General features: G+C 36.7%; 5 protein-coding genes and 1 non-coding gene across 8 annotated transcripts; 3 read left to right on the forward strand and 3 right to left on the reverse strand.

The window, feature by feature from the left end:
• Window positions 1-126213: 126213 nt before the first annotated feature.
• IL1RAPL2 (interleukin 1 receptor accessory protein like 2) lies at window positions 126214-776521 on the forward strand. Its single transcript, XM_059156822.1, has 9 exons — window positions 126214-126527; window positions 171810-171996; window positions 213160-213313; window positions 452524-452598; window positions 728240-728369; window positions 745638-745783; window positions 755275-755418; window positions 761522-761692; window positions 773772-776521. The coding sequence occupies exons 1-9, from the start codon at window positions 126214-126216 to the stop codon at window positions 774467-774469; spliced, it is 2019 nt and encodes a 672-aa protein (XP_059012805.1). The 3' UTR covers window positions 774470-776521.
• TEX13B (testis expressed 13B) lies at window positions 143206-144399 on the reverse strand. Its single transcript, XM_059157421.1, is given in 3 exon segments — window positions 143206-143597; window positions 143600-143834; window positions 143941-144399. Coding segments are annotated over 3 exon segments (960 nt in total). The 3' UTR covers window positions 143206-143331.
• A 58144-nt stretch (window positions 776522-834665) lies between the features above and the next one.
• On the forward strand, window positions 834666-970082 carry NRK (Nik related kinase). The gene is made up of 29 exons (XM_059158136.1): window positions 834666-835020; window positions 843541-843606; window positions 899348-899404; window positions 900733-900804; window positions 908369-908494; window positions 913253-913363; window positions 915046-915136; window positions 916428-916558; window positions 918515-918569; window positions 923386-923464; window positions 924522-924697; window positions 926267-926330; window positions 926747-927914; window positions 930125-930232; window positions 933686-933753; window positions 935737-935831; window positions 938446-938540; window positions 939530-939894; window positions 941444-941780; window positions 945263-945446; window positions 945903-946058; window positions 948929-949072; window positions 951582-951740; window positions 956352-956456; window positions 958069-958211; window positions 958724-958873; window positions 961920-962079; window positions 965425-965564; window positions 966940-970082. Exons 1-29 carry the CDS (start codon window positions 834964-834966, stop codon window positions 967033-967035), a joined length of 4758 nt encoding a protein of 1585 aa, XP_059014119.1. The 5' UTR covers window positions 834666-834963; the 3' UTR covers window positions 967036-970082.
• Window positions 970083-1053336: 83254 nt separating this feature from the next.
• LOC131822380 (U6 spliceosomal RNA) lies at window positions 1053337-1053444 on the reverse strand. Its single transcript, XR_009350244.1, has one exon. It is a non-coding gene; the product is annotated as a U6 spliceosomal RNA (small nuclear RNA).
• A 15240-nt stretch (window positions 1053445-1068684) lies between these two features.
• Window positions 1068685-1073711, reverse strand: SERPINA7 (serpin family A member 7). 3 transcript variants are annotated; one of them, XM_059157548.1, is made up of 6 exons: window positions 1073638-1073681; window positions 1072191-1072327; window positions 1071431-1072066; window positions 1070112-1070385; window positions 1069496-1069643; window positions 1068685-1068959 (listed from the first exon to the last, which is right to left on the reverse strand). In XM_059157548.1, exons 3-6 carry the CDS (start codon window positions 1072047-1072049, stop codon window positions 1068756-1068758), a joined length of 1245 nt encoding a protein of 414 aa, XP_059013531.1. In that variant the 5' UTR covers window positions 1072050-1072066; window positions 1072191-1072327; window positions 1073638-1073681; the 3' UTR covers window positions 1068685-1068755. The 3 variants fall into 3 exon arrangements, with proteins under 3 accessions (XP_059013531.1, XP_059013532.1, XP_059013529.1); XM_059157549.1 differs by having other exon boundaries at window positions 1072191-1072237; window positions 1073638-1073661; XM_059157546.1 differs by lacking the exon at window positions 1072191-1072327 and having other exon boundaries at window positions 1073638-1073711.
• Window positions 1073712-1089636: 15925 nt separating this feature from the next.
• Window positions 1089637-1092934, forward strand: LOC131821466 (nucleosome assembly protein 1-like 1). The gene is made up of 2 exons (XM_059157598.1): window positions 1089637-1091863; window positions 1092811-1092934. Exon 1 carries the CDS (start codon window positions 1089957-1089959, stop codon window positions 1091853-1091855), a length of 1899 nt encoding a protein of 632 aa, XP_059013581.1. The 5' UTR covers window positions 1089637-1089956; the 3' UTR covers window positions 1091856-1091863; window positions 1092811-1092934.
• Window positions 1092935-1153433: the final 60499 nt, after the last annotated feature.

The raw sequence follows: 1153433 nt of genomic DNA on the forward strand, positions 1-1153433 counted from the left end.
GGCACAGAAACCTGAAAGGCATTCAGTTTTGAAACATTGATGCCAAAATTTTCCTTTCTCTCCCCGCTCTCAGAATTCTATCTCTTCTTTGCTTCTGCCTAGCATTTCAGTGAGGCAATTGCCTTTGTTCTCATGCCAGAACATGCCTTCATCTGTTTCCCAAGCGATCCTGCCTGCTTACCACATCCAACCCTTGTTGCTTATTATCTTTAACTATTTTATATCCAAAATTATATTTGATTTCTTGAGTAACACTTCTCTAAAGCAAAACCTACTAGCATCAACTATGATACTGACTAAACCCAAATGTGTTCTCAGAGCAGCTGTCGATATTTTGACTGACAAATCTGATGGGGCAGAGCAAGTTGATTTTGTCAGTTACATAAATGCCTAGACTAACCAGCCCCATGGAAATGTATTTTTGTCTGGTGTCTCAGAGTTGTAAACTCAATATAGACCAACATGGGTTTAATTAATACCAATGTGGCTTATGGGGAGGGCTTATGAACTCTCTAGTCTGTATGCTCAAATAATTTTGTTTTTATTGTTACCATGGTTCTCCCTTTTTCTTCTCTACATGCATTTTTAATTAACATTTATAAATATGTGTCAGTACAAATAAGGCAAATTAGGACAGGATATAAAAAGTAGAACTAGGAATACTACAGTGAACTTTGCCTTAAAACTAAGAGAAGGCAATAGAATTCTAAATAACATGCCAAAACTCTTCCTTCCCAGATTCTTACTTGAGATGCTGAATTAATGTGCCATCTCTTTAAATATAACCATGTTTCAACCATATTCTGGACCAGAAGTCATATAAGAAAAGTGCTTCAAGAAATTTGCACTTGGAAAAAGAAGAATTTTGCACTTGGGGTAAATTACAAGGATTGGTTGATGCTAATGAATTAAAAAGGAGCATCATGGGGCCTCTGAGTGGCTCAGTGGGTTAAGCCCCTGCCTTAGGCTCAGGTCATGACCTCAGGGTCCTGCGATCAAGCCTCCCCCAATACGGCTTTCTGCTCAGCAGGGAGCCTGCTTCTCCCCCCCCCCCCGCCTTCCTACTTATGATATCTCTCTCTCTCGATCTGTCAAATAAATAAATAGTTTTAAAACAGAAAATAGAAAGGAGCATCAGTTCTCTAAGTTAAGATTTCAGCTTTCAGAAAAAAAGTTAGAAATCACCTCTCATTGTCACCAGTGTCTAGGCCAAAGATTCTTAATGAGAGGTATCTATGAAGCTTTAAAACACACACACACACACACAAGTTCATACACACATACACAAACATACCCAAATTTTCTCTCCACTGGAAGTTCAGATTCAGTAGATTTGGAGTAGGGCCTGAGCATCTGCATTTTTAAATGTGCCATGGGACATTATGATGTAAAGCCAACATTGAAAATTCCCTGCCCCAGATGTTTAAATTTGGTTTGGAGTTTGATGCCATGTATGAGCTTTATTGTGTAACAGATTTATTTAACAAATATTATTTGCCAAGGACTGTTCCAAGTGCTTTAAAATATTAATTCACTTAATATTTTCATATCAACTCTATGAGGTAGGTGCTATTATCACCATTCCCATTTTGAAGATAAAGGCAAAGAGAAGTGCTTAGCTTATTCAAAATCATATCAATAATCTTTTATCATAAGTAAAAAGATACAAAAGTGATACCCTATAGAAATGTATTTATTGGGACGCCTGGGTGGCTCAGTTGGTTAAGCAGCTGCCTTCGGCTCAGGTCATGATCCCAGCGTCCTGGGATCGAGTCCCACATCGGGCTCCTTGCTCCACGGGGAGCCTGCTTCTCCCTCTGACTCTGCCTTCCACTCTGTCTGCCTGTGCTTGCTCTCACTCGCTCTCTCTCTCTGACAAATAAATAAATAAAATCTTTAAAAAAAAAAAAAGAAATGTATTTATTATTCTTAACTGTATTAATTGATTAATGATATAAAACTGTTAATTTTATATCAATGTCCTATAAACATTGTGAAATAACTATGATAGTACCTTACTTATGACATTAACCTGAGTGGGGGAAGATACCTGGATCTAGTTTATGAATATTAATGAGTACCTAAAATAACTTTACGCTCAAAATCTCCTAAAACAAAATAAATAGCTAAAGAATAGACTCTGCAGTGAAACCTTATTCCGAGGGAAGGGGAAGGAAAAACAGGACACAAGTGAAATATATTTTAGCATATGAATGGTTGCTACTCTCATTAAAGCTTATGATTGTAGTCTTCACTTTGTGCATGTTTACAAATAATAATAATAAACAACCCTAGTCTTCCTGATAACCTTAAAATAGACTAAAATAATATCAATATTATAATCTGCTACTATCAAATTCAGCAGCAGAACTTCAGAATCTAGTCCATAAATTCACTTTTTGTGTTTGTTAATCCACGGTGCTCTGCTGACCTTTCAAAACTGTTTTGTTAGTATAATAGACCAGAGGGGAATAAAAAGACCTGGGTTTCTAATTTCTAGTTCTGAAACTAATGGTCTCTATATTCTCTCCCATCCCAAAGCCTCAATTTCTTCATCTGTAAATTAGATGGCTTTGCTTCAGATGATCTCTCCAAGGTCTCTACAGTATTAACACTCAGTTAAGAGCCACTGTGATAGGAAGCACATGGACTTTTATTTCTTCAAAATAATTATTTGTTCCTACCTGTGTCCTGGGATCTATGAGTAAGCATCAGTTAGAACAAATGTAGTGCTCTATGGTAGACAGCTGAGTTCTCTAACCTAGAAGAAATTAATCTGTCTTCTTTCATTAGGTGTTGTCAGGTAACATCTTGTTCAGTGATAGACTGAGCCAGAAGTAGTATTAGGCTAACATTCAGTTATACCATGGTTCTAAAGAGATAGTGCATTATATTCTTTTTTTATTTTTTAAACTTTTTTTTTGTTTTATTAAGATATAATTGACATATCCAATTTATTTTGAGTGAACTCTACACCCAACTCTACACCCAAACCATATGATAATTTACTCTCTCTGCTTGACTTATTTCACTCAGCATAATCTCCTTCAGTCCCATCCATGTTGACCACATAGCTTTATATATACGTGTGTATATATATGTGTGTGTGTGTGTGTGTGTGTGTGTGCTGGAACTCATGACTCTGAGATCAGGAGTTGCATGCTCTATAGACTGAGTTGCATGCTCTATAGACTGAGCTAGCTAAGCACCTCTATATTCTGCTTCAAATCCTCAAGAATTGAGATGCCTCAAAATATGTAAAATGGTTGATGAGATACAAGAAATTTTTCCCTACACATTTTAATGCTTTCATTTTGAGATTGTTGCTGCTGTATCCGGTTTTACCATCTTTTAAAATTTGTAAAGATCAGAAGAAAGATTTCTTGAAAATTTCATTCTGGTAATCACTACTGAGCCTTTGTGTTTTACCCAAGTTTCTCCTCAGCCTATTGTCTCCCAAAATAGCAAAAGGCGAGGAAAACTTTCGAGGGAAAATAGCCTAAAAAAGATCAAGCTGGAGGTAGTGGTTAGGACGTGGGAGAGGATTGAGGGCTGTGGAGTAATCATTTTTTTTCTTTGAACAGAAGTTGAACTGTCAGAGTCTCTTCATTGTCAACTTTTCTCCTTTAATCAAATAGTTAGAAGCTGTCGTTCTTATTGAGATTGAGTTTTTCTTTCTCGCTTTACTTCATCAGCCATTTTGGTGAGGAGCAATGGAATAATTCAGGACATTCTTCCTAAGGTATCATAGGAGCATGGCTGGCCCCAGCTCCTTGGCTCCTTGCTTGGATGATAAAGGACTTGCTATAAGTTCTTTTGCTGGGCATAGGATGGCTTGTGATTTTCTTGATGTGCTTATTGCCTGATATTTCAAGAGTTGCTTTAAATTTGGTTTGGGAATCTCTTGGGCTGGACAAGGCCAGGCTGAAGGGACTATTTTGCTCCTTGGAGAAGAGTATCTTACAAAGGCTCCTTATTATCTGGGGAAAAGAAAAAATCCACTCTTCTGCCCCTTGCCCCAGCAGAGTCTTTTTCCTACTTAATACTTAATTTGGCAGTGATGTTTGCTGTGTACCAGACACCAAGGAAATAGCCAAGCAAAGTTCTTGGGTAAATATCCTCTACCAGCAAGGGTACTGGAAAGATCCCCAAGTTAGTTTGTTTTTTAAAAGAGTTATGTTTTCTAAGATTTCAAAAGTAATAACGAATTTATGTACCTTTTCAAACAATGAGAAAGCATATAGAACAAAACATGAAGGTCCTCCTTAATCCCTATCCCATTCTCAGTGGTTTCATTTGCAATTTTCCAGTTTCCTACGTGTATTTACACACACACACACACACACACACACATATATATATATATACACACACACACACACGTATATATAAAGTTATGTGGTCAACATGAATGGGACTGGAGGAGATTATGCTGAGTGAAATAAGTCAAGCAGAGAGAGTAAATTATCATATGGTTTCACTTACTTGTGGAGCATAAGGAATAACACGGAGGACACTGGGAGATGGAAAGGAGAAGTGAGTTGGGGGAAATCAGAGGGGGAGACAAACCATGAGAGACTGTGGACTCTGAGAAACAAACTAAGGGTTTTGGAAGAAAGAGGGGTAGGGAGTTGGGTGAGCCTGGTTGTGGGTATTAATGAGGGCATGTATTGCATGGAGCACTGGGTGTGGTGCATAAAGAATGAATTTTGGAACACACACACACACACACACAATTAAATTAATTTTTTTAAAAAAATCTATGTGATTTTTTTTCTTTGTGTCTAATAAAACTTTCTGTGATGTGGAAAAATGATCTAAATCTTCGCCTAACAATACGATAATTATTAGCTACATGTGGATTTTGAGTACTTGAAATGTGATTAGTGCGAGTGAAGAACTGAGTTTTTCATTTTAAATAATTTTAACCAGTTTACATTTTAATTTTAATAGCTGTATGTGGCCATTGACTATTATTTTGGACAGTGTAAATCCAAATAACAGAAATCAGGAACTCAAACAAAAAAATAGCAATAGTGTAGTATACAACCTATGCGTCGTTGGGTACCAGTGTTTTCCTGGAGATGCGTTATTCTCACTTAATCTTCACAACCCCCCTGAGATATGTTCTATTATTAACAGATAAAAGAAGTGAGGCACAGAGAGGTTAGATACTTTGTCCAAAATAACCTAGCTCTAGAAAGTACCTCCGTGAGCTTAAGCATGTGGGGGAACCATGTGGTGAACTGGAAATGGCATGAGCTTTAGCATAGACAAAATTATGTTTGAAGCTTCACTTATCAAACTCCTTGACCATGTGACATTGGGCAAGTCACTTAGCCTCTTTGTTTCTTGGTTATAAAGACTGTAAAATAGGGCTTATAATCCTCTCCTTCTTACCATCAATGTGACGTCTACTTTAAGATGGTGTATATGCTTTCCCCTCTTCCATAATCCTTCTCAATTTTCCTTTGGGTAATGATTATCTACTTATATTTGGGGATATTGTCATGAGCCATGAAACAGATTAAAACTAAATGAGTTTAAAACAGATTGAAATTAAGCATACACATTGGTCTTTGTGGACAGACTTCTAGCCAGCTTAAATAATTGAGGTTTACCCTCAAGGGAGACAAGGAAGTCTCCTGAGCTATGACACTAAGTATAAAGCTAAAGGCAAGGAGTAGCTTGGTTTGCTGGAGACTAATTCATCAATGCCTAAGATTTGTGGTCAGAGTGTAGGTCAAGTTCCAGTTCCAATGCTTATTATCTGTGTGACTTTAGGAAAGTCTCCTATCCTCTTTCTATATCAGTGTTCTCATCTATAAAATGGTGGGCAATACTACTACATACCTCTTATTGTGAGGATTCAGGGAAGTGCAGGTTAAGTACTTAGAGCCTAACACAAGGTATGTAACAACAACTACTCCTGCTGCTACTGCCATTTTCACTCTTATTAATAGCAGCCAACAGCCAGTAGTTCAGTCATCACCACCACCAATCAAGGAATGCAGATGCTGGTGACTTAGGTTCTGCTCCCAACTCTGCAACACCCTGAAAGATAGAGGGAAGTTCCTCATACTCAATGTGCTTCAGGCATTTACTTTGTCCAAACAGGATAATGACAATTCTTCACATAGGGTTCCTGTGATAATTAATTAGAAACACCTCTCGCATACCTAGTATTTTTTTTAGAGTCACCCACCTGCAAAGGAGAATTTCTTTGATGTACTGGGATTTGTCCTGACTTGCACATAGATTTCATGAGATATGTAATTTTTTTATTGGGCTGTCTATCCCACTTACCATCACCCCCAATGACAAGCTGTCAATTGAGGATGAGAAACAATTGAGGAAAGAAAATATTGCAAGCGGATTTCCTTGAGATTCAGCCCTGGGATTGTTTTTGTATTCTTTTTTTTTTTTTTTAATTCCTCTTCTTTCAGCAGTTTTTAAATTTTTTTAAAAATTTTACTATTATGTTTTGTTAGTCATCATACAGTACATCTTTAGCTTTTGATGTAATATTCCATGATTCATTGTTTACATATAAAATCCAGTGTTCCATAAAATACACGCCCTCCTTAGTACACATCAACAGGTTAATCCATCTCCCAACCCTCCTACCCTCTAAAATCCTCAGTTTGATTCAGGGAGTCCAAAGTCTCTCTCTCTTTTTATTTTTTTTAATTTTTTTAAATAAACATATATTGTATTTTTATCCCCAGGGGTACAGGTCTGTGAATTGCCAGGTTTACACACTTCACAGCACTCACCATAGCACATACACTTCCCATATCCATAACCCCACCCCCCTCTCCCAACCTCCCTCCCCTCAGCAACCCTCAGTTTGTTTTGGAGATTAAGAGTCACTTATGGTTTGTCTCCATCCTAATCCCATCTTGTTTCATTCATTCCTCTCCTACCCCCTTAAGCCCCCATGTTGCATCACCACTTCCTCATATCAGGGAGATCATATGATAGTTGTCTTTCTCCGCTTGACTTATTTCGCTAAGCATGATGCCCTCTAGTTCCATCCATGTCGTCACAAATGGCAAGATTTGATTTCTTTTGATGGCTGCATAGTATTCCGTTGTGTATATATACCACATCTTCTTGGTCCATTGGTCTATTGATGGACATCTAGGTTCTTTCCATAATTTGGCTACTGTAGACATTGCGGCTATAAACATTTGGGTGCACGTGCCCCTTCGGGTCACTACGTTTGTATCATTAGGGTAAATACCCAGTAGTGCAATTGCTGGGTTATAGGGTAGTTCTATTTTCAACTTTTTGAGGAACCTCCATGCTCTTTTCCAGAGTGGTTGCACCAGCTTGCATTCCCACCAACAGTGTAGGAGTGTTCCCCTTTCTCCGCATCCTCACCGGCATCTGTCATTTACTGACTTGTTAATTTGAGCCACTCTGACTGGTGTGAGATGGTATCTCATTGTGGTTCTGATTTGTATTTCCCTGATGCCGAGTGATGGCGAGCACTTTTTCATGTGTCTGTTGGCCATCTGGATATCTTCTTTGCAGAAATGTCAGTTCATGTCCTCTGCCCATATCTTGATTGGACTATTTGTTCTTTGGGTGTTGAGTTTGATTAGTTCTTTATAAATTTTGGATACTAGTCCTTTATCTGATTTTTCATTTGCAAATATCTTCTCCCATTCTGTCAGTTGTCTTTTGGTTTTGTTAACTGTTTCCTTTGCTGTGCAAAAGCTTTTGATCTTGATGAAATCCCAATAGTTCATTTTTGCCCTTGCTTCCCTTGCATTTGGCGATGTTCCTAGGAAGAAGTTGCTGTGGCTGAGGTCGAAGAGGTTGCTGCCTGTGTTCTCCTCAAGGATTTTGATGGATTCCTTTCTCACATGGAGGTCCTTCATCCATTTTGAGTCTATTTCTGTGTGTGTGGTGTGAGGAAATGGCCAGTTTCATTTTTCTGCATGTGGCTGTCCAATTTTCCCAGCACCATTTATTGAAGAGGCTGTCTTTTTTCATTGGACATTCTTTCCTGCTTTGTTGAAGATTAGTTGACCATAGAGTTGAGGGTCTATTTCTGGGCTCTCTATTCTTTTCCATTGATCTATGGGTCACTTTTGTGCCAGTACCATGCTGTCTTGATGATGACAGCTTTGTAATAGAGCTTGAAGTTCGGAATTGTGATGCCACCAACTTTGGCTTTCTTTTTCAATATCCCTTTGGCTATTCGAGGTCTTTTCTGGTTCCATATAAATCTTAGGGTTATTTGTTCCATTTCTTTGAAAAATATGGATGGTACTTTGATAGGAATTGCATTAAATGTGTAGATTGCTTTAGGTAGCATAGACATTTTCACAATATTTATTCTTCCAATCCAGGAGCATGGAACATTTTTCCATTTCTTTGTGTCTTCCTCAATTTCTTTCATGAGTACTTTATAGTTTTCTGAGTATAGATTTTTAGTCTCTTTGGTTAGGTTTATTCCTAGGTATCTTATGGTTTTGGGTGCAATTGTAAATGGGATGGACTCCTTAATTTCTCTTTCTTCTGTCTTCCTGTTGGTGTAGAGAAATGCAACTGATTTCTGTGCATTGATTTTATATCCTGACACTTTACTGAATTCCTGTAGAAGTTCTAGCAGTATTGGAGTGGAGTCTTTTGGGTTTTCCACATATAGTATCATATCATCTGCAAAGAGTGATAATTTGACTTCTACACTGTTGGTCGAAGAGGTTGCTGCCTGTGTTCTCCTCAAGGATTTTGATGGATTCCTTTCGCACATTGAGGTCCTTCATCCATTTTGAGTCTATTTTTGTGTGTGGTGTAAGGAAGTGGTCCAATTTCATTTTTCTGCATGTGGCTGTCCAATTTTCCCAGCACCATTTATTGAATAGGCTGTCTTTTATCCATTGGACATTCTTTCCTGCTTTGTTGAAGATTAGTTGACGGTAGAGTTGAGGGTCTATTTCTGGGCTCTCTATTCTGTTCCATTGATCTATGTTTCAGTTTTTGTGCCAGTACCATGCTGTCTTGATGATGACAGCTTTGTAATAGAGCTTGAAGTCCGGAATTCAGATGCCACCAACTTTGGCTTTGTTTTTCAATGTTCCTTTGGATTTTCGAGGTCTTTTCTGGTTCCATATAAATTTTAGGGTTATTTGTTCCATTCCTTTGAAAAAAAATGTATGGTATTTTGATAGGAATTTCATTAAATGTGTAGATTGCTTTAGGTAGCATAGACATTTTCACAATATTTGTTCTTACAATCCAGGAGCATGGAACATTTTTCTATTTCTTCGTGTCTTCCTCAATTTCTTTCATGAGTACTTTATAGTTTTCTGAGTATAGATTCTTTGCCTCTTTGGTTAGGTTTATTCCTAGGTATCTTATGGTTTTGGGTGCAACTGTAAATGGGATGGACTCCTTAATTTATCTTTCTTCTGTCTTGTTGTTGGTATAGAGAAATGCAACTGATTTCTGTGCATTGATTTTATATACTAACACTTCACTAAATTCCTGTACAAGTTCTAGCAGTTTTGGAGTGGAGTCTTTTGGGTTTTCCACATATAGTATCATATCATCTGCAAAGAGTGATAGTTTGACTATTCTTTGCCGATTTGGATGCCTTTAATTTCTTTTTGTTGTCTGATTGCTGAGGCTAGGACTGGTGTACTATGTTGAATAGCAGAGGTGATAATGGACATTCCTGCCGTGTTCCTGACCTCAGCAGAAAAGCTTTCAATTTTTCTCCATTGAGAATATTTGCGGTGGGTTTTTCATAGCTGTCTTTGATGATATTGAGGTATGTGCCCTCTATCCCTACACTTTTAAAAGTTTTGATCAGAAAGGGATGCTGTACTTTGTCAAGTGCTTTTTCAGCCTCTATTGAGAGTATCTTATGGTTCATGTTCTTTCTTTTATTAATTTTTTGTATCACATTGATTGATTTGTGAATGTTGAAGCAACCTTGCAGCCCTGGAATAAATCTCACTTGGTTGTGGTGAATAATCCTTTTAATGTAATGTTGAATCCTATTGGCTAATATTTTGGTGAGAATTTTCGCATCTGTGTTCATCAAGGATATTGGTCTGTCATTCTCTCTTTTGATGGGATCCTTGTCTGGTTTGGGGATCAAGATGATGCTGGCCTCATAAAATGAGTTTGGAAGTTTTCCTTCCATTTCTATTTTTTTGGAACAGTTTCAGGAGAATAGGAATTAGTTCTTCTTTAAATGTTTGGTAGAATTCCCCTGGGAACCCGTCTGGCCCTGGGCTTTTGTTTGTTTGGAGATTTTTGATGACTGTTTCAATCTCCTTACCGGTTATGGGTCTGTTCAGATTTTCTATTTCTTCCTGGTTCAGTTGTGGTAGTTTGTATGTCTCTAGGAATGCATCCATTTCTTCCATCCATTTCTTTGTGGGCGTAGAGTTGCTTATAGTATGTTCTTATAATTGTCTGTATTTCTTTAGTGTTAGTTGTGATCTCTCCTCTTTCATTCATGATTTTATTTATTTGGGTCCTTTCTCTTGTATTTTTGATAAGTCTGACCAGGGGTTTATCAATCGTATTAATTCTTTCAAAGAACCAGTTCCTAGTTTTGTTGATTTGTTCTGTTGGTTTTTTGTTTGTTTGTTTCTATTTCATTGATTTCTGCTCTGATCTTTATGATTTCTCTTCTCCTGCTGGGTTTAGGGTTTCTTTATTGTTCTTTCTCCAGCTCCTTTAGGTGTAGGGTTAGGTTGTATACTTGAGACCTTTCTTGTTTCTTGAGAAAGGCTTGTACAGCTATATATTTTCCTCTCAGGACTGCCTTTGTTGTGTCCCACAGATTTTGAACTGTTGTGTTTTCATTATCATTTGTTTCCATGAATTTTTTCAATTCTTCTTTAATTTCCTGGTTGACCCATTCATTCTTTAGAAGGATGCTGTTTAGTCTCCATGTATTTGGGTTCTTTCCAAATTTCCTCTTGTGATTGAGTTCGAGCTTCAGAGCATTGTGGTCTGAAAATGTGCAGGGAATGATCCCAATCTTCTGATACCGGTTGAGACCTGATTTAGGACCCAGGATGTGATCAATTCTGGAAAATGCTCCATGTGCACTAGAGAAGAATGTGTATTCTGTTGCTTTGGGATGAAATGTTCTGAATATATCTGTGATGTCCATCTGGTCCAGTGTGTCATTTAAGGCGTTTATTTCCTTGTTGATCTTTTGCTTGGATGATCTCTTCACTTCAGTAAGGGGAGTGTTAAAGTCCCCTACTATTATTGAATTACTGTGGATGTGTTTCTTTGATTTTGTTATTAATTGGTTTATATAGTTGGCTGCTCCCACATTAGGGGCATAGATATTTAAAATTGTTAGATCTTCTTGTCGGACAGACCCTTTGAGTATGATATAGTGTCCTTCCTCATCTCTTATTATAGTCTGTGGCTTAAAATCTTATTGATCTTATATAAGGATTGCCACCCCAGCTTTCTTCTGATGTCCATTAGCATGGTAAATTGTTTTCCATCCCCTCACTTTAAATCTGGAAATGTCTTTGGGTCTAAAATGAGTTTCTTGTAGACATCATATTGACGGGTTTTCCTTTTTTTATCCATTCTGATACCCTGTGTTTTGATTGGGGCATTTAGCCCATTTACATTCAGGGTAACTATTGAGAGATATGAATTTAGTGCCATTGTATTTCCTGTAAGGTGACCATTAGTGTATATTGTCTCTTTTCCTTTCTGATCTATGGCTTTTAGGCTCTCTCTTTGCTTATAGGACCCCTGTCAATATTTCCTGTAGAGCTGGTTTGGTGTTTGCAAATTCTTTCAGTTTTTGTTTGTCCTGGAAGTTTTTTATCACTCCTTCTATTTTAAATGATAGCCTAGCTGGATATTGTATTCTTAGCTACATGTTTTTCTTGTTTAGTGCTCTGAATATGTCATGCCAGCTCTTTTTGGCCTGCCAGGTCTCTGTGGATAAGTCTGCTGCCAATCTAATATTTTTACCATTGTATGTTACAGACTTCTTTTCCTGGGCTGCTTTCAGGATTTTCTCTTTGTCACTAAGACTTGTAAATTTTACTATTAGGTGATGGGGTGTGGACCTATTCTTGTTGATTTTGAGGGGGTTTCTCTGAATGTCCTGGATTTTGATGCTTATTCCCTTTGCCATATTAGGGAAATTCTCTCCAATAATTCCCTCCAATATACCTTCTGCACCCCTCTCTCTTTCTTCTTCTTCTGGAATCCCAATTATTCTAATGTTGTTTCATCTTATGGTGTTACTTATCTCTTGAATTCTCCCCTCGTGGTCCAGTAGCTGTTTGTCCCTCTTTTGCTCAGCTTCTTTATTCTCTGTTATTTGGTCTTCTATATCACTAATTCTTTCTTCTGCCTCATTTATCCTAACAGTGAGAGCCTCCATTTTTGATTGCACCTCATTAATAGCTTTTTTTATTTCAACTTGGTTAGATTTTAGTTCTTTTGTTTCTCCAGAGAGGGCTTTTATATCTCCTGAGAGGATTTCTCTAATATCTTCCATGCCTTTTTTGAGCCCAGCTAGAACCTTGAGAATCATCATTCTGAACTCTAGATCTGACATATTACCAATGTCTGTATTGATTAGGTCCCTAGCCTTTGATACTGCCTCTTGTTCTTTTTTTTGTGGTAAATTTTTCTGCCTTGTCATTTTGTCCCAATAAGAGTATATGAAGGAGCAAGTAAAATACTAAAAGGGTGGCAACAACTCCAGGAAAATATGTTTTAACCAAATCAGAAGGAATTTCAAATCATGAAGGGGGAGAAAGGGGACAAAAAGAGGTTCAGAAAAAAAAATTTAAAAAGAAAACAAATAAAAAATATTAAAATATATATATATATATATATATATATATATATATATTAGATAAACTAGTTAAAAAAACATTAAAAAAGAAAAGGGTAAAAGTTTAAAAAAATTTTAGCAGAAGAAGAAAAAAAATTGAAAAAAAATTAAATTAACTGCAAGAATAAAGAATCATGGGGAGAAAGCCATGAGTTCTGGGCTTTGCTTCTTCTCCTCTGGAATTCCGCTGCTCTCCTTGGTATTGAACCTGCACTCCTTGGTAGGTAAACTTGGTCTTGGCTGGATTTCTTGGTGATCTTCTGGGGGAGCGGCCTGTTGTAATCATTCTCAAGTGTCTTTGCCCGAGGCGGAATTGTACCACCCTCACCAGGGGCCGGGCTGAGTAATCTGCTTGTGTTTACTTTAGGGAGCTTTTGTTCCCTGAATGCTTTCTATAGAGTTCCGGAGGACGGGAATGAAAATGGCGGCCTCCCAGTCTCCGGAGCCGAGGCCTCGGGTCCCCACTCCTTAGTGCACCCTCAGAGAATAGCACCCAGTTACTCCCATCTCCCTGGCCTCTGGCCGTGCTCCGTGCTCACCAAGCCTGCGACCGGTTCAAAGTAACCCCGAGCTGAGGGCTCACTCCTTGGCTCTGTCTCTATAGCTGGCTTCCCCATTCTATTATCTGCAAGCTCTGTGACACTCAGACACCCCTGATCCTTCTGTGACCCTGTGGGACCTGGTGCCCTGCTGACCCCACATGGGCTTCACCCCGGTTTAGCCTCTGGAGCAATGTCCCTCAGCAGAACAGACTTTTAAAAGTCCTGATTTTGTGCTCTGTTGCTCCACCACTTGCCAGGAGCTGGCCCCTCCCACCGCGGTCTATCTTCCTGTCACTTTGGATTCACTTCTCCACCTGTCCACCTCTTAGAAAGTGGTTGATTTTCTGTTTCTGGAATTGCTGTTCTTCTCTTCGATCTTCCGTTAGATTTGTTGGTGTTTGCAATGTTTAGATAAGCTATCTAGCTGATCTCCTGCTACCTGATGTAGTCTCAACCTGCTACTGCTCTGCCATCTTGACTCATTATACCCTGTTTTTGTATTCTTGATTCTCCCTTCATTTTCTTAATTCTGAGAGAAATGTAGGCACTTCTGTCAATGTGGTTTATGAACCTTATCACAGTTTCGTTGGAATAATGTACTTCTTGTAACACATTTGAAATGCATGCCTGTGATACACCCCATTGCATGACAGTTTCTCTAAGATCTACTGGAAATGTCAGTTTGTTTAAAGGAAGTTGTTAAATGTTCATGTAAGAATGTTTATGAAGCTCTGCCAGAAAAGGATACTTACTGTGTAAATCATAACACCAACTCAAATGGTTAATGATTAGCTCCTGTTAATTCAGGCTAATTGCGGGAGAAACCAGTCTGAACTGTTGGTGAATCCAAACAGAAGAATACATGAAAAGGAGTGCTGGGTAGTTGGTGATGAATAAGAATCATGCTGGGCCTGCTTTAATGAAAGATAAGATTCATTTGTAATTGTAATCACTGTAATAATTGGATGGAATTAAGGTATTTGAAAGCATAGTTTGGTCTATTAAATAGTTTGAATATTCCTCCAGCATTCCTGTTTATACTGTTAATTTGCTTAGCAAAGCCTTTCTTCATTGATAATGCAAGTTTAATTTAAGCCAAGCCTGTGTTCAAATGATCTCCAAACTCGAGTTTTCATGAACTGCACATTAATGAGGACTTATTACAATAATAAGTCTAGAAAGATCAAAGCCTAGAGAAGGCATAGGTTATGCTGTCTTTTATTTTACCTAATTGCTTTGTTTTTTCCCTACTCTAAAATCACCTTTAGTGCTACTCTATTGTGATGTTAGGATTAGAGATCTGAAAATGCCAGAACTGTGTATTTTTAAATAAAGACCAACTTATTAGTGTCAGTTAATCTTCAATGAGTGTAACATCAATAAAGTAAGTAGATAATACAAAAATGTTCATTTTTATTGCTAATCTTAAATTCTGCTTTAAGGTGAAGAAAAACCTTAATATTATGGCTCACAAGTCAAGTCACACTAGGTTAACATTGTTGTACATTAATCATGAAAATACTTGAGCCCGATTAGTGTCACTTAAAGTTTTTGTGAATCGGGGATATGGCCTTACAAATTAAACAGTTTCAATATACTGGATAAAGAGTCTAGGGAAATAATTCTTATTAAAAAGTGAAAACCTTTGCTTCTCTTCTAAGGAAAAATTTATCATTGGTATAAAATTACATACCATTCGCTCTGTGGCCTGATAGGATGGAACTTTGCTGACTGTAAAAATGTAATGAAGGAGCCACTAAAATTGATTTCCATTTAAGTAGATTACCGGTGTTTTCTTCCTTAAATGGAAGGAGTGTTCTGTACTCTTCCAACCTATTTTCAGCCATGATACTCTTTCTGCATGCACGATTAGACACCACTCCAATTGAGGATGTTGAAATGTCCCTTGTTACTCCCATCCTATACTTCAAAATCTTTTTCAGCTTAGCAAGAAAAGAGCAAATCTATAAAAATGAATGTGCAAAAACTTATAATAAGTGTAAAGATAAACTAAATTGTAAGGTAGGCAAAGAAGCTCTCCATTATTTTGCTTACTCTCTGCATGCTTCTCTTCCTCCAATCCTGTTCGGCCCTAATAAACCCAGTGGGCTTCACCCTGGCCCAAGATTTTCTAGTGCAGTGCACCAGACAAACCTGAACTCCCCTCTCTACTTCCTTCTCCACCCAGGACTGACTGCAAAACTTACTTGTTCTGACAATCATTTGTGGCCAGGGTAGCAGGACTGGTTTCATTCAACACAAGTTATAGCAACTTATGTGAGAAAGGACTCCTTCAGTGAACTTTGGGTAACAGGTCTATAAATACAGGCCTATCTATAAATATGGCAGGCTTGAGGTTACCCCAACTTCTCCTAGAGCCTAGTAAGTACAAATCAGTGTGATTGTCCGGCTGAATCGATTGGTGGACAATATAAGAATTGGGACAATCTCCAGATGAGAAGAAGTAGCTTTGTGTCAGGTATGAGAGTTCTTCCAACCCCAAAACTATATCCTGAAATATTTGCTACTACACTTTTGCTTCTATCCCACTGCCAAAATCACTATTCTCTCCTGGGTACACTCAGGGATCTCACTGGTTTCAAATCCCATTCCTAATTAGCCATCCATGATTCTGGCTCTCTGAGTATAAAAATGCTTTTGTTTTCTTTAATATGAACCATAAGAGCTCAGTATCCAGCTGGCCTTAGATACTTAAGGGAACTGTTGAGCTCTGTTTTAGTGGCAATTGCCTTTGCTGGTTGAAAGGTCTGTTTTGCTCTCCAACTGTGTTTGTGTGTTATTTATATAAATTAGCTACTTTTGGAACTGCAGGTGATTTTGAGATAAAAACTTTTACTTTGATAGAACCATAAGTAAGAGCCCTACCTTCTGAAACTAACCTGAAGTGCATACTCTTGCATCTGTTTTCTGAAAAGGTTCTAGCTTTGTTCTTCAACTAGAACAGCCATTCAGCAGAGATGTCTTGGAGCTCACTGCAAAGAAAGCATGCTCTCAAAAGTGCCCCTGGCAGTGGTTCTCCCATGAGTGGTCTTCAAAGTTGACAGTTTCTGGGTCATCTACCTTATGATCCTTTTCCATTACTAATTCACTATGCATGATGCCTGACAAACTTCACAGGTATAGGATTTGACCTTGGAATAGGAAAAACTAAGTTATTGGACATTAGCTGTTAGGGTGACCAGTCATTCTGGTTTGTCCAGGATTGTTCCAGGTTTAGCACTGAAAATCCAATGTCAAGGGAAACCCCTTAGTCCAGAAGAATCAAGGATTTTTGGCCATATAGTGCATTAGACAGAACACTAGTCTTTAAAAATCTGGGCTCAAGTTCTACCAGTGTTACTTATTATTATATTTAACCATATATTCTTCTGTTTTCCAATAGTCATTATAAAACTTTTAATTCTATATTTTGACATTTATTTAATATTCGTGTCTTTCACTAGAGAGTAAATACCATGAGTGCTAGTGTCATGTCTCTTTCATTCTCCATTACATCGCCAACATGTAGCAAGCACAATGCCTCACATGAAGTAAGCGCTCAACACTTCCCTATTAAATGAATGAAGTCACTTAATTATGTTAGCTCTGTTTTCTTATCCATAATAAAGATATTAGTTATTTCCAAGAATAATTGTGAAGAATTAAGACTGTATATGTGTGAAAGAGGTAATGTACACATTTCATAAGCCATACAAAAAAGCTTATTGATGAAGTGATTATGGTATGTGCTCCATAATACTTGCCTTCTATTGAATAATATACTGAACTCTAGGCCATTTTAATGTGTTTTTTTAATTCATTCTTACATTTAGTCTTCAAATAGGTAAGTAGGAATTATCCCCATTTTAGACATGAGTAAACTAAGATTGCAAAAAGATAGGGGCCAACTACAAAGTTAGAGGGCACAGCCCTCAAGATCACCCTCACTTTTGACACCAACTACAAATTTGGATGGCTCCCAAAACCTCCCCTATATAAGATGATTCACTAGAAGGACTCACAAAAGTTACTAAAAGCTATTGTATTCACAGTTATGGTTGATTACAGAGAAAAAGTTCAAATTAAATCATTCAAAGGCAGAATAAGGCAGAAACCAGGAGAAGTACCAAATGTGGAACTTCTTTTATCTTCCTGTGGAGTCTGGATACATTACTCTCTTCTCATTGCTGTGTGACAGTATGTATGGAGTATTGTCAACCAGGGAAGCTCACCCAAGCCTTGGAGTTTGGTATTTACTAAGACTCTATTAAATCAATTTGCCCACATGGCTGACTTCTGTTTCCAGGTCAGCTGATACTATGTGACCCAAAGCCCTTACTCTAAATTCCATTGTTGTGATTTGGCTAGTTCAACACACTTAAACAAAGATTATCCTCCAGGAGCTGAGGGAAAAGGCCAGACCTCTGTTTTAAGCAAATTTAAATTTTTTACTACACACAGATACAGAGAATTCAATCAACTTGCCAAAGGCTGCATAGCTAATATATATGTAAACTCTAGTCAAACTCCCTCTAGTACCCACGCTTTTATTTTCCATTGTTTGCCCTGTGTAGCTGATAAATGAATGCAATTTTGATATACTATAAAATGATACATGCTCTCATATATAGATTAAAGAAAGAACTTCCTGGAGTTTAAAAAAAAAAAACTCGGAACCTGCAGCCCTCAAACATGAACTTTTTTTTTATGCCTCAAACCCTGACCTTGGTCCATACTGGGAAAAATGTAAGTGGTCAAAGGTAGACAATTTGTCAATTCCACTATTTCACTCACCTCCTCTTTTGTGCATTAGGGCTTATAAACACAATCATATGCACACAAACAAGCACATATCTTTACTCACAATGGACTTCATTCTAGATTGTGCATTTAAGAAATTCCATTTTAAGTATTAAATAAGAGTTGACAATTCTTCCTGGGTCGATTTGCTTTTAAAATGAGCCTCTTCAACATACAGATGGCTAACAGACACAGGAAAAGATGCTCAGCATGACTCATTATCAGGGAATCGCAAATCAGAACTACAATGAGATATTACCTCATATCTGCCAGAGTAGCTAAAATCAAAAGCACACGAAACAAGAAATGTTGGCAAGGATGTGGGGGAAAATTAATCTTCATGCACTGTTGGTGGAATGCAAGCTGGTATAGCCACTGTGGAAAACAGTATGGAGGTTCCTCAAAAATTTAAAAATAGAACTATAATATTTAAATAGTTAAAATTTAATATTTAATATTTAAATATTTAAACATAGAACTATACTCCAATCCAGCAATTGCACTACTGGGTTTTACCCCAAAAAATTACCCCAAAAATACAAAAACACTAATTCAAAGGGATACATGTACCCCTATATTTATGGCAGCATTATTTACAATAGCCAGATTATGGAAGCAGCTCAAGTGTCCATGAATAGATGAATGGATAATGAAGAAGTGATTTTGTAGCCATAAAATAGAATGACATCTTGCCGTTTGCAACAACATGGATGGAGCTAGAGTATAATGCTAAGTAAAATAAATCAGTTAGAGAAAGACAAATACCATATGATTTCATTCATACATAGAATCCAAGAAACAAAAAAACAAACAATGAAAAAAGAGAGAGAGACAAACCAAGAAACAATCTTAATTATGGAGAACAAACTGATGGTTGCCAGAGGGTAGGTGGGTGGGATGACAGGTAAAGAAAGATAAGCCATGGGGATTAAGGAATGTACATGATGCAATGAGCATTGAGTAATGTATGAAAATGTTGAATTATCATATTGTATACCTGAAACTAATATAACACTGTATGATAACTATACCAGAATTTAAAATAAAATTAAATTAATAAAATAATAACAATTAAACTACCCTATGATCCAGTAATAGAATTACTAGATATTTACCAAAAAATGTAAAAACACTAATTCAAAAAGATGTATGTGCCCCTATGTTTTTTGCAGCATGATTTGCAGTAGCCAAATTATGAAAGCAGCCTGAGTGTTCATTGATAAATGAATGGATAAAGATGTGGTATACACACACACACACACACACACACACACACACACACACACAATGGAATATTATTCAGCCATAAAAGAATGAAATCTTGCCATGTGCAACAATGTGGATAGAGCTAGGGAGGAGGACCAGGAAGGAAGGCAGGAGGGACACTCTAAAGCTCTGAAGTAATCTGTACCTGTTCAGAAGTGAGAAAACAGAATTCAAACTTTCATGTCACACAGAAGAGCTTAAATCAGAGAGAGCTTGAGGAAGATTTAACAAAAAGAAGGGAAAGAGTTTGATACATCCCAATTTTTTGTTACCTTTCTGATGAAAGGGGAGACAGAATGAAAAAAATGCAGCTAAATCTATTGCAAGAGGCTAGTAGTAGACAGCATTGGCCTTGGGGTCAGGCACACTGAAGTTTAAGTCTCAACTCCATTTTGTGACCACAGGAAAATTATTTATCTTTGGTTTCCTCACCTGTACAACTAGTGCTAATAATAGAATAAGCCTCATGGGATATTTACTATAATTTTTTTTTAAAAAACCCTCTTATTTGTTTATTTGAAAGAGTGAGTGAGAGGGACAATGAGCCAGGCAGGGGCAGAGGGAGAGGCAGAATTCCTGCCGATCAGGGAACCCAACTCAGGGCTAGGTCCCTGGACTCCATGATCATGACCTGAGCCAAAGGCAGATGGTTAATTGACTGAGGCACCCAGGTGCCCCTGTAATTAAATAAGATAATGAATATGAGATGTTTAACATAGTGTCTGGAATAAGGTAAACATACAATAAATGTGAGTAATAATAATGCTGATGATATGATGATGATGATGATATTTCCTGTTTTCATCCATGAAATAGAGATTATACTCCTGATTATCTCGCACGGTTATGTCAGTCTTTGTTGCTATGTTTAATGTTAAAATGCTTCCCAAAAAGTGCATTACAAGATCCTTAAGATCAGCGTTGTCTCTAATTTTAACTTGGCAATGAACAATAGTGCATGAAAGATTGATGATGAGTATGTGCTAAGCCATTTCCTCAGGTATGATTTAAAAAAATTAATAAAGTCTTATTATCCTGCTTGGTGCAATAGAAACATCTTGCATTATGAGGCTATACATCCAGGTTTAAATTCAGGATATGCCATTTTCAAGTTGTGTGACTTGAACATTTTCTGATAGGAAAATGCTTAGCCTTTTGAGACTCAGTATTTTGATCTGTAAGACAGGGGTAACAGCATATGTTTTGCAAGTAATGTAAAGGACCTATCACAAGGTACTGCTTTATTTTGGTCCTCAGTGTTTCCAGATACTAAAAAATAAACATATTTTTCAAAAACTTTTTAAATTTTGGCTTGCTTCAGTCACATATTTTGCCAATCAACTTATTGTTTTTAAGTAAGCTTTAAGTCCAACATGGAGCTTGAACTTGTGTCCCTGAGATCAAGAGTGGCATGCTCTACCAACTGAGCAAGTAAGGTGCCACAAGAATGAATATCTTAATAAACTGATAGATCCAATAAAATATTTTTGTACAAACCATCTGTCACACACACAATATGTATGTGTAAAATATATATACATATATTAAAAAGATTATTTTTCTCCATTGAATGACAATGGCACCCAAGTTGAAGTCATTGACCATAAATGTATGTTTTTCTTTTTCTTGGATTCTCAGTTCTATTCCATTAATCCATGTGTCTATCCTTATATCAGATTTGTAGTAAGTTTTGAAATCAGAAAATGCGATTCCTCCAACTTTGATCTACATGGAATCTTTGGGGGAATACTGCCATTTTAACAACAGTAAGTATGTCAGTCCATAAATACTGTATGTCTTTCCATTTATTTAGATATTCTTTAATTTCTTTAAATAATGTTTCACTGTATTCAATATATAAATCTTCACTTCCTTGATTAATTTTAAATATTCTTCTTCATGTTATTATCATTGGTATTGTATTCTTTTTTTATAATTTTTTTTTTATTTGACAGACAGAGATCACAAGCAGACAGAGAGGCAGGCAGAGAGAGAGGAGGAAGCAGGCTCCCTGCTGAGCAGAGAGCCTGATGCGGGGCTTGATCCCAGGACCCTGGGATCATGACCTGAGCAGAAGGCAGAGGCTTTAACCCACTGAGCCACCCAGGTGCCCCTGGCATTGTATTCTTAATTTCATTTTCAGATCATTCATTGCTTTATATTGATCTTGTATCCTGCAACCGTGCTAAATTCATTTGTTATCTCAAATAGATTTTTGTTGTATTCCTGAGGGATTTCTATATACAAAATTGCATCATCTAGAAACAGGTAGTTTTATTTCTTTTCCAATTTGGATTCTTTTTATTTCACTTTTTTGCCTAATTGCTCTGTCTATTCCTTTGTAACTTCAGTACAATGTTGAATAGAAGTAGAAAGAGTAGACATTCTTGTCTTGTTCCAGATCTTCAGGGAAAACCTTTCAGTCTCTCATCACTAAATATGCTTCTAACTCCGTGTTTTTCATAGATTACCTTTATCAGGGTAAATAACTTACTTTGTATTCTTATTTTGGGGAGTGCTTTTATCATGAAAACATGTTGGGTTTTGTCAAATACTTTTTCTGTATCTATTGAGATGATCATGTGTTTTCCCTCTTCTTTGTTTTATTAATATTACAAAGCTACAGTAAACAAGATAATGTGGATAGACACAAAGGTCCATGGAATAGAATTGAAAATCCAGAAGAAATATGATGGTCAATTGATTTTTGACAAGGGTGCCTAAACTGTTTAATGGGGAATGAATAGTCTTTTCAACAAACGGTGCTGGAAAAACTGGATATCCGCATGTGAAAAGATGAACTGAGAACCCTACATCATATGTTATAAAAAAGTCTAACTCAAAATTGATCACAGACATAATACATATATATATGAGCTAAAACTCTTGGGAGAATATATAGGTGTAAATCTTTGTGACATTGGATTAGGCAATCCTTTCTTAGATATGACACCTAAAACAGAAATAACTAAAGAAAACTAGTTAAGTTAGAATTCATCAAAATGAACTTTTGTACATCAAAGGACACTATCAAGAAATTGAAAAGACAACCCATATAATGGGAGAAAAAATTTACAAATCATATATTTAGAATATATCAAGAATTTTTTAAATCAACCATAAAAAGATAAACATTACAAATTTTAAAAGGTAAAGTATTTGAATAAACATTTCTCTAAAGAGAATATACAAATGACCAATAAGTTCATGAAGAGATGCATAATATTATTGATCATTAGGGAAATGCAAATCAAAACCACTATGGGACACTACTTCACATCACTTAGAATGGCTATAATTTACAAATAGAAACAAATAAAAATCAACGTTGGTGAGCATATGTAGAAACGAGGAACCTAATGTACTGCAGATAGGAATGTAAAATGGTAAAGGCATTATGGCAAATAGTTCAGCATTTCCTCAAAAAGCTATACTTACATTTATCATATAACCCAGTAATTACACTCCTAGATATATATCCAAGAGAAATAAAAACATATGTCCACGCAAACATTCATACATGAATGTTCACAGCAGCATTTTTCATAATAGTCAAAATTTGGGGATCATCTAAATGTCCATTAACTGAAGAATGGGGGAAAATAAGTTATATCAGCACAATGGAGTATTATTGAGCCATAAAAAGGAATAAAGTACCTCATTCATGCTACAACATGAATGAATCTTGAAAAGATTATGCTGAGTGAAAGAAGTCAGACAGAAAAGAGCAACATATTGCATGATTCCTTTCATAATAAATGTCCTAAATAGTCAAATTCATGGAAACAGAAGGTAGATTAGTAGTTGCCAAGGGTTGGGGAGAGGGTGAATAGGGAGTGACTGCATTTTGGGGTGATGAAAATGTTCTGGAATCTAATGGTGGGAATGGTTGTAGTTTTTTGAATATATGAAAACTACTGAATGTTACATTTTAATATAGTTTGCTAATTGTGTATCAATAAAAAGTGATCTTTTAATCTTAAAAGCTCTTTAAGAAAAAAATTCAAACCTGTTCAGAGTCAGAAAAAAATAAATAAATAAACAATACAAAAATCTGTCACCTGACCTAACTAAAACTCTGTCAGGTGTTTCCACGATACTTGCCATCCAACCAGTCATTCACAAGCTGTAATAACTTAAAGGTGCCAGGGTTTCCCTTCAGGATATTGGCCCAGGTCCAGACTAATACAGACTGTATGGACCTTTCTTTCTTCCTTCATAACAGAAATGAACAAGAATGTTATTTCTGGGAGGGACAATAGGGCACAGAATAGAGTAGTTATATACTTTAAGGTCAACTGAGATGAAAGCTCAGCCTCAAGGTTAAACAGCATTCAATTTCATCTGGAAATGCATATCTGTTTACCTACACTTCATAAAATTCCTCCACTTAAGATGATAAAAAAGCCCAGTTATTTAGTTGCATACCCTGTTAAAGTTTTAAAGTTTGACATGCACATGCTGTTTGTTAAGTAGCCGTAATTAACTATAATCAGAAAATAGCTCATTCTATGGTTCTCTGAATTCTCAGTGGTCTTTTCCCCCCTCCTTTCTATTCCCTAACTCTGACTACTTAACCATAAACTTAACCATACCTTTATTACTCCCCTGCCCCACACACAAACTACCTTAATAGAAATGTAAGTAATTTAAGTAAATCTTCCAGCACAGAATTGTAACATTGGAAATTCTCCTACAAAATCTCCTAGTCTAAGCTATCTTTGAGATCTGTGACTACTTTGTGTCTGAAACTGTAGGAAACAGGGCTGGGTAATGTACCCATCATACAGGGAAAAGGTCTTCTAATATCTTCATTTTGTTCTCACTTTCTCTAAGAATGGAACACAAATCCCATTCCAGAAAGACGTGTGAAAAATACTTCTACAATAGCCTGTGGTAGGAGTATCTACACTTTCCCTAGGACCCTGAGAGGCAAAATGTGCTTTTTAATGCTGGAAAATTCTGAATTTTAACATTATCTCCTTCCTCACTGTATGATGCTCCCATATATCTTATAGAATTTTTGTCCTTCACTAGCCCCTTCAATTTCTTCCTTCTGTCTCTTGCTTTCAATCCTTATTTTCAGTTTTCCTCCCTTTCTCTTTTTTATATTGTTTCTTTGATGAAACACAGCTTATATTTTCTTCATTTTTATTTTCTTACCAGGATTTTTATAACTGGGTCTGCCTAATCAGACTCCGGCTTTTTAGCCTCATCCATCTTTTCTCTGGTGCTACTCAAATTTCTTGGCTGGATTCCCTATCTAACCCTACTGCTATTCAGAACGAATCAGGAAAAATCCCACTGGGGCATCTTTCACTTTGAAATATTTTTTTGTCTTGCCTCAGAAGCACAGAAATTTGGTCACTTAGATAAAGGAAATATATTTTCAAGTACTTAACAAAGTGTCCATCTGGACACAATTTGAAACAACTCCTAGGAAAATCTCTGATTTTTTGTTCCCAAATATTTAGATATCCACTGATAACTAAATATCCATTTTAGATATCCATTGATATCCATTTTGATCTGCAGACCTACCTTATGTTGTCCACACATTGTTTGAAAAAAAAAAAAAAAACATGCTTCATAAAGCTTCAGCCTGAATACAAGAAAATCAATAAGCAATCTGTGCAATAATTAATTAAGGTGCCAGAATGAATTACTATTTATCCCCCTCCTGATTTAGGTCAGAGTTGTGTTTGATTTGGGAAGTTGTCCATTTTCAATTACGGTTTGTTCTGCATTCTTTTGGTGGGGCTGCAATGAATGGCAAAAAAATATGTTATGGCAGAAAACTATGGGATAAGTTTAGCATGGTGAAGGTGTAGTTTGGGAAAAGTTATTTCCAAGACAATGCTAATATAAGGGCAAGATAGTATGGGAAAAGTTTCTCTCCTCACATCTATAGACAAGGCCATGATGAAGCCAACTTTGTTCTTTGTGCATTGTTCTCAGTTTTTGTATGTTCAGCAAACATTTAGTGAGCAATTGCTCTATGTCAGGCATTGCCTAATGCACTAGGCTTGCAGCATGTACAAGAACATTGTAGTCCCTGAGAGAATGTATAGTCTTAAAAGGGAGACCAATATTAAACAGAGTCATACACATATTCATTAATTATGATTCTTAAGGGCTACAAGAGTGTACCTTGCATAGCTTGATTCTTCCACAACCCAAAGATTACTGTTCAAACAAAAGTCAGGAAACATCCTGAAAGCTCTCTATGGCCTTCTGTGTATCCTAAAGACTAAAGACATAAGTAAATAGTGAAGAAAGGAATTCCTTTTCAGAATGCAGTGAGAGGTCCAGGTGACTCCAGTTTGGGGTCTAGAGTATCAGACAATGTGCTGAAACAAGAAGGCTCTCAGTGTATAACGCAGCTTGTCACCAAGCCCCAATCTCAACTTCCTGGATACTTGTTTTTCTTGGTGAGAACTAGTCCTCTTTGGAGCATGGCCTGAAGACTAGCTGATAATAATGATCAAGAATAGGCTGCTTTGAAATAATCCAATCAAGAAATGGGCAGACGACATGAGTATACATTTTGGCAAAGAACACATAGAAATGGCTAACAGACTCATGAAGAAGTGCTCAAAATCACTTGGCATCAGGGAAATACACACAAATACGCAGTGAGATACCACTTAACACCAGTCAAAATGGCTAAAATTAACAAGTCAAAAAATGATAGATGTTGGCCAGGATGTGGAGAAAGGGGAACCGTCTTACACTGTTGGTAAGAATGCAAGCTGGTAGCCACTCTGGAAAACAGCATGGAGGTTCCTTAAAAAGTTGGAAATAGAGCTATCCTACAACCCAGCAATCACACTACTGGGTATTTACCCTAAAGATACAAATGCAGTGATCCAAAGGGGCACGTGCACCCAAATGTTTATAGCAGCAATGTCCACAGTAGCCAAACTATAGAAAGAAACTAGATGTCCATCAACAGATGAACGGATAAAGAATAAGTGGTATGTATATTTAATGGAATACTATGCAGCCATTAAAAGAAATGAATCTTGTCATTTGCAATGATGTGGATGGAACTAGAGGGTATTATGCTCAGTGAAATGAGAGAAAGACAATTATCAGACGATCGCTCTGATATGAGGAATTTGAGAGGTAGGATGAGGGGTCATGGGGTGTAGGGAAGGAAAAAAATGAAACAAGATGGGATTGAGAGGGAGACAAACCATAAGAGACTTTAAATCTCACGAAAAAAACCTGAAGGTTGTTGGGAGGTGGGGGGTAGGGATAGGGTAGCTGGGTTATGGGGAGGGTATGTGCTATGGTGAGCTTGTGAAATGTGTAAGCCTGATGACTCACAGGCCGGTACCCCTGGGGCAAATAATACATTATATGTTAATTTAAAAAAAATACGCTGTTTTGTTTGTTAATTAATGTTGGTAGGACCGGGGTGATGACGGATTAAATTCTCTGACAGAGAAATATGCCTAATAGAAAGGACTTCTGGATTACCTAGTGTTAAAAAATATATATATCAGAAAGATATATAAAGAAGGAGGCTGGAGAACTTCAACAAGTGAAGTTTATTCTGGGTGGTAAAGCTGGAAGGCAGGGAGACTGGAGCAGACCTTTTTAGATCTAGGATTTTGTGAAGTTTGACTTACAGGGGCACTAGCACTCCTAGAAGAATGGCTGAATGCCAACTCCACTTTCCTTAAATGTACATTTAAAAAGCATTTGCTGGTGCCAATTTATTCTTAGCTCTGTGGGCCTTCCTATGTATATGTCACATAGACAGGGACATTACTTATATTTGATACAATGATCCAAGCCTAAATGTGCTCACACTTCTCATAACTCAATTTTGTGTAATTGTACTCAATTTAGGGATTAAGTAACTGCCTCTTTCTCTTCCCTATGGGCATGTGATTAATTGGCATCATAATAAAATGCCTTCAATACAGACCTAAGCTTCAGTAGGCTCCCAGGAGCTTAGGTTTTAAATTTAAATAGCATTTACTTGGCCTTACCTGATTAAACTTAGATAAGTCAAGTTTAAAAACCAAGGCCTTTACATATCAGCAAGAGCAGGAAAAACCTAGTCATTGCAAGAGTTTACCTTAGCATCTGTGTCAGACAGGTTCCAAATACTAGTTGACTAGCACACCTTTATGCATGAGGATGCTGCATTTTAGTGCTTAGTCCCATTTTATAATAAGTGGCATGTAGAATCTTTCTGGTATCTTTTAGGATAACATTACAGGAGGTGGGGTCATTCTGACTCTATCTGCACATTAAGTTTTCACCAGTATCTACTTGTTCTACTAGTGATATTAAACATCTATGATCTTGGGCAGATTCAGGTATTTGTAAAATCAATATACTGCATGTGTAGATGCATTTGTGGTTATATGAGCACAAATGTGTGCAATGATAGTGGTCTCTTCCTCCAACTCTACTAAGGACTGTACTATTCCAACAGTTTTAGTGATTCTGACTTTTTATTTAGCCTGCCTAAAGAGAAGTAGGCATTACTGCTTAAGTGGTACTATTAGGGAATGGCAGGTGGATGATTCAAGGACCTAACCACATTCTTTTTCTACTCTGAGACAGTATACTATTGTTGTTAGGAACACAGGCTCTGGAGTCACATGGCCTGTGTTTGAATCATAGAACCATAGGTTATTAAACCTCTCTGTGTTTCTGTATCCAAATCTGTAAAATGGAGATAATGGTAGTATGGCTCTCATGGGGTGGTCATGAAGATTAGATGAATTAATTCATGTAAAATGCATAGAGCAGCACCTAAACATAGGTAGCATTCAGTGTATGTCAGTTCTTATTATTATTTTCCAAATAAAACCCAAATCCCCTTCCTTACTTTTCACTCTTTTTTATCTTTTATCTTTTTTCTCTCTCTTTTCACCACTACTATAATCTAAGTCATTTTCACTTTTTGCCCACATTCATTCTCAGCAGTACAACAGGTATAATCTTAAGACACAAATCCTATCAAGGTTTTCTCTTATTTAAAAGCGTCCAGTGTCTTGGAACACCAAAAAAAATTTTTGAAAAATGACCAGTTGAACTTCAAAAAATAAAAAATAAAAAAAAAGTAATAAAACTTTCCAGTGGCTCCCCTTCACACTAACAATATTGCCCAAACTTCTTTCCCTGATCTACAGAGGTTTAAATGGTCTGACCCATCCTCCTTCTCAGATCTAGTATCTTATCAATCCCCTACACTTTTCTCACTGAACCTCATTTGTGCTTGCCTGCTTGCTATTAGTGAAATCACATAAACGTGTTGGCCTTACAACCTTTGCATAAGGTATTTTCTCTGTCCAGAACAGTCTTCTCCCTGATCTTTATATGGCTTGGTTCCTTGTTGTTTTGCCTTACCAGAAAGAACCACCTGGGCACTACCTACCCATCAGCCTGTTTAAATTCTTTGTATAGCACTTAGCACTCTTAGAGACACTGGTTTATTTGTTTTTAGTTTGTCTCCCCTTACCAAATTGTAATGCTCATCACAGCAGGATCCTTGAGCACCAATTCATTCATTCAATACATATTTATTGAGAGACTTCTTTTTTTTTTAAGATTTTATTTATTTATTTGACAGAGAGAGATCACAAGCAGGCAGAGAGGCAGGCAGAGAGTGTGAGAGAGGGAAGCAGGCTCCCCGCTTAGCAGAAAGCCCAATGCGGGACTCGATCCCAGGACCCTGAGATCATGACCTGAGCCGAAGGCAGCGGCTTAACCCACTGAGCCACCCAGATGCCCCTTATTGAGAGACTTCTATGTGTCAGTCAAAGTTCTAGGGATATGGGAGATACTATATTGTATAATACAGATAAAATTATTGCCCTGTCAAAGCTTATTTTCTACTAGGTTTGGATGAGCAATAAGAAAATAAATAGTAAACTCTATTATATACCAGATGATGAAAAGCAGTATGGGAGAGTAATGAATGTACTTTGGTGGCAGTGGTGGTGGTGATGGATGTTTGTGTGTTGTTATTTTAAATAAGGGTGTCAGCTCTGGGTGTTATATTCAACCAATAAATCATTGAACATTATATCAAAAACAAATGATGTACTATACCTTGGATAATTGAATTTAAATTTTAAAAGTTTCATTCTAGGGGCACCTGGGTGGCTCAGTGGGTTAAAGCCTCTGCCTATGGCTCAGGTCATGATCCCAGGGTCCTGGGATAGAGTTCTGCATCAGGCTCTCTGCTCAGCGGGAAGCCTGTTTCCTCCTCTCTCTCTGCCTGCTTCTCTGCCTGCTTGTGATCTCTGTCTGTCAAATATTAAATAAAATCTTTAAAAAAAAGTTTCATTCTACAAAGGAAAAAAATAAGTAAATAAATAAATAAGGGTGTCAGGAAAGGCCTCACTGGCAATTGGATATTTGAGCAAAGACATGAGGGTAGAACCATCTGTATATTGGATGGAAGATCAAGTACACATGCCCAGATATAGGATAAACATACTGTATTCAAAGAACAAGAAACTACTGTGGTTGGAGTGCTTTGAGTGAGTGGAGTGGAGTGAGGCTGGGAGTAGAAGGAGGTGAGCTCAGAGTGGGTAATTTGGGGAGGGGTGGCCAGATCATGTAGGTGCTAGTAATGATCAGGTCTGTGGATTTTCTTCTGAGTTACATGGAGTGTAAATGGCTCAATTTGAATAGAGGAATAATATGACTTACATGTTTTAGAAGCATCAGTTGGTTTTCTGGATGGAAAATAGTAGGAGGGCAAGCATAGGAGAGAGACTAATAGGCTATTGCAATAATACAGAGTAGGAGATGATAAAGATATAGATCTGCTGGTAGCAGTGCAGATGGTGAGAAATGTTAAGGGTCCAAATATACATCTGAAGCATGGGCAACAATATTTTCTGATGGATTGGAATGAGGGGTGTGATATAAAGAGATCAAAGTTGAGAGTTTGAGCTCTTTTTTGTTTCTCTTTTTTGTTATTGCTTTATTTTGTGTTGTTTTTTGGCCCTGAGCAAATGAAAGGATGAAATTGCTGTTTACTATGATGAGGAAGTCTGTGAGAGTTTTCTGCGGATGGAGAAGTCATGAGTGTGGTTTTAAACATGTTCAGTTTGATACTTTTTAGGCATCAATTTAAGATACAAATTAGAGGGGCACTGGGTGGCACAGTGGGTTAAAGCCTGTGCTTTCAGCTCAGGTCATGATCCCAGGGTCCTGGGATCCCAGGGTCCTGGGATCGAGCCCCACATCGGGCTCTCTGCTTGGCAGGGAGACTGTTTCCGCCCCCCTCCACCCGCCGCTGCCTGCCTCTGCCTACTTGTGATCTCTGTCTAGCAAATAAATAAATAAAATCTTAAAAAAGTATATACAATATACAAATTAGATGTTTTTGGTGCCTAGAATAGTGTCAAGTATGGGGTTGGCACTCAATAAATAATTTTAACTGAATGGATCAATGCCCTTTAAGTTTCCTCTACTTCCTTTCAACCACAGCCACATCAGCTTACTAAGTCAGTCTACTCCCTCTTCAAGTTGGATTCTCATATTTGATGTCAAGTGAACCTTTAAAAAAATAAATTTTTTTTACCTTTTTTCTAAGGTGTCTCTACCTGGTCTCAGACACTTTCTGTTTCTTGAAGATATTAGGAAAGCCCTGTTTGCTCTGGTTTCCCATCTGTTGGAAAGAAAAACAGCTAGAAAGCCTATTATTAATCTTCTTGCTTCAATACTTACATTGTAAACCTACATGATCTTTTTCATTAGTCACAGAGAAGACTAATTACAATGACTAGACTAATGAACTCAGTATGCAAGTGTTCATTTAATGAGATAATCTGTTCAGCTTGCCCCTGCAGTTGTTCAAATACTTCCTCAATTCAGATTTTATAGCAAAGCCAGAAAATTCCAGAAAATCCCTGTAGTTCACTAGTGTTAATAAATATGTATATGCATACCTATGTGGGCTTATGGGCTATGGGTACATAAGTATGTGCAACTTGACGTGTACACCCATCTTTACAACTTGATGGAAGACAAAGCAGAACAGGGTGCTCGGACCCAGAATGGCCCTAAATGAAAATGTCTCTGAAGATTATATAACAGAGATTCATAAGCCAGCACCAGCACAGACAAGTCATTATAACTGAAGGAGGGCAGAATGACCCAAGATTTCTGTCATCCTGAGTGAACTGGAGATTAAGAGAGTTAGTGACTCTTTAACAAAAGACAAATGATTAATTCTTTTGAGTAGGGCAATTTTCAAATAAGTAAAAGTCTGCTGTGGTTGCTTCTTTCCCTGAAGGGCAGCTCCAGTGACTGTAGTGGCTTTGGGATAAGTTGGTAAACGATATTTCTGTCAGAGAAGAGTCTGAGTTTCAGGGTCTCTCTCTTCACTGAAAGGTTCTAGTGCAGCTGAGAGTTGCAAGCTGAGAAGACTGTAAACATCCTTTGAGACCTGCCTATTAGCACCAATCTATAAGTCTAGAAAATGGACTTGTATCATGAAAGATGAGTCACTGGATATAACTATTTTATCTCCACAAAGAGGAATAATTAAGGGTCATCATCTTCTACTGAATATGACACTTTTGGAGAAAAGTATTTTTTTAAACCCCAGTGAGGGAGCTTTATAGCAGATGTTGTTATTGTTGTTCTTATGTGTGTGTGTAGGCAGGAATAGTATGAGATTTAAAAATTAAAAGAAGATACGAGCTGGGAAGTAAGGAGCAAATTTATTTTGAAACTGGTAAATGTGGCTGGATGGACAGTGGATACAAATGTCATGACCAGAAAAGGGCTAGAGCATTTAGCTGGACTCTGGAACAATCAGGGGTTAACAAGAATTCATTGGTCCCTAGACAATGACCAGTGGTGTGAGGGGTCCAAAACAGGAATATTTGCTCATTCATTCCTTACTCAATCAACAATCTTTTTTTTCCAAGTGCTTTTTTCTGTTGTATAACTGAAATTTTATTTTGCCTTGTGCTTGCTTGTCTATATAGTTATAGGTTGAAAATAATTTTTCCTCATACAAATTAAGGCATTACCATATCCAATTACTTTCTTTTTTAGCAAATTTTTAGATTACAGCAACATACAATATTTATTTCATATAGTGAAACAACTGAAATGTTTATGAATAACATTTACCTGATATGAGATTCCCATTATATATGGCTTAGTATTTATTTTATAGCAGATTTCCTCAATTTTCATTGTATTACTCCAGTGTTGCTAATGAGTTTGTACTTATATAATTCTCACATCTTTGTAAATAATTTTTATATTTTAGACGTCTCTTTGGGTCTTGCCATATTCTTCATGTTTTAAAATTTCACCATGTAATTTCTAGTTATAAGTATGCACATAGATATATGCATTTGTGTATGTGAATGCATGTGAGGATGTGCATGTCTTAGTTTGCCTTGATTAATCAGACATGACCCATTCTTCTGGAGTTCACATCTCAGTGGTTGAGATGCAGACAGATGTGCAAGGAAAAAAATACAATAATAAAAAGTTAATGCTATGGAAGGTTTACCATGTAGGAGAGACTGTATAAAGTGATTTTTATTTCTTACTCAAGGCATGAATGGATCCTGCCACTCGTTAGCACCTTTCACTACTTGACATGATCTCAATTCCTTATTTGTATATTTATTTTCTGTCTCTAGCAACTGTATTCAATGTTCCATGAAAGCAAGCATTCTGTCTGTCTTGGTCACAGCTGCATCTGCAGGGTGTTGCACAGTGTTAAATAATTATTTTTTAGATGATTGAATGGATGAATTTTATAGGAGCTTCATGTTAGCCCTGTTAGATGGCAAGTATGGAAATTATCATACCCATCCTATATATAGGGATATGAGGCTCCAGAATGGATATAGACTTGGAAATCAGAATCAAATAAAGATACTACTACTACTAATTATAATAATGCTTTATTGAGTGCTTACTATATATAATTCAGTGTGCTAGTTTCTCTATATGGCTTATATTGCTGAATTTTCACAATTCTGTAAGGTAGGTATTATTATTCCCTTTTTATATGTGAGGAGTCTGAGGATCAGAGGGATAAACTGATTCGCTTAAGATCATATAGCGAGTGTGTAATTAATTCCCTTGTGGTTTGTTTTCCTTTTTTTCTTTAAAGATTCTGTCCATTTATTTGACAGAGAGGCCCACAAGCAGGGGGAGTGGCAGAGGGAGAGGGAGAAGCAGACTCCCGCTGAGCTGGGAGCTAGATGTGGGGCTCTATCCTAAGATCCTGACTTGATCAGAAGGCAGACCCTTAACCTGCTTAACACACTGAGCCATACATGCATGTCCCCCACCCCAATGTTTGTTTTCAAAGCTTACTCTATCTCTACTACACCAAGGTGCTTGCCTTGGTCTCTGAGAACTGCTTGCTTGGGCTTCTATAAGACAATGCCAGATAGTGTATTTCTGACTTACTTCATTGCCATTTGGGCTCATTAGTTTAGTGTGAGTACAAAGGAAGAAACTAGAATCAAAAAAGGAAAGTTATTTGCTCAAGGTTTCAGTTTCTGGTGACAGAGCTAAGGCCAGAGCTAGGGCTCCTAAGTTCCAGTTCAGTTTTCTTTGTCATAACAATTTTATTTCTTCCTTTGTCTCAGTGGCTTTGTAACGTAACCCCTCCTAGGAAGGTTTGCTTTTCAATGGGGGCTACAAATATTAAAGGTTCCTTATACTTTTGGAGGAAAGATCAGAAAATTAAAACTTGTTTCCTCATACTAGAATATGTGAAGTAAACATCTAACATGTCCTTCCTCTGGGCTAAGCACTGTGCTAGGCACAGAAGAGATGCATGAGATGTATTCCCCACCCTCAAGCACTGTCTAGTCTAAGAGGATACAGACTAACTATAATGCCATTTCTTTTCTCAGTAAGCATTTCCAACCACAGGCATTATTTGCCACCATTTATCTCCTTCTCTTTATCACTTAGCTCTTCAGCATACAGAATGTTAAAGACCAGATGATGTTAAGTTGCCTATTTTAGGACTAGTTGTAAAATTTCATTCTTTATCTTACATTTAACAAAGTATCTTAATAAGAAAACCGTTCACAGAGCATTTATGGAGTACTTACTCTTAGAGGGTAACTTGAGAAGGATATAAAAAGGAATGCAGCTGTGGGGCTTTGGGAAAAACCCAAGACTTAAAGTAGGAAAATTTGGGCTTGAGTCAGGGCTTTGGTATTGACAAGTTGAGTGACCTTGGATGAATCATTTAACTGTGTTGCTGGGAATATTAAATGAGCTAAAAAATGGGAAAGCAGCTGGCTTCAAGAATTATCCAGTTTTTCAGTCTTTCATTAATTCAGTAGAAGACACAAAGGTATCTGCTTTTAGTGAAATAATTTTCTTTGAGCATATTTAGAAAGACAAAGTGCCATAACAAGCTTCCTATTCTCTCATCCCCTACCATGTCATGAAATTTGTCTCTTGCTAAGTTTATTATTGACTTTATTGTCAATAAATCCAATAGTCACTTCTAGATCTTCATTTTATTTAACTTTTCAGCAGTTCTCTCCATTGTTGGCCACTTTGTCCTTAATACAAAGTTTTCCTTGGGTTTCTGTGATACTCAATCCTCTATAAATTTCCTGTATAATGGTTCTTTCTCAATCTTGATTTTGAGAACTCCTCTATTATCTAAAAATTATATGTCCTCAAGCCTCAGTCTATACCTTCTTTTCTTCCTACCAGTCTACCTTCCCTAGGCTTCAGTTACTATCTATACATAAATATGCACATCTATTCATCTTTAGCCCAGCTCTCCTGGGCTCAGACCCACATAGTCAATTACTTTACCAACACCTGCATCTGGATACCTATATTTTATAAGCATCTTAAACTCAATATGTCACAAGACTAATTCACCAACTAACCTCCTCTCTGCAACCCATTCCACTACTCCTCACGTTTTCCCTCTTTCAATAAACACCCATTTGTTTAAGCCAGAAACCTAGACCTCACCCTTGACAGTACTCTTCTCCATCCCTTCCCAACCTAATCCATCAACAAGTTCTGTTGTTATACCAAAATATATGTTGTCTATGTTAAATTCTCTTAATCTTCTCTACTATCACCCTTGCCTAAGCCTCAAGACACTAAGCTTCTAGTGTCAGTGCTAGAACACTGAAACATTCTCTTAACAAAATCCAGCATATGTACTCTTCCTTCCAACCCCAAGTCCATTTGCCTGAATGATCTTTCACAAATATAAATTAGATATTTCATGTCCTATTTTAAAACTCTAAGGACCTATTAAGATAGGTCCACATTGCCCTTAGAAAAATGCTCCTGAATCATAACCATACTCTATAAGGCCCATCATAACCTGACCTATGTCCATTTCTCCAGCGTTATCTTGTACCTTTCTCCCTTTGCTTTTCTATTCTCACTCTATGAACATAGCGGACTTCCTATTTTGGTGCCTTCATGCATGCTCTTTCTTTTTCTCCTTTTCCACATGTCAACTTTTATTTTATTTTATTTTTTTATTTTTTCTTCAACTTTTAGTTTAAATATCACTTCTACTAGAAAGCCACCCCTGACTAACCCTTGTCCCCAGCCTGGGTTAGTCCATCTATTTTGTATGCCATAAAATCCTGCACTTTACTTTTTTCCTACTCAGCATCTATTGCTTCACTTTTTCAGTGTTTTTCCTCCACATTTTACTCTAAGTTCTATGAAGGCAGTAACTGTGTCTCCCTTACTCATCAAACACAATGCCTAGCATATAAGCAGATACTTGTTAAAATGAACATACACAAATGTTCATAGGAATATCATTCACAATAGCCAAAAAGTAGAAACAATGCACATAACCATCATGTGATGAATGGATAAGCAAATATAGCATATCCATACCATGAAATATTATTTAGGCATAAAAAAGACTAAATTATTGATTCACACCACAGCACAAGTGAACCTTGAAAACACTGTAATAAATTAAAGAAGCCAGTCACAAAAAATCACACACTGTATGATTCTATTTAATGAGAAATATCCAAAAAAGGCAAATCAATCTAGAGACAGAAAATAAATTAGTGGTTGCCAGAAGCTGGGAAAAAGAGGGAATGGGGAGTGACTGCTAACTTTTTGAGGTAATGAAAATACTCAAAAATTAGATAGTGGTAATGGATGCACAAGTCTGTGCATATGGGTATACCTAGGAGATATTGCGGGTTCAGTTCTAGACCATTACAGTAAGGTGAATATTGTAATAGAGCAAATCAAATGAATTTTTTTGTTTTCCCAGTGCATATAAAAGTTATGTTTATACTATACTGTAGTCTATTAAGTGCAAAATAGCATTTTGTTTCAAAAACAATGTACATAATTTAATTAAAAATACTTTATTGCTAAAAAATGCTATGCTGTCACCTAAGCTTTCAGCAACTTTTATTCATTGATCACAGATTGCCACAACAAATATAATGTAAGAGTGAAAAAGTTTGAAATACTGCAAGAATTGCCAAAATGTGACAGAGATACAGAATGAGCAAATGCTCTTGGAAATAATAGCACTGATATTCTTCCTTCATGTAGGGTTGCCACATATCTTCAGTTTATTTAAAAAAAAAAAAAACAATGTCCGTGAAGCTCAACAAAGCAAAGTGCAATAAAATGAGGTACATCTGTATAATAAGAAAGCACTAAATCACACAGGTTATGTGAGTAGACTTACAGTATGTAAATTATATCCTGTAAGGTACATATCAATGTGAAACTGTAAACACTGTAAGCTAATACTGCATGATTTTTAATTTACTGGGGGGTAAAGAAACAGGAAATAGTAAAGCTTCATCTTACAAATTACACACACCCATTTCATACATCTGTTTTTACCTCCTTGGGCTTCTATAAGACAATGCCAAGACTTGGCAACTGGGAGAGGATGCATAGAGTCCTAAATTTGGAAAGGACCTCAGAGACTATGTAATTCAACTGCCTCATTCTACCTATGAGAAAATGGAGGAAGCAGAGGGAAATTGACTCACCAAGTTCACACAGCAAATTAGTAACCAAATCTATACTAAATCCCTTGTCTCCCAAGTCTCATTTTGGGGTTCTTTCCATTTTACCCACCCAAGTCAGCCTTCTTAAGAGGTTTTCCACAACAACTTCCGTTTACAAATTATTGTTCACTCCTATCTGCAAGCGAGGCTGAGAAATGTAGTTTCTGTTAACGAGGAAAGAGGGAATGGATTTGGGGGAGGCAACTTGTAGTTTCTGCCGCAGATTCTTGTGATAATTTTGAATAGGCCAATATTGAGATCTGAAAAAATCCAGTGTTCTCTGAGGTTACCTCTGAAGTCAACATCAATGTTTCCAGTAGAGTGTAAATACAATAGTCACACACTGAACCCCTTTCATGATAAACATCTCTAGCCCCAGTCCACAGATTCAGCAGTTCCTGAGTAAATTGCATTTGGCAGGGACTGGCTGCAAGGCCCCACTGGCTCAAATGAATGCAACTTTGCTTTAGAAACAAATCAAGGCAGCACTCACTACCCAGACCTAAAGAAACAGAATGTAAAAGACCCTTTTTGAATGCAAATTGAAGCCTGGAATGTAAAAACGCTGGGTGACTTGTTAGTGTTTATTTCATTTTTTTTTTTTTTTTAAAGAAAGGCTCAAAATGTTTTCTTACCTGTTCCTCTTTGCTACATCTAATTATGGCAATTTAAGAGAAAGGGTTGACTAGAGTGGATAATATTCATATTAAAATTATTTTAGAGTATAAGAAAAATTGCAGGAATTTAAATATTTTTAATCATCCACTTTACTCTTGACGGCAGTACTTGTTTTAATAAGACGTGATTGACAACATTTTCCACATTTTTTTTTCTGTTTGTATTCTCTATTTGTTGGAAACAGCCTCTCTAAAGTAAAAATGTATCAGGGAGGTCTAGGTTGCAGATGGTATAGTGGTCTCTTTTAGAGTTAGCAACAACTCTCCTCCAAGGAAATCAGTGTTAATGGTGCTGAAAATACCTGGGAGCTTGAAGTCTAGAGGACAAAAAGAAAAGGGCGGCTAGTTCTTGTCTATACACACGGTGTCTTTATTAAGAAACCGGGTCGGCAGAATCCTTTTTACTTTGTTGACTTAATTTCATATCAACCCCAAGAGTCATGTAATGTTGTCCATTTGCTGGAAAGAGCATGCAATGGCAACAATTCCTCCAGATAAGTTAATTATCTGCTTTGAAGAATGCTTCAAGTGCCTTGATCTACTAATGATATTAAATAGCACGGATTGTTCTGAGGCATTTTAATGAGTACCCATGCAGCAACGACAGTCTTCAGCAAAGTATTTCTGACTTCTAATTAACTTAGAAAGTTTTCTTGGGCATTTTTTTTTTTTTTTTTTTTTGGTTGTTGTTGTTTTGAAACTGAGAATGAACGAAGGAAATTATATGGTAGGTAGCTAATGTATTCTTTCTGAATCTCTCTCTAGATGACATAAATTAATGGCTGGCCTCATTTTTCATGCTTCTATGCATGAAAAGAAAGAAATTAAGACAGTGATGCTATTTAACTATTATAGGAAGAATTCATTTTTGATCAAAATTATCTAGAGCTTTCCAGCTCTGGCATCCATGTACTTTACTCAGCCACCTCTTGGGTCAACGAACGAACTCAGGCTCTGCCAAATGGCACTGTTGAAATTTTAGTGATTCTGGCCCCAAATCTTACTGTGTGTATCCACTGCATTGAAGGGACACCCTTTTCTGAAGCATAAGAAATTCTATTACCCAGCAGCTTGGGACAAGTTAAATTAGTCTGTAGACAATTTAACTACAGGAGCACTTGCCTCTAGGAAAACCATTAATTTTGTTTAAAGTGACTATATTGCTGTCATTGGGGACTTTCCAAATTTCTTCGTTGCCACAGAGTCTTGCTTAAAGAGAAGTATGTTGATTGATTAAATGCTTTTTTTTTTTGCTCCTTTTTCCACCAAAAAGATCACCCACACAAATATGCAAATATGTACAGATATTTAGCTAAATTTTGATTGAGCTTTTCATGGGTTTTCTGGACAATTAAAGTAGGGCTTTTATAGGTCAAAAAGAGAAAGAAAACTCTGGAACTGGGTTTACACTATGCTGTGCACTAATTAAAATGCCTCACATAAAGACATTTTATAAAAAAGTGAACAGAAAGGTACTTGGGGAAGGGGCACCTGGCTGATGCAGTCAGTTATGTATCTGACTATTGGTTTCAGCTCACACTGTGATCTCAGAATCATGAGATCGAGACCCATATTGGGGCTCTGTGCTCAGTACTGAGTCTGCTTAAGGTTCTCTCTCCCTCTGCCTCTGCCCCTCCCCTCTGCTCACTCTCTCTCTCTCAAACAAATAAATAAATCTTAAAAAATAAAGGTATTTAGGAACTACATTTGGTGAAATGTAATGTGTGTAGTTTATTAGTCAAAAGTGCAACTTCATGGAATGTATATCAATTTACATTTCTAAATTTATGTGTCAGCTTGCATTTTTTTGTGACTGTGAAGCCCTCAAAGCCACACAAGTCTGTGTGGGTCAAGTCCTATATCCTCACTCTACAGGGTGGGTCACAGATGCAGGAATCTTCTGCATCCAAAGTTGTTACAAAGGAAATAGATTATATAGATTAATTCTGCTTGTAGCTTTATAGATGCCCTTCAGGGCAGCAAGTTATTCCTTGAGGGAATTATGCATGTTCCTCCAAAGCAATTGTATTATCAGTTGAAGGGCCTTATTGGTCTCAGTCCTACATTAGAAGTGGCTTTTAAAAGATTGCTAGGCCTGCCTAACAGGTAAATAAAAGAAAAAGACAAGTCTGCACAGATCTCGCCTGTGGTAACCCACCAAGGCAAACATTTTGACAGAAAACCTTGAATCTGTTGCAACTGAGACATGGGCAAATGTGCACGAATGGAACCAAATCTTTTTTTTGTTTTTCTTTTTTGACACCAAATTTTTACTTAGATCTCAGAACTCTATTAGTGATGCATTCTCCAGGGTCTGACTACCAGCAAACAGGAAATAAGTCTATCTACCTTGAAGGAGTATGAGCGATTCCCCTGGGGAGTTTCATTAAAGGTAGTAGTGTTGCTGTTAAGTGCTACTATTGGGCTGTCTTCTGTGTAGCTCATGCTAAGTGGGAATGACATTATTCTCCTAGCCTCTCTCCTCTCTTTCTCTGTCATAAATAATGGCATGATGAGGTCTTGGGTATTCTCCTATAGATAAAGGTCAGTGTGTGTGTGTGTATGTGTGTGTGTGTGTGTGTGTGTGTGTGTGTTAGGTGTAAAAAGAGATTTGGAGGTGAGAGAATCTAGCCAAATTTATGAATACATTAACCAAGAGCTCCTATGTAGCAAAATGAGTTTCTCTGTGTTGTTAGTTTTCCAGCAATACATTCTCATTCACTCTGCCTCTCAGTGAGCCTTTTCACAGTGGAACATTGTGCCTCCACTGACTGGAATCTTGCTTTGAATTCCAGCTATGCTTTTGCCTCCCTACCACTTCTCTTTCAATCTGTATCTACCTTCCCTGAATCCTCTCTGACACTCAGCTTATTGCAGTTTATATATGAAAATGAAAACTAACCAATTTTCCCCATTTGTTATTATTGTTGCTTGTTTCTTTCTTCATATTCTGACTTCAGATTTGAGGAGTCGTTATTGATTATTCATAATAATTGTAAGGCACACAAATGCAATTAATTCAAAGCATGATATGGGAAGAATGAGGGTTTTAGAATCAAAGAGACCTAGATCCCAGTCCTATCCCTATCATTTATTAGTTACCTTATTTGAGGCACTTTACTTAACTTCTCTTAGGCTCAGTGTTTTCCTCCAAAAATGGGATTTTTTAAACAGATTTTATTTATTTGAGAGAGAGAGAGAGAGAGTGCAAAAGCAGGGCAGAGAGGCAAAAAGAAAGGGAGAAAGACTCAGAGCTAAGCAGGGATCCAGATATGAGACTCGATCCAGGACCCTGAAATCATGACCTGAGCTGAAGGCAGATGCTAACTGACTGAGCCACCCAGGCACCCCAAGAAAATGGGATTAATAAGAGTATTTATTGTTGCAGTTTTAGGATTGAAAATCATTCTCCTTTCCATATCCTGAGTTCCATATTCTATATTCCACTCTTTGAGTTAGGCAAATGGAGATAAAAATGTCAATCTCATTATTAATAAAGTTGATTTAAATTTGAAACTAATTATTACAAATAATTCCTATCCTACACTTTGAATTAAACTTCCACAACCAGGCAGTGACAGGCAGAACTGGACAAATACAGTCCTTCCCCACAAGGGTAAACCCTTCCCCACAGCTTTCCTAATGGTTGAACTGGGACTGACGAAAGACTGGAAACTCAGAAATTAATGATTTGTACTTTCCCAGTCCCTTCTTTCAATCTTGCCAAGCAGATAAGTTCTTCTTCCCTTAGACAGGAGTGAGGAGGAGTGGAGAAAGGTCAGAATTGTTCCTTCTCTACCTCTTGTCCTAGGAAATATAACTCCTCTCTGAAGTAATTTGAGCAGTGAACCATTTCTTTTTAACAGCTAGGATTACTGGGAAGATTAAATGAGACACTGCATGTTTGGTATCTTACACAGTGTCTGGCAAAATTGGGATCGAAATCCAGTTCTATTGGCTCACCAGGTGGTTTTGGGCAAAACTTTCTGAACTTCCAATTTTTAACCTGTAAAATGAAGATAATAATAACTAGCTTGCACAACTGTGAAAATTAGAAAAAATGTATGTGAAGAGTTTGGCATATGTGGACACAGTAAATGACAACGATTATCATTACACAGTTATATAAATTTGTTTGTAGAATGTGTCCCACAATTTTTTCCACAGCAGATTGAGGTTTCTGGAAATAGTTGGCATTGGCTTATATGGCCTGGCAGCCACAGTACTCATGCTTACCAATGTAACTAGTCAAGGGGGTGGTGGGTCTGAAAGAAGCTGAGAAATAAGTCCAGGAACCAAGAAAAGAATGCTGGGAAGGCAAGAATTTTTGTGACTTCGTCATACAGCAACAAACCTACATATTAATATTTGAGGTGACTGAAGCATGAAGTGCCCTTTTTTAATTTAATTATACTTTCGAAGATTGAGAAAAATTGCCCAAAACACTTTTTCCAATATAGAACTAATTTTTTGTAGGAATTTAGAGTTATAGAGCAAGGGCTTTAACACATTTTACTCTTTCTCAGGATCATAAAATATCTTTCTTTAAAAGATTTATTTATTTTAGAGAGAGAGCATGCAAGTGGAGGGAGGGGTAGAGAGAGAGAGAATCCTTAAGCAGGCTCCCTGTAGAACATGGAGCCAGATGCAGGGTTCACTCAGTCCCAGGACTCTGAGATCATGATCTGAGCCAAAAGCAAGAGTTGGTCACTCAACTAAATGAGACACCCAGGCACCCCAGAGTCATAAAACATCTTTTATCTGAGGCCCTGGTCCTTCTTGGTTGATTTAACATTGCCGACAAATGTGTCTATAGGACAACTTAAGTTTCACCTAGGTCCAGAAGATGATTGTCAAGATATTTCAGAAAATTTCTTGTAAAAAATTAAGTTTTCCCTAGACAGTGATTTGGTATAATGGCATCTTCTTCAAACAATCACTTGCAACTATTTTAGACCTTCTGGTTTGGTGAGCTTATTACTATCACGCTTCATTTCTGTGTTTCTCTGGTGTAACTTACACATCACAATCACAATTTAGAATATATTATTCTAAATAAGTAAGAGCTTATTTTTTTAAGAATATGGTACTTTTTGTTATAAATTAAGTACAAATGTGAAAATTCAGTATCTGAGAGTCACAACCGCATTGTTCAGTTGTTTGTGGGAAATCAGTGGGTTTGATTAGGGGTCAGGTGGGAAAAATGATATAGGAGAGAAAATGCAATATTTTGTTTTAGGGTTTTGGGGTTAATTTTTTACAGGCGAGTCTCTAGAAACTGCTTTCTTAACATCTTTTTTCTAATGGATTTAACCCTTAAAAAGAACAAGTTAACCTTCCCATAGTTGACACAGGCAGTCAACGCAGGACGGAATGGGCTCAGGGCTTGAGACTGTACCATTCATTCCAAACAGCTTACATGGCTTACAAGAGGGACTGATAGAGAGTAACTCAGCCACACTTCTGAATAAACAAGCTAAAGTTTAAAATTTTTTCTTGAGATCATTAATATAATATAGGCACATGAAGTAAATGACCCACTTTCTACCTTGCAGAACTGTGCAAAGTAAAGACAGAAATAAACTCCATTTTTGAACTGTATCTATTAGTTGTTGCCTGACAGTCTTAAAGTCAATATTGGACCAGTAAACCTCAGCAAATATTCAAATGGAAATTCCAAAATAGTTGCGGAAAGTAACTAAATTCTCACCTCAGTGTAGAGAACAAAATAGTCTATGCGTACTGTGACTGATTCAATAAAATATTTGAGATGGCATTATCCAACAATTTAAATGAGGCTTTTGGTGATCTGGAAACAAAAAATCACTAGATGAGTTATTGTGTGTTATCACCAAAGGTCAGGGCCATTATCCCCTGCAGCTGAAGGAAGGTAATGGTGGCAAAGTGCCTCTGACACTGTGGCTGGTGAGATAATAGGAGAGGACAGCCCCAAGCAGCTACTGTTCTGTTTTCTTGTCTCTGAAGCAGTTGGTAACACCAGCTAACACACTTAACTCTATTAACAAATGTGCCAAGTAAACTGAAACCAATTTGTATTAGGAGTAAATTTGCATCACAAAGGTGGCTCACTTGAATGGTCTAAGCTGACCAGCCTTTTAGCTACTATAGCTCTGAGAGTTACTTTAGGAATGCCAAATTAACTATAAAAAGGAAAGGAGAGGAGAGGAGAGGAGAGGAGAGGAGAGGAGAGGAGAGGAGAGGGGACCGGAGGGGCTGGGAGGGGAGAGGAAAGAGAAAAGGAAAGGGAAAGGGAAAGAAAAAAAGACAAAAATGCTCTACAGTGGCCTAAAATTTCCAAAGACTTATATGCAATTTCTGTTGTTCTTCTGAAATACATTGTTTTTCATTCCTCTAGATTTGGTGTTTAAATGATAGTGAATATACCTGTTTGGAGAAGCTCGTATACAGAGAGCTATTTCCCAGTGAGCAGAGATGTGTGAGCATATTACAAAATGTCCATTGTGTGTAATAGTACAAAAAATTATTTTGGGGTACTCTAGTGGGGGGGACCAAATGTGGGGCATCCCAATTGGATGGGGACTGGCGGCTCAGGAGGTGAAAGAATTCACCCAAGGCAGAATAAAAGAGAGAACGTAGGGGTGCCTGGGTGGCTCAGTGGGTTAAGCATCTGCCTTTGGCTCAGATCATGATCCCAGAGTCCTGGGACCAAGCTCAGCAGGGAGCCTACTTCTCCCTCTGCCTGATGCTTCCCCTGCTTGTGCTCGCTCTTTCTGATAAGTAAAAAAAAAATCTTTTAAAGAGAGAGAGAGAGAGAGTTTTACTGAATACTCTGCAAGGGAGTGGTAGGCAGGACTGCAAAGGAGACACTGTGACAACATAGGGGTGAGGGGCCACAGTTAGAGAGTAGAGTGAGGGCTTATGGGAAAGTATAGAATTTTCCCTTTTTTGGTAATCTTAGAAACTGTGTCTTGTTGTAATTGGTCAGTTAGGGCCTCTGGCTGTGTTGAAATTTGTCACTTAATGATCCTATTTGCATTTAGCTCGGTGGTTACTGTGGGACATTTTGCCCTGCTCAAGTTTCCATTGCTCAAGCTTGTTGCCTCAAAGTGGTGGCTACAAATATGGCACAGAACCCTGATAAAAATGAGATGTAGGGGTGCCTGACTGGTTCAGTGGGTTAAGCCTCTGCCTTTGGCTCAGGTCATGATCCCAGCCTGGGCCTGGGATGGAGCCCTGCATCGGGCTCTCTGCTTAGCAGAGAGCCTGCTTCCTCCTCCCTCTCTCTCTACCTGCCTCTCTGCCTACTCATGATCTCTGTCTGTCAAATAAATAAATAAAATCTTTTAAAAAATGTTTAAAAATGAGATGTAAAATCTGAAATGGGTGGGTGTTTCTTCATTGTTATCTGCAATTATGTAAATTTTATTTTCATGCTTTGATAGGTGAGTTACTGTTAGCAAAGCCAGTGTCTTGGGGACAGGCCTTATGGATGTTAGTCTTGCAGAGAAACTAAGCTCAACACAGTTTTTATATTTCATAGGGCCCACTTTGACCTGTGATCTAGCCAAGTATTTAGATACAAGCTCTGTCATAACAGGATTCTGTTGTGTTTTACACAGTTCAGTAAATCAACTTGAATACCTATGTCTCATGTTAGAAAGAATTTAAGTCAGGTTTAAAAGAAATGAGGAAGCCAGCAAGAATGATTTGAATACAAACTGAGGTATATCGTTACACGTCTTAGAGGTCATTTGATCACAAGGAACAGAAACCCTTACAAGCTGAGCTAAGTAAAGGAAAATGCATTTTAAGGGTAAAGGAACTCTCATGGAACCTCACCTCACTGGGGATTAGAAACTGTCAAGCAGTTTATCTATCTATCTCTTGTTCTCTGTAGCCACACAATCTGTCATCTCTGCCTCTTTCAGCTATCCTGCCTTTTGCATAATGGCTTCCTCCATTTGGTTCTTAATTTTGACTTCCCCATACCTCCTGCTCATCTGGGGCTTTCGGTTGTTGTTGCACCTATTTTGCCTTCAAATGTTTTTGACCTTATGCTTCCAGTGCCCGATAACTTCTGATCTATTTTGTCTTTGTTTTGCTTTGTTCGCATTCTTAAGAGAACTGGATTGGCTTTTGCCAGTCAGTGAATTAACTCATTCCCAAGCTTATGTGTCCAACTAGGCAATGTTGAGGGTGGGAAAAGGTGGTGACGAGAATGTACACGTTTGAGCAATGCAGCTTAACCAAATGGGTTCATTGGGTACTGCAGACAAATTGAATAATGTATCTTATGCAGCCATTATTGTAATGATGATAATGATGGCTATAGTAAATTAAATTACTATAGTAATTAAATCAGCTACATTTATGGAGCTCTTTTCAAGCATATTACATACACTGTTATTTAATCTTCACAACAACCTTATAAAGGAGATTATATTATTCCAGTTTTTACTGACAGGAAAATTTAGGCACAGAGAAGTTAAGTGATATGTGCAAGGTCACAAGGCTAGTGAGCGGTTGGGCAAGACTCAAACATTGACAGTCTGAAACCAGAGGCTCTGCTTTTTTTTTTATGATTTTATTTATTTACATGACACAGAGAGAGAGAGATCAAAAGTAGGCAGAGAGGCAGGCAGAGTGAGAGGAGGAAGCAGGCTCCCCGCTGAGCAGAGAGCTCAGTGTGAGGCTCCATCCCAGGACCCTGGGATCACAACCTGAGCCAAAGGCAGAGGCTTAACCCACTGAGCCACCCAGGCTCCCCAGGTCTGCGTTTTCTTAACTACTATGCCCTTAACTCCTGAACTGATGATTCTGAACCAGTCATCATTAATTTGTAAAGTGTGGGCTGCGAAGCAGCTTCTTTGCGAAGAAAAAGTAAAATTCATTTTAACCAGCAAAGTCTTTATCATCTATCTGTCATTAACATAGATATAGACATGTGTATAGATAGAGATAGATAGAGAGAGAGAGAGAGAGAGATAAAGATATCAATTCCTGACATAAGGAGAAAGGCATTAGGACTTTAAGAAATATGTGTGTCTATGTAGGTGAAAGAGAAGAAGTCCTCTCATTTGAGTAATTCTAGTGCTTTCAGGTAAATGAAATAACCTTTAAATATTTGTGATCAGAGCATTACCCATTGGTCTCTTTGCCTTAAAATTTATTCAAATTCAAATTAAGTCTGCCTTTTAGTAAGATCCAGCATTTTGGAGTGAAAGCTAAAGCTGGTGTATATGATGTTACTGTCTTCTTCCCGAGCTACCATTATATTGCTCTTCTGGGAATCCAGTTAAATTACAGCTGCTGATATATTGTGGACTGTGGATCTAAATTCTGGCTTTGACCAAGTCAAGGGCTGGTTTCTTTGGGCAGTATTTCACCTCCTGTTTTATCTGTGCTGTCACCTAAATTTAGCACTTAGACTATACTCCCCTATGTCTGCAGAAGTTTTAAATTATTTTCCAGTGATGCATACCGTGTCCATGCAGAGTTGCATTTGACAGATTTGCAGTAAAATTTTGGAGCTCTCCAACTTCTTTTTTAATAAATTAGATCAGTAGCTCCCATGGATTTGACTGTGGAATGGGTTGTAAGGTGATGTGTTTCCTACAATACTGACTGAGTTCTCTTCAGGGTTTTTTTTTTTTGGCCCTGCTGTGCATTTTACCATTTGGCAGACCAGCTTCTTGAAAGCAAAAGATAGGCGCTCTCTCCTGGATCTTAGGGGTGTCAAATGCCTGGTGCATTAAGACCCTTCCCCCTAATTGCAGGAATGAGGGCTGTGTGCAGAGCGGAAATAGTGCTCTAAATTGAGGGATCTTGAATAAGACATAAATCCAAATTCCACACCTTTTTTATATGGGCTTCAAGAAGCATCAGCTGTAATTGGTAGAACAGCCTGACCTATTAATCCATAGATAAAAATGATTCAATTAAAGTGAAATATAAATATTGAAGGTAACGTAAAACCAAATGAGGCACATCACAGAATTTATGTGCAAATAAATTCACTGAATAAAAATTATCCAGTACATACAAAGTCCATATGCTGTCTTGGTAATGCTATAATTAAGTCAGAGAGTCATGTCATACTGGCCTTTTCCATCTGCTCTGTGATCTGTTAAGGGACCCATTCAAACAGAATGACAGCTGACCTCAAAATGATACATTCTGCTGCTGCCCATTTTAATGGGGCTGTTGGTTATGCACATTTTGTCTTCATTTGTACTGGGCGTTGAGCGGTTTTCCATTACATCAAGTAAAATGGAGCATCTGGTTTTCTATTAAATAGTTCCTCTAAACTGCTGTTTTATTTTCTGAATAAATTATTTTTTCAGTTTTCACAAGCGATAGATGGTCTTGGAGGATTTAAAAATGTTGTTCCATAAATTCGAGTGGTATTACAAAGAGACAGTGATTAACAAAAGAGGCAACTCATCTCTTTTTCTCCTTAGTTATTGTTATCTGATCAAAGCAGGGGGGTTAATATTTGGAGCCTCAATGTTGTATGTATGTAATTTACATGAAAGACATAAGAATGAGGAAATAATATTTATAATACTAATTGATTTCATTTATTTTGCTTCTCTTGTGCATGCCTCACTGTCATTCTTGCCATTATCTTAATGTTGTTGTTTCTAATAATACTCAGAAAAGTCATTTAATGAGGCAGGGGATCTGGAACACAGATGTGTCAGGTGTAAAGGCTCTCATCCTCAGAGACATTCAAATTGGCTAAAGGAAACCCCACTGAATGGTGCAGCTGAAGATCCAGCATTTGTCCATCTGTTTGTATCCAGTTTACCTTGTGATAGTCTATTTAATTTCTGGTCCCCGGAGTGTCTCTATTTCATCAGTACATACATTTTTTTTCTATTGGAACTGCACAAGGAGAGAATTGGCAACCCTTGGAATCAGGGTGACCTTTAGAAAATTAGGTATTTTGTTTTGTTTTGAACAAACAATTCAAGTTCTAACAAGATCAATGTCTCAAGTTATTGGGGGGCATTTTTAAATGTCTCCTCTTTGGGTTTGGAGGTAAAAAAGAAAGAAATGACACTAGTATAATATAATATATAGTGCTTGGAAAACTGAAGTTTAAAATGTACACCAATTGAAAAACTTCTTAAATAAAATCTGAGCCAAAGCCAGGGACAGGCAGTATCCATGGAGTGAATCAGACAAACTCACATAAGCGGCTAGAGAATTATGAAAATATAATAATCAGGCAAATACCCATTGCTGCCTGGGGAAGTGTGACCTTGGCATAGTAGCTTCTCAATCAAATCAGAGAACCTAATCTGCCAATGTGAAAAATGTCACATTATACATGGGATATTACTTATAAATAAAAATCCAAATGGAATTTCCTAGAAAATGTATTTGAGTGTGTCTACAAGAAGCAGGAATCACATTCATTCATTTTTGCAATCCGGAAGCATTTGCCTAGTATCTAACAGGTTCCTGGCATTGTTTTAGGTTCAGGGGATGTGTTAGTGGAAAAAAAAAACCCAAAAAACAACAGTCTGTATTGTCATAAAGCTAACATTTCAGTTGGGGGAAGGCAGACATAAACAAATAAAACTGTTATCTGTGCTGTACAATGCAAAGAACCTATCAGTTGGTCTTTAATTTGCATGTTGCTTCAAATATAAATATTAATGATGCTTTCCTGAAATTCCAAACTTATACCTAAAAACATCCTAATGAGCAAAATGAAATGGAACATACTCATTTTAATGAAATAATGTTCATGTTAGCTATTCACTTTGAAAATTTTCCTTTTTTTTGGCCAAGTCCATATAGTACTTGATTATAGTGCTGGGAGAAAAATACAGGATTATATTCTGCTAAGGCACTTATACCTAAGTATTTATATCCTGGTGGGGACAAACAGCAATTTCTAAAAAAACAAAAAAAAAAAACAACAACAAAACAAAAAAAAACAAGAATAAAAACAAGAGAATGAGCCAGAGAAAGAAAGATGGGGGAGGGGTTTGGGAAAACTTTATTCCTTGAGATTTAAGGATTTATTTTTACATTGGGACAATCTCCAAGTAGCAGAGTTTAGTTGGTGGGAACCCCATGTTAAGATGGCATCATAGTTTAAGATTCAGTCTTTGTTAGAACTGGATCTATCCCATATTCATACCCCAACCAGTCATCAAATGCAAACCACAAATTACAAGCAGGTGCATATATTTCCCACAACTGGAAAAAAAAATGGATGAAACATATCCTCATTCTGTATGATCAGCAACACATGGGAATAATTGGTAGATTATCTGAGATTTAGTTGGTGAATTAGAACCATGAAACCTGCCAGACCTTTCAGAACAAAGAGAATACGAAATGGGATATATTTGTGGGTGGTAATGGCTATAGCAGTATGGGGGATTGACTATTTATTTATTTATTTAATTTGAGTAAGGAAAAGAATTATTTGAATACATATTTAAACATTCAACCTATATATGCTGGTATGTAAGTGTACCAGGATTTTTCTTTCTTTCAGTGACCTTGAGACAGGGCTACAGGTATCAAACTTCTCATTTTATCTCCCTCTATGCTTCTCAAAACAGGCTTTTAAACAAAGACCTTCCATAACTAATCAAACGTATCTGTTTCTGGGCATCTCCAAGATGATTTAAAGATAAGTAGCCTCAAACCTGGCTTGGTTCAGTGCTATAATCACTTATGGCTCCTTTTGGAGATAGCAAATTCTCATCAACCTTGCTCCTATTAATCATGTATCTAAACGTAGCAGCATCAGGATAATTTCAAGGTTTTTTTTTTTTTTTTAAACACCTTGTTTTTATTTTTTTTTTAAAGATTTTATTTATTTATTTGACAGAAATCACAAGTAGGCAGAGAGGCAGGCAGAGAGAGGGGGAGAAGCAGGCTCCCTGCTGAGCAGAGAGCCCGATGGAGATTGATTGATGTGGGGCTTGATCCCAGAACCCTGGGATCATGACCTGAGCCGAAGGCAGAGGCTTTAACCCACTGAGCCACCCAGGTGCCCCTAATTTCAAGTTTTTTAAGGCACAACCTGGACTTTCCATCATTTGGCTCATAACAGCCGGGGCACTCTGCTTAAGTGCTGAAGTAGTTATTATTCCTCCCTGAACTACAAAGCCTTTATGCTGCCAATAGCCCATCCTGCCCTTCTGGTGTCTTTCACCATGTTACCTTTAAAACAGTGATTTTTAAATTTTGTAGTGAGTGGGTGGGGGAGGTAGAGTAGGTCATAGGTCATTTTTGAGGATCTGGAGAAAACTGAAATCTCCCTACAGGAAAAAAATACACATGCACACTGGCTTTAAGTACATTTTCAGGGGAATTAGACTTTTGAAGTCCATCATCCATAGACCTCAAATTATAAGGTCTCATGGTAAAGATTATATGATTCATAAATTTATTTATTTGAGGTAAAGACCACCTCTGCCTAATTATAGACTTATTTATATTATCGTATCTTAAAAAAACTTTTATTAATGAGTACTTTATAGTTTTCTGAGTATAGATTCTGTGCCTCTTTGGTTAGGTTTATTCCTAGGTATCTTATGGTTTGGGGTGTAATTGTAAATGGGATTGACTCCTTAATTTCTCTTTCTTCTGTCTTGCTGTTGGTGTAGAGAAATGCAACTGATTTCTGTGCATTGATTTTATATCCTGACACTTTACTGAATTCCTGTATAAGTTCTAGCAGTTTTGGAGTGGAGTCTTTTGGGTTTTCCACATATAGTATCATATCATCTGCGAAGAGTGATAATTTGACTTCTTTGCCGATTTGGATGCCTTTAATTTCCTTTTGTTGTCTGATTGCTGAGGCTAGGACCTCTAGTACTATGTTGAATAGCAGTGGTGATAATGGACATCCCTGCCGTGTTCCTGACCTTAGCGGAAAAGCTTTCAGTTTTTCTCCATTGAGAATGATATTTGCGGTGGGTTTTTCATAGATGGCTTTGATGATATTGAGGTATGTGCCCTCATTAAAAGAAGGTGTGTCTATTTGTTTTTCTCCTTTTTGAATTTTTTTTGAATTTTTTTACCTGCTTCAAAAGACTTGTTTATTAAGATGGTCACAGGGACAAGTATATAAAATGTGAGTAAAATGTTTCGAGTATGTTTTTATGATTCCTAAATGCATCATTTTGCTTTATTTATTTATTTCCTTATTTACTTAGAGAAAGAATTTTTTAATGTACCGTGTGCCTCACACAGCCATATTGATCCATGGACAGTCTGAACATTTTTTGTTCCAATGACTTATAGTCTGGGTTACTTTCTTTTCCAGCTCTATTAATTTCTAGAGAATAATTAGAGAGGGGATACTGTTTGTAAGTACAGATGCATTTCCTCACTAAAGTTACATTGGTTGATGTCATAAATTCTAAGAAAGAAAAAGTCATGTCTGTTTTATTTTCCTTTATTTCTATTTCCAGAGCTTAGCACAGTGCCTGGCAGACAGAAGTTGCCCAAGAAATGTGTGTGGAATGTATAACAAGACACTAAATTTTGCTTATTTGGACAAGCTTAATGTTTTAAAAAGTCATTTAATCATTCTACTTCTACAAGTTTTTCCTGTATTTATCCATTTTTCTCAGTCATGTGCTCTTTACTAATTTTGGCTGAATGGTGATTATAGTGATAGGTATTCTATGGGAGGAAGACCCATCAAAAACAAAAACAAAAACAAAAACAAAACCCTTTTGAATGAATGCAATTTTATTTCACTCAGGTACAGTAGTTCCAATTAAACAAAGACTGTTTCTGAGCGCATGTTCTTTGATTTCATTAAAGAAGTAGGTAATAATAATTTATTAGTTTTTCCAGTAGGTAATTACAAAGTACTTAAAATTAGTTCTCTCAAGAATGATAACCATAGTCCTACAAAATATAATTTCAGAATTAGAAAGAGCCTTAGAAACTATGTAGTCCAAACTCCCATCCGGTGTAAGAAATCCTTTGACAATACCTCACTGCAGTGACAAAGAGCATGCTATTTTTGTAGGCAGTCTATTCTGTTGTTGAAAAGTTTTTCCTTAATATTGACTCAAATCCTGCCTCCTCCATAATTGTCCTAGTTAAACCTCTGAAGCCACACAGAATAAGTTTCTTTTTCACATGAAAATGCTTCACATATTTTATGACGTCATACAGTGCTGATAAATTGACCTATTGACTTAGCATGTAACTCTATACCAATATGTACTAGCTGGTGTCTGAGAAATTTCAAGCAAGGCATCAGTTGGAAGAAGCTATTTGGATGACAGAGATTATATCCACAATTTTTTCCCTGATAGTCCCCTCTTTAGGGAGTCACCCCTCAAAATTTACTAATCATAAGAATGTGGCCATGGTATCATGTTGGCAAACATGCCTGCATAGTAGACACTGGATGTAAACTTACGACCACCATTCATTTGTTTATATGTTCCTTTTTTCTCCCCACATATATTGTTATAGCTTCAAGCTAGTGTTATCTATGTAGTATTATCGTAATGCCTTTTTTTTTTCTGCTAAGGATTAAATAAGCTCCTCATTTAGCCATTTGCTAAAGAGATTAAATTATTTTTCTTAGTGGTTTTTTGCTAAGGATTAAATAAGCTCCCCATTTAGCTATTTGCTAAAGAGGTGAAATTATTTTTCTTCGTGGTCAAATTTAAGTATAGCAGGTGTGCCAAGGTGAATTAATATGCCTCTGAAATACCTCTGAATTGGGCCAGAAATTTTAATCGTGAAAACCATTCTCTTTGTCTTAGTTCTCATTATAGATGACTAGGTAGGAAAGGTTTATGTAATGATGTTGGTGTCAGCTGTATTAATATTCTCTGAATGCCAGAAGAACACTTCCTTAGGAACAAATACAACAAGGCAATATACTAGAGGTTCAGTTTTTCCCTAAGTTGGTCAGGTATTGCGGCAAGGTTCTGACAGAAGGGCATCACCACATATAATAATGAGGATAGTCCTCCTCTCCATGACCTTTGAAATTTTGCCCAGAATTGTTGCTGAGAGTTGGAAATTAATTACAGTATAGCAAAAAGGCTATGAGCATTAGTTGAAGCTTCATCTTTGCCTCCTTTTTCTTTCTGAAAAAAATGACTCTGGTGATTTTCCTCTAGTTTTTAAATGTATGCTATGGAGACTTCCAAAAAAGCAAGCAAGCAAGGAAAAGAATTTAATTGCTAGATACATTTGAGTAGATGTCCAATAAGGACAGGGTAATCAATGAAGCTATAAAACAGTAAGAACCCAATAACTTTTCCCCAATCAATTGTTTTGATATTTGAAAGACTGACAGCCTCACAATTTTTTTTTATCCCAGCAAAGGGAGAACTGTACTGTTAACGACTTCCCCAAAGATTGGCAACCAAAAATTTGTTCAATATATTTATCATGGCTTATTAATTTTGTTTCATGTGTAGATATCTACATTTTATCCTAAATGCATTATGCTTTGCTCTTCAGATTTACATAAACTAAATCAAAATAGGGGTGTCTGGGTGGCTCAGTCAGTTAAGTGTCTGCTTTCAGCTCAAGTCATGATCCTGGGGTCCTGGAATCAAGCCCCACATCCAGCTCCCTGCTCAGCCAGGAATCTAGTTTTCCCTCTGCCTCTATACCTTCCCCTGTTCATGCTTGCTTTCTCTCTTTCTCTCAAATAAATAAAATTCAAAAACTAAATCAAAATAATATTCAAAGGAATCTGTTATCTATCTCCAAATCTGTCTGCTTAAGCAACTTGTACTAACCCTTAAAGAGTGGCTAAGAGAAGGATCTAATAGAATTCTTGATTCTTAGGCATCTGGGTGGCTCAGTTGGTTAAGTGATTGCCTTTGACTCAGGTCATGATCCTGGAATCCCAGGATCAGGTCCTGTGTCAGGTACACTGTTCAACAGGGAGTCTGCCCCTCCTTTGACCCTCCCTTCTCTCATGCTCTCTCTCTCTCTCTCTCTCTCAAATAAAACCTTTAAAAAAAAAAAGAATTCCTGATTCTCCCTTTTGTGTCTCTTGACTTCTCCCAGTCAGGGTTTGGTGAAATATCTCCTCTTTGCTTCAAGACCATTGCTGCTTACCCTTAGGTTTTTTTTCTTTTTTTCTTTAAGCACTTGTTCAAAAAATGGACTGTAAATGTTATGTCTTTTCTTATTCTTTCCTCTTCCTATAATGCCTTACTACCCTCCTCTGTCAGAACCACCTATCTACCACTACCTTTAAACCAATATTAACAACCTGGTGTATATTCTTATGTAACTTTCTATACATATAAGCCCACACATGGGAGATTTTATGCGTTTTTATGCAAGTGAGACCGTGCTACATAGGCTTGTCTGCATTATCCTGGAAATCCCATTAAGTACACTGGTATGATACATTCACCTCATTAGTTTCTAATTTACTTAATAATGTAAGGGGTGAATATGGCATAATTTATTCATCCATTCCTACAGTGTTTCCTGACTCCATACATTTTTTTTTTTTTTTAGATTTTTATTTATTTATTTGACAGAGAGAGATCACAAGTAGACAGAGAGGCAGGCAGAGAGAGAGAGGAAGGGAAGCAGGCTCCCCGCCGAGCAGAGAGCCCGATGTAGGACTCGATCCCAGGACCCTGAGATCATGACCTGAGCTGAAGGCAGCGGCTTAATCCACTGAGCCACCCAGGCGCCCCCTGACTCCATACATTTAATAATGTTGCCAACCCACCCTGTTTTTACTTCTGCTTCAGAATCTATACATTTTCCAAGTTCGGTTTCTCTTACTGCTATTTTCCTGATTAAACCCACCTCTTCTAGCACTTGCTTCTAGTCTGTCTTCCATTGCCCTCTAGTGATTTCTTGTATTTAGGACTTAGTTCTATAAATGAATTGTAAGCTCCTTAAGGTCATACATGGATTTTGTCTAATGTTAACCACAGTAAAAAAAAAAAAAAAAATGTGTTCACAGAGCAACAATATCAGTTTGATAATTTGGCAATGATGGAGTAGAAGTGTTAGGGCTGTAAGTCTAGACCAAGGAAGGATGGAAGAATATCTGAGCCTTTAAATTTTCCTTGTACTGTTATTTCTGCCAGACAAAAGAAAATTCTTTTCTAAAATTGCCTTGAACTATATCTCTTCTATGAAGCTGCTTAGTTCTGTGCATTTTTTGTCTCCATGAAGTTATGACTTTCTCCTAGACATTTGATTTTTTTTTATCCCTTTTCTGACTCTTTAGACAGTGTGATTCAATTATTGACGAAATAGAAAGGGCCTCAGGCATTTTAGATCTACGGGTCTTTCTAAGTCTCAGGTAACTGTGGAATTGCTGAAGAGGTATCTCTGATTACCAAGAAGTATCTCTAAGCCCCAGATCAACTGTTATATAATCTACATATTGAGGAGTTCTAGGATTAGAGTTCTTTTTATGCAACCCAACATCACAAGCCTATTGAGAACCATGGAATTATTTTGGTCTATTTTCCCTTACCATCTACTAAGGCAAGTTCATTGAAGCTTGAGTAGCTCCTCTGTTTAAAACCCTTCAATGGTACTCCAATATGTGCAGATTAAAATTCAAGTTAATTTGTAGCAAAACAAGCTCCCAAATGGTCTCTTTTCACCCCACCAACATATTGAATTTATCTTTTCACTGATCCTAATGATGATGGTGATAGTTGTGTCGGTAATGATAATCCTGATAATAGTAATTAATTTTTATTGAGTGCATAGCATATGCTAGACACATTTATTCTCTAGCTGAATCTTAATGAAACTGTATAATGTGAGAATTTTTGTTAACCTTATTTTACAGATGACTAAACTGAATCTCAAATTGCCTAAGTAACATGATATCACAGGGTTATTAAGTGAGAGAACTAAGAATGGTCCTCTAAAAATATTACATTTCTAACCATTATTCCAGTGCTCCTCAAATATTATTATGCATAATAATCACCTGGATTGCTTTAAAAAACAACAACAACGATTTTTAGACCTCACACTAGGGACTCAGTTTCAAAAGGTCTGGAGCCTCTAGGTTAAGGAATCCACATATTTTCTTAGCACCCCCAGGTGATTCTGAAGTATAATAGCCCAGTGTTTGGGAAGTACTGTCCTACAACAGTGCTTCTCAAACTTTAATATGCATAGGAATCACCTGGGAATTTTGTTAAACTGTAAGTGCTAATTCAGAAGGTCTGGGGTGGGGTCTGATTTTCTGCATTTCTAACAAGCTCCCAGGGGAAACAAATATTGCTGGTCCACAAACCACATTTGAGGTAGGAAAGTACCACACAACGGTGTGCTTTAATCCATGGACCAAGAGAAAATGCGACTTTAGCATAAATTTGGGATTAATTGTAGTTGAATAGTATGTTATACAATAGATATATTCCCGAAAACTCATGTGTAAATCTAATTTCTTTCACTTAAATTTTATTTTCACAATGACTTTTATGATGATGACAGAGTTACTGCCATTATTTTTTTTTATAGAACTCTAATAACTGACCACTTCAATTTTATTAGTCAAGTACTTGGTAAGGAGTGACCTCTTACACAAAAACTCAAGTACCACAGAAACAAGAGATAACTGGATATAGAAACCCTGTGGTGACTCCTTTAGTAAAGTGAATGATTTTTTGTTATGTAAATGAATTTAAAAAGAGAAGAAAATCTGAGATTTCTAGATTTGAAAATGATGAGACAAATTATTTTATTCAAACTTTTAGGTTTTTTTTTTTTAAGATTTTTAATTTATTTTTTTGACAGACAGAGATAGGCAGAGAGGCAGGCAGAGAGAGGAAGGGAAGCAGGCTCCCTGCTGAGCAGAGCACCTGAGGCAAGGCTCAATCCCAGGACCCTGGGATCATGACCTGAGCCGAAGGCAGAGGTTTTAACCCACTGAGCCGCCCAGGCGCCCGTCAAACTTTTAGTTTTTTTTTTCTTTAATTAAACTAATTTATTTACTTTCAGAAAAACAGTATTCATTATTTTTTTCACCACACCCAGTGCTCCATGCAATCCGTGCCCTCTATAATACCCACCACCTGGTACCCCAACCTCCAACCTCCCCCCCCCCCGACACTTCAAACCCCTCAGATTGTTTTTCAGAGTCCATAGTCTCTCATGATTCACCTCCCCTTCCAATTTACCCCAACTCCCTTCTCTCTAATACCCCTTGTCCTCCATACTATTTGTTATGCTCCACAAATAAGTGAAACCATATGATAATTGACTCTCTCTGCTTGACTTATTTCACTCAGCATAATCTCTTCCAGTCCCGTCCATGTTGCTACAAAAGTTGGGTATTCATCCTTTCTGATGGAGGCATAATACACCATCGTGTATATAGACCACATCTTCCTTATCCATTAGTCCGTTGAAGGGCATCTTGGTTCTTTCCATAGTTTGGCGACCATGGCAATTGCTGCTATAAACATTATGGTACAGATGGCCCTTCTTTTCACGACATCTGTATCTTTGGGGTAAATGCCCAGGAGTGCAATTGCAGGGTCATAGGGAAAGTCTATTTTTAATTTCTTGAGGAATCTCCACACTGTTCTCCAAAGAGACTGCACCAACTTGCATTCCCACCAACAGTGTAAGAGGGTTCCCCTTTCTCCACATCCTCTCCAACACATGTTGTTTCCTGTTTTGTTAATTTTGGCCATTCTAACTGGTATAAGGTGATATCTCAATGTAGTCAATGTGCAGAAATCAGTGGCTTTCTTATACACTAACAATGAAAATACAGAAAGGGACATTAGAGAATCGATTCCATTTACTCTAGCACCAAGAACCATAAGATACTTGGGAATAAACCTAACAAAAGAGGTAAAGGATCTGTACTTGAGGAAATACAGAACACTCATGAAAGAAATTGAAGAAGACACAAAAAGATGGAAGACCATTCCATGCTCTTGGATCAGAAGAATAAACATTGTTAAAATGTCTATACTGCCTAGAGCAATCTATACTTTTAATGCCATTCCGATCAAAATTCCACCGGTATTCTTCAAAGAGCTGGAGCAAATAATCCAAAAATTTGTATGGAACCAGAAGAGACCCCAAATCGATAAGAAAATGTTGAAAAACAAAAATAAAGCTGGGGGCATCACGTTACCTGATTTCAAGCTTTATTACAAAGCTGTGATCACCAAGACAGCATGATACTGGCATAAAAACAGACACATAGACCAGTGGAACAGAGTAGAGAGCCCAGATATGGACCCTCAACTCTATGGTCAATTAATCTTCGACAAAACAGGAAAAAATATACAGTGGAAAAAAGTCTCTTCAATAAATGGTGCTGGGAAAACTGGACAGCTATAAGTAAAAGAATGAAACTCGACCATTCTCTTACACCGTACACAAAGATAAACTCAAAATGGATGAAAGACCTCAACGTGAGACAGGAATCCATCAGAATCCTAGAGGAGAACATAGACAGTAATCTCTTCGATATCAGCCACAGCACCTTCTTTCAAGATATGTCTCCAAAGGCAAAGGAAACAAAAGCGAAAATAAACTTTTGGGACTTCATCAAAATCAAAAGCTTCTGCACAGCAAAGGAAACAGTCAACAAAACAAAGAGGCAACCCACGGAATGGGAGAAGATATTTGCAAATGACAGTACAGACAAAAGGTTGATATCCAGGATCTATAATGAACTCCTCAAACTCAACACACACAAAACAGGCAAACATATCAAAAAATGGGTAGAAGATATGAACAGACACTTCTCCAATGAAGACATACAAATGGCTATCAGACACATGAAAAAATGTTCATCATCACTAGCCCTCAGGGAGATTCAAACTTTTAGTTTTAAAGATAGGAAAAGAAAGGTGAGAAAGGGAAGTTAGCATGACTAGATTCATAGAATTAGTGACAGAGCTAGAACTTAAACCCTATTCTGGTTGGAGTTTTTATTTATCCTTATTGGCTGGTTGTTTTCTTGTCAAAAAGTATCCTCATTTATAGCTTGGCTGAACTGTTTGAGAAATGTATTTTTACTGTGTTGTGTAAGAGGAAAGAGCTCAACACTTATCACTGTTTTCCCCTTTATTAAATATGACTCTAGACAAAGTTTAGAAATCTGATTCTGTAAATGACCAGATAATATTTTAGGCTTTGTGGGCCATATAGTTACTATCACAATTATTTATCTGCTACTTTAGCATGGAAACTGCCATATATAATATATAATATACATGTAAAAATATATATGTATACACATATATATATATATATGCTGTTACATGTGTATTACATATGTATATCCAAATTTTTCTTTCTTTCATTCATTTATTATTATTTATTTATGTATTTATGCTTCAGGAGTAGAAAAAGGAAAGCTAACAGAAAGAGACACATGGTAGCTTGTGAGTGGACAGCTCCACTTTGTTAAATTATGTCTAATTGGCTGGAGGGGGTAATAAAAGAAAGCTTGAGAAGATAGATAGGCATGCTAAAAAGCAATTTGCTTCACCATAGTCATAGCAAACTTTGTTACTAAAACAACACTGCTTTTCTTTTAAAGCAGTCTATGGTCTGTGTTACTCACAGGTTAAGATATGAGGAATTTGCTGAAGTTTTAATGCAGTCTGCATTCATGGCAAAGCAGCAGGAAAATGATGACAGTTTGAAAGCAAAAGATGTACAGGTGGAACTTGGTAAAATACCAAAGGTTTCAAGGAAAGTCCTCTTGGTTTATTGTCAGATATACCAAAGTACCAAGAAAAAAAAGGAAAATGTCATATTAGTATAGTTGTTTTGCAAATGTCAGTTTTAACAATGCTCAGGTGACAAAGTTGGTGCTCCACCACTTATTTATTTTAATCAAAGGAAAATCACAGCTGGAAATCTAAACAGAATACTGTCAAATGTCATTAGCCTTTTACACTTTACTCAAAATGGTGAGTAGGTTGATTCTTCTCAAGAAGGTTCAATTAAGATAATTTCCAGCATTTATAAGTCGGTAAGGGTCCTCATAATAATAATAATCAACATAGAATTCAGGGTTCTTTTAAAAAATCGGCTTCCAGGGAGAAAAACACAAGCATAAATTTAACCATTCCAGCATGATATTTTTACAGACTGCCCAGCCTTCGAATAACCAGCTGCAGTAGGAAGATGGCCAAGAAAAGAGACACAATGTGTCTGGCTGGCTTCCCACCCTACTTCCTTTCCCAAACCAATGACTTTCCTCATAAAAAGTTATCCCATAAGGAAAGCTAGAAAAGGATTCTTGCTAGGGATATAAATGAAATAAGGAATTAAACGCTCCCAGTATGTACTAAGAAGAGGTCATGCTGTTCCTTGTAGTCCCTATATTGTGATTAAAACAGAACACATTGTGGGCAAACTCGCTAGGGGGAGAAGAGCACAATTTGTGGTTTCTTGGGTTCTCAGAGGTGAAACTTAATTGAAATCAATATGGGAAAAAGCAGAGTAAAAAGTGCTGCTCTGAACAGAGGAAACTTGAATCAGCTAAAACCGTGATATGTGTAGTTCCTTGTGGAGTTGAAGTTTACTCAATAACATGTTTCTATGAAGTTATATTGCTCTCCCTATTTCACTGGCAACAGCTGAGCTTCAGAATCACCACCATTGTTTCTTTTCTTTTAAATATCCACATGTGCATAAATCTAAATGTATCTGTAGTTACCTAAAGATCAATCAAAATATCAAAGTAGAGCTAGACTTCATTTTGTTCAATAAACACATTACTATAAATGTTATGTGTAAATAGAATCTTTGAATCAAATTCTATTTTCCCACTGATTTTCATGATTTTGGAGGGACATTTAATGTTATTTTTATTGATCTTCAACAGACCATGGTTGCTAACACTTTAGCATTGTTTCTTTTCCCTCCTATTCTTAACTTTTGTCAAATAGCAAGATATAAACAAAGATTTAAATGTATTTGTAACTTCAGACAATTTGACTTTAATATTTTCTGTATAGTGAAAACAAGATTTATACTGAAAACAGGATTTATACAAATAGCCATTTCAATGTATCTTCTCTTAATTTTAGGATTTTAAATAATGAATTCTACCTGTGTGTATATATGAGTGTGTGTATGTTCCCATGCGCACACATGCACCCCAAGTGTCTTTCATATATTCTCTCAGGACCAACAATCAAATAATTCCAAATCATATTATATATTTATACTGCACCATCACAGACCTGTAAATGTATTCTTATCAGAAATGACACATTCTACTGCTTTTCTATTTCTGCGAGATATATTAGAGCTTAGTGTTTGTAAAATTGTCTTGCTCATCTCAGACTTCATTTAATTCCATTTTCTCATTGACTTCTTCAGCTTGGGTAATTTCTGATGTCACAGACTGCTTTTATTAACTGTAAACATTTATCTGTGATGCCAGAATAATCCAAAGTGGATTTAGTCATATAAATTACCTAATCAATCCAGTGAGCAAATTCAATTCAACCTCTTTTCTGATACATTTGGCCAACAGCTTGAATGAAATTTCTGGTCAATTAAATCAAAATTTGAGAAAAAGAAGTTTCATGTAGATACAACTGTACTATGGGATTTCATCCCCCACTCCATGTCATTGAAATAGTGTAATGTGCTGCACACTCGTTCACTCAACAAATATTTATTAATTGCCCGTCATGTGATGACCCTGGGCTATGTTCTAGAGATATAATGAGAAATAAGATAGTTGTCTCTCTCTTCAGTATGCTCACAGACAGAATTATTCGAGAAGAGTTGCTTAGTTTTTCTCACCTGTGGTATCAGGTTTCACTAGATCAAGTATTTAATACTACGTACAGGGACTTTTTATCTGAGGGCCAAGGGAGACTTAATGACCAATGAAAGAAAGAGTTGATAATTATGAGGACCAACAGAATGTAATGAGAATCTATATCATGTTATAAAGTCATACAGTGAATTATAATATTAACTTCCATTTAGTCTTCAGAAAGGATTAGTGCTAGTACTGGCCAAGTACAAATCTTCTCCTATCTGCCCTATATTTGTGCTTTTCCTGCTGAGTCTGATCTCTGCCTTTTTTTTTTCCACACCCTCCCACCCCGTGTAAAACCCTTCACTCTAAGACGTAATCTTTGGTCTACAGTTCTAGAAATTATTGTGAAATCGTATACCCCTGCATTTCCAACTGGAGTTTGTTATCCCTTCAATCTGTCTACCAGAGTTGTTCTTCTGTTTGGGACCAGGATGGGGTAGGAAAAGGAGGGGTGTTACTTTGGAAAAGTCATATCTTACTTGGTCAGAGTTACAAAAGTGAACCCCCACTTGGTACTATTGGTGCTATTTGTCCATGCCATCTTTTGGGTAACACAATTAAACCTCTCGAGGTAATGGTAGTTACTATTGAATATATTTAATAATTGTGACGACATATCCTGTGGGATGCACTGCAAAATTCTCCCCCTGGTGCTTTTTTTCAGTAGTTCTCAATTTAACAGCTATAGTTGGTGACTGGTGGTTTAGTAGTTAGAGCAGCTATTAAATGATTTGGTGTGTTTGTAGAATTCTCCTGTAAACAAATGTTACTTTTAGTGAGTTTTTTTTTTTTTTAAAGGCTGGCAAAACACCAAATTAGCTGGTTGTTTATCTACATTAAAATAAAAAGAGAATTTCAAAAGCAAATCTTTATACCATCCAAGCATTTCATTATCCATTTGCAGACTGCATGATATGGAAAGCCTCATTTTGAAATAGTACAAATAATTGATAAATAAATATTTTTGACATTACTAATACATGATAATAGAACCTGAGTGGAGAATTAAATTGTAAGATCCTTGAGGATATAAGCTGTATCTTAAGTCATAACTTTAATCCTTATTAACTACACATGATGGGCACATAAATGCTCAAAAATTATGTGATGATTCTATAATATCAAAATGATTAAGTTGATAATTTGTTAAGGATCTAGTTTAAGGATTTCAGAGGAAGCACAAGATATATTTACCTTTCATAGTCTTCCATAACAAAATATGTTATACAGATGGCCAGATTCTTCTAAAGACTACTTTTTCTGCACACTGTGTCAACAAAACCGGTTGTTGTTCTGCTCTGCTGAAACTTTAAGCAGAGGTTTTAAAAATTTAAGCTGTGGATTTGGAACTAACTCCACACTTTAGCACATTCTTGGGATTGCCACCACAGTGAAACGTGGGAGAGGAGTTCCACAGAGGGTCTAGAAGGTGGATCATCAGCTTTAACGGAATCAGCTCCATATATGTCAAATAAAACATTGAATTAAGACTAACCATGAGCATTAGGGAGGGTAGTGTTTTGTGACTTCATGCATTGTCGAATGTATTCAAGTGTTAACAAGATGATTATTCATTGCACCTAAATATGCATGCAGGTTAAAGCTTTCTTACTGAAAGGACATTTCATTAGGATAGTGTTTATTTACACTGATCCAGCAGACTTCAGAAGGTGGTATAGATTTTTCTATAGTCAACAACTGTTAGAAGACCCAGGCTTATATTAGATTTTTCCCTACTACTCATTTAGCTTACTTTGACCCTTACTGTCTGTTTCTTCTAAACCCTCCTTTCTGGGCAATTGCAAATGGGTGCATTAAATATCCTCCATATAGGCAGGTGCAAATGTGACTTGTATTTTCTGTCACCTTCTGTTACATGCAGCGTACAGATGCTTTGGAATAAATGAGCACTTGGATGACTGTAGTGAGTCACACAGTTAAGGAGGCTGTGCTTAAATATGGTGTTTATTTACATTCACTAATTGACTCTAAAGAGTGTTATCACAATTTGCTCATGGTGTATGTATTCAAGCCCTTGGAAGAACTGAAGCCATCATCAGAAAATTACAGTATTATCTCAATATTTTAGTTGAAAGTAGTTTGTAAAAACAAACTCCCATTTTCTTCTAGACCTCCACCTTGCATTACTGACTTTGTGCATTGCATACTAAAATAGAGTAACAAGAGATTAGTGGAGTAAGGATAGAGAATCAGCAGGATAAATGTGAGGACATTTTCTGCACGAGTCAACATCTAAAGCAGCTTTGTAAGATGGGGAGGGATACACGTAAGAGAACAGTAGGGCCAAATTAGAATGTCCTGTTAGGTTTTCTTATGTTCTGGCTTGGAGAGATCTTGAGCAGAGATAAAGCTGTATAAATATGGGGCACCTGGGTGGCTCAGTGGGTTAAGCCGCTGCCTTCGGCTCAGGTCATGATCTCAGGGTTCTGGGATCAAGTCCCGCATTGGGTTCTCTGCTCAGCGGGGAGCCTGCTTCCCTCTCTCTCTCTCTCTCTCTGCCTGCCTCTCTGCCTCCTTGTGATCTCTGTCTGTCAAATGAATAAAATAAATAAATAAATAAATAAATAAAATAAAATAAAAAAATAAATAAAAAAAAGCTGTATAAATACATGTTGGATTGAGTTGTCCCCGCACTGTGAGCTTTCTCTAGCCCTGCCAAGTAACTAAATTAAGAATATGATAACTGAGTCATTGTGTGCTTTCTAGTGAAAGAATGAAGACTTAAAATAGTAGAACTTGAAGAATGGAGAAGGAATATCAGGTGGCCTGAGGCAGGTAGGAAGAGCAGATAGCACTCTTAGAAAGTCCTGTTTTTCCATACACTCTAGATTATGCTGTCCAGTATAATAGCTACTAACCACATGATTCTATTTAAATGTGCATGAATTAAAATTCAATTAAAAATTCAGTTCCTTAGTCACACTAGCTACATTACAAGTGTTCAGTAGCCACGTATGGCTAACCACTACTCTTTTAGATAGCAGATATACAGAACATCTCCACCACCACAGAAACGTCTATAGGGCTGCACTGTTCTAAAGCAATGGACAGGAATAACTATTTGACACATCAGTTGGTAGGAGACCTCTAGAGAGGTAGGAGTGACAAAGTGCCAACAAAACTTTTGTGTGTGTGTGTGTGTGAGAGAGAGAAAGAGAGCAAGTGAAAACACTAGTGATACTAAGTGACAAAGCAAGAAACAAAAGCACAGATATGTGTATATATAATGTTCCTGGATATTTTAAATGTACCTCTGTGATAGTTTTCATTAGAAGACAAACTTGGCCATATACTTAAATCAAGGTGATTAAAAGTTTGTTCTTTTACTTTTAGTTTGTGTTGATTGGTCTGATATTTTTAACTAAAGGTATCTGGTGGATTAATAGGTAATCTTACCTAATTTTTAAAATAATTTTTTATTTTTTTAAATAAACATATATTTTTTATCCCCAGGGGTACAGGTCTGTGAATTGCCAGGATTACACACTTCACAGCACTCACCATAGCACATACCCTCCCCAATGTCCATAACACCACCCCCTTTCTCCCCACCCCCCTCCCCCCAGCAACCCTCAGTTTGTTTTGTGAGATTAAGAGTCACTTATGGTTTGTCTCCCTCCCAATCCCATCTTGTTTCATTTATTCTTCTCCTACTCCCATAACCCCCCATGTTGCTTCTCCACTTCCTCATATCAAGGAGATCATATGATAGTTGTCTTTCTCCGCTTGACTTACTTTGCTAAGGTCGTGTTTAGGCCCAATTTCTACTTTGTATGGGTCCACTGTTTTGATGTTAAGGTATTACCAAACTGGTCGAGTGCAATTCCAGTATAAAAACAGAGCAGAAAGGGATGCTACTTTCTGTGAAAGGATAATTATTTGTCTTTTCTTTACTGTACATTTCAAGATGATAGGGTTTGAGAAGATTTTTTGATAGGCATTAAATACTAATCAAATATAAAACTCTATAGTTATACTGCCCATAATACTTTAAGGGATATACACATTTTGATATTGAAAAGATGTTTGCTTGCACTGTTTTCTGCGATTTTTTTTTCTGCGATTTTTAAAATTTGAAACCTGTGTTTGTACCTCTCTCAAAATACAATCTCCTCATGGGCAAAGATAATTGATGCAGTTGTTCTCAGTAAATGTTTGTGCAATTAAAGGGTGACTGCCTGTGCAGATGACAGCTACTAGTATTAAGTCTTCCCTTGCACCCTTTCCAAATGCTTCCACTGACCAGCAAGAAAATTCATTTAGATGGTTCAAATGTTCTTATTTTTGCCTATTAAGGCGTTAGCTTATTTTTTCATTCTTTCATTAAACAATGGAGCACCTACCATATTTGAGGCATTTGAGGGTTAGCAGACTTTGTGAAGTTTGCAGGGTTAAATTAGACATTCCCTGCCCTCCTTGAGGTGTTTATAATCCTGTAATAGATTACTACCTAAAAAAAAAAAAGAGGAAATGAATATAACCAAAAGAGAAGTATAGGCAAGGTGCTATGAAATGTGAGAGAAATAGGAAGGGGAGCTCTTGTCATTTATTGAGTACCTACTATATACCAGGTTTTTAACCTATGTAACCCTATTGTTACACACTGCCATGTCTGAAAGGCACATGCTATAATAGAAAGAATACATTTTCAGTAGCAGCTAAATATGAATATCCTTAGAGTGTACAGGATAGTAGACAGCATATCTTAACTTTGAAACCCACAGAAAGTCAGCCTCAAATTAGTATGTGAAAGCTCCCTCATCCCTTTCCAGAATTCCACCCTCTCCCTAGAGTCCTGGCTCCATCATGCTAGTGGCCCATGTGGTAGAAGCCTGTAAGTCTGTCCTTCATGGACCTATGCTGGTTCTTTCAGACCTCTAGAGAGATAAAAATTAAATGTTATTTAGATTCTTGATGTTGGAGCAGTATAAAGACAAATCTTTCTTGCTATATATGAATAATTGTGTATGTATAACCTGCTTATAGTGCTAAAAAGAACCCTTACTATACACAAGGGATGAGGTTGGAAAGAAACTATAGGGCATAATGCTTCATCTTGTCCTCTCTCTTAATGTTCATATACTCATTTCATCTCATTAAAAGATTTTATGGAAGACATTGAAGAATTTGGTCATTGAATATGGTAAGAACACCTTATGGGTGACAGGACAAATTCAAGTGCTAGGGTTTATTCTGGTTGTCATTGCTTATTTGTTTCTTTGTTGTTCAGTTAGCATATTACACAAAATAATTCATATATATATATTGAATTCAGAACAGTGAGAGTTCTGTTTGAGAAAGGAAATGAAATCTGTAAGGGAGAAGTGGGATATAAACCTGGAGATGTTGGTGGGAGAGATTAGGTTAGGGAGGGTTTCAAATGCCAAGTAAGTGGTTGAAATTTATTTGGTAGAAAAAAGGGAGCCATATCACCATCTAATGTGAATCCAGCTGTTTAAAAGTGATACATATTGCTTTGCTTTTTTAGGAACTAATCTCATATTCACACAGACAAATGTCATCTAGCTAAGTGTAGGAAAGAACATGTGGTATAGCTGACTACTTGGTTCATTCAATTACCATCAGACACAGAATGGTACAAGTGTGCTAAGGGGAGGAGGGAGACACAAAAGAAATTAGATTAATTAATGACCTCTGACCTAAGAGAATTTATAATTTAATTAGGGTATATATTATGGTTACATTTAATGTGACTGAAGAACATTATAACAGAAAATGCTACTGAAACCTCAAGTTATTATCCTTTTTACCTTTCTTCAGCACCCCAGTTTTGTTGTTGGCAGCAACCTACCTTTTCAGATTCACTTGCAGCTTTGGTGGTTGTGTGATAAAATTCTGCTGAATGGCACATATGCTGCAATTAGATACTACCTCTTCCTACTTTTTCTCCCTTTTTTACTATAATGCAGACATTATTAGGCAGGAGGTGGAGCAGCCATCCTGGGGCCATGAATTGTGAAGCCACAGGGGTAAAAATCAAATGTCAGGGATAAAATATAAGGATACAATGAACTTGGAATGTTGATGATGTTGCAAAGGAGCTGTACCAGCCCTGGGCTGCATTATCTCTGGACTTTTCATTATGTGAGAGGGAAAATAACCCACCCATTTCATTTCAACCACTGACGTTGGGTCTTCTATTACACCTCAAAGTCAAATTCAAATCCAATTGATACAATCTCATAGAGTAGCCTCTCCCAAAGTGCAAATGAATATGTATCCCATAACATCCTAAGAAGGCTTTATAGAAGAGTTTTTAAACTGAGGTGTAAACTTTGGAGGATTAAAGAAGTAATTTCAGATGTTCAATAGCAAATGCTAATATGGAGTTCTAGTGTAAAATTATGTTCATCAGAGGAAAGAATTTTTAAAAAGCCAATTGTAGAATAAATTCGTGTTAGGGGTGTGTGACATGCTTGTCAGTATGTGGAGAAAAAAAAAAGTTGCAAGTGGTGTGGAAGAGCATCAGAAATCATGTAGCTCAAACTGTAAATAAAAAATCCTGCAATCTAATTGGCCCAAAAAATTGTTGCAAGGAAGTGACCCAGCCAGAATGCAAAACCCCTTCCCCAGGATCCATTCATGTCTTCATTTACTCTTCTAAATGAATCTATGATGTGTCTCTGGCTAAACCTAAATGAATGCCATTCTTTTTCACTAGTAAGTTGTTTAAAAATCAATATTGTTTTCTTTAAGGGAAAGCTTTAGGTGTTATTAATTTATATCTCATTAACTTTCCCTTTTATTTTCCAGGGTTCAATCTGAGCTACATCTTTCATTTAGATTTTAAGATACAAAATATATGTAATTCTATTGAAATATATTGAAATTCTATAGACAGACAGGAATGGGTATTTGAAACCCATAGGTTAATATTACTTTAGAAGGCTTTGATTGTTGCAAGGCTTTGTATGAGGTTTATCTTTATAGGTCACTTAAAAGGTGTCAAGTAGGGGTAAATAGTGGTGTCATAGGTTATGGGGGGAATGTGTCCTTTTCCCATGTTAAATGTGAAACTCAAGGCAAATTAGGTTGTAATTTTTTATATGAAGTATCTAAGGCAGATTACCATGTCCAAGAGAAAGGAGACTTAAGATCTCACCATTTTGGATGCCATATTTCAGGATATATGGTTCTAAATAGGACCCAAAAATGACATAATAAAAAGTTATGTAGCCTAACTTGAGCTGTCACAGAGTCTAAAAATTCAGAACAGTTTTTCCCCAAAAGTAGTTGGCTGAAAGCATAACCTCAGTACCCTATTATTTTCCTTGCATAAAATTAACACATCACAACCAATGGTTATTTTCAATTCTGTAGCATCAGATGAGTCTTAAAAGAGATTAGAACAAGATTTGTGGTAGTTTTGGAGAATTCTTGCAATTGACAGTTTGACACAGCATGATTTCAGATTATGTCAAAACCTACAAAAGCATGTGTAGCCTGTTTAGGAGGAAGGAGTCTTTTCAATTCCATCTTGTTGGAAATATTTGCCATGAAGTAATAATAATGCCTTTAATATGCAAATTATTATAATTGCATTTATTAGACTGTCAAATGCAAGCTCAAATACCAGTTCTTTGTTTTACAACCCGACACATCACAAAAAATAAGAGAAATGACTGCTTTCATTATTGAGTTTATAAGAGGAAGAAAAAATTATATTTTCCCTGAAGTTGCTTTTTTTCTCTTAGATGTGTTCTTTCCCCCAACCTTGAAAAAAAATAAGAGTTTAGCTGATCACTGAAAAATTTTGACATACAGATTTTCTCCTTAGCCTTCATCTGTATCCCAATAGTCCTATATGTGCACAATGGTTTTGGTAACACAAATTGCATCTTTGAAGAGGATTTTGCAGTAAACTCCCCTTATTCTTATCTATTTGATTTAAATATATATCTATCTTCCTTCCTTCCTTCCTTCCTTCCTTCCTTCCTTCCTTCCTTTCTTTCTTTCTTTCTTTCCTTCTTTCCCTGGTGTCTCATCATTTCCTTATCACTTAAAGAGGAGTAATGTTTTGTCCCATTAATTTTTCCAGCAACCTCCACTTCATTCACCTGGGCTCATTTCATCTTCCACTCCTGGCTGGAGAGGCACTTCCTAGATGCTGTGTTTTCCCCGTAATTAGGCACATGTGTGAGGAGAAGGGGAAGAAACAGTCACTCTGCAGCTTCAATCAGGGTTGTTTAAATCTGGCTTTCAGAAGACATTCCCCGGTATGTGGAACTTCTCTGTTTTATCACATGGAGATCCTTTTATTCAGAACATTAAATGCTTCGTTCTCTTGGTATACCTACAACACTCAAAAGATTATGGCCACAGTCTCCTTTCCACAAATGGATGTGGAGGGTGTGTGAGTCTATTGTCTTCCCTCTATTTCTTTGCTTTGCTTATTTGCTCCTGCCAACCTTTCTTGTGCCCATGGTTGCTGCTATTGCTGCTGCTGCTTCTTCTAGATTCTATTTTTGTGTGAGAGAGAGTGAGAGCACACAAGCACAAGCAGGAGGAGTAGCAGGCAGAGGGAGAAGCAGGTTCCGTGCTGAGCAAGGACCCAGGGATCATGACTTGAGCCAAAGGCAGACGCTTAACCCACTGAGCTACTCAGGCGTCCCTGCCCATGGCTTCTTTTCCTTCTGCCTTTATGGAAACAACCACTTACACCAATGCTTTATTGGTAGTAGCACTATTCCTTTGGGTTATTTTTTCACTTGTCTATGTTCTTCTTTCCAACTACCTTTAATAGGTAAATGAGCAGATTTACCATCAATATTGGCAGATTCTGAGCTAGGACAGATTTATGATCAATACTGGGAGATTTTGTTGTTTCTTTTCCCTCTGAATCATAGACAGTTCAAACTCTTACTTCAAATGCAAATCTTAGGAAGGCTGTGCTTTAAATCAGTATCAGCTATTAACTTCTATATACTAATTAGGTTGTTAGAGGTTAGCCTCACTATTAGTCAGCCTTTAAGGGGTGGGGTATGAAATAGATAAGTTGGGGTGCTAAGGAGGAAGGAAAGAGCCAGTGCATGAGGTCTTTCCATTAAGGGTATAGTTTATCTCCTCATGCTACTGTGCTATTTTTTAGTTTATTATTTTTTGTTATGTTACGTTAGTCACCATACTGAACATCATTAATTATTGATGTAGTTTTCCAAGGTTCATTGTTTGTGTATAGCACCCAGTACTCCATGCAAACCATGATCTCCTAATACCCATTGCCTGGCTCATCCATCTCCCCACCCCCACTCCTCTAAAATTCTCAGTTTGTTTCCCAGAGTCCATAGTCTCTCATGGTTCATCTCCCCCTCCGATAGTACCCCTTCAATTTTCCTTTCCTACTCCTAACGTCCTCTGTGTTATTCCTTATGTTCCACAAGTAAGTGAAACCATATGATAATTGACTTTCTCTATTTGACTTATTTCACTCGGCATAATCTATTCCAGTCCCATTCATGTTGATGCAAAAGCTGGGTATTCATCCTTTCTGATGGCTGAGTAATATTCCATTGTGTATATGGACCATATCTTCTTTATCCATTCATCTAGTTGGAGGGCATTTCTGCTCTTTCTACAGTTTGGCTATTGTAGACTTTGCTGCTATGAACTGAGGTACATATGGCCCTTCTTTTCACTACATCTGTATCTCTGGAGTTATTATCCAGTAGCACAATTGCTCAAGGTAGCTCTATATTTAAATTTTTGAGGAACCTCCACACTGCTTTCCAAAGTAGCTGTACCAGCTTGCATTCCCACCAACAGTGTAAGAGGGTTCCCCTTTCTCCACATCCTCTCCAAGGCTTATTTTTTCCTGTCCTGTTAATTTTGGCCATTTTAACTGGTATAAGGTAGTATCTCAATGTGGTTTTGATTTGAATTTCCCTGATGGCTAATCATGATGAACATTTTTTCATGTGTCTGTTAGCCATTTGTATGTCTTCTTTGGAGAAGTGTCTGTTCATGTCTTCTGCCCATTTTTTGATGTGATTATATGTTTTTTGGGCATTGAGTTTAAAAATTTCCTTATAGATCTTGTATATCAGCCCTTTGTCTGAAGTGTCATTTGCAAATATCTTCTTCCATTCTGTGGGTTACCTTTGTGTTTTTTTATTATTATTATTATTATTATTATTATTTCCTTCGCTGCGTAGAAGTTTTTTTTTATCTTGATGAAGTCCCAAAAGTTCATTTTGGCTTTTGTTTCCCTTGCCTTTGGAGATGTGTCTTAAAGAAGTTGCTGTGGTTGATGTAAAAAGGTTACTACCTATGTTCTCCCCTAGAATTTTGATGGATTCCTCTCTCACATTGAAGCCATTCATCCATTTAGTGTTTATCTTTGTGTATGGTGTAAATGGATGGTCCAGTATCACTCTTCTATATATAGGTGTCCAATTTTCCCAGCACCATTTATTGAAGAGACTGTATTTTTTTCTGTTGGATATTTTTTCTCGATTTATCAAAGATTATTTGACCATAGAGTTGAGGATCCATATCCGGGCTCTCTATGCTGTTCCATTGGTCTATATGTCTGTTTTTGTGTTAGTATCATGCTGTCTTGGCGATTAGAGCTTTTTAAGAAAGCTTGAAATCAGGCAGCATGTTGCCCTAGCTTTGTTTTTCTTTTTCAACATGTCCTTGGTGATTCGGGGTCTTTTCTGGTTCCATACAAATTTTAGGATTGTTTGTTCTAGCACTTTGAAAAATGCTGATGGTATTTTGATTGGTATGGTGTTGAAAGTATAGATTGTATGGGCACAGTATAAACATTTTAACAATGTTTATTCTTCTGATCCATGAGTATGGAATGTTTTTCCATCTTTTTAATAAAATTATGAATGAAAGGGGAGAGATCACAATTAACATCAAGGAAATAATCAGCTATATTATCATATAGCAATATCATATAGCAATATATGATAATATATTATCATATATCAATAATCAGCTATATTATCAGCTATATGCCAATAAGTGAAGCAACCTGGAAGAAAGGGATGAATTCCTGGGAAACCTATAAACTATATAAACCTATAAAAGACTGAAACAGGAAGAAATAGACAACCTGAATAGACCAATAACCATAACAAAATTGAAGCAGTGATGAAAAACTTCCCAAAAACCAAGAGTCCAGGACCTGATGGATTCCCTGGAGGAATTTTATCAAACATTCAACGAAGAAATACTGCTTATTCTCTTGAAGCTGCTTCAAAAAATAGAAACAGAAGGAAAATGTCCAGACTCTTTCTATGAGGCCAGCATTACCTTGATCCCCAAACCAGGCAAAGACACCATCAAAATGGAGAATTACAGACCAATATCCCTGTTGAATATGGATGCCAAGATTTTCCACAAGACCCTAGCTAATAGGATCCAACAATACATTAAAGGTTTATTTATCATGACCAGGTGGGATTTATCCCTGAGATGCAAGGGTGGTTCAACATTTGTAGATCAATCAATCGGATAGAATACATAAGAGAAGAGATAAGAACCACATGGTCCTCTCAATTAATGTAGGAAAAGCATTTGGCAAAATACAGCATCTTTTCCTGATTAAAACTCTTCAGAGTATAAGGAACATAAGGAACATTCCTCAATTTCATAAAATCCATCTATGAAAAATCCACAGTGAATATCATTCTCAATGTGGAAAAGCTGAGATCCTTCCCCATAAGATCAGGAACATGACAAGGATGCTCACTCTCACCACTATGGTTCATCATAGTACTAGAAGTCCTAGCAACAGCAATCAGACAACAAAAAGAAATAAAATGTATTCAAATTGGCAAAAAAGATGTTAAACCCTCTCTCTTTGCAGATGACATGATACTTTATGTGGATAACCCAGAAGACTCCACTCCAAATGTACTAGAACTCATACAGCAATTCAGTAATGTGGCAGAATACAAAATCAATGCATAGAAATCCGTTGCTTTCTTACACATTAACAATGAAACTGTAGAAGAAGAAATTAGAGAATTAATTCCATTTACATAGCACCAAAACCCACAAGATACCTTGGAATAAACCTAACCAAAGAGGGAAAGAATCTATTCTCTAGGAACTACAGACCACTCATGAAAGAAATTGAAGAAGACACAAAAAGATGGAAAATCATGCCACTGTTGTCTCTTTATTTTTTTTAAAGATTTTATTTATTTGAGAGAGAAAGCACAAGCACAAGCAGGGGGAATGGCAGAAGAAAAGGGAGAGAGAAGCAGACTCCCCAGTGAGCACAGAGCCAGACATGGGGCTCCATCCCAGGACCCTGAGATCATGACCTGAGCCAAAGGCAGATGCTTAACTGACTAGGCCACCCAGGCACCCCAGTGTGGTCTTTTAAAAACTCACATGTCCTATTTAAACCTGTACTGGCTCCCACTATTTACAGTAGAATATTTTGGTTCTTTAGTATAGTTAAGATCCTTTAAGACTTGGCCCTAGCACCTATTTTCTATCTCTCACTGTCATGAACCATCTTCTCAGTTTGCTTTCTAGTCCTAACAGAGTTGCTTCTACTTTTCCCATGCATCCCATGTGGTTTGATGAACTCCATGTCTTTGTTCACAATGTTTCCTGTACCAGGAACATTCATTTCTCATCCTTTGGCTACCCATCACCAGTACCTATGACACACAGAGCACCCCCCCCCCCCCCCCGCATATCATAAGACTTAACCTTCTCTAAATGCAAGGGCCATGTTTTATTCTGTTCTTTGTCCCCAACACCTCATAAAAGATCTGGCTGAGTAGTGATATTCAGTAAATGGTTTTTTTGTTTTGTTTTTTACAGTAAATGTTTTTTGAACCCAGTTCTTATTTTGGAGAATAAACGTTAGCAAATCTTTGGTCAAGTGAAACACAATTTCTGCTCTTCTAATACCAATCTAGCCCCCTGAAGACAGAATATCTCTTAAATCCATTCAATAGTGGTCAGTATTTTGGATATCAAACTGAGACAGTGCACATAGAGTTGCTTTATAAACCCTAAAGTACCGTACTGTTGAGATGCATTATTATCTATTTTGTACATATCAAATGAATGAAATTATTCAGACATCATTCAGTCAAAGGCAGGGCTTTGTGCTTTTCTATTTCAGCCTTCCTCTCTTCTCTTTGGTCCCTATAACTCCTTGAATTTTCCTGCAGTAGTTCAGTATACAGAAGGCATGTTGGTGAGGAACTCTCACAGTCAGGATTATTTACAAAGAAGGATAACATTAGTTAGGGTCTTTATTTCTTAGATTCAGAATCACCCAGCAGCTGAGATAGTCTTACAGACTTGGATTTCAAAGTAATACTAGACAGATTCACCAGACACTTCTGGGTATTGTTGCCTTCTTTCCATCTGCTTCCCAGTCTTTAAGAGGTATAGTAGTCCCTTTCTTTGTCCCTATGGAAGTTTGGTCATTTCTTTCAGGGTCCCAGGCCTATTGCAGTGATCCAGAGCTATTTCCTTTGCTACTGAGACCATAGTAGCTTTCACTCCTAAGAAATCCATTTTGGACTGTGTGAGTAATTAACCCTGTTCTATATCTTTCTGCAAAGTAGATATATCCTGTTCTGCCTTTAATCTGGGCTGGTCCAAAAGGGTTCTGTTCCTTTTCATATTGATCTTATGCCACATTCTTCTGGCTCTAAATTTGCACACTAGACCTTCAAAGAGCCTCTCCCTTCTGATCTTGCTCTATTGAGAAAGTCTTAGAAAGTATGAGAAAGTATCCCACAGCCCTGGTCTATGAGAGGGAGGAAGAAGATTCTCCGCCCCACCCATTCCTTCTATCTGAGCAGCTGAGAGGTTTCCAAATTCTCTTATCCAACTCATATAAATCTTACATTTGTATTTTGTATTTCAGAAGCTATCATTCCTGACTTCTACTATATTTACTTAAAAATATACAACAGGTTTATTAAGATATACTTCACATAACACACAATAGTCATTTAAAGTATACAATTCAGTGGTCTTTAGTGTATTTATAGAGTTGTGCAACCATTACCACAATCAATTTTAGAACATTTTCACCACCCCCCAAAAAATCCCCAGACCCTTTAACAGCCAAACTTACCCCACCCTGGCCAACTAGCTCCTGGCAAACACTAATCTACCTTCTTTTCTTTTTTTATTTTATTTATTTTTATTTATTTATTTATTTTTAAAGATTTTATTTATTTATTTGACAGAGAGAAATCACAAGTAGTTGGAGAGGCAGGCAGAGAGAGAGAGGAGGAAGCAGGCTCCCTGTCAAGCAGAGAGCCCCATGTGGGACTCGATCCCAGGACCCTGAGATCAAGCCCCATGCGGGACTCGATCCCAGGACCCTGAGATCATGACCCAAGCCGAAGGCAGCGGCTTAACCCACTGAGCCACCCAGGCGCCCCATCTTTTCTTTTTTTTAAAAAAAGATTTTATTTATTTATTTGAGAGAGATAGAGAGAGAATGAACACAAGAAGGAGGGGCAGAGGGAGAGGGAAAAGCAGACTCCACTGAGCCTGATGTCCCCACATCAGGGGATCAGCCTTGATCTCAGGGCTTTGGATCACAACCTGAGCCAAAGGCAGATGGTTAATTGACTGAGCCACCCAGGAACCCCTTAATATTAGGAATTCAAACTTTTAGGGTGCTTGAATGGCTCAGTCAGTTAAGTCTCTGCCTTTGACTCAGGTCATGATCTCAGGGTCCTGGGATTAAGCCCCATATCAGGCTCCCTGCTCAGGGGGAACCCTCTTCTCCCTCTCTCTGTGTGCATGCCCTCTCCTTCTCTCAAATAAATAAATAAAAACTTAAAAAAAGAAAATTAGAAATAAAAAAAAGACTTCAGACTTTTATAGCAACACTAATATTTATGTTCTCTTATGATGGTAAAAGAGGAAGGCATTGCTACTCTTGCCCTCTAAATCATAGAGTAAACAAACCTAATTATTAAAGGAAGTTGTCTTTTTCCTGCCTTCAAAGTAATCAAGACAGTATATTATTGTATTCACAAACCCTGTATAATGAGGTAATTGTTTTATTTTTCCTGCTTATCAAAAGTCAATGATAAATTGACATTTGCATTACTAACCACCCTATTTCAAAGCAGTAAAACACCCTTCTCCCAGGAAAATATTTTTTTTCTCTACATATGGCTGAAACTAATTAGCAAACTGACCTACAGGCTATAACACAAATTCTATATTCTCAAGAATCTGTACAAATTACAATTCTGATGGCCAATGTAATGTCCTAATTTTTATTTTATACCTGAACAGCAGCAGTAGGTTGATAGTATTCAAAGGAGTTTATTTGAAATTGAACTATTTGTATTTTATTAATAGTATGCTATGAATGTGTCATCTGATGAAACTTATCTTTTCTTGTTAAATTTACTTAACATTTTATTGAAATCTAGGAAACTTGTTTTGTTACAAAGGAAGTAGAGGTACAATCTCTCAGAGGTACGTATGAAGATGGGGAAGATAGTGATTTATAGTTTTATTTTATAGGGAATTCTAAGTTGCCATTTTTTATCCACTAATAAGATCAAGTTTGTCCCTGAAACTAAGACATTCATAGAAGAAAGTTTCCAAGTTAGCAAGGAAATACTCAGGTCACCAGATGTGCATACTCTTTGTCTCTGTTTTTGAGTCAGAAAATTTAAAAAAAAGTGTATTCATGAAGGATGAGAAGATGACAGCAGCAGAAACCAACTTCTTAGAGACTGAACTGGAACTTTTAGAGATACCATACTGCTCTTTTAGTCTGAAGCCTTTAGCTTTGATTGTTTGGTAAGGAGAATCTATGGAATCTCTTTTAAAATGCCAAGCACATGTTTTAAAGACAACAATCCAAGTTTCTCTTTTAGTCTGAAGTACTTATTTTTGTTTTGTTTTGTTTTAATTTGTGGGGAGAATTTCTGGTATCTTCTTTTTAAATGCCAAATATGTATTTAAAGTATATCTATATGTACGATCCCCATAGACTGAAATTTCACTTGAGTGACCTGAGTCCAGGAAAAAGGAACATAATGAAGAGCCCTTAAGTGAAAGATCTGCAAAATCTGTAAAAATTAGCAAAAGTAGGGGAGAGAGAGCAGTGGACCTAACATCTGGTTGTAGTTTTATCTCTGCCACTGCTAGTGTTATGCCCCAATAATGGGTCTGTGATTAAAGGAGCGAGACTGATATAAAGCAAAGGTCAAGCAAAGCTTTATTTAGCGCCAAGCATCAAGAATCTAACCAAACGTTCAGGGACGCACCTCTTGCAAGAGAGGGCAACCCTTCCCTGTTTCACAGACAAGCTTTTAAGGGCAAAGGCCATGCGGTTGGGCCTGGTCACGCACAGGTGACCAATGAGATTGTAACACACACAGAAAACTCCACAGTGATGCTAGGTGACTGAAATGCCAATAGAGTATTACCCCCACCTTAAAAGACCACCAGAGACGTGAGTCAAAGCCGATCAGCAAGGGTCGTTTATTGCAGGTTCTAACCTGGACCTCTGCGGCCCTCGTTGCCGATAACGCCAAGAGGTCCAGAGCTGGGTTGGTGCAGGGTTTTTATAGACAGGTACAAACAAGTTTTGGGTGGGGCTGAGCTGTTTGAACAGGCATACTTGGCGTCAGTGAATTGGGTCAGGGGACCCCCGCGCGAAAGCAGACAAAGCAATCTTACAGAAGCAGAACTGGCCGGTTAGCCCACGCATGCGGAAAAAAGCACTATCAGGATATTGAAGGCCTGGTTACTATCAAGTAAAGACAATTGGGAGTCTCCTGGTGTAATGTTACATTCCTGCTATAAAGCATCCTTGTTAATGAGATTTAGGTTTAGAAGAAATTTAACTTTATTTACTTTTCCTTCTACCTCCTCCTCCTTCGGTTTTTTATGGAGGGGAGGGTGACATTAGGGCTTGAGGAACTGAGTTCTGTGTCCCTGGAAATTGGGCTATTGATAAGGTAACTTCTTTGTTGTAAATCTCAAGGACATTTGCAAACCAAGGGAGACTCCTGTCTTGCAGGATTGTGATCTCAGCAAGTTAACCATTTATCATTTTATGGCAGTCAGGGGTGCCTGAGGAACGCCACACATATGGAGGGGAGCGGGTGAAGGGGGGGTGCAAGGCGCCAGCCTTTGCTTTGTCCTCAGCCAGCCTCCTGCTCCTTCATGACCAACTGAATTACAATTTACCCCAGTAGACATTTGAACCAGCTTGAACCATTTGAACCAGACATTTGAACCTTGATTAGGATTGGCGCCAAAAAGGCTCCCAAAGGGCAGGGCCCATACTCCTTGGTAACCAGGGAGACAGTATGCAGCCCCCCCACTGATCGGAGGTCTCCACCTGGCCTGACCCACCCTTGTATCTGGGCTTTGTTACCTGGAGCTGGTTTCCAGGAATTGTTTTTAAGTGAATCCCCTGGGGGAAGGGGAACAGGGACAGTTTAACTTTAATGAAAGCCTCTTGCTAAGTAAGTCCTTACACTAGGCATATGACCATGAGTACATTGTTTTAACTATTTTTTGCCATAGTTTCCTCATCTGTAAAATGGGGATAAAGAGTAATAGTATCTACTTCATAATGTTGTGGTGATCAAATGAGAACATGCATATGAAAGCACTATGTGAATGGTAAATCACACTAGAAATATGGATTTAAGTAATTTTTTAAACAACAACATAAATTTTAATTAATAATAATAATAATAGAAAGGTGATCCTGTGGTATCTGGATGTAGTGAAGGGGAAGACTAGATTTACATGTGATGAAGTTCTAGAACCTAGGTGAGGTTCGGTGGGCTGAGGTCCGGAGCCGATGACCAAGAAAGAATTCTTGAGACATCTTTGGTGCAAAATGGTGGTTTATTAAAACACGGGGACAGGACCCGTGGGCAGGAAGAGCTGCTCCCCCCCCACCCCTGGTTGTGAAGGTAGGCATCTTATATACCTTGCGGTTGGGGGAAGGTGAGGAGAAGGGAGGTTTCAACGGGATTTTTCATATGCTAAAAAGGGCCTACAAGGTGCCAGGATGTCAGAGGCCTACCGGAGGCCTTGCCCTTGCAGGCCTTGCCCTTGCAGGCCTTGCCCTTTGTGGCTTGATCATTGTTGTCTTCAGACCAGCCATTAACATTAAGATAGTTGGGAGACTTTTTGGTGGGATGTCACAATCCTGCTATCAATCCTCTTTGTTAGTGAGATTTAGGACATTTGCAAGCCAAGGGAGACTCCTGTATAGCAGGATTGTGAGCTCTGCAAGTTAACTATTTGCTTATTGTTCATGGCAGTCAGAGCTGCCTGAGGGATGCTACACATATGACAGACGGGGAGTGGATGGAGAGGGGGGTGCAAGGCACCAGCTTTTGCTTTGTCTTCAGCCAGCCCCATGCTCCCTCATCACATGAATTTAAATTTTCATCGGTTAACATATGTTCCTTTTAAAAGCTAGGCTTTTGTACTATTTCCCTTTAGTTCCTCACAGTAAAATATAAGAAATGAAGACACTCAGATTTCGGATTAGTTTGACATCAGTATAAAATATTCAGCCAAGCAGGGAAAAACATCACAACACAGTTAAACCAAATACTACTTAATTAACTGAGCACTAAAATGTCCAAATACTGTTATCAGAAGACACACTATACTATCAGAACTTGATTCTAGGTACTCTTTTTGGTAACTGGGTCAGAGTTCAACATTTAATTTTGTCTACCGGTGTGGCAGAATGATAACAAGGTGGAGCAACCTTTAACTCCAGGGTCCTGAGGTGCAAGCCACATCCCAGATGGATCTGTATCCACTAGGGCCACTGAGGGTTAAAAATCCATTTGTCTAAATATTTCACTGGCTCTAGAAATGGCTTGTTTAAAGGGCCCCAAGGTGTCTTTCTCTATATATACGGTGCATTCTTTTTGACGTTTCTTAGTTCCCAATCTTGGTACATATCCTCATTACTTTGAGGAAATGAACAGCTGCCTTCATAGAAAGGCGGTCTGCTGTCTGTCTGAGGTTGGACCAAGCTGAGAGTTCTCAGGCTGTTTCAGCCTTAGGGACAGAACTAAGTGGTTTTTCTTTCATGGAGCGTAATAAGCGCTTCTGTTGTTGTTTGGTTCATCTATAACTGCTCAGGCTCTGGCACTCAATCTGTCATGGATCTTAATAAGTTACCCTTTTGGTTATGCACTTAAAAACAACACTTGTGTTATTAATAGAACACCAAATATTGAGGTAAATCACCACAGTTGACAAACAGAGCTTAAACCATTTGCCCCACTATTTCCTTGAACTGTCCTAGAAAGTGAAGAAATGGCAAAGGAATCAAGTGATAGGAATATCCTGCATTTGTAGAGAAATGAGAAAACTACTTTATATTTGAGGGGAAAAGTATAGAGTAACTGTATTTCTAAAGAGATTGTTTCAATTATGTGTCACTATTTCAAAGTTTTCTTTTGATTTCAAATTGTTAGAAAATCTTTCTAAATTGTGTCTACTTTCCTGTGTTAATGAAAAGTTGATCAAACTGAAATAAACCTTTCTATAATGATGGGAGCACTTGTAGTGTTCTTGAGCAACTTTATTGTGTAAGTATGGTCCCCAGTGTCTCTGGGCCACTGCTTTGACCATCAGTGAACAATGTCCATAATTATATATGGAGATGCAGATGGTTTAGGAGATTGAGCTGAATTACACTGAGCTCTTCATTCATTCACTAGAAGTATTTTTAAGGAAATTACTGTTAGTTTTTTTTTTTCTCCATGTGATTTACCATTCTCTTTTCTATGTAGAGTATTCAAAACATGAGCTGATAGTTCTCTTAATTTTTATATGATTGTGATCTGGCTCATCCAGATTTTATTCTAGTAGTGGGGAGAGAGACCAAGAAAATGAGAGGGAGAGAGAGAGGCAAGGACAGAGAGATACTGAGATCACAATAATTAAAAAGAGGTCCATTGTATGGGCATGTTTATGATGTAGAAGGTTTCAATGGAATGCTGAAAAATAAAATAAAATAAAATGTAAAATAAAATGTAAAAAAAGATATGCAGATTTATCACAGTGTACAGGAGAGAATTTAATGAGAGGGAAAATTCTACTTCCTCGATTTTACTGACATTTTACTGACTATTGGGAGTGGGGGTAAGATGATAAACATAAATAGTAAATTTGGGATAATACCCAGAGCCTATATTATTTTAACATATTGGAAAATGAGCTATATGATGATATGACAAAATTTCACTCCTATAAAAATGATTTTTCAGGTCTATATTGCTGACTACAAGTACATACAATTCATCTTGTAAAAGAATTTTCAACTGGTTGACTATCTTCCTATTCATAGTTTACTGAAAGTGCCCTATGGTCCATAAAAATAACAAGGAATATTTTTATTATGTAGTACAGCATTATTCTAAGGAGCCACTGCATAACAAGTACTTCATTTGTTGTTTACTAAATCCTCTAATCAAATTAAATGAGGCATTTTATGTGCCCTGTAATTCATTTAAACCATCATACATGTTGGAGACTATGTGCAAAATCCTGACTATTCATAGGGTCCTATTCAAGGGCATTTTAAAGCCTAAATAGAAAACTCTTCAGTTTCTGAACATGTCAAATATAATTTAACCAGTTAATTATTTTCTTAATTTAGCTCAGCTGAACTCTGAGACAAGCTGACATGTATATGTTAGTCCTCTTTCAACATGCATTAACACCGGAGTTAATTTTGAATAATTCTTCCAACTTGGAGTCCTTTTAGGCAAATGAGCAGGTGTCTTTATGTCTGTAAAGGGCCAAAATATGAAAAGATTATGTACTAATAATAAACACCACCATAATACAGCTAACATTTGTTGAACATATTTTACATTCTAGTCACATGACCTACCTTAACTTACTATATTAACTTAATTCTGACAATCAAGTAGGTAATATTTTCATTATCCCTACTTTGTGTATGAGGAAAGTGAATCACAAGGGTGTTATATAAATTGTCCAGTTTTCCCTGGGTTCAAAGTGACAGACCTAGGATACAAATTCAGCTAGCTTGAACTTAATATCTACACTGTTAATCACTAAACCATTCAACTCAGCGATATCTGCATAGGATATAGTAGAGCCCCATTTCACCAAAATTATTGGTTTGTTCTTTCGTGCCCTTTAGCTTCTGATAAATTTTTATCCTCTCTTAATCTCAGTGTCAAACACCTATTCTCTCCATTCCCTTACCACTCAGGGTATCCTACATCTTATGCTGATGGTTTGGGTCCCTAAATTTGGCATCTTTTTGAGATTAGAATAAAGGTTGTTGAGGTCTTTGTTTTGTTTTCTTTCTTATTGTGTTCAAGCTCTGTTTATTTTGCTCTTTCTACTGCTCCTGTGTCTTTTCCCCTGGATTCTCTTCTCTAGCTTCTCTTTTCTCATTCTTCCTTCATTTTTTTCTTATAAATACATTTATAATTATGGCTCCAATTACTACTGCTATGTTACATTTATAATTATGGCTCCAATTACTACTGCTATGTAGCTTTCTCTCAAACCTGTATCACCAGCTCTAAGTATTTTTATAAGCTCTTTTCTTTCTAACCCCCTACTATACCTGCCATGATGAGCTCAATTTAGCCTAAGAACAAATCCATTACCTTTTTTTTTTTTACCAAACCAGTTTGACTCTCCCTTTTTAATTTTAATAGTGTGATTCAGCCTCAAAACTCATTTGTTATTCATTCATCTGATTCCCTAACTCAATCATCAAATCCTGTTGATCGTTCTTTTGTAATGTATCTCACCATTAATTCCTTTGTATTCCCAGGGCCTGAATATTTTCCAGGCATCATTGTCTCTTGCTTACAAGAGTACAATACCCCTCTAACTTGTCTCCTGGCTTCCATAGTGCTTACCACCTTGTGTCATTTATGATTTCGTGTCATGATCACCTGTTTGCTGAGGTTAGGGAGGAGGAAAACACCCATAATAAAGTTAAAATAAGTGCCAGTAGAATAGTTTTAAATAGAGGAACAAGCTCTTATTGTTGGTTGGGGTACTCAGGGAAAACCTTCTGAAGGAGATGGAATGTAGAATTTATATCAATAAAAAAAAAGACTAGGGAGGCATTTTTTAAAAATTTTTTTTAAGATTTTATTTATTTATTTGACAGAGAGAGAGAGAGATCACAAGTAGGCAGAGAGTCAGGCAGAGAGAGAGAGAAGCAGACTCCCTGCTGAGCAAAAAGCCCGATGCGGGGCTTGATCCCAGGACCCTGAGATTATGACCTGAGCCGAAGGCAGTGGCTTAATCCACTGAGCCACCCAGGCGCCCCTAGGGAGGCATTTAAGATTGGGAAACTGTGGGAGTAGAAGCTTGAGATGGAGATGTAAAAAAAAAGTTTGATTAGGGACACGTGGGTGGCTCAGTGGGTTAAGCATCTGACTCTTGGTTTTAGCCCAGGTAGTGATCTCAGGGTGATGAGATAGAGCCCTGTGTTGGCTCCCTGCACAGTGGGGAGTTTGCTTCAAATACTCTCTCCCTTTCCTTCTGCCCCTTCCCCCTCTTGCTCACTCTTCCTCTCTCTCAAATAAATAAATAAATCTTTTAAAAATACCAACAAATCCTTTAAAAAAAGTTTGGTGATAGTTAGTAGGCTTGGCTGAGCCAGAATGTTATTGTAGGGAAATTGAAGTTGGAAATATGGCCTGGGTTCTGATTGTAGGGAGATTAGAAAATCAGGCAGAGAAAATGTATCCTATAGAAAATGGATAAAGACCTGATAAAATTGACATTTCAGGAAGATGAATCTGGCAGATGTGTGTGGGATAGATTAGTGCGAGGAGAGACTGGAGAGAGAAGGCCTGGAGGTTGTAATAGAGTTCAGATGTGAGTTAACGAAGGCTTTCAGTAGGATGGCAGTGAGAACAGAACTGATGAGATGGATGCAGATGTGAGAAGCATTATGGCAGGGGATTTGATAAGGTTTTTGAAAGGCTGAATTTGCCCCCTTGGGGTTGGGGCAGGGGACTGTGGGAGGGTTGGAGTCCAGATGACCAAGAGAGTATCTACCAAAATGTTCTTATCCTTCAAGCTTCAGTGCTTCCTTCTGTAAAAGGATTTGTTTTGAAAGAGCACTGGGAGAAAGGCACCTTGTTCTTAATAGATGCTCAAACAGGATTAAGCAAAAACCCATTCCAGCTGGCAGTGACTTTTTATGCTCTGAAGTCCTAGAGACCTAATAACTGCACTTTTAGTAAACACTTAGCATAAACTGCATGCCTTCTAGTAAAATGACTTTTGAGGATGCTTTACCTCTATAGTGAGAGAGCTCAAGAGCTTCTTGAGGATCAAAACTATGTCTTATTCTTTTGACTTTCATCCTACCTAATCCAGTTCTAGACCCATAGTAGTGGTTAAAAACATATTCCTTGATTGTTTCCTTTCATTTTCTCAAGGGACTTGGATCAGTCATCGTACAGGCATAGGTCACCATCCATTATGCTGATGAGAACTACAGCTTAACTATATTACCATATCTGAATCTCAGGTACTTACTGAGACTTTTAATATCTCTTCCTTCACAGTCTCTTTTCTCCTTCCAATGGTGTTTACTGAATTAGATCACATATTTTATGTTCCAGTAGGTGCTTGCTAAATGTTGGTTGATTTTATTCCAACATTTCTGGCTCTGCTTCATAGCTAATGCAGCTTTAACTCCATTTGCATTCTTTAGCAACACTCAAGAAAGTAAATGTATTTGCACAAATGATGGGTTTTGTTGGTTTAATTTTGTAAAATGTTTAAAATTTGGTTCATTTCATTTTTCACTGAATATTTTTTTATTCAACATAATTATATGGCTACTCATTTCTGAAGAGATTTGCTATTGCCTGAAAAATACAGTTAGCTTTATGATCTTAATTGTTATAAAGCAACCAGGTAATAGAATATCTCTAAAAACAAAATATTAATTTGACATTGAGCCTCTGTTCCCAAATACGTTTCCCTCATATACTGACACCAGTTACTACAAACATACATATAAATATTACCTTAAATTAATGATCAACACAATTTATATTGATAGGGTTTAATGTAATTGACAGTACTTCCCATTAGAGGAAATTGTTACAGGAATTTCTCTGTTATGGCTAGAATTTTAGAGCCCTGCGTTCTAATGCCAGTTCTGCCCCCTTAAGTGTTGTGAGAACTTAGGCAAGGCACTTAACTTTTCTGGGTCTCTTTTTCTTCCATCTATAAAATTTGAGTGTTAAACCATACCACCTTCTGTCTTAGCATTATTTTTAGTTTCAAGTTAGCTCTAGGGGGAAAAAAAGCCCTTTTAAGGCATAGAAGATGAAAATTTCAGGGGCATGTAAGACTCTAAGAACATGTTCTGCCCCAGCAAACCATACCTCATGGAAATTGGAATAGGGACAAGAAAGCCATCAGAATTGGAGGTTACTTCCTCTCAGGATCTTCCTAATTACAAAGCTAGTTCATCTCTCTTTCTCCTTCTTTCTGTACTTTTCTTTATTATCTACAGTATTCTCAGTCACTAGTCTCCTTATAACTTTGACTTATACTAAGCCTCTAGACCTAAGTCTTCCATGACCTTCTAAATTAGCCCCCACAATTATTAGGCTCATCCTCTTAATTTCCAGCTATAAGAATTGAGAGGTAAATGACTAGGACAGCTCATCTTTTCAAGCCAGACTTCAGAAGTCTTACACTACTGGCCAGCCTATGGAATGAATGTGTTTGTGTCAAGGATTCACAGTGACCTAATTAGTTGTGGTTTTGAGGGTGGGAGTTTGGTGCATATGGAATGAAAATGGGAGTTAAGGACAGCAAAAAGTATATTCCAGGCAAGTGTGTGGGCAGGCACATAGGTATTCTAACTGTACCAAATACATCTTCCATCACTGAAATTCTTTGAATCAAAAAGCATTATTTCTTACTGAACAATAAACAAATGCTCTAATGAGTAACATTTTATGAATTAACCCAGCAAGTGGGAGAGATTTTTGTTGTTATTGTTAAAATATTAATTTTTCTATAATTGTAAGATGTATTTCAAGCTGTTGTTACTTATCTTTAGGGTGGGTGAGTTTTAGCTTTTTTCCTTCTTAGAAAATAGGTTTGTTTGACTCAGGCACAAAACCTAAGGGTTATTCTTGGCTCTTCTATTTCTACCATATCCCACATTCAATCCATCACTCAGTTCTTCAAAATATATTCCAAATTCCATTATCTCTTCCATTGCTACCTTAATAGTCGAAGATTATCATCATCTCTTACTGGGATAAATTATACAAGAGACTGTATAATTGCCTGCTTTTGTCTATATAGTGAAACACAGATAAAGTAGATTTTCAGGAGGTGGCTTGAATAGGAGAAATAACTCTAGAATGAGAGTAAGATAATACAGATAATCTAGTTCCATCTTTTCTATTAACTGTGCAATCTAGGGCAAGTCGCTTCACCTTTCTATAATACAAAGGGCTTACCTTCTTAGCCTTGTGTTTCCCCACCATACTCACCTTCATCGCCTTGATTTTGAATTCTCTGGGGTGCCATCTACTGGCTTTCTGGAGGAACTCTCCCTCCATAGCACCCAAATCCTCTAGGTGGTTGTGGGAGAGGGAAGTCTAGTTTTAAAGCACTTATTATGTACCAGGAACTATACTGGGCACTTTACATATATTATCTTATCTAAACCTCTTCACAACTCCATGAAATGGGTATTATTTATTTCTAATTTTGGTGATACACTAAGCTCTAAAGACGTTAAACAAGTTAAGTTGTAAAGTTAATAAGAATTAGCCAGACATTTCCGGGCTTTCTTTAAGAGGGAATATCTTTCAATTCTTTAGAGACTGAAGATAAGTAGGATGTTTTAACTATAAAGGTCCATAACTGAGGTGGGGAAAATGTTAAGTGCTGCCATTATTCCCTTTCAGATTGAGAAGAGAGAAACATGGAAAGAGAAAATGAAGTGACAGAAAATGAAAGAATAAGATAGGGCAATAGTTAGGCTTGTCCTGTACCAAATCCCTTCCAGAATCTTCTTCTTTTTTTTTTTTTTTTTAGGAATAAAAGCATCTGCACTAACTTGGTGATAAGAGCCTGAAAGTTTCTCTATCTCATAAATTTCCAAATGGGCCTTTTGGAAATACATTGCTTTTACACAAAAACATTACAATAATAAGGAAGGGAATTTTTTAGAGGTATGTAATCATTTTTTATTAACATATAATGCATTATTTTCCCTAGGGGTACAGGTCTGTGAATCATCATGCTTGCTGATTTCACAGCACTCACCATAACACATACCCTCCACAATGTCCATAATCCAGCCATCCTATCTCTACACCCCCCAACCCCCCAGCAACCCTGTTTGTTTTGTGAGATTGAATCTCTTATGGTTTGTCTCCCTCCTGATACCATCTTGTTTCATTTTTTCCCTCTCTACTCCCCACAACCCCCCACCTGCCTCTCAAATTCCTCATATCAGAGAGATCATAAAATTATCTTTCTCTGATTGGCTTATTTCACTTAGCAAAATATCCTCTACTTCCATCCACATCATTGCAAATGGCAAGATTTCATTTTTTTTGATGGTTGCATAGTATTCCATTGTATATATATACCACTTCTTTATCCATTGATCTCTTGATGGACATCTAGGTTCCTTCCATAGTTTGGCTATTGTGGACATTGCTGCTATAAACATTTGGATGCATGTGCCCCTTTGGATTACTGCATTTGTATCTTTAGGCTAAATACCCAGTAGTGCCATTGCTGGGTTGTAGGGTGGCTCTATTTTCAACTTTTGGAGGAAACTCCATGCTGTTTTCCAGAGTGGCTGCACCAGCTTGCATTCCCACCATCAGTGTAGGAGGGTTCCCCTTTCTCTGCATCCTCACCAACAGCTGTCATTTCCTCACTTATTAATGTTAGACATTCTAACTGGTGTCAGGTGCTATCTCACTGTGGTTTTGACTTGCATTTCCTTGATGATTAGTGATTTTGAGCACTTTTTTCATGTGTCTGTTAGCCATTTGGAACTCATCTTAGCCAAAATGTATGTTCATGTCTTCTGCCCATTCCTTGATTGGATTATTTGTTCTTTGGGTATTGAGTTTCATAAGTTCTTTATAGATTTTGGATACTAACCCTTTATCTAATATATCATTTGAGAATGTCTTCTCCCATTCTGTCGGTTTTCTTTTGGTTTTGTTGACTGCTTCCTTTGCTGTGCAAAAGCTTTTGACCTTGATGAAGTCCCAGTAGTTCATTTTTGCCCTTGCTTCCCTTGCCTATGATGTTTCTAGGAAGAAGTTGATGCAGTTGAGATCGAAAAGGTTGCAGCCTGTGTTCTCCTCAAGGATTTTGATGGATTCCTGTCTCACAATGAGGTCTTTCATCCATTTTGAGTCTATTTTTGTCTGTGGTGTAAGAAAATGGTCCAGTTTCATTCTCCTGCATGCAGCTGTCCAACTTTCCGAACACCATTTATTGAAGAAACTGTCTTTTTTCCATTGGACATTCTTTCCTGCTTTGTCAAAGATTAATTGACCACAGAGTTGAGGGTCCATTTCTGGGCTCTCTGTTCTGTTGCATTGATCTCTGTGTCTGTTTTTGTGCCAGGACCATACTGTCTTGATGATGACAGCTTTGTAATAGAGCTTGAAGTCTGGAATTGTGAAGCCACCAACTTTGGCTTTCTTTTTTAACATTCATCTGGCTATTCAGAGTCTTTTCTGCTTCCATATAAATTTTAGGATAATTTTCTCCCTTTCTTTGAAAAAAAATTGATGGAATTTTGATAGGGATAGCGTTAAATGTGTAGATTGCTTTAGGTAGCATAGACAGTTTCACAATATTTTTTCTTCTAATCTGTGAGCATGGAACATTTTTCCACTTCTTTGTGTCTTCCTCAATTTCTTTCATGAGTACTTTATGGTTTTCTGAGTACAGATGCTTTGCCTCTTTGGTTAGGTTTACTCCTAGGTATCTTATGGTTTTGGGTGCAATTGTAAATGGGATCGACTCCTTAATTTCTCTTTCTTCTGTTTTGCTGTTGGTGTATAGAAATGCAGCTGATTTCTGTGCATTGATTTTATATCCTGACACTTTACTGAATCCCTGTATGAGTTCTAACAGTTTTGGAGTGGAATCTTTTGGTTTTCCACATTAAGTATTATATCATCTGAAAAGAGTGAGAGTTTGACTTCAATTCGGATGTCTTTTATTTCTTTCTGTTTCTTGCTAAGGCTAGGACTTCTAGTACTATGTTGAATAGCAGTGGTGATAATGAACATGCCTGTCGTGTTCCTGACCTTAGCAGAAAAGCTCTCGGTTTTTCTCCATTGAGAAAGGTATTTGTGGTGGGTTTTTCATAGATGGCTTTGACGATATTGAGGTATGTACCCATTATGACTACTCTGTGAAGAGTTGTTCTTTTTTTTAATTTATTTATTTGACAGAGATCACACAGATAGAGGAGGAAGTAGGATCCCGGATGAGCAGGGAGCCCGATGTAGAACTCGATCCCAGGACCCTGGGATCATGACCTGAGCTGAAGGCAGAGGCTTAACCCACTGAGCCACCCAGGCGCCCCAAACACTGGGAAGAGTTTTGATCAAGAAAGGTTGCTGTACTTTGTCAAATACTTTTTCAGCATCTATTGAGAGTATCATATGGTTCTTCTTTCTTTTATTAATGTATTCTATCACATTGATTGATTTGTGGATATTTAAACAATCTTGCAGCCCAGGGATAAATCCCACTTGGTTGTGGTGAATAATCCTTTTAATGTACTGTTCAATCCTATTGGCTAGTATTTTGGTGGGAATTTTTGCATCTGTGTTCATCAAGGGTATTGGTCTGTAATTCTCTTTTTGATGGGGTCTTTGGTTTTGGGATCAAGATAATGTTGGCCTCATAAAATGAGTTTGGAATTTATCCTTCCATTTCTATTTTTTGGAACAGTTTCAGGAGAATAGGAATTAATTCTTTAAATGTTTGTTAGAATTCCCCTGGGAAGCCATCTGGCCCTGGGCTCTTGTTTGTTGGGAGATTTTTGATGACTTTTTCAATCTCCTTACTGGTTATGCATCTGTTCAGGTTTTCTATTTCTTCCTGGTTTAGTTTTGGTAGTTTATGTCTCTAGGAATGCATCCATTTCTTCCAGATTGTCATATTTCCTGGTGTATAGTTGCTCATAATATGTTCTTATAATTATTTTTATTTCTTTAGTGTTGGTTGTGATCTCTCCTCTTTCATTCATGATTTTATTTATTTGTGTCCTTTCTCTTTTCTTTTTGATACATCTGACCAGGGGCTTATCAATCTTATTAATTCTTTTAAAGAACCCGCTGCTACTTTTGTTAGTTCGTCCTACTGTTCTTTTAATATCTATTTCATTGATTTCTGCTCTGATCTTTATGATTTCTCTTTTCTTGCTGGGTTTAGGCTTTCTTTGTTGTTCTTTCTCCAGCTCTTTTAGGGGTAAGGTTAGGTTGTGTTCTTGAGACCTTTCTTGTTTCTTGAGAAGGGCTTGTGTTATATACTTTCCTCTCAGGATCACCTTTTCTGTGTCCCAAAGATTTTGAACTGTTGTGTTTTCATTTTCATTTGTTTCCATGAATTTTTAAAATTCTTCTTTAATTTCCTAGTTGGCCCATTCATTCTTTAGTGGGATGCTCTTTAGCCTCTATGTATTTGAGTTTTTCCAAACTTTGCATTCTTGTGACTGAGTTCTAGTTTCAGGGCATTGTGGTCTGAAAATACTCAGGGGATGATCTCAATGTTTTGCTATTTGTTGAGACCTGATTTGTGACCCAGGATGTGATCTATTCTAGAAAATGTTCCACGTGCACTAGAGAAGAATGTGTATTCTGTTGTTTTGGGATAAAATGTTGTAAATATAACTGTGATGTCCATCTGGTCCAGTGTCTCATTTAAAGCCTTTATTTTCTTGTTGATCTTTTGCCTAGATGATCTGTCCATTTTAGTAAGCAGGGTGTTAAAGTCTCCTACTATTATTGTTGATGCATTTCTTTAATTTGTTATTAATTGGTTTACATAATTGGCTGCTCCCATGTTAGGGACATTAATACTTAAAATTGTTAGATCTTTTTGTTGGAAAGACACTTTAAGTATGGTATAGTGTCCTTCCTCATCTCTTATTATGGTCTTTGGCTTAAAATCCAATTTATCTGATATATGTACTGTCACCCCAGCTTTCTTTTTCTATCCATTAACATGGTAAATTGTTTTCTACCCCATCACTTTAAATCTGGAGGTGTCTTTTGATCTAAAATGAGTTTCTTGTAGACAACATATTGATGGGTCTTGCTTTTTTTTTTTTTTTTTTAATCCATTCTGAAACCCTCTGTCTTTTGATTGGGGCATTTGGCCCTTTTATATCCAGGGTAACTATTGAAATATATTATTTTAGTGACTTTGTATTGCCTGTAAGGTGACTGTCACTGTATATTGTCTCTGTTCTTTTCTGGTCTGTTATTTTAAGGCTCTCTCTTGGTTTAGAGGACCCCTTTCAATATTTCCTCTAGGCATGGTTTGGTGTTTGCAAATTCTTTTAACTTTTGTTTGTCCTGGAAACTTTTTATCTCTCCTTCTATTTTCAATGATAGCTTAGCTGGTTATCGTATTCGTGGCTGCATATTTTTCTCATTTAGTGTTCTGAATATATCATGCCAATCCTTTCTTGTCTGCCAGGTCTCTGTGGATAGGTCTGTTGCCAGTCTAATATTTCTGCCATTGTATGTTACACACCTCTTATCCTGAGCTGCTTTCAGGATTTTCTCCTTGTCACTGAGACTTGTAAGTTTTACTATTAGATGATGGGGTGTGGACCTATTTTTATTGATTTTGAGGGGGTTCTCTGTGCCTCCTGGATTTTAATGCTTGTTCCCTTCACAAAATTAGGAAAAATCTCTGGTATAATTTGCTCTGATATACCTTCTGCCCCCCTCTCTCTTCTTCTGGAATCCCAATTATTCTAATATTCTTTCATCTTATGGTATTACTTACCTCTCGAATTCCCCCCTCATGGTCCAGTAGTTGTTTGTCTCTCTTTTACTCACCTTCATTATTCTCTATCATTTGGGCTTCTATATCACGAATTCTCTCTTCTGCCTCATATACCCTAGCAGTAAGAGCCTCCATTTTTTATTACACCTCATTAACAGCTTTTTAAAATTTCAACTTGGTTAGATTTTAGATCTTTTATTTCTCCAGAAAGAGATACTCTAATATCTTCCATGCTTTTTTGAGCCCAGCTAGCACCTTGATAATCATCATTCTGAACTCTAGTTCTGACATATTACTGATGTCCGTACTGATACAGCCCCTAGCCATATCTTGTTCTTTTTTCTGTAGTGAGTTTTCAACCTTATCATTTTATCCAGGTAAGAATAGATGAATGAGAGAAAAATACTAAAAGGGTGACCTTTTAGTATTGACCCCAGAAAAATATACACTAACCAATGACCCCAGAAAAATATACACTAACCAAATCAGAAGAGATCTGAAACTAGGGGGAGAAGGAAAGGGGAAATAAGAAAAATATATACATATATATTATAGTGGTGAATAGAACAGAGCTGCACACTTGATTATGGATGTATTTTGGTGTGTTAGAAGAAACTACCTCCTAAAATTTTAAAGAAAGAAAAACATATATATATATACCAAAATCAGGGTAAACACAATGAAGGGATTGAATATGACCATAAAGATGAAAATTTAAAAAGATTCTAAAAAAAGCATTGATAAGATAAGAAGTTGGTTGAAAAAAGGAAAAATAAAAAAAGAGGAAAGAATCTGATCAGGCTGGATACTAGAACAAAGCTATGTGCTAGATTTAGGGTATATTTTGATCTATTAGAAAAAATTGTATCCCAAAATTTTAAAGAAAAAAAACCCTAAATGTATAAAAGAAATAAGGACAAATACAATGAAGGGATAAAATATGACTATACCAATGAAAATTTAAAAAGATTTTTTAAAAGGTATTGATAAGATAAAATAGTTTAAAAACTTTAAAGTAGGAAGGAGGAAAATTTTAAAAAAATAAAATAAGAAAAAATAAATTTAAAAAAATTAACTTTGAAAGACTAAAGTATGGGAAAAAAGCATTGAATTCTATGTGTTCCTTTCCCCTAGTTCTGGAGTTCCACAGTTCTCACTGATTAGTGAACTTGTTCATGGCTGTATGTTCTTGCTGATCTTCTGAGGAGAGGCCCGTTGCAGTGATTCTCAAATGTTTTTGCTTGAGGCACAATTTCACTGCCCTTGCCAGTGGCCAGTCTAAATAATCTGCTCAGGTTTGCTCTCGGTAGCTTTTGTTCCCTGAACGTTTTCCATACAGCTTTGGAGGACAGAATGAAAATGGCGACCTCCCAATCTCCAGCCCCATAGGAGCTGAGAGCTCAGGGCCCCACTCCTCAGTGTGCCCTCAGAGAAAAGCAGTTAATCCCCCCAGTGTGCCCTCAGAGAAAAGGTATCAATCCCTCCTATCTCCCTGGGCTTCGGCTGCACTCCAAGCTCACCCAGTCTGTGACTGAGCATTTCTATTTCTGGTGCATGGCCCCAATTGTAGTCTCCAAACCCAGAAGATTCCTACAGCATGCTCCTGCACTGCTCCTGCTGGAGAAGGAAAGAGGGGGTCTCCCCAGATCTGCTGCTTTTGGGGTGTGTGCTTAAAGAACAAGGGCCTGACTGTGCCTCAGATCATGGTTTAAGGTAACCCTGAGCTGAAAGCCCACTGCTCAACTCCATCTCTGCAGCCAGCTTCCCTTCTCTGATACCTGGGAACTTTGCCACAGTCAGACATCCTTGGTCTTTTTGTGTTTCTGCAGGTCCTGAGACCACACTGTTTCCGCCAGGACTCCACCTCCCACTTAGCTTCTGGAGTGAGGTCCCTTAGTAGAGTAGACTTCTAAAAGTTCCAATTTTGTGCTCCTCTGCTCTCTCGTCAGGAGCTGGCTCCTCCCCCTGCAATATATCTTCCCATCACTTTGGATTCACTTCTCCGCTTGTCCTACCTTCCGAAAAGGGGTCAATTTTCTGTTCCTAGAATTACTGCTCTTCTTATCTTCCATCTCCTGTTGAGTTTGTAGGTGTTCAGCATGGTTTGATATCTATCTAGCTGAACTCCTGGGACCTGATTGAGAGCTTGGTCTCCTACTCCTCCACCATCTTGCTCCTTTCCCAAGGAGAGGAATTTTAAGTTCCAAAGTTGGGCAGTAGAAGAGCCATTTGGGGACAGACCTGTGAAGTAGTTTGAGAAAATTGCTGCTTTTTACTCCATGTCTACATGGAGACATGTTTTTTGCAAGCCTTGCTATCGCCTCTGGTACTTGGCTTAAACCAATACCAGAGGACAGGTGATTGTTTTGCCTTCATCATAAAATCATAGACTTTGAATTAGAAGAGACTTTAAAATTCATGTGGCCCTTCGTTTTTCATGAAAGGAAACAGATTGCCTATATTAAATGACTTTCTTAAAGATTATTTAGTTGATTACATAGACCTGGTTTAAAGAGCTAACATACTTGTCATTATTGTTTGTAATGAAAATGTTTACTTTCCCAGAAAATGTTTACTTTATCAGAACATTATCTACTGGGGCCTCACCTAGTAAGTCAACCTGAGGCCCATGCTGCTTTGAACATTTGCCATTATCTAAAGTCCAAAGAAATCCTTTATAAACTTGTCTCCTGTGTTCCTCCTCTCCCACAGAATTGGCAGTGAGGATCCACAGACCTGTTAAACATTCTTTGCAGTCCCTTTTCAAATGTGTGATTCAATTCTAGGTTTCTCATGATGATTCTGACTGAGCTTATTCTTTTAATGTCTCATTGGTCTCTGTATTCACTCCATAGCTCAATACAAGCAGATATGAAAATTGTCCTGGGGGCGCCTGGGTGGCTCAGTGGGTTAATCTCTGTCTTCGGCTCAGGTCATGATCTCAGGGTCCTGGGATCGAGCCCCACATCGGGCTCTCTGCTTGGCAGGGGGCCTGCTTCCTCCTCTCTGCCTCCTCTCTGCCTGTGTCTCTGCCTACTTGTGATCTCTGTCTGTCAAATAAATAAATAAAATCTTTAAAAAAAATATAATTGTCCTGGCATCCTAGATGCATTCTGTTACATTTATTTCATTATAGAACACGACAAAATTTTATAAATGTTTTATACCGCAACTAGGGATGACTCACAATTTCGGGACAGTACACCACTTAAGACAAAAGTGTGAGAATGGAGTTAGAATAATATATATTTTAATTACTGCTTACATCTTTAGGGTATTTCCATATTTCAATTTTGCAAGTGCTCTGAAAAGTTTCTCTGAATATATCTACCTAAATATTCCAATATTATATATGTATATATGATATATATGTATATAGACATATATACATACATATATATGTATGTGTGTGTGTGTATATATATATATATATATATATATATATATATATTCAAACTAGTTTATCCATCTGCCCGAAATTTAAAACAAGTAAACCATAAATGTAGGAGAGAAGACGGGAGGGGTGGAGAGACAGAAAGGAGGGGTGTGCTGAGTGAGATAGATTGATTAATTTCCATTTATCTGAGGTAAACAAAAAAAGCATTTGTGTTTCCCAAGTGCTTTGCTTTCAAACTAGAGAAGTCTACACAGTTAATTAATCCAAATATAAGAAAGGGAATTCAATAGAATATCTGATAAAGAATTTGGGGACGCCTGGGTGGCTCAGTGGGTTAAGCCCTCTGCCTTCAGCTCGGGTCATGATCCCAGAGTGCTGGGATCGAGTCCCGCATCCGGCTCTCTGCTCAGCAGGGAGCCTGTTTCCCCTTCCTCTCTCTCTGCCTGCCTCTCTGCCCACTTGTGATCTGTCTCTCTGTCAAATAAATAAATAAAATCTTAAAAAAAAAAAGAATTTGTCCTCCTGGCCCTACACATGGAACTATTAGAAATGGTCCATTTTGCTTGTAAACTTTAGATGTCACCTGATAGGTAGATCATGTTCCCTTTGAACTGGGCATGGTTAAAATAAGTTGCTATTTAAGTCATTAGCCTGTTTTAGAAAGTACATCAACAAATTATTGTGTTTTTTTTCATTTGTTTGAATTTAAAATTGGATTTTGGATAATAAGATATGAGACAACTGGGTGTAACAACTACACAGTATAAATTGCTCCAGGTGATGATACCATAGCAAAATTATTATAGGCAGGTTCAAGATGCAAATATTATTTATTTGACAGCAAGCAGAAAGACAAATTACTCAGAGACTGTGTACATGTGCTTCTGTAATTGCTCATAAGTTATTATGGTTCATGCTAAAATTCACCCAATTTGTGTATTCCATGTGGTTTTATTTTAAATAAGAAAAATGCAAATTGTTAGGAGTTGGAAAATAAAAACTGCATGAGAAAATGAATTATTAACATTGGAACATAGCAGTTTGTTTGCAACTTTTTCATTTCTTATCACCTATCTGTCAAAATCTTTATTTCATGACAGCTTTTAAGACCATGTTGCTTGAAAAACCACAACAGAAAAATCTGACATTAGAATCTAACTAAAATATTATTTGTCATAAATTAGAGTTCATTATAAGGTGGGTATGTCTTAGACCCTCTCCAAGGACATTTAGTTTCTAGATGACATAAGGTACTTTCCCTTATCATGTGGCTTTCTTGGCTCTGATCCTAAAAATTGTATTACAGGAAGCTTTAGCAGGCTTATCTCTGAATAGCTTTTTTAAGAAAAATATTATTTTAGAGAGAGAGTGCATGCATGTGCACTGTGGGGGAGGGGCAGCAAGAGAGGGAGCTAAGCAGACTGCCTGCTGGGAGGAGGGGATGGCCAATGCAGGGTTCCATCCCAGGACCCTGAGATCATGACCTGAGCCAAAATCAAGAATCAGATACTTAACAGACTGAGTCACACACAGTGACTCGCATAGCTTCTTCAGCTGAGTTTTATGATTGGAATAAACATCATTAGTTTAGGAATAAATGTCTCATTATGCAATTCAGTCTATGTCCATTCCCCACTGTTAGATGACACTATAAATCAAGAGTTATATAATAGTATAAAATATGTGATTATCTTATTTATGCTACAGTGGCAGGAGCACTAGCTGTGGAGTCAAGAATAGGGTTGTAACTTTTGTGTCATATGAGTAAGTTGCATAGCTTCTCCAGGCCTCAGTTTCCTATGTAACTTGGAATAACCATGTACCCTGTCTACCATCCATGACTTGTGAGGAAAAAAGGCAAATTCTTGGGGAAATACTTCATAAATGTAGAACAGAAGGTATTTCTTTTGCTACTGAAATGATGATTAATTGCTTCACAATATTATTCAGAATGTGTGTGTGGCCAGGAACAACTTTGGAATTTTAGGAAGCATTCAAATCAGGCAAAAGAGTATTCTAGGGCCTGTTATATATATAATGGCCGCAAGGGTATGAAGAGAAAATAAACAGAAGCCTCCTTAAACAACTATTTCTGTGCTTCAAATGATTTTAGGACAAATATGTTTCATCTGCTATTTAATGTAACTGAACTATGTTTTAAAAAACACTTAACGCTGGGAACTTTAAAAGGGCTCTTTACATATATGCAAACCTACATTTATAAAAATGTGGACACTATGCATAATGCTGTGTATGGCAGTAGAGTTAGGCGATTGTCTTGGAGTTCCTCTAACCATTAGATCACATGTAGGCAAACTATGACCAAGGGGCCAAACCTGGCTCACTGTCTGTTTTTATAAAGTTCTATTGGAACATAGCGATGCTTAACTGTTTGTATATCATCTATGGCTGCTTTCTCTTTAAGGTGGCAGAGTTGAGTGTTTCTGATAGTCACAAGGGCTTACAAAGCTAAAAATAATTATTATCATTATCAGGCCCTTTACAGGAAGCATTGGCTGGCTTCTGCTCTATACTATGCAGAAAAGACTGCTCAAAAAGTCCCTCTCTCTTGTCACATGAAATACACCATTTTTCCATGCTGTGCACCAGCTTTTCTCAGACTTGTTTTTGCCTAATGAAGGAAGCTACAAGGATCAGATGACATGGCTCTTGCTTCTGCTTTTGGTTCCTTCAAGTTTTCTTTCGAACTTTCCCTGTAGAGACAATAAAAATACAGCTAATCTTCACTAACTGGAGTCCGCTAACAAATTTAGAAGATTTTATTTTTCATAGAAGTATTGAAGGGAGGTAAACCATGTTTTCTAGAAACTTTGATATACCTCTGTTAATACATCATGCATATTTCACACTGAACTAACAGAACCTGCAAGTGTGATACACAATAAATACCCTCTATGATTTTGACCCTGGTCTCTGGGAGCTCCTGTCATTTCTGGATCCCTAGGTCTTGCAGGTTTCTCCACAAATCACATCCAAAAGAAGGTTGTCATTTAAGGCTCAAGAATGAGAGGAAAGTCTCATAGTCAGGCTTGGCCCAAGGTAAGGAGAGACCAGTCCAAGGTCTTTTCCTATGTGCACTTGTCCATCACATCACTGAGCTCTATTTAAGGGCCTGTCATTTCATTAAGACTCCTACACCCCACCATTGTTCTAAAGATGAGAGTGAAGAGAACTCTTGCAAAGGTATCACACTCTATACAAAAGTTATCTGGGAAGCTGATGAATTAGACGTTTGTTGTAATTAGTTAAGGACATTCACATGCTCCTGTCAACAGCTGAAGGTGGTGAAGAATAATCTAAAGGTTTCAAATGCGTTTAAAAAAACAAAACAGAAATCTTGTATTATGTTGGAATTCATTAATCATGAGCTGACAGAAGATTGCCTAGTAATCTGGCCATGCCTCAGAAGTAATGGCTGATGGAGTTCACATATCCTTCTTTGGATATGAGATGGTAAGATTCAAATTGGCCTGACCTGATTCCTAAACTTCCCTTTCTTGATTATGGTTAAATGTGTCAGGATGACCAGTTTTTCCTGTTTTCCCCAGGATTGCTCTGGTTTTAAAACTGGAAGTCTCATATTCTGAGAAGCCCTTCAGTCTCAAACAAACTGGGACAAGTTGGTCATCCCAGATTTGACTATTGGATAAAATAATAGTTTCAACCCTGGATACTCTGCAAAGAAATGTGGAAAAAATAGGTGATCAAATGCCAGCTAATGGCAGAAGTGAGATCTGCTAACAAGCAGAATGAACAGGGCATGAATGAGAGCTCTGCTGGGTTATTGCAATGGGAATATTACAGGGACTCCCTGCCTTAACCACATTCTCTCTTAAGTACTTTGAATTCATGTGCTGTCTTTGCTATGGATTGGCAGGTACCAAAGCATAATGTTTAAAACCTCAGTCTTGGGACTAGAACAGTGTGGGTTGAAGTCTTGGCTCTACCATTTATAAGCTGTGTGAATGGGTTACTAACCTCTCTGACCATTAATTTCACTGTCTATGTATAAGTGTACTAATAACAATAGCTAACTTGTAGGATTTATGGAAATACTGAACAAGTCATTACAAAGCACTTAAAAGTGTTGAACTGAGTATATACTTAGTGTTAGCTACTATTATGATTTCATCCCTATCCTGGTTTCTTCTTTGCACATATCACTTCATGTGGGTGTCTCATAGCACCTCTAGCTTAATGTATTTAAACCCTAACTCCTCATCCTTGTCCCTAGTTGCTCATCCTCCTGTATAGCTGTCTCGTGAAGGAAGAAAGTTACACGAGCTAGAAACCTTGGACCGTTCATGACTCATTTTTCCCTTCACTCTCTACATCCAGGCAATGATACCTTATACTCTCTAAATGTCTAACACTGGCTATACATTGATTTATATATTCTTCATTTATTATAGGACATTTGTTGGTTACCACCTATTGTGCTCTAGAATTTGGGAGCTCGGTATTACTGTCAACCAAGCAGAAACTGGGGATCTGCTAACTCCTCCCTTCCCCTCATTCTCCAAGGCCAATCTTCCTACCTGTTTCACATTGCTTATATTCATCCCTTCCATTCTCTTTTTTATCAGTCTGGCTCATCTTCATAAATTTTTTTATGTGAACTATGGTAATAATTTCATAAATGAGCTCTATGCTTCCAGTCTTGACCCCCCTGCCTCCAGTCTGCTCAGTACTACTACCAGAATGATTGTTGTACAAAACTGTTCTAAAGGTCCTTCAATGGCTATATATAACTTTCAGGATAATTTTCAAAGTTCTTAGCTTACTCTACAAAGCATCTTTATGATCTCTTTTTTCCCCTGCTAGAATCATCTCCTGACATTCACCCATATGTTCCTGCCATATGGAACTACTTGTAATTTCCTGAACATGTCACAGTGTTTCAGGCCTTTATGACCTCATATGTATGGTTTCTTCTGTTTGAAATGCCCTTTCCTCTGTATTCATCTAGCTATTGGCTCCTCATCCTTTAAAATTTAGTTCAATAGTCACTATCTTTGCAAAGCCTCCTCAAGCTCCCAATCTGGCTTAGCAGTTTCCATGACACCTCTTTTCTCTATGTGCCATATTGAAGAGGCAGGATGCTTAATGGTTAAAAGCCTCACCTTAGGATCAGTCTCCCTGGATTTGAATGTTGGCTCTTATACTTACCAGCAATGTGGCTTTGGGAAGGTTACTTAGCCCTCAGTATCCTTGTCTATAAATTGGGAAAATAATAATAATAATAGAATCTAACTCAAGGGGTTTTGGTGAGGATTAAATGAACTAATAAATGTGGAATGCTTAGAATTGTGTCTGGTACATGGTAAATACTTTGTGTTGCTTATTAATATCATTATCACCATACTGGTTTATTAAATAATCCCACTAGGCCATAAGCTTCCTGAGAGCAAGGACCTTGCATGACTTGACAGTGTAGTACTAGGGCTTACTCTGTTGCCTGAAACACAACTGTTCAATAAATGCTTGCGAATGAATAAGTAAACAATAGAAATAAGTGAAATAAAGAAATAAGAAATGGAGAACTGAAATGCCTCCCCTCACCAGAAAGAATTAACATCTAAACTCACCAAGCTCCATTTGGTTTCATATACCTGGAAGAGGCAGGGGCTAATGGCTTTCAGCTGGCACCTTCTTTTTGTATACACAGTATCTATTATGCTATTGGGGGAAATTATGCAGGCCTACCTCTGTTTGTAAATACCAGGAATTTTTGTCTTTATCATTGCTATAAGCCTTGAGAAAATAATCAAAGAATGACACTATCCCCATTCCAAAAATGAAGTCCTAATAAATCACAAAGGGAAAAACTAAGTGGGAAGTCTTCTTAATCATAAAGCTAGCTGTGCTCCATTCGGCTCATTCTAGACACTTGGAGAGATGATTTCAAGAATTTGCCAGATTCCAGATTAATCAGAAAGTGCATGAACTGGGATGACTGACAACACAGTAAGAACATCTCAGCTTCACAGAAATGGACACAGGCTGACCTAGATTTGAGACTGTGCAGTTAGCCAAGAAGAGCCTTCTTGATGACACTTTTAATGGGGAGTGAGGAAGAATCTTCTATTTGATTAGCAACTCTTCTATAGTTAAGACTTAGTCCAAACTCAGAGCAAGACCATTTTTTTTTTAAATGCCATCAAATGTTATAAGCTTTATTGTGAATTACCTTATTTCTATCCATTTCTGTTTGTCATCATTACTACTCTGTGGGATTTGATCTTGCCTTTCTTCAACCAGATAACTAGGCAAGTTGGGCTTAATGCTACTTCTCCCACCTCTTGTCTGAACATACAATCAAGGCGTCCCAGATCACTGACTGGAGCAGTGAGATAGTTGTTCAAACTCTGATATTCAGAGATAACGAGGTGGTGGGAAGCACTGGCCCAGTACTCTATGTTGAAGAGGTGGGAGTATTTATGATTTTATGACCAGTATTTACCGATTTATGACCAATTTTGCTGGACCACCATAAAGGACCTCTTTCTAAAGAATGATTTCCTAACTCTGAGTGAGCTATACAGGCAGAAACAAAATTTTCAGAAGATAAGCATTACTTTTATTTGGTCAGTGTTATTTTTCCTTCTTTAGACCTGCTTCTCATGAACTTGCTCCAACTGCAACACCACTCTATTGGGTTGTTGTGAATGGTGGCAAAAAACTACCTAGTTGATTTGGTTGGTTCAGTCTACTGGCCAGTCAGTTTAACAGGAGATGGCAAACACAATTCTGTGAAAACTGCTTTGGAAGGGTTGCAGATAGAACTGCTAGAGAATGGCACCACTCCAGCCCATCTTCTTGACCCACATACAAACACCATCACATCAGCTTCCAGAAGAGCCTTGCCTGAAGTAGAAGTAGGGCAACTTCATTACAAAACTGTAAAACTGGGGAAGCATGTCTTCAGGAAAAGCAGTGAAAGAACATGTACTTTGGAGTCAGGACACTGTTTGTCACTTTATTGTTATTATTATCAGTAGTGGTATTAGAATGCACAGAGTGTTTACTAGGTACCCACATCTATGTTGAGTCCTTTATGTAGTTTACATTTCACTTTTTCATGACCCAGGAGAAAGGTACTATTATAATCCCTATATTATAGATGGGGAAACTGAGGCACAGAGAGGTTATCCTAATTACCCAGAATCATTCAGCCACAATCAATAGCAGATCTTGCATTCAAACTTTGGTATGTCTAATTTTAATTTCTAAATGAACAGTTTTCCTCTTCTGCTTCCCTAACAAACATGTGACTGTGGCCAAGTAATCTAACTCCAAGTTTCCCAGCCAGTGTGCCACAGATAGGCTACAAATGTACCAACACATTAAATCCTCAGCTCTTGGGTGGCCAGTAAGGCCTGGGGGTGACCAGTTACTTCGAGCTACTAAAAATGTTGTCATTTTAGCCCAATAAGCAAATATATTTTATTATATTCTATGTATACAATGACATGAAAAAGTTTAGGCAGTGCTAATTAACTAAATTAATCTCCAGTCTCTCCCTATATGTATATGTGTGTGTGTGTGTGTGTGTATAAAGAGATTTATTACAAGGAATTGGCTCATGCAATTACAGAGCCTGACAAGTCCTAAGATCAGCAGTTAGCAAGCTGGAGAGAACTGATGGTATAAGTTTCAGTCCAGTTGCTGGCAGGCTTGACCCAGGAAGAGCTGATGTTTCAGTTTGAGTACAAGGCATGAAACAAAACAAAATGAAACAAAAAACAATGCCCCAGCTTAAAGTAATCAGACAGAAGGAAATTCTCTTTCACTCAGGGGAAAGTCTTGTTTTATTTGGGCCTTCAACTGATGAGATGAATTCCACCCACATGAAAGAGGACAATTTGTTTTTTGTTCAGTTGGTAATCTCATCCAGAAATACCACTGGAGACCTACACAGAATAAATGTTTGACCATAATAAAATATGTTTGACCAAATGTCTGGGTACTCCATGGCCTAGTCAAGTTGACACATAAAATTAACCACCATAATAACCTGGCATGATATCTGACGTGTGGCAAGGATGTAATAAGAGATCCCTCCCTTCAGGGAGTAATGGGCTGATCAGAAAAGGGAATATATGCTCACATATAATAATATCTCTGCTAGGAGGTTTGCACTCATCCAAGGGAACAAGACCTTCTAATTCAGGAAAACTGCATGATTCCCAGTCTCTAAAAGATGACGCAAAGGAGGTAAACCCAGGCAAACCCCTTCGGTTGGGAAGACTTTCAGTGCCTCTTAAACTGAATAAGACCTGGTGGATGGCAGTTGTGAGGCACTTATTCCTCCTGTAAATTGAGCTGGTCCTTGGGCATAGTCAGGAAGAAAAATTGGCTTTATATGTTCCAGCTTTGAAACTCAGCAGACATTAATGAGGTGTCCATGTCAGGTCCCCTCTCCCAGCTATCTCATAATATTGAAAGTCAATGTCATAAAGGACAAAAAAATATGTAGCCACCTGTAGCTTCTGCTCTGTTACAGAAAGTTTCCATGCATCTTGCTAATGACGCCAACCAAAGAAATACATAACAAATGGGGAGTTTTTTTTGAATCTTTTGTATTTGTCATCTGCAAAGCAGTATGCAAATACGATAATAACAAAAAATTAGAAATAATATATTAAAGTATTTATAACATTTTAAGGGGAGATTATCAGGATAATGAGTTAAATTATGGTTGCCAGTCTGAGCTGAATTAATACTACAATTATTAAACATTATTTCTAGTAATGTAAGTCATCATTCCTGATATTAAACATTATTTTCAATATCATAAATTATATTACAGGTAAGAATTATCACAGCTAAAGTCATACATAAAATTGTATTTACTACCTCTATTATAAACAATAACTAATAATTACTTAGTGCTTACTAGGTGTTAGGTACTTGTATTCTAAATGCCTGACATATATCTATCATCAAATTCCCACAATAACCGTATGCAGTAGGCCCAGATATTACCTCTGTTTTGCTGATACGGAAACCAAAGCACAGAGACGTTGAAATGACTCTGCCAAGGAAACAAGGGAGTTGCAGGACTGGTAAAAGGACTTAGTTCCAAGACCTAAATCCTTAATCCCACACTATACCACCTATAAGGATTTTTTTTCTAGACTTTTCTACTATTTCATTCTGTTTGAGAATTTGTTGGAATTAAGCAAAGAATAGTGCCAAAGAATAGGTCTGAGAAGACCTGGCATTTGTGAGGGTTTGGATGAAGGCCAGGTCCTTTGATTTTTTATTTTTGTTTGTTTGTTTTTTTGGAATGGGGTTTGGAGAAGTCCAGACACTGGCCAGAGGTCACACACTAAGCATGTGCCTGTGGCCTGGGCCTGCATCCCCTGTTTAGTAAAGAACTGCAGGGGTGATGTTAAGCTCATATTCTGGGGGAGGGGATTATTGAGCCAGCAGGACTGAGATAAAAGAGACAGTTGGACTTTATGAACTATTGGGACTTTATCAGGATAAATAACTGTTGTACAACAAAAGGAACAATCAGCAGAACTAAAGGCAACCTGTAGAATGGGAGAAGATATTTGCAAATGGCATATCTGATAAAGGGCTGGTATCCAAAATCTATGAAGTGCTTATCAAGCTCAACACCCCAAAATCAAGAAGTCCAGTAGAGCAATAGGCAGAAGACATGAAGAGACATTTCCCCAAAGAAGGCATACAAATGGCTAACAGACACATGAAAAAATGTTCAACATCACACAGCATCAGGGAAATCCAAATCAGAACCATGAGATACCACCTCACACCTTTCAGAATGGCTAAAATAAACAAGTCAGGAAACAATGGATGTTGGCAAAAATGTGGAGAAAGGGGATCCCTCTTACACTGTTGGTGGGAATGCAAACTGGTGCAGTCACTGGAAAACAGTATGGAGGTTCCTCAAAAAGTTTAAAAAAGAACTAGCCTATGACCCGGCAATTGCTCTACTAGGTATTTATCCAAAGGATACAAAAATAGTGGTTTGAAGCAGCACATGAACCGCAATGTTTATAGCAGCAATGTCCACAATAACTAAAATATGGAAAGAGCCCAGATGTCCACTGAGAGATGAATGGATAAAGAAGAGTGTGTGTGTGTGTATGTGTATGTGTGTGTGTAGATATAAAATTGAATATTAGTTATCCATCCAAAAGGATAAAATCTTGTCATTTGCAAGGACATGGGTGGAGCTAGATGGTATCATGCTAAGTGAAGTAAGTCAGTCAGAGGAAGACAAACACCATATGATTTCATTCATATATGGAATTTAAGAAAATGGATAAACCCAGGGAAGGGAAGAAAAAATAAAATAAGATAAAAATAGGGAGGCAAACCATAAAAAACACTGAACCCTAGGAAACAAGCTGAGGGTTGCTGGAGGGGAGGCAGGTGGGGGCGATGGGGTAAATGGGTGATGGGCACTTGATGTAATGAGCACTATATCAACTGATAAATCACTAAATTCTAACCCTGAAATGAATAATACACTATATGTTAACTAACATGAATTAAAAAAGAATTTAAATAGACAGGAGGATTTAAAAGAAAGCTTAGGTTTCAGAGGGGTCTAAGACTTTCTCTCAGGTTCCACCTCTACTGAAGAAAGGATGTTTAAATCTCCTGGGAATTCACCCTCTTGACCTCAGAGTTCAAACAGAATGGCCCCATCTGACCATGGGAGATGTGGTATCTCTAGAGACAGACTATACTCACAGCAGGTATCCCCAGACGCTCCCTACAGCTGTGACAGGAACCTTTGGGGTCCATGGTGGGAAAGGTTTCCTGTGCAGAGGCCCTCTGGAATCACCCACATCTGATATGCAGTATGAGATCTGTGAAGATGAATGCAGCAGACACACGTCATTACAAATAGTTGTATACAGGGATAGAAGGAACAGGAATGTGAAAGTCAGGAAGAAGGTGAGGCTCATGCTAGGGCTCCCACAGGCTATCTTGCTGCCCCATCCTCCCTTTGTCCTCACCCCCTGTAACCCTGCAACACAGAGGATAAAGCCAGCTTTGTATTGTGAAGGGTAGTCTTTTTTCACTGCCTTAGGTTTTGGGACGTCTGTCAAAGAAGGTGATGGAAGGTGATCTAGCCTCCATTATATGTTAGGGAACATATCAGCTGACATTGGTCCTGATGTCCCCATTTGTTCCTGTTTAAGCTGAATGCCTCCTGTGTTCAGTGCTAACTAAAATAGTCAAAACCTCTGTGTGTACCTATGTATGAATGTGAACAGACCAGACCCTGTTGACCACATTCCCTCTGATCTCTACCCAACTCATCTGCTTATGTCTCCCTTGAACATACAGACTCCAAAGGGTGGAGGTTAACACTATGGGGAACAGGGAAGACCTCTCTAAGGCCACCACCACTGCAGGTGAGTCATGCTTCAGGAAATTTTTCTAGAGGATTGACGACATGACAACATTCCAGATCTCTCTGGATACAGCTCCTTCTGTAGTTTAAATTTCATGCTCTGGATGGGGTGAAAACAGTGCAGTTTGGAAAAGTAATAGCACCAAAAGTGTGGGTAAGTGGATGAAAGAAAGAAGGAAGGAGGAGGAGTTGAGAGCAGGAGGAGGAAGATTTGTCAATGGTGGGAGGTGTTGTCAGACGGGATATTTTTGGTAAATTGTATTGAGAATAACTGTTTGGGGGGAGAATCTGTACTCCTACGTACCTTACTGGTTATGCCAAGAATGAAAGGCCCTATCTGTTCTTTACCTGGGCCATTTCTCAGGGTTGTGTTTGCAGCATGCAGCCTTTGAGGGATGAGGTAATGTCTGTCTCAGGACAAAGACTGGCCTTGTTTAGTGCTTGCTACAAATTGGTACCTTTTCCCAAGCTCAGTGTTTGGTCAAACCTGGACTACTCCATGTTTTTCCTGTCAGATTGGAGAAAAAAGGAGAATCTATGCAACAGTGTTCATGCTGCTTGCTGTCCTAAAAATAATACTATCCCTTGTTTCCAATACAGAGGTCTTATTCTTCTATCAGCATCCATGAGACAGGATAACTTATTAGCTTGTAAGTAGGGTAAAATAAAAATCTCAGCTGTAGCAAAAACATGTATAGAAAAGTGTGCCTATTTCAGGGGCACCAGAGTGGTTCAGTGGGTTAAGCCTCTGCCTTCGGCCTAGGTCATGATATCAGGGTCTTGGGATTGAGCCCCACATCGGACTCTCTGCTCAGCAGGGAGCCTGCTTCCCTCTCTCACTCTCTGCCTGCCTCTCTGCCTACTTGTGATCTCTCTGTCAAATAAATAAATAAATATCTTTTTTAAAAAGTGCGTATATTTCAAATGTATCTCTTAAGGTACTGTTGAAAGTTAACACATCTGTGATTAGGCAACCTGATCAGTAAACAGAATCTCAACAGTACTTCAGAACACCCAGGAGTTGATGGTCTTGGGAAGGTTGATGATCTTAGCGAAGATGATCGTCTTCAGAAAAGGAACAAGTCATGGGGGGTCCGTAGTCAGGTGCGAAGCTGACAGCTGGGATCCATTAGAATCTTGTTGTATTTCCCAGGCCTCATGGGTAGGCAGCTGAAGCATGTGGCATTGTTTAGATGATGGGGTGGTTCATGGGAACATTCACCCAAAGGCAGGAAGGGCAAGAGATTGGGGACATTACCTTACAGATGAAACCAGTCATCCTGCTGAATGAACAAGGTGAGGAACTAATGTGCAAGGCTTCCTTAGGGTCCTGATATTCTGTGAAATAAAAAGGAAAGGGGTGAAGATTAAGATATTATACTAGTTTTCTATTAGTAATATTAAATTGTCACAAATTCAGCAACTTTAAACAATACCTATTTATTAGCTCACCATTTGGTAGGTCAGAAGTCTGGTTGGGTTCACCTAAGTTTTTTGCTTAAGGTCTCAGAAGGCCAAAGTCAAGTGTCAGCCTTGCTCGCCTGTTGGAAGCTCCAAGGGAAGAATCCTTCTGTGCTCATTCAGGGTGTTAGAAAGATCCAGCTTTTGTTGGCTGGAGGGTTGAAATTCCCACTGCCTCGCTGGCTGTTGGCCAAAAGCCAATCTCTGTGTCTTCAGGTTCTTGCTTTCCTTTTTAAGGGCCCCACTCCATCTCCGTAAGCCAGCAGTCCTGCATTGTGTGTTTCTCACACTTCAACTTTCTCTGACTTCCCTTTCTTCTGCAGCTAGAGAAAGCTCTCTGCATTCCAGTACTTGTGCTTGGGTTAGACCCTATTGAATAATCTCCCTATTTTATGGTCAACTGTGCCATATAATAACATTATCACAGAAGTGGTATTTCATTATATTCACAAGATCTAAGGATGAGGACAGGGCATCTTTGGTGGGTCATTGTAGGATTTCTTTTTCTTTTTTTTTTAAGATTTTTAAAAATATTACTTGAGAGAGAGAGAGAATAAGGGAGGCGGGGCAGAGAATACCAGTGGGGGAAAGGCAGAGGGAGAAGCAGGCTCCCTATAAGCAGAAAGTCTGACGCAGGGCTTGATGTGGGGCTTGATCGTGACTTGAGCCAAAGGCAGACACTGAACCGACTAGCCACCCAGGCACCCCATCTCACTGTAGGATTTCTGTCTGCTACAAGAGTGTTTAGGGGGTAGGGGAACTTACTATTTCACAGGAACATCAGGCCCCAGAGAGCTACCCCATGCCTTCAGGCAAAGCAGGGTCTAGGAACTTATTTCAGTTTAGAAGATGGATGTAGGGAGAAGATGACAGGCATACCTGCACAATTATTATCTCTTAACAATTTATGATCTAGTGAAGTTGATGGGTCCCAGAAACTGAGCTACAATAACTGGAGGTGAGCATGGAAGGAGGGAAAAATGTGTCAGGAGGACTCTTAGAATTGTGGAACTTAAGATTCCCCTATCTCTAAGTCTCCTAAAAAAGAACGTGGAAAGATACCTCCCCCCTCCCAGCCTCCTTAAATGGAGGCATTACTTACCCCTCTGGAATTGCATGGTGAGACCTATATAGCAGGGACATATTGCTGTCCAGGCCCACCCATGTCTGAGTCACACTGAATTACTTAGAGGTATGGTGGGTACACAAATGCAGGCTTGCTCAGGAGTGGTTTGGGACAGAGCCAGGAGCAAAGCAAAGAGCAGCTGGAAAATGGGGTGTGTGGCATTTAACTTTGCCTTGCAGGAGGTTAGAAGTGTCAGGCTTCCATGGATTGGTGGGCTCCATAGTTTGGTGGAGTCTGGGGATCCTTGTTCCAATGGCTCTAACTGTGGCAGTCTGGGCTGTATTATTCTCAAAGGTTTTGCAAAATGCCCAAACTCATCGGTAAATAGGTAATTATTAATAAGGAACTGTGGCCTGGCCCGTGTAGGCATGCTCAGGTAAACCATCCCCTCTCTGTTTTACCCTCTAGAGATCTTTCATCCAGCCTTCTACTCATGTGCAGACTAGTGTTGGGGTTGGTGTACTTGGGGTTCTAACAGCATTTTAAACAGACTTCCACCTGATTCTACCTTTAAGTCTTACCTTCAACCTCCCACCACTCCTAGAAGGAACCCTTGCCTCCCATTCCTTGTTATGAGGGGCTGGCAAACCTCTATCCCATTAACAAATCTCCTTTGTTCCTTCTCTCAATGCCTCCTTCACCCAGACATCATCTTTCTTCCCTTAACCTTCTTCACTCCATTCCCTCTAGTCTTCCAGGGCATTATGGATTGAGATGGATCTTATCCAAGTGTGTATTGGACACATGCAGGCTGGAAGCCTTGCACCACTGTGTGATGTCAAATACTACTTGTGTAAACAGCTATGAACAACAGGCTGTTGACATGAGGTATCTTTCTTTGACCAGGGAATTCAGGGAAGGTGCAGAGGGTAGTGTCACAGGTGGTGAGAGAAAAAGCACTCATTACCTCAGCATCAAGAATAGTACCTTTCTTTGCAATTTTCCTTTCTAAAATTTGCCTTTTCTTTTTGTCTGGGCTACTAGGAAGCTAACTAAGCAGCTAATGAAAGATTAACCAACCTTTTAGAAGCATTTATGTGCACCAACTCTCTACCAGATGTTTTTGATCTGAGTTACTTCAAATGTGTCTCCTGACAACATCAGGAGAGATAGCTTTCTCTCCCCCCGCTCCTACTCTGGTCACCCCACCACTGCCTATATTCCAAACATCAGCGCCTCTAATACCAGCCACTGCCTGTGCCTGGTGTCTATGACTATTTTATGATGAAAAAGAAGGAAACTCTCATTCTTTTCTGATGTACCATAATAATAAGATAGTAACTTGGATAAAAATATTAGTTATACGTGATAATTATTCCCATGAATACCCAAGCAGTGGTTAAGAAAATGGAATCTGGAATCAAACTGGTTGTGGAATATCAGGCAAGACATTTAACCTCTCTGAATCTCAGTTTACTCAAATGTAAATTGGGGATATCTTTAATACCTATCTGCTCACATGGCTGTTGTGGAGATTGAGTCAATGCAGGTAAAACACAGGTACTGTGTACCTGATACACAGTAAGGAGTTAAGAAACTTTCCTATTATTAATATTATCATCATTAGTATGGTGTGCCAAGTTTTGACTCATTTAAATCTGATAAAAACATTGTGAGGTGTGAATTTCTCCCCAGTTTACAAGAAACCGTTATTCCTAGTAGCACTAATTACAACTATAGTACTAACATAAATGCAAATAACAATATCAGTGATGACTCATAATTATGTCCATTTTACAGATGCATGCCAAGATTCTCAGGAGTGACATATTCTCAGGAGTGACTATAATAATTAGATTATAATATCAATGTAATGTAATTATCAGTATTCCAAATTCATCTCCATTTCAGAGGCAGTATCAGATAATATCATTATTTTTGTATTGATATCCATTATTAAGGTATATGTTAAAATAACATTAGCAATAATAATAAGAACATTAATCATGCGATATCATTATGCCATTTCCAAGAGGGGAAGATTGTTATACCAGCATTACCAGGAATAGTAGTTTCAGTAGTTTTTTTTAAAAAAATATAATAATGCAATTAACTGCATTAATGCTTTACCTCAGTTATCCTGATTCTGATGAGATGAAAAGGTTAACATCAGGGTTTCTTAGTAGTATAGAATTAATTTAATATTTTTTTTAAATTTAGTATTAATTATTTTTATTAGCAAATTATTAAACTGTGCTATACTTTAACATTTATAATAAATAATACAATTATGGTATACATAATAGTTAATACAATTGTGGCATTCACTATGATAATGATTAATAATTATGACCTCAATTATAATAATTGATACTATAAAGGTGAATAATTAATATAGTTAATAATAATGTAAGCACAAATAATAATGGATGGACAGTCATTATCCCCAATGAATAAATGGTAAAGCATAGCATGGGTCTTCCTGGAGGTGCTTCCGGTGTAACTAATATTATAACATTGTAATATTAATTTAAATACAGACAATATTAATTATGCCTCTTTTATCACGGAGACAGTCAATACCCAGGCACAGTGATATATATTTAGTTCTTTAAAGTTAACCTAATTGCGCAAAGTAATATTACGGAATGTCCTATAACCATACCCAGTTCTGAGAGAGGAGAAGGCGAGGCCAGCATCCGGGGTGGTGAAACTATGATTATGGCGCTAACACTACGTAGATGCAGGAAGTGCTATACCCAGGAAGTGCTCTGAGTCGGGCCAATTCCCTGACAGAGGGCTGGGGCCAGCTCTGCAGTGGATGGCGCCCCCTTGAGCAAGGTCTTGGGCTCTTTGGTGCTACAGGTACTTAAGCCGCGCAGCATCCCCCTCCTTCCTACCCCCTCTCCAGCCCAGTCCCTGGCTTCCTGGCTGGCCTGCGGCCCCAGAGCCCACTGCACTTCTCTCCACGCTCTTCCCAGAACACGCTACCTTCTAGCAGTCGCTGAGGAGAGGCGCTTCACTGCGCCTGTGTTGTGGACATTTCTTCCTCGAGGCCACGTGAACCGAACCGCACTCAGGTGCGCCAGGGCTGCGGTTGCCCCCAGTCCTGAAGAGGAGTCGGGATGGGGAGGAGACCGGGCGGAGCTGCCGCTGGGGGAGCGGAGGGGAGAAGCTGCTTCTCCTTTCCTTTATCGCCCTTCCTCGACACCGATCTGAATGAGGCTGGCGTTCACCGTGCGGACCCTGCACACGTTGCGAGCGGATGGGAATCAGATGCGCTTTGGGTATGGGGAAAGGAAGGGAAGTGTTCAGGTCTGGGAGATGGTTCTGGAGATGATGTGAATGGGCGGAGGTTATCAAGCAACTCATCCCTTTGGCCAGTCCAGGAACCAGTAATTGCCCCACCCTGAACTATTTGAACCGGTAAGTGGAGGATGTTGGTAGCCACGGAGCTAAGTGTGTATCTGAGGGAACGGTGTACTAGGCATAGGGCACAGCCATTGCAAAGGCCTGGAAGCTAGAAGCAGCAGCTCTGCTGGTTTTATAAATTATCAGAAGGGCCCTAGCACAGACCAATTTGTGTTGACAAATAATAAAAATATTTACCAGCTAACATGGAAGTCTCAACTCTATTTAGCTCTACTCTTCCTTTTTAGGATAGTTACAATTTTGTCTGATAAATGTTTGTTTAAATATGTGATATTTTATATAAAGTATATATTAGGATGAATCATTCAGTTTTCAATATTTAACTGTTTTGGTTTATAAAAACAGCAATTTCATATGATTCAAACAATTATTGTCAATATACATTTAGTTATAACAATTAATTTTATTCTGAAGTTACATTATGATTACATAAATATAAGGAAAATATGTTATGTAAATATGTGTAAATTTATAAACTACAAGTATTATATGCAGTCTGTACATTTATATGTCATTTATAAAATATAAATATATGCAATCTTTAATAATATTGTAACATTATACCGATATACGTATGCACCTATTACTCTATCATATATAATTAATATGAAAATATATATCATGTCAGAATATTTCATAATGACCCTTCACAGTCCTGAAATGAAATTTATCAGTAATATGACTTATCTCTGCTCCAAATCTGAAAAAAAAAATTCAATGACCTAACTAAAAAAAGATACTTTCTGTTGAAATAATGTGCATTGTTATATGTAAACACTTGGGAAATATGGTAGAATAATTAGTAAACTAGATATATAATTAATAGGAATAGTAGCAGTAGTCAAAGTAGTAATAGAAAATACTTGTTGAGTATTGTCTGTGTTCCAGGCACTGTTCTAAGCACTTGAAGTAAGCACTTGAAGTGCACTGATGTATTTAATCCTTATAGCCCCGGACAGAGGCAGCAGAGGGTTTCCATTATTTAGTTAGCTCAGCATGAGGAGGGGTTTGTGGTAGCCCAATGATGTGCTAAGCTTGCAAATAGAGGAAGAAATAAGTTAGCTAAAGAAGATGAGTAAGTCCTAATTGGCACTTAACTTTGGAGTCTGTGTATCCTAGTTGACACAGAATTTGATTTGCAGTAGGGGCAGCCAAGTGTAGAATTGAAGATGTGGGCTCTGCTTGTAACTTTTAGGACCTCGCTATTTGATGAGCAGCAATTGTGTCTCTGCCCATGGCAGAGCTCTCTTTATGACAGAGCATCTATCTTCCACAACTTCGACAGTATCAGAGGTCTCATCCTGAAATTTGTGTGGCAGTGCATGGCATGGAAACAACTACCTTTGGGCGGAGAATGCTTGTAGACCCTGAGGGTTGCCTGCACTAAGGCTCCATGTGTGAGAGGGGCAGTGTGTGCTTCTACAGGGTATGTGCACACCTCTGTGCATACTCTATGAAACCTCAGCTGACTGGAACCCACATCACAAGAGCCCTCAGTTCACTGGCTTTTATTCCCATCTATACTCCCCATTGTAAAGCAAACTTTTAGTCACCACAGTAATTTTTCTTCAGGGTACCTATTAATGTGTGCAAGAATCTAAATGTTGGAGGGAATAGTGTTTATATCCAGACAGGGGTTTGAAGTAAGAATGGGACTGTGTATGGTGGTTAAAGTGGACATTAGCTATATCTGCAATGCTTTAATTTTTAATAAGACAAATACTGAAAGCAAATTGGAAAAAAAGTTAACATTATTAAATTTGGATGGTAAAATCATAGGATTTGTAATATTATTATTTTTTGGTTCTCCGTAATTTTGAAATTAAGAAAAAAAAAAAAAGAAAAAGAAGGTTGCCAGGGGAGATTTTCCAATTTAGCACATATGCAGATTGTCTTCTTGACTGAAGTCTTCATCAACCATCAGATAGTCTGTTTTATTGGTGCTGGGTTAAGCTTGTCTAGTGTAATGCTTCCATTTCTTCTCAGAGTAGAAACTGACTTTCTTAGATGTCATGTATCCTTTTAAAGAGGCAGAGGTGGAATGAGAGCCCAGGGTTTCTGATCTCTAACTAACTCTACTCTTTTCATGCTGTTGTGGCCTTTTCTTAAACTGTCTTGGCATTGGGGTCTAGGGTGATGACACGGAGGGCCTGACAAATCCTCAGTCAATCCAGAAAAATTTTAGTCTCATCATGATTCTTTACTTACTGAAGTAGAAAAGTGGATTTGGATGTTTTAGAGAAGACTTTCAACGATCTAAAGGTTAACCTCCAGCTAATGTGAAAATTAATTAACCAAAGCAGCTTATTCTATTTACACTTAATTGTGCAAGTTGTCATGGAATGAGAATATATAAAACTACATTCAGTAAGACCTACTAAGTGTCTGGTCCAGGAGGTACTCGAGAAGCAATGATATGAAAACGGAAAAAACAAACAAACAAACCATGAGGGGTCTCTGACCTTGGCTTATGTGTCAATCAGTATTGCAGGAAAACTGGGATGCCACTTCCACCTTGATACCTAGGTAAGCTAAGCTCAGGGCACGACTAAAATTTGTTTGGGGAGGTGTGGAAAGTGGAAGAAATGGTGTGAGGGTGTAGACAGGGAAGAGCTCTGTGGGTAAGGAACCATAGCATAACTAGTTCCTGACAAGGAGGGCTAGGGTACGACTGGGAAGACGAAGGTCAGCCTGTCAAGAGTAAGGCATTTTGATAGGTAGGGCCTAATTTGGAAGAGCTTGGGTGGTAGAGTTGGTGATTTTTTTTTTTTTTTTTAGATTTTATTTATTTATTTATTTGACAGAGAGAAATCACAAGTAGATGGAGAGGCAGGCAGAGAGAGACAGAGGGAAGCAGGCTCCCCGCTGAGCAGAGAGCCCGACGCGGGACTGGACCCCAGCACCCTGAGATCATGACCTGAGCCGAAGGCAGCGTTGCAACCCACTGAGCCACCCAGGCGCCCCTAGAGTTGGTGATTTTATCTGACTTGCCAGGGGATTATGGGTTTTGGAGCAGGAATGTGGCATAGTTTATTTAGTTATTCTGTTTCTAGTGATATAGGCTAATGGAAAGGTGACAGGTATTTGTTCTTGTGAACAAATTTTGTACATTAGGGTCTATCTCTTGACATTCCTATCAGAGTTTGGATACATCACTGTTTTCTGTGGTGGGAAGCACCAGGAGGAATCTTTTTTTTTTTTTTTTTCCTAAGATTTTACTCAAAAACTAATGATATACTGTATGGTGACTAACATAATAAAAAAAATTATTTATTTATTTTAGAGAGGGCAAGAACAGAGTGAGAGAAAGAGAGAGAGAGAGTGTGTGCACACAAGCTGGGGGAAGGGGCAGAGGGAGAGGGAGAAGCAGACTCTTCACTGAGTAGGAAGCCTGATGTGGGACTCAGTGTCAGGACCCTGGGATCATGACCTGAGCAGAAGACAGATGCTTAACCGACAGAGCCACCCAGCTGTCCCCAGCAGGAGGAATCTTAAGGTCTTTGATAAATTCATACAACTTTCGATTATTATTAAATTTGTTTGGGGAAAGAAAAACCCACATGATTTCATGCCATAAAGATTTAATGAGTGCCTACTATGTACAATTCTTTAGACCTTTTCCCAGAAATACAAAGTAAATGAGACTCCCATCTAACTGGGGAGATGTGTAGACAAGCATGTGGCGAGAGCATTACAGGGGAAGGAATTCACATGGGGCAATGAATAGTTTCATACAAGTGGTGTTTGAAGCTGGCTCTTGGAGGATTAGTAGGATCTCAGTAGATAGGCACAGAGGCAAAGGGTATTCTAGAGGAAGAAACCTGAAAGGCAAAGGCGGAGGAAAATGAATGGCAGGGAAGGTGAGTACTGACTGAAGTATAGGATATGTGCAGAACTATGGGGAGGGGTAGAAACAACAGGCAGTCTATAGTGAGCCAGAGGAGCTAGGCTTAGGGATGTGTATCCTGGGAGCCATTGTAGGTTTTGAGCAGAGAAAGGACATGGATATATTTCAGAAAGATCACTTAGTAGCAGTTTAAAGAACATATTGGAATGTGGAAGTCAGAAAATCATTTAGAAGGGAATTACTATAGTCCAAACAAAATAGAAGGACCTGGACTTTCACATCTGTGAGGATGGAGAGAAGGGGAAGAATTTAAGTAACTTTTCAGAAATGACAAACTTTAATGTCTTTTTGGGGGGAGCAGGGAGAGGTCAGTGGGAACGAAAAGGCAAGATTCAGGAATGATTTCGAACGATTTTGATTTGGATGACTGCAGACATAGGAGGTGGGGCAGATTTAGCGTGGAAGATAAATTCACTGCCAAGCATCCTGGATTTGAGGGGGCAGCAGAATGCCTGCTAGTGGGGTTGGTGGACAGTGTAGATATACTGTCTCCCACAGTCTCGTTTGCTGCCGCAGCCTTCAAATTAACATCAGTGCATCTGAGAAGGGCTCCTGACTAGTGACTAATTCCCAAGGAAGCTCTCATCAGGCCTCAGGTAATCAGGAGTTGAGGAGCTGGTTGTAATGTTTCATGTGGCTTCACCTCCAGAACATAATTGAGGCTCATTTGTCTGGTAAAGATCTAAGGAATGATCTTGACAAAGCATAGCACAGATCCTGTAATGAAAGGGAAATGAAGATGGTTGCCAGCCCATTATTAAGTGTAATAACTAGGTTGAAATGAGATGAAAGACTTCATTTAGGCAGAACTTTCCCATTGACAAATGGTAGGGGGTAAAGTTGAAAGGAAAGCATATAATCCAATTCATAAAAAGCGTAGAAATGCTTTTTAAAGCCCGAAGCGATAATAACTTATTGTATTTATTGAGCTGGGGTGGCAGATATTTTCTCTATTGATGGATACTGATTCACAGATGAAATTTTTAAAATATTTTTTTCTACTGACAGAATTTTATTTAAAATATAACAAAACAACTCTGTCCATATTTCCAGGCTGGAAGTAAGGAGCCATGGGTCCAGCAGTAAGGGCATAGGCCATTAACTTCTCAGAGGGTTTAACTTCTTATGTCTGGGGTTGCCTAACTGAGGCAGATAGTGTTCACCATGATGGGTATAAATGCAAAGAAACTTGTCATTAGTTATGTGTTTGGGGGAGAACTGAGAAAGAAACAGAAAGCATTTAACTCCCATATTAAAATATTAAGAGTAAGAATAACATTGTGTTCAATAATTATAATACATAAATACAAATGTTAAGATAAACACACAATTCTATTCCTAGGTTATGATTTTAGGAATTGGGTGATCATTCCTAGATATTTAATTTTAAATATGTCAATATGGGTCAGATAAAATTGATCCAAGTCTTAGATCTGCTCTTCAGAAGTTAAATCAAATACACAAATTATTTAGAATTCATTACCCTGTAAGTACTGTGTGTAATTCATAGATAAATAATTGGCAAACATTATTTGGTGGCTATTATTGCCACAATGGTTATTATTTGGAGATGGATTATCATCCAGCTGGAAAGGTCTGCTCTACTGGACAGATGAATGTTCTTTGGAATACATATGACAGTTTGGATAGCATCAAGCAAACCTTAGTATTTTAATAGCTCATGAGCTAGGATGTGGAATATAGGAGGCATGTAGAGAACACACAATGATGAAGAACGTAAGTTCTGGAGTCCAACTCACCTGTGCTGGGATCCACACTTTACTACCACAACTTGGGTAACCTTAAGCAAGTTATTTAAACTCTGAGGGTTTTTTTTTTTTCTCAGTAAAATGGGAATAAGAGCCCCTATCTCCCAGAGTTAATGGGATAATAAAATGAGAAAAAAATATGCAAAGCATCTATCATGGCACCCAGCTATTCTGTACCAAAGAAAGGCTCAATGAATGCCAGTAGCTGCTGTTACACCTTTCTGTTTTGGGTCATCCACTTGCTGTGTGTGTAATCTGATTACCCAGTTTGAGCAAGAACTCAGCCGCATGCTCAGTTTTTGGCTCCTTCTGTCACACACAGTGGTGCATTCCCTAGTTGTGCTGTGATCCCTCCCCAGCAACCAGTGGTTGGCAGATAGCAATATTTTTAGTTTTAGAGGTTAGGTGGGGAATCTGAGTGCTACGCAAAAAACTTGGACAGCTCCCCCTCTAGTGGTGATTTGATGAATTGCCCCTAACAATTGTCCTGTTGATCACAAATAGAGCTGGCTGTAAAAACGAAAGGGATATAGTTGACATAGTTAAAAGAAAACAGCTGGTTAACAGATGAATTTATTAATCACAGACACATAATAAACTAATACTAGGTGTATATCTGAGGCAGATGACTTAAGTTGTAATGGATATCATCAAGATATCTGGAGCTTGCTTATTTTCCGCTGTGCTAATTAGCCTTTTTACCTAAACAGAGTCCTAATTTGGGGTAGAAATCCTGAACTGGCAATTCTAAACACAGCTATATATCCTACCCCCCCCAATAAAAATTGTAATGTATATAGCCACTAAAGTGTAATTTTACTGTACACAATCTTTTTTTTCTAAAATAATATTATTATTGATGATAAACTCTTCCTCTTTTTACGGATTTATGAACTTTTCTCAGAGCTTTGTTTTCGCAGCAGGTAGGTGTAGCAGGTTTTTCTCTTCTGGTTGTTTTGAGGAGAAAGCCAAGGCTTGTCTACTTGCACACTACTTGCACGCTTTTGTCACCCAGGGTACGTCCCAGGGGATTGTATTTTAGTTTACCCCTAGGAATCTCCTCTTGGCAAGATAAATTGCATGGATACTGGTATGTCCCCTTATGTGCTCATACAGTTATTTTTTGTTGTTGTTGTTTCCATTTGAATCTTCATGTCAGACTCCCCAAGAACATACCTGTTTGGCAGATTGGAATGAAAATGATTAAAACGGAGATTTTTTTTAAGATTTATTTTTATTTGAGAGAGAGAGAGCACACATACATGCACGAGTGTGGGGCAGAGAGGCAGAGAAGCAGACTCCTCACTGAGGCAGACATAGGGTTCCATTCCAGGATATTGAGATCATGACCTGAGCAGAAACCAAGAGCCAGAAGCTTAACCCACTGAGCCACCCAGGTGCCCAGAGACCTGGGTTTTAAAGAAGGGGCTTTTTTGCTCCATTATAATTGTTTTGGATAGCTCAGATATTAAAGCATTTCTGCCAACAAGGCTAAACTGAGAGTAATAACTTCGTGAGCTTTACAGAAATGTAAATCAAGGGAGTAGAGATGAGAATGTAAAGAAATACAGTTTTTTTAAATACTTGAATTGCCATTCATAAGACTTAGGAGTGAACACAGAATGGATAATTTAGAAATAGGAGGTATTTTCTAATGGAATGACATGTATATTTATAACCATATTGAGTTTTTGTGAAGCAAAGAACAGGCAGCATTCACTTACAATTTGATGAGATTGTGCTGTAACAAGCTTCAATCCAATAGAATTTCACTGTTTTGGAGGGAAAAGTGGTTTTCTTCTTGTAGTGCCCCTATTTACACTTATGGCTGGTCAGTGAAACCCAGTTCTCAAATCACCTGTGGGAGAAGCTGGTCTGTCCAGAAACCACTTTTCTTAGGAGCTCTTTGGGGGCCAACTTAAACACATGTGACTGGAGTTGTAAACAGAATGGGGCTGGATCACTCTGGATTACAGACCTGTGCTGATGAGATCAAGCGTGGCAGGCTGGCTTCCTCTATAGGTTACTCAGTTCCACTATGTCACCAACCTGGCCTTAGTCTGCACCTTTGTCAGCTTCACCACAGATCTTTATTTACCAATTATTTATAGAGTGTCAACATGTGAGGGGCCCTGAAAGTGTGGCATATTATTGCCAGCTCCTTTTCATGATAGAAATGTGACTTGCACTGGTGACTTCTGGTGGCACCACCTTTGATTCCTACAATGATCTTGGCTAATTGAATTGTATGTGACCTTTCTTCTCTGCCTTTTTGTGGCTCTTTCATACCTTTCAGTGCTTCTCTCTTAACCTCACTATTTCAGTCCCTTCATGCTGCCTAGCTACCTGACTTTCTAGGTCTCTTACAGCAGTATATCCTTCTTAGTTTCTTCACTATTCTCAAATCTAAAAGAAATGAATTTACTATATCGTGGTATATCCCCTCTTGCCCCACTCTTGGTTTGTTTATCTAGGAACAGAAACCCAAGAGAAACAAGTCATATCATCATGTTGGAATCTAGTAGTGGTCCAATACTACAATGCCTCAACTCATGGGAATGGATTTCTACTGATGGAAGTTTGGTGTGGGAAAATATTTGGTGGCAGATGGGCTTTCACAGACCCTTGGTATCATATCCTTTGTTTACTTTTGGGGAAGATCCTCTCAGGTTTGAAATACCTTATATTGTAACCTTGTGAATACTAAAGGAAAAGAATAAAGAGGATACCATTTGAAAATTGTTTTCTCCATTACTGCAGATCTATTTTCTGCCTGTTGACTACCTTGTAACTAAATACTTCCACTCCGCTAGCTAAACAAGAGAACAGAGGAAAAGGAAACATGAATCTATTAAATCAAATATATTTTGCTCAAATAGTACTTAAAAGAAAATTAATTCTTGGTATATTCTCAAGGTCTGTATAATAAAGCTAATTATAGAGGCAATTAAATGTCTTCAGCTGTCATTGAGTATGATCATTGTGTCTCAGGAGCAGATATTTTATTATCTTCAATACCAACCATATCCTGTCATTAATGGGCCAAACCAGACCGTTAACATTGTAAAAGCGAGATTATACAACAGATTGTTTGAAGGAGGCAACTAAAGGGATTTAGGAAACAAGTGGAAAAAACATTCCCAAAACTTTTTTTTTTTCCTACTAAATAGGTAATTATAGAGGTTGAAGCTACATTGCTAAGCCAAATTTGCTAATTCAGAAACACTTGCTGTGCATTTTAGGGTTTGGGGAAAAACTGGACTATTAAAGAGTCTTTTTAAATTATCCCCAGGTTTTTGTTGTTGATGTATGGGAACAGTGTCACAGATAATCCATAAAAGGGAATAATACAAAATTCATTTAAAGATGATAATAAGAAATATTAAAATTCCATTTGATCCAGAGATGGATTGCCCTAATTTTACCACGACCCAAAAAGTTTAACTAAAGCAAATCTCCCCCATCTATTACTGACAGTTAGGAGAGTAACACACGACAGGTAAATGACCAATTCCAGGGAGTGACTGCAAAAGCCCCCCAAGAGATAACTAGATACAGGTTTGGTTTAATCCAATCATTCCTTCTTGGTTTCAGCAGTGCACATTGGTCATCAAAATCCATAGTGGTGAATCTGGTGCCTTATGAATCCTCAGAGAGAGTTCAAATGCCCTTCATTATAAATTTAAAATGAGTTATTTATTTTATTATTAATTTATTTCCAATCAATATTTCACATACAAAAGAGGACTTGAGGCAGCTTATAATAAAAGCCCATATGTAGCAGGGCAATAAAAAATGAAGTCAGAAAGAGAGATCAGAAACCACGGAGTTCAAAAACTTTCTTGGGCTATAGACCCCTTTGAAGATCTGTTAAAGAGCTGTGGAACATCTCCCCCCAAAAGTATAACTATGCAAATAGTCATAACAACCTTGAAGTCTACCCAGTCACCCTCACCCTGGGTATCCTTGTACCCCAGGGCAAGGACCCTTGTATAGAGAAAGCAAAATCTTGAGGTAAGATAGTTATGGCATTTGGGGTTGCCTGGGTGGCACAGTCAGTTAAGCATCCCACTCTTGGTTCTGGCTGAGGTCGTGATCTCAGGGTCATGAGATCAGCATGGAGTCTGGCTCTGCACTCAGCATGCAATCTGCTTAAGAGTCTCTTCCTCTCCCTTCCTCTTTGTCTGTCCCTCCCCCCACCTGCCCATACTCTCTCTGTCTCTAAAATAAATCTTTACCAAAAAAAAAAGGAAGGTAGTTATTGCACTTGGGTATTACATTTAGCCCTGACCTTCCTATCAACTGAGGTTAAAAGATAAACACACTGGGGTACAGACTTCTCAACATCTAAAAAAGGAAGCAGATCAGTTTACAAAATTATAAGTAAAACATATAATTTTAAAATGGCAGTGTTTTTATAGCTTATGAAAGGATTATTTTATAAAGAGTAATCAAGTAATACAAAGGGTTGCAGTATAATTTGATGAAATTCTTTGAAATTAAATAATTGGAGGTAGACAATCTTTGCTAATTGTGCTGATGAGCGTATTAAATCAGCCAGTGTCTAATTTCCAACCATTCTGGAAAAGAGGGAATTTACTGTATATGTTTTTTTAAATGGTAGATTTACCCACCTAATATTATTTGACTAAAGCTGATGTTAATATAATATATTCTCATGAGTAAACACAGTTGAATGGCAAGGGAGTCCTTGGGGTATAGAAAGAAATTGAACTGTGATTAAATATCTGATATTAATAGGTTATACCATGGAAAACTGGAATGTAGATAATGACAAATAATCTTTAGGTGCCTACTTTAGGTGCCTACTGCTTCCAACTTTTCTCAAAGACAAATAACACTGTCGTCCCTGTCACAATTATAGGCAGAGACAGTATAGGGTAGGGGTTAAGAACACAGTCTGTAGATTCAGAGACTGGTTTTCTACCACTTATTAGCAGTGTCACCTTGGGCAAAGTCTCTGAACTTCTCTGAGTCTCAGTTTTCTTGTCTGTAGTATAAGAATAATAAGTGAGGGGCACCTGGGTGGCTCAGTGGGTTAAGCCTCTGCCTTCAGCTCAGGTCATGATCTCAGGGTCCTGGGATCGAGCCCCACATAGGGCTCTCTGCTCGGCGGGGAGCCTTCTTCCCCCTCTCTCTCTGCCTGCCTCTCTGCCTGCTTGTGATCTCTCTTTCTCTGTGTGTCAAATAAATTAATAATTAAAAAAAGAATCATAAGTGAATCTCAGGGCTGCTCCTAGACTGTACAAGGGTCCCCTGGAAGTATTTCTTTTGTGGGGTTCCTGTCCAAATAATCTGAGTCATCTAAAATCTACATGTCAGTGTCATCCTCACAGTCCAATCTCACACAATCCTGTGAAGCAAATGCCGTATGATTGGCAGGAGTAATGCTTTTGCCAGGCTGCTCTGCTGGAATTGGAACCTAGTGGTGGGGCCCCGGGACAAGCACATAAGCACCAGTGCTGGAGCTCCTTGGAGAATCCGGTCAATTCCATGCAGAAGTTTATTGTAGAGAACTGGAAATTCCCTGGAGGCACACAGCTAGAATAAGGATCCTGCCTGGGAGGTCTAAGGAGAATGCTGGTCCATCTCAAAGCGTTACTGGGAAGATTAAAAGAGGTAGAGGTAATCTATGTAAAGCACTTGCCATGCAAATTCTGTGAATCTTGGCTCACTGTAGGCCCTCAGTTCATTTTGGCAGTGATTGTTGCTCTTATCATTAACAATGCTCCCTGCATTTCATGCCCAATCTGGTTTTCTTTCAGTGGATGGCTGCATTGACTGGTCAGTGGATCTCAAGACATATATGGCTTTGGCAGGAGAACCAGTACGAGTGAAATGTGCCCTTTTCTACAGTTATATTCGTACCAACTATAGCATGGCCCAGAGCACTGGGCTCAGGCTTATGTGGTACAAAAACAAAGGTGATTTGGAAGAGCCCATCATCTTTTCAGAGGTCAGGATGAGCAAAGAAGAAGATTCAATATGGTTTCACTCAGCTGAGGCACAAGACAGTGGATTCTACACTTGTGTTTTAAGGTGAGTGCCAAATTAAAGTGAATACCAGATGAAAATATTGCTGAATACCATAGCAGGTTGTCTTTCGATTGGGCCTGGAGTATGTGGAAGTGTTGCTCCTGTTATACAGTGGATATATCTTGAAAGGTTGCAGTGCATGTAGAGCTTCAGTAAATTCAGTTCTAATTATTTATTGGAACTGGACAGCAAATTCTTAACAAATTTTCATAAAATGGGACTTTCATTTACTATGTATGCTCACATAATTTAGAAAAGTTTATAATTCATTTCTTCCTCAATTCCATCCCTATCTTAGGGTCTTAGATTAATGATTTTTTTTTTCATAAAGCCAGTTGGCTCAATGGTTTTAATATCTGCCCATGAAAATGGCCTACAGTATCACTTAAGCCAAGGTCTCTTTTTGTTGATAGAAATAACTTCGGATGCTACTGGGAGATCTCTTAACAAATGAACTACCATTAAAATTTTTCACATAATTTGCAGTGTGAACTTGAGTCTACTGTATCTAAATATTCAGCATGCAACCCTGTAAACACATGGTCATCCTTAGTTCCTAGGTGCTTTACAGGGAAGATATCACAGATAAAATTCATTCTTGCAAGAAATTTACTGTGAAAAGCAATCTGTTTTATACTTAGGGATTCCATAATATATCCTTCCTTCCCCTTCTGCCCTGGTGCTACGATCTAGGATCTAGAATCTCAGATAGAGACTGCATTAGGTATTGAAGTAGATAGTTGAGATGACCTTTAAACCACTTTTCAATTCTGCCATTTTGGGAGTCTCTGATCTTGCTCAGCAGGGACCTACACTCTATTATTTGATTTTAACTTCTTGGAAATGCAGACCCTTCCTATTTTTGTCTCGTGTGGACTTTGATGCCAAAGCTATGTCACCTTTTCATCAAAAGCACTTCGAAACCCCTGGTGAGGCCTCATTGTTCAAAAGGCCAGGAGAACAAGGTGGTGTATAAATAATCTTCTTGATGCTCTAGGCATCGCTTTTGTACTTATATGTTTTGAGTGGGAAGTGTTGGGGAAGCAAGTGGTGAGTTTAGTTTCTGTTTGTGGTGGGCAAAAACTCCAGGATATTGGCAGAAATTCTCATCACATCCTTAGTGATAATCAGTATTTTCACCTACTTGGGTATCTCTTGGCAAATTGAGAAAAGAATGGTAATTCAGCTTCAGTGACTGACATTGTATTCTTTAGGGTGCAGTTCCTCTTTTCCTACTTACCTCCTCTCTACTCCCACCCTCATTAAATCCTGTCAGTTTAAAATAGATCTCTTCTCCTCCTTCTGATTCATTTTTTTTCACAGATTTAAAATTTTATTTGCAAGGCATCAGTTCACTATATAGATGTTCTATACTGATAATGAATTATCAAATTAATTATTACTTATTTTCCCTGCCCTGCTTATATCTCCAGACTTGCTACCCCCCTCCTCTTTTCTCTCCTCTAACCCCATTCTCCTATTCTGAGCAATGTTGTAATCCAGCGTGTATCCTTGAATACCTTCTCTTTATTCTTTTTTTTTCTCATTGTTTTATAAAATAAGAGTTACACATTTCTCTACATTTTCTTTTCTTAGTAAAAATACATAGTAGGAATTTTTTCCAAGTTAACTGATCGAGAATTAACTCATCCTTTTAAGTATATAATATTCTGTGTTGCTTGATAGTCTATGATACCACAATTTAGTCAATAATTTTCCTATTTATTTGCATGTATTTTGTTTCTAGTTTTTTGTCCCTATAAAATGTGTTTTAATAAAAGACCCCTCCATTTGCCTTTATTTTTTAATTTAATTTAATTTTTTCCAGTGTTCCAAAATTCACTGTTTATGTACCACACCTAGTGCTCCTTGCCTTTAAATAAACTTACAAATTTTAGAACAGGTTTAGATTTACAGAATTATTGCAAAGATAGTACAGTAGGTTCCTATATGCCCTGCACCCATTTCCCCATTATCAACATCTTACATAATTATGGATCATTTGTTACAATTAATGAACCAATAGTGGTACATTATTATTAATGGAAATCCATACTTATTCAGAGTTCCTCAGATTTTCCTTAATGTCTTTGCTATTCTAGGATCCCATTTGGGATAATGTATTACATTTAGTTGTTAGGTCTCCTTAAGTTCCTTTTGGCTATTGGAGTTTTTCAGACTTTCCTTATTTCTTATGACCTTGACAGTTTGAATAGTACTGTTCAGATATTTCGCAGAATGTCCTTCAGTTGCAATTTATCTGAAATGTATTTCATAGTTAGACAGGGGTTATGTATTTTTTGGGGGAAGACCACAGATGTAAAATATTCTCCTTATATCATATCAAGGATAGAGAGTTTCAGTTTGCCTTATCACTTTTGATACTGACATTGATCACCTGGATTGAGGTTGTATTTGTCTTTCTCAACAGTGAAGTTACTTTTTTCCTCTTTTTTTTTTTCTCATACTCTCCTCTTTGGGAGGAAGTAGTTATTCACAGCCCATAATTAAGGAGTAGGGAGTTATGATCCACCTCATCAAGAGCAGAGTACCACATAAAATTGTTTATAATTCTTCTGCATAGGATTTTTGTCTCTTTACTCCTATTTATTTAATCAGTATGAACTCACGGGTATTTATATTATACATTAGGTAATCACCCAAGGCTACTTTATTTTCTAGCTCTAACTCTTCTACCTCTGTCCATCAGAGTTCTTTCAGTTGGCATATCTGTTCCTTTGACATAACTTCATCTTTGTGTGTGTGTATTTTGAGCATTTCTTTATATTTTAGCACTGTAAGATTCTCCAGGCTTATCTTATATATTTCCTGCCCCAGTCCTATTCCTGCCCCAGCCATTTCTCCAAGGAGCCATCATTCCTTTTAATGGAGAATGACATTAGAAACCAAAATTCCCATGCTAAATATGCTCATTGCTACTGGGGTGTGATTGCTTCTAGGCCTTCTCAGTTGACAGCCTATTTGCTTTTAAACAAAGCCTTGTAGTATTTCATGCACAAGTGGGATTTCCTAGTGCCCCTGAAATCCTTTCCTGCAAGGTGGCCCTCTCTTTCAGGTACAAATCAGACTTAATTTATATCTATTGTAGATATCATCTAAGTCTGTGGTTCTCAACTCACATGTAGATCAGTAGAAGAGAAAAGGATGATATCACACTGAGCAGAGGCTTAGATTCATGCAGTTGATCTTTTATTCATGCAATAGATCTTAGGGAGTGATTGGGACTGAAGGGATGGGTGAAACTTTTGAATATCATACCTCATATGTGCCTTGGTAAGGAAAAAAAAAGTTTGGGAACCACTGTTCTAAAGGAAGAAATAGTCTTTTGTCAACTCAGAGATAGAGAAATCTACTTCAGAATGATACAAGTGATATAACTGGCATTTGGCTGTGTATAATACATATGTTTTTCATATCTAGTACTAGCCACTGACTCCAAATATGTGCCAAGTGAGAAATTCTATCCATATAGGAGATTTTATGTCATTGTCAAGAGAGTGACATTTATAGTGAAAAAAGGCTCTGAATTTGACATTGTCTGTATTCCCGCCTCCTTCTCCCTCTCCCACTTGCCCTGTTTGTGTTCCCTCTCTTGCTGTCTCTCTCTGTCAAATAAATAAATAAAAATAAAATCTTGAAAAAATAGTATGTTGATTACAGTGTGTTTAAAAATGCAGATATGAAATATTTAGTAATATTATTCATCCATTTGAATCATAACAAGAGAAATTTACTGTTTGTGATCTTTCTGTAGCCCATCACTCATTTTTGTGTTTTTTCTTTGGCCACCCTCAAAAGTGATTAGTTGAATTTCTCAGTATGTCAGTTAAGGGTTATGGTAATAGAGAAATGATGGAGAAGTGAGTCATATTTTGAGAGGTAGTGTCAGTCCAAGAATTACTGTCTCCCTTGCTTCCCACCTGAATCTTTTCAGTGGAGGCACTCAGTGGGATAAAAATGACGAGAGTAATCTTATTTAACAAAATCCCACATATCACTTTGCCAACAATTTGTAATGAGGGATGACTTAAGCTGTGTATGAAGACAGATACATTTATATAATCCTGAATTTAATTCATAGATAACTAAAAGAATGGTTAAGTATTATCAAACATCTACAGGAACCTGAGTGTTTGGGTATCACAATGGCCAAGTGAAGCGAACCAGTTATAGGTTCAAAAACCATTATGACCATTTACCTCTTCAACAAAGCAAACAGAACAAGGAACTCCCTTCTTAAAAGGGAACATAGTTCAACTATTTTTGTTCTTTAGTAATCATTGAAATAAATGAAGTTCTCAAAATCTGAATGTCTCACAGACTCTTTCTAAAGTGTTCCTTAGTGCACTTATCCAACCCCGAGGCTGGATACATTTGCAAGACATTTGCCTTGCTAGTCATCATATTTTAGTGATTATTACTCCAACAAAACAACATTCTCAGAAAAGTTGAGGTCAGAGAGGTAATTCAAACAAGAAATGTAGCAAGTTGCTAATTATTGAATCTGTATAATGAGTATATGATGGTTCATTATATTGTTATTTTTATTCTTGAGTATATTTGAAATGTTCCACAATGGAAAAGAAAATAAATAAATAAAAGTGCACAGTAATTTTGCCTGATTTTAATGGCCCTTAAGTTATCCTGACATATAAGTGCCTGTGTAGTATATAATAAACAAGTTTTATATGCTAGTTAACAAATGTTCATTGAGCAGGTACAGTAGGATTTGCTTTATGCCATATTGCAAGGAAACCTGTGTCTTTAGAAAAGAAATGTCTACCTAAGACAAATTTTCAGAAGAGAAGACAATTTATAATAGAAAAATGAGAATCTGCATCTTATAGAATTAGTTGAACTTAGAAAAGATCAAGATTGTATAGTAGGGTCTTGAGAAAGCGAAGATGTCTTCTCTGGTCTGCATAGACTAAAGTGTGATGCAATTAGTCATGTTTTCCACCTGGTTTTGGATATAAGTGGGAGTCCTGGTTTAACTTATTTTTTTGTAGCAAGTATGCATAAAGTAACACATATATAATATGAAAAGACTAATATTTCACCTCCAAAACTTGATTATCTGCTTATTCATAAAATTACAGGTAATGTAAATAGCAAAGTAGTAGTAATTATAATTTACTTTCATTTCATTAAAAGTTAATTAGATATTCTGTAATATTTAGAAGTAGAATCATACTGTTTTATGTTAACTATGTAATAGTTAGAAATATAAGCCACTTTATTGTACAATACCTGTGTAATTTGAAATCTATTTATTTATTGGAGAGGAGCAGATATTTATAGTATAATCAGCAGTTTATGTGCTTTGTAAGAACTAATGGGTTATATTTGATAATTATAAAAAAAGAATTGATTTCAAATAACCATTGATGAGCTGATGAATACTGGTATTATATATATATATATATTCCCCTGTATCATTATACAAATTTCAGTGACTTTCTTTTTTTTTTAAGATTTTATTTATTTATTTAACAGGCAGAGATCACAAGTAGGCAGAGAGGCAGGCAGAGAGAGAGGAGGAAACAGGGTCCCTGCTGAGCAGAGAGCCCGATGTGGGGCTCAATCCCAGGACCCTGAGATCATGACCTGAGCCGAAGGCAGAGGCTTTAACCCACTGAGCCACCCAGGCACCCCAAATTTCAGTGACTTTCTGTTTTATGATTATTTTACTCATATCAAAGTTTTAATCTGTTGCAGTAGTTGCAAATTCAAAATCTCTTCAGGGGCCAAAAAGTAGGTAATGTAATGATTGTGGCAGGCCATTTGAAACATTTTAGGGCATTGAAGGGCTACATCAGTCTCCTCAGTAATCTAATTTCCATGTTTCTCATTTTGCCACTACCGCTAGCTTACAGTTTCTACACCCCAATTCCAATAATCTATTGACCCCCAAAGTTGCAGCTCAGTGATCCTACAATTTTTTCACTGTCCTTTGATCTCTTCTCATATAGCATAGTTTTGTTTTTTTTTAAAAGACTTTATTTGAGACAGAGAGAGAAAGAGAGAAAGAACTCAACCTGAGGGAGATATAGGCAGGAGGAGAAGCAGCTTCCCCGCTGAGCAAGGAGTCTGATGTGGGACTTGATCCCAGGACCCTGGGATCATGACCTGAACCGAAGGCAAACACTTAACTGACTGAAACACCCAGGCATCCCTCACCTAGCATAGTTTAAGTTTCATGATCAGTCTTTATAATCACTCCCATATATATCCTCTTGATTTCCTTGACCCTTTCTCCATCTTGTGAAAACCATGGTACTGTTTAAACCAACTCTCCATCTGTGCTTGCACCTGCATCCCTGCAGCTTAACTTGACTGAAGGGAAATATATAATAACTTTGACTACTCTCACTTTGAATTCTTTATCATAAACCTCAAACAGACCCTTAATTTTGCCAAATAGCTTTACTATGTATTCTTATTCTTTTCAGTATCTCATCCTCCTAGATGACTATTTTACATTGCTCTCCTCAAACATCAAACATCTCCTCCCTTTGCTTTCTATTTTACTAAAAGAATTGAAGAAATTAAGAGAGAACTTCCACTATATTCACCCACCGACTGGCATCTGTACCTGCATACTCTGCCTTCAAGTCTGCTATCATTGCTGCTATGCACTTTGCTTGTACACTAGATTCTGTTCTTATTTGCCTACTCAAGGAAATTACCTGAACATTTCTCCCATCTCTCTCCTATGTCATGGAATTTTCTATTTCTACTGGATCATTTCCATCAGCATGCAGATTGGTCAATATTTATGCTACCTAAAGAAGTCTCCTGGGTGGCTCAATCAGTTAAGCATCTGCCTTCAGCTCAGGTCATGATCCCAGTGTACTGGGATCTAGCCCCATGTCAAGCTATCTACTCAGTGGGGAGTCTGCTTCTCTCTCTCCCACTGTGCTCTTTCCCTCTGTGTTCTTTCTCTGACTTTCTCTCAAATAAATAAAATCTTTAAAAAAAGAAAGTCTTCTCAGCTCCACTTTCTCTGCTAGACACTGCCCATTTCCTTGCTTCCATTTATAGCAAAACTACTTAAAAACAAAACAAAACTGCCGTCTTCGGAGTCTTGAGTTCCTCTCCATTAATTCTCTATTAAACCCAACCCAATTGGAATTTTACTTACATTATGGCTCCAAAATTGCTCATATCAAAGTTTCCAAAGTGTCAATGTTGCTAAATCCAATGGTAAGGTCAATTGTCACTCCTTCTTTTATGTAACCAGTGCACTTGGCACAGTTACTTACTCCCTTCTTTTTGTTATATGTTCTTTACATGACTTCCAGAAATTACACTATCCTGGTTTTCCTTCTACTCTATCAGTTACCCTATCAGTTACTCTATCAGTTACCTTTTCTTAAATTCCTTTGCAGGAGGGGGACCTGGGGCTTGGTCTTTAGTTTTGTTTTGTTTTCTCCCCCGCATCTCTACCCATACTCCCTCCATGATTTGTTTATATGGTCTTACAGTTTTACATACTATCTGTCTGATAACTCCAACATATATCCCTTCCAGCGCAGATCTCTCTCCTAAAATACAGAATCGTTTATTCAATAGGCTTTTCGACATCTCTTCTTGGTGTTAAAACAAATATGTTCCAAACTGAACTTCTGCTCTTCCTCCTATCTTACCACAGGTTCCTAGGGGGGGAAATGAGGCAAAAGCTAGTGTGTATTAGGGAATATAATCCCAAGGACACAAGAGTGAAGGAAAAGGTAAGTGAGGCAGGGGAAGAGTAGGTTTCAAGATAGTTGATCTACGAGGAGAAATAGAGAATTTCTCTCTGAGCTCCCTTGTCCCATTGGTCAAGAGGTTATCTCACTGGGTCTTTCTTTCTTTCTTTCTTTCTTTTTTAGATTTCATTTATTTATTAGAGAGAGAGAGAGAGAGAGGAGGAGGAGGAGGAGGAGAGGCAGAGGGAGGAGCAGAGGCAGAGGGAGAAGTAGACTCCCCACTGAACAGGGAGCCTGATGTGGGACTTGATCCCAGGACTCTGGGATCATGACCTGAGCTGAAGGCAGGTGTTTAACTGACTCAGCCACCCAGGTGTCCAGTATCCCACAGGGTCTTAACTCCCTCAAACTTTGTGGATTACACAAGCTATACCTTCCATATCACTGCTATCACTCTGGTCCAAGCTACTATCTCTTACCTCTTTTGTTGCAATGACTTCTAATCGGTTTCTCTACTCTTCTACATATCTTCTTTCAATCTCTTCTTAATACCAGTAGTCACATAATGTTTATGTTCTTCTCAGGATGTTCTGATGGCATCCCATTTCATTTGGAATTAAAGCCAAGACCTTACAGGGGCTTACAAGGCCCTCTGATCTTACTGTTTCTCAAGCAGGTATACCTTTAGACAGGTATAATCCAGCTTTAGGGTTTTTGTACAGATGGTTACCTCTGTCTAAAATGCTTTATTCTCCTATAGCTACATGATTAACTCCCTCATTTCCTACAGTTGTACAGTTTCCTCTATTTTAATGTTATTGATGCATCTTCCTTGACTATTTTACTTATATATAATCTTAAGATTCTCTTCTACTCAGTGCCCATACCCTGTACTTCTGATACTTCTCATCTCACTCTTATTTTCTCCATAGCAATTATCAACTTTTATGATATATATAATTTACCTGTCATATTCATTGTCTATTTTCTATCTCTTTCTGCTAGGATGTAAGTTCCTTAAGGATAGAGATAGTATGTCTTTTCTGCTCCCTGATATAGCTCAAGGGCCTACAAAGTATAAGGCACATAAAGTTGGGCAGTCACCTGGCATCCAAATTTTTGTTACCATGTAGGAATGTAGGCCAAATACTACTAGATCTTCTGATTTTTTGAAGAAAAGCCTGAGATCTGAATATTTATATGAAATTTCCCCAATCTTTAAATTTTCTGCGCTCCTCTCCTAAGATTCCCTACTAAGATTCAACCAGTAGACTCACAGTTTACAAACTCTGTACTACTAGGTTTTGACTCCGATATTAACCAAGGGAATAATGGTGTATTTTAGTTGTGTGACCTGTGCCTTGATTTCCTTACCTGGAAAGTGAAAATTAGTTTATTCAAATTAAGCTATTTTGAACACTTTCAGTAGGTGTTCAGTATATAGCATTGAATAAACAGGTTAAAGTTCCTACTCTCCTGAGATTCACCTTCTAGAGTGGGGGAAACATATAGATACATTCACAAGACTATGCCAGGTAGTACTGATGGTGAGAATAAAAAAAAGGTCATGTTACAAGAGTGAATGGAAGGTCATTTTTGTTGAGTGGTCAAGAAGGGCCTCCCAGAGAAAGGAGCTTATAAACTGTGACCTGCATGGAAGGAGGAAACCAGTCTTGTGAAAATCTATGGGAGCAGTGTGCCAGTCAGAATGAATAGCAAGTGCAAAGGTCATGAAACAGGAACAGGCTTTATTCAAGGAAATTTAGAAAAGCCAGTCTGGGTGGATGGAGTACAGTAAATTGAGAGGGAAAATGGTATTGGATAGGGCTGGAGAGGCAAGCACAGGTCAGATCCTGCTGCATATTGTGGGCCAGAATAAGAAGTTGATTTTTATTAGCAATCAGAGGCAAATGGGGAGGGTTACAGTTTGTCTGTTTATTTTAAGCCAAGGAGTAACATCATCAGATTTCCATTTTTTAAAGATCACTCTGGCTGCCCCAGTGAGAATGGATTATATGGAGACAAGCAAAGAGACCACATTGATAAGCAGTTACATCAGTTGAAGGGAGATACATGATGGTCAACTTAGATTGGGGTGGTAGCTAAGGAGATGGGGAGAAGTGAATGGAGCCAAGATTTGTATTGAAAGATGACCTGACAGGACATACTGATGCACTGAATGTGCAAAATGAAATGGTTGAATAAAGGGTGACTTGTGTGTTTTTGACTTAAGCAACTGAGTAAATCATTGTGTTCTTAACTGAGAAGGAGAACACTTGAAGAGTATATGTTACTACAAATTAGATATGCTTAATTCTTTCCTGTATGAAGTTCTGCGATTCTGCTTTCAGTTTCTGGAGTGTAAAATATCATCTGGTGATGAAGATGAGATTCTGTTGATTAAAGGTGGACAACAGAGGACAGTGGAATAGAGATTCTTAGTTCATGGTAAGTGAGGATCAAGTTAAAGCAGAAATTTCCAGAGATAAAACCAAATAAAACTTGTCTTACAGAGTTTGGAACTCTTTGTGATCATTTATCAGTTTCCAAACATTATGAAGACATGCTTAAAAGTTGTTCTTTACCAAATAATAAGAGATGGAGGAAGCTTGCTGGATGTATATACTTAGCTGACTTTCCTTCTTCTGTTTACTCTGATTCCCAAATTTCCAAGATAGAAGATTAGAATGAATCAATTAGAGAAGCATATACATTAGTATATGATGAAGTGCTGCTAGAATGAATATAATGAGGCATTATAAAGGGAGGGTTATGTTTTTCAAGAATATATTGCATGAAACCACTTTCTTCCATTCATCTTGAAGGTAAAATATTTCAGACTGGTAGAAAAGTGAGAACACATTCTTTCCTAACCATAGTTTTGTTTGTTTTTTTTTTTTTTTTTAATATAAAGGATGCTTTTTAGCTGATATCATTTCAGGTCTTAAGTATCTATTAGTCACTAAACAAATATTTATTGAGCATTTGCTCTGTGAAAGGTATCAAAAAAGTCAAAAGTGGATGACAGGCCCCTGCCTTCTAACAGATTAAAACAGGAATTAGGACTTGTATACAAATTATAATTGAGCAAGTAAAAATCAAATAAAAGTCCACGTGGTTCAGCATGTAATTGTATCCTAAGAAACAGTATAGCAACTAAACAATTTTAAAAGTTTTAATATTTAAGGATTTACTATTGTCCTTTGAAAAACATCAAGAGGAAGCCAATTTGTAATGCCCAGCAACATTTAAGATCAGCTTTTCATGTTACTTTCATGTTCAATATCTCTTACACACTACAACTACCCAGAAAACTCTCTAATATCTCCTCATTCTCAACTATAAAATTCAGTCTGAAATGAATCCCCTGCAAGTTTTTCCTCTTTTTTCCCCTTTTCCATACTATATCACTTGTTTGCTTCTTTGTAAGAAGCTCTTGCTTCCATTTCCAATGTTACTTAATTGCACTATCATTGTTCCTTGCAATTTTTCAGCTCTTTCTGCCAATTACAACTGTTCTGCATAGTAAAAGCCCAGAAACTGATCTGGCATACCAAGAATCTCCATAGAAGTAACTGAATTTTACTGGATAAGTAGAGACCCATGCATCCAAAGAGACGATCATATTTAGAGGGCAAGGAGAATGGGAAACCTGCCAACACTAACTTAATGTCTTTTTCTCCATCACACATGAGAGAAAGTGAAGGGCTATAAGAAGGATAGAGATAAAATAGCAGAGAGTAAGGAAAATAGATTTTGACTTATAAAATCAGGGGTGTTTGAGATAGTTCGTCTTCTTTTTTTTTTTTTTTTAAAGGTTTTTATTTATTTATTTGGCAAAGAAAGAGAGACAGAAAGTGCACACACACACAAGCAGGGTGAGTGGCCGGCAGAGAGAGAGGGAGAAACAGGCTCTTTGCAGAGCGGGGAGCATGATGTGGTGTTCAGTCCCTGGACTCTGGGATCCCACCAAACCATCCAGGCCCCCCTGAGATGGTTCTTGAGGATCTGAACAGGCGGCAATAGTGGAAACCTTCCCAGGCAGATGGAACAGTGTTCAAGGGCAAGGAGGCAGTAAAACATAGCCTATGCACAAGGAAAAATTGGGAGGTCATTTTGTCTGGAATCTGAGTTTATCAAGACCTTTTTACTCAATGTGAAACTAACAATAACTAGATATATTTTGGGAACATGAGACTTTAAGAGACTAAGGCACTGATCAATTCTTAGAAAACAAGTTATAAGACACAACTAACGAGGACCTTAACTTATAGTCCCATCACAATGCAAGTTTTTAGCAGATGCTGTTTCCATGGAGAAATTACACATTTAAATGGTGTAAATTCCCTTCTCTGATTCCTCTTATTAACAAAAGAAGATGCTGCTGACTTCAGCATTGTCACTCAGCACATGCACTCCAACTTGTTTTCTCAGGGGTGGGGATGAATTCACGTGGAACCATCCTCATACTTTCACAACTGTGAAGAGTGATCCACTTCGGCAAGAGAACCGGTTAAAGTTTAGTAGGTAGAGTCTGGATCTATGGCTGTGAAACACAAAAGCTAAATGGAAGGGTGAGGTGGAATTCCACATCACCTTGATCTTATTAACACAAGACCCAGGTTAACACTAATCTACATTTTCTTATTTTGAAACCAGAACATACTACTAAGGCAATATACATTTATATGGGTGGAGAGATGTCATACACATTTTGTTATTTTTCAGCCCCATTATTCTTTCCTTTACCAGTACCTTCCTTCAGCTCCTCATAAAGGAGAGTGATTCGGCCATGTTTCATATTTACATTCATCTCTTTTACTCTCAGGTGAAATCTCTCTCTCTCTGTACTGCTCCCTCCTTATAGCCCTCCTTCTGCTTTTTTAACTGTGTCTAAAGACCCATAAACCCATAGACTACCCTCTCCCATGCTTCACACACACATAGAGCAGAGCAAGCGGGCTTTCCACACGTGTTGCTTGCTGACTCACTGGCTGTAAATCTCTGATCACTAGGGTCTGAAGATTTATAATTTGGTTACATGAACTGTTCCCCTGATATGTTAAGTTTGCCAATAGAAACAGAAATAGATAATCAGGAAGGCAGTTATTATGACAGTACAAAGAATGATGCTGGAAACACCACCATTTACAACAAGCTGCAAAGTCATAGGAAATTCTGATTTTTAAGGCATTTAGGGAAGTTTCCTATTAGGTAGGGTCTTTGTATAAACATTCTGGCAAACCTTTTACTTTGATCCTGCATGATAATAAAGCAAAGATTAAAAAAGCATTGTTTTAAAATTTAATTATGGTTTGAGTTACTTTTACTTTCCATTGTTTTAGAGAAATGTGTAGCCATGTTTGACTTCCCAGAGTGTGGATAGGTCATTAGAAAGAGTAGAGAGAGGGAAGTCAGAAGTAACTTCCCTGGTCATTCCCTTTCACTACTTTGCCTGCCATTACCTCAAATGCAAGCCCAGAGAGCATCATTATCGTTTTTACAGAGGTAAAAATCACTGCTTTTGAGCAAGACATTGGCCCCTGTGAAATTTTCATCCCCTTCCCTTGTCCATTCGAGTTGAGTCTTTCTTCCAGAACCATCATTTTTAAAGCTGTCTTATTCTTTAGCTACCCATGTCACTAAGCATGCTAGCCTGAAGGCTCAAAGGCTGAGTCAGATCACCTCTGTTAGGTTTGTTGAGGATATTTAGTGATAAAAATAGAATTAATTCTAATTTATCAAATTCTTTCCTTTGGACATATAGAGAAAAAACTTAAAAATGGCTATAATGCATGAAATTATGAAAATATCAGCCTTTTTCCTAAATCTTACCAAACATAAATCCTAAATCCAAACAAACTGACCGAGTCTCTTCTTGAGAAAAATAAATTATGAAAACAAGTTACAACACCAGAGATTTATGTCTGGTACTCCTCCTAGAACTACTTACCTTCCTTTCCAGTGACCTTGCTAGGCTCCCCAATTGCCCTCCCTTTTGGTTTTCTTTCAGTTGGGTCCTATCCTAATTGGATACTCTGTGCAGCTTGATGATCCTTTCCTCCCTCCAACTCCCCACCTCCTCCTAAATATGCCATATTTCTAAATATGCCATTGCCCAGAAGCCCCCTCACCCACCCACCCAGACCTTCTGTCCTCATTCTTAGGTGTCTTGTCTAAAGGACACATGAGGGAACCCTCTTCATTTTGCCACATAGATCTGTGTCTGCTTTCCTCTTCTCCTTTCCCAAAGGAAGAGGTGGCTTTTCCAAACCCATTCAAGTCAACAAATTCACATCCTTTAATTTTTTTTTGTATCTGTGAACATTTATTTTCACAACATAGAAATACATAAAGTAGAAGCCCTTCATCCTAATGCCCCATATTATTCCATTTTTTGAATAGAAAAAAACAAGTTTTTCCAGACTTTCCTATGCTTTTTCAAACACCAATCTAGAACATAATGCACACATTAAATCTATAATATACATATACATATGTACACTTGGAGAACTTTGGGGGTTTTGTTTCTTACAAACATATTTTTTTATTGAACAGTACATTGGATGTGCCACCAAAACAGTACACAGGGTCTATTCCCTTCTTTTACAAATTTCCTGTACTTTGAAGTTTTCCTCAGCTTTCTCCTCCATAGTTCAAGTTCTCCCATATTCAAAAGAACGTTTTTATCTCTCAGTCCTGTATCCTACCGGACTTCTTTTCTTCACCATCAGAAGTCCAAGAACCTCTCTCAGGACTGTGCTTTGCTTCCCATTTAGTCCCTGGTTCTTGCAGTTTGGTTTCTGCCCCTCCCCTACCCATATCTGCTCAAAAATCACTTTTTCTCCTCCTTAGGGCCTCCCCTGAAGCCCTGGGCACTGCTGAGCATGTGCTCTCTTCCCCCTGTTCTGACTACCCCTAAGGATTTTGTTCCCAACCAGGGGTGATTTTGCCCTCCAGTGGACATGTTATAGTATCAGGAGACATGTTCAGTTGTCCAAATGGAAGTGTAGGTGCTACTGCCATCTAATGTGTAGAGGCTAGGGATTTGGCCAAACATCCTAAATGCACAGGACAGTCCCCTAAAACACGTATCTAGCCCAAAGCATCAAGAGTACTGAGGTTGTGAAAACCTGCTGTAGAAGAATTTAAACAAGTCCAAGAATATTTCTGACAAGTACAGGCCCTTTGATAACTATCTAGGGGTCTGGCCCCAAAATTGAAAATGATTATCTGTATCTGTTCCCAAATGAGATGCCTTAAAGTCATGTCCAGATGCTGCAGAGATATCCCGAGCCCATGACAGTTTCTGTTTCTAGGTCCACAGTCCCCAAGTAATGTCCAAGGCTCCTCCAGTTTTCTTGGTCTGGTCCAGGTGTGACACCTCACCATCCTTCCACCAGTGAGCTAAACCATACATTTATTATACTCAATAACACTTAGCCATACTCAATACAGCTTATAGTCATAAGAGGGGAGACCGGCAATCCTCCCCATCCCCCTTTCTGGGTATACTCCCCCTCTGGAAATTGATTTCCACTGGGATATGTTCTACTTTACATTTCTGAATTCACTAAGGCCTTTGTAGCCAGATTGCCCTTCCTGCTATTATTCTGGTGGTGGGTTGGGACAGAGAATCCCTCAGGATGGCACCACACTTTGGTCCGTGGTCTAAACCAGTAAACCCTCTGGGCACTAGCAGTTGCTGACTCACCTCTTTGGCAGTGGCAGGAGTTTCCAGTTCTGCCACTGAGATTGGGGAGTGTTCTATTGTGGATCTAGACAGTCATAGCAGTCCTTGTCCGCAACTGGTGCTGGTGTCCCGTTTGCAGACCTAAAGGATTTTCTTAGGGGTGGCAAATCTCTGCTGTGTTGTAAGCCCAGGGTTAACTACAGGCCTGTTTGGATCATGTCTCACACTATAACTTGATCAGAACATGAGCAAGCTTCCTGTCCAGTTCATTCCTGAATACTCTTGGGATACAGGAATCCTCACTACCCATAACCCTATGATACTCCTTCCCAGCCACTTCCAACATTTTGACTGTTTGTGGTTTGCAACTATTCTTCTAGTGCCAATTTCTGACTTGGAAATAACCTGGATGCCCAGAACAGGAACCTGCTCAAGTTAGCTTAAAGAAAAGGGGATTTGTGTAGAGTGTATTTTCATGTAGCACAATTGTAGAAGTGGAAAAGTGGTCATGCCACAGATCTTCCATCTCTGAGGTTGCAGGATCAACTCCTATCCTGCTTCTCTGTGCTTGTCTGCTGCCTGGGACCACATTCTGGCATCCTCTAAAAGATACTTGGCTTCTATAAAGCACACAGTTCTGCTCCCTGACAACCAGGACCAGGCCTTGGCCCCAACTCCAAATAACCCACTGTTTCCTTACCCAACACCATCCTGACTATGGAATCTGCCTCTCGGTTCAGATTCTCTAATGTGAGACCTGTTTGGCTCAGGATAGGTCAGGTGTCCCCTCCTGCTCCAATCATATATAGCCTAGGTGGGGATAGGGTATGTTGTCATATACATGGCTACTCAGACCCACCAGATACTAGGGTTGGGGAGGGAGACATATACTAAGAAGCTATGGTGCTTCTGGGGTGTGGAATGCTAAAGCTCTGGAACACAAAAAAGTTCATCAAAATAAGACTTCCTCTATGTTTTATCCCAATAGCTACCCCATCTTCACCCTCCCCAGACACCACCCCATACCCCACCTCCCAGCCCACTTTTCCACCTCCCTCACAACCACCTTGCCCCATTTGCCCACCCTCCCTACACCCCCACTCTTCCCAAACCCTCCCCTACTTCTCCCCTTCCCTCTGAAAATTGATTTCCCATTGGGATTTTCTGTTCTACTTCACATTTCTGAATTTACTGAGGGCTTTGCAGCCAGATTCCCCTCCCACAGCGGAAGCAAATTTCCCTCCTTGAAAAATTCACAGCTTTACACCAAGGGCAGTCCCAATCCCCAGGCCTTCGAAATATGGGAGGTCTTCTCTGCTGATGGGGTTCGGAGTCTCTCCTGTCTCTTTGGGATTCTTGAGGGTCTGTTCCCTGGGACCCCACATCAGAACACAAGCTAACGTCAGAGGGCTTCCTGTTGGGAGATGTCTGAGATGGAGCTCTTGCTGTGCATGTTGCTGCTGGTGGGGATGGTGTGGGTGCAGGTGGGAAGGGGGATGAGGGGCATGAGTAGGAGTATGTGAATGAAGCAGGAAGCTGGACAGGAAGGGGTGATGGTGAGACTTTGGATGCAGGATGGAGGGTTCCAGGGAAATAAAACATGGTTGTTTCCACTGACCTGAGATCTCCCTCCCTCTGCCCACCAGAGGTGTAATTTTTCTGCTCCTCAGCTCCAGGAGGTTGCACAAAGCCTCTGCCCAGCTTCTTGGTGGCCTCTGTTCCTTCCACATCCTTTTGTCTTCTTCTTCCTCTTCCTGTGGTGCCAGCAACTGTAGCAGAAGTAGCAGCAGCTCCTGCCTCCTCTTCCTCCTTGTGTGCTCTTTCTGTTTCAGCCCCACTGGCAGTGGCCAGATCTGATTCCTCTGCGACCTGGACCCACTCCTGCTTCCGTGGAGACTCCAGCTCCTGGAGAAAAGTAGGCAGGATTAAGACCTATTCTGGGGGCAGCGAGAGGGTGGGGCAGGGAAATGGGGCCAGGAGATGGGGCAGGGACCAATAGAGGTAATCTTACAGCCGGGAGGAGCTTCCACCTCAGGAGGTCCCTTTCCTTTTGCATCTCTGCCAGGTTTGCTTGTGTCTGCCGCAGCCTGAAGGCTGCCTCCCTGCGCTCCATCTCCTGCTGCGCTGTGTGCTCCTTTAGGTCTGAGGCCAGGGCCTGTGCAGCGGACTTGTGCAGTTTGGTGAAGTTCTGCAGCCAGTGCACCCTGCACCCATGTAACTGGCTCTGCCTGCAGGCAAAGCGCATACCTAGGGCCAGGCTGCTCCAGGCACAGGCATCTTTGGCCTCACTGGGCACCGCGTTGTCGTCTAGGATGTCCCTGAGCTTGTTCTCCACCGCCTCCCAGGACAGGGCTATATTCTCGAGGTAGAACTCAGGGCCTTTTGTGTGCCCGCCCATCTTCTCATTGATGAAGGCCACAACATTGTTGTGCTGGAACCCACTGCTGGCATCGTCAGGTTTCAAGGCCATGATGGCCGAGGGCGTTAGAGGGTTGGCTGGTTCTGTGGGATGAATCAACTAGTTGCTCTTTCCCGTCCCCTTTTGCCCCTCCCCCCTCAGTCTCTTCCCATCTTATCTCCCTGCCCTGCCCCACCCCACCTCACCCTCCTCGGACCCTCATAAAGACACCCCACCTTACCCCGACCGGCCTTCCCGCCATAGTACACTTCTCACCAGGCCTCACTTCCCTAGCTGGTGTTAGTGGAGGTGTGGACCTATGACGCTTGACTAACTTACCAAAAAAAGAAAGCACACCTCTCTTCCTCTAGGGGCTCGGAGGAAAGGAAGTCTTGGGGCCAACCCTCCAGGCTTTACCCTGGGACTGTTCCAACTTCCAGAGACAGTGGGGGTGGGAAGGAAAGCATGAGGAAAGTCCCTCTCAAACTTCAGGACATAAGAGAACCTGCCACATTGTTGAAAGTCATCAAAGGCGGGAAACAACAGTAGTGGTCAGAAATATATAATCAAGTACGAAATATAATCAAGTGCAAAAACTTTAACCCCCCACTCTCCACCCCACCATAATGGTTTATTCCACTTCAGGGGCCCCGCCCCTCCCAGAGGTGGAATATTCAAGAACAGGAAAAAGCAACCCCCCCCCCCCAAGATTCTGCATCTCCTAATCCAGACGCTCCTGAACTAGAATATGAAGGTCAGAAATTTTTTTTTTTTATGTAAAGGGCCAGGTGGTAATCATTTGAGACTTTGGAGGCAAAAGAACTCTGTCCTAACTACTTGCAGCATAAAAGCAGTTATAAAAAGTACTTGAAGAAATAAGTGTGGCTATATTCCAGTAAAACTTTATAAAAATAGGCAGCTGGCAGGATTTAGACCAACTTCTGGTCTAGACTCATATTTCCTGCATATCCCAAAGATACCGAAAATCCAAATATTCACCCTTTCCTACTAGAGATGATTCTCCTCCTATATTCCTGTGTTCAGGATAGAAACCTCAAAACTGTCAACACCACTTGCCTTAAATCACATTAGCAGATTGGCATCCGAGTCTTCTTGCTACTACCTTAGAAACATCTTTTGACATCCATTTCCATTTAGAGAATGCCTGCATTGGCTTCTAAATAATCTCCCTAATTTTAATATCTTTCTAACTCCTAATCTTTCCTATGATTATGATATTTTCAAGCTTAAAAATATTTGATGACTTCCTGTGACACACTCCTTGGTCCAATACTAGAATCTTACTTTAGTTTACCTTTCTAATTTAACTCTCTTTATTCTCTTTTCTGTGCCGTCATTTATACACTGAAGAGACTGGCCATGCAGAGATACACTCATTTTGGGTTTTAGTTTATTTTTCTATTTGAAAAATGAGAAAATCATTATTTATTGTATAGAAATTATGTTTTGTTCTACGAACTACATTGAAATAGATAGCATTTCTTCTTGAAGGTTCTTGTGTCAGATAGAGAAAAAAATGTATCAGGCATCAAAACATTACTTAAGAAGGTGGTTAAATCCCAGAGGTTTAACTCCCATTGTTTTAGGTCTCGTTTTATTTATTTATTTATTTTAAAGATTTTATTTATTTATTGGTCAGAGAGAGAGAGAGAGAGAGCGAGCATAGGCAGACAGATCGGCAGGCAAAGACAGAGGGAGAAGCAGGCTCCCCGCCGAGCAGAGAGCCCCTTGTGGGATAAGATCCCAGGATGCTGGGATCATGACCTGAGCGGAAGGCAGCCGCTTAACCAACTGAGCCACCCAGGCATCCCTTAGGTCTCGTTTTAAACTGTTATTATTTTTTTTTTCAGTTTGTGTATTTTTAATTATTAGTCTTAAATGGAAAGGGGTTTTTGTTTTGGCTTGTTCAGCAGTGACTTCTGTAGAAAGATCATTCAGGAGATGATGTAGAAATTGGAATGGCAAGGAAATACAGGGAGATAGTGGAGTCAAAGAGACCCATTAGGGGGATGTCACAGTAATTCAATATGTAAACAAAGGCAGTGGATGTTAGAATGGAGAGAAGAATGTAGAGAACTCTTTGGTTGATAGAATTCATAGGAATGTCAGGGAGAAGGATGAGAAAATGAGTAGGGTAATTTCCAGATTTCTGATACACTGAAGGAACTAAACAGCGATGCTGTAGACTTAGATGGAGAATGAAAGAGAAGCTGTTTGGGAGGGAGTACACCTGTACACAAACTGATATTGAGATACCTAGGGGGCATCCTAGTAGAGATACCCCACAGGCAGTTAGATATATAAGTCTAGTACTTAGGAAAGACATCCGGACTGGAGATATAGTATTGAAAAGTGGATGCTGGGTTCCAAGTAGTGGTTGAAATAATCCAGGGAGAAGATACAGAGCAAGAAGGACAGGGTGCTGAGGACATTTCTCTTCTTACCACTCTCCACTCTCACTGATGGTTTTATAGCAGCTGACTTGCTTACTCCTTGGCCTTCTATGCTTCTGTCCTCAGAATATTTTTCACCCTTTTCTATTCCTTCCATAACACTGTAAATATGGACCAGTTTGTGATCACTTGTAACTATATGCTACCATTTTTCCACTTCTGCTTAGAAATACGTTTAGAAGATTAAAGCCATTCTTTTAAGTTTTAATTTAAATTCCAGTTAGTGAGCATACAGTGTAATATTAGTTTCACGTGTACAATATAGGGATTCAGCACTCCCGTACATCACCCAGTGCCCATCACAAGTGCACTTCTTAATCTCCATCATCTATTTCACCTGTTCCCCATCTACCTCCACTCTGGTAACCATCAGTTTGTTCTCTATAGGTAAGAGTTCATTTATTGGTTTGTCTCTCTCTCTTTTTTCCCCTATGATCGTTTGTTTTGTTTCTTAAATTCCACGTATGAGAGAAATTTCATAGTATTTGTCTTTCTCTGACTGACTTACTTTGCTTAGCATACTTTCTAGCTCTATCCATGTTGTTACAGCCAATGGCAAGATTTCATTCTTTTGTATGGCTGAGTAATATTCCATTGCATGTGTGTTTATGTGTGTGTGTGTGTGTGTGTATGTATATATGTATCACATTATTCTTTTGTCAGTCTGTGGACATTTGGTCCATTTCCATAATTTGGCTGCTGTAGATAATACTGCTATAAGCATTGGGGTGCCTGTATCACTTTGAATTAGTATTTTTGAATTCTTTGGGTAGATACCTAGTAGTACAATTGCTGGATCATAGGATAGTTCTATTTTTAAATTAAAGTAGTTCTAAATTTAAGTAGTTTTAAATTTAAATCGAGGAAAATCTTCCATACTACTTTCCAGAGTGGCTGCACTGGTTTGCATTACAACCAGTAGTGCTGGAGTGTTCCTTTTTCTCCACATCCTTCCCAGCACCTGTTGTTTCGTATATTGTTGATTTCAGCCATTCTGATAGGTGTGAGATGGTATCTCATTGTAGTTTTGACTTGCATATCCCTGATGATCAGTGATGTCAGCTGCTCATTTTAAAAATTGGATTATTCATTTTTTTGATTTTGAGTTTGTTAAGTTTTTTTTTTTTATAGATTTTGTATACTAACTCTTTCTCAGATACATTATTTGAAAATATCTTCTCCTATTCCAGACATTGTGTTTTAGTTTTGTTGATTGTTTCCTTTGATGTGTGAAAGCTTTTTATTTTGATGCAGCCTCAATAATTCGATTTTTGCTTTTTGTTTCCCTTGTCTCTGGAGACATGCATAGAAAGAAATTGCTATGGTCAATACCAAAGTGGTTACTGCTTGTGTTCTACTCTAGGATTTTAATGGTTTCCTGTTTCACATTTAGTTTTTAATCCTTTTTGAATTTATTTTTGTGTGTAAGAAAGTGGTCCAGTTTCATTCTTTTGCATGTTCCTCTCCGGTTTTCCTAACATCTCATTTTTGGAGGAGACTTTTTCTAATTGAATCTTCTATACTGCTTTGTTGAAGATTAATTGACCATAGAATTGTGGGTTCATTTCTGGGTTTTCTATTCTGTTCTATTGATCTATGTGTCTATTTTGTGCCAGTACCAAACTGTTTCCACCAATCAGCTTTGTAACATAATTTGTAATCTGGGATTGCAATGCCTCTAGCTTTGCTTCTCTTTTTCAAGGTCACTTTAGTAGTTCAGGGTCTTCTGTGGTTCCATACACATTTAAGGATTGTTCTAGCTCTGTGAAAAATGCTGATGGTATTTTGATAAGGATTGGTAAGGATTGTTCATTACTTTGAGTAGTGTAGACTTTTTAACAATGTTTGTTCTCCAATCCATGAACATGCAATGTCTTTCAGTTTCTTTGTGTCGTCTTTAATTTCTTTCATCAGCATTTCATAGTTTTTTGAGTACCAGTCTTTCATCTCTTTAAGTTTATTCTTAGGTATCTTGTGGTTTTTGGTGTAATTGTAAATGGGATTGATTCCTTAATTTCTCTTTCTCCTGTTTCATTATTGGTCTATAGAGGTGCAACAGATTTCTGTATGTTGATTTTGTATCCTGCAACTTTACTGAATTGCATCAGTTTTAAAAATTTTTTGGTGGAGTCTTTCAGGTTTTCATATAGAGTATCACATCATCTGCAAATGGTGAAAGTTTGACTTCTTCCTTGCTGATTTGGATGCATTTTATTTTATTTTATTTTTGTTGTTTTTGTTGTCTGACTACCGTGACTAGAACTTGCAGAACTATGTTAAATAACGGTGGTGAGAGTGGGCATCCCTGTCTTGAGCCTTACTTTAGGGGAAAACTCTCAGTTTTTTTCCCCATTGAGGATATTAACTGTGGCTTTTTCATGTGTAGCCTTTATTTTGTTGAGGGTTGTTTCCTGTAAACCTACTTTGTTGAAGGTTTTTTTTTTTAATTTAGTTTTTATTTTCAGCATAACATTATTCATTATTTTTGCACCACACCCAGTGCTCCATGCAATCCGTGCCCTCTATAATACCCACCACGTGGTACCCCAACCTCCCCTGCCCCTTCAAACCCCTTAGATTGTTTTTCAGAGTCCATAGTCTCTCATGGTTCACCTCCCCTTCCAATTGAGGGTTTTTAATGAAGAATGATGTTGTAGTTTGTCAAATGCTTTTTCTGCATCCATTGAGAGGATCATATGGTTCTTATCCTTTCTTTTATTCTTGTGGTATTATCAGATTGATTTGCAAATCTGAACCACCCTTGCTGCCCAAGAACAGATCCTACTTGGTTGTGGTGAATGCTTCTTTTAATGTACTTTGGATTTGTTTTGCTAGTATTTCATTAAGAATTTTTGCATCCAGGGACACCTGGGTGGCTCAGTAGATTAAGCCTCTGCCTTTGGCTCAGGTCATGATCTCAGGGTCCTGGGATTGAGTCCCACATCAGGCTCTCTGCTCAGTGGGGAGCCTGCTTCCCCTCTCTCTCTCTGCCCGTCTCTCTGCCTACTTGTGATCTCTCTCTCTCTGTCAAAAAAATAAATATTTTTAAAAAATAAAATACCTTAAAAAAAGAATTTTTGCATCCATGTTCATCAGAAATATTGGCCTGTAGTTCTCTTTTTTAGGGAGTCTTTATCTGGTTTAGGTATTGGGGCAATGCTGGCCTCATAGAATGAATTTATATGTTTTTCTTCCTTTTCTATTTTTTGAAATAATTTGAAAAGTTTAGGTGTTAACTCTTCTTGCAATGTTTGGTAGAATTCTGCTGTGAAGCCGCCTGGCCCTGGACTTTAATTTGTTTGGAGATTTTTGATGACTGATTCAATTTTGTTGCTATTTGTCAGTCTAAGTTTTCTATTTCTCCCTGTTTCAGTATTGGTGGTTTATATGTTTCTAGGAATTAATCCATTTTTTCCAGGCTGTTCACAATTTGTTGGCATATAGTTTTTCATAATATTCTCTTATAGTTGTATTTCTGTGGTGTCAGTTATTATTTCTCCTCTTTCATTTGTGATTTTATTTGTCTGGGTCTTTTTTCTTTTGTATAAATCTGGCAAGAGGTTTATCAATTTCATTGATTATTTTTCCAAAGGACCAGCTTCTGGTTTCATTGATCTATTCTATTTTTTTTTTTTAGTTTTTATATCATTTACATCTGTTTTATTATATTTTTATTTTAATTATACATTATTATGTAGCTATTATTCATTTATATTATATTCAATTAACCAACTTCTAGTACATCATTAGTTGTTGATATAGTGTTCAACATAGTTACATATAACACCCACTGCTCATCACTATATGTACTTTCCTTAATACCCATCACCTGGGTAGCCCATCCCCACCCACCTTCCTACTGTAACCCTCAGTTTGGTTCCAGGAGTCCAGGGTCTCCCATGGTTTCTCTCCTTCTCTGATTTCTTCCCATTCAGTTTTCTCTCCCTTCCCTTTTGGTCTTCCATGCTATTCCTCATTTTCTACATATGAGGGAAACCATAAGATAATTGTTTTTCTCTGTTTGACTTATTTTACTTAACATATATATTTTAAAAATATATTACTTTATTATAATTATTATATATTATAATCATTATTATTTCCTTCCTTTTGCTGGCTTTAGACTTCATTTATAATTTTTCTTGCTCTTTAATGTTAGGGTGTATATTTGAGATTTTTCTTTCTCCTTGAAGTAGGTCTCTGTTGATATAAATGTCCTTCTTAGGGATGCTTTTACTGCATCCCATATTTTTTGGACTGTTGTGTTTTCATTTTCATTTCTTTCCATGTATCTTTTAAAAAATGTCTTCAATTTCCTGGTTGACCCATTAGTTATTATTTATTTATTTGAGAGAGAGTGTGTGTGTGAGTGAGAGGGGAAGGGAGAGGGAGGAAGAACCAGAAGCAGACTCTGCGCTGAGCACAGAGCCCAGCCTGGAGCCCAAGCCCACAATCATGAGATCATGACCTGAGCTGAAACCAAGAGTTGGACACTTAACCAAATGAGCCACCCAGACACCCTGACACATTCATTGTTTAGTAGCATGTCATTTTGCCTCCATTTATTTTTGGTCTTTCCAATTTTTTTCTTGTGGTTGACTTCAAATTTCATTGTGTTGTGATCAGAAGATATGCATGGTAGGATCTCTGTCTTTTGGTATTTGTTGAGGCTTGATTGTGACCTAATATTTGATCTATTCTGCATAAAGTCCCATGTGCACTTGAGTATGTATTCAGGATGAAATATTCTGAATGTATCTGTTAGTTCATCTGGTCTAGTGTGTCATTCAAAGCCATTGTTTCCTTCTTGGTTTACTGTTTAGATGATCAGTCCACTGATGTAAGCGGGGTGTTAAAGTCTCTTAGGCACTTACTATTATTGTGTTATTAGCAATTAGTTTCTTTTTTGTTTGTTATTAGTTGTTTTATATATTTGGGTCCTCCCATGTTGGGTGGATAACTATTTACAATTATTAGATCTTCTTGTTGGGTTGTCCTCTTTATTATGATACAGTGCCCCTCTTCATCTCTTGGTAAAGTGTTTGTTTAAAGTCTAGTTTGTACAATGTAAGTTTTGCCCCTCTGGCTTTCTTTTGATGTCCATTTGATAACTGTTTCTCCTTGTATCTTTAGGTATAAAATGAGTCTTATTTAGGCAGCTTATAGATGGATTTTGTTTTTTAATCCATTCTGACACCCTATGTCTTTTGATTGTAGCTTTTAATCCATTTATATTCAAAGTAGTTATTGATAGGTATGTAGTTAGTGCTATTTTATTACTTGTTTTGTTATTGTTTCTGGAGATTTTCTCTGTTCCTTTCTTTTCTTCATCATTTTTGGTCTTACCTTTCCACTCAAAGAGACTCCTTTGGTATTTATTGCAGAGGGGTGGTTTAGTGTTCACAAACCCCTTTAGTTTTTGTTTGTCGGGGAAACTATCTCTCCTTCTAGTCTGAATGATAGCCTTACTGGATAGTGTACTCTTTGCTACAGATTTTTCTCATTCAGCAATTTGAATATATCATGCTACTTTCTTCTTGTTTGCAATGTTTCTGTGAGATATCTCCAGCTAGTTTTATGGTTGTTCTCTTGTAAGTTAAGGATTTGTTTTGTCTTGCTGCTTTTAAGAATTTTTCTTGATCATGATATTTTATAAATTTAATCCCAATATGTCTTGGTGTTGGCCTGCTTTCATTGATTTTGATGGGAATTCTCTGTGCTCTTGAGTATGGTTGTCTGTTTACTTTCCCGGGGCTAGGGAAATTTTCAGCTATTATTTCCTCAAAGTTTCTGCCCCCTTTTCCCTCTCTTCTTCTTGGACTCCTATAATATGAATGTTATTATGTTTGAGAGAGTCACTGATTTCCCTAAGTCTATTCTCATGTTCCATAATTCTTCTTTTTCTCTTTTGTTCAGCTTTCTTATTTTCCATTATTTTGTTTTCTATATCACTGGTTTGTTCCTCTGCTTCTTCCATTCTACTGTTCATTGCATCATGCCTATTTCCAATCTCAGTGATTGAATCGCCACCTCTGACTGATTTTTTAACTCTTTTATCTCTGTGGTAATGGTCTCCCTGATGCCTTCTATTCTTTTCTCAAGTCCAGCAAATATCCATATAATTGTTGCTTTAAATTCTACATCAGTCTTATTACTTTTATCTGTTTCACTTAGATCTCTTCCGTGGCCTTATCTTGTTCTTTAATTTGGGATGAATTCCTCTGTCATGGCATTTTGTCTAAGACTCTGCTTTCTTCTCTGTGTTAGAAAAGCCAGTTATGTTTCCTGCTCCTGAGAGTAATGGCTTTATGAAGAAGAACTCATGTAATGTCCAGAGTCTGGCACATCAGGTTTGTTTCCCATGTGTACTGCATGTGCTCTGCTGTTGTGTTCTGGCTGCTCTTTTCTTCAGACTAGACATCTACAGAGGCTCTTCTTGCCTGCAGTTGCCAATGTTTGGTCCTTGGCCAGAATGTGGTGAGTTTAAACTAGGTGTACTCTGGTCTGTTTGTTAAATGAGACCTGACACTACTTTTACTAGAACTGAAGCCCTGCAGAACTCTCTGGTCTGGAGATATGGTGTGGGCTGGGGTTTCTGTTGGTTTCTGGGGAAGAGGCCTGTTGCACTGGGACTTAGAGAAGCTTGACTGAGAAGAACAGATCCACCAGAGTATAAGATGTGGGGCATGGTATAAGCATGTTAGGTAACTGGTGTTGGTGCTGTGCTGCATTCCTCAGGTGGCTCTGTGTTTATGCAGAGTGGCTGGGGAGGAAATGGTATCAGCTATTCGTGGAAATTCCAGAGGGGCATTTCCATGAATGCTGCCTCTCAAGGATGTGTCCCAAGAAGAGCAAATATCTTCCTGCTATGTGTCCCAAGCATTTTTCAGATTGCTGTTTCCACACTGCCCACCTCCTAGTTATTTGCTTTCCATCTGTCCAGGAACAATGCAGTACCCTCTCAACTCTATCCCAGCCAACCCCACTGACCTTTAAAACTCCAGACTTTAAGCCTCGGTGGTTGTAAAAGCTCATGAAAATCAGCCCTTCTTGTTTTCCCAGGCAATGACTTTAGGGAAATGTTTTTCTTGTGTGTTCCCATGTGTGCTCTATTCTCTTACCCTTCTCTATGAGCACAGCTCCCTCTCCTCCACAGCATCAGCAATCCACTTCTCCTTTAAAACACGTTTGTACTTCCTACCTTCTTTCATGTGGCTTTTTCTCTCTTTTTAGTTGTGGATTTTGTTTTATAAAACTTCCAGTTGATTTCTGGGGTATTTAGAATGATTTGATAATTATCTAATGTGTTCATGGGACAATACAAGCCTAGGGTCCTTCTCCTCTGTCCCCATTTTCTCTTCTCCCGCTAGTAAGTAATTTCTTTTGGAGAAGAGAGAAAATGAAGACAGGGAATCCTGTTAAGATTTTACTTTAATTGTGCAGGCAAAACATGATAACAGCTTGAACTGTGGTAGGATGTAGTTGAGATATCAGATAAGGAAAGAATTTTGAAACAGAATTAGAACAACTTGTTAAACAATTGTACACAAGGAATAAATAGGGGAAGTGGAAAGGAGGATGATTTTGAGGCATCTGATTTGAGAAACTAGGTGGTGTGATTAGTGATGCCTCTCATCATAATAGATATTATAGGAAGAAAGACAGACTATAGGGAAGAGATAATAACTTTAGTTTGGGACTGGTAAGTGTCTTCATGACAATCATATGGATATACTTGGCTAGATCTTAGGAGAGAGGACAGAACTGGAGAAAAATATTATGAGCTTGGATGTCTTTAGCACTTGGTTTGTGGTTGAAATTTAGTGCTAGAACACTTAGTGCTGAAGATGAATGCTAGAGGGAGAGAAGAATACAAACAAATAAAACAGAGGAAGTAATCATGAGGCCTGGGGGAAGATGGGAAACTTTTTTGGAAATAGGTTGAGGATGATAAGACAGTAATATAGTAGTAAGGAATGATCAGAGATGTAGACAATCATAAGAGAGATATCTTAGAAGTAAGAAGAGATTCAGAAAGTTGGAGGAAATTTTTCAAGCGTCAAATAATGTACAGAGGTCAGATAGGATGAGGGTGAACAAGAGTTCATTAGATTTGGCTAATAAGATATCCTTAGTGAGAGTTGTGATAGAAATTCAATAGAATGTTAGGGCAGAAGCCAAATGATAGTGGGTCATAGAGTGGTGTTAGAGCAGCATGCAGAAATTTTGATTGTTGACAAGTCATTCAAAATCTTTGGTAGTGACAGCTATAGTAAGTAGTCAGGATTCAGAAAGTAGATCTTGGTGTCATAGGGTATGACAGCTTAGTTGCTAAGACATTTAATAAATAATTACAGCACAAAGACAAGAGTAATACTCTGGCATCTACTGTATGGGGAGGGAGATAACTATATGTAAGAAAAGTGTGCTTTTGAAGAATTTGAAATGTAACTCAGGCAATAAAGCAAAACTTTTGTGAATACTATAGGAATAATTACAAAATAACATATTGCTAGATTTAAATAGTGTGCTCTAAATAAAAAGCACTGAAGAAATAAGAAATAGTTATGGAGGCATACTACTCCATAGTGTATATGGAACGCATCTTCCTTATCCATTCGTCCATTGAAGGGCATCTTGGTTCTTTCCACAGTTTGGCGACCGTGGCCATTGCTGCTATAAACATTGGGGTACAGATGGCCCTTCTTTTCACTACATCTGTATCTTTGGGGTAAATACCCAGTAGTGCAATGGCAGGGTCATAGGGAAGCTCTATTTTTAATTTCTTGAGGAATCTCCACACTGTTCTCCAAAGTGGCTGCACCAACTTGCATTCCCACCAACAGTGGAAGAGGGTTCCCCTTTCTTCACATTCTCTCCGAAACACGTTGTTTCCTGTCTTGCTAATTTTGGCCATTCTAACTGGTGTAAGGTGGTATCTCAATGTGGTTTTAATTTGAAGCTCCCTGATGGCTAGTGATGATGAACATTTTTTCATGTGTCTGATAGCCATTTGTATGTCTTCATTGGAGAAATGTCTGTTCATATCTTCTGCCCATGTTTTGATATGATTATCTGTTTTGTGTGTGTTGAGTTTGAGGAGTTCTTTATAGATCCTGGATGTCAACCTTTGTCTGTATTGTCATTTGAAAATATCTTCTCCCATTCTGTGGGTTGCCTCTTTGTTTTGTTGACTGTTTCCTTTGCTGTGCAGAAGCTTTTGATCTTGATGAAGTCCCAAAAGTTAATTTTTGTTTTTGTTTCCTTTGCCTTTGGGGACATATCTTGAAAGAAGTTGCTGTGGCTGATATCGAAGAGGTTACTGCCTATGTTCTCCTCTAGGATTCTGATGGATTCCTGTCTCACATTGAGATCTTTTACCCATTGCGAGTTTATCTTTGTGTATGGTGTAAGAGAATGGTCGAGTTTCATTCTTCTATATATAGCTGTCCAATTTTCCCAGCACCATTTATTGAAGAGACGGTCTTTTTTCCACTGTATATTTTTTCCTGCTTTGTCGAAGGTTATTTAACCATAGAGTTGAGGGTCCATATCTGGGCTCTCTACTCTGTTCCACAGGTCTGTGTGTCTGTTTTTATGCCAGTACCATGCTGTCTTGGTGATCACAGCTTTGTAATAAAGCTTGAAATCAGGTAACGTGATGCCCCCAGTTTTATTTTTTTTTTCAACATTTCCTTAGTGATTCGGGGTCTCTTCTGGTTCCATACAAATTTTTGGATCATTTGCTCCAGCTCCTTAAAGAATACTGGTGGAATTTTGATCAGAATGGCATTAAAAGCATAGATTGCTCTAGGCAGTATAGACATTTTAACAATGTTTATTCTTCTGATCCAAGAGCATGGAATGGTCTTCCATCTTTTTGTGTCTTCTTCAATTTCTTTCATGAGTGTTCTGTAGTTCCTGGAGTACAGATCCTTTACCTCTTTGATTACGTTTATTCCCAGGTATCTTATGGTTGTTGGTCCTATAGTAGATGGAATCGATTCTCTAATGTCCCTTTCTGAATTTTCATTGTTAGTGTATAAGAAAGCCACTGATTTCTATATATTGACTTTGTATCCTGTCACGTTGCTGAATTGCTGTATGAGTTCTAATAGTTTGGGGGTGGACTCTTTTGGGTTTTCCATATAAAGAATCATGTCACCTGCAAAGAGAGAGAGTTTGACTTCTTCATTGCCAATTTGGATACCTTTTATTTCTCTTTGTTGTCTGATTGCTGTTGCTAGGACTTCTAATACTATGCTGAACAAGAGTGGTGAAAGTGGGCATTCTTGTCTTGTTCCTGATCTCAACGGGAAGGCTGCAAGCTTTTTCCCATTGAGGATGATATTTGCTGTGGGTCTTTCATAGATTTTATGAAGTTCAGGAATGTTCCCTCTATCCCTATACTTTAAAGCATTTTAATCAGGAACGGATGCTGGATTTTGTCAAATGCTTCTTCTGCATCCATTGAGAGGACCACGTGGTTCTTGTCTCTTCTCTTATTGATTTGTTCTATCACATTGATTGATTTTGAATGTTGAACCATCCTTGTAACCCAGGGATGAATCCCACCTGGTCATGGTGGATAATTTTTTTAATGTGCTGTCGGATCCTTTTTGCTAGGATCTTGTTGAGAATCTTGGCATCCATGTTCATCAGTGATATTGGTCTGAAATTTTCCTTTTTGGTAGGGACTTTGCCTGGTTTGGGGATCAGGGTAATGCTGGCTTCATAGAAAGAGTCTGGAAGTTTTCCTTCTGCTTCAATTTTTTGAAACAGTTTCAGGAGAATAGGTGTTATTTCTTCTTTGAAAGTTTGGTAGAATTCCCCAGGGAATCCGTCAGGTCCTGGGCTCTTGTTTTTTGGGAGGTTTTTGATCACTGCTTCAATCTCATTACTAGATATCAGTCTATTCAGGTTGTTAATTTTTTCCTGGTTCAATTTTGGGAGTTTATAGTTTTCCAGGAATGCATCCATTTCCTCTAGGTTGTTTAAGTTATTGGCATATAACTGTTAATAATAACTTCTGATGATTGTTTCTACTTCCTTGGTGTTAGTTGTGATCTCTCCCTTTTCATTCATAATTTTATTGATTTGAGCTTTTTCTCTTTTCTTTTGTATTAGTGTGGCCAATGGTTTACCGATCTTATTGATTCCTTCAAAAAAACAGTTTCATGTTTCATTGATACTTTCTACTGTATCTCTAGTTTCTACCTCATTGATCTCTGCTCTAATCTTGATTATTTCCCTTCTTATGTGTGGAGTTGGTTTGATTTGTTGTTGATTCTCCAGTTCTTTAAGGTGTAGACACAGCCGGTATATTCTGGATTTTTCAATTTTTTTGAGGGAGGCTTGGATGGCTATGTATTTCCCCCTTAGGATCGCCTTTGCTGTATCTCATAGGTTTTGGACTGAAGTGTCTTCATTCTCATTTGTTTCCATGAATTGTTTACGTTCTTCTTTGATCACCTGGTTGATCCAAGCATTCTTAAGCAAGGTGGTCTTTAGCTTCCAGGTATTTGAGTTCCTTCCAAACTTTTCCTTGTGATTGAGCTCCAGTTTCAAAGCATTGTGATCTGAGAATATGCAGGGAATAATGTCAGTCTTTTGGTATCAGTTGAGTCCTGATTTGTGAGCCAGTCTGTGGTCTATTCTTGAGAAGGTTCCATGTGCACTTGAGAAGAATGAGTATTCTGTTGCTTTAGGGTGGAATGTTCTGTATATATCTATGAGATCCATCTTGTCCAATGTGTCATTCAATGCTCTTGTTTCTTTATTGATTTTCTGCTTGGATGATCTGTCTATTATTTGAGTGGTGTGTTAAGATCTCCTACTATTAATGTATTTATATCAATATGACTCTTGATCTTGATTAATAGTTTTCTTATGTAATTGGCTGCTCCCATATTGGCAGCATAGATATTTACAATTGTTAGATCATCTTGGGGGATAGTCCCTTTTAGAACTATGTAGTGTCCTCCTGTATCTCTGACTACAGTCTTTCATTTAAAATCTAATTCATCTGATATGAGAATCGCTACCCTGGCCTTCTTTTGAGGCCCATTGGCATGAAAGATGCTTCTCCATCCCTTCACTTTCAGTCTTAGGTTCAAAGTGGGTCTCTTGTAGACAACATATGGATGGGTCCTGTCGTTTTATCCAATCAGCAACCCTATGTCATTTTATGAGTGCATTTAGGCCATTCACATGGAGAGTGATTATTGATAGATACGTTTTTATTGACATTGTGTTACCTTTGAAGTCTTTCTTTCTGTAGATTGTCTCTATATTTCTGTTCAATGATATTCTTTGGATTTTTTCTCTTTTATAGAACCTCCCTTAATATTTTCTGCAGGGTTGGCTTGGTGGTCGCATACTCTTTTAAGCCTTGCCGGTCTTGGAAACTCTTTATCTCTCCATCCATTTTGAATGGCAGTCTTGCTGGATAAAGTATTCTTGGCTGCATGTTCTTCTCATTTATTGCCCCGAATATATCTTGCCAGCCTTTTCTGGCTTGCCAGGTTTCTGTGGACAAGTCTGACGTTATTGTGATGGGCTTTCCTCTGTACGTAAGGAGCTTCTTTGTCCTAGCTGCCTTCAAGAGGGCCTGCCTAGAATTATAATTCCTCATTTTTACTATTAGGTGTCTTGAGGACTTTCAAGAATCTATAATCTTGGAGGGAGACTGTTCTGCCTCTAGTACATGAACACTGGTTCCATTCCTCTGCCCATTTCTTGATTGGATTATTTGCTCTTTGGGTTTTGAGTTTGTTATGTTCTTTATATTTTGGATACTACCCCTTTATCTGATATGTCATTTACAAATATTTTCTCCCATTCTGTCAGTTGTCTTTTGGTTTTGTTAACTATTTCCTTTGTTGTGCAAAAGCTTTTGATTTTGATGAAGCCCCAATAGTTCATTTGTGCCCTTGCTTCCCTTGCCTTTGGTGATGTTCCTAGGAAGAAGTTGCTGTGGCTGAGGTCGAAGAGGTTACTGCCTGTGTTCTCCTTAAGGATTTTGATGGATTCCTTTCTCACATTGAGGTCCTTCATCCATTTTGCGTCTATTTTCATGTGCAGTGTAAGGAAATTGCCCAGTTTCATTTTTCTGCATGTGGCTGTCCAATTTTCCCAACACCATTTGTTGAAGAGACTGTCTTTATTCCATTGGGCATTCTTTCCTGCTTTGTTGAAGATTAGTTGACCATAGAGCTGAGGGTCTGTTTCTGGGCTCTCTATTCTGTTCTGTTGATCTATGTGTCTGTTTTTGTGCCAGTACTATACTGTCTTGATGATGACAGCTTTGTAATAAAGCTTGAAGTCTGGAATTATGATGCCACCAAGTTTGGTTTTCTTTTTCAACATTCTTCTGGCTATTTGGGGTCTTTTCTGGTTCCATATAAATTTTAGGATTATTTGTTCCATTTCTTTGAAAAAAATGGATGGGATTTTGGTAGGGATTGCATTAAATGTGTAGATTGTTAAGCAAGTAGTTTTTGAATATATAAAATTTCCACTATAATCTGGTTCATTGGCTGCTCTCTTTTTAAACAACAAAAAACAAAACATCTTTTTTAAAAAAAATTATTTTAGGGGCCCCTGGGTGGCTCAAGTGGATTAAAGCCTCTGCCTTTGGCTCAGGTCATGATCTCAGGGTCCTAGGATCGACTCCCATGTCAGGCTCTCTGCTCAGCGGGGAGCCTGCTTCCTCCTCTGTCTCTCTGCCTGCCTTTCTGCCTGCTTGTCTGTCAAATAAATAAATAAAATCTTTAAAAAAAGAATTATTTTATTTTTTCAGTATTCCAAGATTCATTGTTTATGCACCACACCCAGTGCTCCATGCAATATGTGCCTCCTTAATACCACCCCCAGGTTAACACCACCCACACTCCCATCCCCTCCAAAACCTTCAGTTTGTTTCTCAGAGTCCACAGTCTTTCATGTTCATCTCCCCCTCTGATTTCCTCCAATCACTTTTCCTTTCCTTCTCCTAATGTCCCCCATATTATTCCTTATGCTCCACAAAAAAACAAAACATCTTGATTTAAATTACAGTTTGGCTTGAGAGTCAGTAGATGGTGTATTAATAGTGGTGATGATATTAAAAAGTGTTAATTTTTATTGAGCACTTTCCATAAACTAGGTACTATGCTGAGCATCTTAAATGAACTGTCTCATTGTTGGAAGACAATTCTCCATGGATCTCTTGCACTTTTATATGTTTTATGACAGAGGCACTCACTATCCCTTTTCCCAGATTACCTTTTCAAGGATGTATATACAGAGAACAGTCACAAAAGATAGAAAATAGTGTCTTTCACCAGAGCAAAGGGAAGGTTTGCTTACAGCCTTGGAAAATATAGCTAGTGGCTCCCTTTGGAGCAAAGGGCAGGCATGCTTATGACCCATTATAAAAGGTTTGTATTTTCTAAACTTGGCACACTTATCCTTTAACGCAACCCACGGCTTGTGCAGGTGTCATTTGGCCCTCTTTGTATTGTCCTATAGGGATTGTTAGGGAAGAATCACAAATGCTGATACTTTGGCTACTTTCACTGTTTTGAATAATCAACTGTCTGTTTCTGACCCAGTAGTCTCTCATCTTTTACCAATACCCATGAAACAGGCAGCTTGAATTATTAGCTTGCAAGTATGGTAAAATCCCAGACCTTCACAGGTGTTAACACTTTTGTAATATAATAACCTTTCATGGATAACTTTTCTTTAATTTTCATTTTACATATACAAAAAAGAAGCTCAGTGACCTGTCTAGAGTTTCGAGGTTAGGATATGAGAGATCTGGGATATGAACCCAAAACTCTCTTCCTTCAGAGGCCACATTCTCAAGCAGTGAGCTACTCAAATCCAGTTCAATTCAAGTCTGTGAGTTGACCTTTTCTCTGAATGCATCATGAACCAGAAAGAAATTTTGAATAATCCTGGTTTGGAGATAATCAGTGTCATGATGAAGGCTGAATGTTCATGTCAGCAGGTGAGAATAGTTAAAAAAGTATTCTGTTTATACCTCCAATAAATCCTTGATTGTTTATTATCAGGTTTCTGTCTAATGGAAAAAAATGCATAAAATCAAATCTAGTATATTGACATTCTTATAGACTAGAGATATCATTTTCAAATGGTGACACTTTTTGTTAAAAAAAAAAAAAAACTAAAACAACTAAAAAAAAAACCCCAAATATTCACAGCTCTAGATAAGATTAAACTATGCTAAAAAGGATAAAAATAAGTTTTTCAAAAGATCCTTTGTTTCCCCAACTTAGCACGGAAATTTTTGCTGCTGTTTTTTGTTTTGGGGGGCTCCCCATTGGGACAAGTCCCTTTTAAAAAAATTTTAATTCTAAGATAGTTAACATACAGTGTTACATTATTTTCAGGTGTATAATACAGTGAATCAACAATTCTGTTACGCGGTGCTCATCAAGATAAGTGTACTCTTAATCTCTTTCACCTCTTTCACCAATCCTCCCACTCACCTTCCCTCTGGTAATCATTTGTTCTCTATAGTTAAGGGTCTGTTTTTCGGTTCGTCTCTTTTTTTCCTTTTGTTCATTTATTTAGTTTCTATTTTTATTGCAGCATTATTTACGTAACATGGATATTTTTATGATTGTATTAAGTTTCTATCTGTTTTATCATACATATATAAGCAACATTGCACATAGCAGATGTTCAATGAATGTCATTTGAAGTATCTGAAAGGTTGCAGCTCCTCATAAAATGATAATATTAAGACATTGATCAGAGCTTTGCCTGTTCTACTCTTTCTTTTAAAAAATTTTATTTACTTATTTGCCAGACAGAGATCACAAGTAGGCAGAGAGGCAGGCAGAGATTGAGAGGGAGAAGCAGGCTCCCTGCTAAGCAGGGAGCCTGATGCAGGGCTCGATCCTAGGACCCTGGAATCATGACCTGAGTCGAAGGCAGAGCCTTTAATCCACTGAGCCACCCAGGTGCTCCTGTCCTACTCTTTCTTTTAAGGCTTTTTTTTTTTTTTTTTAAAGAGATGTTTCAGATTCACAGTAAAATTGAGAGGAAGGTACAGAAATTTCCCATATACCTCCTGCCCCCACATATACATACCCTCTTATCTGCATCCTCTGCCATAGTGAACACCTGTTACAATTGATAAACCTGCATTGACACATCATTATCACCTAAAGTCCATAGTTTTCATTATGGTTCACTCTTGTTGTACATGCTATGAATTTGGGTACATGTATAATGACATATATCATACAGAGTATTTCACTGCCCTTAAAGTCCTCTGTGTTCCACCTATTCATCCCTCCTCCCAACCTTGGGCAACCACTGATCTTTTTAGTGTTTCCATAGTTTTGCCTTTTCCAAAAGTTGGAATCCTACAGTATGTAGCTTTTTCAGATTGGCTTCTTTTACTTAGTAATATGCATTTAAGGTTTCTCCATATCTTTTCATGGCTTGAAAGAGCATTTCTTTATGGCACTTAATAGTATTCCACTGTGAAGATATGCCACAGTTTATTTACACGTTGATCTACTAAAAGATATCTTGGTTGCTTCCAAATTTTGGCAATTATGAACAAAACTTCCACAAACATCTGTGGGTAGGCTTTTGTGTGGACATAATTTTTCTACTCCTTTGAACACCAATGGTAGATCATATGGTAAGGGTATATTTAGTTTTGTGGGAAAAAAAAAAAACAGCCAAACTGTATTCCAAGTGGCTGTACCATTTTGCATTCCCATCAGCAATGAAAGAATTTCTATTGCCCCACATACTCACTAGCATTTGCTATTGTCAGTATTCTGGATTTGGGGCATTCTAATAGGTGTACAATTGTGGCTCATGTTTGTTTTCATTTGCATTTCCATGGTGACATATTATATACATCTTTTCAAATGCTTGCCATCTGTATATCTTATCTATTTGATGAAGTTTTTGTTAAGGTCTTTGATGTATTTAATTTTTTGTTTGTTTTCTTACTGTTGAGTTTAAAAATTCTTTTTATATTTTGGATAATAGTCCTTGAATAGATGTGTCTTCTGCTAATATTTTCTCCCGGTCTGTGCTTTTCTGTTTCCTAATTCTGTTGGCATTGTCTACGGTAGAACAGAAGTTTTAACTTTTATTCACATTCAGTTATTTCTTTCATAGATCATGACTTTGATGTTGTAATTAAAAAAAAAATCATTGCCATGTCCAAGGTCATTTAGGTTTTCTCCTGTGTTTTTTCAGAATTTTATAGTTTTGCATTTTACATTTGCATTGCATTTAGTTCTGTGTTTTTACTAAATTGCATTAACATTTACATTTGCATTGCATTTAGTTCTGTGATCCATTTTGAATTATTTTTCATGATGGGTGTGAAGATCTGTATCTAGATTCCTTTTTTTTTTTTTTTTTAGATTTGGATATCCAGTTTTGCCAATGCCATTTATCTATTTTTATTTTTTAAAAATTTATTTGAGAGAGAGAGAGAGAAGGAGAGGCAGAGGGAGAGGAAGAGAATCTCAAGATTTCCCGCTGAGCATGAAGCCCTACATGGGACTAAATCTCACAACACTGAGATCATTACCTAAGTTGAAACCAGGAGTCAGTTGCTTAATTGGTGAGCCACCCAGGCACTCCAGTACCATTCATTGAAAAGACATTCTTTGCTCCATTGTGTTGCCTTTGCTTCTCTCTCAAAGTTCAGTTGACTATATTTATGGAGGTCCATTTGCAGGCTTGATATTCTGTTCCATTTATGTGTTTGTCTGTTTTGTCTTAATTACTGTGGCTTTAAAGTAGGCGTTGAAAAAAAATAATAAAGTAGGTGTTGAAGTCAGGTAGCATCAGTCCTCCAACTTTGTTGTTCGCAGTTCAGAAGAACTTTGTTCTTCTCAGTTTTTTAGTCATCATCATGTAGATCTTATAGGTTCTTTGTTAGGTATATACCTTACTTTGTTAGGTACGTACCTGAGGTATGACATTTTTGGGGTTTCTAATGTTAGTAGTATCATGTTATTAATTTCAAATTAAAAACTTTTTAATTGCTGGCATATGTGAGGGCAATTGGATTTTGTGTATTAACCTTATATCCTGGAACCATGTTATAATTGCTTACTAATTTCAGGTTTTGTCAGCTCTTTCAGATTTTCTGCATAGATCATCTATCTGCATAGATCAATCATATATCCATGAAAAAAGATACTTTTATATTTTCCTTCTGAATCAATCAGATATTTCCTTTTCATATCTATTGCATTAACCAAGAGTTTTGGTATGGTGTTAAATAGGAATGGTGAGATGACACATCTTTGCCTTATTCTTAATTTTAGTGGGAAATCTTGTAGTTTCTTACCACTAAGTATGATGTTAGCTTTAGGTTTTTCATAAATACTCTTTACCAAGTTGAGGAATTTTCCCTCTATTTCTAGTTTGTTGATTTTATCATAAATTGATGTTGGATTTTGTCAAATGCTTTCCCTGCATCTACTGATAGAGTCATGTAAATTTTTTCCTTTTTTAGCTTGTTAATATGATAAACTACATTAATTGATTTTTGAATTTTTGAACCAGCTTCCACAGCTGGTATAAATCCCACTTGATTGTGGTATATAATTATTTTTAGACATTACTGGATTTTATTTCCTAATATTTTGTTGAGGATTGTGCATTTATGTTCATGAAAGAGGTTCAGTGTGTAGTTTTCTTGTAATCTCTTTGGTTTTGATATTAAGGTAATGCTGACCTCATAGAATGAGTTAAGAAGTATTCCCTCTGCTTTTATCTTCTGAAGGAGATTGTAGAGAATTTGTATAATTTCATCCTTAAATATTTGGTAGAATTCACCAGTGAATCCATCTGGGCCTGGTGTTTTATATTTTGGAAGGTTAATTATTGATTCAATTTCTTCAATAGCTATCAGCCTTATTCATATTGTCTCTTTCTTCTTGTATGAATTTTGGTAGATTGTGCCTTTCAAGAAATTGGTCTATTTCATCTAGGTTATCAAATTTGTGGGCATAGTGTTGTTTGTACTATTCCTTCATTATACTTTTGATATCATGGGAACTATAGTGACATTCCCTCTTTTCTTTCTGATATTAGTAATTTGTGTCTTTTCTCTTTTTCTCTTCTTGTTCTTTTAAATCATTAACATTGCAGTTTCTAGTTATATGTGCTTAATTTTGCACTCATCTGAAAGTCTCCTTTCCAACAAGGTCAAAGATATTTTTCAATACAAGTTTCTTACTTTTGTAATAAGTTTGGAGGAATGGAATTCACCAAAGGGGCCCAAGATATTGTTTATTTTATTTTTTATTTTTCTAATTTTTAAAAATTTTAAATATTTGTAAAAATTTTATTTTTTTCACTAGTTGATTCAGCAGGTGAGTTGTTACACACTCCTTAGTGAATTCTGGCTTACATGGCCACCATCAAGATCTTGTTTATTTATTGATTTGCTGCCTTTCCCTGAATTTGCAAATTAAGAAGGACAATATCATGCAAGGGTGGTAGATTGATTAAACGGTAGTGATGCACAGCAGTCAACTGACATTTCAAAAATGCCAAAAAACTAATTTTGTTTTAGTTTACTGATCATTAGATAGTTCTGGGATTTGCAAAGAAAGTAATTTGAAATGAGGATAACACAATTGAAGGAACCAATTAGAAAAGTTTCAAATATGTCCTGAGGCACTTTATCTGGGTTTATTTATTTATTTATTTATTTATGAGAGAAAGGAGGAGGAGGAGCAGAGGGAGAGAGATAAACAGACTCTGTGAGCATGGAGGCCAAGGCAGGGCTCAATCCAACCCTGAGATCATGACTTGAGCTGAAATCAAGTGGGACACTTTTCCAACTGAGCCACCCAGGCACCCTGGCTTCTGCTTTTAGATATGAAAAAAGTTCCCTAATTTATTTAATTTCATTTAAATCAGTCAGTACTGATGATATAAACAATTTACATATGGGGCGCCTGGCTGGCTCAGTGGGTTAAAGCCTCTGCCTTCGGCTCAGGTAATGATCCCAGGGTCCTGGGATCGAGCCCCGAATCAGGCTTTCTGCTGAGCAGGGAGCCTGCTTCCTTTCCTCTCTCTCTCTTGCTGAGCAGGGAGCCTGCTTCCTTTCCTCTCTCTCTCTGCCTGCCTCTCTGCCTACTTGTGATTTCTCTCTCTGTCAAATAAATAAATAAGATCTTAAAAAATAAAAATAAATTAAAAATTTACATAAACTCAAATTCAGAAATAAAACTTAAGTTGTTGTAGTATAAGCATATTGTATAAATGGGAGTTAGAAAAAGACCCCTGGATTCTTCATGTATGTTTTGAATCCTGGATCTTACTTTTCCTGTCAGGGAACCCAAGATTGATCAACAATTTCCCTTAGAAATACTTCTGGGAAAAAGTATAAATTATGACCTAAAGTAATGAACATGAAAACTTTGGAATAGGAAGTGAGGTTTATTCATAAATTTGGAAATTATTTTGTGCTGTGCCTATTAACATTATTCTTTAACTGTTATATTTACACATCTACATTTTTTTCCTGTGAGCTTCCCCAAGTGTGTATGAATAACCACAATTTAGTTTGGTTGTTAACCCATATTAACATCAAGTTGTGAGAGTAGCCGTGGCTAATAGCCAGGGGCTAACAGCTAACAGTTGTTCTAATCCACTAACCAGTTATATGGGCTTAACTGAATTATTTGTCCTCTCTTTGTCTACATTTTACTCCTCTGCAAAGTGTAGATGATACTTAACCTGCACAGTTTCCTGTATTACTGGCAGAATTAAGTAAAATAAGAGATACTGAAGTACTTAAAAGATTAGAAATGTATACATTTGTAAGTGCCCTTCTGTAATAACACTGCATAGGCCCTTTGCTCATATTGAGCCTGAGTATTCTCCTTGTCCTCCTCAGGATGTGAAGGGAGGTTAGAAAATAAGTAGAAGCCCCATTGTTGCACACTTGTCAGTCTGCTTCCTCAAACTGGCACAGCTCTAATTGTACCTAATGAAAGAAAAGTAACATTTCTAGGTCCCAGTTGCAGGAAACATTTTAAATAGAACTGGCCTGGGGCATTTTTCTAAATAAAATCTAAATAATGCAAGATTATTAGTGGGAACTGTGCCAGGGCTGGATTACACAGCTAATAAAAATGAACCTGAGTCTTAGACTGTCAGGCAGCCTTGGTCATACCATCCGCAGGTCAGTGATGGAGACAGTAGGACTCATACCTGGCCTTGTCTTCAAGTTCCAGAGACCTTGGGTCATCATCAAGTACTCTATACTGGGGCTTGTTCATGGGTTAACAAGCAATTTGTCAACAGCCTTTCACATGCTGGAGACCAGAGCAAGAAAGAATTCATGCAGAGACTGAACCTAAGGTTATCTGTGGATGAGAGTTAGAGAAAACTGAAACATTTTCTCCTTCAATCCATCAGCCATTCCCAGGTTGGGTTTCCTACCCTCATCCCCATCCCAAGATAATAAAGGTGCTTTTGGTGTGACCTGCATAGCTTATAATTTGGAGGGCTTGGGGAAGGAACACATAAGATCATCTCTTATTTTTTGTCCCTCGAAAATTTACCTAGAGGCCTGAGCTTTATTATAGAAGGCATTTGTCTAAGAAAGTCCCAGAAATTTTAGTGAAACTTTTGCTAACAATTTGACCTCCAAGTTTCAGGCCTTTGCCAAGTAGCTACTGCTCATATAAACTGGAAGTTTCTCCCTGCCTTAGATATTTTCTTTTGATTCACTATTTTGTGTCTATGTCAGTGTATCTTTTTGATCCTTTCAGACTTCCATGACCCTCTGGTACTAGGCCTATTGCCCAACTGACCTCTTTTAGACTCTTTCCTATAAAGTAGCACCCTTAACCCAGTGGCACATCTTCACCCATTGCTGCCAATGTATTGTTTTTATTATACTGGTTATTGATTGTAATTACTATATCACATATAAATTATAATTATTATTTATTAGTAATATGTAACAACTAATCCTAATAGTAATAACATTTCTAACCACAATTTATCAAATACCTACTATGTACCAGATGCTCTATTATAAGTTATATATATATATATATATATATATATATATATATATATATATTATTTTGCTTAATAGTTACAACAGGCTAGAGAGGTCAGTTATTGTAATCATTCCAACTGAAAATGGTAAACATATTTTTGCTCATGGCTGCATAATGAAAGGAATTCCTGTCTCCAACCTCCAGTGGAATCACCATAAAGATTTTCTTTTTTTTTTTTAAGATTTTATTTATTTATTTGACAGAGAGAGAGATCACAAATAGGCAGAGACAGACAGAGAGAGAGATGAGGAGAAGCAGGCTTCCTGCTGAGCAGAGAGCCCCATGCGGGACTCGATCCCAGGCCCCTGGGATCATGACCTGAGCCGAAGGTAGAGGCTTAACCCACTGAGCCACCCAGGCGCCCCCATAAAGATTTTCTTATCCTCATTTGTCAACTGAAGAAACTGAGACTGAAAGATTTTACATTATTTGTTCAAGGACACAGAACTAGTTGAACCCAGTGGATCTTAGTTCAAAGCTGGTGCTTTGTTAAGAAACCACTGTATTATGTTGGTCCCTTACTTAGAGTATGTTTCCCCCCCCCCCCCCAGGGCTAAATATATTTGGAATAGTAAGCTTCTTTCAGGGCACTGGACATTCTGTCTTTTTTTATTGTTGAGACTGCAAGTCAATAGCTTTCTTTCCTTGATGGCACACCATAATAATGGGAAGGTATTTAACAAGTAATTCTCTTTCATCTGTAGGGATGAATACCATAGAGCAGATATGAGGAGTCTGTAACATTAAGAACTATTCAGAATACTTTGTAAATCCAAGAGGTAATTCTTTCTTCTGTGTTCAATACCTTTAAAAAAAACTGTGACCATCTATCTTCCCTCCATTTCCTATTCCTACCTTAGTCCTCCTTGTCTCTTACTTGTAACTAGTATATTCTTTCTTTGTTAATATGCTGATGCATAAAACGTGACTAATCCTTATCTTTGTGGTACAAGTATACCTACAAAATTATCCTGAATCATATTTAAACAAGGAATGTGACATTTGACCAGCCAAATACCTGAATCTGTAGAATGAGGAAGGGAGGTTAGTATCATGAGGGGATTGATGCAAAAGTAAAACAGAGAGGACATGTCTCATCAATCAACATACTTTGATGCCCTCTCTTCTAATCAACTAGCATTTACTGAACATCTGCTGTTTATTCATTTAGATCTCAGGGATAGAATGATGAACAAAAGCAAAAAAATCCATGCTTACATTTAACAAATAAATGATAGAAGGTTGGAGAGAAGCACAAGTGTACAAGCCCATAGCTCAAAGTGGTATAGTATATATAAGGAACAGAGGGAATGCCATTGTGACTGTATCCAAAAGTAAAGGACAGTATTATGACAGGCCAGATTATGTAGGAGGACCTCAAAGGAAGCATGGAGACATACATGGAAATGTTTAGCACAAGAGTACTGAAGGTTGGGTCAAGAAGAACCAAATTGCACCAAAGTTTATCCTCTTGCCTAGACTATTTTTGTTTTGTTTTGTTTTGTTTTTCTTATTCTGGTGGTTTTTAGCTTCATGGTTTTTAGAGGGGCTGTCAGACATCTAACAAGAGAATTAAATGGTCTTATATTTGATCCCCAGTGGGCATATCCCTAGGATCTAGGAACCTACACTGAGGAAGAGACAATAAAATTGTGAGCTAAAAGCAATAGCTCACAATTTTCATTATGTAATGGGGTTGCATCTGAACATTAGAACGGGAGTACTTTGATAGTATCCTACTCAGATGACACAGACATGGGTGTAGTCAGAAGTACTTGCCAGTAATTAATGTCACTAGAAATTTGAGTGGTAGTCATTTTGATTGACTCCGTTTGTAAACCCAATGGGCAGTGACCTTCTGCACTTAGGCATTTTGTGTATCTGGCATATTGTGGAATTTCAATGAGTAAATAGTATGAATATCGACAATTATTGAGGTCGTCTTGAATTATTGGCTGGCATGCTAATCCCATCTTTCAGGATTGCTATCCCTTGGCTATAAAAACACTTGGTTTTGAAGTGCCCCTGGCACTTGGTTTTTGTAATAGCAGGTATCCCTTGATGTTTAGAACAGATATCCTGACATGTCCCACTAAAAGATTTATAATTGACTTTCTTCTAAGTCTTACCAGGTGCTTCTGCTCTCTTCCTCATACTTTCCAGTTTTCTTTTGTGTGATTGATACGTTCTGCAGCCTAGTCAGTATAAGGAAAAATCATGGGGCATACGTAAGGTAATGAAAGCAGGATTGAACTCCATAAATACCCTTACATCGTGAGTTAGCCAATTAATGCTCAACTTCTAAAGTGCCTTATGGTAAAATTCAATGTTGAAATTCCTTTATAATGCTAATGTTGGTGGATACAATTAATCTAGACCAACATTATTCTACTAGGATTTGTTCTTTGTAGGAACCCAGAATTTGATCCCTGACATATCTCAGTAAACAATTTAAAACGCTATTTAAGTTAACAAGTATATTCTGTATGTTGATCTGGTTTGGGGTATGTATCTTTAAAAAGTAAATGTTGGGTTTGAAACCAATGACAAATCAAACAACTCTTGTAATACCTTTGAAGGGACTTGCCATAGGGACAGGGCAGAAAAAACTATAGCTCTAATTACAGACTTTCTTATAAGTTTTCACTATCAGATCTTCAGTGTGACAATGTGGGAAAGAAGTCAAGTGTCTTACAGTTTATAAGATGGGTACAGCTGTTCTATGTAGCAACTTGATGGTCAGAGGCATTTTGTTTTATATCTTCCTGTCAGTTGAAATGGAAAATTGTTCTGTGTTGTTTTGATGTTGTTTCTGATTTCTAGGCAAAGTCCTATATGGAAAGGTAAACATCTTGAAATATATAGCTTATAAAGTTTTAAACACCCAGTAAAGCTGTTTTGCTATTTCTCGTTCCTACAGAAACTCGACGTATTGCATGAAGGTGTCAATGTCCTTGACTGTTGCAGAGAATGAATCAGGCCTGTGCTACAATAGCAGAATACGCTATTTAGAAAAATCTGAAGTCACTAAAAGAAAGGAGATCTCCTGCCCAGACATGGATGACTTTAAAAAGTCCGATCAGGAGCCTGATGTTGTGTGGTACAAGGTAACTCAACATGGTGTCAATTGCCTTTTTTTTTTTTTTTTTTTTAACCTTAAGTCACTAGCTGGCTTGGGATAGAAAAAGGGAGAGATTTTATTTCTAGTTTTTGGTATCAGATATTTCATATAAAAATGAACAAACCCACACTCAGGGGTATGACTTTTATATAGTACTCATTTTTTTTAAAAAAAGATTCTATTTATTTATTTGACAGAGAGATCACAAGCAGAGAAGCAGTCAGAGAGAGAGGAGGAAGCAGGCTCCCTGCTGAGCAGAGAGCCCGATGCAGGGCTCGGTCCCAGGACCCCGAGATCATGACCTGAGCCAAAGGCAGGGGCTTAACCCACTGAGCCACCCAGGCACCCCTATAGTACTCGTTTTAATGACTTCCATCAGCAGGTGTCACATACAATCCCATCTTCTACAACTGCTAAAAATAAGTAAAAACTCCCTCCACTCAAACTTATGAAAGCAAGTGAGAAGAAAAATAAAGATTTAAGTAACACATGAAAGAATGTATTTGAGGGACATAGAAATATTATTTATTGTTAGGAGCAAAGGCCCATTATTACAAGTACAAGTAATAGTCCCAACAGGGAAGGAAGCTATAAATTACCACTCCTAGGTCTACAAAGACAATGAGAAAGAGCAGTGTCACTGGAAACTGGCAATAACAGAGTGGACCTGACAAGAGCTGTGGCCTTAAAAGAACATATGAACTATGGCAGATAAAGGAATTGAGCAGGATAAACACCCTAACCCCTCTTAGCTCCTGCCTTCTGATTTCCTCCTAGCACCGAGGGAAAATTAAGCAAAAGTCAGAGGGCAAAATCAGGAGATAGAATCAATAGTCTTCAGATTCCCCAGGCACAGAATAGGTCAGACAGGGCAGAGGTTAGATCTATGGGAAGAAGTAGAGAAGTAACCACACAGCCTTTTAGCTGTGACATTCTGGTTGGTAGCCTGGGGCCCTGTGGTTCTGTAAGACAACTGTGTCCTCTCTGCCAGCTCTGAGCCATGGTAGTAGACACATGGTATTTGTATGTTTACATGTTATAGTCAGAGGTAACCAAGGGGGTTTTCTGCACAGGTGTTGTGTACATTGTTGGACTCAAACACACATAAAAGAAGGAACAGATTGTTTCTATAGGATATGACAGATTCTTAGTTTCCAGGGAGGCCTAAACCCTAACTCTTACAGTTGTCATGTGTTTTTATATTTGGAAGCCTCTCCATCTTCATGCCTAGGGGAACTTACCAGTGGACACCAAAAGCATGCTGTGACCTGGGACCTCAAGTCTCTATGTGAATTTTCCTTCCTTTTCTTTCTTGATAAAGATAATATTCTGACTGATAAAAAGGAACATATGATGATAATTATTCATTAATATAACTGTCTATAATTTAGTGGGGTCCTCCATGCAATTATCATCAGTCTTCTCAGTTTTAAAGCACTCACTATATGCCATTCACTGTGCTAAGCTTGGTCTCTGTATTATCTCAGTTTATGTCTCAATGAAAATCTTTGTGGGGATGTTATTATCCTCATTTATAGAAAAAATATTAAGGCTCAGAGGGATGTAGAAAGTTGTACAAAGCTACTCAGCTAACAAGACCTGGTTCTGTGTTCAAGGCAGTGTTTGCTATTCCAGAGTCCAATTTTTTTTTTTTTTTTTATTTTTTTTATTTTTTATTTTTTATAAACATATATTTTTTATATACATATATTTTTATCCCCAGGTCTGTGAATCACCAGGTTTACACACTTCACAGCACTCACCAAATCACATACCCTCCCCAATGTCCATAATCCCACCCCCTTCTCCCCAACCCCCTCCCCCCGGCAACCCTCAGTTTGTTTTGTGAGATTAAGAGTCACTTATGGTTTGTCTCCCTCCCAATCCCATCTTGTTTCATTTATTCTTCTACCCACTTAAGCCTCCATGTTGCATCACCACTTCCTCATATCAGGGAGATCATATGATAGTTGTCTTTCTCTGCTTGACTTATTTCGCTAAGCATGATACGCTCTAGTTCCATCCATGTTGTTGCAAATGGCAAGATTTCATTTCTTTTGATGGCTGCATAGTATTCCATTGTGTATATATACCACATCTTCTTTATCCATTCATCTGTTGATGGACATCTAGGTTCTTTCCATAGTTTGGCTATTGTGGACATTGCTGCTATAAACATTCGGGTGCATGTGTCCCTTTGGATCACTACATTTGTATCTTTAGGGTAAATACCCAATAGTGCAATTGCTGGGTCATAGGGCAGTTCTATTTTCAACATTTTGAGGAACCTCCATGCTGTTTTCCAGAGTGGCTGCACCAGCTTGCATTCCCACCAACAGTGTAGGAGGGTTCCCCTTTCTCCACATCCTCGCCAGCATCTGTCATTTCCTGACTTGTTGATTTTAGCCATTCTGACTGGTGTGAGGTGATATCTCATTGTGGTTTTGATTTGTATTTCCCTGATGCCAAGTGATATGGAGCACTTTTTCATGTGTCTGTTGGCCATCTGGATGTCTTCTTTGCAGAAATGTCTGTTCATGTCTTCTGCCCATTTCTTGATTGGATTATTTGTTCTTTGGGTGTTGAGTTTGCTAAGTTCTTTATAGATTCTGGACACTAGTCCTTTATCTGATATGTCGTTTGCAAATATCTTCTCCCATTCTGTCAGTTGTCTTTTGATTTTGTTAACTGTTTCCTTTGCTGTGCAAAAGCTTTTGATCTTGATGAAATCCCAGTAGTTCATTTTTTCCCTTGCTTCCCTTGCCTTTTGCGTTGTTCCTAGGAAGATGTTGCTGCGGCAGAGGTCGAAGAGGTTGCTGCCCGTGTTCTCCTCAAGGATTTTGATGGATTCCTTTCGTACATTGAGGTCCTTCATCCATTTTGAGTCTATTTTTGTGTGTGGTGTAAGGAAATGGTCCAATTTCATTTTTCTGCATGTGGCTGTCCAATTTTCCCAGCACCATTTATTGAAAAGGCTGTCTTTTTTCCATTGGACATTCTTTCCTGCTTTGTCGAAGATTAGTTGACCATAGAGTTGAGGGTCTATTTCTGGGCTCTCTATTCTGTTCCATTGATCTATGTGTCTGTTTTTGTGCCAGTACCATGATGTCTTGATGATGACAGCTTTGTAATAGAGCTTGAAGTCCGGAATTGTGATGCCACCAACGTTGGCTTTCTTTTTCAATATCCCTTTGGCTATTCGAGGTCTTTTCTGGTTCCATATAAATTTTAGAATTATTTGTTCCATTTCTTTGAAAAAGATGGATGGTACTTTGATAGGAATTGCATTAAATGTGTAGATTGCTTTAGGTAGCATAGACATTTTCACAATATTTATTCTTCCAATCCAGGAGCATGGAACATTTTTCCATTTCTTTGTGTCTTCCTCAATTTCTTTCATGAGTACTTTATAGTTTTCTGAGTATAGATTCTGTGTCTCTTTGGTTAGGTTTATTCCTAGGTATCTTATGGTTTTGGATGCAATTGTAAATGGGATTGACTCCTTAATATCTCTTTCTTCTGTCTTGCTGTTGGTGTAGAGAAATGCAACTGATTTCTGTGCATTGATTTTATATCCTGACACTTTACTGAATTCCTGTATAAGTTCTAGCAGTTTTGGAGTGGAGTCTTTTGGGTTTTCCACATATAGTATCATATCATCTGCGAAGAGTGATAATTTGACTTCTTCTTTGCCGATTTGGATGCCTTTAATTTCCTTTTGTTGTCTGATTGCTGAGGCTAGGACCTCTAGTACGATGTTGAATAGCAGTGGTGATAATGGACATCCCTGCCGTGTTCCTGACCTTAGCGGAAAAGCTTTCAGTTTTTCTCCATTGAGAATGATATTTGCGGTGGGTTTTTCATAGATGGCTTTGATGATATTGAGGTATGTGCCCTCTATCCCTACACTTTGAAGAGTTTTGATCAGGAAGGGATGTTGTACTTTGTCAAATGCTTTTTCAGCATCTATTGAGAGTATCATATGGTTCTTGTTCTTACTTTTATTGATGTGTTGTATCACATTGACTGATTTGCGGATGTTGAACCAACCTTGCAGCCCTGGAATAAATCCCACTTGGTCGTGGTGAATAATCTTTTTAATGTACTGTTGAATCCGATTGGCTAGTATTTTGTTGAGTATTTTCGCATCTGTGTTCATCAAGGATATCGGTCTATAGCTCTCTTTTTTGGTGGGATCCTTGTCTGGTTTTGGGATCAAGGTGATGCTGGCCTCATAAAATGAGTTTGGAAGTTTTCCTTCCATTTCTATTTTTTGGAACAGTTTCAGGAGAATAGGAATTAGTTCTTCTTTAAATGTTTGGTAGAATTCCCCCGGGAAGCCGTCTGGCCCTGGGCTTTTGTTTGTTTGGAGATTTTTAATGACTGTTTCAATCTCCTTACTGGTTATGGGTCTGTTCAGGCTTTCTATTTCTTCATGGTTCAGTTGTGGTAGTTTATATGTTTCTAGGAATGCATCCATTTCTTCCAGATTGTCAAATTTATTGCCGTAGAGTTGCTCATAGTATGTTCTTATAATAGTTTGTATTTCCTTGGTGTTAGTTGTGATCTCTCCTCTTTCATTCATGATTTTATTTATTTGGGTCCTTTCTCTTTTCTTTTTGATAAGTCGGGCCAGGGGTTTATCAATTTTATTAATTCTTTCAAAGAACCAGCTCCTAGTTTCGTTGATTTGTTCTATTGTTTTTTTGGTTTCTATTTCATTGATTTCTGCTCTGATCTTTATGATTTCTCTTCTCCTGCTGGGCTTAGGGTTTCTTTCTTGTTCCTTCTCCAGCTCCTTTAGGTGTAGGGTTAGGTTGTGTACCTGAGACCTTTCTTGTTTCTTGAGAAAGGCTTGTACCGCTATATATTTTCCTCTCAGGACTGCCTTTGTTGTGTCCCACAGATTTTGAACCGTTGTATTTTCATTATCATTTGTTTCCATGATTTTTTTCAATTCTTCTTTAATTTCCCGGTTGACCCATTCATTCTTTAGAAGGATACTCTTTAGTCTCCATGTATTTGGGTTCTTTCCAAACTTCCTTTTGTGGTTGAGTTCTAGCTTTAGAGCATTGTGGTCTGAAAATATGCAGGGAATGATCCCAATCTTTTGATACCGGTTGAGTCCTGATTTAGGACCGAGGATGTGATCTATTCTGGAGAATGTACCATGTGCACTAGAGAAGAATGTGTATTCTGTTGCTTTGGGATGAAATATTCTGAATATATCTGTGATGTCCATCTGGTCCAGTGTGTCATTTAAGGCCTTTATTTCCTTGCTGATCTTTTGCTTGGATGACCTGTCCATTTCAGTGAGGGGAATATTAAAGTCCCCTACTATTATTGTATTGTTGTTTATGTGTTTCTTTGATTTTGTTATTAATTGGTTTATATAGTTGGCTGCTCCCACGTTGGGGGCATAGATATTTAAAATTGTTAAATCTTCTTGTTGGACAGACCCTTTGAGTATGATATAGTGTCCTTCCTCATCTCTTATTACAGTCTTTGGCTTAAAATCTAATTGATCTGATATAAGGATTGCCACTCCTGCTTTCTTCTGATGTCCATTAGCATGGTAAATTCTTTTCCACCCCCTCACTTTAAATCTGGAGGTGTCTTCGGGCTTAAAATGTGTTTCTTGGAGGCAACATATAGATGGGTTTTGTTTTTTTATCCATTCTGATACCCTGTGTCTTTTGACAGGGGCATTTAGCCCATTCACATTCAGGGTAACTATTGAGAGATATGAATTTAGTGCCATTGTATTGCCTGTAAGGTGACTGTTACTGTATATGGTCTCTGTTCCTTTCTGATCTACCACTTGTAGGCTCTCTCTTTGCTTAGAGGACCCCTTTCAATATTTCCTGTAGAGCTGGTTTGGTATTTGCAAATTCTTTCAGTTGTTGTTTGTCCTGGAAGCTTTTAATCTCTCCTTCTATTTTCAATGATAGCCTAGCTGGATATAGTATTCTTGGCTGCATGTTTTTCTCGTTTAGTGCTCTGAAAATATCATGCCAGCTCTTTCTGGCCTGCCAGGTCTCTGTGGATAAGTCAGCTGCCAATCTAATATTTTTACCATTGTATGTTACAGACTTCTTTTCCCGGGCTGCTTTCAGGATTTTCTCTTTGTCATTGAGACTTGTAAATTTTACTATTATGTGACGGGGTGTGGGCCTATTCTTATTTATTTTGAGGGGCATTCTCTGAACCTCCTGAATTTTGATGCTTGTTCCCTTTGCCATATTGGGGAAATTCTCCCCAATAATTCTCTCCAGTATACCTTCTGCTCCCCTCTCACTTTCTTCTTCTTCTGGAATCCCAATTATTCTAATGTTGTTTCGTCTTATGGTGTCACTTATTTCTCGAATTCTCCCCTCGTGGTCCAGTAGCTGTTTGTCCCTCTTTTGATCAGCTTCTTTATTCTCTGTCATTTGGTCTTCTATATCACTAATTCTTTCTTCTGCCTCATTTATCCTAGCAGTGAGAGCCTCCATTTTTGATTGCACCTCATTAATAGCTTTTTTGATTTCAACTTGGTTAGATTTTAGTTCTTTTATTTCTCCAGAAAGGGCTTTTATATCTCTCGAGAGGGTTTCTCTAATATCTTCCATGCCTTTTTCGAGCCCGGCTAGAACCTTGAGAATTGTCATTCTGAACTCTAGATCTGACATATTACCGATGTCTGTATTGATTAGGTCCCTAGCCTTCGGTACTGCCTCTTGTTCTTTTTTTTGTGGTGAATTTTTACGTCTTGTCATTTTGTCCAGATAAGAGTAAATGAAGGGGCAAGTAAAATACTAAAAGGGTGGCAACAACCCCAGGAAAATATGCTTTAGCCAAATTAGAAGAGATCCAAAATCGTGAGTGGGGAGAAAGGGTAAAAAAAGAGGTTCAAAAAGGAAGAAAGAAAAAAGAAAAAAAAAAAAAAAAAAGAAAAGAATTTTTTTTTTAAAAAAGAAAACACCTAAGAAAAATGTAAAAAAATATATATATATATTAGATAAACTAGTAAAAAATCGTTAAAAAAGAAAAAGGTAACAGTTAAAAAAAAAAAAAAATTTTACCCGAAGGCGAGAAAAAAAAAAAAAAAAATGAAAAAGAAAAAATTAAATTAACTGCAAGACTAAAAAAAATCACAGGAAAAAAGCCATGAGTTCCGTGCTTGGCTTTCTCCTCCTCTGGAATTCTGCTGCTCTCCTTGGTATTGAAACCGCACTCCTTGGTAGGTGAGCTTGGTCTAGGCTGGATTTCTTGTTGATCTTCTGGGGGAGGGGCCTGTTGTAGTGATTTTCAAGTGTCTTTGCCCCAGGCGGAATTACACCGCCCTTACCCGGGGCCGGGGTGAGTAATCCGCTCGGGTTTGCTTTCAGGAGCTTTTGTTCCCTGAGCGCTTTCCGTAGAGTTCCAGAGGACGGGAATACAAATGGCGGCCTCCTGGTCTCCGGCCCGGAGGAGCCGAGAGCCCAGGGCCCCACTCCTCAGTGCGCCCTCAGAGAACAGCGCCCAGTTACTCCCGTCTGCCTGACCTCCGGCCGCGCTCCGAGCTCACCGAGCCTGCGACCGGTTCAAGGTAACACGGAGCTGCGAGCTTACTGTCGGCTCTGTCTCTGTAGCCGGCTTTCCCGTTCCAATACCCGCAAGCTCTGCGACACTCAGACACCCCCGATCCTTCTGTGACCCTGCGGGACCTGAGGCCACGCTGACCCCGCGTGGGCTTCGCTCCGGTTTAGCCTCTGGAGCGATGTCCCTCCGCGGAACAGACTTTTAAAAGTCCTGATTTTGTGCGCGGTTGCTCCGCCGCTTGCCGGGAGCCGGCCCCTCCCCCCGGGGTCTATCTTCCCGTCGCTTTGGATTCACTTCTCCGCCGGTCCTACCTTTCAGAAAGTGGTTGTTTTTCTGTTTCCAGAATTGCTGTTCTTCTTCTCTTCGATCTGCCGATGGATTTTCAGGTGTTTGCAATCTTTAGATAAGCTATCTAGCTGATCTCCGGCTAGCTGAAGCAGTCTCAGCTTGCTACTTCTCCGCCATCTTGACTCCTCCCCCAGAGTCCAATTTTTTAATCACTACTCTTTCCTGCAGTGATCCTGGAGTTAAACCTAGCTTTGGTCACAGGAAACACTGATGCAGAAAAGCCTGTGAGAAGATAGAAGAATGTTTTATTTTAATTTTATATTTGAAAAAGGAAAATTGATCAGCTCCAGAGTTAGCACCTAGGAGTAAAATCTGGGTCATCAACTTTTTCCTTTTCTTATATATTCAACTATCTCATCTAATTTTTCTACTAAATTCTTTCTTCTTTCTTCACATCTCTATTCCTCACTATCATCGTTGTATAGCAAAGCAATTTCTTCCCTGGGAAATGCTAAGCACCGTTCTTAGAAATAAATGGTGAAGCAAATAGCTTTTCTAGCTCTGCGTGGGCAAAGATTTCTATAGCATTTTACAATTGACAAATATTAATCACAATAATAACTAACATCGAGTGCTCCCTATATGCCAGTTTATATGCCGTTTTAAGTGCCTTGATTAACTCAGTCTCTAGAACTACTGTATTAGGTAGGTATTATTATTATCCCCATTTTCCAGAAGTGACTGGAGACTCCGATAAATTAAGTGCCTTGACAAAAGTCACACAACAGTTTATGACTTGCATTTTGGCTACTGGGCCCATTCTTTTAGTCATTGTACTATACTAATGGATCAAAAGAAAAAGCTAAACCCCAAAGAGTTCCTAAAGCTCCCAAGTGCTTTCTTTCTTTTTTTTTTTCCTAAAATGCATTTCCATTCCTCATACTTTTTTTCTTTCTTTTTTATTTTTAAAGATTTTATTTATTTGACAGACAGAGATCACAAGTAGGCAGAGAGGCAGGCAGAGAGAGAGGGAGGAAGCAGTTTCCCCGCCGAGCAGAGAGCATGGTGCGGGGCTTCATCCCAGGACCCTGAGGTCATGACCAGAGCCAGATGCAGAGGCTTTAACCCACTGAGCCACCCAGACACCCCTCCCAAGTGTTTTCTTAACTGCTTCCCACAGTTTCAAAGTATATCCTTGAAAAAAAAATGTATTGATGTAATGGGAAAATGTTTTTCTACTCAATAGTTTAATAATCTTCCCTGCTGGCTTTAAAGTCTCTATGTGCCCTATCAGGCTAAGTGTAAAGTGATTTTGTTCCACCTACCCAATGTAAAGACACTTGCCCAGACTTCATTCTGGTGTACATCTAAATTTAGAGGTGTACAATATATTATCACCAGTACTTAACAGTAAAAAGTATGCATGCTGCATGATCAATTTCCAAGTGCTAGTCTACTTTTCTATAAAATGCAACATTTAATTTTTTACCTAAAGAAGGCTGACTAAGTCAAGCCTGGTTGTCGATGGAATGTAAGGGATGTGTGGAAGGGGGCTCTCTCTCTCCTCTATCTGAACTCCATAAATTAGCAAAAAGAGGTGAGGCTACTTATTGGTGACTGTTACCATCATCTTTTTACAAACAAGGAAACTGAAATAGTTTACAGAGGGACACTTGGCTAACACACGACTGATTAGAAGTTCAAATCCTGTACTTCTGACTTCTCATACATGTTCTTTTTCTTTAAAGATCTTATTGATTTATTTGACACAGAGGGGGAGATCACAAGTAGGCAGAGCAGAAGGAGGCAGAGAGAGGGAGAAACAGGCTCCCCGCTGAGTAGAGAGCCTGATGCGGGGCTCAATCCCAGGACCCTGAGATCAGGACCTGAGCCGAAGGCAGAGGCTTAACCCACTGAGCCACCCAGGTGCCCATTATGCATGTTCTTAATAACAACAGTGACTTGGATTGCTCTGTGAAATGTATCTCTTATGCATTTTATACACTCACATCACTAACACAAAAAGAATGCTCTCAAAATTGTTGTTTCAGAAACAGTTTCTGAAATCCTTCTGAAGATCTCTTTAATGACTCTAAGTGTCCAGAGGGACTCAAGTGGACGAGAAAAAGATTTTTCTTAAGATCAAATTGGAACTAAGTAGAAGAAATTATACCATTGGGACTTTAGACTACATCTAGCACAACTTATTTCTCATATATGACAAAACTGAAATTCAAAGAAGTCAAGTGATTTGCTTGTATAATGGAACCCATTTCTCCTTTTCTTTTCTTTACATTTTTAAAAAAAAAATTCTTTTCAACGAAACAGAATTCATTGTTTTGGCACCATACCCAGTGCTCCATGCAATACATGCCCTCCTCAATAAGCATCACCTGGCTCCCCCAACCTCCCACCCCCTGCCCCTTCAAAACCCTCAGATTGTTTTTCAGAGTCCATAGTCTCTCATGGTTCACATCCCCTTCCAATTTCCCTCAACTCACTTCTCCTCTCCATCTCCCTGTGTCCTCCATGTTATTTGTTATGCTCCACAAATAAGTGAAACCATATGAAAATTGATTCTCTCTGCTTGACTTATTTCACTCAGCATAATCACTTCCAGTCCCGTCCATGTTGCTACAAAAGTTGGGTATTCGTCCTTTCTGATGGAGGCATACTACTCCGTAGTGTATATGGACCGCATCTTCCTTATCCATTCGTCCATTGAAGGGCATCTTGGTTCTTTCCACAGTCTGGCGACCGTGGCCATTACTGCTATAAACATTGGGGTACAGATGGCCCTTCTTTTCACGACATTTGTATCTTTGGGGTAAATACCCAGTAGTGCAGTTGCAGGGTCATAGGGAAGGTCTATTTTTAATTTCTTGAGGAATCTCCACATTGTTCTCCAAAGAGGCTGCACCAACTTGCATTCCCACCAACAGTGGAAGAGGGTTCCCCTTTCTTCACATTCTCTCCGAAACACGTTGTTTCCTGTCTTGCTAATTTTGGCCATTCTAACTGGTGTAAGGTGGTATCTCAATGTGGTTTTAATTTGAAGCTCCCTGATGGCTAGTGATGATGAACATTTTTTCATGTGTCTGATAGCCATTTGTATGTCTTCATTGAAGAAATGTCTGTTCATATCTTCTGCCCATTTTTTGATATGATTGTCTATTTTGTGTGTGTTGAGTTTGAGGAGTTCCTTATAGATCCTGGATATCAACCTTTTGTCTGTATGGTCATTTGCAAATATCTTCTCCCATTCCATGGGTTGCCTCTTTGTTTTGTTGACTCTTTCTTTGTTGTTCAGAAGCTTTTGATCTTGATGAAGTCCCCAAAATTCATCTTCACTTTTGTTTTCTTTGCCTTTGGAAACATATCTTGAAATAAGTTGCTGTGGGTGATATCGAAGAGATTACTGCCTATGTTCTCCTCTAGGATTCTGATGGATTCCTGTCTCACATTGAGGTCTTTTATCGATTTTGAATTGCTTAGTTTTTTTATTTTTAGCACATATTGAATATTCCACTTGATATTGTTCATTATTTTGGAAAATTCTCAGCTATTGTTCTTTCAAAAAGAACCAGCTACTAGTTTCATTGATACATTCTACTGTATCTCTGGTTTCTACCTCATTGATCTCTGCTCTAATCTTGATTATTTCCCTTCTTATGTGTGGAGATGGTTTGATTTGTTGTTGACTCTCCAGTTCTTTAAGGTGTAGACACAGCCGGTGTATTCTGGATTTTTCAGTTTTTTTGAGGGAGGCTTGGATTGCTATGTATTTCCCCCGTAGGACCGCCTTTGCTGTATCTAATAGGTTTTGGACTGAAGTGTCTTCATTCTCATTTGTTTCCATGAATTGTTTACGTTCTTCTTTGATCACCTGGTTGATCCAAGCATTCTTAAGCAAGGTGGTCTTTAGCTTCCAGGTATTTGAGTTCCTTCCAAACTTTTCCTTGTGATTGAGCTCCAGTTTCAAAGCATTGTGTTCTGAGAATATGCAAGGAATAATCTCAGTCTTTTGGTATCAGTTGAGTCCTGATTTATGAGCCAGTATGTGGTCTATTTTTTTTAATTTTTCAATTTTATAAACATATATTTTTATCCCCAGGGGTACAGGTCTGTGAATCGCCAGGTTTACACACTTCACAGCACTCACCAAAGCACATACCCTCCCCAATGTCCATAACCCCACCCCCCTTCTCTTAACACCCCTCCCCCCAGCAGCCCGCAGTTTGTTTTGTGAGATTAAGAATCACTTATGGTTTGACTCCCTCCCAATCCCATCTTTCTCCTACCCACTTAAGCCCCCATGTTGCATCACCACTTCCACATATCAGGGAGATCATATGATAGTTGTCTTTCTCTGCTTGACTTATTTCGCTAAGCATCATACGCTCTAGTTCCAGCCATGTTGTCGCAAATGGCAAGATTTCATTTCTTTTGATGGCTGCATAGTATTCCATTGTGTATATATACCACATCTTCTTGATCCATTCATCTGTTGATGGACATCTAGGTTCTTTCCATAGTTTGGCTTTTGTGGACATTGCTGCTATAAACATTCGGGTGCACGTGCCCCTTTGGATCACTACGTTTGTATCTTTAGGGTAAATACCTAGTAGTGCAATTGATGGGTCATAGGGCAGTTCTATTTTCAACATTTTGAGGAACCTCCATGCTGTTTTCCAGAGTGGTTGCACCAGCTTTCATTCCCATCAACAGTGTAGGAGGGTCCCCCTTTCTCTACATCCTTGCCAGCATCTGTCATTTCCTGACTTGTTGATTTTAGCCATTCTGACTGGTGTGAGGTGATATCTCATTGTGGTTTTGATTTGCATTTCCCTGATGCCAAGTGATATGGAGCACTTTTTCATGTGTCTGTTGGCCATCTGGATATCTTCTTTGCAGAAATGTCTGTTCATGTCCTCTGCCCATTTCTTGATTGGATTATTTGTTCTTTGGGTGTTGAGTTTGCTAAGTTCTTTATAGATTTTCGACACTAGTCCTTTATCTGATATGTCGTTTGCAAATATCTTCTCCCATTCTGTCAGTTGTCTTTTGATTTTGTTAACTGGTTCCTTTGTTGTGCAAAAGCTTTTGATCTTGATGAAATCCCAATAGTTCATTTTTGCCCTTGCTTCCCTTGCCTTTGGCGATGTTTCTAGGAAGATGTTGCTGCGGCTGAGGTCGAGGAGGTTGCTGCCTGTTCTCCTCAAGGATTTTGATGGATTCCTTTCTCACATTGAGATCCTTCATCCATTTTGAGTCTATTTTTGTGTGTGGTGTAAGGAAATGGTCCAATTTCATTTTTCTGCATGTGGCTGTCCAATTGTCCCAACACCATATATTGAACAGGCTGTTTTTTTTCCAATGGACATTCTTTCCTGCTTTGTCGAAGATTAGTTGACCATAGAGTTGAGGGTCTATTTCTCGGCTCTCTATTCTGTTCCATTGATCTATGTGTCTGTTTTTGTGCCAGTACCATGCTGTCTTGATGATGATAGCTTTATAATAGAGCTTGAAGTCCGGAATTATGATGCCACCAACTTTGGCTTTCTTTTTCAATATCCCTTTGACTATTCGAGGTCTTTTCTGGTTCCATATAAATTTTAGAATTATTTGTTCCATTTCTTTGAAAAAGATGGATGGTACATTGATAGGAATTGCATTAAATGTGTAGATTGCTTTAGGTAGCATAGACATTTTCACAATATTTATTCTTCCAATCCAGGAGCATGGAACATTTTTCCATTTCTTTGTGTCTTCCTCAATTTCTTTCATGAGTACTTTATAGTTTTCTGAGTATAGATTCTGTGCCTCTTTGGTTAGGTTTATTCCTAGGTATCTTATGGTTTTGGGTGCAATTGTAAATGGGATTGACTCCTTAATTTCTCTTTCTTCTGTCTTGTTGTTGGTGTAGAGAAATGCAACTGATTTCTGTGCATTGAATTTATAACCTGACACTTTACTGAATTCCTGTACAAGTTCTAGCAGTTTTGGAGTGGAGTCTTTTGGGTTTTCCACATATAGTACCATATCATCTGCGAAGAGTGATAATTTGACTTCTTCTTTGCTGATTTGGATGCCTTTAATTTCCTTTTGTTGTCTGATTGCTGAGGCTAGGACTTCTAGTACTATATTGAATAGCAGTGGTGATAATGGACATCCCTGCCGTGTTCCTGACCTTAGTGGAAAAGCTTTTAGTTTTTCTCCATTGAGAATGATATTTGCGGTGGGTTTTTCATAGATGGCTTTGATGATATTGAGGTATGTGCCCTCTATCCCTACACGTTGAAGAGTTTTGATCAGGAAGGGATGCTGTACTTTGTCAAATGCTTCTTCAGCATCTATTGAGAGTATCATATGGTTCTTGTTCTTTCTTTTATTGATGTGTTGTATCACATTGACTGATTTGCGGATGTTGAACCAACCTTGCAGCCCTGGAATAAATCCCACTTAGTCGTCGTGAATAATCCTTTTAATGTACTGTTGAATCCTATTGGCTAGTATTTTGGTGAGAATTTTCGCATCTGTGTTCATCAAGGATATTGGTCTATAGCTCTCCTTTTTTATGGGATCCTTGTCTGGTTTTGGGATCAAGGTGATGCTGGCCTCATAAAATGAGTTTGGAAGTTTTCCTTCCATTTCTATTTTTTGGAACAGTTTCAGGAGAATAGGAATTAGTTCTTCTTTAAATGTTTGGTAGAATTCCCCCGGGAAGCCATCTGGCCCTGGGCTTTTGTTTGGAGATTTTTAATGACTGTTTCAATCTCCTTACTGGTTATGGGTCCGTTTAGGCTTTCTATTTCTTCCTGGTTCAGTTGTGGTAGTTTATATGTTTCTAGGAATGCATCCATTTCTTCCAGATTGTCAAATTTGTTGGCTTAGAGTTACTCATAGTATGTTCTTATAATAGTTTGTATTTCTTTGGTGTTAGTTGTGATCTCTCCTCTTTCATTCATGATTTTATTTATTTGGGTCCTTTCTCTTTTCTTTTTGATAAGTCTCGCCAGGGACTTGTCAATTTTATTAATTCTTTCAAAGAACCAGCTCCTAGTTTCGTTGATTTGCTCTATTGTTTTTTTAGTTTCTATTTCATTGATTTCTGCTCTGATCTTTATGATTTCTCTTCTCCTGCTGGGCTTAGGGTTTCTTTCTTGTTCTTTCTCCAGCTCCTTTAGGTGTAGGGTTAGGTTGTGTACCTGAGACCTTTCTTGTTTCTTGAACTATATATTTTCCTCTCAGGACTGCCTTGGTTGTGTCCCACAGATTTTGAACCGTTGTATTTTCATTATCATTTGTTTCCATGATTTTTTCAATTCTTCTTTAATTTCCCGGTTGACCCATGCATTCTTTAGAAGGATGCTGTTTAGTCTCCATGTATTTGGGTTATTTACAAACTTCCTCTTGTGGTTGGGTTTAGCTTCAGAGCATTGTGGTCTGAAAATATGCAGGGAATGGTCCCAATCTTTTGATACTGGCTGAGTCCTCATTTAGGACCGAGGATGTGATCTATTCTGGAGAATGTTCCATGTTCACTCGAGAAGAATGTGTATTCTATTGCTTTGGGATGAAATGTTCTGAATATATCTGTGATGTCCATCTGGTCCAGTGTGTCATTTAAGGCCTTTATTTCCTTGCTGATATTTTGCTTGGATGATCTGTACATTTCAGTGAAGGGAGTATTAAAGTCCCCTACTATTTTTCTATTATTGTTGATGTGTTTCTTTGATTTTTTTTATTAATTGGTTTATATAGTTGGCTGCTCCCATGTTGGGGGCATAGATATTTAAAATTGTTAGATCTTCTTGTTGGACAGACACTTTGAGTATGATATAGTGTCCTTCCTCATCTCTTATTATAGTCTTTGGCTTAAAATCTAATTGATCTGATATAAGGATTGCCACTCCTGCTTTTTTCTGATGTCCATTAGCATGGTAAATTCTTTTCCACCCCTCACTTTAAATCTGGAGATGTCTTTGGGCTTAAAATGAGTTTATTGGAGGCAACATATAGATGGGTTTTTTTTTTTTAAAGATTTTATTTATTTGACAGAGAGAGACCACAAGTAGGCAGAGAGGCAGGCAGAGAGAGAGAGAGAGGAGGAAGCAGGCTCCCTGCTGAGCAGAGAGCCCGATGCGGGACTCGATCCCAGGACCCTGAGATCATGACCTGAGCCGAAGGCAGCGGCACAACCCACTGAGCAACCCAGGCGCCCGATGGGTTTTGTTTTTTTATCCATTCTGATACCCTGTGTCTTTTGATTGGGGCATTTTAGCCCATTAACATTCAGGGTAAGTATTGAGAGATTGAATTTAGTGCCATTGTATTGCCTGTAAGGTGACTATTACTGTATATTGTCTCTGTTCCTAACTGATCTACCACTTGTAGGCTCTCTCTTTGCTTAGAGGACCCCTTTCAATATTTCCTGTAGAGCTGGTTTGGTGTTTGCAAATTCTTTCAGTTTTTGTTTGTCCTGGAAGCTTTTAATCTCTCCTTCTATTTTCAATGATAGCCTTGCTGGATATAGTATTCTCGGCTGCATGTTTTTCTCGTTTAGTGCTCTGAAAATATCATGCCAGCTCTTTCTGGCCTGCCAGGTCTCTGTGGATAAGTCAGCTGCCAATCTAATATTTTTACCATTGTATGTTACAGACTTCTTTTCCCGGGCTGCTTTCAGGATTTTCTCTTTGTCACTGAGACTTGTAAGTTTTACTATTAGGTGACAGGGTTGGGCCTATTCTTATTGATTTTGCGGGACGTTCTCTGAACCTCCTGAATTTTGATGTTTGTTCCCTTTGCCATATTGGGGAAATTCTCCCAAATAATTCTCTCCAGTATACCTTCTGCTCCCCTCTATCTTTCTTCTTCTTCTGGAATCCCAATTATTCTAATGTTGTTTCTTCTTATGGTGTCACTTATCTCTCAAATTCTCCCCTCATGGTTCAGTAGCTGTTTGTCCGTCTTTTGGTCAGCTTCTTTATTCTCTGTCATTTGGTCTTCTGTATCACTAATTCTTTCTTCTGCCTCATTTATCCTAGCAGTGAGAGCCTCCAGTTTTTATTGCACCTCATTAATAGCTTTTTTGATTTCAACTTGGTTAGATTTTAGTTCTTTTATTTCTCCAGAAAGAGCTTTTATATCTCCTGAGAGGGTTTCTCTAATATCTTCCATGCCTTTTTTGAGCCCGGCTAGAACCTTGAGAATTGTCATTCTGAATTCTAGATCTGACATATTACCAATGTCTGTATTGATTAGGTCCCTAGCCTTCAGTACTGCCTCTTGTTCTTTTTTTTGTGGTGAATTTTTCCCCCTTGTCATTTTGTACAGATAAGAGTATATGAAGGAGCAAGTAAAATACTAAAAGGGTGGCAACAACTCCAGGAAAATATGCTTTAACCAAATCAGAAGAGATCCCAAATAGTGACGGGGGACAAAGGTGATAAAAATAGGTTCGAAAAAAAAGAAAAGAAAAGAAAAGAAAAGAATTTTTTAAAAAAGAAAATGAATAAAGAAAAATATAAAAATATATATATATATATTACATAAACTAGTTAAAGACGTTAAAAAAGAAAAGGGTAAAATTTAACAAAATTTAGCAGAAGAAGAGAAAAAAAATGAAAAAGAAAAAAATTAAATTAACTGCAAGATTAAAAAAATCACAGGGAAAAAGCCATGAGTTACGTGCTTTGCTTTCTCCTCCTCTTGAATTCTGGTGCTCTCCTTGGTATTGAAACCGCACTTCTTGGTAGGCGAACTTGGTCTTGGCTGTGTTTCGTGTTGATCTTCTGGGTGAAGGGCCTGGTGTAGTGATTCTCAAGTGTCTTTGCCCCAGGCGGAATTGCACTGCCCTTACCAGAGGTTGAGTAATCTGCTGGGGTTTGCTTTTAGGAGCTTTTGCTCACTGAGCGCTTTCCGTAGAGTTCCGGAGGACGGGAATACAAATGGCGGCCTCCTGGTCTCCAGCCCAGAGGAGCCGAGAGCCAGGGGCCCCACTCCTCAGTGCGCCCTCAGAGAACAGCGCCCAGTTACTCCCCTCTGCCTAACCTCCCGCCGCGCTCCGAGCTCACCGAGCCTGCAGACGGTTCAAGGTAACCCCGAGCTGTGAGCTTACTGTCGGCTCTGTCTCTGTAGCTGGTTTTCCTGTTCCAATACCCTCAAGCTCCGCGACACTCAGACACCCCTGATCCTTCTCTGACCCTGCAGGACCTGAGGCCACGCTGACCCCGTGTGGGCTTCGCCCTGGTTTAGCCTCTGGAGCGGTGTCCCTCAGAGGAACAGACTTTTAAAAGTCCTGATTTTGTGCTCCGTTGCTCTGCTGCTTGCCGGGATCCGGCCCCTCCCTCCGGGGTCTATCTTCCCGTCGCTTTGGATTTACTTCTCCGCCAGTCCTACCTTTCAGAAAGTGGTTGTTCTTCTGTTTCCAGAATTGCTGTTCTTCTTCTCTTCGATCTGCCGATGGATTTTCAGGTGTTTGCAATCTTTAGATAAGCTATCTAGCTGATTTCCTGCTAGCTGAAGTAGTCTCAGCCTGCTACTTCTCCGCCATCTTGACTCCTCTTGTGGTCTATTCTTGAGAAGGTTCCGTGTGCATTTGAAAAGAATGAGTATTCTGTTGCTTTAGTGTGGAATGTTCTGTATATATCTATGAGATCCATCTGGTCCAGTGTGTCATTCAATGCTCTTGTTTCTTTATTGATTTTCTGCTTGGATTATCTATTACTGAGAGAGGCATGTTAAGTTCTCCTACTATTAATGTATTTATATCAATATGACTCTTGATCTTGATTAATAGTTTTCTTATGTAATTGGCTGCTCCCATATTGGCGGCATAGATATTTACAATTGTTAGATCATCTTGGGGGATAGTCCCTTTTAGAACTATGTAGTGTCCTCCTGTATCTCTGACTACAGTCTTTCATTTAAAATCTAATTCATCTGATATGAGAATCGCTACCCTGGCCTTCTTTTGAGGCCCATTGGCATGAAAGATGCTTCTCCATCCCTTCACTTTCAGTCTTAGGTTCAAAGTGGGTCTCTTGTAGACAACATATGGATGGGTCCTGTCGTTTTATCCAATCAGCAACCCTATGTCATTTTATGAGTGCATTTAGGCCATTCACATGGAGAGTGATTATTGATAGATACGTTTTTATTGACATTGTGTTACCTTTGAAGTCTTTCTTTCTGTAGATTGTCTCTATATTTCTGTTCAATGATATTCTTTGGATTTTTTCTCTTTTATAGAACCTCCCTTAATATTTTCTGCAGGGTTGGCTTGGTGGTCGCATACTCTTTTAAGCCTTGCCGGTCTTGGAAACTCTTTATCTCTCCATCCATTTTGAATGGCAGTCTTGCTGGATAAAGTATTCTTGGCTGCATGTTCTTCTCATTTATTGCCCCGAATATATCTTGCCAGCCTTTTCTGGCTTGCCAGGTTTCTGTGGACAAGTCTGACGTTATTGTGATGGGCTTTCCTCTGTACGTAAGGAGCTTCTTTGTCCTAGCTGCCTTCAAGAGGGCCTGCCTAGAATTATAATTCCTCATTTTTACTATTAGGTGTCTTGAGGACTTTCAAGAATCTATAATCTTGGAGGGAGACTGTTCTGCCTCTAGTACATGAACACTGGTTCCATTCCTCTGCCCATTTCTTGATTGGATTATTTGCTCTTTGGGTTTTGAGTTTGTTATGTTCTTTATATTTTGGATACTACCCCTTTATCTGATATGTCATTTACAAATATTTTCTCCCATTCTGTCAGTTGTCTTTTGGTTTTGTTAACTATTTCCTTTGTTGTGCAAAAGCTTTTGATTTTGATGAAGCCCCAATAGTTCATTTGTGCCCTTGCTTCCCTTGCCTTTGGTGATGTTCCTAGGAAGAAGTTGCTGTGGCTGAGGTCGAAGAGGTTACTGCCTGTGTTCTCCTTAAGGATTTTGATGGATTCCTTTCTCACATTGAGGTCCTTCATCCATTTTGCGTCTATTTTCATGTGCAGTGTAAGGAAATTGCCCAGTTTCATTTTTCTGCATGTGGCTGTCCAATTTTCCCAACACCATTTGTTGAAGAGACTGTCTTTATTCCATTGGGCATTCTTTCCTGCTTTGTTGAAGATTAGTTGACCATAGAGCTGAGGGTCTGTTTCTGGGCTCTCTATTCTGTTCTGTTGATCTATGTGTCTGTTTTTGTGCCAGTACTATACTGTCTTGATGATGACAGCTTTGTAATAAAGCTTGAAGTCTGGAATTATGATGCCACCAAGTTTGGTTTTCTTTTTCAACATTCTTCTGGCTATTTGGGGTCTTTTCTGGTTCCATATAAATTTTAGGATTATTTGTTCCATTTCTTTGAAAAAAATGGATGGGATTTTGGTAGGGATTGCATTAAATGTGTAGATTGTTAAGCAAGTAGTTTTTGAATATATAAAATTTCCACTATAATCTGGTTCATTGGCTGCTCTCTTTTTAAACAACAAAAAACAAAACATCTTTTTTAAAAAAAATTATTTTAGGGGCCCCTGGGTGGCTCAAGTGGATTAAAGCCTCTGCCTTTGGCTCAGGTCATGATCTCAGGGTCCTAGGATCGACTCCCATGTCAGGCTCTCTGCTCAGCGGGGAGCCTGCTTCCTCCTCTGTCTCTCTGCCTGCCTTTCTGCCTGCTTGTCTGTCAAATAAATAAATAAAATCTTTAAAAAAAGAATTATTTTATTTTTTCAGTATTCCAAGATTCATTGTTTATGCACCACACCCAGTGCTCCATGCAATATGTGCCTCCTTAATACCACCCCCAGGTTAACACCACCCACACTCCCATCCCCTCCAAAACCTTCAGTTTGTTTCTCAGAGTCCACAGTCTTTCATGTTCATCTCCCCCTCTGATTTCCTCCAATCACTTTTCCTTTCCTTCTCCTAATGTCCCCCATATTATTCCTTATGCTCCACAAAAAAACAAAACATCTTGATTTAAATTACAGTTTGGCTTGAGAGTCAGTAGATGGTGTATTAATAGTGGTGATGATATTAAAAAGTGTTAATTTTTATTGAGCACTTTCCATAAACTAGGTACTATGCTGAGCATCTTAAATGAACTGTCTCATTGTTGGAAGACAATTCTCCATGGATCTCTTGCACTTTTATATGTTTTATGACAGAGGCACTCACTATCCCTTTTCCCAGATTACCTTTTCAAGGATGTATATACAGAGAACAGTCACAAAAGATAGAAAATAGTGTCTTTCACCAGAGCAAAGGGAAGGTTTGCTTACAGCCTTGGAAAATATAGCTAGTGGCTCCCTTTGGAGCAAAGGGCAGGCATGCTTATGACCCATTATAAAAGGTTTGTATTTTCTAAACTTGGCACACTTATCCTTTAACGCAACCCACGGCTTGTGCAGGTGTCATTTGGCCCTCTTTGTATTGTCCTATAGGGATTGTTAGGGAAGAATCACAAATGCTGATACTTTGGCTACTTTCACTGTTTTGAATAATCAACTGTCTGTTTCTGACCCAGTAGTCTCTCATCTTTTACCAATACCCATGAAACAGGCAGCTTGAATTATTAGCTTGCAAGTATGGTAAAATCCCAGACCTTCACAGGTGTTAACACTTTTGTAATATAATAACCTTTCATGGATAACTTTTCTTTAATTTTCATTTTACATATACAAAAAAGAAGCTCAGTGACCTGTCTAGAGTTTCGAGGTTAGGATATGAGAGATCTGGGATATGAACCCAAAACTCTCTTCCTTCAGAGGCCACATTCTCAAGCAGTGAGCTACTCAAATCCAGTTCAATTCAAGTCTGTGAGTTGACCTTTTCTCTGAATGCATCATGAACCAGAAAGAAATTTTGAATAATCCTGGTTTGGAGATAATCAGTGTCATGATGAAGGCTGAATGTTCATGTCAGCAGGTGAGAATAGTTAAAAAAGTATTCTGTTTATACCTCCAATAAATCCTTGATTGTTTATTATCAGGTTTCTGTCTAATGGAAAAAAATGCATAAAATCAAATCTAGTATATTGACATTCTTATAGACTAGAGATATCATTTTCAAATGGTGACACTTTTTGTTAAAAAAAAAAAAAACTAAAACAACTAAAAAAAAACCCCAAATATTCACAGCTCTAGATAAGATTAAACTATGCTAAAAAGGATAAAAATAAGTTTTTCAAAAGATCCTTTGTTTCCCCAACTTAGCACGGAAATTTTTGCTGCTGTTTTTTGTTTTGGGGGGCTCCCCATTGGGACAAGTCCCTTTTAAAAAAAATTTAATTCTAAGATAGTTAACATACAGTGTTACATTATTTTCAGGTGTATAATACAGTGAATCAACAATTCTGTTACGCGGTGCTCATCAAGATAAGTGTACTCTTAATCTCTTTCACCTCTTTCACCAATCCTCCCACTCACCTTCCCTCTGGTAATCATTTGTTCTCTATAGTTAAGGGTCTGTTTTTCGGTTCGTCTCTTTTTTTCCTTTTGTTCATTTATTTAGTTTCTATTTTTATTGCAGCATTATTTACGTAACATGGATATTTTTATGATTGTATTAAGTTTCTATCTGTTTTATCATACATATATAAGCAACATTGCACATAGCAGATGTTCAATGAATGTCATTTGAAGTATCTGAAAGGTTGCAGCTCCTCATAAAATGATAATATTAAGACATTGATCAGAGCTTTGCCTGTTCTACTCTTTCTTTTAAAAAATTTTATTTACTTATTTGCCAGACAGAGATCACAAGTAGGCAGAGAGGCAGGCAGAGATTGAGAGGGAGAAGCAGGCTCCCTGCTAAGCAGGGAGCCTGATGCAGGGCTCGATCCTAGGACCCTGGAATCATGACCTGAGTCGAAGGCAGAGCCTTTAATCCACTGAGCCACCCAGGTGCTCCTGTCCTACTCTTTCTTTTAAGGCTTTTTTTTTTTTTTTTTTAAAGAGATGTTTCAGATTCACAGTAAAATTGAGAGGAAGGTACAGAAATTTCCCATATACCTCCTGCCCCCACATATACATACCCTCTTATCTGCATCCTCTGCCATAGTGAACACCTGTTACAATTGATAAACCTGCATTGACACATCATTATCACCTAAAGTCCATAGTTTTCATTATGGTTCACTCTTGTTGTACATGCTATGAATTTGGGTACATGTATAATGACATATATCATACAGAGTATTTCACTGCCCTTAAAGTCCTCTGTGTTCCACCTATTCATCCCTCCTCCCAACCTTGGGCAACCACTGATCTTTTTAGTGTTTCCATAGTTTTGCCTTTTCCAAAAGTTGGAATCCTACAGTATGTAGCTTTTTCAGATTGGCTTCTTTTACTTAGTAATATGCATTTAAGGTTTCTCCATATCTTTTCATGGCTTGAAAGAGCATTTCTTTATGGCACTTAATAGTATTCCACTGTGAAGATATGCCACAGTTTATTTACACGTTGATCTACTAAAAGATATCTTGGTTGCTTCCAAATTTTGGCAATTATGAACAAAACTTCCACAAACATCTGTGGGTAGGCTTTTGTGTGGACATAATTTTTCTACTCCTTTGAACACCAATGGTAGATCATATGGTAAGGGTATATTTAGTTTTGTGGGAAAAAAAAAAACAGCCAAACTGTATTCCAAGTGGCTGTACCATTTTGCATTCCCATCAGCAATGAAAGAATTTCTATTGCCCCACATACTCACTAGCATTTGCTATTGTCAGTATTCTGGATTTGGGGCATTCTAATAGGTGTACAATTGTGGCTCATGTTTGTTTTCATTTGCATTTCCATGGTGACATATTATATACATCTTTTCAAATGCTTGCCATCTGTATATCTTATCTATTTGATGAAGTTTTTGTTAAGGTCTTTGATGTATTTAATTTTTTGTTTGTTTTCTTACTGTTGAGTTTAAAAATTCTTTTTATATTTTGGATAATAGTCCTTGAATAGATGTGTCTTCTGCTAATATTTTCTCCCGGTCTGTGCTTTTCTGTTTCCTAATTCTGTTGGCATTGTCTACGGTAGAACAGAAGTTTTAACTTTTATTCACATTCAGTTATTTCTTTCATAGATCATGACTTTGATGTTGTAATTAAAAAAAAAATCATTGCCATGTCCAAGGTCATTTAGGTTTATGTCGTTTGCAAATATCTTCTCGCATTCTGTCAGTTGTCTTTTGGTTTTGTTAAATATTTCCTTTGCTGTGCAAAAGCTTTTGATCTTGATGAAGTCCCAATAGTTCATGCTTGCCCTTGGTTCTCTTTCCTTTGGCGATGTTGCTAGGAAGAAGTTGCTGTGGCTGAGTTCGAAGAGGTTGTTGCCTGTGTTCTCCTCCAGGATTTTGATGGATTCCTTTCTCACATTGAGGTCCTTCATCCATTTTGAATCTATTTTCGTGTGTGGTGTGAGGAAGTGGTCCAATCTCATTTTTCTGCATGTGGCTGTCCAATTTTCCCAACACCATTTGTTGAAGAGACTGCCTTTATTCCATTGGACATTCTTTCCTGCTTTGTTGCAGATTAGTTGACCATAGAGTTGAGGGATTATTTCTGGACTCTCTATTCTGTTCCATTGATCTATGTGTCTGTTTTTGTGCCAGTACCATAATGTCTTGATGATGACAGCTTTGTAATAGAGCTTGAAGTCCGGAATTGTGATGCCACCAACTTTGGTTTTCTTTTTCAATATTCCTCTGGCTTTTCGATGTCTTTTCTGGTTCCATACAAATTTTAGGATGATTTGTTCCATTTCTTTGAAAAAAAATGAATGGGATTTTGATAGGGATTGCATTAAATGTGTAGAATGCTTTGGGTAGCATAGATATTTTCACAATATTTGTTCTTCCAATCCAGGAGGCTGGAACATTTTTCCATTTCTTTGTATCTCCCTCAATTTCTTTCATGAGTACTTTATAGTTTTCTGAGTACAGATTCTTTGCCTCTGGATAGGTTTATTCCTAAGTATGGTTTTGGGTGCAATTGTAAATGGGATCAACTCCTTTATTTCTCTTATTTCTGTCTTGTTGTTGGTGTGTAGAAATGCAACTGATTTCTGTGCATCTGACACTTTACTGAATCCCTGTATGAGTTCTAACAGTTTTGGAGTGGAGTCTTTTGGCTTTCCACATTAAGTATCATATCATCTGAAAAGAGTGAGAATTTGACTTCTTTGTCAATTCAGATGCCTTTTATTTCTTTCTGTTGTTTGATTGCTGAGGCTAGGACTTCTAGTACTATGTTGAATAGCAGTGGTGATAATGAACATGCCTGCCGTGTTCCTGACCTTAACAGAAGCTCTCAGTTTTTCTCCATTGAGAATGGTATTTGTGGTGGGTTTTTCATAGATGGTTTTGACAATATTGAGGTATGTACCTTCTATCCCTACACTTTGCAGAGTTTTGACCAGGAAAGGATGCTGTACTTTGTCAAATGCTTTTTTTTGCATCTATTGAGAGTATCATATGGTTCTTGTTCTTTCTTTTATTAATGTATTTTATAACATTGATTGATTGGCAGATGTCAAACCATCCCTGCAGCCTTGAAATAAATCCCACTTGGTCATGGTGAATAATTCTTTTAATGTACTGTTGGATCCTATTGGCTAGTATTTTGGTGAGAATTTTCTCATCTGTGTTCATCAATGATATTGGTCTGTAATTCTCTTTTTTAATGGGATCCTTGTCTGGTTTTGGGATCAACGTAATGCTGGACTCATAAAATGTGTTTGCAAGTTTTCCTTCGATTTCTTTTCTTTTCTTTCTTTCTTTCTTTTTTTTTTTTGGAACATTTTCAGGGGAATAGGAATTAATTCTTCTTTAAATGTTTTTTAGAATTCCCCTGGGAAGCCATCCAGCCCTGGACCCTTGTTTGTTGGGAGATTTTTGATGACTGCTTCAATCTCCTTACTGGTAATGGGTCTGTTCAGGTTTTCTATTTCTTCCTGGTTCAGTTTTGGTAGCTTATATGTCTTTAGGAATGCATCCATTTTTTCCAGATTGTCAAATTTGCTGGCATATAGTTTCTCATAATATGTTCTTATAATTGTATTTCTTCAGTGTTGGTTGTGATCTATCCTCTTTCATTATTGATTTTATTTATTTGGGTCCCTTCTCTTTTCTTTTCTTTTCTCTCTCTCTCTCTCTTTAAAGATTTTATTTATTTATTTGGCAGACAGAGATCACAAGTAGACAGAGAGGCAGGCAGAGAGAGAGAGGAGGAAGTGGGCTCCCTGTGGAGCAGAGGGCCCAGTGCCGGGCTCGATCCCAAGACCCTGGTATCATGACCTGTGCCAAAGGCAGAGCCTTTAACCCACTGAGCCACCTAGGCGCCCCCCTTCTCTTTTCTTTTTGATAAGTCTGGCCAGGGGTTTATCATTTTTATTAATTCCTTCAAAGAACCAGCTAGTTTTGTTGATTTATTCTGTTGTTTTTTTCATTTCTATTTCATTGATTTCTACTCTGATCTTTATTAATTCTCTTCTTCTGCTGGGTTTAGGCTTTCTTTGTTGTTCTTTTTCCAGCTCCTTTAAGTGCAGGATTAGGTTGTGTATTTGAGACCTTTCTTGTTTCTTGAGAAAGGCTTGTACCACTATTTATTTTCATCTCAGGACTGCCTTTGCTGTGTCCTACAGATTTTGAACCATTGTGTTTTCATTATCATTTGCTTCCATGAATTTTCCCAATTCTTCTTTAATTTCCTGGTTAATCCATTCATTCTTTAGAAGGATGCTCTTTAGTTACCATGTATTTGGATCCTTTCCCAATTTCCTCTTGTGTTTGAGTTCTAGCTTCAGAGCATTGTGGTCTGAAAATATGCAGGGAGTGATCTCAATCTTTTGATACTGGTTGAGACCTGATTTATGACCCAGGATGTGATCGATTCTGGAGAATGTTCCATATGCACTAGAGAAGAATGTGTATTCTGTTTCATTGGGGTTGAATATTTTGAATATATCTGTGATGTCCATCTCTTCCAATGTATCATTTAAGGCCTTTATTTCCTTGTTGATCTTTTGCTTAGATCATCTGTCCATTTCAGTGAGGGGAGTGTTAAAGTCCCCTACTATTATTGTATTATTGTTGATGTGTTTCTTTGATTTTCTTTTTAATTGGTTTATATAGTTGGCTGCTCCCATGTTAGGGGTATAGATATTTAAAATTGTTAGATCTTCTCGTTGGACAGACCCATTGAGTATGATATAGTGTCCTTCCTCATCTCTTATTATAGTCTTTGGTGTAAAATCTTATTGATCTTATATAAGGATTGGTACCCCAGCTTTCTTTTGATATCCATTAGCATGGTAAATTGTTTTCCACCCCACTTTTAATCTGGAGGTGTCTTTGGGTCTAACATGAGTTTCTTGTAGACAGCATATTGATGGGTTTTGTTTTTTTATCCATTCTGATACCCTGTGTCTTTTGATTGGGGCAGTGAGCCCATTTATATTCAGGGTAACTATTGAGAGATATGAATTTAGTGCCATTGTATTGCCTGTAAGTTGATTATTACTATATATTGTCTCTGTTCCTTTCTCATCTACTAGTTTTAGGCTCTCTCTTTGCTTAGAGGACCCCTTTAAATATTTGCTGTAGAGCTGGTTTGGTGTTTACAAATTCTTTTAGTTTTTGTTTGTCCTGGAAGCTTTTTTAAAAATGTATTTTTTAATTATTTTCAGCATAACAGTATTCATTATTTTTTCGCCACACCCAATGCTCCATGCAATCCTTGCCCTCTAAAATAACCACTACCTGGTACCCCAACTTCCCACGACCCTGCCATTTCAAACTCCTCAGATTGTTTTTCAGAGTCCATAGTCTCTCATGGTTCACCTCCCCTTCCAATTTCCCCCAACTCCCTTCTCCTATCTAACTCCCCTTGTCCTCCATGCTATTTGTTATACTCCATAAATAAGTGAAACCATATGATAATTGACTCTCTCTGCTTGACTTCTTTCACTCAGCATAATCTCTTCCAATCCCGTCCATGTTGCTACAAAAGTTGGGTATTCATCCTTTCTGATGGAGGCATAATACTCCATAGTGTATATGGACCACATTTTACTTATCCATTAGTCAGTTGAAGGGCATCTTGGTTCTTTCCACAGTTTGGCAACCATGGCCATTGCTGCTATAAACATTGGGGTACAGATGGCCCTTCTTTTCACTACATCTGTATCTTTGGGGTAAATACCCAGTAGTGCAGTTGCAGGGTCATAGGGGAGGTCTATTTTTAATTTCTTGAGGAATCTTCACACTGTTCTTTAAAGTTGCTGCACTAACTTGCATTCCCACCAACAGTGTAAGAGGGTTCCCCTTTCTCCACATCCCCTCTGACGCATGTTGTTTCCTGTCTTGTTTATTTTGGCCATTCTAACTGGTGTAAGATGATATGTCAATGTGGTTTTCATTTGAATCTCCCTGATGGCTAGTGATGATGAACACATTTTCATGTGTCTGATAGCCATTTGTATGTCTTCATTGGAGAAGTGTCTATTCATATCTTCTGCCCATGTTTTGATATGTTAGCTGTTTTTTGTGTGTTGAGTTTGAGGTGTTCTTTATAGATCCTGGATATCAACCTTTTGTCTGTACTGCCATTTGCAAATATCTTCTCCCATTCCGTGGGTTGCCTCTTTGTTTTTTTGACTGTTTCCTTTGCTGTGCAGAAGCTTTTGATTTTGATGAAGTCCCAAAAGTTTATTTTCGCTTTTGTTTCCTTTGCCTTTGGAGACATATCTTGAAAGAAGTTGCTGTGGCTGATATTGAGGAGATTACTGCTTATGTTCTCCTCTAGGATTCTGATGGATCCCTGTCTCACGTTGAGGTCTTTTACCCATTGCGAGTTTATCTTTATGTACAGTGTAAGACAATGGTCATGTTTCATTCTGCTACGTACAGCTTTCCAGTTTTCCCAGCACCATTTATTGAAGAGACTGTTTTTTTTCCACTGTACATTTTTTCCTGTTTTGTCGAAGATTAATTGACCATAGAGTTGAGGGTCCATATCTGGGCTCTCTACTCTGTTCCACTGGTCTATTTGTCTGTTTTTATGCTTGTATCATGCTATCTTGGTGATCACAGCTTTGTAGCTGTGTATAGATTGTGTATAGATTGCTCTAGGCAGTATAGACATTTTAACAATGTTTATTCTTCCGATCCAAGAGCATGGAATGGTCTTCCATCTTTTTGTGTCTTCTTCAATTTCTTTCATAAGTGTTCTGTAGTTCCTGGAGTACAGATCCTTTACCTCTTTAATTATGTTTATTCCCAGGTATCTTATGGTTCTTGGTGCTATAGTAAATGGAATCAATTCTCTAATTTCCCTTTCTGTATTTTCATTGTTAGTGTATAAGAAAGCCACTGATTTCTGTACATTGACTTTGTATCCTATCACGTTGCTGAATTGCTGTATGAGTTCTAGTAGTTTGGGAGTGTGCTCTTTTGTGTTTTCCATATAAAGAATCATGTCATCTGCGAAGAAAGAGAGTTTGACTTCTTCATTGCCAGTTTGGATACCTTTTATTTCTCTTTATTGTCTGATTGCTGTTGCTAGGACTTCTAATACTATGTTGAACAAGAGTGGTGAAAGTGGGCATCCTTGTCTTGTTCCTGATCTCAACGGGAAGCCTGTGAGCTTTTTCCCATTGAGGATGATATTTGCTGTGGGTCTTTCATAGATAGATTTTATGAAGTTCAGGAATATTCCCTCTATCCCTATACTTTGAAGCGTTTTATTCAGGAACGGATGCCGGATTTTGTCAAATGCTTTTTTCTGCATCCCGCGGCCAAGGGGTAACTTACTTGGGCTCGGCAGCCAGACTGAGACTTCTCTCTGAGAGGGAGGTCAGGGTGCAGTTTGTTTTCTTCTAAAACTACAAAAACCATCAAAAGCGATCAAGGTGAGAGAAAAAAAGTGAACAAATATAAAAACCGCCAGAGAACAAAAGCCTGAAAAAACCCAGTTTCCCTAGAGCCCACCCCCTTGACAGGGGCGGGAGGACTTAACTCAGGGAACATCATTGACTGAAAACCCACATGGCAGGCCCCTGCCCCAGAAAACAAACCGTGGGAAAAAAAAAAAAAAAAGAATGACAAGAGAACAACTACCACTACTTGATAGGAAAACTTTTCTTTTTTACTCTTTTCCACTATTCTGGTTCATTTTTTAAATACATAGATAATTTTTTTAACCTATTTACCATCACAGTGAGCTGACCAGTACATTGAATTCCATAATAACCTTCTAACCTGAACTTTTTGATACGTACACCTATGTTTTTCTTTGGATTTCTGTTTTTGGAATTTCTGTTTTTTTAAAATTTTAGTTTAGTCTAGTTTATTCCTTTTTATTTTTATTTTCTAATATTCATATAGGGTTAAACTTCAAAGTATTCCCCTTTCCCCAATCAATACTACCCTTATAAGTAAACCAATTTTTAATTCCCCTTTATCTTAGGGAAGTTGAGTCCTTAAACAAAGATGTCAAGATATATCCAGGAAGAATCAAAACAATGTTCCTCGGGCACACTGAGAATTTATAACTACTCTACCATCCTTTTTTTCCACCACTGTTTCTGTGTTTTTGTGTTTGTCCTGATAGTATATAAATCTTACACTTGGGGTTCTTTTTGACGAGGTTCTTCCTTTATTTGCATATATATATATATATATTTTTTTCTCTCGTCATATACTTTTATCGGTCTTTTTGTTTGTCTGTTTTTGTTTGTCTACTTCATAAATCTTACCTTGGGGCCCATTTGGGCTGAACCTTTTCTTTCATCTTCCCTTTCTTTCCTGTCTCTCTCTCTCTCTATTTTTTCTTTTTCTTTTCTTTTGTCTCTCGTTTGGGTGGGGAATCCTGATTGCTCAGAAGTGTTTTGGGGTGCACCCTGACTGCACCACGGTCGATACATCCAACTATATCTGGTCAGTCAGATGCAGGATCTTCTGCTTGTCCCCAAAGCCACGGCAGTGGTGGCTGTCTGGGCAGCTCCAGACTGCCAGAGGGATTCCAAGTAGTGATCTCACACTGAGGTTTTCCCGCTGGCCTGGGCTGGGAGTGCCTGGTCTTTCTGGGTCTAAGAGTGCCTGGCTTGCGCGCACCTCTTTCAGGGGAGGCTGTGGGTCACGTGCAGGTCTCAGGCTCTGCGAACAGGGTGCAGGTCTGAAAGCACCAGGCTGGGCCTTCGCACACCTCTCTGGGGGGAGAGTTTGGTGCACGCGTCTTAGGCTCTGAAATAATGGCATGTATCAAAGGGCACCGGCTGGGCCTTTGTACCTCTCTCAGGGGAGGATGAGGGGCACGTGCATCTCAGGCTCTAGAGCAGGGCTCACCCGTTCTGCCGTCCAGCGTGCCTCCCAGCCCCTCACAGGAGCCAGACCCCACGTGTTCTCGGGCGCGCTGGTGGCAAGACCTTGTTTCTCTGCCGCACTCTCTCTAGCTCAGCACCAGGGGAGGCTGTCCTGGGACCAGGGACTTAAGCCCCTTTCCCTAGATGCCCCTGATTCCTACAATTTCCCCCCTGCAATCCTTTGCTCTTTTGGAGTGCTTTCAACCAGTCTCCAAGTTAATGCTGGTCCCCAGATGCAGGGCACTCTCGCTCGTATTGGGGGTATTACTTTCCAACCGGTTGCCTCTGATGGCTCCTTCCCCCTTTTGTTTATCTTCTGATATCAGTCTGCCGTTCCCACTTCACTTTACCTGTCCACTGGCATCTTCTGCCCCTGTAGAGATCCAGATGTGTATAATTCTGATCTCAGGCTGATTTCATGGGTGATCGGAGTTCTTTGGTAGGTAATCAGCTCACTTTATGGTACAGATTGAAAAGGTGCCTCCTCCTACTTCCCCACCATCTTGTCCCCCTCTGTCCTGGAAGCTTTTTATTGCTCCTTCTATTTTCAATGATAGCCTAGCTGGATATAGTATTCTTGGCTGTATGTTTTTCTCCTTTAGTGCTCTGAATATATTATGCCAGTTCTTTCTGGCCTGCCTGGTCTCTGTGGATAAGTTCACTGCCATTCTAATATTTTTACCATTGTATGTTAGACTTCTTTTCCCGGGCTGCTTTCAGGATTTTCTCTTTGTCGCTAAGGCTTGTAAATGTTACTATTAGATGATGGGGTGTGGACCTATTCTTATTGATTTGAGGGGGGTTCTCTGTGACTTCTGGATTTTGAAGCTTGTTCCCTTTGCCATATTAGGGAAATTCTCACAATAATTCTCTCCAATATACCTTCTGCTCCCCTCTCTCTTTCTTCTTCTTCTGGAATCCCAATTATTCTAATGTTGTTTCATCTTATGGTATCACTTGTTTTTCAGATTTTCCCTTCATGGTCCAGTGGTTGTCTTTCTTTTGCTCAGCTTCCTTTTTCTATGTCATTTGGTCTTCTATATCACTAATTCTCTCTTCTGAATCATTTATCCTAGCAGTAATAGCCTCCATTTTTTAATTGGACCTCATTAATAGCTTTTTTAATTTCAACTTGGTCAGATTTTAATTATTTTATTTCTCCAGAAAGGGCTTTTATTTCTCCAGACAGTGTTTCTCTAATCTCTTCCATGACTTTTTTGAGCCAGGCTAGCACCTTGAGAATAGTCATTCTGAACTCTAGATCTTACATATTACCAATGTTCATATTGATTAGGTCCCTGCCTTTCGGTGCAGCCTCTTGTTCATTTTTTTTAAAGATTTTTATGTATTTATTTGATAGACAGAGAGAGATCACAAGTAGACAGAAGGCAGGAAGAGAGAGAGGGGGAATCAGGCTCCCTGCTAAGCAGAGAGCCCGATGTGGGACTCGATCCCAGGACCCTGAGATCATGACCTGAGCTGAAGGCAGAGGCTTAAACCACTGAGCCACCCAGGCACCCCTCTTGTTCTTTTTTTTGTGGTCAGTTTTTCCGCCTTGTCATTTTATCCAGATAAGAATATATGAAGGAGCGAATGCGAATAAAATACTAAAAGGGTGGCAAAGACCCCAGTAAAATGTGCTTTAACCAAATCAGAGGAGACCCCAAATCGTGGGGGGAAGAAAGGGGGTAAAAAGAAGTTCAGAAAAATAATAAAAAATTTAAAAGTGAAAAAACAATATAAAATGTATATATATGTATGCATATATATGATATATATCATATATATAATATATATAAGTATGTGTGTGTGTGTGTGTGTGTGTGTGTGTGTATGTATACACATATATAAAAGACTGGTGAATAGAACAGGTTCACCTACTTAATTTTGGGAGTATTTTGGTCTCTTAGAAGAAACTACCTCCCCAAATTTTAAGGAATGTAAAACATATATAAGGGTAAACATGATAAAGCAATGGAATATGACTATGAAGATGAAAAAACTTTTTAATTTCTAAGGAAGGAGTTGATAAGATAAGTTGGTTGGGGAAATAAAGAAAAAAAAAGTGAAGAGAATTTGCTCAGGTTGGAAACTAGAACAAAGCCCTGTGCTAGATTTAGGGTATATTTTGATCTATTAGAAGAAGTTGTATCCCAAATTTTTTTGAAGAAAAAACCATATGTGTATATGAAAAATAAAGTTAGATACAATGTAGGATAAAATGTGACTATAATAATGAAGGTTCAAAAAATATTTTTGAAAGGTATTGTTAAGATAAACTAGTTAAAAAATGTTAAAAGAGGAACGGGTAAAAGTTAAAAAAATAGCAGAAGAAACAAATTAAAAAAATTAATTAACTTTTCAAGTCTAAAGAATCATGGGGAGAGAGCCTTGAAGTCCATGCTTTGCTTTCTCCTACTGTGGAATTCCGCTGTTCACCTTGGTAAGTGAACTTGTTCAGGCTGGATTTCTTGCTGATCTTCTTGGGGAGGGACCTGTTGTAATGATTCTCAAGTGTCTTTGCCCCAGGCAGAATTGTACCACCCTTACCAGGGGCCAGGGTAAGTAATCTGCTCAGGTTCACTTTCGGGAGCTTTTGTTCCCTGAACACTTTCCATAGAGTTCCAGAGGACGATAATGAAAATGGCAGCCTCCCAATCCCCGGCCTAGAGGAGCCGGGAGCTCGGGGCCCCCACTCCTCAATGCGCCCTCGGAGAAAAGCGCTCAATCACTCCTGTCTCCCTGGCCTCTGGCTGCGCTCTGACATCACTTAGCCTGTGACCAAACATCTCTGTCTCTGGCACACAGCCCCACCTGGAGTCTCCAAACCCTGTAGATCCCTGAGCTCTTCCAGAGGAGTCTCACCGGGTCCCATGGGGTCCTGGCTTATAGAACAGTGACCTGTGCTATGGATCATGATAAAGTAACCCCGAGTTGAGAGCTTGCTCCTCAGCTCCATCTCGGTAACCCGCTTCCCTGCTCTAATACCTGTGAGCTCTGACACTCAGATACCCCCAATCCTTCTGTGACCCCGCAGGACCTGAAACCATGCTGTCCCTGGGTGGGCTTCACCCCTTTCTAGCCTCTGGAGCGATGTCCCTCAGTGGAGCAGACTTTATTTATTTATTTATTTATCAAAGATTTTATTTATTTGACAGAGAGATCACAAGCAGGCAGAGAGGCAGACAGAGAGGGAGGGGGAAGCAGGCTCCCTGCTGAGCAGAGAGCCCGATGTGGGGCTCGATCCCAGGACCCTGAGATCATGACCTGAGCCGAAGGCAGTGGCTTAACCTACTGAGCCACCCAGGCGCCCCTGGAGCAGACTTTTAAAAGTTCTGATTTTGTGCTCTGTTGCTCTGCCACTTGCTGGGAGCCGGCCCCTCCCCCCAGGGTCTATCTTCCCATCACTTTGGATTCACTTCTCCACAGGTCGATTTTCTGTTTCTGGAATTGCTGCTCTTCTTCTCCTCAATCTCCTGTTGGATTTGTAGGTGTTCAGAATAGTTTGATAAGCTATCTAGCTGATCTTCTGCTACCTGATGTTGTCTCAGCCTGCTACTTCTCTTGCCATCTTGGCTCCTCCCCTCTGTAGGCTTTTTAGTATTTGGTCTCAGCCTACTCATTGCTACTCTCAACATGTTTACTTCATGTTATTTCTCATCTGAGTGCTTCACATGTTGTTCTCTCTATCCAGTATGTCTTACCTTTTATATATTGTTTAAAACTCAGCTCAGATATAATTTTTATATATTGTTTAAAACTCAACTCAGATATTACTAGTAGCCTACATGCACACCAGACCTCTTTGTCCATGCCCAGTCTGCTGTAATCTTGGATGATGCAGGGTTAGAATTACTTCAGATGTTTCTTCCACATTTTTCTCCTCTTCTTTTCTTTTGTGTATTTTTATTACACTTATGTTATACTTCTTATATTTCTTCCAAAGTCTTTAGATATTATTTTTAAAAATTCTTTTTATTTTTGCTTGTTAGTTTGGGAAGTTTTTATTGACATATCTTCAAACTCATTGATTTTTTTTTTCTTGGCCATGCCCAGTTTACTAACGTACCAAGAAAAGCATTCTTTATTTCTGTTACAGTGTTTTTATTTATAGTATTTCATTTTACTTTTTTAAAGAGTTTCCATCTCTCTTCTGTTTTTACATATTTTCCACCCTTGCCTTTAGGTCCATTAACATATTAATAATATTTATTTTAAATTCCCTGACTGATAATTCCAAATTTTCTACCATACCTGAGTCTGGTCCTAATGCTTGTTCTTTCTCTTCAAATGGTGGTTTTTATTTTGTTTTGTTTGTCTCTTAGTATACCATGTAAATTATTGTCAAAAGCCAGGCATAATGTACTAAGTAAAAGGAACTGAGGTAATAGGTCTTTAATTTGAGATTTTTACATTTATCTGGCTAAGAGTTAGGCTGTGTTTATTGCTTGCTATAGTCATAGATATTAGAGGCTAAAATTCCCTCTGGTGTCCTTGATATCCACTCTCCTGTTATCTTTGGTTTTACCTAGAGACTTCTTAAATAAGGCCTGAATTGTGCAGTTATTTTTGCTATAATATCCTATTGTTATACAGGAGTTATACTTGTTAAAATATAGGGTAAGGGAAAGCAATCTGTAATCTTATGATTAGATTTCAGTCTTTTAGTGAACCTTGTCCCTGGGCTATGACCATCACAAGTGCTTCTCAGCTTCTCTCCCACCTCCATTAGATGAGACAGCAAGGATAGAGGGAGTTGGTGCTGGCTATTTTTCTTCCCTCACTTCAAAGACTAGAGGGACTGCCATCAGATATTTCCCTTTTCCCATATACTTTGAGGACAGGCTGTTAAGGAGAATAGGACTCTTTGGGTATATTTCATAATGTTTACTTTTTCCTTCCTTTGCCGGGAGCATAAGGGGATTTTTCTCTAGTTTCCATGCTGAAAACCTGGTGGGGCTCCTGGAGGTAAACATTCTAAAAGTGTGCTCTTCAAAAGATTGCCCCCCCAGGGGTTTTTATATATAAAGCTAGTTCATAGTCTTCAGAAATTAGTAAGTTATCCTTAAGTGCTCCTGTTAGTTGCTGGTTCCTGTGTTTGCTTCAGCTTGCAGTAAGTTGTGATTCTCTGTATCACCTGTCTCTGTGGTTTTTGGGGTAGTGGTTTTCACTGTCACCATAAATATCTGATGAATATAAGAAGAGTTGTTGATTTTCAGTTTGTTCACATTTTTTCTTGTTGTATGGATGGTAGTGACAACTTCAAAACTTTTGCATGTTGAATCAGAAACTGGAAGTCAACACCTACATTAGAATTATAACTTAGGGGATGGTGCTGGGGTGGCTCAGTTTGTTGAGCATCTGACTCTTGGTTTTGGCTTAGGTCATGATCTTGGGGTCATGGGATCAAACCTTGTGCTAGGCTCTCTTCTCCGCACAGAGTCTGCTTGAGATTTTCTTCCTTTCTCTTCCTGTCCCTCTTTCCCTCCTCCTGCTCTCAATGTATTCTCTCTCTCTCTCTCTCTCTCAAATAAATAAATAAATGAAATCTTTTAAAAAATGAGTTATAACGTTGGATTGTGTTTTGGATTGTCTCAGACCCCTATAGAAATGTGAATCACATTAATTCCTGAGAGACATTAACATGTCATAATGGATGTGTATGTAATCTGAAAGCAGAGTAATAATAGTGATAATAATAATAGTATAGTAGTTAATATTTATTGTTTTTAGCATGTGATGCCCTATATTACTGAACACCTATATACATTACCTCTTTAAATCCTTATAATTGGCCGTATTGGTAAATATTATCACCACTTTTTTCAAAAGTTGAAAAACTAAGGTTTAGATCAATGAATTGGCATGTTTAAGAACATACAACTTAGGATTCCAGCTCAAGTATTTGAGTCTAGAATGTACACTTTAACCACTGTGGGGTACCAACTTTAACATTAGGACTATGAAAAGAGAAAGAGAAATAGAGCTAGGGAGGGGAAAAACTTTGTCAAATTTGTTATCCTGTGAATTTGGAGTATGGGTAGGGATGAAAAGGGCAAAGTTGATACCTAATTTACAATTGTGCTCCTATGTCTTCCATCTTTAAATTGAAGAAAGTTCACGTTCACTACAGATTGTTAGGTAGATGCCTAGATACTCTATGAATAGTCCAGTCTCCAGGGGAAAGGAGAGAAATTGCATCAGAGTGCATGAGTAGTAGGTATTTGAACAAAAGTAACTTGAGGACCAGAGATTACATGATTGGTTTATGGTTGTCCAACTACTTTGTGTCTGAACTTCAGAATCAGAATAAATATTTAAATAAATCTTCCTGGTATATTTGCCATGAGAAATGAGTCCTGTACTCCAAAAGCCCTGAAATAACCAGACCAACAAATCAAACTGATTAAAAAATACCTGTTTGTATGATGATGATATCTCAGAAATGTACTGTGAATATGGTGGTGACTGTTTCAGGGTGGAAATTCCAACATCCAAATGTGGCTAGCAACATGTTACATTAAGAAACTTGGTCCACAGATGTTCCTATTGAACCTTCTAGGCTCCCAACTTAGTACATACTGGCAAATGACAAATGCCACTCAGGAAGGCTGGCAGAGAGGGAAGGAAGCTTGTCTTTAAGGATTGACATTATTATGATTTAACAAGGAGGTTGTATAACAAACAGCTCTATGAGGGATCGGTCAGGACATGAACTGGAGCTGTTTATTGAACATAGGTACCTCCACAAGACTGGCCTTCAGCAAAACCTTCAAGGTGATGAAGTTTATTTTAATGGTCCCAAAGTACAAATATAAGGGACCTGCTCATATTTAAGGCTTTGAAGGTTTTTCCTCACCTCAGATAAACAGCCATCTTTAGATTTGATTTACATGTTTCAAATTACTTTGCCTAACAGGCTGTCAAAATTAAATTAAATGGATATGGAGCAATGAGGTATGGCAATGATGCTTGTTCAGTAGGAGAGAGGTCATAGGGAGATTGGGGACAGGAGAGAAGCAATGACAGTAGTAAACCTAGCAGCCAGCAGTTTAAGGGAAGGATGCTGTAAACAGTGGAGTAAAAAGGCTGGAAGACTTTGGAGATTTGATAAAGGTACCCATATATTTGAAGGATAGCCAAGGAAATAATTTTGTAAAGGATGGGTCGCTTGATGTATGATGGTCATCTATAAGCCTCTTCTAATAAAATAGAGTTCCTCTACCCACCTGCTAGGATTAGTGTTGGAGTGGCCTCTTAAGAGCTATACATTTTCAGTGGATTAAAGTATTATGTTCCTGGAGATGGCTAACCAATTAGTGAAGATTTGTTTTCATCTGATTAGTCCATTAGCACCAATTTTCACCAAAGAGAGCTGGGGATTTGGAGGAGATATAATCCAAGATTGTGAAAGTTTAGGGATAGAAAGCATTCTCTGTGCTGAAGACCACCATATATAGTGCTCCCAACAAGAATGTAATGAATAAACTCTGTAAACCTCTGTGCTCTGGCTGCTCACATAGTAGTATATGTTATCTTCATATATAGAGTAAGAAACTGATACCTAAAGAACTTAAGCAAATTTGACCAAAATAACAGAACTTGGGTGAACCCCAGATTTTGACTTAGAGATGTCTTGCTCTGACTACAGTTTACCTTTTCATCTATACTACATTGTCTCTAGAAGGGTGGAGATGACCTGATAATAACATTTTCCTATGCCAAAGTTTAAAAAAATCCACAAAACTCTATTAGGTACAAATAATCTTTTATAAGGCTAGATGGCAACTTGGAAGATAGTTGGGACTATCTCGATCTAGCCCAAAGAATGTGTAAAGATTCCAGGCTGTTCTTCAGCAGGGGTTATTTTCTAACTCTTATACACTCTATAGATTTTACTTCCTTGGGAAAAAAGAAATCAAAGCTGTGTGCTGGAAAAATGAAAATGGTTAGAGCTAATTGCAGATGGACTTTCCCCAAAAATGACATTAGAAAACAAAGTCATTTGTCTTTGAATACAATGAGTGTGTGGGCTCATTTTCCCACCCCCACCACTGCTATGTGAAAGTGAAGCAGCTCAGTTTTCATTTTCCTTTCCTCTCAAAATGCCCAGAGGGACCATATTTTTGTTTAATAACCTTCAGAATGATTCTTTAGAAATCTGAGGCTATTGGAGTTTGAAGCAATGCGAAAATAATTGTGGATTATTATTGTATGACGATAGTGGCAGCTGGACTATTTTTTTGTTGTTGTTCAGACTTTCTTCTTCATTTTCTCAGAAACCTTATATCCCAAGGTTTAACTCAGAAGAAAATCTCATATAGGTGATAAACCTTGCCAGACATGGTATGTAATATAATTTCAGACAGACCCTTAACTGTTCTTTGGAAAGACCCTAGGGAGTGAAGCAGACTTATATCTAGATGTCCTAGATAGTATTACTTTTATTTACTCTCTGACAATATGTGTGGGTAGTTGTACTGGACATAAAGCAAGCATATCTCTTAAATATTGTACCTGTGAACTTAAGTGCCAGTTCTTGTATTTTGTTGTCAAAACTCCTGCTATCATAAAAGAAAAAGATCTGTTAAAGTAAGAAACTATTAAATGGATACTCATTCAATTAAATCATTTCACACACACACACACACACACACACACACACATGCATACATGTACACAAGTATGTAGAGCTGGGTTTGAGAGTCAACACTGATTCTATCTTTATGTGAATGTTTAGGATGTATTTGTGGAGGGCAGGAGTGGGGGTGAGGGAGAGAAGGGGTTGAAGAGATGTTGTATATACCATAGTGGGAAAAGAGAAAATTTCGCTTAACAATTATTTACATCATTGACCTCACAATCATTTTTTCATTGTCTTAACTGACAGATTCAAAATTTAGATGATAAAATATTTTTGCCTTGATTATTCAGCACTCCCTCACAATTGTCCCCTACACCTCCTCTTGATGTTTGATGTATAGCTTTTGGCCACAGTTTGGTTGAACATTTGAGATGAGTGGTAGACAAACTGGAACCATATCTAAAAAGTAGTCTGAGAAAATTCCCGAAAGGCACAGCCACTTGGCTGAATATTCTTACATACTTGGTTATTGCTATGTCTTTGTCACTCTCTGGAAAATTGTTAAACATTCCTTTCTAGAGAAGTCCAATCTTAGTAGCAAGGCTCCCTCATGTTTCCATCAGGCGTGTAGAAAAATTGTCTTCCAAACCCAGATCTTATTCTCTGGTCATATGTCACTGAACTCAGAAAATGAGCGGATAATTTCTCCTTTTTTATGACTAGAACAAAATGTGTCCTTATTTTACCGAGCTATGTCTCTAAAGAACTGCTTAAGCCTAATTTTCTTGACCCTTGTTCTCACCCCCACCCACCTAGATGTATCTCTTGATTATGGGAAGGGAGACTCTGGAATATTAGCATCAGTCTTTAACTATAAGAAGTAGTTATTAAAATTATTGTAGACAATATTGCCAATGTAAAGCTTTTTATGAATTTTTAATAATGCCTCAGACTCCCTTGTAGTATGCTTTGTTACTAAATGAACACTATTCTTTTAGGACTTTTAGGAAAATCCCTGTCAAATAGAAAAAAATACAGGATATTTAGCAACTTTTAAGGTTTTGCTATATCCTTTTTGCATCTTGGGGAGTTTGTATGCTTTTCCATTTTTGCAGAATATCTCTAATTACTTTCTGCACTTGGGATCAGTCTTTTAAGGTAGCTACTGGGCTGATAGTTGTGATATTTAAATTGGACACATTAAGATGCTGTTGTGATTTTTTATGGTCATTGACTTAACTCTAGTTATATATTTTGAAAAGTAAAGAGAAGAGCATAAGAAAGTGAAAGTAATAACTTGTCAGTACTAAGACTTGATGAGAATTTAATTTTTTTTGTTTGTTCACAAATATTTTTTCTGCAGGAATGTAAGCCCAAAATGTGGAGAAGTATAATAATACAGAAGGGAAATGCTCTGCTAATCCAAGAAGTTCAAGAAGAAGATGGAGGAAATTACACTTGCGAACTTAAATATGAAGGAAAACTTGTAAGACGAACAACTGAATTGAAGGTTACAGGTAAGAATTGGTTCTACCAAATTATGGCAAGTGAAATTTGGAAACAAATGGAAGGTTTTAGAAGGGAGGAGCATGGGGATATGAGTGAGCCTGGTCATGGGGATTGAGGAGGGCATAGATATCGTGGAGCACTGGGTGTTATATGCAAACAATGACTCTTGGAACACTACATCAAAAACTAATGATATACTGTATGGTGACTAATATAATTTAAAAATAAATAATAATTTGTTATGGGAAGAAAGAGTTTCCAAAACAAGCAGCAAACTTGCAGTGAATTTAGGATTGGCTGCAAATCAGATGGTTTGAAAGCTCACTGTTAATAAGTTGTACTGATAAACTATATGTGGAATATGGAAAATTGATTTAGGGAACATGAGGCCAATTGCTGCATATCTCTTCTCTGCCTTTATGATGTGTTTTTAACTCTTCAAGATATCTTGTTACTAAGCATCTCAGAAAAGATATACTGGAACCACTATAGAATGTTGATATGTAGAATCTCCTTGTAGGTAATGCCTGCCTCAGAATTAGATTCTACTGGGCTTTTGAAATGATACCCTCTTGGACTGCATCCAGAATATCATTTATACAAAACTGCTCATAAATGACTGATGTTATTGTGTGCTTCTAGTGATTCTTTTTTTTTTTTAAAGACCCTATTTATTTATTTGACAGAGATCACAAGTAGGCAGAGAGGTAGGCAGAGAGAGAGGAAGGGAAGCAGGCTCTCTGCTCAGCAGAGAGCCCTATGTGGGGCTCGATCCCAAGACCCTGGGATCATGACCCGAGCCAAAGGCAGAGGCTTTAACCCACTGAGCCACCAGGGCGCCCCCTTCTAGTGATTCTTAAATGGAAAAGAATCTCAACAAATAGTATGTGTATGTGTATTTTTTTAAAGATTTTAGTTATTTATTTATTTGACAGAGATCACAAGTAGGCAGAGAGGCAGGCAGAGAGATAGAGAGGAGGAAGCAGGCTTCCCGCTGAGCAGAGAGCCTGATGCGGAACTCTATCCCAGGACCCTGGGATCATGACCTGAGCTGAAGGCAGAGGCTTTAACCCACTGAGCCACCCAGGCGCCCCTATATGTGTATTTTAAATCTGAAGTACAAGTGAAATATAAACTAGTAATTCTACTCATACCACATGAAGGAGAGAAACTCATGATATTCTGATCTGGTGGAGAATGTTAGAAAGTAGTTTTCAGTGACATGACAGAACCTGATACCCATAAATGTTATCCCTGATGATGGGTATGATGGACCCAAGAAATTTCATGACAAAAGTCTACCTGCTATTGTTCCTGAGAAAACCTTGCCTAATTTTTTTTTTCTTATCTATGTTTTAGATGTATGTGTATGTGTGTGTGTGTGTGTGTGTGTGTGTGTGTAAGTGTTCACACACACATTTTTATTGTAGGTAAAATCTGAGCCATAGTAAAATTTGACATTATCCAGACAATCATAATTATGATTATATTGATTAACTTAAGACTGATGCTCTTGGGCATTACCAGTTTAACTATGTAATATTGAAATCAAGTAGTTGATTAATTATAACATATTCACACAAATATTAGAAATACAGATTTCCTTCTATGTTATTTTCGCATATGTTCATCTGACCTTTTTGGGGTAGTATTAAAATCAGTCTACTAATAATGACATTTGCTGAGTAAGTTCATTGGTGTAACTCATATTTAATTAAGTTTTTGATCACTAAGAGTCAGCAGTTTGTTTTGTCTTTTTCAAAATTCTGAATGTTAGCACAAGGAATAAAAAATATTTTATCAGGGGGCACCTGGATGGTGCAGTTGGTTGAGTCCAACTCTTGTTTCAGCTCAGGTCATGATCTCAGGGTTGTAAGATTGAGACCCAAGTCAGGCTCCTTGTTGATGTATGTATGTATACTTCAGTTCATTTTCTCTCCTATTACATGACAGTTCTACTTAGTCTGAATTTGTAGAGTAACTTCTGTGGAAGTTTAAATTATTCTTTTAATTAGTATTGCACGTCTTTTCCAGTATGAACTTTCACAATAACTAACCCTGTTGGGCCAAATCATATAGGAAAGATCTGCTTTTGGTTGATTTTTTTTTTTTCTCAATGTGAACTAGACTTCCTGTCTCATTCAAGAAGAAGAGGCAATCAGGAAGTTATACATCATTAATAAGTGACCTGACCATGCAAAAATCCTTCCAGTATCATCAGTTTGACCACAGTCACACAATCCTTATCAGCTGTCTGCAGAACACCTCCATTAGGAATTATTTACTAAAATTTGTAACATTATAGTGGTTGGCTTGGGTTTAAGTTGGACCAGAATAAAGTTAACACCAAACCTCTTTTATGCTCCCATCTGATGGGTTGTGGTGACAGTATGTTTAATTTTTTTGTTTGTTTGTTTCTTTTTAGATTCTGGAAAAACAGAGCTAGAGCTGCTATTTTGGGGCATTTTATAAGGTGTTAATTCACTTTCCCTAAACTTTTCACGTAGTTGGACTATACGTTTAAAATTTCACCTCAACTCTACTTCCCAGAGATTTTCAAACTTTAATGCACATCAGAATCATGTGGAAGAACATGGGTAGGATGAAGATAAGGTTCTTTAAATACAGGTTCCATCTCTTTCCTCAAGATTCGAATTCAACACATCAGTAACAATGGGAACTTGCCTTTTTTTCCAGGTAATTCTGTTGTATGCCTTCTAAGGATTATGTTTGGAGAAATAGTAGCTGAGAGAATAATGCTAAAGAAGTCAGTCACAGGTTTGATTTTCTTGTGGTCATGTTAGTTCACATACACACACACCAAACTCATGTTCATAGGCCCCAAATTGTTTTACCTAACTTCCTAAGAGCTGTCATGAAACTATAAATCCTTGGTCACCAAAGGAAATCTGTTAAGGGAATGTGGGGATAATGCAGCCTCAGCCACTGAAACAGTAATTTTTCATTTACCATTTGAGTAAAAATATACTGAATATGTATCGCATGCTGGAGAAAAAATAATTCAGAATTATCCTTGGGTCAGTGGTCATTATTCTGATAAGAAGATACCAAGTTTATGTATTTATTAACATACTTCAAATGTTATGTTTGATGTAGAAACAAAATGGTCTCTTGGTATACCAGTTCAAGAGGTTGTTTTGTGAAGATTTATTTTTAATTTGTACTTTTCTAGTGGTTTTATTTATTTATTTGAGAGATAAAGGGAGGGAAAACATGAGCAGGGGGAGGGGTAGAGGGAGAAGCAGGCTCCCCTCCAAGCAGGGAGCCTGATATATGGCTCCATCCCAGGATCCTGAGATCGTGACCTGAGCATAAGGCAGATTTTTAACTGACTTGGGCCACCCAGTTGCCCCTAATTTGTACTTTTATATAAGTCACATTGTGATTTGTGTCAGTATTACAAAGCGATTAAACAGTTTATCCTCTCATAATTCAAAATATAAGGCTGGGATTATTTAAAACATAATCCCCTCATACTTGTTTTCGGTTTAGCAATATGCAGGTATGGAATAGGAATTCAATATAAAATAATAGGATTGGCTAATTACAAAATTATGTAGAGCATGATTCTTTAAAATTATATATTGTAAGTATGCAAAATATAAAAGTTTATCAAAATTTTAAGTTTTTTTTTCTGTTTTTTAAAATTTATAAGTTTGAGAAATATTTCTTCAGTAAAGCAAGTGTTTTTTTTTAAGTGTATAGGTGCTACTTGTTTTAAATAGATCAGTTACAAAAAGATCCAGATATTCAAGATTGATGAACTAGAAGGTAATCATTGGTTTTATGAAATGATTTTTTCCATATAAAAGAATTAATCGTAAGATTTCTTTAAATAGCCAGCTTTCCTGCCGCATTAAAATAGGATTTGATTTAAATGCAACTTTTCTGGAACACTTTTAGTATATAAATTATTTCAGGCTTTTGTGGTGTCATGGACATTTCCTTTTATTTCTTCGGAGGGTACAGATGAATAGGGAAGGGTATAACAACAAATAGACATGTACATTAGTGTGTTTAGGTCATTTGTCAAAGACACCAACAGCTAACAATTTTATTTCCCACAGCATATTTTAGGTAGCTGTTTGTTATTTTAGAGTTATTTTCCCTTTATTCTCACATTGAATTTTGTACAGATGGCTAGTTGAAGTGGTAAGAAGAGAAGGGAGTGTTGATTATATGATAGTGAGAATGTAGAACAGGTGATAATGGAAGAAGATGAGGAGTGGGAGAGGATAGGAAAGATAAGGTAATAGGGTCTTTTGGGATTAGAGGAGAATGTCTGCCTTGGGAAGGTCAAAGGCAGATATAAATAATAGGGGCTTCCCAAAATGAACACCAGCAGGAAACCAACGCTAATTAACTGTATTTGGAAAATAATTCACCATTCACCTGACAAATCATTCACAAATGCATGATTTTATTCAGCTTTTTAGAAATGCACTTGGTTGCTTAGAAAAAACAAAACAAAACAAAACCAACCTGTTCTTTGGTGACTATGCAAATAATACCAGTCCTCCTGATTATTATAAACAGCTCTAGAGTTCCAGATTTGGGATTCTTTACATGTTAGGATAATCTTTTAATCCATTTGTGTCTAAATGCTGTGGCTAGAAAGAGAGGTTTATTCTATGGATATATTTCAAGGATATGCTGCTAGGTTACTATTAAGCAATGGTAGCACACAATCTGGATACACAAAGCTTGATAAAATTACAGAGTAGAAGTTGGGATCAGTTTTTGGTGAAGATGTTCAAATGCCTGGCTTCAGTAAGTGCTTTTAATTTCACTTCGCCAAGTTATAACTAACTGTAGTGCACTGTTGCGTGTGTCCTTGAGACTGCATAGTTTATTAGAATAACCTTCCTCTGGTGTAGAGAATGGCTGCTATTTACACACAGAGGGAGCAATTTCACATCAGGCTTGAAATCAGGCTTTTGTTGGCCCTGGCTGTTTATTTATGAGTCTACTGTTAATGCTGAGACATTGGGGTGAAAGTGCGTTTAGGAGAAACAGGGGAATGTGGAGATATGGTGGAGAGTTGGGGGAAGAAACAGAATGGAGATTCTGACTGAGTAATGATAGTATAATAGGAGATGTGATCTGTAAGCCAACAACTACATAATAATCATAATAGGGGGACCCAGAGATCTAATATCTATTGAGAGCTCACTTTGTGGCAGACATTATGCTTAGTGTTTTTCATTCATTTTTTTTTTCATTTAAACTTCAGAAAAACCATATGAGGGTAGATACTATTACTGTCCCCATTTTATTGAGGAAGAAAACTTAGGTGAAGTGATGTGTTTCAGTCACATATTTTGTAATTGACAGAGCATGGATATGAATCTAGGTCTTTCTGACTCTTAAGTATAACTTTTTTTTTTTGAAGATTTTATTTATTTATTTGTCAGAGAGAGAGCGAGCGAGAGCGAGCACAGGCAGACAGAGTGGAAGGCAGAGTCAGAGGAAGAAGCAGGCTCCCTGCGGAGCAAGGAGCCCGATGTGGGACTCGATCCCAGGACGCTGGGATCATGACCTGAGCCGAAGGCAGCTGCTTAACCAACTGAGCCACCCAGGCGTCCCTAAATATAACTTTTTAACCACCACCAAGAACAAACCATATATTGCCAGATATATATTACATACATTGAAAAATATATCAAAATATTGATCATAATGTTCATTTTTCCATTATAATTTCCTTTCTAGACATTATCTATTCAAAATTTCCTGTTGGAATTTAGATACCACTAAAAGGATGCACTTGACATTTTGGAACCTAGTCCTTATAGATCTCAGTGAGTATCTTAGAGTAGATCAATAGGAATGGGACACAGAATTAAATTTAAATTTAGGATGGTGCCAGGAAACAGGAAAAAAGAAAAAGTAGGGATCCAAGAAAAGCAAGAATGTACAGAAGATAAAATTTGCCAAGCTTCCCATTTTAGTGTCAAAAGACACTATTAATATGAAAATCCATATTGAGAAAAAATGGATTCCAGTAAGGTTCGTAGCAGTTATCATAATGATTTTTTAAAAAGATTGTATTTATTTGTTTGACAGAGAGATCACAAGTAGGCAGAGAGGCAGGCAGAGAGAGAGAGAGGGAAGCAGGCTCCCCACTGAGCAGAGAGCCCAATGCGGGGCTTGATCACAGGACACTGAGATCATGACCTGAGCTGAAGGCAGAGGCTTTAACCCACTGAGCCACCCAGGTGCCCTATCATAATGATTGTAAGCTAACAGAAGTGAAGCAGTGGAGAACAGTCTAGTTAAACAATGTTGATTCAATTGGTAGAGAGGAGTCAACACATAAAACGGTGCCTACTCTTTGCAACAAGAAACATAGGATTCAGGTTTCTTAATGTGATTCCGAAATCAGACAGGTGGAGGCAGAATTATGTTCCCTTTGGAACCTGAGAATTTTTAAAATTTTTTTCATTAGAACAAATAGTGTTTTAAACAGTTTCTAAACTTTTCCAAATTTTTTGTTTTTAATTTTTTATTTTTTATAAACATATAATATATTTTTATCCCCAGGGGTACAGGTTTTTTTTTTTTAAACTTTTCCAATTCTAAGAAATGTTAATAGTTATTTCTGGAAGAGAGGAAGGAAAAGAGAGGAGGGGGTGTGGAGAAAGGTTCTGTGACAATGTGTCTGCCAGGTCAAAGTTAAACAGGTCTCTTTTTTGCAAGGCATTTCAGGGCATCTTAGTGTATATCATATTCTAATATGTATTACAGTTTTCTGAAAGGAGGAAGAGATATAATAGTTTAGGACATTTCCTAAACATGTATGATCACATATAATCCACCCCCACTAGACTAAACTATGGCTCAGAGTTTAAACCATTTGCCCTGGGGTGGCAGCTGGTGAATGGCATAGCTCTGACTAGAACCCCCATCTTCTTATTACTAATATACTGTTTTTTTTCTATCATATCCCATTGTTACTCTGTCCTTAGTCCCTTAATCCTGGGTTCTGGGTCAGAAAAAGAGGAGATGTATCCCCAGAAAGACTCCACAATTAGAGACTTCAGAGCTCAGGTCTATGGATCCCTGAAATAACCTGGTATATAAAATGTTCATTTGCTAACCCAGGGTTTTGGCTTAAAGAAGAAATAGCTGTGATTCTATTCCTTCTATAAAAGGAAAAGCATTTACTGCTGATGACTGAGTCTAAACCAGCAAAAGGGTGATGCCCTAATCAATAGTCAAATGCTTCTAGAAGCCAGGTGAGTCAGGTACCTGAATGGGTGTGTAAGTAACATGGAGAGGCAAGCTGGAGAACACTAGCAGTATTGACTTAGCCCTAGCTGTCATCATGTGAACTTAAGGATCCAGTACTATTAGTCCCTCTACTTTTTAAAGAGATTGTAGAAGGCTGGATTTTTATGTGGAGATCTGTGGTTTGTTCATCATTGTGTGGACTAAGTAAAACATGCCTATATGCTGAATTCAGTTTGGAAATTGTCTTTTTGTGGCCTTTCCTTAAAGAGTTTGGTTCAGTAGCACTTAGAAACAAGTGAATGACTGTGTGGCTGGCTCAGAATTTCCTCCACTACTTCCATCCCCAGCAGTGAGCAGGGGAAAAAAAACAAAAACAAACACAAACAAACAAACAAAAAACATAAGTGTCCTGGAGAGCAGTTAATAGACAAACTGAGAACAGCACTCAGAAGCCATCCTAATCACATCACCAACAGACTGGTCGATCCAAGCAGAGTGTGAAGGGCGCAATTTATGGATGTAATACTACAGGAGGGGTATTGGCAAATTTATCACCTTACAGAGAACAATTTAAATGATGAAGCAAGTTGGTCTCAAATATTACAGATAAATGAAAAGCCCTGGGGTTAAAGTACCCACCTTGAAACTGCCCCAAAGCAATGCAATGTGAAGCAGTGAGGGGAAAAAAAAAATCATTAGCATATGTTCTCTCTCCTTTATGTTCTGAGCAACCAGTTAACATGATCTGAATGTCTGTATCCTGATTATCATCTGAGAATGTATCTCGTTTATACCTTTCGTGTGACTTAATGAGGAAAGCCCTCAGCAGTCAATAGTTCTTGGCCACGTTAAGGAAACTTTCACATGACTGACTGTGCATTTCATAATTGACTGTTCTTTTGCACAGTCGCAGGTGCAAAAATCTCGTGACCAAAACCGGCTGGTAGCAGCTCCTTTGCCTTTCCTCCTAGGACTCCCTCTCCCTTCTTGGGTGACCCTGGCCTTTCCTAGCATACCCAGCCCACTGTGAATGACATCTTTGTCCCTTCTCTGACTCTTTTAAATGTCTTAATGTCCTGTCTTTTCTGTAGCCCATCTCCTCAGATCCTTGTTTTCTGCTGGGTCTAATCTAGTTCCTCAAAGAGATAAAGAATTCCTGACCGATAATGGCCCAAAATGTTTCCCTTTATAGCTAACATATTTGCAGTTTAATAGATATTTCAATTCTGTAACTCATAGGCATGACTAATGGTGGGAATTTCTGGCAGCTTTGCAGTGCCTGTGGGGGGCCTTTCCCAGAGTGTCACAATTCATACCCTGCAGGTGGCTGCTTGCTCCCTCTAGAAACAAGGTCAACTCTACTCTGACCTTGGGTGACTAGGAGAAAAGAAAAAAAAGCCTGCTTAGAGTTAGTGGGAAGGAAGACCTTGAGTATCAGTCTAAGGAGTGATTTTTCCCCTCTTCCTTTACTGCCTCTGTTGTTTTATCTTTCCTTCCCCCCCCCATTTCTCTCCTCCTGCCTCAACCTATGATATAGGTTGTCACCCTGTTGGTGACAGACAAGGTCAAAGATATTTCCAGTCTGTCCTGGAAAATGTTTGCATGTTTCTATGCTTTATAGGGAGACAACTAAAAAAATATTACTCACTGTCCCATTAGCAGAAAGCTGGTCTTGTTTCTCTGCAAAGTTTCTCTGGACTATAAGAACATTTATTCCTGTGGGTTTGTTTCGTAGGTAGCTGTACAGGAGACCAGCTTGGAGGGCTGAGGGTGAGCAAGTTAGAGCACATGGCAGCAGGATATGGCAAACGTGCCCAATCCAGGTCAGTTCTGCTCCAGTGGCTCTCTTCCATCACCTGAGGTGATCATTGACTCCTTGGCTGACTCCTCTGACTTGAGTTAGGGGTAGGGGAGGGGATTCTTGGGAAGGAATTGCAGTGTGACTTCTAGGTGTATAGACCTCTAAGATTCATGGACACAGGTTTTCCTAGGTCTGCTATGTTCATTTGTGAAAGTCTCAGCTACCTTGCTCTCCTCCAACCTGAAAGTAGTGGTTTGAGCAAGCTAAGACTATTCTCTCAAGCCAGTCTTCTAGAGGATGAAAATGAGGAGTTTGATATGGTGGGAGATTAGCCATGAGCCAGATCCAACAGAATGGAACAGATGCTCAGAGGACCACCATTTATTGGGTCAGGTATTGTATTGTACAATCAGTCAATGTTCACAATAACCTTGAAAGTTAGGAAATATTTATTTTATAAGGGAAGAAAGGGAGACTCAGAGGAGATAGGTTACTTGTCTATGATCACAAAGATAGTAAGTGGTAGAATTAGGATTCAAACCCACATTTGTTCCAAAACCTTGCTCTTAAAGCAACCAGCTAAAAACTACCTATGTGGCTTCTGCACACAACAAGGCTCACCAAATGCCACTAGTTCCTTTTCTTCCTGCTTGCTTGCCAGCTTCATGCTCTTTCACTCCCCTTTGCTAAGACATATTTGTACTTCGGTACTTCTTCCATGAAACCTTTACAGATTAATCTCATTTAAAGTTACTAGTTTCTTTCTCCTAAATTCCCTTGGCAATTTTGCAAGAGTTTTCACCACGCTGTTTGACAATATATAATTAATTATCTTCAAGTACTTGGTGTAGGTTTTGTCTTACCAATTAGACTAATGTCCTCCATATTCCATTTTTTCCCATACAAAGGTTTACCTTGACATTTAGATATACAATTATGGTACTAGGAGGGAAACACTAAGTTTTCCCATATATGATCTCATTTAAGCATGTGAAAATCCTGAGTGGTATTGTCACTTTAGCCCCACTTTACCAATGTTGAAGTTGAAATTCAGAGAAGTTAATTAATTTTTCTCAGTGTCCTACTGTAATTAAATAATAGCACTGGAGTGAAGGTTCAGGTGGTGGTGGTTGTTTTCTCAAAGCCTGAGCCCCTTCCACTAGTAAATTCTTATAGAACTATATATTATTTGCAGTACTATAATCGGATTTGACTATAACAAATTTTCTTATGTGGAGGTGGATAATATCTTTCGCTGAGAAAAATATCTAGAGGAAGGCATTTCTAAGAAATTTTAGCTAAACAAAGAATTTGATTCATAGAAAAGACCTGTGGAAAACTGAAAACTTGATTTGCTTCCTTAGACCCTGCTTCAGAATCAGAGAAGCATGACTCAAGTATAATAGTAGCTGTGTGACTTTGAGAAAAAATAATTTATTCTTTTGAACTTCAGTTTTTTTCCCCATGCAAAATAAGGACATGTTAGTGTGTTCAGTGAAGAAAATATATGAAAATCACCTAGAATGGTGTTTGGGAATTAGTAAGTATTTAAAAAATGATATTAATTATTATGATTAGCATCATTTTCATCATTATTATAACTGGAAGTTTTGCAAAGATGACCACACAGCCATTTTACCATAATAAAGCAGTCTAACAAATGGTTTAAGATAAATTGCTATTTTTAATAGGGCGCTTCATTTACAGGGGATGAATTTTAAAAAAAAATTAAGGAGTTAACCAGGGGCTATGACAAACTCAAGCACAAGGCTACATTCATAGGTATTTGAGGCCAAACTTTTTCATTCAAGAAGATGCAATCATGTGGAATAATTTGTCAATTAAGATGGTCAGAGAAAATATTGTTGTTTATATAAATGAGCTTTTGCAGCCAGCAAGACATTTTAATGATGTGTGAGCCAAGAACAAAGGCTGCTGAGACAAAGCTGAGGTGGAATTGAATCCCGAGAACAAGCATGTTACGGAAAGTGGTCTTTTCCTGTCCAGCAATTCCTTATGTCATTACGATTCCTCACTGGTGGTTTATAAAAGCAGTTAAATTGCCTCCTTTGGTTGTCAAATAGGAAAATAATTCATCAGCTCAAGTCTATAAATCATTTATTGGTACTGGGTGTACTTTATATAGCTAGAAATCTCTTTGTGATTTGACACTATGCTCCTGTGGGGATCCTGAGTAGTAACTGGGAAGCACTAGATATAGAAGCCCAAGTGATGAGCTGCATATTCATGCTTTGATTCTGTCTGACTGGTTAGGAAGAACACCACACTTGTGTATCTGGCATATAGTAGTCATTTAATACATTTGTTTAATGAATGAATTTAAATCTTTGTTGTGTTTTGAATCCTTTGCTTTAGAGCCCATCTAGACTGTATGATAACTCTTTCCACTACGTTCTGTGAAAATAAGATTAAAAAGGCAGTGATAGTTATGTTCAGAAGATAGTGGGCCAATACCCTGACTTGTTTGCTCAGTTTTTATGGTCAGGGCATCATAGCCTCACTATAAACTCTGGTATGAAAGTTACATGAGAAATAATTGGCCTTTGACTTTTCCTAAAGAAAGCCTTTTAAAATCATAATCCAATCACTTTGCCCCCCTTGCTCCTAAGATCAAACACCTGGTAGTATCTATATCCTCATTTTTTAGAGGGGCAGGGAGGAACAAAGGAAGAGGGAGAGAGAGAATTTTAAGCAGAGCCCAACAGAGGGCTTGATCTCACAACCTTGAGATCATGACCTGACCTGAAATCAAGAGTCAAATGCTTAACTGACTGATCCATGCAGGCACCCTTATATCCTCATATTTTTGGCAGTAAAATTATCTTCATGATACTAATTAGTTTACCTCCTGTCTCTATATGAAGTAAAAGGTGAAAAGAACATTTTAAGACAAGTGAATAAGTATTTATCTAATTCTGTCATTGTCATCCCTGGATCCACAATTAGTATATTTGATATTCTCTTTACATTCATCAAATACTCATTGGGCTGGGTGAATAGAGGTGAACTTTATTCTAACAGTTAAAAGAGCTAATAAGTTAGCTTTTGCTTTAAGAGATATGGTTCTGCTCTAATTGAGCTTGTTAGTATAATGAAGGGTAGGGAAAACATAGAGATTAAACAAATAAGCACATGAGTAAGTATCTAATTAGTAATTGCAATAAGTGATAAAAGGGAAAATAACAGAGACTGAAAAGTAGATCATTGGCAAAGTCTACTTGAAGCAAAATAACATTGAGATGGGACCCCGAAAATTTAAGAAAAAGTCATCTAGGTAAAGAGTGGGGAAAAAAAATCTCAGAGGAAATAGCATGTTTTAGCTTTGTGGTGTAAAGATCTTTGTAAGTTTAGGGAACCGAAAGAGAGCAGTGTGGTTAGATCAGAGGGAGTAGTGGGAGGAGTGAGATAAAATGAGATTTGGAAGGTAGGCAAGAGCTAGATAATACAGTGCCTTAGAAGGTTTTGGTCTTTATCCTAAGAGCAGGAGGATGTCACTGAATAATTTTCAGTAGGAGAATGTCACATTCCTTCTGACTTACATTAAAAAAAAAATATTCCTCTGGATGACCCATGGGGAATAGATGGAAGGAGGTAGAGAGACAAGTTAGGAAGCTATTGGAGCATTTCTGAGAAAGATGATGGTGGCTTGAACTAGAGTGGTAGTAATAGAGATAGAAAAATGTAGACAGATTCAAGAGATACTGTAGAGACAGAAATGATTGGACTTTCTCAAAATGATTCCTAGATTTTTGGTTTTAATAATAGAGTAGGCAATAGTGATATTTACTAAATTGGGGAAGACTAAGGGAGGCAAGATTTTGTGGTAAGATTCAAGACTTCTGTTTTGACCATGTTTTATTTGAGATACCCATTAGACATCCTAGAGGAGATGTAGAGTAGGCAGTTGGATATATGAGTCTGGCATTCAGAGAGAAGTCAGCAATAGAAATATAAATTTTGGAGCTATCTGCATGGTATGCATGGTAGGCTACGATGAAGTATTAAATTTTGTGGGGCAACTGATATTACTATAGGGGACCAGTACAAACTGCAGCGTCCAGGCCTTATATTACATATTTTCTCCAGAGGACTATGACAGTGTAAGAAAGCTACTTGTCATGATTTTCCCAAACCTCATCAAGTTGTTAAATATCATATATGGTATTTGTACCTGTATTTTTGCTGATATGTGGAGATGACATCCTGCATTTAGCTGACATTTGAATCTCTCAGAGCTAGAGGAATATGACTAATGACATACTAGATATAGTCACTATTATATATGTCAGGTACCATATTAGTCACTTTAAATAAATTTATTTCTAATCATTACCACAGCTCCAAAAAGAACAGCCCCCAATTTATAGATGAAGAAACTCAAGCTCTAGTTACATGACTTGCCCAAGGCCACACAGCAGGTATGCTGGTCTTGTCCCCATTCCAATCCCACACTTTGGGAAAAGTGACTGACGTATAAGCTTACTGGTTATTCTGAACTGACTGCCTGCCTAGACCAGTAGGTGTCTTTGTACCCTCTGGATACCTTGTTCTAAATTGTTAGTCTGAGGACTACTCCCAACAGGAAGACAAGTCTCTAAGTGTGGTACAATGAAGGGAGCACAGAACCTGGTACATAGTTGGTTCACAATAAATGATAGCTACTATAGTGTAATTTTATCATCTCATTGAATGATAAATTAAAAGTCCTGTAGAATAGGTGTTAACTATTTTGCTGGTGAGGAAATCAAGACTCAGCAAGGTTAAATAACTTGCCCAAGGTCTCACGGCAAATAAGGGACTGAGTGAGTATTTGAAGGCCATCTGTCTGATTCTTAAATTCATAATTCATGCATTCTCAAGTTTAATGACCAAGTGAAGCCAGGGGACTATGGGAGAACATAGGAAGGTAGAGTTATTTAGGCAAAGTAGACTTGGCTTTGAATGTCAGGGAGAAAAACTCATATTCTTGGAATATTTAGGCAGATATATCATGAAAGTTAGCAGTTTTCCTCACTGATAAATAAGGTCCAGCTTTTGTACATTGGGCCCTGTTTCCCAACTGAAATCCCTCCCAAATATACATAAGCTCTGCTCCTTCATCTATGCCTGTTAGAACCCAGAAGGCTTTCCTTACCTTGTGCTATCTGGTTTGCACACCTTTCCTTCTTGTAGTCCCTCATTTGAACTCAATTCAAGTAAGATTTTTCTACATCTCTCTTCTCTGCAAAGTACTATGCTAGTTGATGCTGCATTGTTTGTTGGGGGCATGCAAGTGTGCCCCATTGAACCAAGTGGCCTATATAAGTCTAGGAGGTAAGAAGAGCTAGGAAGAACGATACTGGAGAGGTAGCTAATATCATTTTTTTTGGAGCTTCTGCAAGAGAGAATATGTATTTATTCTGTCCTGTAACCAAATATTCTCTAGTTCTCAAAGCCTTTTTTTAAAAAAATTAATCAATTTATTTATATTCACTTGGAATTCTAGGTACACAGACTTTTGATTTACCAAATAACATTTGCAAACAAGAAGTAGCTTCAGTTGATAAGAACTGAAAGGGACTTTGAAGAACATACAATCTTATAACCTCATTCTGTAGATGAGCTAACAGAACCCAGCAAGGTTAATTTATGTGCTCCAAAGACAGTTTGGGAATAACTAAGCTGGGGCTTTTCCTAATACAAAGCTGCTTTCTACCACTTTCCACCACCGCACAGTGCCTTTAGTCCCAAGTCTTGTCTCAGAGGCTTTTTTTTGCCAGATTTAATCGATGTCTTCATTATAATTGAAATATTTAAGTCAAATTAATGTATGGCCTTCAGAAAGTTCTGCTGATCTGGTTTATAAAAGTCATTCAAACAAACTGTGGAAGTATATGGGATTTTTGACATTTTCCAGAAGACATTAGCTTATATTCTTCAATAACACTCTGAATTTATGATAAAAGAATGCAATTTCAAGTTAACCTTGGCAGACTCCATATTTATCCTCTTTTGGTTGGTTTGTAAGTCAGTTTTCTAATCCAGGGGCTTCTTTTGGTCTTTGAAGCATGCATCCTTCCTTAGAGACAATATGTACTGCAAAATCATCTCATGAACTACTTTATGAACATTAAGGTCTATGAGCAGGGACACACCAGGAAGTAGAGCTGGGAAATCATTCTAGCAGCCTTTCTTGTTCTAGATAAGTGTGGCAGATAAGAGTATAGGATTTAAAGTCAGAAAGATTTGGTTTAAAATTCTTTCTTTACCACTAACTTACTGAATGCCCCTGGGCATTGAACTTCTCTGAGCCTCTGTTTCTACATATGTTTGTGTATCTTTGTCTTGGGAGAATTTGAGATAACAGAGTAAATGACAGCTATTTTGCTATTGCTGTTGTCATTATGATTATTATTTACAGCCCTTATGACCAGTCCTACTACTAACAGTCCACTGCTACTACTGTTAATATCACTAATCTACTTAGTGAGCTGCAAAGGAGGAAAATACCCCTGCGTATATATTGGCAGATGGAATCAGCTCAAGAACAGAGAAGACTTGAGAGAGGGTAAGACAACCAATGATAGGATAAAACAGTTCGTAATAACACATTACAACCTAAAGAGTTCAAATAACCTATGAAATAAAAACTGTAACTTATTTGAATTATGGAAAATAATAACTTTATAAATGCATTTGTTGAAAAATAATCCTTTCATTAAACTAACCTGTACGTTCCAACAGTGAGTGGAACAATGAGCTAAATATCTTGATAAAAGTCTGCAAATGGTGCTATAGAAGCTCAGAGGTTGAGAATCTTCTAGAGAGCAGGCACAGTTGGGGAACTTTTGGCAGAGTGGGTGGGAAGGGGAAACCAAAGAAGAGAGAGGTCATTGTGGAGCTGGGCTATTTTGGGTTTGATATGTACTCATTTGTCAGACCTGTCCAGTAGACATTAAGTTTTCAAGGGAAAACAAAACAAAATGACATTTTCCCCCTGCCTCACATCCACCTTCCACTTATAATGATAAGCAAACTGGCAGTATATTCCATGCCTTTGACTCAAGAGGGAATTCCTAACGTCACTGACAGATTTCTCAGTCTCTGGCAGACTATTCAGTGTTCCTATCCCTTTACAAGACTCCTATAAAGTGGTGTGTAAATTAAATGAGTAAGTTAAATCTTGTTTTAATAAACTGAGTAGTTTGCTATTTAATTCTGTAAATTAAAACATCATTTTGTAATTTTTTCCCATATACTTCCATTAAATCCTTCAACTTTGCATAAGGCGACACCTATTTATTTATTTACTTAAGTTTTATTTAAATAACTTCTAAATAGATTTTTCTTATATACATTTATTTTTAAATCAACTTTATTACCCCTGAAAAGTTTTAGTTAAACTCCTTTACCTCTGGTCCCAGGCAACCAACTATCTTTTTTTCACTAGATATACTGGGGAAAATCATCCCCTACCTCTTTTTCTATAAATTAAAATTTTTATATACCAAAGTTTAGGCTCTGTATGAATGATTACATAGACTGGGGGTAAATGCTGACCACATCATGCTTGCTTTAGAATGCTTCCTGGGGTCATGGTAGTGGTAGTATTTTCGAGGGAATTCTAGGAAGGCTAATCAGTGGGGGCTATAAAATAATGGGACTTTATTTACAGGAAGTCAGTTAATTATTCCCATACAAATTAAGTTATCAATTGTGTATTGATAATCTCACTTTTTGTTAAAAATGTCACTTTTTTGGTATATATGTATGTATTTATTTATTATGTTATGTTAGTGACCATATGGTACGTCATTAGAAAAATGTCACTTTTAACCTTCATATGTCAAGGGTGGTTTATCTGAATGGACTCATGAGTTGCTATACAGACCAGGATTTAAATTCTTGTTCCTCCCTCCTGCCAGCTATATGAACATAGACAAGGCACTTAGGTTCTCTGTAATGTAGAAATAATAATATATTCCTTGTAGGAGTATTATGAGGATTAAAAGGAAACATTGTATAATAAAGTCTGCCTAGCACACAAAAGCCATTAACAAATGCCGGTTCCTATAATTCTAAATCATAGACCATCAACAAGTATTTACTGAATACATAATATTCCTAATAATGTGCTAAGAGGCCCTGAGAGGATTCAGAGGAAGAGTAAGTTATAAGTTTAGGGAGTGATGAAACTGGATGAGTCTTAGTCCAAACCTATCATTTTACTAGAAATCAAGAGAATCTGTAGAGGGGTAAAGTGACTTGCTTGAAATCAACAGCCAGTTTGTTCATCATCTTTTTAATAAAAAAAATATTTGCTGAGTATCTGCTATAGTCTGGGTATTGTTCTAGGGAATAAGGATTTCATAGTAGCTAAAAAAAAAAACCCCAACTATCTTCATGGAGTGTACATTATAGTTGGGGAAGATAGGAAGATAGACAAGACAAATGAGCAGTGTGTGCATGTGCACATGGGGGGAGGGGTACTATGGAGGAAAATAAAGCATAATACAAGAAATTTTGAGTATATTTTACAGAATGGTCAGATGAGGACTCCGTGATAAGGTGGTATTTGAATAGAGGCATGACAGAAGTGAGGGAGTTAGTCATGCTGACCTCTCAGAGATGGTTTTTCTAGGCAGCAGGGTAGCAAATGCAAAGGCTTTCGGTGGAAGCCTTTAGATTTCAAGGAACAACAAGAAGGCTAGAATGGCTGGAGCAGAGTGAGCAGTGGAGACAGAATTAGGAGTTGAGGTCAGAGAGGTGATGGTGGTAGGGTCAGATCATATAGGGCGGCATAGGACTTTGTAAAGATTTGGACACTTACTCTTTGATGAAAAGCCATTGAGGGGTTTTAAGCAGAGTCTTGACATGGTTCAGTATATGTTACAAGGAGCATTCTGGATCCTGGATGGGACACAAAGTAAAGGGGCAAAGACTGGAACAGAGAAACCAATGAAGAGGCTACTGCTGTAGTACAGATGGAAGGTGATGCTGGTTTGAACTAGAGTATTAGTAACAATGGTAATTTAATGTGATAGAATTCCGGTTTTGCTTTGAAGGTAGAGCCAACAGGTTTTTTTGTTTGTTATATTGAATGTGAGGTATGGGAGAAAGAGACAAGACACAAATAATTCCAGCTTTCTTGGCCTGTGTGACTAAAAAAAAGTAGAGTATCCAATTATTGAGAAGGGGAAGATTAAGAATTGGGAGTTTGGTTTTGTACATGTTACATTTGAAATATCTCTTAGACATCTAAGTGGAGATGTTAGATGAGCAGTTAAGTATGTGAGTTTAAGAGAGAAGTACACCATGGAGAAAAACTTTTGGGAATGAACAGCATATAAATAGCAAGAAAATACACAAGATTATTGAGGAATGTAGACAGATAAAGAGATCCCAAATCTGTGTTCCTTCCATTATGCCACAATGCCTCTCCAGGTGCTTGTCCTTGAGAGTATTCCTTCATTCCTTTACATAGCATTTACTTAAGAGCTTGTTGTGTGCCAGGCATTGTTTTAGGTGCTAAAACCCTAAAATAAATAAACATTTGTCTCTGCCTTTAAGGAATTCACGGTCTAGTGGAGAAATGAGATGCATTAACAATGATAATACGGCATGTTTAGTGCTATGGTAGAATCATGTACAAAATATGGAAACCCAGAATTATCTTGGGTGGAAATAGGGATGGTGGAAGAAGTCTTTGCAAAAGAAATGACTTTTGATAATGAAATTTCAGTGATGAAACAAAAGCAAAACTTATCCAGAAATGTTTCACAGAGCTGAAACATTTGAGGATTATTTTGAAAGATTGGTTATAATATATCAAGAGGACACATGGGAGAAGGGCTAGAGAGTTAGGCAAGGGCCAGATGGTTCTGGGTTCATGGATCCCATGCTAAATCCTGGAGCTCAGATTTTATCTTGTAGATGGTTGATTGCCATGGAAGACTTTTAAGTGGGGAAAATTTTTTTTATTATTACAGGACTTGATGCTGACAAATTGGGAAGGGGGAAAAGAAAGGGTGTCAAGTGAATAACTTCCTCATTTTCTTCTTGGGTGATTGAGTTGATTGTTATGCCAAAGTCATGGATTATTGAAACTCCAATATTGAGTATGTCAGAAAGTACAGATCTCTTGCTCAAATTTGATTGAAGTTGAGTACATTTACACTAGAGAAGTGAATACTGCATAACCAGATGCCTTACTAACACTTGTGAAGTTGGATTTTCCTGTAAGGGAACCATCCAAGTTCAATGAACTTTTTATTTTTCTATTAGGAACATTTCTTTTTTTGCAAAAGCAAAAGTGGGTCAAGTACTGGGACATGTGGCTCTGAAGAGCCATCAAATGACATCTACAGCTGGGCCCTTAGCCTCTCATAAAGACTGTTTCTGCCTATTTAAAACATCCTTTAGGCTTAATCAAAATCAAAAGCATTTTGAAATGTAATGAATTATTTTATTTTGTGCTGAATTGCTACTGCCAAAACATCTTACATGGAACAGGATGTTTGAGAACTGAATTTACTGGGACATTTGTGTGGCATTTTGTGCTTAAAAAAAAAAAAAAAAAAAAGGAAACAAGAGTCTTACAGAGCAGATATATTAGAGGTATATTTTTTTAATGACAAAATGCCTGCCTATTATTTTAAAATATTTGTTTACTCTTTGTTAACTATTTGACAGAAAGTCAGGGGAAACAAGAGTGAAACTTCAGCATGGAGGCCTGTGTCCAACTAAATCATAATCCTTTTCAAGTTATCATAATGGATTTGTGGCATTTTTGAAATAAAAGTTATCAGGAGTATAAGTCAAATTTATCAAACATGGATCTTTTGTTAAGAATCACTGGTTGGGGCACCCTGGTGGCTAGTGGGTTAAAGCTTCTGCCTTCAGCTTGGGTCATGATCCCAGGTCCCTGGATCAAGCCCCGCATGGGGCTCTCTGCTCAGTGGGGAGCCTGCTTCTCTCTCTCTCTCTGCCTGCTTCTCTGCCTATTTATGATCTCTGTCAAGTAAATAAATAAAAAATCTTAAAAAAACATTAAAAAAAAGAATCACTGGTGAAATCACTTTACTAAGGAAACAAAGAGAATACCTGTTGGTCTTTATTTATTTTTAAATATGCAATAATTGCACAGAGTAAAAACAACCCAAACTACAAACACATGTACAGTAAAATATCCCCCTTCTACCTCTAACCTCTTACCCAGATGCCCTCCTGTTTTCCAGTTTCTTAGATATCTTTCCATAAATCTTTTATTGTATGTAATAGTGTTTCTCAAAGTATGACCCAAGAGCTCCTAGGAACTCCATAAGATCCATGGAAGTTCAAAACTATTTTCATAATAATACTGGTAAAATCATCAGTTATAGTAATAGATATCTAACAATTCCACTTCCAGGAATTTTGTACTTAGACATAATGACACCAACAGTGTTTGGGAATATCTAATTCCCAAATCCTTGTCAAAGGTTTTTCCCCATTTTGCTTTTACCCAGCAGGTAGTAGAAACATTTATCACATTGTAGGCTTATTTGATCTATATATTTTTTAAAGATTTTATTTATTTATTTGACAGATAGAGATCACAAGTAGGCAGAGAGGCAGGCAGAGAGAAAGGGGGAAGCAGGCTCCCTGCTGAGTAGAGAACCTGATGCAGGGCTCGATTCCAGGACCCCAAGATCATGACCTGAGCCAAAGGTAGAGGTTTAACCCACTGAGCCACCCAGGCACCCCTTATTTGATTTATCTTGTTACAATTATTGTTAAGCATGCCTTCATATATTTTTAAACCATTACATTTTATTTTTATGTAAACCATATATTTTCACTTCTTTAAAGAGAATCATGGCACTTTGGTTCAGGTAATCTTTAGATATCTAAATATAAATCTTAGACAAAGTAATGCAACCCTTCAATTTTCCCTTTTGGAAGGAACTTAGCACTTCAAATTCTGCCAGCCCTTCAGCTCTGACATTTAGCCTCCAAATAGTAACAGATACAATTGAGCTATGTAAGAAGTTAGCTTACAATGTTTACATTATAGTGATTGAATGGTTTGTAATAGAACTAGAACTGGAGAGTTGAGCAAAAGCAATTTGCAACAATAGATCATAATGTAATGAAAAACTTTCTTTTGATATAAGTGATGTGCTGTTTCCTATACCTGTCCTTTGTGGAAAACAATGAGGCACATTATTCCTGGATCTGTCATCATTTCCTACAGTCAGTGGACAAGTTCCTCAAGATCTTATACTTTCTGTTTACCAGAGCCCTGCTTTCTCAGAGACAAAGCAAAGGGAAATGGCTGTAGACTCCTATCAACAACCTTGAGCTAAGTAATAACTGGAGTAATTTCAGAAATGAGACTATTCCATGAAATAATAGGACTTCATTAGAGTCACTATCTTTTTTTAATATGATGGGGCTTCTCATCCAACACAGATATGAAGATTGTCTAACAAAGATCACCAGGTCTGTTTTGAATCCTTTGGTGCAATTTAGTCTGCAAAGGAGAACACAACAAAGGAAACTATGAGGAAGAGTCACAGCAACATAAAAGGTGGTCAGGAGAAAGCACTGCTTTTTCAATGTCTATCTGCTGAACTTATTTCTCAGAACATCTTTGGGAGCATCCCACTGCTAATTTTTACCAAAAGTAAGTGAAATGAAAAAAATTAGATGGTTTACCTTTATTTCTTGCTTCATTCCTTTTTTTAAAAAAAGATTTTATTTATTTGAGAGAGAGAAAGAGAACATGAGCAGGGGAAGTGGGGGAAGGAGAAGCAAACTCCCCACTGATCAGGGAGCCTGATGTGGGGCTTGATCCCAGGACCCTGGGATCATGACCGGAGCAGAAGGCAGATGCTTAACTGGTTGAGCCACCCAGGTGCCCTTCTTGCTTCATTTTTTAGTTGCCTATAATGACTGGAGAATTGTTATTTGTTTAGATCTAATGGTAGTGAAGAAGAGTAAATTTATCAACAAGTGTACACATTCTAGTAAGTGCCTACTATATACTCAACCCTTTGTTAGATGCTATATAAAACGTGGCACCTGTTTTCAAGGGGAAATGTGTAGGGAAAAATAGTAATTGATCTCCTATAAGGTACTTTGCTAGGCCTTTTACACATGTTATCTCATGTAATGCTCAAAATAAATTTTTGAAGTAGGTGCTATTATTTGTACTTACTGGATATGTAGTTTAAGGCTTAGAGAAGCAGTTTGCCAAAGCAGTTTGCCAAAGGAGACATGACAAATAAATGGCAGATTCAGGATGTGAATTATGTCCATTTGACTCTAAAGTTTGTGCTCTTTCCATTAATCACGTTATCTCAGGTTATGGAGATACATCTAATATAATTAAAATACTTAGAAAATATTCTATGGTAAAGTTATATATTGTGTGGTTGAGAGTGTGTGTGTGTGTGTGTGTGTGTGTGTTGAAGTGATTCAGTGTGAAGCAGAGTAATTAGCATAAAACACTCAGAAGTAGATGGGCTAGAATAGGCAGTTATATGAATCAGGGGAATTAAGGGGAGGGCATTCAAGACAGAGGCTACAAAATGAGCATACTACTGAGGAAGGAACAAACAGTATGTGTTTGTGGGATTAGTCAGTCTAACTTAAACATGAGGAGTTGTAGAAAATGAAGTTGGGTGGAGATAAAGTATGGAGGACCTTAAAAGTTAAAGCATATATATAGCTTAGGCTTTTTGGACTAGGCAGTAGAGAACCATAGAAGGTCTAAGTGGATTTCTCTGGCAGGTAAGTTTGGTGGCAGAATGACTATACCTGAGGTTATTGAAGTAGTCTGATGTGAGGTTAGGTATCTTTTTACATGAAAGTATTTGAAAGTACTCATGAAAGAAATTGAGGAAGACACAAAGAATTGGAAATACATGAAAGTATTTGAAAAAGATAGGTTTCTAAAGACATAATTCCTCTGTGCTTTAAATTATTTGTTTTATGTCAAACCAATTAATTCTTGGTAAATGGGTAGACAGATGTAAAGTGAATCTCATGACTTGGAGTATATGTGAGTTAGCGACAGCTAAGTAACTAGGACTAAATCTGGGGGAGCATTTTTCAAACTGTGGACTATGACCCATTCATAGGTTATAAATCAGTGTTGAAGATTGTGGTTGGTGTATTTTAACTGAAATATAAAAAAGAATAGACTAGCATTGCAGATGATAAAAGATTGTGTGTTTGTGAAATTTTATGTCCATTATATGTGTATGTGTGTGCACACATGTGTATTAAAGTCATCACATAAAATATATTTATTACTATGGTTTGTGGGAGAAAAAGTTTGAAACTGTCTGATCTAAAAAATAACACTGAATTAGATCTTTTTTTCCCCACTCACATAAATTGTCATTGTCAAAGTCTGCATGATTAATTTGAACATTGATTGACAAGCCCTATCACCACTCTTCTGTTCAGGACTTCTTTATCTCTTGCCCAGTCTGTTTTGTACCACTCAAACTGACCTGTATGCCTTCAGTCTCACACTACCAACCCATAGTATACCCAGCTGCCATTTCAATCTTTCTAAAGCACTGCTTGCATTATATCATTCCCCTTTTCCAAAAGAAAATATGTTCCTTCATTTATTTAATATTCATTCAGCATTTGCTGGCTGATCACTATGAAATGAAACCCAAATTCCTAGTTTAGTAAGATAGTGTCTTTCATATTCTTGCTCTAGGTGATCTTTCTCACTTTATTCATAACCATAGTACAACAGAGACCACAGGGATCAGCTTAACTGTGCTACTTATTCTTTGCAGAATACATGTGCTTTTATCCCCCCATAACTTTTGTTCATGCCATCCCCCATTTACTTGTCCTTCTTGTTCTTTAAGGTCCATGGCAAATACTATTTCTTCTATCAAGACTTTTATAATCCTGAATTTGCTGTGCATAATTAGTTTCTCCTCTGGATCGACATGGTATTGTTTGCCACCCATGTGAGACTCATCACATTTTGTTTTGCATTATGTTAATCTGTTTTGTTCCCTTTTCTAGATAAATAAAAAGAAACTTGAAAGTGAGAGTCACTTCTTTTTCGCCTTTGCAGTGGAAGTGATACCTTGCATATAGTAGGTGATCAGTAAACAGCTGCTGAATAAATAGGAATACTGAATTCATATAGTGCCTAGGTGGCTTAGTTGGTTAGGTATTTGATTCTTGGTTTCAGTTCTGGTCATGAGCTCAGGGTTGTGAGTTTGAGCCCTGAATCCGCGTCCACACTGGATGTGTAATCTGCTTGGGATTCTCTCTCTGCCTCCCCCCAACCCTGCTTGCACATGTATGCTCTCTTTCCCTCTTAAAAAATTGATTCCATGCCACAGTTTAGTATATATATATATATTTTTTTTAAATTTAAGCACAATGACCTTGTATAGTTCAGTGAAATATTTTCCCAATATTTTTCTTAGTGTCACTAACAACATGAGGCAGAATTGACCAAAGGAAAGAATATTAAGATAGGAATCAAAAGACTTCAACACTAGTTTTGGCTCTGTCACCAGAAAATTCTGTCACCTTTATTATGCCATTTGATTTCTCTGGTTCTTTTGGCTTAAGGTACTGATCCTATAAAAATATGGGGCTAGTCTAGTTAACTTAAGATCTTTTCTAACATTTAACCCTAGATTATTTACTATATGAATTTCATTCACCCAACAACTATTTATTAGGTCCTTACTGGGGATACAGCATTGAACAAAACTATATACTTTCATGGACCTGATATTATGACAATGGAGACAAACAATAAACAAATAGAATGTGATATAGTAAGATAGTAATAAATGCTAAAATAAAAATAAAATAGGGCAAAGGGAAGAAGAATGACAGGAAAGGTCTTTCTGGGGAGGTAACATTTGATCAGAAGTCTGTATAAAAATGAGAGATCTGGGGGGCAGGGGAACCTTACCAGACAGATGAAACTGGTATGTGAAAGCCCTGAGATCAGAATGTACTTTGCTCTTTGCAAAAACAAAATGCATACCAGTATGTCTGGACCATAGAGAGCAAGAGGTTAAGTAGTAGGACGTGAGGTCAGAGAGTGCTATGGACTTAATGTTTATGCCCCCCATTTATATGTTAATACTTAATGCCCAATATGATGATATTTGGAGGTGAAGCATTTGGGAAGTAGCTAGGTTATGAGGGTGGAGCCCTCATGAATGGGATCGACATTCTTATAAGAGAACCAGATGCCTATGTACTAAGAAGTGGGCCCTCATTAGACACTGAATCTGTTTGTGCCTTTTTTTTTTTTTTAATTCCTAGCCTCCAAAAATGTGAGAAATAAATTTCTCTTATTTAAGTCATTCAGTCTATGGTATTTTGTTCTAGCAGCCCAGATGGGAGAAAATAGAGAAATAATCAAGGATTAAATCATATGGAACCTTTTCAGTAGGGTAGGGAGTTAGAATGTCATTCTAAGCATAATGGGAAGCCACTGGAAAACTTTAAGCAGGGCTGTGGCATGATCTGCCTTCTACTTTAAAATGATCACTCTGGCTGCCCTTAGAGAATGGATGGTAAGGATGGAGTCAGGGAGACTGACTAGGAAGCTATTATAATAGTATCTTCAAGAGATGATAATAGAGGACAGTCACAAGCCACGTGCTGCTGTGGTGAGAGCGTGTTAGGCTTCCTGAGGCAGCTGAGCAGCCATTCCAGGCTCAGAGCATGGAGGAAGAGGGGTGGGTACCATAGCTTATGAGAGGGCACTGGAGCATGAGGTTGGAGAGAGGATCCACGGGTTCATAATGAACCAGGTGACGTCTGTTGCTGAGCAGTCCCTAATTGCAGTGAAGCTTACCCATGGCAGCACAGGAGTGAAATACTTACACTTAACCAGTGAAGATACAAATATCTTGTTCAGTGTGCAGTTTTGCACCACTCCCACAGACAGTACTGGTTCCACACATTCTGGAGCATTCAGTCCTGTGTGGCTCTCAGAAGTACCCATGTAGAGATCGTTTCCTCAAAATATTAAATATGTCACTGTCTAATTTTATGAAAGCTTATGTATTATACTCTGTATCCATTTTCCACACAAAATCTCAAGGACTTCTGAGTCTCCTCTGTATTTACATGCAGCCTTTCCCCCATGCTTGCAGCAACTAGACTTCTGGCAGGAAGGATGGTGACTAGAACATGAGAACCTGAGGGACTTCCAGACACCCTTGATCTTTAAAGGAGTTGTCTTTAATGAAATGAAGGGAACATTTTCAGATAATAAGATAGTCTCACAGCACCTTTGGAACCAATTCCTACCTGACCATGCATATTTGGTGATCGGTGGACATCCATTTTGCATCCCAGACCTTATATGGAAGCAACTTAAACAGTTCCATGATATCAGTTATCACCTCAGTAATGCTAGGTAATATTTTATTTTTAAAGTTTAATTAATGGTGGGATGATTAAGAGTTGACTTGTTTGCATATACTAAATAACATGGCTTCTCTCACATTTGGCAAAGAATTTTTGTTCAAAGAACTATGTAAATTAAGTGACTCTTCAGTTAATGGGTTGTCCCCACTTACTTGGAAGCTCATTCTGAAGGTCTACAGCAAAAACTTTTATGTGCCCAGCATGATAGTGACACCACCTCCTGAAGGAGGACCCTATGCTGCTACTCTCCCTCCCTTGCGTCTCAGCTTTATGATGTATTACATGGGAGTGGTAGCTATTGTCCCCCTTCTAAGGCAGACAGGACCAGGAAAGCTTGTAATCCCTATTAAGGAAGTGCTCTGGAAATGGCAGTTGCCCTTACTAAATCTTGGATATTTGCTTTTTGATAAATTGTTTGTTTCAGATATTATCAATAATAAAACACTAATGTGTGCATTTATAAATAAATCAAACACTGCTGTAAAATAAAAGAAAATGATATTTGAGTAGACTGATGGCAGTTGTCGTGGAGAGAAGTACATAGATTTAGGATATAATATGTAGGGAAAATAGAACTTGTTAAAGGATTGACTATGAGGAATGAAGGAAAAGAGGGTATTAAGGGATGACTCTCAGATTTCTTGCTTAATTAATGGGGTAGGATAGAGATACCATTTACTAAAATGGTGAAAACTGGGAGTGGGAGAGAGAAAGTTGGAGACTTAGGGCTGGAAATTGAAGTGTTCACTTTGTGATGTGATAAATTGAAAATATCTTTTAGATATTTAAATGCTGAAGTAAAATATGTAATTGGATATATGAGTCATGAGTTTGGGGAGAATTCAGTACTGGAGATATAATTTCAAGGGTGGTCACTATATAAGTAGCACCTAGGCATTCATCTTAGCTAAGGAAGAAAAATATATATACATATTCATAAACATTCACCTGAGGTATAAAGACATTCAACATTTGCAGACTAAGTAGATGAGTCCCCAAAAGACAGTGAGAAAGAGGGGCCAATGAGTATGGATGTTGTAGAAGCCAGGAGAAGGTACTGTTTCGAGTTGATGGAATTATCATGAATGGCAAATATTGCTGAGACTTTGAATCAGTTTAGGACTAGGAATAAATCATTATGTATGGTAACATATAGGTCATATGGACACCTTAACAAAAGTTATTTTTAATGTGATGGTAGGGACAAAAGCCTAACAAGAACAAGTAGAAGACAGACTAAGAAATGAGAAAAGGAAGAAAATGAGTGTAAACAACCCTTTTGAGAAATTTTGCTATGAAAGAGAAATTGAGGAATAGCTGAGGAAAGATATGGGCGTCAAAGGGGCTTTTTGTTTTTGTTTGCAGGAAGATAAGATACAGTGCTGATAAGGTTCCTATCTTATATGAGCACTAGGTGCATTTCTACCATTCTCATGTACATATTAGATCCTTTTTAAAAAATATACCTTATTCCTTAAGCACCACTGGTGACAGGTTTCATTTAAAAAAAAAAAGTATCTCTTTTCCAGGGTGCCTGGTAGCTCAGTGGGCTAATAAGTGTTTGCTTTCAGCTCAGGTCACGATCCCAGGGTCCTGGGATTGAGTCCTGCATGGTTCTCTGCTCAGTGTGGAGTCTGCTTCTCCTTCTGCTCCTCCCCCAACTTATGCTCTCTCTCTCTCTCTCAAAAATAAATAAATAAATTGTTTAAAAATATCTTTTCCTTTATTTTTATTTTTCCCTTTCTTCCCTCCCTCCATCCCTCCCTCCTTCCCCCTTCCTCTTCTCTCTTTCTTTTCCTCTCTCAATAAAAAAGAAAAAGCCAAAATTCCCACTTGGCAAGTCTTCACTGCTCTTTGAAATGCTTTGTATTCCTTTCTAAATGGAAATTCTTTCCAAATCTATTTTGAAAGTACCAGGTTCATGAGAAAACAAAAACTACAAGCTACTGTTGCTGAATACTAAAATTGATACTTTCATTATGGCTGACATTCCACACTGGGGGTAAATAATTTAATTTATAGCATTTAGAGATGACTTATAAAGGCCTAGAATACAAAATTAAATGGGAGGCCTGCAAGGGACATCTGCTTGGGGCAGAGGAATGTTATGTTTTCATACCATCATTGAATTTACTAAGACTGATAGGGAAATAACTTTTTAAATCCAGCTTTTTAAAATTTTGAGTATTTTTCTTTTTCTTGTTTGAGCAATTAGATGACATTCCTTATGATTACATAGGTTCAATTCCTAACCCTTTGGTTGTAACTACTTGGTGTGGAGATGAAAAATTTCAAGCATGGTGTAGTGACTTCCCATATACCATTTCACCAGAATAAATTTTTTACAAAGATGCACATTTTTTGCCTTATTTACTTTTTCATTCTTGATATCTCTAAATCTATATTTATATATATACATATATAGCTCTATATAGATACCTAATTTATAACAGACAGTATATTATGATATATAATAACATTATGTATATATATATTTCTTCTGAGCAATTTGAGAATTGGAGATATTATGCCCCTTTAGTCATATATACTTCAGTGTGTATTTCTTAAGAACAATAGAGTATTCTCTTGCATATACCAAGGTCCAGTTAATCAAAGTCAGGAAATTTAACACTGATACATTACTTTTGTCTACTTAGAAGTTCATATTCAAATTTGGGTAGTTGCTTTAATCATGTGTTTTGTAGCTAATTTTTTTTGTCTAATTTGGGGTCAAATTCAGAAGCACATATTACATTTAGTTTATATCTATTTAGTCATCTTTAATTTGGAACGATTTTAAATACTTTGTATTCCTTGATTTTGAAAATTTGGAAAGTATAGGCCAGTTATTTTACAGAATGCTCCTCAGTTAGAGATTGCTTGATGTTTCCACCTAATTACATTTAAGTTATGCATTTTTGTAGGAATATCACTAAACAGAGGTTGTATCCTTTCCAGTGCATGTTATTAGGAGGCATATGATGTAGTTTTGATGACTTGGTAAGGTACAATCTATCCTCCAGCTTTCTCCACAATGAAGTTTTTTTTTTTTTCCCTTTATAAATAATCAGCAATTTGTGGGGAGTGATTTTGAGGTCATGTATATATTCTTTGCTTATCAAACTTTTACCTACTAGTTTTAAACATCTACTGGTAGTTTTCTAACTCCAGCATTTCTTTTTCTATGAGTTGACATTTCACTATTAAGAAGTTTCCTTTCTCTCCTACTTGTTTCATTATTTAAATCAACGTGGACTCATGGATTCTGATTTATTCAGTTGGTTATAGTAATTTATATATACCTTTTTAATATGCAGATTGTCCCAGAATTGGCCAGGAGGAACCCCTTCAGTCTGGCTCCTGTGTCTCTTTAGCACATCTTGTCTCCATTTATCAAGCATTTTCTTACTTTATGGTGCAACAAGCTATTCGAGCCTCATAATATTCTTTCATTATTCCAGACTTAAAAGCAGCCATTTTTTCCCCATAGTCTTCTGATTACTTTTAGTGAGAAATAGTATTTAAAAAAAGATCTGGGCACTAAATCTTCTCATTCTAATAAGCTGCATCATTGTTTCTAGTCATTCTCAGCAGACTGAATGAGAAAAGACATATCTACCTATCTATTAAAACTGTGAGTTCATATTGATACCTCTGATTCCATTCCAATGTTAGGTCCCCCAATAATGTGTCTGTGATCAAAGGAGCAAGACTGATACAAAGCAAAGGCCAAGCAAAGCTTTATTTCGTACCAAGCATCGAGAATAAAACCGACTGTCAAACCGACCAGTCGGGGCCACCTCTTACAGAGAGGGCGACCCCTCCCTGCCTTACAGACTAACTTTTATAGAGCAAAGGCCATGTGGTTGGGCCTGGCCACACACAGGTGGCCAATGAGATGGTAACACACAGAGAAAGCTGCATAGTCATGCTAGGTCACACACAGGTGGCCAATTGAATTACAATTTAGCCTAGTAGATATCTGAACTAGCCTATCACCTTGATCAGAATTGGCGCCCAAAAGGCGGACCCACACTCCTTGGTAGCTAGGGAGACAGTATGTGGGTTCCACTGATTGGATGTCTCCACCTGGCCTGACCTGCCCTTGTATTTGGGCTTTTTTACCTGGGACTGGTTTCCTGGACTTGCTTTTAAGTAAGTTCCCTGAGGAGGGGGCAGGGTCATTTTAAGTTTACTACATAAACAACAAAATCACTATTTAACTGGATGGAATTGCTCTGGCTAAATAGGCCCTTATATTCCACCCCTTTCTTTGGAGATTAGTCAAATCCTTGACTTTTCAGCCAGTTCTATGTCCTCTTTTTAATGGCTGCCGGACGGTTTTTAATGACTCCAGTGTGATTTACCCAGAAACAGCATTCCTCTCCTAGAACTATGCAGAGCCCACCGTTTTTTAGAAATAGCATGTCAAGCCCTAATTTTCTATATTTCCCACCTATACTTTAACAATAGGAGCAACAGTGAACTCAATGAACTCATTGTTTCTGAGTCTTAGCTTTAGTCCACAATCGGTGGGGTCCATCAGCAGTGGCATCCATCTCTGGGGGGCGTCCTCGTCCTTGGCTCATTTGATGTGACCCACGTGAATCCAGGCCGTGATGCCTTCTACTTTTATTGCCATGGGGGTGGTCAGGATGACAGTAAATGGTCCCTTCCAGCGAGGCTCCAAGTTTCCCACTAGGTGGCGGCGTATCCAAACTAAGTCTCCGAGTTGGTAAGGACATGGTTCCACCTCTGTCTCCATCTCTATGTGGGCAGTTTGGATCCCTTCGTGGGCTAGACCGTCTTTAATGCCTGTAGTGACTAGAGTACAGACTGATAAGTCATTTCTGCTAGGGCAACCTCTTGTAGCTGAGTGCAGAGCGGGGCGGGTGGGTGGGTCTCCCAAATGTTATTTCAAATGGGGTCACCTTGTTTAAGTAGGGTGTACATTGTGCCCTGAGGAGAGCGAAAGGAAGGAGATCCACCAACCCACCGCCAGTCTCCAGAATTAGCTTTGTCAAGGTTTTTTTAAGAGTCCAGTTCATTCTCTCTACTTGCTTGGAGCTCTGGGGCTGGTAGGCACAATGTAGTTTCCAATTAGTGCCCATGGCCTTGGCCAATGCCTGTGAGGCTGAACTCACAAATGCAGGGCTGACCCAATCATGAGAGGTAACCCAAACTTCTAGTAGCTTTTTGGCTACCACTCCTGCTATCTCATGTTTGGCGGGAAAAGTCTCTACCCAGCCTGAAAAGGTATCCTCAAAAACTAACATATACTTGTGTCCATATTTTCCCGGTTTCATCTCTATAAAATCTATTTCCCAATAAATTCCTGGTTCCTTACCTCTTTCTCTTTTCCCTCTTCCCATTCTGGTTTCTCCCGCATTTATTGCCTGACATTGAGCATATCTATCAACCATATCCTGAACCATATGCCCTAATTTAGAAACCTGAAACTGTTTGCCCATAAGCTCCTTAAGCTTGCGTGTTCCCAGATGAGTGCCCTGATGTATTTGGCTTACTAATTTCTTCCTAGTCTTCGGGAAAGAATTAAATTTCCTGTCCTAGTCTTAGCCCAATCCCCTTTATAGTCTAATTTAGTACATTTCTGTAAATATACTTGCATCCTTGACCAGGAGGGCCGTGACAGCAATTATGTGGATGCAATGGGGAACCCAGCCACTACTGGATCTAGTTTCTTGCTAAGATAGGCTACTGGCCTTTGCCAAGGCCCCAGAGTCTGAGTCAAAACTCTTTTGGCCGCCCCTGCCTTTTCATCTTCATACAAGTGGAAGGGCTTGGTAACATCTGGGATGGCCAATGCTGGGGCACTCAGCAAGGCTGTTTGTAATTCCCGAAATGCTCCTTCTGCCTCAGCTGTCCACTCTACCATAGTGAGTCCTCGCTTAGTCAGTTCATAGAGAGGTCAGGCCATCTCCGCGAACTGAGGTATCCACAGCGTACAGTAGCCCACTGTCCCAAGAAACTCCCTCGTGGAGATCAAAGCCTAAATAAGTGGCATGGCTCTGACAAACCTGTGCTTTCTTTCTTTTTTTTAAATTTTATTTATTTGACAGAGAGTTCACAAGTAGTCAGAGAGGCAGGCAGAGAGAGAGAGAGAGGAGGAAGCAGGCTCCCTGCCGAGCAGAGAGCCCGATGCGGGGTCGATTCCAGGACCCTGGGATCATGACCCGAGCCGAAGGCAGAGGCCTTAACCCACTGAGCCACCCAGGCGCCCCCAAACCTGTGCTTTCTTTGCTGACACCTGATATCCTTTTTCCTGCAGAGTCTGTAAGAGAGCTCTCATCCCCCGCAAGCATGACTCATAGTCCTCAGCAGCTATTTCCACTAACTCAGTCAGATTCTTCCCTTCAAATTCTTCAATTTTATGAAGTTCCCTTCTTATATCAGGGGCTGACTGACTGTCAAAAGCAAGATCATCTAAATGAGCTATTGTGCAACTTCTCTGAAGTTTACCTCAAGTTGTCTAGCTTAGGTAAACAAACATTTAAAGACAACCAAATATAGAATTTAACATCCATAAATGTGTGTTATTAAAACACAATTTTTCTCTCTAAAATAACCCTCATTTCCAGAGATAGCCAAATCAGGACAAATTTATTTGAAAAACAACTCCAGTTTTAACAAACTTGGCCTAATTATTTACATAAGCTCAGCAATAACAGTGAGTGATCATATAGATCTTTTAGAATCTGCTTTGCTGGAACTTCTTATTAGGAATTTCTAGGTTGAACTTTTAGTAGCCTCTCCAGGCCAGAAGCCAAACCATGTAGTTGCCATCAGACATGCCTGTAATACCTGTCAATTTAGGCGAATTCTTCCTGAGGTCATGCACCTGCCAGGAAGTGACATTCTTTACTCACCTGCTGAGGCTGCTGGGAACTCTGTAAGCAAGGTATCAGTCCAGAAGTTCCAAAGGGCTTTGTGGCTCCAGGTTTTATAAAGTCAACCTTAGTTCCTTTAAGCTGTCTGGTCATATATGAGTCTTTTTCAAATATGACATTCCAGTCAAAGCCTTGGTAAAATAACCAGTGTTTCCAGTGGTGTCCTGTTACAAGGAGAACAGATTCTTATTGAACTTATGCAAATGACTGATTGCTATGGAAGAAAGGATACTAGCTGAGATCTTGAGTTTCAGATGGTTCAGATAGAAAGAGTTGAATGCCTTAATGTGTTTACAAATGAATACTTTTACATCTCTGTAAGTTACAGATAACTTAAGAAAAAGTTTTCTTAGTCTGGAAGAGCAAATATTACATAACCAGTAATGTTTAAAATAAGGTGAAATATTAAGAGACACAACATTACAATCTTTTAGTTCATTCAGTCCCATGTTGCTAATTCTGGTTTAGTCCAAATGTAGCTTTTACTTCTGGAAATTCTTACTCATTTCAGTTCTAGGATTTTAACATATCAAAGACCTCTACTTGTCCTGAAAGTCTCCCATATGAATTTCCTTTAAGGCGGAATTCATCTTACAAGAGAATTAAAACAATTACAAATGACAAAAACTCAGAATAGATATGATTAAATATCAAGTGATGACCCTATCAAAACATTAAACTTTAAGAAATGTATAGAACCGGGCGCCTGGGTGGCTCAGTGGGTTAAGCCGCTGCCTTCGGCTCAGGTCCTGATCTCGGGGTCCTGGGACGAGTCCCGCATCGGGCTCTCTGCTCAGCAGGAGCCTGCTTCCTCCTCTCTCTCTCTCTCTGCCTGCCTCTCTGCCTACTCGTGGGCTCTCTCTGTCAAATAAATAAATAAAATCTTTAAAAAAAAAAAAAAGAAATGTATAGAACCTCTAGATAGCTACAGCATTTACCCAATTGTAGCCCAAGGTTTCTCATTGGTTTAGCACTATTCCCTGAGTAACTTAGCATATCAAGGAAAAGCCTTATGAGTCAAAGAGATCTCATTTACAACGTTGGGCAGGCAAAGAGAAAACCATTTACATTTTCTTAGAAACACCTCAATCTCTAGTGAAGAATAAATATTAACCAACTGTGAACTCTTACAACAGAATTCAGTTAAGCACAGAACATGTTTACCAATAGATTTCAAAAGCACAAACCCAGTTCCAGCAACCAGCGCTCTAGCATTTTATCCCATTTGGCTTAAAGTTTTAGGTTACCAAAGACTTTGAAAGCTACTTTAACAATTACCCATTAAAACCCTGAGACAGACAATTAACCATCAGTTTAGTCATCTCTTTGTTAACAGATTTTAACAAATAACACGAGCTTATTTGACCCTCAGTAAACTCTGAAGTTTCGCATTTACTGCTGTTAACTCAAAAGACATGTTCATCCTAATTAACCCAACAAACTTAACTTAGTTCAAATACTGATTTACATTCCACCTGGGCCCATGCCACTTCAAATGTTTACCTGTGACCCAGGTGGGAAGTTCCGGAGTGGGGGCGGTGTTAGGTCCTGGGGGTGTTTTTCTTGTTTCCGGACAGTGAAGAACAGAAGAACAAAGTGCCACCAGAAGGCAAAGAAAGGATTTCCAGTTCTAGAGCTCATCAGTTCCAACAGAAGAGCAGACGCCATGCTTTCCCGCCAGCAAGGGGGAGGGACTAGGCAGTCCCTGTCGGGCCAGAGAAGACAGGAACTTCCCCAAAACAAAGGGAGTATCAGCAGCTGCTTGGGAGTATCCCTTAGAGTCTCTGTCTTGAGTTAGACTAACCCCAGTTGGCTCCAGTTATAGCCATTAACACAAGAAATGAGTAAGGGAGAAGCCCCACATCTATTAGGAGGAATGGAGAGATGAAAGTCAGAGTCCCCTTACTCTCTGCTTGCCCCATTTCTTCAAACACAGTAAACAACACAACAGACAATAAAAAGGCAAAAGACAAAGACAACCGCAGACTCAGCGGCCCTTCCTCGACCAGATATCAAGTCTAAGGGTGTGTAAGATATAATCCCAACTCAAAAACACAACCTGGCGCTGGTGGGGATTTTCTCGGTCCCATGACCGCCTAGGGGGACTCAAACCCTCGGTGACTGGCTAGGGGGACTCGAACCCTCTGAGGGTCTAGGGGGACTCGAACCCCCTGGCAATCTACCAGTGGAGGGAAAGGGCATCTCCACATCCACTCCAGTCCTGGGGAGCACGGCTGCATCCAGCCATACCCTGAAGCTCCACAACCAGACAGACAGGATCTCAAGATCTTACCTTTGGAGGCTTTTCCCAGAAATTCTGATGCTGGCTCAGTTCTTGTCATTTGATCCTGGATGAGCCCCCAATGTTAGGTCCCCCAATAATGGGTCTGTGATCAAAGGAGCAAGACTGATACAAAGCAAAGGCCAAGCAAAGCTTTATTTCGTACCAAGCATCGAGAATCAAACCGACTGTCAAACCGACCAGTCAGAGCCACCTCTTCCAGAGAGGGCGACCCCTCCCTGCCTTACAGACTAACTTTTATAGAGCAAAGGCCATGTGGTTGGGCCTGGCCACACACAGGTGGCCAATGAGATGGTAACACACAGAGAAAGCTGCATAGTCATGCTAGGTCACACACAGGTGGCCAATTGAATTACAATTTAGCCTAGTAGATATCTGAACTAGCCTATCACCTTGATCAGAATTGGTGCCCAAAAGGCGGACCCACACTCCTTGGTAGCTAGGGAGACAGTATGTGGGTTCCACTGATTGGATGTCTCCACCTGGCCTGACCTGCCCTTGTATTTGGGCTTTTTTACCTGGGACTGGTTTCCTGGACTTGCTTTTAAGTAAGTTCCCTGAGGAGGGGGCAGGGTCATTTTAAGTTTACTACATAAACAACAAAATCACTATTTAACTGGATGGAATTGCTCTGGCTAAATGGGCCCTTAAACCAATACCACAGAGAACATTCTAGTCTTCCCTTTTTCCATATTTTTAACTCTTTTTACTAAGACAAATGTGGCCCCGAGTATCCTTAGTAGATTTACTCAAAACTAGAACATATAGAAATTAGAATATACAGAATTTAGAATTGCTGACTCATTTCACTATGTTAAGGTAGCTTACAAAGAAGGATTTGGTATTTGTTTACAATTCTCTTTATTTTTGTTGACATAAAATTTACACATGAGATGCTTAAGTCTTAATTGTACAGTTCAGTGAATTTTGGCCAATGGCTACAGCCATGCTATCCACACCCCTATCAAGATTTAGGCCATTTCAGTCAACCCAGAAAGTTCTTCTGTCCCCTTTCAAGTCAATGTCTCTTCTTTGTTGGGGTACTCAGTGTTCTGAATTTTTTACCAGAGATTATTTTTGTCAATTCTAGAACTTCTTATAAATGGAAACATACTCTAGGTAATGTTTTATATCTGAGAGTTGTCCATGTTATTGAATGTACCAACAGTTCATCCTCCTTTACTACTGAGTATCCATTCTCCTGTTGATGGATATTCATGTTGTTTCTATTTTTGAGGAGTTATGAATAAAGCTGTGAACATTGCTTTACAAATCTTTTTTTAAATGATTTTATTTATTTATTTGACAGGCAGAGATCACAAGTAGGCAGAGAGGCAGACAGAGAGAGGGGGAATCAGGCTCCCTGCTGAGCAGAGAGCCCAATGTGGGGCTTAATACCAGGACCCTGAGATCATGACCTGAGCTGAAGGCAGAGGATTAACCCACTGAGCCACCCAGGCCCCCCTATACCAATCTTTTTATGGACATATATTTTCATTTTTCTTTGGTAAATACCTAGTAGTAGAATTACTGGTTCAAAGAATAGCTGCATGTTAACTTTAAAATAAACTGTCAAATATTTTGCAAAAATGATTATATCATTTTATTTCATACCAGCATTGTGTGAGAGGCACAAGGGAGGAGCAGAGGGAGAAGGAGAGAAAGAATCTTAAGCAGGCTCCATGTCCAGTGTAGAATCTGGCATGGAACTTGATCCCTCAACCCTGAGATCATGACCTGAGCCAAAATCAAGAATCTGATGCCAAACTGACGAGCAACCCCGATGCCCTTGTAAAAGGAACTTAAAAAAAAAATACACACACACACACACACACATATATGTATATATATATATATATATATATATATATATATATATATGTATCTTCTGAAAAGAGTCATGTCAGATATATATTTTGCATGTGTTTTTTATTAAGTATATATATTTTTATATATTGCAGGATTCAATTTGCTAAAATTTTGGTAATCATTTTTGTATCTCTGTCCATGAGGCATGTTGCTCTGTAGTTTTCTTCTAATATCTTTGGTTTTAGTGTCATGATTATGCTGGCCTTATAAAATAAGTTGGGGAATGGTCTCTCCAACTCTTTTCTGTAATTGTTTACATGCAGTTAGTATTATTTCTTCTTAAAATGTTTGGTGGAATCTGCAGTGAAACTCTCTGGACCTGTATATATTCTTTGTGGAAAGGGTCTTGGACTTGAATTTATCTGATTTATGTAGGGATATTCAGATTTTTCATTAATTTTTTTCTGCTTTGGTAACTGTGTTTTTAAATTTTTCTATTTTATCTAAGTTTCTGAACTGGCATAAAGTTGTTTATACAATTGTCTTATCCTTTTCATATCTGTAGGATTTTTAATGTTATCCCTTTTCTTTCTGGTATTGGTAATTTGTGTTTTTTTTTTCTTTTTTGGCATCAGCGTCTCTAGTTTTTCAATTTTAGTTATCTTTTCAGATGGTTGACTTTTGGGATTTACTGATTTTCTCTAGTATTTTTCTACCTCAATTTATTTATTTCTGCTATTCTCTTTATTATTTCCTTTATTCTATTTTCTTTAGGTTTAATTTTGTCTTTTCATAACTTCTTAAGCTAGAAATTTAGATAATTGATTTAAAATTTATTTAGCATAAGCATTTAAATGATAACATTTCCTCTAATAACTGTGTTAGCTGAGTCTCACAAATCTTTACATGCTGTACTTTCATCATTATTCTGTTCAAAATATTTTTCAGTTATTATTGTGGTTTCTTTTTTGGTTAATACCATGGGAATATATTGCTTAATTTCCAGATATTAGGGCTTTTTAAGTTATCCCATTATTGCTATCATATCTAATTTAATTTCACTGTGTTCAGAGAATATATTTGTAATACTTCAAATTTTCATATTTATTGGGACATATAGCATATATCTATTTACTTCCCTTTATAATATGTATTTATTTTTACTCTCTACAGTTAATGTACTTACTGATATGCTTAAGTCTATGGCTTCCATTTCATTTATGTTTTCTATTTGTCCCATCTGGTTTCTGTTCTTTTCCTCCTTTCATGCCTTCTTGTGTGGGGGGAGATTAATCAAATATTTTTAGTAGAATATTTTAATTTATTTTTGGTCATTTAACTATATTTCTGTACATTTATTTTAGGTGGGTATTTAGGGATTACAGTGAATGTCTTTATTTTATCCCAGTGTACTTAAAATTAATTTTCTACTTCTTATAAAATGAGAACTTTGGAACAGTATATTTTTATTTATCTACCCTTGCCTTTTGTGGACAATTACATATATATTCATATGTATGTATAAAATTTATATTTTATGTATATTTTATTGTATAGACATCATGACCCAATGCAGCGTTATAACATTTAAAGTTTGAAAAATAAAAGTTAGGAGACAACTCCAAGTAAATATAAAAGCAGCATCAGAAAAGGGCAGCTCAACTAAACGAGAAAAACATGCAGCCAAGAATACTATATCCAGCTAGGCTATCATTGAAAATAGAAGGAGAGATTAAAAGCTTCCAGGACAAACAACAACTGAAAGAATTTGCAAATACCAAACCAGCTCTACAGGAAATATTGAAAGGGGTCCTCTAAGCAAAGAGAGAGCCTACAAGTGGTAGATCAGAAAGGAACAGAGACCATATACAGTAACAGTCACCTTACAGGCAATACAATGGCACTAAATTCATATCTCTCAATAGTTACCCTGAATGTGAATGGGCTAAATGCCCCTGTCAAAAGACACAGGGTATCAGAATGGATAAAAAAACAAAACCCATCTATATGTTGCCTCCAAGAAACACATTTTAAGCCCGAAGACACCTCCAGATTTAAAGTGAGGGGGTGGAAAAGAATTTACCATGCTAATGGACATCAGAAGAAAGCAGGAGTGGCAATCCTTATATCAGATCAATTAGATTTTAAGCCAAAGACTGTAATAAGAGATGAGGAAGGACACTATATCATACTCAAAGGGTCTGTCCAACAAGAAGATTTAACAATTTTAAATATCTATGCCCCCAACGTGGGAGCAGCCAACTATATAAACCAATTAATAACAAAATCAAAGAAACACATCAACAACAATACAATAATAGTAGGGGACTTTAACACTCCCCTCACTGAAATGGACAGGTCATCCAAGCAAAAGATCAGCAAGGAAATAAAGGCCTTAAATGACACACTGGACCAGATGGACATCACAGATATATTCAGAATATTTCATCCCAAAGCAACAGAATACACATTCTTCTCTAGTGCACATGGAACATTCTCCAGAATAGATCACATCCTCGGTCCTAAATCAGGACTCAACCGGTATCAAAAGATTGGGATCATTCCCTGCATATTTTCAGACCACAATGCTCTAAAGCTAGAACTCAACCACAAAAGGAAGTTTGGAAAGAACCCAAATACATGGAGACTAAACAGTATCCTTCTAAAGAATGAATGGGTCAACCGGGAAATTAAAGAAGAATTGAAAAAAATCATGGAAACAAATGATAATGAAAATACAACGGTTCAAAATCTGTGGGACACAACAAAGGCAGTCCTGAGAGGAAAATATATAGCGGTACAAGCCTTTCTCAAGAAACAAGAAAGGTCTCAGGTACACAACCTAACCCTACACCTAAAGGAGCTGGAGAAAGAACAAGAAAGAAACCCTAAGCCCAGCAGGAGAAGAGAAATCATAAAGATCAGAGCAGAAATCAATGAAATAGAAACCAAAAAAACAATAGAACAAATCAACGAAACTAGGAGCTGGTTCTTTGAAAGAATTAATAAAATTGATAAACCCCTGGCCCGACTTATCAAAAAGAAAAGAGAAAGGACCCAAATAAATAAAATCATGAATGAAAGAGGAGAGATCACAACTAACAGCAAGGAAATACAAACTATTATAAGAACATACTATGAGCAACTCTACGGCAATAAATTTGACAATCTGGAAGAAATGGATGCATTCCTAGAAACATATAAACTACCACAACTGAACCATGAAGAAATAGAAAGCCTGAACAGACCCATAACCAATAAGGAGATTGAAACAGTCATTAAAAATCTCCAAACAAACAAAAGCCCAGGGCCAGACGGCTTCCCGGGGGAATTCTACCAAACATTTAAAGAAGAACTAATTCCTATTCTCCTGAAACTGTTCCAAAAAATAGAAATGGAAGGAAAACTTCCAAACTCATTTTATGAGGCCAGCATCACCTTGATCCCAAAACCAGACAAGGATCCCACCAAAAAAGAGAGCTATAGACCAATATCCTTGATGAACACAGATGCGAAAATACTCAACAAAATACTAGCCAATCGGATTCAACAGTACATTAAAAAGATTATTCACCACGACCAAGTGGGATTTATTCCAGGGCTGCAAGGTTGGTTCAACATCCGCAAATCAGTCAATGTGATACAACACATCAATAAAAGTAAGAACAAGAACCATATGATACTCTCAATAGATGCTGAAAAAGCATTTGACAAAGTACAACATCCCTTCCTGATCAAAACTCTTCAAAGTGTAGGGATAGAGGGCACATACCTCAATATCATCAAAGCCATCTATGAAAAACCCACCGCAAATATCATTCTCAATGGAGAAAAACTGAAAGCTTTTCCGCTAAGGTCAGGAACACGGCAGGGATGTCCATTATCACCACTGCTATTCAACATCGTACTAGAGGTCCTAGCCTCAGCAATCAGACAACAAAAGGAAATTAAAGGCATCCAAATCGGCAAAGAAGAAGTCAAATTATCACTCTTCGCAGATGATATGATACTATATGTGGAAAACCCAAAAGACTCCACTCCAAAACTGCTAGAACTTATACAGGAATTCAGTAAAGTGTCAGGATATAAAATCAATGCACAGAAATCAGTTGCATTTCTCTACACCAACAGCAAGACAGAAGAAAGAGATATTAAGGAGTCAATCCCATTTACAATTGCATCCAAAACCATAAGATACCTAGGAATAAACCTAACCAAAGAGACACAGAATCTATACTCAGAAAACTATAAAGTACTCATGAAAGAAATTGAGGAAGACACAAAGAAATGGAAAAATGTTCCATGCTCCTGGATTGGAAGAATAAATATTGTGAAAATGTCTATGCTACCTAAAGCAATCTATACATTTAATGCAATTCCTATCAAAGTACCATCCATCTTTTTCAAAGAAATGGAACAAATAATTCTAAAATTTATATGGAACCAGAAAAGACCTCGAATAGCCAAAGGGATATTGAAAAAGAAATCCAACGTTGGTGGCATCACAATTCCGGACTTCAAGCTCTATTACAAAGCTGTCATCATCAAGACAGCATGGTACTGGCACAAAAACAGACACATAGATCAATGGAACAGAATAGAGAGCCCAGAAATAGACCCTCAACTCTATGGTCAACTAATCTTCGACAAAGCAGGAAAGAATGTCCAATGGAAAAAAGACAGCCTTTTCAATAAATGGTGCTGGGAAAATTGGACAGCCACATGCAGAAAAATGAAATTGGACCATTTCCTTACACCACACACAAAAATAGACTCAAAATGGATGAAGGACCTCAATGTACGAAAGGAATCCATCAAAATCCTTGAGGAGAACACGGGCAGCAACCTCTTCGACCTCTGCCGCAGCAACATCTTCCTAGGAACAACGCAAAAGGCAAGGGAAGCAAGGGAAAAAATGAACTACTGGGATTTCATCAAGATCAAAAGCTTTTGCACAGCAAAGGAAACAGTTAACAAAATCAAAAGACAACTGACAGAATGGGAGAAGATATTTGCAAACGACATATCAGATAAAGGACTAGTGTCCAGAATCTATAAAGAACTTAGCAAACTCAACACCCAAAGAACAAATAATCCAATCAAGAAATGGGCAGAAGACATGAACAGACATTTCTGCAAAGAAGACATCCAGATGGCGAACAGACACATGAAAAAGTGCTCCATATCACTCGGCATCAGGGAAATACAAATCAAAACCACAATGAGATATCACCTCACACCAGTCAGAATGGCTAAAATCAACAAGTCAGGAAATGACAGATGCTGGCGAGGATGCGGAGAAAGGGGAACCCTCCTACACTGTTGGTGGGAATGCAAGCTGGTGCAGCCACTCTGGAAAACAGCATGGAGGTTCCTCAAAATGTTGAAAATAGAACTGCCCTATGACCCAGCAATTGCACTATTGGGTATTTACCCTAAAGATACAAATGTAGTGATCCAAAGGGACACATGCACCCGAATGTTTATAGCAGCAATGTCCACAATAGCCAAACTATGGAAAGAACCTAGATGTCCATCAACAGATGAATGGATCAAGAAGATGTGGTATATATACACAATGGAATACTATGCAGCCATCAAAAGAAATGAAATCTTGCCATTTGCAACAACGTGGATGGAACTAGAGCGTATCATGCTTAGCGAAATAAGTCAAGCAGAGAAAGACAACTATCATATGATCTCCCTGATATGAGGAAGTGGTGATGCAACATGGAGGCTTAAGTGGGTAGAAGAATAAATGAAACAAGATGGGATTGGGAGGGAGACAAACCATAAGTGACTCTTAATCTCACAAAACAAACTGAGGGTTGCCGGGGGGAGGGGGTTGGGGAGAAGGGGGTGGGATTATGGACATTGGGGAGGGTATGTGATTTGGTGAGTGCTGTGAAGTGTGTAAACCCGGTGATTCACAGACCTGGGGATAAAAATATATGTATATAAAAAATATATGTTTATAAAAAATAAAAAATTAAAAAAAAAAATAAAATAAAATAAAAAATAAAATAAAATAAAAAAATAAAAATTAAAAAAAAAAAAAAAAAAAAAAGAAAAGGGCAGCTCAAAAACTGAGAGCTAGAGGGGAAATAGAAAAGCTGTGAAAAACAGACACAAGAACTGAAAATTGATAGTGTACTGTGACCATGTTGTGTTAAGCAAAACTCTAAGATCACTGCAACATAGCATAGCAAATGCTTTTCTTAATGACATTGCATGTAAAAAAAAAAGTTAAATATTAAGTATTAATCAGCAAATATAGTTTCCAAAGGAAGATAAGTATAGAATAATATTTAGAAAGCTTTCAACTCCAAGGCTTTATCTGGAAAATTCAGATAGGTGAGTATGTGTATTCCCTGATAATTCAAGATAATTCACTAGTAACTATTAATGTGCACATGTTTACATATGCATATCTAGACAGAAACAATATGTGTGTGTGTGAGTTCATATGTGTGACATTGTTCATAAGGAAATTGGGCAATGGAGTTACCAATTTGAGTGTTTCTTCTACTACTGGTGGTGGTTGGAGGTAAGTGACCTCTTTTATACATCATTTGAACATTCTCTTTAAAAAATGACCATCTGAACCTTAGTTATTCCCTTATATCTGGGAAGAGTGTGAAGCAAAAGCATTATTTCAGGTTAGGACAAGAAAACTTGACCCAAGTTGCAAAGAATGGGCAAGAACATGACACTAGAAAATGAAATCCACAATTCAGCTGAAGCAATGAGATGCATCCAGTTCTCTTTTATTGGAAGTATACATCATCTCATTTAGTATCTAGAGACTTTAGGAAGTCAGTTAAAGATGACTATGAATAATATGTTATAGCAGTAGTGTCAGTGGCTCAAGGTAGTTCCATTATGGAAAAAGACCTTTAATTTCCAACCCTAAGTGATATTATCAGATAACTTATGTCCTTCCATTGTTCCCTGAGGCTTGCTTCTCTTTGTTCTTTGTTGGCTATTCTGTTTGGATACAGAAATACTTGGCATGTCATTTCCTGAAATTGTATAGTATTACACAAGAGGAAGCTCAGGAATTTATATGAAATTTTTGAATTTTTAAGTTTAGGACTTTAAGAATTGTGCAGATACTCTCGGAACTTTATATAGACATGGTAAATAGTTAAGGTAAAATGCGTTTGTTTCCCCCCGACACACACATGCCAAATATATTTTTCCTAGATTCAGACCAGTGTTTATTATCAACTGAATGAGCAAAAAGTGTAACTTAATGAAAAATTAAGATTGTGAGAGACCAACATTTCCACTAAACTATTTGACTTTGGAATATGTGTTCATACAAATATTTTGTTAAAGATTTTTTTATTTCTTCATGTAACAGAGAGAGAGATTACAAGTAGGCAGAGAGGCAGGCAGAGAGAGAGGGGGAAGCAGACTCCCTGCTGTGCAGAGAGCCCAATGTGGGGCTCAATCCCAGGACCCTGAGATCGTGACCTGAGGTGAAGGCAGAGGATCAACCCACTGAGCCACCCAGGTGCCCCTCATACAAATATTTTAATATTGTCAGAATTATGCAGCAGGCATTCTAAAAGTTTAGCATAAAGTTGTTCAATTCCCCATTCTGACCCAGTACCTAATCAATTCTGGGAACAGATTGGCTCAATTTTTCTCTTTTTGCTGCCTTTCAAACTAGCCTATGGTGAACCGCCTTAGGTCAAAACTCCCCTGGAAGAAGGTTTCTGAAATCTTGCTTGGAACTTGTAAAAGTTAAGTAAGCCATGATGTATGAATTTAACAAATAAAATAATTAAGTGGTGCTATATGCATTCCCAATCAATGAATTTGAGACTTGGAAGATTAGAAATGATTTTAGAGCTCAGAATAATTTCAGCAGCACAATGGGATTTGGTTCTTTTCATCTTGTAGCTCCCTTTCTTCTCCTGGAAGAAAGCAGAGTGAAATTAGTGTTAAAAGGTCTGTGAAATAAAATAAAATAAAAACGAAAACAAAAACAAACAAACACAAAACCCGAAGGGGGAAAAAAAAATCTGTGGATTAACCTTTGTAGAAACATTTGTTTACAGTCAGGTAGCTAGGTTCCTGGAGAGATGCATCTCACTGTTGAACTTTTTTTCATAATTTGTTTATTCTTCCATGTTATGGAAGGTACAACTAGAGGTACTTGCCAGTGACATTGCATTATACTTGGCTATTCTTTTTTTTTTTAATGGCACTTAATAACTTCCTGAAATGATCTCCCTCAAAAACCTTAATAACCTTTCTTTTGCAATGGTTTTTACAGGTTTTGTTCGGGACTTGTGAAGGCAGCTGATTTAGTATGGAGTTTTATAACATAAATGCTTTCTTATACATCACATTTTAGGTGAATGTATGCATGGTGTGAAAGAATGGGGGAGTAGAGGGATGGAGAGATCCAGATCCCACTAAACATTCACATTTTCAATGCTATGCTTTTCATTAAAGAAAGGTTGCCTTTTTCAAAAAAAAGATTTTATTTATTTATTTGACAGAGATCACAAGTAGGCAGAGGCAGGCAGAGAGAGAGAGAGGGAAGCAGGATCTGTGCTGTGCAGAGAGCCTGATGTGGGGCTCAATCCCAGGACCCTGGGATCATGACCTGAGCCAAAGACAGGCTTATTAACCCACTGAGCCACCCAGGCGACCAGAAAGGTTGCTTTTGAAAACACTTTGGCAGTGCATAAACCTTTGTTCTTAAGGCTTCAACAAGGATAGTGTAACAATTCATTTACAGATGGGAATTTGGGCTTAGGTAAATTCCAGTCAAAACCTATGTGGGGCATTGTTCCTTCTTTATCTAAAATGACCTGTTAACTAATTTTATGAATGCATTGAATTATAATCTAGTATGAATTACATCTCTTTGAAAGCTTTCAGAATCCAAATTAGATCTTAGATGAAGAATAAAGTAAATGCCACAACAAATATATTTAACTGTGACAACGTGGACTGTTATCTCTGATGTTGGTGTCTCCTTTAGGGGCTTCTTCTAGGGCCAGGATCTACATAATTTGCTCTTATTTACTTGAAAAAAAATCACTAATATTGGTGATACTTAAGAGTGACCTTATTTTTTTAGTGGATTTTGATATTTCCAAGGATAATGATTAATTTGACACACTCTGGGCTTTGAGAAAGGTTCTCAGTTTTCTATGTATCCATATGAATATTTGTTTAAGTCAACGTGGAGAACAGAGAAGACCAGAGGTTCAGCAAGACTGTTTCAGGTCACAGTGCAAGTTATAGGCAATTGCATTTTTGTCTTCTGACTTATTAGGTCATTCACCATTTTCTCCTTTCAATTATTTTATATACTCCACCTCATTCCCCAAAAGGCAGAATCCAGTTTATGAAAATACATAAAATATGTGGAAATGGGGAAAAAGGAAATTAAGAGTGAATAAGTGAAGATGAAGCCAGGATAAGTTCAGTAAGCAAATGCAAGCCATATACTACTATTTGATTCAACTGTTGGTACAGAAGAACCTCTTCTAATATAGCCTGAAGCAACTGGAGTCAGCATAGGGTGAGCTGGTGTGGATGGGGCACAAAAGTATCTGATGTTTGTAACATTTCAGTGGCCATCTTAGTAACCTTTCAGTGGCCATCTTAGTCTAGTTCTCTAGGGAATAGTATCAGTCTCTGTGGAAAAGAAAAGGAAAAAATGGGAAGCAGAAAGACTGCATTTTTTAAACTGCCAGATGAATCTGTTTGTTGGAACAAAAAGAATTTAGTAGAAGACAGGCAATTAAAATGAAGTTTTCTCCCCTCCCCTTGAATCCCCTTAGAGTTATGTAGCTCTTCTATTCAGAGGCTGCTGACTTCTTGAAAATGGCTAGTGACCAAAATGACAGTTGGAATCTGAACCAAAAGTATATGTACTTACATTTACTTGTAGAAATAGATGATCTCAATGATAAGTGTCATCCTTAATCCAGATTATTCCTTATTCTGTGAAACTTTCGCCAGGTAGAGCATCCTGGAGCATTAAATAGAAAATAACTTGACCTCCGATGCTGTGCCATTATACTCTGCCAGAATACAGTGATGTTTTCTTAGCCCCTGCTGTTGGCCTTAAAGTTGGGCAAAATCAATTTTGAACAGTTTTCCAGATACCTTTGAAACCCCAGAGGACTGAGGGTTATACAAAACTAAAGAATCGTTGAATCCTACATCAAGAGACTATGGACTCTGGGGGCGCCTGGGTGGCTCAGTGAGTTAAAGCCTCTGCCTTCCGCTCAGGTCATGATCCCAGGACCTGGGATCGAGCCCCACATCCGGCTCTCTGCTTAGCAGGGAGCCTGCTTTCTCCTCTCTGTCTGCCTGCCTCTCTGCCTACTTGTGATCTCTGTCAGGTAAATAAATAAAATCTTAAAAAAAAAAAAAAAAAAAGGGACTATGGACTCTGAAAAACAACCCGAGGGTTTTGAAAGAGGGGGGGGTGGAAGGTTGGGGGAACCAGGTGGTGGGTATTGGAGATGGCACGGATTGCATGGAGCACTGGGTATGGTGCAAAAATAATTAATACTGTTATGCTGAAAAAATAAAAAATTAAAAAAAACTAATGATGTACTATATATTGGCTAAATGAACATAAAAAAATTTAAAAAAGAAGAAACCTCAGGGTCTTTGCACTTCAAATTTCCTCAGCCTGAAGTGCTCTTCCACTGTATATCTATGTGGGCAGCTCCCTTACATTTTCAAGTCTTTTCAGTGACATTTTATATGACCACCCCATTTAAAACCACATCCCCTTTCTTCAATACAACCTTGGTTAATTTTGGTGGGAGAATTAGCATCTTCTAATAAAAGATATAATTTACTTTCTTATTTTTTTATTGTCTGCCTTTTTTTTTTACTAGAATATAAGAACTACGTAGGCATATACTTTTAGTTGCTTTATTTTAAAAATTGAGGTGAAATTCACATAACATAAAATTAACCATGTTAAAGTGCACAATTCAGTGGCCATTAGAACAATCACAATTCCAGTGCAACCATTACGTCTATCTAACTCTAAAACTATTTTTTATCCTCTCAAAAGGAAATCCCATAGCCATTAAGCAGTCACTTGCCATCCCCCCTCACCACCTAGCCCCTCACAACCACTAATTTGCTTTGTGTTGTACATCCATTTCTGACTGTATGCTATTTTATGAGGTTGGTGAAAAACAGATGGAACTAATGCTTGAAAAATTGGCCTGGTACAATAACAAGGGTATTAAAAAATAAATATAGCTGGCGATAGGCCATCATAGAAAAATCAGCTTATTAATCAAAGGAAAAAGGCATGAAATGAATGATGGCCAGGATTGTGCACTCCTTAGTTATCAGACTTTCACCAGAAAAAATGAAGCAAAGATATGTAGACAGATTGGTTATAATAAAGACATTGCACAAACAATCATTGATGAAACCAGACAGGAAAAATGATAATCAGGAAATTAGAGTATTTAAATATTAAGGCTTTCCACCATAAGAAGAATTGGTTACTGTATGTTACTAACACTGCTCCCTGCTGTAAAATAAGAACTTGATGAAGACAAAATCAATGCAACACCCAAGGAGGAAACTTACTCATAAGAGAGAAATTCAACTTGATTCATATCAAAATGTTTGGGCATGTTGTTGGGCGGCAGAGGTTAATGGGAGTGACAATGGGTAAAGACCAAAGGAGCCACTTAATGCCAGATTAAATTCATTTTTGCATTCATTGCCTAATGGCACAGTTCATCTTCCACTGTTCAGTGACTCTTTAGTCTCTTGGAACCAGATGCACTAGAAACACTGGGGGAGGGGTAAAGGGTCATTGCTTTAAGCATTCAGTTTTAATTCATAACTTAAGGGTGAAGATATCCAGTATTTTTGTAAGGTAAAAAGTACATCGTCTATAAAGCCAAATTTGAGATAGGTGGATTAAAAATCACTAGAGGCTCTAATCTGGGCTTCACTAATAATTGGCTTGGTGATTTTGGCTAGTAGTTTACCTTTTTTCATCCGATGTTTTTATTTTACCTAACCTAACCCATAATGATTTTTCACAATAAAAATAAGCTATTTGTTGAAAAACTCTTTGAAAAAGAACTCAGCAGGGCGCCTGGGTGGCTCAGCTGGTCAAGCGACTGCCTTGGCTCAGGTCATGATCCAGGATTTTGGGATGGAGTCCTGCATTGGGCTCCCAGCTCTACGGGGAGTCTGCTTCTCCTTCTGACCTTCTCCCCTCTCATGCTGTCTCTCACTCTCTCAAATAAATAAATACAAATCTTAAAAAAAGAAAAAGAACTCAGCAACTTATAATTTTAATATTTACAAATATCTATATGCTTGACTTCTGAAAATAAGAAAAACTATTCTTTCTCCTGGGGTGTAAATATTTATTAAGGATTTAACTGCTAACTCAAATTCCTCTATATAGTGTAGTCACTAGTAGTTCGAGCTGGTGTTTTGATGTGGTTTGCAAATACGAAAAAGCTGCTGCTGATGTTTATCCATTTTCACAGGGTTTCCACTCTTTCTGCTCTGAGCTTGTGAATTAGTCCTTAGCAGCATCTTTTTTTAAAATTTATTTTTTATTTATTTTCAGCATAACAGTATTCATTATTTTTGCACCACACCCAGTGCTCCATGCAGTCTGTGCCCTCTCTAATACCCACCACCTGGTACCCCAACCTCCCACCCCCCACCACTTCAAACCCCTCAGATTGTTTTTCAGAGTCCATAGTCTCTCATGGTTCACATCCCCTTCCAATTTCCCTCAACTCACTTCTCCTTTCCATCTCCCCATGTCCTTCATGTTATTGTTATGCTATCTGCTATGCTCCACAAATAAGTGAAACCATATGATAATTGACTCCCTCTGCTTGACTTATTTCACTCAGCATAATCTCTTCCAGTCCGGTCCATGTTGCTACAAAAGTTGGGTATTCATCCTTTCTGATGGAGGCATAATACTCCATAGTGCAATTGCAGGGTCATAGGGAAGTTCTATTTTTAATTTCTTGAGGAATCTCCACACTGTTCTCCAAAGAGGCTGCACCAACCTGCATTCCCACCAACAGTGTAAGAGGGTTCCCCTTTCTCCACATCCTCTCCAACAGTTGTTGTTTCCTGTCTTGCTAATTTTGGCCATTCTAACTTGTGTAAGGTGGTATCTCAATGTGGTTTTAATTTGAATCTCCCTGATGGCTAATGATAATGAACATTTTTTCATGAGTCTGATAGCCATTTGTATGTCTTCATTGGAGAAGTGTCTGTTCATATCATTTGCCCATTTTTTGACATGATTGTCTGTTTTGTGTGTGTTGAGTTTGAGGAGTTCTTTATAGATCCTGGATATCAACCTTTTGTCTGTACTGTCATTTACAAATATCTTCTCCCATTCCGTGGGTTGCCCCTTTGTTTTCTTGACTATTTCCTTTGCTGTGCAGAAGCTTTTGATTTTGATGAAGTCTCAAAAGTTAATTTTTGTTTTTGTTTCCTTTGCCTTTGGAGACATATCTTGAAAGAAGTTGCTGTGGCTGATATCGACGAGATTACTGCCTATGTTTTCCTCTAGGATTCTGATAGATTCCTGTCTCACGTTGAGGTCTTTTATCCATTTTGAGTTTATCTTTGTGTACGGTGTAAGAGAATGGTCAAGTTTCATTCTTCTACATATAGCTGTCCAGTTTTCCCAGCACCATTTATTGAAGAGACTGTCTTTTTTCCACTGTATATTTATTCCTGTTTTGTTGAGGATTAATTGACCATAGAGTTGAGGGTCCATATCTGGGCTCTCTGCTCTGTTCCCCTTGTCTATGTATCTGTTTTTATGCCAGTACCGTGCTGTCTTGGTGATCACAGCTTTGTAGTAAAGCTTGAAATCAGGTAGCGTGATGCCCCCAGTTTTATTTTTGTTTTTCAACATTTCCTTAGCGATTCGGGCTCTCTTCTGATTCCATACACATTTTTGGATTATTTGCTCCAGCTCTTTAAAGAATATCGGTGGAATTTTGATTGGAGTGGCATTAAAAGTATAGATTGCTCTAGGCAATATAGACATTTTAACAATGTTTATTCTTCTGATCCAAGAGCATGGAATGGTCTTCCATCTTTTTGTGTCTTCTTCAATTTCTTTCATGAGTGTTCTGTAGTTCCTCGAATACAGATCCTTTACCTCTTTGGTTAGGTTTATTCCCAAGTATCTTATGGTTCTTGGTGCTATAGCAAATGGAATTGATTCTCTAATTTCCCTTTCTGTATTTTCATTGTTAGTGTATAAGAAAGCCACTGATTTCTGTACATTGACTTTGTATACTGCCACGTTGCTGAATTGATGTATGAGTTCTAGTAGTTTGGGGGTGGAGTCTTTTGGGTTTTCCATATAAAGAATCATGTCATCTGCGAATATAGAGAGTTTGACTTCTTCATTGCCAATTTGGTTATCTTTTATCTCTCTTTGTCGTCTGATTGCTGTTGCTAGGATTTCTAATACTATGTTGAACAAGAGTGGTGACAGTAGGCATCCTTGTCTTGTTCCTGATCTCAACAGGAAGTCTGCAAGCTTTTTCCCATTGAGGATGATATTTGCTGTGGGTCTTTCATAGATAGATTTTATGAAGTTCAGGAATGTTCCCTCTATCCCTATACTTTGAAGCGTTTTAATCAGGAACGGATGCTCAATTTTTCAAATGCTTTTTCTGCATCCATTGAGAGGACCATGTGGTTCTTCTCTCTTCTCATATTAATTTGTTCTATCACATTGATTTGCGAATGTTGAACCATCCTTGTAGCCCAGGGATGAATCCCACCTGGTCCTGGTGGATAATCTTTTTAATGTGCTGTTGGATCCTGTTTGCTAAGATCTTGGTGAGAATCTTAGCATGCATATTCATCAGTGATATTGGTATGAAATTCTCCTTTTTGGTAGGGTCTTTGCCTGGTTTGGGGATCAGGGTAATGCTGGCTTCATAGAAAGAGTCTGGAAGTTTTCCTTCTGCTTCAATTTTTTGAAACAGCTTCAAGAGAATAGGTGTTATTCCTTCTTTGAAAGTTTGGTAGAATTCCCCAGGGAATCCGTCAGGTCCTGGGCTCTTGTTTTTTGGGAGGTTTTTGATCACTGCTTCAATCTCGTTACTAGATATCGGTCTATTCAGGTTGTCAGTTTCTTCCTGGTTTAATTTTGGGAGTTTATAGTTTTCCAGGATTGCATCCTTTTCATCTAGGTTGCTTAGCTTATTGGCATATAACTGTTGATAATAACTTCTGATGATTGTTTTTACTTCATTGGTGTTAGTTGTGATCTCTCCCTTTTCATCCATAAGTTTATTAATTTGGGCTTTCTCTTTTCTTTTGTATTAGTGTGGCCAATGGTTTATCTATCTTATTGATTCTTTCAAAAAACCAGCTTCTAGTTTCATTGATACGTTCTACTGTATCTCTGGTTTCTACCTCATTGATCTCAACTCTAATCTTGATTATTTCCCTTCTTATGTGTGGAGTTGGTTTGATTTGTTGTTGATTCTCCAGTTCTTTAAGGTGTAGAGACAGCTGCTATGTTCTGGATTTTTCAATTTTTTTGAAGGAGGCTTGGATGGCTATGTATTTCCCCCTTAGAGCTGCGTTTGCTGTATCCCATAGGTTTTGGATCGAAGTGTCTTCATTCTCGTTGGTTTCCATGAATTTTTCAGTTCTTCTTTGATCTCCTGGTTGATCCAAGCATTCGTAAGCAAGGTGGTCTTTAGCTTCCAGGTGTTTGAGTTCCTTCGGAACTTTTCCTTGTGATTGAGCTCCAGTTTCAAAGTATTGTGATCTGAGAATATGCAGGGAATCATCTCAGTCTTTTGGTATTGGTTGAGTCCTGATTTGTGACTCAGTATGTTGTCTATTCTGGAGAAGGTTCCATGTGCACTTGAGAAGAATGAGTATTCTGTTGTTTTAGGGTGGAATGTTCTGTATATATCTATGAGGTCCATCTTGTCCAGTGTGTCATTCAATGCTCTTGTTTCTTTATTGATTTTCTGCTTTGATGATCTGTCTATTTCTGAGAGACGCATGTTAAGATCTCCTACTATTAATATTCATATCAATATGACTCTTTATCTTGATTAATAGTTTTCTTATGTAATTGGCTGCTCCCATATTCGCAGCATAGATATTTACAATTGTTAGATCATTTTGGTGGATAGTCCCTTTAATAACTATGTAGTGTCCTTCTGTATCTCTGACTATAGTCTTTAGTTTAATATCTAGTTTATCTGATATGAGAATCACTACCCCGGCCTTCTTTTGAGGCCCATTGGCATGAAAGATGCTTCTCCATCCCTTCACTTTCAGTCTGGGTGTATCCTTAGGTTCAAAGTGGGTCTCTTGTAGACAACATATAGATGGGTCCTGTTGTTTTATCCAATCTGCAACCTTATGCTGTTTTATGGGCGCATTTAGGACATTCACATTGAGAGTGATTACTGATAGATACGTTTTTATTGACATCGTGTTATCTTTGAAGTCTTTCTGTAGATTGTCTCTATATTTATGTTCAATGCTATTCTAAGTATTTTTCCTCTTTTATAGGACTCCCCTTAATATTTCCTGCAGTGTTGGCTTGGTGGTTGCATAGTCTTTTAAGCCTTGCCGGTCTTGGAAATTCTTTATCTCTTCATCCATTTTGAATGTCAGTCTTGCTGGATAAAGTATTCTTGGCTGCATGTTCTTCTCGTTTAATGCCCTCAGTATATCTTGCCAGCCCTTTCTGGCTTGCCAGGTCTCTGTGGACAGGTCTGACGTTATTCTGATGGGCTTTCCTCTGTAATAAGGAGCCTCTTTGTCCTAGCGGCTTTCAAGAGATTATATCTAAAATTATGATTCCTCAATTTGACTATCAGGTGCCTTGATGTTTTTTTGGAACCTGTAATCTTGGGTGGAGACCGTTCAGCCTCTAGTACATGAACACTGGTTCCATTCATGAGATTGGGAAAATTTTCATGAAGAACTTGTTCCACTATATCTTCTAGACTTCTTTCTTTCTCCTCCCCTTCAGGGATCCCAGTAATTCTGACGTTGGAACGTTTCATGGCATCATTTATTTCCCTGATTCTGTTTTCGTGGTTTCTAAGCTGTTTGTTCCAGGATTCCTCCTGATCCTTTCTCTCTATCTGTTTGTCCTCCAGATCACTAATTCTATCTTCTGTCTCAGTTATCGTAGCTTTGAGAGAATTTAGATTAGATTGGAACTCATTGAGAGCATTGTGAACCTCAGCCCTGGTAGCTTTTAGCTCTGCCCTAACATTGTGAACATCATCTCTGGTCGCTTTCAGCTCAGCCCTAATCAATTCCATTTGGTCATCCATGGCTTTCTTCAATCTAGCTATTGCCTGGATAATTGTTAATCTGAATTCTCTTTCTGACATATTGTCTGAGTTGGTAGCTGTTAGCTCTGTTGCAGAAAGTCCATCCTCTGTATATTTCTTCTGTTGGGCATTCCTCCTCCTAGTCATTTTGGTGAGAGATGACTGAACAGATGTAGCTGGATGTATCGACCGTGGTGCAGTCAGGGTGCACCCTGGAACACTTCTGAGCAATCAGGATTCCCCACCCAAATGAGAGAAAAAAGAAAAGAAAAAAAAAGAGTGAGAGACACAGGAAAGAAAGGGAAGATGAAAGAGAAGGTTCAGCCCAAATGGTCCCCAAGGTACAATTTATGAAGTAGACAAACAAAAAGACTGATAAAAGTATATGACAAGCGAAAAAAATATATATATATGCAAATAAAGGAAGAACCTTGTCAAAAAGAACCCCAAGTGTAAGATTTATATACTATCAGGACAAACAGAAAAACACAGAAACAGTGGTGGAAGAAAAAGATGGGAGAGTGGTTGTAAATTCTCAGTGTGGGCGAGGAAGGTTGTTTTGATTCTTTTTGGATGTATCTTGATATCTTTGTTAAAGGACTCAGCTTTCCTAAGACAAAAAGGGATTAAAAATTGGTTTACCTATAAGGGTAGTATTGATTGGGGAAAGGGGATTACTTTGAAGTTTAACTCTATATGAATATTAGAAAATAAAAATAAAAAAGTAATAAACTAGACTAAACTAAAATTTTTAAAAAAGGAAATTCCAAAAATAGAAATGCAAAGAAAAACACAGGTGTATGTATCAAAAAGTTCAGGTTAGAAGGTTATTATGGAATTTGATGTACTGGACAAGTCACTGTGATGGTAAATAGGTTAAAAAATTATCTATATAAAAAAATGAGCCAAAATAGTGGGAACAAATTAAAAATAAAAGTTGTCCTATGAAGTAATGATGGTGGTTCTCTTGTAGTCTTTTATTTTTTTTTTTCTTTCCTGGTTGGTTTTCTGGGGGAGGGGACTGCCATGTGGATTTTCAGTAAATGATGTTCCCTGAGTTAAGTCCTCCAGTCCCCCTCAAGGGGGTGTGCTCTAAGGAAAATTATTTTTTCAGGCTTTTGTTCTCCGGAGGTCTTTATGTTTGTTCACTTTTTTTTTTTTTCCCTCTCTCCTTGACCGCTTTTGATGGTTTTTGCAGGTTTAGAGGAAGGCAAACTGCACCCTGACCTCTATCTCAGAGAGAAGCCTCAGTCTGTTCTTCTGTGGGTGTTGCAGAGCCCATATAAATTTCCCCTTGGCCGCTGGCAGAGCAGGTTCTGAGTCGCAGTCCCTGGGGACGCAGGATCTCCTGCTTGTACCCAAAAGCACAGCAGCGGCCGCTGTCTGGGCAACTTCAGACCGCCAGAGAGGTTCCAAGCAGCGATCGCACACTGAGATTTTCCCCGCTGGCCCGGGCTGGGAGTTCCTGGTCTTTCTGGGTGTAAGAGTGCCCGGCTTGCGCGCACCTCTCTCAGGGGAGGCTGTGGGTCGCGAGTGCGTCTCAGGCTCTGAGAGTGGGGCACAGGTCTGAAAGCACCAGGCTGGGCCTTTGCGCACCTCTCTTAGGGGAGAGTTTGGGGCACGTGTCTTAGGCTCTGAAACAATGGTGCAGGTCAAAGAGCGCTGGCTGGGCCTTTGTACCTCTCTTGGGAGGATGAGGGGCGCGCGCATCTCAGGCTCTGTAGCAGGGCTCGCGCATTCTGTCATCTGGCATGGCTCCCATCCCCTCACAGGAGCCAGACCCCACGCAATCTCGGGTGCGCTGGCGGCTCAGGGACAAAGACTTGGTTTCTCCACCACACTCTCTCTCGCTCAGCGCCAGGGGAGGCTGTCCTGGGAACAGAGACTTAAGCCCCTGTCCCTAGCAGCCCCGATTCCCACAATTTCCCCCACTGCGGCCCTTTGCTCTTTTGGAGTGCTTTCAACCAGTCTACAAGTTAATGCTGGTCCCCAGGTGCAGGGCACTCTCGATCATATTAGGGGTATTACTTTCTAACCGGTGACCTCTGGTGGCTCCCTCCCCCTTTTGTTTATCTTCCGTTATCAGTCTGCCATTCCCACTCCGCTTTACCTGCCCACTGGTGTCTTCTGCCCCTGTAGAGATCCAGACGTGTATAATTCTGATCTCAGGCTGATTTCATGGGTGATCAGAGTTCTTTGGTAGGTAATCAGCTCACTTTAGGGTACAGGTTGAAAAGGCACCTCCTCGTACTTCCCCGCCATCTTGCCCCCCCCCCCCCCCTTAGCAGCTTCTTGTATCCCTTCAGCCCAGGTCACAATATTTTCTCCATATGTCCTGTGATTTCAAAGGGACCAAGGCATTTTTAAGAATTGTAATTAATTGCAATCCACATGTGAGAGAAGGGTCTTCTTACAAGTGGTTAGTCTGGATAAGTAAACATCCCCCAAGTCATGAAGCATCTTTTATGATAAGAGCCACTTTAAGAAGTTTAGATATTTATTATCAAGGCATTCATTAACAAGTCACTTAAGGGTTTCATGCAAGGTGTGATATTATCAGGTTTGCATTTTAGAAAAATCACTCTACCTGACTTCTGGACTAAAGGTGGGAAAGAGTAGAATGAAGACAGTTAAGAGAAGAAAGATGATGATGATGTCTAAACTAATGTGGTGACTGTGGGGAGGGATAAAATAAATGGATTTGAGAGATATTGGGGAAGTAGAATCAATAGGACTTCATGAGTGATTGAATGTGGGAGTTCAGGGAGGAAAAATAAGTAAGGATAACATCTAGGTTTCTGGTACCATTCATTTAAATTAAAAAGCAAACAACCAAAAAACAGCCAATCCACCCTGTAACCATATTTATTTGGAAAACTTTAGCTATTAGGTTTCTTTTTCTTTTCTGTCTTTTCTAAATGTTATTGGAGACTCAGTATGATACAATGAGTAGAAATACAGGTTGTAGAGTCAGAGAGACTTGGTTTCAAACACTGGTTCTTCTCCTTACTCAGTGTGTTATTTTAGGAAAGTTGCTTATCCTTTCTGTGACTCCCTCGGCTTCCTCATTTATAATATGAGAATAACCACAATACCTATCTTATAGGGTTCTGATGAGGGAAAAATTAGTTAATTTTCATCAAGTGTTTAGAACAGTACCTGACATTTAATAAGTACTCAGAAAATGTCAGAAAATTTTATTGTTTTTGATGATGATGTTGTTATTATTATTAGTTTTAGACCAATTTCACAAATACTACCTAAGACTATATTTTATATTTTTAATATCTTTCAAGTATTTGCATTTATAATATGAATGAATGTCAATGATATCTTACATCCCCATAGGCACCTTGACAATAAGATTTGGGAAGAAGAGAAACAAACAGGATGAAAAGTGTATTTTCAGTCCCCTATCTAAAGTAAAAAATCACGTTTGGTGGCCATTCAACTGACTGATTTGGGTTTGTCTTCAGCAGCATTCTTTACCAAATATAAGTAGACTTTAGTAGACTGAAGTTTCTCTGAGGTGGCTTTTCCTTTTTTTCTTTTCCTCCCTAATAAGAGCTAAAAACATTAATATAATTTCAGTGGCAGAAATGAAATTGAAAACAAGACAGAGCTTATTCTGTGAGGTAGCTGCTATTATTCCCATTTTACAGATGAGAAAACTAGAGCTTCGTAAAGTTAACTTGGTTATAGTCATACAGGTAATGTTACAGTTTGGATTCAACTTAAACAGTAAGCATTTTATAAATTACTGTGTGATGAGCACTCTTAGGTACTATATGGGAGGGAAATAAGTCCCTGATCTCTGAGAGTTTTTTATTAGAGAACTATACAAGATTGTGCAGAAGCAGGGTCCAAGCAAAGTAGTACAGCTAGTAAGCATGTCAAAATGAAGAGAAAGAAGACATCTCTGCAGTTTGTTAAGTCAGGGAAGGCTTTTTGGAAGAGATGGAGCCTGAGGTCCCTTTCAAAGGAAAATGTAAGAAATAGATTGTTTGAAGTTGAAGGTAGTCAAGAGAGGGTTATTCCAAGCAGAATCCAAACTAGAGTGAAGACACAGAGTGTGCTGTGCTAAAAGAATATAGTGTGGGGGCACCTGGGGGACTCAGTGGGTTAAAGCCTCTGCCTTCAGCTCAGGACATGATCAAGCCCCACATCGGACTCTGCTCGGCAGGGAGCCTGCTTCCTCCTCTCTCTCTCTGCCTGCCTCTCTGCCTGCTTGTGAACTCTGTCTGTTAAATAAATAAATAAAATCTTAAAAAAAGAATATAGTGTGTGCTGAAAGGACTTATGACCTGTTCATGGTAGACAACAGCAGAGTGAAGCACAGAATGGCAGGGTAAGCTAAGCAGATAGAAGGCCTCAAATGCCAACCTCAGGGGTTCTCTCTGCTTTAGAGTTCTTTATTGAAAAAGCAGATTTCTCCTTGTACCACTGTTGTTATCCATCAAACAGAACACGAGATATATTGGCTTTCCAATGTGCTGCTATATATCATGTTTGTAAGGGGAAATGTGACGTGATGAGTCGAGATGTCCAAAGACAATCATAGCCATCAATGCGGTATAAAACTTGACTCAAGCTGCTAGGATTTTCATGCTCACCAGCAGCCCAGAATTACATTATTTAATATTTTAGATTATATCGTTTTTTTTCTTCTTTCTCTAATGGGCCTCTGTTTTTTTCAATGTTCTGCCAGTTCTAGCAGCTCCAGCTGTTGCTGTCACACTTGATAAGGCCTTCGCAGAGTTTAGATATTGCGCTGCTGCACCAACTTTCCCACAGCCCAGGAAAGGAACTTTGAGATGAGCTGTTCTTTCTATATAAGTTGATGTTTAGGTTTCAACCTGACAAAGATCCCAGGTGACCTGCAACTTACTCTGCTATCAGTGAGAGGGTAAGAATCCGTAAGCTTAGTTCCTTCTAATGCCACAGCAAGGTCACTCACAAAGCTGGTAGCTTGTCGAATTGCATGAAATGATCCAAACTAGCACAAAACTCCCAATGTATTAAATGTCGGTGCCTGCATGTGCAAAGTCAGGCATCCAAATTGTGCCTGGTATGAAGCATTAGGTGGTGGTTCTAGGAAATTGAGCTCAAGGCTGGGAACATCATAACTTTGGAATTATTGGCATTGACATGGTTGTTTTCACCCATTGTGATGGGAATGTGTTCATGAAAGAAGCAAGATGATTCTAAAAAGTGCCCTGGAATTATGAACTATTGGAGGATTAAAAAGTGTGCTCTCATGCTTTCTTTCTTGCTAGTGATTTTTTATTCCTTATTTTACTGTATAGTAGACTAAATGTCAGTTAAATAAAATATATGTGGTAGTTTACTATTTGGTGATTTTACCGCTGCTTGTACAAAATACACAAATGTCCTAAAATGTGTAAAATGGCAGGACATCACAAATGAGATGCACATGTAGTGGAAATAATACTGTGTACACTCTTGCATACACAAACACATAGGAGTCTGATCTTTCGAGACTCAGAGAATACTTGGCTAATAGTTTTAAGAAACAGTCATGGATGGACACCTGGGTGGCTCAGTCGGTTAAGCGGCTGCCTTTGGCTCAGGTCATGATCCCAGCGTCCTGGGATCGAGCCACACATAGGGCTCCTTGCTCGACAGGGAGCCTGCTTCTCCCTCTGCCTCTGCCTGCTACTCTGTCTGCCATTGCGCGCTCTCTCTCTCTCTCTGACAAATAAATAAATAAACAAATAAATAAATAGAAGCAGTCATGGAAAAGAATGCAAGCAAAAAAGCTAAAGCTCACATTTCCATTGATAAAATACTAGAATGGCTTATGTTCTCAAAACTGGAAGGGAGTTGATCTAAAATGTAGGGAGATATAGCTAGATATGTGTGTTTATACATATATACATATGCCTATATATGTGAGTGTGTGTACAGATAAGGATATGAATAAAAATACATATACATATAGTATATGTGTGAGTGTGTATGAAGTTCATACTGACACAGAAGATGGCTGGGAACCATGCGAAGGAGCAGTGCCCGAGCTTGATTGGAACCCTGTCCTCCTGACTTGTGAGACTGTGTTCCACACCTGTGCACCATCTCTGGCTTTGCACAGAGAAGTCCATGGTCTCTAGAAAATTTTTCCATCCATCTCTGCCTGGGAAATCCTGATCAATCCTTCAAGGTCCAGCTCTGATGCAGCCTCATCCATTAAACCTCTCCACCTTCACCCCCGATCTCATGTCCTCTACCCCCAGGAGATGTGACTTCTCCTTTGGCTATGGAATAGGGTTGGGACATCAGTTTTGGGGTGTTGGAGACATTGACGTGAGAGCAAGTTGACAAAAAGGATTACAGGTTTGCACTTAGAATTTGTGCTTTGTAGTCATAACAGTCACCCCTGGTGATTCTCATTATCAGACAAGTTTGGGAAATGCTGACAGTTTTTTCCCCTCAATTAATAGAAGAGACAAGTGAAGATCAGAGAGAGGGGAATTAAGTTGCTCGAGATCACACAGTCATTTAGTGACAGAACCAAGACTAGCATGCAGATAGATCACTATCCCTTTAATCCAGTTATGTACTCCTTTATATTATATTGCCACAGGTGAACCAGCTACAGAATTTTTAGAGCCTAGCGTAAAATGAAAATGCATGTCCCCTTCTTAAAAAATTATACAGCATTTCAAGACAGCAAAAGCAGAGCATTAAACCAAGCACAGGGCCCTTCTACATCCAGAGCCCTGTGCAACTGCCATACATCACAGACCCATAAAGCTGGCTCTGTCCACAGAGAATAATGGCTTTATCTTGTATGTGATAGGTCTTTCTATAAATACTTATTGGATTAATGAATGGATCATAATAACACCTCTCATTTGCTAGGAAGCTATGGGACACTGGGCATATATGTTTTGATACAAACATAGGAGAGAAGAAAAATAAATACAGAACATGAGACATAAGGTTATAAACATTCGTATTGGGATATCTGCCTGAGTTTCATGCATCAGTTGAGGTTGCTACAAGGGCTGTCCAGTATAAGCAATTCCTAAGTAATCAACACAGACTCTTAGACTGGTGAGAACAATGAATTTCAAACACTTGGGAACCATGAGTGGGGAAGATTTTGTAGCTGTATCTGGCCAGGGGGCTAGGAGCAAAAGGAAAAAAAAATGTCTACTAGACAACTATATATATTTAACAAAGAATGATTTAGGGTACAAAAATAAGTCTTCCAAGTTTTTTAAATCCAATCTGCCTGGGGAATTGTATAGTGGAGCTCTTTTGTTAAAGCTTAGACCTAAAGAATAATCAAAATAATCAAAGCTTTTCTGAGATATCTGGAATTACTGGTCCTTATTCCACCATCTGACCTCTGAAAGTCACAACTGCTTTGGAATATTGTCTGGGTGACCCATGTTATCTCTTTTGGTCACAGATTCTTAATTTAAGTTTATATTAATTTTATATCACTACATAACAAATTCCACAAACTTAATGGCTTTTAAGCCCCCTATTTTTTATCCCAATTTTTGTAACCCAGAAATCCATAACCAGTGTAACTGGTTTCTCTGATCAGAGTATCACAAGGCTAAAATCAAGTTGATGTGTAGTCTGGGTTCTCATCTGGAGCCTGAGGTCCTCTTCTAGCTCATTCATGCTGACAAAATTATGTTCCTTGTGGCTATAGGATAGAGGTCTTCATCATTCTTACTGTCACCTGGGGGGCCATTCCCAGCTTCTAGAGGCTGTCTTCAGGTCCTAGCTTCATAGCCCTTTCAATAGACAATTCCTAAATGGTTATTTGCTTTCTTTTAGGCCAGCAGGAGAGCATCTGTGCTGCTTAGAATTTCTCTAACTTCTCTAGTTTTTTAAGGTTTTACCTAATTAGGTCAGGCTTAACCAGGATAATTTCCTCTTTTTGTTAGCTCAAAGTCAACTGATTAGGTACCTTAATCTCACCTGCAAAATCCTTCACCTTTGCAATATAGCATAAACTAATCACAAAAGTGGTATCCTGTCATATTCACAAAGAGGACTATATAAGGTGTATACACCAGGCTTCAAGATTCTTAAAGGCCATCTTAGAATTCTGCCTACCACAATAGCCATGAATGAACTTTGGAGGCATATCTAAAAATCACAAAATGTCAGGCAAAAGTTTGTGCGACTGCATTTTTCCTGGGAGACTGTTACCAGCTTTCATCAGGGGAGGGCCATGACCCAAATGCCACTAAGAACAACTGGTGTGCCAGATAATATGCATTGACAGGAAGTGACCTAGAATCAAGTACTTATTTCTGAAAGAACTGTACTTGTAGAACCAAATAATTGGTTCACAATAATTGGTTCACAATAGTGTGTGTGTGTGTGTGTGTGTGTGCGCGCGTGTGTGTTTTAAAGATTATTTTTTTGAGATAGTGAGAAAAAGCATGAGTCGGGGGAGGGGCAAAGGGAGAGGGAGAAGAAGGCTCCCCACTGAGCACAGAAGAGCCTGACTCAGGACTCAATCTCAGGATGCCAGGATCATGACCTGAGTTGAAGGCAGGCACTTAACCAATTTAGGCAGCCAGGTGCCCCTCAAGTGTGGTGCTTATTAAGATGAGAAAGTAAATGGCTCAGTTTTCTTTTAAAACATATATTTTTGTGCAACTTTGTTTTAAACTAATAGCTAATGGACATTTCAAACAGATTTTGTTATTATGTTTGTTTGTTTTTAAATTTACCATTGAGGAAGCACCTGCTACTCTCTTTATCATGTTTGTCTGTGTCTCCACTCCTCTCCATCTGGCTGGCTTTAACAGTTTGGCCAACGGCAAGAAGTTATGTCAGATATATTTTACTGCCCTGTTAGATATTAGCTATAGCAGACAATAACCAGTGCTAAATATTTTGCATTTCATTTCCTGTCATTTTCCAAATAATTTCACATGAAGCTTGGGACCGTCTGGCTAAGCTGTAAGCAACCTGAGAACTGGCATCAAGTCCTGTGCTGTATTCTGTCTACCTTCATATAGAGCAGAGAATAAGCCCTTAATAAATGTTCAGTGAATTATCTTCAATCCTGTAAATAATTTTGACGTATCGTGTGCAGGAACTGTAACAAGGGATACAATAAAATTCTATACCTCAAGTTTACAATGTAGGGAGTATATGATAATCATAACCCAAAGATTGTAATGTGATCCAAGGTTGGAATACTCTCAAGTGGGAGGCATAAGCAAAGTATCAGGCCAGATCACATGTCACAACTGATGGGGGGTGGGTACAGGGGCTAGGCAGAGTACTGAGTCAGAGAAAGCAAAGAAGAGGAGGTGAAATTTGGAAGGTCTGAATAGAAATGGAATACAGAGAGAAGAAACCTTTTAAGTGTAAAAAGGGATAAGGAAACAAGAAAATCATGCTTCAGGTAAATGGATGTGTATTACGTGCTCATTGTGGCCCACACTTCTGCTTTTTCTGTCTAGATTCTTTTATCTCTTCTCTACTTGCTCAAATGGAAATATCCTTCATGTTCCAGTTCTAAATATCAGCATCTCCATGTAACTTTTCTGTTCAGTCAGGCCAGAAAGAATCTTTCCCTCCGAAATGTCATAGTATATTATCTACATCTCTCTCAAGTCACTTTCTGCTCATTAGCATAGTTTTTGTATATGCTCATTTTAGATATTCTACCATCATTAATAAAAAATCCCTTTACTTTATATTGCAAATTCTGTTTAAAAAGCAATTTCACATACATTGTTCTATTGTTCCCTTGGTTGCAGATGGAAACAAAACAAAACAAAACAAAACCTCAGAAAGCCCCAGACCTTACTGTTAGCTAGTAGTAAAGCCAGGGTATGAGACTAAGTTTCAGAATTCACACTGATACTTAAAATGTTGTTAGTCCTAACCACTTTACTTCAGATGTCCAGTTAAATTGTCATTTAACTCATGTGACAGATCCACCTTTATAAATCATCTTCATCACAAGCAAATTATGGGAAAGAGTGAGTCTAACTCAGTTTCATATCCCTACATTTCTTTTAAATGGTACTTTAATACAAATTCTCGATACCTTTATAATGATATAATTTAAGTACTATGAAACTTACCCATTCTGAGTGTACAATGTCTAAATGATTTGGAGTATCTTTTTATGTGGTTATTGACCATTTACATATCTTCTTTAGAGAAATGTCGGTTCAGATCTTTGCCCATATTTTATTAGATTGTCATTTTATTCTCTGAATTTTAAGAGTCCATTAGGTACTATGGATAAATGTTCTTTATCAGATATATTTGCAAATTTGCAAATTATTTTCTCCCAGTCCATGACTTGTCTTCATTTACTTCATTTACTTAATGATAACTTTTGAGACAGAACTTTTACTTTATTATTGAATTGGAATTGACATAAAATGTTATATTATTTTCAGGTGTGCAACATATTGATTCATCAATTTTATACATTACTCAGTTTGCCATTGTAAGTGCAGTTCCCATCTGTCACCATATAACATCATTACAATATTATTGACTATAAAATTTTTTTAAAGATTTATTTATTTGAGATGGAGAAAGAGTGTGGGGGGGAGGGGCAGTGGGGAAGAATCTTCAGGTAGACTCTCCCCGAGTAGAGGGCCTGACATGGAACTCCTTTTCAGGACCCATGAGATTATGACCTGTGTTGACTGAGCCACCCAGGTTCCCCCACTATAAAATTTTTAATGAAATCCAGTTGACTGATTTTTTTTTCACTTGTGCTTTTGGTTTCATATCTAAGAAAACTTTGCCTAACTCAAAATTATAAAAATTTTCTCCAGTGTTTTCTTCTAAGTGTTTTATAGTTTTTTATCATTTGCCTTCAGGTCTAGGGTCCATTTTGAGTACACATTTGTGTATTGTATGAGGTGGAGGTCTAAATTACCACTTTCTTTAAAAAGACTATACTTTTCCCATTTAACTGCCTTTTCACTTTTGTTAAAAGTTTATTGACCATAAATGTAAAGGTTTGTTTTTGTTCTATTGGTTTATATATCTATCCTTAAGAAAGAGTAAGTCATCTGACTGTTCTTTTCTAATTGTTCTAGATCCTTTGCCTTTCCATACAAATTTTAGAGTTAATTTAGCAGTTTCTTCTCAAATAAAGCCTACTAGAATTTTGATTGAAATTATGTTGAGTTTATAGATAAAGTGGAGGATAACTGCAATCTTAACATTGAATCTTCAATCCATGGACATCGAATGCCTCTCCATTTATTTAGGTCTTCTTAAACTATACATTTTTCTTCAATGAATACATAACTTTTTTTCCTATAAAATAGTGAGGTTTCCAATTTCACCCTAGCAAAGGCTGTGTGTATAAGAAAAGACAACTCTAGGTGGTAGGCTAATACAAATTATATTGTCTAGCATTTTTTTGAAAACTTAACCAAAGTTGAGTGATTATTATGTTCATTCATTCATTCATTCATTAATAATTAATGAATAGGAGATGAAAAGAAAGTTGGGTGGAAAAGTTCTAGGCTGTCCAAAAGTCTAAAAAATGTTTGACAAGGCCAAACGAAAATCAGCTAACAAGGTGTTTTCTGTCTCCCAGGAATGGACCTGCATGTCTATCCCTGCCATGCTCAGTCAGTGCTTGGGAGAAGCCTGTGTGATGCATGGCCTCAACACCAGTGTGGTGATGCATTTCAGGACATAATAGCTAGAGTCCTTGGTCAATTACATTTCTTATAGTTGTAGGTTTTTGAGGTGCATGCTCATGGCCATTATAATACATGACCAAAGAATACTCTTCTTCCTCTGGTCACTTTGGCCATGAACCAGTTTCCCTTTGTGTTCAGTCTTACCGTATGCCTAACGCTGTGCCATATAGATTCTCCTACATTAATGTTGACACTGCATTCATATGCTTGACTGAGTCCTGGTTGTTTCTGAAGAAGTAGCAAGGAAAATGTGACTGGACCTTAGCAACATTGGTTATGTAAGTTCTAGCAGTATGTCCTGTTAAAGAATTATCCAGATAAATTATGTATGAGATTCCCCCATTATACCTGTATACTTATTGCTGTTTTACCAGGAAAGTGGAAGAAGAAGCAGGAAGTCTCTAGGGGTTGGTGGGAAGGCTTATTTTCAGAGGATGTAGACTTTGTACCAATTGAGATGAATGTCATGGAGTTTAAGGAAATAGATGAGAAGCATGACCTTGGAAACAGCATGTAGATAGAATAGAGAGGCTGCTGAAATGATGTATTCCCTATAGAAGGCACTTAAGTGGCAGATCACCTTCTTTATATATGTGGGAATTATATATTTAAGTGGGCATATTTAGGAGAGTATACTTTCTCATCTATGTTTTTAATTCTTCATATCTCTAAAAATTAATCTTCTGTCGAAGGTGACTTACAATGAATCACATGATAGCATGTGATTATAAGCTTCTTTCCATTATGATGTCTTTTCAGACTCTAGCAAAGGCAAGAGAGGAGTTGTGAAATAGAACATTCTTAAATTATGACAGTGAAAAAAAAATACTACAACTATGAAGGAAGCAGAATTATTGTCTGGGGCAAAGAATTTAATTTAATCTAAGTGGTTTAACTGGTCCCTTTATCAAAATTTTTCTGATTCTAAGAGGAAGCTATAACAGTTCTCAGATCTATACCCTCAAAAAAAATCATTACCATTTCAAAAATATAATCAACCATTTTTGGGAGTCATGAGGAACCTCACCATTTTGAAGTAAAATTGTGCTTTACTTCATATGATTTCAACTGTTCTGATTACATTTTAGTTTAGTAGCTTAATTCTCATGGCTCTAACCCATCCTAATAATATACTTAACACAAAATAGATTGTATTGAGTAAAATTTTACCAACTTGTAATGGAGAAGAGATTTTAACTTGTTAGGTCTTGCCATGAAAATGGGTATAGTAAGTATACTTATTTCTTCTCTTCTTCGTTTATATCTGCTTTCTTCAGTCTGGCCTTGCCATGAATGTCACAAGCAACAAAACCTTACAGAATTTAGTTGAGGGTTGAGACAACTAATTATGATTGAATTATTGAGCAGTGTTTATCAAAGCTCTATTCTTGCAGGTCACTGCTGCCATAGCAAAGGCTATTTTTCTTTGTTGATTGACTATTAAAGTTCAGTCTTTAGAAAATATTTCATTACAGATTCTTATTCAAAGCTCATTAGTCAACAGCCCTGATACATTGTTGAAATGACTCAGGGCCTAGAAGTGTTGGCTTATGCCCATTTGCTGCTTCAACTGTTGATTTGTGATTATAATATGCTAATTTTGCATAGTATTAGATGCAGTTTAGTAGATCATGAGAACCGGTGATCATCTGGTCCAACCTTCCCATATTTTACAAGACAGGAAAATGCATAGCCTAAGTCACAAGCAAGTAGGTGGGAGCAAAACTCTCTTGGGCCTGACTTAGATCTCCAGACTCCTACTCTGGTGCAATTCTACCTGTTCAGTTTATATACTGTCTGAAGTGAGTTTATCAGATATTTGGCAGCTACATGGAAATTGAAAGTGAACATTGTTCGAGGTAAGTTGCTATTTAACTTCACGTTGAAAATTAAGAGAGCAGGAGTGCCTGGGTTGGCTCCATTGGTTAAACAGCCAACTCTTGATTTCAGTTCAGGTCATGATCTCAGGGTCCTGGGATTGAGCACTGAATTGGGCTCTGTGCTCAGCAGGGAGTCTACTCAAGATTCTCTCCCTCTGCCCTTTCCTCCACTCATACTCTTTCTCCCTAAAATAAAGCAATCTTAAAGAAAAAGAAAATTAAGACAAAGCAAAATGGCTATGAATAGAGGAAGATGAACTTTCTCAAATTCATTGTAGAAAACTGAAGTCTGTTTCACAGGAATTATTTCAGGTTGTTAATCATATGTTCATGACACCTTATTTGAAACAGAGTCTCTGGGCCTTCACTGTCCGTTTGTGGCTTTTAAGTACTTGAAATGTGGCTACTCCAAATTGACATAGATGAACAGTGAGTGTAAACTGCACAACAAATTTCAAAATATTGTACACAAGTGATGTAAAATATCTGATTAATATTGTAATATTATATATTGAAATTATAATATTTTAATATATTAAGTTAATTAAATTTAACATTAAAATTAATCTCACATGTTTCCTTTTACTCTTCTAATGTGGCTACTAGAAAATTTCACATTACATATGTAGTTCACATTATATACTGTTGTATATATCTGTTATATGTATATATATATATGTTATGTATATATACTGTTGCACTTATCCAGATTGTTGCTCTGCAAAGTATGGTTCATGGATTATCGGTGTTGCCATTTCCTGAGAGTTTGATATAAATGTAGTTTTATGTCCCACACCAAACCTATAGGATCTTAATTTGCATTTCAATAAGATTCACAGGGTGATTTCTGTACACATTAAAGCTTGATAAATACTGATCTGACATAGGCATTCCTTATTCAGATACTTCCTAGTTCTCCATGTAGAACTTGTTGGATCCCTTCTGCCCTAACATGTGGCAGTTGGGGGCCAGGCAACCCAAGGCATTGCTGGCTCTAAGCTTTGGTATAATTTTCAGCCGCCTTTATGTGCTAACATCTTCTGCTCTCAAAGAATTCTAACCTTTGTTCACATTTTTTCACACAAACATGATTCTTACTAATAAATCAGACAGTAGTAATGAAGGCAGGAACTCCAGAAGGCCAAAGATAAAAAGTGAAAATGCTTTTGATACCCAAATCTGTTTCCTTCTCAGATATATCTCCTACTTCTACATCTGGACAGGTAACATCTGTTTTATATTTACCTCTGGTATATTACTGGACTCGCAATACAAGGCATCCAAAATGAATTTTTTTCATTACCCATAAAGTATGCTTCTGTCTACATTTCTTGTCCGGATGAATATCACCACATCTACCTATATCCCCAAGTGAGACCTGGAAGTTATAATTAACAATCCTTCTCTCACTGTTCCTTCTAAACCTGAAATCCAATCGGCTATATAGAATGGTCAGTTTGCCTCAGATCTCTCTCTTGAATTTGTTATTTCTTTCCATTTCAATTGTCTAATTCAGAGTTTTTATTAAATCTTGCCTGAATTATTATACTAGTATCTTTCCTAATTTTCTCTCTCTAGTCCCTATCCTTTCTAAGACATCTTCTACATTGTAGCCATAAATACCTTTCTCACACACAAATCTGATCATGACTGAAACCCATTCCCGATATCCCAATAGCTCTCCTTATAAAATCGGATTAATAGTAGTACCTATGCCAAAGGCTTGATGTGATAATTAAATAAGTTAATGTATGTAAAGGGTTTAAGAACAGTACTTGACACAGAGTAATCACTATAGAGGTTCTAATTATATTATAATTATTTCTCAACGCCCTTTACAACATAGGACCTCAACCTGCTTTTCTAATGAAACCAATGTTCTATCTATTTCTTACAACATCCAAAACATTTTGTGGTTTATGTGTGTTCCATGATCCTGTTTGCTGTGCTGGAATATACTTTATTTTTATGCTTCTCTCTCTCTCTCTCTCTCTCTTTTTTTTTTTTTTTTTGGCTTGAGTTGGTTTCTGGCCTTCAAGGCTTCTTTTGGATGGCAAAAATTTACCTATACCTCATACCTACATATTGAAATACATCTGTGAATTGAGATTATCTAATGCTGGAAACTTATACAGTCCATCTGATAAATGTATGATGTTGTGTAAATGGAATATATGGCAACATTTCAGATTTCATTCCCATGAACACTCAAACCAAAGTAACCAAAGGTCTCCCAGACAGTGAATTGAATAGCTAATTTTTAAAACAGAACAGGAGGTGGTTTCCAAATTTACCCAAACTCAGAGGAAAAAAACTCATTTGTGACCTTCATATAGACTCAGACAGATTGAAAAAAAAATGGTCATCTTATTGATATATAAAGCTTTAAATCACTCTTGCTTGGCGCTTTTCTCCTGTTTCATTTGAAATAATTAATTCTAGTTAGGATTATAGGCATACTTTGCTTTATAAAATATATCCATTCTAGAAGAGTTATACTTTAGTGGAATTACTTCTAATAAAATATCTTAATGTCATTAAGGAAATTTGAAATTTAAAGAAACCTAGTGACTCCTACCAGGATATCACCTCCTAACTTAAAGTTTCCTTAATGTGAACTCCGACAACATGCATGAGCATCCCTTGAAGGTGCCTATTAAACTTCCCAATTCCTCAGAAGTACCCCAGACCAATAAAGTAGAATCTCTGAAGGCAGGTCCAGAAAACTTTGTTTTTAAAAAGCCTTCTTCCAAGTAATGCATATATATATAAATATTTAAAAACCACCGAGCTCAGTCTATATTTGCTGCTTATCCCCAATAGGAACTTTGTACTGTAACTCATTTGTATTGCTATGGTGATTCTTTGAACATGCATTGCTCTTTTTGCTTACCTGTCTTTGCTTGTGCTGGTTCTGCCTTTGAGTCATTCTCTACCTTGCCATTGTTTCTTTTTTCATTTTTTACTATTTTATTAGCTTTTCAGATGTTCTCTATTTACAGATGCTTTCTCTGGATTCTGCTGTTGGGAGCAATCTGTCTCCTGCTAAACACCTAGTGTGTACCACTCATGAAATCTTGCATGTATTGATTTGAGCTCCCTGGCATATGAATTAGTATTACTCTTATCTCTTCTAGGATGAGCTTCTGTGTCTTATTCACTACTCAATGGCATATGGCACTCATAAGGCAAAAACATGAAACAAAACTTGAAAAGTAATTTTTTAGAGAAAAAGTGACTGCTTTTTTATATAGAAGCTTTCTTAAAGTGAAGCATTGGCACAATTCAGCAGGCTAACCAGATTGCCAGGGTGAACCCTTGGAACAAAGGTATGACTTGGTATAGCTTGGTAGAATGAAATCTAAAGATACAAACTTCTACACCTGTGTCTGCCCAGCCTACGCTTCTCAGATCCTCTGTTCTTTTGCCTCCTGTATTCTACGGGATTCTATTTTGTTTCTCTCAGTTTGGTGATCTTACATGGATGTCTCTGCAAAATATTTGGCCCTTGATGCCATTTTTCCTGATCCTGAACTCATCCTTACCCATATTAGCTCAACCATAGCTATTTAGTGGGCAGGGCCAGATCCCTTCCTTTTATAGGTAATGTATGCAAGTGAGGAGATGCATCTGCCATTTGATGAGTAAGGTAATTGAGAGCTAACTGGTGCCACACAATAAGCAAAAAGCTGTCACAAAGAGCTCCTCTTAGTGGGTATCTCTGAAATAAGGAAAAAAGTAGATGCTTACTCCTGATGCCTTTTTTCTAGCAGTCACACATTGTTTTAGTTCCTAGTTCCTGGTCTAATTATTTTAAATTTAGAAAACAAAGCCATGGCATTGAACCAGGACAGAGATTTTAAATGAATGTTTGAAGTGTCCAAGCACGTGAGAGCACAGACCCATACGTATAAAACCCGTATTTATTGTACATAAAAATTTAGATGAATATCTTTCCAGTCGACTACCTCAAATAGTTGAATCCATTTTAAATAAATGTTGTGCTGTTTTGGGAAAACCACCTTTGAATTGGGACGAGAAAGGATAGAATGTGGTGAAAGGGCTGAAAATAGAGGATTTTCTGGAAAGAACACACTAAATTTTAATGTTGCCTGTTCTACCAAAACTTCTACATTGAGAATTCTGGTCTCACTACACAATAGTAGAAACCATGGGTGAGAGAAAATGTCCTTCATTTTTCTCTGAAAACATCTTTTTGCTCTAACACAAAAGAATGTTTGCCAGTAAAAATGCACACCCAAATGAGTACAGTTATTGGTTGAGATTAAATATTTCTCATTCAAAGATTTCATGGCTGTTACGGAGAAAATTTCTACAGCCCTTGAAACTGCCTGACTGAAACTGATGGAAACCAACTGAGTTATAATACTGGCGGAAAGCCACAGATTTCCCACTTTGAAAGTATACATGATCAGAAAGCCATTTAGCTCAAAAGAAAATGATCATCATCCAAGCAGGAGATTTATTGAGCCTTACCAAACAGATCAGATAAAGTTGTAAAATTATAGCATCATTCACTTACACACTGCAGAGTTATATTTGAGATACCCAGTTACTGAGATGCTCTTGTCCTGAAAAGGGCTCTGATGTGGCCTGATTTTCTTGTCTCTCCACTATGGATCCTTTCTAGGAATCATTCATTTATTCATTAAATCTTTTTCACATGCCTAGTATGTGCCAAACAATTTGATAGTCTTTTAAGACTATGCTATTCCTTATAACTTTCACATACTTTGGACTCTGGGATACTGTATTTTCCTGGTTCTGCTCTTTAGTTGCAAATGCAGTGTTCTTTCTTTATTTACCTCTAACATGTAGCCTTGTTCCCAAGGCTTTGTTCTTGGTTCTTTTCTCTTCTTTTTCTACACCCTCTCTGGGTAACACCCCATATTCAGCATGACTCCTAAAGTCTCCATCTCTAACTCTGGCTTCTCTCCTGAAATCCAGATAAACACTTCCAGCTGTCCTATTGGCAAATTTGTTGTAGTCACTCTGTTGACACCCTCTTTATAATCAAAATGACACATATTATCTTCTACCTAATCCCTATTTTTGATGGAGTTTTTTCCTTCTCATCATACATCAAATGCTTTCACAGCTTGTTAATTCTATCTTTCCTGTGTATTCTCTCCTTTCCATTCCAACACCTTAGTTTAGAACACTAATTACAAACTGACAGCCTGTAGGCCAGATGTGTTTGTTTCAACAGCAAAATGTTTAATTTTTAAATGTAACTGCTTCTGTGTTCATCAAGCTAAGTGTACTTTAAATCCTCTTTATCTAGTTCACCCATCCCCCAAACTCAGTCCCCTTTGGTAACCCCCTATTTGTGCTCTGTATTTAAGAGTCTGGCTTTTGCCTCTGCCTTCGGCTCAGGTCATGATCCCGGGGTCCTGGGATCGAGCCCCGCATTGGGCTCTCTGCTCAGCGGGGAGCCTGCTTCCTCCTCTCTCTCTCTCTGCCTGCCTTTCTGCCTACTTTGATCTCTCTCTGTCTGTCAAATAAGTAAATAAAATCTTTAAAAAAAGAGTCTGGCTTTTGTTTGTCTCTTTTTTCCTTTGTTCATTCCTTTTGTTTCTTAAATTCAACATATGAGTGCTGAGTGAAATCATATGGTACTTGTCATTCTGTGACTGACTTAATTCACTTAACATTATACACTCTGCATCCACCCGTATTTTTGCAAATGACAAGATTTCATTCCTTTTTTATGGCTAAGTAATACTTCATAGTGTATATATACCCCATCTTCTTTATCCATTGATCTTTCAATGGACACTTGGGTTGATTCCATATCTTGGCTATTGTAAATAATGTTGTGATAAACATAAGGGTACATATGTCTTTTTGAACTAGTGTTTTCATTTTCATTGGGTAAATGAAGTAGTGGAATTACTGGATCATATGGTAGTTTTGTTTTTAATTTTTTGAGAAAACTTATACTGTTTTCCACAGTGGCTACATCAATTTGCATTCCCATCAAAAGTTTATGTGTGTGTGTGTGTGTGTGTGTATGTGTTGAGATCTATAATTTTTTAATATATTTTGGATATTAATCCCTTGTTGGCTGTATCATTTGCAAATATATCTCTCATTCAGTGGATGGACTTTTTGTTTTGTCAATGGTTTTCTTCACTGTGCAGAAGCTTTCTATTTTGGTGTGGTTCCAGTAGTTTAATTTTGCTTTTCTTTCTTTGTCAGAGGAGGCATATCTAGAAAAATGTTTCTATAGCCAATGTCAAAGAAATTACTACCTACATTTTCTTCTAGGAATTTTATGGTGTCTGGTCTCATATTTAGGACTCTAACCCATTTTGGTTTATTTCTGTGTATGGTGTAAGAAGTGGTCCAGTTTCATTCTTTCACATGTAGCTGTCCAGCTTTCCCAGCACCATTTGTTGGAGGGACTTGACTTTTTTCTAATGTATATTGTTGCCTTATTTTCCATAGATTAATTGATCATAAAAGTATGTGTTTATTTCTGGACTCCCTGTTCTTTTTCCATTGATATATGTGTTTATTTTTGTGCCAGCACCATACTGTTTTGATTATTACAACTTTGTAATATATTTTAAAATCTGGAGTTGTGATACTTCTAGCTTTGTTATTCAATCTCAAGATTGTTTTGGCTATTAGAGGTCTTTTGTGCTTCCATATAAATTTTAAGAATGTTCTAGTTCTGTGAAAAATGCTGTTGGTATTTTGATAGAGGTTGAATTAAACCTGTGGATTGCTTTGGGTAATATGGACATTTTAACAATATTGGTTCTTTCATCCATGAGCATGAAATATCTTTCCATTTGTTTACATCATCTTTAATTTCTTTCATCAATTTTTATAGCTTCTTGACTACAGATCTTTCACCTTCTTAGTTAAGTTTAATCCTAGGTATTTTAATCTTTTTGGTGCAAGTATAAATGCAACATTTTTTTTTCTCTTTCTGCTACTTTATTATTAGTGTATGGAAGTGCAACAGATTTCTTTATATTTGTTTTGTATCATGTGACTTTACTGAATACATTTGTCAGTTCTAGCAGTGTTTTGGTGGAGTCTTTAGGGTTTTCTATATAATATCATGTCACCTACAAATAGTGAAAGTTTTATTCCTTCCTTACCAATCTAGATGCCTTTTTTTTCTTTGTCTTGTCTAATTGTGGCTAGGACTCACAGTTCTATGTGGGATAAAAACAGTAAGAGTATACACTCTTGTCTTGTTTCTGATCTTAGAGGGTTAACTCTGTTTTTTACTCTTGAATATGGTATTACTGTGTGTTTTCATTGTCTTTATTAGGTTGAGGTATGTTCTCTTGAAACCTACTCTGTTGAGAGTTTTTATCATGAATGGATGTACTTTGTCAAATGCTTTTTATGTATCTATTGAAATGATTGTGAGGATTTTATCTTTTCTCTTGTTAATATAATTTATCATGCTGATTGATTTATGGATATTTAACCACCCTTACATCACAGAAGTAAAGCCCACTTGATAGTGGTGAATTTTTTTAATGTATTGTTGGATTCAGTTTGTTAATATTTTGTTGAAGATTTTTTTGCATTTATGTTCATCAGAGATATTGGCCTGCAGTTTTATTTCTTTATAGTGTCTTTTTCTGGTCTTGGTATTGGGGTAATACTGGCCTCATAAAATGAATTTGGAAGCTTTATTTCCTTGTCTATTTTTTTGGAAAAGTTTAAGAATAGGTATTAACTGTTCTTTAAGTGTTTGGTACAATTTGCCTATGAAGCCATGTCATCCCTTTTGTTTGTTGGGATTTTTGTTTGTTTGCTGGGAGTTTTTTAATTTCTTTTTTTTAAAAGAGTTTTATTTATTTATTTTGACAGAAGGAGATCACAAGTAGGCAGAGAGGCAGGCAGAGAGAATGGGATAAGCAGGTTCCCTGCTGAGCAGAAAGCCCGATGTGGGGCTCAATCCCAGGATCCTGAGATCATGACCTCAGCCGAAGGCAGAGACTTAACCCACTGAGCCACCCAGGCACCTGAGTTTTTGTTTTTGTTTTTTTTTTTCAATTTCTGATTCAGTTTCATTACTAGTAATTGGTCTGCTAAAATTTTCTATTTCTTCCTGATTCTGTTTTGGAAGATTATTTTTAGGACTTTATCTATTTTTTCTAGGTTTTCCTACTAGTTTGTGTATAATTTTTTTGTCATATTCTCTTATAATCTTTTTTATTTCTGTTACCTGTAGTTATTTCTCCTTCTTCATTTCTGATTTTACTTATTTGATTCTTTCTTTCTTTCTTTCTTTCTTTCTTTCTCTTCTTCTCTTTGGCTAAGAGATTCTCAATTTGTTTATCTTTTCAGAGAACCAGCTCCTGGTTTCATTGATCTGTTCTATTGTTGTTTTAGTCTCTCATTTATTTCTGCTCAGTCTTATTTATTTTCTTCCTTATACTGGATGTGGATTTTGTTTATTCCTCTTTTTCTAATTCTTTTACGTATATGGTTAGGTTGTTTATTTGAGATTTTTCCTGCTTCTTGAGGTAGGCTTGTATTTTTAAAAAGTTTTTTTTAAATGCCAGTATAATTAATGTACAGTGTTATATTAGTTTTGGGGGTACAATTTAGTGATTCAACAATTCTATAAATTACTCAGTGCTCATCCCAATAAGTGTACTTGTAGTCCTCTTCACCTCTTTCACCCATTCCCCTACTCACCTCCTCTCTGGTAACCACCAGTTTGTTCTCTATGTTGAATTGTCTGTTTTACTGTTTATATCTTTTTTTCTTTTTCTATTTTGTTTCTTAAATTCCACAATGAGAAAAATCATATGGTATTTGTCTTTCTCTGACTTACTGTGCTTAACATTATACTTTCTAGATCCATCCATGTTGCTTCAGATGGCAAGATTTATTCTTTTTATGGCAGAGTAATTTTCCATTGTGTGTATGTTTGTGTGTATATCACATCTTTATCCATTCATCTCTTGATGGACATTTGGGTGTGAGGTAGGCCTATATTGCTAAAATCTTCCCTCTTAAACAGTTTTTGCTATATCCCCAAGTTTTTGCAACATTCATTCATTTTTATTTATTTCCATGTATTTTTTCTTTAAATTTCCTCTTTAATTTCTGGGTTGACCCATTCATTTTTTAGTAGCTTGTTATTTAGGCTCCATGCATCTGTGTTCCTTAGAAATTTTCTCTTGCGATTGATTTCTAGTTTCATACTGCTGTGGTCAGAAAAGATGCATGATATGATTTCAATATTTTTAACTTTATTCAGACTTATTTTCTGATCTAACGTGAACTCTCCCAGAGAATGTTCCATGCCCACTTGAAAAGAGTGTGTATTCCACTATTATTGGAAGGAATGTTCTGAATATGTCTATTATGTCTGTCTGATCCAAAGTGTCATTTAAAGTCATTGTTTCCTTGCTGATTTTCTGTCTGGATGATCTATCCATTGATGTAAGTGGGGGTGTTTAAGTCCCCAACTGCTATTGTATTATTACCAGTTAGTTCCTTTATGTTTGTTATTAACTGTTTTTATATATTTAGTCACTCCCATGTTGGGTGCATAAATATTTACAATTGTTGTATCTTGTCGGATTGTTCCCTTTATGATTGTGTAGTATCTTCCTTTGTCTTGTTATAGTTTTTGTCTTAAAGTATATTTTGTCATATATATATATATATATATATATATATATATATATATATATATATATTTATATATATATTTCTACCTCAGCTTCCTTTTTGTTTATGTTTGCATGGTAAATATTTTTCTATCACTTCACTTTCAGTCTGCATGTGTCCTTAGGTCTGAAGTGAGTCTCTTATAGGCAGCATATTGATAGGCCTTGTTTTTTTCATTCATTCAGTCACCCTATATCTTTTGAAGATTTTATTTTATATTTGTCGAGAGAGAGAGAGAGAGAGAGAGAGAGAGCACGAGCAGTGGGGAGAGGGAGACAATGTGGGGTTTGGTCCCAGGACCCCAGAATCATGACCTGAGCCAAAGGCAGGCACTTAACCAACTGAGCCACTCAGGCACCCTACCCTGTGTCTTTTGATTGGAGCATTTTGTCCATTTACATTCAAAGTAATTACTGATATGTACTTGTTGCCATTTTTTTTTTACTTGTTTTCTGGTGGTTTTGTAATTCTTCTCTGTTCCTTTTTTCTTTTGCTCTCTTCCTTAGTGGTTTCATGGCTTTATTTGGTGATATACTTGGATTCTTTTCTCTTTACTTTTTGTGTTGCCTATACAGGTTTTTCACTTGTCATAACCATTAAATTCAGAAATAACATCTTATGCATATAGCAGTCTATATTAATTTGATGGTCACTTATTTCAGTTTGAATTCATTCTAAAACACTGTGTTTTTGCTTCCCCAACATTTTATGTATATGGTGTCATATGTTACTTCCTTTGTGTTTTAACTTCTGTACTGGGTTTATAAAGAATTAATCTACTACTTTTATTATGTTTGTATTTAAATACTTGTGATTTTTTTTTCTTTTCATAATTTTCTTGCTCCTGATTATGGCCTTTTCTTTCCACTCAAAGAATTCCCTTGCTTCTTGTAAGGCTGGCTTAGTTTTGATGAGCTCCTTTAGCTTTTTATTGTCTGGGAAACTATCTCTCCTTCTATTTTGAATGATAGCCTTGCTACATAGAGTATTCTTGGTTGCAGGTTTATACCTTTCAGCACTTTGGATATATTATGCCATTCTCTTCTGGCTTGCAAAGTTTCTGCTGAAAAATTAACCTATAGTCTTGTGAGGTTTCTGTTGTATATAAAAGTTTTCTTTTCTCTTGCTGCTTTTAAAATTCTTCTTATCACTACATTTTGCCACTGTAATAATTATGTGTCTTAGTATGGACCTCCTTGGATTTCTTTTGTGGGAAACTTTCTATGCCTCCTGAATCTAGATGTCTGTTTACTTCCCCAGATTAGGGAAGTAATTTCAGCTGTTATTTCTTCAAATAACTCTTCTGCCTTCTTTTCTCTCTCTTTACCTGGGAACTCTATAATACAAATGTGATTATACTTGATAATGTTGCTGAGTTCCCTTAACCCATTTTCATTTATTGTTATCGTTTTTTTTTCCTTTGCTGTTCAACTTAATAACTTTCCATTACTCTGTCCTCTAGCTCACTGATCTGTTCTTCTGCCTCTTCTTATTTATTATTGACTCCTTCTGTATTTTTTAAAATTTCAGTTACTGAGTTCTTCATTTGATTCATTCATTTTCATATTTTATTACTCAGTGTAGAAGGTCTCACTGACATCCTCCATTTTTTTCTTAAGTCCAGTGAATATCTTTATGACCATTACTTTGAATTCTTTATCAACATATTATTCATCTCTATTTCATTTATTGCTTTCTGTAGTTTTGTCTTGTTCTTTCATTTAGGACATATCCCTCTTGTTTCCTCATTTTTGTGTCTGTGTGTTTGTTTCTATATATTAGGAAAGTCACTATGTCTCCAGATCTTGAAAATAGTGGCCTTATGAAGAAGAGGTCCTTTTGTGCCCTGTAGTGCAATGTTCCCTATTCATCAGAAGCAAGAATTTCAGGGGTATCGTCTATGTGTGTTGGGTGCCCTGCTCTTGTGGCCAAGCCTCATTTGCCTTCAGTCCAGTTGGCTACATGGCCCACTTTGCTTATTGTGAGCACGGTTTGATTCCTGTGCTGTTAAGGGCCCAGTCTGAAGCCTCCATGGATTTATAGCTAGGTGGTGTCAGCAGTCAGACCAGATGCCTGCTCTTAAGACATTTGCTGGGTCTACAGCTCTACTGAACTGTAGGGCACTCTCCTTGTGTTGTCCCCTGAAGCTTTAGTTGGTGGATGTGTGTGGGACCTGCAGAAAAACCAGATACCTGTCTCTAATACATCTGTTGGGGTTGCAGTAGCACTGACCTGCAAGATGCTCTCACTGCCTTGTTGCTGAGAGGCTTTTTCTGAGGAGTGGGCAGGCAGACCAGATTCCTGCCACCAGATTTTCTGCTGGGGCTACAGATTCACTGGTTGGGAGGATGCTTTCTCTGCACTGCTAGTCAACTACTGGGGCTGCATTCAAACTTCTGGATATGGTTATCTTTTCCTTTCCCAGGGCAGGAGTTGCTTTGAAGCGGTGTCAGTCCCTTCCAGGGCTACTTTAATAATGAGATGAGGAAGGAATTGCTTTGGAGGGACTTCTGCTGGTGGTGTGGTTTGGATGTGGCATATCACAGGAGACCACAGGGGTAGGTTGTGTGATGGTAGCAAGTTAGGTGGAGAGTGTTCATGTTCATTCCCACAGGGTTCAGCTATCTAGGCTGTGGAGTTGGGGAGAGAATGGAACCTACCAGCTCTTTTGTCCTCAGAGAAGTCTCCTAAAGATCCATTTCCTTCTGACACACATTTTGAGATTAGTAAATAAATCTTCATGTACACCCCAGGCACTTTTCAAACTGCTGCTTCTACACTTTATCTACAGAGAGATTGTTTTGCTATTTCTTCAAGGTTAGGTACTCCATTTCCTATCACCATCCAGGTCACCCAGAGCTGAGTCTGCTGATTTTTAAAGAGCTCAGGAGTTAAGCCCTACTGGTTTAAAAAGGTCATGAAGGTAAGCCCATTTGATTTTCAAAGCCAAATGTTATGGGGGTTTGTCTTCCCAGTGCAGGTTCCCGTGCCTGGGGTGCCTGGGGTGGGGTGTGCTTCTCTTGCTTTCCATGCTCTTGATGTCCCTCACATTTATCGTTAGTATAGCAGGGATTTTGGTGTATGATTCCATCTCCACCCTTCTGCTATTTTCAACATGTCCTTGTTTCTATGACTAACTGTGAAAAGTCTCTTTTGCCAGTGTTTGGGTTGTTTTCTGAGTTGGTTGCATTGAGGGGTCTGTTACCTAGGTATGTCTATGGGACAAGGTGAACTTAGCCTTCTCCTTCTTTACCATCTTCCCCACCAAAACTAGGCAGTTCCATCATCATAGAGTTGCAGAGAGGGTGGTGCTTTGGTGAAGCTAAGGTGAGCCAAATTGCAATTGTCCTAAACCAGCTGGGCTCAGCAATACTGTTGAAAAGAGGATTCAAAAGATGACTTTTCCATTGTTTTTTTTTTTTTTTTTCTTTTTCTCTCCTTTAGCATCTTTCCCTGCCTCCACCTACTGGTTACAACTGATTATCTGAAGTAGTTTAAATATGTGTTCATTTAAAATAGCACATTAAACCATTTCATATGATGCTCCCAAGGGGAGGTTGAACTAGTATTTAACTCACCACTGCCAAGGCACATTCCAGTTGTTTGACTAGTGGAAAGCTAGCATTGTTTTGACGATTTCTCTTGGATGTTCTATTCTTCCATCTGCCAAGTAGATTTGTTATTGGAAAAATCTAGAACTTACTCAAAACATATAGAGAATCATTTATTAATAAAGTCTCCAAATTAACAGATGGTTTCAGATTTTAGCTGTTAGAACTCTTGTCACATATATTTTCAGAATCTTGTAATTAATTGTGTATGGAGCATTTGAAAAGAAACTAAAAGTGGGGAAATGGTGGAGAAGAGTTGGGGAAATACCTGATAAGTATGTATATAAGGATAATGGGAAAACATTTTAAAGAAAAACATCAAAATTAAAGGTCATTTAAAAAATGACCCCAAAATTCAGCAATATGGCAGGATACAAAATCAGTGCACAGAAATCAATTGTGTTTCTATACAGCAATATGACTGAAGAAAGAGAAATTAAGGAACTGATCCCATTTACAATTGCACCAAAACCCATAAGGTACCTAGAAATAAATCTAACAAAAGAAGTAAAGGATCTATACTCTAGAAACTATAGAACACTTACGAAAGAAATTGAGGAGAACACAAAGAGATGGAAAAACATTCCATGCTTCTGGATTGGAAGAAAAAACATTGTTAAAATATCTATGCTGCCAAGAGCAATTTACACATTCAATGCAATCCCTATAAAAATACTATCAACATTTTTCACAGAGCTGAAACAAACAATCCTAAAATTTGTATGGAACCAGAAAAGATCCCAAATAGCTAAGGGAATGTTGAAAAAGAAAACCAAAGCTGCGGGCATCACAATGCCTGACTTCAAGCTATATTACAAAGCTGTGATCATCAAGACAGCATGGTACTGGCACAAAAACAGACACATAGATCAATGGAACAGAATAGAAAGCCCAGAAATGGATCATCAGCTCTATGGTGAATTAATCTTTGACAAAGCAGGAAAGAATATCCAGTGAAAAAAAGTCTCTTCAGTAAATGGTCCTGGGAAAATTGGGCAACTACATGCAGAAGAATGACACTGGACCATTCTCTTATACCATACACAAAGGTAAACTCAAAATAGGTGGAAGACCTAAATATGAGACCGGAATCCATCAAAATCTTAGAGAAGAACACAAGCTGCAACTACTTTAAGCTCGGCTACAGCAACTTTTTTTAAGACACTTCTCTGAAGGCAAGGGAAACAAAACCAAAAATGAACTTTTGGGACTTTATCAAGATAAAAAGCTTCTGCATGGCCGGGGAAACAGTCAACAAAACTAAAAGGTAACCTATGGAATGGGAGAGGATATTTGCAAATGATGTTATAGATAAGGGCTGATATCCAAGATCTAAAAAGAATTTATCAAACTCAACACCCAAAAACCAAATAATTCAGTCAAGAAATTGGCAGAAGACATGAACAGACACTTCTCCAAAGAAGACCTACAAATGGCCAACAAATACATGAAAAAATGCTCCACATCAGTGATCAGAGAAATACAAATCAAAATTACAATGAGATGTCTCTTTACACCAGTTAAAATGGTTAAAATTAGCAAGACAGAGAAAAATGTTGGCAGGGATGTGGAGAAAGGGAAGATGGGGTAACTCAGTGATGGACATTAAGGAGGGCATGTAATATGATGAGCACTGTGTATTTCATAGTTAACAAATCATTGAACACTACACCAAAAAATAACAATGTATTATATGTAGGCTAATTGAATTTAAATTAAAAAAAGGAAAAAAAGGAAAAATCAAAAGCCATAATTTTTATTTTTTAAAAACCATATTTATGTATTTATTTATTTTAAAGTTCTAGTATATTTAACAAATAATGTTATATTAGTTTCAAGTATACAGTATAGTAGTTCATCAATTCCATATATCACCCAGTGTTCATCATGACAAGAGTACTCCTTAATCCTCATCACCTATTTAACCCATCCCCTCACCTACCTCCCTTCTGGTAACCATCAGTTTGTTTTCTGTAGTTAAGAGTCTGTTTTCTTGGTTTGTCTCTCTCTTTTTCCTTTGTTTGTTTATTTTTTTTTCTTAAATTCCACATGTGCGTGAAATTATATTATATTTGTCTTTCTATGGCTGACTAATTTCACCTTGCATTATACTCTCTATCTCCATCCAGGTTGTTGCAAATGGCTAGATTTCATTCTTTTTTATAACTAAATAATATTGCTGTGTGTGTGTGTATGTGTGTGTGTAATATCCTCTTTACCCATTTATGTATTATTGATGGACACTTGAGCAGCTTCCATAATTTGGTTATTGTAGATAATGCTGCTATAAACATAGGGGTGCATGTATCCCCAAATACAAAAGCACTAAAAACCTTAATTTTTAAAATTATAATCCGGTGTTATCCTTATGTTTAAGCCAGGCAGATATGTCATCTGAGAAACTACCTGCATGCTCAAAAGTTCAAAGTTAAACCTGATTAGGTAGGCTTCTAATTAGAACTAAGAGAAACAAAAGTAGATAGCAACCAAATGCAAAACTGATGGAGAATACACTTATAGCAAAAGTGTGGTTGCTTAATTACTTCAAGTTTTATTTTTTTTATTTTTTAAAGATTTTATTTATTTATTTGTCAGTGAGAGAGTGAGCACAAGCAGATGGAGTGAGAAAGGGAGAAGCAGACATCCTGCTGAACAAGGAGCCTGACTTGGGGCTCAATTCCAGGACCCTGAGATCATGACCTGAGCTGAAGGCAGGCACTTAACCAACTGAGACACCCACTGAAACATCCCTTATTTATTTCTGGTTTTAAACTAGAGTATACAAAAATCATATTCAGTGGCTTACTAAGTGTAGAAGCAGTCTACTCTCGGTGCAGGCAATAAAGGAGTGCATTGTCTGTACAGACATACAAACAACTAGAAGTCCAATGTTTAGTTGGTTTGCATTTTATTATAATCATGTGTCAGTAATTCTAAACAATCACACTAACAAAAACACCTCATTGCCAGAGGACACCCCCGTAACACTCTCTCCTCCCTTAACCTCACCCCCAAAACATATACAACCAGAGTGGTGGGGGAGAAGTATACCACTACACCTTACATTACAGTGCCTCAGGCTTAATCACTTGGATTTGCCTTTCTTTTCTGTCTATACTTAGTTCTTTAAGTAATTTCTATTTGCTGAATACTCTCAAATTAATACCTCTATTCTTCCAACTGCCAACTCCACATCTGTATATGGAAATCTAATAAACATCTCAAATATAACTTTTCCAAAACTGAATTCCTGGTATCTCCCAAAAACCTACAGTTTTCCCCATCTCAATTAATGGGAGCTTCATCCTTCCCCATTAGCCAGATCAGAAATCTTTGAGCCATCCTTGAGAAATTCTCCTCTAATAACACAACAGATCCAAAAGGAAGCTATCTTGTCTCTAACTTCAAAATATTTGTAGTATCTAAGCTTTCCTAAGAATGAAAACAGGTCCTTACAAGGACCCATAACACCATATCATATACATCTGGTATCCTAACACCTCTGTTATTTCATGTACTATTTCATTCCCTTCACTCATCCACACTGGCTGCTTTGCTATTCCTTGAATACACAGAGCACATCCTCAGCCTCCTGAGGTGCTTCTTCTGCCTGTTAGGTTCTTCTACCCTGTTATCTGCATGTTTCACTTCCTTATCTCCTTCAGGTCTGATTCAACATCACCTTCTCAGGGAGGCTTATCCTGACCTGCATGTTTAGTATACAGCTTGCCCCTACTCTATTCCCACCTCCCTATATTCTCTATCTACCTTATCTTGATCTAGGTTTTTCTTTTTTTACATCTTATTTATTATTTTCTAACTTTATATGAAATGTATTTATTAGTTTTGCTTATTGCTTATTGTGTGTCTTCTGTCACTAGAATGTGACAGAAGGTCACCTACTAGCATAGGTTTTTGTCTCTTTTATTCACTCATATATTCCCAGTGGCTAATATAGTTGCTATGTGACATATAATATGCATCCAACAAGTTATTATTGAATGAATAAATGACTTTCATTTAATTACATCTATTTTTTCAACAAAGTAACTCACTGAGATAGAGAAATCTAGGCATGTGGCAGGTCTAAACTTGATAACCAGACACTTCAATATAGACTTGCTTATACTCTGAAGAATTTGTGGATTTTCATGTATTGTCTTGTTTAGATTATAACCCCATTTTTTTTTTTTAATTTGACAGGCAGAGATCACAAGTAGGTAGAGAGGTAGGCAGAGAGATAGAGAGGTGGAAGCAGTCTCCCTGCTGAGCAGAGAGCCCGATGCGGGACTCGATCCCAGGACCCTGGGACCATGACCCGAGTGGAAGGCAGAGGCCTTAACCCACTGAGCCACCCAGGCACTCATATAACCCCATTCTTAACAAATTATAGGTGCTTATACATACATGCTTACAATCCCTTACTCTCTCCCAACCTAGATGAAGCTTATATTGTAAGAATGCCCCTGCTTCAGCAAATGTCAGTTACTGTACTTCCTTTTGACATAGTGGCACATTCACTCTTTGAGTGCTTTCTGTTATTATTTACTGAGGATTGTGAGTAAAAAATAACTATACAGGATTTTTTCAATTTCAATGATTGTTTACCTAACCTCTCAGATATTTCCAGTGAAAACAAAGAGACAAAAAAAGAGAAATCACCTCTAAAACTACCTGAATTAACCCTTAATTACCTGGTATTTTAAATTAAGCTTTAGTCTCCAACTAACCTATAAATAAGATATTGTTTTACTGTTTTATGCATGAACTAATGCCTTTTATCATATAGCTTTATGAGATCTCCCACAAACCATGTGGCAAATGTTAAGAAATATTTTCATCTTGCAGGCAAAGAACATAATTAGGTAATTTCTTAGAGAGTCCTATAGTTTATCACAAATATTTTTAATTATATGACCTTTTTCTTTTCATCATTACTTATGATTTTTCTGTATAAATTTTCTTTACAACTTTTCACAAGGAAATCCTGCTACTGCTTTTAGCCACATCCAGTACAATTGTTCCTAAAGGCTTTTGTTGAGAAGAGGGAAAGCTCACTGACTAGCTTCAAAAGGGGGAGTAGAATGGGATGAGAAATATAATCTTAGAGGAGACTCAGTCCATTCTGTTCTAACCATCAATGAACCAGACAAGGCAGATTTATTTATGAAACTGAACTAATGGTCAAAACAGGACAAAAGATTGAAAATATCAATTCTGTAACAAGGTTAAACATGTTTCTAATTTATTTAATCTCAATTAAGGTACAGCTGACCATTTATTGATTTAATTTAAAAGAAATAAGAAAAAACATGTTGTAATTAAATTGAACTTTTCTGTCAAGAGGTCCTAGCAATTTGGTTTGACACTGTATTGCTTTGTGGGGTACATTTTGAAAATTCCTACTGCATAATAAGAAAGACTTCATTTCTGTCTTTATAAGGTCTCATATATCATGTTTTAAAAGAAAAACAAGAAAGTGCAGCAATTTATTGTGTACTGAAACCTAGGCAATAGATCTGACATAGCTACTTTGTTGAAAAAATGAGGAATCTTCTAAAATGGAAAGATTGTGTAGCTAAGTTGTAGTTAAGTTGAAGAGTCATAGTTGTTGGAAGGCCTATTTATCTTCAGAAAATCATTAAATAGAACTAGTGAATTTCTGACTTTCCATCAAACAAGTCAAGGCTAGCTTTATATGTAGGTATGTTTTTCGAAGTCTTATCTTTTTTCTTTGATGTCTTTAAAATGGGAAATAGCTAATTAGAAAACTGTATTGTAACGTGATGCCCCCAGTTTTATTTTTGTTTTTCAACATTTCCTTAGCGATTCAGGGTCTCTTCTGATTCCATACAAATTTCTGGATTATTTGCTCCAGCTCTTTGAAGAATACCAGTGGAATTTTGATCGGAATGGCATTAAAAGTATAGATTGCTCTAGGCAGTATAGACATTTTAATAATGTTTATTCTTCCGATCCAAGAGCATGGAATGGTCTTCCATCTTTTTGTGTCTTCTTCAATTTTCTTCATGAGTGTTCTGTAGTTCCTCAAGTACAGATCCTTTATCTCTTTGGTTAGGTTTATTCCCAGGTATCTTATGGTTCTTGGTGCTATAGTAAATGGAATCGATTCTCTAATGTCCCTTTCTGTATTTTCATTGTTAGTGTATAAGAAAGCCACTGATTTCTGTACATTGACTTTGTATCCTGCCACGTTGCTGAATTGCTGTATGAGTTCTAGTAGTTTGGGGCTGGAGTCTTTTGGGTTTTCCATATAAAGAATCAGAAGAGAGAGAGTTTGACTTCTTCATTGCCAATTTGGATACCTTTTATTTCTCTTTGTTGTCTGATTGCTGTTGCTAGGACTTCTAATACTATGTTGAACAAGAGTGGTGAAAGTGGGCATCCTTGTCTTGTTCCTGATCTCAATGAGAAGGCTGCAAGCTTTTTCCCATTGAGGATGATATTTGCTGTGGGTCTTTCACGTTACCTGATTTCAAGCTTTATTACAAAGCTGTGCTCACCAAGACAGCATGGTACTGGCATAAAAATAGACACATAGACCAGTGGAACAGAGTAGAGAGCCCAGATATGGACCCTTAACTCTATGATCAATTAATCTTCGACAAAACAGGAAAAAATATACAGTGGAAAAAAGACAGTCTCTTCAATAAATGGTGCTGGGAAAACTGGGCAGCTATATGTAGAATAATGAAACTTGGCCATTCTCTTACACCGTACACAAAGATAAACTCAAAATGGATAAAAGATGTCAATGTGAGACAGGAATCCATCAGAATCCTAGAGGAGAACATAGGCAGTAATCTCTTCGATATCAGCCACAGCAACTTCTTTCAAGATATGTTTCCAAAGGCAAAGGAAACAAAAGTGAAAATAAACTTTTGGGACTTCATCAAAATCAAAAGCTTCTGCACAGCAAAGGAAACAGTCAAAAACAAAAACAAAAACAAAAACAAAAACAAAGCGGCAACCCACAGAATGGGAGAAGATATTTGCAAATGACAGTACAGACAAAAGGTTGATATCCAGAATCTATAATGAACTCCTCAAACTCAACACACACAAAACAGGCAATCATATAAAAAAATGGGCAGAAGATTTGAATAGAGACTTCTCCAATGAAAACCTACAAATGGCTATCAGACACATGAAAAAATGTTCATCATCACTAGCCCTCAGGGAGATTCAAATTAAAACCACATTGAGATATCACCTTACACCAGTTAGAATGGCCAAAACTAACAAGACAGGAAACGTGTTGTAGGGGATGTGGAGAAAGGGGAACCCTCTTACACTGTTGGTGGGAATGCAGGTTGGTGCAGCCTCTTTGGAGAACAGTGTGGAGATTCCTCAAGAAATTAAAAATAGAACTTCCCTATGACCCTGCCATTGCATTCCTGGGTATTTACCCCAAAGATTTAGATGTAGTGAAAAGAAGGGCCATCTGTACCCCAATGTTTATAGCAGCAATGGCCATGGTCGCCAAACTATGGAAAGAACCAAGATGCCTTTCAATGGACGAATGGATAAGGAAAATATGGTCCATATACACTATGGAGCATTATGCCTCCATCAGAAAGGATGAATACCCAACTTTTGTAGCAACATGGACGGGACTGGAAGAGATTATGCTGAGTGAAATAAGTCAAGCAGAAAGAGAGTCAATTATCGTATGGTTTCACTTATTTGTGGAGCATAACAAATAGCATGGAGGACATGGGGAGTTAGGGAGGAGAAGGCAGTTGGGGTAAGTTGGAAGGGGAGGTGAATCATGAGAGACTATGGACTCTGAAAAACAATCTGAGGGGTTTGAAATGGTGGGGGGGTGGGAGGTTGGGGGAACCAGGTGGTGGGTATTAGAGAGGGCACGGATTGCATGGAGCACTGGGTGTGGTGAAAAAATAATGAATACTGTTATGCTGGAAAGAAATAAATTTAATTTAAAAATGAAAAGAAAACTGTTTTGTAAATATTTGTAAAATATAGAATTGATTTGAAAAGATATACCCCATTACCATTATGCTTATACAACTTGTATTAGCATTTTGGTATCTTTCATTTTAGTCTTTTTAAAGCCTATTAATAAGGGTTACATGCTTGTAATCGAACTGGTTTTACAATTTTGTATGCTGCTTTTTTTTTTTTTTTAAGATTTTATTTATTTATTTGTCAGAGAGAGAGAGAGCGGGAGCGAGCACAGGCAGACAGAGTGGCAGGCAGTGTCAGAGGGAGAAGCAGGATCCCTGGGGAGCAAGGAGCCCGATGTGGGACTCGATCCCAGGACACTGGGATCATGACCTGAGCAGAAGGCATCTGCTTAACCAACTGAGCCACCCAGGCGTCCCTGTATGCTGCTTTTTAAAAATTTAATATTTTATTGCAAATATTTCCTAAACTGTTGCAAAATTGTCATAGTCATGATTGTAATAGCTTTATAACAGGCCATTGAATAAATGTATCATAAGGGACATTTGAATTCTTTCTAATTTGGACTGTTGTAAATAACTATTTGGTGGGCATATATGCATACGTCATTATCACTCCACAATTCGGTATTTTTTTCTCTAGTACAGACACCTGCAAATCAAGACATTAAGTCAAGGATATGGTTCTTTTATAAAATGATACTACAGTTTAATTATTTTTTTTGCAAAAGATGTGTGTGTGTGTGTGTGTGTGTGTGTGTGTGTGTGTGTAAAATACATATATTCTTAAAATTTAACAATGATTATTTCTACTGGTGGGTTCACAGATAAATTACTACTCTTCTTTCTTTTTTACTTTTAGTTATTGCCAAAATTTTCTACAATGAATGTGATAGTTTGTAAGTTAAGACATAAAACAAAGGTAGAGCAAAGTATAATGATTTAGAGCACAAACTCTAGAGGCAGACTGCCTAGTTTGATTTTCTGCTGAGTTACTTATTAGCTCTTTGATCTTAGGCAGATAACTTAGCTTCTCTGTGCCTCAGCTTTCTTGTCCATAAATTGGGATAATAATGGTACATAGCTCATAAAGCTGTTGACCTCATATCTGTGTTTTGAGGATTAAGTTAATCCATGTAATGTGCAGAGAATAGTGTCTGCCATATAGTAATCACCCCATAAAAGTCAGTTGTTATTATTATTTGGAACTGGAACAGAAACTCAACCGACCCACTCCTCACACTGATCACCTGTTCTGAAATTCTAACATCAGCAATTTAATCCAGTACAGTCTACTCATAGGACGAATATACTTGAATTGACTAAAGAGTTGCGGTAAGTAGGAAAGGTGTTATCTGAAGCCCAGATTCTTCTACTGTCCTGTATGTGTATATACTGTCCTATCTGCTCCCCAGAATAGTTTTATTGAAGGAGAAAACAGGATATCCTGAGAGCCCTGGATGCTTGGACAAGGGAAAAGTGTGAAGCAAGCTTTCAAAGACCTTATGATTTTACCTGTGATTGGCACTGAAATTAAATAGAATGAAGTGAAATATAAATCTGAAAATTTGTAGAAGTGGATGTGTCTTGGCACAAATCTCTATAATTCTCAAAGGTGGCTTTCTTCTAGAAGTAGAATTGATTGGCTTGCTTCATCAAACTTTGCTAAACTGAATGTCAAAGATTATTAAGATTATTAAGATATAACCAAAGATTATTAAGATATAACCTCTCAGTAAATATAAAAATGAGAACTAGGTTTCATTCATATTATAATATCAAGGTGAGTAATCTGTCTAGAGACTCACATTTAATTCTGGGGAATAATTTATGAATTCTTAAATGGATATAAGAAGTCAGTGTCTTTTATCCAGCTCTGTTTAAAAATCACTTACCAGATACTCAATTATCTTTCTACTCTTATTTTCCAGAAACAATATAAACAAGCAAGTATACTAGCAAAGTTCACTGTGTGAAGGATCACCAGAGAGATTAGTAGAGGTAATGATAATTGTTATTTTATCTATTAGTTAAGTGCAAGTTTTCATATATATAACTTGCAATGTACTTCTATATCACATAGATGAGATCTTTTTAACATTAAGCCCCTCTCAGACTTGGTAATATTTCTAAGTCTCCTGATACTTTAATATTTTTAAGAAGAAAAGTAAATATCTATCTGGTTCTCTCAAAGTTTTTTTTTTTTTTAAATTTTAAAGACTTTATAGCATATGTGAAATGGACTTCAAATCAATGATTTCCAATTAGAATCTTCTTGCTCTGAGCATGATCATGACATTTCATGCTATTCACGAAGCACCATGTTGTTCCTTTTTCCTTCAGATTTATCATCTCCTTTTCATGCCCTGGAATATATCACAGAATGTATCATCAGGAGGCAGTTAGAAATTTAATTTGCCTACTCCCCTAACCCTCAAGTCAGAGGACATACTACTGGTATATGCTATTCATGGCATAAGCACAGGAATAGACTTAGGCTGTTTGTATTTCTACTCTAGGGAGCAATATGAAAATCACACCAAAATTATAATAAGGCACTTGAAGCTTAGGGCACAACTGTTGTCCCTTTTGTGATGGGCTCCAGATAGGAAGTTATTATCTGGACCATGAAGGCAAGGAGTTTACATAATAACTGTGACACCTCTCAAACTTTCCTCTTCTCTTAAACTCTTCATCGCTTAAGTATGAAATATTATAAAGTTAAAACACTCACACACATGCGCGCGTATACACACACACACACACACACACACACACACACACACACAGCTTTATTTTAAGCAGAAACCACTGAGTATAAAGCCAAAAGTCTTTTGAACAAGCGGCCTCTCACGTAAGCCTAATAAATGCTGATTGTTTTAGCAAATGCAATTTAATAACTCCCATAACTCAGGTGTCAGTGATTCTATGTCCCAAGAAAATAAAAGGAGGTGAAATGAGTTGAATAATATTGAGGGCTCTGAACACACAATGCGGTGTATGAACTCCAGGTATTTAATTTTTGATTTCTATGAGCAGTGATTTTTTTTTTTTTGGTTATAAAAAGAAAATGAAAACTACTGGAGTACTCAGATATTCACTTCTCTGTACAGTATAAGCCACAAGGAAACAAAAGCTCTGCTTATGAATAAGCTCTAAAATCTATCAGGAAAAAAAAAGGTACCTTTATTTCCATTGTCACCAGAGCCTTCTGCCAAATGAGAAAGTAGATGTTATGCTGACTGAGGCTTTAATTTATGACAGAAAGAAAAAGAATCTGACTTGAAAGGTCCTGAAGAAGAATGTCAGGCCTTTGTCATGCTGGTTTTGGGGGACAGGACTAAATCGGTGTCACAAGCTAACTGGGGTAGACCTGGCTTCCACTGAATGGGGCTGTTGTATTTCCAAGATAAAGCCTGGCTTCTCGGTATAAGCAGCTCAAGTGTAAGGAAGGCCAACTCTAGTTGAAAACCATTTTTTTAAAAAGACTTCATTGTGTAATAATTTAGCATCAAAAAGGATAGTAAATGAAGCTATTTTTGTCCAGGTAGAATCATTGAAAGGGGCAATTTTAAACAGCCTTCTTCACTTTTAGCAGAGATAATACATAGGTTGTCCTTGGTGAGAAAGAAGCTTGGCTGCCAACTCCAGAAGGAATGTGAATGTGGCATACACACCTGCTTGTTTTATTTTTTCCCCTTAAACTTTTCACAGCAGCCCTCTCCACAGTACCTGAAAAGGGTTTATCCTGTCTCCAGTTCTGGCTCCTGACCCTCAGGTCAAGTGTTAACTTTTAGCCAATTGTACATATACTGTAGAGTGTAGAGTATAGTGGTGTTTGGTGCCAGACAGACTTGGATATGAATCATGATTGGGTCATCTACTAGTTATGTGTTCCTGGGCAAGGCACTTAACTTCTCTGAGCTTCATTTTCCACATATGTAAAATTGAACTAATAATAGCGATTATTGCATAGGTTCCCTTTGAGGATTAAGCAAGATAATATAATTAAGAGCTTTTCAAAATGTCTAGTAGGCACTCAAAAATGGTAGTTTCTGCTTTTATTATTTGTTCTGGTATCTTAACTTCTATTTCATCATCATCATCAGCAGCAGCAGTATAAACAATCATCATCATCATCATCACCATCATCATCATCATCCTTGGCCAACATTGTCTGTAGGGGCTGCCTGGTCAAACTGAAATCACTAGGCTAGAGTTTCTTGATAATGACACCCTTGACATTTTGGGCTGGATAATTCTTGGTTCGGGTAAGAGGAAGTTTTCCTATGCATTATAGGATATTTAGTAACTTTTAGTAACTCCCTGGCTTTTACCCACTGGATGTCAATATCATACTCTGCACCTTCAACCTATGCAAACCAAACTATCTTCAGACATGCCGAATGTCCTCTGGGGGGCAACATTGTCCCCAGGTGAGAACTGCTACTGTAGGTATTCTTTGGTTTAAAAATTTCTCTGAAAACTATCTGCTCTTCTACCATTCATAAACCTGTTGCCCTTCATTAGCTTGACTATGGTTTCATCTGGCAACTTAACTCTTCATTTTGGACTGTCTTTTTGGTTTCTTGAGGTTCCCTGTTTTGGGCCTTCATTTTGGAACTACAACTCTGTGACAGCCAATTCTAATCCTTAATATATTTCTGGACTAATAATTTATATGTCCCTGCTTTGGGCCTTCAGCCTTTATCTGCCAATCCCTAGTGCTAGACCAGTGGCCTCCTACCAGAGGCTTTCCTTTAAATTTTTGTATAAAAAGTTGAAATGAGGATTCTGGAACTAAACATTCTGGATTGGTATCCTAGCTTTGCTCATTACTCATTTGGTCTTAATCTCAAAATCTTCATTTTCTTCCATCTGTAAAATAAAAATATTAATAGTTACTACCTCATAGGGTTGTTATGGGGATCAGGTCAATTAAAGCATACTTATAGCACTGCCTGACATAATAGCAAACACCATGTAAGTGTAAACTATGCTTATTACTATTCTCATAGACTCCCATGTGAGAAGTGTCAGCATAATGCAAAAGTTAACTAACCTCTGGGCCCCATCTCAGTGCTCCATAAAGGCTGCCAAATTTTTCATGCTATGGTGCATATTGAAAATGATAGATATTTGTCCAGCAAACTAGAGTAAATGAAGGAGGCTCTGACCACCTGAGGGCTGAGGAGATCAATATCGCAGCCATGTGTAACCCATTTTATGATGTGAAGTGGTCCACAGCATGCTGGTTTGAAAGCTTTGCACCAGGCTCATCAAAATTAAAGGACAAAGGTTCCAAATGGTGACCTAGTTAGAAATCCTGATTTCCAGTTTTGACACTTAGACCCTGGCACCTTCTAGATCTATAAGACTTGCAATGTCTACAGTGATTCTATGGTTTTCCTCTTTTAACAAGATAAATTAAAACAAAGCAATGTCCGTTGATTATCATGTAGTTTTAAATACTTTTTTCTCCTCTAAAACCTCAATCTAGCAAATCCCACAAAGTATAGAGTTATGGGAATTTAACTCAATAATGTTTGAGAACAAGAGCTTTACAATCAAAATTTCACATAATGACCCCCTCTTTATATTTTATACTTTACTTTGGGGAGGGATGGGGCAAAAATAGCTCAGGATATAAAAAGGGCTATTTTCTCTGATTTTCTGTTTGAATCCTGTGCCTTTGACTTTATGCCATGATAGGACTGTTTTTCATCTGTGACGTCTCCAAGTGCTGATTTCTAAGCAACTCATTAGCATATGCTTCCTCTGCATGATTCACCCATTGAAGCAATTGATTCCTTGGTTTCTTCAGCACACTATGAATAATATACTGTCTTCCTCCCATAGGCATTCTAAATTGTGGTTTAAATGTGTTGAGCCAGAAAAAATAATTTAAGTCAACTTCCTGAAAAGTATCCTAGACAAGAGGATGATGGTACAGTGAAACTTCTGAGGTAAGGCAAGGCTTTGGCTGAAGAAGCCAACCCTTCCAGTTAAGGTCTTACTTATACAGCACACTATCAGCTCTACTAGAATCTGTGGCACTGGATACATTGTATTTTCCCATTGCCATTGTCAGTACCCTAGTTTGTGCTTTTGTTAGCTCATGCCTTGACATTGGTGTTAGCCACATGATTGTATGTACCTACCATAATTACTTCCTAAAACATAGCTTTGATAGTATAATTTCACTTCCCCAAACCCCTCAATAGCTCCCTATTGCTTGATGAATAAACTCCTAGGAATCATAGAAATTCTAGAATGTCAGCATTAGAAGGAATCCTGAAAGATAATTCAGTTGTTGCCAAACTCTGGTCTCTGGACAAGTACCAGAAGTTTGCACCAATTCTCAGTGTAAAGAAAAAAATAGAGAAAGTAAAATAATTTTCACAAGTCAAATTTATTCATTGTGAAAATTCTCTGAAGTTTTGTTTTGAAATATCCTTTATTTTATGAAATGATGGTACTAATAGATGATAGTTTTTTATTTGTTATTTTTAATGTTCATACTTGGTAAAATGATGTCAGCAACCCTAAACCCTGAACCTTTAAAAACTTCTAGTGATCCATGCAATCTAAAAGTCTGGGATCCATTTATTTCATAAATGAGAAAATTGAAGAAAGAAGGATTAAATGACTTGTTTAAGGCCATACTGATAGTGGCAATTCTGGACTGCAAACCCAGACATTAGCCTCAACACTTTACCATGACATTCAAAGCTCTCTGTGTTTAAATCCCATGTGCCTTTGCAACTTTATCATCACGGTGCCCTCAAAGAAACTCTGTGTTCTAAACAGTCATGATATGTGGCATTCCTTGAATGTGCCTGACATTCTTTCACTACCTCATCTTTCCTCCCCAAATCCCACCCAATTCAAGCACTGCCTCTTGTTATTAAATTATAATAATTTGATGTCAGAAGGATCCTTCCCTTTTCTGTGCTATCATAAATTTCTACCATTTATCAGTATATCACATCTTGCCCAGGCTGTCATCAGCTATTGCCTATACCTCCCACTATGTACTCCATTTCAGTAAATGGCATCACCGTCTCCCAGTTGCTCAGACTTTGAAGTTATCCCTATTCACTGTCTGTACCAATGTCTAATTAATCATTAAGCTCTGTCATCTTTACCTCCAAGGTTCATCTTGTATATGTCTGCTTTAATTCTTTAACTGGACTACTGTACAGATCATTCTGTGTTTCCTTGTTCTACCCTGCAATCCACTCTTTACTTCACCACTAATTTTAGGTCCAGTGCATTTCCTTATAAATTCCTTCAGTGGTTTCCCACAGCCTTCAAAATAAAATCTAGAATATTCAACATGTTATACAAGATATGCAGAATCCTTGTATACTTTTCTAGCCTTATCTCTTGCTACTCATGTTTACACACTTGCCTTCAACCTTATTGAACTTTCAACTCCTTGAATGCATTTTTCTCACTCTTACACTCTTCTGCTAACCGAGCCTCTTTCCTCTCTGGACCCTCACATATACTGTTTACACTGCCTGGGGCACTTCCTTTAGGAAACCCCAGATTCCCTAAGTATCTTTCCCTTTCCATAATACCACATTATATTATGATTGCTTGTTTAACTGATTTCCTTTCTACTAGATTATATGAACCAAGAGGTCAGGGATCATATGTATTATACTCACCATTTTATTCTAGCTCTGGGCTCTGGCATTTGGTGGGGAATTAATAAATCCATACTGTATGAATGAAAGTGTAATACTTTACTTCTACTTAAACAATTGAAACTTGCATACCAGTTTTATTTCCTTGATTTGGTTATAATTTCCTGAAAGTCATAGAAATCTTTTATGATGTAATACCATTTTATAGTACCATACATATTATAGACTGTTGGTAAGTATTTGATAAATACATGATTAAGCTAGTTTTTCTTAAGGGGCCAAGGAACTAGGTACAAGGACAAGAATTGCAATGCATATTTACAGTTGCAGTACAACCCTTTACAATGTAAGGATTTTAGGCTCATACTAGTGCTGATTGCTTATAATCTTACATTTCAGGTGCTACACCCCCCATAAAATATTCCTACCTTACCAGGTTTAAATTAGGAGGTATCCTATAGCTTGAAAGAAATAAAACAAAGCTGTTCGAATAGGGATCCTGCTGCATTTTAGATAATAAAAATTGGAAAACAATGATAGCTTCACACTGAAAACAAATATTTTACTTAAACCATCCAAAAGTCAGTCCAGTTTTTGTGGAGGTTTTTATCTATTGAAAAGACATTTTTGAAATTCTAGTTTATTGATTTATTTTTCAACATCCAGAACGTATGGAGATGTCATCAGTCCCAGATACTTCATATTGCACAAGCTGGGCCCTAATCCTCAGCTTCTCTGTATGCATCATAATTCTCGAATTTTTTAACAAAATAATCTATAAGACAGGAAGCTTTTCTTCTGTCTTTTGTTTTCAACAGACTCAACCTAAATGGATTATTTTCTTTATAAAAGGTGAACAAAGCATCTGCACTGGTGATTGATTTTTTACAGGTTATGCTTCAAGCCTGGCTCATTCCTCTTGTGTACAAGGGTTTTTCCTTCTCAGACCATTTGAATTTATTGAGTTCAGATCAAACTGAAACTAAATGATGAGAATATTATTTAAGTTTTATGTAACCTATCTGAATGACAACCCAGTGTACATAGTGGAGGACAGTGCCAAAAGGCATATTAGGCTCAGGATCCAATTTTTATATCAAACCAGAGAGATCTTGGCAATGGATTGGACAATGTGGGTGAAGGAAAGGGAGGAAGAATCAATACGACCTTCACCAGTATAATCCCACAATTATTACCTTGCTCATGCTAGGCTTTAAATAAATATTTATTGAAGGAATGAATATACTGGAATAAAACATATTTGGCACTGTCAGCCACAATATACAGACTATAGAATTAGTGCTTGTTTTTTACTTGATGGCCATATGTGTAGTTGTTAAGACCATAGTTTTGGAAGTCAGGAAGTCCGTGGTTTAAATCCAGACTTTACCATTCAAGCTATGTGACCTAGCAAGAGCTACTTATCCTTGCTTTCCCTGCCTGTAAAATGGAAATCAGTTCTTATCAACTTCAAAAGTAGTGAAGACAATTAGATAAAACAATACATTTGATGTGTTTGGAATGGCATATGGCAGAGAGTATTTCACAGAGGTAGCTATGTTGTTGTTATTGTTAGTGTATAATAGCATGTACTACCATTAGGAGTCTGGGTAGTAGTAAACATTCAATAGTTGTTAGCTATAAGTATTATAATTATTATTATGATATATTTGGTATTTAAATTATTTTCAGTGGAATACTTAATGGGAACAAAAATTGTAATTTTAATATTGGGCTAATACTAGTCATAATTGCAGTAATTGTTACCTCTTAAACTGGAATAGGCATGGGATAGCATTGCATTTATAACAATAAGGTATTGGTTATTGCTCTTATCATTTATGTAAATAGTTCAGAAATGAACAAATTGAATGATTTGCTTGTTCTAACCCTGAAAGTTTGCAAAAAATACCAGGACAGGATAAAGTAGGATTTGGCCATAATACCTACGTGGCTTTTGCTTTCTTTGATGAACCATATTTCAAATTCTTTCAAAGATATGTTGGTTTTCTTGCACCTGGCATAACTGCTTCAATTTCTAAAAGTTTGTATGTATGTATATGTGTGTACTCACACACACGTATGCATAACATTCCTATATGTTTATGCATATTTTTATACATAATATAAATATATATAATTAATATATATGACATATTAAAATGTTTGCTACCTAGGACTTCCGTGGAGAATAGTTGAAGGAAGTGTCATTCAGATGTTTGGGCAAATGGTAATTGCTGTTGGTAACCACAGATTGAGCCAATGCAAATTTGTAGGCTTTAGAAAGATAACTATTCCCCAGGTTTACTTTCTAATTTGATCTTACAAATTTTTTTGGTGTTTCTTTTGGCATTTTTCCAGCTTTACTGAACTATGATTAACAAAGATTATATATATTTAGGTTGTACCTTGTGATGTTTAAAGTTATACAATGTGTGATCTAATATACATATACACTGTGAAATCAGTTTATTGATTTATTTTTCAACATACAGAATGTATGGAGATGTCATCAGTCACATATACTTCATATTGCACAAGCTGGGCTCTAATCCTCAGCATGATCAAATAATTAAGATAGCCATTACCTCACATAGTTACCACTTGTTTGTCCAAACCAAAAGGAGATATCTCCTCACACCTGTTATTATAGCTATTAACAAAAAGACAAGAGATAACAGGTGTTGGCAAAGATGTGGAGAAAAGAGAAGCTTTGTGCACTGTTGGAATGTAAATTGGTATAAGCATTATGGAGAAGAGAATGAAGCTTCCTCAAAAATTTAGAAATAGAACTGCTATATGGCCTTATATTTTTTATTTCTACACAATTCATTTTTCTTTCACTATCTCATTTATTTATGTTGATATGCTATGAGTGGTTATTTAGGAAAAGCAAACTTTACATTATTAACAAACTCGGTCTGATTTTTTAAATAATGAAAACAAGTTTTTTAAAAATATTATGGTTAGCAAACCAATTAAAAAATCCAGAATATTCATTGGACACCTACTATGTGTCTTATCTCTGTGTTCATACAATGAGTCAATGAAGAAAGTATGAAGCTCTGTCTCTGCCCTGAAAAAACCTCAACTCTAGCTAGGGAGATGTGATATAAATAACTGGAAATAGAGTTCATCATACAAGGCAGAATATTACTGCATTGACAAATGAGTATAGGGCCTCAGAAGAGCAAGAACTCTTATGAGCTCCCATGATCGAAAGAGGTTTCTGGAGATATATTAGTTTGGGTTCCATAGAAACAGATTCTGAAACAAGGAGTTGTATGCATAAAGTTTATTTGGGAGTGATCTTGGGAAATAACACATACAAAAGTACATAAGAAAGTCAAAAGTTAAGATTGGGCAGAGGGAGAATTTGACCCATAATGTAGTTGCTACATGGCCCCAGCAGATCTTATAGAGTCATCTGGAGCTGGGATGGACCTTCTTTGTTATCCCAAATAGAAACAAGAGGGCTAGATTTTGAATCTTTGTATTTCACTCAGTGTTTAGCTATGGACCACTTCCTACAAAGGGAGTTAACCTTAGTCAAGGCAACTCCTTACAGTCAAGAGCAACTGTTGTAGGTAGGTCTAGCTTTGATAGTCAGCAGTCTGAAATTTCCAGCAGTTGGGGCATGGATACATTGGCCCTAAAGATAACCAGATTATCTACCATAAGACACTATAACTTGAACTGGACTTCAAAAGTTGGATATGATTTAAATAAGTGTATAAGAGAATTTACAGATATGTACCATCAGATGGAGAATGGTATGGGAATAAACAAGTTATATAATGGAGACAGCAAATAAATCAGGTTTTGAATCAACTTTGGTTGAATTCCTAGTTTATAAAGGTACTATGCTATGATGGGAATCTTTATTAAGTAGCATCTCATGTGGTCATTATTACAAGCCTTTGAGGTTATTTCCATTTCATAAACAGAAAAGATGGATCTCAGCATGGTTATTGGATACCTACTATGTGTCTTATCTCTGTGTTCCTACAATGAGTCAATGAAGAAAGTAGGAATTTACATTCCTACCAACAGTGCACAAGTATAAGTCAAAGTTCTTATCCTCACTGAGTTTATATTCTAGAGCAGAGAGACTCCTGACTATTTACTAGTCACAAGTAAATAGTTAACTCTAATAGTCATTCATTAACTAAGTGGTAGAATCAGCACTTAAACCTACATCTTCTGTCTTCAGTGATTTCTCTGTCTCTTATATCATGTTTATGTGATGGAAACTAAGAAATATACCTGCAAATGGGAGCAGTAGGTTATAGAGAGTTTGTCTATAGGAGACATTTGGTTCTTGGTCCCATACTTTATAGTGTTGATCTCTAGTTGTCTCAGGAGTATAATATACTGCTACTGCTAATAATAATAATAATAACAGTAACAATACATCCATTATTAGTATTAATATTTATAGTACTGGCTGTTGTTTGCCAAGACTATGTTATACTTTCCCTCTCCCTATGGATTAAAGCATTTATTCCTCACAACAAACTGGAGGAATGTAGTATTGTCTTTATTTTATGGATGAGGTAAGTGAAACTCAAACAATGTAATAAACTTATTCAAGGTCACATAATCAGAATCTGACAGAGCTGAGATTAAAATGTGAAAGAGTTAAGATTAGAATCCAGATCTCTGACTCCCAACATCCATAATTTTAAATACTACACTTTAAGCCTTCTTTTTTGTATCTTCTATAGCACTTTAACATTACTGTACATATCTTACCACCTTAGTAACCTGAGATAAGTGGCTTTGGCTCTCTACTTCAGTGTCCACAATTTTCACAAAGGTGTATAACAGGAATATTATGTGAAACTAGAGAGTGAGCTCGTGAGCCCAGAAGAATGAGTCTTTACTTGATTTCTTCCAGGTTTCAGCCTCTATAGACTATGTCTATATTCTTGGTTTGACTTTATTCATCATTTCATGCTCATCATTCATCTATCCTTTATTATAATAAATATAATTGAGACTTGTTGAGCCAGGCACTGATCTAGGTGGTAAAAAATAAGGCAAAGTTCTTATCCTCACTGAGTTTATATTCTAGAGCAGAGAGACTCCTGACTATTTACTAGTCACAAGTAAATAGTTAAATTTATAATATGTCCAGATGATGATCAGTGCTCTGGGGGAAGAAGAAAAGTCTAGTAAGGAGTATTGGAAGAACTGGGTTAGCCAGGAGGGTTTTTTGATGAGATTTGAGCAGAGATAGGAAGGAAAAGAAGTGAGCCATGCAGATCTGCTGAAGAATATTATAGGCAGGGGGAAGGAACATCAGCTGTCAAGGCCTAGAAGCAGGGACTTTCCTGACATGTTAGAGGAACACCCAAATACAATTAATGAGATGTTATAATATTTTGCTAAACGACTCACCAGTGATATGAAAGATGTAAAAGCCTTGTCTCAAATTGGCTATGTATATATTCTACTAGAGTAGATTTGGCATAAGACGAAAGAATTAAGAAACAGGACCAATGGGAAAAGCTTAGTGTTTGGAGCCAAATAATCAAGAAGAAATAAATGAGATGGGTTATTTAATGACTGTTTGTAGCAGTTCCATGCAGGATTTTTATAAGGAGCAGTGGAAGAGCCTTCTGAGGAGTAAATTTTCTACTTCCCTTTAGGAGGTATTTACAAATTAAAAAATCAGTTAAGAAAGAATGTGGCTTCTAATGATATGAGAATAATTTGGGGGTGGTAGGAAGGAGGCAGGTGGTTGTATTCAGTCAACAGGTGAGAAGTTCGGAAAAAATATAGAAAAGAGGTTAAATTGAGCAATTTCAGAATGGAATTAATCTCTATTTTATTTTCCAACTAAAGAAAGTGTTTTGATATAAGGTGAAATAACTCTAAAATACCAGTTCTACCAACATGTTCTGAGTCATTTGCATGAATGACAAGCTTCTAAAGACAAGTATGGACTTGATGTTAAGGTGAGTAAGCCTGAAAATGAGTTCCCAGGGAGGATTGACGGTGCATTTATTGTTATTTATTTATGTACATACTGATGTCCTGAATTTTCCAAAAATGCGTTGAAACAGGCTACAGAGCTATGTCTATAATACACAAAATGAAAAGTAAGAGAGGAAATTAGGAGGAAATAATAGTAGTAGGAAAAACAAGATATGATGAAATTAGGGTGAAGCTGCCTAAACTGCATACCCCAACATTTTGCACAGTTAGCTAGAGGGAAGCCATACACATTTAGCTCTGAAATTTCTAGAAACAATTGAAAGAGTCCAGTAAATAAACTATTTAGTTCCTTGACGTGTAGTTCTTATAAGATTAAAACTAAGTAGACATTCAGGAGGGAAAGAGAAGTTTTGTCTTCTCTATGGCAGACAGATTCTGAGATAACCCTCAGTGATTTCCCACATTCAAATGCTCATGCTTATGTGTAATCCTTTCTCTTTGAGTATGTGGACACCTGTGGCTTGCTTCTAATAAACAGTATATAGCAAAGATGATGGATTGACACTCTGATATCACATTATTATATAAGATTCTGTCTTTGCAGACTGGAGTAAGAGACTATCTACATTGCTTGCTGTAAGGATGTAGGTAGCCATATTGTGAAAGGGCCTATGGAAGGGTCCATGTGGCAAGGAACAGCTTGCGGCCTCTAGATGCAGAGAGTGGTCTCTCACTGACAACCATCAAGAAAATAGTATCCCAGTGGGGTGGATAAATTCTTCCAATACCGAGAATGACCCTGGAAGGAGATACTTCCCTAATCAAACCTCTGATGAGACTACAACACCAGTCAATATCTGGATTGCAACCTGTTGATATCTGGGAGCAAAAGAACTAATTAAGCTGTGCCTGGACTCTTGATCTATGGAAGCTATGACATGATCAACTTGTATTGTTTTAAACCACTAAGCTCTGCCTCAAAGCATCCCTCAGTCTCACTCTTTGATAGATCTGTAAGGGAAGTTAGGTAACTAATTTCCATGGAACTTTATACTTCTAAAAGAAGGCTTAACTGTAGTTCTGTGTAGAATCAAGATTAAATAGGCTATGTGACTATTGAAAGTGCCTGAGAGATATTTCCTTATAGGTATACAGAACCCTGCTTTGAGATACTTTAATGTAGCAATCTAAATCATCTGGAATAAGGTCTGTCACCTTCCACATAAGACTCTTGTATGGTATCCATCTACTCTTTTGCACTTTGAACCCTTCATGTGTTTATTGAGTATGTAATTACTTTATTGACTGCAAAACAATAATGTCATTTGCTGAATTCCTTCATCACTAGACACATAATCATCTATTCAAAAACAATTATGCAAGATTTTCACTGATCTGAATGTCTTTAAAACTTTTCAACTTAAAATTAACACATATATTTGTCTTCTTTGCTTTAGCAAATGTGAAACAATGTTTTTCCTGCCGTAGCATTTTCATCATTCTCCAGTCTTCACTATAATCCTTGAAAATATGAAGGTGGATGGCTGCTTTTTGCCTTAACTCAGTGTGATAAAGCCCATAGCTTCTATCCAAGCATTCCATTTAATTTAAAAGGGAAACTGATTGCTTTTATTCCAAATTAATTTGTTTTATCATGTGGGAGACTGATGGAATTATATAATTCTCTCAATTAAAGTAGATGATGAAGTTTTAAGGCATATTTTACAACTTTTCACTATTATAAATTACATGGGATTCTAGGTTATTTTTCCCCTCTGTGGCCTGTGGGGTTAGGAATTCCACCTTCCAAGAGACAATAGATTTTATCCTCAATAATAAACAACTGTACAGTATAATCATAGAAAGAAAATATTCTCAATAAACAGGCCTGGTACTTTGCTAAAATAATCCTTATGTCTTGCAGTTTCAACTATCCAGCAAATAAATACCTTGTGGAAGGAGGCAGGTTATTAGTAAGAAACAAAAATAACAAAACGTTTTTTAAGGTAATAACCACTTTGATTTATGGTATTCAACTGGTTATTTACTTTGCTCAGGTTAAGTTATAGCCTTAAAAGTCAGTACTAAATCAACATAGCATTTATAGGATTTTATTTTTCACCAGGCTAATGGCTTTGGTTTCAAATGTCACCAAATTTGTAGAGAAGGAAAAAATTTTTCCTTTGCCTTTTCAGGTTCAGTGCCTGAGGCCTGCAAATTAAGCTGACAAAAGACAGATTAATAGAAGAAATGTTCATTTTGCATGCACATGAGAATTTCACAGGAAAGAAGTGAAAATCCCAAGAAATAGTTAGGTTTGAGAACTTAGATACCACTTTAACAAAGGCCAGTACATTGTAGAGAAGTGACAAGGCAAAGGAAAAGGGATTTGGGCTTTTAGGGGCAGTAGATTGTGGGAAGGTAAATATATAAGGAAGCTAGTGGAAAGTATGGGTTATTTTTACTAAGATTTGTTTATGCAGATTCATCTTGGTATTGTCTTTTCATCTCCTGTGATTAGTGTTCTTCTATCTCTCCTGGTATGAGAGTGGAGGAGGAGGACACCTTCACAAAGGGAAATTTATACTCTTCTTTTAGGCGGAAGGGGAGGTCAGAGTCCCTCCTGTGTCTTCTGTTTTTTAATTGCCTTCAATTCAAAATAATCCTTATTTCAGGTCTGAGAATGGGATACTCTGATCACTTTCACTAGTAAAATCTTGATTAATCAATATCCAAAGTATTGTGAATTTCAATTAGCTGGAACTTATCCATCAGCAAATTATTAGAAATCAAATTGATTTCAGAGATAGTGTTAAGAGAATCAACAACTTCTCACATGGCTTCAACCCCATGTATATTAAGAATAATCTACATTTTTCCTGTCTCCATCTTTAATCCTTCCAAATGAGTAGTGATTCTTATTCTCATGATCCTGAGACCCTCTGAAAAGAAGATAATCAATACAGTAATGTTAATAATGGTAACAGTAGCTGGCATTTACTTAGTTCTCATAATAAACCTTCACTGTTATTATTTCCATTTATTTATTTATTTATTTATTTATTTATTTAAAGATTTTATTTATTTATTTGACAGAGAGAAATCACAAGTAGTCGGAGAGGCAGGCAGAGAGAGAGAGACGGAAGCAGGCTCCCTGCTGAGCAGAGAGCCCGATGCGGGACTCGATCCCAGGACCCTGAGATCATGACCCGAGCCGAAGGCAGCGGCTTAACCCACTGAGCCACCCAGGCGCCCCTATTATTTCCATTTATATAGTTAGGAAAAATGAAGCTCAGAAAAATTAACTAACTTGCCCAAGGTCACATGTGTAGATAGTAAGGTAGAATTAGGACCACTAGTTTTCCTGGCTCCTGGTCTATTGTATTTTTCATTAAGTTTTCTTAACTATAAAGTGTGACTAATGATCATAGTATGACCATATATCATAGTTTTGAAAATAGAATAATTTCATATGTGATACAAGCCTGTGATCCTAGATACCTGGTTTTGGGGATGTTGCTTACAGTTGCTAAAGTTTTGTTTACTCATTTAGAGTTCTTAGTTGTATCAACCTCCTAAGGTTAGTTATTGTGAACATTAAATAAGATAGTTGATGTCATCTTTAGAGCAGTGTCTTATCCATAGTAAGTGCTCAGTGTCAATAATCCATTATTATTACCAATAATAACCTTATAAGTTGTAATAGTTTATTAGTTTAATTATCATCATAATTGTTTCAGCAAGGTTGTTAATTATTTCCATAGGCCCAACCCAAATTTAGGCCAAATAGTCATACCTGATTAGAAATGCCTTGAGGGATACCAAAAGACCTCCTTGAGCTTAAATGTCTTTTCATAGGCCTGGCATACAATTCCATCATTAATGTTAACTTTTAATGGCTTTTTGAATATGCATGCACACACGTTGGCATGCTATTAACCCATTCCTAGTGGAAAACAATGCCCTCAGGGAAATTAAAATTGAGTTAGTCAGGGTTTTTTGTTTTGTTTTGTTTTGTTTTGTTTTTGAGTCAGTCAGTTTTAATGGGAGTGGGAATAAGGAAAAAACATCATTGTCATTGTATGTAGACTCAGGCACCACTCTAAGTTTTCACTTTTGATCCCTATAACAAACTTACTAAGTAGAGACTATTATTCTCCTCATTTTATATATAAGTCAACTGAGAGATGAAGGGGTTAATTGACTTGCCCACAGTAAGTCACTAGCACCAACTAGGATTTAAACCCAAATTTGCTTGACTCCAGTATCACTGCTCTTAAGGACAGTTGTATGTTGCTGGCATATAATCTCCTCAGCGGAGAAACTTAGCAGCCAGAGGAACCTGAGACTGACCTCTGCTATTCAGTACAAATCATTAAAGTAAATTACTAAAGGCTTTTTCTGGGAATATACCATGTCTGGCTGTTAAAATTATAATATTTGGACTATGACTATTACTTTGACTTTTCAATGAAAAGAAATAGAACTTATACATTTCTTTTGAAGAGACATAATAAATGAATGCTTATGGAGAGAGATTTTTTTTTTTAGTAAATTACTTTGTTTTCCCATTTTAAACCTTGAACCGCAGAGAGGATTATATAGAGGGATGTGATAGATTCTATCAGCAAGCATAATTATTTTGATTAAATGATTTGAAGAATCTGAATCTGAATATGAGTAAGTCTCCAGTATATGACTTTTCAGTTGAAATAATAACTTTTTTTAACAGAACTACTTCCCAAAAGTCAGATGGTACCCATTCATTATTCCTCACTTTTTGTTTTTCCTTTTATTTATGATGTTACCCTTGGGCAATCAACTCTCTATCTAATGAGCACATACCTGGAGCTTGAACTAGTCTCCCTTATTCTTGGACTCTAGCCTACGTGACTTCTCTCTTAGCTCTTCTACTTTCCCAAGACATGCCAAATCTCCCTACTGAAGAACTTCTCATTGTTTCCTCTCTGTTGAATATGCCAATCTCAGGACACCCTCAGTAACCCAATCTTTTTTTTTTTTTTTTTTAAGATTTTTATTTATTTATTTGACAGAGAGAGAAATCACAAGTAGGGAAGAGAGGCAGGCAGAGAGAGAGGAGGAAGCAGGCTTCCCACTGAGCAGAGAGCCCAATGTGGGGCTAGATCCCAGGACCCTGAGATCATGACCTGAGCTGAAGGCAGAGGCTTAACCCACTGAGCCACCCAGGCGCCCCTCAGTAACCCATTCTTAATTTTTCACAGTGTTTGTGTTAATCTTACTCCATCACTATATTTTATCAATGTAAATTAATTCTTTTTGAGTTCATTGTGTGTTCTCTGTGACACTGGCTACAGAACCATGAACAGATAATATTTATTTTTTAGATTTGTCAAGTGTTTATTCATTCCAAAAGTGGTAAACAAACCAGATATAGGCCCACATATCTGTTTTGTTTGACCTCTACAGTTTTCAAAATTTACTTTAGTTGCCAACATTTAAACATCTAAAAATCACATAAAAATCTGTATTTCCAGATTATCTTCAATTTCTTTATGTCAATCATGGCTAAAGTTGAGTAGCAGCCACCTCCTTTCAAAAGAGAGAGAATGTATTCTCCAGGTTGTACCATCTATTTTCTCTTCCCTATTGTTCTTACACCTTTGGCCCATGTGTTCATTTGTATTGCCAGGCTGACTCCTATAGCATGTAAATTTAGAAACCCTGATTATTTTGGATGAAATACATGTTTCCTTTAGGAAAATTAGAAGATAAAAATAAGCAACGAAAAATTATAGCCATTTGCATATCCACCAGCCACAATTAATGTTTTATTCCCATTCTTCCAGTCAGTTCTCTCAGATATGTAGGTAGGTAGGTATAGTAGTGATGGTAGACCAATATTTATTGTTTTTTCTTATTTCAGTGCAATGAAGGCAGACTACTCAGGGAATGAAAGTTCAAGTTAGTTTTCTAGTAAACTGAGAGATGGGCTTAAACACATTTTGTTTCAGTGTTTGACATGGAAAATATATTCAAATATCACATTCTAGTTTTTTATCTAATAAACTAGCAATTAGAATTGAAATGGTCTAATATAGAATAAGATATTGAATTTTTTATGATTCTCATTCAGCAATAGTTGAAGTGGTTATTTAGGAAATGGATATGGATGGAGAATGTATAATAGTTTGATACTAAATTTAGGCTGTACCCTAAATCTTGAGGCTTCATATAAATTCCTTCCTTTTCATGTCTCCTGTGCTGGAGTTTTCGCTATAACTTCACTGTTAGGAGTTTCTAAATCTGTATTTGAATGTCTCCAATGACATAGAACTCATTACCTCTTAAACCACAACCTGAATTTTTTGCTTAGCTCTTTAAAAAAGCTTTATTTTAATAAGGTTAAATCTGTGTCCTTACCACTTCAACCCATTAGATTTAGTTCTACTCCTTGGGAGAACATAGAGAATAAATTTATTTTCTTTTCTGTAAATCAGTCCTCTAAATATCTAAAGAGAATGCTCCTATATTCTTTCCTCAGTCAAACCTCAGCTCTTTTAATGGATCTTAATATGGTAGCATTGTTTTCAGGCCCTTTTTCATATTGATGGACCCCTCTGAAGATGCTGTTATATATTAATATCCCAGATATTAGCACCCATAGGAGAAAAAAATATAGTGTAAAAAGTAAATCCCATTTTAATAAGAAATTAGTTTCCTTGAGATTTAATTGGAGCCAGTTTTGTTGTTCTTGTTAGAGTCTATTGTGCTGAATCAGTCAAACAATTGCACAAACTTTACATTGCGTTCTACATCTTGTAGACCGTTTTGGTGCAATCTTTACCTTTAAATATTTCACGGGTTTCATTAATTCACTATCAAGTTAACTATTTACCATTTTAAAATTAACTTAATACATAGAGGTGAGATTCCCAACAACTATTCTTACTATATCAATCAGTATCATAATGTTCAGTGAGAGAAGGTCTGAGAAGTCATTCAGGACCTAATGCCTAAAATCTCCTCTATCCTGATAGGGTCAGAGTCCCAAAGGGCAATCGGGTTTATTCCAAATGGTCTAAAGAAAAACCTGTCCTCGCTTTATTTCTCAGATTTTACAAAAGTCAAAAGAAAGTCCAAAGTCATCATTCATTATGTAGGGGAGGAAAAATTTTCTCTACCCTCTTATATTAAGTCACTGGGCTTGCAAATTAAACTGACAAAAGACAGATTAACAGGAAAAGAGGCATACACATTTTGATATTTTTCTGTGGATTGAGGCTTCACAGAAAAGTGAAAACCCCAAAGAGGCTTTCAGACCTGTAGGTTTATATACCATTTCATAAAGGGAGGTAAATTGTGGAGAAGTGATTAGAAAAGTGTTTGGGCTCCTAAAGACAGTAAACGGAAAGTGAAGGTGACTAGGAAATGTATGGTAGATAAGGTTTGTGTAGCAAGGTTTATTAGGCAGACTCAAATTGCTCTGGTGATAAGAATCATTCTCTTCTTTTTGATGTGGGGGAGCAGGGGAAGACCTTTAAAAAGCCTATAAATTTCCCTTATATAGGGAAGGGGAGGGTAGAGAGCTCATTCTGTATCTGTTGTTTCTCAGCTCAAAGTAATCAATATGCTAAACTAGCATACATTGAGATGACATATCTTAATCCCCTTCAATTACTCAAAACCAAGCTTGGCATTTTAGAAATTAGTCAACCTGTTCAAAGGTAATATGTAAACTACTGCTACGTTGCTTGCTTTTAAGATAATTGGCATCTGCCCTCATTTATGAGATGTTAGAAGCTAGCTCAGTTTGTTGAAGTTCATCATCCATGATTTGAACTGTAGTATTCATAATCTGTTCTTTATAATATAGCATTTGGTTACATAATGGCTTTTATTATTCTCTAGTTCATGTACACAAGTCTTGCCTTGCCAACTGTTTCATAAATTTTTGAAACCAAGACTCATGTCTTATACTTCTTTTGTGCCCACCCCCCCCACACACAACATCTAGTAGAGTAAGCACTTAATAATTACTTATTAACTGGACAAGATCCAAATGTGGGCTGTGTAACTTGGCTCCATTCTTACATTACAGTTTATGCCATTAACCCCACCCAGCTTTCTAGGAAGATTTCAGTCACATGGGGACTGGGCAAGGAAGTTTAGATGACTTAGAAAAACCAGGCCTCAATGCTACAGAAAAAACTAAAAGTTCTTATGCTACTACTCAGATGTCACATGCCCAAGGCCATACAGAGAGTACACTTAATGAGGCTAACTAGTTGTGGCAAGTTTAAGGCTCTACATGCAGCCTTAACTTGTTCTTTGTGGACCATTGATAAAGGGTTTTCACAAATTAGGACAAGTACTCCCCCAAGTCATGGTTTACATGTTTACTTTGAGAGATTTATTCTTCCTTCTGGCAAGATTCTTCCTTCTCCCTCCTTTAAGAAATGTGAAATTTGTCTCCAGTCATGAAGATTTTATATTAACCTATTTTTCAATCTTTACTGAAGAAAATCCTTTTTTCTGCTGCTTTTGCTTCGATCAGCAAATGGTAGCTACCTTACTCTGGTACATATAAGTCTGCTACTCAGCACTTCTCAAATTACCTGAGATTTTTGTTCTTCATGGTAGAAGATAAACCTTTAGACTCTTTCATCAGAAACTATCACTGCTTTAAAAGAACCCCTGAGATGTTCCTAGTTTAGATATTAAAAATATAAGCTTTTCAACCATTTTATCCAAGTCATATCAGCATGATAGAAGTAGGTATATACAAAGGAAACTAGTTATTTATTAAAGAGATAATTTTAGTTCTAAATTTCCTGTTTTAGAATATCAAACTATAGAGAATTTTTAAGGTAGAATTGCAGTAGTTTTGTCTTGTAGAAGAATCTATATATTGACTGACAGTGAACAACAATGCCAGATCAACTATGCCATTAGACATTTGATACATTAACACATTAAACCTTTAAGTTACTTTTATTAAGAAATGAATACATCTGTATATTGAATAATATGTTCAAGCGGTATAACACTGCAAGTAAAAAAAGTCTGCCTCCTGTCCTGTATCATCAGTCTTGTTTCTGAAAGGCAGTCACTCTTAAAGAGATTTTCATCTAAATTTCCCCCAAATTTCTACAATTATACAGGCCTAGGTATGTCTATATATACATATATAGACTGTCTATATATCTTTTTCTTTCCTTTTAAATAAATGGGGGTTAATGACATAAAGTTCTATACCTTGTGTTTCCTCAATTTCATAATATGTCTTGGAGATCATTTCATTTCAGCACATATTGATATGATCATCATGTTAAACTATTACATATGATTTTACTATATAGATGTTCTATAATTTATTTTAACAAGTGTCCGTCCCCATCTAGGACATTTGTGTGTGTGTGTCTGTGTGTGTGTGTGTGTCTGTGTGTGTGTGGAGAGAGAGAGAGAGAGAGAGAGAGAAAAGGGGGAGAGAAAAAATGCTGAGAAAAATTTCTCAATGCATGAATTTGCCAAACATATTGGAATGATTGATTTTTCATGTGATCTTTTCTTGATATTTGACAGTTATACCTGTTGGGAAAAATGTACCAATTTGGTTTTGTAAGAATTTATGAAGGCTTACTCTGTATCTAGTATTATGCTGGACACTATTGTATATATATAAAAAAAAAAAGTCTTACTGTATATAGGACAAAATCCCTATTCCCATGTATTTTCCTTTGTAATTAAGACCAGGTTTACATGCATGAAATAATGAGATAAGATTATGAGATTGGGAACACTGGAAAAGAAGCACCAATTAGGTGCTTAGTATGAACAGGGAATCTTCCAGAAGGACAGCAGACTATGTGTGTAGGCCAGCTAAAGTGACCTCCATCAGAAGAATTCCACACTGGGAATATAGACTGCCTTTCTGGGACACCTGAGGTTTAACCTAATCTCACATTTGAAGACTATGGACAAATTTTGAAGATCATGAGGTTTCCTCACAGAAAAACAACTTGATAAGAAGTAAGGAAATCTGACAAAAGCAAACTGCAAATTAAAATAATATCTATCTATATCAAGACTATTTTGCTCTCAGAAAAAAATCTGAATAACAGTTTTTCCAAAATTTACAGATATAAACTTATCTACACCATATAGATGCAGTGGCATGGCTACTCTAATTTATTTTCATAAAAATCATTCTACTTTTTTCACTGTAAACTGCTGGTTGGAAAAAAAATAACCCCCATTTCAAAGAAGCAAGGGAAAAGAAATAAGAGAGGACTCTGATCTTGGTTAGATTACTGATTTTTGAGGTTTTGGGTATAAGGAAAATTCTTGAGTTTTAAAATATTATACATGGAAATTGAGAGCATAAAGATTTGAGAGAATACATGAATCATCAATTTCATTTTATAAAGAATGGTATATTTTTTTAAGAAATAAACTTTTTAAAAAGATTTTATTTATTTATTTGATAGACAGAGATCACAAGTAGTCAGAGAGGCAGACAGAGAGAGAGGAAGAAGCAGAAGCAGGCTCCCCACTAAGCAGAGAGCCCCATGCAGGGCTCGATGTGGGGCTTGATCCTAGGACCCTGAGACCATGACCTGAACCAAAGGCAGAGACATTAACCCACTGAGCCACCCAGGCACCCCAAGAATTGTGTATTTTAATTATCTTTTACTTGTATTTTCAAACTTGAAATTTGTGGACTCTTGACAGGTGGAAGAGGTACATATTAAAATCCAATATTATGGTGTGTCATAGGCTTCCTTTTGCTAATATAATCTGCGTGAGCAAAATGATATGGTGATAGAATGTGATAAAATGCATTTGGAGGAAAACATGCTATGCTGCTGGATATCCAAAATTTGGAAAATGTGTTGTGATAACAGAACAAATGAACAACTTTGACAGAATACATTTAGTTAAGATGAAAGCAGATAATGGAGAAAAAATGCCTTTCCTTAACAGATTTTGCAGCTGAACTATAAAACATTGAGTGAAATACATTTTTTAATCCCAAAAAATATTTCAACCACCCATTACCTCTTACTCCTTGTAACATGTTTACCAACTAGTAGCATATGCTCTAACATTCAATAAAGTACAAAAAATACATCAGCTTCTCAGGAATACTATTCTATCTGATTTTCCTTTCTATTCAACAGATATTTCTTGAGTAGCTATTATGTACAAAACATCATAGTAGGCAAACCCAAAAGGCAGTCCACTGGTTATAGTCAGGAGATTTGCTTCCTAATCCTAGTTCTGCCATATACTAGTTATTTGATTTGGAGATTGACTTCTTGTTTTGTGGCCTAGGGGCTGGATTCAATGTTATCTGAGATTCCTTTCAGCCACAATAAAAACTATGAGAAAAAACAGAAAGATATCAATAATTTCAAGAGAGTTATAAACAAAATGATGTAATTTCAAGGGAAGGAGGTATCAGATCCATGGATGATGTCATTAATATCTTCATAAAGGAAGTGGCCTTGAAAGATTAACCTTTGATAGGCAAAACTAGAAGTCTTGGGAACTACCCAGTTTCTTTTTGGACCTTTTCCATCCAGGATGTTACTTAGGATTTGTCATTGATGAATTAAAAATGATAGAAAGTCAAACTTTGAAGTTTTTTTTTTTAATATTTGAAGTAGTTAGTCAATAGGTATATTTTGGAATGGTAAACAATGAAGCTAAAAGGGAGAATGGGAGCATGGAGGGGGGGGTCATAAGAATTTATTTTTTATGTATTTCCCTGCAAATGCCAATTACAGTTGTTCCTTATATTTGTATAATGCTTAATCTGCAAAGTATTTCAATATCACCAATCTCTAGGATGTGAGAGTATGATAGAGCTATTAAGCTTTGGACTCAAATCTGGATTTATGTTCCAGTCCTGCTATTTACAAGTGGCATAAACATGAACAGTCACTTGGCCTCTTGTGCCTCTGTTTTCTTATTTGTGAAATGGGAATAACAACTACATCATTAGATGGTTGTAAGTTTTAAATGATATTGTGTATATAAAGCATTTAACAATGTAACTGACATAAGACATACTCCAAAAATGGTATTTACAAGGTAATATGTCAGATATTGTTCTTCTCTTTCAATAGAAAGTTTAAACTGAGGCTCTGAGATTATCATTTATTAGAATTTAGTATTTTTTCTATTATACTGGTCATTCCCAGACTGAGTTTTCTGCCTACACCCTCTCCCCAGGGGTAATCTGTGAAGGTAATAATGAGAATTTATGAGTAATTTTCAATATTTGAAAGTAGCTTAACAGAGAACATTCATTTACTTGTGATAAATTATACAACTTGACTAAAATGTCAAGTTTCTTTGCTTTTGCCTGAAATTATGTCAGCTTGTTTTGGTAATACTGGCTATCTCATGCTGATGGAAAACTGATTGGCAGCTGTATATACCTCTTTGAATAGAAATGGGAAAAGTGAGTTTTATCATAAATGCAGTTGATCTAGGAGATTTTTTTTAAAGCTTGGGAGAACATGGAAGAAAAAACTTTCCCTTGTTGCTTAAACCATTAAGAAGCAATGTACTGTACCATGCTTCCTTGATAGCTCAGGGAAAATGGGCAATAGGAGAGTAGAAAGACAGGAAATCGTGCTCAGAGAGAACTTCAGAGTTTGACAGCTTAAAGGTAATTTTTCTTAATTTTTTAAAAAATGTAATACATGCGCTTGAAATGAGGACATGTCTTGTGGTTTCTTCCTGTGAGAAAAAGATGAGGAAACTGAAGCCCAAAGAGGGGCAAGGAATTGGCCAAACTGGCAGAAGCAGTTTATGGCAGATCCAGTATTTCAATCTAGTCTCATGACTCCCTATTGTTCCATAGCTCTCTCCACTCCAAAGCAAAGAAATATAATTATGCTGTCTTGAGTTCATAATGTCCGCAATGGTATTTCCCTAGACCTGATTTTAATATTGATGTATTCTAGTCAAAGAGAGAGAAACTGGTTAGAAGATGAATGAAAGTGCAATTAGAGACTTACAGACAGCTAACTAAAAAACTAACTGTATTGATTGGCTTCTTTATTGACTTGGCAGTACAGATCACCAGATCTTGCACTAAAGCTGTAGTGGGAATTCTCCAGTTCCCCTGCATTCTTCAGAGTTAATACAAATGCAACAGGCACAGAGGAAAAAGAAGATGAATTTACTAAGCACAAATCATGTTTCAAGAACTTTCCTCATGCATCTCTATTTGTTGAGTGCCTACTATAGGTAGAGGTCTTTTTACATAGATTACCTCACTACCACCTTATAAGATTGGTAGTTATTTTTAATTTACAAATGAGGAAATGAACATAAAATTGGTAAGCACCTTATTCAAGGTCATACATCCAAGGATATTAGATTTGAAAGTTGAGCCAAGATCTAACTGACTCTTACATGCATGCTTTTCTGTTATTCTTTCCCAGTTGGATTACTAACTATGCAACCTTTCCACAGATTTTGTTTCTGTCATTATTCTCAACTCCCACTTCGCCTTATATTCATTATTCCTTTATATCATAATGCTGAAAGCATAAAGATCAGGGAACCGAAGATAGAAAGACAAATGTATTCATGTCAGTGAATGAAGTTGTATATAGGCTAGCTTGCACACTAAAACAGAGATATGTAGAACAGTTTGGTTTAGGGAGAGCAGATAGGATACATTTTATGTTAATGGACACAATTTAATGACTACTTATTTTATGTCACTCAGTACACCTTTATGCATTTTAATATGTTTAATTCTTAAACCATATAAAATAGATATTTTTATTATTATCATCATCCCTATTGTGTAGCTAGGGAAAGTAAACCATAGAGAGGTTAAATAACTTGCCAAAAAACCCTAGGTAGTAAAAGTTTATTTAAGAGAGATTTAACCCAGGCAGCCAATTTCCAGACTTCATGCTTATGATCATCAGGATACTACTTACAACATGCTACCCAGTACCGTAATTAAATGATTGTTTAAAATAATCTAGGGGTTCTTTGGCTCAGTCGGTTAAGCATCTATCTTTGGCTCAGGTTATGATCCCAGGGTCTTGGATGGAGCACCACATCAGGCTCCCTACTCATTGGGGTGTCTGCTTCCCCCTCTCCCTCTGCCCTGCTCATTCTCTCTCTCTCTCTCTCTTTTTCTCAAATAAATAAAATCTTTAAAAAAAATCTAGGGCACCTGGGTGGCTCAGTGGGTTAAAGCCTCTGCTTTCGGCTCAGGTCATGATCTCAGGGTCCTGGGACCGAGCCCCACATCAGGCTCTCTGCTCAGCGGGGAGCCTGCTTCTTCCTCTCTCTCTGCCTGCTTCTCTGCCTACTTGTGATCTCTGTCTGTCAAATAAATAAATAAAATCTTTAAAAAATAAATAAAAATTTTTTAAAAATCTAGAAGTGAGAAGATAAATGTATAAACTGTAGCTGTAGCAATGAGAGCTGAAAGAAGGGTATGAATGCCATAGTCATTTTAGAGAATGATGCAACTGGACTTGGCAAGTGTCAGATTTGAGTGACAAAGAGAATGATTGTATTATTAATAGAGATTTTTTTTAAATCTAAAGAGATAAAAGATTTGGGAAACAAAACCTTTAAATTGTTTTTTGACACTCTGAAATTGAGTTGATGGTAAAATATCCAAATAGAAGGATCCATTAAACAGATGAAATGTGGAATTGAATCTCAAATGTGAAAACAGAACCAGGCTCTGGAGGCAGAAGAGAAATATGAAGAAAAACGATAGTGGAAGCAAAAAGAATTGATGAGATCCCAGAAGGAGCAAAGCCTTACGACATTTAGACATTGCCTCTTTTCTCTTTCCTCATGGTATTAGTATTGCAGTAAGATTTAACCTCAGATTTTGTTTGTTCCAAGTTAGATGTTTCTGTACTTTCTCAGACCCCTCTTTACCAATACTGAACTACAACAGAAAGTAATCACATTCAGGAAGGGAACCTGTTAACACATTAAGCCTTTAAAGGAAGAAAACTTCCTATGGACCTCTCTTGTGCTCTAAAATTATGTTTATTATATATCTTATAAAATTCTGGACAGATACAGAATTAATTTTAAATCCTTCAAAGTATAACTTTTATTCAAAAACAGAATTACAAATTAAATATATATAAAACCACAAAACTGATAAATTAAAATCACGTGAATTAACCAAGTTTTATTGAAATAAGGTCACTGCATGAAATATGACTACATATTAACTGATAAGTGCAGGTTCTTTTGAGTTCTACAGTTCTACTATGTGTTGTATGGTGCTTTAGTTTCCCTACCTCTTTTTATTGTTTGAATTACAGTGCACCATGATGTCCTCTGATTCTCATTTGACATGAAGGCATCATTCATATATACTTATATGTGTACACTTATACAGGGTACTGGTTGGTGCCAATATAATTATAAACAAATGTGCAAAAGTTCCCACTTAAGCCATGTGGAGTACCCAGTTATGAGATGATCACCTAGAAAATTCAAAATACATTGTTCTTGATTTATTTTAGTTGAAATATACATACACACACACACTCACAAATGTACTCATAGAAGAGTTCTATACCCCAAAATATAATTTGAGAAATGATTATTTGAAGGTAAGAGATAACATATGCAATATTACTGTAGCTTTCTATGTTAGAACATTTCCTTAGCACTACTAAAATTGATCCTGCCTATATGATCATAATAATGAAAGTAAGATATAGGAGTCATGAGTTCTCAACTTGGTTCTGCCACTATGCTGTTATAGGACCTTAAAGAAAGTGCTTTACCTCTGTACCTCAGTTTTCTCAGGTCATTTATAAAGGTAATTCATGACTCCAAATTTTTTCTGTTGCTGTTCTGGACATGTAATTAGAAATTGTGTACCTATGTTTAAAGCTTGTCAGCTGCATATCTTTCATCACGTTGCATGCATTTTCAATAAAAAAATGTATCTAACTTAATGGTTATTAGTAGATCTGTTTTATTTTGTTTATATAGTTACAGTAATCAGGACCATTCCCTTACTATGAAACATAAAATTGTACTGTAAGTGAAACAGAATTAGTGTGTAATTATTTCATCATTACATTTAATTTAATAAAGATCTGTTTGGAAATTAGGGAATAAAGAACTTGGCATTTATAGTACACTTTAAAAATTTAAGATCTTTTCAGCTTCTAAAGAGTTTAGCTTAATTTAAAAAACAAAGTGATTGACTTATGTTATGCTTTGAGTTTCTAGTAAATAGGCAGTTGATGAAAATAAGTTATTCTATAAAAGCTAAAATGACTAACTCTGACCATATCAGCTGCCACAATTTTGCCTCACTAAACAAAACATTTAGAATATACACACTCATATTGAAAAATACCACAAAAGTTTCTGATCAAAACACATACTTTACCAAAACATCAAGTTTCTTTTCACTAATAATGACTCAATGTTAATACCCTTAAGACAAAATAATTTGTTGTGACCACAGATTTTTTGCCAACTTTGTAAAAACAAATTGGTGACTTTATGCTTATTAGTTGACAGGTCTTTATAATTTCCAGTTTGAATTCTTCAAGTTATAAGAACAAGCCAGTTTGATCAGTGAAAATGAGAGAGAGCATTAACTATTGTCTATGAAGAGGCCAATTTAGTAATGGTCTAATTTACCATTGAAAATAGTGAAAGGCTTACATCTTTTAATGTCTCAGACAATGATTATTTTGCTTGTGAAATCACCCTTTAAGACAAAGTCTGCAGTTGCTTGTGTCTAGATTTACCAGAGCTTTTTGTGCAGAGTATCTCTCTTATTCACAATTTAGCTTTATTTAATATATCCTGATTGCATCTTGTTATCATTTTGTCTTGATTTGCTTTGTTTCTTATTACATAAAAGGGGTACTACTCTTTGGGAATTATTTCCTTATTAAAGTCCATTGAAATTAACAACTTGAGTTGTAAGCTTATATTTATGATTATAAATAATTTACTACAAAGAATTTTTTAGCATGATATATTATCAGCATAAATTACTACGTTTTAAAAAAAAATTTTTTTTTTTAGACTTTAATTTTTTTTATTTTTTATAAACATATATTTTTATCCCCAGGGGTACAGGTCTGTGAATCACCAGGTTACACACTTCACAGCACTCACCAAATCACATACCCTCCCCAATGTCCATAATCCCACCCCCTTCTCCCAAACCCCCTACCCCCGGCAACCCTCAGTTTGTTTTGTGAGATTAAGAGTCACTTATGGTTTGTCTCCCTCCCAATCCCATCTTGTTTCATTGATTCTTCTTCTACCCACTTAAGCCTCCATGTTGTATCACCACTTCCTCATATCAGGGAGATCATATGATAGTTGTCTTTCTCTGCTTGACTTATTTCGCTAAGCATGATACGCTCTAGTTCCATCCATGTTGTAGCAAATGGCAAGATTTCATTTCTTTTGATGGCTGCATAGTATTCCATTGTGTATATATACCACTTCTTCTTGATCCATTCATCTGTTGATGGACATCTAGGTTCTTTCCATAGTTTGGCTATTGTGGACATTGCTGCTATAAACATTCGGGTGCACGTGCCCCTTTGGATCACTACATTTGTATCTTTAGGTTAAATACCCAATAGTGCAATTGCTGGGTCATAGGGCAGTTCTATTTTCAACATTTTGAGGAACCTCCATGCTGTTTTCCAGAGTGGCTGCACCAGCTTGCATTCCCACCAACAGTGTAGGAGGGTTCCCCTTTCTCCGCATCCTCGCCAGCATCTGTCATTTCCTGACTTGTTGATTTTAGCCATTCTGACTGGTGTGAGGTGATATCGCATTGTGGTTTTGATTTGTATTTCCCTGATGCCGAGTGATATGGAGCACTTTTTCATGTGTCTGTTGGCCACCTGGATGTCTTCTTTGCAGAAATGTCTATTCATGTCCTCTGCCCATTTCTTGATTGGATTATTTGTTCTTTGGGTGTTGAGTTTGCTAAGTTCTTTATAGATTCTGGACACTAGTCCTTTATCTGATATGTCGTTTGCAAATATCTTCTCCCATTCTGTCAGTTGTCTTTTGATTTTGTTAACTGTTTCCTTTGCTGTGCAAAAGCTTTTGATCTTGATAAAATCCCAGTAGTTCATTTTTTCCCTTGCTTCCCTTGCCTTTTGCGTTGTTCCTAGGAAGATGTTGCTGCGGCAGAGGTCAAAGAGGTTGCTGCCCGTGTTCTCCTCAAGGATTTTGATGGATTCCTTTCGTACATTGAGGTCCTTCATCCATTTTGAGTCTATTTTTGTGTGTGGTGTAAGGGAATGGTCCAATTTCATTTTTCTGCATGTGGCTGTCCAATTTTCCCAGCACCATTTATTGAAAAGGCTGTCTTTTTTCCATTGGACATTCTTTCCTGCTTTGTCGAAGATTAGTTGACCATAGATTTGAGGGTCTATTTCTGGGCTCTCTATTCTGTTCCATTGATCTATGTGTCTGTTTTTGTGCCAGTACCATGCTGTCTTGATGATGACAGCTTTGTAATAGAGCCTGAAGTCCGGAATTGTGATGCCACCAACGTTGGCTTTCTTTTTCAATATCCCTTTGGCTATTCGAGGTCTTTTCTGGTTCCATATAAATTTTAGCATTATTTGTTCCATTTCTTTGAAAAAGATGGATGGTACTTTGATAGGAATTGCATTAAATGTGTAGATTGCTTTAGGTAGCATAGACATTTTCACAATATTTATTCTTCCAATCCAGGAGCATGGAACATTTTTCCATTTCTTTGTGTCTTCCTCAATTTCTTCCATGAGTACTTTATAGTTTTCTGAGTATAGATTCTGTGTCTCTTTGGTTAGGTTTATTCCTAGGTATCTTATGGTTTTGGATGCAATTGTAAATGGGATTGACTCCTTAATATCTCTTTCTTCTGTCTTGCTGTTCGTGTAGAGAAATGCAACTGATTTCTGTGCATTGATTTTATATCCCGACACTTTACTGAATTCCTGTATAAGTTCTAGCAGTTTTGGAGTGGAGTCTTTTGGGTTTTCCACATATAGTATCATATCATCTGCGAAGAGTGATAATTTGACTTCTTCTTTGCCGATTTGGATGCCTTTAATTTCCTTTTGTTGTCTGATTGCTGAGGCTAGGACCTCTAGTACGATGTTGAATAGCAGTGGTGATAATGGACATCCCTGCCATGTTCCTGACCTTAGCGGAAAAGCTTTCAGTTTTTCTCCATTGAGAATGATATTTGCGGTGGGTTTTTCATAGATGGCTTTGATGATATTGAGGTATGTGCCCTCTATCCCTACACTTTGAAGAGTTTTGATCAGGAAGGGATGTTGTACTTTGTCAAATGCTTTTTCAGCATCTATTGAGAGTATCATATGGTTCTTGTTCTTTCTTTTATTGATGTGTTGTATCACATTGACTGATTTGCGGATGTTGAACCAACCTTGCAGCCCTGGAATAAATCCCACTTGGTCGTGGTGAATAATCTTTTTAATGTACTGTTGAATCCTATTGGCTAGTATTTTGTTGAGTATTTTCGCATCTGTGTTCATCAAGGATATCGGTCTATAGCTCTCTTTTTTGGTGGGATCCTTGTCTGGTTTTGGGATCAAGGTGATGCTGGCCTCATAAAATGAGTTTGGAAGTTTTCCTTCCATTTCTATTTTTTGGAACAGTTTCAGGAGAATAGGAATTAGTTCTTCTTTAAATGTTTGGTAGAATTCCCCCGGGAAGCCGTCTGGCCCTGGGCTTTTGTTTGTTTGGAGATTTTTAATGACTGTTTCAATCTCCTTACTGGTTATGGGTCTGTTCAGGCTTTCTACTTCTTCCTGGTTCAGTTGTGGTAGTTTATATGTTTCTAGGAATGCATCCATTTCTTCCAGATTGTCAAATTTATTGCCATAGAGTTGCTCATAGTATGTTCTTATAATAGTTTGTATTTCTTTGGTGTTAGTTGTGATCTCTCCTCTTTCATTCATGATTTTATTTATTTGGGTCCTTTCTCTTTTCTTTTTGATAAGTCGGGCCAGGGGGTTATCAATTTTATTAATTCTTTCAAAGAACCAGCTCCTAGTTTCGTTGATTTGTTCTATTGTTTTTTTGGTTTCTATTTCATTGATTTCTGCTCTGATCTTTATGATTTCTCTTCTCCTGCTGGGCTTAGGGTTTCTTTCTTGTTCTTTCTCCAGCTCCTTTAGGTGTAGGGTTAGGTTGTGTACCTGAGACCTTTCTTGTTTCTTGAGAAAGGCTTGTACCGCTATATATTTTCCTCTCAGGACTGCCTTTGTTGTGTCCCACAGATTTTGAACCGTTGTATTTTCATTATCATTTGTTTCCATGATTTTTTTCAATTCTTCTTTAATTTCCCGGTTGACCCATTCATTCTTTAGAAGGATACTGTTTAGTCTCCATGTATTTGGGTTCTTTCCAAACTTCCTTTTGTGGTTGAGTTCTAGCTTTAGAGCATTGTGGTCTGAAAATATGCAGGGAATGATCCCAATCTTTTGATACCGGTTGAGTCCTGATTTAGGACCGAGGATGTGATCTATTCTGGAGAATGTTCCATGTGCACTAGAGAAGAATGTGTATTCTGTTGCTTTGGGATGAAATGTTCTGAATATATCTGTGATGTCCATCTGGTCCAGTGTGTCGTTTAAGGCCTTTATTTCCTTGCTGATCTTTTGCTTGGATGACCTGTCCATTTCAGTGAGGGGAGTGTTAAAGTCCCCTACTATTATTGTATTATTGTTGATGTGTTTCTTTGATTTTGTTATTAATTGGTTTATATAGTTGGCTGCTCCCACATTGGGGGCATAGATATTTAAAATTGTTAAATCTTCTTGTTGGACAGACCCTTTGAGTATGATATAGTGTCCTACCTCATCTCTTATTATAGTCTTTGGCTTAAAATCTAATTGATCCGATATAAGGATTGCCACTCCTGCTTTCTTCTGATGTCCATTAGCATGGTAAATTCTTTTCCACCCCCTCACTTTAAATCTGGAGGTGTCTTCGGGCTTAAAATGAGTTTCTTGGAGGCAACATATAGATGGGTTTTGTTTTTTTATCCATTCTGATACCCTGTGTCTTTTGACAGGGGCATTTAGCCCATTCACATTCAGGGTAACTATTGAGAGATATGAATTTAGTGCCATTGTATTGCCCGTAAGGTGACTGTTACTGTATATGGTCTCTGTTCCTTTCTGATCTACCACTTGTAGGCTCTCTCTTTGCTTAGAGGACCCCTTTCAAGATTTCCTGTAGAGCTGGTTTGGTATTTGCAAATTCTTTCAGTTGTTGTTTGTCCTGGAAGCTTTTAATCTCTCCTTCTATTTTCAATGATAGCCTAGCTGGATATAGTATTCTTGGCTGCATGTTTTTCTCGTTTAGTGCTCTGAAAATATCATGCCAGCTCTTTCTGGCCTGCCAGGTCTCTGTGGATAAGTCAGCTGCCAATCTAATATTTTTATCATTGTATGTTACAGACTTCTTTTCCCGGGCTGCTTTCAGGATTTTCTCTTTGTCACTGAGACTTGTAAATTTTACTATTAGGTGACGGGGTGTGGGCCTATTCTTATTGATTTTGAGGGGCGTTCTCTGAACCTCCTGAATTTTGATGCTCGTTCCCTTTGCCATATTGGGGAAATTCTCCCCAATAATTCTCTCCAGTATACCTTCTGCTCCCCTCTCACTTTCTTCTTCTTCTGGAATCCCAATTATTCTAATGTTGTTTCGTCTTATGGTGTCACTTATCTCTCGAATTCTCCCCTCGTGGTCCAGTAGCTGTTTGTCCCTCTTTTGCTCAGCTTCTTTATTCTCTGTCATTTGGTCTTCTATATCACTAATTCTTTCTTCTGCCTCATTTATCCTAGCAGTTAGAGCCTCCATTTTTGATTGCACCTCATTAATAGCTTTTTTGATTTCACCTTGGTTAGATTTTAGTTCTTTTATTTCTCCAGAAAGGGCTTTTATATCTCTCGAGAGGGTTTCTCTAATATCTTCCATGCCTTTTTCGAGCCCGGCTAGAACCTTGAGAATTGTCATTCTGAACTCTAGATCTGACATATTACCGATGTCTGTATTGATTAGGTCCCCAGCCTTCGGTACTGCCTCTTGTTCTTTTTTTGTGTGTTGAATTTTTCCGTCTTGTCATTTTGTCCAGATAAGAGTAAATGAAGGGGCAAGTAAAATACTAAAAGGGTGGCAACAACCCCAGGAAAATATGCTTTAACCAAATTAGAAGAGATCCAAAATCGTGAGTGGGGAGAAAGGGGATAAAAAGAGGTTCAAAAAGGAAGAAAGAAAAATAAAAACAAAAAGAAAAGAAAAAAAAATAAAAGAAAAGAAAAGAATTTTTTTAAAAAAGAAAATACCTAAGAAAAATGTAAAAAAGAAAAAATATATATATTAGATAAACTAGTAAAAAATCGTTAAAAAAGAAAAAGGTAACAGTTAAAAAAAAAATTTTACCCGAAGGCGAGAAAAAAAAAAAAAAGAAAAAGAAAAAGAAAAAATTAAATTAACTGCAAGACTAAAAAAAAATCACAGGAAAAAAGCCATGAGTTCCGTGCTTGGCTTTCTCCTCCTCTGGAATTCTGCTGCTCTTTGGTATTGAAACCGCACTCCTTGGTAGGTAAACTTGGTCTCGGCTGGATTTCTTGTTGATCTTCTGGGGGAGGGGCCTGTTGTAGTGATTCTCAAGTGTCTTTGCCCCAGGCGGAATTACACCGCCCTTACCCGGGGCCGGGGTGAGTAATCCGCTCGGGTTTGCTTTCAGGAGCTTTTGTTCCCTGAGCGCTTTCCGTAGAGTTCCGGAGGACGGGAATACAAATGGCGGCCTCCTGGTCTCCGGCCCGGAGGAGCCAAGAGCCCAGGGCCGCACTCCTCAGTGCGCGCTCAGAGAACCGCGCCCAGTTACTCCCGTCTGCCTGACCTCCGGCCGCGCTCCGAGCTCACCGAGCCTGCGACCGGTTCAAGGTAACACCGAGCTGTGAGCTTACTGTCGGCTCTGTCTCTGTAGCCGGCTTTCCCGTTCCAATACCCGCAAGCTCTGCGACACTCAGACACCCCCGATCCTTCTGTGACCCTGCGGGACCTGAGGCCACGCTGACCCCGCGTGGGCTTCGCCCCGGTTTAGCCTCTGGAGCGATGTCCCTCAGCGGAACAGACTTTTAAAAGTCCTGATTTTGTGCACGGTTGCTCCGCCGCTTGCCGGGAGCCGGCCCCTCCCCCCGGGGTCTATCTTCCCGTTGCTTTGGATTCACTTCTCCGCCGGTCCTACCTTTCAGAAAGTGGTTGTTTTTCTGTTTCCAGAATTGCTGTTCTTCTTCTCTTCGATCTGCCGATGGATTTTCAGGTGTTTGCAATCTTTAGATAAGCTATCTAGCTGATCTCCGGCTAGCTGAAGCAGTCTCAGCTTGCTACTTCCCGTTTTAAAAATTTTAATCTGTTTTTAAAATATGATCACAGAAATGATTTTCTTCCTGGTTAGTTTTGGTAGAAGATAACTTTGTGCCTTCCTGCTCTATTCCTAGTTTGGATTCCAAGATATACCACTCATTTGATAGTGCTATTTTGTTATTACCAGCAGTTTATGGAATATTTTATTCATAATTTTAAGTATCTTTGACATAAAGTGGATCACCAGATTGAGTTTGATTCTGTTTATCTTTGAAATTAAAATGTAATTTTAGTGTCAATCACCAGTTGACATTTAATGACTGAGTTTGCAGAGCACTCTTTTTAATGGTTTTTAAAAAAGATAACTCATTTATTGGTCTCCTCACTTTCTTCTACACCCCGTAGCTGGGTATAGGCATTACATTGTCATTTTACCTAAAAGCCAAACCTTTTGAGTTCCTCTCATTCTCTCTCTCTCTCTTTGAGATTAATGAGAGGGAGAGCAAGTGGGGTGGGACAAAGTGAGAGGGAGGGGGGCAAGCAGACTTGGTGCTGAGCACAAAGCCTGATGCAGGGCTTCATCTCATGACTCTGAGATTATGACCTGAGTTGAAATCAAGAGTTGGACATTCAATCAACTGAGCCACACAGGCATCTCTGAGTTTCTCAATTATCAAATGCTACTGTTGAGATGACTTGAACTGGATCATGCATAGTTGTTGAGCAAGTACCATTCAGGAGCTAGGAATGTATTAGAGAAGTTTCTTCAGGGTAACTTTGCTCAATGTTTTTAAGGTAGGAACTGGAGACTGGTCAGCAATATGTTTAATAAATATTCCATTAGCCATCCCATATTTTCCCTTCTTAGGGGTTTCCATTCTTCTAGGGCAAATATAGAAGGTGTTTTATTTTGCTCTGTTTAGACCGGCAGGTAGGATCTCCAACATTGTTCTTTTAAAAATGATTTCCAAGGTGATGAATGAATATTTTGTTAGTAGAGCCTAACTTTAGGTAGGGTGCCTATATAATTTGTCATCCAAGCTGGAAAATTTTTGACAATGAAAGAGGTTACTACTAATAATTATGTTGGGACAACTGGCATAAATTAGGACTGTCCCAGGCAATTACGTTATAGGATCTACTCAACTTGGGACAACATGGAGACTTGCCTCAACCCTGCTGCCCCACCTTTCCTTGTCCCTCTATCCACCCTCCCTGCAGCCTATGGAAATATTCTGTGAGATACATGTAGCTCATTGTCTTTTCAATCACACTGATCAGTGTCCCTCTTTCCAGAGTCACTTAAAAAATAAGCATCTCTTACTCATCTGTCTTCAAATCAATCAAAAAACATATTTCATCATGTTTCCCTGTTCACTTCTTTTTTTGTGTGTCCTTTTAACAGTCAGACTTTCAGAGAAAAAGGAAGATGACAGCATGCTCTTCCTGAATTGTAAATCTAATCACAACACTCCATTACATAAAATACTTCAGTGGGTATCCACCAAAATCTTTGAGATCTTGCCTCCACCTGAAATCTCACCATTTTCTATCTCCCTCCTTTCACCAATCATGAATTTCTCCCCATTAACAAGGTGGCATTCCAGAGATACAGAAGCATTCATATTGTTGAAGACTAGAGGTAAGAAATGTGCCTATACATCAGAAATTGTGCCATCATCTAATAGAGTGCCTGATGTATAATTCATGCTTAATATGAATGAAAAATTAAATGCCTTGTGAGAAATTATATATAAGGAAATCTATTTGTAATGAATTAGTATACAACAACCATCATCCTTTTGATCTACCTAGTTAAAAGTTTCCTATGTTGCTTTTAAAGCTACAAGCAGAGACATTGCTTTATAAAATAGTATTCCCCACTATCTTATAGGCCTTTAACATGCTTAGGGGAAGTTAATGTATTAGTAATAGGAAGCCAAATCCCAGGACCTTACTTAACCAAATTTCATTCTTTGCAATTCTGTGTGAGGGAAATATCTTCACAGATAGTTACACTATCCATGGTAAGAGTTTTTGCCCCTGGTATATCCATAGTGAAAAGCTAACCTTATAAATATGCATTCCAGATGGCTTTCTTCAGATAAGTCTGATAAGAGACACATTGACAAAAAATTAAATTTTCAAGTCAGTAGATAAAGAAAATATATGATAAAATAAAGACCTGAAATCACTAGTAGCAACCTCACAATAATGCCGTTCATTATAGCATACAAAACACCTTCACAAACATTTTCTTCATTTAATCCTTGGACTTGTGGTGGTGGTGGGTTGGGGGAGCACTATAAGGTTGGCAAGGTAAGGTAGTTATTACCTATTTTTTACACATGAGGAAACTAGCTTGTGATATTAAGTTCATTTATTTCAGCCAATGTAGTTAGACTTCAATTATTTATGGAACTCCAGAACGAATAATAATCATGTCATAGAGTATCCAAGAAATTAATGATATCTAAGGAGTCTTAGTCCTTTTGTATAACTTTTATTTATTTAAAATATGCTATTCTACAAAACCAGGCCATTAGGCTTAAAGAGACCGACTGTGTCTAAAGATTAGAATGATAAAGATTAGCTAGGTTCTGTTAGTTACTTATTGTGAATACTTAAGACACATAATCAGAAGCCAATGAAGTTTTATTTACTTGTTGATTTAGGACCTCTTATCAGCAACAGCTCACAGAGTTAGTTTGAAACATTCATTGGTAGTAGAGATTGTACAGGAAAACCTTGTGTTACTCCTTCCTCTTAGGAAACAAAATAAATAAATAAACAAAAAAACCAAATATATACATATATGCATACATACATGTGTACATACATGCATAAATGGCATCCTCTGATCTTGACCTCAGTTGATGAAAAGTAAGTAGAGCTCTAGACTAGGTATAATCGTTTGGCACTCACCAGTACGTGAATTACTGAATTATCACCAACATCTATTTCAAGTATTTTTCACATTTAAGACATTGTGCAGCATGCCATATATCCCAGGAGAAGATGAGGAACTTTGACAGTGACATATTTTTAAAAGTACAAATGGCACATTTTTGAGTTATGAGCCTTATGCTCAGTAGTCCTAATAATATATTTATTCCTCTTAGTGAAAGGGCCTCATAAATCAGCCATGGCAGTGTGCAATGTTCTCAAATTCAGTTATGGAGATATAGGTATATTTTTAGTATTCCCATCAGTTGTGCTGAAGGGTTGATGAGTGAGTGTGTATATGTTTCCTCTAGACATTGACTTTGATGAAAACATTTAGAATCTTGAGTAGACCTTTTATTCAAGTTAACAAATCTCAGTGCATTTCTGTGGGCTATATTCTCTAAGTCCCTGGTTCTTTTTAGCACCAATTTTCAAACTGGAATACTTGCTCAAAAATAATTAGAATTAAGGTATGATTAAAAGGAATTTTCTAAGAATCTGGTGATCTCATTAAGATGTCAATTTAATAAATCCTGAGTATTTATTGAGTCAATTCAATAAATGTTATTGAGCATGAATATATAGACTATGCTTGACAACAATAAAAATTGAAACGATAACAACAAATATACACTCACAGAACACTAGACACTAGTGCTCAACACTTAGACATATTGCATATCATTTAATTTTTGAAGCTCTGCTCTGAGAACATTATTATTAATCTCCCTCTTTTATAGATAAGGAAACTGAGAATGAGAGAATTAAAATGATCTGTCTTTGATCAAAAGTTGTTTAATAACTCAGTTAATAATGTGCTTTCCAATAAAGGGAGTATAAGCAAATTCACAGTATTGTTTAATCAAATGAGATGATATTTGTAAAATGACTTTTGTGTGCTCTGAACCACCATGAGAGGTTTTTTGTTAACCTAATTTTACTAGCATTGCTAGATTGCTTAATGAGCAGATAAAGCATATGTTGATGGCATTAACAAGGCAAAGAAATATACAAATCTTGATGAATATTTTTAAAGCGTAGAATTAGCCATGAGAAAAATTTACTTTTGGACTTACTAGAATTTATTTTATATTTTAGAATTATGTTCACTTTGAATTACCTATATTGAGGGACCTGATCTTTTCAGAACTCTAAATGTTTTAATCTAACTCCTTGAATTTTGGGGATTGGGAAATTATTTTAATCATCCAGTCTCTCATCATTCCAAAATGTACAAAGAACTGTCTTTTGTTCCTTCTCAGATTTTCAGAGTATCAGCCTTCTTTGCTAGTACAATGTCATTACTTTAGTTTGGGCCCTTGTCATCTCTTATAACTAATCTCTGTAGTCTCCGTCTTCTTTTAATTTATTTAGTTACCAAATAAATTTAATGAAAGGAAGTTCCAAAGGATCATTAAAGATTTTATGTATTTATTTGAGAAAGGGAGAGTGTGAGCACAAGTGGGGGGGGGGGCAAGGGAGAGGGAGAAGCTGACTCCACACCTAGCAGGGAGCCCAATGTGGGGCTCTATCCCAGGATCACAGGATCATGACCCTAGCCTTGCTAAAAGTAGATGCTTAACTAACTGAGCCATCCAGGGCTCCCAAAACGATTTTCATATGCTAAAGAAGACTCACAGGATACTCAGAGGCCTTGTTATGGTCAGACCAGGGTTGTTTTTCCCTCTAGGGAGGCATTAACATTAAGACAGTTGGGAGCTTCCTGGAAGATTGTTAAAGTCTGTCTGCGCATGTATTTGTCAATGGGCTGCAGGTTATAAGGACATTTAATTTTATCGACATTTCCTTCTGCCTTTGTTTTCCACATCAATATCACTGAGAAGGAGGATATAACAACTTAGTTGGGAAGGCAGTAAGATTTACCTTACCAAAACTCTACTTCTTAAATTCAGGAACCTCTAAAGAATCCCTATTGCTTACCACATCAAGACCAAATACCCTTACCTTGTTTTCAAGATCTTCCAAATGCTGACCCTTGACCACAAATCTAGTCTCTAGGTTCACCCAGTCCCTAACATTCTATTCTGGTTAACCCATTCTTTTCGTTGTGTTCTATACAAGCTGTGTTAATTCTTGCTTCTAAGATTTTGCTCTTGTTTTTTGCCCTGACACACAGTGCTCTTATTTCTTTTTTTCCATTTATGTAAATTCTTACCAACCTCCAATATTCAGCTCAAGCTCTGAATCCTCAACAAAGTTTTCTCTATAATTTTAGGTGATTCTCAGTTGTACATTCTCTGATTAACCTATTATAATTATAGCACACATTTTAGTACTTAATTGCTCTCTAATTATTTGATATATGTTAATTTTGTCTCTATAACCAGATTGTAACTCCCAGAGTCTAGCACAGTACTATGCAGTAAGTACTCAACAACTCAATAAATTTTGTTTATGAACTATGCAGTATAGACAGTCTACAAATTTTATGTTACCTAATTTGGAATACTGTATATGGTAATGTGTATTTTTTATATCATTCACAACTATATGGGTTTTCTTTAAATACTCATATCTTGGGACTAGAAGAAACTAGAAACTACTTCTCTAATCAGTCTTCCTCCTCTGGGACTGAAAGTATTCTCATATACACCCTCATGGAACTGTCAGAAGAAAGAGGATGCTCTTTTTTTAAAAGAGATATTCTTAAGCTCATTTTCATTAAGGACAGAAAGTTTGTTTGTTTGTTTTAAGTTTTCATTTAAATTCTAGTTAGTTAACATATAGTACAATATTGGTTTCAGGAGTAGAATTTAGTGATTCATCACTTACATAAATACCCAGTGCTTATCACAAGTGCCTTCCTTAATACTCACCACCCATTTAACCCATCTTCTGGCCATCTCCCCTCCAGTAGCCCTCAATTTGTTTCCTATAGTTAAGAGTCTCTTATGGTTTGTCTCCCTCTTAAGCTTATTTAGGGGTTTGAAGTGGCAGGGGTTGGTAGGTTGGGGTACCAGGTGGTGGGTATTATAGAGGGCATGGATTGCATGGAGCACTGGGTGTGGTGAAAAAATAATGAATACTGTTATGCTGAAAATAAATTAATTTTAAAAAATTATTGATGCATTTTTAATTCCAGTATAGTTTTATATATATATATATATATATATATATATATATATATATATATGAGAGGCAAAGGAATTCTAGACATATAGATCATTGGAACAGAAACATAATATGTCTCCAGTGCATTCAGTAACTTATAAATAATAAAGATGGCTAGAACCTAAGGTTGCTTCAAGGCAAGTTAGGGTATGGGAATAGAAGATGCAGTTGGAAAAAACACTTGACCATTTCCAAAGTTGAACAAATCATGTTTAATGCCGTCTTCCCAACTAAGTTGTTATATCCTCCTTCTCAGTGATAATGAAGTGGAAAACAAAGGCAGAAGGAAATGTCGATAAAATTAAATGTCCTTATAACCTGCAGCCCATTGACAAATACATGCGCAGGCAGACTTTAACAATCTTCCAGGAAGCTCCCAACTGTCTTAATGTTAATGCCTCCCTAGAGGGAAAAACAACCCTGGTCTGACCATAACAAGGCCTCTGAGTATCCTGTGAGTCTTCTTTAGCATATGAAAATCGTTTTGGGAGCCCTGGATGGCTCAGTTAGTTAAGCATCTACTTTTAGCAAGGCTAGGGTCATGATCCTGTGATCCTGGGATAGAGCCCCACATTGGGCTCCCTGCTAGGTTTGGAGTCTGCTTCTCCCTCTCCCTTGCCCCCCTCCACTTGTGCTCACACTCTCCCTTTCTCAAATAAATACATAAAATCTTTAAAAATCCTTTGGAACTTCCTTTACCTTTGTTTCTCCCAACTCCTAAGTATATAAGCAGTTGCTCCTCACAACAGCGGTGTTTTCTGCCAACCCTGTGTTTTAGTAAAATCATCTTTTTGCACCTAAGACATCTCAAGAATTCTTTCCTGGCCACTGGCTACAAACCCCAGCAACACTACTCCCAAAACACATCAATTGTACCACCACCCACCCAATTTCTTAAGATTGTGATAACAGAAATTCAGGTGTCATCCTAGACTCCTCCTCCTTTCCCTTCCCCTCTTTGCACAGCAAAGTTCTAAATTCTGCTCAATGTGCAAACAGATTAACACAGAAAATTGTTAGAAATGAAAATTCTAAAGTTCAAAACCAGAACTGCTGAATCAGAAACCCTGGGGTTAAGGCCTAACTCTCCGTGTTTTAAGGAATCTTCTAGGGTATTCTTATGCACGTGAAATTTCGAGAGCTGTGGCTGCAGGCAATGAGGAGTCTTTGAGAGGCTTAAAGCAGGCAAGTGACACAGCTGGATATGCATTTTTAGAAAGGTCATTCTGATATTTAGGTTGAAGATAGAAAGGAGTAAAACTGGAGGTAACAGGACCAGTTATTAGAACATTTTTAAAAATCCAAAATGAAATAGAGAAAAAAATAGATAAGTTAGGTAATAAAGATTTAGAATTGTTATATTTATGTCATCATTTGAATGCACAGGATAAATCAGAGGGAGTCAGGGTAACTGGTCTTGTATACTATGTAAATATGGTGGTCAGGGTTTGGAGAAAATAATGCTTTGGATTTTTTTGTTGTTGTTCCTTTTATTTTGTGATACTTTGAGTTGAGGTGACTTTAAGGTATCAGGTGTCAATGTTTAGTTAAAAAGTTGGACATTGGAGTCTGAACCTTAGGAGAGAGGATAGAGAGGTCATGGCCTACAGATAAAGATTTTTGAGTCAACAGTATACTAGGTGGTAATAGACGTTGCCCAAATGGGTTAAACAACCCAGAAGGACATTTGAGAGTGAGAAGAAGACCAAAAATGAAGTTTTAGAGAACGCCAATATTTAAGGGAGGCCTTCAGGGAAGACTGAGGAGTGCCTAGAGAGAAGGGAGAGAGCCAGAAAATTGGTATCATGGATGCAGGAGGATAGGGTTTCAATGAGAGCAATAATAACAAATGCCATAGGCATGTCAAATAAGATAACTAATTAATTATATTTGTCATTTATGTAATCACTGATATACTTAGTAATAGCAATTTTAGGAAAATTTTGAGAGCAGAAGACAGTAGTGAATTGAGGAGTTAATTAGAATAGATTAAGTGGAAACTTGAAATGTAACTTGTATATGAAAGGAAGGAAAGAGAGAGGAAGTGACAGATTGGCCACACATCAGTGTCTTTTTTCTTTATTAGCTGAGAGAATTGTGTATATTTGCAATCTGAAAGAAAAAAAGCAAGTTAAGAAGGAAAGCCTGAAGATAAAGGAGGGAGACTGGGAACTTGATGGAATAAGATGTAACAAGATAAGTGAGGAGATAAGGTCCAGGACACAGGAAGAAGTAATAGCTTTGAATACTGTGCTATTATTATCTATAAATGTATTTGCCTGTCCCACCTAAATTGAGAACTTTCCAAGTGAATGGACAATCTTTTTCAAGGGCTAATAAATACTTGTTAAATGAATGAAGACTAATTCTTTTGACACTTCCTTTCTCCCCCACTCTGTTGGTCCCCCCCCCCCCAATTTTCCATCCTCACCTCTCTTCTTTTGTCACAATATTCAGTGATTGATTGATGAGATCTCATTAATAAATGAGATCTCATCCCTGTTCAAAAGTTCCTCTTTCTGAGACAAGAAAGGCTAAGTTATAACTAGATCTTTTATACTCACAAAAATACTTAATAATTATACTGTCCCTGGCTTCCTGTTTGCCTTCTCTTTGAGCTGTGGTAAGTAGAAATGGACTGACTTTGAGGGTTATATTCCAATATGCTGCAGATACTGAACATATACCATTTTACTTCTTATTCCTGCCAGTCCCCTTTCCAAATCCTCTAACCTCAGGAATTTTCCATTTTCATCCTCCATTGCTTCTTCCAGTAGAAAATATCCTTTGTTGCATGTTTTCTTGTTCTGGGAAGGGCTTCAGAGAAGCTTTTGGATGGTGATTTTAAAATGTATCAGAATAACTTTCTTGTTCCAATAGACTTTGTTTTGACTTTGTTGACTTGTCATTTGCTGAAAGATATAGGTAGCTTCACAGCAAAAGATGGAGTATTTATACATAGGTTAAAGTAGGATAATTATTTTTGTCCTAAGATAAAAATCTTATCTAAAGATATATTTGATATTTTCATGTATGTAATTAGGAATGACCATTTGAGATAGAAGCGGAGATGCCCAGGAGCCCAATTTCCAAAGTAGTAATTTACTATATTTATTTCAAAGCAAGGCTCTATGGCTAATTTTAGTGAATGCCTTGGAACCAAACCAATATGCTTTAGAAAGATTTGGATGTTTAGTTTTTAACCCTTCCATATTTGCTTTTAAAAATTCTAATAATTGCCTGTGAATGAAATACATTTAAATATAAGGAAAAAAACCTGTTTCCTTTTCAGTGCCTAGCTGCAGCAACTGGAAGGTGAATTGGAGTGACAGCTGTTATAAAGAGCACATTAATCTTCTTCTAGGGCAAGACTGGTCTTCTTTCTTCTCCATAGTGCCTAACACAGTGCAGGGGAAACAGTAAAAAGTCTGCCCATGCTTGTTGATTTGAAAGCTTACAGATACATCTTGACCTCTACCTCCTCCTTGAGGATATCCCTGTTAATGCTATGTTTAGACAATGGGTTCTCGTTTAAATCTGGAGACAAGATTATATCTGCAGAACAGATGCTCTTTGTAGTTCTTATGCATACTGAAGAAAAATTAAGAAAAATGATGAGCTAATTTGATAATTTTCAGAAATCCCCTCAAAAGGTCTGTAAGAATAGGAGGCTGGTAAACATCCTTCCAACTTATCTACTCTTTCAGTGGTACCACCAATGAGCTAGTTTCTAATTCTTTGAGCCATTTTTTATTCATTCTTTTAAATCTATAAACTTTAAAAGACATTATGTTACTATCTACTATTGCCACTTTACTAGTTATGTTTTGCATTTTTCTTATAAGCAGAATAAAAATAAAAAATTCATTTAAATATTGCCCATACCTACCAGGCAGTCTCCCATTACCATTCCTGTCCTTTTTAGAGTTCTCTTTCTTAATCCTTCAAAAGCACTATACTTCTGTCTATCACAGTGCTGATCACCCTATATTATAATTCTCTGTTATTTTTATCTGTTTTACCCATATTAAATAGATCACAGGAATTATCTTTCATACCTGGTATGAAGTCAAGTGTATAGGGCAAATTCAATATATATTTGTTGGGTAAGTGATTGTATGATGTTCCAGTATGGCCAAATTTTCTAGCTCAATGTAAAAACTTTCATTACTCGGACTCTATTTCAATTATCCAATTTATTTATTTATGAGCACTTATTATATGTCAAGCACTGTTAGGTAAAATGGATACAATGGTAAATTAAAATAAAGATGATCCCTTCTTTTATAGGACTAATAATCCAGTGGAGGAAGCAGACACATAATCATGCAAATACATGTAAAATTACAACTGTTTCATTAATGAGACATTAATTGTCATTAATGAGAGGTACCTAGTGCTATAAGAGCTCATAATAGGGCAGGATGGGAGGTTGTCTCAATCTGGGAGTAAGTGATACTTGAACTGAGCTCTGAAAGATCACTTGGCATTACCTAAGTAAAATGCAAAAGAAAATGTTCCAGAAAGTAGAAACAGTATCCTATGAAGTTTTAACAGAGGCACCAACAGGAAGAGACGAGGTTGGAGATATAGTCAGGTGCTAAATTATTTAGCATCTTACAGGCCATTTATAGGCTTTGTTTCTATCCTGAAAGCAACAGGGAACTTACCCATTCTCTAATTATATTCTAACCACCATTCCTTTCCACTAATTCAAATCTTATAGGTCATTCAGGTGTAGTTCAGATCTTATGTCCTCCAAAATTACTCCTTGATCACTTCTGTCTAGATGAAGTAACCTTTCAATTTTTATAACATTGATTTGTATTCTTCATATACTCATTCTAATGGCTCAAATATTGTCCTAACTTATATTTTTATAATTATTCCACACACGGCTTTTGGCTCAAGAGACTATCATAATTGTTTTCTGAATCCCTCCTAAATATTCATAGCCCAGTACTTTATTTATACTGCATTCCCAACATATATTAAGCCATGAAACCAGATACAAACCCATATTTGGAATGGATGAAGGGAAATACTTTGATATTAATGCTCTTCCTGATGATACAAAAGCAGTCATTTGGAAAATGAAAAAAAAAATCACTTTGACCAGTTTTATTGGTTGCATCATGACAATTATTTCACTATGTTGGCTTGTATTTTTTATTTTATTTTTCAAAGTTTACCCATCTTTTCATTACATTTATCGATCAGTACTTTACTGACTCAACAGGAATATATTAAATGAACATTATGGAGCAATGTGCAGCTAGGAACTAAAGATTAAAACATAAATATAACATGGTCTTGACCATCATGAAGCTCAGAATGATGATATCCATAGCACATGTTAATTTCCAAAAAGACCAGTATGGATTGGTTGGCAGTCAAAATCCTTAAGCAGTTTGCAAATGATGCATTTCATTTTCACAGAAAATGCAGGCTCCCCATAAGATTAGGAACACAAAGTTTGGATATTGTAGGATGTGTTCAGCATTAAATTAATGCAACAAAAAATAATTTTCTCTGTGATTATTTCAGTTATTGATATTGAACATCTAGGTATTATATAGTTAATGTGAAAAGCAGAGTTTTGTAAGAATATTAACTGATCCACATTTATCAGTAAGGACAGATAAATTTTCTTCCAGTTGTGAGTCAATCCAGAGCCAGCCCTCCCTGAAGTCTGTGATTTTTTTTGTGATGCCACTAACAAATTATGGAGAAGTCCACAGCTAGAACAATCAGCCACTTATCATTAGTTTTTTTTTAAAGAAGTGTTTTGGCCAAGTATATAGAATTCTAATTACTCACCCTAAGTTCTGAAGTTGACTAAAACCTGGCTTAAACTTCTTATCTTCTTAGAAGGGACACAGCAAGCTGATTCTACTAATTAGATGTATTTTTAAATATCTTAAAGTAAGTAGCAGAGTTTATGTGCTTGAAAAGATTTATGCTTTCTGAACTGACAGTCGGGAAAAAAGCTCCTAAAATTAAATAATTTTATATAATTGCTTAATTTTAACATTTAATTAATTGACTGCTTAAATCAGTGGGACATGTCACATCAGGGGCTGTTGCTCTAAGATCTCATAAAGAAGAAGTAAAAAAAAAACCTTACAAAAATGAAAATAAAAATTAAAAATAACCTAATATCCATTGAGAATCTCTTTTTGACATCTTGAGTTATTTCATTCAAAGCCATACAATCTCATACATAAAAATTTTCATTAGATTATAAGAATTTTTCAAGAAGGGTATATCACTCTGCTATGATATGCTCATTTCAAAATACTAATGATTCTGAGCCAAAGTATCTATAAACATACTTTTCAACTTTGAATACTAGGTAGACTTTCAGCAAGATAAGGGTAACAAGAAAACTTAACTTTCTTGGTCTGTTTTTAAGGCATATATGAAGATGTTAAAAAAGGCTGAGATGGTAGGGTTATAAGAATGTATTATGATAGCTATTCCCTGAATTAATTTAATTTAGGTCTCTTTTTGTTCATATCTATTATGTCTTTATCACAACTATTGTAGTTTTATATGATGAAAGTAAGATGAAATAAAACCACTGAGAATATTTACATTGTCTTTGTTGCTGGAGGACAGACGGTGACCTGAGTCATGGGCTGCTTTGGCTTTGGTTAAAATTAAAATCTTGTACATATTCCAGTTCTGAACATATGTCTCAAACTCTACATACCCACATTATGGTGCATTCAAAATATTTTATGCTAACAGATTACAGTAGGTAACAATATGCGTTTGTTTCCTACAAAAGAATAAGTCAGTAAATTGTTCTACTTAGTTGTAAAAAGACCAGTTCAAAATGCAAATATATCCCAATAGCTCTAAATCCCACTGTAATTCTTCCTAATTTAAGGCATTTATGAACTCATAACAGAGGCTCAAGCTGTTCATATTTCTAGCTTATTTTATTTATCTTCCTCTTATTACCTGTTCCACTCAAAGCTTTGCAAATCTTGAAAATCCTGCACATGTTAAAGGAGAAACTTTATCCATTAAAATATACTGCAACACAGTAGGAAGAATAGAGGCATTGTGTGCTTCATGGAGAACTGCATGACTTATGTGAGTTTATTTTTCTTTCCCTGGTTTTTAATAATAGCCAAGTTTACCTAGTCATGTAATGATTAGAAGGTTCTAAAGTCTTCAGCTGGACTCTGTTTCAAAGTACCTGTTTAACTAGATGAGGAGAATGCCTTTTTTTTTTCACAGTAGGGGATTTGATGAAATGGTTGAAGGTCCATGTAACACCTAGCTTTCTAAATGTCTTCTAAGAACAAGTGCAAACGCACAGTTTATTAAAGAGATTCAACAATGCAGTTTTCCTGGAGCTTACTCACCAAATAAGTAACATTTTTGAAATAATACTTTTTTCTTTTTTATATATGAGGTTTTTTTTTTTTAAAGATTTTGATTATTTGAGAGAGAAAATGAGAGAGAGAGAGAGCACAAGAGGAGAGAGGTCAGCGGGAGAAGCAGACTCCCTGCAGAGCAGGGAGCCGGATGCAGGACTTGAGCCCAGGACTTGATCCTGGGACTCCAGGATCATGACCCAAGACAAAGGCAGTTGCTTAACCAACTGAGCCATCCAGGCACCGTGGAATACTAATTTTTTTCCTAAAAAATAAAATAAACCCTCCCAACCATTATATAAAATAAAAGGAAAAAAAAACCTCTTGTTGTGTTGTCTCTAGTCTCAGGGAAGCTGTTTTATGAGATTTACTGGCACAATTTGGTTGCAGTTGCTTTTGATTTATAGAGAAGTTCCTGGAAATAGAATCTGAATAAAGAACCAAAACAAAAACAAAGGCATTAGATAACTCACATGGAGTACGTGTCATATTAATCGTGTTTTTTGTCATGTTGGTTTAATGTTAATGTCTTGAGAAGTATTTGGGACTCATACTCTGTGACCTTCAGATGTCTAGGGAATGGTTCAGGATCAAACTCTCAGAAGGATCTTATGTGAAAAGGTTTGTGCTACTCCTCAGCCTGCATGATTTGAGACTCTCCACATGCCCTGACCTTAACCAATTTCTGTACACCTCCAAAAGACTATAAAGTTTTGCAATCCTACTGCTGCCTTTGTTCCTTCCTTTGTTAATGGAATAATTTGCTAACTAATCTTTCTTTAGGAAACAAAAATAGATTGCTGCTTAATTTGGTATTTGCATGCAGTGTTTTAGATGGCACATCTCTTACAGATACATAGTTATATGCTTTCTCTTCCAATGTGACTCACACAGTGATAGTTATAAAATCAGTGTTCAGTAAATATTAATTGATGACCCTTGTAGCTATCACTTAACTAGTCTTAGACATAAGGTTCAGAAGATAAGAGAGCTGGGAATTTTTAATCCTGCCTCATGGTTCCTCCAACCAGAGATATGAGCCACCTAGTGATGAAGCACCAGAAAAAAGATCAGACTGTAAACTCATCCTTATGAATCAGAGCATGAGACTTGTTGAGGTGATTTTCCCAGTTGATGTTAACCAAGTTTTCATTTCTCATAGTCAGCCTTACAGATCAATTAGACTAATGTCTTGACATGTCCTCAATGCTTTTCTCAGCCCCTAGGTTACCTCATCTCACCAATATAGAATAGAGTGTTAGTATTTGTTGTAGATAAATTCTAATGTGTAATTTGTTTTCCCTGTAAACCTATGCTTTCTTATTCCCTGAATTTCTCTACTATCTCTTTCTGTTTTGTTTTTCTTTTATCTTCAGGGATAGGGGAGAGGGAAAAAAAATCCTGAGAAAGGGAGCAGTTTCAGTGGCTAGTAGGGATTAAAAGATCTCTTGATCTTACAATTCTATTTTTTACATATTTATATTCAAATGGTTCAACAGTTATAAAGGCCAGGATCAGTTTCTAGCTCTGATGATGTGTTATCTGAATAAGGTTCCTTTCTTCACAGCTTGAGAAGTGAAAGCAAGGCTCTTGGTATACATTCAATCTGTACTGCTAGAAGAGAGAAGATTCTTTTGGCTTACAGCATGAAATCAACACATATTAATATATTTTACTATAATTTCTCAAAATATTTTTTCAACTAAATAGAAATATAGGTGCTATGTTACCCTGATAAAAATTCCGTGAATAAACTTACATATTTCCCATGCAAACAGATTTGTGTGTGTGTGTTTTGAAAACATTCTACACCAGTAGTGAATATACTTTTTTCTCATGCATAGTGATATACAGATATAGGTACAGATATATTTGTTTTTTATAAATGATGTGAGGTTCACTTAAGTGTGATTACAATGTGTTATATTGAGGTTAGTATTTGTAGATGTATATACTTAGATTTTTGGAATTTCACAGCAGTAAAAATTGTTTTGGTTAACAATAATAAAAAGTAAGATAATTCATAAAATCCACCTGTATTTTTTATATACATGTCTGTACAGAACTCGCACTGAACATTTAAACATTCAAACATTCTTACTTTTTTTACCCTTTTGTTTTATGTTGATTTGTTTTAATAACATAAGATTAATGGTGATATAAATTTGGATTATTCTTGAGAGAGACCACTAATATTAAAAATCCTGCATTAATAACCTGTAATTGTGTGAGAACTTGAGGAGTTTACAGGTATAAAATATGATAGGCTTTCTTTATCATATTCACATAGACTAGCATTTACTTGGAACTTGGTCTGAAAGTTAGGAGTGATGCAGGCTAAGTTTTAGATATAACTCTACCACTTACTTGCTATATGAGCTTGGATAACTTATTTTTTTTCTATAGGTTTTAATGCTACTATTTGTAAAATACGTTACAACATATTATTCTAAAACCAATTTTTTTTTAAGTTTTTATTTATTTATTTGACAGACAAAGATCACAAGTAGGCAGAGAGGCGGGCAGAGGGGAGAGGGGGACGCAGGCTCCTCACTCAGCAGAGAGCCTGATGTGGGGCTCAGTCCCAGAACCCTGAGATTATGACCTGAGCTGAGTGCAGAGGCCTAACCCACTGAGCCACCCAGGTGCCCCACAACATATTACTCTAAATCACTAACTGATAGTTAAATTTTTATTGTAACTAGTACTTGGTTTATTTCCCAAATCTCTCTTTTGAAATGTTTAGGTATGTTCATAAGCATATAGTTTAAAATGTCAAGCAAGATGTTAATTACCTTTAGTAGTTTTTTCATAACTGTAACTTGAATGCCTCTTCTAAACCAGTAAATTAATTTTGTGTATAATTAAATTGTTGAAATCATATGTAAAATTCAGGCTGAATTACCTACCATTGGCCCTAAAAATACTATAGATTAGATATTCTTTAAAATTTCTATACATTAGGGTTTCCTGGGTGGCATAGTTAGTTAAGAGTCCAACTCTTGAATTTGGCTCCGGTCGTGATTTCAGGGTTGGGTCATGAGATCAAGCTCCATGTCAGGCTCCATGCTCAGTGGTGAATCTTCTTGAGATTCTCTCTCTCCCCTTTACCCCTCCCTCCCTCCCCTTTACCCCTTCCCACCACTCACATACGTTATCTCTCTCTCTCTCTCAAATAAATAAATACTAAAAAAATAAAAATAAAAATGTTATCTATTTAACAATTATTTTTTGAGATTCTGCTATGTTTTAGGCATTTCTTCCAGAGCAAATGATATAAAAATGATGAATAAGGTCTCTGCTCTTATAACGATTATATTCTTTGGGTAAGAGGCATAAAATGGATAAAAAACAAACACAAAATATCAGCTAGTGGTAAGTGTAATTCAGAGAAAATATATGTGAAGTGGTAGAAGGTGGTAAGGTGGGAGGCATCATATAGTAAGGAAAGGCCAAGATCTGAATGCCACAAGGGAGCCAGCCACAAGAAGATGAATGGGGAAAATATGTCAGGCTGAAAATATGTCATGGTATGCAAAGGCCCAAAGCAAAAATAGGCTCACCATCTTTGAGAAATTGAAAGGAGATAAGGCACCCAAATATTCAGAATTTAAGCAGAGAAGGATAAATTATCAAATAGGAAGATTGGTCAGTGAGGTATAAGGAAAGCCAAAAGATGAGCATTTCAAGAGTGAGGGGAGTAGTATACTATGACAAATATAGCTGAGAAGATAATTAGGGTAAGAACTGATTAATGGCTATTGAATGTGGCACTATGGAGATCACTGAGTGGTGGTAAAAGAAGTCCAATTAGTGTTGACTGAGGAAAGAGTATGGAGTTATGAAATGAAGTCATCTAATCCACACAATTCTCTCAAGAAGTTTTGCTATAAAGCAGTGGAGATAGGAAGCTGTAGCTCTAAAGGGGCATATTAAGTCAAGGGAGGGTTTTTGTTTTATTTATGTGAAGATTAGAGATAATAGAGTTTGGTGTTCATAAAACCAATGTTTTATTTTAATGTTTGATTGATTTAATGTTTGATTGATAAAATCAATGTTTGATGTTCAATAAATCAATAGAGAGAAACATTTTTGCCAGAGGAAAGAAATGGTTTAATTGTAAAAGCAAAGTTCAAGAAGAGGTGAAAGTGTGGTATCCATTGCACAAAGGAGGTGTTGGTGTTTAAAGTAGAAGCTTTTTATCCAAAACCATAGGAATAAAGGAAGATTTTGAGCATTCATATTTGGGAATTACTGTTTGCTTTCTCCTATTTTCTCAATGAAGTATGACAGGGTCACCAACCCAAGATGCAGGGTTGCAGATGAACAGAGGTACAAGGTTGAGGAGAAAAGAGAAATAATAAAATAATAATTATGGAACATGGATAAGAGAACATACAAAGGAAAACAGAAGACTAATGTACTCTGATTTGGAGCAAGTCACTGGGTCTCTCTTAGTTTTAGGTTCTTTTTTCCTCTAAAATATAAATGTCAGAGGCTATTATTTAAAGTTAAAAATGGAACTTAATATGTAATGAGTCAAAGCTCAATATTTTTATGAATTTTTTTAAACATCAAATATTTTAGGAATTAGTATCTATTATGGTGGAGAAAAATATATTTGAAGTTCTGTAATTTCTTCTAATTCAGTGCAATTTATTTTTTCTTCTGTTAATTTTAAATAAAATTAATCAATTTAATGATTTTTATCCAAAATAGAATATATACTGTGATTTTATTTTTGAAGAATTATTTTTCTTTCTCCATCCTTCTATCTATATCTGTACATAGATGGCTGGAATGATGTTTAATAAATATTGATAAAATGTTTCTGAGTGGTAAGATTTTGTGTAGTAATATTTGTTGTTTAATTTCTTTTTTGTGCTTTTCTATATTTTATCAATTTTTGTCATATGGTTTCTATAAAATAATGAATTCATTATTGTTTCAAAACATTGTTTTAATGTGGTAACATGGCATCTTGTTGTAGTAGACAGAACAGCATCCACCATCTCACCCCAAAAGTTGTCCAAATCCTAGTCCCTAGAGCATGTGAATGTGTTTGGTTACATTGTAATGGGGGAGTTAAAGTTGCAGATGAAGTTAAGGTTGAGGACCTTGACAAGATCAAGGTGACCTTGAGATGGGAGATTTTATTGGACTATCCAGGTGGGCCCATTATAATCACAAGGGTCCTTATACAAGGGAGAAAAAGCAGAAAAGATCCAAAAAGATGAAAGCATGAGAGAGACAAAGCCCAATATTGCTGGCTTTAAAGGTGAAACAATGGGACTATGAGCCAAGGCATGCAGTGGCTTCCAGAAGCTGGGAAAGGCAAGGAAATAGATAGTCCCCTTGAACCTCCAGAACGATTACAACCCTACATCTTGATTTTAGCCCATCAAAACCTGTGTTGGAATTCTGATCTACAGAACTGTAAAATGATAAATTTGCTTTGCTTTAAGCCACTAAGTTTGTGGTAATTTATAACAGCAGCCATAGGAAATGAATACACTTGCTTTCACCTATTCTTTTCTAATTTATTCTTTATACAGCAACCAGAGTGAACTTTATAGACCTGCATTATATAGTACAGTAGCCACAGGCCACATGTGGCAAATGATCACTTGAAATGTGACTGGTCTGAAATGAGGTGTATTGTATGGTAAAAATTGTACTCAATTTTGAAGATGTAGTAGAAAAAGTGTAAAATATCTCATTAATGATTTCTTACATTGATGTATTGAAATGGTAATACTTTGGAAATATTGGTCTAAACAAAATACAATATCAAAATTAATTTCATGTGTTTTTTTAAATTTATTTGACAGACAGAGATCACAGGTAGGCAGAGAGGCATGCAGAGAAAGGAAGGAAAGCAGGCTCCCTGCTGAGCAGAGAGCCCAACGTGGGGCTGGATCCCAGGACCCTGGGATCATGACCTGAGCCGAAAGCAGAGGCTTTAACCCACTGAGCCACCCAGGCACCCCAATTTCATGTGTTTTATTTTACTTTTTTAATGTGCTTATTAGAAAATTTTACATACATGAGTCACATTATATTTCTATTAGCACTGATAATAAGTTAATAAGATACTCTCATTTCCCCAGTTAAAACCCTTTACTAGTTTCCCACTGTGGAGTATATGTCAAATTCTCTAATTTGAATTTATAAGATCCTGAATCATTTAGCATCTGATACCAGTCTAGGTTTATCTTTTGCCTCTTCCATTCCCTTCTAATGGGCCAAGCCTCTCTTTCTTTCTTTCTTTCTTTCTTTCTTTCTTTCTTTCTTTCTTTCTTTTAAGGATTTTATCTATTTATTTGACAGAGAGAGAGATAGCAGGAGCAGGAACACAAGCAGGGGGAGTGGGAGAGGGAGAAGAAGGCTTCCTGAAATGCGGGGAGCCTGATGTGGGGCTCAATCCCCGGACCCCGAGATCACAACCCGAGCCATAAAGACTGAGCCACCCATGTGCCCCGGGGCCAAGTCTCTTTCTGCCTCAGGACCTTTGCACATGTTATTTGCTGAGCCTGGAAAACTCTTCCTCTTGCTCTTTATCTGACTAAAAACTTCTCTTCTTTCCATTTCAGCTCAGGTCTACTCAGAATTTCTCAGGCCTTCCATCGTAAACTAGGTCCACTGTGTTCACCATTCATAGCACCCTGAAATTTTTCATAATGGCTCTTTTTACAGGATGTAGTGATAACTTTATTTGCTTATTTTAAAAATTATCTTTGAAAATGATAAACTCAATATACTTTCTTTTTTAACCACTGTATACTTAAGGCTGGGCAAGGTATAGATGCTCAGTAAATATTTATTAAATGAATGTAGAATGATCAAAAGAGATAATGTCTATGCAAGCACTTTGTCAACTATAATGTATATACATGTAATAGTTTTACATTAGTAACAGTAATAGGAAGAGATGGAGGAAGTTGGGAAGGAAGAAGAAGAAGAGAAGAAATTTAGTAGTCTTAAAGTCTTTGCCTTGCATCAAATTTTAAATAGATTTTCTTGGTATCTTGGGTTATATCTTCAAATCATTAGGGATAAATAGCACAGTAGGCAGCTATAGTACACTGCCTTTTAAAAAGGCTTGTATTTTCAAAGACATATATTTTCCTTAGAGGAAGTTTTTGTTTTTTTTTTTTTAAGATTTTATCCATTTATTTGACAGACAGAGATCACAAGTAGGCAGAGAGGCAGGCAAAGAGAGAGAGGAAAGCAGGCTCCTTGCCAAGCCGAGAGCCTGATGCAGGGCTCAATCCCAGGACCCTGAGATCCTGACCTGAGCTGAAGGCAGAGGCTTAACCCACTGAGCCACCCAGGCTCACCTCCTGAGAGGAAGTTTTTATAGAAGTTCTTCTTAAATGTCTTCCTTCTTTAATTTCTTCTTTCTTACTAAAGAATTCTTATACAAAGTTCACAAAACTGCTTGCCAGTGACTCAGATTCCTACATGCCTTCTCTAAATCATATATTTCTATTTCTTCAGTGGAAGACACCATGGAATGGAGCAGGAGTGGTGGAGAAAATAAAAAACAACATTGGGAATATTTCAGTAATAGTTTTCATATAGTAGAAATCACAACAAATATGAATCAATGATGGAAATATTTCTACCATCCATTCATTTCTTTTGGTTTCCTACATGTTTGGTTTTGCCTGTTCCTCTTATCCCACAACCTATTACTCATTTCAACAACTAAACATATCACTTGTGATTCCACCCACCAGTGCTTTTTGATTGAATTCAGTTGGAATGGTTGAACTGGTAGCCTTGGGTAAATACACTGAGGGTGTGGGAAAGACTTTACAAGCCATTGTAATGAGCAGTAGGGCATGAGTCACAATTTTTTTGCCTAAAATAAACTGAATGCTGGAGAAGATAAAATTTTGGGGAGCTTCATGAAGCCCCAAATATATCTAAAGGCATTTTGCAATGACCATATTAGGGCCTTGTGCAATTCATCATATTTAGGAGAGTAGGTGCAGTAGTAACAAATATTTGCACAGATTCACTATTAGTACTCTAGGTGAAGCTGTCCAAAGATATGTCTGCTTGAGACTGTTAGTTTTTGCAACACCAAAATGAAATAATATGTCCCTTAGTCTAATGTTCTGCAGTATTGCTATGACCAAGTACAATTGCACTGTGCCTCCTTTATATTTTTTCTTATAAGAAATTTCTTTTTTTCACTGACAAAATCAGAGTTTGTTTAGCCTTTCTTAAATGACCTTAAAGTAAATTTTCCTGCTTTCTACCTTTTCAACAATAGTTTCTGACTGAAAGTTAACCTTCTCATTAGCATTTTAATAGACCCAAAAGCCTACCTTGTACTTTGTAGCACATTACAATCTACATTTAAATGGGAATGTTGTAAAAGAGCAACATAAAAATTTCCTATGTTAGAAAAGTTGTTTTTCTGGGTTTTGTTTTTATGTTTTCCTATGGCAAAATCTCTATATTTTAGACAAAGATTGAGGATGCTCTTTTTGAAGTCTTTGAATTAATTCTGAAGAAACAGTTATCAGAACCAATCTCCTACAATTAATAAGAACATCCTAATTTGATATTTGAAAAATAATACTGAAGAATTGATGCTTTCAAAATCAAGATTGATCTGCTCATTTCAAATTTCAAAAAAGGCATACTAAAACATTTTACCTTGTATTTATTAGATATAACTTGGTAGATTGATAGATTGGATAATCAGAATTAAGGCTGTTTTGAATAATGGGAATATATAACTATTATAAGATACAACTTAACGCATAACCAGAAAAGTTCTATTTCATGATACCTGGTATTGTTTGCCTTAAAAATCTCTCTCTTTTGCCACCACCTTTGCTTTACCCATACACATATGTCAATTATAACTCTATTATAACACTACAATTTCTCCCATCTCTGCCTCTGTTCTTTATTCAATCATGGTGCTTCCGATAAGACTGCCTGAGTTCAAACCCTTTTCATCTCTTACTAGCCATGTGGCCTTGGCATGTCACCCAAACTTTCTGTATTTAGAGAAAGTTTCTTTAACTCTATCTGTATCTGTACCTATAAAGTGAGGATAATGATGGTACTACATGGAATTGATGAAGTTCTAGAACCTAGGTGAGGTTTGGTGGGCTGGGGTCCGGAGCCGATGACCAAGAAAGAATTCTTGAGACATCTTTGGTGCAAAATGGTGGTTTATTAAAGCACGGGGACAGGACCCGTGGGCAGGAAGAGCTGCTGCCCCTGTTTGTGAGGGATGGCAGGTTATGTACCCTGCTGTTGGGGGAAGGTGAGGGGAAGGGAGGTTTCAGTGGAGTTTCATATGCTAAAGAAGGCCTACAAGGTGCCAGGATGTCCCAGGCCTGCCGGAGGCCTTGCCCTTGCTGCTGGTGAAAGACCCGCGGATCCCCTTACCCAAGAATCCAACACTGCCACTGGATGCAATCAGCAAGAGGTTCTTTATTGTTATGCAGGCGCCTGCGGGTGGTCAGCGCGCGCCTGCGGGTGGTCAGCAGCTCCTGCTAGCTGAGCATACCCCGCTGGGGTGGTGCCGGGTTTTTATAGACAGGTACAAACAAGTTTTGGGTGGGGCGCAACTGATTGGTTGACAGAACTTTTGAAAAAGGCATACGTGGAGTTTGCTGATTGGCTTTGGGGACCCGCGTGCGCGAAGAGAGAGGCGCGGGAAGGGGGAACAAGCTGATTGGTTCTGAGGGCCCGCGCGCGGGAGGAGAGAGGCAGGGAGGGGGAACAAGAAGGGGGAAGGTAGGAATGCCATCATGGCGTCTTCTATTATTTCTATAAGCCAAGCAGTTACAGAAGGGCAAAAGAGCAATTAATAAGCAATTAATAACCTAATTTATGCCTAAAAGCCAGCGGTTCACAGAAAAGCAAACAAGCGGTTAGTTATCCTATCTATCTTCTAGGGGAGGGGTCTTTCATTCCCCCCTTTTTCTTTATCATGGATAGAATCTTCTATCCATTTGTCTTGTTCTTGCATGTCCTGCCCTTGCATTGAGCTAGTCCGGGGCTCTGTTTGTTTGAGGAGTTGGTATCGCTGTGTTAGTACCATAGTCTGAACAACAGACAGGCGATCTTTAATGAACTGTACTAACCTGTTTAAGACACAAGGACCAAAAGTTAGAATTAATAACAGAATGATGAGAGGGCCCGTTATAGATGACAACAAAGTAGTAAGCCAAGGCAATCTGTTGAACCAGTTTTCGCGGTGGAGAAGGGTGAAGAGGGGGTGCAAGGCATCAGCCCCTTCTCCATCCTCAGCCAGCCTCCTGCTCCTTCATCATTTCCCCCTGAACAATTTTGACTCTTAAATCTTTAAGGTGGTTGAAGGTGGAAGGTCTCATCTTCTGTAACTTCTTCCTGCTGAATAGGGGCGTAGAGCTGTCCCTACCTACTGGGGTCAATATTGATCAGTGGAGGAATGTATAGGGGAGTTACGAAAGGCGGAGGCAGCTGAATCCAGCGCTGACAGCGAAGAGGCGTCCTCTCACGCGACAAGGATCGTCTGTCATGGTGAAGTCATTGTAGCAATGGAGTCTCGGCACCAAGTAGAGAAACATTGAACAAAGCAACATATTAAGGTTAATGAGGTGATAAAAATGAGAAGCCCGAGAAGGAGATTTGGCCATAGTCCTCCTTCAAACCAGGAACTTAACCAATCACTAAAAGAGAGAGAGACTTATCCCTAAGACAAATCTGGACCTGATGTGAAGTCATTACAGTCAGGGACTGTTTTATAGTGAGCTTTGAGGCTCTTTTTATGAGGGCTGTTTTATGCTTAGCTAAAGCATCTATTTGCAATTGCACCTCAACAGAGGTGGCCTCTAGGATAAATATGACTATGGGATGAAACCAATAAGAAGACCTTTGAGTGGTCCAGCCTTAACAATATCCTGATTACAGAGGATCATTGGCAAGTGAGAAAACTTGTCAAGAGATAAGGGGAGTTCCCCATGCATCATCCAATCCACTCAAAGAAAGTGGGGTCATCCATTATCTCCACAAGTCCATAGTTAATCCTATGGAGTGCGATAGGTTGGCTTTTAGGCAATTTTATTATTCCAGTTGTTTAATCATGTGTCGTGGGGTCTGCTAATATCCCCACAAAACAGTAAGATCGACTAAAGAAGCTATTGTGCAACTTCTCTGAAGTTTACCTCAAATTGTTTAGCTTAGGTAAACAAACATTTAAAGACAATCAAATCTAGAATTTAACATCCATAAAGGTGTGTTACTAAAACAATTTTTCTCTCTAAAATAACCCTCATTTACAGAGATAGCCAAATCAGGACTAATTCACTAGTGACACAGGTCCAGTTTTAACAAACTTGGCCCATTATTTACATAAGCTCAGCAAGAACAGTTGAGTGTGATCATATAGATCTTTTAGAATCTGCTTTGCTGAAACTTCTTATAAGGAATCTCTAGGTTGAACTTTTAGTAGCCTCTCCGGGCCAGAAGCCAAGCCCTGTACTTGCCATCAGGCATGCCTGCAATACCAGTCGATTTGGGCGAGTTCCTTTTCTGAGTCTCCGCACCTACCAAGGAGTGACATTCTTTACTCACCTGGTGAGGCTGCTGGGAACTCTGTAAGCAAGGTATCAGGCCAACAGTCCCAAGGGGCTTTATGGCTCCAGGTTTCATAAAGTCAACCTTAGTTCCTTTAAACTGTCTGGTCATATCTGAGTCTTTTCAAATATGACATCCCAGTCAAAGCCTTGGTAAAATAACCAGTTTCCAATTGTGTCCTGTTACAAGGAGAACAGATTCTTATTGAACTTATGCAAATGACTGATTGCCATGGAAGAAAGAATACTTACTGAGACCTTTTGGTTTCAGAGGGTTCAGATAGAGAGAAAAGGTGAATGCTTTGAGCACTGTTACAAATGAGCACTTTTACAGATAGTTACAGATAACTAGGAGGAAGTATCCCTAGTCTGGAAGAGCAAACATTAGAGAGAACCAGCAATGTTTAAAGTAAGACAAAACATTAAGAGACACAACACTATAATCTTTTAGTTCATTTAGTCCCATATTACTAATTCTGGTGAATGCGGTTTTAGTCAGTTTTGGAAATTCTTACCCATTTCAGTTTTAGGATTTTCAAGTATATCAAATATCTGTATTTGTCCTGAAAGTCCTTTATAGGAATCTCCTTGAAGATAAAACTCATTTTACCAGAGAATTAAAACAATTATAAATTACAAAAACTCAGAATAGATATGGTTAGAGCTAAAGAGACATGGGAGTTTACAATTTAGCTGCAAGGAAATCAGGTTACAATTTCTGTGACACATAACATTCTCATAATTACAATATCAAGCGATGGTCTCTCAAAACATTAAAACTTTAGAAAGTGTATAGAATTTCTAGAATAGTTATAGTATTTTCCCAAATGTAATCCAAGGTTTATCATTGGTTCTGTAGTACTTCATGAGCAACTTCACATACCAAGGAAAAGCCTGAGTTAAAGAGATTTACAATTTAAAACTTGTCAACATTTGCTAGAATTTTAGAAAGTTTTAGAGCACATGCCTAAATATAATTAGGGATGTTAAACACCTGATAAAACTGAACATAGAAACTGGTTTTTCTGGGCAGGCAAAGAGAAAACCATGTACATTTTCTTAACAGCAGATCAATTGATCTAAGAAAACATTGTCCTTTTGAACAGAGACAATTTCAGTCTTGTACCAATGTACCTTTAAAACCCATTCATTTCAATCTTAATCCATTCTTGACCATAGCTAAAATTCCTTTTCTGAAGATTTCCCTTCACAAACCTTCTACAACTTTCCTTTGCATTCAGGTTTGTCCCAAGCCATTTCCTTCTAACAACCATCTCATTTAGGACAAAATTACCTTCCTTTACCTTCAACAAAATGTATTCCCATTCCTTAAAATCTTTCTTACATATCTCCTACTTTCCTACATACAGTTTCCCTTTATTTCCATCAGTCTTAGTTACACTAAGCAGAACTTTGTATTCTTAGAAACACCTTTAGTTATTAACCAATTGTGAACTGTTACAACAGAATTCTTCAGGTGGCAATTTATCAATCAGTTAAGTGGAAAACAAGTTTACCAGCAGATTTAAATACTCTTAGTTTCCTTGCAGTAAGAAGTCAAAAGCACAAACCTACATTCAGTAATTAACAACTTAGCATTTTATCCTGTTTGATTAAGACCTAGATGTCCACAATTTAATTCCATTTGTCATCCAAGCAAAACTTTAAAACTTTCAAGTTACCAAAGACTTTGAAAGCTACTTCAGCAATTACCCATTAGAAATTTGAGACAATTAACCATCAGTTTAGTCATTTCTTTGCTAACAAATTTTAACAAGTAACACAAGCTTATTCTAGAATAAAAGCTTCACACTTACTGCTGTTAACTTAAAAGACAGGTCTTAATTAAACCAACAAACTTAACTTAGTTCCAATAGTGATTTATGTTCCACCTGGGCCCACTCCACTTTGAATGTTTACCTGAGACATGGTTGGGAAGATCTGGAGTGGGGGGGGTGTTAGGTCCAGGGGGTACTCTTCTTGCTCCTTGACAGTGGAGAGAGAAGGAGCTGTGGCGCATGATCTAGAGGCCAGTCATGCAGGCTGCACACACGTTGGTACAGAAACACGTAAGAGGGAAACAGAAGAAACAAAGCGCTGCCAGGAGGCAGAGAAGGGATTCCCGGTTTTGGAGCTCCTAAGCCCCAACAGAGGAATAGACGCCATGCTTTCCCACCAGCAAGGGGGGAGGGGTTAAGCAGTCTAAGTCAGGCCAGAGAACACAGGGAAACTTCCCCGAAACAAAGAGTTTCGGCAGCTGCTTGGGAATATTCCCTATAGTCTCTGTCTCGAGTTAGACCAACCCCAGTTGGCTCCAGTTAACCTTAATCAAGGGAAACACAAAGGGCGACGAGAAAAGCACACAAGACACACAAGACAATTAACAAAAAGGTCGCTGCGCGGTTTCGGTATACTACTGAAAGCAAGGTTTCCACCGGCCCAGAGGAGCCTCGAGATCTCCCTGCGGTGGACAAATTCCGTCCAGGGCCGAGGGGTTCCTCTGGAACGGACAAACGGATATAACCCTCGGACAAATGCGGGGCTCCAAAAAATTGGGCCCCTCTAATCCCTGGGGCATCCCCCAGGGTGGCAGGGAAGAAGTCCGAGCTCGTCAGCTCCTTCTCAAGCTGCCTACAAATACAATCCAACAACGCGCGCTGTTGTACAAACACTATACCGCTACCTGCAGTATAGGTCAAACAGAGGCCTCACAAGACTAGAGACAAACAAGAACACGAGACTGGATACAAACGAGAACATGAGACAGGAGACAAGAATGCTGGCCAGCTTACCTCCCGGTGGGAGTCAGTTGGATACGTGGGCAGGAGTCCGATGATCTCGGTGGGACCTCCAAATGAAAGACCCGCAGATCCCCTTACCCAAGAATCCAACACTGCCACTGGATGCAATCAGCAAGAGGTTCTTTATTGTTACGCAGGCGCCTGCGGGTGGTCAGCGCGCGCCTGCTAGCTGAGCACACCCGGCTGGGGTGGTGCCGGGTTTTTATAGACAGGTACAAACAAGTTTTGGGTGGGGCGCAACTGATTGGTTGACAGAACTTTTGAAAAAGGCATACGTGGAGTTTGCTGATTGGCTTTGGGGACCCGCGTGCGCGAAGAGAGAGGCGCGGGAAGGGGGAACAAGCTGATTGGTTCTGAGGGCCCGCGCGCGGGAGGAGAGAGGCAGGGAGGGGGAACAAGAAGGGGGAAGGTAGGAATGCCATCATGGCGTCTTCTATCATTTCTATAAGCCAAGCAGTTACAGAAGGGCAAAAGAGCAATTAATAAGCAATTAATAACCTAATTTACGCCTAAAAGCCAGCGGTTCACAGAAAAGCAAACAAGCAGTTAGTTATCCTATCTATCTTCTAGGGGAGGGGTCTTTCACTGGATCAATGTTGTCTTTAGACCAGCCATTAACATTAAGATCGTTGGGAGACTTTTTGGTGGGGTGTCACAATCCTGCTATCAATCGTCTTTGTTAGTGAGATTTAGAACATTTGTAAGCCAAGGGAGACTCCTGTCTAGCAGGATTGTGAGCTCTGCAAGTTAACTATTTGCTTATTGTTCATGGCAGTCAGGACTGCCTGAGGGATGCTACACTTATGGAGGGGAAAGGGTGAAGAGGGGGTGCAAGGCGCCAGCTCCTGCTTTGTCCTCAGCCAGCCTCCTGCTCCCTCATCATTCCCCCCTGAACAATTTTGACCCTTAAATCTTTAAGGTGGTTGAAGGTGGAAGGTCTCATCTTCTGTACCTTCTTCCTGCTGAATAGGGGCGTAGAGCTGTCCCTACCTACTGGGGTCAATATTGATCAGTGGAGGAATGTATAGGGGAGTTAGAAGGTAATACATGTAAAGTGTTTTGACAATGCTCACAATAAATGTAAGCTATTATTTTTATTGCTTTATACTATGAATACTACTACTATAACTATTTTTTTTACCAGCACTCTAAATACCCTACATTTATTACACCAGCTCTTTAAAACATCCTCCTTTTCATAGCTCTCCTGTGTTAAAAAAATATAGATAGGGGCTCTTCTCTCACTCCACCTTTGCCTCAGTCCCATTTGCTTCTGATTGTCAAGAGAAAGAGACTGACAATCTTAAAAGAAACATATCTTTGGCTCATGTAATCCCAACCCAAAAAGTAACATATTAAAAACAATGCAGAGCATCAAACCTGGTTCTTTAATTCCATTTCTTTCATCTTCCTAACATCTAGGCCACAGTATTTTTTCCTGGTTTGTTCCCTACCCTATGTCTTTCCAGCCTAGCTCAGTTTTGTAAATTACACCACTTTCTTCTTTTCTCAGAAGATAGTTCATTTCATTCAGGATTAACAAAAAGCATCTGTGTTAGGAAACTGAGAAGGAGTGGGGAAGTTTTTATAAAACACAAAATTTGGAATCATTGCCTCTCCTACCAAACAGAAATTAGATTTGCATGAAATTTTAAAGATTATTTATTTATTTATTTATCAGAGAGAGAAAGAGAGGTGAGCACAAGCAGGAGACCAGCAGGCAGAGGGAGAAATAGATGCCCATGAGCAAGGAACCCAATGGAAGACTTGATCTCAGGACCCTGGGATCATTACCTGAGCCATGTCCCATTTGTATAAAATTTGTGTGAAATTATTAGAAACCCCTGCAAGAAGTAGTATTCATTTGGTAAGCATTCATCACATGTACTCCAATTATTTGTTATCATATTTTTCTCTATCACCATAAGAGTTCCATCAAGGCAAGTTCAGTGCCTCAGTAATGCCATCTATCTGCTTTAGTTTTCGTCTTGTAAGGGATACTCAGAAGATGATTGAATGAGCAGATGAAAAGATGAAAGGATGAGACTTGGATCTTAACCTCAAGAAGCCCTTTTTTTTTTAAGATTTTATCTATTTGACAGAGAATGAGAGAGGTAGCAAGTGAGCATAAGCAGGGAGGGTGGCAGAGGGAGAGGGAAAAGCAGACTCCCCATTGAGCAGGGAGCCTGATGTGGGGCTTGATCCCTGGACCCTGAGATCATGATCTGAGCTGAAGGCAGAGATTTAACTGATGGAGCAACCCAGGCACCCCAAGAAATTTATACTCTAGTAGAAAGGACCACCTACATATATAAATAGCAGTATCCTTACTGTAGCCTAATTTTTAGTCCCTTCCTTATCTACCATCCTACTTATTCAATCCACAGGTCACCAAGAATATGTCCTATACTCTTAAATGACCTGTACTTCCACAGTTTCTTCTGTCTAGAATACCCTTCCCCTCATTTTCTGCTAAGTAAACTGCTGTTCATTTGCCGAGGTATAACTCTAATAGTTTCTTCTCAGTTAAGTCTTTTCTGAGACTCCTCCCTAAACAGAATGAATACCTCTCTCCTCTGCCACTTGTAACCCTTTTAATATACCTCTCTTAGCACTTAGTACATTGAATCATGGTTATCTATCATAGTTAATAGTTAATCATAGTTATCTATCATCTCTTCAGCTTTAAGGTGAACTCCAAAAGGACTGGAACTTTATCTTACTGATTTTTGTAACTCTAGGGCCAAGGACAGTTTCTGGCATATAGTTAGTGTTCAACACATTGGGTCTTGGGATCAAGTCCTGGGTCTGGCTCTGTGTTCAGTGGGGAGTCTACTTCTCCCTCTCCCTTGCCCCTCTCTCCCACATGTGCACACAAGCACTCTCACCTCTCCCTCTCAAATAAATAAATAAATAAAATCTTAAAAAATAATGATAATATCCTATCAGTATGGGCTCATCCATTGTAACAAGTGTACTATATTAATACAAGATGTTAATAATAAACTATGTGTGAAGGGAGAACTGAAGAAGTATATATACAAACTATGTACTCAGTTTTCTGCAAACCCAAAACTCTAAAAAATAAATCCTATTTATAAAAAAATACAATGAAAAATAAATACCTGAGAAGAAAACTAAAATATTTTACCTAAAACTTCCTATTATTATGTGTGTAGAACTGGAATTTATTTAACTTTACCTCGTAAATTTTAATTCAGGTGTCACATGAGCAGTATCTGTTCATGGTCTTCAGTATCTTATAGCAGAGACCTTTGCAAATAGCAACTTGTCTTAAGGAAGGAAGACTAAAAATCCCAATTCTGCCTTTGAAGAAATGAACACAGATGCAGCTAGATACTGTTCTTCCTTTAGATTTTATATACTTAATATTTGGGGACCCGACTATACATTTGCAGATAAGCTGATTAAGGCTTTTGCAGATGTAACAGTAGTTACAATTATTATTCATATAAAAACATTTGATTTGAGACTGTTCAATTATGCCATGAATTAAGATATAATAATATTTCAGGTATCCTGCATGCAAAAAATTCATCATGTGCATTTCTAGATGGCTCCAGTTCTTTTTTTTTTTTTTAAGATTTTTTATTTATTTATTTGACAGAGAGAGATCACAGGTAGGTAGAGAGGCTGGCAGAGAGAGAGAGAGAGAGAGAGAGGGAAGCAGGCTCCCTGCTAAGCAGAGAGCCCGATGTGGGACTCGATCCCAGGACCCTGAGACCATGACCTGAGCTGAAGGTAGCGGCTTAACCCACTGAGCCACCCAGGCGTAGATGGCTCCAGTTCTATAGTAGAAATACTTTTATTAGCCTATAGGAATTTAAAAATAATACAGAACTTGCACAGGGGCTTTTATATTTCTTATGTTTTTAAAATGGTATTTATTGTATTTGTTTGAATATGCAACATAAGCAATAAAACAAATGTGCCCCCTGGGGGAAAAGAACAAATGGCAAATTCCATTATAACAATTGGTTAGTGGACATCTACAATGTGTGACTGTTCAGGGATATTGTTTTGTTAAAATTCATCCTAAAACAAGTGGAGCAGTGCCTGGGTGGTGCAGTGGGTTAAGCCTCTGCCTTCAGCTCAGGTCCTGATCCCAGGGTCCTGGGATCAAGCCCTGCATCTGGCTCTATGCTCAGCAGGGAGCCTGCTTTTCCCTCTCTCTCTGCCTGCCTCTCTGACTACTTGTGATCTCTCTCTGTCAAATAAATAAATAAATAATCTTAAAACAAAACAAAACAAGTGGTCCAGTAGCCACAAATTTAAAGTCTATTTTATTATTAAAAAATTCACTGTTCTGGTACTCATTTTCATGCGGTTTGGCTTGTATTATCAATCCACTACTTTTTTAGAAATGTGATAGTGATAACCTTTTATTATTACTAGGTTTTATTTAGATTTTTCTGACTTTCCAGGAATTTGATGGGCTTGTGATAGAAATATCAGTGTAAAAAGTATTTTACAGTAATCATATACAGTTACTTTTAGTATTTGCTTTCATTCTATATGTACCAAGGAATCAAAGTTTATTTCCATAAACCTTCTTAAAAGCCAGAATTCTACTGAACTGAGAGTGGGGGTGTTGTTCATTGTTTTCCAGAAATAGAAATAGACTTGAATGCTACTATATTTTGGGCAGATGATTACAAACACATCCTCATGAGAAGGCAACAGATGTAAGGAAAAAGTGTTAGATTTATTTCAAACTCAGAGAGCAGTGCAAGTATCACAGAAAATTTGTGCCAATGATTATATATATTCTTCTGCTGACAGCTTGGTCTACAGAGCTGCTAGAGTGCAGCATCAGCAAGTCTAACCCACAGGCAACTCCAAACTGATGGATAATATTTGATTCAGTAATGAAATCAAGTAGGAGTTTTAAAATCAGTTATATCTCCTTTCATCACTTCTTCTTGTCATGTTTTTTATGGACTATACATTGGAATTAATAGGAAATGTTATCTGCAAGGGCTTTTTTTCTTTTTTTCCTTGTTGCAAAATAAGACCATTTGTGAAAAGAAGGAAATATTAAAAATGCATATTTGTTACTGATAAGAGATAGTATTTGTGATCAAGTGCTTCAGAATCTCTTCTACATTAAAAAAAAAAAGTAGGTTTGATTTGAGAATATTAAACCCAGGTGTTTTGTTTTATTTTAAGTATAACAGATAAAAGAAAAACTGAATCTGGAAGACTTTTGAAGTCATGTGGTTCATTGATTCCCAAACCTATCTTCACATTATAAACCAACTACAAGCACTCTTTCAAAATATAGTCTTAGGCTCCATCCACTCAGAGTTTTAATTCAGGAGATCTGAAATGAGACCTAAGAACCTACATCATAAGCAAGCCTGGTTGGTACTTTTTTTTTTTTTTAAAGATTTTTTATTTATGTATTTGACAGACAGAGATCACAAGTAGGCAGAGAGGCAGGGAGAGAGAGAGAAAGAGAGAGAGAGAGAGAGAGAGAGAGAGAGAAGGAAGCAGGCTCCCTGCTGAGCAGAGAGCCATATCCCAGGACCCTGAGATCATGACCTGAGCCGAAGGCAGAGGCTTTAATCCACTGAGCCACCCAGGCGCCCCTGGTGAGTACTTTTAATATAATTGGTCCATGTAGTATTTTAGAACTACCGATCTTGTCCAATTCCTTATCCAATGTAGAATCTCCTTTACAAAATCCTTAACATGTAGTCATTTTAGTGACACAAGGCAGTCCATTCCATAGTTGGTTGATTCTAATTGGAGAAAGTTCTGTTAAACCCAAGTCCTAGAAACTTCTCCCCAATAGTGTGTTCCCAAAAACCTCATAATTAATGTTCCACAGTCAGTTGACCCAACAGGGACTCCTTGTCTTGCTTAGATAATTCTGTCTGAGGGACTAAGGAATGTGTTTATCAACAAACTAAATTATAATGCAAGTTACATTTATATTGTTAAAGCAAAAACATCCATAGGTTTATGCCCCTTAGTTAATAGCTAAGCTTTATTTTAATGTTTTCCAGCAATGGTTTCTAATAACAACTTAAATCCTGGCTAAGTATCTAAGATTAAGATTTGTCACATTAATGACAGCACCAACTCAACTGGAATTGGGAAGTTTGAGAATTTTGAGTGAAATGCCCCACCAACCTACTCAGAGGTATCAGGGTTACAGCTGGATTTAACTTCAGCCTTAGGCTGCTCCTGTAAAGAAAGAGCCCCATCTACTTCTCCTGAACTTCCTTAAGAAAAAAAGACAAGCCTGGGAAACCTATGCCAAGATAATCATACCATTGAGGATAAGAATAGTACACAATTGGGGTAGGAAGTGGAAAGATAAAGAGGGTTTACATTGAAACTATGCTGAGGTGGGGGTGGAGGGAACCCTCCCAGAAGCTAAATAATGAACAAAGGGACTGAATGTGTAACTGACAAGCCTTTTCTTTTCACTGTGTCTTCCTTTTCGGTATGCTTGTCTCTTGCTTGCTTCTGGGCTCAGCTCTGTCATGCTTCATGATTCTACAGAACACCACCCAGGGGTGCCCTGAGTGTCTTCTTCCAAGTAGCTAGCTGAGGTTGGAGGGACAGGTTGTTTACTCTGGGTGTCCATCCAACTGAGCCACCAGGGTAGGGCCACTCTAAAAAGAAATCTAGGGCCGCTCTGAGTCTGTCCTGATGATGAACCACCATCCTCAGTTCTAGAGTGAAGCCAACCTAGAAAATGAAGTTTAAATCCTTCAACCTTAGAGAGGAGAGGTTGTCACAACACGACCTGTAACTGAGAACAACAGTCTGACAAAACCATAAAGGGTTGTGGGCCAAATAAAGGAGATAATCTGGGTTAGAGCTCAAAATTTTCCTTTTACTGAATGCACCTAAGGAGGCAGATGTCATCTCCCTGTGACCACCTGACTGATAGATAAAGATAGGCAAGGGAAGAGGCAGATAAATGGACAAGTAATAAAGAAGATCAGAGTAGAGAAGAGTCAGGAAAAGGGAAATTGAAGAGATAGGAAAAATAAAGGGATAGGATGCTGGGAGCATTTTCCCCAGGAATTGTAAGTAATGCAGCCACTCTTTTTTTTTTTTTTTTTCTTCCTAAAGCTGATTTCCATGGATAGGATTCAGCCAGTTTGAAATAAAATGATAGTAACTTTCTTTTTTGACTCAAATTTCTTTTTTTGCTATCTTCTTCCTTTTCTTTACTGGTTTGTGTGCACAGACCCATTATTGGGGAAAGGGGAGCTGAGCATGTGCTGACCTAGACTCCTCCAATCCCTAATTAGTCTCACAAGGTCTTTTAAAGACTGAAGTGAAGTTTTTATTTTTTCCCTTTTTTTGCCCCCAGCTTTATGGAGGTATGATTGACAAAAATTGCATATGTTTAGGATGTAAAACATAATTTTTAAAGCTGTATTTTTAAAGTTGGAGAACTAGAAAGCAGAGTGAATTTCTGCTTACTCTGACATCAGCAATAGCTTTCCAGATTTACTTTAGCTCATTTCAATAAAAAATGCTAAAAATCCCCATAGTGGTGAAAACAATAACATAAACCTGACTAAGTACAAGCCCTATGCTTGGAGATTAAAATAATTGAAGGGGCCCCTCTCCGTGTTATTCTCTATAATAGCACTTACCTATTTTTGTCATAGCACATATGAAAAGCTGTAATTATCTTATTTATTTTTCCTGTTTTCTTGTTTACTGCCTGTCTCCATTCCCTTCCCATCCCTTAGGGCAGATCCATAAGGGCAGGGGTTATTGACTGTTTTCTTCCCTTTTATATATATTCCCAGGGCCTAGAAGAGTACCTGTGTAGCAGACTCACATTAAACATGTATTGAGTGATTGACTGACTGAATGAATGAATGGCGAGGCTCATTGAACAGGCAGAACAATTCCTCAGGAAGCATTCAAACCACTAGCCTGTAAAAACCTGTGTTCTCTAACCCGTTTCCACCCCCTCAACCTTAGAATCTGCTCTCCCCTGGCCTTTCAACTCCTCTCACACATCATGTTCTTGCTAATTCAGGGTGTCCCATGTATGATTTTATTTACTTAGGATGGCCCTGGCTTGGCAACCTCTCACCCTTCGTTCTTATTCTAAAAGTCACCTAAGTGAGACTTCCTTTGCCATCCGATCTAAGTAGTATCCCTTCCCACCCCCCACCTTGTTACTTTCTTTCACTGTGCCCTGTTCATTTCCTTCAAAGCACTTTTTTTGGGGTAATTTGTGATTACATATCACAAATTATATGATTTGTGATTGTATGTGCTTCTTTATGCTCTGTTCCCTTCTTTTGTGGTATCCATGAGGACTGGGGCTGTGTCTCTTTTTGCTCAACTCTGTATCTTCAGCACCTTATACCATCTTTGGTACAGGTTTGACAATTAAATATTTGCTGACTGTATAAGTGAGTAAAGAGATGGATAAATCAATTACTAGTATTTCTTTTACTATCCCTCAATGTGCAGACATGCCATCCTGAGGCTTGGTGTTTTAATAATATTCTAGGCATGACTCTGTTCTCCTAGCCCACATAAGAGGTTTGGTTAGAAAAGTCTTGATAACCTCAATTCCATTTTAATGATTTGAAATTAAGTTTACAAACATTATTTTGAAAGGAAGGAGTATAAAAAAGGGATACACTTTTGTTTTCATTTCTTATGCACCGAGTAGTTAGGGTCCAAAGCTGGATTCTCTTTATAAATATACTACACTTACAGCAACATCATATACCATGTTATTTTTTGTCACAAGCAGCAAATTCCCAATTGGGTGTCAAAGATCCCCTTGGAAATTTGACTGGCTGGGCCTCGTAAGGCATTTTAATTGGATCATTTTGTATTGGTTACTATCCCTGGGTTGGATTCCATTCTTCCTCATGCTGGTTGGGAGAGCAGGGCTTGTACAGGCTCCTAGTCAGGCCTCCTGCTGCTAGCACTAGCTGTTTCCCTCTCTCCTGATTCTTCATCCTCCCACCTGTTCTGAGAATCCCTAACACCCCATGACTTTGAGCAGCTGTTGTCTCTGCCTCTGAGTCAGGCATATGTCCAACAGGGGGTTTATATAACTAGGCCCTGGAAGGGATTTTTCCCAAATGGAGCCACCTCAAATATTTTATTTACTTTAGGATATATCACTTCTGCCTTCTTATCCTTCCTAGTAAGTGTCATGTCTCTAAACTTTCTAGAGTCATGTTTATAAACACAACATCTGTGTATACTATATACAGACTTTGCTGACTTACAGCTCTTGGCACCCCTCCTTCTCTTATACCAGACATTCAGTAAGTATTGTTTAATCAAATTGGATCAAATCCGAAAGCTTATTGGTGTCATTAGAAGAAGTAGAACCCAAAGGGACTGAATTCCTAGGAAGGAAATATCTTCATCTTCTTGACATTTTAAGAACTACATTTGTGTGGACAACATGTTTAGGTGAGATTTAGATTATGGTGTAGGACAAATTACTAACTGCTGGTCTCTATCAGTAACAGGAAGTGTCATTTAACAAATCCATGACTGAGTTTCTAATTCAGTCACTATTGAAAGTATCTAAAGTAATACATATACAAAGTCATCATAAATAGATGTAGATTTGGAATACTCCAATAAGGATTCTGGTTTTACATATTGAAATGTATGCCTTTAATATACATAAATTCAAAGCAATATAAGAAAAAAATTGAAAAGATAATAAGAATCATAAGCAGAACCGTTTGGGTAATGTTACAAGAGAAAGTAAAACTGGATCATGTAGCAACATCTAGGTTTCTCTATTTTCAAAAAGTAGTATCAGAGTCTCAAAATGAAGGCAATAATAATATCTAAAATTTTAAAACTTTAAAATATTTGATGCACTAAATTAATTTGACTATCAAGGTTTTCAAAGGCTTAAAGTTTCCTACATATAAGTACTACTTGTCTAAAATGTATGTGAGTTTTAAAAACTCCCCAGTTCCAGACTCCAGGGCTGCAAATAAATATGATAGCTTTTCCTTTCTCTGTTGAAACTGAATTTCACTAACTCTCAGTTTTATTTTCATTTCTGGATCATCACTTTGCTAACTCAGATTTACCTTGTCTACACTTGATCCTAGCCAAAAGACCGAGAAGCGATAGATTTACCTTGTCTAAATGTCATTTGTTTTCCTAATCTCTGAAGCTACTCCCCACACAGAGTTCCTGACAGCAGCAGTCAGCTCTGAGATTTCTCCTGAATTTTGAGGGCTCATTTGACTCCACCTTCACCTTACATCTGCTGTTCCTTTCATTCATACTTGCAATGAAAAGGAGCTTCACTTACCTTATTTTTGTATTTGGCAAATGATGCCAAACAATAGTATATATAATTTTTGGCATACATAATTGAGAAAGAAAGCAGAAATGAGTTTCCAAAATTTAGTCAATATTAAATCTGTGGTGTATTTGTATAGTCTCTTGATTTGGGCATGTCAGGGATGTAGTGTTCCTCCTATAGAATTAGCCATTCATGATTAACCCTCATTTACTTTCTTACTCCCAAGATCACTGTGATTTATGTAAAATGAGTTCAAAAAGGTCAGTTGCCTTGAGAATTCAGATCTGGTTGAGAGACTTGGAAATTAGGTGGAATGTGCGTGGTTCCCTGCCCACCCCCCCAAAATCTGAAAAGCCTATGATTTTCCTATCCCTGGAGGCAATCAGCTACATTAGATAGAAACACCTTCTGTCCCAAAGACAGAAACTCAACAACAGCTAGAAATATCTTGATCTGAAACAAAAGCCATTCTAGGCTTCATGAAAAAGCTTTGGAATACGAAAATCAGATTAGAATAAGAATCCCAGAATCTTACCTTAAATCTTACCTTTTATCACAGAAATTGTTCACTACTTGGCACATGGTCTAGTGCTATATACATTCTAAATAAAAATGGGATTACATAAATTAAATATTGATCAAAAATTTTGAAAATGAATTTTAAGTTATAAATGAGTTGTAGCTGAACTTCAGCATGGGCAGAATGCTGAATATTCAGGAGAGAAACATATGGAATTTCTGTTATTTATCTCTAGGAACACCATGAATGTATTTAATCAGTCTGGCAGGTGGAAGATACTGTCAAAAGATTTGATTTAGAGACTGTATAAAAAGGTGGTGACACAAAACAGTGGTTTTCAAAATTTAACGTGCTTCACAATGAACTGCCATGCTTGAAAAAATGCAAAAATTTTGTCCCTTACCAAAGAGAGTCTCATTCACTGGATTTGGTGTTGGCTCAAGAATCTGCATTTTAACAAACAAAGCAAGTTGACTATAGACTACCTTTAGCAGCTAGCTTAACTATGCCCTTATAGCATGAAATCATCCATAGACCATATGTAAACAAATGAGAGTGTGTTCCAATAAAATTTTATTTACAAAGATGAAATGTCTAAAGCTAGATTTGACCCATGGGCCATATGTAGAATGCATAGCTTTCAGGCCCTGAGCCCTGGCCCAAAGGATTAACTCTTCTTACATACCTAAAACATCTAGTCTCAGAATTTTGTTTTGGAACAGGTTTGCAGTTTATGTGTAAGGAGCACTTATTGGTCAACTGTGGTATTGAAGCTCATTTCCATTTACTGTTGTAAATACGAAATAAGAGGGAGAACATATTTCCTTGAATTGTGTACACAAAGAATTGTAATGATCCATTTTCTCCAGAAAATCTTCCTGCATTAATGAAGCCCAGTCTCTAGTTAGTCAAAACATTTTCTTGCTTATGTTTTCTCCATGATTCACATTGGTAATTTTGAGTGCTTTTATGACAATAATATGGGGCAACAGGATTGAGTAAGACCATTTTGACAGAGCAAGAATGGAACACACCTGGCATCTGTACTGCCATTTCTATTTCTTAAACCATGGAAGACATTGCCAACTGTTTATATACTCTTTCCTTCTGTTTATTCTATTTGAGGGCACACAATATTACTTCTACTATATCTTTTTTAAAAATTCTACTATATCATAAACTAATTCTGAACCTTTCCCAAAAGAGTTCCATAGTATATTTTGACTGGTTGCCATTGTTTTCCTCTTAGATCATAACTATTTTAAATTCATGGGCTATGCCTAGTTTATCATGTTATACCCTGAAATCATTCCAGAAATACTTGTTGAAAGGTATATATAGGGCGCCTGGGTTGCTTGGTGGGTTAAAGCCTCTGCCTCTGGCTCGGGTCATGATCTCAGGGTCCTGGAATCGAGCCCCACAAAAGGCACTCTGCTCAGCGGGGAGCCTGCTTCCTCCTCTCTCTCTGCCTGCCGCTCTGCCTACTTGTGATCTCTGTCTGTCAAATAAATAAATAAAATCTAAAAAAAAAAAAAAGAAAGTTATATATAGCATCTTTTCTCATTAGGATGTCAATGTTAATTTTGATATCATTAGTATAATACAAACTCCTGATAATAGTTAACTAATTAAAGTGCATTTGAAACTATAAAAACTAATGTTGGCAATTTGGAAATTGAAGATGCTTGTAGTCTTGTTTTGGGTCAGATATCTATAAACTATAATATAAGTTTTGCACTTGGTCTTAGCCAAAAGGCCAAGAAGTGATAAACTATAGCACATTCTTCGAAATAGTGTTTTAGGTCAATTTGGGTTAATACTTACTGTTAAAGGATTATTTGGCTTCACAATCAAAATGTTTGCTTACAAAGTACAATATAGTGTATAGCATTTAATAGACTCACTTGCATAGCATAGTCCTGACTCTGTAAACTTGTTATGTCATATGCTGGCTATTGTAGTAAATCTTGTTTAGTAAAACTTGAAGAAAATTACCATTTAACAAAAACAAAATAGTTTTCACAGGATTTTCAATTTTTCCTGTTACATTAAGCTCATGTGGAATATTACTGTATCTGACTATTTACTGAGTTTGTAGTCAGTATTTTATAGTTGGTAGGATTGGTTACAAAGAAGCCTTGGTTAGAAACTCAAACAGGGTTAAAAGCTATGTCCAGAGGACTAATCAGTCCTACTGGGTAGTTTGCCCTAAAATTTCTAGAATAGGACAAGTGCTAAATGGGACTTTTCTAGTGGTGTGTGATCTGAGAGGTTATCTCCATCAGACACCTAGCTTTTTACCTAGCAAATTTGATTGAGGCTCAAATATCAAAATAAACTAGATAGGTAGTAGCATCCCTTTATATCTAATATGTGTGTTTCAGCACCAAAACCTCCCTTACAGTCAAACCAAATTCTTTTTTTCCTACAATCCCATGTTAGGCCTTGGAAAACATTATCTGATCTCTGATATTTCCAAAGCTCTATGACAGAACCTGGCTATTTTTATTTTAACCAACTTGCTTCTCTTAAAATACAGAAAAGCTCTTCTGGTTACTCAAAAAAAAAAAAAAAAAAAGAAAGAAAGAAAGAAAAGAAAAGAAAAAAGAAGAAAAAAACCAATAGCTTTAGGCAAAGAGAGGGCATTTGTTAGAGACTCTAGGGAGAACCGTCTCCAGAAAAAAACAAGTTTCCTATCTTTATAGTTCTGATGTCTGTCTTTGAGACAGGTAAGAACCTGGCTACCCTAAGTATTCTCTAGTCTTGGCACTTTGTGAAAGCACACAGAAAGTAGGGAGAATTTTTAAGTGAATGTAGGAGAATGATAGATGTGGAACTCATGTGCGAATTACAGGGAGAGAAGAGACAGTGGAAAAGAAATGTTGGTGCAAAGGGGCTCTTGTAAAAGAATCTGAGGTTAAGAAATCTGATGAGAGTTTTGAGTATATTGCATAAAATCAGATCCAGATGGTTTTTGGACATGCTCTGGCCAAAATTTGACCAGGCTTTTAAATTGCTTATTGACAAATTCACTTTACCAAACAAAGAACCCTCATGTTCCAAAATTTAGGTGGGCAGGACTAGCCTTCAGCAGATTTGGGCAATAGAGTAAGTATTATCAGCCTGTATTTTCTATACTTTTCTCATCCAAGAGTGTTCCCACCATAACTATCATATCTGGTGGTCAGTAGCCTTCCCAGTTATTCAGCCTCTCCCTCTGGAAAATCACAACATCTGGTAAAGATTTGGAAAGCTCATTTACTTTAAAGTGTTAATGATGGTTGACAGGGTTCAGTGTGTTTCTTTTCCCAGGGGAATGTTCTTTGGGTCTAAGAAATATTCTGTTTGAGCAATTTTGAATATTCATCAGTTATATGGGAGAGGTATTGGTGATATAGCCTACCTTTTTACTCACCCTGAAATCATGGCACCTATAAGCAATTGACCACTCATAAAGTCTGCCCTGTGGCTGATTAAGGGAATAGAGGTAGGGAAGTTGGGAAAAGTTGGCTCTCCCAGTGTTAGATTTGGCACCATCACTAAACCTTTTTTTATCCTTTTATTTGACACTTTGAATGTAGCTTTCTTGAAATGAAGCTCTGATAAGAATACTATAGAGTCCTAAAATACTTATCCCAAGATTTCCTAGAAAAACAATATGTATATTCTTTCTTTGTTCAAGGTTATTGGGAAGTAGGATGAGAGAGCATTCAGAGTTCAGAAAAACCCCTAGGATATAGATACCAATTATAAAGTGTCAGCCAGGCCTCAAGGAAACTACTTGTTACACCCAGGGAGCTCACTGATAAATAAAAAAGGACCAATTTGTTGTTTTTAACCCAAAGTGATTTCTCATCAAGTCATTTTATCTATCTCAACAATTATCTGACAATAGGTAGAGTTGATTTTTTTTTTTTTGTCTTGGTGATGGATGGGAAAGTAATACTTGTAATGTTATAACCTATGCCTGAGTAGAAATCATTAAATCAACTTGAATTTTAATATACAAATCTATTCTTGTTTTTTAATAAATGGTTTGTTCATTGGTATAGAAGATACTTTATTATCCTTTTTATTACTTCTACATAGTTTGGGGTTTAATATTCTAGTCTAACCATGCTTAGTGGCTAAGCACTTAGTGGCTGAGCACAATATAGTGACTATCAGTGTATTTTTTCCCCACAGTGACTATATTTGTTTCTAGTGAGAATTGAAAATCATCAGCTATTTATTTACCTGGTCCCATTTCTCTTAGTTTATTAAAACTACTGCTCATGTTGTTTGTAGGACCCCTAGTTTATTTTATTGCAGCTAACTAAATCAACCTAAATGAATTAAATGCTTCTATTAGTTGCTACATCTACAAAATTAGGAAACTGGATAGGATGAATTTAAGGTACCATAGATAAGTCCTCCAATATTCCTTTAAGCACTAAACATCTATGAATATATGCTTGTATTGGTTCTGTAACAATAATACCTTACATCTCATAACACTTTCTAACTTACTTACGTAAGCCTAAATGATTCTTGCAATTATGTATTTACATAATTTACTAAGTTTCTACTAAGTGTCTGCCGTGTCATTAGTCTCTGGGAATGTAAAGCTGAGGGAGATAGTCCAGAGATTATTATCCCCATTTTAGAGAGAAAGAATCAGAGAATCAGAGAAATTTAGTGATTTACCAAAGGTTGTAGTTGTGGAGCTGAGACAGAATTGCAAGTATTTTGACTTAATCTTTTGATAGTTTCATTCTACCTCTTGTGTACAGGTACATGAAATAGGCTGAAATGTGAAACTTAACTATCTGGATAAGGCACCAAAAGCATCACCCATAAAGGAAGAAAAATTGGACTTACTAAAAATTTAAAATTGCCCTATAAAAAACACTGCTAAAATAAGGAAAAGACAAGTCACAGAATGGGAGCAAATATTTGAAAATCACATATATAATAAAGTACTTGAATCCAGAATATATAAAGAACACTTGAAACTCAGTAATGAGGAAAACAAAAATGGAATAGACATTTAACCAAAGAAGGTATGGAAATAGACACAGAAAAAGATGTTAAATGTTATTACTTATCAGGGAAATGCAAACTAAAAACACACTGTACTACCATTACATGCCCGTTAAATTAGCTAATATTAAAAAAAATACCACTGACAATACCAAGTGCTGACAATGATGTGGAGCAACTGGAAATTTCACATAGAGTCTTGATAGGAACGGAAGATGGTTAAGCCATGCTGGGAAGTGGCTCATCAGGTTCTTATGAAATTAAACATATGCTTACCATATGACATAGAAATCTTTAAACAAAAACTTAGGTTTTCATAAAACATCTGTACATGAATATTTATATCACTATTCATATTCATAATTCATAATTGTCCCAAATTGGAAATAGCCCACATGCATTTCAACAATGAATGTATAAAGAAACTATAGTGTATCCACTCAGTGAAATGGTATTCAACAATGAAAAGAAATTGATCATTGATGTATGCAACATTATGTATGAATCTCAAAGGCATTACACTTAATGAAAGAAACCAGACACAAAAGATTACATTCTATATGAATCCACTGAGACAACATTCTGCAAAAGGCAAAACTATATGAAGGAATAAGATATCAGTGGTTACCAAGGAGTTAAGTATGGGGAAAGAGACTTTTTAAAAAATAACATATAATGTATTATTTGTTTCAGGGGTACAGGTCTGTGAATCATCAGCCTTACACAATTCGCAACACTCATCATTGCATATACCCTCCCCACTGTCCATCACCCAGCCACACTATCGCTCCCTGCCCTCCAGCAACCCTCAGTTTGTTTCCTGAGATTAAGAGTCTTTTATGGTTTGTCTGCCTCTCCAGTTCCGTCTTGTTTCATTTTTCCCTCCCTTCCCCCCACGAACCCCTGCCCTGTCTCTCAAATTCCTCATATCAGAGAGATAATATGATGATTTTCTTTTTCTGATTGAATTATTTCGCTATTTCACCTACATAATACCCTCTAGTTCCATCCACGTCATTGTAAATAGCAAGATTTTTTTGATGGCTGCATAGTATTCGTGTGTGTGTGTGTGTGTGTGTACGTGTGAGTGCATCTTCTTTATCTATTCATCTGTTGATGAACATCTAGGCGCTTTCCAAACCTTGGCCATTGTGTACATTACTGCTATAAACATTGGGGTGCACTTGCCCCTTTAGATCACTACATTTGTATCTTTGGCGTAAATACCCAGTAGTGCAATTCTGGGTTTTAAGGTAGCTTTGTTTTCAACTTTTTGAGGAACCTCCATACTGTTTCCAGAGTGGCTGCACCAGCTTGTATTCCCACCAAAAATGTAGGAGCGTTCCCCTTTCTTCACGTCCTCACCAATATCTGTTGTTTCTGGACTTGTTAAAACTCATTGAACTCTACATGCAACAAATGTTAAAAAAGTAATTATTATACATTAATCCTTATATCCAAGATTTAAAAAATAAGTGAGAATTGGAAGGCAGCTATGCTCGCTACTATACCACCAAAAATTCAGGACTTCAAATTATATTACAAAACTAGTACACTATGGTAATGACACAAAAAATTGACATTTACATCTATGGAACAGAATAGAAAACTCAGAAATGAACCCACAACCATATGGTCAATTAATATTTGACAAAGCAGGAAAGAAAATCCAGTCGAAAAAAGTCACTTCAGCAAATGGTTTTGGGAAAACTGGACAGCAACATGCAAAATAATGAAGTTGGACCATTTTCTTATACCATACACAAAAGTAAATTCAAAATGGATTAAAGACCTAAATGTGAGACCTGAGACCATAAAAATCCTTGGGGAGAACACAGGGAGTAACCTCTTAGACATCAATCATAGCAACTTCTTTCTAGATATGTCTCCTGAGGCACGAGAAACAAAAGCAAAAATAAACTATTGGGATTACATCAAAGTAAAAATCTCCTGCAAAGAGAAGGAAATAATCAACAAAACTAAAAGGCAACCTCTGGAATTTGAGAAGATATTTGCAAATGACATATCTGATAAAAGTTTAGTGTGTGTGTGTGTGTGTGTGTGTGTGTGTATATACACACACACACACTAAACTTTAGTATATCTATAAGTTATATATATATATATATATATATATATATATATATAACTTAGAAAACTTAACACACAAATGAACAATCCAATCCAATTAAATAATCCAATTAAACACCAATTAAAATGAGCAATCCAATTAAAAATGAGCAGAAGACATGAATAGACATTTTTCCAAAGAAGACATAGAGATGGCCAACATACAGGAAAAGATGCTCAGGATCACACATCATCAGGGAAACACAAATCAAAACTACAATGAGATAATCACCTCATACCAGTCAGAATAGCTAAAATAAACACAAGAAACAACAGGTGCTGGTGAGGATGTGGAGAAAGGGGACCATTCTTACATTGTTGGTAAACTGGTGCAACCACTCTGGAAAACAGTATGGAGGTTCCTCAAAAAGCTAAAAATAGAACTACACTACCACCCAACAATTATACTACTAGGTATTTACCCAAAGAATAAAAAGCTACTGATCCAGAGGTATATGTGCACCCTGATGTTTATAACAGCATTATCTACAGTAGCCAAATTATGGAAAGAGCATAAATGTCCATCAAGTAATGGATGGATAAAGAAACTATGGTATATAATGGAATATTACTCAGCCACCAACAAGAATGAAATCTTCTCATTTGCAGTGATGTGGATCGAGCTAGAGAATATTTTGCTAAGTGAAATAAATTAGTGATAGATAAATACCATATGATTTTAGTCATATGTGGAATTTAAGAAACAAAACCAATGAGCAAAGGGAAAAAATAAGAGAGAGTGAGAGAGACAAAGCAAGAAGTAGATTCTCAATTATAGACAACAACTGATAATTACCAAAGGAGAGGGATTGGAGGATAGGTGAAATAGGTGATTGGAATGAAAAAGTACACTTATTGTGATGAGCGATGTGCAATGTATAGAATTGTTGAATCACTATATTGTCCATCTGAAACAATATTACTCTGTATGTTAACTAATTGGAATTTAAAAAGTTAAAACAACAACAACAAAAAAGAAAATATAAAAAAAAGTGAAGTTTTAATTCAGCACTATACGCTTCTTTTATCTTATTGGCAAGACTCCAGTAGGCATCTAGTCTCTCCTCAGTTCTTTCTCTCAGCTTTCATGAGATGGATTCTGAGGATTGGCCAGTGACTAAAGGAGCCATTGTAGACAGAATAGACTCAGAACAACCCTCTGTGCATTTCTGAAACTGAAGCATATTTGCTTATTTCAAATTTTATTTTGGAGAGAGTATAAGAGTATGGCATAGTCTGTGTGGTGCTATAGACGAATATATAGTCATATATATATATATATATATATTCCCAATACTGAAAACACTCAGATCAGGAAAGGAATCATAGTTGGAATGAAACGAAGCATCTTGAAATTTTCACATCTTAATAAAAGAAATCATTTAATTGATGAATTTATTACATCAAAATTCTGAAACTGTACCAGCATTATTATGTACACATTATTTTATTGTCACTTTCTGAAAGCTGAGTGAGTAGTTGTATTTAAATTGATTTTTAAGTTATTAAACAGTGAGATTTCTTTTGTAAAGTACAAAATGTTTAAAGCAAGAAGTTACTCATGATTGATTTTTTTTGAAGATTTACTTATTAATTTGAGAGAGAGAAAGTGGTGTAGGGGGGTAGAAGGAGAGGGAGAGAGACTCTCAAGCAGACTCAGCGCTGAGCATGGAGCCCCTCATGGGGCCCAGTCTCACAACCCATGAGATCATGACCTGAGACAAAATCACTGATCAGATGTTTAACTGACTAAGCCACCCAAGCGACACTCATTATTTATTTTTAAGGCTAATTTACATGTTATGTTTTCCTAAAGTGGGGTACATGTGTGCAAGAATTGGAAAGTTTCAAACAATGCAGAATTTATTACTAACTTCTCTTTATATTCTTACTGATATCAAATAGTTAAACATTACAAGACATTACAAGCCATACTACTAAGAGTATAGTGAGTGTCTGTATATTCATCATATAAATTCATGCATATTAATCTCAGTAAAAGTAATAAAGGGGCATAGTAGCAATGTCCACAATATTGTGAAAGTATTGTGGAAGGAGCCAAGATATTCTTCAACAGATGAATGGATAAAAAATATGTGGTTCATATATACAATGGAATATTACTCAGCCATCAGAAAGGTTGAATACCTACCATTTATATCAACATGGATGGAACTGGAGGGTATTAAACTAAGCAAAATAAGTCAATTAGAGGAAGACAATTATCATATGTTTCACTCATATGTGAAATATAAGAAATAGCACAGAGGTTCATAGGGAAAGGGAGGAAAAACTGAATGAGAAGAAATCAGAGAGGGAGACAAACTATGAGAGACTCTTGACTCAGGGAAACAAACTGAGGGTTGTGGAAAGGGAGGTAGGTGGGGGTATGGGGTAGCTGAGTGATGGGCATTAAGGAGAGCATGCGATGTGATGAGCACTGGGTGTTATATGCAGCTAATGAATCACTGAACACTACACCAAAAACTAATGATGGCTATATTTTGACTAATTGAATTTAAATTTTTAAAAATGTGATAAAGGGGCGACTGGGTGGCTCAGTGGGTTGAAGCCTCTGCCTTCGGCTCAGGTCATGATCCCGGAGTCCTGGGATCAAGCCCTGCATTGGGCTCTCTGCTCAGCAGGGAGCCTGCTTCCCTTCCTCTCTCTCTCTCTCTCTCTCTGCCTGCCTCTCTGCCTACTTGTGATTTCTGTCAAATAAATAAAATCTTTTAAAAAAAAGTGTGATAAAGGATCTCAAAATAAATTAGAGATTCAGTTCTTTCCAAAGTAACACCTTCAACAATGTATCTGAATTGGAATATTTTACATATTTATTTTCATTTTCATGTCAGGTTTGAAAAATATTTCAAGGTACACATCACAGGTGCATAGGACATATGATCTTAATAGTACTTTTTTGCTGTCAAATGAGATGAAGTGGAAACACAAGAATTACTACAGCTGTGATAGAGTACCCTATCTAGAGATAGGTGCTAGTAATACCCAATTTTGGATTATATCTGCTGAATCCCAGTATCAGTGATCAACTCTACTTAAAAGCATTCCAATCAGAATATTCCTTGAGACAAACAACAATAATGCAGAGAATATTATAATGAGTTAAGAAAATAGTGGAGTGGTTGAATTTTTAGTCATATCCATTAACCTTCAATTTGGATGATATGGATGGAGGAAGACAGTTGTGTTTTCAGCATGACAAATTAATAGTTTGATCAAAGTGTACTATTAGAGTTTAAAATTATGAGATGGATATTACAGTATCAGAGAGGCCAGTAAAGCCACAAGAGAAATTATTTCAACCTGAAAAAGAAAAGAACTCATTAATAGCCAGAATAAGACTAAATATTTGTATTTCATCAAAATAAAATGGCTGTGATTCAGTGTTTAAATATTATCAGCTGTTTTTTTCTTCCAGGTATTCTTCACCCTACCCCTAACGTTAAGCATATTACACCTTCCTCTAACCACTCCAACTAGGGGAATGTCTAAGAGTAAATTAAATTTGAGCAATGGCACAGAGGTGGATTACTTGAGAAATACTGATATGGTTAAAAAGCACCAGATAAAGGGTATATGCCAAGGATTAAGGAGAAGCTTTAGCTAGAAATGAAGGAAAGATTGAAATGATATAAGACATAAGATCCTGAAACAGCCAACTCCAAATAAGGTAGACAGGAATATTAAATCAGAATAGAGAGAAGAGGTGAAAGACCAAACTTGGTAATCAAAGTAGTAACTATTGAAAACTCTGTTTTGGGGCGACTTGAGGAGGTAAGTTAGGGATTGGGTATCTGTGTGCATTAGAAAGAAGTGCTGTATTGGAAAAAAATGAGTTATGGAGCTATAGAATCCCTTTTTGTGCCCATTCATTATACTAAGCTGATATCATTGCAGTTTTTGCCCTGGTCAGATGGGCTGGTTTGTGGTGAACTGCAAGAAAAACTGGCTTTAAGAAAACTAGTTTTATTCTCTGTGTACAATTTTGGCTACATGGTAATGCTGGGAAGAAAATATTCTGATGTGTCCTAGTTTTAATATCTTTAAAATATAGGGACACCTGGTGGCTGAGTCAACTAAGCATTTGCTTTTGGCTCAGGTCATAATCCCAGGGTCCTGGGATAGAACTCTGTATCGGCTCTGGTGGGGAGCCTACTTCTCCCCCTCCCTCTGCTAGTCCCCTTGCTTATGCTCTCTCTTTCTGTCAAAAAAGTAAATAAAATCTTAAAAAAAAACTGGCTTTATTTAAGATGGAGTCCTTTAACACATCAGACTGGTGCAATTGAATGATATTGCTGTGGCATCCCTCTTCTTCCGTTAGTCCTCAAAACCCCAAACAGAAAACAAATAACCGGGAATAACAAAGTTATGCAGATCTCAGGTTCATGTAGAAAATGAGAAGCAACATAGTGCCCTCTCTTGTCAGTTAGTGACCCACCTTTCTGTCCTATTGCCATTTGTAAGCTTGAACCTTACCTCTTCTGTCATCTTGGCTTGACTATTGGTCCAGCTCTTGTATGTTTATGACTTCACTTCCTTTGTGCTGCATCTGCTTTACTTCAGATTCTGATTAGGTCCCGTGTTTCTGAGCCTAAAAGCTGAACTACAAATCCTAATTGTCTCTTGCATGAATGTTTGCTTTTGGAATTTTTATTTGGACTTCACTATGATTCCTATTAATACCACTATAGTTGCTTAGCCAAAAGTGCCCAAGACCCTTCCCCTAGCAATAGAACTATTATTGGACAAGAAAAATGGAGGAGAAAGATAGACAGGAAATGATACTAAGGAGACATTAAGGTAGCTCAGAGATTCTATTTAGCATTTTGTGTTTTATTTCACAGGGAACAAGAACCATCTTCTCCTATAAAATATTTCTTGGTTAGAGAAAAAACATACTGCATAGAATGGATAATTGCCCTGGTGCAAAGAAGTATTATGTGGGTCTGGAAAGGAGCCAAGCTCAATAAGAACAGAAAATATCAATAAGAACAGGATAGGAAGTTGAAATTTAAGATTAACACATATAACGAAAAACATCTGGTGACCTTAGCTGACTGCTAAATTAAATCTGGCTTAAAAGATGATGATTTGGAGTTCTCGGGTGTATTTCCCTTTTGACAACTATTTGTAACTGCAAAGACAAGGTGAGGACTGCCTTGGCCAGTATTTTTCACAGCAAAGTTGAAACATATAGACTCATGCAGAAAAAAGTCATCGAGATTTACCTTTCCAAATAAATTCATATGCCAACCCAGAAAATATCCCCCCAAATGACAGCACGTGGAGGGTTGTCCCATTAGAAAAGGAATTCAGTTTTGACTTATCTATACTATAGACCTTGAAAGGTTTTAGTCACTTCATCCAATGAAAAATGGAGATGTTGGACTTGTGACAGATGATCTGTTCAGGAGTGTTTTCTTTTTTCTATTGCTACTTCAATTGTATATTTAGTGAATTAGCTATGATTGATGATAGCATCTTAAGCCCTTGCTAGTTTTTCTGGTGAAAAGATGGCATATTTTAACTATATTAATAGTTTTAGGTTTAAGTGTAGCACAGTATATTTTTATAATCTTTCAGTAGTGAAGCCAGAATTTATACAAATGGATTCATTCTGTCTTTAGCTCAAGGAACTCTGACAGAAAGATGTCATTTGAAGTAATGTTGCTCATCCTTCAAAGATGCAAAAGCTGAAGGCTACATTGCTCTGATATGAAATAACTTCATAGTTTTGAATGCCTGGCAAAATCTGTATATGCCACTAACAGCAGCTTAAGTAGGTTGTACAACTGAGGCCAAATGTACTCCTAGGAGAAAACTATCAATAACAATGGTAATTTTGAAATAAAAGAGCTAAAGAAACAGTTTTGTTAAGAAACACAAACTTCCCTAAAAACTGGTTATGGAATATTTAATCAAATTAAAGTTTATAATTGTGCATAATGTGAAGTGTTGGTAATTACAGCAGACTGTAGGGATACTGTTTTGACTTAAGCAGTCTTTTTGACTTTTTCCTTAAGCAATCTTTTTTTAAAAAAGATTTTATTTATGTATTTGACAGAGCTCACAAGTAGGCAGAGAGGCAGGCAGAGAGAGAGGGGGAGGCAGGCTTCCTGCTGAGCAGAAAGCCCAATGCGGGCTTGATCCCAAGACCCTGGGATCATGACCTGAGCCGAAGGCAGAAGGGGGCTTGATCCCAAGACTCTGGGATCATGACCTGAGCTGAAGGCAGAGGCTTTAACCCATTGAGCCACCCAGGCGCCCCTCCTTAAACAATCTTATTTGGAGTTTGGTGTATATCAGATTTAGGGTGAGTACCTTAAAACTTTTTAGGAAATGGTATCAATTGAATATTATTTTCTACTTGTTCTATTCCCCAGTAAAAATTAGTTTATACTTTTGCTTGTAAACATCACTGTGGAGAAAATACAAGGGTTTGCTCATATTGTTTCCTTTAGTATAACTACTGTATTGTAATATTGTCTGGCTCTCACTGCTATTTGAATGCCAATAGTTCAATTCTGTAAACGGAGAAGAAAGATAATTTGAGAAACTATCTGGTCAGAAATGGGTTTATCTGTCTAGAGTGCTGGTTAATGAAGTAATAACTTAAGCCTTTAGGCCTTGAAGAGAACTCTCAATATTTTTAATATTGAATAAACCTAGGTCTCCTAAAACATGCCAGTTTATATGTATTATGGTCACAAGATTGAAGCCATTTTCTCATAGCAACAGCTTTAAACTAAAATACACTAAGATATACTTAGTTTATAAAAATCAAACTGAGACAGACAGGTTCCCAGAGACATGTAAACATGACACTGAGTGATAAATGTTCTTAGAGCTGGATCTAATTTACAGGTCGTAACCTCCATTTTATTCCAGATCAGGGTGTGTGTGTGTGTGTGTGTTTGTGTGTGTGTGTGTGTGTGTGAAGTTGATTGTATAAGTGTGTGAAATTATATATTTTTAGAGAGAGATAGGGAGAGAAGAAGGAAAGGTAGAGGGAGAGAGAATCTTAAGCAGGCTCCATACCCAGTGCAGAGCCCAGCTCAAGCATTGATTTCAGGACCCCGGGAGCATGACTCGAGCCAAAATCAAGACTCAGATGTTTAGCCAACCAAGCCATTCAGGTGCCCCAACTTATTGATACTTTTGATAAGTGTTTCTGTAGAGGCTTTGGATGGTACCTCATCAAGTTCAGGGAGATAATAAGGCACCCAGAAGTGAGTTCCTTTGTACGTGATGTATATAGTAGTACCTTGGTTGATCCCTGCTGACTTGGACTTTCAAAGTATAATTTTAACACTATTACTTTTTTCCACAGAAATATTTGACCTATAGTATTCATAAATAAGAACTATGAAAATAGGCTCATTATTATGAATTGGGTTCTTATATACCTGGGGTTTAAGAATGTGCAGTCTCTTTTGATGATAGGCCCAGGTAAACAAAGTCATAAGGCACAAACTTTATTTATTCTCTTCAGTATTGCCTTCTATTGCTATCCACAAATGTTAACTCCAAATTATTCCCAAACTTGGCAGCATATTTAAAAGCAGAGCTACCCTATGACCCAGAAATTGCACTACTGGGTAGTTACCACAAAGACACAGAGTAGTGAAAAGAAGGGCCATATGCACCCCAATATTCATAGCAGCAATATCCACAATAGCCAAAATGCAGAAAGAGCCAAGACGCCCTTCAGCAGATTAATGGATAAAGAAGATGTGGTCCATATACACAGTGGAATATAGCTCAGTAATCAGCATAGATGAATACCCGGCTTCTGCATTAACATGGATGGGGCTGGAGGACATTATGTTAAGTGAAATAAGTCAAACAGAGAAAGACAATTATCAAATGGTTTCACTTATTTGTGGGACATAAGGAATAGCATAGAAGACATTAGGACAAGGAAGGGAAAAATGAAGAGGGAGAAATCGGAGTGGGAGATGAAGCATGAGAGACTATGGACTCTGGGAAACAAATGGGCGGTTTTGGAAGGAAGACTGGCAGGTAGATGGGTTTAATAGGTGATGGGTATTAAGGAGGGCATGGATTGCATGGAGCACTGGGTGTTATATGCAAACAATGAATCATAGAACACTACATCAAAAACTAATGACGTTTTGTATGGTGACTAACATAACAAAATAAAAGAAAAGCCATCTTTGACCTTTAATTACCCGAGATGGTATGAATTTCTCATCTGCAGGATTACAGTTCTTAGCTCTGACAAAAGCACACCTAGAGCTATGTCTACATTTTAACACCCCTACATATTAACACCCCTTTCTTTGTAGTATTTTCCCATCTGAGCTCCCTAATAATGTGTAGCGAAAGCTCTGTGCCCAGACTGTTTTGGCATGGGATCATATGCTAAGTCCTCTCCCCTTTAAAGGAAGACAATGAGTCTTTATTTTAAAAGGTAGATCATAACGTATAAGCACTTCATATGTAGTGTCTTCATTGAATTGACAATTCACATCTATTTGGATGTTTTCTAATTCAGTCTAACAGCCTGTCAGTAACTAATTAAATCCATTAAAATAGTAATAAGTTTAGACTTTACTTGTTTCAAGTCTAGCCTCAAATCTTCAATTGTCCTGATAGAATACTTTATAAATAATCCAGTGAAGAACTCTGAGAGAAAGAAGCAACACTTTGTATTGAAGTTTGAAGTGTATATTTCAAGGGAATTGCCAAAAATGGAAGTTTGTGAATTAAATCAACTTTGCATAATTTGCAATAATAATCTTTTCTGTTTGAGTAAATTTGTTTATTTACAGAACACATCCATACACATTTGTGAATTTGATTTTTGCAATAACCTTATGAGGATACTCATGAGTATGATAGACATTGCTATTCCCATTTTACAGATGAGGAAATTTAACAAACTTTGTTAAGGACACACAGACATAAATGATGGAGGCCACAACTCAATCCTAAATCTGTTTGTTTTTTTTTTACTTCCCTGTTAGAACTATAGTAGTAACTGTTGGTATTTTTTTTTTAATGAGGTGGATTAATTAGTGACATTACTCATTTGTATCTCTGTGTCCTTTTAGAGTGTGTTCTCTTGCCCAGAATGTCTCTTCCCTTTTCTCCTAGGCCTAGCTCAAATCCTGCCTCCTTCAAGAAACTTCTCTGGTTACTCATGGATCTCCTGCTTCTCAGAACTTCTACAGAACCTCTAGTTTATACTCTAAAATCTAGCACTTAATTTTTACTATTTTATATTTTGTCCAAACTGAACTGTGGGAATGAAACAGAAATTGTACTCCTTGTATAAATGGCTTTTATTATTTATTTTTTAACTTAATCAAATAAGGATTCTTTATGACTTATGATTATAAGGAGTGCAACAATAAACAGTAAATAAATAACATCATATCATAATATCATAAATATATAATGTATCATGTATGATGAATATGTATAATATATCATACATATTTATGGTATATCATAACTATATCATATCACAATATCATAAATGATACAATTTATGATCATAGGGAGTGCAATGATTAATGTTGATTACTAGAAGTTTTTATTGCTAAATTGTATATATTTACACCTTTAATGTAATATTTTTGAAAGTTTTTATTTAAGGGGGGCCTGGGTGGCTCAGTGGGTTAAAGCCTCTGCCTTCGCCTCAGGTCATGGTTCCGGAGTCCTGGTATCAAGCCCTGAGTCGGGCTCTCTACTCAGTGGGGAGCCTGCTTCCCTTCCTCTCTCTTTGTCTGCCTCCTGACTACTTGTGATCTCTGTCAAATAAATAAAATCTTTTTTAAAAAAGTTATTTAAATTACAGATTGTTAACATATAATGTGATGTTAGTTTCAGATGTACAATTCAGTGATTCAACACTTCCACACAATACTGGGTGCTCATCACAACAAATGCACTCCTTAATCCCCATCACTTATTCAACTCACCCCACCCACCTCTGCTCTAGTAACTGTGAGGTTGTTCTCTATAGTTAACAGTCTGTTTCTTGGGTTGCTTTTTTCTTTTTTCCTCATTTTGTTCATTTGTTTTGTTTCTTAAATTCCATATGAGTGAAATCATATGGTATGTGTCATTCTCTGACTTACTTTGCTTATCAAATATGCTTAGCCTATATATATATATATATATATATATATATATATATATATATACCACTTCTTCTTCTGTATCCATTCATCAGTCGATGAACACTTGGGCTATTTCCTTAATTTGGCTATTGTAGATAATGCTGCTATAAACATTAGGATGCATGCACCCATTTGAATTATATTTTTGTATTCTTTGGGTAAATACCGAGTAGGGCTATTACTGGTTTTTCTGGGGTAGTTCTAATTTTAACTTTTTGAGGAAACTCCATACTGTTTTCCAGAGCAGTGGCACCAGTTTGCATTCCCACCAATGGTGCAAGAGGGTTCCCCTTTCTCCACATCCTTGCCAACACCTGTTTTTTCTTTCTTGTGGTGTTCATTTTAGCCATTCTGACAGATGTGAGGTGATATTAAAAGGCAACCTATGGAATGGAAGAAGATATTTGCAAAAGACATATGTAATAAAGGTTTAGTATCCAAAATATAAAAAGAACTTTAAAAAGTCAACAAGCAAAAAATAAATAATCCAATTAAAAAATCAAGAAGACATGAATAAACATTTTTCAAAGAAGACATACAAATGGCCAACAGACACAAGAAAAGATGCTCAACATCACTGATCATCAGAGAAATAAAAATAAAAATTATAATAAGATATTTTTGTATAAATTACTTTTAAACATCTATATCCCTTGTCCTCTCCCCTTCCTACCATGGGCTTATCTGATGGCCCATACCCAGAATTATCCTTTCACAAGGAGATCGTCAGATTTACCATTTTTTAAATTTATTTTTTTATTAACATATAATGTATTATTAGCCCCAGGGTACACCTGAATCGCCAGGTTTACACACTTCACAGCACTCACCATAGCACATACTACACTCCCCAATGTCCATAATGCAATCACCTCCCAAACCCGTCCCTCCAGCAACCCTCAGTTTGTTTTGTGAGATTAAGAGTCTCTCATGGTTTGTCTCCCTCCTGATCCCATCTTGTTTCATTTATTCTTTTCCTACCCCCCAAACTCCCCATGTTGCTTCTCCACTTCCTCATATCAGGGAGATCATATGATAGTTGTCTTTATCCAACTGACTTATTTGCTCAGCATAATACCCTCTAGTTCCATCTATGTCATCACAAATGGCAAGATTTCATTTCTTTTGATGGCTGAATAGTATTCCACTGTATATATATACCACTTCTTCTTCATCCATTCATCTGTTGATGGACATCTAGGTTCTTTCCATAGTTTGGCTATTGTATACATTGCTGCTATAAACATTCAGGTGCACGTGCCCCTTAAGATCACTACATTTGTATCTTTAGGGTAAATAACCAGTAGTGCAATTGCTGGGTCATAGGGTAGTTCTATTTTAAACTTTTTGAGGAACCTCCATGCTGTTTTCCAGAGTGGTTGCACCAGCTTGCATTCCCACCAACAGTGTAGGAGGGTTCCCCTTTCTCTGCATCCTCACCAGCATCTGTCATTTCCTGACTTATTAATTGTAGCCATCTGACTGCTGTGAAGTGGTATCTCATTGTGGTTTTGATTTGTATTTTCCTGATGCCAAGTGATGTGGAGCACTTTTTGGTGTGTCATCTGGATGTCTTCTTTGCAGAAATGTCTGTTCATGTCCTCTGCCCATTTCTTGATTGGATTATTTGTTCTATGGGTGTTGAGTTTGATTAGTTCTTTATGGCTTTTGGTTACTAGCCCTTTATCTGATATGTACTTTGCAAATATCTTCTCCCATTCTGTCAGTTGTCTTTTGGTTTTGTTTACTGTTTCCTTTGCTGTGCAAAAGCTTTTGATCTTGATGAAGTCCCAATAGTTTATGTTTGTCCTTGCTTCTCCTACCTTTGGCGATGTTCCTAGGAAGAAGTTGATGTGGCTGAGGTCGAAGAGGTTGCTGCCTGTGTTCTCCTCAAGGATTTTGATGGATTCCTTTCTCATATTGAGGTCCTTCATCCATTTTGAGTCTATTTTCGTGTGTGGTGTGAGGAAATGGTCCAATTTCATTTTTCTGCATGTGGCTGTCCAATTTTCCCAACACCATTTGTTGAAGAGACTGTCTCCATTGGACATTCTTTCCTGCTTTGTTGAATATTAGTTGACCATAGAGTTGAGGGTCTATTTCTGGGTTGTCTATTCTGTTCCATTGATCAATGTGTCTGGTTTTGTTCCAGTACCATACTGTCTTGATGATGACAGCTTTTTAATAGAACTTGAAGTCTGGAATTGTGATGCCACCAACTTTGGCTTTCTTTTTCAATATTCCTCTGGCTATTCGACATTTTTTCTGGTTCCATACAAATTTTGATTATTTGCTCCATTTCTTTGAAAAAATGGATGGGATTTTGATAAGGATTGCATTAAACATGTAGAAAGCTTTAGATAGCATAGACATTTTCACAATATTTGTTCTTCCAATCCATGAGCATGGAACGTTTTTCCATTTCTTTGTGTCTTCCTCAATTTCTTTCATGAGTACTATATAGTTTTCTGAGTACAGATTCTTTGCCTCTTTGGATAGGTTTATTCCTAGGTATCTTATGGCTTTGAGTGCAATTGTAAATGGGATTGACTCCTTAATTTCTCTTTCTTCTGTCTTGTTGTTGGTGTAGAGAAATACAACTGATTTCTGTGCATTGATATTATAGCCTGACACTTTACAGAATTCCTGTCAAGTTCTAGCAGTTCTTTGGGTTTCCACATATAGTATCATATCGTCTTCAGAGAGTGATAGTTTGACTTCTTCTTTGCCCATTTGGATGCCTTTAATTTCTTTTTGTTGTCTGACTGCTGAAGCAAGGACTTCTAGTACGATGTTGAATAGCAGTGGTGATAATGGACATCCCTGCCATGTTCCTGATCTTAGCGGAAAAGCTCTCAGTTTTTCTCCATTGAGAATGATATTTGCAGTGGGTTTTTCATAGGTGGCTTTGATGATATTGAGGTATGTACCTTCTATCCCTACACTTTGCAGAGTTTTGATCAGGAAAGGATGCTGTACTTTGTCAAATGCTTTTTCAGCATCTATTGAGAATATCATGTGGTTCTTGTTCTTTCTTTTATTAATGTATTGTATCACATTGATTGATTTGTGGATGTTGAACCAACCTTGCAGCCATGGAATAAATCCCACTTGGTCGTGGTGAATAATCCTTTTAACATACTATTGGATCCTATTGGCTAGTATTTTGATGAAAATATTTACATCTGTGTTTATCAAGGATATTGGTATGTAATTCTCTTTTTTGATGAGATCCTTGTCTGGTTTTGATACTGGTTGAGACCTGATTTATGACCCAGTATGTGATCGATTCTGGAGAATATTCCATGTGCACTAGAGAAGAATGTGTAATCTGTTGCTTTGGGATGGAAAGTTCTGAATATATCTCTGATGTCCATCTGGTCCAGTGTGTCATTTAAGACCTTTATTTCCTTGTTGATCTTTTGCTTGGGTGATCTGTCCATTTCAGTGAGGGGAGTGTTAAAGTCCTCTACTATTATTGTATTTTTGTTGATGTGTTTTTTTGATTTTGTTTTTAATTGGTTTATGTAATTGGCTGCTACTTTGTTAAGGCATAGATATTTAAAATTGTTAGATCTTCTTGTTGGACAGACCTTTGAGTATGATATAGTGTCCTTCTTCATCTCTTATTATAGTCTTTGGCTTAAAATCTTATTGATCTGATATAAGGATTGCCACCCTAACTTTCTTGTTATGTCCATTAACAAGGTAAATTGTTTTCCACCCCTCATTTTAATCTGGAGGTGTCTTTGGGTCTAAAATGAGTTTCTTGTAGACAGCATATTGATTTTTTAAATTCATTCTGATACTCTGTGTCTTTTTTGATTGGGGCAGTGAGCCCATTTACATTCATGGTAACTATTGAGAGATATGAATTTGTGCCATTGTATTACCTGTAAGGTGATTATTACTGTATATTGTCTCTGTTCCTTTCTCATCTACTGGATTTAGGCTCTGTCTTTGCTTAGAAGACCCCTTTCAATATTTCCTGTAGAGCTGGTTTGGTGTTTACAAATTCTTTCAGTTTTTGTTTGTCCTGGAATCTTTTTAATCTCTCCTTCTATTTTCAATGATAGCTTAGCTGGTTATAGTATTCTTGGCTGCATGTGTTTCTTGTTTAGTGCTCTGAATATATCATTCCAGGTCTTTCTGGCCTGTCAGGTCCCTGTGGATAAGCCCACTGCCAATCTAATATTTTTCCATTGTATGTTACAGTCTTCTTGTCCTGGGCTGCTTTCAGGATTTTCTCTTTGTCGCTAAGATGTGGGCCTATTTTTACTGATTTGAGGGGGGTTCTCTGTGCCTCCTGGATTTTGATGCTTATTCCCTTTGCCAAATTAGGGAAATTCTCTCCAATAGTTCTTTCCAATATACCTTCTGCTCCCCTCTTTCTTCTGGAATCCTAATTATTCTAGTGTTGTTTTGTCTTATGGTATCACTTATCTCTCAAAATCTCCCCTTGTGGTCCAGTAGTTGTTTGTCTATCTTTTGCTCAGCTTCTTTATCCTCTGTCCTTTGGTCTTCTATATCACTAATTTTCTCTTCTGCCTCATTTATCCTAGCAGTAAGAGCCTCCATTTTCGATTGTACCTCATTAATAGCTTTTTTATTTCAACTTGGTCAGATTTTAGTTCTTTTATTTCCACAGAAAGGGCTTTTATTTCTGCAGATATGGTTTCTCTAATATCTTCCATGCCTTTTTCAAGCCAGGCTAGCAACTTGAGAATTGTCATTCTGAACTCTAGAGCTGACATATTACTAATGTCCGTATTGATAAGGTCCTTGGCCTTTGGTACTGCCTCTTGTTCTTTTTTTTGTGGTAAGTTTTTCTGCCTTGTCATTTTATCCAGATAAGAATATATGAAGGAGTGAGTAAAATACTAAAAGGGTGGCAATGACCCCAGTAAAATGTGCTTTAACCAAATCAGAGGAGACCCCACATCGTGGGGGGAAGAAAGGAGGTAAAAAGTTCAGAAAAAAAAATAAAAAAGAAAACAAATAAAGAAAAAACATAAAACGAATATATATATATATATATATATATATATATATATATATTACTGGTGAATAGAACAGGTTCACCTACTTAATTTTTGGAGTATTTTGGTCTCTCTGAAGAAACTTCCTCCATAAATTTTAAGGAATGAAAAACATATATAATGGTAAACACGATGAAGAGATGCAATATGAGTATAAAGATGTAATTATTTTTAAAATTTCTAAAAAAGGAGTTGATAAGATAATTTGGTTAGGAGAATAAAGAAAAAGAAAGTGGATAGATTTTTCTCAGGCTGGAAACTACAATCAAGCCCTGTGCTAGGTTTAGGGTATATTTTGATCTATTAAAAGAAGTTGAATCCCATATATTTTTTAGAAGAAAAAACCCTACGTGTATACAAAAAATAAAGTTAGATTCAATGAAGGATAAAATATGAGTATAATAATGAAGGTTCATAAACAATTTTTTGAAAGGTTATTGTTAAGATAAACTAGTTAAAAAACTTTAAAAGAGGAAAGGGTAAAAGTTAATGAAAAAATAAAATTGAAAAAATTAATTAACTTTGCAAGACTAAGGATCATGGGGAGAAAGCCATGAATTCTATGCTTTGCTTTCTCCTCCTCTGAAATTCCGTTGTTCTCCTTGGTAAGTGAACTTGGTCATGGCTGGATTTCTTGCTGGTCTTCTGGGGGAGGGGCCTGTTGAAATGATTATCATGGGTCTTTGCTGGAGGCAGAATTGCACCACCCTTAACAGAGGCCAGGCTAAGTAATCCGATTGGGTTCACTTTCAGAAGCTTTTGTTCCCTAAACGTTTTCTGTAGAGTTCCGGAGGACAAGAATGAAAATGGCAGCCTCCCAATCTCAGGCCCAGAGGAGCTGAGAGCTTGGGGCCCCACTCCTCAGTGCACTCTCGAAGAAAGGGCTCAATCACTCCCGTCTCCCTGGCCTCTGGCTGTGCTCCTAGCTCACCCAGCCTGTGACCAAACGTCTGTGTCTCTGGCACACAGCCCCACCTGGAGTCCCCAAACCCCACACATCCCTGAACTCTTCCAGGGGGGTCTTCTTGGATCTTGTTGGGTCCCTGCTCACAGAGCAGTGGCCTGTGCCACAGATCACTATAAGGTAACCCCGAGTTGTGAGCTCGCTCCTTAGCTCCATCCCTGTAGCCTGCTTCCCTGCTCTACATCCTGTGAGCTCTGTGACACTCACTCCTTCTGTGACCCCACAGGACCTGAGACCTCACTGTCCCCGGGTGGGCTTCACCCCAGCTTAGCCTCTGGAGCGATGTCCCTCAGGGGAGGAGACTTTTAAAAGTTCTGATTTTGTGCTCCGTTGCTCAGCCACTTGCCAAGAGCCGGCCCCTCTCCCCCGGTGTATCTTTCCATCGCTTTTAATTCACTTCTCCGCTGGTCCTACCTTTCAAAAAGTGGTCGATTTTCTGTTTCTAGAATTGCTGTTCTTCTTCTCTTTGATCTCCCATTGGATTTATAGGTGTTCAGAATGGTTTGCTAAGCTATCTAGCTGATCTTCTGCTACCTGATGTCATCTCAGCCTGCTACTTTTCCGCCATCTTGACTCCTCCCCCTAAGATGTACCTTTCTTTAAGTTTTCTTGACTGCCAGATGGAGATAATAATTACTATTTTACAGGACTGTGACAGCCGAATGAGAATGAATACAAAAATGCCTCCATTGTTTCTGGCACCTGTGAAGGCACTCAATAAATAGTGTATGTTGAAGACATTAAAGTGTTAAAAAAAAGTGAGAAAAAGAAAAGGCAGTATTTTAAGTCTTTTTTAGTCTTTTTAGTGATTCCCCTTGGCTTCAGACATGCCTGAATTTCCACCGTTCCCTCTATGAACATCTGTGCTTTGATTACATAAACATTCTTGTTTCCCAGATTAGTCTATCCATAATAACATCTGTGAAAAGATGAGGTATGTGTGTAAGCATAATATCTATAAAGAGAGGCTAAAACCACTTTTGGATACATATTGTCTGCGGGTACCCATGTCATCCAGTCCAATTTAATTTTGCCTTTGTGTGTATGCTGAATGAAAGACACAAAAATATTTGGTGAATTACCCATTAACTACCTTCAACAGAGGGATGGGTAGAGTTTTTCCTCCACTGATAATCATAAATTTATACACATTGTCTCCTGATTGCCTGTAAAAGTTGTCCGGTATAAAATTACTAATCCAAATATAGTTATATGGCCTTAAAAGAAAAACAACTCTTAAGACACTTTTAGATGCTTCCTGAGTTTACATTTTCAATTGTACCTTTTGATATAGGAGGTACTTAAAAGTGTGCTTCATCCCTGGCAAAATTTCCAGTGTTGAGTTCTTCCTGTTTTGCTAAATAACACCTTCAAAAGAATTTTATGTCATCTTGTGTTGACCTAAACTTGATGTGTACATTAAAATAATGGTTGGGAAAAAACACTTTATATACAAAAGAAGAAACCTCTGCAATTTGGAGCAATTTAGGAACAAACCAAAAATTTCTCTGATTTCTGAGGCTATTTTGATCTTTTTAAACTTACTTTTTTGAATGGTGAGGTGAAAACCAGAATACAGTTAGCAGAAATCATAGATTTTGATTTCAAAAAAGTTTCAGAGGTGGTAGTATATATCTTTCTGCCCAAACTAGTGAATAAAGTTGCACAACTAACTTATGGTTTAGGCGCAGTTCTTATGGAAGCCCCAATGAAATTCCTATGCAGAGAACATTCCAGCAGTTGATGTTCCCTATAAAAAATCTTATTTGCACGCTTTGTATGCTAGGGCAATTATAAAAGGGTCCTTGTGAGGCAGTCTAGTCTTTGTTGATGGTTCTGAATTAGCTTTCTGCTTTTATTGGGCTTTGCTTCTATTGCTCCTGGGAGATCACAACTCTTTAATTTTGCACTTATATCCAATAGATTTTAAAAGAAGCATTTACTATTTTATAGATGTCAGTATTATAAATAATTATGTTAAGCTCTCAAATGACCAAAACTCTCAAAGATTTTTTCAGACTCAACTCTACAAATCATGTGTGCCTTGTATTTTCTAAATGTTCATCTAACTGAATGAGAATCCTGACAGATTTGGTTTGAGTTTTAGACTTCAATAACCTTAGCCCTACAATAGGATATTTTATTAGCATTTTGAAAGTATTTTTAAAAACTTATAAAACAAGGATTTGAAGTGACTTGACAAGAACAGAAAGATGAGGCATGGTGCACATTCACTGCCAAAACAGAAGTTGAACTTTGTAGAAAGATTTTAAAAGGCTCAGACCTACTTTTCAGGAGGAACACTAAGAAATTCAGTATACTCTACATCCACTGAAAAATAAAATTGGGAAATATCCTAAGTATGTTTTTAGGATCCTATCATCCCACTCTCCACACTTATATTTTATGAACTCTCATCTATCCAGAGTCTGATGTCTTCCTACTGACACAAAAGCACACATGGAATCTTCTACATCTTAGGCACAATGTAAACTCTTGGTAAATATTAGTTTATGGTGTAGATGGAGGTCCCTTTGACTATTTTAGCCACTTTACCTCATTTGCAAGGCTGGCTTCATGAGGAGTTCTAGGTTCATAGTTCCAAAATAATTTAGACTGTATATGGTCCATGCCAAATGAATCATTGAGTTCTGTTTATTCTTTCTGATCATTGACAGTGACTCCAATCAAAGCCACTTGTTCAGTCTTATTTCATGATTAAAGCCCATCACATGATGTAGCCAAAATTTTGCATCCTCTTGATTTTGTATGTCCAAATAATCAAATCAGACTGACTTTTTTTGCACTGTCTCTTAACAGTTGACCTGTAAATAGCCAATCTACCCAGAAGTAAAGAGGCAGCCTTATGCAGATTCTTTTTTTTTTAAAGATTTTATTTGTTTATTTGACAGACAGAGATCACAAGTAGGCAGAGAGGCAGAGAGAGGAGGAAGCAGGCTCTCTACCGAGCAGAGAGCCCAATGTGGGACTCGATTCCAGAACTCCGGGATCATGACCTGAGCCGAAGGCAGAGGCTTTAGCCCACTGAGCCACCCTGGTGCCCCCTCTTATGCAGATTCCTAATAGCAAATCCCATTTTCCTTTTAGATTCTCTTAGTTCCTTTTGTCTATAGCAAAGAAATAACACTCGTACATTCTGTGTGTTGTGCACTTCAGTCTCCCTCCCTGTACCATATACATCTGCTGCTACTCCAGTAATTTCTTTAAACTGTGATTATAGTGCCAAGTCAGCAGGGAATAAGCAAATGCCTAAAAAGTACAAGTTGTTTAGAAAACTATAGCATGATAATATCAAAATTCTGTATATTTATTATTTTTTCTAACATGTAGATTGGAATGATCTAGGCAACCTGTGGTCCCTGTTGTCTTCAGTTTGATTTCAACCACTTTAGCCTCTTTCAGCAGCTTTAAACCACTCCTTGTATTTTGAAATTATACTGATTCATATGTACCTATAAGAAATAATACAGAGATCCCATGTACTTTATATCCACTTTTTCCCAATTGAGAACTCTTGCAAAACTGTAATACAATATCACAGATGGGATATTGACATTGATACAATCCACAAATTTTATTTAGATTTCCCAAGTTTATTTGTACTTACTTTCATAGGTATAGTTCTACACAATTTTAATATACTTATGAGTTTGTGTAGCTACCACCACAGTTAAGATACTGAGCAATTCCTTCATCCTGTGTTGCTACTTTTAAGTACATCAACCTTCTTGTTCTCCATCTCTAATTTTTTTTAAATTTTGAAAATGTTTTATCAGTTGAATCATACAATGTGTAACCCATTGGAGTGGTGCTTTTTTTCTCTCAGAATAATTCTCTGGAGATGCACACAAGTTGATGCATGTATCATAAATTTATTCCTTTTTATTGCTGAATGGTATCCCATGTTATAAATATACCACAGTTTGTTTAACCATTCATCTGTTGTAGCTCTTTCCAGTTTTGGGCTATTATGAATAAAGCTTCTACAATCATTTGTGTACAGGTTTTTGTGTAATTTTTTTGTTACTATGGGATAAATGCCCAAAACTGAAACTGCTAAACTGTATGATAATAGAATATTTATTTTTATAAGAAACTAACAGTATTTTCTAGAGTAGCTATTATACTTTACATTATTGACAGCAATCAATAGGTGATTCATTTTCCTCACATCCTTGCCTGCATTTGGTGTTGTCAATATTGTTTTATTTTATATTTCTGATTACTGTGTAGTGATGTTTCATCATGGTTTTAGTTTGTATTTCCCTAATGTTTAAGAATACTGAATATCTTCTTATGTGCTTATTTGTTATCAGAATATTCCTTTGATGGAGTGTCTCTTCATGCCTTGTGCTCATTTTATAAGTGAATTATTTTTCTTTTCTCCTTTTTTTAATGTTATTTTGAGAGTCTTTATATATTCTATATACTATTCCTTTATCATATATTTAATCTGCAAATATTTGCTCTAAATATGTAACTTGCCTGTTTCTCCTTTAAAAGGGTCTTTAACAGAGCAACTTTTTTTAATTTGGTGATGTCCAATTTATTATTTGTTTCCTTTTATGGGATGCTGTTGTTGTCAGGTCTAAAAAGTCTTTGCCTAACCCTGGATTCCAAAAATATTCTATGTTTTTTCTAAATAATTTATACTTTTAAGTTTTTTATTTAAGTCCATGAGCCATTCTGAGTTATTATTGCACAAGATAGAAGTTTTAGGTTGGGATTCATTTTGGGGGGGGTGTATAGATAGACAATTATCCTGGCATCATTTTAAAAAATGCTATTCTTCCTTTACTGGATTGCTTATCACTTTTGTCAAAAATCTATTTTGAATATTTTTGTGGGTCTGTTCTGTGTTTTACATTTTTCCTTTGATCTATATATCTATTCCCCTACTAATGCCACACTGTCTTGATAATTGTAGCTATATAATAGTCCTTAGTATCAGGTAGGGCTTCCTCTTGGTCAATAGGAACTAATTTTCTTTGTTCGAGATTGTTTTCACTATGCATGCTCTTCTTCCCTGCTTTTCTTGACTTATTGTAGTAGCTATAACTTCTATTACTATGTTGAATAAGTGTGGTAACAAAAGACATGCTTGTCTTGACTTATTCCTGATATTTTGGTGAAAACATTCAGTTTTTTTTTTTTTTTTAAAAAGATTCTATTTATTTATTTGACAGAGATCACAAGTAGGCAGAGAGGCAGGCAGAGACAGAGAGAGGAGGAAGCAGGCTCCCCCACTGAGCAGAGAGCCCAATGTGGGGCTTGATCCCAGGACCCTGGGATCATGACCTGAGCTGAAGGCAGAGGCTTTAACCCACTGAGCCACCCAGGTGCCCCAACATTCAGTTTTTGTCAGTTAAGTGTGATGTGTGATGTTAGCTGTAGGTATTTGACATTTGTTCTTTATCATTTTGATGTAATTCCCTTCTATTCTTAACATGCTGAGAGTTTTTATCATAAAGTGGTGTTGAATTCAGTCAAATGCTTTTTCTTAATCAAGTGACATAATCTTATGATTGTTATTATGCCTATTAATATGGTAGATTACACTGATTGAATTTCAAATGTTGAATCGTCTTTGCATAGTTGGTAACAATGCCACTTAGTCATTGTGTATAATTCTTTGTATGTATTTTTTAAATTTCATTTGATATTTTGTTGAAGATTTTACATCTAACCTTTTGAGAGACATTGGTATATAGTTTTCTTTTTTTTTAAATTATTTCAGGCCTGTTATTGGGGTAAAACTGTCTTAAAATAATGAGTGGTAAATGTTTCCACCTCTTTATATTTTGGAAGATACTGTATAAAGCTAGTATTGTTTTCTCTTTAAATATTTGGTAGAATTCTTCAGTAAAACCATCTGGGCCTAAAAAAGTAATTTTCAGGAGCTTTGAAATTACCAAATCAAATTTATTTAATAGTTATAAGACTATCCAGATTATCCATTTTATCTTGCTTGATTTTGGTATTTTTCAGGGAATTGATGCATATCTTCTAAATTGTAGAAATTTTTAGTGTAATGTTGTTTATAATATTGTTGTTATTCTTTTAATGGCTGTACAATCTATAATAATAGCCCTTATTTCATTCATGGTATTGATGATTTCTGTCTGCTCTCAACTTTTGTCTGTCTTGCAACAGGGTCATCGATTTTATTTATTTATTTTTTTCAAAGAATCAGCTTTCAGCTTTTTGGTTCCTGGATTTTCTCCATTTAATTTCCTCTTCCCAATTTCATTGTTTTCATCTGTTTATTCTTTCCCTTTTTCTTGCTTTGGGCTTATTTTGCTTTTTGCTTTGTAGTTTCTTGAAGTAGGACCTTAGACTATTGATTCATATCTTTTTTTGTTTCTAATATAAGCATTTAGCACTACAAATTTCTCTCTCAGAACTTCTTTAGCTGCATCTTAAATATTAATATAATGCATTTCTATTTACATTTGATTCTTTCTATTTTTAAATTTCCCTTAAATTTCCTCGTTTACCCATTCATTATTTAGAAGTGTGTTAATTTCCAAGTATTTAGAGAGACCAAAAAAAAAAAACCCCAGGAAAAGTTGGTATTCCATCATTGATTCTTTACTTTGATTTCACTATAATCAGGTAACAATATGTAAGATTTTAATTATTTTAAATTCAGTTGTATTGCAGTACAGATATAGTCTGTCTTGATTAGTATTCTTTTTTAAAATTCTTTTTTAAGATTCACTTATTCATTTATTTGAGATAGGAGAGAAAGCATGAGCAGAGGCACAGGCAGCGGGAGAGGGAGAGAAGCTAGAAGCAGACTCCTCAGTGAGCAAGGAGCCCAACATGGGCCTTGATCCCAGGACCCTGAGATTATGACCTGAGCTGAAGGCAGAGGCTTAACCTACTGAACCACCCAAGCATCCCCCCCCACTTTTTTTAGATTATCAATGAATATTCTTTAGAAACTTAAAAATTGTTTTGTCTGGGGGCACCAGGTTAGGCTCAGTTGGTCAAGTGTCTAACTATCTCAGCTCAGGTCTTGATCTCAATGTCACGAGTTCAAGCCTGGCGTTAGACTCTACACCCAATGTGGAGCCTACTTAAAAAAAAAAAAATTGCTGTTGGGTAGAATATTCTGTTGATTACAATGAAATCTTATTGGTTGATTGTGTTTGCAGTTTCTCTATATAACTGTTGATTTTTATGTTCAGTAGTTCTATCGATTGCTGAGATGGGGTTGTTGAAGTTTCCAACTCCAATGTTGATTTGTCTATTTCTCCTTACAGCTTTATCAGTTGTTTTTCTTGTTTAAGACTCTGTTTGGTGTATACATGTCTTAGGATCATAGTGTTTTCCTGATGGATTCATTATTTTATCATTATGTAATATAACTTATTATCACTATTAACTTTCTTTGCTCTGAAATCTACTTTCTCTCATATAAATAACCATTTCTGCTCTTTTTTGGACAATCATTGCAGAGCATATCTTTTTCTATTCTTTTACATTAAGCATAGCTATACTGTTGAAATTCAAGTGAATATTTGTAAACAACATATATTTAGATTCTTCTCTTTTATCTACTCCTTCAGTCTTTTTTAAAAAAGACTTGTTTATTTATTTTAAAAAGAGAAAGAGCATGAGCACAGTTGAGGGGAGGGAAAGAGAGAGAGAGCAAGAGAGAGAAAATTTCAAGCACACTCCCTACTGAGCGTGGAGTCCAATGCAGGCATTGATCTCAAGACTCTGAGATCATGACAAGAGTTGAAATCAAGAGTTGGATGCTTAACTGAATGAACCACTCAGCTGCGCCTCAGTCAATCTTTTGACTGATGCACTTAGACCATTTATATTTAAGATAAATATAAATATAATATAATATATATAAATATAAAATAATATTATTTTTTAAATTTTTATGCTTCACTCTTTTTTATTGTGGTAAAATGTACATTATATAATATTTTTCATTTTAATAATCTGTAAATGTATAATTCAGTGACATTAAATACATTCCCAATGTTTTATACTGTCATTACTATCTATACCCAAAACTTTTCCTCATCCTGAACATAAACTCTGTACTCATTGCAATAACTCCCTATTTCTCCTCTCCTCATCTTCTGGTAAACTTTATACTACTTTCTGTCATTATGCATTTTCCTATTCTAGGAACTTCATACAAGTGGAATCATACAATATTTGTTTTTAGGTTTCTGGCTTAATTAGTATGATATTTTCAAGGTCCATCCCTGTTGTAACATATATAAAAATTTAATTATATTATTCTGGCTGAATAATATTCCATCATGTGTATACACTACCTTTTGTTGTTTTTTGTGTTTTTAAATTTAGCCTTTCTGACAGGTGTGAGTTGATATTTCATTATGATTTTGATTTGCATTTCCTTGATGTTGATTATCTTTTTGTGTGACTGTCGTTCATCTAAATTTGTATCAGCTGATTGATGAGTGATGAAAACATAGTATAGCCATGCAATGGAGTACTTTTTGGCAATAAAATAGAATGAAGCACTAATACATGAATAAGCCTTAGAACAGTATGCTATTAAGTGAAGAGTTGTGCAAGCATCAACAAAATCAATTTTAGGATACATTCAGCCCTCCAAAAAGAAACCCATGCACATCAGCAAATATTTTCAGGTTTTTCCTCGTCTTGGGCACAGTCTTTCTCATGTGTGTGAGCTTCAGTTATTCATGAATCTCTCAGAGCTTTTCAAATCCCTCTTTGGACGTCTTATTCTCCAGTATTTCCTTTTACATGTTTTTGGTCAGCTTCTTGTTAATTTAAACTATTAATATCATCCTAGGAAGCTGAGGTGTTAAGCAGTCACCACTGATCATTTTTTATTAAGTCCCTATAGATCAGACTGTTTTCACAGAGTAAGCTCTGTGTCTGGTCAAACAAATCAAGCTCTAAAAATTGAGTTTTTCATGAAGCTTCTAGACAGGAAAAATAGTAACAGTTATCTGGGGATGAGGCTTTTAGATTGCTGGAAATCTGTTCTGCTTTCTTCACTCCAGTGATTGCTAGTCTGCTGGTTTTTAAGATACCATAGTTATGAGGCTGTTGGTTTTTAAATCTGTAATACAGCTTGGGATTACGACAAGTTAAAATGCCACAAATTTCATTGGTATTACTGAGATTCAGTCATTTCTCGTTAATAAAAACTTGGATTGTTGCAAGCCTTTAGTTACTTTCCAGTGTTATGAAAAAAGTTGTCTTTGATCATTTTTGCCACTGTTGTCATTGCTTTTATAAAGTAGTGGATTTGGAGGGTTATTTTACTCTACCCTTCCATAAGTTATCTCAGGTGAAGAGGTTTAAAAATAGTCCAACATAAAATGAATATGTGTGCATGAATATGTGTTTGTGTCTATGTATTAATCTCATATATATATATATAATTTTTATCCTATTAATCTACTTAGACTGTATACCTTCTGTCTATGTTTTGGTTCTGAGATATTTATTATTTTTATTTTTTTAATTTAAATTTAGCCAACATATAGAACATCATTAATTTCACAGATAGAGTTCATTAATTCATCAGTTACATATAACACTCAGTGCTGATCACATCATGTGCCCTCCTTAATGTCCATCACATATTTATTCCATCCCTCCACCTACCCTCTAGCAACTCTCAGTTCCTTTCCCATAGTTAAGAGTCTCTCATGGTTTGTCTCCCTTTCTGATTTCTCCCATTCAGTTTTCCCCTCTCTTCCTCTATGATCCTTTTCACTGTTTCTTATATTCCTCATATGAGTGAAACCATATGATAATTGCTTTTCTCTGATTGACTTATGTCACTCAGCATAATACCCTCCAGTTCCAACCACATCAGTATAAATGGTAAGATTTCATTCTTTCTGATGGCTGAGTAATGTATCCAAGATCTATAAAGATCTTACCAAACTCAACACCCAAAAACAAATAATCCAGTTAGGAAATGGGCAGACGACATGAAGTATTTCATATATATAGATAGATAGATAGATATAGATATAGATAGATAGTTTTTACAAATATTTTTGGTTTCCCCTTAAAGATCAACTTTCTTTCCCTTATATAATCATCCATACCTCTGTACTTGTCTTTTAGCATCAATGCAATATCCAAGATTTTGTCCTTCTGGCTTGGGCATGTAAGCAGGATGCAAAGGATAATAATACAACGTGTCTTGAGGAGAACAAGAAGGTTGCTCTAATAATAGAAAATCTATTTAAATGTATTTGACAACCCTTTATATAGAAACTAACAAAAATCCTGCATAAATAGCATGAATTTTGAGACATGTACATATGAGTGTATTCTTTAAAAAGCAACAACAAGGGGTGCCTGGGTGGCTCAGTGGATTAAGCCTCTGCCTTCGGCTCAGGTCATGGTCTCAGGGTCCTGGGATCAAGCCCCGCATCTGGCTCTCTGCTCAGCAGGGAGCCTGCTTCCCCCTCTCTCTCTGCCTGCCTCTCTGCCTACTTGTGATCTCTGTCTGTCAAATAAATAAATAAAATCTTTTAAAAAAGTAATATATATTCATTAAATTACTGTAGAGAAAATTTAGTTAGCAAAAAATTATACTAATCTGCATGTGAATATGTCCAATTTATCAATATGATTCTGTACTTTGGTTATTTTGACCAGACTAAGTTAAAATTCCACTATTACCCCTTGGAATATCAAAGGTTTCTTTGCTATCAGATTGGTCCAACAGCTAATCATATGTTCTTAGTACCTATTTTGATAGGCAAAATTCTGTCTTCAGCACCGACAAATCCCCCTGATTCAGTTCCCTGTGTTTCTTTTCCATAGTACCTGGGAAAGCAGGTAACTCTTGTCTGTAAGAGTCTCTGCAGGTGACCACAAACACGTTTTATTAACAGTCATTTTCATTTAAGAAAGTAGACAAAAACTGCAAAAGGACATGCATCTCCAACCTGAAGAATATTACCGTCTCCTTATAAGAAAGGGCGCTGATGCTCTGATATCTTTTTCCTCCCACCCTCCATCTCTCTCTTTGTCCCTTCCATCTTTTCTCTTCTCTCCCTCTGTTCCTTATTTCCTTCCAGGCATATGTAAAACACTTTTTTTTTTTAACATTGTATCTCTCAAATATGGAGTATTAATCACATAAGTGCATAAATAATGACATGCTGTTCTTCTGGGAATTTTTCCAAGCAGTGGAGGCTAGCAAGCTATATAATGAGCTTGCTGTATCTCTTTTTTTTTTCTCACCCTGAAATGAAATGGCAGGATCTGAGACTAGAATATTATAATGCTAAACAGACTAAAACATCTGATATTATTTAGTCACTGATAGGTAAGGAGAGTTTCCTTTGTCTCTTCCTTCTTCATTAAAAAAAAAAAAAAATCTCCTCTTAGAAGTCCCTCTGTATTCACCAGAATGTGGGCTTTTATACAGATATGTGCAAAAATTCTGTCACCTATCAACACAGGCCAAATAGCAGACAGTGATTCATCCATTTATCCAGAATAATGCCATGTCTGTGTAAATACAACGGCAGTGTAGTTAAAATGGGTCGTTTCAGTTTGTCACTTGAGAAAGAACATCGAAGAAGTGCAAGCATTTGAGTCAGACAGACACAGCTTTAAATCTGTGTTCTGTTATATATTTGCTATTTTCTATATATATATGAATTTCCTCAGTTTTACTGTGGTTGAAATGTTTGAGGTCTACAAGATTAAATGAAACAATATATGCAAAGTGCCCAGCACTGTGCCCAGCACATAGGCAGACTCAGTGACTATTGTTGGTTGCTTCTGACGTTCAAGGAAAATGCCTAGGGCCTCAAGTTCTGAGGATTTCCAAATGGATTTGTTTCATTCTTTATAGAATTTTTTTTAAACTGTAGTGTCAGTTGTCCTTACTGCGTTTTAACAGGAGAATATAGTCTCCTTCAGCTTCACTGTATAGAAGGAGATTATTAGAGACTGAAGCAAGGAGAAGCTAGTGCTAATAATTTTTTCCCTCATAGACACTTTTATTTAATCAACAAAATCTGAGTTAGAATTTCTAATTTACTAAATGTTACCCTAGTGTCTTAAAAGGATTAATGCTACTTCCAAATTGAATATGTTAGACCCTAAATACAAATCCATACACATCTGTGTGAATTAATCTCAGCCTGTTTTTTTTTTTTTAATCCTTGAAGGCTCAGTCTGTCTAAATAGAAAGCTTCTAGATTCTCTTAAGCAATCTATGTTTAAGAAAATTACTGAACCTTCCTTTGTAAGTAATTCCTTTCATTGTGGAGAACAATATTATCCTGTCATAAATCCACTATAATAGAAATGAAGTAATAATAGTGTAGTTTAGTAGCAAGAAAGGAGGCTGAGGAGAACCGAAGGCAAGTTTGTGAATACTTAGAGCAAGACACAGAAGAAGAAAGAACTATCTCGGCATGTGTGTGTCGAATGTGTAAAAATGTGTGTGGATATGTGTGAGTGTGTATGTGTATAATTTATAAAAGGCAGCCCCATAAGAAGTAAGTATCCTGGGATGCCTGGGTGGCTCAGTAAGTTAAGGATCTGCCTTCTGCTCAGGTCATGATCCTGGCTTCTTGGGATCCTGGCTTCCTGGGATCAAGCCACACATCAGGTTCCCTGCTCAGCATATACCTGTGCATACCTGAGCATATGCACATTTCCTCTCTCTCTCTCTGTCAAATAAATATATTTTTAAAAAAAAGAAGTATCCTGTTAGAAATGTTGCTCTCTTAGTTCCTAAACAAGCAGGACACTGAAAAACATCCACCTTCAGCTGTACTCTTGGTTTGCATAGCCCTCCCTCCATGCCACCCCAAACAAATCTTTCATAGAGTATCATTAATTCCTCCCGCCTGGGGATAGTTTCCAAATTATCTCATTACTGGGCTGCTTAGTGCTATCAGAAGTCAGATTATTAAGGAGCTATGTGAGCCCTTGTTTCCTAATAATGAAAGCACAATGGCCATCTGGATGGAGATTAATCTCTCACTCGGGGTTATGTAATAGTTTCTTTATTCCATTCCAGTTGCCGTTCCCCTTCCTAATTTTTCAAAATGCCACTGAAGCCCATTTCATGAAATTGCAAAGTAATCTGACGGTGATGAATCACTTTTGGAAAGAGAAAATTTGCTGAAGCTATGGATTTGCATTCCCTGTATCATTTTAGTTAAAATGAGAAATGCTTGGAATTTATATATAAACGGCACTGCATTTTGGTCTTATTTATTCAAGTAGGCTTTTGAAATAGAGGCTGGTTTTAATTATGCTTTGTCATTGTGTGAATAGAGAAAAAGTCGTCTTCTTGAATTTAGCTATTTGTTATCGGTTTAGGACTTTTAAGGAATAGTTTGTTAAAATACTATTGAAAAAATTAAGGTCAGAATGATTGTTCTTAGAGGCAAATCTATGAATTATCTTTCTACCTGGCAATTCATCAAATTAGGGCCTCTGAGAGAGGCAGCCCAATTGTTTTAGCATCAATGCATTCTCTCATTTTTCCCCACCCCTCTTTTACAATATAATTCTTAAGTCCTGCATCAAAATTAAGAGGTTGAATTCTTATATCCCAGAAAACATGGCCTTTTGTCCAACTCAGTCAGTTTACACTACTCATCTTTATTTCAAATCCCTAGAGCACTCTCCTGATCTGGCATCTGTGTCTTGATTCCCGTTTTTTCTTCCCTCTAGTAGTTGTTAGAGAGACAGATTCAGTATTCTGTCTCATGAAATCCCTGCCTTGAAATCACTGGGTAATCCACTCAGCTAAATGGTTTCCTCTGTAAAATGTGATTATTTGATATAACAACAGCTAAGAATCTCATTAATTTGATATGTTGGGACCTCAGAAAGGACCACTAGCTTTTCCTTTAGCAACGGTGCATTTACCTTGTATGGAATAGGCAAGGATATATATATATATTTTTAACCAATGTTGAATTAAGCTAGAATGTTTTCCCTTTACCTAGATAAGCATCTATTGAACACTCAATGTATAGCCCATCCAATGGGCAGTAAGTGAGAAAGTGGATGGAGGCAAAGGATGCCAAAGATGTGTGCCTTGTTGTGGTGCCTGAAAGTCTCGGTCTGTTGAGGGACGGACTCTTGATTTCAGCTCAGGTCATGATCTCTTGGGTCCTGGGACTGAGCCACATGTTGAGCCTCCCTTCCAGCTCAATGATCAGCATGGAGTTCGCTTGGGCTTCTCTCCCTCTACCCCCTTGACTCACATGCCCCTGTGCACTCGATCTCTCTCTCTCTCTCTCTCTCTCTCTTTAATAAATAAATAAATAAAATATATATATTTTAAAAAGATGTGAGCCCTCTCATAAAGATGCATACACTTTTGGCTTCCTTTGAAGGAGTTAGGCTACTGATTTGATCATCCTTCTAGAATCTGAAGAGATACTAGCTAGTTCCAACTCAGTGTTCTAATTCTCGTTTTGCTAATAAACAAGTATTTTACTCTAGGTAGTCATTTTACCTCTTTGGGTTACCATTTATATAAAAATAGAGGATTGACTACATGCTTAATGTCTCTCTTTCACACACCACACACACACACACACACACACACACACATGCATACATGTGCATGTGTACATGTGCATACATACACACATGTGCCCACCTAGAATACAAGCAAAGTGTGCGGGCAGTAGAAAGAACAATGAGTCAAAGAAAATTCCTTCTAGGACATAAGTCTTATTTATTTTGTCCTTTAAATACACAGAGGAATGACTGCACTGAGAAGTTTTGCCTCAACTAAAGTTTCCAGTTTTATCTAAAATATGTAAATATTGAGATCTGGGTGACTCAGATGGTGAAACGATTGACTCTTGGTTTTAGCTCAGATCATGATCTCAGAGTGGGGGGCTTCATGCTCAGTAGGGAGTCTGCTTGACGATTCTCTCCCTATCCCACTGCCTTTCCCCCCTCTGCTCTCTGTGTCCCACCATCCCTCACCCTCTCTCTCAAATAAGTAAATAAGTCTTCAAAAAACCCTAAAATCTATAAATAAAATGCTTTTCAACAAGATCTTAGTATTTTTCCTTTTTTTTTTTTTAAAGATTTTATTTATTTATTTGTCAGAGAGAGAGTGAATGAGAGCGAGCACAGGCAGACAGAGTGGAAGGAAGAGTCAGAGGGAGAAGCAGGCTCCCTGCGGAGCAAGGAGCCCGATGTGGGACTCGATCCCAGGACGCTGGGATCATGACCTGAGCCGAAGGCAGCCGCTTAACCAACTGAGCCACCCAGGTGTCCCAGTATTTTTCCTTTTAAAACTGTAGTTCTGCATGCAGAAAGCAATATAGTTTTATATTCTAGTCCTGGGCATATCCCACTCATTATAGATTAAGCATTTCTAGTTTCTACCAGAGACCATTTATAGCATTCTGCCAAAACTAGTTTACATCTCCAAATTTGGCTATATATTCCTTGAAGGCAGGGTCTACAAAATCTGTCTCTTTACAGTATCTATTACAATATCAGGCACATAACAGATATCAGTAAATACCTTTTGATACAGGTATCTTTGGGAAATAACCTTAAGGTATGGACCAATGTTTGGGCATTCCTATTTAAATTTTGTAAAGATTATAAATTGGATCAACAGAATAAGACTGTGGTAATAATCAAAATCACATGAGCGACAATTTATCAAGTGTTTACTATGTGCCAAGCATTTTACATATATTATGTCATTTAATCCTTATAACAATCATATAAGAAAAATTTTAATATTCTCACTTACCTATGGAGAAAATGGGGCACAGAGTGGTTACTACATTTTTATAAGTTCATATAGGTAATAAGTAGTAGAGTTGGGATTTTTTATCCATGTCTGGTCAGTAAACTGTTAACTACTGTTGTATTGACTTCTTGACATTAAAGAAAAAAACCACTTACCAGGTCCTATGAGCTAGCACTTATCTGATTCCATAATCTTCACTTCTCCCATCTAGATAGAAAACAACGTAGCTTTCACTTCTTTTTCAAGCTTCAATCCTGAGAGACATTTGTATTCTCTGTTTTTGAAATTGATTGTATGAAAGGCTTTTTTTCTGGGCAAGTAAGGTAAACAGCATCAAAAATCTTCTTTAATGGGAAGGTGCACTATCATTTTGTACTATCAAGTCATGGAAGTGAGTAATTATGTAACTTGAGAGCTGTTATTTATTTCTGAAATAGATTATTAATTGTAAACTATTATTGATTTATTTTCCTCTGTTACTAAAGATAGACTTCCTTTTATGTTAAAGGTGTTAAATGTACAAGGATATTAATATTATTCTTGAAATTCAACTTTATATATAGATGTTTGTAGGCAACTAATCAGTTCATCCTGATGATAACAACTTTACCTACCACTGAATTTTAACCTGATTCTGGATAGCCAAAGGCAAACACCCCTGGATATATTTGCAAATTTAAGGAGTAAGGAAATAAACCATTCTCCTAGTTAGTAGATTGCAAGCCCAGCAAGGAAAGTGCTATCAACACATCAGAGTGGGAAGATTGGCCCGCCTTTTCTGTGGAAGGGGCTTTCTCACTTTGTTCAAGGACAGTGGGATTTTAAGAAAATATGTCTCTGGGGGCACCTGGGTGGCTCAGTGGGTTAAAGCCTCTGCCTTAGGCTCAGGTCACGATCTTGGGGTCCTGGGATGGAGCCCCGCATCGGGCCCTCTGCTCGGCAGGGAGCCTGCTTCCCTTCCTCTCTCTGCCTGCCTCTCTGCTTACTTGTCATCTCTGTCTGTCAAATAAATAACTAAAATCTTAAAAAAAAAAGAAAGATAGAAAATATGTCTGTGACTCAGTTTAGTTTTCAAGCTGCTTGTGACTGCTTGTTAGCTGTCAATAAGCCTGTTATCTTTGTTCTGTAGCTTTTCTATCTTTTAAGAGCATAAAATCCCTTGAGCATTCTGAATGGGCATACTTTATCCCTGACATTATTGATGCTGCACATATATCTTCTTAGACCATCCAAATTGGCATATTCAAAGGATTTGCAAGGGATAGACACCACTGAAAGCCAGAATTGATATTCTAAGTCACCCAGACAAGTGATGACTTTGTCTCCTGAATCAGAAATCAGTATTCTGTAAGTACCCAGCCATGAGTATGGTCCTTAAGAAGTTGACCTTTTAGGGGCTGGACTCCTTGGTGACATTACCGAGTGCCTAATATCAAATAATTTAGGATTTTTATTCAGCTGCTTTTCATAGTCAAGACATAGTCAATCACAATATTTTTGGAAAATACATGCTTTTAGCATAAATAATATACTGACTTGAGTTGGTTGGAAATCACAAGTTAAAACTGCTCTGTCTTCTGTAGCTAATAATTTTTGGCACTGGAATTATGTTTCAGGGTGGAAGAACAATCTGCATGAATGCTCTGATTGGTAATGGAATATTAATTAGCTGCAGACATAGTGTTTAGAGCTCCAACTTAAGGATGACAAAAATGATAGCTTTCATTTGTATGCAAAAATGCTAACTGTCCCTTCAAGACAGATGATTGGAACCAGCTTCATCTGTTACTCTTTCCTTACTTTTTAATAGATGAAAAAGGAAAGAGAATGAAAGACAGAACCTTTCTTATAGATGCTTTGCAAAATCACCTTGAGCCAAACAGGGTGCCTCAATCATATTGCCTCTCAAAAGCCTACTTATTTTTCTCTTTAAATTTTTTTATTTGAGTGTATTTAACACACAATGTTACTTTAGTTTCAAGTGTACAGCACAGTGACTCAATATCGCTATATGTTATGCTATGCGCACCACAAGTGCAGTTGCCATCTGTCACTATACAGTGCTATTACAAAACCATTGACTATATTCCATATGCTGTACCTTTTATTCCCGTGATTTATTCATTTCATAACTGGAAGCCTGTATTTCCCACTTACCCACTGTGCCCATTTCCCCACCTCCCTTCCCTCTGGCAACCATCAATTTGTTCTCTGTATTTGTAGGACTGTTTCTACTCTTGTTTGTTTATTCACTTGCTTTTGTTTTTTAGATTTCACATATGACTGAAATTATATGATAATTGTCTTTCTCAGTCTGAATAATTTCACTTAGTAGAATACCCTCTGTGTCCATCCATGTTGTTGCAAATGGCAAGATCTCATCCTTTTTCATGGTTGTGTGATACTCATATGTGTGTGTGTGTGTGTGTGTGTGTGTGTGTGTGTGTGTGTTGTATCTCACATCTTCTTTATTCATTCTTCTATTAATAGCCACTGGGAATGCTTTTGTACCTTGGCTATTATAAATAATGCAGCAATAAACATAGGGGTGTATGTATCTTTTTGAATTATTTTTTTGTCTTTGTTGGAAAGAAAACCTAATAGTGGAATTATTGGATAATATGGTATGTCTATTTTTAATTTTTGACTAACTTTCATACTAATTTCACAGTGGTTACACCAATTCACATTTTCACCAATAGTGCAATAGAAAAGCGTGCTTATTTTCTTTTCATCAGATTAAGAAGGGCATGAGCTGTGTCTTAATCTGTTTGGGCTGCTATAACTAAAATGTCATATACTTGGTAGCTTCTAAACAACAGACATTTAATTCTTATAATTCCAATGTTGGGTAGTCCAAGATTAAGGCAGTGGCAGGTTCAGTATCTGGAAAGGGCCTCCTTCCTCATTGGCAGGTATCTTCTCACTGTAACTTCACATGGCAGAAGGGGCAAGGGTGTTTGCTTTATAAGGGCATTCCTCCCATTAATGAGGGTTTCACTGTCATGACCTAAGCACCTCCCAAATGTCCCATCTCCTAATATTATCACATTGGACATTGGGTTTCATTATAGGAATTTTTTTTCTAAAGATTTTATTTATTTATTTGACAGACAGAGATCACAAGTAGGAAGAGAGGCAGGCACAGAGAGAGAGAGGAGGAAGCAGGCTCCCTGCTGAGCAGAGAGCCCGATGCGGGACTCGATCCCAGGACCCTGAGATCATGACCTGAGCTGAAGGCAAAGGCTTAACCCACTGAGCCACCCAGGCGCCCTCATTATAGGAATTTTAAGGGGACACAAACATCCAGGCTATAGCAAGCTGGTATAAGGTGAATATTCATTGAAAATATCAAAACACACCATATTGCCTCTGAGATTTTTAACACTTTAAAGTGATATATCTAGCTTTATATGAGCTATTTCTTGATGACCAAAGAGAAATATGATCTTCTTTAATATTTTAGTGAAATGAAGTATTGATGTTCATTGCTTTCACCATGCCATTCAATTGCTTGGACAAGTTACTTAAGGAAGGCTTGGCTTTATATGAAGGCAGAGAACAACTGTCTGCATAAGGAAATATATATCCGGGTCCCTGAAAGAACGTCATATTCCAACATAATTCCCTTTGGGTTAGGATTAGATCCTGCTACATAGAATAGAAAACCCTACCTAATAGTTTTACAAACACATAAGCACTTATTCTTTCAAGCAGTAAGATTCAGAAGTTAGTCCAGGGTTGGTATGGAAGCTGCAAGAAGTCATCAGGGACCTAAGCTTCAACTCTCTCTTTGCTCCTACATATTTTGCATATAATTTCCACTCCCAGATTATAAAATGACTGTTGGAGCGCCAAACATCAAAACCGAATTCCTTGGAGCAGAGTAATTCGAAATATGAGGTAAATGTCACCTGGGAAACAAGAATCAGGAAAAAATTGAACTTAGGGCAGGGGACATTTTGATAGGAAAAAGTGGAAGGAAAAGTCTATAGCAGTGGGTTTCCAAACTTGCCTTATTGTAAGAATCAACTGTTGAGGTATAGGAGACTACTTAAAAGTATAGATTAACACTCAGACTTACTGAATTGTATTCTCTAGTAGAAGGACCCAGGAATCAAAATTTCTATTAGCCTTCTACATAATGTGATAATCAGGTACTATATTATCTGGAGTGATAGTAGCTGAAGTAAAAAGCAAACCAAAAGATAAATAATGGTTCAACCATAATAGAAATTTATTGCTTGCTCAAAGTCCTAAAAAAGGACTTAAGTTTCTTTATTTTACATATATATATATATATATATATACACAAACACACACACAAACACACACATATTTATATATATTTATATTTATTTATACATATATAATATATAAATAAAATCTTAATATATATGATATATGTTAAAATAGTATATATATTATATATAATTTTTATACATTATATTATATTTTATATTATTTATTTATATATAATAATATATAAATAAATATATATTTATATATTTAATATATATTATGTAGTAAATAAATTTATATATTAATATAAATAAAATATTAATATATATAATATATTAAAATATTATATCTAATATATAATTTTTATATATTATATATTATATTATATTTTATATATAAATAAATAATTTATCTGCATATAAATATATTTAATATATAAATATAATATATATATATTTTAAATTTTTAATTTTTTATAAACATATATTCTTATCCCCAGGGGTACAGGTCTGTGAATCACCAGGTTTACACACTTCACAGCACTCACCAAAGCACATACCCTCCCCAATGTCCATAATCCCACCCCCTTCTCCCAAACCCCCTCCCCCCAGCAACCCTCAGTTTGTTTTGTGAGATTAAAAGTCACTTATGGTTTGTCTCCCTCCCAATCCCATCTTGTTTCATTGATTCTTCTCCTACCCACTTAAGCCCCCATGTTATATCACCACTTCCTCATATCAGGGGGATCATATGATAGTTGTCTTTCTCTGCTTGACTTAGTTCACTAAGCATGATACGCTCTAGTTCCATCGATGTTGTTGCAAATGGCAAGATTTCATTTCTTTTGATGGCTGCATAGTATTCCATTGTGTATATATACCACATCTTCTTCATCCATTCATCTGTTGATGGACATCTAGGTTCTTTCCATAGTTTGGCTATTGTGGACATTGCTGCTATAAACATTCGGGTGCACGTGCCCCTTTGGATCACCACGTTTGTATCTTTAGGGTAAATACCCAATAGTGCAATTGCTGGGTCATAGGGCAGTTCTATTTTCAACATTTTGAGGAACCTCCATGCTGTTTTCCAGAGTGGCTGCACCAGCTTGCATTCCCACCAACAGTGTAGGAGGGTTCCCCTTTCTCCGCATCCTCGCCAGCATCTGTCATTTCCTGACTTGTTGATTTTAGCCATTCTGACTGGTGTGAGGTGATATCTCATTGTGGTTTTGATTTGTATTTCCCTGATGCCGAGTGATATGGAGCACTTTTTCATGTGTCTGTTGGCCATCTGGATGTCTTCTTTGCAGAAATGTCTGTTCATGTCCTCTGCCCATTTCTTGATTGGATTATTTGTTCTTTGGGTGTTGAGTTTGCTAAGTTCTTTATAGATTCTGGACACTAGCCCTTTATCTGATATGTCCTTTGCAAATATCTTCTCCCATTCTGTCAGTTGTCTTTTGATTTTGTTAACAGTTTCCTTTGCTGAGCAAAAGCTTTTCAGCTTGATGAAATCCCAATAGTTCATTTTGCCCTTGTTTCCCTTGCCTTTGGCGTTGTTCCTACGAAAATGTTGCTGCGGCTGAGGTCGAAAAGGTTGCTGCCTGTGTTCTCCTCAAGGATTTTGAGGGATTCCTTTTGCACATTGAGGTCCTTCATCCATTTTGAGTCTATTTATGTGTGGTGTAGGGAAATGGTCCAATTTCATTTTTCTGCATGTGGCTGTCCAATTTTCCCAGCACCATTTATTGAAGAGGCTGTCTTTTTTCCATTGGATATTCTTTCCTGCTTTGTCGAAGATTAGTTGACTGTAGAGTTGAGGGTCTATTTCAGGGCTCTCTATTCTGTTCCATTGATCTATGTGTCTGTTTTTGTGCCAGTACCATGCTGTCTTGATGATGACAGCTTTGTAATAGAGCTTGAAGTCCGGAATTGTGATGCCACCAACGTTGGCTTTCTTTTTCAATATCCCTTTGGCTATTCGAGGTCTTTTCTGGTTCCATATAAATCTTAGGGTTATTTGTTCCATTTCTTTGAAAAAGATGGATGGTACTTTGATAGGAATTGCATTAAATGTGTAGATTGCTTTAGGTAGCATAGAAATTTTCACAATAGTTATTCTTCCAATCCAGGAGCATGGAACATTTTTCCATTTCTTTGTGTCTTCCTCAATTTCTTTCATGAGTACTTTATAGTTTTCTGAGTATAGATTCTGTGTCTCTTTGGTTAGGTTTATTCCTAGGTTTCTTATGGTTTTGGGTGCAATTGTAAATGGGATTGACTCCTTAATTTCCCTTTCTTCTGTCTTGCTGTTGGTGTAGAGAAATGCAACTGATTTCTGTGCATTGATTTTATATCCTGACACTTTACTGAATTCCTGTATAAGTTGTAGCAGTTTTGGAGTGGAGTCTTTTGGGTTTTCCACATATAGTATCATGTCATCTGCGAAGAGTGATAATTTGACTTCTTCTTTGCCGATTTGGATGCCTTTAATTTCCTTTTGTTGTCTGATTGCTGAGGCTAGGACCTCTAGTACGATGTTGAATAGCAGTGGTGATAATGGACATCCCTGCCGTGTTCCTGACCTTAGCGGAAAAGCTTACAGTTTTTCTCCATTGAGAATGATATTTGCGGTGGGTTTTTCATAGATGGCTTTGATGATATTGAGGTATGTGCCCTCTATCCCTACACTTTGAAGAGTTTGGATCAGGAAGGGATGCTGTACTTTGTCAAATGCTTCTTCAGCATCTATTGAGAGTATCATATGGTTCTTGTTCTTTCTTTTATTGATGTGTTGTATCACATTGACTGATTTGCGGATGTTGAACCAACCTTGCAGCCCTGGAATAAATCCCACTTGGTCGTGGTGAATAATCCTTTTAATGTACTGTTGAATCCTACTGAATAGTATTTTGTTGACTATTTTCGCATCTGTGTTCTTCAAGGATATTGGTCTATAGCTGTCTTTTTTGTTGGGATCCTTGTCTGGTTTGGGGATCAAGGTGATGCTGGCCTCATAAAATGAGTTTGGAAGTTTTCCTTCCATTTCTATTTTTGGAACAGTTTCAGGAGAATAGGAATTAGTTCTTCTTTAAATGTTTGGTAGAATTCCCCCGGGAAGCCGCTTGTCCCTGGGCTTTTGTTTGTTTGGAGATTTTTAATGACTGTTTCAATCTCCTTACTGGTTATGGGTCTGTTCAGGCTTTCTACTTCTTCCTGGTTCAGTTGTGGTAGTTTATATGTTTCTAGGAATGCATCCATTTCTTCCAGATTGTCAAATTTATTGCCGTAGAGTTGCTCATAGTATGTTCTTATAATAGTTTGTATTTCTTTGGTGTTACTTGTGATCTCTCCTATTTCATTCATGATTTTATTTATTTGGGTCCTTTCTCTTTTCTTTTTGATAAGTCTGGCCAGGGGTTTATCAATTTTATTAATTTTTTCAAAGAACCAGCTCCTAGTTTCGTTGATTTGCTCTATTGTCTTTTTGGTTTCTATTTCATTGATTTCTGCTCTGATCTTTATGATTTCTCTTCTCCTGCTTGCCTTAGCGTTTCTTTCTTGTTCTTTCTCCAGCTCCTTTAGGTGTAGGGTTAGGTTGTGTACTTGAGACCTTTCTTGTTTCTTGAGAAAGGCTTGTACTGCTATATATTTTCCTCTCAAGACTGCCTTTGTTGTGTCCCACAGATTTTGAACTGTTGTGTTTTCATTATCATTTGTTTCCATGAATTTTTTCAATTCTTCTTTAATTTCCCGGTTGACCTATGCATTCTTTAGAAGGATGCTGTTTAGTCTCCATGTATTTGGGTTCTTTTCAAACATCCTTTTGTGGTTGAGTTTTAGCTTTAGAGCATTGTGGTCTGAAAATATGCAGGGAATGATCCCAATCTTTTGATACCGGTTGAGTCCTGATTTAGGACCGAGGATGTGATCTATTCTGGAGAATGTTCCATGTGCACTAGAGAAGAATGTGTATTCTGTTGCTTTGGGATGAAATGTTCTGAATATATCTGTGATTTCCATCTGGTCCAGTGTGTTGTTTAAGGCCTTTATTTCCTTGCTGATCTTTTGCTTGGATGATCTGTCCATTTCAGTGAGGGGAGTGTTAAAGTCCCCTATTATTATTGTATTATTGTTGATGTGTTTCTTTGATTTTGTTATTAATTGGTTTATATAGTTGGCTGCTCCCACGTTGGGGGCATAGATATTTAAAATTGTTAGATCTTCTTGTCGGACCGACCCTTTGAGTATGATATAGTGTCCTTCCTCATCTCTTATTATAGTCTTTGGCTTAAAATCTAATTGATCCGATATAAGGATTGCCACTCCTGCTTTCTTCTGATGTCCATTAGCATGGTAAATTCTTTTCCACCCCCTCACTTTAAATCTGGAGGTGTCTTCGGGCTTAAAATGAGTTTCTTGGAGGCAACATATAGATGGGTTTTGTTTTTTTATTCATTCTGATACCCTGTGTCTTTTGACAGGGGCATTTAGCCCATTCACATTCAGGGTAACTATTGAGAGATATGAATTTAGTGCCATTGTATTGCCCGTAAGGTGACTGTTACTGTATATGGTCTCTGTTCCTTTCTGATCTACCACTTGTAGGCTCTCTCTTTGCTTAGAGGACCCCTTTCAATATTTCCTGTAGAGCTGGTTTGGTGTTTGCAAATTCTTTCAGTTTTTGTTTGTCCTGGAAGCTTTTAATCTCTCCTTCTATTTTCAATGATAGCCTAGCTGGATATAGTATTCTTGGCTGCATATTTTTCTTATTTAGTGCTCTGAAAATATCATGCCAGCTCTTTCTGGCCTGCCAGGTCTCTGTGGATAAGTCAGCTGCCAATCTAATATTTTTACCATTGTATGTTACAGACTTCTTTTCCCGGGCTGCTTTCAGGATTTTCATTTGTCACTGAGACTTGTAAATTTTACTATTAGGTGACGGGGTGTGGGCCTATTCTTATTGATTTTGAGGGGCGTTTTCTGAACCTCCTGAATTTTGATGCTCATTCCCTTTGCCATATTGGGGAAATTCTCCCCAATAATTCTCTCCAGTATACCTTCTGCTCCCCTCTCTCTTTCTTCTTCTTCTGGAATCCCAATTATTCTAATGTTGTTTCGTCTTATGGTGTCACTTATCTCTCGAATTCTCCCCTCATGTTCCAGTAGCTGTTTGTCCCTCTTTTGCTCAGCTTCTTTATTCTCTGTCATTTGGTCTTCTATATCACTAATTCTTTTTTCTGCCTCATTTATCATAGCAGTGAGAGCCTCCATTTTTTATTACACCTCATTAATAGCTTTTTTTGATTTCAACTTGGTTAGATTTTAGTTCTTTTATTTCTCCAGAAAGGGCTTTTATATCTCTCCAGAGGGTTTCTCTAATATCTTCCATGCCTTTTTCGATCCCCGCTAGAACCTTGAGAATTGTCATTCTGAACTCTAGATCTGACATATTACCAATGTCTGTATTGATTTGGTCCCTAGCCTTTGGTACTGCCTCTTGTTCTTTTTTTTGTGTTGAATTTTTCCGTCTTGTCATTTTGTCCAGATAAGAGTATATGAAGGAGCAAGTAAAATACTAAAAGGGTGGCAACAACCCCAGGAAAATATGCTTTAACCAAATTAGAAGAAATCCCAAATCGTGAGGGGGTAGAAAGGGGATAAAAAGAGGTTCAAAAAGGAAGAAAGAAAGAAAAAGAAAAGAAAAGAATTAAAAAAAAGAAAACACCTAAGAAAAATATAAAAAAGAGAAAATATATATATTGGATAAACTAGTTAAAAAATATTAAAAAAGAAAAAGGTAAAAGTTAAAAAAAAATTTACCAGAAGGCGAGAAAAAAAAACAAAAAATGAAAAAGAAAAAAATCAAATTAACTGCAAGACTAAAAAAAATCACAGGGAAAAAGCCATTAGTTCCGTGCTTTGCTTTCTCCTCCTCTGGAATTATGCTGCTCTCCTTGCTATTGAAACCGCACTCCTTGGTAGGTGAACTTGATCTTGGCTGGATTTCTTGTTGATATTCTGGGGGAGGGGCCTGTTGTAGTGATTCTCAAGTGTCTTTGCCCCAGGCGGAATTGCACAGCCCTTAACAGGGGCCAGGGTGAGTAATCTGCTCGGGTTTGCTTTCAGGAGCTTTTGTTCCCTGAGCGCTTTCCCTAGAGTTCTGGAGGATGGGAATACAAATGGTGGCCTCCTGGTCTCCGGCCTGGAGGAGCCGAGAGCCCAGGGCCCCACTCCTCAGTGCGCCCTCAGAGAACAGCGCCCAGTTACTCCCGTCTGCCTGACCTCCGGCCGCGCTCTGAGCTCACCAAGCCTGCGACCGGTTCAAGGTAACACTGAGCTGTGAGCTTACTGTCGGCTCTGTCTCTGTAGCCGGCTTTCCCGTTCCAATACCCGCATGCTCTGCGACACTCAGACACCCCCGATCCTTCTGTGACCCTCCGGGACCTGAGGCCACGCTGACCCCGCGTGGGCTTTGCCCCGGTTTAGCCTCTGGAGCAATGTCCCTCAGCGGAACAGACTTTTAAAAGTCCTGATTTTGTGCTCCGTTGCTCCGCCGCTTGCAAGGAGCCGGCCCCTCCCCCCGGGGTCTATCTTCCCATCGCTTTGGATTCACTTCTCCGCCGGTCCTACCTTTCAGAAAGTGGTTGTTTTTCTGTTTCCAGAATTGCTGTTCTTCTTCTCTTCGATCTGCCGATGGATTTTCAGGTGTTTGCAATCTTTAGATAAGCTATCTAGCTGATCTCTGGCTAGCTGAAGTAGTCTCAGCCTGCTACTTCTCCGCCATCTTGACTCCGCCCCCCATAATATATATTTATATAATATATTTAAATACAAATATATAATATATATTTATATATTATATATTTGTTTATATATATATATTTTAAATACAAATATATAATATATATTAAATATATAACCTCCATTGTAGTTAGGTGTGACAATGGGTCTTGAGTTCTAGTCAAACAGGGTGCCTCAATCATATTGCCTCTCAAAGCCTACTTATTTCTCTCTTAAAATTTTTTATTTGAGTATATTTAACACACAATGTTACTTTAGTTTTAAGTGTACAGCATAGTGATACAGCATAGGGACTCAATATCATTATATGTTATGCTAAATATATATATTTATATAAATAAATTCTTAAAATAAATACATTATATATTTTAAAATTATATATTATATATAATATATAATTTTTATATATTATATATTTCATTATATTTTATATATAAATAAATAATATATAGATATATAAATATATAATAAATGAATAAATAAAATCTTAAAAAATTTATATTTTAATATATATTTATTTATAATAAATAAATAATAAAATCTTAAATCTAAAAAATAAATATTTATATTTTAAGATTTTATCATTTATTTATTTATTATTATTTATATATTAATATATAATAATATTATATAATATTTATTTATATTATATGTAAATATATAATATATAAATAATAAATAAATAAAATAATAAATAAATAAATAGTCTTAAAATATATATTATATATTTTTAAAAGATTTTATTTATTATTATTTTATTTATCTTAAAATATATATATTATAAGATTTTATTTATTTGACACAGAGAGATTGATCACAAGCAGGCAGAGAGGCAGGCAGAGAGAGGGGGGGAAGCAGGCTCCCCACCAAGCAGAGAGCCCAACACGGGGCTCAGTCTCAGGGCCCCGAGTCCATGATCTGGGTCGAAGGCAGAGGCCTTAACCCACTGAGCCACCCAGGTGCCCCAAGTTTCTTTATTCTTGAAACTCTACCATATTTAGCATCTAACTTTCAAGGTCTCCATTATCATTTGTATCAAGCTGATTGAAGAGAAAACAGTATGGAAAAACTGTAGGAGATTTTTATGGGCCAGGCCTGGAAATGGTATGTGTCACCTCCATTCACATTGCACTAACTAGAACTCAAGACTCATGGTCACACCTAACTACAATGGAGGTTGGCACATGTAGTTTAAGCACATGTTCAGAAAGAAAAGAAAACAGATTTTGCAGAACAGGTAGCAGTCTCTGTCACAGGAGAGTCTGGGGACAAACCCGTTTTTATGGGCATGTGACCTGTAGGTTCACACAGGGCCACATGCTTAAGGACCCCACATTTGGTTTAATGATCTCCTGTTACCTACTTGAAATTCTTAATATCTTTTGAATGAAAGAATACATGGGCCCCCCTTTTTCATTTTGCACTGGACTCTACTATTTAGCTTGTCCAGTTAGAATAAGAATGTCTTAGAGCATGAGGCAAAGCCAAAAAATATGGATTGGTTGGGAACTTTGGGCATTCAGCAGGCACTGTACTTCAGAAGTATTGATTAATGAACCAATAATGTTGACCAAAAGAGAGCCCTCTCTCAGGGTACTGTCCTGTTCTGCATTTTTTATTGGTGATTTAGAGGACATATAAATTATAATTATCACATTTGCAGATGAGAGGAAGTTGGGAGGGACAGTTAATTCTTTGGAAGACATAATTTTTATTCAAGAAGATCTCAGTAGTTTGGAATGATGGGTTGAAACTAACCAGATGACATTTAATCAGAAAAAAAAAATGTAAAGTTTTTCATTCAGGTCCAAAAATACAACTGCAAAAGTACAGTCCTGGGATTTTATTTGGCTAAGAGCACAAGAAGTGTGACTAGTTTGCCAAAAATGTTAATTCAGTCTCAGCCTGTATCACAGGAAGGTAGGGTCCAGAACAATAGAAGTATTGGTTCCACTACACTTTAGATGACATCTGAAATTGTGTGTTCAGTTTATTGTGCCATATTTAAGAGGCCCAGTGACAGACAAGATTATGCCCAAAAAAGGATGTCTAGGATGGTAAAAGGTTTTGGAATATGTATCACCTAAAAGACAATGAACAATTGAAAGAACTTGGAGTACTTAGCTTGGAAAAAGGATGATTTTCAGAAGGGCAGGGGGTGGAAAAGATCAAGAGATCTGTCTGCAAACATTTCAGGCATTGGCATATGCATGCATTGGTTTATTCTGTTTTTCCAAAGAGCAGATATAGGACCAACAGATAAAACATGCCAAAGGGAAAAACTTTAGCTGAATGTAAGTAATACATTCTTAATATTTATTAAAAATTGAAATGATCAAACTTGTGAGGTAGTGAGCCTATTGCAAAAAAAAAAAAATTGTCAAGTCAAGGTTGAATGTTGGGGACTCTTTAGAGGGAATTCATGTGTTAGGAGGACTAGAGTCTTTCCAATAATGATTTTGTAAGAATAAATGTGTGTTGAAATGATGCAAATTGATCAGGATTCTGTTAATCTTATATTTAACAAGGACTCGGGAACCAGACTGCCCAAATTTTAACCTCAGCTCTGTTTCTTACTTGCTATGTAGCCTCAGGCAGGTCACTTAATTTTTTGATGCCTCAGTTATTTATCTGTAAACTGAAGATCATAATATGCACGCCATATACAGATTTGTTTTATTAAATGACTTAATATCTGTTAAGTCCTTAGAACAGTATTTAACTTATAATAAGTGCCATATAAGTGTTACATACTATGTTTTCCAAAAGTAGTTTATTCTCCTCCTTTTTCTTCAGTAAATGTAGCCTCTTATTGCATAGGTAAATTTATACTAGACAGAAACTAGAATGCCATGGTAGCAAAACTTGTTAAAACACTTGAACAAGCAATCAAAATGGTCCTTTAAGTTTCTTCCTCAGAGGTCACTAAGAATAGCATAAGTCAGCTAGATCTCTTGGATGCATTGTTCAGAGTGTAACTTTAGGAGGACATTTTCCACTTTATAGCTTATGTTTTTAGAGTATTTTTTGACCTTATAGGATTTGTATATTTCTTATTTCATTTAATTCTCATATTCTCATAATAACTGTATGAACTACACAAGACAATTATCCCCATTTTGAAGGTGTGTGAACTAAGCAACATAAAAGTTAACTGAATTGTCCAAAGTCACACAGTAAATTATTAGTGGAATTAGAATTAGAACACAGATCTCTTAAATTTTAGCTTGGGGCTCAAATGGTAAAGCACATGGAGACTGAGCTGCTGTTAGTCTTTCCATTCCATGTAAGAAATTTCATTAAGCTGATGAAGTGGCTTCTGTTGTTCTTCTAATAATTTGTCTACCTGCTTTGCAGCAAAATTGACAGCCTGAAACTCCATCCAATAAGCTTAATTTCCTTTTGGTTTTTCAGTGGCTAGGGGAGTCAATAAAATCACTGACTTAAGCTCAATGTATTATCTTCATAGATACTATTGAAACATACCTGCCAGTTCATCCATTTCCTTACACGTTATTATAGATATTTTTTAAGCTTGTAGAGAAAAATGCAATCCCCTTTACCAGGGCAGAAGTCGGCCATGTGACTTTTAGATATGGATCTCTGTACACAAGTGTTGTGGTATCTCAAGGTATTGATTTTTTTTAATTTGCTTTTTTTTAATAAACATATAATGTATTTTTATCCCCAGGGGTACAGGTCTGTGAATCGCCAGGTTTACACACTTCACAGAACTCACCAGAGCACATACCCTCCCCAATGTCCATAACCCCACCACCCTCTCCTGACCCTCCTCCCCCAGCAACCCTCAGTTTGTGTCTCTGATTGTTTGTTTCCCTCCTGATCCCATCTTGTTTCATTTATTCTTTTCCTATCAAGGTATTGAATTTTTGAAGTGAAACTTGCTTTGGTGATCCTGATGTTCTGTTTCTACCTTGCACCCACTTTTTCCCTTCAGTACCCCCACGTTTCAGTCTTCTTTTCTTTGTCATACCTATTCTGATTCCCTCCCTAAGGGTAGATACAGCTCAGTGTTTTTTTAATTGGCAAAATAATAATTGCTATTATTATTGATAATTATGAGCCAGTTCTCTACTTCATACTTTAGAAACATGATCTCATTTCATCCTCATGACAATCTTAAAGAGTGGGTACTATTACCATTCACAGGTATGTGTTAAGGAAATAGAATCCTGGGGTATTAAGAAACATGATCAAGATCAAACATTAAGTGGCAAAGCCATATTCAAACTCAGGTATTCCTAACCCAGAGCCTATGTTCTCAACAGCAATATTATGGGGCTTGTGACCTAGATAGGGGGTGGCAGATGTTTTAAAAGTTGAAAGAGGCTTTTCTTATAAAATCATAGCATATAAGCAGCCATCTGCTCTGAATTATGGTGACATCAGCCCAATGCTGATGAGCATCACAGATATTTCCAAGATCTGGATACACATAAGGCAGGAAAGATGAGAAGCTTTTGTCATCCCCAAAACAAAAACTCCCTCCTCAAGAACTAGGTAGGAAGAACTTTTTCTTCTTTTGGGTTCTCTGAGACTAACCATCTATATGCTAGTGAGTCCCAGCTGTCAGGTTAAAGCATTGATGGGGCATCAGCCTATAGACAAAGATCCTAGAGCCTTGGGTTTTGGTCATATATATAACTAGTCTGTCAGGCTAAAATCAGACAAGTAGACAGTCACCTAATGTAAGATCTATCTGCAGTGTTTTCACTGGTTTGTAACCCCAGGTAACCACCTCCACAGAAGAGAGTTTCCTGAAAAGCCTTTTGTTCTCTCACAAATGATCTGACTACTTCTTTTTTTTTAATTTATTTTTTAATTTATTTTCAGCATAACAGTATTCATTATTTTTGCACCACACCCAGTGCTCCATGTAATCCGTGCACTCTATAATACCCACCACCTGTTTCCCCCAACCTCCCACCCCACCCTCACCACTTCAAACCCCTCAGATTGTTTTTCAGAGTCCTCAGTCTCTCATGGTTCACCTCCCCTTCCAATTTCCCCCAACTCCCTTCTCCTCCTTGACTAAAGACACTATTAGAGAAAGTGCATGTTTACTGTGGAAACATCCAATGGCACCAGATCAATGTGGCAAAAGGCCAGAGCAGCTTTGAACACCTAGGTTTCCATTTGCATTGGAATGTTCCCTAGGGAAGCATTAAACAAGATCAGGGGATTGGGGTGGAGAGGGGAATGTGCAGATCCTCAGGTAAATTAGACCACACTTGGAAGCTACTACATTTAAACCATTATAGAGAAAACTGTAGTGGGGAGTAAGAGGATGTGACTATGTTGTCAAAGCATTAGCCTGCCATATGGTTTTCAGTCTCCTTACTCAGAGATGCAGATTCTCCTTCTGAGCACTGGGTTCAATCTCTTGACAAAATTGCATCAGGAGATTAATTAAGATTAATTAAGCTGAGAAAATGGTTATCCTATCAGAATACATGGAGCCATCTTTAAAATTTCAGTTAGAGGGAATATTTATGAGGTTGATTAAAAAGGGGAAGGCATTCTGTTTTGGGATATGTGGATCCTACTTTGAAATTTCTGAGATTTTATATCTCAGTTTCTGGAGACAACAGTCCTTGTCCTACTAACTTCCCAGTTGGTCTTAATGAAATAATAATTAAAAGGATATAGTGCTTTGTAAATTCAATTGATTTTTTTCTCTTTTCTTTGATTCTTCTGCATTTGATAATTACATCTTGAAATGACCCAGCTTATATTTTCTCCTTGGAACTGTGAACAATCATAATTGGCTTCATTTGAAAATTAATTCTAACATTATAGGTCATCAACTTATATTTGATTAATTAAATTAGTGCTCATCAATGTTACAAAGACAGGGAATAAGGTTTGAAACCTCCCAGAAGACTGCCATCATGTAGGAAATTAAATAAGGTTTCCAAGTGTTAGGTTCTGATTTGAGTGATGAAAATGAAAAGCAAAATGAGTTTACTTTCAGATATTGTGCTAGTAGGATTGAGTTCATTTGAAATGCTACTACATATTTATCCTAGAGATTCAAGGGAAAAGATCCTGGCTTTAAAGTCAGACAGATTTGGTTAGCAGTTCTCCCATTTTTGCTAGCTTGGTTACTTGATCAAATTACCCAACCTCTCTGAACCTGAATTTCCTCAACAATAAAACAGGAATGATAGCAGTACTAACTTTAAAGGAATGTTGTAAGGATTAAGTGAGACTAGGAGACTACAGAATAGGAGTCAGGGAATTAGAGTTTGTATCCTCGTTCTGGACCTTTAGAGCTGTGTAACATTAGATGAGTAACGTAACTTCCCTGATTCTATTTCCTCATCTGCAAAGTAAAAATAATACTGTAATTTATAGGTTTTTGATGACCATGCATTCAACTTACTCTTGTGCAAACAAAAGGGTTACTCATGATGAAACACTATCTGAAAATTAAAAGATGACATTAAGGAGGGTAAAAGGATAATGCCTTGTGATTGATACCAGCTCTATTTTCCACTTTAGATCCCAGAACTAAGTAATTATTTTAGGTTAGGATGGCTCTCCACTTAGGATAATTTCTTCCTGAGTTCTAAATATCACATCATGTTTAATGTCCACCAAAGGATTACTTGTGAATTAGAAAATTATTCTTATCATGAAACTTTTGATTCTAAAGCAATTGCTAATTTAACATCCATAGTTGTAGGTTTCATTGGAACAATTAGCACATCCAAACAGTTAACATTGTTTAAGTGATATTTTGTTTTTCCCTTGTTACTTTGCATTACAAAATATGTTGGTAGGCCATGGATGAGTTCAATAGTAATAAATAAATATTAAGCTGAAAAGAAAAGTGTCAATACCAACCCAATTTATTCAAATAATTGTTTTGAATAGACTTTGGTTGCAATACAAAGATTAAGTCTATATTCACAAATTGATTTGGCTGAAGTGAGACTATTGAAGAGAAGGTTATTTCATAAAAATAAACACATGCAATGTATGTCATTGTTCCACATGACAATCAAGATATTGTATTCATCTTTGGGGTGCCTGGGTGGCTCAGAAGGTTAAAGCCTTTGCCTTAGGCTCAGGTCATGATTCCAGGGTCCTGGGATAGAGTCCCACATAGGGCTGTCTGCTCAGCGGGGGGCCTGCTTCCCTTCCTCTCTCTCTGCCTACTTGTGATCCCTGTCTGTCAAATAAATAAATAAAATCTTTAAAAAAATATTGTATTCATCTTTGCATTTCATTTATATTTTATTTGATTACCTTTTGTGACATTTTAGTAGATAGAACAAGGACCTCTTAAAGATGTCCACATCTTGATCTGTTAGGAATACGTTAAGTTATATAGCAAAGGCAAATTAAATTTCCAAATGGACTTATGGTAGCTAATCACCTGACTTTAAAATAGTGCAATTATCCTGAATTATTCAGGCAAACCCAATGTAGTCACAAGGGTCATTGAAAGTGGAAGAGGGAGACAGAAGAGAAGGTTGGAGTGATGTGAGGTTGGAGTCAACCTGCCATTTCTGACTTTGAAGATGGAAGAAGGTCAAGCACCAAGGAATGTGGGCAGCCTTTAGAAGCTGGAAAAGGAGAGGTTAAATTCTCCCCTCAGAGCTCAGAAAAGGACTCAGCCCTGTTAACACTTGAATTTTAGTCTGGTAAGACCCACATCAAATCTCTAACCTCTCAAATGATAAGATACCTACACATGTGTTGTTTAAAACTACTGTTTTTGATGACTTATAACAATAACAATAAAAATGAAACAGGCATTTACCACTTTTTGTCGCTTACCACAGACATTTATACATGTGTATCTCTTGTGCTAGAATAACCCTTTTGACATATCTCAGTGTATTATTCAAATATGTACTTTTTCCACAAATTTGTACATCCTAACCCCAGCACAGACACACACGCTGTTTAGTAAAATACTTTTCTATAACAGAAGAATTATAAATGTTTAACTGATTGAAACAATGAATGACACCAAATAATCTAAGATTGGATTTTCATCCCACTCTTTGATCTATAGAATTGTATAGACACAAGTAAAGGTATTCATCAGCTCATTCCCAAACTACATTAATTAAATATCTGTCTTCTTTTGGTGATGCTTATATGGAAACAGGATGTATTTTTAATTAAAAAGAAACTCTTAAATAAAAAAACCGAGGAAGAGAGGTGATAGTATGGAAGTGGCTATGATCAGACTCAACAGTCAAGTAGAATTAGGTTGAATCCTGGTCTCTTTGTATTTATCAGCAATATGATTTTAGGCAAATTATTTAATCTCACTCAGCCTCATTTTTCTCATCTGTCAAATGTTGATAATATTAGAAACTATTTCATACATTGCTGTAGAGATTTAATGAAGAGAATGAATGTAAAAGAGCTTGGCATGGAATGCATGAATATTCAGTTTTAGTCATTGTGTAGTGGCAAGAATGTTGAACTGTAATTCAGAAAAAGGTGATTTAATCTGCTCTATCACTAATTTGCAATATGATATTCAACAAATCCCTTCCATTTCTACGTTTAAGTTTATTCATCTGTCAAAATGGCTACAAGAATTAGACAATAAGAGCTTGTCTACCTCTAAAATTGTCCATTCTTGAGTTTCTTAAGCATCACTATCTGGGACAAATTTCTAGAATCCAGCAGATCAGTAACCACAGAACCAAATAAAGATCTTGATGCAAGTTAAAAATTGATCTATCTCAGGGGCGCCTGGGTGGCTCAGTAGGTTAAATCCTCTGCCTTCGGCTCAGGTCATGATCTCAGGGTCCTGGGATCGAGTCCCGCATCGGGCTCTCTGCTCGGCGGGGAGCCTGCTTCCTCCTCTCTCTCTCTCTGCCTGCCTCTCTGCCTACTTGTGATCTCTCTCTGTCAAATAAATAAATTAAAAATCTTTAAAAAAATTGATCTATCTCATAAATATGCGGAATGTACACACACACACACACACACACACACACACACACACAATGAAAAATTATTCAGCCATGAGAAAGAAGGAAATTCTGAGGTTTGTGACAACACAGATGAACCTTGAGGGCATTATGCTAAGTGAAATAAGTCAGGGAAAGAAAAATACTGTATGATCTCACTTATACATAGAATCTTAAAAAGCCAAACTCATAGAAACAGAGAGTAGAATGGTGGTTACCAGGGGCTGGGGAGCAGAGGAAATGGGGGAGATGTTGGTATAATTGTCCATTTAGAAAGGCTAATTATGTAGTGTGATGTATGTGTTAACATTGTGGTCATAATCATATTGCAATATATAAGTATGTCAAATTAACAAGTTGTGCACTTTAAATTTATACAATGTTATATGTCAAATATATCTCAATAAAGTAGGAAAGAAAACTTTAAAACTGGTGTTTCTTCTGTTTTACCTCCCATATTTACTTGGTGCTAACTACTACCTAAGATTCATGTGGAACCCAGAAATATACTCTCTTGTGTAATTTCTTGGGTAGTATAGGAGCTACATTTGTAATGTGTTAGACATCTACAAAATAAAGGTCCAGGGTGTACTATTTTAGAGAGAGAAGGCAAAATCTTACTTGAGGGAGAAATGACAAGAAAGAAGAAAAAGCATGCTCTCTGAAGGAGGGAGAAAAAAAAGAAAAACCAACTATAGTCACAATCTCTGTTTAACTTTCCATTTGCCTCAAGGTTGTTTTTTTTTAAAGTTTGAAGGAGTTGTTTTATGTCTGGGCAGATTTGTGCTGAATAAACATTCTTCTCTCCAGAGAAGGGTCCTGTGTCAAATGGCATTAAGAAGAAATTGCTCTGCCTTTATGTTCAAGCTTTCCCAAAGTTCATGCATTGCTCAAAACTCAAATATTAGTGGAAGTAGATATGGAATCTAGAAGAAAGGGCACCTGAGGGCAACTTCACAGCAACACTTGACCATTTACCACCCTGAAGGCACATCCACTGAATCACAAGTTAGGACATACGCTCTGAGCCAGATGCCCAGAGTGGTTGCTAAAGGAACCTTAAGCAGTGCAGGGGCAATGGCCAACTAGGTTGCCCAGAATTTCCCTTGGAACTTAGCATCTGACTGTAAAAGGATCACTTATTCATTTAAAGAATGTAAAACCTTAATTTCTATGATAAATAAGCCAAATACTTACAATGGCTTTAAACGATGTCAAGAATATTTTTAATACAACTAGGATCTGTTTTTTAAGAGAGCAGTTTAATTCTACAAACAGTACCTCCTATCTGTTTGACTCTGTGGTGTTCCATTATTTTATCTTTCAACTACACACATGAGGAACGTGAGCCATCACCATGAATAATAGTGACTTACTAAAGGAAATTATTCTTAATGAGGGGTAGGTAGGTGTGGGAGATACATATCAAAATATCTGAAAGTTGAACCACCAATGCTTTGAAAACGAATACCCAAATGAATCCGGAAATCACTGGCTTTAGTTTAACCTGAACCATCACAGCCTTTCTATTATAGCTGAAACACATAGAGAATACATGTTCTCCCTGGATGTTAATAAACAAAGATTTGTGTCAGTCTTACCACTCCTGTTTTAAATAAAGCAGAAAATATTAGAGTTTTGGCAGAGAAAATATTTATTAAAAAAATAACTGGCCATAGTGCTTAGTTGATGGAGATAAGAACAGGTTGAAATTAAAAACAGACTTTTAATGGACATTAATGTATTATATGTCTGGGTTCTCTTTCTTAAGGTCATTAAGATGTCAAGGAATCACTCATAATAATGATGGTGGGATCTCAAGGAAAATAACAATGTCTTCATCAGGTTCTACTGAAGGCCACCCTATTTGCTGGCCAATACCTATGTGAAGACAGGAGTTCCAGGAAGGGTCCTTGGGCTCAATATGCATCTGCTGTAAACCCCTACTAAGGAGTAAAGCCTATCATTTCACATTTAGAGACTATCCTTCAAAAGTAATTAGCCTTAGGAGAGGAGGTAGAGATGTCTTAAGTTTGTACTAAATTTTAAATTGCAGAGACTTCTTTGCAGCAAGTTTTGATTAGGGAGACACAACTCTGAGTGACTAAAAGCAGGCAGAAGAAGGAACTTCTGCAAAGTAGGGTACCTGCACCATAATGTTTATATGTTTATAGCAACAGTGTCCACAATAGCCAAACTGTGGAACAAGCCCAGATGTTCATCAGCAGATGAATGGATAAAAAAGTGATCGCATATATATGTATGTTTTTCCATCATATAATATTCTTCTCGGAATATTCCTCTAAGAATACCCTAGGAATTCCTTAGGGTTTCTCTAGCAACCACTCTGGGTATCTGGCTCAGAGTGTATATCCTGACTTGTGATTCAGGGTATGTGCCTTCAGGGTGGTGAATGGTCAAGTGTTCCTGTGAAGTTTCCCTCAGGTGCCCTTTCTTCTAGATTCCATATCTACTTCCACTAATATTTGAGTTTTGAGCAATGCATGAACTTTGGGAAAGCTTGAACATAAAGGTAGAGCAATTTCTTCTTAATGCCATTTGACACAGGGCCCTTCTCTGGAGAGAAGAATGTTTATTCAGCACAAATCTGCCTCTCTCTCTCTCTCTCTCTCTCTCTATATATATATATATATATATATATATATATATATATTTATATATTTATATGAAATATTACTCATCCATCAAAAATTGAAATCTTGCCATTTGCAGTGATGTGGATGGAACTAGAGGGTATTATGCTAGGCAAAATAAGTCAGTCAGAGAAAGACAATTATCATATGCTTTCACTCATGTATGGAATTTAAGAAATAAAACAGGATCATGGGAAGAGGGAGGGAAAAATAAAACAAGACAAAACCAGAGAGGAAGCACCCTGGTGGCTCAGTCTGTTAAGCATCTGCCTTTGGTTCAGGTCATGATCCTAGGGTCCTGTAATTGAACCCCATGTCAGGCTCCCTGTTCAGCTGAGAGCCTGCTTTTCCCTCTCCATCTGCTTGCCACTCCTCCTGCTTGTGTGCACTCTCTCTCTGTCAAATAAATAAAATCTTAAAAAAAAAAAAGACAAAATCAGAGAGGGAGACAAACCATAAGAGACTCTTAATCATAGGAAACAAAATAAGGGTTGTTTAAGATGGGGTGAGAGGATGGGGTAACTGGGTGATGGGTATTAAGGAGGGCATGTGATGTAATGAGCACTGGGTGTTATACACAACTGATGCATCACTGAACTTACCTCTGAAACTAATAATGCACTATATGTTAATTAATTAAATGTAAATTAAATTAAAAACAAAATAGGGTATGCAAAAAGGAAAGTTTAGGGCACATTATATCCAGCACTGGATTTATTTGAGCTTATAGGCTTGGAGGGTTAAAAATGAAATTAAATAATCATGTTTATTGTGTATTTTTTCCTGTATGATATTCTAACTTAGGGGACTTTCAGCTTAGTAATCTTAAAAGTAAAATACTTATATATGACTTTAGATTCACTAAGTGGCCAATAAAATGTGCATCTCATAATTCAGAATTAGGAAATCTATGTAGTTAATTCAGAAAGAGCTATTTCTTTCCAAAGATTAATAGTGCTTATGATGTTTCTAGAGATCTGCAATTTCTGGATTCATTCTATGTTCAATTTATGACATCTTGAAATTAGTTGACTCCTTCAACTAGGCTTAGCTAATCTCCATTCATGATTATAGGAAACTTTTAAAGATATTAACAATACCCCCTGGCTCTTTCTAGATCTAATTTGCTTAGTTATGGCTTCAATTTTGTTTCCCACATGAAGATCATTCCCAAGTCTTTTTTACCCAATTTTCTCAATTCCTTTAGAACACCAGGCAACCTAAATTTCCTTCAGGGCAATGGTTCTTAACCATGGGTGATTTTGCTCCTTAGGGAGTATTTGCCAGTGGCTGGAGACATTTTTGGTTATCACAGCCTGGGGAAGATGCTATTGCTTGTAATGATTAAAGGCTAAGGATGCTGCTTAGCATCCTATAATGCACAAGACAGCCCCATGCAATAGAGAACTACCTGGCAATAAAGTGCTGATGTTGAGAAATCCTGCTTTAAGGAGTCCTTTTCCTCAAGGTATACATGCAGTCGTGGCTAGGCCTGGAGCTCAAAATATGTCTAGTCACACCCAACACTATAGAAATACAAAGAATTATAAGACAATATTATGAAAAATTATATGCCAACAAATAGGACAGCCTAGAACAAATGGGTAAATTCCTAGAAACATATAATCTTCCAAAACTGAATCAGGAAGAAATAAAAAATTTGAAAAGGCTGATTACTATTAATGAAATTGAATCACTAATTTAAAAAAAGCAAAACAAAACTCCCAACAAACAAAAGTCCAGGACCAGATGGTTTCACAGGTGATTCCCACTAAGCATTTGAAGACAAGTTAATACCTGCTCTTAAACTACTCCAAAAAAAAAAAGGGGAAGAAGGAAATTTTCCAAATTCATTCTGAGGCCAGCACTACCCTGATATCAAAACCAGACAAAGTCACGATGAAAAAAGAAAACTCTGGTGAACATAGATCCAAACACCCTCAACAAAATATTAGCAAACCAAATTAAACAATATACTAAATCAAATAATCACCATGGTGCAGTGAGATTTACTCCACGCATGCAAGGGTGCTTCAATATTCACAAATCAGTCAGTGTGATACATCACAATAGGAGGAAGGAGAAAAACTGCATCATACCAACAGATGCAGAAAACATTTGACAAAGTACGACATCCATTTATGATAAAAACTCAACAAAGTGGGTTTAGGGTTTGCATATTTCAATGTGACAAAGATTATATATGAAAAACCTGTAGCTAACATGCTCAATGGTGAAAGCTTTTCCTCTTAGATCAGGAACAAGAGAAGTATGTTTCCTCTTACCATTTTTATTCAACACAGTACTTGAAGTCCTAGCTCCAGCAATCAGACAAGAAAAAAATAAAAGACATCCAAATTGGTAAGGGAAAAGTAAAACGGTCACTATTTGCAAATGACAGGTGCTATATATAGGAAACTCTGAAGATTTCCATAAAAAAACTGTTAGAACTGATAAATGAATTTGGCAAAGTTCAGGATACAAAATAATGTATGGAAATCTGTTGTATTTCAGTAAACTATTAACAAAATAACAGAAAGAGAAATTAAGAAAACAATCCCATTAACAGTTGCACCAAAAAGAACTAAATATTTAGGAATAAACTTAACCAAGGAGGTGAAAGAATTGTGCTGTGCAAACTATAAACCACAGATGAAAGAAATTAAACATGACATAAATAAAAGGAAAGATATACCATTCTTATGGGCTGGAAGAATTAATATTGTTAAAATATCCATATTACCCAAAGTAATCTACAGATTCAGTGCAAACTTATCAAAATACCGAAAACATTTTTCACAGAACGAAAACAAATAAACCTAATTTTGCATGGAACCACAAAAGAACCTGAATAGTCAAAGAAATCTTGAGAGGGAAGAACAATGCTAGAAATAATCCAAGATTTCAAGATATACTACAAAGCTAGAGTAGTCAAAGCAGCATGGTACATGCATGAAAGTAGAAACATACATCAATGGCACAGAATGGAGAGCCCAGAAATATATCAATACATATGTGACCAATTCTTCTATAACAGAGGAGGCAAGAATATACAATGGGGTAAAAATAGTCTATTAAATAAAAGGTGTTGGGAGAATTGGACAGTTACATGGAAAAGAATTAAAAACTGGACTATTTTCTCATACCACACACAAAAATACACTAAAATTGGATTAAAGAACTAAATTTAAGACCTGAAACCATATAAAACTCCTAAAAGAAAATATAGTCAGTAATCTCTTGGACATCAGCCCGAGCAAAATATTTATGGGTGTGTCCCCTTAGGCAAGGAAAACAGAACAAACAAAAAAGCAAAAGCTTACTTCACAGCAAAAGAAATCATCAAAATAAAAAGGAAACTTTGTGAGTGGGAGAAGGTATTTGCAAATGATATATACCATAAGAAGTTAATATACAAAATACAGAAAGAATATATAGAACTCAACACCAAAACAACAACAACAACAAACAAACTATATGATTAATAAATGGGCAGAGGACTTGAATAGACGTTTTTCTGAAGAAGACATCCAGATGGCCAACAAACACATGAAAAGATGCTTGAGATCACTCATTATCAAGGAAATACAAATCAAAACCACAGTAAGATATCACTTCACATCAGTCAGTATGGCTAATAACAAAAAGACAAGAAATAAAAAACATTGGTGAGGGTGTAGAGAAAAGGTAACCCTTGTACACTATTGGTGAGAATGTAAATCAGTGAAACCACTGGAAATCAATATGAAGTTTTCTCAAAAAATTAAAAATAGAAATACCATATTGTCTAATAATTCCACTACTGGGTATTTATGCAAAGAAAACAAAAACACAAATTAGAAAAGATATATGCATCCTTAAGTTTTTTACAACGTTATTTATAATAGCAAAGATATGGATGCAACCCAGGTATCTATTGATATGTGAATGGATAAAGATGTGGTAGGTAGATATCTATCTATCTATATATATAAGTGGAATATTCCTCAGGCATAAAAACAAATGAGATCTTGTCATTTGTGACAACATCGCTGAAACTAGAAGGTATTATACTAAGTGAAATAAGTCAAAGACATATATATGATTTCATTCATATATGGAATCTAAAAAACTTAACAAACTCTTATATACAGAGAACAAACTGGTGATTGCCAGAAGGGTGTGGGGTAGGAGATGGCTGAAATAAATAAAGGAGTTTTTAAAAATTGTGCATTCAACCTCTCTTTCCTGGAATTTTGAATCTTAATCAAAGTGACACAACGACAAAGAGCAAGATATAACAATGCAAAACAAAAAGAAACACAAAACGTTGGTATAAATTCAATTTGTTGATGGGGTCAAGAAGAGATCGTTGTGTAGTCTTTTTTGCTTATACATCTAGACCTGGTCTGGTTGCTTTTCTCTCTAAACTTAGTTCCTCAGACATACTGTCCATCCTTGAGATATCCTTCTGATAAATTCCCTTTTTGCTTAAATTTGCAAAAATGTGTTTCCGTTCTTTGCAACCCAAGGATACTATGGAAAGCATCTGACTTTAGAGAAAGAATATCATATGAAAATTAATTTTGAGGTTGTGAGTATTTGTTCCAAAATGTAGACACTATCTTAATTTCTGAGTTATACTTGTCTTCCAGGAGCATAAAAATCTAGTTAGGGAGATTAGACATACCCATGTAAAGTGAAGTTTAATTTGTAGTCGAAGTGTTGTATGCTATGAACCAAATAAGTGGTTCAAAAAAATAGTAAATGCTTTAGTATTCCATTTTCTGTCAAACCAGAGATAGTAAAGGTTACCTTGGGCTTTTTTTCAGGGAGATTTTCTGGAAAATTGAGGACTAGATTTTAGAGGTTGGATAAGACTTGGGATGGCAAAAACCAAGGTAAAGTTCTTCTTTTTTTTTCAGATTATTTATTTATTTATTTGACAGAGGAAGAGAGATCATAAGTAGGCAGAGAGGCAGGCAGAGAGAGAGGAGGGGAAGCAGGCTCCCCACTGAGCAGAGAGCAGGATGCGGGCCTCCATCCCATGATCCCTGGGATCATGACCTGAGCCGAAGGCAGAGGCTTAACCCACTGAGCCACCCAGGTGCTCCTCAAGGTAAAGTTCTTAGAGAAGCATTGTGGCCATGGTGAAATCAGATAAAACTCACTTGAGATCTCTGCTTTACAGTCCAAAGCTGCTTGACTCTAGGAAAGTTATTTGTAAAATGTAGTAAATGCCTTAGAACAAAGCTTAACACAGGGTAGATGCCAAATTAATGATAATTATGGGAACTGTTATTTGTTTTCAAGCTTAGGGAAAGTGCAAGAGTTGGAAATTAATGCAATGTGTTAAGGGACAAATGAGGAAAGTAATTTGAACCTCGCATTGATAAAGTAGAAGAGGGGTAAAAAGGCAGGAAGGTTTTTTAAAAACCTATACTTGGCTTTCTTTGTAGTCCCAGTTGACAGTTTCAGATTTTATCCTCTGTAAATATAGGAAACATTGGTAGATTCTTCAGTGGTTAAATATTCTGATAAAAATAGTGATTTTAGAATGTCATTTCAGTGTTGGTGTGTTGAATGGATTTGGAGGGATCCATTTCATTAACCTTAACATACACATTCCATAATGGCTTCATTCATAGAAACTAATGAGTTACTTTATGATCCTAGTGTGTTCATACATTTAGTGTCCTTTGCATATAGTTGTACTACTTCCTCCCACTTGGCAAGTCTATTTAAACAAACAATTTAACAATAAAAGAGGACAATGAAACTTATAACAGTATGTAGCACTTAGTCTATATAATCAACTAAACTGATTTACACAATCAAAAAACTAATTCTATTGATATTTTATACTGTGTTCATTGAAATTGTCTGATCATTTCAGTCAAATCAATTAATTTGTACATGTATACACAAACTTTACTTATAATAGAAAAAAGAGAGCTAATTCTCCTCAGGAAAGTTAATGTCAAATGCATAAAACTTAGCTCTATGAAGAAGCAGGCAGAAACAGTAATAGTTTCATTAATACATTAAGACTACTGTCATGGTATACTCGGTAGAGCAATTACATTTAAGGATAATTAAACATAAGCAGCTACGGAGGGAAATGCAGGGGAGGAATTATAGAGTGAAATATTAGTACCAAACTGCATTGCTTGCTCTCCTTGTTTCAATCAAAACTTGAAGCTTGAGCAGCAAATTCAAAGACTAACACAGACCCCAAATTAGTCCCTGTAGAGGTCCTGGATAAGTTTTCTAATAAATTTGTAAATATTCACTCTGGATTAGGGGCCTGGGTATTGACAGTTCTCCCCTTTCATTTCTCAAATAGTAACTGAATTTCAAATGATATTTTTAAAGAGAATAAAGAAATGAACTTGTCTGTCCATGGCAGCTTCTCTAGCTAATCTGCAAATGCTGTAATTACACTGGGTGCTGATAGATTTGTCTCTGAGCTGGTGGCCAGGATCCAGATGAACTGCTGCAGTTGCTATTTTATATCATAAATGTCCCGCACTTCTTGGCAATTCCCAGTCCTAGACATGATATTAGAATTTAATGAGGCTCCACACCCATATATCCCACTGGGATGTGTTAGGGTAAGTGTAAATTCATCCCCTTTCATTCATGGGTTTAGGGAAAAAATGTATGTGTGTGGAATGTCCTACAGGAATCATGTCTCTGTTGACTGTTTGCCACCGAGCCACTCCCACTGGCCTAGGAACTTTGGGTTAGTGTGTAGTCAAAGAGGCTAAAACCATTGATTCAGTATTGAGCATTTGTACCTGTCTTCTGCCTACAACTTAAGTGCCTTCCTTGCTGTTCTGTAAATGGGGGCTTTTGGTCACAAGGGGGCACCAAATGAGACAATGTAAACTTCGTTTAGCTTCATCTCTAAATTGGCCATAATTGTAGCTAGCTGTCTTCCTTAATTTCCAAGGTCGTTGTGTAGATCACATGAGCTAATGTGTCTGAAAACACTTTTTGAAAATTATGGACCGCCTATAAATGTAAGGCATTTAAAATTATCATTTCTATTAATAAATTGACATTTATTATCAGTAATTGACACTTAACAATAATGAATTCAGGCTAAACATATCCATAGTCCATAGCAGGAGGTAAGGATGAGGGACAACAATGACTCCAAATTCATATCCTGATAAGGATTGAACAAGATATTCATCTTTGAATACAGATGTAGTGAAAAGAAGGACCATCTGTACCCCAATGTTCATAGCCACAATGGCCACAGTCGCCAAACTGTGGAAAGAACCAAGATGCCCTATAATGGATGAATGGATAAAGAAGAAATGGTCCATATATACTATGGAGTCTTGTGCCTCCATCAGAAAGGATGAATACCCAACTTTTGTATCAACATGGACAGGCCTGGAAGAGATTATGCTGAGTGAAATAAGTCAAGCAGAGAGAGTCAAGTATCATATGGTTTCATTTATTTGTGGAGCATAAGGAATTACACGGTGGACATGGGGAGATGGAGAGAAGTGAGTTGGGGGAAATTGGAGGGGGAGATGAACCATGAGAGACTGTGGACTCTGAGAAACAAACAGGGTTTTGGAGGGGAGGGGGGTAGGAGTTTGGGTGAGCCTGTTGGTGGGTATTAAGGAGGGCATGTATTGCATGTGGCACTGGGTGTGGTGCATAAACAATGAATTCTGGAACACTGACAAGAAATTTTTAAAAATAAATAAATAAAAATTTAAAGAAGCTATTCATCTTTGAGCATGGAATATATTTTTTAAGATTTTATTTATTTGGCAGAGAGAGAGTACAAGCAGGGAAAGCGACAGGAAGAGATGTGTAAAGCAAATTGAGAATAATTCTACAAAGAAATAAAAATTATTTTTAATAAATTGTAGGTGGCTAGATGTTAATTTTAATTTTATTAATGTTTGAATACACAATACATGCATGTTGTTCAAAATGTAGAAAAAGTGTATAGTGAAAATTAAATTTTCCTCTCCCTGACCATATTCTCCTTACCCTCTCTACCATTCTTCAGCCACCCAGTTCCTTTCTTCAGAGGATATCATTGTTACCAGTTTTACATGTATCCATTCAGAAATATTCTGTATTTAAACATTTTTATATGTGCATACAGATGGGTACATAGCACACACATATAGCTTTCTTTTTACACAAAAGATAGTATGCTGTGCACACTTTTGAACAGTATATCTTAGAGGTCTTCATATAACAGATGTACAGATTTATCTAATTATTTTAAACATCTGCATCATAATATATTATTATATGAAAGCACCATATTATTTAATACTATCTTATGGATGGATATTTTGGTTGTTTTCAATATTTTGCTATTACAAACAGTAGCAAACAACAACAAAATCAAATACCTGCTATGACTGGATTTTAAATTCAAATATTTAAATTTTGTTTTAAGTATATCCTTTATGTTTCAAATAATATTTTAATATCAGATTGTTAAGGATAACTGAAATATTTAAGGAATGAAAACTATAGATATTATATTTGTGTGTTTGTCCACATGCTCAAATCAGCTCATAGCAACAAGTGCATTCCTTAATCCCCACCATCTATTTCACCCATCCCCACACCCACCTCCCTTCTGGTAGCCATCAGTTTGTTCTCTATAGTTAAGAGTCTGTTTCTTAGTTTGCCTCCCTCTCTCTTTTTTCCCTCTTTGTTCATTTGTTTTGTTTCTTAAATTCCACATGAGTGAAATCATATGGTATTTGTCTTTCTCCAACTGATTCGTTTTGCTTAGCATAATACTCTCTAGCTCCATCCATGTTATTGCAAATGCCATGATTTCAATCTTTTTTATGGCTGAGTAATATTTGTGTGCACACACACACAGGCACATATTCATTCATCAGTTGATGGACACTCGGGCTGTTTCCATAGTTTGGCTATTGTAGATAATGCTGGGGTAAACACTAGGGTATATGTATCCCTTTGAATTAGTATTTTTGTATGTTTTGGGTAACCACCCAGTAGTGCAATTGCTGGATCGTAAGGTAGTATTTTTGCTTCTTAAGTTTATTTATTTCTTTAAGTAATTTCTACATTAAGTGTGGGGCTCAAATCCTTGACCCCAAGATCAAAAGTCACCTGCTTCCCTGAGTGAGCCAACCAGGTGCCCCAGGTTTTTTCATTTTTAACTTTTTGAGGAGCCTCCATACTGTTTTCCAGAGTGGCTGCACCAATTTGCATTCCCACCAACAGTGCAAGAGAGTTCCGCTTTTTTCCACATCCTTGCCAGCTCCTGTTGTTTCTTGTATTGTTGATTTTAGCCATTCTGACAGCTGTGAGGTGATATATCATTACAGTTTTGATTTGTATTTCTGTGATGATGAGTGATGTTGAGCACCTTTTCATGTGTCTGTTGGTCATTTGGATGTCTGCTTTGGAAAATTGTCTACTTATGTCTTCTGCCCATTTTTAATTAGATTATTTGGGTTTTTTGGGGTGTTGAGTTTTTTAAGTTCTTTATATATTTTGGATACTAACCCTTTATCAGATCTGTCATTTATAAATATCTTCTCCTATTCTGGAGACTGCCTTTTAGCTTTTTTGATTATTTCCTTTGCTACACAGAAGCTTTTTATTTTGATGAAATCCCTTGCCTTGGGATACATATCTAGTAAGAAGTTACTTTGGCTGATATCACAAAGGTTACTACCTGTGTTCTCCTCTAGGATTTTGATGGTTTCCTGTTTCACATTTAAGTCTTTCATCCATTTTAAATTTAATTTTTATACAGGGTAATAAAGTCCGGTTTTCATTCTTTTGCATGTTGCTGTCCAGTTTTCCCCACACCATGTGTTAAGTCTTTCTTTTTCGCATTGGATAGTCTTTCCTGCTTTATTAAAGGTTAATTGATGATATAGATGTGGGCTTATTTCTGGGTTTTCTATTCTGTTCTATTGACCCATGTGTCTATTTTTGTGCCAAGTTAGAAGAAATATATTTGATTCAATAAGGACAAGGTGTGCTGTATTCCATCAGTAAAAATTAGTTGGAAAAATAAGAAAAATTCACTAAAATTTTCTCATTTCAAGCAATTTGTATATCAGAAAGATAAAGCTGATGTAACATAGAGCTCTTTTTTGAATGAATTTCTAAGTACGTATGTTTATTATCAACAACTATTTTGGGCATCTCAACAAATTTATATATTCCCTTATCTTATCTGTCATCTGATAAGCTTATGTTTCTTTTTCTTTTCTAAATAGCCTTATAAATATGAGATGAACTTTTCTCATATCAGCACAGAATTCCTATGCCAGCCGATTAATCATGCTTTAATGATCTCTTATATGCCCAGCTCTATTCTATGTCTCCTGTGAATTACAAAGACATATAAAATGTATCCCTTTAATAGGTAAGAGTCCAGTTGGACAGTTGAAAGAAGACATAAATATGGGAATAGTTTAAAAGAATTCAGGACATAAATAAAGATTGATACAAGGGTTGTCATAAACCATTTTGTATCTTTGTGCCAAGTGCTCTCATTTCTTTCTTCCAGGTGCCTCTCAAATTTGCCTTTTTAAAAATTTTCCCAGACTCCACCATTAATGACTTTTCATCCCTTATCACCCTCACCCAGCACTACTGTGTTATTACTGCATACTGTAAGCTGTTTTTGTTCTCCTCCAACCCATCCTATATAGGAAGCCAGTCATCTTTAGATAGTACTTCCCTTGAGTCTTTTGTTGCTATAGTTCCAAGAATCTACAATGTTCTTATAGTTACTACATCATGTCCAAATTCCTCTGCATATTTCTCAGGATCCGCCAGAATTAAGTTCCATCCTATCTTTTTTCATTTCTAATTATTCTACATCATGAGCAACTTGCTCTTTACCCTACCCCACCCAGCTCCTTCTCACCAGATCATTTTCTTCTAGTCACTTCATGTTCTAAGTTCTACCTCTCTTCCTTGGTTTGTGTTTCCTTTCCTTCATTTCTTCTTCCTTACTCTCTACCTTTCCAAATCTTTCTCATTCTTTAAGGTTTATGTGAAGACCCATTTCCTTCAGAAAACTTTCCCCAACTCTGCCAGCCAATATTGACCTTGCCTTTCCTCATTCCTTTACCACATATAGTCTTATGACTCAAATGCTACACTTTTTCACTAGATGGTAGTCTTTGTTCTATTATCTGTTTATTTTGATGGGCTAACTTTGGTTCATAGTCCTAGATTATAAACTGAGAGTAAATATGAAGACTTTACTTCCTTTTCCCTTAGCACAGGACTTGGTGGACAAAAGATGTTCAATCAATATTTTTAATTGTTATCCTAATGATGTATCAGTGTTATATTGTTTCAGAGACTGAGTGGGGAATTGGGCAAGATTCAGAGGTGTAGAAGGTTCAATTCACCAGACATGTCTATTAGGGTTGTATTTTATTAATATTTGGTACCATAAAGTACATATGGAGATTTAATATTTATCTGATTATACTTGAAGAGATTATGCTGACTGAAATAAGTCAAGCAGAGAGAGTCAAGTAACATATGGTTTCACTTACTTATGGAGCATAAGGAAAAACATGGAGGACATTGGGAGAAGGAGAGGAGAAGTGAATTGGGGGCAATCAGATGGGGAGACAAACCATGAGAGACTGTAGATTCTGATAAACAAACTGAGGATTTGGGAGGGGAAGAGGGTGGGAAGTTGGGTGAGCCTGGTGGTGGGTATTAAGGACAGCACATATTGCATGTAGCATTGGGTGTGGTGCATAAAAAATGAATTTTGGATCACTGAAAAAGAATTAAATAAAAAAATCTATATTTCTTTATACTTACAAGCTTATAAAATTATTCAAAGTAGTCCATTTGTTTGAACTTGTTTGAAAGTGTAGCTGTTGAAATGGCCTATTTACAGTGAATCAATGGTGCTCTAAATATGCTGGAAAATGGATATTGTGTGGATAGAGTAACAACTCAAGTAAGAACACTGTCTAATAAATGTTTACACACCATCAAATCTACCAACATTAAATATCATCCGTGATAGAATCTTTCTTATCCTGTAATTTATCTCAATTTTCCCATTACTTTCTTTCACTTTCTCTTCCAGCTTTACTCACAGACAAACCTCCCAAGCCATTGTTCCCCATGGAGAATAAGCCAAGTGTTATAGATGTCCAGCTGGGTAAGTCCCCTTCTGGGAATAATAGATCCTAAACTTGTTCTCTGCTAACAGATGGGGGAAGATTGCATGAACCAGGGAAGGTTTATTGCCACTGTTATTACATGCAAATCAATTTGTGTCTGCTCATTTATAAGCCTTGGGTTCAGTGCAATAGCAGTTAAAGGAAATGCGTTTGTATTGCATCAGGGAATTGTAATACTAATTGGTTACACTAGGTATTAAGTGTGCTATAGAACAGAGCTTTTTAATTCTGTGATTGATAGAGACATAGATGTCATGCATTGGTGATTGGTTCAAAAGACTTTTCATGTTTGTCAGCCAAAAATTTTCATTTAGTGAACATTAACTCCTGGAGAACAGCACTTTTTAAAATAAAAGAACCCGTCAGTACAATCCTCAAAATGATGTGATAATTTTATTCCCAATGGCACAATCCAGGGCTGTTTAAAACTTGTATTTAGGTTGAGACCCTGAATATTTATGAATCATAGAGTGTTGGTAAAAGTAACAAGATGATTTATTGGTGCTAATGTTTTTTTACAGACTCAAATAAGGACACAAGGTGTTGAGCCTTCCTTTTGAGTCTGTACCCGTAATCAGTGTGTTTCAAGAACTGTGAGCTTGAGATTCAGGAGACTGTTAGTATCTCTTCCACACATGGTCTTTACTCTAAACCATGTACTTCAATATTTGTGAGCTTTTATCTACCTTGGGTTTCATTCTATTCTTCAATTCTCAGAATTTCTTCAGTTTGAAGCAAGAGAATTGAGCAAATCTGCCAGAAATGCATTAGGTTTATTTTGGGTATATGTTTTATTGAAATCTGTGACAGTAGTAGTACCTACCAATTGTACAGCCAAGGAAGACGAATTGCCCCAATATTGCACCTACTTTGGAAGATGTTTTACTCAACTTTTGATCTTTCCAATACAATTTGGACTGTTAGAGGCTTATTTCTACCTTGAGAATAGATGAGAGAAAATTACATTCCTAAGAATTTGTTTATTTTTCCAAAAGGAAATATAGCACATTGTAGGTAATGTAGCCCACCAGTGTAGGTACCAAAGTTAAGTATTTTAAAATAAACAAACAAAAGAAAGGAAACATGTTAGTAATGGATTGTGGAAATAGTGAATATTTTGTAGCTAATGTTGATGTATTAGGGTATGGTTATCCCCCTGCCACCACTTCTATTATTTCATAGAGTCATTACATTTTGTTATAGCCAAATCTAGATGTGCAGACACATACCCTCAGTAATTTTTGCCTACATCTTTCCATCAATACTGGGATGAAAATACCTCAAGTCGAACTCTGTAGTTTGCCAGGGATTACATGAACCAAAAGATGGTCTTATATCATTAGTTTTCATGAAGGTTCAAGTGGATAAGTTTTTATATTTTACACAACTACCTCAAATTTTGTGTTTGTGGCCCATCAGTGAGATACTTCTTCATTCACCTCTGCTATTAGTCAAGCCTTAACAAAAATGTTAGAGGAGTACTGGTCTAAAGCAAGGAGAGAGACCACTGTAGGAGGTATATTTCACACAGATTCACTGGGTACAGCAATTATATATGCTATTTAGGACATCTCTAAGATGTATGCTTGGTATAAATGGGAAATGTATATTTCAACATAGATATATGTGCCAAAATAGCCCACCACCATCACCCTGTAAAATCACTAAAGTGATTTGCTTTCAATTTGCATTAAGTGCAAGGCTGAACTTTTCAGTTTTTAGTTTGTGACAGAGTTTGGAGGCAACTTTTTTGACAGAAAGATGAAGACCTGCCCATTTTTCATCCTTAGCATTTCTCTAAAATGCTAAAGCAACTGTGTAATTGAGGCAAAAGAAAACCAAATCAACTAAACCAGATCTTTGACATTTGAAAGAGCACAAAACTGGTTAATTTTAGGTGATTTTAACTTTTCTACATATTTATCTAGCATCATTTATTCACACCTGAGTGTCATTTTGTAACTTAGACTTATGTCTCAATAGTAAGGTGGTGTTAGGAGCACTATAAACATCAGAGAGCTCCTCAGTGTCAGTGGGAGTTCTGCAGTCAGAAAGTTTAGAAACTACAAGTGCAAAAAAGAGAGAAAAATAATTGGAGTGATTGGATGTCCCTATTTATATCTGAAAAACTTTCAGAATCCAGTAAGATCATGAAAACTTTTGGGAATTATTTTTCTTCATTTTTTAAGATTTTATTTATTTATTTGACAGAGACAGAGATCACAAGTAAGCAGAGAGGCAGGCAGAAAGAGAGAGGGGACGCAGACTCCCTGCTGAGCAGAGAGCCCGATGCAGGCTTGATCCCAGGACCCTGGAATCATGACTGAGCGGAAGGCAGAGGCTTAACCCACTCAGCCACTCAGGTGCCCCTCTTCATTTTTTTTTTAAAGTTCATTCGGAAAATTCAGCTCTAGACATCCTCAGATTAGAACAAAAAGCAAAAGTACCAAAGAACAATCCAATTCAAATGGCTAAACACATTACCAAGTTCAAGTTTCCCAAATCTCCGTACCTTAAATTTGACATAGCATTCTATTCAATTTGGCCACAGATTTTTTGCTATCTTACCACCTAAACATAGTTTATCATCCCCTTCCCCTTGAATTCAAGATGGCCTTAGGGACATGATTGATCAATAGAGTATGGTAGAAGTGGTATTCTAGAATTCTGGAGACTGGATCAAAGGAAGCCTTGCAGCTTCTCTTCAGGTCTCTTTGTCTTCTCTGAAACTACTATGCTATGAGAAGCTCAAGCCACATGGAGAAGCGCTAGAGGATGGGGCACCATTTGAAGAAGAAGAGGCCAATGAGCTTCAAGGCTGGTAAGTGAAGAAGCCATGTTGGAAGTGGGTCCAGCTACCCTGGCTTATGCCATGTAGTTCAGGGACAAACCATTAAGGTAAACTGTTCTCATATTTCTAAGCCCCAAAATAATGAGCAAAATAAAATTATTGTCATTAGCTGCTAAGGTAGTTTTTTAAGTAACAATAGTTACCTAAAACAAACATTTAAAAAAAAAAACATTGTAAATTCCATTTTCCCTATGGACAAGAATCCCATGCAGTTATTTTATGCAAAATGAGAAATATTGTGGGAAATACTTGAGTATTAGCTCTAAGATAGTTTTAGAAAATGTGGTCTGGAATAATTATTTATGTGTTTGTTGAGGGTTATACTAAGTTCTCATTTCTGCATACTTGTAAAGACAATCTAGTAAATAAAATTTTTCAGTAGAAATGAATATTCTTTTGTGCATGATTGGCATCATGGCAGATATTTTGTTGTGCCTCTAGAGGAAAATAAACATCTTGACTTTCTCTTTTCTGTAGTGTAATCCATTAGTCATCCACACTGTTGTAGAAATTTACATACTTTTTGCTGACATAGTGATGATAGTTTGGTTGTTGTTAAATTGTATTCAGATTGTAATACTGAAAGAAGATTAATCTTAACCAAATAACCATATATTTTGAAATGATAAACACATTCTTAACAAAGTAATATAAAACTATTGCTTTCACAAAGCAAGCCTATTGTGCTACAGCTGCCTCTAGTAATATATGACATATACAGACAAAAGCAATGTACAAAATACACAAAAAGTCCTATTTGGTCCTATTTTCTTCATTTTCTTACTGTGAAGGTAAATTTTGTTTGAATTTGATAAATAAACTTTTACTATATCAGCGTTGTCTTTTTTTGGCAGTTGAAAGTAAAAATATTTTCAAATTTTCTAGGAAAAAATAGCACTGTATTACAGTGTATTAATTCATATTACACTTTAATATCAAAGTATTGAAATATCATAACAACATGTGTCCTATTTGGAATGTATTGATGCTAGGTAGACCCTTCTTTGGATACTGTTTTTTGGGCTTTTTTTTTTTGTTTTATTATAGAACTTAAAGGCATGCTTTATGAATTAACAGGCTCCTAAAAGCTTTGGAAAGCCATGAATAAATGTGCATGAAAAGATTTGAGATCTGACATCAAATTTCTTTTTTTTTTTTGACATCTAATTTCAATTGAAGATAAATTTAGAAATGTAACCTGTTCTTCTCATTGATGATGATAATTTTTTAAAATATCCTAAGACTTAAAATAAACCAGTGTTATGCAGAAAGAAATATGAACACTGTTTGCTTTCTCATTTTATGTCGAAGAGTCAAAAAGAAGTTTTGGGAGCTTAAAGCATATCAGAAAAACCCAGACCAGTGGGACAGTCCAAGCTAATTGAATACCACAGGTGTTTCAAAAAAAAAAAAAAAAAAGTCATCTCTAGATAAATCTGATCCGGTATTGAAGATTCTCTTCTATTCTCATTCAGAATTTATCTTACTATTACAGGCTATTCAAATTCATATTTAATGACTGTGTTATGTGCTACTGGTTCAAACTTTCTCTGTATGTAAAGGAATGTTAATCTTCATCAGAAATTGATTTCAGCAGCATATCAGTTTCTACTGAAAATTGTATTAGTTCTAAGAGACTACTGTAAAAGCCTCTATGAAGGAATAAAGCAAAATATAATATTTAATGCAGTACTCAAGACTACAAAGCAAAAATAAGTAACTAATTGAAGCCTTGAAATAGGAAATGAGCTGTTTAACCAAATCTGTCTTTTTAAAACTTTATTTACATAGAAACAATTTTTGTGTTCTTAACATGTCAAATACAGTGTTAGATCCTGGGGATATAGAGGTGAATAAAATGAGGTACTTGATCTTCAGGTATTCTCAGTCTACTGGGGAAAAGAGATGTGGAAGCAGAATTACAGTGCAATATGATAACTGCCAAAACAGAGATGGGAAAAGGGAGAGTGACTATTTTTGTGGGAAGATCTCATAAATTAACAGCTCTACACTTTTTTTAGCCAATATAATGTTGTATCTTTGTAACCTTAACACAAGTACTAAATTTACATGAAAATAATTAAAAATTACAAAAGATATAACCTTTTAAAATAATAAATTATCCATCATATGCTTCAATATGGCAATGTTGAGAATGGAAACTTTTTTTTGAAGATTTTATTTATTTATTTGAGAGACAGTGACAGAAAGAAAACATGGGGGAAGGAGCAGAAGGAGAGGGAGGAGCAGACTTCCTATTGAACAGGGAGCCATATGTATGGCTGGATCCTGGGACCTTAGGATCATGACCTGAGCTGAAGGCAGATTCTTAACTTACTGAGCCACACATGTGCCCCTAAAAATGGAAACTTATGATACCCTTGCATCTCTTCAGTTTAGCAAAATTAGTCAACTCTTTCTAACGTTATCATAGAACAAACAATCCAAAGCAAGTCACCAACCAATTGAGTGAAAATGTCAAGCCAGAATAACTATCAATATAAATAATAATACATGATAATTTCATTAGCTTGGGTAATGATTTGGTATATGTATTGTGGATATAATGGTGGTACCAAGAGATTTCTTTGAATTCTCTGTGTTTTTTTATTCTTTTTTGTACATTTTGTATTTTTGTGTACTCCTCCTACACTTTAGCTTCAGATAACTCCTTGAAAATCTTCATTTGCTCTAGAGTAAGTGAAGACTTTGGGAAGTAATTTTACTCAGCTTTCTTGGCCCCATAGTTGTAGCTGGTTCATGGCAGCATTTACTCTCCCTTGTAGGCATTCCAGGGTTAATGAGTTATTTCCTGAAGATTTTTTTAATTTTATTTTTTGCTAGATAACATGCATGAGCTTAGCATGGGCCACCCCGAACTGAAAACAATTATATTACCCAGAATGTACAACAATGAAAATTTACAATTATTTAAAACTTTGAAAAACCTGGGCTAAACCTTTTCCCTACAAGTTGGCTGCCATATTAGCACTTGAGACTGAAACAGGTTTACTTATTTTGCCTCAGTTTCTATAACATAGTTGTACTTATTCTGAGACATTTAGGGATAAAAATTTTTTTAAAATCAAAAAGAAAAATTTAATAGTTTACTAAAGATTTGTCTGTAATGTGATAAGTTGTCTATGAACATTTTAGGAATAACATGATTATTGACCAGACCGCTTGCATATATTGATATTTGGGGGACATTGTCAAAGTTTATGTCCCATTGAGATTTAATATAAGCTTGAAAGTATTTCATCACACTTTATTAATGCCAATATTGTGATTTTATAAATATGGTAACAAAATTATTTGAAAATTCACTATGTACTAGGCACTGCAATATGCATTTGTGCATATACTGTTTTATTTATTCCTCATAAGACCCCAAAGTAGTAGTTGGTATTGTTGAAATATTTTGCAGATGAGGAAACAGATTCAGACAGATAAAATAACTTTATTGAGGCTACATATTTAGTAAGTGGCAGAAATGAAACTTTGATCTGATTTGTTTGACTCCAAAGTTGTGTTATTTTTATTACAGAATACCAAGTGTGGTAAGATTATCTAGGCCTCAGGGGAGTAGGAGTGGGGGAATGGGGCAACTGGGTGATGGACTTTAAGGAGGACACACGGTGTAATGAGTACTGGGTGTTATATAAGACTGAGGAATCACTAAACTCTACCTCTGAAACTAATAATACATTGTATGTTAATTAAATTTAATAAATTTTGAAAAATAAAATAAAAATAAATTAATTAAGTAGGACCATTGTGTAAAAAAAAAAAATACCTAGGCCTCATATTAGATCCTCCAAAAAACTATCACTCTAATACAATTTAATAATAATAACTATATTATGTATTTAACTACATAAAATAATAGTTATTTAGCAATAGCTCTACAACTAATATTATTATAATAATATTTAGTATCAATAATATATATACTTCTAGTAATAATTGTTATAATAACATTTAGTATCATTTAATAATAGCAGTACTACTATATTATAATACTGATGATATTATTTAATAATGGCTCCAATACTACTACTAGTAGTAGTTATTATTGCTAATAGTAGTAGTAAAATTATCATTTATTGATTGCTTGAAAGATGCTAGACATTGTACTAAATATTTTATTGCATTATTTCATTTACTTTTTCCAATAATTCTTTGAGATAGAGGAAGCTATTTGTCCCACTTTTAAAAAAAGCATTCTTAAGGTATTATTCATATACTATACAACTGACCTACTTATATCATACATTTTAATGATTTCTAATACATTCACAGGGTCATGCAAGCATCACAATGGAATGTTGCAGCATCCCCGAAAGAAACTTCATACCCATTAGCAGTTATTTCCCAGTCCTCCACCGCCACCCACACCTATGGGTCCAGGCAATCACTAATCAGTTTTCTGTGTCTATAGATTTGCTTATTCTGGACAGTTCATATAAATGAAATCATACAACATGTGTTCTTTTGTGATTGGCTTCTCACACTTAGAATATTGTTCTCAAGATTCAAATATATAGCTTGTACTAAAACTTCATCCCTTTTTATTGCCAAATAATATTCTATTTATGGTTATATCACATTTTATTTATCTATCCATCAGTTGAAGTACATTTTGGGTGTTATTATATATAATGCTGCTACACACATTAGTGTATAAATTTTTGTGTGAACATATGTTATCACTTTAGGATATATATAGAGTGTAGAATTGTTGGGCTATATGGTCACTCTATATTTAATCTTTTGATGAACTGCCAGATCTTTTACTAAAGCAACTGCACCATTTTACATTCCCAGAAGAAATGCACAAACTTCCATTCTCTTCACATCCTTGCCAACAGTTGCTGTTTTCCACTTTTTAAAAAAAATAGTATTTATCTTAATGGGTATGTAGTGGTATCTCATTGTGGTTTTGGTTTGCATTTCCCTAATGGCTAATGATACTAAACATTTTTTTGTGTGTTTATTTGCCATTTGTATGTCTTCAATGAAGAAATGTCTATGGTCTTCTTTTTATTTCTTTTATTATTTTTTAAATTTTGTTTTATTTTTTTCAGTGCTCCAAGATTCATTGTTTATGCACCACACCCAGTGCTCCATGCAAGACATGCCCTCCTTAATGCCCACCACCAGGTTCACCTAACCCATCACCCCCCTCCCCTCCAAAACCCTCAGTTTGTTTCTCAGAGTCCATGGTCTCTCATAGTTCTTCTCCCCCTCCGAGTTCCCCCAATTTACTTTTCCTTTCCTTCTCCTAATGTCCTCTGTGTTATTTCTTATGCTCCATTTTTTAAATGAGGAGATTGGCCTCAGAGAAGTCATCTAAGTTACCAAAGCTAGTAAGCACTTCATAAGTAGTGAGGCCTAAGCTGGCATTCTTAACATTTACGCAAAATACACATTAATGTTAATACTACTTTTTACTCAGTCTTCTTGCACTAGGATTTTACTTATGTTCCCTTTTTATAAAAAATATATTTTTAGACAGAAAGTGAGTGGTTCTATATGAATAAGTTAAAAGGGTATTGAGTGAGAATTGATTCAGTGGAAAAATAAAAATGAGCAAGAGAACATTATTTTGATTTTTTTTTACATTTGTAACTTAGGGCAAAACACTTTTTCAAATGGCAAACTAATGCAAAAGCTGCAGACATACCTGAAAACTGGCTATGAAGTGCAAGGCCACACAGAAAAGTTTCTTGAGGGATGTACATTTAAATGGTTAGAAAACTGCATATACTCCAGCATCTGAAGAAATATTAAGAAATTCATGTGTCATTCAAGGATGGGAAAGACAGATTAAAAACTAAAAACAAATTAGGGAGCTCTCTGATTTTGGAATTTATTAGGAACATATGTCAAATGAAGATGTTATTCTCTAACAATGTGCTCTGTGTTGATATCAATGCCATCATCTTTATAGTACTTTTTAGCAGTTCTGTCTTCTAATCCATTTTAGTCATTGGGTAATAGATGTTTTTTTAATATCTGAAGAGGGAAAAAAATAAAACTACACGTTCTATGTTTAAACATCCAGCATGAACTGGGGGATAAAACAATTTAGACCCTTCCAACTCAAATGTCTTATGTTTTTTTATACAAATAAAATTGGATTTTATATTATGGTATACCTGTAGAAAAGTGAGATAAATATCATCTGGCTAGTTTATACATAAACCACCTTTAAGTGTTCTCATAATTGAGGAGAAAGGGTAGCTTTGCATCATTTAGACAATTTCCTTAATTATTCTCTACACTCTGTTTGTTTAGATATGGCTTAAACTTTGGAAGACCTTTTGTTCCCTTAGAAATAGTTCTTTCCACAAATTACTTAGAGGTATCAGGAGTGATACATAAATATCTGGTCCTGTTAATAGACACATGTTTTGCTGTAATTTAGAGAACACCAGAAATCATACCACTTCCCTTATCACCTTTACTCCAAATATCTTCGTATTATTATGGTTGACAATAGTAGATCAGGATCAACACAAAAAGGGGGTCGGGCAAGAGATCTGGAGGTAAATCTCAGATGTTTGAAAACCAGGTCTGATAGGGTAGAGTCAACCTGAAGTTTAGAAACTTAGACCTTGCAGAGGTGTTAGCAAAGTTGTGAACAAATAGGTCAGGTCAAAGAACACACCAATCTTGAGTTTCTAGTAAGACGAGAAAGTCAAAGGCTAAAAAGCCACCAGAAATTAGGCAACAAATGGATAGTGAAGGATCAAAGGCAGTGACGTTAGATCTACAAGAGTTGATACTTGATTTTCACAAGAGAAAAGTATTATCATGGGCAAAGCCCCTGAAAAAGAAAATTGGAAAGAACTGGAGCTTTGGGTGATGGAGAGGACACATTTAGCAATTAAATGCAGTTTAAGACTTCTTATGTGAGAAAGGAACCTCCCTAAAAAAGAGTAGAGGACAAACTTGACCTAAGACCAGTTTGCATGTGTGTGTGTGTGTGTGTTTGTGTTATGTTAATCACCATACAGTATACATTAGTTTTTGATGTAGTGTTCCATGATTCATTGTTTGCATATAACACCTAGTGCTTCATATTCTGATATAAACAGTATAGTGTTTGCCAATATCTGAATTTTGAAAATTGAATTAATAGTGTATGCATCATATCAAAAAGTACACTTTGGTTTTGTTTACAGATGCAGCATAAAACCAGGAACTTTTTTTTTTAATTTTTAGATCTAAATTCAATTAGCCAATGTATAACACATCATTAGTTTTTGCTATAATGTTCAATGATTCATTAGTTGCGGAACTTCTTTATTTCGAAATTGTGCATGTGCCTTAGATACTTGTTTTCAAGAATAGGCTCTATGGACCACTAAGGGTCTAATTCAGATAGTTTAATTTCCTTAGTTGCAAATATGTTGAGAGTCCACATATTGCTATAATGATTATTTTAATTTATGTGTAATTAAGCTATTTGAAAACATTTTAACTTGGTGAGATGATTACTATTTTGTGTCTCAAGGCTGATTGTGATGATAAGTCAGCAAAGGAAAAAAAGATTGTGAATGTGTAGAATGAAACCCTTTTAATGAGGAGAGGGAATTTTGGTCAAGACTCAACTTGAAAACCCCCTACCTTAATTATGGGATAATGAACATACTTTGGAAAGGAAGAGAATTATGCTAATTCTGGATAGGAAAATCACAGAAAAGTAAAGGTTAATTTTAATAGTGATAGATCATATTTATGCAGTATACTTCTCCAAGGACTCAAAGCTTTTATATCAGGCACCATTTAATTAATTTCTTTAAACTGTAAAATAAGATGAGCCATTATTAACCACCGACATGTGTGGGGTTAAGTTTCTTTGTGACACCCACAGGCAGTTTAACTGAACACACTAGTGAAGAATCTGCTGTATCAGTAATGAATAAATAATTATTAGCCCGACCATTATTAGACACCTCAGAATTACTGTTGGCGCTGCTTTTATATATAGGAATGTGCAGTAAGAATGGTCTATCTACTCACCACTAGCGGTTTTGCTACTTCCTTTCTCAGCCTTGTAATTAGCTTATTAACCTAGGAACAGATGTTCTCATGACTGACCACTTAGTATATTTCGAAATAAAGAAGTTCCGCAACTAATGAATCTGCAGAGCTCTTAAGCTCTGCAGATTGATACTTTGTGCTTTTGTTTATTCTCTAGTGTTATTTGTTGATTCCAAGGATTTTAGTTTGTACATTCTTCTGATGGGAAAATAATTATTTTTAAATTTTTTATATATCTAATTTAAAGATTTTATTTATTTATTTGAGAGAGAGAGAGAAAGAATGCATGAGCAGTGTGGAGGGACAGAAAGAGAGAGGGAGAAACAGACTTCCACTGAACAGGGAGTTCGATGTGTGACAAGATCCCAAGACTCTGGGATCATGACCTGAGCCAAAGGCAGAACATAACAAACTGAGCCAGCCAGGCACCCTGATGTGCAAAGAATTCTTGAAGACGACAGGCAAAATAACATATAAGGTGGCAATAGCAGTGGGGACAGGTCAAAATTTGCAGAAGATGAGAGAAAGAAAGATTTTTCTTTCAAATAATGTGTAAAAATAGCTCAGTAAAAATGGACCTTCTCATTTATGAAAGGCAGGTTCATGGTTCTAACAGTACACTAGACTGTTGTGTCTTTTAATCCTTCTACTTCACTTTCATTATGACTGTATATGTAATTCTATTAGTCATGGAATAATTCTATTAGTCATCCTTCGTTTGTCTTCTTCATATGCAACATTTACTTGTATTTAATCTACTCTTACCAGCCTTCCAACTCCTCTTCAGTGGCCTTTATTCCAGCAGAAGGAATCTTGGTGTAACTTATTTAATTCTATAAATCTGGAAACTGGTGTCACATCTGAAGTCGCTAAAGAAACAAGCCTAGACTGGGGTGCCTGGGGGCTCAGACAATTAAGTGTCCAACTCTTGATTTTGGCTCAGGTCATAGTCTCTGGGGCATGGGATCAAGCCATGCCTTTGGTTCCACAATCAGAGGGGAGTCTGATGGAGATTCTCTCTCTCTCTTCCTCTCTCTTTTCTCTAATAGATAAATAAGGGCACGTGGATGGTCAGTCAGTTAAGCATCTGACTCTTGATTTTAGCTCAGGTCATGATTTCAGGGTTATGGGGTCCAGCCCCATGTGGGGTTCTGTGATCAGTCATCTGCTTGTCCCTCTCCATCTGCTCCTACCACTGCGCTCTCTCTCTCTTTTTAAATCTCTATTTTTCTCTTAAATAAATAAAATCTTAAAAAAAAAAAGAAACAGACCAAGACCATTCAATATAAAATGCTTCAGTTTCCTTCCATTCTATTTCAAAATATTCATTTTTGTTCTTTCTTTTCCCCTTTTCTCTATTCTAGGAAGAAGAGGTACAATTATCTCTTTCCAAATTTAAATTGTCTACCTTTATTTATTAGTTTACACCTTCCCATATGTTATCCTAACCTTCAGTTACCCCCTCTTACAAATGCATTTTCAAATTTTGTCCCATAATAAATACAGTAAACTCCCCCACCCATTCTAAATGAATATACATATTTTAAAATACTTTCTTTAAAAAAATACTGCCTTATCCTGCTTTCTCTTCAAGGTACACTATCTCATTTCTCTTTTTCCTATTCAAACTCAGTTGTTTGACAAGTTTATGTAGACCATTTGTTTTACTATGCCTCCTTTAGTTCTCATCTTACTGAAACCTGACTTCAATCCCACCATTCTGTTAAAGCTCCTCTAGTTACTTAAATATCTTCTTATAATTACCTAATTCTACATCTTCCTGTATTGCCTCTTTCTTTTCAAGACCATTACACCCTTTGGCACCACCGAAAAGTTAATTGCTACACCTTGTCTGGCACATAAATCAATGTATAATAGACACCTCCTTTTTTCCTTAGAATTCTCTGCTCTCCTAGTTCTCAAACTAATTATCTTCTTTCTTCTCAGTCTTTGCTTCTGATCTCTGTCTACAACTGCTTCCTTAGTTGGTTGAGGTAGGGAAGAGGATTGAGTAGAAATTTGAACCATAAGGAAAATTTTTAAATCTTTACAATATTAAATCATGAAAATTAGGATTTGGATAATGTGTAGGCCTTTCTTAAAGAATCTGGAAATAAGAGTCTGCTTTGGCTTATTTGGTAAAGAGGAGTGCCTATGCTTATTTAATGAAAGTTTTAGGAACAGCCTCTTATTCTTTTTTTTTTTTTTTTCATCTATATTATGTTTATTATGGAAAATGAAATGCAAAAAAATCATACTTAAATTTTTTTCAGGGTGAAACTAAGTCATCCATTAAATTTCCTTCCTTCCTTCATTCAAAAATCAAATCCAAAATGAGAACAGAAGTGTATATAATTTCAAAATCTTGATTTATCCTTATATAAACCTTAAGATTCCATCTTTTTCCTAGGAAATGTAGGATAATTCCTGGAGGATGGGGGCTTTCTTGAATAAACCATTTTATGACTTTCATATATAGACATCATGAAAAGACATAGATTTAAATTCTAATATTGATACATTCATAAATGGAATTCACTTTGAATATTACTGTTTCTTTAGAGATTTAACACTATACTTTTGGTCTTTCTCAGTTGAGCATTTATACACATAAATGATTTTCACATTGATAGCTATATAGTTTTTCTGGGTGGCATTTAAATTAATACACATATTCCAAAATAATTACATGAATTTATCTTTTAAGCAATAGGAAATAATTGACAAACATGAAGATTTTAGGTATCCTGCTCTTATAAACAAGTATATTTTTAGCAGTTAAAAAACAGAGCTCAGGGGCACCTGGGTGGCTCAGTGGGTTAAGCCGCTGCCTTCGGCTCAGGTCATGATCTCAGGGTCCTGGGGTCGAGTCCCGCATCGGGCTCTCTGCTCAGCAGGGAGCCTGCTTCCCCTCTCTCTCTCTGTCTGCCTCTCCGTCTACTTGTGATTTCTCTCTATCAAATAAATAAAATCTTTAAAAAAAAAAAAAAAAACAGAGCTCAGTTGTAATTGTAGTGTTATTATTGGTTAACCTTTTATTTTTATCTATGATATAAAGATGGCACATTCATTCTCTAAAACATAGATTTGTATTAAATATTATTAACTTTCTACTGAGAAGTGGTTATTTTTACACTTTGCCACTCAGAATTCTCTATTAATGGGAACTTTCCTATATCCATTTCAATCTTCAACCTAATATCCAGCCAACAAATTTTGAGTGTCTGGAAATCAGGGTCAAATTTGATTAGATTTTAGGAACCAGATCAGAATTTTTATCTCTAATAGAGTATTTCCTTTTAGAAAAAATGAGAGAAACTCAAACATCAGTTCGCCAACTGGAATTGTGATAAATTGACAAATGTCCAGTGTTGATGTTTCCTGGCTAATGTCTCTCATCTCATTATCTAGTTCACACAGCATTGCTTGTTATCAATAATAGGAACAGCCTCTTATTCTTAACTAAGATTGTTGATAGGACTCATCCAGTCACTAAGACATTTCTTGAAAATCAAATGTGTTTAAGGTCCAGTGGAGATACACAGATGACTAAGGGACAGACATGGTGCTAGGGAGATTGGAATTTAGCTGAGGTGATTGAGATAAACAACATTAGAGGAAACATCAATAGGCTGGTAGAATAGGAAGCACCAGATCTTGTCTCTCTACAGAAACAACTACTTAACAAAAACAAACAGTTTAAAAAACCTTTATAAGAACTCCAAAATTCAGATAAGAATTCACAGAACCACAAGCAAGCTCATAGCCAAGAACGGTTGCACTGAAAGGGTAAGAAAAGCTATTGTATTTTAACCATATCAGCTCCTCCTCCAAGCTGGAACATCTTGCAAATGGTAGGAAAAGCCCATCTTGCAAATTCTCCCTTGGAAGGAAAACAGAAGAGTGGGGTATACATCCAATGTTCTGACTTTTAGGGAAACTGTGAAATGGATTGTTTTCTGTGTCTCCTGAGTTAGAGTGCTGATGCAGAGTCAGCATATCTGAGATATCTAGGGACCACAGAAAACAAGAGAGCTCAGCACTTTGAGGCAGTACAAGGGAACCTGCAGTATTGCAGACACTGGTGGGAGCAAATACTATAAGACCTTGGAAAAGAAAAAAAGCAAACCTCCCTAATTGGAAAATTATAAAACCTATATAAGATACATCTGCAGAAAAGGTTTGAGAGAACCCAAGAATCTCTAGCTAGGTTGATGAATGAATGTGTTTCCCTATATGAAGCCTTTCCGTAAAGACTGAGAGAGGTGGTTGTGTTTTCCAATGCATGGATAATAGCACAAAGTTTCAAGGCACACAAAGTAATAGGAAAAAAGGTCCAACTGAAGAAACAAATAAGTCTCCAGAAACCAACTCTATAGAGATAGAGATAGGTGAATTACCAGACAAAAAAATTAAAAATAACAGTCATGGAAATGTTCAGTGGGGTCAGGTAAATGATTCGTGGGCAAAATGAAAGTATCTACAAAGGGGTAGACACTTAAAAGAAAAACAACCCAAATTTTCAAGCTGAAGAATACAGTAACTGAATTGAAAAAAAATTATTTAAAAAGTTTCACAGCCAATTTGATCAAGCAAAAGAATCTGTGAACTCAGGATATTCATTTGAAATTATCTAGTCAAAGGAGCAAAAGGGAAAAAAAATGAAAAAGAGTGAAGAAAGTCTGAGACCTAGGGGATACCAATAGGTTGGCCAATATGCACATTATAGGAGTCTCAGAAGGGGAAAAAAGAGAAAAGGGGACAGAAAATATATTGGAAGAAATTATGAGAGAAAAATCCCCAAAACTGGGGATGGGGGTGGACATCCAGATTCAGAAAGCCCAAAAGATTTCAATTAGGATGAATACAAAGAAGTCCACACCAATATACACTATAAACAAATTGTCAAAAGTCAAAAACAGAGAAAGAATTTGAAAGCAACAAGAGAAAAATGATTCATTGCATACAAGGAAGCACCCATGAGACTATAAATGGATTTCTCAGCAGAAACACTTCAGGTCAGAAGAGAATGGAATGATGTACTTAAAGAGTTGAAAGGAAAAAACAAAAAACAAAAACAAAACTGCCAACCAAAGATATTAGGTTCAACAAAACTGCTTTTCAAAAAACGAAGGAAAAGTACTTCCCCAGATAAACAAAACCTGAGGGAGGTAATTACCATTAGACCTGCCTTATAAGAAATGGTAAAGGAAGTTTTTCAAGTTAAAAGGAAAGCACAGTAGGTGGCAGCATTAAAACTTATGAAAATATAAAGTGCACTTATAAAGTTACTAAATAGACAAATACAGAATAATATTATAATGGTAGTGTATAAATCATTTCAATTATGGTATGGGAGTTAAAAGACAAAAGACTATAAAATATGTTAATGGATCACAATTTAGAAGGATGTGTTTGGTAACATCAATAATACAAAGTTACAAAGGTAGGCGAGTAAGTTTTTATATGCAATTGTAGTTATTATTAGCCAATATAGATTGTTATAACTACAAGATGTTTTCTGTCATCCCCATGGTAACCACAAAGAAAATACCTATAGGAGATACACAATAATGAAGAGAGAGAAATCAAAGATTGTCACTGCAAAAGTAAATGAAACACAAAGGAATACAGCAGCAAAAAAAGAAAAAAAAGGGGGGAGGAAAGAAAAACTACAAGACAGAAAATAATTAATAAAATGGCAATAGTTAGGTCTATACTATCAGTAATTACTTTAAATCCAAATGAATTAAACCCTCTTATCAAAACAATAGAGTGGCTTAATAGATAAGAACCAAAAACAAAACAAAACAAATCCAAAACCTAAGAAATAATTACACATTGTTTATGAGACTTATTTTAGGTATAAGGACACAAAGAGGTGCAAAGCAAAAGGATGGATAAAAATTTTCCATGCAAATGTTAACTGAAAGAATGTGGGGTTAGCCATACATATATCAGACAAAATAGACTTCAAGTAAAAAAAAAAAAAAAAAAAAAAGAGCTATCACAAAAGACAAAGAAACACATTACATATTGACAGAAGGCTCAATTCACCAGGAACATAAAACAACTATAAATATATGTGCACCAAACAACAGGACATCCAGATATATAAAGCAATCTTTGACAGAACTAGAGGGAGAAATAGATAGGAACACAATAGTAATAATGGATAGAACATCCAGACAGAAGAGCAACACTTCTGTTGATCTGAAATAAAGGACTTGAACAAAACTATAGACATATATACCTAATAGATACATACAGCACATTCCATGCAACATCAGCAGAATACACAATTTCTGAAGCACACATATGCAGAATATTTTATGAAGATAAATCACATGTTAAGTCATAACAAGTGTTAACAGATGTAAGAAGATTGAAATTATACCAAGTATCATTTCTGACCATAATGGAATGAAACTGGCAACAAATTACAGAAGAAAAACTAGAAATTTCACAAATATGTGGACGTCAACACTCTTAAACAACCAATGGATGAAAATGGAAATCAAAAGGGCAATTTGAGAATATCTTGAGAAAAACAAAAGTTAAGATACAACATACTAAAACTTATAGGGTGCATCAAAAGCAGAACTGAGGGAAGTTTATCATCATAAATATTTACATTAAAAAAAAAAGATTTCAAATAGACAACTTACCTGAATAGCTTAAAGAACTGGAAAAGGTACAATCTAAGGCCAGGTTAACAGGAAATAAAAAGGAAATTACAAAGATTAGAGAAGAAATCAATGAAATAGAGAATAGAAAAACAGTAGGAAAAAAAAAGCAACAAAACTAAGAGGTTTTCTTTTTTAACATTTTATTTATTTATTTGACAGAGTGAGACACAGTGAGAGAGAGAACACAAGCAGGTGGAGTGGGAGAGGAAAAAGCAGGCTTCCCACTGAGCAAGGAGCCAGATGTGGAGCTCAGTCCAAGGACCCTGGGATCATGACCTGAGCCAAAGCTAGACATTCAATGGCTGAGCCATTTAGGTGCCCCCTAACACTTTTTTTCTTTTAATCAGCAAAATTGACAACTTTATGTAGGCTAAGAAAAACATATAGTATTCTCAATTAAGTAAAGTTAGAAATGAAAGAGAAAATACTACAGCTGATTCAACAGAAACAAAAAGAATGAGATGAGACCATTATGAACAATTATACATTAATAAATTGGATAATCTAGAAAAAACTGATAGTCTTAGAAAGATACAATTTATCAAGACTGAATTATTAAAAAAAATAGAAAATCTGAACAGACCTATAACTAGTAAGGAGATTAAAGCTGTTTTAACCAAAACCCTCCCAATGATGAAAAGTCTAGGAGTATTTTTAATTTCTTGAGGAATTTCCACACTGTTCTCCAAAGAGGCTGCACCAATTTGCATTCCCACCAACAGTGTAAGAGGGTTCCCCTTTCTCCACATCCCCTCCAACACATGTTGTTTCCTGTCTTGTTAATCTTGGCCATTCTAACTGGTGTAAGGTGATATCTCAATGTGGTTTTAATTTGAATCTCCCTAATGGCTAGTGATGATGAACATTTTTTCATGTGTCTGATAGCCATTTGTATGTCTTCATTGGAGAAGTGTCGGTTCATATCTTCTGCCCATTTTTTGATATGATTGTCTGTTTTGTGTGTGTTGAGTTTGAGGAGTTCATTATAGATCCTGGATATCAATCTTTTGTCTGTACTGTCATTTGCAAATATCTTCTCCCATTCCGTGGGTTGCCTCTTTGTTTTTCTGACTGTTTCCTTTGCTGTGCAGAAGCTTTTGATTTTGATGAAGTCCCAAAAGTTTATTTTCGCTTTTGTTTCCTTTGCCTTTGGAGACATATTTTGAAAGAATTTGCTGTGGCTGATATCGAAGAGATTACTGCCTATGTTCTCCTCTAGGATTCTGATGGATTCCTGTCTCACGTTGAGGTCTTTTATCCATTTTGAGTTTATCTTTGTGTACGGTGTAAGAGAATGGTCGAGAAATTAAAAATAGAACTTCTGTATGACCCTGCAATTGCACTCCTGCGTATTTACCCCAAAGATACAGATGTTGTGAAAAGAAGGGCCATCTGTACCCCAATGTTTATAGCAGCATTGGCCACGGTCACCAAACTGGAAAAAAACAAGATGCCCTTCAACAGATGAATGGATAAGGAAAATGTGTGTCCATATACACTATGGAGTATTATGCCTCCATCAGAAAAGATGAATACACAACTTTTGTAACAACATGGACGGGACTGGAAGAGATTATTCTAGTGAAATAAGTCAAGCAGAGAGAGTCAATTATCATATGGTTTCACTTATTTGTGGAGCATAACAAATAGCATGGAGGACATGGGGAGTTAGAGAGGAGAAGGGAGTTGAGGGAAATTGGAAGGGGAGGTGAACCATGAAAGACTATGGACTCTGAAAAACAGTCTGAGGGGTTTGAAGTGGCGGGGGGGGGGTGGGAGGTTGGGGTATCGGGTGGTGGGTATTATAGAGGGCACGGATTGCATGGAGCACTGGGTCTGGTGAAAAAATAATGAATACTGTTATGCTGAAAAATTTAAAAAAAAAAGTCTAGGAGTAAACTACTTCACTGGCAAATTCTATAAAAAAATTGAAGAAAAAATAATGTTAATCCTTTCAAACTCCTCCAGAAATATGAACAGGAAGGAGTACTTCCAAACTCATTTTATTAGCCCAACATATTCTGCTAACAAATCTAAACAAGGACACTACAAGGAAACAAAATTGTAGGTCAATATCCATAATGGATATAGATTTAAGACTCTTCAACAAATAACTAGCAAATCAAATTCTACAGCACATTAGAAGAGACATACACCATGACCAAGTGGGATTTATCCCCGGGGTGAGAGGATGGTTTAATATATAGAAATCAGTCAGTATAATAAACCATATTAACAAAATAAAAGATAAACAGCACGTGATCATCTCAGTATATGAAGAAAAGGTATCTTACAATATTCATTCACTCTTTCATGATAAAAACACTGAATAAACTAGGAATAGAAGAAAACTAACTCAATATAGTAATGGTCATATATAAAAGCCTAGAGCTAACATTACACTCAATAGTGAAAAACAAAAATTTCCCTCTAAGATCAAGAACAAGGCAAGGATGCTGATGCTTGTCATTTCTATTCAATAAAGTAATGAGAAATCTAGCCAGAGAAATTACTTAAGAATGATAAATTAAAGGCAATCAATTCAGAAAGGAAGAAATTTATTTCTGTTCATACATGACATTATCTTATATACAGAAAATGCTATGGATTCCATAAAACAAAAACCTGTTAACTAATAAAAGAATCCACCAAAGTTGCAGTATACAAATAAACATATAAAAATCAGTTGCATTTTTATAAACTAGCAATCAACAATCTAAAAAGAAAATTAAGAAAATGATCCTATTTACAATAGGACTAAAAAGAATAAAATATTTAAGGATAAACATAAGGAGGTGAGAGACTTGCACACTGAAAACTACAAAATATTATTGAAAAAAAATTGAAGAAGACACAAATAAATGGAAAGATATCCTATGTTCATGGATCACAGGACTTAATATCATTAAAATGTCCCTACTTCCCAAAGCAGTCTACAGAGTCAATAAAATCCCTATCAAGATTCCCATAACATTTTTCACAGAAATATTTAAAAAACAGTTTTTTCAATGTTTTAAAAGATTTTATTTATTTTTAGAGGTGGGGAGAGAAGCAAAAGGGAGAGGGAAAGGTACAAGCAGACTCCATGCTGAGTGCAGAGCCCAGTGCAGGGCTCAATCCCACAATCAGGTCATGACCTGAGCCAAAATCAAGAGTCTGAAGCTCAGCCAACTGAACTACCTAGGTGCCCCCAAAAGCAGTTTTTTTTTTTTTTCAAAAAAAGCAGTTTTAATATTTATATACAACTACAGAGTACCCTGAGTAGCCAAAATCATCTTGAGATAGAAGAACAAAGCTGGAGGCCTCTTACCTCCTGGATTTAAAGCACATTATGAAGATGGAGTAATCAATCAAAACAGCATTGTACTGGCATGAGAATATACATGTAGACCAATGGAACAGAGTAGAGACCCAGATATAAACTCTTTAAAATGTGCCAAGTTCTCTCAATGGGGAAAGGATTGTCTCTTTAACAAATGTGTTGGAAAAATTGTATATCCCCAGGCCAAAAAAAAAAAAAAAAAAAAGAAAGAAAGAAAATTCTTGCTCTATACCATATACAAAAATAAACCCAAAATTGATTTAAAAAATAAACCTAAGGCCAAAAACTCCTACAAGAAAACATGGGGGAAAAACTTCATAACATTGGTCTTGGCAATAATACTAAAGGATAGGCCGCAAAAGTAAAAAGAAAAAAAATAGAAAAGGGGACATAAACTAAAAACATTTCTGCACAGCAAAGGAAATGACCAATAAAATGAAGAGGGAGATTACAGAATGGAAAAATAATTGCAAACCATGTTTCCGATAAAGGACTAATGTAAAAAAAGAAAAAATGTAAGGAACTCTTACAACACAGTAACAAAAATCCAACAATAAGATTTTTTAGATTTATTTATTTATTTGAGAGAGAGAGTGACAGAGCATGAGCGTAGACAGGGTCAGAGGGAGAAGTAGACTCCCCCACGGAGCTGGAAGTCTGATATGGGACTTGATACCAGGACTCCGGGATCATAAGCTGAGCCGAAGGCAATTGCTTAACCAAAAGAGCCACCCAGGCACCCGCATCTGATTTTTTAAATTGACATTTCCCCAAAGAAGACATATTAATGGTTAACAGGTTTATGAAAAGATGCTCAACATCACTAATCATCAAATCAAATCAATGCAAATCAAAATCCCACTGGGATATTACCTCACGCATGTTAGGATATGCATTATTAAAACAACAACAAAAAACAAAAACCAATAATATCCCAGAAAATATGTGCTGCTGAGAATGTAGAGCAACTATAATCTTTACATTGTTGATGGAAGTATAAAATGGTGCAGCCATTATGAGAAACAATATGAATGTGCCTCAAAAAATTAAAGAAAGTTGCCACTTGATCCAGCAATCTCACTTCTTGGTATTTATCTAAATTAATTATAATCAGTATTTCTTTTTTCAGAATTTTTATTATGTTAGTCACCATACAGTACATCATTAGTTTTTGATGTAGTGTTCCATGATTCATTGTTTGCTTATAATACCCAGTGCTCCATGCAATATGTGCCTTCCTATAATCAGTATTTCTAAGAAATACTTGCACTCCCATATTATTATTCACAGTATTATTCAGAGTAGCCAAAGTATAGAAATAATCTAAAAGTCCATTGATGGATAAGTGGATAAAGAAAATGTAGTATATACAATGGAATGTTATTCAGCCTTTAAGAGAAAGGTGTAGGGAGTTAAGATGATTGAGTAGTGGGAGTCTCTGGACTTGTCTTGTCCTTCGAACACAGCTAGATTGGAATAAGATCATTTTGGACAGAAAATCAATCTGAGCATTAAGAGAACAATCTGAACAAATGGACAGACCCTTGGCAGATATGAGATGTGGGAGATGTGAATTAGGGGAGGAAAGCCATGGTGCGTCAGAGGGGAGAGAACGTTTTCCACAGAGAAAGAAAGAGAAAGGGGGAAAGAGAGCAGTGAATAGTGTTCACACAAGAAAAACACTTTCATAAAACCATTGATGAGGGAGTCAAAAGGATGAAAGACTTAAATGTGAGACAGGAAACCATTAAAACCCTAGAAGAGAACACAGAGAGGAATCCCTTTGACCTTGACCATAGCAACTTTTTACTAGATACATCTCTGGAAGCAAGGGTAACAAAAGCAAAAATGAGCTCTTAGGACCTGATCAAGATAAAAAGCTTTTGCACAGTAAAGGAAACAATCAATAAAACTAAAAGCAACCTACAGAATGGGAAAAGATATTTGCAAATGACATAAAGGGCTAGTTTACAAAATCTATAAAGAACCTATCGAATTCAACACCACCAAAATAACCCAGTTAAGAAATGAGCAGAAGACATGAACAGATGTTTCTCCAAAGAAGACATACAAATGACTAACAGACACATGAAAAAATGTTCATCAGTCATCATCAGGGAAATACAAATCAGATCCATAATGAGATACCACCTCACACCTGTCATAATGGTTAGAATTAACACCTCAGGAAACAATGGTGTTGGTGAGGAAAAGAAGAGTAGGGAACCCTCTTATACTGTTGGTGGGAATGCAAACTTGCAGCTAATCTGCAAAACAGTATAGAGGTTCTCGAAAAGTTAAAAATTGAACTATCCTATGACCCAGCAATTGTACTACTAGGCATCTAACCAAAGGATACAAAAATAGTGATCCAAAGGACCACATGCCTCCCAATGTTTATAGTAGTACTATCAATATTAGCTAAATTATGGAAAGTGCCCAAATGTCCATCAACTGATGAATGGGTAAGGAAGGTATATATATACAATGGAATATTATTACTCCACCTTTAAAATGAATGAAATATTGACATTTGCAATGATGTGGATGGAAGTAGAGAGTATTATGCTAAGCAAAATAAGTCAGAGAAAGACCAATACCATTTGATTTCACTCCTATGTGGAATATAAAAACAAAACAGATGAACGTGGGGGAAGGGAAGGAAGAATAAAATAAGATAAAAATGAAGAGGGAGGAAAACCATGAGAGGTTCTTGACTTTAGAGAACAAACTGAGGGTTGATGGAGGGATGGAGAGTGGGAGGATGGGCTGAATGGGTAATGGGCACTTATGATAAGCACTGGGCTTTATATGTAAGTGGTGAATCACAAGATTCTACTCCTGATATCAACACAGCCCTCTATGTTAACTAACTTGAATTTAAATAAAAATGCAGAAGAAAAAAAAAAAGAAAAAGTTATAAATCCTGTCATATGCTACACTATGGATGACACTTGAGGACATTATACTAAGTGAAATAAGCCAGTCACAGAAGGAAATACTGTATGTTTACATTTATATGAGATATCTGAAGTAGCCAAATTTTTAGAAGTCAAAAGTAGAATGGTGGTTTCTAGGGGCTGGGGGAAAGGAGAAATTGGGAGTTGCTGTTCAAGGGATATAGAGTTTCAGTCATGCAAGATGAAAAATTTCCAGAGATCAGCTGTATAACAATGACATATAATTAACAATACTGTGCTGTACATTTAAAGATTTGTTAAGAAGGTAGATTACATGTTACAAAAGTTTACACGACAGTTGGTGAGAAGTGTTTTAACAGGGATTTTTCATGTCAGAAACTTTAGAAGACTTGAAATGCACATCTCTCTCTATTTCATTTTGCATATCATGCCTTCAGTGTTTAGAATTCTCCCTACTTAGAATCTTCTGTGTCATTGTTTCAAGAGCTTCAGATTGGGCCCCTGTATTTCTCACTGGGACAAGTATTATAATGGATTCTAAACTGGTCTTTTTGCTTCCAGTCTTGCACACCTTCAATCAATTATCATCGCTATAACCAATAAAATATAAATGTAAAAATGTAAATCTTATCTATCTCTCCTGATTAAATCACTTCAGTAACTCTTTATTACCTACCTAGGAAAGAAAACACTTTTTCCTTGATTACTGCCACCACCTACTTCTTTGGTCCTTCTTGTCTTTGCATCCTTTATTCCAGCTATGTAAAAATATTTCCCTTACTTTTATTTATGCATGAACTCATTCGCTTCTCCACCTCCCACAACCTGACACTTTTTAAAAATAGCAATAAAGAGTTTAACATTACTTTCTGTTTATATCTTTCTTGATCTCTGATTCATAATTCCAGGAAGAAGGTATATCTCATTTTCTTAAAAAAAAAAAAAAGTGCCCCTTATCAAAGATTTCTTATGAAATTATCCATCCCATCATATATAGCTTTTAATTATACCTTAATCTGTTAATTGTCTGTCTCTCTTTAATATACCGTGAACTTGACTCTTAGATATATTTTCAGCATTTCCCCCCCAGAAATTAACACAGTGCTTGATGGTCTGTGAATGTTTTATGTATGTATATATGTGCATATATGAATTAATGAATAAACAAGTGAAAGAATTTCTGAGATAATCAAGTTTCAGATGGTCTGGCAACATCTCTCACTGCAGCCCTCCCATTAATTTTTGTATACTTTCCAAATTCGGTTTATTTTAAAAGACAACCTTGTGGTTTTATTCACAGAATATTAAAATCAGAATAAATTTTAATTCTTATATTAGTAAGGATAAGTAACCTGAGCAAATATAATAAATAAATTACCACAAAGCTGAAGTGAATTAACATAAGAAAACTTTAATTTTTGCTATTACAAAGTCTGGTTGGGTGTTCAGGTGATTTTCTATGGTAGTGGCCTTATCATTCCCTAGTGACCTTTCAGAGCCTTCTGCTGAATCTTCTGCATTTAACTATTGGAAGAGGCAGAGAGAGAGTGAGAGTGAGAGTGAGAGCAAGCATGAGAAAAACAGAGACAGGGAGAGGAAAATATCAGAAAATAGTATTTATTACTTCCAACTGCATTTAACTGTCCAGAGTTCAGCTAATGGTCAACCTATTTTCAAGGGAGGCTGTGGAATGTAGAGGAACACATGCATAAGGGTGAGCACTGATGGTCCCCACAATAGTCATCTACTCCTACCCAATGTTGGGATACCTCTGGGAGCATCTCTAAAAGAGGAGTGCCTGGAAAAAGTTTCATGACAACGGAGAACTCACTATCTACACAAGGCAGCCTGTTTAATTATTTTATGATACTAGTCACTAGAATGTTCTTCTTTACACTGAACCATGACCTCCCTCTTATAGTAAGAGAGCACATGTATTTTTTTTCCATTAAGCCATTCAAATATTTGAATAAAGTACCAGATCCCACCAGCATCTTATCTTCCTTAAGATATTTCCAATTTTTAGTAATTTCTTATAGAAACTTTACACTATTATGGCTACCCTCTTCTGAATATACAATAATGATGTTAGTCTGTATCTTAAAATATGAAACCATATACCAATTGTGGCCTAAATTTCATAGAGAACAGGATACTGACTTCCTATAATCTGATCACTATGTGAATTGAATTCATGTGTATGAAAACATTTTTCACAATGTAAAGCAGTATGTTTGTAGAAGGTCTTATTATTATAATAATAAATGTAACCTGAGATTCATGAGCTTACTCAGCAGCCACAACACACTGTTGGCCAGTACTTTAAATTTGTGGTCAGTTAAATCCCCAAACCTTTTTCACAAGATTGCTATGGGAAAGAGCCCCATAATCATTTGTTCCACAGTTAATGATAACTATTACCATTCATTTTCTGCCTTTGACAAAATAGGCTTAATGGTGTCTAGGTTTCCAGGGCTAACTACCAATTTAAAATTCTTGACAAGTTTTAGGTCCTATCAACCCACACAAACCACTCAAACCACTTTGACCAAATTCAGTCTTTTTTTTTTTTTAAGTACAGGTTCAGTTAGCTAAATATCTTTTAAAATTTTGTCACCATAACAACAAATATCTGATTTAAGGCCCCTTTTATCTACTTGTGTCATTGGTGTGGGAACAGCCTTAAACTTTTGATGTCTTCTTCAGTAGCTAATGGGTTTCTTTTCATTAACTGCTGTCTGTGGTCAAGAACTGCACATTTTCTTGGAATTTGCAAACAGTGAGAGCAATTTAAATTATAAAGAAGTAAGGAAACCATAAATAATAGTAACCTTGAGATCTTGTTATTAGTATAAAGCAGAAATATGGAAAAAACATAACTTCCACAATATTCCTCTCTCTAGGAACATTCTGGATCATTTATTTCTCAAGCTCATAGATTAGAGCCATTTCTTAAATCCAGGATTAGCTGTCCATAATGAAAGGATCAGTATTTTTAAATGAAATTATTTTAATTGATTAGCCTATTTGTATGTCTCCATAGGGAATGTGATAATGTTTTTTTTTTTTAATGTTGAGCTTTTAAGATAGTCCCCAATGAATTAATTGGACTACTTCAACCTGTAAAAGACAACTACATTATTTAATGTTTGAAGTGTATTAACTCTCTTCAGTCTTGGTAGACCAGAAGTTACAGTTTTCTAAATAGAGAAAAAAGAAATTAGCTTCCATGTCAAATAATGAAAAGTTCATAGTGGTTTTGACAGAGCCTAAAAACCTGATAATCTTCTCTATTTACTACAAAAATACAGTGGTGCAAGCCTATGTAAGTAGGCTACATATTTCACTGTGACATACTAACCCTTTGTCTTACTACATATACAGTTTCTTGGGTCTGCTATAAGAAAGTGCCACAAACTGGGTGACGTAAAACAGCAGAAGTGTATTGTCTCAGTTTCAGACTAGAAGTTTGAAATCAAGGTGTCAGCAGTGTGGGTTCCTTCCGGAGACTCTGAAGGTGAATCTGTTCCATGTTTCTTTTCTAGCTTCTGGCAGTTGCGAGTAATGCTTCATCCCTTGCCTTGTAGATGTGTCACTCCAGTCTCTGTCACTGCCCTCCCATGCTATTCTTTCCCTGTCTGTATCTTTTTCTGTCTCTAAATTTTCCTCTTTTTATAAGGGCAATAGTGATTGGTTTATAGATCTCAGTGTAAACTTGTCTCAACTCAGCAAAGACCCAATTTCCATATAAATCATATTCATAAGTACCAGGTGTTAGGTACATAGCTTTTTGGGTACACAATTCAATCCATAACACCACACCTACTTACAATGATATCCATATGATAGTGAAATCTGGATGAGAAGTTAAATCTTCAGTTCCAAAGTGAGAAGTTTCCTATGTTAAAGTCTGAATGTTTGGAAGCCTTGACTTTTGAGTTTTCATATTATTGGTGGCTTCTGGGAAGATACACTTAGACAAGCATGTAGGCTGGTCTCATGCAGATCTTAAAAGGGAAGTCTTATCTAAAAATAAGCTGTGGCTTCAGTCCAGAATTTACAAATCTAGTTTAAGTACACAGAGAAAAATCCTTGTATATATATGAAAACTATTTCAAAATTGGGACTTATTTGAAGGTTTTTTTTTCTTCCTATCTTAGAGTCATAAGGGCTTACTCATTTTAGCTGTCTCTCTTGACAGAAATATTTCCTCATGGCTGGGAAAAATCTGGGATCCTGATATGTATATGGAGTTTGTATTTAAGGAACAATATCAATTTATAGATCAAAATTAAGTTAAAAACTTTCATTATAACATAACAGTGAGGAGAGAAAAATCTAACCAACTTAATCTTTTTTTTTTTTATTTTTTATAAACATATATTTTTATCCCCAGGGGTACAGGTCTGTGAATCACCAGGTTTACACACTTCACAGCACTCACCAAATCACATACCCTCCCCAATGTCCATAATCCCACCCCCTTCTCCCAAACCCCCTCCCCCCGGCAACCCTCAGTTTGTTTCGTGAGATTAAGAGTCACTTATGGTTTGTCTCCCTCCCAATCCCATCTTGTTTCATTTATTCTTCTTCTACCCACTTAAGCCTCCATGTTGTATCACCACTTCCTCATATCAGGGAGATCATATGATAGTTGTCTTTCTCTGCTTGACTTATTTCGCTAAGCATGATACGCTCTAGTTCCATCCATGTTGTTGCAAATGGCAAGATTTCATTTCTTTTGATGGCTGCATAGTATTCCATTGTGTATATATACCACATCTTCTTCATCCATTCATCTGTTGATGGACATCTAGGTTCTTTCCATAGTTTGGCTATTGTGGACATTGCTGCTATAAACATTCGGGTGCATGTGCCCCTTTGGATCACTACATTTGTATCTTTAGGGTAAATACCCAATAGTGCAATTGCTGGGTCATAGGGCAGTTCTATTTTCAACATTTTGAGGAACCTCCATGCTGTTTTCCAGAGTGGCTGCACCAGCTTGCATTCCCACCAACAGTGTAGGAGGGTTCCCCTTTCTCCGCATCCTCGCCAGCATCTGTCATTTCCTGACTTGTTGATTTTAGCCATTCTGACTGGTGTGAGGTGATATCTCATTGTGGTTTTGATTTGTATTTCCCTGATGCCGAGTGATATGGAGCACTTTTTCATGTGTCTGTTCGCCATCTGGATGTCTTCTTTGCAGAAATGTCTGTTCATGTCTTCTGCCCATTTCTTGATTGGATTATTTGTTTTGGGTGTTGAGTTTGCTAAGTTCTTTATAGATTCTGGACACTAGTCCTTTATCTGATATGTCGTTTGCAAATATCTTCTCCCATTCTGTCAGTTGTCTTTTGATTTTGTTAACTGTTTCCTTTGCTGTGCAAAAGCTTTTGATCTTGATGAAATCCCAATAGTTCATTTTTGCCCTTGCTTCCCTTGCCTTTTGCGTTGTTCCTAGGAAGATGTTGCTGCGGCAGAGGTCGAAGAGGTTGCTGCCCGTGTTCTCCTCAAGGATTTTGATGGATTCCTTTCGTACATTGAGATCCTTCATCCATTTTGAGTCTATTTTTGTGTGTGGTGTAAGGAAATGGTCCAATTTCATTTTTCTGCATGTGGCTGTCCAATTTTCCCAGCACCATTTATTGAAAAGGCTGTCTTTTTTCCATTGGACATTCTTTCCTGCTTTGTCGAAGATTAGTTGACCATAGATCTGAGGGTCTATTTCTGGGCTCTCTATTCTGTTCCATTGATCTATGGGTCTGTTTTTGTGCCAGTACCATGCTGTCTTGATGATGACAGCTTTGTAATAGAGCTTGAAGTCCGGAATTGTGATGCCACCAACGTTGGCTTTCTTTTTCAATATCCCTTTGGCTATTCGAGGTCTTTTCTGGTTCCATATAAATTTTAGCATTATTTGTTCCATTTCTTTGAAAAAGATGGATGGTACTTTGATAGGAATTGCATTAAATGTGTAGATTGCTTTAGGTAGCATAGACATTTTCACAATATTTATTCTTCCAATCCAGGAGCATGGAACATTTTTCCATTTCTTTGTGTCTTCCTCAATTTCTTTCATGAGTACTTTATAGTTTTCTGAGTATAGATTCTGTGTCTCTTTGGTTAGGTTTATTCCTAGGTATCTTATGGTTTTGGATGCAATTGTAAATGGGATTGACTCCTTAATATCTCTTTCTTCTGTCTTGCTGTTGGTGTAGAGAAATGCAACTGATTTCTGTGCATTGATTTTATATCCTGACACTTTACTGAATTCCTGTATAAGTTCTAGCAGTTTTGGAGTGGAGTCTTTTGGGTTTTCCACATAGAGTATCATATCATCTGCGAAGAGTGATAATTTGACTTCTTCTTTGCCGATTTGGATGCCTTTAATTTCCTTTTGTTGTCTGATTGCTGAGGCTAGGACCTCTAGTACGATGTTGAATAGCAGTGGTGATAATGGACATCCCTGCCGTGTTCCTGACCTTAGCGGAAAAGCTTTCAGTTTTTCTCCATTGAGAATGATATTTGCGGTGGGTTTTTCATAGATGGCTTTGATGATATTGAGGTATGTGCCCTCTATCCCTACACTTTGAAGAGTTTTGATCAGGAAGGGATGTTGTACTTTGTCAAATGCTTTTTCAGCATCTATTGAGAGTATCATATGGTTCTTGTTCTTTCTTTTATTGATGTGTTGTATCACATTGACTGATTTGCGGATGTTGAACCAACCTTGCAGCCCTGGAATAAATCCCACTTGGTCGTGGTGAATAATCTTTTTAATGTACTGTTGAATCCTATTGGCTAGTATTTTGTTGAGTATTTTCGCATCTGTGTTCATCAAGGATATCGGTCTATAGCTCTCTTTTTTGGTGGGATCCTTGTCTGGTTTTGGGATCAAGGTGATGCTGGCCTCATAAAATGAGTTTGGAAGTTTTCCTTCCATTTCTATTTTTTGGAACAGTTTCAGGAGAATAGGAATTAGTTCTTCTTTAAATGTTTGGTAGAATTCCCCCGGGAAGCCGTCTGGCCCTGGGCTTTTGTTTGTTTGGAGATTTTTAATGACTGTTTCAATCTCCTTACTGGTTATGGGTCTGTTCAGGCTTTCTATTTCTTCCTGGTTCAGTTGTGGTAGTTTATATGTTTCTAGGAATGCATCCATTTCTTCCAGATTGTCAAATTTATTGCCGTAGAGTTGCTCATAGTATGTTCTTATAATAGTTTGTATTTCTTTGGTGTTAGTTGTGATCTCTCCTCTTTCATTCATGATTTTATTTATTTGGGTCCTTTCTCTTTTTTTTTTTGATAAGTCGGGCCAGGGGTTTATCAATTTTATTAATTCTTTCAAAGAACCAGCTCCTAGTTTCGTTGATTTGCTCTATTGTCTTTTTGGTTTCTATTTCATTGATTTCTGCTCTGATCTTTATGATTTCTCTTCTCCTGCTGGGCTTAGGGTTTCTTTCTTGTTCTTTCTCCAGCTCCTTTAGGTGTAGGGTTAGGTTTTGTACCTGAGACCTTTCTTGTTTCTTGAGAAAGGCTTGTACCGCTATATATTTTCCTCTCAGGACTGCCTTTGTTGTGTCCCACAGATTTTGAACCGTTGTATTTTCATTATCATTTGTTTCCATGATTTTTTTCAATTCTTCTTTAATTTCCCGGTTGACCCATTCATTCTTTAGAAGGATACTGTTTAGTCTCCATGTATTTGGGTTCTTTCCAAACTTCCTTTTGTGGTTGAGTTCTAGCTTTAGAGCATTGTGGTCTGAAAATATGCAGGGAATGATCCCAATCTTTTAATACCGGTTGAGTCCTGATTTAGGACCGAGGATGTGATCTATTCTGGAGAATGTTCCATGTGCACTAGAGAAGAATGTGTATTCTGTTGCTTTGGGATGAAATATTCTGAATATATCTGTGATGTCCATCTGGTCCAGTGTGTCGTTGAAGGCCTTTATTTCCTTGCTGATCTTTTGCTTGGATGACCTGTCCATTTCAGTGAGGGGAGTGTTAAAGTCCCCTATTATTATTGTATTATTGTTGATGTGTTTCTTTGATTTTGTTATTAATTGGTTTATATAGTTGGCTGCTCCCACCTTGGGGGCATAGATATTTAAAATTGTTAAATCTTCTTGTTGGACAGACCCTTTGAGTATGATATAGTGTCCTTCCTCATCTCTTATTATAGTCTTTGGCTTAAAATCTAATTGATCTGATATAAGGATTGCCACTCCTGCTTTCTTCTGATGTCCATTAGCATGGTAAATTCTTTTCCACCCCCTCACTTTAAATCTGGAGGTGTCTTCGGGCTTAAAATGTGTTTCTTGGAGGCAACATATAGATGGGTTTTGTTTTTTTATCCATTCTGATACCCTGTGTCTTTTGACAGGGGCATTTAGCCCATTCACATTCAGGGTAACTATTGAGAGATATGAATTTAGTGCCATTGTATTGCCTGTAAGGTGACTGTTACTGTATAGGTCTCTGTTCCTTTCTGATCTACCACTTGTAGGCTCTCTCTTTGCTTAGAGGACCCCTTTCAAGATTTCCTGTAGAGCTGGTTTGGTATTTGCAAATTCTTTCAGTTGTTGTTTGTCCTGGAAGCTTTTAATCTCTCCTTCTATTTTCAATGATAGCCTAGCTGGATATAGTATTCTTGGCTGCATGTTTTTCTCGTTTAGTGCTCTGAAAATATCATGCCAGCTCTTTCTGGCCTGCCAGGTCTCTGTGGATAAGTCAGCTGCCAATCTAATATTTTTACCATTGTATGTTACAGACTTCTTTTCCCGGGCTGCTTTCAGGATTTTCTCTTTGTCATTGAGACCTGTAAATTTTACTATTAGGTGACGGGGTGTGGGCCTATTCTTATTGATTTTGAGGGGCATTCTCTGAACCTCCTGAATTTTGATGCTCGTTCCCTTTGCCATATTGGGGAAATTCTCCCCAATAATTCTCTCCAGTATACCTTCTGCTCCCCTCTCACTTTCTTCTTCTTCTGGAATCCCAATTATTCTAATGTTGTTTCGTCTTATGGTGTCACTTATCTCTCGAATTCTCCCCTCGTGGTCCAGTAGCTGTTTATCCCTCTTTTGCTCAGCTTCTTTATTCTCTGTCATTTGGTCTTCTATATCACTAATTCTTTCTTCTGCCTCATTTATCCTAGCAGTTAGAGCCTCCATTTTTGATTGCACCTCATTAATAGCTTTTTTGATTTCACCTTGGTTAGATTTTAGTTCTTTTATTTCTCCAGAAAGGGCTTTTATATCTCTCGAGAGGGTTTCTCTAATATCTTCCATGCCTTTTTCGAGCCCGGCTAGAACCTTGAGAATTGTCATTCTGAACTCTAGATCTGACATATTACCGATGTCTGTATTGATTAGGTCCCTAGCCTTCGGTACTGCCTCTTGTTCTTTTTTTTGTGTTGAATTTTTCCGTCTTGTCATTTTGTCCAGATAAGAGTAAATGAAGGGGCAAGTAAAATACTAAAAGGGTGGCAACAACCCCAGGAAAATATGCTTTAACCAAATTAGAAGAGATCCAAAATCGTGAGTGGGGAGAAAGGGGATAAAAAGAGGTTCAAAAAGGAAGAAAGAAAAAAGAAAAAAAAAAAAGAAAAGAAAAGAATATTTTTAAAGAAAGAAAACACCTAAGAAAAATGTAAAGATATATATATATATATATATATTAGATAAACTAGTAAAAAATCGTTAAAAAAGAAAAAGGTAACAGTTAAAAAAAAATTTTACCCGAAGGCGAGAAAAAAAAAAAAAAGAAAAAGAAAAAATTAAATTAACTGCAAGACTAAAAAAAATCACAGGAAAAAAGCCATGAGTTCCGTGCTTGGCTTTCTCCTCCTCTGGAATTCTGCTGCTCTCCTTGGTATTGAAACCGCACTCCTTGGTAGGTGAACTTGGTCTCGGCTGGATTTCTTGTTGATCTTCTGGGGGAGGGGCCTGTTGTAGTGATTCTCAAGTGTCTTTGCCCCAGGCGGAATTACACCGCCCTTACCCGGGATCGGGGTGAGTAATCCGCTCGGGTTTGCTTTCAGGAGCTTTTGTTCCCTGAGCGCTTTCCGTAGAGTTCCAGAGGACGGGAATACAAATGGCGGCCTCCTGGTCTCCGGCCCGGAGGAGCCGAGAGCCCAGGGCCCCACTCCTCAGTGCGCCCTCAGAGAACAGCGCCCAGTTACTCCCGTCTGCCTGACCTCCGGCCGCGCTCCGAGCTCACCGAGCCTGCGACCGGTTCAAGGTAACACGGAGCTGCGAGCTTACTGTCGGCTCTGTCTCTGTAGCCGGCTTTCCCGTTCCAATACCCGCAAGCTCTGCGACACTCAGACACCCCCGATCCTTCTGTGACCCTGCGGGACCTGAGGCCACGCTGACCCCGCGTGGGCTTCGCCCCGGTTTAGCCTCTGGAGCGATGTCCCTCAGCGGAACAGACTTTTAAAAGTCCTGATTTTGTGCGCGGTTGCTCCGCCGCTTGCCGGGAGCCGGCCCCTCCCCCCGGGGTCTATCTTCCCGTCGCTTTGGATTCACTTCTCCGCCGGTCCTACCTTTCAGAATGTGGTTGTTTTTCTGTTTCCAGAATTGCTGTTCTTCTTCTCTTCGATCTGCCGATGGATTTTCAGGTGTTTGCAATCTTTAGATAAGCTATCTAGCTGATCTCCGGCTAGCTGAAGCAGTCTCAGCTTGCTACTTCTCCGCCATCTTAACCAACTTAATCTTAAAGGTATACATACATATGATAGAAATGGTATGGTAAACAAGTGCAATTTCCGGGTTATGCTTCTTTCTTATCTTAGCCCAAAAAATTATGAAGAAGAGGAGTAGCTTGGGAAGTGGAAAAAAATAGTTGACACACATCTACTGTTATCTTATTAAGTATATTACAGATAATTATAAATCAGGTTTCTAGATTATTGCTTTGTAGTAGTGGGATTGTGTATTGCTATATGTCACTAGGATTACTTTTAGTCTAAACATGTGATGCAACCTGGGTCTTCCTTCTAGTATCCAGTACAGGACAGTGTAGATGTCGTGTATAATCAGTGTAGTCAAGGGGTAGTTCAGATAGTAGATGGTCAAAATGTGCTGAATAAATAAATGTACTTTGATCCAGTAAATAAAAGTTAGGACTCACTTTTGTTATCTCTAGGTCGTTTTAGTGTCAGTGTGGCCATGTGGGATGGTTTTTGATTTTGTTCTTTCCAGAACCATAAAACAACCTCTACTTTCCCTTTCTTATCTAGGGGTGTTCTTTCATGCCCACAAACATGGCCTTTGCTGGTGTATTCTAATTTGCACAGATTTTTATTGGCACTTGATACAAGTAGGTAATTTAAGTGAAGGTTCATTAGATTAAACTCATACAGCAAAGATTTATTGAGTACTAATGATGTACAGGCAGTGTTCTAAACATTGTGGATATAACACAGTTTTCCTCATGGTATTTATTGTCTAACAAGGGAGATCAAGGTTAAGTAAATTAACCAATTTTGCATAAATGTATAATTAAAAATAGTGATTAAGTGTTATGAATGGGAAGTAGAGAGTTCTATGAGAGACATCAGTTAGATTGTGGATGGGAAGAGATGCATGGTTTCAGCAAGTTTGGAAGTAGAGCCTTAATGAGAAGGAAGCAGCATGCAAAAATTGAGGAGAATGTGTTTCCTGCGAAGGGAATTGCATATGTTATGGTCCTAACAGAAGGGGAAAAGTTGAAAGTACTTGAGACTTAAATACAATATAGCTAGAACATTGCCGTCTGTGGAAACAGAAGTAGGGATGGCCTGAAGTGACATTAGAAAGATGAGGAGTTGTCACATCATGCAGAACCTCAAGGAGGATTCTAAGCAAAGAAGTCTCATGATGCAATATATACACATGCATATATTTTTTAACTTCTTATTTTGCAATAATTTAAGACTTACAAAAATTTTGTAAGAATACCAGAGTTCCTGTATACCCTTCACCCAGCTTATTTTGTCATTTATTTTATTTTTTTAAATATTTTATTTATTTATTTATTTGAAGTGGTGGGAGGAGCAGAGGGAGGGAGATAAGCAGACTCTGCTGAGTGTGGAGTGCGATGTGAGAATCCTTCTCATGACCCTGAGATCGTGACCTGAGCTGAAATCAAGAGTCAGACCCTCAACTGACTGATTCACCCTGGTGCCCTCAACTAGCTTATTTTAGTTAAAAAAAAGATACTGTAGTATTTCAGGCAAAATATAAAGGTGGCTCAGACTAAAATTGTAGGTAGAGGTAAGATCAATAGCACTTTCCTTAAATGAATCTACTATGTCTCAGACACTGTGTTTAAGTGCTACAGATGCAATAGTGAGCAAGAAAGACATGGTTCCTGTCTCAAGAAGCTTATATGTAAGGGGACTTAGTAATGGATTGGATATGGGGTGGTGATAAAGAGGATAGTGTAATGAAAGTTTACCATGTTTCTGATTTGAACATTTGAATGAATAGAGAGATGTCATTTACTGAAGTGGGTGTTTCAATTATATATAACTATATAACAACCTTAAAATTCAGTGTCCTTTTTAAAAAAGATTTTATTTATTTATTTGACAGAGAGAGAGAGAGAGAGAGAGAGATCACAGGTATGAAGAGAGGCAGGCAGAGAGAGAGGGGGAAGCAGGCTCCCCGCTAAGCAGAGAGCCTGATGCAGGGCTCGATCCCAGGACCTTGAGATCATGATCCGAGGCTAAACACACTGAGTTACCCAAGAATACCTAAAATTCAGTGTCTTAAAAACAGGTATTTATTATTTCTTATGATGCTGTGGGATTCTGGGTGATTCTGTTGCTGCACATTATTTCAACTGTGATCATTCATGTGGTTGAATTTAGCTGAGAGCTTTGCTGAGCATGGAATATTCATCATGACCTCACTCACATTTCTGGGGCATTGGTGTTGACCTTGTCAGAAGTACCTCATTTCTCTTCCATGAGACTTCTATTTTCCACATGATATTTATTATTCACTTTTTTTTTTTTTAGTCCAAGCTTCTTTACTTAACAACTCTCTTCTATGATAGGGACAAAATACTAGGTCTCTTAAAAACCGAGCCTGAAATGGACATCACTTTCACCATATTCTTTTGGTCAAAGTATATCACAAGGCAAACTCAAATTAAAGGGAAAGGAAAATCAATTCCATTTTTCCAGAAAGAAACTACATAATTTTTGGTGACAATCTTTGGAAACAACCTACTATGGAAAAGTCCAGAAGGAGATTTGGATTATAAATCACAAAATCAAATGAGAAGTCAAGATATTAGAGCTGAGAAGATCCTAAGAGAACTTCTGGTCTTATCACATTATTGTTCTCATGAGGAAATTTAAGCCCAGAGAATTTAAGTGATATTTTAAGGTCATATAACTAGTTAGGACCTGATAACTAAGGTACAGTTTTCCCAAGTCCACCAATGCTTTTTATACTGTATTCCTGCTGTCTTTTTGTATAACAAAATGTGATCTACTTTCAAATTCTTCTTTCAGCATTTTTTAAGCTAACATTTGAAGGAAATGTAACTTGTTTTCCAGGGAACCTCATGGGTTTCTAGTGCTTGTGTAAGAATAAATAAACAGGGCATCATTGTAGGAAATCAAAGAGGTTGGGCTCTGGCTATGTTTTATTTCTTTTGCCTATTTCTCAAATGGATTCATGTTGTACCATTTTAATGCTGTTCTTACTCTATCTGTCAAGAGGATAGGTTATTTGAATTTGAATGCCTCATATATTCTGTAAATTGCAAATAGCAACATTCGAATCCACTATTTTGACCTTTTCAACAATGTATAATTTTCAGGGTGTGCCATTGTACATCTTCTCTTGTTTACAGCCTCAGTTAACTGTAGGAAAGAGGTGAAATGGCTATCAAATTAAAATATACAATACTTATAAGGTCAAAATAATGTATCATAAGCCTATTTTTTAAAGAAAGGATTAAAATCACGATGTCTGTCTTAGTACTCCCTCACTTCCCTGTCGTTCCCATCTTACACAAACAATGGAAACATCTGATTTAAAAGGCTGTGTACATGATGATGGTGTGGATGGAAGAAATGACAATACAATAACTAAAGATGTATTAATATTTGAGCTCATTTTGAAAAGGAAATTTGTTCTGTAGATCTATTTCACAAATGGGTTTGATAGTGTTGCATTTATGAAACCTAGTCTGGAAACGTTCTTAGGGATCTGTAATTATTTCAATTTAAAAACTAATGAAAAATTTAATCCTAATTCATTTTAATGTTAATGTTGAAAAACCATTTAGCACATACTTAAGAGAAGCACAGGGTATCAGATAAAAGTAGTAGTATTGGGACTTTAATACATTAAGAATCATTATCTATTTCAGTGCTATTCCCCTTTCAGTAGTGGAACAATTTCTAAAAAAGCAATTTAAAACTGAAGCCCAATATAAAAACATATTGAGAGGAAGCAGCTCTAGTGAAGGAAGATATGATCCTAATGAAGTCTCAATCCCACTGGGGTCCAGCCCATAAATCCCCTAGGGCTCTACCAAATAGCTTTTGAAAATCTCTGTCTAATGCAATATATTGCTGCCTGAAACAGCCACTGACCCTCAATAAAGCTAACTTTCATTATATTGCCCCAAAGAAAGTGTGACCCAGAATCCCCCTGAGTGTAGAAGAGGGGTATTTCTTTTTATTTTCTTCCAGACTCCATATACCAGTCTTGACAATACTAGGCCCACAGTTAGATTTCATTCAATACTTGGTACCACCGTCAATATCAGGGTATTTTTCAGTGATCATATTGCCAAGATTAGTATAAACAACTTCTTAAAGAGTAACCAAAGCTAGTGGCAGCCGTATACCATAGATGTGGGCTATACTATTCACATGATTTAGCTTTAATCATCAAATTCCTCTTTCATCAAAATTATTGTAAATCTGTTATGTTGAATGACTATGTTGTACACCTGATACTAATGTAACATTGTATATAAGCTATACTCAAATTTTAAAAAATAATTAATTCAAACCTGTGTTTGAATTTCACACTGCCTCCATACTGTTACTTGCATTTCATAGGGCTTATTTCAAGTAGTTAATGTTTGCTAGCTCTGAAGAATTGTTCTTCAGTAGATGCTCTTAGGCTTCAGAAATTGGGAAGAATACTTGTGGAGCCACCTCCAGAAGGTCCTTCAGGAACTGGCAGAAAAAAGAAAAAAAAAGGGGGGGGGAAGCATTTCTTTACTGCTGAGTTATAGAAATGTGAGCTTTCCCATTTGTTGTGTGTGTCTATCATGGGAGATTTATTCCTTGATCACATACCAGTGCTTACAGATTCATTCTTAAATCAGTGAGGGAAAACATTAGTAAAAACCAACTAAATCATGGTAGATCTAGAAACCAATAATTAACAACTTACATTCTATAAAGAAAAAGGCACTTCTCTAAGCATTGGGAGACAGGGGATATGGTACTTGATGAGTCACAAAAAAGCTTGATATTAGGTAAGTAATTTTGCCTCAGTAACTCAGTTTTTTATTTCTAATCCATAGAATAGGGATTTATTCATTCAATCATCATATATTTATTGATCACTTGCTATGTGTCAAGCAAAATTCCAGACATTGGATATTTAGCAGAAAACAAGACCAACAAACTTCCTTCCCTCATGGTGCTTATATTTTTTTTTGGGGGGGGGATAAATATTAGGTAAGCAAACAAATATATAAGATGTTCATAGATCCTGATAACTTCTATGAAGCAAAAGAATAAGATAATGCGGTATAAACTCACTGGGGTGACTACTTCATATGGAGTGATCAAAGAAACCACCACTAAGGATTACAAAAGGAAAAGAATGAACTAACCATGGAAGGAGCTCGAGGAACTTGTGATAAAAAGCCAGCCTTTCATTGACCAGCAGGAGGATTATAGGCTGGGACAATGACTGTAGTCATAGACTTGATATAAGATGATGGGCTTTTTAACAACTGGGTCTCATTACTAGCCTCTAGCTAACAGAAAATAATGCAATTTTCTCAGGAGTTAACATGTTTAAAAATATATAGATCATGTTTAGTTTCATAAAATAAAAGATATAATCACTGGTATATATGTGTGTGCTATACCTCTGAGTTCTACCAACAGTAACCAATGAAAAACATTTCAAAAGGGAAGATCAGTGCTTAGATGTAGTTTGTAGCCACAGGGTAGACCAATTGGGCTGTTTCTAAAAGCAACTAGAACTAGATATATTAAAACAAAACAAAACAAAACAACAACAACAAAAACTTTCCCACTGGTCCAGCAAGATACAATTATAAGCAAGAGTTTTATAATCAGTTAAATTTGAGAAAGGCCTTATACCCTTTACCCATCTGGAATTTTATAGTGAATATTGGTCCATCAGCCTGTGCAATATCATGTAATAAAACAACCTACTGAGTTTTGATTTACACATTTTATACATTTTATAAATGTATTTCACCGTAGGATAACCAGTGTAGCAATGTATATGTGTGTTTTTATGTATACATGCATTTGTGTATGCGTGTGTGTTATACCTACCAACATCTCACTAGCAAAGCTCTGTCACCTTACCAAAGCTCTATCTGCATTTTGGTAACTTGTCTGAAAACCAAATGGAGGGCACCTGGGTGACTCAGTCAATTAAGCTTCTGACTTCAGCTCAGGTCATGATCTCAGGGTCCTGGGCCCAATGTTGTTTTCCCCACACAGTGTTCCTCTCCCTTTGACCATCTCCCTGTGATCCTCTCCCTATGACCCTCTGTCTCCTTGTGATCCTCCCCCTGTTTGTGCTCTCTCTGTCTCTCTCTCAAATTAATAAATAAAATCTTCAAAAAAAAAAAAAAAAAGAAAACCAAATGGATTCTGTTGTTAGTAGCATTGAACTTTACCTCATGTGGTAGATCAAATAAAGCTCCTTTAAAAGATGTCCATAACCTAATCCTTTAAATTTTTAGAATATTACCTCCCATGACAAAGGAATTAAGATTGTAGCTAGAATTACACTATATTATATACATGGACTCAATGTAATTACAAGCATTCTTAAAAGTGGAAGGACGTGTACGATAATAAATTTGCAACCACCACAACAGGAGAAAATATTTGCAAACTATCTAAAGATAATGGGCTAATATCCTAAATATATAAGAATTTCCTACCCTAAGTAAACTAAAACAAAAAACTCACAAAAAGTAACCTGATTTAAAAAAAAATATGCCAAGAACTTGAATAGACATTTCTCTAAAGAAAACACACAGATGGTCACAGGTATATGAAAAGCTGTTCAGCTTCATAAATCATCAGAAAAATACAGATCAAAGCTATAATAAGATATCAACATCTCACACCTATTATGATGGCTACCACTAGAAGAAAAAGGAAAAGAAAAAGAAAACCTCAAAAGATAAAAGCAAGTATTGGTAATGATATGGAGAAATTGAAATCCTTGTATACTGTCAATGGGAATGTGGAATCATATAGACACTAAGGCAAAGAGTATGGATGTTTCTCAAAGAATTAAAAAGACAACTACTAACCACATGATCCAACAATCCTAATTATGGGTATATATCCAAAAAAATTAAAATCAGGATCACAAAGAGATATCTGCATTTCCATGTTCATTGTGACATTCTTCACAATAACCAAGATATAGAAAGAGTCCAAATGTCCATTGACAGATGAATATGTAGAGAAAATGTGGCACTTGTATACAATGGAATATTATTCAATCTTAAAAAAAGAGGAAATCTTGCCATATGCAACAGCATGAATGAACCCAAAAGAAATTATGCTAAGTTAAATAAGCCAATCATATAAAGACAAATAATGCATGATTCCATTTATAGTGGGTATCTAAAATAGTTGAACTCATAGGAGGAAAGAATAGAATAGTGGTTACCAGGAGATGGGGTAAGGAAAAAATGGGAAACTGTTGCTCCATGGCTATAAAATTTCTGTTATACAGATGCAGTTTTAGAGATTTTCTGTACAACATAATGCATATAATTAACAATGTGGTATTGTAAAAACGAAAATGAACTTTTGGAACTTCATCAAGATCAAAAGCTTCTGCACAGCAAAGAAAACTGTCAACAAAACAAAAAGGGCAACCCATGGAATGGGAGAAGATATTCACAAATGGCACTACAGACAAAGGGCTGAAATTCAAGATCTATAAAGAACTCCTAAAACTCAGCACTCAAAAAACAGATAATCACATCAAAATATGGACAGAAGACATGAACAGACAGTTCTCCAAGGAAGACATACAAATGGCTATCAGACACATGAAAAAATGTTCATCATCACTAGCCATCAGGGAGATTCAAATTAAAACCACATTGAGATATCACCTTACACCAGTTAGAATGGCCAAAATTAGCAAGACAGGAAGCAACACGTGTTGGAGAGGCTGTGGAGAAAGGGGAACCTTCTTACACTATTGGTGTGAATGCTAGTTGGTGGAACCACCTTGGAGAACAGTGTGGAGATTACTCAAGAAATTAAAAATAGAGCTCCCCTGTAACCCTGCAATTGCACCACTGGGTATTTACCCCAAAGATACAGATGTAGTGAAAAGAAGGGCCATCTGTACCCCAATGTTCATAGAAGCAATGGCCACAATCACCAAACTGTGGAAAGAGCCAAGATGCCCTTCGACAGACAAATGGATAAAGAAGCTATGGTCCATAAATACAATGGAGTATTATGCCTCCATCAGAAAGGATGAATACCCAACTTTTGTATCAACATGGATGGGACTGGATGAGATTATGATGAATGAAATAAGTCAAGCAGAGAAAGTCAATTATCATATGGTTCCAGTTACTTGTGGAGCATAAGGAATAACATGGAGGGCACTGGAAGAAGAAGAGGAGAAGTGAGTTAGGGGAAATCAGAGGGGAGATGAACCATAGGAGACTTTGAACACCGAGAAATGAACTGAGGGCTTTGGAGGGGAGGGCAGTGGAGGGTTGGGTGTGCCTGGTAGTGGTATTAAGGAGGGGATGTGTTGCATGGATCACTGGGTGTGGTGTATAAACAATGAATCTTGGAACACTGAAAAAAATGAAATTTAAAAAAAAAATTTAAAAATTTGGTGTGGTGTTATAAATTTTATACATTAAAAGATTAGATATCATGGTAAGTGTTCTTACCACAACAAAACACAAAGGAGCACAGGGAATTTTTGTAGGTGATGAATATGTTTAGTGACTTGATTGGGTTGATAGTATTGGGAGTGTGCACCTAGGTCCAAACTCCTCATGATGTATACATTAAATTTGTTCAATGTGCTTTATATCAATTATACTTCAATAAAGCTAAAAGAATAGATTTGTTTGATTTTAAGCCACTATATTTATAATAACATGTTATAGCAGTTGTAGATAACACATACCTTATCTTAGGTAGACTCCACTCAGCTGGAAAAGGAACCAACACCATATAGCAAACACATTTAGTAGACTACTCTTTTGATATGACATAGAGAATGCAGTTCCCTCAGCCATATTGACCAGATATACTCCTGAAGCTGACCACTCACACTTACATAGAAAGTGGATACAAATCAAGATCTAATTGAACCTCATAAGGCATGCAAATCATAAGATCTTTTCACTTATTGGCATTCTTATATTTTTCACTGGCTCTGCTTAACTCTTTAGCTATTAGAAAAGATCACTGGTTATGATGAGAAAACTCTTTTCTATTGTATCTACTTTGTTACCCTAGGTCCATAGGGACAGTGTGAGTTTGAATGATGTCTTTATTTCTGCAACAAGTATTCTTGGGTCCTGCTTATTGAAAGCTGGAAAGAATTTTCTAGAAAACTCTTTTCAGTAGAATATTTTTGTACCATATATATACAAAGCTCCATTGACCTAGCCTCAGTAGGGCATATGCTTTGAATTGTTTTCTAGCCATGAGGAAGAATTTTTCCTGAGCCATCCATCTATCCTCCCACATGTGCCTTCTCCTTAACAAACAGCCAACAATTCATTACCCAAAATCAATATTGCAGACTGATACGATGATTTTGGATATGAACTAAAGAGAAGACAATTGGCTTATATAACAACTGGACCCATGAACGTGGTCTCTAGTAGCCAGGTGAAATAACAGGAAAAAAAAATATTTTTACTTCAGGTTTGAGAATGATTATCTTAGCACCTTCTATATAGCATAGTATTGAAAAAAAGCATATTTCTTTCTTTATAGCAAACATCTTGAAATTAACACCTGAATGAATGAGACTTAATATACCATGCTTAACTGTTTTACAAAGAATATATTTTGTGTTTTTAAAATTGAATTCCTGTGTAATTATATATACTTAGATACCAAACGTATACCAGTCAATTTTTAGGTGGTTGGCTCCTTCAGTGAACAGGTAACAGAGGAACTGAAAATTTGAGTGAAACCAAATACTTAAGATACTAGTTCCAAACTTCTAAAATTCTTTTTCCCTAATTACAGTGCAACCATATGACATTTTTGGGTGAAAAATTGTTACAGGCAGCTTTTGTTTTCATGGATTATTAAATTGGCTCTGAACAGGTCTCAGTATAAGTATTGTGATTGGAGATGGGCCTTTCACCTCTTATCTGTGGTTTCTTTTCTTTTTGTGTGTGTTGTGATTTAAAAAAAAATGATGTATAATTGACAAATAAAATTATAAGACATTTAAGTGTACAAAATTATAAGGCATTTAAAATATACAATGTGATGATTTGACATACATTGTAAAAGAATTCTCCCCATTGGGTTAATTAACACATCCCTCACTTTACATATTTATTTTGTTTGTTTTGGTGAAAACATTTATGTCTACTCTTTATAAACTTCAATTATATAATACAACATTATCAACTATACATTATATTATTATATCTTATATATATCTTATATATCTTATAATTGAAATTTTGCGCTTTTTTTCCCAAAGTGTCCTTATTTTCCCTACCCTCACCTCCAGCAACCTCTTTTTGACTGTTTCTATGAGGCTTACTTTTTTACTTAAGTTCACCTATAAGTGGTTACATACAATATTTGTCTTTTTCTCTCTGGCTTATTTCACTTAGCATAATCACCTCCAGGTTTATTTGTGTTGTCACAAATGACAGAATTTCCTTCTTTTTAAACTGAATAATATTTTATTATATAAATGTATATACTTACCACATTTTTATCCATTCATCCCTTCATAGATACTTAGGATGCTTCCATATGTTAGCTTATGTGACTAATGCTGCTATGAATATGAGAGTATAAATATTTCAAGATAATTATTTCATTTCCTTTGGATTGTTTGATCATGTGGTAGTTCTATTTTTAATTTTTTTGAGGAACCTCCCAAAACTGGTAAGTTTACATCCCCACTTAACAATGCACAAGGGTTTAACATTTATAGACAATAACCGCTGGAACTCCAGTGCTTAATTTATCCAGCTGAGGAGAACAGTGTGGTTCAGTGTCCTCTGGAGGCATGTGGGGCAACAAGAGATTCTTATTTCCAGTCCTGCTGAATCTTCAGCAAGTTGCCAGATCCTTCTGTGCCTTTATTTATTTACCAAATAAGAGGAAAGACTCCTACCAGAGCACAATTTATACATGGTAAAAGACTGAAACAGATACTACAAAGGTCCAAAAACATAGAATGTTGTTAGAAATAAACATTACATTGTAACACACTATGCCAAGTGTAGCTAAGAAATATCCTAGAAGTATACAGGTAATCCAATAATCTAAGGGGGAATAAAAAAAGGGTTTTGAGGAGAAACTACTGATGTACAGTGGAATGGGGGTATCCACAAAAAGAAAGCAAAGGGTTAATAGAAGTTTTGCTTTAGAACTTTACCTAACCAAGTTCCTTAATGACTAAGTGTACCTGTAAGCCACTGTAAACAAAGATTCTGCTTTCTTTAACTTGTTTAAAACATTAACCTTTGTCAGCCCCCAGGGCAGATTCTGCTAGAGCAAATCAATCAAATCAAGGTCAAGGAGAAGTAGAAGAAAAAATAGAGTTAGGATGGAAATGAAGGTAGTGCATGAGACCTTTATAAATTGTTTAGTATTATGAATATGCCAGGAAAAATGCTGATGATAATAATAAGGTTACTCCTAGGCTTTTAACTCAGAGTTATTTTCTTTTTAGAAGAGCCATGTGTTCATAGCCATTTCCTCCTCCACTATCCTGAAAGTCGGAGTCTTTCAACTGAAGACAGAACCACATACCAGTATTTTCCTAATAAAGCCAGGAGATAGAAAACTCAATAGTTCTTTTTTTTTTTTTTAAACCCTAGTGGTTTTCAACTATTTGGCAGTCACAGATCATTTTGGGAATATAATGAAAATTACAGAAACTCTGCAGAGAAAGTAAAGTCCATAAGCTGAAAATTGTGCATGTAATGTCAGGAATCTCATAGTGTCTCAGCACACAGATGAGAAATCTGTTTATCATTGGACTACTCTAGCATCTTTTTATGTGCTCATTTGTCAGCTTCACCACTGAAGAGGAAGACTAGTTAGGATATTAGAGTGATTTCTGTACTGTACATTTAGACCTTAAAAAATTCAACCACCACTCAGGTCAGGGATTATTAACAAGATGAAGCATGACAGGAATGCAGTAGATGGTAAGTATTTGGGGAGCGTACTGGAGGCTTGAGTGATCAAGGGGATCTTCAGTAAGTCTGAAGGGTCTGAACTATCCTTGAAACATTTAAAGCAGGAGAGAGGGATAAAAAGGCTTGTTTATATTATTACATAAGACTGTGTTGAATGGCCAGAGATTCCTGTTATGGATGTGGTGGGAAAGAAAACTAGAAACTTGTAAGTAGGAGGAATACAGGGTGGAAGAGATGTGATCCAAATCCTTTGACTTCTGCTTTGTGTCTTGGCATCAAGGAAATGGATCAAGCTTACTTGATAAAAGTAAATGGGAAAATATATAGACCTGTGAGAATTGTACCTCTATCCTTGTGATTTGTTTTAGTTTATGTGACAAGAGAATTTCCTGAGCTGTACTTGGATTAACAGAAAATCTATTCCTACAGAAGTTGAGGGATTGTCAGTAAGGTTTAGAAGTTTGTGATGTGTAAGAATATGTTTCTAAGAGAACTCCAGTGCCCACAAGTCAAGGAATGAATGGGGGGGATGGATATGAGTAAATAATATGGGGCTCAAACATTTTATTTTCAATAAAATAAGGTTCTGCGGGGGGCGCCTGGGTGGCTCAGTGGATTAAGCCACTGCCTTCGGCTCAGGTCATGATCTCAGTGTCCTAGGATGGGCTCTCTGCTCAGCACGGAGCCTGCTTCCTCCTCTCTCTCTGCCTGACTCTCTGCCTACTTGTGATCTCTCTCTCTGTCAAATAAATAAATAAAATCTTGAAAAAAAAATAAGGTTCTGGGGACAACTGGTTGTAGTGGTTTTTCCCAGCCAGACCATGTTCTCACTGAGTGCATATTGTTTATTTAGATAGCAAGTAACCAGTGCAGTAGTGACTTGGCAAGAAGGGACTTTATCCCTCTTGAACTGGGCAGGTGTTTTTTCATTTAATCCATCATTCTGAAGTTACTGCAATATTTTCAGAAGGCAGCAAGTTATTCAGAGTTGATTTTCACAGCAGCCCTAGAACACAGGAGAGAGTTAGCCCATAATTACAAATAACATGACATCTGGAAGAGAAGCTAAAAATCATCCAGGTGTTGGATATCCAGGATATCCAACATCTGGCTGCGATGAAAGACTTTTAGGCAGTGAAAGCATCTGTTTGGAAATTGTTTAAACTTTTTGGTTTGTGTGTGTATATATATGCATATTGTGTGTATCTGTGTGTGTGTATTTGTATAGGCCACATCTCCCCTAGTGGATAAAAACCTGAGAACAGAATACATTTGATATCACACTATACTAATTAGAGTGCCATGCACATAAGAAATAATAAAATGTAATAAATTCAAGATTGATAGTGATATTTAAAACAGACTTTGACACCATCATTTCTACATTCACATGATGATATTTAGAGTGTCTTCTATGTCTTAGACACATAGTTGGGGATACAAATATAAAATACATACTTATTTTCTAGAAGGATCTCACAACCTACTAGAAGACACAGAGAAGTAGGTAAATAGAGTGTGTAGTGAGTGTTGGTGTGATAGAAAGTGCAGAGGAGAGTCCTGAAGTATTTCAGAGGAGGGGTAAATAACCCAGATTGCAGGGTTGAACTGGAGTTCAGGCATAGAGGAGCTACAACAGTTCTAGGTAGGTTGGCAGTAGTAGAATATTTGTAATTGGGCCTCACATTTTCAGACTACAGTTCTTTCTTCTAGACACAAGGAATATGTTTTGTAAGGTCGTAGAAATCAAAGGTCAGGAGTGTCTTGAAGGGAAATGTTGCTGGTCATTAAGTAGGCATTATTTATCCTTTATTGACACCAAGATATCATACTAAATGGTGAGGATGAGGTAGGTAATTAATATGAAATGTTCACAGATCATTCTTTCAAGAAAGTAAATAACAACCAGGTAGAGGATAAGTAAATAATACTTATTTATTATTATTATTATACACACTGTAAATGTGTGATGAATTTTCTACCTAATTCCAAATTCACATATGCAATTTCCTCCTAGGTGGTGGTGGTCCTGCTAGTACTAGTACTAGTACTAGTCCTGCTAGTTCAAATATAATCAAAACCCCCGTGGCTATCACTTAAGATCCCCTAAAATCTCAGCAAACATTAATTGTGACTACAGCATTTATTCATTTTATAGTGCAAACTGAAATGCTTGCTGTTTCCCATATATGGTCTGTTGTTTCCACCAATGTATTTTTGTCCATTCTGTTTCCTCTATTGGAATTTTTTTCTCCCATTTCTGCATATTCAAATTCTTCTCCACACTTTAAAGCTCTATTCAAAAGCTACCTTCCTACCAGGAAATTTCTATTTTCCACTTTATTGTCCCTTAAAAAACAAAATAAATTCTTGAAGTGACTGCTACTTTATTCAAGATTTCATAGCATTTTATCTGTACTTCTCTCATACAGAGAGATTTGGGTATCGTCCATGCAAATATAATAATTGAAGCCTTAAAGTAATATGAAATTGTCAAATGACAAAGTATAGAGAGAAAATAGAAGAATGTCGAGGTCAGAGTTTAGGGGAACAAACTTTAGGAGGTCTGAGGGGAGAAAGATCCAGAGAAGGGGGACAGATACAGTAGCAAAGAACTGAGAAAGAACACGGAGAAAGTTACGGTTAACAGTGTTGAATATGGGGCGCCTGGGTGGCTCAATCATTAAGCATCTGTCTTCAGCTCAGGTCTTGATTCCAGAGTCCTGGAATTGAGACCCACATCGAGCCCTGCATTGGGCTCCCTGCTTGCCTGGAAGTCTGCTTCTCCCTCTCCCACTCCCCCTGCTTGTGTTCTTTCTCTTGCTGTGTCACTCTCTGTATCAAATAAATAAAATCTTTAAAAAAAAGTATTGAATAAGATAGGAAATCAAGAGGAAGAAATGAACAATGAATATCTGTTGAGTGAATGAAAGGCTGGAGAAAGAATAAACAAATGAAAGAAGACAGAACAAATGAAGAGACCACTAGATTTAACAAGTGGTGATATGGAAAATTTTTGATGGAAGATAAAAGAAAGAATTGAAATCTGAAAAATCTGTGGTGGATTCCTGGATCTTCTACTGTGTAAATTTAAGCAAATTACTTCTTTTTTTCTTAAGATTTATTTATTTATTTTAGACACAGAAAGAGAGAGCAGAGGAAGGGGCAGAGGGAAAGAATCCCAAGCAGACTCCCTGAGCACAGAGCCTGGGGGACTCTGTATCTCATGACCCTGAGATTATGACCTGAGCTGAAGTCAAGAGTTGGAGGCCCACCATATAGTACATCATTAGTTTTTGATGTAGTGTTCAATGATTCATTAGTTGCATATAACTGAACATAATAAAAAAGATTCTTACAAAAGTTTGGTTAAATGATAATTTTTGCTACATACATTTTACTATAGTAAAAATAATTGAAAAAATCTCAAATTTTATATCTGTTACATGCCAAAATAATAGTATTTTGAGTATACTTTTTGAATAAAATATATTAAGTTAAAAAAAAAAGAAGAGTCGGATGCCTATTGAACTAAGGGACTATGCCCCTTTAAGGAGGTTACTTCTGTGAAAGAGGTTCACTTTTCTAGGATTCATGTAGCTCTTCCCAACACTCCTTGAAGAAATTATAGTCAGAGAGCCAAAGGTGTTTCAGATCAGATTTTTCCATCTCCAGGATAATACTTACTAGTGACTCATTTAAGTAGTTGGTTACAAATAACACTTGTAACTAGATTCAAGTATAAACTTATGGTAACATCACTCACTGGATTATATTTCTATCTTAATTCCTGAATGAGAGAAAAAAGGCTAGTGTACCAGGAATTGTTTATAATCTACAACCTCCCTTACTTATGCCTCAACTCAAATATCTGTGCAACTTCTACCGTGAGTACACTGATAGAGAAAAGATTAATAATCAACCACATTTTCTTTTTCTTTTTTTTTTTAAAGATTTTTTCTTTTTTTTTTTCTTTTTTTTTTAATTTTTTATTTTTTATAAACATATATTTTTATCCCCAGGGGTACAGGTCTGTGAATCACCAGGTTTACACACTTCATAGCACTCACCAAATCACATACCCTCCCCAATGTCCATAATCCCACCCCCTTCTCCCAAACCCCCTCCCCCCGGCAACCCTCAGTTTGTTTTGTGAGATTAAGAGTCACTTATGGTTTGTCTCCCTCCCAATCCCATCTTGTTTCATTTATTCTTCTTCTACCCACTTAAGCCTCCATGTTGCATCACCACTTCCTCATATCAGGGAGATCATATGATAGTTGTCTTTCTCTGCTTGACTTATTTCGCTAAGCATGATACGCTCTAGTTCCATCCATGTTGTTGCAAATGGCAAGATTTCATTTCTTTTGATGGCTGCATAGTATTCCATTGTGTATATATACCACATCTTCTTCATCCATTCATCTGTTGATGGACATCTAGGTTCTTTCCATAGTTTGGCTATTGTGGACATTGCTGCTATAAACATTCGGGTGCATGTGCCCCTTTGGATCACTACATTTGTATCTTTAGGGTAAATACCCAATAGTGCAATTGCTGGGTCATAGGGCAGTTCTATTTTCAACATTTTGAGGAACCTCCATGCTGTTTTCCAGAGTGGCTGCACCAGCTTGCATTCCCACCAACAGTGTAGGAGGGTTCCCCTTTCTCCGCATCCTCGCCAGCATCTGTCATTTCCTGACTTGTTGATTTTAGCCATTCTGACTGGTGTGAGGTGATATCTCATTGTGGTTTTGATTTGTATTTCCCTGATGCCGAGTGATATGGAGCACTTTTTCATGTGTCTGTTCGCCATCTGGATGTCTTCTTTGCAGAAATGTCTGTTCATGTCTTCTGCCCATTTCTTGATTGGATTATTTGTTTTGGGTGTTGAGTTTGCTAAGTTCTTTATAGATTCTGGACACTAGTCCTTTATCTGATATGTCGTTTGCAAATATCTTCTCCCATTCTGTCAGTTGTCTTTTGATTTTGTTAACTGTTTCCTTTGCTGTGCAAAAGCTTTTGATCTTGATGAAATCCCAATAGTTCATTTTTGCCCTTGCTTCCCTTGCCTTTTGCGTTGTTCCTAGGAAGATGTTGCTGCGGCAGAGGTCGAAGAGGTTGCTGCCCGTGTTCTCCTCAAGGATTTTGATGGATTCCTTTCTCACATTGAGGTCCTTCATCCATTTTGAGTCTATTTTTGTGTGTGGTGTAAGGAAATGGTCCAATTTCATTTTTCTGCATGTGGCTGTCCAATTTTCCCAGCACCATTTATTGAAGAGGCTGTCTTTTTTCCATTGGACATTCTTTCCTGCTTTGTCGAAGATTAGTTGACCATAGATCTGAGGGTCTATTTCTGGGCTCTCTATTCTGTTCCATTGATCTATGGGTCTGTTTTTGTGCCAGTACCATGCTGTCTTGATGATGACAGCTTTGTAATAGAGCTTGAAGTCCGGAATTGTGATGCCACCAACGTTGGCTTTCTTTTTCAATATCCCTTTGGCTATTCGAGGTCTTTTCTGGTTCCATATAAATTTTAGAATTATTTGTTCCATTTCTTTGAAAAAGATGGATGGTACTTTGATAGGAATTGCATTAAATGTGTAGATTGCTTTAGGTAGCATAGACATTTTCACAATATTTATTCTTCCAATCCAGGAGCATGGAACATTTTTCCATTTCTTTGTGTCTTCCTCAATTTCTTTCATGAGTACTTTATAGTTTTCTGAGTATAGATTCTGCGTCTCTTTGGTTAGGTTTATTCCTAGGTATCTTATGGTTTTGGATGCAATTGTAAATGGGATTGACTCCTTAATATCTCTTTCTTCTGTCTTGCTGTTGGTGTAGAGAAATGCAACTGATTTCTGTGCATTGATTTTATATCCTGACACTTTACTGAATTCCTGTATAAGTTCTAGCAGTTTTGGAGTGGAGTCTTTTGGGTTTTCCACATAGAGTATCATATCATCTGCGAAGAGTGATAATTTGACTTCTTCTTTGCCGATTTGGATGCCTTTAATTTCCTTTTGTTGTCTGATTGCTGAGGCTAGGACCTCTAGTACGATGTTGAATAGCAGTGGTGATAATGGACATCCCTGCCGTGTTCCTGACCTTAGCGGAAAAGCTTTCAGTTTTTCTCCATTGAGAATGATATTTGCGGTGGGTTTTTCATAGATGGCTTTGATGATATTGAGGTATGTGCCCTCTATCCCTACACTTTGAAGAGTTTTGATCAGGAAGGGATGTTGTACTTTGTCAAATGCTTTTTCAGCATCTATTGAGAGTATCATATGGTTCTTGTTCTTTCTTTTATTGATGTGTTGTATCACATTGACTGATTTGCGGATGTTGAACCAACCTTGCAGCCCTGGAATAAATCCCACTTGGTCGTGGTGAATAATCTTTTTAATGTACTGTTGAATCCTATTGGCTAGTATTTTGTTGAGTATTTTCGCATCTGTGTTCATCAAGGATATCGGTCTATAGCTCTCTTTTTTGGTGGGATCCTTGTCTGGTTTTGGGATCAAGGTGATGCTGGCCTCATAAAATGAGTTTGGGAGTTTTCCTTCCATTTCTATTTTTTGGAACAGTTTCAGGAGAATAGGAATTAGTTCTTCTTTAAATGTTTGGTAGAATTCCCCCAGGAAGCCGTCTGGCCCTGGGGTTTTGTTTGTTTGGAGATTTTTAATGACTGTTTCAATCTCCTTACTGGTTATGGGTCTGTTCAGGCTTTCTATTTCTTCCTGGTTCAGTTGTGGTAGTTTATATGTTTCTAGGAATGCATCCATTTCTTCCAGATTGTCAAATTTATTGCCGTAGAGTTGCTCATAGTATGTTCTTATAATAGTTTGTATTTTTTTGGTGTTAGTTGTGATCTCTCCTCTTTCATTCATGATTTTATTTATTTGGGTCCTTTCTCTTTTCTTTTTGATAAGTCGGGCCAGGGGTTTATCAATTTTATTAATTCTTTCAAAGAACCAGCTCCTAGTTTCGTTGATTTGTTCTATTGTGTTTTTTTGGTTTCTATTTCATTGATTTCTGCTCTGATCTTTATGATTTCTCTTCTCCTGCTGGGCTTAGGGTTTCTTTCTTGTTCTTTCTCCAGCTCCTTTAGGTGTAGGGTTAGGTTGTGTACCTGAGACCTTTCTTGTTTCTTGAGAAAGGCTTGTACCGCTATATATTTTCCTCTCAGGACTGCCTTTGTTGTGTCCCACAGATTTTGAACCGTTGTATTTTCATTATCATTTGTTTCCATGATTTTTTTCAATTCTTCTTTAATTTCCCGGTTGACCCATTCATTCTTTAGAAGGATACTGTTTAGTCTCCATGTATTTGGGTTCTTTCCAAACTTCCTTTTGTGGTTGAGTTCTAGCTTTAGAGCATTGTGGTCTGAAAATATGCAGGGAATGATCCCAATCTTTTGATACCGGTTGAGTCCTGATTTAGGACCGAGGATGTGATCTATTCTGGAGAATGTTCCATGTGCACTAGAGAAGAATGTGTATTCTGTTGCTTTGGGATGAAATATTCTGAATATATCTGTGATGTCCATCTGGTCCAGTGTGTCATTTAAGGCCTTTATTTCCTTGCTGATCTTTTGCTTGGATGACCTGTCCATTTCAGTGAGGGGAGTGTTAAAGTCCCCTACTCTTATTGTATTGTTGTTGATGTGTTTCTTTGATTTTGTTATTAATTGGTTTATATAGTTGGCTGCTCCCACGTTGGGGGCATAGATATTTAAAATTGTTAGATCTTCTTGTCGGACCGACCCTTTGAGTATGATATAGTGTCCTTCCTCATCTCTTATTATAGTCTTTGGCTTAAAATCTAATTGATCTGATATAAGGATTGCCACTCCTGCTTTCTTCTGATGTCCATTAGCATGGTAAATTCTTTTCCACCCCCTCACTTTAAATCTGGAGGTGTCTTCGGGCTTAAAATGTGTTTCTTGGAGGCAACATATAGATGGGTTTTGTTTTTTTATCCATTCTGATATCCTGTGTCTTTTGACAGGGGCATTTAGCCCATTCACATTCAGGGTAACTATTGAGAGATATGAATTTAGTGCCATTGTATTGCCTGTAAGGTGACTGTTACTGTATAGGTCTCTGTTCCTTTCTGATCTACCACTTGTAGGCTCTCTCTTTGCTTAGAGGACCCCTTTCAAGATTTCCTGTAGAGCTGGTTTGGTATTTGCAAATTCTTTCAGTTGTTGTTTGTCCTGGAAGCTTTTAATCTCTCCTTCTATTTTCAATGATAGCCTAGCTGGATATAGTATTCTTGGCTGCATGTTTTTCTCGTTTAGTGCTCTGAAAATATCATGCCAGCTCTTTCTGGCCTGCCAGGTCTCTGTGGATAAGTCAGCTGCCAATCTAATATTTTTACCATTGTATGTTACAGACTTCTTTTCCCGGGCTGCTTTCAGGATTTTCTCTTTGTCATTGAGACTTGTAAATTTTACTATTAGGTGACGGGGTGTGGGCCTATTCTTATTGATTTTGAGGGGCATTCTCTGAACCTCCTGAATTTTGATGCTCGTTCCCTTTGCCATATTGGGGAAATTCTCCCCAATAATTCTCTCCAGTATACCTTCTGCTCCCCTCTCACTTTCTTCTTCTTCTGGAATCCCAATTATTCTAATGTTGTTTCGTCTTATGGTGTCACTTATCTCTCGAATTCTCCCCTCGTGGTCCAGTAGCTGTTTATCCCTCTTTTGCTCAGCTTCTTTATTCTCTGTCATTTGGTCTTCTATATCACTAATTCTTTCTTCTGCCTCATTTATCCTAGCAGTTAGAGCCTCCATTTTTGATTGCACCTCATTAATAGCTTTTTTGATTTCACCTTGGTTAGATTTTAGTTCTTTTATTTCTCCAGAAAGGGCTTTTATATCTCTCGAGAGGGTTTCTCTAATATCTTCCATGCCTTTTTCGAGCCCGGCTAGAACCTTGAGAATTGTCATTCTGAACTCTAGATCTGACATATTACCGATGTCTGTATTGATTAGGTCCCTAGCCTTCGGTACTGCCTCTTGTTCTTTTTTTTGTGTTGAATTTTTCCGTCTTGTCATTTTGTCCAGATAAGAGTAAATGAAGGGGCAAGTAAAATACTAAAAGGGTGGCAACAACCCCAGGAAAATATGCTTTAACCAAATTAGAAGAGATCCAAAATCGTGAGTGGGGAGAAAGGGGATAAAAAGAGGTTCAAAAAGGAAGAAAGAAAAAAGAAAAAAAAAAGAAAAGAAAAGAAAAGAATATTTTTAAAAAAAGAAAACACCTAAGAAAAATGTAAAAAAAAATATATATATATATATATATATTAGATAAACTAGTAAAAAATCGTTAAAAAAGAAAAAGGTAACAGTTAAAAAAAAAAATTTTTACCCAAAGGCGAGAAAAAAAAAAAATGAAAAAGAAAAAATTAAATTAACTGCAAGACTAAAAAAAATCACAGGAAAAAAGCCATGAGTTCCGTGCTTGGCTTTCTCCTCCTCTGGAATTCTGCTGCTCTCCTTGGTATTGAAACCGCACTCCTTGGTAGGTGAACTTGGTCTCGGCTGGATTTCTTGTTGATCTTCTGGGGGAGGGGCCTGTTGTAGTGATTCCCAAGTGTCTTTGCCCCAGGCGGAATTACACCGCCCTTACCCGGGGCCGGGGTGAGTAATCCGCTTGGGTTTGCTTTCAGGAGCTTTTGTTCCCTGAGCGCTTTCCGTAGAGTTCCAGAGGACGGGAATACAAATGGCGGCCTCCTGGTCTCCGGCCCGGAGGAGCCGAGAGCCCAGGGCCCCACTCCTCAGTGCGCCCTCAGAGAACAGCGCCCAGTTACTCCCGTCTGCCTGACCTCCGGCCGCGCTCCGAGCTCACCGAGCCTGCGACCGGTTCAAGGTAACACGGAGCTGCGAGCTTACTGTCGGCTCTGTCTCTGTAGCCGGCTTTCCCGTTCCAATACCCGCAAGCTCTGCGACACTCAGACACCCCCGATCCTTCTGTGACCCTGCGGGACCTGAGGCCACGCTGACCCCGCGTGGGCTTCGCCCCGGTTTAGCCTCTGGAGCGATGTCCCTCAGCGGAACAGACTTTTAAAAGTCCTGATTTTGTGCGCGGTTGCTCCGCCGCTTGCCGGGAGCCGGCCCCTCCCCCCGGGGTCTATCTTCCCGTTGCTTTGGATTCACTTCTCTGCCGGTCCTACCTTTCAGAAAGTGGTTGTTTTTCTGTTTCCAGAATTGCTGTTCTTCTTCTCTTCGATCTGCCGATGGATTTTCAGGTGTTTGCAATCTTTAGATAAGCTATCTAGCTGATCTCCGGCTAGCTGAAGCAGTCTCAGCTTGCTACTTCTCTGCCATCTTGACTCCAAGATTTTTTCTTTATTTATCTGACAGAGATCACAAGTAGGCAGAGAGGCAGGCAGAGAGAGAGGAGGAAGCAGGCTCCCTGCAGAGCAGAGAGCCCGATGTGGGGCTCAATCCCAGGACCCTGGTATCATGACCTGAGCCGAAGGCAGAGGCTTAACCCACTGAGCCACCCAGGTGCCCCGGTCAACCACATTTTCAAAGATCATCCAGTCTTATAATCTCATTTATAGGTGAGGAAAGTTACGACCTCAGATAAGGGGAGGGACTTAACCTCAAAATAAGTAGTTAGAAGCAGGAACACAGATTTCCTGATCTTAGTCCAAGATCATTTTCACTATATCAGCCTTTCTCAAAATGTGTGAATGTGCATGGTGTCACACACACCCACACACACACATGCACACACATGCACATAAACACACATTCATGTACATGTGCGTAAAAGCATTTGTTGGGAGGGGAGGTTAAGTAAAGTTAGAAAGTAATATGCCCTATACCATCTTCTTTACGACTCTATCATGACGTCTCCCCAGATAGTGCTAACACGGCTTTTGAATAAAACAAAGTTGGCTTTATTTCTTAGATACACTCACAAAGCTTTGGCTGTGTCTTAAGAGTGGGAAAGTGAGGGCAGAATTTATTGAGAATTAGAAATTTGGCTTATGGTGGGACGCCTGGGTGGCTCAGTTGGTTAAGAAATTTGGCTTATGGTGGGTATTTCAAATGTAGGGGTTTGATTAGAATTCACTAAGAATCATGCATGATACAAAAATATGTTATTGGTGGAAGCAGCAAGGTGAAGATTTTGAGGGGAGGATTCAAAGAATCTTAGGACTCAAACTGTCTGTTGAATATTTTCCCTTGAAGAGTTGGCTGAGTCTTTCAGGTATTTCCTGTAATGAAGAAACTATTTGCTTGGATAGAACAGTCTTGGAAGAGTAAAGAAATGATAATAAATGAAATAGCAAAGTTATGTTAATATAGACAATAAGGTATGGTTTTGTCTCAATGTGTAAACTAAGTGTGAAAGTAGAAATTTTTCATTTTCAATTAATAGTTCCTGGGTGGCTCAGTCCCTTAAGCCTTTTTTGGATGGCTGATCTATCTTACCAGTCTACCTGACTAGGTTCTTCTATTATATGCTACACAATGATTGCTCTCTCCCCCTCTGTGAGAAGAACTGTGTAAGTTCTAAAGCTTTTAGTCAAGGACCCTTTAGCGCTACAAGAATTAAGTGTCTGGAATGGACCATTCATTTTCCTTTTCATCACTTTGAAACAGAAAAATATTTCTTTGTATCTATTTCTTACTCCCCATTTGTCCATGAGTTGGGGGTCATCATTTGCCTTTTGAGATGCTCACACTTAGGTGATTTCCAAGTATTACTTTTCAGTTATATTTTAATATAGTTTTCAGAATCATTTTCCAAGCCATTTTAATTAGTACTTATTGTACATTAATCACCTGTCAAATCTGATTTATAAAAATGAGACTGTTTTGAGTTTATCAGCTTCATAAGAGAAGTGTCACCAAATTCTTAAATTCCTCTTTATCTAACTTTACCACAGCACAGCCAAGACTGGATTTTGCATTTTTTAAACTTGCGTTTTTTAAAATTGTGCCATATTATTTTTTTCTTCTTGAAGCAAAAGTTTATGGTCTATTCGTTTCCCTAAATTACTCAAACACATTCAGGTACTTTAAGTGTGAAAAGACTCAGTGAGTTCAAAGACAATTGTGTGAGTGAAAATGAATTGAAGGGAAACTCAGAAATGAAGGATGTAGCTATAATGCGGTGCTTGCTAAAGCTAACTGCTTAGATTCAGTTAGATTACACTTGATGGTTCTCAAGTTCTCAAGGTATTAACCAGATAGTTCCTTTATTATAGCTATTTCTGACAGCAAAGGAGCTCAAGTTGGGGCCATGTGGGTTTTGACAGCTGCATTAAATGGGTTAGAGACTTACATGGGGATTTGGAGGACAAGAACAATAAAATGGGACAAGGGAGGAGCAAATAGACTGTGTGACTTGTGCTCTAGCTGAAATTACATGACAACAGACATTTAAAGAAAATAAAACAGTCACCTGATGTTTAGATGTACATCCTAAAGCTGTGTGTGTCTTAGTGATGTAAATCATCCTCACCACCAGGTAACATAAGATGTCACTTAGTAGTATTTGTATAGATAACTACAGCCCACTGACTCATAGGATGAATAAATGGTTTGTGGAAATTTCATTAAATCAATTTTAATTTTTAACATATTCTAGTATTTATTGTTGATCAGCACTTTCACCTGCATTATTTCAGTTGATCCTCCTAGTAACTCTTGACTTGGCTATTATCATACAGCCTTAATGTCATACAGCCATAATATATGTTAAATTGAGCAATACAGTACATGGCCATCAATGAATTTTAATTGAATTAAAGCCTTGAGTTTCAAGAGTTGGAACTTTCTTCTGTGACTATAAAAAGCTTGTAGGCAGAGTTATCAAGCTTTTGCTATATGAAATTATTTTATTTAAAAGAACTGATTTGACACATAGCATATCTGAGTCATAATGATAAATCTCATGTCTATATAAGTTAGTACTTTTGCATATAACACATTAGGTTAAAAAAAAAAGACTTTGTTTAGTCATCAAGATAAATTTTCTTCACTATGTCAAGCATCTGGGTATTTGGAACCATACAGCAATCAAATTGGAACCATCTGGACATTTGGCATTAATTAGAAACAAATAACATGACATATTTGCCTGTATACATTAGTCTAACATTTAGTGTTGAGATCAGTAATTACATACCTATATTCAATCGCACCCCAGCTTCTGGGATACTTTATGTGTCAACACAGGGAAATATAAAGAATTCTAGTCACTCCATGACTTGGTACTTAGTTCAGTGGTTCTAAAACTTGTCTGATATTATAGTCAGTCAGGGTTTTTATTTCTTTCTTTATTTATTTTTGGCTTTTATTAAGTTCAGTTAGCCAATATATAGTACATAATTAGTTTTTTATGTTGTGTTCAAAAATTCATTAGTTGCGTACAACTACTAGTGCTTGTTATGACACATGTCCACCTATACCCACCACCAGGCTATCCTATCCACCCATGCCCTTCCCTTCTGTAACCCTCACTTTGCTTCTCAAAGTGCCAAGTTCCTCATGGTTTATCTCCATTTCTGATTTCTTTCCATTCAGTTTTCCCTCACTTCCCCTATAGTCCTCATGCTACTCCTTATATTCTACATATGGGTGAAACTATATGAAAATTGTCTTCCTCTCATTGACTTATTTCACGTAGTATAATCCCCTTTAGTTCCATCCATGTTAATGTAAGTGGTAGATATTAACCCTTTCTGATTGCTGAGTAATATCCTATTGTATATATGACCAGATCCTCCTTATCCATTCATCTGTTGTAGTACATCTTTTCTCCCTCCATGGTTTGGATATTGTGGACATCGCTGCTATAAACACTGTGGTGCAGGTGCCCCTTTGTTTCACTACCTCTGTATCTTCAGGGTAAATACCCCATAGTGCCATTGTTGGGTCATAAAGCAGCTCTATTTTTAACTTTTGAACAACCTTGATACTGTTTTTCAGGGTGGCTGTACCCTCTTGCCTTCCCACCAACAATGTAAGGAAGTTCCCCTTTCTCCACATCCTCACCAACTTTTGTTGCTCCCTGTCTTATTTTTTTAAATTTATTTTTTATTTATTTTCAGCATAACAGTATTCATTATTTTTTCACCACACCCAGTGCTCCATGCAATCCGTGCCCTCTGTAATACCCACCACCTGGTACCCCAACCTCCCACCCCCTGCAACTTCAAACCCCTCAGATTGTTTTCCAGAGTCCAAAGTCTCATGGTTCACCTCCCCTTCCAATTTCCCCCAACTCCCTTCTCCTCTCTAACTCCCCATGTCCTCCATGCTATTTGTTATGCTCCACAAATAAGTGAAACCATATGATAGTTGACTCTCTCTGCTTGACATATTTCACTCAGCATAATCTCTTCCAGTCCATGTTGCTACAAAAGTTGGGTATTCATCCTTTTTAATGGAGGCATAATACTCCATAGTGTATATGGACCACATTTTCCTTATCCATTCGTCCATTGAAGGGCATCTTGGTTCTTTCCACAGTTTGGTGACCGTGGCCATTGCTGCTATAAACATTGGGGTACAAATGGCTCTTCTTTTCACTACATCTGTATCTTTGGGGTAAATACCCAGGAGTGAAATGGCAGTCAGGGGTTTTAAAAAAGTATTAATGCCTTGATCTCATTCCCAGAGATTCCCATTAGTTGGTCTGGAGTACAGCCTGGACATCAAGATTTTTTTTAAACTTCACTAGATAGTTCTAACGTAAAGGCAAAGTTAAGAACCATTGATCTAGTTCATTCACTTGCTGGTCTTGTGCTGTCCTTGTTATCTCAATACTTCCCCACTAATCAATATCATGTTTCATACAGTAGATCTGTAGTGGTTCTCAATAATTGGATCACTGAAACTTATTTATCTCCTATCAGTCACCTCCCTACTTGGACTCCTACCAAATTCTTTCCACTTAAAATTTAATCATGTGCTTGATCTGGCCCTGCTTGGCTAGAAAAAAGCAGGTTTTAGAATATGGTTTTTTGTTGACCAGTCTCCTAGTGCCCTTTTCCCATGTTCTGACCCCTGACCAAATCTAAGAATCTTCCTAGATTTTCAGTACTGATTCTGTTCAGTCTGCTACAACATACTATTAAAAGTTTGATTTATAACATGAGTATATAGATGATTATGAGTGTTTTGCCTTGGGTCTCCAGGGTGGCTCAGTTGGTTAAGCATCTGCCTTTGGCTCAGGTCATGACTTCTGGGATTGAGCCCTATGTCGGGTTCCCTGCTTGGCAGGCAGCCTGCTTCTCCCCATTCTACTCCCCCTACTTGTGCTCTTTCTCTCCTTCAAATAGACAAATAAAATATTTAATTTTTTAAAATTTTTTTCAGTGTTTTAAGATTCATTGTTTAAGCACCACACCCAGTGCTCCATGCAACACATCCCCTCCTTAATACCACTACCAGGCTCACCCGACCCTCCACCCACCCCCTCCAAATCCCTCAGTTCGTTTCTCAGTGTTCACAGTCTCCCATGGTTCATCTCCCCTCCTATTTCCCCTAACTCACTTCTCCTCTTCTTCTTCCAGTGTCCTCTATGTTATTCCTTATGCTCCACAAGTAACTGGAACCATATGATAATTGACTCTCTCTGCTTGACTTATTTCATTCATCATAATCTCATCCAGTCCCATCCATGTTGATACAAAAGTTGGGTATTCATCCTTTCTGATGGAGGCATAATACTCCATTGTATTTATGGACCATAGCTTCTTTATCCATTTGTCTGTCGAAGGGCATCTTGGCTCTTTCCACAGTTTGGTGATTGTGGCCACTGCTTCTATGAACTTTGGGGTACAGATGGACCTTCTTTTCACTACATCTGTATCTTTGGGGTAAATACCCAGTGGTGCAATTGCAGGGTTACAGTGGAGCTCTATTTTTAATTTCTTGAGGAATCTCCACACTGTTCTCCAAGGTGGTACCACCAACTTACATTCACTACAACAGTGTAAGAGGGTTCCCCTTTCTCCACAGCCTCTCCAACACTTGTTTACTGTCTTGTTGATTTTGGCCATTCTAACTGGGGTAATGTGGTATCTCAATGTGGTTTTGATTTGACTCTCCCTGATGGCTAATGATGATGAATACTTTTCATGTATCTGTTAGCCTTTGTATGTCTTCTTTGGAGAAGTGTCCATATCTTCTGTCCATTTTTTGATGTGATTATCTGTTTTTTGAGTGCTGTGTTTGAGGGGTTCTTTATAGATCTTGGATACCAGCCCTTTGTCTGTAGTGTCATTTGCCAATATCTTCTCCCATTCTGTGTGTTGCCTCTGTTTTGTTGACTGTTTCCTTTGCTGTGCAGAAGCTTTTGATCTTGATGAAGTCCCAAAAGTTCATTTTCTCTTTTGCTTCCTTTGCCTTTGGAGACATGTCTTGAAAGAAGTTGCTGTGGCTAATGTCGAAGGGGTTACTGGCTATGTTCTCCTCTAGGATTTTGATAGATTCCTACCTCACATTGAGGTCTTTTATCCATTTTGAGTTTATCTTTATGTATGTTGTAAGGGAATGGTCAAGTTTTTTCTTCTTATACATAGCCGTCCAATTTTCCCAGCACCACTTATTGAAGAGACTGTCTTTTTTCCAACTAATCTTTGACAAAGCAATGAAATGTTTTGCCTTGATCCTCCAAATATTTTGTTATTATGCTGTCACAAATGGTATAGCATGGTAGTAAGTTCAGAGATGGACTATCTAAAATGTATTCCTGGAGTCACATGGCATGTAACCTTTCCAGACTGGCTTCTTTCATTTAGTGATACACAATTGTACTCCACTAATGGGGGATGTTAACCCAGAGGAAATTGCAGGTGTAGGGGTGTGGGTGTGTGATGTATGCTGAGAATTACTGCTCAGTTGTTTTATAGAACTAGAACTGCTTTAAAATATATCTACTAATTTAATAAAAAATAATGTAATTCCTGGTTCCATCATTTTCTAGCTGCATGACCTTGAATCACTTATGTAACCTCTTAGTCTCAGTTTTCACATTTATAAAATAGAGATAATGATCATAATTTTTAAGGTTATGAACATTAAGTGAAGTGGTACCTGTGGCATGTTTAATAAAGAGCCTGCATAGTGAAGTATTCAAATCCATGTTAGCAACTCTGTTTTTTTTTAAAGATTTTATTTATTTATTTGACAGAGATCACAAGTAGGCAGAGAGGCAGGCAGAGAGAGAGGAAGGGAAGCAGGCTCACTGCTGAGCAGAGAGCCCGATGCGGGGCTCGATCCCAGGCCCTGGGATCATGACCTGAGGCGAAGGCAGAGGCCCTAACCCACTGAGCCACCCAGGCGCCCCAGCAACTCTGTTTTTAAAAACTAAAAATTCAGCAAGTAATTAGAGTTTGTTTAAAATCAACAAACAAAAGCTTTTGATCTTGATGAAATCCCAATAGTTCATTTTTGCCCTTGCTTCCCTTGCCTTTTGTGTTGTTCCTAGGAAGATGTTGCTGCAGCTGAGGTCGAAGAGGTTGCTGCCTGTGTTCTCCTCAAGGATTTTGATGGATTCCTTTCGCACATTGAGGTCCTTCATCCATTTTGAGTCTATTTTCGTGTGTGGTGTAAGGAAATGGTCCAATTTCATTTTTCTGCATGTGGCTGTCCAATTTTCCCAGCACCATTTATTGAAGAGGCTGTCTTTTTTCCATTGGACATTCTTTCCTGCTTTGTCGAAGATTAGTTGACCATAGAGTTGAGAGTCTATTTCTGGGCTCTCTATTCTGTTCCATTGATCTATGGGTCTGTTTTTGTGCCAGTACCATGCTGTCTTGATGATGACAGCTTTGTAATAGAGCTTGAAGTCCGGGATTGTGATGCCACCAACGTTGGCTTTCTTTTTCAATATCCCTTTAGCTATTTGAGGTCTTTTCTGGTTCCATATAAATTTTAGCATTATTTGTTCCATTTCTTTGAAAAAGATGGATGGTACTTTGATAGGAATTGCATTAAATGTGTAGATTGCTTTAGGTAGCATAGACATTTTCACAATATTTATTCTTCCCATCCAGGAGCATGGAACATTTTTCCATTTCTTTGTGTCTTCCTCAATTTCTTTCATGAGTACTTTATAGTTTTCTGAGTATAGATTCTGTGTCTCTTTGGTTAGGTTTATTCCTAGGTATCTTATGGTTTTGGGTGCAATTGTAAATGGGATTGACTCCTTAATTTCCCTTTCTTCTGTCTTGCTGTTGGTGTAGAGAAATGCAACTGATTTCTGTGCATTGATTTTATATCCTGACACTTTACTGAATTCCTGTATAAGTTCTAGCAGTTTTGGAGTGGAGTCTTTTGGGTTTTCCACATAGAGTATCATATCATCTGCGAAGAGTGATAATTTGACTTCTTCTTTGCCGATTTGGATGCCTTTAATTTCCTTTTGTTGTCTGATTGCTGAGGCTAGGACCTCTAGTACTATATTGAATAGCAGTGGTGATAATGGACATCCCTGCCGTGTTCCTGACCTTAGCGGAAAAGCTTTCAGTTTTTCTCCATTGAGAATGATATTTGCGGTGGGTTTTTCATAGATGGCTTTGATGATATTGAGGTATGTGCCCTCTATCCCTACACTTTGAAGAGTTTTGATCAGGAAGGGATGCTGTACTTTGTCAAATGCTTTTTCAGCATCTATTGAGAGTATCATATGGTTCTTGTTCTTATAAGTCGGGCGGAGAAAGACAACTATCATATGATCTCCCTGATATGAGGAAGTGGTGTTGCAACATGGGGGCTTAAGTGGGTACGAGAAGAATAAATGAAAGAAGATGGGATTGGGAGGGAGACAAACCATAAGTCACTCTTAATCTCACAAAACAAACTGAGGGTTGCTGGGGGGATGGGGTTTGGGAGAAGGGGGTGGTATTATGGACATTGGGGAGGGTATGTGCTTTGGTGAGTGCTGTGAAGTGTGTAAACCTGGTGATTCACAGACCTGTACCCCTGGGGATAAAAATATATGTTTATAAAAAATAAAAAAATTATATTAAAAAAATAATAAAAAATAAAATCAACAAACAATGATTTGACATTAAAACAAATTATCTCATCCATCTTACTTGCCATTTATTCACTAGGTTTCTCATATTTACAAATCTTTCAGAACAATGAATCTGCCTTGGAAATGCTGAATTTCTCAGGGAAGAAGCAGATAAGGATCTACTTTACTTCTAATGTATGGGACACCCATTGCCTTTGATATTACAGATAAATGTTAAGATACTTATTTTATAATTACTTTATTGTTAGGAGTTTTCCATGAAGCCATAAAAGAAAAAAAATTTGATCAACCTTGTTGCCTCAAGATAGATACGTAACACATAAATCTCTTGTTTAATTTGTCTAGTAATAGCCTACCTGTTTCCTTTGCCTCCTTCCCAATTCAGTTGTATGAAGGACTAGTGCTTTCTGAAGTTAACAAGTCCAGACTTTGAAGTGCTGTATTGTAAGTTAATGACAGCTCATCTCAATTTTGCATCTTACATAATCAGATAATTCTAGATTTTGAGAAAATATCCATGCCCTGATTATCACTTTTATTGCAGAGTTATCATTGAGCTATCCTCTACGTAGACACTCTGGGCTTAAAGTTCTAGCTTAGAGGATGAATAAGAAATAAATAGAAGAAAAGAGTTAGAAAAAAGCAGGTGGTGCGGTACTTGGTTGATTTGTTCAAGACCAAATTCAGAGAATTCTAGCATAAATGAATTTAACATTCAGTCAGGCTGTTCAGCAATCGTTTCCCATTTGACTTCATTATTTAATCGATCAAAATATTCAAAGGCTGCCATGCATGATCCTATACAGAACACATATAAATTAATTCTAAATTAATTATGCCACTCTTGACATATCAAAGATTTGGGCTCCAGTATTCGGAATTTGTTATGAATCAGACATCTCTGAAGAAAGAGAGTGTAATTACTCTCAGCAGATTAACAATATTATCTGATGGAGGGAGGGGTGTTTAAACTACTTAAAACACATAGTTTCCAAGCACCTACAAACTCATTTGCTACAAATACTAGATAGGATTGTTATAAATCATCGTGACAAACCTGATGAAACTTGTTATTATGTTTACAGTAAAGATTTTTTTTTGAGGACATTGTTCGTTATTTGCCCTACAAAAACTCAGGGAATATACATTTCTCTCTGGTCTTATTACTAGAAAAAGCTGCACTTACAAGGAAAAAGAATATTAATTAGTTATTAAAATCTGGACTTTCCAGTCAGGACTAGCTAGGGTTAAATCCTAACTCTGTCACTTCCTGGCTGTGTGACCTTTGGAAAATCGCTTAACCTCTATGACCCTCAGTTTCCTCACCTGTAAAAAGAGAATAAAGTAGCCCCTTTGGTGAATTCAATGAACAGGAAAAGTAGTTAGAACTACGCTTGACACACATGCAAATGCTCAGTAAATATTTTTTGTAATAGTATCATTTTTTATTAGTAACCAATTTATTTTTTCCAGATAAAGATGTGACTATTTCACTCCTCATATTGCTGCCAGACAGCTTAAGTTTGACTTTGTGGTCCACCTCACACAAGAGTAGAGACTTCCTATGTTGTGATGCCTCATTACATTTCAACTATTATTTTGAATTTATTTGGCGTTCTTAAATTCTTTGAACATCTCTAAAACCTTTTTTAGACTAGGAAATATATATAGAAGCCAAACAATCAAGAAAATATAAGGCAAATCTAGCTTACCTTCAGCTACTATGAAGAATCAAAGCCCCACAGGAAAGTCTCTTTCAAAAATTGCTGTCATTTAGACCTTTTTATGATTTATTCTTTAAAATTTTTAAAGATTTTATTTATTTATTTGATAGAGAGACAGAGCATGAATAGGCTGAGTGGCAGGCAGAGGGAGAGGGAAAAGCACGCATCCTGCTGAGCAGAGAGCCCTGATGTGCAGTTCAATCCCAGGACCCCAGGATCATGACCTGAGCTGAAGGCAGATACTGAATCCACTGAGCCACCAAGGTGTACCTTCTTTTTATAATTTAAATTGATTTTTTTCTCATTAATCTGAATTGGTGAAATAAATTAATGTTTTATTTTAAAAGTTTGAAGGCATACAGAAAAGCAGAAAGAATAGTATGAACACCACTATATCAAATACCTAGATTTTACAATTGTTAAATATCTATCAAATTTGCTACTTTTTCATTTTTCCAAGTTTATTTTAAGGTGATTATAAATATATGATATTTCACATGTATTTCATACATGTCTAAACAAATAAGTGCATTTTCTTTTGTAACCACAGTATAATTAAAACACCTGACAAAATTAACAATATAAATTAGTGTATTTTAAAAGCTATAGATTTCTTGAAAGGCAGAGAGAATGGCTTCTACTATTTTTCATATCAGTGATTGATAGAGATATTGATATATGTTCTCAGTGCATCCTTGTGAATTGCCTAGTCATTTAATTGCTTCATGCAGTTTTATTGTATTTGCTCAGTTCTTGCCTCTGGAACACAGAGGAAGAAAACTCTTCTTTGCTCTTCTTGTTCCCTCCTTCTTGCCCCTTCCAAAACCATCAAGAAAGGAGGAATGGAGGGAGATTAAATTACTCTTTCTTTGTAAATTCTTACAGGTTGCTCTTCCCATGGCATCCTGAATCTGTAGGCAAGTTAATTACTCTTTCCCCATTGGCAAACACTGATTTCCTATGAACTGTGGTAGTTAATATTTCTTAGATACTTTGAGAGTCATAGATGGAAGTTGTAGTATATACCTGTAGCTATCTTAATCCCACAGTTAAAATGAATTATGTCAGTAAGTAATAATTAAACTAGTTACTCTATCTAGCAGCAGAAGTTCTAAGACAAGCCGTATTAACTAACCTCAATCTTTCCCCACCTTTTCCCATATATAATATCTTTACTTATTTCCTTTCTAGCTTTTAAAAATTCTTTCATTGGGGCGCCTGGGTGATTCAGTTGGTTAAGTGGCTGATTTTGGCTCAGGTCATGATCTCAGGGTCCTGGGCTCAAGCCCTGCATTGGGCTCCCTGCTAGCAGGGAGTCCACTTCTCCCTCTCCCTCTCCCACTCCCAACTCATGCTCTCTTTCTCTTTCAAATAAATAAAATAAAATATTTTAAAAGTAAAAACTAATAGTTTTATAAAATATATAATAATTTTTTGCATGCTAGAGATAGGAAATTTTCTTGAATTTGATCAGATATGATTAGTGTGCTGTGCATTTGAGGCTTTGCCTATTGTTTTCAAGAAATATATTATTTAATACCATCATTCTCCTCTGGGGGAACTCAGTCCAAAATAATATTATTAGAATTATCAGACCCCTCAAAATTCTTCACAACATGGAAAATGTACCTAATTATTTAATAACATCTTTTATCACCATTTCCCTCAATTCATTCTACCTTGATTGTGTTCTCTCAAATATTAGAGATTAACTCTTGAGTCAAATATTTAATCTTGGACATAGCATCACATTTAGAAATAGCATGGGTTCCATCATGCCTAGACAAGTACTGTGCAGCTCTTATTCCCATGATGGTGGTTATTGACAGGAATGCTCTCACTCTTTGCTATTACAGGCTCCATTAATGCTGCCAGGAAAAAAGGGACTCTGGCATTTTGGCAGATGCTCTTTGCCAGGTTCTAAACTTTTTTCTAATCTTTACAACTTGGCTATACAGAGATTTTAGGAGTGCTATTTGACATCCTGGCTGTTGACTTAGTCATAAGTGAGAAGTATACTAAATTGTCTTTGTGTTGTCTGGTTCTTCTTCTGGTTTTGTGCTTTTTTGGGCAGGGGACATATATTACACATAGTTAAAGTTTGATGCAAAGTAATAATGTTCACATTTGATAGTATGGCTCACCTTAAATGCATTTCTGGATTTGATCATCATCAAACACTAGGATTAAGCTAGAACTAATTGGTCCATTTCATAGATGAGCAAGCTAAGAACATTTTTGTTTTAATTTCCTAAGACCACAAAGGCCAAGAAGAGAAACTGGCTTGGCCAAAGTCTAATGTGCTGCTTGCTGATGTAACTTGGTTATCTCATTAATGAGAATTTGACAAAAAGCCGCTAACCACAACCCAAAAGACTAGGTTTTACAGTCAGTGGAAGAACTGAATGAATGAATGGCAGCATATATAATTTAAAGAAGACTGATCAGTAGTTTTTATTCATAAGATGTTGCATTTGAATGGACCTGTGTTTCTGGATGTCTACTATTTATGATCCCATGTTGATCAATGTCTCCACCAAGTAAATAATGGCCATTGTGGATAATAAGTAACAAATGCGGCTTTCTTTCCAAAGTCTACAAGCCAAAGAGGACATATAGTGAATATGAGTTTGTCCTCTCTGAAATAGCTCAGGGAATCTCACTATTTTTTGACCAATAGTTACCCTTAGAGTAACTATGGCATAATTTATATGCTAAGGATATTGAATAAATAATTAAGTAAAAAATATGAGTCCTGCCCCATGTAATGATTATTGGTAAAGAACAAACTTGGTTATTTCCAAGGAATGTGAATGAGACATTGGCTTTTGGACAGTTTTTTTACCCCTAACCACATGGGAAATCAGGGTCCTGTAGTAAGTGGTTGTTCTAGTGAAAAGTCAGAATACTCCCAAGGAGGTAGATATCTGAATGTAACAGTCAGGACTTTCTGGTTCTCTCCCTTGAAATATATCAAGTAGTCTCTCTATGACCCTGCCACCTTTCCTTCCTCTTTCCTTCTTCCACCAGCCTCCCTTCTGCCTGCCATCTTCTCTGGTTACACTTGATTTAACCAGAACTCCTACCACTGACTCAAATGGAAAATATGTGGAACTGCTGCCCAGAAAGCAGGCATGTGGCAGAATCCTCTTGGACTCCAGTGGTCTCATTGAGTGCTAATGATAGCCTACAAGGACTATCAATCATTTCAGGGAATACCCATGTCATAGGATACAGAGATTTCAAAAGTAAAGGGGTAAAGTGCACTATTGAAAATGTGCAAAACAGTAGTTGTTAGTTTCCAGAAATGAATTTGGTAGTGGGCAATGTAAGATGGCAATAAGAGTGTCCCCTTGTCAGTATACTTTCTCATCTGTTATCTCATTTAATCCTCATGACAGCCCTATAAAGTAGGCATGGCAGGGGGGTATTATCACCCCTATTTGACCCATAAGAAAACCCAAGTGAAATGCCAAGTTAATGACAGAACCTGGGCTAGAATTTAGGGCATCTGACTCTGACTATTTATTCAGCCATCCAGCTATTCCTTTCTTTCTTCAAATATAGCAACTTCTGCCCTAGTATTTCAGATGCCTTTAAGGAGAGATCCTGAATATCTTTTTTTAGATATTTATTTTTTTATGAATTTATTTACTTGGAAAAATTTCAAACCCACAGAAATATTGCATGAAAATTGCAGTGACTATATACCTTTTATCTAGATTCACCAAATTGTTAACATTGTGACATATTCATATTATTTCTATGTATGCACATATGCCTAAGTATATCTGTATGTATTTTTTCTGAGCCAATTCGAGGTAAGCTGCAGATATGAGACTTCACTTGTAAATAATTTAGCATGTGTCTTATAAAAATAAGGACCTTCTTCTACATAACTAGAATATAATTATCATAATCAGGAATTTTATTGTTGATATAATTCTATACCCAGTATATATTCTACATTCAAATTTCCCCAATTGTTCCAATAATGTTCTTTATAGTATTTTTCTGATCCAGAATCTAATAAAAGATTATGCATAACATTTATTCATCATGTCTTTCTCCTTTAATCTAGAACAGTTGTTTATACTTTTTAAAATTATAATTTATTTTTAATTGAGTTCATGACATTGGCATTTTCAAAGCAACTAGGCCAATCATTGTGTAGAATTACCTTCCATTTGAATTTGTCTGTTTCCTCATGATTAGATTCATATTATACATTTTTGACCAAAATACTACTGGAGTGACCCCTGTGTCCTTCTCTGTGCCTAACTTATAGAGCCACATGATTTAACTTAGTCTCACTATTGGTTATTTTATGTTTGATCATTTGCTTGAGGAATTATCTGACAGAATAATCCACTGTAAAGGCATCTTTTATCGGTGATGAAATGACAAATATGCATATACATAATTCATATGTATATTTTATACATATGTATTAAACAATAGCTCCCATTTCCACCTACTCCAAGCCCCTGGCAGTCACCATTCTACTTACTGTCTCTCCAAATTTGACTATTTTAGGTACCTTGTATAAGTGGAATCATAAAATATGTATTCTTTTGTGCCTGGCTTATTTCACTTAGCATAGTGTCTTCAAAATCCATCCATGTTGCAGCATGTATCAGAATTTCCTTTCTTTTCAAGGGTGAATAATAGATCAATGTTCTGAACATGGATGATGGTGATGGTTGAACAAAATTGTGAATATTCTAAATGCCTGGAACTGGCACTTAAACATTTTTATAACATAATAAAAATAACTTACTGAGCTGTACATTTAAGATTTGCACATGTCAAAATGGACAACACTGGGTGAAAAAGTGTCTCTGAGTCCATGTTAATAGTAATGAGAAAGGGGGAGCTCTTTTCTTATGTTGTAATATCAATTAATACATGGAGAAGTTAGAAATCACCATATGTCAACTGTCATTTTCATTGCTGATTCAGGAAATAATTATCAACAAAAGGTTTTATGGAACAGAGTATTCAAATTGTCTCAAGGTATCACCCAACAGATTATTCATTATATAAAGGATAAAAGATATACCTTATTTTGCTTATCTCTTCACCTTTAGATGAACATTTGTGTTTCTTCTTTTTGCTATTATAAATAACACTTTAATGAATATTGATGTGCAAATATCTGTTCAAGTCTCTGTTTTCAATCTTTTGGGGGATATACCCAAAGGTAGAATTGTGGATCATATGGTACTTATATATTTAATTTTTTTTTGAGGAACTGCTATATCATTTTCCATAGCAGTTGCCCATTTTACATTCAATGCAAAGTTTCCAATTACTCCATTTCTTTACCAACATGTTTTTTAATAATAGTAATCCTAAGAGTGTAAAATTGTATCTCATTATAGTTTTGATTAACATTTCTCTAATGATTAGTGATATTGAGCATCTTTTCTGTGTTTATTGGCCATTTGTATATCTTCTTTGGAGAAATTTTTACTCAACTTCTTTGCTCATTTTTAAAGTATATTTTATTTATTTGAGAGAGCACAAGAGTAAGAGTGGTTGAAAGAATGAGTGTGGAGAGGGGCAGAGGGAGAAGCAGACTCCCTGCAGATCAGGAAGCCTGATGTGGGACTTGATGACAGGACCACGGGATCGTGACCTGAGCTGAAGACAAACCCTTAACCAGCTGAGCCACACAGGTGCCCATTCTTTGCTCATTTTTAAATAAAGTTGTAAGCATTCTTCATATATTCAGGATACTTATTTAAGTGTTTATTTAAATTCCAGTTCATTAACATACAGTGTAATATTAGTTTCAGGTGGTCTATACAGTGATTCAACAGTTCCACACCCCCACACTGTGCTCAGCACAACAAATGCAATCCTTAATCCTCAACACCTATTTTACCCATCCCCCACCCACCTCCCCTCTGGTATCCTTCAGTTCATTCTCTACAGCTAAGAGTCTGTTTCTTGGTTTGCCTCTCTCTCTCTCTATTTGTCCCTATGATTGTTTTCTTTCTTAATTCCACATATGAGTGAAATCATAAGGTATTTGTCTTTCATGACTGGCTTATTTCGCTCAGCTTAATACTCTTTAGCTCTATCCGCATCATTTAAATGGCAAGATTTCATCCTTTTTTATGGCTGAAAAATATTCCTGTATCTTCTATACCTATTCATCAATTAAAAATTAAGCTGTTTCCATAATTTGGCTATTATAGATAATGCTACTATAAACATCAGGTTGCATGTATCCCTTTGAATTAGTATTTTTGTATTCTTTGGATAAATACATAGTGTTGCAATTGCTGGATCGTAGGATAATTCTATTTTTAACTTTTGGAGGAACCTTCATACTATTTTCCATAGTGGCTGCACTAACTTGCATTCCCACCAACAGTGCAAGAGGGTTCCCCTTTCTCCACATCCTTACCAACACCTGTTGTTTCTTGTTTTTTTTTATTTTACCCATTCTGCCAGGTGCAAAGTGATATCTCATTGTGGTTTTGATTTGTATTTCCCTGATTATGAGTGATGTTTAGCATCTTTTCATGTGTCTGTTGGCCATCTATATGTACAAGTTGTTTATTTTTTATTTGTTGTTGAGTTGTAAGCATTCTTCATATATTCAGGATACTAATACCATGTCATATATATGGTTTGCAAATATTTTCTATCATTCTGTGGGTTGTCTTTTCATTCTGTTGTTGGTGACCTTTGATGCACACAAGTTCTTAATTTTGATGAAGTCCATTTTATTTATTTTTTCTTCTGTTGCCTGTGCCTTTGTTGTTATACCCAGGAAATCATGACCAAATTCAGTGTCATGAAACTCTCCCCCTACATTGTCTTCTAGGCAATTTATCATTTTTTCTCTTATGTTTAGATTTTTTGATCCATTTTGAGTTAATTTTTGTTTATGGTGTAAGTTACAGGTCCAATGTCATTCTTTTGCATATGGATATCTAATTTCCCCAGTACCATTTGTTCAGAAGACTCTTTTCTTCCATTGAATTGCCTTGGCCCTTCTGTCAAGTATTATTTGACTCTGTATGCAAAGGTTTATTTCTGGACTCTCTCTTTTATTCTATTGGTTTAAATGTTTCTCTTTATACTAGAACAACACTGTTTTAATTGCTGAAGATTTGTAGTGAGTTTTGAAATCAGGAAATGTAAGGCCTCCAACTTTATTATTTTTCAAGAGTGTTTTGGCTATCCAGAATCTTTTGAGATTCCATGTAGATTTTAGGATGGGTTTTATGCAAAAAAAAAAAAAAAAATCATTGTCATTGTTGATAGGGATTTCATTGAAACCACAGATGGTTTTGAGTACTACTGATGTATTATCAATGTTCAGTCTTTTAACCAATGAATGCAGGTTGCCTTTCTATTTATACATAATTTTAATTTTTTCAGCAACATTTGTACTTTTCAGCGTACAAGACTTTGAACTCCTTTGTTAGATTTATTCCTAAGTATTTTATTATTATTATTTAAAGATTTTATTTATTTATTTGACAGAGAGAGAGAGATCACAAGTAGGCAGAGAGGCAGGCAGAGAGATAGGGGGAAGCATGCTCCCTGCTGAGCAGAGAGCCCGATGTGGGGCTCAATCTTAGGACCCTGAGATCATGACCTGAGCCAAAGACAGAGGTTTTAACCCACTAAGCCACCCAGGCACCTGAGTATTTTATCATTTTTGATGTTATTGTAAGTGAAATTTTTTTCTCAATTTCCTTTTTGGGTTATTTGTTGTTTAGTGTATAGAATCACAACTGATTTTCTGTATTGATTTTTATCCAGTTCAGGGAAGTTTTACATATAAATGTACCTATGTAAGTAGCACATCAAGATATAAAACTTGTCCATCACCTCAGAAAATCCTTTCATTCACATTTCTAGTCTATACTCCCCAGTACTAGTACGGAGTCTATTAGTATACATTTGATTGGCAAGTTTTTGAACTCCATGTAATTGATACCAATAGTATGCACCCTTTTGCTCAATTTTTTCATGAACAGAAGTTGATTAAATTCCTACATTTTGTTAATATCCAAAGTGTTTGGTACCTACACAAAGCTCCTGCCTTCGAGGAACTAAGGATTTAATAAGAGAAAGAAGTTGCCACCACTTGAAATAGTGGCAGTATAGTTTAGGTGCAGACTGACCTGAATGGACAAACTTGGGTCAATGACATGGCTCCTATGGTTCTGGTACCCACTGGAGGTGAGATAAGAAGGATGAAAGTTTGCCAGGTAAAGGGAAGAAGGTGTGAAAACACATGGATAATTCTGGGCTTGTCTGGGGAGCTGTTTGGGGTGTCAGGTTTATTGGAGTGTAGTTGGATGACTTTCAGTCCAGAGGTGGATAAGCAGGTGCATGTTTTTGAGATGGATTTATAGTATCCTTGGATCAGCAGTTTATTCTTATTGCTGAAGAGATTTCATTGCATGAATATACCAAAACGTGTTTATCCATTCTCTTGTTAATGGACATTTCGATTATTTCCATGTTTTGACTTCTGTAAATAAAGTTAATATCAACATTCTTGTTAAAATCATTGATAAATAGATGGACTTATTTCTCTCGGATATATACCTAGGAGTGGAATAACTAGGTCACATGGTAAGTGTATGTTCAACTTTGAAAGGTACTACCAATTTTTTTTCAAAGTGGTTTCTTGGCATTGTAATTGTCATTTTTTGCATTCTGGTGTGTGTGGTGGTATTTCATGGTAGTTTTATTCTGTATGTTCCTGACTACAGATGGTATTAAACACATTTTCATATCCTTATTGACCAAATATCTTGTTTAGGGGATGCTCTTCAGGACCAATGACTATTTTTTAAAATATTGCTTATGCTTTCTTCATTGGTTTTAGGAGTTCTTCATATTTTCAGGATGAGAAATTGTTTTTTTATGTTTTTGGCACAGTGTTCCAGACTCATTGTGTGCATTTCCTTTCCCACCTCTGGAAGGAGTACTGGTTCATTTCAGGGGGTTGGCTTTCTGAAACCAAGGTGTCTGGGCATTAGTTGTGCTCATTGCTATTGGGATGTCATTGATTCTAGACTTTTTCAGAGTAAATGAGTTCATAGTAATACTTCTAATTCCAATCAAAACCATAGGTTTCATTCTCTCTTTCTTCCATTTCATCTTTGTTCCCTCATCCATATAATGAACCTTGATTTCCTAAAGTGTTAAATATCTATTTATTGGTTCAATCCTACAATAAAAACAAAACAGTTTTGGAATTTTTACACCCATAATAATATCAACAATAAATCTTTTAATTAAAGTTCAAAATTTCGATGCAGTTATTTTTGCTCTTACAGTATATCCACTGAGTGTACATAGTCAGAATACTTTGTACAAAATTTACTTTGTTTATCATCCATAGGGTTATCTATTTGATATATTGTTAGGTATACTTGTTTTTGATTGTAACCAATTTTAAGGTTTTTCTCACCTTTTTAATTTAAGTACTTGAATCTGTAAAACATCAACATAGTTAAAAAATCAGCACTGTATAAAGAAGTCAGAGTTCTTTTACTTTAACCCTATGACTACTTACTCCTTTTATGTAAACAATTTCATTTCTGCCTTACTATTTCCTATGTTTTGCAAAAATAAATCCGTAATTACACATTTTATCTTTTTTCACGTTTCCTTTTTCCTTTCATGAAAATAGTGTATTATATATTCATTATCTTTTCTACTTTTTATTTAATTTTGAAATAATTATAAATTCACAGGAGGTTTCAAAGAATGTATAGGAAAGACCTGTGTATCCTTCTCCCAGACTCCCCCAGTGTTATCCTCTTCTATGACTGTAGTTCAGTATCTATACCAAGAATTTTACATTGGCACAGTCCAAAGAGCTTATTCAGATTTCACCAGTTATACATGTACCCATTTTTGTTTATGTGTTCAGCTTTTTAATATTTTATCACATGTGTAGACTTGCATAACCACCACCACAATCAAAACATTTGACTGTAGTATCACCACAAGACTCCCTTGAGCAGGTGGAGAAAAGCGAGCCCTTGTGCACTATTGGTGGGAATGTAAACTAGTACAACCACTGTGGAAATTGTATGGAATGTCTTCGAAAATTAAAAGTAGAACTACCTTATGACCCAACAGTCGCCAGGAAATTAAATCACTATCTTAAAGATTTATGTATACTCCTATGTTCATTGCAGCATTTTTTTTTTAATAACAGCCAAGATATGGAAACAGCCTAAGTGTCCGTCAGTGGATGAATGAACAAAGAAAATATGATATATTTCATATATCTACACACATACACATACATAAACACACAGTGGAATGTTATTCAGTCATAAAAATAAAAACTTTACCATTTGCATGGATGATGTTTGAAAGATAACTGAAATAACTCAAACAGAAAAAGAAAAACACTGTATGATCTCACTTTGGAATCTTTAAAAGCTGAACTCACAGAAACAGAGAAAATTGGTGATTTCTAGAGAGGGGGAGATGGGGAAATATTGGTCAAAGGGTACAAACATTTAGCTATAATATGAATAAGCTCTGGGTATCTAATGTATATCATGATAACTATAACAATATCGTATTATATACTTGAAAGTTGCTAAGAGAGGAAATCTTAAATGTTCTCAAGACACACACACACACACACACACACACACACAAATGGTAATTATGTGTGGTGATAGAGATGTTACCTGACTCTTTGGTAAACATTTTGCAATATATAAATATGTCAAATAAAACTACGACAAAATCAGAGAGGGAGACAAACTATAAGAGACTCAATCATAGGAAACAAACTGAAGGTTTCTGGGGGGCGGGTTAGGGAGTGGGGTAACTGGGTGATGGGAATTAAGGAGGGTATATGATATAATGAACACTGGGTGTTATATACAACTGATGAATTACTGAACTCTACCTCTGAAACTAATAATACACTATATGTTAATTAATTGGATTCAAATAAGTTAAGAAAAAGAAACCTATAGTACAAAAAAGCATCATGTTGTAAACTTTAAATTGATAGTGTTATATGTCCCCTATATCTCAATCAAACTGGAAAGAAAAGACTCTCTCAAGTTACTCCTTTATAGTCACACCTCTTCCCTCCTTCAATATCTTTAACCCTTGAGAACTACTAATCTGTTTTTTGTCTCCATTACTCTATTTTGCAAGTATTACGTAAATTGAATCATACAATATATATCTTTTTGATATTGGATTTTTTTCATTCCAAAATTCCCTTGATACTTATTCAAGTTGTCATGTGTATTAATAGTTTGTTCTTTGTTACTGCTAAGCCATATTTTATGGAATAGTTGTGCCATAGTTTATATAACTATTCACCCATTGAAGGACATTTGGGTAGTTCCTACTTTTAGCTATAATGAATGAAACTGCTCTGAACATTTGTGGTCAAGTTCCTTCATCTTCATTCATTTCTGCAGCCACATAAAACTTCATCGTGTGGATTTCTTACGTATGGGCATGTAGACTCTTTCCAGTGTTTTGATATCATAAACAATCTTTCAGTGAATAATTTTGTGCATATGCATTTTTATATTGTTGAAGATATATCTTCAGAGTAAATTCCTGGAAGTAGGAATGTTGGATCGAAGGGTAAATGTGTGCTTAGCTTTTTAGCCACTTCAGTGGTGTGCTGAAGTTGTGGATACTGGCTTTCAAAAATCAACTGTTAACATTTTCTAGAATTTTGCGAGCTAGATGCAAAACACAGCCATTGGGAAAAATTATATTACATGCACTTAACATATAAAATAATAGTTAATATTTTATGAGAAGACCCAGTAGTTGATATTTTACTTTTGTTTCCCTTGCTTCAGGAGACATATCTAGAAAGATGTGTCTATGGCTGATGTTAAAGAAGTCACTGCCTGTGTTCTCTTCTAGAATTTTTATGGTTTCAGGTCTCACATTTAGGTCTTTAATCCATTTTGATTATTTTTTTTTGTCTTTGGTGTAAGAAAGTGGTCCAGTTTCCTTCCTTTGCATGTTGCTGTCCAGTTTTCCCAGCACAATTTGTTGAAGGGATTGTCTTTTTCCCATTGGGTATTCTTTCCTGCTTTATTGAAGATTAATTGACCATAGAGTTGTGGGTTTATATCTGGGGTTTCTATTTTTTTCTGTTCCATTAGTGTATGTGTCAGTTTTTCTGACGTTACTATACTATCTTGATCATTACAACATATAACTTGGAGTCCGGAATTGTGACGTCTCCACCTTTGCTTGTCATTTTCAAGCTTGCTTTGGCTTTTATTTATTTATTTTTTTGTGGTTCCATACAATGTTTAGGCTTGTTTGTTCTAGTTCTGTGAATAATGCTGTTGGTATTTGATAGGGATTACTTTTAATGTGTAGATGGCTTTGGGTAGCTTTTGCACAGCAAAGGAAATAACAGAAAACTAAAAGGCAACCTAGGAATGTGAGAAGATATTTGCAAATGGCATATCTGATAAAGGGTTAGTGTCCAAAATATATAGAGAACTTAAAAAGCTCAACACCCAAAAAACAAATACTCAAAAATGGACAGAAGACATGAATAGACAGTTTTCCAAAACAGACATCCAGATGGCCAGCAAACACATGAAAAGATGCTCAACCTCACTCATCTTCAGGGAAACACAAATCAAAACTACAATGAGCTATCACTTCGCTCCTGCCAGAAAGGGTAAAATCAACAACACAAGAAACAATGGGTGTTGGTGAGGATGTGGAGAAAGGGGAACCCTCTTGCACTGCTGTGGGAATACAAACTGGTGCAGCCACTCTGGAAAACAGTAGGGAGGTTCCTCAAAATGTAAAAGATTGAATTATCCTATGATCCTGCAATTGCACTACTATGTATTTATCCAAAGAATCCAAAAATACTAATTCAAAGGAATACATACAACTCAATGTTTATAGTAGTATTATCTATAATAACAGATGTTCATTGACTGAGGTATGGATAAAAAAGATGTGGGGTGTGTGTGTATACACATATATGGTGGAATATATAATTCATATATGCTGTTTACTATATATGATGGAATATTACTCAGGCATAAAAATAAATGAAATTTGCCATTTATGACAACATGAATAGAGCGAGAGAGTATTATGCTAAGGGAAATAAGTCAGGGAGAGAAACACAATATTGTATGATGTCACTCATATGTGGAATTTAAGAAACAAAACAAACAAGAATAGGAAAAAAGAGAGAAAGAGGCAAACCAAGAAATAGACCTTAACTATAGAGTGAACTGATGGTTACCAGAGGGGAGGTGGGCAGGAAGATGGGTGAAATAGGTGTTAGGGATTAAAGTGTGCACTTGTGATGAGCACTGCGTGTTATATGTAAGGGTTGGAATACTAAATTTTACACCTGAAACTAGTATTACACTGTATGTTAACCACCTGTAATTTACATAAAAACATAAAAACAAATAATAATAATAATATCTGCAATTAAGGTAATAAATAGTCTAAACTCACCACTTCCTAATTCTTTTTAAGTACATTTTGCTATTATCTGTGTACTTTCAGTGATCTATGTTATTTGTAGTTATATGGCATAAAAACAATATAGCCATGTGCTAATGTTCATCTCTTCCCAGTTTGTGTTCAGTGACTTCAGCTTACTAGTTTGAATTTGACCATGATGGGAATATTTTCACCAAGGAAATCAGTAAATGGTTTTATTTTGGTTTTAGTTTTGGGTTTTTTTCCCAGAGAATCAGCTGTGAAACATCTATCAGCACACCACTGTGTATTTTGAAATTCTCCTTGAAGGAGTTATATCATTCTGCAGTCTTACCAGTAATATATTAGAGTGTCTATTTCCCCATAGCCTCACCAACAGTGTATTGTCAACTGTGAAATTTTTCAAACTGATGGATGAGAAATTGTTTCTCAGGAGTTTTGATTTACATTTCTCTTATTATAGGTAAAGTCAAACATATTTTTAATATATCTAAGGGAAAATTATATATATATGAACTATTTTATATATATGTGAACTGTTATATATAACATTATATGTTAATATATAGCATATTAATAATATATTATATGGATATTAATGTATATATTTATATGAATATTAATTAAATATAAACTATATTGGATATACTGATATAAATATTAATTATAAATATAAATTAAAATAATATTATATAATTATAAATAAATATAAAATTATACTATTTTGTGTGTGTGTATGTGTGTGTGTGTTGTGTGTGTGTGTGTGTGTGTATGTGTGTGTATATATATATATATATATATATATATATATAAACTGTTTGTCTTTTGCCCATGTTTCCTACACAGTTTTGATCTTTTCCTTCTATTTTGAAGATGACACATCTGTATGTTAGGGATATTAGCACTTTTGTAGTACAAAAATGTTGTAAATAACATTATTTATTACTAGTTTGTTATTTTATGTTTTGCTTTGTTTAGGATCTTTTTTGCCATGTAGAAATTTTTATGTAATCAAATTTATCAATTTTTATTGTATCTATAATTTGCATCATAGTATGATTGTTTAGCAATCCTTCCTCCTATGTTTTTATTTGGGAGAATAGATCATACTCAATGAAATAGAATTTAGGTGTATACTACTTGCAGGATGCTGTGGTGAATACACAGACAAAAAGTCATATCTTTAACCTCAAGGAATCCATAATTTCATGGGAAATACAAACCTAAACTTGACTTTACTGAACCTGTTAATTATCACTGGCTGCATTCTGTGTATTTAAATCTTAAACCTAAAATAAGTATGTAATTCTACAGGGTAGTTCTATTTCATTTCTCTTTAGGCTCACCTTCCCACTTTTAAGATGACTATTTCATTTATTTTTCTCTCTCATCCAAGCTTTCAACTTTTGCTTATATCTCATTACTTTTCTCATATTAACATATGATTAAAAACATGAACTTTGAATCTATACTGATTAGCTATGAATTGAAGCTGTATGTCAATATCCCTGCATGATGTTGAGCAAGTTTCTAACCCTTCTTTGTTTTAGTTTCTTCATCTGCAAAATGGAGATAATAATAGCACTTGCCTGAAAGGTTTGGATAAATGTGTGTGTGTGTGCATGTGCGTGTGTGTGTGCACATAATGCCTGGCAAATAATAACTGTTTATGTTTTTATCATTATCAGTATCAGCCTCAACTAGGAATTTCCTCATTTACCAATGCCTAAATCTATAGGCCTACCTTTGTCTGTATCCATACTTTTCCCCTTTCCAACAGTTTCCAGAAGAGGATACATCCCTCATTGTATCAAAGGAAAATCATTCCATCTGTTCTTTATTTTTTATATTATTGGGGCTTTCTATTATTAAAGTATATGACAACCAATGTTATATTAGTTTCAGATGTACAAGATAGTGATTCAATAATTTTATGTAGTACTCAGTGCTCACCACAGTTTAAGTGTAGTCACCATCTATCACCATACATTTTATTATATTATTGACTACACTCCTCATGCTGTACTTTTCTTCTCCATGACTTTATTTACTCATTTATTTTATTTAAATTAATTTATTTTTAAATTCCAGTAGGGTTAACAACATACAGTATTATATTTCCTCCACATCTTTGCCAACACTTGCTATGGATTATATTTTTGATACTAGCCATTCTGACAGGTGTGAGGTGATATCTCATTGTGGTTTTGATTTAGACTTCCCTGGTGGGGCGCCTGGGTGGCTCAGTGGGTTAAGCCGCTGCCTTTGGCTCAGGTCATGATCTCAGGGTCCTGGGATAGAGTCCCGCATCGGGCTCTCTGCTCGGCAGGGAGCCTGCTTCCCTTCCTCTCTCTCTGCCTGCCTCTCTGTCTACTTGTGATTTCTCTCTGTCAAATAAATAAATAAAATCTTAAAAATAATTGTAGACTTCCCTGGTGATTAGTGATGTTGAGAATCTTTTCCTTTGTCTGTTGGCCATCTGTGTGTGTTCTTTGGAAAAATATCTATTCAGGTCCTCTGCCCACTTTTTTATCAGATTGCTTGATTTTTGGTGCATAAGTTGTATAAGTTCTTTAGATGTTTTGGGCATTATCCACTTCTTGACTATATCATTTGTGTGTATCCTCTCCCATTCATTAGGTTACCTTTTGTTTTGTTGATCGTTTCCTTTGCTGTGAAAATGATTTTTATTTTATTTTATTTTATTTTATTTTATTTTTTTTTTTTTTTAAAGATTTTATTTATTTGTCAGAGACAGAGAGAGCGAGCGAGCACAGGCAGACAGAGAGGCAGGCAGAGGCAGAGGGAGAAGCAGGCTCCCTGCCGAGCAAGGAGCCCGATGTGGGACTCGATCCCAGGACCCTGGGACCATGACCCGAGCCGAAGGCAGCTGCTTAACCAACTGAGCCACCCAGGCGTCCCTGATTTTTATTTTAGTGGCTTAATTTTACCTTTGTTTTTCTTACTGAGGAGATATATCCATAAATATGGTACTATGACTGATGCCCAAGAGATTACTGCTTATGTTTTCTTCTAGGGATTTTAGTGTTACGTCTCATATTTAGGTCTTTAATCCATTTTTAGTTTATTTCTATGTACAGTGTAAGAAAGTGCTCCAGTTTAATTCTTTTGCATGTAGCTATCCAGTTTTCCCAACATCATTTATTGAAAATACTCTATCTTCTCCATTGTATATTCTTGCCTCTTTTGTTGTAGAGTATTTGACCATATAAGTGTGGGTTTATTTGTGGGCTCTCTATTCTTTTCCATTGTTCTATATGTCTATTTTTGTGCCAGTAGCATACCATTTTGATTACTGTAGCTTTGTAGATATCTTGAATTCTGGGATAGCAATACCTCCATCTTTGTTCTTTGTCAAGATTGTTATGGCTATTCAGGGTCTTTCATGGTTTCATACAAATTTTAGGATTATTTATTCTAGCACTGTGAAAAATGCTTTTGAAATTTTAATAAGAATTGCATTGAATTTGTAGGTTGCTTTGGATTGTATGGAAATTTTTTTAAATTTATTTTTTATTTATTTTCAGCATAACAGTATTCATTATTTTTTCACCATACCCAGTGCTCCATGCAATCCGTGCCCTCTGTAATACCCACCACCTGGTACCCCAACCTCCCACCCCCTGCAACTTCAAACCCCTCAGATTGTTTTTCAGAGTCCATAGTCTCATGGTTCACCTCCCCTTCCAATTTCCCCCAACTCCCTTCTCCTCTCTAACTCCCCATGTCCTCCATGCTATTTGTTATGCTCCACAAATAAGTGAAACCATATGATAGTTGACTCTCTCTGCTTGACTTATTTCACTCAGCATAATCTCTTCCAGTCCATGTTGCTACAAAAGTTGGGTATTCATCCTTTTTAATGGAGGCATAATACTCCATAGTGTATATGGACCACATTTTCCTTATCCATTCATCCATTGAAGGGCATCTTGGTTCTTTCCACAGTTTGGCAACCATGGCCATTGCTGCTATAAACATTGGGGTACAGATGGCCCTTCTTTTCACTACATCTGTATCTTTGGGGGTAAATACCCAGGAGTGCAATTGCAGGGTCATAGGGAAGTTCTATTTTTAATTTCTTGAGGAGTCTCCACACTGTTCTCCAAAGAGGCTGCACCAACTTGCATTCCCACCAACAGTGGAAGAGGGTTCCCCTTTCTCCACATCCTCTCCAACACACGTTGTTTCCTGTCTTGTTAATTTTTGCCATTCTAACTGGTGTAAGGTGATATCTCAATGTGGTTTTAATTTGAATCTTCCTGAGGGCTAGTGGTGATGAACATTTTTTCATGTGTCTGGTAGCCATTTGTATGTCTTCATTGGAGAAGTGTCTGTTCATATCTTCTGCCCATTTTTTGATATGATTGTCTGTTTTGTGTGTGTTGAGTTTGAGGAGTTCATTATAGATCCTGGATATCAATCTTTTGTCTGTACTGTCATTTGCAAATATCTTCTCCCATTCCGTGGGTTGCCTCTTTGTTTTTCTGACTGTTTCCTTTGCTGTGCAGAAGCTTTTGATTTTGATGAAGTCCCAAAAGTTCATTTTCAGTTTAGTTTCCTTTGCCTTTGGAGACATATCTTGAAAGAAGTTGCTGTGGCTATCGAAGAGATTACTGCCTATGTTCTCCTCTAGGATTCTGATGGATTCCTGTCTCACGTTGAGGTCTTTTATCCATTTTGTGTTTATCTTTGTGTACGGTGTAAGAGAATGGTCAAGTTTCATTCTTCTACATATAGCTGTAGAAGAAAATTGGCAATGAAGAAGTCAAACTCTCTCTCTTCTGATTCTTTATATGGAAAACCCAAAAGACTCCACCCCCAAACTACTAGAACTCGTACAGCAATTCAGCAAAATGGCAGGATACAAAGTCAATGTACAGAAATCAGTGGCTTTCTTATACACTAAAATGAAAATACAGAAAGGGAAATTAGAGAATCGGTTCCATTTACTATAGCACCAATAACCATAAGATACCTGGGAATAAACCTAATCAAAGAGGTAAAGGATCTGTACTCGAGGAACTACAGAACACTCATGAAAGAAATTGAAGAAGACACAAAAAGATGGAAGACCATTTCATGCTCTTGGGTCAGAAGAATAAACATTATTAAAATGTCTATACTGCCTAGTGCAATCTATACTTTTAATGCCATTCTGATCAAAATTCCACCAGTATTCTTCAAAGAGCTGGAGCAAATAATCCAAAAATTTACAGGGAATCAGAAGAGACCCCGAATCGCTAAGGAAATGTCAAAAAACAAAAATAAAACTCGGGGCATCACGTTACCTGATTTCAAGCTTTATTACAAAGCTGTGATCACCAAGACAGCACGGTACTGGCATAAAAACAGATACATAGATCAGTGGAACAGAGTAGAGAGCCCAAATATGGACCCTCAACTCTATGGGCAAATAATCTTCGACAAAACAGGAAAAAATATACAGTGGAAAAAAGACAGTCTCTTCAATAAATGGTGCTGGGAAAATTGGACAGCTATAAGTAGAAGAATGAAACTCGACCATTCTCTTACACCGTACACAAAGATAAACTCAAAATGGAAATTTTAGTAATATTAATTCTTCCCATTTATGAGCATGGACTATCTTTCCATTTGTATCATTTTAAGATTCAAAAATGTTTTGTAGTTTTCAGAGTATAACTCTTGTAACTCTTCAGTTAAATTTATTCCTAGGTATTTTATTCTTTTCTGATGCAGCTGTGAATGGGATCATTTTCTGAATTTCTCTCTCTGCTAATTTGTTATTCATGTATAAAAATGCAATAGATACCTGTATTTTTTTTTTTTATCCTGCAACTTTCTTGAACTCATTTATTAGTTCTAATAGTTTTTTTGGTGGAGAACTTTTTAAATATAAATTCATTTTTATATAAATGAATTTTTTAAATATAATATTAAGTCATTTGCAAATAGTGACAGTTTTACTTCTCCCTTACCAATTTGGATATATTTTATTTATTTTTCTTACCTGATTGTTGCGCTAGGGCTTCTAGTACTGTGTTGCGAATACTAGAAGTGGTGAGAGTGGATACCCTTATTTTATTCCAGATCTTTGATATAAAAATCATGGTTTTGCAGATTGGTATGATGATAGCTGTAGATTTTTCATACATATTCTTTATTATGTTAATGTATGTTCTCTCTACATCCACTTTGTTGAGAGTTTTTTTGTTTAATCAGAAATAGATTTTGTACTTTGTCAGATGTTTTTTTGCCTCTGTTGAAATGATCGTATGTTTTTTTTAATTTATTTTTTTTTAGGATTTTTTTAAAATTTTTTATTTTTTATAAACATATATTTTTATCCCCAGGGGTACAGGTCTGTGAATCACCGTATGGTTTTTATCTTTTCTCTTCTTGATGTGCTTTATCACATTGATTGATTTGGAAATATTGAACCACCCTTACATCCTGGGACTAAATCCCACTTGATTGTTGCAAATGATTTTTAACGTAATATTGGATTTTGTTTGCTAATATTTTTTTGAGGACTTTTGCATCTATGTTCATCAGAGATACGGGCCAGTAGTTGTCTTTTTTTTTTTTTTTTTTTCAGTGTCTTTATATGGTTTTTGTATTAGAGTAATTCAGGCCTCAGAAAATGAATTTGGAAGTTTTCCTTCCTCTTCTATTTTTTGGGAGAGTTTAAGAAGAATAAGTATTAATTCTTCTTTAATAGTTGGTAGAATTTGGCTGTGATGCCATTTGCCCCCCTGGACTTTTGTCTTTTGGGGAGATTTTTGATTACTGATTTAATTTCTTTGCTGGTTATCAGTCTGTTCAAATTATCTATTTATTTCTGAATCCACTTGGGAGATTGTATATTTCTAGAAACATATCCATTCTTATAGTTTATCTAATTTGTTTTGTTAGCATATAATTTTTCATAATATTCTCTTGTGATTCTTTGCATTTCTATAACTCCAATTGTTATTTCTCCTCCTTTGTTTCTGATTTTATTTATTTGGGTCCTCTTATTCTTCATAAGACTGGCCAAAATGTTTATCAATTCTATCTTTTCAAGGAACCAGATTTTGGTTTCATTGATCTTTTCTATCATCCTTTATTTTCTATTTTATTTCTCTCTGCTCTGATCTTTTTTTTTTTTTTTTTCCATTCCCTTTACTGGTTTTGAGCCTTGTTTGTTCCTCTTTTCCCATCATTGTTAGGTGTAAGTTTAGATTATATATTTGAAAGTTTTCTTATTTCTTTAGGTAATCCTATATTGCTATAAAGTTCTCTCTTAGAATTGCTTTTGCTCTGTCAGAAAGATTTTGGACAATGGTGTTTTTATTTTCATTTGTGTCTATGTATTTTTTATTTTACTCTGGTTTCTTAGTTGACCCATTTGTTGTTTAGTAGCATGTTGTTTGGTTTCTATGTGTTTATGTTCTTTACAGATTTTTTATTTTTTAAAAAAATATTTTTGCTCATCTGAGAGAGAGAGAGAGAGAGAGCGAGAGCAAGAGAGCACAAGTGGAAGTGCAGGGGTGGAGGGGCTGAGGGAGAAGCAGACTCCCAGTGGAGTAGGGAGCCTGATGCAGGGCTCAATCCCAGGACCCTGGGATCATGATCTGAGCTGAATGCAGATGCCTAACTGACTGAGTCACTTAGATGTTTCTTTTCAGATTTTTTTTCTTGTAATTTATTTCTAGTTTTATATTTTTGTGGTCAGAAAAGCAGCTTAATGTGATTTTAATCTTTTTAAGTTTATTGAGACTTGTTTTGTGGTTTAACACATGATCTATCCTTGAGAATGTTCCATGTGCACTTGAAAAGACTATGTACTCTGTTGTTTTTGGATAGAGTGCTCTGTATATATCTTTTAGATCCATCTGGCCTAATGTGCTGTTCAAAGCCACAGTTTGTTTTTTGATTTTCTACCTGGATTATGTATCCATTGTTATAAGTAGAGTGTTAAAGCCCTCTACTATTATTGAATTAATGTCAATTTCTCCCTTTATGTGTGATAATACTTGCATTATGTATTTAGGTGCTCCTATGTTAGATGCATATATATTTATAGTTGTTATATCCTCTTATGGTATTGATCTCTTTATCATCATATCTTTCTCCCGTTTCTCTTTTGTTATAGTCTTTGTTAAAGTCTATTTGTCTGATATAATAATTGCTACCATAGCTTTACTTTTGTTCCCATTTGCATGGTGTGTATTTTTCCATTTCTTCACTTTCAGTCTGTATATGTCTTTAAGTCTGAATTTTGTCTCATATAGGCAGCATAAAAAGCAGTCTTGCTCTTTTATTCATTTAGTCACTCTGTGTCTTTCGACTGGAACATTTCGACTATTTACATTTAAAATAATTATTGATAAGTATGTAATTCTTGTCATTTGTTAATTGTTTTCTGGGTTGGTTGGTTTGTTTTTATTTTTTGTTTTTTATTTTTTGTTTTTGTTTTTGTTTTGTTTTGTAGCTCTTCTCTGTTCCTTTTTTCTTCTCTTGCTGTCTTCCCTTTTAGTTTGATGGTTTTCTCTAGTTTTATGCTTACATTTCTTTCTCTTTATTTCTTATGTATCTATTATAGGTTTTTGATTTTTGGTTGCCACTTGTTCTTATATAACATCTTACATGTGTAGCAGTCCCTATTAAGTTGATGGTAACTTAAGTTTGAATACATTCTAAAAGCACTGATTTTTATCCCCTTCCGTGTTTTATCTATATGATCTCATTTTATATATTTTTGTTTAGCCTTTGACTAATTTTTGTGGGTATAAGTGACTTTACTACTTTATGTTTTAACCTCCACACTGGCTTTATAAGTGATTAATCTACTACCTTTACTATATGTTTGATTTTACCCATAAAAACTTTTTTTTATAATTTTTATTATGTCAGTCACCATACATCATTAGTTTTTTGTGTAGTGTTCTATAATTCATTGTTCGTGTATAACACCCAGTGCTCCATGCAATATGTGCCCCCCTTAATACCCATCAACTTTAACTTTCATTACTTTCTTAATTTTAATTATGGTCTTTATTTCTACTCAAAACTTTTTACATTTGAAAGGCCAGTTTAGTGGTGATGAACTCTTTTAACTTTTGTTTGCCTGGGAAACTCTCTCTCCCTCTATGCTGAATGATAACCTTGTCAGAGGTTATTCTTAGGGATAGGTTTTCTCCTTTCAGTACTTTGAATATATTGTGCCATTCTCTTCTGGTCTCAAAGTTTCTGCTGAAAATCAGCTGATAGCCTTATGGGGTTTCCCTTTTATGAAACTGTGTTCCTTTCTCTTGCTGCTTTTGAAATTCTTTATTATTATTATTATTATTAATTATTATTATTATTATGCCTTTTAATTATTACATGCCTTGGTGTGGCCCTCCTTTGGTTCATCTTGTTTGGGGTTTTCTGTGCTTCCTGGATATGTATGTATGTTTCCTATTCCAGATTAGAGAAAATTTCAGCTGTCAGGTTTCAAATAAATTTTCTGCCTCTTTCTATCTTCTTCTGGGTTCTTTTTAATGTGAATTTTATTACACTTAAAAATATCACTGAATTCTCTTAACCTAGTCTCATTTTTTTATTATTCTTTTTTTATTTTTGCTATTCTGCTTGATTGCTTTCCATTACCTTGTCTTCCAGTTCTCTTCTTCTGCCTCATAATTTGCTATTGATTTTTATAACATTTTTTATTTCAGTTATTGAATTCTTCTACCTGTTTTTTAAAAAAATATATATTTTCTGTCTCTTCATTAAAGTTCTCACTGAGATCATCCACTCTTTTTCTCAATTCCAGTAAGTATTTTTATGACCATTACTTTGAAATTTTTATCAGGCATATTGCTTATCTCTGTTTTTTTTAGCTCTTTTGCTGTGATTTTTTTTTTTATTTGTGACATATTTTTCTCTGTCCTTATCTTGTTTCTCTGTTTCTATGTATTAAGTAGGTCAGCTATGTCTCCTAGTCTTAAAAGTAGTGCCCTTGTGTAGAAGAGGTCTTGTGGTTCCCTGTAACACCATCACTCTGTTCACCAGAACCAGTTACTCCAGGGGTGTACCCTCTGTTGGCTGCATGCATCCTAATGTTGTGGCTGAGTTGCAACTGCCTTCAACCAAGTTTTCTGAAGTGATTCATTTTGTCTTCTGTGGATGCATAGATCAGGCTTTGGTCCCTGCATTGTTGAGAGGCCTACTTGGGGTTGGTTATTATAGGCCTGTTGGTGGATGGGTCTAGCAGTCAGTCTAGATGTCTTCAGTTAGCCTCTCTGCCACACCTGCAGGTGAAATAAAGTTCAGGACTTGCTCTCTATGTGGCTGAGAAGCTCTTGGTGAGTAGGGCCAGCAGTGAGACTATCTGCATAGCCTTTCTGCAGGTACACTGAAGAGCAGAGCTTGCTCCCCACATAGCCATTTAAGCAGCCAGGATGCTGAAACTGTGGCCATATTGATGTGTGGGGTTATCTCCCTTCACACCCAGGGCAGGAGTCACTTTGGAGTAGTGCCAGTTCTTGAAGGGGCTGCCTGCAAGACCTGGTGGGACAGGGGTTGTTTCGGAGGGATGCCTGCTGAGGCAGGTGGGTTGAATGGAGTGAGTCTACAGCAAAATGTCAGGTGATGCAACATGGAGGCTTAAGTGGGTAGAAGAATAAATGAAACAAGATGGGATTGGGAGGGAGACAAACCATAAGTGACTCTTAATCTCACAAAACAAACTGAGGGTTGCCGGGGGGAGGGGGTTGGGGAGAAGGGGGTGGGATTATGGACATTGGGGAGGGTATGTGATTTGGTGAGTGCTGTGAAGTGTGTAAACCTGGTGATTCACAGACCTGGGGATAAAAATATATGTTTATAAAAAATATATGTTTATAAAAAATAAAAAAAAAAAATGTCAGGTGGTACATGCCATGCTAGAAAATAGATGAAGAGTATTAGCACTGGCTCCTGCAAGCATCCAGTTATGTAGGCTGGGGAAAGGGAAGAGAAATGATGTCCACAAGCACTTTCATTCCCAGAGAAATTTCCTGAAGATCCCTGGTCCTCCAGCACATGTTCTAAGATTAGTAAAAAATATCCTTCAGTTATACACCAGGCAATTTTCAAACTACTGCTTCTATGCTGTATCTCAGGGCATGTTATTTTTTATGCTAATTCTTTAAGGGTAGGGACTCAGTTTCCTATCATTCTCTGGTTTTCTTGGTTAAGGTCACTGATTTCTAAAACTCCTGAAGTTAAACCTCACTCGTTTCAAAGCCAGATATTATGAGGACTTGTCTTCCCAGTGTAGGTCCTCAGTGCTGGGGTGGTTATTGTGGGGTCTGATCCTTTCACTTCTCCATGCTTGTGGTATCCCTCCTGCTACGTTAGTCCCATCAAAGGTTTGGGTCCCAACCATATCTCCATCTCTCCTACCCTTTTTGATGTGGTCATCTGTTTATGATTAACTGCAGAAAATCTATTCTGACAGTCCCCAGGTCTTTTTTAGAATTAGTTTTGTAAATGTAGCTATTATCTTGGTGTGTCCATGAGACAAGGGGAGCTCAGGATCCTCCTATTCTACCATCTTGCCCAATTCTTAGCATTCATCTTGGATATAAAATTATTTGTTGATTTTCTTTTAGGATTTTTAATATATCATTCTAGCCTTGTTGTTATGAATCCTTCAGTAATCATATTAATACTCTCCTATATGTGATTACTAATTTTTTTCTTGTTGCTTTTATTACTTTGCCTTTGTTTTTGACTTTTACTGATTTGTTTATGATATATGTAGGTATGGATTCCTTTGTGTTTATCTTACTTGGAACTTGTCGAATTTCTCTGATATCTAGATTACATATTAAATATAGTCACTATTTTCTATATTCCTTCCCCAAGACTTATTTATTTTATAGTTGGAAGTTCTTACCTTTCATTCACTGCCATCCATTTTGCCCACCTTGTACCCCTACCCAACCACCAATCTGTTCTCTGTATCTGTGAATTTGTTTTGTTTGTTTTAGATTCCACATATATGTGAGATCATGTTGGTGAATAATATTCTATTGTATATATTTATAGCACAATTTTTAATCCATTCATCCATAAATGGACATTTATGTTGTTTTTGCATCTTGGCTATTATAAATAATGCTGCAATGAACATGGGAATGCACATATATTATTGAGTTAATATTTTAATTTCTTTTGGATAAATACTCAGAAATTGAATTGCTGGATCATATGGTAGTTCAATTTTTAATTTTTTGAAAAGTCTTCATACTATTTTTCCATACTGGCTATACCAATTTACATTTCCACCAAAGTGCATACTGGTCCTTTTCTTGACATCTTTGCCAACATTTGTTATTTTTTATCTTTTTGATAATATAATTTTGATGATAACAGGTATGAGATAATATTTCATTGTGGTTTTAATTTACATTTCCATGATGATTGGTGATATTGATATAGAGGACAATTTTATTGACTGATTTTTAAGCTATGTATAAACCATGCATTCATGTTTCTTTAGATGTTTTGTAAATTTAAGTTAAGATTTTTAGATAACATATTATGGCAGCTCTGGATTTCGATGTCCCTACTACAACTGTGGCTTATTGTAGTTGCTATTTTCTCTTTGTTTTTTCTTTGTTTAGAGACTTACCTAAACTAATTCTATGAAATCTGTTTTGTCCACAGTTTGTAGCCTATGAAATCACTGTCAAGTTGTTCTTCCTTGTTCTTACTTTAAGCCTGTATTCATAGAAGTTGCTCCTGGGTCATATAGCTTAGGTATAATAGGTTTTGTCAATGATTTATCATAGGTTATACTTAAGCCCCTCAAACCAATAAGCCTTTGCTGATGGACCCATGTTTGTGTAGGGAAGCACATTCAAAGTCTGAACTATGCAGATTTTACTTTTCTCTGGGCCCTTTCACATCTTACCAGAATTTATTCTTGATAGGCATGAACATGCTTGCAGCCTCAGTATTGGATAGAAGTGTGTATCTAACTTGGGCTATCATTCAAGGGTATGTGCATCTCAACCATGACTGCAGCCTTGAGTTAGTAGAGCCATTGATACTTCTCACTCATCTGCCTCCAAGATTATAACTTCCACTGACAACACAGCTGAGCATGAGTTTTCCAATGCTCACCTTTCTAAACCCTGTTGATAGTAGCAGAGAAATTGCCAGTTCTTATGGCCTGCTGCTCCCTGACAATCTCTTCCTTGGTTATTTGGGGCAGGTGAGGGAAGAGGCAGTAAGGTCAAGAGAAGCTCCACCATAGATCCCCACATTTCTTACCTAAACTTCATCAGTTTTTCACAAATAACTTATAACTCAAATTATTTCATGACTTTAGCCAATTTCCAGATTGCTTAAATGGTTATTTTTGTCAATTTTCCCATCATTATAGTTTTTGGAGTGTTTTGGAGAGAGAATTTGCCAACTATCTTACTCATCTGTAGCTGGAAATTGCATATTCTGTATTGCCTCTCTGTATTAAGTATTTAGGTGGCTATATACTTACCTAGGTGATAGACTATCATAAACATGGAATTTACTAAAGAAATAAACAAAGCATCCCATATGTCCCAATAAATAAATGAATATATAGTACCTTAATTTCCTTAGGATGCTTGTTGAATATAATCTGAATGTTCTAGTTAACATAGTATTTTAAATTCACTCATTTGCTCAACAAGTAATTTCTTGAGAATCTCATATGTGCCTTCTTTTTGTGGTGGGGGGATGTACAAGATTGTTCTTTATTTTTTCCCAAAAAAATGGATTATGGTGAAATAAACATAACATAAAATTTATCATCTTAATCATTTTAAGTGTACAACTCAATGGTATTCAGTATATTCACATTGTTGTGCAGACATCACTACCATCCATCTCCAGAACTTCTTTATCTTCCCAAACTCACATTCTATATCCATTAAACACCAGCACTCCATTCTTCCTCCTCCCAGCCCCTAGCAACCACCATCGTACTTTCTGTTTTTATAAATTTGGCTATTCTAGGGACCTCATAGAATTAGAATTAATATGTGCCACTTTTTAAAAAATCTGGTGTTCTAAGTCACATAATTCACATACCCTGAAGTAATTTAATATTTAGTTAGGAAAACATATATGCAAATAAAAATAATACAATAAGATTAAATGAAATGGAGAGAAAATGTGAAAGATAATTCTGAGAGTTCCTGCTACTTCAAGGAACCCTATGGTGAGGTTTTATAAAATTAATAATATTCACTATCCACTGATTAATATAAATACAGGACAAGTACAGAATTGGGTGGGTGCAACAAGAAGGAGGAATTTGCATGAATTTTGTTGTATCTGCAAGAATGTCCTGAAAACTGTGCACTTGGAGGCTGACCTTTGAAGAAAAAACTTGTGTTATGGCAAAAAAAAAAAAAAAAGAAAAAAGAAAAAGGAAAACATACCTCATGAGTAATTAAATTCATCTTTATCAGAGGTCTAGTTATCTCTAGGCACAAACTACATTTCTATAGATCTATGAGATTTTCAAATGATTTGGAGTTGAACACCCAATATAATGAATGGAATTATATTCTACTTCTATTTTCTGAAATATATTATAGTTGATTATTGTCAGTGAGGTTGAGCATATGGTCCTAAAATGGCTCTAAATGATTTTATATGTTTTCTGTTTTATTATTATCCATCTGATACTTTGAATGAAGCAGCATATGGCAGTTAATTTTTTTCTCCAGTCTCTTGAGCACAATATTAAAACAATTCAAAGCAATGCGTATTTCATCTGTCTTATATGGATGAATTATTCCTCTTGCATTCTGTACATGGAGACATAGAACAAGTCATGAGACAGATTTCAGCATAAATGTTATTTTGTTTTCTAGGAAGCATTTAGAGAATATATTTAAAATTATGTGAACTTTAAGTACAAATGGAATGCTGAAATGTTTCTTTAATTATGTTGTGTACAGTAAATCCAAACAAACAGATGAATAGCATCTATGGTGAATTTCTAATACAAAGGGACTTGTTAGCTGTTTCAAATGACATTTAGGTGCTTAAAAAAGACATTCAGTACAATTATAGATTTTAAGTATTGAGGCCATTTAAGGTTTATCTGTTATTGAAAAATCTTCTATAGCATACCCTGATTCAGTTTTTTATTATTGCCTAACCAGTCCTCCCCAAATTTATTTTTAAATAGCTCTCATTTACATATTTTTTTTCTTGTGATTTTGTAGTTCACCAATTTGGACAAAACTTAGCTAAGCAGGTTTTTCCTGGTTTCACCTGGGTTTACTCATATGACTGCAGTCATCTTGTGGCTTTACCATTTAGCAGTTTTGTAGTATGGCCTCACTCATATGCCCAGTGGTTACTACCAAATGTTGGCTGCAACTCTCTCCATCTGGTATCTCATTTTAAAAGTTAACACAGACTCCAAATGGTAGGCATTATGTTTCAAGACCGGAGATGTTGCAGTGGGCACATATTTTGTGAGTCTTTATTTCTATCATATTTGTTAATGTCCCATTACAAAAACAAATCATATGACCAAGGCTAGTTTTAAGGGGGGGGGAGAAATAGACTAACTCTTGAAGGAAGGAGTAGGCAAAGTGTTGCAAGGAAAGGTGTGACAATTTTTGGCTCTTAAACTATCAAATTATGTTACTGTGACTGCATATCTTTTGCTTGATCTTCTCTAATGGAGAGAAGTTTAGTACCTTCCAGATTAGCCTCTTTCATTGGAGTTCAGCTCTCTCTGTGGACTCCATTCATTGGTGATAGTTTTTCATTTATGCATACAGCTACTCATCCCACAGCAAGTAAGCACACACCTAATATGCTAAGCACTAAATAGCATGGAACAATATAGTGAATAGAACAGATATGATTCTTGCTGTCAAGAAAATCATATTTACTATGGATAGACATACAGTAAACAAGAAAACAAGGAAATGTATTTTGAAAAATTTATATGTGCCTTGAATTAGTCAAGAGAACCATGAAAACATGTAACAGGAATATCTAGTCTAAGGGAGAGGAAGTCTGGGAAAGCTTACTTGAAGAAGTGATATAAGGATTAGACATGTAAAGAATGAGAGAAAATAGCATTTCAGGCAGAGTGAACAGCATTGGCAAAGGCCCTGAGGTCAAAGGAACTTTACTTGCTCTAAGCCAATAAAACTGGAATAAAATGGAAAGTATTGTAAAGTACTTTTGGAAAACTAGACAGTGAGCAATTTGTTTAGGGCCTTGTGAAGTTTTGTTATTTTATTTCTTGGAGTCAAATACAACAATCAAATTCCTTTTTTATGTGATAGCAGTTTAAGACAGAGCTTAGACTATTGAGTTAGTATTGTCTAGATAAGAATCCACAGTATCATTTACTATGTGCTCTTGATCTGTTTCTTCATCTCTAAAATGCAAATTATAATATTTACCTCATGATTTGTTATGTGAATTATGTAGAATAATTTATGTAAAGGGCTTAACAATTTCCAATACATAGTAAATGGTAAATAAATGGTAGTTATCATCACTTTTTGTCCCTTCACCAAGTTGAATCATTGTCCTTCAAATGTGTTCTAAACATACAGATTTTATTTCTTTTTAAAAGATTTTATTCAAATTCCAGTTAGTTATGGGTGCCTTGGTGGATCAGTCAGTTAAGCATCTGCCTTCAACTCAGGACATGATCCCAGGTCCTGGAATCCAGTCCCACATCAGGCTCCCTGCTGAGTGGGTTCTTCTCCCCCTCCCTCTGCTGTTCCCCTGCTTATACTCTCTCTCTCTGCAAAATAAATAAATAAAATCTTAAAAGAAACCCAAAGTCCAGTTAGTTAACATATAGAGTAATATTGGTTTCAGTTATAGAATATAGTGATTCAACACCTCCATACAACACCTCCATACAACAAGTGCATCTTTAATCCCCCTCACCTATATAACACATCCCCCTACCTACCTCCCCTCTGGTAACCATTATTTTGTTCTCTATAGTTACGAATCTGTTTCTTGCTTTGCCTCTCTCTTTTTTTCCCTTTGCGCATTTGTTTTGTTTCTTAAATTCCACGTATGAGTGAAATCAAATGGTATTTGTCTTTCTCTGACTGACTTACTTAGCATAATATTCTCTGGCTCCATACATTAAATATATGGACTTTAACTGGGCCTCCTCTTTGGACTGTCCATAGAATTTTGCATGATACGCTCTAGTTCCATCCATGTTGGGACAGAAAGATCAACCAAAAATTTAACCAGAGTCTTTCATCTCCAGTATAGAATAAACTCAGTGCCTTGGATTTGTTTTTTTCTAGGTATAAATAACAATGCAGTTATTACATTATCTTACAAACCTTGGTATGAAGTATTTTATCATTTATTTCCTGACATGCATAGATGTGTGTTGGTGTATTGTGTGTGTGTGTGTGCGTGCGTGTGTGTATCTCTAGTCATAGTTCCCAGATTAATAGCAATGACTGGAATCTCTTTCTCTGTAGTATAGTGGTTAACTTATTTCCCAATAATAAAGACTGAGGTTTTTTTAAAAATAATTCATCTGTTATGATATATATTATTGTTTTTTCTTAATTTTTTTATTTATTTGACAGACAAGCATCAGAGGAGGGAGAAGCGGGCTCCCTGCTGAGCAGGAAGCTTGAAATGGGGCTCGATCCCAGGACTCTGAGATCATGACGTGAGCCGAAGACAGATATTTAACTGACTGAGCCACCCAGGTGCCCATATACATTATTAGTATTAAAACAAGTTTTTTGGGCTAGCAGAGAAACCTTAACCCTCATCTTATGTAAATCTTTCCCATCTAATTTCAGTTTTGTGATGTATAAAGAGATATATTGCCAAGACTGTCCTTAAAGGAAAGACTTGGTTTATCTGTGGGGATGTTGTGCGCCAACAGGCTCCCATTGTGACCCGCTTCAGTGTTTGTCACAACAACAGAGAGCAGATTTTCCCAGAAGCATATCATTCCTATCCAATGACTACAGCAGGACTATAGAGGTTGAGCCAACTGAGTCCAATATGAGACATAATGATGAGCCATATATACTCCAGAGTTCCCTCTAGGGTTGGCCTGCTTGGCAGTTTTTCTTGGCCTGAATAATCCTATGTCTTTTCTCTCTTTTTAGTAGGTGTTGATCCCTAATTAGTACCCAGCATGCTTTAATAAACTCCATTTCTGTATCTACTTCCAGAGAACCCAACCTGTAACATTATCTTAACTCTTGCATCTCACATCTACTTTTGGATCTGAACCTAGAATCCAGTCTCTAAATTTCAAATCTTGGGCTCTAGGCAACCATTTTATTTGTTAAAATTTTTCATAGGTCCCATTTTCTATTTATTTAATTTTTTGTTGCTTTTCTACATATCCCTCCAAAATATGGCCCCTTTCTAGGTTCCAAAGTCTGTAAGACTTACTTGGTCTTATACTAATATATATTTCTTTTATTATGTTATGTTAGTCATCATATAGTACCTCATTAGTTTTTGTTGTAATGTTCCATGATACATATTTCTATGTACAGAATGAATTCTAGGCATGAGAATGGTACTACTACACAAATGAAAAACTTTTGCATTGCAACTCAGTTCCAAAAGATAGGATCTGAGAACTCTGAAACTGCCATTGATACAGAGGGGGAAGCAGGGGAATAGGCAACATTCAGGCAGATAATTCACTGGGGTCTATCTTCCTGAGTGTCTTCTACCTCAATTAGCTCAGCCATTATAAATCCCCTCATGTCTCATGTTCTGTATTTTCACCTGGATCTCCCTCAGTATAATCTTTTCTCGGTGCCACTTATTAAAAATGCTGACTTTCAAAGAGCCCTATAAATTTCTTCAAACATCCCCTGACTCAATAAAAAGGGATGGAACTGAATACTAAGGCTATATTCCATTGTCTATCTTGTAAGAGTGTTCAGATAAACTAGAAAATAAATCTTTCTGTCCCATCCAGGTCATTTCACAGCCTTAATATTATTTACAGCCCTATCCATACAATCTCTGTTCCTTACCTTGAAATCATTAGAATGTTTCCTTTCTTTTTGTTGGAAGCTCACAGGGTCTTTCAAACTGAAAATTGCTGATGCCTCTAACATTGATAATGGAAAAAAAAAATGCTCCCTGGTTGCTTGTAAACTATTTCTTAAAATGGGATGTACTTCAGATATGCAGAGAAGATATGTTTAAAATGCAGGGTGTGGTCCCAGGGCATATTAAGAGTGTCAGAGATTCTGAAAAGTAGTATTTACCAAAAGACAAAAAGACTAGAAAGTTATACCATAAAAAGTGGTTATCTCTACTTAGTGGGGTTACAAATCATTTTTATTTGGCTTAGCTATATTCTATATATTAAATATATCACTTTTGTAATGAATTTTATGCTAAAAGAATAAGGAGCATCAGCATTCTAGAAAGCCATCATGCTACATTTTCACACACACACACACACACACCCCTACACCTACATATGGTATTATTGTTTTATCAGTATAAGACTATACACACACACACACACACACATATATGTATAACATATAATATAAATATTTAAAACTGACATTATTCAGTATATTTTGTAAATACAGAGACTGAAGTGAATCTAGGTGAAATGAAGTGACATGCTATCCACATTTTTATAGTGAATAGCGCTAGAACAGGACTACAGTTCTTTCTCCTGGCACCCAGTCTGATGTTTTTCTCACAGCCCAATGCTAGTTCTTTTTAATAAAGATTTTATTTATTTAATTATTTATTTGACGTAGATCACAAGTAGGCAGAAGGGCAGGCAAAAAGAGAGAGGGGGAAGAAGGCTTCCTTCTGAGCAGAGAGCCTGATGCGGGGCTTGATCCCAGGACCCTGAGATCATGACCTGAACCAAAGGCAGAGGCTTAACCCTCTGAGCCCCCCAGGCATTCCCCAAAGCTAGTTTCTTTTTTTAAGATTTTATTTATTTATTTGACAGAGAGAGATCACAAGTAGGCAGAGAGGCAGGCAGAGAGAGAGAGAGGAGGAAGCAGGCTCCCTGCCGAGCAGAGAGCCCGACACGTGGCTCTATCACAGGACCCTGGGATCATGACCTGAGCCGAAGGCAGAGGCTTTAACCCACTGAGCCACCCAGGCACCCCCCAATGCGAGTTTTAATAACACAGAGGACTTGGGAAGATGGAGAGGAGAAGGGAGTTAGGGGAAATTGGAGGGAGAGACAAACCATGAGAGACTGTGGACTCTGAAAAACAATCTGAGGGTTTTGGAGGGGCAGGGGGTGGGAGATTGGGTGAGCCTGGTGGTAGATATTATGGAGGGCACGTGTTGCATGGAGCACTAGGTGTGGTGCATAAACAACGAATTTGGGAACACTGAAAATAAATTAAAAAAAATAAAATTTTATTTTGATGAAGTCTTAAAAGTTCATCTTTGCTTTTGTTTCCTTTGCCTTTGGAGACATATCTTGAAAGAAGTTTCTGTGGCTGATATTGAAGAGATTACTGCTTACGTTCTCCTCTAGGATTCTGATGGATTTCTGTCTCACATTGAGGTCTTTTATCCATTTTGAGTTTATCTTTGTGTACGGTGTAAGAGAATCGTCGAGTTTCATTCTTCTACATATAGCTGACCAGTTTCCCCAGCACCATTTATTGAAGAGACTGTCTTTTTTCCACTGTATATTTTTTCCTGTTTTGTCGAAGATTATTTGCCCATAGAGTTGAGGGTCCATATCTGGGCTCTCTACTCTGTTCCACTGGTCTATGTGTCTGTTTTTATGCCAGTACCGTGCTGTCTTGGTGATCACAGCTTTGTAGTAAAGCTTGAAATCAGGTAACGTGATGCCCCCCATTCTGCACAACAAAGGAAACCGTCAAGAAAACAAAGAGGCAACCCACGGAATGGAAGAAGATATTTGCAAATGACAGTACAGACAAAAGATTGATATCCAGGATCTATAATGAACTCCTCAAACTCAACACACACAAAACAGACAATCATATCAAAAAATGGGCAGAAGATATGGACAGACACTTCTCCAATGAAGACATACAAATGGCTATCAGACACATGAAAAAATGTTCATCAGCACTAGCCCTCAGGGAGATTCAAATTAAAACCACATTGAGATATCACCTTACACCAGTTAGAATGTCCAAAATAAACAAGATAGGAAAAAACATGTGTTGGAGAGGATGTGGAGAAAGGGGAACCCTCTTCCACTGTTGGTGGGAATGCAAGTTGGTGCAGACTCTTTGGAGAACAGTGTGGAGATTCCACAGGAAATTAAAAATAGAACTTCCCTATGACCCTGCAATTGCACTCCTGGGTATTTACCCCCAAAGATACAGATGTAGTGAAAAGAAGGGCCATCTGTACCCCAATGTTTATAGCAGCAATGGCCATGGTTGCCAAACTGTGGAAAGAACCAAGATGCCCTTCAACGGACGAATGGATAAGGAAGATGTTGTCCATATACACTATGGAGTATTGTGCCTCCAATAGAAAGGACGAATACCCACCTTTTGTAGCAACATGGATGGGACTGGAAGAGATTATGCTGAGTGAAATAAGTCAAGCAGAGAGAGTCAATTATCATATGGTTTCACTTATTTGTGGAGCATAACAAATAGCATGGAGGACATGGGAAGATAGAGAGGAGAAGGGAGTTGGGGGAAATTGGAAGGGGAGGTGAACCATGAGAGACTATGGACTCTGAAAAACAATCTGAGGGTTTGAAGGGGTGGGGGGGGTCGGAGGTTGGGGTACCAGGTGGTGGGTATTATAGAGGGCATGGATCGCATGGAACACTGGGTGCGGTGCAAAAATAATGAATACTGTTATGCTGAAAATAAAAAATAAATTAAAAATAAAATAAAAATAAAATTTTAAAGAAATAAGTGGAAAGTTGCTTTAAATAGCATTTTTTTCTCAAAATTTCAGGATTCCATTATGTCTCTGAGCATGCTTATTATTAGGAATATTTTAATAGCATCACTTGTGCAGATGGAATGGAGGAGAATCAATGTAATTTCCAAAAAAAATGTCAGAATCAATGCATCTTAAGATAAAAGTGGTACCCAGTCTTAATAGATGGCTTTGTTTCTCTTCAAGATTTTACTTAGATTCAAATTAGTTCACATGTAGTATAGTATTAGTTTCAGGAGTGGAATTTAGTGACTCATGACACCTAAAACACCTAGTGCTTATCCCAAGTGCCCTTCTTCATCCCATCACATTTTAAAACAGTATGGAAGCTCCTCAAAAAGTTATAGGGGAACACCTGGGTGGCTCAGGGGTTAAAGCCTCTGCCTTTGACCCAGGTCATGATCCCAGGGTCCTGGGATCGAGCCCCACATCGGGCTTTCTGCTCAGTGAGGAGCCTGCTTCCTCTTCTCCCTCTGTATGCCTCTCTGCCTACTTGTGACCTCTCTCTGTCAAACAAATAAGTTAAAAGTCTTTAAAAAAAAAGTTAAAGGTTGAACTACACTGTGACACAGCAGTTGCACTACTAGGCATTTATTCAAAGGATGGCTTATTGTTTTTTTTAAAGATGTAGGTAAAAGAGGATTTTAATCTCATACATTCAATTCTTGATAAGAGCAATTTTTTAATATTATTGAATTCTTTCTCTTTTACCTCTGGACATTTTTGTTAAACAATTCCCCATCCCCAACCACCTTCATATCCCTCAAAACAGCAGGCCTGCAAAAATAATCTACTCAATAGCTATATATATATATTTAGTGAATATTAAATAAGCAAGAATTTAGCTCCATAAAATGTGTGTAACTTCTGGGCTGCAAATAAAAATATCCACAATCCAGCAATGAAGTGATAAAAATTATGAATTCTCTCTTTCCTAATTACCCAACTTACACTCCATTAATAGACAGTGGAAAATATCTTTCCTGAGCTAAAGGATGGGAAAATGGTAAATGAAAAGAATTTCTTTTAGAGACAAGATCTTTGATTCCCTGTATTTACCTACAGTGTAATATCACTCTGAATAGCAAAAATCAGTTTATGTGTGTTTTCCTTCACTGTACCATGAGCATGTGAAGAAAAGTAAGAATATTATAGTTATCTTTTAATTCTGATGCTTAACACAGTGCCTAGATCATAGTAAGGATTCAATAAATATTTGTTAAGTGATATTCTTAAACCTGTGACAAGTATTTGTTGGTTACCAATACTATCTCCATTATCCCCAAGATTACACCTTGTGGCAGTGATAGTCTAATTGCTCATTGAACTCGTTTCTTTTTCTTCCTTTACACATTGCTAGAACACACTCCACAGCCTTCCTTAACTTAAATGTGGCCTTTGACTGAATTTCTGGCCAATGGCATGTGAATGGAAATGATATAAGTTACTAACAGCCCCGGCGTAAAAATACTTCCCATGCAATTCTGTCCTCTCTGAATTCCCCCATCTTCTGATAAGATGCTGAATCCTGATCCAAGAGCATGGAATGGTCTTCCATCTTTGTGTGTCTTATTCAGTTTCTTTCATGAGTGTTCTGTAGTTCCTCGAGTACAGATCCTTTACCTCTTTGATTAAGTTTATTCCCAGGTATCTTATGGTTCTTGGTGCTATAGTAAATGGAATCGATTCTCTAAATTCCCTTTCTGTATTTTCATTGTTAGTGTATAAGAAAGCCACTGATTTCGTACATTGACTTTGTATCCTGCCACGTTACTGAATTGCTATATGAGTTCTAGTAGTTTGGGGGTGGAGTCTTTTGGGTTTTCCATATAAAGAATTATGTCATCTGTGAAGAGAGAGAGTTTGACTTCTTCATTGCCAATTTGGATACCTTTTATTTCTCTTTGTTGTCTGATTGCTGTTGCTAGGACTTCTAATACTATGTTGAACAAGAGTGGTGAGAGTGGGCATCCTTCTCATGTTCCTGATCTCAACAGGAAGGCTGCAAGCTTTTTCCCATTGAGGATGATATTTGCTGTGGGTCTTTCATAGATAGATTTTATGAAGTTCAGGAATGTTCCCTCTATCCCTATACTTTGAAGCGTTTTAATCAGGAACGAATGCTGGATTTTGTCAAATGCTTTTTCTGCATCAATTGAGAGGTCCATGTGGTTATTCTCTCTTTTCTTATTAATTTGTCCTATCACATTGATTGATTTGCAAATGTTGAACCATCCTTGGAGCCCAGGAATGAATCCCACCTGGTCATGGTGGATAATCTTTTTATGTGCTGTTGGATCCTGTCAGCTAAGATCTTGTTGAGAATCTTAGCATCTATATTCATCAGTGATATTGGTCTAAAATTCTCCTTTTGTTAGGGTCTTTGCCTGGTTTGGGGATCAGGGTAATGCTGGCTTCATAGAAAGAGTCTGGAAGTTTTCCTTCTGTTTCAATTTTTTGAAACAGCTTCAGGAGAATAGGTGTTAAAATGTCTATACTTCCTAGAGCAATCTATACTTTTAATGCCATTCCAATCAAAATTCCACCAGTATTCTTCAAAGAGCTGGAGCAAATAATCCAAAAATTTGTATGGAATCAGAAGAGACCCCGAATCGCTAAGAAAATGTTGAAAAACAAAAATAAAACTATGGGCATCACGTTACCTAATTTCAAGCATTACTACAAAGCTGTGATCACCAATACAGCATGGTACTGGCACAAAAACAGACACATAGACCAGTGGAACAGAGTATAGAGCCCAGATATGGACCCTCAACTCTATGGGCAAATAATCTTCGACAAAACAGGAAAAAATATACAGTGGAAAAAAGACAGTCTCTTCAATAAATGGTGCTGGGGAAACTGGTCAGCTATATGTAGAAGAATGAAACTCGACGATTCTCTTACACCGTACACAAAGATAAACTCAAAATGGATAAAAGACCTCAATGTGAGACAGATATCCATCAGAATCCTAGAGGAGAACATAGGCAGTAATCTCTTCAATATCAGCCACAGAAACTTCTTTCAAGATATGTCTCCAAAGGCAAAGGAAACAAAAGCGAAAATGAACTTTTGGGACTTCATCACAATCAAAAGCTTCTGCACAGCAAAGTAAGTAGTCAAGAAAACAAAGAGGCAACCCACGGGATGGGAGAAGATATTTGCAAATGACAATACAGACAAAAGGTTGATATCCAGGATCTATAAAGAACTCCTCAAACTCAATACACACAAAATAGATAACCATATCAAAAAATGGGCAGAAGATATGAACAGACACTTCTCCAATGAAGACATACAAATGGCTATCAGACACATGAAAAAATGTTCATCAGCACTAGCCATCAGGGAGATTCAAATTAAAACCACATTGAGATATCACCTTACACCAGTTAGAATGGCCAAAATCAGCAAGACAGGAAACAACATGTGTTGGAGGGGATGTGGAGAAAGGGGAACCCTCTTCCACTGTTGGTGGGAATGCAAGTTGGTGCAAACTCTTTGGAGAACAGTGTGGAGATTCCACAGGAAATTAAAAATAGAACTTCCCTATGACCCTGCAATTGCACTCCTGGGTATTTACCCCCAAAGATACAGATGTAGTGAAAAGAAGGGCCATCTGTACCCCAATGTTTATAGCAGCAATGGCCACAGTTGCCAAACTGTGGAAAGAACCAAGATGCCCTTCAACGGACAAATGGATAAGGAAGATGTGGTCCATATACACTATGGAATATTATGCCTCCATCAGAAAGGATGAATGCTCAACTTTTGTAGCAACATGGATGGGACTGGAGATTATACTGAGTGAAATAAGTCAAGCAGAGAGAGTCAATTATCATATGGTTTCACTTATTTGTGGAGCATAACAAACAGCATGGTGGACATGGTGATTTAGGAGAGGGGAGTTGGGGGAAATTGGAAGGGGAGGTGAACCATGAGAGACTGTAGACTCTGAAAAACAGTCTGAGGGGTTTTAAGTGGTGGGGGGGGTGGGAGGTTGGGGGAACCAGGTGTTGGGTATTAGAGAGGGCACGGATTGCATGGAGCACTGGGTGTCGTACAAAAACAATGAATACTGTTATGCTGAAAATAAATAAAAATAAATTAAAACAAACAAACAAAAGATGTTGAATCCCAAAGTAACTTTGGAACTCATGGTGCAGGTGACAGAGCCTGAATCTCTGAATAAGTGAGTTCTTTTGTGTTAGGACATTAAGATTTTTTGGTTTAACTGCTGCTAGAACTAATGTTACTCTGACTGGTACACTAGACAGATATGTAATTGTTCAATGTTTGAAAAAAATTTAGTGTTTATACCATTGTTGGAATGTTGTGGGGTTTTTGATATTTTTTTTATTATGTTATGTTAGTCACCATACAGTACATCATTAATTTTTGATGTAATTTTCCAAGATTCACTGTTTATATATAACACCCAGTGCTCCATGCAATATGTGTCTTCCTTAATACCCACCACCAGGTTTACCCCTCCCCCACCCCCTCCCTTCTCAATCCCTCAGTTTGTTTCTCAGAGTCCACAGTCTTTTATGCTTCATCTCCCCCTCCAATTTCCCCCTCTTCACTTTTCCCTTCCTTCTGCTAATGTCCTCCATGTTATTCCTTATCTTCCACAAATAAGTGAAACCATATGATAGCTGACTCTTTCTGCTTCACTTATTTCACTCAGCATAATCTCCAGTCCCATCTGTGTTGATGCAAAAGTTGAGTAGTAATCCTTTCTGATGGTTAACTAATACTCCAGTGTATATATGGATGACATCTTCTTTAGCCATTTGTCTGTTGAAGGGCATCTTGGCTTTGTTGGAATCCTGTTTAATTTTTTTTAGTCTGAATAAACTGATTATTTTTTAAAAACACTGAAAATATTCTGTCAAGTTTAAATTTGGTGAAGTATTCTTTGTACTCTGAGTTTATTTTTTAAAGATTATTTATTTATTTGACAGACAGAGATCACAAGTAGGCAGAGAGGCAGGCAGAGAGAGAGAGAGGAGGAAGTAGGCTCCCCCACTGAGCAGAGAGCCTGAGGCAGGGCTCCATCCCAGGACCTGGGATCATGACCCAAACCAAAGGCAGAGGCTTTAACCCACTGAGCCACCCAGGTGCCCCTCTAACTGATTTTAAATGCAAATTCATAGTATCATTATTATTTGATATCTGGCAAATTATTTTCTGAAAAATTTGTAGTAAGAAAAAAATAGAAAATTTCCTGGTAGACAGTCCTATACTGGTGTAACACAGGCAAAGAAAAAAGTAGCTAAAAGAAATTATAACTCTACAGCTACTAATGACTCAGAGTGGACTGAACCAACATCTGTGGCTTTTTAAAATTTACATATTTTCCTAACAGCATATAAAAGAAAGCTCCAATTTAGTCAGGATAATTAATAATCACTGTATTCAAATAAAACTAGATGAAATTTATCTCTGGTATTTATATTTGTTTTTAAATTACTTTAAGTAATTTAAATGGGGCATTAAATATGGAGTTTATTTAAATATTTGTGTAAATATTTTAATAATTTGTTTTTCTAAACAAAACACTTCAAGTATAAAAAATTCATTGTTTTTTGCTGTCTCAATCTTGTATACTTGTGACAACCCCAAATACATGGTTTATATTCCATAACACAATGTACCACTTGTGACAACCCCAAATACATGGTTTATATTACATAACACAATGTACCACTTGTCACTTGGGGCAGGACTTAGAAATCTTAGGCTTAGTGCCTAAGGGAAGATAAGCTAGCTCAACAGGACTGACCATAGAAATTCAAATCTGTAAGACTTTATGTCTATTTTTTTTTTCAATTTTGAAAAGCTTTTATTTTCAACACTGAGTGCCCCAACTAGGATCCTTACTGAGGCCACAGTCATCCTGAGTCCAAATTTCAAAATGATAAAATTTATCTGCTGTATCTTTTTTGTCTCCCCTCTTAATAATGTATCACCTGGGGTTGCCCCACATACCAGAGCTCATTCACAAATATTTAACCTGTGGTCTATTGCTCCATGGCCTCCCTTCCATCAGATGTTCTATTCCAAATTAATCCTGAAATTCCTCCATCAGATGTTCTATTCCAAAGTAATCCTGAAACTCCTCCACAGGATAGTTTGAACTGTATAATGTACCTTCTCCTCAATAATATTTATGTTTCGGGATGTCTAATGTATAGCATGTGGATTATAATTAATAATGCTGTATTGTATACTTGAATGTTGCTAAGAGATTCTATTTTAAATGTTCTCACCACAAAAAAGAAATGATTGTTATGTGATCTGATGTAGGTATTAGCTAATGCTATGGTGGTAATCAGCTTGCAATATATGTGTATCAAATCAACATATTGTGTACCTTAAACTTACACAATGCTTTATGTCAATTATATCTCAGTAAAGCTGGGAAAAAGAATGTTTACATTTTGACCAAGGATTCTAGAAAAATAATGCCTTTTGAAGGCAAGGAAACTTTATTTTTTATTTTTTATTTTATTTTATTTTATTTTATTTTTTATTTTTTATTTTTTATTTTTATTTTTTATTAACATATAATGTATTATTAGCTCCAGGGTTACAGGTCTGTGAATCACCAGGTTTACACACTTCACAGCACTCACCATAGCACATACCCTCCCCAATGTCCATAATCCAACCCCACTCTCCCTATCCCCCTTCCTCCCAGCAACCCTCAGTTTGTTTTATGAGATTAACAGTCTCCTATGGTTTGTCTCCCTCCCTATCCCAACTTGTTTCATTTTTTCCTTCCCTACCCTTCAATCCTCCATGATTCCTCTCAAATTCTTCATATCAGGGAGATCATATGATAATTATCTTCCTCTGCTTGACTTACTTCACTCAGCATAATACCCTCTAGTTCCATCCACATCATTGCAAAAGGCAAGATTTCATTTCTTTTGATGGCTGATATATATATATATATATACATATATATATATATATATATGTATATATATATATATATATATATATATGTTATACCATTTCTTCTTTATCCATTCATCTGTTGATGGACATCTAGGTTCTTTCCATAGTTTGGCTATTGTGGACATTGCTGCCATAAACATTCGGATGCACATGCCCCTTTGAATCACTACATTTGTATCTTTAGGGTAAATACCCAGTAGTGCAATTGCTGGGTCATAGGGTAGCTCTATTTTCAACATTTTGAGGAGCCTCCATGCTGTTTTCCAGAGTAGTTGCACCAGCTTGCATTCCCACCAACAGTGTAGTAGGATTGCCCTTTCTCCGCATCCTCGCCAGCATCTGTCATTTCCTGACTTATTAATTGTAGCCATCTGACTGGTGTGAGGTGGTATCTCATTGTGGTTTTGATTTGTATTTCCCTGATGTGAAGTGATGTGGAGCACTTTTTCGTGTGTCTGTTGGCCATCTGGATGTCTTCTTTGCAGAAATGTCTTTTCATGTCCTCTGTCCATTTCTTGATTGGATTATTTGTTCTTTGGGTGTTGAGTTTGCTAAGTTCTTTATAGATTTTGGATACTAGCCCTTTATCTGATATGTAATTTGCAAATACCTTCTCCCATTCTGTCAGTTGTCTTTTGGTTTTGTTAACTGTTTCCTTTGCTGTGCAAAAGCTTTTGATCTTGATGAAGTCCCAATAGTTCATGTTTGCCTTTTCTTCCCTTGCCTTTGGTGATGTTCATAGGAAGAAGTTGCTGCAGCTGAGATCAAAGAGGTTGCTGCCCGTGTTCTCGTCAAGGATTTTGAGGGATTCCTTTCTCACATTGAGGTCCTTCATCCATTTTTTTGCTGCCCGTGTTCTCGTCAAGGATTTTGAGGGATTCGTTTCTCACATTGAGGTCCTTCATCCATTTTTTAGTCTATTTTCATGTGTGGTGTAAGGAAATGGTCCAGTTCCATTTTCCTGCATGTGGCTGTCCAATTTTTCCAGCACCATTTGTTGAAGAGACTTCCTTTTTCCAGTGGACATTCTTTCATGCTCTGTCGAAGATTAGTTGACCATAGAGTTGAGGGTCTATTTCTGGGCTTTCTATTCTGTTCCATTGATCTATGTGTCTGTTTTTGCGCCAGTACCATACTGTCTTGATGATGACAGCTTGATAATAGACTTGAAGTCCGGAATTGTGATGCCACCAACTTTGGCTTTCTTTTTCAATATTCCTTTGGCTATTCGAGGTCTTTTCTGGTTCCATATAAGTTTTAGGATTATTTGTTCCATTTCTTTGAAAAAAATGGATGGTATTTTGATAGGAATTGCATTAAATCGGTATATTGCTTTAGGTAGCATAGACATTTTCACAATATTTGTTCTTCCAATCCAGGAGCATGGAACATTTTTCTATTTCTTTATGTCTTCCTCAATTTCTTTCATGAGTACCTTATAGTTTTCTGAGTATACATTCTTTGCCTCTTTGGTTAGGTTTATTCCTAGGTATCTTATAGTTTTGGGTGCAATTGTAAATGGGATTGACTCCTTAATTTCTCTTTCTTCTGTCTTCTTGTTGGTGTAGAGAAATGCAACTGATTTCTGTGCATTGATTTTATGTTCTGACACTTTCCTGAATTCCTGTATAAGTTCTAGCAGTTTTGGAGTGGAGTCTTTTGGGTTCTCCACATATAGTATCATATCATCTGCGAAGAGTGATAGTTTGACTTCTTCTTTGCTGATTTGGATGCTTTTAATTTCCTTTTGTTGTCTGATTGCTGAGGCTAGGACCTCTAGTACTATGTTGAATAGCAGTGGTGATAATGGACATCCCTGCCGTGTTCCTGACCTCCACAGAAAATCTTTCACTTTTTCTCCATTGAGAATGATATTTGCAGTGGGTTTTTCATAGGTGGCTTTGATGATATTGAGGTATGTACCTTCTATCCCTACACTTTGCAGAGTTTTGATCAGGAAGGGATGCTGTACTTTGTCAAATGCTTTTTCAGCATCTATTGAGAGTATCATATGGTTCTTGTTCTTTCTTTTATTGATGTGTTGTATCACACTGACTGATTTGCGAATGTTGAACCAACCTTGCATTCTGGAGAATGTTCCATGTGCACTAGAGAAGAATGTGTGTTCTGTTGCTTTGGGATGGAATGTTCTGAATATATCTGTGATGTCCATCTGGTCCTGGGTCTCATTTATTTCCTTGTTGATCTTTTCCTTGGATGATCTGTCCATTTCAGTGTGGGGGGTGCTAAAGTGCCCTACTATTATTGTATTATTGTTGATGTGTTTCTTTGATTTTGTTATTAATTCATTTATATTGGCTACTCCCATGTTAGGGGCATATATATTTAAAATTGTTAGATCTTCTTGTTAGATAGACCCTTTGAGTATGATATAGTGTCCTTCCTCATCTCTTATTATAGTCTTTGTCTTAAAATCTAATTTATCTGACTTAAGGATTGCCACCACAGCTTTCTTTTGCTGTCTATTAACATGATAAATTATTTTCCACCCCCTCACTTTAAATCTGGAGGTGTCTTTGGGTCTAAAATGAGTTTCTTATAGATAGCATATTGATAGGTTTTGATTTTTTATCCATTCTGATACCCTGTGTCTTTTGTTTGGGGCATTTAGCCCATTTACATTCATGGTAACTATGAATTTAGTGCCATTATTTTGCCTGTAAGGTGACTGTTACTGTATATTGTCTCTGTTCCTTTCTGGTCTACTACTTTTAGGCTCTCTCTTTGCTTAGAGGGCCCTTTCAATATTTCTTGTAGAGCTGGTTTGGTGTTTACAAATTCTTTTAGTTTTTGTTTGTCCTGGAAGCCTTTTAATGTCTCCTTCTATTTTCAATGATAGCCTAGTTGGATATAGTATTCTTGAATGCATGTTTTTCTCCTTTAGTGCTCTGAATATAGCATGCCAGTTCTTTCTGGCCTGTCAGATCTCTGTGGATAAGTCTGCTGCCAATCTAATATTTTTACCATTGTATGTTCCGTACTTCTTGTCTCTGGCTGCTTTCAGGATTTTCTCTTTTTCACAAAACTTGTAAATTTTACTATTAAATGATGGGGTGTGGCTGTATTCTTAATGACTTTAGGGGAGTTCTCTGTGCCTCCTGGAATTTGATGCTTATTCCCTTTGCCATATTAGGGAAATTCTCTACAATAATTCACTCTGATAAACCTTCTGCCCCCCCTCTTTCTTTCTTCTTCTTCTGGAATCCCAGTTATACTAATGTTGTTTTATCTTATGGTATCACTTATCTCTTGAATTCTCTCCTTGAGGTCAGTAGTTTTTTGTCTCTCTTTCTTTCAGCTTATTTATTCTCTGTCATTTGGTCTTTTATATCACTAATTCTCTCTTCTGCCTCATTTATCCTAGCAGTAAGAGCCTCCATTTTTTATTGCTCTTCATTAAATAGCTTTTTTGGTTTCAGCTTGGTTAGATTTTAATTCTTTTATTTCTCCAGAAAGGGCTTTTACTTCTCCAGACAGGTTTTCTCTAATATCTTCCATGCCTTTTTCAAGCCCAGCTAACACCTTGAGAATTGTCATTTTGAACTCTAGATCTGACATATTACCAATGTCCGTATTGATTAGGTCCCTAGCCTTGGTACTGCCTCTTGTTCTTTTCTTTGTGGTGAGTTTTTCTGCCTTATCCTTTTATCCAGATAAGAATATATGAAGGAGAGTATAAAATACTAAAAGGGTGGCAAAGACCCCAGAAACCAAATCAGAAGAGACCCCAAATAGTGGGGAGAAAATAGGGGGTAAAAACAAGTTAAAAATTTTTTAAAAGAAATTAAGTGTGTGTGTGTGTGTGTGTGTGTGTATATATATATATATTTTAGACTGGTGAATAAAACAGTGCCACCACTTGATTATGGGTGTATTTTGGTCTCTTAGAAGAAACTACTTCCCAAAATTTCAAACAACAAAAAGCATATATGTGTATGTATATGTATGTGTGTGTATATATATACATATATATATAACAAAAAATAAGGGTAAACACAATGAAGGGATGGAATATGATTGTAAAGATGAAAATTTAAAAAAAAATCTAAAACAGGAGGTGGTAAGTTGGTTGGGAAAAGAATGAAAAAGAAAGTGGAGAGGATTTGCTCAGGCTGGAGACTAGAACAAAGCCCTGTGCTAGATTTAGGGTGTATTTTGATCTATTAGAAGAAAAATACAACAGAATGATCGGCTTCATATGACCTTTTCTGCCATATTGCTGCAAATCATAGGGCTATTTAAAATTTCCTTTGATCTCTTACATGGGAATATATATTTATTGTATGGTTGTTTGAAGTTGAAAGTCTTTTCTTCACAGTTTAGAAAAACAAATCATATCATACTATGTGTTGTGGCTTAGAGATTTAGAGATCCACATGGCAGATGTTCTAATTTGAAACTGTTAACAATCCTCATATTCCCCAGCATTGATGTTAGTGGTGAGCTGTCATATTTCCAAAGAGATGAGAAACCATTGCCCCAAAGCCTATTAAATGAAATAAAGAGAGACACTGGAATAATACAATATAGTCCTAGCCAGCAACTTTTTTTTTCCTGCAGATCCTAAAAGAAGTAATATTTTTTGACACAAATATTACATTCTGCCAGATCCCAAAAGAAACACCAGGAATCTCAATATTTTTTAGTAAATAAAAATGTTAGCAGCTTTATAGGGAACAGAAACTGCTTCTTGATACTTATGTCTGTTAATTAAAAAATTATGTCTTTTGAGTATCATTAATTTGGGCAACAAATTATACTGTTCCTTTGTGGTCTTCATGCTATTCTCTTTTCCTGAAATAGAAGAGGACCAATATAAAGGTCCTCTTCCTGAAATAGAAGAGGACCAATACAAAGGTCCCCTTCCTAATTTCATCCTGGAGCACAACTCCAAATGTTAGCAATTGCCCATTTTTATGTTACTAAAACTTACATAAGGTGTATCTCAATGGTGAATGAGAGTTTGAAAGAGTAGCTGTTCCCTCCAACCCTGCAATAAAAGATTCTAGTTGGCAATTGATATAGTTTTGAATAGTTCATAACACTGGAAATAGTTCATGACACTGTTATGCTTTCATGGGAAATTGCTGTGTGCTCTATAAATTGACTTGCAGATAATCTGCATCTTCTTTATTTATTTGTCTCAGAAGAAGAAAACATGCATAACACTCTCTTTGGGATGTTTTATATTTTATTTAATATGTGTACTTATTAAAGGTATTTACTTATTCAAACTGGTCAATATTCAAACTGAAGATTTAAGGATTCACACCCCCAAATAGTTCCATCACCTATTCTAAGAGGCAGCATGGTATGGTAGTTAAGCATAGAGACTCTGGGATCAAATTGCTTGGAGTGAAATCCCTGTTCTACTACTTACTGGTCCTGTGCCCTTGGGCAAGTCTTGTCACATCTTTTTTTTTTTAAGTCTTTATTTAAATTCCAGTTAGTTAACATGTAGTGTAATATTAGTTTCAAGTGTACAATATAGTGATTCAACACTTCCATACAACACCTGGTGCTCATCACAAGCACATTCTCTAATTCCCATCACCTATTTAACTCACCCCCCTCCCACCTCCCTTCTGGTAACCATCAATTCTCTGTAGTTAAGAGTCTGTTTCTTGGTTTAACTCTCTTTTTTTTTCACCTTTGCTTGTTTGTTTCTAAAATTCCACATATGAGTGAAATAATATGATATGTTTTTCTTCCGTTTTATTTCACTCAGCATTATACTCTCTAGCTCCATCCATGTCACTGCAAATGGCAAGATTTCATTCTTTTTTTCTGGATGAATAGTATTCCACTATATATATATATATATATATATATATATATATATATATGTATTATATATATATAATACATATATGTACATACATATATATACATATATGTACACACATATCTTTTTTTGTCTCAGTTTCTTTTACTGTAAAATGTAGATATAGTATTACATGTCTTGCAGGGTTGTGGTAGCAAGTGAACAAACACAAATTATTTAGTATGCGTGGCCCATAATAAGCACTATTTATACATCAGCTTCAAGTAGGAAGTGTCTTATAGCAAAAAAGACATATTTCACAATCTTCCTTCTCTACTACCTTTATTTCAGAATGTTGTTTAGGTTAAGCTGTTTCCAGATTAGCCAAGGGGAAATGATTCCTTCCACTCACTCTTCTCTCACTTTTTTTGCCTTCTTTATTCTTTAAGACGAAGGTCAACTTGGTTAAATAATTATTTTCTGTTCTGGATGCTGTGCACATATTAACACTCAATGAATATTTATCCATCTGAATAAAAAGGACAACCTCAATTTGGTTTCATAATTTCCCAGAAAGTGACTCAAGATTTGACTCAAACTTTATGCACTTCCAGAAATCTAAAGTAAAATTTTCCTTTCAAACCAAGTAGAAAGTAGTTCGCAGTATCTTGGAGAAATGTTTTAATCATGGTCTTCTATGTACTGAACACATTTTATTTGTGTAATGAGATTTGTGTATTAGTGACATCTGCTACTGCTTAATCAGCTCCCAAGAATAATAACAAATAACCACAGAAAATGGATTTAGGAAGTCTGTGTTTTAATTAAAGCTGTTTACCTCAACTTTTGTTACATGTTTTCTTCATTCCCTGGGTGTAGGTTCCATTCTATCTCTTGATACAGTTTTTAATCCTTGCCCAGAGCAGACATTTATCTATATTTCACATTGCCTCTTCTAAGCCTAAAGCCATTGACTCAAAGAGTCTTCTAATTTCTACTTACAACCCAACTTATCTTTATCGGGTTGCTAGAGTGCAGAGGGAATATATTTACCAGAATGATGGCCAGTTAATTCAGATGGCTAGAATGTACTAATGAGGTCAAGGCCAGGGTTTCTGATCCTTATAAGGGCCAGTTAGATTTACTATTTTCCATCAGAATAGCTCTGACACAGATGTGTACTCTTGACCAAAAGGGAGATATGTTGAGAGGTTGTGGATTCTTCAGCAGAATTTTTCTGTTATCTGAAAAAAGAAAAAAAAAATCTCAGATACACATCTGAAAAGTTCTGAGTCAGTAGAGCCGTCTTTGTATATTCAGTGTGATTCTTCAGCCCTCTCCAGCTAGTGGTTACAAATGAGCTCAGTGAATTGTAATAATGCCAATATCACTGCTTTATAATTTCCACTTGCATATTTCAGGATTCCTTTATTATCTCCCCCAAAGTGTCACCCAGTTATGTAGGAAAATACCCAGAGTGGTCTCACCTGTGCTCACAAATAGTACTTTCATATTCATCCACTTTAGGCTTCTTGCTGATATCTGTTTTCCAAAAGGACACTTGAAAATGTCACTTTAATATTGTCATTGCTGTCATGCCCTCTTATGAGACCATGATTTTTTTGTTTAATCTGTTCTTGTGTTCTCCAAAGTAGCAAACCTTGTGAGAAGCCAAAATAACACTTAGGGTCTTTTCAAACCTCACTGTGTGAACCGTATTCTGAGTAAAATGGAAAGAATGTTATTCTGCCCCCAGTCTAGCGCTTTTACCTGCGCATTGACGCAGTACTGCTTGTGTGACTGCCTTTCCCTATTGATATTATAAAAATGGCTCCTTTGGCTTCTGTCTTAAGTCTTGCTCTCCATGGGGCTCAGTTTCCTATTCTTGAGACAGAGTGGGCACTAGACACCACCTTGGCCTCTCCTTTTCCCTTTATTTCCTCAGGAACCTGTGCAAAACATGGACAGAATTCTTCCTCTTCCTTCAGCTCTCAAACAGATTTACTCTACTAGTTTACCATCCTGACTTGCCTAAACTCTAATAATAGGCATAAGAAGACTCAAGCTGAGATCTCCACCACATGTTTAAAGAAGGAGGCTTCCTTTAAAAAAATTATTGTGTTATCTTAGTTTAAAGAAGGAATCTTCCTTAAGAATCTATATGAAGATTGTTGTTCTGAGCCAGCCCAGCTTAAAGTAAGATATACTTTATGGTAGAATTTCAAGGGAGCTGGGAAGATACTGATACCCACTTGTGGTCCATATATGCAACCCAGTCTTCCTCCAACTGTTGGATGGAAACATGGACTTTCATCCCAGATATATCTCCTTTCACTTAAGTTTTTTAGTCTTTACAAAAAAATTCCTGGAAAGGGAAACATGCCACATGCTTACAGTCATCTACAGCTAAGTGGGAAAGAAACAGAGCAAATTTTGATAGGAAAAGAGCAGAAGAGAGTCAAGCTCAGAGGGGTAAGATGGTGCATGGACCCCAGAGAGGAAAAAAGGTGAAAGTCAGCAAGTGTATATGAAGATGAACTTTCCTGTCTTCACAGGGTTTCCTGAAGGCCATGCCTTTGATGAAGCACACCGCCTGTTAATTAAATCTATGACAATGTATTCTCCATTCTACTTTATATAGGGAAACGTTTTTTTTCTTTTCTGAATGTAATTTTGATAATAATTTTTTTAAAAGGACATTTTGTCCCTCTTATTTATGCACATTTTACCCATTATTTCTTTACACCTTCTTATAATCTTATACTGCAATCACGAAACCAACAATAATGAAAGAAAGTAATGAAAAGATACATCATAAACCTACCCTCCATGAAATCAAATAAGAGAAGCTGAAATAGAAAGGAGAAATCAAGTCCATAGGTGAAATGCCTAGTTTTCATAAGCAGGTACTTCTTAGGTCCCCACAGCTTTATTTCCTTTCAGGCTTGACCTAAGTAGGCTGCTTTCAATTTGTAAGGCTGATCTATGACATCATGGGAATTAGCTTATCATAATTCATTTTGAACCACAGAATTCATTAACCCTAAAGTAAGTCAGTTGTAAACCCTACAAAGAAATGTTATTCTCCAGAAAAAGGCTGGTAATAGAATGTCTTACCTATAAAATGACCCACAGTACGAACTCTTAGAATAGTTTTGGGCTATTACACTCCACAGAGGGATGGCATACCCTTGTACCATATGCTTACTGAGATATGGTTGCTGTTTGTAAGGATGTGGCCCAAGTGAATTTTGCCCACAGCTCACTTTCAGAAGCCATTAATATTTAGTTTCGTCTTAGGAGTCAGATCTAAAGTGAAGACGTGCTGGCACAAATCTTCTTTGATCCATCTTTGCTTTGAAATCCCTGGCCTAGAATTGGTAGGTGGGTAAGAACCAGAGTTACCCAAGTAGTTATTCATGCTGAGGGGCATGCAGCCTCTTAATAAGTCACAGCTGGTAGCTATCAAATCCAAATGGACTTGAGATTTCTACCGACACAGAGGAATCAATATTTATCAACAGGAAAAGTGATATTCATTACTGCCATTTGAAGGTCATGCATATAAAGCATGTATGAGTAATGCTAGAGCTCAGAGCTATTTCCTCTCATAATTTAGTAGATAGAGTACTTCTGGTTCATTTTGCCACCGCACAACAGTCTGGGGTTTTCCTCTGCTAATGTCTTATCTCCAATCCTCTCTTAACCTTTGCTATATTACTTAAAAATAATAGTGCTATGCAGAAATAAGCAGAAGGGAAGCTTTAGGGACAATGCAGCGTTTCCTTTTAGAAGAGAAAGATTCATACTAAATGGACAATTCCTATTCAGGTGCAAAGTCAACAGAAAATCTCAGGGTTAGAGCAGAAAACAAGCTGTCTGTGAGTAGCATTTTACTGCTCCTATGATTTACAAGTAGACTTGGGCAATGGAGATGCCTGGGGGACCTGGCCTGAAGCCCTCCAGCTCTCCACTCTCATTATACATAGAGTTGCTCTGACTCTCACTAACCTGTCATATCCCCTTTGTGTTATACTAGTAAAAAGGAAAAGGTGGGATTTGAGATCCATGGTTACTCTATTTAAGGTGATAAAACTCTCAAAATCTTTTATGACCTGAGAAGAAAATTTACAGAAGCAGAACTGTCTTTTTTTTTTTTTTCAAGAGCCACATAATACGGTACATCTTAGGGAATTTAATTACAAGCCCAATAGCCAGGCTGCCAGATAAGCAGGAGTTTATGCCTACACTGAAGAGAAATATTCAAGTGTTCTAGTCAGTAAGAGGGCTTAGTTTAGCTTTCAGGATACTTTTCCTACAAAGAGGATCAGTAGACAGTAGGAAGGCTCCCACACTCATCATGGCCTCCTTCATCCTGAAAGAGTTGAGATTCTCCTCTCGTTGGAATGTTTTCTGTAGAATTCATTCATCCAGTTGATAAATGTTTATTTACTGTTTACTGTGTTCCAGGCACTATTCTAGGCATTGGGTATTAAAGAAAATAAAGAGCTTAGTTTTGTGGAGATAATATTCTAGTGGTAGAGGGAGCAAGACAAAAATAAGCAAATACACAAACAGATAAATACACATTTTGTCAGATGGTGGTAATTGCTAAGAATAAAAAAGAAGCAAGATAAGGTTAAAGAGAGTAACAGTAATGGCTACAATTTTATTTTATTTTATTTTTTAGGGGCTACAATTTTAAATAGGGTAGTCAGGGAAGACCTCTCTGAAAAGGTAATATTTGATTTTTCACAATGCACATTTATTAAATACCTATTATGTGCCACCCACATGAATTAACTCATTCTATCTTCACCAAAATCCTATGAGGCACGATCATATTACTCTTGTTTTGTAAATAGGGAAACCGGGCCTGAGAGAAGTTAAGTAAGTTGCCCAAGGAAATAGGTAGTAAGAGTCAGAGCTGGACTTTGAGCTCAAGCAGTCTGACACCAAATTTGATGCTTGGAATCACTGAAATACTTGGCATTTTAGATTCTGTGTAAAGGCAGAGGGATGTGCACACTTGTCTCTTTAGCCCTGCAGGCACCAATGGGACTATACAAAAAGTAGCAGACAGGGGCAGTACCTTGATAAAGAAAGTACAGAAAGAGAAAGGAGAATAAGGTAACGATTATTCAAATATTTTCTATATCTAAGCTATTCTCTACATATAATCTCATTTAGTCATTTCAACAAAAGCATGAAGTAGTCAGAACCATATTTATTTTGCAGATGAGAAAATTGGGGTACAAACTAGCTAAGAAAATTGCCTGAGGTCTCACGGTCACAAAGGATAAAATTATAAATTTGAGTCAGTCTATCATCAAGGTCCATGTTGTTTCTAATATACCATGCTGTCTCTAGAGAGGAAAAAAAAAGTAGTACAAGGACACCCAGAGAGAATTACATAGAGACAAAGTGAGAATAAAATAAATATAACAATAAAAATAACAACTTAGTAGGTTTGGAGAGCCAGAGGACTGACAGTGGCTTAAGGAACATTAAACGGCATCTTCTTCCCCAACCTCTTCCACACAATTAGGTGGATTTCAGGGAGTTGAGTTTTTATGATTTGGAAGTTTAAAGAATTGACAGGTCTGGTTTCTTACCAAGTCCTGGTGCTTATATGTGAAATAGCTCTTGACTAGTGCATCATCTTCTATAACTGCTACTGTCATTGAATCAGGTACTCCAGGAAAACAAGGCAAGTAAACTTAACAAAGACATGAAGGAAAATTTAAGACCCATTGAGTGAGGGCTAGTATGTAGTTGTTTGATAACCAGATTTTTTTTTCCTCAGATGCACGTTTTAAAGCTGTCAGCTTTAATGAAATAACTTTAGATATGCCTTGTCCGCCAACCTTTCCTTTTCTAATAGTACAGTAGCAGTACTGTGGGAATGTCAGAATAATAGGCTGATGGGCAGTGTTAACAAGGAAAGTCAAATGGAATACTACCTGTCTTGTGCCTTAGCCTTTGTGTAGTGTGAAGAAGCCAGAATGTGATCAGATCACATGTGGGATGGCGCCAATTCACCCATTCATTACTCTGGACAAGCAGCAAGGCTGCCTCTTGCCCCATGCCTTCTTTACCCTGTCTTGTTTCTCTCTTCCTTACCTTTCTCATCCTATACACACTTAAGGCTTTGATTTTTTATGAGTATTAGACAAAAATAAACAAAATAGCAGAGATTTGCCAGTTACATTTTTAACAGTGCCTTACATGACTCCCCACAAAGTGAAGCTGAGAGAGGCCCAGCATGAGAGATTAGCTAGTTCTATCATTTGTATTCTTCAGGTAACTCTTGTAAGCCTCCATTTATTTAGCTATAAAATTCAATTTCAGTGGCTATTGCTTCCTCAAAACTTTCTAGGATACAGAATACATCCCTGAGAACTAGGTGTGTGTATATTTGTTAGGGGATGGGAAAATTGGCATTTTAAAAATGAAAACATAGTCCTTTTTAGAATATACTCAGGGGACCTGAGAAATCATTGAAATTTATGTTTGGCTCTGTAGAGACAGTGTTGGGCTTACTACCCATTCTCTGTTGAAAATGAAATTAGAACTGAAAGTTGAATATAAATAAATTATGAATAAAGCTGATTTTGAGAAGATTATTGCAAGTACATAAGTTTTGATGACCTAGAAAATGAGAAATCCTGTTACATATTTTATAGTTTTGTTACAAGGGACTAAGGTAGACTATTTCTATGACAGGGGCCCATCTGTAAAATGGATATGGACGCAGTGCCATTTTGATCACAAGTCTTCTATGCCAGCATCTTCCAGGAATTTTAATCTCAACTTATAAACAAAGTACAGAAAAATCAAGTTGACTGAGGTGGTATAATTGCAAATATAAATATTGTTGTCTCTGTACCATTTTCCCACATTACATCTCCACCTTCAGCCCTGGCTGCCTATACAATCAATATTAAAAAGCCTAGTTTCCTATTAAAGTCTATACTTGGCAAGTAATAGTTAATTGAAGCACAGTTTTTGTTGCTTTGGGTTGAATTTGTTCCAGGTTCCCTTTCCAAAATACCAATGACCACCTGCTGTCAGCAAGGGAAACGAAATGGGGCAAAGAAATAAGGAGAAAGAAAGGTTGTAGAGTCATCAGGAGAAAATGTAATAATGGAACATGTTCCACAAATTAAGCAATCTATGGAGAGTAATTTGGCTGGCGAAGATCTTTAGAGTGTCATGTCAGCCTCAGAATCTAAGATCTGCCATCCTAACTTGGTTTGTAGTGATTCACATGGGAATAATGGGAGGGGTAGCCAGTATGGATGGAGGCCAGACAAAAAGAAAACAAAACAAAGTGCTTTGTTTACAGAAGTCCCCTCAGAAAAATAAAACCAGTATCAATTCCTTGAATAAAACATGTATCTTCTTAATGACAACAACACAGAAAGAGCCTGACACCTAAATCTAGTATGTAGCTCCAGAGTACGGGTCACTTGTAAACAGTGGGATAGGAAGTAGGACCTCCAAAATGAGTACTTGCATGTAGCCATCTCTCTCATTGTGCTTCTTTGCCCAAGTTTTTTAAAAATATTTTATTTATTTATTTGGCACAGAAAGATCACAAGTAGGCAGAGAGACAGGCAGAGAGAGAGGGGGGAAGCAGGCTCCCCACTGAGCAGAGAGCCCGACACAGGACTTGATCCCAGGACCCTGAGATCACGACCCGAGCCAAAGGCAGAGGCTTAACCCACTGAGCCACCCAGGTGCCCTTGGACCAAGTTTTTAAGTAGCTTTACATTTCTGCTTTTAGCTACCTAGCTACCTCAGCCAGGGGATCCTGCCTTCCACATTCTTTTCTAATCAGCCAGAACTGGAAAACTGAACCATAGTGTCTATTTCTTGATGAACTGGAAGAGTATCCATGCGTTTTGATTGTGTTAAGAACTTTAACAGCTTAGGTTTCCTATTTCCCAACTGACATAAGCCAGCCCTCCAAACAAGGTACAACTGTGGGACATGCTCCAGTTTGACCATCTGTCTTTCACAACTTCCTCTCTTGATTCTCAAAATACTTTCATGCATTCACCTACCCTAAAAAATCTGCAGGGCACTACCTCTATGGTAGACACTGTACTATGCATTAAAAATACAAAGTGCATAAGATGCAGTCTCTCTCAATCTACTAGTGGAGATATAGGTAAAATGAAATTGTTGAAATATTATGAGTAAGAGTGAAATGAGGCATGTAAAAACTATGCCTGTAAGATTGGAAACTGTTCCACAGAAATGATAATATTTAAGCATGTTAAAAGCAGAGATGTGACAGAAAAATATTCGACACAAAGAGAAATTACAAATGAAAAGTCCTAGAGGCACGAAAGCATGTGACCTGTTTAAGGAAGCACAAATAACCCAGTGTAATGGGGATGGGCGGGGGAGGGGACGACAAATGGTATGAATGGAGAAATGTAGTTACTAAAGCCAAAGTGATAACGTAGAGCATGCTCATGTAGAGCCTCCAGTTATTAGATTTCAAACCAAAATAGACTTCATCCTGAAGTAATTGTGCCCTCTGACCATTTTAAGCAAGAGAAAACATATTCATGTTTACATTCGAGGAATCTAGTTTTGTGGTATTTTCTGAAAGATGAATTGGATGGCCATACTGAAAATAGGGAAAATAGGGACATTGGTTAAGAAGCTGTCACAGTGATTCATTCACATCTTTGACTAGTAGCTCTTGAGTAGTATATAGGGTACATTTGTGTGTGGGAGGGTAGGAGTTAGCAAGAGATAGTGGAAGAGGAGTAAAAGGCTTGGCTTCAGAGATAGGAATAGAAATGTGTAGCAAAGAGGAGAGGAAGGAGTAGAGTTCATAACCAGGTTTCTGATTTTGACTAATGGGTGAATGGCAGCGCTGGGAAAATATATGCCTTCTCAAACTATCTGCTCTCTTTATTCACCTTTCCTTTTTTTAGTATCTTCTGCTCCTCTTACCTCAAATAAACTCTTGACAAATTTGCCAAGGGGTTTGAGAAACTTAGAACACAAAACACTAAGGACTTCTGGAACCCATATAAACTGAGAAGCTGTGGCTTGAAGAGTAGCCAAAATCATGTTTGCAAGTGTAGGAAAGATTTTGTAGAGGAAATTTTAACCTTTGATTTCCATCTATGTAGAAGAACAATGAGGAAGAGGGATAAAATTATAGTAAAGAACATTTCAGTGGGATATAAAAAAGGTAGTTTTTAACTATTCTGGGCAAAGAGACTAGAATGAGACGACTGAATGGAAATCATGCAGATCTTCAAGGGAAGATAGGATAATTGAGTTCTAAATAATTTAGATACTACCCTGAAGGTAGGGGCCTATCTTAGATGATCTGAGTATCCATTCTGCAAATGTCCTTCAATTCTACTGCAGATATTCCCAGAGGAACTATCATACTATTAATCTAAGTAGATACACTGAGTAAAGGGCCAGAACAAATAATTAAAATTATCTAAGCAATATGGTTTTAGAAAGGAAAATTTAGACCAGAGAGAGGGATAAAATGGCTTACTTCAATTTTGAAAGTATTTTTTTAAAGTGGAAATTTTAAGTCCAGCTTCTGTTAGGGGAAAAAATGTGCCCAAGAGACAGAACTTGGAACACAGTAATTTTCCAAGATAAAGGAGATGGAGGGGAGTAGTACAAATAGAGAAATGTAAAGCATGAATGAAACACTTCACTAAGCATGGAACCAGAGCAGTACAATCTCTAAAGGCTAAAGCTGTAGTTTTATGAGGAAAGTAGCTTATATTCCAGGGCCAAAGAGTGAAAGGCATGAGCATTCTCCATACTCTGACACATAGGTGGGGAACATTCATAGCCATCCATATACAAACAGTACACATATTTAAACCATGGTTCTAGCAGAAAATCAGAATAATTTATTTTAATGATTAGAGATGAGGACCAGAAGACTTCTAGCTAAATAAAATAACATCTTACCAAAGATATAGATAGATCTCTGAGTAATGGGCCATCTTTCCAGTTCTTTTTAAGAGTTCAATTACATTTGAATAATTAATTCCATTGCAATGGATTATGTCATTCTGAATTACTTGGTATCTTCTACCATACCATTATTTGTGGGTGAATCTGGCTTACTGAAATATAAAATCTCATTTTTCAATTTGTCTTGGATTTTCTTAGCCTGGAAAGTTTTATAGACTTTATTAAATAGAACAATATTGATGCATTGGGAATTTCATGCTTTTTTCCCAGGGAGTATTTGCTAAATATCTACAGCCTATAACACTTATCCAAGGATTTGTGGAGAGTTTTCTTCAAAGGAAGATAAAATCCTAACAAAAACAAAGAAAATCCAGAGAGTTGCCATCATGGAATCCCTTCTTAGTAATTTCACTCATGCATTAGATTTTACAAAGGGTACCCTCTGCTATCAGGCCCCAGGGTATATTAACATAATTTAAATAGAAGATAATAAAACTGTCAGAACTCTGTGTGTGTGTGTGTGTGTGTGTGTGTGTGTGTGTGTGTGACAGAAAGAGAGAGAAAGAGAGGGAGAGAGAGAGTCAGAGACACAGAGAAAGACAAAAATAAAAATAGCCATAAACACAGCAGTAATCACATCATCTATATTATTTCTATCTTCTCAGAAAGAACAGTATTGCCCAAGAAGATGAATAATGAGTGTTATCCCCTTTCTTTCTTTCCTCCTTCTTTCTTTCTTCCCTATCACCCTAACTTTGATTTTGTGACATTCTCTGGCTCTTCTAGATGTACCATATGGCATTGATTTGTTAAAAAGAAAATCAGGTATGTGAGTTACATCTTAGGCTGTTCTGGCATTGTATGTGACTGATATGAATTATAACAATGCTCTAGGCATCCTTAAACTTTAACATATTTAAAAGACTGAGTTATTTGGCTCCTTCAGAGATTCAAAAAGGGAGTTTTGGGCTACTACCTTGTTAAAGTCTTTATCTCTTTATACATGCCAGCCCAGGAAATATCAACTAGATGAATTTCAATTAAGGCCAATTTTAATTGCAGCAGTTCATTGATAAATATTCAAATATTCATTTTCAATTATTTTATTGCATGGAATACTGACTTTAAAAAAGAAATTATTTGAATATGAAAGTGGCCATGACCATTGTTGAATGCATGAAACTACTGGCATTGCACCTTGCCCTCCCTCAACATAGACCCTGATCTCCGGAATATGTCACTCACCCCAGAGCTACACTGGCAGCATTTTCATATTTTTAAAGATTTTTAAAATTTATTTGTTTGTTTGTTTATTTATTTATTTATTTATTTATCTGAGAGAAAGGGAGAGTAGGGAAAGGGGCAAAGGGAGAGGAAGAGGGAGAGAATCTCAAGGAGACTCCACCCTGAGCTCAGAGCCTGATGTGGTTTATTTAATCTCATGACCCTAAGATTGTGACCTGAGATCATGACCTCCTCCAAGACCAAGAGTCAGATGCTCAACCGACTGAGTCACCCAGGTGCTCCAGCATTTCCATTTTTTTAATGAAGAGTCAAACATATGATTTTAAGGAAGTCATTTGTATATGCTTTTTGTGATAAGTAATTTATTGTTATATCATTGCTGTTACTTGATTGCTGGCCCACACCCCCACAAATTGAATTCCTACACCTTCTCTACAAAAGAAACATCCATGCCCCTATTTTTAAATGAAATGAATTCATCATAAATGTATGGATAATTAAAAAATTACATTTGATTAATGGTTTATGCTTTTCATTTTCTATTACTTCTTTGATCCTCACAACAAACCAGTGTGGAAGATTATTAAGCTCATTGAGTTTAAATGCTACATGTCACATATCTAACAGTACAAATAAATCTGGTACTCTTGTTTCATGATTTTCAGTTTTTTACTCTGTGGTAGTCAATAAACTGTCAAATATTTCAGGTCTCCTTACATCCATGATAGGATTATATATTCTGGCCCAGTTGAAATTAGATGTAGCTATATGATGCTTGGGACATTAAAATGTGAGTAGAGTGACATGTGTCATCTTTTTGGTATAAGCATTAAATTGCCAGTGCTCAGCCTTTTAATTATCTTTCTTTGGTGATTGTGGAAGCATATTTCAAGATGGGTCCTCTTTGAGTGATTACCATAGACAGAGCCTCCACCCCACCAAACTACATTACACACAAAACCTAAATAAAAAATAAACCTTTCTTTCTTCTTTCTTTCTTTCTTTCTTTCTTTTTTTCTTTCTTTTTTTTAAAGATAGATATGTGGATGATCGTTGTGGCCTAACCAAGTCTATCCCGAGTTAGATACACTCTTTTCAAAGGAATTGCCCCTATATTGTCATTTAAGTAAGTCTTCCTCATAGCTTTTTATCTGTCAAAACTTGCTTTTCTGGGGCCAGAACTATTTGTTACAGCTAAATTAGAAACATTTAATGAGGGGCGCCTGGGTGGCTCAGTGGGTTAAAGCCTCTGCCTTCAGCTCAGGTCATGATCTCAGGGTCCTTGGACCCAGCCCCTGCATCAGGCTCTCTGCTCAGCAGGGAGCCTGCTTCCCCCGCCTCTCTCTGCCTGCCTCTCTGCCTACTTGTGATCCCTGCCAGGCAAATAAATAAATAAAAATCTTAAAAAAAGAGAAACATTTAATGACCATTCTCAGATTAAAGCATTTTGGACTTGGTAGGTTTGCTGAAGTGAGTCAGTGTCCTATTCTCTTTGAGTGTAGTACTGATAGATTAATCATGTATTGAAGGAATCACACTTGAAGGATTTCATGAGTCCAGCAATTCTCTCAATTTTAAGCACGTAGCCACTTCCCTTTCCTCCATTATGCATATTTTGCATCATAAAGGAAGGTATTTGACATGAAAAGGGAAAGCTACAAAGGGAAGTGGAGAAAAAGAACATGGCAGTGATCACAATGCCATACATTTGGAGACTGCCTTGCCCTATTAAGCTTACGTGTACTTCAGATATTGCCTATGGAAGGGAAAACTAAGAGAATGTGTAGGAATTGGAGAAAAGGGGTAATTATCTTTGGCACCACTTTAGAAACAAAAATTTCCATCTGTCAAAATAGAAGCAGATTTCTCAGAATAAAAAGGCTCACTTTTGAGGATGCAAATGTTAGATGTCATTACCACAGTATTAAAAACACTTTTAGAGTCAACTTCTTGTATTGCCACTCCTGCTTTCTTCTGATGTCCATTAGCATGGTAAATTCTTTCCCACCCCCTCACTTTAAATCTGGAGGTGTCTTCGGGCTTAAAATGAGTTTCTTGGAGGCAACATATAGATGGGTTTTGTTTTTTTATCCATTCTGATACCCTGTGTCTTTTGACAGGGGCATTTAGCCCATTAACATTCAGGGTAACTATTGAGAGATATGAATTTAGGGCCATTGTATTGCCTGTAAGGTGACTGTTACTGTATATGGTCTCTGTTCCTTTCTGATCTACCACTTGTAGGCTCTCTCTTTGCTTAGAGGACCCCTTTCAAGATTTCCTGTAGAGCTGGTTTGGTGTTTGCAAATTCTTTCAGTTGTTGTTTGTCCTGGAAGCTTTTAATCTCTCCTTCTATTTTCAATGATAGCCTAGCTGGATATAGTATTCTTGGCTGAATGTTTTTCTCGTTTAGTGCTCTGAAAATATCATGCCAGCTCTTTCTGGCCTGCCAGGTCTCTGTGGATAAGTCAGCTGCCAATCTAATATTTTTACCATTGTATGTTACACACTTCTTTTCCCGGGCTGCTTTCAGGATTTTCTCTTTGTCACTGAGACTTGTAAATTTTACTATTAGGTGACGGGGTGTGGGCCTATTCTTATTGATTTTGAGGGGCGTTCTCTGAACCTCCTGAATTTTGATGCTCATTCCCTTTGCCATATTGGGGAAATTCTCCCCAATAATTCTCTCCAGTATACCTTCTGCTCCCCTCTCTCTTTCTTCTTCTTCTGGAATCCCAATTATTCTAATGTTGTTTCGTCTTATGGTGTCATTTATCTCTCGAATTCTCCCCTCGTGGTCCAGTAGCTGTTTTTCCCTCTTTTGCTCAGCTTCTTTATTCTCTGTCATTTGGTCTTCTATATCACTAATTCTTTCTTCTGCCTCATTTATCCTAGCAGTGAGAGCCTCCATTTTTGATTGCACTTCATTAATAGCTTTTTTGATTTCAACTTGGTTAGATTTTAGTTCTTTTATTTCTCCAGAAAGGGCTTTTATATCTCTCGAGAGGGTTTCTCTAATATCTTCCATGCCTTTTTTGAGCCCGGCTACAACCTTGAGAATTGTCATTCTGAACTCTAGATCTGACATATTACCAATGTCTGTATTGATTAGGTCCCTAGCCTTCGGTACTGCCTCTTGTTCTTTTTTTTGTGTTGAATTTTTCCGTCTTGTCATTTTGTCCAGATAAGAGTATATGAAGGGGCAAGTAAAATACTAAAAGGGTGGCAACAACCCCAGGAAAATATGCTTTAACCAAATTAGAAGAGATCCAAAATCGTGAGTGGGGAGAAAGGGGATAAAAAGAGGTTCAAAAAGGAAGAAAGAAAAAAGAAAGAAAAAAGAAAAAAAAAGTGAAGAATTTAAAAAAAGAAAACACCTAAGAAAAATATAAAAAAGAAAAAATATATATATTAGATAAACTAGTAAAAAATCGTTAAAAAAGAGAAAGGTAACAGTTAAAAAAAAAATTTTACCCGAAGGCGAGAAAAAAAAACAAAAAATGAAAAAGAAAAAAATTAAATTAACTACTACAGTCAACTTCTTGTAGCCACAGTTCAGGATTAAATATGGCTTTTCTCTCACCAGTTTGTAAATCCCATTCTCTTTCCTTGATTGGTCTTATCAAATCACTCACAAGCAAAAATGCAATAGAACCTGTAGAATCTTAGAATCATAACCTTTATAAATGAAAGACCTTAGAAATCATGTGGTTCAACTCCTTCTCATACAGTTGAGGAAACTGAGACCCAGAAAGAAGAGACTTGGCTCCATTTATACACAATTATCTTTTGCCTGGATATTCACATATCACTCTTAGTGTTCATAAATACTTAATAAAATCATAAGATTACCTCAGGGACACCTGTGTGGCTCAATTGGTTAAGCATCTGACTCATAATTTTAGCTCAAGTCCAGGCTTCTCACTCAGCAGAGACTTTGTTTGAGATTCTCTCTCTCTTCCCCTCCCCCTACATGTGCTTGCTCATGCTTTCTCTCTCTCAAATAAATAAATCTTTTTTTTAAAAAGTATCTTATAACCAAGTTCCTAACTGCTCTATAACTTATTTTAGTAGCCTGAAACATAAACTAGATCCTTTGCATATTGAAAGATGATTACAATAGTAAATCATTTAAATTAGTTATGATATAGAAGGCTGTGCTTCTATAACAAAGAAACCTAAATATCCATTGTCTAAAATAAGATTATTTTTTCTCCTTACATGTTCATTTGCATGTAAGTAGTCCAGGACTGATATTCTTGATGCATGCTGTGAAAGATCTAAGTTCTTTCTTGTGACTCTAGTATACCCTTTCAGCCTCATCCACAGGACAAAAGATAATAATCTCATACTATGGTTGTCAAAGGATAATAATTGCTTCATGTGGTACTCCTTCTTGATAACAATTTATTCTTACTTGACTTATTATTTAAGAACATTGCCTTAATTCACATATTGTTTAGAAAATTAGCACACTGAATTTATCAGATTAATCTCTGGAAAGGGGAAGAGTATTGGAGGAGATGATTAATATGCTTGGTATTTGAAAGTATGGTAAGGGAGACTTGGGGGAGGCTCAAAAGAACTAGTCCACAGACAACCATCCACTCTTCTTACATATATAGGAGTAAATCCTTGTTTTGACTCTATTTCTTTTCCTTTTACTTCAGAGGAAATTGTCAAAGTCTTCCTAATGATCAGTCACTACATCAGATGTCAAAATCAGATTTTTTTAAAAAAATTAAGATTTATTTATTTATTTGAGAGAGAGTGAGAACACAGTGGGGGAGAAGGGGAAGAAGGAGATGGAAGAGTGTCTTTAAGCAGACTCTGCACTTAATGTGGAGCCCAATGAGTGACTCTATCTCATGACCCAGAGATCATGATCTCAGGCTAAACCAAGAGACTGATGCTAAACTGAATGTGCCACCAGGCACCCCCAAAATCATATTTTCAAAAATTTGCCTCCATTCCTAGAAATAAAGATACCTTAAGCCTTTTTTTTTTTTTTTTTTTTTTTTTTTTTTTTTAGTTTCCTTAAGAGCAAGGACAATCAGTCTGCATATCCAATGATATAATAGGTCAAAGGAACATTTGATGACATCAGTCTTTCCCTGACATGCCCAGCATTTATCAGACCCTGGACTTCTGCCTCCTCTGTAAGCATAAACACCTAGAAACAGTCGAGAAATTATTTACAAGAAACTTTAGCATTAGGAAAAATTAAAATACACCATAAAGATAAGTAACTACATCAAATATCATAAAGCAAATATTTCTTTGAAGGTTGTTTATTTTCCAAGAGAAAGTACAGACTTATGGACTGCTTAGGAAAACTATATTTTTAGAAAAGTCTATATTATGATCAGGAAGTTAATTTATGGGTAGAAATTAATTATTCTTTGGTCCTATCGCTTTCTGAGATTAATGACTTTTACATAGTGTCTTGAGTATGGCATATCTTGTTTAAAGTAAACCTAACATTTGAAAACCTTAATTGATACAGAAAATCAAAATTAGATTTTAACTTTATAAAAGAATTCAAGACAAGATTTCTTTATACACTATGGTCATCCTGTTCAAACATAAGCAAACTATGACCCAAGGACCAAACCTAACCAGTGCCTATTTTAATATTTAATATTTTAATATTATTTAATTTAATATTTATTACATGTTTTAATTTTAAAATATAATATTCATATTGTATATAATATATTATATATTTTGCATACAATATTATATATTTAATATTATCATACTATTGTTAATATCATAAAATTATATATCAATAATTAATAATCATACTATTATAATCATGTTACATATGATCATAATCATAATTATATTAATAATTAATCATTATCAAAATGTATAATAAAATATTAAATATATGATATTATATATTTTATATGTTATATTTAAAATAAAATTTTAATAAATAATATAAATAAATAATGAAATTTAATATTTTAATGAAGTTTTCTTATAGAACATGGTCATGTCCTTTCATTTAGTTTATGGATTATTTCTGGCCATTTTCACACTACATTGTTGAAGTTGTTGCACAGAAACTGTATGGCTGGCAGAACATGAATTATTTACTATCTGATTCTTTACAAAAAAATTTGCTAACACCTAGTTATTAAATGTTATTCAGATTGCATTAATGTGATTTATTTGAGGGAATTAAATATATTTTGATATGAATGGAATATAGTGCACATGCACAGAAGTGACAGAAATGAAGCTAGTGGAATAAGTAGAGGTCATGAAGAGTTTTTTGTATTCTGCTAAAGAATTTAAACTTTATCCCGAAAATAGTAGGAAATCAGAGAAGGTTTTTAAGTCAGGGTACTGATGTTATTCACTCTGATGTCAATGTGACAGATGAATTGGATGGAAATCAATTAAGAAACTCTGAGAAACAAATAGGGTTTGGGAGGGGAGGAGGTGGGAGGATAGGGGAGCCTGGTGGTGAGTATTAAAGAGGGCATGTATTGCATGGAGCACTGGGTATGGTACATAAACAATGAATCTTGGAACACTGAAAAAAGAAGGAAAGGAAAGGAAAGGAAAGGAAAGGAAAGGAAAGGAAAGGAAAGCGGCTGTTGTTAACCACGCAAGATACCTGAATTTAGGTGGTGAAGATTAAAGTTTGGATGAAATTGAAGGAAACCAATGCTAGTGTTACCAAGGCAGAAGCAACATGATTTTGTGAATGGGTGAATGAACGTTAGTAGGAAGAAAAAAGAATATGTGATGACTTACAGATTTCTGACTTACAAAACCATGTACATGTTGGTACCATAAAACTAGGAGGAAAATTTCAAGGAAACAAGATTGGTTTGGCTTTATACATGTTGAGTATGATATGTTTGTGAGACATCCAGGTAGAAATATTACTTAACCAAGTTGAACACGAGTCTGGAATACAATTAAGAGTTCTGAGGTATAGACTTAGAAATCATCAGATATAACTAGAAATTTAGGCCACTGTTTGGAACAAATCATTCAAAAGAATTCTATAGAATAAGAACAGCAGAAGGCTAAGGATGAACTCCAGGGATAATACCAGTTTTCAAACAATTGCAGAGGAATTCCATGAAGAATGAGAAAACTGTGAAAGATGCTGAAAAGGATTTGCCAGTGGTTAAGGAGAAAAAACCCAGGGGAGTATCATGAAAACCAAGAAAAAATGAAATTTTAAGAGTGAATGTCATATACATAAGAGATATCAATTAATCAAGTAATATGGCAGAATATTATTCATTGGGTTTGAAAATATGAATGAAAGTCACTGGTGACCTTAGCGAAAACAGTGACTGGGAATTAAGGAAAAGAAAACAGTGAATATGAGCTATTCTTTTAAGTATTTTTTTTTTCTGTAAAAGACTGGACAGAGCAATAGCAAGAAGGATTCTTAAACTAAGGGAGTGGTTTTTGAGGATGGGAAAGATCAAAGTGTGTTTATTATGCTAAAAGAGAGAAGTCTGCAGAGAAGAGAGAGAAGATACAGGAAAGGCCCACTGGTGCTACAAGCTACCAGGCCAAGCAAGATCTGTACACAACAATCCCATCTTCTAGTTTAGCAGGTCAGTGTCAGCCAGGCTAATCCAAAAAGAGTTGACATATAGACTTTGGGTGATGATCACATTTTCTAAGAATGAGTCATAGCTCAATGACACTTGCTTTCTCAGAGCTGTCTTTCCTTAGTAGAATCAACTAAGAGGGACATGTTTTAATTTCTTTTTCCATCAAGCAGGAATCATTAGAAGGTCCAGAGGGAGGCTAGATAGTAAGAGAATGTGTGGAGTGTTGAATGGTCTATTTGCTGTCTATGATGGTATTTGAATGTGCAATCAGCTCTATGTTAATGTTCTGGAGAAGTAAAACAGTAGTGTTAAGTACATTTGGGAGAAACCTGAGCTCTTCCTTCTCTGTGCCAAATGGTACAATTTTGAGACTGTAGCAGTACACATTACTGGATATGTGGTCAGAAAAGACATTCTATACAAAATGGCTAATTGGTACAATTTATTAAAGTATCCCCCGACTCTTACAGACGTTTACCAAATCATCCATTGTTGCAACATTAGTGGAAAGTTACTTCTAGAAATATTCACACACACACACACACACACACACACACACACACACACACACACAAAGGTGCCTAAAACTTAACTGAGCTATTCCCATTGACTATTGATTGATGGAGTGATTTGTAAAAGGTTGAGTCAAATAATTTCTTCCCAGTAACTCTCAAGCTACATGCTTGCCCTCGTGGTAAATGCTGATGGCACTAATATAGTGAATAATGATTTGTCACAATCTATGTATGTTTTGTCACCTTAACTGAGTTGTAGTTGTATCAAAAACAGTCTTTTATTCTTCCCTTTTCTTCCCATTGTAGGCACTAAGTACATACTGTTGTGATTGATTTGATTTTTTAAAATATTAGATATATCTCTCCTCAGCCAAAACTGAGGGTACATTTTCTAGATGACACTGACCTATGAAAAAGCACATATGCACCCCCACCCATAACCCTATATTGAAGGAATTTAAGTGCCAGAATATAGTAGTTTCCCCTCTATTGACCATACTCCTCCATTTCCCCCACCAAACCCCAATCCTTTTTTCCATTCTGTGGTAAGACATAAGACACAGTAAAAAATGTGGTTTCCATTGCCCTGAAGTTATGTGAGTCGTGAAGAGTTCAAGATGTTTTCAGTTACAGGAAAATTTTTACTTTCTTTGTGCAAAGCTTACTTTATAATCATCTATATAACAGAAAGGGTATAAGTGCTTTTGACCAGCTTCCATAAACACACTTACAGTTCAGTAAATATATATGATTGTCTCACACTGGAAATAGATCCTGAAACAAACTATTTTTCAAGGGAAGAGTCACCTACTGTGTTCAGGATTAAGTAATATGTCAAACATAAGGGTTATATAAGACAAAACATGACTTGATTTTAATATTTATATTTGATTTTTTTTCCTACAAATAACTGTAATTATGCTTTAATTCACTTTACGTCACAATGACTAATACCTTTCTGAAGTAATACAATCTGCCTCACTGGAATTGAAATATTTCCTTCTTAGTTTAGCCTTCTAGAATTCCAAATATCAAAAGTAAGGAGACAAAATCAATACAATTCTGATGCATGTGTTATTGGAATTCGGTGTAAGGTGATATGCTTTCAAATCTGTTGACGCCTTGAAAGTGTACTACATATAATTACAAAAGGAGCAGAAGCCAAATGCTAGTCCTAATATTTATCAGACAAATTTGTACTGTTCCTAGAGTTAAGAGAATATATTTAAAATCTATCAGTGATTTCTAAAATCTATGTAAATGTACCCTTGTTTAGTTCCTTTCTAGGGTTGTATGATCAATAAATGTTTATTGAATAAATTAATAAAATGATGAATCTGTGTTGCCCTCAAGGTTCATGTTGTGGGGCTGCCTTGTAATTGAGGTATAGTTTATATTGAGGCTTTCTGCTTCTTCAAGAATTGAATCCCACCAGATAGAAATCCCAGCTACTATGGTATCTAACCCTCTTCCATTCCTCCATGTTAGAGGTAGCCTCCCAGTATTTGCCAATGTACCTGACTTTTGCTTGACTTGAAAGTCTTCTGGATGAGCTTTCTACTGGGGATATCAGTTCTGCTGTGTAGTTACATTTACACTTGGCATTCAGGAATATGAATGCTAAAATAGAGTAATTTATTTCCCTCCAACTAACTTTTCATGTCTGTCTTATCAAACTAATTGCTTTAGTTTTACTTTCAGGAAAATTTTCAAACCCTGTGGTGGGTTTTCAAACCCTAAAATAAATTCATATGAGGAAGACAAAAGTTTAAATATAGCCATGACTAAAAACTTTTAAAAAATATCTTAAAACAAAAGATAACCAGTGCTCTCTTTGGCAGCACATATACTAAAACAAAAGATAATCAAATGCATTTGCTTTTTTTTTCCTTCAGGGAAATTTCAGCAAACTGATCTCCCCCATGGCAAGCAGTAATTTGTGTTTAATAATCAGTGAAATAGCAAGATAAAATTAAAAAATAACTCTACTACTTCTATTCCTACTATTTCTATTACTTCTACTATTTATACTACTACTAATAATAAACATTGAGATTACTATGAGCCAGGTGCAAATCGTTTTATATTAACTTCCTTATCACCAAAAATCTAGACAATATTAATGCTCCATAACAGATAAGAAACTAAAGGTCAAAGAGCAACATTAATTTGCTCAATATCACATAAGCATGAAGATGTGAAAGTCAATTCACAATTCTGACTCTACTCAACACCAATAATGTGCAGTCATCCATATTGCATCAGAACATAATCAGATTGGTAAAAATGCTACAAATTAAAATATTGGATACCTTGCCTGAACCCAGGATAAAAGATGTAGAATAGTTGTATTGTCCCGACAGACTATTATGCTGATAACTAAGAAACAAAGTTAGTCCTTGAAGCCCAAGTCTTATTCTTTTCCCTTACCATGCACACAAAAGAATAAGACCCATACTACTCTAACTCTATGAAATATTATAGCACAGGGGTGCCTGGGTGGCTCAGTGGGTTAAAGCCTCTGCCTTCAGCTCAGGTCATGATCCCAGGGTCCTGGGATTGAGCCCCGCATCGGGCTCTCTGCTCCTCAGGGAGCCCGCTTCCTCCTCTCTCTGCCTGCCTCTCTGCCTACTTGTGATTTTTGTTTGTCAAATAAATAAATAAAATCTTTAAAAAAAAAGAAATATTATAGCACAGATTGCTTTTACAACTTATTTGCTGTAAGTAAATTATTCCGGTAAAACCATCTTTGCAGTCCATGCTCAATAGATATGTGTTGGTAGATAATCTGTGATATTATTAAGGCTTTTCAATGGAACATTGATGACAAATCCTATGTGCTTTCCGACTCCAACTCCCGTATTTGTATACAGTGAAATAAGGCTAAAATAAAACAAGTGGAAAATAACTTTTATTTTTAAAGATTTTATTTATTTATTTATTTATTTATCTAGAGAACATGAACAAGGGTAGGGCAGAGAGAGAGAGAATCTCAAGCAGAGTCTCTGCTGAGCACAGCAGAGGGGATTGATCTCATGACACTGAGATATGACCTGAGCCAAAATCAACAGTCATACACTTAATTGACTGAGCCACCTAGGTGCCCCAGAAAATAACTTTTATTTTTTAATTAAGATTTTATTTATTTATTTATTTTAGAGATAAAGAGAGTGGGGGGAAGGAGAGAGGGAGAGAGACAAGCAGACTCTGGGCTGAGTGTGGAGCCCTACCTGGGGCTCAATCCCATGACCCTGAGATCATGACCTGAGCTGAAACTAAGAGTTGGACACTCAACCTACTGAGCAACCCATGTGCTCTGTAAAAGAGTTTGTAAATAAGCAGTATAATTTATATAGATAGAAATATCCTTTTCTGGGCAATATTTATGTCTTGGTTCTGATGTGAAGAGAAAGGCTAAGAACTAATGTTAAGTGAACTTCATGTATTGTTTGGCATACTCTGGTGAAGACACTTACTTCCCTTGTGTCTACCAGCTGAATAACTGTATAGGTGCCAATAGTATGTATCCCCCATTTCCCCTAACAAGGGGACCAGGGCAATCACCTTGATTCCTTACCACAGGTACAACTAGGGATTCTTCTAATGTTAGACCTTTGACAACAATAGCAAATAGCATGAGTTCTGAAACAGAAGAACCAGCAGCAGACATATTTTACAACATAAGTGCATAAAGGTTGCAGAAGAGGACAAGCAAACAAATTTTTCAAACCAGTTATCAAACCAAGACCTTGAAGCTTCTCCAAGAAAGGTTGTTCAGAGAGTAAGGCAAAGAAATATCCTTAGGATAATCTTTATGGGACGATGCTTTGGCAGTTCTTTTGATTTATTTAAAATGGATACTCCTAGGCCTCATGAGGCCAATTTTGTGCATCTTAAAGCATTTCATTAAACTTAAAAATTAAATTTAAAAATATCTTAAATTTTCATGCTGCTAAGTCGGAGGGAGAGGGATAACATGAGTTTAAAGGGGAGAGAGGGAAGAGATAATCCTAAATCATTAACATTTGGTTTGGAAATGCATTCTGAGGTTTTTTTTTTTTTTTCTTTCTGTGGACTCACCTTAGTTTTTGTTCGTACAAATATGCAAACTACTTGGGAGTCCCGGGATACACACCAACTTACATAAGACAGGGAACCTAGATGAAAGGGTTTGACTTAGAATCTGGGATGTACAATCTACTATAGATGAACTACAAAGGAACTTTTTTGAAGTTTTTATTTAAATTCTAGTTAAAATGGAGTTTTATATTAGTTTCAGGTTTACAATATAGTTATTAAGCAATTCCATACAACACCCAGTGCTCATCACAAGTGCACTCCTTAATCCCCATTACCTATTTCACCCAACGCCCTAATAACCTCCCCCTGGTAACCATCAGTTTCTCTACAGTTAAGAGTCAGTTTGGTCTTTTATTTAATATTTTATTATGAACATTCCTCATGTAGTTCAATATCCTTCACTAGAAATTGGATTATGTTTTTTGACCTTTTTAAACCTATTAGATATGCCATACTTTAATCATTCCACTGTTCTTGCACATTTAGGTTGTGTCTAATTTTTCACTAATATAATGAATATTATTGTAAATAATATTAAACTATATTTTTTATTATTTCCTTGAGATATGGTCCTAGATTCAGAGGATAAAAGCCCTTCATATCATAATTTCTATAGGTTTTTATAACAGTTAAACTGCTTCCCAGAAATATTGTGTAAATTTGCAACCATACTTGCAATTTATATAAGTATTCATTTTGCCATACTTTCCAAGGTCTAGAACACACCTACATGTGCATATTTTAGGTAGAAAAATAGCATTTCAATTACTAGTATTTGTATTATTTTACTTGAGTTATGATTTAGGTTTATAGGCTATTTGAATTTTTTTCTTGAGTTACCTACTCACATATTTTGGCTATTTTCACTTGGATGTTAACTATTTTGTCATTGATTTCTACTATTTCTATGTATATCAAAGATATAATACTTCATCTGCCATATCTGTTGCAAGTTTTGCCTCAGCTTCTTTGAGGAATAGTCTATATACGATAAAATTTCCCCATTTTAAGTATACAGTTTAATGGGTTTTGGTAATGGTCAGCATCACAACAATCATGATGTAGAATATTTCCATCAACCCCCCAAACTCCCTTGTTCACAGTTAGTCAATCCCTCTTTCTGTCTTGCACCAGACAACCAATGATCTGCTTTATAGCATTATAGTTTTGCCTCTCCTAGAATTTCATATAATTGGGAGTATATGGTACAAATATTTTGTGCCTGGCATCTTTCACTTAGCTTAATTCTTTTTAGATCATCCAAGTCATTGTATGTATCGATTCTTTTTATTGCATGGAAATACCACAAATTGTTTATCCATTCAGTATTTCCTGAATTTTTTTTTTCATTTTTGGGCTATAATGAACAAAGCTGGTTAAGCAGTCTTTGTGAGAGCATGCATTTTTACTTCCCTTGAAAAAATTGCTAAGTTAATGGTAAGTGCAAGTTTGAAAGAAACAACCAAATTGTTTTTTAAAGTGCTGTATTATCTTGCACTCTCTAAAGCATTGTACGAGTTCCATTTACCCCATATTTTTGACAACATATGATATTGTCGATGTTTTTTTGTTTGTTTGTTGTTTGTTTTGTTTTGTTTAGAGATGGGGGTTGTGTAGGTGCAGTGGGAGAGGGAGACAGAGAATCTTAAGAAGGTTCCATACCCAGTGCAGAGTCTGACATGGGCTCCATCTCACAACCCTAAGATAGTGACCTGAGCTGAAATCAAGAGTTGGATGTTTAACCGACTGAACCACCCAGGCAACCCAGTATTGTCAATATTTTTATGTTAGTCAGCCCACTGCATGTGAAGTGGTATCTCAATGTGGTATTAATATACATCTTAATGACTAATGATGCTGAATTTTTTACATGCTTATTTGTCATTCATATGTCATCTTTAATGAGATTAGTGTTCAAATATTCTGCCTATTTTTTAAAATCAGATAACTTGCCCTCTTATCATTGAGTTATAGTTCTTTACATATTTGAGGTCTAAGCACTGTATCAGATGTTTTACAAATCTCTCATCGTATGGGATTTCTCTTTCATTTCCTTCATAATATGTTATGAGGAGTAAAAGTTTTAAATTCAGACAGCCCATTTTTTAAAAGATTTTTTTATTTATATGACAGAGAGAGAGAGAGATCACAAGTAGGCAGAGAGAGAGGGGGAAACAGGCTCCCTGCTGAGCAGAGAACCCAATGCAGGGCTCGATCCCAGGACCCTGGGATCATGACCTGAGCCAAAGGCAGAGGCTTTAACCCACTGAGTCACCCAGGTACTCCAGACAGCCCATTTTTAAACACTTTTTTAGTCCATGCTTTTTTGTGCTCCATTTAAGATACATTTGCCAAATCCAAAGTTACTCGTTTTCTTCCAGAAGTTGTATAGTTTTAGTTCTTACATTTATGTGTAGTTCCAGTAAGATTTAAATTTTGCATATGGTGCCAGGAAAGGTTTGAGGTTAATTCTTTTCTCACTTATACATCCAATTGTCCCAGAACAATTTCTTGAAAAGGTTTTCTTTCCACCCTTGAATTACCTTGACACATGTTACAAAAATCAATTGGCCATGCATATAAAGTTCTATTTCTAGACCCTATTTTCTTCCATTGATCTACATATCTGTATTCACATGAATACCATGCTGCCTTGATTACTACAAGTTTATAGTATATATTAAAACCTAGTGGTTTAAGTATTCCAGATTTGTTATTTTACCAAACTGTTCTTGCTTTTCTAAGTCCTTTACATTTCTTACACATTTTAGAATCAACTTTTCAATTTCTACAATAAGAAAAACCTACTAGAAAGTTGATTGTGATTGCATTTGATCAATTTGGAGATAATTGAAATAATAATATTAAGTCTTTAATTCCAAGAACATGTTATGTTTCTCCATTTATCTGGATATTCTTTAATTTCTCTCAACCATGTTTTATAGTGTTCAGTATACAAACTAATACATGTTTTGTTAAAAGTGTCCCTAATTGTTTCATATTTTTTATGCTATTGTAAATATCATTTCTGAGGGAGAAATCCTTCATTCTCTTACTATTAAGTATGATATTAACTATAGTTTTTTTTTTTATAGATTCCAGTTATCAGGATGAGGAAGTTCCCTCATATATTGAGATATTTTTGTCAAATGCCTTTGTGGATATGTTGACATGATTGTAATTTTTTTCTAATTTGATCTGCTTATATAGTGAATTATTTGTTGATCTTCACAATGTTATAATAACCCTGCATGTAATAAATCCTACTTGGTTAGTGAGATGTAATCATTTTAATAAATTTCTTGCTTCAATTTGTTAATTTTTATCAAAATCTATGTCTCTGATTGTAAGCCATTTGGGTGTGTACTTTTAATTTCTTGTACTGTATTTCTCTGGTTTTGGAATTTAGTGATACAAATCTCATAAAATGAGCTGGGGACTTCTCCCTTCTCCTCTATTTTCTGGAAGAATTTGTATATAATTAGTGTTTTTTGTTCCTGAAGTAAAGAAATAAGTATTAATCAGTGGGACAGAGTTTAAAGTTTTCTTTGTGGGATGGTTTTATCTAAGAATTTAATTTATTTAGTTGATGTAGGGAAACCCAGGTTATTTATTTCTTCAGAATAAGCTTTGTTAGTTTTCATCCTTCAAGGGATTTTATTATTTTATCTAAGTTGTTACATTCAATTAGCATAAAGTTGTTGATCATATTCTCTTACTGTCTGTTTAATGCCTGTTGGATATTAATAATGTCTTCCCTTTCATACCTGATATAAATAATTTCTTTCTTTTTCTTTCTTTAAAGATTTATTTATTTATTTGAAAGAGAGAGAAAGAGAGAGAGCATGAGTCAGGGTGAGGGGAGGGAGAGAATTTTCAAACAGACTCCCCGTGAGTGAGGAGTCAGATGTAGGGCTCAATTCCCTGACCCATCAGATTATGACCTGAGCCAAAACCAGACCCAGATGCCCAACTGACTAAGATACCCAGGTGTCCTTTCTTTTTTTCTGATTAACTTACCCAGAGTTTTACTAGTTATATAATCTTTTGAAAAGATTGATATAATTGCCTTTTTAAAAATTATTTTCTCTATTTCTGTTTCATTTATATCTTCTCTTTATTCTTTAATTCTTTGTGCTAAATTTGGGTATATTTCTTCTTTTACAAGTAAAAGCTTAAATCATTGATTTGTAAACTTTCTACTTTATTAGTATAAACACTAAATGTATGGATTTTCCTCTAATTGAGCTTTAGCCAAATCACACAATTTTTATGCATGTTTTTCATTTTTATTCAAGTAAGGTATTTTCTAATTTTTCTTTTGATTTTTTTCTTTAGCTCATGGATTATTTAAAAATGACATAGTCAGCTCAGGATGCTATAACAAAATACCATAAACTGGCTGGCTTAAACAACAGACATTTATTTCTCCTGGTTCCAAAGGCTGAAAAGTCAAAGTTCAAGGTACTAGCTGAGTCGGTTCCTGGTGGGATCTTCGACTTGAAGATAGTTGCCTTCTCCCTGTGTTCTAACATGGTAGGGAAAGAAAAAGAGAGTGTGTTTATGTCTCTGTTCCTCTTATAAGAACACTAGTATCATTATGGGGCTCCACTTTAATGACCTTATCTAAACCTAATTACCTCTCAAAGATACCAATTCTAAATGTCATCACATCGGTGTTAAGACTTAAACACATGAATTTGAGAAGAACATAAACATTCGGTTCATCATAAAAACTATGTTGTTGAATTTACAAATAATAGTTAATTTGATGAATGTTCTTTGTGCATTTCTAAAGAAGCTAATCCTATATGGAGGGATCTAAAAATATAAATTAAGTCAAGTTAGTTGACTGTGTTGTTGAGGTCTTCTAAATCATTTCTGATTTTCCATCTACATGTTCTTTTAATTGTTCTATCAATCATCTCAATTACTTTAGAGATGATTGTGAAATCTTTATAAAGGTGAATTTATATATTTCTTCTTTTAGTTCTATTTTTGCTTTGTGTGTTTTGTAGCTTTATTATTTGGTGAATACAGGCTTAGGATGGTTAAGTTCTTATCCTTTAAAATTTTTTTATTAACATATAATGTATTATTAGTCCCAGGGGTATAGGCCTGTAAATCACCAGGTTTACACTTCACAACACTCACCATAGCACCTATCTTCCCCAATGTCCATAACCCAACCAGCCACTCTCCCGCCCCCGCCATAATCCTCTGTTTTGTGAGCTTAAGAGTCTCTTATGGTTTCTCTCCCTTTCAATTCCATCTTGCATCATTTATTCCTTTCCTACCCGCAAGCCCCCAGGTTGCTTCTCAACTTATTCAAATCAGAGAGATCATATGATAATTTTCTTTCTCTGATTTACTTATTTCGCTCAGCATAATACCATCTAGTTCCATCCATGTCGTCACAAATGGCAAGATTTCAATTCTTCCGATGGCTGCATAGTATTCCATTGTGTGTGTGTGTGTGTGTGTGTATGTGTGTGTATGCCACTTCTTCTTTATCCATTATCTGTTGATGGACGACTAGGTTCTTTCCATAGTTTGGCTATTGTGGACATTGCTGCTATAAATATTCGGGTGCACATGCCCCTTTGAATCACTACATTTGTATCTTTAGGGTAAATACCCAGTAGTGCAATTGCTGGGTCATAGGGTAGCTCTATTTTCAACATTTTGAGGAACCTCCATGCTGTTTTCCAGAGTAGTTGCACCAGCTTGCATTCCGAACAGTGTAGGAGGATCCCCCTTTCTCTGCATCCTCACCAGCATCTGTCATTTCCTGACTTGTTATTTTTAGCCATCTGACCGGTGTGAGGTGGTATCTCATTGTAGTTTTGATTTGTATTTCCCTGATGCCAAGTGATGTGGAGCACTTTTTTGTGTGTCTGTTGGCCTTCTGGATGTCTTCTTTGCAGAAATATCTGTTCATGTCCTCTGCCCATTTCTTGATTGGATTATTTGTTCTTTGGGTGTTGAGTTTGCTAAGCTCTTTATAGATTTTGGATACTAGCCCTTTATCTGATATGTAATTTGCAAATACCTTCTCCCATTCTGTCAGTTGTCTTTTGGTTTTGTTAACTGTTTCCTTTGCTGTGCAAAAACTTTTGATCTTGATGAAGTCCCAATAGTTTATATTTGCCCTTGCTTCTCCTGTCTTTGGCGATGTTCCTAGGAAGATGTTGCTGAAGCTGAGGTCGAAGAGGTTGCTGCCTGTGTTCTCCTCAAGGATTTTGATGGATTCATTTCTCACATTGAGGTCCTTCATCCATTTTGAGTCTATTTTCATGTGTTGTATAAGGAAATGGCCCAGTTCCATTTTCCTGCATGTGGCTGTCCAATTTTCCCAGCAACATTTGTTGAAGAGACTGCCTTTTTTCCATTGGACATTCTTTCCTGCTCTGTCGAAGAATAGTTGACCATAGAGTTGAGGGTCTATTTCTGGGATTTCTATTCTGTTCCATTGATCTATGTGTCTGTTTTTGTACCAGCACCATACTGTCTTGATGGTGACAGCTTTGTAATAGAGCTTGAAGTCTGAAATTGTGATGCCACCAACTTTGGCTTTCTTTTTCAACATTCCTCTGGCTATTTGAGGTCTTTTCTGGTTCCATATAAATTTTAGGATTATTTCTTCCATTTCTCTGAAAAAAACCATATGGTCTTTTGATAGGGATTGCATTAAATGTGTAGATTGCTTTAGGTAGCATAGACATTTTCACATTATTTGTTCTTCCAGTCCATGAGCATGGAAGATTTTTCAATTTCTTTATATTTTCCTCAATTTCTTTCATGTGTACTTTATAGTTTCCTGAGTACAGATTCTTTGCCTCTTTGGTTAGGTTTATTCCTAGGTATCTTATGGTTTTGGGTGCAATTGTAAATGGGATTGACTCCTTAATTTCACTTTCTTCTGTCTTCTTGTTGGTGTACAGAAATGCAACTGACTTCTGTGCATTGATTTTATATCCTGACACTTTGCTTAATTCCTGTCAAGTTGTAGAAGATTTGTAGTGAAGTCTTTTGGGTTTTCCACATAAGGTATCATATCATCTGTGAACAGTGATAGTTTCACTTCTTTGCTGATTTGGATGCCTTTAATTTCTTTTTGTTGTCTGATTGCTGAGGCTAGGACTTCTAGTACTATATTGAGTAGCAAATGTGATAATGGACATCCCTGCATGTTCCTGATCTTAGCAGAAAAGCTGTCAGCTTTTCTCCATTGAGAATGATATTTGCTGTGGGTTTTTCATAGATATCTTTAATGATATTGAGGTATGTACCTTCTGACTCTACACTTCGAAGAGTTTTGATCATAAAGGGATGCTGTACTTTTTCAAATGCTTTTTCAGCATCTATTGAGAGTATCATATGGTTCTTGTTCTTTCTTTTATTAATGTATTGTATCTCATTGATTGATTTGCAGATGTTGAACCAACCTTGCAGCCTTGGAATAAATCCCACTTGGTCGTGGTCAATAATCCTTTTAATGTAATGTCGGATCCTATTGGCTAATATTTTGGTGTGAATTTTCGCATCTGTGTTTATCAAGGATATTGGTCTGTAATTCTCTTTTTTGATGGGATCTTTGACTGGTTTTGGGATCAAGGTAATGCAGGCCTCATAAAATGAGTTTGGAAGTTTCCCTTCTGTTTCTATTTTTGTGGAAGGGTTTCAGGAGAATAGGAATTAATTCTTTTTGAAATGTTTGGTAGAATTCTCCTGGGAAGTCGTCTGGCCCTGGGCTCTTTTTTGTTGGGAGATTTTTGATGACTGCTTCACTCTCCTTACTGGTGATGGGTCTGTTCAGGTTTTCTATTTCTTCCTGGTTCAGTTTTGGTAGTTTATATGTCTCTAGGAATGCATCCATTTCTTCCAGATTGTCAAATTTGCTGGTATATATTTGCTCATAATATCTTCTTATAATTGTTTGTATTTCTTGGGTGTTGGTTGTGATCTCTGCTCTTTCATTCGTGATTTTATTTATTTGGGTCCTTTCTCTTTTCTTTTTGATAAGTCTGGCCAGGGGTTCATCAATCTTATTAATTCTTTCAAAGAACGAGCTCCTAGTTTTGTTGATTTGTTGTACTGTTTTTTGTGTTTCTATTTCACTGATTTCTGCTCTGATCTTTATAATTTCTATTCTCCTGCTGGGTTTAGCTTTCTTTGTTGTTCTTTCTTCAGCTCCTTTGAGTATAGGGTTAGATTGTGTTTTCGAGACCTTTCTTGTTTCTTGAGAAAGGCTTGTATCGCTACATGTTTCCTCTCAGGACTGCTTTTCTTGTGTCCCACAGATTCTGAACCATTGCATTTTCATTATCATTTGTTTCCATGAATTTTTTAAATTCTTCTTTAATTTCCTGGTTGACCCATTCATTCTTTAGAAGGATGCTCTTTAGCCTCCATGTATTTTGGTTCCTTCCAAACAAATTTCCTTCTGTGATTGAGTTCTAGCTTCAGAGCATTGTGGTCTGAAAATATGCAGGGAATGATCCCAATCTTTTGATACCAGTTGAGACCTTCTTTGTGACCCAGGATGTGATCGACTTTGGAGAATGTTCCATGTGCACTAGAGAAGAATGTGTATTATGTTGCTTTGGGATGGAATATTCTAAATATATCTTTGATTTCCATCTGGTCCAGTGTATCATTTAAGGCCTTTATTTCCTTGTTGATCTTTTGCTTGGGTGATCTGTCCATTTCAGAGAGGCGGGTGTTAAAGTCCCCTACTATTATTGTATTATTGTTGATATGTTTCTTTGATTTGGTTATTAATTGGTTTATATAGTTGGCTCCTCCAATGTTAGCAACATACATATTTAAAATTGTTAGATCTTCTTGTTGGATAGACCCTTTGAGTATGATATAGTGTCCTTCCTTATCTCTTATTATAGTCTTTGGCTTAAAATCTAATTTATTTGGTATAAGGATTGCCACCCCAGTTTTCTTTTGCTGTCCATTAGCATGGTAAATTCTTTTCCACCCCCTCACTTTAAATCTGGAGGTGTCTTTGGGTCTAAAATGAGTTTCTTGTAGACAGCATATTGACAGGTTTTGCTTTTTTAATCCATTCTGATACCCTGTGTCTTTTGTTTGGGGCATTGAGCCCATTTACATTCAGGGTAGCTATTGAGAGATATGAATTTAGTGCCATTGTATTTACCTGTAAGGTGAATGCTGCTGTATACTATCTCTGTTCCTTTCTGGTCTACTACTTTTAGGCTCTCTCTTTGAGTAGAGAACCCCTTTCAATATATCCTGTAGAGCTGGTTTGGTGTTGACAAATTCTTTTAGTTTTTATTTGTCCTGGAAACTTTTCACTCTCCATCTATTTTCAATGATAGCCTAGCTAGATATAGTATTCTTGGCTGCATGTTTTTCTCCTTTAGTGCTTGAATATATCATGCCAGTTCTTTCTGGCCTGCCAGGTCTCTGTGGGTAAGTCAGCTGCTAGTCTAATATTTTTGCCATTGTATGTTACAGACTTCTTGTCCCAAACTGCTTTCAGGATTTTCTCCTTGTCACTAAGACTTGTAAGTTTTACTATTAGATGACAGGGTGTGGACTTATTCTTATTGATTTTGAGGGGGATTCTCTGTGCCTCCTGGATTTTGATGCTTGTTCCCTTTGCCATATTAGAGAAATTCTCTACAATAGTTCTCTCCAATATACCTTTGCTTCCCTCTATCTTTCTTCTTCTTCTGGAACCCCAATTATTCTAATGTTTCCTCTTATGGTATCACTTATCTCTTGAATTCTCTCCTCTTGGTCCAGTAGTTGGTTGCCTCTATTTTGCTCAGCTACTTTATTCTCTGTCATTTGGTCTTCTATATTGCTAACTCTCTTCTGCCTCATTTACCCTAGCAGTAAGAGCCTCTATTTTTTATTGCTCCTCATTAATAGCTTTTTTTATTTCAGTTTGGTTAGATATTGGTTCTTTTATTCCTCCAGAAAGGGCTTTTATTTCTCTAGACAGGGTTTCTCTAATATCTTCCATGCCTTTTTCGAGTCCAACTAGCACCTAGAGAATCATCATTCTGAACCCTAGATCTGACATATTACCAATGTCCATATTGATTATGTTTCTAGACTTTGGTACTGCCTTTTGTTCTTTTCTCTTTCTTTCTTTCTTTTTTTTTTCTTTTTGTTGTGAACTTTTATGCCTTGTCATTTTATCCAGATACAAATACGAAGGAGAGAATAATATACTAAAAGTGTGGCGAAGACCCTAGAAAAATGTGTTAACCAAATCAGAAGAGACACCAAATTGTAGGGGGAAGAACTGGTAAAAAGAAGTTCCAAAAAAATAAAAAAGGAAAAAGAAAATATAGATATAGACTGGTGAAGTCTATATCGTAAAGACGATGAAGGGATGTAATATGACTGTAAAGATGAAAAATTTTTAAAAATTCTAAAAAAGGAGTTGATAAGATAAAATGGTTGGGTGAATAAAGAAAAAGAAAGTGGAGAGAATTTTCTCAGCCTGGAGACTAGAACAAAGCCTTGTGCTAGATTTAGGGTATATTTTGATCAATTAGAAGAAGTTGTATCCCAAAATTTTTTAGAAGAAAAAACCCTATGTGTATACAAAAAATCAAGTTAGATACAATGAAGGATAAAATATGAGTATAGTAATGATGGTTCAAAAGGTTCATTTTTTAAATGAAAGGTATTAATATCATAAACTATTTAAAAATGTTAAAAGAGGAAAGAGTAAAAGTTTTAAAAAATAGAATAAGAAAAAAAATTAAATTAATTAACTTTGCAAGACTTAAGAATCATATAGAGAAAGCCATGAATTCCATGTTTTGCTTTCTCCTCCTCGGGAATCCCGCTCTTCCCCTTGATAAGTGAGCTTGGTCTTGGCAGGATTTCTTGCTGATCTTCTGGGGGAGGGGCCTGTTGTTGTGATTCTCAAGTGTCTTTGCCTGAGGCGGAATTGCACCGCCTTTGCCAGGGGCTGGGCTGCGTAATCTGCTTGGGTTCGCCCTTGGGAGCTTTTTTTCCCTGAAAGCTTTCCATAGAATTCTGGAGGATGGGAATGAAAATGGCAGCCTCTCAGTCTCTGGCCAGGAGGAGACAAGAGTTCGGGATCCCACTCCTCCATGTGCCCTCGGAGAAAAGTGCTCAATCACTCCTGTCTCCCTGGTCTCCATCCATGCTCCAAACTCACCTGGCCTGTGACTGAACGTTTCTGTCTCTGGCACAGAGCACCGCCTGGAGTCTCCAAACCCAGCAGATCACTGCCACTCTTCCAGGGAGGTCTCCCCAGATCTGCCACTTGTGGGGTACCTGCTCAAAAAGCAGTGGTCTGACTGTGCCACAGATCAGTTTAAGATAACCCCAAGCTGAGAGCTCACTCCTCAGCTCTGTCTCTGTAACTGACTTCTCTGCTCTAATACCTGTGAGCCCTGCAATACTCAGACACCCCTGATCTTTCAGTGACCCCATGGGACCTGAGACCACACTATTCCCAAGAGGGTTCCAGCCCCACTTAGCCTCTGGAGTGATGTCCTTCAGTGCAGCAGACTTTTAAAAGTTCAGATTTTGTGCTCCATTGTTCTGCTGCTTGCCAGGATCTGGCCCCTCCCCACACAGCATAACTTCCCGTCACTTTGGATTCACTTCTACACAGGTCCTACCTTTCAGAAAGTGGTCGATTTTCTGTTTCTAGAATTGCTGCTCTTCTTCTTTTCCATCTCCTGTTGGATTTGTAGGTGTTCAGAATGGTTAGATAAACTATCTAGCTGATCTCCTGCTACCTGTTGTCATCTCAGCCTGCTATTCCTCTGCCATCTTGACTCTTCCCCTAAGTTCTTGTCTTGATGAATTAGGTTTTTTATCACCATGAAATGTCTTCCTTTACTTCTGATAATATGACTAGCTCTGAAATTTAGTTTCTATGATATTAATATAGCCATTCCGGGGGTGCCTGGGTGGCTCAGTGGGTTAAAGCCTCTGCCTTCGGCTCAGGTCATGATCCCAGGGTCCTGGGATCGAGCCCCACATCGGGCTCTCTGCTCCGCAGGGAGCCTGCTTCCTCCCCTCTCTCTCTGCTTGCCTCTCTGCCTGCTTGTGATCTCTGTCTGTCAAATAAATAAATAAAATCTTTAAAAAAAATTTAAAAAAATAATATAGCCATTCCGGATTTCTTTTAATTAGTGCTTTATGGTATATCTTTTTCTGACATTTTTATTTTTAAGCTGTTTATTTCTTTTCGTTCTTTTTATTTAAAGAGTATTTCTTGAGGACACCATAGCTGTGTTTTGCTTTTTTTATTATCAAGTTTGACAGTCTATATCTTTCAACTGATGCATTTTGTTTATTTACACTAATGTAATTTTGCTTATATTGAAATCTACTATACTTTTTTTTTACTTTTTCTCTTCCTGAGTTGCTCCTTTTATGCCTTCTTTAGTAATTTTTTATTTAAATTCAATTAGCCAACACATAGTACATTATTAGTTTCTGATGTAGTGTTCAATGATTCATCAGTTGTGCATAACACCCAGTGTTCATCACATCATATGCCCTCTTTAATGCCCATTACACAGTTACCACATGCCCCCTACCCACTTTCCCTTTCACAACCCTCAGTTTATTTCCCAGAGTTAAGAGTCTCTCATGGTTTGCCTCCCTGTCTGATTTCTTCCCATTCAGTTTTCCCTTCCATCCTCTATGATCCTCTGCACTATTTCTTTTTTTTTTTAAGATTTTATTTATTTATTTGACACAGAGAGAGGTCACAAGTAAGCAGAGAGGCAGGCCGAGGGAGTGGAGGAAGCAGGCTCCCTGCTGAGCAGAGAGCCTGATGCGGGGCTCGATCCCAGGACCCTGAGATCATGACCTGAGCCGAAGGCAGAGGCTTAACCCATTGAGCCACCCAGGCACCTCCTCTGCCCTATTTCTTATATTCCACATATTAGTGATACCATATGAAAAATGGCTTTCTCTGATTGACTCATTTCACTTAACATAATACCCTCCAGTTCTATCCATGTTGATGTAAATGGTAGGTATTCATCCTTTCTGATGGCTGAGTAATATTCCATTGTATATATGAACCACATGTTCTTTTTCCACATCTTGTCTCCTTCCACAGTTTGCTATTATGGACATTGCTGCTATGAATATTGGGTGCAGGTGCCCCTTCTTTTCACTACATCTGTATCTTTGGGGTAAATACCTCGTAGAGCAATTGCTGAGTTGTAGGGTAGCTCTTCTTGAGAAACCTCCATAATGTTTTCTGGAGTGACTGTACCAGCTTGCATTCTCATCAACGGTGTAAGAGGATTCCTTTTTCTTCACATCCTTGCCAACATTTTTTTGTTTTCTGTCCTGTAACTTTAGACATTCTGTCTTTTTTAGATTTGAGTATTCTATCAATTCCATTCATTTCTACCATTGGCTTTTTAGCTATATACTTTTTTTTGTTTAGAAAGGTTGTTTTAGAGCTCCCAATAGAATCATTTAGCTGTCTTAATACCCCTTTACATATATTGTAAGAAGCTTACAATAGTTATCTACTCTTATTGACTTTTATGTGAGTGTTGTGATACATTTTATTTCTACATATTATATGAATATCACAATATGTTGTTTGGGGTTTTTTCTGCTTTCTAAAATCAATTATCTCTAAAACAATTAAGTAGGTGAAAAGAAAGTTCTGTACATTTACCCAAATATTTACCATTTGTTGATTATAAAATTCTAGGTTGACAGTCTTTATATTGGCTTTTAAAATATTATGTTCTATTATATTCTGGCTTGAATCGTTTTGAAAGAACATATATTTTCCCTGGTGTCCTTTGAGTGTCTCTTGATCACTAATGTTCAACAATATAATTATAATTACAGGTTTCATGAAATACTTTGAAATTCTTTTTAACAATTTTAGTCTTTTTCAGTTTTTTTTTTTTTTTGTCCATTTCTTTTCTGGCACTCCAATTAAATGTATGTAGAATATTTTTTATCATTACACCCACCTATTCACTTTTTCCATGATTTTCTTTCTGTGTGCTTCCTTTTAAATGACATTTTTTTTTTCTTTTGTAGTGCTTAATCAACTGTTGATCTTATGGGTTTCTATCTCATTTCAGATATTCTATTTTTAATTTCTAGAAATTCTACTTGTATCTTTTTATATATCTTCTGTTTGTCTCTTTAACATGTTCATGTTCTATGATCTTAAATATACTGAATATATTTATAGGTAAGTTATGTTGTTTTTGTTAATTTAGTAATTTGCTTTGGTTTTGGTATGTTCTACTGATGGATTTTTCTTCTGGTTATGGTCATATTTTTCTACTTCCTTAAATGCTGGCCGTTGTGAATATTGTTTTTAAGTATTGGGGTTTTTCTGTTCCTTTAAATATTGCTGGTTTGTTTTTTTCCAGGATACAGATGATCCTTGTAATCAGTTGTATCTCTTTGAAGATTGTTCTTAAAATCTTAGTTTAGGTCCGGAGAAGCCTTTAGTCAAGTACTAATTTGTCCCCATGACTAAGGTTATACAGTTCTGGGGACTCTATCTGATATATGATATCTTTGCACTCTGGCTTGGGAGAACATAAACTACATCCAGCCTGGAGCATGCTGCAAAGATTGTTCTGCTTACAGAACAATCTTTGGTTATTTCTTGGCTTCAGACGTTTCTCCCAATGCATGCACAGGCCAGTGCTCAACAGAAAACTTGAGAGTACCCCTCTGAAGGTCTCCACAATTCTCTCTGTATGTCCTATCTAGTATTAAACCCCAAATTATAGATTCGCTGGCCTCCTAAAGCCTTAAATTCTGTCTCCTTAACTCAAAGGTACTACTAACCTCTGTTGGGGGTCCCTTTCCAAGTTTTGCAGGAGTCTAAAAACCCTCTTCAAGTTGGGAAGGACAATCATAAGGCTCACTTCACTTAGTTCCTTCTGTCAGAGATCACTGTCCTACACTGTTTCTTGCCCAATCTGTGAAAACTATCTAAAATGATATATTTTGTCCAGTTATCTCCTTATTTAAGTTCAAGAAGTTGAATTTGGCCCTGTTAATCATGAAGAGTGGTAATCCTGTATTTCTTCTTGAATCAATTTTCTGAAGATATATTTTTCTATACATTTTTTTCCATTTTACTGAAGTTTTCAAATTTATTGACTTAAGCTGGCTGACAATTTTTTTTATCGTTTGATGCCTACCTTATTTATAACAAGATCTCCTTTCTTATTTGTAAAAAAAAATTATGTGGGCCTTTTCTTTTTTCCTTAATTAATCTTTCCAAAACTCTATGTAGTTCATTAGATTATTCAATAAACAAATAAAATAAAATAAGGAAATTTGCTTTTGTTTATCCCCCTTATTATATTTTTTGTTTTCTATTTTTTTTTGTTTTCTATTTTAATGGGATTATTTTACAGTTGATAATTTTAATGAGATCATAGAATATTTAAATCTTTCCTTTTCTGTTTTCCTGTTGATTTTATTCTTATAAAGTTACACATTTTACCATAATTTGATAGTCACTTATTTTTTTTTTAGTTTTCTATGTGTTCCTCTCTTCATTTAGCATTCCCAAGCAATTTAGAGTTTATTTCAGTACAACATGCAGGGTGAGAATCTAACTTTTTGATTTCTATATATTTAAGTAATGTAACTTTATAACCATTAATAAAATAACTTTCAAGACCATATCTTACTGATTTATTATGCAACCTTTAACATAATCTTAAATGTGCTTTGATAGGTCTTTGGGTTTTCTCTTCTGATCCACTGATGCTTTTTAATACTAATATCACACTGTTTTGTTTATTTTACCTCTATAGTTCATTTTAGCATCTTGGAAGACAAGTTCTGTTTTTATAATTCTTTTTAAATAGAGCATAAACTATCCATCTTGGTTTACCCTTATAGATGAAACATGAAATAACTATCAAATTAAAAAAAAATCATGCTGAGATAGATTAAGTACAATTTAGTTGAACAAATCTTGAATTCATTACATCACTTCTTTTTCATTATATCCCCATACCAATAACTTAGAGCATTTTATGATTTGGTAAGAGGAAAGACTTTCTTTGATGGCTAAAATCTTCAAATTATGTTTTAGATTTATATTTACTTTTCCATTGCCCCTGCAGCCAGTGTAATGCCCCATTGTCTACAAAGTTTCCTAGAGTATGTTCAGTTGAAACACTAAAGTAGACAAAAGTTTAATGATTAAAATATATTTTCCACCAAATAAATTTGTAAGGGTCTGTGTTAAACAATATGAAACAGGCTTTTCACCACTGGAATTTCTCAGAACACTTAATGTGTTAATGAGCATAATATTGAGGCTATCCAAAATAGAAATAAAATAAGTGGTATTTCCCAAGACTTTTTTAAAATTTCTTTTCAGTGTAACAGAATTCATTGTTTATGCACCACACCCAGTGATCCATGCAATACGTGCCTTCCACAATACCCACCACCAGGCTGCCTCAACCTCCCACCCTCCACCCCTTCAAAACCCTCAGATTGTTTTTCAGAGTCCATAGTCTCTCATGGTTCATCTCCCCCTCCAATTTCCCTCAACTCCCTTCTTCTCTCCCAAGACTTTTAACCTGACAATCAGTGTTCTCTGTGATCTTAACCTAGTCTCATAGAATTGCTATAAGGAATAAATGAGTTAAAACTATGAAACACTTAGAACAGTTCCTGGTATTTAGTGAGTAGTCAATACACACGAATTGTTTTTGTAAATTCTTCAAATTCTTCTTTCTGCCTAGAATGCCTTTCCCTCTATATTCGAATATGCCAAAGACATACATGCAATAAAACTTTCTCTATGAAATCTTTCCTGACTCCTCAAACCTGCTCTTCCCACCAGTACCAGAGATATAATGATATAATGTCTCTTTTGGTGGGGAAGTATGTTAAATAATCCTTTGAACTTGTCTTTTGAACTACCAAAATACATCCTTATATATTTCCAAATGTCCCCATGGCAGTTTTACTGCCGCTGGTTGAGAACCACTGAGAAGGGAAGTTGAGCATTTAATAAATACATCTTCATTGGTTATTTCCCAAAATATTTATGAAAGTTACAATGATTTACCTTCCAAGGACCTTTTTATCAAAATAAGTTGGAGTCAATACATCTGCCTTGAAGTCTGCATAAATTTATGATTCTTCTCTTAAAACATGGGTCTGACCACTTTGGTGCCACATAATTCATACCTTATTTCTAACAAAACCTTTTTCCATATCTCTCTGACAGATGGTGAGCAATGCAAAGTACATAGTTCTCCCATGAATAGTGTGCTAAGGCTAAAACTAATTTGCCAAATAGGGTGTGAAACACAGCTACATGGAAGATATATAAAGCACATTGTCACTGGGAATTAGCATAAGTCCACTGAATTAATTAATAAAATAGAATAAAATTGTACAAAAATTTTGACTGGGTAAACGTGTGTGTTTAGTCTAAGGCCCAAGTTTGAATCCTGGCTCTATATTTACCAGCTGACTAGCTGTGTTTACTTAAACCAACTTCCTCACCTCTAAAATGAATGTAATAATACTAGATTCAAAGTATTGTTACACAGATTTTGCACTCTGGAGAGATAAGCGAGGTACTCACCTTGGGTGCAAAATGTAGGGAGTACCAAAAGAAGTCAGTAATCAAGATATATAATATTTAATGCATTGTTTTTAAAAAGCAAAATTAATGAAAAGCCCATTATGAATAAAATATATTTTTAAAAATAAAAATAAAATAAAAATAAAAATAAGACTGAGAAATGGCCTTTTAGGCTTGCAAAAAACAATTCATAGTGAATGTTTAGGTTAAAAAAACAATGTATTTCTTACTCTGTTTTTAATTCTCAATTATATAAATAACATATAAGTATATTACAGGTAAGGTTAGCATACCCTTAGACCAGAACTTTTTCTAAGCACTTTCGTACATAGATATGTAGTGATAAAAATATATATTATTTTTGTTTCTAGTTTTTTTCATTAAATTGGCATTCACCTGTACAAAAATACCTGTAAGTTTGCTTTTATTATTATTATTATTTTTAATGTAGTGTCTCTGTCTGGTTTTGGTATCAGGGTAAAACTGGCCTTCTAAAATGACTTTAAAAGTATTCTTACCTCTTCAGTTTTTCTGTAATAATTTGAGAAGGGTAGGTACTAACTCACCTTTAAATGTTTGGTAGAATTCACCTGTGAAGCCGTTTGGTGTTAGAGTTTTGTATTTGGGGAATTTTTTTTTTTTTTAGTCTTTTCAAAGTTGGCCTTTATTTTTTTTTTAATTTTTAATTTTTTATAAACATATATTTTTATCCCCAGGGGTACAGGTCTGTGAATCACCAGGTTTACACACTTCACAGCACTCACCAAAGCACATACCCTCCCCAATGTCCATAATCCCACCCCCTTCTCCTAAACCCGTATTTGGGGAATTTTTTGATAACCAGTTCAATTTCATTACTTGCTAATAGTCTCTTAAGATCATTTGTATTTGTCTGGTATCAGTTATATCTTCTCTTTCATTTCTAACTTTATTTAGTTGGATTTTCTATTCTTTTTCTTGAGTCTGGCTAGAGGTTTTTAATTTTGTTTATTCTTTCAAAAAACCAGCTTTTAGGTTCATTGATCTTTTCTTTTTTTTTTTAAGATTTTATTTATTTTATTTGACAGACAGAGATTACAAGTAGGCAGAGAGGCAGGCGGAGAGAGGGAGGAGGAAGCAGGCTCCCCGCTGAGCAGAGAGCCCGATGCGGGCCTCGATCCCAGGACCCTGAGATCATGACCTGAGCCGAAGGCAGCGGCTTAACCCACTGAGCCACCCAGGCGCCCTCATTGATCTTTTCTATTGTCTTTTTAGTGTCTATTTCATTTATTTTCACTCTGATCTTTTTTATTTCCTTCCTTCTACTAACTTTGGGCTTCATTTTTTCTGCTTTTTCTAGTTCCTTTAGATGTAAAATTAGATTATTTGGCATTTTTCTTGTTTCTTGACATGGGCCTGTATTATTAAGAACTTCCCTCTTGGAACTACTTTTTCTGCATCCCACAGACTATGGAAAGTTGTGTTTGCATTTTCATTTTCTCAAGGTATTTTTAAAAATTTTCTCTTTGACTTCTTTGTCGACCCGTTTGTTGTTCAGTAGCATGTTGTTTAGTCTCCATGTATTTGTGGGGATTTTTTTTTTTTCAGTTTTCTTCTTGCAATTGATTTCCAGTTTCATATTGCTGTGGTTTGTAAAGATATTTGATAACATTTCAGTCTTCTAGATTTTATTGAGATTTGTTTTGTTTCCTAACATGTGATCTCTCCTGGAGAATGTTCCATATACACTTGAAAAGAATGAGTACTCTGCAGCTTGGGAATAAAATATTTTGTACTTACCAGTTAAGTTCATCTGGTTTAATATGTCATTTATGGCCACTGTTTTCTTATTGGTTTTTTGTTGAATGATCTATCCATTGATGTAAGTGGGGTATTAAAGTACCCTACTATTACTGTATTACTGTCCATTTCTCCCTTTCTGTCTGTTAATATTTGTTTTATATATTAAGGTGCTCTTATGTTGTAGATATTTACAAATGTTATATTCTCTCCTTGGATTAATCCTTTTATCATTGTTTAATGCCCTTCTTTGTCTTTTGTTATGTTTTTGTTTTAAAGTCTATTTGTCTGATACGAAATTGCCACTTTAATTGCTTTTCATTTCCCTTTGCATACAATATCTTTTTCCACTTAATTTTCAGTCTGTGTTTTTCTTTAGATATGAAGTCTCTTATAGGCAGAATATAGATGGATCTTTTTTTATTATTATTATTCACTTGTCCACCCTATGTCTTTCGATTGGAGGATTTAGTTTATTTACATTTAAAGTAATTATTGATAAATTTGAGTTTCCCCATTCACTTTTTGAGAATGAGCATCTATTCATATGTTTATTGAACATTTGTGTTTTTTATTCTGTGACCTTTTCATATTTTTTGTCCACATTTCTGTAGTGGAATTTGTTCCTTTCTAATTGAACTTCAAGGGTTCTGTATATATTTTGGATATTAATAGTTTGTCTTATATATTGCACATAATTCAAATAATTATACATAGACTACTGATTTTTGTTTGATCTTGTTAAGAATATTTTGTCATAGAGTTTTAATTTGGAAAAGTTAAATTAACAATTATTTTATTGAAGTACTTTATTTTTTTAAAGATTACTGCCTTGTTTAAAAAAAAATACACAGTCTCCTATATTGACTTCTATATTATTTGATGGTATTTATGGTTCATTAAAAAACAATTTGGCTTTATTTAGTGGTGTTTGGTATGGATATTTTTTTCTTTTGTCTTTCCAAACAAATAACTGATTGTTCCAGTATTAGTTATTTGAAATGTCTCCTTTACCATACACTATGTTCTGTGGGTATATTTGGGTATGTCTTGAAGCTTTGTTGTCTTATTCATATATTTTTTCTATTACTATATCATTACCACACTCTTTTACTTTTGAAAACATTATAATATGGTACTTTGACCTATGAGAGTCAGATGTATTCATTAGGGAAGTTACTCTTAACCACCTTTTAAAAGATTCATAGACATTTAACAGGTGATAAAAAGGAAGGAAGGAGTGCCTGGGTGGCTCGGTGGGTTAAACCCTCTGCCTTCCGCTCAGGTAATGATCCCAGGGTCTTGGGATCCATCCCCACATTGGGCTCTCTGCTCCGCAGGGAGCCTGCTTCCTCTCTCTCTTTCAGCCTGCCTCGCTGCCTACTTGTGATTTCTGTGTATCAAATAAATAAATAAAATCTTAAAAAAAAAAAGGAAATATGCTCTTCCAGTTAGAAAATAACTTGTTGATATACAAAGGTATGAAACTGTTTGGCATATGTAAAGACTCTGAGTTTGTGTGGTATTACTAAAGGACAGTATTTATAGATCAGGGTGGGTTTTGAGGCAAGAGAAGATCAGGGCCAGGTTATAAAGGATTTTAAATTCTCCATTTTAACTTTTACAGTTATTCTCAAGGCAGGAAAGACCTATTAGAAGCTTTTGAGCAGGGAAATAATATGATCCGCTGTCTTTGGCCGAAGTGTAAGGATGGTTTAAAGGGGAAAGAACCTGTGTAACTGCTGTGGGAATTCAGGGAAAGAAGAGACCTTTGCAAACTGAATGAGTCAGATAAAACTTCATAAGGGATTGTTAAACTGTAAAGAAATAAGAGGATGTAGATAATTTACTGAGGGTACTATGACACATGGATTCAGAATGATAAATTTATTATATGTTTATTAACTTTATATTTGTACTTTTTTGGTCTTATATACTTTTTAAAATGAGGTAAATTATAAAGTAAGTAAATCAAATATATTGGGTGTAGATATTTTCCCATGAAATTTAACTTAAGCCAAGGTTGTCTTTGTTGCAAAATGGTATAGTAGGGTTCTTTAAGTAATCAGGCTCTAAAATGTCAAAATAAGATTTTTTCATTTACCAAAAGAAAGTAGTCCTCAGAGAATTTTTGAAACAACTAAGGACAGACATGCCTCCAATTCAAAAGACAGTTTGAAAACTGAGAATGAAGGATAGAGCAAATGGGCAAATAAAGTAGAAATTCAAGTTGAAGGTTAACCAGAAATTAATTATTTTAGCAGACAGAAAACAAAATGCTAGAGAATTTATGTTTCTGAAAAGTATTTCTGACTTTTAGTACAGAGCAGAAAGTGTTAATAGGACATTTCAACCTTGAACTGTAATTGTTTAAAAACTGATTAATCTGAGATACATACTGCCAGAATTCTTTTAATAATTACTGCAACAACCTGTTGACAGAAGTAGGATAACCAAAGCAAAAGTAAGAAAACTTCCATGGTCTTCTATTTCTTCTCACTTATTCTATGTGAAATTGTATGGTTACCTTAATTAACTGACAATAACTACTATATTATATTAAAAGTTATTTTTAGAGATATTAGTGAGAATATAGTGTGGCCTATACAAGGCTTTTTTAAGTTAATAATTTGTCTATGCCTACGATAATCCAAACTGCTATACCTGCTATTCTAGCCTGATGATTCACCATGAATTATGCACTGGCAACTTCCTGAAATAAAGGCAGAGTTCAGTAGGAAGAAACTCAACTCCTCTCTATGATCTGTTTTGAAACCTCATCCTCTGAATCATGAAAAAATATCACACACTTTGTGCCACAATCTTTATGTGAGTTAACTCCTATTCTGAGCAACTGCTTCAAACTGGTTTGGCTCTGTATATTCAAACTATTTAAAAAGCTCTATAAAGATGAAAGGGGGTTTTATGGGGCCTCATGAACAACTCTCTTTAAAAATCAGTTAATTGTAGATAACAAATAATTTGGGCAGAAATGAGGAGTTTTTTAAGCAAGGAGACCAACATTAACATTCTTACTTATTAAGACAGATATAATTTAGGATGAAAAAGTTCTGGAAATGGATGATGGTTACAAAGCTGCACTGCATTGTACAGGTAATTAATACCACTGCATTACACACTTAAAATAGTTAAAATAGTAAATTTTATGTTATGCATGCTTTGCTACAATATTTTTTTTTAATGCCAGAGAGAAGGGAGAGGAAGAGAGTTATGGATAATAATATAGAGTTTCCCAAAAGGAACATTTTTCCTGATATGGTAAGAGTCATTGTATATATTATGGTCTTTTTTTTTTTTTTGTATGCAGCAACTTTATTTTGAGTGAAAAAAATTAAAAATTGGAAAAATTTACATAGCTCTTCATACATGACATTTATGTAAATTTGAAAATATTCATAACACAATGAACCATATTTTATAATGGTCTTTTGTAAAGTTTTAGGTTTTCCTTCTTTAAGCACATGATACCTGACTAGGGTAAAGATGTTCTCTCTTCATCCTCTGTCCAGGAAGAATACCAAGTTAAACTAAAGTGAGAATAGCCTGTGAGTCAGGAATAGATAAGGTCTTAGCAGAAAGTAATTATAGTTAGCACGTGATTAAGAGATTTTGGTGCTTAAAGTGACCAGCTTCATGCCAAGCCTTGATGCCACAGCCTCAATCAAAGCCAGCAGATCAGGCAGGAGGCAAACAGCTTTTGTGCTCAGGCCAAGACCTAGGGCAACTTTTCTAACCTAAAATTGTTCCAAATGGGTTCTAATTAGATTGGGGGGTTAGTATAATCTGATTAAGCTAATTAGGATTGATAATAGTCTATTTTTTGTAGTATTCTTTTTATTCATTTTGCTTAAAATTTTTCTTTTGATACATTCATGTCATCTAACCATCATATTCATAATTATTTTTATTAGATAATATATGTAGACAGAAAATAATAATGATATATGGTTACCCACGGCTTATCTCATTGATTCATGTCTTGAGGGAAGTAAGGGGAAAGAATTAGTTTGATAACCCATATCTATACCACCATGTGATGGTGACTACCTGAATTGCAGATGTATTCAACTAAAATAGAATAACCCAGCTCTAAGGGCATGACTAAATATGGAATGTTTGAAAATTCTAGAAACATAGGTATTTTTATTTTTAAAACCCTGTATTTTTACTGGCAAAGTGCCAGTAAGTATGCCAAGGGAATAGTAACTAATTTGAAGAAGTACCATAAAGAAATCAAATATTTTTCCTATGTCTCTTTACTTTTCAGACAGTATTTTCCCTGCTCTTACACATCATACTCCAAGGAATAATGGGACTTCTCTTCTAGTTGCCTTTGTAAGTCCAAAGGAGAAAGAGCAATGCCATTCTATTGGTCAACCCCACTGAGTTCTGATTATACCTTTATGTTTTATACTTTAAAGACTGTGAGCTTGAAATAGGACCATAATCGAAGTTTAGTTTGTATCTCAAATTTTGAAAATGACAGGATATTTGTGATTGTGCTTTGATACTCAATGGAATAAACAAAAGGACTCTGGGGCCTGGGTTCAAATATTGCCAGGAGAGATTGATAAACTCCAAGTTTAAATTCCTAAGAACACCCTCTCAGAGAGTTTGAGGGTTCATCGTGAGCCAAGATAGTCAGAAGCCCAATGTTCTCCTCTGGGCATATTATTTTTAAGTTGCTATTGTGTGTGTGTGTGTGTGTGTGTGTGTGTGTGTGTGTGTACCAACTCTTCTTTATCCATTCATCAGTCAGTGAACATTTAGGCTGTTTCAAAAATTTGACTATTGTAGATAATGTTGCTATGAACATTGGGATTAATGTGTCCCCTTAAATTATTATTTTTGTATTCTTTGAGTAAATACCTAGTAGTGCAATTGCTGGATCATAGGGTAGTTCTATTTTTAACTTTTTGAGAAACCTCCATACTGTTTTCTACAGTGGCTGCACCAGTGTGCATTCTGAACAACACTGCAAGGGGGTTTCCCTTTCTCTGCATCCTCCTAGCACCAGTTATTTCTTGTGTTGTTGATTTTAGCTATTCTGTTGGTGATACTTCATTGTAGTTTTGATTTGTGTTTCCCAAATGATGAGTGATGTTGAATATCTTTTGGTATGTCTGTTGTCCATCTAAATGTCTTCTTTGGAAAAATGTCTATTAATGTCTTCTTCCCATTTTTTCAATTGGATTATTCATATTTTGCCAGTTGAGTTTTATAAGTTATTTACATATTTTGGATACTAACCCATCCAAGTCAGCACAGAAGTAAAACATTCACTGTTTTCAGATGACGTGATACTCTATATGGAAAAACTGAAAGACTCCACCAAAAAATTGCTAGAAATGATACAAGAATTCAGTAAAGCTACAGGGTACAAAATCAATGTAGGGAACTGTTGCATTTCTATACACCAATAATGAAGAAGCAAAAAAAAAAAAAGAGAGAGAGAAATTAAGGAATCAATCTGATTTACAAGTGCACCAAAACCATAAGATACCTAGGAATAACCCTAACCAAAGAGGTAAGAGACCTGTATTCTGAAAAACTGTAGAACACTGAGAAAGAAACTGAAGAGGACACAAAAAAAATGGAAAAACATCCCATACTCATGAGTCAGAAAAATGAATATTGTTAAAATGTCTATACTACCCAAAGCAGTCTTCACATTTAGTGCAATCCCTATCAGAATACCAATAGCATTTTTTGCAGAGCAAACAGTCCTAAATTTTGTATGGAGCCACAAAAGACCGAATTGCCAAAGCAACCTTGAAAAAGAAAAGCAAACCCAGAGAAATCATAATTCTGGGCTTCAAGTTATACTACAAAGCAGCAGTGATCAAAACAGCATGGTACCAGGGGTGCCTGGGTGGCTCAGTGGGTTAAAGTCTCTGCCTTCGGCTCAGGTCATGATCCCAGTGTCCTGGGATCGAGCCCCGCATCGGGCTGTCTGCTCCACAGAGAGCCTACTTTCTCCTCTATCTCTCTGCCTGCCTCTCTGCCTACTTGTGATCTCTGTCTGTCAAATAAATAAATAAAATCTTAAAAAAAAAAAACAGCATGGTACCACCAAAAAACAAACAAAACAAAACAAAAAAACCAGACACATAGATCAAAGAACAGAATAGAAAACCCAGAAATGAACCCACAACTATATGGTCAATCCATCTTTGATAAAGTAGGAAAGAATATACAATGGGGAAAAGACAATCTCTCCAACAAATAGTGTTTGGAAAACCAGACAGCTACATGCTAAAAAATGAAACTGGACAACTTTCTTAAACCACACACAAGAATAAATTCAAAATGGATTATAGACCTAAATGTGAGACCTGAAACCATTAAAATCCTAGAGAAGAACACAAGCAGTAAAGTTTTTGCCATCAGCCATGAACACTTCTTACTAGATACATCTCCTGAGGCAAGGGAGATAAAAGCAAAAATAAACTAGTGGGACTTAATCAAAATAAATAGCTTCTGCACAGCAAAGAAAACAATCAACAAAACTTAAGAGCAACCTCCAGAATGGGAGAAGATATTTGCAAATGACATATCTGAAAAAGGTTTAGTATTCAAAATACACAAAGCAGTTAGAAAGCTTTACACCCCAAAAAACTAACAATCCAATTGAAAAATGGGCAGAAGACATGACTAGACATTTTTCCAAAGAAGACCATCGGGGTGTTTTTTTTTAATTTTTTAAAATTTTTTTATTTTTTATAAACATATATCTTTATCCCCAGGAGTACAGGTCTGTAAATCACCAGGTTTACACACTTTACAGCACTCACCAAAGCACACACCCTCCCCAATGTCCATAATCCCACCCCCTTCTCCCAACCCCCCTCCCCCCAGCAACCCTCAGTTTGTTTTGTGAGATTAAGAGTCACTTATGGTTTGTCTCCCTCCCAACCACCCTGAACGTGCCCGATCTCGTCTGATCTCGGAAGCTAAGCAGGGTCGGGCCTGGTTGTTAGTACTTGGATGGGAGACATCGGGGTGTTTTAAAGACAATTTTTTCTTTATAATACTTTTTAATTTTTTCTTTGTCAAAGTATAATTTATATATAAGAAAATTCACATTGTAAGTATACAGATTGATGATATTTGACAAATATAACCTCCCATGTAACCATCATTCCAGTTGAGGTAGAAAATATTACTGCCTCTGTCAAAAGTTCCTTTGTGTCCTTTTGTAGTCAATCTCCAACATCGTCCCCATGTGTGCCCCAGGCAACAACTGATTTTCTTCTTTTTCTTAAAGATTTTATTTATTTATTTGAGAGAGAGAGAGAGAGATTACAAAGGGAGAGTGGGAGGGAAAAGCAGACCACCTGCTGAGTAGAGAGTCCTATGCAGGGCTCCATCACAGAACCCTGAAATCATGACCTGAGCTAAAAGCAGACAGTTAACTGACTGAGCCACCCAGGTGCCACTTCTTCTTATTTTTAAAATAGAGATTCATTTCACATATTCTAGGACTCCCTGTAAATGGAATCATGTAGAATATATTCATTGGTTTTTGGCTTCTTTTGCTTATCATAAGGTCTTTAAGACTTTCTCATCTTTTTAAAATTCCTCTCTTTTTTCCTCATGACCTCTATCCATGTTTTTGTGTGTGTCAACATCTTTTCTTTGTTGTTATTATTGTGTGAATATAATACAGATTTATGGGTTCAACAGCTTATGGGCATTTGAGTTATTTGTGGGTTTGGGGGGTATTATAAATTATGCTGCTATGAACCTTCACATGTAAGTCTTTCTGTTGATTTATTTTATTTCATTTGGGTAAATACCTAAGAGTTTTGCTGATTGCTAATTTCTAGGTCATGTGATAGATGTATATTTATCCTTATGGAAAACAATAAAATTGTTTTTAAAATGAGGTACCATTTTACAGTTCCACCAACAGTCATGGAGAATTTCAATTGTTCTTCTTCCTTACCAATGTTTGATATTAACAGTCTCCTAAATTATAGAGATTATAATAGGTGCAAAGTTGTATCTCATTTTGGTTTTAATTTCCATTTATCTGATGATTAATGTTGAGCTTCTTTTATGTACTTACTAGTTATTCCTGTATTTTTTGAGTGAAATATCTATACAAATCTTTTGCCCATTTTTACTAGGTGGTTTTCCTCTTTGTTATTGATTTGAAGGAGTTTTTTATATATAATGGATATCAGTCCGCCGTCAAGTATAGGTGTTGCAAATATTTTATCCTGGACTATGGTTTGCCTTTTCATTTTTTAATAGTAGCTTTTGAATAGTAAAAATTTTTACTTTTGACCAAGCCTAATTTATCAACTTACTTTTTTAGTTCATATTTTTAGTCCTACCCAATAAATTGATATGTTGACAAATACTATCATTACTAATACAAAAATAACAATTGGATACTTATTAAGTAATTACTATTGTTATTGTGTTAAGGATTATTAAGGACATAGACATGGGAGTTACTTATACCTGGGTCTCAGGGGTACTGCCACTTTCTATGTGACTGTGGGAAAATGACCTAAACTCTGTTTCTGTTTTCTCATACATAAAATTGGGATGATTTTATTATATACTTTCTAAGACTGTTTGTGAGTATTAAAATAGATAATATATGTAAAGTAATTGTATAGTTCCTGGAATAGCAAACACTTATTAAAAGTTTGCTTTTATTATTTTCAAATGTGTGTCTTTAAGACTTTCTCATCTTTTTAAAATTCCTCTCTTTTTTCCTCCCCCATCTTAGGCAGGCAGCCAAGAAATTTTTGTACACACATTGAATGGCTAACTCTACAAAAGGATTGTAACTACAAATGACTCTGGCATACTTTGGCTCTTAATGAAGCAGTCAAGATGATACTCCTCTGAAAATAAGAGGATGATAGGGGCCAATGAACAAGACCCTGAGTGGCCATTGACCACCTCAAGAAGCAGCTGCCCCATTCTGAGGAGCTTCTTTGGGTCCAGAGCATCATATTAACTCATAGGAGATCATCAAGCTCCCTTTTTCAGGCATGCTTTCCTGTATTTGATCTTGAGTCTCATCCTACTCTAAGAAATTTTCTTATTTTTAATATCCTCTCAAATTCGGAAAGATACTACTTTCCTGACCTTGTCATAATTAACAATAGCTATTTCTTCCTAATGAGCTATTACCTACAACTCCACATAATTCTTCTGACAGGCTGACAGCCTGACTAATTAACAAGATTTGACCACCCTCTCAAATCAAGTGGCAAGGCTTTGGCCTTTGACACTGAGAAAATTCTTCGAAGCTTACTTACCAATTTTATCTACTGTGTGTGAATAACAAATAAAGGGTTGGTGAATATGGAAGCTTGTCTTCATCATGTGCTTAGCATATAAAGCCATTCTAAAGCTCTCTTTAATGGATTATCTGATAGGGATTAGAAGCTGTCTCAACCATATCCCCATGGATAAACACCTACTTAGAACATTAGCATTAGATAATTTTCATAAAGGACAACTGATTTTTAAACAGATATCTTTGGGGACACCTGGGTGGCTCAGTAGGTTAGGCCTCTGCCTTTAGCTTGGGTCATGGTCTCAGGGTCCTGGGATAGAGCCCCCCATCAGGCTCTCTGCTGAGAGCTTCCCCCTCTCTCTCTGTCAAATAAATAAAATCTTAAAAAAAAAAAACAAACAGATATCTTTGAAAATTAACATTAACCAGACAAATTTCCCCAAGAAGGTATTAACCTCAATACTTTCGAGGTTGCCTTTTCTTAATATATGTGTCAATTTTACCCACATTTCTAGTAATAATAGTAGAAAAAATGTCAGTGTTTAGAGTCAAAGTAAGTTTTTAAGTCCCCTTTTCACCAGTTATTACCTGTGTGACCTTGAATCATAATCTCTGTGATCCACAGTTTCCTTATATGAAAAATTGAGACAGAAATGTGTATGTTACAGAGCCATTGAGACAATTCAAATTAAGGCATAAAATTTCATAAAATATTAATGTTGTATAATGACGAGAAAATGTAAGCGAGTTACCCATTTATCTCTTGGAACCAACCAGGAAAGGGCTTTCAATTAAGATATCTGTTGTGATGAACATAGAATTGCACTGTTCAGATTTCCCTTCACCAAGGGACTTGTTGCTCCAATTACTAGAAGTGTATCAGTTGACGTCTCTTGCTTTTAACCCATTTGGGGACTCACCTGCACAGAGCAGGCTCATGCTCTTCCCAGATTTGAAGGCCAAGCAGAGATGCAGGCAGATCAATTAAGATGCTTTTAGTAGTTGTCCAGGTGAGAGATGAAGGAGGTTTGGCCAAGAGTCATGGCAGTTGAGATAGAAATATGTATATTAAAGATATGCTTTATAGTTTTAAGTGTTGGGTAAGAAGAACAATGGAGTAAAGGATATGCCATAAATTTTTGGCTACTTATATGATGTTTATTTTAAAACCATATTAATTTTAAAATGCCCAGTAGACCTCCAGAAGATGTAAAGGAGATAGGTAAATATAGAGAGTTTGGAACTCAAGAGGTGAAATCAGGGCAGGAAATAAAGATTTAGGTGTCATCGACATAATGGCATGGGACTAAATGATATTAACTCACTATGATATGAGAAGCTAGGTCTCTGTACCACTCAGATAAGGAGAAAAGTTGTTGTCAATCTTACAATTATACTGTTGTAGAAATACAACAATCAACCAGATGACTTAAATTCAGTAACAAGACCATTTAGAAAGGGGCTTCATTAAAATAAAGAGATTTTGATTTTGCTGTTGTTTTTTAACGCCATCCAGCAGCGATAATAACGACCCTCCATCTAGTTGGGTTTCAAAAAAGCCCTTTATTTCATATGGCCACCGCTTATATAGGGGAGCTAAGCCAATCAGCATAGACAGTGATATGCATCCACCAATCTTAAGCTTGTTACCAAGTACCCACAGCATAGCAATAGTTCAACAGCCAATAGGTAGTACTTCCTGTTTATGATCAGTCACTCTAGACACACCTTCTGGCAAATCGCCAGGCGCCATTTTGCAAAGCTCTGCCGTTGACGGATCTCCGGGCCCCTGGAGCATCCGCCCTCGACAGTTCCCCCTTTTTGTTTTATGGTAAAAGGAAAGACTCAGCAGGGGTCTTGCCTGTCTTAGGTTGTCGCAAGGCCAAGGATATCCTTACCCGTCACTGGATCATGATGCTTATAGGATCATGTCCTGTCTTAGGTTGGTATATTCCGCCTATGATCTTACCCGTCATTGACTACTGATCCAGCATACTCAGCCATACCTCGGGCAACTGTCCAGACTCGATGGATAACAGAGCTTATTTGATGGCAATGGTGTCTCTTTTACGAATCCTCATCATGGGGCAAATGCACCATAAGCAACACACCACAGCGAATATCAGCAATCCACCCATGGATATGAACCCAAACCATTGCTTCCCCCATCCTACAACATTTTTCATAAAGGCAACAAATTGAAATACTGAAGCTACTTCTACCTTACTGGCATTAATGTTAACAATATTAGCACGAAGCTGTATTGTCAGATTCTCGAATCTGGCACTCCAGTTGCCTGTAAGCATCTTGGATAGTTCCCTGGAATAATTAGCTGCTCGAGTGAGGTTATCATATGCAACTGGAGTAATGCAGAGTCCAGTATCTGAGCGAAGGCATCTTACAGTCAGTAGTTGTATTACAATGTTCATTTGTTCTTGTAGCAAGTCAATCCGCTGATTAGCAAAAAGAATACCCACAGCGAGATGATCATTAATTTCACTCTGGGTTTGTAGAGCTTCTGCGGTATTCATAGACAGTTGATTAATCTCCTTGGCTGCAGGAATAGCAACGGCAAGCGCAGTAGCAGTGGCAGCGGCGGCAGCAGCGGAGGCGGCAATAGCTGTCACCACGGCAGTGATGATACCAAAGTCTCTTTTATGTCTCAGCAAAACTGGAAGGTCTCCCTCTGGGACAGAGACGGGCATAGGCAAAAACACTGGAATACGCATTATCATAGCAAATGAAAAGCCTGTAGCATTCCAACATTGTGTAAGGAAGCAAGTATTCAATGTACAGTTCAGCTTATTAGAAATGGTTGTACTGTTACTGACAAGAAACATAAAAGGGGGGCGAATACAAACAGGAGTAGGCAAAAACGTGATATTTTTAGAACAAGTTTGCACTTCAACACTCGTTTCAAACATTTGGGAAAAGTTGTGCTTTTAAGAGGAGTTACATAATAAATTAGTAGTTAAGAGTGCGGGGTAAGTAGCAGAGGAAGACGTTGAAGGGAGTGGATAGGGCCAGGCTTTAACAATGGCCCAAAGGGTCTGTCCTGATGTCATGGTCAGGAGTGCGTAGATCATCATCATCCGGATTGTCGTCACCATGGCTGTCGTCCTTTTGGGCTTCTGCCTCTTTTGGTGCCGAGTTAAGACTGGCTTGACTAGCCGTTCAGGGACCCAAATAGGGGATGGAGCATTCTCTGGAAAGACACAAACAGAGCCTCGGCTCCAGATTAGCACAGTAGTAGGGATTGGCTGAACTCCCATATCGGGAGTTAATATTGCTCTGGCGGAGGCACAGAGATCCAGTCCTGCGCTTCCTTTTGTTGCTCTATGGAGCTGGAAAGGGGATAGTAGCTCTGAAGGATTGTCTGTATGGCCCCGTATATTTGTGGGCCCCGGGACTGTGGGCCCTGTTTTCCGTTTTTTGGCAGGGGATTCCCTTGGATATCTTGGGTGGATCTACAGTCGCTAGCCCAGTGATTTCCCTTTTTGCATCGAGGACATAGGCCAGGTTTTTTATTGACCTGAGGACAGTCCTGTTTTTTATGACCTGGTTGATTACATTGGAAGCAGAGACCAGGGGATTTGGTAACCTTTGTACCAGTAAAATTAGCGTAAACCTCTGCCATGACATTAGCTTGGATAACTGATTCATTTATATCTCTACAGGCCTTTAAATAGGAGGCTAGGTCTTTGTTTTTCCAAGGTCGTATTGCTTCTTTGCACCATTTATTGGCTTGCTCATAGGCTAATTGCTTGACCAGAGGCATAGCCTGATCAACATCCCCCAAAATTCTAGATGCCGTTTGGATAAGTCTATCTACAAAATCTGCATATGGTTCATTATTTCCCTGGATAACTTTTGACAATTGACCCTGTAAATCACCTGTGCCTTGTATGGTTTTCCACGCCCTAGCGGCAGCAGTAGCAATTTGCAAATACACTGCAGGTGGAAAATTGATCTGATTTTGATTTCCCGAAAACTGTCCTGTACCAGTCAGCATTTCTAAATTCCAAGCTCCATTCCCAGCTCCCGCATTACGGCAAGCAGTTTCCGTACAGTTATTCTGATTTGCTATTTTCCACATAAGATATTGCCCTCCAGACAAGCAAGCTCGCGCTAGATTACTCCAGTCTAAAGGTGTTAGGTTTTGTTCTGCGAGAGTCTCGAGTAAGGTAATAGTATAAGCAGCCTGGGGGCCATAAGACATGACTGCCTCTTTTAGCTGTTTTACTTGTTTAATATCTAATGGCTGATGCATGCGATTCCCTTGCTGATCTTGAAAGACTGGTAGGGCTAAGCCTAACTGTTGTCCTATTGAATTCCAATCAGTGACGTCATGTCTATCGTGCGAGCAGGCTCCTGGGCAGCTACAATTTATTTCAGAATTATAAGGTGGGGGAGCTGAAGGCCGCAACGGCTCACAAGATAAGTTGCTTAATTTTTTTTTGCTAATTCATCCCCTGAAAGCTCTTCTTCCTCTTCTTAAGAGGCCCCTATAGTTGAGGCCTTGGATCGTTCTTCTTTTACTTCCTCCAAGACCTGTTCCCCTGTTTGTAGGCTTTCTTTTATAATCTCAGGGGGTTTGGGGCTAAGCAAACAGGATCGTATGAGAGCCCATATAGTGAGTGTGCCAGATGGAAGGGGTTTCTCTTTATCAACCTTCCTAAGATCCTCCCCTAAATGTTCCCATTGTGGAATGTTTAGTAATCCTTCATCTAGGAACCAAGGGCTGACTCCTTCTATGGTGCTCAAGAATGCCTGAGCAGTTTTCATTTTCAAAGGAGTTCCATTTGCTTTTAGCAACTCCCGCAGAGGCCCTTCCATACGTATTCTTGAGACCTCTGAACCCATAGTATATCAGAAATAAATAGTCAAAAAGCAAAGAAAAGACTAGTCTGTTATCGTCACTAAAACAGTGAGCTTTCTCAAGATCATCACTAACACCAGTGAGCTTACGTTGCAGTCGTCACTATAATCAGTGAACTTTCCTAAAACTTCTCTGGCCAGAATTTTCTTCTAAATAAATTCGTCACTTACCTCAGTGCACTGTTAGAAAAGGAGAAAGGGGGTTCCCCGTACGGGCCACCATTTATCGCCGTCCAGCAGTGATAATAACAACCCTCTGTCTGGTTGGGTTTCAAAAAAGGGGGCCTCTTTATTTCATATGGCCATCGCTTATATAGGGGAGCTAAGCCAATCAGCATAGACAGTGATATGCATCCACCAATCTTAAGCTTGTTACCAAGTACCCACAGCATAGCAATAGTTCAACAGCCAATAGGTAGTACTTCCTGTTTATGATCAGTCACTCTAGACACACTTTCTGGCAAATCGCCAGGCGCCATTTTGCAAAGCTCTGCGGTTGACGGATCTCCGGACCCCTGGAGCATCCGCCCTCGACAGTTTTCTTTAAGCTAATAATTACAGACTCCTACTATGTGCTAAGTAATTTATATTCATCAGTATTTGATCCTTACAACAAATCTAGGTAAGATTTGCTATCATCTTATTGCTATCATCCTGAGGTTACAGATGAGAAAACAGATTCAGAAAAGTAAAGCAATTTGGACCAAATTACAGAATTAATAAATAATGCAGGAGATCTCATGGTACTTTAGCCTCCATATACATTGCATCATAATAGAAACAGTAATAGCGGGACACCTGGGTGGCTCAGTTGGTTAAGCGGCTGCCTTCGGCTCAGGTAATGATCCCAGCGTCCTGGGATGGAGTCCCACATCGGGCTCCTTGCTTGGTGGGGAGCCTACTTCTCCCTCTGCCTCTGCCTGCCACTCTGTCTGCCTGTGCTTGCTCTCGCTTCTCTCTCTATGACAAATAAATAAATAAAATCTTAAAAAAATCAATTAAAAAAAAAAAGAAACAGTAATAGCAGTCATTAATGGAGTACATAGTATGTCCAGATCCAATGTTAAAGCTCTCTATATAATGTATCTCATTTCATTTTCATAAAAAACTCTATTATTATTCTCATTCTTAAAATGATGAATACTAAGCTTAGGGATGCTTAAGTAATTTGACCCAAACTTTACCGCTTGTGGATGGCAGACTAGGGTTTCAAACATGTTGTTTGATTCCAGAGTTAATGCTTTTAACCATTATGTTATATTGCCTTTCATCTCTTACGATCTTTGTTAAGTAGAAGGGAAAACATTTCTTCTAGAAGGAAATATAACTATCCCCAAATGCCAAGGCAATGGAAAGTATAACATTAAAAACAATGGGTATTTCAAAAACAAATTTCATTAGAAATAAGCTGAAGGTGATTATTAAAAATCAACAAGATATATAGAAAGTATCTGTTCAAGCATTTTCTAAAGCTATCATTTTTAAATAATGGTAAAAATGTAAATGTGATTTTGTTCCTGAATCTAAATTGTTAATGGCCATGAAACAGAATGAGTATCATTAACTAACATGGAATTGAAACCATGACATTGGGTTTTCAGGTGTTTTCAAACACTTCGTGGACTTGAAGGTTCTTCTATTCAGTGTTTTCAAAGACATAGTGGACTTGAAGTTTCTTTTATTATCCATTCTGGAAGGACCAAGAGATGTCCTAATAGCAAAGAAACTTATGGTCCAATATCCTTCAACATAAAGGTCTACCTATGGTTTCTCTTCTCCTGCCACTGTTTTTTAGCTCCCAAGGAAAGCGTTTCTAAACATGTCATAAATATATCCAATCTCAACAGATGTTTAATTAATATATGCATTATCCACAACACATTAATAATTGCTTTGAGGACTCTAAATAGTTTTTGAACATTTTGGATGAGGCTTGTCTAAAGACCTATTAATGGACAAACTTGTCTCAGAAGGTTTCTTACTAAGACAAATATTTGTTTAATTAATAAATAAGCCTTCAAATATCTAAGCAAAGTAATGTTCAATAGTGTGAATTTGAAGTATCATGAAAGCCCATTGGTTTCTAACCAAGTTTGTCTCCTCTTAGTAATGAGGCCTTCCTTTGGAATAAGGTTCAAGTCTAAGGTAAAATTGATGCCTTTTTCCTTGTGATCCTTTCAAAAAAAAAAAAAAAAGTCTGAAGGACTCAGTAAAGGATCGGTAAATGATGAACAAATGGTAAAGTCTGAAACTTTACACATGACAGAGACATGCTAGTCTACAGGGAAGAGACATGTGTAGAATCTATATCTACTTTTTCTTTCTAAGCTGTTGCCTGTCTTTCACAACAATTACTGATTGAGGGTGTTTGGCTTAAAATAATTGTATGTGTAAATATTGCTCTACAATTATGTCCTCAGAGTGGATAAAGTCTTTATTCTCTGATTTTCTAAAGCTACTACCTCGTACACATCCTGAAGCACTACTGATGGGGACATTAAGTTGACCATCTGTGTAGCTTACTATGTTTACTGAGGCCAGTGCTCCAAAGAAGCATCCAGATATTCCCTCTGGCTTAAATATGTGTGTATGTGGGAGAGGTGGGAGCAATGACACTCCTCTGTCATTAGTACCAAGCAATTTTAAATACTCCTAGTAAGTGTTCTTTAAGAGTTCTCCAAATTGGAAAATTCCACTTGGTTTATTTCAGATCCTTTTCCTTTTTAATTAAATCACAATTATACCAAATTTAATAATGGCCTAACGATCAAATGTTTTAAAATATTCATTTAGAACATTGCATACATTTTAAACATATATTTAGTAGTAACACAATAAATAATACCTATTTTTGTGAGCTGAATTAAAAGTAATTAATACTGATTATAATAATAATAATACAAGTATAGAGGCTGCCTAGGATTTCAAAATACTAGTTCAGCTAAGCATCACATCCTGTGAAAAAAAATGCATAGCTAAATACATAACAGCTGTCTGACACTAGAACAGCAGGAGTGTGTTTCTCAGTAGGAATTTTTCTGTTTTCCAAAATTTTCATTCTGGGTATTGTAAATGGGATGTGTTGTTACAGTTCTGTTACCTTTCAATTATATAATCTGAGAGTTTATAGGATTCATTGAGGTAATCTCTTCCAGCTTCCCTTCCATTGAAATAATCCTTTCTAGGATGGATAGATGGCCACTTAGACTTTCTTTGAATGTGTCCAATGACAAGGAACTTGCATCCTATAAATCAGCCTTTTCCATGGTTGAAGTGTGCTGAGTTTTAGAAAAGTAACTTTCTGTGTTGGTTATAACCCTAACCATCACTACTACTTTTACTCCCTTGAGTAATATTGAATAAGATTAATCCTTTTCTATATGACAGTTGTTTGTATTTTTAAATACGGCTAACACTGTTCAGCTACCTGTGACAGCCCCCACCCCTAGGTTCTTCTAGGTTCCACATCTGTTTCTCACGTGAGATTGGCTTAAAAAACTGTCCCCTTTTCTTTGGAATTATATAGACCTGAGTTCAAACACTGACTCCCTACTATGTGAACTCTAAAATGGGGGAACTATTACTATCAAGAGATTTTGTGAGAATTAACAGGTAATTTGCATTTAATATTATTGGTTAAGCATTATTCTACTTGTGTTACAAATGATAACACACACACGCACACACAAACACACACACACACACACACCACTAGTATAGCGTTTGATATAGTAGTAGCTTGATAAGATTTGTTTTCTTTCCCACTCACCATTCTATTACCTCTCTTTGGAGTACTCTTCAGTTTCTCAAAATTCTAAACATGGGCCTGATACCCCACACGTAATCTAGTAAGCAACAACAGAGGGGAAGTTTATTCCAGTTCTAGGACCAAGTATCATTAGGACACTCTGTAGATTAGATGAATCTAAGTAAATTCTACTGTCTCTGATCACTACATGAAGATCCTTCCATAAGTTATGGTGACTTACTCATTTATTCAGCAAACATTTATTGAACACCTGTCATAAATAAATCATGGTATCATCTGTTGAGAATATAATTGGTGATAAAAAAAAAAAAACAGATATGCCCCCTGCCTTTGTGGAGCTTAGAGTTCAGTTTTAAAGACTGACATTAAACTAACACAAAGATAAACATGTAATTACTAATAGTAAGAAGTAATCAATGAAAAGAATGGGGTGCATTAAGACATAATAGTAAGAGTATATTCTAAATTGGGTCAATGTATACCAAAGGAAAGGTTTTTTCTTGGAAAGAAATTCAGGCTGAAACTCAAAGGGTGAATTGGAGTTAGCCAATATTGGGAAAGGAATAATAATAATAACAATAATAATAAGGAAGGACTTAAAAATTGGTTGAAGGCCCTGAAGAAGGAAAGAGCTTGACCTGGTCAAAGACCTAAAAGGAGGAAAGTGTAGTTGGAGAATAGTGAAGAGGAACCAGAGGAACCAACTTCTAAATAAAGTTGGAAAGGTAATCTGGGGCTGTATCATGCCAGGTGATTGTTCTAAACTGATCTTGCCAATGGGACTATGTGGTACAATGTGCACAGTCACAGCCAGTGTTTGGAGAGGTAATTTGAAAGGAGGAAGCTCAAAAGGATGCAGCAAGGAAACCCCACCAGTTGTTCTTATAACTCACCTGAAGCTTATATACAAATGTACAATCAATCCATAAAAAGTGGTTAATCTTTCTCATTAATACTTCCACTTACCCATTACCTGCATCTACAACTCTCACTTCAAGTTGCCTTCCTGTGCCTAGTTTTTGTCCTCCAATCTTCCCCAGATAATCCTTTCTAATCAGAGATCACCTATACACAAGAGTGGAAGGAAATGGTATTTAAGGCAATTTGCACAAGTATAGTCTACTTCTAGATATGGGGCTGGAACCTATATTCTGAGGTGGCTGAATCTATATACTGGCTAGCCATTTACCAGCTCATTTTGCCAGTAGTGATACCATCAAATACCATAGTTAGGCTCTGGAGTCATACTGACATGGCATGCATTCATAACCAAGGATAATTTCCATGGATCGCTCTGCTACTAATTTTTTGTGTGACTTTGAACAAATAAGTTAACCTCCTTAAGCTTCAGTTTTCTCACTTGAAACATAGTAATAATAGTTACCTAGAAGGGTGGCTGCTAGAATTAAACTGAATAAAATACTTAATATATGCAAAAGCACCTGTCAGTGTCAAACATGCAGTAGATAATAAATGGTAACTTTATTAATGCTATGAAAAAGAATAAGTCTCTTCTACATAGTCACCATTGAGTGAACCTTCACATCCAAATCATAAAAACTTGTTTATATTTTATCGTATTTAGACATAGTTGTCTTATTTGAATGTTACTAACTTTAATTTCTATACTATTTTTATGGAACCATAGTACTAGAATCTAAAGGGAGCCTGGGAAACCATTTGCATTCTTACCCTGTAAAAATAATGATGAAGAGTCCTAACCCTGAATCATACATAACACATGTGTACATATATATCATAAAACACTAATTTATAGTTCCCTTTGTGCCAAGCTCTGTGCTAGGTCTTGGAGATATTAAAGATTTGTAAGCATGATCTGTATCTTCAAGATATTCATAGTCAAGGGGCACTTGGGTGGCTCAGTCATTTAAGTGTTCAATTCTTGATTTTGCTCAGGTCATAATCTCAGGATTGTGAGACAAACAGAGCCCCAAGTCGGGCTCCATGCTCAGCGGGGAGTTGTCTTGAGAGTCTCTCCTTTCCTCTCCTTCTCCTTCTCTTCCTGCTTGTGTTCTCTCTCTATCTCAAATGCATCTTTTAAAAAAGTAGTTCATAGTCAAATGAGTATGACAGATCCGTATGGAACTCTATTAAAGGCTTCATCAAAAAAGTGCTAAATATATTCTGTGGGAGCACAGGGGAAGGAGTAATGAATTATGCCTGTGGAAATGGCCACAATGACTAGGCCTCTTATTATGCATATTTAATTTTGATAGGCATGTTGACATCTCAAGACTCACTTGCTTAACAACTTAAAAATTGCATCTCATCTTTAACTACTGAACACATTATGGTTTGGAGGATATTTTCCTCAAATCAATTGACAAACCTTTTCTAAGTGTCCACTGTGTGCTAGGGGTTTTTGAGGGGTGGAGGAGAAACAGATTATTTGGGAGCAGATTATTGCCTTCAAGTGCCTGCAAGCTAGACAGTTGAGAGTTTAAAATCCCCCAATATAACAATGGAGAGCAATAAACTACTATTCACTATGGTGCTGCCTCTGAGTACATCCAGAAAAGAGAGCTCAAGGTGAATTGAAATAGTTAGAAAAAATCAGAAATCTTTGTCCTTTCAGATTCAAACATCACTTCAGACTTCTAAAACTACCTACAGATGTTTAGAGAGCCATTCAGATATTCTCCATTGCATCATAACTCAAAAGAGAAAAATAAGTTGTGTGTTTCAGGATCTCTCCCAAAGCTTGTTAATCTGAATTTATAGCACATTGCTTTAGGAGTGCTTTATTTAAATTCTGTTTAAAACCTTAGGTAGATTGGAAGAATAAACATTGTTCAAATGTCTATACTGCCTAGAGCAATCTATACTTTCAATTCCATCCCAATCAAAATTCCACTGGCATTTTTCAAAGAGCTGGAACAACAATCCTAAAATTTGTATGGAACCAGAAGAGACCCCAAATTGCTAAGGAAATGTTGAAAAAGAAAATCAAAACTGGGGGCATCATGTTGCCTGATTTCAAGCTTTACTACAAAACTGTGATCACCAAGACAGCATGGTACTGGCACAAAAACAGACACATAGACCAGTGGAACAGAGTAGAGAGCCCAGATATGGATCTGCAAGTCTATGGTCAAATAATCTTTGACAAAGCAGGAAAAAAGACAGTCTCTTCAATAAATGGTGCTGGGAAAATTGGACGGCTATGTGTAGAAGAATGAAACTCGACCATTCTCTTACACCATACACAAAGATAAACTCAAAATGGATAAAAGACCTCAACATGAGTCAGGAATCCTAGAGGAGAACATAGACAGGAACCTCTTCAACATTGGCCACAGCAACTTCTTTCAAGATATGTCTCCAAAGGCAAAGGAAACAAAAGCGAAAATGAACTTTTGGGACTTCATCAAGATCAAAAGCTTCTGCACAGCAAAGGAAACAGTCAACAAAACAAAGAGGCAACCCACGGAATGAGAGAAGATATTTGCAAATGATGCTACAGACAGAGGGCTGATATCGAAGATCTATAAAGAACTCCTCAAACTCAACACCCACAAAACAGATAATCACGTCAAAAAATGGGCAGAAGACATGAACAGACACTTCTCCAATGAAGACATACAAATGGCTAACAGACATATGAAAAAATGTTCACCATAATTATTAGAATGGCCAAAATTATCAAGACAGTAAACAACAAGTGTTGGAGAGGATGTGGAGAAAGGGGAACCCTCTTACACTGTTGGTGGGAATGCAAGTTGGTGCAGCCACTTTGGAGAACAGTGTGGATATTCCTTAAGAAATTAAATAGAGAGCTACCCTATGACCCTGCAATTGCAGTACTGGGTATTTACCCCAAAGATACAAATATAGTGAAAAGAATGGCCATCTTTACCCCAATGTTCATAGCAGCAATGGCCACAGTTGCCAAACTGTGGAAAGAACCAAGATGACCTTCAATGGACGAATGGATAAAGAAGACATTGCCCATATATACAATAGAATATTATGACTCTGTCAGAAAGGATGAGTACCCAACTTTTATATCAACATGGACAAGACTGGAAGAGATTATGCTGAGAGAAATAAGCTGAGCAAAGAAAGTCAATTATCATATGGTTTCACTTACTTGCGGAGCATAAGGAATAACACGGAGGATGTTTGGAGGTGGAGAGAAGTGAGATGGGGGAAATCAGAAAGGAGACAAACCATGAGAGACTGTGGACTCTGAGAAACAAACTGAGGGTTTTGGAGGTGTAGACAATTGGGTGAGCCTGGTGGTGGGTATTATGGAGGACATATATTGCATGGAGCACTGGGTGTGGTGCATAAACAATGAATTTTGGAACACTAAAAATAATAAAATAAAATAAAATAAAATGGGGGAAAAACAAACCAAACCAAAACAAAAACCTTAGCTGGAATATTCTTTGCTGGTCTGAAGACAGGTTAAGCATGTATTAGCAAATATATTAGACAGACTTACAGGCTCTCCAAGCTATTATTCATTTCAGAATAGGAGAAACCTGACATAAGAAAAAAGCAGGGATGCAATGAAATGCTTTCAAACCTTGCTTTTTTGTGTCAGATGAGACTTTCTAAAGGGTGCTTTGAATTTTTGAGGTGCACACACATCCTTTTGTCAGTGAAATGCCACAAGAAAGTGTGTTTAGAACGAAGCTGACAAGGAGTGAGAAATGAGGAGAGCTGCCAAAAGGCATTAATGAGTTGGAAGAAGGTCAACAACCCATTTCGAGCTCATTGAATCTATTATCTGAGTTCAGAGTGGTTCCAGGTGGAACTTGTGCTGATATACCCAGAACTCCCTGAACAACCCAGAGCAATGGAAAAAAAAAGTAAACGTGTTGGTGGTTTTCATGCTGTCCTTTACTTCTAAGTATGAGGAATAGAAATTTCAGACTCCTTGGTTTTGGGGGAAGATTTAAAATATAAACATGGTCAGTGACAGCTGTGTTTGAGAGGTGAAAATTTTTATTGGGTGTTTAAATAAATATACAAAAAATTGAAAAATTCTTCACACTAGTCATTTAAATTATATCGAGGTATTATTCTCTACCCGTCCTTAAAATCACTCCTGTTTTCTAAGCCTAGCAGTTCTCAAATTTCAGTGTGCATCAGAAACACTTGGAGAAATCATATAGAATGCAGATTCTTGCTTCCCTTTCACTGAAGATTCTCACTAAGTAAGTCTGAGGTTTGGCCCAGGAATCTGCAGTACTAGTGACAAGAATACAAAATAATAATAAGAGGGAAACAGATTTTCAACTCATCTCAGAAACTGTCTTTCTTTTTATCTATTATTGTTTTTAATGGAATTAAATTAAAGAACAAGCCTGTTCTGTACTTTAAAATGATTTCTTTCTTTAGTAAGCCCTCATATAGCCCTTTAGAAAATCTTAATTTTCTAGATTAAGACTGCACTTTGGGTTAGACCAAAATTTATTGCTTTATTTAAATACATTTTAAAAACATATAATATCATCCATAATAACATATTTAAACATAATATTCTAGCATAATCCTTTATTTTATTTTTAGCATACTCCTTTAAAGATTATAATTTTGTTTTCCAATTCAGAACAAGCATCATCCATTTTACGCTTATAACTCTAGTTTACAAGTAAATTCCATAGAAGCTAAGTGACTACCCTAATATCACACAGTAACTACTGGCAGAAAGAAGGGCAGGATGTTTATTTCCTGAAACCAAATACAGTATTCTGTCAGGAAATGCTGCTTTAAGCTAGAAAATGAATATGTAAATGAAGTCTAGGAATTGACATTTGAGCTACAAATATTAAAATGTTTCTCCCCCCTACCTGGCCAACACTTACCTCCATTATCCCTTATCCACCTCCCACCCCCGACATCCTATCTACCTTCAACCTGAAGTTCTCTTTCTATTCTTTAAGAAATAATTTTGGTACTTAAAACCCTTAGACAGTCAGAAAGTTTTTCTCTTGATGACAATAAGTTGTGCTGATCACCATTTGAAATCAAATCTATCCCTGAGCTCCAGTGAAAACAGTTTTATCACATCATTTTTTGGCTTGGGTGTGAATAGGCCCAAAAATGTATTGCTGAGCATGTGTCCCAGAATCCCATTCAATAATTAAGAAAGGTGGTTTGCTTCACAAAGTCAGCTCTCCTCAGCCATTCTGCATATGGCAGGTTCAAGAATGGCACCTAAGTGGCTGAAATCCTTGCCTACACTATCTCTGTGAAAGTTTACTTGCTCTGTTCAGGTAAGACTGTGTCAGCAGAGTATTTTGCTGGAGATTGTGTATCTGTGGATGGAAGGGGTGGGGTGGGAGGAGGAGGAGCATGTTCTTGGTGCTGACTGTGCCTTTTACATCTTTTGCAAATAGCCTTGCAGGCTGTCCTCAGGGAGCTACTTTGATGCTATGGTGCATTGGTCTCACTGCCCATTTCAAAAATGAAAAGACCCAACTTGCTTACTGTAGTTCAACGAAGAGATTAGACCACCAAGCAGGAGGAAATAACAACTTGCCAATAGCTATATCTGAAGGGTCTGAGTTATTCACTAAAGCCTTCCTAACTTTTAAAATCTGTTATCTTTTGCATGTGTTGTCTAGATAACCAAGGGGTAAGGTATTTTTATATCCATGGTGTGATTACTGTTAAAAAATGATTTACCAAAATATGTAAAATCATGAATTATCCAGATAAAATGAACAAATATTAAAGAATTTAACTCATTTTTTAATGAAGAAACGGTTGAGAAGTTACACAATAGATTCAAGAAAAAAGAGAGAGAGAGCCATATTTATAGATCAGGAATATTGAAATGGATGTACAAATAGAAGAAATTTTTATTTTTTTTCCAAAGAGTGTGGAGGGGCACCATTGAACATTCAGTGAATAGAATTTAAATATCTGGGGATAAGAATTATTTCACATTGCTATCAGTTATCTATAGTTCACAGAGTTATACAATTGCTCAAAAACAGTTAAAGACTAGTATCAGATATAGTGGAAGGGTATGATCTAGATGATGCATAGTTCTTCCATTCAAAGATAATTTTTTTCCCTGCATTGTCTTGGGGGAAATGACCCATGCCTTGGCAAGACTAACCAATGAGCTAAAAGCCATAGTCTCCCTGTTTCCAGGTCTCCTTGATTCCGAATTGGCCAACTTAGAAAAACATTTCTTGAACTTTGTTTTAAGATGTTTCAGCCTGCTGCTTGATTCCTGTTTTTTTTGTGTTTGTTTGGTTCTTTTTTGTTGTTATTGTTGTCATTGTTTGTTTGTTTTAATCTCTTCCTTTGGAATGGTAAAATTTGTTCGTATGACAGTTATACCAACACAGGTAGGAAATAGAAGATGAGATTGGCTGCTTCATGGAAAAAGCCAGAAGCTAAAAAGCCACATTTTCCCATCCAGTTTCCACTCCAGATTTCCTTTCCCTAAAGAAAAAGAATACTCCAAGGTGCTACTCTCTCCTACACCATGAAGCCCAGATTGCCATAGCAGTTTGCTTTTGACTTGGTAAACTTAGTTTCAGTCTTCTATTTGACAGACCTTCTCTTTTTCTTTTCTGTATATTTCAGTCACTGAGACTACATGCAGGATGGTCTGATACACACACCCACACACACCACATATGCATACCCTTTAGGAATTAAATGTCCAAGTTTACTCCCAGATTATGCTATCATTTATTTGACTATTCATGATGAAGAAGAGGAACAGAGGCATGGCTAATCCAAAATGCTAGGTAATGCTCAAATCATGTGATATGGCTTTGGAGTGTGTTTTCTCACTGATGTTTGAAATCTGATATGCCTTACGGAAGGAGGCATTATATAGAAAATGTATAGAAGGAGGCATTATATAGAAAATGTATGGAGGAGTGCCTGGTTGGCTCAGTGGGTTAAAGCCTCTGCCTTCAGCTCAGGTCATGATCCCAGTGTTCTGGGATCGAGCCCCACATCTGACTCTCTGCTCAGTGGGGATCCTGCTTCCTTTCCTCTCTCTCTGTCTGTCTCTCTGTCTAATTGTGATCTCTGTCTGTCAAATAAATAAATAAAATCTTTTTTTAAAAAATAAAGAAAATGTATGGAAAGAAATCCTTAAAAACTCAAAGCATGGTTTCACCTCAAGATTTGTGGCCAAGGTGAATTCAGTTTCTCTCTCAGCCTCAGTTTCCAACTCTATAAAGTGAGTTTGAACAAAGTGATCTCTAAAGCCCCTTTTAGTTTTGACAGTTTCAGGATATTCTAGGGATTGGATTTGAGCCAACATTAAAACAAAAACAAAACCAGTAATCTAAACCCTAACCCAAGGGAATGCTGGGAACTATCCAATTTCTTCTCTTGACCCTTTGTTTAAACTCTTCTCCAAAAGCATCCTGTTGAGAGTGGCCATCTCACTTTTCAAGTCTTCACTCTTGCCTTCACCAAGAGATACGCATGGCCATCATTTATTGAGTATTTACTAGTATAACCGCCAAAAACTCTATATGAATTACCTCAATTGTCACAACACCACAATGAGGTAAATAGCATTATTAGTTATGTTTTATAGATGTAGAATTAAGACTCCAATATAGTAAACAACTTACGCAAGGCCCCATAGCCAGTATACATCAGTGCTGAGATGAAAACTAAGTCTGGCTTCAAAGTCAGAGCTCTTTTTTACTTAACTGTGTTGGTCCTCCATCTACTTATCAAACAAATTATATGAAGAACTATGAAAGGCACTATGGAGAGCAACATTATACAAGACTCAACAATTGCCCTTAAAAGTTTTAACCTAAATGGAAAATTTAGTATTCATTTATGTTTTAGGCGGGGGGGAAAGAAAGCTGTCTGTAAGATAAGCATTAAGTGATGTTAAGTGTCAATAAACTGAAAAGCGAAAAACTAAAAGAATAAATTGCCTAAGAAAGGAAAACAGAAATACCTAATACTACATTTCTTATGCAGCTGTTTTTCACTGTTGCCCGTCAAAGATCCCAGCTCTACCATAAATTGCTGTGCAACATGAGCAAATCCTATTTACTCTCTGGGTATTGATAACCTCAATTTCTTTCTCCCTTTCTTTCCTTCTTTCCTTCCTTCTTTCCTCCCCCCCTCCACACCTCTCTCCCTTCCTTCTTTTCTTTTCTTTCCTTCTTTCAGAGAGAGAGAGAGAGAGAGTGCAAGTGAGGGAACAGTTGGGGGAGGGGCAGAGGGAGAAGAGAGAATCACAAGCAGGCTCCGCACCAAGCATGGAACCTGACATGACGCTTGATTTCAGGACCCTGAGATCATGAACTGAGCCAAAAATCAACAATCAGATGTTTAACTGACTGAGCCACCCAGGTGTGCCCCCCCTTCTTAAGTGGTGAGGATATCTGAATGGTCTCTAGTTCTCTACCTCTGAGATTCTGTGATTATATGCTAATATGGAACTCTTGCCTATGTCATCCAGAATGGCAGAATGGAGACTGAGGAGGATTTATCAGGGATCTGATCCAGTTACTTGGTAAGAATTCTTCAAAGGAAATGTGTATCTCCAGAAAAGCAGCCCAGAGAACTTGCATGCCCTTTTTGTACGAAATCTAATTGTGATAAGGTGGGGGGGGGCGTATTTCATAACTGTACTTTGCAAACATGTCTACAGAATTTTTAAAATAGAACACATTTGTATCTGAGTTATTCAGGCAAATAGGAAGTGCCAGAGAAGTAAAGACAAATTTAGTCACTGCTTCTGGTACATCTGGTGAAATGTATAGTCCAGCCAAAAGGTTAAAACTGAATAGCCCTAATTGCTGAGAATTCAGATAAGGCATATTCAATAACCATGAACACCATGACTATCCATCATCCCATCTGATCCTTCTTCACAGCAAATGGAGAGGGTTGATGAGGACGTTCTGCCCTGACACAGTCTCAGAAATGGGTCCCTCTTTTCTCTGGCATCCAGAATCCAATTTCAGGAATGAATAAACAAACCAACCCTGACCTGCTTCTCCAGCGGCAATATAATTGTCTATTTCCCTTATTGACTAGAAATTTAGCCTCCTTAATAAAAAGCAAATTGGCCCAGCACTATTCAAGCTTCAGTGTCTTATGCAATGAGAAGGCAAGATTCATTCTCAATGCAAATTTAGGAATGTCTAAGGCCTTGACATTGTAACAGGCAGATGAAATGATTCAAGCATACTAGAAATCCCTGTCCTTTGTCTTTCTTTCAGCTGTCTTAGCACAAAATCACAGCTAATTCAGGATTGGCTTTTGAGTTAAGGAATACAACACTTTTAAAGTTTGTGTGGATATTAATTAAAGAGGGGGAGGCAGCCTAATGTTTGGGTCCCCAATGTGGCCTTCCCTCTTCCTAACTAATCCTTCCTCATCTCCCCATGTTTTGTGCCTTATTTTTTTTTAATTTTTTATTTTTTATAAACATATATTTTTATCCCCAGGGGTACAGCTTATTTTTTTTTCAGTCTCACACAACCTTTCCTCTGCCTTATACTCTCCCAGGTCCTCTATTATTCCTCAAGCTTTTTTTTTTTTTTTTTTTTTTTTTTTTTTCTTGCTTGTGCCTTAAGCCTGTCTGAACTTACTATGGCTTAACTTTGCTGACAGCCATACTAAATTAAAGAAGTCCCTGGCCCCTGACCTTCAAAATGTTCAGATGTGGTCTTCATAAATGCCCTGATATTAAAGGCCTGTCATATACTTTTGCATTCTTTACCACATCTAGGGCTAGATGCTGAGAAAATGGTCAATAAATCCTTTTTTGTTAAAAGTAATGAATGAATTATTCCTCTAGGTTTCCATATGTTGCTGGGAATAAGACATTTTGGCTTTCAACATCTGATAGAATTTGACATTGACACGAGAACTCAGAATTTGACCTGCTTGAGAGACTATAGATTTTTAATATTCCTATTCTGTCAGTATTGAATAAGACTTAGTAATAGCCTCAAAATTCAAAGTTGTCATTTTTTATTGAAAGTAGTAGAGTAGGGAATTGGAATAACTTTTTCAAAATAATTCTTGGCAACAATCATTCTTGTGTTTAACTCCCAGACATCTCACTTTTAGGAAATAATTCCAAATTTTAAGCAAGATGTTAGCTCAGGTTTGTTTTTGCCGAATAGAAAAACGTTTTAATACTTGAGTTCTAATAGGTTGTGAGCTCTTCCATCCTTCCATTATAATGTGCCTTCCAAGGTCATGTAATATAACTTGCGTAAAATTTGTCATTATTGAAGACCTGATTCCAAATATAACAAATCCAAATTGTTAACTTTCTAAATTGGGAAAGCCATGGTCCCAGACAGATGTAATCAGACATGCCAGTTCTCACTGAGAGGAGTTTCAGCCACACCCAGTTGTGCAAATTTTATATAAAACCAAGTTTCTCTTCCTTGCTGTCTTGAGGAAAGGAATTTGGCACAGAAACTTTATCTTGGTGCTCAAGTGTGATGGTGTACCATCAACACATTCATTCATTTCATTCTCTTCCCAGTCAGGGAATCTTCTCTCACCTCTCAGAGAGAAAGAGAAATATGGGTTACAGACCAAATATGAAGATAGACTTAAAAAAAAAGAAGATATATCAAATGGATTGAAACTTACAGTGCTGCTTCTCTACTGCAATTTTTGCTATTTAATTCTTTGCTGTTTAATTAATTAATTAATTATTTTGATTATTTAATTAATATTGTTTTACTGTCAGGCATTCTGTCCAAGAGACCTTGTAGATAAAGGGGGCAACCAAGAACCAAGTAAGCTAGGTCTTTTTGCAGCATTTTATGGAACTAAGAGAGAATGAACACCTTCATAAATTTATAAGCCCTTACTTAGGATGTTTGTTGATAATTATCTTTTGCTTTAGTTTTCCCATAGGAAGGTATGTTAAATCCAGAGTGACCCCCTAGTTATCAACTCTCTTGAGCTTATACTAGGTTCCCCTTTGTTTATTGATCTTCAAAGACTATGCACACAGGAATAGCTGCTGACCTTAAGTATTGAAATTCACAAACAACAAGGGAAAATTAATGATTTCATTATTGAGCTGTATATCAATTTGACAGCAAGTTTGTTAAGATGGGACATTATATGTAGGCAGGCAGAGCAGGGACCTATATGCTGTGAACTCAAAAGTGCTAGGAAAGCCTCTATTTCTCAGAATTTCTGCCACCACTTTCACTTATTTACTAATGTGTATTATTCATTCATTCATTTATGTGTTTATTTATTATATAGAAAGAGTATGCACACAAGCAGGATAAGGTGGCAGAGGGAGGAGGAGAGGGAGAATCTTTTTTTTACTTTATTTTATTTTTATTTTATTATAATTTTTATTAACATATAATCTATTATTTGCTTCAGGGGTATAGGTCTGTGAATCATCAGTCTTATACAATTCACAGCACTCACCATAGCATATACCCTTTCCAGTGTTCATAACCCAGCCACTCTATCCCTCTCCCCTACCCCGGAGCAACCCCCAGTTTGTTTCCTGAGATTAAGAGTCTCTTTTGGTTTTTATTCCTCCCTGGTCCCATCTTGTTTCATTTTCCCCTCACCCCGTCCTTCCTCTCAAATTCCTCATATCAGAGAGATCATATGATAATTGTCATTTTCTGGTTGACTTATTTCACTTAGCATAATACCCTCTAGTTCCAACCATGCCATTGCAAATGGCAAGATTTCAGGTTTTTTGAGGGCTGCACAGTATTCCATTGTATATATATACCACATATCCATTCATCTGTTGATGGACTTCTAGGTTTTTCCATAGTTTGGCTATTATGGACATTGCTGCTATAAATACTCAGGTACATGTGCCCCTTCAGATCACTACATTTGTATCTTTAGGGTAAATAACTAGTAGTGCGATTGCTGTGTTGTAAGGTAACTCTATTTTCAACTTTTTAAGGAACCTCCATATTGTTTTCCTTCGTGACTGCACCAGCTTGCATTCCCACAGTGTAGGAGGGTTCCAGAAAGAAAATCTTAAGCAGTCTCCATGCCCACTGAGAAACCGGCATTGGGCTCACTTTCATGACCCTGAGATTAGGAACTGAACTGAAATCAAGAGTTGGATGCTTAACTGACTGAGCCACCCAGGCATCCCTTGGCTAATGCTTAAAATCTGACCATCAAATTGACATCTTTTAGACTTAACGTTTTGATTTCTGTTTAAAATGTAATATACAGATACATACACACACCCACTGAAACTCCCTAAGTTGTTTTTGGTGATTTATATCTGAGTGTGAATTTTGCATTTAAATTTAGGGAGAAAACATTTGGTCCTGAGCATGTATTGGGGACCACAAAGAGGTTACCTACAAAAACCAGGGGGAAAGTACATGGACAAATGACAAATGCATTTGTTTCGATTTTGTTAAAATTTGATGCTAATAATGCTCCTAATAGGGATAGTTTTTATTCTGTTTTCCTTTGTTTTTTAGGGTTCTGTGTGATAGCTCAGGAAAGAGATTACAGAGCTAACTGAGCTCTTCTTAGGATTGAGAATGCATCTTCCACTTTTCTTGTATGCTTTTTAGTGCCCAAGGGTATATACACCAAAATAAATAAATAAATAATATTGTCAACTTTCTCTATTCGAAAAGAAGGTATAAATGATAGTGTTTGAAAGGAGTACAAGAAAGATAGAATTTCCATTTCTTATAATCAGACCTACAATTTCTTCCATTAACTCCAAGGCTAATCCCTGTACCCACTTAGTCCCAGTCAACACAATCCCTAAGCAAACAATTTCCCATAAGAGATGAGGCAAAGGAAAGCCAGAATCTATTCAATGATAGAAGGAAAATATTACCAAAAAATGTCTTAGATTCTTACACTAATCACTACTGCTTCCTTTGGAACTGAACTAAACAGGAGGGGACAAAGAATAATGCCAAAAGAGATCAGCAGAAAATAGAATTCAATTTACTTAAATTCAACAAAAACATATTGAGACCTTACATAGTAAGGAAAGGAGGACATGGTTCTTGTTCTCATATTCTAATATTGGAAGAGGTTAATGACAAGTGTCAGCTATGTAGATAAATAGTTCAAATAAAAGTCAGAATTAGAAAAGTTCAGTAAAAGTGGTAGAACTCAAATGCTCTCGATTTCCAAATGAAGATATACTACTACTAGTAGTAGCAGAAGTAGTACCAGCAGCAGCAGCAGTGGTAGTAGTAGTAACAATAGCAACAACAACAATAAATAACTACTAGTGTCTACTGAGGTCATTATATATAAAATATTGTGCAGAGCACTTTTGTAAGAAATTTTTCTCATTTAATTTATTTTTTCTCATTTAATTTAATCTTCATACCAACTCAATCAGTTAGAGACCATAATTATTATCATGTTCTGAATGAATAAACTGAAACTAAGATATTTATTTCGTAACTTTCCCATGGTTACATTGCTAAAATGTAGTAGAACTAGAATTATCATTTCAGAACCTATATTGATAGGAAACATTTCACAGAACAGATAATACTTAAGAAAGTTTTTGAGGAATGGGTTGAATTTTAATAAATAAGCAATACAAGCAAAACTGCAGAGACCATAAAGCATATGTGGCATGTTTAGAGGGTTGCAAATGGTACAGTTTAGCTGTAGCAAAGCCAAATCTGTGGTGCTAGTGGCAGAAGGAGCCAAATCAGGAGGAAAACCAGTTTAGAGGGGAGAGTGATGAGTGTGGCTGTGGATTTGCAATAACCTCATCCCTGATTCAAGACTCATATTTTCATCTTCATAGAGGGAAAGATTGATAAAGAGAAAAGAATAGGTCAAAAACAGAAATTTAGGACACAGCCATACTGATGGCATATGAAGATGAACAGCTATCAGCAATATGGATGAAAACAAAAGCAGTTAGATGGGTAAGAGGAAAGCCAGAAGTTTTCAGTGTGGTAGATGCCATGGAAGATCAGGATGCCAAAAGAAGGCTTTTAGTCCCTAGTGTCAAGTGCTATCAGAATTGAAGAGAATCAGGACTTATAGTAGGTTAAATTGTTATTACTTCTTGATCACTTTCTGTGCTCCAGATACTATATTCAGTCACGTTATAGGAATTGTCCCACTTGATCCTCAAAACCACTGTAAGGTAGGGGCTGTTATTTGCCCCCATTTTAAAAACAAGAAAACTAAAATTTGGAAAGGTTAAGAAACTTGATCAAGGCCTCATAGAGTCACAGCCTGGACTTAAACCCAAATCTGTTTAATTCTGAAGCCTATGTTCTTAATCTCTAATATCTGCCATTAAATTTCTCTTTGAGAAAGAGGTTTCAGCAGAGTAATAAGAATAGGAGTCAAATAACAAAGATTGATTGGGAAGGAGAGGACGGATGTGAGAATGATTATGGAATAAGTGTCTGGTAAGATAGTGGAGGTTATATGTATCAACTTACTCTGTCGACAGTTTAGAAGGATCAGAAAAGAAAGGTAAACAGTAGGGAAGTGTAGCTTGAGATGACAGAAGAGTTAAGGGAAGTTTCTTTTAGATTAGGGTAGGACAGAACCTATTGTTTATTGAAGAGTAATAACCAATAGAGAGGGAGAGAAGAGGCACGATTTATAGAAAAGCAGTGTGGCAAAGAAAGGAAGGGTAAGGTTAAGAGGAGAAAGTGTCAATTTACAAAAAGAGTCATTTATTAGCTTGGTCCTATCAAAATGTGACTTTCTTGTGTCTGATTCTTTTAACACCTTACTTGGCTAAGTAAAATTAATTATAACATATATCCTATATAAACATTTATTCATATAAGTATAATAAAATATGAAATTAATATGAAATTTAGTAGGAATTATAAGAAATGAATTAATTGGAGGTGTCAAGGTATTAGATAATAATGTAGTATGTTAACTCTGTGATAGTTAAGTTTTTGTAGAAATGTTGGAAACAGAGTACATTTACACCGTTCCAGGTGACCCTCAGATACAGACCTTGTTAAAGTGAACCTGGCATTTATTCAGCAAACATTAATTGAAAGTCTGTTATGTGCCAGACTTTATGGTAGGCATAGAAGATACAGATAAAAGACAAGAGTTAGCATCTCCAAATATCTCACAGCCTAGGGAGGAGGCAGAAAAATCACCATAGCATAGTGTAGCATGATGAATGCTATGATAGAGGTAAAAACCATGAAACACTGGAGCCCTGGATAAGGAGACAAGGGTGAGTTACAGGGAAGGCTTCCCAAAGAGATGATATTTGAGATGAGTTTTGACCTTGTACTGTTGCTTTTATAGGAACCTGCACAAGGGGCCAGGCATTCCCCTAAGAGATCACATTACAGGCAACAGCTGCAACTCACCACCCTGGCTTCATCCTGAGTGTCTGACATCAAGGTCACTGAGCTGAAAGTTTAAGGGGGACGGTAAATAAAATGGCTCTGAACCTAACTCTGGGCTATTGGGTAGTAGGAGATAAAGGCTGTATGTTCCAAATTATAATATAAACAGGTAGCTTTCCTTTTACCAGTGTCGGGATCATGAGAAAACAGGAAGGGGAAGTGGGGAGGGGCTAGAAGAAGAAGGAAAGAAGGAAGAGCTACCTTGTTATTAGGTCTTCCTGTCTACTAGGAAGAAAGTCTTATCTCTGCATATATATCACTTGTCTTGTTTCCGACTTCGTTCTTGCACTTTTTCCATCTGAAACGGAAAGTGCATATACCTCACAGCAATGCCGAGACACTTAGAAGTAAAAAAACAACCACAACAAAGATCTATTTCTCTTTCCCTTGAAGGGAGAGACTGATTGTAGGTCAGTTTCTATTTTATCTGAACCACTTGGCCCATCTGGAATAGTCACTCTAGGAAATTGAAAGCTAAATTTAAATTTTATAAAGAGGAAATTCTAAAATGACGCCCTCAATCTGATTAGACATACTTCTTTGCATCCCTCTGTCCTTGCATGATACAAGTGTCTGAAGAAACTGAATGCTAATTGTATGTTCTTAGTATTAAATTATTTGGCATCGCCCCCATATCCTTTCATTTGCATACTCAGACATACTATAGGAAAGACTCAGGTCGAATAGTCTGCCTTTTAAGTTTGCCTCTCATTTTTTTTTCTTGTAATTAGAAATAACCAGAAATTGAAGCAGGAAAGACTATGGTTAGACATAAGGAAGAACATCAGGTAAACATCAGGGTTTGGCATTGCTTGGAAGACATTACAGACTTGTTACTCCTGAAGATTTTTGAAAGAGTCTTTGTTTTGTTTTGTTATTTATTTGGTGTTGTTTCCCTTGCTCTTTGGACAAAGAAGTTTTTAATAAAAGAAGACATGCTTACTAAGGACAAATTGAAGGAGAAAATAGATAGCTTTACCTTCTGGCTTGTCATTCTGAAGAGGGAAAAGAGCAACATTTTACCCTGAAAATTCTACTCTGTGATCCTCAGGTTACCTACAGATTCATTAGCCCTGTAATACTGATAGCTTTCTTTTATACCTGGGAAGGTTTCCTGCTTTCCAGAAGCTCCTTTATTGGTATGGAAGAAGTGTAATTCTAATGAATACAAAAGCATTTGAAATGAATCACTATTTCAAATAAGACTCTTCAAGGGAAAAGAAAAGGAGAGGAATATAATTTTAAATAATGAAAACTGTAGGAAGAAATTGAATTGCAATTGAGTTAAATCTTACTAAAAATAAAATATTTCAGTTTTGGTAGCAGGGATTTTATATACCATGGGCACTATGTATGGTACTGGGTAGACTTTCTTCTGAAAAAAGCAGACCTTTTTATTCATATACTGGGATTCCCCTGATCTGGTTCAGGCTTTTATGTTGGCATGGCTTTTATTTTTCTCTTATTCTTGTCCAGAATCATCAAGGAGTGATGCCTCATGAAATAGTAAAGAAGAAAATTACACTAATGATCGAATAAGTATTTCATTTCTAAATATGAATTAACACATAGAATGTTTAACAACTTAGCCATGGAGTGAATCTAAGTAGAAATATAAGTTCTGTTTCAGGAGTTTTATTTTTCTTTTCTTCTAAGTTTCACAGTTAGTATTAAGTCCTATCCAGTTTAGTATTCCATACAAGTATCCAGTATGGATTTTGTCAGATTTGTGCCTAGGAGAGAAGTCAGTAATTATTTCAAATTTTAAATCTATTCTGGATATCTCCATGTTATATAAGTTTATGATTTCAAATCAGATTTTCAAACTTGTGTTATGATTATAACCTTTTTATTCTCCCATAAGAACCAACAGGATCTTGCTGCATTGCATGGAACACAACTTACCATAAGTTTTCACTGGGCATTTTCCATACACAGCCATGTTAATTCCTCACTCTTGTGAATCTAGCATTTGTGCAGCACTCAGAATGCCACCATCAGGAAGATATTGAAAATAGAAACTTTAAAAGGGTAACAGAAAATCTATAACATACCTGGAAGCAGAGGAGTTCTGTGCTTAGAATGAAAGATGACAACTTACAGAAATGAAGAGCCTTGTGATGAGCACTGGGTGTTATACATAACTAATGAATCATTGAATACTACATCAGAAACTAGTGATGTACTATACATCTAGTATAGATGTAGATAGATGAGCTATAGATGAACATAATAATAATAGAAAGAAGTGAAGAGCCTTAAAAAAGGGTGAACCCTTGTAGAAAACTAGAATTAATTTCCCCATACAAGTGTTTTACTTCTAAAATTTACTTTATCTTCATACCAATAATCACCATTGCTCATCTTTATTGCAGAATAGCCATCCAGTTCCAGTTCTATTTTTCTAAAATATACTTAAATAGATTTTATAAGCATTCATCTAATTCCCTCACTTCTCTGTCCCCAAAAAGAAGAAAAACAACAATAGAAGAGGAAAAACTGCCCCCACAAACTCACTCAGAAAAGCCATGAGCTTAAAGGAACCAAGATTTGAAGCCTATTGGCAGAAGTGACAGGCATACTATTTTTCATGGTCTATTGTGGAGTCACTGGTTTCTTATTATAGCCACTCAAGTCATGTCAAACTTCAAGCCTACACTTTACCACACTTATGTCTGCTAAAACTTTAAAGAGAATCTTTGAAAAGCCACAACTGTATCTCTCTATCCATATCTATGTTTTATATCTAACTAAAGACTATATGAATTACTTATGTTTTATGAAATATATAGGAAGAGCTTTAAGTAGTTGTTACTGTTGATATAATTCATATCTAAATTCATTTGGGTTTATGTGGGGATTCTAATTAAGTTCAAGAGCTCACTTTAAAATAAATTTGCTATCATCTGTCACTATGGTAGCTACATTTATGGTGAGCATCACATAATGTAAAGAGTTATCGAATCACTATGTTGTGTACCTAAAACTAATGTAACATTATGTGTCAGCTATCCTTAAATTAAACAAAATGTTGAAATAAAAAAAGTAAAGAAAAGAATTTGCAGAAAATTTTAGTGACCTAGCTTATCAGGAATGGCTAGTAGCAACATGGACCAGTCACAGATTTATAATAAAACACCTCTACTCAGTATCCCTTCTCCCTTCCCCCACCATATTAGCCATGACAGGAATCTTCTTGCTATTTTAGTTATTTTCTCTTGTGCAGTAACTACAAATAATGCTGCAGTAGATTCAAAATACCCACATCCTTGAGCCCCTGTTACAAGAGGATCATATAGGGCAGATTTTTGTGTTTGGAGATTAAATTGCTGATAGTGTTTGCTTTCATTGTGCACAGATGTCTGGGGCAGTCTAACAAGCTATTTGCCTAAATGCCCTAAACCATTTCAAAAGTTTTGAAAAAGTAATGTAAGGATTGGTCATTAAGGTACACAAAGCCTTTTGAGTAAAAGATATTAAGACAGCCAAACAGGTTTGGCCATTTATGTTTTTCCCCCTCCCTTAAACCCAGGCTCTTGGGCTTCCCAACTAATCTGTTAATGGCTGGAACTGATTGACAGGTGCAACAATGCCAGTGTAGGCACTGTAGGAGTCCTAATTGGGTAGTTCTTTATAAAGGGAATTAATGGCTGAGTAAATACAACATTGAAAATAGAAGGAATACTCATGAAAATTAAGCACAAAATAGCTAGATTTAGGTTCAAAATACTTAATATCAGAGAAGTCTAGGCTAACAACTCAAGTTCTGCAATTTAGTCAGCCTATAAGGATGTGAGCCCCTTGGAAAATGGATTTCTTTAGTAGATATGTCTACCCACAAAAATCCTTAATTTGCACTTGAAAGTGTGTTTGGAGGTTTGAGTATGATATCCAACAATTTATTTTAAAACAAATTTCTTGAGCTCATTCACTCATTCATCAAACATTTACTAAGCACATAATCTATGCCAAGAATTCTATTAAGGAATACAGAGAAGCTCACAAGCTAGTAGAGAGGCAAAAAAAAAAAATAGCTAGAAAACCTTGACACCATGACAAAAACTATGGCAGGGCTAAGCATAAACTTCTGTGAGAACTCAGGGGAAGCATACCTCACCTTTTGGAGAGATAGGCAAAGGGGCCAAAAATACAGGCTTTCCTGAGGAGGTGATGTCTGAGCTAAGTCCTAAAGGGTGAGAAGTTAGCTAGTTCAATATGAGTGATGGATGGAGGAGTTCAAATATTCAGAGGCACATGGATATGAATTAGCATTGCAAGTTGGTGAAAGAGAAATAATTTTATATAAGTTAGAATAAAAGGAACATATAAAAAGTGATGGATGATGAGAATAGAAAGGTAGATTACAAACCATGTCTTATTAGCCATGTAATGGAATTTGGGGTTTATTTGGTAGGTAACTGGAAGCCAATGGTGTGCAAAGGTGTCACATCACTAGAAATCTTAGATTACTCTCAGCATTATGGAGGACCTGACAGCATTATCATGGGAGAAAGCTGGATACAGGCATATTTATTTAGGAGACAGTTACAATAATCCAGACAGTAAGCAAGGTGAACTTAAATGAAGGCAACAGCAGAGAGAATGGAGAAGGCATAACAAATATTTGAATTTCTTAAAAACATAGCCTTGGATCTATAGGCATGGTGGTAGTTGAAAGAGAGATGGCATGATGAAGAAAAGGAAAGATTCTGGAAGGAATTCTATATTTCTGACTTGGATGACAAAGTACTTAAAAGGTGATCCCATCAACCAAGATGGAGAGTACAGAATATTTATGGATGCCATTGGCATCTTCTATGGTGATCATGTTTTGTTTTTGAGGTGTTTGGTGGGACATGAAGATGTGGATATCCAGTATGCAATTGAACACATGGGTATGGAGCTCAGGAGAAAGGCTTGAACCTTTATGTTTTTTTTGTATGTCTACAACTGATATTTACAAAGCTTTTTGGTTCCACTTTCACTTTCTGACCCTTCTGTGTATTATTTTCCCTCTAATGCCACAAGGTTTTTTCAAATTCTGTATATCCTTACAATGTTCACTGACTGCCTAGAGATCCCTACTAGGGAAGAAAGGCATAATAAGTTACTTGATCTCTACTCCTAAATAACCCCCCACACACATTCTGGGACATTTTCCCCTTCATACAATGACTCCTGAACTCACTCCCCCTTGGTACCCTGCTCCCATCAACATTTAGCTATCTTGCATCCCATAGCCTCAGTGCCCTTCTAGGTACCTGGATAGTGTAAAGAAAGTAATTTGTACTCAGGTGTAAATGATGAATTCTAGCTATGTGGTATACTTCCCTAGTATATTAATATATATTCTTTCTAATAGATACAAAGAATGTGGAATTACAGGGATGCCTGAGTGGCTCAGTTGGTTAAGCATCTGCCTTCAGCTCAGGGTCCTGGGATTGAGGCCTACTTAGGGCTCCCTGCTTAGCAGGGAACATGCTTCTCCCTTTCCTTCTTCCTGCGCTCCCTCTGCTTGTGTGTGCTCTCTCCCTCTCAAATAAATAAAATCTTAAAAAAAGAATGTGGGGATTACGGTGTAGTGGTAGAATAACAGAGAAGACATTGGACGTCAGTTGAGCACCTTCAGTGTTCTTTAAGCACCATCATTTAAACATCATTACTCACTTATATTCTACTTTCATTAAAAACCCTGTTACTGAACTCTTAAGTCCACTAGAAGTCTTTGCTCCAAATTAATTACTACTCACTAACTAAACCCCTCTTCCCTGGATCGAGAATGTACAACTAACATCCAATTTCTGATCTATTTTATTTAGCTGTGAAATTTATTGCTTTTATTTCCAGATAAAGCTGCCTCATTGGAAATCAGGCTTCTGCGTGTTCATAGAGTCATTTGTTCCCTCTTCCCTTACCTGTTGGGCAATAAATTAGTCCTAGATTATGAGTCGTGGAATTGACCCAGGGGGTCAATGAATTGGATAGTTTCTTTATTAAATAAAACAAAACACAAGGCCTGGAGAAGGGACAGGACTGACCCAAGCTCACACAATAATTTGTAGTTGATTTTGGCTAACACCCAGTTCTCCTAACACTAGGCTAGTTTTCTTTCCACTCTATCACAACTGCCTCTATGGGCATGCTGCTATCACTTGCTCTGCTCAAAACACAATCCCCTTTCACACCTTAAAATTAATTATCCTGGTTGACAAGGCTCTGTCCCCCATAATATCCCTTTGGGCTGTTAGAAGCCTGAACATGCAACCAATACAAATTTTGGGTTTTTAAAAGTGTCTTTTGAGTGGAGAAATATTCTTCTATGCTGGGCGTCCCATCTCCCATCTTGGCAATAATTCCAGACAAGCTGGCATAACTAGTGTAGGCCTTACAGGGCTGAAGTGGATGGTGGGACTATCTTCACCCACAGCTGCAGGTGTTTGTAAAGCTGATGGTATGTACAAAGTTGAAGGCTAAAAATTGTATACAGATAGCTAAGGTAAATAAACCAGAGAAGGCTAAATGCATTGTCAAAGCAAGGAGGGCCTATGATAAGATTTAGCAGCCAGAGTGTGGGGCCTTTAGGGTCTGAGAGTCAGAAAAAGGAGACCAGGTTGAAATGAGTGAGTAAAAGGATAAAGACCTAAGGAAGAGTGCTTTTGCTTACACTTGGACTTTTGTATGTATCCTTTGGTATGTATAGAGATGGGCCAAAACCACATAAAGGTCTGGGATGGGGACAGAAACAATGCCACAGGTTGGCAGAAAACAGTTAATATATGTATTCTCCATGGGTCATGTTTCTCGTTCTTTGCTTCTTTACAAGAAAATTAGATTCAAGTTGATGGTCCCAGAATTTTACTTGCTCTGTTTCAGAAGTTTCACAGCCAGACAAAGTTTTTTTTTTAAAGATTTTATTTATTTATTTGACAGACAGAGATCACAAGTAGGCAGAGAGGCAGGTAGAGAGAGAGGGGGAAGCAGGCTCCCTGGTGAGCAGAGATCCCAATGTGGGGCTCGATCCCAGGATTCTGGGATCATACCTGGGTCGAAGGCAGAGGCTCTAACCCGCTGAGCCACCCAGGCGCCCCCAGACAAAGTTTTATATAGTGTCAGTAGCTGGGCAATCTCCTTTTCGGCACTGTCCATCTGTCACCTTTCATGCCCAGTCAGCCTTTGGCATCTTGGCTGAAATTGTTCAAGATGGTGCCATTTGTGCTGGTGATTTGATCTCACCCAGTGGCAACACTGTGTGATGATGACCCATATTATTTATAGTGACAATGTTGTTTTATGGTACAATAATATATTCAAGCAAGTTTTTCCATCATACTTCTTGTTTCAGAAACAAGGTCTCTGACCTGATGTCTTAGTTTTCAGCACTGTTTTCCAGGTGGCTCTGTAGAAAGTCCTGCATTCTCTATTCTTATAAAATGATGGCAAATTTCTGTCATAAACACCTGACCATGATATATTTTCTTCTCTCTTTGATTGTGTAGCTCAAAGTTGCCAAGTCTTCAGGAAGCTTTGCCTGATGGATGCAGCCCAGTTTTGAAGCTGCTATAATGATTCCCTTTTCCCAATACATTTTTGTAATTTTTGGATTCCTGGGTTGCTTTCGTATGTTTGTTTTAAGAGGTTGAGTTTACCTTCTTTAATCAGATAGTAAAAAGCTGTGGTCTTTGATAGCAGAGACTATGTGTAATCTTATAGACCCCAAATATTAAATACAACATATTATAAATAATCTTGATAGTCTACGTGGTCTTGATAGGTGAGGAAGCAAAGTAGTATATAGAAGGTAAATTCATCTAGAAGAACTGGGTTCCTAATTCAGTTCTGCCATCTATTAGCTGTGTGACTGTCCATAAGGGAGTTATCTTAGAAAACTTTGTTGTTTCATCTGAAAATGGGAGTATACTAATATCTAATTTGCAAGCTTATATTTAAATAATTATTTGAGATACAGATAAAGTGGTTAGCACAGAACCTGGCACATGGGTGTGCAACACATGGCAGCTAATATTATGATTGGTGTTTATTCAGGTTGATTGCCTAAAGAACTGAGCTCTTGTGTCTGCAGCACTGACAGGTGTAATCTGCAACCTTGGCCACCATGGTCAACCCCCAGGATCATTATTACAGCTGTGCTACTATTTCTAGCATAAGTTCAGCTTTATTATCCTTTCTCCTCTTTTGTTCTCTCTCATGCCTTTTCTTACTTCAGCTCTCCCAGATGCCTTATTTCTCACTCCTATTTTCTCTTCCTAGCCTGCCCATGATATGAACTTGACTCCACATTGGGTAACCAGGAGCTTTCCTAAGTCCTCTTACTTGCCTTAAATATGACCCTGTGGGTTAAGGCAGTTCTTCTGTGTGTTTAGAGCTGTTTTGCTCTCCAGAATGAAGACATGATTGTATTTTATGAAGTTGAAATTACATCACAGCAACGTGTGGAAGGGTGAGTGTGTGTGCATATGTGCGTGTCTGTCTGGATCTGTGTGTGTTGATTTAGAAGTGATTTGGGGAGGCTTTGTAGAATAGTTCAAATCCTGAAGCTTTTCATTCTGTGAGGAGGGTCTAGATTAAGAAGGGCAAAATGTTATAATTGCTCCTATTATTCTTAATGGTTGTAATTGTAATTACGAGTGTTTGTTAGCTTTTTTTTTTTTTTTTTTTTTTTTTTTTTTTTTTTTTTTTTAGGGCTAGTCATTTTAGGAGCCATTTAAGGAAGTTATCATCCCATTTTTGCAAAGTGTCATAAAATCATTTTTATTACTTTGCAAGAAGGAAGACTACTGCTAGCTAAGTGATATTCAGTCCATATCAATCACCAACCACCTATTTTGTGCCTATCAGGTGCTGTGAAAGATACAAAAATGAATAAACAGAACCTCCACCTTCAAAAGAATTTGGTTAGTAAAATGTGGGAAAACAAACTTTCCTAATTAGATCAAAGGCCTTGAGTAGACCCGTGAATCTAACCCCACATATATAACCATTGTAGAAATGAAAATCTGTCTCTCAGTTTTACCACTATGGGAGAGTGTAACTAATAGCCTTAGGTGCTGTGCTCTGCATATACCACTGCTTTAGGGGCCAACTCCTCATAGACCGCCACCAGCCTATGACTTAACATGGAAAGAACACAATGGCAGGTCCATTCCAGGGAGATACAAGACTCCTTTGATGGATGACTTTAGCAAGGATTCCGGACTGGCTTTGCTGAAACTTTTTTAAGAATTGCTCTGCAATTTAAAACTCATATTAACTAACCCTTATTCCTTCCCTCTTTTCTCCACAAGATTAAGAACTGCATCACAATCTGTTGGCTTTATTGGCCTCCTTTCACTTCTGCCCCATTTCCTTCTCAGGTTGCCCCACCCCCACAATAAAGCTCTTTCATGTCTAATCCTGTGATGGCATCTGCTTCTCAAAGGATCTGAACCAATATATCCAGGAACTCTATCAGGTGACTTGACAAGTGACTTGTTCACAAGCTAGACCTGGTGAGCAGTCTAATGCTTCAGTAACTATAGCATAGTATGAGAAAAAGAACATAAACTTTTCACTTAAGTTCTCTGACCCTGTTGCCAAATGCGTAAAATGAGGTACATAATATGAATCTGCTTTGTTGCTGGGAAGAATCATAAAATAGATATAGAAATAAATATAAATAGATATAGATGTAAAATCCCCATCACATGGTAAGTACTTGATACATTTATTCAGATTCATGAGTAAAGAACTTTCCTACTAATGGCAGATCTTATTTCCTACTTATGGCAGCTTTGTAAATGAATGATAGCACTTTCTCGTTAGGAAAAAAATAATCCACAGAGGGGACTCAGAAATGTTTCTGGTACTCAGAATTGTACTTTTTTTTTTTTCTTTTCTAGTAGAAATGATGAGAGGTAGGAAATGTTCAATATGGGGGCCTGGCTTCCTGGAAATTCTGCCTGTGGCCTAAAATGCTGGGAATTTGTCTAGCTTGCCTTTTGCAGGTTATCTCAGGCTGGTAGGGGACAAGAAAATAACAGACAGTGAAGGGAGTAATGAAGCAAGAAAGTGAATTTCAAGTTCTAAGATGCAAATTTTTTTTAAAGATTTTATTTATTTATTTGACAGAGAGATCACAAGTAGGCAGAGAGGCAGGCAGAGAGAGAGAGAGAGAGAGAGAGGAAGCAGGCTCCCCGCTGAGCAGAGAGCCCGATGTGGGACTTGATCCCAGGACCCTGAGATCATGACCCGAGCCGAAGGCAGTGGCCTAACCCACTGAGCCACCCAGACGCCCCTAAGATGCAAATTAATAATCACATTTGCAGATATGGCTATCTTTATTATCTTCAACACTTTCACCAGGTCTGTGATACTGCAGGGAATATGTAGAACAGTGAAGTGCGCTGCAAGAAGAAAGAAATGGGAGGAGGGCAAATTCTGATCCCCTCGGGACTGCATCTTCATGACGTAGCATTTGCTGTGAAAGAGAAGCTTTTAGGTGTTTAACATACTTAGCACAGAGCATTATATTCTGTTTTCTAGGGCAACAAACAAAACTGTGACCCTCCTTTGGCAAAAGGCACAAGCAAGTTGACCACGAAGTTAGTGTACTTGTCTGAGTGTTGAGAATTCCTGTGAAGCCACTGAAAGGGTAGGGAAAGCACAACACAGCCAGGTTCCTAGTACAGTCAATCCTCAAGCATCAGTGTGGTCTCAGAGCCTTGGGGTGAAGGCAAAGCAGACTAATAACACACCTAGTGAGCAATGGGTGAGGAAATTCAGCAGGCTATTTAAAGCTAGGATTAAAGCCTTTTAAATTGCAAAAGTACCACTTTCTGCATTACTGGTAGCTGATAATAGGAAATTATAACTGGGAGATCCATTATGCAACTTAAGGCAACACAGCATTTTTAGCTCTCTACTTCCCGTGTTTTCTGTTACTAGATTTCTAGAATCATCAAGATGTAGGCAACAGATTTCCACAATGGAGTAAACTCTATTCCCTTTCCTTAGTCACCCAATAGTACTTAACTAAGGGCCTAATTCTTTTCCCCACAACTCCTTAATTGAACTGATTCCCCTACCCAGCATCAGTCAAGCAAAATGAGACAGAGACAGAGGATTCTAATAATGACCCTAAGGCAATAAAAGGTCATAATGGGCCATTTAAATTGTCAAGTAGAGATTAAATGATATTCGCTATAGTTTATATTTAGTTTATTTGGTTTCTTTCCAATTCCTTGATAAAACAGTCAGTGATTTTCACATGGCATCTCTAATGGCTTTCAGTTAACCAGAGTCTTTGATTAACCAGAATGACTCATATTGCTTCCATTACTAAATTATAGTCATTATGAACTTGAAAAAATATTAGCCAGACTTAAATCACAATGTAGAAAATTTCCCAACAAATATTTGAGTTGAGTGTACACAAGTGCAGCCAGAACCTACAATAGGGTAGAAGCAAAAAAACCGGAGGAAATGGTGTGTGGGAAATCTGCATGGGGGTAGAAATGGAAGTGTTCAAGAAATGGGGCAGGACGGCTTGGCTATCTCTGAACTCGAGAGGAGCAATCCTGTCATCTCATAAGAGAAAGTATATATGCTTACTCAGGAACTTCTGACAAGACTAGAGATCGAAGAACAGGCAGCAGGAAGTACACAACCTTTAGAGATAGAACTTGGCATAGTCTTCATAAGGAGGTAAGGAAAAGTATCTTGAATCATCTGAGGTCTTCCCGTCCTTCAGAAAATAAGGAGGACCAAGGTAGCGGGCCAAATATGCAGCACATGAGTAGAAGAACAAAATGCTGAGAAAACCAGAATGTGACACAAACTTCAGACTACAAAAGCTGTCTTTCCCTAGATCGTGGTGTCAATCAGTGGTGTCGATCAGAGGGCCTTCTTTAAGCTAAGCCAAGATTTCTTAACCTTAGCATTCCTAACAATTTGGGCTGGATAATTATTTGTGTGGGGGCCCATTTTGTGCACTGTAGGACATTCAGCAACATCCTTGGCCTCAATCCACTGGATGCCAGTAGCCCTATCATAGTTATGACCAACAAAAACTTTCCCCAGACATTGCCAAGGTCTCTGGGGGGCAAAATTGCTCCTAGTTGAGAGTCACTGGTTTACAGGGACATTTAGAGGAGCACTTCATGATGATGGAGAGAAATGGAGCTCTCACAGAGTAGCTGAGTTCCAACTATTATTGTAAGTTAATGCCAAGGTTCCCTATGTGTTTTTGTTTGTTTGTGACCAATGTTATTGGGATTCATAGTCTTCAAATTTTTACTAAATCAAACAGATAGGCCATGGTGGAAATGCCTGCTATTCATTTAAAAATATGACATTTTCCTCAAATCTTCTTTTTATACAAATAATAATATTGTACTGCACATAAAAAAAGATAGCATTTTACCCTGAATGGAATTCCTTGTCGACTCTTTTAAAAAAACAAACAAACAAAAAAAAAACTAAAAAAACCCCCAGCACATTTGGGTGCCTGGGTGGCTCAGTTGGTTAAGCACCTGTCTTTGGCTCAGGTTATGATCCTGGAGTCCCAGGATCAAGTCCCACATTAGGCTCCCTGCTTCTCTCTCTGACCTCTCCCCTCTCATGTTCTCTCTCTCATTCTCTTTCTCTCTCAAATAAATAAATAAAATCTTTTTAAAAATTAAAATTAAAAATTAAAAACAGCACATTTGCACAACACGAGATCTCTATTACAGATTCACAAGTTTCTTAGTGCCTATGTAACAGAATTAAACTAAAAAAGCTCACATGGTAATCAATTTTACGTCTTTAGTATGGGACTTAGGCCTGATTCTACCAGGAACCTAGGGGCTCAGCTTCCAAGTGAAGAGCCAAACAAATCATCAAAACTTTATAAATGTACAGTTAGGTTGGTAAATTATACTGCCTTGGAAACAATTCCTAAAGCTTTCATCTGAATTGCAGGGGTGAGTCAGAGTTGGCTTAGTATATTTTAAAATTGATTATGAATTTCTCAACTCTTTGACAGTATTTTTCCCCTAGGTTTTGGGAAAAGTTTTACTTTATTATATGAAAGCCTGGAGATTTTCCTCCACCATTAGCTTTATTTAGGTTACTGAGGAGAACTAGGAAAGGTGAGTTCAGAGTTCAGGAATATAACCCTTGCCTGAGGCTATGTAAGTTGGTAAAACTTCCTATGTCTATGGCATTTTGAGTAATTTTTCCTTTTATGTAGCTACACAATTTACCCATGAAGACAGGAAAAAAAAAAGGTTGATTTCTGTCCACAGCAAAAAATAATTCTTCTGCACAGTTCAATTCCTTAGAGAAATACTGTTTTTTAGGTTAAGTAAGATTTTCCACTGGCATTTGTCATTGAGAAAAGGAAAAAAAAAAGCCTAATTTTTAAAATATTCTTGGCCTTAGAAACCTGGGTGGATATATGCTCTTTTTTTAAGTTAGAGATTTAATTGCATGATTATTTGGCATGAAAACAGCAAGATTGTTTTTCTTATTATAAATCTATCCCAGCAAAGAAATGATAAACACCAGGAAAATAAACTGAAGAAGAGAAAACCAAAGGGAATTGAGATTGTTCAGCCTGTAGAAAAGCAGGATAAGAGGTGATTTAGTAATGATCTTCTAGGACCTGAAGGGCAATCATTAGGACCAGATGTTCTCCATCTGCAGTGAGGGTGGAGCCACAGGAAATGACACTTATAGAATTAGGAAGTTCAAGAAAGAAATTACTGGCAGTGAAGGCTGTCACACATCGCAATACATCACTATGTAGGTTAAGAAATTACCTCTGGGCTGTTCTACAGTTTGGTTTCTAACAGGATAGATTCTCTCTTGTCTGAGATGATTGAGGTGAGGTTAGATCAGGAATATGGGCAAAAGAATAGATCAAGATCTTTCTTAAATTCTATGATTCTTTGAAGCCTGTATTTTTATTTGCACCATGTCCCTTAGGGTGCTATTTTTTACAGTGTGTTTTTTTGCATTATATTTCCACTTAATGAAGTTTCAATTTCTGGGTTATTACCCATTATGGAAATTTATTGTATGACTTCTTTACTCTCTTAAATTAGTGAAAGCTGTGACTTTGCACCACTGTTCTTCCTTTCTTTTTCAGCTATTTATTTTCTCCTTTTGCTAATTCTCCCACTTTTCAGCTTTGTGTTCACTCTCCTGGACAGATCATTTGAGAACATGCAGAGACTTTGCACAATATTTGGCACATTGTTTGAGGCCAATTTAATTGCTAATTATTGTTTTATAATTTCAGTGTGTGATGCAATATGGGAGAATGTGATTCCATACAATAATAATTTCAGTGTAATTCATAATCTTCTCACTTGGCCTTCATTGAGTGTATGTCTTTGAAGCCATGTTTGCTGTGTCTACATCAAAATAATCATTTGGCTCATTCTTAGGCAAGGGGTAAGAGGCTGGAATCAAAAAGAGAAACTGTCAATCAACTTAATAGATAACTTTTTTTTAAAGATTTTATTTATTCATAACAGAGAGAGATAAGGAGGTAGAGGCAGAGGGAGGAGAAGCCTCCCTGTGGAGCAGGGAGTCCAGTGTGGGACTTGATTCCAGGACCCTGGGACCAGGACCTGAACTGAAGGCAGTTGCTTAACTGACTGAACCACCCAGGCTCCCCAATATACAATTTTAGATAAAAACTTTCATTTGGTTGCCTGAATCTTTCTTTGCACTGAGTTGCATTGGGGAAATATAGGTACATGGTATGCCTCTTAGTCAAAGTATCTAAAGAACCATTAGACCACAATAAGAATCCATCAAATGCCAAGGGGTCCTCATTGCCTATGGAAAAGTAAGTTTTAATGCATCAACCTGACACTCAAAGTCCTCCTCAATCTTGACATGGACCTTCCTCTCTTGTTTTTATTCCTCAGAATGAGCCACCTATTATTGTTCCCACCATGTCATGCTTACTATTAAAATCTACCCTTTGCTTAGATGCGTTTTACTACCTAAAAATTACAAGCCTCTCTTTTTATCTAATCCTCTTTTTCATCTTTTTCATCATGATAATTCTCATCATTATATGTATACTTGTCAATTATTTACCATGTTTAAGACACTGTGTTAAGCCTTCAAATTCATTTGCCTACTTAGTATTTGCAAGAACACTGTGAGGCATATATTATTGTTCCAGAGCTCATTTATTTTTTTAAGATTTTATTTTTTTATTAGAGAGAGAGAGAGAGAGAGAGCACAAGCAGGGGGAGGAGCACAAGGAGAGGGAGAAGCAGACTACTGGCTGAGCAGAGAGCCAGATGTGGGGCTCAATCCCAGGACCTTAGAATCATGACCTGAGCCAAAGGAAGACGCTTAACTGACTGAGCCACCTAGGCACCCTAGAGCTCATTTCTAACAGTGTCTCTTAGAGACCTCCTTTAACTAAGTGAAGCCTAATAATGTCTCCTTTTCTGAATTTATAATATGCATTGTCTTTACCATTTATTGAGATGGAAAATCTCAATAGTTTTGTTTTAAAAGTTTTATTATTTTTATTATTATTTAGAGAGAGAGAGAGCACGCAAAGGCAGGAGGGACAGAGGGAGATGGAGAGAGAACCCCAAGCAGACTCCATGCTGATTGCGGAGCCTGACTTGGGGCTTGATCTCACAACCCTGAGATCATGACCTAAGCCAAAACCAAGAGTTGGATGCTTAACATACAGCACACCCAGGCACCCCAATATTAATATTTCTTCATGTAAAATCTGTGACTCATACTAATTTTCATGCCATTAAAATGCAAGGTATGTAGTAGGCCCACAATAAATGTAATACTCTAAGGAAGGAAGGAAAAGGAAGAGAAGGAAAGGAAAGGGAAGGGAAAAGAAAGGAAGGGAAGGAAGCATAAGAAGGGTGATCAGTTTCTGGTGAAGTAAACTGTGACATCAATGGTATATTATCACTTCATTACTAGATTTTTACTGGACATCTAATGTGTACCCAATACCATGCTGTGATCTCCGAGGAATAAAAGAGAAGGGTAAAATATTGCCTCTGCTCACAGTCTAGATGGGAAGATAAGAGTAAATTCACACTTACAGAGGAAAATGCAATAAGGGTCAGTAAGAAAAACAAGAGCCAAACAAACCAAAAGACACAATACCAACATGGTGCTGAACTGAGTAGTACTGTGTAATACTGGAATGGGGAAAAAATACCTTTGGTGTCCCTAGAAAATACCATCTGGATTTCAGGTTTGGTTTTGTTTTGGTGGCCACTTGGATTTCCCCTTCTTCCTTATGCCTGGCATCAAAATACTTGAGAATGTAACAGAACAGAATAATAGAAATAATTTGTGATGCTTAAAAGCAGAGCCTTTACCCAATTTCCTGGCAAAGTAATAGCACACTGCAGATGTAGTATAAAACAGAACACTTTTGAAACTTAGTGAGTTAATGAATCCAGGCAAAGGGATTCACACCATATCTGACATAACAATGACATTTTATGTATCGGCCATTTTCTTTCCCTTCCTTACTTCCTTCTGTCCTTCCATTTACTGAGAATTTTCTTTCTTTAAATGAGGTAGACAGTTATGATATTTTTTCTCCTGGAAGTGGAGTAATTAAAAAACCTAGAAAGAAAGAGAAAAAAAAAATGCGTTCTCTTTCTCACCTTTGAAAATATATTATCCACATGAAAATTTTCTTAAAGAAATGTCTTCAAAATTTCTCTAAATATATACTGCTTCCTCTCTGGGATTAAATGCTTTAAGAGAACAGGACCACGAGAGACTGTGGACTCTGGGGAAAAAAAACGAGGGTTTTTTAGAAGGGAGGGTTGTGCAGTTTAGCCTGGTGATGGGTATTAAGGAGGGCACATATTGCATTGGGCATTGGGTGTTATATGCAAAGAGTGAATCTTGGAATACTATATTAAAAACTAATGATGTACTGTATGGTGACTAACACAACATAATGAAAAAAAAAAAAACAAAATAAAAACAAAGGGAACAGGACCATCTAATGTATTGCATGTGTATGTGTGTTTGCCTGTACATATTATTTGGGGGAATAAATCAGGAGGCTGAATATCAATCTCCTTTATAAACTAATTTTAAGGTCTTATTTTGTAACTTTCACAATGTGTGTGTATTTACACACACAAATATTGTGTGCACACTCCTTATGTTAGAGAATTTGAGTGCTACAAGTTATATCCTTCAAAGGTGCTTGATTTAATCCACGGATAAGGAAGAGACCATGGAAATGCTGAAAGCAAGCCCTGGAGAGTCCAGTGACTTGGCTGTGAGTTAGTCATCCTTTGAACTTTGAGGTGACGGTTGAAGCTGAATGCTTAACTCTTTAAAAATCTTCAATCCAGAAAAATCTTGTGAAGTATTATAAACTCTCATCAATATTTCTAGAGACCAGTGGAAGACAGAAATTAGGTCTCTTTCTCCCCTAAGAAAACGGAAAAGCAGAAGTTAGCTTTTCTTTTAGGCCATTTATTTCCTCTCTAGGTCAATACTTCATAGGCCAAAATTCCACTTTTTTTTTTAACCTGCTTTAATCACTTTACTTAGCCTGTGAGACATGAAGGTTTAAACTGAAAATGAAGAGGTTTTCTTTGACATTTTGAATGAAAGTCTTATTTAATATTTAATATTAATATGGAGTACATCTATATTAACTCAAGAGAAGCTCATAAGTGGCTTGCCTTGGAAGTGGTCTCAAATCTGGTCCTCTTCAAGAAACTAGAAATAACCAAAATGGGGGCACCTGGGTGGTTCAGATGGTTAAGCATCTGCTTTTGGCTCAGGTAATGATCTCCAGGTCCTGGTATCCAGCCTGACTTTGGGCTCCCAGCGGGGAGTCTGCTTCTCCCTCTCCGTCTGCATCTTCCCCTGTTTCTGCCTTCTCTCTCTCTCTCTCTCCTCTCCCCCTGCCTCTCTCTCTCTCTCTCTTTCTCTCTTTTAAAAAAGGAAATAACTGAAATGGTGGAAAATCCTCATTTCTCATTTTCAGAAGAAAATTCTTCACTCCTTCTGGGAGTAAAGCTTCTTCAGTAGGACCATACAACATGACTTCTTTTCACTAAGAATTGTATTTCCATGTTTCCTACTGCTGTATGTCAGTAGTACTTTGCTTTAAGGAAAATAAAATTATGTCATATTCCTGATTTGTTGAGCCAGGAATTTGCTTCCTACCAAGTGTCCAAGTATTACTTATCTTTTTTTTTTTTTTAAAGATTTTGTTTATTTATTTGACAGAGATCACAAGTAGGCAGAGAGGCAGGCAGAGAGATAGAGAGGGGTAAGCAGGCTCCCCACTGAGCTCAATCCCAGGACCTTGAAATCATGACTTGAGCCGAAGGCAGAGGCTTAACCCACTGAGCCACCCAGGTGCCTCCAAGTATTACTTTTCTGTCCTGAAGACAAAAATATATCTTGGGCTAAAAGCCAGAACTCAAACACCAAGCACCAATATTTAGTCTGTATATACACACATACATATATATGTATGTGCGTTTGTGTATATATATATAATTTGTTTAATTAGAAAATAAGCATTTATCTTCTAATTCTGAAATTGTCTTCTTTATTGCCAATTACTTTGTAACTTTTGGCTTGTCAGGCTTTATAATATTGTCGAGACAATGTTGTTCTTCTTACATTCCAGTGAACATATCTGGCTGCAAAAACGTTATGAATAACTCATCTTATTTTGCATCTATCTATTACTTCAATGTTAGGGTACAAAATAGAATGCATTTTTTATGGAGATAATATATTTGCCATATCACCTATAAACTTGGTTCCTTAAAAAACCATTAATTGGAGAGTAGAATGTGTAGCAATGAGATCAGTATTCTTTTCTGATTTTAATTCCTCTAACAATGATATTTTCTTGAGTAAAGAATTAGATCATTAGTATCAACATAATACATCTGACAGAAACTTTGATCATTGCAATCAGGTTTTTGAGTTGAAACACTGGGAGGTTGACCTTTGTCTTTAATTTTTTGTTCTCATTTTTTTTTTTTAATCATTTGGGCATTGTGGAGGAAAGCAGGTAGTAAGAGAAGAAAGGAAAAAATGAGCTCTACATATACATGTTTCTATTATTTGTTTCTTTGTTTAGGAGTGGAGACAGGTAAAAGAAAAAGAATCACAATACCTTAATAACAAGTCTTCATATAACAGCCTATTTTTCTATTATTCATCAGAAGAGAAAAGACAAAACATATTTCTTGAGCATGTGTTTTGTGCAAAACAGTTTATCAGGTGTCCCAGGACACCAAAAATGGCAAGATATAGTTAGTCTGCAAAGAGTATATTGCTCAGTGGTTATTTCATTTTTTTCCTTTGAATATTGAATACATGCCTTATCTTTGCTTTGTTTTCATGCAAGGTGGAGACATCACTCCTTTGGGTCCCTCTTAATAAGTGGTACCTTGGATTTTACCTTAGATTTTACTGGTCATCATGTCAATCCCTTTTGGCCATGTGGTTTTTTTGGTTTTTCCCTTTCCTTTCACAGAGTGTATAGTTGACAAATTTTGCAAAGGATATTGTGGATTTTTCAGTCTCTCAGACCAAAAGTTTTGGTTTTAGCTGTACTAGCAGCACATACACTGTTTGTAAAGAAAGCAACAACTCACTGTTCAGAATGTTGTTTGTTCTACTTCTGACTTGCCCCAGACTCCTGGATCACACATATATTACACATAACTTTCCATTAATTTTTTTTAAAGATTTTGTTTATTTATTTGACAGAGAGAGAGAGACAGCGAGAGAGGGAATACAAGCAGGGGTAGTGAGAGAGGGAGAAGCAGGCTTCCCGCTGAGCAGGGAGCCTGATGTGGGGTTGACCCTGGGATCAAGACCTGAGCCAAAGGCAGATGTTTAATGACTGAGCCACCCAGGCGCCCCTTTCTACTAATATTTTTAACCATTAAAACAATTTAAGTTTTTTGAAGAGAGACAATATACTTGTCATATTTATAGGCCCTACAAAATTTACTTTTAACCTTGCCACTGCAACTATTTGTGCTCTCTTGTTCTCAGTCTTATTCTGTCATTCTCTTTCTGTCTCAATCACGCTATTCTTTTTGTAAAATATTTTATTTATTTATTTGACAGGCGGAGATCGCAAGTAGGTGGAGAGAGAGAGGGGGGAGGCAGCACCCCGCTGAGCGGAGAGCTCAATGCGGGGCTCGATCCCAGGACCTTGGGATCACGACCTGAGCCAAAGGCAGAGGCTTTAACCCACTGAGCCACCCAGGCGTCCCTTAATCATGCTATTTTTGACAAGACCATCAAGATATGTATGGTTGTGGTAGGATGATGCTATCCATGACATCAACCTCAAAAATTAAGAACATCCCTATATATTCCTATCTGTCCTTAATTTGTTATCAGTCTATCACCTAGGAATTTATTCCAAATTCTCCTTGAATCTAATAATGTATTTTTTAAATTTTTATGCTAGTAGAGTTATCATGCAGTGCTATATTATTTTCAGGAGTACCATATTCAACAATTCCATATAACATCCAATGTTCTTCATGAGAAGTATACTCTTTAATCCTCATCACCTATTTTATCTATCTCCCACCCACCTCCCCTCTGGTAAACATCAGTTTGATCTCTCTGGTTGAGAGTCTATTTTGTAGTTTGCCTCTTTATTTTTTTTCCTATGCTCATTTGTTTTGTTTCTTAAATTCCACATATGTGTGAAATCATACGGTATTTGTCTTTCTCTCACTGACTTACTTCGCTTAGCATAATACTTTCTAGTATCATCCATGTTGTTGCAAATATCAAGATTTAATTCTTCTTATGGCTAAATAATATTCCGTAGTGTATATATGCCACATCTTTATCCATTTATCTATCGATGGACACTTGGTCTGCTTCTATAATTTGGCTATTGCAAATAATGCTACTATAAATATAGGCGCGCATGTATACTTATGAATTAGTGTTTTGGTATTTTTGGGTAAATACACATTAGGGCAATTACTAGTTCAGAGGGTAGTTTTATTTTTAACTTTTTGGGGAACCTCCAGACTGTTTTCCAGAGTGGCTATCCCAGTCTGCATTCCCACCAACAGTGCAAAAGAGTTCTTTTTTCTCCACATCCATGCCAATGCTTTTTTCGTGTGTGTGTGTGTTAGCCATTCTGAGATGTGAGGTGATGTCTCATTGTAGTTTTGATTTGTATTTCTCTGATGATAATTGATGTTGAGCATTTTTTCATGTGTCTGTTGGCCATTTGAATATCTTCTTTGGAAAAAATGTCTTTTCATGTCTTCTGCCCATTTTGTAACTGCACTATTCATTTTTTTGGGTGCTGAGTTTTATTAGTTCTTTATATATTTTGGATATTAACCCTTTACTGGATATGCCATTTGCAAATATCTTCTCCCATTCTATAGGTTGCCTTTTAGTTTTCTTGATTGTTCCTTTCACTGTATATAAGCTTTTTATTTTGATGAAATCCAATACTTTATTTTTGCTTTTATTTCCCTTGCCTCAGTAGACATATCTAGAAAAATGTTGCTAAGGCTGATGTCAGACAAATTATTATATTCTCTTTTAGGATTCTTATGGTTTCAGGTCTCAAATTTAGGTCTTTAACCCATTTTGAATTTATTTTCTTGTATGACATAAGAGAATGGTCCATTTTCATAATTTTGCACATAGCTGACCAGTTTTCTCAAAACTATTTGTTGAAGATACATTTTCTCATTGAATATTCTTTCATGCTTTGTCAAATGTTGACTATATAACTGTACATTTATTTATGGGTTTTCTGTTCTGTTCTATTGATCTATGTATCTATTTCTGTGCCAATACCATATTGTTTTGATAACTACAGCTTTGTAATATAACATGATGTCCAGGATTGTGATGCCTCTAGCTTTACTTTTCTTTTCCAATATTGCTTTGGCAATTTGGGGTATTTTGTGGTTCATACAAATTTTAGGATTGTTTGTTCTAGTTCTGTGGAAAATGCTGTTGTTATTTTGATGGGAATTGCATTAGATATGTAGAATGCTTTGGGTAGTATAGACATTTTGGCAGTATTTGTTCTTCCAGTCCATGAACATAGAATGTTTTTCCATTTTTTTCCTGTCATCTTCAATTTCTTTCATCAGTGTTTTATGGTTTTCAGAGTATAGGTCATTCACCTTTTTGGTTAGTTTTAGTCCTAGGTATCTTATTATTTTTCGTGCAAATTTAAATGGAATTGTTTTCTTAATTTCTCTTTCTGCTGTTACATTATTAATGTATAAAAATACAAAAGATCTGCACATTGATTTTGTGTCCTGTGACTCTACTGAATTCATTTATCAGTTCTAGTAGTTTTTTGGTGAAGTCTTTTGGGTTTTCTATATAGGGTATCATGTCATCTGCAAATATGAAAGTTTTACTTCTTCCTTACTGACTTAGATGACTTTTATTTCTTGTTGTTTTTGTTGTCTTATTACTGTGGCTAGGACTTTTAGTAGTATGTTGAATAGAAGTAGTGAGACTAGACATCCTTGTTTTGTTCCTGAACTTAGGGAGAAAGCTCTCAGTTTTCCTCCATTGAGTATGATGTTTGCTGTGGGGCTTTCATATGTGGCTTTTATTATGTTGAGGTATGTTCACTCTAAATCTACTTTGTTGAGGGTTTTATTATGAATGTATGTTGTACTTTATCAAATGTCTTTTCTGCATCTATAGAATTAATTATATGATTTTAATCCTTTCTTTCATTAAAAGCAGAATAGATTTTCATAATTGAATCCTTGTCCTAAATGGTTATACCCAAAGAGTTAAGCCTTAGATCAAAAGAAACTTGATGAGCCCTTATTGTGTATGGTTGTGTGTGCACACATGGGTATAAGTTTAGCCACCTTAACACAGTAGTATAATTTATTATTTTTCTCCTATCATTAGAGTGAATAAAACCAAACTACAAGAGCAAATTGTTGTATTTTTATGGATGGACCTCTGGAATACTTGATTTTTTAAAATTACATCCACTGTAATACTATTTAACATTATTTGTTTTTATAAAAAGGACAAACAGCAAGATATTTTTTCTTTCATTTTGACAGATTAGAAGAAATCAATTTCACTGTTAGTTATTTACTGAGTTACTGAAATAAAACATTAATTCACTAGCTGAGTATATGTTTATTGAATTTATTTTTTGTCTCTTTTCTTGTACATTTTTTCAAACTGGGTTTTTGCTTCTTTGAGCAAAGATGGATTGCAAAAAACAGAATAGGTTATGAATTTTCCCAACTTAAAAGCTAAAACAATAAAAACCACTTAGTTTTAAGATCTAATTCAAATAGCTTTAAAATTATCTAACAATTTTATGTTTATTACACCTCACAATTAGTTTATTTCTTTGTGATTTAACAATGTTTTCAACATTAGTGTCTAAATAAAAATAAAGTTATGTATTTTTGTGAATTATATAGATTTTAAAATACCTTAGGATAAAAAATGGGATCCTTTACCTTCTACAAACAAGCAAAACAAAAAAGATTCCCTGCATCAGTAAAGTCTCATTCAGTCCTCCTTCTGGGTTCAATTGCTCCACTTTTCTCAGTGTTCTGCAAATGTACTTATCACTGAAGGATAGGAAAGATAAAAACATTGTATATCACCTACATAGAGGAAAGCCTGGCTTGCCCCATTCAAAAACTAACTTTGGCTCCCATATGCAAATATTTCAGATTTTTTTTTAATTAAATTCAATTAACTAAGTGGGGCCTGGGTGGCTCACTGGGTTAAAGCCTCTGCCTTCAGCTCAGGTCATGATCCCAGGGTCCTGGGTTTGAGCCCCGCATCAGGCTCTCTGCTCGGCTGCTAGCCTGCTTCCCTTCCTCTCTCTCTGCCTGCCTCTCTGCCTGCTTGTGATCTCTGTCTATCAAATAAGTAATAAACAAAATCTTTAAAAAAATAAATTCAATTAATTAAAATGCAATGTATTATTTGTTTCTAGGGTACAGCTCTGTGATTCATGAGTCTTATATAATACTCAGTGCTCATTACAAAACATACCTTTCCCAATGTCCTTCACCCAGTTACCCCATCCCTCCACCCTCCTCCCCTCTAGCAACTGTCAGTTTGTTTCCTATGACTGAGAGCCTCTTATGGTTTGTCTCCCTCTCTGGTTTCATCTTCATTTTTTTCCCTCCCTTCCCTTATGATCCTCTGCCTTATTTCTTAAATTTCACATATCAGTGAGGTCCCATGATAATTGTATTTCTCTGATTGACTTATTTGCTTAATATAATATCCTCTAATTCCATCCCCATTGTTGCAAACGTCAAGATTTCATTTTTAAGGCTGTGTAATATTCCATTGTATACACCAAATTTTTTCTATCTGTTCATCTGTCAATGGACATCTGGACTCTTTCCATAATCTGGCTATTGTGGACAATGTTCCTATAAACATTGGGGTGTGAGCACCCCTTCAGTTTACTATATTTCTATATTGTAAATTGTATATTGTATATTGTAAATACCCAATAGTGCAATTGTCGGGTCATAGGGTAACTCTATCCAACTTTTTGAGGAGCCTCCATACTGTTTTCCAGAGTGGCTGCACCAACTTGCATTCCCACCAACAGTGAAGGAGGATTCCCCTTTCTCTGCATCCTTGCCAACATCTGTTTTTCCCTGACTTATTAATTTTTGCCATTCTGACTGGTGTGTGGTGGTATCTCATTGTGGTTTTGATTTGTATTTCCCTGATGCTGAGTGATGTAGAACACTTTTTCATCTGTCTCTCGGCCATTTGTATGCCTTTAGAGAGATGTCTGTTCAGGTCTTCTTCCCCTTTCTTTGCTGAATTATCTGTTTATTGGAGTGTTGAGTTAATTTTATTTGATAAATTGTGAGACTTATTTCAAAGTTCATTATTTTTGCTTAAGGACATCCCATTATTCCAGCACCAATTGATGAAAAGTCTAACTTTTCTCCATTGGCTTGCTTTTACATTTTTGTAAAATATCAGCGGGGCATATTTGTGTCAGTCTATTTCTAGGTTTCCTGTTCTGTTGATCTGTGTGTCTATTTCTCCATTAATACTGCACAGCCTTGATGACTGTAGCTATACAATAAATCTTTAACTTACATAGACAAATTTATCCCACTTTGTTGCTTGTTTTCAATATTGCTTTAGCTATTCTAGGTCTTTTGCCTTTACATATAAATTTAGAATAATCTTGTTTATACATATAAGAAGTCTTGCTGGAACTTTATAAGAATGAATTAAAACTTTATTTCAATTTGTGAAGAACTGACATCTTTACTAGGTTGAATGTAACAATCTATTAATACAGCGTGTTTCTCCATTTATTCAGATCCTCCTTTTAGATTTGTTAGAGTTATACCTAAGCATTTAAGTTTTTTAATGATGATAAATGTCATCCTATTTTTATTTATTTATTTATTTATTTATTTATTTTTATTTTTTGTTTTTGTATTTCTGGTTTTGCTATCCATGATTTCATGATAGCTTATAGAAATACAATTGATTCTTGAATCTTTATAATATATCTTGAAAACTTGCTGAATTTATAAGCTTTAGGGGGGCATTTCTTTTTATAGGTTATTTGGAATTTTTGACATAGACATCATGTCATCTTGCAAATAAAGGCAGTTTTACTTTTTTTGTGTCCAATATGCATGCCATTTATTTCCTTTTCTACCTTAGCACCAGCTGTAATTTTCAAGAATAGATTGCATAAAAGTTATAATTTTCACCTAATAAGTAATGTATCATTTTGGTCTGCCTACTTTCAAAATTTTGTCTTTTTGCTTATTTTCAGAAATTTAAATATAATGTGCCTTGGTATGGATTTCTTTTTTATGTTTATCCTGCTTAGAGTTTATTCACTTTCTTGAATCTGTAGGTTTATGTCATATGCCATTTGTGAGACATTTTCAGCCATTGTTTCTTTGAGTACTTTTCCTGTCCTATCCTCATTTTCCTCTCTTCTTAGAAATCCAATGAATAAATATTACATCATTTGTTTTAGTCCCTCTTACAGGTCCCACAAGCTCTGTTTAATTTCTCTAGTTTATTTTCTCTGTTTCTTCATAATTGGTTATTTTTATTGTTTTATTTCCATTTCAGTGATTCTTTCCTCTATTCCTACCACTCTGCTGTTGAGGCCAACCACTGGGTTTCTTACTTTGATTATTGTATTTTTTCAGTTCTAAAATTTCCATTTGAAAAAAAATAAATAAAATAAAATTTCCATTTGGTTTTTCTTTATATCTTCTAATTATTTGCTAATACTATTCTTTACTAAAGCTTCCAATTTTTTCATTTGATTCAAATGTTTTCATAATTGTTTGTTGAAACTTTTTTATCATGGCTCTTTAAACAATTGTCTAATAATTCTAACAGCTCTATCATCTCAGAATTTATATCTATTGTCTTTTTTCATTTAGTTGATATTTGCCTAGTTTTTGCTAGGAAAATTTTGCCTAGATTTTGCCTAGTAGTTTCCAATTTAAATATGGATGTTTTTCTATTATGCTTTTATTTAAACCTTTCCTTTTATCTGGCTTTCTTTTATTTTCTTTTTCAAAGATTTATTTATTTATTTGAGAGTTAGAGAGAGTGAGAAGGAGGGGCAGAAAGAGAGGGAAAGAGAAACTTTAGTAGAATTCTGTCCTGAATGAGGAGCCTGACATAGGGCTCATTCCCAGGACCCTGAGATAATGACCTGTGCCAAAACCAAGAGTCAGATGCTTAACCAACTGGGCTACCCAGATACCCCTTAACTGACTATCTTTTGACAATGTTATATCTGAGGAAAATGGGAGGGATCATCATCTAATTATTGCCTGGTGAAGGTAGAAGTTTAGGTTCACTATTCAGCCTCTACTGACACTCAAAGTGAGGCTTTTCTCACTACTGCTGAATGGGTGGGAGTTCCAGTCTCCCCCATGTTCTCCATTGACACCATAGTGTGAATGACTTCATTATCACTCAGCAGTGGTGAAATGCCTCCTCTGACAGCAACTCAGTGGAAAGGTGGAGAGATGTCTGATTTCAACTGAGTGAGGGCAGAAGTCCAGACTCCCCATATTGTCTCCACTGACACCACAAAGGGAGAGGAGAATGGTGGACCTTGTTACAGCTGGTGGGGATGAAAGTCTTGACTTCCTATTTGACCTTCTCTGATACTACCATGATAGGGATGTTAAGGTACCTTGTTACAGCATCCTGACACTAGATATCTAGACCCACCCCCCGTAAGTCTTTCCTGGCATGGATAAGAGTGGGGCCACTCGTGTGTATGATGTTTACCTAGAGTAGGGTGATTATTGTCTAAAGGTTTTCTATTTTCCTAGGCTGCCCTTTTCCTGCTCATTTAGCTAGAGAGGACAAGTCTTTGTTGGACTTTTGTTTGTGCTTGTTGACATTTCTAGGTTGCTGATTGTTGAGCAACAAATCTGGAACATGTGAGACACAAAGAAAACCCAGAAAACTCACCATCATGTCATTCCTTGCATCCTGAGATCCCTAGTCTGTATTTTTCTCTCTGCCTTTTGTCTTCTTATGTTTATTTCATATATAATATCCAGAGCTTAAGTTGTACTTAGCAGAGGAAAAGGGAAAAGTACATCTGCTTCATCTTCTCAGAACCAGAAGTCTAATAAATTTTTTAAAAGAAAAAATTGTGTCCAAATGTGTACCATTCCCCATTGGTAAAAGGTAATGACCTCTTTCAAGATCATGGAAACATCATAGGCCAGAATAGACTTATACTTTTCAGTAACTTCCATCATCTCATGGTAGTTTGATATAGGCTGTTGGTGGTGATAAACATTTTCTCAAACACAATTGCTCTTTTATTGGTCAGTTGGAAGGCAGGAGAACTGTTCAGTGTCTCCATAGGAGGTCAGAGATAATTACAAAGAGACCACGGGGGAAAAAAAAACCCTGTCTTTTCTTTGATGGCATTAGGCTCACTAGAATTCAGTTAAGAACTTCTCAAAAGCTAGCAACATTGGGGCCAACTAAAACAATGTAGGATAAAAACATTCCCTTGTACCCAAATACTACCACTTTGGCCAAAAGGAATTTCTATCACATGAATATCTACATGACTGAAGGGATCTTTAAAAGATTACTGATACAAATCTTGGGAGATCTTTTACACCTTAGATTCTGTTTGGTACCATACTGGAGGGGCTGCCACCCAAGGCAAAAGAATTGTTACATGAATGGCCTCTTAAGTAATTACATAGCAACAATTGAATGGGCAACTACATATCAGTTTGTCAAAACTAGATAATACTTACATGTATTTTTCATTTCCCTCAACTAGTGCTATTATGTCAGAAAAACAACAAGATACTAAGTCATAATGCTTTAGTGACTGCATATTTATTTACAAAAATAATCAGGTGGGACATAGAACTTAATTGTTAAATAATATTTGACAAGGCACACAGTAATTTTCTACTGTTTCCTATGTAAAGTAAACCTCACATTTTTTAACATTTCAAATGTCTCTTGGAGTTATTAGTACTCTTGTTGTTTTAGTTATTACAACTTTTGATTAACACTTGTGTTTCATAAAGAGGCACTTTACTCTGTAATTGAATAATGTAAATAATTTAGTATAGTTTCTATCTTCCAGTTTCCAGTTCTGTGCATTGAAGATTTTTAAAGTTCATTATTTAGATTACAAGGGAAAATTGTCACTGAGCACTGCCAGATCAAACAAAATGTCATAAGTTCTAACTCCTCCTAAAACATTGCTCCTGTTTGTAGTAAATGTAAATTTTGGATCTCATAAGATAAGTAAAGCCTGCTTAACTTCATAGAACGATTTTATTCACTTAGCATCTATATGTATTGCACACTTCCAAATTCACACTACTTTCCCATTCTGTATTATTTAAGCTTCTACAATTTCCCCATTCCTTATCACTTGGCTCTAAATCAAGGAAATAGAAATACCTTGGTTAAATTGCAGACAATATTAAGAGTCTGATTCTAAGAAAGTAAAAAAAAAAAATGTTTGTTTTTTATGGGCAGTCCTTATTTGAAATACAAGTGGTTTAATATCAGATAGATAACACTGTTGGCACGCTAGGCCAAGGTTTCTCAAACTCAGTTACTGTGGACATTTAGAACCAGAAAATTATCCGATGGCATAAACACACACACACACACACACACATACGTACATATGATGGAATATTATTAAACCATCAAAAGAATGAAATCTTGCTATTTGCAATGATGGGGATGGAATAGAGAATGTTATGCTAAGTGAAATAAGCCAGTCAAAGAAAGATTAATGCCATATGATTTCACTCATATGTGGAATTTAAGAAACAAACAGATGAATGCAAGAGGAAAAAAGAGAGAGGCAAACCATAAAAGAAACTCTTAAGTGTAAAGAACAAACTAAGGGTTGCTGGAGGGGAAGTAGGCAGAGGGAAGGGCTAAATGGATAATGGGTATCAAGGAGGGCACTTGCGATGGGTACTGGGTATTGTATGTAAGTGATGAATCACTAAATTCTATTCCTGAAACCAATATTATACTATATATTAACTAAATAAATTTAAATTAAAACTCAAGGCAAGGGGTGCCTGGGTGGCTCAGTGGGTTAAGCCTCTGCCTTTGGCTCAGGTCATGATTTCAGGGTCCTGGGATTAAGCCCTGCATTGGGCTCTCTGCCTGGCAGGGAGCCTGCTCCCCCCCCTCCTCTGCCTGTCTCTCTGCCTATTTGTAATCTCTCTCTCTGTCAAATAGATAAATAAAATCTTAAAATAAAACTTAAAGCAAAAAAATGTTCTTATGGAGATTACAGTATAGTCAAATTTACTAACATGTCATAGCCTATTAGAAAAGTGAAGCTATTCCAAAAGGAAGATCTCCTGAGAGGAAAGCTGTACCCTCTGCCCTTTAGTAGTGAAGTAAAAATTAGGAGTGTTGTCATCTATTGGAGCTGTAATTCCTTACAGATATCAAAATTATGGATCCATTATCTTCTGATTTGTGACCCAAATCAAAATATGTCCATAAACACATAGGGAGTAGAGATGGACAACAGAAGGAAAGCGTAGAAGGAAAAAGGATAGATACAAATACTAAAGAAGTTGTGTTATATATATGTATATATATATTACTCAGCCATAAAAAAGGAAGGAAATTTTGCAGCTTGCAATGATGTGGTTGGAACTAGAGTGCATTATGCTAAGTAAAATAAGTCAGAGAAGGATAAATACTGTAAGATTTCACTCATATGTGGAATTAATCAAAACAGATGAACATAGGGGAAAAAAGAGAGAGGCAAACCATAAAAGAGACTTAACTATAGAGAACAAACTGAGTGTTGCTGGAGGGCAAGTGGGTGGGAGAATGGGCTAAACAGGTGATGGGTATTAAGGAAGGCACTTGTGAGGAGCACTGGGTGTTTCATGAAAGTGATGAATCACTAACTTCTATACCTGTACTACTATTACCTTGTATGTTAATGAACTAGAATTTAAATAAAAACTTGAAACAAAAAAATTTTAAATTCAAAAAACCAGATAGTACATAGGCACTTTAGTAAGATTTAGTATTGTCATGATACATGGGTAATAGATGAACAATAGACTTAATGGATTTGGATATAGTAGCCCACATTTTATAGGAAGACCTAGAGTTGGTAACTGCCCTTCGGGTTATAGAATCAACTACCTTTGATTTCTTGATTTTTCCTGTCTTCTTAATAGCTCATAGTAGGAGTCAACAGGATAATAGCCACAGTGACAAGAGTAAGATCAAGAGTCTCCAACACTTTACAAATACACACATACACACATACACACACACTCCATGCAGAGGGCCTTGAGGAGATAGATACCCAGTCTCATCAAATTCCAACAGCTATTTTAAGTCTTCTTTTGAAAACTAGAAGATAAGGAAAGCTTATTTATGTTGTTTATAACTAAAATAGAAAATAAGTTAACAAGCAGACACATTAGTTTTAAAATATGCATACACAACCAGGAAAAGAGGGAATGGGGCATAAATGAAGAAGATGAAATATGATTTGGTTAGGGGATAAATTACATCCTACAAATACATCAAAGATGGCTTCCAGAAAACTCTGTCTTGTTTTAGTAGCATGTAATAGCAAAAGTAATTTCTTAGTCTCTACAGCTTCTGATTCTCTAGATTTGTTTGCTGTTTGGAATCATTGTGGAAAATGGGTGAAGAACAGACTATGAAACTGAAATGACACTAAAGCTTTATTTAAGTTGTCACCCAGATTACATGTGATAGCAGGTCAAGCACTTCTTTTTATGAATCATTTTTGTTAAATCATAAAGTTCCCTCATAGAACATATAAACTCAGGAAGGTAGTCAAAATAATATCTATTAAAATATAACAAAGTATAATTATGACTTTCATACAGATATAAAAATAAACATGGGTTAAAGTTTTATTTTATTAATGTGATATGAAGAAACCAAGCAGGTATTATAACTGGACCAGCAGAAAAGTCAAAAGAACAAACATTTTTATAGAGTCAAAAAATGTTGAAATGAATTGCAAATGGAAACAAAACTATTTTCTCTCTAGTGGTGTGGGGGAATCAATTAAATTTCTATCAGATAGGCCTGATTTTTTTTATTACAATTCTACCCTCCTTTGATCAAAAACTATCTCAAAGGAAGATTACCTTCATCACAAAATTGATTTGTCTCAGATTTGACCTGATTATTTACATAGATGCAGCAAGTGTATTAATTTGCTGGGTAGTCTTCTGAAGTTTGCTTTGATCGAAATTTTCATGAGGAATATCAGAATGGACTTTTACAAGACTATTATTATTTGCAGTCCTGAGGCAGGGAGCAAGCCAGATTCTACCTGTAATACCAATACATTTAAGTGAATTCTTCTTTTCTTAAGGTCTTTAAAATATCCTAGGTTTCTAGTCTGCCAGAATGTTATCATTCTTACATATCTCTAAGTCTAAGAATGCTGGAAGCCAGGTTGCAGGCCAGTTTTCCCAAGAGGGTTTTTTAAGCTTTGGCTTTACAAAGTCAACTACAGTCTTTTAAAAATATCTGATTACATCTGATAAACGAGAATAATTCTCAAATATAACATCCTCAGTGAGTCTGTAGTTGTATAACCAATAATTTCAATTATGCCCTAATAAAGGGGGAACCGATTCTTATTGAACCTATGCCAATAACTACATTGATATGATAATAAGAATATTCAGTAGAGCTTCTGAATTGTGAAGGGATCAGATAAGGAGAATAAAATCATTTACAAACGTTTCATTCAGTTTACAAAAGTAGAGTCTACTAAATTGTTACGAGTTATAGATATAGTTTAAAAAGAAATGTAAGACTTTTTATGAAACCAGAAAATAAAACATTAAAATATCAAGAATATTCTTTAAAAACAAATCACACTATTTCATTGTCTTATATAATGAATTCTTATTCTACAGGATCTTGTGCTAGCAGAAGCCTGTACCCAAAAGTACTTGGCATAATCCTTTTCTTGATGAAGCAGACAGGCCTGTAGTTGATTGCAAATACCTCCAGAGAAGCATCAGAGTAAAACAAACAAAAAAGTCAAATCTATAAAACAAAACAAAACAAATATGAACAACCAACAGAGTCATACATATAGAGAACAAACCAGTGGTTGTCAGAGGGGAGAGGGGGAGGGACAGGTGAAATAGGTGAAGGGGATTAAGAGGTGGTACAAACTTCCAGTTACAAAATAAATAAGTCACAAGGATACAAAGTTTAGCATAGGAAATATACTCAATAATATTGTAATAGTTTTTTATAGTGACAAACTGTAACTACACTTATTGTGGTTAACATTTTTTATTGTATGTAATTATCAAATCACCATATGCTATACCTGAAACTAATGTAATATATCAACTATACTTCAATCTAAAAAAAAAAAATCTATACATGACAAAATACTTAAAATGATTGGGGGTATTTATTGCAGATAACTTTCAAAAGGGAAAGATCTGAACTGATTTCATTAGAAGAATAATGCAACTAACAAGAAAATTGTGTTATTTTTTTGATAGGCAAAAGAAAATAGTAAAGTCTGTCCAAAAATATTTTAGACAAAATAGTTATAAACATAGTAGTTAAGTTAACCTTATTCTCAAAAAAGACAGTGAACATTATATGTAATATTTTGAAATAGATTAACATAATTTTTACGTAGAAAGGAATCGTAAAACATATAATAATCCTGACATAATATACAATGAATATTCCAAGCATACAGTAAGAATATATAAAGAACATATTCATATCAAGTAAAGTGATTTGGTGTGGGGTACATTCTAAACATCTCTATATTAATAAATTTCCACAGGTAAGTGGTATGAATCTCCATTTGAAAACCAATGGCCTAGAAGATCCTAGATTCTAATTAAAAAATCAAAGCCATGACATACTATGCACAGCAAGGGCTTTGACAAATCTCTTGAACAACCCACACTGTATACAATTTCTGAAGTATTTATACTAATCACATTTTACCCACACAAATTTAAGTTAGAGAAGGTTGAGCATCTTTTCTGATTTGAAAACTTTCCCCATACAACTCATCAATAGTAACATATCAAATAAACCTAATTACTTCTATAACCTCTCTTTTTATGAAAATCATATCTGTGTTCTTTTTCAGGAAGCCTTAAAAATAACTCAGAGGTTATATTTTTCTATATTGTATTTTACATCTAGGAATTGATTTTACGAAGGCAAAATCAGTGGAGAAAGAGATCCTTCTTTCTTCTTATAAGGCCATGGTTCTATTAGATTAGGGCCCCACCCTTACTTAACCTTGTCTCCTAAAGGCCCCATCTCTAGGCTCATTGGGGGTCAGGGCATCAACATATGAATTTAGAGACTATACAGTTCAGCCCATAGCACATCCACACAGAGAAAACCCTTATAATTTCAATTCTAAAATTTCAGCCATGGGTCAAGTTAACACAGAAGCATATAACTTACCTGTTTACATCAAAAAGCTATTCTCCTGGGTGCCTGGGTGGCTCAGATCATGATATCAGTGTCCTGGAATCAAGCCCTGCATCAGGCTCTCAGCTCAGCAGGAAGCCTGCTTTCCCCTCTTCCTCTGCCTGCCTCTCTGCCTACTTGTGATTTTTCTCTCTGTCAAATAAATAAATAAAATCTTTTATTAAAAAGCTATTCTCGGGGCGCCTGGGTGGCTCAGTGGTTAAGCCGCTGCCTTCGGCTCAGGTCATGATCTCAGGGTCCTGGGATCGAGTCCCGCGTCGGGCTCTCTGCTCAGCGGGGAGCCTGCTTCCTCCTCTCTATCTCTCTCTGCCTGCCTCTCTGCCTACTTGTGATTTCTCTCTGTCAAATAAATAAATAAAAAATCTTAAAAAAAAAAAAAAAGAAATTAAAAAAAAAAAAAAAAAAAAAAAAAAAGCTATTCTCCTCCTACCCACTTAAGCCCCCATGTTGCATCACCACTTCCTCATATCAGGGAGATCATATGATAGTTGTCTTTCTCTGCTTGACTTATTTCGCTAAGCATGATACGCTCTAGTTCCATCTATGTTGTCGCAAATGGCAAGATTTCATTTCTTTTGATGGCTGCATAGTATTCCATTGTGTATATATAACACATCTTCTTTATCCATTCATCTGTTGATGGACATCTAGGTTCTTTCCATAGTTTGGCTATTGTGGTCATTGCTGCTATAAACATTCGGGTGCATGTGCCCCTTTGGATCACTACATTTGTATCTTTAGGGTAAATACCCAATAGTGCAATTGCTGGGTCATAGGGCAGTTCTATTTTCAACATAAGTGACTCTTAATCTCACAAAACAAACTGAGGGTTGCTGGGGGGAGGGGGTTTGGGAGAAGAGGGTGGGATTATGGACATTGGGGAGGGTATATGCTTTGGTGAGTGCTGTGAAGTGTGTAAACCTGGTAATTCACAGACCTGTACCCCTGGGGATAAAAATATATGTTTATAAAAAATAAAAAATTAAAAAATAAATAAATTTTAAAAAAAGCTATTCTCCTCTCAGTAGGTAGAAATACTTAACAGACATGAGTTTAAAATTGACAGGCACACAATCAGAAAATATTAATAAACCAGAATTCCTCTTGTCTCTCGTCTAACATGCACAAGCTCTCTTGGTTCCTACTGGGCCAATTGATTCAACTATTAATCAATTTACAAGGATCACCAAATGATCAAACCATAAAACCAAATCCCCAATCAAAAAGGCAAAGAAATTATACTATCTGTTGTCTTTTGCCCTAACAAAGAATATATTTCTATGAACAGTCTATTTACAAAGATCACCAAATGGTCAAATCATAAAACCATATTCTCAGTGAAGAATAATTTATTGGCTGTAAACAAACCTAAAACAAGTTTAGTAGAGAGGGAAAATAAAATTAGAAAAACACAGTCAACATAGTTTTACTGCCACTTTGGATTCACCTATGGGAACCAAGAGAAGACATGCCAGGAGTAAAACTTAAAAGATACTTTTAAGAAAAAGGTAAAAATTATGACTCTTATATTGCTATAAAATGAACATGTGCTAAAGATTTTTACTCTTACAAAATGAGGGAGCCAAGCAGATGTTATAATCTGTTTAAAGGAAAAGACAAAAGTGCCTAAATATATATAGGATAAAGTATATTACAATTCTGGGCTTCAAGTGATATTACAAAGCCATAGTAATCAAAACAGTATGGTACTGGCACAAAAATAGACACAATGATCAGTACACTAGAATAGCAAACACAACAATGAACCCACAACTATATGGTCAATTAATCTTTGACAAAGCAGGAAAGAATACCCAATGGGGGGAAAAAAAAAACAGTGTCTTCAACAAATGTTGTTGGGAAAACTGATCAGCTACATGCAAAGGAATGAAACTGGACCACTTTCTTACACTATACACAAAAATAAATGGAAAATGGATTAAAGACCTAAATGTGAAACCTGAAACCATAAAAATTCCAGAAAGAGCACAATCAGTGACTTCTGTGGCATGCCATAGCCCCATCTTTCTAGATATGTCTCCTGAGACAAGGGAAACAAAAGCCAAAACCAACTATTGGGTCTTCATTAAAAACAAACAAACAAGAAAACCGTCTGCACAGTGAAGGAAACAATCAAGAAAATTAAAAGACAATGTACAGAATGGGAGAAGATATTTGCAAATGACATAATAAAGTGTTAGTATCGAAAATATATAAAGCACTTAAAAAACTCAACACCCAAAAAACTAATAATCCAATTTTAAAAGGGGTAGAAGACACAAAGAGACATTTTTTTTTCCCAAAGAAGACATTCAGATGGCCAGTAGACATGTGAAAAGATACTCAACATCACTCATCATCAAAGAAATGCAAATCAAAACCACAATGCACTCTCTTCACACATTCCAGAATGGCCAAAATCAATAACACAAGAAACACAGGTGTAGGCAAGGCTATGGAGAAAAAGGAACATCTGTGCACTGTTGGTGGAAATGGAAACTGGTGCAGCCACTTTGGGAAACAATATGGAGGTTCTTCAAAAAGTTAAAAGTAGAACTATGCTAGAATCCAGCAATAGCACTACTGTGTATTTACCCAAGTAATACAAAAATACTAATTCAAAGAGACACATGCACCCTGATGTTTATAGCAGCATTATCCACAATAGCCCAATTATGGAAACAGTGCAAGTGTCCATCCACTGATGAAAGGATACAGAAGAGGTGGTAATCATACAGAATGGAATATTATTCAGACAAAAAAGAATGAAATCTTGCCATTTGCAATGACATGAACAGATATAGAGTATTATACTAAGTGAAATAAGTAAGAGAAAGACAAACACCATGTGATTTCACTCCTATGTCGAATTTAAGAAACAAAACAGATGATCAACAGGAAGAAAGAGAGAGAGGCAAACCAAGAAACATACTCAACTATAGAGAACAACCTGATGATTACCAGAGAGGAGGTGGGTTGGAGAATGTGTTAACTAGGTGATTGGGGTTAAGTAATGTAATTGTTGTAAGGAGCACTGTTGAATCATTGTATTGCATATCTGAAACAAGCATTATATTGTATATTAACTCATGAATTTTAAGTAAAAATCTAAAAAAAAACAAAATTTTGCCATGTGTTAACTGAAATGTAAATAAAAACTAAATAAATTAAATGTTTAAAACAAACAAGCAAAAAATTAAATAAATAAAATAGTATTTATATGAATTATGAATGGAGACAAAATTGTTTTTCCTATGAGGGTGAAGGGAAGGAAATCAATTATACCTCTTCCAGGAAGATAGGATTTATAATTTGCAAACAGTTACAAATAACTCAAAGAAAAATGAACAGGGGGGCACCTGGATGACTCTTTAGGTTAAGTGCCTGACTCTTGATTTTGGCTCAGGTGGACCTCCACCTCAGGCTCTGCGCTGGGTATGGAACCTGTTTAAGATTCTCTCTCTCTTGGGGCGCCTGGGTGGCTCAGTGGGTTAAGCCGCTGCCTTCGGCTCAGGTCATGATCTCAGGGTCCTGGGGTCGAGTCCCGCGTCGGGCTCTCTGCTCAGCAGGGAGCCTGCTTCCCCTCTCTCTCTCTGTCTGCCTCTCCGTCTACTTGTGATTTCTCTCTATCAAATAAATAAAATCTTTAAAAAAAAAAAAAATAAGAAGATTCTCTCTCTCCCTCTTCCTCTACGCCTCCTTTATGCTGGCTTGCTTTCCATCTCAACAACAAAAGAAAAAAAGGAAGAAAGGAAGAAAAGAAGAAAGGAAGGAAGAAAGAGAAAGAAAGAAAGGAAGGAAGGAAGGAAGAAAGAAAAGAAAAGAAAGGAGGAAGGAAAGAAAGGAAACAGGCTAGAATAAGACAGGTCACAACTTTTCCACTGAAATGTAGATTTCCACTGAAAAACAATACTCTTTTCACATATAGAAGTAACTGAGAACAGTTTTGTTTTAGAATACATCCTATAACTAGTTTTTTTGGAAATACTGCAAATTACATTCTTGATTTAGTATTGTTCCAGGTAATCTTCAACTGAGTTCATACACTCGCACAGACTTTGGAGGAAACATCACCACCACCACTACCACCACCACTATCATCATAATTATTATTAGTACTTACATAACACTAACTCTGTTCCATACATCTTCTAAGCACTTTACATGCATTAATTGATTTATTCTCCACAAATTCATAAAATAGGCACTAATATTGTCCCCATTTTATAGGTGAAGAAACTAAAACACACAGAATTGAAATAATGTCTATGCACAACTAGCAAGTTCTAGTAGTTAGGCCAATGTGGTATGAGCTTATTATTTGGAGAATCTCATCTAAGTCTTACTAAGTTGTCTCATATGATCTAAAAAATGCAAAAATTTAAAAAAACAATCAAACTGGACATTACTGAAAACCAAAAGATATTTCATTCTTCCATTGGCTCATTGAATAATTATTAAGTACTGCTATATCCTAGGTGCTGTGCTAAGTGCTACACAAGTGCAAAATGATGGTGTTCAGGACATGCTAGCCCCAAATACGGCATCTTGGCATATTGAATATTTTAAATTGAAGAGTTTTGAGAAAATAGCAGAAGCAGGAAAATCACTCTGACCTCTTCCTACATACCCTTCACTACTGAAACGGGTCACAAAACCTTCATGTGGGAGGTTCCCTCCCTTTTCTTTGAAGGAGCAACCTTATTTCTGGAAACAAAAGGACTCCTAGAAGAATCCAAACAGGCCTTACTAAATCTTTCCTACTTTAGTACACTTACTTCATACTCATTAACCTATTATTTTTCTAAACAACTGCCCATTCTTCATCAAATCTAGCATAAAATACTCAGCTCTGACTGATTTTCTGGGTTTTCACTTTCTTATGAAATATACAATGTCACTTAAATAAATCTGTGTGTGTTTCTTCTGTTCTCTGTCAGTTTAATTTTCAGATCCAGCCAGGAACTCTAAAATGGTCAAGGAAAAACTTTTTCATCCCCTACCATATATAAGTGAAGGAACATCCGTAGCTTCAAGTTGCTAGTCTAGGGAGGGAAGCAGATATGTATTTAGACAATTATAAATCAATATGCACTAGCAAGAGCTTGACGTTTGCTGATGCAGGAACACACATTTCAAAAAAAATGTATATAAATGTTGAAGGAAAGAAAAGTTTGAAGATACTGGCAAAGTTAAAATTGGGGAGAGCTTTGAATACCATGCAAAGTGACTTTGGCTACCCTGATGGTTAAAAAAAAAAAATACAAAGTTTGAAGTACAAATTGCATTTTAGAAAGATCACTCCAACAGTAGTTTGGGAAGCAATTAGGTAATAAGTCTGCATCCAGACAGAATGATGTATCCACTGTCTGAAAAAAAGAACTCTCAAAACTTAGTGGACCATTTGCTCAAGATACTGTGTATCAGCAATTCAGGCTGCACTGAGCTCAGCTGTTCTGCAGGTCCCTCCTGGGCCTCATATGCATGTCTGATCATTTGTGCTAGCTGTTTCCTGGGCCTTTCTATCCCTGTGTTTTTTAATCTTCAAGAAGGATAGCCCATACTTTTTTTCATAGAATGGTGGGTAGAATAATGCCTCCTTGAGGGCATCCATTTCCTAATCCCCATAACATGTGAATATATTACCTTATGTGGCAAAAGAGATATTGCAAATATGATTAAGTTAAGGATCTCAAGATGGAAAATCATTTTTGAGATAGTATCCTGAATTACCCATGTGTGCCCAATCTAATCACAAGGGTTTTTATAAGAGTGAGTCAAGAAGATCAGAGTCAGAGAATGAGATGTAATGACAGAGCAGAGATGAGACAGTTAGGGAAAAAATTGAATACCCTACACTGCTAGATTTGAAGATGGATAAAGGCATCATATGCCAAGGAATGCAGGTGGTCTATAGGAGCTGGAAAACATAAGGAAACAGATTCTTCCTCCAAGCCTTTAAAAGAACCAGTCAGATGGGCTGACAACTTGATTTTAATTCAGTGAATCTGATTTTGAACTTCTGACTTCCAAAACTATGTGATAAATCTTGTGTTATTTTAAGCCACTGAATTTGCAGGAATTTGTTACCACAGCAATAGGAAACTGGTATACATGGCAACATTAGAGCAGCAAGAGGTTAAATAAAAGCAAAAGCTATGAAGCTTCCTGAGTCCTTGCTCAGAAGTTGCACAATGTCATTTTTTAAATTTATTTTTTATTTTCAGCATAACAGTATTCATTATTTTTGCACCACACCCAGTGCCCCATGCAATCCATGCCCTCTATAATACCCACCACCTGGTACCCTGACCTCCCACCCCCGCCCCTTCAAACCCCTCAGATTGTTTTTCAGAGTCCATAGTCTGTCTCTCATGGTTCACCTCTCCTTCCAATTTCCCCCAACTCCCTTCTCCTCTCTATCTCCCCATGTCCTCCATGCTATTTGTTATGCTCCACAAATAAGTGAAACCATATGATAATTGACTCTCTGTGCTTGACTTATTTCACTCAGCATAATCTCTTTGTCATTTTTGCCACATTCTGTTGGTCAAAGCAAGCCACAAAGACAGCCCAAATTCAGGGGCGAGGAAATAGAATTTCTCTCTTGATGGGATGAACGATAAAGAATTTGTTGCCTTTTAAAAATCAACACAAGGGGGCGCCTGGGTGGCTCAGTGGGTTAAGCCGCTGCCTTCGGCTCGGGTCATGATCTCAGGGTCCTGGGATCGAGTCCCATATCGGGCTCTCTGCTCAGCAGGGAGCCTGCTTCCCTCTCTCTCTGCCTGCCTCTCCATCTACTTGTGATTTCTGTCAAATAAATAAATAAAATCTTTAAAAAAAAAATCAACACAAGTATAGGAGGCAGTTAGAGTAATCCATGTAAGAAGATTTAAGGTGCTATAAATTGAATGAAAAGAAAGGAGGAGGTTCAAAATATATTTAGTAGATAAAACAATCTTAATTGAATGTGTAGTGAGGGAGATAAATGTATTTAATTCTCACATGAAGTTAAGTAAACATCATTTACCTTTAGCACAGGAAGAAACATTTGTACCTACCTTAAACCCAGAGGGATTAAATGATTTGTCTGATGTACCTTAGCTTAAACTAGAACACAAGACTCCTGAACCTCTGATATTTTCTCCTGGCTGGACTATGTTGTTTACGTACTGCCATATCCTGCCTTTACCTCATCCCTTCCTGAGGTCCCAAATTAATGCAAGTATTTCCTCACTTCTTTTTTATCTGGAATGGGTGCCCATGTTTAGGCACCCATTTGAGATTTCATATAACTTGAGATTTCATATAACTGTTATAGCAGTTCTATGAAACATATTCCAAGCTACATAATGGGAAACTCAATAAAGAAGTTTGTAACAAAAATGCAGATCCAAATAAAGCCATCTTTTAGTGATCATACCAAAAGGACAGTAGGTATAAAATGCTGAGCTGACTAAGGTTAATCTGAGGAGTTGAGCTTTACAAAGGAAGAAGGGTCCTTTAATGGCTTCTTTCTCTAGAAAAGAGATTGTTTTCCTTCTCTTTCTCTTTCTCCTTAGGAATCATTAGTGAATGAAGGAAGCAACAAGCATCCAAAATTGAAGAAGGTGAATCTTATTTCTTAAGAGCTATTACATCATGTAGCTTGTTTCCTTAGCAACTATATACATATCTCCCTACATAGTATCATGAAAACTGCAAAGACAAATACAGTAAATGGTGTTCTTAAAATTAACAACAACAAAAATGCTTCTGAGTACTCTAACTTTGAATTTCCATGTAAACAGCTACATTTTAGCTTTTGGTCTCAATCCCAGTAGACAGTTACTCTAATATTATGTTCTGAATCAATAGATAAGTGAGGTAGTGAAGAAACAAATTTATCATATTTTCAGGAAAAACATTCAGACACAAAGTAAGTTTTCACATTGAAAATCTCTGTGCTACCAAATACAGAATGTCAAATAGTATATATCCATATTCCTTCCATGAGGCTTACAGCTAAATGGCATTAACCTGGGGAAAAATCTAAACAAAATAATTTTTCAATAAATGTTAGATGACATTATTAGTTACTATATTAGAAGTTAATACCAAAAAATCTAAAAAGAGAAATGTAGGTATCTCCTTGATATGTATTATCTTTGTATAAAAACATGAATTCCAAAACCTACCCATGTATGGGATGAATGGACAGTCCTAAGCTGCTCACCTCCCAGGTCAAAATTGGGTTTTGACCACACCTGGGTGGCTCAGTTGGTTGAACAGCCGACTCTTGATTTTGACTCAGGTCATGATCTCAGAGCTCTGTGTTGGGCTCTACGCTCAACATAGAGTCTAGTTAGGATTTTCTCTCTCTTTCTGACACTCTCCATGGAGCTCATTCTCTCTAGACATATACACACATGACACTTGAAGACTGGATCAATATTACATTTTATGAGCATGTGTGTATATGATGTTTTGAGTTGTGTACAAATGTGAGGACTAAAATGTCAGTTTATTTCAAAGCATTAGTGAATTAGTAGATGTTTTGTCATTAAATATTTTTCTAAAAATTCATGCTAAAAAATGAAAGTTATAACTCAGGGAATTTTTGACATTGTTGCACTAGGTTCTGGAGGCCCTTTTTTACAATATCACTGCATGAACAATATAGTTATACAAGCCAACAGTTTTTCCCTTCTTCTTCCTGAGACTGAGATCAGAGCATTAGGATGTAATTCCTACAAGGGATGTTCAAGGGAAAAGAGTACATACAGCATGAATGACTCTTAAACAGCCAAGTATGGTTTTTCCAGTAAATTGTTACTTTCTACAAATGTCACTAGGGTACATTTTTGGTGATGCAAAGTGGTTTATTTTCTTATTCTAAAACTATATTCACTTTTATACTGTTGTGCCCAAATTCCGAGACCCCCCAAAGACGACCACCAGAGTCCAGAGTCAAAGCCAAACAGCAAGGGTCGTTTATTACGAGTTCTATCCCGGACCTCCATGCACTCGTTGCCAGTGACGCTAAGAGGTCCTGAGCTCAGGATCACAGCACTTTTTATACACTATTTTTGGGGAGGCAGGGACTTCGCATACATCATAGTATCTCGTAACAAATCACCACATACCGCGGGAAAATCATAAATCAACGCTATAATATGACTGGCACACTACAGAGCAGGAAAAGGCTGGGAACAGATTATTGGTTAGGTCAAAGGGCTGTCATTCTTCAAACTGCTTGGTTGGCACCACTAGGGTATGTGTCACCTCAGGATTGGCCGGGGTCTCCCTGTCAAGCTGCGGGGTGCCAGATGGTTATTATCTCCCGTACCCAAAGCTGGGTGTGGGGTCCAGGAGCAGTCACTTTGTCACGTCCAATTCTGGGTGGGGGTTTCTCTGGTGCCAGATGGCTGTTATCTCTCTGCTCAGAGCCGGGTGGGGGTCCGGGAGCAGCCACTTTGCTAGGGTCGATTCTGGGCGGGGGTTGTGTGGTTACAGAGTGCCTATAGAAAGTTTGCTGGTAATTTTCCATCTCCTCATGGGTTAGCAAGCGAAGGTACAGAAGCAGAAATAGTGGTTATGGTTATAATTTAGGCATCTCAATACCTAATTCTATATTTGTAATTTTGTATTGTTTTTCTAAAGACACCCACTTGAACTGTGGAAGCATTAGGCCCACAAAACCTAGATTGGTCCCCTGTATATGCATTGTTAATTAATCTTCAGAATACTCCTAGATATGTATTTTTTTACACATCAAAGAGATACACTTTAGTCATTCAGACTTTCAGCAAATACTTATATAGGACCTACTGTACATCAGTTATTATTCTAGGCTCTGAAAACATCAGTGAACCTTGCATACAAAAATTCTTGCCTTCAGAGATCATGCATTCTAGTGAAGTAAAAATACATTATGTAGACAAATTGTTGCTTATCCTGTGTCATAGATTTAAAAATGAATAAATAATATTACGCCTGACCACAAATGTTTTCCCTTTGGTACATTTCCCTTTCTTTGAATAGTTTAACCTACGATGCCATGGCTCTTGCTTCATCTTCCACATCCTCTGTGGGATGAGGTTTAAAATCAATTCTCTTCTAGTCTTGGACAAACCTCTACTCTTTCTCAAGGGTCATAATATAAAGTGAGATACATTTCTTAGAGAGGCTTAGTTATTTTTAACATGGCTTTATTTTTTCTCTTTTGGATAAAACACACCCTGCACATAAACTCTTGGGGTTTTTTATCCTTTTCTCTAGGTCACTGCTTAAGATTGATTTTTTTTTTTTGAGTTACACGATCATAAGCAGCTCATGTTGTTGCAAAGAGAACAAATTATTGGCCATCAACCTTTAATTTCTAGGTAAGAGAAAATAGGAGATTACTCCTTTTAATTATCTTCCAGCATCTACTGAATTTCTCTCAGTAGTATCTTTATCTCCATATAGTCTGTGTTGTTTCTTTTGGTTTTGGTTTGCCGAAAGAGTTTTTCTCTCTCTGGCTATTTCTCCTACTTTTCACTCATTATGGAAATGGTTGGTGTTAATAAGAGAAGATAAATTTTCCTAAGGCTATAGAGTACAGTAAAAACAGCAATATAAATTGAAGTGAGCTAAATTGTTCAGTAAGGGTTACCTTTTCTACACTGCTTTTGGCTCCATCAGTGTATTCAGGGAAAAGTGATTTCTGAGAGTCAGTTTCCTGGACAAATCTGGCAGGGAGCCAAATCTGAGGCAAAAGTGGGCTATTTTTACATTGAATTACTGAGGTAATTGAGTCATAACCACATTATTCTCCATGTTTAGACAGAACTTTACACATCATTTGATTTTCTTCAGACATGTACATTGTGAAAAGAATTTCCCTAAGTGACTTACCTACTCTCCTGGACTCAAATCCTATAATTTGATTTCCCTCATTACAGTATAAAATATAACTGCCTACCATTCTCCTAAGTACTAGAGATTGAAGTTCTTGAAAATTGCTTAAATCTCAGTGGGACTTTATGGTGACATTTTGCTGGTGTTCTTTGGTAACAAAACGTTTTAGGTTTGGAAATCAAAGCCCATTTCTATGGTTTTGTTTTTTATTTTAAACACACTGATAAGAAAGAAAGTATGTCAGAAAGATCAGACTTACTACTTCAGTATTCATTTGCTTTATTACCAGTCTAGAACTTGTTTATCAGAATCTATTTAATAGTATTAAGCATTTCATCCTTTGTTATAGAGAAAAATGAAAAAGATATCCTTGTGATCATGTTGATCCAATTTGAAGATTGAAAGGTTTTTGAATTTTTTTAATACTAATAGCCTGAAAAAAATTGAAATCTTTACTATTCCATTGTCTTTTTCAGTACAGCCTGTCCTCAAGTGCTCCTCAGTGATGCACCATGTTCATCATCCACATCTGCCTTCCCCCTCCTCTGAACCACATTAATATTTCCTCTTGGACCACATATCCTGTCTGCCTTTGGGATTTACTCTCAGGTGCCCCAGTGAGGATCTACCTTAAACGTGAATTAAAATTGGATGATGAGAATAACTTTATCTCTTACCCCTGTTTTTCTCCCAGGAGTTTTTGGATTTTGATAAGGGACACCTGAAAGTAAAATGCATTAACCTGAGGAAGGAATGATAGATGGAATTGCAGGCACTATGTAGGCCAATTAAGTTTGCAGGAGGGATGAAGGGTATGGAGAAGCAGGAGAAGAGTGGGAACCCTTAAATTATAAAACATATAGTGGTCCGTTATGTACAAGTATGTGCCTAGACCTTGAAACAACTTACAGGATTCTAATCTACTCATTTAGACATTTGACATCTGTTTAAGAAATTAATTTTCGCAATAAAAACTGCTGTTCTTAAAACAGTTGGGCACAGAGAGTATTTCTTCTTTACTATAAATGTAGTATAGTATATATACTGAATTTCTGCAATTCCTCTAGCCAACACCTTAGTTAAAAAGGTCTATGTCATTCTAGTCTAGTTAGATCTGTATCAAGCTGATCACTTCAGTGCAGCTGTGGGTTTATGTTCCAAGTCATGGAAGGCTCTTTACCTGCCTGCCTGCCAGGTAGAGCAACTGTTATTTTTTAACTCTCCCTTATACTCAATAATGACTGTTCATTCCATTATCTATCCATTTGAACATTTTAAGAGCATCCTCGTAGATTTCAAATGAAAAACTATATCCTTAATTTTTGCATGATACTGTGTTTGTATTGTGGTGTTTGTTATTGATAGGTATGTGCTTTTTGTTTTGTTTTGCTGTGTTTTCTTAGTTTCAGAATTTTGTTCTTAGATTGCAAGAGTGACCTCTAGTGTGAAACATCTGTATAGTTATAATCTCAAGCTCCAGAGCCTCTTAGCCAGCCCTAACTTCCATAGGTATTTGTTTTATACAAAATATAGCCAGCCAGACCCCACAAATATGGTAGGTTATTATCCAAGAATGAAAGCCCGGTTTTGTCAGGTTTTTTCTTACTAGTTGTCATGTATTTTATTCCCAAACTTTGGCTACCAAAAGATACTTGCACCCTGGGGATTATAAAATGGCAAGGACAACACTTCCAAAATGCCCTTGCAAGGAACTGGAAGTAAATTATGACATTCTTTATGAGCTGGATGGATTTGACTGCAGAAAATTGTTTTGCAGGTCTTTTGTTGCCCCTGGCAATCCCATTGTGAATAATTGGCTGGTGCACTCACCTGTTCTCTTTCTTCTCCAGAGGAAGTGTTTTCCTTACCACCACACTAGGTAGATACAAGGCATAAAGAACACACTGTACTCTTCACAGGAAAAATTAAAGTAGACTTAAGCATATGCCCTGCCTTCACACAAGGTCAGCCAGAAAATTTGTAGTACGGTCAATGGCATTTCTTTTTCCCTACACAAGGTTACATGGAAGCTTTACCTGCCTTTCAAGGGCTAGCTCCCCTTGCAGTAAAAATAACAATCCTTCACACTGGCATAATGCTTTAAAACTTACAAAACATTCTCATGCGTATAATTTTACTTCCTCCCTTCGCTTTCTTTAGGAATTAGACATTATTTATCCTATTTCAATGATGAAAAATATGAGGACTGGTAAGCTTAAATTGCATGTTTAAGGTTAAACACCTTGATGGAGTTTTAAGTCTTTGGACTCCAAGCTTAATGTAATTTTTCTCATAGCTGCTTCATAGTCTAACAGTCAGACTTTCCCAAAATAATGTATATATTTTTAAGTAGCCTACATATTAATTTCTATGAGGCTTGAGAAGAGAAAAAGATGATCTGGTTGTAAGGACTGAGGAAAATTTTTATGGAGAAAGTCGCATATAATTTGGTTTTTAACAAATAAGGAGAATATGGAAAGATGAGTAAAGCCATTCCAAATTAGGCAAAATCAAGGCAATGGAAAAGTATGGAACATGTACAAGAAATAAAAAGTAGTCTAATTTTTTTTTTTTAAGTATCAGAGGCAGTGGAAAATAAGATTAGAAAAGAAAATTGAGATGAGGAGATGAAAGTTCCCTAATTCCAGAAAAGCGTTTCTCAACCTCAGTACTATTGACATTCAGAACCACATAGTTCTCTGTTGTTGTGGCGGTGTGCTGGGGGGGGGGGGCGCTGTTCAGTGCTTTGCAAGATGTTTAGCAACATGACTAGTCTCTATCCACTAGATACCAATAAGTCTCCCTCCACCAGTTGTGACAACCAAAAATATCTCCAGATATTGCCAAATATCCTTTTGTAAGGCAAAATAACCCCTTATTGAGAATCATCTAAATTGGTAGATTATGAAAGCTATTTCAGATTTTAAAGAATAGTGTCGTGAATGAATCTATGCTTAGGGGATATGAACATGGTAAAAATCTATAAGACATATTGTAAGGAGTAAGGCATTGAAGGCAAAAACAGACAAACAAACAAACAAACAAAACCTGTTTGGAGGGTATGACAATGGTCTCAATGTAAGGACCAGAGGTAGCTACTATATTGGAAAAACGTTAAACTTAGAGGCAGGGTACTTGGATTGCATTGCAAGTTCTACCAACAGTTAGTATGTGTTCTTAGACCAGTAATTTAAAACTTTGTGCGCTCCATTTCTACAGTGTGAGAGGGTGAGGCATTAATGATCTCAAAGTTCTCTTCTAATTCTGTATATTGTGAATCTGTTAAAGACAGATATGCAAATGTTTTTGCTAAATAACTGCATCTACTCTTTTCTGTACGTCCTTCAGAAGACTCTTGGTGAGTATCAGAGGTGTGTCTGCTTTTCTGTGTAAAAATAAACAGCATAGTCTTACTTCTCAGACTAAGTTGGGTGAAAAAGCAATTCAAAAATAGTGAAGAATTTGAATTATAAGATACATTTTAAAAACATGTAGATGCATTACTTACAAGTACATGAAGTACTTAAAACGTAAATGTTGAAGCATTGCCTAAGTGAGGTATTTTTGGAAGCTAGTTTAGCTAATTAATTTAGCATTTACTGAACGCATACTAAGTGCAAGACACTGTGCAAAGCTTCACAGGGGTTACAAAGAAGTTAGTTATGGAGCCTACCACAAAGCCTATAGCATAGTAAGAGAGATCAACAGTATATACAACTGTAATAGAACAGAATGTAGTACACGCCAGAGAAATCATTTGTGTAAGTCTCATACACTTCAATAGGCTAATTTTCAGGTTGTTTAGTGTAGAATACAGGTTAATTTCAGGTTTAAAAAATCAAATCAAGTTTTGAAAATACATATCTTTTTCATTGAGTTGTTAAAAATGGTTGAGTAAGAAAAAATATATAGCAAAAAATTTTTCATCAACTCAAGATGTCTGAATAATATATATGTTATTATATTGTTTCAAATGCCTTATTTTCCTTCCTCTTACCTTCCTTTAATAGTAATTTTTCCACACCTAGGCTGACCTCAGTTGCCAGTAGAACCTTAACAAGTAGACAAGAATGGCTGGCAAAGAACAACTTGTTTATGTGTAAATAATTGTTTTAAATAAATTAACATCTTTTTCCTTTTTAAAGCTTTTGGCATAATAAATACCATTCTTAAATCTTATCTATGCTATTTTTTTCCTGGCTTTAACAGTCTTTGTTCTAAATTATCAGCATTTTTAATGTTAAAGTTTATTATATGCTATATAATTAAGTGCAAATTTTGAAGAACACATTTCCTATTGAGCTGTTTTCTATTATTTTCTTTCTTGCCCTCCCTTCAGGCCATCAGCAGACCTATGTATATAGCAGGTATATTACTTCTGTTAATAGGTCCTACTTGAGATAATTTTTGAGGTACATATACACTCATGTGCATACCTATACAGTGTAAAAGGAATATAGCAGAGACAGATGTAAATAATTCAGGGGAAAATGCCATGTCATTCATAGATAGATAGGTATTAAGCACAGTAAATAATAATATCTACACAAGTGTATATGTGGGTGAGATTAAGTGTGTATATGTATGTCTAGGCCAAAGATAAAAAACACAGATAACTGGCAACTATTCTGGAATTAGTTTTGTCATTTGAATGGCTTATTTTTCTTCCTTTTACCTACCAAGTTACTGTATTGCTTTTTCTTTCCTTATGCATGGAATTAACAGCCAAGTCAGTCACTCCTTTAGCAATCTTCTGGAGAAAAATACTGTGAAGAGAAGTTCAAACTAATACACAATATGTGGTCTTATACTATTTATGGATTTCAATAAACTCTGTTATCCTTGTCCCCTCTTTGTAAATAGCCATGGGTAATTATGTTCAGATAATTTTGACCTTGCAAAGACATCTGGAATGATACATACATATCTTGTAAAAGGTAGGAAAAGAGGAGATAAACAGAAGAAAATTTGAAATGTAAAGTAGAAAAAGAGAAAACAAGAATGTTCTAAGGAAAAAGTCATGGAGACAAAGAAGCTGCTAACTATAAAATGCTATTCTAGCATGGATCTACCTCCTGTCTATAAGTATGTTCAAGGTAACATTACAAAGGAAAACACAAAAAAGAAATTATTCACAGAACTTTGGAGAGCTAAGACTAACCATTTTTTAGTTTAAAACGGAAGGTGTAAGGCAAATATTAGGAACAAGGAAATAAGAAGAAGTATAATTGGAAATAGACTACTAAAGGAAGGCCTAGACATTGTGGTTGGTTCAGATAATTAAAAAGTGATAGCAGTGAAAACTAAACTGTGCTCTAGAGCAATATCACTTAAAACAGAAAAAAAAAAAACCCATAAATGAAACAGATTTAATTAAAACAAGCAAACCTTCATTTCCTGTACCCATCTATCCTTAAATTAGGGGTATTCTAGTTAAAAAAATAAATTCAAACCTTTTGGGTGCCTAATGCATTCTAGCTACTAAAGAGGATAGGCAAAAATGATCCATTTCTTTATCCTCAGGGAGCTCAATGTATGATCTTCTCAAGAAAATCACATGCAGAAAACGGATTTTTTTTTTTTATTGTGTGGTTCTGATAAAAAACAAAATACAGAGATAACAGGAGTATTGGGTCTTTTCATTACCAACTGTACTCCTAGTTGCAGAGGCTTTTTGATATTATAAATTTGAGTATTTCTTCCAAAATGTGTATCCCTGTTTCTTCTGTTTACAAACTGCCTTCCTAGCCCATTTCTAGCTAGTAAATTGAACATCTTTCCTCATCAAAACTTACTTGCCTCTGTGCAAATAGGCTGCCTCTTCCATTGTACAGTCATGAACGTTAGTATGGCAGAAGGCCAGTGCGCATACATAAGATATACCTCACAATGGACAGTTTCCTACCCAAATGTATTGGGAAAGATGCATTCCTTTATTTTCTGAATTGAATAGTTAAGGAAAATCATTTTTAAGTGTTTCCTTAACTTGAGAGCTGCAAGGGAAAGAGGTTGTGTACAATCAGGCCTTGACTACAGGGAATAGGTGAAAAAGGGTATAGGGAATGGGCCAAGGTAGAAGGATATTGAGAGGTCCCACCCAGTTAGCTCTAGTCAAATACAGAGGAGGGGGTAACAGAAAAACAAAAACTGGCTTTGAGATCCTTTTCCAACAAGATCACTCCCAGCCTACTGTTTGCACAATACTCACACTGTGAGAAATATGGGGAAGCATAAGATACAGCGCTGGCCCCAGAAGCTTGTGAATAGTTCAGAAGATAGAGCAGGAAAAAGTGATATGAAACTACAAATCTAAGAAACACCATAAAATTATCTTTGATAAATAGTTCTTAGTGACACTGTGAAATCTTTGAATACAGAGACTGATCATGTATTATTTAACTTTATATCTCCTCAGTACCTAAGAAAAGAACTTGCCCATAATAAACACTTGTTAAATGCTTGTAGAGATGAAGGTGCATACTTGTGGAAGAGACCATAAAAACTTAAAATATATAAAAAATTAAAATACATGTATGTCATTATTTCCATAAGCCTACTTACAGAATAACTTGGAGGCTACAGTGTGTGACAGTATTAGGAGAATAAGGGACATTAATTTTTTTTTGTGCACTACTGAATTTTATAAGCATTTATTATTTTTATACTGAAAAAAATCACAGCTTTCTAGAGTCTTTATAAAGGAAAGGACAGGGAAAAAGTCATGCAAGATAAGAGCTACATCCAAAGGGCAGGAGGAGTGGGGATGATTGAGGAGACAGGAGAGTTCCCTGGAGAATGGGGAAAGAATTTTACAGGAGATAGAGAAAAGACTGTGAGCATCTGCTTTGAAAACTTCACATGAACATGTGAATAGAGAATAATTTTTAAAAGCTCTGCTGTATTAAGCAATTATTATGTTAGCCTGCTCTTTGAGGTGTGTAAGTTAGCAAGGCTGACTGATTAGGAGCAGTGCAGAAGACCAACAAGGAAGGGGAGAGCAACGATGGACAGAGAATTTCTCCCTAGCAGGGTGGTTGGCTTAGTGTTGAAGGAGGAATAAAGTAATAACCAGATCTGTAAATTATATATAGTCCAAGGAATGGGGATAAAAAGTGGAGGATGTACAAGATCCCCAAATCTCACTTCTTCAAGTTTCAGAATTTGATTCAGGCTATTTCTGGTATAAGACTCAGAACTTGGCTTCTGACTTTCTCTGTGAGCAATGATAGGTCTCCGTATCTTTTAATCATCATGCCTTTCAACAAAGGCATATAGAGAAGGTATTTTTCCTGTGTTATTATATTGCTAACTATAAAAATTTGCTTCAAAATCCTTTTTCTGTTGTTCATGCATCCTTCTGTTTTTAAAGTATAGAAAATGTATTTGAACTTATTAAGTAAACAGAATATAACTGTTCCGCTCTTCTTCTTTTGATCCATTGAACTCACTCTCTTTCTTCTTCTGGAATTTATGGATATGGGGAAAGAAGAATTCAAGATACAATAGAAAAAAAAACAACAACAAGAAGTGATGGTGACCATCTTTGATTGCTATTGCATGAATACAGCACTCTGGTTAATTTGCACAGGCATATAACCATTGCTGACACTGCCTTGATGGAGCTGTTCAAAAGCAACATGGATCATGTCTGTTCCTCTTTTTTTTTTTTTAAGACAGAGAGTGTACAAGAGTTGGGGGGAGAGGCAGGAGAAAAGGTGAGAGAAAATCTTAAGGAGGCTCCACATCCAGTGCAGAGCCCAACACGGGGCTCAGTCTCACAACACTGAGATCATGACTTGAGCCAAAATGAAAAGTTAGACACTTAACCAACTGAACCACCCAGGTACCCCAGTGTCTGTTCCTCTTTTGTTTTCTTTACTCCCTTCTTTTTTAAGAGGGTTGGGAAAAGAAAGGAAAAATGCGAACTCCAAGGCATTCATTTATTATTTGTGCCCTATTTTATTTCAGAATGAATTTGTGATGGCTTACAAAAGTATATTTAATGCCACAAAAGAAAGATAGTTTAAAAAGAAGAAAACTTGGGGATGCCTGGGTGTCTCAGTCGGTTAAGCATCTGACTCTTAATTTCATCTCAGGTCATGATCTCGGTGTCATGGGATCAAGTCCCACATTGGGCTCTTCACTCAACATCGAGTCTGTTAGAGATTGTCTCTTTCCTTCTCCCTTCGCACTTCCCCCTGCTCACATAATCAATATGCTGATAAATAAATAAATAAATAAACAAATAAGATCTTTTTTAAAGTAAAATAAAAACAAGAAAAATTAGAAAATTTGATCTAAGCTTTTGAGAATTAAGAAAGTACTATTGAGCACACTATGTACCTTGCTAGTTTCTCTAAGGAAATGAAAGTAAAATATAGGATGGTTTCCACCTTTAAAGACTATACATTTAATTGGGAAGATGAGATAAATATCTGTGAAAAGGCAATATAGAAGAGTGGTTAGGATCTTTGGCTGTGGAGTCAAACTGGTTTTACATTTCTGCCACTTAGGATGTTTGTGACTTTGGGCAAGAGGTTTAACTGCTTACCTCCATTAACTCATTTATAAAGTGAGAATAATAGTGAGAATAATTAATAAAAGTGAGAATAATAATACCTTATTCATTGGGTTTCTGTGAGTGAGGACTAACTTAGAACATACTAAAAACTTAGCTTGTTTTTGTTATAATTATTATATGAAGTACAGCATGACTAAATGTTTAACTCTCTATGAACACATGCAAATAGGTTTTAGAGAAAAGAAAGAAGTCAGTTTACACATAGTGTAATCAGGGTCAGCTTTGTGGTGTAGGTGACATCTGAGTTAGACTTTGAAATGTGAGGATTTAAGTGGGCAAAGGAGGCAGTTAAAAACATGTCAATCAAGTAAGCAGCCAAATATAGTAAATGAATGGCAAGACCAGGGTGCTTTGCAGTAAAAAAATAAATAAATAAATAATAATAATCATACTAAAGAGCCCTTATGGGACTTCAAACAATCAATAATGTGACACGAATCTGATCAGTAATCTGTAGATAGCCTTGGATTGCATTTTCTCTATGAGGCATTAAACTTGATGTTTCCATTTTCTGAAAGATTAAAGGATCCTTGTGGGACTATTTTAAACATCAATTCTGGAGTCACAGCCTACAAACAGCCAACAAGACTTATCAAAGTGAATGGTACCTACGTTAAAACCATAGCCACATTTTATTTTTATTTTATTTTCAAAATATTTTTAAAGCTTTCCACAGCCACATTTTGAACCACACTATTGTGCTCAGAAAACACCCTAGTATTTTTGTCAGTCACTATATAATACCTGGATCAATCTTCAGATACACTGTAAGAATTGTCATGTTTGTATCGATGCATTTCTTCTTCCAAACTGGTATAGTAGGATTTGACTAGTAACTAATTCTTTGTACCAGAAGTTGGGATCTTCTCATAAGGGATTCACAAGTACTTTTGATGATGCAGACGGAGAGAATGTGAAAAAGATTTCTGTTTCCAATCAGATGTTCTGAAATGAAAAAGATGACCTTGTTCAGAGGAAGTAATGGTTATCCTTGTTCTATTTTTACTACTCTCTTGCCTGGCTGCTAAAATAGACCTAACTTTATAAACCTTAACACCTTATTTTGTATAGTTTGAAATCAAGTAAATAACTTTTGAAAGAAATGAAATTAAAAACTTTTAAGGATGAATCTCATATGGATTTGAATCATTTTTCCAATTGGTATGATTACAAGGTTGAATACTCTACATAGGTAGATTTCTAGGTCAATAAGGGAATTTTTTTAAAAAATGAAGTCATCAGATTCTGGACACTAGTCCTTTATCTGATATGTCATTTAGCAAACTCAACACCCAAAGAACAAATAATCCAATCAAGAAATGGGCAGAGGACATGAACAGACATTTCTGCAAAGAAGACATCCAGATGGCCAACAGACACATGCAAAAGTGCTCCATATCACTCGGCATCAGGGAAATACAAATCAAAACCACAATGAGATATCACCTCACACCAGTCAGAATGGCTAAAATCAACAAGTCAGGAAATGACAGATGCTGGCGAGGATGCAGAGAAAGGGGAACCCTCCTACACTGTTGGTGGGAATGCAAGCTGGTGCAGCCACTCTGGAAAACAGCATGGAGGTTCCTCAAAATGTTGAAAATAGAACTGCCCTATGACCCAGCAATTGCACTACTGGGTATTTACCCTGAAGATACAAACGTAGTGATCCAAAGGGGCACGTGCACCTGAATGTTTATAGCAGCAATGTCCACAATAGCCAAACTATGGAAAGAACCTAGATGTCCATCAACAGATGAATGGATGAAGAAGATGTGGTATATATACACAATGGAATACTATGCAGCCATCAAAAGAAATGAAATCTTGCCATTTGCGACAACATGGATGGAACTAGAGCATATGCTTAGCGAAATAAGTCAAGCAGAGAAAGACAACTATCATATGATCTCCCTGATATGAGGAAGTGGTGATGCAACATGGAGGCTTAAGTGGGTAGGAGAAGAATAAATGAAACAAGATGGGATTGGGAGGGAGACAAACCATAAGTGACTCTTAATCTCACAAAACAAACTGAGGGTTGGTGGGGGGAGGGGATTTGGGAGAAGGGGGTGGGATTATGGACATTGGGGAGGGTATGTGCTTTGGTGAGTGCTGTGAAGTGTTTAAACCTGGTGATTCACAGACCTGTACCCCTGGGGATAAAAATATATGTTTATAAAAAATAAAAAATTAATTAAAAAAATGAAGTCATCAAATCTTAAAACTTTTATACAATTTATCTGTTTTTTTCTTCTACATACCAAGTGTTATGCAGGCAATCATGTGCATTTAATTTTCAAGAATTAATTAAATCCACTTTGAGGGGCGTTCTCTGAACCTCCTGAATTTTGATGCTCGTTCCCTTTGCCATATTGGGGAAATTCTCCCCAATAATTCTCTCCAGTATACCTTCTGCTCCCCTCTCTCTTTCTTCTTCTTCTGGAATCCCAATTATTCTAATGTTGTTTCGTCTTATGGTGTCACTTATCTCTCGAATTCTCCCCTCGTGGTCCAGTAGCTGTTTGTCCGTCTTTTGGTCAGCTTCTTTATTCTCTGTCATTTGGTCTTCTATATCACTAATTCATTCTTCTGCCTCATTTATCCTAGCAGTTAGAGCCTCCATTTTTGATTGCACCTCATTAATAGCTTTTTTGATTTCAACTTGGTTAGATTTTAGTTCTTTTATTTCTCCAGAAAGGGCTTTTATATCTCTCGAGAGGGTTTCTCTAATATCTTCCATGCCTTTTTCGAGCCCGGCTAGAACCTTGAGAATTGTCATTCTGAACTCTAGATCTGACATATTACCGATGTCTGTATTGATTAGGTCCCTAGCCTTCGGTACTGCCTCTTGTTCTTTTTTTTGTGTTGAATTTTTACGTCTTGTCATTTTGTCCAGATAAGAGTAAATGAAGCGGCAAGTAAAATACTAAAAGGGTGGCAACAACCCCAGGAAAATATGCTTTAACCAAATTAGAAGAGATCCAAAATCGTGAGGGGGGAGAAAGGGGATAAAAAGAGGTTCAAAAAAGAAAAAAGAAAAAAAAAAAAAGAAAAGAAAAAAAAAAAGAAAAGAATTTTTTAAAAAAGAAAACACCTTTCAGAAAGTGGTTGGTTCAGAGAACGCCCCTCAAAATCAATAAGAATAGGCCCACACCCTGTCACCTAATAGTAAAATTTACAAGTCTCAGTGACAAAGAGAAAATCCTGAAAGCAGCCCGGGAAAAGAAGTCTGTAACATACAATGGTAAAAATATTAGATTGGCAGCTGACTTATCCACAGAGACCTGGCAGGCCAGAAAGAGCTGGCATGATATTTTTAGAGCACTAAACGAGAAAAACATGCAGCCAAGAATACTATATCCAGCTAGGCTATCATTGAAAATAGAAGGAGAGATTAAAAGCTTCCAGGACAAACAACAACTGAAAGAATTTGCAAATACCAAACCAGCTCTACAGGAAATCTTGAAAGGGGTCCTCTAAGCAAAGAGAGAGCCTACAAGTGGTAGATCAGAAAGGAACAGAGACCATATACAGTAACAGTCACCTTACAGGCAATACAATGGCACTAAATTCATATCTCTCAATAGTTACGCTGAATGTGAATGGGCTAAATGCCCCTGTCAAAAGACACAGGGTATCAGAATGGATAAAAAAACAAAACCCATCTATATGTTGCCTCCAAGAAACACATTTTAAGCCCGAAGACACCTCCAGATTTAAAGTGAGGGGGTGGAAAAGAATTTACCATGCTAATGGACATCAGAAGAAAGCAGGAGTGGCAATCCTTATATCAGATCAATTCGATTTTAAGCCAAAGACTATAATAAGAGATGAGGAAGGACACTATATCATACTCAAAGGGTCTGTCCAACAAGAAGATTTAACAATTTTAAATATCTATGCCCCCAAGGTGGGAGCAGCCAACTATATAAACCAATTAATAACAAAATCAAAGAAACACATCAACAATAATACAATAATAGTAGGGGACTTTAACACTCCCCTCACTGAAATGGACAGGTCATCCAAGCAAAAGATCAGCAAGGAAATAAAGGCCTTAAACGACACACTGGACCAGATGGACATCACAGATATATTCAGAATATTTCATCCCAAAGCAACAGAATACAAATTCTTCTCTAGTGCACATGGAACATTCTCCAGAATAGATCACATCCTCGGTCCTAAATCAGGACTCAACCGGTATCAAAAGATTGGGATCATTCCCTGCATATTTTCAGACCACAATGCTCTAAAGCTAGAACTCAACCACAAGAGGAAGTTTGGAAAGAACCCAAATACATGGAGACTAAACAGTATCCTTCTAAAGAATGAATGGGTCAACCGGGAAATTAAAGAAGAATTGAAAAAAATCATGGAAACAAATGATAATGAAAATACAACGGTTCAAAATCTGTGGGACACAACAAAGGCAGTCTTGAGAGGAAAATATATAGCAGTACAAGCCTTTCTCAAGAAACAAGAAAGGTCTCAAGTACACAACCTAACCATACACCTAAAGGAGCTGGAGAAAGAACAAGAAAGAAACGCTAAGGCAAGCAGGAGAAGAGAAATCATAAAGATCAGAGCAGAAATCAATGAAATAGAAACCAAAAAGACAATAGAGCAAATCAACGAAACTAGGAGCTGGTTCTTTGAAAAAATTAATAAAATTGATAAACCCCTGGCCAGACTTATCAAAAAGAAAAGAGAAAGGACCCAAATAAATAAAATCATGAATGAAATAGGAGAGATCACAAGTAACACCAAAGAAATACAAACTATTATAAGAACATACTATGAGCAACTCTACGGCAATAAATTTGACAATCTGGAAGAAATGGATGCATTCCTAGAAACATATAAACTACCACAACTGAACCAGGAAGAAATAGAAAGCCTGAACAGACCCATAACCAGTAAGGAGATTGAAACAGTCATTAAAAATCTCCAAACAAACAAAAGCCCAGGGCCAGACGGCTTCCCGGGGGAATTCTACCAAACATTTAAAGAAGAACTCATTCCTATTCTCCTGAAACTGTTCCAAAAAATAGAAATGGAAGGAAAACTTCCAAACTCATTTTATGAGGCCAGCATCACCTTGATCCCAAAACCAGACAAGGATCCCACCAAAAAAGAGAGCTATAGACCGATATCCTTGATGAACACAGATGCGAAAATACTCAACAAAATACTAGCCAATAGGATTCAACAGTACATTAAAAAGATCATTCACCACGACCAAGTGGGATCTATTCCAGGGCTGCAAGGTTGGTTCAACATCCGCAAATCAGTCAATGTGATACAACACATCAATAAAAGAAAGAACAAGAACCATATGATACTCTCAATAAATGCTGAAAAAGCATTTGACAAAGTACAGCATCCCTTCCTGATCAAAACTCTTCAAAGTGTAGGGATAGAGGGCACATACCTCAATATCATCAAAGCCATCTATGAAAAACCCACCGCAAATATCATTCTCAATGGAGAAAAACTGAAAGCTTTTCCGCTAAGGTCAGGAACACGGCAGGGATGTCCATTATCACCACTGCTATTCAACATAGTACTAGAGGTCCTAGCCTCAGCAATCAGACAACAAAAGGAAATTAAAGGCATCCAAATCGGCAAAGAAGAAGTCAAATTATCACTCTTCGCCGATGATATGATACTCTATGTGGAAAACCCAAAAGACTCCACTCCAAAACTGCTAGAACTTATACAGGAATTCAGTAAAGTGTCAGGATATAAAATCAATGCACAGAAATCAGTTGCATTTCTCTACACCAACAGCAAGACAGAAGAAAGAGATATTAAGGAGTCAATCCCATTTACAATTGCATCCAAAACCATAAGATACCTAGGAATAAATCTAACCAAAGAGACACAGAATCTATACTCAGAAAACTATAAAGTACTCATGAAAGAAATTGAGGAAGACACAAAGAAATGGAAAAATGTTCCATGCTCCTGGATTGGAAGAATAAATATTGTGAAAATGTCTATGCTACCTAAAGCAATCTACACATTTAATGCAATTCCTATCAAAGTACCATCCATCTTTTTCAAAGAAATGGAACAAATAATGCTAAAATTTATATGGAACCAGAAAAGACCTCGAATAGCCAAAGGGATATTGAAAAAGAAAGCCAACGTTGGTGGCATCACAATTCCGGACTTCAAGCTCTATTACAAAGCTGTCATCATCAAGACAGCATGGTACTGGCACAAAAACAGACCCATAGATCAATGGAACAGAATAGAGAGCCCAGAAATAGACCCTCAGATCTATGGTCAACTAATCTTCGACAAAGCAGGAAAGAATGTCCAATGGAAAAAAGACAGCCTCTTCAATAAATGGTGCTGGGAAAATTGGACAGCCACATGCAGAAAAATGAAATTGGACCATTTCCTTACACCACACACAAAAATAGACTCAAAATGGATGAAGGACCTCAATGTACGAAAGGAATCCATCAAAATCCTTGAGGAGAACACAGGCAGCAACCTCTTCGACCTCTGCCGCAGCAACATCTTCCTAGGAACAACGCAAAAGGCAAGGGAAGCAAGGGAAAAAATGAACTATTGGGATTTCATCAAGATCAAAAGCTTTTGCACAGCAAAGGAAACAGTTAACAAAATCAAAAGACAACTGACAGAATGGGAGAAGATATTTGCAAATGACATATCAGATAAAGGACTAGTGTCCAGAATCTATAAAGAACTTAGCAAACTCAACACCCAAAGAACAAATAATCCAATCAAGAAATGGGCAGAGGACATGAACAGACATTTCTGCAAAGAAGACATCCAGATGGCCAACAGACACATGCAAAAGTGCTCCATATCACTCGGCATCAGGGAAATACAAATCAAAACCACAATGAGATATCACCTCACACCAGTCAGAATGGCTAAAATCAACAAGTCAGGAAATGACAGATGCTGGCGAGGATGCAGAGAAAGGGGAACCCTCCTACACTGTTGGTGGGAATGCAAGCTGGTGCAGCCACTCTGGAAAACAGCATGGAGGTTCCTCAAAATGTTGAAAATAGAACTGCCCTATGACCCAGCAATTGCACTATTGGGTATTTACCCTAAAGATACAAATGTAGTGATCCAAAGGGGCACATGCACCCGAATGTTTATAGCAGCAATGTCCACAATAGCCAAACTATGGAAAGAACCTAGATGTCCATCAACAGATGAATGGATAAAGAAGATGTGGTATATATACACAATGGAATACTATGCAGCCATCAAAAGAAATGAAATCTTGCCATTTGCAACAACATGGATGGAACTAGAGCGTATCATGCTTAGCGAAAAAAGTCAAGCAGAGAAAGACAACTATCATATGATCTCCCTGATATGAGGAAGTGGTGATGCAACATGGAGGCTTAAGTGGGTAGAAGAAGAATCAATGAAACAAGATGGGATTGGGAGGGAGACAAACCATAAGTGACTCTTAATCTCACAAAACAAACTGAGGATTCCTGGGGGGAGGGGGTTTGGGAGAAGGGGGTGGGATTATGGACATTGGGGAGGGTGTGTGATTTGGTGAGTGCTGTGAAGTGTGTAAACCTGGTGATTCACAGACCTGTACCCCTGGGGTAAAAATATATGTTTATAAAGAATTAATTAAATCCAAATGGGTTATTTCACAACTGTATGTATACTTGAATACATAGACATACAGAGTATTTGCTTACTTCAATTCTTCTGTCTTCTTAATTTGCTGAGTATGAATTAGACTTGCTAGTGTAGTGAGTTAATTCCACTTTACAAAGTTTATATTCTTTACAAAGAAAAGTCTTTGTCTTTTACCATAGGGAGCTTTTTAAAATCCCTTTGTCAAGCTGAGATATGGAAAGCACTGGATCATGGGAAGCAGGACCATAAGCCAAGGTCAGTGGAGCCAACATAAGCAGCCAGGGGTTGGGGGGCAGAGAGGAACTAGGGTTCAAGGCAAGGTAGGGTTTGCAGGGAGGAAAACCACTCTGCAATAAATAGAGAACAGGGAATACACAGGAACTAGAACGCCAGGCATAGTGGTCAGGCAGACTCAGATACAAAACACCAGAACCAAGGGACTTTGGAGCTAAAGCCAAAACCTATCCAAGGCAGAGGTACCCACATCCTCTTCCTCTTAAAGAATCAATGACTGGTACTCTAGGTCTAGGTCTCCAAGTGAAGCAATTCTCCACCTGGAAAATCCTAACACTCACTTTCACTATTCTAGGCCAGCTACTTAAAATATGAGAGTGCCAATCCAGAAAAAGTCCTTTAGAAAATCTTAGCAGACTCTATTTTTAGAAGAGGAAACTGAGGCTATTTTGGAGAATGAATTTGTCCAAAATAATAATAAAAAAAAAATCACAGCAACTTAGTGTAGTGGCTGAGGCTATAATTCCAGTGACCTGACCCCAGTACTCTTTCCATAACATGTCTCAGCCTTGCCTACAACTGGTGCCTTTGAAAGGAAAAAATGACTGAGAAAACTAGTATTGTTAGACACTGAGCCAACCAGTCCCCCTTCTAAGAAGATAGAGGAGGAGAAAATAAGTGAGGTTTATGGGGATAATAAACAATCACAACAGAAGTTCCACTTACTCACCCTTAATGAAATTCAGTAACAGAAACTTCTATTGGGATTAGGGCTACTTGAAGAGGTTTGGTAAAACCTATAACTCTAAGTAATTCATCCTCCAGTGGACTTTGCTCCATTTATCCTACAAAACAATCATAGACTAATGCAGCCCCACTGTGCATACATTTAACCATGGTCACAGTCCTCTGCCTCATCTTTGAGGCCTGCTTATGTACTACCTGTATAAAGCATAGACAAACAACTATTGGCATGTTCCATACCACCCCTAAAAAGATTTCCTTGCTTTACATACATTGTAAAACAAGAAACAGTAGAAAGTTTGAGTCCCCCTGCCTTTGTCTCCCTCTTTCCCTCTCTTTCTCTCTCTTTCTCTCTTATACACATGCGCATGTGCGCATATGCACGCACACACACATTTTTAACCATTTCCAAATAAGAGTACCCATGAACTGTTTCCCTTTCTCCTTTCTTTCCTGATAAATTAGCTTTGGTACCTACTTCTTTTTCTCATGAAATCTTACTCTTTCAGGGGCATGTAGAAAAACCTACTATGCTGCAGTTTCTACCATCTGGACAGCTAACCTATGTTTCTGCCTTATCAACTTTTCATCTCCCTTTGGCTCTTACCAAAAGAAATACATGCTCTTCCAGCCTTTAGCTTCATAATAGTTACTTCTCAATTACAATTTATAATTCATTTCAATGGCTGTTATCATTTAATTTAGAAAATGGAGGAATTTAGAAATTGGAGGAATTTCTTCCTTAGAAAAAAAAGGAGGAGAAAGCAGCATAAAATCACTCTGGAATATCAAGGCTGCTTTCTTTTCTAGATACATAGAAAGGGCAAGGCAACATTGTCTCTAGTAGATTGAACACTGTACTTATATATTAGAAAACATTAATTCTTTTTTTTTTTTTTGACATCGAAACTGGATGATTTTTATTTTATTTTATTTTATTTTTAATTTTTTTTTTAACCACAGGAAAGCTAGATGATTTCTAACTGAGCTGGTTTCTAAATCTCAATGATCCATTCAATTTGACACTGTAATCTCAGAGAAATTAAGGACACTGGTTGTAGCTGGCTGCAAATGATTGGTTAACATATTGGATGACTGATAGGAAAAGCTAGTATGAGCAGTGAAGAGCTATCCTGTGATTAAACCATAACTGAACTATTTTGTTATATATGTATTTTTTTTCAAAATGAGAGTCTATGTGTTCCTCTTAAACTCAGGCAAACCGCATCTCTGGAATAGTGGTCCTCAACTTTCTTCCCCTTAACACACTGGATAGAGATGACATTCATTGTCATGCTTTTAATGGGCATTTCCCATATGCAAAGACTCTATCCTTGATCTCTCACTCAAGAAAAAGTATACCAGAATTGATATGACTAAGAGGGATATATATATACACACACATATATGTATATAAATAATATATAAAGGGATATATATACATATATACATACACATATATATACGTATATACATGCACACATATACATATATACACACATGCATGCACATATATATATACACACATACATATATATATATATATATATATATATATATATATATATCTCCACAGTACTGCTGTAAATTTTTGAGGAACTTACAAACTTCAGCACATTATTAGAAAAAAATATAAAAGATAGAGTCTTTGCACATGGGAAATGCCCATTAAAAGTGTGACAATGAATGTCATCTCTATCCAGTGTGTTAAGGAGCAGAAAGTTGAGGTCCACTATACATAAAATACATATATAAGAAAATAGTTATATATCACACCTCTTCTTTATTCATTTATTTGTCAATGGACACTTGGGCTGCTTCCATAATTTGGCTATTGTAAATAATGTTGCAATATTCATAGGAATGCATATATCCTTTTGAATTAGTTTTTTTTTTATTTTGCATAAATACCCAGTAGTGCAATTACTGGATCATTGGGTAGTTCTATTTTTAACTTTCTGAGGAACCTCCAAACTGTTTTCCACAGTGGCTTCACCTGTTTGCATTCCCACTAACAGTATAAGAGGGTTCCCCTTTCTCAACATACTAGCCCACACTTGTTTCTTGTACTTTTTATTTTAGCCATTCTGACAGGTGTTAGGTGTTATCTCATTATAGTTTTGATTTGCATTTCCCTGATGATGAGGGATGTTGAGCATCTTTTCATGTGTCTGTTGGCCATATGTATGTCTTCAGAGAAAAATGTGTATTCATGTATTTTCTCCATTTTTAATTAGAAAAAAAGGAGGAGACATAGTAAAATGTAAAATTAGGGAGGAGACTCCCCTAATTATTTAGGGGAGTTTGTGTTGATTTCTATGTTTTTAAATATATTTTGAATACTAATCCTTTATTGGCTATGACATTTGCAAATATCTTCTCCCAATCAATAGGCTGTCTTTTAGTTTGTGGATGTTTCCATTGCTATGTGGAAGCTTTTGTTTTGTATGTAGTCCTAATATATTTTTGCTTCTGTTTCCCTTGCCTCAGGAAATATATCTAGAAAAATATTGTTATGGCCGATGTCAGAGACATTACTGCCTGTGTTCTCTTCTAGGATTTTTATGGTTTCAGGTCTCACATTTAGGTCTTTAATCCATTTTCAGTTTGAGTTTATTTTTGTGTGTGGTGTAAGAAAGTGATCCAGTTTCATTCTTTTGCATATTGCTGTCCATTTTTCCCAAGACCATTTTTTCAAGAAAGTTTTTCCCATGGCATATTATTGCCTCCTTTGCTGAAGATTATCATATAATCATAGGTCTATTTCTGGATTTTTCTATTCTGTTCCTTGATCTATATGTCCTTTTTTGTGCCAGTCCCATTCTGTATTGATTGCCACAGATTTGTAGTATAATTAAAATATAAAATTATGATAATTCCAGCTTTTTCTTTTTCAAGATTGCTTTGGCCATTCAGGGTCTTTATGCTTACATACAAATTTTAGGATCCTTTGTTTTAATTCTGTAAAAAATGCTATTAATATTTTTATAGGGATTGCATTAAATCTGTAGATTGCTTTGGGTAATATAGACATTTTAACATTTGTTCTTCCAATCCACAACTTTGGAATATCTTTTCATTTCTTTGTGTCATCTTCAACTTCTTCATCAATGTCTTACAATTTTCAGAGTATGGGTCTTTCACCTCCTGGGTTAAGTTTATTCCTATGTATTTTATTATTTTTGGTGCAATTGCTAGTAGGATTGTTTTTAATTTCTGTTTTTGTTACTTCTGTATTAGTGTATAGAAATGCAACAGATTTCTGTATCCTGCATCCTTACCAAATTTATTTATCAGTTCTGGTAGTTATTTCATGGAGTCTTTAGGATTTGCTATATAAAGTGTCATGTCATCTTACATAGTGAAAATTTTACTTCTTGCTTACCAATTGGATGACTTTTGCTCCTTTTTCTTGTCTGAATGTTGTGGCTAGGACTTCTAGAACTATATCAAATAAAAGTGGTGAGAGTGTAGATCCCTATTTTGTTCCTGACATTAGCAGAAAATTTCTCAATTTTTCACCATTGAGTATGATGTTAACTGTAGGTTTTTCATATACGGTCTTTATAAGGTTGGGGTATGTTCCTTCTAAACATACTTGTTGAGAGTTTTTATCATAAATGGATGTTTTACTTTGTTAAATGCTTTTTCTGCATCTACTGAAATAATCATATGGTTTTTATCCTTTTCTTGCCAATGTGATATATAACATTGATTGATTTGGGAATGCTGAACTGCCCTTGCATCCTGGAAATAAATCCAACTTGATCATGGTAAATGATTTTTGTAATGTATTGTTGGATTTGGTATGCTAATATTTTGTTGAGCATTTTTGCATCTGTGTTCATAAGATATATTGGCCTACTATAGATCACCTTTTTTGTGTGTTGTCATTATCTGCTTTTTTGTTTCAGGGTAATTCAAGACTCATAAAATGAATTTGGAAGTTTTCCTTTCTCTTTTATTCTTTAAAATAGTTTGAGAATAGGTTTTAACTCCTCTTTAAATGTTTGGTTGAATTTGTCGTGAAGCCATTTGGTCCTGGATTTTTGTTTGTTAGTTTTTTAATACTGTTTCAACTTCATTGCTGGTTATCAGCATATTCAAATTTTCTATTTCTTTCTGATTCAATTTTGGGAAGTTATAAGTTTCTAGAAATGAATGCATTTCTTCTAGGTTGTCCAGTTTGCTAGCATATGATTTTTCATAATACTCTCTTAATCTTTTGTACTTTTTGGTGTTGGTTGTTATTTATCCTCCATCTTCGATTTTGTTTATTTGAGTCCTCTCTCTTTTTTGATGAGTCTGGCTAAATATTTATCAATTTGTTGATCTTTTCAAAGAACCAACTCCTGGCTTTGTTTATTTCTTCTATTGTTTTTTAGTTTCTATTTATTTTGGCTGAAATCTTTTTATTTCCTTCTTTCTACTCGTTTTGTTGTATTGTTTGTTGTTTTTTTTCTGCCTTTTTTAGGTGTAAGGTTATGTTGCTTACATGAAGTTTTTCTTGCTTTTTGAAGTAGATCTGTATTTTAATAAATTTCCTCTTAGAACTGCTTTTGCTGCATCCCAAAGATTTTGGACTGTTGTATTTTCACTTTCATTTGTCTCAATGTATTTTTTAAATTTTCTCTTGATTTCTTATTTGAGCTATCCATTGTTCAGTGGCATGCTATTTAACTGCATGTATCTGTGGTCCATCCAGATTTTTTTCTTGTGGTTGATTTCTAGTTGCATAGCACTGTGATCAGGAAAGATGCATTGATTGACTCAGATCTTTGTCAATTTGTTGAGACTTGTCTTTTGGCCTCATATGTAATCTAGTCTGGACAATGTTCCATGTGCAGTTGAAGATAATATGTATTCTGCTCTTTTAGGAAGGAAAGTTCTGAATTATTTGTTCAATCCTTTTGTCCAAATATGTCATTCAAAAGCCACTGTTTCCTTGTTTATTTTCTCTTTGGATGATCTTTTCATTATGTGGGTGTTAAAGTCCCCTAATATCAGTGTTTTACTACCAATTGTTTAACTCATGTATTATTAACTTTTTAAAATATTTGGGTGGTCCTATGTTGGGTGCATAAATAGTTACAACTGTTATATCTTCTTGTTGGATTGTCTTCTTTATTATTACATAGTATCCTTCTTTGTCTCTTTTCATAGTCTTTTATTAAAGTTTATTTGTCTGATATAAGTATTGCTACCCTAGGTTTCTTTTTACATCCTTTTGCATGATAAATGCATCTTCATCCCTCCACTTCCAAACCGTATGTGTATTTAGGTCTAAAATGAGTCTCATGTACACCATATAGATGGGTCATATTTTTTTTATCCATTCCATCACCCTAAGTCTTTTGATTGGAGCATTTAGTACATTTACATTTAGAGTAATATTAATAAGTATGTATTTATTTCAAATTTGTTGCTTGGTTTATGGTTGTTTCTGTAATTCTTCTCCATTCCTTTATTCTCTTGCTCTCTTTTCTTAGGTTACTTTGTTTTCTTTAATGATATACTTGGATTCCTTTCTCCTTTTTTGCATGTCTATTACTGATTTTTGATTTGTGGTTACCATTTTGTTTGTATATAACATTGTATGTACATAACAGTCTATATTAAATTGATGGTCATTTAAGTCTGAACCTATTCTTTACTCCTCTCCTTCCCACATTTTAGGTATATGGTGTCATCCTTAATATCCTTTTATTTGAGTCCTTTAATTTTTACAGATATAGTTATTCTTACTACTTTTGTATTTCCTACTTTCCTTACTCTTGCTTATCATATATCCTTTCCACTCAAAGAGTACCATTTAATATTTCTTCTAGAGCTGGTTTGATAGTCATGAACTCCTTTAGTTTTTGTTTGTCTGAGAAACTCTTTATCTTTCCTTCTGTTGTGAATGATAGCCTTGCTATATAGAGTATTCCTGGTTGCAAATTCATTTCCTTTTAGCACTTTGAATATATAGAGTCACTTTTCTGGCCTGCAAATTTTCTGCTGAAAAATCAGCTGATAGCTTTATAGGGCTTCCCTTGTATGTAACTGTCTATTCTATTACTGCTTTTAACATTCTTTATTCATCACTAATTTACTATACTCATTACTATGTGTCAGTGTGGACCTCCTTGGTTTGATTTTGTTAGGGTATCTCTGTACCTCCTAGATCTAGATTTCTCTTTCCTTCTCCAGATTCAGGAAATTTTCAGCTATTATTTCTTCAAATAAATGTTCTGCCCTATTTTCTTCATACTCTACTTCTGTGATCCCTATAATGTGAATGTTATTTTGCTTGATGGCATTGCTGAATTCCCTAAGTCTATTCTCATTTTGCATAATTTTTTCTCTCACCTACTCAGCTTAATTACATTCCATTACTCTGTCCTCTAGGTCACTGATTCATTCTTCTGCTTTGTCTAGTCTACTATTTATTCCATGTGGTATATTTTTAATTTTAATTATTGTGTTCATCATCTCTGCTTTTTTTAAAAAATATCATTATTAAGGGTCTTGTTAATGTCCTCTAGTCTTTTCTCAATTCTAGTAAGTATCTTTATGACCATTGCTTTAAATTCTCTATCAAACATGTTAATTATCTCCATTGCCTTTAGGTCTCTTGCTGTGATTGTGTCCTGGTCTTTTATTTGGTACATATTCCTCTGTTTCCTCATTTTTTCTAACTCTCTGCCTCTGTTTTTCTGTGTTAGGAAAGGCAACTATGTCTCTTGCACTTGAAAATAATGGTCTTATGAAGAAGAGACACTTTAGTGCCACACACTGTTGTGTATGGTTATCTTTCTCTAGGGAAAGAATCACTTTGGAATGGTGCTAGATATTGTAGGGGCTGCTTGCAAACTCTCAGGCTTGTAGTACCATCCTGTATGGGTTCTGGCCAAGAGCATATTGGAGAGTGTGGATCAGCCAAAGAACAGCGCAGAGCTGGGGCATTGGAGCTATGATGCTAACAAGCTTTGCATACATCTGGTCCTCTGTGGAAGGGGCCCTTCAGTGCCAGGGCTGAGGTGGGCCTATGCAGAGGAGAGGATCCTTGTAAGTACAGCACAGTGAGGTGGGACAGTGGTGCTAGCCAGCTTTGTGTGCCCTCATTCTTCAGGAGAGGCCCTGCAGTGCCAAGACTGAGGCAGAACTGTCTGGAAGGGTTATCCACTCTGCTTTTCATCCATCTTGTAAAAGTCAAATGTAAGTATAAGTCCATGGAAGAAAAGAGAAACTTTATGTTAGCAGTAACAGGAATAAAAATTCTAACTCCTTGGATGAAAATAAAATTAACATGATCTTTCAGGTCTAAGATGTACAACTTACATGTTTCTGTCATGTATCTTTAGACAACTAGTTAATATGATAGATGGAATGACTATGGTAAAGACTCAGTTCTTGTTCTAAACACAGACAGAGGCTGGACAAAATAAAACAAAGATTGTGCATGCTTAGCCCAGCTTGAAGGTAAGTAAGGGAAATTCCCAGACTTTAGAAATGAAAAGAGAAATCAAACCCAGAGAAGGGAGAATTAACTGAAGCTAAAACCTCCAGGAAATATCAGAAACAGATATGGACATTAGGGGTATAAGGGTTTGGGATTAGGGTCAGAACATAGAGCCACAGATCTATATAAAGTGTACAGCTGGAACTGAGATACAAGCAAAAATATAGAAACTTCAATAGTCTGTGAAGCCTAAATATCGATGAAAAGGGAATGAGAAAACTGTACTCATTGGTCCAGGAAAGCAGCCAGGAAATTCACACTCTGTTGAGGGCCATATCATGAATTAAAAGAGATACTCAAGAGAAATCAGAACTCTAAACTTGTACCAGTCATGGATGTGGATTCTAAATTCACACAACCCACATGTGGTACAACCCCCCAGGCTAAGAAATTAACAAGAAAACTTGTTCCAAACCAGTGAAACTTTTTAAGGCCTTGGCAGAGGCAAACTTGGAACTACTCCGAGGGAATGCCTTTGCAGCCCTCAGCACCCAGGACTCTCAAAAAAAAAAAAAAATTCCTGTTGCAGCTAAAAACACAGTAATGAAATTAGAAACCTCACGAGAAAATTAACCACCATGAGTATTCTTCCATTGACACAAATGGGGAAAAAAATTGTATCCCAAGAAGTAGAGATAATGGGACATTTTAAAGGAGAGAAAATGGGTTCATTGAAAATTGTCTAAGAAAAGACAATAGTTAAGAACAACTATGTGGCAAGAATATGTTATTGATGGTTAATCTAAGGCCTTTATAAAATCAGTAGCCCATTAAGAGATTGGGGTGGCAGAACTAAAGAAAGTAGAAATTAATTTTTACCTTGGTAAATTCTTAGAAAATCCAAGTACATGGGGAGATTATGATGTGTGGCCAACTCAACTATAGAATACAAACTGAGGGTTGCTGGAGGGGAGGTTGGTGAGGGAATGGGATAACTGGGTGATTGGGCACTAAGTAGGGCACATGATGTAATGAGCACTGAGTGTTATATGCAAAAGATAAATAACTGAACTCTATATGAAACTAATGATACACTAGATGTTGACTAATTGAATTTAAATTTTAAAAATAAGTTTAAAAAAAAGTGTGTGGGGATGCCTGGGTGGCTCAGTGGGTTAAGCCTCTGCCTTCGGCTCAGGTCATGATCTCAAGGTCCTGGGATTGAGCCCTGAAGGAGCAGGAGGCTGGCTGAGGACAAAGCAAAAGCTGGCGCCTTGCACCCCCCCTTCACCTGCTCCCCTCCATTTGTGTAGCATTTCTCAGGCACCCCTGACTGCCATAAAATGATAAATAGTTAACTTGCAGAGATCATAGTTCTGCAAGGTAGGAGTCTCCCTTGGTTTGCAAATGTCCTTGAGATTTACAACAAAGAAGTTACCTGATCAATAGCCCTAATGTCACCCTCCCCTCCATGAAAACCAAAGGAGGTGAAGGTAGAAGGAAAAGTAAATAAAGTTAAATTTCTTCTAAACCACAACGAGCAGCGCAGAGGTCCAGGTTCGAACCTGCAATAAACAACCCTTGCTGATTGGCTTTGACTCACGTCTCTGGTGGTCTTTTAAGGTGGGGGTAATATTCAATTGGCATTTCAAAAGGATCATTCAACAGAATCAAATATGATTTATTCTGGGGATACCAGTATCGTCCAACATTTGCAAGTCAATACAATATACCACATCAACAAAGTGAAGGATAAAAGTTATAAAATCATCTCAGTAAATGTAGAACAAGCACTTGACAAAGTACAACATTCATTCATGATTAAAAACTCTCAAGAATGTGGAGATATAAGGAACATACCTCAACATAATAAAGGCTATGTTTGAAAAACCCATAGCTAACATCATACTCGATGAAAAACTAAAAGCTTTTCCTCTCTGGCAAGGAACAAGACAAGGATGTCCCTTCTCACCACTTTTATTCAACATAGTACTGAAAGTCATAACCACAGAAATCAGACAAGCCAAAAAAAATAATAGGCATCTATATTTGCTAAGAAAAAGTTAAACTGCCACTATTTGCAGACAATAGGATGTTACACACAGAAAATCCACCAAAAACACAACCAAAAAATTATGAGAAATAATATATAAATTCAGTAAAGCTGCAGGATACAAAATAAATGCTCATAAATTGGTAGGATTTCTATACACTAACAGCAAAGTAGCAGAAAGAGAAATTAAGAAAACAACACTAGTTACAATTGTAACCGAAAGAATAAAATACCTAGGAATAAACTTAAAGAGGCAAAAGACTTGTATTCTAAAACCTATAAAACACTGAGGAAAAAAATTGAAGATGATGCAAATAAATGGAAAGATATTCAATCCTCATGGATTAGAAGAATAAATATTGGGGCGCCGGGGTGGCTCAGTGGGTTAAAGCCTCTGCCTTCTGCTCAGGTGATGATCTCAGGGTCCTGGGATCGAGCACCGCATCAGGTTCTCTGCTTGGGTGGGGAGCCTGCCTCCCCCTCTCTCTCTGCTGGCCTCTCTGTCAACTTGTGATTTCGGTCTGTCAAATAAATAAATAAAATCTATTTAAAAAAATAAATATTGTTAAAAATGTCAATATTACCCAAAGAAATCTACAGATTCAATACAATCATTCTCAAAATACCAATATAATTTTTCACAAAACTGAAACAAATAATACTAAAATTTGTATGGAAGCACAAAGACTCTGAATAGCCTAAACAATTGAGAAAGAAAAACAAACCTGGAGGTATTACAATTCCAGATTTCAAGATATACTACAAAGCTGCAATAATAAAAAAAAGTGTGTTATTGGCACAAAAATAGATCAAAAGAACAGAATAGAGAGCCGAGAAATAGAACCATAATTACATGGTCAATAAATCTATGACAGAGGAGACAAAAATATACAATGGGAAAAAGGCAATCTCTTCAATAAATGGGGCTAGGAAAGCTGGTCAGCTGCATGTAAAAGAACATACATAAAAATAAACTCAAAATGGATTAAGTACCTAAATGTGAGACTTGAAACCATAAAAATTCTAGAAAATAATACAGGCAGTAACTTGTTTCACATTGGCAATAACAACATTTTTTCTAGATAATGTATCCTAAGTATCATCAAAATAAAAAGCAAAGAAATCAACAAGACAAAAACCTACTGAATGAGAGAAGATATTTGTAAATGATAGATTGAATAAGAGGTGAATATCCAAAATGTATAAAGAACTTATATAACAATGCCAAATAATCATCATAATTATCATCATCGTCTGATCAAAAAGTGTGCAGAGGACCTGAATAGACATATTTTTTCCAAAAAAAGATATCCAGATGGCCAAAAGACACATGAAAAGATGCTCAATATCAGCAATCATCAAGGAGATGCAAATCAAAACCACAATGAGATATCACCTTACACCTGTTAGAATGGCTAAAATAAAAAAGATAAGAAATAAATGTTGGCAGTGGTGTGGAAAAGGGGGAAATTGTACACTGTTGGTGGGAATGTAAATTGATGCAGCCACTATGGAGAATAATATGAAGATTCCTCAAAAATGTAAGTTATTTCACTTCTGGGTATTAAAAACAAAAGAAAAATGACCTCGAAAAGATATCTGCACTCTCATGTTCATTGAAGCATTGTTTAAAATAGTCAAAACATGGAAACAACTTAAGTGTCCATTATGGGTGGCTCAGTGGGTTAAGCCTCTGCCTTCGGCTCAGGTCATGATCTCAGAGTTCTGGGATGGAGCTCCACATGGAGCTCTCTGCTCAGTGGGGAGAGCCTGCTTTCCCCCACCCCTCCTTCTGCCTGCCTCTCTGCCTGCTTGTGATCTGTCAAATAAATAAATAAAATCTTTTAAAAAATAAAAAAATAAAATAGTCAAAATATGGAAACAACCAAGTGTCCATTAATGAACGAGTAGTGTGTATCAATACACTAATTTTCACACTTGATTAATATTTTGTGATATTAATGTACCAGAGTTTATCCCTTTACCTGTTAGGGCTATTTCCAGTTTTTGACTATTACAAATAAAGCTTCTAGGGACATTCTTGTACATTTCATTGTACAAACATGTTTTGTTGCCTGTCTAGACTTAAGAAAATGATAAAGAGATTGTTAGTAATACAGCATAATCCTAAAGGGATTATCTAAACCCATTCTCTTGGGGCACCTGGGTGTCTCAGTCAGTTAAGCATCTGCCTTCAGCAAAGGTCATGAACCCAGGGTCCTGAGATCGAGCCCCAAGTTCAACTCCTTGATCAGCAGGAAGCCTGCTTCTCCCTCTCCTTCTGCCTGCTGCTCCCCCTGCCTGTGCTCTTTCTCTCTCTTTTTCTTTCTGTCAAAAATCTTTAAAAAAATAAAACCATTCTCTTGCAAAGGCACAAAACACTGAGAAACTCATTAAGTTCTTTTTATTTTGATAGTCTTCAATCTACTGTACTATGCCCTTTAGATGCAAATGTGAGCTGGTCATCTCTACTAGTACGGTATACAGTACCATGGGAATGACACTGTATATGTAGCAAGCAGAAGCAAATGTTAGATAGGAGTTTGCAAATGCACATGAGCCATAATTTAGAAAAGCCTGGATAGATTTCATTTCAGGTCATTTGCTTAATCAATACAGAGATCCCTCAAATATGTTTTGGAAGAGGAGGTGACCACACTCTTGCACACACTCTTATTATTTGATACTAAAGCTAATCAGAGTATTGCATACTCTCTCCTCAGAGTATTCTCTTCACAGTATTGCACATGATGGTGCAATGGTTGTCCTGTTTTAGCCATTAACGAAAGAATACTCAGGATGTTCATTCAGCATTTGCATAAAAAACTAGACCTTTGAAATATCTGTCTCTTGCATTTATTTAACAAGACTATGTTCGACGGGAGAGTGAAAACATTCTCAGAACAAATTGCTGCTATGCATGGTATAGTGCCAAGGAAAGGGCAGAATCTGTCTTTTCTTTTTTTTTAATTAACATATAATGTGTTATGAGCCCCAGGGTTACAGGTATGTGAATCACCAGATTTACACACTTCACAGCACTCACCAAAGCACATACCCGCCCCAATGCCCATAATCCCACCCCCTTCTCCCAAGCCCCCTCCCCCCAGCAACCCTCAGTTTGTTTTGTGAGATTAAGAGTCACTTATGGTTTGTCTCCCTCCCAATTCCATCTTGTTTCATTTATTCTTCTTCTACCCACTTAAGCCACCATGTTGCATCACCACTTCCTCATATCAGGGAGATCATATGATAGTTGTCTTTCTCTGATTGACTTATTTCACTAAGCATGATACGCTCTAGTTCCATCCATGTTGTCGCAAATGGCAAGATTTCATTTCTTTTGATGGCTGCATAGTATTCCATTGTGTATATATACCACTTCTTCTTGATCCATTCATCTGTTGATGGACATCTAGGTTCTTTCCATAGTTTGGCTATTGTGGACATTGCTGCTATAAACATTCGGGTGCACGTGCCCCTTCGGATCACTACGTTTGTATCTTTAGGGTAAATACCCAATAGTGCAATTGCTGGGTCATAGGGCAGTTCTATTTTCAACATTTTGAGGAAACTCCATGCTGTTTTCCAGAGTGGCTGCACCAGCTTGCATTCCCATCAACAGTGTAGGAGGGTTTCCCTTTTTCTGCATCCTCGCCAGCATCTGTCATTTCCTGACTTGTTGATTTTAGCCATTCTGACTGGTGTGAGGTGATATCTCATTGTGGTTTTGATTTGTATTTCCCTGATGCCGAGTGATATGGAGCACTTTTTCATGTGTCTGTTGGCCATCTGGATGTCTTCTTTGCAGAAATGTCTGTTCATGTCCTCTGCCCATTTCTTGATTGGATTATTTGTTCTTTGGGTGTTGAGTTTGCTAAGTTCTTTATAGATTCTGGACACTAGTCCTTTATCTGATATGTCGTTTGCAAATATCTTCTCCCATTCTGTCAGTTGTCTTTTGATTTTGTTAACTGTTTCCTTTGCTGTGCAAAAGCTTTTGATCTTGATGAAATCCCAATAGTTCATTTTTGCCCTTGCTTCCCTTGCCTTTGGCGTTGTTCCTAGGAAGATGTTGCTGCGGCTGAGGTCGAAGAGGTTGCTGCCTGTGTTCTCCTCAAGGATTTTGATGGATTCCTTTCTCACATTGAGGTCCTTCATCCATTTTTAGTCTATTTTCATGTGTGGTGTAAGGAAATGGTCCAGTTCCATTTTTCTGCATGTGGCTGTCCAATTTTCCCAGCACCATTTGTTGAAGAAACTGTCTTTATTCCATTGGACATTCTTTCCTGCTTTGTCAAAGATTAGTTGACCATAGAGTTGAAGGTCTATTTCTGGGCTTTCTATTCTGTTCTACTGATCTATGTGTCTGTTTTTGTGCCAGTATCATACTGTCTTGATGATGACAGCTTTGTAATAGAGTTTGAAGTCTGGAATTGTGATGCCACCAACTTTGGCTTTCTTTTTCAATATTCATCTGGCTGTTTGAGGTCTTTTCTGGTTCCATATAAATTTTAGGATTATTTCTTCCATTTCTCTGAAAAAAAAAAAAAAACAGATGGTCTTTTGATAGGGATTGCATTAAATGTGTAGATTGCTTTAGGTAACATAGACATTTTCACAATATTTGTTCTTCCAATCTATGAGCATGGAACATTTTTCCATTTCTTTGTGTCTTCCTCAATTTGTTTCATGAGTACTTTATAGTTTTCTGAGTACAGATTCTTTACCTCTTTGGATAGGTTTATTCCTAGGTATCTTATGGTTTGGGGTGCAATTGTAAATGGGATTGACTCCTTAATTTCTCTTTCTTCTGTCCTATTGTTGGTGTAAAGAAATGCAACTGATTTCTGACACTTTACTGAATTCCTGGGTTTTCCTCATATAGTATCATATCATCTGCAAAGAGTGACAGTTTGACTTCTTCTTTACGGATTTGGATGCCTTTAATTTCTTTTTGTTGTCTGATTGCTGAGGCTAGGACTTCTAGTACTATGTTGAATAGCAAATGTGATGATGGACATCCCTGCCACGTTCCTGATCTTAGCAGAAAAGCTGCCAGTTTTTCTCCATTGAGAATGATATTTACTTTGGGTTTTCCATAGATAGCCTTGATGATATTGAGGTATGTACCCTCTGACTCTACACTTCAAAAAGTTTTGATAATAAAGGGATGCTGTACTTTATCAAATGCTTTTTCAGCATCTATTGAGAGTATCATATGTTTCTTGTTCTTTCTTTTATTAAATTATTGTATCTCATTGATTGATTTGCAGATGTTGAACAAACCTTGCAGCCCTAGAATAAATCCCACTTGGTCATGGTCAATAATCCTTTTAATGTATTGTCAGAACATATTGGCTAATATTTTGGTGTAAATTTTCGCATCTGTGTTCATCAAGGATATTGGTCTGTCATTCTCTTTTTTGATGGGATCCTTGACTGTTTGGGGATCAAGGTAATGCAGGCCTTATAAAATGAGTTTGGAAGTTTCCCTTCCCTTTCTATTTTTTTGGAACAGTTTCAGTAAAATAGAAATTAATTCTTCTTGAAATGTTTGGTAGAATTCTCCTGGGAAGCCATCTGGCCCTGGGCTCTTTTTTGTTGGGAGATTTTTGATGACTGCTTCAATCTCCTTACTGGTGATGGGTCTGTTCAGGTTTTCTATTTCTTCCTGGTTCAGTTTTGGTAGTTTATATGTCTCTAGGAATGTATCCATTTCTTCCAGATTGTCAAATTTGCTGGCGTATAGTTGCACATAATATGTTCTTATAATTGTTTGTATTTCTTGGGTGTTGGTTGTGATCTCTCCTCTTTCATTCATGATTTTATTTATTTGGGTCCTTTCTCTTTTCTTTTTGATAAGTCTGGCCAGGGGTTCATCAATCTTATTAATTCTTTCAAAGAACCATCTCCTAGTTTTGTTGATTTGTTCTATTGCTTTTTGGTTTCTATTTCATTGATTTCTGCTCTGATCTTTCTCCACCCACTGGGTTTAGGCTTTCCTTGTTGTTCTTTCTCCAGCTGCTTTAGGCGTAGTGTTGGGTTATGTATTTGAGACCTTTCTTGTTTCTTGAGAAATGCTTGTATTGCTATATATTTTCCTATCAGGCCTGCCTTTGCTGTGTTCCACAGGATTTGAATCGTTTTGTTTTTATTATCATTGTTTCCATGAATTTTTTAAATTCTTCTTTAATTTCCTGGTTGACCCATTCATTCTTTAGAAGGATGCTATTTAGTCTCCATGTATTTGGTTCTTTCCAAATTTTGTCTTGTGATTGAGTTCTAGCTTCAGAGCATTGTGGTCTGAAAATATTCAGGGAATAATCCCAATATTTGATACCTGATTTATGACCCAGGATGTGATCTATTCTGGAGAATTTTCCATGTGCACAAGAGAAGAATGTGTATTCTGTTGCTTTGGGATGGAATGCTCTGAATATATCTGCGATGGTCCTGTGTGTCATTTAAGGCCTTTATTTCCTTGTTGATCTTTTGCTTGGATGATCTGTCCATTTCAGTGAGAGGAGTGTTAAAGTCCCCTACGATTATTGTATTATTGTTGATGTGTTCCTTCGATTTTGTTATTAATTGATTTATATAGTTGGCTGCTCCCATGTTAGGGGTATAGATATTTAAAATTGTTAGATCTTTCTGTTAGATAGACGCTTTGAGTATGATATAGTATCCTTCCTCATCTCTTATTAGTCTTTGGCCTAAAATCTAACTTATCTGATATTAGAATTCCCACCCCAGCTTTCTTCTGATGTCCATTAACATGGTACATTGTTTTCCACCCCTTCACTTTAAATATGGAGGTGTCTTTGGGTCTAAAACGAGTTTCTTGTAGACAGCATATTGATGGGTTTTTGTTTGTTTGTTTGTTTGTTTGTTTATCCATTCTGATACCCTGTGTCTTTTGATTGGGGCAGTGAGCCCATTACATTCAGGGTAACTATTGAGAGATATGAATTTAGTGCCATTGCATTGCCTCTAAGTTGATTATTACTGTATATTGTCTCTGTTCCTTTCTGATCTACTACTTTTAGGCTCTCTCTTTGCTTAGAGAACCACTTTCAATATTTCCTATAGAGCTTGTTTGGTGTTTACAAATTCCTCCAGTTTTTGTTTGTCATGGAAGTTTTTATCTCTCCTTCTATTTTCAATGATAGCCTAGCTGGATATAGTATTCTTGGCTGCATGTTTTTCCCATTTAGTGCTCTGAATACATAGTGCCAGTTCTTTCAGGCCTTCCAGGTCTCTGTGTATAAGTCTGCTGCCAATCTAATATTTTTACCATTGTATGTACAGACTCTTTGTCCCAGGCTGCTTTCAGGGTTTTCTCTTTGTCACTAAGACTTGTAGGTTTTACTATTAGATGATGGGTTGTGGACTATTCTTATTGATTTTGAGGGGGGTTCTCTGTGCATCCTATATTTTGATGCTTGTTCCCTTTGCCATATTAGAGAAATTCTCTACAATAATTCTCTCCAATATACCTTCTGCTCCCCTCTCTCTTTCTTCTTCTTCTGGAATCCCAATTATTCTAATGTTGTTTCATCTCATGGTATCACTTACCTCTTGTATTCTTCCCTCATGGACCAGTAGTTGTTTGTCTCTCTCTTTTTCTCAGCTTCTTTATTCTCTGTCAGTTGGTCTTCTACATTAAAAATGTTAGAAGAGGGAAGAGTAAAAGTTAAAAAAAATAGCATAAGAAAAAAATAAAATAAAAAAAACTAACTTTGCAAGTCTAAAGAATCATGGGGAGAAAGCCATGAATTCCATGCTTTGCTTTCTCCTCCACTGGAATTCTGCTGTTCTCCTTGGTACGTGAACTTGGTCTTGGCTGGATTTCTTGCTGATCTTCTGGGGAAAGGGCCTGTTGTAGTGACTCTCAAGTGTCTTTGCCCAAGGTGGAATTGCACCACCCTTACCAGGGGTGGGCTAAGAATCCGCTCAGGTTCACTTTCAGGAGCTTTTGTTCGCCGAATGTTCTCTGTAGAGTTCCAGAGGACGGGAATGAAAATGGCGGCCTCCAAATCTCTGGCCAGGAGGAGCCAAGAACTCAGGGCCCCACTCCTCAGTGCAGCCTCAGAGAAAAGCGCTCAATCACTCCCGTCTCCCTGGTCCCCAGCTACACTCTGAGCTCACCCAGCCTGTGACCAAACATCTCTGTCTTTGGCACACAGCCCCACCTGGAGTCTCCAAACACAGCAGATCCCTGCACTCTTCCAGGGGCATCTCCCCTGATCTTGTGGGGTCCCTTCTCAAAGTGCAGTTGTCTGTGCCATGAATCATAATTTAAGGGATCCCATTGAGAGCTCACTCCTCGGCTCCATCTCTGTAGCTGGCTTCCCCCTCTAATACCTGCAAGCCCTGCGACACTTAGACACCCCCAATCCTTCTGTGACCCCACAGGACCTGAGACCACACTGTCCCCATGTGGGTGTCACCCCAGCTTAGCCTCTGGAGAGATGTCCCTCAGTGGAGCAGACTTTTAAAAGTTCTGATTTTGTGCTCTGCTGCTCCACCACTTGCCGGAAACCAGCCCCACCCCCCGTGGTCTATCTTCCTGTCTCTTTGGAGTCACTCCTCTGCTGGTCCTACCTTTCAGAAAGTGGTAGATTTTCTGTTTCTAGAATTGCTGCTCTTCTTCTCTTCCATCTCCTGTTGGATTTGTAGGTGTTCAGAATGGTTTGATAAACTATCTAGCTGATCTCCTGCTGCATGATGTCATCTCAGCCTGCTACTTCTCTGCCATCTTGACTCCTCCCCCAGAGTCTGTCATTTTTGATAGACCACCTTAAGGAAGTCCCTTTTTGAACATTACTATCATTGTCTTTCTTCATTAAAATCAAACCAGACCTTAGCACCCACATGCTAGGAATTGCTACAAGGTTTTTTATTTGATATATTTTTCAACATAGCCTAAAAGAATAACAACCAGAATTTATGTGTTTAAATGTATATACTGGTAGTTTTAGCAAATGGGATTATTTATAGTTTTTTGTCACAGTCTCTGGATTTTCTGCCATATGATTTGATGTCCAGTAATACCTTCAATTTCATGGAAATGAGCAGTAAGACACAGAAAATACCCTATTTTCAAGTTTAGAGAACAAAGCATCTGCTTGGATAAATCACACCTACTTTAGAATCCAGGAGATATTTCTATAGCATGGATAAGAGAAGGCTGTTACCACATAGAAGTGCATAAAGGTAAAAAGGACATGAAATTGGCAGAGCCAAAATTAATACTTATCTATCCCATCATCCACATCAGACTATGCTTCACATTTAGCTTCTTGAAGACCAAGCTTCATAAGGAAAACACCACCATGCTAAATTTGGATGGGATTTTTGTGGGTTTGTTTTGTTGTTGTTGCTTTTTTTGTGGTGGTTGTTGGTGGTGGCGGTGTGTGTGTGGGGGGTGTGAGTGTGTGTGTGTGTGTGTGTTTTGGATAGGACTTTTGAATTCACCAAATACTTTTGTAAACACTGTTTTATCTGAGCTTTCCAAATATTACCATCCTAATTACATGTATAAAATTTAGTTTATAAAACATTAGGTAATCTGCCTGGTGCCAGATAATCTGCTTTTCATGATAGAACCAAAACCAGGATCCAAATCTCCTGTGCACATTCCCAGTAGACTACCTTTCATTTTATTGCATTTCATTTAAATAAGCTTATATCACAGAGCATATGTTCATAGCAACAATGAATAACCTTGTTTCAGATTTGTGTTAGATATATATGACAGACTACTGACACCAAAGGTTTTGACATAATTGAATGACCCTAAAGGTCCACAGCATTTCATTTTGCTGAGATATAAATTTTCACTATAGAAAGATCAATATATAATTCACTTATTATGGTTAAGCCCAGCCTATCATCCAGCTTGTTGTGAGGTTCTTTGAATTTCTACTTTGTCTTAATGTAGAACCTAACTCCCATTAAAATTGCTTCTTCATGAAATGGTCCTCAAAGAAAGCCATTAGCTAGTTATGGTAATTAAATAGAAAGTGGTCCCAGAAAGTAATTGTTCTTAGGCAATAGAATTTTAGATCAACTTAAGAATAGAACGGAAAATTTTTCTACAGCTCAGAGTGATTATGGGAACAAATCATGTACTTTGCAAGGAAAAATATGGTTTAAATTTCTTTATCTGGTGCTTCAATGAGGGCAAAAAATGCACATTATAGAGAAAAAGATAGGCTACATTATGACTTATGAATTGAGAATTCCTTTGTCAGAATTGTCTAGACTGTGTTCTTTACACTATTCTTTTCTTATTAATCTACTTTGCAAGAAGAAAATAAAATCAATGTCCGCAAAAATAATGTCTTATATATTTGATGATAAAATTTTTAATTAAAACAAAGTTTTTAGCTATAATCACAAAGATGAATAATAAAAAATGCTGCAGTATTGCCTAGAATTGTTTAAATACTATAAATAACTCCAAGAATATAAAAGGCATGTTTAGACTGTTTTCCCTGCATGTAACTTTTTATAAATATTTTTTAAAAATTTTATTTATTTGTCAGAGAAAGAGAGACAGAGCGCAAGCAGAGGGCCCCAAAGGCAGAGGGAGAAGCAGGCTCCCTGCTGAGCAAGGAGCCCCACACGGGACTCCATTCCAGGATTCTGGTATCATGAATTGACCTGAAGGCAGATGCTCAACTGACTGAGCCACCCCGACACCCTATAAATATTTTTAGTTAAAAAGTATTTCTTTGATTTGCATTATTCAATTTTTCTTAGAACGACAATCAGAATAAACAAATTTTCCCAATCCAATCTTAATAATAGTGGATAGTCTATTATTTTCTCACCAAGAAAAATTAACATTGCTTTGATTAATGTTAACTTCAAAGGAAAGTCCAAGTAATCAGTAATTAATAGTCTCAAAAAAGAAAAATAAAGGGGCGCTTTGGTGGCTCAGTCGTTAAGCAGCTCCCTTCGGCTCAGGTCATGATCCCAGGGTCCTGGAATCGAGTCCCACATTGGGCTCCTTGCTCAATGGGAAGCCTGCTTCTCCCTCTCCCACTCCCCCTGCTTGTGTTCCCTCTCTTGCTGTGCCTCTCTAGGTCAAATAAATAAGTAAAATCTTAAAAAAAGAAAAGAAAAAGAAAGGAGAATTCTTTCCATTTGATTTCTTCCTGTTAGTTCCTAGAAGGGAGGTAGTAAAAATAAGCAGTTCTTAAAACTGATTATTTTTCTTTAATTTTTCATTTTAATAACATCTTAATTCTTAAATTTCCCAGAAGCTCTTGTGACTAATTTTTTTTTTCTTATATTCAGTGATAAGACGATTGGAAGAAGAGTTGAAAATTAGTCACTTCTGAGCTTTCATTTGGATGTTAAATAGTCTTTTTCTGTCTCCCAGTGATAACCAGGAGCCATTTATTCAGTTCCTTTTCTCTGTCATCCTCAGGTAAACCTCTGAACATCCCTTGCAAAGCATTCTTTGGATTCAGTGGAGAGTCCGGACCAATGATCTACTGGATGAAAGGGGAGAAGTTTATTGAAGAACTAGCAGGTCACATTAGAGAAGGTGAAATAAGGTACAGAACTTGAATTGGTTATTTTTCTTTGCTCTCTTTGGAGTTAAGAAACACAACATCCTAGAAGAGCTTCTGCCTGGGATTTTAATTGCAACTCCAAATCATCCCATTTTCTAAAAGCTGATCTGGTGGAAATAGTGAGGCTGACTTCCCTAAGAAATGCAAATGTGTAAGCTCCTTATAAGGAAGTATTCTGAGGTTCTAAAACTATACCATGGATTGTAATGACCCCCTCAAACCTGCTTAAGCAAATTCCTTTGAGTTTCCAAAGCTTAGGCCACTGTTACTCCATCCAGCCAGAACAAATATCTGTACTTTTTAGGGGACTCCTCAGACCACTGTGCAATGCTTATTTACTCCCTAGAACAGACAGCTTCCATATGTCATAGGTGTAAAGCTATAGTGACAGTAGTAAGCTACTACTTGCCAAAATAACTGCTGACTCTTGCTGAATAGTGTTTATTTTCCCCAGTGTTCATCCTGAAAGTGACTTTCAAATTAGCATCACCCAACATCTTTTCACTCTCTTGTTACAGATACCTCCCTGGTACATAGACATCTATTCTATTGGTTTTCTCATCCTACTTAATACAATGTAATTTTACAAATAAAGAATAGGTCATTTTTCCTACCTTAGACTGTGAGTACGAAATTCCTACTATTATTTTCCTCACTCAGACTATGGGGTTGCCCTTTGATTTCAGATGTGGTGATATATAGTGTACATTTTTCATTCCAGTAAGAGTTAGGACCCTTCTACCTCCACCCCCCATTAAGAATCTTGTAGTGAAATCCAATCCAATATTTCAGTGCAACTAATGCTATAATGTACTCTTTCACTTTTTTATTAAATACATAGCAGTGCAAAAGAAACAAGTTTACTTTATATTATTTTCTATGATTAAATATAATTTATTCTAACTACTGTGACAGTTTCTCTTCACGTGTCCACCCAGTAACTCCAACTCAGAAGATCATAATTTTGAGGATCCATGAACTGTCTGAGAGCCTATGCAAAATATTGACTATATGAGCTCATTTCTAGGAAAAAGTACATGAAAGGTACTTGAATTAGTCATTTGTCATTGGGGAAATGCAAATCATAACTCTATGATAACTCTTTATACTCACTAGGCTGGTTATAATCAGAAAGATTATAACTAGTGTAGGCTTGAATGTGGAGAAATTGAAATACTCAAACGCTGCTGGTAAGAGCGTAAAATGGTGGAGCCACTTTGGATAAGAGTCTGACAGTTCCTCAAATCATTAAGTATATAGTTATCAGCAATTCTCCTAGGTATATAACCAAGAAAAATCAAAACATACATGCACACAAAAACTTGTACACAAGTGTTCATTGCAGCATTATTCATAATAGACAAAATGTAGAAATAACCTAAATGTCTATCAACTGATGAATGGATAAATAAAATGTGGTATATTCATACAATGAAATATTCAGTCATAAAAAAGAGTGAATAAAGTACTGATATACACTACAACATGGATGAACCTTGAAAACATACTCAGTGAATGAAGCCGGTAGAGGAAAAATACCCTACATATTATATGCTTTCATTTATATGAAATGTCTAGAATAGGCAAATCTATAAAGCCAGAACGTAGATTAGTGGTTGCTTAGGGCTGTAGGGATGGAGAAATATGGGTAAATACTTAGAGTTTACAGGTGATTTTTGTGGGGGGTGAGGTGGAAATAATATAACATAAATGCACTGTTTTTAAGTGTAAAATTTAGTGACATTTAGTTCATTCACAATGTTGTGCAACCACAACCTCTGTAATTCCAGAAAATTTTCATCACCCCAAAATCCTGTATCCATTAAATAGTCTGAATCTTCATTTTGAAGTGATAAAAATGTTACAAAACTGACTGAGGCCATTGTTGCACATATCTGAGAATACACTAAAAATTGTAAAGTGAATTGGACATTTTAAGTGGATGAATTACATGGTATGTAAATTATATCTTAAACCATTCAAAAAAACTTCCAGTCAATTGCCTGGCTCACAACAGATGTTCAGAAAAATAAACAATATACTATTTATAAATAATTCTTGGCTCTTAATTCCCATTTAAAGTTTTTTTTAAATTTTTAAATGTTTTTATTATGTTACATTGGTCACCATATGGTACATCATTAGTTTTTGATGTAGTCACATTTAAAGTTTATGTGTCCTAATTTCTAACAGTTTATTAGCAAATATATTTCAAGTTTTAAGATTTATGAAATTATGCAACTGAGTTTCTTTTAAATTATTTTAGAAGATACATATTTAGGATTATTCTCAATGTATTTTCCTATAAAAGACTTTATGGATTACTCTTCATTTTTTCAAAAAAGAAACTGATCCCCAAAGGACAAGTGGTAGGTACACAGCAAAATTTCTACTACCAAAAAGCTCAGAACTATGTTTAATGATAAAGGGTAGTAGTCACATGAACCTAAGATAATTATCTCTTTTGTGTATGACTGGACTATTCTAAATAAACAGATTTAATGGGGATATAATTGACATACAGTAAACAGCACAAAATTTAAAGCATACAATCTGTAAGGGTTGATATGTGTATACACCTATGAAACTATCACTATAATCAAAATAATGAACATAGAAGTTGCCCACAAGTTTCTCTTTTGTAATCCCTCCCTCCTGCCCTACTTCCACAACACTGATCTGTCTCTATAAATGTTTGCATTCCCTAGAATTGTATATAAATATAATAATGCAGTATGTGCTTTTTATAGTCTGGATTATTTCAGTTAACACAATTATTTTGAGATTCATCCATCTTGTTAAATGTAACAATAGCTCATTCTTTTTATTGCTGAGTAGTATTCCATTATATGGATATAAACAGTCTGGTCACTTGTCGAAGGCTATTTGGGTTGTTTGCAGTTTAGGCGCTATTCCAGATAAAGCTGCTATGAACATTCAATTATGCATCTTTGCATGCCCATATATTTCCTTCTTGAATAAATACCAAGACTTGGAGTGACTGAATTATAGTAAGTGTAGATTTAACTTTATTAGTTCATTGTTTAGCTCTTTTTTAAAAATAATTTTTAGAATAACTTTAGATTTACAGAAAAATTGTGAAGATAAGGTCTTGGTTTGCTTGGGCTGTTATAACAAAAATTCCACAGACTAAGTGGCTTAAACAACAAATATTTATTTCTTATGGTCCTTGAGACTGGAAATTCCAAGACCAAGGTGCCAGCCGATTTAGTGCTTGATGTGGGCCTACTTCCTCATTCATAGATGGTCATCTTCTTGCTATACCTTCACATGTCCTCACATGATGGAAAAGGTGAGAAAGCTCTCCAGAGTTTCTTTTGTAAGGGCACTAATCCCATTCATTAGGGCTCCTCTCTCATGAACTAATCACCTCCCCAAAAGCCCCACCTTTCAATGCCATCACACTGAAAGTTAAAATTTCAATATATGAATATTTGTTTGGGGAAGAGCTACAATTATTGAATCCACAGCAGATAGTATAGAGAGTTCCTACATACCCCATACTTAGTTTTCCCTGTTATTTTTCTTCAGTTTTCCCAGATTTATTGTTTATGCACCACACTCAGTGTTCCATGCAATAAGTGCCCTCCTTCATACCCACCACCAGGCTCACCTATCCCCCCATGCCCCTCCCCTCTAAAACCCCCAGTTTGTTTCTCAGAGTCCACAGTCTCTCATGGTTGGTCTCCCCCTCTGATTTCCCCCATTCACTTTTGCTTTCCTTCTACTAATGTCCTCTGTGTTATTCCTTATGCTCCAAAAGTAAGTGAAACCATATGATAAGTGACTTTCTCTGTTTGACCTATTTCACTCTTATTAATACCTTAAGTTACTATGGTACATTTATTACAATTAGTGAACCAAAATTGATATGTTATCATTAACTGAAGTCCATATTTTATTCAAATTTCATTAACTTTTTCCTACTGTTTTTTTTTTCCCTCTAGGATTATTTAACTTTTTAAGAATCTGCCAAACTATATTCCAAAGTGGTTATACCATTTTATAAAAGAAAAGCCAGGCAGTACAGCCAGTCTCTAGCAGCAAATGGTTAGAATGGTGAGAGACAAACCATACATATATGAAACTGTTCAGTAGTCTAAACTACTTTATTAGGTACAAATGAACCAACATTTAGTACCATAGAAAGTCAACATTTCAGGACTTGCAAAATGTCATTGTTGATTTGATTTTGTTACATCCTCTTTCTCCACTCTCCCCAACCCTCCCCACAGAAAAAGATACATACCTATATTTGCAGTGGAGGAAAGTAACATGGAACTTGTTTAGAAAATTTAATAAAATCCCTTCTAGTTAACTAGAGATATCCTCAAAGAAGTGTAAACAAAGAGGCAGGGATTCCTAGCCAAGATAAACACATAGTCAGCCATTTTGTAATATTAATTATATGATCTTGATCTATTTGAGAGATTGTGTGGGTGCAGGAATTCCTTCAGGATATAGCCATTTATGCTAACATAGTAGTTACTTACTAGATTCTGTCTTCTAACCTTCAAAGCCAATGTCTTCAAAAGAAAATATATAGGATTTTTACACAGCATGGTAGATTGGAACAAATCTGGTAGTTTAATTTTAAAAAATGCTAATCATATCACTAGTTCAACCAAGAGAAGATCTGCATTCTTTCATAGCCCACACATTTTCCCTAAAGAGAACAGTTCTTATGGTAGAATGCTGAAGATGTTAAGTTGAGGATTCCTCTGGAAAGCATTTCTGGAAAGAAAATTTCCTTCTGGATGCATGGCTCTCCCTCAGGGTATTGCATTTGCTTCATATTTTAATTGAATAGTGGATCTTATGTTGTGCATGCATGTCAGGAAGTGCACCGCCGCATAGATCTAAGAAGTGGAGATGTAAATAAATTGCTCCCAAGCAGGTGACTTGTGGAGAACCTGCCACAGATGCACTGTATCTGGCAGGAGGATGGGCCACACTGCTTATGTTCTCAGTTTCCTGGGCAGTGGCTTGATCTTAGAAATACATGTTGCAACTTTTTTTCCTCTTACTATTGCCCCTGAAGAATAGAGAACTTCGGGGGAGGGGAGAACCTACTCAGGGAAAAAGCTTGGAGATTTACCAAAGGCTTAATGAAATTATGCCACTCAGACTACAGTAAATGCAATTTCTGTACAAAGCAGTACCCCTGCAGCTTGCTTGAGTAGCATATTTGATCAAATCCTGAGGAGGGTTTTGGAATTATCATTTGTTTGCTCTCTGGGTTACTCCCCCCCACCCCCAGTACTTTGACCACAGTGGCTTCTTCCATCTCCTGACTTGCAACCTATTGTCAAAGCACTCAGACTCCACTCTGAGCAAACCAATTCTCCTTTATCGCCCTTTAGCAGATATCAGCATAGCCCCTCCCCCCACCCCCGCCCAGTTCTCTGATGTTACCAAGAGACTGAACCTGAAGGAAATCTGAATCCAAATGTAGTATTCATTCACAACTGCCACCCTATCCCATACAACTGCATCCCAGATTTTCCAATGACCCCAGAAGATGTCATGTGTAGGCATATTAAAGGAAATTGGTATGTGTAGTTGCATAAGCTGCAATTGTGCAAGTTTAGGTTTTTTTTTCTTTTCCCTACCAGTTAAAAGTCAATACAACAAGCTGCTCTCTATAGGCTCTACCATGTCTATTCAGAGAAGTCAAATAATCATTGGGAAGAGACCCACTGGAAATCATCATTCGGGAAGGACATCCTAATTTCTATCCCTCTGTTAAAGGTTAATGGGAAAAGTTTGCAAAGTGGCATAAGAGAGTTCATGAAATGGAGTAGTAGTCATTGGGTGTGAGGATTCTCAAAAGGGCAATCCAGTTCCATGTCTTTACAGAACTTCCTTTTAATTAATATTAGCAGAGTCTTGAGAATTAAAAAACTAATAATAATTTGCTAGTGAGGTATGTATTCCACATTGCTAATAAAAAATGTCAGAGAAATTGAACTCATCCCATTAAACAGCAACAATAAAAATAGTTTCTAAGCTTGCCTGAAAGATTATTAATTGCATCTGATCGTAAAAGGAGACTGCATGAATTTCAACGCAATTGCTTTGCCTGACTGGAGAGTAATTTTTTATTATGAATGTCACTTTAAAATCTTTCTATTAACATCTGATGTTTTTCCCCCCTTAGGCAATACCACAAAATGTTTACCAAATGTTGATAATTCTTGAGCTGAAAAACATATTCAATTTATCTTGAGGTTTTGCAAACAAGCTTCATAAAATGCAAATCATTTTATTTACTTTCAATTCCTGAAGGGATTGTCCATACAAGTTGTGTATGTACTTTGGTTTCAGTCTTACTTCCACCACTTTCTAGCCTTCTGTTTCCATCTCTTTACCTTAACATGCTTTCCTTGAATAAGTAAAATGCTCTTAACAAAGAAGGGAATGTGGTACAGGTATGAAAAGATTTTATTCTTGAAATAAAGTGAGCCTATATTAAAGACTCCAAGTAACCTTTCAATAACTAATCAATTAAAAAATACAGAGCTGTGAGTATGTAGTTTGTCCCCCAAGTATAAACTACTGAAGTCCTAGGCAGCCCACGGCAAATGATATGCTCTGTTTTGGCAACTTTCCACCATAATTTTTCAGTGCCTTGAAACACCCCATCTACTCTGGCCATCCTCAGATTGAGCTAATACACACAGACACACACACACACACACACACACACACACACACAAACACACACATCATCTCTTCTTTCCTCCATTCTCAGCTCATCTCATTGGAAGAAGGAAAACTGATCCATCAATTTGCCTTTGATTTAAATAAGTTTCATATCTTATGATCTATATGTGAATGTAGATTTTGTAAGTCATGAGTGGGCTTCAGTGGAAAAGTAAGCTTTATAAGCAGCATAGTTTTACCTAAGTCTTAATTGCCAGTTATCTGAAGGATGAATTTTGGAGGAGTGATGACTCTACTCTTCACATTCTAGTTCCATAGTGAATCTTAGCCTTGACCTATGCTTATATTTAAAGCCTACCTAACACATACTTGTGTCTCTTTTTTTTACTGCACAGACTCCAGACGTCCAATATCAAATATAAAATAAACTACTTTGGACAAGTATCTATAATTATCAAATAATAATGTTAATAATAATAAATCCTCTTCATGCTTTTTAACTCCACACTAAAGTACAAAAGCATTTTGGCATCCTTAATTACATTGGGATTTTCATGATAGCCATCTGAGATAAATAGTATCAGTTTATTTTATAGAATTAAAAAAATGAGTTTAGAGACTGGCAAGAGCTGTCCTGGGGCATTTTGCTCACAGTTCCAGTGAAACTAGACTAAATTCATCAAAACATAACTATTAGTAATCCTCAGTTGCCCAGAATGGCTTGTTGTACTCCACATTTAGGATGTAAAGTCAAAACTTGCCTGGGACTCAAAGAGTGAAAATCAGTCTGGACTGAGAATAAGCAGCCCTGCTATCAATCAAGAGCAGACTGATAAAGCCAGCTGCAAAGTTAACAGAAACACTGTTTCTCCCAAGGTCATGCAGAAACTGTAAATGCCATAACAACTCCCACCTCCTTTGAGTGACTACTGCTTTCTTACTGGTGATGTCTCAGACCTACTTTGCTATTTTCATATATTACAGCGAATACCCTATTGCTAAGCAATCCTTGCCTCAAGACAGTTTTCACCACCTAGTCAATCCTATCTTCTCTCAATCCAGCCTTAAAGATCCCAACCCATCCAGAATTTATCAGGGCTTCCCTAGACTCTACTCAGAATCTTTCAGTGGAAATCCAAACATTACAAAAGATGCTTTCTTCCTGCCTTCATTTGAGGAATGACCCACAGTTACTTTGAAGTGTCCCATCCTTAATGCATTCATTCAATAAATCTGATTTTGTCAGACTATGGGTTTGATCCTGGTTGCTAATAAGGCTTTAACAGGTACTTTATAAATGACATTAACGAAAGAATTTGTTTTAAAAACATACTCCTATTCTTGATATTCTCAATCATCATTCCTTGGCAATGATTACTCATACTCATAATAATAACAACCCAGAGACAGTGCAAGATACCCAGACATCACAAGAGGGTTCAATTTGGTTTAAGGGGTGATTTAGGATGAAAAGTAATCAGGATTAGATACTTTATTTTATTTTATGTATTTTATTTTATTTTGGAAGAATCAAATCTCTTCACTTTATTTCATGCTAGATTTTAAAAAAATTTCTGGCTTTGTTGAGGTATAAATATAAAAATTGTGTGTATTTAATTTATACAACATATATGTATATGTATATACCAATATAAAAATTGTGTGTATTTAATTTATACAACATAATGTTTTGGTATATGTATACATTGTGAATCAAGCCAAACCATAATCAAGCTAATTAACTTATCTACCACCATGAATAGTTACAATTTTTTGTGTGTTTATGGTGAAAGCACTTGAGATTTACTCTCCCAGCACATCTCAAGTATACAGTACATTTATTACTAACTATAGTCATCATGCTGTACATTAGGTCTCTAGAATTTATTCCTTATATAACTGAATTACCAGCATTTACCTATTTCTTCCTCCAGCTCCTGAAAACCATCATTTATTCTGTTGTTATGAGTTTGGCATTTTTAGATTCCACATATAAGTGATATCATATCTTATAATATATTTCATTTTCTGACTTATTTCACTTTGCAAAATATTCTTCAGGCTCCCTTATGTTGTTGCAAATGGCAAGGTTTCCTTATTTTTTAAGACAGAATAATATTTTATTGTATATGTAAACAACATTTTTTAAACCATTATTCCATTGATGGACACAGGTTATTTCCATATCTTGGCTATTATATAATGCTTCAATGAACATGAGAGTGAAAATATCTGAGATTTTCCTTTGCATATATACCCAGAAGTGGAATTGCTGGGTCATATGGTAATTCTATTTTTATTTTTTGAGGAATATCTGGATTGTTGTCCACAGCAACAGACAGTATACAGGTTTCCCTTTTATTCATATCCTGGTTAACAATTTTTACCTTTTGTCTTTCTGATAATAGCCATTCTAATAGGTGGAAGATGATATCTCATTGTGATTTTGATTTGCATTTCCCTGATGATAGTGAATTTGAGCAACTTTCTATATACCCATTGGCCATTTATAGGTCTTCTTTGGAGAAATATTTATTCAGGTCCTTTGCCCACTTTTAATAAGGTTATTTGTTTTGTTTTGTTTTGTTTTTATATTGAGTTCTAAGAGTTCCTTATATGTTTTGGATTTTAACCCCTTATCAGATACATAGTTTGCAAATATTTTCTCCTATTCCTTAAGTTACCTTTCCTCTCTTTTTTTTTTCTTTATTTTTCTTTTTTCTTCCAGAGAAAGAGTGGCAGATGGGGGGAGGCCAGAAGGGGAAAGAAGGGAAGGATAGAGATTTTTAAGCAGGCTCCACGCGCAGTGCATAGCCCAACATGGGGCTCGATCTCACAACCATAAGATCATGACCTAAGCTGAAATCAAGAGTTAGATGCTTAACTAACTGAGCCACTCAGGCGCCCCTTCTACTCTCTTTTTTGATAGAAATATGATTGACATACATTAAATTAGTTTCAGATGTACAACATAATGATTTTATATTTGTATATATTGCAAAATGATCACCACAAGAAGTCTAGATACATTTGTCGCCACACATAGTTACAGATTTTTTCTTATAATGAGCAATTTTAAGATTTATGCTACTAACAACTTTCAAATGTATAATGCAGTACTGATAACTATGGTTGTAGTGCTGTACAATTCATCCCCATCACTTATGTATTTTGTAATTGGAAATTTGTATCTTTTAATTCCCTTCACTCATTTTGCCCACACTTCAATCCCGTGCCTCTCCACCAATTTGGTGTTTGTATCTACGAGCTTGTGGGTTTTTCCTCTTTTTTTAGATTCCACATGTAAGTGAGACCATATGGTATTTTAGCTTTTTAGTTTGGTGCATTTATGATTCTTTTTTGTTTCTTTTGCTTTTCTTGCCCATGCTTTTGGTATCATATATTTAAAAAATCATTGCCTAAATCAATGTCAGAAAATTTTCCCTATGTTTTCTTCTAGTAGTTTTATGGTTTCAGATTTTATGTTTGTATTTAATCCTTTTTGGATTGATTTTTGTATACAATATGAGATAAGGGTCCAGTTTTATTCTTCTATATGTAGATATGAAGTTTTTCCAATACTACTTACTGAAGAGACCATCCTTTCCCCACTGCGTACAGGATTTCTGAAGATCTGTTGACTATAGGTTGTGGATTTATTTCTCGGTGCTCTATACGGTTTTGTCTGTATATCTATTTTTATACTAAATCATACTGTTTTGGTAACTGTAGCTTTATGATATAATTTGAAATAAGGAAGTGTGATCCCTCCAGCTTTGTTCTTACTGTTCAAGATTGTTTTAGCTATTTGGGGTCTTTCATGGTTCTGTATATCTTAAGGTACTTTTACTATTTCTATAAAAGAATGCCATTAGGATTTTGATAAGGGTTACAACTGAATCTATAGATCATCTGGATTGTTTATACATTTTAGCAATATTAATTCTTCCAGTATATGAACACAGGATGTCTTTCCATTTATCTGTGCTTTCTTTAATTTCTTTCATCAACATTTTATAATTTTCACTATACACATTCATTCACCTCTTTGGTTAAGTTTATTCCTAAGTACTTTATTATTTTTGTTGCCAATGGATGGCATTATTTTCTTAATTTTCTTTTTGTGGCTGCTCTGGTTTTAATTGAGCATTTTATGGGCTTTTATTTTCTCTTCTCTCTTAGCATATCAGCTGTACTCTTAAAAAATTTTAGTGGTAGGCCTACAGTTTGCAATATACAACTAATCTAAATTCACTTATAAATAATACTATACTTATTCACATGTAGTGCAAGTACCTTGTAACTTTCATTAATTTCACTTATCCATAAACTATGATCACCAAATATATCAATTGTATTGTTTTTCACATTTTAACTTTGTTAAAAATTATTCACAAATATAATTGTGTTGTTTAAAGTGTACAAGTGATGATATGATATACATATATCTTGTAGAATGATTACCAGATCAAGAAAATTAACACATCCATCAGCTCACACAGTTAACATAATTAATTCTTTTTTTTTTAATGTGGTAAGAAAGTCTAAGATCTACTCTCAGCTACTTCCACATATGCAATACCATATTATTAAGTATAGTCCCCACCATGCTATATCATAGATCCTTAGAACTTGTTTTTCCTATAACAGTTATTATTGTTCTAAGCAAACTGTGACATGTTAGATAAATCATGAATAGAAGAAATAAAATACTTTATCTTCATTAATTTCTTCTTTAATACTTCTTTCATTATATAGATCCAAATTTCTGACCTATATCATTTTCAGTTTTTCTGAAGAACTTTTATTTGACACAGAGAGAGATCACAAGTAGGCAGAGAGAGGAGGAAGCAGGCTCCCTGCTGAGCAGAGAGCCTGATTCAGGGCTTGATCCCAGGACCCTGAGATCATGACCTGAGCCAAAGGTAGAGGCTTTAGCCCACTGAGCCACCCAGGCGCCCCTTTCTGAAGAACTTTTAACACTGCTTGCAAGACAGGTTTACTGGCAAAAGTTCTCTCAGTTTTTATTTGTCTGAGAAACTCTATTTCTTCTTCACATTTGATGAGTAATTTAGATAGATACAGAATTTTAGGTCGGTGTTTTTTTTTTTTTCAACACTTTTAATATTTCACTCTACTTGCTTGCATGGTTTCTAAAGATAAATCTGATATCTTTCTTATTCTTGTTCTTGTATAGGTACTTTTATTTCCTCTGGATCATTTCAAAATTTTCTCTTTGTTTTGATTCCTTGCAGTAAGAATATGATATATCAAGGTGTCCATTTTTAGTATTCATTCTTAGTATTCTCTGAGCTTCCTATAATCTGTGGTTTGGAGTCTTTCATTAACTTTGGAAAATTCTCAACTCTAATACTTTATATATTTCTAATTATTCCTTTCTTCTCATTTTGGTATTTGAATTACATGTATCTTGCTCTTTTTGTAATTATTCTTTGGGAATTTCATATTTTATTCCATTTTTCAGAACTTTTCCTCTTTACATTTTAGTTTAAGAGATTTCTATCAATATATCTTCAAGATCACCAACTTTTTTATACCTCTGTCCAGTCTACTGATGAGCCCATGAAAAGCATCTCTATTTCTATTACTGTTACTGTTTTTATTTCTAGCATTTTCTTTTGATTCTTTCTTAGAGTTTCCATCTCTCTGTTTATATTACCCATCTGCTGATATATATTGTTCATTTTTCCCATTGGATTCCTTAACTTATTAAACATAGTTATTTTGCATTCCCAGTTTGATCATTCCAAAATATCTGCCATATCTGAATATGGTTCTGATGTGTGCTCTGTCCCTTCAGACTGTGTTCTTTGGGTTTTTGTTTCTTTGGGTTTTTTTGGTGGGGGGGCAGTGTTAGGCTTTTTTCTTTTTTTCACTTTTCAACTTTTTTTTTGGTAGCTTTTTGTTGTTTTTGAAAACCACATATTATGTATCAGGTAAGAGGAACTGAGGTAAATGTTTTTAGTGTGAGATTTTATGTTTATGTTATTAGGCTGGGTTTAGTGTTTGCTATTGTTGTAGGTGTAAGAGGCTAAAACATCCTATAATGTACTCATTTATGTCTCCACTGTTTTCTTTGTGTTTTCCTAGAGACTGCTTCTTTTTTTTTTTTAAAGATTTTATTTATTTATTTGAGAGAGAGAGAGCATGAGAGTAGGGAGGTAAGGAGGAGAAGCAGACTCCCTGCCGAGCAGGGAGCTCGATGTGGGACTAGATCCTGGGACTCCAGGATCATGACCTGAGCCAAAGGCAGTTGCTCAACCAACTGAACCACCCAGGCGCCCAAGACTGCTTCTTAAATAGGGTCTGAGCTTTGCAGTTCTTTCAACTGAAAGCCCTTGTTATCATACAGGAGCCTGATTGATGTGGTGGTAAGCATTCTGTAATCCTATGATAAAGTCTCAGTCTTTTAGTGAGCCTGTGCCTCTGAACTATGACCTTCACAACTGCTTCTCAGCCTTCTTTCTCTTTTTAAGTGATACAGGAAAGTTTGAGGGGGCTGGAGTTGGGTATTGTATTTCCTTTCCCTCAGGAAGGTTGGGTTTGGTAAAATCCAAGTAGTTTAGGCTCTGATAAAAGAGTTTCCTTTCAGTGCAGGTCTTTACTAAAGAAGAAGGGAGTGCTTTGGGATTATTTCAAGATAGTTGCTTTTAAAAATTCCCCTGACAGAGCATAGGGAAGCTTTTCTGTGATCTTCACCCTAAGACCCTGGTAGGGCTCCTAGAATCAAACCTCCTGAAAATGTGGAGTACCCCCAAAGATTGTATCTAATGGAGTTTTTAAACTCTCAGGTTAGTGTGTACTGGCCTTACACTGACTTATTAGTTATAGTTTGTTTCTATCTGTACTGGTTCCTGCTCCTTGGTTTCTGCTCCCAATATGATGTGATTCTCAGTATTGGCCTGTCTCAAACTTTGCGGGCAGGAGTTTGCCCTGTGATGTCCACTCTTTGATGGATTTAAGAATTGTTATTTTTAATTTTCTTCAACTGTTTTTCTTATTCTAAGGATGAGAGTGACAACTTGCAAGCTTTTTTAGTACTAGTTTTAAAGAATAGGTCTTGACTAAATTAGTTTTTAAGACTAGGTCTTGACTAAATAAAACTTTTGAAGATGGTGATTTCCATCACCTGAACTTATTATTTTCTTTTTTTTTTCTGGTGTTTGCTATTGCATATAACTTGCCTTCAGTGCTAATCCTTGGAATAAAATGCTTCTGAAGCTACTTCAAGTAGTATGTCCCAAAATATACCTCATGTAGTATATCCCAAGATCCTCTCATTTGTATCCTCTATTTCAAAACCAGCCTCTGTAGTGTCTTTCTTTCACATATTCTGCAAAAACCTGTTCCTATCTTCCATCCTAGAAAACATTTCCTTATTCTTTTTGTCTAGGCAGACTCTTCTCAAGTGTTTTCCAGATAATTTAGTCAAAATAGTTTCTCCTATCTTTGAAAGCTGTTGTAAGCATGACTGTACCACTCTTTACATCATTATGTCTATATTTTTTCAACTTTGTAGATCTTGTCTCTTGTTTAAATTTTAATGCTTACTGGGAACAGGGACCTGTTTTTGTTTTTGTTTTTGTTTTTAAGGGAGTGAGAGCATGCACAAATGATAGCTGAGGAGGAAGGTCAGAAGGAGAGAGAGAGAGAGAGAGTGGATCTTAAGCAAGCTCTGCACCCATCATGGAGCCCAATGCAGGGCTCAATCTTATGACCCTGAGATCAAGACCTGAGCCGAAATAAAAAGCCAGGCACTTAACTGACTGAGCCACCCAGGTACCCCAGGGACCTGGTCTTTTAGTGTTTATATTTATCTTACACCACATGTCTAGGCCAGAGCAAAGCACTTCATCAGGAACTGACAAAGAATCATTGGTATATTGTTATATATCAATATTTGCTAAGAAATTATGATTGCTCTACTGAGTGATTTGTAGATATAAACATCAGCTGACTCTAACTCCCAAAAAGCAAGTCACTTCTACATATTCAAGAGCTGATAAGATACCTCATATATATTAATAGATGGACGACGGATCGTTTTTCAATTCCTCCCTCCAGATTCTTTCTGCAGCCTGTGAAGAGCTGTTTTTGGAAACTGCATTAGAAATGAAAAGGGAAAGTCTTGGTCTGGAAGGACAGGATCAACTTTCGGCCTCATGCCTGGCAGAGGCTGTGACTGCCCTAGAGATGAAGCTTTAAATCAAACTTAATCTGTGGTGCTTAAGCAGCTCCTGGCACTAAAGGGGGTTCTTCCATAGCAGGTTCCATGAAACTAAAAGAATTGAGTGTAATGGGATTTACCCAAAGCAGGGAGAAAATGGAGAAAGTAAAATTTAATATAAACCATAAAGATGGCAAATTCCCATTTTTCCCTTGGTTAGATATATGTTGAGAGAAGAAAACTACAACTTTGTCAAGGAAGAAAATAGAAAGACTACCAATAAAATGGGTTAAGAAAATTCTTACATTTGTCTAAGTCAGTGATGGTACATAAGTGTAAAGGGCAGGAGACTTACTCAAGTTACAAATGCCAGTATTATCTACTCTCAGATATGTGTATCATTGGGAGGGTACAGAAACAGGGTTAATTTTAAAAGCATGTCTATTTGTAATATAATCTGGGCTTCAGATTTCAGTGTGGGAGACTTAAATTCTAAGAACTCTCCTCCACCAACCCAACTTTAAGCCTTCTTTCTCTCAAAGGGGAATCAGAAGAGATTAAGCCAACAAAATTTTAAATATCAATAAATATCAATGTAAATATTTTTGTAAGAGCCAAATGTAAACAATTTTTTGATAACGAAATATTAATGTCTAATAACATTCCTTTGTAAATGTACAATGCTATTTACTTTTTAAATTGCTTTAACCCATTTTACCCTCCCAACAAAGTTGAGTAGGGTATTTTTCCCAACTTAAAGGTGAGTTAAATTAAGGCACCATTGACTTAATTACTTTGTAAGGATGGATCCAGCTTAAACTTGTAAATTGGAGGCCTGTATTTAGAACCCAGTTTTCTCTAAGCATAGTTGTCTTCTCCAAACTTCTGCTAAATGCCCTTAAATCAGAGCATTCTTTCCTGCATTCATAACCAGGTGTCAAAAAGGATATGAGAATTAACTTCCCAAGAGCTCCAGTTTTCTATCTTGCTAATACATGTATTTAAGAACCTCACTCCCGAGGTCCCTGGGTGGCTCAATCACTTATGCATCCAACTGGATCACGGGTCCTGGGGTGGAGCCCTGACTCAAGTTCCATGCTCAGGGGGAAGCTGCTTGGAGATCCTCTCTCTCCCTCACCCTTTGCCCCTCCTCCTGCTCTCTCTCTCTCAAATAAAAGAAATCTTAACAAAAAAGAAACAGCCCAGAACTTAATGGCATGATTGCTAGCATGTAGAATTGCAAGGGGTGCCTGGGTGGCTCATTCAGTTAAGAGTCTGCCTTGGGCCCAGTATATGATCTCAGGGTCCTGGGAACCGGTCCTGAATTGGGTTCCCTGCTCAGCAGGTAGGGATAGTCTGCTCCTCCCCCTCTCTCTGCCCCTCCCCCAATCCCCCCACTCATGCTTTCTCTTGCTCTCTTTTTTTCTCAAATAAATAAATTATATATATATATATATATATATATATATATATATATATATTTTTTTTTTTTTAAAGAAGGAAACAGAAAAGTCAGCAGGTACCCACTTTCACCTCATTCAAGAGGTAGCTGGTCATTGGTGACACTATCTCTCTGAAGAAATGGGAACCACACATAAGAAAGGTTCCTGGCAACTCAGTTCCTCTGTAAAGAACACCTATTCCTGGCCATTAAGGCCCTTTGTAACTTCACTTGAGAAAACAAAAGCAGGACTATGAGAAAATGTCACATAGGGCAGGGTTTTCCATATGAGGAAAGGAGAAAGAAAAACAGGGAGCAGTGTCTGGAAAAGGCAAGGCATGGCAGGGCACTAGCATCATTAGTAGGTTAGGGCACAGAGCACATGCCTGCATTAGACAAATGCAAGAGGAAAATGAACAGACTTCTCTCATGGATATTTGGGGATAGAAGGCTACTAAACATTTTCAGTTTACTTTTTACAAGATAACCATTTTCAAGTTTCATTTCTTTATCTTCTTATGCCCTGTTATCAAAACTCAAACTTCTAACACAAACACTACACCTATCGATTTTTTTCCCTTTATGGCATGGTGCAAAAATCTAATTTGTTTTCGTACATTCAGCTTAGAACATGGAGCCCAATGTTTCCTCATTTTTGCCACATAAATCATGTTGGCTTCATTTGCCAAAGCCTACTGGCATGGTAATATTTCTTTTTGCTGAATGAATTCCTCAGTTGTTTCATTTTCCATCTGATCTTCACATCAAGAGTCACTTTTTGTGTTTTCTTATTGAAGGCTCCATACATTCCACCCAGTTAAGATTCTCCATGCCCACTGGAGACCTTGTGAACTACATAATCATTTATATGTTTGCATGGCTGCTCTCTCCCCAAGTTAAACCAGTTCAACCAAGAATACTGTCTTTATTTCAGGCTCCTCAAAGAGCATCTTGGAGAAAAAGAAGTGGAATTGACACTCATCTTTGATTCAGTGGTGGAGGCTGACCTGGCAAATTATACCTGCCATGTGGAAAACCGAAATGGACGGAAACATGCCAGTGTTCTGCTGCGTAAAAAGGGTATTTATTTTTATAAGTATTACTATGGTTTGTTTAGCTACCAAGTAACTATTGAAGTTAAGTATGCTTCCTGGCCTTATTTTATCATGAGGCATGAACTTCTATTAAACATTTTGTCTTTTTAAGGAAAAATATCTTTTTTGCTATGGATATTCACATAAAATATCTATAATCTTCTATCCATTAAGAAGTAGATAAAAAATGAAATAGTTATGTATTAAATTTAGTGAGATAAAATGTACCTTGGTTATAAGTGTTATATAAAATTTGATAGGTATTAACATTTAAATTTTTCTCTGTGCTTCACCATTTCATATTCTTAAATGAGAAACTGGGGATTTTATTATTGGATAAGAAACAAAGTCACTTTTTTATTCCCTGGCTAAAATATAAATAAAAATAGTGAAGAGATATCATAATATTCTTGTAATTGTTATAATAAAGATTATAAACAATATTTCATGATATGATCTGGTGGTGTTAAGAGGCCTCTGAGAGGTGCATATCCTTTAAAATATTTTGACACTTATGGAAATCTCTCTCTAAATTTGGTTCCAGACAGGGTGGAAATTGCATATAATGAACAAGGAAAAGAAACTAAATTTACAGATAAAGGAGATAAAAGCAGGTATAGGAACAATAATCCCAGCAGCTGGAGCTGCTTCTGAGATTGGCTCTTACCCTGCCACAACTCTTGATTACTGCAAAAAGCTAAATAGTTCTGTATTTGTGTATCTGGCAAAGGTTTTCTAAATGTAACAGAACAAATGTTCTCAATCAGTGTTCTTGTTGTCTAGGCTATAGAGCAATAGAATAGATTCAGTCAACAAGGTCACTAGTTGTACCTCTTAACCAAGATAGAGTTTCTATTTTCCAGCTAACCCTAATACTTGACCTTGACCAGCCATTCTAGGGAAAGCAGGAAAATGTCATTATTCTGAAAATAATGCTTTTATCTCTCTAGTACCATTTCTTACTCAGATGGATTTGATTCCATCTTAAAATAATGGATTTTTTAAATATAAAGGAATCTAATATGGAACGTGAAATCAAGAGACTCTGGTTGAAGAGATCCTGTTTCCACCACTGATTCAACTACTCGGTTCAGCAGTACTAACTTGTCTGATAAAGCATCCTGAACCTCAATTTTCTTATCTGTAAAACATGGATAATAATATCTACCTTGTAGAGACATTTTGAGGCTCAAATGATAATGATGTAGTGTGAAATATGCCACACTCAGTGTTTGCTATTATGCAGAACTTGGATAACTTCTCCTGTGCACTAGGCAACCGCATAATCCACCTACATAAAGGGCAGACGTTCATCATGTCCAGATACCTTATAGCAAAGATCACTTTGTTCCTGCTCATTCCAGTCTTATTTTAGGCTCAGAGATCATCCAAGCCAAGGTCTGTAGTACCTCTGTATCTTCAACAACTTGGGCAATGTCTGACCACTAATAGGCACTTAGAACCCATCTGGTTAATGAATGTTATCTTTTATTATTGAAGATTATGTATAGCAAGTATTGTGCTAAGTACTAGGTAATAGAGTGATGAATAAGATAGACATCCTCAAGGCTGTGTGGGGCATGGGGCTTATAATCTTCAGAGTAGTGAGAGTGCAAAGAAAGACAAACTTTAAGCAAAAAATTGCCCAACAAATACATAGTGTTCCTGCTATGAGGAAAAATAATGGTGGTGGTGGGTTTCCTATCACTCAGTCAGCAGAGATAGGAATAGCCTTGAGTTTAAAAACAAATCCATTTCTCTTTAATAAGGAAAGCAACCACTAGCAACCCTTAAAATTTCTAATAATCTGACAGTAAAAACCAAAGCACAATGTATAACTGCTACTTCCTTCTGCAAGGAAATGTGTCTAAAGCATGCATAACTGAGAATATTAATCCCCCTCTTTCTCATCTCCAAATATCAGAGTGCTGCAGGATTCAGATCCCCTCCTCTCACTCCCTAGATGATTTCATTCCATCTCCATCTCATGAGCTTACTTACATATATGCTGACAACTCCCGAATTTATATCTGTAGCCTGCCTAATCTTGCTAAACTCTAGAGTTATATTCTTTTTTTTTAAAGGTTTTATTTATTTATTCGAGGGAGAATGAGTGAGAGAGAACATGAGAAAGGAGGAGGTCAGAGGGAGAAGCAGACTCCCCAAGGAGCTGGGAGCCCGATGCGGGACTCGATCCTGGAAGTCCAGGATCATGACCTGAGCCGAAGGCAGTTGCTCAACCAACTGAGCCACACAGGCGCCCCCAGAGTTATATTCTTAACTGCTTATTCAACAACTGTTCAAAAACTCCACTAGTAGACATATCTAGTAGGCATATCAATATTCCCTTGTCCCAAATGAGAATTCTGATTTTTCCTTCCTGTAAACCTGGTCCTTCAGTTGCCTTCTCTATCTCCATCATCATCCTTCCAGTTGCTCAGGCCAAAATCCTGAGAGTCAGACTAGTCCTCCAGCAAATCCCATGGCTTTGTTTTCAAAATATGTCCAGATTCTGATGACTTTCCTCACCTTAATTGTTACCACCCCCCTAGTCTGAAACATCAACATCAGTTGTTTGGCTCATGGCAGTGGCCTCCTAATGGTCTTCCCTCTTCTTCCTTGTCCCCTTATCGTCTATTCTCATAACAGTAGCCAGAATGATCCTTTTAATATGTAAGTCAGATCATATTCCTTTAATCAGAGCCCTCCAATTATAGACCCTCTCTCTTACACTCAGAATGAAATCCCAAATCTATGCCATGGCCTACAATGCATAACATAATCTATTGTGATATCTGATCTCATTTTCTACTACAATCTGCCTATCTGTCTTAAGTAGCACAAACACTAGCTTCCTTTCTATTTCTTGCGCTCACCAAGCGCAGTCCTGGCTGATGGTCTTTGCCTTTGCTATTTCCAGGGCCTGGAACACTCTTCTCCCCATTGTTCTGATGATTCACTTACTCTTTTCATATAGGTCTCGGCTTAAATATTACCTACTTAATACCTTTCCCTGGCCACACTATATAAAGTAATACTACACAACACTCCCTTTGTTTTTGCTTTTTGTTTTGCTTTCTGTTATTTAGAATTTTGAAATTGTAATACAGTTTTTTTAAGATTTTATTTATTTATTTGACACAGAGAGGGAGATCACAAGTAGGCAGAGAGGCAGGCAGAGAGGGGGAGGCAGACTCCCTGCCAAGCAGGGAGCCCAGTGTGGGGCTTGACCCCAGGACCTTGAGATCATGACTTGAGCTGAAGGCAGAAACTTAACGACTGAGCCCCCCAGTCACCCCTGTAATACAGTTTAAATCAGTGTGCCAGGTCCATTTCATCTCCTTCACTGCAAGATCTGGGGGCAGGGACTGCTTCATTTTCTCAGCCTACTCTTTGTGATAACCAAGATATCAAGATATCTGCACTTTCTCTGTTTAAAAATTTTTAACTTTACTGAGGTGAAATTGACAAAATTGTAAGATATTTAAAGTAACAACATGGTGATTTGATATACATATACACTGTGAATGGGTATCCCTTGTTGAATTAATTAACACATCCATTACTGCACCTATATACTTTGTTCTTCTTCTCCTTTTTATTTATTTATTTATTTATTTATTTATTGGATGGAAACATGTAAGTTCACCCTCTTAACAAATTTCAATTATACAATACTATGTTATCAACTATAATCACCATTTTATACATTAGATCCTCAGATCTTATTCATTTTACAACTAAAAGTTTGTACACTTTTACCAGTTTCTCCCTATTTCCTCCCATATTCCAAGCCCCTGACAATCATTTTTTTACTCTTTTTCTATGACTTCAGGGTTTTTTTTTTTTAGACACAGATAAATATATAAGTGATAGCATGCAGTATAATATTTACCTTTCTCTCTCTGGCTTACGTTACTTAACAGAATTCCCTCCAGTTTCATCCATGTTTTATTTTTTATTTTTTTTTTAAGATTTTATTTATTTATTTGAGAGAGAGACAGTGAGAGAGAGCATGAGCGAGGAGAAGGTCAGAGAGAGAAGCAGACTCCCCGTGGAGCTGGGAGCCCGATGTGGGACTCGATCCCGGGACTCCAGGATCATGACCTGAGCCAAAGGCAGTCGTCCAACCAACTGAGCCACCCAGGCGTCCCTCATCCATGTTTTAATAAATGAAAAGATTTTCTTCTTTTTCAAGGTGAAATAATATTAAATATATATATGTGTGTGTGTGTGTGTGTGTGTGTGTGTATGCACACACACACACATATATATGTGTGTTGTATTTTCTTGATCTAATCATTTAATGAACTATCCATCACTTTCTTTTTTTCTCTTGCTTGGCTTTATTTCTGTTTATTGTATTTATTATGTATTTGTTTTCTTCTTTTTTATTTATTTAAATCCAATTAGCCAAGATATAATATATCATCAGTTTCTGGTGTAGTGTTCAGTGATTCATTAGTTGCTTATAACACCCAGTGCTAATCACATCATATACCCTTCTTAATGCCCATCATGGAGATGTGTTGGGGGATGTGGTATTTTTTTGCTTATCTCTCCCGCCTCACTACAATATAAACTCCATGAGAAGAGGGACTTTTCCCACCTTATTTACGCTATATCCTTAGGGCATAGAATATAGTAGGTGCTCAAAAGTATTTGTTTGGTGAAAATCCTTCTTTTAGAGGGCCAGAGCAATAGGCCGGAAATAGGTAATAGGGATTGGTAAAGACAGGATGTACCTGTGATTTTCTCTTGTCTAGTGTCTGCCTTGGGCTACCTAAATGCATTTCTGTTTTTAAAGAAATTCAGTTTCCAGATTGGGGATTGAAAACTTAAATACCTCAGGGGCCAGGCAGATAGTGAACTTTTTTTTTTTTTTTTTAAGAGGCTGGATATTATGGGGAAAGAAGCACAGGGGCTAGAGAAAACATGCTTCACCTTAAAGGGGCAATCACTACTCTTTTCGAGAAGATTATTGCCATGCTTGTTGAAATGTAAACCCAGAAATATGAGAACTTCGGAATTTTCAAGTTAAGTTGAAACACTAAGCATGCAATCTTTTGATTTTTAAATATTAGCATTCATGCTTTGGAAATATTATATAGAACAATAAAACCTTTGGGGGGAACATGGTGCACTTTCTGTTTTAAGTAGCAGTTAGATTTTTTGCTTTGCAAAAGGATGCAGTTCATCTTCCCTTATTCCATTTTCTTTAGGAGTGCTCAACAATATGGTAGAGTTCCAGAAAAGAGTGAGAAGCCTATGGCTCTGCTCCAATGTTTTTAATCAGACTACACTCTGGCTTGTCTAGAAAAACTTCAGATATTTCCTTTGGAGTTGAACCTTTCAAACTTTATCACAGCATAGCCTGGCCTCAGTGGCTGCATTGTTTCCACCTGGAATAACAGTATGGCTTTTTTTATGGAACAGTAACTTCCTGATGAGCTGTAAGTCAGACGTTGAAAATGCCCTAAGTGATAATTATCGAGAAGAAACATTTTTTTAAAGATTTTATTTATTTATCTGACACAGAGAGAGAGAGAGATCACAAGCAGGCAGAGAGGCAGGCAGAGAGAGGGAGGGATGCTGGCTCCCTGCTGAGCAGAGAGCGCCATGCGGGGCTCGATCCCAGGACCCTGAGATCTCAACCTGAGCGGAAGGCAGAGGCCCACCCACTGAGCCACCCAGGCGCCCCCGAGAAGAAACATTTGATGAATCCTTTCATATAATGAAAAAGCCTTTGATAAGATGAAAACTCATGTCTAATATATCCAATTAACACGGTCAGGCTTTCTCAGAGCAAAACGACCCTTTCCAATGCATCTTTTACCTGCACCTACCACTTGCTCACTCCCTGATGAACTATTATCAACAATTACAACTAACATTTTAGTAAGAAGTCCATCCCATTTGTGTGTGTGTGTGTGTGAATGAGACTGAATTTATGCTAAGGAAATTATGATAATTGTTTCTTATCTGCACATATTGCCTTTCCCACAAACAAATCTTATCACTGAATCTCTCTGTTCATTCCCAGTGCTACTGCCCCACTGCTGAACCCCCAATCTGTACAGGAAATCCCCAGGTGGGATCTCCTAACCTGCTTACCAACTTATGAGATAACTCAAAACATTTCCAGTCTTCCCTCTCTCTAATCCCTTGGCTTCAGCTGCTACTTTGCCCATTCTATAATGTCCGATCCCCTTTCAAAGTGAAGAGATAGTTGGGTTCAAACTAAGAAGGTTAAAAAGAATTACACTTTTACTTTGAGTGCCTACAAAAAGTTACAATCCCACAAATTGCTATTCTGGATATAGCTATCTTTGTGATGTGTATATAAGACACAGTCCAAATAAAATGACTTTCACCTTCTCAGGAAATGTCCCTAGAAGTATAGATCCTGCTGAGATAGGAAATGGCAGTTGAAAAGAGAAGACAAAAGAGAAGCCAGGTATCCTGTGGGTGATGGCAATTCTGCCCTCTGATTATAGGATGCATGTTTCCCTTTTAATGTCTCTGCCTGGGCTGAATGAAAGAATACTGGTTGTCTCAGGACTAGGTACACAGTTTTCAACGTAAACAGCCATCATTAGGTAATATCTTTCAAAGACCCCCAAACCACAAAGGTACTTTTCATACCATGATTTTCTTCCATAAATTTACTGCTGAAAAAAGGTTTCTGCTACTTGGGAGCACAAATTGTTCCTACTGCTGAAGTTTCTTATCTACCTAATAGCAACTCTACTCTGTAAATAGCATAGAAATTGCTGAAAAAATTCCCATTTGGTGACTTTGAAAGCAGTTGAATTCTATTCTGACCAGAAAGAGAGACAGACAGAAATATAGGAAAGAGTAAAAGCCAAAAATATTTACAACAGTAAATGAACATTTACAGCAGAAAAAAACATATTGAATCAAGTCAATCAATGTCCTAATACCAAAGAGAAGTCAGTTTCTAGAGTAACAAAAAAGTCATTGCTCTGTCAATTTAACACTGGCTGTTATGAATGCATAATTGATGTAAGATGGTGAGAAAACAAGCAAAGATTTTGATATTGTAGCCCCACTCAGGTCTCATAAACAAGCCTGTCTTTCCACCCATATACAGCCACTGTATAGTGGCTCCTGGGGAGCTACATTCTATACAGACAGCAGGAGGCAGAGCTAATGTGTGGTACGACATTTTTTACCTGAAACATTTTGGCTCAGTTTTCAAAATGACTACCTCTCACACCAGGCAGGACAGAGATAGAATCCAGTTTCCTATCCCTACTTGTTATGGGTCTGCTCATGATATTCTTCATTAATATATTTTGTCCTTCACAGCAGCCCCACTCCCTTCCTTTTTCCATCATTCCCTCTCTCTCCTTACTAAAAAAGAGACATTTACTTATGCTTCTTACATTTCCACTCAGTGACTTTCCTGATTGAACATGCTGTCTCTGGCTTCTACCATCTCCTCTCTCACTCCACCTCCTTTCCAAGATCAAATTCTCTCTCCCCATGAAACCTAAAACTTTTCTTCATATGCTGGACTCCAGAAGGCCCTTCTTTTCTCTCTGGTACAGTTACAGAATTCTTCAGTATCCTCTAATGAAGTGCACGAGACCTACTCAGTCCTTTCATTCTGCCTGGTGAATTGTAGTTTAGGTTATTTTCCTAGGAAGGACAGGAGGAGCCAAAATTCACTGCAAGTTACATATTCTTATGAAGCATTACCAATTGTTCTATGAAGCAAAAGGGAGAAATCTTTCCTTTGTCAATTTCCAGCTGAAGCTTACAAAACAGTGGTATAATAAAAAGGGTCTTGAATTTGAAACTAGAATATCTGGGCTCACATCCCATCTTGGCCACTTCTTAGGTATATGACCTTGAGTAACTGAATTAAACTACTGAGTCTCAGATTCTTCATTTATAAATTTGCCCTATAGGATTCTTGCCCTCAAGGTTTACTTAGAGAATATATTAATAGACTGGTTGAAAATTTTATGTATAATATATATTACTTATAGTATCTATTTTATATATATGTAGTAGTATATTTTAAATACTATGTATTATATGTGTAGTAAAAATTGCATGTAGTATATATTGTATATGTTTATCTTTTTCTTTAATCTTAATTGTCATATTGAGCCTGCCTAGTTTCTCTTAAGCAATAACCCTATGTAGAGACAAGGGATATCGCCAGGGAAATGTTGACAGTCTGGTTTTTAAGAGACCTTCAGGAGTGGCAGTCTGTCATGGTTAGAAATTTGATTTTGACAGTGTCACAGAATTTACCCATCCAAGGAGGCTGATTGATATAAACCAAACTCATAAACAACTGATACACAAACTAGAAATTCACTCTCTTTTCTAGTTTCTAGCTACATAGTAAGCAGAACTGATAATTTTTAAAAGTCAGTTAGTAATTATGGAATTAAATTAAGGGGAAGTTAACTAATATTTTATGCAATTTTATCTATGTTTAAGATGAATGAATATCCCTATCACACAGAGGAAAATATGTCTTTGGTCTGGTGTCTTTCAGATTCAGTCTTTCTCTTCTAGACTTTGCTGAATTCACATTCTAAATTCTCTTCTGACTTCCCATTCCTCTGAATTTCATGGTACTATCCTCTTTTTTGATGATACCCCTTAGATTTGTTAATATCACTAATTAAGCTATGCATAAATCAAACCCTGAGCCTGGGATACATTAGATCTCCTTCCATTATGTGTTGATTTAATTTTTGCAGCTATTAGTGCTCTAGGGGTGCTCCTCTGGAGAAGCCTAGGGCTACTATCAGTTAGCCTAGTGTTGGATGAATAGTGCAAATTATTAACCTGGGTTTCTCATTCACTTTTAGTCACACTGGGCATATTATATTATATATATATAATAGTCATTTATTCAAATAAGTAGGGGGAATGGATAAGCTAATTTTCCCAGGTCACCTTCTATTGGATTATTTTCCTAGGGTTAAATGAAACAGTTACATCTTGCAAGCTCATTCAATTTGATTTGATTCTGAGAATAATTTTATGCTGCTCTCATGTAGAATAGGGCCTGTGGCCTGAGAAGTACTAGATGGTAATCTTACTAAGTCAGTAAGATAATTTAATAGAAACAACAAAATACTGGCCCTAGACCCAGAAAAAGGCAGTTCTAACATTTCCCTGAGATACTCTTAAAACAGAAGTATATATGTAAGATTTAGATGTGTTCAGAACAAATTGGGAGTGACTATTCCTTTTCAAGTAGACATCATTTTCAAGAGTAAAATTATTCAAATCTTCAGAAAAGAGTTAATTTTATGAAAATTTGATTTACACAAATGTATCGAGAACAGGCTACTTACCGCATTAAGGAAGAATCTTTTGGAAAGAAAAGCAGAATGGTTTGTACATCTTACAGACTAGAAATATGGAAAGATCCCAAGTGTTGCTGATTTAATTACCCTTTCCTGTTTATTCTATCTGTTCCAGATTTAATCTACAAAATTGAACTTGCAGGAGGTCTGGGAGCAATCTTCCTCCTCCTTGTACTTCTTGTGATCATCTACAAATGCTACAATATTGAACTGATGCTCTTCTACCGACAGCATTTTGGAGGTGATGAAACTACCAATGGTAAGCTGTATCCTGTTCAACTTCAATTAAAAGGCATGAATTTTTGATTAGGTAGGAGAATATCCCTAATCTTAAATGATACATGATGAAATATTTAGAGTTACAGGGCTCAGACTAAAGCAAGTTACCCCTCAAACAGTTCAGAAAAAAATTTATGTATTTATCAAGAAAGAACAAAGGGGAGAAAATATTAACCACAGGACAATCTGGTTAAAGTATATACAGACGTTCTCTGAAAATATTTTATTTTTGTATGTTTGACACTATTTCCAAATAAACAGTTTAACAAGGAGACATGAACTGATCTGGAACTAAAACAATTGCTGTCAAAACCCTTCCCCTTACTAAGAAATAAATTAAGAATCAATTCCATTATTTTCCTCCAGAAAATTAAGATTTAGGTACAGATCATTTTTAGCCATTCCTAACATTAAAAAAATAAGCAAATCATTTAAGAAACAGATTAAAAGCTATGAAAAGTCTTTTTTAAAATCTCACAGTGCATCTGGATCCACATATTTTGGATGATTTTAGAACCAGTCTCAAAAATGACCTAAAGGATAGAAATTCAGAATGTAGTTTATAATTTTCTTATATTTGCCATCTAGGGCCCTAGAAATCTTTTGAATGAAATATCAGTAAAGCATTGCATTGAGCCTTGTTTCTTTGAACATTCAAAAATGATTTAATTTTTCAAGAGAATAAATTACCATATATCAAATCAATACCAATAAGAAATCATGACATGTAACTCGATATGCATAAAGTCCTCAGCCACAAACTACTGTAAGTCTTGGAAATGTATGTGTGGAACCCCTTAGGTAAACCAAGATTAAAAAGAAGTCCATTTTTAAGTCATTAAAAAGTCAGACTTTGATTCTACGTTTCATTATATTAAAATAATGAAGGTTAGAGCTTTCGTTTGTTTTTGTAAGATCATGGTCTTAAAGAAGAAGGATTCATGATTTTGTTTATTTTTATAGTGGTAGAAGAAGGGCAGGGTGATGACTGTAAAAAAAATTTGAGGAATCTTCAATATTGGTCCTATGTTTTCTATTATGTAAATAATGATGAGTGGATTTTAATTGACTTATGTTTTCATAGTCAATTAGGGAAATGTTGAATGTTGTTTGATGAGTACATATGCATGCTCTTTATCAAAGCAGTATATCTACCTAATTATTTTTTTATTTTTTTTAAAGATTTTTATTTATTTGATAGAGAGAAAGATCACAGGTAGGCAGAAAGGCAGGCAGAGAGAGAGAGGGGGAAGCAGGCTCCCTGCTGAGCAGAGAGCCCGATGCGGGGCTTGATCCCAGGACCCTGAGATCATGACCTGAGCCGAAAGCAGAGGCTTAACCCACTGAGCCACCCAGGTGCCCCTCTACCTAATTATTATAGCAGTCATTTAAAAGTATTATAGACCCTTATTCAGGCATAGTTTCAAAATGAGAGATTAGGGCCTGTTCCAACCATAATTATGTGCTCCAACAATATATATGAAAGTATGGTCAGTTTCTAGATACAGAAATTAATATAGATAAATCTGACTTCTCAATCAGAGACAGACATATCTCTCTGATATGAGGAATTTGAAAGGCAGGGTGTGGATGGGGGAAGGGGAGGAGAAAATGAAACAAGATGGGACTGGGAAGGGAGACAAACCCTAAGAGACTTTTGATCTCAGGAAACAAACTGAGGGTTACTGGAGGGGAGAGGGGAGGAATATGGTGGCTGAGTATGGACATTGGGGAGAGTATGTGCCATGGTGAGTGCTGTGAATTGTGTAAGACTGATGATTTACAGACCTGTACCCCTGAAACAAATAATACACTATATGTTAATAAATTGAAAAAAAAGAAAAAATCTGACTTCTTACTTGCACGTGTAAAATAACTAGATGAAATGTACTACTGAGGAAATAGTTACTGAGGAAATAGTAACAAGTGGCTAAATTATTCAACTGGGAATATAGAAGACACATTGTCTAAATGAAAGAACATGAGAGGGAGGCTCCTGTGATTAATTTGTCTTGAGTCATGAATATAAGCAATTTGTCAATACCCTCTGTGATGATACAATTTATTAAGTTAATCTGCAATAATTAATTATATTCATCACCCATACCCAAGAATCCAGATTAACTGATCAGTTGTAGTACATATTTGTAAGGCTGAATCCATGCTAGCATCATAGGACATTTCAGGATTAAATTTTCTACTTTGCATCTACATCTCCAGTGTGGTTCATGTAGTGAAAAATGACAAAAATATAGAGCATTTTGGTTAGAAAATTGTATGTACTGATTCCAAACCTGTTGTTTTAGGGAGCAAATGTAATGTGGAAGGAAGGGACTTCAAGGGTTTTCATTAGGAAGGAGAATTCAAATATTTTTTTATTCCTACATGGAAACTTAGACCTTAAATATACAACACCTGTACTAGCTGAATGGAATACTAAAAAGTCAGCAGGTATGTGGTGAGGATGAATAAATAAATGAACATTAAAGCTCTATTAGAAATACTTGGTTTCATGATGCCAAATATTAGCTAGATAACTTCCAAATTTTTCATTTCTTTATTTAAGTACTTTGGCATCTCATGGACATATCTTAGTTTTACCCTTATACTTTTTGTTCATACTTTCTCTTTAATTCATAGGTATAGTAACATTTTTGAAAGTTCTTATAAAAATGCCTTGTTTTTATAAAATAAAATCAATCCAACAGACTTTTACTTCTTAATCATTCTTTATAAACCTCATTTCATTTTATTATTTTTTAAAGATTTTATTTCTGTATTTGACAGAGAGAGATCACAAGTAGGCAGAGAGGCAGGCAGAGAGAGAGAGAGAGAGAGAGGGAAGCAGGCTCCCTGCTGAGCAGAGAGTCCGATGTGGGACTCGATCGCAGGACCCTGAGTTCATGACCTGAGCCGAAGGCAGTGGCTTAATCCACTGAGCCACCCAGACGCCCCGTCATTTCATTTTAATCCACCAATGATAGCTTCATTTATTTGACCTTTGAGTTGTTCAGTCATTAAATATTAATTAAGTGTCCACTATGTGGCAGGCTTTATGTATGATATATTTACTTATATTCCTCATCTGGATCAACACATATACACATACTATAGTAGGCACTAGGGATATAATAATCCACAATGTTACACAGTCTTTGCACTTTAGAAGCTATGGATTTAGCACTGTGTTTAGCATAGCCCTAGAACTGGGTTGTAAACAGGAATGGCTTCCTGGTGGTGAACAGGATTAAAATGAGCTTTGAAAACTGGAAGGACAGGAGTGACAACAGGAAAATTCTTCAGTTTGGTTCCCTTCCTCATAACTTCTCTCTTCACTGGGAACAATATACGCATGGTGATTGCTGTGCAAGCTCTCTTTCTTGTAAGTCTCTGCCATCTGCATTGTGCTCTATTTTCTGGTTCCTCAGATGAGCTTAGTCAGCATGATTTAACACAGAAGAAGGCTCATTAGCCTTGCCTAGCAGAGTGGTGTTACTTAATTGCCTTTTGGTTTTAAAACAATTTTCAGGCCTTGTTGTTAACCTTATTTACATCATGTTGTTGATTTTGCTCTTCCATCTTGCTCCTCTCTAAGAGCAACAGCTGTGGATATTCATGAGATTTTCTTGGCTGCCTATATAAGGCTGAAGTGCGTTTTTTAAACTGTGGCATCTGCATCGCTGCTTGCTCACTAACTGGCATCTTAGAGCTTCTGGGACATCTGACATGGTGGCTTTAAGAGCACTCTTCCTGTTCTGTCCAGCCACCATAAGCTCTTTAATTCTTTAAATATTTAATTCATTTTAAAGGGACATGACTAAAATCAGAAGCAACACTTTCCCAAAAGAATGGTGTGCTTCTAGAATGTTAGGTAAAATTTATTATCCAGACATGTTAGGTGTTAACAGATATCAAAGACATCCACGTTCTTTATCACAAATTGATTTGGGATATGCAAATATGGCAATATTTTTCTAGAAGAAAGTCTGTAGCATCACCTATATTAAGGTATAGGTGACAAGTAGGGACAAGGAATATGTGAGTTTAGGCATGTTTGGAGGGCAAATAGTCTTAGGATAAACAATATAGACAAAAATATAAAAGGCCTGGCCCAATGAGTGAAAGAGGTAGTCATTACAGATGGTTAGCTCATAGTAGATGCTCAACAAATCACAGCTGAATAAATTAATAAGTAGTTGAATTTAAGGAGTTTGCAAAGCAGAAATGTCATCAAAATCAGAGGAAACAAGGGTCTAGTCTGACATTATGGAATTTGAGGCAGCAGCATCATCCATTAAGAACAATGAAATACATTCTGTTCATAGGAATGGATCTGTTTGTCCTTTGGCCTATTTTATTCTTCCAGCTGTGTATCATCAGCAGCTCTAAGTCCCAGGTCAGTAATTATAATTGGAGAAAGTCAAGGACTTGCAGGTGCATCCTGAGCTTGATTGGAACAAGGGCAGAGGTGCTAAGATTACCAGGAGGTTCTTACATTAGCATTGCTTATGAACATTCTCACTTCCAAGTGGTGTTTTATGCATATGAGTGGAATGTGCCCCATTTGTAAGCCAAATGATCTCAACTATCCAGGGCAGTCCTTCATGTGCATCTGTTTCTTGGCAATCAAGTAACCCAACCAAGTTTTATGGAAGCCTTTTCCAGCCAGAGGACATGCTAAAGAAAAAAACCTCTTGTCTTCAGGCACCATCAAAACGTAAATTACCAGAGTTCCTTTCATGTGGGGGTGGTGAAGACTGGAATCTTACTAGAATTAGAAAAATATAATCCTGCCTCAGATATCACTAGATAATCAAGGTGTGCCGTGTACTTCTACTCTAAGGTATTTATATGTCTCCATATACCTATCATTTATTTCTCCTTTAGTAGGTAGAACTAAATCATTAATGGTATAGATGAGTGGCTGCTTCATTCTGTAAATTACATTTTGGTCAGGATTTGCTATATTGTAATCAGGTCTGCTTTAATGGAAAATATTGATGAGGTTTAGAAACAAACCCTGAAATATTTGCCTATCTTTTAAAACTATTATTTGCAAGTAACAAGGTTTACTAAATATTAAGTTTCACTTAAGTCTATGTTCACTACATTAACTTTTAAAAATAATTTTCTATAAATAAGGGAATTTAGAAAACCACTATAACTTTTCCAATGTGGCTTTTCTAAAACCAATGGAGACTAATATTTTGAGTGGTTGTATTAATAATTTTTAGGGGAAAAATATGTAAACATTTTACATTTTCTCTTTGGAGAGGCTGAAGAGAGAGAGCCAACACAGCAAAGGAGGAAAAAAATACTTTCTCAAAGCATAGTTAATTCCCTAAGTGTGTGAAGGGAAAACCTAATTTAGCAATAATGGAAGGATGTATATTTTGAAACAAAGGCTTCTTTTGGAAGCTTGTGTCAAATTAGTTGGCCATGGATTGAACAAGAATAACAGACAATGCACTTGTATAAAACCCAGCTGCTGTCTCTAATATTTGATAATGAACTACTTTTTGTATATGAAGATGACAATACTAACCAACTGGAAATATGGCATGTGTTGTGAGTAGTGTCTCCAGGAGTGAGGCTGGATTATTTTGATCTTCCAGACTCTAGGGCCCAGCCCCTCTTGGATCTCTTGCACATATTTGTGCAAACGAGGTATATAGCCTGTGACCAAGTAACAGAGCCAAGCCAACTGGCACAGAAAAAGTTCAAATCCATGACTTTGGTCTATTTAGTCCTGCATTCAATCACACTGAGCTAATCATTCACACATCACTGAACATCACAAATATGTATAGTCACCAAAAGTCACAAATAATAATTCTCTTTTATTCTGTCCTGACTATAGGTTTCCCATTACCATGACTATTTAAGCTCATATCATATGACTACGTTATGTGGAAATGTACCAGATTTCTTATAACATGGCATGTGGTTTATTTTTTTTTCTAATTGTAAAAGACAGTCACTAATTATACTGTTTAGTTCAGCCTGTTAATGGTTATAGACATTTAGTAGTTAAAGAGAACCTACTAATACATAAAACCCACTTGTTGTTCTTTGTATTTAAGACAACAAGGAATATGATGCCTATCTGTCTTACACAAAAGTGGACCAAGATACTTTAGAGTGTGACAATCCTGAAGAAGAGCAGTTTGCTCTTGAAATACTGCCAGATGTCCTGGAAAAACACTATGGATATAAACTCTTCATCCCAGAAAGGGACCTGATTCCAAGTGGAAGTAAGTACTTTCAGTTTTGTATTTAAAATTTTTGTTTCTTTTATGAAGTTACATGGAGGCTTCAGATGTCAGAACCAAGTATTTAGATAGTTGTTTCTCATAGGAGATTTTATTAAATTCAAATTTCTCCACTATGTCTGTGTCCTGGCATGCACATTTTTTAAAAGGTACTCTCACTTGCATTTCAGTTATGGTTTTACATTTTAGGTATTGCGCCTTAATGGTATTTTTAAAATTACATTGCCTTAGCATTCTAAGAAAATGATGATCCTTAAAAATATATATAAAAGTCAAAGCCTTTTCAATGCATTTCAGTTTCAAAGCTGGTCTTCTGTCATTGTCCTTCTCCTTATACCTACATTCGTTGTCACTAATAACTGAAAATATGCCTTGTTACTCATTTCCAGATTTATTGGAAAAAAACACATTAAAAAAAATGTATGTGAGACTATGGGGTATAGAACTCACTGTGTATTCAAGTTATTTTAAAGAGGCTCTGGACTTGAATGCTACTTTTAAAATATGCTACATATTGAAAGCTATATTTGAGCTTTTAGAATAAATTCAGGTTCAAGTAAAAAATTTATATTTAGTTCCTGTTCATGTTCAGAGTGCTGTACAGGCTAAAGTGTAAGGGGAATACAGGAAAGCTTAAAATATGACCCTGTCTTCAAAGAGTTTAAAATGCCATTGAAAGTAAATATAACTACTAGAATTAGTTTGCATATGATTCTATATTAATATCCTTGAGGAGGGTTAAAATGTGTCTACCAATCAGAATATGATAATTTGTACCCATGTGATAACAAAATTAAAAAGCTTTTATTTCCCATACTTCACAGTATATAAAATATATTCATATAATTCCATTTCATGTTTATAATAACCCTATGTAGAAAAAGAGTTGATACCATTATCCTTAACTTACAGATAAGAAAATAAGTTCAAGTACTCCAAGATCAGATAGCTGGCAAATGGTAGAGCTAGGATTAGAATGTGGATCTATTTGACTCTGGTTCTCAGTCTATTAGATCATGATATTACTCCAAAACATTTATTCAGATTATCAGCTGTCCACCAAGTTCACTAAACTGAAAGGAGATAATTTGAAACACTTGATTTTTGGTTGTTTATCTCTTTTCTCAGAATGCATATGTATCTAAGTATGTTTCTGTATGCACGTGAATATGCACACTTAAATGTACATAGAAAGAAACAAAGAAAACAGTATTTACTGGTCAATTACTCCCTGTACCACAAATGTAATAATTCCCCAAGCTCCTTCTCACAGTCTTCCACTCTTCTTTCTGTGATTCTTTTCATCTTTATGACTTGAGATACAAGTTCTACATTGATTGAACCCCAAGGAACCTGTTGATACCTCTGAGTCATTTTTGATTCTTCTGTATCTCTCTCCTAAATCCAGTGTCCGTTTCATCTTTTCCATTCTCAGTTTTACCTTCTAGTGTAGGCCTTAATCACCCCATTACTACAATGTTGATTACTCTCTACCTTCCTTAGTATTCTTCTCATCCATCTATTTCCTCAAATATGTATAATTTCTTGATCATATCACTTCCCCATTCAACCTTAAATTGTTCAACATCTCCTGTAGGATAAAATCCATAATCATCAGTTAAACACTCCTGTAGTCTGGTGTTAGCCCAGATCAATCTCCTAAACTTGTTTTTTATCATTTCCTTACACCTTTCACTGTAACCATATTGTGCCTTTGATATACATTGTATGTCCTTGTAATGCTTTTGTTCATGCTAGCCTTTTATACCTTTACAAATCTTATTTACTCTTCTCCATATCACTGCCTGTATAAAAGGCCCATAATAATTTCTCCAGTCCAAAGTTCACACATAAAGTCACTTTTTGGCCTATAAACTTTTTTACTCCTGTGACATTTTATTTTATTATTTTATATAGTTTCCCATCTATTTATATTTTATCTACTCAGGAAGATTATAAGCTCCATGAGGGCAGAGACTATATTTCATTTATTCCATATTCCTGTCATCATCTAGCAGAAAAGTTGAACTCATTGAATGCTTCATAGGTGCTTATTGATTTTGTTTGAGCAGTGTCTAAGATAGAAGGAAATAATGAGAATGAAGTAAGTCAGGGTTTAAATTTTTGCATGACAGTGTCTAAATGGCATTTTTTGTTAACAAGGCAAACATGAAAGCTAAAAAGGAGCTTTCTACTGGGAGAAAAAAAATTGTGAGTAATTCATATGAATAGCTTCAGTCCTTAAACTAGGCTAAAGAGTATATTGTTTTTATTTTTTTATATTCAAAAGAATATTAAAAGGGGTTTAACATTGATATAAAATTAAAAACATTTCTTAAATATTTTGTTTAATTTATTAGATTACTATTTTTTCTACTTTGTCATGAGTATCTTTTTAAATGTAAACATTTTGCAACATCAATTTTTAGAATTATATCCTAAATTGTATTAAAGTAATGTCATTACCAAAATGGAATTTGTACTCTCTGTTAAGTCATCTTCAATAGGATTCAATGTCGTGCTGGGCTTTCTGTCTTCTTGCATTCCAAAATTGTTGGTACCACAGTAGGCAGTCTTTATCAACTCCACCAGTTCTTCTGAAATGGAAAACAGTGCTTTACCATTGCATACATCAGAAAGGGAAATGGGGGTAATATAGAACACAAGAGAGTCACTTTACCTAGAACTCAGTAGATGACAATAGCTTATTATGTAAAGAAGAAGCTATTGTGCATAGGTGAGAGTCAGACCCAGGCAGCATGAAGGTGAAAGAGATGCATCCCCAAATTGCGTCTTATAGTCTATTTTGGGGACCTGACTGGTCAATTAATCAACACAGTGGGTCAATGTAGTTAACAGGTGGTAAAATATTTTACACCTCATTGAGTTAGCTAGTTGTTTGGCTAAATTGATTGAAATTAGTTGTTTCAGTGTATCAAAGACCCATCTGAACATCCTCTTTGACAATAGAGTGTGAGGCTTATATAAGCCATATTTCCTAGCTCTAAGCTACAAGATTTGAGTTGGGGACTGTAACTCACTGAATAAGAAGAGATGTTAGGAAGTTGTCACCTACTATACTCTGACATTTAAAGAACTTAACATAAAAACACCCAAGAAGTCATTAGGATGGCAGAAATTTTATAGTCCATAGAAGATCACTTTAATTTTTTTGAGATTATACAACCATCAGACTGAGCAGGGATTTGGATTCTGTGTACTCAGTGGTGCACAGGAAGACTCCTTTTATAAGTAAGCCATTTGGGACAACTATGCAGTTTTTAGATGCAACCACTGGAGGGTGTTTGATTTTAATCCTTCCTTCCTAAATGAGGAAATTCATGTTCTCTGAATTCTGATTTGCGAGTGTAACCTGCAGAAATTCTTAAAAAGGCCCTTTGACAATTTTTCTTTTTCCATCAACATTTTAGAGCTGGCTGAGCAGTCACCATGTCACGATTAACGAGTTTTTTCTTGGCATTTTTAGCATGCATTCAGGAAGTTGATGAAGTATATGAATAATATACTTGATTTACACATGAATGACAGAGTAGAAAATTTTGGACTTGGTGTATGTGTGTTATTAAAGAAGCTTCTGTGGTCTGTATTTGCAGCCATTGGTACAGATTTAACAGGTTATGCTATATAAATATAGACACATTCCTGGGGGGGGAAACTAGTTACAATATTATAAGCTATGCTTGTCCCTCACATCTCTTTTAAAATATGTTGACCCAAGACTACTCCTTCCTCCAAAAACTAGCAATGAGGTCTTTGAGGATTGTAAAAGCAGACTTCATAATATCATCCTTGATCTACAACAATAATTTTCTATGAATCAAATTAATGAGGTCTATGTCATTAACCCATTAATGTTTAATATCTTCACTTTTGATGTATCTTCAGTTTCTTTTGGACCACTCTCATGGTACTCCAACTCAATCTCATTAGCACACATACCTTTCCAGTGCATACAGTTTCAAAGTACATGAAGGGGACTCCACCCATCTTCTATCTCCCTCTCAGTCTCTCTCTTCCTCATATGACCAACGGTTCTCAAAATGCTTCAATAGAAAGATGTTACTTTCCAAGATAAGGTTGTATCTGCACTGTTTCCACGTGCCCTACTAAGGAAGTGTCCTTTGGCCATCATGAGGCAGCAGAGATGGGGAGATTTGACACAAACATTTTTTTCATAAAGGCTAAAACTAAAAGTCTTCAGCTCTGGACATTATTTTCCTGGCAGTGGCCTACCTTTCCATTCTTGAGCCTGTAGCCAAGATCTTCCTTGTGTTTTCTCAGGTTTGGTGCCTGAATGTGGCAAGAATTCCTACTTTCCAGTAAAAATTTGGTTTGTCTCTTCCCAGGCTAGAAACATCTGTCCTGAGAATAGCAAAAGCAACTTTGTTGCCAACAGGCATCTGAATGTCAGAACTGACAGACAAGCAAAAGAAAGCCAGATAGAAAACACCCTACTCAAACTGCCTAGAGACACAAATTTGAGAAGTAGATATTTTCTCACCCCTGCAGCTGCTGGGTTTTGTGGTGTAAAGTACTGTACACAGAGCACATTTTGTTCATGGGGCCTAGTGGATCCTTGAGGAATGAACAGATGTGCTCTGAAGCTGACATGTGACCAATAGAACCCAGCTGTGCAATTGAGATCCTGAGATCGGGGACATTTTTGGATGAGTACCATTTAGGTTCTCTATCCCATCTTATCTCAGTGTTTCTGCAAGGATTAAAAAACATAAAAATATAAAGGTTATTGAATTAGGCTCAAGGCCACTGATCAGGTGGAGAAAATAACATTCTAAGACTAAAAGTAGAAACAACCCAATCCTGTAGCTGTTGCTTGCCTTTAAAAGAAAGCAATCAAGGTACTTAAAAATACCTATGTAATATTTATTAACAATTAAAAATTGAGCCGGTTCTGTCTGAAACTTCAGAAAAATCTATAAATATCTAAGTAGACTTTGAAGAGAAAAAAATTCCTTTTAAATGATTTATCTTAATGTTCCCTTCTATTCATAGAAAGACTGAGGGGATCTCTATGTGAGTTATTCATGCATTATTACACTAGAGAAAGACATTAGTATACTAAAGATACTGTCACATATATGTTTGATCATCTCTGTCTGCTGAAGTTATATTTATGAATTTGGCCTCAAGTATCAGTATTACTGAAGGAGTAATTGAGTCAGTGAAACTCAAGATTCCCATAACTCCTTCAGTAATTTAAGGGAAAATGATAATGTCTGATTACATTCTTACATTTCCTCACTATTCTAATCTTCAGTTTTCTAATACTTAGTGTTAGCCATGTGATTGTGCTGACAGTGGAATGACAAATGAGTGGAGAATACATCTGGTGTCAGATGATCCCTAGTCACTTCTAAGTGAGGCATGCAAAAAATATTTTTGTACATGGATCTGTAAGTACCCATTGCCAATAGCTCCTCTAATAGCTGGACATATTGGACACTATTCAAGTAAATTTTCCTTGGGGAGTAATAAAATCCTTTTCTAGGCATTCTGATGTCTGTGACCTAAAAACTGTGAGGCAGGGGTGACATGCACAACCGTGGAAATTTAACACATTGTGAGCAATTAACTCAAATGGAATAAAATTAGATATGCCCACTATCCCCTTCATGTTAAAGTCAAGAGAAAAGGAATTATACCCCAATATGCCCCCAAATGTGCTGATGTCAATGGACTAAAGTTTCTCACGAGAGTTTGAGGTTAAGAAAGAACTGTGTAGAATTTCAATCAAGAAGTCTACTGCTCGAGGGGCGCAAAGAACAGACACCTTAAAAAAAAAAAAAAGGATCAGAAGACCTGGATAAAACTGTCTTTAAGTACAAAGGAGCCACAGAAAAGACAATTTAAGGAGCAGGTAGTCTTGTTCCTATTCATAAGATTGCACTGAATGAAACTAATTCCATCTACAAGTTTCTAGGGCATGAGGGTAAAGGAGAAAAAGAGGAGGGAAAGGACATTTTACAGGGTGGTTTTTTTTTGGGGGGGGGTGTTTTTTTTGGGTGTTTTTGTTTTTGTTTTTGTTTGCTACTCTCCATATGATCTTTCCCTCAGTATTCTCTGAATGTTTTCCATTACCTATCTTTACTCTCAGGAAAGAGGTGAAGAGAGATTAGAAAGAATTTAGAGATGAGGATAATATTCCAGAGTAGATTCTACGTACTGTTATGCTTCCCTACCCACCCAACCACAGGTAAAATGTAACAGTAAAAGTAAAGGATTCATTACCAGAAATAACAGTCTTCGAAGTCAAAACTGTGAATAAATATAGTTCACTATACTTGCAAGGTCACAGCAAATTCATGTTAGCCATTGATCAACCAACCTTTCAAAAATAATTAATTAGTATCCTTAACATTACTCAGTAGAGAATAAAATGCTTACCAAAATATTTAAGCCAATGAACTATCTATGAAATATCAAGCCAAGGACTTGGAGAGGGAGGAGAAAGGAAAAGTTTTTGTAGGGTAAGTAATACCACACACTGTTTAGAAAGCTCCTCCTTCCCACACATACACCTAGTTAAATAAAAATTTTATTGCCTCAATCTTTGTGGCAGACAACACAGGCAGAGCCTTACATCTGCCAGAGGCAGAATCAAGACCCAGATCTTTAGTAATATCAACAGACAAAGTCAGGTTGTCAACCTATATGACTCTTTCAACAGGTTAGTATTAAGCTTCATTATTTAAGATGCATATAGTATTTTCAATGAGACTACATTATAAATTGTTTAGTTATACCAGAGGGCAAATATTTTTTTCCCAAATATATAATGCTGAATAATACATTTTTCTTTGATATATAGGACTGATTTGATATATAGGATTGATTTGATATATAGGAAACCTATATTATTTTTGCTGGTTTCTCCATACCAGTTAAAGGAAAGGACCCATCTCAATCAATTAGAAAGAATTCATTTCTGATGTCAATTTAGAGATTAAATCTTGATTTTAAGTCTTATAATATTAACCCATAGGTTTTAGAAAATACCACTGTTGATATCTATGAGTTAGTTAATGTTAGCCAAAGATTAATGAATTAGCACCCATATTAATGCATCCTTTCTCATCTTAATGATTTGTCTGTTAATGGATGTACATAGCTGTGGGTATAAAAAACATTATTATTTGAACCTGGAAAAATAGTAAATTGTGTCTTTGTCTATAGGTTAGTTGTCTTTTAACTTTTTAAAAATATGCCAACTACCCCTAACATAACTACTTGGACATAAGATTATTTACAAGAAGCTAATCGATTAGTTTGATAACCTGATAAATCAGGTTAGTAGGCAGTAGCAAGACCTCATGGACATTCCTAAATATATAAGGTTTTTTTTCTCACTTGTTCTTCTGCCTACATCTGTAACAGATTCAGCGCCTGCGATTTATAAGAGTACTGAGTTCTTTTGGGAAAGTATACACATCACAGTAGAAGCAATTTCTTAGGGCTGCCATTCTTCCTGCTTCTATTTTATTGCTTTATTTCTTTCTTCAGTTATGGTTTTTTTAAATAAGTGTCCTGTTTCCAAGTCACTTTTGTAGAGCTAATTCTATTTTTCTAGATGCACTGTAATTTTGGTTTATACAACTGCCCCGAAAAAATTTTTTAAATTGAATTTGCTTTCCTTTTAATAGTTTTAGTTTGTCACTTTCCTTGTTTCCTATTGGCTTAAACTTTCTTCATTCTCTAATAAGTACACACCCCAAAGTGGGCCTAGTGACTATGCATTTCCTTTCTAGAATATTTCCTAATTTCTGTCAACTCTCAAGATAGACAAATGAAAAAAGGTTCTTTGCACTTGCACTTATAATATGAAAAATGAATTTATACCAACTCAAGCACCCTTGTCAAAACTATGTTCAAGGGTTTTTTTTCTTTACCAGTTGTGAAGATCACAAATAATTTAAATGTAATTAGCTTTATTTTGTGTCTGATAATTTGGTATGGTTTCACAGCTTTGTCTAGAGAAGCAAAAGACTATCAGACCCAGGCCTCTTTAATTTTTTTTTTTTTTGTCATCATAGGTTACTTCAAACCAAAATCTATAAAGAAATAATTTAATGACCTTCTATTTCAGGGATATTTTATACTTCTTTATGTGGAAAAAAAAGAGCCTTTGAGGGATTTCTAGTACTCAGTTGCTAAATTTGCCAGAATAAGTCAAGGCAAGATTTAATAAATATTCATGTGTGCTGTGGATTTAGGGACTTTTTAAAAAAAGTTTCCTTATTATCTCTTCTTGGTAACAAGCTTTTTAAAATGGTTTCTGAAGGTTTCTAAAATGTCCCTCACAAAACCACAGCTCTACCATGGCAAACACCACTGCCTGTCAGAGACTGCACTAACTATGGACCAGCAATGTCTTAACATGATACCTGTTTCTGCTTAGTTTACTTGGAACTTTTCCAAACCTAAATACCCTGATGGTCTCTAATTCAGGGGCAGCAAACTTTCTCTGTAAAAGCCCAGATAGTAAATATTTTTGACTTTGTGAGTCATATATGGTCTCTGTTGCATCATATTCTTTTTTTTTTTTTTACAACCTTTAAAGAAATTATTCCTTGCTCATAGACCATGCAAAAACAAGACATATTCTTAATGGATCATGCTCTAGTTTGCAGTCATTGGATGTAGACATGCAACCTGGGGGTAAGAGAGAAATTATTTGGGGTACTTGTTGCATAGAAGACAGCAACAACTCCCTGGCTAAAAATTAGGAAATAAAAAATATTAACTCTACTGTTTGGTCTCTTGTTAGTTTACGTATATTTTTCACGATGGCTATGTCCTGTTTTTTTTCCCTAAAGATAAGAAGACAGAAAGTAAAAACTTAAGAAGGGAGGAAAGAAGGGGGTAAACAGAGATAGACAAAAAGAGAAAGGGAAAACAAGAGAGGGAAAGGCAGAAAGAATGAACAAGAAAGCAAAAAGGGAGATAAAAGGACAAGAAAGAGACAGGACAGAAAAAGAAAGAGAGAGAGAGAGGTAGAGAGGAGCTGGTGGTATGGGGGGGGTGTGGAGAAAAAAACATAGAGAGAAAAACAAAGAGAGAGCCAGAATATGGAAGCTAGTGCACAGTCTTTCCTTCTTTTCCTTAGAGCCAGGCAGCTTTTAGAGGCACCTCCCCAGCTGCTTTCAAACATTGAGGTTGTTGCCCAGCCACTGATCACTATCCCAAGAAGTGAAATGTGGGCTCCACATCTGAAAACTTCCACTTGGTTTTTCACCAAGTGAAATGGAACACAAAATTCAGGGCCCAAACAAATGGCTCATGTTTTCTTTGGGACACTTGGTCTGTGTCTACCCAGGGAAAATTTTGATGTACTGACTGACTGACTCCAGTGCATATGATTAATGTATATATAGGGCAAACCAGGATAATTCCGACCTTTTTTCTTCCACAGCAGGTTTTCAGCCGGAATTATCTGGATGGTTGCCTCAACTCTCCACTAGGCTTTGCCAGGATAAGCACAGCCAGTGTAATATGCAGGAGACAGGGACCACTCCCTCTACCCAAGGTTCCCTTCAACATCCACACCCTGTGCAGCTGAGCATAGTGGGATCTGTCCTAACAGTCATTCCTTCTGGAGGAAAATGCAAATTCTGTCTAATGAATCTTTAAGAGGTCCCCAAAACCCTAAATGTTGCATTTGGCTTAGCTGTCAAATAGCAAAATATAAAAGACAGATGAAGGAGGAGAACCATACAAATGGGAAAAAAAAATTGTACCCTGTTCCCTTCCCCATTCAGGAAGAAGAATAGCAAAAGCCAAAGCCCATAAATCCCAATCAAATTAATTAATATGTATGTGTATAGTTTCTCTTAAGACTATGGATACCTGGATTGTAAATTTTTTTTTCTTTAAGTAGAGGTATGTATATAGAGACAAACCTTTTGTTTTTAAAAATACAGTTAAAAAATAAATTAGACTACATCCCAACACATAGAAAAAGTGTTGCTCATAGAGGCACAGTTTATGTGGCAGATGTGTTCCTGACAAGATTTGTACAGATCATTTTTCTAATTAAATGAAAAACTACAATTAATGAGAGAAGAATACTACTGGGAATAACCCCTCGGTAAATTATTTTGTAAACAATTCCTCTAAAAAATTAACAATTAACTCATAATTTACCTGGCAAAACTATATTTTCATGGACTCCTGCACTGATGCCATAATTCTGGGTTTGGGTTTTGTTTTGCTTTGCTTTGCTTTGTGTAGAGGAAAGGTGAAAAGAATAATGGGAAAGATGCATGATAGTTTATTTTACTGTATCTTACAGATCCAACCTCTAATGATGAAGCTTCCCACATAACTTCTTTCTTTTTGGGAGCAGAAAGAAAGGAAGAAAATGAAGAGTCAGAGCTGTTGATACATTGGGATAGAATTTTTCCACTCTATTGAAACTTTCTACCTTTCCTTCCATTCTGTTTCACCAGTTCTCTAAGTGATAATTACAGAGTGAAAACTTCCCCCTTTGTTGTTTATGTGGTGTTTTTATTTTGCTTTTTATGGTTTTTATTTATTTTACTTTTGTTTTTTACAGTTTTCAATGCTGATTTTTTTCTAAAATAATCTCTTTAAATTCTTAAGACGTCCCCTCTCCACTTAGAAGTTGTCTTACAAACAGTCATTGTAACTACTGCATGAGAAAGTCCTAAAATGTATTAAGTAAAAACCAAAACAATAATAACAGCAAATTGTTAAATGGGCAATTCTATGTGTATCTCTTAAAAAGTTTTTTGTTTATCTATAGGGTGTATAGAAAGTTTACTCATATTCACTTGTGAAAGTGTTCTTGCTGCCTAGTGGTGGAAATAAAACCCTGGAAAAGAGAGATTCTGTAAAATGTGCATCTGTAAAAATAAGTTTCTCTTTTCAAATGGCTTGTACTGAGTTGTTTGGTGGCCCTGCACTATGTACTCCTTGAAAGCAATCTGTAACCTTGGGCAGATTTGCAGTGACAAATGTTGCTATGCTTCTGTAAGCACTGCTTCTGCTAGAGGGCACTGTACATTAGCAAGGCCTTGTTCTCTACTTAGTAAAGACAGCTTTCTGTTGCCACACCTGTGTCCAAGTCTCCATTTGTTAACACATGTGTGTGTTTCCCTTTTTGGCAGGTCAGATTTTGGGAAACATAATTGCAAAAGGATTATTCTGTGGAATAAATAAATATAGAGTTAGTTGAGTGTTTTTCTACCATGAAAGGACTATAACATATTCACCTCGCTCTCAGAATTGCTCCACAAAGTAGGGTAAAGATTCCTCAACTGAGAGACTCCACCTTTACTCTTTTACCATTCATTCCACACCATCCCCCACCTGTAACTTCACCCCTTATTCTTCCCCAGAACAAAGAGCAGCTGGTTTAAATTGAACTCCAGGGCACACACAAACCACTTTTCTATCTCTCAGTTCGAAGGGCAACATGGAGAACCTAAGATTGCAATAACAAAAGGTATTCTGAGAAACAAGCTGTGATTCTAGAAGAGATTTTCCACCATTTCTATCAGCTATCTTTGAAGTAGTTCCTATACATACCTGCTAATTGTTTGGTAGTTTGGTAGCTTAGTAGTTGAAAACTATGAAAAAAATACAGTGACCTTTCATTTGTTAAACAGCTCCATTTCTCTTTTCATCAATCTGATGATTACTTGTTCCCCTAGGGCTGTTGATACATTGGGATAAAATTTGGAAGCCTTCCTTGAATTAAATAATTAAATAAATAAATATAGCTGAAATACACCTAAACTCTGAAGAAGTTAGAGTTTTGTATTAGTCAACAGAATGCTATAAGTAATGATGCGGAGACAGAAAATAAGTATTAATAAGCGGAGTTTTTTTTTATTGTTCTTTTTAAGGAAATGTACTTTCTGAATGTGCAATACAAGAAAAGAAAATGTGATGTTCCTTAGTGAAAGACTGGCTTTTTGCTCTATTAAAGTGCAAACTTGATGCTTTAAAGACTGGAAATGTGTTTGTTTTACTCTTTCTCTCTTTCTGTGATTTGTAGCATACATTGAAGATCTCACAAGATGTGTTGAGCAAAGCAGAAGACTTATTATCCTGCTAACTCCAGACTATATTCTCAGACGAGGATGGAGTATTTTTGAGTTGGAAAGCAGACTCCATAACATGCTAGTCAGTGGAGAAATCAAAGTGATTCTGATTGAGTGTACAGAATTAAAAGAAAAGGTGAATTGCCAGGAAGTGGAATCACTAAAGCGCAACATTAAACTTTTGTCCTTGATCAAGTGGAAGGGACCCAAAAGCAGCAAATTAAATTCTAAGTTTTGGAAGCAATTAGTATATGAAATGCCCATCAAGAAAAAAGAAATGCTTTCTCGGTGCCATGTTCTGGACTCTGCAGAGCAAGGACTTTTTGGAGAACTCCAGCCTATTCCCTCTATTGCCATGACCAGTACCTCGGCTTCTCTGGTGTCATCTCAAGCTGATCTCCCTGATTTCCACCATTCAGATTCAATGCAAATGAGACACTGTTGCAGAGGTTATAAACACGAGATGCCAACCACCACCTTGCCAGTACCTTCCTTAGGCAACCACCACACTTATTGCAACCTGCCTCTGGCACTACTCAATGGACAGCTACCCCTTAAGAATACCCTGAAAGATACCCAAGAATTTCATAGGAACAGTTCCCTGCTACCTTTATCATCCAAAGAGCTTAGCTTTACCAGTGATATTTGGTAGTAAAAACGCTGAAGTCCTCTGAACAGCTAATGTGAGCACACAATTTCTGCTTTGCCAAGCATAAAGTACACCTAATAACATTGAGGTGCTGAATAAGTGTTCAAAGTAAAAGGCACAGAATCCCTTTTGTACTTAAAATTTTTGTTTACATTTCCAGAATAGTGGGGGGTGGGGAGAGGAAGGACCTGCTTTTGTAGTATAGTACCTTGTTTCAATGAGTGGTTTTGATTTCTTCCTGAAAGTAAAAAGTTAAATATCCTTTTCTTTAAGAGTAGGTTTTTTTTAACAACTTTTGGACTGAAAACTTAGATGAGGTATCTTCCACATATTTATAAGTATTTCAGTATTTACATGGCTTTTGAAATAAGAAAAACTTAAAGACTTGAATTGAATTTGAAAATTCAGAACTAAGTTTAAGCAGAAAAGAGAACTTCTACAGAATAACTAAAAAATCGGGAGTTATCAAGAAAGAAGTGTTGAAGCACCCCAATTAAGAAGATTCTTTGTAGAAGAAGATCAGTTAAGAAAAAATGTGATTGAAATGTTTAGAACTTCTTCAATGTACTGGGCAACTTCTCTAGACTAAATCAATAGCTCATAATGACAGCTTATAGTTGTATAGGGAGCACATCTTCTGTAAGCAAACTGGTGGGTAGGCAAACAATAAGCATTTCTTAAGCAAATGAATCGAGAGGCGGCTAGTTCTTTGAAGATGATTTTAAAGAACTTGTATGGCTTTCTAGCCTATGTCAAGTTTTACAAATTTGAAAACACCTTTTAAGATGCGTATTTTATTGTTTGCTAATAATTCACATTTGGATTTTTTTTCCAAATGATCTCTTGACCTACTTTTTAACAGCATCACTGGAGTTTCAATTTAAATCAATATTGACTGCAAGTGTCAGCAGCAGAAAAGAAGTAAAACAACAATACCAACAGATGAAGTGCAAAATTATTCACGTTTACTAGTGGTAGAGCAGCAATTGCAGTGATTCTCATCTGAAATGTGGTTGTGAAACAGACTATTCTGCACATACACAATATCTTCTTCGCCATGTGTGCACGGTTCCTGCAGAAGTATCTCTATTCCTGGTGCTTCAAAGAGTATATTTTATAGACTAAACTTTTCCACCTTCACATTATGACTGTGACTGTACCACACCAGAAAATCCCTGTAAATGATCTAAAATATTATGAATTTACTGTAAGGATTGTACCCCTATTCTAGTATTTATTGTGAATTACTACATTGTGTTATTTCCAATTACTCAGTTTGGGTGTGTTCTCTACCAGGATGACTGAGGGGGGCAATTTTTTATCAAGGTTGAATCTGATACCTTGCAGATGGTTCATAAATCATGTTTTTGGACAAATATATATAAGAAAAGATGTACACAATGTGTAAAAATTAAGAATTTGCCCAACCCTTGTAAATGTGAGACTCAAACATGTAAGAGAATAATAGATAATGTGTTTTGATTATTTCTTTCAACCTTTTTACATTATTAATTCCCTGTGATCCATGAACGTTTTGTTTAAAGCACTTGTTTCTCCATTGCTTTTCTATATCCAGCTGCTCAGAAAATGCATTATGCTTCAACAATATGTAAAAGCTTAGCAGTGATACATGTTCATTTCATTCTGAGACAATTAGTTGCTTCTTTGAAAAGTCCTGTTCAACACACATAGATATTTCATAGATGTATTGTTTCTACTGAGAAAGGTGATTTTGCTTCTGTAAAAAATATAGGTATTTCAAATATGGAAATTTGTCAATTCCAAACTGTTTTCCAAGTGTTATAAAGTTGTATTTACTCTTCAGTGTCCTTTAATGATATGGGTAATTACTAAGTTAATAACCTGCATGAAATGAGTAGTATATATGTTTAAGTGACCAATTGTACTTCTTATTATTTTGTTTTTCACAGAAACCTAGATTAATTCAAATAGAATTTTCAGTGGTATTTTTAAACTAATACTTCTATATTGAGCATGCCAGTTCTGAAAATATAACATGGGTCTCTCTGCTTCCTTTATTTACAATGATTAAACATGGGTAGCAATTTGAGTTGGCTGGCCACAATGTGTCCTTTCACTACTAGTAAGTACTCAAAAACAGAGCATTCACACTTGTGCTGGGGAACTTGACAAGAAACCTTTTCTACCATTTTCAGGAACGAATGTGTACACTATCTATAAAAATTTATTTCTAGATGGCAATTCAAATTTGATTTTCATCTGAGATTTTTGAAAGATATAACCCATTTAGATAAGCATTTAATCTAGAACATAATTTATTCTTCCACTTGCTTACACAGTAGGAAAAACTTTCTTCTCAATTTTTCACTGAAATGGATTTAAAAATTTAGAAAAAATAATGATGCAATTAGTTCCCATATGTTCATAGCAAATTTATTTAGTTCATTCATCAACAGTACATGGACTTTTAAAAACTGATGCGATTAAAGATTTAAAAAAATCTGAGAACGTCAGAAATTATGAAACAAATGAGAAATGTACAAAAGCAATATATATATTCATACCATATATACCATATGTGTGTGTGTGTGTGTGTGTGTGTGTGTGTGTATGTATGAAGTGAAAACTGCATTAAGAATAAACAGTGCTCAGGAGATGTTCAAAATGTATGTGGTTTTAATTTGGCAAAATATAAGATCAGCAGATTTGGTCATCTCTGAGCTCTAATCTAACTGTGGAGATTCTGAAAGATGACTAGATGGTTCCTGAAAAGAAGTAAGAGGGTATCTCTCCTCACCCCCTCTAAACCTTAATTAAATTAGATCCAAATCTGTTCATATTTCAATCACTCTCATTTAAAAAAAAATGAGAGGGGGCTTCTAGTAAGGTTTGAACCCAAGGTAGTATCATGTGATAAATTAATACTTTGAGTATTGTAGCTAATATTGTGGGGCTTAAAAGTAAGAAACAAACTACAATAAGAGGAGAAACAGTTCAGATATGAAAGGGAATTTTATAGAGGAGTTTCCAGAGGACATGGAAATGATTAATATCCTATGAATTATTTTTGTAACATATTGAAAAATGGCAGGTGTGTGAAAGAAACAAATTCTGGAAAAAAAGAGGAGACTCTCTGACCCATGTGGTGATTGAAGGTCTTATAAGAGTACAGAACCTCTGGTTTCAAGCATTTACTGCCCTTTGGCATTTTATTTTTAAATAAATTGGTTGTTTTTCACCAAGTGTTTTCTAAAAAAATTAAATAACAACCATGGGAAATATCCTAGAAATTGTACATATAAATCTTTATGCTCCTTATATTAATTTCCCAAGGTGAAGTAGTGAACTGATAAAATCAGAATGAAGTTAAGACAGGACATAATTCCATAGTGGCCACTTAAGTCTGAACACTTGCAATTGTTGTTGCTCTTTTCTGGGAGAGAATTCCATGTTGAAAATTGTTTGGCTCAAATTTTTCTATTACTCCTGCATTTTTGTTCTAAGATGTCTGATAGGAAGTTACAGTGTTGAATATTAAGACTCTCTGATGAATGTATGGTGCTGTCCAATAAAAAATAATCATTAGATTCTAACCTTTTCATATAAAACTTACCTTTTTTTACAACTGAAACCAGCCATAGACAATTTAAGAAGGTTATTCAGCATTCTAATTACCATGAGATCAGAGCTTGTAAAATCACCTGCACCCACCTAAACTTGTCTTCTCAAATGTTCACTACTGTTCAATCAACCAAGTTTTCTCCAGATAGTACTAAAGTCAATCATGAATATTAAGTGCCCACTGTGTATGGCCCACTACATAAAGTATAATAGAAATATTTTTTAAAACTTTAAGTCCCTATTTTCAAATGGTGTATACATTATATGCACAAAGAAAGGGGTATTTTCAAACATATTCCACTGTAGGAAAATTAATATTTTACATGCAGTCGATAAGAGTAGATAGAGTAGATAAGAGAGGTGGGATGATTCAGTCCCAAATTGAGCAAGAGATGAGTTTGGAATAGAAAGAACAGTGGTGAAGAAAGACAATTTCCCAAGTGCAGAGAACAACACATGTGAAGATTCAGAAGGAAATAAGCAAGTCCTATTTAGCTGATAACAAGCATATTTGGGCTAGCAAGAGCAGAAATCTGTGTGAGGGCATAGTAAGAAATAGGGATAGGACAGGTGCTGGAACATTCATGTTGTAGCAGATGCAGGAAGAATTAAATAAAGGAAGAGAATGGTGGCAGGGAAACCAGTTGGGATGCTATTGTTGTAGTCTACATCTGAGGTGATAAGAGATGGAGAGTTGTGCCGTGGATACTCTCAGAAAAGGCAAATCAGGAGAAAGAGGAATAGGCATAATGTGGTGAAGTGAAAAGTGGAAAACTTTTTAAAGGTCAATAAAGACTTCAAGGATAAAGAAAGAGTTGCACAAAAGGAATTCTCTTATAGTATTTAACTTACTTTCTTAATTGAGCATCCTGACACTGTAAGGACAATAGAGAAAACATAATGATAGGTGTATTTGCTACTGGAGCAACTTTTGAAGCATTTGCAGGAGAATAATGGTCAAGAAAGGCAAAGTACTTCTGCAGAGCTGCTTTAGAAATGAGTAATTACATTCATTCCACTAAATATAATCTCAAATTCTCAAAGAAGGAATTGATGGAGTTTGGTCCTTTGTGTATCATCTGTCTACTGATTCTATTTAAATTCCTCACTTCACTTCAGAGTGAAGTGAATCAGAAAATAAAGGCATTGAAATTTTTCAATTAGAACTTCAAAAGGTAAGGATTGAGGGTATTTGTCACTAGTTTGAACATAATAAAAAAATACCATAATAGAAAAAAAATAAAATAGAGAAACTGGAAAAGGTTTACAAGGAGCAAAAAGTGATATGTTGAAGTGTGTTGGAGTGGTGGGAGGAAGCTCATGGAGTGGCCCTATGAAGAACAATAAAAAATTAACAATCACGTAAAGCTTGAGACCAAAGAACCAAATTTTTATCAAAATTGAATATGGAATGATTATAATCTTTAAAATTATGAAGGAAATTTTATATGGGACATTGTATTTGTAAGACTTGATAACTATTGTTAAAGAACAACCACCCAAATTTTGCAGCTTAACACAGTAAAATTCACTGCCTGCTCACATCACAGTCTAATGAGGATTGGAAGGGCTCATGGGGAGAGGCTGTGCTCCACAGTCATTCAGAGATAGGCTCTTTTTATTTTGTTTCTCTCATCTCCTCTAGGTCCAAGGAGTTCTCTCCATTCAGCCAGCAGATTGGTAAAAGGAGAGGGCAAGGAGGTTGGAACAAAATGGCCAATAAAATCCACTCACACTAAAGGGTAAGGACGTAGAGTCTAGATGCTTGCTCAGAAGAAAAAGGAAATAGAATTTAATGAACAAATGAACAGAGTCTCAGTTAGTAAGATGTTGAGCAATTCTTTTCCATGATGCGAGGAGATGAAACAAAACAAAACAAAAACAAAAATAAAAACAAAAAAAAGAAAGTTTTAGGAAAGAGAGCTTTTACCCTCAGAAGCAGAAAACACCAGAACAGATAAAGATCTTCAGAAGATTGGTGGTCATGTATTATCCCTTGCAACAGTTCAATTACTCAAGATAGAGCTAGTCACAGACTAGGTGCTCACATCACATGTCTTGATTAAAAGGATGGATGAATTTGGGAACATCTGTGAACTTTCAATTCCTGGATTCTTCAAAAATAGAAGAACTTTTTTTTTCATTTGCATCTTGTAGCAAGCAGTTTAATTTATTATTTTCATTTAAAAATGAATTAGATTATCTCTTTACATCCTGTCTAGGTCTAGGATTTTAGAATTCTAGTCAATCTGTGGTTGATCAGAGTTTCTTAAGCATTTTGCCAGTCAAACAAATCATTCTTCCTCAGAGCATCCAAACAATTTAGTTCTATGAAACCACCCAGTGGAGTTTATTGCTCCTAACCACATAGGACTTTGTTGTTTTGTTTTGTTTTGTTTTGTTTTGAAATATGTACTTTACATACTGACTTATTGCCGACAAAAAACATTGTCTCTCTTTTCTGAGAAGCCTACTTTTATGACTATAATTATCATATTGGGCAGAATAATAGGGATTAGATTAACCTCTTTTACTGAGCACAGGATGTGCCACAGTAGCAATTCCACCAATGAATTCATGACGCAGAAATATTCAAGTTTATGTCCTCCCTGACATATTTTCTAGACAGCCAATACATTGTGAGTATTCCCAGCCTTCTTGACAAAGGAGATATGGGGAAAGAAACAGAAAAATTGAGAATGCCATTCATTTTCATCTTGGACAAATTACTTAAACTTCCATGCTTCTATTTTCTCACCTGTAAAATGTGTATGACAGTAACATATATAGGGTTACTGTGAAAAATATGATTGAATGTATGTAAAGTGCTTTGAAGAATGACACAAAATAAACACTACATAAAAGTTACTGTTGCAGCTATTATTTTTAAACAAAAATGACACTGCTGACCCACCATCCATGGGAAATGCATTTTTATTTCACTTTCCAAGTGGTAGAAATTGGCTGTTCAATTTCTTACGTGACTGCCTGTAGGACCAAGGACACTCATTTTCCAGACAGCTGGCTGAGGCTAGAAGTGCATTCTGTGGCCATGGAACAAATCAGAGCTAACTGGTCCTTACAAGGAACAAACCTACAGTAACTTTGACCTCATTAGTAATGTGTTCTGAACTAGACAAAAAACAGGACTCTCAGAACATGGATTATTCAGATTTGCTGTCCATGTTAATCAAAGTCCCCAGATGATACTCTCCTTAATTTTAGCTAGGTTTACATAAGACCAAAACATCTGGATCAGAAGTGAAAAAATGCAGATGTTTAAGCCACATGATGGGAAACATTCAGATGTCTCAAATTTGTATTTGTCATTTTGTTCTTTGTTTTAAAAGAAAGAGAAGCCAAAAGAAAAAAAAATCCACCATGGTTTGTCTTTTTCTTTAACCTGTGTAAAGTCAAGCTGTTTTTTTTTGTTGTTGTTGCTGTTATATAAATTTAAAATGCCCCAAAGCTGATTAAAATGTTCATTGATAATATCACTAGATTAATTGTGTTTTAAGAGGATATTTTAAAATTTTACTTTAAGAAGACATCTTATCCATGAGTAACATTTGTGAGAAGAAATTGCTTTTAGAGTGAGACAATATTTTGGAAGACTTGATCATAATGAATTATCCAAGAAACTATTACTAGGATGATACCAACAGAAAGGAGAATTTCCTAAAGAAACTCCTCAGACATATTGTTTATTTCCTAAGATCTGAGCTCAACAAAATGAGTTCAACTAAAGGAGTAAGGAGTTAAATCCAAAAGGATACATATAAATCTTTCTTCTGTTTATGGAATCATATTTGCTACCTGGAAAGCAACAAAGAGAGTTGACTATAGGCATAAACAAAATAGGTAGCCATTTATGGAGTGTGATTGGAAGGAAAACAAAATTAATGAGGAAGTCTCTGAAATGCCTCTAATAATTTTAACTAAGTGAAATCATGATGTCCCCAGGGAGTTGCCACAATCTGGCCCTTATGATCTCACCAAACTCCTCTATCATGAAGCAAAGCATATTTACTAAATACCACATTAATGCAGTTATTCTAATTTTAGAACTGAATGGGGCTTTCAAGATCGTCTATTTAAGTCCCTTTATTTTACTGGGAAAACTGAGGCCCAGAAGATAAGTGACCTGCTCTAGTTATATGAAGTAGAGAAACATACAATTGTGAGGCAGTTGATAGATAGGTTTTGATAAAGGTACAAGTAGACAGAAAAGATGAAGGATTCTGCAATTCATGATGGCACTGGGTACAGAGGGAATGCTGGAAATATGCTGAAGATAGGAGAGGGAGTTAGGTGAACACCAAGCAAAGAACCCAACATCAATAAACTGCACTTATGAATAATTTTGTTAATATTTACATTATTTGACAAAAATGGCAGCCTTTTGTGATTGCTCCATCTTCCACAGTGGTTAAAAAGCACTGAGAATATTTTTTGGGGAGAATTGGATCTGTTTATTTGACAGATGAAGATATAATGTTTTAAGCTTTCCCCTAAAGACTCAAATAAGGCGTCAAAGGATTAAGCTCAGGTTTGGGGAATTGGTTTTGATTATCAGGTAGTGCTCAATTGCATAAGCACATGGCAAGCAAAATTACCTTCAGATCAAAGTGAGTCCAGGTCTCTAGCACTGTCTTTGGCAAGGCGTACAGAGAAAATACAAATCAACTGTTCTCAAATGCTTTGAAAGGATAAAAAATTAGGAAAATATTCTGCAAGCCTGGGTTTCCTCAAGTAGAAAAATCTAAGAGTAATTTTCTCCTCAGAGTTCCCTTGTCTTCTTGAGAGTATGTCCATATAATAAAGAAAAGCCTAAATCAAGAAATACCGTTTTTAAGTCTTAAGATCAAAATCCATATAATTGTTCACTGATTACAATTTTCACATGATGACCATTTTATCTAACACAGTTCAAATCTACCTGGAAATAATAATGTGTGAATTAAATTGAAATATAGAATATCAGTATAGAATTCAGAGTTCAACCATTGCACCATACCCGACCATTTATCATTTCAATTTAAAAACAGAAATGCTGCCAGTGGAAACAGAAAACAAGTTGTCAGCATTTTCCCTTAAGCATGATGGAACCACAAAGCCATAGAGTAGGCAGTAAAATTTGTTTTAAAAGCTCAGTGTTTCAAGACAAGTCAGATTACTATGGGAGATATACTGTAAACTACTCATCTAATTTATTTTGCACTGATGCCAATTCACATGAAATTAGCTTTATTAGGTTGAAAGGCTTATGGTTTTTTTCCCTCTTTCCTTTCCTTTTTCTTTTTTTCATTTTCTTTTTCTTTTCCCTTTCTTTCCTTCCCTCCTCTCCCCTTCCCTTTCCTTTCTTTTAATGTGAGTAAACCCAGTTCTGAGCCACACTGTAGATGATGATGTCATTGATCTCCCTCCTTGTTTTTCAATTTCATTTACAACCCAGAATGATTAAAAATGGCAAAGCCAAGGCTAGACTTTTTTCCCTCTTCACAGCATTTAAACTCGTTCTCTACTTCTCTACCATTGGTTTCCTTTAATCTCTAAAAACAAGGAATGCTCACGTTAGGTGGATCCTGAAAGATCATCTAAACCTCTTATTTTAAAGATGGGGAAACTGAGACTCGGAAAGGTTAAGTGACTATCAAAAGCCAGAGAACTAATTAGTGATAGCCAAAACTAGAATCCAAGAATCCAAGAATCCTCTCCACTATCCTAATCATGCTCTCAGCAATCAATTCATAGACTAGATTCTTAAGATATTTATCTATCCATCTAATTTTTTGGGTGGGGGGCAGCCAATGTATTGTCAATTGATGTAACTTTAAATATTTTCAAACACCTTTATGTCACATGTCCCTGAGAACCTAAAACGCTTAATCAAATACACTACATACACAGAATGAATTGTGAAACTTCCTCCACCACAACCACCAACAACAACACTTGCAGGACAGCAGATATATTAGTCTCAACTATGGAAGCCTAACTTTTAAATTTGTTCTTCTTAGCCCAAGCAAGTTGAGGACATTTTCTAGATACAGTAAGATATTTGGATTTAACTATTCTTATTGAAATGAGTGTTTGGATATGGAAAGCACGATGAGCATCAACTCTGGAGCCAGACCATCTGGATTCAAATTTCATATTTGAATTTACTGGCTATTTCACTTGGAAGAAGTTATTTAAATTCTCAGCACCCCAGTTTCTTCAGCTGTAAAACAGTGATGAGGTGGTGATGATAACAATAATGTTCACTTTTTAGGATAGTTGTGAAGTTTAAATGAGCATGTAAAGTGCTTAGAAGAGAACCTTCCATATAGTAGGTATCATAAAAGTTTTAGCTACTACTTGTATTTTCTTCCCTGCTTTGTAAGGAAAAAAATTGGCTCAGCAAATGAATGCCCAACATTGAGCATTGCTGGGACTGTTTTAAAAGATTTTAACCATCAAATGTATGTAAGGAAGAGTGCTGTAAATGACTAGCTATGTCTATTAATTAAAACTAGCTGAGCACGTCTTTTCCTTGAAAATATCATCATAGTCTTTATTCCAATTATTATTTTCTTTCAAATAACATTATTTTTCAAATTAAAAAGCAATTCGGCCTTTTCACTAAGGCAGTAAATAGATCACCCAACTACACTTGGATTAGTGCTTTGTGACTGTATCTCAACACTCCTTCTCCCCCCAAATAATAGCAGATACATTTTTTTGAAATGAAGTAATTTTTTTCAACCTGACAAATCATTTGGATTCTCCACTCACAAAGTTCTTAACAGGTTTGAAAGGCCAAAATAATAAAGAGGAACTTCACCGGGTCAACAAGCCATTGTGTAGCTGTGGATTTTAAGCAGTCACAAGTTGAAATGAGTCAATAATGTGGTGTAGTTAATTAGAAAGCAAATCCAGTGTTAGAATAGAGTACTATACAAATAGAATGCCCAGTTCACTAGTGCCAAGGAATTTGGCACTAGTAAGACAAGATTTGGTAGGCTACATTCATTTCTGGGCACCTACATTCTAATAGGAAGTTTACTGGTCTAGAAAGATTTCAGAAGAAGATAGTCCAGATGGTAAAGTTTCTGAAATCATGCTGTGGAGGGAGGATTGAAACAACTGGAAGTTTATTTCCTGAAAAAAAGAAAATTTAGCCAAAGTGTGACGTGAAGACAAAATTAGACATATTCAGTGTAGCCCCAAGGGGAGAACCAGGATAATGAGTAGAACTCATGAGGAAGCAAATTTAGGCTCAGGATCACAAAGACCTGTCTAAGGATACAAAATACCCATAAACAAAATGGGCTTTCTTGCAAAACAGTAAACTCTGTCACTGCAAAGTGTTAAAGACTGGGAGAATGCAGAAAGGATTTTTACTTTAAGTATGAGGTTAAAATAGTTATCTAAGACTATTTCCAACTTGAGTCTCTGACTGTAGCCCTATGACTATATGCTCAGATAGCTGAAATACATATCTAGCTGATTTGTCTTCGAATACACAATGAACATTACTACCTCCTACACTATTGCCAGACTAATCCATTCAATTTTTATTTGCTGCTCCCCCCTACTCTTGCCCATCTCTTCCTCTTCTCTCTTCCTTTCTCTTTTCATAACACATACACACACAAACACAATTGCTGAGCCTTGTATGAAGTTCATGGTGTGCCATCACTCTACATACACTATATGTATTTACACACATGCAAACACACAAATACTTTATATATGACTACTTCTTCTGAATTGGGTCCAAATCTCTTTTCTTTTTTTTTTTTTATTTTTTTATTTTTTTATTTTTTTTTTATTTTTATATAAACATATATTTTTATCCCCAGGGGTACAGGTCTGTGAATCGCCAGGTTTACACACTTCACAGCACTCACCAAAGCACATACCCTCCCCAATGTCCATAATCCCACCCCCTTCTCCCAAACCCCCTCCCCCCAGCAACCCTCAGTTTGTTATGTGAGATTAAGAGTCACTTATGTTTTGTCTCCCTCCCAATCCCATCTTCTTTCATTTATTCTTCTCGTACCCACTTAAGCCCCCATGTTGCATCACCACTTCCTCATATCAGGGAGATCATATGATAGTTGTCTTTCTCTGCTTGACTTATTTCGCTAAGCATGATACGCTCTAGTTCCATCCATGTTGTCGCAAATGGCAAGATTTCATTTCTTTTGATGGCTGCATAGTATTCCATTGTGTATATATACCACATCTTCTTGATCCATTCATCTGTTGATGGACATCTAGGTTCTTTCCATAGTTTGGCTATTGTGGACATTGCTGCTATAAACATTCGGGTACACGTGCCCCTTTGGATCACTACGTTTGTATCTTTAGGGTAAATACCCAATAGTGCAATTGCTGGGTCATAGGGCAGTTCTATTTTCAACATTTTGAGGAACCTCCATGCTGTTTTCCAGAGTGGCTGCACCAGCTTGCATTCCCACCAACAGTGTAGGAGGGTTCCCCTTTCTCCGCATCCTCGCCAGCATCTGTCATTTCCTGACTTGTTGATTTTAGCCATTCTGACTGGTGTGAGGTGATATCTCATTGTGGTTTTGATTTGTATTTCCCTGATGCCGAGTGATGTGGAGCACTTTTTCATGTGTCTGTTGGCCATCTGGATGTCTTCTTTGCAGAAATGTCTGTTCATGTCCTCTGCCCATTTCTTGATTGGATTATTTGTTCTTTGGGTGTTGAGTTTGCTAAGTTCTTTATAGATTCTGGACACTAGTCCTTTATCTGATATGTCGTTTGCAAATATCTTCTCCCATTCTGTCAGTTGTCTTTTGATTTTGTTAACTGTTTCCTTTGCTGTGCAAAAGCTTTTGATCTTGATGAAATCCCAGTAGTTCATTTTTTCCCTTGCTTCCGTTGCCTTTTGCGTTGTTCCTAGGAAGATGTTGCTGCGGCAGAGGTCGAAGAGGTTGCTGCCCGTGTTCTCCTCAAGGATTTTGATGGATTCCTTTCGTACATTGAGGTCCTTCATCCATTTTGAGTCTATTTTTGTGTGTGGTGTAAGGGAATGGTCCAATTTCATTTTTCTGCATGTGGCTGTCCAATTTTCCCAGCACCATTTATTGAAGAGGCTGTCTTTTTTCCATTGGACATTCTTTCCTGCTTTGTCGAAGATTAGTTGACCATAGATTTGAGGGTCTATTTCTGGGCTCTCTATTCTGTTCCATTGATCTATGGGTCTGTTTTTGTGCCAGTACCATGCTGTCTTGATGATGACAGCTTTGTAATAGAGCTTGAAGTCCGGAATTGTGATGCCACCAACGTTGGCTTTCTTTTTCAATATCCCTTTGGCTATTCGAGGTCTTTTCTGGTTCCATATAAATTTTAGCATTATTTGTTCCATTTCTTTGAAAAAGATGGATGGTACTTTGATAGGAATTGCATTAAATGTGTAGATTGCTTTAGGTAGCATAGACATTTTCACAATATTTATTCTTCCAATCCAGGAGCATGGAACATTTTTCCATTTCTTTGTGTCTTCCTCAGTTTCTTTCATGAGTACTTTATAGTTTTCTGAGTATAGATTCTGTGTCTCTTTGGTTAGGTTTATTCCTAGGTATCTTATGGTTTTGGATGCAATTGTAAATGGGATTGACTCCTTAATATCTCTTTCTTCTGTCTTGCTGTTGGTGTAGAGAAATGCAACTGATGTCTGTGCATTGATTTTATATCCTGACACTTTACTGAATTCCTGTATAAGTTCTAGCAGTTTTGGAGTGGAGTCTTTTGGGTTTTCCACATAGAGTATCATATCATCTGCGAAGAGGGATAATTTGACTTCTTCTTTGCCGATTTGGATGCCTTTAATTTCCTTTTGTTGTCTGATTGCTGAGGCTAGGACCTCTAGTACTATGTTGAATAGCAGTGGTGATAATGGACATCCCTGCCGTGTTCCTGACCTTAGCGGAAAAGCTTTCAGTTTTTCTCCATTGAGAATGATATTTGCGGTGGGTTTTTCATAGATGGCTTTGATGATATTGAGGTATGTGCCCTCTATCCCTACACTTTGAAGAGTTTTGATCAGGAAGGGATGTTGTACTTTGTCAAATGCTTTTTCAGCATCTATTGAGAGTATCATATGGTTCTTGTTCTTTCTTTTATTGATGTGTTGTATCACATTGACTGATTTGCGGATGTTGAACCAAACTTGCAGCCCTGGAATAGATCCCACTTGGTCGTGGTGAATGATCTTTTTAATGTACTGTTGAATCCTATTGGCTAGTATTTTGTTGAGTATTTTCGCATCTGTGTTCATCAAGGATATCGGTCTATAGCTCTCTTTTTTGGTGGGATCCTTGTCTGGTTTTGGGATCAAGGTGATGCTGGCCTCATAAAATGAGTTTGGAAGTTTTCCTTCCATTTCTATTTTTTGGAACAGTTTCAGGAGAATAGGAATGAGTTCTTCTTTAAATGTTTGGTAGAATTCCCCCAGGAAGCCGTCTGGCCCTGGGCTTTTGTTTGTTTGGAGATTTTTAATGACTGTTTCAATCTCCTTACTGGTTATGGGTCTGTTCAGGCTTTCTATTTCTTCCTGGTTCAGTTGTGGTAGTTTATATGTTTCTAGGAATGCATCCATTTCTTCCAGATTGTCAAATTTATTGCCGTAGAGTTGCTCATAGTATGTTCTTATAATAGTTTGTATTTCTTTGGTGTTAGTTGTGATCTCTCCTCTTTCATTCATGATTTTATTTATTTGGGTCCTTTCTCTTTTCTTTTTGATAAGTCGGGCCAGGGGTTTATGACAGACAGCTATCACAAGTAGGCCGAGAGGCAGGCAGAGAGAGAAAAGTTAGCAGTATCCCTGCTGAGCAGAGAGCCCAATGTGGAGCTCCATCCCAGAACCCTGAGATCATGACCCGAGCTGAAGGCAGAGGCTTAACCCACTGAGCCACCCAGGTGTCCCTCAAATTTATATTCTACTCCGTGACTCTGTATGTATACTTCTTCCTGACATTTTCCCAATCATTCCTTCCAAAAAGTTAAATGGTTCTGACCCTTTAAGGCTGAGTTATTTCCCCACCCCTCCCAAGGCTGAGTTCAACCCACCTTTTCCTAACTCTTTCCATGGCTATTATAACCTACACTTTGTCTCTTATCTCCTCTGATTTTGTAAATATACCACTATCATAATTTCAATCTCTAATTTTACATAACCCACAGTTTTTTAAATGAGGAAATAATTCCCCCAAGTAAAGTGACTTGTCCTAGCTAACCCAGCAAATTAGTAGCAGAGCCAGAAAAGAACAAAATTTACTGTTCTTGGGCTGGGTGTCTTAGAATGCAATATTTTTGTGTCTATTCATTTCATCTTCAGTAGATTCTGAACTCATGGAAGATAAGTATTACTCCATATTAAAATTTTTCTTTGTATTTTCAGAGGACTTACCATTTTGTTAGGCATATAGGTACTGCTCATGTAGTTATTACTGAAGTGAAAAAAAGAAGTACAAATATCATAATCTTATCGAGCTTACATTTTAATAGCTATCCAATAAACTAGAAAAGAAGGCCTGGTTGAAAACATACTTTATCTGACTTGCCTTTCTATAAAACTTCCTTGCATGCCACCAAACTGACTCGAACTAAACAACACCAACCTTAACATGTGGAAAAATTCTGGAAACTGGATTCTTGTGGGTGTGTTGTATATGTATTTAATGTACTTATTTAAAAGATCATCTGTCATGCTTGTATGAATAAAAGTTAAGTCCTAGAAGCGTATAGTCTTGTCCAGTCTAACTAGATCCAAACCAAGTTGACCAAAACTAAGAACAGAATAACTGAGTTTTGGTGTTCAAAGCCACATTTTCCTAATGAATTCTGTTTATTTTTTTTTTATTTTTTATTATGTTCAGTTAGCCACTGCAAAGGCCATAGTTTTTGATGTAGTTTTCAGTGATTCATTGGTACATATAACACCCAGTACTCATCACAGCACATGCCCTATGCTGTTCTTTGGATCTATACCTTTAAATAAAAATTCAATCACCTTATCTCTAGCAGTTAAAGATATTATTTTAAGTCACTAAGTTTCAGAAACTGCTAGTCAACATGAAAATTGAAATCAATCAGTAGATACTGAGTAGATACTGAGTATCTATTATATGCTGAACATTATGCTTATAAATGGTGGCCTCTGCTTGCATGATGCTAGATGAAAAATAGAATGTATCTAGTGTGAAATACTAGCACTTCATGTGTAAAAACCCCCCTTCCCATCCAGTCGCCAAATGAAACATATGCATAGGAAATAGTATTGGGGAAAGGAATAACTTAAGACCAGAAATAAGAACTCCAAGCTGACAAAACCTGAATATATCCCAATTTTGATGTTGCACCTCAATGGATGAAACCCTAATTTTGAGAGAATAACCTAAGAAATTGAAGGAGCCCTTTTTCTCCCCACTCTTCACTTCCCCCACAGACCAATGCAGACTATGGAATGTAAGTCCACAAACCGCCACATCTCCACTCTTTACCTTGTGAGGAGGCCAAAAATGTTTAGCTATGTCAGTCGGTCCAATGGCCAAACCTCATATTTTTATGCATAAATAATTGGGAGTATGTGTAACGCTCTGTCCTCAGGGTTTTCAGGGACTGGGAGAGTGTAAATCATTTTAGAGTGCTGAATAAATGCAGATTGATAAAGAAATGTACACAGGTTTACACATATAAATTTGCTGATATTAATATGCTGGAACATTTTCTCCAGCAACCTACAAATAACAACTGGACCTCAAATATTTGAAAAAGATTTATAAGTCCAGCAACAGTTCCTTTGCTGTTTCTCCTTTAGAAGTTACAACTGGTGATTTTTATGTGACTTCTAACAGCTCAGCTAGTAGTCTGCGAGTTCCTGCAGCTTGAATAAGGAGACTCAATTTCAAGGTGTGAGAGTACAATCAAAATGTCAGTTTTACAATCCAGAAAATTTAAGTCTCAATTCATGAGAACTCCTCAAAGAAAGAAAGCTCCCCTTGAGGAAAAGAAAAAAAACAAAAAACAAAAAACTTTCTTTTGGGACATAGGCCCTTATTTAATTCTCTGGAGAAGTCTATTAAAGCAGATTTGTCTAGGTTTACCTACAATGATGGTTCATGTTCAAAATCACATGTTTAATTTTTGGCTCATGGACCATGTTGATAATCTGCTGAAATTTATAGATCTTATTCCCAGGAAAAAGGCATATATATATATATATATATGAAATTTTGGACAGCTCGCAATATGAGAGCAAGCATATATTTCCAGAAGCTCATCTTTGGGTGCCATTAAGGGTCAGTAGTCCCCAAATTAAGAGTGCCTCCTCTAGAAGTTGAAAGATGAATAGGAAGAAGGAAGACAAAAGGTGGGGAATATAACATTTTCAAGACAAAAATGCAAAGAATGTAAGCGATTTAGAATTATAGCTGTGATAGTCCTATCCCAGGAACAAATCAAAACAAAACAAAACAAAAGGATAATGTGAGGAGTTGTCACAAAGCTATGAGCTTTTTACTTTGCAAAAATAAAAGTAGAAAATGCTTCAAGATATTCTTGCAGAATGTGGAAACTGTGACCCTTGGCTGCTATCATTTTTTTTCTGTTTTTCTTGCCAAATAAATGTTATGAAAGAATATCTCCAGGCATTCACTCTACCCTGAGGGTTAAAAACATGTACAGGATGGAAACTGGCAGAATGCTGAGGTTGGCGGACTCGTCTGCCTTGCTAAACCTTCTAGAGACCTTCAAGTGCTCTAGGGATGAGGGAGTTGTCTTTTTTAGAGAAAATCAGGTCACAAAAAAACTGTCCAAGTCTTCAGAACAATTGAGCCATGGCAGCAGATTCAAGTAGAAAAAAAGTTCTTCAGTGTATATCCCATGATCTCAGAATGCTGCATTTTACATTAAGAGCATCTACAGGAAATACTCTTGCCAGCACAAATAATCAGGAACTTTTCTCAATTGGAGAAACTGGGAACAAAAGAGCAGAGACATTATATCTTGGGAGGAGATAGATGATTGAGGCTTTGAGGCAGGATTCCTTGAGGATAAAATTCTCATAAAGAGTTCTATGGAGCTGAAATCATGCACAGATATCACCAGATTTCTAAAAGATTTTTCACTATCCTCATGCCTCCAAGAAAACCAGCATTATACTTTCTTTTCTATAATTATGTCAACATACTTTCTTGTGTTCTTACAGGCTCTGAACTTTTCTAGGTAGAAAGGACATGGCAGAAAGCATAATGGAAATATATATATAGTATTCTTAAGGAACTCAGTCTAGTGGAGAAAATAGAAATGCAAGAATATAATTAAAATTGATTAATTGAGTGAATTAATAGAGGTATATACATGATATCAGATAGAACAGAGGAAGGAGAAATTAAGTCTTCTTGAGAAGGTAATACCTTGAATTAAGTCTTGAAAAAAGAGTAGAAGTTTGCTAGGTGACTAAATGGAAAAAAGACATTCAAGGCAAAAAATATAGCAAATCCGAAGAGATCAAGAAATAAGAAATAACATGCATGTCCAGAGAAATGCAATTGGTGTATTGTTACTAGACCATGACATGTGAGAAGTTAAACAAAATAAAGTTGGTATTTCAGTTAGATGCATTGATTTTCAATGGTTGTAATCACTGACATCCATAAGATTTATAATTAGGGATTAGATTGACCCAGATAACCTTAAGAAGCCTTTTAACCTGATAGTAGGGCTGCTGAATGGCTACCTCTGCTTCTTAAAACTAAATATCTACACTTCAACATTTTTTCCTGTATCTTCTGCCTCTCAACCCAGTTCATGTTGGAGTGCAAGCTGTGAACTTCATCGCTAAAATGCACATTTCCACAAAAGCATCATGAATGGTAATCGCCTACCTCCTTTTAAAGAAGTCAGTAGAGTTCCTTGCAAAACCAGTAAGAGAATTTTTTTTAACCTTCTTAAAAAGTGAAATTCATGTAACATAAAATTAACTGCTTAAAACATACAATTCAGTGGCATTTAGTACATTTAGAATGCTATGTGACTGACATCTCTACTTAGTTCCAAAACATTTTCATCACACCAAAAGAAAACACGGCACCCATTAAGCGGTCACTCCTTCTTTCTCCTCCCCTCAGCCTTTGGCATCCACAAAATCAGGAAACAGTATGCTTCCTGTCTATATGCATTTGCCTATTCTGTATATTTCATATAAATGGAATCATTCAATATGTGATATTTTGTGCCTGGCATATTTCACTTAGCATCACATTTTTGAGGTTCATCAATGTTGTAACATGTGTCAGACTACACTTTTTTTTAAAAAGATTTTATTTATTTATTTATTTATTTATTTGAGAGAGAGACAGTGAGAGAGAGAGCATGAGCGAGGAGAAAGTCAGAGAGAGAAGCTGACTCCCCGTGGATCTGGGAGCCCGATGCGGGACTCAATCCCAGGACTCCAGGATCATGACCCGAGCTGAAGGCAGTCGTCCAACCAACTAAGCCACCCAGGCGTCCCCAGACTTCACTTTTTTATGGCAGAATAATAATCCATTATATGGATATACAACATTTAGTTTATCTGCCGATCAGTTGATTGACACTTGGGTTCTCTCTAACTTTGGGTTATTGTGAAGGTATTGCTATGCACATTTATGTATAGGACCTTTTTTGAACACCTTTTTTTTTCAGTTCTTTCGGATATATACCTAGGAATATGTACCTTTTGAAATTGCTAGGTCAGATGGGAATTCTGTGAATAACTTTTTGAGGAACTGCTGAATTGTTTTCTACAGCTGTATTCTTTTACATTCCTACCAGCAATGTATGAGAGTTCCAATTTCTTCACATCCTTACCAACATTTTCCGTTTTTTTCTAAATATTTTCTCTTTTTTTAAAAAAATGATGGCCATCCTAGAGGGTATGAATAAGATATAGTTTGCAACAATATAAGAAAAGGAAAGATCTACTTCAAGTCTACTTTGGCAGACTATCTCATTAAGTAGTGGAAACTTTGGTTGACCTCTGCCCAGAACATTAAAATCTGCAGACAGTTAGCATCACTGATTAAAATCATGATCACTGGGGGCACCTGGGTGGCTCAGTGGATTAAAGCCTCTGCCTTCAGCTTGGGTCATGATCCTGGGGTCCTGGAATCAAGCCCCACATTGGGCTCTCTACTCAGCAGGGAGCCTGCTTCCTTCTCTCTCTGACTGCCTCTCTGTCTACTTGTAATCTCTGTCAAATACATAAATAAAATCTTTAAAAAAATCATGATCACTGGGGCACCTGGGTGGCTCAGTGGGTTAAGCCTCTGCCTTTGGCTCAGGTCATGGTCTCAGGGTCCTGGGACTGAGCCCTGCCTTGTACTCTCAGGTCAGCAGGGAGCCTGTTTCACCCTCTCTCTCTCTGCCTGCCTCTCTGCCTACTTGTGAGCTCTGTCAAATAAATAAATAAAATATTTAAAATAAAATAAAATAAAATAAAATCATGATCATAAATAAGTCATAAATATCATACTTTTTAGAAAAAAATCTGGTAACTTTATCTAGCTATCTAGCTAGACAGCTAGATAGGTATGGATATATATATAGAGAGAGACATAGAGATAAACATAGATAGACATAGATATAGATATATTCCATATGTCAATATAGTTATAGATATACAGGTATATTCCAGTTATACAAGATACAGATATCCTTAATCCAAATATTCAAAAGGAGAGTAGAGATAGTGTATAACCAAATGTAGCAACACAACTAGAAAAGGAAAGAAAACCACATTCAAGTTTCAAGATGAAAAGTTAAAACATCTTTATCTTCTATGAAAAATATATTTCTTCATTAACATTAAAGCATATGGATGCTATTTGCTTCGTCAAAATTTCATTTTTATAAAATATCTAAGCCTGTTAAACCCTTGGGCCAGCTTAGGATTTCTTTATCATCAATTAGAGCTGCAATAATTTTCCAGTGATTTCAATTCTGATCACACCCCTGAGGGAACAAAACTGCTTGAGTGGGGTGGAGAGCAAAGAGCTTTGTACAAAAATTCTAGCATTGAGAAGTCTCTGGCAAGCCAAAGCAGCTGGATGAGCATAATAGACAAATTCATATGAACCTAGGACAGATTATATGACAATTTCTTACTTCCAGAAAATCAGGCCAAAAAACATTTGCCAAAATTAATTATCCCATAGGTAAGCCCCACAGCCAAAAGCAGCATAAAATAAGAAGTACCAAAATTTGGGCACCATTTTGTCCTTAAATATATATATTGTATAATTTGTAAATGATACCCAGTAATGGTCAGCTAGTGAACAAACTTCTAGATATCTAGGTTTTTCCATGAGTCAGATATACAAATCATGACCTAAAGAAGAGGATTTGGGACATATGAGATATAAGAATCCATAATGGAAGACTGAAGAAAGGTAAAGTAAAGTGGAGATTTTTCACCAGTGGAGATTTTTCACCTGTGAAGTTTTTTAAGAAAAATAAAAAGCCTGCCATAGACATCAGAATACATGATACCTTCTTACGTGGAGAGGAGTTTGTTGGATGCTTGGGAAAGCCCACCCTCTGACCAAACAATAATAATAATAATAATAATAACAGTATACCTTATTATCCTGCCTTAATACCTGAAAATTTCAACATTAGACTTGTTCTGTCAAGTTTAGGCATTATCTCCAGGGGACTTCAGAGCTAACTTACAAACAAAGAAGGCCAGGATCAAAACAAGTATTTGCCCCACAGAAATGTATTGATAATAACATTCCAAATAACAGGATACTTGACTTTATATAGTGTTTATTTGTGTGGAAAACTATGCTAAATTTTTTAAGGATTTTATTTATTTATTAGACACACAGAGAGAGAGCACAAGCAGGGGAGCAGCAGGCAGAAGGAGAGCGAGAAGTGGGCTCCCTATTGAGCAGGGAGCCTGATGCAGGGCTCCATTCTGGGACCCAGGGATGATGACCTGAGCCAAAGGTAGATGCTTAGCCAAATGAGCCACCCAGGTGCTCCCATGCTAAGTATTTTAAGTGCATTAGCTCAGGGAATCTAAAATATAAAGAAAGTAATATTATTATTATTCTCTTACCAATGGGGAGACTAAGGCTCCAAGGTTGTAGGTTGTAAGGGATATAGGCAAATTAATACAATTTGTCAGTTGCAAGACCAGAACTGATGTAAAGCTGTAAAGATTCTATACATTCTTACTTAAACAAGAAGAAAAATGTATAAAGCTCCATTTTTGGCATTTCTTGGCCTTTTATTTATTTAATTTTTCCTTGGTATTATTTTATTTATTTATTTTTTATTATCAGCATAAACAGTATTCATTATTTTTGCACCACACTCAGTGCTCCATGCAATCCGTGCCCTCTATAATACCCACCACCTGGTACCCCGGTCTCCCACCCCCTGCCCCTTCAAAACCCTCAGATTGTTTTTCAGAGTCCATAGTCTCTCATGGTTCACCTCCCCTTCCAATTTCCCCCAACTCCCTTCTCTTCTCTTTCTCCCCATGTCCTCCATGCTATTTGTTATGCTCCACAAATGAGTGAAACCATATGATAATTGACTCTCTCTGATTGATTTATTTCACTCAGCATAATCTCTTCCAGTCCCGTCCATGTTGCTACAAACGTTGGGTATTCGTCCTTTCTGATGGAGGCATAATACTCCATCGTGTATATGGACCACATCTTCCTTATCCATTTGTCCGTTGAGGGGCATCTTGGTTCTTTCCACAGTTTGGCGACCGTGGCCATTGCTGCTAGAAACATTGGGGTACAGATGGCCCTTCTTTTAATGACATCTGTATCTTTGGGGTAAATACCCAGGAGTGCAATGGCAGGGTCATAGGGGAGCTCTATTTTTATTTTCTTGAGGAATCTCCACACTGTTCTCCAAAGAGGCTGCACCAACTTGCATTCCCACCAACAGTAGAAGAGGGTTCCCCTTTCTCCACATCCCCTCCAACACGTGTTGTTTCCTGTCTTGCTAATTTTGGCCATTCTAACTGGCGTAATGTGATATCTCAATGTAGTTTTAATTTGAATCTCCCTGATGGCTAGTGATGATGAACATTTTTTCATGTGTCTGATAGCCATTTGTATGTCTTCATTGGAGAAGTGTCTGTCCATATCTTCTGGCAATTTTTTGATATGATTGTCTGTTTTGTGTGTGTTGAGTTTGAGGAGTGGTATTTTTTTTTTAATTTAAGTTCAATTAATCAATATTTTTTAACTTTATTTTATTTTTTCAGTGTTCCAAGATTCATTGTTTATTCATCACACCCAGTGCTCCATGCAATACGTACCCTTCTTAATACCCACCACCAGGCTCACCCAACCCCCTACTCCCCTCCCCTCCAAAACCCTCAGTTTGTTTCTCAGAGTCCACAGTCTCTCATGGTTTGTCTCCCCCTCTGATTTCCCACAATTCCTTTCTCCTCTCCTTCTCCCAATGTCCTCCATGTTATTTCTTATGCTCCACAAGTAAATGAAACCATATGGTCAATTAATCAACAATTTTTAACCAGTAGATAGAATTAGAGGTGAAAGTGTCATTTCACAAAATAGTATTTTCCCATGACAAAAAAAGGATTCTTCATTCTTTAGAGAACCTGGTATATTTAAATGTTAACAAAGAGAGACTGCTGGATAGGAATTTTGTGAGAAAAACTTAGCTAAGTCATTAAAACCATGTTGAAATTAGGCTGTATATTCCTGAAAATTAAGAATGTTGCCACGATTTATTTTCTATTCATTATTCCATGATAATTAGGGAAGATAGAAAATTATTATTTCTTTTTTTAAGTATAATTGACATCTAACATTGTATTACTTTCAGGTGTACAACATAATAATATGGTATTTGTATATATTACAAAATAATCATCACAATAAGTCTAGTTAACATCCACCCACATACAGTTAACAGTTTTTTTCTTTTGATGAAAACTTTTAGAATCTACTCTTAACCAACTTTCAAATAGACAATGGAGTATTATTAACTATATTAACTATGCTGTACATTATATCCCCATGACATATTTATTTTATAAGCAGTAGTTGGTACCTTTTGGCCCCCTTTACATATTTCATCCACCTCCTGACTCTGGCAACTAACCATCTGTTTTCTGTATATGTAAGATTTTTCTTGTTTTTACTTAGATTTCACATAAAAGTGAAATGACATGGTATTTGTCTTTGTCTTCTGACTTACTTCACTTAGCATAATGCCCTCAAGGTTGTTGCCATGTTGTTGCAAGTGGCCAATTTTCATTTTTTATGGCTGAATAGTAGTCCACTGTATATATATGCCACATTTTAAAAATTCCATTAGGATTAACATACTGCGTTATATTAGTTTCAGGTGTACAATATAGCGATTCAATAATTCTATACAGCACCCAGTTCTCATCATGATAAGTGCACTCGTTAATACTCACCACTTATTTCACTCATACTCCCAACCCACCTCCCTTCTGGTAACCATCAATTTGTTTTCTGTTATTAAAAGTCTGGTTCTTGGTTTGTCTCTCTCTCACTCTCTCTTTTATCCATTGCTTGCTTGTTGTGTTTCTTAAATTCTATATAGAGGTGAAATCATATGGTATCGGTTTTTCTCTGACTGACTTATTTTACTCAGCATTATACTCTGTAACTCCATGTTGTTGCAGATGACAATGTATATATAGTGTTTTCAGCACTTCCATACAGAACCCTGTGCTCATCATGACAAATGCACTGCTTAATCCCCATCACACTTAAGCCACTGTAAAACAGTATGATGGTTCCTCAGAAGTTAAAAATAGATCTACCTTATGAACACAGAGATTGTACTACTGAGTATTTACTTAAAGAACACAAAAACACTATTTCAAAGGGAAACATACGTTCTTATGTTTATAGAAACATTATTTACAATAGCCAAGATATAGAAGCAACACAAGTTTCCATTGATTGATGAATGGATAAAGAAGATGTGATATATATATATATATATATATATACATACATACATATATATATATTCATATTTGAATAGACATTTTTCCAAAAAAACCTTTCAGATGAACAAGTATATGATCATTACTACTTATCAGGGAAATGAAAACATACACACATATATATGAATATTATATAGAAAGCTTCTTATTTTGACATAGTCCCAACAGTTTATTTTTCCTTTTATTCCCTTGCCTCAGAAGACATATCTAGAAAAATGTTGTTACAGTTGATGTTGAAGACATTACTGACTATGCTGTCTTCTAGGATTTTTATGGTTTCAGGTCTCACATTTAGATCTTTAATCTATTTTCAATTTATATTTGTGTAAGGTATAAGAAAGTGGCCCAGCTTCATTCTTTTGCGTGTTGCTGAACAGTTTTCCCAACACCATTTGTTGAAGAGACAGTCTTTGTCCCATTGGATATTCTTTATTGCCTTATTAAGGATTAATTGATTATATAATAGTGTTTTTTTCCTATAATTTATATTCTGTTCCATTGATCCATATGTCTATTTTTGTGCTAGTACCATACTGTATTGATTTCCATGGCTTTGTAATATAACATGAAGCCCTATCTCTAGCTTTGCTCTTTTTTTTTTTTTTCAAAATTATTGTGGCAATTTGGGGTCTTTTGTGGTTCCACATATATTTTATAATTGTTCTAGTTCTGTAAAAAATATTCTATTGATACTTTGATTAGGACTGCATTAAACATATAGATTGCTTTGGGTAGTAGAGTCATGTTAACAATATTTTTATTCCAATCCATGAGTGTGGAATGTCTCTATATTTTTTTGTGTTGTCTTCACTTTTTTACATTAATGTTTTATAGTTTCCAGAGTACAGGACATTCAACTCTTTGACTAGATTTATTCTTGGTATCTTAATTTTTATCACACATTTTCTTTGTCTATTCATCTATCAATGGACATTGCAGTTGTTTCCATATCTTAGCTACTGGAAATAATGCTGCAATAAACATAGGGGTGCATATATCTTTTTGAGTTAGCATTTTCTTTTCTTCAGACAAATACCCAGAAGTGGAATTGCTGGATCATATGGTAGTTCCATTTTTAATATTAGGAAGAACATCCATACTTTTTTCCATGGTGCTTGCAGCAATTACATTCCAACCATCAGTGCATTAGCATTCCTTTTTTCCCCACATCATTGCCAACACTTGTTAGATCTTGTCCTTCTGATAATATCCATTCTAACAGGTGTGAGGTGATACCTCATTGTTGCTCTGATTTACATTTCCCTGATAATTAGTATGATCATCTTTTCATACACTCATTGTTCATCTGAAATTATTTTGGAAAAATGTTTATTCAAATATCCTGCCCAAATTTTAAGAGTCCATTTGGAAATTCTAAGAAGGAATGCAGCACCTCATTTACCCTTGACAGAAGAATGAACCTCGTCTATTGGGGTAGGTCATCCTCCTCAACCAAGTGTGCAGCTTTGGGAAGGACACACATGGAATGGTGAGTGGGGAAAGGGACAATTGCCTAGCCAGCCAGATCAGCCAAAACAACCCTGGAGATCAAAGTAGGGATGGTGCAGTAAGATCAGCCTCACATTCTATTCTGTCCATTTTTGAATTGAATTGTGTGTGTGTGTGTGTGTTTTGTTTTTGCTCTTGAGTTGCATGAGTTGTTCATACTTTTTAGATATTAATACTTTATAAGATATATAATTTACAAATATTTTCTCCCATTTAGCAGATTACTTTTTTATTCTGTTGCTGGCTTTTTTTGCTGTGCAGAAGCTTTTCAGTTTGATGTAGTCCCACTTTATTTTTTCTTTTCCTTGCCTTTACTTTTGGTGTTAGATCCAAAAAATTATTGCCAGGTTTGATGTCATGGAGCTTACCACCTATGTTTTCTTCTGGAAGTTTTATGGTGTAAAGTCTTATTTTCAAGTCTTCAAACTATTTTGAATTAATTTTTGTGTAATATGTATTCCAGTTTTGTTCTTTTGCATATGGCAGCCCAGTTTTCCCAACACCATTTATTGAAAAGTCTATCCTTCCCCCATAGTATATTTGTGACATCTTTGTCATAAATTAATTTACCATATATGCCTGAATTTATTTCTGGGCTCTCTATTCTTTTTCATTTACCCATTGTGTCTGTTTTTATGACAATAGCATAATGTTTTAATAACTAAAGATTTGTAGTATAGTTTGAAGTTTGACAGTGTGACAGTAGTGTGATTTGGTAGTGTGATACTTCCACCTTTGTTCTTTCTCAAGATTGCTTTGGCTATACAGGGTATTTGGTGGTTCTATATGAGTCTTATGGTTGTTTTTTTCTATTTCTGTGAAAAATGCATTTGGAATTTTGACAAGGATGGTATTGAATCTGTAGATTACTTTGGATAGTATGGACATTTTTAACAATATTAATTCTTATAATCCATGATCATGAGATATGTTTCCATTTGTGTCTTCAGTTTCTTTCATTAATGCCTTAATAGTTTTCCATGTACAAGTTTTTCATCTTCTTGGTTAAATTTATTCCTTGGAATTTTTTTTTTTCTGATGCACAGGAAAAAAACACTTAGTATTTCTTAAATATTTATCAGGTGTTAAGAGTAGTGTCAGACTACATCTGAAACTAATGATGTATTCTATGTTGACTAATTGAATTTTAATTTAAAAAAAGAAAAAAGTGTAGTGTCAGACACAATCATTAGTTAGGACTAGCTTTGTTTTTATGTGACAGAAAAATCAAAATAAACCAAAATGAATAAAAAATGCACAAAGTAAAAAGCTGACATTGCTCTCTCTGTTGTGTAAGAAAGTGCAAGTGAAGCCAGGTCCCTTTTTGCTTGTTGCTTTGCTCCATTATCACTTGATGGTTCAAAACAGCTGCTAGAGTTTCAGTCAATGTGTCTTTATTCTAGCTATCAAGAGGAAGGAGTGGAGCAGAAGAAGGACATAATCTCTCTATTTAAGGACACTTTCTGGAATTCCACTCTTTTCCACATTCCACTCTTATACTGATCACTTTATCAATTACCTATTGTTGTGTAATAACTTACCCAACATTTAGCAACTATAAAATAACTCACAGTTTTGTGGGTCAGAAACCTGGGCATGGCTTAGCTGCATCTTCTCTCTCACAGTCTCTCGCAAGACTACACTTAAGGTATTGGCTAAGGCTGTGTTTTATGTGAAGATTTGTCTGGGGATAAATCCACTTCCAAGTTTATACACATGTTACTTGGCAGGATTTTGTTCTTTGCTGGCAGTTGGCTGAAGGTTGTCCCTTGTTCTTGCCAGTTCCTTCTTCTCTAGTCTGATCCATTTGGTCAGAGCTTAGTCTCATGGCTACACCTAAATTCAAAAGAGTCCATGAAATTGTCTTTATTCTGGGTGACGATGTGGCAAAATAAAATTAGTCATTCTTCTATTAAGGAAGAAGGGTGTTACAGAATATTTGGAAACAATTTATGGTTTCTACTACATTATTTTATATACTTTATCCAATTAAGTCTCATAGTTATATTGTAGTATAAACAATATCACCACTGTTATTCAGATAAAGACTTCAAGGTTCAGTCCCTATTAAATAACTTTTTCAGAGTTAGAAATCAAAGTAGGTTGGGTGGCGAAAAGAAAGGAGATAATGGATAGAACTACCGTGCTCATAAAGTATCAATTATTTTAATTTTCCAGTGGGGATGAGGACAAGTACTTCCTGTGTTCCTTGTATTCTACACAATCTTATTTAATAGGAAACAAGCTTCCATGCATATGAGTGTGTGATCTTATTCAAATGTCATTCACTTTTAACCATTGTTATTTTGGCATATTATTATGGTATAAATTAGCCATTAAGAACTGAGAAACCAAGAGGATTCTACAAACTGCTAAACTTCTGAGAGAAAACCAGCTGGATTATAAATTCCTTAAGGGTAATATATGTGACCCTTTTTTTTTTCTCCAAAGATTCAGTGATGGTTAATTACCACAATTCTTTTGGGGTATGATGGAGTTTATTCTTCTTAAACTGATTAAGATATTTTAATTGACACATTGATAATTTGCATATGTAAATGAAATACTGAAGGAAAGAAATGCCCAACGGTGAAATAACTATGACCTTAGTTATCCAAATAGCTGCTTCAATGAACTCAGCTGAGTAGATACCTGGGATAAGAAAAGAAAATGATTTTATTAGGTGAGTCTTGTCCTTTATAAAGTTGGAGATATTTTCATTACCAAAGACTCAAAACTAGGAGTTTAAATTGGTTTTTATAGAATTTTAGTTCTCTAGTGACCTCATATTTCCAGAACCTTTGCTAAGCTAAGTAACTCCTTGCCACATTGACCCTTAAGACCACTCTGGTCTCTTGGAGTTTCCAGTTCCAACTTTCATCTCCTTCTACTGCCCAAATCCCACTGTGACACCCTGCATATTTTTATTATGATATTTTCTTTATTCTCTGTCTTCTTATTTTTTTGCTACTTTTCCCATACTTTATCTGCCTTCCACTCCTTTTTTCCTCTGCATGACTTTCCTATGAGAATGGTGAACAGATCATGCCTGTGTGATGGAAGGAAAGAAAATGGACCAAATATACTCATGTTCCTTTTATCTTCATATCAATGCAAGTCACAAACCTGAAATATGTTTATTATTGTGCTTGCTGACTATAACCTGGGGCCCAAATGATTCACTGGGTCTAGTTAAACTTTAGAAGATTGTTTTTAGGGAATAAGTGTCTCAGTGAATTCTTTGGGATACTTTAAAGGGGAAATACTCAAAAATCTCTATAACCAATCTACCTATGTACTCCAGGAGTATATAACCTCCAGGAGGTTAAATTCACCACCTCCACTTAATTGCCTCCACTTAATTGCTTTGCAGAAGCTCTCAAATTTATGTTTAAAAGCTAGGTGGGCATGTAAATCACTAACGTTTATAAGCATCACAAAAAATGTTTATAACTGGGGCTGCAGTGTAGAAAGGCTCAGCTTTGGCTGTAACTTCTGTGAAATGTTCTTTACCTTTGGTCTACATCAGTAATAAAACCATGCTTGTAATAGAGTTTTGATAGTCTCCTAATTCTTGCAGAGCTTCCATAAGTGTCTTAAAAGACAAAAGAAATCTAGAGCATATGGGATAGTTGGAAGATACTGCCTAGTTTGAAAGGCAAGAATATCACTGAGACACGAACACCTCATCTGGGAATTATAATGACAGATGAAGTTAATATCAGTACATTTATGTGCTTATCAAGCATTATGAAAACAAACCTTAGAAGATAATTCATATATTAAGGTCCAAAGTTGGAAACCACCAGGCTCTGTTGTAGCTAAGTCCTGCTTCACTAGGAAATGGCCTATCAACTTTGCAGAAACATTAAAATATCAATGGCTATTCAAAGCCAATATGTCAACATTTTGAGAAAAGGTTATCAGAAGTGCCAATGCATGTATTTGGAGGTTCTTCACAAGAGTACACAGCTGTTCCCATAACTTTAACCGAAGAAAATGGGACTCCCTCTGTGAAGGTCAGCTTCTTTCAAAAAGTGTGCAGTTCCATAAAAGACCCACAAGGAGGACTGGGCAATGCTGCAGGCTGATTTTCCAAAGTCCAATGTAAAACCTGCTTTTGTAATCATCACCTTAACCAAACTAAAAAATGCAGAAGGTACTTAGGAGATCTTGCCATTTTGAAAAGCTGAGATTCAATAAGTAAGATAAAATCGAGGTTTAATTGGAAAAAATTTTCTTCATGTTTTTAATGGTCACCAGTGGGGAGGAACCTATAATTTATAGGTTTAGGTGTAGGGTTAGGTTCTGTACCTGAGACCTTTCTTGTTTCTTGAGAAAGGCTTGTACCGCTATATATTTTCCTCTCAGGACTGCCTTTGTTGTGTCCCACAGATTTTGAACCCTTGGATTTTCATTATCATTTGTTTCCATGATTTTTTTCAATTCTTCTTTAATTTCCTGGTTGACCCATTCATTCATTAGAAGGATGCTGTTTAGTCTCCATGTATTTGGGTTCTTTCCAAACTTCCTTTTGTGGTTGAGTTCTAGCTTTAGAGCATTGTGGTCTGAAAATATGCAGGGAATGATCCCAATCTTTTGATACCGGTTGAGTCCTGACTTAGGACCGAGGATGTGATCTATTCTGGAGAATGTTTCATGTGCACTAGAGAAGAATGTGTATTCTGTTGCTTTGGGATGAAATGTTCTGAATATATCTGTGATGTCCATCTGGTCCAGTGTGTCATTTAAGGCCTTTATTTCCTTGCTGATCTTTTGCTTGGATGATCTGTCCATTTCAGTAGGGGAGTGTTAAAGTCCCCTACTATTATTGTATTATTGTTGATGTGTTTCTTTGATTTTGTTATTAATTGGTTTATATAGTTGGCTGCTCCCACGTTGGGGGCATAGATATTTAAAATTGTTAAATCTTCTTGTTGGACAGACCCTTTGAGTATGATATAGTGTCCTTCCTCATCTCTTATTATAGTCTTTGGCTTAAAATCGAATTGATCTGATATAAGGATTGCCACTCCTGCTTTCTTCTGATGTCCATTAGCTTGGTAAATTCTTTTCCACCCCCTCACTTTAAATCTGGAGGTGTCTTCGGGCTTAAAATGAGTTTCTTAGAGGCAACATATAGATGGGTTTTGTTTTTTTATCCATTCTGATACCCTGTGTCTTTTGACAGGGGCATTTAGCCCATTAACATTCAGGGTAACTATTGAGAGATATGAATTTAGTGCCATTGTATTGCCTGTAAGGTGACTGTTACTGCATATGGTCTCTGTTCCTTTCTGATCTACCATTTGTAGGCTCTCTCTTTGCTTAGAGGACCCCTTTCAAGATTTCCTGTAGAGCTGGTTTGGTGTTTGCAAATTCTTTCAGTTTTTCTTTGTCCTGGAAGCTTTTAATCTCTCCTTCTATTTTCAATGATAGCCTAGCTGGATATAGTATTCTTGGCTGCATGTTTTTCTCGTTTAGTGCTCTGAAAATATCATGCCAGCTCTTTCTGGCCTGCCAGGTCTCTGTGGATAAGTCAGCTGCCAATCTAATATTTTTACCATTGTATGTTACAGACTTCTTTTCCCGGGCTGCTTTCAGGATTTTCTCTTTGTCACTGAGACTTGTAAATTTTACTATTAGGTGACGGGGTGTGGGCCTATTCTTATTGATTTTGAGGGGCATTCTCTGCACCTCCTGAATTTTGATGCTCGTTCCCTTTGCCATATTGGGGAAATTCTCCACAATAACTCTCTCCAGGTGCTCAGCTAGCAGGAGCTGCTGACCACCCGCAGGCGCCTGCGTAACAATAAAGAACCTTAAAAAAAAAAAAAAAAAAATTCTCTCCAGTATACCTTCTGCTCCCCTCTCTCTTTCTTCTTCTTCTGGAATCCCAATTATTCTAATGTTGTTTCGTCTTATGGTGTCACTTATCTCTCGAATTCTCCCCTCGTGGTCCAGTAGCTGTTTGTCCCTCTTTTGCTCAGCTTCTTTATTCTCTGTCATTTGGTCTTCTATATCACTGATTATTTCTTCTGCCTCATGTATCCTAGCAGTGAGAGCCTCCATTTTTGATTGCACCTCATTAATAGCTTTGTTGATTTCAACTTGGTTAGATTTTAGTTCTTTTATTTCTCCAGAAAGGGCTTTTATGTCTCTCGAGAGGGTTTCTCTAATATCTTCCATGCCTTTTTCGAGCCTGGCTAGAACCTTGAGAATTGTCATTCTGAACTCTAGATCTGACATATTACCAATGTCTGTATTGATTAGGTCCCTAGCCTTCGGTACTGCCTCTTGTTCTTTTTTTTGTGTTGAATGTTTCCGTCTTGTCATTTTGTCCAGATAAGAGTATATGAAGGAGCAAGGAAAATACTAAAAGGGTGGCAACAACCCCAGGAAAATATGCTTTAACCAAATTAGAAGAGATCCCAAATCGTGAGGGGGGAGAAAGGGGATAAAAAGAGGTTCAAAAAGGAAGAAATAAAAAAAAAAAGAAAAGAAAAGAATTAAATAAAAGAAAACACATAAGCAAAATATAAAAAAGAAAAAATATATATATTAGATAAACTAGTTAAAAAACATCAAAAAAGAAAAAGGTAAAAGTTAAAAAAAATTTTACCCATAGGCGAGAAAAAAAAACAAAAAATGAAAAAGAAAAAAATTAAATTAACTGCAAGACTAAAAAAAATCACAGGGAAAAAGCCATGAGTTCCGTGCTTGGCTTTCTTCTCCTCTGGAATTCTGCTGCTCTCCTTGGTATTGAAACCGCACTCCTTGGTAGGTGAACTTGGTCTCGGCTGGATTTCTTGTTGATCTTCTGGGGGAGGGGCCTGTTGTAGTGATTCTCAAGTGTCTTTGCCCCAGGCGGAATTACACCGCCCTTACCATGGGCCGAGGTGCGTAATCCGCTAGGGTTTGCTTTCAGGAGCTTTTGTTCCCTGAGCGCTTTCCGTAGAGTTCCGGAGGACGGGAATACAAATGGCGGCCTCCTGGTCTCCGGCCCAGAGGGGCCGAGAGCCCAGGGCCGCACTCCTCAGTGCGCCCTCAGAGAACAGCGCCCAGTTACTCCCGTCTGCCTGACCTCCGGCCGCGCTCCGAGCTCACTGAGCCTGCGACCGGTTCAAGGTAACACCGAGCTGTGAGCTTACTGTCGGCTCTGTCTCTGTAGCCCGCTTTCCCGTTCCAATACCCGCAAGCACTGTGACACTCAGACACCCCCGATCCTTCTGTGACCCGGCGGGACCTGAGGCCACGCTGACCCTGCGTGGGCTTTGCCCCGGGTAGCCTATGGAGCGATGTCCCTCAGCGGAACAGACTTTTAAAAGTCCTGATTTTGTGCATGGTTGCTTCGCCGCTTGCCGGGAGCCGGCCCCTCCTCCCGGGGGTCTATCTTCCCGTCGCTTTGGATTCACTTCTCCACCGGTCCTACCTTTCAGAAAGTGGTTGTTTTTCTGTTTCCAGAATTGCTGTTCTTCTTCTCTTTGATCTGCCGATGGATTTTTAGGTGTTTGCAATCTTTAGATAAGCTATCTAGCTGATCTCCGGCTAGCTGAAGTAGTTTCAGCCTGCTACTTCTCCGCCATCTTGACTCCTCCAAAAGATACTAACCTTTGAGCAGAGATAGTTAAATTCTTGTAACTTTTCCCTTCAGTGAGTTAAAAGGATAGCAGACAAAATTACCTTTGTTTGAGAGGAAAAGAGAAAATTAAGAAAATTCACTGTTAGTCCTGAATGCTTTAAAAATTCCAAAAAGTGGGGCACCTGGGTGGCTCAGTTAGTTAATCCTCTACCTTCGGCTCAGTTCATGATCTCAGGGTCCTCGGATCAAGCCCCATGTCAAGCTCTCTGCTCAGAGGGAGGCTGCTTTCCCCTCTCTCTCTGCCTGCCTCTCTGCCTACCTGTAATCTCTCTCTGTTAAATAAATAAAATTTTCAAAAAATGCAAAATGTTAGCTTTTAAAAATACTAAAGTACTTTTCTAAGTTTTTTTCTAAGTATCTTATTCTATCAGTAAACGAGATCCAACCTTATCTCTCTATCAGAAGTTAGAAGCCATTTGGGGGATGAAGAGTTTAGTAGATTAAAGCGACCTTCAAAATAAAATCTAAATGAGTCTCCTTAAAAATGAGAGAAACTAAGAAAGAAAGACCTCCAACATGGTTTGCAAGGTGCAAAGGTGGGTGGGGTGGGAAACAAGGTAAGAAAAAGAACAAATAACAACAAAAACAACAACAATATGGAAACCATTGACACAGGCAATGTTTAATGCAATATGATGCCACATAAGTAAGGTTCAGCCATTTGTGTGTTTTTCATCTGAATCAGTAGGCTGAATTGTTGGGTTTCTCCCACCTGGCTTCCCAGTTTGCTCCTCAATCTCCATAAATATTCAAAGCATTTCCTCTCCCATTTCTTCCTATTTAAACTTCCTTATGCTTTGCCCTTAGTAGCTTGTTTTCTGCTCGACATATGATATATTTACATATGTTAAGAAATTAAAGGCTAAGAATGATTTATTAATCCTCAGGTATACAAATTTTACAATTATTTTTTAAGATTTATTTATTTATTTGAGAGAGAGAGAGAAAGAGAGTCGGTGGGGGAAGAGGCAGAGAATTTCAAGCAGGTTCCCTGCTGAGCAGAGATCCCAGCCTGGGGCTTCATCCCATGACCCTAAGATCATGACCTGAGACAAAATGAAGAATTGAACACTTAACTGACTGAGCTACTCAGGCACCCCAACCCAAGTAAGCATTTTAGGAGACTTCAAAAAGACTTCTTCCAAGGTTAGAAAGGATACTCTATGGTGAGAATTTCAGACACTGATATGTGTTGACTAGAGAGCCGTTATGGTGGTGGTGGTAATGTGATTTCAGCATCTTTCAATTCACGCCATAGAAGCCTACACATGGTATATGTATTTGCAGAGAAACAGGGTCATTTTAAAGTTGATAAACTACACTATGAAACAGATTTAATAATATGATGGGGTTAAAACCACTCTATTAGGCAAGAACCTACAAATTCAATACTAATTAGGGTTGGTGGGAGAGATAGAGTATATCTTCCGATAATACATATTTCCCACTTCCTATCCCCAACATCAGGGGCACCTGGGTGGCTCAGTGGGTTAAAGCCTCTGCCTTCGGCTCAGGTCACAGTCCCAGGGTCCTGGGATCGAGCCCGGCGTCAAGCTCCCTGCTCAGCAGGGAGCCTGCTTCCTCCTCTCTCTCTGCCTGCTTCTCTGCCTACTTGTGAACTCTGTTAAATAAATAAATAAAATCCTATCCCCAACATCACACATAAGCAACACGTTTTTTGGCACTTGCAGAGAAGAACAGTGAAAAGAATGTCTAGGAGGAAAGAACTATGAGTGGACAGTTTCTAGGTCAGACCAGACCTAATGTCACCAAACGTGAGAACGGTGTTCTTCCCCTTTTACTTTTGCCCATCTATATACCTACTCCAGCCCTTTCAAATAATTGTCTTCCTATAATTGGACCTTGTTAAATGAAAAATTATGTATGCCATGAGTTTCTAGTTAAAATACGCAAATAATAATGATAATATTTCTTCATAAGGGGGAAAGATATTGAATTAAAGATGAACCGATCAGAAAGCCACGAGAATTAAGGCAACTTCTTTGCCCAAGAGGAGCAGCGTGTTAACCAGAAGGTAGCAAAAAGATAATAACCATTTGCACAAAGTGACTCATCCTTGAATAGGTGTCCCCAGTGACATCTAATATAGAGGTAAACCTTTCATTTTACCTTCCCAGGCCAGCTAGCTAACCACGTGTAACTACCCAGATATGATAGTGGTTAGCGGAACCCTTTATTTCCTCATTAAATTGCTGTCATCAGACTGCTGACAGCCAAATGACCAAACAGTTCATAAAGAATGTGACATTGGCAGCAAAAAAACCCAACCAAAAAAATGGAGAAAAAAAAAATGTTACAAGACTGTTCATTCAAGTTGGAAATACAAAAAACATAGAATGACATTTTTTTCCCATCAGAATTTCTGCATAAAACATGTAGACACCAGGGTAATATATTCCAAATATATGCTTAGATAAAAACAAAGACATACAATTAGGATGCATTTCCTTTCATTGCCACTCAGTTTACCCTGATCCTATGATAATACATGCATTATGTAATATTCCACTTTGCTCTTCAATGGTAGTGAAAGTTTATAACATTCATGATAGCAAAGAAACAGCTATACATCAGAGTTAAACAGTATTGAATGAACCTGAAAGTACTTTCTTGTCTTTTAGAAATAAAACCTCTAATATTCGTGTTGATAATGCTTGAAAGTTTCTTCTTACAGCAAAGTAGTTTGCTTTAAAGATGCTTTTTAAAAATACTGACATAATATTGCTTAGAATTTTAATTTATAAATTTAAAATACTTAATTTCTGAGGAATATTCACCCCTCTCCCTGAGCAAAGCTCTCATTACTTGGAGTCTTCATTTGCATAGATAAGATTGTGTTCCAAGCCAGAGACATATGACAGAAGAAGCCAAATTGTAGCCTATTAAGCAAAAAAAAAAAAAAAAAATTTTAAAGGACTTTGGTAACCAGACAGGCCTATGCAAATATGGTTAAAAAATTTTCCCAAAGGAAAATTCACCATGTGAGTGTATATAAAAGTAAGTGGAAAACTTTCAATGACCAGTGTTAATTGAAAAATAATGTCATCATGTTGTGGTAGAGACTTTGAGCATGGAGGTTAATCTGTGGGGGAAAGATAAATATGATCATCCTGAAAAACCTGGTAACACTGCCGAGAAATGCTACTTTGCACAAATTAAATGGGTGATTTTTCTTAATTTTTAAATTTTTTAATGTTTGTATATTAATTCCAGTTAGTTAACTAATTAGTTAGCTAATTAGTTAAAACTAATACAGTGTTATATTAGTTTTGGATGTACAATATAGTGATTCAACACTTCCATACATCAAAAGAATGATTTTTTTTTAACAAAGCATCACAAAATCTTCTTCCAAGTGACTAATGGTGTGAGTGAGACTTGGAGTTCACATTTGGCTAAGGGGATCAAGGCAACAAAGAGTACAATGATGAAAGCATCAAGACCCTTCTCTTTCAATTCTCCTCATCCAATTGGGAATAATTGGGGAAAGGGAGAAAAAAAAGAACATGTGAAATTTCTTTTTTGGAAGAATCCATTGAAGTAAACTCAGGAGTTTGAGAGAAAGAGTTATCAAAATTCTGTCTCCTAAAGTAAAGATATTAAATTGCAAGTAGGAATATTCTTTCTGTCATTAGATCCAGGAGGAGAAAAAACTAGGCTTTTCCTTTTAGTGATGCAAGACCAACATATTTTAAGATCCCAAAATTCATGGCTGTACTGTATAATTCAGAATTTAATATACTCTTCTAGGAATTGGTACCATTTCATTCTCCTGCAGACTGGGCATGGCATGATGGTCAAAGTGGGTAAAGTCCAGAAAAGTAAACTTTAGAACACTTTTGAATTCTGTTGCATTATTGAACAATGTTTATTCACTTTCAAAGGATGCTAAAAAATCAAAAGTATCAAGTAGTATATAGATTTAAACACCTTTTGATGTATGCTAGCAATAGTCTAGAGAAAATTTACTCCCCGACCCCTTCCTCTAAAAAGGTATGCTTTAACAATAGAAACAGCTTGTATCAGTCATGGAAAGGATTTTTTAAAGTCACATTTTCACCTATTCAGGTATGGTAAACTGAGAGACGCTGTGGTTAGAAGAGTTGTTCCTCATCATTATGGGAACAGGAACAGGCAGCCTAATTTATGGTGTGATTATGGAGATATCACAAAGACATCTTCTGTCTCCTTCCCTCTTCCTCATTATCCCACAAATACCTCCTTTATCTAGCTTGGTGATTTCTAAATTTCAGATATTGCTTTATCTTTTTGGCTTGAGACACTATAGTATTTGTTTAGAACACAGGCTTGAGATTCAGTCAAATTTATATTCCAAATACATCTGTGTCACTTATTAGCTTGGTACCTTTGGGAAATTAACCAATATCTCTGAGTCCTTCTTCCCAAATTTATAAAATGAGGATGATAATAATAATAATAATAATACCTAACTTATTGGATTATTATATAGATTAAATGAGATAACATGTTTAGCACAGTGCCAGGAATAGACTAATTTGGGAATACATGTTAGCTATTAATATTATTAAGATCCAGACATCCTCAGGGAAAGAAAACATTATATTTAGCTTTATCCATCGTTTTCTGTTGAATTTAGCAGCTTCCTTCCTCTGAACAGGTCAATGAGGAAATGAAATTGCAGAGAACACATCAGATTATTGAGGAAGCTATGTGTTATAGGGAGAACACTACCACTCTAGGTGAGTGGAGGGGATGCATGAAGAGAAATGTAGAACCTAAGATACACCCTCAATCTTAAAAGTTTTTCAGGGTCTGTCCCCTCTCCTTTCTGTTTCAAACATTCTCCAGCTGCTTAGGCTAGTAAAGTGGTTTTCAAGGTGGAACCACAAAATGTCCTCCTGAAAAAAAATTGTTCAAAAACACATCTAAAAAAAGAAGTAATGTATTGAAAGCTGCTTTTAAAAATAAGGAAAGTTCGTAGGAGAACATTTCACTTCTGGAAGTATGTAAAATTCACTGTCTTGCTGAGATTCCTATGTGACTTCTAGCTTGTTGTATGTTCTAGGGGAAATGGCATTGTCTTTTTTTAAATATATTTTTAAAGATTTTATTTATTTATTTGACAGACAGAGATCACAAGTAGGCAGAGAGGCAGGCAGAGAGAGAGGAGGAAGCAGGGTCCCCGCCGAGCAGAGAGCCCGATGTGGGGCTCGATGTGGGGCTCGATCCCAGGACACTGGGATCATGACCTGAGCGGAAGGCAGAGGCGTTAACCCATTGAGCCACCCAGGCGCCCCTGGCATTGTCTTTGACAAAGGGAAATATAAGCAGTATCCCATCTCATTCTATTTGTTTTACGTTTAAGGAATGATCTTGTTTTATGGCTTTACTTTTGCCCCAGAGAAGTTGAACCTGGACTGAAGAAATGTGAGAATCCAACTGAATAATTAGCATTTCTTTAACATGACTTTAAGGCAGAACCACTTTGGGAACATCAAACTAGTTAAGTCATAGGTCTAAATCTTGAAAAGCAGATCAGCTGAAAGTTATCACAGTGAATGCGGGAATCTAAAATCGACTAGTCCTGTGACTTGAGCAAGTTGCTTAAGCCCTCTAAGGCCTTGATTTCTTCATATATAGAATGGGTTAATATTTCTTGCAGGAACTTTTTGTAGATTAAGCAAAATAATGTTCCTAAAGTTGTTAGTACAGTACATCCTAAATAATTGTAGCAATTAATTAGCATTCTTGGTGAAGTAAGTCACTTTGTTAGGTAGTATCATGGTATTATGACAAGAACATGGATTTCAGAGACAAAACAATCTTAATTCTGAATCCCAAAATCCTGTTACCTTGGGTAAGTTATTTAACCTTCCTAAGTCTCAGTCTATTCATCCACAAAATGGAAATAACAGCACAGACCTCCTGGAGCTATTATAGGAAATAAATAAAATTAAACAATATACATAAGAAGTCTGGTTTAGGGAAAATGTTCAATAAATTTTTGTTCCCTTCCTTTCCACACAGAAACTTTAAAAATGTTCTTTAATGTCTAGAGATTTTAGTAGGAAAGAATTACTTAGAAAAGCTTCTCTCCACCCCAACTGAACAACTGGACCTAGGATAAAGTGAGACATGAAGCATAAACAGCAGGTAGCATTCCCAGCTAAATGTTGCCTCTTCACTGAAGTTTTATATGACTACCTTAGGTAAAGACAGTGTTATTATTCTCTTTCTCCTATCCTATTTATTATTTTCCTAACATTTGTCAAAAGACAGTTTTGTTTTTTTTTTTGCTTATTTGACACATAATAGGTACTCCTTAAATGAATGAATCTCACTTCTTTAAAAGAAAGTCAAATATTGCATGGCCCTTTCCTACTTCCCTTGGTCCATCAGTGCCTAGAGATACGGTAGATAGTTGTCTTATTTTGCACACTGAAATAGTAATCTTCTGTCACTCCACCCTTTTATTTTCCTTTGGAAATCTTTTCCAGAGTTACCAAATCTTCTGAACAACCACCACTAGTAAGACATAGGTTTTGAACTTATTTTAAGGTAGTGGAGAGAGGTTTGTTTCCAGCTATTCACACATACCTTCTCTGTCCACCCTGTGATAAAGGCATAGTTACTCATAGAACTGACAATGGTTAGTTTTGGGGTCTAAAGTTCTGGAACACAGCAAAAGCTAACAGGTCCAGATGGAAACCACATCCACAGTTTTTGTCTTCTTAACCTTTCCACACACATCTACTCAGATAACAAGAGCATACAAAACATAAAGCCAAACCCACAGGCAGGGAGAAATAACTTGATAATTCTTCTTATAGATGGTAATTGTGTCCCAAATGTTAATTTTCAGCATATGGAATAGCTTGAAGGGACAGGGAATCATCCACTCCATCAATCACCAAAAGCTGTGAGAGATGAGACAGTACCACTCTTAAGTAGTTTTCTGGCCTACCAAAGACTCCTCTGACAAAGTAAAAGTCTTCAAAATACCTGTTTTTCTCTCACCTAAAGCTTCAGAAAATCTCTTATCTTAATAGCATTTTGGGGACCCATAAGCCTTTTTAAAGAGGCTGTCTTATGCTCTGATTTATCAAAATTATTAGGGTCTATGATCAGAAGGGTGTGTGAATTTTTCAGCTAACCTGGGAAGCTTAATAATTCAGTTATTTAACAAGTGAATACCTAGTATGTGACAAGCCACTGTGCTAGGCACTGGTAAGCAAGACATTCCAGTCATGGATCTCATTGTCTCGGTATTGAGGGTTACAGTGCATAAGAGTAATGTTTAAAAGGATTAGAGAGAAAAAGGACATTTCTTGCAGTGTACTGCAATGCCTAAGAGCTTTTTAGTAAGGCTGTTTATTATTGAAATCATTGACAAAAGTAGAATCCTTCAATCATTCTTAATACTTAAAAAGTTATACATCTGTTATTTTTATGAGAGTAATTAACTGTTGTGTAGAAAATGCCCCTAAGCTGTTGGAGGATGAATATGTTATAGAACAAATGCTGGCACGATGGGCATCTTTGGCATGGCATGTGAAATAAAGAAGAGCCAGGTTAAATAAAAGAATCCAATAAATACAGACTTGTTCAGTGAATGCTAGAATATTTGAATAGATTCTTAGAAAGGGATCACTTTGTGCCAGATAAAATTAGTACATATATGGGCACTGAATAGACAAATATCTCCAAAAAAGTCTTAGATGTGTGCATGGCATGACTGACACATACTGAGCTTTTAAGGAAAAGCAAAGTGGTTGATGAATTCTTTGAATTATACAATTGCTAGACTTTGAGAACTTTGAGATGCTACAGATTAAGTATCAGCAAACTATGGCCCCAGAAGCCAAATCTGGACTACCACCTCTTTTTATATGATGCATGAGCTAAGAATGTTTTTTATTTTTTTTAATGATTGAAAAAATAAAAAAGAAAATAATATTTCTTGACATATGAAAATTATGTGGCATTCAAATTTCAGTGTCTGTAAGTAAAGTTTTGGTGGAACATAGTCATGCTCATTTGTTTACAAATTATCTATGGCTGTTTTCATTCTACAATGGCAGAATAAAGTAGTTGTAAGAGAGACTATATGGACTACAAAACAAAAATAATTTCCTATATGACTGCTAATTAAAAAAAATTTCTGGCCCCCACCATAGACCATAGAAGCTTTAAAGTTTCACAGAATTGAATCTAAGTCCTTACTGTGTTTTGAGAAAATTACTTAACCTCCTCAAACCTCAATTTCCTTACACAAAAAATGAGGATATTAATAGTATCTTCATATAATTAATATAAAATAATACATGTTAAACATCAGTGCAGTGCCTGTCCTGTGTTCAGCATTCAGTAAATCAAAGCAATTACAAATAATCTTTTCTGGGTCTGAGACAAAAGACTGGACTTTGTGGGCTGTATGAAAGAGCCGTAGGTGGCAGCTCTGATGCTGTTACTAAGATGTCTGGCCAAGGAGCCCTAAGCTAAAGTCTGGAAAACCATTCAATATCTGCTATCCTTTCTCTTACCCCAAGTTAAACATCATGACCTTCTTTTTATTTTTTTTTAATTTTTAATTTTTTCCAGTTTTATTTAGAAATAATTGACATATATCACTATGTAAGATTTTTTTTATCTCTAACCATTTTTTAAATTTATTATTATTTCTTCCTTTCAACAAATTTCATTATCCAGATACAAAATTAACAAGAACATTTTTTTATGTGAAGCATACTTCAGAATACATGGTTCTAAAAGAAATATATAAAACAGTCCATCCCAGAAAAATAGAATATATATTTTCATCAAGTACATACAGAAAAATACCCTGGTTAAATCACATTAAAAAGAACATAACAGGGGTCCTCGGGTGGCTCAGTCGGTTAAGCCTCTACCTTCGGTTCAGGTCATGATCCCAGGGTCCTGAGGTAGAGCCCAGCATCAGGCTCTCTGTTCAGCAGGGAGCCTGCTTCCCCCTTTCTCTCTGCCTGCCTCTCTGCTCACCTGTGATTTCTCTCTCTGTGTCAAATAAATAAATAAAATCTTAAAAAAAGAACATAACAAATTTATAAATTTAAGAAGACTGAAATCACACCAAGTACATTTTCCAACCACAATGTACAAAACTAAAGATCAACAATAAAACAAAGGTGAAAATCTGCAATGTAAATATAAAATATTTAATATGTAAATTTTAAACAATACACCACCGTACAAGCAATAAGCCAAATAAGAAATCAAATGGCAAATCAAAATATGTCTCAAAAAAACCCCAAAAAACCTTCACAATATTCCAAAACCTATGGGATGCAGCAAAAGCAGATGTTAGAGTGAATTTTATCCTATAAATGCTTGTATTAAAAAAAAGTTCAAATAATCAACTTAACATTACACCACAAGAAAGTAGAAAAAGAAGATAATTGGCTGAAACTTAGTAGAGGAAGGAAATAACAAAGAAAAATCAGAAAGAAATCAAATAGAGACCAGAACAAACAATAACATAACATTGATAGTAATAACCAGTTTTTCAAAGGAACTTAAACAAAATTGGCAAGGGTTTAACTACATTAACTAAGAAAAACAAAGAATAAAAGACTCAAAAACCAAAATAAGAAATAGAAAACAATACAAGAGAAACCCCAGAAAGACATAGAGTGATAACAGATTACTATAAACAATTATATACTAACAAATTAGATAACTTAGGAAAAAAAAGAGATAATTCCAAAAAATACACAATTAAGTTCTAAAAACCATAACGGTCTCCATACAAGCATACTACTACATTGATACCTAAATTCCTCAGTGAAAGAATGACTATCATACTAGTCTGGCCAGATGGCATGCCAACATATTGATTCTAAATTTTAGTTAGCACATTGATAGTGTCTGTTAAAAGTTTTTCTATCCACCTACCAGATGAGATAATGCTGTCAGACACCAAGGATGAAGCTGAAAACAAGAATTCTGCAGTTAGATTTAAAAAAATGAGTGATAGACCTCAATATAATACTTGACTATATTTAAACATATTTTCCCATCATCATCATCCTTTCCCAAAAACATATGCTCTTGAAAGAAAAGGGATATTGGAGGGGGAGACAAACTGTGAGAGACTGTGGACTCTGAGAAACAAACTGAGGGTTTTGGAGGGAAGGGGGATGGGGTTTGGGTGAGACTGGTGGTGGGTATTATGAAGGGCACATATCGCATGGAGTACTGGGTATGGTGCATAAACATGAATTTTGGAACACTGGAAAAAAATTTTTTAAAAAAGAGAAAAGATCTATAGATTTAAGATAGTGTTCCATATGTGACTATCTTGGAAGTAACCACTCTCTCCTAACAACATGTAAAAAGCTGAACAGACCAGAAACTCAACAACTCCTCTTGGATCCATAAGAGAGAGGAGGACATAGGGCAAATTGCTTCCCCCAACATTGAAGAGACACACAAGTGAAAGAGAGTTGCTGTTTATAGAAATACACACTCACAACCAGAAACTGCTGTGGGTCCTAGTGCCAAGATAGGAAAACTTAAACCATAAGTGAAGAGTTGCTGGAGACTCAGTGGGCAAGTATGAGAGTTAAAAACTTCAGTGGTATCCAGTTGTAGGGGACCCCTACATTTCATGATCTCATGAAATTTACTTCCAGGAAGTTGAACACGTTCTTCACAGTAAATATCGGGCAGGGGGGATCCCCTTGTGTTTCCATTAGGGGGATGGTAAAGGAACCATTTTGAGATATATCGGAATACTCTTTTTCTTAGCAAGACTCACCCTGAGAAACAGATTAATCAGACCCTAACTTACTAGAATATAATTAGACCTTAAATAACCTGGGGAAAGTAAAATATCCAATTCCAGCCCACTCTAACCATTCTGTTCAACTAAGCTGGGGGGGGGGGGACAAAAAAAGGAAAACCACATGAAAATATTAATAGTTACAGAAAAAGAATTGTATCTAAAAAGTTATCACCATAACTGACTAATTGACAAAATCCAACACCCATTCATGATAAAAATTCTCAGTAAACTGGAGATAGGGAACTTCCTTAATTTGATAAAGAATATATACCAATAAACCCCTATAACTAACATTATACTTAATGGTGAGAAACTAGTAGCTTTTCCATTAAAGTCAGGAACAAGCCAAAGATAGGCCCTCCTACTACTCCTTTTTCAACATAATACTAGAAGTCTTAGCTATTGCAATAGGACAGGAAGAAGAAAGAAGGAGTATATAGATTGCAAAGGAAAAAATAAAATTGGTTTTCTTTGCAGATGACATGATTGCCTAAGCCAAAAATCTGAAATAATCAATAGATACTTTCAGGAATTAACAAGGTATTATGGTCAGGATGTAAGACACAAGGTTAATATACAAAAGTTAACTGTTTCCTATATACCAGCAATGAACAAGCAGAATTTGAAATTTAAAACACAACTACCATAAATTAGGACCTCCTAAAATGAAATACTTTGGTATAAATCTAACAAAATATGTACAAAATCTACATTAAGAAAACTACATAAATCTGATGAATAAAATAAAAAAGAACTAAATAAATGGAGACATATCCCATGTTCATGGACAGAAAGATTCAATATTGTTGAGATGTAAGTTCTTTCCAACTTGATCTATAGATTCAATGCAATCCCAGTCAAAATCCTGGTTAGTTATTTTGTAAACAATGACAAACTAAAGTTTATATGGAAAGGCAAAAACAAAACAAACAAACAAAACAAAAACAACAAAAAACACCCCAGAATAACCAGCATAATATTGAAGGAGAAGAACAAAATTGGAGGACTAAGACTGACAGATTACGAGACTTAATATAAAGCTACAGTAATTAAGGCAGTGTGATATTAGTGCAGGAGCAAACAAATAAATCAAGGGAACAGAATATAAACCCCAAAATAAGCCTACATAAATATAGCTAACTGATCTTTGATAAAGGAGCAAAAGAAAGACAATGGAGGAAATACAGTCATTTCAACAAATAATGTTTTTATAATTGGACCTCCATATGCAAAAAACAATCTAGTTACAAACTTTACACCTGTTACAAAAATTATCTTAAAATAGATCAGACCTATATGTAAAATGCAAAATTATAAAACTTCTAGAAGACAACATAAGGGAATACACGGAAGACCTTGAGTGTGGTGATGATTTTTTAGACACAACACCAAAGGCAAAATGTATGAAAGAAATAATTGATAAGTTGGACTTCATTAAATGAAAAATGTCTTTGAAAGACAATGCTAAGAGAATGAGAGGACAAGCGACAGAATGGGAGAAAATATTTGCAAAATACACATCTGAGAAGGAACTATTATCCATCAACATTCAATAATTTGAAGGAACATATGTATCCTGGTGTTTATAGCAGCATTATTAATAATAGCCAAAGTATGTAAACTGCCCAAATGCTCATCAACTGATGAATGGATAAAGTGAATAAATGGATAAAGAAGAGGTGGTACACACACACACACACACACACACGAACACACATGCACACATGCTGTGGAATATTATTCAACCACAACAAAGAATGAAATCGTGTCACTTGCCGTGACATGGGTGAAGTTAGAGTATTATGCTAAGTGAAATCAGTCAGTCAAAGAAAAATACCATATGATTTCACTCATATGTGGAATTTTTTAAAAAATGAACATGGCGGGGGCAAAGAGAGGAAAATCAAGAAACGGGCTCTTTAGAAAACACACTGATGGTTATCAGGGGAGGTGGGTGGGGGATGGGTTAAATAGATGATAGAGGTTAAGGAGGAACTTGTGATGCACATTGTCTGTTGTATGTAAGTGCTGAATCACTAAATTCTACACCTGAAACATTTTACACTATATGTTAACTAACTGGAATTTAAATAAAAACTTGGAAAAAAAGAACTATTATCCAAAATATACAAAGAACATGTAAAACTCAATAATTAGCAATCTAATTAAAAAATGAACCAAAGACTTTAACAGACATCTAACCAAAGAGATACAATGATGGCAAAGAAGCTTATAAAAAGATGATCCATGGGGTGCCTGTGTGACTCAGTTGGTTAAACGTCCAACTCTTGATTTTTTGGCTCAGGTCATGATCTCAGAGTCATGTAATCAAGCCCTGTGCTAGGCTCCATGCTCAGCGGGGAGTTTATTTGACATTCTTTCTCTCCCTCTTCTTTTCCCCTATCCCTCCCCCCTGCTCACATTCTCTCTCAAAATAAATAACTAAATCTCTTTTTAAAAAGAAGATGATCCACATCATTTGTCATCAGGTAAATATAAATTAAAATAATGAGTTATCACTGCATACTTATTTGAATGGACAAAATCTAGAACATTGACACCAAATGCTGGTAAAGATATAGAGCAACAGGAATGTCAATTCATTGCTGGTGGGAATGCAAAACGTACAGCCACTTTGTAAGACAGTTCAGTAGTTTATTATAAAACTAAACATACTCTAATCCTACTATCCAAAATTGTGCACTTTGTTACTTACTCAAAGGAGTTAAAAATTTATGTCTATACAAAAATCTGCACACAGAAGTTTATATTAACTTTATTCATAATTTCTAAAACTTGGATGCAACAGAAATCCAAGATTTCCTTCAGTAGGTAAATGAATAAATAAACTGTGGTATATCCAGACAATGTAATATTATTCAGCACTAAAAAGAAATGATCTATCAAATCATGAAAAGACATAGAGGAACCTTTTACTAAGTGAAAAAAGCCAATCTGTAAAGGCTGCATACCAGATAATTCTAACAATATGACATGTTGAAAAGTTAAAATTTTGTAGATAGTAAAAATATTAGTGGTTGCCAGGGATTTGGAGGGAGAGGGGTGGGCAACAGAAGATATTTAAGGCAGGGAAAATACTCTATATAATTCCATAATGATGGATGCACGTCATTAGATATTTGTCCAAACCCATAGAATGTAAAACACCAACAAAGAATACTAATGTAAACTATGGATTTTGGGTAATTATGATGTGTTAATGTGGGTTCATCAGTTGGAACAGACATACCACTCTGGTGGGGAATGTTGATAATGAGGAAAACTATGCATGTGTGAGGACTGGGTATGTCTGGGAAATATATGTAAATTTCCCTCAATCTTGCTATGAACATAAAGCTTCTCTAAAATTGTAAAATCTTAATTAAAGAAATCCAAGGGGGGCGCCTGGGTGGCTCAGTGGGTTGGGCCGCTGCCTTCGGCTCAGGTCATGGTCTCAGGTCCTGAGATCCGGTCCCGCATCGGGCTCTCTGCTCATCAGGGTGCCTGCTTCCTCCTCTCTCTCTGCCTGCCTCTGCCTGCTTGTGATCTCTCTCTGTCAAATAAATAAATAAAATCTTTAAAAAAAAAAAAAAGAAATCCAAGGTCCTGCACAATAATTTAAGCACAGAGAGTTGAATAACATATACCTCTTATTGTACATGAGGTATATTACTGTGTCTTATATTTCTTTTCAAATCTGAACAATTATTGATCTACATAAACACTGGTAGGATTATAGTTCTTTATGAACCAAGCCACATGAAGATCTATTGCTATTTTAAAAAACAAAAAAAGAGAAGAAAAATATTGGCATTATCTATTGGAGCAAATGTGTGGAAATTAGAGACCCTTAAACTGCTGGTGGGAATGTGTTTGCTACCAAAGATTTGGAAATTAATGTTGCAACAGCTATCAAACATTTAAAATGCACATAGCCTTTGAGACAGAGGTTTTAGTTTTAGAGATCTGTACTAGATAATCTAAGCATCAGCACATGGGATATATCTATGATATTTTTGAAGGGTTATCTATAAAAAAATAAAATCTGGAAATGACTTGAAAGTCCACCAACAGGTTGAATACATTTTGATATCCCTTGAAATATTATGTAGCTATTTAAAAGAATGAGCTGTATCTTTGCACACTGACCAGGAAAACGTCCACAAGAATTGTTAAATACAAAAAGCAAGTTGAAAGTTAATATATATAGGAGTTTCTGCTTTTATTTAAAATAGACTTTGTTATGGCTTTGTTTATGTTTGTAATAGCATGGAAAATTTTGTGGTAAATATGGTTAATTCATGGGAAGTGAGACTGCAAGAGTGAAGGTGGGACCATTATGTTTTTCTCTTGGGGGGGTATAAGTGTTTTTATTTTTTTTATTTTTTAAAATTTTTATTGAAATTCCAGTTAGTTAACATACAGTGTAGTATTAGTTTCAGGTGTACAATATAGTGATTCAACACTTCCGTACAATACCCAATGCTCATCATGACACTTTTCCTTATATACATGTATACAGTCTTATTTTTACCCTGCTTTTATCATGAGGTTTTATTACTTTTATAATTTTAATGAAGTATGATTTTTCTTTCTTTTACATTTTCTTGATTACTATGAAGTTGAGTAAGTTTTCATATACTTATTAATTACTTGAGTATCTTCCTCTGTGAATCGTCTATTCATAGCTTTTGCCCATTTTTTTATTGGAGAGTTTCTTTTTCTCTATCAGTTTGTAGGACCTCCTTGTTTATTAGTGTTTTTAACCATTTGTTGGTAATATGTGTTACAAATATTTTTCTAGGTCCACTGATGTTTTTAATTTTTATGTGATCAAACCTATTAGTCTTTTCTCGCAGTTCTTAGAAAGTTATGTTTACATGTTTTGGTATCTATAATATATTAAGTGAAGTAAAACAAGTTGTATAGTATAACCTATTTTATTCAAAAAAGGAAAATATATTTGTATATGTTTGCACATCTTTACATGAGTAAATACAAAGGTATGAAGAGATAAAACCAGACTGTTAACATTATCTCAATGCTGTAAAGTGGAGGGAGAAGCAATTACTAGATTTCCCTTATACACCCCTATATGATTTAACTTGTTACAGCAAGTATGTATGGTTATTGCAATTTTTAAAACATCTTGTCAATGGAAAATATGTTAATGAATATCATCACTGAGCTTTTAGCATCCTCCTTGGTGAAGAATGTATATCATGTAAAGCAAGCATCACTCTCTTACACAGATTTCCCTTAGAAGTACTGTAAGAGGAATAATCGATTGGGTATGTTCCATAACTTATGTTTCACATTCCCACAGATGACACACTACCCCTGCAACACACAAACACTACCTGACCTGAAAGACCCTCTTTAATGTCCCAACACCACAAGGAGAAAAACAGAAAAGATAGAAATAGATATTTACAGATTGTGGTAAGAATGTACTTTGCTTGGTAATGCCTAGGATCAGGAAGGGGTTAAAAGGAGAGGGAAGGAGTGGTGGCAGTGTTTGCATTGCTTGGCACTTGCTCCACATATAAAAATAGCTAGTTATGTTTTTGTGTTCTACCCAAGTGTAGCATTTGTTCTGTGACTTTATATAAAATGTAGTTTCATGGGTGTGACTTAAGGATAGTACATATCCCTAAGTTGGAAACAAAATAGCAATGTCTTCTGTATAAATAGCCAGAGACCACAATACATAGAGGAAAAGAATAATAGTTGTATAGCTTCTCAGAATTGGAAAGGATTTGGAGTTTGTTTAGTTCAATGTATTTTCTAATCCATGAGTTCTTTGTACAAATCCGGGGAAGATGGTCATCTAGTATCTGCTTGAAATATTTTCCCTTTAGAGAGACCTCTCTCCTTTATAAAAAAAAAAAAAGCAGCTAATTATTTACATTGATGATTGTTAGAATGTTCACCCTTAGATTGCTACTAGTCTTACCTTTTTGGAACCTCTATCCATTGATCCTTCTACCTTATGACTTCCTGTTAAAAATATGTGAAGACATATGCTCCATTTCCCATAACCTTCTCCTCAAAAATTTATACATCACCAGTCACTCAATCTTTCCAAATGTCATAAGTTCTAAATTATACACTATTGTACTTTCCCTAGTTTGGAGACTAATTTGTTTCAAATGTAATACTCCAAAATAACCACACCTCTTCAGATGTCTTTATCAAGTATGGGGTGCAGTTTAAAAATTGGTTTTGGGGGCACCTGGGTGGTTCAGTGGGCTAAAGCCTCTCTGCCTTTGGCTCTGGTCACGATCGCAGGGTCCTGGGATCGAGCCCCACATTTGGCTCTCTGCTCAGCAGGGGGCCTGCTTCCTCCTCTCTCTCTCTCTCTCTCTCTGCCTCTCTGCCTACTTGTGATCTCTGCCAAATAAATAAATAAAATCTTTAAAAAAATTGGTTCTGATTTGGATGTTTCACTGGTCTTTCTGGTATCCCTGCAACACTAGACTAACATTATCTTTAAATGTTAAGTTTCTCACTTCTTGTGCTTATGGAATTGATTGCTTGTTTTTTTTTTTTTTAAACTTATGTGCAAAATTTTATACTTATATCTACAAAATATCATCTGGTTTAGGCCAATAATTCTAGACTTTTGCACAGTATGATTCTTTACAGAATGGACCTGCTACTATAATGTTCTAGCCCACACCCCAAAGAAAGCAAAATGCTATAAGCGGAAACCAAAGGAGGAACAAGGCAGCCCAAAGCCAGCAAGAACTAGCTCTCATTTGGGCTTATTCTTTGCTCCATTTCAGTCTGCCCCTGCCTCCCTTTTCTAAACCCCTGCTTATCCATCATTCCTGTCAGCTCCAGTCTCATCTCTAGTTTTATCTTTTTAGCGTGTCTGCTTCACTGCCTCCCAAATCTGTGCCCAATTTATTGCTTGTCTCCTCTACCCTGTTTTGGCCTTGGGACCTTGACCTTGGGACCTTTCCTTTGAACTAACCCTAAAGACTACCTTATGTCTCAGCCCAAACATTTCCTTAGCTCTACTCCCTTCTTGCTCTGACCTTGGAGTACCAGAACTAGGAAAAATACTGTCAATCTATTTTTAATAATTCTTCTCACTTTGAGTTCATCAACAAAAGTTATATGTATGTCTTTCATGTTGTCACCTAAAACATTGATAAATAAGTTGAACACCAGGCCAGGGACAGAAAATCTGCACCACATTCCTTTTAGAGTTTCTGTCTTTAAGATTCTGTTTATTTTTTTCCTCTAAATTTTAACAAACCTGATTTCTTAATTCATATGAAGTTGTACTGTTAATACAGTGACCATTAGCTATGTGTGTCTATATACACTTAAATTTACCTTAATTAAAATTAAATACAATTAAAAATTCAGTTCCTGAGTTGTAGTAGCCATGTTTTAAGTACTCAGTCACATGTTGTTTGTGGCTACCATATTGGACAGTGCAGATACAGAACATTTTCACTACCATAGAAAGTTCTATTGGACAATGCTACTCTAGAATGTATATTTGATTAAGCTCAGTGTAAGTTTATATCAACATTAAAATGCTCATTATTTACTATTGATTCATTAATCAACTGTTTTATTCTGCTAGTCCATACCGCCTTTGTCTATCTTGTCTAAGGGGATATTATAAGATCCTTTGTGGAAATAAAAATATAGTGATATAGTAGTATCCTGGTCTACTTGGTGAGAAAATCATATCAATTATTTATTGATTTGTAAAATTTAGTGGCTTAAAACAATAATCCTTTTTTATCTCTTGTGTTTTTATCTCTCATGTTTTCGATGGGTTAGGAATCTGGGAGTACCTTAGCTCAGAGTCTGTCATGAAGCTGCAGCTGGATGCTGCCTGAGACTGCTATCATCTGAAGATTTGAATGAGATTGGGAAATCCACTTTCAAAGTGGCTTATCACATGATTCTAAGATGGCTATTGACAATAGGCCTCTGTTCTCCTCCATATAGGTCTCACCACAGGTCCTCAATGCTTGGCAAATGGCTCATCACACATCAAATAATCTGAGAAACTTTGTTAGAATCTTTAGTGTATTTTGTAACCTAGCTTTATAAGCCATACTTAATCACTTCCTCTATATTATATTAGCCATATGGGACGAATACTGATTCATTGTGGAAGGGGATGTCACAAGGTCATGTTAACAAGATGCCTGATTCATTAAGGGGTACCTAGAAGCCTTGATATTATTACACCATTCAACATAGAATGTATGTTCTATGCTCATTATTAGCATATTCCTGCTTATTCCTGGGAAACATCTCCTTGAACCCATCTGTATAATTTTCTATGAGACTTGTCCTAGTTTACTGGTTCAGTTTCTGGAATCTATCCTTTAGTTTTGTTTTGAAAATGGGAATTTTGCCCTTTTCCAAATTTGTGGTACTTTAATGATATTCCAAAGATCACCACAATTGCATCTGAAAAATTTGTTTTTGTTTGTTGTTTGTATTTTTATTTTAAGTCTGTCATTTTTCTGAGCCTGGAGATTTGGCCAAAAGTGCAGCAGCTGTGTACTTGCCATCAATCTTTACTTTCTCAACTCTCACCTCCCCAAACTTTGTGTAGTGTATCACAATAATTTTTTGTTGAACATTCTTGATTTTGTGTTTATGTATATGTGTCTGTGTGTGTGTGTGCTTATGTATTGTTTTCTACAAAACAGAACTATGAACAAGAACTACACTTTTGGAATATATATATATATATATATAAAATCCTATAATTTGGGGGTCATCAACTAGAATTTCTTCAATCAGATTAAATCATGAATAGAAGCTTTTTTCATTGTTTCTTTTATCTTCTAACAAATGAAATTGTCAGCTTGGCAATTCAAGAGCTAATTAGATTCTGCTTTTTCTTTTAGAAAAAATTTAAAGGGAATAATTTTAGAGTGAATTATAGCTACATATTTCACCTGGAAAATATCATTGATACATGTTGTTAAACAGTAAAGTTGTGCATATGATATAATCTCGGTTTTGTTAAAACAAATAATAGAACACAAAAGAATGGGGAAAGAGATGTATGTGTATGTGTGCATGTGTGTATGTGTGTACATGTGTGTTTCCATAAAGTTTAAGATCTTGGAGAATGGTGTAGAAGGATATATACCAAATTGTTAACATGTTGAAGGAAAGAGTGGTGGTGGTGGTTTGTGATTGGATGAAGAAGGTAGAGACTCTTTTTTTCTGCATTCACCTTTGAATGTTTTGACTTATGATGAGTATGTACTAATTTTAGAAATTTTTGGAGGGGTCCCTGGGTGGCTTCATGGGTTAAAGCCTCTGCCTTCAGCTTGGGTCATGATCCCGGGATCCTGGGATCCTGCCCTACATCGGGCTTTCTGTTTGGCGGGGAGCCTGCTTTCTCCTCTCTCTGCCTCTCTGCCTACTTGTGATCTCTCTCTCTGTCAAATAAATAAATAAAATTTTAGAAATTTTTGGATATAATGATATAAATCATTAAAAATATAGTTTCTATCATTATTAGTTCCTGCCCCAATGGCAGTGTTGTGACCTAGAGTTAGGAAAAGATTGCCCATATAGTTCCTGTTATCAGTCTGTAACAAACTTCCATAATGATATTCTTTCCTTTTTACCTTTTCTTTTTTTTATTTTTTCCCATTTTATTTTATTTTATTTCTTCATGCAATATATGCCCTCCATAATAACCAACATAGTACTAGAAGTCCTAGCAACAGCAATCAGGCAACAAAAAGAAATAAAAGGTATTCAAATTGGGAATGAAGAAGTCAAACTAACTCTCTTCGCAGATGACATGATACTTTATGTGGAAAACCCAAAAGACTTTACCCCCTAACTACTAGAACTCATACAGCAATTCAGTAATGGGGCAGGGTACAAAACCAATGTACAGAAATCAGTTGCTTTCTTATATACTAACAATGAAAATATAGAAAGGGAAATTAGAAAATTGATTCCATTTACTATAGCACCAAAAACCATAAGATACCTGGGAATAAACCTAACCAAAGACATAAAGGATCTGTATTCGAGGAACTACAGAACACTCATGAAAGAAATTGAAGAAGACACAAAAAGATGGAAAAGCATTCCATGCTCATGGATCGGAAGAATAAATATTGTTAAAATGGCACGGATTGCATGAAGCACTGGGTGTGGTGAAAAAATAATGAATACTGTTATGCTTAAAATAAATAAATCTAATAAATAAATAAATAAATAAATAAATAAATAAAATCTTAAAAAAAAATGTCTATACTGCCTAGAGCAATCTATACTTTCAGTGCCATCCCAATCAAAATTCCACCGGCATTTTTCAAAGAGCTGGAACAAACAATCCTAAAATTTGTACAGAACCAGAAGAAACCCCAAATTGCTAAGGAATTGTTGAAAAAGAAAAAACTGGGTGCATCGTGTTGCCTGATTTCAAGCTTTAATACAAAGCTGTGATCACTAAGACAGAGCATGGTACTGGCACAAAAACAGACACATAGTATGTAGAGTAGAGTATGTAGAGTATGTAGAGTAGAGAGCCCAGATATGGACCCTTAACTCTATGGTCAAATAATCTTTGACAAAGCAGGAAAAATATACAGTTTCCCTTTTATTTTCAATCAAAGGGATATCCATCCTGCTTATGTGATGTGTTTCTTCCTATATATATATAGATAATTTCTTAAAGTTCAGTGTTATTCCTCTTTTTCTTCTTTGAGTTTTCTCTGTTTTCAAAATACGCACTTTCTAGTTGTGAATTGTTAGTTGTAACTCTTACTGTGTCAAGCCTGGTGATATGGAGATTACACACACACACACACACACACTCTTCAACTATGTTCACGATACATTATGCATTCAGGGCCAAATCCAAGTTTTGCTGGATTTGAAGCTTTTATAATTTGGGGAACCCACTTCAAAAAGGAATACAAAATTGTCAATACAGGATTACTAGGGCTCCTCCTAGGCATTTGGGAGTACAACTGAAGTGTCTTGAAGCATAAGCTTCATTAGTATCAAGGTAAACGTGCTCTTGCATAAGTTTGTTCTGAGTGAAGAAGAATGGCTAGCCTAAAGTTTCTGGGTTGAGAATTACAGGATAAGAATGACATGGCCTCTAAGAGGGAAAAGACAAAAACAAAAGGAAGCCTCATGACCAACTTCAGAAATTTATATGAGTTTTGGGTTTAATTTCCTTGTTTTAGTTCTCTTTATAAAACAATTGTCTTTTTTAGAGTAGCATTCCAGTTTTCAATAGCAACAAGACCCGTGTTCAGTTAGGATCAGATTTCTAGGGCCTCATTTTAGAAACAAGCATAGCTCAAATCATGCCGAGCTTAAGAGCATTCCATAACAAGTGACAGAAGCTTTGCAAACTATGGTCAGAAGGCACATTTCATGACCTTTAGCCTGAGAAACATCAGGTGGCTTTTTGCTTTGTCCCCAGAGGAGTGGCATAGGAAAAAATATCAAAAGGAGTGGTCTCAAGAGTGTTGGGGACTGTGGCAGAAATCTTACAGTTTCAGAGGTGTTTCCATAAAAAAGAAAGAAAACTTTAAGAAGGTCTAATGGACCTTAACCCAGCGGCTCAGAAAGAAGTTTTCTCCCTCAGCAAGCACTTCCTGAGACTCTTTCAGTTATGATGCCCCAGCCCCTCACAAATATACTGGGAGATATTGGATCTTTAGTGTTTGCAAGCACAAATGTTTGAAAGTATTCTTTCAAGAAGATTGCTGTATAACCCAAGACCAATAATTGTAGACAGCAACCTTGTCTTAACAGAAGTTGGCAACATATTCATTTTCATGTATGCGATGTCAGAGTAGAGAAAAAACAATAAAAGACAGACCTTTTGTGTGTTTAAATGCTTAATAAATGGTTAGTAAAGCCTTTTATGAGATTCATTTTTAAAGTGTTTATCAACATTTATATTACCAATCATAAATGTATAAATGAAAAAAGGAAGAAAATGCAACCTAGAATCTTTTGAATCTATATATTTTATAACACAGACAAGTTCTTGCAATATACTTTCTTCAGATCACTGTGACTAGCAAATTACATAAAAAACAATGAATATGTATTTATCTGTATACAAAAATGAAGTATTGATTTTGGAGTTATTTTTCCCAAAAGGCATTGTTGGCTGGTCAGAGAGGCGGTATTATCAAGGGCTAAAGAATGGAGAGATGCACACTGGCCCTCTAGGAGATCAAACCCATACCCTTGGCACCATGTCTAGAGTACTCCTACCAGCTAAGGTAACTGGTTATAAACTTGCCGTTTAACACCTCAGGTCTGTTAAGCATGATTGCTCACAAATACAGCCTCCTTCAAGACTTCACTGAACAGTTCATTCTCAGCCAAAAAAAAAAAAAAAAGTCCCTGGAAGGAATAGGTATGGATTTTAATATTTTCAAGCATTGAAAATTGCTGGAAGTTTCTTAAGCTTGAAATCCATGTTTTTTCCCTGTGAGTTGACCCACTTGATAATCTCTGCTCAAGCAGGTCAGTAGCTACTCTTGGGCTATAACTGGGTTCCATTTCTTTTTATAAAAGTCCTTGTTATTTCTGTTAGGAGGGCTTGAAGGCTGAAAGGGGGAAAGGGGAACTAGATAGCTCATGGGCCTAGCTAATGTCATCTGATCTCATTCACCCTGAGGCTTTTTTGAATTTGGCTCCTCTTCACACAGCTTAAAATATGCACCGACCCTTCAGTCATTGACAAGTGGGCTCTGGAGTCAGACTGCCTGAGTTGAAAGCCAGTCTCCTCTAATTTCTAGCTGAGAGGCTTTAGGAAAGTTACTTCATCTCTCTGTGCCTCAATTTCCTTGCCAATGAAATTGAGATAATTAAAAACCTGAAAGAATTTTTGACAAAATTAAATGAGATAGTATATACAAAACACTTAGCTCAGAACATATAGCACACATTCAGTAAATTTTAGCTATTAAAAAATACCAATAATCGAAAGTTACAAAGCTCTTAGGGCCTTAAGATAATGATTGGATTGGAGGAGAAAGAGATGTAATAAATATAGGACAGGTGGATGCTGTTGGCAGCTAAATTATTTCTGGGTAAAACACAACCTGACAAGTTCCTAGACCCTGAATGAACTAGGGTTGTTTTTATGTAGTTTGAGGTCAGGAGAGAAAGAGAGAAAAAAAGAACATTTTGAAAGGGGGAAGTGATGGTTATGGGGGAAGGGAGAAAAGAAGTCCTGAAGTTGGAAAACAAGTGCCCTATTTCAAGGTTTCTCCCAGGGTTAAGCCTCATGCTTGGGGGCCACCTATATGCCTTTTGGTCTGTTTGCTAGGCTGATCTTCCCCAAGTTGGCCACAAAAATTGCCATAATGCCAGCTTACAAGCAAAGTTCCCATGCTCTTCCATGCCTCATTTTTCCTTGAAAATAATAATAACTTAAAAGTGTGTAGGTCCACTGTCATGTTCTGGTCAAACACCAAGATTCCCTCACCCCCCCACACCACCACCACGGGGGTCCCGCCTGGCAGTGTAGCTTAATCCCTATGGAGTCTTGAAGCCGCTAACCCTCCCACGGAGCCTTGCAACTAGAGAGCCCAGTGATCTAGCCTGGATTCTTTTGCCTGGTCTGGACTTGTCTCTTTAGACAGGCTAAAACAGTCTCTGCCATCAGGGGCCACGGGGCATTTCCCTACATCCTACTTTCAGCAAACCGCATTGTCAAAAAAAAAAAAAAAGTCTTAAATTATGAACACTTCTTCCCTTGAGCAAAGATTCTCTAAAGAGTTCCTTTAAATGTTGTATTTCTTGACTCCGTGTTTTGATTTCTGAAAACTAGATATGTATACAAAAGTGTAACTTTCTATTAACTAGCTCACCTGCCCATCTCTAGTCACGAATTGCTGTTTTCAGGCTCATATTTAGCAACATCCTGAAGTTTTTCTAATCATCCAGGAATTCTTAAACTGTGTTTTAGAAGGGCAAGATTTTGTGCGGTGTACTTGTTAGGATTTGGATTCTTGGAAAATGCAATTTCTGTATGGTTTACATCATATTTGAATTAACATGAAAATTCGTTCCAGAACACCCGAGTTTCTTTGGGGAGGGGGTAGTTGGTTTTTTCCTCACCCGTTAACAGAAAATTTATTTAGGGACACCCGGTTCCTCAGACAGGCTGTGGCCATTACAGCTCTCACTGGGACTGGGAGGTTAAGGAATGTAAAGAGGTCAAACTCGGAACTTGAAACAGACACGAAAGAAACAAAATCCACCAATATATAGAGAATAATTACAAAAGTTAGAAGCGTGTGGCAGAAATGGTGAGTTTCAGGTCGGTAGGAAGAATTATTCATGTAAATCTTCCTAGAGGGAGCAGAAATTTCTTAATTAAAAAAGAAACAGGAAACAAACCCCCCACATTGCGTTCCAACCCCAGAGTGCCGGTGCGCGAACGCAGTTTGTAAGCTCCAGGGAAAGTAAGCAGCTTCGGGACATTTTTCTAAAGTGCTCTTTGCAGTCCAAGAGCTTAGAATGCGGTTAGTTTTACGCACCGAATCCCTTTCCCATAAACTCTTCAAGAGGCGCCTTACTTCTTAAGGCTAAATCCCGTTGTCAGATTCTTTTAAAACGTGTGTCAGATCCCCTGAGCGTTGTGGGGGGAAACGGAGGCGAAGAGCCTGGGCGCTCAGAAATGTTTTGCAACGAATGAGCGAATGAATGAACCCTGGCGGAGAGCTGGAGACTGGGAAATTCGCAGGAACTCTCTCTGTGCTCTTTCAACTCAGCAAACTGCAAACTTAGGAACAGGGTAGCTAGGGCTTAAGCGACTCAGTCTCTTAACTTCCAGCACCTGGGAACAGGTGCGGTTCCGACCGAGCAGACCGGACCTGGTACCAACTAGCTCCGGGCCAGAAAAGATGCGGTCCGCCTCAAGGGGACATCGCGGCGTCCTGTCCATGCCGCACTGTCCTTATCCAGTGATTTCGAAGGCCGAGCTGTGGTAGCCCTGCAGGGCACTTGGCGCTCTCCCCCCACCCGCACAGGGGCTCGCCTGGGTCTGATCCCTAACGCAGTGCCAAGTCATTTCCTCGTCTAACTTGATGGGTCTTTGAGTATATGAAGCAATAAAATCAGAGGAGCAGAAAGAGAAAAAAGAGACAATTAAAAATGGCACAAGTGTTTCATGGAGAGACGAGGGCGCGGGCTGTTTGGACTGTGGCAGAGCTGTGAGGCCCAGACTGGGAGCGGCGCGGAGCGGGACCGGTTTTCCGGGGCTGGCAGCTGCCTTGAAAAAGTTTCCTGTGGAACATTCGCCAGCCGGGGCGGGGGCGGCGGGCTCAGCGGTGGATGTGGGAGGGGGCGTGCAGTCGGTGGAGGCCACGAGAGGCCGGCTCGCAAACCGTTATAGTCCTTCAGCACCTCCCTCGGCCAGTGTCCCCCACCCCCGCCCAGCCCGCCTCCTCGCCGCGCGGCTGCCCACCTGGCGACGTGACGCTGCACCAATCCTCTTCGAGCTGCTCCCGGGGGGCCTCCCTCCTTGTACCGCCCACCTCCCCACCCTGAAAGAGGCGCACCCTGCCGGGGCAGACACTGCGCTCTCGCCGTTGGAGCACCCCTCTAAACTCCTTGGTCTCCAGGACAGACGCTCAGGCTCGTCTCTCGCCTTAGCCAAACTCACTTTCCCGCCTCTCAAACTCCAACTTCCCTTAACTCCTAACTTTTTCCCTCCACTTTCCCCTCCTCTATCTCCCACGCCACAAAACCTGGTCCCCTGTTGCTTTTTCCTGTCCTCTCTCTTTTCCTCTCTCTTTTCAACTTCTTGTCAGATTCCACCTCAGACTACCCGAGCGTGCTTAACTCAGTCGCCCGCTTTCGATCAGCTCGAAGCCATGGCGGGACCTGGGGGTTGGAGGGACAAGGAAGTCACGGATCTGGGCCACTTGCCGGTGAGTAGAGAACGCCTATCTCTTCCGAAGTGCTCTCTTCTGCGGGTTCTGAGCACTAGGGTAGGAGACGGACACCCGCAAGCTGGGCTAGGACAGGACTTCGACGGGGCCCCGGGTGCGGGAGGGGACCCTGGAAGCCCGCTTGCGGAAAAGGCGCCCCCCCTCCCAGGCACCCGGGCCACGACAAACTCTCGAAAAGGCAAAGGGGCGGGCGGTGGGGGAGAGAGAAGAGGTGACAGTGGGGGTGGTGCGGGCCCTCAACTACGGGACATTTTCTAAATGTGGCCCATTTTGTCTAGCGGTGCTCGGGTACCTGTTCTTGATGGGCTCGAGGAGAGGCTAAAGAGCACGACAACTCGTGGCTTCCTGAGAACACTCTTCCCTATTACCCTGCTGCCAGGTCGTTTGTTTCTTTTGCCAAAGGAGATGCCCACTCGCGGAGTGACCTTTACCTCTAGGTGACAGCGGGCTAGAAAATCAAAGCGTTGAAGTCTCACTTCTCTCACTTTATAATGGCGCTTTCCAAAACTTTGTTCTGCCAGGGCACTGTTCCCGATTGAGTATTGCAGGAGCAAAAGCATTCGACGCCGCTTGAGGAAGAAGTGAATTCTGCACATCCCAATTTAAAAAAGAAAATATTGTGATCACTAACTAAACAGAATTAACTTTTTCTCACGGTTTTGGTTTGTGGATTCTCCTTTTTTCCCGAATGTCCAGCTTTCCTCCAGAATTTTAATTGATTGGTGAGCTATTATCGCTGTCGTTATTAGTAGACTTGTTATTTTAGCAGTGCCGTTTATTTCATTGGCATCTGGTTTCTGGCAGATATTGGATCCCACCCCGCTCCCTTCTTTAAGTTCCCTTTTTAGATTGGCATTTCACTCGCACCCTCTCTTGAATGCAAAGGGCCCCTGGACTCTGAAAGGGAATAAGCATGCACCAGTGCTGGAATGATCGCCAGGCAACTGTAGTTCAAGGCAGTGGCCTACTTGCTTTGGGAAAAGCTAAATATTAACCTTGAGGTTATAGGACTATTCAAAGCCGCTGTGCTTTAATTGTATACATATTTGGTATTTTAAGACTGTGTTCTTGATGAAGGCAGACACCTGTCCCTATAAAAAAATGGGCATTCTCCAAGCCTCACCCATATAGTTTTACGCTAGAATAGTGTAGAGGAGGAAGTAATGCATGTGGGTAACATTTTAGCAAATTGTGCTCAGCATTAAAAAGAAGGAACTTGAATATTAACGTATTGAATTGCATATATTAGCACTGCTGTTGTTGGTACAGCTTTATAAAATAAATCCACAAAATTTTTAAAAGTTAAATCTCTTTTCACCTTGCATATGTGAGATTTCTAGGATGTGGAGGCCTCAACTGGTGGTTTCCTTTCTGAACAGAATTTTCTTTTTCTGACTAGGTTTATTCTCAAGTAAAAGTATAAAACCAAGGAATAAAATGTTACCCTTCTCCAACAGTCTCTATGTAGGGTGCGGGAAAGAGATAAAAAAGCAAACTAGGGCAAATATGTGAAATCACAAATAAGTAAACTGAAATAACCATTTTCCCTCTAAAATTGACTAAAGAGAGGAATGGGCAAGACCTCACAGAAATAATTGAGCAGGGAATTCCAAACCCAAGGGGGAAAAAGTTTTATTGCCACAAAAAAATGGGGGGAAATGGCCCAGACTAACTGACCCGGTCATGGCCCTGGGACGTAAGAACTTGGTGAGAGCTGAGGAGATAAGGGAAAAGGCTGCAATCTTTACATTGCAGTTCAATGGAATATTAGTTTTCTGGGGGTTTGTGGGGGTGTGAAGGGGAAAAAGATGAGGTTGGTTTTTAATGTGGGAATATGGAGAAAACAAAACTTTGTGAAAGGTTTATAAAGTCCTCAGCTTCAATAATTTCTAAATTTCTATTATGCAGTATATCATTGTGGAGGTCTTCACCATAGCAAATTATGCATATTTGTGCAAGTTATGCCCAATTCTCCCCTCCCCAAACATCCAGCTCTAAACCCTAAGAAATATAGCAGAAGGGTAGCATTCCCTTTAAAATTTCCTTACCGTCAAATTTTTATAGAGTTGCAAAAAGTTTACGTTGCTTTGGTCACTGAGGTATATTTTAATGATTTGTTATTTTTTTGCCTTTGACTTATTTCCTTAGTTTCTGAAGAAGTAAAAGTAAATGAAGAGGTCAAAAGACATTGAAGTTAGTTAGCTGTTTGGAAGTTTGCATTTTGATGCAAAGTAGACGATAAAGCAAAGAAATCTGATTATGGTGACCACTCAAGATAATTAAGAGTTGCCACTCTTAAGATAATTATCCTCAATAATATCATCCTCATAATATCTGAAGATAAGAAAATTGGTATCATTCAACACCAAATACACCAATTTGGCAATAGCCAGATAATGAGGGGGAGATTCAGACCTTGGTAATTCACATTGAGCAAAAAATAATTTTGCAGATTTTAAAATAATTAAATATGGGTTTAGTTCAAAATTGATATATTATGTCCTTGTGGGATTGGCCAGCTAAATGACCATGAGGCAAGGACCCTTGAGAGCCATCAGGCTTGGCTATGCAAATTTTAATTTAAAGAAAGTGGTGGAAGGTTATTTGGTACTTTTGTTATTAGATAGATATTATTTTTCAACCTAAAATAGTAAGCAAGAGTGAAAGCTGGGGAAACAGGAGAGGGGAGGGGAGGAGGGAATTGTTGAACTTTTTTTGTATAATGCTCTAAAGTTTACAGACATAAAGTAAGAGAGCCAACATAGTAACCAGGGAATGACAGGTCAACTATATTTAATTAATAGGTTGCTCTAATTTTTTTCTGATTTACTATCGAATAAATATCTCATAGGTGACAAAACAAAAAAAAGGTACAGAGATTTATGTTTGGTGCTTCCTTTTTGAAAAGAGAATTGCAAAGCCTTATGTCTTTATGTATATCTGTGTGTGTTTGCACACACATATGTAGTAGTATTTTCACCTTGCCTGCCAGCAATACCTGTATGTGTGTGTCTCCCTCTCAGATCTCGCTCTCTCTCTCCATATATGTATGTATGTATATATGTGTGTATGTATGTGTATATGTGTGTGTGTATGTGTATGTGTATATGAGTGACATATATATATCTCCTTATATATACACTCAACCCTTGGGACTGGAAATTATTTCCTCATCTCCAAATCTGGCATGTCTTTCACTGTGATAGTCCCCTTTGTCTTCTGTGCCCAGTATGGTAATGACATTCCTCATGGCTGTGGCCTTGGTATTTGACACTGCCATGTGTAGTCCTAATCTATATTGGGGTCAGGATTAGACAGGCCTGGAGGACAGTAGTGGCAGAGGTGATCTGAAATAGCACATGATCCAAAAACTATATTTGAATTACATTAGGCTTATATTTAAATATAACTGTCTTCTCTCCCAGTCTTCCACCACGCAGACCAAGCCTGCTTTCCACACTCCGTCATGAGAACCTTCCTACTTTACCAAATACCTTAGTTGCCTGTTTCGAAGCAGTTTTACCTTCTAGTCAACAAGTGTTGAAACTTTCACCATGTTCTCCATTATGTATTTCAAGCTTCACCTCAGCATGACATTGTACTTCAATCTAATTTCTCAGTCTTTTTTCACCCAATTTCTAGAGGAGTGGGTTTTATGTTGGTGCACAAGAATATTATACAAGAATCATTTGGGGGATCTTGGGACCCATCTTCAGAAATTCTGATTTAATAATTCCATGGTAGGGACAAGGCATCTGTATTTTATTTTGTTAAGATTTTTTTTTTTATTCTTAAGTAATCTCTAAACCCAATGTGGGACTTGAACTTACAACCCCAAGATCAAGAGTTGCATGCTGCTCTGACTGAGTCAGCCAGGTGCCCCAAGTAATCTGTATTTTAAACAAGATTCCCCAGATGGCTTTTAAGTAGGGAGTGTCTCTACAGTCCATAGTTTGAGAAATACTGGTCTTGAGGAAGAGATTTTCCTTTCTAAATTTTCCACTTGAATTGTGATGCCCATTCTTCTATCTCTGAAACTCACTCTGGCACTTACTGTGTTATATATGTCATTTTCAGGGTTTCTCTTCATAAACTTCATAAAATCTCTATTTCTAATATTTAAAATAAAAGAAGAAAAGCCTCTGCTATTCTTTCTAGGTGCTGATCTTTTCCTTTCCTTTAGCTGTCTAAATAGTAGTTTGTGTTCCCTAGCTCTCTTTCTTTACTGCCCTAAATCTAAAATTTATTGCTACCCATATTGACCATTTATCAGTTCCCTTTTGTTCTTAATTTCAGCTATCTTTTGTTCTGTTGATCAGCCTTTGCTTTTGAGTCTCCTCCATGACCAGTAAACACTGCCTTCTAGTGGTTCTTTTTCTTCCTGTTACCCCCCCACCCCCATCCTTAATAAAATTTCCATCAAGGTGTTCATTCCTTACCCCCTCCTTGAATTCAGAAGACAGAAAGAACTCCCGAAAATTTTGGGTTTCAGGGAATAACCAGACTAAGACTCTAAAAGTTGCAGGAGATATTTTAAATACCTAGAAAATATAACAAAGTGTAAAATGTTTGCCCAGCATTTTATGGTTCAAAAATGTTTTAAGACTTAGAATCTTCATAATCTCTTTTGAGAAAGGCTTTTATAAATTATGGTTTCATGTTTACTGACCATTTTTAACTAAATAGAACACCAAAGCGTATGGAACAGCCAAATAATCTCCCAAGTTATTGTAGTAGTCATATATATAAAGATCTTTCCTCTGCTTCTTTTCTTATCTCAGAGTGGCAGGGCAGAGGAGAGGACCAAGTAATTATGGAGACCCCTCTGACGTGGACTTTTTACTTTCACAGAAGCAAACAAACAAACAAAAAGTCCATTTTCAATGTTTCCTTCACTGGGACCCCAGGATAAATTTTCTCTATCATTTAGTGGAAAGTCTGATATAAGAAATTGAGTAATAGTACCCTACTAATAATTAGCACAGTTCTTCTCCCCTTGTTTCCCAGTTTGACAATAATTTAGTCCTAAAAGATGCTAGTGTGGAGATGGGAAAAAAGTATTGCCTAAAACTAAGGGAAAAAATATTCTTAGTAAAGATGAATACTAAGTTGAGTTGCCTTAAGAAAAGAAGAAAAATTTTTATAACATTCTTTTTTTTTAAATGTGAGCCTGAGGAGAATTAGGATGTTTTGGTCATTTATGAGCAGGAAAACATTTCCAAACAACATGAGTACAGATAAAATAAGGCCTCTAAGAATTCCACAGGTATTTTATTATCCCTGTCCATTTCCTTGGTGTTTTTGTTTTGTTTTGTTTTGGTAATTAGATACCTGAGTTCAAATATGAGTAAGGTATAATGCTTTTGAAGGCTAGAAAAAAGCTTAAAGATATTAGGAGATTTGTGCTCAAAGATTCAGTAACAGAGTTGTTCAGATAATATAGTAATTCTCTATTACGTGGTATTTTTTCAGCTAAAATGTGGCCTTAACTAACAAAGAATGGATTACCAATAGAAATCGACTAATATATTTGATTTTTTTTTGATGGCCAGATGGCCAGAAGTTGTTCCTTCAGAATTAATAATGTCTAATACAAATCCCTCAATAATATCTTTCAAAGAAGTATGCTAAATTCTAAAGTGATAAAGTCTTTAAGCCAAACCTTAGCAACTCCCTTGTTGGCTAACTTTTCTCCCAGACTTTTTTCACAGAGTTACAACAATGCTATGCTTAATATCAAAGCCATTATAACAATTTATTTTTATTTTTCTTAAATTCTCAAAATTAGCACCACGCTCTAACCAACTGAGCTAACTGGCCAGCTTAAATTCTCAAAATTATCATTTTAAATAGCTTTTATATATTCATTGGAAGTATGTTCTCTGAACTATTTGTTTTAATAATAGAGTATTTATTGTGATATTGATTTTGATGATGACTTTAAGAAAGTAGGCTGCCATTTTTTCTAACCGTGGTCATATCAAATCCAATTGGGATTTTAGGACATTAGAATCTGATTTTTTCTTATAGAATTTTAAAGGTAGGAAATCACCAAACACAAAACCTTCATTTTATATGTGTGAAAACTAAGTCCCAGAAAGAGTAAATAACTTATCCAGAGTCACATAGTTAATTAATGGCAGAGCTGGGGCTAAACCTCCAGTCTCCTGACTCTTCCAGTTAAATACTTACTGACTGAAGTAATCCCAGAGCTGTGTCATTTTCCTATGAGAGTTTTGTTAGATTACAGAAATACCATGACAGTTTTAAGAAATCCATAATGTCATTCATATACATTGCATATCCTCAATAGTTTTTCTGTTTAGCTCACATTTCCCACAATAATAAAAATGTTTTCAAACAAAGTTAAACTAAGTTTGTGTTTATAAAATGTGCTTTCTGTATAAGGTATGTAAATCTCTAAGGATTTGCCAAAGATCCTACCACTTTGTGTATAAACTGGCATCTACTCATACCTCGTTTTGGTTTTGCTAAAATAACAAAATAAGCTGCTAGACTAAAAGTTTAAGTAGTGATAAAATTCAAGAAGTCATGTTTTGTGGTGCACAAGAAAAGGATATCCATATAAAGGTAAAGAAGCAATATTTAAGAATGAATATGGAAATCTTAGGAATCTGTCCATAAACAAGTTTTTTTTTCATAAACAAGTCTATATTTTTCTCCTATGATGCCACATTCAGGATTAAGACAAAGAAAATATCATCAGGAAATTTATGCCATGAAAAAGTATTCAGCTGATGCAAAAATTAACTTAAAATTAAAAAAACACAACTGCTTAGTTAAAAAAAAAAAACTGTAGTTTTTTAATGCCATTCTCTTGCTTTGTTATTCATATATATATATATATATATATATATATATACACATTTTAAAAATATTTTATCTATTTATTTGACAGACAGAAATCACAAGTAGACAGAGAGAGAGTAGGAAGCAGGCTCCCCGCTGAGCAGAGAGCCCAATGTGCGGCTTGATCCCAGGACCCTGGGATCATGACCTGAGCCGAAGGCAGAGACTTTAACCCACTGAGCCACCCAGGTGCCCCTGTTATTCATATATATTTAACTTTAGATTTATTTTTATTTTTTTAAAAGATTTTACTTATTTGACAGACAGAGATCACAAATAGGCAGAGAGGCAGGCAGAGAGAGGAGGAAGCAGGCTCCCCGCTCAGCAGAGAACCCGATGTGGGGTTCGAACCCAGAACCCTGGGATCATGACCTCAGCCAAAGGCAGAAGCTTTAACCCACTGAGCCACTCAGGCACTCCTATATTTAACGTTTTAAAAAGATTTTATTTATTTACTTGAGAGAGAGAGTGTGAGAGAGAGCATGAGAGAGGAGAGGGTTAGGGGGAGAAGCAGACTCCCCGATAAGCAGGGAGCCTGATATGGCACTCAATTCCAGGACTCCAGGATCATAGCCTGAGCCAAAGGCTTAACCAACTGAACCAACCAGAAGCCCTATATTTAGCTTTTAAAGAAAACCTGATTTTACTGACTTATCCAGATTTAAGATATTGTATATATTCTTTTGGGGGGCACTAAAGATTAATTAATTAATTAATTTATTTATTAAAACTATAAATAATATACAGTGTTATGTTTGTTTCAGGTGTACAGTATAGTGATTCAACAATTCTGTACATTACTCAGTGCTCCTCACAATAAGTGTACTCTTAATCCCCTTCACCTACTTTACCTGTCCCCCCAAACACTACCCTTCTGAAACCATCCCTTTGTTCTCTGTACTTAAGTCTGTTTTTTTGTTTGTCTCTTTTTCTCTTTTTGTTCATTTGTTTTGTTTCTCAAGTTCCACATATAAGTGATATTATATGGTATTTGTCTTTCTCTCTCTGACTCATTTCATTTAGCATGCTACTCTTTGGGTCCATCCATGTTGTTGCAAATGATAAGATCTCAGTCTTTTTCATGGCTGAGTAATATGCCAGTGTGTGTGTGTGTGTGTGTGTGTGTGTGTACCACATCTTCTGTTATTCATATTTAGAGGTGATATTCTTTCTCAAGAATTACTATTATATAAATAAACTGTCCAGACTTTGTATCCAGTATCTACTCATCATTGCTGTATGCTAAACTTTCTGCCTGTCTGGTTAGTACTCAAAAATGAATTTTAAAAGAGTGAGTCAATTGTAAACAGATAAATTTATTTCTATTTCAATAATTCTTCTAATTGCATTATGAATATGCTTCAACTAGACATAATTGTATGCATTTTACAGGTTTGTAGTAAGTTTATTATACAGCTGCTTAATGTTCATGTCATTGTTTCTTTTCCATAAATGACTATATTCTATCCAGGAAAATTGTGACATGTTTATTCTTTCGGTAAATGACACTTAGATTCCTCCCATGGAAAGTCTAATGAAGCAAGGCAGATTGGAAATGCCATTCTAGATAGATGAATGCTTGCCTACTTTTCCAAGAAGACAGACAATTTTTGTTCTACATTTTTGTAGGATCCAACCGGAATATTCTCACTGGATAAAACCATTGGCCTTGGTACTTATGGCAGGATCTATTTGGTAAGTGGAGTTAGATTGTGTATTGGCTCTTCATTTTCTAATGACAATGATTGCAAGTGAAAACTCTACACTGCCGAGCAAATAATGACAAAAGCATTTCACTTTGAGAGATGAATCAAACTAAGATAGCTCAGTGATATCTGTGAGAATTATTACAGAGGAAATGGATTGGAAATCTATAGTGAACCAACAAACCAAACATAAGGTCTATAAAATTATTAGCAGAAAATAACATAACATAGTTTAAAAATAAAAATTAAAAAAATTATTATCATGAAATTAATAAAATTAGCAAAAGAAAAGGTAATTAATTCAAATAAGATGTACCCAAATAAAAATATCATTTGTTTTATGTTATACATCTGTGCCTTTCAAATTACATTCAACCTTTAAACTGAATGTTAAAAAAATGAACATTTTCACAAATTCTGTATCATACTGTGTGTATGTGTGTGCACACATGTGTGACAGAGTTAGTGAAATAATCTGACAAGAAAAACACTGCATTTATTTAATGATTATTATGCACAAAACATGTGCTGAGCACTGTCATAGTCTCTGGAGTCAAAGTAATGTTGTTCTTCAGGGCTTATGATCCCTGCTCTTCAGGGCTTATGGTCTAGAAATGTGTAAGTAATTAAATGTATGTATGTGTTTGGGAAGGATTGGGAGAGGTACATATAATGTATATGTTAATTGCACAAATAACCATATATTTGCAGTTAAAATATATTCCTTGTGTGGTCATTGAGGATCATGTTGATGTATTCTAGGTAAAGCAGGGATACTGCTGAGGGCTAGCTTGGAAATGGGGTTATTTAAAGGCCCTATCACCTTCATCACCTTCCCCTACTCTCCAGTATGGGGATTAGATGTTTTCTCAGTCTTTTATGAGGCTCTGTACAAATGCAGTGTTCCTTTTCCCTAAGTCTATCCCTCAAAAACCAAATTGCAGTCCCTAGGCTGATCCTTACTATAGACTAACCACAGGTCCTCTACGTTCAGTTGTATAGAGCTGTCCTGGTATAGGTCCAGTGGAAGGGGCTTCCCTCTAGTTTAGGCAAGTTTGTCCTCTGCTTGTCAATCCTTGAACCTTTAGCTTGCATCTGCCTAGAAGGGGCTTAAAAAAAAATTCATGTACCTAAGTTCAAAATTTGCACAAAAGTATTTATAGCACCAAAACTAAGTAGTAAATGTAGCTTTGTGGAAAGTTCCTAAAAGCAGAAAGAACCTGTGAGTATAGGGAACAGAGAGAATGCCAATATTCGTGACATTTTAAAAAAACATTTTGAAATAGTAATTCAAAGTGGCACATGCATCCTGATGTTTATAGTGGCATTATCTACAATAGTTAAATTATGGAAGGAGTGTAAGTGTCCATTAACTGACAAATAGATAAAGATGATGTGATACACACACCTGCACACACACGTGTGCGCACGCACACACACACATTTTGATTTTATCTTTTAATAGAAGCAATACGCTACAGACAGTGATATCATACAAACACAAATATGTTGTTTATGCAACCTCACTTGCATCTCAGACTGAATGATTAGATAACAATTGTGTGGTCTAGGTGAATTTTGCCACTATATACATCTATATTTACACCTATATATATAGAAGTTCTTCTTCACTTCTTTATATTTACAATCCCTATGACTCCATACCCATTTTCATTCCTGAGGGGTGTGCATGTGTGTGTGTGTGTGTGTGTGTGTGTGTGTGTAAGTGTGTGTGTTTCTGTATTTGTTTTTATTTGAAGGAATACAGCTCTCTCCACCACCAGATTTTAGGAATAAAAACACCAGTCATGAGGTAAAAAGCAAAGGTAAGTTTAGGTAACACAAAAAGATGGTTTCTCATTGTCAGTCATCAGAACTGGTTTGCCATAAAAAGAAGAAAAGTCAAGAGAGTAAAAGGTGAGTTGTGCATGGTAATTCTTTTTTTTTTTTAAGACTAGGGTTTATTGGGGTATAGTTTACATTTGGTAAAATTCGCCTTTCTAAATATATAATTCTATGAGTTTGGACTAGTCATGTAGTCATTTAGTCATGTAACTATCACCAGAATCAAGATTTTTCCAACATACATTTTAAATACACAGTATACCTTCAAGAAATATTACTCAAGTAATACTTCACTGTGTGGTAACCAGTTGGTATAGTTATATATTTTACTTTTATGTGTGATATAAACCCACAATACTACTACTTTTTTTCCTATGTTCAATACTACTACTTTTTATTTAATTATGTTTTAGAGCAATTACAAAGAAGAAAAATTGTATTTTTATTCGTTTGAACCATTTCTGGAATTTTAGTTTCCTTGGGAAAATCGAAGTTTCTATACTTCTTAAGCCTGAAGAATTTTCTGTAATAGGTCATGTAGTGCAGGGCTTCTGGTAATGAGTTCTCTGCCTTGGTTTGTGTGGAAATCTCTCATTTCCTCTTCATTTTTGAAATATATTTACACCGAATATAGAATTTTATATTGATAGTTTTTCTTTCAACACTTTACACTCTATTGTCTTCTGGCTTGCATGGTTTCTGAAGTCTATTATCATTCTTATCTTTGCTCCTTTGTATTTTTCTTCTTACTGATTTTAAGACTTTTTGCTTTAACTTTGTTTTTTAGCAGTTTAAATATGAAATGTCTAGGCTTTTTTTTTGTTGTTTTTTATATGTGTGTGTGTGTGTGTGTGTGTGTCTTTGGTGGGCTATTTATCATCCTTTGTGTTCTCTGAACTTCTTGGATATTTGTAATTTGGCATATTTTATTTGGGGGGATTCTTGACCTTTATCTCTCTCTCTCTCTCTCTTTTTTTTTTTTTTTTTTTTTTACTTTGTTCTCTTCTCCTTGTGGGAAGCCAGTTTTACATTTCTTAAGCCATTTTATATTAACTCATAACTCTTGGATGCTCTATTTTGTTTCTTATGTGTGTGTGTGTATGTGTTCATATGTTCATTTGCTTTTATTCTCTTTCCTCTGTGTGTTTCACTTGGATCCATTATTTCCTAACTTCAGTTTTACTGATTCCTCTCTCAGCTTTCTTAAGCCAACTGATGAGACTGCCAAAAACATTTTTTAGCTCTTTCACTGTTTATCGTTTCTAGTATTTTCACTTGACTTTTTATAGTTAACATTATTGCTGAAAGCCCCATTTGTTTATGCATGTTTTCCATATGTTTCACTATAGCTTTTCACATATTAATTGTAGTCACATTAAATTTTCTGTCTCATACTTTGAATATCCAAGTCATCTCTAAAGCTGGTTATATTGATTGCTTTGTCTCTTGAGAGTGAGCTTTTTTTTTTTTTCCTTGATTATTTGTTTCTCAAAATGTTTGTTTGAATGACAGACATTGCTGGTAGAAGAGTAAAGATTGAAGTAAATAGTAATTATGCCTTGAAATGGGCACATTTGTTCTTCTAGGTCATTAATATGGGAGGTTGAGTCAATCCATTAAAATGAGCTATGTTTGGACTACGTTGTTGCTATGGTTACCCTCCTCAATTCATCACCAGCTTCAAGTTACTTTGTTACCATGTGCTTAACATGGTGGTGGGGTTCTCCGTTTTCCTGCTCTACCCTCAGCTTTGGACCTCCCTTGTGCATCTGTGCTTCAAAGAGATTCTCTCTTCATGCTCTTGTGACTCCCTAATAGTATGTTGGTTTTCCTTCTTATGAGGTGCTTATTAGCCTGGGACAGGGAAGAATTCTCTATTTTCTTTTTGGTGTGGGGCAGGGAGGAATTCTCTGTTTTCTTTATTCAAACTTAGCGTTAGGCAGGTCCTGTGCCTCTGGGTCATGGAAGTGGGACTTTCTAAGTTATTCTTTTTCTCTGCTAGTGTTAAGACACTTCTTAATGGTCTGGGTCCAGGACTAATTCCTGCCCCTCCCCAGAAGTTGAGGAATTATTTTTGTTTTTACATTTCCCCCAACTGAAGTAGGTCTTCCTCTATCCCCCTGGGCAGAACAGTTTGCTACCTTTTCTTAAAGCTTAGTGCCCTTATTCCTTAGGGAGAAGGGAATTAGACATGGTTTCATGCTTTTCCTACTGCAGTGGCTTCTGCTCTCTACTAGGTCAGTACTGTAAATCCACAGAAAAAAGCCTTTGAGTGTATATAAATTCCTCTTATCTATGGCTCCCAAGAGTATTGTACTCTCAGGGTAGCCCATACTTGGCATTTAGCAGTTCATTAAAAATTTAGCTGAATTCTTTATACTACCTTCTATGACGACCTTGCCTTTCCCCTGCAGCCACAGGTGAGCCTGTGAGAGATGTTCCATCTCTCCTTGTAGATGTTTATCTTTCTTCAGGCATCAGACTAGGTGGTTGCCTTGAGACTTCACTCTGGGTTCAATAAAAGTTATGATTTTGTAGATTATTCAGCTTTTTCTTGTTGCTAGGTTTGGGGTGGCACTCTTTCCAGCTTTCCACATTCTTATCAGGAGCCAAAAGTCCATGTCAATTCCTTTTAACCATGAAGTATCTACCTACCATATGCTAGGTCCTATACACATTTGCAATTCCTAAGAATTTTATATGTACCTATTAAGATCCAGAGAGAGAGAACACTTTCCACCAACATCTTCAAAGCACAAACTTCTATGTTACAGAAGGTAGATGATTACAGGTGCTTTACTTACATTAGACATATTTTCCTTTTTCACTCATTGCTGTGACCTCTTTTTTTCTACCTCAAATTAATGCCCTTATGTAAAAAGCCTTTGGATGGTGTTACTGTAAATCAATACCTCCTTCTTGTATAATAATCTTGAGTATATAGAAAATCCTTTTAAAATATTCATACTTTTTATACCAATAATCCCACTTTTGGAAATCTATGATAAACACTGAAAATGTAGAAAAAGCATAAAGTTTTATTTTAGTAGAAAGGTATGGCATATTGTACTGAAAAGAGGGCCTCCTTTGGAATCAGGCAGACCTGACTCAGTACTTACTTGGCCATGACCTTGAGCAAGTCACTTAACCTCTGAGTATACATGTCCTTATTTATAAAATGGAACTAACAACACCTTACAAGATTTGATAAAATTTAAAAACAGTGTATAACTGATGTTATTATTTGTGAAAAGACTAACTCAGCAAAATCCTAAATAGTAAAAAATAAGATGAAGTGAATATCTAGTCAGTCAATTTCTTGACTCTTAAAAGCAATGTTTATGAAGATATCTAGCACCATAGAACTATCTTTTTTTTAAGATTATTTATTTATTTATTTGACAGAGAGAGATCACAAGTAGGCAGAGAGCCAGGCAGAGAGAGAGAGAGGAGGAAGCAGGCTCCCTGCTGAGCAGAGAGCCTGATGTGGGACTCGATCCCAGGACCCTGAGATCATGACCTGAGCCGAAGGCAGTGGCTTAACCCACTGAGCCACCCAGGTGCCCCTAGAACTATCTTTTAATACGTTAAGCCAAGTATTCCATATTATTTTATGTATACTCTGATTATAGCTATGTTAAAAAATCATATATGTGAAAAATAATAAATAGAAGAGTGAGATACTGCATGTTATTTTTATTCTGTATTTTTACTATATTTCTAATGTTTGTAATGTTATATTATCTAGATAAAGAACATACATATTTGCTTATATATATTATATATATGTGTGTGTGTATGTATGTATTAGACAGTACCAAATGCTGCATAAATACCTTGTACAACAAAATGGAAACATGATACCATTCAAAATTAATGTTAGAGTGACTCACAGAGTCCTTTGCTTTTTCAGTGCTGCCAACCACATCCCCTGCTGGTGTTTGTTTTGGTTAAGGTCTCTCCAATGTCTTCCAGCTTGTTTCCAAGACCTTGTTCTCTGGCAGGTTTCCAGCTGTCTGCTGAGGTCTGTGCACACTGAAATGAAAGCTGAGTTTCACACTCCACATTGTAACCCTTTTACTCTCCTGCTTTTTCTTCTAATTAGATGCCTATCTTTCTACCCTTTCCCACCTCCTGCCAGTATAAACCTCACTTAAAACAGTGGGTTTTATTTTTCTTTCTCTTTTCAGGAGAAAGTACTGTTCTTCCTTTCCCCCCCTAGTAGAGTCATAAAATATAGTTTCCCCTTCACCTTTAGCTGCTAGTCTCATAGCTTATGAGTTGTCACTTGAAGTAGAGGAATATTTAGAATTTTCACATGTGAGAACATATTAGTAAAAAGAAAGTAGGTTGAAACTTGTTTTTTAAAGGTAATATTAGAAAAATAAACAATTGCCCAAAGAGCAATGTACACAGAGAGACCACAGTTATTTTATGAAATGTTAAGAGGGACACCAAGAGCCTTTAGGGTAGCATAGTGGGTGGCAAACTGACTCTCCCACTAAATGACACTATGCATGTAACTTGTCTTTTCTGGGCTAATTTACTCAACTATAAAATAAATGTGTTAGACTAGATAATCTCAAGGGTTTCATCTGGCTTTTTGACAATACACTTAGCATAGTTCCTAGAACTCAATAAAATGTAAACTATTCTTATTCTTACTGTTAGCATCATACTTGTAACTTTTATATCCCCTTCACCATATTGCAAAATAGAAGTTTCTTATTGGTTGTTAGTTGAAGTAGTTCCTCATGTTACCTAATAAAATGATTGGCATCATTTTTTTCTATTTTTTCCTTATCATTTGATAAAAGGACCTCATATTTTAGCTCATTAATTACTATAATACCCAATGAAAAGATAAAACTGGGTACCAGGTGTATTGTAAAGGTAGGATATTTCATTATATGTTAACTAACATAACTTTGTTAAGCAGAAACTGTTAACTAATGCCACTTTGTTAAGCAGAATACTAGTAGGGTAAGACAACTGAATCTCCAAAATGAACCATTTTTGCCTTGTGTTTCATGAAGTCTTGACTGCACCCTTAATCTTAATAATCTATTCCCATGTTGCCATTTGCAAGTGGTGAGGGTAGAAAAAGCAGTAGGAAAAGGTTTAAGTCAACCATTTCAAGCAAAGGAAAAATTTACTTGAAATAAGGTAAACTTCTATAATTGGGTCTAAAGCTTAATTGGCACATATGTCCAACACCTAACTGGAATGAAATTAATGCTGGCAAAAGGAAGGGACTGCCCCAAATATCTTATTGTTCTAAAACTTAAAAATATACCCTGGGCATAAGTAAGCATCTATCCTTGAGAGATAGTAGAAGAGTCATCTGCCCCTTGGTAGTCAGCAGATTAAGTCAGATGTATCAAAGTGTGGCATTACAACCACAAGCAAATTCCTGAATTGCTTGCACTCTGGAAGTACACTGCTGAATATGGAAATTTCTTTTCAAAACACTGTCAAATGTATCACTCTTAAATTTGTTTTTTTAGATCATTGCTTTACACATTACTTTTACTTGGAAATCTCACTAGACAGGTGAGATTTAGGTTTATTAATTACATTTTCTGGATTTGAAGTTGGAGCAGGGAATGGGAAAAGAAAGGCAGGAAAGAAATGTCCTCAAAGTTGATGACATACAATTTATGATATTTTAAATTAAGTTTCAGAAACGTGGTGCTGACATTTGGGTTGCCTAGCCACTAGGCCTATTGGATAGGGGTTTGAGTATTTTTCCTTTTAGGCTGAAATTATACTGTTTATTTGCCTACCAAATGTCTAGTACTGTGAATGCTTTCTTTTTAGGTAGGAAAGTTTTCTCACATCCTTGCCATTTTGCAAATATAGCTCAATTAAGTTAGCCAACAAATATTGCTTGAGCGCCCATTAAGTGTGTAACACTATGCATTTTATTATACATTGCAACCCTCAGAAGCAGGAACTGAAACTGAAGCTGACTTGAGGCTACAGTCTTACAAGGTTGTAGTTCCTTCTTAGTGCAATACCATAAGTCCAGAGACCTTTCTTGGTTTTGTCTTTTTCTTGTGTCATCACCTCCTTATATAATAAACCTCAAAAGAGGGACTTGGCCTTTTTAAAGTAACCCTCCTGCTGTTCTTCTTAGGAAATATTAAATTTATCCCTTAAATAAAAATATTGCTTTGAGTGTTTAAAATTTTCCATAATGAACAATTTTTTTAAATATTCATCAAATGCATACTATGTCCCAAGCACTGTGTTAGTCAATAGGTGCTAGTTACAGTTATCAGAAAACATTTAGGGGGGCTTTTATTGATCTAGTTTTAGTAGACATAAGGAAGGAGGTTATTTTCCTTCTGATTGTGGCCTTTACATTTGAGGAGGGAATGATATATAAAAGGAAGGAAAGGGAAAGCTAGGGTCAAATTGGGAAAATGAGGGAAGAATTATGGATGTCACTTTTTGTTTTGTTCTGTTTTGTTTTTCCCTGAATGTAGAAAGTATAATGAAGCTTCTAACTGAGACTCTAAGACAAAAGTTTGTTTTTTTTTTATTTTCAATAAGAGAGCTAAGGTTGAATATTTGCAATAGGGGTGAAAAGAACTAATATATGATAAGTAAACTGAGACTCGGGGGACCAAATTAGTGAAAGGCACTGAGAGTTAAAAGCCTTGGGGGAAAAGATGGAATATTTCTATCTTAACCATGACATCTCTCCAGCTGTGGAATACAACCTAGGCTCTGAGTTGTAGGCTTGTCTTTTCCTTTTTGTGTTATATCAAAATTTACTTCTGCCTCCTGACAAATCTTGAGGGAAGAAGAAGCAATAGCATCATGGGTCCAAAAGGTGAAAGCCAGAGTTATATGTGGGATTTGTACTCTTTGGAGGCCACAGTTAATTTTTTCACAACTACTATAATCTGTTTAATAAGTTCACAGATATACATGGGGAGAAATTCAAAGTCTGTATTTGGTGTGTTTTGGTAAAGCAAAAGTTAGGATCTCATATCTTTGATTTCTTTTTTTTTTTTTTTAAAGATTTTATTTATTTGTCAGAGAGAACGAGCGAGAGCGAGCACAGGCAGACAGAGTGGAAGGCAGAGTCAGACGGAGAAGCAGGCTCCCTGCAGAGCAAGGAGCCCGATATGGGACTCGATCCCAGGACGCTGGGATCATGACCTGAGCCGAAGGCAGCTGCTTAGCCAACTGAGCCACCCAGGCATCCCGATATCTTTGATTTCTAATTAAGTTGATTTTACAAAGTTGTTCTAGGGGTAGAAAGTCAAATTCAAATGTGTGGAGACAAATATGTATTTCTAAACAAAATTCAAGACAAGTAAACCATAGCATTATGTCTTTGGTCAATCAGGTAAGAGCATCCCAATTATAATTTTTTAAAAATATAAGTATAAATCACTGTGGAGAGTATAATAGTTACTTAAGAACAGAAATACAAAATTCCACAATTGATGCTTAGTTTATACACTTAAAGCTTTTCCTAATTTATGGTCTTAGGAAAATTTATGTGGGCAAGATTTTATAAACCATTTTATTTTTTAAGACTTACTTATTTCAGAGAGAGGGAGAGAGAGAGTATGAGCAGGAGGGGCAGAGGAAGAGAGAGATAGAATCTTAAGCAAATGCCACGCTGAGTGCAGAGCCCCCATGAGGGGCTCAATCTGATGACCCTGAGATAACGACCTGAGCCATGGAGCCCCAAACAGGGCTTAATCTCACGACCCTGAGATCATGACCAGAGCTGAAGCCAACAGTCAGATGCTTTAACCAACTGCAACACCCAGGCACCCGTTTATAAACTGTTTTAGAGATGGAAGTGAGTAGGAGCTGTGCTAGAAACATTAATGTACTTTGTGTCTAATACATTAAAAATTTAGTTTTATTTTGCATATACATATATATTTATATATACTATATATGTAGAGGTATGAATATATACATATATGCATATGCATGCATGTATATGCAAGTATGTGTATAAGAACATATATACTATATCTTTGTATGTATACATGTTATACTATATAGAATATAAATTATATATATAGAGAGAGAGATATACAGATAAATAGATAAGATTGTGGTCAGATTCTCAGTAAATTCAGTAAAGGTTGTTGAAGTCAAGAGTTCTTGTTTTCCCTGATCCTCTAGTATCTGACCACTAAAGAAAGTTAGCTGGGTTTCCAGTACATTTTGTGGAACAGACACTAGCAAGTAACATCTAGGCAATTCTAACTTTTGAAATAAGAAAGAGTCCTAAATTGGTTTTAAGAATTTCCAACATCCTACCATATTTGTGTATCTGTGTCTAAGGTAGTTTTGTGAGTGATGCTAAAATTGCATTTAGCAATGAATATGCCATGGTAGTTCTCTGGAAATTTCAAGAAAAAGTGGAAGCTCTTACATTTTTATGTTCCTGGGGCTATACTGAAGTCAGATTCTTACAAAGAGGTCTATGAGTAAAATTGTGCCAATATATCAAAGAATATCAGAATATATAAGCAGTTTTTTAACCTGAAGTCTTTTTTTTTCCTGTTTAGCTATACCCAGGTTATAACAAATTCCTCCTCCACCAGAGCATGGAGAAAGAGAGGAAAAATTAGGTATAAACTGTGTGTTATTTCAGTTGGAGAAATAATGATATAGAGGTGGTTTGTGTGTAATTTGTGTTGGAAAAATAGGAAAGCTCCTTGTAGGTATGTCATTTATAGGCAGAGTCCCTTTATGAACAGGAAAAAGAGGTTGGATTATTCAGGGTCCCCTGAGGGAAAAAAAGATTGATTATATTCTAAGCACTGCCAGTAACATTTTGTATAAATCATTAACTCTGATGAGAAACAAAACAAAACAAAACAAAAACACCGCCATAATCAAAAAGGACAAGTTTAAGAACTCTCACAGAAGGATAGCTTTCCTTGGCTCTGAGAAAAATAAAATAAAATTAAATAAATTAGTTGGTATACAAATTGGATGAGGAAGAAAAAACATGGAGAATGAAATTTTAGTCACTTTAGTGATTGTGAGCTTAGTGTCCTAAAAGTGGGTAACATTTATTGAATGCTTACATTGTTCCTAGTGCTTAATTTGCATTTTATTATTTATATTTCATAAGAGGGCACCATTGTTATCATCATCCTCCCATCTCATAAGTGGGGAAACTGAGGATCCAAGAACTTGATTTACTAAATAAGTTCACAAACCAAGTAAGTTGCTGAGTCAGTAGTAAAACCAACATTTGCCTGGCTTTTAGGTTTGTGCTCTTAATTCTACTGTATTTTATTCAGCTCAACATATACAACCCAGACTCAAAAAGCATTCAAGCTAGATCAACCAGCTGAAAAAAAAAAAAAAACCCTGCCCAAGTAGAGGAATATATAGGAACCTGGTGAACTGAGGTCAGTTATGAAGATTGTTCATGATGAGTCCCTCAGCATATTTGTTTCCTTCATGACAAGCACTAAGACACATTCAAGTCTGAGGAAATTTGGGGGGGATTTAGAATTTCAGAAGTGGACAGGAACAAATCAGTTTGCCTTTAAAGGACACTTGAAGCTCATAACTAAATTCCTACTTAAACTCTTGAAAACCCTAGGAAAGCAGAGATTGCTTGCTGTCACTTTTTTATTATTTTCTAGTGAGCAGAGGTCTGTCTCCAGCACCAGAGGCTTTATGCCTCAATTACTGCTCCTACTAGGAGCCTCAGAGAAGAAAGAGACAACAAGGATAATTGAAAGTTAGTACCTCTCAAAGATAAAATAGAACTTCATTATCTCCTTTGTGGATGATTGGTTTCTGATTGGTAGGAATATTAAAATTTAATTAATTTTAAATGTTTGGAGTATTTTCTAATAGATGCATTTCTAGGAAACTGGGTGAAAATTATATAGATAGATATAATTTAGGGTAGAAACAAGGGTGAAAATTGTATAATGTATACACACACACATATATATGTATACACACAAATATATATACATACTATATAAATTATATAATAATTTATATATATTTAACTTAGGGTACCCTTGTATGGTCCCTGCTTAACAATAGATTTTCTTCCAGAGTCTAGGCTGGAATAAATTACATGTAGGGGCTAAGTGGCTATAGCTTGAAAGATTAGAGACTGGCAGAAGAAGAGAATTGAGAAGGTGGTTGGAGGCAGATTTAGTATTGAGGTGAGGAAGTGTATATATTGTCCCATCAAATGGACATACATGTTTCAACAGAACTTACATCTTGAGGCTTTCCTGTGGTTAACCTCTACAAGAATTTTGCAAGCTGACAAGTTCCTCCCACATTGTCACAAAATAAAGTGTTGGAATGATAGTAGAAAACCAGCTACAAGTCTTGGAATGAATTAAGAATTTATTAGTCTTTAAAACTAGTATGCAAATTTCTTCAGAAACAGATGGGAACTTTTTAATCTTGGCTATACCTCTAGAGGACCTAGTAAGTTGCCTTGCACATAGTAGGCTCAAGGACATCAGGGATATATGACAAGCAAAACTTGGAATGTAAATATAATATGTTTTCTATGGCCTATGCTCATTTTCTCCCTTTATTATCAGTGTTGTCATCGTACAAGTAGGTATTTTGAAAAAATTATATGTCTCCAGAAAATCTATATTAATCACCTATGTAATCTCTTTGAAATTAGCAAAATACATATGGGTATGGGACTAAAAAGATGTGTACAAAAATGACCCCCTCCCAAATGACATATTTTAACAGGCACTCTCTGCAGATGTGCCCTGATGGAAAGAATTGACTAATGACACCCTGCTAAGCCAATGCTGGAGACAGGTTGGCCTTTCAAAATTATACCACCTAAGTAACTTTCTACTCTGACTATAAAAAAAAGGTGGCAGTGTGTAGAGATAAATATTTCCAAAGGATGGAAATATTAGCCTTACTTTTTTTTTATTACTTTCTGCTGAATGAGTCATTTAGGAAGTTTGAAAGAGCATATTTTTTCTCAGGGTACTGTAGTTTGCTGTAGTGTTGTTGGCATGACCAAGTATAAGGATGGCTTCAAGAGAGCCTCATACCTTCAGGAAGATGTCTAGAACATGTGCAAATATTTCCTGACTCGGAAGATTGGCAGCCATTAGAAAGAAAAACACATAAATAAGAGCCTACAAATATCCTTGCTTCTCTTAGCCTTCTAGCCACGCTTGCCAGTTGCTGTAATGGGTTTTTTAACTACCTTAGATTTCAAAAAAATTAAATTCCTCCAAATGTTAAACTCTACAAGTTTTAGTAATGTGGATTTTGTAGGTTCTACAAACATACATACATACACATAACCCACCTTGGTTTATTGGGTACTTTTCTAGTACTGTGTCCTAGGAAACTTCTATCAGTCTAGGACATCATACATATATGCTTCATTTAGGTCTTTTAATACTTGAGCAACATATTTTAATGAGTAAGAGATAGTTATAACCTCCCCTCAACTGCATTATAGGGGTGAAATTAACAGATGTGACTAGAAAGAAATTAACAGATGTGACTAAGAAAAGTGGAAAACAGATACAGATACATATTTAGGGACCATAATCTGTGTTCACTCCAATCAGGACAATGTAAAAATTGGTTTGACTAATTTCTTCACCACCACCACCACCACCACTCTTCAAAAAGATACAAACCGAATTAATTGGTTATTTGACAGAAATTACCAAAATGTTTGCTGGCATCCAGTACATATAGCCTTACTAAAATGGAAGATGGGTGTTCTACATTGCATCAAAAATGCTTTCTAGAAGAGACCTCTCAGGCAGATTTTAATGCTTGGACTTCAAGAGAAGGAGATTAGAGAAGCACAATTTACTGTCAACTTGCAACAACTGGTATATATAATTATGTGCTCTCAACTCCTTTATAAATATTTATTTCTTTTCAGTTCTGTTGATGTTGTGAATTACCTTTCCATTTACCCCAATTTTATTTTTTTAAGGTTTTATGTATTTATTGGTCAGGGAGAGAGCACAAGCAGGGGGAGCAGAAGGCAGAGGGAGAAGCAGGCTCCCTGCTCAGCAGGGATGCAGAACTCAATCCCAGGGATCATGACCTGAGCCGAAGGCACACACTCCACTGACTGATCCACCCAGTCGCCTACTCAAATTTGATATATCATGATGCACTTGGTAGAGAATTACAATGCAGTTAAGGGAGCAGAGACTCGGTGCCTGAGAATATAGCTCAGGTTTATATAGAAGCAAAAGTCATTTGAGTCTTTAAGGATGCAGTTTATCATCCATTTGCTTTAAAACCTGAAGAATGAGATGTGGACCCAAGCAGCTTCACTTGGTCCCAATCAAACTTTTCAATTCTAGAAAGGCTCTGAGGGCAGGGACTAGATTATATATACTGCTTTCAAAATTTTCCCTGTAGTAACACTGTGCTGAGTCAAATTTTGTTGTTTAATGCTATATTTTGTGGTTTTCTTTATTTGAATCTTATATTCTAGGGTCCTTTATAATCAGGTAGGGGGATGAGAAAAATGGAGTGAAGAATGGTAGAGAAATAGAAGGACCTTAGAACTAGGGTTGCCAGATTAGAAAAGTAAAAATATAGGATGCCCAGTTAAATTTCAATTTTGATAAAGAACACATTTTTGTGTGTGTTGGCGTGTCCCAAAAGTGTATACTTACACTAAAAAATTACTTGTTTATTTAAAATTCAAATTTAACTGGACTTGTCCTGTACTTTATTTGCCAACCTTATCTAGAACCAACTTGACCTGGGTCACAGATCTGCCACCTGCCAGCCCTGGGTTAAGAAATAAGAGGAAAATTTTTCCTCCTACCTGATGTGATATGGCAGAGAATGCCAGTTCATCCTAAGACGTTGCCAAAGGGTGGGGAGGATGTGATCTTTGGGGCTAAAACAGTGGACACTCCTCCCTGCTTCTGGCAAATGTTTGGTATTACTTTCAAAGCTGTATAGCAAAACTGCTTTGCTGGTACTTGTAAGGGCCACTGAGTTCAAGTGACTAATTCCCTCCGTACTGAGAGGCTAAGTAGGGGAAAGAAGGAGAATTTTCTCTTTGACAGGCCAAGAAGAGCATTTTGCCTGCTCAGTCCCCTGGCTAGAGAAGAGAATCAAGATCACTTTTTGAAAGACGGGCTCTGGACTGTTGATTTGATTCATCATTCTCCAATTTTATCATGCCTAATACGGTTGCAAGAATCTAATGTGATTGCAGCCAATAGCAATCAATGATTTTGTTTTGTTTTGTTTGGTTTGGTTTTTGGTGAAAGACCTTATGTTCTTCTATTTCACAGGCCAGGTTATCACTGGCTACCATCTATAGACTGTTCTCAGAAAGATCGTTTGTTATTTAGAGCCCTGTTGCATGTGGTACATTTCCTTTGGGAGTTGTGAGTTAAATCACTCATTTGGCCTGTGGCACTGGGAGGTTTACCTTAAGGAAGGATACATGGGGTGTGACTTATCTACAGTGCAAAATAGAGGTAGACTGTCACCAGAACTATTTAAATCCAATCATCATATTCGGTAGCTCCTAATTCCTTCAGGATGGCTCAGAGAATGTACTACCTATTCTTCCCTTTTGTAGATAATGTTTCTACAAGGAAAACTGATAATCTGTGAAGGAATAATGCTTCTGTAGATTTTATGAAGATCCCCCAAAAGGCAGCAAAGCAATATACTCAATGTCTCCAGATGATGTGGCATTGTTAGTTAGGATTTGCCAGGAGTCCCAGTAGAGACAGAAATAGGGCCTGTAACAATGTCATTTTCTTCCAACGTTCCCAAGGACTCTATTTGCTGAAACTTCTACCATCATCAACTTTTTCTTCAGGAAAAAATAGTTCCTAAATAAGAAGTGGAGAAAGCCATATACTATAATGTAGAGATACAAAATAAATTAGTCTTCAATTCTAGCCAGTAATAATTCAAGTTAATATTAAGAGTTTACTATATGCCAGACACTATTTATAGGCATTAGCTTGTTTCATCCTTATGGAAATCCCATATGGTATGAACGTTATTTTCATTTTCTGTATGAAAATGAGGCATAGAGATTAAATAACTTGTTTAAAATCGTGCAGTAAGTCACTAAGCTAGGTTGAAACTGGATCTCCCTGGCCCACAAAACTCTCACCTTTATGCTATATAAAACTATAAGACGGGTGCCTGGGTGGCTCAGTGAATTAAGCCTCTGCCTTCAGCTCAGGTCATGATCTCAGGGTGTTGGGATTGAGCCCCACATCAGGATCTCTGCTCAGTGGGGAGCCTGCTTCCCACCCCCCCCGCCTGCCTCTCTGCCTATTTGTGATCTCTGTCTGTCAAATAAATAAATAAAATCTTTAAAAAAATAAATAAAACTACAAGAAGATTGTTAACTACAATTTCTACATGATATTGTTGGATTCATGAGAACATGGAAGGTGGAGACCCCAGGCCCCCAGGGAGTGTTTATGATGAGAGTCTAGTGTATACAACACTACCTGTTTCAGTAGCATTACTGTTTTCTTCTAGTCAATCTAAGCTTTTCTGATGAAGACAGAGAGAATTAGAGAATTATCATTTCAGTCAACTGACAAGGCTAAATTACATGGTACATTTTATGGGGAACATTAGAAGCAACATAAGAAATTGATTAGCCATTCACAAAGTGCCTGTTCTGAATAGTAAATATTTAAGAAAGATTCAATTTAATATTCTCACTGAGTGATAGCTTTTATTTTTAATAATAAATTTTATGTAAAATCTTTTTTAACAGCAAAGTGATACAAAATATAGGTTTTAGAACTAACCAGCACAGAAATAAATTAGATATGTTATTGATATTGTGCTATACAATTTCAAGGGGGAAAGCTCTTCCCTCAAAAAACTAAACAGGAGACACATACTATTTAGAAGACTAGCTCCTTTAATGAGGGTTCTGGCCAGGGAGGTATTGGTTTAAGTTCATGAAATAGATTCTAAGTAGTCAGCTAAAAATTCATGTAGGAACTTATTTTGACACAAGTTTAAAATATGCAGCTTCTATCCTTGTTTAATCAATTCTGCCTAGTCCCCTACTATGCCACACTGGGAGTATGTATTTTGGTGTCAAAGAGATGTGAATGACCAGGAGGTGGTTCACTTAAAATTTCTAAGCCTCAGTTTCACAAAAATAATGAGGACAACAAAACCCATTATACAGTGTAGCTGTTATTATCCCCATGAGAGAACATGCAAAAAGCCCATCATCAATACTGAAAACATCATAAAAATGTTGTTACCCCTGAGAGTGGGGGAACTGGTGAAAGCATGCCTTCCTTTAATTAAAGTTTATTTTAATATTCACTACTCAATAAGCTGAGGCAAATGAAGAATAATTAAAGAATTGAACTATTGTAGGACAGATATGAAAGGACTCCCTAGAGGTAGTGTAATTTATAGATAACAAAACTCAAGCTCTGAGAGGGGAAGTGACTTGCTTAAGGTCAAATAACTAGAGGTGTAAAGCTTCACTTTTGTATCAAGGTACCATGTTCTTATCCCTTGCTAACTCATACTCAATTGTTCAAGGCTTCCCAGACATTAACTAATGCGTCCAGGTGGTCATCCCCTAAATATCCTATTTCTTCCTGGGAAACTGAAGATAAAATATCTAATTTTCCCCTCCCATACCAGATTGAACATAATTAAAATGGTGATAATTCAAACTTACAGTAATAAATATTATCATAGTAAACCAATAAAACTATAATTTTATAAAACCAGAAATGATTCAAGTGTACCTCCAGACTCTTACAAGTGATAGCTATGAATAAAGGATATTTTTAAATTTACACTAAAGAGGCTATTTGGAATAGCCAAATTACGGACGAGCCCAAATGTCCATTGACTGATGAATAGATAAAGAGGATGTAGTATATTCAATGGACTACTACTCATCCATAACAGAGAATGAAATCTTACCATTTGCAATGACATGGATGGAACTAGAGGGTATTATGCTAAGCGAAATAAGTCAGTAAGAAAAACAAATACCATGTGATTTCACTCATATGGAATTTAAGAAATGAAACAGATGAACATAAGGGAGAAAAAGAGAGGCAAATCATAAAACAGACTCTTAACTATAGGGAACAAACTGAGGGTTGCAGGAGGGGAGGTGGTTGTGGAGATGGACTAAATGGGCAATAGGCCTTAAGGAGGGCACTTGTGATGACCATTGAGTGTGTTATATGTAAGTGGTGAATCACTGAATTCTATTCCTGAAACTAATATTACACTGTGCATTAACTAGAATTTAAATAAAAACTAGAAACATAAAAAGAGGCCTGTTGGTATTTATCAAAACAAGGACAAAAATATTCATAAATCAGGAGTTAGTTTCTCCAGCTTCTAAAAATGAAACCTCTGTCTTCAGCTCATATCAGCTCCCTTCGCATCTCTTTCACTTGACAAGTTCCTCTTTTTTAATATCTCCCTTATTTTTTTGGATATTACCAATTCTAAGTATGGTAAATGACCTTTTCTGCTGTGAGTCTATTTTTTTTTTTTTTTTACAGAATCTGGAGAAATGTAAAAGAAACTTGTTACTTGACTCTCTAGAATCATTTTTCTACCATGCTTATTTCCATGTGCTTTGTATTATTATGTGGAATTTTGAATAACTTGTCCCAAATATATTAGGTGGCAATGAACACTTGAAAGTACTGAAATCAAGTAAAGGCCTGGCCTGCCTTACCTTATAAAGCTTCTCTGTATTTTTCCTTACATGGCCCTGTAACCAGGTCAAATAACCTGTGATATTAGATATGCAGAGAGATGAGAGGCAGTGAGAGAAACTAAATGAAAGATTGTATACTCTTGGATGTTAATGTTGTGTTCTTTTCAGTGAAATTAATAATTTCACAAGAACTGAGAAAATGTGTTTAAGCAACATTGCGAGCAGAGGCAATATCAGGCCTGGACTCGCTGCCTTCTGATGGAGCAGAATGCTGTTATTTCTGTATTTCCATGGTTCTCAAGCAGGAGCACATATCAAAATCCTCTGGCAGAACAATTTGAAAAAAAGCAAATGCTCAAGACACACTCCAGAAATTCTCACTGGGAACCACTGCCTATCTGAAATGAAATTCTAGGTGTATACTAGAAACCTCAGAGAGGATTTACTTCTTTTTTCAGAAATGGAAAAAATTAAATATATGTGCTGGGAAGCTGGAGATTTGTGGTGGTGTGATTTGCAGGAAAGATATCCCAGACCAAAAATACGTCCTACAGAAAAACCTGCCACATTCCTTGAAATTCCCATTATTAGAGAGTCATTCATCTGGAATTCTTACCAAAAATCACCGGTTCACATGCATATTATAAATTAAGTAATGCATTAAACCACTAATTAACACTTTACTACAGATGAAATTAGGTCTCACCTTGATCCCAAGGGAAATGAGGTACAAGGCAGGTAAATTATGTTTGATGGCTGTGAGAGAGGAGACAGGGAGACTTTTGTAACATGGAGAGGTTTTCTCAAGAAAAGCAAAGCCAGATGTAGCAACTATATAAGAGGAGAGCCTTATGGACGACATTGGAGGGGCCAGTGGAAGGAGGACAGGGGAATGAAGGTAAAATACACTTTGCCAGAGGTTATCCAGTTGCCCTTGATGAAGGGAACCTGCTTCTCTCACTCTTTCAGGCTCAAATATCTCTTGCTCAGAATGTCCCACCACTGACCTTGTTTTATTTAAATGCAAAGCAACAAAAAAAGAAAGACTGGTGAGACTTAATCTTACAATTTAGGTTACAAGGTATTAAACACCTGATTGATTTGGCCTCTTCATTGAAGAGAACACACTCACACGCACACACGCACGCACTCACAGGCACATATATTCAAAGCAACTGTTTGTCAATTCAGAGAAAAAAGTTAAACTATATTAGACGATGGAGAAACAAATTTCTCAGTCTTTTTTTGCAATGCTATTTTCTGTTTGCTCACCTGAATCTCAGCCAGAGTTGTGGGTCCTACTCAGTCCTTTGGTGGAGAGAAAAACTAGCTCTTAGGAGAAACAAAAATACTGTCAGAACCTTGCAATATGCTGAAAATGCAGGCTCAGGGATCTAGACTGAAGGTGGGTTAGAGGGGTTGGGGTAAATGATCACTTAGATTTGGCTGTTTTCGGTTAACTGAAAAAGAGGAAATGGTGAATGTTCTGGTCTTGGTTGTAAAAAGTTTGAGACATTGGTGATCATGAACTCTACTAAGAATTTTGTCTTTCTTTCCAGATATCAATAAAGCATATTTATCCAGATGTCCTGAGCAGCATATAGTTAAGAGACTATATTCCCTTAAAAATGTGGTCTTCTTTCATCTGCTTTTGGATCATCCAGTTGCTCTTTGTTCAGATGACTTAAATCTTGGACTTCCCTCCCCCCCTTTTATATTTGGCCATGTAAAACAGGGATTAAAGCATGTAACAAATCTAAGCAGCAGGATTTAAACCAGGCCAAGTGCATGAGCTTTCTTTCTTACTCCCCTCCTGCCCCAAACTTAGCATCTTAAGCAGCACCAATGTTTTCAATTAAGAAAGTCAGCTGAAGTGGTATGAGTAGGAACCACTTTCTTAAGAGAAGCCCAGAAGCCAGGACTGAAGTCTTGGAAGAAAACATAGTGGAATTAAAATCTAGTCAATATGGACTTACTGAAAGTATACTTAAACTTCCCCCAAACCCCCAAGATCTTAACAGTTTTGCTGGCAAAGGAAAGTGAGATATAGTAATTTTTTTAAAGTTTTTAAACACCCTATTACAAATACCCTTGCGAACTAAACCCACCAACAAAGTAATGAAATTAATTTTTTTTAACCTCCTCTGGCTTACCAGTTTCTTCCTGTAAAGTTCAGTGCTGTGTTGCAGCCATCCTTGAATGACTCTTTAGTCTTTGTTTTATGACTTTTTGAAGTGGTTGATTCACAGATTCAACTTTCATGTGTTAATGCCCTGAGTATAGTGGTTCTCAAAGTTTAGCCTCTGGACCAGCCACACCAGTATCACTCAGGAACTCACTAGAAGTGCAAATTCTTGGTTGCCACCCCAGAAGTACTAAATCAGAAACTCAAACTAGGGAAGGAGTGCTGGTTGTGGGAGCAGGTGAGCTGTGTTTTAACAGATTAGATATTTCTTTCTTTCTTTTTTTTTTAAAGATTTATTTATTTATTTATTTGACAGACAGAGATCACAAGTAGGCAGAGAAGCAGGCAGAGACAAAGAGAGTGGGAAGCAGGCTCCCCGCTGAGCAGAGAGCCTGATGTAGGGCTCGATCCCAGAACCCTGGGATCATGACTTGAGCCAAAGGCAGAGGCTTTAACCTCCTGAGCCACCCAGGCGCCCCCCAGATTAGATATTTCTGATGCATGTACCAAGTAGAAGAGCCACTGCCTTAGTACATTCCTTATCCTTGAAGGTGCTCCTTTTTCCCCCTATTGCACATACTACATGTCCCCATGACAGGTATAGGCATTTATATACATTATTTTCCACATTAACTCCTTAAAAGATATAGACTTGAGGAAGGTATTTAAGACTCTCTTTCATAATAAAAACAAACTATAAACTATGAAAGCATGTTCTTGGGCATTGATAAAAGCAAATCTGATTCCTCTACTCCCACAAATCCCTAAAAATGTAAAAATACATGTAGCCTTGGTTTTAATTAAAGAATTAGTTATTTTTCCTCACTTTGCATATGTATTCTGTTAGTGAATTGGAAACTTAAGCAATTTGTTCCTTACATCTTAATATATAGTTGAATAGCATTTTGGGGTTTGTCTTCACAAAATTCTTTCTTGGCAAGTTGTTGGTGGCAGCTAAGTGTCATGGTTCGGAGTCCTGTAACAGCATTCTGTAGTAAATATCCCCAAGATGATGACTTACAATTGACTAAATGTTTTTACATACATTTCAGATCTGAAAACCTGGGCAACATTTCTCAGAAAGGACACAAGTTGCAGCTGGTAATGGAGAGAGCTGTATGATCCCCTCTCCTGGTAGTATTTATAGAGTGAGATATTTGCAGTTGATTTAAGGATCTTCATTTTTTGCTGCCAGATTGGTCTGCTCTAGTTAACTTGTTCAATCAACTTAATAATAAAAAAGAAGCTTTGTCAAACCAGTTGTTTGACTAAATTAATGCTTGATTAACTGTATGGCTGGTTATTTCATTCAAGACACACAGCCTGAAGACACAGCCTAAGTTCGATATAGTCCTTATAAGAAACTGAGGAAACACTAACATCTGCAAGCCACATGAATATAATTTTATGTTTGGTTAATGGGCTTCAGATGAAACTTAATCATTTGAGTCACAGGAAGCACCAAACTTTTTATACTCTAGTACACTTCACCTACATTTCTTTTAACCTGCACCCAAGTTGACTAAACCCAGGTTTGCTATGGTCTGGTATGTAACATTTTAAGTGCACATGTCAGGTGATGAATGTTCTGCTCTTTCCAGGTTGAGTTTCAGTATTTACAAGGGAATTTTTAGTTGTATTAGCTCTCGTTACTCTTGTTTTAAATAAATAAAACCTGGATTGCTTTGAGGAGCTGCATAGTATATTGCAGAAAGCTTGAGCTTTGGAGTCCCTCAGACCTGGGTTTTAACTAACTCTGCCCCTTTCTGGGTGATTTTAGGCAAATTATTTAACTTATCTGAGCCTCAGTTTTCATCATCTATAAAGTTAAGGATGGTAATATTTACTTCACAAGACATAGTACCTGGTACTTAAGAATTGCTTGGTAAATTCTAGTTAACCCCTTTTAGGACAAAGGTGTCTACACTTGAGAATCTAAATTAATAGGCATAAACATGGAGTTGTCCTGGTGACCTGGGGGAGTATACTGTTTGTCCTCCTGACAGAATCAGTCATGAGCTGTATGTATGGTAATATATAAACTATTGAACAGAGGACAAAGAGCCCAAGGTTGTCATCTCTGTGATCTGATTTAATAACAAGGATAACAAAACAAGAGTTTTGATTCAATGAAGAAAATGATACCAAATGGTAAAATGCAAGTACAGAGTTCTGAGGAAAGAAGTAAAAAGTAGAATTGGGAGGAGGAAAGATACCTTTATAGCTGAACTAGGGGAGAATTCAGAAATCATTGTAATACAGTGCATATTGTAATAGGTACTATAAAAAGAGCTATGAATGACAAAGTTGTTGGAGAGAAGGAGGGAGAGACATACTGAAATTATTCTGATTGAGAAGATTGAGGGTGGGGCAGTTTCTGGAAGCTTTCTCTTTACAACATCTCACTTCCTCTAGTTGGGAGACAAGTCTGCATTTGCAGCATACATAATTGATTATTTCCTCATGTGACTATCTTCTGAACGATCTTTAACTTATAAACCAAAGGAAGGAAGGAAAATAATTACCAGTAGAAGATATCCATGCCTCACTTTTTCTGAGACAGCAATATTTTTTCATCATACTTTGACTTTGATGGAAAGAAGATAACATGAAATCCACTAAACCACTAGATATTATGGTTTTCTGTGGAAGATGAAAGATGTAATTAAGGTACCAACTCATGCCATACTTTTTTTCATGCCTCACTTTTTAACACCACACTAATGTACCTAATATTAAAAGAATAGCAAATGTAGTAATATATTAGGATGAGCTGTCATTCTATATTTATTAGTCAATCAACAATGGTTATGGTTTTCCTGTAAGCCATATGACCCATGAAAACAATTTTATTGAATTTTTATCACTTTTTCAAGTTTTATGTTTATCAACCTCACTTGAAAGGAAAATTCATGGTAGTAATAACACTTTTGTTGCTTCTTCTACTGATCTGTTTTCTGTAATAATTTCTTCTTTAAAGAAAAATCTTTTAGACAGCTTTATCTCATGAAAATTGATCTAAATATGTTGTTTCAGATATATTAATAGTTGCTTGCAACAAATTTGAAAACCAAGAAAGTTATGAGAAATTTCTGCTGAGGAAGTGTCTAGGTACCTAACAACTCTCACTGGAATTCTTATTCTTAACAGAATTCCAAATTCTGGGATTATGTTTATTTTTCACTTTTGCCATTTGATCTTTAATGGTATGTAAACAGTCTGTAATAAAGTAACATTAATGCTCCTGGAATGCCATGAAAAATCTCGTTTTAGTCCATTATGTCATAAGGTTAGTGCTTATGTACATACGATGTTAAACATCTGGATATTTATTTGAATGTTATGGCGTGATACTGAAATTGCCAATGTGCATGTTCATTAGTTAATAACTTTCATGGGTGCAACAGTGGTACAGAACAACATCGATATTTGTTATGTTTGTAGATTTCATAAAGTAGAAAAAAAATATATGCCACGGTAAGGATACCATTGCCATAGGACCACTGACTCTTTAGAGACAGAAACAGGGGGACCTCGGTGCCACTTACAAGGATAAAAAGTTCTGATTTTCTTAGATATAGTAGTATATAAAGTTAACTCTCCACATATATGAGGCAATTTTGAACAGATGCTAAATCAAGTAAGTTTAATCAGTAAGTGGGTTGCTGAGGTTCAATTAAAAATTATTTTACTCAACAAATAGTGAAAAGCAGTATTGTGTAATCATTAAAAACATGGGATCTAGATTTTTCTGGGTTTATACCTTGGCTCAGTCACACATAATCCTGGACATGTGTCCTCTCAATTTTCTCATCCATACAGTGGGTATAATAATAATCCTCAGTAATAAGTAGCAAATAGTCAGGATTAACTGAATTTATATATGTAACAATTCTTAGAACAGATTCTAGTATATAGACAGCCATCTAAAATTATTTACTTTTATTGTCTATTGGTTATTTGAGTCTAATAGCTCATTGTTGGAAATAGTGGTAATACAATAATCAGCATATTAAAGAATTGAGATTGATCCATTTCCTTTTTTAAGCAATCATTACTTTTATTGCTCTAATCTACTATTAAGAATATAGTATTGCTCTATAATCTTTGATTAGAATTACAACCCTCTTAAGATATAGACTTTCAGTTAAGAAGCAAAAGATTTGTACAGATTCATGTTGCATAATACTCTTTAGCCAGCTACCACGCAACCAAATGTAAATAACTTATAAATTAAACCATGCTCTTCATCAGAGGATTTGAAGTCATTTAAAATGTTAATATCCATTGTTAAAATTAAGATAAAAGATCAGAAACCAATTAGGAGAAGAATAAAGATAATTCTCTCAATAAGATAAGGAAATCCTAAGATAAGGAAATAAGTTCAATTGAATAATAAAAATCTGAATGTTCTGGAAACCAAGGCCAAATTTAAAAAAAAAAGGAAAAAGAAAAACACATCTTACCCAAAACTATGACGGCATTTGCATCAATTTGTAGAGAACTATATATTTAAGGGAAAATAAACTAATTTTTTGCAATCATATTTCAATGGGTTCAGCCAAACCAAAGAATGCCTTAATTTACTGGGGGTTTTGTTACATAAATAGCTTGTAGGACAATGAAAGAAATAATGAAACAAGCTTAGAAAGCTATTTCCAGGCATTTTTTGGTGGGCGGGCCCACATTCAGCAGGGTTTCACAAATCCTTTGTCTATATTAACCTTCAAGACTGACTCTGCAAAATATAAGAATAAGCAAAGTTTCCTATGCTATTTTCTCTCCCTCTTTGTTGCCACTTCCTTCCTTTTTCCCTTCCTCCCTTCCTTTTTTCCCCTTCCTTTCTTTGATTTGATAGACTCCTTCACAGGATTGTCACCTGAAGAACCTTAGTTGATCAAGTAAATTGACCTATATCGCCTGCCTTTCTCAGCTCTACTTTGTAAGGGAGCAAATGGACTCCGGCATTTTAGAATGCTTTCCAGCAAAAATGGGATCAAGAGGGGTTTTTTTTTTTTTTTTTTTTTTTTTTTTTTTTTTTTTTTTTTTTTTTGGTTCCCTCACAATTAAGTTAAACATTCAGTCAAAGAGAACTTTTTATTGACTGGTAAGTCTATTGCCAGCACTGTCAATAGTAAGAATAAAATACTACCTGAAGGGGGTTTTTCTGGTATAGTGAGACTATTCTATATTTCAACTGTGGTGGTGGTTACATGACTGCATGTGCTTGTCAAAACTAATAGAAATAAACACTAAAACAGGTTAATTGTACTAATGTAAATTATCCTTTAATAAACCTGCCTAAAAAAAAGTGTGCCATCTCCAATCTTTTCTTTGTTCGTGGTGTCAGAAGGGGAAGAATTTGAAAGATATGTGGATGGCTGTCTGTCTGTCTGTCTGGCTGGATAGATATCCAAAATTCTATAGAGATAAAATTATGTAGTTATAGAAAAGCACTGAGAGTGAGACCCTAGAAGCAGAATTTCAGGCTTAGCCACACCTTGAGCTCTTCCTATAAGTTTACTTTCCTGTAAGTTTACTTATAAGTATACTTCCTATAAGTTTACTTTACCTATAAGTTTACTTTCCCTTTATGGAGGTCTTTTTTACCACTATAAACCTAAGGGTTTGGATTAAAATCTCATTTATGTTCAGCAATTCTCTGTTGAGGTGACCTGATTTGGAGGGAGAGTGGAAGGAGAGGTTAGGGAGATTTGTTTAAGTGTCAGAAAGTAAATCATCTGTCACAAAAACAGGTGGAATGGATAATGTCGTGTGAAATTTGAGAAACATCTGTTCACTATAGCAGTGTCTGGGTCAAGATGGAGCCACCTGGGTGAAGTGATGTATTGGGTTGCAGAAATCAGAATCTCATTGACCCAATATATTTTGACCAGTGTAAAAAGAAACTATTATCAGTTTTATAGTTTTTAGGGTTGTTTTTACTTTCTTTAATATCTGGGATTTTTTCTGGGGGAGCTAGTAGAGGAAGAGGAAAGTTAATTAATGAAGTTATTCTCAGGTAAGAGAAGTAGAAGAGTAAAGATTGCCTTTAAGATGAATAGTTACTATTTTATGAATATTTTATTGGTCTGCTTTCCTGTAATTTCTTGCTCAAAAATATCACTTTAAATTAAATGAGGAAAACCTGTATCATTGATTGCATCAATGTAGAAGTTGAAAAAGTAATTCACTGAGCAATATTGAATGTGCTGTAATATAACCTGATTATGTCTGGGAGACCTGTGTTTCCTTTCCCATGCACAAATAGACCTACAAAAAATAGTAAACTTGATAAGATGACAATTTGAAAAAGAAATAATAGAAGCCAAAGCAAACCATGATCTCTGGTTAAACTTGATTGTCTTCAAGCTTTAATAGCATCTGTAAATGAAACCTACCAGATAAGATTCTCTAGTGATAAGTTAGAGCACTTTTATGTCAATTACTTATGAATAATTGTATATAGCCAGTGTCAGCATGGTTTTAGTGATTCAAAGCCCAATGAGGGTTATGATTAAGATAAAATAAGATAAAATTAAGATAAACTCTGGCTTGAGTTTAGAGAACTGCAGCAACTGAGAAGACTGCATATATCTCAGAAACACACTGGAATGCGTTCTTCAACAGAATGCAGGGACCCAGGCTTCTTTTGGAAAATACTTGGGAAAATATATTATAGGTAACCCAGATATCCCAGGTGAGCGATAACTACTTTATAGTGTTCACTTAACAGCCACGTGCATAAGTAGAATTCTTTACACTATTTGGTGTTCCTATAATCACATGCTTGATTGTGGAGGGTGGGAGCATGCAGAAGATTTCTGAGGGAACAATATGGGTAGTTGGGGATTCCTTGTCACACAAAAAGCTTGTAAAGAGTAATAAAACTTGTTGGTGGTAATTTTTAATTGCCTAGTTTACCCTGAACCTCTTGGAGGTGAAGTCCTAGACTAATTTGTTTTTGAAGCTTAAGCCCAGAACCTTGCACTGAATAAATTAGTTGTTTAGTTTTATACTCTTTTAGTGATTACTATGTATGAGGTACCATGCTACTCCTTTCATGTATGTTCTTTAAATCTCTAAAACATTCCTGTGAGAAAGGTAGCATCATTCCTATTTTACAGATGATGAAATGGACTCACAGAGGACAAATAACTTGCCTATGATTGGTCACATAGTTAGGTAATGATGTAAAGCTGAAATTCAAAACCCGACATACTCTTTCTACCATAGCAGAGCTTGCTTCATTGTCCAAAGAGATTAGCCATATATTAATGTATTACTCTAAAGCATTATTAATAATTATTAAGCTGTTTCTTTAAAAAATTTTAAAAAATTAAACTGTTCTGTAAAGACTAGAGGAAATTCATACTTAATGTTCCCACAGTAAGTATTTAATTTATTTTCATTTTTAGGTAACAGCTTTATTGAGATAAACTTCACATAACATTTACTCTTTAAAAAGTATATAATTTGGGGGGCACCTGGGTGGCTCAGCAGGTTAAAGCATCTGCTTTCAGCTCAGGTCGTGATCCCAGGGTCCTGGGATAGAGCCCCACATCAAACTCTCTGCTCAGAAGGGAGCCTGCTTCCTCCTCTCTCTCTCTCTCTCTGCCTGCCTCTCTGCCTACTTGTGATCTCTGTACATCAAATAAATAAATAAAATCATTAAAAAATAAAGTAAAATAAATAAAAGTATATAATTTGGGGTTTAGTATAAGCATAAATTTGTGCAACTATGATCACTATCTGATTCTAGAAAATTTTCATGACTCACAAAATAAACCCTGTACACATTAACAGTCATTCCGCATTCTGCCTCGCTTCAGCCTCTGGCAACCACTAATGTACTGTCTCAGAATATTTGCATATTCTTGGAATGTCATATAAATGGAATCACACAATATGTGACCATAGGTAACTAGCTACTTTCGCTTAGCCAGGTAATCATCCTATACAAATTAAGTGGAGGCATAAGACATTTTTGAAAACAAATAATAGTGCTACATTTTATGGTTCATCATATTGTAGTATGAATCAGTGCATCATTTTTTTATGACTGAATAATAAATAATTGTGTGGACATAACACATTTTATTAATTCTTTAGTTTTGTGGGACATTTGGGTTGTTTTAATGATTTTTCCCTATTATGAATAATGTTACTGTGATGATTCATGTACAAGTTTTTGCATGGATATATATCTTCAATCCTTGTGTGTGTATACCTTGGGGTGGAGTTGCTGGGTTATATGGTAACTATATGTGACCTTTTGAGGAACTGTAAGATTGTTTTCCACAGTGACTGAACCATTTTACATTCAAATTAACAGGGATGGAAGTTCTGATTTCTTTCCATCCTCCCCAGTACTCTTGGGGAGTATTAATACTTAATACTAATTAAAAAAATTATAGCCATCCCTATGGCTATAGAATGGTATCTCATTGTGGTTTTAATTTGCATTTCCCTAAGGACTAGTAATGTTGAGTATATTCTCATGTGCTTATTGACAGCTTGTATATCTCCCTTGAGTTGATGTCAATTTAAAATCCTTTACTAATACAATTTCTTGATCATATATATGATTTGATATATTTTCTCTTCTGTGAGTTTCCTTTGATAAAGTCATCTTATCTATATTTTCTTTTGTTGCTCTAAGAAAACATTAGTTAACCCAGTGTTACAAAGATTTACCCATATGTTTTTCCTGAAAGTTTTATAGTTTTAGCTCTTGCATTTAGGTAGGTGATCCATTTTAAGTTAGTTTTTGGATATCGTATGAGGGAGAGATACAAACTCATTTTTTTGCAGGTTATTTCAACACCATTTGTTATAAAGACTTATTCCTTCACCATAATTATCTTGACACTCTTGTCAATAGTCACTTGACCATAAAATATAAATGAGAGTTTGTTTAGGATATTTTCATCTAATTAGGTGAATTTCGTGTAGTTATCAAGACTTTTTAAGGTCTGCCATGAATTTTATTTATATATTTGAGTTTCACACTAAATGAAATGGTGATAAGATACAAACCATCCTTACCTGGAGTAAAGTAATTATAGAAATAATTTTATCATCAAGGAAGAAGTTGTGAATTGTTTCTAACTTTGAAAATAATTACACTTGGGTCTTTGTTTCATTAAATTATTTTCTACTATAGTTTAACCTTAACTGTGAAATGGATTACCCAAGAGTTAGTTTTGAATAATTATATATATATATATATATATATATATATATATGCCACCACTGACTGCCTTCTATTAAATGCAAAAAGAATTTCATATTGGTTAGCCACTAAAATTACAAAGAGGCAAAAAAAAAATCATCCTGATAATTATCCTATACAAATTAAATAGAATTCTAAGACATTTTTAAGAACATATAAGAATAAAAAGAAAGTTGTCACTCATTTCCAAAATGAAGAGGAAATATATTTTCTAGTCTCTGAAGTGCTTTTCTTATGATTTTCCTTTGAAATTCATTTCAATGAATAACAATGGGTGACAAAATATTTTGGTACTATGATATGGATCATTTGATGTACGAACAAACTATACAGAGAAAAAGTTGGCTTTAAAATGGGTATATTTGTGCCTTTAACTTTTCTAAGTCAGCATTTACAATGAATACAATTAGTGGCAGATGTTAAAACCTGGGTGGAGGGGCTTGTGCTTATTTGTGTTCTTAAAGCATTTAAGCAAGTTGAATAAATTTGTTCCCAGTGGATAATATATTTGTGTAAGAGGGGCAGCAAATAGTATTAGCTAATTTATACTTTAACAGTCTTTAAGTGATCTGAATTGTGAGTGGTTCTTTTGAGAATTAGGGAATTTAGTCATTAAAATGTTTGAAGAGATTATATCCCATTTATGAAGAATAGGCCTGGGAAAAACAAACAATGTGGTATAAATGGTGAACAAGGAATAATAATTAAGCTATGGGATGGTATGATACATGATTTATATGAATTTTATGAAACCTGAGCCCAGGTTTTGTGTCGTATTGATTACATTTCCTGAAAAGCAAGAAGGAACAGCACTATGGAAAATGCTAGAGGTGATTCTAAGGATGGTGAAGGCACAAAAGGTTAAAAAAAAAAAAAAGCTATTGCATTATTAAATACTGTTATTATCAGGGAATAGAGTTTCGTTCTGATACTCTCTATTTAGACTCGCCAAACTTTAGACTTTTAGGTTAGATAGTAACACACACACGCACACACACACACACACACAAGTTTTTAAAAGTCTCTGTGAGAAGTAAGTAACCCATTCCCATGTGTTATCATTCTAATTGTCAGAATTCTTGCTGATGTTTAGTCAAAATCTTTCCGGCTTTAATTAAAGCCTATTTATCAGTTTCCTGCAGTCACAGCAGCATCCATGACCTTCTGTATATTTTTTTAAAAAGATTTAATTTCTTCATTTGAAACAGAAAGAGAAAGAGAGGGGGGAGAGATCATGAACAAGGGGAGAGAGGGAAACAGGCTCCCCGCTGAGCCAGGAGCCCAATGTGGGGCTCAATCCCAGAACCCCAGGAATCTGACCTGAGCTGAAGGCAGTTGCTTAACTGGCTAAGCCACCCAGGTGCCCCTTTCTGTATATTTGAAGACAATCTTCCAGGTTACCATTGTACCTTCTCTTCAGTCATCTCAACAATCTTAGTATCTCTGAACTTTCTTAGATCTACTTGCCATCACTTTAGTTATTTCTTTTATTCTTTATGAAAGGGTGTTCTTCTCTTTAAAAGATAGTAATACTCAAATTGGCTTAGGTGGAGTCTCTTTAGAAGAGTCTCTGTTATGGTTTTATTTGTTTGTTTGTTTTTTGTTTTCGGGGTTTTTGGGGGGGGTATGAAAGAGAGAACCTAAAATTTCAGAATTCTATCTAGGAGACTTCTATTTCTCACCTTGACATTTGTCAAACTGTTTTTTTGTGTGTCACCTTGTATGATCATATCTGAAAACTACATTAGCAAAGTTTATGCCAAAGCGTTCTCAGAACCTTTTGCTGTTGGAATCAATTTAGCCATTAACCCAGGAGAAGAACTTGTTTAATCAAATTGAGTCACTTTTTGTAAGAGGACAATCTAAGCTTTCCTTTATCCAGGGTCATTCAATGCTATGCATAACAATATAAAATTGTAGTTTTGTTGGAGACTTAAAAGTTGGATTAAAAGGTGTTTTCCCCTATTGCTACAAATTTGTTTAGATATATATTTCAGTGATATGCTGAATTTAATTTATACATCTGAAAAGGCAGAGCTTAGAGTTACAGATTCATATAAAAAGGATCACACAGTTCTTGGTGTTGTTTAACTTCAAAAATCTAAGTGAGACACACATAAAATACAGATACTTAATCTGTAATGCTGTATAGTACATCTAGTTACCTCATAAACATAGAGTAGATCTTCAAACATCTGAGGGCCACTGCCCAGTCATAACTTGGCCAATTCTGCAAATTTACTTACCTTGTTTATTAGAGAAATCCTGTTTGAACTGGAAGTTTCTAAATCCTTTACAGTTGAAAGGAATAAAGTAAATTTAGTGGAAAAATTCTGAAACCCTCAAATATACCAAGTAGAAGAAGAAATCAGATCTTTATATAAAATCACAATTTATTTTAGCTGGTAGCAAAGACTCATCAAACCATTCAAAGATTAATGAATATATATCTATTGAGTGAAACACACATATGCACATGCACAAATATGCATGGTTCTCAAAACCTGAATAATTTTATTGGTGCAAATTAGTACTTAATTAAGCATGTTGGGGTAGAAAGACTAGTTTCTATTTAGTTTTCTGTAAGACAGGACTTTGTCAGGCCAGAATTCAGGAGAATGAAACTAGATCATTTAGGGTGTCTAAATTTTGCTGAGCAGCTAGTAAAAGTTACAGATGTTAAGCAAAAAGAACTAGCAAGATGAAATGATTTGGCTTCAGACCTTGCCTACTCTTAAGGGAAAGCTGGTCTTTTCCCTCCCCCCACCCTCCTTGCATCCTCTATTTCTTCTCCCCCTCCTCCTCATCCTTTTTCCTCTTCTCCTTCTTCCTCCTCCTCCTCCTCCTCCTCCTTTTCTTTTTCTCCCCTCCACTTTCTTCCCCCAGTCTTTGTCCCCTTCATTCCCCCTCCATCCCCCACCTCAGTTTGGCCTGGAAGACTGCCTACATCTAATCATCCCATCAGCACCACCACCAACCACCTTCACCCAGTCAAGGTGGATGGTTCTATTCCTCTGTTCTACTCAGCTACCACTTGGGCTCCTCGTGGGAGATTTTTTCCCCCCCTTCAAGATTGCCTTAAATATCTATAATAATCTGTGAGTCTTCCCTGCATTTAAATGCTTGTTGCACTCTTTAACAGCTGCTGACACACACCACAGGGGTCCATTTCAGTATGACAATTATGAAACAATTTCACTGCCTCTCAAAGTCCACACCAGGAGTGGTAAATTCAGGAGAGTGAGAGGAGAGATAATGGAAGGTAACTGTGTTTGTTGGAGAGAAAGCTTAATTTTTGCAAGTACAGTATCCTTCTTAAGAGGGCCCCTGAGCTCACAGTCTTTCAGGTGCTATCCCATAAATATATAGGGATTTTCTGACTTCTCATAGTTGATTTAAGGGCTAAACAGTGAAAAATATAAGCTAAGCCTAAAGAAAGCACCTTGTGGTTGCAGAAAGTGTCCCAAGAGCCAAAGATGGAACAATTTGAGCATTAAAATAAAGATAATAAAAACTATAATCCAGATAATAAAATAAATACCTAAGAATCCATGCAGATATAAAATAAATGACTGAATAAATAAGGAAGAAGGAGCAACTCTTTTTGCAGAAGAATTTTAACTCATAAATGATGAAGGAATGAGAAAGATAGAAAAGTCACCATGAGAACACCACAGTACTGACTGGTACAGGCAGATCAACCCATACATTCAAAAAGTAGTGGGCAAAAACTTAAAAAGAAACAAGATATTTACAGAGCCTCTATATACAGTCCTCCAATATTTATGGATTAAAAAGAGAGTAACTTTATAATGGAGAAACCAGGCAGATACTATCATAACCAAGGGATTAAGGATAACATCACGAGTAATAAGACCTTCCAATACGATGTACCCTCAATCCAATACATTGAGAGGCTCGATTCTTCTCCAAAATCCATGATCTCAGTCTAACTATGAGAAAACATTAGACAAACCCAAATTGGGGGACATTTTACAGAATGCCTGACCAGTATGTTTCAAAAGTGTCAAGGTCATAAAAGACAAGGAAAAGCTGAGGAACTCTCGCTGATGGGAAAAGAATGAGGAAACACAACAACTAAAGGCAATATGGCATCCTGAATCAGATGCTGGAACAAAAAAGAATAGTAGGAAAAGTGGTAAACTCTGAACAACTAGTTTGGTCAGTGATATTATAACAATGTTATTCTCTTAGTCTTGACCACTGTACCATGATTATGCAGGATATAAACATTATAGGAAGCTGGGTGAATGGTTTATGGATCTTTCTGTACTATCTTTGCAAATGTTTTGTAATTCTAAAAATATTTCAAGTAAAAGGCTATATATATATATATATATATATATGGATTTTCTGACTTCTCATAGTTCATAAAGGTATATGTATTAAAAATAAGAGCAACTTCTAAACTACTTCATGACAGCGACTCATGACCAAAACAACAGTGAAGACCCTTGGAACCAGAGTATTTTGGTTTGGTGGAAGCTCAGGTGTTGGCTCAGATAGTGGATTTGTTTTTATAATTGTCTTGATGAAGGAAACTTTGCAGTATTTCAGCAGCTGCTAAGGGTTGCAACAAACATTTAAACCCACACAAATGGCAAAGGCCCCTGAGCTACTACTTATGTAAATATTATAATTTGGGGCTGAAAAGAGTTGGATTTTTTGCATTAATAAATCAAATTGGTATAAAGAAATAAATCATGTGCCTTTGCTACTTTTCTTTGTAGCCTTCTAAATCTGTTTCTGTATTTGTCAAAGACTTACTAAGGAAAAAGATACTAGTCTTTAAATCTTGTAGTTATTGCAATGTCAAGATAATCTTTTCCTCATTTAGATTCTCCTAACACAGCCATTTGTCAGTCAATTCTGGGAAAACCCAGTTCACTCACTTCTTTTTTCTGTTTGGTCCAAGGAACACTGCTTAGCCTAGGGAGTACTCTAGGTGGCATAGCTCTCAAAAAATATTAAGTCAGGCACTTAAAACAAACCAAAGCAAAAAGTAATCAACAAAAGTCAAGAGATTTTTTTATAAGTTTTAATTTGGTTATGAAGTCCCAAATGAATATTTTTTCTTGCCTTAAATATATTTTACTATTGAAAAAAGTTTATTGCATAATGATCTTAAAATTCAAAGTTTATTACATAATGATAAAAATTTTGGTAAAAAATTTGGTATATGCATATAGAAGTATATGTAAAGCCACCAAAGAATATATGCTAAAAGTGAAGCTAAATTGATAGGAATACAAGGAGATATTGATCCATCCTCAATCAAAATGACAGTCTTTGATGCCTCAGAATTTTACAGATCTAGTTGACAAAAAATTAATAAAAATGCAAATAGCAAGCTTCTTTCATCGAAATATGTAGAATTCTACAACCAGGTATTAGAGAATAAGCATTCTTTCCCAACACTTAAGAGACATTTTGAAAAATTTACTGTATGTGTAGCTATAAAGAAAGCCTTAAATATTAAAAAAATCTGTATCCTGCAGAACATACTCTATGGCCAAAATTCAGTGCAATTTAGAAAGCCACAACAAAATCTTCATGTATTTAGAAATTGAATACATGCATATGTACATAATTCATACAGCAATAAATATTTTAACATACTGAAAATTTATTCAGATATTATCCAATCCAATAATACTTTTGATTGAATAAGAACAATATTTTGAACCTTACATGCATATCAAATAATAGTAAATAAACCTATTGCACAATAATTCATAAATACTTGGTTGATTAGAAAAATGTGTTGTCAAAATAAATGAATATAATCAACAATAGTAAGAAGATAATTTAATGTATGAAGAACACTTTTTTCAAGTCCTTTTGCAGCCCTAGATTTTCTGTCACACACTTCCCAGATCAATGCTTTGCAAACAAGCATTCAGTTAGTTTTTGTTGGCTTGAATACAGTAGAAAATAGTGAAAAATATACCTTAGTACAGTGTTGATGAATTAATTGAAAGTCATTCTTACCCAGTCATTAAAGTAGATTCCCCAAGGTTGTCTATTAGGCAACCAGGATCGATATATTGAAGTTACTTTAATTTAGATTTTGAAACAATTCAGATTGGTCTTCTTGAAAGTTCTGCTAAATTAATGAAGCATAATATAATTGTTTAATCTTTTCAAAAGGCAAAGTGACTCTTAAAAGTACATATTACAAATGCTTTCTTGTCCAAGTGGAGTATGGGTGAAGTATCTTCTCTGGACTCTACACTCTAATTTTAAGCCAGGTATGAATGTATGGTTTTTGAAAGGTCTGATGATTAGTCATGTGGGGCTAGCTAAGATTATAAATAGGTCACCTAAACATAGTGGCCTAATTCTAGACTAATTATTGGGTTCCAGTCCCTGATTTATACTAACTCACTCTGAAAATAAATCTCATCAAACATATTTGTATTATTTAATATGTCCCAACATTGCTAGGCAAACACTTAGCTGGTTAAGGTAATATTTAAACAATGCATTTGTACCAGTTTTTGAATTCATAGAAATTTTTATAATAAAATACTTTTTTCCATTATAAATAGAGATTAAAATATTTTAAAAAGTCAATCATCCTGTTATACCAGCTGTTTTCTTTATATCCTCCAACTATTAGCCGTTTGCTCCATTAGATTAATCATGGACCTATCCTGAAGCTTATGATTATAACAGTAATATGTGATATTATAATCAATATGAGATCATGTACAACCTTTACCTAATGAAGTATAAATGTTACATATAAAATTATATATGATTTTATATAATCTTTTTATATTATATATAATATTATATAAACTGTGACTTTGAAAATAGTCAAATATACAGATTCATTGATTAGGGGGGAATACTGGTCTGGATTTGTGAAATATTTTCAATAGGAGAATCTTAACTATAATTCTGATACTTCTAAGGATACTGTAACACTTCATTTGTACCCTTATTAAGAAAATTGCCACATTGTCTCCTGCATTATGGTAGTTTGTGTATCTTTATTACTTTACTAAAAGTTCCTTAAAAGTAGAAATGGTAAATTATTTTTATAATGCCTTGCCTGGTGTCCAGCATATGGGTGTAATTTAATAACTACTTCTTAAATATGGAAGTTGTATGAAGGAGTGAAAAGAGCACCGGAGTGGGAAAAGAACTTTGGGCTTAATTGTGGCTATGCTACTAATCTAAGAGATTAGTATTGGAAAATACAGCAAGAAAAAAAGGTAAAGCTATTTGAAGGAGGAAAGAAAAAAGTGAAAATTGTGAAGAAAGCAAAGTTGGTTTCTTTATGATCCCACAATCCCCTTAGATTTCATTTGTCCTTTCCTTCAAATCTGGGAATCATTGCTACACTCCCACATTACTTCCCACTAACAGTCTTCCTTTGTGTGTCTATATATGTATATACACTCACAGGGATGCAGATTTTATTACAATAGGCAGATATTTTATATGAATGTGTATGTTCAGCCTTATCAATCAATCTTATTGTTGCCTTTGTCACTTAGTCTTCCATATTACTTTGCTAGATTTGACTTGCCTCAGTGGCTTTCCTCTTTTAGGTAGCCTTAACTAAGATCTTCCTGTACTTGTAGTTTATTCTCCTGTGTACTAGCATCATTCCCTTTTTATTATGTTACAAATTTCAGCTCAGCATCTTCTAGGTGGCTCTATCCGCTGTCCTTTTCCCTGAACCTACCTCTGTTTGCCACACAACTCTGAGGAATACACTGAGGGGTTTAACTTTGAACCTTTAGTTGATTTCATACCCTGGATCTCATTTCTGTACATTTGAAGTAAATAGCCTGTTATTGACAAATCCAGCACTATAGTAGCCAAAATGTGCTGAAATTCCCACCACCTAGATAATTCCATAGGGTTAAAAAGGCCCCCAGAAGCAGACATCTCCAGTTAAAATGCATAAGTAGTACCTTAGTAAGAAGGAAGGTCACTGGACAAGACCTTCTTGATACTTTGATAAAGGAAGCTTGCTAATGCTTTGATATTGAAAAGACCAGAGAAGGATCCTAAAGAAATGGGGCGGTAGAGTGGAGTGTTAAGGGAGTAAACATCTGACTAGAGCATAGAGCATTATCCACAAAGGTCAATTCAAGGAGAGGTATCTTTAAAATCAACCTAGGAGCTAGAATGAAGATCCCCCCCCCCTTTTTTTAGGCTGGCAGGAACTAGGAGTTAGTGGTAAATTACCATATTGATATTGATGGAATACATCTTTTACTTTCTTTTTTTTTTTAATAGACATTTTTTTTTAATTTTTAATTTTTTATAAACATATATTTTTATCCCCAGGGGTACAGGTCTGTGAATCACCAGGTTTACACACTTCACAGCACTCACCAAAGCACATACCCTCCCCAATGTCCATAATCCCACCCCCTTCTCCCTAACCCCCTCCCCCCAGCAACCCTCAGTTTGTTTTGTGACATTAAGAGTCACTTATGGTTTGTCTCCCTCCCAATCCCATCTTGTTTCATTGATTCTTCTCCTACCCACTTAAGCCCCCATGTTGCATCACCACTTCCTCATATCAGGGAGATCATATGATAGTTGTCTTTCTCTGCTTGACTTATTTCGCTAAGCATGATACGCTCTAGTTCCATCCATGTTGTCGCAAATGGCAAGATTTCATTTCTTTTGATGGCTGCATAGTATTCCATTGTGTATATATACCACATCTTCTTGATCCATTCATCTGTTGATGGACATCTAGGTTCTTTCCATAGTTTGGCTATTGTGGACATTGCTGCTATAAACATTCGGGTACACGTGCCCCTTTGGATCACTACGTTTGTATCTTCAGGGTAAATACCCAATAGTGCAATTGCTGGGTCATAGGGCAGTTCTATTTTCAACATTTTGAGGAACCTCCATGCTGTTTTCCAGAGTGGCTGCACCAGCTTGCATTCCCACCAACAGTGTAGGAGGGTTCCCCTTTCTCCACATCCTCGCCAGCATCTGTCATTTCCTGACTTGTTGATTTTAGCCATTCTGACTGGTGTGAGGTGATATCTCATTGTGGTTTTGATTTGTATTTCCCTGATGCCGAGTGATGTGGAGCACTTTTTCATGTGTCTGTTGGCCATCTGGATGTCTTCTTTGCAGAAATGTCTGTTCATGTCCTCTGCCCATTTCTTGATTGGATTATTTGTTCTTTGGGTGTTGAGTTTGCTAAGTTCTTTATAGATTCTGGACACTAGTCCTTTATCTGATATGTCGTTTGCAAATATCTTCTCCCATTCTGTCAGTTGTCTTTTGATTTTGTTAACTGTTTCCTTTGCTGTGCAAAAGCTTTTGATCTTGATGAAATCCCAATAGTTCATTTTTTCCCTTGCTTCCCTTGCCTTTTGCGTTGTTCCTAGGAAGATGCTGCTGCGGCTGAGGTCGAAGAGGTTGCTGCCTGTGTTCTCCTCAAGGATTTTGATGGATTCCTTTCGTACATTGAGGTCCTTCATCCATTTTGAGTCTATTTTTGTGTGTGGTGTAAGGAAATGGTCCAATTTCATTTTTCTGCATGTGGCTGTCCAATTTTCCCAGCACCATTTATTGAAGAGGCTGTCTTTTTTCCATTGGACATTCTTTCCTGCTTTGTCGAAGATTAGTTGACCATAGATTTGAGGGTCTATTTCTGGGCTCTCTATTCTGTTCCATTGATCTATGTGTCTGTTTTTGTGCCAGTACCATGCTGTCTTGATGATGACAGCTTTGTAATAGAGCTTGAAATCCGGAATTGTGATGCCACCAACGTTGGCTTTCTTTTTCAATATCCCTTTGGCTATTCGAGGTCTTTTCTGGTTCCATATAAATTTTAGCATTATTTGTTCCATTTCTTTGAAAAAGATGGATGGTACTTTGATAGGAATTGCATTAAATGTGTAGATTGCTTTAGGTAGCATAGACATTTTCACAATATTTATTCTTCCAATCCAGGAGCATGGAACATTTTTCCATTTCTTTGTGTCTTCCTCAATTTCTTTCATGAGTACTTTATAGTTTTCTGAGTATAGATTCTGTGTCTCTTTGGTTAGGTTTATTCCTAGGTGTCTTATGGTTTTGGATGCAATTGTAAATGGGATTGACTCCTTAATATCTCTTTCTTCTGTCTTGCTGTTGGTGTAGAGAAATGCAACTGATGTCTGTGCATTGATTTTATATCCTGACACTTTACTGAATTCCTGTATAAGTTCTAGCAGTTTTGGAGTGGAGTCTTTTGGGTTTTCCACATATAGTATCATATCATCTGCGAAGAGTGATAATTTGACTTCTTCTTTGCCGATTTGGATGCCTTTAATTTCCTTTTGTTGTCTGATTGCTGAGGCTAGGACCTCTAGTACTATGTTGAATAGCAGTGGTGATAATGGACATCCCTGCCGTGTTCCTGACCTTAGCGGAAAAGCTTTCAGTTTTTCTCCATTGAGAATGATATTTGCAGTGGGTTTTTCATAGATGGCTTTGATGATATTGAGGTATGTGCCCTCTATCCCTACACTTTGAAGAGTTTTGATCAGGAAGGGATGCTGTACATTGTCAAATGCTTTTTCAGCATCTATTGAGAGTATCATATGGTTCTTGTTCTTTCTTTTACTGATGTGTTGTATCACATTGACTGATTTGCGGATGTTGAACCAACCTTGCAGCCCTGGAATAGATCCCACTTGGTCGTGGTGAATGATCTTTTTAATGTACTGTTGAATCCTATTGGCTAGTATTTTGTTGAGTATTTTCGCATCTGTGTTCATCAAGGATATTGGTCTATAGCTCTCTTTTTTGGTGGGATCCTTGTCTGGTTTTGGGATCAAGGTGATGCTGGCCTCATAAAATGAGTTTGGAAGTTTTCCTTCCATTTCTATTTTTTGGAACAGTTTCAGGAGAATAGGAATTAGTTCTTCTTTAAATGTTTGGTAGAATTCCCCCGGGAAGCCGTCTGGCCCTGGGCTTTTGTTTGTTTGGAGATTTTTAATGACTGTTTCAATCTCCTTACTGGTTATGGGTCTGTTCAGGCTTTCTATTTCTTCCTGGTTCAGTTGTGCTAGTTTATATGTTTCTAGGAATGCATCCATTTCTTCCAGATTGTCAAATTTATTGCCGTAGAGTTGCTCATAGTATGTTCTTATAATAGTTTGTATTTCTTTGGTGTTAGTTGTGATCTCTCCTCTTTCATTCATGATTTTATTTATTTGGGTCCTTTCTCTTTTCTTTTTGATAAGTCGGGCCAGGGGTTTATCAATTTTATTAATTCTTTCAAAGAACCAGCTCCTAGTTTCGTTGATTTGTTCTATTGTTTTTTTGGTTTCTATTTCATTGATTTCTGCTCTGATCTTTATGATTTCTCTTCTCCTGCTGGGCTTAGGGTTTCTTTCTTGTTCTTTCTCCAGCTCCTTTAGGTGTAGGGTTAGGTTGTGTACCTGAGACCTTTCTTGTTTCTTGAGAAAGGCTTGTACCGCTATATATTTTCCTCTCAGGACTGCCTTTGTTGTGTCCCACAGATTTTGAACCGTTGTATTTTCATTATCATTTGTTTCCATGATTTTTTTCAATTCTTCTTTAATTTCCCGGTTGACCCATTCATTCTTTAGAAGGATCCTATTTAGTCTCCATATATTTGGGTTCTTTCCAAACATCCTTTTGTGGTTGAGTTCTAGCTTTAGAGCATTGTGATCTGAAAATATGCAGGGAATGATCCCAATCTTTTGATACCGGTTGAGTCCTGATTTAGGACCGAGGATGTGATCTATTCTGGAGAATGTTCCATGTGCACTAGAGAAGAATGTGTATTCTGTTGCTTTGGGATGAAATATTCTGAATATATCCGTGATGTCCATCTGGTCCAGTGTGTCGTTTAAGGCCTTTATTTCCTTGCTGATCTTTTGCTTGGATGACCTGTCCATTTCAGTGAGGGGAGTGTTAAAGTCCCCTACTATTATTGTATTATTGTTGATGTGTTTCTTTGATTTTGTTATTAATTGGTTTATATAGTTGGCTGCTCCCACATTGGGGGCATAGATATTTAAAATTGTTAAATCTTCTTGTTGGACAGACCCTTTGAGTATGATATAGTGTCCTTCCTCATCTCTTATTATAGTCTTTGGCTTAAAATCGAATTGATCTGATATAAGGATTGCCACTCCTGCTTTCTTCTGATGTCCATTAGCATGGTAAATTCTTTTCCACCCCCTCACTTTAAATCTGGAGGTGTCTTCGGGCTTAAAATGTGTTTCTTGGAGGCAACATATAGATGGGTTTTGTTTTTTTATCCATTCTGATACCCTGCGTTTTTTGACAGGGGCATTTAGCCCATTCACATTCAGGGTAACTATTGAGAGATATGAATTTAGTGCCATTGTATTGCCTGTAAGGTGACTGTTACTGTATATGGTCTCTGTTCCTTTCTGATCTACCACTTGTAGGCTCTCTCTTTGCTTAGAGGACCCCTTTCAATATTTCCTGTAGAGCTGGTTTGGTATTTGCAAATTCTTTCAGTTGTTGTTTATCCTGGAAGCTTTTAATCTCTCCTTCTATTTTCAATGATAGCCTAGCCGGATATAGTATTCTTGGCTGCATGTTTTTCTCGTTTAGTGCTCTGAAAATATCATGCCAGCTCTTTCTGGCCTGCCAGGTCTCTGTGGATAAGTCAGCTGCCAATCTAATATTTTTACCATTGTATGTTACAGACCTGTTTTCCCGGGCTGCTTTCAGGATTTTCTCTTTGTCACTGAGACTTGTAAATTTTACTATTAGGTGACGGGGTGTGGGCCTATTCTTATTGATTTTGAGGGGCGTTCTCTGAACCTCCTGAATTTTGATGCTCATTCCCTTTGCCATATTGGGGAAATTCTCCCCAATAATTCTCTCCAGTATACCTTCTGCTCCCCTCTCTCTTTCTTCTTCTTCTGGAATCCCAATTATTCTAATGTTGTTTCGTCTTATGGTGTCACTTATCTCTCAAATTCTCCCCTCGTGGTCCAGTAGCTGTTTGTCTCTCTTTTGCTCAGCTTCTTTATTCTCTGTCATTTGGTCTTCTATATCACTAATTCTTTCTTCTGCCTCATTTATCCTAGCAGTTAGAGCCTCCATTTTTGATTGCACCTCATTAATAGCTTTTTTGATTTCAACTTGGTTAGATTTTAGTTCTTTTATTTCTCCAGAAAGGGCTTTTATATCTCTTGAGAGGGTTTCTCTAATATCTTCCATGCCTTTTTCGAGCCCGGCTAGAACCTTGAGAATTGTCATTCTGAACTCTAGATCTGACATATTACCGATGTCTGTATTGATTAGGTCCCTAGCCTTCGGTACTGCCTCTTGTTCTTTTTTTTGTGTTGAATTTTTACGTCTTGTCATTTTGTCCAGATAAGAGTAAATGAAGGGGCAAGTAAAATACTAAAAGGGTGGCAACAACCCCAGGAAAATATGCTTTAACCAAATTAGAAGAGATCCAAAATCGTGAGTGGGGAGAAAGGGGATAAAAAGAGGTTCAAAAAGGAAGAAAGAAAAAAAAAAAAGAAAAAAGAAAAAGAAAAGAAAGAAAAGAAAAGAAAAGAATTTTTTAAAAAAGAAAACACCTTTCAGAAAGTGGTTGATTTTCTGTTTCCAGAATTGCTGTTCTTCTTCTCTTCGATCTGCCGATGGATTTTCAGGTGTTTGCAATCTTTAGATAAGCTATCTAGCTGATCTCCTGCTAGCTGAAGCAGTCTCAGCTTGCTACTTCTCCGCCATCTTGACTCCCCCCAATCCATCTTTTACTTTCTTTATACATCTATGCCTGATAGCATTGGTTAGACTATAAGAGTTATTGGTATTTCTCGGGCTATCTTCTATGGAAGCCATTTTTCTCCTATTCTTTTTCAGTCTTTTATACTCCGTGCCTGTTCTCTTACTTTTCCCACTGCTACTTCCTTTTCCATTTTCCCTCCTCCTTGGCATTTCCCCAAGGTTTAGTTCCATCCCATCAAATGCAGATTCTCCTAAGGTGCCTTTGAGAACCACTAATCACTGCTATAGATTGTGGAGACAATTCTGTTTATAAGGACTTTTTTTTTTCTGTAATGCATCAACATCCTCTCTACCTTAGCTTCATGCTAAGGGCTGCTGTGTTTGTCCCTCTGTGATAAACGTGGGAGATTTGAGAATCCTGTTTTGATTGGGTAGACTTTGAAGTAAAGCTGTTTCTTTTTGTTGAGTCCCTCTCCATCCCCATCACCCATCTGTCTCAGTGATTTTCTTTCAACTAGTTATGCTGTTTGATAGAATTGGAAACACGGCAGCTTACATCTGTCTGAGCAGATGGAATGCATTTTGCATGAGTGTTAACTGATTCATGCATTGCATAAAGAAAGCAATCTGTGTTAAAACATTGTGACATTGTAATGAAGCATTATCTGTTGTGTGTTGAAACCTGTTTGCTCATAGAAAGTTTAATTCTTTGCCTTTGCCCGTGACCTCACACACTACCTACATGGTCAAGCCAAGAAAAACTTTAAAGACAACAAGTATACTGTGACAATGGGAGAACATGAAAACGGAAAGGAAAAAAAAATCTTGATACAAAGGTGGCTTTGATAGCTGAGTCCCCTTTTATTTTTGTAGTGTATGGTCATTCTGAGAGAGAAAAAAGATTGTGGGGGAAGAAGGCTTCCCCCATGAAGTACTAAATTGTCATATTTCACTAGGTCATGATTTTACTCTGCTTTATAAAGCATTGGGAAAGTTTTTAGAGTGTTTGACAAGGTATGGACCTTAGTCTCACAGTTTCCTTAGCATAAGCACATTTACAGACTGTGTCTTTAAACTTGAATTTGTGACCAGCAATTAAAGTTTTATAATGTCACCCCTTTCTAGCACCAATCCTCAGTACCTTTGTACTTCTGTCCCCTGTAGACTGTGATGTGCTTTCATATAACAGTGCATTGAGGTGTCTCCTTAGTTGCCTACTATTAGCTATTCATTTACTTCCAGCAAATGTATGTATCCTGCAGCCAAGAACACTGCACTTTAATTTCCTATTTTGTGCAATTCACTGTTTGAATGTTGTAACACAATAGAGAGCACTTCCATTTGCAAATGATGTTACTACGTATTTTGACCTATTTTTCCCTGCAGGAGTAATAACAAGGGTAATAAAACTTAGTTGAAGCTGCCGTATAAGCAGGCAAACTCTCTCAAATTAGAGGGAAGTTTCTAAGCTACAAAGCCACTGAAACCACGAAGGCCCTCTTCCGACTCCTTTCATAGTTCTAATAAGCAAGACCATGACTGTCCCATATTTCTGGATGAAGAAAAACATTATTCTGTTTGATTATGCTGGTGGTTCAGTAGCTTTTTAACTACAAAATTTCTGTTTCAGTACATATTTTTTGGCTCCATTTAGCTAAGGTTTGGGTAATTTGGGGGTTTGCTAAGAAAAAAAAAAGAGGTGAGGAACTTGGGAGATATCAGCATCTCATGTACTCACAATTGACATAACAAAAGTGAGTATAAACAGCAGATCTTCGGTGAAGAAACTTTGGGAGTAGTAGCTATGGATTAGAGGAAGTATGGATAACAATTAAGTAATATCACCTGACAAAACAAACATGAACTAGTTTGGCAAGAACATTAGCAATTTTATTACTTATGTAGGTTCATACCTTGACCTTGAACAGTTCATATCTTCTCCCTTGAGGCTTTCTGACTGAATAGAGCTCTGAAGAATTTTGAGTGGCTTCACAGTGGAACCACGAAGATGATTATAAGGTCAGGAAGATTAAATTAACCTGTAGACAAATAATGGCCTTTGAGTTCCTGGAGTACTCTGCTATGGTGAAGAATTTTAGTCTTTGCCAGGAAACCCCACTGTATCATGGGGCACATTGGACTTTGGGCTTCCTCTAACTCTTCTCCCACATAAGCTGGCATGAAAGTTGTGTAATTTCTACCACTACACACACATATACATATAAACACCTTTGCCTGTATATCTCCTCCCAATTTAGAGCTCCACGTGGAGACTGATTTGGTTTAGTTCAACACATTTGTTGCATGCTGGTTATGTACCAGGCATTGTGCTAGAATCTAAAGATATATAGAAAAAAATTGCCTCTAGAGAGCTGCCAGTCCAGTAGTGGAGATGCATAGGTAAATAGACTTACAGTTAACCCTTGAACAAGGTGGGGTTTAGGGGAACCAGCCCCCACATAATCAAAATTCATGTATAACTTTTGACTTTCTGAAAACTTAATGACTAACAGTCTACTGCTTTTGACAGCCTTACTGAAAATACAAATAGTTGATTAACACATATTTTGTAAGTTATATATGTATTATATGTTATATATGCATATATGTATTATACTGTATTGTATATAATAAATGAAGCTAGATAAAATTTAAAAATTAAGATTTTATTTATTTATTTGACAGAGACAAGCAAAGAGAGAGAGTTTGCACATGCGCGCATATGTGCACAGTCAGGGGGAACAGCAGAGGGAGAGGGAGAAGCAGGCTCTCACTGAGCAGAAAGCCAGATGTGGGCTTCATCCCAGAACCCTGGGATCATGACCTGAGCTGAGTGACTGAGCCACCCAGGTACCTGAAGAAAATAAAATGTTAAGAAAATAATAAGAGAGAGAAAATACATTTACAATACTCTGCTGTACTTATTGATATCGTAAGTTTCATATATTTATTGAAAAAAATCTGCATATAAGTAAACCTGTGCAGTTCAAACGTGTGTTGTTTAAGGGTCAACTATAATTAGGTAAGGGGATTTATGAAGCCTCAGGATTATGATATACCAGCTTATAATGTAAGTTTCATTTATGTAGCTAACACAATTTGAATGCAGATTTATTCTTATATTTTTAAAGATATGGCATTTCTTCATAGTGACCTAAAAGTGACAACTGTCTTTAAACAATATATATAAAGTCCAGCAACAATCTCTTTGTTACTCTTCTTGAAAGAAGAGTAGTTCCTGTGCCCCCCACCCTTGAACTGCAGTATTTGCCCTGAAAATTGTAGCATCTTGATTACAGAAGGCTTCAATCCTAAAGCGCCAAGGTTAAAATAGTATTTATGTAACTCCAGGCTTTATCTGCTCAAAGCCAGAAATATCTGCTGCTGCTTATTCTGAATTCTCTCCAAAAGAAGAAAGTCACACCCAAAATGAATTCTCCAACTTTGAAACACTTGGCTGGTATCAAAACTTTTACAGTGATGGGGTACTCATGCAAATATCAAATCAGAAACTCTCTTCAGTGATCTTTGTCCGGAAAATGATTATTGTCTCAAAATCAAACGTAATGAGCATGATTTTTGTGGCCTAGCAAAATCCCACTAGGCTTGGTGAGAGTTTTACAAAATGTGAGTCTTAATCTTGTCAGTTATCAAATAGTACTTCAAATATTTACACATTTGTAAGTCTCTTAAAACTTTTAAAGCAAATCTAAAGCTGAAGTCTGTGGAAATCGCTAAAGGAGCTCTACAAACAAGCTACATTTCTTCCTTTGGCAATCTTTAGAAATAAATAAATCTTACTGATGAAATTGTGAAGTTGAAGGCTGACTGACATGTTCTCATGATGTTCCCAGCTCTACCCACTCATCACTACTACCAATCTGTGCTAGATTCCCTCTAATCTCAGCCACACCTCTGAACCCTAACTGCTCCAAATTCATCAATCCTTAGGGGTTGTTGAGCCTACTGGTGGTGATTAAGAGTAGAAAGGGAAACAAAATGAAAAGACTTTCAAATAATAACCAGACCACTAATACTTCTCATTTCAGTCTAAAGTCCCTGCTTAGAGACATGGATATGGACTTGCTAATTTTGAAAGTTCTCTCTAGCCTCATGTCTTTATTTTTCTGCCAACACAATGCTGACATAAACTACCCTGTTAGCCATATTGTCTCATCCCTCCACAGCACAGCACAAAGTACTCCCAGATGCTGTTTATGACTGCACTCTTGGTGGCCTTGAAGCATCACTTGATTTGTTTGTTAGGAGAAAGCTGGCATTCAAACAAATGACCAGAAGGAAAAAACTGTGTGAATAAAAAACAAGGTTACCAAATGGACATGAGTGTAGTGAGCGCCTTGTGGCCTTCCGCCACCACAAAACCAATTGAAAAGAAAGAAAGAATGCCTTGGGGATTATGTGGTTTAGATTTGCCAACAGAAGGCGAAGCAAATAACTGAAAGGACAGTGTAGGAAGTGCTGAATAGTTGACAGTCTTTCCACAACAGTTTCCTTAATTGCATGATTAAAAATAAAAATTTTAGCCTAATCAAAATTACAAGGCCATTAAGGACTGTCTTGTATTCTTTCTGGGGAAAAACATAGTAATTAACTGCCACAGAATGATGGATTTTTCCAACACAGCTGTCACAACTGCTATTTTAAATCATTTGTTATGGTTTAAAATGTGTAATCCCCAAGAAATTGATCATTACTGCAATTCAGTACTAATTTTTCAGTGCCTTAACCACTCTGAGTTTTGCATTCAGACCATTAACTAACAGAAGTCAGTCATAAAATACTAAACAACTAATGGTTAATTTTCATGATCACTTATTTTCAACAAGATATTAATTAAAAAATTGTACACTGAATTTTCTAGCATAGCATAAACAGGGGCATTCTCACATCCTCTTCTTTTCATCTTTTTATGTCCACTCCCCCTTTTCCTTTCCTTTTCTTTTTTTTTTAAAGATTTTATTTATTTATTTGTCAGAGAGCGAGCGAGCGAGAGCGAGCACAGGCAGAGTCAGAGGGAGAAGCAGGCTCCCTGCGGAGCAAGGAGCCCGATGTGGGACTCGATCCCATAATGCTGGGATCATGACCTGAGCTGAAGGCAGCTGCTTAACCAACTGAGCCACCCAGGCGTCCCACCTTTTCTTTTCTTCTTTGGTATCTGTACCTTATACTTGACATATCTTTTAACCTTTGTTCATGGCGTGTCATTCATTGGTTCTACCCTACCCTTCAGAATTTGTTAAAATGTTATGCCATATTGGTCCAGTTGATATTCTACCTCTTCCAGGAAGCTTTTCAGTAACTCTATTCATCATTCACTCAACTATTATTTATTAAAATGGTCTTATGTATCAGCCATTGTGATAGACACTAGGGATACCAAAATAAAAGAAATCTATTCCAAGACTTTAAGAACTTTTATGTTTTACCGAATTTTATTGATGGGGTGACTAAATCCTTGATATAACTATGAGCTTCACAACTAGATTTTATTACCTTAATGTATTTTTTCATTATCACTGTCTTATGTAATTAATTTACCCTTTTATTATCAGTGTGGTTCTGTACTTAATAAAAGATTTGTGAAGACTGAGTCCTAGCTAAGACTTATCACCTATTCCCTCTTTTAGCACTAACCCTCTCCCTACTTTCCTTTCCATGACTGTATCTATCCCTTAGATTTGCTAATAGAAATAATTAATAACTGGAACAGTTATTTATCTCCATCTGAACAGGGCCAAAGGAACAGAACAAGCTTACAAAACAAAAATGGAAATCTTAAGATGATGTGTACAAAAAAGAAGTATGGTGGACTGGTTGGTAGTTAGAAGTCAACAAGGCTAATTCTTAAGTGACTAGGATACTGAAAATTTACAATTTTCTTCTGCAATATAGTTTGATTCTGGATCTCTAGTGTATAAATTGACCTGCTATATTACTTTTGAGTTATTCCCCTAAATTGGAAGTAATCTGAAAGGTAGTATTTTGACTTTCCAAGAATAAATTTAAGAAGTTTGGTGTTTAATGAAAACTAGTACAAGTCCACTTGTAAACTAGAGAATTCTTTTATGACTACCCCTTCATTTTTTGTTATGTATATAAAGATATCCCTGCACTGATTTTTGTTTAAAGCAGGCACATATACCTTTTAACAATGTTTTTTTTATGTGCCCAGTATTCTAAATTCAGGAATGTGCCACATTTTCTATTGATAGGATAGACCCAGAATGATAATGTTCAGGTTGGAGGCATTGCAGAGCAATAGAACAGTCATAAAGTGTTTTGCCTGGGGGAAACAGACTAAATAATGCTGCTTATTTGATTATCTAAATTAATTACTTAAGAACACAAATTCTTGCTAAATTGAAATCAACACATTGAGGAATTTATGTTCTTTCCTGGATAATTTCAGGTGGTCCTGGAAAAAGAATACACATTTGTCCCAATTACTGTCTTTTAGACAGCCCTAGAAAATAGTTGTAGGAACATAAATTACTCAGGGATTTGTTTTTTAGGATTTTATTTAAGACCTTCACATGGCAATACATTTTCATTCTCTTAAACCCTTTAAACTGTATTTAAGCTGTATTTGGCACCCAAGGATTCATGTTGACAATTAGCCTTTGCATATGGTTCTATTCTCTAATTGTTTCATGTGTATACATTGTAAAAACTGTAAATTCCTCTAATAAAATCGAGACTTGTCACATTTTGTCTTTTCACTTCTCCAACCACCCACCTCATTTTTACCTCCCTTCACACTTTGAATATCCCTTCTCACTCATTTTTACTTTGTTCTCCATTCCAGGGACAACCTTTCCTGGAACTCTTCAGACTCTAATAATTTCCTTTCTCCACCTTCTGTTTCCACCAACACCTAACTGCTCATTGCTATTCTTGCAGTTATCTAATCTGATCATCTAACTTATGATAAAGTGTTAATGACAAATAATAACTCAGTGTGTCTTTCTCTTAGTTAACATTTGAATAATCAGGGAGGTTTATTACCTTAATAAAATTGAGGACATTATGAATGATTTTTGCACTTTTGCAGGTAGTGGGGTGGAGGGGGATTTTTTTGAGTACTTGACCTTCTGTTGTCCCTTAAATTATATGAGATGCATCTATTAATAATTAAACTTGAATAAGTTGAATGAGCTTGATGACAAGACAAAGAACTGCCTGAGGTGAAGATATAGATTACTTGATTCTGAATGTCAGTAGGTTTAAACTTCACGTCCAGAATGGCTACAAATCATTGTTACTACATATCATCTTCTGTTATTCAAATATGAGAGGGTCTGTGAACTTACACAATAGATTTAAGCAACAGTTTCTTTTCTTATAATAGGAATAGGGGCTAGGAGAATTTTCTTCTCTTTGCTTTGTGATGCTTGAGAATTTATTAAAAAGTCATACATTGCATGCAAACTCTGTTTCAGGAATCTTTGCTAATACAGTGAAACTAGTGACTCCTGCATGATACTAGTGGTATTATTGATTGTAGGGGAAAAAGCAGAGAAAAGCCCACATCTATAGTTTAAGACTTTCTGTGTGATTTTACTGTATAATATTCACAAAGACCAGCAAAAACTGTGAGGTTATTTAACACTCAATCTAGAATTCAAAACCAAACTTCTTTTTTTTAATATCTCTACGTGTCTTTTCAACAAATGGTGTTTAAAATTAATTTCTTATAAAACATATACTGCAAATGAAAAAAAGGTACATTCTAGAAATTGGATTTGCTGGTTTTGGTTCAACATCTCATTGAGGGAGACGACCTATGACAACATGGCCTTCAGTTGAGATCACAGAACAGCTTCTATATGGCCAGTGAACCACAAGGTGGCACCACTGAACAATTAGTTTATCTCAAGATGACTTCTAGATCTCTGGATAAACGCTGGAAGATAGTGTTACCCCTTAGCAAAACTAACATCAAACACTTCTAATGAATAGAGTATGAAAGAGAAAACTTGTAACTTTACCTTGGAGAAACTTGGCAGACATCACTTTCACCAAATACTCAAGATTAACATCACTGGTGATCAGTCATGGTCATACCAAATACTCCTGGTGTGATGTGGTGAGAAGGGCACTTCACCTCTCTGATGTTCTTTTCCCAAACCCATAACCTCAGTCTAATTATGAGAAAACATCAGACAAACGCAAAGTGAGGTATGCTGTACAAAATACTTGACCAGTACTTTTGAAAACTGTCAAGGTCATGAAAAACAAGAAATACTAAGAAACTATCACAGATTGAAAGGGCCTAAGGAGGTATAATGGCTAAATGGAATGTAAAATCCCAGTCTGAGACTTACAAGAAGGATATTAGTGAAAAAACTGGGGAAATAGGAATAAGGACTACAATGTGGTTAAGAGTAATAATATTGATTCTTACTTGTGACAATTGTGCTGTGGTCATATAGGATGATAACATTAAAATAATAATAATAAAAATATGTTAACATTAGAAGCAGTTAGGATAAACTGGAGGATAAACAGAAATGGTCTGTATGATCTTTGAAACTATTCTTGAAATCTAAAATTATTTGAAGTGAAAACTTACATGTCAAGGAATTCTCAAAAATACTAGGTTAACAAGCAAAAATTTTCCATTTTTTTACTTAAATTCAATTATCCAACATGTAGTACATCATTAGATTCAGATGTAGTGTTCAATAATTCATCAGTTGTATGTGACACTCAGTGCTCATCACATCACGTGCCTTCCTTAATGCCCATCACCCAATCTTGAAAAATGGTTAGGCATATTAAACCAGATATGGTTTCAAGATCTGGAGTTTAATTCCTCTATAGACACAGTGAATATGTTTACCAAACCCCACATTAGGATACTTTGTCTGACAAAATGTGTTCATGCAACTCTCAAGTGAGATAATAAATCACAGGTAATAAGAACCAAGTTGGTTATCTCTGTTCTATGGCCTTTGGTGACATCTTTTAAAGACATTCCGTTATCTCACTAAATGTGTGTCATGAGTATGATAACTGTGTATTCTAACCTAGCCTTTTAAAAGCTCTGTGGTTTACTAACCACTGGTCATATGAGACAACATATGGCTATTATCCTTCCTAATGTGCCACATATTTGAGTAACACAGAATAGAAATTTGGCCCATAAGTATCCTCTTAGAGTCAAAGAAGGAAATATTTTTAACTCCTTTAAGGATGTATGAGAACCAGTTTTCAAGCTGTCATATTTGTGCATACAGATGTGGGAAAATTTTGACTAACTAGGCTTTTATAAATGATTAGGAAAACAATAATTTGTAAGTCAAAATAAAATAATTAATTTTAAATAATAAAAACTTGGATGCCTCAGTGTCTTAGTGGGTAAAAGCCTCTGCCTTCTGCTTAGGTCATGATCTCAGGATCCTGGGATCAAGTCCTGCATCAGGCTCTCTGCTCAGCGAGGAGCTTGCTTCCTCTTCTCCCTCTCTCTCTCTCTGCCTGCCTCTCTGCCTACTTGAGATCTCTGTCTGTCAAATAAATAAAATCTTTTAAAAAATAATAAATACAATAAATAAAATAAGTTTTAAAACAATAATTTGTAAGAGCAAAATTTAAAAAAAAATGTGTATTTTCTCCCAGAGATGCAAGTGAACATGGGAGTTTCCAACATATTCACATGTCCACATACAAAAGAATGAAATTGAACCCCTGTTTTACACCATTCACAAAAATTAACTCAAAATGTATTAAAGATTTAAATAACCTGAAACTTGAATATCCTAGAAGAAAGCATAGGAGTGAGGTATGCTGTACCTCACTTGAGGAAAATCTTCTTGACATTGGTCTTGGTAACACTTTTTTGGGTATGACACCAAAAGCACAAGCAACAAAAGCAAAAATAAATAAGTGAGACTACATCAAACTAAAATTTCTGCACAACAAAAGAAATCATCAACAAAATAAAAAGGCATCATATAGAATGGTAGAAAATATTTGCAAACCATCTATCTGATAAGGGGTTATTTATTCTCTCACAGTTCTCAAGGCTAGAAGGCTACAGGGCCATTTTCCTCCTGAAAGTTCTAAGGAAGAAGATTTTTTCCCTCTTCATAGCTTCTAGTGGTTGTCAGCAATCCTTGGAATCCCGTGGTTTATCGCTGCATCACTCCAGTTTCTTCTGTCTTCACATTGCTATCAAATTTTTGTGTCTGTGTCCATGTCTCTGTGTCCAAATCTCCCTCCCCTTTCTCTTGCCAAGACTGCAATCACTGGCCACTGTAATCCAGTATGACCTCATTTAACTTGATTACATGTGCAAAGACCTTATTTTCAATTAAGGTCACATTCTGAAATTATGCATTAATCTAAATTTGGGAGAGACACTATCTAACTCACTGTAGCCCCCAAATCAATTCTTCTGCTAGATAAGGCATTATATTTTCAGTTGAAACCTTACTCCTGTAAATATAAAACTGAATTTTTTCTATGACTACAAGTTGAAATATTTTTAATGATTTTATTTATTTAGAGAGAGAGAGAAAGAAAGAGAGTGGGAGAGTAGGGGGAGAGCTGGGGGAGACAGAGTGAGAGAATCTCAAGCAGATTCTTCCCTGATCATGTAGCCCCCACCTGGAGATCAGTCTCATGACCCTGTGTTCATGAGCTGAGCTGAAACCAAGAGTTGGATGCCTGACTGTGCCTCCCAGGTGTCCCTATAAGTTGAAACATTTTAAAAAGCACCAGCCACAAAATGAAAGCTCTGATTCCAAACATCTATGTCCTTTTTTTAAAAATTTATAAATCTATAACTTGTACTTGCATTTAGGATAAGACTAAATTTTTAGAATTCATAATGTTTTCAATAAGAAAGAATCTTTTGGGGGCCCCTGGGGTTCAGTTAAGTGTCTGGCTTGGTTTAAGCTCAAGTCATGATCTCAGGGTCCTGAGATAGAGCCCTGTATGGGGCTCCATGCTCAGTGCAGAGTTCTTCCCCCTTTGTTCCTCCTCTTGTTTCCATTCTCACTCTCTAAAATAAATAAATAAATAAAATCTTAAAAAAAAAAAAAAAAAAAAAGAATCTTTCAGGACTTCTTCCTTCCATAAATATCATTGGTTCTCATGACTGAAGGCTTGCTAAACAGTTTACAGGTCATTGGATTACTTATGTATCACTCTTACCTGTGATCCTTATGGGGAAAAAAAAAAACCTTGTTTGGTGTATAAGAGGAGTCCACTGGGAATATATGTCTACACAATACCACATAATCAGTTGAAAAATGTTGAGTATTAACATCGCCTTTTCTCCTATCTTCAATCTGAAATTTTTACTTTTCATATAGATGCTCTGGTGCCATGTAAATCAACTTAAAGATACTAAGAAATCAGTGCTTTCAAATGGGCAGTTATGTCCACTATTTTAATACAAACACAAAAAAGGAAAACTACTCCTTAAACTTGCTTGATTTTTCAAGTGAGCCAGTTGAAATTCCTTTAAATATTCATAGTTTAGGGGTGCCTGTGTGACTCCATTCGTTAAACACTGAACTCATGATTTCAGCTCCGGTCATGGTCACATGGGTCTTGGAATAAAGCCCCGCATGGGGATGATTTAACAATTCTATACATTACTCAGTGCTCTTCAAGAGAAGTGCACTTTTAATTCCTTTTACCTATTTCACCCATCCTCCCACCTCCCCTTTAGTAACCATCAGTTTGTTCTCTATAGTTAAGAGTCTATTTTTTTATTTTTTTAATTTTTTTTCTCATATGTTTTGTTTCTTATATTCCACATATGAGAGAAATTATGTGGTATTTGTCTATCTCTGACTTATTTCACTTAGCATTATACTGTCTAGTTCAGTGTTATTGCAAATAGCAAGATTTCCTTTTTTATTGCTGAATAATATTCATATATATACATATATATCCATCTTCTTTATCTATTCATCCATGAATACTTCTTGATTATATGGATAGCATTTAATGTTTATTACTATCCTGTGTTTCAGGGACTCCATGAAAAAACTGGTGCATTTACAGCTGTTAAAGTGATGAATGCTCGTAAGGTAATATATCTTGTCCATATTCTGTTCACTTAATGGACTATGGTATTGAGATAAACAGCTCGGAAAATATTTGTTTTTTAATCATTATTATAGATAATTATAATTATGTTAATCTGGATTTTTATATTTGTCATTTAATATTAATTCTGTTAGTATAGTATCTTTGTTATAGATTTAATATATTTACACATAAAAAAATGTTTCACAGTGAAAGGTCCACATATTTTGGCATTCTATAAGAATGAAGAAAATATCTATATTCCTGACTATTTCTAGTTGATTATCTGTTTCTAGGGATAGCAAAGAGGAGAGTTCCTCTAATATTATGTTCATCCTTCTGTGTTTCATCACATATTTTTCCCTGTCCCAACGTTTCCTTTTGAGAACTGAGACCATTAGATTCTCTGTGATGGGTAGAAGGAAAGAACTTGTCAAAGATGTACATTTTTCAGGCATTTTCTGACTGATGAGCAAGAGAGACAGTTTAACTGGAACTGTTCCTGCTAGCATTCATAAATTTGGGTCATGGTTCATAGCATATTGTCATAGAATTTGCTAAGCACTGATTTCTGTCTTCTTTCTTCAGCATGACTGCCTCACTTTCTCAAGATAATATTAGCATGAACATAGAAAAGGTCAAAAAATTTTCACTTCACTATACCCTAAAGAAAAATGATCAAATGTTATGATTGAAAAACTATATATATTCACTGAACTGTTGTCAATGTCATAAACTTCTTTTCCAATTTGTGCAGGGAGTTAATTGCTGAAATGATTTAAGGAGTTTTACGTCTTTTATTTTAACAATAAACGTCAAATGTTGAAAAAAATGTTGCAAACCAATGTGAATTTCAAGAGCTTTTGAAGTTTTGTGGATTTATTTTGCCCTACAAACCATGGCTTCCAAATAATAAACCTAGTACTTTTTGAGTGCTACCTTCTAAAATACTTATTTCCTTATTTTGACTTGAAAGAACTTTCACCTACATTTAATCTACATTTTAGATACTTTAACTTTTGAAATATTCAGAAAGTGTGTTCAGCCCATAAATAATATCAATTACTTTGTTTTGTAAGGAGAAATAACACTTTACTAACATTAAATTGTAATTTTCCCATCAATATGGCAGTTAAATCTGTTACTGTGAATTTAGTGCCAAGTTTCTGTATATATAAGAATCTTATTTAAGTAAAATTATTAGTGAAAATTCAGAGGAAGAATATCATGTTACTCTTCCATTTAGTGCCAAGAGAACACAAAACAATTAAATAAATCATTTTCAGAGTGTACCAATGTATCTAATAACATTTTGTTCTTGGTTTTACAGACTGCTTTACCTGAAATAGGAAGGAGAGTGAGAGTGAATAAATATCAAAAGTCTGTCGGATGGAGATACAGTGTGAGTACTGAAAGTCCCCATTAGCTCTCAAGTTGTCTTTCCTTTAATTTTCAAATTTAACCCTTTGTATCATTATCTCTAGAAGGCTGCCACTAACCTGGAAGTGATAACATGCTATCTTTTAACACATTCACATAGATTCAATCATTACATTTGAACACTAACATCTGTCAGAAAGCTGGAGCTAGAAGAAATGTTTCCCTGAACAGGTAAGTATTGACAGCAGGTGAAGGATGGATTATATCTACAGAGCATAGAGCCCTGTGGCTGAGAAGCAACACAAAAAATAACAAAACCAAGAGAAGATTTTGCCTTAAATTGGCCTTTTCAGGTCTTTTTTAACACCTTTATAGGATATTTCAGACTGGTTATTCCCCTAGTATGATTCTAAGAAGCATTGCTAAATGAAGACTACTCTTTTTTGTTGTAAGAACAATAGCAGACAAAACCATAGGTTATCCAGCCTAAAAGTCTTCCTGGCCATAGTACTCAAAAGTATAAAAGAGTCTGAAGATACTTTCTACTTGAAGCTTTTTAACTGTCTTACAAAGCAGTCTCCATGACTCTAATAATTTTCTGGCTCTTAAATAAGATCAGACAAATAAAATTCTTTTTTGGTAGATATTAGTGATCTATCAGAATATTCTGTGGACCTAAAAGCAGAATTCCTGCTCTTATCAATATAATTCATTGATATTTTTTTTTCCTACTTTCCTCCTTAGTTATCTGGTATTTGAATATTTTTCAACCTTTTTTGTCTTAATATATATGATCTCAGGATGTAAAATAACTTTTTCCACTAACACAATCACATTCAGAAAAACTTTGTATTTATATTAGAAAAGTATTGATAAATAGCTTCATGATCCATCTAGTAAGCACCAGGCTCTTGTTTTGTTTAGAGTGTATCTCAGGAGACAAAGCATATCCAAATGAAACAGATAGTACTGATTAATAGCATGCTTTGGTAGATCAAGAAGCTGCAAAGGGTAAAAAATGAAAAATATAATTGTCTGACTAATTTTGCTTTCATCAAATATTTCTGTTAATAAATCCCCTTCTTCCCCAAACCCTTTCTGGTATTCTTTCCACAGGGAAAAATATTTCAGTTCTACAATTGGGTGAAATTATAAAAGAAGTTGTGGTATCTTTGAGCTGCCTCTTTTTGACAAAAATTAGGATATTCATGCTACTCTGGGATGACCTGGCCCTGAGCCAGGAAATGCTATAGCATCATATTACTAGGATATGTGTGAGAGTTTTAAATTACCCGCTTGACCTGATGGATATAATGTACTTATGTGTTTCTCAAAAGCTCGACTTCCTGTTAATTGAGAATGGCAAACACACTAATGCTTTCCAAACATATCTGATCTTAGTTTATTGGTTTTGGGGGAGTTTACATTTATGTGGGAAACTCACTCTTAAAAGTTTCTTTAGTTGGGAACTTTGAACTCTATGATTATATATTTTAGTAAGAAAAATAACTACTAGCTGATCAGCCAGTTAGCATCTCTAATCATCTTGAATCCTTTGGGATAAGTTTGTGACTTGCATACACATCTCTTTGAGTCAGGGGTTTATGGAAATAGCAATAATGTGGAAGTTCAAACACACAAGTTTAAAGCCCATGTCTATCACTAAATGGCTAAGAAATACTTGAAAAACTGGTCCTGTCTCTCTAGGCCTCAGATTCCTCATAGGTAAAATGGCACCAGCATATTTGGCCTACTTATAAACAGGGTTAAAAATGTGGTCAAATGCAACTGCATAGCTTCCTGGAGCCCAGCCATTCTATTCTTGCTTGGGGACATTAACTTTCTAAATCAGAAAGAAAGAAGAAAAAAGCTCTTTGATAATCAAACTACCAAATAAATTAAAGGACTCTGTCTGGCCCCTGCTTCTTTTACATGTTCTTTTTGTTCTTACCCTCACACCATCATCTCATTCCTATGGATCACACTCTATGAATTCATATTCCTGTCAGCACAACTATGGTGTCTTTCTAGGAACTTAGAGCGTACATACAGAATTGGTAGTTCCTGAGGTTTTTTTCTATATGACGGCAGATGTTGTTACCACTTCAAAGGACAACCACATCAGAGGGAAAGCAGAAAGTTCAGTGTTCCTATATGGAAAGATTTAGTCACAAGGATCAACTTTTAGCTTTGTGGAAAACAGGTTAACAGATTTCAAAGGGAGCTTATTAACTGAGCTTCCTTGGGAAGCTGGGATGAGACTGGAACTTGAACTTCTATATAATTCTCATGCTACAAGCTGATTGTTTTATTTATTTCTGCCTTTATTACATAATAAATACAGAGAGAGAAACTGTCATTGGGTTTCCAGCTGGAGAAACCAGGTCCCTCTCCTTCCCCCAAAGACAAATAGATGTCTAGATTTATTTTCTAGTTGTTGAATATTTATGGATAAATCCACTGGAAAATTCCAGAGAAATGTCAAAGAATGTTCTGCAGCAGCTAGTCATTTCTCTGAGATTTCAAACTTTTTCCAAGATATATTATGAATACTTGGGGACATTTCAGAACCTAGTTCTTTGCCTTATATTTATTTCATACCTATTTTTAAAGTCTAACCACACTGTTGCTAAATATTTAAAAAAATGTCCATCTCTTCTATAGGGTCTCAGAGAATAAGCTAAAAAGGAAAATGATAACTGACTAGATACATTCAATTACCTACTAATTTCAGCTAAAAGATGTATTTTCCCCTACCCCTAGGTCATCAAGTCAAGCTAATAGAGGGAAATTTGGGGGAGAACTAAAGATAGAAGTTAGTTCCCTAATTACTTTACATGCCAATTGACCCTTTTCTGATTCATTGCCTCAGAGAAGTCAAAGGTATCCTTTTTCACTGGATTTCAGAACAGGAACTCAACTATTTTTAATTAAAAAGTCTTCTATTTTTAGTTTTTTGAGGAACCTCCATACTGTTTTCCACAGTGGCTATACCAATTTACATTCCTGCCAACAGTGCATAAATGTTCCTCTTTCTCCATATCTTTTCCAACATTTGTTATTTCTTGTTTTTTTTTTTAATTTAGCCATCCTACTAGGTAAAATAAGTCAGACTCAGAAAGACAAATACCATATGATCTCACTCATGTAGAATCTAAAAAAACAAATGAATAAACAAACAGCAGAGTCAAACCTATAAATACAGAAAACAAAGTGATGGTTACCAGAGGGGAGAAAGTGAAGGGATGGGTAAAATAAGTGAAGGGGATTGGGAGATACAGGCTTCCATTTATGAGATGAAGAAGCCACAGGGATGAAAGGTGAGGATAGGGAATGCAGTCAATGGTATTATAATAGCGCTGTGTGGTGAAGGATGGTATCTATACTTGCGGTAAGCATAGCGTAACATATAGAGAAGTTGAATCACTATGTCATATGCCTGAAACTAATGTAACATTGTATGTCAACTATACTCAAAATTTTTTTTATCTTTTTTTTAATATAATTTTTTATTTTTTATAAACATATATTTTTATCCCCAGGGGTACAGGTCTGTGAATCACCAGGTTTACACACTTCACAGCACTCACCAAAACACATACCCTCCCCAATGTCCATAATACCACCCCCTTCTCCCAAACCCCCTCCCCCCAGCAACCCTCAGTTTGTTTTGTGAGATTAGGAGTCACTTATGGTTTGTCTCCCTCCCAATCCCATCTTGTTTCAAGAATATACTCAAATTTTTAAAAAAATAAATAAAAATTACACTTTTTGGTCAAATAGTATTTATTTACGTACTACAACATATATTTACTTTGTATAAGAGTACTCTTGAAAAGGTTATATAAATTGAACTTTTATAGATGCAGTAGAACTTTTTTATTTATAATCAAATGACGTTTAGAGCTAGTAGGAATTCAAAGGACCCATGTGGTTAATCATTTGTCAAGTATAATCACTTCCTGAGTCATTTCATATCACCCTCAACTTCATTATGCACTATCCTGTATTTATCAATGGTTGTCATTCATGTATGTGAATCTTATTTCCTGGTAATTAAGGGGATATGATATCTAAATGATATCTAAATGCATAAACTAATGATATGCTCACTGGAAATTCCTAAACAATTTAAGTTACTTTTTTAAAGTTAACATTTTAGAATATTTTTCTTCAATGCATTACACCTCTATACACATAAAGTGTGATGATTTTTAAATTATTGAGAAGCAAAGAGCTTTTCTTAGATTGGCTCAAATAGTTACAGATAGATTATGGAACATATGGAAACTACTTGGTTGTCATGGTATAAGGGGACAGCTGAATCTTAGGGAGAGAATAATTTCTCATTCCCTCCAGTATAATAAAAGTGATGGAAACAGAAGTTGCTGATGTTTGTAGATTAGGGCAAGAAGTGGAGAAAGCTGCATAGTTCTGATAACACTCAAATGGAAATGAGAAGGTCAAGCAACAAAGATACTGTATGATAATACCCTGCATTTATAACATTCTTCTTTCAAAGACTCCAAAGGACTTTCAATTAATTGTCCCATTTAGCTCCACTAATGTTCCATGGAGATAAATAATGGCTACCAACTTCCATCAGGTTTCTGAGGATAAATTCAACGTCTGGAAGACAAAGTGAATTTCCAACTGGTAGTTGTTAGTGGGGGTAAAACCTAGGTGTCCTAATGTCCAGTGTAGATGTTCTTTTATTTATTTATTTATTTATTTATTTATTTATATAGAGTGAGAAAGAGAGGTAGGGAAGGAAGAAGCAGAAGGAGAGGGAGAAAGAGAATCTTAAGCTTAAGTTCCACACTGGGAACCTGAGATCATGACCTGAGCCCAAACCAAGAGTTGGATGCTTAGCTGACTGAGCCACGCAGGTGTCCCTAGATGCTCTTTTCTGATGACATCATACTATCTTTCACTAAAAATGTCTCTTGAAATTATGTATTCTACCTTGGAAATCCCATTCGAAAGGGTGGCTTCAATTATCACTATAGAGATAATCCTCAAAAATAATACCTTTGCCCCTGACCTGTCCCCTGAGTGCATACCCATATCTTTAATCTGCACAATTCTATGCATCCATAAAAAGGAAATGCATTTATGTTTATTGATATAGAAACATGCAATTTAGGTATTGGGTAAGACATGCAAGTTGCAGAGTAGTGAGATATGTATATATTCTGGAGAAATAAAAATAACTGGAGAAATAAAAATGACTGAAGGAATATACACTCAACTGTTACCACTAGTAGAAGGACATTTAGTAAGTGTATAGTATTTACATGTTTTACTTTACATATATAAATACATTTTATCCATATGTATCACTGTTGTGATTAAGAAAACCAATGACTTTAAGCATATCTTTACAAAAGATTAGCACAGATCAAACCTGTATCTTAAAAATCCAATGAGTCATAAACCAAGTCAGTGTGGTACAGACATAAGGATAGACATACAGATCAGTGGAATAGGACTATTTCCATATGTCTATGGTTAATGGATTTTTTAAAATTTTATTTTATTTTTGCAGTGTTCCAAGATTCATTGTTTATGCACCACAACCAGTGCTCCATGCAATACGTGCCCTCCTTAATATCCACCATCAGGCCCTCCCAACCCCCCACCCCACCCCCTCCAAAACCCTCAGTCTGTTTCTTAGAGTCCACAGTCTCTCATGGTTTGTCTCCTCCTCCGATTTCCCCAAACTCACTTCTCCCCTTCTTCACCCAATGTCCTTTGTGTTATTCCTTATGCTCCACAAGTCAGTGAAACCATATGATAATTGACTCTCTCTGCTTGACTTATTTCATTCAGCATTGACAAGGTTAAAAAGACAATTCACGGAGAAGAATAATCTTTTCAACAAATAATGCTGAGACAACTAGATGTTCCCGTGTAAAAAATGAACTTACACCCCTTGTTTTTATGAAGATTAGTTCAAAATGATCAAAGGCTTAAATGTGAGAATTAAAACAATAAAACATGTAGAAGAAAACATTTGGATAAATCTTCATCACTTTAGATTTGGCAATGGATCCTTAGATATGACACCAAAAGTACAAACAAAAAAGACAAGAAATCAATAAATCAGACTTTACCAAAATTAAAAATTTTGTTTCTCAAAAGACACTATCAAGATCAGAATGGGAGAAAATGTTTGCAAATCATACACCTTATAAAGTATTTAGATCTAGAATATATAAATAAATCTTACAATTCATAATAAAAAGACAAATAACCCAATTAGAAAACAAAGGCAAAGATTTTCAATTAGACATTCAATTAGACATTCCTCTGAAGATCGTACACAAATGGCTAATGAGTACATGAACAGATCATTGATGTGATTAGTCATCAAGGAATTACAAGGGAAAATCACAATGTGATTAAAAACCACTAGGATGGCTAAAGTGATAAAACAGAAAATAGTAAGTGTTGATGAGGGTATGGAGAAATTAAAATTATCATTACCGTTGGGAATAAAAATAGGTATAGCACTTGGGAAACAATTTTGGTATTTTGTCAAAATGTTAAATATGGAGTTACCATTTGACCTAACAATTTAATTCCGAGGTATATACCAAAAAGATATAAAAACATATATTTATACAAAAACATGATATGAATGTCCACAATAGCATTATTTGTAATAGCCAAAAGGTGGGAATAACCTAAATATCTATCAGTTAATGAGTGAAAAATGAATAAAATAGTGATATGCTGTATAAGGGGATAACTTTCAGAAAAAAATCACGGAAGTCCACATACTATATGGTTTTCATTTATATAACATGTTCAAGATAAATATATCTAAAGAAATAGAAAATATATTATGGGTTCAATAAAGCTGGGATGTGTGTGTGGCAGAATTTGGGAGTGATAACTAAAGAGTTAAAAGTTTCCTTTGGGGAGATAAAAATGTTTTAAAGTAGATTGTGGTGATGGTTGCATAATTCTGTAAATATACTAAAAACCATTGAATTTTATACTTTATAGATTTTATTTATTTGCTTGTCAGAGAGAGAAAAAGATAGCATGAGGGTACAAGCAGGCAGAGTGGCAGGCATAGGTGGAGAGAGAAGCCGGCTCCCTGCTGAGCAAGGAGCCTGATCTGGGACTCGGTCCTTGGACCCCGGGATCATGACCTGAGCCAAAGGCAGTGGCTTAACCAACTGAGCCACCCAGGCATCCCGAATTTTATACTTTAAATGGATAAATTATATAGTTTATAAATTATCTCAATAAGACTGTTACAAAATAAACAAAAATATAATGATTCTATTCAGTGAAAAGTTTAAACAGCGGCCACTGCTGCTTGTATAAGGTTCATATTTTGAGAAACACTGAATTTAAAGGATCTTCAGTTAAGCTTTATTTTCTCCCAGATTTCCAGTTAACCAGAGGTCTTCATTCTCTGACATTTCTAAATGAGACTTTATTATAAATTGCTCTGTGAGGTAATGGGTAGTCATAGGATTTCCCTTGTTTTACCATAAGTTAGGATCCCACAGTTATTAACTGGCATAGCTTAAGAACTTTATCATCTATTGTCTATTCTTATTCTACAGGATGAGGAAGAGGATCTCAGGACTGAACTCAACCTTTTGAAGAAGTACTCTTTCCACAAAAATATTGTATCTTTCTATGGTGCTTTTTTCAAGCTGAGCCCCCCTGGCCAGAGGCACCAACTTTGGGTATGTATTTAATTACCTTGATCTTACTTCCTAAGACTTAGTCTCATCTGAGGAAATAAATTTTCATAAACCTAGATGTCACTTTTGTGTACCTACAGGAAAATTTAAGAACTCAACTGCTTAAAGTAGTGTGACAAAGTGTGTTCTGATTCCTGGAGATGGGAGTGATAAATATGGAATGATTTCAGGAAACTGAAGTTCCTGGTGAGGGACTTCAGAGTAAAATAAGGAAGGACTCAAATGAATACTGGGAATATCTAACATATTTCTTAAATATAGTTTTGCTATATTTAACGCTTTTAACTTTTTATGTACATTTACTGGTATATTAGAGGTATGGACTTGCAAATGGTGACTGGATAAGTATAAATTCAAATTAGTGTTTGGTATTAACGTAGGGGTGCATTTAATTGTTTTTAAGTATATGTACTTATGTTTAAACATAACTCCTAGCCGTTCTTTTCTAAATGGTTAGTTAGGTGACTTTTCCTTTTACTTTGTCATTTTATGTCTATACTATCACAAATTACTAATCAATGAGATGTAAATTTTAGAGGGCATCTAAAACCTACACTACCATTGGCAGAATTGTTGTTGCTTCCCACTATAGCAGAAACAGTCAAATTACAAGAATATGAGTTTTGGTCAAAGATATGCTTATTTAAAAGGGGATATTTAGAACATAAGTGAAGTCAGTATACACTTGCCAGCTACATTTCCATTTCCAGGTCAAGTCAAGAATAGCATTGCTTTTTCTAAAATAATAACTAAGAATTTTCAGAATTTTCAGTTTTTAAGGAAAGATTGTTACACTTCATATAATGGGCTTTAGGAAGAATATGGACATTATAGAAAGGTTTTCAACAAGGGATTGAATTGAAATCATGGTGTTTAAACTTTAGCATGCATGAGAATCTCTTGGAAAGCCTGATAAAATACAGATGGCTGAGCTCCACCCCTAGAGTTTCTGATTTAGTTGGTGTGGGCTGTGGGTCCATGAATCTGAACTTAACAAGTTCATAGGTGATATTGATGCTACTGGTCTGGGTACCACACCTTGAGAACCTCAGATCTTCACTTTAACCCTATTTTCTTCCAAATATCCAGCTAAGTATATTTTCTATTTTCTGACAACTCCAGTTGACATTTTACTAACTATTGCTGCATAGCTTTAATGGCTACTGGTATATTTTTGGCACACAAAAACTAAAGACTGTAGTCAGAGATACAGAAGGACACTACATAATTCTTAAAGGGACTATACACTAAGATGATCTAACAATTATAAATATCTATACCCCCAATATGGGAGCAGCCAATTACATAAGAAAACTGTTGATCAAGATAAAGAGTCATATTGATATGAATACACTAATCGTAGGAGATCTTAACATGCCTCTCTCAGAAATAGATCATCGAAGCTGAAAATCAATAAAGAAACAAGAGCATTGAATGACACATTGGACCAGATGGACCTCATAGATATATACAGAACATTCCACCCTAAAGCAACAGAATACTCATTCTTCTCAAGTGCACATGGAACCTTCTCAAGAATAGACCACATACTGGGTCACAAATCAGGACTCAGGCGATACCAAAAGACTGAGATTATTCCCTGCATATTCTCAGATCACAATGCTTTGAAACTGGAGCTCAATCACAAGGAAAAGTTCTGAAGGAACTCAAACACCTGGAAGCTAAAGACCACCTTGCTTAAGAATGCTTGGATCAACCAGGAGATCAAAGAAGAACTGAAAAATTCATGGAAACCAACGAGAATGAAGACACTTCGATCCAAAACCTATGGGATACAGCAAACGCAGCTCTAAGGGGGAAATACATAGCCATCCAAGCCTCCTTCAAAAAAATAGAAAAATCCAGAATACACCAGCTGTCTCTACACCTTAACGAAGTGGAGAATCAATAGCAAATCAAACCAACTCCACACATAAGAAGGGAAATAATCAAGATTAGAGCTGAGATCAATGAGGTAGAAACCAGAGATACAGTAGAACATATCAATGAAACTAGAAGCTGGTTTTTTGAAAGAATCAATAAGATCGATAAACCATTGGCCACACTAATCCAAAAGAAAAGAGAGAAAGCCCAAATTCATAAAATTATGAATGAAAAGGAAGAGATCACAATGAACACCAAGGAAGTAGAAACAATCATCAGAAGTTATTATCAACAGTTATATGCCAATAAGCTAAGCAACCTAGAAGAAATGAATGCATTCCTGGAAAACTATAAACTCCGAAAATTGAACCAGGAAGAAATTGACAACCCGAATAGACCGATATCTAGTAACGAGATTGAAGCAGTGATCAAAAACCTCCCAAAAAACAAGAGCCCAGGACCTGACAGATTCCCTGGGGAATTCTACCAAACTTTCAAAGAAGAAATAACACCTATTCTCCTGAAGCTGTTTCAAAAAATTAAAGCAGAAGGAAAACTTCCAGACTCTTTCTATGAAGCCAACATTACCCTGATCCCCAAACCAGGCAAAGACCCTACCAAAAAGGAGAATTTCAGACCAATATCACTGATGAATATGGATGCTAAGATTCTCAACAAGATCCTAGCCAACAGGATCCAACAGCACATTAAAAAGATTATCCACCATGACCAGGATGGTTCAACATTCACAAATCAATCAATGTGATGGAACAAATTAATATGAGAAGAGAGAAGAACCAAAATTTATCTTTTAATATAGTTTTACTTACAATTTTTTTCCTTTTACCTGTATAGCAGTCTCCTTATTGATATATTTAACAGTACTCAATTCATTGAATCATTTAACATAGCCATTCAGAACCATCTATTTGGGCCCCCTGGGAGACTCAGTTGGTTAGGCATCTGCCTTCAGCTCAGGTCATGATCCTAGGGTCCTGAGATTGAGACTGACATCTGGCTCCCTGCTCAGAGAGAAGGGAGCCTGCTTCTCCCTTTCCCTCTGCCTGAAGCTCCCCCTGCTTGTTCATATGCTCTCTTGCTCTCTCTCTCTCTCTCTCTGTTAAATAAATAAATGAAATATTTTTTAAAAAATCTATTTGCCATTCCTTCTGCTAGATTCTGAGGATACATGGATGAGCTGAATAGACATGTCCCTGACCCATCAGGGCTTACAGTTCACTTGCAATGACTGGTAGCACTCAAATAATGACACATTATGAATAGATTATTAGTCAGAAGGGAAATAACATGCTTCTATGTGGGTAAATAACAAAGGAATCTAAATTAAGTTAGAGAACGAGAAACTCTTCTTTGAGAAAATTTCCTTGAACTGCGATCTGAAGGATGAATAAATTATTTGTGGAGCAAAAGTTTTCATGAGACCATTTACAATTTCTTGCCTATGTTAATCAAAACAAATAGAAAGTAAGTAAATGACTAAATAATTACCATTTATATCGTGTATGTGCCAGGCATCATGCATACAAAGCTGGGAAAATAATTGAGAATGTGTTACATTTCTTTCAGAGTAGAGCTTTTCTGACTCAGATAGTATTAGCAAGACTTTCAAGGTGCATCTGAATGAATAGCTTTAAATCAAGTTTGTCATGATTTAAAATGAGTCTCTTTTCTTCCATTACCATAGTTGTACATGTTGTGCCCGTTTAAGTTAACATGATAATTGAGCTCTTGTGGCTTATTTGTGTTACTACTTTTGTTTGATTCTACTCTTCTGCTTCATGAGAGCATACTCAGGTTAAAGACATGCTATAATATTAGTTGTGAACAAATGTAAATTAAAGAGTGATTAAAGTAGACTTTTAAATATTCATGTTTGGGGCCTATTTTTTTGGTTTCCTTCCTCTACAGCAAAAATTAATTAACTTGCCTATAGTTAAAAAAAAAACATGTTTTTTTTATTTACATAACAATTTTGACACAGACACTGATGCATAAGCCTGTGCTTAAAGAAAAGTTTGCTGGGTTGTTTATAATAGATATATTCTCTTTCACATTGGCCAGTCCTCTGGTTAGCTAAAATGGGAAAGGAAATGTACTAGTTGGCCCCCTGATTCATTGATGGCAAAAAGATAAATTTTCTGATAAATTTACTCTATTAATAAAGTAATAACTGAATGAGATGCTGTCAGTGATAGTAACCTTAAAATAGACTTTTCCTTAGCAGTAAAATCATTTGGGGAAAAAATGCCCTATAGGAATGCAATTGACAGTTTCTTCCTTGAAATTGTAGTTTGCCAGGATCTTAGGGGAAAAATAGTCTAGAATTTAAAATAAAAACAAAACAATAAATACAAATCTTAATTTTGAGGTATAAGTTCTTTTGAGCTCCTGCTTTCCTGCTTTTTAACATGCAATCAAGTTGTTCCTGCAGCAGTATTTTCCCCTTGAGCTCCAGTCATCATTCAGGCTTGTCTTCTTTACAAGCCTGTTTCTAAAGGAATGTGATCATTCTGTTTTCAATAAACTGAATATTCTTCCTTCTCAGTATATTCAAACATTATCTATCCTTCAAGGCTTAGCTCAAATTCCACCTCCTAGTTAAATATCCCTGGTGTGATACCTCCTTTTCCTCCTTCCACAGACCCTTGGATATGTTCCAACTTTTTTTTTAATTCCACTAGCCTTTAGAGACCTCCCCCAGACAACTAAGCCAGTCTTTGCAGTGTCTTAATCTCTAAACATCACATATAAATACAAGCCATATGGATTGAAACTCTCCAGATATTTTCAGAGAATTACTTTCTAATTCTTGACACTTTACTGGATTCCCTGCAGATGGTGATGGAGTTATGCGCAGCAGGCTCAGTCACTGATGTAGTGAGAATGACCAGAAATCAGAGTTTGAAAGAAGATTGGATTGCATATATCTGCCGAGAAATCCTTCAGGTGAGTCTTCATATAGTCATTCTCTCCTGGCCTTGAAAACACCTGGGAGTAATATATGCAATGTACCTTATACCTGCCCTTATAGGGTGGTTCAAGAAATTCTGAACATAACCTCTGGATCAGGATACCAAAAACCTAAATAGCTTTAGAGAGAGCAGATTTTCAGATGATGTCCTTAACTTTGGGTAGACTGAATGCTGGGTACCCAGGCCCTTCCAAATCATAGTTTTTAATGGCTCTGTCAGAGTTAGACTATTGTGTTCATTGGATCATGGAAATAACCACTTGGAATATTTATAACATTATTTAGATTTTTAGAGTTCTTTAAAAAAAAAGTAGCACTGTCATTAGAGATTAAGAAAAAAGTGGACCCAAACCATCCATAACCATTTTGCAGACAGATATCTTATTTCAATAATGTCCTGCTTTTAAAACTTGCTTTACTTTGAATACCAGACTGGATGAGAACAATTTTCTTAATCTACCACACTCAAATTTTTCTCTGTGGTTTAAGTTCTTAGGGTCACTAGAGGAGGATATTAACAGAACTGAATAGCACCACTGATATGTAATGTTAGAATGGTCTTCTTTATATCTTAATTGGATTCACTTGTTGTTAATAGTGTAACTATTTGAGTGTAAATTCTGGACTGAGTTTAATTTCCGGTTCATCATTTATTGTGTCCTTTAATCAGTTACTTAATTTTCAAAATCTCACTTTCTTAATGTGGGGTGATGTTAGTACCATCCTCAATGGATTGCAGTGACGATTTCATAATTTCCTCCATGTAAAGCAGTTAGCACAGTCCTGGGCAAAAACTAAAATAAATTTGATGACTCAATAAATATTAGCCATTTTTACTGTTACTTCTATTATTAATCCCCAGTTATTATTTGGAGAATTCACTTTGAAGCCAGGTCACAGGTTAGCGTTGTTTTTTTTTTTTTTTAAGATTTTTATTTATTTATTGAACAGAGAGATCACAAGTAGGCAGAGAGGCAGGCAGAGAGAGAGAGAGGAGGAAGCAGGCTCCCTGCTGAGCAGAGAGCCAATGTGGGGCTTGATCCCAGCACCCTGGGATCATGACCTGAGCTGAAGGAAGAGACTTAACCCACTGAGCCACCCAGGCGCCCCACAGGTTAATTTTAGTGATGGATAGGTTGGATCCAGCATGGTGAGCCAATACAAATTGCAAATGCTTTAAAATGAATTTCCATATTCCCCCAAATTTTCAGCCTACAAGGTTGACTAGAAAATATTTTGGATTAAACAAATGGTTGGATGAGGAATAGAGTAAGACAATGGCTGAGCTATGATATTTAAGATGTCCATGTCTTCATTCTTATGGTTAGTTGGAAATATGGAGACTAGAAAGGAAAGTATATGGCCCAATGTATCAAAACATTACTTTTTGGTGTTCTTTTCCTTTCATGGTTGTCCTGATTTATTTTCCTTTCCTTATAGCCAAAAGTAGAATTTCTGGGAACTGGTTGTAGTAATTCCAGCCTAAAGAAAGAATTTTGTCTGAAAAATGCAAGTCTGGACCACTTTTCTTACAGAAAGATCTTCCAAAAATACTAAGCACATTAACAGAAAAAGAGAAAAAATATATATTGATGTGACTTTTTGAATAAATATGTATCTATCTATGTAAATATGTATCTATCTATCTATGTATCAGGGCCTAGCTCATCTTCATGCACACCGTGTAATTCACCGAGACATCAAAGGTCAGAATGTGCTACTGACTCATAATGCTGAAGTAAAACTTGGTAAGTTTCTTCTTGTGCATTAAGCAAGGCCCCAAATATTTTAATTGGGATGAGTCCTTTAAAATAACTATATTTTCTATCATGTCACTAACAATATCCTCTACTTATTTAGGCTGTGTTTTCCTTGCTTGCAAAACCAGTCAAAATTTGAAAATTTGTTTGGGGAGGGAGGTAGGTGGAGCAGGAGAAAAATGCACCTTTTACTGCTTCTCTGAAATCATCACCCCTTTTCATTTTCTTCCCTGAATGTCATATATATTAACTCATGGCCAACATAGGTATCTCTTGCCCTTAAATTTCACCCTCAAGGGATAGTAAGAATGCTGAACTTTGATTAAAAAATAAAAAATAAAAAAATGTATTCTCAAAAAAAATCTAGATAATAAGATTGTTTAACATCCAATGATGACTTTCACATATTACAGACTTTTCTTGTTTTGTTAAATCCTTCCCTAAATCTACTTTGAACTCCTAACTTCTAAATTTTTCATTTCTTCTCTCAAGTTCTTCAAACTACTGTTCAGTCAGTATTGTTCTCCATCCTTTAGATTCCTGGAAACCATTCTAAATTAGAAAATTTACTTCATTTTTCATCCCTGAAAAAAAATTCATCTACTTTCATTTTTCATCTTATTTTTTCTGGACTAAATAACCCCAGTCTACTTTGGCCTTTTTTTTTTATGTCTGTTACTGAGGATACCACACTAAATATTTTCTTATAATGTATCCCACAGATGAATAGAAGACTGAACTTTTATAGTCTAAACTAAGATATAGATACCACAGTGAATATTTGCATCTGGTTCAGGAGATCTGTAGAAAAATTTGAACTAAATTGTAGCAGAAAAATAATTTTTCTTCATTGGTGTAATAGGACTTTCTAATGTCATAAGTGAGGTTTTCTAATAAACTACTAATAGGTCTTAGATTTCTTAGATGTTGCCTATAGTGTTGGTCTTCCTCCAGCTTGGTGGCATGTCCAAACACTACATATGTTATCACTTCAGAGGTTCGGGGTATACTGATGGAACTTTATTTTTAATATTCGTGGTAAACTCAGCCAAACCTACTGTAGATTTATAATAGCACTTCTGAGTCTCTTTCCAACATAAATAGCAGCAAAAGCCTATTTCTCAGTATTCCTGGAGTAGACTTCATGGTAAAGTTTTCTGGGCTGGAATGAAAATCTGTTATCCATTGTGGATTTTGTATTGGCTTTCCAAGTTAAAGAAATAACTTATTGAGCTTTTTGTTACTGATTAATTATTCTGACATATGCTGGATTTTGCAGTGGATTTTGGAGTGAGTGCCCAGGTGAGCAGAACTAATGGGAGGAGAAATAGTTTCATTGGAACACCATACTGGATGGCACCTGAAGTGATTGACTGTGACGAAGATCCCAGACGCTCCTATGATTACAGAGTAAGTGTGAGGATTCAGATAGTGAGAATCAAAGTTTGGAAAGGACTTTAGACGAGTGTTTACTTTTAAATGATAAAAGAATAAAAAACAGGCAACTCCTTCTTTCACATTAAACTCTAGCTGCTATTCATATAGTGGTTTGATTATATACATAAATATAGTATTTTTTTAAGAATTTAGACAAAGTAGACTATTGGAATTATCTATATTTGAAGAATAATGTCTAGTTTATGTTGCTTGCAACACCTTGGGGGGATATTATATTATGTAGCTTTATATGGAAATTTAACTTCCAGGGACAGAGAACTTTGTAAACTTAAAAATGAATGAATGTAAAGTCAATTATTAATCCCCACACTTAACTACAAAAAGAAAAAAATAATAATTTGATTACTCAGGGTAAAGGAGAAAATCCTTGTCATGGTTCACCTCCAAACCACTGAAAACTAGTGGAATAGAATAATTAAGAAATAATTCTTGCTATTTATTAAAATTTCCACTGAAACTGCAATTTGGACAGTATACATCTATGTACACATTTCAAAAAAGCTGATGTGGAAAGAGTACTCTCCATTTGCTATAGACTGGAAAAACCACACTCACTTTTCACATCATAAGTCATCCAAACATTTCATTGTGGTTTTAGTTGTGTGGAACCTAGGATTCAATACTTGAAGTTGATTAATTCAAGTCTCATCTTTTTTCCCTTTCCCTTAAATGCCCTTTGCTTTATCTGCAAGCAGATCTATTGAGAACTTATAGTCTAGTGCTGTTACATGCTATGGAGATGGTGGAGGCATAATGTTCTTTAAAGTGGCTTGCTGTAAATAACTTTTAAGTGGATGCTTTATATCTGAACAACTTTTTGCAGTCTTCCAAGGACTTTCTCTTATATTAATTATTTATTTTTAATTTTTAGCCCCATGTAAATTGAAAGAAAACTTCAACTTACACCATCACAATAATTCTTTGAAGCTAAAAAGTCTATTAACTGAGATTCTCAGAATTCAGTTAACTTTTGTAGAAGTCATCCAGCCAGGCAGTATACCTCCAGCCCTGTGCCCTTTCCACGTTCTAAAAAACAAAATACAGTTAATAGTGAGGGTAATTTCCTTGAGCTTCTTAGAATATAATTTCCTGGAATAAAAATAGTTATATTCTCAATTTACTATATTCAAGGAACTGACTGAAAGTGCTTTTATGTATGTTATTCCATTTAATACTCATACCAGTACTATGAGATGGATATCGTTATTATCTCAATTTTATATAGAGTGAAACTGAGGTACAGAGAGTTAAATAATTTACTTAAGATAACACAACTGATACATCTATGTAATAGGTTTGTTCACAGAAAGCTCCTTTTGCTATTTCAGTTAAGGCAACAATAACGAAATATTCAAGATGAATTTTCCTTACACTGAACACTGTCCCATATCATCCTGTTGTGTAGTGCAGTTACTGGCTGATCAAAGATCAGATAATGTCTTCCTATAACGCCGGCCTATAATGAAGGTTCTCATATGGTTTCACTTTTTTGTGGAGCATAACAAATAGCAGGGAGGACATGGGGAGATAGAGAGGAGAAGGAGTTGGGGGAAATTGAAAGGGGAGATGAACCATGAGAGACTATGGACTCTGAAAAACAATCTGAGGGTTTTGAAGGGGCGGGGGGTGGGAGGTCAGGGTACCAGGTGGTGGGTATTATAGAGGGCACGGATTGCATGGAGCACTGGGTGTGGTGCAAAAATAATGAATACTGTTATGCTGAAAATAAATAAAAAATAAATTTAAAAAATTATATTGTTTAGAACAAAAAAAAAAAAAAGAAAAAAGAAAACCCATAAAATGGATCTGGCATTGACAATTTCCCACCTGAAGATTGTTTTGAGAGTCTAAATACTATTAGTTTCCCATTGTTAAATGACTTTTTGGGGTCACTTTTTTCTTTCGCAGAGTGATGTGTGGTCTGTAGGAATCACTGCTATTGAAATGGCCGAGGGGGCTCCTCGTGAGTAAAAATGTTTATTTATTAAAAAGTTGGGGAAGCATGCTGTACCAATCTGCCACTTGTATCAGTCAGATTGTACTGGTCACACAGGTGTCACACTATTGCCAAACTGTAAATGGTGACCTTTTCAATGATTATCAAATGTTCTAGTCAGAATGGCCAGATATATATATAGAGAGAGAGGATATATTTTCCCTTAGGATACCTTATTTTAGGCTATTAAGTGTTGTTTCAATTTGGCTTCAAAGTATTTGGTACTTACAGTCCTGACTAATGAGAATCTAAAGCCATTCCAGCACATAGTGATTGGTAGAATATTTAGGTTCCAGAACATTTATAGTCACACACTGCTACTGTTTCAGAATGTGATAGTTAAGAAAATCTTGCCGTGTTTCTTTGAAATCAAACCAATCTTTAAATTTGGGAAATCAGATTTTTTTTTTTTCATTTGAAGTCACTCCGACCCACTGTTGGTGCCTTCCTTGATCCTTTTAGCCACTCCAGTGGCCTTAATTGCTCAGAAGGCTCAATTTCCTCTTGTTTCTCCCTCATCTCCATCATATAAATGATCTGTCAGCATCCTGTTCTCTCAGGACACTGCTTTCTGATAGGAAAGTGAAATTGAAATGTGAACTTGGCTATAAATGATTGATAACCATCTATTGTATGACCCCCATAAACAGAGCATAATAACTGTCTTTAATATATTAATCTAAAGATATAAATGATAAATACATCCCTGATATTCTTGGTTGAGAAGTGAGGAAATGCCTGGAGTATTTGTTGGGGGGCGGGCAAGTGGGGGTAGAATTTCTTTGCTTCCACCTTTCTGAGATCCTGTAGATTCCGATGTTCCTGCATGCTCTATCTGCACAATGTTCACCCAACAAGCTTTATAAATTTGGACCATCTTTGTACTGTGCTTCAAGGCCAATGGGAGTAATTTCAAGGGGTAAAAATAGTAGTAACATGATTGTTAAGAATTCCTGTTGTCCCTTAGGATATCACAGAAGAGGCTTAGATTAAATCTGGGATAGATATTAAGATCAGGTTACTGCTTCCTCTCTTTTAGTGCCCTCCAAAACTACAAAGTATTTATGTTGGGTAAATAAAAAGTCAATGATGGAAAAATTATATATATCACATATATAAAATTGAAATAAGAAAGGGAAGATGCATATTATCCCTCTTCATCTCTAGATTATTTGTTTTTGTGAACATACTCGTATTATATTGATCAGCAACTTCTCCTTTTTCTATCTCTTTCTTCTTCCCCCTTACCCTGCCTTTCCCCTCCCCCACCCCTCCTTCTCATTTTCCTCCTCTTCTTCTAGTTCTTCTTCTTCTCTCTTCCTCTTGTTTCTCTTCACAATATGTATTTCATATGAGTATTGATGCATGTTTTTATTTAGAATACATCACTGCATCAGGTAGAATATTTTTTCTGTTGTTTCTGAATGTTCCTTACCATTTCTTTTCCAGAAAATTAGCTTTCTACATTTTGCAGATTTGTATTTCCTGGTTCATCTTTATTTTGTTTTTTTCATTTTTTCATTCAAAAATATTAAATCATAGAAGAAAACTCACAGAAGGATTACAGAGGAGTTTTACATGGAGTACACAAATGGCAAACTTTTTACAAAATATGTGTAAGGATCAGGAGCTTCTTAATTCACACACAAAAAAATAGGACAAACATTCCTAAATAAGTAATTGAAATGCTGCAACTTTGGTCATGAGCAACTTGAAATAACCACACTGTTAAAACATTGGTCTTTTGCCAGCCTCTAATGTTGCCTGGAGTATTAACTTTGGATGGAAATGATTGTCATTAATTTAAGTGCAGAAATCTGCCAGGTTTTGATAATTATCATCTCAGAGGGGGTGGCTCTCCAAAGTGACAATTATATGATAATTGCCTCTGAGATCCAGATAACAAAATTTCTTTCTTTCATTGGTGAGTCTCTCCCAGAAAACTAAGGGAAAAAAAAAGGAGAGTAACTTCCAACAGAAAGGGTGCTATAGAGGCTCTCAGAGGAGAGAAGATCTGTACCATCCCACACCAGGACCCTCTTAAGGATTTGTGTTCATTCTCCTTTATTTATTTTGTTTCTTAAATTTCACATACGAGTGAAATCAAATGGTGTATGTCTTTCTCTGACTTATTTCACTTAACATTATACCCTCTATGAAATGTATTTTTAAGAGATTTGCTATTTCAAAGGAATGAGACTTTAATGTGAAATATTTAGGCATGTTAGATATGGGATAAATGGAGTATTTACTGGCATTCCTAAAGTTAGACTATATAGGAAACGTCCACTGTTTGACATAGCTCTTGTACCCACATGCTCCATTCTTTTGTGGACTTCTCATTTCCCTTAATGAAAAATTCCTTAGTCTGTGCTACATGATGCTCAAATGTTAATAAATGACAACCGCTTAATACTGTACAAACCCACTTAAAATATGTTAAAGGACAGATTCTAGTGACTGACTGGACAGAGTAAAGAAATGAAGAGAATTAAATATGATTCTGATTGAGTGACTGATTGACTGATTGATTTGAGAGAACAGAGAGAGTGTGTGAGAGAGTGTGCATAGAGATGCAAGCCCATGAGTTGTGGGAGAGGGGCAGACAGGGTGGGAGAGGATCTCAAGCATATTCTACACTGAGCCTGAGGCAAGGCTCAATTTCAGGGTGCTGAGATCATGACCTGAACCAAAATATAGAGTTGGACACGTAGCTTACTGAGCCACCCAGGCACTCTTGATCCTGATCTTTTCAGCTTGGGGATAACTCTGCCCTCAATTATAAACCTGTACATCTATTAATTTATACCTATATAATTGAAAAAAAAAGCTTGACCTTTTAACAATCACCTTTATATCACTCTATTACAAGAAGCCAGTTTGGCATTGTGGTGACTCTGAAGAGTCAATAACATCAAATTGTCCTCACAGAAATGACACACTTGTAGTACTAGATAAAACTTGTTGGTGAGCAGACCTGTACCCCTGGGGATAAAAATATATGTTTATAAAAAATAAAAAATTAAAAAAAAAAACTTGTTGGTGAGGATATGGAGAAAAAGTAACCCTCTTGTACTGTTGGTGAGAATGCAAACCAGTACAGCCACTGTGGAAAACAGGATGGAGGTTCCTCAAAAAGTTAAAAATAGAACTACTTTATGATCCAGTAATCGCAGTACTGCATTTTTACCAAAAAATTACAAAAATAATTCATTTGAGAAGATATATGCACCCCTACATTTATTGAAGCATTATTTACAATAGCTAAATCACAAAAGTGTCCATTGATAGGTGAGTGGATAAAGAAGATGTGGTATGAAATCTTGCAATTTGCAGCAATATGAATGGAGCTAGAGTATTACGCTAAGTGAACTAAGTCAATGAAAGAAAGACAAATACCATATGATTTCACTCATGTAGAATTTAAGAAACAAGGCAGACAGAGAGAGAGGGAAAGAGAGAGGCATATCAAGAAACACACTCAACGATAGAAAGCAAACTGATGATACCAGAGGGGAGGTGGGTGGCAAAAGGGGTCAAATAGGTAATGGAGATCAAAGAGCACACTTATCATGATGAACACTGAGTAATGTATAGAATTGTTGAATCATTATATTATATACCTGAAACTAATATAATATTGTGTGCTAACTATCTGGGAGTTAAAACTAAAAACTTAATAAAACAAAATATATCAAGAAAGAAGAAATTTAAAGTATGGCTCTCCTTTGGAAATTTTCTGCACTGCCAGTTTTCTTTACTCAAAACTCAAGAGGAAATAAGCAAAGTCAGAGACATACTTAAATGCTTATAAGAAAGCTTACAGAAAATTCTCAGACCAACAAAGTAATGAATTTATATAGCATATAATGGAATAGGCTTTTCTTTATGAAGCTGTGTGGTTCAAAAAGTGAATGGAAGTCCTGTAATTTGGCACAGATATGAAGTGCGAGATAATTAAAACTTTATTGTAATACCAATAGCTAATATTTATTAAGTGCCCACTCTATGCCAGACACTTTTACATGTAGGTCAATCCTCATGGCTACTCTTTTAAGGAATTCTTGATTTTTTTTTTCAGATAAAGAAACCAGGGCAAATTAGGTTAAATAATTTGCCTGAGTCACAAAGAAAGAGCTAGGATTTGAACCCAGGTGATCTTACTCTAGAGGGTGTGTTTTAATAGTTACACTAAATCTACTTCTTTTCTTAGGACTGTCAGTTTCCAAAACAGATTGTTCTCATATTTTTAGACTGATAAATCATTCCTTATACATTGTTGGGCTTAGCTATTAATTTGGTTGACTTTTTAAGCCTGTAATGACATATTTCAATTTTTATAAGTGTAGATGCCTACAACACAATGTACAGAAGAGTGTTTGTCTCTGTTTTTGTTTATTTCTCTAGATAGAAATCATCAATCATACATTTTGAAATTTTTATCCAGTGTAGTTTATTTAATTAATTTGCCACACCTGGCAATGGTAAAGCTTGAGGATCTTATATAATGGACTGTTTACATTAAAATGAACTTTTCCCCTAAAAAAAATTTAAAAAATAAATAAAAGCTAAAAATAAATAAATAAATAAATAAATAAATAGAATTTTAAGGATAAAAAAAATTAAAATGAAATTTTCCTGTGATTATATTATCTTGTATCTGTTTATTCCTTAATGTCTATTCAGCATGATATGTGAGCTCCGAGAATCCTCTCTAGAATGAGGAGTTTGCTCTGTTGTTACCCTTTTCATTCATTCTAAACATACCTATTTTCCTTTGCAGCCCTGTGTAATCTTCAGCCTTTGGAAGCCCTCTTTGTTATTTTGCGAGAATCTGCCCCCAAAGTCAAATCCAGTGGATGGTAAAGATGAATGATTTAATCTCCTAAACACATTAACTTGACACTTTTTATGTAGCAAATGAGTTTTAATTAATTTTCTAATCTTGCTTTTGTAGTCAACATCTTTGTTGGACAATATTGCCTTAAAACTAATACATTAATTGGGGGTCTTAATGATTAGTTTTCATTGAAAGCTAGCTAGCCAACTAGATATAAGTAATATCTTCCATAGTATATTATGATGACCTCACTGACCTGCAATTAATGGCATGTTTAGTTGTTTCTCCATTAGTGGCATGGACCAACAGAAATCATTTGTGACATTTCTCACTGTGCCTAGATAAGTAGTCAGTGATTGTGATATACAGCTCAGTTGTTTGGCCCATTAAACTAAACATCCACAGACCTAGAGAAGATTTTTTCTCTCAGGGTGTTAAAGGCCAACTAACTTGGGAATGCTTTATACTGAAGCTTTTTGTTTGAGTGTCAGAAACTCTTGCTTATTTTTAGTATTTATAGCTTGAACTGCTAGAAGTGGTGGCTGTGATTTGATTGCTGACATTTTTCCTTGTGATTCAATATAACCCTTCCCACAGATTCAGGCTTTCTGGACACTTCTGTTTTCATGGGCCATTTTATAAGATTAGTCCTGGTGCTACTAACACCCATTTTTGGGTCATTACATTTAAAACTATGTAGCTTAAAAGGCATGTGGTCAAGTGAAACATTCAGACTTCAAAGTGTGACTTTTGTGGGCTGACCAATCTAGATACATGTTATATATATATATGTCACATTAACCACTCCATTGCCATCCTACCACTTGACTTTGTACCATGTACCGACTTCTGAACTCATTGAAGTTCTACTACTATTTAAATGCCATTGACTCTGGTTTATCTGAGATTTGAGTGGGATTGTTGTATAATGTATATTGTCAAGCTTTAAGACATATGACAATTTATATCTAGAGGCAACTTTCTCCAAAAATATGACCTGAAAGGTATCATATGTGTGAGGATGGGAGAAGATATGGCAAGCTGAGGATGCTCTTATCCCTTTGACTCATTTCTTTTAGGTCTCGCAAGTTCCACAACTTCATGGAAAAGTGCATGATAAAAAATTTCCTATTTCGTCCTACTTCTGCAAACATGCTTCATCATCCTTTTGTTCGGAATATAAAAAATGAAGGACACGTTGTTGAGTCATTGAAGAAGCATCTTATTGGAATCATTAAAAAGAGACAGAAAAAAGGTTGGCATGTGTCAACTTTCATCTTACCAGATGAATATTTAGATGAGAGCAGATTTTATTCATTTTTGTCATAAAAGATAATATTGAAGAATTAGATTAAAAGTAAAAATTCTGAGGCCTTCCACATTTAGTTTTTCCACTACTATGTCACGTGCAGTTAATTCTCTCTCACCTGATCTGTATATATATGATTATAACTTGTTGCCAATTACAACTGACAAGTGTTCATATTTATAAAAACCTTGAAAGCCTCAAGGAAAATTTTGTGATATGCAATTTTATTTTAAGAAAACTTCTAACTAAAGAGATAAAATAAATGAAAAGGTAATAAAATCTATACCTTACTATTCTTTTCTTGGATATTTTAATTCTCTCCAATGAGATAAATAGATTTGTAATTATGTATCTATTGATTGTTAATTTTGAAGTAATTTCTGTATACCATAGTAAGTCTGTTTTGTGTACTAATCTCCAACTCTATAAGAAGTAATTAAAAGGACTAATTTATACTAGTAAAAGTTAATTTCTATATATTAATACCAAAAATGGCAGGATGGATTTTCATCAAATCCAGATTAAACTACTTAGGAAGTTTTAACTTAGTATTGTATGGCATATTCCACATTTAATCTGGGGCACCATGGGCAGTATTGAGAGTGGTGATATAATGGAAGAGGGGAAACTGGAAACATAGAAGTCATTCTCAGAATAGCTACAGGATTGATCTTAGTAGAGTTTCTTCCATCTACATAATTATATATATCCTATTTTGGAGTGAGAAGCAGAAGAAATTAATTTATTTAACCATTGGTGAAAATTCATTGGATCAGCATCACAAAAACCAGCTAGTCTCAAATGGGTGTGGGAAGACCCCATTTCTATTTGAGAATTTGCTAATTTCCAGAGTTGCAAGCTTCCAAAATGTTACCTGCAGGAAAAGTCACATTTATGTGGGAATTACATAGATGTAAATACAGTTGCCTTAAACATTTTTATTTGGGAAATTCAAAAGAACATTCTTGTTTGTAAGCTTCTATATTTTAGTACAGCATAGCAGAAATGAAAGAAGCTGAACATGTTGAATGTGTTAAGTATAAAATTCAGAATTTAGATTTTTACCTTCTCATTGGAAAGACCAGTGTTCCTGATCCTCATTTTCTATGACCCTCATTGAAAGGATCAAAGATGAAGTGGGCCCAAGCCATAAAGTCCTCACATCTAGATCACACACCTTTAAGCCATGCTCAACAACTATCTAAAGAGTTTCACTTGTCCCTTTCTTCCTTTGTCTTTCTCAATTATTTCTCTTTAGATTGCAGGTACCAAATTGCTAAATTCCCTTTCCTGTGCCCAGAGAAATTAGTCTGTAATAGCTTCATTGTACTGCAAAAGTAGGCCTAGGAACCAGGATATGGTCCATATTACCAACCAAGTGTGATTTGAAGGGTTATATATACCCTCTTGTCCTTGTGATTCACGTGACATCCTGAGCATTAAAGGCTGAAAACTAAGGTAGATTACACTAACCTCTGTTGATGTTTTTGCATTATCTTTTCTCTTTCTTAAAAGGAATACCTCTGATCTTTGAAAGAGAAGAAGCTATTAAGGAGCAGTACACCATGAGAAGATTCAGGTGTGTTAGATAAATCACAAATATAATTTGTTGTTAGCAATTTATGTAAGACAGTTGATTCTATCCCATTAACATTTGACTCAGAAGAGCTTAATCCCTCCTGATACAACAAATAACAGCTATCTCTATATTTTCAAAAGATATTTGAAAGGAAATTTTGAGGAAAAATTGTTCTTACTACTCAAAGATTCCTTAATTTCTGGCAATAGCATGAGAAAGTAGATTATTCGATAATTAATAGAGTATATTAATAATACAAAGAATATTTCAGACATTACAGGAATGATTAAAAAAAGATTTACTGAAAATATCTTTATTGCACGAAATTTCCATTTTTTAAAATAAAGGCATTTCCCCCGAATGGCTTCACTCCACTGACAATATTTATATAGCAATCATTTATATGTTTTTTCCAGAGGACCTTCTTGTACTCATGAGCTTCTGAGACTGCCAACCAGCAGTAGATGTAGACCACTTAGAGTTCTGCATGGAGAACCGTCTCAGCCAAGGTGGTTACCTGATCGAGAAGAGCCACAGGTCCAGGCACTTCAGCATCTACAGGGAGCAGCCAGGGTGTTCATGCCACTACAGGCTCAAGACAATGCACCTAGGCCTCTACAAGGGCAAGCCCAGGCACCTCAGCGACTACAAGGGGCAGCTCGGGTCTTTATGCCACTACAGGCTCAGGTTAAGGCTAAGACATCTAGGCCCCTACAGATGCAGATTAAGGCACCTCCACGACTACGGAGGGCAGCCTGGATGCTTATGCCACTACAGGCTCAGGTTAAGGCATCTAGGTCTCTACAGGTACAGGTACAGGTACCTAAAGAACAGCAGGCTCAGGCTCAGTCCCAGACATCAGAAGAGCCACAGGATCTGGACCAGGTACCAGAGGAATTTCAGGGGCAAGATCAGATACCTGAACAACAACAAAGACAGGGTCAGGCCCCTGAACAACAGCAGAGGCAGAACCAGGTACCTGAACAGCAGCTGGAGCAGAACCAGCTACCTGAACAGCCAGAGGTACAGGAACAGGCTCCTGAGCCCACACAGGCAGAGACTGAGTCAGAAGAACCTGAGTCCTTACAAGTACATGCCCAGGTATTCCTGCCCCTACTCTCACAGAACCACCATGTGCTGTTGCCACTACATTTGGATACTCAGGTACTCATTCCAGTAGAGGGACAAAATGAAGGGTCACCTCAAGCACAGGCCTGGGCACTAGAGTCCCCACAGGCAGTTGGCTCAGTTCAAGAACTGATAGAGGGACTATCAAGAGGCTTACTTCGAGCACCAAACTCACATAACTCAAAGCCACTTGGTCCCCTGCAAACCTTGATGGAAAACCTGTCTTCAAACACGTTTTACTCTCAACCAGAACAAGCACGGAAGAAAAAATCAAAAGTTTCTAGTCTAAGGCAGGCATTGGCAAAAAGACTATCACCAAAGAGGTTCCGGGCAAAGTTATCACGGAGACCTGAAGAGTTTGAGCTCTCAGATTTAGAAGCCTGCAGGCGAAGGCACCAGAACAGATGGGAGGATATCTTTAATCAGCACGAGGAAGAATTGAGACAAGCTGCAAATGTAAGAATTTCTGATATTTTAATTGAATCAAATATGCAGAGAAAACATGCTAGTTCATGCCTGTGTTTCCCTCTGTTAAGACCAAATGAAATAAATATCCTTGTGTCCCAGAGAAGATTAATTTAATAATTTGTAGTTCAAGTAAATTATCTTAAAATTTCCAGATAATAATGACTAAATTTGAAAAAGAAAAATTGGCTTGAATGATCCAGGTAATTGCTTTTTATCTTTATAGAGATATAACTTTAATTATTAACTAACAAAGGGACACCATAAGGACTTTTAAAATTACTATATTTGATCTTTGAAAATTACTGGAACATAAAGAACAACATGGAGGACATTGGGAGATGGAAAGGAGAAGTGAGTTGGGGGAAATCGGAGGGAGAGATGAACCGTGAGAGACGGTGGACTCTGAGAAACAAACAAGATTTTGGAGGGGAGGGGGTTGGGGGGTTGGGAGGGCCTGGTGGTGGGTATTAAGGAGGACACATATTGCATGAAGCACTGGGTGTGGTACATAAACAATGAATTCTGGAACACTGAAAAGAAATAAAATAAAATTAAATTTTAAAAATTTAAAAAAATAAAATTACTGTCATAGTTCAAAATTTTAAAAATAACTCATTAAAAATAAACACACAGAAACTTTGGTTTTGTTCCCCAACCTCTAAGTTAATTTGTCTTTCTTCCCAAAGAATGTTGAACTGTGCTATTTAAGTGAATTGTACCATTTCTTTTTTCATTTTAGGATGTTTAAATCCAGGCTAAAATGAAACAGAAAAAGCAATTTCCAAAGCATTTTGTATTTACCATATGTATGACTTGTCTCACTAATTTTCCACCATTTTACATAATTAATCAATGAAGTTTCTGCATAGAACATGACACAAGTTACAAATTCATCTCTGTACTCTTGAAATGCAATATGTTACTATCTTGATCTTATTTTCCAATAGTCAGAACTTCATTCTTTCAAATTCTGTAATGTAAGTGGATATAATTTGGCTGGAGTTAAAGAATTCTATCCCACAGATTTAATCTGGCAAAGAAGGGTTTCTGGGCTTTATAAGCAAATTAAAGAGGTCAATAGGATTAAGAGAGCACTTGTTTTCTAATACTTCATAGCATCCATTTATATAAAGGAATCCTAAATTAAAGCCTGGTATCAATTAAACGAATGTTATTTCCCTAACATGTTTAACTTGAGAAAAGGTAAAAGCGGCAAGTGAAGAAAGGCCCCAAAGAGGAAACGGATGCATATTCCCAATAAAGGGGGAGATAGGAAGAGAAAGAAAACATATAGAGAAGTGGAGGTATGAGTCTAGAGTGGTGATATTTGCCTGAAATTAAGGCATCTAAAATGCTAGTGACTAATTTCAATGAGGAAGAGTAACAATTAAATCTAATGGGTTTTGCATTTATGAAAAAGATTTGTATGCATCCCTGCAAGACTCATAGCATTAGTAGCATGACGCATTACTTCTTGTCATTTGGTGTTTTAATTATGCATGTGAGAAACCATTCTAAAATGGAAGAAAAAGTCAATAAATAATAGTTACCAATTCCATGATCCTAGGATCTCGTGCAGGCATTCGTATCTTTATATGTGATTTTTAAAGAAAATATTTAAAAAAATGATACTAGCTCAAAGTCATAGATCTTGTGAATTGCCTAAAAATTTGTTAGCATTTAGAAATTTATGTGAATTCTTCAACTAACCAAAGAAAAGAAAACTCATTTTTATTACTCTATGAGTTGAAGGAATAATATTGATTGTTTTAAATGTGAAAACAGGAAATTTCCTAAGCTTCTGGAGCCCAATTAGTGAGAAATATTTGCACTGCTATATTACAGATCTTCCATTGCACAAGCGGACCGAACTTCACAGTTATAACTGAGTAGTAAATGTGACAGTTTGGGGTTATGAGTTAAGCCTTAAACCAGATATTCTTAACCTGGGTCTAATAGATTGGCTGCAGGTGGTCAATGATCCCCCTGAAAATATATGCAGACACGTGTGTCTGTATGCAGTTAGAATCTCCTTAGATTCCAAAGGGAATCCAGAACCAAAAACTATTAGAGTCTACTGGTTTAAAGCAATTTTAATATTTGAAAATTATTCTTTTAAGTTGTACATTGTGAAGATAGTTGCTCATATCATTTGCATTTTAACAATTAAAATATTTATTTTCCTTTTTGTTTCAAAGGACAAAGAAGATGAATCATCAGACAATGATGAAGTATTTCATTCAATTCAAGCTGAAGTCCAAATAGAACCATTGCAACCATATGTTCCAAATCCTAAAGGAAATGAGGTAAGCATCTCAGTATGAGTTGCTGTGACATTAATAAGTGCCTAGAACAGTGATTCTTAAACTTTTTGGTCTCAGGATATCTTTATACTCTTAAACATTGAAGACCTCAAAAAACTTTTGTTTATGTGGATTGTGTCATTCAATATTTTATTTATTTATTTTTAAAGATTTTATTTATTTATTTGACAGAGAGAAATCACAAGTAGGCAGAGAGGCAGGCAGAGAGAGAGGAGGAAGCAGGCTCCCCGCTGAGCAGAGAGCACGATGCGGGGCTCGATCCCAGGACCCTGAGATCATGACCCGAGCCGAAGGCAGTGGCTTAACCCACTGAGCAACCCAGGCGCCCCTGTGTCATTCAATATTTAATGAATTAGAAATTAAAATAAAAATTTAAAATATTAATTCATTTAAAAGTATTCTATGTCAACATATGTCAACATAGGAAACAAAATTTTAATAAAAAACGATTTTCTGGAAAACAACTGGATTGTCATATCTGTTTCTGCATTCAATTTTTTGCCATATGTTTAGGTTGAAGTATATGAGTAAAAGCTGGCTTCTCACATATAAGTAGTTGGGAAGAAAGGATTTTCATAGCTTTTTCAGATAATTGTGGAAATTCTTTGATAATATACCAAAACTACAGAAGTGGAATTTAAAACCCTATCAGTAAAAATTTGCATATTCAGAAATATTAAAATCCATTGTTCTATTGTATGCTATAAATAGATGTTTTTCTCACTCGTAATTTTTTATCCTCATACATTGGTTAGTTGGAAAACATTGGTTCAGTGTGTATGTAGATGTTTCCAAATATTTACACATTTCATTATACAACATCAATAAACAGCATTTGTTAATGTCACCAATTTCATCAGAAAAATGATTGAGTATTGGTAAGTCAAGTACATGGTGACAGATAATAAATCTAAAATTTTAATTTTCACTTCAAAACTCTATTTTATCATTGCTAACAAATAACATCAGTTGTTCTTTTTTCCTTGAATTGACAGCCTAACTTCATTGATTTTAAATAAAATGCCTGCCAAATATCCAAGTTGAATAATCATAGTTTTTTTGGTCATTCATTCTTTTAAGTAAAAATATTGCCCATAAAAACCTTGAGTCATTCAGGTTGTAACATAATCACACATATCTTTTCCCTTGATTATTCTGGGATGTAGTTTATGACAGGGACTGGGTCATTTAATCTGTGGTTTATTTTTTTAAACTTATATGAATAATCCAGTCAGTCCTCATGTCCAGGTTGACTTCCGTTTTCACAACTATATTAACAGCATTTAGCTTAGGGTATTAGTGAGGTCCAAGTTGCAGTTTCAGTTTCCATGTGGCCAAGTTATTATCATCATCCAGCATTCCTAACAGCTAGCCATCTAAAAATATCTTGGTCACTAAGGATGAGCAGATTGTTGGGTGAAGGACTCAGAAATTCTTGCCTTACTAATAGTGGGTCAGGAGTCTCATTGTTGTTCTTAATCAGCACAAGGACCCCAGATGACTATATTTCTTCTAGATGCTTCGGGTAGTCCTATGATGTCTTTCATGGACAATTTTCCTTTTTAAATATGTTACTTCTGATACTAACAGTCCTCTGAAATGAATAACAAAGTATCTCTTTATAATTACTAACCACTGGCAGAAGGAACATAAGCTGGGTTGTATTATTTAATTACAAAAGGCCCTATGTCTCTCTCTCTCTGCCTTATTAAATTATGACTTTACACCTACTCTTAGATAACTCTTAGATAACTCTTAGGTGTATGACTTTACACCTACTTATATCGAAGCATATCTAAGCATGCAACTCTTAGATACCTTTAAGCATGAATTTTTAAGCAGGAAATAAAATGAGTTGTGCCTGATTGTTCTGGAATACATCATTTTCCTTACATATGCTATTCATACAAATCATCTTCCCATTTTTTGGACCAAAACAGCCAATTCATATCAGGCATTAGCTTTTCTTAATTTTCTTAATTTTGGTCTTTATCCTTTCTGAGTAATCCTTGTCTCTGGTTTACTAGTGTCAGTAACTTTCTGAGATCAGTTTCATAAACCAAGAGGCCTAGACGGGATCAATATGATGCCAGGTATCTGAATCAAATGTGGAAAAAGTCAGATGCTTATCATGCATACTGCTAAATATCTGGTTACATTTGGAAGCAATCAGTAGCAGAACATGAACAATTAACATTTTTCATTTCTTATCCAAGTGTCTGTTAGAGTTTAAAGACAACCTTGATGTGTCACCACGTAGAGAGAAAATAGTGTAGTAAAGTTAATGTAGTTTTGAGAAACTATAAAGTGACTTTATCAACATGAAAATGCTTAATTTTTTTTAAATGTAAAATGTTTAATTTTTCTTTCTAAATAATCTACTGTGACTGCTTTGTTGAATGTCAGAATAGCCTATTTTTGGTTAGCTAAAAACTATTTTAAATAGAAACCTAATGATATAAAACTAAATGAGGTGAGGGATTACTACATGGTCCTATCTACTAATGTTGGCAGAAATTAAATCTGCCTTAGTGATGGATGCTGGCTCATTTTATTTGCTCTTTCTCAAGTATTTACTATATTAGATGAACGAACAATTAATAGAAACCAAAATCATTTAGAATTGAAAAAGTATTAGAACACTATGACATTACAGTCCAATTGTAAAGCAAAAACAACATACTTTCTTGAAGGTGGGACACTTTTGACACTTAAGACATTTTATTGATGTGTTTATGTGTGTTACAACTTTTGAAAATCTAGAGTTACCTTAAAAGGGTGAGTGAGTGAGAAGTTTGAGCTTAAATTCTGAGTGATAAATTGGGACTTGATATAAAAGTAATATGAAAACATAAAAAGCATTAAATTAGCAGTTGAGGGACCTACATTCTGATTATAGATATTCTTTAATTTATGTAAAATTCTTAGGGAGTTGATTTTTCCTTTCTGAGGTACAGATTCCTCAAAAATAAAATTAGAGTGTTTGATTATATAATCTCCAGAATCTGTTACTATACTAAAATTCAAGGATGCCATGAGAAATTATGGTCAAGCAGTTCTAATGTTATACTATAAGTAATTATGAAAATATAATCTAATTATGAAAATCAGATTTCATAAGTTGGATTTTTAGTCAACTATCTTTATATGAAGAAAAGCATTTTCCCATTAATTAATAACTCAAAGGAATTTACAATTAAAAATTTTACCAAAGTGGGCGCCTGGGGGCTCAGTGGGTTAAGCCGCTGCCTTCAGCTCAGGTCATGATCTCAGAGTCCTGGGATCGAGTCCCACATCGGGCTCTCTGCTCAGCGGGGAGCCTGCTTCCTCCTCTCTCTCTGCCTGCCTCTCTGCCTACTTGTGATCTCTCTCTGTCAAATAAATAAATAAAACCTTTAAAAAAAAATTTTACCAAAGTATTTCATTGTCTTTAAGGTCCAAGAAAGATCTACTTCAAAGACTTACAATCAGGATTGTGAACACCGTGTCAAGATCTCTTCAAAGTATGTGTCTCTGATTTATATATTCCAATTACTCACTATTTACTATCACCTGGAAAATTAAAGCATATTTATTTGATAATAAGTTTTATGTAAAGTCAAAACTAAAAAATATTAATGAAAACATTGTCACTAGCAATATCTTCCTCTTGTATTTAAAACCTTAACTGCAGTAATTCATTAACTAGATATTTCATATTTGGATATACTGTAGTCTCAGTGTCATTTAGTTTAATAATTAGCTGATAAGACCCACAATTTAATAAAAGACCTGTCAATGAATTATTTGACAGCTTTCAACTGGTACTTTAAAATAAAAAGATGTGAAACTTTATATGTATCATGTACTTCAATTACACATTTTGTCATGTAATATATCATTAATATCATGTATATGTGCTACATGTTAAAATACACACACAATTCCTTCAGAAATTAATGCCATGAAATGGGCAAGCTTAAAATGACTTATGGAGAAAATCAAATCTAAAACTCAGTATTATAGCAATGATATTTTATATTGGTAACTATATTTTTATCTCTATAATATTGGTGATGTTCAGTAATTTTTGAAGATCATATTTCATATTTTAGATGTCATGTGGAAAGCATTATATTTGAAAGCTACATAAAGTTGTTTATTTATTTAAGATTTATTTATTTTAGAGAGAGAGAAAGAGCACGAGCAAGAGAGGCAGAGGGAAAGGGAGAATCTGAAGCAGACTCCATGCTGAGCACAGAGCCTGACATGGGGCTAGGTCTCACAACCCTGAGATCACAACCTGGGCCAAAACCAAGAGTTGGACGCTTAACTGACTGTGCCACCCGAGTGCCCCTGAAAGCTAAATTTTAATGTAGATTTTTCTTGAAAATCATACTCCTTCCAACTCCAGATTATAATGGACAGAACTTAGCCTATATTCATTCACTCAGTCATTTGCTAAATATTTATTGAGCAACTGCTATATTCAAGATACTGGACTGTATGGTCAGATTGCATAGAGTTGATGGTATGAAGCATATATATTACTACCTCATTATTATTTAAAATCCCATATATTTATGTCCTTAGTCTTAACTTGTGTGCAGAAATCTTGAAAAATTAGAGAGCACGATTAAGAACTTTTGTTTTCTCTGCCTTCAATGAATAAGTTGTCATGGCCCTTCTGACCACAAAGGGAGAAAACAGCTTAATTTTTTTTATCTTTCTGGTATCATGGGATATGTCTTTAACAAAATCCAATACATAAAAATTAATATTGCTTTTAAAATGGAATTGGCTCTTCCCATTAGAAAAAGATTTTTGAATTTATGAATAACAAATATATTGAGTCTTTCTGAAATTTAGGGTCATAGAAAAGACTCTTGTCTGTACTAGGCTGAGATCAATAACCAAAGCCTTTTCTATATAGAAATTCCAAAGTGACATAAAATTTAACAGCACAGGTCCAAAAATCCTTTCTAAATATTCCCTGAATTTGAATATTAAAAACAAAGTTTCCTATATTTATGTCCATCCATCTATCTAAATCAGGAACAGGATACTTAAAAATGTAAAGGCCAAATCAGGATGATAATAGTGGAATATTTGACATAACAGTAACAGCTTCTTTTTTAGTAACAGCTTCTTATATTGTTAAAATCCTCACATAGACTATTATATTTATCACTGCGTTACTAGGTATATAATGTCTGAATATTACCAGAAAGTAAGTTTATTGAATTTTTAGAAATTAATATGATATGTGAAGGAAATGTATACTATATGGAAACATTATATTTATATTTTGGAAATTATTTATCTGTTCTAGATAAAATAACACATTTGAGGGAAAATGGGAATTTGAAATATTTCTTAAGCTCTACTTCTTTTTAGTTTGATATATACCCATATACCTCAAATTCTTTGTTGGTCTTGATTTTGAGCTGTATATTCCCTTTGTGAGTATTGGGACATGGCATATGGTATTCTGTCTTTTCATTTAGTGTTCCTCAGCAGTCTGTTTTGGAACAATCTCAGAAGCCCATTGACATCAGACAAAGAAGTTCGCAAAATCTTCAAAACTGCCCAGCAGCATCAGGTAATGCAAAGTACAGAGTTTAAACAGTCAAAACACAAAGCTAATGTTTAACAGTTTATATTTCAGAAGTGAAGAAAGAACTGCAAGAAGTAATGTGTCAAAAGTGTTAGGGAAGCCACATAGAATTAAGACCAAGAGGCCACTGAATTTGACAACTGGGTGGTCAGTGGTGACCTTTAGAAATGGAAAATAATTTTTCTAAAGTTTTTTTCTTTAAGTTGTGTAGTAGTTAGGAATGTGTCTGGAAGTGGGTGTCAACTTTGATTTCTGTACCATGTATGAAAAATATGGGAAAGGAACTTGAGAGAGGACTAACAGGCTAAAATTTATAGGCAAGCCTTTAGCTATTGAAGTATTAGATAGAGAAGTTGTGGGCATGTGTTTTATCCATTTATTTCACCACCCCAAAGTAAGATATATACAGCGTCTCATAAACATCCTTAAATGTTACAAATTGATGTTTTTACTCAAATGCATGAAAAAGTTTTAAAATAGAAAATAACTTCACAATTTGTGATTGAATTTCAAAATAAGTGTTTTATCTTATGATATACTTTTGAGAGTTTAAATGAATAATAGATTTTTGAAATATTGAAATAAACAGAGCCAAAAGTTAGGTTTTAGATGATAAAATCTGGCATTGTGTATTTTTAAGCAATCCAAATAAGTTCAGCAAGGGCAAAATGCCTGAATGAGTTCTCAAGTCATCTGTAAAAATGTAGAACACAGATTTTATTAAAATGTTAATAATAAAAAAGATATATAGGTGTACTCTATCAAAATCAAATATTTCAAAGACCTGAACTTAAAACCCACATTCTTCTTGGGAGACTCAGATAATGGTAGAAATATTTTAATAGTGTCCTCTTATACAGAAATATTATCTTGTGAGAAATAAAATAAACCTGAAACAAAAGTAACTTTAAGAATATTTTCCCCAGAACCTTTCTGGTTTGGCTAGGACTAATTTTACTAATAGTGGGCAAACACCTAAAAATGTAAGGTTTATTCATACTGCCTTTTCTTAAATAAGGAAATTTTAGATTGGTTTCCAAAGCAGTCATGAACATTGATTGGGAGGGGGTGAGAAGGGGATAGATTCTGTGTAGATAGATAATAGCTGAAGTTCTTTTCAGCTCTAAAATTCTGTTATTTTATTATTTGTGCTACCTAGGCCATTTGAAGTTCCCATGAGATTACGTATTTTATTATTCAGGAAATCAGAACACCTTACTACAAATTTGCCTCAAAATCTCAAACACTCACCCAAATTTATTTAGCCTAACAACACACACAGGGACTTGAGAAAAAATGGTTTTCTGAAGAAAGATAATAAATCATAAAAGTGCAATAATGCCAGAAGTTGCAGACACAAATTTTAGGATGTGTTCTAGATAATATACTCAAAAGATAGCAATGTATGTATATACATGATTTTTGGATTGCAAGGTCCACACCCTGGCTATATATAGCAAGGCTGAAAATTAAAAAAAAAGGATAGGACTATTTATCTTTAAAATCCAAGCACATAAAAAAATAAGCAAGGATGTAAGTACCCATTGGTGAAGCTTTTTCTATGTATAATCAGCCAGATTTACTGATTTCTGACCCAAAATATTATCACTGAATTTTAACCACAGATGTTACTTACTGTACCATAAATCTTAATATTAAAAAATCCATCCTTCTAATCCAGATACATTTGCATTTTTAAAAGATTTTTAAAAATACTTAACTAATCTCTACACCCAGTGTGGTGCTTGTATTCACAACCCCAAGATCCAAGAGTTGTATATTCTATCAACTGAGCAGCTATGGGTCCCTAAATTTGCATTTTATATGGAAATATTTACACTATGGAATCAAGCTGCACATTATAACAACTAACCAAATTAAAACTAAAGTGTCAAACCCTCAGCCCCACTGGCAATATTGCAAATGCTCACTAGCCATGTGTGACTACTGGCAACTGTATTAGACATGCAGATACAGAACATTTCTATTACTGAAAAAAGTTCTAGTGCACAACATCACTATAGAAAGATTCCTAGCTTTATAAAAAGGGTTAAGTTTTGTCTCTTTTCAGTTGTTTGGTTTTCAACTCTATTGAAATACTTCAAGATATATCATTGAGTGTAAATTGGGGGATTAAGATTGCAGGGTCAAATCTCCCCTTGAGAATTTTGTCTAATCTATCATCTTCTAATACACTTTCGGGCTCTTTTTCTACTGGTTAATATGGGAGACCAGTGATATCACCTAGCTCTTCCTATTCTTGGTACATATTATTATTATTATTATTATTTTAAATGCAACTGTCTACCAGTCTTACTGGGTATCTTCTTACACAGATAGAGAGAAATATTTAACAAGTGTACACTTAATATTGAAACAGAAAAGCCATATAGATCTACAGACAACAAAACCTTGAGCCTGTCACTCCCCCAACAAACAGAATCTAGGATCCTGGCTGAATGAGGATTTATTAGGTGATATTTCCTGAATGGAAAAAGGCAACAGGAAAAAATATCAAGTTATTAAAACTGTACACTATAAAAGTGAAGGGAATGGCTGCAATCATCGCTGTTATTAATATCTTCTTGTCATTCCACAGACTCTTCTGAGGAAGAGAGTCCTGTGACCTGGAGGAGGTCCCAGTCATCACCACCTTATTCCACTATTGATCAGAAGTTGCTGGTTGATGTCCACGTAGGTTTTCATCTTATCTCTTAACACATTTATCTGTTTTTTAAAAATGTTTTTCAGTGTATTTTCATCTTCACTTGAGGGAAAGGTCAAAGTGTTCAGTTTTTTAATTAATCTTTCAAAGATAGATTTCCGTTGTTATGTGAGTATGCAGAATATGAAATCTAGAAATTACATTTGAAGTGGAGAAACATTTAGTTGATCATAAAATATTTTATATTAACATTGTTTTACCAGAATATATTCAGAGGAGTGATAAAAAGGTCTTTGTAGAAGCTAATCTCAAATCAAGGAGTAGAAGCTAGATGTTCCCTTTTCATCTAATATAATTTCTTGGATGATAACACAATGCATAAAACAACATTTTGGGAGAAATAAAATGCCCTCTGATAGCATATAACATTCTTCCAATTGTTTTTGCCCTATGATTTCAGGTCATTTCATTTTATTTTTGTAATTATTTTGTAATTACTACCATATACACAGTCTCTTTCAGATTGCCTAAAGGTTGATTATATGACACTTATAAAGGTAGCTTTATATTAATTTGTTTATTAGAAGTGTTTGATCTACTTCAAGACAACCTATGTACAAAACTAAGCTGGAAAATTAACATACCAATTTTAAGACTATGTGTTAATCCTAATATCAGAGAATAAAACAAAAGAAAAAAGTAACTATATCTTCTATAGGATACCAAATAATCTGTTATATTCTGTCACCAAAATGAAATGTCTACTCCTCATTAGAGAAGTAGGGGTAATAAAAAAGAGTAAATTTTGCCCTGTGTGAGCCAGAAAGTCCACTAATGATCATAGCCTGAAGTTTGGGTTTTAACATCTCATCCTCACAAAAATATTTCTTTATCTAGTGAGTAAAAATCTTCACTTCAATTGAAAATGTATTTTAAAATATTGTCAGCATGGAAACTTTCCAATTTAGAAGGAAATAAAAGGCTACTGAGACTACATTAACCTTTCTTGTGCACACAGGTTCCAGATGGATTTAAAGTAGGAAAAATATCACCCCCTGTTTACTTGACAAATGAATGGGTAGGCTATAATGCACTCTCTGAAATCTTCCGGAATGATTGGTTAACTCCTGCACCTGTCATTCAGCCACCTGAAGAGGATGGTGATTATGTTGAACTCTATGATACTGGTGCTGATACTGATGGTGATGATGCTGATTCTAATGATGTATACGAGGATACCTATGATCATGACAATGGCAATGCTGACTTGGATAGCAAGGTTGATCTGGCTAATGATGTTGGTGAAGACTATGAAGATAATGACAATGATGGAACTATAGATGACAAAGCCAATAATCATGATGATGCCCCTTGTTGGCCAAGGTTGGTTTTTCTTCATTATTTGCACTACCAAAGTTTTAAAATTTCAGAACTGTTTGCACCTTTGTTTTACTTTCAGATTTTATGACCAAGAGGATGAATGAATTGCACTTGCATATTCATAAATGGTTGATTTTCAATAATAGATTTTAAATTATTTTAATGCAAAACAATTTTGAATTTTTGTATACTATATTTTATTAGTATTCAAGTATTAAGTTACTTATAACTGCCATTTATTCATGTTTCTATTAAAAATAATGTTACTGAATAGTCTTACCCTCTAAAACCACAGTGAATATATGAAATGAGGTGACAAATAGTGTGCCACTTAATAGCTGTAAGAGGAAGCCCTGATATTTGCCTACAAAATCTTCAAATTTGCTGAGAAAAATGAATTGTAACCTTTATTTTTCACTTGATAATTTTAGGCTGAAATGTACTAACAGAATTATTTTTGGAATTCTGCAAACTGCTATAACTAATTTCAGTACTTAGTCAATTTTATCTTCTTACATAGCAACTGCCAGAAGTGGTAATATTTAGTGAAGTGATATTTTTGGAATGCCACCAGTTGTTTGCCATGTATATATAGTTTCTATCTCCTGTTCTAAACAGGCCAGTGTATTCTTATTTGTATGTACATGGTTTATATTCAAAATGTTCTCAAAGAAGATTACTTAATATAGTAAATGTTTACATTTGTAGAAAAATGATTAACAGTGGGAGAATTGTTTACTTTATAATATTGAAATCCATATATTGTTTTGTTAATCTTCAAATGTTATTAGGTAGATATACATGGCAGAACTGACTACAAATTATTCAACATTTTTTTCTTTTTTGTCAATTAAAAAAATCTACCAGGAATTTCATTGTCAAATAAATTTGCTTTTAGGATTATCATAGGTACCTGGATATGTTGTCTTTAATGCAAAAAATCATTGTGACATTTGGTAAGGTTGCTGTTTCAGCAACTAAATAAATGACTATCTTATCTTAATGAGATCTATATTACTGAATTTCCTGGTGGTAGTAATAGAAAAATAAATGGGATTCTTTAGCAAAGTAGTTAATACACATGTTAGAAAATCAAGGCCCATGTTAAAATTAACAGAAATTAAATAAATTGCAAAAAATAAGTATTCAATTATATTGTGGTTGTGCCAGAAATAGGGGCTTAATCATTTATGTGGCTGTGAAGTTGCAAATGCATGTAGTCTATTATTTAAGCAACCACCCCAAAATAAAACATGTTTTTGCTGCTAGCCTAACACATGTTCCTAATAAAATATGCAAGCTCTCTTCCATCTGCAATCCATGTGCAGTCAGGAAATTGATGGTGGCTACGGTGTTAATTCAGTATTTAAGATTGACAAGATATAGGGGTATTTTTCTTGTCCATATCATACCAATAGTGTTCACATAGAGCAAAAACATTCCTAGAGATACTACATATGTATCAGATACATCCTAATTCTGTTTTATTTGCTGACTTTCAAATGTATTTTTGTTCAGTGGCTTTCTATCATTAATTGGATCTTGTTATCAGAACAAGCTATGACAGAGATGGAAGCTGCAAGCAAGATGGTAGAGATGGAAGTGATGGTGGAGAAGAGACCTGCTGCAGCTATGGAAGTCAGAGAGTCAGTACAGGCCATGGAGAAAATGTAGCCAGTGGGGGCAGTGTAGCCATTAGAGACCATGAAGCACTTGGAGCCAATATAGGCAATGGAAGAAGAGTTAAGGAAGTTAATGGAGGTAAGGGAATCAGTGGTACCAAGGAAGAAAGTGGAGCCCTTGAACTCAGTGGAGGAGAAAATTTGTCAGAGACAGATAGTCAAGGATTGGAGAGACCAACATCCCACGACTTTGAACATCAACAGGAGGTAATGCACCATTTGAAAAGAAGAAAAAAAAATGAAAAGGACAATGAATTCTTCTCTTTGTAAATTTATTTTTTTCAGGTGATATGTCACATTTCCAGTCATTTCAAATATATTTTTAACTTTTAACCAAAGCCTTAACCATTTTAATTTATAGCTGTAGATTTTAACTTCTTCTCATTTGGATGGTTCCTATTTATTTCCAGGGACAAAATCTCTTTATTATTGAGATTACACATTTGAGGTAGTGTCTCTTAACATATACAATTTATTTTTCTGGGAAGTTATCATTGTAAAATTTACATAACAGAATTTTCCATCTTTACTACTTTAAGTGTACAATTCAGTGGCATTAAGTACATTCACAATGTTGTACAGACATTATTACTACTCACTTCTAGAGCTTTTTCATCATCCTAAACAACTAAATAATTAACTCCCTATTGTCCCTCCTACTAGTCCCAAGTAACCTCTGTTCTACTTTCTAAGAACCTTATATATCCAGATCACACAATATTTGTCCTTTTGTGTCACATAGCATAATATTTTCAAGGTTCAACCATGTTGTAGCAAGTATCAGAATTTTCTTCCTTTTTAACGCTGAATAATATTTTATTGTATGAATATATCACATTTTGTTTATCCATTCATCTGTTGATGGGCACTTGGGTTGTTTTCGCCTTTTGGCTATCATGAATAATGTTGCTGTAAACATCGGTATATAACTATGTGTTGTAGATTGCCTGTTTTCCATTATTTGAGCTATTTACCCAGGAGTGGAATACCTAAATGTAGAATTGCTAGACTGCCATTGTTAGATTCTATATTCACTTTTTGAGGAACTATTAACACATACAGTTTAAATGTAAGTAACATATTGTGTTAGGCAATGATTTTATCATTCAAAAAACATTACTGACTTTATAAATGTGCTTAAAATATTCAAATAGTATCCAGTTTAGACTGTATCTCATTCATAGCATTTTTAAGTATGGCCTGATTAGATCTCATTTCTGCCCTTAGAGATTTTATATTGTCACTAATGCTTTTTTCAGGCCTAGCTATTAACTTCATGATTGCTACCCTGAAGTCTATTTCTGACATCTTGTTTATATCTAAACTGTGGAAGGAGTCAAGATGCCCTTCAACAAATGAATGAATAAAGATGTGGTCATATTTACATTGGAATACTACTTAGCCATCAGAAAGGATGAATACCTATGATTTGCTTCAACATGGATAGAACTGGAGGGGATTATGTAAAGTAAAATAAGTCCAGCAGAGAAAGACAATTATCATATGGTTTCATTCACATGTGAAACATAGGAATATCGTGGAGGACCATAGGGGAAGGGAGGGAAAACTGAATGGGAAGAGATCAGAGATGGAGACGAACCATGAGAGACTCTGGACTCTGGGAACCAAAATGAGGGTTACAGAAGGGAGGGGGGTGGTAACCAGGTGATGGGTATTAAGGAGGGTATGTGTGGTGATGAGTACTTGGTGTTATATGCAACTAATGAATCATTGAACACTACATCAAAAACTAATGATGTACTATATGTTGGCTAACTGAACACAATTAAAAATTTTTCTAAAAATATTCTCAAATAGTTTCACAGGTGCTAGATCAATAGGAATGATCATAAAGAATATTTCCTAGGGCATATGATATTTGAACTAATTCTTGACTAATAGGGAGTATTTAAATATCTGAAAACACAGGTGAGATTCTGGACAGAGGAAATAATGCAATTTACTTTCCTAGCCTGCTACCTATCAACACAAACTGGCTTACAAGATGCCAAGTTCCTTCATGAATTAGTGCCCTTGTGTAAGCTGTTCCCTCTGTCTATAAGGCTGTCCCCTCTTGTATTCTCTGCTTGTTTAATTAGTCATTCTCATGATCCAAATCATATATCATCTTTGACTTTTCAAGATGGAATTATATTCTCCTCCATTATTGAGCATTTTGCCTATAGTTTCATTTTAGTACTTGTGACATAGTATTTGGTTGTTGACTTGTTTTTCTATCATACTAGATTGTGAACTCTTAAAAGGCAGGCAGTAGGAGCACCTGGGTGGCTCAGTGGGTTAAGCCTTTGCCTTTGGCTCAGGTCATGATCTCAGGGTCCTGCGATCAAGCCCCACATCAGGTCTCTGCTTGGCAGGGAGCCTGCTTCCCCCCGACCCACCCGGCCGGCCTCTCTGTCTACTTGTGATCTCCCTTTCTGTCAAATAAATAAATAAAATCTTTTTTTAAAATGTGGGAAAAAAGGGCAGGAACTATGTTTAATCTATTATTGATTACTTTACCCACTCACCCAATCCCAGGACCCAACCTAGGACTTGGTTTATGATAGACACAATAATCATGGAAGAAATCAATGAAGGAAGGAAACATCCTAAATAGTTTCCAACGGGAAAGCAGTATGAGTGGGAAAGTCTCTCTCTCTCTCTTTCTCCGTCTCCCACCCTCCCTCCCTACTTACCTATCTTAAAGACTTTAAATCTGGATGTCCCATCACAGTCTTCATACCTCCCCCAGTATCTCCAGTGATTGCAAGGAATGTTTTTGATATTTAGGGAGTGAGTAGACATTCCTCTCATTTTAATTTGAAAGGACATGTTACCATATAACATTTTTGTGGTTGGAAAGTTCATAAAAACAAGTCTTTGACAGGGCAGCACAGTTCTCTCAATGCAAAGAATCACTGTTTAGATGCAAATAAATGCTTATCAACAGACAGTCTCACCAATAACAGTTGGTATGTTTTTCCACAAGATATAGCATCCCACGTAAATTCTGTTAAATTTTGTGGCTTTTATCCTTGAGTTTCTTCTATGTAAGTTAATGGAAGCCAGCTAGATTTTCAGTGAGGCAGAGTCACACCCTTAAATTTGTGTTTCCATCTTTAGCTTTGTCATTTGACAAAGTAAAATTGATACCCCCAACTCTGGTAGTTTTTTATCTTTTCAAGTGGCTGTTTAGCATAGCGTAGCATAGCGTTTGAAATCAGACTTTGGCTTCAAACTCTGGTTCTCTGGTTCCCCTACTTTATCTTTATGATTTAAATAAATTATTTAGCTTTGCTAAGCTTTTGTTTTCTTATAAGTAAAATGGAGATAATTATACTTACTTTTTAGGTTGTTGTTAAGGATTTTCAATTTTATGTAAATAAAATAACTAGCAGTATGCCTAGTATATAATAAAAATTCCACTAACATTAGGCCCCAAATTGCACATCTTGGGATTTTAAGCTCCTTGAATTTTTCCTTTGACATCAGTTGTTTCAATATAGGTTAGTTCTCTCTCTTCTGATAACATTGATGAATTCATATGATAAATGTGGATTTTCAAAGGATGCAGAATTATAGATGCTAAAATTTTGCATTCTGTTTTTCAAATGACCTCTAGGCATATTGTATTTCTTTCACAGCTAATCACTGAATGAAGTCAAAATTGATTTTCGATCTTCTTTTAGGAGCCTGGTGGTAGAAGCGAGGCCTCAAATGCCATTGCCTCAGGTGCTGCACTAGCAGCACCTGATGATGAGAATAACAGCATGGACATATCAGAAGCATCAACACAATCAGGTTTTTCTGTCAGCCACTCTTCTTCCAATGGTTCTGGGAAAGCTGCAAATGCTGACTTTGCCAGCGCCATCTGTAAGTGCATTTAATATAATCTCCAAATGCTGCAGTCCGTTCACACATTACAGTGTTTGAACACTGGTTCATGGTCAGAAAAGAATGAAATCATTCTGATATTTAATTCACATAAATTCAGATGGGTACATGCTTTAAAAGGTATTCTCTTCACTGAGGCTTTATGGTACCTGAATTTAAACTAGAATTGAGTAATTGAATATCTCATCTGGATTCTCTTCTGCAATCTTATCACAGTAACTTGAAATATATTCATATTCAGAAATATATTTTAACCATCATGATTTGTGTTATTTGATGGTTTAGGAGTTATAGAAACGATACCTCCAGTAAAAATAAAATACCGTAAAGGAAAAGAAACTTTTCTGGGATGTCTCTTATTTGTGGAAACATTCAAGTACATATGGTATATACACTAGTAATTTCTCTGAGTATCTTCCCCTTACTTCTTCACAGTGTATGCTGGATTGGTGGAAGCACCTGAGAAACCACCTAAACGACCCTCTGAAGTCAATGTTAACCCACTATATGTGTCTCCTGCATGTAAAAAACCACTAATCCACATGTATGAGAAGGAATTCACTTCTGAGATTTATTGCGGTTCTTTGTGGGGTAAGTTTTGTTTCTTAAAACTGAGTTGTTTTTAAAAGAATATATTTTTTATCAATGCAGCAAACTTGTGAAAAATCATAGATGTAAAACACTTATTACCACATCATTATAAAACAAATAAAAATATACATTTAAAGTAGCTAATATGTTCCTTTTTTTTTTTTTACTGATTTATTTTCACTCAGGGCAGTTTGGTGTTTGAATTTGCACTTCCTTCCCTTTTTACTGTTTTTCTTTTTAACTTGAATAAAACATAAAATTGGACTAGGTTATGATTATTTAAAAATTTGAGCTTAGTGGGATGTCTGGGTGGCTCAGTTGTTAGGCATCTGCCTTCAGCTTGGGTCCTGATCCCAGAAGCCTGAGATCAAGCCCCACATTGGGCTCACTGCTTAGTGGGAAGCCTGCTTCTCCCTCTCCCATTCCCCCTGCTTGTGTTCCCTCTCTTGCTATCTCTCTCCCTCTGTCAAATAAAGAAATAAATCTTTAAAAAAACTGAGTTTAGTATTTTTACTTTCAGATGGTGTGTAGCATTTAATAACTAATGAGGTATTACAGGACATATTTCTGTATGTTCTTGTTTTTTAAATAATTTTGTGGATTTGTAGAGAAAGTTCTTTCAATAATGTCTCTTTTGTAATGTTTCAAGTTCTTATCTAAACTCTAGTTAGTTAACATATAGTGTCATATTAGTTTCAGGAAGAGAATTTAGTGATTCATCACTTATATATAACACCCAGTGCTCATTACAACAATTGCCCTCCTTAATGCCCATCACCCATTTAACCCAGCCCCCTACCACCTTCTGTTAAGCAACCTTCAGTTTGTTCTCTTTTATGGTTTGCCTCTCTCTCTTTCTTTTTCATCCCCTTATGTTCATATGGTTTTTTTTCCTTAAATTTCACAAATGAGTGAAATCATGTTTATCTTTCTCTGACTGAATTATTTCACTTAGCATAATACTCTCTAGCTCCAACTACATCATTGCAAATGGCAAGATTTCATTATTTTTGGTGGCTGAGTAATATTCCTGTGTGTGTGTGTGTGTGTGTGTGTGTGTGTGTGTGTGTGTGTGTTTATACCTCTTCTTCTTTATCCATTCCTTGGTCAATGGACACTTGGGCTATATCCATAATTTGGCTATTGATAATGCTGCTGTAAACATTGAGGTGTATGTAGCCCCTTGAATTAGTATGTTTATATTCTTTGGGTAAATACCTAGTAGTGCCATTTCTGGATTATAGGGTAGTTCTAGCTTTAACTTTTTATGGAACCTCCATACTATTTTCTAGAGTGGTTGTACCAGACTGCATTCCCACCAAAAGTAATAAGAGGGTTCCCCTTTCACCAAATCCTCACCGACATCTGTTATTTCCTGTGTTGTTAATTTTAGCCATTCTGACAGGTTTGAGGTGGTATCTTATTGTAGTTTGATTTGTATTTCCCTGATGATGAGTGACGTTGAGTATCTTTTCATGTGTCTATTAGCTATCTGTACGACCTTTGATAATGTCTTAACTTTGATAGATTTTTTTTCATTCCTTTACTCTAGAAGAATTATAACCATATTAGTAGGGCTCTGACAATATTTTTCCTCAAGCCAGTGTGAATCATAAATGAAACAGAATAAATAAATGGGAGGGAAGAAATTCAAAGTAAATGCCAACCTCTGACTTGCAATTTCATAGATTTTGCTTACTGCATGTTTGAACAGAAGACAGAATTTTAAATTAAAAATAGAGCAGTGTAGCAAACATTATAGCTATATGATTGAATAACTTAGAAAAAAATATGTTACTATCAAAGTTACTGTATTGTGTCAGATAACAAGAAAGCAGAGTTTACCGCATTATCATTTCAGTCCATCAACTACCCAGAGATCTAATTAATGTCTAATAATTCATTTTTATAACTCATGGTTTTGTATTTTGAAAAATAAAAAAATTGCAGTCAAAATGGACTGTATTTTCCCCTCCCTCTATGATTCCTCTTTGAGAGTAAATGCAATTCCTAAATCTGCAACAAGTCTTTATTTAGAGAGCTGGTAAAGGACAGAATAGAAAAATGAAAGCAGAAACACTTGTCTTTTTTCCTTATATCTTTGAAATACAAATAGTCTCCAAGTAAAAGGAAAACACTGAAGTGCTCTCCATTATATTACTTGGCTACATTTTTCCTATGTCTCAGGTTATGGGGAAAACTCCCACAGTGGTTTGAAGTATATTATAATTTATCTTAATCTTCTATTTCAGCCCTTTCATTCAATCTTTTTAACGGTGTTTATATTTGAATGAATAGAGCCAGCAGACAAAGATCAGAATGTAGGAATTTAGATACATAAAAGTAGGAATTACTTTCACAGGCAGGTACTTTGCAATGTAAGTTTTTTAATATATGCATGAACAGACTCACCCAATTTAAAAATAATTTTCATATAAGTACTGTAAAAGCATTAAGCCCTTAGTTATAATTAAGAATGAGGAATCAACCGAATTGAATTCTTCATATTCACTAGACATCCTTTATGTTTAATGGTAATTTTCAAAAAGGCTGACTGATTTTTATAAAGTTTAGGATTCCGCTAAAGGGTGGTGAGATATTTATAAAGTTCTCCCTTTGAGATGCCTCGCCAGGCACCAGCCAGTAGAAATATTGCCAGAAGTTATTGTCTTCTACATTTTAATGTATTTCAGAGAAATTTGTTTTATTGGTAGAGTTCATTGTTACACAGTATGAGGTTAACATTAGCCTAAAGTGATATGTCATTTTTGCATAGACCAGCACACTGTAATTGCAAAAGTGCTAATATAAATTCAATTATAAAAATATAATCTGAACTAATATAGCACCTTCTTTTTATATGCAAACAGGAGTGAATTTGCTGTTGGGAACCCGATCTAATCTGTATCTGATGGACAGAAGTGGAAAGGCAGACATCATTAAACTGATAAAGCGAAGACCATTCCGTCAGATTCAAGTTGTAGAGCCACTCAATTTGCTGATTACCATCTCCGGTTTGTTTAAGAACTAAAATTAGCTAAGTAATTATGTAGATTAATTAGGTTCCAAACTAGGCTAAAGACTTTCTTAGGTAAAAGTATTCATAGGAAAGCACTTTAAATATAACCTTAAATTGGGACACCAAACTTCCCTACTTATGTTTTCTTATCTATTTATAGTTTATTTTTTTATTATGTTCAGTTAACCACTGTATAGTACATCATTAGTTTTTGAGGTAGTGTTAAAAGATTCTTAAGTTACCCATAACACCCAGTGCTCATTGTAACACGTGCCCTCTTTAATACCCATAACCCTACTACCCCTTCCCTCAACACCCTCCCCCTCTGAAACCCTCAGTTTTTTTCCTGGGGTCCATAGTCTCTCATGGTTCATCTCCTTCTCTGATTTTTCCCCCTTCAGATTTCCCTCCTTTCCCCTATGGTCTTCCGCACTAATGCTTATATTCCACATATGAGTGAAACCATATGATAATTGTCTTACTTTGCTTAACTTACTTCACTTAGCATAACCCCCTCCAGTTCCACCCATGTCGATACAAACGGTGGGTATTCATCCATTCCGATGACTGAGTAATATTCCATTGTATATCCAAACCACATCTTCTTTACCCATTCATCTGTTGAAAGATACCTCGGCTCCTTCCACAATTTGGCTGTTGTGGCCATTGCTGCTATGCACATTGGGTGCATGTGCCCCTTCTTTTCACTACATTTGTATCTTTGGAGTAAATACATTGTAGTACAATTGCTGGGTCATTCTATTTACAGTTTAAACTAACTTCTCACACTCCTTTGGTGTCTGGATATTTGATTGTGATGCACCTCACCTAGGTTATTTGATAAGAGAAAAAAACAAGTCATTTACATCTTTCAGGTCTTTTCTGAGTATCCACTTGCAATTTTACAACTCACAATTTCACCCACCCATGTGCAGATGACCACATCCATCATATACTTTCTTGTAATGTGTTAGAAACAACAAAGAACAAAGTAGACAATAATTGGACAAAAATGAAACTCTGTTGTCCCTGACAACACCATATCATGAGTATCTACAGACAGGATTAGTAATGAGAATGGATACCCTTCCTCCCACATAGTAATTGAACTTCTTAGTTTTGGTCAGCCAGAACCCGAATCTCTGAATACGAGAGAGCAAATAAACAGATGTTAGTAATAATTGTCATTAGTAAACATTACCTGGTATTAGAAAACATTAGTACTGAAGTCAACTATAGGCAAAAGACAACTGACAAGAGGATAGAAAAGTTAAAAAAAGGTTTAACTGTAGAAAAAAATGATGCTAATTTAAAGTTATTTATATGTGTTTGTGTGTTTCCTGTCTATACCTAATAGCTATATGGCACATTAATTAATGATTACGTATATACCTAAAAATTATTAACTTTGCTTTAAGTTTTGGTTAGGGGAGAAAATCCTGTATAGATTTGCTAAAGCTTCATGATTTTTTATCATGTTTCATTTTATTCATTTATAATTGTTTGAGGTACACAGATGTAATATTTAGATTTTGAAAACATCTAGGTGGCTTAGAGACTGCACATCTGGATAAGATCTCTTTAATTTTTATCCAGCTTTCTCTAACCCAAATGTGCCCTTTTTAATGCTTAAATTTTTGTCAAATGTAGATTATTTTTGCATCAAATAATACTGAGAACATCAGTGTAGAAAGATACCTAATAGTTTAGAGTGTAAATTTATTCTACCACTTAAGATTAGAATGGAAATACACATAGATGTCTGAATTCTAATTTTGCTTTAAAAATGTCATGTAAAAACATATATAAAATTAATCACATAAGTAATAATCTTATTGTTAGGCCTAGAAATTTTGTAACAATAAACTGTAAAAAATGAATACAAAGTCACTAAATATGAAAACAAGTGTGTAATTCAATGGCTTGTTTTTCCTGAAGGAATTGTAAGAATTTGCTGGGGTTTACAATTACGAAATTAGCAACAAAGATAAATGTGATTGAGAAAAAAATAATAAAGCTTTTATTTTTTAAGTGTGATGGAATGAAAGAGCACAAAGAGACCCTTCCCACTAGCCCTGTATTCCTAGCAGTCAATAAATCAGACGTCCGTCTCATACATACGCACTACCAATAACAGCTTCTGGGTCTCCGAATCCCAGAGGGATCATGACTTAGATAAAAGTCAAAGTATAAATGAATGGATGGTAATTCTGTTGCTGTACCATGGCAGTCTTATCCTGTCCCAAAGAAGTATTTTACTTCTCTTCAGACAGGCACATAAGTAGCTGATAGGTATTTTGACTATCTCTTGGAAGTGAGAGGCTTAGAAAGACTTTGCTATCATATTTAAAAACTCTGAAGGGAAAAACCTAGTAGTGTAGTTTTTTCTAAAAGTGCGTTCTACTTTAATGAGAATATTTAGTTAAAGGCCAAATACATTTATTGTTTTGTTTTTCTAATATATGAAAAAAATAGACTGAATAAAAACACTCCATCTTATTTAGGCCATAAGAACAGACTTAGGGTGTATCATTTGACCTGGCTGAGGAACAAGATTTTGAATGATGATCCAGAAAGTAAAAGAAGACAAGAGGAAATGCTAAAGACAGAGGAAGCCTGTAAAGCTATTGATAAGTTGACAGGATGTGAACACTTCAGTGTCCGTAAGTCCCATTTTATGTTTACTATAGCTATATAAAGTTTGCTTTCTTTCAGTTAGTGAAGTACATTATTGTGAGAGGCAAAGTAGATAATGAAAATAATTTGCAACTTCCTATACAAAAATGAGTGAATTTCACTGAAACAATTTCTAGGTCCCCCATGCCACCATCATAGTTGTTGAGAAAATATCGTTTAACTTAAAAAGCTATTGAAGTTTGGTTTACTTTCTCATCTTTCTCCCCTTCCCAGTCACTCTCATTGTCCAGATAAATTGATACTTCTTTCTTGCTTTATATAACTCCAACCATATAAATGTTCTTGATGCATCTTCAATAACCTGCAAGGAGATTCATATGATATTATCTTTCCTTGGAACAGTTGTAAAATAGAATTACATAATCATTCCACTTCCTTAAATTGGAAAATTTATCTTAATAGTGACCAGGAAGCTTTGCAATGAATCTGAAAGAAAATTCTTCTGTGGTCTACTGGCTCTTGCTCCCACTGTCAATATTTATGGGTATAATTGCTATGTATTTTCTGTCTAATTAGTGTTTTTTCTTATGTTCTGTTTACAACCATTCACTATAAAATGAAGTCATAGCTCCATGGTCTCAGAAACTGTCTCTCATTTGTCAACAACTAGAAAGTGGTATTATCCCATTCTATTCTGTTTCTGAAGCAAATCCCCTCTATTATCAGCCTGTGTTTTCTTTCTTCTTTCCTTTTCATTAATTATCCCTTCAGACAGAGCCACTGGCATAGGTAAGAGATAGTTGGAATCATATAATATGAGTTTTAGCAGGTTATTGTTATTCTGACTGATCATTTCTCTTTTGCATATAAGGGCTTTTCCAGAATAGATTTCTGCATCTGTGTATATAAGTAGTCATACACCATTAAAAGGAGAAACGAGGGGCGCCTGGGTGGCTCAGTGGGTTAAGCCGCTGCCTTCGGCTCAGGTCATGATCTCAGAGTCCTGGGATCGAGTCCCGCATCGGGCTCTCTGCTCAGCGGAGAGCCTGCTTCCCTCTCTCTCTGCCTGCCTCTCCATCTACTTGTGATTTCTCTCTGTCAAATAAATAAATAAAATCTTTAAAAAAAAAAGGAGAAACGAGAACCCAAACAAACCAGGAATTAAGTACACTACTTTCGTCTAGTTTTATGTATCACTGCTCTCCTCCAAATCATATGTATTTGGTAGCCAAAGATGAAAGAGTTCCCCAGATGTTAAACAAGGAGTTTATGGGGGGCGCCTGGGTGTCTCAGTGGGTTGAGCCGCTGCTTTCGGCTCGGGTCATGGTCTCGTGGTCCTGGAATCGAGTCCCGCATCGGGCTCTCTGCTCAGCGGGGAGCCTGCTTCCCTCTCTTTCTCTCTGCCTGCCTCTCTGCCTGCTTGTGATCTCTCTCTGTCAAATAAATAAATAAAATCTTTAAAAAAAAAAAAAAACAAGGAGCTTATGTAGCAGAACTGCCTGTATCTTATTAACTTGTAAATTCTTTTAATTCAGTAAGAGTTTACAAAAATGAATTACAATAATACCTTACAAATCTGTGTTCTTGCTAAGGAGATGGACTAGTTAAGATGTGTTTTCCTGGCTGTCCCCATTCTAGCCCTCCCCACCTCTTATAACAACCAGAAACTTTTGTCTACTGGCAGGTGAAACAATAGCATCTTCATACAGTAAGACAGCCATGTACTCATACTTGCATCGAGTTTTCATAGCCTTTCAAGATCCATAAAAGAATTGATTGACACCAATTACTGCCATGTATTAAAATTATAGGAAATGTTAGTTTAACAGAAAATTTCTTTGCTTGTTGGTGGTTAATTTATCATGCTTCTTTGACCGGCTTGGTGACAGTGTAAAAGAGAAAGATAAAATAACTAGAATCAGAGAGAGAGAATATGAATAAGAGAAGGGGGATAGAAAGAGAAGCCTTATATTTGGTCTCTGATGAAATCTGACTAGAAAGGACAGAAGCAATGTTTCTGCCAAGGAAGAAGGCTTTTGGTACAAAATATAAATCTAGCAAGTAGGCCAACATATTCCATAGGAATCAGAAAGTCTATATGAGAGAAAGCATATACTTCTTATTCTTTTTTTCTCTTTTCTTTTTAACAAACACCTGCATTGGAATAATTTATATATCAAAAATGTACCCATTTAGAAATGTACAATCAATGGTTTTTAGTATGTTTATGGAGTTGTGTAAACCATTATCATAATCCCATATTCATTATCCCCAAAAGAACCCCCATAGCCATTAGCAATCACTTCACATTCCACCCTTCTTAATATTCACCTTATTCTCCTCACAGTCCTAAATAACCACTGATCTACTTTCCTTGGCTCCATTTTTTTTCTTTTCTGGACAGTTTACTTAAATGGAATCATATATGGTCTTTGTGATAGACGTCTGTCACTTAGTATAACGTTTTCAAGGTTCATGCATGCTATAGCCTGTATCAGTACTTGCTTTTTACTGCTGAATAGTATTGCATTGCATAGATACACCTTTTGTTTATGCAATTTTTATATATCCATTGTTTATATATATTTCCTTTCTCTTGGATAGTACTGCCACACTGTTTTTCAAAGTGGCTGTGCTATTTTCCATTGCCATAAGTATGGAGACTCCCATTTACTCTTCATCGTTGCCAACATTTGTAGATGTCTGTCTTTTGATTCTAGGTATCTAAGTGAGTGTGAAGTGGCATCTTATTGTAGTATTGATTTATATTTCCCTGATAGCTAATGTTGTCAACTATGTATATATGCATGTATGTGTCTTCTACCTATCTATCTATCTATCTATCATATTTTTGGTATTGAGTTGTAAGCATTCTATATATTCTGGATCCTAGGAGCTTATCAGATATATGATTTTCAGATATTTTCTCCCATTTCATAGGTTGTCTTTTCATTTTCTTGACAGTGTCGTTTGATACCCCCAAATTTTAGTTTGGATGAAACCCAATTTATATTTTTTTTCCTCTTGCTGCTTATGCTTTTCATGTCAAATATAAAAATCCATTGCCATGAATATCTATCCCTATATATGCCATGAATATCTACCCCTATGTATGCTTCTCAGAGTTTTATAGTTTTAGATCTTTGACCCGTAGGTCTTTGACCCTTCTGAATTAGTTGCCGTATATGGTGTGAGGTGAGAGGTCCAACTTATTCTTTTGTATGTGAATATTCAGTTGTCCCAGTGCCATTTGTTGAAAAGAGTATTCTTTCCCAACTGAATGATCAGGATACCCACTGACCATAAATGTATGGGTTTATTTGCAAACTCCCAGTTTTAGTCTCTTGATCTATGTATTTATCTTTATCTCAGGACAACACTCTTGATTGCTCTAGCTTTTAGTAAATTTTGAATTTGGGAAGTATGAGTCATCCAACTTTGTTTTTCTTTTTTCACAATTATTTTGGCTATTTGGGGCCTCTTCCAATTCCATGTGGATTTTAGGATCCACATTTCCCTTTCTGCATAAGAGGCCATTGGATTTTAATAGCAATTTCATTGAATCCATAAATCATTTCGGGTAATACTCTCCCATTTTTGAAATACTGACATTTTTCTTATTTTATTTATTTAGTGACTTAAAGCAAAAGTGATTTATTTTTTTCTCCCAAGTCTTTGAGCTGACCAGGGCTCAGCTGAATTTTTTAAATATAGTTGATACCTAATGTTACATTAGTTTCAGGTGTAAAACATAGTGCTTCAAATTCTGTGTTTTATGCTGTGTTCATCACAAATGTAGTTAACATCTGTCGCCATACAACATTATTATAATATCATTTATCATATTCCCTATGTTGTACCTTTCATTTCCATGATTTATTCTTTCCCTAACTGGAGACTTATATCTCCCACTCCCCTTCACCCATTTTGCCCATCCTCCACATGCTTTCCTTCTGGTAACTATTAGTTTGATCTCTGAATTTATAGGTCTGATTCTTTTGTTTGTTTATTCATTTTGCTTTTTAGATTACACATGAAGTCATAAGTATAAGTCTTTCTCAGTGTAACTTATTTCACTTAGCAGAATACCCACTAGGTGGGGCACCAGGGTGACTCAGTTGGTTAAAGCCTTTGCCTTCAGCTCAGGTCATAATCCCAGGGTCCTGGGATGGAGCCCAGCATCAGGCTCTCTGCTTAGCAGGAAGCCTGCTTCCTCCTCTCTCTGCCTTCCTCTCTGCCTACTTGTGGTCTCTGTCAAATAAATAAATAAAATCTTAAAAAAAAAACCAATACCCTCTAGGTTCATCCATGTATTGGCCTCTTAACAATGTTAAGTCTACCCATCCATTAACAGAGGAAATCTTTCCATTAATTTAAGTCTTCTTTAATTCCCTTCAACAACGTTCTATGGTTTTCAGTGTATAGAGTGCTCTTAAAGGCTAATACATACACTTCATAAGACTAGATAGTCTTGTCACCTTTTGGGGGGCATCAAATTGAAAGTAAATAGCTTTTCTAAAAATATATGATCTGCACTCTTATTTTGTAGTTATGATATTTTTCATTACTAACACAAATACTACAGTGTTCTTGTTAACTCTGTGGCATTGTTACTTCTCTGTATTTTATCATTGTAGTTCAGCATGAAGAAACAACATATATTGCAATTGCTTTGAAATCATCAATTCACCTTTATGCTTGGGCACCAAAGTCCTTCGATGAAAGCACTGCTATTAAAGTAAGTGGTCTCCTCCTTCTTTGGATCATATGGTTTTCTTTTGAGAAATTGTAAACAGAGCAATATTTTGAAATATAGTAGCAAAAATGTATACCATTCTTCTACAGTTAATGTAATGTAACTATACCATGTCAATAATTATCATTTAACCCTTTATTAGATAATTCACAGGCACCACAGCAAGGGAGAATGTGAGGGAAATCCTTGATCCCTCCCCTTAAAGGACCTCCCTACCAGCTTCTCACTCCCAATTCCCGTAGTCAACGTGAAGACCTTCTCTTCTAGAGCCCCAAACACAGCCTTTTGGTGCCATCCCAATGACTTGAAGCTAGAAAGTCCCTGTTCTCTCTTAGTGGGGGGTGGAGAGAAGATGGGAAGGTAAGGAAAGGTGTGGCAATGGTAGAAGGGGGATCCCCATTGGAAGAGGAATGAGGGAAGAGGAAGACTTTGCTCTAATTACCAGGGCTACAATAGATGGGGGTGGGGAGGAAAGGGAAGGGCGGGTCTATATTTCTTCCAAGCTGGAACTCTAAACACATTTCTCTCCAGAACTATTACAAGGAATGGTGGTTAGGCTTATTTGGATTACCAGTAATATTTCCACCTTTATTATGGTTTAACTGAACTTCTATGGATCAGCCTCTTAAGGTAACCAGTTGGTGTCCCTAACAGTTAAGTTGCTAATGACTTTTTAATCTCATCTCATAAGCTGGGGATTCTTTTTATCTTTATTATTTTTAATAATACTCCAGAATTCTATGTCAATAGGATTATTTTGTGTTTATTCCATAACAGTGAGGACTGATTAATGAACTGGGAGCATTATATAGAGTCCAGTAACCCCTAATCTGGAGTGTACATCAAAATAATTTGGAGCATTTGTTAAAAGTTTAGATGTCAGACCCAACCTCAGGCTGAATTAGTAGGTCTGGAGTGTGGCCTGGGAATCTATATTTTTAGCAAATGTTCCAGTTGGCTTTGAACTAGTTGGTCCATGGACAAGTTTTTACAAAGCACTGATTAAGGACACGTCACGATAGACTCCAGCAAGGTATTTGTGATATATTTTTGTATCTTAGATCAAGGTCTGCTTACATGCTATATTTTGCAGCCAAAACATCACATGTATGCAATAAAGATGGACTAATTTTTATGACTACCCCTCTATGTCTATTTGTACAATAAATATGTTCATTTGTAAATAGCACAGACTATAATATACACAATCTGTGTCTGACACAAATTATATCTCTGATCTGATCTCCCTAAATTGGGCCTTGGATCAGCTCTCCGTATTTGGATATGGGTTTGTTCTTGGCTGTCTGCTGATTGGTCAGAGCTGCCTGATATGGAGCTGGAAAATATAGAAGATAAGTACCAACAGTCTGTCTAGATTGATATACAGTTTCTGGTCTAAGTCCTCCTTCCAGTTCTTGAATCTCACCTCATGGCTACAATATGGTGAATCCTGGGATGTCCAGTCCTCTACAGTGACCTGAACTTGGCAATGAATCCTGTTTGGCTTTTTGTTTCTTTGGACTAGGAACCATAGGAGCCTAGAGTACATCCAGTCTATGGTAGGTTAACATGTCTGGCCTTTTTCATTCCCTACCAAGTATGCATTGATCAATCAGCAGACTCTGAAGGAGACTACATGTCCTATGAAGCCTATATACGAATACTGGCAAAAATACAGGCAGCTGATCCAGCGAACCGGTTTAAGAGACCAGATGAGCTCCTTCATTTGCTGAAGCTCAAGGCAAGGAATTTAAAGACAACAAACAGAGTGATGAGCCATACAAGGTTCTTATGATCATTGGAGATCTGGCCTCTGAAGGGAAACTCAAAATTTAGGACCTGAATATAATTATGTTCTTTTTTTTAAGACTGTATTTATTTATTTGACAGAGAGAGACACAACAAGAGAGGGAACACAAGCAGGGGGAGTGGGAGAGGGAGAAGCAGGCTCCCCACTGAGCAAGGAGCCTGATGTGGGCCTCAATCCCAGGATCCTGGGATCATGACCTGAGCCAAAGGCAGATGCTTAACAACTGAGCCACCCAAGGACCCTATAGAACCTGAATATAATTATGTTCTTGTGGTAGTAACAGAACTAAGAAAAAGTTATAATACATAGTCTAAATATATTGTGTAATTTAAAGAATCAACCAGGGTTTTATAAACCTGTTAAACAAAAGAGCAGGGGGAAGTTTTGCCTTAGTCAGAGTGTCATTTTTGGCCTTTTGGCCATATTTGGTTTTATATCTACAGGTGTTTCCAACAGCTGGTCATAAGCCAGTGACAGTTGACCTGGCTATTGGTACTGAAAAAAGACTAAAGATTTTCTTCAGCTCAGCAGATGGATATCACATCATTGATGCAGAATCTGAGGTTATGTCTGATGTGACTCTGCCAAATAACGTAAGATTCCTAGAAATTATTGTACACCATGATTTGAGTTTTTCCTATTGTCAAAACTCTTAAAGGTTTAAAAGTATGATTATTAACATCTGTACTGTAACTGAAACCTAAAAGGTAAGTATAGAGTGTCAGAAAGTAGCAAGGGATAAGCAGAAATGACTGATGGTTTCTTAGTCCACACGGCTGAGTCTATTCTTCAGATAGATTTTGTTTGTCTGGCACAGTTTTTTTGTTTGTTTTTAAATGAATTGAGTCTACACCTAAAAATCTGGACTTCCGTTGATGAAACAAAAGAGCTGATAACATCTGACTGTTATTACAATCTGGCCATTAACAACTGGAAATGATTCGTGCCTACCCCCTTTTATTTAATTTTTTTTTATGCCTGCCCTCTTTTGGATGGACTATATACTACCCATTGCGTATCCATTCACCTTTATATATTTATAATAACCAGTCTTAGATGAGTTGGTTTGCAATCTTTCAGTCTTTCTGCACCCTATAATACATAAACAGATTCTTTAAAAATTACACCAGTATTGTAGCATTATCATCCTCCTTCTTTATCCATATTGTAGAACTTTAACCATGATATATAGCAAATTATCATAAAGTGTTCTCTTATAGTATCAATTATGGTTAGACTTTCTGATCAAGGGATTCAGCATTTTAAAAGCTAACGCACTTCAGCTTTTAACTCTTAAATGATTATAAATAATAACTCTATGGCACAATATCTAAAATATGGATAATTATAAAAATAGTATATATATCATTTATATAGAGTTCAAACATAATACCCCATATACACATGCACCATACAAAATATAATTCTACTGTGTCTCAGATTTGATGGTAGCAATGATGTTTGTTTTATGGAAAATGATGTTTAAAAGAAAGGGCTGAACCAACAAACCCCTCTTCATCCTTTTTTAATTCCCCAGTTGGTTGACAACTAAAATTTCAGGAGTTTAGCATTATATAAAGTTAAGAAGAAAACTTTTAAGTACTTTAAATCACTGTAGTAATGTGATATTTTGCATAGCTTTCAGATTGTCTCATAAATCTCTAACAAATTCCATAGAGCAATTGTCAAACAATTAGTGGAAACATTAAAAAATTTTTGGTCATATTAACAATACAATTAACTCATAATTCAGTTGCCATCTATGAGCATATAGAAATCACCCTGTTTATAATGTAGAAAATGTTTAACTGAGCCCAGCCAAAGCCGCTTAGATATGAGTTCAGATTAATATTAATATAAATACTATAGTACTTTTCAGTTGGAGTGTTTCATAGCTTCCTGCATCTTGTTTTTTTAATGTAATGGCCAATAACCTTTGTTTTGAAGCTAGTTCCATATTAAACATTGCAATATCGGTCCAAGTTTATACTTATTTGAAACATCACTCAAGAAAATTACACTCTGTGTTCCACTTGATTACCAAGCAAGGAGAATTATTTCCTTTTGAAGCAATCAGTTCATTATCACAGAAGCAAGAATGAGAGGTTGGTTTTTTAAAAAAATATATTTTCTGACCTAATTAGGATTACTTAAATATATTCAAAAATAATATTTTTAGCTAAATGCCCTAGTGTCCTGACCCATTAAAAGAAAAAGAGCTCTAATAAAAGGGAGGGAAGTGTCTTCTGAAACAGAATGTACTAAAAATTATATTTTTCAAAGAGTGCCATATTACAAAACCTGTAATGTTATAAGGGAGCCAACCTATAATGCTACAAGGGAGCCATGTGTGCTAAAGAATATCTGGTTACTGCTGGAATCATCTGAGAAACAAGGAATTACCTCTGGGGCTTTCTGGATTTGCAGCAGTCCAGCTTTATTCTAAACAGATTCTTTTTGAGGCCATCTTTTTCTTGCAATTTCTTTTTCTCTCTTCCTTCGTCTCTTTTCTGATTCAATTGCTCATGCAAGTGCCCAGGGAACGTATTAAAATTGCTTTTTGCCTCTGGATCCCCATTTTAGTTTTAAGGATTGTTGTTGCTGAGACATGGCCTCAAGCACTTGGCCTGAGTACGCTGGGTTTGGCAAGTATAGTTTCTGACCTTTTTTTCTTGTAACTTGCTAATTTAGAGAAATAATAAAGGAATGTAATTGTTAATTTCTCAGGGAAATACTATTGATATGGCAATTTCTGTAGCTTAAGTAAATTTTGTCACATTGTTTTATACATCATAAAATTTACAAATTCTTATATATTTCTTAGTATTTAATATTATGTTACCTAATACAGCTCTGTATTTATATATTGAAGCCATTTAGTGATTTATAAATTAGATTAAAAAGCCTGCATTTTTGTGAAGGGAGAATGACTGTTATATTTTAAAGTTGCCCCTTATAAACATTTTAAGCTCAAGCTATTTTTTTTAAGATTTTATTTATTTATTTGACAGAGAGAGAGAAAGCACAAGTAGGCAGTCAGCAGGCAGAGGGAGAGGGAGAAGCAGGCTCCCGGCTGATCGGGGAGCCAGATGTGGGACTCGATCCTAGGATCCCGGGATCATGACCTGAGTGGAAGGCAGCCGCTTAACCAACTGAGCCATCCAGGCGCCCCAAGCTCAGGCTATTTTTAAGTTAATTTTCTATTTTTGATTTAAATGAATTGGGTAACCAATGCTTGTGTATTTGTTAGTTGGTTCGCATATTCATTGCTGAATTATTCATTAATGTGCTGAAATGAATCTGAAGTCCCACTCTGTAACAAGTAACGTTTCTTCTATCATTATACACATTTTGTTAAATTTCAACAAATTTTTCTCTGTTGGAAATGTATCTCTGTTTTATTCAAACAAAGTTTTCTCTTAAATATAAAGGACACTATTAATCAGTAATGCCTTAATGACCTAGGAAAAAGCTCTTTTCAAGTGTTGATAACATGTTATTTAATATTAATATAGAAGTTTCTTTTCCTCCCTGCACTTCAAAATCTTTTTTGGTCTTTATTGCTCAGCCAAGCTGCTTCAGTTAAAGTAGTAGTAATAAAATGTTGGACATACAAATCTTTATGAAACATAATTCCAGCCCCTGGAAATCATTATACCACAGAATATCATCATTTTACCTGATTCCTTGGGAATTGGCATGATGCTCACTTTCAATGCTGAAGCCCTTTCTATGGAAGCAAATGAACAACTCTTCAAGAAGATCCTTGAAGTATGGAAAGACATACCATCTTCAGTAGGTATGTACAAAAGTTTTTCTCTTTTATATGATCTCAGAGAAAGTTCTGTTTTCTGAAATATCATATTTTCTCAAGGTTAATTAATCAGCTTAATTTAGGATACTGTATACTTATGCCCTTAGTAAGGTGTGTATGTCCACCATATGTTTAACAAACTCACAAAGCTACCACAAAGAGATTAATTTTGACTGTCTTAGTTGTTCATGTGAAATAGTAATATAATTAAACTAGGGAAGGAATTCCTTTCCACAATAATTTGTAATTTTATTTTAACTCCCTTTGCTTACACATTTTATGCAGATATTGGAAATGCTCCTCACCCTGATCTTTGGGGTTTACCTTTATCTTAGGAGACTGCCAAATAATCATAAAAGAAGAGCAGAATATTTCTATTTCACATAGTAAATAGTGTTTTATTTAGAGAGTGATAATCCTGTGAAGAATCAAATACAAACTAAGTATGTGACATTTTGGTTGTCACTAGGATTTCATCATTCTTCATTTACAAAAGAGATAAATATGACTGTCTGGAATAGCTATTAGGTACTATCCAGATGGCAACATAAAGAAATAAAGAAAACTGCCTTTCATCTTCATCATGCCAGGACATTTTTTTTTTCTTCTTGATGAATGCAGGACTGCTGATCTGGAAAAGATGAATAACTTGAGACCTTGTGTATGTCTCTGAGGCTTGGTGACTATAAAGGTGATTCTAGACAAAGAGTAGAATGCATATGAAGAGTACAATTATTAGGGAGAGTAGAATGATTTGATGGAGGAAAAATGTTCCTGAAAAGAAGAGGGGATTAATGAAGCAAAAAAGAAAAAGGGGGAAAGAAAAGTAAAGGGAAGGAAAGAGAAATAGAGGGAAAGGCAGTTTGTTTCTTAAGGACCCAAAAGCTTCTGAAATCTTTATGAAATGGCTAAATGTGTTCCCCAGGCAGCTTTAAAGACCAGTTTGAAATGCTTTTTTTTTTTTTTAAAGATTTTATTTATTTATTTGACAGAGAGAAATCACAAGTAGATGGAGAGGCAGGCAGAGAGAGAGAGAGAGGGAAGCGGGCTCCCTGCTGAGCAGGGAGCCCGATGTGGGACTCTGACCCTGAGATCATGACCTGAGCCGAAGGCAGCGGCTTAACCCACTGAGCCACCCAGGCGCCCCTGAAATGCTTTTTAATGAACATTTTTTTCATTATGAGATGATGACACTTTACATTGCATCTGCAGAATCCTTTCTTTTTGCACTTACAGTGTTAACAATGTCCTGAAAACCTCCTCCAATTTCTTCAAACAGGGAAGAACTCCCAAGGGCTTAAAACCATTTTAAAATAAAAACCATTTTATTTTATATAAAATAAAAACCATTTTATATAAGCATATAATAAATGCTTATAACTGACAGAAAAAGAAACTGAAGATAACAAATCTTGTTCTAACCTTTACAGTGGTATTTTGTGATCAGTATGTTAATCAGAAATTGAAATAAAGAAATTCAGTTCAAATGGGAAACTGAGCAAACCTCTATGTTTATGCCACTAGACACTCATAGGAATCAAAGAGGTCTTAAAATGTCATCTGGTAAGCTCTTGTCCTTAGGCAGAACAATTTCTGACCTAAAACAAAAAGCTATTTTAAGTTGAAAGGATTTAAAACACATCTCTCTCTATGTAAATAAATTATAGCACTATAGGAATGTGATATTTTGGTTTGTGTATTAAGGATATTTTGAGAATATACTAAGGACTGTAGTATAACATTTATATTAAGGAAATCAATTCCCCTTTCTGTCTAAAAACAACTGCTTTGCTATTTAAAACTAACCTAGATCCAGATTTCCCCAATCTAAAATTTATATTTCTTGAGATATAATAGATATTTTCAATAATAAGATCATTGCTTTGTAATTTCAAACAAATATATAGAAGCATAGCAATCACAGCAGGTGTCACTAAGCATTCTCATTCCAAATCATTGGATCCCACTTCATAAGCAAGCTAACTCAGTCGCTAGGTTAAATGGCAAATTAATGTTTTTTAGAATTAAAGTAGAAATTATGTGTTGTCATATGAACAGTGTATTTGGACTCAGCAGGTATTAAATTTATAATTTTTTGGTCTGTGTGGTTGTTGACAAAATACCAATTTTAATGAACTATTCACATAGGTGATAAAAATAAGTGAAACCATATGTTAATTGACTTTCTTTGTTTGACTTACTTCACTCAGCATAATCTCCTCCAGTCCCATCCATGTTGATGCAAAATTTGGGGAAATGGGTGAGCCTGGTGATGAATATTAAGGAGGGCATGGATTGCATGGAGCACTGAGTGTTATATGCAAAAAAGGAACCACGGAACTCTACATCAAGAATGATGTACTGTGTGGTGACTAACATAACACAATAAAAAATATTGATATTATTTTAAATAGAAGATTGAATTTATTTATGGAAATTTACTTTCCTATGAGGTATAGGAAAAAAAATCAACTTAAAAGCTAAGCATTTAATGATAATACTGCTCCCTGTGTCAGAAAATACCTCACAGAATCAGCGGAGTATGTGGTTATTTACATAATTAGGTTTTCTACTTTAAGGCAATTGTCATTTTTTTTAATTGAAGCATAGTTGACATACAATGGCATATTAGTTTCAAATACACAACATGGTGATTTTATAATTCTATGCACTATTCAGTGCTCACCATGATAAGTGTAGTCACAATTGTCAACATCCATTTGTCATAATCTTTATTGTTACCACATAGGTGACACAAGGTCCAAAAGTTAAAACCTTAATAAAATTTCCTGAGTCAGACTCAGCCTAAACAGTATCAAATTAGGTTTAGTTATGCTTATAATGGGGTCATTCATTGACTTGAATTAGAGTTGCTAAAGTCATTATCTGAACAAGTCATTTTTAACAGTTTTAATTTTGAAGTTAGTAGGGTTTTTATGTATGTCACTTGAGCACAAATAAAAGCCCTTATGAAATGCTTTACCTCAACTAAACTGGAAAATAAATGGCTGTTAGTGGATTTTACTTTCTACACACAGGGTAAAATTAATGGTTATCTTTTCCTGTGGTGTTAGGGAATAGGAATATAAAAACACATTAATATCCAGTTATTCACTGTTGGTCACAATTTTAACAGTGGATAGCTTGCTTGAATACCACTGCTGAAAAGCATAATGGTGAAATGATTAACTGTAGAAGGAGGAAAATCAGAATGTGTTTACCTGCACTGTAATAATGAGCATCTTAATAATCAAATGTTGACTGTGGTTATAATTTGCTATTACTAATAGAAAAAATTGTATTTTTCTGATTTTTACATTTTTCCTGTAGCTGTTGAGTGTACACAGCGAACCACAGGATGGGGCCAAAGGGCCATTGAAGTCCGCTCTTTGCAGTCAAGAGTTCTGGAAAGTGAACTGAAGCGCAGGTCAATTAAGAAACTGAGATTTCTGTGTACCCGAGGTGATAAGGTATTGTTTATATCTTCCAGTTAAAGCAAAAATAAAGCAGGCAATGAAAATTAAGTAAGAAAATCCTTCTCCTAAAAAAAAAAGAAAGAAAATCCTTTTCCTTCTGGCCATAAATATATTTGTGGTATAATTCCCAAATTGGCAAACTATTGATAAAAACAAGTTTTCATTTTGCAGTAGAATATCCCATTTTACAGGAAATAAAAATAAATTGAAATTTGTCAATTATTTGTGTAATGTAATCAGTTTCAACAATCAATTCAGATAGTTTCAATGGAAAATATGCTTTGTATGAAATCATTACAGTCTCTACATACAATGAGAAATAATAGCATGAAAAAATAATGCTAATAAAACTAGGAAACATCCACATTTTGAAATGATTGCAGAGGATTCAAACTAACACCAAAACAAGCAAGGTAAAGCATTGTGCATGAAGAAAAGTACTCGTTTGCAGTATGAAGGAATATAATGGGAAGAACCAGTGTTCAAGGTCAGATAGACTTAGCATGCAGTCCCAACTCTGTCACCTAGCGAGGTGTAAGAACCTGGAAATTTGATTAATCTTCTTGAGTTATAGTTCCTTCATCTCCAAAATGAAAATATTAATAACTCCTCTGGTAATAATTTTGAAAATTAATGATAATGTATACATAGTGAGCGTCTCACAGATTGCCTGGCACATAAAATGTGTTAAGTCAAGGGTAGCTAGTGTTATCATTGCTATCATCATCAGTATCAAAACCCTTCCAAGTATATTCATTGTGGATGTGGAAAACCTTACTCCTGAAAAGAAGACCTCTGTTTGCTATTTATGTTCATGCTCTGTTTTAATTTTCTTTAAGGCACAGACCATATTCATAAGACATGTTCCTCTCTAAGCTGGTTAGTTTAACTCAATATCATTCTATTGATGTCAGCCCATTTCACTGAAATAGAAAATCTCTCACCAAGTAGGAAATTTCAGTGGCCTCTTAAATACCAGCAACAATGGTAAATAACATCAAATAATTTAATCATTTCCTTATACTAAAAGAAAAAGTAAAGCCAACTTGAGTTTTAAACCAAATGGAATCCTTAAACAAAACTAATCAAGAATGTCCGCAGATGAGTGCCACACCAAAACTTAATTTTATTTAAACCATATGAAGTACCATTCAATAGAATATGGTATGATTGTTTTTTTAATATATAATTTAGATTTCATACCAATTTAAAGTCTTGTTCTTTCAGTAAATCCTGTTCAGTAAACAGTATGGCTTAATATTTTAATTTGTTAATGTGGAATAATTTCTAATTATAGTTCTATCTGTCATGTATCAGGTTACAAGATATTAAATATTTACTGATGGTGTCTTTTTTTCTCTTTTTAAAGCTATTCTTTACCTCTACCCTGCGTAATCGCCACAGCCGGGTTTACTTCATGACCCTTGGAAAACTTGAAGAGCTCCAAAGCAATTATGGTGTTTAAAAGGTTCCAATGATATATTACATTTACAAACATCATAAATATACAATTTACATCTTAAAATTTCTGAGATTAAATAAACATTCAGTTTTATTGTTAGGGAAAAATTAAATCAGATACTTTACTTTTAATGTAGCACAAAATAGTTTTAATGAGAAATGCATCTTTATATATAAAATTAACTATAGCAAGCTCTATGTACTCCAATGGTGTACGATATCTTTTGCACAAACTTTGTAACTTTTGTTACTGTGAATTCAAATATTACTCTTTGGACAGTTTGGACAGTATCTACATTCAGATTTTTCTACATGGAGTAAAGAAACTTGTAATGACTTAGGTTCCAAATAGCTTTCAAAATAACTGGCCCTGAGTGAGGTTTTTCAGAAAAAAATAAAAATGACCACAAACAATATGCACATTTGTAAAGTCATATAAAGAACCAAAGTTTAGATTATTAAATGAAAATAATAAGGACTATGCTATAAACCAGACTAAGGCTAAACAACTTGCATGCCTGGAGAAAACTGCAGTGATAAACGGGAAAAGGCCACCCATTCTTACTGTTCTTTGTCAGTTAAACTCCCAGTCCATAACCAGTTGTGCTTTTTCATTACCATGTTAAGCTGGTTTCCTCCTGATAAGGAGGAAGGAACTCTTAGATGCTTGATTTTCCTCACAAGCCCTGAAGATGTGCAATCGCTGTTAAAAAAAACAAAAAAACAAAACCAACACCAAATAATAACCCTCGCAACCCTGAATACAGGACTGAATTCCTATACACATGTACTGTACAAAGAGTTTTTTAAAATACGTTAAAGTAGGTGTCAAATTCTAACCCCCAAAGACAGATTGGTTGATTTATCAAAATTTTTATTTGGCCAACAGTGGGACCATCAGACAATGTAGGATATTTTCCCCAACCTAGATTAAACCATATAAAAGTTTCCCCCAGTTATAAAGAAAAAGAACAAAATGTAACCACAAAAACCTTGGCTGCTAATACTTATGTTTTTCCTATTTCTATTTCTGTAAAATCAGAAATTAATCTAAAAGTGATAAATCTACATACTGAAACTTAATGTTTAGGTAAAGAAAGAAAAGAAATGAAAAGAAAAAAAAGAAGAAAGATTTTGAAAAAAAGTATAACTTTCGTCAAATTTAGAGTAGTGAAAACCATGCTAATCCATCACCCAATATGTTATAGATGCCATAGATAGGTGGTGACTGCTACCTGGTGAAAAGCATAATTTCTGCAATATCCATCCTCAATAGCATGGTTAGTTCTGGGGCAATAGAGAAGCAACAGAACTACCGCAAAGTATACCTCAGTATAATTCCTCTAGTTCTGCTTCATAAGTATGAAGGCAGGCTAGTGGGATAATAATTTTCAAACTACCTGATTAACCAAAATACAAAAGCAGCTGACTGTGTGTGATTTCAAGATAGCACATTATTTCTTGACACCTTGGTGCCAAGAATGACGATTTGGATTTTCCTAACAACTTATGTCAAGAGTGTAGTCTCTCAAATGAGAATTTAGGAGAACCTAAATCCATGAAAGAAAGAAATAAATGTGATTCACATTTCTGTTACTGTGACACAATAATGTGATCCTAAAACTGGCTTATCCTTGAGTGTTTACAACTCGAATGATTTTTTAAATGCAGTAGTTTAAAGAGAAAACAAACATTTATGTCAAATTATTTCCTTAGAAGTAGTATTCATTACTATAAATTTGTACACCAATAAGCCATGGGGAACTTTGTGCAAGTACCTCATTGCTGAGCAAATGGAGCTTGCTATGTTTGAATTTCAGAAAATTTTCTCATTTAAGTAGTGTGTAGAATCAAGTTTTTTAAGAATACATTTTTTTCTTCATAATATTTACTTAAAGTTAAGATTAAAAGATAAGTTTTATCTTAAAGTCATATTTTTAAGGCAGTAAGTCAGTAAACTATTTTAGGAAGCCAACTCCCATTGTGCTTTGTGGCTGTTATTCTAGTAAACAGAGACCAGTGTGAACTGAATCTACAGAGATGTCCCAAAGTAAACAAACAAGAAAAATTGCAGATGTGTAACTGAACTTTAAAGTATGGGGTGTTAATGAAGAAAGGAGGCTGGGCACATATCATGAAGGGAGATTGAAATCTGGAGTAGCTCAATAGAAAGGATTGAAAATATTTAAAGTGGTTCATGAGTAATGAATATTCCCAATTTTGCTGTTACTTTATCTGGATTTTTTATATTCTTTGCCAGCTGAAACAAGAAAGTGAAGAGATAATTAAATTTTATAGTCAGTGCACAATAATAGAAGAAATTACGTCTATACCTCACTTTGTAGATGAGTACATGGAAGCCCCAGCTCTTTACAGAAGCAATGAAGGGGGACTCCTGCCCAACCAATTCCCCAGCTGTATGATTGAAACATGAAAGTTCTAGCAAGTTGTGAGTAGCACTGAGACAGAACACAGTTTTATTTTAGTGTACTTTAGTTTTTACACTAATGCCCTTGTTCAGAATAAAAGGCACTGTTCAAAATATTTGAAAACTAGAAAATGATATATGAGAAGAGTTGACAAGAAAAGCTCTGAGTAATTAGGTCTGTTGAAGTAAGCTAAGAGCCCCAGAGGAAATAGTAAGAAAGGATAATCATTTAGATAGTAAAATAGGAAAAGCAGAAATTATACATGGGCACATACACACATGTACACATACATTCATACACACAAACCATTAGAATGCATAATCTTTAATATGTTTAGTGCTACCAGTATCTAGAGAAAATGACCACGAGGTATTTTCTGTGAAAACTACTTTAATTGAAACAGTATTCATAAAACTAGGAATAATGCCACATGCATTCAATGGGATCTTTTAAATATCTTCAATTCTTTTTAAAAAATGTACCTATTTAAATCAATTTGTATTCAGGCTGTGCTTTAACTTTAAAAATTATTGAAATAATCTTTGAGACTGTTAATTGTTTCATTAGAAAATCTGCAATGAACCGTTGTTCAACCTCAAAAATAAACATTTTTTTAAAATTATTGAATGATATCATTATTTGAAATACTTTTGTCAATGCATCAGAATTCGGATTTGTTCAGGGACTCTATATTTCTTTAAAGTATGTAATAAGGCACTGATTGGAGGATGTTAGGGGTTTTACTTGTTGTTCCATTAGGAATGCTGGCTAAGGAGGGCTATATTGATATGACTCAAATTTTTCTAGGTACAATTGTGGAATGAGAAACCAATTCATTTTCCTCAAAATGTGTGGGACTTTACAGAGACAAACAGCATTACACAGCATAGGTAAAACCCAAGGAAATTTTTATCTGGCCCCCTTCCCCTCCCATCCCAGTGTCTTGAAGTCCAGTGGAGAAGTAAGAGGAGAAAACTTTTATATAAAGAGAGAAGTAAAAGATTCATAGTTTTGGGGCACCTGGGTGGTTCAGTGGATTAAGCCTCTGCTTTTGGCTCAGATCATGGTCTCAGGGACCTGGGATTGAACCCCTCATGGAGCTCTCTGCTCAGCAGGGAGCCTGCATCCCCCTCTCTCTCTGCCTACCTCTCTGCCTACTTGTGATCTCTCTGTCAAATAAATAAAATCTTTTTAAAAAAGATTGATAATATCTTAGCATTCAAGAAAGTGTTTAGTGCAGACTGATTTTGGAAAATGGAAAATGGATTAATTATGGCAGGTTGTCAAGGAGGTAAGAGGAATGACACTTATTTCAGCAGATCACAGAAGCATTAGAATAATGGTCTCATGAGTATTTTATTGTCTTGGAACATTCCAGAGAAAAGTTTATCAAGCTTCCCCATTAGGGCCAGCTGGGTGTGGTGCTAATTTGTCAAGTGTGTCAAGTCATCCACGAGTTGGGTTACCTGGACATGATAAGCTCATCCAGGGTTTCAGAGTCTAAATTCAAAGTGCTTCTTTGATCAAACTAACCATTCAGCTTAATACATCGTGCCCACATGGAGGACATTAGGAGAAGGAAAGGAAATGTGAATTGGGAGACAAAGCATGAGAGACTATGGAGTCTAAGAAACAAACTAAGGGTTTCGAAAGGGAAGAGGTTGGGGGATGGTGGGTATTAAGGATGGCACATATTACATGCAGCACTGGGTGTAGTGCATAAATAATAAACCTTGGAACACTGAAAAAAAAATTAAAAAATATATAGTGCCCACAGGCTTCAATTATTTTAAGGGGCAGTGAGCCAGGGAATAAAAATATCATCACAGATTGGAATTAGAATGGGTAGGGGGACAACCCCAGGCTGAAAGAGGGCATTATCATAGGAACACTTTACCAAAGCATAGGGATAGAGTAGGCCATGAGTAGAAGTTGCTATTAATAACTTTATCATTCTCAAATGGACCAGTGGGTTTACAGGCTCCAAGACTGCAAATCTATTAACCGAACCTTTTCCAACATTATGATTTCCAGTATAATAGCACCTTTTTATTTATAGAGACTTTGGACATCACTTAAGAATACTCTGGCTCCTGAAGGTAATAAAGGCATTGAGTATAGCTACTTTTTAATTCCAAAAATTGAGAAGAAGGTAGCTAATGAATTAAAGGCCAATCATGTTTCAGAAAACATTGTCATATGTCATGTTTTATGTTTTTCATAACCATTTCAACAGATTAAAAATAGTTCCTGAAGGAGCAAAATTTATTCTATATAGACTTTTATTTTTAGAAGCTACTACACACCCTACTTTGTAGATGAATACAAAATCAGGTTGGGGATTAACTTTTTCTAAATGCTTTGCCACCCTATATGTCAAATTGCCTTGTTTGGTGCTTAGCATACAGCGAAGACATAAAAACATGAGTTGAAAAGGAAAAGGGGACATTTGTTTTTGCCTTGATTGTCCTTAACTATTTTATCTATAACAGTTTAAAAGTAAAATGCACATATCCATTTGTTTTATCAATGTACCATCTGTATCTGGTGACCAAAAGAGTAATGACCTATTTTGGGTAATTTCAAATGATTTTACCCTTCAAACCTGAAATGAAACAAAGAATAAGTCAAAATAAAATTTAAAGTGTTTTCTCAAGTTTTGTTTACCGTTATTTTTTGAAGTTTCATTTTTTGTTTTTTATTAAAGTATAATTCAGATACAGTATTGTATTAGTTTCAGGTGTACAACGCGGTGATTTAACAATTCTGTACATTAGTCAGTACTCATCACAGTAAGTGTACTTTTTTTTAAAAAGATTTTTATTTATTTGACAGAGAGAGAGATCACAAGTAGGCAGAGAGAGAGAGGGGGAAGCAGGCTCCCTGCTGAGCAGAGAGCCTGATGCAGGGCTTGATCCCAGGACCCTGAGATCATGACCTGAGCCGAAGGCAGTGGCTTAATCCACTGAGACTCCCAGGTGTCCCCACAGTTAGTGTACTCTTAATCCCCTTCATAACCACCCTCAGCATTACCTTTAAAGGCAACACATGAGAGGCCACTATGCCTCTTTAATAATTACCCAAAGGTCATAAGTAATGACAAAGATTGTTTAATAACATAAAAACAAGCCATTTGACTGGCTGTTTTGTACAAATATTTGTTTTTAATGTAATTCTTCATAAGATTGACTCTATGTTATATCACCTTAAGGCATATTTAAGGGTCATCAAACCTTGTCAATATACTTTTTGATCTCAAAATTTTAAGTTATGTTCTCAAAGATACATATCAAATCCCAGGAATTCCCTGAATGTACATTTTGAGCATATGGAGTATATCTGACTTGCAGGTAGACAGATAGCCATTAAAATGCATGACAAATCAGACCTTTTTTCCAGAAGTTTAAAGGAAAGCATGCAACACCATGGAGTGAGAATTGCAAGTGAAGGGAATCAGAAATGAATACAATAAATTTCAAAGCAAATTATACTACTCACAGAACTAAAACAAACAATCCTAAAATTAATATGGAACCACAAAAGACCCCAAATAGCCAAAGCAATCTAGAAAAAGAAAGCAAAGCGGGAAGCACCACAATTATAGACTTCAAGTTATATTGGTCATGAAAATCTTCTCTCTACTAAAATTAATATTATATGACAGAATGGAAAAATAAGTGCTTAATTTGAAAAAAAAATGGGCAGAAGACATGAACAGACATTTCTCCAAAGATATTCAGATGTCCAACAGACACATTAAACAATATTCAACATCACTCATCATCAAGGGAATGCGAATCAAAACTACAATGAGATATACCACCTCACAACTCTCAGAATGGCTAAAATCAAAAGCACAAGAAATAAGTGTTGTGAGGATATAGAGAAAAAGGAATCATCTTGTGCTGTTGGTGGGAATGCAAACTGGTGCAGCTACCGTGGAAAATGGTATGGAAGTCCTCAAAACATTGAAAATAGAGCTACCCAACAATCCAGTAATTACACTACTGGATATTTATCCCCAAAACACAAAAACACTAATTCAGGGGGAGGAGTCAAGATGGCGGAGAAGTAGCAGGCTGAGACTACTTCAGCTAGCAGGAGATCAGCTAGATAGCTTATCTAAAGATTGCAAACACCTGCAAATCCATCGGCAGATTGAAGAGAAGAACAACAATTCTAGAAACAGAAAAACAAACACTTTCTGAAAGGTAGGACTGGCGGAGAAGTGAATTCAAAGTGACGGGAAGATAGACCCTGGGGGAGGGCTGGCTCCCGGCAAGCGGCGGAGCAACAGAGCACAAAATCAGGACTTTTAAAAGTCTTCCACTGAGGGACATGGCTCCAGAGGCTGAACCAGGGTGAAGCCCACGCGGAGTCAGCGTTGGCTCAGGTCCTGCAGGGTGACAGAAGGTTCGGGGGTGTCTGAGTGTCGCAGAGCTTGCGGGTATTGGAACGGGGAAGACGGCTACAGAGACAGAGCTGACAGTAAGCTCCCAGCTCGGTGTTACCTTGAACCAGCCGCAGGCTCAGTGAGCTCAGAGCGCAGCCAGAGGTCAGACAGACGGGAGTAACTGGGCGCTGTTCTCTGAGGGCGCACTAAGGAGTGGGGCCCCGGGCTCTCTCCGGGCCAGAGACCAGGAGGCCGCCTTTTGTATTTCTGTCCTCTGGAACTCTACAGAAAGCACTCAGGGAACAAAAGCTTCTGAAAGCAAACCCGAGCGGATTACTCAGTCCGACCCCTGGTAAGGGCTGTGCAATTCCGCCTGGGGCAAAGACACTTGAGAATCACTACACCAGGCCCCTCCCCCAGAAGATCAACAAGAAATCCAGCCAAGACCAAGTTCACCTACCAAGGAGTGCAGTTTCAATACCAAGGAGAGCAGCAGAATTCCAGAGGAGGAGAAAGCAAAGCACGGAACTCACGGCTTTCTCCCTGTGATTTTTTAGTCTTGCAGTTAATTTAATTTTTTTCTTTTTCATTTTTTTTCTCTTCTTCTGCTAAATTTTTTTTAACTTTTACCCTTTTCTTTTTTAGCGTTTTTTAACTAGTTTAATATACATATTTTTTCTTTTTTATACTTTTCTTTATTCATTTTCTTTTTTTAATTCTTTTCATTTTTTTTTCTTCTTTTCTTTCTTTCTTTTTGAAACTCTTTTTATCCCCTTTCTCCCCCCTCACGATTTGGGATCTCTTCTGATTTGGTTAAAGCATATTTTCCTGCAGTTGTTGCCACCCTTTTAGTATTTTACTTGCTCTTTCATATACTCTTATCTGGACAAAATGACAAGGCAGAAAAATTACCACAAAAAAAGAACAAGCGGCAGTACCGAAGGCTAGGGACCTAATCAATACAAACATTGGTAATATGTCATATCTAGAGTTCAGAATGACAATTCTCAAGGTTCTAGCTGGGCTTGAAAAAGGCATGGAAGATATTAGAGAAACCCTCTCAGGAGATATAAAAGCCCTCTCTGGAGAAATAAAAGAACTAAAATCTAACCAAGTTGAAATCAAAAAATCTATTAATGAGGTGCAATAAAAAATGGAGGCTCTCACCGCTAGGATAAATGAGTCAGAAGAAAGAATTAGCGATATAGAAGACCAAATGACAGAGACTAAAGAAGCTGAGCAAAAGAGGGACAAACAGCTACTGGACTACGAGGGGAGAATTCGAGAGATAAGTGACACCATAAGATGAAACAACATTAGAATATTGGGATTCCAGAAGAAGAAGAAAGAGAGAAGGGAGCAGAAGGTATACTGGAGAGAATTATTGGGGAGAATTTCCCCAATATGGCAAAGGGAACGAGCATCAAAATTCAGGAGGTTCAGAGAACGCCCCTCAAAATCAATAAAAATAGGCTCACACCCCGTCACCTAATAGTAAAATTAACAAGTCTTAGTGACAAAGAGAAAATCCTGAAAGCAGCCCGGGAAAAGAAGTCTGCAACATACAATGGTAAAAAATATTAGATTGGCAGCTGACTCATCCACAGAGACCTGGCAGGCCAGAAAGAGCTGGCATGATATTTCAGAGCACTAAATGAGAAAAACATGCAGCCAAGAATACTATATCCAGCTAGGCTATCATTGAAAATAGAAGGAGAGATTAAAGCTTCCAGGACAAACAAAAACGGAAAGAATTTGCAAAAACCAAACCAGCTCTACAGGAAGTATTGAAAGGGGTCCTCTAAGCAAAGAGAGAATCTACAAGTGGTAGATCAGAAAGGAACATAGACCATATACAGTAACAGTCACCTTACAGGCAATAAAATGGCACTAAATTCATATCTCTCAATAGTTACCCTGAATGTTAATGGGCTAAATGCCCCAATCAAAAGACACAGGGTATCAGAATGGATAAAAAAAACAAAACCCATCTATATGTTGCCTACAAGAAACTCATTTTAAGCCCGAAGACACCTCCAGATTTAAAGTGAGGGGGTGGAAAAGAATTTACCATGCTAATGGACATCAGAAGAAAGCAGGCGTGGCAATCCTTATATCAGATCAATTAGATTTTAAGCCAAAGACTATAATAAGAGATGAGGAAGGACACTATATCATACTCAAAGGGTCTGTCCAACAAGAAGATCTAACAACTTTGGTTCAACATCCGCAAATCAGTCAATGTGATACAACATATCAATAAAAGAAAGACCAAGAACCATATGATACTCTCAATAGATGCTGAAAAAGCATTTGACAAAGTACAGCATCCCTTCCTGATCAAAACTCTTCAACGTGTAGGGATAGAGGGCACATACCTCAATATCATCAAAGCCATCTATGAAAAACCCACCGCAAATATCATTCTCAATGGAGAAAAACTAAAAGCTTTTCTGCTAAGATCAGGAACACAGCAGGGATATCCATTATCACCACTGCTATTCAACACAGTACTAGAAGTCCTAGCCTCAGCAATCAGACAACAAAAGGAAATTAAAGGCATCCAAATCGGCAAAGAAGAAGTCAAATTATCACTCTTTGCAGATGATATGATACTATATGTGGAAAACCCAAAAGACTCCACTCCAAAACTGCTAGAACTTGTACAGGAATTCAGTAAAGTGTCAGGATATAAAATCAATGCACAGAAATCAGTTGCATTTCTCTACACCAACAATAAGACAGAAGAAAGAGAAATTAAGGATTCAATCCCATTTACAATTGCACCCCAAACCATAAGATACCTAGGAATAAACCTAACCAAAGAGGCACAGAATCTATACTCAGAAGACTATAAGGTACTCATGAAAGAAATTGAGGAAGACACAAAGAAATGGAAAAATATCCCATGCTCCTGGATTGGAAGAATTAATATGTGAAAATGTCTATGCTACCTAAAGCAATCTACACATTTAATGCAATTCCTATCAAAGTACCATCCATCTTTTTCAAAGAAATGGAACAAATAATTCTAAAATTTATATGGAACCAGAAAAGACCTCGAATAGCCAAAGGGATATTGCAAAAGAAATCCAAAGTTGGTGGCATCACAATTCTGGACTTCAAGCTCTATTACAAAGCTGTCATCATCATGACAGCATGGTACTGGCACAAAACCGACACATAGATCAATGGAACAGAATAGAGAGCCCAGAAATAGACCCTCAACTCTACAGTCAACTAATCTTCAACAAAGCAGGAAAGAATGTCCAATGGAAAAAAGACAGTCTCTTCAATAAATGGTGTTTCGGAAAATTGGACATGCAGAAAAATGAAATCAGACCATTTCCTTACACCACACACAAAAATAGACTCAAAATGGATGAAGGACCTCAATGTGCGAAAGGAATCCATCAAAATCCTTGAGGAGAACACAGGCAGCAACCTCTTCGACCTCAGCCCCAACAACTTCTTCCTGGGAACATCACCAAAGGCAAGGGAAGCAAGGGCAAAAATGAACTATTGGGATTTCATCAAGATCAAAAGCTTTTGAACAGCAAAGGAAACAGTTAACAAAATCAAAAGACAACTGACAGAATGGGAGAAGATATTTGCAAACGACCTATCAGATAAAGGACTAGTGTCCAGAATCTATAAAGAACTTAGCAAACTCAACACCCAAAGAACAATCCCAGGACCTTGGGATCATGATCGGAGCTGAAGGCAGATACTTAAGCAACTGAGCCACGCAGGCATCCCAGAACCATTATTTATAATAGCCAAGATGTGGAACCAAGGTTAAGGATGTGAGATACACACACACACACAGGAATATTATTCAGCCACAGAAAAGAATGAATCCTTGCCATTTGCAACAACATGGATGGAGCTTGAGTGTATAATGCTAAACAAAATAAGTCAATTAGAGAAAGACAAATACCATATGATTTCACTCATATGTAGGATTTAAGAAACAAAATAATGAGCAGAGGAAAAAGCAGTAAGAGAAACAAACCAAGAAATAGACTCTTACCTATAGAGAACAAAGTGATGGTTACCAAGAGGAAGGTGGTTGGGGGGGGAATGAAATAAGTGATGGGGATTAAAGAGTACACTTACCGTGATGAGCACCCAGTAATGTATAGAATTGTTCAATCACTGTATTGTACACTGGAAACTAATATAACATTGTACATTAATTATACTGGAATTAAAATTAAATACTCAATTAGGGTGCCTGAGTGGCTCTGTCAGTTAAGCCCTGCCTTCAACTTAGGTCATGATCCCATGGTCCTGAGATTGAGTCCCACATGGGGCTATTCACTTAATAGAGAGTCTGCTTCTCCCTCTCCCTCCATGATCTCTCTCTTGCTTTCACACTCTCTCAAATAAATAAATAAAATCTTTAAAAAAATTAATTAAGAAAGACATATCCAGGTGCCTGAGTGGCTCAGTGGGTTAAGCCTCTGCCTTAAGCTCAGGTCATGATCTCAGGGTCCTGGGATTGAGCCAGCATTTCGCTCTCTGCTCAGCAGGAAGCCTGTTTCCTTGCTCTCTCTCTGGCTGCTGCTCTGCCTACTGGTGATCTCTCTCTCTGTCTCAAATGAATAAATAAAATCTTTTTTAAAAAAATACTTATACCTGAAAGTGTAAAACATATTTGTGAATTTTACTCTACAAACTTGAATGTGAGAAAACCAAACCAAAACAAAACAAAACAAAAAAGAGAAAACAATAAATGGTTATTTGAACTCCCAACTCTTATCCAATCAGTCTAAGAGGAAATTTAATCTTAATAATTATTTGCACTTTCCTCATTCATAAATTAAGGTGGTACAAATGTCTGGAGAAGTCATGAAATTGAGGGGTACCCACTGGTCTATAGTCTACACTAGTCAATATTGATTTATTTAGTCATTTAGTCCCTTGCACTGACTCTAATACTTTTGTGTTATGTCTGGTCATGGAAGTATTTAGCAAATCAGGGAGTCCGGATAACTTGGGTCATATCTACTGTGTTCACACTACTTCCCTGGGTGCTGAGAGGGCATGAATCCATGCTGTTTTAGTAACCCTAATTCCTTATAACTTTCCTATGCCTGATGAATTTCTTTCTCTAATTTAACTCCTGTGTTTTTGTTCCCACCTCACCACTTACAAAATGTAATTACATCTTTCCCTTTCTTTCATGAGGATGACCTAACATGATTGTGTCAAAGAGCTTAGGCTTTAAAAAATCCAGCAAGAGATATTGAGAAAATTTTTGCTTTAAGCTCCACTATATAACCTCTGTACCTGCCCAAGGAAAACCCTCCATAAAATTGGAAAGAGAAACTCAGGGAGAACAAATTAAGACCACAATTATTTTATCCTGTCACCTACATATGAAAAAGAATTCAACTTAATGCAATCCAAAAAATGAAAATGTATTGCTATGATGAGGAAGTCCAGAAATTTCTAATCATCTCTCATTACCATCTCTACAAACTCCTTCCTCATACTCTGATACTTTCCTTTATGTCCTGTTGCAGCTTCTGAACCATTGTCCCTTCTAGATCATCATCCCTCCTTTCTCCTTGGTAGCCCCCACCTTTGAAACTCTTACTATCTGATGATATTATCCATTACCCCTTACTTGTTGCAGTCATCTATAGACCCCCACATCATTCCTCCTCATTCCTTAAAAACATTATCATTGCTGTCATTTACTCCAACACTACTAATTCTTAATAAAGTTAATATCTACTTAGCTGATTCTGCCAGTGTCCTTCCTCCTGTAATCCAAGACTTCCTACCCAAATAAACTTAACCCCATTATCTCAGCCACCTACTTCCACAAGAATATACTCTGGACTACATAATTACCAATAACCATACTTCTCTTATAACCTTATTTTCAATTGTCTCACTCTCATATCACTCATTTTTCCAGCTGACTCCCTCTATCACCAGACTCTGAAAATCCTTTGACCTCATATGCATCCACAGTCCATTGATTTTAACACATTTTTATTCCCCTTCACCCTTACTCAAAGAAGTTCTCACTCTCTTACTTAGCTACGATTTCATGGTGTATCAACCTAATCAATCTTTTGTATAGACCCTTAATTCTATAGCTTTTCTTGAGCTTGGTAAAACCACAAATATCTTTGAACTTTTCACCCCTTTCACACCCACATCTGTGCAGCTGGCTCTGGTTATGGAAAATACACAAGTGTGCTAACTTGTCTCATTTTTAATTCATGACTGTAAGCCACCAGTGGGCTGACAATGTCACCTAGTAACATGATACATTCCCTTAGTCCACTCACATCTAAGAAGATTAAAAATCCATACTTTTTCTTCTATCCCTAATCCACCAAAGTCTCCTTCCTCATTCTCATTTTCACCTAATGACCTCTATTAACACTTCACTAGAAAATAAAAATAACTTTCTTCTCTTACCTACCCACATATCAAATTAGTTTTATTCAGTTACTCTTACCCAGATCAGTTTTGTATTAATTTCAATCAGATTTTCATCCCCAGTACTCCATGCAAAGAGCTAAAGAGCTCTTCTCAATGTCATCAATGATCTCTACAATGTAAAATACAATGCTAACTCTTCCCAGTGCTCTTCTTTTTAACATATCAATAATTTTGACAAAATTGACCACTCTCTTTTCCTTGAAACAGTTTCTTCTCTTGGCTTCTGAGATAACTCTCTTCTGATTTGTCTCCTACATCACTAATGCAGTTGATTGTGACTGTAGAAAAATATATGATTCTGCTAACTGGCCTCATTTCTTCTGGTCTTCTTTACTGGTTTCTTTTCATCTTTCTAACCTCTAAATATGATAGTATCTCAGGGCTCAGCTCTAGTATCTTATATCTCTTTATTTACAATTTCTCCATAGGTGATAGCACCTAGTCTCATATACTTTTTATGTCCTCTATCTATCCACTGACAACACCCAAATAATTATCTCTAATCTAAACTACCCCTCTGAGCTCCAGACTCATATATCCTACTGCTTGCATACCATAAAGTTTACCACTTTAAAGGGTATAATTCGTTGACTCTTAATATATTCATATATTGTGCAAATATCACCATAAACAAATTATAGAACATTTTATCACCCCCTGAAAGAAACCTTACACCCATTAGTGGTCATTCACCATTAACTCTCCAACCTTTCACAACCCTAGGCAACCATTAATATGCTATCTGTCTCTACATATCACCTATTCTGGACAGTATATATAAATGGAATTATACAATATGTGGTCTTTTATGATTGGATCTTTTCAATTAGCAAAATGTTTTTCAGGTTAATATATTTTATAGCATGTACTTCATTTCTTTTCTTGTTGAATAATATCCCATGGTATGAATATAATACATTTTATTTATCCACTTATCAGTTGATAGACATTTGGGATGTGCTACTTTGGACTATTACTAATAATGCTGAACATTCGTGCACACATTTTTGTGTGTATATGTTTTTATTGCTCTTGGGTATATACTTAAGAGTAGAATTTCTGAGGTGTGTGGTGGGTGACCCTATGCTTAACATTTTAGGATTTGTCAAACTGTTTTCTAAAACTGCTGCACCATTTTACATTCCCACCAACAAAGTATGAAGGCTTCGATTTCTCCACATCATAGAAAATACTTATTTTTTTAAATAATAGTCATCCTAATGTGTATGAAGTATTATTTCATTATAGTTTTGATATGCATTTCCCTAATGACTAATGATATATATCTTTGAGTGATATATATTCATATCCTTTGTCATTTCAATGAGGTCAGTTGCCTGTTTGAGTTGTAAAAATCCCTTATGTATTCTGGATCCAAGTCATTTAACAGATATGTAATTAGCAATTTTTTCTACCATTCCATGAGTAATCTTTTCATTTCATTATTGGTATCATATATACTACAGAAGTTTTTAATTTTGAAGAAGTCCAATTTATCTTTTTTTCTTTGGTTGCTGTGGTTTTGGTGTCATATCCAAAAAAATGTTGGAAATCCAATGTTATTAAGCTTTTCCCCTATGTTTTCTTTTAAGAATTTGATAGTTTCAGTCTTTATAGTTAGGTCTTTGATCCATTTTGAATTAATTTTTTGTATGATATGCAATAGAAGTCCAACTCCTTTATTTTTTTGTACCTGGATATCCAGTTATCTTAGAAACATATGTTGAACACACTTTCTCCAAATGAATTCTTATTTCCCATGTTAAAAATCAATGTACCAGAACTCTCAATTTCATGCCATTGCTCTCTATTTATGCCAGTACCATGCTATTTTAATTACTGTATAATATGTACTAAGTCTTTAAATTGGGAATGTGACTCTTCCATCCTTGCTCTTCTTTTTCAAGATTTTTTTTTTGATCCCTTGTAATTCAGTATGCATTTTAAGGTTAGCTTTTCAATTTCTGAAAAAAATGGAAGCCAAGTGTTTCATAGGGATTGTTTTGAATATGTAGATCAACATGGAGAGTACTACTATATTAACAATGTTAAGTCCATCAATCTGTAACACAGATTGCCTTTCCACTTATTTCTGTCTTCTTTAATTTCATTCATTGATGTAGTTTAATGTGTACAAAGATTGTATTCCTTTGATTAAATATATCCCTAAGCATATCATTCTTTTTGATGCCATTGTAAATGAAATTTTTTCATAAGTTCCTTTTTATATCTATATTACCTGAAATACTAATTTTTTAATTTCTCAGTGAGCAAACTGCAAAGATTTATACCCGAGTTTTATTGACCACCTAGCACTATATTGATTATATAACCATTTAATAACTGGCTAAAAACCTATTGTGTGCCAGGAACTTAATGTAAACAATAAAAAGACAGTTTTTCACATTTCATAGCACTAAGGGAGAGAAATATAGTATAAAAGTCATTTAAAAATTATTTTCATATTTGCACTTTCTAAGATTGTAAATAGTTAACTGCCAACATTACAAAAGAAGTAAATTTAGCTCAACCCAATTATCTCAAAACAAATCCAAAGAGAACAGTAAATATTTTTTAAATGTATGGAGAAGTAAAAGATTCACCAAAAGATAACTAAGCATATCTAGCAAAATACAGCAATGAAAATTTATCTTCTGTAATACAAATTCAGCTACTACATTTAGTTTTTTGCAGTTTTTATAAGTGATATTGTTTGCAATTTTGTTTTCTAATTATTTCTTGCTACTGTATAGAAACAGAATTAAATTTTGTTTATTAACTTTGTTGTATCCTATCACCTTGTTAAATTAACTTAGTTTTAGGAGCTATTTGTAGATTCCTTAGGATTTATTATGTACACAAATATTTCATAATAAGGACAGTTACATTTAAAACTTTCTTTTTTATATAGTTTGTTGGCTTCATGTGTTTATCTAGTATCTGGCAACTTTGTTGTATTCATTTATTTGATATAAGAGTTTGTGTAGAATCTTTATGATTTTCTATGTTTAAGACCATGTCATCTGTGAATAGAAATGATTTTACTTCTTCCTGTACAATTTGAATGCCTTTTACTTCCCAACATCCAAATAAATCCCATTTGTGACAGTGTATAATTTTTTTAAAGATTTTATTTATTTATTTGACAGACAGAGATCACAAGTAGGCAGAGAGTCAGGCAGAGAGAGAGGAGGAAGCGGGCTCCCCACCGAGCAGAGAGCCCAATGTGGGGTGGGATCCCAGGACCCTGTGACCATGACCACGACGGACCAGAAGGCAGAGGCTTTAACCCACCGAGCCACCCTGTGCGTAATTATTTTGATATGATTTTGAGTTAAGTTATCAAATATTTTGTTGACTATTTCTTTGTATTTAATTTCATGAGAAGTCTTCATCTATAGTTTTCATTTGGGGGTTGTGTTTATCTATCTTTGGTATCAGAATAATACTGACTTCATGAAATTATTTGGGGAGCATTTCCCCTCATCTATTTTCTGGAAGAAAATTTGCATAAGTGTGAATTCATTCAATGTTTGTCAAAATTATCCAGCAAAGCCATCTGGGCCTTAAAGATTTCTTTTTGGGTTGGAGGGGATGTTGAAATTATAAATTAAATTTCTTTAATGGTTATAGGGCTATTCAGATTATTTAATTTATCTTGGTTAAGTAATACTTTTGATTAGTTTATTGTTTTTGAGGAATGGCCCAATCCTTCTAAGGTGGTCATAGTATTCCCTTGTCGATTTAATGACTTAGTGATATTCCCTAACTCAATTTTGGTAGTGGTTATTTATGTCTTCTATCTCTTTCTTTTTTCAGTTTTACCAGAAGTTTCTCAATATTACTGATTTTTGGAGAAACACGTTGTTTTATTGACTTTTTTTTAGTTTTCCAATTTTCACTTTCATTGATTCTTGCTCTTTTTTTTTTTTTTTCTTGCTCTTATCTTTGTTATCTCTTTCATCTGCTTGCTATGGATTTATTTTGCTCTTCTTTTCCTATTTCCTTGATGTAAAAACTTACATTATGGATTTGAGACCTTCTTTTACTTCTACTGTAAGCATATAGTGCCATAAATATGTTAGGGCTTAATTCTGCAGTTTTATTATTTTCTCTGTTTCATCTACTTCTCTTTTTTTCTGTTTCTTCTTCCTTTCCTGTGTGTTTCTTGAATATTCTTAGGATTCCATCTTGATTTACTTATAATGATTTTTGTGTATTGCTTTGTATAATTTTTGTAGTGCTTAAACGGAGTATTAAAGTATATGTATGTGACTTATTATAGCCTATTTGGTCACGTGAAGTAAAATGTGGAAACCTTATTCCCAGATAGGTTGTTTTACCTTCCTCATTTAGGTTGTTTTACCTTCCTCATTTGAAAATATCACTTAAAAATGGTGTTATAAAAATACCACTTAACAAATCGTGTTATAATCCTTTTAATTATCATTTATATATGATGATATGTAAATTATTTATCATTTCACATAATGATATCTAAACATCATTACAATTTATATAGCTCATGATGGAAGAAATACTTTATTGTATCATTATCTTTCTGCTCTTTCTTTTTTTCCTGAGTCTCCAGATTCTTTCTTGTATCATTTTCTTTCTGTTGGAAGAACTTCCTTTTTCTGATCTTAAGGTGTAGGTCTTCTAGAGACCAATTCTTTTAGTTGTCCTCAGTCCTACAGTGAATTTATTTATATCTTCATTTCTGAAGAACATTTTCACTAGATATAGAATCCAAAGTGGACAGTTCTTTCAGTGCCTGAAAGGCAGTTGTCATTTCCATTTGGCCTCCATGGTGTTAAGATGAAAAATCTCTCATTCTAGCTGATGCAACTCTATTGGTAACTCATTCTTTATCCCAGGATGTTTTCAAAATTTTTTGCTTTACATTTTGTTTTCAGAAAATTAATTATGCTATGTTTTGGGGTAGTTGTCTTTGACTTACCATTTTGAATTTTATTAAATTCTTGAATTTTTAGGCTTATACTCTTCACCATATTTGAGATGTTTTCAGTCATTATTTCTTTGCATTATTTTCCATTCCTCTCTTTCTCTCTCTTGTCCTTCTGCAACCCTGATAGTACAAGTGTTAGCTCTTTATTATTTTCCCACAAGTCCTTGTGACTTTGTTCATTTTTATCTTTTTTAGTCTATTTTCCTTTTATTGTTCAGTTTGAAGAAATTCTATTGACCTTTGCTCAAACTCACTGATTCTATTGCTGTCCTCTCCACTCCACACTTGAACCTATTTAGAATGTTTTTTAAAAATTTCTACAATTCCATTTTACAGTTCTATAATTTATTAGATTATTTTTATAAAATTTATCTCTTTCCTGAGATTTTCTAATCTTTCATTCATTTCAAGAAAATTTGTAATTTATTTTCCACTGGATGTTACAAGCAAACAATTAATCATGGAGCACTAAAAAAACTAATAATGTACTGTATGCTAACAGAACATAATTTAAAAAATAAATAAAAATAAAATAAAATTGATAAAATAATTTAAAAATTGATGTTTGAAGTATTTTATGACTGCTTTAAAATCTTTGTCAGATCATATCAACGTTTTTGGGTAAGTTTTAAAAACCTAACTAAATATAGATCATTACTGCCAATGAAAATTTAGTATCCAATCTGAGATATACTGTATCTCTAAAATACATACTGGATTTCAGAGATGTAGTATGAAAGAAAGACTGTAAAATATCCTAGTAGTAAATGTTTTGTATTGATCATAGATTGCAATAATATTTTGGATAATTGGATTTAATAAAATATGTTGATAAAATTAATTTCAGAGAGCCTTGGGAAGATTGCTCACCTTGTCCCACATTTAAAAGTATATATCACTCACATCCCAGTAAAAAAACAAAACAAAAAGTAGAGAATCATCCAAAGACTGGCAAAATAAGAAAGACACATAGGAGATATGAGGAAGGGCAGAAAAGATGATTGGAAGCTGCTTGCAGGAGGAAGGGTAGCTTCAGTCACAGAAAAGAGGAAGCACCAGGAACACACACAGGGTAAATAAATCACAGTAACATCTGGACTTGAAAATCGGAGGGACTGAATTCCCTGAGTTTGTATAACCAGCAGGACTTGGAGGCTGAAGCTTTAAAGATCAGCTGACTCAGCACTGGGAGAGCCAGGAAGGTGAGTGACAGCCAGGTCCCCAGCCTTAAAGAGACAACACCCTGCAGAGAGGCAACATAGAAGACAGCTTGCACAACAGGAGGGGGAACTGTTTATACCAATTTCAGAATATGTTGAGGATTTCTCTGGGAACAAAGGAACTGACAGGTGCCATTCCCCCCTCCCTGTCATAACATAAACACAGGGCTACCTGTGAGAGGCAGCACTGCATAGACACTTGTTATCTAACCTGCTAATATTGCACGCCACCCACAAGTTCTCCTGAGGACTCATACACTCCAAGCCTGCTGGCTTCCACCCTGGGCTTAGTGCAAATTTTGTTAAGGCCCTGCACACCCCATCCAACCACTGTCTCCACACACTGTGCCCCCTCAGCCATCACACTTCAGGTGATCCTGCCTAGGACAAGTGGCTCAGGGCAAATTTTCTTAAGGCCTCGAGCACACCACCCAGTTACCACATGCCTCCAGCCACCATTATGCTTCATGCTCAGCCTCTGCGTACACAGATGTCATATGCCATGTCTAGCAGAGTCTTCTCCCTGGCTGCTGCCTCTAATGCATGCAATCCACCAGGCCACCACCATGCTTCAGGGCATCTGGTCAAGGACTAGTGGCTCAGTTCAATTTTACTAACACCACAGCCCCATTCCTGAGACCTTCTATGATCATGTGCCCTCAGAACCAGCTTTCTTGGGTCTCACTAACACCACAGAGAGAAAGCACAGCCCACAATAGGCAGAGAGCCAGTGCAGATGTCTGGACTGAAAGGGAAAGCAGCTGAGACGCAATAACAGGATACAGCAATATATATAGAAGACTCCACTGAAATGCCAGGTTCTGGTGAACAGGGGACACTGAACTGCAGGGCACAATGGAAACTCTCCTTCATAAAGTCACTACTTTCAAAAGCAAAAGTTGTAGTTGACTTTCCTAACACAGAGAAACAGATACAGAGAGACAGACAAAATAAGAGACAAGAATTTGTCCAAAATGAAAGAACATCACAAAAATCAAAGCAGGAGATTTAAGCAGAAAAAGTAGTATGACTGAAAGAGAATCTAAAGCAATGATCATAAAGACATTCATTGGACTTGAGAAAAGTTGGAAAACATCAGTAAGACCCTTAACAATGATGAAAAAACATATCAGAGATGAAGAACTCAATACATAAAATTAAAAATACAATAGTTGGAATAAGCAGAAGGATACAGGAAGCGGAAGAACGTATCAGTGACCTGGAGGACATAAGGTAATGGAAAGCAATCAAGTTAAATAGGTGACAGACAAACAAATACTGAATAATGAGAATAGACTTAGAAAACCCAGGGGTGCCTCTGCTTTCAGCTCAGGTCATGATCCCAGGGTCCTGGGATCAAGCCCCACAACAGGCCCTCTGCTTGGTAGGGAGCCTGCTTCCTCATCTCTCTCTCTGCCCGTCTCTCTGCCTACCTGTGATCTCTCTGTCAAATAAATAAATGAAATCTTAAAAAAAACTTATAGAAAACCCAGTGACTCCATCAAGCATAATAACATGCACATTATAGGACTCCTGGGTGGGGGTGGGACATAAAATGTGTTTGAAGAACAAATAGCTGAAAGTTTCCTGACTCTGGGAAGAGAAACAGGCATCCAGATTCAAGAGGCAAGGAGAGCCCCCAACAAATTCCACCCAAGAAGGTCCTCAACAAGACACATAGTAACTAAAATGGCAAAAAATAGTGACAAAGAATGAAATTTAAATGTTAAAAGAGAGAACATAGCTGCATACAAAGGAAACCTCACAAGGCTATCGGCTGATTTTTAGGCAGAAACTTTGCAGGCTCGAAGAAAGTGACACATTATATTCAAAGGGCTGAAAGGCAAAATCTTTAGCCAAGAATACTCTATCCTGAAAATCTATCATTCAGAATGGAAAGAGAGATAAAAATTTTCTCAGACAGATACAGGACAAACCAAACAGAACGAAACTGAAGGAGCCCATGACCTCTAAACGAGCCCTACAAGATATATTTAAAGGGCAGACTTTGGGTAGAAAGAAGGACAGTAAGTGAGAATGTACAAAGTAAAAAACACAAAAGCAGTAAAAATAAGTACTTCTATAAAGGATTCGTAAAATTCGTAAGGATTCGTAATAAAAGGATTCATAAAATAAAAGGATGCAAAATGATACCAAATATCTGAAACATGGAGGGGAAGTGAGTAAATAATGAGTTCAACATTGAGTGATCATCAGCTTAATATAGACTGCTATATGTAGAACATGTTTTATACAAACCTAATGGTAACCACAAATAAAAAAACAATACTAAAATTGCAAAACTTAAAGAGGAAGGAATCCAAGTGTGTCACTAAAGAAAGCAGCAAACAATCAAAGAGAGAAAGAGAAGAAAGGATCAGAGAAAAACTACAAAAACAACCAAACAAAATGGGAGTAAATACATATTGATCATTAATTACTTTAAATGTAAATGGATTCCAGTCAAAAGGCATAGGGTGACAGAGTGGATAAAAATACAAGACCCTTCTGTATCCTGCCTACAACAGAATCATTTCAGGCATAAAGATATCTGAAGATTGAAAGAGAGAGGATGGAGAAGTATTTATTATGCAAATGGATGTCAAAAGAAAATCCAAGAGTGGCAATATGTATATCAGACAAAAAAGACTTTAAAACAAAGTTGGTAAAAAGAGACAAAGAAGAACAATATAAAGTAATAAAGGGGACAATCCATTAAGAAGATGAAACAATTTTAAGTGTTTAGGCACCTAACATGGGGACACCAAAATATATAAAACAATTAGTAACAAACATAAAGGAACTAATCAATTCTAATACATTAATAGAGGAGAAGTTTAATACCCTACTTACACTGATGAATAGATAATCCAAAAAGAAATTCAACAGGAAAACAGTGGCTTCGAATGACACACTGTCCCAGATGGATTAAACAGATAAATATAGAACATTCCATCCTAAAACAGCAGAATACATATTATCAGAATACATGTTCTCCAGAATAGATCACATATTAGGCCACAAAATAAGCCTGACCAAATTAAAAAAGATTGAAGTTGTACCATGCATCTTTTCTGAACACAAGACTATGAATCTATAAATCAGCCACAAGAAAAAGTCTGTAAATACCACAAATACATGGAGGTAAAATAACACACTACTAAACAATGAATGGGTGAAATAAGAAACAAGAAAGAAATTTAAAAAGTACATGAAAAAATGAAAATGAAAACAAAACTCTTAAAATTCTTAGGAATGCAAAAAAAGTGGTTCTAACAGAGAAGATTATAGCAATACAGGCTTACCTCAAGAAGCAAGAAAAATCTCAAATGAATAACTTCGCCTTACACCTAAAGGAGCTAGAAAAAAAATAAAACCTCAAATCCACAAGAAGGAAAAAAATATAAAAATTAGTGCAGAAATAAATTATATGGAAACAACAACAACAAATATAACAATACAAAACATCAATAAGGGGCACCTGGGTGTCTCTGTTGGTTAAGTGTCTGTCTTTGGCTCATGCCAAAATCCTAGGGCCCTAGGTTAGAGCCCCGTATTGGGCTCCATGCTTAGTGGGGCCCAGCTTCTCCCTCTCCCATTGTCCCTCCCCTTGCTCATGCTCATTCTTTCTCTCTCTCTCTTAAAGATAAATAAAATCTTTTTAAAAAAAAAAAAAGATTAATGAAGCCAGGAGCTGGGTCTTTGAAAAGATCAACAAAATTGATAAAACTCTATACAGATTTAGCCAAAGAGAGAGGGAGAGAGGACCCAAATAAATAGCATCACAAGTGAAAGAGAAGAAAACAACCACACCACAGATATACAAAGGATTATAAGAGGATATTATGAAGAACTATATGCCAACAAATTAGACAAGCTAGAAGAACTGTATAAATTCCTAGACACATTTAACCTCCCAAAACTGAAGCAGGAAAAAAAAAAAAAAAGAAAATTGAAAACACTGACTACTAGCAAGGAGATTGAATCATAATCCAAACACTCTCAACAAACCAAGAGTATAGGAGCACATGGGTTTATAGGCGAATTCTACCAAACATTTAAAGATGAGTTGATACCAATTCTTATAAAACTATTCCAATAAATAGAAGAAGAAAAACTTCCAAATTCATTCCATGAACCCAGTATCACCCTGATATGAAACCAAATAAAAAGATGACAGAAAAAGAGATACAAGCCAATATCTTTAATGAACATATATGTAAAAACCCTCAACAAAATACTGGCAGGTTGAATCTGATGATATATTTAATAAATCATTCACCATTCTATATATATACCACAACTTCTTTATCCATTCATCTGTTTATAGACATCTGGGCACTTTCCAAATTTTGAGTTTTTTGGACATCAATGTTATAAATAACAGAATATTACCCAGCCATCAAAAAGAATGATATCTTGCCCTTTACAGTGATGTGGATGGAACTAGATGGTATTATGCTAAGCAAAATAAGTCAGTCAGAGGAAGACAAATACAATATGATTTCACTCATATGTGAAACTTAAGAAACAAAACAGATGAACATGGGGAAAAGGAAGGAAAAAGAACATAAGAACAGAGAGGGAGGCAAACCATAAAGGACTTTTTTTTTTTTTTTTTTTTTTTTTTTTTTTTTTTTTTTTAGAGAGAGAGAGATCACAAGTAGGCAGAGAGGCAGGCAGAGAGAGAGGGGAAGCAGGCTCCCCACTGGGCAGAGAGCCTGATGTGGGGCTCAATCCCAGGAACCTGAGACCATGCATGACCTGAGCCAATGGCAGAGGCTTTAACCCACTAAGCCACCCAGGCACCCCCATAAAGGACTCTTAACTATAGGAAACAGACTGATGGTTGCTGGAGGAGAGGTGAGTAGGAAGGAGGGGTAACTGGGTGATGGGCATTAAGGAGCGCATTTGATGTAATGAGAACTGGGTGTTATAGGCAAATGATGAATCACGAAATTCTACCTCTGAAAATGATAATACACTATGTGCTGACTAAATTGAACTTAAATAGAAATTTAAATAAAAAAATCATTCACCACGATCAAGTGGGATTTGATTCTGGGTTGCAAAGGTGGTTTGATATTCACAAATCAACAAGATATATCACACCAGTAAGAAAAAAGACAAAATGATGTGACTATCTCAATAGACCCAGAAACAGCATTTGACAAAATACAATATCCATTCATGATAAAAGCCCTCAATAAAGTAGGTTTAGAATAAACACACCTTAACATACTGAAAGCCAAATATGAAAATCCCACAGCTATCATCATCCTCAATGGGAAAATCTGAGAGGTTTTTCCCTAAGGTCAGGAACAAGACAAGGATGTCCACTCTCACCACTGTTATTCAACATAGTACTGGAAGTCCTACACAAAGCAATCAGACAACAAAAGAATTAAACAAAAAGAAATAAAATGAATCCAAAATTGGCAAGGAAGAAGCCAAACCTTCACCATTTGCAAAGGACATATGACTGTATGGAAAAAGCACTAAAGCCTCCACCAAAAAACTACTAGAACTGATGAATGAATTTGGGAAAGTCTCAGGATACAAAACCAATCTACAAAAGTCTGTAGCATTTGTATACACTGATAATGAAGCAGAAGAAAGGGAAATTAAGGAATCAGTACCATCTACATTTGGACTATAAACAATAAAATACCTAGGAATAAACCTAACCAAAGAGGTGAAAGACCTGTACTCTGGAAACTATAAAACATCAATGTAAGAAACTGAGGAAGACAGAAAGAAATGGAAAGAAGTTCCATGTTCATGAGTTGGAAGAGCAAATATTGTTACAATGTCTATACTACCCAAAGCAATCTACACACTTAATGCAATCCTTATCAAAATACCACCAGCATTTTCCACAGAACTAGAAGGAACAATGCTAAAATTTGCATGGAAACACAAAAGACCCTGAATAGCAAAAGCAATTTTGAGAAAGAAAAGCAAAGCTGGAGGCATCACAATTCCAGACTTCAAGTTATATTACAAAGCTATAGTAATCAACAAAATAGCATGGTACTGACAGAAAAATAGACACATAGATAATACAACAGAATAGAAAACCCAGAAGTAAATCCACAACTACATGGTCAATTAATCTTTGACAAAGCAGGAAAGAATATCCCATGAGAAAAAGACAGGCTCTTCAAAAACTGGTGTTGGGAAAACCGGTGAGCTCCATGCAAAAGGATGAAACTGAACCACTTTATTATGCTGTACACAAAAACAAACTCAAACGGATTAAAGACCCAAATATGAGACCTGAAACCACAAAAATCCTGGAAGAGAACTCAGGCAGTAATGTCTCTGACATAAGCCGTAGCATCATTTTTCAAGATATATCTCCTGAGGCAAGGGACATAAAAGGAAAAAATAAACTATTGGGACTTTGTCAAAATGAAAACCTTCCATATAGTGAAGAAAACAACAGATGTCAAAAACAACTAACTGATTGGGAGGAGATATTTGGAGATGACATACCTAATAAAGGGTTAGTATCCAAAATATATGAAGCACTTACACAACTCAACACCCAAAAATCAAATAATCCAATTAAAAAATGCAAATCAAAACTACAATGACATATCACCTGTCAGAATGGCTAAATAAAAAACACAAGAAACAGCAGGTACTGGTGAGGATGTGGAGAAAAAGGAACCTTCATCCCCTATTGGTGAGAATGTAAATTGGTGCAACCATTGTGGAAAACAGTTTGGAGTTTCCTCAGAAAGTTAAAAATAGAATTATCCTTTTGATGGCTGCATAGTATTCCATTGTGTATATATACCAATTCTTGATCCATTCATCTGTTGATGGACATCTAGGTTCTTTCCATAGTTTGGCTATTGTGGACATTGCTGCTATAAACATTCGGGTGCACGTGCCCCTTGGATCACTACGTTTGTATCTTTAGGGTAAATACCCAGTAGTGCAATTCCTGGGTCATAGGGCAGTTCTATTTTCAACATTTTGAGGAATCTCCATGCTGTTTTCCAGAGTGGCTGCACCAGCTTGCATTCCCACCAACAGTGTAGGAGGGTTCCCCTTTCTCCGCATCCTCGCCAGCATCTGTCATTTCCTGACTTGTTGAGGGTTGCTGGGGGGAGGGGGTTTGGGATAAGGGGGTGGGATTATGGACATTGGGGAGGGTATGTGCTTTGGTGAGTGCTGTAAAGTGTGTAAACATGGTGATCCACAGACCTGTACCCCTGGGGATAAAAATATATGTTTATAAAAAATAAAAAAATTAAAAAAAAATAGAATTATCCTATGATCCAGTAATTGCACTACTTGGTACTCACCCGAAGAATACAAAAATAGTAACTCAAAGGAATACATGGACTCCTATGTTTATAGAAGCATTATTTAAGATAGCCAAGATACGTAAGTAACCCAAGTGTGCATTGTTTGATGAATGTACAAAGAAGTGGTATATATATACAATGGAAATTATTTAGCCATAAAGGGAATAAAACCTAGCCATTTGCAATGCCATGGGTGTAGCTAGAGAGCTTAACGCAAAGCAAAGTAAGTCAGCCAGAGAAAGACAAATATCATATGATTTCACTGATATGAGGAATTTAAGAAACAAGATGAAGAAGCAAAGAATAAGAAATGAGAGAGAGAGAGAGAGAAACCAAGAAACAGATTTTTATTTTTTTAAAGATTTTGTTTATTTATTTGCCAGACAGAAGTCACAAGTAGGCAGAGAGACAGGAAGAGAGAGAGGAGGAAGCAGATTCCCTGCTGAGCAGAGAGCCTGATGTGGGGGCTCAATCCCAGGACCCTAGGATTATGACCTGAGCTGAAGGCAGAAGCTTTAACCCACTGAGCCACCCAGGCGCCCCAAGAAACATATTTTTAACTGTAGAGAACAAACTGCTGGTTACCAGAAGGGAGGTAGGTGGGAGGATGAGTGAAATAGGTGATGGGGTTTAAGGAGTTAATTTTCATGAAGAGCACTGAGTGATGTACGGAGTTGTTGAATCACTATATAGTACACCTGAAATTAATATAACACTATACATTAACTATACTGGAATTTTTTAAAAAGAATAAAAATTTCTTAAAGCAGAAAAGATTCCATTAACAAAAATAGAACCTATCTGGGGTGCCTGGATGACTCAATCTGCCTTTGGCTGAGGCCATGATCTCATGGATCCTGGGATGAAGCCCCAAGTCAGGCTCCTTGCTGGACACGGAATCTGCTTCTCCCTCTCCCTCTGCCTCTCTCCACTGTTCATTTGTGTTCTCTCAAACAAATAATTAAAATCTTGAAAAAAAAAAGCATACCTATGTGGGCCAAGATGGTAAAATTTATCAGATTCATTAATGGGACAATGCAAGGTACAAAAATGTACTCCATATAATTAAGGATTATTTATATCACCTTTTATACTATAATAATATATAATTACTATACTTATATGTATGTAATAAAGTAATAATTTATATATTTATATTATATGTTATGTGTTTATATTTATATTTTCTATTATATTTATTTTATAAAAACTTTTAACTTTGACATATTTCCTCTGTGAAAGGAAAAATAATGTCTGAGTGGGTGAAATATCTATTTTTCATTTACTATCTCTTTTTATTCAGAATTTTTAGTCATGCCTTTACATTTCTTTCTCAGTTATAAAAAAACATCACCAAATAATGGATGTTATGTTCCTCAATTATAATTGAAATTAATCTTCAGTTTAATTTGACCTATTAGTTTCGTAGAAAACAATTATTGCTCCGTAGACCTTGTACATAGAATAAAACACACACACACACCAAAATGTTAAAAAGCAGTTATGTACATAGAGGTAAGGTTGTATATTCTTATTTATTCTTCATAATTTTCTGAATTATTTGCAATGTGCACATATTACTTTAATAACAAAATAAAATAAAATAAAGGCCTCTCCCTCAAAAAATATTTTTATAAACTGCATATTTCTGGCTATCATTATCCTCTTTAAAGCTCTTTTATCCTATTAGTAGATGCTCACTTTCCTTTGACCCTTCTACCTTGGTCGAATGTTTGTTCAGCAGAATCAGGCAGTTTGAGAGAAAAGGAGTCCCCTCACTTGGATATGTGAGCTTAAGCCTCTAATACATTATCTATCAAGGGGGAATATGATTTTTCTTTGAGATTAGATGAACCTACTACTATTTGATATTTAGATTATAGCTCTGATAAACTTGATTATTTTAAGTGTTTTCTCAAAATCACAACATAAAAATAGCATCTATTTTCCTATTCGAATTAGGAAGAAAACTACTCTTGCTTTTCCTATGAACCACACTAGCCACTAAGAGGAGCTATAGGCTCAAGTATAAGAAATGTGAGACCTGTTCAATTATTTTGTGAAAATATAATGGTGTTCTTGGAATTCTCAAAAAAATAATAACAAAAATTGAGGCCTATTCCCTCCCTTGCTCAAAATGACTATTCAGGAGCCAAGGTGTTGAATAGCTGGATGAGGGTCAATTAGAAGGCCTGCCTGAGATATATAGTGACATTCAATTTCATTATTCTACTTCATATTAGATTATTTGAAAACAATTGCAGTATTACAAAATGTTCAACAATTTTAGTATTATAGAATTTTTTTATTGCCTTGAGTAGTGATTTTAAACTGGAGTCAAATTTGCACCTCCCCCACCAGCGAACATTTGGCAATGTCCGGAAACAATTTTCATTGTCACAAATAAGTGAGGTGGGTGCTACTACCATGCAGTGTGTAGAGACCAGGGATGTTAAGGAGAAAGTACTTTATATTTTCCCTAATGTATTCCTATTACCTCTCATGATTCTTGGTACCACAATATGAAGAAGGAAAGAAAGAAACAAAGAAAGAAACAGAAAGAAAAAGAAAGAGAGGGAAGAAGGAAGAAAGAAAAAGAGAGAGAGGAAAGAAAGGGGAGAAAGAGGAAGGAGGGAGAGAAGAAAGGAGGAAGGAAGAAAAAAGGGAAGAAAAAGAGAAGAAAGAAAAAAATGAAAAAAATAATTTCCAACTCTATCTGAGTTAAAACTCAGTGCTTCTGACTTTAAAATCATTTCATAAAGCCACACTATCTCTTTGAAAATTGATACACAGTAATACAATAACTTTGAAACTACTATTTGAAAAGCCTCCCTGTGGATATATGGGTAAGTTTTTATGTAAATAATCATATAAATAAATAAATAAATATATATATACACACACATATATAATTTTATTTATTTATTTATGTAATAAAGTAATAATAAATCAAATAAATAATAAATAAATAAATAATAATAAATAAATAAAATAAAATAATAATAAAATCTATTTATTGAACTTATGTGCCAGACTCTTTATTCAAGCAATTTGTATATATTATTCATATTAAAATTACAGAAACCTCAAGATTTTGTGATATTTCTGCTTCATCATTGGGAAACTGAAGTTCAGAGAGATGAAATAATTTGTCCAAGGTCATAAAGCTCATTAGTGGAAGAACTGAGTTTTAATCTGAGGCCTACTGACTCACGTTCATGAGGTTGTTTTCTATTTGGGATATATTTTATTTTTTAGAGCAGTTTTAGGTTCACACCAAAATTAACCAGAATCAAATCCAAGACAACTATCTCATCTTATAACCCCCTTTCCCATAAAAGCGGCTACTACTACTACTACTACATACACGCACACACACAAACACACACACACAAACACACACATACACCCATACACCAATAGATGCTCACTGTATTGTGCATATATGTAACAGAAAGGTAGCTTAGTTAAGAAGGGTTGTAGCATAGATTGTTCCTAATATCCATTCTTTGCAAGCCTGATTCAGGCCCTTAGACTCACTCAGCCAAGAAATTAGTATTTTTAGGTGGAAATACAGCTGCTCAGACTAAAGAACAAATTTCTGAGAGTTCCTGTTCGTGACATATGATTAAATTTTGGCCAACAAGATGAAAGCAGAAGTGTCATGTGAGAGTTTCCAACAACCATCTTTATACAAGTGCAAAAATGTGCACTTTGTGACTTTTTCTTCATTTTTCCCTCTGCCCTGCCTCCTGGCATGGAGTTGATGCTTCAGACCTAAGGAAGAAGGCTATATTCAACAAGGTGAACAGTAAACTGGAGGAAGTTAAGTTCTCAAGGATTTTATTGAGCAGAGCTGCTTTGTCACCACTGAAATGTGAAATTCCAGACTTTCATATGAGAGAAATGCATTTCTAAATTATTTAAGCCACTGTAATATTGAATTTTTTAGGCATTGGCAGCAGATCCTAATCCTATCCTAAGGATAAAGTATTTTTCAAATGGCCAACTAAAGGACAGGAAAGCAGCAACACTTCAGACCTTATTGGTTATACTGGAACACTGCTTTTCCAGATGGGCCATCCAGTCTTCAAGTATGCGGTATCTTTTCCCCAAAAATATTTCCTCAGATACAGCTGAAGGGAAATTCAGGGGGTCTTTTTCCTTTGATACTTCTGGGACACAATCTCCCTCAGATAAAAGTATCCTGACTCTATGAAACTAAATCCACTTTCACTTTGTCATATAAACACCTTACAAGACACATGTGACAAGTAGAAAGATTGAGTCTGTGTAGGCTAGACCTCAGCTATGCCATCCTTAATGAAGGCCCTTATTAGATGCAATTCATCTTCTAGGGAAGAACTTGATTTTGTATACTAAAGTTAATATGCTCTGCAGAGAGGCACAGCTGAAAAAATGTATGGGGATGACTTGACAGAAGAGCCTGAGTCAAGTATATAGCAAAGACTGAAGTTAGAGGACAGCAAGTTTTGGTACAAAACAGGCATTCTGACATCATCAAGGCATACTCAGTCCAAGACGATTGAACTCACCTTGACTCTACTCCCAAGAAGCACCTTTGTGTCCTAGGAAAAGAAATAGCTATGAGCATAAAACCGAATGTATTATAGCACAAGAGTTCCTTGCATATTTACTACTATACCTTTTAAAACCAGTACAAAAGATGTAATTAGAAAGTCATTTCCTTGTAGTTCCAAGAAGCGTAAGCCCAAGAAATCATTATAACAAATTGTACACTGTGATGGTGTGGATAACGATTCAGGCAAACTAAGTTATGATCTAGAGTTCTGAATAGATAGGAAATCTACTAAGGTGACTTTGGACAAATTTATTTCAGTTGGTGACAGTGGCAACTAGCAGCTATAGATGGAGAGTGTCAGTCAGTAATAGCAACCACCTGAGTGTAGGCAGTGGCAGCAAGATAACACTGGTAAAAATGGGAGAATCCAGGTTGTGACACATGTTCAGGTAAGAAGAGCCTTGAAAACAGTTCAAGTGGAGCATGATTCAAAATTTTCCAACTTTTCTTGAGTAACTATTATTTGTGAGTCTCCCTTCTACATGCTGGTGATATAGCAGTGAATGAAAGAGACAAACTCTTTGTTCTCATGGAGCTTATTTCTAACATAATGAGATACCAAATAAGCAAAATTACTTGAGTAAATTTTAAAATTTTAGAAGGTGAAACACTATAGAAAAAAAAAATCATTCTAAGAGGAAGGTATGCTTGCTTAAAGGAGTTGGTTACAATTTTAAATAAGGTGGTCAGGATAAATTTCATTGAGTTAATATTTGAGCTATATGTCTACTTCAACAAGACATAACAAGAAGGGAAAAAATGGCAAGTACAAAGGTTCTGAGGTAGGAATATGCCTAGTATGTTCAAGGAGCAAAAAGGTCAGAATTGCTATAGTTGATTGAGATGAGGAATAGTAAAAAAAAAAAAAAAAAAAAAAAAAATGAGGGGCGCCTGGGTGGCTCAGTGGGTTAAAGCCTCTGCTTTCAGCTCAGGTCATGATCCCAGGGTCTTGGGATCAAGCCCCACATCGGGCTCTCTGCTCTGCGGGGAGCCTGCTTCCTCCTCTCTCTCTGCCTGCCTCTCTGCCTGTTTGTTGTCTCTATCTGTCAAATAAATAAATAAAATCTTTAAAAAAATGAAAGTCATAAGGTTAAGATCTTATAGACCATTTGAAGGACTCAAATTTACTTCTGAGAGTATGTCATTGGAGGGTTTTATGCATAAGAAATATATGAGCTGACTTAGGTATTAAAAGGATTATTCTGACTTTTTAAGAATAGGCTACAGGAGAGCAAAAGTAAAAGCAGGAAATAGGCTACTAAAATGAATTGAGAGACCATGGTGGCTTGTACAAGGGTATAGCATTAGAGGGAATGAGAGATAGTTGGTTGGAGATATATGTAAGTAGGGCCAATAGAATTTCCAGATCAATCAGATTTAAGGAGTACATGAAAGAGAGAAGTCAAGGATGATTCCAAGGTTATTGTTCCATGCAATTCGAAGGAATTTAAATGAACTGAGATGGAGGGAAAAAAATGGTGTAGTAAGGTTTTTGTTTATCTGTTTTGCTCTGTTTATTGGTTTGCCTGTTTGTTTGGGGGTGGATTGGTTAGTTGGTTTCAAACATATTACATTTGAAATTTGTTTAGATATTCAAGAGGAGATGTCATGCAGGCAGTTGAAAGGTATATAAATGGTAATATAGCCAGGAAATGTGAAGTCATAGTGGAAAAGTGTAGATTGAGAAAACAAATGGCCTAGTAAGTGAACCTTGGGGATTCTCCAATCTTTAGAGGTTCAAATGAGTAGAAGAAACAAAAAATAAGACTAAAAATGAGTGACCATGAGGTAGGTGTAGAACCAAGAATGTGTGATCTTGAAAGTCAAGTGAAAAAAGTACTTCCAGGAGAAGGGAATAATTTGTCAAATACAAATAGGTCAAGTAATATGATGACTAGGAATTAGCCATTGGATTTAATAACATAGAAGTCCATAGTAACATTGACAAAACTGTTTTCAGTTAAATTATGGTGACAAAAATCTGACTGGAGTTGATTCAAGAGAGAATGGGAAGAAAGGAATTGGAAACAGTGACTAAATATAGACAACTTTCTTCAATAATTAAAGATCTGAATATGAGTACAGGGGTGGCAAGGTTTGTATATTGGGAGATGGACCAAAGCAAAAGGGAAGAATGCTCTTGCTCCTGAAAATGCAATATCCATAACACTGTAATTTTGGGAAGTTGATCCTAGAAGTTGAGTTAAGCAAGAATACAGCTTCCTTAGAAATCTGAAAGAGGAAATTGTACACATTTTAAGGGAGCAGGAACATGTATCAATTTGAGGATTGTTGAAAAGTTGGGAGTCAAAGTTTAAAGATGCCCATATATTCTGATTAAATAGATAGCAAATAACTTTTGTGAAGGGCAGAGTGGTTGGCAGCTAATGCAGTGTAAGGGCAAAAGTTTAGATCAAGGTGAAGATCATACGTGAGACCATCCTTAGGAATTCACAAGGAGATACACATAAGAGGACAGACGCTAGGAACAGGAGCTTATAGACAGACCCACTCTTGACCATGCTAGAATTAAAAGTGCTAACTCATTGTCAATAGGATAAGAGGAATATGAGAGACACCAGGAAGTCCAGATTTTTTTTTTTTTTTAGTTACATCTCATTCATAGTTTATTTAAAAAACACATACTGAGAGGGGGGACAAGATGGCAGGGGAGTAGGAGGAAGCGCCTTTTCAGCTGGTACCCCAAAGTGAGCTGATTACCTACCAAAAAACTCCATTCACCCATGAAATCAGCCTGAGATCAGAATCAAACACGTCTGGATATCTACAGGGGCAGAAGACTCCAGTGGGCAGGTAAAGCGGAGTGGGAACAATGACTGATATCAGAAGATAAACAAAAGGGGGAGGGAGCCACCAGAGACGACAGGTTGGAAAGTAATACCCCAATACGAGCAAGATTGCCCTGCGTCTGGGGACCAGCATTAACTTGGAGACTGGTTGAAAGCACTCCAAAAGAGCAAAGGATCTCAGGGGGAAATTGTGGGAATTGGGGCGGCTAGGGACAGGAGCTTAAGTCCCCGGTCCCAGGACAGCCTCCCCGTTGCTGAGGCAGAGAGAGTGCAGCGGAGACGCCAGCGCACCTGAGAATGTGTGGGCTCTGGCTCCTGTGAGGGGACGGGAGCCACGCTGGGCGGCAGAACGCCCGAGCCCTACCACAAAGCCTGAGATAAGCACGCACGTCCCTCATGCTCCCCTGAGAGAGTTACAAAGGCCCAGCTGGCGCTTTGACCCGAGCCAATGTTTCCAAAGCCTAAGCCGCGTGCCCCAAACTCTCCCCTGACAGAGGTGCACAAAGGCCCAGCCCGGTGCTCTCGGAACTGTGCCCCGTTCTCAGTGCCTGAGACCCGCACGCAACCCATAGCCTCCCCTGAAAGAGGCACGCGCAAGGCGAGCACTCTTAGACCCAGCAAGATCAGGTACTCCCAGCCCGGGCCAGCAGCAAAATCTCAGCGTGCGATCGGGGCTTGGAAACTCTCTGGCAGTCGGAGCTCCCAAACAGCCGCCACTGCCTTGGGTTTGGGTACAAGCAAAAGATCCTGCACCCCCAGGGTCTGCAACTTGCAACCTGCTTTGCCAGCGGCCAAGGGGGAACTTATTTAGGCTCTGCACCCAGACTGAGGCCTCTCTCTGAGAGGGAGATCAAGGTGCGGTTTGTTTTCCTCTAAAACTACAAAAACCATCAAAGGCGGTCAAGGTGAGAGAAAAAAAAGTGAACAAACATAAAAAACCGCCAGAGAACAAAAGCCTGAAAAAAACCAGTTTCCTCAGAGCCCACCCCCTTGAGAGGTCGGGAGGACTTAACTCAGGAAACTTCATTGACTGACAACCCACGTGGCAGGCCCCTCCCCGAGAAAACAAATCAAGAAAGAAAAAAAAAAAAAAAAAAGAGGAAAAAAAAAGGACTACAAGAGAACAACCACTACTTCATAGGAAAACTTTTACTGTTCACTCGTTCCGACTATTCTGATTCTTTTTTTTTTTTTCACATAGGTAATTCTTTTAACCTATTTACCATCACAGCGAGCTGTACAGTACATCAAATTCCATAATACCCTTCTAACCTGAACTTTTTGATACATACACTATTGTTTTTCTTTTGCATTTTTATTTTTTGAATTCCTTTTTTTAAATTTTAGTTTAGTTTAGTCTAGTTTATTCCTTTTTATTTTTATCCTCTAATATTCATATAGAGTTAAACTTCAAAGTAATCCCCTTTCCCCAATCGATACTACCCCATAGGTAAACCAATTTTTAATCCCCTTTATCTTAGGAAAGTTGAGTCCTTTAACAAAGATATCAAGATACATCCAGGAAGAATCAAAACAACCTTCCTTGCACACACTGAGAATTTATAAGAACTCTCCCATCTTCTTCTTCCACCAGTGTTTCTGTGTTTTTGTGATTGTCCTGATATATAAATCTTACACTTGGGGTTCTTTTTGATGAGGTTCTTCCTTTATTTGCATATATATATATTTTTTCTCTTGTCATATACTTGTATCAGTCTTCTTGTCTCTTTTTGTCTGTCTACTTCATAAATCTACCTTGGGGCCCATCTGGGATGATCCTTCTCTTTCATCTTCCCTTTCTTTCCTCTCTCTCTCTCTCTCTTTTTTCTTTTCTTATTCTTTTCCTTTTCTTTTGTCTCTCATTTGGGTCGGGAATCCTGATTGCTCAGTAGTGTTCCAGGGTGCACCTTGACTGCACCACAGTTGATACATCCAGCTACATCTGTTCAGTCATCTCCCACCAAAATGACTAGGAGGAGGAATGCCCAACAGAAGAAAAATACAGAGGATGGACCTTCTGCAACAGAGCTAACGGCTATCAACATAGACAATATGTCGGAAAGAGAATTGAGGCTAACAATTATCCAGGCAATAGCTAGGTTGGAGAAAGCCATGGATGACCAAACAGAATTGATTAGGGCTGAACTGAAAGCGACCAGACAGGATGTTCACAATGTTAGGGCAGAGCTTAAAGCTACCAGGGAGGAGGTCCACAATGCTCTCAATGAGTTCCAATCTAATCTAAACTCTCTCAAAGCTAGGGTAACTGAGACAGAAGATAGAATTAGTGATATGGAGGACAAACAGATAAAGAGAAAAGATCAGGAGGAAGCCTGGAACAAACAGCTTAGAAACCACGAAAACAGAATCAGGGAAATAAATGATGCCATGAAGCGTTCCAACGTCAGAATTATTGGAATCCCTGAAGGGGAGCAGAAAGAAAGAATTCTAGAAGATATAGTGGAACAAGTCCTTCATGAAAATTTTCCCAATCTCTCGAATGGAACCAGCGTTCATGTACTAGAGGCTGAACGGTCTCCACCCAAGATTATACATTCCAAAAAAAATCACGACAACTGATAGTCAAATTGAGGAATTATAATTGTAGGTATAATCTCTTGAAACCCGCCAGGGCAAAGAGGCTCCTTACTTACAGAGGGAAGCCCATCAGAATAACGTCAGACCTGTCCACAGAGACCTGACAAGCCAGAAAAGGCTGGCAAGATATATTCAGGGCACTAAATGAGAAGAACATGCAGCCAAGAATACTTTATCCAGCAAGACTGACATTCAAAATGGATGGAGAGATAAAGAGTTTCCAAGACTGGCAAGGCTTAAAAGACTATGCAACCACCAAGCCAACACTGCAGGAAATATTAAGGGGGGTTCTCTAAAAGAGGAAAAATCCTAAGAATAGCATTGAACAGAAATATAGAGACAGTCTACAGAAAGAAATACTTCAAAGGTAACTTGATGTCAATAAAACGTATCTATCAATAATCACTCTCAATGTGAATGTCCTAAATGCACCCATAAAACAACACAGGGTTGCAGATTGGATAAAACGATAGGACCCATCCATATGTTGTCTACAAGAGACCCATTTTGAACCTAAAGATACACCCAGACTGAAAGTGAAGGGATGTAGAAGCATCTTTCATGCCAATGGGCCTCAAAAGAAGGCTGGGGTAGCGATTCTCATATCAGATAAATTAGACTTTAAACTAAAGACTGCAGTCAGAGATAGAGAAGGACACTACATAATCCTTAAAGGGACTATCCCCCAAGATGATCTAACAATTGTAAATATCTATGCTCCCAATATGGGAGCAGCCAATTACTTAAGAAATCTGTTAATCAAGATAAAGAGTCATATTGATATGAATACACTAATCGTAGGAGATCTTAACACGTCTCTCTCAGAAATAGACAGATCATCGAAGCAGAAAATCAGTAAAGAAACAAAAGCATTGTTCCTAACTTTAAGAACATGCATTCCACTGGAAGACATAATACATATAAAGAAATATCCTCAATGCAAAATAACTGTAGTATGTCAAAAGACAGACAAAAACACAAGGATATGATATTTCAGACAGGGGCAACAGGGATGCAGCAGCAAACAAAACAAAATTTATAGACATGGAGTTTTTTGGGTTCTTTTTTAAAGGAGATTTTTCCAAGAGATTTCATTCTGTTGGGAAAGTCTCATTGTATACAAATAAATAATCTATATCCACATCTATATTCATACTTATCTGTATGTGTATATAATGTCAGATACAAACTAAGGTGAAAACAGAAGAGTGAAAAAAAAAAAAAAAGAAACAAGAGCATTGAATGACACATTGGACCAGATGGAATCATAGATATATAGAGAACATTCCACCCTAAAACAACAGAATACTCCTTCTCAAGTGCACACAGAACCTTCTCCAGAATAGACCACATAATGGGTCACAAATCAGGACTCAGGCGATACCAAAAGACTGAGATTATTCCCTGCATATTCTCAGGTCACAATGCTTTGAAACTGGAGCTCAATCACAAGGAAAAGTTCAGAAGGAACTCAAACACCTGGAAGCTAAAGACCACCTTGCTTAAGAATGGTTGGATCAACCAGGAGATCAAAGAATAACTGAAACAATTCATGGAAAAAAATGAGAATGAAGACACTTCGGTCCAAAACCTATGGGATACAGCAAAGGCGGTCCTAAGGGGGAAATATATAGCCATCCAAGCCTCCCTCAAAAAAATAGAAAAATCCAGAATACACCAGCTGTCTCTACACCTTAAGGAACTGGAGAATCAACAACAAATCAAACCAACTCCAAACATAAGAAGGGAAATCATCAAGATTAAAGCTGAGATCAATGAGGTAGAAACCAGAGATACAGTAGAACGTATCAATGAAACTAGAAGCTGGTTTTTTGAAAGAATCAAAAGATCGATAAACCATTGGCCACACTAATCCAAAAGAAAAGAGAGAAAGCCCAAATTCATAAAATTATGAATGAAAATGGAGAGATCACAACTAACACCAAGGAAGTATAAACAATCATCAGAAGTTATTATCAACAGTTATATGCCAATAAGCTTAGGAACCTAGATGAAATGGATGCATTCCTGGAAAACTCTAAACTCCAAAAATTGAACCAGGAAGAAATCGACAACCCGAATAGACCAATATCTAATAACGAGATTGAAGCAGTGATCAAAAACCTCCCAAAAAACAAGAGCCCAGGACCTGACGGATTCCCTGGGGAATTCTACCAAACTTTCAAAGAAGAAATAACACCTATTCTCCTGAAGCTGTTTCAAAATATTGAGGCAGAAGGAAAACTTCCAGACTCTTTCTATGGAGCCAGCATTACCCTGATCCCCAAACCAGGCAAAGACCCTACCAAAAAGGAGAATTTCAGACCAATATCACTGATGAATATGGATGCTAAGATTCTCAACAAGATCCTAGCCAACAGGATCCAACAGCACATTAAAAAGATTATCCACCATGACCAGGTGGGATTCATCCCTGGGCTACAAGGATGGTTCAACATTCGCAAATCAATCAATGTGATACAACAAATTAATATGAGAAGAGAGAAGAACCACATGGTCCTCTAAATTGATGCAGAAAAAGCATTTAAAACGCTTCAAAGTATAGGGATGGAGGAAACATTCCTGAACCTTATCAAATCTATCTATGAAAGACCCACAGCAATTATCATCCTCAATGGGAAAAAGCTTGAAGCCTTCCCGTTGAGATCAGGAACAAGACAAGGATGCCCACTTTCACCACTCTTGTTCAACACAGTATTAGAAGTCCTAGCAACAGCAATCAGACAACAAAGAGAAATAAAAGGTATCCAAATTGGCAATGAAGAAGTCAAACTCTCTCTCTTCGCAGATAACATGATTCTTTATACGGAAAACCCAAAAGACTCCACCCCCAAACTACTAGAACTCATACAACAATTCAGAAACGTGGCAGGATACAAAGTCAATGTGCAGAAATCAGTGGCTTTCTTATACACTAACAATGAAAATACAGAAAGGGAAATTAGAGAATCAATTCCATTTACTATAGCACCAAGAACCATAAGATAGCTGGGAATAAACCTAACCAAAGAGGTAAAGGATCTGTACTCGAGGAACTACAGAACACTCATGAAAGAAATTGAAGAAGACACAAAAAGATGGAAGACCATTCCATGCTCTTAGATCGGAAGAATAAACACTGTTAATGTCTATACTGCCTAGAGCAATTTATACTCTTAATGCCATTCCGATCAAAATTCCACCGGTATTCTTCAAAGAGCTGGAGCAAATAATCCTAAAATTTGTATGGAATCAGAAGAGACCCCGAATCGCTAAGGAAGTGTTGAAAAACAAAAATAAAACGGGGGGCATCATGTTACCTGATTTGAAGCTTTATTTACAAATCTGTGATCACCAAGACAGCATGGTACTGGCATAAAAACAGACACATAGACCAGTGGAACAGAGTAGAAAGCCCAGATATGGACGCTCAACTCTATGGTCAAATAATCTTCGACAAAACAGGAAAAAATATACAGTGGAAAAAAAGACAGTCTCTTCAATAAATGGTGCTGGGAAAACTGGACAGCTATATGTAGAAGAATGAAACTCGACCATTCTCTTACACCGTACACAAAGATAAACTCAAAATGGATAAAAGACCTCAATGTGAGACAGGAATCCATCAGAATCCTAGAGGAGAACATAGGCAGTAACCTCTTTGATATCAGCCACAGCAACTTCTTTCAAGATATGTCTCCAAAGACAAAGGAAACAAAAGCAAAAATAAACTTTTGGGACTTCATCAAAATCAAAAGCTTCTGCACAGCAAAAGAAACAGTCAACAAAACAAAGAGGCAACCCACGGAATGGGAGAAGATATTTGCAAATGACAGTACAGACAAAAGGTTGATATCCAGGAGTTCTGAAGAACTCCTCAAACTCAACACACACGAAACAGGTAAACATATCAAAAAATGGGCAGAAGATATGAACAGACACTTCTCCAATCAAGACATACAAATGGCTATCGGACACATGAAAAAATGTTCATCATCATTAGCCCTCAGGGAGATTCAAATTAAAACCACATTGAGATATCATCTTACACCAGTTAGAATGGCCAAAATTAACAAAACAGGAAACAACATGTGTTGGAGAGGATGTGGAGAAAGGGGAACCCTCTTACATTGTTGGTGGGAATGCAAGTTGGTGCAGCCTCTTTGGAGAACAGTGTGGAGATTCCTCAAGAAATTAAAAATAGAACTTCCCTATGACCCTGCAATTGCACTACTGGGTATTTACCCCAAAGATACAGATGTAGTTAAAAGAAGGGCCATCTGCACCCCAATGTTTATAGCAGCAATGGCCACGGTCGCCAAACTGTGGAAAGAACCAAGATGCCCTTCAATGGACGGATGGATAAAGAAGATGTGGTCCATATACACTATGGAGTATTATGCCTCCATCAGAAAGGATGAATACCCAACTTTTGTAGCAACATTGACTGGACTGGAAGAGATTATGCTGAGTGAAATATGTCAAGCAGAGAGAGTCAATTATCATATGGTTTCAATTATTTGTGGAGCTTAACAAATATCATGGAGGAGAAGGGGTCTTAGAGAGGAGAAGGGAGTTGGGGTAAATTGGAAGGGGAGGTGAATCATGAGAGACTATGAACTCTGAAAAACAACTGAGGGGTTTGAAGTGGGTGGTTGGGGTACCAGGTGGTGGGTATATAGAGGGCACAGATTGCATGGAGCACTGGCTGTGGTGAAAAAATAATGAATACTGTTTTTCTGAAAATAAATTAATTTAATTTTAAAAAAACACATACTGAGTTTTTTTTAATTTTTTTTTTAAATTTATTTTCAGCATAACAGTATTCATTGTTTTTGTACCACACCCAGTGCTCCATGCAATCCATGCCCTCTATAATACCCACCACCTGGTACCCTGACCTCTCACCCCCTGCCCCTTCAAACCCCTCAGATTGTTTTTCAGAGTCCATAGTCTCTCATGGTTCACCGCTCCTTCCAATTTCTCCCAACTCCCTTCTCCTCTCTATATCTCCATGTCCTCCATGCTATTTGTTATGTTCCACAAATAAGTGAAACCATATGATAATTGACTCTCTCTGCTTGACATATTTCACTCAGCATAATCTCTTCCAGTCCCGTCCATGTTGCTACAAAAGTTGGGTATTCATCCTTTCTGATGGAGGCATAATACTCCATAGTGTATATGGACCACATCTTCCTTATCCATTCGTCCATTGAAAGGCATCTTGGTTCTTTCCACACTTTGGCGACTGTGGCCATTGCTGCTATAAACATTGGGGTACAGATGGCCCTTCTTTCAGAACAGAACCCGAATCACTAAGGAAGTGTTGAAAAACAAAAATAAAATGGGGGGCATCACGTTACCTGATTTCAAGCTTTACTACAAAGCTATGATCACCAAGACAGCATGATACTGGCATAAAAACAGACACATAGACCAGTGGAACAGAGTAGAGAGCCCAGATATGGACCCTCAACTCTATGGTCAATTAATCTTCGACAAAACAAGAAAAAATATACAGTGATAAAAAGACAGTCTCTTCAATAAATGGTGCTGGTAAAACTGGACAGCTATATTGGAAGAATGAAACAGGAAGTTCAGATTTGAACCTTTGAAGGATAACACCCTTCAGGGTTGGATATGTCATTGACAAATAAGTGATATTTTTAAAATAATTTTTACTTTGCCTTATTCAATGAGTATTTCCCAACTCATAATATGGCCTGGCACTGTTATAAGTACTTGCAACACATCAGGGACAAACAGAAAAGTATTTAGTATTCATGTTCTCATTAAAATTGTATTCTAGTAGGGCCAGAAAATAAACAATAAATACAATAAAGATATAAATTATATAGAATGTAAGTTTGTGTTAAGTTCTATGGGAAAAAAGAAGACACAGAGAAGAATTAAGGTAGATTCCTCCAGTGGTGTCATTTGTGGTATATACCATATCACAATGAGCATACGGATATTGATACAGTCGAGATACAAAGGAGTTCCATCAACACAAATAACCTCTTATTACCCCTTTATAGTCACACCATTCTCTATCCTTCTCCTCCCCTCACCTAGGTATTCTTGTGATGATGGAACTCTTCTGTATCCTGACTATATTAATGTTAATATTCTGGTTGGGATGTTGTGCTATAGTTTTGCAAGGTATTAGTCACTATGGGAAACTGGGTAAAGGATACAAAATATTTATCTGTATTATTACAACTACATGCGAATCTACCATTACCTAAAATGTTTTAAAAGTTTCTTGATATAGCTTATTTTTTTGAAGTTGTTATTGAAATTCCAGTTAGTTAACCCACAGAGTAATATTAGTTTCAGGCGTACAATATAGTGATTCAGCATTTCCGTATAACACCTAGTGCTCATCACAAGTGCGTGCCTTAATCCCCTTCACCTATTTCACCTATTCTCCCACCACCCCTCCCCTCTAGTAACCATCTGTTTGTTTTCTACAGTTAAGAGTCTGTTTCTTGATTTGCCTCTCTCTCTTTTTCCCTTTTGCTCATATCTTATCCATTTTTCTGTAAATCTAAAACTATTACAAAAAGTTTATTTTTTAAAATTAACTTTATTGAAGTATCACATATATAATAAATTGGATCCATTTTAACTGTAATGAAAGAAAATTAGCAAAAGTCTCTTTATATATAATGGAACACTGTTGATACATTATTACTAAGAAAAGTTTATAGTTTATTCATATTTCCTTAGTTATTACTTAAAGTTCTTCTTCTGCTCCAGAATCCCGTCCAGGATATCACATTGGATTTATTTGCCATGTCGCCTTGAGATCCTCTTGGTTATGACAGTTTCTCAGATTTCCTTGTTTTTGATGACTTAATTTTCATGAGTATTGGTCAGGTATTTTCTGGATTGTCTCTCAATTGAACATTTTCTTATTCCTTTAAGATTTTATTTATGTATTTGACAGAGAGAGATCACAAGTAGGCAAAGAGGCAGGCAGAAAGAGAGGAGGAAGCAGGCTCCCTGCTGAGCAGAGAGCCCGATGCGGGACTCGATCCCAGGTCCTGGGATCATGACCTGAGCGGAAGGCAGAGGCTTTAACTCACTGAGCCACCCAGGCGCCCCCAGAGTCCATAGTCTCTTGATGTAGGATTCAACGATTCTTTAGTTTTGTATAACCCTCAGTCCTCTGGGGTTTCAAAGGTATCTGGAAAACTGTTCAAAATTGATTTTGCCCAACTTTAAGGCCAACAGCAGGGGCTAAGAAAACATCACTGTATTCTGGCAGAGTATAATGGCACAGCATCGGAGGTCAAGTTATTTTCTATTTAATGCTCCAGGATGCTCTACCTGGCGAAAGTTTCACAGAATAAGGAATAATCTGGATTAAGGATGGAATGCTTGCCAAATACCCAAGTCTGAGTAACTACAGTTTCTCTCATTTGTTCTTTTTTTTTAAGATTTTTTCTTTATTTGACAGAGATCACAAGTAGGCAGAGAGGCAGGCAGAGAGAGAGAGGGGGAAGCAGGCTCCCTGCTGAGCAGAAAGCCCGATGGGGAACTCGATCCCAGGACCCCAAGATCATGACCTGAGCCGAAGGCAGAGGCTTAACCCACTAAGCCACCCAGCTGCCCTCTTATATTATTCTTATGATAAGACTAGGGTTATGAGTTTTTTGAGAAAGACAACAGATGTAAAGTACCATTCTTATCACATCAAAGGTTCATATGATAACCTGGCTTATCTCTCTTGATGCAGACCTTGATCACCTGGATAAAGTAGCATTGATCAGGTTCTCCATTGTAAATTTGCTATTTATTTTTCTTTGTTCTATCCAGTACTCTCTGGAAGGGAGTCACTATGTGAAGCTCACACTTAAGAACAGGAATTTATGCTCCACTTTCTTGAGGGTAGAATATCCACATAGAATATTTGGAATTCTACTTCTTTGGTAATCTGTCTATACTTCTCCAATGTATTTATTTATTAAATAATTTATGGAATTATGGATATTAATTTTATACTTTGAGTTATAATCCAATAACATGTTACTTACTTTATTGCTCAAATTGTTTCAAAACTGGTCAATGAAAGGTGTTCCAATAGGATCCATGTAATTTTGTCATACCTTGACATCATGCTTGTTTTGAGCACTTCTTTACTTTCTGGCATTTAAAAGGCTCAAGATTCATTCTGTACATTTCCCATCCTATTTGTAGAATTATCCATTGCTCCAAGAAGTAGTGGACTCTTTCTTGGAGAACAGTAATAAAAAACAAGATCTGGGCATGAGATACACTCCTTGCTACTGAAGTGTCATTGTTCTAGGCCCTCTCAGCTGACAGAGCAAGGAGATATGTATCTGTGTACTAGTGTATATGTACATATTTACAAAGATTTTTATATGTAATCATTGCATCAATATTGAGCCAAATACGGGTTGATACTGATGTCTCCAGCTCTAGTCCATTACTACATGTATCCCTAGCCTCCTCTATTTGCTTATCTCTAACCTCTGAGTCTAATAGTGAGAAATTTATTTCCTACTATCTTCCAATGTTCTACTTATTTGTTCTATTCCAGAATTACATGCTTAGTAGTTTTAGGATTGTTAAATCATAGTCATATGGGGAAATATTTTTTCTCATATAGAATACAATACTAATATGAAGTCTACTTTGTCTTTTATCTCACAGACTCCTGTCTTTTCCAAATTTGTTTAGGTCAGCACCTTCTCACCTAGCCTTTAGAAGTAAAGTTGTTTGATATATTTTAATACAATTAGATTCTTTTTACAGTCTATACTTATTCATGGGGTCCTCTGACCTCCTAAACCATTTTTAAAATTTGTGTACAGTAAGATTCACTTTCTGAAATGCAAATTTTATGCTATGGATTTGAAAAATGCAGAATGTCATATATCCAACATTACATTATCATACCAAATAGTTTTACTGCCTTAAATATACCCTATGCTGTATCTATTCAATTCCTCTTCTTCCTGAACTCTTGATAACTACTGATATATTTACTGTTTCTATGGTTTTGCTTTTTCCAGAATGTCATATAACAGGAATAGCATGCAATGTAGCCTTGTCAGATTGGATTCTTTCACCAAGCAGTATGCATTTAAAATTCAATCATATCTTTTTATGGCTTGACAGTTCATTTCTTTTTATCATTCAATTATATTCACTGTATGGCTGTACCAATTATTTATTCATTCACTTTTTTTAAAATTTTTTATTTTTTATAAACATATATTTTTATCCCCAGGGGTACAGGTCTGTGAAACACCAGGTTTACACACTTCACAGCACTCACCAAAGCACATACCCTCCCCAATGTCCATAATCCCACCCCCTTCTCCCAAACCCCCTCCCCCCAGCAACCCTCAGTTTGTTTTGTGAGATTAAGAGTCACTTATGGTTTGTCTCCCTCCCAATCCCATCTTGTTTCATTGATTCTTCTCTTACCCACTTAAGCCCCCATGTTGCATCACCACTTCCTCATATCAGGGAGATCATATGATAGTTGTCTTTCTCTGCTTGACTTATTTCACTAAGCATGATACGCTCTAGTTCCATCCATGTTGTCATCAAGATCAAAAGCTTTTGCACAGCAAAGGAAACAGTTAACAAAATCAAAAGACAACTGACAGAATGGGAGAAGATATTTGCAAACGACCTATCAGATAAAGGACTAGTGTCCAGAATCTATAAAGAACTTAGCAAACTCAACACCCAAAGAACAAATAATCCAATCAAGAAATGGGCAGAGGACATGAACAGACATTTCTGCAAAGAAGACATCCAGATGGCCAACAGACACATGAAAAAGTGCTCCATATCACTCGGCATCAGGGAAATACAAATCAAAACCACAATGAGATATTACCTCACACCAGTCAGAATGGCTAAAATCAACAAGTCAGGAAATGACAGATGCTGGAGAGGATGCAGAGAAAGGGGAACCCTCCTACACTGTTGGTGGGAATGCAAGCTGGTACAACCACTCTGGAAAACAGCATGGAGGTTCCTCAAAATGTTGAAAATAGAACTGCCCTATGACCCAGCAATTGCACTATTCATTCACTTTTATTAAGGCATCTTGGTTGATTCCAGTTTTGGGCCTGTTAGAAATACACCTGTGATAATTATTTACATGAAGTGTTTTGTGTGGATGTAAATTTTCAAATAAGTTAATACCCAAAGGTCACTGGCTTTAGCAGATGATAAGACTGTGTTTATCTCTGTAAAAACGTTGCCAAAATATAATCCAAAGTCGCTAAAACATTTTGCATTCGATTTACACCATAAATGAATGAGAGTTCTTATTTCTCTATTTCTTGCCAGCATTAGATGGAGTCAGTGTTGTGGATTTTAGCCATTCTAATAGGTCTGTATCTGTATCACACTTTTTAGGTTTTTTGTTTTGTTTTGTTTTGTTTGTTTTTAGTTTGTTTTTTGAGAGAGGGAGAGAATATGAGTTGAGGAGAGGGACAGAAGGAGAGGAAGAAACAGAAAATCTTAAACAGGCTTATGCCCAGCATGGAGCCAGATGCGGGACTCGATCTCATACCCATGAGATCATACCTGAATCCAAATCAAGTCAGACACTAAATGACTAAGCCCCACATTTTTTGTTTCTATTTTTTATTTTAATCACCCAATGCTCATCACAAGAAGTGTGCTCTTTAATCTAGTTCACCCATTCCCCCACCTGATCACCCCTCTGGTAACCATAGTTAAGAGTCTCTTTCTTGGTTTCTCTCTCCTTCTCTCCTTTTCCCCTTTGTTTCTTTATTTTGTTCCTTAAATTCCATCAAATTTAAATTATATGGTATTAGCCTTCCTCTAACTGACATATTTCACTTATTATATGCTCTTAGCTCCATCCCTGTGATTGCAAATGGCAAGATTTCATTTCTTATGGATGAATACTATTTCATTGTTTATACATACTTCTTTATATATTCATCAATTAATAAACATTTTGCCATCTTCCATATCTTGGTTACCATAAATAATAATACTATAAACATAGGGATGCCTGTATCCCTTTGAAGTAGTGTTTCTGTATTCTTTGGGTAAATACCAGTAGTGCAATTACTGGATAATAGGATAGTTCGATTTTTAAAATTTTGAGGAACCTCCATACCGTTTCCAGTGTGGATGCACCAGTTTGCATTCCCACCAACAGAGCAAGAGGGATCTTTTTTCGGCACATCCTCACCAACACCTGTTGTTTCTTGTGGTTTTGATTTTAGCGACTCTGACAGGTGCGAGATTATACCTCATTCTAGATTTGATTTACATTTCTCTGATGATAAGTGATGAGTATCTCTTCATTTGTTTTTGACCATCTGGATGTCTTTGGAGAAATATCTATTCATATCTTCTGCACATTTTTATTGGATTATTTGTTTTTTTGGGTGTTGAGTTGTGTAAGTGCTTCATATATTTTGGATACTAACCCTTTATTAGGTATGTCATCTCCAAATATCTCCTCCCAATCAGTTAGTTGTTTTTGACATCTGTTGATTGTTTTCTTCACTATATGGAAGGTTTTCATTTTGACAAATTCCCAATAGTTTATTTTTTCCTTTTATGTCCCTTGCCTCAGGAGATATATCTTGAAAAATGATGCTACGGCTTATGTCAGAGACATTACTGCCTGAGTTCTCTTCCAGGATTTTTGTGGTTTCAGGTCTCATATTTGGGTCTTTAATCCGTTTGAGTTTGTTTTTGTGTACAGCATAATAAAGTGGTTCAGTTTCATCCTTTTGCATGGAGCTCACCGGTTTTCCCAACACCAGTTTTTGAAGAGCCTGTCTTTTTCTCATGGGATATTCTTTCCTGCTTTGTCAAAGATTAATTGACCATGTAGTTGTGGATTTACTTCTGGGTTTTCTATTCTGTTGTATTATCTATGTGTCTATTTTTCTGTCAGTACCATGCTATTTTGTTGATTACTATAGCTTTGTAATATAACTTGAAGTCTGGAATTGTGATGCCTCCAGCTTTGCTTTTCTTTCTCAAAATTGCTTTTGCTATTCAGGGTCTTTTGTGTTTCCATACAAATTTTAGCGTTGTTCCTTCTAGTTCTGTGGAAAATGCTGGTGGTATTTTGATAAGGATTGCATTAAGTGTGTAGATTGCTTTGGGTAGTATAGACATTGTAACAATATTTGCTCTTCCAACTCATGAACATGGAACTTCTTTCCATTTCTTTCTGTCTTCCTCAGTTTCTTACATTAATGTTTTATAGTTTCCAGAGTACAGATCTTTCACCTCTTTGGTTAGGTTTATTCCTAGGTATTTTATTGTTTATAGTCCAAATGTAGATGGTACTGATTCCTTAATTTCCCTTTCTTCTGCTTCATTATCAGTGTATACAAATGCTACAGACTTTTGTAGATTGGTTTTGTATCCTGAGACTTTCCCAAATTCATTCATCAGTTCTAGTAGTTTTTTGGTGGAGGCTTTAGTGCTTTTTTCCATACAGTCATACGTCCTTTGCAAATGGTGAAGGTTTGGCTTCTTCCTTGCCAATTTTGGATTCATTTTATTTCTTTTTGTTTAATTCTTTTGTTGTCTGGTTGCTTTGTGTAGGACTTCCAGTACTATGTTGAATAACAGTGGTGAGAGTGGACATCCTTGTCTTGTTCCTGACCTTAGGGAAAAACCTCTCAGTTTTTTCCCATTGAGGATGATGATAGCTGTGGGATTTTCATATTTGGCTTTCAGTATGTTAAGGTGTGTTTATTCTAAACCTACTTTATTGAGGGCTTTTATCATGAATGGATATTGTACTTTGTCAAATGCTGTTTCTGCACCCATTGAAATGATCACATGGTCTTGTGTTTTCTTTTATTAATGTGATGTATCACTTTGATTGATTTGCAAATATTGAAGCACACTCACAACCCAGTTTTAAATCCCACTTGGTCATGGTGAATGATTTCTTTGATGTTTTGTTGGATTCAGTTTGCTACTATTTTGGGAGGGGGGTTTTACATCTATGTTCATCAGATATATTAGCTTATAGTTTGCTTTTTTGTGGTTTCTTTATTTGGTTTTGGTATCAGTGTAATGCTGACTTTATAGAATGAATTTGGAAGTTTTTCTTCCCTTTTTATTTTTTGGGATAGTTTGAAAAGAATAGGTACCAATGCTTCTTTAAATATTTGGTAGAATTGTCTGGTTGAAAATCCATCTGGTCTTGGACTTCATTTTGTTGGGAGTTTTTTGTTTTTGTTGTTGTTGTTGTTTTGTTTTTGGTTTTGGTTTTTACTGATTCAATTTCTTTGCTGTTAATTGGTCTGTTCAGGTTTTCTGTTTCTTCCTGTTTCAGTTTTGGTAGGTTATATGTTTCTAGGAATTTATCCATTTCTTCTAGGTTGTCCAGTTTGTCGGCATAAGGTTTTTCATAATATTCTCTTATGATTGTATTTCTGTGGGATTGGTTATTATTTCTCCTCTCATTTGTGATTTTATTTATTTGATTCCATTCCATTTTTTTCTGGATAAATCTGGCTAGAGGTTTATAATTTTTATTGATTATTTTTAAATAACCTGCCCCTGGCTTTATTACTCTGTTCTATTTTTGTTTGTTTCTGTATCATTTATTTCTGCTGTAATGTTTATTATTTCATTCTGCTGGATTAGGCTTCATTTGTTTTTGGTTTTCTAGCTCTTTTAGGTGGAAGGTTATTTATTTGAGAATTTTCTTGCTTCCTGAGGTAGGCCTGTATTGCTACAAACTTCCCTCTTAGAACCACTTTTGCTGCATCCTTAATGTTTTGAACTGTTGTATTTTCATTTTCATTTGTTTACATGTATTTTTTATTTCTTCTTTTATTTCCTGCTTTACTCATTCATTGTTTAGTAGCATGGTATTTATCCTCCATGTATTGGTAGTCTTTTCTGACTTTTTTCTTGTGGTGACTTCTAATTTCATAGAATTATAGTCAGAAAAGGTGCATGGTAGGATTCTGATCTTTTGAATTTGTTCAAGCTTGTTTTGTGGCCCAATATCTGATATATTCTGGAGAATATTTCATATGCACCTGAAAAGAATGTGTATTCTGCTGTTTTAGGATAGAATGTTCCGTATATATGTTAAGTCCACATGGGCTGGTGTGTCATTCAAAGCCATTGTTTTCCTTGTTGATTTTCTGTTTAGACGATCTGTCCATTGTTGTGAGTGGGATGGTAAAGTCCCTTACTATTATTATGTCATTATCAGTGGGTTCTCTTATATTTGTTATTGTTTTATATATTTGGGTGTTCCCATGTTAGGTGCATAAATTCTTACAATTGTTATGTCCTCTTTTTGGATTATCTCCTTTATTCTGATATAATATCTTTCTTTACCTCTTGTTTCAGTCTTTGTTCTGTAGTCTATTTTTTCTTTTATAAGTATTGCTTCTTTTTTTTTTTTTTTTTTTTTTTTTTTTTTTTAAGATTTATTTATTTGACAGAGAGAAATCACAAGTAGACAGAGAGGCAGCCAGAGAGAGAGAGAGAGAGGGAAGCAGGCTCCCTGCTGAGCAGAGAGCCCGATGCGGGACTCGATCCCAGGACCCTGAGATCATGACCTGAGCCGAAGGCAGCGGCTTAATCCACTGAGCCACCCAGGCGCCCTATAAGTATTGCTTCTTCAGCTTTCTTTTGACACTCATTTACATGACAAATATTTCTCCATCTCCTCACTTTCAATATGCAGGTGTCTTTAGGTCAAAAATGAGTCTTTTATAGGTAGCGTATAGATGGGTCTTGCCTTTTTTATCCATTATACCACCCTATCTGTTTCTTTTTATTGGAGTATTTAATCTATTTACATTAAAAGTAATTTCTGATAGTTATGTATTTATTGTTATTTTATTGTTTTGGGTTTGTTTCTGGAGATTTTCTCTGATTTTTTCTTATCTTTCATGTCTTGCTGGATTTCTTTCTCTTTATTCTTTGCATATTTATTAGTGGTTTTTGATTTGTGGTTAGCATTAGTTTTGTTTATAACCTCTTCTGCATATAACAATCTATTTTAAATTGGTGGTCATTTAAGTTTGAACCAAGTCTTTACTCCTCTGTTCTCCACATTTTAGGTATATGGTGTTATACTTTATAAGCTTTTATTTTGTGAGTTCCTTGGCTGATGTTTTCGAGAACTATTCATTTTTACTGATTTTTGTTTCCTACATTCATACTGTTAATTTTGGCCTTTACTTTCTACTCAAAGTGTCCCCTCTAATATTTCTTGCAGGGCTTGCTTAGTGGTCATGAAGTCCTTTAGTTTTTGTTTGGGAAACTCTATATCTCCCTTGTATTCTGAATGATAGATAGTGTAGAGTATTCTTGGCTGCAGCTTTTTCCCATTCAGCATTTTGAATATATCATGCCACTCCTTTCTGTCTTGGAAAGTCTCTGGTGATAATCCACTGATAGTCATATGGAGTTTCCTTTGAATGTAAATGTCTTCTTTTGTACTGTTGCTTTTAATATTTCGATCAGCATATTTTGCCAATTTAATTACAATATGTCTTGGTGTGGATCTGCTTTGTTGATTTGGATGGGGGTGCCTCCTGGACATCTCTTTCCTTCTCCAGATTAGAAGTTTTCAGCTATTATTCCTTCAAGTGAGTTTTCTTCCCCCTTTTATCTCTCTTCTTCATCTGGGACTCCCATAATATGAATGATTTATATTTGATGGAGTCACTGATTTCCCTAAGTCTATTCTCATTTTGCACAATTCCTTTTTCTTTCTCTTGTTCAGGTTTAGCTTGATTCTTTTCATTATCCTATCTTCTAGGTCATTAATTCATTCCTCTGCTTCTTCCAGCCTGCAGTTCATTCCATCAAGCATATTTCTCATTTCATCTATTGAGCCCTTTACTTCCTTTTTGTTATGGTTTATCTCTGCTACTGACCTCACTGATTTCTTCTATTCTTTTCTCAAGTACAGTGAGTATCCTTATGGTCATTGTTTTTAATTCTCTACCAGGCATCTTATTTACATCTGTTTCATTTAGATCATTGACTGTGGCCTTGTCTTGTTCTTTGATTCGGGACAAATTCCTCTGCTTCTCATTTTGTCTAAGTCTCTGTGCCTGTTTTTCTGTCTTAGGAAGTCAGTTACATCTCCTGCTCTTGATGGCAACGGCTTTTGAGGAAGTCTTTAAATGCCATACTGCATAATGTCCCCTGTTTCCTTGGTGTTTCTGAGAGCATCTCCAAAATGTGCTGCTTGTACTCTGCTGTTGTGTCCTGGCCACTTTTTCCTTCAGGCCAGTCATCTGCAGATTCTCTCTTTGCCTTTAATGGGCAGTGTTTAGTCTCTGGCCCGAGTGTGGTGCATTTTAGTGAGGTGTGCTCTGGTCTGCTTCTGAAATGGGATGTATCACTGCTGTCACTGGAACTGAGGTCTCATAGTTCCTTGTTTGGAAGAAATGGTGTGGACAAGTGTTTGGGCCAGGCTTCTGGAGGTGGGACGCCACCATGCTGAGTATTAGGCAAGCATGATTAGGAAGGGTAGTTCCACCAGGTCACAGTTGGCAGGGCTTGATGTAAGCAAGATAGGTAGTGAGTGTCAGCATTGCCCTGGGTCCTTCAGATGGACCTATGCTTATGCTGGGGGGTGGGAGTGGGGGAGGGAAATAGTGTCTGTCAGTGCCTTTATTCTCAGAGGGCTCTCTCTGTGAAAGCTGTTCTCTGGGAAACACTCTGAGATGAGCAACTAATTTCCCCACTCTGTGCCCTAGGTACATTCTTCAGATTGCTGTTTCCATGTTCTGTGTCCATGGCTATTTGCCTGCCTTTTCTCTAAGAGCAGCCCCAGTGTCCTCCAAGGTCTCCCAGATCCAAGCTACACTGACCTTTAAAGCTCTAGGTTTTAAGTTCCACTAATTTTAAAGTTCCACTTTAAGAACTCACAATATTTGGGCCCTCTCACTTTCCAAACCAATTTCTGTAGGGTTACATTTTCCCTGTGCACTGCTTTTCGTGTTGGTTGAGTTTTTGCTGCTCTCTATGACTGTGTCTTCATTTCCACGACTGCAGCCACAATCTGTTTCTCTCCGAAGCAATGTCTCCATACTGCTTAGCTTTTTCAATGTGGCACCTATTTTCTCCCTTTAGTTATGGATTTTGTCCTATTATGGATTTTGTCCTGTCAGTCTCCAATCAATTTCTGGAGTATTTAAGATGATTTGGTAGTTATCTAGTTGTATTCATGGGACAAAGTGAGTCTGGAGTTCTCCTACTCTGCCATCATCATCCCCTCAAATGTAGTATTGTATTCTTTTAATTTTTAATTCCCTGATGTCAAATATATCAAGCATATTTTCATATACTTATTTGCCATGTGTATATTTTCTTTGGTGAAATATTTGTTTAGATCTTTGCCCACTTTCAATTGGGTTGTTTGTTTATTATTGAACTTTAAGTGTTCTTTTTATATTTGGATACAAGTCCTTTTTCAAGTATGATTATACAAAATACTTTTCCCAGTCAATGGCTTGTATTTTCATTCTTTTAATAGTGGATTTTGTAGATTAGAAGTTCTTAAATTATTAAAGTTCAACTCATCAATTTATTTTTATATGGATTATGTTGTTGATTCTGAGTCTAAAACCTCATCACCAAACCCAGAGTCACCTAGATTTTTTCCAATATTTTATTCTAAAAATCTACAGTTTTATGATTTACATTTAGGCCAATAATCCATTTTGAGTCAATTTTTGTGAAAAGAGCCATGTCCGTGTCTATTTTTTTGTTTTTGTTTTATTTTTGTATATAGAAATCTAATTTTTCCAGCATCATTTTTTGAAAGACTGTCCTTGTACCTTAAAATTGCCTTTGCTCTCCTGTCAAGGATCAATTGACTATATTTGTGTGAGTCCATTTTTGGATTCTCTATTCTGTTCCATTGATCTATATATCTGTTCTTTTGCCAATACCATGCTGTTTTCTTCTCTGTAGTTTTGTATTTTGTCTTGAAATTGGGTAGTTTGTGTCCTCCAACTTTGTTACTATTCTTTAGTATTATGTTGGCTATTCTAGGTCTTTTGTTTTTCCATACAAACTCTTGAATCACTTTGCTAATATCTGCAAAATAACTTGTTGAGATTTTGAGGAGAATTTCATTAAATCTATAGATCATGTTGAGTTGACATCTCAGTAATATTGAATCTTCTGTTCCTTAAACACAAAATATCTCTCCATTTATTTAATTTCTTGTTTCTTTAAACAGTGTTTTGTAGTTTTCCACATATAGATCCCACACGTAATTTTTGTCAGATCTATACCTAAATATTTTATTTTACTTGGTACTATTGTAAGTGATATTTTTAAAAATTTCAAATTTCAACTGTTCATTGTAGATATTTAGGAAAGGAACTGATTTTTTAAAGATTTTATTTATTTATTTGATAGACAGAGATCACAAGTAGGCAGAGAGGCATGCAGAGAGAGAGAGATAGGAAGGGAAGCAGGCTCCCTGCGGAGCAGAGAGCCCGATGCGGGGTTTGATTCCAGGACCCTGGGATCATGACCTGAGCTGAAGGCAGAGGTTTTAACCCACTGAGTCACCCAGGTGCCCCTGATTTTTTTATATTAACCTTGAAATTTTTAACCTGCTATACTAACATTATTTACATAATTTTTTGTCCATTCTATGGAAGTTTCTACATAGAATGTATTTGTTTAAGAGTGTTTTGTTTTTTTCCTTCCCAGTCTGTGTAATTCTTACTTCTTCTTCCTGTCTTATTGAACCAGCTAGGACTTCCACTAGATATTGAATAGGAACTGTGGGACAGAACATCATTGTCCTTCTCTTGATACAAAGTAAAAAGGTCCAGTTTCTCAGTGTTAAGTATGATGTTAGCTCAAGATTTTTGGTAGATGTTCTTTATGAAGTTAAGGAATTTCTATCTATTCTTATTTTTCTGAGATTCTAAAATCTTGAATAGTTATTGGATTTTGCCAAAAGCTTTTTCTACATTAATTGATATGGTAATGATTTTTCTTCTTTAGCCTACTGATGTGGAGTATACTGATTCATATTTGAGTGTTGAACCAGACTTGCATACCTATAATAAATTCCACTTGGTGGTTGTATACAGTTCTTTCTCTGTATTGTTGGGTTGGATTTGCTAATAATTTTTGAGGATGATTGCATCATATTTGTGAAAAATATTGATCTGTAGTTTCCTTTCTTGCAATGTCATTTTTTCTGATTTATTTATTTATTTATTTATTTGCCAGACAGAGATCACAAGCAGGCAGAGAGGCAGGCAGAGAGAGAGGGAGAGAGAGAGAGAGAGAGAGAGAAGGAAGCAGGCTCCCTGTTGAGCAGAAAGCCTGATGTGGGGCTCGATCCCAGGACCCTGGGATCATGACCTGAGCCGAAGGCAGAGGTTTTAAGCCACTGAGGCACCCAGGCGCCCCTCTTGCAATGTCTTTATTTCATTTTTATGTTAGGACAAAACTGAGCTCATGTAATGAACTAGAAAATATTCCTTCTGCCTCTATTTTCTGCAAGAAATTATAATTTCTCCTTTTTTTTTAGTTTATTGGCAAGTTCTTTATATTTCAAGTTACTTTTTATATAAAAGAACATGTTGTTTCCTAGTGTGATTTTAACAAATGTATATTTCTTCCATATTCAGACTGACATTCAGCTATGTATCCATTCTATAAAACACATCATGTTAGTAATACTCTATATTTCTTAAAATCCTACTTTCTGAATAGTAATTTTACAATAGAATGGATCTCAGTTGTCGCTAAATATGGTATCTAACTTTTATGGTATCAGTTGTTGTTAAATATGGTATCTAACTTTTCACTTTTTGAAAAATGACTACATTTAAAACAAAATCTCACAGTTTGGTTTGTTTTACTTATAAGTTGAGTGCCAATACCAGGATAAATTCAAATAACTATTCATTTTCATTATGAGTTAGATCACTTGATTATTTATAATAATTTTTCTTTTATTATTTAAAAAAAATTATTTAAATTCAATTTATTTAACATATACTATATTATTAGTTTCAGTGGTAAAATTTAGTGATTCATCAGTTGCACATAACACCCAGTACTCATCACATCATGTGCCCTCCTTAATGCCCATCACCCAATTACCCTATCCTGCTACTGACCTCCCCTTCAGCAACACTGAGTTTGTTTCCTATAGTTAAGCATCTTTTATGGTTTGCCTCCCTCTGTTTTTATCTTATTTTTCTCCTTCTTTTCCCTTATGTTCATCTGTTCTGTTCCTTTTTTAAATTGGTTTTAATATATGTATTCTTTTATTATGTTATGTTAGTTACCGTACAGTACCTCGTTAATCTTTTAAATAGTGTTCCATGATTCATTGTTTGCATAAAACAACCAGTCCTCCATGCAATCCAACCCCTCCTTAATACCCATCCCAAGGCTCACCCATACCCCCACCATCTCCCTTCTAAAATGTTCAGTTTGTTTCCTGGAGTCCATAGACTCTCATGGTTCCTCTCCCACTCCAATTCTCCCCTCCCCTTCATTTTTCCCTTCCTTCTCCAAATGTCCTCTATGCTGTTCCTTATGCAACACAAATAAGTGAAACCATATAGCAATTGGTTCCTCTCCTTGACTTATTTCACTTAGCATAATCTCCAGTCCTATCTATGTTGATGCAAAAAGTGGGTATTCATCCTTCTTGATCGTTGAGTGATATTCCATTGTGTATGTGGACCACATCTTCTTTATCCATTCGTCTGTTGAAGGGCACCTTGGTTTTTTCCAAAGTTTGGCTATTGTGGGCATTGCTGCTATGAACATTGGGGTGCATACGGCCCTTCTTTCCACTACATCAATATCTTTGGAGTAAATACCCAGTAGTATAATCGCTGGGTCACAAGGTAGCTCTATTTTTAATTTTTTGAGGAACATTCACACTGTTTTCCAAAGTGGCTGTACCAACTTGCATTCCCTCCAACAGTATAAGAAGGTTTCCCTTTCTCCACAACTTTTCCAAATTTTGTTGTTTCTTGCCTTGTCAATTTTGTCATTCTAACCAGTGAAAGGTGTTCTCTCAATGTGGTTTTGATTTGAATTTATCTTATGGCTATTGATGATGAACATTTCTCTCATGTGTGTCTTACATTCATATGTTTTCTTTGGAGAAGTGTCTGTTCATGTCTTCTGCCCATTTTTTGACTTGATTATTTGTTTTTTGGATGTTGAGTTTGAGAAGTTATTTATAGATATTGGAAACTAGCCCTTTGTCTGTAATGTCACTTGCAAATATCTTCTCCCATTCCATGGGTTGCCTCTTTGTTTTGTTGACTGTTCCTTTGCTGTGCAGAAGTTTTTTAATTTGATGACATCCCAAAAATTCATTATTGCTTTTGTTTCCATTGGCTTCAGAAAGAAGTTCCTATGGCTGATGTCAAAGAAGTTAGTGCCTATGTTCTCCTCTAGGATTTTGATGCATTCCTTTCTCACATTCAGCTATTTCATCTATTTTGAGTTTATATTGGTGTATGGTGTAAGAGAATGGTTGAGTTTCATTCTTGTGTGAATAGTGGTCTAATTTTCCCAGCACTATTTATTGAAAAGACTTTTTTTCCCACTGGATATTTTTTCCTGCTTTGTCAGAGATTAGTTGCCCATAGAGTTGAGAGTCCATAAATTGGATTTCTATTCTGTTTCACTGATTTATGTGTCTGATTTTGTGCCAGTAACAAGCTGTCTTGGTGATAATAGCTTTGTAGTATGACTTGAAATCAGGTAATGTGATTCCACCACTTTTGTTTTTCTTTTTCAACATTTTCTTGGTGGTTTGGGGTCTTTTTTGGTTCCATACAAATTTTAGGATTGTTTGTTTCAGCACTTTGAAAATTGACATTGATATTTTGATCAGGATGGTGTTGAAAGTATATATTGGTCTGGACAGCATAAACATTTTAACAATGTTTATTCTTTCAATCCATGAGCATGGAATATTTTTCCAACTCTTTGTGTCTTCTTCAATTTCCCTGAGATGCAAGTGTCGTTCAACATTGGCAAATCATCAATCATGAGTGTTCTCTAGTTCCCAGAGTATAGAACTTTACCTCTTTGGTTAGGTTTATTCCAAAATATCTTGTGTTTTCTGGTGCTACTGTAAATGGAATAGATTGTCTAATTTCTCTTTCTACAGTTACATTGTTAGTGTATAGCAAAGCTATTGATTTCTGTGCATTGACTTTGTGTCCTACCACATTGCTGAATTGCTTTATGAGTTCTAGTAACTTGGGGGTGGAGTCTTTTGGGTTTTCCACATAAAGTATCATATGTCTTCTGCAAAAAGAGAGACTTTGACATTTTCTTTGCCAATTTAAATATGTTTTATTTCTTTTTGTTGTCTTACTGCTGTTGCTAGGACTTCTAGTACGCTGTTGAACAACAGTAGTGAGAGTGGGCTTTCTTGTTATGTTCCTGATCCCAATGGAAAGGCTCTCAGCTTTCCCCCATTGAGAATGATATTTGCTAGGATTTTTTCATAGATCAATTTTATGAAGTTGAAGAATGTTCCCTCTACCCCTAAATTCTGAAGAGTTTTAAACAGGAAAGGATGCTATATTTTGTCAAATGTTTTCTCTGCATCAATTGAGAGGACCATGTGGTTCTTGTCTCTTCTCTTATTTATGTGTTCTATCACATTGATTGATTTGCCAATGTTGAATGACACTTGCATCTCAGGGATAAATCCCATTTTGTTGTGGTAGATAATCCTGTTAATGTACTGTTGGATCCTATTAGCTAGGATCTTGTTGAGAATTTTGGCATCTATTTTCATAAGGGATATTGGTCTGAAATTCTCCTTTATGATCGGGTCTTTTCTGGTTTGGGGATCAAGGTAATGCTGGCCTCATAGAAAGAGTCTGAAGTTTTCCTTCTGTTTCTATTTTTTGAAACAACTTCCAGAGAATAGGTATTATTTCTTCTTTGAATGCCTGGTAGAATTCTCCAGGGAATCCATCAGGTCCTGGACTCTTGTTTTTTGGGAGGTATTTGATCAATCTTTTTACTGGCTATTGGTCTATTCAGGTTGTCAGTTTCTTCCCTTTTCAGTCTGGATAGTTTATAGGTTTCCAAGAATGTATCCATTTCTTCCAGGTTGCTTAATTTATTGGCATATAGCTGACAATTCTGACTATTGTATTTATTTCCTTGGTGTTAGTTGTGATCTCTCCCCTTTCATTCATAGTTTTATTAATTTGGGTTCTTTCTCTTTTCTTTTGGATAAAACTAGCCAGTGGTTTATCTACCATATTAGTTCTTATATAGAACCGATTCTAATTTTGTTAATGTGTTCTACTGGATTTCTGGTTTCTAATTAATTGATCTCTGCTCTAATCTTAGTCATTTCCCTTCTTGTTCATGGGTTAAGTTTAATTTGTTGTTGTTTCTCCAGATCTTTAAGGTGTAAAGGTAGTTTGTGTATTTGGGAAATTTTCTTTCTTTTCCTTTTTTTTTTTTTTTTTTTTTTTTTTTTTTTTTTAGTGAAGCTTGGAGGGCCATGTATTTCCACCATAGGACATCCTTTGCTATATCCCATAGATTTTGGATTGATATGTCCTTGTTCTCATTGCTTTCCGAAATTTAAGTTCTTCTTTGATTTTCTGGTTGATCCAAACATTCTTCAGCAGGATCGTCTTTAGCTTCCAAGTATTTGCATTTCTTCCAAACTTTTCTTGTGATTGAGTTCCAGTTTCAACGCATTGTGGGCTGAAATATGCAGGCAATAATCTCAAACAATTGGTATTATTTGAGACCTGATTTGTGACCCAGTATGTGATCCTTTCTGGAGAATGTTCTATGTGTACTTGAGAAGAATGAGTATTCTGGTTTTTGAGGGTGGAATGTTCTGTATTTATGAGGTCCTTCTTGTCCAGTGTGTCATTCAAAGCTCTTGTTTCCTTGTTGATGTTATGTTTAGATGATCTGTCTATTGCTAAGAGTAGAGTGTTGAGGTATCCTACTATTAACATTATTATTATATTAACATATAATTTTTTATTTAACAGGTAATATTTTATATATAATATTATATATTTATATATGTTATACATATCAATATATATTTATAATATATATTAATTTACATATTAAATTAAATATATATTATATAATATATAATATATATCAGTGTATTATTTGTTTCAGGGGTACAGGTCTGTGAACCATTAGTCTTATACAATTCACCACACTCACCATAGCACATACCCTCCCCAATGTCCATAACACAGCCACCTTATCCCTTCCCCCTCCATTATTAACACATTTTTATCAATAGTTCTCTTTATTTTGGTTAACAGGTAGCTTATGTAGTTGGCTGCTCCCACGTTGGGGGCATAGATATTTAAAATGGTTAGATCTTCTTGTTGGATAGACCCTTTAAGAATGATATAGTGTCTTTCTGTATCTCTAACTACAGTCTTTAGCTTAAAATCTAATTTGTCTGATATGAAAACTGCTACCCCAACTTTCTTTTGAGGTCCATTGGCATGAAAGATAGTTCACCATCCCTTCATTTTCAATCTGAATGTATCTTTAGGTTCAAAACAAGTCTCTTGTAGACAGCATATGGATGGGTCCTGTCTTTTTATCCAATCTGCAACTCTGTGTCATTTCATGGGAGCATTAGGCCATTCACATTGAAAGTGATTATTGAAAGATATGCTTTTATTGTCAACATGGTGCCTCTGAAGTCTTTGTTTTCTATAGATTTTCTCTGTATATTTCTGTTCTATATCAGTCTTGGGGTCTTTCTCCTTTATAGAACCCCCCTTAATATTTCCTGCAGGGCTAACTTAGTGGTCACCTATTCTTTCAGTCTCTGCCAGTCCGGGAACTCCTTATTTCTCCATCCATTCTGAATGACAGCCTTGCTTGGCTGCATGTTCTTGTCATTTAGTAACCTGGATATGTCTTGCCAGCCCTTTCTGGCTTGCCAGGTCTCTGTGGACAGGTCTGATGTTACTCTGATGTTCCTCCCTCTGTACCTAAGGAATCTCCTCCCCCTAACTGTCCTTAAAATGGTTTCCTTGATTCTAAGATTTTCCAGTTTTACCATTATATGACATGACATTGGTCTGTTCTCCTTGATCTTAGGAGGGCTCCTCTCTGACTCCAGGAGAGGAATGCTTCTTACATTCCCCAGATTAGGTAAGTTCTCGGCTATGATTTGATCAAATATATCATCTAGTCCTCTCTCTCCCCACCTCTTCAGGAGTCCCAATAATTCTGACATTGGAACATTTCATGGTGTCATTTATTTCTCTAACTCTGTTTTCATGGATTTTAAACTTTTTGTTCCAGGCCTCCTCCTGATCTTTCTTTTCCAACAGTTTGTCTTCAAGATCACTAATTCACTCTTCTCTCTCATTTACCCTATTTGTTAGAGTGTCTAGATTAGATTGTATCTCATTGATAGCATTTTTAAGTTCTGCCAGATCAGCTTTCAGTTCTGCCCTTCGTGAATCTTTGTTGCTATTAATAGTTTTCTCCAGCCCGACTATTGTCTTCATAACAGCTACCCTGAAGTACATTTCTGACATTTTGCTTAGATCCATATCCACTAGATCTGTGGGAGAGGCCATCGTCTCTGGGTATTTTCTTTGTTGGGAGTTCCTCCTCCTTGTCATTCTGTTCAGATGTGGTTGAGGAGATGTACAGCTGAAAATATCAACCACAATCCAGGCAAGGTGCATCCTCTCAACTGATGATCTTCTGTCCCCATTGAGACCATTTGAAAAGGAGTCCCCCATTCCTCCGCCATTTTGGTGGAACCTGATTTCTCCTTTAACATTTAGTAGGATCTGCCAGAGAAACTATTTGGGCTTGGTGATTTCCTTTTTAGATGGTATCAATTATTGCCTCAATTTCTTCAATAGATATAGGCCTATTTAGATGATCTATTTCTCACTATGAGTGTTTTAGTTTGTGTTTTCATGAAATTGGACCATTTCATTTAAGTTATCAAATTTATGGACATAGAGTTGTTCCTGGTATTCCTTTATTATATTTTAATACCCATGGGTTCACTAATAATGACCTTTTTCATTTCATTTATTGGTTATTTGTATCCTCTATACTTTTTTATGGTTAGCCTATCTAGACATTTATAAATTTTATTTCTCTCTTCTATGAACCAGATTTTGTTTCCATCAATTTTCTCAATTGCTTTCCTCTTCTAATTTTTTTTTCATTTTTGCTCAAATATTTATTATTTTATTTTCTTCTGCTAGGATTAGGCTTAAATTGTACTTCTTTTTCAGCATCCTAAGTTATAAGCTTAGATTACAACTATTAAATCATTCTTTTTTGTAATATATGCACTTAATGATGTAAATTCTTCATGAGTTCTGTTTATGCAGCGTCCAAGAATTTTGGTACTTTGAATTTTTATTTTAATTTAGTTCAAAATAGCTTAACATTTTTCTTGACACTTCATGTCTTACATAGAAGTGTAGTTTTATTTATTTATTTATTTATTTATTTGACAGAGAGAAATCACAAGTAGGCAGAGAGGCAGGCAGAGAGAGAGAGGAGGAAGCAGGCTCCCTGCTGAGCAGAGAGCCCGATGCGGGACTCGATCCCAGGACCCTGAGATCACGACCTGAGCCGAAGGCAGCGGCCCAACCACTGAGCCACCCAGGCACCCCATAGAAGTGTAGTTTTAAATCTCTAAATATTTGGGGATTTCACAGATTTCTTTCTGTTATTGATTTGCAGTTTAAGTCTATTGTATCTTGAAAACATACTTTGTATGCTCTATTCTTTTAAATTTATTAAGCTGTGTTTTGTGGCCCAGAATGTGTTCTACCATGGTGAATACTCCATGTGAGCTTCAGAAGAACGTGTATTCTACAGTTGTTAGATGTTTTCCATTAACGTCAATTCAAACAATTTAACTGTGCTGTTCAAGCACCCCTAACACTGTTGCTCCCAGAAATTTCTCACTTTCATGTTCTTTCACAGTCAAAATTAGCATTTACATTTCTAGTGACTTCTGCTACAGGTAGGAAGAAGTTGGCTATGACTCTGAATTATCCTGTCTTACAGATTTCTCTGATGCTTCCAGAAAAAGTTCAAGAAATATTTTCATTTTGTCTAGTTTTCTTTTTGTAAGTATGAGAATGATGCCTTCCAATTTCTTCATGTCACAGCTCAAATCAGAATTCAAAGTTGATTTTTTTCCTCTTTAATTTATTAGATTTTATTTTTTCAGTTTTAGTTGACTTTTTTCTTTTGATAAAAAATATTTAACATAAAATTTCCATCTTAAACATACAGTATAGTAGTGTTAACTATATGCAACAGATATTGTTGTGCAAGAGATCACTAGAACTTTTTTATCTTGGAAATGGAAACTCTACATCCATTGAACCTCCATTTTCACTCTCCCTCTAGCACCAGAAAACCATTTTATTTGCTGTTTCTAAAACTTTGACTACTTTAGTTATATCATATTGATGAAATCATGCAGTATTTTTCTTTCTGTGATTGGCTTACTTCACTAAGCATAATGTTCTCAAAATTTATCCATATTATCGTATATCAAAGTTATTATTTAAGTCAAAAATCCAGTAGAAAAAATTCTGCATGACAAAGGAAACAATAAACAAAACTAAAAGGTAACCTATGGAATGAGAGAAGATATTTGTAAACGATATTACAGATAAAGTGCTGGTACCCATGCTCTATAAAGAACTTCTCAAACTTAACACCCAAAAAACAAATAATCCAGTCAATAAATGGGCAGAAGGGGCACCTGGGTGACTCAGTTGGTTAAGTGGCTGCCTTCAGCTCAGGTCATGATTCCAGGGTCCTGGGATCGAGCCCCACATTGGCCTCCCTACTCAGCAGAGAGCCTGCTTCTCTCTCTCCCTCTGCCTGCTGCTCTGCTTGCTTGTTCTCCCTATCTCTCTGTCAAATAAATATATAAAATCTAAAAAAAAAAAAAAAATGAATGGGCAGAAGACAGGGAGGACAGGAACAGGCACTTCTCCAAAGAAGACATACAAATCGCCAACAGACACACGGAAAAATGCTCCACATCACTTGTCATCAGGGAAATACATATCAAAACCACAATGAGATACCACCATGCACCAGTCAGAATGGCTAAAATTAACAAGACAGGGAAAAACAAATGTCGGCAAAGATGTGGAGAAAAGGAAACCCTCTTACGCTGTTGGTGGGAATGCAAGCTGGTACAGCCACTCTGGAAAACTATATGGAGTTTCCTCAGGATATTAAAAATAAAGTCTCCTTATGACCCAGCAATTGTTCTACTGGATATCTACCCCAAAGATACAGATGTAGTGAAAAGAAGGAGCATATGCACCCCAATTTCCATAGCACCAATGTCCACAAAAACCAAACTGTGGAAGGAGCTGATATATCCTACAACAGATAAATGGATAAAGAATATGTGGTTCATATATACAGTGGAATATTACTCAGCCATCAGAAAAGATGAATAGCTACCATTTACACTGATATGGATGGAACTGGAGGGTATTATGCTAAGTGAAATAAATTAATCACAAAAACACAATTATCATATGGTTTCAATCATATGTGGAACATAAAGAATAGTGCAGAGGACAGTAGGGATGGGGGGAACTGAATGAGAAGAAATCAGAGAGGGAGACAAACCATATGAGACTTTTGACACTGGGAAACAAATTGAGGGTTGCAGAAAGGGATGTGGGGGGGGATGGGGTAACTGGGGGATGGGCATTAAGGAGGGCATGTGATCTGATGAGGACTGGGTGATATAATCAACTAGTGAATCATTGGACATTATATTAAAAACTAATGATGTACTTGGCTAATTGAAGCTAAATTTTAGAAATTTTCAAAAAAATTTTTAAGGAATACAAGAGCGTTATTACCATAAAAAATTAGAGACTACTATTTTGGAGGACAGAGGAGTGATCAGGGGGAGGAGGCAGGTAGGTGTGAGCAAAGATCTAGTTCTTGTCTTGGATGGTGGTTATGTGGATATTTGTTTTGTGATAGCTCATTGGACTGTTGTTTTTGTGCTATGCAATTCTTTGTATGTGTGTTATATTTCAAAATAAAATAAGGTTTAAATTTCTTTTTAAAAGCAGTTTTCAATGTTAAATAGTTTTGACATGTTAGGTCTCATTGAGAAACTGATTTATGAGCAAAGATTTGAAAGAAATGAAAGCCTTAGTCAAACAAAAATCTGGGGGAAAACATTCCATGCAGAGGAAAGAGTCGAAAAATGATCCTAAAGTAATAGTATACTTAGCATATTTGAGGAACAACAAGGAGGACTATGTGGATGATTAAATAGATTAAAGGAGGATAATATTAGGAGAGGAGGTCAGGTAGAACAGACAGAACATGAAGACTTCTATAGATAAACACCTTTATTTCTGAGTGAAATATGAATCTGCTGGAGGATTTTTGAGAAGAATAGCTACATAATATAATTTGTTCTATAAAAAATCCTCTGCAAACTGTTTTGAAAATAAATTTTATGTGTGGTGAAGGAGAACTGGGTAAAGGAAGAAAGAGAGGATTTGGTTAGGAGGCTAATACAGTAACCCAGGAAGAGAAAGTTTCTTTGGGCGAGTGTAGGTGGAGAAAAGTGGTTAACTGGGGCAATCACTGTGGACCACTTATCTAATTTCTTTGTATGTGTGTGTATATATATACACATCCACTTATCTAATGGATCATACTTAGGTTGCTTCCATAATTTGGCTATAATAAATAATTCTGCATTAAATATAGAAGTGCATGTATCCCTTTTAATTAGTGTTTTTGTATTCTTTGGATAAATACCCAGCAGTGTGATTATAGGATTGTAGGAGAGTTCTACTTTCAATGCTTTGAGAAACCTCAACAGTGGTTGCACCAGCTTGCATTCCCACCGATAGTACAAGAGGGAACTTTTTTTTCTCCACATCCTTGCCAAAACTTGTTTCTTGTTTGTTTTTTTCCATTCTGACAGGTGTGAGGTGATATCTCATTCTAGTTTTGATTTGTATTTCCCTGATGATGAGTGATGTTGACCATCTTTTCATATGTCATCTGAATGTCTTCTTTGGAGAAATGTCTATTCATTTTTTTCTCTCCATTTTTAAATTAGATTATTTTGGGGGTGTCGAGTTGTATAGGTTGTTTATATTTTTTGGATGCTAACTCCTTATTGGATATGTCATTTGAAAATATCTTCTCCCATTCAGTAGGCTGCCTTTTAATTTAGTTTATTGTTTCCTTTGTTGTGCAGAAGATTTTTATTTTGATGTACTCCCAATAGTTTATTTTTGCTTTTATTTCCCTGTCCTCTGAAGATATAGCCTGAAAAATTTTGCTATGGCTCATGTCAGAGACATTACTGCCTGTGCTCTCTTCTAGGATTTTTATGGTTTTAGGTCATTAATTCATTTTGAGTTTATTTTTGTGTGTGGTGTAAGAAAATGATCTAATTGCAGATGGAGTTTCTATTAACTGAGATGAGGAAGTCTCTGGGTGGAGCTGATATCAGGTAGATTAAGAGGGTTAACTTGAGCTGAATATATATATTCATCTATATTCATATTCATATATAGATTTATATATATTTGTAAATCTAACTGCCTCCTTGGTATATGTGCTTGAATGTGAATATCTATATCTGTATCTATCTATATCTATAGATATCTATGTCTATATCTATAGATATCTAGATATATCTATAGATCTAGATATCTAGCTAGATATCTCTATATCTATAGATCTAGATATCTATATCTAGAGATAGATCTATAGAGATATCTAGCTAGATATCTAGATCTATAGATATCTAGATCTATCTCTATAGATCTATAGAGATATCTAGCTAGATATCTAGATCTATAGATATATCTAGATAGATCTAGATATCTAGATCTATACAGATATCTAGTTCTATCTATATCTATAGATATCTATATCTATCTATATATCTATATCTATCTATAGATAGATATAGATATTCACATATATATATTCATATGTATAGATATTCATATAGATATAGATATTCACATTCAAGCACATATACCAAGGAGGCAGATGGATTTACAAACCTGGAGTTTGGGAGAAATATAGGGTGAAGATATAAATTTAATTGTCTTCAGCATATGAATGTTATTTAAAGCTACAAGATTGAATATAATCAAGGGAATTGTAAGGACCTATTTAGCCAGAATGACTCCATCTCGGTTTAATAGCCATTTTGTTGTTTGTGCAATAAATTTAAATTGACCCTCCCCGCCCCCACCCCTGAGAAACTTACTTAAAGGCAATTCCTGGAAACCAGTAAAATGTAGTCGGCTAGTTCCTGATAACAGAGCCCAGAATACAAGGATGAGTCAGACCAGAGAGAAACATCTAATCAGTACGAAGTACTGTTTGTAACAGTGAGACGGTCTTGCCCAAACCAAAATGACTCCATCTTGGGAAGGACGACCATGTTATTATTCACACTGAATATGTTAACTGACTAAGCTTTCCCAAAAAGTACTGTTTGTAACAGTTCCTGATATGGGGTAATCTTAAATGACAAGTAACCAGACCAGATGGATCTAGCCAATCAGCAAGAGACACACAGACCCTGTAGGTTGAGATACCAAGATATGCTTTGCAGTTTTACTCAATAAAAGGTAGCATGTAAGATTGGGAGGGGTCGCTCTCTTCGGAGACAGCTCTGACCTATCAGTCAGTTGATTCTTGAGCCTGTAAGCTGGTGGTGGTTGCTCTCTTTGGAGATGCCCTGGCCAATCAGTCTGACTTCTAATACTTGGCATAGAATAAAGCTCTACATAACTTTCACTCTGTTTCAGTCTCCTTCCTTTCAGAACGAATGGGTATAGATAGAGAAGAAAGATAAGGACTGAACCCTGGGGAGTGTCAATGTTAAGAGATTAGGGAAAACAGGAGAAAGTAGAAAGGGCAGCGAGAAGGAGCTAACAATACCTTAAAGAACAATCATGAGAATCACATTTCCTGGAAATCAAAGAAAAATGTTTATCAAAGAGAATGTGTAATCAATTGTCTCAAATGCAGCTGCTAGGGAAATTAATATGAAGATTAAGCATTTAATAAGATTTAGCAACCCAGAGATAGTGGCCTTTATGAGAGTAGTTTTGGTAAACTGTAAAAGAAAAAGTTTGGAGTGGGTTGCAAAGAGAATGGAACTTCTGTTTCTTTTTAGGGTAACAGAAAAATAGGAAATATCTTTGTTCTCATGGAACTAACAAAGGAGGTCACAGAAAGACTAGATCTACTGAATTATAGAAAATAATGAACCCTTCTTGGGGGAGCAGAGGGATGAGTCTCAAAAACAAAGCAACACAAAACAAAACAAAACAAAACAAAAATCTGGATAGTCCAACACTTCATTTCACAAACACATCCCAAGTGCTTGTCTAAATGATTTTACTGGAAAAGCTGCTAGACAAAAGGAATGTTGAAATAATAATGTTCCAACAGTGCCTGAATTTTTGGGTTGTGCAAACTCTAATCCAAATGTAAACCAAAAATATTGGAAACTATAGCCTAAACTCCTCAGAAATCAAATAGTTGCAAAATCAAAATAGTGGCAGTCATGCAAGAGATTGGGAGTTGAGCTCTTCACAAATGAACCCAATCTAAAGTTCTAGCTTTGGCTACCTTCAACTCTAACTTAAGAGGAATGTAAATGATCATCTTCTCAGCAGAAACTATAGACTAGCAGTCAGCAAACTACAGCCCATAGGCAAATCCAGCTTTCCCTCTGATTCCATAAATGAAATTTAATTGAAATATAGCTGGATACATTCATTCACATATTGTCTATGGCCATATTTTCACTGTAGTGGCAGAGCTGAGAAGTTGTAACAGAGAACATATGGTCTACAAGTCCTAAAATACTTACTATCTTGCCTTTCACAGAGCATATGATCTCATATCAATGACCTCAACTTCTAGCTTAAGAAACTAGAAGAGTAAGAGAAAATTAAACCCAAATTAAGCAGAAGAAAGAAATAAAGAGTAGAAAACAAAGAAATAAATAACCAAGAAAGAGTAGAAAGAAGTCAATAAAAACAAAATCCAGCTCTTTGAGTTACCTATAATCAGACTGATCAGGAATGAAAGAACGAAAACAAAAATTACCAATAACAGGAATGAGAGAGACAGCATTATTAGAGATTCTAAAAGCTGTTAAAAATATCACTCAGGATAAAATACAGTACTTTAAAAACCCTGTATAAATGTTAAAATATATTATTATGCTATGTTATATTATATTATTATACTGAATGCCTCTGCAACTAACCAAACTTAGAAATAATTCATTCTTAGTTTATTTTCAACATATTTTCATGCAATTGCATTCTATTATTGCAAACTCTAAATGTCCATTCCTACTAGTAAGATAATGGTATCTATTATTCCCATAGGCAAAACTTTTTGCTGAATAGTATATAGGGAATAAATAAATTCAGTACTTTCATGATAGTCTAGGCCTACACACTCTTTCTTCTGAAATAACATAATTATACCCTACTTTAATACATTTCAAAGTTCTTGGCATGCTCCTCAAAAATGTCAGAGGCAAACCATCACTTTATTTTTCATTCTTATAACCTGTAATGATTCCATAACCTATTATTCAAACACAATTTGTGAATCAAATTATGAAACCGAACCAGAATGTATTGAGCATCTACTTTGTATGTGAGGTCTGGTGGAACAAAGTAAATAAATTCTCATCCAGTACAGACGCTTATAATCTAACAGTCAGACAGACAACTACCCCAAAAATAAAATATATATAAATGAAGGGGTGTAAAAAACAGTATCCTTAAACTAACCTGTGGCCTGTTTGAATAGTTTCATGGGGTGCAGGGGAAATGAAACCCTTTATGTTGAGGACCAGGTGGGATACAGCTGGTCCACTGATAAAGGGATTATCTGGGTAGGGAACATTTTCCCATTGGTGGGGGACATGGTGAAAGCAGGAGAACCCATGACTAACTCCCTGGGGCCCTGTGAGTCTTAAAGATGTCAAGGGAGGATGTGGAATTTCAGGCCTTACAATACAGAGCTAAAGAAGCTAGACACAGAAGAGTCTTTCTGTGGACTATTGAGTACATTTACATTTAATTTAAGAACAGATTAAACTAACCTATTGTTACAGAATTTAAAATAATGATTGTTTGAGGTGGAAATTGATTGCAAAAGGACATAAGGAAGCTTTTTGGATAGAGGATGGATTTCAAGGGTGTATGCATTTGTGAAACCTCATCGAATTGTGCACTTTAAAAATAATTATTTCATGGTATGAAAATTGTAGTAAAACTGAGTGTGTGTGCACAGACATGAGTGAGGGAGAAAAAGAGAGCAGAAGAAAGAGAAAAGGAAATGGAGTAAGAGGAACTGGAGACATCAAGTATTAATAAATTTTTAAGTTCTACTGTGCAGTTGAATAAAAGAATGTGGTGCCAGTTCACAGAAATGTGAGATCAAGGAACTTTTTTTATGACGAAAGAAATAATGGTAAATTTTTATCTTTATTAGAATCATCTACTAAAGAGCAAGAAATAAGATAATTTTATAGGAGAAAGAAGGAAGAATCACTGGAGCTTAAGCAAAAGTAGTCAAAAGGACATGTGATCTAGTGTAAAAAAATAAAGCTTGGCTTTTGAGAAGAGTGAGGAATCAGCTTTGCATTAAGCAATAAGTTAGATTATATGGATATAGATGTTGCTAAGTGAATAGAATTAGTGATAAGAGTATGTGGAAATCCCCCCCTTTAATTGTTTCAATTTCTTTGCAGTATAGGAAGCAAAGTCATCAGCTGAGAGAGAGGATGGGGTAGATGGTATTGGAGGTTTGAGGGAGAACCTATGAAAATAGTTAACTGGGTAGATGAGACATTTAATGAATTTAAAACAATTAAGATAGTTGATAAAAATGTACTTTATGCTAAGCAAAATAAGTCAGTCAGAGGAAGATACATACCGTATGATTTCACTCGTATGTGAAACTTCAAGAAACAAATAAGCAAAGGGAAAAAAGAGAGGAAAGGGGGCAAACCAAGAAACATACTCTCAACTATACAGAAAAAACTGATGATTACGAGGGGAGGTGGGAAGGGATGGGTTAAATAGGTCATGGGATCAAGGAATACACTTGTGAGGAGCAGTGGGTGATGTATGGAAGTGTACAATCACTATATTGTATAGTTGAAACTAATATTATGTTATATGTTAACTAACTGGAATTTAAATAAAAAATTTTAAAAATGTACTTCAAGTATGTGGTCATTAATTTATTATTGCGCATATTTTTTTTCAGTCATGGTCAGAGTCTCAGGTGCAAGCACAAAAGAATGTTGGATTTAATCAAGGTTGCCGTTTCCCAAGTAAGTGTGACAAAATGAAAGAAGGGTAAGAAAGTGAAGGACATATGCAAGAAAATGAATATCTTGATTGACCAATGGATTTGAGCTGTATAAAATACCTAGATATAAAGACAACTATTTATTATTATTATTTTTAAAATTTTCATTATTATTATTTATAGACTTCTTTTTTTTTTAAAGATTTTACCCATTTATTTGACAAGACCACAAGCAGACAGAAAGGCAGGCAGAGAGAGAGGAAGGGAAGCAGGATCCCCATCGAGCAGAGAGCCTAATGTGGGGCTCGATCCCAGAACCCCGGGATCATGACCTGAGCCTGAGCTGAAGGCAGAGGCTCCAACCCACTGAGCCACCCAGGTGCCCCCCCTACTTATAGACTTCTTAAGAAAGTGACTTTAGGAGGAAGGATCTATATAGATTTTAACAATATATAATTGCAAGAGTGCCACATGTTCCTTGTTTAAAAAAATGAAATAAAAACTAAAATACCCAATATTCACACCTCTACCCTCCACTACTGAGGGCCAATTACTACAAAATGCTTTGTATGTATGCCCGCATATCAAAATGCAGTTTTCAGATCCCCTCCTTACAGATACAGCATTTTTGAGGAGTAAAAGAGCTGCATTCCTAGAAAGAGAATGATGTGTGGCTACATAAATCCAGGCTCCCACAGAATTAGCAAATTCTGGGAACTTAAATTGGACAAGCAATAGGAAATGATGTCCCTTGAACAGTTAAATTATTTTATTAAAAGCAGAGATTTTTTCTTAGGTAGTCCTGCTCTAGCCCCAGGGAAAGAGGCATTTGAACCCTGTCTGTAGCAAGACTTGTTCCTGCCAGATGGCAAAAAATAAAGTGTTTAATGGAGAGAGTTTAAAGGTCCTCAGTGTTTTCAAAGCAAACACTAGTTAAATAGTGCAGACAACTGCTTTAGAACTCTGAAGGAGGCCAACAGGGAACCATAGGAAATATTCGGGTCAAAGTTTAACTAAATGTGTGCTGTTGAAGAAGATCGGATTATAGAAAACAATAGATAAGGAAATGAGCACAGATAAAGGAAGTATTAAGCAACATTGCCTAGAAAAGAAATTACTGAGCAATGGGGCAAGACTGAATACTTTAGTTGAATCTCTCAGTAACAGATCAAGGGAAAACTCCCCTCTACATCACCACATACTTAATTTATTTTAATGAATGCAAAGTAGAGCTTGTTGTCTCTGGTCAGTTATACCCCAAGGGTGACATACAAGAGACTCCAGGCCAATAGCCAAAAATAATTGAAAATCAATTTGAAATATTTACCTTTACCTCTAAGTAGCTCCTGGCCCTTTCTGATGTAAACTGAGCTAACCTCTTTAGGGTCCTTTGTTCTGCAGCCCTACTCATTATTCCAATCAGCACAATAAAATCTCGTGCCTAGGAGTTTCCTGTGCAACAGGGGAATTCTCATTATAACATAGTAGTGAAAGATGAAAGAGTAGGAATACTTAATTTAAGAAAATTTAGTCAGTTTCATAATAGTAAAAGTTAACATTTATTGGGCACTTACCATACAATAACTCTATGTGTGCCATTTTTATCACCTTCTATCCACAAATAGTGAAACTGAGGCTCAAAGAGTTTAAGAAAGTGAAGGGACCAGAATTTAAACACATGCTCTCATGTTAGTATCCATGTACATCATTGGTTTATTATATATGTCCTTTCTACTAAAATTCTATGAAAGTTAAACAAAAAAAGAAAACAACTCAGGCAAACTTAAACAAAAGTAAGTTTGTTATAATGATATTAAAGGTTCACAGAACCAACAGGAAACTAGAAAACTGGGCTAGGAATGACCAAAAATGGGGATGTAAAACAACTGGCTTGATTTAGATGACAACACCATGTTTGCCTAGGCTTCAGACTTTGGTGTTTTTGTCCCTATATAAATAAGATTCAAAATCTAGCCACAGAGCATTAGATGATTCTAGCTTAGGTCAGGATGTACCTGCTTTGTTTAAAACAGAGCAATGCCATTGATTTAAATAGGACTTAATATAAAGGGCAAGGGTAGTTGTTTAAAAGAAAATTGGAGCACAATCAGGAAGGGTATATTTGATGCTGGCTTGCCAAAAAATAATACATATCTATTAGGATCCATGCTTACGGCTGTCCAACATCTACATATCCTTCTTCCCATATACTTTCTTCCAAAAATGTTCCTGCTTAAAAGAACAGAATTATTTCATGTATAACCCAAAACAAATTTTGTCACTTCCCAACATCTATTTAGTCACTTCACTGAACTCCAGTTACAAGATCTGCGTGTAATACTTATAGGTCCTCTAGATTCATTGTGACTATGATTCAATATTCTTCAGCCTATAAACTAATTTTGACCACTGTACTCATAGTTTATATACAGTTTGAGAAGATAGAGAATGAATACTAACTGAAATATATAGGTATAAGTCCATGACCAGGAAGAAACAGCCTATCTGCAAAGAAGAAATTTTTGTAACTGCTCTTGAAGTCATATTTAGTATTTATGGCTTCTTTCCTCCACTCTCCGTTTAACATTCCTTTTTTTTAACCAGCACCTTAGCAATTGGGCTTTATTGTTCAGTGGTATACTCAAACTTTAATTCTTGGCTAATCTAAGCCGTCAGATGTCTTGCCTGAGAAAAGTTGCATTGATTTACATTCCAGTGCCAACTTCTTGATAGAGATTATTTCCATAACATTATACCTATTCCATGATATTCAGGCAGTGTTTTGCCAATGTTCCCACAGCCAGTGAGTGGTAGAATCAAGGTTTAACTCAGGTTCCTCTGACTCCAAAACTCACAATATTACTCTGTCTCCCAAAAAGATGGAAGGAAGGAAGGAAGGGAGGAAGGAAGGGAGGGAGGGAGGGAAGGAAGGAGGGAAGGGAGAGAGAGACAAGAAAGAGAGAGAAAGAAAGAAAGAGAGAGAGGAGGGGAAGGAAGAAAGGAAGGAAGGAAGGAAGGAAGGAAAAAGAAAGAAAGAAAGAAAGAGAGAGAGAGAAAGAAAGAAGGAAAGAAAGAGAGAAAGAGAGAAAGAAAGAAAGAGAAAGAAAGAAAGAAAGAGAAGAAAGAGAAGAAAGAAAGAAAGAAAGAAAGAAAGAAAGAAAGAAAGAAAGGGAGAAAGAAAATTCTGAGATAAGAGGCAGGAAATAAGTTCTTGTCATAGTTCCACAATCACCAAAGAGCAGACCTGTTTGAGGGTAGTAGAGAAATGGAAAATAGATAAGACAGTTGGCACAGTAAGATGAGGGGAGAGGGCTACAAACTGAGACAAGCTCTTGCAAAATCATAGCTTTTAAAGTTAATAATTTGCAAGGAAATAAATAAGTGATAGGTGGAGAAAAAATCAACTTAGACTTTGTGGGGGCATTTCATCTCAGGTTCTGGGAAGTGTGGTATACAAACAGAACGAGTAACCCTTGTTTCTCCAGACTGCAGAAAGGAATAATTCTATCTGGATTGTTCTACTTTCCTTCTTCCCTGCCTTCTTCTCTCTAGTAGTCACCACAGTGGAAGACGTCACATATTTTACATATTTAGTTTACTGTCTGTCTCTTCATGCTTGGAATGTGAGCTCCATGAAGACTTTTGATTTGTTTTGTTGGAAGAGATCCTGGCCCATGGTAGGCCATCCATTAATGTCTGTTCAATAAGTGAGTGAATGAATGAATCATCAAGAAGATTTATGATTTTCCCCTCCTAATAGAGATATTTGGCTCTCATACCAAGTTCCTGCTTTGCAAGTGTTTCCTTGGAAATTCATGGCTCCTTCCCAAAAACTGATGAAGCTTTCTAAATGCTCTTGTTTATTGCTTTCTATTTACTTTGCAGATGGCCTCCTGCTGCAGCAGTAAGTAACTTTAGAAAAACCAATCCTGCTAGCACTGCCCTTATTCCTACCTTTTCCCAGGAGTCAGTTAAGGTACTAGCCAAGAACGGAGGCTCCAGAGTGAGATGGCCTGAGTGAGAATCCGAATTTCAACACTAAAAACCATGTGTCTTCGGGAAAATTCCTTAAACAACTGAGCCTTATTTCCTCACCTGTAATACACTTGGGGATGATATTGGTACATTTCTAGGTAAGGGCGAAGCTATTTATCAGGTAAAACCTAATATTTCCATGACTTCATCAAATAGTTTATTTCATTCTCACCTAATAATCCAAAGTAGTTGTTCATGATAGGTGTGTGGATTACACCACATGGTGATTCAGTGATTCAGGTTCCTCCTGCCTATGAGTCCTCTATTCACTAGGGTACAAGAGCTGGCAACATGAGGAAAGATGATATAAAGGTTATATCTGCCTCTTAATTTTCTTGATTGTGTAGGAATATAGATCACTTCCACTCTTATTGTATTGGTAAAAACAAATTACAAAGATTCACTAGTTGCAGTGCCTTCTGGGAAATATAGTCTCTGGCTTGGAAGCTGTCTCTCAACAACAAATTTATCTAATGGAAGGCAGGAAAGATGTTTTTCAGGGAGAGTTTACCTAAGTATGTTTGCTCCTCTGGCCTCCCCAATCTATATGTATCTTCCCTCTCATACCTAGAATATATCCATTCCCTCCTCAGTGAGATAAGCCAGTGTCCAAACCAGTTACTACATTTAGCTCAAAATTCAGGATCTTTAGATGATATAAATACCTCTCCATCAGGTCCACATGTAGATCCTTTGAACTAAAATTTAAAATTACCTGGCTCTCCCATGTCCCCAGTATACAATAGTGGAATAAGGACAGAATAAGACAAGTAAAAACTCCCATTAAGAAAATAGAAGAATGAAGGATATAGTATGATCGCTGGCCCATAGCAATGATGAAATCTTACTGATAGGTACTCTGAAGACATTCTGTCCTGGTCGTGGGCTTTCCATAGCCCTCTTCTTAATAATACAGGTTTGGGAACCAGGCTAAATAGTCACAGATATTTTTGGTTTTGTTTTTGTTTTTTAGACTGAGGTTGTGGTTTCTTTGCCAATGCAATTTCTTCAAAACTCAATAAGCTTTCAGTCGATGGAATGGAGTATTACTCGGTCATCAAAAAGAAGGAAGTCTTGCCATTTGCAACAACATGGTTGGAACTAGAGTATATTATATTAAGTGAAATAGGTCAGTCCAACAAATACCATATGATTTCACTCATTTGTAAATCTAAGAAACAAAACAGATGAACATAGGAGAAGGGAAGGAAAAGTTTAAAATCTGTTTCAGATATCTTACTTATATCTCTATTGATTAAATCCCTGGCCATGAATTCTACTTCCTGTTCTTTCTTTTGAGGTGAATTTCTCCATCTTTTCATTTTTTCCAGAAAAGCAAAGCAAAGCAAAGAAAAGAAAAGGAAGGGAAAAAGTAGCTCCTAAGTGTGTTTTGGTCTGATTGTTAAAAGAAGCCAGATCCAAATAAAATTATATATATAAATGAAATAAATTATATATATATTAAAATAAATTATATATATATGTATGAGAAAAATGTATGTGTGAGAAAAATAAAAACAGAGAACAGAGTTAAAGAATAAGAAAAGATATAATATAAAAAAAAATTTTTAAAAAGAAGCTAGATCCTATTTCCCTTAGAGCTGAAGCTTCGCAGCACTCTGTGATCATCAGACTTGATGTGTGTAAGGTGTTTGGGTTGGTCTTCTGCGGGAAGGGCTCATTGTACTGATTTTCATGTGGATTTGCCCTAGTGGAGATGTGCCTCCAGGGCACGGGGGCAGGACTTGGTGTATTGCTCTGCCCTTCACTAGGTGGTGCTCTTCTGCTCCTTCAAGTCTTACAGCTCTGATAGGTAGGATGAAATGGCACACCCCTCTCTAGACCGGGAGCTGAGAGTTCACATTCCCCACTCTTCGGAAAGTCCTCACACAGGAGCAATCAGTCACCTCCTCTTGTGTCCCCAGGTTCTGTCAGATCCCTTCCTTCACCCTGCCAGTGTCTGAGCTGTTTTATCTCAGATGTGGAACTGGGTTTTGAAACTCCAAATCTGGGACTCCTGTGGTGTGGATCCATGTTGATCCTCTGGAAGAGGGTCTAGCCACACTTTTGCTACTTGTTGGTGTGCTAGGAAAGTGGTCACATGACTGTGGAGTGGTTCAGCATTTATGAAAAGGTAGAGCAGAGAGCCAGCACCCAGGCTCACAGCCTGCAGCTTGAGTCTCCAATCTCAGGGAATAGTGCATCATGTTGGCACTACCTGTTCTACTTGCAACCAATGGGATCCTCAGCCCACACTGCCCACTCCTGGATCTCCACCCTACTTCCATACCTGAGCACCTTTATTTAAGCCAGTGATGACCCTGGAGGTGGCTGACTCCTAAAATTTCAGATTTTGCCCTCTACTGCTTATAATACTTTGTGGTAGCCTCCACAAGCATGGTTCCCTCCAGTCCACAGCATACACAGTTACATCTCCCCCAGATCAATTCCACACCTCATAACTTCCAGAAGGTGATTGCTTTTCTACGGGTGGGCTTGCAGTTTTGTTCTTAGACCTCAGATTGATTTCTTGGGATGTTCAGAATGATTTTATAATTATCTAGCTGTGTTTGAAGGAGGAGTCAAACTTAGGGTCCTCTTATTCCTCCACCATCTTAACTCATACTCAGCTGTTTTTCTTGATTTAGCATTTCCCTGGTTGTCATTTACTTTTGGTTAGTTTCCAAAGTTAGGAAAACTCGATTCTAACCAGTTTTGCCAGTTTATTCATTGTTTTGTAGAGAAATGGGTTTTTAGAGCTCTTTATTCTGGCATTTCTCTCTGAGGAAACCTAATGAGTCCTTTTGCTTAAAGACTTTTTCAGCCTTAAGTCTTTCTCTTTAGAATCCAATATTTTAAACCCTGCAAGGCCATTCCTATGGATTGACTATGTCCCTCCAAAATTTGTATGTTGAAAACCTAACCCCCAATGTGACTATGTTTGGAGATGGGGCTTTTAGGATATATTCAAGGTAAAATGAGGCCATAGGATGGGGTCCTAATCTGATATTGGTGGCTTTACAAGAATCTCTCTCTCTTCCTCTCTCTGTCTCCATACGTGCTTACTGAAGAAAGATCATATCAAGAGAGAATGAGAAGGAGGCGATCTGTAAGCCAGAAGGAGAGAATTCACCAGAAACCAATCCTTCTGCATCTTGATCTGGAACTTCTAGCTTATATAACTGGAAAATATATTTCTGTTGTTTAAGCTACCCAGTCTATGCTGTTTTGTTATGGGGATCCAAGCAGACTAAAACATGTTTTCTTACTGAAAAGTAGGGCACTGATGTAGTAAATACCTAAAAAATGAGGAAGTGGCTTAGGAACTGGATAATGGGTAGAAGCTAAGAGAATTTTAGTGTGTAATCTAAAACTATGGACATTAAGATGATTCTAGTGAGGCTTCACTTGGAAATGAGAAACATACTATTTTTAAAATATTTTTAATTTATTTATTTGAGACAGAGAACAAAGCAAAAGAGAACATGAATAAGGGGAGAGGGGCAGAATGAGAGGAAGAAGCAGGTTATCCTCTGAGCAGGGAGGCAGATTTCGGGCTTGATCACAAGACCCTGGGACCATGATATGAGCCAAAGGCAGATACTCTACCAACTGAGCCACCCAGGCACCCTGAGAAACATATTATTGGAAACTGGAGGAATGGAAATCCTTGTTATAAGGTGGCAAAAAACTTGGATGAATTGTGTTCTAGTTTTGTGGAAGGTAGAGCTTGAAAATGCTGAAATTGGATATTTATCTGAGGAGATTTTTAATCAAAGTTTTTTTTTTTTTAAAGGTGTTTGATTCTTCATGATTGCTTATAGTAAAATACAAAAGAAATAAATTGAAGAAGGAATTGTTAAGCCAAAGGAACCAGAACCTAAAGATTTGGAAAATTCTAAGCTTATCCATATTTCAAAAATAAGAGAGTTGTTTTGGCTGGACTATCACCTGATAAAAAGCTTATGGGATTATATTAGTAGAAACACTAGCAATTTAAGCTGGAGGGGATAAACATGAAACCAAAATGAAGGAAAGCTTCTTATTTGATTTGACAGAATGGGACAATAGGGCTATTTGTGAACATGTGGTGCTCTTCAAGAAAAGAGAAAAATTACCCTGAAAGTGATTCAGAGATCATCAGAGCCATTGCCTCAGTTTCAATATGCCAAATGGCCTCTCCCCAAAGCCCAGGATTACCTAGAACCTTGTGGGTAGGTGCCCCACATAGCAGAGTTGTGAGAGCATAACCCTCCACCTACAGCTACAGGGGTGATGTTACCACCCCAGTGGACTTGGAGGACAAGGTATTCAACCAAGAGGATTGTTTTTGAGCCTTAAAACTTAATGAAATTTGTTTTGATAGGTTTTTGGACTTGCATGGGACTTATCATCCCTTTCCTTCTTGTAATTTGTCCTTTTTGGAATGAAAATGTCTATCCTGTGCATATCCCACCACTGTATTTTGGAAGCACAGAAATTGTCTGGTTTCACAGTCACAGCTACAGAAGGATTTTGCCTCAGGATGAATCACACCTTGGGTCTCATTTATATATTATTTAAATAATATTTAGAAGAGACTTTAGACTTTAAGATTGATGCTAGAATGAGTTAAGACTTTGGAAACAATTGAGATGCAATGAATGAACTTTGCATGCAGGAAGGACATGGATTTTTAGAAAGCCAGAGGTGAAATTCTATGGATTGAATCACATTCCCTTCAAAATTCATATGTTGAAGATTTAATGTCCGATGAAACCACATTTGGAGAGAGAGTGCTTAGAAGGTAATTAGTATAAAAATGAACTCATAAGGTTGGAGTGTTCATCTAGTAGGAAATGTGGAAGAAGAAAATGAAGAAGGAGGAGGAGGAAGAGGAGAAGAAGAACAGGAGGAGGAGGAAAGAGGAGGAAGAAAAGGAGGGGGAGGAGAAGGAAGAAGAAGAAGGAGGAGGAGGTGGAAGAGGAAGAAGGAGGAGGAAGAGGAAGAGGAGAAGAAGAATAAGAAGGGGAGGAGCGGGAGGGAGGAGGAGGAGAAGGGGAAAAGGAAAAAGGAGAAGAAGAAGGAGGAGGAGGAGAAGGGAGAAGGGGAGAGAGAGAGAGAGAGAGAGAGATTTATGTGCATGTACCAAGGAAAGACCATGCCAGGACATAGTAAGGAGGCATCTGTCAAGAAAAGATACCAAGGAGGGGCACCTGGGTGGCTCAGTCAGTTGAGCATCCAACTCTTGATTTTGGCAGGTCCTGATCTTAGGGTTGTGAGATGGAGCCCCACAAAAGGCTCTGTGTTCAATGCAGATTCTGCTTGTCCCTCTCCCTCTGTTCCTCCTCCCTGGGCTCTCTTTGTCTCTGTCTTTCTCTCTCCAATAAACAAATAAATAAATAAAAATCTTAGGGGGAAAAAGGAAGAGAAGTCAAAGAGGGAACACTCAATAGACACTAACACTGCTGCTTGTTGTTCTGGGACATCTAGCCTTTAAAACTGTGAGGAAATTAATTTCTGTTGTTTAAACCACCCAGTCTATTATATGGTTATGGCACCTGAGAAGACTAAGACTCTCTCTATTGCTTTCTGTCTTTAATCTCAAACCAGATAATTCTTGCATATCTTTTCTTGACATATCTTCCTAAATTTTGCAAATAACAACCAATGCACATTATCACCAGTCTATTATCCAATCTCTCCTCCTAGAGTTTCAGGCTTAGCAGGTCTTTGGCCTCATTTCCAAATGGTTGATACATTCACCCAATGTTTGCCACTACACTTGGGTTTCCATATCTCCAGTTGCCAATTTCAACTTCCTTGCTGCATGCAATTTGGCTACTAAGCCAGAGCCACATGTATATTTTTATTATGGGTTAACCCCACTTTAAAGTTCCAATCTCTAAATTCTCCAGTATAATGTTATCTGCTGTTACAAGTATATCCCAATATTTCTGTGGCTTAAAACAATAAAAGTTTTTTTTTTTTACTGATATGACAGTACAGTGTGGGTATTCTTGGGCAGAAGGTAACTTTCCTCCACATGGTGACTCAAGGAAAACAAGAGTATTTTTTTAGTGCAATCTGAGAAGACCTCTGAGAATCTGAGAGACCTCTTTTAAAAAGGAGAAAGTAGGCAGTCTCTCCCTTGCAGTCCTGCCCATTGCTCCCTTGCAGTGTATTCAATAAACTTTTCTCTCCTTTGTTCTGCCTTTGGTGAATTCTTTCACCACTCACACAACTGGCCTCCACATGATTGAATCACCCCACATTTAGTGGACCCTGCACAAAGAATTTTTCCTCACCCAGGGCTCTCCCCAGATTCTCTGGGAGTTTCTTAGGACTTTATCTTAGTGGATTGACTCTAGTATTCCTTGGGGAACTGATGACCTCTGGCTGAGGTTACTTCTAGGTGAGGAGCTGAAGACCCAGGGGAACCATCTCCAAACCCCTTGTATGAAAGGATGAGGGATTTCCCCTCTTGCCCTTTGAAAAGATCATTCCCTCCCTCTACTTTCTCTTTTTGGCCCTTCAGCAATCTAAACCTACTACTTCTTAGACAACTGAAGTTCTCTGGCCAGGGCAGATCCCCAGTGTACTCTGAAGGTCTGAAAGTGAACAGGTTGGACTGTCCATGCCTGTGAGTGTGAAGGACTCTTTCCTCTGCTCTCTGACTCCATTCCCCTAAGACCTCCATTCCCAACATGTGGCACAGTTGGCAGTGTCAGCTCACCCAGAGCAAATCTGCACACATTATGGACTCAGTTGGGACCCTTACTTGACCTTGGCTAACTCTCAGCTGCCTTACTTCTTTCAGCTCCCTCCCCTTTATTCATTTGTTTCCACAGATCCAGTCACCACCTTGATCAGTGAATAAACACATTCCTGCATCACAGTAACAACCTGAAGATCAGAGGATTTGAGGCAAAACTCATCATAAACAATTTTTGTGCGTGTTGCTTTAAGGGCCATTCAAAAGGATCATGAGAGACATTTGAATTTCAAACCAGAAATACCCATCTGATTCCTATTGTGTATTCCCACCTCATCTGAGGATTCTTCAAGCCTGACATCTAAAAATCTCACTGGCAGCGCTGGAGACTCAATGCCAGCACTCAAGATTCAGACACTGAGTTTGTAGTTTGCTCCATTAACTTACATTTTTGTTTTGTTTCCATAAAGGTACCTCTTTTAATTACCTGACTGTTTGCTAAACAAAACAGAACGTGTGATGGTTAATACCACCTGCTACACAATTAAGTCCTTGAATTATTCTCAAAATGGCATTACATTATTTTTTTTAAAGATTTTATTTATTTATCAGAGAGAGAGAAGGGGAGAGAGCAAGCACAGGCAGACAGAATGGCAGGCAGAGGCAGAGGGAGAAGCAGGCTCCCCGCTGAGCAAGGAGCCCGATGTGGGACTCGATCCCAGGACGCTGAGATCATGACCTGAGCCGAAGGCAGCTGCTTAACCAACTGAGCCACCCAGGCGTCCCGGCATTACATTATTAAACACTGAAATAACTCAAATGCATAAAGCAGTCCTACAAAATAGAATGGCATTAGATATTTTAACTGCTACACAAGGTGGGACATGCTATCATAAAAACAGAATGCTGTGCATACATTCCAGATTACCAGGAAAATGTTTCTGGGTTTCTAATTGACATGAACACTCAAATTTATGTTTTAAAAGGCCCCTCCCTTTCTTTGCTGACTAATTAAACTCCTGGACAGGAGGAAGAATTTTGTCAACTATCAAAGGACTCTTATTGGGCTATTTTTTCTTCTTGTTATTCTAATCATGTTTTGTTGTTTTCTCCCATGCCTCTCCACCTAGTGCGGAGAATCCCTCACTGCCATAGCTTCAAGCCAACAGATGATTCTTTCTGCTCAAGGAGACTCCCATATGTTATCAACTCTAGACACAGCTGCCTTGGTTTTCTATAACTCTTATTAAATTCCCACTGACCAATGTTGGTCCATAGGTAGGAACACCTATGCCCCTCATTCAGCATGAAGCAGCTACTGAAGATGAAACCTCTGCCCAAATGGCAAAGATTTTTCATTATTGATCTGTCAGAGTGGAATGTAGATACTGCTTTTAGGTAACCAACTTGAACAGTGGGAACCTGAGTAAGTTAGAAGGGCCCACAGTGACCCCTTACCACCTGGATAAATGCAAACAGGCCTATTAGGCAACCCACCTCAAAATATCCATAAGCCTTAGCTGATCAATGGGTTGCTTACACCCAGACACAGCTATCAAAAGAAAAAAATTTCATGTATTCCCATACCTCCTCACTTTCCTTCTTAACTACAGCCTTCCCCCACTGCTTTGTGGCAGATAGTCTCTCCCTTTCTGTCCTGCTTGCTTCTCTCTGGTGATAATAATAAACTTCTATCACCTTTGTTCAAAAAAAAAAAAAAAAAGGAGAGAGAGAGAGAGAAGAGAAGGAAAACTGGCTCTATAATCTCCGTGGTTCGGAAGTGATACACATCACTAACTTATTTGTTAGGCACAATAGTCACAGGGCCTAGGGTTCATGATACTCTTAGGGGGCTCATTAAAAATGTTTAATGTCTTTTCAAATCAGAAGATAAAATTAATATAATAACAACTAACATATAATAATTAATTAAGCCTGGATTACACTTATATGAATGCATTCATAAAATATATATATTTTTATGGTAAAGGGCCCATGACATCTAAAGCACCTAGGGCCCTTATAAGTTACAACATGGTCCTGGTAACATTTTTATTCATATTTCATTGGTGAGAATTATATTAATTTTTTATAGCTTCTCTAAAAAACTGCCACAAATTTAGTGGCTTAAAACAACAGAAATTGATATGCTTACAGCTCTCAAGACCAGAATCCCAAAATAGTTTTACTGCGTCAAAACGAAGATGTCAGCAGGGCTGTGCTTTATCCACAGGATGTAGGAGAGAATCTATTTCCTTGCTTTTTCCAGCTTTTAGTGTTGTATTCCCTGCATTCCTTGGCTCATAGCCCCTCCCCGCATCTTCAAAGCCAGCAACATATTATCCTCAAATTTCTCTCTGCTTCCCTCACATCACCTTTGCTTGTGGTCAGATCTCCCGCTGTGTCCCTTATTTACATTTAGGGCCCATCTGGATCATCCAGAATAAACTCCCTGTGGTAAGGTTTTTAACTTTTTCACATCAGCAAAGTCCCTTTTGCCATGCAAAATTAATATTTACAGGTTCTGTAGATCAGGATGAAGGGGACTTTCAGGGCCATTATTCAGTTTACCACAGAAACTTATCATATTACTCCATTTAACTGCAAAGGAGTGGGTGAGCTATGTAGCCCCTCATTGGATAGCCACTTGCCAGAAATAACCCTTCACTATGGAAGTGAAAACAGGAAGGCTAGCTGACTCTGCCACACTCCTAAATAGAGTTGTCACAAAAATTAATTGAGCTAATATATGTAAAATGCCTTGTGTAGTAATATATATATTGTGCCTTGCATATCATAAACCCTTGATACAGCATATCATCTATTATTATGCTGTTCACTCTTGTTATTCATTTGTACTATTCCTCTTTCTCTACCTCTTACCCACTCTCTCCTTTACTGATTTGCTCTTGACTCTTTGAGATCAAGGTTAATGTTGGGAAATATTTTCAAAAACACACATTTCACCCAAATTGGGTAGACTTGCCTTAGAGTGGTATATTACTTTCTCAGACTACGTTAAAAAATCTGCTTGTCAAGGAATTTGGAAATGTTTTTTAAAGACTAGATTCCAAACATTGTAAGAGGACCATGCAAAGCCAAGTTAAGTTGGCTCCCTCAGATAAGGGATTACTTACCCAGTTCATAAACTTACAGTGTTTTCTGTACTCCAAGGACGTTTGTCTCAAGGACCAGGAAAGCCTTTGTGTCCTTTCTTTGGGGCCTTAGTCCTCATGACCCAAATCCTAATCACCAGTTTCAAAGTTACTTTCAAGCTATTGTCCCAGCAGGTCTTGCATTATTCTTCACACAAATACCCTCTTAGTGCCTGGTTTTTGTTGTTGTTGTTGTTTTTATGGAACACTTCATGAATTTGTATGTCATTCTTGCACAGGGGCTATGCTAATCTCCTCTGTAGCATTAGTGTTTGCTCTAATAGCTCAATATCCCTATGGCATATACACACATTAGTATTGACTATGACCTATAATACAAACTTCCTCAGGTCAGATCTATTATTCTGGAAAAGTCTTCATTTTTGTCTAAGTACCTTCTCCTTTCAACCATGAATCCCTGGAATGTTTTCTACTAAGGTAGATCAGAGACTCCCTTAAGATTTGTTCTCCAAGACAGACCATTTCCCCATATTCCAGGAAATATCAGACTGTGCATAAATTGCTTTTCTGTACCATCCTCTCTGGGCTGTAGATCTTAGTAGATCTTAGTAGATATAAACAACCTTTGAGAAAGGAACTGACATCCCTGCTCTTACCCTTCTTCTTCTACCTGTTTTGACTGAGCCCCAGGTAGAAAGGATAAATGAAACTCCATAAAAGTTATAGGAACTTTGTCTCAATCCCTGGGAGTCATCATGGAAATCTCAGAGCTGTGTGGATAAGCCAAACATTCACCATGATTCTGTTGCAGCAGAATAATAACGACTGAGAAATGTTAAGATGCATATGCATGAGGACAACCTCATAGAGACCCTGGCAGACTTGTGTGGTGTGGAGAGAATGTCTTTCATGTCCCTGGGGAGGGGGTGTACCTAGAAGGTTGAAAGAGGACCAGGAGATCAAGAGAGAATTTGAAATTGGCAACAAGACAATGCATTAAGGAGTCCTTTCATGTCAGGCCGGGAAACAACACAGCTGATGTCTATAGGGATGGACAGCAGCCAGTGTGTAAGGAAAATATCATCAGCAGCCAATATGGACAGACACTAACCATTTCAGACAATAAGCGTCTCCTTTCATATCAGGAAAATACATGACTTCTATGTTATAGTTAAATCATTGTGTCAGTTGGGAAGGAGGAAAAAAAGAGAAAAGTTTGTAAGTGACTGAACCAGATACATTTCTGTGCTATATAAGGATGAAGTGGTCGAGAGCCAAGTTCAATGATGTTATCAGAAAATAAATCAATATTTTTAACTTCTTTAAGCTATTTCAGAGAATATTCATATTCTCAAACTGTATTTGTTGGGATTCTCAAGAAAAATGGAACCCCTATTTATATAAATATAATATACATGAGATTTATTTATTTGTTTTTGGGTATTGGTTTACATGATTTTGGAAACTGGCAAGTCTGAAATCTACAAAGCAGGCTGACACAATGGAAAGCCAAAGAAGAGTTGATGTTGTAGTCCCATGTTCAAAGGCAATTTGAAGACAGAATTCCTTCTTCCTGTCCCCAAAACTCTGAGCTCTATAGGGGTGCATGTTATAATCACCAAAAGGCAAACATTTCTGCGACAAAACTCAGCAAAAATGACATTGAACTATAAGCTATGGATGCTTCCTGGACTTTGTAGGATTCTTTTGTTCAGGGAATACCTTGAATACCTTGAATCACCATCTGTTGTCACCATTCTACAGACATGGGATAGACCCATGCTCCAAATTGGATTCAGATGTCAAGACTGATGATGCCTCACATACACACCAAGAGAATGTTGAAGTGTTAATACTTACATAATGAGGTTTTTTTCTGGAAAGCAGGGCAAGCTTCCTAAGCCAGTGCAAAAATGGCTCGATAAATCAGGGAAAGGAAAATGACCGGGGTTTTTTATGGTGATTGGGGAATAGGAATTCCCTTATGCAGGCAGAGGCTTTCATGGTTTGAACCTCCCACTGACACCAAAGAAAGGAACGTCTTGACTTTCTTATCATCTTTCCTAGATGTAGAGCACAAGGGGAAAGAAGAGGTGAGGCTTTTTTCCACTGTATATTTTTTTCCTGTTTTGTCAAAGATTATTTGACCATAGAGTTGAGGGTCCATATCTGGGCTCTCTACTCTGTTCCACTGGTCTATGTATCTGTTTTTATTCCAGTACCATGCTGTCTTGGTGATCACAGCTTTGTAGTAAAGCTTGAAATCAGGTAACGTAGTGCCCCCCATTTTATTTTTGTTTTTCAACATTTCCTTAGCGATTCGGGGTCTTTTCTGATTCCATACACATTTTTGGATTATTTGCTCCAGCTCTTTGAAGAATACCGGTGGAATTTTGATCGGAATAGCATTAAAAGTATAGATTGCTCTAGGTAGTAGAGACATTTTAACAATGTTTATTCTTCCGATCCAAGAGCATGGAATGGTCTTCCATCTTTTTGTGTCTACTTCAATTTCTTTCATGAGTGTTCCATAGTTCTTCGAGTACCTCTTTGGTTAGGTTTATTCCCAGGTATCTTATGGTTCTTGGTGCTATAGTAAATGGAATCGATTCTCTAATTTCCCTTTCTGTATGTTCATTGTTAGTGTATAAGAAAGCCACTGATTTCTGTACATTGACTTTGTATCCCGCCATGTTCAATAAATGGTGCTGGGAAAACTGGGCAGCTATATTTAGAAGAATGAAACTCGACCATTCTCTTACACCATACACAAAGATAAACTCAAAATGGATAAAAGACCTCAATGTGAGACAGGAATCCATCAGAATCCTAGAGGAGAACATAGGCAGTAATCTCTTCAATATCAGCCACAGCATCTTCTTTCAAGATATGTCTCCAAAGGCAAAGGAAACAAAAGTGAAAATGAACTTTTGGGACTTCATCAAAATCAAAAGCTTCTAGGGGCACCTGGGTGTCTCAGTGGGTTAAAGCTCTGCCTTCAGCTCATGTCATGGTCCCAGGGTCCTGGGATCGATCCCCACATCGGGCTCTCTGCTCAACAGGGAGCCTGCTTCGTCCTCCCCCCCCCCCCCCGCCTACTTGTGATCTCTCTCTCTCTCTCTCTGTCAAATAAATAAATAAAATCTTTTAAAAAAATCAAAAGCTTCTACACAGCAAAGGCAACAGTCAAGAAAACAAAGAGGCAACCCACGGAATGGGAGAAGATACTTGCAAATGACAGTACAAACAAAAGTTTGATATCCAGGATCTATAAAGAACTCCTCAAACTCAACACACACAAAACAGACAATCATATCAAAAAATGGGCAGAAGATATGAACAGACACTTCTCCAATGAAGACATACATATGGCTCCCAGACACATGAAAAAATGTTCATCATCACTAGCCATCAGGGAGATTCAAATTAAAACCACATTGAGATATCACCTTACACCAGTTAGAATGGCCAAAATTAGCAATACAGGAAACATGTATTGGAGGGGATGTGGAGAAAGGGGAACCCTCTTCCACTGTTGGTGGGAATGCAAGTTGGTGCAGCCAATTTGGAGAACAATGTGGAGATTCCTCAAAAATTTTAAAATAAAACTTCCCTATGACCTTTCCATTGCACTCCTGGGTATTTAGCCCAAAGATACAGATGTTGTGAAAAGAAGGGCCGTCTGTACCCCAATGTTTATAGCAGCAATGGCCACGGTCGCCAAACTGTGGAAATAACCAAGATGCCCTTCAATGGACGGATGGATAAAGAAGATGTGGTCCATATACACTATGGAGTATTATGCCTCCATCAGAAAGGATGAATACCCAACTTTTGTAGCAACATGGACGGGACTGGAAGATATTATACTGAGTGAATTAAGTCAAGCAGAGAGAGTCAGTTATCATATGGTTTCACTTATTTGTGGAGCATAACAAATAGCATGGAGGACATGGGAAGATAGAGAGGAGAAAGGAGTTGCGGGAAATTGGAAGGGGAGGTGAACCATGAGAGACTATGGACTCTGAAGAAGAATCTGAGGGTTTTGAAGGGGCGGGGGGTGGGAGGTCGGGATGCCAGTGGTGGGTATTATAGAGGGCACGGTTTGCATGGAGCACTGGGTGTGGTGCAAAAATAATGAGTACTGTTATGCTGAAAATAAATTAAAAAATAAATTTAAAAATGATGTGAGTCTTAAAAGATGTCATCAGTCAAACATCAAAAAAAGGTGTCAAATTCTATATTATAACATGTGCACAGGGTGGAAGAAATGTTGTTGTATCATGGGGGCAAGCTAAACATCCTTGGTTTCCAAGCAATCCACATAGTTGCCTCTTGGTACTCTTCTGCCCAATTTTGGTAGGAAATGGACATGTGTAATAACATTGGCCAGAGAAGAGCTTGGTAACCAGCCCTTGTCAGGGGTGAGGGTCTCAGTCTACACAGACCATGTGAGAGGAAGGGGAATCTGGAATGGATAGTGGGAACCTCTGGAGGATCTTCTTTCTGGACTTAAATGAGAAAGTAGATTTTAGCAGCATAAGAACTGGGTAATATTGGACATGGAGGTGCACCATACAAATTTCTTTTCAAGAAAAGACTTGCTTCAGATTCTAGGGGTCTTATCAGTAGAAAGACTTCTTCTTTTAGCCCCTCAAGGACAGCTTCAGTTTCAGGGGAACATGTGGCCTATATTCAAAGACTGATTGAGGTGGATGTATAAAGACCCAGCCATTACATCAATCCCAAGGACACTCTCTAATAAACATTCTGTACAATAAACTCTGTTTCACGGTCTGCTTCCTGGAGAATATAACCTAGAACATCCCCACTAGTGCTATCAATTTCTGTATTACTTGGAATAAAGCTAGTATATGGACTAAATGCATGTACCCCCTCTCAGTTCACGTGTTGAAACTCTAAACCTCAGTGTGGCTATGTTTGAAATGAGGAAATAATTAAGGTTAAATAAGGTCACAAGAGTGGGGCCCTAATCTGGTAAGATTTGTACCGGAGCAAAAAGAGATGCTTGATAGCCTACCCTTTCTCTCTCCCTCTCTCTCTCTCTCTCCACACACAGACACACAAACACACAGGGGAGGAAAGGCCATGTGAGGACATAGCATGGAGGCTGCAACCAGAAAGAGAAACCATACCAGAAATGACATTTGCCAGGGCCTTGAACATAGACTTCTAGCATCTAGAACTGTGAAAAAATAATTTTCTCTTGTTTAAGCCAATTAGTTTGTGGAATTTTGTTATGGAAGCCTGATCAGACTAATAGCCAGGCTGCTTAATAAATAGAATCAATAAGTCAGAATCTTGAAGAGGATAGAAGTTTATTTCTCCTCACCTAATCATCTGGAAGAAGCATCTTAGGTAAGTGGGCAGCTCTCCTTCATGAAGGTATTTAGATTTCAAGATCTTTTCCACCCCATTTTCCCAAGACAGATCATTTAATATAGAACACATAGAACTTTCAAGGAAGTCTAAAGGTCTATAAATCCTTAGTCAGAGGATCAATAAACTTGTTTATGAAAACCTTTATCTTGGGAACCCTGGGTAGCTCAGTCAGTTAGGTATCTGCCTTTGGCACAGGTCATGATCCTGAGGTCCTGGGATCAAGTCCCACACTGGGATCCTAGTTTAGTAAGGAGCCTGCATCTCTCTCTGCCGGCCACTCACCCTGCTTGTGTTTTCTCTCTCTCTCTCTTTCACACACACACACACACACACAGACACACACACAATTAAATGTTAAAAAAAAAAAAGAAAAGAAAACCTTTATCTTTAATTTTAACAACTTTCAATCATAATCTAGCATTTTATTCATTTATGAATGTGAGCAAAAAACCAGAGTAGAGGCAGCTGTACCTGTAATTCTGTCAATGTAAAATTCACATAACTTCAAAGTATATTATTAGTGTTTAAGATATCTTGAAATATCTTGAAATATTATTTTGGAATAACCAATTGTTTTTATTACAATTGTCACAAGATCTTATTAATTAGTGTGCTGTTGTGGAAACACATATTATTTTATAATTGTATTTCTTTTCTTTTTTAAAAAATTTTTTATTTTTTATAAACATATATTTTTTATCCCCAGGGGTACAGGTCTGTGAATCGCCAGGTTTACACACTTCACAGCACTCACCAAAGCACATACCCTCCCCAATGTCCATAACCCCACCCCCCTTCTCCCAATCCCCCTCACCCCAGCAACCCTCAGTTTGTTTTGTGAGATTAAGAGTCACTTATGGTTTGTCTCCCTCCCAATCCCATCTTGTTTCATTGATTCTTCTCATACCCACTTAAGCCCCCATGTTGCATCACCACTTCCTCATATCAGGGAGATCATATGATAGTTGTCTTTCTCTGCTTGACTTATTTCGCTAAGCATGATACGCTCTAGTTCCATCCATGTTGTCGCAAATGGCAAGATTTCATTTCTTTTGATGGCTGCATAGTATTCCATTGTGTATATATACCACATCTTCTTGATCCATTCATCTGTTGATATACATCTAGGTTCTTTCCATAGTTTGGCTATTGTGGACATTGCTGCTATAAACATTCGGGTGCACGTGCCCCTTTGGATCACTACGTTTCTATCTTTAGGGTAAATACCCAGTAGTGCAATTGCTGGGCCATAGGGCAGTTCTATTTTCAACATTTTGAGGAACCTCCATGCTGTTTTCCAGAGTGGTTGTACCAGCTTCCATTCCCACCAACAGTGTAAGACAGTTCCCCTTTCTCCGCATCCTCGCCAGCATCTGTCATTTCCTGACTTGTTAATTTTAGCCATTCTGACTGGTGTGAGGTGATATCTCATTGTGGTTTTGATTTGTATTTCCCTGATGCCGAGTGATATGGAGCACTTTTTCATGTGTCTGTTGGCCATCTGGATGTCTTCTTTGCAGAAATGTCTGTTCATGTCCTCTGCCCATTTCTTGATTGGATTATTTGTTCTTTGGATGTTGAGCTTGCTAAGTTCTTTATAGATTCTGGACACTAGTCCTTTATCTGATATGTCGTTTGAAAATATCTTCTCCCATTCTGTCAATTGTCTTTTGATTTTGTTAACTGTTTCCGTTGCTGTGCAAAAGCTTTTGATCTTGATGAAATCCCAATAGTTCATTTTTGCCCTTGCTTCCCTTGCCTTTGGCAATGTTCCTAGGAAGATGCTGCTGCAGCTGAGGTCGAAGAGGTTGCTGCCTGTGTTCTCCTCAAGGATTTTGATGGATTCCTTTCTCACATTGAGGTCCTTCATCCATTTTGAGTCTATTTTTGTGTGTGGTGTAAGGAAATGGTCCAATTTCATTTTTTGCATGTGGCTGTCCAATTTTTCCAACACGATTTATTGAAGAGGCTGTCTTTTTTCCATTGGACATTCTTTCCTGCTTTGTTGAAGATTAGTTGACCATAGAGTTGAGGGTCTATTTCTGGGCTCTCTATTCTGTTCCATTGATTTATGTGTCTGTTTTTGTGCCAGTACCATGCTGTCTTGATGATGACAAGCTTGATGATGACAAGCTTTGTAATAGAGCTTGAAGTCTGGAATTGTGATGCCACCAACTTTGGATTTCTTTTTCAATATCCCTTTGGCTATTCAAGGTCTTTTCTGGTTCCATATAAATTTTAGAATTATTTGTTCCATTTCTTTGAAAAAGATGGATGGTACTTTGATAGGAATTGCATTAAATGTGTAGAATGCTTTAGGTAGCATAGACCTTTCACAATATTTATTCTTCTAATCCAGGAGCATGGAACATTTTTCCATTTCTTTGTGTCTTCCTCAATTTCTTTCATGAGTACTTTATAGTCTTCTGAGTATAGATTCTGTGCCTCTTTGGTTAGGTTTATTCCTAGGTATCTTATGGTTTTGGATGCAATTGTAAATGGGATTGACTCCTTAATTTCTCTTTCTTCTATCTTGTTGTTGGTGTAGAGAAATGCAACTGATTTCTGTGCATTGATTTTATATCCTGACACTTTAGTGAATTCCTGTACAAGTTCTAGCAGTTTTGGAGTGGAGTCTTTTGGGTTTTCCACATATAGTATCATATCATCTGCGAAGAGTGATAATTTGACTTCTTCTTTGCCAATTTAATTTAATTTAATTTCCTTTTGTTGTCTGATTGCTGAGGCTAGGACTTCTAGTACTATGTTGAATAGCAGTGTGATAATGGACATCCCTGCCGTGTTCCTGACCTTAGCAGAAAAGCTTTCAGTTTTTCTCCATTGGGAATGATATTTGCGGTGGGTTTTTCATAGATGGCTTTGATGATATTGAGGTATGTGCCCTCTATCCCTACACGTTGAAGAGTTTTGATCAGGAAGGGATGCTGTACTTTGTCAAATGCTTTTTCAGCATCTATTGTGAGTATCATATGGTTCTTGTTCTTTCTTTTATTGATGTGTTGTATTACATTGACTGATTTGCGGATGTTGAACCAAACTTGCAGCCCTGGAATAAATCCCACTTGGTCGTGGTGAATAATCCTTTTAATGTACTGTTGAATCCTATTGGCTAGTATTTTGGTGAGAATTTTCGCATCTGTGTTCATCAAGGATATTGGTCTATAGCTCTCTTTTTTGATGGGATCCTTGACTGGTTTTGGGATCAAGGTGATGCTGGCCTCATAAACGAGTTTGGAAGTTTTCCTTCCATTTCTATTTTTTGGAACAGTTTCAGGAGAATAGGAATTAGTTCTTCTTTAAATGTTTGGTAGAATTCCTCCGGAGAGCCGTCTGGCCCTGGGCTTTTGTTTGTTTGGAGATTTTTAATGACTGTTTCAATTTCCTTACTTGTTATGGGTCCGTTCAGGCTTTCTATTTCTTCCTGGTTCAGTTGTGGTAGTTTATATGTTACTAGGAATACATCCATTTCTTCCAGATTGTCAAATTTGTTGGCGTAGAGTTGCTCATAGCATGTTCTTATAATAGTTTGTATTTCTTTGGTGTTAGTGGTGATCTCTCCTCTTTCATTCATGATTTTATTTATTTGGGTCCTTTCTCTTTTCTTTTTGATAAGTCTGGCCAGGGGTTTATCAATTTTATTAATTCTTTCAAAGAACCAGCTCCTAGTTTTGTTGATTTGTTCTATTGATTTTTTGGTTTCTATTTCATTGATTTCTGCTCTGATCTTTATGATTTCTCTTCTCCTGCTGGGTTAGGGTTTCTTTCTTGTTATTTCTCCAGCTCCTTTAGGTGTAAGGTTGGGTTGTGTACCTGACACCTTTCTTGTTTCTTGAGAAAGGCTTGTACCGCTATATATTTTCTTCTCAGGACTGCCTTTGTTGTGTCCCACAGATTTTGAACCATTGTATTTTCATTATCATTTGTTTCCATGATTTTTTTCAATTCTTCTTTAATTTCCCAGTTGACCCATTCATTCTTTTGAAGGATGCTGTTTAGTCTCCATATATTTGGGTTCTTTCCAAACTTCCTCTTGTGGTTGAGTTCTAGCTTCAGAGGATTGTGGTCTGAAAATATGCAGGGAATGATCCCAATCTTTTGATACCGGCTGAGTCCTGATTTAGGACCGAGGATGTGATCTATTCTGGAGAATGTTCCATGTGCACTAGAGAAGAATGTGTATTCTGTTGCTTTGGGATGAAATGTTCTGAATATATCTGTGATGTCCATCTGGTCCAGTGTGTTGTTTAAGGCCTTTATTTCCTTGCTGATCTTTTGCTTGGATGATCTGTCCATTTCAGTGAGGGGAGTGTTAAAGTCCCCTACTATTATTGTATTATTGTTGATGTGTTTCTTTGATTTTGTTATTAATTGGTTTATATAGTTGGCTGCTCCCACGTTGGGGGCATAGATATTTAAAATTGTTAGATCTTCTTGTTGGACAGACCCTTTGAGTATGATATAGTGTCCTTCCTCATCTCTTATTTTAGTCTTTGGCTTAAAATCTAATTGATCTGATATAAGGATTGCCACTCCTGCTTTCTTCTGATGTCCATTAGCATGGTAAATTCTTTTCCACCCCCTCACTTTAAATCTGGAGGTGTCTTCGGGCTTAAAATGAGTTTCTTGGAGGCAACATATAGATGGGTTTTGGTTTTTTTTTATCCATTCTGATACCCTGTGTCTTTTGATTGGGGCATTTAGCCCATTAACATTCAGGGTAACTATTGAGAGATATGAATTTAGTGCCATTGTATTGCCTGTAAGGTGACTGTTACTGTACATGGTCTCTGTTCCTTTCTGATCTACCACTTGTAGGCTCTCTCTTTGCTTAGAGGAACCCTTTCAATACTTCCTGTAGGGCTGGTTTGGTGTTTGCAAATTCTTTCAGTTTTTGTTTGTCCTGGAAGCTTTTAATCTCTCCTTCTATTTTCAATGATAGCCTAGCTGGATATAGTATTCTTGGGTGCATGTTTTTCTCGTTTAGTGCTCTGAAAATATCATGCCAGCTCTTTCTGGCCTGCCAGGTCTCTGTGGATAAGTCAGCTGCCAATCTAATATTTTTTACCATTGTATGTTACAGACTTCTTTTCCAGGGCTGCTTTCAGGATTTTCTCTTTGTCACTAAGACTTGTAATTTTACTATTAGGTGATGGGGTGTGGGCCTATTCTTATTGATTTTGAGGGGCGTTCTCTGCACCTCCTGAATTTTGGTGCTCATTCCCTTTGCCATATTGGGGAAATTCTCCCCAATAGATCTCTCCAGTATACCTTCTGCTCCCCTCTCTCTTTCTTCTTCTTCTGGAATCCCAATTATTCTAATGTTGTTTTGTCTTATGGTGTCACTTATCTCTCGAATTCTCCCCTCATGGTCCAGTAGCTGTTTGTCCCTCTTTTGCTCAGCTTCTTTATTCTCTGTCATTTGGTCTTCTATATCACTAATTCTTTCTTCTGCCTCATTTATCCTAGCAGTGAGAGCCTCCATTTTTTATTGCATCTCATTAATAGCTTTTTTGATTTCAACTTGGTTAGATTTTAGTTCTTTTATTTCTCCAGAAAGGGCTTTTATATCTCCTGAGAGGATTTCTCTAATATCTTCCATGCCTTTTTCGAGCCTGGCTAGAACCTTGAGAATTGTCCTTCTGAACTCTAGATCTGACATATTACCAATATCTGTATTGATTAGGTCCCTAGCCTTCGGTACTGTCGCTTGTTCTTTTTTTTGTTGTGAATTTTTTCGCCTTGTCATTTTGTCCAGATAAGAGCATATGAAGGAGCAAGTAAAATACTAAAAGGGTGGCAACAACCCCAGGAAAATATGCTTTAACCAAATCACAAGAAATCCCAAATCGTGAGGGGGGTAAGGGGATAAAAAGAGGTTCAAAAAGACAGAAAGAAAAAAAATAAAAAATATTTAAAAGAAAAGAATTTTAAAAAAGAAAACGAATAAAGAAAAATATAAAAAGGAAAAATATATATATTAGATAAACTAGTTAAAAAACATTAAAAAAAGAAAAGGGTAAAAGTTAAAAAAAATTAGCAGAAGAAGAGAAAAAAATGAAAAAGAAAAAAATTAAATTAACTGCAAAATTAAAAAAAAAAATCACAGGGAGAAAGCCATGAGTTCCATGCTTTGCTTTCTCCTCCTCTGGAATTCTGCTGCTCTCCTTGGTATTGGAACCACACTCCTTTGTAGGTGAGCTTGGTCTTGGCTGGATTTCTTGTTGATCTTCTGGGGGAGGGGCCTGTTGTAGTGATTCTCAAGTGTCTTTGCCCCAGGCGGAATTGCACCGCCCTTACCAGGGGCCGGACTGAGTAATCCGCTCGGGTTTGCTTTCAGAAGCTTTTGTTCCCTGAGTGCTTTCCATAGAGTTCCGGAGGACGGGAATACAAATGGTGGCCTCCTGGTCTCTGGCCCGGAGGAGCAGATAGCCCGGGGCCCCACTCCTCTGTGGGAGAACAGCGCCCAGTCACTCCTGTCTGCCTGACCTCCGGCCCTGCTCCGAGCTCACTGAGCCTGCGACCGGTTCAAGGTAACCCCGAGCTGCGAGCTTACTGTCGGCTCTGTCTCTGTAGCCGGTTTTCCCGTTCCAGTATCCGCAAGCTCTGGATATGAGATACCCCCGATCCTTCTGTCACCCTGCGGGACCTGAGGCCATGCTGACCCCGCATGGGCTTCGCCCCAGTTTAGCCTCTGGAGCAATGTCCCTCAGTGGAACAGACTTTTAAAAGTCTTGATTTTGTGCTCCGTTGCTCCGCCGCTTGCCGGGAGCTGGCCCCTCCCCCCCCCAGGGTCTATCTTCCCCTTCGCTTTGGATTCACTTCCCCACCGGTCCTACCTTTCAGAAAGTGGTTGCTTTTCTGTTTCCAGAATTGCTGTTCTTCTTCTCTTCGATCTGCTCATGGATTTGCAGGTGTTTGCAATCTTTAGATAAGCTATCTAGCTGATCTCTTGCTAGTTGATGTAGTCTCAGCCTGCTACTTCTCTGACATCTTGACTCCTCCCCCTATAATTGTATTTCAATAGTACTGATGGTTTTTGATTTGGCATTTAATATGTTACTCTGAAAAAAGGAACATATATTACACTACACTGCCAAAGAGCTCTTCATCTAGTTCATGGCCAGATTGAATCATAAATCAGTCCACAATCCAGATCAAAGGAGATAGAAAGTAAAGGAGTTAACCAACTTTTGTAATGTCCTAGTCAGTAAATGTCACACATCACTTACACTCATGTTCCATCAGTGAGAACTTAGCATTATGGCTACACCTAACTGCAGGGATGGCTAGGAAATATGGCATATAAGGGAAGTCCTGTGATTATATCACAATAGAAAAAGGTAAATATATTTGGAGAATTCCATGCAATCCATAATATTATGTTCATTCTTCAATAAATTTTCTCCCTTTTGTTTTTAAAACTTTATCCATAGATTCTGTGTAGATAGATTTGTTTTCCCCTTTCTATCTTATCTTTTATAATCTTTATTTCTTTTTCTTGTCTTGCTTCATTGTCTAAGACCTCCAGAAAAATTATAAATAGAAGCAATACTACAGAGAATTCTTGTCTTGATTCCAGTTCAGTAGAAATTCTGTTAAAAACTTTCTTAAGTGACATATTTCCTACAGGTATATTATGGATAACCCTTATGAAGTTAAAGAAGTTATCTTCTAGTTCTACTTTGCTATAAAGAGCTTATATTTATAAGGGGAAGAAGAATGGTAGTCCTTCATGGAATGATAGGTCACAGGAATGGATGATTTGAATGAGGTGTAGTCTCTAAGATACATAAGTTATTTGAAGGATGGTGTCTTGGTAATTCCTGACTTAACTCTCAAAATACTGATATTTCTTTCTCCCAGAGAAATATCTGAATAAACACATTTTGGAAGATTTAGGAAGGGGCTGATATGGCACTTACTCTGGACTCTTGAGGTAGGGCCAGACTAGGGAACATGAATCTGCAAACCAAAAGACCCACACTACAACCTTGGTTCTAATCCAGGTCACTGCCTCATGTTGACCAATTGAAATAACAACACATATTTACAAGAATTTTTATCAGGTGCTTAGCTCTGTGATGAGAACATTTCCTATGTTGCAGCATATAATGTTCACAAAATCCTAACATGGATATTATGTGTTCCATTTTACAGATGGGGAAAATAAGGTGTATAGTTTAAGTATCTCGTCCAAGATTACAAAACAGTATAAGTAACAGAGCCAATTGCTGTGTAACTTCAGTGAAACTAAATTCCATATTAGTAATAAATTTTCTGAGCCATCAGGGAGATTCAAATTAAAACCACATTGAGATACCACCTTACACCAGATAAAATGGCCAAAATTAGCAAGACAGGAAACAATGTGTGTTGAGAGGATGTGGAGAAAGGGGAACCCTCTTACACTGTTGGTGGGAATGCAAGTTGTTGCAGCCACTTTGGAGAACAGTGTGGAGATTCCTTAAGAAATTAAAAATAGAGCTTCCCTATGATCCTGCAATTGCACTACTGGGTATTTTCGCCAAAGATACCTATGTAGTGAAAAGAAGGGCCATCTGTACCCTGATGTTTAAAACAGCAATGGCCACAGTTGCCAAACTGTGGAAAGAACCAAGATGCCCTTCAACAGACCAATGGATAAGAAAAGTGTGGTCCATATACACTATGGAGTATTATGCCTCCATCAGAAAGGATAAATACCCAACTTTTGTATCAACATGGAGGGGACTGGAAGAGATTATGCTGAGTGAAATAAGTCAAATAGAGACAGTCAATTATCATATGGTTTCACTTACTTGTGGAGCATGACAAATAACATGGAGGACATAGGGAGATGGAGAGGAGAAGGGAGTTGAGGGAAATTGGAAGGGGAGATGAACCATGAGAGACTATGTATGGACTCTGCAAAACAATCTGAGGGTTTTGAAGGGGCAGGGGTGGGAGTTTGGGGGAGCCAGGTGGTGGGTATTATGGAAGGCACGTATTGCATGGAGCACTGGGTGTGGTGCATAAACAATGAATTCTGTTACACTGAAAAGAAATAAATTTTTTAAAAAGTAATAAATTTTCTCTACCACAAGTCACTTTCCCTCTCTGATCTTGCAATTGCTTATCCACAAAAATCAATATGTAAACTATACCAGGAGTAAACAAATCTCCATGCAAATGAGCCTAATTAGAAAACACTAGAATGTTTGTGGGATACATAATTTTCTAAACATAAATATTTATTTTGGCTTGGAAGCACAGTATCTGCAAAAGCACTTGTGCATTTGTCATTTATTTCCGAGGTGCTGAAGAGTTTTACCTTAGGGCTAGAATTTCAGACAACACATCATTAGCACTCACTGTGCCCTTTATGTGTACTGAATTCTAATACTGGAGCTTTGAGTACATATAGTCTAAGATGAAATCTAGTTTGGTGAGTAGGGGTGGGGTGGCCTACAGGTAAGAGGAAGATTCTGGGGATAGAGAAATATCAAATTTCAGTAAGAATCAAGACAAAAAGACAGACTAACCAGGAGATTTGCACTTGAGCAAGTGAGACAGGGATGTAATATTTGGAAAGGAGTCTGATTAGGATACAGAAGGTGAGGGTTATGAGATATGGTATGAATGAATGACTTTCCTGCTCCAATCAAAGTGTATAAATTAACAACAAGGAAATATTTTTGGGGGGAAGGTGGATTTGTACAGGGATATTTATCTCTTTTCTCTTTTGTCCCATATTTGCTAGGTCACAAATGTCAGATCCCTAGCAGTAGCTGTCAGTCTGTTACTCATCCCTGGAGTGGAAGCACCTTTTTACAATCCAACCGTGGCAATTCTAGCAAGAATCATTAGAATCTTTTTAGAATAATGGGATATGAGAATCTGACCTGAATTTTAATTATTCTCCAGAGGGCAGAAGAGGATGCACTTGCCAGCTCAGTCAAATTCCTTGGAGCTAACTAACTTGTGGTGCTGTTGGGATTAGGCATTTTGACAAAGAGGAATGCAGTGACATAGTACGTTTTTGCACTTTGCGTAATGAGTCATTTATTGACTACCTGAATATTTGCTTATAGGAATGGCCTCTTTCACACCCAGTGCAGTTCAGATAGAGTCCAGTCTTCATCTCTGCATAAAGGAAATCATGTCCAAGTTCATATTGATCACATCAAGCCATACTATTTATTTCTTATTGCAACAAGTACATGCAACTAGCCAACAGCCTATTTCCCAATTATACTTCCGTTGGGTCCACAACTTTCCCTAGAAAAAGAATGCTCCTAGTGCTTTTCTCCAAAATCAACAACAGAAAGGATCTATCAAATTGGATGATAGGGTGAAGGAGAGTTATCTCCGGCTGATCCAGGAATCTGACTTCGGGGACAACTACAGCTTCAGTTCCCCTTTCACCAATGTGCAGCACAGCCTTGTGAGCAGCCTGTAGGGAGGGGAAGAACAAACACTGCTGATCCCCAATAATAGGAAAAGTATTTGAAAGAGTTTGGAAGCAGGAAAGGAAAAGGAAGGACAGGGCTAACCCTTTATCACAGTGTAGATGGTGCTTGAATATGAGGGCCACTTAGCTAAGTGTAGTCACTCAATCTCTGGTGATTTTAGAGCTAGTTATCAGGGAACCACCAATTTTCCCATGGCTTTCTACCTCTATAAATTACTTTTTATGCTTTCCTCTTCTCCTGTCACCTCCTGAAGAGCTCTATCTCACCATAATTAATTCTCATCATTAAGTTTTTCTATCAGAATTGTTTTAGGACATGAAGGTAAGGGATGGAATTAACTGTCACAATGACTTGTTAGAGGTAATGAGAATGACTGTGGAGAGAATGTGGCATAGAAGGATCCATTCTGCTCTCTGGGTTTAAGAATCCTCATTAATTAAATGAGAGAATTGAATTAACTGACTCTTACTGGTCCTTACAGCTCATACATTCAAAGAATTCTAATCTACCAACTTACATTGGAAAATTTAAGACTGTTGTCCCCCATAAGTCCAAGAAAATTGGCATTATTGGCAAAGGCATCCTGGATGCCCATCTTCAGAAACATGGCTCCAAGGTCATATGTGGCAGAAATGGAAAACTTTGGAACAAACAGATCAATCCACCTGTAGGGAAAAGGAAAAGTAACACATGGCTATCAACACAACAAGATCATAATCCCCTTCCTCCGTCTGTCACCATTGTATTATATTGGGCTCTGCTTCTCCCCTAGGTATTGTCAATGATTGCTATTCAGGTCAACACCTCAGAATTTATCCTGAAATAAATGAACATTATTTTAGCCAATGTCGGACTATAGCATTGAAAGCAGGGATCTGTGTTTCATTTATTGTAAAAAAAGAAACATCTCTGGGGTGCTGGCCGAGCTAAGTATCTTGAAATGAAGTTATGAAGTATTTAAAGTACTTGGCAAAGGGATTGACACAGTGTATAATCTGGGTATACTTTAGTAGTCATCACACAGCTGTTAAGTGTTTCAGGGTAATTCTCCTGCCATTGGATTTCTGCTGAACTCTGTCTCACCTGTGACATTATACCCGCTCTCTACTTCTCACATCATCTAAGATATTTACCCCTTCTGCAGTAAGCGGTTCCACTTCTTCAGTGTTTTAGATGATATGGCCCCTTCGACCCACTCCATCTGACCCTCTTTAGGAAGGACAAAAAGTGCCAGAGCATTCTTGCTGTAGTCCATTTGAAGCACTGTGCAGTTCAGCTCCATATCCACCAGGTGATAGTATTGTTCCATCTGGTGCATCATGGGCACTTGCACAATTGTGGTTTTGTCCACTGAGAAGCTGAAACCCTCTTTCGTCTCGGATGTATCGAAAGGATTTGCCCACTGGGCTTAAAATACAGAGAGAAAAGAGGTCCTTTAACAGTATTAATAACAGTGTGACATTTCCTATTAGTCATCTCATCTGTTAATTAAGACTACCACAGAGGTAGGTACCTACTGTCACCCAGTTTTATAAGTGAGTGAGGACCAAGGAGAGAAAATGACTTTACATGGTTTCTCAGCTAGCCCATGGCAGAGCCAGGAGTCACACTGAGGACTGTTGGACTCCATGCTGAACAACTGTTCCATCTATGTCCAAAACCACTATACTTACACTAAACCCATCAGAACCACAGTTTCTTCTTCCATAAAAAGGTATAAGAACATCCAACAGGGTGAAATGAGACAACAGATCTGTCCAGCTGTTTCATCCATCTACAAGTGTGTGGTTTGTGGTCAAGAATTGTTCACTCCACCAAACATGGCTGACATGTGCTGTAGAACCAGGAGAAACCATTTCGGCACAGCACCTTCAGAAAAGTGTCATATGTTTCTTGTTGTTACAAGCATGAGCTTTAGAATTAGACAAACCTGGGTGGGAATACCAGCTCTGAAACTCATTGGCTGTGAACATGAGTCATTATGAGGATTGGATGAGACAATATGTGCAAACCACACATGTAGCATGGTGCTTAACACATAGTGGGTACACTGTACATGATAGAAATATTTGTGTAACATGCCCAAGAATGCACAGCAAGTGAGGGTCATAGTACAGTTTAAACCCAAGTCTATTTACCTTCCAAACACATGCTTGTCCAACCAAATCTTTTGGAAGCCATGATTCTCTAGATAGATCTGAGCAGGTTGTTCATACCATTGTCACTCATCTCTCTGAAAGTGCCCTTTACCTAGGAATTTCCTGGGTTCATGCACAGAGCTATGTGTCCCCCCTGGAAGATCCAAAACTACACACAGTTATGTACAGTGGTTCAGGTCACTGTGGTATGAGGGACACCTATTGATGCCAGTGATAAGAGACTATTCAGTCCCCAGAGACCCCCACCAAATTATGGGAACACTGACCTAGGAATGCTTATCTTAGAGCCTTACCTTTAAAATGAATGTAGTTTACCAGGACCATGATGCTGTTTGGTTTGAGGTCTTGGATGAGGCCTACAACTTGCCCTTTGGTTTGTTTCTCCACATGACAGTTGATCTCCTGCTGGGCTGCAGAAACATTGGAGAAGTCGGTAGAAAATACCTCAGTTGCATAGAGGCTCTTGACATCATCCAAGAACTGTGCCAGTGGTTTCAGTTGCTTCTCAATGAAGAGGGTATTTCCCATTTGTAATTCTAACTCCTTCTTTGGAAAATTCAGGGAACAGATCAGGTGCTGGAAGCCCTGCTGGATCTCTGCCATTGGGGTGTCTGTGAGGTTAAACCCCAAGGTTTCCAGGATTTGAATTTGGGTGCTGTAGCAAGCCCCAAAGGAGAGCATGGCCAAAGCTGCAGAAATGCTCACAGGGGAAAAGAAGATGTTCCGATCTGGGGTCTCCAAAGTGAACCTCCGGTACAGGTTAAATGCAAAATCAGCATTGATGGATGACATCTTATAGAAAGTGGCATTTTGTTGGGAGGAATTGTAGGTGGTTACTTTGCCTTCAGATCTGTTAGGTGGTGCACAATGAAGCTCAAGTACCAAGAGAACCAGATAGAGGAACAGTGGCATTTTGGAAGGAAGATAATCTATAAGAGATGAGGCGAGAGAACCATTGGGGTATCTTAGCTGGATGAAAAGTCTTAGCCAGAAATATAGTAATTGTCCATCATGATTAGTAAAACAATAGAAAATAGTTAATGGTATGCTCACCAGGGGCTGTGTGGAGGCCTCTCTCCTCTGAACAACTGAAGACACATCTAATAGGGACAGAAAGTAGGAAAGGTGGCTTGCTGGAGCCATCAATGGCATGGACTGTCTTTCAAAGGTAATAGAAACATATGAAAACTCTGTGAGGAAATTACATTTATGAAAATTAAATTATTTTTATTTCATCCAGATGCAGCCTTTTAGAGAGGGAGGAATTCTTTGATAAAACTAGCATTCCCTCTGCTTATGTTAATTTTTGTAAATAAGAACTTTGGATTTTTCAATTTAGCACTTTTCTTCAGATAAAATCTTCAAGAGATGAGGTGAGAGAATATCTGTACATTCCTTTAGATAACATATAAAGGAGAATAATTTTCACACAATATTTTGGTTGGGATAGAAGACTAAAGGACCCAAGTGCAAAATCATGAGCTGAAATTAAAGCATTAATGTAATGCATAGAAACCACAGAAGTATTTCCAAACAAGACAAAGATTAAAGTGTAGCTATTTCTTGCAGTTTAGATATCTCTCTCCATCAGTATTATCTAAAGGGTCATTTCTAAATTAGAAGATATATTAACACTATTATTCTTACACTCACTCATGTTATTTTTTATTATTAGAATAGATGCCAAAATATATGGTATAATATTCTCTGAGCCTGGAAAGGTATAAGGCAGTGGAATAAAGGATTTATCTGTGGAATCCAGTAACCATGGACATGAGTGATCTAAAGGAAAAGATCCATGGAGTCAGGACAGGAGTCCTTACTCAGTCCTCCGTCCTGTTCCTGATCTCATCCACTGCTAGGGACTCATCTGCCACCACACAAAACTACATACTTTAGTACAGATGACTCTCCTGTGTTACCCAGATATTTGTCCAACTGCCTACTGGATATAGCCACCAGAATATTTTATACTTACCTCAGTTTCAATTTGGAAGTCTCAAAGTTTCCAAAGGTAAATGTAACATCTCCATAGCTCTCAAGCCTGCTCCTTCATCATCATTCTATATCACTATCTACTAAGACTCCCATGCCAGAAACCCCAGAGTCATCCTAGGGGCTTCTTTCATTCTTATTTCCTACATCTATTGAGTCATGATGCCTTCTGAGTACTACCTACTAAATGTCTCTGAAAACATCTTTCTCCTGCCACTGCCTCAGCTCATGGCCTGAACTTCTTCACCAACTCCTAGCATGTCACACTATCTCCAGTTTCTCACACCCAGAATACCTGATTCTACATCTCAATACAATATCTACATGTCATCAGAATCCTCTTTCTGTGAAAGTTTCAAAAACTGGTAAGAGATCAACTACCAGATAACCACACTTAGACTTTGGCTTCCAAAGCTGGGAATATGGAGCACATAGTTGTCTGGGATTACAACTTGCTGATAGAGATGTCCAAAGTTCCCAAAGAGAGAGAGAAAAAAGTACTTACAGCACATGTTCAAGTAACTACTTGCATCTCTCAGGAAACAAAAATTTTCCATCTTTATAACATGACCTGTGTTGCAAAAGTAGAGCACTCTTAGTTACTCATTAACACCAGAATTAACCCTGGGATGATATTTTCAAAGCTCATGCACAAAACCAAGGCCAAAAGGAACAAAGTGAAAAATAATAAAGATGAAACTTTGAATGATTGCTTTAGCTGCCAAATCCTTCATCTATAACAAAAGAGAAAGATAATTATCAGAGCTAGCAGGTCTAGATTCATGGTAGGAAATGTGTCTTTTTGGTAGGCAGGATGGGAAAAACTGCCAAGAGGCAGAAAGATCAATACTGTTTTACGTATCAGGGCCAAACAGTGTTGGGATTGGCAATCTTTCAAAGGAAAGGTACATAAAGGCAGAGGCTGGATGAGCATCTCTAATAGGTACTATAGAAATTATTATGCATTGGCTTGAAGGAGATGATGCCAAACATACCTTCCAACTCTAGATTTCTGATGCTGCATACATTGATATCTGCTCAGGGAAACCAGTCCTATCTTCTGGTCACTAAAATGCTCTGTGCAATCTTATGGGTCCCAGGAATAAAACAGGATGCTGAAGAAACCAAGGAGAGTGGAATCAAAGACATCACTGTCCAGTATTAACTGTGTACTGGACTGTGCACTGCAAAGAAGCAGTGGGAGCAAAAAGCACTAGACTCAGGACACCCAGGTTTCATCTTGCCTCTGCTGGTTTCTAGGTCTGGTGGTGGTGGTAGTTGTAGTAGTAATAGTAGTAGTAGTAGTAGTAGTAGTAGTAGTAGTAGTAGCAGCAGCAGCAATTCTTGTTTATTGAGTATTTACCATATGCAGGTCATGATGTGAAACATCCAATTCCAGACACTGTTTCAGGACTACATTAAGGATGTGTACATGCTAAGTGAGGGTTGGGTGTTATGAGAATAAAGACTAGTTTGAGATAAGCCTAGGTCACAGTCTATGGGGAGATGGGGAAGCCAGGTTAAACAGTGCATACTTTACATTGAAGACATTATAAAACCACTTGGGGATTTTGATAAGGCAGTGACTAGATAGAGGTTAATTTTGCCTTAACTTTGTTTCTTCTCAAACATAGAATTCCTACTATGTGCAAAGTACCACACTCAGCACTGGGGTTTCAGAGGTAAATGCTAAATATCAAACCTGAATCCAAGAGATCTTTCTAACTACTCATGTGAAAAGGAAAGGGCACACCTCACATATGGGATGGTTACAGGTTCAGGTGTTCCACATCAAGGCAGTGGAAGCTCAGATCTCTGGACACTACAGTCATTACGTGATTACTTCTGGTATAAACACATAGTATGCTCTCTCAACTATAACTGGTCACTACAGAAGAAACAGGAAAAGACTATCCAGAAAGAAAACTTCTAAATCTGTGCCTTCTGGTAGCATAGTCAGACAATGGTACAGCTTGTTTTTTGATGCATCTGATTCAAGCTGAGCTTTGCTAGCTGGTAGTGACTTCAGGATCTGTCTCTGACGTATAAGAAGGGCAACCCTGCTCTTGTAGACTCACCTGTTTTGTGCTCTGGTGTTCTAATGTTCTATCATGTCTTTGCTATGTAGTAAATGTAGTTTGGGGCAAGTTTCTTAATGTCCCAGAAACTCAGTTTTTTCATTTATATAGTGAAAGGATAACAATCCCCACACCATGTGGTTATCAGCAATATAAAATGAAATGTAGAAGTCATGCCTGGAACCTCCTACATAGTGCCTGGCATATAACCAGGATTCAGCAACTATTAATGATCTTCCATTTCATCTGATGGTCTGGATTCTCCCCCCTACCCCGACCCAAAGTCTCCACAGCCCCTGTACTCTACTCTCCCTATTTCTAAATACATTCTCCCTAAGATGAAATTATTGATTGACTATGAATTTGTAAGATCTCTTTTGAGTCTTGTATTTTAAAACAATAACTTGCCTTGTGTAAAGCTGTTGAAGCTAGTACATTGAATATAGAAACTATAGGAAGTATAACCATATCAATAAATTCAATCAGATATAAAATTAAGTATCTCCTCTTTGGATGAACACCACAACAATCCATTTTCACACAACTTGCTTAGATTTTTATTTTAGGAATTCCACAGTTCAAAGTTCCATGGTTTCAGAGTTCTTTTTTTTTTTTTTTCAGAGAGAGAGAGAACACACACATGTGATGTGTTGGGGGGATGGGGAGTGGCAGAGGGATAGGGAGAGAGAATCCCAAGCAGTCTCCAGTCCAGTGCAGACCCAACATGAGGTTTGATCTGACAACACTGAGATCATGACTTGAGTTAAAAATCAAGAGTCAGATGCTCAACCTACTGAGCCACCCAGGCAGCCCTAGTTTCACAGTTCTTTTAATGTGTGAACATTTTTCTCTTACTTTTGAGTTGATATTTGATCTTACACTCCAGTTTGGGATTAAATGGTGGTATCTTAGTCTAGTTCTAAGTCTAGAGACATTAATGAGAGTGGGGTGGTAGCAGTAGGAAAATTGGCTTCTTCTTGCAATTTAAATTTTACAAGCAAAGAATGTACTGTGTATTTACACAAACGGGAGCCACACTGGACAAAGAGAGGGTCTGTTTCTATAGTCAAGGGGAGCTCAATGGTCATTTTGGGATGGAGGTATTTTTTTAACTATCTCAATTTTCCTATTCTTAAATTTTTATCCTTTTTATTTTAGTTATTAACTAACAAATATGATCTGTCAATGCTGGGAACTACATTAATTCTGTAATTTGGTAATTCACAAGATCAAATGCTAATTTATCCTTCCAGCTGCATTAGGTAAGACATTCTAGGTTGGCAGAGTATGAGAATCCAAAGTCCCCACATCCTATGGACAGGCAAAGATAACAGATGAAAATGTTCTGAATCTTCGAGAAGGAAAGAGATATTCAGTCAAGGAGACAGAGCTCCCAAAAAATCAGCCAATGGAGATCCACACCAAGACACATAGTAATTAAAATGTCAAAAAGTAGTGACAATGAATTTTAAAAGTAGCAAGAAAACTGAAAATGGTTCAGGAAAACCCCAAAAGGCTACCAGCAGGTTTTTCAACAGAAACTTTGCAGTCCAGAAGAGAGTGACATAATATATTCAAAATGCTAAAGGGAAAAAATCTGAAGCCAAGAATACTCTTTCCAAAAAAGGAACCACTCAGAATAGAAGGAGAAATAGAGTTTCCTAGATGGGCAAAAGTTAAAGGAATTCATGACCACTAGCCCAGCCCTACAAGAAATGTTAGAGGACTTTTTGAGTGGAAAGGAAAGACCATAAGCAGGAGTAAGAAAAGCAAGAATCACAAAAGCAGTAAAAAAAAGTATGCATATATAAAAAATCACAGGAATCACAAAAATAAAAGGATATAAAATATGACATCATATACCTAAAATGTTGGGGAGGGGGAGTAAAGAATGGGTTCCAACTTAAGCAACCATCAACTTAATATAGACTGTTATATGCAGATAATGTCATATATAAACAGATTGATGACCACTTATCAAAAACCAGTAATAGATATGGAAAAAAATAAAGAGAAAAGAAGTATATCACAAATAAAGCAAACTAATTGTGAGAGATGAGAACAGGAGAAGAAAAGAACATAGGAGACCTATAAAAACAACTTTATAACAAGTAATAAAATGAAAATAAATACATACCTATCAATTTCTTTGACTACAAATGGACTAAATGTTCTAATAAAAAAACATGGGGTAATGAAATGGATAGAAAATCAAGAATGATCTATATGTTGCCTACAAGAGTCTCATTTCAAACCTAAAAATACATGCAGATTGAAATTGAAGGGATAGAGAAGTATTCATCATGCAAATTGTCGAGAAAAGAAAGTTCAGGTAACAATACTTACACTGGACAAAATAGACATTAAAAATGTCTGTAACAAGATCTCAAGAAAAAACACTATATAATCAATCAAAATAAACAATCCAATAAGAAGATATAACAATATAAATATTGATGCACCCAAATACATAAAATAGTTAACACCCATACAGAATTAATCAATAGTAATACAATAATAGTAGGGGGCTTTCATATCATAGTTACACCAACAGGCAGTTCACTCAAACAGAAGATCAACAAGGGAATATTGGATTTGAATGACACAGTGAACCAGTTGAATCTAACAGATATATTCAGAACATTCCATCTTAAAACGCCAGAATACACAGTCTTTTCAAGCACACTTGGAATATTCTCCAGAATCACATATTTCACCACAAATCAATTCTTAATAAATTCATAAATATCAAAGTCATACCATGCATCTTTTCTGGCCATAACACTGTGAAATTAGAAATCAACCACAAGAAAAAATCTTGAAAAAGCACAAATACATGGAGATTAAATAACATGCGAATCTGGAATGAATGGATCAATTTAGAAATCAAACAAGAAATAAAAAATACATGGAGACAAATGGAAATGGAAACCCAATGGTCCAAAATCTTTTGGAATGCACAAAAGCTCTTCTAAGGGGGAAGCTTCTAGCAATACAGGCCTGCATCAAGAAGGAAAAACAATTTGAAATAAACAACTTAACCTTATACCTAAGGAAGCTAGAAAAAGAACACATAAAACCCAAACCAGTAGAAAAAAAGGAAATAATAGAGATTAAGGTAAAAATACTCAAAATACAAACTAAAAAGACAATGGAACATATCAATGAAACTAGGAGTTGGTTCATTGAAAAAATCAACAAAATTGATAAACTTCTAGCCATGCTTACCAACAGAAGTGAAAGGACTAAAACAAAATCACAAATGAAAGAGGAAAAATAACATCTAACACCATGGAAATACAAAAACAATGAAAGAATATTATTATGAAAAATTATACACACAAAAAATTGAACAACCCAAAAGAAATAGATAAATTTCTAGAACTGTGTAATCTACCCAAACTGAAGCAGGAAGAAACAGAACATGTGAAGTGGCTTTGAACACCCCACTTATATCAACGGACAGGTCATCTAAACAGAAAATAAACAACAATACAATAGTTTTAAATGACACACTGGATTAGATGGACTTAACATATATATTCAGAAATTGAATGAGTAATCAAATAACCCCCCCCCAAAAAAAGTCCAAGACCAGGTGGCTGCACAAGTGATTTCTACAAGACATTTTAAAAGGAGTTAATACCTATTCTTCTCAAAGTATTCAAAAAATTAGAGGAGGAAGGAAAGCTTCCAAATTATTCTATGAGGACAGCATTACCCTGATACCAAAACCAGACAAAGACATAACAAAAAAGAGATCTACAGGCCAATACCTCTGAAAAATATAGATGCAAAAGTCTTCAACACAATACTGGCAAACCAAATCCAAAAATATGTTTAAAAAATTATTCACCATGATCAAATGGAATTTATTCCCAGGATGCAAGAATGTTTAAATGTTTGCATATCAACCAACATGACACATTACATAAATAAGGGAAGGAATAAAAATCACAAGATCATTTAAATAGATTCACAAAATACATTTGACAAAGAGCAACATCCATTCACATAAATAAATAAATAAATAAATAAATAAACAAATAAATAATAAACCTCAACAAATTAGGTTTAGAGTGATCCTACCTCAACCTAATAAAGACCATATATGAAAAATTCACAGTTAACATGATACTTAATGGTGAAGAACTGTGAGCTTTTCCCCTAAGTTCAGAAACAATATAAGGATGTCCACTCTCACCACGTTTCTTCAAGATAGTACTGCAATTCCTAGATACAGCAGTTATACAATAAAAAGAAATATAATGCACCCAAACTGGTAAGGAGGTGAAGCTTTCACTATTTAAAAATGACATGTTTCTATATATAGTAAATCCTGAAGACACCATCAAAACACTCCTAGAACTGATCAATGAATTCTGTATAGTTATAGAATAAAACAGTAATCTGTTTTATTTATTTATTTTATTTATTTATTATTATATATTTTTTGTTAATATATATTATAATATAATACATAAATATATATTTATTATGTTTTATCTTATTTACTTTATTTAACAGAAATCTGTTGAATTTCTATACACTAATATTGAAGCAGCAAAAGGAGAAATTGAGAAAATAATTCGGTTTCTATTTACACTGAAAATAACAAAACACCTAGGAATAAACTTAAATAAGGAGGTGAAATATCTGTACTCTAAAAATTATAAAACATTGATGAAAGAATTAAAGATGACATAAAAAAATGGAAAGATATTCCATGCTAATACATCAAAAGAATCAATATTGTTCAAAAGTACATACTATCCAAAACAAGCTAAAGATTTAATGCAATTCTTATCAAAATATCAACAGCATATTTCACAGAGATAGGACAAACAATCCTGGAATTCATACAGAACCACAAAAGACCCTGAATACCCAATGTAATCAAGAAAAAGAAAAACAAAGCTGAAGGTTCACAATTCAGATAGATCAATAGAATAGAGTAGAAACCCAGAAATGTACCCACAAGTATATGGTTAATTAATCTTTGACAAAACAGAAAATAATATCCAATGGGGAAAAGACAGTCTCTTCAGAAAATGGTGTTGAAAAATCTAGACAGCTAGATGCAAGAGAATGAAACTGGACCATTATTACACCGCACACAAAAATAAATCCAAAATGGATAAAAGACCTAAATGTGAGACGTGAAACCATAAAAATCTTAGAGGACAATACATTCAGTAACCTCTTTGACATCAGCAGTATCCACTTCTTTCTAGATATGTCTCCTGAGGCAAGAGAAACAAAAGCAAAAATAAACTACTGGGACTAAATCAAAATAAAAATCATCTGCACAATTAAAGGAATGATCAAGAAAACTAAAAGGCAACCAGTGGAATGGGAGAAGATATTTGCAAATGACGTATCTGAAAAAGGGTTAGTATCCAAAACATATAAAGAAATTACACAACTCAACACCAAAAAAAAAAAAAAAAAAAAACCCTACAAATAATCTAATTTAAAAATGGGCAGAAGACATGAACAGACATTTCTCCAAAGAAGAAATCCAGATGACAACAAACACCACATGAAAAGATGCTCATCATCACTTATCATTAGGAAAATGCAAATCAAAACTACAATGAAATATCACCTCACACCTATCAGAATAGCTAAAATGAAGAAAAAAAAAACACAGGAAACAACAGGTTTTGGTGAGGAAGTGCAGGAAAAGGAAATCTCTTGCACTGTTGGTGAGAATTCAAACTGGTACAGCCATGGTAGAAAATAGCATGGAAGTTCATCAAAAGTCAAAAATAGATCTACCCTATTATCCAGTAATTCCACTACTGGGTACTTACCCAAAGAATACAAAAATAGTAATTGAAAGGAATACATGCTCCCTGGTGTGTGTGAGTGTGTGTGCTTGTGTGAGTGTGTTTGTGTGTGTGTATTATTATTATTATTATTATTATTAATATTCAGCCACAAGAAAGAATGAATTCTTGCCATTTTCAACAACATGGATGGATCTAGAGAGTTTAGTGTTAAGTGAAATAAACCAGTCAGAGAAAAACAGATACTATATGATTTTCTTATATAAAAATAAATATATAAAAAAAACAAAACAAATGAACAAAGGAAAGGAAAGAAACAAACAAACAAAAAAAAAACTCAACTATTGAGAACCAACTTATGGTTACCAGAGGGGAGTTAGGTAGGGGGATGGGTGCAGTAGTGAAGGGGATTAAGAGTACACTAATCTTGATGAGCACTAATATATAGAATTTGTGAATGACCGTATTATACACTTGAAACTAATATAACATTGTATATTAACTATATTGAAATTAAAATAAAATATATATAATGTCCTCCAGGTTTGACCATGTTGTCACAATGGTAGGATTTCCTTCTTTTTATGGCTGGATAACATTCCATTGTATAATATATGAACCATACTAATGCCATCTTGGAAAAATCTACCATGATGACCATTCTGTGACCTAAAACCTTCTTGAGCATAGCCCTCTCCCACCATTCTTTCTGTCTAAACATGCATAATAATCCTTATGTATATCCTTGGGGCATAACACCCTTGATTTCCCTTCACATACAATTATGATATACAACTATTTCTCAAACATTTCCTCCTTTGTGGTCTCCAGCACCTCCCCCAGGCTCTCAAGCCATAAAACCAGATCATAGAGAAGGTGGAGTTGCAGAGATAAACTCATTTTGCAACCACCTAACACATGCTTTCATCCATAGTGATTTTAATAAATCATTTTTTGTGAAGCTAGAATTATTATCTTTTTTCTTCCATTGTACAGTTTTTTTGGCCTTTGTAAGTTATTTTGCATATATCTCACTATCATGGAACATATACATATATGTACCATTATTTTCTTTATCCACCTACCAGTGGACACCTAGGTTGTTTCCGTAGCTTGACTATTATGAATAATGTTGCAATGAACATGGAAGTGCAAATATCTCTTTGAGATGTTCAAAATACTTAAGTATCTAAGCTACTTAAAATAAAATAAAAGACAAACTCAAACTTTTTTAATGTTATGTTAGGTACCATAAAATACATCATTAGTTTTTGATGCAGTGTTCCGATATTAATTGTTTATGTACAACCCCCAGTTCTCCATGCAATATTTACCATCCTTAATACCCACCACTATGCTCACCCATTCCCGTCCCTTCTAAAACCCTCAGTTTGTTTCTCACAGTCTCCCATGGTTCATCTGCCCCTCTGATTTCCCCCAATTCACTTTTCCTTTCCTTCTCTTAATGTCTTCCATATTATTCATTATCTTCCAAAGGTAAGTGAAACCATATGATAATTGACTTTCTCTGCTTGACTTATTTCACTCAGCATAATCCCCTCCAGTCTCATCCATGTTGATGCGAAAGTTGGGTATTCATCCTTTCTGATGGCTGAGTAATATTCCATTGTATATATGGACCACATCTTCTTTATACATTCATCTGATGAAGAGCATCTCAGCTCTTTCCACAGTTTGGCTATTGTGGACATTGCTGCTATGAACACTGAGGTACATATGGCCCTTCTGTTCACTGTACATCTGTATCTTTGGGGTAAATACCCAGTAACAAACTCAGACTTTTTAACCAGAGAATTAGTGATCAAACCCCATATATCTGAGAAAAATGTATTCCTCCAAAATCTTGTAGAGGGTTTATTCTGAAGACACAAGACAGTAATCAATAACACCTCTCAAATGACTCAAGAATGGGACAAAGATGTTATTTATATAATGTATACAGGTATGCATTATTTCAGGAAACACTGAAAAATGTTTTCATGCCCATTACTTTATCTCATCCTCAGAACACCCTTTTGATGTAATTAGGGTACCATTTCTCTAACTTGACAGGTGATAAAATCAAGGCCTAGAAATGGCAAGGAACACAACAAGGTCACATCAGGGAGACATTTATGAAACCAAGTTGAAACCTCAGATTGGGATTGTGACTTTCTTTTATTGTCTTTATGAAGGAGTTGGATTAAAAGACTTCTGCATTTAATTCCAGATTGGAACTAATTGTTTATGGCAATATATGATCTCTTCCTTCGTAAGAACAGAGTAAAGTTAAAATCATTGATATTTGGTTGGAGTGATGAAGGGAATGTACCAATAATTATTTTCTAAAAGGTGGTATTTTAAAAATAATTTACTATGCTTTTTTGCAAATAAACATTTTCAGTTAAAATTTTTTACTTTTCAAAATAAGAATGAAACAGTTTTACTTCACCATAATTTTAAGAATTACTTACGTCTGAGGTTTTGACTTAGTGGACTGCCCAATGTCTGAGAATACTTGGTCAGAAATCACCATAGGAAGACTGCCCTTTTCAATATCTGCCATGTTTACCTTGAGAGAAATATCCCTCTCTTTTTATTCATTTTTGGAGACTCTGTGTGAATTTGGCAATGTTTACTCCAGCTCATGTTTTCTAACACTACTTCAACTTTCCATTCTGATTATATTAATTTCAACATTGCACGCTCCTAGTAGTTTTATTTATATTCAATTAGCAGACATATACTACATCATTAGTTTCAGATGTAGAGTTCCTTAATTCATCAGTTGCATATAATATCCAGTGCTCATCACATCATATATCCTCCTTAATGCCCACCACCCAGTACCCCATCCACCCACCGACCTTCCTGCCAGCAACCCTGTTTGTTTCCTATAGTCTCTCATTGTTTTTATCCCTTTTGGATTTCTTCCCATTCAGTTTTCCCTTCCTTCCCCTATGATCCTCTGCACTGTTTCAAAAACTCCACAAATGAATCAAACCATATGATAATTGTCTTTCTCTGATTATTTATTTCATTCAGCATAATAGCCTTCAGTTCCATCCATGTCAATATAAACAGTGAGATTTCATCCTTTCTGGTGGCTGAATAATATTGCATTGTATTATCTTTATCAGTATCTCTGTTGATGGACATCTGGGCTCTTTCCATAATCTGGCTATGCTGGATATTTCTGCTATAAACATTGGGGTGCAGATGTATCTTTGAATCATTAAATTTGTATATTTGGGGGTAAATACCTAGTAAATGCAATTGCTGGGTCATAGGGTAACTCTATTTTTAATTTCCATACTGTTTTTCCAAGTAGATGTACCAGCTTGCATTCCCATCAACAGTGTGAGAGGTTTCTCCTTTCTCTGCATCCTCGCCAAAATGTGTTATTTCCTGACTGGTTAATTTTAGCCATTCTGAATTGTATGAGGCGGTATCTCATTATGGTTTTGATTTGTATTTCCCTGATGCCAAGTGATGTTAAGCATTTTTTCACCTGTCTGTTGGCCATTTGTATGTCTTCTTTGGAGAAATATCTGTTCACATCTTCAGTCCATTTCTTGACTGGATTATTTGTTTTTAGGTGTTGACTTTGAGAAGTACTTAATGGATCTTGGATACTAGCCCTCTATCTGACATGTCATTTGCAAATATCTTCTCCAATTCTGTAGGTTGTCTTTTAGTTTTGTTGACTGTTTACTTTGCTGTGCAAAAGGTTTTATCATGATGAAATCCTGAAAGCACATTTTTGCTTTTGTTTCCCTTGCCTTTGGAGACTTTGGAGAAGAGTCTAGCAAGAAGTTGCTGTAGCTAAGTTCAAAGAGGTTGCTGCCTGTGTTCTCCTCTAGTATTTTTATGGATTCCTGTCTCACATTTATATCTTTCATCAATTTTGAGTTTATCTTTGGGTATGGTGTAGGAAAATGGTCCAGTTTCATTCTTCTGCATTTGTCTGTCCAATTTTTCCAGTATTATCTGTTGAAGAGATTGTCCTTTTCCATCGGATAGTCTTTCCTGCTTTTTCAAAGATTAGTTGACTACAGAGTTTAGGGTCCATTTCTGGCTTCTCTATTCTGTTCCATTGATCTATGTATCTGTTTTTGTGCCAGTACCATACTGTTTTGGTTATTATAGCATTTTAATAGAGCTTGAAGTCCTGCATTGTGATGCCACTAGTTTTGGTTTTGTTTTCCAACATTCCTCTGGCTACTTGGGGTCATTTCTATTTCCATACAAAGTTTAGGATTATTTGTTCCAACTTTGTGAAAAATGTTCATGGTATTTTGATAGAGATTGCATTGAATGTGTAGATTGCTCTGGGTAGCATAGACATTTTAACAATACTTGTTATTCCAGTGCATGAGCATGTGATATTTTTCCATTTTATACCGTCTTCCTCAATTTCTTTCATAAGTGTTCTATAGTTTTTAAAGAACAGATCCTCTACCTTTTTGGTTAGGCTTATTCCTAGGTTTCTCATGGTTTTTGGTGCAATTGTAAATGGAATCAATTCCTTAATTTCTCTTTCTTCTGTCTCATTGTCAGTGTATACAAAGTCAAACTCTCTCTCTTCGCAGATAACATGATTCTTTATACAGAAAACCCAAAAGACTCCACCCCCAAACTACTAGAACTCATACAACAATTCAGAAACGTGGCAGGATACAAAGTCAATGTGCAGAAATCAGTGGCTTTCTTATACACTAACAATGAAAATACAGAAAGGGAAATTAGAGAATCGATTCCATTTACTATAGCACCAAGAACCATAAGATAGCTGGGAATAAACCTAACCAAAGAGGTAAAGGATCTGTACTCGAGGAACTACAGAACACTCATGAAAGAAATTGAAGAAGACACAAAAAGATGGAAGACCATTCCATGCTCTTGGATCGGAAGAATAAACACTGTTAATGTCTATACTGCCTAGAGCAATCTATACTCTTAATGCCATTCCAATCAAAATTCCACCGGTATTCTTCAAAGAGCTGGAGCAAATAATCCTAAAATTTGTATGGAATCAGAAGAGACCCCGAATCGCTAAGGAAGTGTTGAAAAACAAAAATAAAACGGGGGGCATCATGTTACCTGATTTGAAGCTTTATTTACAAATCTGTGATCACCAAGACAGCATGGTACTGGCATAAAAACAGACACATAGACCAGTGGAACAGAGTAGAGAGCCCAGATATGGACCCTCAACTCTATGGAAAAAATATACAGGAAAAATATATAGGAAAAAATATACAGTGGAAAAAAGACAGTCTCTTCAATAAATGGTGCTGGGAAAACTGGACAGCTATATGTAGAAGAATGAAACTCGACCATTCTCTTACACCGTACACAAAGATAAACTCAAAATGGATAAAAGACCTCAATGTGAGACAGGAATCCATCAGAATCCTAGAGGAGAACATAGGCAGTAACCTCTTTGATATCAGCCACAGCAACTTCTTTCAAGATATGTCTCCAAAGGCAAAGGAAACAAAAGTGAAAATGAACTTTTGGGACTTCATCAAAATCAAAAGCTTCTGCACAGCAAAGGAAATAGTCAAAAAAACAAAGAGGCAACCCACAGAATGGGAGAAGATATTTGCAAATGACAGTACAGACAAAAGGTTGATATCCAGGATCTATAATGAACTCTTCAAACTCAACACACACGAAACAGGTAAACATATCAAAAATGGGCAGAAGATATGAACAGACACTTCTCCAATCAAGACATACAAATGGCTATTAGACACATGAAAAAATGTTAATCATCACTAGCCCTCAGGGAGATTCAAATTAAAACCACATTGAGATGTCATCTTACACCAGTTAGAATGGCCAAAATTAACAAAACAGGAAACAACATGTGTTGGAGAGGATGTGGAGAAAGGGGAACCCTCTTACACTGTTGGTGGGAATGCAAGTTGGTGCAGCCTCTTTGGAGAACAGTGTGGAGATTCCTCAAGAAATTAAAAATAGAACTTCCCTATGACCCTGCAATTGCACTCTTGGGTATTTACCCCTAAGATACAGATGTCGTGAAAAGAAGGGCCATCTGTACCCCAATGTTTATAGCAGCAATGGCCACGGTCGCCAAACTATGGAAAGAACCAAAATGCCCTTCAATGGACGAATGGATAAGGAAAATGTGGTCCATATAGACTATGGAGTATTATGCCTCCATCAGAAAGGATGAATACCCAACTTTTGTAGCAACATGGACGGGACTGGAAAAGATTATGCTGAGTGAAATAAGTCAAGCAGAGAGAGTCAATTATCATATGGTTTCACTTATTTGCGGAGCATAACAAATATCATGGAGGACAAGGGGTGTTAGAGAGGAGAAGGGAGTTGGGGTAAATTGGAAGGGGAGGTGAATTGTGAGAGACTATGGACTCTGAAAAACAATCTGAGGGGATTGAAGTGGCGGGGGTGTGGGAGGTTGGGGTACCAGGTAGTGGGTATTATAAAGGGCAGGGATTGCATGGAGCACTGGGTGTGGTGAAAAATAATGAATACTGTTTTTCTGAAAATAAATAAATTGAAAAAATTTAAAAATCATCCAACAACCCTCAAAAAAATGCAACTGATTTCTGTGCATTGATTTTATATCCTGCCACTTTGCTGAATTCATGTATGAATTCTAACAATTTTGGGGTAGAGTCTTTTGAGTTTTCCACATTAAAAAGTATCATGTCATCTGTGAAGAGTAAGAGTTTGAATTCTTATTTACCAATTTGAATACTTTATATTCTGTTTTTGTTGTTGTCTGATTGCTGAGGCTAGAACTTCTGATACTATGTTGAACAACAGTTGTGAGAGTGGATATTGCTGTCTTGCTCCTGACCTTAGGTGAAAAACTCTCAGGCTTTCCCCATTGAGGATGATATTTGCTATTGGTTTCTCATATATGGCTTTTATGATATTCAGGCATGTTCCTTCTATCCCCACATTGCATAGAGTTTTAATCAAGAAAGGATTCTATATTTTCTCAAATGCCTTTTCTGCATCAATTCAGAGAATCATATGGTTCTTGTACTTTTTTTCTTTCCTTTATTAACGTGTGTATCACATTCATTCATTTGTGGATGTTGAGCTACCCTTACAACCCAGGAATAAATCTCACTTGTTCATGGTGAATAAACTTTTTAATGTACTGTTGGATCCTATTGGCTAGTACCTTGGTGAGAATTTTGTATCTATGTTCATCAGGGATATTAGTCTGCAATTTTCTTTTTTGGTGGGATCTTTGTCTGGTTTGGAGAGTAAAGTAATGCTGGCCTCATAGGATGAGTTTGGAATTTTTCTTTCCATTTCTATTTTTTTAAGCACCTTCAGAAAAATAAGTATTAATTTTTTATATCTTTGGTGAAATTCTCCTGAGAAGCTATCTGGCCCTGGACTCTGGATTATTGGGAGATTTTTGATTACTACTTCAATTTCCTTGCTGGCAATTGATCTGTTCAGGTTTTCTATTTCTTTCTGTTTCAGTTTTGGTAGACTATGTTTCTAGGAATGCATCCATTTCTTCCAGATTGCCTGATTTTTTGGCGTATAGTTGCTCATAATATGCTCTTATAATTGTATTTTCTTGATGTTGTGATCTCTCCTCTTTCATTCATGATTTTACTAATTTAGGTCCTTTCTCTTTTATTTTTGGTAAGTCTGGCCAGGGTTTGTCAATCTTACTAATTTGCAAGAGTGGTTGCCCAATCCTGCAGCAGTTTGCAGTTTATGGCAACACTGATCTGAAAGCCAGCTCCTGGGTTCACTGATTGCAGCTGGCTTCCCAATCCAATGTTTGTGAATGCTGCCAAACTCAGGCAGCCCTGTTCTTTCAGTAATCCCAGGGATCCTAAAACCACACTGTCCCACCTATGATTCTGCCTCACTTTGCCACCTGAGCACCTTTCAGGAAGAAATGTCCCTCACCAAAGAAGACTTCTAAAAGTTGTAATTTTGGGCTCTGCAGCTATATCACTTTCCAGTATCCAATTACAAAGGCTACTGCCCCCCTCGGCCTATCTTCCAATATATCCCCTTAGCTTTACTTCTCCACACCTCCTATCTTGCAGAAATTGGTCACTTTTCTATTTGTAGAATTGCAGAAAATAGTCTCTTAAATTTCTGGTTTAATTTACAGGTGTTCAGAATGATTTGATACCTATCAAGTTGAATTCAAGGGACCAGATGAATCTATGGGTTCCCTACTCTTTTGCAATCTCCTCTCCTCTCTTCCAAGTAGTTTTAATGCTACCAAATCGTCCCAATTCTCTGTCCCTCTCTTATGTGAGGATTTTACAATTACTGCTACTTGATTTATCCACTTAAAAAAAAAAAAATAACTGGACGCTATTGGCATGAGTCAACCCCAGGAGGAAACTGGGAAACAAATCAGTTCATATACCCGAAAGTACTCTCATATCTAGACACTGATTGACTCTCAAAGATAGAATAAAGAAGTGGGGACTTGTGCAGGATTAAACAATAACACAAATAGTACTTTAGGGTCCAGAGGGGAGCCGAAGACCCCCATCAGCCATTGGACCACAAACATGTCAATCATTGTTTCTCAGCAAATGAGCTTCGAGCTCATGGTGGAGGAAGTGGCTCTTTGTTGACCCTTCCAATTTCCACCTCCCGTCACCAGCCCAACGGAATCTTTCCCGCCTTGTCCCTCTGCCACCTCAGGCGCAGTCTTGGTTGGCCGATTCTTGGGCTGCCCCTCTGCGCTTCCTGTTGCGGGACTTCCACGAGCACCTTCACAGACTGTCGTACCCTCTGAAGTCATCTTCTCTGCCACCCCCACCGCCTCCTGACAGGTCCTGCTGCCAACAGCCTCCCCTCAGGGGCAGTCACTTCAGTGGCCGCCATCTTCACCGCGGTTGTCGCGGCCCCACAATCAAAACTCCAGTTGAGGCACTGACTGGCGAGTCCCTCCGGCCATGTCTGCCACCGAGGAACAAAGTCTGATTCCAGGTGGCCAGGACCCCAGACCCGTTGGGGTCCCGGTGTCCCCTTCAGAAGGGGTGGACGGGGTCGAGGCAGCCGCAGCCTTCCTGGCTTCTGAAGGGGTTGCCCGAGCCCTTCCTGAGGAGGAGGGTGGGCAAGATGCTGCCCAGGCCGCAGAACAGAGCCAGGAGGGAAAGCTGGTAGAAGAGGAGGAGGCGGGGGAAGAGGCCGAGGAAGAGGAGGAGGAAGAGGAGTTCGAGTTCGAGTTTGAGTTTGGAGATCAGGAAGACTATGAGTACCAGTCGCCAGAGTTTGAGTTTGAGTTTGGGAACCAGGAGGAGTCTGACTATGAGTCAGAAGAGGAGGGTGAAAACGAGGAAGAGAATGAGGAGGAAGAGGAAGAGACTGAACAGGAGGAAGACAATGGCCAAGGGCCCGCAGACGTCCCAGAAGTCGCCACGGCCGCTCCTGAGACCCTCATGGCACGGTTTCGGTCCCTCTTCAGGGCTCTGCTCCATTCCCTTCTACACCGTATCCATGATAATGACCATGTCCTGGTCCAGCCCCATGCTGGCCGCATGGGAATCAGGCGCCACTCCCGGGAGCCTGAGGACCCTGGAGAGAGGCCAGCGCCTCCAGAGGTGGAAGAGCCAGGAGAAGGACCAGCTCCCCAGGACCAGGGGCACCCGAGAGAGGAAGCGGAGGTCCGGGTGGGCGAGTACCAGGCAGAGGGCGCCTCGCCCTGGGGGCCGCAGGAACCAACAGAGGAGGCTGTATCCCAAAAGGCAGAGGAACCCACAGCAGAGGCTCACGGAAAAGAGGACGAGGCCCTGGGCGATGCCTCCAAGTCCTCCGAAGCTGGGGCCTGTGCCCCCGACAAGGTCCAGGTTGGCGAGTGGCCGTCAAGTCCTCGGGCCCTTGCAGCCCCTCTTGGGGCACCCAGCTCAAAGGCCGGCGGTGCTCAGCACTTGCCTTTAGCGGTGAAGCAGCGGGTCAAAGCTCTCAAAAATCTTCAGGCCCAATATGCACAAGTGGAAGCTCAATTCTACCGAGATTTTCACGATCTAGAGAAAAAGTATGCGGTCTTCTACCAGCCTTTGTTTGATAAGAGATCTGAGATCGTCAATGCAATCTATGAGCCCACAGAAGGTGAGTGTCAGTGGCAAGTAGCTGTCCAGGAAGGCGCGTGGGGGGGAATGGAAAGAGAGCCTGCGGGAAAAGGGCCAACAAGCGGCATACCTCACTTTTGGTTGACAGCTTTTAAAAATGTGAAGATCCTTGGGAGGATGATCCGAAAAAATGATGAACCTGTACTCGAGCACTTGAAAGATGTAAAAATTAAATTTTCAGGGTTCAAGGAACCAATGAGCTTCACCATAGAATTTATCTTCAAGTCCAACGAATACTTTCTCAATGAAATCCTGACTAAAACATACCAAATGCGATCAGACCCCGATAATTCCGATCCCTTCCTCTCCAAAGGCCCAGAAATTATCAGCAGCACAGGATGTGAGATCTACTGGAAAGAGGGGAGAAATGTCACCATGAAAACGAGCAAGCTGCAGAAATGTGAGGACCGCAGAAGCATTGTATCCACCACCAAGAAGACGCCCCGCTATTCTTTCTTCACCTACTTCTATCCTCCTGATTCTCCTGAGGGCAGAGTAGTCGATGTGGCCACCGATTTTAGACTGGGCTATTTTTTCCGTGAAGTTCTGGTCCCGAAGTCCGTATTATTCTTCACCAATGAAGCCAGCGAATATAAGTGTGGAAGCTCTGATGATGAGGCCCGAGAAGCTGGAGGTGAGGAAAAGAAAGCAGAAGAGATCAGAAATGAAGAACCTGAAAAAGGGCCTGAAAAGCATCTGGGCCCAGGAGAGAGCAGTTCCTGAGAACCCAGGTATCTGTGCGTCGCTTTGTGTATCATCCAGCCATGCCTGATCTACATCAATTATGCTTCTAACTTTTCTCAGTAAAGTAAATAACAAAATGTCAAAAATTTAGTTCTCTGAGCCAGTTCGGTGTTAATTTTGGATATCGGTGTAGAAGGCAGCATATTCTGAAATGTGCTTCACTCACAGCTTCAAGTCCTTTCAGGTGTAGCTGTGAGTCTTCAACGGGTGGGAGATGTGTCAGCCTGGTAGCAGAGACCAATGTTTGTTTAGAACACGGTTGCCAGAACAAGGGGCTAAAGGAACATAAATCAATACCAGCTGGGCTTTCAACATGTAGCCACAGAAATATGGTCTTTTATGCTAAGTAGGAGACGATTCCTTTGAGAATGTGACTATCACAGGAATCGTTAAGAATTTTATTTAGAATTTCATATATTTATTTATCAGCCATTTAAACCATTTATTCAGTTGTAAATGTCTATATTTCAGGGGACAGTGAAAAGAAAACAACAATAGTCATGGTAAGATTATTGTTAATCACTGGATTGATAATTTACTCAATCTATATTCAACATATTTTGTCCTTTCCTTTTACTTTCTTCTTTTACAGATATTGGAACTTGGGCCCTTGGGGGGTAAATGAGTGTAGTTTATGGATAGAGCATAGGCCTTTAAAATCAAAAGAAATGTGTACATACCAGAATGTTGTCTCACAACAAACAAACAAGCCTTTTTGGTTTGGCAAATAACAGTTGATTTTGTTGTGTCACAGAATGGAGGACCTCAGAGTATGCAAAAGCATGATTATACCCAGGTGTCTGGGTTGTAAGAGAGATACATGATTTCTCATTTTAGCTCAGACATAAATAGGATTGGCTATTCTTAGACTTAGAAAGTCACTGTTGCATTTCAATCAAGTTCAATTGTTAATTGTCTCTTGTTTCATCTACAGTTTGGAGGCATAGTAAGACATGAACGAAGAAAGCCACAGTGAATTTGTTCTTCAAGGAATGGAGATTTTTTGATATTTATTTGTCTTTTGAAACTTTAGCACCACTGGTCTTGTTCTAATGTCATCATATATTTGAGAGATATGACAGCATTTCAAAGTTGAAAATAAAAGTTCATTTAAAATGAATAAGCTGCAGACTCTTTAGATATATTACAATGACTTAAATCTATCTTTGTATATTTTTGTTTTGGCCACCTATTATTGAAAGGAATCACTTTCAATCATTTGATAAGCCTGTTTTAGGTTCCTTTATTCATCCTCCAATTAATTAAAAAACTTATAAACAATTTACATAAAGAAGGGTGTGGTTGCCCCTACTGTATTCTTTTGAAGTACATGATGGATGATCTTGCTTACCTGGAGATCAGATGGTGCTGGTTTTTACTGGGCTGATATGGACCAGCATCATCATCATCACCTGAGAACTTCTTAGGAATGCAAATGCTCAGGCCTCACTCCATAACTTCTGAATTGGTAATTCTGTCACAGTTTAGAAGTCCTCGCAGATGATTCTGAAACTCAATAAAGTTTGGGAAACATTTCAAGCAATGAATGAGAGGAAATCAGCTTCATTTTTGGTAGGAGCAACATTAATACAGTGATGTGAAACTGTTTCGAATAGAGAGTAAGGTCAGAGCTGGGAATGAGAGTGGAAATCTCCAAGACGTGGGACACAGATAAAGACCCCCTAGAAGGACAAACTTTGGATGGTTGCAGTGAAAAATAATGCATAAGAGAACCATCTCATTCCAGAAGAATACAAATACTATGACACAATGTATATGAATTTTCAAAATACGCAAAATAAATGTATACATTATGGATACATATATATGTAGTAAAAAGTAAGCATTGGAAATGCCAGCATATATAGCATGCAGAAAGGCCTATAATGTAATGATAAGGAGACTTTTTAGGACACTGGTTATGTCTTGTGTAGAGGGATAGTGAAGAATTCAATTGGGGACGGGCTGTCTTAGTTTTCTACTTCTGTTATTAAAAAAAAAAAAATTACACAAAGTGGGTGGCCTAAAACAGAACTTCATACCCTCATACTCTGGGGTCTGATTCTGGCAGTTCTGGAATTCTGGAGTTCTGATTTCAGGTGAAATCAGGTTGAGGACACAGACACATTTCCTTCTAAGATCCAGGAGAGAATATTCCTGTCTCTTCTAGATTCTGGTGTTTTCTGAAATTCCTCTGTTTGTGGCAGCATAACTCCAATATCTGCCTCCATTATTTTATGTCCTTCCCTGCGAGTCTGTGATTCAATTCTGCCTCTCCTTTCTCTTATGTTCACATTAGTCATGGGGGTTAGGCTCACCATAATTCCAGGTTGAGCTCGTCTTGTGTCTCTTAGCCTCGTTATATTTGCAAAGACCCTGTTTCTAAATAAAATCACATTTATAGGGACCAGATATTAGGATGTGAAAAATTTCTTTTTGGAAAATGCAGTTTAGCCCAGTACAGGTATGCAGTGGGCTTCAACTGTATCTGTAATGTTCTATTTCTTGAGTAAGGTGGTGGGTAAATGGATGTAGTATTGTCTATACCATAGACTCTGTAGGTCTGAAATATTTCCTAATAAAAACGACAACATATTAAAGAGGGAAAGGAGAAAACGGGCCTAAAATCTGGAAGCTGTTTAAGGAAAATGAAGTCTTAATTTACCAGAGGATCAGAAGAAGGCCAGGAAGTCTGATAAAAGATCCTGTTTCTCCATTTATATAAGCCTGCCTAGGTTCTTGTATTTGGCATCGATATCTTTTTCTTTCATATTCTGTGGTAGCACTCTCATGTTCTAATATTAAAATGATCTAGATGAGTGTGTGTGTGTGTGTGTGTGTGTCTATCCTCTGCTCCACCCCTTCAGACACTGTACAGATTGTGAAATTCTGAATAATTGCAAGCTTAAAAGGTTTAAATTATCCTTCCTTCCCCAAATATCAAGCACTCTGTTCTCCCTCTTCCCAGGTGCTCAATTAATACACCCTCAACCTTTCCTTTTCACCAGTGTTGGCATTTTAAAATGTATTATTACAGGAGTGCCTGGGCTGTTCAGTCTACTAAGCATCTGACTCAATTTTGGCTCAGGTCGTGATCTCAGGGTTGTGAGATCAAGCCCTGCATCGGGCTCTGCACTTGGCAGGGATTCTGCTTGGGCTTCTCTCTCTCCCTCCCCCTCTGCCCCTTCCTACTTCTCTCTAAAATAAATAAATAAGTCTTTAAAAATAAATAAAATGTGTTATCACATAGTACTTCTTATGACTAGAACTGCATGGTGAGAGAATGTATAGGACCCTTAATCAGCATTATTTAAATGGAAAGGGCAGAGCAAATAGACAACCATCCACAAGTGTGATTTGAAGGCCCTCAGTTTGTGTCCGATTGGTTAATTCATGCTGTACAGGTTATTAAATACTGCATTTTTCTTAGGCCCTATCAACAGAGGCCCATCTCCTAAACGTTATGCTTTGAAAGCTCTCTTTGGTTCTCTTGGTGATAGGTTCTTCCCACAGCACCAAAAGCCCAGTCTAGGGGACAAAGGAATACATGCATTCTCTGTACCTCCATATCATCCTCAAGATTCCTGGGACACCTAAACTCTTCATTTGAATGGACCCAAGCCTGCTTCCAGTACCAGCATGCTTTTCACTGGGGCTTAGTTTTCTAATGTTTGAAGACTAACTGCACTGTTGGTGTATGTACTTCCAGGTGGCTATGGGGAGGGGTCTTGCCTATACATGAGGAAAAGTTAATGAGTTGCCCTGGTTCTCCACATACACACAGATGAGTCCTCAAAGGTGGGGGATAAAACTCAGGGTGGGAAGAGAAGGCAGACTGACTAATGTCCGGGCCTAGTCTAGGGCATTGGACATAGAGGGTCGGTGGTAGTTCCTCCCACACTGAAGGCTCAAAAGTTAGAGCAGTCTATGAATTCAAAACCCAAACTGGACCTTTTAGGCCATTATGAAGTATATTTGCCAAAGCATATTTTTACAGTTTATTGGTTGACTTAAACAATTTAACCTAATTAGAAATATGGCATGTAAGCCCCCACTTGAAGTTTTGCCCCCAACTTTGCACATTTTATAAATGTTATACCTGGTTCATGCTAAACACTTGGTGTTTACTTTTTTCCCTCATGAGCTATCATGCTCTCTCTCTGGTGTTTTATGCTGCTTTAAGGTAACCACATGACTAGGTCAGATGAAACAGATAGAGTCCTTGTTGTGCACTTGTCCCACTACTCCTGTCCTAATTGTGTCTTTCATTTGGGTTCCCTTAAAATACAGTTAAGTATGACAAATACTTAAAACTTACAGCTCAAGGAAAGGGCCCTACCCATTCTTGACAAATGGACTGTGTGGTTCTCTGCTGCCATTTGGTGGCTATCACTGGTATCTAATAGGTATTGAAATGCATTCTACTGATGGGGTTTCATCCCTTTGTAAGTGGGAGATTCTAACTACATCATAATAGTTCTTGAGTCCACGATCCTCTACATTTTTAATACTTGGGATGCTTAGACCTAGACAGTACATTGTTATTCATGGTGAAGGAGATCTAATAGTGCACTAATGGACATGACATTCAGTGACCACTTCATGACCATTTTTGTGCTCATGGTCTTGGCATTTTGATGTGGAATGGGCTTTTAAAGAGGTGACTAATAAAGATTACTTAAAGTTCCACTCCTGGCATGATAGCTTAAGGAACTCTATGGTTTTTTTTTTCATTTATTTATTTTCAGCATAACAGTATCATTTTTTCACCACACACAGTGCTCCATGCAATCCCTGCCCTCTGTAATACCCACCACCTGGTACCCCGACCTCCCACCCCCCCGCCACTTCAAACCTCTCAGATTGTTTTTCAGAGTCCATAGTCTCTCATGATTCACCTCCTCTTCCAATTTACCCCAACCCCCTTCCCTCTAACTCCCCATGTCCTCCATGTTTTTTGTTATGCTCCACAAATAAGTGAAACCATATGATAATTGACTCTCTCTGCTTGATTATTTCACTCAGCATAATCTCTTCCAGTCCCGTCCATGTTGCTACAAAAGTTGGGTATTCGTCCTTTCTGATGGAGGCATAATACTCCATAGTGTATACGGACCACGTCTTCCTTATCCATTCATCCGTTTAAGGGCATCTTGGTTCTTTCCACAGTTCGGCGACCGTGGCCCTTGCTGCTATAAACATTGGGGTACAGATGGCCCTTCTTTTCACTACATCTGTATCTTTGGGGTAAATACCCAGGAGTGCAATGGAAGGGTCATAGGGAAGTTCTATTTTTAATTTCTTGAGGAATCTCCACACTGTTCTCCAAAGAGGCTGCACCAACTTGCATTCCCACCAACAGTGTAAGAGGGTTCCCCTTTCTCCACATCCTCTCCAACACATGTTGTTTCCCGTCTTGCTAATTTTGGTCATTCTAACTGGTGTAAGGTGATATCTCAATGTGGTTTTAATTTGAATCTCCCTGATGGCTAGTGATGATGAACATTTTTTCATGTGTCTGATAGCCATTTTTATGTCTTTATTGGAGAAGTGTCTGTTCATATCTTCTGCCCATTTTTTGATATGATTGTCTGTTTTGTGTGTGTTGAGTTTGAGGAGTTCATTATAGATCCTGGATATCAACCTTTTGTCTGTACTGCCATTTGCAAATATCTTCTCCCATTTCATGGGTTGCCTCTTTGTTTTTTTGACTGTTTCCTTTGCTGTGCAGAACGGGGGGCATCACTTTACCTGATTTCAAGCTTTACTACAAAGCTGCGATCACCAAGACAGCACGGTACTGGCATAAAAACAGACACATAGACCAGTGGAACAGAGTAGAGAGCCCAGATATGGACCCTCAACTCTATGGGCAAATAATCTTCGACAAAACAGGAAAAAATATACAGTGGAAAAAAGACAGTCTCTTCAATAAATGGTGCTGGGAAAACTGGGCAGCTATATTTAGAAGAATGAAACTCGACCATTCTCTTACACCGTACACAAAGATAAACTCAAAATGGATAAAAGACCTCAATGTGAGACAGGAATCCATCAGAATCCTAGAGGAGAACATAGGCAGTAATCTCTTCGATATCAGCCACAGTAACTTCTTTCAAGATATGTCTCCAAAGGCAAAGGAAACAAAAGCAAAGATGAACTTTTTGGACTTCATTAAGGAGCTCTATTAATCTGCTCCCCAATGAAACTGAAAACAAATTAGTTAAAAAAAATCAAACTATCTAAATTATCTAGAAATGGTCCTGAGGACATATAGCAAGTACAGAAACATTTATTCAAGAATGTCTAGTAATATTTGGTAAGGACAGTGATAGTCTGGTATTTGAGCAATGACCCAAAACCTCCTTTCCCCTGCTAAATCAGCAAGACAGAAACTCCATCCAGATTGGTACAACCAAGAAAACAGGAACTTCTCTTCCCACAACAAAGCCAGAGTGATCTTTCCAGGGAAGACAGAGCATCAGAGTTTCTCATATTGCCCCAAGCTACCTGTTGCTGAGTCTGAGTCTAGACGAATACAGTCCAGAGTTGGGGGCTCCCATCTTCCATGCAGTCTTCATTCATAGGATTACCTCGGATGAAGCACTGCTGAGAATATCGGGACCCCAATTTGGTAAGAGACTCTATATTGGGTAAAGCAAGCTAAGAAGACCTGAAACTACTGTCCCTTTACACTGGAGGCCCAGATCCTAAAGCACAAGTGTCACTCATTGAAAAGTTCACCATTCCCAGCTCTACATCTATAGCTCAGAGAGATTTTTTTTTTCCCCAACAGAAGAAGCAGGCCATTAAAAAGAGGTCTCTGCATCTCTTCCCAAGGGAAATAAATCATTTTTGCAACAGACTATGAAGAAGTTGAAGCCTATGGCCCTCTCAAAAAATAATGGAGCTTGTGGTTAAGAGCAATTAAGATGAAATTGATAGAATTATTCAAATTAAAAGCTAAACTATAGGAAAGCTAGTTTACTAGAAAGAACCAGGGAGACAGCCAAGAAGAGCCCTACTGGAGTGAAAACAAATCTCAAACACTGGCTTCAAAACTATTTCACCAAAGGCACGCAAATTTAATCGGATTAGTCTATTGAGCAATTTATGCCTTATCAAGCAACTGGTGATGATTACCAGCTGAATATGGACAGGGAAAGAGACAATCAAAGGGTGCCTTGCAAAAAATAGTCATCCTAGCGTGATTGCAGGCATATCAAAGCCAGTGCTTGGTTCCCTGAGGAGGAAAATCAGAGGTTTCATGCTTTGGGGGAGGGGGAGTAGACTTTGACAAAACAATCCAACCAGTCATTAAACAAATGAAAAAGCAAAGAACAATAACAAGCACCAGAGAGGGAACCAGTAGAAGGGTTGCTACAACATATTGCCTCAAATGTGCAGTTTCCCACAAAAAGGAAAGACATGTAAAGAAGCAGGGAAGTTTGCCCCTCCCCCATTTTGATTTACTCCTATTCATTTCATTGGTGAGAAAGGGATGCTACACACTAAATATTATGGAATGGCCAAATGCACAATGCCTGACACCAGACTGATGAAATAAAACTGAAGTTTATTAATCAATGATACAGTTTCAAAAGAAATTTTGGCAGTCCAAGCAAGACCACATGGCAGTTGTTCTTAGAATCAGAGTTAATAAACAGGGGCTAAGGTGGGGCAGGCTTTGTAGAAACCAAAGTTTGAGGTGACTCTTAATTTTATGTGAGGATGTGGTGGTTTGAATAGTTTTGCAGTCTGTCAAGAACGTGAAAACTATCAAGCTGAGGATTGGGTGGAGTGTTGCTGGTCTGGCTCTTAGAGGAGCTAGCTGGCTGGACTGGCCTTCCTGCTGGCTGGGGGCATATGGCAAGGCCACTCATAAATTTTTAAACCTTCCAATATAAGCCCATAAGATGGGAGAAAAAAAAATTGATCAAAAGAAACTGCCTGGATTTCCCTGTGTTTCCTGTTTGTGCAGGACCAAGGGGTCAGTAAGTGAGAAAAATTGTGAATGGTTGAAGTTGCTGCTGGTTCTGTTGTTGCTGCAGGCTAAGCAGGAAAGACAACCTACATTGAACAGTCAGGACTGTCACTGGAGCCTGAAGATATATTTCTGGCATCACAGTTTTACATGAAGCACCCATAAAAGATGAGACCAAGAGCAAAGAAAGCTTCTTAGCAATCAAACCAAATCCAAGCACAATGTTTTGCCAGAGTAACAAGGAAATAATCAGATTTTATGAAAACCTACCTTCAGGAGGAGAAAATCCACCAAAGAATGAAACTGGCTGGGTGACATCAACATATCAAATCATTATAAAAAGCATAAGAACAAGAGAGAAAATCCACTGAAGCAAAGTAGAATTGAACTTAACATGGCTAACAATTTGACCACATCAACACCAGAAGCAGGAGAGAAGCCTGAGAAACATCTTGAAAGCTGGTGGTTATGAAATGACAAATCAGGTTGTAAAGCAAAATGGAAAATAAAACATAATCCTTCCTCTGGCAATCTCTGCTGGACTGTATTATTAGGTCCATATTTTCTCATGTCCTCCACTTTTTTTTTTTTTTTACACTGAATGACTGACACATCACGATCAGATTCTCTAGGACAGGCTGCAAACTGAAGAGATGGTAAAACCACTTGATATGGAACAAGTGGGTAAGGCTGCGTCTGGTATTACTAAATCAACTAATGGAGCAATCAATTCAAATCAAGCCATTCAAGTGAGGCAATTGATAATGGTTTGGAAGAAGCAGGAAAAATAGTTCTTTGGGATATCTCACACTTTAAGCACCAGTAGCTCTAGATAACAGTTATTCATCAGCTCATACAGAGGCCACCTATGAGTCAGACTGGGAAGTATTTGACCTTTATTATGTCATGCAATTTGTTCTGCTACTAACAGAACAACTAAATAAGAAATCCATTTTTCTACTAAAAAAAAGACGTGCACCAGAATTCACCCGACATTTAGGTGTGTATAAAACACTACATGCACAGTAAATAAATGAGCTAGGAGATGCAGACCTTACTTTCTGAGTCATATCTAAGATATCATTGAGCAAATTTTGGTTAGATTAAGACGATGCCTCCAGGAATCCTGGAAACCAATATCTCAGATTATAAGATTGTTCTTTTTAATATTCCTAAAGCAATGATAACATCTAAATGTGTTAGATCTTAAAAAACAACTGACCAGGCACTGGCCTTTCTGTGAGCATTGTGTTCACTTACAAGAGACATATACTAAAGACTTATCCTTTCAAAAACTGTAATAGTTGACAAAACACCACAAGCCTTTTCATATCATTTTTAAATGGAATTGTTATAGAAAGCTGGTTTGTAGATTAAAATATCAATGTACTCTTAAAAGTGATTTAATTTCTATAGAAACTTGTAAACTTGAATGAAGATTTTCAACCTCACATCAGAGGAAAATATTGCTTGCATGTTTTGCTGTCTCCAGATTAAATACAAAGACTTGTCAAATCAATTAAGAGAGATTGAATACAAGGCTTTTCCCTTTTGGACTAAGGCACAACATTGTTATTACTATTGAAATTGATCATTTTGCAGCCCATCTTCCTTTTCTTAATTGTGGTGGTCAGTGATAAAGTTTACAGAAAGAGACTCTATCTCAGATTGAATATATAGAGTAGTTAGGTTGAAACAAAAAAGTCTTTAGAACTCATGCAACTCTGAATGTTTAATGTATGAAACATCTGTAGTTTATATAGAATTATGATTCTGTCACAATGCTTTTGACCTGTAGACACACAGGATTTTATAATTTTAAAAAGATAAAATTTGACTTGTATTTTTTTTTTTTCTGTTTCATGTTCAACGTGGATTTAAAGCCACTTTTCTGTTACTTTAAGATTCTCATCTGGGGCGCCTGGGTGGCTCAGTGGGTTAAGCCTCTGCCTTCGGCTCGGGTCATGATCTCAGGGTCCTGGGATGGAGCACTGCGACAGGCTTTCTGCTCAGCGGGGAGCCTGCTTCCCACCCCCCACTCTCTGCCTACTTGTGATCTCTCTCTGTCAAATAAATAAATAAAATCTTAAAAAAAAAAGATTCTCATCTTAATAGAAATTACCAGTAAATGTTGCTTAATTTTTCCTGTTAGGGTTTATAACTCTTTTTACATTTATTGACCTGCATTAGATTAGAATTTCATTTTGTGTTTTAGCTGAGGCACTTCATTCCTTTTTTTAAATGGTCATTTTTTTTTACTATATATTTGAATGTTATTTGCCTACTTGTTTTGCTGGAATATTGCATATTTGTTTAAAAATTATCTCTACTTTGTCTATGTAAGTTTCATTTAGAAAGATGTGCATTTACACTTTGTTTCCTACATATTTTCCTGTAAGTGAAATCTTTTCAGAAACGAAGAGACTGAGTAGGTAAGACTATATGAATGATTTATACTTAAAAGATTTAAACTATTGTGATGGTTTATATCCCAAATGGTGATATCTTGCAATGGCAAACAGATTTAATGGATAAAGGTATGCCTCCTATGTCACTGTGCTCAGGAATCTTTAAGGAGAGTGAGTTTGGCCACCGTTTGCCCCTAATTTGCTTCCTTTTGTTTTCTCCAAAAATGAAGTATTCTGCACAGTGACCCAAAATTTTCACTTAGTTTGCATGGGATGACAGTACTTCTGTTATGTTCTCAGTGATAATCAAGTTAAAACTCTGTGTAACAGTTCTGGTTACTAATATATTGTATACATAATCCTGTGGCATAGCACACATTCAAGCCATAAATGTACTTAATATGCCTTCACAGTGGTTTTTCTCTGCTATAAGAAAGTGGTCTTTAAGGCATGATTCTCCAGTAGAACTATAAAAGGTTGATACTTTTATAATGATGTGTAATCTGCATTTAGGGAGGTATTTTTTTAAAAAAACTCAACATGTTGTTACATGTAATAGAATGATCTGTCTATCAACTGCATTAACTTCCCATAACCTCAGGCTGCTTTTCTGTAATGGGTGCCACAGGCTCAGACTGCTTTTCTTTAAGAGGTGTCAAAGAAAAAGAAACTTTTTTCTAGAGAGAATTTTGATGTTTTCAATTCTTTTTTTTTTTAATTTTATTTATTTATTTATTTGACAGAGAGAGATCACAGTTAGGCAGAGAGGCAGGCAGAGAGAGAGAGAGAGAGGGAAGCAGGCTCCCTGCTGAGCAGAGAGCCTTATGTGGGACTCGATCTCAGGACCTTGAGATCATGACCTGAGCCGAAGGCAGCGGCTTAACCCACTGAGCCACCCAGGCGCCCATTGATGTTTTCAATTCTTGTTAAGAAAGTATAGTGTCAGAAATTAAGATGGGGCGCCTGGGTGGCTCAGTGGGTTAAGCCGTTGCCTTCGGCTCAGGTCATGATCTCAGGGTCCTGGGATCGAGTCCCGCATCCGGCTCTCTGCTCAGCGGGGAGCCTGCTTCCTCCTCTCTCTCTCTCTCTGCCTGCCTCTCTGCCTACTTGTGATCTCTCTCTGCCAAATAAATAAATAAATAAAATCTTTAAAAAAAAAGAAATTGAGATTGGACAAGTGGAAGTTGAGGAGTATATCAATTATTTATTATGTATATTAATTGTTTACGAGGATAACTTATACTTTTTACAAATTAGATGCAGTTTCATTTTCAAATGAATCCTAAAGCAAAAAGAGTATTTAACTTTGTATTATTTATTTTAAAACCACATGTTACAGCAATTTTCAGGGTATTTATGATTTTCACATTTCATCAAGTTGAGCATTTTCTTACTATATTACCTTTTTATATGTACTCAGCATGTATACTGAAGTGTTCAAAAATTAGCAGGTTCAACAAGCCTATCTTGAAGAAATTGCTTATTTATTTAAAAAAATAACAATGACTCTTGGAACACTACATCAAAAATATACTGTATTATGACTAACATAACACAATAAAAATAATTAGACAAATAAATAAAAATAAATTAAAATATTATGACATATTTTCTTCAAAAATAATTAAAATCATTTACAATTCAAAATGCCATTTTTTAAAAATTTACTTAAAGTATTTTGCTTGCAGGAAATATTTTATTTTAATGTTTGATTCTTTTATTTATATACTATATTCTTTTTTAATTTTTTATTTTTTATAAACATATATTTTTATCCCCAGAGGTACAGGTCTGAGAATCACCAGGTTTACACACTTCACAGCACTCACCAAAGCACATACCTTCCCCAATGTCCATAATCCCACCCCCTTCTCCCAAACCCCCTCTCCCCAGCAACCCTCAGTTTGTTTTGTGAGATTAAGAGTCACTTATAGTTTGTCTCCCTCCCAATTCCATCTTGTTTCATTGATTCGTCTTCTACCCACTTAAGCCCCCATGTTGCATCACCACTTCCTCATATCAGGGAGATCATATGATAGTTGTCTTTCTCTGCTTGACTTATTTCGCTAAGCATGATACGCTCTAGTTCCGTCCATGTTGTCGCAAATGGCAAGATTTCATTTCTTTTGATGGCTGCATAGTATTCTATTGTGTATATATACCACATCTTCTTGATCCATTCATCTGTTGATGGACATCTAGGTTCTTTCCATAGTTTGGCTATTGTGGACATTGCTGCTATAAACATTCGGGTGCACGTGCCCCTTTGGATCACTATGTTTGTATCTTTGGGGTAAATGCCCAATAGTGCAATTGCTGGGTCATAGGGCAGTTCTATTTTCAACATTTTGAGGAACCTCCATGATGTTTTCCAGAGTGGCTGCACCAGCTTGCATTCCCACCAACAGTGTAGGAGGGTTCCCCTTTCTCCGCATCCTCGCCAGCATCTGTCATTTCCTGACTTGTTGATTTTAGCCATTCTGACTGGTGTGAGGTGATATCTCATTGTGGTTTTGATTTGTATTTCCCTGATGCCGAGTGATATGGAGCACTTTTTCATGTGTCTGTTGGCCATCCGGATGTCTTCTTTGCAGAAATGTCTGTTCATGTCCTCTGCCCATTTCTTGATTGGATTATTTGTTCTTTGGGTGTTGAGTTTGCTAAGTTCTTTATAGATTCTGGACACTAGTCCTTTATCTGATAGTTCGTTTGCAAATATCTTCTCCCATTCTGTCAGTTGTCTTTTGATTTTGTTAACTGTTTCCTTTGCTGTGCAAAAGCTTTTGATCTTGATGAAATCCCAATAGTTCATTTTTGCCCTTGCTTCCCTTGCCTTTGGCGTTGTTCCTAGGAAGATGTTGCTGCGGCTGAGGTCGAAGAGGTTGCTGCCTGTGTTCTCCTCAAGGATTTTGGTGGATTCCTTTCTCACATTGAGGTCCTTCATCCATTTTGAGTCTATTTTTGTGTGTGGTGTAAGGAAATGGTCCAATTTCATTTTTCGCTTTCAGGAAATATTTTAACAATTACCATTGAAATATATTTTAGTTAACATATCTAGTCATCTTTATGTTTTTAGTCTCGATCTTTCTTGAAAAAAAAATTTACATTGTTTGAAAGAAAGGAACTGCCTGTGATAGTGACCTGATGTCAGATTTAACAAACAATAATTACAAATTAATCACTGTATGTTCGTATGTTCAGAGAACTAAAGGAGCTACCATTAAAGAAGACACAAAAGTATGATGACAACGTTTCATCCAAAAAAAAAAAAAAAGATTATCAATGAAGAGATACAAATTATGAAAAAATTATCAAATGGAAATTTTGGAATGAAAAAGATAATAACTGAAATGAAAAATTCATTGAAGAGGTTCAACAATTGATCAGAAAAATTCAGAATAAAGAATTAGCAAACTTGAAAATAGGTTGATAAAATAGCAGAGAAACATAGAATAAATACAAGTGAACAGAATTTCAGGGACATTTGGGAAAATGTTAATTATACCAACATGAAAAAGAGATGCTAAACGGACACATCACAGTAAAAATGTTGAAATTGAAACTCCAAGAGAAAATCTTGAAATCACCAGAAGACAACAGCTTGTTACAAGGGAATCCCAATAAGATTGTGAAGAGACTGCCAATCAGAAACAATGGAGGCCAGAAGGCAGAGAAATACAGTGTTTATAGAAGAAAACTGTCAACCAATAATCCTATGTCAAGAAAGGTGATCTTTCAAAAATGAAAATAAATTAAACACATTCTGGGAAAACATATGCTTAAAGAATTTCTTGCAAGCACACCTGCCATATAAGAAATATTAAGGGAAGTTTTTTAGGTTGGCTGGGTGACCACAGAGAGTACTTTCAATACAGAAACATGCATATACACAATAGAATAACATTAAGAGCAGCTATGTATTTATAAAAGATGATATAGATTCATACTTATTCTCCTTTATTTCCTTAACTGATTCAAGTAGCAATTATATGAAAAAATGTTGGACATGTAATATATAGAAATTTAATATATTTAATAACAGTGCAAAGGAGATGGGTTGGAAAATGTGTTGGGCTTTATTCCATATGATGACTTGAATTCTCAGAAACAAATGAAAAGAACCAGCTATGATAAATAAGAAAGTTAATATAGCAGAAACTATGAATACATGTTCGTTCTCCTTTCTTCTCTCAGAGTCTTTAAAAGACAAAGAAGTATATAGAGCAATGATTATAAAAATGTATCATTGGAGTTGCAACTTTTATTATTTAACATGTCTAATAATAATGCCAGAAAATAAGCCAAAGGGAATACAGCTATATAGAAGTAACATTTTTATATATACTGGAATTAGTTTAATATAAATATGATGCTGATGCTGAAAAGTTAAGACATAAATGTTAAACCCTAGAACAACCACTAAAAATAACTAAAAAACTATAATGAAAATGAAAAGTGTTGCTCCTGGATAAAAACTTATGTATGGGGCTGGGAAACTGGCAGAGAAGCCTAATGGTAAACTTGCTTCATCCCATGGATACAACTGAATAATACTCATATCAGTGCAATAACCCAGACAAAGACCCCAAATCTGGCAGAGTAACTCAACAATTAAAGGTAGAGAAGAGGCCCCCTGGAAGAGGGTAGGAAGGGAGGACACAATTTGAGGTGCTAAGTGGTCTCATGGAACTGTCCTTGGGAGGGAAGGATGCTGAAGACATAGAGAGGGGAGAGAAACAGACTATTACACTGAGTAGCACACACAAAAAAGGCGAATCCCATAACATTCAGCTTTAAAAACCAGAGGGTAACTAACAATTCACTGTATAGTGACTAACACAACATTAAAAAAAAAGGGGGGGGGCACCTGGGTGGCTCAGTGGGTTAAGCCACTGCCTTCGGCTCAGGTCATGATCTCAGGGTCCTGGGATCGAGTCCCACATCGGGCTCTCTGCTGAGCAGGGAGCCTGCTTCCTTCTCTCACTCTCTATCTGCCTGCCTCTCTGCCTACTTGTGATCTCCGTCTGTCAAATAAATAAAATCTTTAAAAAAAAAAAAAACTAAACTAAAAATTAAAAAAAAATTAAAACCAGAGGGGCTGAATTTCATTAGTTATTAAACCAATGGGACTTAAAACCTAGAATTTTAAAAAGCAGGGGGCTTAAAAACAGACAAAGACCCCCATTAAAAAGGAGAATTATAGACCAATATACCTGATGAACATGGATGCAGAAATCCTCACTGAAATACTAGCCAATAGGATCCAACAGTACATTAAAAGGATTATTCACCATGACCCAGTGGGATTTATTCCTGGGCTACAATGTTGGTTCAACATCAGCAAATCAATCAATGTGATACAAAGAAGAAAGAACAAGACCATATGATACTCTCAATAGATGCTGAAAAACAAAGTATAGCATCCTTTCTTGATCAATACTCTTCATGTAATACCTTCATGAAGCACTGGGAGTGGTGCACAAACAATGAATCTTGGAACACTGAAAAAATAAAGTAAAATTTTTAAAAAGTAAATAAAAATAAACAAAACAAAAACAAACAAAAATGCTTCACAGTGTAGGGAAAGAAGGTACATACCTCAGTATCATAGAAGCTATCTATGAAAAAGACACAGCAAATATCATTCGCAATGGAGAAAAACTGAGAGCTTTCCCCTAAGGTCAGGAAAATGGCAAGGCTGTCGACTATCAACATTGTTTTTCAACATAGTACTAGAAGTCCTAACCACAGCAACCAGACAACAAAAAGAAATAAAAGGCATCTGAATTGGCAAAGAAAAAGTCAAACTCTTACTCTTTGCAGATGATATGATACTTTATGTGGAAAACCCAAAAGATTCTACTCCAAAACTGCTAGAAGTCCTACAAGAATTCAGTAAAGTGTCGGGATATAAAATCAGTGCACAGAAATGAATTAACATTTCTATACACTAACAACAAGACAGAAGAGAGAGAAATTAAGGAGTCCATCCCATTTACAATTGCACCCAAACCCATAAGATACCTAGGAATAAATCTAACCAAAGAGGCAAAGAATCTGTACTCAGAAAACTATAAAGTACTCATAAAAGAAATTGAGGAAGATGCAAAGAAATGGAAAAATGTTCCATGCTCCTGGATTGAATGAACAAATATTGTGAAAATATCTATGCTACCTAGAGCAATGTACACACCTAATGAAATTCCTATTGAAATATTATCAACTTTTTTCAAAGAAATGGAATAAATAATTCTAAAACTTACATGGAACTAGAAAAGACCTCGAATGACCAGAAGAATGTTGAAAAATAAAACCAAAGTTGGAGGCATCACAATTCCAGACTTCAAGCTCTATTACAAAGCTGTCATCATCAAGGCAGTGTGGTACTGGCACAAAAACAGACACATAGATCAATGGAACAGAATAGAGAGCCCAGAAATGGGCCTTAAACTCTATGGTCAACTGATTTTTGACAAAGTAGGAAAGAATGGCCAATGGAAAAAAGACAGTCTCTTCAACAAATGGTGTTGGGAAAATTGAACAGGCACATGCAGAAAAATGAAACTGGACAATTTCTTTACACTATCCCCAAAGATAAACTCAAAATGGATGAAAGACCTCAATGTGAGACAAGAATCCATCAAAATCCTTGAGAAGAGCACAGGCAGCAACCTCTTTGATCTCAGCTGCCACAATATTTTCCTAGAAGTATCACCAAAGGCAAAGGAAGCGAGGGCAAAAATGATCTATTGGAACATCATCAAGACCAAAAGCTTTTGCACAACAAAGGAAATGGTCAACAAAACCAAAAGAGAACTGACAGAATGGGAGAAGACATTTGCAAATGATGTATCAGATAAAGGTCTAGTATCTAAAATCCATTAAGAACTTATCAAACCCAACACCCAAAGAACAAAGAATCCAATCAAGAAATGGGCAGAGGACATGAGCAGATATTTATGAAAAGAAGACATCCAAATGGCCAACAGACACATGAAAAAGTGCTCAACGCCTCTCAGCCTCAGGGAAATACAAATCAAAACGACATTGAGATACCACCTCACACCAGTCAGAATGGCTAAAATTAGTAAGTCAGGAAACAACAGACACTGGCGAGTATGCGGAGAAAGGGGAATCCTCTTACACTGTTGGTGGGAATGCAAGGTGGTGCAGCCACTCTGGAAAACAGTATGGAGTTCCTCAAAAAGTTAAAAATAGAGATGCCCTATGACCCAGCAATTGCACTACTGTGTATTTACTCTAAAGATACAAATGCAGTGATCCAAAGAGGTATGTGCACTCCAATGTTTATAGCAACAATGTCCACAATAGCCAAACTATGGAATGAGCCTAGATGTCCATCAACAGATGAACTGATAAATAAAATCTGGTATATTAATAAAATGGAATACTATGCAACCATTAAAAACCCAAATTCTTGCTATTTGCAACAATGTGGACAAAACTAAGGGTATTTTGCTAAGTGAAACAAGTCAAAGAAAAAACCATATGATCTCATTGATATGAGGAATTTAGAGGCAGGGCAGACAGTTGTGGGGAAGGGAGGGAAAAGTGAATCAAGATGGGACTGGGGAGGGAGACAGATCATAAGAGACTCTGTGTGTGTGTGTGTCTGTGTGTGTGTGTGTGTGTGTGTGTGTGTGTGTGTGTGTGAAGATCCCCTACTGTTAATGTATTCATATCAATATGACTCTATATTTTTTTCTCTTTATTTCATTTTTTAATTTTTAAATTTTTTTTATTAACATATAATGTATTATAAACCTCAGGGGTACAGGACTGTGAATCTCCAGGTTTACACATTTCACAGCACTCATCATAGCACATAACCTCACCAATGTCCATAACACAACCACCCTCTCCCTATACCCCTTCCCCCAGAAACCCTCAGTTTATTTTGAGATTAAGAGTCTCTTATGGTTTGTCTCCCTCTTGATCCCATCTTGTTTCATTTTTTTTCCTTCCCTAACTCCCAAACCCCTCATGTTGCCTCTTAAATTCTTTCTATCAGGGAGATCATATGATAATTGTCTTTCTCTGATTGACTTATTTCACTCAGCATAATACCCTCTAGTTCCATGTATGTCATCGCAAAGGCAAAATTTCATTTCTTTTGATGGCTGCATAGTATTCCATTGTACATATATACCAGGTCAGTTTTGGTAGTTTATATATCTCTAGGAATCATCCATTTCTTCCAAATTGTCAAACTTGCAGGTACATAGTTTCTCATAATATGTTCTTAAAAGTGTATTTCTTTTGTGTTGTTTGTGATTTCTCCTCTTTCACTCATGATTTTATTTATATGGATCCTTTCTCTTTTCTTTTTGATAAGTCTGGCCAGGGGTTTATCAATATTACTAATTCTTTCAAAGAACCAGCTCTTAGTTTTGTTGATCTGTCCTACTGTTCTTTTGGTTTCTATTCATTGATTTCTGCTCTGATCTTTATGATTTCTCTTCTCCTGCTGGTTTAGGTTTTCTTTGCTCTTCTTTCTCCAGCCCCTTTAGGTGTAGGTTTAGGTTGTGTATTTGAGACCTTTCTTATTTCTTGAGAAAGGCTTGTATTGCTATATATTTTCCTTTCAGGACTGCCTTTGCTGTGTCCCACAGATTTTGAACAGTTGTGTTTTCATTCTCATTTGCTTCCATGAATTTTTTTCAGTTCTTCTTTAATTTCCTGGTTTACCCATTCATTCTTTTGTAGGATGCTCTTTAGTCGCCATGTATTTGGGTTCTTTCCAAATTTCCTCTTGTGATTGAGTTCTAGCTTCAGAGCATTGTGGTCTGAAAAATATGCAGGGAATGTTCCCAATCTTTCGGAACTGGTTGAGACCTAATTTGTGACCCAGGATGTGATCTATTCTGGAGAATGTTCCATATGCACTAGAGAAGAATGTGTGTTCTGTTGCTTTGGGATGGAATGTTCTGAATATATCTGTGATGTCCATCTAGTCCAGCATGTCATGTAAGGCCTTTATTTCCTTGTTGATCTTTTGCTTGGGTGATCTGTGCATTTCAGTGAGGGGAGTGTTAAAGTCCCCTACTATTATTGTGTTATTGTTGATGTGTTTCTTTGATTTTTTTATTAATTTATATAGTTGGCTGCTCCCATGTTAGGGGCATAGATATTTAAAATTATTAGATCTTCTTGATGGAAAGACCCTTTGAGTATGAAATATTGTCCTTCCTCATCTCTTACTATTCTCTTTGGCTTAAAGTCTAACTTATCTGAAATAAGGATTGCCACCCCAGGTTTCTTTTGATGTCCATTAGCATGGTAAAGTGTTTTCCACCCCCTCACTTTAAATCTGGAGGTGTCTTTGGGTCTAAAATGAGTTTCTTATAGACAGCATATTGCTGGGTTTTGTTTTGTTTATCCATTCTGATACCCTCTGTCTTTTCATTGGTGCATTTAGCCCATTTACATTCAGGGTAACTATTGAGAGATATAAATTTAGTGCCATTGTATTGCCTGTAAGGTGACTGTTACTGTATATTGTCTCTGTTCTTTTCTTTTCTACTACTTTTAGGCTCTCTCTTTGCTTAGAGGACCCCTTTCAATATTTCCTGTAGAGCTGGTTTGGTGTTTACAAAATTTTTCAGTTTTTGTTTGTCCTGGAAGCTTTTTATCTCCGGCCACTTTCCAAGCTCATCAGCCTGTGACTGAGCATTTCTGTCTCTGGCACACAGCCCCATTTGGAGTCTCCAAACCCAGCAGATTCCTGCCTCCAGAGAAAGAAGGTAAGTCTCCTGCATCTGCCACTTGTGGGGTCCCTGCTCAAAGAGCAGTGGTGTGATTGTGCCACGGATCACAGTTTAAGGTAACCTTGAGCTGAGAGCTCACTCCTTGGCTCTGTCTCTGTAGCCAGCTTCCCCGCTCTAATGCCTGTGAGCTCTGCTACACTCAGCTAACCCTGATCCTTCTGTGACCCCATGGGACCTGAGACCATGCTGTCCCTGCAAGGGCTCTACCCCCACTTAGCCTCTGGAGTGATGTCCTTCAGTGGAGCAGAGTTTTAAAAGTTCTGATTTTGTGCCTCGTTGCCCCGCCACTTGCCATTAGCCGGCCCCTCCCCCCACGGGCTATCTTCCTGTTGCTTCAGATTTACTTCTCTGCACATCCTTTCAGGAACTGCTTGATTTTCTGTTTCTAGAATTTCTGCTCTTCTCTTTGATCTCCTGTTGGCTTTGTACGTGTTCAGAGTGTTTGTAACTATCTAAATGAACTCTTGTGACCTGATGTCTTCCCAGCCTGCTATACTTCCATAAGAGACTCTTAATCTCAGAAAACATACTGAGGGATGCTAGCAGTGAGGGGTTGGGAGGGTTAGGGTGACTGGATGATGGGCTTTGGATAGGGTGTGTGCTATGATGAGTGCTGTGAATTGTGTTAAGACTGATGAATCACAGACCTGTACCCCTGAAACTAATAATAGATTATATGCCAATAAAAAAAAAAAACAGGGGGCTTGGCTTGGAGAGAGCCAGGAGAGTGAGAGGAAATTGAGTCCCTTCCCTTAGAGAAAGACCAAATTAAACAGCCCATGGAAATAAAGTATAGAAGAAGCAGTGTGAAAAACACCTGAGACATATGGGAGGGAGAGCTTTTCATTCATCTCAGAACAGGTCCTAGAGGGACAGAGATCCTTGAGAGACTCCTCCAGGAACAAAGGACCTGGCAGGCACCATGTTGCTTTCCTGTCCCTCAGCATGAACATATGGTGCCAAAGCTTGCTCCCTATCTTGCTAACACCTCTGCTTTGCCCCCACTTCATGCTTAGGCAGGTCTCCCCTCTCCAACCTGGCCTGCCTCAAGCCAGGCACTGCAGTTGTTCTCCCACAGAGAGGCTAGACCAGCACACAGAATTTGCAAACACTGCATGTCTTACCTCTGTGCACATTATGGGTCTGCCCCCTTCAATAAGTTCTTGGCTGAAGCCCATCCAAAGTGGCATCATCATCCAGGCAGCATCGAAATAGCCTTGAAAGGGGCCAGCATCACTCCTACATGACACATAACCTGGGTGAGGGTAAAATAACCACAATACTAGTCAGAATGTGGCCCTAAACGTAGGCTGGGGCAGAAAATTAGTCTGACTGCAGACCCCACCTACCAATGAAAGTTTCTCAGGGGACAAAACAGGGAAAATACCCTACAGTTTGGTACTACTAAATCTTGCAAATGCCTGGTCTGACTCAACTCAAGACCAAGGCATCCCCAGGCTGGCCCACTAACACCACAGGGACCAAAACCTGCCAACAACAAGCAAAGAGAGCCACTACAGATGACTGGACTGAAGGAAAGAAAATGGCTTAGCCACAGGAGCAGTGCACATGCAACACAAATAGGACACCCTCTGAAGTGCAACTTTCCAATAAACAGTGGACCCCACACTGCAGGGCATTACAGGACCTATTTACAAGGTCTCTACTTTCAAGAACAGGAGACATAACTGACTTTCCTACCAGATAGAAATAGGCACAGAGAGGTAGACAAAATGAGGAGACAGAATAACATCTTCCAAATGAAAAGGATAGGACAAAATCACAGCAAGAGTCCTAAGTGAAATGGAGAATAACTAATATACCTGATAGATAATTTTAAAGTAATGATCATAAAATTACTGGACTTGAGAAAAGAGTATAGGATATAGGTAAGACCTTTAACAAAGAAATAAAAAAGAGGCAATCAGAGATGAATAACACAATAAGTGAAACTAAAAATACACAAGATGACATAACTAGTAATCCAGAGGAAGCAGAAAAATGAATCAGCAACCTGGAACACTGAATCATAGAATGCAATCAATTTGAGTAGGTGACAGAAAAAATAATTATGCAAAATGAGAGTAGACTTAGGGAACTCAGTAACATCATCAAGCATATAACATTGGCATTACATGTTTCCCAGAATTATAAGGGAGAGAAAAGGAGACAGAGGTCCACTCTCATCACTTTTATTGAACATAGTATTAGCAATCCAAACCACAGCAATGAGACAAGAAAAAGGAATAATACCAAATTGGTAAAGAAATAGTCAAAATTTCACTATTTGCAGTTGATATGATGTTATATATAGCAAACTTAATGATTCGACCAAAAAACTAGACCTGATAAATAAACTCAGTAAGCACACAGGAGATAAAATCAATATGCAGAAATACCATGCATTTCTACACCTTAATAATGAAGCAGCAGAGAGAAATTAAGAAAACAATCCCATTTACAATTGTACCAGATTAATAAAATACCTAGAAATAAACTTAACCAAGGAGGTGAAAGACCTGTACTCCGAAAACTATAAAACATTAATGAAAGAAATAGAAGATAACATGAACAAATAGAAAGATATTCCATGCTCATAGATTGAAAGAACACATATTGTGCAAATGTCCATACAACTGAAAGCAAAGTACAGATTTAATCAATCCCTATTGAAATACCAACAGCATTTTTCACAGAACTAGAGAGAAAAATCCTAAAATTTATATGGAACCACAAAAGACCCCGAGTAGACAAAGCAATGGAAGAGTTGACTCACCATATTGTACATCTGAAATGAATATAACACTGTATTTTAACTACAGTGGAATTAAAATTTTAAAAACTAAGAAGAAACAAAACAAATGAACCAATGAAAAAGAAACAAACCAAAACAAAGACTCTTAGCCGTAGAGAACAAACAAGTGGTTATCAGTGGGGTACGCGTATAGGGAAAGGGTGAAATAGGTAGAGAGCATTAAGGAGTGCACTTACCTTGATGAGCACAGAGTAATATATAGAATTGTTGAATCACTATATTATACACCTGAAACTAATTTAACACTGTATGTTAACTATACTGGGATTAAAAGAAAAACCCAAGTGTGATTTCTGAGGCCTGACTATAAGCAATCATAAAGGCTTTACATGGCAGACCTCACAAGAGAATCCTACTCTTCCCAACTGGATTTGTACAACCAATGAACTGAAGTCTCTAAAGGGAGTTGTGGTCAAGAAATCAGGTTCTCTTGGCTTTCTATGCTCTTACACAGAACTGCATTCCTAGCCTAGTTGCCTCTATTTAGAGGCCTCTTGATCACTTGCCTTGGCAGAGGCTTTCCTTGGGTACCTCAGCTGAAGTCTCCTTAGAGGGGATGGAGAGGGAAGGAACCCTGAAGACACTTTTTCTTCTCTCTCAATCAATCCTCATTGCTCTCTCAGCCCTTCCCCTTTCCAGTATTTCTGGGATCTTGTGTCCATAAAACTTCAGGACATTTTCTCTCAGGGGTCCCTTCACAGTGGAACAATCCTCACTTTTGTGTTCATTTATCTGACCCTTTATTGATACTGGTCTGTGGGCAAAAATGGAACAGAGAGAAGTCAGCACTCTCTACAGTTTAGATATTTGCTTTTTCTTATGCAGCTGGTGATTTAAGGCTTGAGTGTTACTTTCGTTTTTGGCTTGCTGTCTAAAGCATCTATTCTGGCAGATCAGTTTTCTCTCCAGCTCAACTGAACTGAAAAATGTGTATAGTGAGCCAGGCAATTTACCACAGTCCCATTCTGGAGAAGCAGAAAGCCTGCAGATCCCATGAGGTACCTTTGGAAAATATTCAGAGCCTGCAAGATATATCAGAAGGGTGCTAGCAGAACATTTCCAGACTCTGAGTGTCTCATGGGGCACATTGTCAGCCATGCTTATGGGTCTTGAGGAGTGCTAGAGGAAGCCGTGCATCATTCATAGAAGGTGTTAGTGTATTTTTAATATAAACTTTTTAATCTGGGGGAGTTCACTTTGGTCTCTGACTTTCCAGCCTATCTTGCCTGGCTGGTCAGATAAGTGATCCAACAGAGGAATTTGAAAAAAGCCAGGCAAGCAGTATCCTAGCCAGTGCTTAAGACTCTCCAACCATGGCGCCAGAGATGAGGATGGAGGGGGAAGGCGGTTCTCACATAAGCTGAGTAACTCCAAGTATGTTACTGGTGCCAATAAACACCCTGCAGTGAGCAAGTTGTTGAAACTTCAAGAGAAAAAACAGTTTTAGTACCCTTGAAGATTGTTTTGTTCAGCAGCCCTGAAGAGACCTTAGAAACTTAGATTTCTCCAGACATAATCTGCCTGAAGTTAATAAAAAAGAGAGTGACACAATATAGAGTGTGTTTCTACAAACCCCCTCCTTCAGAGTGCCCTTACAGCAGCCGTTGCTGAGATAACAGAACGCAAACAGCAGCTCCAAAAGCAGCTGCAGCCTTCTGTTTGCTGCCCCCCTTCAGAGAAGATTGGGCCCTATTTGAACAGCCCTACCCAGCATGCTCCTAGGAATCTTAGCTAGGAAACAGCTGTCCTTCCAAGCCAGGTGCTTTACACACTCTCTGCCATCTCTCTGTCTCTAGGAAACTTTTGGCCAAATGTAGGCCTGTGAATGATGCAGTTCTTGTTCCCTGTACTTCTTCCTGTGGGCCTCAGGATAAATCAAAATGCCCAGCAGCTTTTGTCTAGTTGTCTTAGCTTTCTTATTTTTCTTCATTTTTTTTTAATTTTTAAAATTGAGGTATGACTGACATATGACATGTTAGTTTCACAGGCACAACATAATGATTCTATATTTGTATACATTGTGAAATGACCACCACATAAGTCTAGTTAATATCCATCACTTTACATAGTTACAAAAAATTTTTCCTTGTAATGAGAACTTAGGATTTATTTTCTTAGCAACTTTAAAATATGGAATACAGTAGTATTATTACTCACCATGCTATACATTACATGTCCATGACTTATTTATTTTATACCTGGAATTTTGTACCTTTTGTCACCCTTCAACCATTGCTTCTACTCCACACACAGACACACATTGCCACTGGCAACCACCAATCTGAGGTTTGTATCTCTGAATTTGTTTTTTGTTTCTTTTAATTTTTTGTTTTTGTATTCTACATATAATTGAGATCATATTGTCTCTTTGTCTGATTTATTTCACTTACTCTAATGCCCTAGTGGTCCATCTATGGTGTCACAAATGACAATAATTCACTTTATATGGCTGAATAATATTCCATTGTGTATATATATATATATATATATACATATATATATATCACATATTCCTTATCCATCTCTCTATTGATGGATACTCAGGTTGTTTCCATAGCTTGGCTATTGTAAATAATTCTGCAATGAACATGGGGTGAATATATCTTTTTAGTTAGTGTTTTCATTTTCTTCAGTTGAATGTCCAGGAGTATGATTGTTGGATCATATTACAGTTCTATTTTTATATTTTTGAGGAACCTCTATATTGTCTTCTATAATGCCTGCACCAATTTACATTTCCATTAACAGTGCACAAGAGTTCCCCTCTCTCCACATCTTTGCCAAAACTTGCTGTTTCTTATCTTTTTCATAATACTCATTCTAAAAGGAGTGAGGTGATATGTCACTATGGTTTGGATTTCTATTTCCCTGATGATTAGTGAAATTGAGCACATCCTCATTTGCCTCTTGGCAATCTCTATAATTTCTTCAGAAAAATGTCTACTCAGATCTCCTGCCCATTTTTTATTTTTTTTCTTTTATTGTTTTTATTTTTATTTTTATATTATGTTCTTCACCATACAGTACTTCATTAGTTTTTGATGTAATGTTCCATGATTCTTTGTCCTGCCCATTTTTTAATGATATTAGTTGTTGTTTTGTTTTGTTTGCTATTGAGTCATATATTTTGGATATTAACCCTTTATCATATATATAATTTGTAAATGTTTTTCCTGTTCAGTAGGTTGTCTTTTCATTTTGTTGATAGTTTTCCTTGCTTTATAGATTTTTTTTTTTTTGGTTTTAGGTAGTCTTATTTTTTTTTTCAAAAGATTTTATTTATTTATTTGACAGACGGAGATCACAAGCAGGCAGAGAGGCAGGCAGAGAGAGAGGAGGAAGCAGGCTCCCTGCTGAGCAGAGAGCCCAATGCAGGGCTCTATCCCAGGACCCTGGGATCATGACCTGAGCCAAAGGCAGAAGCTTACCCACTGAGCCACCCAGGCACCCCTTATTTGTTTGTTTTTACTTTTGTAGCCTTTTCTTTTGGAGTCAGGTCCAAGAAATCATTACCAAGGCCAATCTGTCTCTTCACATATTCTTTTTTTTTTTTAATTGTTTGGTATTGGAAGTTTGTACATTCTAGGGATTTATCTAGGTTCTCAAATTGTTTATGTATAATTTTCCATAGTAGTCCCTTATATAAGGTACCTTGTGGTATCAATTGTAACATTTTCTCTTTCAATTATGAATTCATTTAATTGAGTTCTCTCTCTTTTCTCTTGGAGAGTCTACCTAAAGGTTTATCTTTTGTTTATCTTTTCAAACAACCAACTCAATTTCATCATGCTTCTCTCTTGTCTCTTTAGTCTCTATTTTGAATTTCTGCTCTGATCTTTCTTAATTTCCTCTACTATGAACTTCATTTTTTTTTCTTCTATTTCTTGAGGTGTAAAGTCAGGTCGTTTATTTTAGATTTTTCTTGTTTCTTGAGGCAAATTTTTATTTGGCTTATGGTTCATGGTTTATTACCATGAACCTCCCTCTTAGAACTGTTTTTGCTGCATCCCACAGATTTTGGTATGTGCTATTTCTATTTGCGTTTTTTCCAAGGTACATTTTTAAATTCTTCTTCGATTTATTTTTCATTCTTCTTTGATTTATTTTTCATTTTGTACTTTCTTATATTTTCCATCTCTTTATTGAGATTCTAACTGTGTTTATTTTTCTCCTGAGTTCAGTGAGCATCTTTACGATGATTACTTTGAACTCTTTCTCAAGTAATTTAAGAATCTCCATTTCATTTTTTTTTCCCCTAAGGATTTGTTTTGTTGTTTCATTTGGAATATATTCCTGTTTCATCATTTTGCTTGACTCTCTGCGTTAGCTTCTCTGCAGGAAATGAAACAACCAATCCTAATCTTGAAGTAGTACCTTTGTGTAAGAGATGAATCTCGTCATTCAATTCTTCCTTAGCTCTTTGTTGAGTCTCAAAACTTTATGATTGATCAAGCAGCCTATTATATTTTTAATAGTTTCCAGTAGCTGAGGGTGTGCCAAGACCTATTAGGAGAGGATTTCAGTTAACATCTAGATTCAGACTGATTGGAAGACAGAACTTCAGGCAGCAGCTTTTAAAGTATGCAAATATATACAGTTCTACAATACCGCACATATAAATGCCACTGGACACTAGAGCCAGGAAATCTGGAGGTGCCTCATGGATGGCAGTTTTAAAAACTGGGGCTCCATACAAGTATATAAGCTCTTTTCTTAGAGATACCAGTGATTTGGAGCAAGGCAGAGAGAAAATGCATAGATATCATCTTTTGGCCTATGTTCCCTGACAACAGTTCTGTAGAACTCTAGGTATGAGTCACTGAAAACTGTGCCTGAAGCCAAAGCTCCAGGACAAACAGGCCTCTTTCACAGAAAGACTGGGGATATGTTTCAGTCTATTTACTGTGCAATCCCCTCTAGGTGATAGCCTGCCAAGTATTGTCTCTCTGTTACTGTACCATTTGACCTAGAAACATAAGATTCCCTGGCCACCTGAGCCAGGTGGACAAGGGGCATCCCCTGGACGGCAGCCAGAAAAAAAATGGGCTACCAAACATAAACCAGTGTATAAGACTTGTGTAGTGGTTCCCTGTGATGGTTACTGGTGCTCTGAAGCACAGCAGAGGGAGAATGTGAAGACAGCACCCACCCTCTGATATCTGTGGAAAGGATTATATTATAGTTAGCCATTACATGTGTGTTTAACTCAAAGTTTATCCTTCAGATTGGAACTCTACTAATAGACTTCTTTCAGAAAAACTGAGCTCCTGGATCTGTTGCCTCTTGCTGTGCCCTGGGAGGGGTAGCTATTTCAAAACCCTTTTTTCCACTGGTTAGAGTCCTGTGGATCTGTAAACATAAGCCCTGATGGCCACAAGACCCAACCATGTAGATGTGTTGCCTAGTAGTAGATGAAAAATCAAGGAAACAGACAAAGGTGTAAAATCAAGGAAACAGACAAAGGTATAAACTCCTCTTGGGAAATACCAGCAAACTGGACAAGGCTGAAATAGATTGAAAAGATAGCATCCACCAACCTCTGTTCCCTGCAATCACTTCTTAGGCCACTAGAGGTGTGTCAAACCAGAAGCCTGCTTCACAGACCAAAGTTCATGGATAAGCAAATAGGCATCTTTCATGGAAAAGCCAGAGTGTATTTTAGTTTCCTGTCCATGCAATGCCCTCAGGCTGGTAGACTGCCAAGAACTGTCATTGGGATTGTTTCAATCCCATGGGACCCAGGAATGCAAACTGAGCTAACCCCCAGGGCCTGGCCATCAAGGGGCATCCCCTGGGTGGTAGCTGCTAAAAGTTAGGGCGCCAGATGCATGTAAAACTCCCTTCTGTGAGATAGGGGAAGTGGTAAGGAGAGTGGGAAGATGGCACCCACCAGCTATAGTGAGACAGAAGGGGAACATAAAGATGGTACTCACTGAACAAAGAAAAAAATGTGGGGGGTATGGTACCCATTGGCTAGAGCAAAGCAGAGGGAGAGTGCTATTATGATGCCCACCAGTCTCTGTCCCCAAAGAGTATTCTACAGACTCTTAGATATGTGTGTTAAATTATATTCCTACTCCTTAAGTCAACACTTTAATACACATACATGAGCCTCTCTCATTTACAGTCCCAATGCAGCTGCCTCTGAGCTAGGTCCTAGGTTGTATAAGCCTAACTGCATGAGCCCTTTAAGAAGTGTTTCTCAGTTCACTACAGTTTTGTGGGTCTTGTGGATACTAGTCCCATTGGTTCTCAAGGTCAGATTATTTTAGGACATTTTTTTTCTCAGGTTCAGGTCTTAAAAATTAGGGTACCTGATGTGGGGTTCAAACCCTTCTCTTCTCAGAGAGAAGCCCTGGGTTTTGAATTCCCTCCTAATTTGTAGGTTGTCCTGCTGGGGTAGAGTTAATGGTGAGACTGTGTTCCAGCCACTTCTTACCACTTTGATATATTTTTTTCTTTGTCCAATGTATAGTTGTTGCTCAACCATTCTTTCAGTTGTTTTCAGAGGAAATCCTTCCGTGTGTAGTAGTAGACTCAGTGTGGCTGTGGGAGGAGGTCAGTTAAGAATCTTCCTATATCACCACCTTGAACTGGAACCTGACCTCTCAGCTTTCAAATGCAAGTGTAGGAGTCAAGACAATGATGTTCTGTACTCAGTAAAACCAGAGTTCCTAGGCTAAGGTTAAAGTTTAATATGTGAAAAAGTTAAACTCCTTGACTGTGGTCCCCGCAGCCCCAGGCACCAAGATGAGAGAAAAGCTGATAATACCTTGTTTTGTAATCTAAAGCCATCACCATGAGGACACTCGCCCAAGCTTCTATGTAAGTAGGTCTCGTAGAGATCCTAAATAATCTCTATTTTAATGGCTCCCACTAATTAATGTTATTGATAAATTATTATCTATGTACATCCCTGCTAGTATTGCCTTCAAGTTCTTTTTTTTTTTTAAAGATTATATTTATTTATTTGACAGACAGAGACCACAGGTAGGCAGAGAGGCAGGCAGAGAGAGAGAGGAGGAGGAAGCAGGCTCCCTGCAGAGCAGAGAGCCTGATGCAGGGCTCGATCCCAGGACCCCTGGGATCATGACCCGAGCCGAAGGCAGAGGCTTTAACCCACTGAGCCACCCAGGCGCCCCTTGCCTTCAAGTTCTGATGGGAATTGCTACTGTTACTGCCATTTTAGTGAGACTTGCTGAAGACCATAAACTTATGGAACCCATGGGTTTTAGCTAATGACCTAGATATTTTCTAGGCCACAGCAAGCTTTAGACTTGCTTAAAGAACATGCCCTGCCCCCAACAATGAGGCAGAGACATTTAATAAAAATCAGTTCTCCTAAAAAGCTTTTTCTTGTTCATGTGGATGCTCAGCAGAAAGGCCCCTAATGCTAATGAGGGAAAACATACTCAATGAGCACTATGCTTATTAGCTAAATACTGAGACTCAGTTGGTCTCTGCTTTAGAGCAAGTAGATGTGTGATAGATTGCTTCTTGAATCCACAAAAGGATGGTCCATAGAAATTCAGACCCAGTCCTGGATGTGGCCCATATACATGGAATGCCAATGCCATCAGAAAATGCTGAAACAACATGGAAAATTTGTCCCACCTGCCAAACACTGACCAAACCGAAAAACACTGCCCAAGGACAAATTCCCCACAGCTATGTGCCAGGACATTTTTTTAAAAGATTAACCATATTAACCCTCTGGTCCTTTATAGAGAGTTTCAGTGGATCCTGACTGCTGTTGATACTTTTTCTGAGATTTGGCCTTGCCATCCCTGTGTATTCCATTTACTTGGGCCATATTATTCAGGATCTACAAAGCCATATTTGTTTCCTTTTTGGTTTCTCTGAACACATTTTGTATAATGATGGCTCCAGTTTCATAAGCTAAACTACTCATCAGTGCACCTAGTCATGGGGTACATGATATGAATCTCCATGATTTATATCACTCCCAAGCCATGGAGGTTATTGGGCAATTTGAAGGACAACAAAAGGATAGGTTTAAGCAGCTGATGTGATGGGACAGGATCATTCCAATTTGGACTACATATCCCAGGTGAGTAGTCTGGGATATCAACACAGCATTCCCTTCTTACAAACACTTGTCATTTGTGTCATTTGTTTGATCAGGCTGTCTGCCCCTTTCCTTCAGTTGTGTACCCATCTTTTATGATATTGACACTTTGGTCTCTATAGTAGACCCTACAAGGGCTTACTCTTACTCTTTTCCAAATACCTAAATAGATGGGAAATAAAAATAAGTATTAAACATGTACTGGTTTATTATAAAAGATACAATTCATACACACACACACACACACACACACACACACACACACTGGAATACTATGCAGCCATAAAAACAAAACAAAACAAAATTTTGCCATTTGAAATGACATGGATGGAACTAGAGGGTATTATGCTAAGCGAAATAAGTCAGGGAAAGACAATTATCATATGATCTCACTGATATGAGGAATTTGAGAAACAAGACAGAGGATCATAAGGGAAGGGAGGGAAAATGAAACAAGGGGAAACCAGAGAGGGAGACAAACCATAAGAGACTCTTAAACTCAGGAAGCAAATAAAGCATTACTGGAGGAGAGGAGAGTGGGAAGGATGGAGGGGCTTGGTGATGGACAGTGGAGAGGGTATGTGCCATGGTGAGTGTTGTGAATTGTGTAAGACTGATGAATCACAGACCTATACCCCTGAAACAAATAATACATTATATGTTAATTTATAAAATGATACAACTCAGGAATAGTGAAGTGGAAGAGATGCATAAGCTGAGGTATAATGTAATTGTATGAAACATCCATGCCCTCTATAGGTATGCCACCTTCCCACCACTTCAGTATGTTCACCAACCTAGAAGTTTCCCACATTAGGTTGTTTAGGGTTTTTTAGTGGAAATTCAATTATGTAGTCATGATTGATCAAATCATTGGCCAGTGGTGATTGAGGTCAATCTCCAATCTCTCTCCCCTCCTTAGAAATTAGTGTGGGGGACTAAAATGTCTAACCCTCTAATCCTGGCTTGATATTTCTAGTGATCAGCCCCTATCTAGGGTCCAGTTAAGTCACTTCAATAGCATAAACTCAAGTATAGGTGAAAGGAGCTTGTTATGAAAAATAAAAGAGGTTTATATCAGTCCTATCACCCAGGAAGTTCCAAAGGATTAAGGGACTCTGTGATAGGAACTGGAGGCAAAGACCAAATATATATTTCCATTACACCATGCTTGTGCAAATTTCTTGTCCCTTCAGAACTTGCTCAAGACAAATTTTCCACTTTCCAGCTATACTACCATCATTCATTGATGAAACGCTGCTGTTCACCTCCAAATTTATGGTTTAATGGGTTAAACAACATTCAGTTCACCATGGGCAGTTTAGGTCACATTAGTGTTTGGTGTCCATGGTCAAACTTATGGTTTGTTCTAAAATTCAGGATCAGAGACACCTGGGTGGCTCAGTTGGTTAACCATCTGCCTTTGGCTAATGTTGTGATTCCAGAGTCCTGGGATTGAGTCCCACATCAGGCTCTCTGCTCCATGGGGAACCTACTTCTCCCTCTGCTTGTGCTCTCTCTCTCTTTCTCCCACAAATAAAATTTTAAGAGGAAATAAAATAAAATCCAGGATCAAACAAGAAGCTGCGCTCAAGAAGGCAGTGATGAAGAAAAATCTCAATGGACAGGACTTTAAGCAGTGCACCAGATTGCTCACTTTCCCTAGAAGGAAATTTGCATCTACTCTAAATCATGTATATTGATTAATGGTTTCTCTGGATGTTTGGGAACATGAAAAGGACATGACTGGAAAATAGGTGATGAGGATGTCTGAAAAAGATGTATGAGTGTAACTCTCTGCAAACGGTTATGAAGCATGGATATTTGTGTCACATGTGAATGCTCACCAAGGAACAACATCAACAGAGTAGAGGTTTAATAATCAGGCACATTAGATGATGCTTCTTGTGAATGTCAATGAACTGCTTTCCCCAGTTATTTCTGTCCTTGTCTGATCAGCTCATAAAGAAAGTAGCCCTGCCAGCTGGGATAAAATTTACACATGGTCAGAAACATGGATCTCCACTCACCAAGATCAACATTGCTACAGCTACAGCAGATACCAACACTGAGATTCAAACATGGCACAATTCCTCAGAAGGACTAGTAAGCTGCCTGATTTTAGTCTGATTGCACTGTACCACTTCCATCCTAAAAGAAGCTTTGTTTTGTTCTCACAGGTATAGACATTGTCTCTAAACGTGGTTTTGCCTTTTTTGCCTGTAATGTTTGTACAAAATGTACCATCTGTGAGCTTGTAGACTGCTTGATCTGTAATCATGGTATTCTTTATTTTTCAAATTTTAATTCCAGTATAGTTAGCATACAATATTATATTAGTTTCAGGGGCACAATATAGTGAAAAAGCAATACCATATATTACTCAGTGGTCCTCAAAATAAGTGTACTCTTAACCCCCTTCACCTATCCCATATATTCCCTCCTCTCTACCTCCCCTCTGGCAACCATCAGTTTATTCTCTATATTTAAGAGTCTGTTTTTTGCTTTGTCTCTTTTTTCATTTGTTCATTTGTCTTGTTTCCTAGATTTCACAAAGGAGAAAAATCATATGATATTTGTCTTTCTCTGACTGATTTGTTTAGCTTAACATATACTCTCCAGCATCATCCACGTTGTTACAAAAGGAAAGATTTCACTGGGTATGGTGCATAAGCAATGAATTCTGGAACACTGAAAATAAATTTAAAAAATAAATAAAATTTAAAAAAAATAAAGATTTCAGTCTTTTTTGTGGCTGAATTGTATGTATAAATTATATGTTTATATTGATATAAATTTATATGATTATATATAATATGACTATATTTATATTAATTTATATATAAATACATGTAATTTATATATAATTATATTTATTATTATAATTATGGAGGCAGCCCATGTCCATTGATAGACGAATGGATAAAGATTTTTTTCTTTTGTTCTTTTGTATTTCTTCTTAAATTCCATATATGACTGAAACCATTTGGTATTTGTCTTTCTCTAACTGATTTTTGTTGCTTAGCATTGAACACAGTAGATTTATTCATGTTGTTGCAAATGGCAAGATTTCATTATTTTTGTGGCTGAATAATGGGCACATATATATACCACATCCTCTTTATCCATTCATCTATTGATGGACACTTGGTCTGTCTCCATAATCTGGCTATTGTGGAAATGTTGCAATAAATATAGGGGTGCATGTGTCTCTTAGAAACAATGCTTTTGTATTCTTTTGGTAAATACCCAGTAGTGTAATTGCTGGATCATAGGGTAGTTCTATATAGTCTTCTTTCTTTCTTTCTTTCTTTCTTTCTTTCTTTCTTTCTTTCTTTCTTTCTTTCTTTCTTTCTTCTTTCTTTCCTTCTTTTCCTTCCTGCCTTCCTTCCTTCTTTCCTTCCTTCCTTCCTTCCTTCCTTTTTGTTTAATTTTTAAAAACTTTTTTAGAAAGAGAATGTACATGAGTGGGAGGAAGGGCAGAGGGAGAGGGAGAAAGGGAATCATAAGCAGGCTCCCCACCTAGTATGGAGCCTGATGTGGGGCTCAATCCCATGACCCTGAGATCATGACCTGAACCGAAATCAAGAGTCAGATGCTTAACAGACTGAGCCATCCAAATGCCCCTATATATTTAATTTTTTGAGGAACCCCCATACAGGCTGTACCTGTTTGCATTCCCACCAACAGTGCACAAGAGTGCCCTTTTCTCCACATCCTCATCAACACTTACTATTTCTTGTGCTGTTGACTTTAGCCATTCTGATAGGTGTGAGATCATATCTCATTGTGGTTTTGATTTGCATTTCCCTGATGAGAAGTGATGATGAGCATCTTTTCATGTGTCTGAGGGCCATCTGTATGTCTTTTATGGAGAAATTTCTATTTATGCCCTCTGCCCATTTTTAATTGAATTATTTGTTTTTCTGATATGGAGTTATATAAGTTTTTCATATATTTTGGATACCATTCCTTTATCAGAATTATCATTTGCAAATATCTTCTCCCATTCTGTAGGTTATCTTTCAGTTTTGTTGTTTCCTTTACTGTGCAGGAGCATTTTATTTTGATATAGTCCTAATAGTTCATTTTTGCTTATGTTTCCCTTGAGTCAAGAGACATACCAAGAAAGAAGTTTTCATGGCTGATGTCATAAAAATTGCTACCAGTGCTGTCTTCTAAGATTTTAATGGTTTCAGGTGTCACATTTAGATCCTTAATCCATTTTGAGTTTATTTGTGTATAATGTAAGGACGTAGTTCAGGTTCATTCTTTTGCATGTGACTGTCCTGTTTTCCCAACACCATTTGTTGAAGAGACTATTTCCTACTGCACATTCTTACCTCCTTTGATGAAGATTGACTATATAATTGTGGATTTATTTCTGGGCTCTCAATTCTGTTCTATTGATCTAGGTATCAATTTTTGTACCAGTACCATATTGCCTTGATCACTACAACTTCGTAATATAATTTGAAGGCTGGAATTCTGAGGCCTCCATCTTTGCTTTTCTTTTTCAAGATTGCTTTGACCATCTGGGGTCTTTTGTGGTTCCATACAAGTTTTAGGACTGTTTGTTCTAGTTCTGTCAAAAATGCTATTGGTATATTGATAAGGGTTGCATTAAATTTGTAGACTGCTTTCAGTTGCATGGACATGTTAACAATATTTATTCATTCAATTCATGAGCATGGAATGTCTTTTTGCTTATGTTCTCTTTGATTTCTTTTATCAGTGTGTCATAGTTTTTAGAATAGAGGTCTTTCACCTCCTTAGTTAAGTAGATTTCTAAGTATTTTAATATTTTTGTGAAATTGTAAATGGGATTATTTTTTTTTTAAATTCTCTGTATGCTGCTTCATTATTTTTATTTAAATTCAATTAAGCAAAATAGCTCCCATCCCCCACTCCCCTTCAGCAACCCTCAATTTCTTTCCCATAGTTAAGAGTCTTTCATGGTTAATCTCCCTCTCTGATGACTTCACATTCAGTGTTCCCTCCCTTCCCCTATGATCCTCTGCACTGTCTCTTACATTGCTCATATGAGTGAAACTATACGAGGATTGCCTTTCTCTGTTGACTTATTTTATTCAGCATAATATTCTCCAGTTCTATCCACATCATGTAAATGGTAAGATTTCATTATTAATGTATACAAACGTAACAGATTTCTCTATCCTGTGGTCTTGCTGAAACCATTTATCAGTTCTCATTGTATTTTGGTGGAATATCTAGGGTTTATTGTAAAAATAGCAGGTCATCTGAGAATAGTGAAGGTTTTACTTCCTTCCCAACTTGGATGCCTTTTATTTATTTTTGTTGTCTGATTATTGTAGCTAAGATTTCTGGTACTATGTTGAAGAAACGTGGTAACAAGGGACATTCTTCTCTAGTTTCTGACCTTAAGGGAAAATCTCTGTTTTTCATCATTGAGTATGATATTAGCTATGAGTTTTTCATATATGACCTTTATTATGTTGAGGTATGTTCTCTCTAAACCTATTATGCTGAGGGTTTTTATCATGAATTGATTTTGTACTTGGTCAAATATCTGCATCTTCTGAAATGATTATATGGTTTTTATCCTTTCTCTTGTTGATATGATGTGTCACACCAATTGATTTGGGAATATTGAAGCACCCTTGCATCCTGGGAATAAATCCCTCTGATGAATGATTTATTTATTGGACTTCAGTTTGCGAATATATGGTTGAGTATTTTTGCATCTGTGTTCATCAGAAATATTGGCTGGGAGTTGATTTTATTTTGTGAAGTCTTTATCCAATTCTGCTATTAGGGAATGCTGGCTTCATAAAATGGATTTCAGAATTTTACTTCACTTATATTTTGGAAAAGGTTGATTAGAACAGGCATTAACTCTTCTTTAAATGTTGGCTAAAATTCATGTGTAAAACCCTATGGTCCTGGACTTTTGTTTGTTGAAAGTTTTTAAATTACTGTTTTGTTTCATTGTTAGCAATCAGTCTTTTCAAATTTTCTACTTCTTCCTGCTTCAGTTTTGGTAGATTATATGTTTCTAGAAATTTATCCATTTCTTCTAGGTTGTCCAATATGTTGGCATACAATTTTTCGTATTCTTTTACAAATCTTTGTGTTTCTGTGGAATCAGTTGTTATTTCTCTTCTTTCCTTTCTAATTTTGTTCCTTTGACTTTCCTCTCTTTTATTTTATGATGTTATATTTGTCACCATACAGTACATCATTAGTTTTTGATATAGGGTTCTGTGATACATTATTTGCATAGAACACCCAGTGCTCAATTCAACATGTGCCCTCCTTAGTACCCATCACTGGCTAACTCATATCCTTAACGGCCCCCCAAAACTCTGATTATTTCCCAGTGTCCATAGCCTTTCGTGGTTCATTTCCCCCTCTGATTCTCCTACTTCAGTTTTCCCTTACATCCTTTAACATCCTCCATGCTATTCCTTATGTTCCACATATGAGTAAAACCATATGATAATTCTCTTTCTCTGCTTCACTTATTTCACTTAGCATAATACCCTCCAGTTCCAACCATATCAGTGTAAATGGTGGGTATTCATCCTTTCTGATGGCTAAGTAATATTCCATTGTATATATGAACCACATCTTCTTTATCCATTCATCTAGACATCTCGGCTCCTTCCATACTTTGGCTATTGGGACATTGCTGCTATGAATATCGGGGTGCATGTGCTCCTTCTTTTCACTACATCTATATATTTGGGGTAAATGGCCAGTAGTGCAGTTTCTGGGTCATAAGGTAGCTCTACTTTTAACTTTTTGAGGAACCTCCATACTGTTTTCAAAAATGGCTGTACCAACTTACATTTCCAGCAGTGGAGGAGGGTTCCCCTTCCTCCACATCTTCTCCAACATTTGTTGTTTCCTGCCTTGGTAGTTTTTACCATTTTAGCTGGTGTAAGGTGGTATCTCAATGTGGTTTTTTTTTTAATTTTTTATTTTTTATAAACATATTTTTATCCCCAGGGGTACAGGTCTGTGAATCACCAGGTTTATACACTTCACAGCACTCACCAAAGCACATACCCTCCCCAATGTCCATAATCCCACCCCCTTCTCCCAAACCCCCTCCCCCCAGCAACCCTCAGTTTGTTTTGTGAGATTAAGAGTCACTTATGGTTTGTGATGGCTAATGATGTTGAAAATTTTTTCATGTGTCTGATAGCCATTTGTATGTCTTCTTTGGAGAAGTGTTCGTTCATGCCTTCTGCCCATTTTTTGACTTGATTATTTGTTTTTTGGGTTTTTGGGTGTTGAGTTTGAGGCGTTCTTTACAGATATTGGATACCAGCCCTTTGTCTGTAATGTCATTTTCAGATATCTTCTCCTATTCCATGGGTTGCATCTTTGTGTTCTTGACTATTTCCTTTGCCGTGCAAAAGCTTTATAACTTGATGAAGTCCCAAAAGTTCATTTTCACTTTTGTTTCCATTGCCTTTGGAGACATGTCATGAAAGAAGTTGCTGTGGCTGATGTCGAAGAGGTTACTGCCTATGTTCTTCTCTATGGTTTTGATGGGTTCATGTCTCACACTGTGGTCTTTCATCCATTTAGACTTTATCTTTGTGTATGGTGTAAGAGAATGGTTGAATTTCATTCTTCTGTATATACCTGTCCAATTTTCCCTGCACCATTTACTGAAGATACTGTCTTTTCCATTGGATTTTTTTCCTACTTTGAAAAAGATTAATTGACCATAGAGTTCAGAGTCCATATCTGGGCTTACTATTGTATTTCATTGATCTATGCACGTTGATTTTTGTGCCAATACCATGTTGTCTTGATCATAGCTTTGCAATATAGGATGAAATCAGATAATACAATGCGCCCAGCTTTGTTTTTCTTTTTCAACATTCCCTTGGCAATATGGGGTCTTTTCTGATTCTATACAAATTTTAGGATTATTTGTTCAAGCTCTTTGAAAAAATGCCAATGATATTTTGATAAGAATGGATTAGAAAGTATAGATTTCCCTGGGCAACATAGACATTTTAACAATTTTATATTTCCAATCCATGAACATGGGATGTTCTTCCATCTTTTTGTATCTTCTTCAATTTCTTTCATATAGTTTTCTGTAGTTTCTAGAGTACAGGTCCTTTACCTCTCTGGTTAAGTTTATTGTTGGTATCCTGTAGTTTTTGTTCTATTTTAAATGGAATCCATTCCTTAATTTCTCTTTCTACAATTATATTGTTAATGTATAGAAAAGCAACTGATTTCTGTGCATGGATTTTATATCCTGCCACATTACTGAATTGCTGTATGAATTCTAGTAATTTGAGGGTGGAGTCTTTGGGTTAGCCTCATAAAGTATCATGTCATCTGTGAAGACAGAGAGTTTGACTTCTTTGCCAATCTGAATATAGTTTCTTTCTTTTTGTTGTCTGATAGCTGATGCTAAGACCTCTAGTTCTGTGTTGAACAATAGTGGTGAGAGTGGGCATCCTTATTGTGTTCCTGATTTTAAGAGGGAGCCTCTCAGCTTTTCTGCATTGAGAATGATATTCACTGTGTGCTAATCATACATGGTTTTTATGAAATTGAAGAATGTTCCCACTATTCCTACACCCTGAAGAGTTTTAATCAGGAAAGAATGCTGTATTTTATCAAATGTTTTTTCTGCATCAATTGAGAGGATCATATGGTTCTTGACACTTACTATTGTGTTCTCTCACATTGATTGATTTGGGAATGTTGACCCACCCTTGTGTCCCAGGAATAAAACCAACCTGCTCGTGATGGATAATTCTTTTAATGTACTGTTGGATCCTATTGGCTAGGATCTTGTTGAGAATTTTGGCATCTGTATTCATCAGGGATATTGGTCTGTAATCCTCTTTTTTCAATGGGGTCTTTCCTGGGGCCTGGCCTGGGATTAAAGTAATGCTGGCCTCATAAAGTGAGTTTGGAAGTATTCTTTCTGTTTCTATTTTTTGAAAGAGCTCAGAAGAATAGGTATTATTTCTTCTTTAAATGTTTGTTAGAATTCTGCTGGGAATCCATTTGGCCCTGGAAGATTGTTTTGGGGGAGGTTTTTGATCACTGCTTCAATCTCGTTACTGGTTAATGGTCTATTAACATTGCCAATTTCTTCCTGTTTCAATCTTGGTAGTTTATAGGTTTCCAGGAATTCATCTCTTCCAGGTTGCTTAATTTATTGTCATATAGTTGTTGATAATAATTTCCAATAATTGTTTTTATTTCCTGGGTGTTAGTCATGATCTCTCCCCTTTCATTCATAATTATATTAATTTGGGTCCTTTCTCTTTTCTTTTGGATAAATCTGGCCAGAGGCTTATCAATCTTGTTAATTCTTTCAAAGAACTAGCTTCTAGTTTTGTTGATCTGTTCTACTATATTTCAGGTTTCTCTTTCATTTGTCTATGCTCTAATCTTTATTATTTCTCTTTTCCTGCTTGGTTTAGGTTTTATTTGCTGCTCTTTCTTCAGTTCCTATAGGTGTAAGGTTAGCTTGTGCATTTGGGATTTTTTTACTTTTTTGAGTGAGGTTTGGATGGCTATGTATTTACCCCTTAGAACCACCTTTGCAGTATCCCATTAGTTTTGGACAGATGTGTTTTCATTCTCATTGGTTTCCTTGAACTGTTTAAGTTCTTCTTTGACTTCCTGGTTGACCCAAACATTCTTGAGCAGGATGGTCTTTAGCTTCCAAGTGTTTGAATTTTCCTTGTGATTGAGTTCCAGTTTCAAAGCACTGTGGTCTGAGAATATGCAGGGAATAATCTCAATCTTTTGGTACCAGTTGAGACCTGATTTGTGACCCAGTATGTGGTCTATTCTGTAGAAATTTCCATGTACATTGAGAAGAATGAATATTCTGTTGCTTTAGGGTGGTAAGTTATGTATATATCTAAGAAGTCCATCTGGTCCTGTGTGTCATTCAAAGCTCTTGTTTCCTTGTTGATTTTCTTCTCAGATGATCTGTCTATTGCTGAGAGTGGCATGTTGAGGTGTCCTATTATTAATAATTATTATCAATATGATTCTTTATTTTGGCTAACAGTTGGCTTATATATTGTCTGCTCCCATGCTGGGGCATAGATATTAACAATTGTTAGATCTTCTTGTTGGATAGACCCTTTGAGAATGATATGGTGTCCTTCTGTATTTCTAGCTACAGTCTTTAGTTAATATGATATTCCTCCCTCCGTACATAAGAAATCTCTTCCCCCAGCTGCTTTCAGGATTTTTTCTTTGCATTAAAGATTTGCTAGTTTTGCTATTATATGTCGAGGCATTGATCTGTTCTCTTTTCTCTTGGGAGGGGTTTTCTCTGCCTCTTGGACACAATGTTTCTCAGTCTGTGACACAAGTGCCAGATTAGGGATGTTCTCAGCTACAATTTCCTCAAATATGTCTTCTAGACCTCTCCTTTACCCACACACAACCCCATAAGGGATCCCAATAATTCTGACATTGAAACATTTCATGGTGTCATTAATCTCTCTCAGTCTGATCTCTTGGGCTTTAAGCTGTTTTTCCCAGGCCTCCTCAGTTTCCTTCTTTTCTATCATCTCACCATTTATCTCACTAATTCATTCTTCTGCCTCATTTACCCTGGAAGTTGGAGTATCCAGTTTAGATTTCTTTCATAGCATTTTTAAGTTCGGCCTGATTAGATCTCATTTTTGCCCTTAGAGACTCTATATTGTCACTAATATTTTTCTCAAGCCTAGATACCAACTTCATAATTGCTACTCTGAAGTCTATTTCTGACATCTTGCTTAGATCCATATCCATTAGGTCTGTGTCAGAGACCATAGTCTCTGATTCTTTTCTTTGTTGGGGGTTAATACTCTTAGTCATTCTGTTGGGGGGTGGTTGAGGGAATGTACAGAGTCCAAAGCATTAACTACAACCCAAGCAAGATATATTTGTTTTATAGGGACTCTAGGGTTGTTTTCCTCTTGTTCTTCCAGCCTGTCTTCTGGGAGGGGCCTGCTGCACTGTTACTTCAGCAACCTTGCTTGGGCAGAGTTACTCTGACCCCCGTGGGGTGGAGGCTCAGTGAAAACCAGTTTTTTTGAGATTTTGTTCTCTGGAGGCTTTGCCTAGCAGCTTTCCATGTCTCTTCTGAAAGTTAGAGCAGAAGTGACTGCACCGAAACCTCTGTCCCAGAAGAGAGAATTCGCAGTCTGCTCTTCACTGAGTTCTCCAGGACACACAGTCTCCCTTTGTGTCTGTGCTGTTAAAAATGGCAGCCTCCCTGGTTTTGCACCCCACAGCAACTCTCCCAGGGGTTGATCCCTGGGCAGGCACATCTCTACCCTTTGTGCTTCTAAAACAGTGAGCCACCCCAGTTCACATGCACACAACCTGCAGCTCCTGGATCCTCTCTGGGGGCTGGACTAAAGTGCTATCCCCATGGCTACAATTTTGTGAGTCTGTGCCTGGTCCCCAGTGCAGGATACTTCTGTGCTCCAGTGTTATATCACCTAACTGGTGCCAGCTTACAGTGGCACCCGCCCCCTTCTATTTACCTACCAATATACTCCCACAGAATCATGCCTCCACCCTTCATACCTCGAGACTTCTAGTGATTTTCTGCTTGTAAAGATCCAGATATATATTTAATTTCATAGGTGTTTAGAATGGTTTGGTAGATTTCCAGCTAAATTCTGGGGCCCAACTGAAATAGGGTCCCCTACTCTTCCACTATCTTCCTACTCTTCCACCATCTTCCCTCCAAAAAGTGAAGGACTTCTTGAACAATTTTTTACGTTTTTTACCCTTGGTTCGGGTTAATTTAGCTAATGCTGGTAGGCTGAGCAGGTTCTAACATCCAAAGGACCTATTAGAGAAGTGTTCTGAAATCCTTGAACAGGGAATACTCTTCAAAGATTGCATGAAATACAAATTATTGTAAAAGGTTATAACTCAGGAACAGCCAGATAGAAGAGATGCTTAGGACAAGGTAGGGGGAAAGTGTGGGGGAAATTCCAGGCCCTCTCCAGGTGCACCACACTCCACAAATCTCCACGAGTTCATTACTCTTTCTTTCTTTCTTTCAAGGGTACCTAGAGATTTATCAATTTTCTTGATCTTTTCAAAGAGCTAGCTCCTGGTTTCACTGATCTGTTCTACTGTCTTTTTAGTTTCTATATCATTTATATCTGCTCTGATCTTTATTATTTTCTTCCCTCTGTTGGTTTGGGGTTTTGTTTGTTCTTTTTCCAGCTCTTAGGTGTAAGGTTATAATGTTTATTTGAGCATTTTCTTATTTCTTGAGGCAGGGCTGCATTGCCAAAAACTTCCCTCTAAGAAGAGATTTTGTTGCATTCCAGATATTTTGGACCATTCTGTTTTAATTTTAATTTGTTTCCATGTAATTGTGATTTCTTCTTTGATTTCTTGGTTAACCTATTCATTGTTTAGTGCAATGTTATATGGCCTCCATATATCTGCGTTCTTTCCAGACTTTTTTTCTTGTGGTTCCTTTCTAGTTTCATATGTTTGTGGACAGAAAAGATATATGGTATGAACTTGTATTTGTTTTTTTTTAATTATTGATATTTGATTTTTGGCCTAATATGTGATCTATTCCAGAGAATGTATATTCTGCTGTTTTAGGATGTAATATTCTGAAGATATGTGTTAAATCCATCTAGTCTAGGGTGTCATCCAAAGCCACTGTGTCTTTGTTGATTTTTTGTATGGATGATCTGTCCATTGATGTCAGTGGGGTGTTAATGTCACCAACTACTATTGTTTTACTACTGATTAGTTTCATTATGTTTGTTATTAACTGTGTTATATAATTGGATGCACAAATATTTATAATTGGCATATCTTCTTGTTGGATTTCCCCCCTTTATGATTTTATAGTGTTCTTCTTTATCTCTTGTTACAGTATTTGTTTTAAAGTCTGTTTTGTCTGACAAAAATTTTCCTACCTTGGCTTTCTTTTCAAACTCATTTGCATGATTAATGCTTCTTCATCCCCTCACTTTCAATCTGTGTGTGTCTTTAGGTCTTAAATGAATCTCTTGTAGTTAGCATATAAATAAGTTTTGTTTTTCTATCCACTCTGTCACCCTATGTCTTGTGATTGGAGCAGTTAGTCCATTTACATTCAAAGTAATTATTCATAAGTATGTTTTTATTTCTGTCTTGTTACTTGTTTTATGGTTGTTTCTGAGGTTCTTCTCTGGTCCTTTCTCCTCTTGTTCTGTTCTCCCATGGTTTGTTGGAATTCTTTAGTGATATACTTTGGTCCCTTTCTCTTTACTTTTTGCAATTCTAGTACTTTTTTTTATTGTGTTTATGATCTGCTTTGTATATAGTATCTTCTCCATATAACAGTCTATATACTAAGGTGATGGTCACTTCAGTTTGAATCCTTTTCTTCTCTCCCCTTGACATTTTAACTACATGATGTCATAGTTTATGTCCATTTACGTTGTGATTTCCTGGCTGATTTTACAGATAAACTTTTCTTTTTTTGAGAGAGAGTGAGAGAGTGAGAGAGAGGGGGAGACAGAGAGCATGAGGGGGGTTGTGGAAGAAGGGGGAGAGAATCTTAAGTAGGTTCCGTGCCCAGTGCAGAGCCTGATGCAGGGCTTGGTCTCATGACCCAGATATCACAACCTGAGCCAAAATCAAGAATCAAATGCTTAACTGACTGAGCTACTCAGCCACCCCACAGATACACTTCTTCTTACTGCATTTTTGCCTCCAACTTTTCTTACTCTTATGGTCTTTCCATTCCACTCAATGAGTCCCCTTTAACAATTCTTGAAGATCTGCTTTAATTGTAAAGAATTCCTTTGACTTTCGTTTGTCTGGGAAACCCTTATCTCTCCTTCTATTGTGAATTATAGCCTTGTTGGATATGTTTGTCTGAGAAATCCTTATCTCTCCTTCTGAATTATTCTGAATTATAGCCTTCTTGGATAAAATATTCTTGGCTGTAGACTTTTCTTATTCAGAAATTTGAATTTATCATGCACTCCATCAAGTTTGCATAGTTTCTGCTGAAAAATGCACTAATAGCCTTATCTAGTTCACTCGTATGTAACTGTCTTCTTTTCTCTTGCTACTCTTAAAATTCTTTCTTTAACACTACTCTTTGTCATTTGAATTACTATGTGCCTTATGTACTTCCTTGTGTTTATTTTGTTGGGGAATCTCTGTAACTCCTGGGTTTTGATATCTGTTTCTTTCCTGAGACTTGGGAAGTCTTCAGCTACTATTTCTTCACAAAAATTTTCTGTCCTCTTTTTTCTCTTCTGGGATCCTTGTAATGTGAATGTTATTATGCTTGATGAATTTGCTGAGTCCTCTAAGTCTATCTTATTTTGAATATTTTTTATCTCTTCTGCTTAGCTTGCTTTCCATTACTCTGTCCTTCAGTTCACTAATTCATTTTTCTGCTTTCTCTAGCCTGCTATTTACTCCATCTAGTGCATTTTTAATTTCATTTATCATCTTTTTCTCTGCATTAAGGTCTCACTGATGTCCTCCACTCTTTTCTCAAGTCCAGTGAGTCTTTTTTGGTCATTACTTTAAATTATCTATCAGGCATAATAGCTATCTCCATTTCACTTAGGTCTCTTACTATAGTTTTGTCATGTTCTTTCATTGGGGACTTATTCCTCTTCTCATTCTGTCTATGCCTATTTCTTTGTGTTAGGAAGTTCATCTATCTCCTGCTCTTGAAAGTAGTTAGAATTTTTTTCTTCTTTGCCTGTTGTGGGTATTAGTGTACCAATTTTAACAAGCACATTCCGGTTTTCTGTGGGAAGGGTAATAATGCACCTGAAGCTGCCACCATTGGAACTGAGGCCCCACAAATTGTGCAGGTTGGGAAACGTGCTGTTGGCAAGTTTTTCACAGGTCTTCTAGGGGAAGGGACCAGCAGTGCCAGCACTGAGGCAAGCATAATGGAAAAAGGCAGATCTGCCAAAGCCCATGTCAGCAAGCCATGGTGTAAGCAAGTTAGGTAGTGAATATTGGCACCTTGTTCAATACTGCAGGTTGCCACAGTTTTATGCTATGGTATAGGGAAGGGAAATGACACCTGCCAACTCCTTTGTTCCTGATAAAGTCCTTCAGCAAATCCTACACTTTCTGGACTTATTCTGTGACCAGTAAATAACTCTGCTTCCTATATGCCTTGTAAATTTTTCAAACTTCTATGCTATATATCTGTAGCTGTTTATTATGCTTTCTCTTTACAGTGGGGACTCAGTTTCCTATGGCCCTCAAGGCTCTCTCAGAACCAATCCCACTGATTTTTTTTAAATTCTAGACTTTAAGTGCCTCTGTTTGCAAGAACTCACAAAATTTAGATCTTCTAGTTTTCAAAGCCAAATGCTGTGGGGGGATTTGTCGTCTCTGAGGGTTTCCCAGTATGATAGTTTGTTTCTCTCCCCCTTTACATCCCCACAGTGTCCCTCCCTCTCTTCAGTGTATAGCCCCAAACAGTTTAGCTCCCTCACTGTGTCTCATCCATTCCCATCCTCTTCAATGGCCTATTCTCTGTCTTTAGTTTTGGAGTTCTTTCTCCCAGTTTTTGGGTCATTCTTTAGGTTATTTACACTGATATGAATGTTATTTAGTTGTGTCCATGAGACAAGGTGAACTTAGGATCCTCCTATTCTGCCATCTTCCCCATCCTTATTCCTACAATCTCAGAATTCTACCTAGCATCTCTTATGACTAAAATATTCATTCCACACCAACAAAAAATTATGACATAGGCTGATATTCATTAAATTCTCCAGATTGACCAAGTTTCTCATCACCTGAAGTGGCTGGCCTGATAGAGGGTGGAATGGACTTTTTTTTTTTAAAGATTTTATTTATTTATTTGACAGAGAGAAATCACAAGTAGATGGAGAGGCAGGCAGAGAGAGAGAATGAGATGGGGAAGCAGGCTCCCTGCTGAGCAGAGAGCCCCATGCGGGACTCGATCCCAGGACCCTGAGATCATGACCTGAGCCGGAGGCAGCGGCTTAACCCACTGAGCCACCCAGGCGCCCGGAATGGACTTTTGATGGCTCGGTTATAGAGCCATCTAGATGACAACATCCAGTAGGGTAAAACATGTCTTCTGTTATGTGATATAGGCTCCAAATCAGCATCCAGTATGTTGCAGTCTTTCTCCCACAGCCTGGACTTACAGGTTGAGGAATCAAGAAATGAAAATGTGAGTGAATCTTCTCATTGTTCCCCTAGCACATTTTTTGCTTCCCATTCCTATGAACTAGGCTCTACTGGTTTGATATCTTACTTCAAATGAATGAATGTTTCCACCAGAGGATCAACAATGGCTCCACTGAACGTGCAGTTGAGATTGCCTCCTGGTCACCTTGGGTTACCCATGCCACTGATTCAATAGGAAAAGAAGGGAGTTACATTACTGGTTGGTGTGGTAGATCCTCACTATCAAGAGGAAATTTAATTATTTCATTGCTACACAAAATGAGAGTTTGTAATGCAGGAGTTTCCCTAACTCTAACCCTCATATTACCCCTATGTCCTATGACTAAAGTCAATGGAAAACCATAGCAATCCACACATACAGGAGGGCGAAAGGACCAGAAAAGCCAGGAGTGAAGAATTGGTTCACTCCAACAACCAAGGAACCTCGACTACCTTGCTATAAGGGGCTTGCTGAGGGCAATGGAAATATGAGGACTGGAAGAAGATAGTTGAAAATATTTTGCAGTTGCAAAACCTAGGACTATGATAGTTATAAGTACTTCTTTCTTATTTTAATACCTATATATCCATGTTTATACTAAACTATTTCCTTCTACCCTCCTTTACCCCCTATTCTTTCTTACATACAAAAGATCTGTTAATTATGGTTAATTTTTATTTCAATGGAACAAATTGTAGGAGGTTAAAGGGAGCAGAGAAGAAGAATAAGCATCACCCTAGGTGGGTAAAGGAATCTTGTATCATCTTTTATGAAGAAGGTCAGCATGTTCTCAGTGTACATGGGATAGATGCATCGTGATAGGCAGAAACATTTCTTTGCTCTTTTCCTTAATAGTGTATATGGGTGCCAGGCTAACAAGGGCTGGACTGTAAAAGCTCCATTATGGTTCTATTTGGTTAAGTAAAGCTACATTTCCCAGAATCCTTTATTTTGCATGCTTTCAGTTAGGTTTGTCCACTGCAAAATTCTAAGATCTGGAAAGCAAAAACAAAACAATAGTCATGCTTCACTCTTGGAAAGATGATCTAGATCAGGAGCTCTGTTGTGGATCATCCACTGTTTTGTTCATCTGCTGATTCCCATTGATGATGGCTGTAGCCAGGCTCATAGCTTCATCTACCAGCCATAACTATCTAGGTTCTCTAATTTCTGGGCCAGGTTTTACAGCAATAGTTCTATTTCTCTTGCATGTCATGCATGGAAGAAAATTTTTAGACTTGAAAAGAGATAAAGTCTGACCTGGAGTTCAATGAAAGAAAAGATACAAGTTCCATCTTATTTGCAAATTCAGTTTCTCCTACATTTCCCAGTTCATTTTCATTCTTTCTTCCTGGCCATGTGCCCTGTGAGTTGAGAATTAGCATCAGATTCAAAACAACAACAACTACAACAACAACCAGCTGAACCAAGATTGTTTCACCAGTTTCTAAAGTAGTACAAAGTCAACTTTCTATTATGATTCCCTTCTACCAGAGAGTCAAGGATGCTCTGAGAAGACAATGGCATTCTGAAGAGGCAAAGTGAAATTTGTTCTAATTAGAGGTCTGCTGCCTATATTTTGATGTTTGCCTTAAGTCCTTCCTTCCTGCTTGAGAAAAGCCTACCCACTGTGCCCCCTTCTGATTCTTTCAACTACACAGTTTGTAGTCGACATATTATATATAAAGATACTTTAGTTATGGATCCACATCACATTTACTCTTTTCTCCAAGCCATATTTTGTGTCCATAGTTTCCTGGGACTATGGAACTTCTTTCTCAGTCCCTGAAAATGTTTTCAGTCAATGGTGGAAGGGGCATGCTGGTGAAAGCTTGGTCTGGTCCTTTCAGATTCCCCCAATTAAGGTCATTGACTTTCTCTGTGGCTAGTTAATTAAACTTCAAGTGTCATGTTTCTCCCCAAGCTGGATAGAAAATAAGCAATACTGTCTTAAATACAAATTAGATATTGGAAAATCTTGATTAGATACTTGACTCTGCCACTAATTTTTGTGACCCTTGGCAAGTTAGTTAGGAGACTGTGCCATTGATTTTTCCTTTTGTCTGGTTAGCTACTTTACTACATTCCATTCTAAATTTAAATCATTGTTTTTTGATATTGCCATGATTGTTTCTTAAAGTGAGATCAGAGATAAAATTAAATATATTTAAAATGCATGGGGGTGATAAAAAGGGATTTCTCACTGTTATTTTCTAAAATATGATGTTTCTTAATTCATTTGTTATTTTGTTCTAAAATATTTTTCAGAATTATATAATATCTTGCTTTACCATTTCTTTAAAGCTGTTTATTCATTTGTGTATTTTAGAGTAGGGGAAGGAGCAGAGGGAGAGGGACAAGCAAACTCTGTGTTGAGTGTGGAGCCCAACACAGGGCCCTATCTCACAACCATGAGATCATAACCTGAGCCAAAACCAAGAATTGGTTATTCAGTTGACTGATCCACCCAAGCACCCCATTTTGCTTTTCTGAATAAATATGAAAAAGTGCTTGATTTATTCATCATTTTAAGGATTTTTTTGCACTAGATTTCCTTGTTAGTGTGTCTGAATGCAATTGAAAGTCTTAGTTTACTCAGATTATTCTAACAAGGTGCTTATTTCATATCTTTCATGGTTGCCTGTAATTAAGTGTCCTCTTTTCTGTATTAATATTGCAGAAGTTTGATGTGAAACAGCAGCATTTATTAAACACCTTCCTGCTCCTTTTTAAAATATTTCTTTAACTTTATATGCTCTTTATTAAGCAGCTTTAATAATGTTAGTATGTCCAGAATTTTTTCTATCTTTCTTCTTGGAGATTTTTACTAGTAAGGAGTTATACAATTTTTTAATGATTCCATCCCTAATGGAATGAGCTGTCCCTAGATGGAAATTGGGAGGTAGGAATTATAGTTATTGTGCTACAGACGACAGTCATATTAGAATTCTATAGTTTGTTAAAAAATAGTGGAATTAAATGGATGGGACTTACATGGGCTTAAAAAATAACTCAAACCTCTAAGTTCTCCAAGATGGACTTTTGAGACTAAAACAAAAAGGCCTTGATCACTTACTGGACCCAGGCATGTCAATCCTCACTTCCCAACGAATGAACTTAGAGTTTTCAGTGACAGAAGGAGCCCTTTGCTGACCCTTCCAAGCTCTGCCTTTTTTCACCTACTCACTGATTTTTCCCACCTTCTCCAATGCCATCTCAGGTGCAGTCTTGTTTGGCCCTACCTCCAGAAGCCCCCCAGCCCTTTCTGTGGTAGGGACTCCACACCTTCAGAGATTGTTGCACTCTCTGCATCCATTTTCTTTATTGCCCCCACTGCCTCCAGGCAGGCCCCTCTGTCAATAGCTTCCCCTAGGAAGCAATCACCTTGGTAGTTGTCATCTTCACCACAGTCATCACAGCAACCAGATCAACACTTGGGCCCAAACACAGACTGAGGCATCCCTACTGCCATGTCTGCCAAAGAGGAATGAAACCCACCACAAAGTGGCCAAGACAGAGCTAATGGTGGGGTAGACCATGACCCCAAAATACTCAAGTTATCTGGTTCCTGCAGACGGGTCAGATGGAATTTGGGAAGCTATGGAAGCTTGGCTTCCCAGGTAGTTGCAAGAACACTTCAGGAAGAAAAGTTTAGGTAGGAGGCTTCCCAACCCATAGGTGATGACAGGGATGTCCAGTCAGCAGAGAGGAGGGTCAAGAGGAGGGCAATGAGGAAATGGTAGAGGAGGAAGAGGAAGAGGACTATGACCATGAGGAGAAGGAAGTAGAGGATGAAGGATAATACACCACAAGGAGGTACAAGAGGAGGGTGCCAAAGTCATCCTTATAGGGACCCAGGAGTTCCCAATAGCATGGTTTTGGTCCCTGTTTCATGATGTCATCTGTTCTGTTCTACAACTTATACATTATAATGACCACCTCTTGGTTCAGCCCCATGTAAGTCACATGTTGGTAAATCATGGTACCTGGGAACCAGAGGGTCCAGGAAATGGACTCAAACGTCCTGAGGGCAAGGACCTAGAAGAGGAAGTATAGAACTGGGACAGTGAGTATGTGGCAGAAGGAAATGACACCCAAGTGTCCAAGGAAACTGCCTAGGGGCTATATGCTAGAAGGCAGAGAACCAGAGGTTGCCAAGGTGCAGGAGAGCAAGTCCCCATTTCAGAGGTATTCTTTGTGGTGGGGGCCTGTGCAGCCAGAAGGACTGAAACTAACAAGTGGAAGCAGTGTCCTCAGGCCCTTGCAGCCATGGTTGGGACACCCAGCTTAAAGGCAGGCAGTGCTTAGCACTTGCCTTTAGTGGTGAAGCAGCGGGTCAAAACTCTCAAAAACCTTCAGGCCCAATAAAAACAAGTAGAAGCTCAATTCTACCAAGATCTTCATGATCTAAAGAAAAAGTATGCGGCCTTCTACCAACCTTTGTTTAATAAGAGATCTGAGATAGTCAATGCAATCCATGAGCCCACAGAAGGTGAATGTCAGTGGCAAGTAGGTGTCCACGAAGGCACATGGGGGAAAATGGAAAGAGAGCCTGTGGGAAAAGGGCCAACAAATGGCATACCTCACTTTTGGTTGACAGCTTTTAAAAACGTGAAGAACCTTGGGAGGATGATCAAAAAAAAAAAAAAAAAAGATGAACTTGTTCTAGAGCACTTGAAAGATGTAAAAATTAAATTTTCAGGGTTCAAGGAACCAATGAGCTTCATCATAGAATTTATCTTCAAGTACAACGAATACTTTTTCAGTGAAGTCCTGACTAAAACATACGAAATGCAATCAGACCCAGATGACTCTCATCCGTTCTTCTCCAAAGGGCCAGTAACTATCAGTAGCACAGCATGTGGGATCTACTGGAAAGAGGGGAGAAATGTCACTGTGAAAACAAGCAAGCTGCAGAAAATGTGAGGGCCACAGAAGCATTGTATCCACCACTAAGAAGATGCCCAGCTATTCTATCTTCACCTACTTCTTCATCCTGACTCTCTTGAGGACAGAGTAGTCGTCTCCATCAATTATAAATTGGGTTATTTTTTTCCATAAAGTTCTGGTCCCAAAGTCCGTATTATTCTTTAATAATGAAGCCAGTGAATATAAGTGTGGAAGCTCTGATGATGAGGCCCAAGAAGCTGGAGGTGAGGAAAAGAAAGCAGAATTGAAGAACCTGAAGAACAGCCTAAAAAGGACCTGGACCCAGGAGAGAGCAGTTCCTGAGAACCCAGGTACCTGTGTGTAGCTTTGTGTATCACCCATACATTCCTGACATACATTACTAAATTAGTAATAGATGAAAGTGAGGAGGAGAAAAGAAAGAATAAAAATGGAAATGAGAAGGACCTGAAAAGGATCCAGATCCAGTAAAGTACAGTCTGAGAGAATCCATGTTGAATATCACTCAACCATTCCTATCATACACATGTTATATTCTTACATTTTCTCCTTAAATCTAATAATTAAAAAATGTTCTAAATATATTTTTATAAACCACTTTCATTGTTAAAAATTCACGCATATACTAGATCATATAGAATGCAGGACATACTGAAATGTATTTCTTTCACAGGCATACTACCCTTGGAGCTGAAATTATAATATTTCTACAGGTGGGAAATTTCAGACCTGGTAGTTGATATCATAATTGTTTAGAATGCAGTTGCTAGAACAAGTGGCTAAAGTGACTGAAACATACACTAGATGGGCCTTCATTATTGGTGGCCACTTAAATGCAGTCTCTTGTACTAACTAGGAGACAATGCCTTGGAGAATGTGGTTACTTACAAAATTGTAAAAAAAAAAAAGTGAATTTCAAGGGATGCCTGGGTGAGGGTCCAGTCAGTTGAGCATCCAACTCTTGATTTCAACTCAGGTCATGATCTCAGGGTATTGAGATCAACCCCTGCATAAGGTTCCATGCTCAACAGGGAGTCCGCTTGGGATTCTTTGCCTCTCCCCCTCCAACCACTCCTCCCCCCCCCCCACTTGCTTTCTCTCTCTCTGTCTTTATCTCTCTCCCTCTCTCAAATAAATAAATAAATCTTAAAAGATGAATCTCAAGTAGGACCACATTTAAAGATTAATTCCTTGGGAGAAGATATTTGCAAATGACAGTACAAAGGGCTGATATTAATCTTGTTTGTGTTGACCTCCCCAAGTCAATCAAAGCCATACCATGGTTCTGTCTCTCTAACTGGAATAACTCAAATTTGTGTAACAGCATGTTTATTTATTTATTCTGATGGTGAGGTTATGAGGGCTTCTGCAAAGCTACTTACTTGTTTGTTTGCTAGCTTCACTGTAGAATGATCAAACATTATTTAACTCCACACATCATTATTAACTCCACACATCTATTATCCATTTGCAGGGTATAGCTTTTAGCACTTCCTGAGGAATGCAATTCCCCAAATATGACAAGCTCAGTTTCTCTACTTACAGTCAAAACAACATAGGGTACTTTGTTAGAGTTAGTTTCACTTCTCCAGAAGCTTAAATTTTTTCCTCCACTTTCATCATACATGTTTGTCCAATGATTATTTACACCATTCTGCCTTAGCATTGCCTCAGTATTGGTTTGTTTTCTCTGAACCTGTGTAGCTCTTCATTAAGTTTTTTTCTCCTTATTCGAGTTCGGGTGATTGTTATAACTGGGCAATTTTCACTCTTTATATGAATCTCTGTTTAATAAAAAATTTACTCACGTATATTACATAGTTTCTACTTTTTCACCTGAATCTTCTTTATCTCCAGGTTTTAACTTTTTTTTCATATTTTTTCACCCATTTACTCATTTATAGCTTTGAAAGAAGTTTTATTCTGTATACCATGATCTGATATTAGGAATTCCTAAGGACCCAGTCTTCAGATACTTTAATGTGTATGTTTGCTCAGGGATTTAGACTGAGGACCCAAGGCCCGTTGGCAAGCTACTCAGACCTGAGGCCTTTAAGGAACGCCATCAGGCATATCTAAGACATGCATCCATTCTCTCACCTTTGAGTCTTGGAGTCATTCATGGCAACTGGGTGTTGGGATTGGATTCTGGGCTTTGTGAGCTTTAAGAACTGTTCCATCCTAGTTATCTGTTATGGTCATCCTTAAAATGGATTAAAACCCAGGTCTGTGTGTCTGTTGGAAATGACAAAACTATTAATGTTCCTTTGTGTTCTCCATAACCCACTGTTTGAAAAGTTTTTATCCTTAAATGTATTTTTTTTAATTTTCTATTTTTTATAAACATATATTTTTATCCCCAGGGGTACAGGTCTGTGAATCACCAGGTTTACACACTTCACAGCACTCACCAAAGCACATACCCTCCCCAATGTCCATAATCCCACCCCGTTCTCCCAAACCCCCTCCCCCCAGCAACCCTCAGTTTGTTTTGTGAGATTAAGAGTCACTTATGGTTTGTCTCCCTCCCAATCCCATCTTGTTTCATTGATTCTTCTCCTACCCACTTAAGCCCCCATGTTGCATCACCACTTCCTCATATCAGGGAGATCATATGATAGTTGTCTTTCTCTGCTTGACTTATTTCGCTAAGCATGATACGCTCTAGTTCCATCCATGTTGTCGCAAATGGCAAGATTTCATTTCTTTTGATGGCTGCATAGTATTCTATTGTGTATATATACCACATCTTCTTGATCCATTCATCTGTTGATGGACATCTAGGTTCTTTCCATAGTTTGGCTATTGTGGGCTCCTGGATTGGAAGAATAAATATTGTGAAAATGTCTATGCTACCTAAAGCAATCTACACATTTAATGCAATTCCTATCAAAGTACCATCCATCTTTTTCAAAGAAATGGAACAAATAATGCTAAAATTTATATGGAACCAGAAAAGACCTCGAATAGCCAAAGGGATATTGAAAAAGAAAGCCAACGTTGGTGGCATCACAATTCCGGACTTCAAGCTCTATTACAAAGCTGTCATCATCAAGACAGTATGGTACTGGCACAAAAACAGACACATAGATCAATGGAACAGAATAGAGAGCCCAGAAATAGACCCTCAAATCTATGGTCAACTAATTTTCGACAAAGCAGGAAAGAATCTCCAATGGAAAAATGACAGCCTCTTCAATAAATGGTGCTGGGAAAATTGGACAGCCACATGCAGAAAAATGAAATTGGACCATTTCCTTACACCACACACAAAAATAGACTCAAAATGGATGAAGGACCTCAATGTGGGAAAGGAATCCATCAAAATCCTTGAGGAGAACACGGGCAGCAACCTCTTCGACCTCTGCCGCAGCAACATCTTCCTAGGAACAACGCAAAAGGCAAGGGAAGCAAGGGAAAAAATGAACTATTGGGATTTCATCAAGATCAAAAGCTTTTGCACAGCAAAGGAAACAGTTAACAAAATCAAAAGACAACTGACAGAATGGGAGAAGATATTTGCAAACGACATATCAGATAAAGGACTAGTGTCCAGAATCTATAAAGAACTTAGCAAACTCAACACCCAAAGAACAAATAATCCAATCAAGAAATGGGCAGAGGACATGAACAGACATTTCTGCAAAGAAGACATCCAGATGGCCAACAGACACATGAAAAAGTGCTCCATATCACTCGGCATCAGGGAAATACAAATCAAAACCACAATGAGATATCACCTCACACCAATCAGAATGGCTAAAATCAACAAGTCAGGAAATGACAGATGCTGGCGAGGATGCGGAGAAAGGGGAACCCTCCTCCACTGTTGGTGGGAATGCAAGGTGGTGCAGCCACTCTGGAAAACAGCATGGAGGTTCCTCAAAATGTTGAAAATAGAACTGCCCTATGACCCAGCAATTGCACTATTGGGTATTTACCCTAAAGATACAAATGTAGTGATCCAAAGGGACACATGCACCCGAATGTTTATAGCAGAAATGTATTTTTTTTAGAATTGTTACTACCTTTAATATTTTATTTACTAATTCATTTATTGGATTAGGAAGGCTATAAATAGCTGATTGTTTAGATTAAGGGTCTACCCGTGAGGATGAATTTGTATTTTCTAATTTGCATAGAAACCTAGCAATAACTTTATCAGAACTTTATAATGACATACTGTTTTCTACGACACCTGGTTATGCAAATATAGCCAGAAACAGAAATATTCTAATTGTGTACTCTATACCTGTTATTCTGTGATTTAAGATGACATGACTCCTGTGATGGGAGGGTCTGGTGATATTTGAGTTCCAGAAATAGAGTTTTCCAAACATATTTTAATAACCTAAATCTCTTCCCCCGCTTCTCACCCCATCTCTGGTGATTCCCAAATCTCTTCCCCCTGACCCTTATCACCCTATCTGCTGATTCCTGTTGCTACTTCTTTTTAGCTATCTCAATGTCTCTCTTTTTATTCCCTTTCATGATTCCAAAAATTTTTAAAAGATTTTTTTTATTTATTTGAGAGATAGAGAAACCACAGAAGTGAAGGACAGCACAAGCAGAGGGAAAAGCAGACTCCCTGTTTAGCAGAGAGCTGAATGTTGGGCTCAATCCAGGAGCTCGAGGATCATGACCTGAGCAGACGCTTAACTGATTGAGGCACCCAGGCACTCCTAATTCCAACTTTTTAAGACAATGTATCATTAAAGCCTATTTAAATAACTTTTGTGTTATTTTTTTTCTTTGCATTTGATTTTCAAGAACTTCACCACAATGTATTTAAGTGTGATGTTCTTTGTATTTGCTTTGGAGTTTGTAGCATTTCTTGAATCTTTGGATGCTTTTCAATGTTATAGAAATTCTCTATTTTCATTTTATTTCCTATATTTCTTCCATTCATTCTATATTCCCTCTCATTCTGAGACAGTAATTACATCTGCCTTTAGCCCTTTGCATTAGGGTTGTTATGTTTAAGACAAAGGACCTTAATTTAGGCTGGTAATTCAAAGCTGGGATTCAATCTTTGAGAGGGCTGATCAATTTCCAGTTAATTTTGATTCTTAGTAATATTCTAGTTCTTCATAATGCTTTACTGAAATTTAGGGGCATTGATAGTGCTTTTTTCTGTACCAGATGCAAAAATCCAGTTTTTATTTCTCAAGCCTCATGATGCTGCTGTAAGCTCTGCTCAGCTCTTAAATCTCTCAGAAGCTGCTTTCAAAATCACTAAATATCTTATGGGGAAGCACTTTGCCAAATTCAGGTCTCACTACTTCATGTACTTTTAGGATTCTTTTTTCCTGCATATTTTGGCTGCGTCACTAGTTTTCTAATATCTTAAAACAGGTAGTTTTTATCCTTTTTTTCGTCTTTCTCATATGTTTTTCTCAAGAAGTTATGTTGTCATTTCCAAAACCAGAGATCTAAGTGGGCTAATTTTATTATTTGCATTTTTTTTGAAGTAGGATTAACATACAGTGCTATATTAGTTTTATGGCATGATATAATGATTTGACAGTTTTATACATTAATCCATGCTCATCATGATAACTGTACTCTTAATCTCCTTAACCTACCACACCCATTCCTCCACCCACCACCCCTCTGGCAACTACCAATTTGTTCTCTGTATTTAAGAGTCTCCTGTTTTATTTGTCTCTTTTTTCTTTATTTATTTTGTTTCTTAAATTCCACATATGGCCAAAACCATATGGTATTTGTCTTTTCTGTATAACTTTTTTCACCTAGCATTTTATTCTCTATGTCCATCCATGTCATTGCAAATGGCAAGACTTCATTATTTTTAATGGGTTAGTAATATTCACATCTTTTTTTTATCCATTTATCTATCTATGGATGGACACTTGGGTTGCTTCCATGTATTGGCTTCTATAAAGAATGTTGCAATAAACATAGGGGTGCATATATCTTTTCAAATTAGTGTTTTAATTTCTTTGGGTAAATACCTAGTAGTGGGATTATTGGATCATATGGTAATTCTATTTTTAATTTTTTGAGGAAGTCCCATACTGGTTTCCATAATGTTCCCTTGATAGGGAATGTCTATAAATGTCTATAGAGACTGCTGATTTTCCTTTCAAGGGGCTTTATGGAGTTCCTTACTTAGGTTATGCAAGTTATGTGTGTACTCATTTCTATACATCAAGATGTAATATTATAGCAGCAATGGCCACAGTCGCCAAACTGTGGAAAGAACCAAGATGCCCTTCAACGGACGAATGGATAAGGAAGATGTGGTCCATATACACGATGGAGTATTATGCCTCCATCAGGAAGGACGGATACCCAACTTTTGTAGCAACATGGACGGGACTGGAAGATATTATACTGAATGAAATAAGTCAAGCAGAGAGAGTCAATTATCATATGGTTTCACTTATTTGTGGAGCATAACAAATAGCATGGAGGACATGGGGAGATAAAGAGAAGGGAGTTGGGGGAAATTGGAAAGGGAGGTGAACCATGAGAGACTATGGACTCTGAAAAACAATCTGAGGGTTTTGAAGGGGCAGGGGGTGGGAGGTCGGGGTACCAGGTGGTGGGTATTATAGAGGGCACAGATTGCATGGAGCACTGGGTGTGGTGCAAAAATAATGAATACTGTTATGCTGAAAATAAATAAAAAATAAATTAAAAAAAAGATGTAATATTATGAAGCTTTAAAAGTATTTAACTTAATATGTGCTATATAGTATACCATTGATGTTTTAATATATATGTTTTCCAGTTCCTAGTAATGTTAAGCAAATTGTCACATGCTGTTTGGGCACTTGCTTCTCTCATTACCTTTTTCTTGGAAGTTATAATATGTTTGATCATTCTCTGAAATTGTTCCAGTTCATGATCACTTGGTCTGCAGACAATATTTCCTTCATAGTTCCAATCTTTGTGTACATATAATTTGTTTTTGCTGTATTTAAAATATTTTTGCTACAGGGGCACCTGGGTGGCTCAGTGGGTTAAGCCTCTGCCTTTGGCTTGGGTCATGATCCCAGGGTCCTGGGATCGAGCCCCACATTGGGCTCTCTGCTCAGCAGGAAGCCTACTTCCCCTTCTCTCTCTCCTTGCCTCTCTGTCTACTTGTGATTTCTGTCAAATACATTTTAAAAAAATCTTTAAAATGTTTTTGCTACATTTCCAGATATATAGTGTTAAAGGAATGGATTTGGTTGTTGTTGATTGATTTAAAAGTTGTGTTCAAAAATGGTAAGCTGGATGATATAAAGTTTTTGATATTTGAGGGTATCTTTTGTGAAGGTCTTGCCAAATATTTTCAATATTCTAATATATATGTGTAAAAAACTGTAAATTCTCTTTCTTCTTGATACAAAGTTCTACACATCTATAAAATTATGCTTGTTAGTTTTGTTTTCTACCCATCTGTATTCTTACATAATTTTGTTTGTTATATCTCTTATTTTCTAAGCAAATTATGTTATAATCTCTCAGGATGATGATGTCAGTTTTTGTAGCTTTATCACTCATTGTTGTAAATATTTAAATCTTTAATTATAAGTTTATAGAGCATTATATATTGTCTTCTTATGGTTTATTACTTAAAACATTTGACAAACTATCACAAAATTTCTATGGGAAAGTAAAGGTATATCAAGAATCAAGAACTATTTACATATATATATATAATTTAGATATATATATATAAATTTCTCTAAAATATATATTTTATTTATAAATTTTAATTAAAATTTTATAAATAAAATAATAATAAAAATAAATATTATAAATAATTAAATATTTTTATAAAAATTTTTTAAATAAAATATATATATTTCAGAAAGAGAAAATACATGTGCATGTGAGGGAGAGGGGCAGATGGAGAAGAGAGAGAATCTTAAGCAGGCTCTATGTCCAGCACAGAGCCTGATGTGGAGGTCAATCTCAAAACTGTGAGACCATGACCTGAGCCAAAGTCAAGAGCCAGATACTTAACTGACTGACCCACCCAGGCACCCAAGAATGATATTTTTAAAGAGACTCTTTAAATAGCTTAGTTTTTATTATAATAAACAGATTTGCTGAATCTTATTTTTAAATAATATTTCTGTGAAGGATTTTTGCTTTTCCAAAGGCTGGTATTAAAGTAAGAGCAGGAAGTTTCTGACATTGGGGTAAAGGAGAAAAAATAAGGAACTGCTAAATTGCAGTCATGGCTGTATTTGGGAATGGGATTAAAGTAAATGTTATTATTTTGAAGCAATTCATCATCAGGATTTTCCCTGTACATATACTTTTAAATTTACAGAGGTAGAAGTGATAATTTTAATATATTTTCTAACTTAGGAATTCCAAAATTCTTTTCACTGGAGAAATGTAGGCTACTTTTGCAATACGCGTAGTCTTTTTCAATTAAAAAACAATGATTGGGGGCGCCTAGGTGGCTCAGTGGGTGAATCCTCTGCCTTTGGCTCAGGTCATGGTCTCAGGGTCCTGGGATCGAGCCCCTCGTTGGGATCTCTGCTCAGCGGGGAGCCTGCCCCCCGCCCCTGCCTGCCTCTCTGCCTACTTGTGATCTCTCTGTCAAATAAATGAATAAAATATTTTTTAAAAAAAAGGATGGCAGAGTTAAAAAGCATTACAGAAATGACTTTTTTGTGGGGAGGTAGATAACAGAAAATTCAAGGAGATTGAAGCAATAATCAAAAATCTCCCAACAAGCAAGAGCCTAGAGCCAGATGGCTTCCCAGAGGAATTTTACCAAACATTTGAAGAAGAATTAATACCTATTCTCCTAAAACTTCCAAAAAATAGAAATGGAAGGAAAACTTCCAAACTCATTTTATGACCCAGCATTACCTTGATCCCAAAACCAGACAAAGATCTCATAAAAAGGGAGAATTACAGACCAATATCCCTGATGAACATTGATGCAAAAATTCTCACCAAAATACTAGCCAATAGGATGCAACAGTACATTAAAAAGGATTATTCACCATGACCAAGTAGGATTTATTTCTGGGCTGCAAATTTGGTTCAACATCAGCAAATCAATCAATGTGATACAGTACATTAATAAAAGAAAGAACAAGAACCATATGATACTTTCAATAGATGCTGAAAAGCATTTGACAAAGTACAGCATTCTTTCTTGATCAAAACTCTTCACAGTGTAGGGATAGTAGGTGCATACCACAATATCATAAAAGCCATCTATAAAAAACCTACAGCGAATATCATTCTCAATGGGGAAAAACTGAGAGGTTTTCCCCTTAAGATCAGGAAAATGGTAAGGCTGTCGACTATCACCACTGCTATTCAACATAGTACTAGAAGTCCTAGGCTCCACAACCGGACAACAAAAAGAAATTAAAAGCATCCG

The sequence above is a fragment of the Mustela lutreola genome, chromosome X, assembly GCF_030435805.1.
Source record: "Mustela lutreola isolate mMusLut2 chromosome X, mMusLut2.pri, whole genome shotgun sequence".
Taxonomy (NCBI): Eukaryota; Metazoa; Chordata; class Mammalia; order Carnivora; family Mustelidae; genus Mustela; species Mustela lutreola.

What these genes read in the sequence shown, in the direction of transcription:
- IL1RAPL2 (XM_059156822.1), top strand. Translation starts at nt 126,214, where the DNA reads ATGCTCCCTGCATTTCATGCCCAATCTGGTTTTCTTTCAGTGGATGGC. An exon ending in AACTGAATTGAAGGTTACAG is followed by an intron (nt 213,314 to 452,523) that starts GTAAGAATTGGT and finishes TTTCTCTTCCAG; the next exon opens with CTTTACTCACAGACAAACCT. An exon ending in GGACCTGATTCCAAGTGGAA is followed by an intron (nt 761,693 to 773,771) that starts GTAAGTACTTTC and finishes TGTGATTTGTAG; the next exon opens with CATACATTGAAGATCTCACA.
- NRK (XM_059158136.1), top strand. Translation starts at nt 834,964, where the DNA reads ATGGCGGGACCTGGGGGTTGGAGGGACAAGGAAGTCACGGATCTGGGC. An exon ending in AATGGCCGAGGGGGCTCCTC is followed by an intron (nt 918,570 to 923,385) that starts GTGAGTAAAAAT and finishes TTTCCTTTGCAG; the next exon opens with CCCTGTGTAATCTTCAGCCT. An exon ending in AGTTGCTGGTTGATGTCCAC is followed by an intron (nt 938,541 to 939,529) that starts GTAGGTTTTCAT and finishes TTGTGCACACAG; the next exon opens with GTTCCAGATGGATTTAAAGT.
- SERPINA7 (XM_059157546.1), bottom strand. Translation starts at nt 1,073,689, where the DNA reads ATGGAAAATTTTTGTTTCCTGAGAGATGCAAGTAGTTACTTGAACATG. An exon ending in TAGTTACTTGAACATGTGCT is followed by an intron (nt 1,072,067 to 1,073,637) that starts GTAAGTACTTTT and finishes CATCTCTTATAG; the next exon opens with ATTATCTTCCTTCCAAAATG. An exon ending in ACAGTCTTAAATTTTCCAAT is followed by an intron (nt 1,068,960 to 1,069,495) that starts GTAAGTTGGTAG and finishes CCCTCCCTACAG; the next exon opens with GCTGCTCACAAGGCTGTGCT.
- LOC131821466 (XM_059157598.1), top strand. Translation starts at nt 1,089,957, where the DNA reads ATGTCTGCCACCGAGGAACAAAGTCTGATTCCAGGTGGCCAGGACCCC.